The sequence below is a fragment of the Gorilla gorilla genome, chromosome 9 (genome assembly GCF_029281585.2).
Source record: "Gorilla gorilla gorilla isolate KB3781 chromosome 9, NHGRI_mGorGor1-v2.1_pri, whole genome shotgun sequence".
In the NCBI taxonomy this organism is placed as follows: Eukaryota; Metazoa; Chordata; class Mammalia; order Primates; family Hominidae; genus Gorilla; species Gorilla gorilla.
In genome coordinates, this window is record NC_073233.2 from 134120704 (window position 1) to 135274136 (window position 1153433).

General features: G+C 45.3%; 9 protein-coding genes, 3 long non-coding RNA genes and 2 pseudogenes across 42 annotated transcripts; 10 read left to right on the forward strand and 4 right to left on the reverse strand.

Annotated features, from left to right (window-relative positions):
• Positions 1–8818: 8818 nt before the first annotated feature.
• On the reverse strand, positions 8819–18586 carry RPUSD4 (RNA pseudouridine synthase D4). The gene is made up of 7 exons (XM_004052399.4): positions 18301–18586; positions 17741–17906; positions 16367–16568; positions 12392–12485; positions 12172–12316; positions 10939–11036; positions 8819–10378 (listed from the first exon to the last, which is right to left on the reverse strand). Exons 1-7 carry the CDS (start codon positions 18487–18489, stop codon positions 10139–10141), a joined length of 1134 nt encoding a protein of 377 aa, XP_004052447.3. The 5' UTR covers positions 18490–18586; the 3' UTR covers positions 8819–10138.
• On the forward strand, positions 18362–69383 carry FAM118B (family with sequence similarity 118 member B). Of its 8 annotated transcripts, none has more exons than XM_031016215.3 (9): positions 18603–18681; positions 35617–35685; positions 41401–41493; positions 47179–47431; positions 57270–57497; positions 61059–61187; positions 63325–63610; positions 68164–68223; positions 68859–69383. In XM_031016215.3, the coding sequence occupies exons 3-9, from the start codon at positions 41408–41410 to the stop codon at positions 68870–68872; spliced, it is 1056 nt and encodes a 351-aa protein (XP_030872075.1). In that variant the 5' UTR covers positions 18603–18681; positions 35617–35685; positions 41401–41407; the 3' UTR covers positions 68873–69383. The 8 variants fall into 8 exon arrangements, with proteins under 8 accessions (XP_055212328.1, XP_004052453.1, XP_055212329.1 ...); XM_031016216.3 differs by having other exon boundaries at positions 68167–68223; XM_055356353.2 differs by lacking the exon at positions 35617–35685 and having other exon boundaries at positions 18362–18681; positions 68167–68223.
• LOC115936431 (uncharacterized) lies at positions 21175–21304 on the reverse strand (annotated as a pseudogene).
• Positions 61900–75650, reverse strand: SRPRA (SRP receptor subunit alpha). 3 transcript variants are annotated; one of them, XM_055356350.2, is made up of 14 exons: positions 75419–75560; positions 74738–74821; positions 74284–74447; positions 73910–74070; positions 73499–73658; positions 73212–73365; positions 72923–73014; positions 72699–72817; positions 72473–72559; positions 72004–72176; positions 71695–71908; positions 71112–71275; positions 70832–71025; positions 61900–63628 (listed from the first exon to the last, which is right to left on the reverse strand). In XM_055356350.2, the coding sequence occupies exons 1-14, from the start codon at positions 75533–75535 to the stop codon at positions 63607–63609; spliced, it is 1905 nt and encodes a 634-aa protein (XP_055212325.1). In that variant the 5' UTR covers positions 75536–75560; the 3' UTR covers positions 61900–63606. The 3 variants fall into 3 exon arrangements, with proteins under 3 accessions (XP_055212325.1, XP_063549730.1, XP_004052445.1); XM_063693660.1 differs by having other exon boundaries at positions 61900–65137; XM_004052397.5 differs by lacking the exon at positions 61900–63628 and adding an exon at positions 69674–70780 and having other exon boundaries at positions 70927–71025; positions 75419–75650.
• An 18-nt stretch (positions 75651–75668) lies between these two features.
• FOXRED1 (FAD dependent oxidoreductase domain containing 1) lies at positions 75669–86156 on the forward strand. 6 transcript variants are annotated; one of them, XM_019036419.4, is made up of 11 exons: positions 75669–76022; positions 78163–78383; positions 79697–79807; positions 80066–80184; positions 81674–81768; positions 82074–82175; positions 82541–82617; positions 82806–82966; positions 84457–84586; positions 85128–85232; positions 85493–86156. In XM_019036419.4, exons 1-11 carry the CDS (start codon positions 75938–75940, stop codon positions 85745–85747), a joined length of 1461 nt encoding a protein of 486 aa, XP_018891964.3. In that variant the 5' UTR covers positions 75669–75937; the 3' UTR covers positions 85748–86156. The 6 variants fall into 6 exon arrangements, with proteins under 6 accessions (XP_018891964.3, XP_063549731.1, XP_055212326.1 ...); XM_063693661.1 differs by having other exon boundaries at positions 75749–76022; positions 85128–85184; XM_055356351.2 differs by having other exon boundaries at positions 75778–76022; positions 85131–85232.
• Positions 86157–86243: 87 nt separating this feature from the next.
• On the forward strand, positions 86244–105469 carry TIRAP (TIR domain containing adaptor protein). Of its 6 annotated transcripts, XM_063710614.1 has the most exons (7): positions 86244–87338; positions 89328–91189; positions 97567–97735; positions 98370–98492; positions 98708–98866; positions 100385–100963; positions 101581–105469. In XM_063710614.1, exons 5-7 carry the CDS (start codon positions 98800–98802, stop codon positions 101598–101600), a joined length of 666 nt encoding a protein of 221 aa, XP_063566684.1. In that variant the 5' UTR covers positions 86244–87338; positions 89328–91189; positions 97567–97735; positions 98370–98492; positions 98708–98799; the 3' UTR covers positions 101601–105469. The 6 variants fall into 6 exon arrangements, 5 of the variants coding, with proteins under 5 accessions (XP_063566684.1, XP_055210158.1, XP_055210156.1 ...); XM_055354183.2 differs by lacking the exon at positions 97567–97735; XM_055354181.2 differs by lacking the exon at positions 101581–105469 and having other exon boundaries at positions 100385–101196.
• LOC115936406 (uncharacterized) lies at positions 89691–89788 on the forward strand (annotated as a pseudogene).
• A 6677-nt stretch (positions 105470–112146) lies between the features above and the next one.
• On the forward strand, positions 112147–154742 carry DCPS (decapping enzyme, scavenger). The gene is made up of 6 exons (XM_031015991.3): positions 112147–113117; positions 115433–115607; positions 140325–140470; positions 147261–147374; positions 152296–152406; positions 154336–154742. Exons 1-6 carry the CDS (start codon positions 112917–112919, stop codon positions 154600–154602), a joined length of 1014 nt encoding a protein of 337 aa, XP_030871851.1. The 5' UTR covers positions 112147–112916; the 3' UTR covers positions 154603–154742.
• A 9337-nt stretch (positions 154743–164079) lies between these two features.
• Positions 164080–257383, forward strand: ST3GAL4 (ST3 beta-galactoside alpha-2,3-sialyltransferase 4). 7 transcript variants are annotated; one of them, XM_055356364.2, is made up of 12 exons: positions 164080–164271; positions 189212–189290; positions 214495–214570; positions 214873–214957; positions 215343–215423; positions 215652–215749; positions 215975–216035; positions 216504–216599; positions 216712–216901; positions 217669–217812; positions 221911–222054; positions 222367–223044. In XM_055356364.2, the coding sequence occupies exons 3-12, from the start codon at positions 214555–214557 to the stop codon at positions 222451–222453; spliced, it is 1002 nt and encodes a 333-aa protein (XP_055212339.1). In that variant the 5' UTR covers positions 164080–164271; positions 189212–189290; positions 214495–214554; the 3' UTR covers positions 222454–223044. The 7 variants fall into 7 exon arrangements, with proteins under 7 accessions (XP_055212339.1, XP_055212336.1, XP_063549734.1 ...); XM_055356361.2 differs by lacking the exons at positions 164080–164271; positions 189212–189290 and adding an exon at positions 203279–204170; XM_063693664.1 differs by lacking the exons at positions 164080–164271; positions 189212–189290; positions 221911–222054; positions 222367–223044 and adding exons at positions 248621–248818; positions 256974–257039; positions 257192–257255.
• On the reverse strand, positions 231887–816887 carry KIRREL3 (kirre like nephrin family adhesion molecule 3). 6 transcript variants are annotated; one of them, XM_031015909.3, is made up of 18 exons: positions 816789–816887; positions 813999–814414; positions 372461–372538; positions 336166–336315; positions 330994–331143; positions 283047–283204; positions 272315–272465; positions 265497–265602; positions 257531–257679; positions 255312–255439; positions 253400–253526; positions 248884–248984; positions 245221–245419; positions 243671–243706; positions 239819–239926; positions 237556–237665; positions 234023–234109; positions 231887–233408 (listed from the first exon to the last, which is right to left on the reverse strand). In XM_031015909.3, the coding sequence occupies exons 2-18, from the start codon at positions 814051–814053 to the stop codon at positions 232965–232967; spliced, it is 2337 nt and encodes a 778-aa protein (XP_030871769.2). In that variant the 5' UTR covers positions 814054–814414; positions 816789–816887; the 3' UTR covers positions 231887–232964. The 6 variants fall into 6 exon arrangements, with proteins under 6 accessions (XP_030871769.2, XP_030871767.2, XP_030871770.1 ...); XM_031015907.3 differs by having other exon boundaries at positions 239744–239926; XM_031015910.3 differs by lacking the exon at positions 243671–243706.
• LOC134756486 (uncharacterized) lies at positions 463000–492614 on the forward strand. The gene is made up of 2 exons (XR_010129223.1): positions 463000–463261; positions 492293–492614. It is a non-coding gene; the product is annotated as an uncharacterized lncRNA (long non-coding RNA).
• Positions 540144–542379, forward strand: LOC134756485 (uncharacterized). The gene is made up of 3 exons (XR_010129222.1): positions 540144–540277; positions 541173–541327; positions 542179–542379. It is a non-coding gene; the product is annotated as an uncharacterized lncRNA (long non-coding RNA).
• A 75-nt stretch (positions 816888–816962) lies between the features above and the next one.
• Positions 816963–817748, forward strand: LOC101142701 (putative uncharacterized protein KIRREL3-AS3). The gene is given in 2 exon segments (XM_019037138.3): positions 816963–817073; positions 817075–817748. Coding segments are annotated over 2 exon segments (726 nt in total). The 5' UTR covers positions 816963–816980; the 3' UTR covers positions 817708–817748.
• A 62802-nt stretch (positions 817749–880550) lies between these two features.
• On the forward strand, positions 880551–914248 carry LOC109028816 (uncharacterized). Its single transcript, XR_010135412.1, has 3 exons — positions 880551–880666; positions 911286–911459; positions 912225–914248. It is a non-coding gene; the product is annotated as an uncharacterized lncRNA (long non-coding RNA).
• Positions 914249–1153433: the final 239185 nt, after the last annotated feature.

Genomic DNA, 1153433 nt, shown 5'->3' on the forward strand with positions numbered 1-1153433 from the left:
ATGGCCCAGGTCATCACTGGCTCCTTGAAGCTGCTGATGGACAGACGGTAATCGCTCCCAGCCTGCTGAAAGAGGACGCGGCTCCAGGTCAGAGCTGGGCCTCGGTGGGCTCCCTGCATGGGAGGCTGTCTTGGCTGCCCACTTCTCGGTCCCCCTCACGGCTCCCTGGGACAGTCTGGCTAGCTTGCCTTGGGGAAAGAGAGTGCTCGGGTAGCTCTGATGCTGGGGTTCAGAGGCCCACAGGCGCAGCAGGTGAGATGTGCAGAGACCTAAGGGGTCTGAGGACCCCTCAGTCCATGTCAGACAGGCCGTGGGAGCGGCAGAGGATCCTGCAGGAATGGCAGGAGTGGGGCCTGCCCTGGGGAAGTTCGTCACCCAAGAACAGCAGAGGATGAAGGGAACAGCCGGGGCTGGCACTCACACACTTACGTGTCAAAGACACATCATTGTAGCAGAGGCATCCAAGCTGTCACTCTCTTACTTTCTCTCCACTATTTAGTAAATAATGCAGGGAAATAATCCATTTACCTGATTTTGCTTAGTGAAAATTGTACATAACTATCAATTAGTGCAACTGATTAGCAGAGATAGCAACTTTTTACTACCTTAAACCAAAATTAAATCAGCAAAGAGCTAAGAATGCTTGACGTTTAGCTACACTGAACTCACGTAGTGGGTAAATGCCTGTTCCTATTAGGCTTTTGGGTAGTTGAGGACAGCTTGACTATATTTTCTACATTTTTATAATGAACATGTAACACTCTTCTCACTGAGTGTGTAGGGATCAAATTCTATTTCAACTTCACTCAAAGAGCCCAAAACATGACCTCCTACTACTCCACCCTACACGAGAGAACAGAAAACCCAGTGTCAGGCTAGCTAAAAAAGTAGGGGGCCGAGATTTACAACGCTGGAGTAGCCATGGTGAGGGTTATCAGGGGGTTAGAAAAAGACGGTAAGGCTCTTGTGCGGGATACTTCATACTTGATTAAATCATGTTCCCATTTTTTGGAGTAGCTTAGCCTGGAGAGCGATAAAAGCTGGAGTACTGCTGCCATCTGGTGGCAACACTCAGAAAATGCATTTTACTTCATTCATATTAATACAGTAATAAAACTACATTTTACCCTATGAAATTGTCTATATTTGACCCAGTGTAACCAACAAAAATCACAACTTAACAAAAAAATTACACTTGGGAAAGAACAGACTTCAACAAATGGTGCTAGGACGGCTGGCTACCCAGTCAAAATTGGACACCATCCTTCTACCACACACAGAAATGATTTAGGATTATAGACCTAAATCTAGAAAACTCTTAGACAAAAATACAGAAGGAAATCTCCAAGACTTTGTATTAGGTGATGGTTTCTTAGATATGACACCAAAAGCACAAGCAACAAAAGGAAAAATTGGACGACATCAAAATCGACAACTTTCCTCTTACAAATAATATAATCAAGAAAGTGAAAAGACAATACAAAGGGAAAAAATATTTGCAGACAATACCTCTAATAAGACAGTGGTATCCAGGCCGGGCGCAGTGGCTCATGCCTGTAATCTCAGCACTTTGGGAGGCCAAAGCAGGCGGATCACTTGAAGTCAGGAGTTTGAGACCAGCCTGCATGGCGAAACCCCATCTCTACTAAAAATACAAAAATTGGCTGAACATGGTGGTGCATGCCTGTAAACCCAGCTACTGGGGAGGCTGAGGCAGGAGAATCACTTGAACCCAGGAGGCGGTGGCTGCAGTGAGCCGGGATCACGCCACTGCACTCTAGCCCAGGCAACAAGAGCTAAACTCTGTCTCAAACAAACAAAAAAGTGGAATCCAGCATATATAAAGAACTCCTACAAATTAATAATAAAAGCAAACAACTGAATTTAAAAATGGGCAAAGGATTTGCATAGATATTTCTTTAGGATGTATAGTCACTAAACACATGAAAAGATGCTCAGTATCATTAGCCACTAGTGAAAAGCAAATCAAAACCACAGTGAGAAACCACTTCACATCCACTAGGATGGCTGTAATCAGAAAGATAGGTAATAACAAGTGCTGGTGAGAAACTGGACCCCTCATACATTGTTGCTGGGAATGTAAAATGGTGCAACCCCTTTGGAAAACAGTCTGGCAGCTCTAGAAACAGAGTTGCCATACGACCCAGCAATTCCACTCCTAGGTAGGTACCCAAGAGGTTAAAATACACATCCACATAAAAGCTTATACATGAATGTTCAAAGCAGCGTGATTCACAATTGTCAAAAAGCGGAAACAGCCACCAACTGATGAATCGATAAACAAAATTTGGTATATCAATACAATGAAATATTATTCAGCAATATAAAGAAGTAAAATACTGGCCAGGTGCTGTGGCTCACACCTGTAATCCCAGCACTTTGGGAGGCCGAGGTGGGTGGATCACTTGAGGCCTGGAATTCAAGAGCAGCCTGGTCAACATGGCAAAACCCTGTCTATACTAAAAATACAAAAATTACCCGGGCATAGTGGCACACGCCTGTAATCCCAGCTACTTTTGAAGCTGAGACACGAGAATCGCTTGAACCCAGGAGGCGGAGGTTGCAATGAGCCAAGATTACGCCACTGCACTCCAGCCTGGGCCACAGAGCGAGACTCTGTCTCAAAACAAAAACAACAAAAAAAGAAGTGAAAGAGTGACATATGTTACACTGTGAAGGAAACTTGGACACATGACACTAACTCAAAGAAGCCAGTGGCAAAGGAGCACATACTCTATCATTCTGTTTGTATGAAACATCTAAAATAGGCAAATCTATAGGGAAATAAGAATCTTTCTATTTCCAGAAAATAGATTAGCAGTTGTCTACGGCTGGGAGTGGGAATGGGGAGTGACAGCTTAGTGCAAGCCACTGTCACACGTTGCATAGAGGACCGTGTCGGCCTCCTCGCTGGTCTCCACACTCCTATGTTTCCTGACAAAGCATTCTGCAGTCCTCTGCTGAAGGTCCGATGGAGTGAGCCAGGAGTAGGCAAACAGCCCAATAGGTGTGGAGGGTGGTTAGTCCTCGAGAAATCATACGAACAATGCAGGGGTTCGGGATGCAGATACATCTAGGAGGTAGGGGCATGTGTGTGGACAGATTTGACGGTGGTGAGAAGGCAGGGGCCAGCTGAGCCTTCGGGGTGTATCTGACTAAGTACAAGTCACCATGGCCGTGCCCTCACAGCATGTGAAAATACCTGGGAAAGGCCGGGCGCAGTGGCTCACGTCTGTAATCCCAGCACTTTGGAAGGCCGAGGCGGGCGGATCACCTGAGGTCAGGAATTTGAGACCAGCCTGGCCAACATGGTGAAACCCCGTCTCCACTAAAAATACAAAAAATTAGCCAGGTGTGGTGGCAGGCACGTGTAATCCCAGCTACTCGGGAGGCTGAAGCAGGAGAATCACTTGAACCCAGGGAGCGCAGGTTGCAGTGAGCCGAGATCACGCCATCACACTCCAGCTTGGGGACAACAGCAAAACTTCGTCTCAAAAAAAAAAAAAAAAAAGAAAAAAAAAAAGAAAATACCTGGGAAAGAAGAACTTCACCCATCTGTATAATCACCCCTGATTAAAAACCCTTTCCCACTGCAAGGATGGCAGCAGATGACAGTGTTCCACAGCAGGTGCCAGGAGGGAAGTGAACAGAAATATCTCAAGGCTTCTTGCCTGAAAGGACCCTAAGGCCACAACCAACAGGGGCATCTATGCAGACAGCCACCAAGGCTGGTCACTCGCTGGGGGACAGCAAGGTGAAGGGATCCCTAAGAGAGGACATCAAGAGACGACTAAGGGTGTGGGGGATGGAGAGGAAAACTCAGAGTTCTATAATAATTTGCCTTGCTTTCGTCCTTGGTTCCTGGGAGAGAGAACCTAAATCCTTGGAATTTCCCAAGTGATGTTAACATTTTTGTTATTCATGATGAGCCCTAATAGTTTATGCTATTAAATGTGAGGACTCACGGTGGGGCCTTAGTTTCAGGATGGGTAGTTTCAGGCTGGCCATGCAAAAAGACCGACCATGTGATTAGAGGGTTGGCACTTTGAACCCAGCAGAACCGAGTTCAACAATGTAGCCAATAGTTCAACCATGACAACATAATGAAACCCCAATAAAAACTCTGGACACCAGGACTTGGGTGACATTCCTGGTTGGTGATGCACATCCATGTGTTGGGAGGATGACACGGTGGGCAGAGGACACGGTAGCTTCATGCTGGAGACTCTCCCAGACCTTGCCCATGCATCTCTTCTTTTAGCTGGTCCTGATTCGTATCATTTTATTGCTACAGCAAAACCATAATAGTAAGCATAGCTAGTGCTTTGCTGAGTTCTGGGAGTCATTCTAGTGAATGATCAAACCTGAGGGGTTTGTGAACACTCTTGAATTCATAGCTAGTTGGTCAGAAGTACAGGTGGCTGGGAAACCCCAGAGCTTGCAGCTGGTGTTTGAAGTGAGGCAAGTCCTGTGGAATGTGCCGTTAACTTGTGACATCTGGCCTAACGCTGGGTAGCTGGTGTTTGAATTACATTGCCCTGAGCCAGCAGATTTTGCGCCGCACTGGGAGAAGCTGTCTGCACCCACATGGCATGCTTTGCACAAGCACAAGCAGGAGGCCATGTTTTTGTATATCCTACCAGGCACTCTGGCTAAAAGCAGTCCAGAGAGCCAAGGATAGCAGACCTAGAAAACATGGTGGGAGGCTGCTCTATTTGCCTGTCCTGTTTAAAACAGGTACCCCCTCCCACACTGCTCTATCCCCAAGAACCTGGGGATGGTCTCAACACCCCGTTGTGAGTTTGGTTTCTGGTGGGAACTAGCAGGTTGCCTATGATCCTATTTCTAACCCACTATGCCCTTCCACCTCCCAGACCTATCCCATCATAGCTGAAGGGTGGGGACGGTGAAATTGGTGCTCAGGAGATATTAGAATTAAAGAGGGAAGTGCATTTTAAGAGAAGGGTTTTAGATGGAACTGGCAAAGAATTAGTGGCTAATTGGATTTGGGGACTGGTGCGAGGGAGGAGTTAAGGGTGATTCCCAGGTCTCTGGTGATGCCATCTAAACTAAGGCAGGTAAGAGGACAGGAGCAACAGGCCCGGAGAGGGAGCTCCCAAGGGGAGACGATCACAGGCAGATGGATGTGAAGATAAGGAGCTCAAGGGGGAGATCAAGGTCAGAGACAGACTTGCGAGTCGTCAGCACACAGGTAGAGGCTTCCCAAGTTGGCCCAGCTCTCCCTCTGGGAGAGGGGCAGGATGCCAAGATGGAGCTCTGGGGGGCACCATGCTGGGGCCCTTCAAGGAGCCTGGAAGGAGGTCAGACAAGGAGATGCAGGAGGAGTTCATGGAATCAAAGCGAGTGAGGAGCTCAGAGTGGGCAATTCGGTTATCAAATGCAAAGACGTGTGATACGAGGATTGAGAAAGTGCTCTGTGGGCTTATTAGGTTGGGCATGCCTAGCACGGAAAAAAACCAACTACCCAAAAGCTGCCTCCTGGAGCAGAAGAGCCAGTGCTGCCACCAGAAGGGGCACTGGGAGAGCCGGCCTCCCCGCTCTGCTGAGCACAAGCAACTCCCAGAGCTCACAGCAAACAAAATCCCCACGTGGGCAAGGAGCTGCTGCTTTTCATGGCAAGCCTTTAGTTCTTGATTTTTCATTTTGATTTTTTCTTATTCTTTTTTTAACCAGAGTCATTTGAGCAGAATAGTTCTTGATTTTTTAAATCACGTGCATATAGAACTTTGATAAAAACAGAAATTTAAGAAGCCCATTTTCTTATACTAATTACTGTATATGACTTAATACTAAATCATATCTTTTAGCTGGCTCTAATCAGTATTTCAAAATAGATGAAGTTCATTTTAGGCACATTCCAACCTCCTTTGCTGTGTAACCCACTTCTCAGGCCACACTAACCTGGGGTAAAATTCCTCTTACATTATTGTCAGTAATTAAAGATAGCCACTGGGCCAGGCACGGTGTCTCACGCCTGTAATCCCAGCACTTTAGGAGGCTGAGGCAGGTGGATCACCTGAGGTTGTGAGTTTGAGACCAACCTGACCAACGTGGAGAAACCCCGTCTCTACTAAAAATACAAAATTAGCCGGGCATGGTGGCACATGCCTGTAATCCCAGCTACTCGGGAGGCAGAGGTTGCGGGGAGTGGAGATCATGCCATTGCACTCCAGCCTGGGCAACAAGAGTGAAATTCTGTCTCAAAAAAAAAAAAAAAAGATAGCCACTGTACCTAGCGAGACCCGCTGCTCAGGCAGTCCAGATCCCACTAAGAATCAGAGAAATGTTAATCCTTTCTTTAGGCCTAAGAAAACAGAGAAAAGGAAGAACTTCATCATCCTTCACCCTTGCCTGCCCAACTACGGCAGCAGTGTGGGATGCTACGCGGTTTCTTCAAGCTGCTCCCCGTCTTCCCAGCCGACGCCTGTGGCATGCGGGCTAGTGCCTGGTCCCTTTGTGGTGCCTTCCTGGGTACCTGGGATTTCGTCAAACACCCACAAGACCAGGGGTCCTCTTCATCTGTCTTCCTGAATTAAAGTCAAAGATCAACACTTCCTAAGTGTCACATTCCCGTCCCTTTATCTCGAGAAGCATTGTTTACAAGAAATATAAGCAGCCACACTATAGCCTGTGGGCTGAATGTGGCCTGCCATAAGTTTTTGTATGACCTGTGAGTTAAGAATGGGCTTTACATTGTTAAATAGTTGGGGGAAAATATCAAAATAATAATTAGTGTTAGGGACTGAATTGTGCCCACTTCCCTTCTCCGCTCAAAATTCATATATTGAAGCCCTAACCCTCAATGGATCTGCATTTAACAAGGTTTAGAAACCAGCGGGTGCCCCGCCCCTGCCTGACTCCCATTTCAGAGAGGCTGGGTCCCACCTCTGTGGCCAGTGTCCTGGGCTAAACGGCCTGACCTGACGAGCAGATTCCCACACCTCGTCCTCCCTGCACATCCGGAGCAGCATCTGTTCCCAGACCATAGCACCCTGGGACCCCCAACACTGGATCTGACTCCAGACAAATCTGTCACACTGTTTTACTGTTTTGTTTTGTATTTTAATTTGTATTGAGACAGAGTCTCTCTCTGACACCCAGGTTGAAGTGCAGTGGCGCCAGCATGGCTCACTGCAGCCTCGACCTCCTGGGCTCAAGTGATTCTCCTGCCTCAGCCTCCCATGTAGCTGGGACTACAGGGGTGCCATCATGCCTGGCCGATTTTTGTACTTTTTTGTAGAGACAGAGTTTCGCCAAGTTGCCTAGGCTGATCTCAGAACTCCTGGGCTCAAGCGATCCTCCCGCCTTGGCCTCCCAAAGTGCTGGGATTACAGGCATGAGCCACCATGCCCAGCCTACCACGCTTCTTAACCCAGGTCCCACTCAAGCTCAGATGGTAACTAATTACAAGCAGATGACATGACCTAATATTTGATGTTTCTTATGGTGTGCTTAAATGTTCTATTAATTTTTAAAAGGCCATTCCATATTTACAAATAAAAGTTATTTAAAACGCAAACACATTTTAAAAAAATCATACTTTTATGGCAAACGAATCAACATACAAGAGCATTTCAGCTTACTCTGCCTAGCTATAATCACATTCCCTGCACCCTTAAAAGCTGCAGATCAACTAGGTTATATGAGGTTGTTGTCCTGGTCCTTAAGCACCCCCATGAGTCAGTCGACACTAAAGAAGACAGTCCTTTTGCGGGGCACAGAGCCGCTGACCTCGGCTTGAGAAAGGTCTGGGAAGGTGCAGCAGGGCAGACATCTGCCCCAATCTCCAATGTGGTGACCCCGTATCCCAGGGAAGCTTAGGAATTCTCAAAAAGTCAACTGTCACTAGCTTGGTAGCTCCCAGTTCAGCAACCAACACAAAACCCAGCACTGAAGCGCTAAAGAGTCACGAAGAACAGTAGGGCAGCATTTGTGACAAAGCTGGGCAGACAGAACGACACAGCTGGTTCTCAGTCTAGCTCCAACGTGCCCGCCTGGGGAACAACAGTCCCGCCTCACACTTACTTGTCAGTAAACCACACAGCTAACCGAATTTTCCCAGCTAAAGAGAGCTCCCTGAGATGAGTGAATATCCCCAGATACCTTCAGCCTAGTAAATATTCAGTTTGCCAAATTAAAGACTAGATTTACATCTTGGAGGAGACCATATTTATATATGAGAATATGAGAATATAAATCATCTGTTACTTCTCCAAAATGTATCCTGACTAGCTCCTACTTTTCTACATTTTCCAACTCTTTTATTTCCATCATCTGTTCCTCTAAGATTGTTCTCCTTTTTTTGAGACAGGGTCTCACTCTGTCACGAGGCTGGAGTGCAGCGGCACAATCACGGCTCACTACAGTCTCAACCTCCTGGGCTCAGGTGATCCTCCTAGCTCAGCCTCCTGAGTAGCTGGGACCATAGGTGTGCGTGTGCCAACACACCCAGCTAATTTTTGTATTTTTTGTAGCAACAGGGTTTCACCACGTTGCCCAGGCTGGTCTCAAATTCCTGGGCTGAGGTGATCCGCCCGCCTCGGCCTTTTCGGCCTCTCAGAGTGCTGGGATTATAGGCGTGAGCCACCGCGCCCAGCCTGTTCTCCATTCTTGTGGGTATTCCTGTTCATCTGTTTCCCTGAATTAATGTCAATTATCACTATTTCCTAAGTGTCACATTCTTGTTCCTTTTTCTTGACTAGCATGGTTTACTAGAAACAGAAATAACAGCAAAAATATTTAGGTCTTATATAAACAAATATAGTCATCTCGTCTGTGCTTTCAAAGTTAAATTTATTATGCACAGTAATGGGTACCATGGAGACAGGGAAAGGGCTAGAAAGTGGCATCATCTATACAGAGGGAACATATAAAGACCGTCCCGGGGTGTACCCCCCTAACTGTGCTGTCACTCCAACTCTGTCAGAAAGAAAAAGTAGTGTGAGGTGTATTTGTTTGCAAGAAACAAGGTGGAAACTAGATGGACCAGCTGAGCAGGGAGGCCAAGGTCATTTCCATCTATCCCTAATGGTGTTCAGTATAGCCCTCTCCTTCCTGAGACCTAAGAACAGAAGATATGCTTCCACAACAGAGATTTTTGATTTTTTAATGGCAGCACTCTCAAAACTACATTCACGGACCAACCAAAGCCATCTCCAAGTCTAGAAAGGATACACACTACACGCAGCAAAAATGCCAACCACTGATCCAGAATTTTCAAGATGGCACCTTTCCCCAAACTTCTATACCATTCATTAAACATAGACTGCAAACTGCTAGCCTGTAGACCAAATTCAACCTCTAAGTATTATTTGCTTAGGTGCCTAAGCATCTTTAAAAATTTGATTTAGTTGGCAATACACTGGGAGGTTTCACATAAATATCTAGGTTTCCAGCTTCTCTGAAGAAATGAGAAAATCCATTCCCACATGGCAACAACCAGCTGGAGCTAACAACTGTTAGATAGCATGCTGCTCCCCGCTACTGCCTTACACCCAGCCAGCTTCATGTGTGCATGTTATCTGCATGCCATTCACATCGGCTCTCCTTGCTCAGCAAATGTCCCACCTCAACCTCACACTCAATACCCTTATACAGGTTGCCTAATCAGAGTTCAGTAGGGCACCCACACTATAGCTGGGCAATCCCTGGATGCTGTGATATTTGTTAACCATTATGTTCTTTCCAACCACGGGAACCTTCCTAAGAGCTCAAGAGCTTCACTGCTGGATAAAAACAGTTCCTGATCCCGGATTCTGACCTTTAGTTTTCCTTTTCCAGTCACTGCCCCAGTCTGCCTGGCCCTGGGCTCTGTTCCATATTGGCAATGAGAGCCCACGGCAGGGAGACTTCCAGCAGGCTTTTCCACAGTGCAGCCAAACTATCAGTAAATAGACTTTGTTCTCCATTAAAAGCCCTGTAGCAGCTGAGTTGCTTTACCTTATCCCACCTGGCTCTTATGCAGTCTGTTCCAAGTGAGAAGTTAGCAGAGTCCTGTAAACAAAGAACAGTTCAGGGGCCAACCTGCGCTCCCAGGTGCCAGGATGCTCTCAGGGTCTTCACTGTGCTCCCAGGTGCCAGGGTGCTCCCATGGTCTTCACTGTGCTCCCAGACACTTGGCTTCATTGTTCTCATTTTGATCCTCATTTGGCATCTCTAAACGCAGGCGGCGCAGGGAATGTACAAAGAAGCGAGGAAGTTTGCAGACCAAGTTGAGTTCCTCCTTCCCGGACCCCAGGGCAGGCAGGATCAGCTGCCGGGCGTGCAGGTGAAGGGGGATGTAGCGGGCCTTCGACTGTTCTAGTCCCAGCTTCTTCAGGGTGCCCACAGACAGCTTCTATACAAAGAAAGGACAGATCCTTGAGAGCAAGGCCAACAGTCCACCCTTGACGAACATGCAAGGTCAGGGCACTTCTACTTACAGGGAACCAAAACTAACCCCCTGGAAGACACAGTAATGGAGAGTCTGCTTCAGTGGCATGTCTAAGAAGGGCTCAGAACTCAGGTAAGGGAAAAATGACCACACCAAAGACATTCTTTTTGGCCTAACAAGAGAATGGGCTGTGGTATAAGGATGAAAAGGCTTTCCCTGCGGTTCTTTAGTAGCACCATGAAAAGCTGCTCCCAGCCTTCAGAAACACCCCTCCCCTTGTCCACAGCCTCCCAACAAAATCTGAATAAACCAATGTAACCATAAGCTTTTCACTAACAGATCCTGCAGTTCCAGAAGGACAGTAACCAACTGCTTCTAAATTTCTCTAAAATCAAGATAACGAGCTTGGTATCATGTCTGAAGACAATCAGTAGGCTTTGTTGTAACTCATTTCAGAGTTTTAAGAAAAGGAACGCCTAAGTTCTCTCCCGTATCTGCTGCACATTGGGTCAAATTAGTATTACCTGGGGGGCCAACCTATTCCAGTCTGAGTACTTGTGATCACCAAGGATTGGACAAGCCAATCCAAAAGACAAGTGAACTCGAAGCTGATGTTTTATTCCTTAAAAGAGAGAGAGAGAGAAAGAGAGAAAACTCGTGAGGAGCTACAGAAACAATACCAGTACTGGCATCTGCTTCAAATCGTATCACATCAAAGTGCAGTAAACTGGCCAAGTCCCAACTATAATAAATTATAACGAATAATATAGCAAACTATAAGCTATGTAGCACCAGCCAGTTTAGGAAGTAAACGCTGTAAACACTCTAAGTACCCCTCCCCACCACAATTCCCTCTTTCCACCATAACCATTATCATGAACTTGCCGTCTACCATTACCATAACTTTTTAGTAATTTTACTACATAAGTAGTATTGATTTGCACATTATTTGAATTGTAGTAACATATACATAAAATTTCCTGGTTTAACCACTGGCATTATACTAAATGCCAAGTCAGTGACATTAGGTGTATTCACACTGTTTTTGCAACCACCACCACCATCCATCTCTAGAACTTTCTCATCTTCCCAAACTGAAACTCTGGACCCATTAAACAACAATTCCCTATTTATCTCCCCTCCTTTACCCTACCCTAAGATTTTGGCAACCACCATCTACTTTCTGTCTCTATACATCTGACTCTTCTAGGTACCTCACATGAGTGGAATCATATAGTATTTGCCCTTTTGTGCCTGGCTTATTTTACTTAGCATAATGTTTTCAAGGTGCATCCATATTGTAGCATGTGTCAGAATTTCCCTTCCTTTAATTCTTTTAAAGCTGAAAATAACATTCTATTTTATGTATATGCTACATTTTGTTTCTCCATTCATCCCCCAATGGTCACTGGGATTATCTTCACATTTTGTTGCTGTGAATAACGCTGCTATGAATATGTGTGCAAACATTTGATTTTTGGGGTATACACCCAGAAGTGGAACTGCTGGATCTTACAATAATTCTGTTTAATCGTTTTGAGGAACCACTCTACACAGTTTTAAATAGAGGCATTCAAACTGTTTGTATTCTTTTGCTAGCCACAACCATCCCTACGGGAGTCCCCGGCCTCAGATCAGCACCAGAAGCACATTCTCACACGAGTCAGCCACAGTACCAGCTGCTCAGAACGAGGCCCTGGACAAAACCTGGTGGCACAGGGTTTTGTGATCCCACTGCGGAAAAGTGACACTCTCACCAGTGATGGGCTGGAGCTCCACGAGGGCGGAGGAGAGAGTGCTGCTGAGCACCTGGTACTGAGTTACAGCAACTTGCGCATTCCGGTTGCGCCGCACTTTCACCATTTTCCCATCGTCCATGCGGTAGCTCGGGGACAATGTCATCTGAAGCCAAAGAAATCAAGATATGATTCCCAAGGAAGAGCAGCAACCCATGCCTCAGGGAGGCTGCTCGCCCACCTTGTGGTGTTGCTGCTGGCCTTGCGCCTCCTTCTCCACAATGGGGATGTCCACGACTCCTGCTGAGGGCATGGGGACATGCACAGTGATGGCCCTGGGGGTGACACAGATCAATGTTTTAGCCAACCAAGCCAGAGAAGACCTCCTAGATTTGGCCACTTAGAGGATTTCACGCTGGACCTTCTGCACTAACGTGTGATTTCTTATGATTGAAGGATCGTGCAAGATCCTCTTGGTGTAATGCTTAGCCTGAGAGCCGATAGAATTCACAAGCTTATCTTTTTTACTACTAAAGTCATACATGCTAATTGTAGAATATTTGGGGTAAAAAAAGAAAAAAATTACATTAATAACGTGGTCTTTCCAGCCTTTAAAAATGGATATGTATAGTTAAAATAAAATTATGGTAATACAGTTTTGTATTTTTTTTCCAAATAATAACAGATTGTAGATTCTGACTGCATGGTAAATGAACAAATGAATAATTGGATGAATGAACCTAATAAAACATTCAGAGAACCGTTCCTGGCTCATTTGCCACATAGGTAAAACAGGAGGGAACTGTACCCAAAGAAGTCACAGGGGACAGGCGCGGTGGCTCACACATGTAATCCCAATACTCTGGGAGGCCAGGGCGGGTGGATCACTTCAGGTCAGGAGTTCAAGACCAGCCTGGCCAACATGGTGAAACCCCATCTCTACTAAAAATACAAAAAAAAAAATCAGCCAGGCGTGGTGGCGCATGCCTGTAATTCCAGCTACTTGGGAGGCTGAGGCATGAGAATCGCTTGAATCCAGGAGGTGGAGGTTGCAGTGGGCCAAGATTATGCCACTGCACTCCAGCCTGGGCGACAGAGCAAGACTCCGTCTAAAAAAAAAAAAGAAAGAAAGAAGTCATAGGTACCACAACCACAACTCAATAACTCATTCCAAATCACTTCTGTTGGTGTTCTCCCTCCCATGACCTCATGACCTCACAGACAGGTAGAAGACTGTTTAATCTGTCTGTAAATTTATGCCTCTTTCAGGTCAATGATGGAAAAGTCCATCTGGGTACCTGGTGGTCGGTTGGATAATCACTAACCAAGCGGTCAAGATCCTATTCACACACACTATTTCACAACGCAGACACTCCACTTCAGTTTCAGCTACTATCTGGTACATTTTATCGTATTTTACAGATTTTGTAGATCTTCTGTGACAAGAATGTCCTTCCTAATGATATGACACTACAACTCAAGAATGTTCAATCAGCAAGACCCAACTGATTGATTTCAATTCCTCCGTGAACCTGATACCGAGAATGGTTACCAATTTTGAACCTTAATGGACATTTTTCACAAATAACATAACATGTATTTTATAGTCTTAATATTTTGATTGCTTGAATAGAAAAATAAGTCTCTATTTTTTATTTTTTAACTTTTCCTATGAACTAGGTACTGTGTTAAATATTTCACAAGAATCAATTTTATTTAACTATCTCATAAATCCTACTGTTTCCATTTTTCAGATGAAGAAAACAAAGCTTATGGACATTTAATAACCTGCCCAAGGCCCCACAGCTGTTAAATGACACAGTTGAGAGTTGAACACACATCTTTTTGAGGTCTTAGCTACTGTCCTAAATTCCTCCATTCTCCATAATCTTATTATAGTTCTTAAATTTGATTGTATATCAAATTTTAAAATACAGATGCCAATCCCCACAACCACCACACTTATGAATGAGAACTTCTGTGGGTAAGTCTCAATCATACAGATTTTTAAAGGGCTCCTCAGATTCACAAAGTATCTGCAAAATCTGTAATCTAAAAAGGACTAACATTCAAAATATAAAATGAATACTTACAAATCAAATCAAAAAGAATAAACAACCTGGGCCAGACACAGTGGCTCACGCCTGTGAGCTGTAAGCGCTGTAATCCTAGCACTTTGGTGGACAGATCACTTTAGGTCAGGGGTTCAAGACCAGCCTGGCCAACAGGCTGAAACCCCATCTCTACTAAAAATACAAAAATTAGCTGGGCATGGTGGCATGCGCCTGTAATTCCAGCTAGCTGAAACATGAGAACCGCTTGAACCAGGGAGGAGGTTGCAGTGAGCCAAGATTGTGCCACTGCCCTCCAGCCTGGGTGACACAGCAAGACTCCATCTCAAAAAAAAAAAAGGCCAGGCACGGTCTTAAATAAAAAAAAAATAATAATAATAAACAACCCTGTAGTGACACAGCAAGACTCCATCTCAAAAAAAAAAAAAAAGGCCAGGCACGGTCTTAAATAAAAAAAAAAAAATAATAATAAACAACCCTGTAGAAAAATAGGCAAAAGAAATAATCAGTCTGTTCCCAAAAGGGAAACTCAAATAGCCAATAAACATGTAAAAAACATGTAAATTGATAGCCAACATCACTGTTATACAAGGAAATAGAAAATATCTTTTTTTTTTTTTTAACTTATCACAGTGGCAAACCCTTTAAAAATGCTTTGGCTGATAAGGGGAGGTGGGTACTCACCACTGCTGGTGGGAATGTAAACTGATAAAAAACCTTTGTGGAGAGCAATGTGAGTACTATTAAAATTTAAATATACAAACCATTCAGCCCAGCGATTCAATTTTTAGAAATTTATCTTAAAAATACATTCACATATTCTTTGCAATAGGCTCTAAAAAATGAGAAATTACCTAAATATCCACCCATACAGTGGTATTTCACAGAGCAATTAAAAAGGAGACAGCTCTAAATGTATGACACAAAATGCTCTAAGATATATGATCCAAGTGAAAACTGTAGGGTACAAAACTGTGTGTGAAATACACTAGCATACAGTAATATGCTTATATATGCTCGATAACTCTGGAAGTTTACAGAAGACACCAGTCACAGTGATTGACGCTGGGGAACGCAACTGCACAGATGGGGAATAGAGGGTTTCTTTTTTGCTCACGCATCTTTTCTCTATGAAAAACACTGAGGTAAACCTCTATGTGCTAACACAGGATGATCCCCAAGACATAGAGTTGAGCAGGGGAAAAAAGTATAATGTAAATTGTACAATGTGATATATATAGAGATATATATATGTACATACATATGTACACATGCGTATACTGTATACACTAGACATGCATACACTGTATACACTACACACGCATACACTGTACACACTACACACGCATACACTGTACACACTACACACACATATACTGTATACACTACACATGCATATACTACACACGCATATACTGTATACACTACACATATATGTAAATGTGTTGAGTAACAACCAGAGGAATAAAAACCAAACTGATTACATGGGTTGTTACCTCAAGAGAAAACACTAGAATGGCAGAATGGGTGGATTCTCCAGGAGTTTTTCACATGATCTTTGTTGTTTGACTATTTTTAGCACAGGAATAAAATCATATATTATTTGTATAATTAATTAATTTTTTTTTCTTTAGAGACAGGATCGATCTCTGTCACCCAGGCTGGAGTGCAGTGGTGTGATCATAGCTCACTGTAACCTCAAACTCCTGGGCTCAAGTGATCCTCCCACCCTGGCCTCCCAAGTAGCTGGGACTACAGGTATGTGCCACTACACCGGACTAACTTCTTACTTTTTATAGAGAAAAGGTGTCACTATGTTGCCCAGGCTGTTCTCTGACTCTTGGCCTAAAGTGATCCTCCCACCTCTGCCTCTCAAAGTGCTGTGATTACAGGCGTGAGCCACCATGTCCACCCCATGCTTGTATAATTAATTTTTGATAATTTTGATGTATACCAGAATTAAGAACCACTGTTCTATCAGACTTAATATTCTAAGCACCTAAGCTGTTTCACATATTTTTTATAATCTCGCAGGTCCTAGTGCAGTGCCTTCTATTAATGGGAGTTTCTGCTTTTAATGGATAAATAGGTGAAAGAAATGCCTCCACTTATACCACCTCTACTGCCATCAGCAGGCCTCATACCAGTACTTCTTCACCACCTGACGGGTTCTAAACAACTCTTGGACTTGATGTGCCATGTCCTTGTCCCAAGCCAACACCATTACACCTGTGGTTTCCTTGTCCAGCCGGTGGCACAGATGCAAGGGATCTGCCTTGTGGCCATGAAGCATCTTTGCCAGGATAGGTAGTACATCAGTGATGCAGAGCTGGACCCCAGGGCCACCTAAGAAGGAAAAAGCCAAAGGTTTGAGTGGCCACGAAAAGATCTCGCCAAAGAACTCTTCTTGGGAGAAAAGCCCTTAATGGATAAACTGTCAATATTTTCTAGAGCCTTACTACTGAAGTGTGGTACAGAGACTAGCAACAATGGCATGTCTAGGGAGCTTATTAGAAATGAATCTCAGGCTCCCAACCTAGACTACTCAGTCAGAATCTGCATTTTACAAGCTGCCCAAGTGATTCAGAAGCATATTAAAGTTTGAGAAGCACCATTCTAGAGCATGTGGCTTTCCTCTCAGACATACTTTGCAAAACCATGAGGCCTTCGAGAAGCATTAAATAAGAGTGATTAGGAGGATAGACTTCGGGGTTAGACGTTCTTGGGGTTCTACTCTACTCTTCTTACTAGCCATTTTTTTGACCTTGGACACATTACTTCTCTTTCCAACTTTGCTTTCTCGTTATAAAATGTAAATATCTGGAAAACAACTTCACTGGGGAATGGAGAGGCAAAAAACTGTTGCAAAAATAAAGAGAGAAAAAAATTATACAAACACTTGGTGATGTGATTTAATTCCTTGTCTTTATGAACAACTATCTCCGTATCTCCCCAAAAAGCATTACCTTCTTCTAGCTAAAATGGGCCTTTTCCTTCTTTCACAAATGCATTTTTTAAATCAATCTTTCCTGATTCACTTCAGCTGTCCCTGACAACTACATGCAACATTTGTTGAAAGACATTTGAAGGTCCACTAAATTCCAGTCACTCTGGGGTTGTATGTTACATATACTCCAACATACACATACACACACACACACACATACACACACACACACACCCTTTTTTCTTATGTATCATTTTCTCATTCCCAGTTTTGATGGAAGATAACCTTTAGTCTAGAACCACACAGCCTTTGTATATCTCTACAGCGATCCCTGTAGTCTGCACATAGCGTATTCTACGAATTGCTTACTGTCAGATGTTTAGAAGGGGAGGACTGTCTTATTTATTTATTTCTGTGTTCTCGGTGGTTCCTTATATTGGACGGTAGTTTACAAAAGTTTAATTAATTTGAATGCAAGGCTTTAGAGTGCACCACAAGTAACGTCTCAGTTTTCCTCGGTTGTAGCAGAAAGCAGCTGCAGGTCCCTCCACCTTTCCCGCGTGGTCCTTACCATGCACAGGGAGACCGTAGGGCTTATTGATGACCACAAGGTTCTTGTCCTGGTGGAGAATTCCTCGGGTCAGTGCCTTAGCAAGCACGTTGGGGTGGACTCGCTGCAGCTGCCGTGTGAACCGCACTATTTCTTGCACTCTCCGCTGAACAGCGTTTGTGGACACCTAGGGAGAAAGAAGGAGCCGTGGGGAATGCCTGGTGCGGAAGCCGTGGAGAAGACCTTCCATAAAGGTCTGGGTGAGAATCTGAGTAGGGAATGACTATCTTTGCATCAGACCCGCGCCGCCTTCGAGTAATTTGAGAGCAGAGATACCCATCTGTCTAACCTGCGTACCGACGCCGTGGTTAGGACTGAGCCTGACAGTAGCCAAAGATCCAGCTCACGGGAAAACACCGTACCCTTACTGACCCCTCCCCTCCGCCTTCTCCCCATTCTCCCACCTTGCGTCCGGGCTATTGACTCACACGCTTTCACTCAGAGGACCCTCCTACCTACTCCCCGTCTGGGAAACCAATGAGCGCACTGCCTCTTGGGAGTTCTGGTCCCTTCGGACTCACCGGCTCCTTCTTTGTGTCTTGTTCCCGTTTCTGGGCTCGGAGCTTCTCCGCTAATCTCTGGGCATTTATGGCCGTAGAGGCAGCGGCAGCGGAACAAAATGGCTTTGAGACGAGAGTGAACAGACTCCCGAAACCCTGGCCGTTTCCCCGGATCCAGGGGCCCGACGCGCTCCACCTGGGCGCTGCCATCTTACAAGGAAGAGAGGGGCGAGCCAAGACCACGTGGAGAAGGGCGACTACAGTGAGGCGGGAGTGGGTGGGCCCTGCAGGTCACGTGGTGCGGGGTGGGGCCTGGGCGAGTCACGTGGGGACGGTGCACGCTCAGTGCGGCTGCGCCGGCCGGTAGCTGCAGCTGGAGCAGTGGCGTTTGGAGGAGACTCGGTGAGTGTGTAGGGAAGCCGGGCTGGGGCTGGGAAATGCCGGTGCCTCAACGGTTTAACGTTTTCTGCGTCCCCGGGATTTCCGTTCAAGAAGAGCACTGGTCTGAGAAACGTTTCTCCTTTTGGTACACGATCCCACTCAAAAACTCCTCCCCGCCCCCGCGCCCCCTTAGGAGCGATGTCCCATAAACGCTCGCCCCAGAGCCCTCCTAGGCACCGACGCCGTCCCTCTTAGCCACTCAATCTCCGGTGATCCGCCAGTCTCCTGCGGGACGCGTCGGGAACTCTCTTGATCGTATGCCCGGATCTCTGTAGTCTCTCCACCCTTCATCTTCCAACTCCCAGCCTCTTTGTTTCGCGTTGTAACCTGTACCCTTCTCCTAAGGATGACGGCCCCTTCCCTTATCCAGGGCCCCCAGCACCTATTTCCTACTTAGGAAGCACTGTGAGTGTTTTTTCTGCCCTTCCTCAAGAATTCATTTCTTGGGGGTCTCCTCCCTACCTTCCCTACTCCTCCTAAAGAAAAAGCTGAAAGTACGGAGCACAGACCTTCACTTTTCCTGTTTCCTTTATTTTTCTCTCCATAGTTTGCAACCACACCATACCTCCTCTCACGAGATGCGATGTTGGAATTCCCTTGCCCGAACTGCAGGCGACTCCCTCTGATTTCACTCAGGGGTGGCTGGGAAGATAAACATCTGTTTGGGATGGTAGTGTTAAAAATAACTTGGGATATACCTGCCATTTGTTAAGAGGAAAGCTTATGCTGAGTTCAGAAAGAATGTTCTGAAAACTAATGGATCTGTGACGATAGAAGGAACAATTTTTTAAGACTGCTTGGAATGAAGGCTGCCTGAGGAGTTATTAGAGAATAGGTAGTTGAATTAGATTTGGGTTCTACACCTCCTAAAAGGTTTGGCAGAAGGGAGCCGTACCAACAAGAAACAAAGTTGATCAGGTGGAGCTACTCATAGAAGACTCAAGTTGAAGAGTGAACTAGAGGTGATACGTAGTGGGGAGTCTTTGAAGCTTTTCGAGTAAGGCAGAGAGACTCCTTTAAAGTGGAATTCTGGAAATGAATCTGGCAGTTGAATGCAGGACAGATGGGGAAGGAAAGGGTTTGATAGTAGGAAAACTAGTTACAATCTAGGTGGTCAGTGATGAGGTCTGGTCTTTTCCCCCTACACTGTAACTCCTTTGAGTTTGAATTAATTGAGTTATGCAGGTCAAGGCGTACTCTTGGCAGCTGCTGTTGATCTGTGAGTCCCTGGAAGAATTTTTTTTTTAATCCACTCACCTGGCACATAGTAAACTCACAATATCTGTTAGATGGCTGAAGTGCATCATAAATGTATGCTAGGTGTGTCTGAACATTTTGAATTGTCTTATTTCTGTCAATGTTTGGCCTGAAGAATGAAGGTAGAGGCAGATGTATTTGTAAAGTGGGAAAGAAGCAAGGCTTGTGTACGTTTCTCTTATAAGGCAGGTGTAAATGCAGATCCAGATACAAATGCAAAGATTTCCAAGGGAGATTGGGAAACATCTGTTTCTCCTGTTCCCCACCCACCCCCTGCAAATTTACCAGTAGGACAGAGGTCTATAAAAGTTAAGAAATTCCACCCTAAAAGAATTATTACCTTCCATGCTCCAGACCTAGGTTCTAATTTCACTTGAACATCACATATTACTTAGATACTTGAAGCTCCCTTTTCCAAGGACCCTGAAGTTTTGACATCGGGACTTAAATTCATATCATTACATTAATTAAAAACTTGTTTTGGGTACAGGACTTTTATGATTTTGTGTCGGGGATGGGAGAGCCTGTTTCTACCCTAACCTTATGGCATTCAAGAAACTACACCTGTTCTTGCAGAGTTGGCCTTCTGTGGCGGGAAACAAAATGAAGAACCAACTCAAATGTCATTGCTAGTGACACAGAGCTTATGCTCTAGGGTTTCAGGTTAACTCAAAGCACACACTTAGTGACTAAGAATAAAAATATTGGTCCCTTTTTTCTGGAGAAGGAACTTTTAGGTTTGTCTTGTTGAAACTTTATAGAGAAATTTAAAGAATTCAAAGTTTTTGTTTGGTATGACAGTACAGCTTTAGCCAGTATGGGTACATAAGTTATGACATCCTTAATGTTTCTCCGGTGAGTCTAGGCACTTGGTGATTTAAAGTAGAGTTGTTCTCAGTATAAAGACTTTATGTGGCCGGGCGCGGTGGCCCACGCCTGTAATCCCAGCACTTTGGGAGGCTAAGGTGGGCGCATCACGAGGTCAGGAGATCGAGACCATCCTGGCTAACATGGTGAAACCCCCGTCTCTACTAAAAATACAAAAAAAAAAATTAGCCAGGCGCGGTGGCAGGCGCCTGTAATCCCAGCTACTCGGGAGGCTGAGGCGGAAGAATGGCGTGAACCCGGGAGGCGGAGCTTGCAGTGAGCCGAGATCGCATCACTGCACTCCAGTCTGGGCAACAGAGCAAGACTCCACCTCAAAAAAGAAAAGAAAAAAAAAGAATGTATGCAAATGTCATGTCTTTTTTTTTTTTCAATTTTCAAAGAGCAATAATCACCCCTCAGATAAACCTCATTGGCTGCAATACTGCCACTGCAAAAAACTCTTTTGTTTCTGTTTTTTTTTTTTTTTAACCTCTGTATTGCCTCCTCCCTGTTCCTCATTCAACTGGTCCTTCTTTAGGCAGTTCACTTTTCCACTTCTGCGCCAGTGTCACAGTCCATTTGTTGGGAACTCCTCTTGTCTAAATGTTTTCTTAGAAGAAGGAAGGAAATTCTATTAGTGATTTCTTCATTCTTGCAGAGTATGGCTCTGTTCAAACATGACTTATTTACATTGATTTTGATATATCATAATATGTGCCCCTAAAATAACCATATAAAGAAGAACTTGATAGTTTCTTTTTAAAGATATTTCCTAGTCTATTCAGGAACAAAAAGACTGCATTAGTATTTCGCAAGTATAAACAAACAAGGACTAACTAATAAAGGAACTTGCGTTTATCACAAATTTAAGGTTAATTAGTGGCATAAAGTTAAGTTACACCTCCTCAAGCTGTGATTTGCTAGTTGCAGATTAACCAGCGATTCCATTTCCTTGAAGAGCAGGAAGTACTTGGACATTGTTTTATGGTTTTAGAGAGATTAAAGGAGGCAATTAGCAGGAACTCTTGGGAGGTGCCCTGGAAAGTACGGTCATTGGGAGCCAGGAGATGTGGGACTAGTTCCAGTTCAGCCGCTGTGTACTTGAACAAATAATTTGGGCTTCAGTTTTTTGTCATTTAAAAGATTTTTGCAACTCTGTTTCTAGTCTGTGAAGATTTTCCACTGATACTGAAGTACTTCTCTTTCAGCCCGAATTAGTGGGATTTATTTCAGATTTATCTTGAATACATTTAGCATTGATACTAAGAAACTGGATTCTGCTCTTGTCCCCAGAATTTAACTTTTTGCCACTGAGCTAATGTTTATATTTGGAGGTTACTTCATTGAGTGGTGTTGGAATATACTTTTAAGATTTCTGGCCGGGTGCGGTGGCTCATGCCTGTAATCCTAGCACTTTGGGAGGCCGAGGTGGGCGGATCACGAGGTCAGGAGATGGAGAGCATCCTGGTTAACACGGTGAAACCCTGTCTCTACTAAAAATACAAAAATTAGCCGGGCGTGGTGGCAGGCACCTGTAGTCCCAGCTACTCGGGAGGCTGAGGCAGGAGAGTGGCGTGAACCCAGGAGGCAGAGCTTGCAGTGAGCCAAGATCGCACCACTGCATTCCAGCCTGGGTGAAAGTATGAGATTCCGTCTCAAAAAAAAAAAAAAAAAATATCCTAAATGGGGGTGGGGTGCATGGCTCACACCTTAATCCCAGCACTTTGGGAGGCCTAGCGGGGAGGATCTTTTGAGCCTAGGAGTTTGAGATCGCCTGGGCAACATAGCAAGACCTCGTCTCTACAGAAAATCACAAAATTAGCTGGGCATGGTGATGCACCTATGGTCCTAACTAACCCTTGAGGCTGAGGTGGGAGGATCATTTGAGCCCAGGAATTCAAGGCTGCAGCTGCAGTGAACCATGATTGCAGTACTGCACTCCAGCCTGGGTGACAGAGACAGACCCATCTCAAAAAAGAAAAAGTAATTTGTGTAATACAGTTTAAAAGTCAAATAGTAATAAAAGATTTGGAATTAAAAAACAGTTTCTCAGGCCAGGTCCAGTGGCTCATACCTGTAATCCCAGCACTTTGGGAGGCTGAGGCAGGTGGATTGCCTGAGGTCAGGAGTTCAAGACCAGCCTGGCCAACATGGTGAAACCCAATCTCTACTAAAAATACTAAAATTAGCTGAGCATGGTGGCGTGTGCCTGTAATCCCAGCTACTTGGGAGGCTGAGGTAGGAGAATCGCTGGAACTGGAGAGATGGAGGTTGCGGTGAGTCGAGATCGCACCATTGCACTCCAGCCTAGGTGGCAGAGCGAGACTCTGTCACCAAAAAAACCCCCAACAAAACAAAAACCGTTTCTCTGCCCTCCCTACCTCAAAGTCCCATTCTTTAGAGGCAACCACTCAGTTGTTTTCCTCTTTTCCTCTGTCTTTACAGTAAGTGGTCAACAACACCATCAGTATTCTTGAAACATGATATAACAAAACCAGTTTTACCATATGGTTTCTATGGCGTTTTTCTGGTCACAAAAACATACCCAATTTCTAAATAAAGACCCAAACATTTCTAATATGAAACACTGAAACAAGTAAGAGTTTCACCCACTTTTTGGTGAGTCAGTGAGTTACTGCAGTCATAGTGGTGGTGGGTTAAATCAAGGAATAAATGTGTGCAAAGTGAAAATTGTCAGAAGCATTTCCTACCACCATACTCAGTTCCAAAGCAATCAATCACCAATAGGGCAGGCTCGCTGAGAGCTTTTGTGCCACATCATTTATTGTTGTGCATTTGGATGATTACCATAGACTTTGCAGATTTTTATTTGCCGGTAATTTGTATTCATTCATTCGTTTTCCAGCTCAGGCTCACAGGTGGCTGGAGCCTATGCTGGCAGCTCAGGGCACAAGGCAGGCGCCAGCCCTGGACAGGACGCTCTCTATGCCATAGGGTGCGCATGCACACACACACAAACAGGGACCATCTAGACACACCAGCTAACCTAGCAGGCACATCTTTGAGACGTGGGAGGAAAGCAGAATACCTGGAGAAAACCCACACAGACATGGGGAGAGCATGCCAACTCCACACAAACGGGTGGCCTCAGCCAGGAATCACTTATTCTCTCATCAATGTTATGAAAAAATGATGTTGAACAAAAAGACTTTTTTTTGAGAGTCTGCTGTATCTTCTTGTTGCTAAATAGTTGGTTTGTTATTCTTTCTTGGTTTTCCCCTCATGTTTGGCCTGTTGATTTCTTATTGCGATAGATTCGTATTTAGCTCTTGCATCCCACCACTTTCCTATTTTTCCATGCCCTCTATCCCCTAATATAGTTCTATTGTAATTTTTTGCTAAAACAGGTAGCTTTTATGTACTTACACCTCTGTCAAATACTGTTCACTGTTGAGCTGGATGATCTATTACAGTGTGTTCCTCCTGGTGTGTAGGTTGGCCTTCACCTGTGTTTTTCATGTGCCTACTGTTAATTTTTTTCCCAAACGCTCCAATATATTTGTCACATTCTTATCAGTAACATTTTCTGTGAGCTCAAATGTATCACCTGTTTATTGGAGCCCTGCCCCCTCCTCCTCCTGCCTTTACTGTTGCTCTCAAGAACTGCTGCCTGGGGTCCTCCTGGACCTGCCCTTTCCTGTGCAGGAACCGTATCTTCCTCTTTCTGGGCTTATGTCTTTATTTTTTAAAAGCATATACTTCAGTTATTTCTAAGAAGTATTTGAATGACCTGGTTTTGCCCACACACTTATTTGATAGTTTGGCAGTTATATAATTCTAGATTGGAAATAAGGTTCTCTCAGAATGTTGAAGGCATCTGTAATTGCTCTAGAGACATGGTGATATAAATCCTTCTTACGTGACCGTGTTTTGTTTGTTTTCTCCCCTTCTGGAAGCTTTGAGGATATTCTCTATCTCTGGTGTTCTGCAGTTTTATGATGTGTATTAACACCAGGGTATGGGTCTTTTACTCAGCTGTTGTGCTGGCTTCTCACAGACGGTTTTGATTCTGGAAATTCACGTCCTCTAGTTCCGGGATGTTTTCTTGTACTATTTCTGTGATTTTTCGCTCAATCTTTAATTTTTCTTTGATACCTTTTTGTAATATCCATTCTTGTTATGTGGATATGGTGGGCTCAGTGGGCCCGCTGGAGTATTTGAGTTTTCTTCCTCTCTGCACGGGCTCCACTTCCTCCAGGTGATGTGGGCCTTTGCACCTGTGCCTCTGTCTGGATGTGTCTTCCCTCAGATATCCAGCGACTTGCTCCCACACCTCACTTTGGATGAATCCACAAGTCTTTCCTTAAATGTCACCTCAGTGAAGAGAGCACTGGATTGAGAAGTGCAGACCCCCATCTCACTTCCCTGCTTTGTTTCTCTCCAGAAGCATTTCCCACCATCTAGCATCCCACATATTTATTTACTTGTTTCCCTCACCACTAAAATAAACATTCTATGAGGGCAGGGATTTTGTATTTTTGTTTACCTCTATAATTCCAGCCTCTGAAACAGTGCCTGGCAATGAATAGATGCTTAATAATTTAAGGAATAAATGAATTATTTTATTGTGGGATTTCTTTGAATGTCTTATGATTCTGACTGTTCATTTTTGTTTTGTTTTTTGTTATTTTAAGTTCCCAGCGTGGGTCTTGTTGGGTGGTGGCCATTACTATAGGGTGGCTGGTATATATGGGTTTTGTGTGTATGTTTGTACAAATGTATATGTTTGCTAATATTTCTTTAGCTGACAGTGCATTGGTTGCTGGGACAAGGATAGAGGCTTGGAGAACCTTTTAGTATGCATCTTTTGACATAATCTGTATTTTCAGTTCTTCATTGCTCCTGCTGATGTATTTTACTCCAGACCCATTTCAGATTTCAGTTCATTTTTCTTTAAACCTCTGGATTTGGAGGTGGAGAAAATAGATGAAAATAGGAGGTGAGGAAGAGAATTTGCGCATTAGTTAAATAGACTTTATGCCAATCCACATTTTCAGATCTGCATTTAAAGCTTGCTTTCCATCTCCAAAAATTCATTGAAAAATTGAATGCTTCTCTCCTGCACCTCACATTCTTGGTTTTATACCTTGAAAAAAGAAAAACTCCTCTGTTGCCATTTTAATAGGGTACTTTGAAAAAGATTAAGAAGTAAACACGTAAGGACAGAAGTTATCATGTTTTATATTCTTAGTGTCATGGAATGCAGCACAGGAATATCACATAAGGAAAAGCACAGATTTCTTGTTTTCCTCGTTTATTTTGGAAGCTTATCCTTCAGCTCTTGTTTATCTTTTTTTTTTTTGAGAGTCTCTCTCTGTTGCCCAGACTGGAGTGGGCATGATCATGATTCACTGCAGCCTCGACCTCCTGGGTTCAAGCAATCCTCCCACCTCAGCCTCCCAAGTAGCTGGGACCATAGGCATATGCCACCACACCTGGCTAAGTTTTTTATTTTTGTAGAGACAGGGTCTCCCTATTGTTTATATGCCTTAAGAGTCAAATTAACAGAGTGCATAAGAAACACTCTCTTTTTAGCTCTCTTGCTAAGGAGCAGGTTTGAGATCTGTTGCCAGAACTTAGTACTTCGCAGTTTTATGGATTCCTCAGGAGTCTCGTCCATGGGGCTGGGGTGTGGCTACCCTCTGCTGACTCTTCCTAGGTTCCTGCTCTTCCCCAGCACCTCCCTACCCCCAGCCACTAGAAATAGACTGCTTCTTTCTTTCTTCTACTGCAGAAAACATGCACTACTGTACTTATTAAAATTAACTAAAAAAAAAAAAAAAAAACTCAAGCAGCTCGAGCTGCTTGAGTTTTTTTTTTTTTTTAGTTAATTTTAATAAGACATTGAAGGAAGAATTTTTTTTAAAGGGGGGGCTTATATGTATGGAGATTTATGGTGTGAAAGCAGGGGCAAACTCTAATGAATGAAGTTTTTAGAATTGATATGAACATGAACCCAAGATACTCAGACTTATTCCGAGAGTTCCTCTTAAAAACTGCTTTTCTCCACATAAATCCGAATGTCAGCAGTGGTTAGCTCCACGTTGGAGGAAGGGGGGCTTCATTTTGCTCTTTCTGCATATTTCCTGCAGTGATCTGTTACTTTCAAATCTGGGGGAAAGGTGCTCTCTTTTTCTGAATGAAGTCTCCACCTGCCTCCCTTGGGCCCAGGCTGCCCAGCTTTCTGGCTGCTCCCTGAGAGTCCTCCTTGGTCTTCCACTGACCTCCTTCACTTCCTTATGAAAGTATGTTTTTAGTCTCCCTAACCTGCTTTCTGTTTTCTTTCTTTTTTTTTTAATACCCTCAATTGTTTTCACTGGCCACTTTTTTTTAAGACTGATGCTTGGCTGGGCTTGGTGGCCCATGCCTGTAATCCCAACACTTTGGGAGGCCAGGGCAAGAGGATTGCTTGACAAGGTCAGGAGTTCAAGATCAGCCTGGTCAACATAGCAAGAGCCCATCTCTACAACAAAATTTAAAAATTAGCCAGGTATGGTGGTGCGCACCTGTAGTCCCAGCTGCTTAGGAGGCTGAGATAGGAGGATCCCTTGAGCCTCAGAGTTTGATGCTGCAGTGAACCATGATCTTGCCATCCTGGGGAACAGAGCAAGACTGTCTCAAACAAAAAAGACTGATGCTACCTGCTTGGCAAAACAATGTTTTTAGAGCTATTTCTCCTAAGAAACCTGGTCTTTGTAGTTGTTCTGATGGCTTCTGTGACAAATAATGCCTTTTTTTTTTTCTGTTAAGAGCTTTCAGATTCTTATTTCAGATCTAAACAGTGCTTTTCAGCTCTCAGTTCATCTTCAGATCAAAGAGAATAGTAGGCCGGGCGCAGTGGCTCATGCCTGTAATCCCACCACTTTGAGAGGCCAAGGCATGTGGATCACTTGAGACCAGGAGTTTGAAACCAGCCTGGCCAACATAGTGAAACCCTGTCTCTACTAAAAATACAAAAATTAGCCAAACATGGTGGCATGGGCCTGTAATCCCAGCTACTTGGGAGCCTGAGGCAGGAGAATAGCTTGAACCCAGGAGGCAGAGGCTGCAGTGAGTTGAGATCAAGCCACTGCACTCCAGCCTGGGTGACAGAGTAAGACTCCATCTCAAAGAAAAAGAATATTAATTTTTGGCTAATTTTTATTAGGAAAAAGAGAATATCCTGAAAAGAATATCATGCTAGTTTAAGGTTACAGATTTACTTTCTTCCCTGGGTTCCCTTTGGTTCATATTCTCTTGTTTAGAAATGATCCGAATACATTATTCTGAAGTATATGACAGTTTTTCCAAAATCAGTAAATACATATGTTGGTGCTTAAAACAGAAAGAAAGAAATAATGGCCTATAAATATTGTCACATAGCTTATTTCTACTATTCAGAGATCTGTATAACTTAGGATAAGGAGCAGGTTGTTGAACGGTTTTTTGGCTTTTAAGTTTGAAGTACAGTCTGAAAGTACCTTTCAATATTGAAGGGCTGCCTGACTGAAACTTACATGGGTATCCCCTGGGCCTGAAGCACCACCGAGATCTGAACTGAAGGTAGCGTTTTGGGAGTCCTTAGCGTTTAGTTGGTATTTTAAGGTCTAGGGGTGAATGGGGTGGGAAGGGAAGGGAGTATGTAAAGGGAATAGACTGGAGAGCCCTGTGGATCCTCAGCATTTAGGAAACAGGGAAGACCTCCCACTAGAGGGGAGGGAGGAAAACCAGGAAAAGGCGAGATGGACTTCAGTGTTGGGTGTTTCAGGAGGCAGAGGAGGATAAACACCAACAATTTCATTGTATTTTGCCATAAGGGTATTTATCTCCCATAAAGCTTTCCTTGATTTTCCTCAAGCAGAAGTGCTCATCTCCTTGGTACCTCATCCAGGCATGTGAAACTTGGCACAAACATGTTGTAAAGATTTGTTTATAGTTCTGTTTCTCCAAAGGTGTAGACTTGTTAAGAGTGTGGCCCACGGCTTGTTCATTTTTGTGAGATGGTATTGTTTTGTGTCTTAACAACATGAACACTGACTCCAAGTCTAATGTGTAATAGTCGTGTGACCTTTAACAAGCTGCTTAACATCTGTGTGCTTCTGTTTCATTGTCTATACCATTTATGATATGAGATGATAATAGCATCTACCTCACAGAAGAGCAGATATTTGTGAAGTGTGGAAAACAGTGCTTGGCTTACTGTCAGTGCTATGTAGTGTTTGGTGGAGGAGAAGTGGATGCAGCAATACTAATATTCTTAGCACAGTGCTGGATGTTTAACAGATATTTGAACGTGAAGTTGTAGTAACCTGTGATGAATTCAGTTCCTGGCATTTTAAAATTCTACAAGCATATACAGAATGTAATCATGGCCAGGCCATAGGAGAACTACAAATGGAAGTAGACTGAGAGGAAAGTGCATGTAGCTTTGTTTTATGAAACAAATCTGTAGACTTTCAACAAAAGTACTATATGATCCTAATTTCTTGTTGTTAGGAAGGAAAAACTAAAAGAAAAACTCCTCCAAAGCAGGTGAGAATCTTTATGTTTAGGGATGAACAGCTTTAAACAGGTGAGTGGTGGATATCAGCACGGAAGGTGTTTGTTTGGATGAGAGAAAATACTACAACCTTCCCAAATTAATCCTAATTTTTGCAGCTCAGAAAATTAGAAATATCAATTGATCCCTTAGACTTTAATTAATGGTAGATACACACTCATTCGATCAGCGAATGTTTGAACTTCTTCTGCACCGTATACACACTTTATAACAGGAACTATGCTATGGGATGGGGATAGGATGATAAATAAATTAGACACTGTACTCGCCCTAGAAGGGCTTTTATTCTTGTGGGAGAGGCCAATAATTGCAAGTACTGTGAGATACAAACTAGGAGATGAAGTATAAATGAAGAACTTGGGGTAAAGGGAGTGGAAAACCAGGCTACAGATGGTAACATTTAAATTGAGATGCCAAGGAGGAGGGTGTGGGGAGGCCCTTGCAGAATATCACTCTGAGGAAAGGCTGCAGCTGGGAACTTGAGGTGGGGCGGGGGAGGGGGGGTGTTCAAGCAACTGAAAGAGGGCTGTGCGCCTCAAGAGCCCAGCGAGTGAGGGAGGGGGCTGGACGGGTGTTGTGTGGATGCCGGACACTGGATCATGCCAGGTCTTGTAGCCACGATGAGGAGTATGTTATTAAACACAGTGAGAAGCCATGGAATGATTCAAACATGACTTAACCCAATTTGTGTTTTGAAATCTCTTTTGCTGGGGCCGAGTGTGGTGGCTCACACCTGTAATCCCAGCACTTTGGGAGCTGAGGCGGGCAGATCACAAGGTCAGGAGATCGAAACCATCCTGGCTAACACGGTGAAACCCCGTCTCTACTAAAAATACAAAAAACTAGCCGGGTGTGGTGGCGGGCGCCTGTACTCCCAGCTACTCGGGAGGCTGAGGCAGGAGAATGGCGTCAACCCGGGAGGCGGAGCTTGCAGTGAGCCGAGATCGCCACTGCACTCCAGCCTGGGTGAAAGAGCGAGACTCCGTCTCAAAAAAAAAAAAAAAAAATCTTTTGCTGCTACATAAGCTTTTCTTTTTTCTCTAATTGTATTTTAGATAGATTTAATATGTAAAATAAGAGAAACTGATTTGTTAGCTCAAAATACTGATGCCCTTGAATCATTTGCCAGAAATAGTTCTTCCCCTAAGAATCAACCCTTAAAAACCAGTTTACAGCGTAGACATCAGAGACTTGAGTTATAAAATGATTTATATATAAAACGTTTTGGTGCCAGACAATGGTCTTGGAACCTTAAGTTGAAATTTTCTTCTGCCTGCTAGAATCAGACTACATTCACTGTTAGGACGATTGGCATATCCAAAAAATGATAGTCTGAATATTGATTTATTTGTGTACAGTTTTCCCATTTGTTCCATTTAAAAACTAACATGGCTTTTTATGGTCCTTATTAAAAGCAGTTACAGGGTGTTCTTTCGTTTGAGTTAGTTTGTGAAATAAATATCTGAATGCCTACTGTGTGGCAGGCACTGTTCTGCACTTTTGGACTACATCCATAAACTAAACAGGCAAAGGACCCCTGTCTTTGGGGGACTTACATTCTAGTGGAGGAGGCAGATAACAATAAATATAATTAGGGCCAGGTCCAGTGACTCTCGCCTCTAATCCCAGCACTTTGGGAGAGTGAGGCAGGCGGATTGCTTGAGTCCAGGTGTTTGAGACCAGCCTGAGCAACATGACAAAACCCTGTCTCTACAAAATACAAAGAAATTAGCCGGGTATGGTAGCATGCACCTGTAGCACCTGTAGCACTGGGAGGCTAAGATGGGAGGATTGATTGAGCCCCGTGGAGGTCAAGGCTACAGTGAGCCATGATCATGCCACCATGTTCCAGCCTGGGTGACAGAGCGAGACCCTGTCTCAAAAAAAAAAAAAAAAAAAAATTAGTAGAGTCATAGTACTAATAAATATAATTGGTATGTTAGAGGGTGCTGTGTGCTGTGAAATAAAAAGTAGAACAGCTAACATGGTGGAGGGTATAATTTTAAATAGAATGGTTAGAGTAGCATCATTGAGAAGGTACAATCTGAGTAAAGGCATGGAAACCTGTGCAGATACATAGAGAAAGAACATTCCAGGCAGAAGGAATGATCTATGCAAAGGAAAACCCCAAGGTCGGGGTGTACCAGGCCTGTTTGAGGAACAGTGAAGAGGCCAGCGTAGCTGGAGGGGAGGGTATGTGAGAATATCTTGGCTTTCTAGGAATGCGTTTCTCCTCAGTCAGTTTCAAAAAGTTCATAAGCCAAAACAGATGAATAATTAGGCAGAGATCTCCCATCCCGTGAATGCTCTGCAGATGGTAACCTGTAAACACCCAGACTCATGTCTTAACTCAAATTAGGTAATTCCAAAATAATGCAAATGTTCCTTAAATTCAGTTCATAGGGCAGCTGAGCAAACAAGATCTCTTTTATGTGAATAAGAAACTGAAGACTTTTGCCATTCCAATTTCTAGATCTCCAGATTAGAAGCCAAAAGGCTCTACTTTGCAGCAGAGGATGGCAAAGATGCCAAGAGCACTTGGCATCTTAAGAGAGGCAGCGATTGTGGGCTTAGGGAGAACTGCCTTTTAAGAGCAGCTTTTCTCAGGTCCCTTGTTTCTTTCGAGCTCAGTACCACCAAATCCTTTTCAATTTTTTATTTGGCAATCCACATTTTCTGTTCTTTGACGCAGTGAAATTTTCCATTTGTTCCCTAAGTTTCCAATCTTAAATTTGGCACACTACTTTCATAAGGTCATAATCAATACCCACTATAGTAGAATATTGCCCAAGTTGTGTGTACGTCACGTGTATTCTGTGGGTGTAGAGCATCAGCATTGTCTTGGTTTCACATGCACAGTACTTTTTATAAAGAGCCACACCCAGTTTCTCCAGTGAGATCACTAGAGCTGTTCCAGTCATACTTGCCTACAGCTAATCCTTTCCCATGTTGTTTCTGAATTTTATTTTTTGTAAGTAGAGTGTCCTTTTGTAGTTTCTTAAGCTTCAGATTGATTCCTTTCCCAATTTGTCATGGTTGGTCAGTTTGAATCCTCTTCTGTGAGTTGCTGTTCATTGTTTCCAGCTTAGTTTTCCATGAGGTTGGAGTGAAGTAAGATTACTAAAGACCTGTAATCCCAGCACTTTGGGAGGCCAAGGCAGGCAGATCATTTGAGGTCAGGAGTTCGAGACCAGCCTGGCCAACATGGTGGAACCCTGTCTTTACTAAAAATACAAAAATTAGCTGGGCGTGGTGGTGGGCGCTTATAATCCTAGCTATTTGGGAGGCTGAAGCAGGAGAATTGCTTGAACCCAAGGAGATGGAGGTTGCAGTGAGCTGAGATTGCACCAGTGCCCTCCAGCCTGGGTGACAGAGTGAGACTCTGTCTCAAAAAAAAGAAAAAGAAGAAGATTACTAAATAAAATGTTCAGAAGCATGGAAGGCAAAAAATAGTCTACATTCTTCTCACAGCCAAAAAGGAACATGGTACAAGTTCCTATCACTGTGAGTTAGAAAGGCCCTTCAGAAATTTAACAGGCCTTTTCTCTCCTTCCACCAGGCAGGACTGCATATAGATCACCCCCAAATCTACTAGTCTACTCTCTTTTTCTTTAAAAGGAAATGCAACTACCTCTTTTGGCCTCCAGTTCTATTGCCATTTTAAATAGGAAGGTCAAGAACCCAGCATTGGCCAGGTGCAGTGGCTCACACCTGTAACTGAAGCACTTTGGGAGGGCTGAGGCAGACGGATCACTTGAGCCTGGGAGTTCAAGACCAACCTGGACAACATGGTGAAACCCCGTGTCTACAAAAAATTAGCCAGGCATGGTGATATGCGCCTGTAGTCCCAGCTACCCGAGAGGCTGAGGGAGGATCACCAAGTCTGGTGGTGGAGGCTGCAATGAGCTATGATCATGCCTGGGCAACAGTGAGACCCCGTCCAAAAAAAAAAAACCACCTAGCTAGCATTTTAGACTTAAATTTATTAACTGTTGAATGATAAATTGAAAGAGAGAAATTGAATGCTCTCAAACAATACAAGCTTCTTCTTTTTTTTTTTTTTTGAGACTGAGTCTGGCTCTGTCACCCAGGCTGGAGGGCAGTGGCATGATCTTGTCTCACTGCAACCTCCGCCTCCCGGGTTCAAGCGATTGTCCTGCCTCAGCCTCTTGAATAGCTGGGACTACAGGCACCCACCACCATGCCCAGCTGATTTTTGTAGTGTTAGTAGAGATGGGGTTTTGCCATGTTGGCCAGGCTGGTCTTGAACTCCTGACCTCAGATGATCCACCTGCTTGGCCTCCCAAAGTGCTGGGATTACAAGCATGAGCCACCGTGCCCAGCCACAAGCTTATTTATAAATCCTTCTTTAGTTCCTACTCTGATAACTGGGTTTTATTTATAACTAAACCTATGATGGGTTTTTATTCAATTATTTTTAATCCATTATATCTGTGTAAAATGTTGTACACTTGAATGTGAACTCGAAAGTAATTGTGTAATGATGAATGAATGAAGTGAACTTGAGTGACTTTTTTGTACCTCTTCATGTTGTAAAATATTTATTTTCCTTTTAATTCTAAGAATAACTGTAACACGAATCTACTTCATGTCTTTCTTATCCTTCAGTTCTTGGTTTTGCTATCAATGGTTTTGGATTCCATGCTCACAATGTGGGGACCTCCAGGATATTTCACCTGGTGCAGCCAAGTGAATTCACTTAATCACTACAGACAGTCAGTTACACTTGAGGGTTTTTAATGGTAAAATTTTTTAATTTTCAAAATTTGTTATTTATTTATTTTTGAGATGGGTTCTCACTCTATCACCAGGCTGGAGTGCAGCGGCATGATCATGGTTCACTGCAGCCTTGATTTCCCAGGCTCCAGTGATCCTCCCAACTCAGCCTCCCGAGTAGCTGGAACTATAGGCATGCACTACCACACCTGGCTAATTTTTGTATTTTTGGTACAGATGGGGTTTCGCCATGTTGCTCAGGGTGGTCTTGAACTCCTCAGCTCAAGCATTCTATCTGCCTGAGCCTCCCAAAGTGCTGGGATTATAGGTGTGAGCCACTGCGCCCAGCCAAAAAACTTGTTTTTAATTTTCAGCTCTATTTAAGTTGGAAATCCTCAAGGAAGTGAAAAGGGGTGAAAATTAAGTGGAATGTATTTACTAAACATTTTTTTTTTTTTTGGTTTTGTTTTTTGAGACAGGGTCTTGCTTTGTCACCCAGGCTGGAGTACAGTGGCATAATCTCAGATCACTGCAACCTTAGCCTCCTGGGTTCAAGCAGTTCTGCCTCAGCCTCCCTCCTGAGTAGCTGGGATTACAGGTGTGTGCCACCACACCTGGCTAACTTTTGTATTTTTGGTATAGACGGGGTTTTGCCATGTTGGCCAGGCTGGTCTCAAACTCATGAGCTCAAGTGATCTCCTGCCTCGGCCTCCCAAAGTGCTGGGATTACAGGAGTGAGCCACTGGGCCTAGCCCATTTTAATTTTTATGGCAGAAAAGTCTTCCCTTCATTAAGACTTGTCAATTTTTCATTTGTTTGTTTTTGTTTTGAGATAGAGTCTCATTCTGTTGCCCAGGCTGGAGTGCAGTGACATGATCTTGGCTCGCTGCAACCTCTGCCTCCCGGGTTCAAGCACTTCTCTGCCTCAGCCTCCCGAGTAGCTGGAATTACAGGTGCCCACGACCACACCCAGCTAATTTTTTGTATTTTTAGTAGAGATGGGGTTTCACCATCTTGGCCAGGCTGGCCTTGAACTCCTGACCTCTTGATCCACCCGCCTTGGCCTCCCAAAGTGCTGGGATTACAGGCGTGAGCCACCCGCGCCTGGCCTCAAATTTTAACTCATAGAGAATATCCTTTATAATGATGGCATCTTCTGGAATGCCCCAGACTTGGAAGAATCTGCATTTGTACTCAGTATATTGTGTTTACTCTGTTGACATAAAAGTAAGCTACTGAGGGTTATTTCCCATAGGTAACCCACACTATTTTTGTAGTAGAAATTCAATTGTTAAGGACTCACTAGAGTCCTTAAAGAGTTATCTTGCCCTTAAAGAGTTATTCTATTTCATTTTTAATGAATAACCTATGCCATTTATGATGGAATTGTTTGTGTGATCATACTACTTGATCTATGGGAAATATCTGATATTTTAAAAGTCTCCTTCCTTAGCAACATGTGTCATTATTTTCAGGATATAGCTTCTCAGAAGCTGCACAGGAGGAAAGCAGTGACAAAGAAAGAAGTTGTCATTCTTTGCACGGTAAAATCATCACCTCCAGTCACCAACTTCTAATTCAAATTAGGTTTTAATTTGTTCATTATTTCTTCTTGAAACACTTTTGTTCCCTATACATATGTGTTACTTTGGCTTTATAATAGAAAATAACAAGCAACATCTGAGCTCTTTTGTTTGTTTTTTGGTTTTTTGAGACAGTCTCACTCTGTCACCCAAGCTGGAGTGCAGTGGCGCCATCTCGGCTACCTGCAACCTCTGCCTCCCAGGTTCAAGCGACTCTCCTGCCTCAGCCTCCCGAGTAGCTGGGATTACAGGCGCCCACCACCGCACCCAGCTAAATTTTGTATTTTTAGTAGAGACGGGGTTTCACCATCTTGGCCAGGCTGGTTTCAAACTCCTGACCTCGTGATCCACCCACCTCGGTCTCCCATAATGCTGGGATTGCAGGCGTGAGCCACCGTGTCCAGCCACATCTGAGCTCTTGAGCCTGGAATACCAGTATGGTTTATTTTGGGGGCTTAAGTTAAAGGGCATTCTAGAATTTGGGGTTATTCTTCTCAATCCTTAATGTCTTTCAGAAACTTTACCTCTAGTGAGGTCTTTCTCCTTACCTTGTTCAGATGGGGTCATTGTTTGCTAGTAAAATGGCAAGAACAAGTGGCATCAGTCTGGCATTTCCTCAGTGACTCTGTTAAAGCACATGTTCAGGAAATGAGTGTGATACAGATCTTATCTGACAGAAGGTAGAGGGTCTCAGGCATGCTAAGGGATAAAATTAGGAGCCAATCGAGTTCACCATAGATGAAATATTTCAAGACTGGGATCCACAGAGGAATCAGATCTTAGCACAGCTAGACATGATTCCTGTCTCCCTGTGTGCTGAGATACAGGAAACTGTGAGTTTGCTTTATCCACTGATGGGAAAGGCTGCAGTCTACATGTGGAACTGAATTCATCAACTACCCAAGCAAAGTCTTTAGGATTTTATTTAATTTGTTCACTACTGACAAGCTTGTTGAGAACTCTTTAGTAGTACTTCACTTTGGGTATCTTTCCCTTCCTCCCAAATCCGATAGTTGCTAAAAACCCAGATGTGTTGGAATTAGTCCAAGAGCCACAGTTAGAAAGGTTTGGTTTCTTCTCAAGTCAGAGGATGACTCTTTTCCCTTAAGAAATGAAGTTAACCCTTTTCTATATTTATGCTAGAGAAATAAACCATTCTTTATTCCAGTCACTTTTATTTTTTAAAAGGGGGTGGAGGAAGCTTGCTGATCCTTTTACAGCAAGAAACGTACCACTTTCTCAAGCTGGTAATTGTAGATCTTTTATTTCCAGGCAAAAATACTTTTTAAAACATTAGAATTTTTCTCTCCATTTGATTTATTTCGTCTGCTAATATACCCAAGTGTATCACTCTGAGCTCCTTCTGGCATGTCACTTGTTTGAGTTGAGGAGTATGCACTGGACTTACAGGAGAAACATAGCTCAGAATGAAGAAGGCGGGCTGGGAGACCTCACTCTGATTCTCAAGTGAAGGGAAGCCCAGAGCTTGCTATCTTTTTAGCACCAAGATGCTATCAAAACAAGAGCTGCTGGGATTCTTTGATGTTTTCAAGTCCACAAGTCCTCTGCTGTGTGCAAACTTAATTTCATTTGGATAACCAATTCCTTTTCTCTTGTCCCTTTACCATATTTCTTCTGGATTTTTTCTAGAACACTCGCCCTTTTTCCTTTTTCATCCACCAGAGATAGAAGCATTACATTTCCTGCCAAGCTGACAGGTTTCAAAGTACAAGTGTTCTGTGTCATATGAAGACTTCAGCCTTAACATTTCTGTTAATGAGGTTGCTGTTACTTTGCTCATCTTTTACCAAGTATCTGACTTTTATTTTGCTGTACTCTATTGGCCTTGAAGGATTTCTCAGTGGCTTAGCAGTAATTGAGGTAATGAAGACACTGCCACAGGTAATTGACTTTGTTTTCTTGTGGCAGAAAAACATTTTCCACCTTTGCTATATATAGCAAGTCCCACAAAAATGAAAACTCAAACCGTGATCACATAAAAAAAATTAAAGTGTGAACTAGCTTTAAAGCTCTTTAGCAATAACTGCATTTTGTTTAGGGTACATGCTAAAATTGATTTTTTTTTCCTGAAAACAGTACTCTAGAAGGAATAAAATATGGTTTGTGCTTATATGCCACTGGGGTATACATGTGAGATTGTATCATGTGAGGCATCCTTTAGGCTAAAGAAAATATGTTTCTCTGTTAGAAAACAGGATGAGTATATGATTGGATATAATGTAGGCATGCTGAGCTACCTCTCATTCAGTACCTAAATAAGAAGACCCTAAACATTCTCAGTCAGAAGCGATTGGCTATATTTAATTTTTTAAAGTAACAGTAGATGGAATGGACCTCCAGAAAAGTTGACTGTGTAAAGAAATAAGTCAGAAAGCTTAGTATTCAGGTCTAGACATCATGAATTAACCATCTGGCAGAAATAGAATCCAGCAGAAATGATCTTACGTAATTTCCAGGACAAAATGGTAGGACAGATCTAGGCTCTGGTGGATAAGTGGTAGTGAGAAGTATATAACAAATAGTGCTTGTCACTGGAGAAAGTAGTTTTCCCAGCTTCTGAATGTAGTTGACTGCCAAGATTGCATCAATGGAGTACTTAGTTAACAAGCAGCTGTTAAGGATTACTTGGGATTATTTCAAGTAAATCTCCTTTCTGGAATGCAGGCACTTCCTTTGTTGATAGTTTTGGACTTTAAGTTTTTTTTTTTTTTTTTGGCTGAAAAGTTAATACAGGTTTATTATTCCTCATCTAAAATGCTTGTGACCAGAAAGAAGTGTTTTGGATTTCTAGGGGATTTTTTTGTTTTGTTTTTAATATTTGCATTATATTAATGGTTGAGCATCCCTAATCCAAAAAATCTGAAATCTGAAATGTTCCATTGAGCATTTCCTGTTTAGCAATAGTGTAGTTAAGAACTTGGACTTGAGAGGCAGAGTTGCCATGGTTTGAATACTGGTACTACCAAGTACCTGATCTTTCTGTACCTCAGTTTTCTCATCTGTAAAATAAGGTAAGAACAATGCCTCGTAAGGTTATGCAGATTAATGAGTTAATGTTTATAAATAGTCCATGGCATGTAGTTAAGAGCTTGTAAACTGGCTTAGTAGCTGAATTGAGCATTGAATTCTGAAGATGTCCATCTTCAAAACTTAATAAGCATTAACTTCCCTCTACATTTTACTTTCATTTCTCTCAATATAGTGTTTTTACTTGCATGTAATCTGTTTAGATGATGGGTTTATAGAACCATATTTAAGAAAAGAACTTAAGCACCTAAGTTTTTTCCTTAAAAAAAACTTTAAAAAATATATTTTTTAAAGTTTTTTAAAGTTTTTTTAAAACTTAAAATATATATATATTTTAAAAAATATATTTTTTCCTTAAAAAAACTTAAAAAAATATATATCCCCAAACTAATGGATTGTCCTGTGTGTGTGGAAGAAGTAAACACATTCTATCCCTAGTCCACCATTCTAGAGCGTTGACTTTTAGAATCGGAAGTGAGTCACATAAGTTCAAACTTCATAAAAATATTTTAAGGACAGTTAAAACCTGGCTATTGTTATAAGCAAACTGGGAAGTCGTTAGACTGTAATAAGTTATTACACTTAAGGGAAGATGGCTTAATGGTATACTTCATGTGCATCCTATATTTAACAAAATTGTTGCATTGTAGAAAAATTAAGTTTGCATCTTATTTAGGTGTTTCCTATTTGAAGGAAGATTCTGAAGATTCCGGAGAATCTGATTCTGTAATTTTGGAGTAGAGTCTAGAAACAAACTTTTTTAATTTAATGAATTAACTTTATTTTCAAGAATATATATACTTTTAACAAACATCCCAGCTGGGCGCGGTGGCTCACACCTGTAATCCCAACACTTTGGGATGCTGAGGCGGGCGGATCACCTGAGGTCAGGAGTTCGAGACCAGCCTGATCAACATGAAGAAATTCTGTCTCTACTAAAAATACAAAATTAGCTGGGCATAGTGGCGCATGCCTGTAATCCCAGCTACTCAGGAGGCTGAGGCAGGAGGATCGCTTGAAGGGAGCAACTGCCAGGAGGCGGAGGTTGCAGTGAGCCGAGATTGCGCCAGTGCACTCCAGGCTGGGCAACAAGAGCGAAACTCCGTCTCAAAAACAAAACAAAACAAAACAAAAAACCCAGAAAAGCCTACATGGTTGTGTTAAGGCAGGATTTACTGAGATAAGTGACTCATCTGTCTTCTCCTGAGCCCCAGCTTTCTCACCAACAGAATCAAAGATTTGACTGGAAACATGATCTACTTCCTAACTCACTACTGTGATTGTATTGTTTCTATTTACCTTATGATTATGATATAAAGAAGAATTACACTGCGTGTGATGGACTATGGGGTGAGGATGTGAGCCTTTTGTTTACCACAAAAAAATTAATTCAGAAACTTAGTGTTTTAATAAAGAAAAAGGCTTTTTTGGGCCGGGTGCAGTGGCTCATGCCTGTAATCCCAACATTTTGGGAGGCCAAGGCTGGAAGATTACTTGAGCTCAGGAGTTAGAGACCAGCTGGGCAACATGGCAAAACCCCCTCTCTACAAACAGTACAAAATTCCACCAGATGTGGTAGCATGTGCCTGTAGTCCCAGGTAATGGAGAGGCTGAGGTGGGTTGATCGCTTGAGCCCAGGAGGCCGAGACTGCAGTGAGCCAAGATGGCGCCACTGTACTCTAGCCTGGACAACAGAGCAAGACCCAGTCTCAAAAAAAGAAAAGAAAAGGGCTTTCTAATAAAACAGTAAACTTCCAGTAATTATTAGTAATTCAGTTCTATATGTTGGCAGTGGAATGTACTAAAACACCCCAAACGGTGGTAGTATGTATTGTCTTCTATATTGTGTGTGTGTTTAAAATACTATTACTATTTTTAAATTCACAGTCTTTAGATTTAACAAGTTTGCTAAAGTTTGAGCACTTAGAACTTTATAGTATTCATTCTAATCCATGGTAATTATTTACTTTTGCCAGTTATTCCAGCACCCGAACATAATTGGCCATTTTTCATACATCTTTGCTTGATGATACCTTTACAAGTCATCACAGTGGCTTGATTTGAAGTCCACTTCATGTTTAGTTAGAGAGACATGCCCCACTGGCTACAAGGTCACCATTGTCCAACAACAGAGAATGTTTGTCATTCAGCAAATTAGTATTGATTGTTCTGTTCTTGACTCAGTAATTTCTTCAGCTGAGAGTAAATGGGTAATTGGGGGCTATTAATACACTTATCTATGGGTGGTTTTTATCCCCTGAGTCTTCCGCAAACCCATCTTGTGGGAGAATAACTGGTTTTTCTTAAGTTCTACAAAGTGATGGCCAGTAATTGACATGAGTTGACACTGTTTTTGTTGGGAACTTGGGGGCAGGCCTTCAGAAACAGAAGCAAGATGGTAGTATGGAACACCAAAGTCCTATAATTTCCAGATTACTTCTTTTAGACTAATTTAATTTAGTTCCTTGTTCAGAATGTTCATTAATTAACAAATTTCTGTTAAGTAGGGGGCACCTCCAAAACACCTTTAAGGGCATACAGCTTTTTAAAACTGTTTAATATATGTGCTATTTTGAATGGTATACTTTACAGATCTAATTGTGGTCCATGGTGTTTAATCTATTTTAGAAACTGGATGGCTTCTACAGGGAGCCAGGCCTCTGATATAGACGAGATTTTTGGATTCTTCAATGATGGCGAACCTCCCACCAAAAAGCCCAGGTAAACAAGAGAAGGGAATCAGCAGAGTAAATTACCATTAGTGGGAGAGAAAGAAAAATAGCCAACTTATACCTTCTATATCAGTTGTTTTCACTAATTAGTATTGACCTTCATACTCAAAATTAAATTATTTTTATTTTGGATTTAATTTTTATTTTTTATCAAGGCAATACAGGTACATAGTTTTTAAAATCAGTATTTCAAAGTCCACCCTTCCTCAGAGATAATCACTTTCAACTTTATCTGTTTCTTCTAATGTTGACATCCATGTTTAAAAATACTATATATATTGCTGCTTTTTAGTTTTTTGGTTTTATTGATTTCCGAGTATGGAATATAAGGACTGCTTTGCTCTCATGACTCCTCCCTCTGTATTGCCACTCCACACACTCTCCCATGTTCTTGTATGTTTGTGTCACAGTGTTTGGTTCAATCTACTTTTTTTTTTTTTTGAGACAGAGTCTTGCTGTGTTGCCCAAGCTGGAGTGCAGTGGCACGATCTTGGCTCACTGCAACCTCCACCTCCCGGGTTCAAGAAATTCTCCTGCCTCAGCCTCCTGAGTAGCTGAGATTACAGGTGCCTGCCACCACGCCCAGCTAATTTTTTTGTATTTTTAGTAGAGACGGGGTTTCACCATGTTGGTCAGGCTGGTCTCGAACTCCTGACCTCGTGATCCACCCACCTCGGCCTCCCAAAGTGCTGGGATTATAGGCATGAGCCACTGTGCCCGGCCTGGTTCAATCCACTTTTAATATTTACATTATTACGACTGTATAAATAGTATTCATAGCTGAGCCTAATGCGTAACGATTATGTTTCCTTTCTTGCCCATTTTTTTTGCTATGTCATTAAAGACTGTCTTTTTTGTTTGTTTGCTTGCTTTCAATGTATTCTCACATACTCTGACAGAAGAATAAATCTCCTAGCTATACTGAAACACACCGATAACTTGCTGGTTTGTGTCATGGATTCTTCCTTCTGGACGCTAGTCTACTCTGGACACTTGTTCTCCAGTCCTGTTGTGTTCCTGATATTTGCTATTTCCCATTCCCATCATCCTGATAATTTCCTTTACATCTCTCCTGTATCGATTCTCTGTTTGCTGGATCTCATGTCCTCTTTTTTGGTGCACGCCTTCATTTTCCTGAAGCATGTCCTTGCATAGCCTCCTAAGTAAGGACCCATAGGAGAAAATTATTTGGACATATTTGAAAATGTCTTTATCATACACTTACATTCATTTGATGATTTGACTGAGTATAGAATTTTTAGTATCTCTCATTCATACTCTGCTAACATCTAAGTATTCCTGCCAAAATAGCCACTCTGTTCTGATTCCCAATCCTTTGTATTGTATGACTTCTTTCCCTGTTTTTTGTTTTGTTTTGTTTCATTTTTATTGTTGTTGTTGTTCATTACAAGCTTATAAGGATCATTATTTTATTGTCAGTAACCTGAAATTTCACAGTGATGTATCTTGTCATATGAATCTAGACACCGGGCAGCTCTTTAAAGCTGGCAACTAGTACCTTCACTTTGGAGAAGTTGACTTATATTACTTTTTTGATACTTTCCATTACAATGTTTTTTCTATTCCACATTTTTTTTAAACTCTTGTTATTCAGATGTTGGACTTCTTGTATTAAGTCTCTAATTTTTTATGTGTTGCTTTGTTTTTTTTCCCCCCCATTTCGTTTTCTTAAATTTAGCTTTCTCGGGGGTTCTCTGTTTTATCTTGTGGATTTAAAAATTTCTGTTGTGTTATTTTTGATTTATGAAGTCTCTTTGTTTGTTCATTTTTTCATAGCACTCTGTTTATGTTTCACAGATGCTTTTTTTTTTTTTTTTTTTAGACAGAGTCTCACTGTCTCCCAGGCTGGAGTGCAGTGACAGTATCTCAGCTCATTGCAAGCTCTGCCTCCCGGGTTCACACCGTTCTCCTGCCTCAGCCTCCCGAGTAGCTGGGACTACAGGCGCCCGCCACCATGCCTGGCTAATTTTTTGTATTTTTAGTAGAGATGGGATTTCACTGTGTTAGCCAGGATGGCCTTAATCTCCTGACCTCATGATCCACCTGCCTTGGCCTCCTAAAGTGCAGGGATTACAGACGTGAGCCACCGCGCCTGGCCTTTTTTTTTTTTTTTTTTTGAGATGGAGTCTCACTCTGTTGCCCAGGCTGGAGTGTAGTGGTGCAATCTCAGCTCACTGCAACCTCTGCCTCCCGGGTTCAAGCAATTCTCCTCCCTCAGCCTCCTGAGTAGCTGGGATTACAAACGTGCTCTACCACACCTGGCTAATTTTTACTTTATTTATTTATTTATTTTTTAAATAAAGACAGGGTTTCACCATGTTGACCAGGCTGATCTCAAACTCCTGACCTCAAGTGATCCACCTGCCTTGGCCTCCCAAAGTGCTGGGATGACAGGCGTGAGCCACCCCACCTGGCCAATTTTAAAAAGATCTAGGCCAGGCTCGGTGGCTCACGCCTGTCATCCCAGCACTTTGGGAGGCCGAGGTGGGCAGATCGTGAGGTCAGGAGATCAAGACCATCCTGGGTACCTGGGTAACATAGTGAAACCCTGTCTCTATTAAAAAAAAAAAAAAAAAAAAAAATTAGCAGGGCGTGGTGGCGCGTGCCTGTAATCCCAGCTACTTGGGAGGCTGAGGCAGGAGAATCGCTTGAACCTGGGAGGCGGAGGTTGCAGTGAGCTGAGATTGTGTCACTGCACTCCAGCCTGGCAACAAAGCTAGACTCCGTCTCCAAAAAAAAAAAAAAGAGAAAAAATCTATGTGAGGATATCATTGTTTTCTTTTAATTTTTTTTTTCTCCTTCCCATACTATCTCTTATTTCCTTCAGATTTCTCTCTACCTGCTAGTTTGTTTGGTATAACTGTTATGTTGGGGGCTTTCCTCAGATGTGAGGTGACCCTTGTTTGTCTGCCCATTTTTAAGAGAAAACACTAAAAAGCCAATGGAAGAGGCCGGGTGCGGTGGCTCACGCCTGTAATCCCAGCACTTTGGGAGGCCAAGGCAGGCGGATCACTTGAGGTCAGGAGTTTGAGACCAGCCTGGCCAACCTGGTGAAACCCCATCTCTACTAAAAATACAAAAATTAGCTGGGTGTGGTGGCACGTGCCTATAATCCCAGCTACTCGGGAGGCTGAAGCAAGAGAATCACTTGAACCCAGGAGGCAGAGGTTGCAGTGAGCCAAGATTACGAGATTCCATCTCAAAAAAAAAAAAGCCAATTGGAGAATCTGTGTGTACATGAGGGGCTTGGTCCCAGACCCTATGTAGAGTTAAGGAATATCCCACCTATCAGAATCTGCAGGTTTTTCATCTCATACTGGCCATTTTCCTGAAAGAGGAATCCTCCTCATTTCCCAACTGGATGGGGGATAGGGGTGCAGGTACAGAGTTGATTCCTAGAGTCTGAAAAGCTTCCTCTGGGGAAAGAGAGTTGGGGGAAATCTTGTATTTTATATACAGACTTTTACTTAATCCCCACCCTCAGGTGTGTGCAGTGTTCTCAGATATGGTCCTCTGGTCAACCTCTGCAGAAGGGAAACCTCTAGCCTGCTGAAAGTTGTAACTGTTAAAGGCTTGTAACTGATTCTCCTATTTTAGCCCCACCAGCCCCTCTACCTTTAGATGTACATGAACATTCCCAAAATTCTACCAAGGGAATTGGCCTTTGCATTACAATTGGTAAAATGTTGTTGCCCTTTGACCTCTGTTGTCTGCTGTCATCTTTACCTAGCCTACTTTTTAGGTGTATATACCCGCTAAAAAAACAAAGTAACTATTATTTGGTGATTTGCAAAGAACCAGTAATAAAACACAATTGTTAAATGTTTTGTTTTTAACTGGAAGTCTTTTTCTTTTTTTTTTCGAGACAAGGTCTTGTTCTGTCACCCAGGCTGGAGTGCAGTGGCACAAACACAGCTCACTGCAACCTCAGCCTCCTGGGCTCACGTGATCCTCCCATGAACTTAGCCTCCCAGGTAGCTGGGACTACAGACGTGCCTAATTTTCTTTTTCTTTCTTTCTTTTTTTGGTAGAGATGGGGTCTCCCTAAGTTGCCTAGGCTTGTCTCAAACTCCTGGGCTCAAGCTCAGCCTCCTAAAGTGCTGAGATTACAGGCATGAACCACTGCACTTAGCCAAATTGGAAGTCTTAATTAGGAAGAATTATAGTTCAAATCTATATGTTATATAAAAAAAAAAACAGTACAACAGTATAAAATGAAAAGTAAAAAGTCCTTATTCTCCGCTATCCCCATTTAACCACTATTTATAGATCTTGTGAATCCTAGAAATTTTCTATGTGCGTGTATATTTGTTTATGTGGATTTGTGTATGCTTCACTATCTTGATTGCTCTGAACTGAAACTCATTTTTCATCATTTGCTTCTAACATCTATTATGAATGTCTTTTCTAGTAGACTGATCTTTCAAGATCAGGGACTCCATTTTGTTCATGGATACATGACTCCCGTAGTGTCTGGTACATACAGGTTTTTCTTTCCTGCCTCAGCCTCCCTAGTAGCTGGGACTACAGGTGTGCGCCACCAGACCCAGCTAATTTTTGTATTTTTAGTAGACACGGAGTTTCACCATGTTGGCCAGGCTGGTCTTGAACTCCTGACCTCAAGTAATCCGCCCGCCTCGGCCCCCCAAAGTGCTGGGATTACAGTCGTGAGCCACTGCTCCTGGCCTCAGTTTTTCATATTTGTTGAATGGCTGAATGCAGAAGCTCGGGTTAGGGAAAGCAGTTTTAGAGGCTGCATCCCCAAAACCAGGTTTCCGAAGGCTTGAAAGTGCTATTCCTTTCTTGAGTTATGCCAAAATGCTGATCCTCTCCATTTTATTATTTAGACAAAAAGGTTGGGGAGAAGCCATTTTCAGGGGAGGGGAACATGCCATCAGCAAAAATTAATGTGAAGGAACATATTTCAAGCGGGGATAGTCTCCAGAATGAAAGAGAGGGGAACAAAAACAAAAATTAGCACCCATGCTGTCTCACATATGGGCCTCAGAACAGAGAAGTCTGTCTCTGCTTATCATGGTAAGAAAGGAATGTTTTTCACTTTTTGTCATGTCCCTTGAATAGTTAATGTCTTTATTTAGGTATGTAGGGCTCCTGTGTTTTCAGAATTCTATTGGCCACTTTTTTTTTTGCCTGAGGTTAATGTTTACAAAATTCGGAGTTAAATTTTGTATTGCCTTTCCCCTAGTGTTTTACATTTCTCAATAATAGGAACTTAATTTGTTCTGGGGTTCTTTTCTCTTTTTCTAGAGTACAAATCAAACGTCTTCTTTTGAAATTTAATACTGGTTTAAAATATAATTTAGTTGGCAGAAGTCAGCTGAGCTATAGTCTATTTGGATCTTTTCCTAATATTAGTGGAATTTCTTAGGTTGAGAGGACTAGGAAGGGAAAACTGATTTTAAGATTGGTTTTGGGATTCCTGAAATAGGTTTATGACTTGTTTTTCAGCAAGCACTGACACAATATTCTGGTTGTTTTCTTTAAACTGCTTTGGAAAGGTGTCAAAAACTGCTGTTCATCTTCTTTGCAACTATAAAAGTTAGCTAAAAACTGTAACCTGAGTCAGACAGTCTTTCTGTGTGCCTTATATCTATTGGATATTCCAATCCTCTCATTTGTTTTGCTTTTATAGGAAGCTGCTTCCAAGCTTAAAAACTAAGAAGCCTCGAGAACTTGTGCTAGTGATTGGAACAGGCATTAGTGCTGCAGTTGCGCCCCAAGTTCCAGCCCTCAAATCCTGGAAGGGGTTAATTCAGGCCTTACTGGATGCTGCCATTGATTTTGATCTTTTAGAAGATGAGGAGAGCAAAAAGTTTCAGAAATGTCTCCATGAAGACAAGAACCTGGTCCATGTTGCCCATGACCTTATCCAGAAACTCTCTCCTGTGAGTACCCTAGTATGTGCCACAGTATTTGGAATTTCCTAAAATTTAACTATCACAACTAGCATGATTTGGCTGTCAAAACTAGCATGCCAAATGTAACAGGGATATTCATTTACAGCTTGTAGGTTTCCATAACATTTGACTCTTCTGCGCAATGTCTGTTTATGGACCCTACTCAGGACAGTTATCTTAACCCCATTTCACTGTGTGTCTATGAGAGAGAAATGATGTTGAGGACTTTATATGTACAAATTACCACTGTGTTTTGAATTTATTTTTTTCCTGCATCACTACTGTAAAAGCTGTGTTCTGTGGCATCCATGCCTTGTATGGAATCCCACAAAGATTGGAGATAATTTTATCATTTTATACATGAAACAAAACCAGTTTTTAGTGTTCTTTTTAGAGGTAATAAGTCAAAATATTTATAAGGAATTGCACCTTATTTTACCAAACTGAGTTGGATAAAAGGACTCCCTGTCTTGCTTTGTCTGAAAATTTATTTATTTATTTATTTATTTTTTTTTTTGATGGAATCTACTTCTTGTCACCCAGGCTGAAGTTCAGTGGTTCGATCTCGACTCACTGCAGCCTCCGCCTCCTGGGTTCAAGCGATTCTCCTGTCTCAGCCTCCTGAGTAGCTGGGATTACAGGCATGTGCCACCACGCCCAGCTAATTTTTATATTTTTAGTAGAGACAGGGTTTTGCCATGTTGGTCAAGCTGGTCTCGAACTTCTGACCTCAAGTGATCTGCCCACCTCAGCCTCACAAAGTGCTGGGGTTATAGGCATGAGCCACTGCACCCAGCCTGTTTTAAAATCTTAAAAATCAGGCTTCTAGGGCCGGGCGTGGTGTGGTGGTGGGCACCTGTAATCCCAGCTGCTCAGGAGGCTGAGGCAGGAGAATGGCTTGAACCCGGGAGGTGGAGGTTGCACTGAGTTGCAGTCGCGCCACTGCACTCCAGCCTGGGCGACAGAGGAAGACTCCGTCTCAAAAAAAAAAAAAAAAAAAAAAAAAAAAAGAATTAATGGGGTTTTAAAGAGTTCATGGAATCTCCATACACTTTACAAAAATTAAAAATGGATCAAAGACCTAAATATGATACCTAAAACTGTAAAACTCTTAGAAGAAAATACAGATTTAAAATTTCATGACTGGATCTGGCAGTGGTTTTTTAGACATGACACCAAAAATGCAAAAAACTAAAGTAAAAAAAAATATAGATAAACTGGACTTCTCCAAAGTTAAAAACTGTTAGACTGAAAGGACACTGTCAAGAAAGTGAGCCAGGGATGGTGGCTTATGCCTATAATCCCAGAACTTTGGGAGGCCAAGGCAGGAGAACTGTTTGAGGGCATGAGTTCAAGACCAGCCTGGACAACATAGTGAGACCCTGTCTCTACCAAAAGAAAAAAAAAAGTGAAAAGACAGCTTCCAGAATGAGAAAATGTTAGCAAATCACATATCTGATAGGCGTATAATATCCAGAATCTATAAAGAACTACTGTAACTTAATAAAGGCTAATAATTCAATTTTAAAATAACGATGTAGTTGAATAGACATTTCTCCAAAGAAGATACACAAACGGCCAATAAGTGCGTACGAAAAGATGTTCGGCATCATTAGTCATTAGGAAAATACAAATCAAAACCACAACAAGGTGCCATTTCACACCTGCTGGCATGACTAGAATCAAGAAGACAATAATAAGTGTTATTAAGGATGCGGAGAAATTGGAACCCTTGTGGGAATGTAAAGTGATGCAGTTGCTTTGGAAAACAGATTGGCAGTTGCTTTGGAAAACAGATTGGCAGTTCCTCAAAAAGTTGAACAGTGATTCTATGAACCAGCAACTGCACTCATATGTGTATACCTAAGCGAATGGAAAGCATATTCATGCAGCAACTGTACACTCATGTTCATAGCAACGTTATTCATAATAGCCAAAATAGTGGAAACAACTCAAATGTCTAGTTCATGAATGGAGAAACAAAATGTCTGTCCATACAATGTTAATTGGCCATTAAAAGGAATGAAGTGCTCGTCCCATACAACAACATGGATGAACTTTGAAAACATTGAGTAAAAGAAGCCAGACACAAAAGGACATATATTGTATGATTCCATTCATATAAAATGTCCAGAACAGGCAAATCCATAGAACAGAAAGTAGATTATTGCTTGACAGGGCTAGAGGAAATTCTTCCCAAACTATGCTAAAAAATAGAGTAGGAGGGAGTACTTCCAACTCATTGTATGAGGCCCATATTATCCTGATAACAAAACCAAACAAAAGACATCAGAAGAAATGAAAATGACTAAACACAGTGGTTCAGGCCTGTAAGCCCAACGCTTTGGAAGGATGAGGCGCAAGCATCACTTGAGCCCTGGAGTTCAAGACTCCACTGAGCTGTGATCGTGCTACTGCACTGCAGTCTCGGTGACAGAGCAAGACCCTGTCTGCCTCTAAAAAAAAAAAAAAATGGAAAACTACAAACCAGCCAGGATCTCTTAGGAACATGGACACAAAAATCCTCAACAAAGTACAACCAGACTGAATGCAGTACCCATGAGGAAGTCAGAGTCTTCTGGGGAATGAAAGGTTGGTTTAACATCTGCATTATCAGGCCAGGTGCAGTGGCTCACACCTGTAATCCTAGCACTTTGGGAAGCCAAGGTGGGCAGATCACTTGAGGTCAGGAGTTCGAGATCAGCCGGACCAACATGGCAAAACCCTGTCTCTACTAAAAATACAAAAATTAGCTGGGCATGGTAGTGCATGCCTGTAATCCCAGCTACCCAGGAGGATGAGGCAGGAGAATTGCTGGAACCCGGAAGGCGGGGGCTGCAGTGAGCCGAGATCGCACCACTGCACTACAGCCTGGACGACAGAGCAAGACTCCGTCTCAAAAAAAAAAAAAAAAAAAGTCTGCATATCAATATAATGCATCATATCAATAGGATAAAAGACAAAACCACATGATTTTCTCAGTAGGTGCAGAAAAAACATGTTAGCAAAATGCAACACTCTTTCATGATTTTTTTTAAAAAAGCCACACTCTACAAATGAAGGAATAATAGCAAACAATAGAAGGTAACTACCTCAACACGATAAAGACCGTATATGAAAAACTCACAGTTAACATATTTAATGGTGAAAGACTGGATTTTTTCCACTAAGATCAGCAACAAGACAAGGCTGTTTTCCCACTCCACTCCTGTCCAACATGGTGCTGAATGTTCTAGACCGGGCAGTTAAGCAAGAAAAATAAAGGAATCCATATTGGAAAGGAAGAAGTAAACTGCCTCTGTTTGCAGATGAGATGATCTAGTCTATAGAAGATCCTAGGTTATCCTCTATTAGAACTAACAAGCTTAGCAAGGTTGGAGAATCCAGGATCAATATATAAAAACAGTATTTTTATACACTTGCAGTGAACAATACTAAAATGAAATATTAAAAATTCTTCCACTTGGCATCAAAAATAGTAAAATAGCTAGGAATAAATTTAACAAAAGAAGTACAGAAGGCTGGGCGCGGTGGCCCACGCCTGTTGTCTCAGCGCTTTGGGAGGCCGAGGTGGGCGGATCACCTGAGGTCGGGAGGTAGAGACCAGTCTGGCCAATATGGTGAAACCCCGTCTCTACTAAAAATACAAAAATTAGCTGAGCATGGTGGCGGGTGCCTATAATCCCAGCTACTCGGGAGGTGGAGGCAGGAGAATCACTTGAACCCGGGAGGCGGAGGTTGCAGCGAGCCAAGATCTCTCCACTGCACTCCAGCCTGGGCAACAAGAGCGAAACTCCATCTCAAAAAATAAATAAGTAAGTGGAGAACTTATGCTTTGAAAACTACAAAACACTGAAAGAAATGAAAGAAGATCTAAATAAATGGAAAGACATGCCATGTTCCTGAATCAGAAGACTTAATATTAAGATGGAATACTCTACAAATTGGTCTACAGATTAAGCATGGTCCCTATTAGGATCCAGCTGCTGATTTTGTAGAAATTGACAAACTGATTTAAAATTCATATGGAGCCAGGCACCATGGCATGCTCCTGTAGTCCCATCTACTTGGGAGGCTGAGGCAGGAGGATTGCTGGAGGGCTTGAGCCCAGGAGTTCTGGGCTCCCAGGAGCAGGGGACCACCAGGTTGCCTAAAGAGGGGTGAGCGAACACAGATTGGAAATGGAGCAGGTCAAAACTCTTATGCTGATCAGTAGTGGGATTGCATCTGAATAGCCATTGCACTCTAGCCTGGGCAACATAGTGAGACCCTGTCTCTAAAAAAAAAAATTAAAACTTCATATGAAATTACAAGGGGCCGGGCGCGGTGGCTCACGCCTGTAATCCCAGCACTTTGGGAGGCCGAGGCGGGCGGATCACGAGGTCAGGAGATCGAGACCATCCTGGCTAACATGGTGAAACCCGTCTCTACTAAAAATACAAAAAATTAGCCGGGCGTGTTGGTGGGCGTCTGTAGTCCCAGCTACTCGGGAGGCTGAGGCAGGAGAATGGCGTGAACCCGGGAGGTGGAGCTTGCAGTGAGCCGAGATCGCGTCACTGCACTCCAGCCTGGGCGACAAAGCAAGACTCCGTCTCAAAAAAAAAAAAAAAAAGAAAAAAAAGAAATTACAAGGGACCTAGGGTAGCCAAGACCGTCTTGAAAAAGAACAAAGTAGGGAGACTCAAATTTTTTTTTATTTCAAAGCTTACTACAAAGCCACAGTAACTAAGGCAGCATGGTAAAGGATTCTTAGATCAGACACTGAAAGCACAAGCAACAGAAGAAAACTAGATAAATTGGACATGATGAGAATTTGAAATGTAAGTGCTGTAATGGTTGTCATCAAGAAAGTGAAAACAGAGCCAGGCACAGTGGCTTGTACCTGTAATCCCAACTACTTGGGAGGCTAAGGTAGGAGGATCATTTGATCCCAGGAGTTCGAGGCTGCAATCAGCTATGATCATGCCATTGTACCTCAGCCTGGGCAACATAGTGAGACCCCCGGCTCTAAAAAAGAAAAAAAAATGAGGCCGAGCGCAGTGGCTCACTCCTGTAATCCCAGCACTTTGGGTGGCCAAGGCAGGCGGATCACCTGAGGTCGGAAGTTCGAGACCAGCCTGGCCAACATGGTGAAACCCCATCTCTAATAAAAATACAAAATTAGCTGGGCGTGGTGGCGCATGCCTGTAGTCACAGCTGCTGGGGAGGCTGAGGCAGGAGAATTGCTTGAACCCGGGAGGCGGAGGTTGCGGTGAGCCGAGATAGCACCATTGCACTCCAGCCTGGGCAACAGGTACGAGACTCCGTCTCAAAAAAAAAAAAAAAAAGAAAGAAAGAAAGAAAAGAGAACCCACAGAATGGAGGAAATTATTTGTAGATCATATTTGACAAAAATCTAGTGTCCAGAATATATAAAGAACTATTACAACTTAATAATAAAAATGATATATTTAGGGGAAATTTAAACACTAATATTGAGGAATTAATATTTGTTAGGTGAGATAGAAGTATTGCGATTATGTTTTGTTTTGTATGTATTTTTCTGACTTGTGTGTGTGTTTGGAAATGTCCATATTAGAAAAGAATCAAATCTAACAGTATCAACTCAGCAGTACTATGGCAGGGTTAACAGGCCTATCTACTGAGCCAGTTTAACGTATACTGGGGAAGTGACATTACAGATTCACTGCAAAGAGCTTAGGTTTTGGAATCAGACTCTGTCACTTAAATGCACTGGAACCCTGCACAAATCCCTTAACTTGTCAACATCTGTTTTTGCACCTGTGAAACTGGGATATTACTTCCTTGTGTCGCTTTGTGAAGAATAGGTGAGATAATGTGTATAAAATGTCTGGCACATAGTTGATGCACTAGAAATGTTAATAACCCTGGGGCAGGAGGCAGTGGGGGAACAGGTTTTTTTTCTTTCTTTTTTTAAATAGAAATGGGGTCTCCCTGTGTTGCCCAGGCTGGTGTTGAACTCCTGGGCTCAAGTGATCTTCCTGTTTCAGCTTTCCAAAAACTGAGATTACAGGCTTGAGCTACCATGCCAATTTTTTGTTTCTTGTTTTTACTAAGTTTCAGGGTAGAAGGAAATGAAGGTCACTGTTTTAGATGAATGGGAAAAGGCCCTTAGAAGTTGTGTGGGAGTTTGGCATTTCCTTCTGACTACTGAGCCTCCCTGTTTATGTTTTCATTCCTTTCTCTTTGCTTATAAAGGCCACTGGTGGCAAATTTAGTTCTAGGGTCATCTGCTTTAAGAGAAAAAAACTTTCCAGCCTGGGAAACAAAGTGGGACCCTCTACCTCTACACAAATTTTAAAATTAGCCTAGTGTGGTGGTACACGCCTGTGATCCCACCTACACAGGAGGCTGAGGCAAGAGGATCACTTCAGGCCAGAAGTTTGAGAACAGCTTGGGCAACATAGTGAGACCGTGTCTGTACGAAAAATTTAAAAAGTAGTCGGCGTGGTGGTGTGCGCCTGTAGTCCTAACCACTTGGGAGACTGAGGCAGGAAGATTGCTTGAGCCCAGCAGGTAAAGGCTGCAATGAGCCACGTTCATGCCACTGTACTCCAGCTTGGTGACAGAGCCAGACCTTCTCTCAAAAAAAGAGACAAACTTCCATTTTGAATCTGAGGAAATCAGTGCAGTTGCAGAATCATATTTCCTTCCTATGTTGATATGTAGGATTTAGTAGCTTAAATAGGTCTAAAAGATACTTAATTAAAATAAGTGACCTGGATTTTTTTTCCCCCAGGTTTTAACCTTTTGTATTCTTTTTCTTAGAAGCAAGAAAATATGTTCCACACCCATGATTATGTGATTGTATACCCAGGCCTTTTTATCGGTGTGTGTAATAATAAAACTGGTGTTAAAATGTAGTACGTATTTGCCAGCGCAGTGGCTCACGCCTGCAATCCCAACACTTTGGGAGGCCGAGGCGGGCAGATCACAAGGTCAGAAGTTCAAGACCAGCCTAGCCAACATGGTGAAACCCATCTCTACTAAAAACACAAAAAATTAGCCTGGCGTGGTGGCAGGCACCTGTAATCCCAGCTACTCGGGAGGCTGAGGCAGGGGAATTGCTTGAACCCAGGAGGCGGAGGTTGCAGTGAGCTGAGACCACGCCACTGCACTCCAGCCTGGGTGACAGAGCGAGACTCCATCTCAAAAAAATATATAGAGATATAGATATAGATATAGATATATGTATATCTATATATATACTTTTGTACTCTGACTCACAGACACACACTATCAATACATTATATATATTGTATATATATATACAAGGCGTGGTGGCACGCACCTGTAGTCCCAGCTACTCGGGAGGATGAATCAGGAGAATCACCTGAACCAGAGAGGCAGAGGTTGCAGTGAGCCAAAATCGCGCCATTGCACTCCAGGCTGGGCAACAGAGCAAGACTCTGTCTCAAGAAAAATAAAAATGAATAAAAAATAAAATAAAATAATGATGCAGTGATAACCTCATATGTGTCATTTCATTTGTTTGAAATTGTATTTGTAGGATACATGTGACTGCTAGATCACAGGGCAAATGGATTTGTGATTTGGGTAGACAAGAAAAGAGCACCATATTTTTTATAACAAATCTAAAAAAGTATCTGACCTTCAATAGTAGTTTACTGTTTTTTGTTTTTTGTTTTTTGTTTTTTTTTTTGAGATGGAGTTTCGCTCTTGTTGCCCAGGCTGGAGTGCAATGGTGCGATCTTGGCTCAGTACAACCTCTGCCTCCCGGATTCAAGCAATTCTCCTGCCTCAGCCTCCCGAGTAGGTGGCACTACAGGCACCACCACCATGCCCAGCTAATTTTTTTATTTTTAGTAGAGTTGGGGTTTCACCATGTTGGCCAGGATGGTCTCGATCTCTTGACCTCGTGATCCATCTGCCTTGGCCTCCCAAAGTGCTGGGATTACAGGCGTGAGCCACCACGCCTGGCCCAGACTCGCTTTTATAACTGACACACTTAGGATAACAAATCTACTCCTGCAATAATGACATTAATCAATTCATGGAGGCACGGCCCTCATGACAATCACGTCTTACTAGGTCTCGCCTCCTCCCAACACAGTTCCATTGGGGTTAAGTTTCCAACACATGAATGTTAGGGGACCAGTCCAAACCCTAGCAAATGGCATTTCACAGACAGGCTAGGGATCAGATATTACATCACATTACATAGTTACTTTCCCATTTCAAATTCCCTTTGTCCCAAGGGCCACTTTGTCTTTTCAGTTGTAAAGCCAGTTTCCCACCTGAAGTTGGTATTATAGTTCCTCATTAGTACTCAGGGATATTTACATGTATTCAAAATGAATCTGAAAAGCAGTTATTTAAGTAAACCGTATGTTAAGAAATAGGAGGTCTGGAAAAGTGGCTCATACCCATAATCCCAACACTTTGGGAGGCTGAGGTGGGAGGATCACTTGAGATCCCAGGAATTCAAGACCTACCTGGACAACATAGCCAGACCTCACATCTGCAAAACAAGACATTGGGATTCTGTTTAGAACTGATTGGGGTTTGATGTTTTTAACAGTTGCAAAATGCAAATTTTTAATTTAAAAAATGTATTAAATTGTTTATGTTAACCTTTTGTATACTGGATATTCTTCAGAATAAACCTATGAACTGCTGAATTATGGCATATAGAAGTTAAGCAGTTTTTCCTAAATTCATAAACAGCTGTACAAACACCTAGGATTAGAAAAGGAGATGCTGAGGCTGGGCGTGGTGGCTCACACCTGTAATCCCAGCACTTTGGGAGGCTGAGGTGAGTGGATCACAAGGTCAGGAGTTCAAGACCAGCCTGGCCAAGATGGTGAAACCCCGTCTCTACTAAAAATACAAAAATTAGCCGAGCACAGTGGCAGGCGCCTGTAATCCCAGCTACTTGGGAAGCTGAGGCAGGAGAATTGCTTGAACCTGGGGGGGCGGAGGTTGCAGTGAGCCGAGATCACGCCACTGCACTCCAGCCTGGGTGACAGAATGAGACTCCGTCTCAAAAAAAAAAAAAAAAAAAGAAAAAGAAAAGGAGATGCCAAACCACAATTAGGGCTGTGTCTCAGTGGCGCTTCCCTACATAAGGCAAGATGAACGGAAAGTGTTGCCTTCTTACCTGGCACCTCATGAGAGGGTAGTTGTCGCTCTGCTTTGTACCCCAGCTTCCCTTTAATACTGACAGTAAATTCATATCCCTTGGCCAGGTTTATTCTCTTCATTCTATAAAAATGCCTATTTTAGGAAGCTTACGTATAGTAGCACTTGCTATGTGCTAAGCATTGTGCTAAGCACTTGGCATGTATCATCTCATCTTCCTTATTACGTTCTTATGAGATAGATAATATTTTATCCCCGGGTTTTTTGTTTTGTTTTGTTTTGTTTTGTTTTTTGGTTTTTTTTTTTTGAGAGGGAGTCTCACTCTGTCGCCCAGGCTGGAGTGCAGTGACGCGATCTCGGCTCACTGCAAGCTCCGCCTCCTGGGTTCACACCATTCTCCTGCCTCAGCCTCCCAAGTAGCTGGGACTACAGGCGCCTGTCACCACGCCCTGCTAATTTTTTTTATTTTTAGTAGAGACAGGGTTTCACCATGTTAGCCAGGATGGTCTCGATCTCCTAACCTCGTGATCCGCCCGCCTCGGTCTCCCAAAGTGCTGGGATTACAGGCGTGAGCCACTGCGCCTGGCCTTTATCTCTGTTTTGAATTCAAAATATTCTTCCAAAATTTGTTACTGCTGTAACTAAAACAACTGACCTACCAAAGCACTTTGGACTAATTTTCTTTTTTCAAATCCCTCCTCAGCGTACCAGTAATGTTCGATCCACATTTTTCAAGGACTGTTTATATGAAGTATTTGATGACTTGGAGTCAAAGATGGAAGATTCTGGAAAACAGCTACTTCAGTCAGTTCTCCACCTGATGGAAAATGGAGCCCTCGTATTAACTACAAATTTTGATAATCTCTTGGAACTGTATGCAGCAGATCAGGGGAAACAGCTTGAATCCCTTGACCTTACTGATGAGAAAAAGGTAAAAAGTAAAGCATTGGTCCCTTCTTCAGGCTAGTGGATTTTATCTTCATCAGAAAAGCTCTTTTCTAGTTGGTGTATTGGTATTTATGTAGAGCTAGAAAGGAAAAATTTTTTCCCTGGTTGGAGTTTTGGTTTTTCTTTTTTCTTTCTTTTTTTCTTTTTAAAGATCAAATCAATATACAGTAAAATGCATAGAACTTAAAAGTGTTCAGTTCTATGACTCTTGACAGTTTCACCCAGTTTTAAAGCAAGATTAGAGGAAGTCACTTGAACTGTAAGATCTCTTTAGCACTCAACAGTATTGAGTGGTGTAATATTGATAATCCTGGTTCTATTTTAGGATACTTTTTTTTTTATGGCATCTATTGGAAATGTATGAAAACTACTTTATACTGATTGGAAGAACAACTTCCAGGCCAAGCGATGGCTGAATTGAGGTTAATGTTTAGTGGAAACCTCAGCAGACTTTGTTTTTGCATAGTTTATACTGTACCTACCATAATTATTGAATTATAGATGTTGATCTGTGTCAGCTAATGAGATGAGTTCTTAAAGTCTCATTTGTCTTACTCTGTGATTTTTGTAATGTTTTTTCCTACACTTTGTTTTCCTCAGGAATCTGCCTTTATGTCCAATTTAGAGCGCAACTAAGTAGAGTTGAATAGACAAGTGATTTGCCCGCTGGCATTCAGTACTACAGTATTGCCCCTGCCAGAGTGGTAGCTGAAATACCACTCTTGTGGTTTTGCTGACCTTGATGGCAGGATTTAAAGGGAATTGAATTTAGAGAAAGGCTGCCCCATGAAGACTAGTTTTCTCTGGCCCAAGTGTCTTCTGCCTACGCCCTCATATTCTGTATGGTCAGCTCCTTCTTCATTTATAACTCTCAACCTAGGGATCCCCTCCTGAGAGACCTTCTCTGACCATCCTATTTAAATTGGATACTTATTTTTTGATCCAGTCTCTTGTCCGTTTCCTTTGTAGCACTTAGTATTAACTTGCAGCTTTTTTTTTTTTTTTTTTCTGAGAGACAGTTTCGCTCTTGTTGCCCTGGGTTCAAGTGATTCTCCTGCCTCACCCTCCTGAGTAGCTGGGATTACAGGCAGGTGCCGCAACGCCCGGCTAATTTTGTATTTTTGGTAGAGACGGGGTTTCTCCATGTTGGTCAGGCTAGTCTCAAACTCCTGACCTCAGGTGATCTGCTAACCTCAGCCTCCCAAAGTACTGGGATTACAGGCATGTGCCTGGCCGTTTTTTTTTTTGAGATGGAGTTTTGCTCTTGTCGCCCAGGCTGAAGTGCAATGGCATGATCTCAGCTCACTGCAACCTCCTCCTCCTGGGTTCAAGCGATTCTCCTGCCTCAGCATCCCGAATAGCTGGGATTACAGGCACCTGCCATCACGTCTGGCTAATTTTTGTATTTTCAGCAGAGACAGGGTTTCACCATGTTGGCCAGGCTGGTCTCGAACTCCTGACCTCAGGTGATCTGCCCACCTTAGCCTCTCAAAGTGCTGGGTTTACAGGCGTGAGCCACCATACCCAGCACAGTTTTTATCTTGGCTGTTTATCTGTTTTCTGACTGTTTACCCCATAGGAATAGTAACTTCACTTGGATAGGTATCATGTTAGTCTTTCTTACCCTCATAGCTCAAATACAACCCTCATGTCTCAAATATGACAGTTAGGTGCTTGGTAAATTTTTTTTTATTAATAAATGATTGGGCTGGGCACAGCAGCTCAGGCCTGTAACCCCAGCACTTTGGGAAGCTGAGGTGGGAGGATCACTTGAGCCTAGTTCAAGACCAACCTGGGCATGATAGCAAGACCCCATCTCTACAAAAAGTTTAAAAATTAGCTGGGCATGGTGGTGTTTGCCTGTGGTCCCAGCTACTTGGGAGGCTGAAGCAGGAGGATCGATTGAGCTGAGGCAGTCGAGGCTACAGTGAGTTGTGATCACACTGTTGCACTCCAGCCTGGGTGACAGCATAAGATCATGTCTTTAAATAAATAGGCTGGGCACAGTGGTTCACGTCTGTAATCCCAGCATTTTGGGTGGCCGAGGTGGGTGGATCACTTGAGGTCAGGAGTTTGAGACCAGCCTGTCCAACATGGTGAAACCCCGCCTTTACTAAGAATACAAAAACTAGCTGGGAGCGGTGGTGCACGCCTGTAATCCCAGTTACTTGGGAGGCTGAGGCAGGAGAATTGTTTGAACCCAGGAGACAGAGGTTTCAGTGAGCCAAGATTGCGCCACTGTGCTCCAATCTGGGCAACAGACCAAGACTCTGTCTAAAAACAAACAAACAAATGATTGAAATTTTAAAACTAGCAGCTTCTATGCTATTTGTGATAAAATTTCCAAAGATTATGACCAAGTGTGTTCATGGATATCAGAAGCATAAGGACCTTTTAAAAGCTGAGGATATCTATCACATTTGATGTTTTCCTTCTCATTTCATCCTTGGGCCTCAAGATTTGCATTGTATTTTCAGCCCACATTAGGGGCAGTGTTGCAGTCTAATGGTTAAAGACATTGACTGGTAGTCAGAATGGGGCCTAGTAACATTCAAATTCTAAATCTCTGTGCCTCTTGACTACTTTCCTGATTCATAGCCTATTTCTCCAAAATGTGATAAGAATAAATGTATGCTGTCTCCAGTCCTTGGGAAAATGGAGCCATGGAATCAGGTGGCTATTGCATTCGCTGTTGTCTAAATGATTGTTCTTCGCTGGCAGCCTTTTAGGTTCCTCAGAGGTGACTGAAGTGATTTTTCTATCACTTATCTATTGCTGTACAAGTAATGGCCGTGAAACTTTGTGGCTTGTAACAAATATCTTATCTGCCCATGATAAAGTACATTAACAATTTGAACTGGGCTCAGTGACTCAGCCAGGCATTTTTTCTGCTGATTTTTGCACCCTCTTCACATACCTGCAGACATCTGATGGCCGCACCAGGGCTGAGTGATATTAGGGGACCATACTTCCCTGCAAGCAATTGGCCAGGCCATATATGTCCCAGCAGGCTAGCCCAGGCTTCTTCACTTTCTTCGCATGGCAGCTGGATTCCAAAAGTAACACAAGAGAAGTAAGACTTCTTGTGCCAACACTTTTCAAGCTTCTGCTTGTGTGTGTTTGCTAGTATCCCATTGGCTAAAAGCAAGCCATGTGGTTAGCCTGGAGTCACTCCGAAGAGGGGCCACACAAGGGCCTGGATGCAGAGGCTTGATTTCTTGGGGCGATCACTGAAGCAGTTGTCCATAGCTCTCATGCATGCCACCAGTGCAAAGGGTCCCTGTTGTTTCTGCAAATTATGACAAATTGTGATTTTTGATGCTTACTTTCAAAGAGAAATCACCAAATTTGTTGCCATCATTCTTGACAGTCATTCCTGAAGTGGAAACTTAGACCACATCAGGTTTTGCATTCTTGTCCTATATCATGAAGCTAGAGAGTTTATGTCAGAAGTCTAGTCCTCAAAACAGCCTCTTGCCCATTGTGACCTTTAAACAGGTGCTCAGCCCTGCCAAGCTGGTTGGGCTATATGTGTGTTGTGCAGGTCCTAGAGTGGGCTCAGGAGAAGCGTAAGCTGAGCGTGTTGCATATTCACGGAGTCTACACCAACCCTAGTGGCATTGTCCTTCATCCGGCTGGATATCAGAACGTGCTCAGGAACACTGAAGTCATGGTGAGTGGGGCTAATCTTGCTGGTCTCAGGAACTCCTTCCTGGGAAATCTCTCTAAATATGCCATAGATCTTAAAGGGGAACATCTTCTTTTCATTAAGTGAAAACGGAAGGTCAGGGGCTAGGAGCAGTGGCTCATGCCTATAATCCCAACACTTTGGGAGGCCAAGGGGAGAGGATCGCCTGAGGCCAGGAGTTCGAGACCAGCCTGGGCAACATAGCGAGACTCTTGTCTTTACAAAAATAAAATTAGCTAGGCATCATGGTGCATGCTGTCCCAGCTACTTGGGAGGCTGAGGCAGGAAGATTAGTTGAGACTAGGAATATAAGGCTGTAGTGAGCTGTGTCTAGAGCCACTGCACTCCAGCTTGGGTGACAGAGCAAGGCCCTATCTCTAAAAAAAGAAAGAAACTGGAAAGTCAGATGTTCTTCCTGTGCTTCTTAACTTATGGGTGTGCATGCTGTCTAGGAAATGTAGAACTTCTCTTAAGGTGTCAAACCCTATGATCTTTGTTTGTACTTAATTGACAACCAGCAGATGGCATGTCATCATTGGCATCATCTTCACATACAAAGGATACATTAGTACCCTTTATCATCATTTGGTTTATTAATAGCCCTCTCTGTGTCAGAAATAATAGAGGCAGCTTCTTAACAAACCAACCACTACTAGAGAATACATTCTAAAGAGACTTTGTATAAATGGCAATGGGCTTATATTGAATTAACCACATTTATTCACACTTACTTTTTGTGAAAAGCTTATTGATCTTTTGGGATGTACATTTTCGACTTGTTCAGATAAACATGTTCAAACCAGAAGTATTCACTGCCCCCCAGCTCTAAGAATCTTCTTTGCTATTTTCAGGACTGGGTCATATAGATTATAGCATCTTTAAATAATGAGGCAAAAGACCGAGAAAATGTATTGTCTAAAGCACAAGGGACTTTTTTTTTCTTTTTACCCATTCTTTCCCAACATCTGCCATAACTGCATCCATCTCTGACATTGAGTGATCCCTTAGGCAGTCATTTCTGTGTTTTTGTGTGTGTATATATACACACACACACATACTGATGTTCTAAGTATCAAACGCCTTTCCTTGAGCAAATCCGATGATGGAATTATCTTCTCTGGTGATTCACAAGTTCAGTTTGTGAGACAAAAAAAAGGCAAATATGGTCCAGAAATGGAAGGATTAAGATATATGAAGACCTACTCTTTGCCCAATGACCTCTGGGCACATAAATCTAAAAAAGTACGCCTGTAATCCCAGCACTTTGGGAGGCCGAGGTGGGCAGATCGCATGAGGTCAGGAGTTCAAGACCAGCCTGGCCAACATGGTGAAACCCTGTCTCTACTAAAAATAGGAAAATTAGCTGGGTGTGGTGGCAGGTGCCTGTAATGCCAGCTACTTGGGAGTCTGAGGCAGGAGAATCACTTGAACCTGGGAGGCAGAGGAGGTTGCAGTGAGCCAAGACCATGCCACTGCACTCCAGCCTAGGTGGCAGAGCAAGACTCTGTCTCAAAAATAAAATAAAAATAAAAAAGTAAACTACTGGCCAGGTGCAGTGGCTCACGCCTGTAATCCCAGCACTTTGGGAGGCCAAGGTGGGTGGATCACTCGAGGTCGGGAGTACCAGACCAGCCTGGCCAACATGGCAAAACCCCGTCTCTACTAAACATACAAAAATTAGCTGGATGTGGTGGTGCACACCTGTAATATACTCGGGAGGCTGAGGCACGAGAGTCACTTGAACCAGGGTGGTGGAGGTTGCAGTAAGCCGAGGTCACACCACTACACTCTAACCCAGGTGACAGAGTGAGACTCCGTCTCAAAAAATATATAAAGCATAAAAAATAAAGAAGGAAACTACTGGACCAGTACACTGACACCAGCTCTATGAAACGCTGATTAGAGAGCCTACAGAAGAATGGCAGGTAAAGATAAAATTTTAGACCAATCATCAAGTTACAGCAATAAGCAAGAGATCACACTCCTTGATGGGACATACCAACCCACTTAAGTCTTGCTTAATTGGTCATCACAGTCTGCTCAACGTAGCATGACCTTCTTGTTTCAGACTTGCCTTGAGTGTGTCTTCACAATGTCAATATGTTGTATCTCTTCCTTCCAGAGAGAAATTCAGAAACTCTACGAAAACAAGTCATTTCTTTTCCTGGGCTGTGGCTGGACTGTGGATGACACCACTTTCCAGGCCCTTTTCTTGGAGGCTGTCAAGCATAAATCTGACCTAGAACATTTCATGCTGGTTCGGAGAGGAGACGTAGATGAGTTCAAAAAGCTTCGAGAAAACATGCTGGACAAGGGGATTAAAGTCATCTCCTATGGAGATGACTATGCCGATCTTCCAGAATATTTCAAGCGACTGACATGTGAGATCTCCACAAGGGGTACATCAGGTAAGATGCATTTTGAAGCTGAGGGGAATCAGAGAACAACAGCTCTTCAGCCCTTTGTGTATTTGTGATGTGATGGGCAAAATAGTTGCCAAGATGAGGAATGTAATGACTGACCAAATTGTAAAGGAGGCCACAGTCTTCAGGTTAGACTAAAGTGCCATTTGGGTTATGGGAAGACAGACAAAAAGGAATACTTGAGCAGTTCAATATAGACATAGGAAGAATGAAGAAAACAGATGTTCAGCCTCACTAGTTATCAATGAAATGCAGTTTGAATTTAGATTACAAAATAGCGAAGAAAGATCACTCAGTTTTGGCTAAGGCTGTGAGAAAATAAATTTATTCATGGAGTATTTGTGGAAAGGTAAAGTTAGTACAACTTTTATGACCATAAATTAGAAGATGTAACAAAAATTTTCAAATCTTTGACCTAGAAATCCCATCAAAACAATTTATCCTAGAAGAAGTTTCTCATAAGGAGATAATTGGATGATTGCACAATCACACAATTGTACAAAGATGCATGCGTGGGAATGTAATCTCCATTGAATGTAGTGGCAAAAAATTGGAAGGATCCTAAAATTGGTAGAGATTCTACAGATATGCCAATATTTATTTAATTGATGAAATACAATGAAACCATAGAAGGGAAAATGTTTTCATTGCCATAAAAAAAAAGTTAGAGACATATGAGTAAAGGAAGAAAAAGCAGGTTGTAAATACCATGGTCAGCTATATTCATATAGAATTGTACATTTTTTTTTTCTTTGGTGCGTGTAGAAATATATCTGGAATGTTTACTAAATTAAGTGGCTATCTTTAGTAGGATTTAAAGTGTTGATTTTTTGGTTTCTGTATTGGCATTTTCTATGATGATTATTATATACAAACAGAAAACTAACTTTTAGAAATGCTATTTGGAAACAGATAATGGTGATATGCAAGTCAGAGGATAGGGGTATCATACACTTGATATTTTACCTCCACATTCTAACAATAAAGAGCAAAATGGTGATTAAAGATTCAGCTGATTAGTGGCTGCAGGCAAATTCCCAGTAACCGCACAAAACACAAACATTTTTGGTATCAGCTAAACTGAAGAATGCTTTTTCAAAACCTCACATTGCCAGGCTCCAGAGTATGGCTAGTGTGACTCATCCATCTAATTCCAAAAAGACTTGGCTGTTGTGCACAGAATATTTCCTGAAAACTTATGTAAGTATTTTCATTGTCAACCTGAATGCATCTTAGGAGGGCAAAAGTACAGGTAATTTGTCCTGTAATCCCAACACTGTGGGAGGCCCAGGTGGGAGGATCACTTGAGGCCAGGAGTTCAAGATGAGTGTGAGCAACATAGTGAGAACCTGTCTCTGCAAAAAATTAGCCAGGTGTGGTGGCACACACCTGTAGTCCAGCTGCTTGGGAGGTTGAGGCAGGAGGATCACTTGAGCCCAGGAGTTGGAGTCTGCAGTGAGCTATGATTGCATCACTGCCCTACAGTCTGAGCAATAAAGCAAGACGCTGTTTCTAAAATAAATAACATACAGGTAATTTAATAAACATAAGGCAGTTTTCCTAAATCAAATCATCCCCAGATTTCTTAATTGAATCAGATGGCTTCAAGTAGAATCCTCCTGTAATGAAGAATTACACAGCTTCTTCCATGGCTATGCTTTGATGGAACCAGACTTTTAAAAGCCATCACCACATGAACAAGTCTCATTTGTGAAAACTATTTACTATTCTTTGTTGGAAATGAGTTTTTCTGGTGTCCTACAGTGTTCTAGACTCTCCTGCTGTTGTTTGCCCACACTTGAGACTTTGAGAAGGCTTTTCTGTTGCACATGTTGTTTTCATTAACAAGACATACATATCCAAGTTCTACATATTTCTTTTGATCTATATGCTGAGGAAAGATGCTAAAGTTTAAAACAGCAAAATCCGTCTGCATAACTGTTTCTGTTGCACTAAATCTTAGCAAAAAATAAATATGTCTTTAGACTGTTGCATTACATAACAAAGAAGCAGTAAGGTTCCTTAGTGCACTAAGATTGCTCTAAGGAACCTTAACTGCTATTGTGGAATGGCACAAATTCTTTTATTAGCTGTGTAGGCTTCCTACCAGAGTAGCTTTCCCCGAAGTTATCCATCATTAAGGTGTTCTGTATCTTTAAACAAAATCAAGGATTTTCCGTATGGCCAGAGTGCTTTATGGGAATGGTCAGCTGAGTTTGTCATGTGAAATGTAGTAGAGCAGTTTCAGGTTAAAACATCATTTCATTTTGAAACGAGTCAACCTTATCTTTCACCGTTGCATAATGTTTTGAGTCTCTGTAGATATAGACTAATAAGAGGTTACAGGTCTTTTGCTGTTGTTTTGTTTTTTAACACTGAGCATTTGCTATGTGCCTGGCATTGTGCTGTATACTCACTTTTGCATAGTGGAAATTAATTGTCTTCAAAGGATTCTATAGTATGTAGTTACACATATTTTGGAAAAATCAAGCAGTGGGAAAAAGAAAAATAATTCTTATAATCCATTACCATACAAGCAGTCGTTGTGGTACTTTTTTTTTTTTTTTTTTTTGAGATGGAGTCTCACTCTGACGCCAGGCTGGAGTGCAGTGGCGCAATCTTGGCTCACTGCAACCTCCGCCTCCTGGGTTCAAGTGATTCTCCTGCCTCAGCCTCCTGAGTGGCTGGAACTATAGGCGCCCACCACCATGCCCGGCTAATTTTTGGTATTTTTAGTAGAGATGGGGTTTCACCATGTTGGCCAGGATGGTCTCGGTCTCCTGACCTCATGATCCACTCGCCTTGGCCTCCCAAAGTGCTGGGATTACAGGCGTGAGCCACCATGCCCAGGCCTATTTATTGATTTGAGACAGAGTTTCTCTCTGTCACCCAGGCTAGAGTGCAGTGGCGCAATCTCAGCTCACTGCAAGCTCTGCCTCCTGGGTTCACGCCATTCTCCTGCCTCAGTCTCCCGATTAGCTGGGATTAAAGGCACCCGCCACCACGCCCGGCTAATTTTTTGTATTTTTAGTAGATACGGCGTTTCACTGTGTTAGCCAGGATGCTCTCGATCTCCTGACCTCGTGATCCACCCACCTCAGCCTCCCAAAGTGCTGGGATTACAGGCGTGAGCCACTGTGCCAGCTTTATTTTTATTATTATTACTATTTTTGATACAGGGTCTTGCTTTTTCACCCAGGCTGCAGTACAATGGCACAGTCATGGCTCACCACAGCCTTGACCTCCCCGGGCTCAGGCGATCCTCCCACCTCAGCCTCCCGAGTAGCTGAGACTAAAGGCACACACCACAATGCCCAGCTAATTTTTGTATTTTTTGTAGAGATGGGGTTTCGCCATGTTGCCCAGGCTGTTCTCAGTCTCCTAAGCGCAAGCAATCCTCCCACCTCAGCTTCCCAAAGTTCTGGGATTATAGGTGTGAGCCACAGCACCTGGCCTTGGTACATTTCTGATGAAGTTTTCCCTGTGCATTTTTTCATAGTTGTAAACAAAATATAGTGATTTTTTTTTTTTGGTCCTTTGAAAATTCAGTAGTGGATTGTACATTTTCCCACATCCCCATCTTCGTAACCACTATTTTAATTGACTTTTATATTCCAGTAGGGGTGTTACAGTTTACCTAATTATTCCTGTTAGGCAACGTCTGATATTTTTTTTGCCAGTTTTTTGTAAGTCATGTTGTGAAAATAACATCTGTATCTCTTCAGTTTTTCCAGTAATTTCCTTGATGAGTTCTCACTGTAATCAGGTCAAAGATCAGGAACATTTCAGTAATTTATAAATACTGCTAAATTGTTTTCTACGAGGGTAATATCAATTTGTATATTTGAGTACCATGCCTGTTTATACTGTAATTGACCATATTTCTAATGACTATTTTCTTCCATGTGTTCAGCTTTTTACTTTTTCTGAACTATTATCTATGCCAAGTGTTATCCAGTAGAATTTTCTGCAGTCATAAAAATACTGTATAATCTTCACTGTCTAGTATCATAGTTAGGAGCCACATGTGGCTGGTGCACCGTTGAAATGTGGCCAGTGTGACTGAGGAATGGAATTTTTAATTTGAAACTAAGTAGCTGCATATGGCTAGTGCTACCGTATTTTATTTTGTGGGAGTATTCTGCTGCTTTTCACTCTTCTATTTGAAGTTGCTTACTCACATGCCATTTGCCCATCCCTGGTGAGATTGAATTTTTACCAAAACTTGGCCCTCTAGACTGTTACAGGGACAGCAGACACATGTTGCCTGTATGTGAAATGTAAAATGTAAAATGTTTTGTCTACAAGCAATCGTAGTGCACTGTGGAAACTCACTGCTTCCCTGTTAGGTAATGCAAGTCTAAAGACTACTCCAGTTTATCCTCTCTGCCTCCTTATCTTCTCAATGATTGTTTCATTTCTAAATGCCCATTCCTTTTCAGTCGTACCATATGTCCTCATCTCCCTTTAGTTTTCTTTTTGCTATTAATAGTTTTAGCTTTTCAGTCTAATGTCTGATGCTGATGTCCTCTATTTAGCAGGGATGGTGAGAGAAGGTCAGCTAAATGGCTCATCTGCAGCACACAGTGAAGTAAGAGGTACGCTGTTTCCTATTCTACTATTTATCACTCTGTAGCAGAAAGTCTTTCTAGGTCCTTGGTTAAGAATATAGAGAATGTTACTTTGGACCTCACATTGCCAAATTTTAAAAAACACTATAGAGAATGATTTTCCTCTCCTACCCATTAAGGATTCTATCTTTTCCTATCAAGTCTATTACATTCTAGTGCAGTGATCAGTTAATTTTTTGAAAAAAGTACTGCTGGGTGTGGTGGCTCAGGCCTGTAATCCCAGCACTTTGGGAGGCTGAGGCAGGAGGATTGCTTGAGCCCAGGAGTTTGAGACCAGCCTGAGCAACATAGTGAGATGCTGTTTCTACAGAAAAAAATTTTTTAAATTGCTAGGTCTGGTGCTGTGCGCCTATAGTCCCGGCTACTGGCTGAGGTGGGAGGATTGCTTGAGCCCAGTGAGCTGATTGTGCCACTGCATTTGAGCCTGGGTGACAAAGACCTTGTCTCTAAAAAGTAAATAAAATTTTAAATAAATTACAAGATTCCTAGAATCTCCTGTCTTGCCTTCTGAAGGGTTAGGATTGACTTAAGTATCTGCAGCTTCCAATGCATAAACCTGTTTTGTGAAACTTCATTTTGTTCTCTTTTCTTTCTCCCTACAGGCTGTAGTACATGAGCGAGCTAGAGAAATCACCACCGTTTAGACCAAGCTGTAAGGCCCTACTACACAGTGTTTAACAAGTAAACTTACAAGAACCCAACACAACTCCCAGAAAGTAACAATAGCCAGAGGTTGAAGGGCGGGGTAGAAGAGGGGGGAATGTTGCAGCGTAATCCTTCATACCACCTGGTTCTTGATATTCTGCTGCCTGTTCAAGTTCAAGAATAAAAGTGACAGCAGGACCCAAATGCAGCTCCTAACCCACTCCCCACGCTGGACATGCTTGTGTCCACACAGCACACCAATGTGATACTTCCACTGACCGGCTGCAGCTCTGCATGAAGGACTTGGGGTCTGGATGCCATGGAATCACTGTGGCTCTTGTTGCAGTTTTGTACTCTATACTTGGTTTTTCAATTAAGCTTAATGGCTTTTTTAAAACATGACTTGAAGCTCTAGTTTTCTAGATCTTTTACAGTGTACAGTATTTTACATAACTAAGCTGTATTAAAAGCTTGTTCATTTACTTGCCAGGACCCTGGCTCTACTTTTAGAGTCATTGTAAGAAACTCTAACTTGCATCAAGGTACTAATAAGCTTAATTTTAATAACCCAAAGTTTAAAGGTTCCGATCTTTCTCCTTGGGGTGGAGTGATCTCATTCTCAGGACAACCGTTTACTTACCTGATTCCTCGGAGCATTATCAACTTCTGCTCTGTTGTCCTGACCATACATATGCCCTAGAACTACAGTTAGTGTGTTGTGGAATTTTAGTTTTGAATCCTGTATAAAAGAACTCCAAGACCTAAAAGGCAATTTATTTATGAAATTTATTTTCTTATATAAATTACTTATTTCTCTGGGCAGACAGCCTTCACCTTATTGCACTAATAGCACATCTGTAATATCAAGCTACAGGACAAGTCTTAACAAGAGGTTTGTGTTCTTCAATGTAGCACTTGTCTACCAGGCACTGTAGAGGGGAGTGATGAGGAAAAGCCAGGACTGCTTAGGAGGTGAAGGATGGGAGGGGAGGGGGTCATCATACATCCTTCTGACAATTGGTTTCCTCCCAGGAAGGGGAACATGCAGAGCTTACTTCTGGATTCTGGGAGTGGGAAGAGTTGGGAGGCCAAGAAGCCCAATGCAACGCTGCAGCTGAGCTCCTTTTATTTCTGAGGGAAGCAAGGACTCATCTTTTGCTCATTTGTAACAAATCACTCCAGCCTAGCTGATGCTTTGGGGTAAACAATGGAGTAGGAGTCATCATCAGAATTAGAATTAGCAGCAATTAACAGGCAATACACTGCCACAGTGAGGCGGGTGTCATCCAGGTCCTGGGGACCTGCAGGCTGTGTATCCTAGGGAGAGGTGCCATTCAAGACCTGGCGCTGGCTCTGGAAGAGTCTCTTAACCTAATGCAGCTGGGACTCATTAGGCTCAGACGGCTCTTGACCACACTAATTATTAGCAAAGCTCTGGTGTTGGGTTCCAACCATTGGTCAAAGCTGTAATAAGACTGAGTCTGTAGGCAGAGTGAAGGGGGTGCCTGAGTAGGAAGGGGGAGGCCCGCTGGGAGAGGGTCAGTGGGCAGTGATTGTAACATGATTAGGCCCTCCTTGCAGATGGCGGCTGTGCTGAACGGGGAGTGGGGTTGGAAGGAGCCACAAGCCCCCTCACTCTGCCTTTGTACTACACTGAAGACAGGTTGCTCACATACTCTAAAGCACATTCTTGATACAGGAAGAAGGGCTTGTGGGGAAAGCGGCGATTTGGTATTGGGCAAGAGCCACGTTAAGCCTTCATGAGGGCAGCCACCACAGCCTTGGCATTGAGGCTGCGTAGGTCACAGTAGGTCTGGCCGGTGCCCACAAAGACGATGGGTTTGCTTGTGATGTACGTCATAGAAATAGCAGCTCCCACCTAAGTGGAGAAAGAGGACAGCCCATCAACACAAGCCCACTTTTCACTCACCCTCTCAGGAACAGGAAGCGCTGGAGCCAAGATTTCCTTGCAGCCTCAGCTCCTTTGTGCAGGACGCCCATTCCAGCCTCCAGTCTCACGTTTACCTTGTCATCAATGGTATCAAATTTGGTAAGAACAATGCCATCAATGAGCCGAGGTGTCTGAGCCATAGAATGGTCAGCCAAGGCTCTGTTGAACTTGACCTGGAAAGAAAAAGTGATAGAAGTGTAAGAACTATCTAAATTGACCAAAGTTCAAGTTGTAAAGGGAACTGGGCCCACGCTCTCACCAGCTGGTCCACGGCTTCATTGCCTACTAAGGCTTCTCCTACAAACAGCACCAAATCAGGTGTATTGACAGTAATGAGTTTGGCCAGGGCAGTCATCAGAGGGGCATTGTCTTGCATGCGGCCTGCCGTGTCCACCAGCACCACGTCAAAGCCTTGGTTACGTGCTAGAGAAAGAAAGTAGTCAACTCTGAACACCTGGACTACCACTCATGCTCATTCCCAGCTTCCTCTCAAAAAGTCCTAGTTTGGCTACCTGTTCACTGTCTTGGGCTCTGGATTTGGTTCCAAGGTAATGTGAGAAAAACTTGATTATATGCTTGGCCATCACCAAACATATTCAGGAAAAGGAGGACAACAGGATGAAGGTGACCAAATTCAGGTTTCTCTGGTTAAGGTATATTAGCTTTGCCTGCAACTACATCTGTTACCCAAAAGCAAAGCATGGCAAGTAACTGATCTGACTTTTTACTGTAATTGACCAACGAGTCTGTAGTAGCACAAGCCTGATCTTCTGCAAATTCCAAGAGAACCCAAGGAGAAAAAGGGACCCCAAATAAGCCCCCACACTTCCCATGCACTGTACCAAAAGCAATGGCTTCCATGGCAATGCCAGCAGCATCCTTGCCATAGCCCTTTTCAAACAATTGCACCATGGTGCGGCCACCATGCTTCTCTGGAGGGTGTAGGGCACTCAAACGCCGGGTGTGTGTACGCAGCTGCTCCACGGCCCCAGCACGAAATGTATCACAGGCAGCAATGAGGACACTGAAGCCATTCTCTAACAACCAGAAGGAAATCTGTGAAAAAGAAGTAAGAAAAGTCACCTAAAGCCAGGATTTTGAGACACAAGAAGTACAGAAATATCAGCGACAGGCTGGGGAACTGCACTGACCTTGGCAAGATTAGTAGATTTCCCCACTCCATTAACGCCGCAGAAGGTGACGACATAAGGGCGCTGGCGACGCTGGGCATCCATGATGTCCCGGAGCATGTCTACACGACGCTGCGGCTGCAGAATCTGCACCAGGGACTCCTGCAGGGCTTGCTTTACTGTGGAAGTCACCGCTGAAAGGGGAGGTGGAGGAGGTTGCAGCTGTGAAACTCAAGGAATGCTCTCAAAAATGCCTAACACCTTTCTGAGCTAAGGGGACTAAAACAGTTAATTAGACTCTTGTCCCAGAAATCCAGAACAGACGCACATTACAAGGACTAACTCACTGAATCCTCTCAATAACCCTTGAAATCTAGGTTACAGAGGTTTAGAGGTTAAGGAATTTGCCGAAAGTCACATACCTAGTAAGAACTGAGGTCTATGCACTTAACCTACACATAAGCACTTTCTCACTTAGGGAAGTACTTACTGCTGAACGTCCCCATCACCTTCCCTTCCAACTTGTTGGCAACAGATTCACAGAGCTGGACGGCAATGTCTGCAGCCACGTTCTTAGCTGAGGAGAGGGGGACAGGTATGTCAGTTCCATGTCAGCAATGACCAATCTTTATGGTACAGGTGAGAAACGCTAGGTGATTCTGCTCTCAACTACCCCTATCCCGCGAATATGAGTCAGCCCGGTCCTCAGAACTTACCAATGAGATGATCACGCATCTTGTCCAGCACAGATTCCATGTCTTCACGACTCAAGCTCTTTGAACCCACAAGGCCCTTCAGCATACCAAACATGCCACCCAGTGTTCCCTTGGTCGCACTGCAGGGACAGGAGATTACAAATACACATAAAGCCAGTAGGCAGGAGTTGTATCTTACCAGTTTTGCAGATGCATATACCAACCCCCACCTGAAATTCCCCTACCTAGGTTTGGTAGAGTTTTGAGCAGCCCCTTCGTCATCGGAGCTGCTGCAGTCCAGATCCTGAAGCTGCCCCCCAGACCCAGTCCCTCGAATCTGGAAGATACAGGGAAAGGATATGGGGTCAGGATCACTAAGGTCTCTGAGGAAAAAGTCCACACTGCTCTATCTCTTTCATTTTGGGAAGCTCCAAGTATAACTTACCCCTCATTCAAATCCAAGTATCACATTCCCACACTCTACTTCCTCGCAATTTGTTATTAAAGATCACTTTGACCCCTGTTACCTCTTACCAGGTTGATGTCCTCAGACAAGGCAGCCTCAGGGGTTCCATTGGTGGTGGGAGTACTGTAATCCAACACTTCTTTGTTAGCACAGCCACCCAGTTCCCACACCCGGGGTGCTTTTTTGCCCTTCTCCTTTGGAGCATCTGACTTCATGGACTTGCTGCAACAGGTTATGATACAAAGAGTTATGGTGGAGAAGTAGGAAAGGAAACATGAGCCAGAGACCAGAACTCCCTTGCACCCATTGTGTCTAGATAACAGTATTTTGAGAGTACTGGAGAAAGAGTGCTCACTTGGACTTCTCCATACCCCTCCCATGCTTTTGAATGAACTCCTCGCGCTTCCTGCGGATCAGCTCCTCTTTGGAAAGTTCTACTCCGTTCTCAGGACCCACTGGAAGACCTGACTTTTCTGCAGGGACTGGTTTGCTGGTAGCCAAAGGACCATCAGAACCTGTTGGGGAAAAAACTCACTGAAGAAAAAAAAAGACCAATCCCAACCACTAGACAATGGCTAAAGTCTTCCAAATTGTTCAAAGGAAATTTGGACCAAACATCTTGGAGTTCACAAGGCCTGGGGATTATAGGATGGTGACCATTTGAGTGAGAAGCAGGTAAGCAATGACAAAAGGAAGGACCACCTCAGTCCTTAGCACCGTGTTAACACCTTTCATGTCCCAGTATATCCAAAGAACTCAAACTTGCCTTCCTTCTTGGCCCCCTTTTTTTTGCTATTCTTTGCTTTTTCCTTGGGCTTTTCCCCCCGTGTCTCAATCATGGACCTCACAGGTTTCTTGGCCTTTTCAGAATCTTCAAATTTCTTCATGGTAGTGGGAGCACGGATCTTACTGCTCTCCTCTGCTTCACTAAACAAAAAAGAGAATGGTTTATCTTTCTACCCCATGCAGAAGGAAAAATAACAGTCCAGAGAAAGGACTCTCACACCCAAGAGGACAATGAGAACTGGGTAGCAAATTAGGAATGTCTTTGAACACACCAATTTACCACCTTTGAACCACCTTCAGAGAGGTCATCAAATCATGGAAATAAATTGATTTTAGAGAAGGCAGGTCTCTCACCGAAGGAGCCGCAGGAAGTCATTTTGGAAATCAAAAGTGCCATTTAATAAACTTAAAGCACTTTGCTGTTGGATCTCTGTGCGGTACTTGTCCCGAAACAGCCGATGCACGTCATCTATCAATTTGTCTACATATGTCAGTGTCAGGATCTTCTGAAAACCAACCTGTTTAGGGGAAGAAACAGCCAACAGATCTGCTTACATGCTAGCCTAGAATGGAGGGACGCCAACTCAACCCTGGCTTTCAGAGATAGGTTCAGCTACCTGGCTGGTTTCCCTGTCCTGAGAGGCAGCCAAGCTCCCTGCCTGGGCCCAGTAGCTGCTGTTTTCCCCCATCTACGTTTCTAGTTTTTTCAGTTACGTCATCATATACACTGGCTGCAATTAATCAGAGTTCTCTTAATAATCAGGACTATGTTAACAATGCAATCGTCCCTCTACAACACCCCACTTACCACAAACACCAGCTCAAACTGGTTGTCCAGTTTATACTTGAGTGTGAGTGCCTCATGGGTGAAGGAGTTGTTACCTCCCCGTTCCTGGAGAAAGAGTATGTCTCAGTGTTCAGACTATCCCCAGAAAACCCAGGTTTGGGTCCTGGGTTTGGATAACCTTTGGGAAAGAGCCAAACATTTCCCCCAAACTCAAATCTGTCCCCAGGACAAGAGAATGTTGGGGCACTTCTCTCTGGCATTCCACCAGAAATAAGATAACCAAGTTGGGGGAAAAAGATGAGAGAGCAAGACACATGGGAGCCAAAACGGAAGTAGTCATATAAACAATCAGATTACTAGCAGCTATACACCATTTAGTTTTGTAAAGGTGTTTTCCCATCTGTTATTTCACCTAGGCTCGAAACAACAAAACCAAGCTGCTGGGGATATATAGAGGGAGCGGAGGAGAATCCCAAAGGCGCCGGAATTCGGCTAGAGTTCAGACACCAGAGGTGGGGGCCGTCATTAAGTTGCGGGGTAGTCTGAAGGGGACGAGAAAACGAAGCGGAGTCCGGGTTACGCGTGAGTGGTCAGTTTGAGGTGGGCGGGGAGGGTGGGAGGAGGCGCGGAATAGAGTCGAAGGGGACCATGGATCGGGTCAGGAAAGAAGAGCCTGGAGTTCTGATCCCACGGGGACGGTACCTGCAGCAGCACGGAACGAATCAACGCGTTAACGGGTCCGGTGCATGAGTCGCTAACGCCCTGGAAGCACCAGAGCACAAGCCCGCCCTTGGAGAAAATGGTGAAGAAGTCGAGCATGGCGGCAGCGGCAGAGGAGCTGGGGCCGGCTCCGGGAATTCAGGCCGCGATCGCCGCCGCTTCCTGCTGCGCCAAGCGCGGGACACGTCACACCAGTGGCCCCGGAAATCGGCTCAACCGTACTTCCGCTCAGAACGCCGGGTGCCCTCCCCATCTCCGCCCGGGGGCGCGCAGGACTGACGTATCGCAAGGCCAGCCAATGGCGGGTGGGAGCGGGCCTGGGTGGGGCTCCAGGAGAGGTCACGGGGAGACGGCCACCTAGAGCATTGGGCGGGGCAGAGCCCTGAGGGCCGCTGGCCAATTGGCGCGCTCGTCTGAATGGCGTTTGGCGCGGAGCAGTGACGGCTGCGATAATAGCGAGGCGGCAGTGCAGCTTTCAGAGGGTCCGGGCTCAGAGGGGCTATGATTCGGAGGGTTCTGCCGCACGGCATGGGCCGGGGCCGCTTGACCCGGAGGCCAGGCACGCGCAGAGGAGGCTTTTCTCTGGGTAAAGTTGAGGACGACAGAGGGTATTGTGGTTCTGGGTTGTCCCCAACCTCCGACTGTGTGTCCTTCAGGACCCGAAACCATGGCCCACACTGGCAGGACAGTGGGTCGGCTTGGGGAAGGGGGTAAGCTTACCTACCAGAGCTTGTAGGGGCTGTGCAGGTGTATGGCTCCCAAGGCGGCCCTTTTCAGGTGGCAGGTCTCACATCATTCTCCATTTAAGCTTACAGTCAGACTGATTGATAATCGGTGGCACAGATGTGCATTAAGTCCTTCAGGATGCTGTACTTAGTGCTGTTGCGGTAAAGGAGTGAAGAGAAGACAGGATTCAGTGAATGTTCTGGAAAATGGCTAGAGTATACCTAGAGAGGGAAAATTTCAATAGACAGTAGGCCAGTTCAAGACTGGATAGAGGCCGGGCGCGGGGCCCGTAATCCTAGCACTTTGGGAGGTCGAGGCGGGTGGATCACCTGAGCTCAAGAGTTCGAGAGCAGCCTGACCAACATGGTGAAACACCGTCTCTACTAAAAATACAAAAATTAGCTAGGTGTGGTGGTGGGCTCCTGTAATCCCAGGTACTCGGGAGGCTGAGGCAGGAGAATCGCTTGAACCCGGAAGGCGAAGGTTGCAATGAGCCGAGATCATGCCATTGCACTCCAGCTTGGGCGACTTAGCGAAACTCCGTCTCAAAAAAAAAAAAAAAAAAAAAGATTAGCTAGAACTCAACTTAATGCTTTGTACTGCTAGCTAGTATAACGGTAGAAGTACATGGAGCAGGTGGGAACTGAGATCAGCCTTGGAGGATGTTTACTGGCTTAAGAAAAGTGTGTGTTCCAGTCTCTAAATGACTGAGTGCAGACTAGGAGAAAAATATTGTTCTTATGCAAGGAACTGGCAAAAGCCATCTAGATAGACGGTGTGAGTAGTAGCATGAAATGTAGTGTGGACAGGTAAGCTAAGGCCAGACCAAAGAAAGATTCCAGTGCTGCTGAGAAGAGTTTGAGTGAGGTATGAAATGGCAAAAGGATTCATTTATTTAAGATACTTACTGAGCACTTAGAATATGCCGGGTGTTGCGATAGGCTGGAGATTCAGTGGTGAAGGTAAACACAGCCTCCCCCCTCATGGATTTTAGAGTATGTAACAATACAAACTGCAATTGTGTCCAAGAGATCATGTAGAGTTTGACCTGGTCTGGGGGTCAGGAAAGGCTTTCCCAAGCAAGGAATTAACTAGGCAAGGAAGTGGACACAGTTTAAAAGCAGAGAGCATGTGTAGGTTCCCTGTGGTGGGAGGAAATAAGGTGCCATCAAGGAACTAAAGGGCCTGGAGTGTAGGGGAGGATAAGATGAACAGAAGCCAGATTGTGCAGCATCTTACAGGCTGTGTTTAAGTCTTTGGACTTTGGTTCTTAGAGTAATGGAAAAACTCATTGGAGGGTTTTAAGCAAGAGGGTTTGTGATTAAATTTGTGTTTTGAAAAGATATTTCTAGCTATATTGTAAATATGTTCACAGCAGGGGGTGGGATGGGAGCGGGGAATCGGTGGGAACAGTTAGGATGCTTTTGCATTTGTCCAGTTGAGAGATGATAGTGGCTTGGCCTAGGATGACGGTGGCAGACGAAGAAAGGGGACAGATTGAGGAGTTACTTGGAAGCCAGAGCCCGCAGAACTTGATTATAGATAGGATATAAATGTAGGTTTGGTGGTGGTGATGGATATCCAGGATAAGCATGGCACCACTTAGCGGTGCCATGCTTCAGAGGGTGCCGTGACTTGGGGTGTGCCAGGGCCTCTTGGTCCAAGGCCTGGAAGAACCAAGTGGGGATGACAGTGCAGTCGAATATGTGAGTTGGGATCAGGAGAGGTCTATGCAGGAGGTAATGTAGATAATTAATTTTAGGAAATTGAATCTTGCAGTGCTTGGCACAATGCATGAAAAGGGAGACTGATGGCATGTGGACTATTCAGAAAACTGTGGCAACACTGTTGGGTGCAAGGTGACCTTATGAGATGGGCTGACAGTGGGGACTGCCAACTCATGTGTCTGTTTAGCTCACCTTTTCCTGTGCCCATCCTCCAACCCCCCAACCATGTGGGAAGGAAATGTTTGGCCCTCTGACCCTAACTACATCCCACAGACTGGGATGGAAAGGTGTCTGAGATTAAGAAGAAGATCAAGTCGATCCTGCCTGGAAGGTCCTGTGATCTACTGCAAGACACCAGCCACCTGCCTCCCGAGCACTCAGATGTGGTGATCGTGGGAGGTGGGGTGCTTGGCTTGTCTGTGGCCTATTGGCTGAAGAAGCTGGAGAGCAGACGAGGTGCTATTCGAGTGCTAGTGGTGGAACGGGACCACACGGTGAGGTCTGGGGTAGGGCAGAGTCATGAGTGGGGCAAGAAAGATGACTCATTTTATTAAGGACTCTAGCGACAAGGGAAGGAGAGGAGGGGAAGACCTCAATCTCGGGGGGTCCAACGGACAGAGATTGTGCTTTGGACTTTGTTGAGAAATTTTCCTAGGATCTTCCTCAGTCGAACCAGGAAGCTTGGCAATAGGGTTTGTTCTTTTGAAAGCAGATATCACCATATTGGATTTTTCGAGATCTCATAGCTCTGGTCATGAGAGCCTGCATTCAAGCTATAATTAAGTGTCTCAATTTTCTCTTTTTTTTTTTTTTTTTTTGAGACAGAGTCTTGCTCTGTCACCCAGGCTGGAGTGCAATGGCACAATCTCAGCTCACTGCAACCTCCACCTCCCAGGTTCAAGTGATTATCCCACCTCCGCCCCCTGAGTAGCTGAGATTACAGGGACACACCCTGATGCCCAGCTATTTTTTGTATTTTTAGTAGAGATGAGGTTTCACCATGTTGCCTAGGCTGGTCTCGAACTCCGAACCTCAAGTGATCTGCCTGCCTTGGCTTCTCAAAGTGCTGGGATTACAGGCATGAGCCACCATTCCCAGCCCTCAACTTGCTTATTTTGGGTCCCGTTACTTCTGAGGTTTTTTGCATTTTATTGTATTTATTTATTTTGAGACAGGGTCTCGCTCTGTTGCCCAGGCTGGAGTACAGTATAACCTCCACCTCCCAGGCTCAAGTGATCCTCCCACCTTAGCCTCCAGAGTAGCTGGGACCACAGGCATGCACCACCACACCTGGCTAATTTCTGTATTTTTTATAGAAATGGGGTTTTGCCACGTTGCCCAGCTGGTCTCGGATTCCTGAACTCAAGCAATCAGCCCGCCTCGGCCTCCCAAAGTGCTGGGATTACAGGCATGAGCCACCCACCCAGCTGGTTTTTACACTTTAGGTGTTCCTGTTTGCATTGCCAGCTAGCCACGAGTCTTGCTACTTTACTTCAATCATAACCTTTCATTTTCCAAATGGTAGATCAAACGTTAATCGCCTGCCCTTGGACTTCCAGGCCATTACCATTTTGTACCACTGTGTCAGCTCTTTCCAGATGACTGACCCTCTCTGCTCTGCACATCCGCTACTAATGATTTTAAACACCATTGCCTTCAAGTTGACTTACACATGGGTCTTAGATTATAGACTTGCAAATAGGACTCCCCTTCAACTTTAGGTGTATAGCTCGAAGCTTTCATTGCAGTATTCTAGTCACATGTGATAGGGTACTGGTCTACCTCAACTTTTCTTGTCTTTCCACAGTATTCACAGGCCTCCACTGGGCTCTCAGTAGGTGGGATCTGTCAGCAGTTCTCATTGCCTGAGAACATCCAGCTCTCCCTCTTTTCAGCCAGCTTTCTACGGAACATCAATGTAGGTGCAATGATATCCGGGATGTTGGGGTGGTTACCCCTCCTTTAGCCCAGAGTGGGGAGCAGCCCAGCTAGCAAGGTAGCCAGAGAGCAAGAACGGGTCAGCCAACTAGGAGAGGGGGGCCCTGGCCTTTCTTCCTAGTGGTGGTGCCGCAAGGTCTGGGGCACTGAGCCTGGGGAGCTGTGGGGGAAGAAGGCAGGAAAACTCTTTCTGGCATCCTTAAGTCAGTTTCTTTCAGGAGCTTCTCTCTGCACACAGGAGTACCTGGCCGTAGTCGATGCGCCTCCCCTGGACCTCCAGTTCAACCCCTCGGGCTACCTCTTGCTGGCTTCAGAAAAGGATGCTGCAGCCATGGAGAGTAACGTGAAAGTGCAGAGGTGGGTGCCTGGCACAGCCTCTTAGCTGCTTGGCAGCCAAAGGTGTTGGGTGACTCCTGCACCAGGTTAGGAAGTGAGAAAGTGGAGTTGATAAGACAGATCCCTGCGGTCTAGGACCTCAGTGTGTCAGGAAGAAAATACACAGACCTGCAATGCCCTGGGAGTGCTGTACCACGGATATGGACAAAACACTGCGAGGTGCTTCCTAATTTGTCAGATCATGAAAACCACCTGGAACACATCCCAGACCTAATAAACCAGAATCTCTAGGGAAGGAGCCCACAAATCTGGGTTTTTAACAAGAACCTTAAGTCAGGAGTTAGCAAACTTTTTCTGTAAAGGGCCAGATAGTATATATTTTAGGTTTTGCTGGCCGTACAGTCTCTATTCCAACCACTCTGCTATCACAGCATGAAAGCAGCCGTAGACAAAAGTGCAAATGAAGGAGTGTGGCTCATTTATGAAAACAGGCAGCAGGTCGGATTTGGCAACCCCTGCTCTTGGCAACCCCTGCTCTTAAGTGATTCTCATGGTCAGGTGAGGGTGGGCATGTTTGTGATGCAATATGGCCAGAGGCTTTATTTGTATGTTTGTTTAACAAACAACCAAGTCTCACAGTGACATCAATTAATACCCTAAATGCTGTACAGATATTAACTCATTTAATCATCAGAACATCCCCATTTTACATATGAGGAAACCGAGGCATAAGGCGCTAGTAAGTGGTGGCGGTAGGATTTTATTTGAAGCCAGCAGTCGGGCTTGTGAGTGTTCTGTTGGTGTGTCCGCTATGCTGCCTTTGAGGGACAGTGTCCCAGAGGAGATACCTGTGCTCAGGAACAGGATTGTACAAGGAGTGGAGAGGAGGTGGATCCAGGCAGGAGTGGAGGGAACAAGGTTACCACCTCGTTGTGAAAGTTCATGGAATAGGCTGGGTGCAGTGTCTCATGCCTGTAATCCCAGCATTTTGGGAGGCCACGGCAGATGGAACACCTGAGGTCAGGAGTTCGAGACCAGCCTGGCCAACTGGTGAAACCTCATCTCTACTAAAAATACAAAAATTAGTTGGGTGTGGTGGCGTGTGCATGTAGTCCCAGCTACTCCAGAGGCTGAAGCAGGAGAATCGCTTGAACCCGGGAGGAGGAGGTTGCAGTGAGCCGAGATCGTGCCACTGCACTCCAGCCTGGGTGACAGAGCCAGACTCATTGAAAAAAAAAAAAAAGAAGTCATGGAATAGACTGGGATAGCAGGGAGCTCTGTGTGCTGAAGGGAGACAAGGGAGTAGGGAAGGAAAGGCAGTCAAGGCTGAAGAGCCTGACTAGGAGGCTTGGTCTTCAGCCGCTCAGCAATGAGGAAAATAGGGGCATTTGGGGCAGAGAAGTGACATGACTGAGCTAGAATCCCCACTTGTGGAGTTGGGGTCCATACATCATCCCCCTGCACACTCCCCTCTCTGACACACATACACTGACCCACACGTTTATCTCAGGCAGGAGGGAGCCAAAGTTTCTCTGATGTCTCCTGATCAGCTTCGGAACAAGTTTCCCTGGATAAACACAGAGGGAGTGGCTTTGGCGTCTTATGGTGAGGCTTGCTTGCAGAGGGGACAGCTTTTTTCCTGAAGATGGAGACTAAGGGGTGCTACACGTTGGGAGTCTCGGTACTCCACAGCCAAGCTGAAGGAGGAACGCTTCCCTCCTGTGTCACGGGAACTGCCCTGGGCCGTGGTAGTTCTCTGTCCTTCATCAGGCTTTGTCTCTGTGGTTCAGTTGGTTAAGATGACCTTCCCCGGCTTACAAGCCCTAGAGAGGGGTTGCGGGGCACAGGAAATACAATCCAAGAGCAGAAGTCCTCATCCCTCTTTGTGAGTTCTCTTTTTCTTATCACAGGGATGGAGGACGAAGGTTGGTTTGACCCCTGGTGTCTGCTCCAGGGGCTTCGGCGAAAGGTCCAGTCCTTGGGAGTCCTTTTCTGCCAGGGAGAGGTGACACGTGAGTCAGAGCTTGTTTCCTCTAGCAACCGGGGCATAGGCCTAGACTAGGTCTTATCTTCTCACTCACAAGCTAAGCAAGGGCTGGAGGGGGAAAGGGGTCTCCCCGAGAGCAGGTCCTAGGCATCTTGACCTGGGCTTCTCACTGATCTGCGTTGTGACTTGTGATCTGCTTGATGATTGCACCTGAGCACTGTCCTGTCAGAGTGTGGCCAAGCTCATGCCAGCTCCCTCATCTCTGTTTGCTTCAGTGTCTGTGGGAAAGCTCCCATCCTTCCAGCTTTCTTTCCTTAAGAAACCGGTGAAATCCCCATTTCATTCCTCTTCAGCACCTCTACGGCCTATTTTTCATTTTCTTCTCTGCAGGTTTTCTCTCTTCATCTCAACGCATGTTGACCACAGATGACAAAGCGGTGGTCTTGAAAAGGATCCATGAAGTCCATGTAAGTTTCTAGTCTGTGATGTCCTTTACCAAAATGGAGGGACAGGGAAGGTAGTGACTCTCCTTGTTTTGGTTTTGTTTGACCCACTTTCCAGTATGGGTAAACTAAGGCTCAGGAAGCAGTGCATCTCTCAGGGTGCCTGGTGTGTGGTCCGGGCCTTCCCACCCCTCACCCTCTGGTGTCTGCAGGTGAAGATGGACCGCAGCCTGGAGTACCAGCCTGTGGAATGCGCCATTGTGATCAACGCAGCCGGAGCCTGGTCTTCGCAAATCGCAGCGCTGGCTGGTATTGGAGAGGGGCCGCCTGGCACCCTGCAGGGCACCAAGCTACCTGTGGAGCCGAGGAAAAGGTAACTGCCCTCCGGACAGCTGAGGAGGTTGGTGAGAAAGAAATGACATCAAAGTTGGATAGCGTGTGTGTGTGTGTGTGTGTGGTGTGTGTATGGGGTTGGGGAGACTGTGTGTGTATGGGGTTGGGGAGGGTGTGTGTGTGTGTGGTGTGTGTGTGTATGGGGTTGGGGAAAGTGTGTATGTGTGTGTGTGTGGGGTTGGGGAGGGTGTGTGTGTGTGTGTATGGGGTTGGGGAGAGTGTATGTGTGTGTATGGGGTTGGGGAGGGTGTGTGTGTGTGTGTGTGTGTGGTGTGTGTGTAGGGTTGGGGAAAGTGTATGTGTGTGTGTATGGGGTTGGGGAGGGTGTGTGTGTGTGTGTGTATGGGGTTGGGGTGTGTGTGTGTGTGTATGGGGTCGGGGAGTGTGTGTGTGTGTGTATGGGGTTGGGGAGAGTGGGTGGGTGTGTGTGTGTGTATGGGGTTGGGGAGAGTGGGTGGGTGTGTGTGTGTGTGTATGTGGGGTTGAGGAGGGTGTGTGTGTGTGTGTGCATGTGTATGGGGTTGGGGAGGGTGTGTGTGTGTGTGTGTGTGTGTGTGTGCTGGGTTGGGGAGAGTGTATGTGGAGGGGTTGGGGAGGGTGTGTGTGTGTGTGTGCATGTGTATGGGGTTGGGGAGGGGGTGTGTGTGTGTGTGTGCTGGGTTGGGGAGAGTGTATGGGGGGGTTGGGGAGGGTGTGTGTGTGTGTGTATGGGATTGGGGAGGGTGAGGGTGTGTGTGTGTGTGTGCTGGGTTGGGGAGAGTGTATGTGGGGGGGTTGGGGAGGGTGTGTGTGTGTGTGTGTGTGTGCATGTGTATGGGGTTGGGGAGGGTGTGTGTGTGTGTATGGGGTTGGGGAGGGTGTGTGTGTGTGGGGACGGGGTTGTGTGTGTGTGTGTGTATGGGGTTGGGGAGGGTGTGTGTGTGGGGGGACGGGGTTGGGGTGGGTGTGTGTGTGTGTATGGGGTTGGGGAAGGTGTGTGTATGTATGTATGGGGTTGGGGAAGGTGTGTGTATGGTGTGTGTATGTATGGGATTGGGGAGGGTGTGTGTGTGTGTGTGTGTATGGGGTCAGGGAGGGTGTGTGTGGGGGGACAGGGTTGGGGAGGGTGTGTGGGGGTGGGGGTGGACAGGGTTGGGGAGGGTGTATGTGTGTGTATGGGGTTGGGGAGGGTGTGTGTGTGTGTATGGGGTTGGAGAGGGTGTGTGTGTGTGTATGGGGTTGGGGAGGGTGTGTGTGTGTATGGGGTTGGGGAGGGTGTGTGTGTGTGTATGGGGTTGGGGAGGGTGTGTGTGTGTGGGGACAGGGTTGGGGAGGGTGTGTGGGGGTGGGGGTGGACGGGGTTGGGGAGGGCGTGTGGGGATGCGGGGTAGACAGGGTTGGGGAGGGTGTGTGGGGTGCGGGGCGGACGGGGTTGGGGAGGGTTGCCGGCCATGCTGTTTCTGCAGTTCGTAACCGCACTGGTTGTGGCAGGTATGTGTATGTGTGGCACTGCCCCCAGGGACCAGGCCTAGAGACTCCGCTTGTTGCAGACACCAGTGGAGCCTATTTTCGCCGGGAAGGATTAGGTAGCAACTACCTAGGTGGTCGTAGCCCCACTGAGGTAAGCTGAGTGGGGCGGGACATGCTGGCAAGGAGACATAGAATAATTGTCACGAAACAATCAGGCTTTGGCCAGGCACAGTAGCTCATGCCTGTAATCTCAGCATTTTGGGAGGCCAAGGCAGGTGGATCACCTGAGGTTAGGAGTTTGAGACCAGCCTGACCAACATGGCAAAACCCCGTCTCTACTAAAAATACAAAACTTAGCTGGGCGTGGTGCTGGGCACCTGTAATCCCAGCTACTTGGGAGGCTGAGGCAGGAGAATCACTTGAACCTGGGAGGCTGAGGTTGCAGTGAGCCAAGATTGCGCCATTGCACTCCAGCCTGGGCAACAAGAGCAAAACTCCATCTCAAAAAAAAAGAAAAAGAATCAGCCTTTTTTGGGGGGCTGTGTGCTGTGTTAATTGATATTAGAGCCCCCTCCAGATTTGAACTGGGACCATTTCTCCCCATCCCCTACCTGCACAGGGATTGTTAAACAAGTCTGGGTCTGTCCTTGTGTCCCAGGCAATGTAAGCGTTGTCCCCACCTCTCACTCCAGCAGGAAGAACCGGACCCGGCGAACCTGGAAGTGGACCATGATTTCTTCCAGGACAAGGTGTGGCCCCATTTGGCCCTGAGGGTCCCAGCTTTTGAGACTCTGAAGGTAACTGGCAAGGGCTGGTTTTCCTTTTTATTTTTGGACATTGGATGGGACAGATGACAGTGGAGCACATTGGTCCCCTCGGACCTGTGACTGCCGTAGTCCCTCCATGTCACAACTGCTAAGGAATTTCTTGGACACATCCCATCCCATAGACCCCTCAGCAGCAGGTAGAGGGTACTTTGTGCTGACCCCTGAGGAGGAGTGAGGATGGAGTGTGGCTACAGGCTTCCTGAGAACCCCAGTGTTTTGTGCACCCGCAGGTTCAGAGCGCCTGGGCTGGCTATTACGACTACAACACCTTTGACCAGAATGGCGTGGTGGGCCCCCACCCGCTAGTTGTCAACATGTACTTTGCTACTGGCTTCAGTGGTCACGGGCTCCAGCAGGCCCCTGGCGTTGGGCGAGCTGTAGCAGAGATGGTACTGAAGGGCAGGTTCCAGACCATCAACCTGAGCCCCTTCCTCTTTACCCGCTTTTACTTGGGAGAGAAGATCCAGGAGAACAACATCATCTGAGCATGCATGCTGGCTGTGTTCACAGCCTTCTTTGCTGCTTCCATCTTCCTTAGCACTGTGCCAGGCCTTCTCCCCCTCCCCAGTGTCCTCTCCTCTCAGGCAGGCCATTGCACCCATATGGCTGGGCAGGCACAGGCACTGAGGCCCAGGCCAATAGCGAGTGATAAGCGGGATCCTAGGACTGATCTGTAGCCCATGCTGATGTCACCCACCAGGGCAATCCATATGGAGGCCTGAGCACCCTGGCCCAGGACTGGCTCCATCCTGGCACTGACCAGGAAAGACTGCCTCTGACCCTCTTAGCAGACAGAGCCCAGGCATGGGAGCACTCTGGGGCAGCCTGGCTCAGGTTTATTGATTTTCGTCTGTTTACCCTATCCATTAATCAATACATGTAATTAACTCCTTCCCTCCAGTCTTCTGTCTCTTCTTTTCATTGTACAGCAGGAGTTTTTGAAGCACCCCATTAGCCTTATACAAGGACAGGGAGTTTTTTTAAAAAAAACAAAACAAAACACGAGCACAAACCTACCTTTCATTAGTTAAATCCTTGAGCGGTGCAGTATCACACAGATTCTGTGTCCGTAGTCTTAGCAGGAAGATTGGGAATTTGGCATAAACCATGCCACTGTTTCCGTGAACCCAAGTTACTTTTTCCCAGATTACTCTGGTTTTGTTTGGTGTGCCACCAGAAGTCGCTGTGTGGTTCTTTGCTTTGTGTACATGAGCACATCTCTTGCCCAAATAGAATTCAGTTTCATCCCAGGCATAAATGCTGAAATTTTAAGAAGAGCTGTGTGCCCCCTTTGGTTCTGGAAACCCCACGTACAGCCAGCAAAAATGGCCTTGGACCACAGCCTTCCTGTTCCCAGCAAGCCTCCACAGGCTCCAAGATGGCAGACAGAGTCCTTCTTAGATCCTAGGTGGTAGGCACTTGCTTGTAAGCAAGTGCCTCCCATTCCTGAGTTCCTGCAGGGAGTTTGGTTGTAAAGAAGAGGGATGGGTTTGTCCATCTATTCTACCAAAATTTATTCAGCCCAGCTGTTGGCCAGGGTCAGGGTCACATGTTGAGATACACCAGCAAGCAAAACATAGTCATGTCTTTGCTGGAACTTTCATAGCCCTGCCCCTCCTAGCCTTTCACCCCTAGATCAGATACAGTGTGACCCCCACAGTGCTGGCATAAGCACACAACACAGACACCTCACCCAGGGTGGGAGTAGGAGGGTGGCAAAGGGGTTTCTCCATGAAGCTCCTTGAGGGAAGTTGACCTCTGAGCTGAACCTAAAGGATGGGCATTTAGTGAAGTGAATGCAAGGTGGCCAAGGGAGGATCCAGGCTGAGGGCAAACCATATGTAAAGGCCCAGAGACAAGAATTAATACGATTCAGGGATTTGTCCTAGTCCACTTGGGCAGCTATCACAACATATCCTAGACTGGGTAATTTATAAATAATAGAGATGTATTGCTCACAGTTCTAGACACTGGGAAGTCCAAGATCAAGGCACCAGCAGATTCAATGTCTAGTAAAGGCCTGCTTTCTGCTTCGAAGATGGTGCTTTCTCACTGCATCCTCACATGGCAGAAGGGGTAAGGCAACTTCTTTCAACCTCTTCTAAGAACACTCGTCCCTTTCATGAGGGTAGAGTCCATATGACTTAATCACATCCCCAAAAGCCTCGCCTCTTAACACTACTATCACATTGGGTATCAGGTTCCAACATAGGACTTTAGGGAGGACACCAACATTCAGACCACAGCAGGATTCAGTGTGACTGTTTCTGCCTGGATCGTGGAGTGCGAGAAGAGGAACTAGAGCCACTGAGGGGTTTTAAACAGGAGCAACACGATCAGATTTTCCTTTTAGAAGAATCACCTGGGTGACCTTGTGGAGAGCAGATGAGGATGTCAAGGCAGGCAGCAAGGAGGCCAGATGGAGGCTGTGGTTGCAGTCCGTGTGGCAGGGACAGGGAGTGCCTGAACCATCATGGCAAGAGTCAGATGGATCCCAGGGTGACGCCAGCAACAAGAAGTGGGTTAAGTCGGATGGCCAGGTTTCTGGATGGAGGTTTTACCCCTCCCAGAGATGAGGAGCACCAGGGAGGAGCGGAGTGAGGGACAGAATGAGTGGTGCAGTCTGGGATGTGGTGAATGAGGGTACCTGTAGGACATCCCTCAAATAGGGGGTTGGGCTGATTGCCATGGTCCTTGGGGGAAGATCTGGGCTGTAGATAGTGATGTGGACATCATGGAACAGGATGGCATCACCCCAGAGGGTAGAGTAGGGGGCCAAGGAGGGAAGCTGGAGGGACCCCACCAACATTTAAGGGACAGACCAGAGAAGGGGACACTGAAGAGGTGCCCACAGAGACAGGAGAAAAGCCAGGAGAGTGTGGTGTCGTGAAGCTAAGGAGGAAGTGATCACGGTGCCTGCTGGATTCGGTCCCAAGTAGGTCAGTGGTGGCCTCACTCAAGAAGAGCAGTTTCAGTGGAATTTGAGGTGTGGACACTTGCACAGAAGGAGAAGTGAATGGGAATAGAAACAGCTGGTAAACTGCCCACTCCGCCTTGAAAGTGGCCTTTGGGATTGGGCGCGGTGGCTCACAGTTGTAATCCCAGGACTCTGGGAGGCCGAGGTGGGAAGATCGCTTGAGCCTACGAGTTCGAGACCAGCTTGGGCAACATGGCAAAATCCTGTCTCTACAAAAAATACAAAAATTAGCCAAGCGTGGTGGCATGCACCTGTAGTCCCAGCTATTAATACGTGGGAGGCTGAGGCAGGAGGATCACTTGAGCCTTGGAGGTTGAGGCTGCAGTGAGCTGTGAGGCACCACTGCACTCCAGCCTGGGTGAAGGAGTAAGACCCTATCTCAAAAACAAAAAACAACAGAAAAAGTGGCCTTTGTGGAGAAGGATGAAAGGGAGGGAAGAAATGATGGAGGTGGGCTTTACTAATGGCAGGGGAGGAGATGTGCTACCAGTGAGGTAACAGCAGAAGCCCCTGAGGTTGGGGTGAGGGGGCCAGGCCTAAGGCGGAAGCCAGAAGAGGAAGAAGGCGGTGCTGAAAGACAGGAAGGAACTTGCCAGGGATACGCAGGAGGGACAAGCTGACATCCGGGTTGACCCTGTGAAGTTCCCCTAGGTGCCAGCCAGTTGCTCCCTTCAGCATGGACATTCCAATCTCAGGGCAAAAGGGAAAAGGCCTTCAAGTGTTTCTCACCCAGAAGCTGCTGCCTTCCACACACTGAGTACTATGTTTATTAAGAAGCACTGAGGCCTGTAATCCCAGCACTTTGGGAGGCGGAGGTGGGCAGATCACCTCAGGTCAGGAGTTCGAGACCAGCCTGACCAACACGGAGAACTCCCGTCTCTAGTAAAAATACAAAATTAGCCGGGCATGGTGGGGTGTGCCTGTAATTCCAGCTACTCAGGAGGCAGAGGCAGGAGAATTGCTTGAACCCTGGAGGCGGAGGTTGCAGTGAGCTGAGATTGCGCCATTGCACTCCAGCCTGGGCAACAAGAGTGAAACTCCATCTCAAAAAAAAAAAAGCACTGAGCAACTCTCCTGTCCTCCCACAGGGCTGTACTTCAAGCTGTGGGCAAGCCCTTACCATCGCCTCCGTGCATCTGTCTTCCCCCCTGAACTGTGCAGAGCTGGGACCAAGCCTTCTTCATCCTTGCCCGACACTCAGCTGCCCCAACACTTGGCCCATACTTGGCGCCGTCAAGGCCTGTTTATCTGAGTGTTCCTCGAGTGTCCTTCTGCTCTGGCTGGAGCCTGAAGAACCATCCCTGGCCTCGGGGAATTTTTACTCTAAAGTGGGAGATAAGCAGCAGAGCACAGGCTCTTTACAATGAAAAGCACTATGGCCTTTGAGGGATGGAGGTGGGAAGTCTGGGTTAAGCAAAGCTTTCCTGAATAAGCTGCAAAAATGGGCCTTGATCCCTTTGTAGCTCATAAGCATGATGATTGGGTGTTCACGCACACGTGTGAGATGTGCCTCCCTTAAACCTTGTTAAGGGTTGTTACCCGTGTGATGGGAAAAAAAAGAAAAAGGAAACAAACCAAAAAACCGCAAAAATAGGCCTTGCTAGAAGAAGGGCGTTTTGCAGAGCGGAGTTGGGGAAAAGGAGGGCCCTGGGCGGAGGTGTACTTGGTAGAGTCAAAGCAAACTGGGCATTTGGGTGCAGTGCCAAGTGCCTGATCTACTTTATGTAGACTCATCTAATCCTTGCAAGAACACCAGCAACCAGATACCATAATGTGATGAAGGAAGCAAGCCTAGAAAACTTGCTTGACTTCACCAAGGCCACACAACTAGTAAGTGATGAGCGCTGGTTGTGAACCCAGGCAGTTGACTCCAGAGCCCTCCCAGGATGGGCAGCTCATCCGCTTTGGCGGGCTGGTGAGAAAAGGAGGAAATCAAATTGGAGGGGGAGATCATGAATCTTACATGGCCTAATTAAACTATCTCCACCCTCCAGCATTTCGTGCACATAGTTTTAGGATAGGGTTTCCCAAACTGGCATGGCCTGGAGCAAGACGCTCAGGAAGACATTCACATTTCTTGTAGAGTGAAACAAGTGTGGGGAATGCTCCGTTCCCTTCTCCCCAAGGTGCTTCACAGCGCTCACGAACATCTGAAGAGCTCTCAGAAGTGGGAGGCAAAGGCATCTCTTTCACCCAGGACTTCCAGCATCTTGCCTACACCACGCTGTTTGCAGCGGCTCTGCAGCATACTGCAGCGCTGTTCACAACGCCCATGTGGGATCACCGCTTAGAGAAGCAAAGAAAGCACTTTGGCATAAAACGGGGTTTCCATCCTCATCGGCATCAACCAGTGTCTGGGACAGGAACTGGCGGCCGCTGCGGCCTGGCTTCCCAGCTGCCGCCCGGGTCTGCCCCTCCTACACTGCAGCCCCGTACACCCCTCGCTGTGTGTGACCTTTGGAAAAGTTCCATCTCTCCAAGCTTCATGTTTCTCATTTGTATAAAAGGAAAAAGGTATGAACACCCCCCTTGCAGGGTGTTAGGAGGATTAAATGGGCGGAATAGGGTGTTTTTTTTCCCTTCTCCCCCGCCTAGAACAAAACCCAGGTTTCAGGTTGTCACGGTGGGCGCCGGGGGACCCTGGCCACGGGCTCCTCTCCGAGTTGCTGCGGACCGCCCCAACGCAGCTAGCGGAGAGGACGGGAGCCCGGAGTCACGCAGAAGCCAGGCTGGCCGGGGCTCGGGCCGCAGTGGATACAGGGGCTGCCCCGTCCCGCGTCTCCCGCAGCCGGATTGTGCCCGAGAGTCTCCCGGGTCTGGACTGGGCCTGGCGGCGTGGGAGGGGCAGTGCGGCGGGCGGCGCTTCCGGAGAGCGGGGCCTGCGCGCTGCTCTTCCCCGCGGAGCCCGCGCAGTCCGCGCAGCCCTCATCGCAACTGGGCCCGCGCGCAGGTGAGCCCGGGGCGGGGTCGCGGGGGACCGGGAGGCGCGGCGGGGCTCCGTGGGGTGGGCGACGGAGCGCGGACGGCCTGGGCCCCGGAGTCCCGGCCCCACCGAGAGCCGCAGGGGTCCGCGCCGCCTCCGGTCCGGCCTTGCCCTGCTGGCGGCACATCCGCTTCCCTTCTTCACCTTTCTGGCACCCGCAACACGCAAGCGGCATGAAAGGGCCCTCCGAGGAGAATGTCACCTTTTCTGTCGCAAAGAAGCTCGCGCGGGGCGGCTCCCCTTTCGCTTGCCTCGCTGGAAGAGCCTGGCGCTCAGTGCGTTGTGGATATCGTTTCTCCTCACATTCTTCTCTGCTCCGGTCACAGCCTCTTCCTCTGCTCTTCGGGTTGTCATTGTGGCAGTGATTCAGCAAGTGCATAATATTAGGGTCAGGGACCTATCGAGGCATTACACCACAGGCATGGGCAGCTACACACGGGCTGGGCAGCCACTGTGCCAACGACTAGGGTGACCGCGGTGGACCAGACAGATCCAGTCTTCTGGTCCCCAGGGGACAGACAGGTACGCTAGAATCACAGCATACCCTAGAAGTGCAACAGAGAGGGGGAAGTGTGGAGAACTCCCGTTGAAACACCAAACCTAGGGGACACCAGGATCAGGAATGACTCAGAGGGAACCACATGTGGTTATTTTTTAGATTTAAAAGAGTTGATATGTAGGCACACAAATCATAAGTTTACAGCTCAACCATTTTCCATAACACGCACATTTCCTGATTCAGAGCAATCAATAAAACATGACTACATCCCTGGCTTCTAACTCCATAAAATAGGTTTCCCTGTTTTGGATTTTCCATCCATGGAATCATACATCATGTACTTTTTTTTTTTTTTTTTTGAGATGGAGTTTCGCTTTTGTCCTCTGGGCTGGAGTGCAGTGGCGCAATCTCGGTTCACTGCAACCTCCGCCTTGTGGGTTCAAGCGATTTTCCTGCCTCCTCCCGAGTAGCTGGGATTACAGGCGCCTGCCACCACGCCCGGCTAATTGTTGCATTTTCAGTAGCGACGGGGTTTCGCCATATTGGCCAGGGTGGTCTCGAACTCCTGAACTCAGGTGATCCGTCTGCCTCAGCCTTCCAGAGTGCTGGGATTACAGGCGTGAACCATCGCGCCCAGCCCTTCATGTACTCTTACGTGTGTGACATCTGACATTCAGTATGTTTTGTGATATTCACCCATGTTTAGTTAGCAGTTTATTCTTGTTGGTATATAATATTCCATTGTATGACTAGACCACAATTTATTTATCCATTCTACTGGACACCGGTTGATGGACAGTCGTTTCCACTGTGGGGTTATTTTGTATCTTGCTGCTACAGACATTCTTGTGAATGTCTTTTGGTAAACATCTGTAAGCAGGCGGGGAACAGTGGCTCACACCTGTAATCCCAGCACTTTGGGAGGCTGAGGCAGGCAGATTACGAGGTCAGGAATTTGAGACCAGCCTAGTCAATATGGTGAAACCCCGTCTCTACTAAAAATACAAAAATCAGCCAGGCGTGATGGCGGGTGTCGGTAGTCCCAGCTATTTGGGAGGTTGAGGCAGGAGAATCGCTTGAACCCGGGAGGCAGAGGTTGCAGTGAGCCGAGATTATGCCACTGCACTCCAGCCCGGGCGACAGAGGGAGACTCCGTCTCAAAAAAAAAAAAAAAAAAAAAAAGTAAGCACTGCTGTTTGAGTATATTTGTAGGACTGAAATTGCTGATGCTCATCTTAGTCTATGGCCAAACACTTCTCCACCAGCAGTGTTCGAGTTCCCATCCCTGCACACTCTTACCACTACTTGATAGTCTTTTTCTCTGTAGCCATTTGGCTGAGTGCCCAGCAGTGATGCATTGAGGTTTTAGTTTGCATTTCTCTGATGACTAATGAACTGTTTTTATGTCTATTGCTCATTTGAATATTCCTTTTGTGAAGTGCCTGCTCAATTCTTCTGCTCATTTTTCTGTCGTCTTACTAGTTCCATTGAATCCTTGAAATATTTGTGATATAAGACATTTATTGGATATATGTGTGTGTGTGTGTGTGTGTGTGTATATATATATATATATAATTTGATTTTTGAGATGGAGTCTCTCTCACCCAGGCTGCAGTGCAATGGCGCAGTCTCAGCTCACTGCAACCTCCGTCTCCCGGGTTCAAGCGATTCTCCTGCTTTAGCCTCCCGAGTAGCTGGGATTACAGGCACCCACCACCACACCCAGCTAATTTTTGTATTTTTAGTAGAGATGGGGTTTCACCATGTTCGCCAGGCTGGTCTTGAACTCCTGACCTAGTAATCCGCCCGCCTCGGCCTCCCAAAGTGCCGGGATTACAGGTGTGAGCCACTGTGCCCAGCCCTGGATATATATTTTTAAACATTTTAACCCTTGGGAGATTGCCTTTTCATTCTCCTATTTATGTCTTTTGATGAACAGAAGTTCTTCATTCTAATGTTTTTTATTTTATCATTTTTTCCCCTTATAGTTGTATTATTTGAGTCTGGTTTTTAAAAAATCTTCCCTAGCAAGAAGACTCAGATAAAAGTAAAATTAAAGCTGGGCATGGTGGCTCACGCCTGTAATCCCAGCACTTTGGGAGGCTGAGGTGGGCGGATCACTTGAGGCCACGAGTTAAGAGACCAGCTTGGCCAACAAAGCAAGATCCTGTCTGTATCAAGAAAAATTAAAAAATGAAAAAAATAAATTAGGTAGGTGTGGTGGCTCACGTCTTTAATTCCAGCTACTCTAGAGGTTGAGATGGAAGACTGCTTGAGCCTTGGAGGTTGAGGCTGCAGTGAGCTGTAATCACAACACTGCACTCCAGCCTGGGTGACAGAGCAAGAACCTCTCTGGAAGAAAAAAAAAAAAAAAAAAAAAAAAAGGTGGGGTGTGGTGGCTCATGCCTGTATGTAATCCCAGCACTTTGGGAGGCTGAGGCGGGCCAATCACTTGAGGTCATGAGTTCCAGACCAGCCTGGTCAACATGGTAAAACCCCATGTCTACTAAAAATACAAAAATTAGCTGGACGTGGTGGCGAGCACCTGTAGTCCCAGCTACTCAGGAGGCTGAGGCACAAGAATCACTTGAACCCAGGAGGCAGAGGTTGCAGTGAGCTGAGATTGTGCCACTGCACTCCAGCCTAGGTAATGGAATGAGTCTGTCTGAAAAAAAAAGAAAGTCATGGGTCCTTCTCACAGTCCCAGGTGTGAACACAGGGGGCCACCGTAGGTCTGCACCATAGTCTACAAACCTCTTTGAGAACACTGTATTGTGTCTATCAAGCTATAAATGAATTATATTCAGGACTTTAAGTGACATTGTCCTGCAAACCATAATTAATCCTACCCAAATGTTTTAGCAAGTGTTTGAGAACAAAACAGCCTTTGAAACCGAAATTCTTTTAAATGTAAAGTCAAAGTCAGGTGAAGTGTAGATGGTAATTTATTTATTTAAAGATGTAAAAACTGTTTCAAACAATTTGAACCTTTAAACAGACCAGGTTTTAGCACTCAACTGAAATCCAATACTTTCTCCATTCATTGGCCTGATCTAATCAGACACAGTGTAGTAGTTTCCTATTGCTGCTGTAACAAATTGCCACAAAGTTAGTGGCCTCAAACAACACACATTGATTATCCTGCCGTTCTAAGATGGGTCAGCAAGGCCGTGCTCCTTCTGAAGGCTCCAGGAAAGAACCCATGGACTTGCCTTTTCCAGCTTCTAGAGACCACCTGCATCCCACTGCCGCCTGCTTCCCTTGGCACAGCTCTTTCGTCTGCCTCAGACCTTCCTGCCTCCCTCTTGAAAGGATCTTTGTGGTTACATTAAACTCACCTGGGTAATCCAGGAATCCCTCCCCATCACAAGGTTCTTAATCACAGCTGCCGAATCCCCTTTTGCCATGGAAGGTAACATATTCTCAGTTCCGGGGATTAGGATGTGGGCCTCTTTGTGGGCCACTATTCTGTCTACCCCAGATAGTGATTCCTGCTTAACAGAAATCGAATATGAACTCTAAGAGATGCATATTCTAATTATATGCCTTCACAGGCTCCAGTACATTCCCTATATAATAGAAATTGGAGACCAGTTTGATATTGGATACTAAATACACTTTGGATTTTTTTTTTTTTTATTTTTGAGACTTGAGTCTTGCTCTGTTGCCCAGGCTGGAGTGCAGTGGCATGATCTCGGCTCACTGCAACCTCCACCTCCTGGGTTCAAGTGATTCTCCTGCGTCAGCCTCCTGAGCAGCTGGGGTTACAGGCACGCACCACCACGCTTAGCTAATTTTTGTATTTTTAGTAGAGACAGGGTTTCACCATGTTGGCCAGGCTGATCTCAAATTCCTGACCTCATGATCCGCCCACCTCGGCCTCCCAAAGTGCTGGGATTACAGGCATGAGCCACTGTGCCCGGCCCACTTTGGATTTTATACAGCAAAACTCCATAATGTTTCCTTTACATCAATTTCTGCACATAATATTGGAAAAGCATTCTAGAAAGCACTAAAGGTATTGTGCTACTTCTTTTCTGAAGAAATTCTTTACTAATTTTCTTTTCTTTATTTTTTTGAGATCGAATCTCGCTCTGTCACCCAGGCTGGAGCACAGTGGTGCGATCTCGGCTCACTGCAACCTCTGCCTCCCAGGTTCAAGGGATTATCCAGCCTCAGCCACCCAAGTAGCTAGGATTACAGGTGTGCGACACCATGCCTGGCTAATTTTTGTATTTTTAGTAGAGACAGGGTTTCGACCTGTCGGCCAGGCTGGTCTTGAACTCCTGAGCTCACATGATCTGCCCACCTCGGCCTCCCAAAGTGCTGGGATTACAGGCATGAGCCACTGAGCCCGTTCCCTTTACTAATTTTCTATCAAGTCATAGTTCTTACAAAGTGGGTATTTTTGGTATGATTCTACTTTATGAATTTTTTCAAAGCACAAAGAAAGTGACTGTGTATTAGACCACACAGCAAATCAGAGAATAGGCAGAGCTAGTGAGTAGAGCCTCCAGTTGGAGATTTGGGTTCATTACCTTACCTACTTGTCAACCACATCTCAAGATATGATGACAGTTACCAGGTCTTGGAAAGATTAACACGTGTTTGAATGTGTGACAGTTCCACAGCTCCAGCTACAAAAGAACTGAAAAGGAACAGGGAAGGTGCATGGCGTCTTGGATTCCAGGAAGTAGGCAGTGTGTATGGTTACTGGAATTCACCTGCCATCTTGCTCAATTATCCTGTCAAAGGTGCTGTTATTTTTCTCTTTAAAACGTTTCCACGTTTCTCATGAGGGCTTATACCACCGCACTTCTGGTGGCATATACTGCTGGACAACTGGATTTCTTCTTAACCAAGCAATGGAAAAGCAATTTCCCCCAATTAGCATGCGTTGCCAAAAGGGCAAGTCATTTCATAAAATGAGAAACTGAAACTTTAAAATCTACATATATTAAGCAGATTAACATATTATGTTAATTTTTAACCTTTAGAATATTTACAAATCAAATGATGCTCTAGTTTACAAGTGCACCAAGGCCAAATAATTAATATTAAAATTAAAACAGAATTGAAAAAATATTTAAATAATGCAAAAACCAAGTGACATCATGTTTACTACTGGGGGCAAAAAGGCATCCTGAACGGCCCTAGCTGCAGCCTACCACTTAGGCTGTCTGAAATCCCAAGCATATTAGGAAAGAAAAGAAACTCATATACATACTCATAGTCAACGTCCAGTGCCTTTTTGGTGGCTTCACATTTAGCTGTGTTGCTTTCTCAGATGTCTTCTCTGGTTCCTGTACCCATTCCAACTCTTTGCTCTGCCTCCTTTGCTGCTATGGTTTAAGTTCTACTTCTTTTTTGAACTTTGATATATGATCACAAATCCTCAGCATCCCTTGTCTTCTACGCATCAGTGAACAAAGCATTAATGTGCAGCATAGAATGACATTCTTTAATTTTTTTTTTTGAGATGGAGTTTCGCTCTTGTTGCCCAGGCTGGAGTGCAGTGGTATAATCTCAGCTCACTGCAACCTCCGCCTCCAGGTTCAAGAGATTCTTCTGCCTCAGCCTCCCAAGTAGCTGGGATTATAGGTGCCTGCCACCATGCCCAGCTAATTTTTGTATTTTCAGTAGAGACAGGGGTTTTACCATGTTGGCCAGGCTAGGCTTGAACTCCTGACCTCAGGTGATCCGCCGCCTTGGCCTCCCAAAGTGCTAGGATTACAGGCGTGAGCCCTTGTGCCTGGCCACATTCTTTAAATTTTGAAACCTTTTATTTTAGTGTGTCTAATAATACTTGCTTCCATGAGTTCTCAGGTTTGTTTTGATCTCACAGATCCACCAAAGAGAAAGCAGCCCTGTGCCAGTTGCTCTGCCAGCCTTTCACAGGAGAAGTGTCACTAGAATACTACAGCCCCCACAGGCTCTGCTCCACAGAAACTTAAGGCTGAAAGAGTGTCCGCCATCAGGGACATCCTCTGTCACTACGGCGGGAAGAGAACATGGCAGGTTGCCTTTCTAAGGGATTCTTGGGCCTTTGTATTTCCATATAAATTTAGAAGCAGTCTGACAACCTCCCCACCAAAAAACCTAAAAAACAAAAATCTTCTAGACTTTGGAACAGCACTGAATTAATGATCAGTTTGGGAAACATTAACATTACAAGTTTTATAAGCCATGAACATAATATATCCCTCCAATATCTAGATTATTTTATATACATAGTAGCCCACATTTTCTAAGCATGTATTACATGCCAGGCACCATTAGGACTTTACATAAATTATTTCATTTAATCTTCACAATAATGCTGAGAAGGAGGCTCTAGTACTTCCATTTCACGGATGGAGAAACTGGAGTTTAGCAAGGTGGCCAAAGGTCATGGTTAACCAGAGATGAGAATCAGGCACTCTACCTGCAGTCTGCAGTCTGTACCACTTTTTGACATGACCTTCCTGAGCTGACGGCTGCAGGAGCGATGGGTCTATGGATGGAGTTATTCAGGGGGAGGCAGACTTGGAGGAAGAGTTTCCCAAGATTTCCTGCATGTGCTCTCTCTCTACTGTTCAGCTTCTGTCTATCTATCTGGATACGTAATTATTTGTCCAAATAGCAACTGTCCTTCTTCTGCCATTTCAGGCCTTACATAGGAAGTCTTCTAAAGAGCTGCCTGCCAGCTGCCCTTCCCCAGATCCCGAATATCCTCCTGGCCAGGTGGAGCAGAGAACAGTTCCTCAGCTGGTCATGCTGAGCTCATACCCTGTAAGTCTGACCACACTACACAGCTTTGGCTTTATCTAGAATCCAGCTCCAATCACAGTTGTGTCTGGCCCTAATCTCATGAGGAATGAAGGACCCATTTAGAGAAGAAGCCTCTGTCAGGCATTAGGAGAGAAACAACTTCGCAGAGCTCATCCATGGGGAATGAGAGCAGGGTAAGTGCAGCCTTTGTGATTCTCTCTCTCTGCCCTCTGTAGGATGGCTGCTCCATGAGGTCAAGACTGGGTCTCCTCCCTCCTCCCCCTTCACCAATGCCTGGTCTCACGGGGCTAGTTTTGACCCCCATGCTATGGCATCATCGACCTCCCTCCCAGCTCCTGGCTCTCGGCCTAAGAAGCCTCTAGGCAAGATGGCTGGTGAGTGGAACCGGACTCGCGACTCTGCTGTGTTCCTGAGTGTAGCGCTCAGCCTCCATAGGGCGCGGTGGGAGGCCTGCCTGGTCCAAACTCAGAGAGACGCAGCAAGGCTGACGTGGGGAACTCCTGACCTGAATTCAGGGCCTGGATGCTTTGTGGAGAGTGAGGAGGGGAGGCCTGCGTCAGCTCAGCCAGATCTTTATCCTTTTGACTCAAAGGTTTTCCAGGCCTGCTCAGCTAGCTTTCCTAGCCTGGAAACCACTGTGCTGAGTGCTTAACACTGTCTCTTGTCGTCCAAATCTTTGTTCCAGAACCATTTAGAGGAGAAGCCAAGCAGAGAGAGAAAATGAATCAATCCCCACCACAACTATCTGTCCTTATCAAAGGCTGGGGAAGCTGTTTTCATCTCCTTATGGAGTCCCATACTCCAAACACAGACCTGAGCAGTGTTTCTCCCCCACAGACTGGTTCAGGCAGACCCTGCTGAAGAAGCCCAAGAAGAGGCCCGGCTCCCTGACATACCTGACACTGCATTATCTCAGTTAACTTTCAGCAACTAAGACAGGTCCACAAGTCCACAGTCAAAGCCGTGTCCCTGACTCCAGAGTGTGGGTTCTGAATCACGAAGCTCTCCGCTCCTCAGCAACTCTGAGCAGTAGCCTCTTCCCCATTTAGCGACAATCTAGGATTTCTTGGGGCCAAATAGATGCCAGTCCTCCGTACCCCTTCCTTCCTGTATACGTAGCCCTTCCTAATCTAAGTCCACCTCCCCTCAGTGCTGAAAGTGGGCTTCGGGACTGATGGATCCTTGCTAGCATAACGTAGCTCTGCCTGCAGACTCCCAGTGGTTGACTAGTCAGCTCTAGTGGGAAGTTCTGCTTAAGGTGGGCTGGGCTGGGGGTACCAGATATCAAAGGGCCTGGAGTAGTGCAAGGCCATTTCTCCTAACCAGGCTGGTGGAACACTCTCACATAAGGATTCCAGAGTTCTGACACGTCCAAAACCTTTACCTTTAGAGGGCACTTTTAGGCAAGTCCCAAAAGATAAAAATAGCAGAGTGCTGGGCACAGTGGCTCACACCTGTAATCCCAGCACTTTGGGAGGCTGAGGCGGGCAGATCACGAGGTCAGAAGTTCAAGACCAGCCTGACCAACATGGTGAAACCCGTCTCTACTAAAAATACAAAAATTAGCCAGGTGTGGTGGTGCATGCCTGTAATCCCAGCTACTCAGGAGGCTGAGGCAGGAGAATCGCTTGAACCTGGGAGGCAGAGGTTGCAGTGAGCCAAGATCGCACCACTGTACTCCAGCCTGGGTGAGAGTGAGACTCTGTCTCAAAAAAAAAAAAAAAAAAAAAAAAAATAGTGGAGCAACAGGTCTCTGAGAATAAGATGTTTCCCAGTGCAGGGAGGTGGGCTGCAGTCTGTCTGTCCTCCCTGTGAGGTGGGGCTCCTCCCTGTGTGGGCAGTGAGAGGGCACCTGGTAACACACAGGCCTGAGCAGTGTTTCTCCCCTACAGACTGGTTCAGGCAGACCCTGCTGAAGAAACCCAAGAAGAGGCCCAACTCCCCAGAAAGCGCCTCCAGCGATGCTTCACAGCCTACCTCACAGGACAGCCCACTACCCCCAAGCCTCAGCTCAGTCACGTCTCCCAGCCTGCCACCCACACATACGAGTGACAGCGGCAGTAGTCGCTGGAGCAAAGACTATGACGTCTGCGTGTGCCACAGTGAGGAAGACCTGGTGGCCGCCCAGGACCTGGTCTCCTACTTGGAAGGCAGCACTGCCAGCCTGCGCTGCTTCCTGCAACTCCGGGATGCAACCCCAGGCGGCGCTATCGTGTCCGAGCTGTGCCAGGCACTGAGCAGTAGTCACTGCCGGGTGCTGCTCATCACGCCGGGCTTCCTTCAGGACCCCTGGTGCAAGTACCAGATGCTGCAGGCCCTGACCGAGGCTCCAGGGGCCGAGGGCTGCACCATCCCCCTGCTGTCGGGCCTCAGCAGAGCTGCCTACCCACCTGAGCTCCGATTCATGTACTACGTCGATGGCAGGGGCCCTGATGGTGGCTTTCGTCAAGTCAAAGAAGCTGTCATGCGTTGTAAGCTACTACAGGAGGGAGAAGGGGAACGGGATTCAGCTACAGTATCTGATCTACTTTGACTTTTAGGAGACAGCCCTGTAGCCTAGTAGTTCAAAGCGCAGCTTCTGGAAAAGGCTGTCAGGGTTTGTATCCTGGCTCCTGCATTTATTAACCCATAAAAAGTAACTTGGTCAAGTTACTCACCCGCTCTGTGCCTTGGTTTCCTCACTGACCAACAGGTTTCCATTGCTATGAAATGAGAACAGTATATACACTAAGGGCTCAGAACATGGCCTAGCACATGTATTCATAACAGGCAGCGCCTAGCACAAATCAGGTCCTCAAGTTAATAGCTAGTAGTAGTAACAGTAATAGCATTAAGTTTCTCTGAGATCAGGCTGGAGATGTCCATCAAGAGCTGGGAAGGTGCCAGGAGGGACATTGGTTTAATAAGGCAAAATGATGCAAAATAATAGGAAAGAAGTGCATATAAGTATATCTGGGGAGGGCCATGCTATTGCAGTAGGTTTGGAAGTGTGGTAATAGATAAAAAGATAGAAGAGGCAGGACCTGTTGGGGAAAACAGAGATGCTGGGTTTGGGAGGTGTGACAACGCTGTGATTGGTCTCTTTCAGATCTGCAGACACTCAGTTGACACTTGTTATATCCTGGGACCCCGGAAGTTGGAGTAAAGCTAGAAACAGAAAACCCATGCAGGGCCTCGGATTCCCACAGATGTGACAAGAGGTATAGGGAGTGAGTCGCAGCGCTTTGCTCGTGACCCTGGGATCAGAGCACCCATCAGGCTTCCATTACTGTGGGCTCCCTAAGAAGACCATGAAGAGCTTGGGGACTCCCCCAGGAAGGCCATGAAGCTGGGGATTCCCCCTAGGAAAGCCATGAGGAAGCTGGGGACTCCCCAAGAAGGCCATGAGGAAGCCAGAAATTGGAGGTGGTACTGATCAATGATGGCCAGCAGGACTCATCTCCTGCGTAACTGGACAGGAAGCCTGGCACCCACTTCTGTCTTCCCCTGGAACTGGGCACTGGCGTACACTGGTATCCCTCCTAAAGAAGTGACTCACCTGACTGATCAGCAAGAAGCCTAGATTGCAGGCCTCACCATGGATGGTCTTCCCATTTGCCTGGGGGAAACCCTGGAATGGGCGTCAGGAGAAAGCAACAAGAATCCAGTCCTTCACACTCACACTACTCTGTTCCTCTTCCCAGAGACATCGATTCACTTCAGAAAGCTGTAGGGAAGATGCAGTCAGCACTGCACTGTATTTTTTATTTATTGCCTAGGTGCCATTAAAGACACAAACCTAGAAGCCTAGAAGCCATTCTGAATATGGGGGTGGGGTGGTGGAGGGAGCAAGTGAAGAGATGGGAATCCAGGGCTCAGGGTTCAACGCCTTCACCTGAGATCACAAGCCCATGGATGCTGTGACATCTGGGAGCTTCATCAGTGGTCTGGCTAAAGCTGATACTTTCACAGTCACCATCTTCACCTTTGGACTGGGAAGAATCACCATTTTTCTTCTGGCAGATGACTGTATTCCTTATAGGACAGGCAAGGTTTCATTCATCTGTTCTCAGTAAGTTTGTTGTTGAACTGAAATGAATTTCATTATTTCCTCCAATGTGTACTTTTGTGCCCCCCTCTCACTTCTCCCTATCATGACCCCTCTTTTGCTGAAAAAATTTTTATTATTTTTTCTATCTCTAGTTCTAGAAAGAGAAAATTTATTTTTTAAATTATAAACTATTTTGCCGGGCGCCATGGCTCACACCTGTAATCTCAGCACTTTGGGAGGCTGAGGCAGGTGGATCATCTGAGGTCAGGAGTTGAAGACCAGCCTGGCCAATATGGTGAAACCCTGTCTCTACTAAAAAAAAAAAAAATCAGCTGGGTATGGTGGCGGGGGCCTGTAATCTCAACTACTCGGGAGGTTGAGGCAGGAGAATTGCTTGAACCTGGGAGGTGGAGACTGCAGTGAGCCGAAATCACGCCACTGCACTCCAGCCTGGGCAACTGAGCGAGACTCTGTCTCAAAAAAAAAAGGCCAGGCGTGGTGGCTCATGCCTGTAATCCTAGTACTTTGGGAGGCTGAGGTGGGCAGAACACAAGGTCAAGAGATCGAGACCATCCTGGCCAACATGGTGAAACCCCATCTCTACTAAAAATACAAAAATTAGCTGGGCGTGGTGGCGTGGGCCTGTAGTCCCAGCTACTCGGGAGGCTGAGGCAGGAGAATTGCTTGAACCTGGGAGGCGGAAGTTGCAGTGAGCCGATATCGCACCACCGCACTCCAGCCTGGGTGACAGAGTGAGACTCCATCTCAAAAAAAAGAAAAAAAGATTATTTTATTATGCACAAAAGGATTAACAAATATGTCCACTCATGTGCCTACCACCCAGTTTAAGAAGCAAAACCTTATCATCCCTTATAGTGGTCCCTTTGTGCCCTGAATTGCAGTCTCCCCTTCCCCCACCAGAAATAACCAGCATTTTGAATTTTGAACTTCTTGCTTTTAGCTTTTCTCTATACATTTACTACATATGTATGCACCTCCACCAGCATACTGTGTACTTTTACATGGTTTTATATTTTATGTAAACAGCGTTACAGCGTTTGTATTCTGCAGATTCCTTGTTCACCAAATGTGAGATTTATCCATGAGGATGGATGACATGCCAGTTATTAATAATACACTTTCATCCCATGATGTAAATATGCCACCATTTAGTTACACATTCTTCTCCAAATGGATATTTGGTGTTCCTAGGTTTTTGCTATTAAAAACAATGAGCCTCTGAACTTTTCTGTACATTTTCACAAGCAAGATTTTCTAGGATTTAGCCTAGAACATCCTGCTGGGGCTGGGCGTGGTGGCTCATGCCTGTAATCCTAACGCTTTGGGAGGCCGAGGCGGGCGCATCACTTGAGGCCAGGCGTTTGAGACCAGCCTGGCCAACATGGTGAAACCCTGTCTTTACTAAAAATACAAAAATTAGCCAGGCACGGTGGTGCATGCCTGTAATCCCAGCTACTTGGGAGGCTGAGGCAGGAGAATTGCTTGAGCCTGGGAGGCAGAGGTTGCAGTGAGCTGAGATATCGCACCACTGCACTCTAGCCTGGGTGACAGAGTGAGACTCCGTCTCAAAAAAAAAAAAAAAAAAGAATATACATACTATTTTTCTACAAGATGCCACAGTTTCTTCCAAATTGGCTGTACCAATTTAAGTTCCTACAATTTGTGTTTAAGAGTTCCCACTTTTTCATGTTCTTGCTAACACTTAGAGTTATCAGATTTTTAAATGTTTGCTAATCTGGTGGATGAAAACTGGTAACCTATTGTCATTTTTTTTCTTTTCATCATTTTTATGAAAAAAAAATCAAGCATATACTGAAAGGAAGAAGTTTGATGAATCCCTATGTGCCCGTCAGCTAGCTTCAACAATGACCAACTCTGAGCTACTCTTTTATCAATAATACCCTACTCATATCTCTCACTCCCCCCAAGATCATTTGAAGCAAATCTCAGAAATCACTTTATTCCTAAATATTTAAATATGCATCTCTAACTTATTAAAATTTTTTTGGTTTTGTTTTTTGTTTTTCTGAGACGGAATTTCACTCTTGTTGCCCAGGCTAGAGTGCAATGGCGCAATCTTGGCTCACTGCAACCTCTGTCTCCCAGGTTCAAGTGATTCTCCTGCCTAAGCCTGGGATTACAGGCATGCACCACCACACCCGGCTAATTTTTGTATTTTTAGTAGAGATGGGGTTTCACCATATTGGCCAGGCTAGTCTTGAACTTCTAACTTCAGGTGATCCACCTGCCTCGGCCTCCCAAAGTGCTGGGATTACAGGCGTGAAGCACCACGCCCAGCCTAAAATAATATTTTACCTTTTACTTTGTGCTTTTTGTGTTTTACTCAGGAAGTCCTCCCCTACATCTGTATTTTCTTCTGTATTTCTTTTCATATTTAGGTCTTTAATCCACCTGGATTTTTTGTTTGGGTTTTTGTTGTTCTTTAGTCAAAGATCCAATTCTTTTTTCTATTTAAATAACCATCATTGACTGACTAGTCCATCCTTACCCCACCCCTACTGATTATGATGTCACTGCTGTCACATATTGTCATACGTGGGGGGCTGTTACTGGGTTCTCCAGTCTCCTCCCTTTATCTGTTTGTGTATCTCTGTGCTGGTGCCACACTGGCTTGTTCACTGATGTTTTTAATAAGCCTGGACCATTTGTATGTCAATTCTTCCTGCTCTTCTTATCCATCAAAAATCACTTTAACTTTTCTTGTTCCTTTATTCTTCCATATAAATTGTTTATTCAACCATCAGGTTCCAGGAAAAAGCCTGTTAGTATTTTCATTGGACTTATATGGAATTTATAGATTTTGAAAAAACAGGTATTTTTATGAGTCTTCCTATTCATAAAAATAGTATGTCTCCATTTACTTATGTCTTTAAGTGTATTTCAATAAAGCCTTCTATCTTTTCCACATTGGTCAGCTCCTCTTTTTATTAGAATTATTCCCTAGCATATTTTCTGTTGCTGTTGTAAAGGGTAATTTTACATTTTTATCTATTACTGATATAAAGAATTGTAATTTATTTCACATATTGATCTAGTATTAAGCAGCATGCTGAATTACTTAATTCTATATGACTACAAACTTTGCAGGGTCTTGCTGTTGCCCAGGCTGGAGTGCAGTGGTGTGATCATGGCTCACCACTGCCTCGACCTCCTGGGCCCAAGCAATGATTCTCCTATCTCAGCCCTCTGAGTAGCTGGGACCACAGGCCTGTGCCACCACTCCTGACTAATTTTTCTGTACTTTTTGTAGAGATGGGGTTTTGCCATGTTGCCCAGGCTGGTCTTGAACTCCTGGGTTCAAGCCATCTGCCTGCCTGGGCTTCCCAAAGTGCTGGGATGACAGGTGTGAGCCACCACACCTGTCCTGTTGGATTTTCTATAAACAGTCATACAATTTGCAAAAGAAAACAAAAACTTTAGTTCCTTTTGTGGTTCCTAAGGCATCCAATAAAACAAAGTGACAATAGCAGCCATCCTTGTCTCATTCCTTCCTTAAAAGGAATGCTTCACACATTTCTCCACTAAATGTGTGCGTTGTAGGTTTTCTGATACATAATTTTTTTTTTTTTTTTTTTTTTTTTTAGTCTTGCTCTGTCGCCCAGGCTGGAGTGCAGTGGCACAACCTTGGCTCACTGCAACCTTTGCCTCCCAGGTTCAAGCGATTCTCCTGCCTCAGCCTCCCAAGTAGCTGGGACTACAGGTGCGTGTCACCACACCCAGATAATTTTTTGTATTTTTAGTAGCGATAGGGTTTCACCGTGTTAGCCAGGAGGGTCTCGATCTCCTGACCTCACGATCCACCCACCTCGGGCTCCCAAAGTGCTGGAATTACAGGCATGAGCCACTGTGCCCAGCCTTTTTTTTTTAAATTATTATTTGAAGAATTTAAGATTGGAATTAATTGCTCCTTGAATGTTTGGTAGACTCATCTGTAATACCATTTGAGCCTAGAATATTCTGTTTTTTTTTGAGACGGAGTCTTGCTCTATTGCCCAGGCCGGAGTGCAGTGGGATTACACACGTGAGCCACCATGCCTGGTCAGAATATTCTTTATTGTAAAATTTAAAGCTGTAATTTCAATGTCTTGAAGAGTTATAGATCTATTTAGATTTTCCATTTCTCCTGGAGTCAATTTGGTATAAACAGTCAATAAAGACTACAAGACCAGTTTAAGTAGATTTTTCAGTTTGAGTGTCCTGGATCATGTACACAATCATGAATGTGAAGTCTGTCTGCATGAAGAATCATCTGTGGTTATAAATTCTTAGGAGGTTTTTTCCTTCTTCCCTCTGGAACAACGGTTGAAGCAGGCAAGTTTCCTAATCACCTTCTCTCCTTTAGTAGGGCAGCATTTTTCTTTTTAAAAAATAGTTGGCCTGGCCAGGCATGGTGGCTCACGCCTATAATCCTAGCACTTTGGGAGGCCAAGGCGAGCAGATCACCCGAGGTCAGGAGTTCGAGACCAGCCTGACCAACGTGGCAAAACTCTGTCTCTACTAAAAATACAAAAAAATTAGCTACGCGTGGTGGTGGGTGCCTGTAATCCCAGCTACTCAGGAGGCTGATGCACGAGAATCGCTTGAACCCAGGTGGCGGAGGTTGCAGTGAGCCGAGATCGTGCCACTGTACTCCAGCCTGGGCGACAGAGTGAGACTCCGTATCCAAAAAAACCAACCAACCAAACAAACAAACAAAAATTGTTGGCCCCTTCATTGAGCTAGTGGACCTTCAGGGTTCTTAGCTCTATAGAAAGTTCTGTATCTTAATTCCTCTTTACATAAGCTCAGGTCTTGTCTCTTGTCCCTTGAATTGGGTCCTAGACGTCTAGAGATCAGCAATGGCCCTTAAAATAGCTTCCACCTTAAAAATCCCCTTACCCCTCTATAGATTCAAACTCCCACATCATTTTTGGTTCCTGCAAATTTTACTTTTTTGAGAGCTCAGCAACATAACTAAAAGAATGTTTTAAATTCTACATCCAGAATGTTCGGGTATTTTGTAGCTGACTTGTTTTCAGTTTAGTCTGTCATAATCCCTGAAATGGAACTGGGAAGTATCCAATCCTTCTTTAGACTAAAAAAGAAAAGATTTGGGAGGTTTTTATTTTATTTTATTTTATTTTATTTATTTTTTTATTGATCATTCTTGGGTGTTTCTCGCAGAGGGGGATTTGGCAGGGTCACAGGACAATAGTGGAGAGAAGGTCAGCAGATAAACAAGTGAACAAAGGTCTCTGGTTTTCCTAGGCAGAGGACCCTGCGGCCCTCCACAGTGTTTGTGTCCCTGGGTACTTAAGATTAGGGAGTGGTGATGACTCTTAACGAGTATGCTGCCTTCAAGCATCTGTCCAACAAAGCACATCCTGCACCGCCCTCAATCCACTCAACCCTGAGTGGACACAGCACATGTTTCAGAGAGCACAGGGTTGGGGGTAAGGTCACAGATCAACAGGATCCCAAGGCAGAAGAATTTTTCTTGGTACAGAACAAAATGAAAAGTCTCCCATGTCTACTTCTCTCCACACAGACCCAGCAACCATCCGATTTCTCAATCTCTTCCCCACCCTTCCCGCCTTTCTATTCCACAAAACCGCCATTGTCATCATGGCCCGTCCCCAATGAGCCGCTGGGCACACCTCCCAGACGGGGTCGTGGCCGGGCAGAGGGGCTCCTCACTTCCCAGTAGGGGCGGCCGGGCAGAGGCGCCCCTCACCTCCTGGACGGGGCGGCTGGCCGGGCGGGGGGCTGACCCCCCCACCTCCCTCCCGGACGGGGCGGCTGGCCAGCCGGGCAGAGGGGCTCCTCACTTCCCAGTAGGGGCGGCCGGGCAGAGGCGCCCCTCACCTCCCGGACGGGGCGGCTGGCCAGGCGGGGGGCTGACCCCCTCCACCTCCCTCCCGGACGGGGCGGCTGGCCGACCCCCCCGGCCTCCCTCCCGGACGGGGCAGCTGGCCGACCCCCCCGGCCTCCCTCCCGGACGGGGCGGCTGGCCGGGCAGAGGGGCTCCTCACTTCCCAGTAGGGGCGGCTGGGCAGAGGCGCCCCTCAGTGGGAGGTTTTTTTTGAGACAGAGTCTCGCTCTGTCACTCAGGCTGGAGCACAGTGGCGCAATCTTGGCTCATTACAACCTCTGCCTCCAGGTTCAAGCCATTCTCCTGCCTCAGCCTCCCGAGTAGCTGGAATTATAGGCGCCTGCTGCCACACTCAGCTAATTTTTGTATTTTTAATAGAGATGGGGTTTCACCATGTTAGCCAGGCTAGTCTCAAACTCCTGACCTCAAGTGATCCACCCGCCTTGGCCTCCCAAAGTGCTGGGATTACAGGCATGAGCTACCGCACCTTGCGTGGGACAAATTTTAAGATTTCTGAAAAACAATTGAACAAGGCTTTATAATAAATGAGTAAGCTAATACAGCATTGTCTAGTAGAACTTCCTTTGATAATGAAAATGTTCTCCATCTGTGCTCATACGATAGCCACAAGTGGCTATCAAGCACTTGCAAAGTGGCTAGTGTAACTGAGGAAATGAATTTTAACTGCTACCATAAAGATTCCTTTCACACTGAGGTCTGGTATTTAATAGAACCTCTGGTAGCTGAGGCTTCCTATGAGCTCATCCTTTCCTTGGCATTCTTTTTTTTTAAGAGACAAAGCCTCGCTCTCTTGCCCAGGCTGGAGGGCAGTGGTGTGATTATAGCTCACTGCAGCCTCAAACTTCTGGGCTCAAGTGGTCCTCCCACCTCAGCCTCCTAAGTAGCTGGGACTACAGGTATGAGCCACCACGTGGGGCATGAGCCAGGCCTTTTTGAAGAGTAGAATTCTGGTTTTATATTTTAATAAAAATTATACCCATATTGATTAATTTTGCCGCTAATGAATACATTTCTCTACTATTTCATTTCAAATGTTTCTCTTTTGCTCATTATATTTTAGCTACATAGGTCATTCCTTTTGAGACAGAGTCTTGCTCTGTCACCCAGGTTGAAGTGCAGTGGTGCGATCTTGGCTCACTGCAACCTGCACCTCCTGAGTTCAAGTGATTCTCCTGCCTCAGCCTCCCAGGTAGCTGGGATTACAGGCGCACACCACCACACCCGGCTAATTTTTGTATTTTTAGTACAGACTATGTTTCACCATGTTGGCCAGGCTGGTCTCGAGCTCCTGATCTGAAGTGATCCGCCCACCTCAGCCTCCCAAAGTGCTGGGATTACAGGTGTAAGCCACCATGCCCCACGGTCATTCCTATTTTTTAAAAATGTCAAGCACATTACTGCTCTAGGGTCTTTGACAGCTAATATTTACTGTGCCTGGGCTCTTCATATGGCTGATATGGCTGGTTCCTTCTCATCATTCAAGTCTCAGCTCAAATGTCACCTTTTGAGAGGCTGTCCATGATCATCTTATCTAAAGAGCTTGGCCGAGCATGGTGGCTCATGCCTGTAATCCCAACTTTGGGAGATGGGCAGGTCACCTGAGGTCAGGAGTTTGAGACCAGCCTGGCCAACATGGCAAAACCCCATCTCTACTAAAAATACAAAAATTAGCCAGGTGTGCTAGTGTACGCCTGTAATCCCAGCTACTTAGGAGGCTGAGGCAGAAGAGTCGCTTGAACCTGGGAGGTGAAGGTTGCAGTGAGCCAAGATTGCGCCACTGTTCTCCAGCCTGGGTGACAGAGTGAGACTCTGTCTCAAAGAAAACAAAGGCGGGGGGCTCCTATCCCCAGGCTCTTTCACACTGTCCAGTTTTGTCCTATTAACAGTACTTGGCCAGGCACGGTGGCTCACGCCTGTAATCCCAGCACTTTGGGAGGCTGAGGCGGGCGGATCACGAGGTCAGGAAATTGAGACCATCCTGGCTAACACGGTGAAACCCCGTCTCTACTAAAAATACAAAAAATTAGCCAGGCGTGGTGGTGGGCCCCTGTAGTCCCCGCTACTTGGGAGGCTGAGGCAGGAGAATGGCGTGAACCCGGGAGGTGGAGCTTGCAGTGAGCCGAGATCGCACCACTGCACTCCAGCCTGGGCGACAGAGGGAGACTCCGTCTCAAAAAAAAAACAAAAAACAAAAAAAAAAACAGTACTTAATCATTATCTTGTTTACCTCATGTACCCCATTTGAATCTACATTTTATGAAAGAAGAGGCCTCGTTGTCTTCTTAGAACTAATAGCCGCTGGCACATGGAAAATGGAGACCTGGAAAGGTTAAGAGACTTTTCCAAAGTTGCACAGCTAGTCAGTGTTGGGGCCCGACTTCATGACTCTCAATTATGGGCTCTTTTTGTTAAAACATAGCTACTTTGGCAGGGTGCGGTGGCTCACACCTGTAATACCAGCTCTTTGGGAGGCCCAGGCAGGCGGATCACGAGGTCAGGAGTTCGAGACCAGCCTGGCCAACATGGTGAAACCCTGACTCTACTAAAAATACAAAAAATTAGCCGGGAGTGGTAGCAGCCGCCTGTAATACCAGCTACTCAGGAAGCTGAGGCAGGAGAATCGCTTGAACCTGGGAGGCAGAGGTTGCAGTGAGCCGAGATGGCGCCATTGCACTCCAGCCTGGGTGACAGATCCTAAGTCTCTCCTAATAATGCTTTCTGCATCACACACACACACACACACACACGCACACACAAAGTAGTCCTTTTTTTTTTTTTTTTTTGAGATGGAGTCTCGCTCTGTCACCCAGGCTGGAGTGCAGTGGCGCGATCTCAGCTCACTGCAAGCTCCGCCTCCCGGGTTCACGCCATTCTCCTGCCTCAGCCTCCCAAGTAGCTGGGACTACAGGCGCCCGCCACCACGCCTGGCTAATTTTTTTGCATTTTTAGTAGAGACGGAGTTTCACCATGTTAGCCAGGATGGTCTCGATCTCCTGACCTCGTGATCCGCCCACCTCGGCCTCCCAAAGTGCTGGGATTACAGGCGTGAGCCACCGCGCCCGGCCCAAAGTAGTCTTTTATCCAACTCCTAATCTATATTTCTGGTAGAAGTAATCCAAAAATCAAACTAACACATGGTACACTTTGTTATTGACCAAAAACTGACTGTAAATTGCATCTTGTTGCTAATGTTGAGAATGGCAAAAACTGTCCCACACCCATGAGATCTGTCTGAAAACCTAAACTCAAATCACTGGCAAAATAAATGTGTGGCTGACTGAAGCGATGTAAGTACCAACTCTTTTTTTTTTTTTTTTGAGACGTAGTCTCGCTCTGTCGCCAGGGTGGAGTGCAGTGGTGCCATCTCGGCTCACTACTATACTCCGCCTCCCGCGTTCAAGCGATTTTCCTGCCTCAGCCTCCCGAGTAGCTGGGACTACAGGCGCGGGACACCACGCCCGGGTAATTTTTGTATTTTTAGTAGAGACGGGGTTTCACCATGTTGGCCAGGATGGTCTCGGTATCTTAACCTCGTGATCCGTCCACCTCGACCTCTCGAAGTGCTGGGATTACAGGCGTGAGCCACCGCGCCCACGCGGTGAAGTACCAACTCTTCACAAAATTTAGATCTGTTAAGTAACACCAGTGAAAAACGGGCTAACCAGAAACAGTGGTCACCAAAGAAACCCTCAACAGCAGAAGTTACAAGTAATAATTTTATATGGCAAAAAAAAAAAAAAAAAAGAGAAACGAAACCCTGGGAGACGAATCATACTGCAAATCATATCCCTGGGTAGCAAGGCAGAAATACAGGCAAACAAAATAGAGAGGAGGGGGATGCCTCTAGCCCGGAAATAAGTGGGTGGTGGAGATGGTTCTTCTGGCCATATTCGTTTACCTTTCTTGTCAGCAGAAAAGTACTTAGCCTACAAAGTAAAAAACTGACCACGATGAAAATTCCTGCAAAGTAATTAAAATGGGAGAAAAATGGAAATGGCTTAAATACTCGGTATAAAAAATCGACCAAGGAATCAAATGGGCTCACGGATTTGCGTCAGAAACGTTGCTTCCCCGATAATTGGTCAACGTCGGTGTAACTATGATTAAAATGTCAGTATTCAAACAAGGCCTCCAACACTCCCGTGGCCCAAGGGCGTCTTCGGCTCCCACTCCGGGGCGTGGGCCTGGGGGTCCCTCTTCACTGCGCAGCCACCTCTAGCCCGCCGCTTTCGGGACTCTCAGCTTTCTTTTCCCTTCCCTGAGGGCCGGCCGGCACCACAACGGGGCCAAAGGCAGTAACTTGGTTGAAAGGCGCGCCCTGGGACAGGTCAGCGGGCTCCGCCATGCGCGGCACGCAGCCCGCAGGAGCGGGCGCCAGAGCAGGGTAGGCCGGGAGTTAGCAGCCCAGCCAGGCCGCTGGACTCGGGCTAGGGGCGGGGCCAGCGCAGGGGGCGCAGGCGCACACCGCCTCCGCGGCAGCATGGCGGACGCAGCTCCTCAACTCGGCAAGAGAAAGCGCGAATTGGACGTGGAGGAGGCCCACGCCGCCAGCACAGAGGAAAAGGAGGCAGGAGTTGGAAATGGTACCTGTGCTCCTGTCCGCTTACCGTTCTCCGGCTTCAGACTGCAGAAAGTGCTGAGGGAGTCTGCGCGGGACAAAATCATTTTCCTACACGGGAAGGTACCAGGAGGCAACCCTGAGGTGGGATGCGGGAAGCAGTGAACCAATCATCGCCTCGGAGGCAGATTTTTTTTTTCGGATCTCGGCTGGAAAATACCAATCATTATCACTCGGGGGAGGCGGGAGTGCGCCACTAGAATGCATAGAGGGGCGGTGAAAGGCGGCAAGATTGCCTTTGAAATTAAGGCAATGAACACATCTAGCTCTAATTTTTCTAATGTCTCCACTAGAAATATCTACTGGGAGAGTGCATTGCAGATTAAAGATCACATGTTACATTCCCCAAGCCATTCATCATCCATTTATGTATATAGGGACTAGGAACCTAGTAAATGTTAGATGTCTCGCTCATCCCTGTCCGTGGAAACGACATGAGACTGTAGAGATGTGATCTCTGCCTTACGCGACTTCAGCCGTAACAGGAGAACAATACATTATAATTGTTAATTCAGTTCTACGCACGCACTTTCATGCATGCCAGACACTAAACTAGGTACTGGGGATGTGGAGACGAAAGTTACCATCCCTGATCTTCAGGACTACGGAATATTTCTGGCGAGACAGATACACACAGCTTGCTCCAATACCAACGTGCTCAGCAGTCTGGCAGGGGCTGAGGAGAGATGGAGACCATTCCAGGAACTAGTGAGGAGGCCTAGCCAGGGCAGATATGGGGGTTCCCCAGAAACTAGTGAGGAGGCCTAGCCAGGGCAGATAAGGGGGTTCCCCAGAACTACTAGCAGGAACTCTCACCTTTGGGAGGATCAGGGAACCTTGGCCTAGGCTTCCATGCCTCTGTGTGTATCTGGTTTTTAAATTTTTATTTATTTATTTATTTATTTATTTATTTATTTATTTATTTTTTGAGACGGAGTCTCTCCTCTCTGTCACCCAGGCTAGAGTGCAGTGATGTGATCTCGGCTCACTGCAACCTCTGCCTCCCGAGTTCAAGCTATTCTACCTGCCTCAGCCTGCCGAATAGCTGGGATTACAAGCCCCCGCCACCATGCCCAGCTAATTTTTGTATTTTTAGTAGAGATGGGGGTTTCACCATGTTGGCCAGGCTGGTCTGGAACTCCTGACCTCAGGTGATCCGCCTGCCTCTGCCTCCCAAAGTGCTGGGATTACAGGCGTGAGCCCACCGCACCCGGCTTTTTTTTTTTTTTTTTGAGATGGAGTTTCACTCTTCTTGTCCAGGCTGGAGTGCAATGGCACTATCTTGGCTCACTGCAACCTCCACTTCCTGGATTCAAGTGATTCTCCTGCCTCAGCCTCCCAAGTAGCTGGGATTACAGGCATCTGCCACCATGCCCAGCTAATTTTCGTATTTTTAGTAGAGACAGGGTTTCACCATATTGGCCAGGCTGGTCTTGAACTCCTGACCTCAGGTGATCCACTCACCTCTGCCTCCCAAAGTGCTGGGATTATAGGCGTGAGCCACTGCGCTGGGCCTTGTTTTTTGTTGTTTTTGTTTGTTTGTTTGTTTGTTTTTGTTTCTTGCTTTCTGTTTTTTTTGTATGAGGTTCTCTGTGGTTCTCTCAGCCCAGCTGTCTTCAGTGTGCAGCACCTGTTGAAGGTGTTAGTCATGAGAGCCTTCGAGCTAGGAGTCACTTGGGAGACCTAGGTTCTAGTTTCTGTTTCAGTGCTGACTGTTCATGTTACCTTGGGCAAGTCACTCAAGGTCTGTTTTTCATCTTCTGAAATGGGGAGAACTTGACAGAGGTCTTGTAAGCCTAAAATGGAAGACAACTGAGAAGCCTTGTATTCTGGGGAAGAAAGGTATGAGAACTGCCACAAGGATTTGGGTGGAGATTCATTCTCTGGCTGGGCATGGTGGCTCACACCTGTAATCCCAGCACTTTGGGAGGCCGAGGCAGGCATATCATTTGAGATCGGGAGTTCAAGACCAGCCTGGCTAACGTGGTGAAACCCCATCTCTACTAAAAATACAAAAATTAGCCAGGCGTGGTGGCATGCGCCTGTAATCCCAGCTACTCAGGAGGCTGTGGCGGGAGAATTGTTTGAGCCCAGGAGGTGGAGGTTGCAGTGAGCCGAGATCGCGCCATTGCACTCCAACCTGGGCAACAGAGCAACACTCCATCTCAAAAAAAAAAAAAAAAAAAAAAAAAGATGCCTTCTCTGAGAAAAGAAATGTGAAATGTGAGTGCCATTGGCTAGACTTCCCCAGAGGGAAGACTTCAGGGAAGGAAATCCCAAGTATTGGGATTTCAAAGGCCCTGGGAGCTTCTGTCTTGCTCTCCAGAGTCTCATCGTGGTTCTGCCCTTGAGCCCACTGATGATGCCTCTGCCCACAGGTGAATGAGGCCTCTGGGGATGGGGATGGAGAGGATGCCGTTGTGATCCTGGAGAAGACGCCATTTCAGGTGGAACAGGTGGCTCAGCTCCTGACGGGCAGCCCTGAGCTCCAGTTGCAGTTCTCCAATGATATCTACAGCACCTATCACTTGTTCCCTCCAAGACAACTGAATGGTGAGCAAGAGGTGGCCAGGGTGGCTGTATGGAGGGAGAATGGGATGGTGGGAAATTAGGTGGTATGGTGACCAGACTCTCTATACCCGATTTGCATATTCTAGTACAATAGGGAGATTACTTCCCTAGGGGACATTTGGCCATCGGTGAAGACATTTTTGATTGTCAGAATCGGGGGTGGTGGTGGGGTGTTGCTTCTGGCATCTAGTGGGTGGAGACCAAGAATGCTGCTAAACACCTTACAATGTACAGGACAGGCTCCCACAGCAAAGTAATGTCAATAGTGCTGAAACTCAGAAACCTGGCCAGGCACAGTGGCCCACACCTGTAATCCCAGCACTTTGGGAGGCCAAGGCGGGCAGATCACCTGAGGTCAGGAGTTCGAGACCAGACTCTTGGCCAACATGGTGAAACCTCATCTCTACTAAAAATACAAAATTTAGCTGGGCATGGTGGCGTTCACCTGTAATCCCGGCTACTTGGGAGGCTGAGGTGGGAGACTCGCTTGAACCCAGGAGGCAGAGGTTACAATGAGCCGAGATTGTGCCACTGTACTCCAGCCTGGGTGACGGAGCAAAACCCTATCTCAAAAAAAAAAAAAAAAAAAAAAAAAAGAGAAACCTTGTTGTAGTGTAGTATGTTTTAGGGAGAGAGTGTGATTCATGGGATAGAATAATATATATATTTTTTTTGAGATGGAGTCTTGCTCTGTTGCCCAGGCTAGAGTGCAGTGGCACGATCTCGGCTCGCTGCAACCTCCACCTCACAGGTTCAAGCAATTCTCCTGCCTCAGCCTCCCGAGCAGCTGGGATTACAGGCGCCCGCCACCACGCCTGGCTAATTTTTGTATTTTTAGTAGAGTCAGGGTTTCCATCAAGACCAGGCTGGTCTTGAACTCCTGACCTCGTGATCCACCCGTCTTGGCCTCCCAAAGTGCTGGGATTACAGGTGTGAGCCACCGTGCCCAGTCAGAATAATAGATTAATCTACTAATTGAATGATAAAAATTGTCAACAACACTTAGGAAATCCTTACTATTGTGCCAGTCAGCATTCCAAGTAATCTACATGTATTAACACAGTTAATCCTCAAAACAGCCCTCTTGTAAGGAGGACTTTACGAATGAGGAAACTGGTTTTTGAAAGGTTAAATAACTTGTCCAAAATCACACAGCCAGTAGGTGGCAGGAAAGCTAAGGTTTTTCAGTAGACTGGGGTCTTGCTCACCATACTCATCCTGTGGGCCGGCCAGTGTGTGTGGTGCTGCAAAAATCAGTCACTTCCCTGAAGGAACCTACTTTCTGGTGGGAGAGACAACTAGTGAGATCAAGGGGGATGGGAGAGAAGGGCAAGAACTCGTGGGTTAAAAGGCAGAGATTTGTTTTTCATTGCAAGCATTTCTTAATTTATTAAAAAGAATATTCCATGCCAAAAGCCAGGTGTGACATGTGCATTTTTTCTCAAGATGGTTAGATTTTGTAGGCAGCTTTGTTGGAAACATGAGTGAGACTGGTTGACCTTAAAGATTCCTTCCAACCAGCAAATTCTGGAATTTGTTTTATAGCACATGGTGACTTTGTCATATCCTTCTGTCTTCTTGTTTGCCCTCCAGCATTTAAGAGCGGTCTGGCTTTGCAGATATCCTGCCCCACAGTCTTTTGATAGATATTCTTTTCTGCCCTCCATGAAAGGGTGCTATTGTTGTCCTTTGGAAATATGTGAACACTTGATGGTGAGACAAGCAAACCTTTCATGACTTAATGCAAAACAGCCTTGTCTTCCATTGAGCAAAAGCCAGATTAATTGGTGCAAGTTGATGGAAATGGACAGTTGTATTTACTTTCTCAGGCGTTGACGTTTAAGCAAATGTATTCCTCAGCACAGGGCGGCAGAAGAATGACAGAAGGCACCGTGGCCAAACACAACTTGGGGTGGCCCCCGCATTGCAGGCTCTGGGGGCTATTATTTTACTGCCACACCCTTTCCCTCACCCATCCCTCTACCCACCCTCCCCACCCTTGGCCAAAATTCAGAAGGTTCTGCCCGACAGATGAACCCTGTGGAATTCACAGGCTGTCCTTTTTATTTTCCCAGTCCTTCTGTGGCATTGCACACAAGTGGAGGTAGTCCCTGCTCGCCCTTTCTGTTTCTATTGTTTTTCCCAAGATAAGCACTGAAAGAGGCAGTGGGTTATTGGCCCACCACCAGTCCTTGTTCCCACTCAGAGCCCCAGGTGTCTCCAGGGCCACCCCCACCCACCTGGGAGCCTCAGATGTTAGTTCATCTTTTCTTTTCCTGCCCTTTTTTTTTTTTTTTGAGATGGAGTTTCGCTCTTGTCGCCTAGACTGGAGTGCAATGGCACGTTCTTGGCTCACTGCAACCTCCGCCTCCCAGGTTCAAGTGGTTTTCCTGCCTCAGCCTCCCGAGTAGCTGGGATTTACAGGCACACACCACCACGCCCAGCTAATTTTTGTATTTTTAATAGAGATGGGGTTTCACCATGTTGGCCAGGCTGGTCTCGAACTCCTGACCTCAGGTGATCCAAAGTGCTGGGATTACAGTTACAGGCATGAGCCGCTGCCCCTGGCCTTCCTGCCTTCTTGGCATATAAGTCATCCCTCAGTATCCACTGGGGATTGGTTCCAGGACTCTCCTTGGATACTAAAATCTGTGGATGCTCAAGTCCCTGATATAAAATGGTGTAGTATTTGCATGTACCCTAAGCACATCTCCTACCTGCTACAATGTAAATGCTATGTAAATAGTTATTATACCATGTTTTTTAGGTAATGATGACAAGAAAAGTCTGTACGTATTCAATACAGATGCAATGTCCTTTTTTTAAGTATTTTTATTCTTCATTTGGTTGAATCCACAGATATGGAACCCACAATACGGAGGGCCGACTGTACATGCGGTGCCTTTCACTCCTGCTTTTCCTACCAAAACTAGGGATGGGGATTTGGAAGTCGCAGCGGTTTGCTTCAGGCCCGGTTGCTCCCTTGTTTAGCTGCATACCTTTTCCCTGGGTGATATTCGAGGTCAGGATTGTCAAACTTTTTCTGTCAAAAACCAAAGAGTAAATATTTTAGGCCTTGTGAGGCACAAATGGTCTCTCTCTCTCCTCTTCTTCTTTTCCTCCCATCTTCCTCCCCAACCCCTTCTTCTTCTGCCTTTTCCGCCTTCTCCTTCCTTCTTCTTTTTCTCAACCCCTGTGAAAATGAAAATATCACTCTTGGTTTGCTGATTGTACAAATAGAGGTCCAGCTGGCCATAGTTTGTTAACCTCTGTTCCAGATTTTTACCACTCAAAGTGTGGTTTGTGAACCAGCAGTATTCGCACCACCTGGGAGTCTGGTAAAACAGAATCTCCTCCCCATTTCAGACTACAGAATCATCGGAGGCTGCATTTTAGCACAACTCCCTGGTGAGCCATATGCACGTAAAACTTTGAGAGGCACTGGTCTTTAAAAAAACACCATCTGTATGCCGGCGACGCCCACCTTTATTTCTCCATCCTTGACCTCTCCAAGAACTCCGGGCTCATATTGAAATAAAGCCCTCCTTGACATCTCCATTTGGAGGTCTCATAGGTGCAATTCAAGAATCCGATGCGCTAATGTACTTAAAAGCACTGAGCACATATTAAGTAGTAGCTGCTATTATTAGTCTCATGTGCCAGGCCCTATGCCGCGTACCGTAGCTTCAGAGATGAGTAAGATACCGTCCTTGTCCTCACAGTCTTGTTTGGGGTCAGGGGTGGGGACATAGTGGTGAAAAGAGGAGAGTTTGGTCACTGCCTGGATATAAGGGGTGAGGTCGTCGAAGGTTGGAGCCATGTCGCCCATATTAGGTGCTTTCAATAAGTGAAGAATGAACCCACAAACTGACCTATGTGTAGATTTGTTTTCCTGTGGGCTGGGCATTCCACAGCCACAAGGTGGCAGCATTGCCAAAATAGTCCTGTGGCCCACTCCAGCTGTCCCCTCTGTGGGAAGGCCAGCTAAGTCAGAGCCTGGGACCTCCCTCTCCAGTCCCAGCCTTGGAGTCAACTCAATGCTGCCCACCCCGAGGGCCCTGAATGTGCAGTTCCTGCAGCCTCAGCCCTCTGTCCCCCTGCATGGTTGTGCCTTTGAGTTTTTCTGCTGTCTCTGGCTGCTTCTTTAGACCTCCTTCCTAGAATACTGTTTGCCTAGGGGAGCCCCCACCCCTCATTTTCTGAGCTGGCCACAGTAGAAATCATGGGCTCAGCTGATTTTTTTCTGGTATTCCTCTGGTCACTGGCAACTTTCTTTTTCTCTTCAAGTCTGGAGGTTTTGCAGTCTCCTCATTCGTTTATCCCCTCCACGTTCTCAGCTGACGGCAAGAGGCTGCTCCTGTGAGCCACTCATCCTTCCAGCTGCAATGTCCATCCCAATGACATAATGGAGAGAGCATGGGCTTTAGGAGTTAGTCATGCTGGGGCACTCATGCTTTCTCATGGTGTGCACTGGGGCAGCAACATACTGTTTCTGAGTTTTAGCATAGCGCCAGTGCTGAGAACAAGCCTCACGTCAGACAGACCTGGGTGTGAATCCTGGCTTTGCCATTTGCTAACCATGAGGACCTGGGACATTTCTTTATTCATTTAACAAATGTGAAGTGTCTGCTATGTGCCAGCTACTCTAGTAGAAGCAAGGTCTGTGTTGGTGAAGATAACCGATGTCTCCCTGTCTTTGCAGTTCTAGTGGGGAAGGCAGACAGCAAACAAGGAAGCAGATGTCTGAGTGGCCATGAGCAGGAGAGAGCCTACTCAGACCAGGGCTCTAGGAGGGCTCTCTGCAGTGGAGCTGACACCCAGGCTGAGGCCTGAAAGATGGGAAGAAGCCAGCTGTGCAAAGAGAGGAGAACACTCTGGGCTGAGGAATAGCACGTGTTCTGGGGATGGAAAGAAGAAAAGAAATGAGGCTGTTATGTCAGGAGTGATGGGGTGGGATGGTGGCAGGGGTGTGTACTACAGATGAAGTTGGGGAAGTAGCTTCAGTTATTTTCTGTTAAATTAGGTTAGAAACTGAACTTACCTCAGTGGGTTGGTTATGAAAGACATAAGGAAGTTTTCACAACTTTAGCCACTGCCCGCAGTGAGAGATACGTTTCACATTATGGTCTATTACACATGGACTAATAGACATGAATAGAAATGAAACTTTATTTATTGAGTTAGTTAGTTAGTTTGTTTTTGAGACGGAGTTTTGCTCTTGTCATCCAGGCTAGAGTGCAATGGTGCGATATTGGCTTACTGCAACCCCCGCCTCCCGGGTTCGAGTGATTCTCCAGCCTCAGCCTCCCGAGTAGCTGGGATTACAGGCATCCTCCACCATGCCTGGCTAATTTTTGTGTTTTTAGTAGAGATGGGGTTTCACCACATTGGCCAGGCTAGTCTCGGACTCCTGACCTCAGGTGATCCACCTGCCTCGGCCTCCCAGAGTGCTGAGAGTACAGGCGTGAGCCACTGCATCTGGCCAGAAGTGAAACTTTAAACAATACTTACCCATCCGCTATGGCATACTCTGTAGTATTTCCTATCTAGTTTCAGCCTTATTGGTTTCCTTTTTTATTTTTTAATTTTTAAAATTATTTATTTATTTTTGGAGCAGAATCTCTCTCTGTCACCCAGGCTGTGCAGAGGTGCGATCTCGGCTCACTGCAACCTCCGCCTCCCGGGTTCAAGCCATTCTCCTGCCTCAGCCTCCTGAGTAGCTGGGACTACAGGCACCTGCCACCACACCCAGCTAATTTTTTGTATTTTTAATAGAGATGGGTTTTCACCACGTTGGCCAGGCTGGTCTCAAACTCCTGATCTCGGGTGATCCGCCCGCTTTGGCTGCTCAGAGTGCTGGGATTACAGGAGTGAGCCACCACGCCCAGCTGGTTTCCTTTTTTAAAATGCTGGTCTTAATCCCCTAAATAGACCTCATGGCCACTGTCCTGGATTAGGACCCATTAAGAGAAGGTGTATAGAGCACGTGGCACAGTAGCTGTCATATGGTCTGTATCCAATAAGTGTAATTATGGTGTTGCCTGTTATTTTTTTCCACCTTTCAATTTATGTGAGCTTTAAATGGAATAATATATATAACATGGAAAAGTGACTGGCTCTGCCCATGGGTAGGTTTCCTTTCTTCTTCCTGTTGCTGTGTGGCACATGTGAGGAGCTAATGGCCCGAAGGCTGGCATCTGAGAGCTTCCTCTGACCCTCCAGGCCGGGCAGGGCCTGCATCTCCTTTCTGCCGTAGCTGTCACCCTGCGGCCTGTCAATGGAGCCCTTTATTGCGGTCTGTTCTCTTTTACCTGGGGAAGAAGGGGGAGATAGCAGGGAGAGGGGTGTGACTCAGAAATCCAGGCTGCCTCTTAAAAGGCCAATTGTTTCCCCATGTAAACCAGGAGGTGAAATCTCAAGTTCAGAAGAGGAGACAGGCATTTGTGAGTGAGGCCAGGGCGGGGAGCAGAGGGATGGGATCCTGGGAATCGTTTCTCTGGTTGCAGGGAACTCCCAGTACTGTAGCCACAGGCCAGGGTTTTCCGCCCTGTGCTATTTGCAGAGGCAAAACCCGGACCTCCTGAGGGAGGGGTGAGGACTTGTTTGGAAGGAGCATTTTAAAAGACAAGTCATTCTCAGAAGAGTTTGCTTGGTAGCATTGTTAATGATAGAACAAACTAGAAATAATCAAATAACAGTAGAGTAGGTAGATAAACCGAGGTATAGTCCTACAGTGCCTCGCTACAGCAGTGAAAATGAACTACAGCTGCCTGTATCAATGAAGGATAAATCTCACCATGTAGGGCAAGAAAAGCATGACACAGAATACACATGATGCGATTAAAATGGTACAAAGTTGAAAAACAAGCAGAACTGAACAATATACTGCCTAGCGATGCATACATGTGTAATGACTATGAGGACAAAAAGGAAATGATTAACCCCCAAATCAGGGAGGTGATTATCCTTGGTCGGGGTGGGGCAGGACAGAGAGAATGTTAAAATTTCTGGTTACATTCTGTTTCTTGGATTGTGTGTTCTGAGCATATGTATTCTTTTTATTTTACTTAGGTCTTTAAGTGGTACATATTTTATATACATACACACCCGTGTTTTATATGTATAATGTATTTCCCAGTTGAAAGGTAAGACAAATTGGCAGGTCCTTAGATGGACTAGAAAGATCGTCCCATGAATTTCAAGGGCTCCATCCTCATTCTGAAGTGTGGTTTTCAGTCACAGTTCTCAAAGTGAAGGTATTTGTTTTCAGCCTCCTACTTCTGGGTTTTAGGCATTTGTGGACTTTCATTTCTGCATGCTTCCCCTTCTTTGGGGTGTGGGGATGGCTGGGCCAGCCGCTTTTCTCCCCAATGATTGTTGTTCTCTTCTTTGTGTCCGTATGTCCTCAACGTTTAGCTCCCACGTATAAGTAAGAACACACATATTTGGTTTTCTGTTCCTGCCTTAGTTGGCTTAGGATAATGGCCTCCAGCTCCATCCATGTTGCAGCAAACGACATGATCTCACTCTTTCTTATGGCTGTATCGTATTCCATGCTGTATATGTACCACATTTCTTTATTCAGTCTAGATGTTGGTGTGGATGCAGTGAAAAGGGAACACTTCTACACTGTTGGTGAGAATGGAAACTAGTACAACCATTACGGGAAACAGTGTGGAAATTCCTTAAAGAACTAAAAGTAGATCTACCATTTGATCCGGCAATCCCACTACTAGGTATCTACCCAGAGGAAAATAAGTCATTATATGAAAAAGAGATTTGCACATACATGTTTATAGCAGCACAACTTGCGATTGCAAAAATATGGAACCCACCCAAATGTCCATCAATCAACAAGTGGATAAAGAAAATGTGGTATATATCATACCATGGAATACTACTCAGCCATAAAAAGGAATGAAATAATGGCATTTGCAGCAACCTGGATGGAATTGGAGAATATTATTCTAAGTGAAATAACTCAGTAATGGAAAACCAAACATTGTATGTTCTCACTCATATGTGGGAGCTAAGCTATCAGGATGAAAAGGCATAAGAATGATACATGGGACTTAGAGGAAAGGGTGGGGAGTGGTGAGGGATAAAAGGTTATACATTAGGTACAGTGTACACTGCTCAGGTGATGTGTGCATCAAAATCTCAGAAATCACCACTAAAGAACTTATTCACGTAAGTTCCTACCTGTTCCCCAAAAACCTATTGAAATAAAAAAATAAAAAATTTTTAAAAATTGCTCTACCGTAAAGACACATGCACACATATGTTCGTTGTAGAGCTATTCATGATAGCAAAGACATGGAATCAACCTAAATGCCCACTTGAGGGTGGAGGGTTGGAGGAGTAAGAGGATCAAAAAACTCCCTATCAGGTATTATGCTTATTACCTGGGTGATGAAATAGTCTCTATGCGAAACCCCTGCGAGACAATTTACCTGTAAACAAAGCTGTACCTGTACCCTTTAACCTAAAATAAGAATTAAAAAAAATAAAAAGAATATTTCTGGGCCGGGTGCAGTAGCTCATGCCTGTAATTCCAGCACTTTGGGAGGCCAAGGCAGGTGGATCATTTGAGGTCAGGAGTTCGAGACCAGCCTGGCCAACATGGTGAAACCCTTTCTCTACTAAAAATACAAAAATTAGATGGGTGTGGTGGTATGTGCCTGTAGTTCCAGCTACTCAGGAGGCTGAAGTTGGAGGATTGCTTGAGCTCAGGAGGTCAAGGCTGCAGTGAACCGTGATTATGCCACTGCACTCCAACCTGGGTGGCAGAGCAAAACCCTGTCTCTTAAAAAAAAAAAAAAGAAAACCAGTAAAACCATTAAGGAGTATTTACATGATTGAGGCCATATTAATATGCGTGCTCAACCAGAGTGCTAAGTTTCTAGTTTTTCCTCCACCTGGCCAGTGTATCATCTCCATGCCACTCAAAGGAGAGTGCTTTATTTTCTCTTTGAGACAGTCTCAGTCTGTTGTCCAGACTGGAATACAGTGGTACATCTCAGCTCATTGCAACCTCCACCTCCCGGGTTGAAGCGATTCTCCTGCCTCAGCCTCCTGAGTAGCTGGGATTACAGGCGCCCGCCACCACACCAGGCCAATTTTTGTATTTTTAGTAGAGACAGGGTTTCATCATGTTGGCCAGGCTAGTCTCGAACTCTTGACCTCAAGTGATCTGCCCACCTCACCCTTTCAAAGTGCTGGGATTACAGATGTGAGTCACCACGCCTGGCTGGAGAGTGCTTTTGATGTCCAGGTCGAGTGGATTCTCTTTTCTTGCATTCCAACAGTCCTTCAAATCATGCTGCTTTTTAGTTTGTTTCATATTTGAACCACTGTTTTATTAGCTTTTACTTTTTCATGGAGTTTTTAGTTGCCTCTTTTTTCATTGTGGTTAAAGGAATAATGTACCTTTACTCTGCTCTTGAAATTATCCAGTTTGATAATCCATTACATCAAGCTTGTCCAACCCGCAGCCCAGGACAGCTTTGAATGCGGCCCAACACAAATGTATAAACTTTCTTAAAACGAGATTTTTTCAGTGATTTCTTTTTTTTTTTTTTTCAGCTCATCAGTTATTGTTAGTGTTAGTATATTTCATGTAAGGCCCAAGACAGTTAGTTCTTCTTCCAGTGTGGCCCAGGGAAGCCAAAAGATTGGACACTCTTGCATTACATCATATTTACTTCCTTGCTGGTAACATTGTTTCCAGAAAGCTCTTTCCTGCGTCTCCAATCTGGACAGGTGATTCTTTAAGCAAGTTGTTCAGGTCTCAATCTGAGACTTCGTTTTGCAACTTCTGTGAGTTAGATGTTTTCTGTATTCTACGTCTGTTTCTTTCTTGTTTTACTCTCTTGATTAGCTGAAGTACATTCTTTTTTTTTTTTTTCCATGTTTTTCTTGAGATGGAGTCTCGCTCTGTCACTCAGGCTGGAGTGCGGTGGTGTGATCTCAGCTCTCTGCAACCTCCGCCTCCCGGGTTCAAGCCATTCTCCTGCCTCAGCTCCCAAGTAGCTGGGATTACAGACACCCTCCACCGCACCCAGCTAATTTTTTGTATTTTTAGTAGAGACAGGGTTTCACCTTGTTGGCCAGGCTGGTCTTGAACTCCTGACCTCAGGTGATCTGCCCACGTCAGCCTGCCAAAGTGCTGGGATTACAGGTGTGACCCACCATGCCCGGCCTCTTTTTTTTTTTTTTTTTTTTTTTGAGATGGAGTCTCGCTCTGTCGCCCAGGCTGGAGTGCAGTGGCGCGATCTCAGCTCACTGCAAGCTCCGCCTCCCAGGTTCATGCCATTCTCCTGCCTCAGCCTCCCAAGTAGCTGGGACTACAGGCACGTGCCACCACGCCCAGCTAATTTTTTGTATTTTTTAGTAGAGACGGGGTTTCAGCATGTTAGCCAGGATGGTCTCGATCTCCTGACCTCGTGATCCACCCGCCTCGGCCTCCCAAAGTGCTGGGATTACAGGCATAAGCCACTGCACCCGGCCGCCCGGCCTCTTTCTTATAGTCTGGTAGATTGTCTGCATTTTGTCTTCTATACCTTCTAGTGAAGGTGTTAATTTGACAGTCATATTTTAAATTCTCCTCTCTCTGGTTCTCTGATTATTTCATTCTCATAGCATTTTGCTTTTTTTTTTTTTTTTATTGAGGCCAAATTGTGTTGAATCTCTCTGGCACACTAATTAGAATTATTTTAAAAATTATCTCCTGACCCTCAAATTATTTTATTTCCTCTGGGATCTGGTTGTTTATCTTGGTCATCCTTATTCAGGCTGCTGCTTTCTTTCAATGGCTGCTGATTCACATGAGTTCACTCATATTTCACAGTGCAGCACAGTGTGGCATGTCCAGTGACATTCATTGAGACTTGGTACCCGTGCCCCTTTCAGAGTGAATTAAAGACATGCCTTCAGGCAGGAAGTTGAGAGAGGCCGTATTTTGGAGTGTTCAGCCTACAGCTCTTATTGTGGTCTGGTCTGCTCAACCCCAGCATAGTTTCTTTCTGTGTGTGGAGAAGTTGGGGGGGCTCGCGGCTCTAAGGCCAAGCCTGTCACTTCATAGCTCCCTGACACATTGCACATTAGCTCTTGCTCTTCCTGTTCACGCGGAGCTTTGCAGAGTGCCATTAGCCCCACAACCATCCTGAAGTCGCGTTTCCCACTCTCTATCTATTGTAACTGAGGGCCTCTCCTGCCACCCTAGGGCTGCATTTGGAGTTACCAAATTTGCTTGTGGGCCAGAAGACCCTGGAGTTTTGCCATCAGGTCCTGTTGCCTCCCTACCCCCTCTGCTTTCTGGACTTCAGAGGACTAGCGAGAGGGAGGGAAGGAGCTGAGGGTTTGTACAAGAAGCCTGTCAGATCCAGGGTCTTGCTAAAGTCAGCGTCTGCCTCTCCTCGGTCTCTAATAGCAGCTCTGTGCTTTCCTAGAGACAGGTAATTAGTGGTTAGAGGCTTGCTGTGGAGTGGTTGAAGTTTCCAGTAGGATCCTGACCACACCCTTCAGCCGCGTTTATCCTTGACGTGGAGGTCTCTTCGGGCTTCACTTGAGCACTTTCAGTATTTCTGTAATGTAGGACAGAGAACACCCTGCCTTGCTTGGCCTGGGACCAGAGGATGACTTAAGATCCACGGCAGCCAGCCTTCCCTCCACCCTCTGGCCTGGTCTCCCCGTTACCATGCAGCCAGGGCTGAGGAGAGTGTCGCCTAGCCAGGGGACATCCCACAGAGGAGGAAGGAGAAGGCAGATCCAGGAGAGCCTCCCACCAACGTCTCGTTCTTTCAGGCTTTCTCTGGCATGCCTCCCGAAGTCCAGTTATCTGACCCATCCCTGGCTGGCTCTGCCTGGCTCTTGTGGAGAGGACATGGCGGGTGGGCTTCAACTCAGATCATGCATTGCTGTTGCTTCTTCTCAGTGCTCCTGGGCCTGCACATCTGGGTTAAATAAGTTAAGCTGGCTCCTCCGAGCAAAGGGGAAGCAAAAGCCACAGACTGAGCCATAGAGATGAGCTCATCCTGTAGAAGCCATCAGCAACGGCTGGAAAGCACTCTTGTTTGAACATGTGTATGGGAAGGAGAGCAGACTGTCTGTGGTTTGTGTTTTCATGTTTCATGTGCAGCAGCATTTTCCTGGGGATTTGGCTAAGCTAGCTTTGGCAGGGAGCAGAGAGGCAGCTGCTCTTAACTTTCCTCTAGATAGCCCTGCCTCCCACCTCTGAGAGCAGTTGGGCTTTTGTGTCTAGATGGGGGACAAAGGGTGGCTTTATTTATTAGGGAAAGGCTTGCAGCAGATCCTCAGGGTCTTGATGGACAAGTCAGAGCTGTGTTAGTCCGGGGCGCATCAGCCTGCTCATCTGAGCTGCAGAGAGAAGGAACATATGCCTAGAAGGGCGCTTTTCAGCTGGAGGCATCGCTAGCATCATTCTCGCCGCTAGAACATCCTGTAGATGAAGAGCTGCTGCCCTGAACTCCACCAGGCCCCTCTTCTGGGACTTCCCCCTTCATGCCTCCCACCCCATAATCTAACACTGCTATACTTGGTAGGGGAGGTGGTAGGGGACAGGATGGTACCACAAATGTAGGCCAAAACAGCTATTGTTTCTAGTTGTGAGCCAGTCTGGAAGCAAGGTCCTCTTCCATCCCTTTGTGCTCCCCCCAGAACCTGCTGTCCCGCAGCATTTGGCCACAGTATCCCCTGGTAAGGCTGTCCTCACACGGCTCTCCAGAGCTCAGGGGAGTGGACTCTCCTTCCCTGAGCTCCCCAGGAAGCATCGTGGAGAGCACAAGCAGAGCATGAGCAGTGTCATCTCTGCATGTCTGACCACACCCCCCATCTGGACCTCACTTGCTCTGGCACCTCATTTTGCCCTCTGGTTTCGCTGACAGCTGTTTACGTGTCTCTAGGAAGAACTGGAACTAGTCATGTTTCTCCTATCTGATAGGGCTGCTTTTGGAAAACATGGCCCCAGCACAGGTATCTTAGGAACGGCTCAAAAGCGGTTGGGCCTTTGGGATACGGGAGTATTGCATAGAGGAACCAGACTGCCTGGGTTCAGATCTCAGCTCTGCCACTATTAATAGCTGTGTGTCCTTGGGCAAATTACTCAACATCTCTGGGGCTCAGTTTTAAGGGGTAGCTTCCTTTTAACATATTTGTTACACAAGTGATATGTAAATATATATAACTCCATCATCCAGGATTGATCTCTCTTAACATCTCAGAGTATGTCCTTTCAGATTTTTTTTTTTTTTTTTTGAGATGGAATCTTGCTCTGTCACCCAGGCTGGAGTGTAGTGAGGCAGTCTTGACTCTCCGTCTTTACCATCCTGGCCAGGCTGGTCTCAAACTCCTGACCTCAAGTGATCCACCCGCCTCGGCCTCTCAAAGTGCTGGGATTACAGGCATGAGCTACGGTGCCTGGCCGTAATATATTCTGTTCTACAGACGGTACTGTGAGGTCTAATCAGTGTCGGGTGTTATCTTAGGCACTGCACACACACTGTACGAAACAGAGTCCCTGCTCTCGTGGACCTGATGTTCCACTGGAGATGATCTTAAAGAACAAGCAAGTATGTCACGTGGCAACAAACAGCAAAGATTGAAAGTAAAGCATCATAAGGGAGACAGGAGGACGGGGACATGGGCTTCTAGCGCAAAGGGGACAGTTTGAATGCCCACCTACTTCCTTTATAGCTTGCTCTGACAATAATATTAAAGGAATATTCTTTAAAAAAAATTAACCCATCAAGACTACAAGGGCCGGGTGCAGTGGCTCATGCCCCTAATCCCAACACATTGGGAGGCCAAGGTGGGTGGATTGCTTGAGCCCAAGAGTTTGAGACCATGTTGGGCAACGTGGCAAAACCCCATATCTACAAAAAATACAAAAATTAGCCAGGTGTAGTGGTGTGCGCCTATAGTCCCAGCTACCTGGAAGGTTGAGGCGGGAAGATCACTTCAGTCCAGGACATAGAGGCTGCACTCCAGCCTGGGAGACAAAGCCAGACCCTGTCTCCAGAAAAAAAAGGAGAGGAGACAACAAAATTTCCAAACCTAGGATACATAGGGAGGAGCGGTAACTGGATCTGAGAGAGGACACCTTGGCCAGCAGTCCCTCAAGTCTGCTTTCCCGTTTCATATGGAACTTGCTCCTTCCTTGCCCCAGCAGGAGAGTAGAGCAGAAATGTCTGGAGAGGGTGACATACCAGGTGGCCAGGGAAGGTGGCTCACTTCTGTAATCCCAGCACTTTGGGAGGCTGAGGTGGGCAGATCCCTTGAGTCCAGGAGTTGGAGATTAGCCTGGGCAACATGGGGAAACCCTGTCTCTACAAAAAATACAAAAATTAGCCAGGCATGGTGGTGCATGCCTGTCATCCCAGCTACTCAGTAGGCTCAGGCAAGGGGATCACTTGAGTCCGTTTGGCAGAAGTTGCAGTGAGCCAAGATGGCGCCACTGCACTCCATCCTGGGTGATAGTGGGACCTTGTCTCAAAAAAAAAAAAATCACACAAAGGGTGACACACCAGGTCTGGAAGAGTGGGGTCAGGGCACTGAGGTGTGGAGAGATGAGTGGATGTTTACACCTTGAGCATTTTCAGTGTTGCTGTGATCCCCCAGCCCCCATCCAGCTGCTGCCCTTTCTCATCCCCAGAATACTGTCAGCCAGGCTTATAGCTCCACATGTGCAATTGGAAGTCATTTGTGGAGAATCTGCCCAGCCCGAGGGAAAACCTAAACTCTTGAGGTTCCCTAATGCAAAAGAATAGCCTGACCACCTTAACACGAAGCTCCAGGTGACCACAGCAACACCCACAGAGCTGCCCTTCAGGAGAGAGCAGATAGGCAAGGGTGAGCAGACTCTAAATAAAGCCTCAGCTGAAAAAGAGAAGACAAGAAAAAGAAGGGAAGGAAAAGAAACTTAGAGGAGACAGAAATTGTGTGGGGAGAAGACATTTCAAGAACTATAATTAATCTCAGAGAAATTATGCTGCTATATTGAATGTATAAGAATATTATCAATAAGGAATTTTATTAAAGCTTTTGGAAATTAAAGATACAACAGAAATGGAAAATTAAAAAAATAGAAGAGTAGAAGATGAAGTTGTGAAGAAAACTTCCTTAAAAGTCGAGCACAGGAAAGACAAAAGAGATGGAAGATGGAGAAAAGATAAGAAAGTCAGACGCTGAATCCAAGAAGTTAAATATCCAAATGGGTGTTGCAGAAAGAAAAGGCAGAGAAAATGAAGAAGAAAGGTCTTTAAAGAAATAATTCAAGACAGTTTCCCAGGTCTGAAGAACATGATTTTTAAGATTGAAAGGGCTCAGCAATTACCTAGCACAATGGATGAAAATAAAACCACTTTGAGATTCATCCACACCATCAGGGCATTGGAGACAGAAGAAAACAGGTCACAAAGAACTGGGCATCATAATGATCTCAGACTCCACAACAACAGCATTCAGATCTTCTTCTTTTTATTTATTTTTATTTTTTTGAGACAGAGTCTCACTTTGTCACCCAGGCTGGAGTGCAGTGGTGCCATCTTGGCTCACTGCAACCTCTGTCTCCTGGGTTCAAGCAATTCTCCTGCCTTATTCTCTCTAGTAGCTGGAATTACAGGCGCACACCACCACGCCTGGCTCATTTTTGTATTTTTAGTAGAGACGGGGTTTCGCCATGTTGGCCAAGTTGGTCTTGAACTCCTGACCTCAGGTGATCTGCCTGCCTGAACTTCCAAAAGGGCTGGGATTACAGGTGTTAGCCACTATGCCCAGCCAGCATTCAGATTTTCTTTCTATCCTAAAATTCCTTTTTTTTTTTTTTTTGAGACTAAGTCTCGCTGTGTCGCCAGGCTGGAGTGCAGTGGCACAATCTCGGCTCACTGCAACCTCCGCCTCTGAGGTTCAAGTGATTCTCCTGCCTCAGCTTCCTGAGTAGCTGGGACTACAGGTGCGTGCCACCACGCCCAGCTAATTTTTTGTATTTTTAGTAGAGATGGGGTTTCACCATGTTGGCCAGTCTATCCTAAAATTCTTTAGCAAGAAGCAAAAAATTTTTTTTGAGACAGTGTCTCACTTTGTTGCCAGGTTGGAGTCCAGTGGTACAGTCATAGCTCATGGCAGCCTCAAACTCCCGAGTTCAAGTGATTCTCCCACTTCAGCTTCCCAAGTAGTGGCGACCAGAGGCAGGTACCACCACACGTGGCTAATTTATTATTTTTTGAAGAGATGGGGTCTTGCCATGTAGCGCAGGCTGGTCTCGAACTCCTGGGCTCAATAGATTTCCCCCCTGTTTCAGCCTCCCAAAGTGTTGGGATTACAGGCATGAGCCACCACACCCAGCCACCAAATTCCTAAGTATGACAGTAGAATAAATATATTTTCAGATGTTTCAAGTCTCAAAATATATCTTGCTTGCACCATGTCTCTGGACACAACTTGAGTTTGTGATTCACAGTTTACAAATTTGATAATTCTGTACTGTTACCAATAGTTACAAGAGAGCTTTTTAATCCTCTTATCTGGGAAACCATTTTCAAAATACAATTATTGTTTTACCTTGAGCGGTAGAAAGTTCAGCTTTAGAAACATTGTGCTTATTTCCATTGTAATGTTATATATTCAAGCTGATGCATGTATTTTTCAAAGCAGGTATACTTTAATGGTTAAAAAAAAATACACATGATGCAAAAAGTTCTTTGAACAAGTAAGGCATTCAAACAATTCTAAATGTATTAAAGTTGCATTTCTTTCTTTTCTTTTTTTTTTGAGACAGGGTCTTGCTCAGTCACCCAGGCTGGAGCGCAGTGGCACGATCACAGCTCACTGCAGCCTTGACCTTCCAGGCTCAAGCGATCCTCCCACCACCTCAGCCACCAGAGTAGCTGGGACTACAGGCATGTGCTATCACACCCAGCTAATTTTTGTATTTTTTATAGAGATAGGGTTTTGCCATGTTGCCCAGGCTGGTCTCGAACTCCTGGGCTCAGGTGATCCAAAGTGCTAGGATTATAGGCGTGAGCCACCAAACCTGACCCTAAAGTTGTTTTTTTGTTTGTTTTTTGAGATGGTGTCTTGCTCTGTTGCCCAGACTAGAGTGCAGTGGCGCCATCTCGGCTCACCGCAACCTCTACCTCCCAGGTTCAAGCGATTCTTCCCTCAGCCTCCCGAGTATCTGGGATTACAGAAGCGAGCCACCATGCCTGGCTAATTTTTTTGTGTTTTTGTAGAGATGGGGTTTCACCATATTGGCCAGGCTGGTCTTGAACTTCTGACCTCAGGTGATCCGTCCGCCTTGGCCTCCCAAAGTACTGGGATTACAGGTGTGAGCCACTGCACCCAGCCCTAAAGTTGTATTTCTACAGTTATTGTATTCACATAACAGATTGCAGTAGCAAAATTTTTTTTTAGTATAATTTTTAAATTTTATTTTTAACTGACAAATAATTGTGCATAATGATTTCTGTTTTACGCTCTGGTGGAACTTTGAATACCTATCTGCTGATCTACTTGGTAAATTATTTCAGAGAATTGAAAATATTTTCACAGTTTTCCTAACAAAAATTCCAAGAATTGAATTTATAATAATAATAGTGACACACTAAAGTTTGAGAATTACTTCTGGGGGTGGCAACCGGAAGTTCTGGGAAGACACATTGTTCATGTGCCTGTTGAGTTTTTTTTTAGACAGGGTCTCACTCTGTCCTCTAGGCAGGAGTGCAGTGGCGAGATCTCCGCTCATCACAACCTCCGTTTCCCAACTCAAGGGATCCTCCCACTTCAGCCTTCTGAGTAGCTGGGACTACGGGCATGCACCACCATGCCTAGCTAATTTTTCTGCCTTTTTTTTTTTTTGGTAAAGACGGGATCTCACTATGTTGCTCAGGCTAGTCACAAACTCATGGTCTCAAGCAATCTCCCTGCCTTGGCCTCCCAAATTGCTGGGACTATAGGCATGAGCCACTGTGCCTGGCTTGCCTGATGAGTTTAACACATAAGAGGAGATTTATGTAAACAGGGAAGTGGATTTGGGGATGAATTAGTGACATGTTTATAGAAAATTAAACAAGTGGCCAGAATTTGGGTGGAGATGCCTTCTCTGGCTGGGCACGGTGGCTCACACCTATATCCCAGAATTTTGGGAGGCTGAAGCGGGTGGATCACCTGAGGTCAGGAGTTCAAGACCAGCCTGACTAACATGGTGAAACCCTATCTCTACTAAAAATACAAAAATTAGCGGGGCATGGTGGTGGGCACCTGTAATCCCAGCTACTCACTCGGGTTGCTGAGGCACGAGAATCGCTTGAACCCAGGAGGTGGAGGTTGCAGTGAGCCAAGATCGTGCCATTGCACTCCAGCCTGGGAGACACAGTGAGACTCAGTTTCAAAAAAAGAAAAAAAATTAAACAAGTAAAAATGTAATGACTTATTCCATACACCAAAAATTATGCTGAAGAGAAGAAAATAATCACAGTAAATTTGGCAGTGAACAGCATTTACATCATCATCATAGCATCAGTGTTGAATACTGATTTATCAAAAATTGTGGTAAAGTTGTACTGTGAGGTTGAGGGTTAGGAAGTATCTGTGTATATGTGTGTGTTTGTGCATGTGTGTGCATTTGGTGAAGGGATGGTAAAAAGAGATAAATTCTTATCTTCCTTAATGAGAAGTCAGTAAGTAATAGTAGAAGTTAAAAGTCAAGTAGGAACAAGATATAAAAATATAATTTAGAATTCTGGAAGTATATAACCAAAGAGGTGGCCAGAAGTGTTGAAAGTGGTGCCTTTGAAGGAGTTGGAAATTGGGAGCAGGGAGGAGCAGAAAAGTGTTTTTGAAAACAAGCTTCATTTGACTCTTTGACATATATGCAAGTACAATTTGAATTAAAAAGACAAACACAATGTTAAAAAGCATGACAGGGGAACTCGGTAAGGAGTGTCGGAGGTGCTCTTAATATATTGTGAACATTTTCCAGGGATAGATTTTTGAGGGTTTATGGTTATCCCAGGCTGTGTTTGGAGAATGCCAGCAGGAAGGCCAGGCGCGGTGGCTCACACCTGTAATCCCAGCACTTTGGGAGGCCGAGGTGGGTGGATTACGAGATCACGAGATCGAGGCCATCCTGGCCAACTTGGTGAAACCCCGTCTCTACTAAAAATACAAGTATTAGCCGGGCGTGGTGGCATGGGCCTGTAATCCTAGCTACTGGGGACGCTGAGGCAGGAGAATCGCTTAAACCCAGGAGGCGGAGGTCGCAGTGAGCCAAGATCGCACCACTGCACTCCAGCCTGGTGACAGAGCAAGACTCCATCTCAAAAAATAAATAAATAAATAAATAAATAAATAAATAAATAAATAATGAGAATCCCAGCAGGAGGGTGGGACTGGGGAGTTGGTCAGTTCTCTGGCTACCAGGAAGAGCTCTGGGCAGGGGCGTTGCCAGGTATCACTAATCCTGAGCAGGCGGTGCCCTCAGTCCACTTGCCAGACAGCGTGTGGCAGGGAGAGCCTGGCAAGGCCACCGGGCCTCATCTGCTGACCTGCTGTGGGCAGTTGGGGCTGCCGGTGTGGGGCCCTGCCCTGAGCACCACACGGGGCTGTGGGCCCTTGGGGGCCACTCCAGGCCCTGGGCCTCAGTTTCCTCATATGTAAAATGCAATCATAATAATACCCATTCATGTTGGTCATGAGGAGTAAATGAGTTCATTTTTGCGTGTCGGGCTTAGAATAGTGTTATAGGGCTGAGGTTCCGAAAGGTATTGATACCTTAAAAAAAATTTTCCTACTAAAAAAAATTCCAATCCTGCAGAAAAGTTGTAAGAATAGTACAAAGAACTCCCTTATAAAAGGACTTCACGGCCGGGCGCAGTGGCTCATGCCTGTAATCCCAGCACTTTGGGAGGCCAAGGCAGGTGGATCACGAGGTCAGGAGATCGAGACCATCCTGGCTAACACGGTGAAACCCTGTCTGTACTAAAAATACAAAAAATTAGCCAGGCGTGGTGGCAGGCGCCTGTAGTCCCAGTTACTCAGGAGGCTGAGGCAGGAGAATGGCATGAGCCCGGGAGGCGGAGCTTGCAGTGAGCCGAGATCGCCACTGCACTCCAGCCTGGGCGACAGAGAGAGACTCTGTCTCAAAAAAATAAAATAAAATAAAATAAAATAAAAGGACTTCACCTGTTAACATTTGCCACATTGGCTTTTTTTGTCTCCACATATACATAGAATAATGATAACGATGGATATAAAAAAGGGTAAAATAATTAATTTCAGGAGATTTCCCATTCGTATGAGACTTCTGTGACATACAGTCCATAGTTAAGTTGTGCCAGTTGCTTCAGTGCAGGGCGCCCCTCCCCGGATCCCAACCCCGGATCTAATCCAATCCCTTCAGTCCCGTCTCTTTAGTCTCCCTTCATCTGGAGCAATTCCTCAGCCTTCTTTGTCCTTCCTAACTTTGACATTTTTGTAGTGTTATAAAGCCGCTAGTTTTGTTGAATGCCCCTGGATTTTGGTTTGCTGATATTTCCTCATGACTGGACTCAGGTTATGCGTTTTTGGCCAGAATTCCACATGATCAGGAGGCACATGATGTCGGCGTGCCCAGCAGGGGTGACGGTGACGCCCATGGCCTGGCCGAGGTGGTAGCCTTTTGCTGCTGTAAAGCGACTCGTGTTCCCTTTGTAATTAATAAGTAATCTACGGGAGATATTTTTGAGACTGTGCCTGTGTATCCTGTTTCCCAACGTGTTTTCACCTGATGGTTTGATTGTTCATTGAGCATTGACTCCTGACCAAACTCCTCCTGAAGTTCAGCTGCAGGTCAACATCTTGACGGGCATTGAGGTAAACACCAGCGTTCGTTGTTTTTTTGGCTGCCATCGTAAACCTTAGCATTAGGAAATACATTGATTTGTATCAAAGAGGTTGTATTTCATTTGGGACAAAAATGCTCTTCCTGGGTTTAAGTCGAAAAGGCCAGATTCATTGATTCATTTGTTCACTAAGTATTTACTGAGTGCTTACTGTATGCCAGGCACTATTCCAGGTGCTGGGGACAAATTGTTTTCTTCCGGAAGCCGCATAGTAGTTGGGGAGTCAGACAGTCAATCCACATGCTGCTGTGAGGGGGTGAGAAGTGAAGAGGAAGCAAGCTGGTGGAGGAGACAGAGGACCCCGAGGTTAGGGCTGCTGTTTTACCAGAGCTGACCGAGCCTGAGGAGCTGGCCTCAGAGCAGAGGCCTGCATGAAGCAAGGAGCAGCGTGGCTCGTTGGGTAGGAGGGTCAGCTCGGCCGTGGGAGCGGCCAGTGCACGGCCCGGAGAGGAGCCCATGGCTGACGCGAGTTAGTGGGTCAGTGGGGAGCCGGCGTGGCTGGAGCAGAGGCCCCAAGCGGGAGAGGGGCAGTGCATGAAGGTGGAAAGAGGGCCAGGGCGAGGTGACCAACAGCCTCGTAGTCCACGGCAGGAGGCACGGGAGCTGTGGAGCAGGGGACAGTTTGAGGGTGGCAGCCCCCACGTCAGTGTGGCCCTGACTGAGGCTTTCGGTGGAGATCTGAGGGAAGCCAGGCCCCTTAGGAGTGAGTGCTGTAGGGGGACGTGGGGAGCTCTGAGAGTCCTGCAGTCAGGTTCCCATCCCTGCAGGCGCACCTCAGGAAAGGCAGGAGGATGGCAGGAAGTGAGCAGTTGGAAAATAAGCGCCTGTGGATGCTCTTGCTGCTGAGGGGAGGCGGGAGGGGCTGGCTGGGTGAGACGCCAGTTTCCCTGCACCCTGGGTGGCTGGGGCAGGTCTCCCACAGGCCTCGGCAGACCAGGGCATGCTCACAGGCCGGGTGGCTTTCTGATCTGGAGCAGCTGGGAGCCCGGCTGGGTGACCCTGCCCGCAGAACCCGGCTGCTCTCCAGCGCCCGCTCTGCCTCTGTGCCCTGCCCATCTCGCCCCCACTGTCAGGGAGCTCCACTGCCCAACCCAGGCAACTGAGGCAACAGTGGAGAGAATCCAAGCTAGCCTAGGGGGAGCGCTTTTCTCCATGTGAGGCACTTCCTGAATCTTTCCTTCTACTGACTTGTTTAATTCTCCCAACAGCCCTGGAAGGTAGGTGCTGTTATTGTTACCCCAGATTGTAGAAGTCAGGAAACTGAAGCCACAGACAGGGTCAGTCACTAGCCTGAGTTTATGCAGCTAATAAGTGCAGAGCCAGGACCTGCACCCAGGCTGACTGGCTCCAAAATCTCTGTTCTCATCCACCAAGCTCCACTGCAGATGTATGGATTTCCCTCAGGTCCACTGCAAGGGCCAAGGTGGTGCTGTTCAGTCTACTTCAAGCAGTCTCCCGCCTCTTGAGATCTTGGTGTGCCTGACCTCTGACCTCTGGCCCATGACCCATGACGCTGAGCTGTTAGAGAACAGAGTGAGAAGCAAGAAAGAGTTTTTTGCTGCTCCTCAGAGAGTTGTGAGGAGGGCTTCATGCCCCCTTTTCAGAGTCAGATCTGGGGATTCCCAGGATTGGGTGACATTTATTTAGCAACTCCAGTGATCCAGCTGACATGTTCTATTGAATGTAAACAACTCTGTGAAGCAGATTTGATGACCACCCTTTAATAGGTGAGGAAGCCAAGGCTCTAAGACGTTAAGCCCCATGCCAAAGGGTACACAGCCAGTATGGAGAGTCATGTGGCCAGCCTGGGGCCAGCGTCCATGTCTTCCCACTGTGCTGCTGTGCCCCACAGAGCTGAGGGCCTGGGATGTTTGATGGGACAGAAGCCACGTGCCTGGTATGTCATCTCTGTGCATCCCCACTGGGACTTGGAAGTAGAAATTGGAAGTAGTCTGTGGTGTTGCAGGAGCGCTGGCTTTAGGGTGAGACGGCCTCAGTTCTAGGTTCGCCTCTGCCACATTTTACAGTGTGATACTGGAGGACTCTTTTGAGTCCCAGCCCACCCTCTTCACTGATGTATGAAAGCGGGGTTAAAACCACCTATGACCTCAGACCAAATATGAAAGTATAGGTTGATAGTTCTTAGCCGGGTTTTGCGGTGTGTGAGTGAGTATGAGGACTTCGTGGTGGTGAAATGTGCCCGCTGGGTTTTCAGCTCTCTCGGGTTTCCCTGGGAGAGCCTATCCGAACCCAGATTAAGAAAGTCAGAGGGAACCATGGGTCTTTTGAGAAAGATCCAAGCTGATTTGGAAATACCCCTAAGATCTATGTTAAAACACTATGTATACATGTTAGAGTAATGATGACAATTGTACCAGATGTTTTTAAAAATAAGGGAAAGGACTTAACCAAAACCAGGTGGTTTTGGACCAGGAAGCTAGCCTAGAGTCTGTTTAGGAAAACTGCAAGACATCCTTCTAGTTTAAAACTGTGCTTCTCACCTGGGGACAGTTTTTCCTTTCAGGGGACACATTTGGCAATGTCTGGAGACATTTTGGGTTGTCACAACTTGGGGAGGGTGCTACTAACATCCCAATAGAGGCCAGGGATGCAGCTGAACATCCTTCAATGTACAGGACAGCCCCTGCAACAGAATTATCCAGGCCAAAATGTCAGTGGTGCTGAGATTGAGAAACCCTGGATTAAACATCACAGCACTTATGTGGTGTTTACTGTGTGCCAGACATTGTTCTAAGAACTTCACAGGTAATTGACTTGTTTAATCCTCCCAGCCTTATGACACAGGAGCTTTTACTATCCTCATTTGGCAGATGAAGAAGTAGGGGCACCAAGAGGTTAAACAGCTGAACCGTGCTCTCGGGTGGGGCCAAGGTCCCATTCAGAATAAAATAAGGAGCAGGCAGAGCCAGGACTTGAACTCAGTCTGGCTCCAGAGTCTGTGCCTGGAACCACTGCGCTCTGCTGCACTGCCCGTCATTAAGGGGACTACTGGGCTTTAAACCATATATATATATATATGTTTTTATATATATATATGTTTATATATATATGTTTATATATATATATGTTTATATATATATGTTTATATATATATATATATATATATTTTTTTTTTTTTTTTTTTTTTGAGATGGAGTTTCACTCTTGTTGCCCAGGCAGGAGTGCAATGGTGCAATCTGGGCTCACTGCAACCTCTGCCTCCCAGGTTCAAGTGGTTCTCCCGCCTCAGCCTCCTGAGTAGCTGGGATTACAGGCATGTGCCACCACGCCCGGTTAATTTTGTATTTTTAGTAGAGACGGGGTTTCTCCACGTTGGTCAGGCTGGTCTCGAACTCCTGACCTCAGGTGATCCGCCTGCCTCGGCCTCCCAAAGTGCTGGGATTACAGGCGTGAGGCACTGCGCCCAGCCTTTAAGCCATATTTTCAGCTTTGGGTCCAGAAAGCCATATACCTAGAAATTTGGTATGTGAGAAGAGTTAGAGACCTCTCATTCCTGTGCCTGGAAGATGGAGCAGGAAGGGCTGGGGTTCACCTGATGAGGGGCCCAGTGACCCACAGGTAAGAAGAACCTTGTGTTTTCCAGATTCTGAGTGTGGCTCAGCTCGTGAATGCCGTGGCACAAGGCACTCTGTGGGAGTAGATCTGGGGTGCATGATCCTTTTGGATTTTGGCTTCCCTCAGGGAATCAAAGCCAGGGTGGGAGTTCTCTCCTCACCGTGGTGCCTGTGGCATAGAGAGTGGGCATTGCTTCCCTGTCACGGGCTGTGCTGTGTCATTGCAGATGTAAAGACGACCGTGGTTTACCCTGCCACAGAGAAACACCTGCAGAAGTACCTGCGCCAGGACCTCCGCCTGATCCGAGAGACGGGAGATGACTACAGGAACATTACTTTACCCCACCTGGAGTCCCAGAGCCTCAGCATCCAGGTGACTGGCTGCGTGTGTCAGACGCAGAGCACTGCTCCCGTGGCTGGTGCCTCCTCTTACGAGTGTCTATTGGGGTCATATTAGTGGCCAGGCGCTGTGCTGGGCGAGGGGATGGGGGTACAGTAGAGAGCATGGCGGACAGAATCCCCGCCTCGTGCAGCTTACATCCCATGCACAGTCACACGGTGTGTGACCATACACAGATATCTCAGGATCTATGTGCTCTGTGAGATAATGAGGGCTGCAGAGAGAAATAGACAAGGTAAGTGGGACCAGAAGGCCTGGGGCGGGCAATTGCCATTTTATATCACATGGCGAGAGAAGGCTTTGGGGGTCGGGGAACTGATGCTGGTCTTGGTCCCACCTGATGTGCTTGGGCATGCCATGGAGGCTCTCTGGGGACCTCAAAGCAATCCAGTCCTTTGGAAGAATGTGTGTCTGCTCTGCAGTAGCCTTGATCCAGCCTTGGGATGACTGTGCCATTGCTTTGGGTCCACGAATGGGTAAAAGGCTGATGTTGAGTTAGTCCCACCCTGTCCAGACTCTTATTCCTGGTTTCACCTGCGGCAAACCGGCCTGCAGGATCTCAGTCTCAGAGGAAAAAACTCTTCCCTCACCGACTCCCCCTTGCATTCGTCCAAAAGAAGGCAGGACCCCATTGGCCCCGGGGATTTGGTGCAGGGACTCCATTCACAAGCTGGCAGTCGTCTGGCCAGGCCAGATGCAAGGCCATTTAGCTCCAAGATCCTGACTCCTCCCTGGGCCTAGGCCCAGCGCCAACTGGATCCTCTGCCTGGAACTGGCCCCATGTGAGTACTCAGAGTTAAATATGATTTATGCTTATTGATGAGTCAGTTTCTTGCCCACTCACTGACTCTGACACTGTGCCTTGTCTTTATCACTCACCCTTGTTCTCTTTGAGCATTTCTCACTTTTCTCCCCAAGATTCAGGTCACTGTGGTGGAGGGTGTTGTGATGTGAGGAACTCACAGCCACTCCTCCCTGGCCCAGAAGAAGGGAGGGTGCGCTGTGTGTGTGGGCACTGCAAGGTGAATTGTAGTTGACAGGAATAAGGAAAGGGAGGCTGATGGGGCCTGCAGGAATGACGTTTCCTTGGGAGACCTGTGTGCCGCCAGCCCCCTACCCCAGCCTGGTTCAGCCCTGGTCTCCGTGGGCAGCAGTTTGCGTGGGGTGCATCTGGCTCAAGCTGACTTGTTTTTTGTTGTTGTTGTTGTTGTTGTTTGTTTGTTTGTTTTTAAAGTCCCAGCACTTGTTCTGTTTTCCAAGTGAAAAGGAACCATGTCTCCACCTTCTTAGAGTTTCTGCTGTTCAGGGTCCTAGGGAATCTCCTGGAACAGTTGTTCTGTTGTGCTGGTTGTGCAGACCTGAGATTCAAGTAAGGAAGCCCTGATGTGGTTGGTGTGAGTAGCTAGGATTACAGGTGCTTGCCACCATGCCTGGCTAATTTTTTGTATTTTTAGTAGAGATGGGGTTTTGCTATGTTGCTCAGGCTAGCCTCAAACTCCTGAGCTTAGGCAGTCCGCCTGTCTTGGCCTCCCAAAGTGCTAGGATTACAGGTGTGAGCCACCGTGCCTGGCCATGTATATTCCTTATTATATACCATTATGCAGTTCCATTCGGAGAAGAGCACAATGAAAACTCCACTACTCTTCCAACTCCTGACTGACGAGAGCCGTTCATGTATTCCTTCTTGGCTATTTCTAGTTTACAAGCACTCAGCTTAACTGGCAACACTCATTATGTTTACTGAGTACCTACTGTGGACCTGGTCCTATGCCAGGCTTTGGAGAGTCACCAAGATGAAGAAACCTAGACAGGATCTTCACAGTCTAACAGGGAAGATAGACTTGTAAACGGGCAATTGTGACAATGGGATAAGCACTCTGATGCCTAGACGAACTACCGTGGTGATGCAGAGGGACAGTGACCAGTGCAGACAGTTGGGACTTCACAGGGAGAGGATCCTCCCCTTGGGTCTTACAGGACAAATAGAAGTTTACCAGGTGCACAAGGGGAGGGAGGAGCAAGTCCAGAGGCACACACAGCTGGAATCATCCGATGCTTTGGGGGAGCTGCAAGGAGTTTGGTGTGACTGGGGCTTGGGCTGCTGGAGGGTCAGAGGAGACAGCACTGAGATGGTAGGCAGGGGCGAGGCGGAGGCACGTGGACTTTGTCCAGGGGGCCAGGAGTTCCTGAACCTTGCTTACCATCAGGATTGCCTGGGGGTTTTCATAAATAACGAGCAGAGAGCACTATTCCATATCTGCTGAATCTCACCCTTCAGGGAGTGGAGCTGGGAATTCTCTCTCTCTCTCTCTCTCTCTCTCTCTCTCTCTCTCTCTCTCTCTCTCTCATATTTCTGACAACCATCAGATGTGAGAACAGTTGCCATAGGCAGTGAGGGTGCCCTAAACGGTTTTAAGCATGTGGATAATATGGCCCGATTTGCAGAATTAATTGGTGGAGTGGGGGTGAGCATAGAACAGGAAGACTGGGAAAAACCAGTATGGGCCTGAACCAAGGTAGGGACAGTGGGGAAGGATTCTGGAGCAATTTAAGAGGTAGGTCTTCACAGGGCTGGATGGGGCTTAGCAACTGGTTGACGTGGAGAGGGGAGGGAAGAGGTTGGGTAATGAGTGGATAGAAGGATAATTCATGACCCAGTATAGGGGACAGAAACAGAAGAGTGGGTTTGCATGGAAGACAGTGAGTTCAGTTTGGAATTTATTGAGCACTTACTATGTATAGTGCCAAGAACTGCTCTAAGCATTTATGTGCATCACACCTCATTTATTTATTTATTTATTATTTATTTATTTTTGAGATGGAGTTTCACTCTTGTTGCCCAAGCTGGAGTGCAATGGTGTGATCTCGGCTCACTGCAACCTTCTCCTGCCAAGTTCAAGTGATTCTCCTGTCTCACCCTCCCAAGTAGCTGGGATTACAGGCGCCCGCCACTACGCTGGGCTAATTTTTGTATTTTTAGTAGAGATGGAGTTTCACCATGTTGGCCAGGCTGGTCTCAAACTCCTGACCTCAAGTGACCTGCCCACCTTGGCCTCCCAAAGTGCTGGGATTACAGGTGTGAGCCACTGCACCCAGTCTCACACCTCATTTATTCTTCACAGCAGCCCTTTTGGAGACAGGTCTCAAAGCCAGGCAGTCTGGTCCCAGTATCTGTGCCCTAAGCCAGAGATACTATTTGGCTCCTTAGATGTGAGGTGCTTATAACTTCCCAGTAAAAACTGCAGTGGGATGTCTGGATCTGGAGCCTTTGAGATCATCTAGTTACAAATGTCTGTTTGTGAGTCATCCAGCTAGACTTCAACCTCAGCCTGGTGTTTGGATTCTCAGTCTGTCATCTAAGAGCAGCGTGACATTGTCCTTAATTTCGGAGCCCTGGTTTCCTTGTCTGAAAAATGTAACTAACGGCTCCTCCCTCCTGGATGTTGTGGAAATTGAGAGAGGTGCCATATATCATGTGCCTGCTATTGTTTCCAGCACAGAATGATGCCAGGTTGGCAGCCACCATTCTCTACTCCAGGTAACTGTTCAGAGGGACAGGCACAGCAATGTGCAGAGCTAAGACACCTGGGAGACATGGCCAGGCCACACATGGCTGGAGGGGAAGTGCAAGGCAGCAGGCAGAAGCAGAGAGCAGGAGGTGATGAGGAAGGAGCAAGATGTCTCACGGGAGGTCAAGGCGGGAGAGAGGGTACCGAGGGAGCTGCCAATGTCACCTACTGCAAAGAAGTCCAGCCAGGTGAGTTGCAGAAAGCTGATGGCATCACCCTCTGCCCAGTTTATCGGCAGGGCTGGCCAAGTTCTTGGGTGTGGTTTCAGATAGTGGCACTCCCCATTACATAGCTCTCTGTGTTTGTGTGAATTTTGTTCTTTCATTCTCCTCTTTCTTATCTGGGCCCCTGGCCTGGAGGCTTCCCGTGGATACAGCTCCCTGCCACTGTCCCAGAGGCCTCTCCCAGGAGACAGGATGTACCTTGGCCCAGAGTGCAGGCTCAGGAGCCAGATACACATGGTTGGAATTGGCTGACCCAGCGTGAACTTCCTTGCACTTGCATTCTTCTTACCTGTAAAATGGGGACAATGTCCAGGCGCGGTGGCTTATGCCTGTAATCCCAGCACTTTGGGCCAAGGTGGGCAGATCACTTGAGGTCAGGAGTTTGAGACCAGCCTGGCCAACATGGCGAAACCCATCTCTACTAAAAATACAAAAATTAGCTGGGTGTGGTGGCACACGCCTATAATCCCAGCTTCTTGGGAGGCTGAGGCGGGAGAATCACTTGAACCTGGGAGGTGGAGGTTGCAGTGAGCTGAGATCATGCCATTGCACTCCAGCCAAGAGTGAAACTCCGTCTCAGAAAAAACAAAAAACAAAAACAAACAAAAAAACCTGTCTCTACTAAAAATATAAAAATTAGTCGGGTGTGGTGGTGGGCACCTATAATCCCAGCTACTGAGGCAAGAGAATCGCTTGAACCTGGGAGGCAGAGGTTGCAGTGAGCCGAAATCACGCCACTGCACTCTGGTCTGGGCGAAAGAGCAAGACTCCATCTCAAAAAAAAAAAAAAAAAAAAAAGGCGACAATGATAGCAGCCACCTCTCAGGGTTGCTGTGATGCTGAGAGCAGTGCCAGGCAGAGTGCAGCTGCTCTCACAGTCATCACTCCTTCCTGCAGTCACTCGTCCTCCAGCCCTGCTCTTATTTCCTTTCTCACCATCTCCTTTGCTCTCACCGCCTTTCCCTCTTTTCCTGTCCCCAGTCAGTTTTGTAGCCTCTGGCATACCATCCCACCACCTTTGCCACTTTGGGGGCCTCCCTTATACTGGCTGTGCTAGGTGCTTTCATGTGCATGTTCTCTGAAAACCTTCACCACCTTTATGTAGATATCATCAGCCCCATTTTACAAAGGAGGCATCAGTCGCTCACCCAGTGACAGCTGGGAGATGAAACCAGGTCTCCTTGGCTCAGAACCTGCTCACTCTCGCTCTTATACCAGTCACAGGCAGATGCCCCTTTTCTGTGAATCAGGGACGGGCCGTGGGGAGGCCTGCTTATGGGGTGCGTTGGGGCTCTCTGTAGGGAATGCCGTCTCCCTCCCTCCCTTGTATTTCCGCTGGCTTCTTCCTCTGGCATCACATTCCCAGGAGATTTCAGGTCAGAGAGGAAATGCCTCTGTGGATGTGCTGGCCATGCATTGCTCTGGCCCCGGCACTGCATGAGGAAGCGGCTGCCGGGTGTCCTCCAGACCCCTCCCAGGAAGGGGCCTCATTCAGTTTCTTGGGAACTGCCTGTCTTTTGTTGTGAATGGACCACACTGTGACCGGCCTGTGGGTCTTGTCGGGGGTTTGGGGCCTTGTGAGGGGTTTGGGGCCCTCTGAGCTGAAATGCTTCCTGTGGGTAGAGAGTTGCAGGAGACCTCGAGGCCCAGCTGCCCTCTCCCCCAGTCCATCCCAGCTGAGAGGTGAGGATGCAGTGCAGTGTGTTCAGCCCTCCAGGCTCAAGGTGTGAGGTTGTGCGGACCCTAAGGCAATCCCCGTGCCTCTAGCCTTCGGTGATGCTGCCTGTCCAGCACTTCTGGGAGTGGAAGGAGGACCGTGGATGGCTGCCTGGTAGTGTCGGTTCCCTGGCCTCCCCATCCCACCTCATGTCCATGGCTCCTTCTCCTACATCAGTGAGCTCGGAGACCATTCTGACTGTGAGGAGGAAGGGGCAGTAGTATGTCCTCAGCCACTCCCCTCTCTGGTTTCCTAGCAGGTCTGTCCCCCAGATGTAGGGCAGAGTTCACTGTCCTGCATGAGTTCATGTTTGCAAAGGGCCCTGAGAGCTGGGGGAAGTAGAGAAGAGCTGGGGGTACTGGGGTTTGAGGCCTGTGAGCTCAGGGGCCTTCTCAGCCCAACCTCCTGCAGCCTCCTAACCTCAGACAGGCCTCCAGGACCATCTCTGTAAAGTAATGTCCTTGGGTCAACACAGGCCTGGGAAAGGTCCTCTGCAGACTGTTGACAGCAGCTGATCCAAGGGTGACACAAGGGCTGGGAGCCCTGGGTAGCCCTGAAAGTTCTTGGTGAGGTCACTGTCTCTGTGTCTCTACATAGCTTTCGTTTCTGCTTTGCCATGCGGGGCCTGTGTCAGCAGAGACTGCTGATAAACCGGCATCTGCAGCGGCTCCAGGAGGGCAGAGGTGCTGAGCCCACTGCTGATGAGAATCCCAGCGCGGCGGGAAACCTGCACACATGAGCTGCTAGAGGCAAAGGCTCTCACTGCCCTGGTGGGTAGCTGGCCCCTCCACAGAAGGAAACCGCGGTGCCCTCAGCCTCCTACCTCTCTTTGTCCCATAGTCCTGAATAGAGTGAAATAGGATCCATGGAGGCAGCTCTTCCCCTGAGTCCTGTGAGCGGTGGAGGGGGTCACTGCTATAGAGGGCAGACACAGCCTGGGTCTGTGAGGCCTCCGCAGAGCATGTGCACTATGCTGACCAGGAAGAGCCTGGCCCCATCCAAGCTGCAGAGACCCTTGTGATGACTCATGGCTGAGTGCCAGCTGGAGTGGGAAGGGGGAAGTCCCTTCTGGACCCCTAAGAACAGATGCTTGGGGACAGGGCAGCCCAGATGTAGATCCTCTGAGCGTGGCGGCCTTTTATGGCTTGGTCCTGTCTCCTGGAGAGGCCAGGGAATGCACCGAACTCAGTTTGGGGTATCTCTCAAGGGGTGATGAGTGGATTTGTGAACCATCTCTCTCCCCCTCCTTTCAGTGGGTGTATAACATTCTCGACAAGAAGGCTGAAGCAGACCGGATTGTTTTCGAGAACCCAGATCCCTCTGATGGTTTTGTCCTCATCCCTGACCTCAAGTGGAACCAACAGCAGGTAAAGGTTTCTGGCTGGAATGTCCTGGTCTCTGGCCACCCTGCTGTAAGTGCTGGTCCTTCTGACTGCCCTCTTTCTCACGCTGGCCTGTCTCTAAGCACATTATAATTAACCAACAAGGGTTGGCCTGAGCTCTCTGTGGGGACTGGGCGGATACCTGTCATACATAAGTGCTTTTGCTTTAATCGGTCAGCTTAAAGCCCTTTCTGGCTGTCCTCCCACCCAAGAGGTAAAATGGGGTGATGTTTGTGCCCATGACTACATAGGCCATTCCTTACCAGCCAAGTGGTCTGGGCAGCCACCTGTGCTTCCACCCGCATCTGGAGCCCTCAGGTGGGGTGTTTCCATTTTCTCCATTCCCCTTGACACCAGCAGATCCAGGCAGGCCCGTGTTCTGAAGCACTGGCAGGCAGGAACTATGGTGACCAACCCAAGGCATCTCCTCCTCAGCCCGAGCTGTGGAGTAGCTTAGTCCAGACTTCCACTCGGGCCCCTCGGCCCCGTGCCCTGCCTCCAAGCACCTCTGCTTCTCCTACTTTCCTAAGGAGCAGGTTTGGGAGGAGCCGTCCTCCCTCACAGGTATCCCTTTCCAGTTCCCTATGGTCTTCTGTCTCTCCCAGACCAGCCCACCACCAGAGTTATCACTTACCACCACCTCTTTTATACCTGAGAGTATCAGAAGCTTTTATACCCTGACAGGGTCAGAAACAGGCAGAGCCACTGTGTTGCAGAGAGTGCTGTTCTTAACACAGACTGGAACCTGGCTGTGCTCAGCCTGCAGCAGAAGAAGGGCCTGGATAAGGCCGAGGTAGGCAGGCAGGCATGGGCGCTGGGACCAGACAGACATATTCTCTCCTGCACTTTCACCTGTGGAGTAATCCAGGCTCAGATGTGCCGTTCTGCTTTCGGTGGGCCCGTCTAGTTTCTGTACCCGTCAAAGGCTGGAGAGACTCTTGTAGAGAAGGTGCCTTGGAGTGAGCCTTGTCTGCCCCTCCGCGGGCTCGCTCCCTGTGCTTTCCCAGTTGTGGCTGCCCATGACGCCTTCAGTTTTGACGTGGGATAAAGGGGTGGGATTTTGGCTCAGGGTTACACAGGCAAGTGAGCATAATTCGTCTCTTGACAAGAGGCTTGTGGGAATTCCCAAATGTGACCCAAGGGGTGGGAAAGAATTTGAAGGGATTTTCCGAAGTTGCAGCATTGATCGATGATTTCCTAGAGCCAAGTAAGTTCAAAGAAGAGGGCTCTCCTTGTGTGGGGCGCTGCAGCGAGAGGCTAAGGGGACGCTTGCATCCATTCTGCCCTTCCCTGCAGCTTCTCTCTGCCTGTGCCACCTTCAGGCCTTGAAGGAGGGAGCCAGGACTGGCTCTGTAGGCATTTGAAGAGGTAGGACCTGGTGGTCCCTTGTCTCAAACTGAGTGGTGGCTCTGCAAACCCCCATCTGTCTTGTGGGGCTGCCCTGCACCTAGAGATCCGGGGTCAGAGCCTGGGTCACAGGAGGCGGGGCCCACCATTAATGAGAATCCCAGCAGGGCCATGGAGGTGTGGGGTAGGAGGAGGACCTTCTGCCACACCAGACTCTTGAAGACTGAAGAGCTTGCCAGGGGATCGCAGTCTTAAGGTCATGGAGGGACAACAATAGACTTGTCTGTCTTTATTCCAGAAGCCCTGAATGCATTTGAGCCCACGGCAGAGAAGAGAAATCTGCCGTCCTTCTGACCCCAGTGCCTCCAGGCTCTGCTTCAGCTGCCAGTGGAACCTCCCTTTTTCTGTCCCCTTTAAGATAGGAAAGACTTTAGGAGCTGCACTCTGGCTGCCAGCCACAGGGCTGGAATTACTTGTCCTCAAGGGTCATGAAAGGGCCAGCTTAAACGTCACACTTTGCTTCATAGCGATGCAGGTGTGGTCCTTCTTAACCTTTGCTTAATTCTTTTTTTTTTTTCTGAGACAGAGTCTCACTCTGTTGCCCAGGCTGGAGTGTAGTGGTGTGATCTCAGCTCACTGCAACCTCCACCTCCTGGATTCAAGCATTTCTCGTGCCTCAGCAACCCAAGTAGCTGGGACAACAGGCGTGAGCCACCGCGCCCGACCTTAATTCTTACTTGACTTTTGATGATGCTGTATTTTAGCGTCTCAAATCTTTGACTTGTGACAGCACTGAATTGGTAGCTCTCTTTGAATTAGGCAATGTATCCAGCAGGAAGATAGGCCATGCCTGGGCTTCTATCCTTTGTCTTTGGGACAGGGAAGGGCTGGGGATAGGGAGGCACCCTGGTGTTTGTTTTGAGGAGCTTTCCTAGCCACCTTGAATCTCCTCCTGCCACTGGTCCTGGAAGTTACTGTCTCCAAACTGATGGCCCTGAATTAAAGAGATAATCCATTTTTTCATCCATTCAACATGTATTTATCAGGTGCCTGTTTGCTAGAGACTGTGCCTCCTTAGAGGTTATAACATCCCTTCTTCTGTTCTCTTAAAGGATCACCTGTGTGTTCTTTTTTTTATTTGTTTATTTTCTTGTAGGTTTAGTTCATGCATGTGGCAAAAATGCACACAGTACAGAGGATATTCAGTGAAAGTATGCTCCCTCACCCCACAGCCCTTCCTTTCCCTTCCCCAAAACAACTATTGTTGCTATTTCTTTGTCTCTGGTAACCTTTCTATATTGGGTATATAAACATATATGTACATGTATATATGGATACACATGCATTTTCAGTTCACATGATTTAAGTTCTTTGGTCTAAAGTTCTCAGACCAGGCAACTCTTCCTTTGAGTCACCCCAGAGGTTAAGAGTTGGCTCTCCAAAGCTCCAGCAATTCTCTTTCTTCCTGCCAGGAAACTATTACTTTGATTTTACTGTCTTAACTTGTAAAAAGAGACTGACGATGTCTATCTGTCTTCCCAGAGTGACTGATGGGCCACCTTCTGGGGTGCCAGCCTGAGGCCCTTTCCTGCCCCTGGGCTAGCTTTTTTCAGATCACTTCTCTGAGCGAGGAGGCCCTTTGGCTGCCAGCAGGAAATTTTGGGTCATGTCTAATATCAAAGAATGGATTATTTTCCCTCCCTTACCGAGCCTGTGAACTGACACCCAACACCATGGGCTGACACCCAGCACCAGGCTCCATGCCCTATTCTGTGCCAGTGGAGCAGAGAGTTGCGAGTTAGCGTCATGTTTGTGATTTGTCAGCAGACATCATCTAAACAAATGTTACTATTATTTGGGAGTTCGGTGACAGTGACACATAGAACAGCTGAAAACATACACCTTCACCACCACGTGCACACGTGCGCGCACACACAAATTCAAGTTCAAGCAATTTTGTTTCTGGGCTTCTCTTTGGACTCCTAAGTCCAAAGTGAGAGAGTACATTTCTTGGCCACAGGCCATGAGAGAGTACACAGGGGACTTGGGGCAGACTGAGGCCTGGTGCATGTAGCTCAGCTACACGTGGAGCTTCCTGTGGGCTCATCTGCAGAAGGTCTAAGGCAGAGAACACAGATTCTTAGAACTCTGGCAGGAAAGAATGTTCATGGCATGTAAAGACCATGGCATAGTTGGATATCAGCCAGTCATATAGAAAAGCCCATCCTGAATTTTCAATTTGAGGCCCCAGGAAATGTGGTTGGGTGAGTCATGGTCCTCAAATTATCTCCACAAGGAATCTGGTAGCTCAGACTGCAGGGCAGGGCACTGCTGGGTTCTCCCCGTGCCTGGCCCCACAGAGCCTTGATGTCTGGGGCCTTCCAGGCGCATGGATGGAATTACCAGGCAAGGCCAGGGTTTAGGTGAGCAGGGTGGGTTTTCTCAGCAAGAGGAAGAGTTCATTTGCTCTCTGGTACAAGATCTTGACTTTGATTCTTTGTACTGTTGTGACCTCCAGGTTTTCAGCCAGGGTGTGCTCAGGGAGGACAGCAGGAAGGTATCCTGTGCGATAGGGGAAGAGAGAAACAAGCTAACTGCCCTGGTGTTGTGTGTGCTGCTGAGCTGGCCCTTGGCTCCCTTCTCAGCCTTCAAACCCCACTCCACCCCTTCATGCGCCTTGACTCCAAACAAATCAAGTTGCTTCCTCTCCCCTTCCGTATACATTCTATGCCCTATACATTTGTACCCTATACATTCTTGCCTCCGAGCCTTTGCTCTGTTTCCTCTACCTGAATACCCTTTCTCCAAATTCTACCTTTTTTCTAGACCTGATCCTCTGCCTTCTCTTCCAGGAGGCCTTCCTGGGTTCATCCAGGTAGCTAGAGTCTTTCCTTCCTCCTGCACTGGGATTATTTTGTCTTACAGTAGAGCTACTTGCATACATGCGATAAGACTGTAAACTCTCGGAGGGAGAGAGTTGCCCTTGCTCTTTCTTGAACCTCCTGGCTCCCTGCCCCGACAGCTCTGGGGAGTGAGTATATAGAACTCTCTGCTGGGCGCGGTGGCTCACGCCTGTAATCCCAGCACTTTGGGAGGCCAAGGCAGGCGGATCATGAGGTCAGGAGTTTGAGACCAGCCTGGCCAATATGGTGAAACCCCATCTCTACTAAAAATACAAAGAGCATGGTGGCACGCACCTGTAGTCCCAGCTACTTGGGAGGCTGAGGCAGAAGAATCGCTTGAAGCCAGGAGGCGGAGGTTGCAGTGAGCCAAGATTGCGCCACTGCACTCCAGCCTGGGCAACAGAGCGAGACTCTGTCAAAAAAAAAAAAAAAAAAAAAAACTCTCACATGGTATTCTCTAGCAAGAAGCGTACACAGTAGGCCTGCTCCTTAAGACCATCCCACACGCCCAGGGTATGCAGATGCCCTGCAGGGTTTCTCCTGGCACTGTAGGCCTCAGGGGTGGGTGCTTCCTGGCTTATGTGAGAACTCCAGGGTTGGCAGCCTCCCCAGGTCTGTTCCCTGCTGAGCCTGGTCTCCCCTTGCTCTCTACGCAGCTCGATGACTTGTACTTGATCGCTATCTGCCATCGCCGGGGCATCAGATCCCTACGTGACCTTACTCCGGAGCACCTGCCGCTGCTCAGGAACATCCTCCACCAGGGGCAGGTGAGTGGCTTCACCAAACCACGTGGAAGCTCAGAGAAATTAGACTCAGGTTCCAGTGTGTTCCTGGGCCCCTTTCCTCACCCTTCCCAGAGTCCATCTTGGAGAGACTTCTCTCTGGATGCCAGTCTTGGGGACCCCATTAGGCTCTTGAGGTTGAAGAGCAGGGCTCTTTGTCCCTGGTCCTGCCACCTTTCCTCACCCTCACACGCCTTCCTCGGCTTTTCTCCATCTGGGATGCACTTCCACCCCTCACCCCATAGACTCTGGTCCTTAAGTCCTGGCCCCTCCTACTCCAGGATCACCTGTGTCTCTCATGACAACCATGACAACCACATCATGCCAGAGTTTCTTGGGAGTATGGGCACATGACTTCGATATGTGTGTACACGTGTGTCTCCTTGTCTAGATTGAAGACAGGCTGAATTCTGTAGCACCTGGTGTTCTGGGATACTTTCTCTCTGGGATATTTGTTGAATTGAATGAAATTATCGGGGCTCTAAACAGAGCCCAGGAGCACGGGGAGATGGGGGAAGAGTGTCTAGAATCTTGGGTGTGGTCCTGGCCTGACATTTGGACCCTAACCAGCTGAGTGGCCTGGGGCAGATCACTTCACCTTCCTGAACCACATTATCTAGATGGATCCCTTCTAAATCCACCATCCTAAGGGGCTGGGTCTCAGTCTTTTTTCCACTCTGAAATGTGATGATCTGCCTAACACGCCAGAGCTAGCAGTCACAACGATGCCCAGCCAGGAGAGAGGTTTGCCCCTTTTTGACCAGTGATGCTTCGAGGTGTTAATGCAGACCTGGAGGCAAGGCTCTGCCCACACCCAGCTTCCCCTGCTGCTGGGCCCCGACCTATCTTCCCTCCTGCTCACCCACGGCACCACCCCTCGGCTGCCTTTATCTTTGTGGGGTGACTTGTTCAGATCCTGAAGCAGTCTCTGGATATTACAAATGGCAGAGAATGGTGTCTTTCTCTTGGGGAGATGCCAGGCCAACACTTTGACCTGCCCTAGCAGCTCAGACAGCTCCACCCTGGCAGACAGACCTCACTTACTCCAGGAAGCCCCTCGGGTGCCTTGGCCCTGGTCTCGCCCTGCTGCAGGGATTCCTGGGGTGAGCTCCAAATGCAGAACACAGTTCTGGGGTATATACTGAGCCCACTGAGGCCCTAGTCCTTTTCTCTTCACCTCTGACCACCTCAGGGATTTGCCCACAATGGAGGTGAGAGTCTCCGCTTAATTCTATGCCTCACAGCCTCCTGAAGGTGGAGGTTGGTAGAAAAAGACCCAGCCCTGAGCAAGGTGGAGGTGGGCAAAGGGAGCCAGGACCAAAGTCAATGCTTTCCTCTTCTGCAAGGAGCCCGCTGAGACTTCGCCAGGTCTGTGTGGGAGCAGCCCCTCCCACACCCCTTCCACAGTCCCTGCTCTTTCACCAAGTTCTCAGCATAGCCCCATCCCCAACTTCATTGTTTCCAAGCTCCACCCTGTCCTATGCTAAAAGAGAGAATGAGGCTTCCTCCCATCCACTTCATGACTGATGAAATGCTTCTAAATCATGAAAGTCCCCATAGTCTCGGGAATCTGGGGCCTGTCTGTAGACAATGGGCCTTCCAAGATTCCCAGCAGCAACTGTTTGAGGAAGCCAGTGTTTTTTCCACGTTGGGGTGGGGAATGCTGATTGAGGCCGCTCCCCACTTCTTTTGGGAGAGTCTCAGCTTTGTTGCTGTCACCTGCACTTGTGGATTTCCTAGACTAGAAGACAGAGGAAGCTGAAGCAGACAGCAGGTAGAGAGCTGTTTGTAGGGTTTTTATGAGCTGTCCCAGGCCAACCCAGGATTCAGATGGGAGGAGGGTCTAGGTGGGGACATGGCGCCGGGCCTCAGGCAGCATGGTGACTCCTGACCTGCCTGCCCCTGTCTCATCAGGAGGCCATCCTGCAGCGCTACCGGATGAAGGGAGACCATCTGCGAGTATACCTGCACTACCTGCCCTCCTACTACCACCTGCATGTGCACTTCACCGCCCTGGGCTTCGAGGCCCCCGGCTCAGGCGTGGAGCGGGCCCACCTGCTGGCTGAGGTGATCGAGAACCTGGAGTGTGACCCTAGGCACTACCAGCAGCGCACGCTCACCTTCGCCCTCAGGGCTGACGACCCCCTGCTCAAGCTCTTGCAGGAGGCTCAGCAAAGCTGAATTAACTCAGGCAGAAGAGCACAGATGTGTGGGATTGGGGGAGGAGTGGGGACAAGATTTTTTATCTCCAAGTGAATTTTCTAAAAATGTATTTTGTACCGGCTTATTCCTAGTATTGAATAAACTAGCGGGCTCACTCAGTGTGGACAGCGTGGCCTGGGAGGCAGACAGATGGTGGGGGAGAGTGGGTGGGTAGAACCTGTGGGAAGGCCTTGAGAATGGTGGAAAGTCTCCAGGTGGTGGTTTCAACTGACAGGTGGGAGCTGCCCTGGAAGGGTGCCGAGGGCCTTCTCCAAGCCCCAGGGCTCACCGTCCGTGGTGGCTTCCTTCTCCCCACTCTGTGCCTCTCCTGTTTGTACAACTTCTTATTCTGCTCCTCCCCATCACCCCTCCTCCTTCCCCTGCCATCCACCTCTCCTTTGAGGAGTTCCCCAAAAAACCAAACTTGGAACCTTTCAGGAAATTATCTATACAGGTTTCTGATGGCACTTCCTCCTTCCAGCAGTGAGGTCACACCTCCCTGTGAGTCAGTCAACCCTGTTGATAAACTTCTTGTTGACGAGGATAGGGGCTTGGTGCCTGGAAATGGGCGGGTTTTAATAAGAATCAGATTATGCAAGCCCGAAAAGCCTGCCTTGCTCTGTTATTTGGTCAGTGAGTCCCCAGCCTTGAGTTTTTATCTCGGCAGGAAGACAAAACAGACTCACATGAAGCAGCCAGAAGATCAAGTGCAAAACAGTGAATCAGCAAGGGCAAATGATATGGTTGCAGTTGAATACAAAAGCCCGGAGGCGGCTCGGGTTCAAGGCCTATCAGAGGCAGACGTTCAGAGGATCTTGAGACCAGGAAGGGACCTCAAAGTGTCAGAGGCTGATGAGCAGTTAGGCAGCCAACAGGGCTCAAGCAGCGCAAGGACATGGCTTGTATGGGCGGGCACACAAGTAAACACACAGGCTCTCTCCAGCACACAGGACCAAGGCATCATGCTGCCAGAGGGGCTGGTGTTTGCCACTTTGTCAGAGTAGGGCTGTGGATTTTGTGCCTTGCTTGGGAAGCTCTCAGGGATGGCAGGATGGCAGGCTCCTAAGTGATAGCAGGGGGGAAGCTTGAGGCACAGTGGATGGTCCTTACTCTCCATCCCCTGCCTGAGAACCAGGAAGCCTCATGCAGAGATTAGCCCCTTTACTGCAGGTGGTAGCCCAGGTGCAGCCAACCTGCTTCAGGGTCTCAGGGCCTGCTGTGGACCCCCATGGCCCTGGGAGAGACTCCTTAGAAACAGCAGAATCACGAACATGGTGAAACCCATCTCTACTAAAAAACAGAAAAATTAGCCAGGTGTGGTGGTGGGCTCCTGTAATCCCACCTACTTGGGAGGCTGAAGCAGGAGAATCCCTTGAACCCGGGAGGCGGAGGTTGTGGTGAGCCACCGCACTTTGGCCTAGGTGACAGAGCAAGACTCCCTCTCAGAAAAAAAAATTAAAAAAATAGAAACAGCCGGGGAGTGGAGGGTGTGGTCAGAAAGCCTCAGGGACCTGCTTCAGCCTTCAGGGAGTTCAGATGAGGCACAACGAAGCCACTGGCCTCCACTCAGCCATTCTTCCCTGCGGCTCTTTTTTTTTTTTTTTGAGACAATCTCGCTCCATCACCCAGGCTGGATTGCAGTGGCGCAATCTCGACTCACTGCAACCTCTGCCTCCTGGGTTCAAGTGATTCTCCTGCCTCAGCCTCCTGAGTAGCTGGGACTACAGGGATGCGCCCCCATGCCCAGCTAATTTTTGTATTTTTAGTAGAGATGGGGTTTCACCATGTTGGCCAGGCTGGTCTCCAACTCCTGGCCTCAGGTGATCCACCCGTCTCGGCCTCCCAAAGTGCTGGGATTCCAGGCGTGAGCCACCGCGCCCAGCCCCTGCAATACTTCAACAGTCCCTAGATTCAGGCAACATGGAGTTGCAGCCAAGGAACTCTGAGGTAGTGACCAATGCAGGGAGGTCTGACAGAGAATCAGCAGGATCCATTTCATGGCCACCACACATCTGACTGACTCTTTCTTGGGCTAAGCAAATACTTTTGTGGGCAGTGACACTGGCAGCTGCTGGGGTCTTGGCAGGAGGTTGGATGGAGGTCTTCTCCCAGAGCAGTGTCCAGCTTGCAGGAATGCTCCCTGGGTCTCAGTTGTGCCCATTCCAGGTCCAGGGGAAAGAAGTGACCCGCCTCCCCTCTGAAAGCAGATGTGGTCCCAACAAGCAAACACGGGCTCCATCTCCAGCACCACAACTGCCACGGAGCAGAGGGAGGCCTCCCTGTGGAGCAGCCCTTCCCTGCGGCCTCAGCCCATGCCCTCCTGCCCAGCCCCCAGCGGTGCTGCTGGAGGGTCTGACTCCACGGGCTCCCGCTGACCTTGCCGTTCCTTCCCCTCATCTCATAGCGCCTGGCCCCTGGAGGAAGGTGGGTAGGAATTTGACACTGGATAAATAAACGTTTGATGGGACAGAGTTCACCCAACAGGACAGACGAGGCTGGCAGTCACAGCAGAGGGCAGGCTCTCAGGTCTGGAGAGGCAGGGCATGGAGACAGGGACCCACACTCTGGAAGGTTTCTCGGCTCCCCCGAGGGGCTGGCCAGTTCTGTCTTCCTTCTGCCCACTCTGTGGGGAGGAGCCTCTCTGGGATAGCGTCCCCTCACTCCTCTCCCAGCCTCGTTTATCTTCACCAAAGTACAGAAGGGGGCCCCTCTCCAGGCCTCACCACTTAACTTTTCTTGTACATGGATAGACAAGCCTCTGCTAGAGGCCTGGCAAGGGTTCCCCTTCAGAGCCAGCCAGTGCTCTGCTGCTGTAATCTCCAGGGACCCTGCCGGCCACGGCCCCCATGCAGCTCCCTCCCTCAATCCAACCCTCTTTGGGCTTATCACCCTCAAGGTCTAGAGTGCACCAGGGTTGGCCGCTCTGCCAAGTCCTGTTGAGACTCCAAAAGCACAGTCTGTCTTTATAGGGTGACCTTCATATCAGACTCCTGGGTAACTCAAGATGATAGCTTTGCAATATAGTGCCTCCTTTTATTCCTATTTGTGAGTTTCTCCACTTTCCTCACTAGACTGAGAGGGTCTTGAGGGTAGGAGCTTTGTTTTAGTTATCTCTCTATCCCTGGCCCCTAAGACACTACCTGGCTCAGCAAACCAACCTTTGAGACAAAGCAACATTATCACACTACATTCATATAGCAGATCATTTCATGACCCACATTCTCGTTCCTTTTTACGAAGAAATGGGCTCAGGATGTCTTGTCCAGCATTATGGAGTGAACGTCAGCTCCAGGAAGCAGAGACTTCTGGCCCTTTGTTCACCATTTCCCCAGAACCTAGGGTGGTGACTCACCTATAAGTGCTCAAAAAACATGTGGTGAATGGAGGACCAGAGCTAGGCTCTGAATGAGGCCTCCTGGATCTCATGCAGGGGATGGAGAGTAAGGACCAGCCCCTCTACCTCTTGCTTTCTTCCTGCTATCTCGTAAGAGCCCAACATCCTTCTGTCCTGAGCAAGCCACAAGCTGCAGCCCTGCCTTGACAAAATGGCAAATGCCAGCCCCTCTGGCAGCATGACACCTTGGTCCTGTGTGCTGCAGAGAGTGCCTCATGTGTTGAACTGTGTGCCCTCAGAAGCATGCCATGCCCCCGCTCTGCTGGAGCAGTGGCAGATGTCACCCTTCCTAGATAAATCCTGGACGGCTCCACGACTGGCTTTTAGCCCCAACACTTGGCCTACATTCTTTCTGGCTTGGTTGGAGAAGGAAAGAAGCAGTTGAAGGCATGACTGCTATTGTTCCTTGGCTTCTCTCCATTTGCCTCAAACTTTCCTAATAGAGCAAAATTGCTGAGTGGTCTCTATTTACCAACATGAAACAGAAAAATACCATCTCAGGCTCCATATTCCACGTCCCTGTTGAATACAGATCCCCGAACTGAGAAATAAGAAACAACTACATATGAAGTAATACTTGAAAATGTTTCTCTTGTAATACTTCCATATCCAAAGCATTTGAATATATTTATTTTGTTGATGTAGGTCTGCCAACTCTTCCTTCTCAGGAAGGACTGTTTTTATTCCAAACATGTATATATAAGGTTAAAATGTATTTTTTAAAATAAGATAATTATTGATAGTTGTTTTTAAAATAGCCTTGCTTAGCAAAATAAATGTTGGCAACCCTAAGTTTGTTCTATTATAATATTATCGAAATTACATTGAATTCTGAAATCCATGTCAACTTGAAGTTACCAAGTTTTAACCACTGTTAGAAAATAAGCAGGAATGAAATCTGTTTCAAGCGTTTCAATTTCAATACAATTTAATAAACAGGTTTTGAGCATCTACCCCCACCCCCTTTTGGTTTTTTTGCAAGCACCTGGAGGCAGAGCTCATGTGGAGCTTACAATTTAGTAGGAACACAGGCATTAATTACAAACTAATTACAGTGCTGATGAGTGTGTTGAAGTGGAGGGGGCTATGGGGCTTCAGCCCCAAAAAGCTAAACCTGCAGGCTAAAACTTTAAAAAAAAATTTAATTGGCAAATAAAAATAGTATACATTTATGGTGTGCAACATGTTTTGTTATATGTATACACTGTGGAATCACTAAATCGGGCTAATTAACATATGCATTATGTCACATATTTATCATTTTGTAATGCTGAGAACATTTAAAATCTCTGTGAGCAATTTTCAAGTATACAGTACATTGCTTTTTTTTGTTTTTTTGAAACAGAGTCTCACTGTGTCACCCAGGCTGGAGGGCAGTGGCGCAGTCTCGACTCACTGCAACCTCCACCTCCTGGGTTCAAGCGATTCAGCCTCCCAAGTAGCTGAGATTACAGGCGCACACCACCACACCTGGCTAATTTTGTAGTTTTAGTAGAGACAGGGTTTCACGATGTTGGACAAGCTGGTCTAGAACTCCTGACCTCAAGTGATCTGTCTGCCTCAGCTTCCCAAAATGCTGGGATTACAGGCGTAAGCCACCACCCCCCGCCCAGTACATTGTTATTAACTATTGTCACCATGTGGCACAATAGATCTCTGGAACTTCTTCCTCCCATCCAACTGAAAGTTTGCATTCTCTGACCATCTCCCCATTCCAACAGGCAACCACCATTCTACTCTCTGCTTCTGTGAGTTCCACTTTGTTAGGTTCTACACACGAGATCACGCAGCGTTTGTCTTCTTGTGCTCTAGGCTGGATCTTGGTCATCAGCCCAATGACAAGCAGAGTAAAGGCCCGGAAGTTAGGGAGACCAGGGCTCAGTGTGGCTGGCACTGAGAGCTGAGCTTCTAGCGTGGGCCCACACATACATTTAGGACTGTAGCCAATTTTCCTTTCAGAACCACGATGAAGAAATGAAAGCCAAGGCCAAGAAAATCTTTAATGTTCTGTTCCTCCCCTGCTTGGGAAGCAGAGTGGTCTGAAGGCTCCAACACAGAATCTGTGCCATAACCAAGTCTTATTTGGGGCAAGTTACATAACTGCTCATGAAATAGGAGTGATAACAATGCTTCCCCCAGAGGGTTTTTCTGAGGGTTAAATAAGAATTTTGTGGGACATAGTAATCACTCAGTAAATGTTCTGGTCTGAGAGCGACCAAAAGGATGGGACTAGAGATATTTGGGCAAGATATTTGCTATAGCCTGAACGTTTTGTGTTCCCCTAAAATTCATATGTGGAAATCCTAACACCCAAGGCAATCGTGGGGCCTTTGGGAGGTGATTAGGCCATGAGGGTGGGGGGCCCCCATTAATGGGATTAGTGTCTCATAAAAGAGATCCCAGAGTCACCCCTAGGCCCTTCCTCTCACTGTGAGGTTACAGTGAGAAGATGACCTTGTATGAACCAGGAAGCAGGCTGCTGGCATCTTCATCTGAGACTTTCTAGCCTACAGAACTGTGAGAGATTTCTGTAGTTTATAAGCCATCCAGTCTACATTTTGTATAACAGACCAAACAAATATTAAAAATAACTTCGTGATTAGAAGTGCTACAAAATGCTAGACTACGCATGGAACCAAGAGTTTCTATTTATTTACTTTTTGAGACAGTCTCACTCTGTTGCCCAGGCTGGAGTGCAGTGGCTCAATCTTGGCTCACTGCAACCTCCACCTCCCGGGTTCAAGTGATTCTCCTGCCTCAGCCTCCTGAGTAGCTGGGATTACAGGCACCCACTACCACGCCCAGTTAATTTTTGTGTTTTTAGTAGAGATGGGGTTTCACCATGTTGGCCAGGCTGGTCTCGAAATTCCGACCTCTGGTGATCCACCCACCTCAGCCTCCCAAAGTGCTGAGATTACAGGCATGAGCCAACACTCCTGGCCAACCAAGAGGTTTCAAGGAAAAAAGCCATAAACTTTTGGTGGTTAACTGACTGTGGCCCTAAACAGAGGCAGGGGCTGTGTGCAATGACTTCTCAGGATCTCTTTCAGCCTACAGGTTCCTGGAATGCATTTCAGCTAACACTACAAGAGTGATGTCCCTTGCTACTGAGAACCCTGGGAACAGCTCAGCTCCATGGTCCAGCCATATAAATCTGATAAAAATAGGAGCTGAAATGCCATCCTGGAGTTGCTATTTTTAAAATCATCTGAGATGCTGGATGGGGTGTATTTCTTCCTCAAACACATCTTGCTGTTTCCTCCTCTTGGTGGGCAGGATGCTAACGTGGCACATGATACAGGAGCTGTTCCACGCTGCTGCTCACACCCACTCCTGCCAGAGAGGGGCCGCAGGGCCAGGGCTTCCCAGATCCAGATGCACCTGCTCCTCCCTCTGCTCCTGAGGCCCCTCTGGTTGCCCCAGCACAGAGGTGTCCTGCCACTTCCACCAAGCAGAAACACAGGAGAGTTTGGGAGGCAAAGGAAATGGGAATGGAGGCAGCACTGATGGCTTGGAAGGGGACTAAGACCTGTTGTTCCTCTGGTTGCCTTGGTCCCACTTTGGCACAGTTAACATCCAAAAGAAACAGTCCCCATGGGCCAAAGCCCTGCTTACCCCATCCTACTGCCTCTTGCTGAGCCGCTCATCATGTGTTGTAGTTGCACCAAAGGGGGGCCTGGGGCCAAAAAAGCACATGGAGAGGAGAGAGGAGAGAAGAGGAGAAGGAAAGATGGAAAGACAAGAAAAGAGAGAGAGGAAGGAAGGAAGAAAAGAAAGAAAGAGAGAAGAGAAGAGGAGAAAGGCGCCAGAATTGCTTCCCTCCCCCAAAGATGACATGGCTTCTAGGCAGTGAGCTAAGCTTGTGGCCATGCTGTTAAGAAACTGGAGGGAAAAGATCATCATGAGTAAGCACATTGTGGCCTAACCTGAGGGGAGCAGAATTATGGTTAGCTTCTGGGCACCTAGTAACCAGGCTTGGGATATATCAGCTGGGGGAGAGGCCTGAATACAGCTTATAGGTTAGAAAGGCACGCCACCTGCATAGTAACAGCACACACTTATATATAGCAGGTTATGCTTTCAGACCAAATTCGCATCCATTGCCTGATTTAATGCCAACAATAGCCCTTTGAATAAACAGTTATTTCCTTTCCCCTCCCCCCGCCCCAGTAAGAAAACTAAAGCTATTTAGTGGCAGAGACAGAGTTGGAACTCAGGTCTCCAGGAACAAATGCTGGTTCTTAAGTTCCATTTTCTGGTACAGTGACATTTACGTGATTCACGGCAAGAACTGCAAACTGCTTAGATCTAGTTCATCAAATTGCCAAGTTCAGAGGCTGGGCTGACGCTTGGATCAGTTCTGTCAGATTCACTTAGTTATGAAGGGCAGCTGCTTACTCCCTTTGGGCCAGTCTTCCCATCTGTAGAACAAGGAGGCTCTTCCCTCTTCCTCGACTTGCCCGAGGCAGGGACTTAGTCATTGTGTTCTTTATACCCAGCTTAATTCCAGGCCTGGAGATGGCATGCAATAAATAGTTGTTGAATGGCTCACGCCTGTAATCCCAACACTTTGGGAGGCTGAGGCGGGCAGATCATAAGGTCAAGAGATCGAGACCATCCTGGCCAGCATGGTGAAACCTCGTCTCTACTAAAAATACAAAAATTAGCTGGGCATGGTGGCGCGCGCCTGTAGTCCCAGCTACTCGGGAGGCTGAGGCAGGAGAATCACTTGAACCCGGGAGGCGGAGGTTGCAGTGAGCCAAGATCACGCCAGTGCACTCCAGCCTGGCGACAGAGCGAGACTCTGTCTCAAAATAATAAATAAATAAATAAATAAATAAATAAATAAATAAATAGTTGTTGAATGCATGTCTGACTGATTAAGCCAAAGGCACCATATTCAAACAAAATCATACACTGGTGAAATGCCAAACAGCTTCTGCCCGTGCAAGGAATGATTTAGGATGGAGCACAGTCACCTGCAGAGGAACAACTTGGAGGCAGACTCTCCTTACTCAGCTCACTTGGAGCAGAGCTTCCTGAGTTGGGGGTTCTTGACAGATATGCCCTCCAGCTTCAGCAGAAGCAGGCTTGGAGCTGCCACTTCTCTGAACCCCCTTGCACTTACTGTCAGTCACTCACACCTTGCACTTATTCACATCCTATCCTGCCTCGTTCTTGAATGGAGTCCATGGTGAGCCTTCTCTGTGCCGCTGGATGGTAAGCTTCCTGGGGACAGGGAATGGGTCTGATACTTTCCTTGGAGCCCCTGGCGCTCCCGGCACTGGGCTGTTCATACGTGGGGCTCCGGAAACACTGTGCTGACCTGTGAAACGGACTGGCCTAAGGGGCTGTGGATTGTCCTGTAGGGTGACTTCTGAACTGTTCTTCAGCCTGGGCAGTTCCCAGGTTTATTTGGGGGGATGCCTGGGTCCAAAGAACCAGGGTCAGGGGGCCCAGGGGTTTCTTCCTGGAGACAGGATGCCCGGCGCCTTCAATAACGGAAAGGAAACTGAGAAACTTTCTGAGGCCAAGATAAAGAGTATGCAAGTGAGGGGTGCAGAGAGAGCAGTTTAGGGGCAGCAGGCCCCAACCGAAGCAGAGGAAGGGCCCACGTCTGGGCCCAGGGGACTGACTGGCTGCCTTGCGTGCATGGGGCATGGGAAGCATAGGCTCCCGGAACAGGACCCTGCCCCAGTTTCCTCAGTGAGGGAAGGACACCGTTCCCCGTGGGACAGAGCACTGCACCCTTTCTTGATTCTCATTGTTCCCGGGAGCGTGCGCCTTGGCTGCGCTGGGCATACCCACCCTGGCGCCATTCACAGGCAGTGCCTGCCCTGGCCCTGTGCTCACCCCATCAGGCCTCCTCTTCCGCCTCTCTGGCACCCACGGCGCCCCTGCTTGCCTCTGTCCGGGTCTCGGAGGCGCGCACACCATCCCAAGCCGGCGACCGCGCGGCATCACCCCCACCCTTCCCCCTCCACCACCCCGCCCTTTCTACCCCTCCCGGGAGCTCCTGGGAGTCGGGCCGCCGTGTGCGCAAGCGTGTCCAGCCCCTTCCCCGCCCCCAACCCGGGCCCGGGTCCCCGCCTCCCCTGCAGGCGGACTCGCCCGCTCCCAGGCCGGACCCGCGCCCGGGACAGGGACCGGGCCGAGTCGAGCCGTCGCGCCAGCGCTGCGCCGCCGGTCGGTGCGCCTAGCGGATCGGAGCTGCGCGCGGAACCGTGCTGCCCCGCCCCGCTCCACCCGTGAGGGTGAGTACGCGGCGGCAGTGCGCGGGGGCCCGCGGGGCGGGGCGGGGCGGGGAGCCGCGGGGTCCTCGGCCGCCTGACCCCAGCCGGCGCCGCGCCTCCCGGAGGGGGTCGGGCCCTGCACGTGGGCGCAGCGCGGGTCGGGGTGGGGCTGCCACAGCCCTGTGGAGCTGCTTTCCGGGGTCCCTTTCCCTGGACCAGATTTTCGCGGGAAGCCGGATCCTCTCCGCTCCCTTGGAGTGAGCAAGCGGGACAGTCCTGCGGAAAGTTTCCGCCCCCACTCCCCCAGCCCTGCGCCCGGACTGAAGCGGCGGCCCCCACCTCCAGCATCCTCGAGCGATGGTTTCTCCCACAACTACCCCGGTCAGGTCCAGCACTTGGGAGCTGACTGTGCTGGAGGTGACAGGCTTTGCGGGGTCCGCCTGTGTGCAGGAGTCGCAAGGTCGCTGAGCAGGACCCAAAGGTGGAGTTGTCAGTGGGAGGCCGGCTGTGCCCAGGGTCCTAGGGCCACGTTATGGGGGTCGTCAGGCCTAGGCCACTGTGCCTCAGAGCTGCATGGGTGGTGAGCAGTGGGAGGGATGCGATGGGGGGAGTGGGCTCAGCTGTCTGCTGTGGGTGTTTCCTCGGGGGCCTGGCTGGCAGGGACCTCCCGGCCAGCCCAGAACTGCCAACATGTCTGCCAGCACTGCCCCTCCATTCCCAGTCCTGGGGGGAGGCTCTGTCTGGGCAGCTTGAGGCCTGACCTACTGTGGCTGCTTCCTCTGCTCCCCAGCCTGGGTCCTGAGGGCCTGGCTTAAGGGAACTGCTGCCAGAAGGCTGGGAGTGTAGGCAGTGTTCGGGTGCCCAGCTGTGCCCTGTCTGACCTCATGGCCACCCACAAGCTGGCACCCCCCACAGGCCTCTTGGGGAAGCCTGTACTTTCCACCGCCGGAGGCGGGTACCGCGTGGAAGCCAGGCTCAGGCGGACTCATTCTTTTTGAACTTTGGGAACAGGCCTGGTACAGGCTGAGTTCTCACAAGAGACACACACCCGTGTCACTCTCTCCTGAGCTGTGCCGGACCCGTCCTACAGACTCCACCTCCTCTAGGTCCTGGCCCTGGCATCTGCCAGGGGGATTTTAAATGAGTTGATATGTGCTAAGTGCTTTGAAAGGCGCCTGCACGGAGGGAGAGCTGTATAAATATTCACTATTGGTAGTATTTCTCCCATGCTATTACTCTCCAAAGCTGCCCGATAATTCTAGAGCGGGTTCCGGGGACGTGCCCGCTGTTTGGGGCCTAGAAATGAACTCGGGAGGCTGTTTTGCTTGCTGAGAGCTGGTCTGGGAATGCCCCTTGACCGTTCCCTGCCCTGCTCCTGGCCCACTCCCAGACTGCTCCTGTGCCTGGCCCCATTGCGCTGGGTGGGTGATCCTAAGCTGCCCCATGGGCCCTGGGCTCTGTCAAGACATGGGGAGCTTGCCAGGAGTTGGGGCCAGATCCCCCAGACTCCAAGATGGTAACCGAGGTTGTGAGGGTGCACATGGAAGGAAGAGTTAGAAAAGTGAATTGGAAATTGCCAGCTTGGACTTTGGGCAGAGTGGGTGTCTTTAGCTTGGGGTTGGGTTGTTGTTCAGAGACAACAGGGCCGCCTTCTCTGTGAGCTGGCGGCCCAGGCTGAGGTGCCTCTGGGCTGCCTTCCCTACGGGAAGCAGTGACTGGCCCTCTGCTTCTCAGGAAGAGAGTGCCGTGCCCCCGCCAGCCTCCCAACCTCGTTAGACTCTTAGAATCCGGTTTTCTGGATAGAAGTAAGAATCTGCTCCTTTCTGGACTTTTAATCCTGGAAAGGGCTCCCTTTCCCAACAGGAGCAGAGAGGACAAACCCCCTTTCTGTGCTCCATCTTGAGCTGTCATTCTGTCCTAACTCCCCACTGGCCGCCATCTGCCCTTGCCTTGGGGGCTACCCCAGGTCTGACTTGGGCACGTTCTCTGGGTCTCTCTTCAGAGAGGCTGCTCCTGGGGTTGTCCCAATGGAATTGGGAATTCTTCTCAGAATGGCTCAAAGGTTTGCACCATCTGTTGGAGGGAAGGGATCCCTCTATCTCGGACTAATACAAATGTTTCCGTGCCTGCCAAGTTCCAGACCCTGGGCCGACAGGGAAAGGAGCTGGCTGGGGGGCCCGCAGGGGATGGAGAGGGAGCTTGGGCCCCAAGTGGGGTCTGAAGTCCAAGCCTACAGATTGCCATCAAGGCAGCCGCTAGAGCCTAGCCCAGCTCCTGGCCCCTCGGAGATGGACCTTAGATACTGGAGAGCGGGGCAGTCCAGCAGTGCAGGGTGGGACACCCCGAGCAAACAGCCCCTGCTTCCTGCCCCCTCAGTTCAGTCGCACTGGGCCGGCTGGACGTTTCCCTGCAGCACGCCGCTGTAGGTGGTTTAGCTCCCGCTCCGTGTTCCCCTCACGCTGGAATCCTCCTTCCTACTCAAGACCCATGACCTTGACCTGAAGCTTTTGGTTGCCGGGAGGAAATGGTGAGTGTAGGCAGATTTGGGTGACTCTTGTTATTAATCCCCTCTTCTTTGTTGCCCCCTTCCCAGAGGCTTCTTTGTGAGTGTCCTGAGTGGCCCTGGGTGGACTACTGGCTGTCCCTGGCCTCAGAATCACCCCAACCCCTGCCACATTTGGGGGAGGGAGGTGTGTGAATGATGTCCTTTTTTCTACAGACTGAGGAAGTGGTCAGTGTAGCTTCACGTGAGAGCAGCAGCATGCGATGCCCAGGCCCTAGCCAAGTGCTGGTCAGCTTCCGACTGGAGCCCCTGAGCCCTGCAGGGGCTGAATTCCCCCAAAGGTTGCTTGGGTTGTTGCTTTTCGGGGTTAGAGGGTGTGAGTGTCCAGAGCTGTGGGTTTTTAGTGTTGGCTGAGCCCTTTACCTGGGACCTACAGCCGGGCCACAACCCCATCTCTGTTCCCCTGTACCCCACACTGCCCTGTGATAGGATGTAAGATGGTAGGATTGCCTATACTGAAGCCCTGGGTGCCACTGCTGGCCCAGCAGGGAGGAGGTTGCTGCTGCTCGGGCTGAAGTGAGGTGTGGGTCTGGCTGGGCCTCCAGTTTCCCACCTGGGCCTTGATCGTGAGGAAGGCCTGGCTGCAGAAGCCCAGAAGCGCCTGAGTAGGAGAGTTCCTTTGTCCCACCTGCAGCTCATTCAAGCCTGTGCATAGGGGTTGGGGTCCTCAGGATCTTGCTTTCCTGTTTAGAGGAGGCAGCCCCAAAGAGTGCTGGGACCAGTTTGGAGAGTGCTAGGGAATGCTGGTCTGCAGCGACCCTACTTGTGCTCTGCGTCCTCTGCCAACTGCAGCATGGGTGAACATCTGTACATCTGTCCCCATAATGAAAATGGCTTCAGCAAATAATAAAAATATTACCATTTAGCAATCAGGCACTTATTAAAAGCCTGGCCCAATAAACTTAAAAAAAAAAAAAAGATGTGCTAGACACTTTACATCCCTTCATGTGAGCTTCACACAACCCTGTAATTAAGCCCATTTATAAATGAAGAAATGGAGGATTGAAGGATTAAGTTACTTGGCCAAGGTCATACAGCTCGTAAGCAGCTGAGCTAGGACTCAAATCCAGGCCTGCTTCCAAAACCTTCACTTTTCAGCCCAGTTCTCAACTGCCCCCTGGAGTTTGCTCATTTTGCCCCATGAAGAAACAGATCCCAGCTCAAAGGCGTGAAGGGGTTTGCTCAAGGCCACAGTGTATTAGTGTCAAAGGTGGAACACAAACCCTGACCTCTGAGTGCTCTCCCGAACCCCACATCCCGGCCGGGCCCGTACCCGTACCCTGAGCACACGCTTGTCCGCTTTCTCAGCTGGGCGGGGCGGGGCAGGACAAGGTTCTTCTCCCTCCCTCCTTCCCTCCCTCCCTCCTTCCCTCCTTCCCCGTGGGCCCTCCCAGCCTCCCCAGCCCCCACCTCTGCTGCTTTCCCTTGGCAATTGCTTCCATCTGGCCTGCCTGCAGCTCCTATTCCTTTGGAAATGTGGCTGCCGCCCACATGGCTGCAAGGCAACCACGGCCACACGTGGGGAAGGGGAGGGGCCCTATGGGGTCTAAGCACAGGGAACCCAGCCAAGGTGGCTGCTCCTGGCGTCTGGCATCCTGATTCCTGCCAGGCAGAAGCACCTTGGCTGCCTGGCCCTCCTGGATGCCCGTCCTGGGCTGGCTCAAGGCCAGAGAGGCTCCCAAAGACCCAATTCTCCTTCCAACGTGGTGAGCTGTTCTGCCCACAGACGAGCTCCGCACCGGCAGCCCTCCCTGTGTCTTAGAGGTTGCTCAGGTTGGGAGGAGGGATTCCTGGCAGGAGAGAATTAGGGGCCAGCCGGGGTATACCCTGGGTTCCCACTGGGTTCTGATCATTTGGAGGGAAGTCATGCAAGGGACTGATGAGGGCAGAGGCTGAGGGATCCACGGAGTTCTGGGCAGGCGAGGAGGCAGCTGACTTGCTCATGACTGTGGGTATGTGCCACCACACTAGGCTAATTTTTCTATTTTTTGTAGAGACAGGGTTTTGCCATGTTGCCCAGGCTGGTTTTTGTTTGTTTGTTTTGTTTTGTTTTTGAGACAGAGTTTTGCTCTTGTTTCCTAGGCTGGAGTGCAGTGGCGCGATCTCGGCTAACTGCAACCTCCATCTTCTGGTTTCAAGTTATTCTCCTGCCTCAGCCTCCTGAGTAGCTGAGATTACAGGCGCCCGCCACCACGCCTGGCTAATTTTTGTACTTTTAGTAGAGACAGGGTTTCATCATGTTGGCCAGGCTGGTCTCGAACTCCTGACCTCGTGATCCGCCCACCTCAGCCTCCCAAAGTGCTGGGATTACAGGCGTGAGCCACCGTGCCCAGCCGAGCGTGTCTGTCTTGTTCACTGGTGTATTTTCTTAATGCCTGGAATGATGTCTAGCAAACAATAAGCACTCAGTAGATTCTTGTGTGATGAGTGATGGAAATGCAACTCAGGTATGCTGATTTGTCTTTGCTGCATCTTTACTTTGCTTCCTCCTCCCAGGGCAAAGGGAAAAAGTTTCCCCTTAGCCAGTTGAGCTGTTTGCCAGAGAAAGGTCTGGCCCCATCTGTGTGCTGCCACCTTGGGGGTCTCTGTTCAGACACCAGAGAGGCAGGCAGGAACCCAGGTGAGGATGGGCAGGAGCTTGTTCCCTGAGGAGTGCATGCCCCATTCCACCCACCACAGGGTCGGCTGGCCACATTTCTCTACCCATCACCCCTCCCTAGTAACCTTCAGGTCCCTGCAGACAGGTCCTGACCTCAGCTCCAATCCCTATGTCAGTCCTCTCCTTATTTGAGGCCCAAGAAAGGTACCCCTACGGTGGAACCCTCACTTGGGTCCTGAGAGGGAGTGACAGCTTTGGAAGAGCGAGGGGTTCACCCACATTTGCCTCCTCCTGAAGAGCTCCACTTTTATTCCTTGTACGTATTGCGTTTCCACTTAAATTTTTTTTGAAACTGTGACAGAGGGTTTCTTGGCTTTAATTTTTTTTTTTTTTTGAAAACCCCCATTGAGTTCCAGTTGTGACCCCCCTGTGGTTCTCATTTTCTGGTAGCATGCCGTGTGTGGTCTCACCTCCTCGCCTTTGCTTCTGCTGCCCCCTCACATGGCTTGGGCATTGTTGGTAATGACCTCGCTAGACTGCAAATGTCCTTCAGTATCAACTGAAGCCCCAGTCCTGGGAAGCCTCCGTGGCCACCCAGCGCTGGCACTTCCTCCCCCCCTTCCTCCCCCTGCGTTCTCCACTCCCTGCAGGTCCTATGCCTGTGACAGGGAGGGAACCCTGTGCTGGGGTGACCCCAGCATGGACCTCAGTGGGGCTCAGGCTGAACCAAAGGTAGGTGGTTCTGGGGGTAGTGCCTGAGGTGGTGGTATGGAGCTGTGAGATTTGTATTCCTAGAAGCAGGTTGGAGGCTCTCAGCCCTTCCCTCCATGCATAGCCTTGGATACAGCTTGCAGCCTGCCACTGTAGCCTCCATTTCCTTCTCCGAGAAATTAACACTTCTTTTTTTTTTTTTTTTTTTTTTTGAGATGGAGTCTGGCTCTATTGCCCAGGCTGGAGTGCAGTGGTGCAATCTCGGCTCACTGCCATCTCTGCCTCCTGGGTTCAAGTGATTCTCCTGCCTCAGCCTCCCAAGTAGCTGGGATCACAGGTGTGTGCCACCACTCCTGGCTAATTTTTGTACTTTTAGTAGAAATGGGGTTTCACCATGTTGGCCAGGCTGGTCTTAAACTCCTGACCTCAGGTAATCTGCCCACCTGAGCCTCCTAGAGTGCCAGGATTACAGGAGTGAGCCACCGTGTCTGGCCAACATTTCTTCCTTTTTTTTTTTTTTTTTTTTTTTAAGACGGAGTCTCACTCTGTTGCCCAGGCTGGAGTGCAGTGGCACGATCTCAGCTCACTGCAACCTCTGCCTCCTGGGTTCAAGCAAGATTCTCCTACCTCAGCCTCCCGAGTAGCTGGGATTACAGGTGCCCACCACCACACCCGGCTAATTTTTGTATTTTTAGTAGAGATGGGGGTCTCACCATGTTGGCCAAGCTGGTCTCGAACTCCTGACCTCAAATGATCCACCTGCCTTGGCCTCCGAAAGTGTTGGGATTATAGGCGTGAACTACCGTGCTCCGCCTGGCCAACACTTCTTAATGGGATAACATTTCAGATAACATCCAGTGCCCGAACTCCAGCACTCTATAAATGCTGGCTGGTGTGCTTTTCTGGATCCAGGGTGGGGTCCAGAGACTGAAGAGGGTCTACTTTCTGGCCCAGGGGAAGAGGGGCAGGTGGCTCACTAGGAGCTGTCCTGGCATCCTTTGTCCCCATCCACTTACCAGTTATGTGACCTCGGGCAGGTCTTGCACTCTGGCACTCAGTTAGCATCTGTGTTAATTGGGGTAGGAGTATCTGCCACGTCTCACAGCCTGGTGATGGACAAACAAAACAAACATTTTTTAGGCTGGGAGAGGCCTCAGAGGTTGGCTGTCATATTGCAAACGAGGGAGCAGAGACTCAGAAAAGTAACTTAGTTGTTTAAGGTCACAGAGCACCTCTCTCCCCACAGGCAGGGAGCAGGTAATTGGGCTGAGCCTCAGGAGTAACCCTTCTCTCTGTGCCTCTCCAGCCCCTACCTTATGCCTGGCCCATTCAGCTGGTCTGTTCTCCAGGCCCCTAGGACTGGGTGGGCTAAGATGAGTGGTCTAGAAATCCCTCCCCAGCTGGGCTGGACTGAATGAGGGGCTGGCCGAGGAGCGGGTGTTGATGGAGTATGGGAGATTGTCCTCACAGGCAGTGTGGGCCGTTTCTCTAGACCTCCTGCCCCCATCTCCTTCCTGTCCCTGTTTGAGCCGTGCTCTTCTTCTTCAGTCCCTTTCTGTCTGTCTTCTCTTTCCACCCCTAGATTTCTCACCATCTTCAGTGATCCCTCCTCCTTCCTTTCTGCCTCTGCATTCTCCCCTTGCCCTTGCTTCTCTGATCCGCCTTTTTTCTCCAGCCTCAGCATTCAGGTTGTCCTCATAGTGGAACTGGGACTCTGGGGGTGGCTGGGTTGGGTTGCCTGGAGGCCGGGGATGTTCAGGAGAGCCTTCATTGGGAGCCCATGGGAGCAGGAGTCAGCTCCTCCTGTTGGCAGCTCCAGCATTTTCAAACGAAAATGGCTCTTCCAGGAGTTGAGTTTGGCGAAGAGACAGTGCCTGCCCAAAGTATGCAATGCTTTTATCTTTAGCTCAGCTCCTGAGCCCTCATGCAACTCTTTGGACATCTTCCTGCAAAGGACGGTGGGATCTTGTCTTTCTGGGGCCTCAGGGTCTCCAAAGATGGGCTGACTAAGCTTCCCTAGCCTGGGACCTGAACCCTCCACTCTCCTCTCTCTTTGAGCTTTTTCTCCCAGGGGAAGCTGCTCGAATGAGGGGAGTTGGCCAACACAGTTTTCTACTCTCAGACCCCATTGAGGTGAGCACACAACAGTGTTCTGTGTGAGGGTCTGGATACACTCCCCACCCTCCCAGGCCCGGCACCGTGTAGCCCTGCCCCAGCCCAGAGCTTGCCTCTATTGGCTTTGTGACCCTCGCTTTGTACTGAGGCTTTGTTCTGCCTTGGGGACCAGCTGGTCCCCTGCTGTGGTTCCACACAGTGGAGACTGATCCCTGACCACCCATTCAGCTGCCTGGCGGCCCTGGGGCAAGTGTTTGTCCCCCATCTCCCAAAATGGCGGGGTGTAGGGGCTCCCTGCCCGGAGTCCCAACCCTGCCAAGGCAGAGGGAATGGGGAACAGCTGCGCTGGCCCATTCCGGCTCCATATGGATTTGGTTTGACAACAAAGCTCCCTCTGTGTGTTCCCAAGCCCCTTACATAACCAGGGGCTGTGGGCAGAGGAGGAAAGGAGGAGGAGGTGGAGATGGGGACCAGGAGACACCAGGATGGGATGGCTGGAAAGGACACAGGGACCGGGAGGAGAGGGTGGGAGCAGGAGGGGGAAGTGCTGGTCTTGACCTCCCAGTTCTGCCTCCTGCTTCCTGGGGAGGGGAGGGTGGAGTCCAGCCACCGACCTCTGCTTGTGGATGCTTTGTCTTCTTTTCTTTGGACCTTTCCCACCAGTCCTGGATGGGCTGAGGAGGGGCCGTGGGACCTCTCTGGGGTGAGGTGAGGTCAGGTGTTGGGCTGGACGTGGGAGGCTGGTCCTTGGCCGCAGCCTGTAACTGAATAAATGCCATTAAAAGGAGAATCCATTTCCTCCCTCACTCCTGGCTTCCATTGCCTTCCCCCAGGCCCCAGCCCTGGTTCCAGAATCCCTCTGACCACTCCTCTTGTAGTGCTCAGGAGGGCAGAATAACTGCAGCCTTTCCCTGTGCCCTGCCAGGCTGGTCCCGGGCCCCCTCCCAGCCCACTCATCCAGGGATGCAGCTCTGGCCTTGGCCCACCCCCATCAGAGGGCCTGTGGCCCTGATCACCGCACTCCCCACTCTGATCAGACGTTCTCTCCTGAGCATCGCTGACCCCGCAGCTGTCCAAATAGAGCAAGAAGCGAATGTTCTCTTTGGGGCACAGCTGGACTGGCCCTGCAGGGTCAGGTGAGCTGCCAGTCCTGGGTGTGTTCTCGGGGTGGGGGTGGGAGGATCATGTCCTGGGCTGAGATCCCTTCAGCTCCTCCTGGGCAGGAGGAAACAGCCATGCAGGGGCGGCCAGGAGGACTGGGTGGTGGGTGGTTCTGGGCTCTCCCAGCTTCGGTTGGGGCTGGGACCCTGGGGGACGTGACCCTGGGGGACATGCTCTCCTGGGTGTTCCCAGGCTCTGTGTCTGGCCTGTGCCTCAGTGTCTGGGTTTTCTGGCACCAGGCTTCCTTGAGAAGAGCCTCTGGTTGTGCACCAGCCCTGAGGGTGGGGCTCATCCCAGGCTGCCAGGGGACTGAGGGCCGAGCTCTTCCACCTTGAGGACAAGGATGGTTCCTCAGGGCTGGGAGGAGGAGGCGCTGGCCAGGACCTTAGATTACGCAGGGCATGGGGTTGGGGCCTCACAGATGATGGAAAAGCCAGAGTTCAGGCACTTGGCATGACCCCTGGCATCGCCTTCAGTTGATTTAGTGTCTCTGCCCTGGGGTATTCCATGGGACCCTGGGCTGGCTTCTGTGTGCAGAGGTGGGTGTGGGCCATAGCCCAGACCTGTTAAACCAGTTGTAGGCTCTGGAATCCTCTGTCCCTAGGTAGTGACCAGGCCCTGACAGGCGGGAATCTGTCCCTCTCATCACTCCCCCAGTTATGGGTGCAGATGACCCTGAAATTGCTAAAGCCTCAGGGCTTGAGCCCAGAAAGTGTGAGCAGGCTGGCGGGCAGCTGGAGGAAGGCCTTGCAGGTTCCTGGATTTGGGTGCCGGGTGGGCTGAGAGGACAGTCCCTGTCACTGGGACTGGGCACAGGTGCAGAGAGGCTGAGACGGGCCCAGAGGAGAGTGAGTGTGTGTTGTGTGGGCGCCGGGCCAGGAAGTGCCCTCCATGGGGCAGCAGGCTCTGCAGTACCCTCGGCCAAATGGCCACAGGCTGCCCTGGGACACTCTCCAGGCCTGCTGGAGACACACCTGTGGGGCTCATAGGCGTGGCTGGGTCTCCAGTCAGGAGCCACTCTTCCTGGAAGCTGAGTTTGCTGGACAGAAGGTGAGGAGCCCAGGGCTCCCCTTTCCTTGGCTTTGGGGGAAGAGGTTCCTGAGGGCTGGCACAGCCACTCCTTGCCCCTTAGAGGCTCCAGGCTGCCTGGTGATAGCTCCCAGGGACCTGCAAGCTGACAAACAAAGCCTATACGAGCCAGAGCTGGGGTGGGAGGAACCCAGTGGGCCTGGGGGAGGTAAAGCAGCAGCAGCTGCTGTAGCTGAGCCCGGCACCCGGCCAGCCCTGAGGAATGGAGGAAGAGAGTGCCCTGGCTGGGGGAGCCCCTCAAGCCCTGGAAGCTGTATGTGGGCATGGGGTGGTGGGGGCGTGCAGAGAGGAGGAGGACTGAGAACTGGGTGTGTGTGTGCGCATACCTGTGTCTGTGTGATCTGGTTCCCGGGTGTCTGAGTAGGGACCAATGTGTTTGTGCTGGAGAAGCCTGTGTAGGTTACTGACATGGGGAGGGGTGGGGCTTGCTTTCCTTACCCCGCTTCCCACGTCTTCATTGAGTCCTCATCTGGGGGCCCTGTTCCACTCTCCTTCCAGTGTGCAGGGCCCTCCCCTCTGGCGAGTCTGCCTCTCACTCGCTCAGCCCCTTTAACCCTGCTGGCTCCTAATGAGACGTCAGGTGTGGACCCTCGAACCCTCAGCTGCACAGGTCTGGAAACATCCTTGTTCATCGAGCACCAGGCTGACCATGGTGTCCGTCTGAGTGCCCAGCAGATGTTCTGGTGAGGGGAGGCGGGAGTGCAAGGTCTGCCGAGTGAGGGTTCCTTCCGGGAGGAGGCAGGGTGAGCGCAGAAACCACTGCTCCAAAACTCTTAAAAGCAGAGCCGGGAGCCTGAATTCAGAGGCTGTACTGTGGGGCAGGGCTGGAATTTGTGGCACCTGCAGGGCTGAACGTTGCCTTTGCTGTCCCTGCTCGGGGATTTTGGGGTACTGGGTTTGGATAGAGTGTGTCATCTGCAGAGGGAGCACTATTCTGGAAGTGGACTCTGCTCAGGTGTGGGGGGCCTGCCTGTAGGGGGCACCATGGTGGAGATGGAGCACCGCTCATGACAGGAGGCTGGTGTCTGGTCAGGCTGAGGGATCCGTGTGCCAACCCTTCTGGGAAGGCTGAATGGGGCGGAACTGGTCAGGGCCTGGCGCCAACTCCAGGAGGTGCTACACCCAGAAAGAGAGAGAGAGAGATGGAGAGCCACCTCCCCAGGGGCCTCTTTCTCCTCCTACCCCTCCTCCCCTTCTGCATGCCATCACACCCCAGCAGCGTCCCTTGTGGCTGGGCCATGGGTGAATCTGAGTCGAGGGCAGGGCAGAGTGGGAGTGGCAGTGCCTCTGCCTGTCTCCCTGGCCGTGGCAGCTCCTTTGTCACATATGGGCCAGGAGAGGTGAGTATGATTGTGGTAGTGGTGGGGGCAGTGGCTGAGGACCCCTCTCTTTGCTGGGCTGGGGCAGAGCTTGAATGGAGAGGGGCTGCCTTGTGCCTGGGAAGGGAGGACCAGGTGTCGCTGGTACCTTCCAGGTCCTGAATGCTTGTTCTGTGCCTAGCCCCTGCTGAGGCTGCGGACGTTAAAAACCAGGATGTGTTTTGAGGCTCAGGACACCTCTGAGGACTTGCTGCTGTTACCCCCATTTAAAAGACGAGGACTCTGAAGATCTGAGGTGCATAGAGTGTAGGGATTAAAAGTAGTTCTGGCTGAATTTTAAATCCTGGTTCCACCATTTTCGAGCTCTCTGATCTTGGGACCCTTAATGTATTCGCTCTGTGCCTCAGTTTCCCCATCTGTAAATGAGAATGAAAGAGTAATCCCACATCCATTGGTTGAAAACTTCAATAAGATTATGCATAGCAGGCCGGTTGTGATGGCTCACACCTGTAATCCCAGCACTTTGGGAGGCCAAGGCAGGTGGATCACTTGAGGTCAGGATTTTGAGACCAGCCTGGTCAACATGGTGAAACCCCATCTCTACTAAAAATACAACAATTAGCTGGACATAATGGCGTGCGCCTGTGATCCCAGCTACTTGGGAGGCTGAGCAGGAGAATCCTTTGAACTCAGGAGGTGGAGGTTGCAGTGAGCCAAGATCACGCCACTGCACTCCGGTCTGGACCACAGAATGAGACTCTGTCTCACACACACACAAAAAAGATTATGCACAGCAACTGCAGCACAGCCCCAGGGATGATTTTTAAAAGTGAATCCAGGGCCAGGTGTGGTGGCTCATGCCTGTAATCCCAGCACTTGGGGAGGCTGAGACAGGATTACCTGACATCAGGAGTCTGTGACCAGCCTGGCCAATATGGTGAAACCCCATCTCTACTAAAAAGAAATCCCAGATTCTGCCATGCCACAGTGTCCAAGTCAGTCACCTGCTCGCAGTCGGCCCTCAGGCCCTGTGGCTCCTGTTTCTGCTGACTTGTCCAGCCTCACAGTCTGGGGAGGCCTTGGGGTCCCCAGCCTGCGCTGGGACAGGGGTATTATTCCATCAGCCCTTCTGTGGAACAAGTAGGGAAGGAGTGATGTGACCTCCGTGGCTCTCCTGGGACACAGGTTAGTCCTGTGGGTGACCTCACTTTAGAGAGGGCTGGTCAGCTGTGCTGGAATTAGGAAGTGGGTACAGCTGGACAAAAGGTGGCTGGAGCCAGCTCTACAGAAGCCACACCTGCTCATGAGAAGGATATCCTTGTGAGTACAGGGGAAATGGCATGGAGAAAGACAAACACCGGTGTGTGGCTCTGCCAGCTTCCTGGGGTGCTTCTGGCGACGCCCAGGCCTGTGCACACTCAGATCTTTGCACCCCACTGTTTTAACTTGGAGAGGAGAGGAGGAAGTTAGCTGCTCTGAATGGTGTTGCTGCTAATCTCTACAGCACTTTCCTGTAAATTAGGAATGGTAACACACACACCCCTCACCCACCCCGTTGGAGAAGCCCTGCACCAGAGCATACAGTTTGGCAAGTAGGGGGAGGGCTGGAGGCCAGCCTCACTTGCCGCCCTGGCCAGGCCGTGATTGCCCAGGGTGCATACTGTGGCTGGTGCTCTGCCACCTGCTGTTTCTTTCCTCAGGGTAGGACACAAGGAGGGCAAGTAGGGCTAGTCAGTGAGAGGCGCAGGTGATGCGTGTTCTAGGGCTTGAGATCAGCTGCTTCCATTTCAGTAATTGTCTTTGGAGGTACGTTGTTTGCTCAAGCAACCTCCCTTCAAGATAGTGCCTTTTTCTTTCTCTCTCTCTCTTTTTTTTGGCGGGGGGGAGGCAGAGTTTTACTCTTGTCGCCCAGGCTGGAGCACAGTGGTGTGATCTCGGCTCACTGCAACCTCGGCCTCCTGGATTCAAGTGATTCTCATGCCTCAGCCTCCCGAGTAGCTGGGATTACAGGTGTGTGCCACCACGCCCTGCTAATTTTTGTATTTTTAGTAAAGATAGGGTTTCCCCATGTTGGCCAGGCTGGTCTCTATCTCCTGACCTCAGGTGATCCGCTCGCCTGGCCTCCCAAAGTGCTGGGACTATAGGCATGAGCCACCATGCTGGCTGATAGTGCCATTTTTTAAAATCCCTATTTACCCAGTGGAAAACCTGAGACCCGGAAAGGTCATTCACACTCCCAGAAGTGATGGTTGGTCCAGAATTCAGGTCCAAGTGTGAGACTTCAACATTTACATTCCTTATTTTTTCTTCTTCCTTTTTTTTATTTTAATCAAATTATTAGTTCAAAATGTATCACACTCATCAGTTTGAAACAGTTAAGCAGTACAAATGGGAATATGAGAGAAAGTCACTCTCCCACCCGCCCTCTTGAGAGGCAATAGCCTTGTTTTGCATCCTTCTGAGTACTCTATTCACATAAGGTGTATCTGAATATGCATGTAATTCTTTTGTGAAAGTGCATTTGGAGATCACTGTTTTACACCTGCCTTTTACATCTTAATATTATGCTTTGGAGATCAGTTGATATGAGCATGCATCGATTTGCATCCTATTTTTCACAGCTGCACAGTGTTTCGTTTTGTGTGCCTAATTTTTTAAAACAGGTGCCTGTGCATAGATTTCATGTTTCCATCTTATGCTGTTAGAAAAAGTTCTGCAGTAAAGATCCTAACAGATAAGTCTCTTTGCAAATATAGGAAACTTTTCTGTGGAATAAGCTTCTGGCACGGAAGCCCCGGGGTAAAGGGTATTTTGATAAATATTGTGAAATGTCTTCCCAGAAGGTGGCCTGGTTTTCACTTCCAGCATACATCTGTGAGAGGTCCTGCTTCCCACACTCCCCCAGCACTGTGTAGCTCAGGACCCTTGTTTTTTGCTGTTACTATTTGTGAAAAATGGTATCTCAGCCACACCGGAAGTTTTAAATGTAGATAAATGTCTTATGTGCCATTTATATTTCTCTACAGTAAAGTACATATTCATAGCCTTAGCTTATTTTTAAATTATGTTCCTTCGTTGTTTGGGGAGTGGGGGGTAGACTTGCATGAGTATGTTATAGGCTAAGGGAATTAACTGATAAGTTAATATATGTACATCTTGCAAATGCACTTCTTAGTTTTTTACTCTTTTAAGTATGAGCTTGCTCGCTTGCTCTCTGTATCTCACTTAAACTTTATGTGAGTGTATTAATCTTTCATTATTTAGCTTCTGAATTTATATTTCTTCAATCTCCATTCCTTTTTTTTTTTTTCCTTGAAATGGAGACTCGCTCTGTCACCCAGGCTGGAGTGCAGTGGCACGATGTCGGCTCACTGCAACCTCTGCATCCCGGGTTCAAGCAATTCTCCTGCCTCAGCCTCCCGATTTGCTGGGACTACAGACATGTGCCACCACGCTCGGCTAATTTTTGTATTTTTTAGTAGAGACCATTTTGGTCAGGCAGGTCTCGAGCTCCTGAACTCAATCAATCTACCTGCCTTGGCCTCCCAAAGTGCTGGGATTACTGGTGTGAACCACTGTGCCTGGCCCTTGTTCTTTTTTTATATGAAAATATTTCAAATATGTAAAAATTAATATAACAGACCTCCATGTGATAATCAGCCAGATTTATCAAGTGTGAACCTTATCCCATATTAGATATTTTTTCCTTTAAGAAATAAAATATTACAAGTATAGAACTAAAGATGTGCCACTATGATCTGTTCTATTCTTCCCCACATTCCTTTTTTTTTTTTTTTTTTTTTTGAGATGGGAGTCTCACTCTGTTGCCCAGGCTGGAGTGCAGTGGCGTGATCTCGGCTCACTGCAATCTCTGCCTCCCAGATCCAAGTGATTTGCCTGCCTCAGCCTCCTGAATAGCTGGGATTACAGACGCACGCCATCACGCCTGTCTAATTTTTGTATTTTTAGTAGAGACGGGGTTTCACCATGTTGGCCAGGCTGGTCTCAAACTCCTGACCTCATGATCCACCCGCCGTGGCCTCCCAAAGTGCTGGGATTATAGGCGTGAGCCACCGCGCCTGGCCTATTCTTTCATCATACACATAAGCACACACTATTTACAAATATACACAAACTTAGTGCTGTTTTCTGATTCATCCTTTATCTATTTGCAACACTTTAAAAAGTTAATGTTATGTTTTCACGTTGATCCCAGTTGACCCATGTGGATTAATTTCTTCAGTTGACATGGCTATATAATATTCAGCTGCATGAATGTAGCACAGCTTATGTAGCCATCCCTCTCCTGACGATAGTTAAGTTGTTTCCATTTTTTGGTATTGTAACACTGCTAATAAACATGCTTGAATGGGGTGTCCCGTACAAGGGAGGGTTACTCGGGGCTATGCCTGGAAATGCAATCACCAGATTGTAAGGTATGCACGTGTTCAGCCTGACTACATATTGTGAAGTGCTCTTCTAAGCCTTTGTATCAACTGGTACTCCCACCAGCAATGTGTGAGAAACTATATTTGGTTTTAATCTGTATTCCCTGGTTACTAGTGAGCCTGAGCATCTTTTCTGTCTATTAGGTGTTTGAATTTAATCTGTGAATTGCCTTTTTGTGTTCTTTTTTATTCCTTTGATTGTTTTGGTGGTTGTTATGATAAAATGCACAAGCACAAGGTTCTGTTGACCTGTTGACCATCTTAACCCTTTTTATTTGTATAGTTCAGTGGCATTAAGTACATTTAGAATGTGCTACCATCCCACCATCCAGCTCCAGAAATCTTTTCATCTCGTCAAACTGAAACATCCTCCTGCTAGTCAATAGCTCATTTCCTTTTCCCCTTAGTCCTTGGCAGCCACCATTCTGCTTTCTGTGTCTATGAGTTTGACTGCTTTTGAGTACCTCCTATAAGTGGAATGATACAGTATTTGTCCTTTTGTAACTGGCTTATTTCACTTTGCATAGTGTCTTCAAGGTTGATCCATGTTGCAGTGTATGTCAGAATTTCTTTTTTTCTTTTCTTTTTTTTTTTTGAGACAGAGTTTCGCTCTTGCTGCCCAGGCTGGAGTGTAATGGTGCGATCTCAGCTCACCACAACCTCTGCCTCCTGGGTTCAAGCGATTCTCCTGCCTCAGCTTCCCGAGTAGCTGGGATTACACGCATGCACCACCACACCCGGCTAATTTTGTATTTTCAGTAGATACAGGGTGTCTCCATGTTGGTCAGGCTGGTCTCGAACTCCCAACCTCAGATGATCTGCATGCCTCGACCTCCCAATGTGCTGGGATTAAAGGTGTGAGCCACTGCACCCGGCCGTCTTTAGATTGTATACAGCAAAACTCCATAATATTTCCTTTACATGAATTTCCTTTCTTTTTCAGGCTGAATAATATTCCATTGTATGCATATATCACATTTTGTTCATTCATCCATTGACGGATACTTGGGTTGCTTCCCCATCAGCTATTGTGAATAATGCTGCTATGAACATGGGTGTACAAATATCGCTTTGATATTCTGGTTTCAGTTCTTTGGGGTATATACCCCGAAGCACAGTTGTGGGATCCTATCTTGTCTCTTGTTTTCTCTTTGATTCCATGTTTTTTCTCATTGTTTCATGGGAATACTGATATTATATATTCAAGTATTTGTTGATTACATGCACTGTACCTGACTTGTTTAAAGCCTGACGTCTTGAGTACTGTGCACCCCTGTGCCTGCTGAGTAGTGGAGGAACTTTGAAAGGGTCTGTTCTGGAGAGGGGGTGCTGCTTTGGAGATGGATTAATCAGGAACTTGGGTGCTGATTCTAGGAGGTACTGCATCTAGAAAGATGGGAGGTGGGGAGTGCAACTTCCCCAATTTTGCCTTTAACTTCAGATCCTTGGGGTGTGTGCATTGCTTCTCCTGGGATGGAGGGGTGCCAGGGAGCCCCTGACCAGGACCTGGAGCAGGTCCACACAGGCACTGGATTTGTCCTTTACTTTGGGCCCAGGCTGCACTCTTGACTTCCACCTCCTCACACTGGCTTCAGCTTTCTCACCCTGAGAATGGAATTCAAAGCCTCTGCCCCTCCCAGGCAGACACCAAGGTATGATTTTCAAGTGGTTGGTGTCTTGTGACTGGCAGCTGATAAACGGGTGATACAATGTTTCTATACAGGAGTCTGCAGTGCCAGGCTGCAGGGGCGGATGGGAGGGGGGCGTGGTAGGTAGCCTGTGGAGCCTGAGGGTGGGAAGAGAGAGACTTCTTTTGCTGTAGGTGGAAGCCTGTCTGGCTCCTTTCCCTCAAAGGTCAGACAGCTTGAGAGATGTTTCCATCCTCCCATGCATGACCCTGAGGCAGTTAGCTGGTCAGTTACTCACTGTGCTCTCTGCCAACTCTAATGAGCCAGGAAGCCTCCCCATGCCCAGGCGTGCTGTGATCACAGTGTTCAATGATGGGGTGAGGCTGCAGCGTCCAGCCAGGGGCTGTGCCACAGGGGCCAGAAGATATCTGACCTACTGTCACTGCCTCTTCCACTCTGTTCCACCTGCACTGGAGCGATGCCATCTGATGAACAGATCCATTTATTAATTCAACACGTTTGTATTGAGAGCCTGCTGGGTGCCGGGCACTATTGTCGACATGGGTGATACAGCAGCAAGCAAAACAAGAGAAACATCTTTGCAAGCAGGGGAGGGGACCTGCAGTGTTGGGTGTGTGGAGTTGTTGCTGGGAAGTAGAGAAGCTGAGTAAGAGCTGGACAAAGAGGCCAGGCACAGTGGCTCACCCCTGTAATCCCAGCACTTTGGGAGGCCGAGTTTGGCAGATCACTTGAGGTCAGGAGTTCGAGACCAGCCTGGACAACATGGGGAAACCCCGTCCCTACTAAAAATACAAAAATTAGCTGGGTGTGGTGGTGCATGCCTGAAATCCCAGCTACTTGGGAGGCTGAGGCACGAGAATTGCTTGAACCCGGGAGGTGGAGGTTACAGTGAGCCAAGGTCACACACCATTGTACCCCAGCCTGAACGACAAAGCAAGACTTTGTCTCCAAAAAAAAAAAAAAAAAAAATAGAGAAAAGGAAAGCTGGATGAAGAGAGATAGCCAAGCCCATGTCTACGGAAAAGCATTCTTGACTGAGTGAACAAAAGTACAAAGCCTCAGAGGAAGGAGCATGCCTAGGTAGCCCCCTAGACCTGGTGAGGCTGGTGCATGGGGCAGCCTCCATGGAGAGGAGTTGGGCAAGGAGGGAGGAGGTGCTGGCCGGTAGAGCACGTGTGTCTCTGTGCGTCAGAGCAAGGACCCGGGCTCTCCCCGTGAGTGAGAAGAGTCCATGGGGTTTTGGGGCTGAGGAGGAGTTTTACAGATGACCGGTCTGTTCTTGGGACTTGCAATTAGCGGACCGTCTGTATCCGAGTGTTGATCGGGTGGATTCTAACCCTGTGGGAGAACTCCCCAGCCCGTAGCCTGCGCTCACTGTACCTGGCAGTTGTATTAATGACGTCAAATGCACAGTCCAGCTTGAGTCCCCTCTAGAACGTGGGCAGCGGACACTAAGCCGAGAGGAATCGCTGTGGGTTGGCAGACACTGTGGAGACTGACTCCTGGACAGGCTGTGGAATGTGTGGAAGCAGGTAGAGCCCAGGCCCGCGCTGAGGTTCGGCAGGGAAGCCAGAGGAGTCCGCAGCCCGGGAGACCTGGCCTACAGCGGAGAGAGTCAGTCCGTGCCAGTGGTGGGATGTGGCTGCAAACAATGGTCAGATTCATGGAAGTCTGGTGTCCAGCTGGCAGGCGTTAGTGGTCCCACGAATACAGCTGTGTGCCTTGAACACGTACTCCAGAGCTTCCAGAGGGCACCAGGGCTGTGGGGGCTAGAGACTGTGTCTCGTGCGGAAGCGTGGCTGAGGAGGGGCTCGACAGGCTCTTCGTCACTGTGCGGAGCCTTCGAAGGACTTGGATGTGCTTGAGACCCCTTCCCCTAATTGCTGTGTAGGGCAGGGGTGGACATCCCGGGGATCGTGGAGTCTAGGGAGCCAGTCTGCACGGGATGGTTTTAGAAGCCGTGGGATGTGGGGGTTCTGGCTGAAGTAGCCAGAATTCCAGCGCCAGGTCTGCTCCTCACGAGCTGTACAACCTGGGCCCGTTACTGACCCCTTTCCCACCTTAGTTTCCTGACTGTACAATGGAGGTAATTATCGTGTTGAACTCACAGGGTCGAGATCATATTTAATACTTGCACAGCCCTTAGAACCATCTAGCACAGTGGTCCTCAGGATTTGGAAATGTCTGGAAACATTCTGTCACACCTGGGGAGTGGGATTTCCTTCTGGTGTCTAGTGGGTAAAGGCCAGAGATGCTGCTAAGCGTCCCACAATACACAAGACAGACCACACAACAATGAACTGTCTGGCCCCCAAAGTTAGTGGGGCAGAGATTGCAGGATCCTGATTCCTTTTCTTTTCTTCCTTTTTTTTTTTTTTTTTGCCCCTGGCTATGAGTAAGAGATCCTGGTTTCGCACAAAGTGAACGTGCAGTACGTTGTTTCAGTTGTTAATTCGCCATGCAGTACATCGTTACTCACGTATTATTGTTTGTCAAATGTGTATAAAACATCTGCCACATTCTTGGCAGTTTAATAGAATCTAGAGATATAAAGAAGTTCCTGACCACAGAGGTCATAGCCTCACAGGCAAGATAGGAAAACACAGAATTATATAATACGAAATTACATTATATCATAGAGCATATTCTATAGTAAGTTACTCCGATTGGCTCTTGGTATTAAAATGTCTTCAGTTTCAGAGGTCCCAGGATAGTGGGCAATATTTGAAAGCCAGTAAATATAAAATAAAATATATTACCTGTGTGAAAGAGAATTTTTCAGGCACAATAATATTTTAAAGAGTTTATTTGTGTAAGAAGTGAATTGGGAAACAGAAAACCGAAAGAGGTTTAGTGGCCCAATGACAGTTTCAGAGGCAGGTGTTTGGAGGGTGAATGTAAAAGCAAAATGAAGAATTTATTTGATTTAATTGGTTGCAATTACAAAATTGCTTTGTTTGGTTTACCTTGTTGGAAGTTTCCTAGTCACATAACCATATATTAGTTGGCTACTTATGATTGGCTGAAGTTTTATTTGTGTCAAACAGAAGCATTTACCATAAATAACCCCAGTTAAGATTTGATTATGCTGTCTTTTAAGCAAGGTTAAGGCTGTTGTTAAGGCCTCATTGGTTTTGTTTGGTAAGGAATTTTTCAGGCCTGGTCTCCAAATTTTGCTTTAACAATTCCTTGCTTTTGGTTATTCTCTCAGCAAGCTGACAGTGTGACTAGATGACACAGTATTACTCTCTGTTACCACCACCAATGTAGTCACTGGGACAAAGAGTCAGGTAGATGTTGTTGTCATCATCAGTAGGTAGGTTGGGGATGAGAATTCCATGGCCACAGTTAGCAGTTACATAGTCAGTGTTGCTTTCCTCAAGTTGAATGATCCTCATGGTAACTGTTTGATATTTGAGCAGCTGTTGGAAATCATTTAGAACCCTTGAGAGAATACAAGGCACCAGGGGGGTAAACATAGTAATTATAAGGAGAATAATAGCCAAGGATTGAAAAATTCCTGTGAGCAAGGATTCCCAGGAGCCAAGACTTAACCAGCTGAGTGAATCAATGGAGAAGGCAGTGGCCATCTAATGAAAAACCCATGTGTGTTCTTTAAGGTATTTTAAGTTTTCGGTAATACCTGATTTGTTAACATAAAAATGACACTTTTTTTTGTTTGTTTGTTTTTGAGATCGAGTCTTATCTGTCGCCCAGGCTGGAGTGTAGTGGCGCAATCTCAGCTTACTGTAACCTCCACCTCCCAGGTTCAAGTGATTCTCCTGCCTCAACCTCCTGAGTAGCTGGGACTACAGGTGTGTACCACCACACCCGGCTGATTTTTGTGTTTTTAGTAGGGATGGGATTTCACCATGTTGGCCATGCTGGTCTTGAACTCCTGACCTCAGGTGATCCACCTGCCTCAGCCTCCCAAAGTGCTGGGATTACAGGTGTGAGCCACCATGCCTGGCCAACACCTTCTTTTTTTTTTTTTTTTTTGAGATAGAGTCTCACTCTGTCTTGCCCAGGCTGGAGTGCAGTGGTGTGATCTTGGCTCACTGCAGCCTCTGCCTCCTGGGTTCAAGTGATTCTCCTGTCTCAGCCTCCTGAGTAGCTGGGAATACAGGCATGTGCCACCACAGAGACAGGGTTTCACCCAGGCTGGTCTCAGACTCTTGACCTCAGGTGATCCACCTCTCTCAGCCTCCCAAAGTGCTGGGATTATAGGCGTGAGCCATGCGCTCGGCCAGCAACACCTTTCTACCAATTAGGGAACAAGGTCTCCCTTTTTGAGCAGTTAAAGTAGCAAGAAGTCTTCTATTGTACAGTACTACTGAGGCCAGTTCATTCATCCCAGATTGTACTGCTTAAGATAATTCGAAGTGTCATTTAAACTTTTTCAGAAGTTGGTAAAATATTAATTGATTTTTTTCAATTCACTCAACTGAGAGAAATGGGCTCTTACAGAAGTATGAAATCCAGAACCCCTTCATAAGACTGTGTCTGGGATATTATGATTCTCTTTTGTGAGGGGTCACTTTATGTACAAATGACTCTAAGGATTTGTATGGCAATTGAAGAGTCATATCTAGTTATTTTAGGTAGAAGATAGCCCACACCACAGATCCAGACTGGCTAGGTGGAACACCTTTATATACTTTGTTGCTGCATAAAATGAATAATTTGGTGTTATCGATAGAAAGGGTCAAAGTGCATCCTATTACCCACGAGTTGGGGGTGATACGAATGTCATGGTTATTCTCCGTCACATCTGCGTCTGCACAGCGCCACGTTGAATGGTTATGGTTTCAATCGGAGTAGGAACAAAAAACATTTCTATGAATTTGATAAAATGACTGTATGCCATCATCAATTAGGGATGATTGGTTTTCTTTTTATTTGAGACGGAGTCTTGCTGTGTCACTCAGGCTGGAGTCAGTGGTGCAGTCTTGGCTCACTGCAACCTCCGCTTCCCGGGTTCATGCGATTCTCCTGCTTCAGCCTCCCAAGTAGCTGGGACTACAGGCACCACCACCACGCCCAGCTAATTTTTTGTATTTTTAGTAGAGACGGGGTTTCACCGTGTTAGCCAGGATGGTCTCGATCTCCTGACCTCGTGATCCACCCGCCTCGGTCCCCCAAAGGGATGATTGGTTTTCTTTCCAAATATGACCTGAGCATTGATCTGTCCAATAAGCAAGACTGTTATTTACATTATATAGTGGATCTATTGAGGCATACAATTTTCCTGTAGCATTTCCATTGAACCAATGTCTAGTTCTAGTAAGTTCTCTGATGATATGGTTGAGGCTTTCATGGTCATGTTCGGATTTTATATATGTGTCTCATGTAGGAATCTAGTCTTCATAATCTGTGTCAAACCTAAGAATTTGATTACAGAGGGATTCTGGAACACTGCCCAGATTCAGCCCAGTTCCATTCATGTTTTCTGTGCGTAGAGATAAGTTACCATTAATGACATCAATCGTAGTTGTAGGCCATCCCTTTGCCTCTGTTGCTTCTTCCCAGAGCTACACTGGTTGATCATAAATATCAGCCAACTGCCAAGGGAAGGATACCGACCCTTTTCATAACGCCATTTTCCTGAATTGCTCACTCAAGTGTGTATGGGAGCAGGTTCTAATATTAGTTGGAATTCTTTCCATTTATCTAGAGGATTACATAGCCACCAATTGCTTTGCTTAGTAGCGAGAATGGCTTCATGTTGAGCAGTAGATCTTAGAGGATATTCAGTGTGAATAATGAAATTCCCTAACAAACATAACAGTGTGAACATTTTGTGCTAAAACAAAACAAAAACAAGTCTGAGTCAATGGGAGGGGGCCACATGGAGTCTTGTTTCATTGTCTTGGGAAAGCTGTGTCTATTTCATGATATCATCTACTTTTATGGAAGGATTTCTCTTGGGTATCCTTAGTTTTATTTTTATATCATTATTATTATTATTGAGACGGAGTTTCTCTCTTGTTGCCCAGGCTGCAGTGCAGTGGCACAATCTTGGCTCACTGCAACCTCTGCCTCCCGGGTTCAAGTAATTCTCCTGCCTCATCCTCCTGAGTAACTGAGATTACAGGAATCTGCCACCATACCTGGCTAATTTTTGTATTTTTAGTAGAGATGGGGTTTCACCACGTTGGCCAGGCTGGTCTCAAACTCCTGACCTCAGGTGATCCAACCACCTTGGCCTCCTTAAGTGCTGGGATTACAGGCATGAGCCACCACACCCGGCCTGGTATCCTTAATTTTAAATCACATGTGGGTTGACAAGTCCAAAACTCTAAGAGAGCTCTCATTAGCTGTGAAACATGTACCCAAGGTTCAAGATCCTGACATTTTGCTATGGTGAGAATAGTAACTGAAACTGGTGTAGTGTCTTTCAGCGGGGCTCAAGGGCAGTTGTTCTCTGCTGTCTTTTACAAAAGAGCTAGTCTTGGCTGGGCGCAGTGACTTGCGCCTGTAATGGTAGCACTTCGGGAAGCTGAGGCCGGCGGATCACCTGAGGTCAGGAGTTTGAGACCATCCTGGCCAACATGGTGAAACCCCATCTCTACTAAAAATACAAAAATTAGCCGGGCGTGGTGACACATGCCTGTAATCCCAGCTACTTGGAAGGCTGAGGCAGGAGAATCGCTTAAACCCATGAGGTAGAGGTTGCAGTGTGCCGAGATAGTGCCACTGCACTCCAGCCTGGGTGACACAGCGAGACTGTCTCAAAAAAAAAAAAAAAAAAAAAGATCCAGTTTCCAGATTCCAGGTCACGTAAGGTGGGATCATCAATAGGCAGGTCACAGAAAGCCTCCTTCACCTGGTGGGATATACTTTGGCATCATACATCAAGACCTTGCAGTATTGAGTCACATCAGAGCCAACAGTAGAGTGGATAAATGAAGTTCTGTTATGAAAGGCACAAGTTGTTCAGTATTTATTTCGTGAAGGGCCACTTTATGTGTTCCCCTAGGGGCTGATGTTCTTGCCATAAAGGTCGGTGATAATTCTTTTGGCCAAGGTAATTCAGTTGACTCTGTTAATTTAGCTAATTTTAGTTTTGTGATACCATTTCTGCATTCAGCCTTTCCAGAAGAGAGAGTGATGAGGGCAATGATAGTGCCGTCAGGTCTGTAACTCTTATTTGGTGGATAACCTGTCAAATAAAGCGAATTGCCCTAGCACTAGAGACCTCCTCGGCAGGTAGGTGGGATTTCATCTTTCTGGAGCCTGAGCGTCTCCAAAGAAGAGCTGCCACATGGAGCTTCACTGACTGGTGACCTCCACCCTCTTCTCTCCAGAGCTCTTTGCCCCAGAGGAATCTGCAGGAATGGAAGGAGTTGGCCAAAGCAGGGAGATTTTTACTCAGATCATATCCAGGTGAGCACACAACAGCCTTTTGTGCTTGGGCTGATGCGTGCATTTCTGTCTGTACATGCATGCCTGGAAGTGTGCAGATGAGTGTGTGAGAGAGGGTATATGGCCATGCCTCCTTGCATAGACAAGAACATGGGGTGCACTTCTGCATGTGCACAGCCCCTCCCCAACCCGGGCCTGTGGTGCTGTCCTGTCCCTAGCCCAGAGCTGGCCTCTGTTGGCTTTGAGACCCTGGCTTTGCACTGTGGCTTTGCTCGGCCTTAGAGACCAGCTGCTCCCCTGCTGTGGTCTCTCATAGTGGAGACTGATCCCTGGCCACCCATTCAGCTGCCTGAGGGCCCTGGGACCAGTGTTCATCCCCCCACCTCCCAAAACAGAGGTGTGTAGGGGTTCCCTGCCTGGAGTCCCAACCCTGCCAGGATGGATAAAATAGGCACCAGTTACTGTGACCCATTCCGGCTCCATATGGATTTGGTTTGACAACAAAGCTCCCTCTGTGTGTTCCCAAGCCCCTTACATAACTGGGACTGTGGGCAGAGGAGGAAAGGAGGAGGAGGTGGAGATGGGGACCAGGAGACACCAGGATGGGATGGCTGGAAAGGACACAGGGACCGGGAGGAGAGGGCAGGAGACAAGGGCCAGAGAGGAGGAGAGGGTGGGAGCAGGAGGGGGAAGTGCTGGTCTTGACCTCCCAGTTCTGCCTCCTGCTTCCTGGGGAGGGGAGGGTGGAGTCCAGCCACCGACCTCTGCTTGTGGATGCTTTGTCTTCTTTTCTTTGGACCTTTCCCACCAGTCCTGGATGGGCTGAGGAGGGGCCGTGGGACCTGTCTGGGGTGAGGTGAGGTCAGGTATTGGGCTGGACTTGGGAGGCTGGTCCTTGGCCGCAGCCTGTAACTGAATAAATGCCATTAAAAGGAGAATCCATTTCCTCCCTCACTCCTGGCTTCCATTGCCTTCCCCCAGGCCCCAGCCCTGGTTCCAGAATCCCTCTGACCACTCCTCTTGTAGTGCTCAGGAGGGCAGAATAACTGCAGCCTTTCCCTGTGCCCTGCCAGGCTGGTCCCGGGCCCCCTCCCAGCCCACTCATCCAGGGATGCAGCTCTGGCCTTGGCCCACCCCCATCAGAGGGCCTGTGGCCCTGATCACCGCACTCCCCACTCTGTGATCAGACGTTCTCTCCTGAGCATCGCTGACCCTGCAGCTGTCCAAATAGAGCAAGAAGCGAATGTTCTCTTTGGGGCACAGCTGGACTGGCAGCCCTGCAGGGTCAGGTGAGCTGCCAGTCCTGGGTGTGTTCTCAGGGGTAGGGGTGGAAGGACCACATCCTGGGCCGAGATCCCTTCAGCTCCTCCTGGGCAGGAGGAAACAGCCACACGGGGCGGCCACGAGGATTGTGGGGCAGGGGGTGGCTCTGAGCTCTCCCAGCTTTGGTTGGGGCTGGGACCCTGGGGGACATGCTCTCCTGGGTGTTCCCAGGCTCTGTGTCTGGCCTGTGCCTCAGTGTCTGGGTTTTCTGGCACCAGGCTTCCTTGAGAAGAGCCTCTGGTTGTGCACCAGCCCTGAGGGTGGGGCTCATCCCAGGCTGCCAGGGGACTGAGGGCCGAGCTCTTCCACCTTGAGGACAAGGATGGTTCCTCAGGGCTGGGAGGAGGAGGAGGCACTGGCCAGGACCTTAGATTACGCAGGGCATGGGGTTGGGGCCTCACAGATGATGGAAAAGCCAGAGTTCAGGCACTTGGCATGACCCCTGGCATCGCCTTCAGTTGATTTAGTGTCTCTGCCCTGGGGTATTCCATGGGACCCTGGGCTGGCTTCTGTGTGCAGAGGTGGGTGTGGGCCATAGCCCAGATCTGTTGAACCAGTTGTAGGCTCTGGAATCCTCTGTCCCCAGGTAGTGACCAGGCCCTGACAGGCGGGAATCTGTCCCTCCCATCACTCCCCCAGTTATGGGTGCAGATGACCCTGAAATCGCTAAAGCCTCAGGGCTTGAGCCCAGAAAGTGTGAGCAGGCTGGCGGGCAGCTGGAGGAAGGCCTTGCAGGTTCCTGGATTTGGGTGCCGGGTGGGCTGAGAGGACAGTCTCTGTCACTGGGACTGGGCACAGGTGCAGAGAGGCTGAGACGGGCCCAGAGGACAGTGAGTGTGTGTTGTGTGGGTGCCGGGCCAGGGAGTGCCCTCCATGGGGCAGCAGGCTCTGCAGTACCCTCGGCCAAATGGCCACAGGCTGCCCTGGGACACTCTTCAGGCCTGCTGGGGACACACCTGTGGGGCTCATAGGCGTGGCTGGGTCTCTTCTCAGGTGCCAGAATCTTTCTGGGAGCTGAGCCTGGCTGGGCAGAGGGCGAGGAGCCCAGGATTCCCCTTTCCGTGACTTCGGAGGAACGAGGTTCCTCAGGGCTGGCACAGCCACTCCCTGCCCCTTAGAGGCTTTGGGCTGCCTGGTGACAGCTCCGGGGACCTGCAAGCTGACAGAGTCTCCAGGAGCCAGAGCTGGGGTGGGAGGAACCCGGTGGGCCTGAGGGAGGTAGAGCAGCAGCAGCAGCAGCAGCTGAGCCCAGCCCCCGGCCAGCCCTGAGGAATGGGGGAACAGAGTGCCCTGGCTTGGGGGGGCCCTCAAGCCCCGGAAGCTGTATGTGGGCATGGGGGGCGGGGGCAGAGAGGAGGAGGACTGAGAGGTGGGTGTATGTGGGCAGGTGTGTGTGTGTGACCAAGCTTGCGGGTGCCTGAGTATGGACTAGTGTGTTTGTGCTGGAGGAGCCTGTGTAGGTTACTGACATGGGAGGGCGGGTGTGAGCTGCAGGGACCGGAGAGCTGCTGGAAGGGGCTGTCTATGCCTTCAGGCTCTGAGTGTGGATGCAGCTGTGCCTGTTCAGGCAGATTCACCAGAGGGGCTACTGCGCAGAGCCTGGGCCCTGGACACCTAGAAGGGCCCCTCCTCCCCTCGTCTTCCCTCCCTCATGGCCCACCTTTACTCTGAGGGGGTGGGCTCCCTGCGGGGGACAAACTGGAGAGGGACTCTCTTGCCGCCTTCTCTGTTCCTGGGGACAGGCTGCTGCAGGGCGGAGGGCTTGCTTTTCCTGCCCACCCTCATCTTCACCGAGTCCTCGTCTGGGCGCCCTGCCCCACTCTCCCTCCCAATGCAGGGCCCTCTCCTCTGGCGAGCCTGCCTCGATACTCCCCGGCTCAACCCCTTTAACCCTGCTGGCTCCTAATGGGACTAATGGGACTTCAGGTGTGGACCCTCGGACCCTCCGCTGCACAGTTCCAGAAACTTGTTCATCAAGTGCCAGTCTGACCATGGTGTCCGTCTCAGTGCCCAGCAGTTGTTCTGGTGATGGGAGGTGGGAGTACAAGGTCTGCCGAGTGAGGCAGAGGACAGGGGTTTCTGAGCCCAGATCTCAGGTGCTCCAAGACAGTCAAAACCAGAGATGAGAGCCTGAATTCAGAGGCTGTACTGTGGGGCAGGGCTGGAATTTGTGGCACCTGTGTAGGGACGCCAGGGCTAAACGTTGCCTTTGCTGTCCCTGCTCGGGGATTTTGGGGTACCGGGTTTGGATAGAGTGTGTCATCTGCAGAGGCAGCACTGTTCTGGAAGTGGACTCTGCTCAGGTGTGGGGGGCACCATGGACAGGAGGCTGGTGTCTGGTCAGGCTGAGGGATCCATGTGCCAGCCCTTCTGGGAAGGCTGAATGGGGCGGAACTGGTCAGGGCCTGGCGCCAGTTCCAGGATGTGCTACACCCAGACAGACAGATGGAGAGCCACCCCCTTAGGGGCCTCCTCCCCCTCCCCTTCTGCATGCCACCACACCCCAGCAGCGTCTCCTGAGGCTGGGCCATGGGTGAATCTGAGTCGAGGGCAGGGCAGAGTGGGAGTGGCAGTGCCTCTGCCTGTCTCCCTGGCCGTGGCAGGTCCTTTGTCACATATGGACCAGGAGAGGTGAGTATGATTGTGGTAGTGGTGGGGGCAGTGGCTGAGGACCCCTCTCTTTGCTGGGCTGGGACAGAGCTTGAATGGAGAGGGGCTGCCTTGTGCCTGGGAAGGGAGGACCAGGTGTCGCTGGCACCTTCCACGTCCTGAGTGCTTGTTCTGTGCCCAGCCCCTGCTGAGGCTGCGGACGTTAAATACCAGGATATGTTTTGAGACTCGGGACACCTCTGAGGACTTGCTGCTGTTATCCACATTTAAAAGACCGGGACTCTGAGGCTCTGAGAGGTTAAGTACCTGGTCCAGGTCACCTTGTCAGTTTCTTTCTTTTTTTTTTTTTTGAGATGGAGTCTTGCTCTGTTGTTGCCCAGGCTGGAGTGCAGTGGCGATCTCGGCTCACTGCAAGCTCTGCCTCCCGGGTTCACACCATTCTCCTGCCTCAGCCTCCCGAGTAGCTGGGACTACAGGCGCCCACCACCATGCCCAGCTAATTTTTTTTATTTTTAGTAGAGACAGGGTTTCACTGTGTTAGCCAGGATGGTCTCGATCTCCTGACCTCATGATCCTCCCACCTTGGCCTCCTGAAGTGCTGGGATTACAGGCATGAGCCACCGCACCTGACCCACCTGGTGAGTTTCTGAGCTCCAGACAACTCATCCCAAATTTCATGGGTGCATAGAGTATAGAGATTAAAAGTAGTTCTGGCTGAATTTTAAATCCTGGTTCCACTATTTTCGACCTGTCTGATTTTGGGACATTTCATGTATTCCTTCTGTGCCTCAGTTTTCTTCTCTGTAAATGAGAATGAAAGAGTATTCCCCCATCAATTTGTTGAAAACTTCAGTAAGATTATGCTAGCAGCTGCAGCACAGCCCCAGGGATGATTTAAAAGTGAATTCAGGACAGGGTGTGGTGGCTCACGCCTGTAATTTCAGCACTTTGGGAGGCTGAGGTGGGAGGATCCCTTGAGCCCAGGAGTTTGAGGCCACCCTGGACAACATAGTAAGACCTTGTCTCAAAAAAAAAGCTAATCCAGTGGTGTCACTCTTTGTTATTAATGCCCTCCAGTGACATTCATGACACCCAACCTTAGAATCTGAGCTATTAGGGTGGCCTGTGACATCTATACCACGTGTCCCCGTGGCCTCCCTGGCACTCCCGTTCCTTCCTGGCTGTCTGCCACTATATGGAACTTTCTGTGCCTTGCACCCAGCAAGCTCAGAGTCTTGGGCACTTCTCTCAGTCTGGAACCTTCTGTTGCCTACCCCATCTTCCCATGGCTGCCCTTCATGTAGGCCTCCGGTTTATAGCCAGCTCCTCAGAGACATGGTTCTATCCCCCCAGTGGCCAAGGGCTGGTGGCCCTCACTCTCTGCCCCTGTGCCCTGTGTTAGTGGTCCTGTGGTTGTCATTGTCCCGTCATCTCCACCATTTCCTGTTTGCCGTGTGTCTGTGCCCCCCAAGGATGAATGCCATGAGTCCAGCATGTCACCCTGTTTCTGTCCTGCCACAGTGCTCGAGTCAGTGCCCTCCCTGCTTGCATTCGGCCCACAGGCCTTGTGGCTCCTGTTTCTGCTGACCTGTCCAGCCTCACAGTCTGGGGAGGCCTTGGGGTCCCCAGCCTGTGCTGGGACAGCGGTATTATTCCAGTAGCCCTTCTGTGGAACAAGTAGGGAAGGAGTGATGTGACCTCCGTGGCTCTCCTGGGACACAGGTTAGTCCTATGGGTGACCTCACTTTAGAGAGGGCTGGCCAGCTGTGCCGGAATTAGGACGTGGGTACAGCTGGACAGAAGGTGGCTGGAGCCAGCTCTGCAGAAGCCACACCTGCTCATGAGAAGGGTATCCTTGTGAGTACAGGGGAAATGGCATGGAGAAAGACAAACACCGGTGTGTGGCTCTGCCAGCTTCCCCTGGGGTGCTTCTGGCAACGCCCAGGTCTGTGCACATCCAGATCTTTGCACTGCGCTGTTTTGACTTGGAGAGGAGAGGAGGAAGTTAGCTGCTCTGAATGGTGTTGCTGCTAATCTCTACAGCACTTTCCTGTAAATTAGGAACCGTAACGCACAACCCCCCTCCCCCACCCCGTTGGAGAAGCCCTGCACCAGAACATACAGTTTGGCAAGTAGGGGGAGGGCTGGAGCCCAGCCTCACTTGCCGCCCTGGCCAGGCCGTGATTGCCCAGGGTGCATACTGTGGCTGGTGCTCTGCCACTGCTGTTTCTGTCCTCAGGGTAGAACACAAGGAGGGCAAGTAGGGCCAGTCAGCGAGAGGCGCAGGTGATGCATGTTCTAGGGTCTGAGATCAGCTGCTTCCATTTCAGTAATTGTCTTTGGAGCTACATTGTCTGCTCATACAACCTCCCTTCCAGATAGTGCCATTTTTAAAATCCCATTTACCCAAAAGAAAACCTGACACCTGGAAAGGTCGTTTGCACTCACAGAAGTGATGGTTGGTCCAGAATTCACATCCAAGTGTGAGATTTCAATATTTTTTTTCTTCTTCCTTTTTTTAAATCAAATTTTATTTGAAAGGGTATCACAGTCACCAGTTTGAAAAAGATAAGCAGGCCGGGTGTGGTGGCTCACACCTTTAATCTTTGCATTTTGGGAGGCAGAGGCAGGCGTGTCAGTTGAGCCCAGGAGTTTGAGACCAGCCTGTTCAACGTGGTGAGACCCCATCTCTCCAAAATTTACAAAACTAGCTGGTCATGGTGGTATGTGCGTGTGGTCGCAGCCACTGGGGAGGCTGAGGTGGGAGGGTTGCTTCAGCCTGGTGGGTGGCTGCAGTGAGCTGAGATTGGGCCTTTGGTCTTCAGTCTGGGCTACAGAGCAAGACTCTGTCTCAAAAAAAAAAAAAAATTATAAAGGTAAGCAGTACAAATGGGAATATGAGCATAAGTCACTCTCATTCCAGACCTCTGACCCCCAGGACTTTTCTCTTGAGGGGCCATAGCCTTTGTTTTGCATCCTTCTGAGTAAACCTATTCGTGTACAGACATATCTGGGTATGCATGTAACTGTTTTGTGAAAGTGCATTTGGAGATATGGATATCATTGTTTTCACCCATCCTAAGTTTTGATGCTATGGATACTATGTTTTGGAGATTAGACGATACCAGCACGCATAGGTTTGCACCCTCTTTTTCACAGCTCCATAGTGTTTCCTTGTCTGTGAGTAGATTTCAAGTTGTTTCCCTCTTAAGCTCTTAGAAAAAGTGCTGTTGAAGATCCTGATAGACAAGTCTGTGGAAACGTAGGAAACTTTCTAGAATAAAGTTCTGGCCATGGGCCAAATTCCCTCTGAGAGGTAGCCCTAGTTTTTCTTCCTAGTACATCTGTAAGAGCTCAGGTCTCTTGTGTTTTGCTGTTATGATGAATGAAATATGCTGTCTCCATCACGCTGGAATTTGTAGATGTAGATGACCATAGTTTCTTATTTGCCATTCATTTCTTTACATTAAGGTAAATATTCATGTCCTTTGGCTATTTTTATTTTATTTTATTTCTTTTTTCTTTTCTTTTTTTAAGACAGAGTCTCGCTCTGTCTCCCAGGCTGGAGTGAAGTGGCTCAATGCCTGCTCACTGCAACCTCCACCTCCTGGGTTCAAGCAATTCTCCTGCTTCAGCCTCCTAAGTAGCTGGGATTACAGGCACCTGCCACCATGCCTGGCTAATTTTTGTATTTTTAGTAGAGGTGGGGGTTTTACCCTGTTGGCCAGGCTGGTCTCGAACTCATGACCTCAAATGATCCACCCACCTTGGCCTTCCAGAATGCTGGGATAATAGGTGTAAGCCACTGCGCCCGGCCCTTTGCCTATTTTTAAATTAGGTTTCTTGTTTTTTTTTTTTTTTTTTTTTTCTGATTTACGTGAGCACATTATAGGCTCAGTGAATTTACTGATATGTTAGGTATAGGTTGCAAATGTACTTTAGTTTTTCAGTTGTCTTTTTTTTTTTTTTTTTTGAGACAGATTTTTGCTCTTGTTGCCCAGTCTGGAGTGCAGTGCATTGACACGATCTTGGCTCACTGCAACCTCCACCTCCTTGGGTTCAGGCAATTCTCCAGCCTCAGCCTCTTGAGCAGCTGGGATCACAGGCGCCTGCCACCATGCCTGGCTAATTTTTGTATTTTTAGTAGAGACGGGGTTTCACCATGTTGGCCAGGTTGGTCTTGAACTCCTGACCTCAGGTGATCCACCCGCCTCAGTCTCCCACAGTGCTGGGATTACAGGCGTGAGCCACCGCACCCGGGCTCAGTTGTCTTTTAAGTGTTTCATTTGTCTTCTCTCTACTCTTCCCTCTCTCTCTTGCACTTGCTGTCTGTCTCACTTAAATTTTATGTAGGTGAATATATTCATCTTTCCTTGTTTAGCTTCTCAATTTATATTTCTTCACTATCTCTATTAATATGAAAATATCTCATCTATGTAAATATTAATGTAACAGAGTTGCATGTGATAATCTGCCAGGTTGAACAAATGGGAATATTATCTCTCATATGACGTTAGATTTTTTTCCTTTAAGAAATAAAATATTGCAAGTAGAGAACCAAAGACATGTCCCTGTGACCTCTTTTATTCTTCCCCATCTCCCCAGAATATAATTATCACTTAAAGTTGGGTGTCAACCTGTATTTCATTCTTTCATCATACACACAAGCACACACTGTTTATACACATAAATAATGTTGTTTTTGGACGCATACTTTGTTTTTGCAACACCTTTAAACATAAGTTTTTACTTTTATTATTTTATTTAAGATAGGATCTTGCTCTGTCACCCAGGCTGGAGTATAGTGGCGCGATCATAGCTCGCTGCAACCTCTCATCTCCTGGGCTCAAGTGATCCTCCCACCTTAGCCTCCTGAGGAACTGGGATAATGACAGTCATAAGCCACCAAGCTCAGCTAAGTTGTTTATTTTATTTTTTTATTTTTTAAATAAAGATGAAATCTTGCTATGTTATCCAGGCTGGTCTCAAACTCTTGGGCTCAAGCAATCCTCCTGCCTTGGCCTCCCAAAGTGTTGGGATTACAGGCATGACTTTAAAAAGTTAACATTATGGGCCAGGCGCGGTGGCTCACGCCTGTAATCCCAGCACACTGGGAGGCTGAGGCGGGCGAATCACGAGGTCAGGAGATCGAGACCATCCTGGCTAATGCAGTGAAACCCTGTCTCTGCTAAAAATAAAAAAAAAAAAAAAATTAGCTGGGCGCGGTGGGGGGTGCCTGTAGTCCCAGCTACTTGGGAGGCTGAGGCAGGAGAATAGCGTGAACCCGGGAGGCAGAGCTTGCAGTGAGCTGAGATCACGCCACTGCACTCCAGCCTGGGTGACAGAGCAAGACTCTGTCTCAAAAAAAAAAAAAAGTTAACATTATGTCTTCAAGTTTATCCCAATTGACCCATATGGATTGATTTCTTCAGTTTACATGGCTACATAGTATTCAGTTGCATGAATGTAGCACAGTGTATATAGCCATGGCTGTACTGATGATAGTGTTTCCAGTTTTGTTTTTTTTTTTTTTTTTTTGCTATTGCAGCACTGCCTAATAAATATCCTGGAGTGGGTTGTACTTATATACTTCAAAATGGAATTACCAGATTGTAAAATATGCACATATTCAGCCTCACTAGATACTGTGAAGTGCTCTTCTAAGCCTTTGTGTCAATTTGTACTTCTGCCAGCAATGTGGAAATGAGATTTGGTTTTAATATGTATTCCCTGGTCACGAGTGAGCCTCAGCATCTTTTCATATGTCCACCAAGTGTTTGGGTTTAATCTGTGAATTGCCTTTTTGTGTTCTTTGCTTTTTTTTTTTTTTTTATTATTTCTTTGATTGTTTTGGTGGTTGTTATGGTAAAATGCACAAGCACGAGGTTGTATTTACCATCTTAACTCTTTCTGTGTGTATAGTGCAGTGGCATTAAGCACTTTCAGAATGTGCTACCATCCCACCATCCATCTCCAGAACTCTCTTCATCTTGCCAAACTGAAACATCCTACCCACTAGTCAAGAACTCCTCATTTCCGTCTCCCCCCAGCCCTTGGCAGCCACCATTCTGCTTTCTGTGTCTGTGAGTTTGACTACTTTGAGTATCTATTCTAAATGGAATGATACAGGACTTGTCTTTTTGGGACTGGCTTATTTCACTTCGCATAGTACCTTCAAGGTTGATCCATACGGGTAGCAGAATTTCCTTTTTCAGGCTGAATAATAGTCCATTGTATGCGTAGACCACATTTTGTTGATCCGTTCATCCACTGATGGACGCTTGGGGGTTGCTTCCACATTAGCTATTGCAAAGTCAATAATGCTGCTGTGAACACGGATGTACAGATATCTCTTTGACATCCTGGTCTCAAATATTTTGGGGACATACCCAGAAGTGCAGTTGCTTGATCCTATCCTGTCCCTTGCTTTTCCCTTTGCTTCCTTGTTTTTTTTTTCTTTTTATGGGAGTGCTGATATATTCAAGTATTTGTTGATTGCATGCATTATGCCTGACTTGCTCAAAGCATGATGTCTTGAGCACTTAGCAACCTTGTGCCTGCTGAGTGGTGGAACAGTTCTGAAAAGGTCTGTTCTGGAGTGGGGGTGCTGTTTCGGAGAGCGATTAATCAGGGGCTTGGGTGCTGACTTTAGGAGGTGCAGCTCTTGGAAAGACAGAGTGTGACTTCCCCGATGTGGTCTCCTTCCTTTTCCTCACCCCTTCTCCTACCTAACCCCAACAATGAGTCCTTGAGTCTGTCTCAGTAGGTGGATCTGCATTCAGAGCAGGGCAGAGCCTGGGTGGCAGTGCCTCTCCTTGCCTCCCTGGCTGCTACAAGGTCCTGTGTAGCATCTGGTGTGGACCCAGCAGCCAGGAGGAGAGCTGAGTGTGATTGGGGTCGTGGTGGGGCCAGTGGCAGTCGATCTCTCTCTTTGTTGGGCTGGGCCAGCGCTTGAATTGAGAGGGGCTGCCGTGTGTCTGGGGAGGGCAGAACCCAGCGTCACTGACACCCTCCAGATACAGAGTTCTTGCTCTGTGTTTGGCCCATACCTAATGTTGTGAAGTGGAAATACTGTGTTTTGAGGCTCAGAACACCTGTGATAACTTGGTCGTGTGTGTGTGTGTGTGTGTGTATGTGTGTGTATGTGTATATATAAAATTATTTTCCTTAACACCACTGACCTGAAGGCAGTTACACGTACTTTACAGATGAGGAATCTGAGGCTTTGAGATTGTCAAGGTCACCTGACCAGTGACTGCAGAGGCTGGATTGGCCTGTGGGTCTGAGTCCGTACCCCTTTTCACTGGCTCCTCCTGGAGGCCACATGTACCTTGCGCTTCCTGGGGCTTGGTCCTGGGGTTTCATCTCAGGTTGACCCCCGTTAGGAGGAAGTAAGTAGGAAGGAAGGAGATTTCCTGGGTATTAGGGTGTCCTCAAGCCTGCAGCTCTCCTGGGACTGCACGGAGTTTACTGTCGGACATCGGTTCCTGATGTGGTGCAGCAGACATGGAGCTGGTAAGTGGTTAAGATCAGTCAGACATGACAACCTCCAGTTCTGCAGAAGCCACATCATTTGCCTGGGGATAAAGCAGGTCCTTGTGAGCTCATCGACATGCATTTGGCAGAAAGTGTGCTGGCTCTGCCAGCTTCCAGTATGAGCTTCTAGCAAGCCCCTTGTGCCTTAGATGCCCAGGTCTTTTCAGAATAAGCCTGGCTTGTTTTAACTTGATGAAACTTGCTGCTCACAGCCATCTTATTGTTTGCTGATGAATTCAGACCTCCATTCATTTAAATATTTGTCAGTTATCTACCATGTGTCAGGCATTAAATTTAGTGCTGGAGATACTCTGGGCCATAAGAAGTCCCTGCTTGCTGGGAGTGTGCGGTCTAATTGGTACTTGGGACAGTGTGGTTTAACTGCCACAAAGTTAATAAAGCAGCATGATGTGACAGAGCTGGATGTGGGGGAGTGAGGAGGCTTCTCTGGACTGGGTGGTCTGAACCCCATGCAGGGAGGAAACTGTGGCTGGGAGGAGAGGAGGCCGGAAGAGAGGTCTGGGCTTGGGTCCCAACCACTGATTCCAGATCTCTCAACATTTGTAACACGACCAACTCCTGTTCTTTTTTTTTTTTTTTTTGAGACAGGGTTTCCCTCCGTCACCCAGGCTAGAGTGCAGGGGGACGATCATAGCTTACTGCGGCCTCGATCTCCTGCACTCAGGGGGTCCTCCTGTCTCAGCCTCCCAAGTATCTAGGACTACAGGTGTGTGCCACCACACCCAGCTAATTTTATTTTTATTTTTGTAGAGACGGGGCAGAGTCTGCAGTCACGTGCCTTGTAAGTAGCAGAGACAGGGTTTAGTCTCAGTAGCCAGTGCCTAGGGCACAGGTCTTGGCCAGAGGAGAGAAGGCTCAGGTGAACCAGTTTCATCTGACCTGCTTGCTAACTCAAACATGGCTGCCCAACTGCATGGGCTGGCAAGGTATGTGAGGTGGGTAGCTGGGTGGCCCGCCCCTTGCAGGCACTGGGGCAGGATATCAGGGGGTCCAGAAGAGGTTGGGTTTAGGCAGAGTAGAGGTGATTGTGTGGGCTGGGGGAGCAATGTCACCTTGAATGTGTTTCCATACCCAGGGCCCAGATGGCTCAGGAGGAGGGGGATGGAGACAGGGGGAGAGTGAGGTCTTTTTGACTTTGATGTGCTTTGACTGCACATCAGAGTCAAACGAGTCAGAATAAGCGGGACCCCTCCACAGGCATCTCAGCCCTCCTAATTTAGCCTTTCTGAAGTGGAGCCTTGGGAGCCGATGAAACTTAAACTCTCCTGGTGCTTCCAGTAGGCACTTGAGGGTGGACACCACTGTCTTCGGGTCATAGGAAGTGTGAGCTAGCAGGAATCCTGGAGATTTTCTAGCCCAACAGTGTCCAGTCAAAATAGAATGGGAGCCAGAAATACAAGCCACATGTAATTTTAAATTACTTTTAAAACATTTAAATTTAGCCATGGTTTTAAAAAGTAAAAATAGGTGAAATTCATTTTAATATTTTAACCCAATATAGCCAAAATCTTGGCATTTCAACATGGGATGAGTATAAAATAATGAAGGTGATATTTTATTCTTTTTTTGGGGTACTAAATCTTTGAAATCCGGTGTGTATTTTCCACTTAAAGCACATGTCAGTGTGGACTGGCCCCATTGCAAATACTCAGTGGCCTGGGACTGGGGTGACCAAGTGGGATGTGGTGGGGCTGGTGCAGTCCACCGTTCTCACAGCAGGCATCTGGGGTCAGGGGAGGCAGGGCACTGGCTGTGCTGGAAGCAGGGGATTGGCCGTGCTGGTGGGAAGCCAGATTCCAGCCCCAGACACTGGTACCTTTGGCTTTAGATCCTTGGGGTGGGTGCATTGCTTCTCCTGGGAGGGAGGAGCGCCCGGGAGCCCCTGACCAGGACCTGGGGCAGGTCCACACAGGCCCTGGATTTCTCCTGTATCCTGGGCCTGGCCCTGCTCTCTTGACTCCCACCTCGTCACAGTGGCTTCAGCTTTTTCACCCTAAGAAGGGAATTCAAAGCCTCTGCCCCTCTCAGGCAGGCACCAGGATATGATTTTCTTTTTTCTTTTCTTTTTGTTTGAGACAGGATCTGACTTGGTCTGGAGTGTAGTAGCCTGATCTCAGCTCACTGCAGCCTCCACCTCCCAGGCTCAAGTGATCCTCCCACCTCAGCCTCTGAAGTAATTGGGATTAGAAGCACATGCCACCATGCCCGGCTAATTTTTGTATTTTTTGTAGAGATGGGGTTTCACCATGATGCCCAGGCTGTTCTTGAACTCCTGAGCTCAAGCAATCTGCCCTCCTCGGCCTCTCAAAGTGCTGGGATTACTGGCATGAGGCACAGGGCCCTGCCCTGGGTATGATTTTCAAGTGGTTGGTGTCTTGTGACTGGCAGCTGATAAACGGGTGATACAATGTTTCTGTACAGGAGTCTGCAGTGCCAGGCTGCAGGGGCGGATGGGAGGGGGGCGTGGTGGGTAGCCTGTGGAGCCCGAGGGTGGGAACAGAGAGTCTTCTTTTGCTGTAGGTGGAAGCCTGTCTGGCTCCTTTCCCTCAAAGGTCAGACAGCTTGAGAGATGTTTCCATCCTCCCATGCATGACCCTGAGGCAGTTAGCTGGTCAGTTACTCACTGTGCTCTCTGCCAACTCTAATGAGCCAGGAAGCCTCCCCATGCCCAGGCGTGCTGTGATCACAGTGTTCAATGATGGGGTGAGGCTGCAGCGTCCAGCCAGGGGCTGTGCCACAGGGGCCAGAAGATATCTGACCTACTGTCACTGCCTCTTCCACTCTGTTCCACCTGCACTGGGGCAATGCCATCCGATGAACAGATCCATTTATTAATTCAACACGTTTGTATTGAGAGCCTGCTGGGTGCCGGGCACTATTGTTGACATGGGTGATACAGCAGCAAGCAAAACAAGAGAAACATCTTTGCAAGCAGGGGAGGGGACCTGCAGTGTTGGGTGTGTGGAGTTGTTGCTGGGAAGTAGAGAAGCTGAGTAAAGAGCTGGATGGAGAGAGATAGCCAGGCCCATGTCTACAGAAAAGCATTCTAGACTGAGTGAGCAGAAATGGCAAAGGCCCAGAGGAGGGAGCATGCCTAGCTAGCCCCCTAGACCTGGTGAGGCTGGTGTGGGTTGGGCAGTGGTACAGTTTGGCTGTGTCCCCACCCAAATCTCATATTGAATTGTAGCTCCCATAATTCCCATGTGTCATGGGAGAGACCTGGTGGGAGATAATTGAATCATGGTGGTGTTCTCCCCCAAGTTGTTCTCCTGGTAGTAAGTGTCAGGTGAGCTGATGGTTTTGAGGGGTTTCCCTTTTCACGTGGCTCTCCTTCTCTCTTGCCTGCTGCCATGTATGATGTACTTTTTTTCTTCTGCCATGATCGTGAGGCCTCCCCAGCCACGTGGAACTGTGAGTCCATTAAACTTCTTTTTCTTTATAAATTTCCCAGTCTCGTGCATGTCTTTATCAGCAGCACGAAAACAGACTAACGCAGGCAGCCTGTGTTGGGAGGAGTTGGGCAAGGAGGGAGAAGGTGCTGGCCAGTAGAGCACGTGTGTCTCTGTGCGTCAGAGCAAGGACCCGGGCTCTCCCCGTGAGTGAGAAGAGTCCATGGGGTTTTGGGGCTGAGGAGGAGTTTTACAGATGACCGGTCTGTTCTTGGGACTTGCAATTAGCGGACCGTCTGTATCCGAGTGTTGATCGGGTGGATTCTAACCCTGTGGGAGAACTCCCCAGCCCGTAGCCTGCGCTCACTGTACCTGGCAGTTGTATTAATGACGTCAAATGCACAGTCCAGCTTGAGTCCCCTCTAGAACGTGGGCAGCGGACACTAAGCCGAGAGGAATCGCTGTGGGTTGGCAGACACTGTGGAGACTGACTCCTGGACAGGCTGTGGAATGTGTGGAAGCAGGTACAGCCCAGGCCCGCGCTGAGGTTCGGCAGGGAAGCCAGAGGAGTCCGCAGCCCGGGAGACCTGGCCTACAGCGGAGAGAGTCAGTCCGTGCCAGTGGTGGGATGTGGCTGCAAACAATGGTCAGATTCATGGAAGTCTGGTGTCCAGCTGGCAGGCGTTAGTGGTCCCACGAATACAGCTGTGTGCCTTGAACACGTACTCCAGAGCTTCCAGAGGGCACCAGGGCTGTGGGGGCTAGAGACTGTGTCTCGTGCGGAAGCGTGGCTGAGGAGGGGCTCGACAGGCTCTTCGTCACTGTGCAGAGCCTTCGAAGGACTTGAATGTGCTTGAGACCCCTTCCCCTAATTGCTGTGTAGGGCAGGGGTGGACATCCCGGGGATCGTGGAGTCTAGGGAGCCAGTCTGCACGGGATGGTTTTAGAAGCCGTGGGATGTGGGGGTTCTGGCTGAAGTAGCCAGAATTCCAGCGCCAGCTCTGCCCCTCATGAGCTGTACAACCTGGGCCCGTTACTGACCCCTTTCCCACCTTAGTTTCCTGACTGTACAATGGAGGTAATTATCATGTTGAACTCACAGGGTCGAGATCATATTTAACACTTTCACAGCCCTTAGAAGTGTCTAGCACAGTGGTCCTCAGCATTTGGAAATATCTGGAAACATTTTGTCACACCTGAGAAGAGGGATTTCCTACTGGTGTCTAGTAGGTAGAGGCCAGAGATGGCTGCTAAACATCCCATAATACACAAGACAGACCCTGCAACAGTGAACTCTCTGGCCCCTCCAAGTCAGTGGTGCAGAGACTGAGAGATCCTGGTTTCCCGTTTTGAGCGTGCAGTACATTTCAGTTGTTAGTGGAACATGCAATACATCTTTATTCACATGTTATTACTTATTTGTCAGATGTTTATAAAACATCTGCTACATTCTTGGCAGTTTAATAAAATCTGGAGATACAAAGAAGTTCCTGACCACAGAGGTCATTTAGGCAAGCTAGGAAAGCACAGAATGATATAACACAAAGTTACATTGTACCATAAAGCATATTCTATAGTACACTTAACTCTGGTAGGCTCTTGTTATAAAAATGTCTCCAATCTCAGAGGTCATGGGATAGTGGGCAAGACATGAAAACCTCAGATAATATAAAATTTTGTTACCTCTAAGTGCTGAAATTAAGGTATAAACAACATCTCATGGGAACCAAAACATCAGTCATTTGGAAGTATAAGTCAAGCCTTCGTAGGAGAGGAACCATTTCAGCCCGATATTACCAGAGTGGGATGGTCCCAGCGAGCAGGATGTGGAGGGTTAGGATGTTATGTTAGTCTGTTTTGTGCTGCCATTACCACCAAGTAGGTAGTTTATAAGGAGCAGAAGTTTATTTGGCTCACAGTTCTGGAGGCTCGGATGTCCAAGATCTAGAGGCCACATCCAGTGAGGGTCTTCTTGCTGCATTGTCTCATGGTGGATGGAAGAAGGGCAAGGTGGAGAGAGAGAGCAGGAAGGGGCCTAATTGTCCTTTTATAAGGAACCCACTCCTGTAATAATGGCATTAAACCCATTCACGAGAACAGAGCCCTCATGGCCTACTCTTATGAGACCCCACCTCACAACATTGTTAACATTTAGGATCAAGTTTCTAGCATATGAACTTTGAGGGACACATTCAAACCATAGCATTCTGCCCCAGTCCCCAAAATGTATGTCTTGTCACATGTAGAATACATTTGCTTCCTACCTATAATCCCAAATTCTTATTTGTTTCAGCACCACATTAAAAGTCCAAAGTCCAAAATCCACAGTCTCATCTAAGTCAGCTGTGGGTAAAACTCAAGGTATGGTTCATCCTGAATCAAATTCCCCTCCAGTCATGGGCTGTGAAATCAAGCAAGTTGTCTGCTTCCAAAGTACAGTGATGGGACAGGCATAGGACAGATATTCCATTCCAAAAGGGAGAGATAGGCAAGAAGAAAGGGGCAAACTGGTCCAGACAACTCCAAAACCCAGCAGGGGAAACAATACTAAATCCCAACTTGACAATAATCTTCTTTGACAACATGTCCTGCCTTCCAGACACACTCGGGTAGGGACCTGGGCCCCCAAGGCCTCTGGCAGCCCTGCTTCCCTGGCCTTGCTGGGCTCATTCCATGCAGCAGCTCTCACCGGTTGGAGTCTCATGCTTGCAGCTCCCCCAGGTTGCTGTTGCACACTGGTAGCTCTGCAGTTCTGGGGTGTCAGGACGGCCTTACTCCCACAGCCCCACTAGGCTTCCTGGGGACTCTCAGCAGCTCAGACTCCACAGTTCTGCTGGGCATTGCCCTCCAGGGGGCTCCCTGGTGGTGGCTCTGACCCTGCAACCAGTCTCTGCCTGGGTCCCGAGGCTGTCCGCAATATCCTTTGAAATCTAGTTGGAGGGAGTCAGGCGCATAGCCCCTGCATTCTGTACTCTGGTGGCATTAGGACCATGTGGGACACCACCAAGACTCACCACTTGCACCTTCTAGAATGGTAGGTCAAGCTGCACCTGGGCCCATTTAAGCCGTGGCTGGGGAGGCAGAGGAGCACTGTGCCCAAATGTGGGAGCAGAGACTTGAGGTGGCCCTGGACAGTGAGCCACAGGTCCTGAGGGCTCCCAAGACCTGGCTTTTGACATAGTTCCTTCCCTCAGATTTTGGCACTGCCGGATCTGTGATCACAGGTCATCTCTGCAGTACCTTTGGGATCATTCTCATTTTCTTGATGAATAGCCTCTGGCTTCATTCTTATCGTACTAATCTCGTTATCAAACTGTGGCTCTGGCCAATACTAATCTCCTTATCAAGTGGTCCATACTAATATTCTTATTAAACTATCAAACGGTAACATGCCTGCACCCTTGCTTTCCTCTCCTGAAAGTTCTTTCATTCTCTACTACAGGTCCAGTCTCAGAATCCTTCCAGTCTCTAAGTTCTGTTTCGCTTTTCATTATAAATTTCTTTCTTTCTTTCTTTCTTTTTTTTTTTTTTTTTTTTTTTGAGATGGAGTCTTACTCTGTTGCCCAGGCTGGAGTTCAGTGGCATGATCTCAGCTTACTGCAACTTCTGTCTCCCGGGTTCAAACCATTCTCCTGCCCTAGCCTTCCTAATAGCTGGGATTTCAGGTGTGTGCCACCACACCCAGCTAATTTTTTTGTATTTTTAGTAGAGATGGGGTTTCATCATGTCAGCCAGGCTGGTCTCGAACTCCTGACCTCAAATGATCCGCCCGCCTCAGCCTCCCAAAGTGCTGGGATTACAGACGTGAGCTACTGCGCCCAACCCTGCTTTTCTTTATAAGTTTCATCTTTAAATTCTTTATTTCTTCTCAAGTTTTACAGTATACAGTTAAAATAAGTCATACAGCAACCAAAATGCTTTGCTGCTTAGATATTTCTTCCACCAAATAGCCTAGTTTATCACTCTTAAGTTCTGCCTGCTATACAGTTTGAGGACCTGGACACAATGTAGCCACATTCTTTGCTGCTTTGTAACAAGGATGACTGTTATGCCAGTTTCCAGTACCTTAATCTTCAGATATATCTGAGACCTCATCAGAATGGCCTTTACCGTCGTTATTTCTACCACCATTCTGATCACAACCACTTAGTCTAAGAAGTTTCAGACTTGCCCTACAGATCTTCTAATCCCTCTTTATTGCCTGCCTGCCTCCATCCCTCCATTCCTTCCTCTCTGCTCTCTCTCTCTTTTCTTCCTTTCCCTCCCCTCCCCTGCTTTCCTCTCTCCTCTCCACTTCTTGGCACCAATTTTCTGTCTTAGTCCATTTTGTGCTGCTGTAACAGAATACCACAGATTGAGTATATTATAATGAATAGAATTTTATTTGGCTCATGGTTCTGGAGGCTGGGAAGTCCAAGATCAAGGGGCTGCTCTGGCAAGGGCCTTCTTGCTGCATCATCCCATGGTGGAAAGTGGAATGGCAAGACAGATCAAGAGGGGACCTAACTGGCCTTTTATAAGGAACCCAGTTCCACAATAATGGCATTAACCCATCCATGAGAGCAGAGCCCCATGATCTAAACACCTTTTATTAGGCCCTGCTTATACTGTTGCACTGGGGATCAAGTTGCAGCACTTGGACTTCGGGCGACACATTCAAACCATAGCAGTCACCTTAATAAAGGTGGAAAAGGGATGTGGCAGCTACAGTGGGAGGGAAAAGGTGGCTCCCTTAGTGTGCTTGGGAGGAGGGTAAGAGATGCATTTGCAGTTCTCATGGCCGCAGACTGAAGGGGCCTGGTTACCTGCTAAGGAACCTTGGCTTCATGTAAGGAGTGCAGAGTGATTGAAGCAAGAGGGTGGTTTGATCCATATCATTTCTTAGAAGGATACCATGTTGGCAGTTTCGAAGAAGGGGCGTGAGTGAGGAAACAGTTGTGGTGAAGAGACCAGTTAGGAAGCCTGTAACTTGGGGTGGGATCTGGAACCAGGCTGTGGCTCCGGAAGAGGAGCTGGAGGGCTGCACTGTGAAGTATTTCTCAGAGTCTAGACAATGTGACCTTCACACTGGGGCTGAGTTTTGTAAAATCCGACATCCCCAGTTTCACCTATGATGCCAGGCCTGTGGTAAGGAGCTTTGCAAGCATTTGCTAGAATATGAGCAAATGGAGGTAGAACTGATAATATTTAGTAACCATGGAGGGATGAAAGAGGGAGGTGTTGGGAGACTGGGTTGATAATATGGGGGTTGGGAGCGAGGAGAGAGTCCAGCTTTGAACATCTTCTTCCATTTGAGGAATTTAAGATCATCCAGCTAGAAAATTAGAAATACTAGGATGGAGTGTGGAAGAGAAATTAGCGCTGAAAATAAAGAGCTCGAATCATCAGTGTCTGAATAGTAGTTAAACCTCTGAAAATGAGTGAACTTGTCCCCTGAAAACGTGTGGCAGGGGAGAAGCGAGGTTCAAGGACAGTGCCCCCGAGAATGCCAGCATTTAAAGGGTGGGCCCTCGGTGGCTCACGCCTGTAATCCCAGCACTTTGGGAGGCTAAGGTGGGCGGATCGCTTGAGGTCAGGAGTTTGAAACCAGCTTGGCCAACATGGTGAAACCCCGTCTCTACTAAACATACAAAAATTAGCCAGGCATGGTGGTGGGTGCCTGTATCCCAGCTACTAGGGAGGCACAAGAATCACTTGAACCTACAAGGCAGAGGTTCCAGTGGGTTCGTGCCACTTCACTCCAGCCTCGGTGACAGAGGGAGACTCCCTCTCAGGAAAAAAAAAAAGAAGAAGAAGAAAAAAAAAAGGTGGGCCCCAGCAGCAGAGCCTACTGTCCCGGAGGCAGGAGGAAAACCTGAAGGGAATCTTGACCTTGACCTAGAAGCCAAGGAGGAGGCATGGCCAACAGCATCAAAGGCCTCTGAGCAGCTCAGTGAAGACTGACAATAGACCTTTCTTAGGTTTGGCAATTAGAAGGTCATTGGCCTCAGCAAGAGCAATTTCAGAATAAAAACAAGAGTGGAGGGAGTGGCGTAGGGGTGGGGGGACAGAGTAGGAAGTGAGGGTGTAGTAGAGGGGAAGAAGTTTGATCACTGAGGGAAGGAGGGAGATGCAGGGGTAGCTTGAGGAGGAGATAGAGCAGAGAGAGGTTTGCTGTTTATGTTAGGAAGAGGAGACTTGAGCATGTTTATAAGTCAGAGAATAGAGAAGGAGAGGTGGGAGACACAGGGAAAAGAGGAGTAATTGATTGGGAACTATTCTGGGAAGGTGAGGTGGATCTGGTGTCTAGGTGGAAGGATTTGGGGGAAAGAGGGGAGGTAGGAGAGTCTAGAGGTAGACAGCAGGCAGACAGGGGCTCCAGGTTTTCCCTACAGAACTGAGGACAGTGATGGCCGGGCGCGGTGGCTCATGCCTGCAATCCCAGCACTTTGGGATGCCAAGGTAGGTGGATCACTTGAGGCCAGGAGTTCGACACCAGCCTGGGCAACATGGAGAAACCCCATCTCTACTAAAAATACAAAAATTAGCCGGGCGTGGTGACACATGCCTGTAGTCCCAGCTACTCAGGAGGCTGAGGCACGAGAATCACTTGAACCTGGGAGGCGGAGGTTGCCGTAAGCTGATGGCACCACTGCACTTTAGCCTGGGTGACAGAGCAAGACTTTGTCTGAAAAAAAAAAAAAACAAAAAACAGAAGAAGAAGAAGAAGAACTGAGGACAGTAAGAGTAAGTGGTCGCTTATGATCACAGAACCAGCAAGTAAACCGCGAGCTTCTGCCCCTCTGGTCTTCCCAGACCCCTTCCCCGGAACATTAAGCCGTATCGCTTTTATGGGTCCAGGGGCTCTGAGGGGCTGGGCATCATACTGTGCCCCTGGGGGCATATCTAGTTCTGCCCCACTTGGTTGGGCGGGTACCTGCTGAGTACTCACTGTGTATTAGGCTGTGAATGCTGGGGCAGCAGGAGGCATGGTTTCTGCCTCCACTGGGCCTTATTTCTTCACCTTGTCCCCCAGTTCTGCCCTTGGGTAAGTTCTGTGGCAGAACTGACCAGCTCCCTTCGGCCAGGGACATCTTGGTTCCTGGCAGAGCACCAAGAAGAGCAGATTGTCTTCCTACCCGGGGGCACCTTTGCCCAGCAGGTTGGGTGAGCTGGCCTCTTGGTGAGAGGCTGGTCCCCTTGGACATGAGTGGATTCGATGCCTGCTTTCCCACCCAGGTACTCTACTGTGGCTTTTCTCCTGCCCTTTATGCTCAGAGCTAGACCAGCAATGTGGGGTAGCTGCTGGGAGAAGGTGCCATGTTGTCTTGAGGCAGCAGCCAGCCCTGGAAGCCCTGGAATGCCTGGGGCCACTGAGCAATCCTCACCCTCAGCCCCACAAGGGGAGGGTGTGGCTCGTGAAATTCCTGATTGGGTATAGCCGAGCAAGCCCTAAGACTCGCCCAGTTTGCTTAGCGCAACACTGACGCTGTTTTGGAATGAAGACAAGACAATGTAGAACTTTACTGGGGAAGAGGTCGAAGAAGGGCTAATTGTCTTGTTGTTCAAGACTGGTTAGCGCTGCTCACCTCTGACGCTGCTCACCTCTGACGCTGCTCACCTCTGACGCTGCTCACCTCTGACGCAGGTTTTTCCCTGGAAGGCAGCCCTGGAGGATACCTGTGTATTTGTCTTTCACAAAAGGTGAAATGAGCTCTTTGTAGTGTTTCCCGCCTAGGCTGCATTTCAGAATCACAGAGGAGGTGCGGCGCTGATTTGTTTTACTATTCCCTATTCATGCCTGGGCCCCACCCCTAACCAATTAAACATCTTGGAGAGTGGGGCCTAGACTTTATATGTTTAAAATCCTCAGGTCATTGCATTGTGCAGCCAATGCTGGTGACCTATGAATACAAAGGAAGATGAAACGCACCCTGGTCATGCAAGGAAGATGGAGAGAGGGAGCAGGGAGGGTGAGAGAGGCTGCAGTTCGTAAGGTCCTGAAATGTTAGAGCTGGAGGGATCCTGGTTCGGAGCACTGCAACTCAAAAGAGTAGTTCGAGCCACGCAGCAGGCCCCATTAGGGAGCTGGTTAGAATGCAAATCCCCGCCTGCCCTGCACCCCATCTGGCACCCTCTGAGTCACAGCGTGCACATCAAGGTTTGAGAAGTGTGCTTTCAGATCACCCACAGATCATCCAGACCAGTGGTTCTCAGCCTTGGCTGCACTTTAGAATCACCCAGCGGGCTTCAGCGAATTCCAGTGCTGGGCTAGATGAATTAACCCAGAATTTCTAGGTGTTGGGACCCAAATACTCATTTAAAAAATTTTTTTTGTTTAAGTACTTCAGGTGAGTCTCTTCTTCAGCCATAATCAAGAACATCAGGCTTGACCAGTGCTTCTCAAACTCGGACAGATATATGAATCGCCAGGGTATCGTGTTTAAATGCAGATTCTGATTTTATAGGTCTGGAAGGGGCCAAAGAATCCACTTGTCTGGGCTCTGGGATGCCCGTGGGACTGATCTGGCCTTTTTTGAGCAGTGGGAATAGGCTGACTTTTCAGTTTGACAGTGAGGAAACTGCAGGTCAGAGAGGGAGGTGTGATCGTCCACGGTAACCAACCTGATATGCATTCAGTACTTTCTGATGTACTCTACTGTGTGCCAAGCAGCGTGCTACATGTGGGACTAGAGCTGCGAACGGGACAGACCCAATACCAACCCTCACAGAGCTTATATCCCAATTGGGGAGACAGACAGAAAGAAAACAAGTAACTAAGCTGATGACAGATGGGAAAAGCTATGAAGGCGAGGAGGGCCATGTGTAGGGAACGACTCAGAGATTGCTGTGGGGTGAGGGGTAGGTAAGGCATGCCCCTTTCAGAAGAGCTGTCGGGGGAGTTACTAGGACAATACCTTTAACTGGGGACTCCTGCTGATTACAAACTGATCACTTTTCTTTACTGGACAGGACTAGGCTTCATCCCCTCTGGGGTTTGGGGATGGTGCTTCTGACTCTCCTGAGGCAGTCTGACCCTGGTCCCTGCCTGGCTGTCTCCTCTGACTCAAGACTCTGATCCTTCAGTGTTTGTGGGTTCAGAGCAGAGCCTGGGAATGAGCCCGCTGGGGAGCAGGACACTGACTCCACCATAGGACAGGGCTCAGGATCATTGGTTAATGGTTTGTAAAATGGACCAGGCCTCATCCAGATGCTGTCCCCAGCCCCTATGAAAACATGGAAAGTTTCCACTGGTGCACAAACACTAGTGCTTGCCTCCCTTTCCTGATCAACCGTCGGATTCACATGGGCTGTTGTTTGTGAAAATGCCTGTCCCAGGCCATACTCAGGCTGACCAAGGTGGTCTGTCTCCAGGGAAGGGCCCTGAAATGTATTTTTAGGAAGTGGTCCAAGGGACTCTTCTGATCCAGATCATCAGGAAGCATGGCGTGGATGGAAGAAACTGGCACTTGGCATCTGGTGCCTCTGTGTGGCTGTAGAAGCTACAGAAATGTCTTCTGCAGTGACTGCAGCGTGGCCCTGGCTGAGCTGGTGCTTGTGAGGAAGCCTCTGCTTGTGTGCAGGGGTGAACAGCAGCTCACCCCTTCCTGTGCACAGTCCTCACCTTACTGCCTTCACCCTTACTGGAAGCATCTCTTGACTTCTCTTTGGCCAGCCAGACCCTCCCAGCTCCCTGTGCTCCCCATTTAAACACCTTCCCTCCCTGAGCTTAGCCCATGGCTGGGTGGGGAGGCGTGAGCACTGTTTGCATTTGGTCAGGGTCTAGAAGGGATCAAGGAGGCCTCATGAGGACCATGTCATAGCCCCACCCTCACTCCCGACCCCTGACCTGAGCAAACCTGTTTGGCTGGATTGATGATGGAGAGGCAGGCAGTGACCAGACCAAGAGACGCCTTGGATGGTGGAGAATAGGTGATCCTCTGTTGGGTAAAAGAGGACTCAAGCCCTCACACAGTGAGTTGGCTAACTTTTCGTCTCAACAGTGGGCGGGGGTAGCTGTCTGCCTCCTGGAGCTGGCCCTTCCTGGGTCAAAATGCAGAAGGGGATGGTGAGAAGAACCACACCAGAGAGGCTGGAGTAGGCCAGCCTGGCTTGGGACCGAGTCTGTGAGGGCTGGACCCTCGGTTTTCCCTTCCGTGGCAGGGCTCACCTGGATCCTTAATGCCGCCCCTGGAGGAGTTAGGAGGATCCTGGATGAGAAAGCTCACCCTCAGGATGATTGCCCCAGGGAGCAGCTTCCTGCTTTCTGGTGGAAGGGAGGGGCAGACAGTGGGTGTGTCCTGCTCCAGTGTCTAGGCAGGAGAGTTTGTGAAGCCGACCAGACACCTGTGACTCCTATTTCCTAGGTGGCCCGAGGCAGCCGGGATGACAGCTCTCCCCAGGAATCCTGCTGCCTGCTGAGAAACATGGTCAGCAAGTCCCGTGAGTGTCGTCCGAGCGCTCCCCCACCCTGGAGGACAGGCCTCCAGAAGCCGTCTTCAGCAGGATCCTGGGACCTCTGGGGGCTGTGGAGGGACAGACAGGGAGCCAGGGGCCCTTCTCTTTATCTTGAAGGACAGTGGGTACAATCAGGGTCAAGCCCTCAGCCAGGGCCAGGCAAGGGCCAGAGACTGCTTCTGTTGAGTTAGGGGTCGGAGGGACTCAGAAGGGGGCAGGTGGGAAGGTGGACGGGGGCTGTACCTGCCTGTTGCTGCCTCTAGCTCCTCTCTGCATGTGTCCTGCAGGCTGGAAGCTCCTGGCCATGTTGGCTCTGGTCCTGGTCATCATGGTGTGGTATTCCATCTCCCGGGAAGACAGGTACATCGAGCTGTGAGTTCACCTTCCATGTCCTTCCAGTGGTTCTTGTCAGGGACAGGGCTTAGGGATGGAGCATCATGGAGCAGGGGACCTAGTAGGGCAGGAAGGTTCCAAGAGCCAGCACATGACCTCATCCCTTCAGCTGCTGGTACGGAGTGTTTCCATGAGGGTGGGTGGGGGTAGGGCCTGGGATGTCTCACTGGGCCCTCACCCAGGGAGTGCAGGGGCAGAAAGACCTGGATCCTCAAGGACTTGGGTTCCAAGTGGAACTTAACTTGAGATGATTCCTCCCCGGCACCTTGGGACCTTCATGCCGTGGGAGAAGGCTTAGGCTGCCTGGAACATGGGCCCCTGGGTCTGACTGGGGCTTCTGCCTCCTGTCCTTTTTTCTCTCCAGTTTTTATTTTCCCATCCCAGAGAAGAAGGAGCCGTGCCTCCAGGGCGAGGCAGAGAGCAAGGCCTCTAAGCTCTTTGGCAAGTAAGTACTTAAGGATGAGGAGGGTAGAGCAGGGCATGGAACGAGCTGGGATTGAGGGGTTCACAGTGTGGGGAGTAGATGGAAAGAGCAGCTGTGTTGGTGGACATGGGTTAGGTGAAGCCAGGGAGGGAAGAGAAGGCCTTATAATATTAGTCATGGGCCTAACCCTACTTCTGGCATCAAGATTAATTCTGTTCTCATCCCCACCCGGCTTTCACCTCTGTGCAGCTACTCCCGGGATCAGCCCATCTTCCTGCGGCTTGAGGATTATTTCTGGGTCAAGACGCCATCTGCTTACGAGCTGCCCTATGGGACCAAGGGGAGTGGTAAGTTCCTACCCGGCTCTGTGGGAACCATGGGCTCACCCTGACCACGTTGCTTCCTATTCTCTGCCGTCCATGGCCCCAGTGCCCAAGTTCTGAGCCTGACTCGGGTACCAGGGTCAGGGGAAGAAGAAGGCAGCCAGCGCTCTGAGGAGCAGTGGAGGGAGGGCAGGCAGCCTTCAGAATGCTATCTGTCACATCAGTCCCTCCGCCTGGTTCTTTTTGTAGAGGATCTGCTCCTCCGGGTGCTAGCCATCACCAGCTCCTCCATCCCCAAGAACATCCAGAGGTAAGGCGGCACTCTGACTCCAGTCTGGGCACCTTCTCCTATTTCCTGCCCCCTGCCCGCTCCCCCCACTCCCCACCCCCCCGCTCTGTGAAACAGTCATGGACTGGTACCATCCCAGCCAATTCTCATGGTAGCCTAGCCTGGGCATGTGGGTGCAGAGTGGGCAGAGGCTGCTCGAGGGTATTGCAACAGTGGGGCAGGGGTTTCTCATTGATACACCCCCCCGTGCCTTCCCTCTACTCCTCTGCCCTCTTCTGTGCTCTGCGCAGTCTCCTCCTCTTATAAAGCCCAGGGCTATAAAGTCAGCATGACCCTAAGCAGGACCACGGGGTGATGCCTGCTTCATGGGGACCAGGGGCTGAGGGGGCCTAGGAAGTGGTCCTGAGATGGGCCCAGGCAGATCCAGGGCAGCGAGCCTGGGTTAGAGTGTGGGGTGACATAGAAAGACCACTCCTCTTTCTATGGCAGCCTCAGGTGCCGCCGCTGTGTGGTCGTGGGGAACGGGCACCGGCTGCGGAACAGCTCGCTGGGAGATGCCATCAACAAGTACGATGTGGTCATCAGGTGTGTGTGACTATCTCTTCCTACTGTTGTTTGGGAACTGGATGTCCGAGCCAGGGACTGTAGACAGGCCCAGGAGGCCTCTAGTGATGGGAATCCTCCTCCCAACCCCCAGATTGAACAATGCCCCAGTGGCTGGCTATGAGGGTGACGTGGGCTCCAAGACCACCATGCGTCTCTTCTACCCTGAATCTGCCCACTTCGACCCCAAAGTAGAAAACAACCCAGACACACTCCTCGTCCTGGTAGCTTTCAAGGCAATGGACTTCCACTGGATTGAGACCATCCTGAGTGATAAGAAGCGGGTAAGTTGGGGGACAGACTGGGGGCTGAGGCCTGGCAGTGGGGACGCTGCCCGAGTCAGGACCTCACGCTCCTTGATGTCCGCCTGGCAGTCCTAAAGAGGCTGTGCGGGGACAGCATGAACTGGGCTCCCGGCAGTCAGCGCCTTAGGCTGCCCTCCAAGGGTGGTGCTCCGATAAGCTGCCCCAGCAACTGGGTATAAAAGCCTGCAGGCGTCAGGTGGCAGCAGCCACAGGCACCCATGCTCCAGGCGTGTCTGTGACAGGAAAGCTTTCCGAGTAGGTGTTTGCCTGTGAGGAACTCAGGAGCTGAGCAACCCTCCAGCAGCCATCTCCAGGCTGAGGGCAGGTTAGAGCAATGAGGCCTGTGTCCAAACAGATGGTCCCCAGAAAGAGTTCACTACATCACTTTGCCATCTGGTCACAGGCTGAACCGTCCCATCTGGCACTTTTGTCAAGTGTTTAGACAGCCTAAAACTTTAGTCCCTTCTACCTGTGTGGATGTTCTTGGAAGTGGTCCCTGGTTCAGACCCTCCACTCTATACACCAGGTCACCTGGCCTCCCGAGGGGGTGCCTTTCCTCCTGTCTTTCCCTGGTCCTCTCCTGGTCTCCCATCTGTGGCACAGACTTCACCTCCCTTTCCTCTCACCTTGTGCTCCTGAAGGCCTCTGCCATCACTTGGACCCCCTCACCTGGCTGAGGACCACTGGGTTGGATTTGAGAAACAGGGCTTCACCCGCTTCTGTCTCTTCTGACCCCATCCTCCTAGGTGCGAAAGGGTTTCTGGAAACAGCCTCCCCTCATCTGGGATGTCAACCCTAAACAGATTCGGATTCTCAACCCCTTCTTCATGGAGATTGCAGCTGACAAACTGCTGAGCCTGCCAATGCAACAGCCACGGAAGATTAAGCAGGTGATGATGGGAAGTCAGGCCTGAGGGCTAGGATCCTGGGCGGGAAGTAGGAGGGGGATGTTCCTATGGGCTTAGGAAGCCCTGGAAGGATCCCATAACAGAGGCGGCGGTTTGCATTTTCCCTCCAGGAACACACCTGTCGTTAAAGTTGCTGCTGCAAAGGGGAGTGCACACTTTAGAGAACCAAGAGGCATTTACTAAGTGGGGAGGGATGGGGACGGCCTGGATCAGGTTTAGGGGCTGGTGTGAGAGGATGGTTTTGGCAGGCGCTGGTCAGAATTTGTCAACTGGGGAGCTGCTGGAACAGTCGGTGGTCTGATCTGTGGAACAACTTGAGCCATGCAGAGTTACTATTAGATACTTCATCTGTGATCTTATCTTGAAACACTAGTCTGAACGAGTTGTAAGAGTTGGAGCTAAACAGTTTGTCTCGCATGTCATGATTTGGTATGGTGTGTCAATTCAGGGAGTCAATGTAGTTTTGCAAGTTATGGGTTTTTGTTTTGTTTTAAAGATAGCGTCTCACTCTGCCACCCAGGATTGGGTGCAGTGGTGCAATCATAGCCCACTGTAACCTCAAACTTCCAGGCTCAGGTGATCCTTCTGCCTCAGCCTCCTGAGTAGCTGTGAGACTGCAGGTATGCACCATCACGCCTGGCTAATTTTTAAATTTTTTTGTAGAGATGGGGGTCTCACTGTGTTGCCCAGGCTGGTCCTGAACTCCTGGCCTCAAGTGATCCTCGTGTCTCAGCCTCCCAAAATGCCGGGATTACAGGTGTAAGGCACTGTGTCTGACCGCAAGTTATGTGTTATGTGTTTCTTCTTTTTAACCTGATGTCCTTGAGCCATAGCAAGTTATGGTTTTGAGTGCAGTGCCCTGGTAGTCTTCAGCTGGTGGGCTTTAACCCACTTTGTAGCTTCCCAAGTACTTCCACCCATATCTTGGAGTCCCTCGGGGAGGCCGTGTGGGATGGTGAGAGACAGGCACCAGCAGACACAGGTATGGCGCTTGGCTGTGCTGTGTACTGTGTGGGGCTTGGCAGGTCAACTGCTCAGATCCTTGTTTTTCTTGCCTGTGTGGTGGGATAATATCCATAATGACCTTTTAAGGCTGTTGTAGGAGTTTGAAAAATAATAATGATGTAAAATACCTATTCTGGAGACCGGTACACAGGGCCTGCCCTTTAAATATTTGCCAGATTTTGAATAAATGATTTTATTGTTTACTGAACATTTCCTGTTATTCCATGTTCTGTGTTGAATGGCTGCTTTTGTGACTGCTCAATGCCAGGCCCCGAGTCTTCTTGCTTGGCGAGGAAGTTGTGCTCCTTGCTCTAAGGGACCTCAGTCTAGCAGAGTAAGAATGCAGGTTGCACTGTGGGGTGATAAAATTCCACAATGGAGAGTTGTTCCCAATGCCGTGGAATCTCAGAGGAGGGGCAGACATCTGCTGAGAGATGTCTGGGAGGCTCCCCAGAGGAGGTGGTGCTGGAGCCGGGCCTGGAAGGATCAGGCAGAGAGCTGGGGAAAGGCATTCCATTTGGCCAGAGCAGGCGGCTCCTCCAGCACTGAACTGTTTCCAGTACGAGTGGCGTTGAAGGGCACCAAGGAGTTTCATGCCATTCATAGGATTACAGATGGAGAGGAGGCTGGAGAGGGAGATGAGAGAGGGCGAGGACCTGAACCCAGCTCCTGGCAGTGGGAAGGGAAAAGGAGGAGATGGACTCAACATTGTGTTGGTTTTTTTTTTTTTTTTTGAGATGGAGCCTTGCTCTGTCACCCAGGCTGGAGTGCAGTGGGGTGATCTTGGCTCACTGCAACCTCTGCCTCCCAGGTTCAAGTGATTCTCCTGCCTCAGCCTCCCAGGTAGCTGGGATTACAGGCATGTACCACCACACCTGGCTAATTTTTGTATTTTTACGAAAATACAAAACACAGGAGTGCTGGTCTCGAACTCCTGACCTTAGGTGATCTACCCGCCTCGGCCTCCCAAAGTGCTGGGATTACAGGTGTGAGCCACTGCGCCTGGCCTGTATTAGCTTTCTGTTGCTCCCTAACTAATACCACAAGTTTAGCAGGCTAAAACAATACCCATGTACTGGCTCATGGTCCTGTAGATCAGAACAGCAGGGTGTGGCTGGTTCTCTGTTTAGGGTGTCACAAGGCTGGACTCGGTATGTCAACCAGACAGTTCTCATCTGGAAGCTTGGGGGGAAATTTTGCTTCCAGGCTCATTCTTGTGGTTGAAATAATTCGGTTCCTGCGATTGTAGAACTGAGGTCCCCATTTCCTTGCTGGCTGTCAGCTGGAGGCTGGGGGCCACGCTCAGCTCTTGGAGGTGGCCCACATTTCTTGGCCGCACAGCCTCCATCTTCAAGCCAGTGACGGCACAATAGATCCTTTCTGTGCTTCAAATCTCTGACCTCCGTTTCTGATCTTGACACCCGGATTTAAAGGTTCAGGTAATTAGGTCAAGCTCAGCAGGACCAGCCTCTCCTTTTGTGTTCAACTGTGCCATATAAAGTAACGTCACGTAATCGCATCATATTCACGGGCTCCCCACACGCGCAAGGGAGGAGATTACATGAGGGTTAGGGTCACTGGGGTTCTCTTACGGTTCTGCCTTATATATTTTACAGGTGGAATTGAGAGATTTCTAACCAATTCTGTGTTTCTAGCTTGGACAGCCGGTGGGGGGCGGGGGGTGGTAACATATTTAACTAATAGAGGGAGTGCAAGGAAGAGGAGGAATTTGGTGAGTGTAAGGAGACTGTGTCCAGGCAGAGCTGGCTAGAAGGCCATGGAAGTGTGCCTCAGCCCAACTGGATGAGATAACACACTGGTGGTGAAAGCAACAAGGGTGGAAAAAGAAGGCCCAGCCAGGGAGTGGAAGATGAGAAGACAGGAGAGCTCAGAGAGGGAGAAAGCTGGCATGTCGACAGGCCTGATGAGGTCCAGGAAAGGCTCCCAAATGGGTATGGGCAGCTGAAATTGTGTGCAAAGCAGGTTGCTGAAGCGGAGGAAGGCAGGGCTGGAGGAGTGAGAATATCAGGCTGCCCATCACTGCGGATGAATTAGGCATGAGCAACTGAGGTTCTCAGAGCAGCCAGTAAGGTGGATGGGAAAGGTACTGCTGTCCTGCTTTAAAGGAGAGGGCAGGCACCATGGCTCACACCTGTAATCCCAGCGCTTTGGGAGGCAGAGGTGGGTGGATCGCTTGAGCCCAGGAGTTCAAGATCAGCCTGGGCAACGTGGTGAAACCCCATCTCTATAAAAAAATACAGCGCCACCCCCATAAAGGGTCGCACAGTTAGTGCATGTCAGAGCACCCAGGTCTTCTGAATGAGGTCAGGTTCTCCAAGGAGGAGGGCAGAACACTTCCTTTCCTTTGAATGAGTTGCTTAACGCTTTTGTAAGCCTTGGTTTTCTCATCTGTAAAATGGGACTGATGATAATAGCTACCTCCAAGTGTTTTTGTGAGACTAGATGAGATAATGTTTTATAGTAGGTAGGTAAAATACTAAACATAGTGTCTGGTACATAGTGTTTAAAAAGTAACTGATATGATGATGGTTGTCATTCTGATTGTTAGTCTTATCTCTAGAGGCCCCAGGCCTCCCCCAGATGTATGGAGCTGTACCATCCAGAATGGTAGCCACTAGGCACATGTGGCTATTTACTTATTTATATTTGTTTATTTTTAGAGATGGGGGGGTCTCACTATATTGCCCAGGCTGGAGTGCAGCGGCTCTTCACAGGTGCATTCTTAGCGCACGACAGCCCAGGAGTCCTGGGCTCAAGCAGTCCTCCGACCTCAGCCTCCTGAGTTGCTGGAACTATGGGCATATGCACTACTGCACCCAGCACATGTGGCGATTTAAATTTACAATTTAATTAATTAAAATTTAATAAAATAAATTCAGTTCCTCAGCGGCACTGGCCCCATTTGCGTGCTCGTTAGCTCGTGGCTTGTCTTGTTGGACAGCGCAGATGGAGAACGTTTCCGTGACTGTAGGAAGTTCCACTGCAGAGCGCTGGCAGAGATGATGGTGGGAGGAGCAGGGCTCCCACTAACACCCTCCTGCCCCTGTTCCTCAGAAGCCCACCACGGGCCTGTTGGCCATCACGCTGGCCCTCCACCTCTGTGACTTGGTGCACATTGCCGGCTTTGGCTACCCAGACGCCTACAACAAGAAGCAGACCATTCACTACTATGAGCAGATCACGCTCAAGTCCATGGCGGTAAGTGCCTGGCTTGTGAGCATGGTGGGCCAGGGCGTGGATGGGCAGACAGTCAGAGGGGCACTGGGTGAGTGGGAGCAGTGCTGAGACCCAGAGGTGGCTCCTGCAGTCAGAACTGGAACCGAGGCACCTGGACTCCCTGGCCAGCATCCTCCATGTTCAGCCACATGGGCTTTGTCTTCCTTCCAAGAGCCAGCCTGGGGAAGGGAGCTCCCAAGAAGTGTGGGGCCATTGGGAGGGGCAGGGAGACTTTCCTGAGTTCAGAGAGGTTCCTGGGAGTCCCTCAGTTTATTTCCTTGGCTGTCTCCACAGGGGTCAGGCCATAATGTCTCCCAAGAGGCCCTGGCCATTAAGCGGATGCTGGAGATGGGAGCTGTCAAGAACCTCACGTCCTTCTGACCTGGGCAAGAGCTGTAGCCTGTCGGTTGCCTACTCTGCTGTCTGGGTGACCCCCATCCGTGGCTGTGGGGGTGGCTGGTGCCAGTATGACCCACTTGGACTCACCCCCTCTTGGGGAGGGAGTTCTGGGCCTGGCCAGGTCTGAGATGAGGCCATGCCCCTGGCTGCTCTTATGGAGCCGAGATCCAGTCAGGGTGGGGGCGCTGGAGCCGTGGGAGCCCGGCCAGGGCAGGGGGCTCGTTGCTGTGGCACCCCCTCTCTGCCAGCACCAAGAGATTATTTAATGGGCTATTTAATTAAGGGGTAGGAAGGTGCTGTGGGCTGGTCCCACACATCCAGGAAAGAGGCCAGTAGAGAATTCTGCCCACTTTTTATAAAAACTTACAGTGATGGCCCCACCAAGGCCTAGACACGGCACTGGCCTCCCAGGAGGGCAGGGGCATTGGGAATGGGTGGGTGCCCTCCAGAGAGGGGCTGCTACCTCCCAGCAGGCATGGGAAGAGCACTGGTGTGGGGGTTCCACCGAGAAGGGGACCTCATCTAGAAAAGAGGTTACAAACCTACCATTAAACTATTTTTCCTAAAACGGAAGCAGTTGTGATGTCCTGTGTCCTTTCAGGTGGGGGAAGGCATGGGACAGGGTGTGGCAGTGGGCAGGCTTGTTAGACCAGAGCAGGGCATGGTCACTCAGGAAATAATGACTTATCGAGTCCAGTGTTGGGTGCCCGGTCATGCATTATCACCCTGGCATAGCAGGAGAGAGAGTGGTGCTCACAGCACCCGTCTGCAGACACCCAGCCTGGCACCCGGCACCCTGGGTTACTGCCCAGAGGAGGGAGGGGCTGGAGGATGCCAGACGAGAGTGCCAGAGTCCTCTCCCACCTTCCTTCCTCTCTTCCCCACCATTCTTCAGTTACCCAAATCTCATGCTTGGGAGGTATGTGTTTTAAGGACAGGGGTGGGGTCAGACAAAGAAAGCCAAGTTTCCCTTCTCAGATTAAGTGGGAACCAGAAAATGGAGTTTATGGAAGGTCTTGCCAGCAGCCCAGGCTGCCAGGATGGGGTGGGCAGGCCTGGAGGGCAGCGTGGAAGGGATTTGGCAAGGCCTATCAGCCAGTTGCCGGGCCAGGGGATGAAACGGTTTCTTCCCTAGGTCTTTAGAATCCTGACAATCCTGCCGTTTGCCTGTCTCTCCTGCCTTCGTTCTCCATCTTCCCAGATCCTGCTTAGCTGCCAACTGGGCTTCCTGCCACCCCACAGCTGTTCCTTTACATCTGGAGCCAGGAGGGAGAGTTGGAACTCCCCGCTTGGGGAATGGAACTGGCAGCTGTATTCCTGGCTTTCTCGGAAAGAGTTGCAGCCTTGAGGTTTTGAGACAAGCCAGGCTGGGACAGGACAGATAAAGAGGGGCAGCAGTTTGGGAGGAACAGAGAAAGATGACATGGTTCTCCACAGAGCGTTGGAATGGCCTTGCGGACACCCACTTCCTCCCCCAGAATGGCCCCAAGGACCCTCCCAGGGAACAGAAGGGCTGCTCTCTCAGCAGCCTGGCTGCTTTGCCAGGGGAGAGGGGGATTCTGAGAGCGAGTAGAGCCCCAGCATCTGCAGCCCCAAGCCCACTTCCCTCCACACGGGCAAACTTTGTCTTGAAGGCTGTGTCCTGGGGAGGGAGCTTGCAGACAGCAGGGGTTGTGAGTGTGTGGGGATCTCAACTCTGCTCACCCCGATGCATCCCCAGCTGCCGCTCATGTGGAGATGCAAGGGAGTGTCCGTTTTCCCATCCGGGGCCATTGAGAATGGCTGTCTGCATACATGATCCAGCTGGCCTGGACTGAGGCCACTGCCTGTTACTGAACGTGCCTAAACTCAAGCCAGAATCCGGCACACAGGGGTGGGTCAGACCCCTCTAATCTCCACACATGCACACATGTAGATATGGGAGCATTTTACATTCTTGGTGGGTTGTTTGTGATTCTGTGTGCGGACAGTCCTTCCTGCTCACATAGCGAGAAGACTGTGAATGCGGGGTGTGTGTATACCCAAATAGACCATTGTTTGCTTGGGGGGTGGGGATAGCTTTCTCCAGGGTGCCCAACATCCTACGCAGATTGAGGCAATACTGGCCAAGGGTCGGAGCTGAGAATGGAGCTTTGATGTGGGGCTGTTGGATGGGGTTCTTTGGTTTTCTGGGAAAGGGACTTTCAGTCTTCAATTAGCCCAACCAACGGGAATGAACTGCCTGCCAGCCTGCCTGGGACTGATTAAACCATGCCCTGGAAATGAGGAAGGGAAAGAGCACAGTAGGGCACGTGCTTGAGGGCAAGTCAGGAGATCTGGGTTCTCCACCAGCCTCTGTCGCCTTTTTCTGTAAGAACGTGGGCCAGTCATTTCTCTGCAACAAAAGGGTGGGTCCAGCTAAGGAGAACCGCTTATCTCAGAATTACCTAGGGAGACTTGGGAATAGAGATTCCTGGGTCTCACCCAGGCTGCTGGGGACAGCAGGATCATCGCACGGGCCTCTTGACTACGGCCCGCGTGTAAAGCCTGCGCTAAACCCCAGTGTCCTTGAGCGGCGTTAATTAGGCGCACGCGCAGTTTCCTCTCCGGAGGGGAGGGCGGGGCAGGGGAGGGAGGAGCTACTGATGTAGATCGCCCCGCCCTGGCGTCAGGGCCGTGCAAGCGTTGTCCGCATGGGCGCCGCGCCGACACTCGCGGCCGTGGGAACCCGCCCGGAATCTCGCAGGGCCTGCCGCGCTTCGTCCAGGTTGCCGGCCTCCTCCCCGCGCTTTTCGGGATGCTGGCCCGGGCGCCCCGCCTCAGGCGAGGCCGGCCCCTCCCTGGCAAGCGGCTCAAGGCTTGGCGACGGCTCAGGGGAGGCTGGGCAGACTAGGGGGCCGCGCCCCTCCGAACTCTCGCTGGGCCTCGGTCATGCCACCTGCTTTGGGTTCATCGCAGAGGCTGGGGTGAAACTGCCTTAGGTTGCGAGGGAGTGGAAGAGCTCTGTCCCATCGAATTTAGATCCTGGAAGTCCACAGAGGGGAAACTGAGGCCCGGAGGAGAGAAGGGACTCCCCGCTTCGTCACCTTGCTGGGCAGGATAAGAGTCAAGGTCTCTAGCCCAGGGACACTTTGAAATGTTACTCTATGTTCACATCACATGGTGTGCCTTAATTTTGGATGCTAAAGATTTTATTTACATTTTCCAAGGACATAAATGCATTCCGTTGCTTTCCTCCAGAGGCTGCCTAGCCTACGAGGAGTCTGAGCTTGGAACAGGTTTTTGTGGGAGACAGTAAGGTGCGATGCACACCAAATAGGGACAGTTGGACCGTGAGTTCAACTCCCTGCTCTGTCGTTTAGCCGAGTAAACCTCTGCTTCTCCATCTGCAAAACAGTGATTATGCATGTCTCTCTCACAATGAGGTTTTAAGGACCTAATGGGAATATGATCATAAAAACATTTTGTAGAGTGTAAAGTATGATATCAATATTAATTGGAAAGCTGCCTTGCATCATGGAAAATGCCAGAGGGTATGAAACAGGTTAGGTACATTTGTAGGGCCAAATACTTGGCCAGGTAGTGAGTAACATGGCTGGTTACAGAAAAGTCTTTGTCTTCAAATCACCCACAAGCTAGGTAGGGGAAGGTAAGACATCAGTGAAATGACTGCAACACAGCCTTTGCATAATCAAACCATGAATAGTGTTTAAACTGCTTTCTATTGGTGGTTTTCTTTCTTTTTCTTTTTCTTTCTTTCTTTTTTTTTTTTGAGACAGAGTTTCACTCTTGTCACCCAGGCAAGAGTACAATGGCATGATCTCAGCTCACTGCAACCTCCGACCCCCAGGTTCAATGGATTCTCCTGCCTCAGCCTCCCGAGTAGCTGGGATTACAGGCGCCTGCCACCACGCCCAGCGAATTTTTGTATTTTTAGTAGAGACGGGGTTTCGTCATGTTGACCAGGCTGGTCTCAAACTCCTGACCTCAGGTGATCCACCTGCCTCGGCCTCCCAAAGTGTTGGGATTACGGGCGTGAGCCACCGCGCTTGGCTATTAGCGGTTTTCAAGTTGAAGTCGGACACCTTTAGGGATTCTTGGGGAAAGAGATTTCTTGGGAGACATTATCCATTTCAATGGTACCTAGCATGCCACAGTAGATTCCTAAACAAAGGTTGAGAAGTATAACCTGAGTTTGTCAGCTCTATTCTAATCTCTCCAACCTTTTTGAAGTCTTCATTATAGCTTCGGAAAACTATTTGTTAGTTTCCAACATTCCCATGATTCTATACTAGATATGGTTCCAAGAAATCAGACCTTTCTGAATTAAAAGTTTAAGGAGGGGTATGCGCGTGGTGTGCGTGTGGGTGTGTGTCTGTCTGTAGTTATAGCTGGTTTTCCTGTCCAGTTCAATCTCATTGAGTTTATCTCTCTTGTTAGAGATTTTTGGGATCCTGTACCCAATAAATAAGAAGAGATGAACCTTGAGTCTCATTAGATGACAGATTTTTGAGAAGCTCAAATGTATGGGAAGGCTCCACTTCTTCACTTAAAGGGACTGCAGATGGTGTGAAGCAGGTGGGAGAGACCCCAGTGCTAAGAGGGTTATTACAACAGGGCTTGGCAAGAATCTTTTAGGGAAAAATGAACTTTGGGAGGCGGATGCTGTTTTTTGCCCCATTTTGGGTTCCCAGGGAAAGGTAACAATTTAAACACCCACCCCCTGAACAGAGACATAGCTTCCTCTCAAGAGCCTTGGAAGGCTGGGAGGGTGGTGTTGGGTGGAGAGAATGAGAGCAGGCTCAGATGTTGAAACAACCCTAGGGGATCGGAGTTGGAATTGCTGAACTGAGCTAGTCCAGAGCCATCTATCATTCTGAGTCTTCCCAAAACACTATTTACACACATCACCAACTTTCACACTTAAGGAGTGTCTCCCCCTGTTTCTCTTCTTACTAAGCATGGAGCTGGTGGAGTCTGGTTGGAGATAGCCTTCAGGTCTGTGCTCTTTTTCTCAGTGACTATGTTGCACTGATGGAGCCCTTGCATGGCAGGAGAGCTAGAGAAACTTTTAATTTCTGTTAAAAGTCAAATAGGAAGCTCTTATCTGAAAATTCTGCTTAAATCCTTGTCTGCATCACTTTATCTCTACTTGCCTTCTTCTTTTAGTATTTCTCTGAAGTGCAATGCCCATTAATGTCACAAATGTACTTCCTAGTCCTTGGGCAGCAGAGCCTGGCCCTTTAATTTCCTTGCAAAGGAGGTGAAAGTGGTAACTTGAGCTTAGTCCACCTGGACTTTGTCTCATAGAAAGTGATCTTCAGGCCGGGGCCAGTGGCTCACACCTGTAATCCCAGCACTTTGGGAGGCCAAGGTGAGTGGATCACCTGAGGTCAGGAGTTCGAGACCAGCCTGGCCAGCATGGTGAAACCCCCGTCTCTACTAAAAATACAAAAAAATTAACTGGCCATGGTGGTGGGCACCTGTAATCCCAGCTACTCGGGAGGCTGAGGCAGGAGAATCGTTTGAACCCGGGAGGTGGAGGTTGCAGTGAGACGAGATTGTGCCATTGCACTCCAGCCTGGGCAATAGGGCGAGAGTCTGTCTCAAAAAAAAAGAAAGTGATCTTCAGAGGGATGAATCCCTTCCTATATTCAGCTTCTATCCAGAATAGTACTTTTACTCTTGCATAACTGGGTATAGATTTCAGATAAGCTCCATTTAGTTAAACTCCAGTTATTTCCAGGAACATCTGGACTCCCTGAGACCTCACTAACCTTCTTTTTGAGCATTAATAGTTTAGATTCACCATAAAGAAGACAGTTACAAAGAACCATTTTTTGAATGTTTTCAGCATTCCAAGATATTGCCAAGGGCCGTAAGGTTAAGGAACAGCGGAAAGAAATGCTATTTCTTGTCTGGTATTCTCCAATCAGGGAACTCAAGGAAGCTCTCTACTCAGGGGTTGAGGCTGTCTCAGCCCCGTGGGTGGGCTAAGTGGACTGTTTCCGAGAAAAGCACTGGGAACATGGAGTGGCAGGCAGATATTGGCAGAGGCATAAATATAACCAGGGATGTAGATGACAATTTGATGACGTATCTTGTGAATGGTGTATATTCACAGAAGGCCTTTTAAAGATGGAGGCTGTGGGAGTAGGAAGACTTATAGGGCTTGTAGTAATGAAAGCTTTCAGTGTATGTCAAAGAACTTGCTGTTAGCGAGGACGGGAGGAGGGCCAAGGAAGAATGGCGGTTAGAGAGGGAAAGAATTAATGGTTTTGCAGCAAACGTGGACTTGGCCAGGAAAACAATTCTTTATTTCTAGAAAGAAGAGGAGCTTTTAAATTTTTAAAAATTTTTCTCAGTTTATGACCTGGTTAGGAGCACTGAAACATAAGGAGTTGGGGAAAGGATGTTTGGAGGCTCACTGGAAATAAGAGGCGGCTATCAGTGAATGAGCTCTTTATCAGTGACTCCCAGAGACTGCTGCTAATTTTGATTTGAAAGCTGCAAATTGCTGGTATGTGGTTACAGTTCCTAAGAACAACTTAGATAAGAGGTTTTCAAAAGCCGTTTTGAAAGGGGAAGTGAAATTTAAGATTTAGTTGTCATTGGTCTACATCTAAGTGTTTGTTTCTTTAGATGTGCACACCAAGGAGCATTTAAAATAAAAATCTGTTTGCAAATTAAGATAGTCTTTATTTACATTTTTATATTTTTATTTCAATAAAAAGTGTGTTTTATAGAGAAAGCTCCCAGAGAAGAAACTAATCTCAAGACTCCCTTTTGTCTTTTTTTCCTCTGGTGCCAGGACAAACCGCACACATAATACCTGGGAAGAACTAATCAAATGTGTGTGTGTGTGTGTGTGTGTGTGTGTGTGTGTGTGTGTGTGTGTATGTACCTTGTGCCTTCGGTTCTGATTCCATAATAGCAAATGACCCAAGCAGCACGTACTCCTCTCCAACCAGGAAGTGAGAAACGGAATTTTGGTTGACTCCTTTCTCCTGTTCTAAGAAATCTCCCAAGGACTGCACCATGTTTGTTTTCATTTCCCTGGCTCCTTTCTGTTCTGGAAACTTAAAATCGGCTTCATGGCCTCTTGCTTTATAGAATTTGTTCAAAAAGGCTTCGTCAGAAATGGATTTGATGTGACATTTTTGCTCTTCACGTGAAAGTACTTCCTATTCCCTGAAAGTGGAAGAGGTGGTGGAAATAACCCTGGCCTTGGCCGACTGATCTTGAACCTGAGAATTAGAGACTGGGCCTCTGTCCAGTGACTCTGAGCCAGTAATGAAGTTTAAAGCTATCGGAAGACTGGCTGCCGTCCTTGGTAGAGGTGGGGGTGATTTGATACACAGAAGAGCTTTGTTTCCCAGGGCTTTGTGGTATTTCCGGGTCATTTGGGGACTTAGGGTGGAGGACGCCAGTCTTGACTTCCTAATGGAGCTGTGCTTGTCCTCGCCCAGCCTGCCCCAGAGCGCATGCTAGCACAGTCTTGCCTTCCTAATGGAGCTGTGCTTGTCCTCACCCGGCCTGCCCCAGAGCGCATGCTAGCAGATGGCCTTTACCATCAGCCACTTCCAGCGACATTCTAGGATGAATGTGTGTATAAATCTCATGTTTGTCACTCGTTAGCGCTTGACGCTGGGCAAGTTTTCTGGCTTCTTTAAGCCTCAACCCACACCTGTAAAATGGTGATACTTCGTAGAATTGTGAGCATTAAATAAGATTACAAATGTAGAGCACTCATTTTATTTAATGTGAAATCACCTATGGGGGAATTCGGGGCTTCCCACTGCCTTTGTTTTTTAGCACCTCCCTTCACCAGCTTTTCTGCACCCCAACTCCTTTGTGAGAAGTAGATAGTACTGGAGACAGCTGAGGGATGTACTCAGCTCAGTTCAGGCTTCTCAATGCCCCAGAGTCCTCCAGATCCCCCTCATTTTTTCCCTCCATGCTCTTGTCTCTCACAAAGATCATCCTTGTGACCTCCTATCCCTTGGGCTATTCTTTGCTGCATTGGGCATTGGACAGTGCTAAGAGGGTTGGGCACTGTGCAGCCTAGTGTTTGCAGCTGCCCCGGTGCGCTCTGCTCAGTCCACATTCTTACCCTGGGTGTGCTGAGGGACAGGACGAAGGGCTTATTTTATAGAACATATTTCTTCCCCTTTCTTCTCATTTATAGTTTTGGTTTCCAGGAAAGAATGGAAGAATGGGCACCTCCACCCTATTAGTGCACACTCTGTGTGTGTGTGTGTGTGTGTGTGTGTAGCAGGAGCAAGGGGCAGGGTCAGCTGTGTTGAGGACTAGGAGGTAAATGGTCTACCCATATCCAAGGTGGGAAGACCAAGAGAAATAAGAGAAGTAAATGAACAGATCCTCTAAAGTCATCTTTTCCTTATTCCAGCATACCAAGGCATTGTGCATATGGTCTTGGATCCTTATTCTCTGTTAGCCAATGGAAAACATATATGGAAAGAAAGAAAGCAAGCTTGCTGAGATTAACCTAGAGAGGGCAGGGGCCAGCATCCTGATGTCTATGCTAGGCCAGCATGGTACCAGCAGCAGAATGTGGGCTGTGGACATACACTTAACATTTCTGATCAGTTTTTACTCCCTCAGGCTTGGGGGCTGCAAAGGAAGATAGCCAGGTTTCTGGGAAATTTCGAAGCACTTGGAAATATGATCGAAGCAGAAAATTCCTCTGAGTGGAGGAGCTGTGTAGGCTGTGTATAGAATCTGTGGATTGGGACCATCCAAGGAATCAGTGTCTGGAAAGAAGCACAAACTGGTGTGATGAAGGTTCCCATGATGGGTAAGAACTACCAGGGAAGGTTGGAGAAGAAAGGTTTAAAACTGACAAGGAACCTCCAACCCAGCTTAGGGACAATTTGGGTTCTTTAAAGTTCCATTTGAATCCCACTCCCTCAGCGAGCACTCTAACTTGCCCCTGTTTATCCCCCCCATCTGCCATGACCACATCAAGCTTTCCCACAAGCAAGGCCCTTCTTAGAACACTATTTGAGTTGTATATTAAAATGTTAGGGTGCCTGGTGGTCTAGACTCTTTCCAGCGGGTCTTGTTCTCTGAACCTCTAGAGGAGGGAACTTTGCCTTCAGAATATTGCTGAGAGGAAGGGTCCAGAATGGCCTGGCCAGTATCTAGTGTGACCACTCTGCCTCTGAGCTGTATTTGGCTGAGTCAGGTGGCTGGTGAGTCCCACACGTCCTCTGGATTGAGTCCACCCACAGAGGAGAGGAGTCAGCCTGTAGGTTTTATTGCCACCACAATCAGAGCTATCCACTGCCTTTATTGTCTGGGAAGATTGAATCAAAGGAGGGCAGAGAACCTTGGGTTCCCAACACATTCTATGAGCTCTTGGGTTCTTCCTGTGGCTTTGTAGGAACAAAAGAACAGAACAAACATGTTGGAGTAGTGTCCCTAACATTTATTTCAGGTGGTGACTAGGAGGGGTGAGGTGTAGCTATACTTCCTCTCTTCTCGTGGAGCCTTACTGAAGACAGGATCGCCGTTCTTGTGTTTATCAGCTGAGAAGGGCAGTCTCGCCATCTTAAAGACCTGCCCTCCAGCCCCTTCAAACGCCACACTTCCCAGGAAGCACTCTCTCCATAAGTGTTCAGAGAACCCTGACCAGAGAAGCTCCCGCACTTCTTATATGAACTCCGATTGTGCTGAGGGGGAGGGGAGGAGTACACAAAGCAGGAGGTGGGTGGGGAGGCTGGGGTCACACAGCCCAGGAGGGGCACACCCGGCGAGGTGCTCTGTCAGCACAGGCTCCCTCCTCCCTCCCTCCCCCCAGTACACCAGGCTCTGATGGGACCGGTCCCACTGCAGAGTTCAGAGGCATCAAGTCCAAGGACAGAACTGCAAGAGTATGGACACAAAACACCAAACAAATGGGGGTGGGCTCCCGGCCAGCCTGGTGAGAGAGAGGCTCCTTTAGCCAAGGCCATTTCTGGCTTGTCAGCCTCCAGGGTATGGGCTATGAGCAGCAGTGGGGAGCCGGGGTTTCTGGGGCAGCTCAGTGCTGGGAAGACGTCATCCCCTTCTCCCCAGGGCTGTATGGGAGCACAGGCACAGGGGTAGGTAGAGCTTGTGGTCAGCGAGGGGTAGAGCCCACAGAGAGACCAGAGAGTGGACCACAGTTTCATGAAAGCAGAGTTATAGCTGCCACTTGTGCCTGTGGGCAGAGCAGGTGGTAGAGGGGCCTCCAGGAAAGGGCCGGGGACACGGGTGTCCAGCACTAAGCACAGCGCACTCAGCCGCAGCCTCTGTCCGTCTCCCCACCCGCCCACCTCTGGCACACAGCACCTGGGGACCCAGATTTGTGCTTGATCAGAGCTTCGAAGGAAGGCAGTGGCAGAGGCGCTGGGAGGCTGTCCTGGAAGTGGCCAATTCTGGGGTCCTCTGCAAGGTACCCCTCGTCCCTGGACAACCAGAACGTGCCCCGACCTCTTCCCTGGCCCGTCCCCACCCGCGGTGTGTGATCCTTAGACGTGAGTCTGCATCCGCCGCTGCAGGGGTCGACTGGGGTCAGAGTTCTGGGACGAGGACTGGGAGTGGTGGGAGGAGGAAGCAGAAGCCTTGCTGGCCTTGTCGAACTGCACATAGCCATCCTGCTTGCCGCTGCTGCTGACGCTGCTGTCACACTGCGTGTCCAGGAAGGAGCTGCTGTCGCTGAGGGAGCCTCTCTGGAACTCCCGCTCACAAAGCTCGATGGACGAGCTGCCCATGCCCAGCACAAACCGCTGCCCGTAGTCGTAGAGGCGGCCCTGGCCGCTCAGGGTGCTGTAGATGTTGGTGAAGGACATGCCTGTGGGCACACGCTGCTTGCCCGCAGGACGCAGGTCGGGCTGGCAGCTGGAGAGGGAGATGGTCGGGGTTGAGTGGTGCTCTTTGAAGGTGTTGACGCTGTAGTAGCCATTGGTGGGGTCCTGGATGGGCGAGAGGAAAAGGAGCGTCACCTGGTGGAGTCTCCACTGAGCGTGGCTGGGGTTTCCAGGCTGAGCCCGTCCCCTTATGCGGGGAGGGAAGAGGGAAAACAGGAGGAAGGGAGCAACCTGGTAGGGAGCAAACTCAGGGGTGAACAGCTGCGGGGAAGGTGCAGGGGAAGAAGGACACTGAACAGGAGATGGCAGAAGGGGGACTGCGGACCCCAGGAGGGGAGGGACGGCAAGGGTGAGGGCTGAGGGCCGAAGGAGGGAAGCAGAGGCTCTTGACTGGGTTTATGTCAGGGCAATGCAGGGTCATTTGAAAGTCAGGCTTTTTAATTGTTTTTATCCAGAACAAGGATGCTTCATTTTGAATCTACATGTGAGGAGGCTGTGGAAGAGAACTGGGGAGTCTCAGCCTTAGCTCTCTCAGCCTCCTCAGCATTGGGGTAGGGACAGCAGGTGCCTTAGGCAGGGACGGGCACCTGCCACCAAGCTGGCCTCTGACCTTTTCTTCTCCGACTTGCTGTCATTTGTTGTATAGATTTGGGGTTTGGGCCATCAGAGCTAAAGACCAGATTCCATGGCAGTGTCTTATAACCCGGGGCCCTTCTTACCTTCAGGTTCTGAAACTCTTTCTCCTCTTCTTTGAGGACCTCCAGCTGTTTCAGGACTGAGTCTTGCTGGAATTCACCCCGGTCCATCTGCAACCCAAAAAAGGCTGCTCAGTAGATAGGAGGTGGCTAAACCTCCACTTCCCCCAAGGAAAAGATGAGATCAGAAACTCAAAAGATTGCCCTGTATAACCCCCACCACCCCTCACTGCCTGGACCACGTGAAAGAATCAAGATGAGTTCCTGGAGCCCCATCCTAGGAGACAGGGAAGCAGTTGAGGGGGGTGGGTGAGTAGGTGAGGTGAGGGGCAGTTAGGGGAGGCGAGGGGCAGGTATCCGAGGCCATACTTTCCTCGCTTGGGCAAGGGCATCACCAGAAATCTCACATGGCTGATTCAATTCCATTGACTGAACGTTTATTGTAAAATGCTGGCCAGTTGCTCTGCTAAGGACCGGAGATCCACAGATTAACATACATTAAGATACAGCTCTGCTCATCAGGGAGATGGACTTGTAGATAAATAATTTCAGAATGTCAATCACTGGGCATGGCAAGGCTCCTTAGGGCAGTTTCTTTTCCAGCGTGCAGGCCTAGTGCAGGCCTTAGGGAGTCACAAGGAATAACCATCTGTGAGATGCTGGCGACATGGGCCACACCTGTTATTCTCATGAAAAGTTAACTTCCTTAGAGATGCCAAACAGCCTGAGGGCAAGGATCACTTCCTGCTTGTCTCTGGGTCCTCCCACACCTGGTTCAGTGCTTTGCATGTTGTGGTCACTGACCTTGCGTGCTTTTGGGATGGAATCTCTTAATTATTTGATTTGCCAATGCCTAGCACAGTGCCTGATATACAATAGAGCTGCTTCAAATGGTATGTATATGTTGAATGAATAGGCAAAGTGGCTTAGCTCTAAATTACTGAAAATTAACAAAATTATTAGACATAAGATGAAAAAGCATACTCCACACACAGTGGGCATATGAATTAATCTGAATAACCACGGTGATGCTTAACCTGTGACACACGAGAGGCTTGCCATGTGTCTCTGCTAGTTGCACGGTATAGGTAGTAGGTTCCCTCCTACTCTCTGGGCCGGGATGTTTCTTCTCCCTTGCAACCTGCTTTCCTCGTTTCTTTTTGGAGCCCCATAGAATCAGCCAAAGTGCTGCCACCCGGCTGCCTCCTCACTAAGGAGACCACGTGGTTCATTTTTCCAGTAAATGCTCTGGCACTGTCTGGACTGGAGACCTTCTTTCCCATCAGATTCAACTTCTAAGTCTGCCCCTTCTTGCAGATGGGGCTGTCTTGGGGCCAGGAGGTGAAGGGAATGCGAGAATGACAATATCCTCAAGGGACGGCTTAGCCCAGAGCCCTCAGCAAGTCCCTTCTGCTCCCACCTGACACTGAGCTGCCCCCACTCTTGCCTGTGGATTTGGACCAAGGGATGTGGAGACAGTCTGAGGCAAACAGAATGTCCCAATGGGAGAGAATTCAAGGTCCCATTTGGGATGAAGGACACACGTGATTAAGCTTAAGTATAGAGACGTCATCCCTTCTCACATCTAGGCTGTGGTTTCCTCCCTCGTAAAACTAAACACTCCACTGTGTTAATTTTAACAGTGTCAGGCCCCCTGTTAGGCCCCAGGGGAAATAGATGAGCGTAGACTCAGAAACATGCCCTTTGCCCTTGAGGAGCTCTGGGATAACTGGGGAAGCTGACATGGAATTGGGGGAATGCACTATAAAGGAGGCACATACGAAGTGTTTTGGGAGAGCAGAAGGTGCACAGCTCCGCCGGGGTGGGGAGGACAAGCCCGGAACATCTTGGAGTTGATTGTTGTGGGAGAATGTGAGATTCAACAGACAACATTAGCAGGCAGAGGGAACAGCCGGTGCACAGGCCTTTGAAGTCCAAAAGATTCGAAGGCCAGGAATCAAGCTCTTTGGCATGTCTGGAAGGCCAGATGTACTTGGCCGGAAAATGGAGCTGGAGAGGTTGGTGGTTGCCTGGCACTGAGGAGCCCTGATGGCACACCAGGAAGTTGGACTTTGTCCAGCAGATGTGGGGAGCCACCGAGGGATTTTAAGTGGGCAAGTAACAGGACCAGATTTGCATTTTAGAAAGGCTTCTTTCTCAAGGCTCTCGAGGGTGGATTGAGAAAAGAGACAAAAGACTACAAGGCTGAGACCAACTGGGAGGCTGCTGTAATCATCCAGGGGAGCAATGATGAGGCTGGAAGTAAAGAAGTGATGGTGGAGGACAGGTGGGGCAGACATTTGAGACACTTTTTGAAGTGGAATTGACAGGACCTGAAAATCAATTGGAGAGAGAAAGCGTAGCCAAGGGAAAAGTCAGTTTGATTCAGTAAACGTCTGTGAGCCTCTACCAGGGCCTGTGTAAGGCTCCGAAGACCCCGGGATGGACACAGCAGCAGCTGCTCACTCTCTAGCAACATAAACCGCTAATATTTCTTGAGCACTTATTGTGTTCCATGGGCTTCAAACCCTTCTGAGTTTTGTCCACTTCACCCTCACCACAGCCCTGTATACTGTGGCTTTCAGACCCATTTCATGGATGAGGACATGGAGGCACCAGAAAGCCCATCTACTATATCCCTTGCTCTGCTGCCTCCACTCCAACATGTTATGACCGAGGCAACCAGAAACTTCTAGCATGGTTGTCTAGGTTTCTGCTTGGACAACTGGGTAGATGATGGCCCATAAATGGGGATTCGGAAGAGGAGGAGCAGGCTTGATGTGCCTGGAGAAGTGATGAGTTGACTGGCAATCCAGTCCCCAAGGAGGAACCTGTGTTTCTTGCAGACTGTTTTGGTGGGGTGCGGGGGATGAGGGAGAGGGACATGTATTGAATATCTATAATAGCTATGTGTGTGTGTGCGGGGGAGGGGAGGGGATTATATGTTATATAACAACATATTGTGGCAATTTATGCATATGTCTTTTCTCCTTACTGAAGAGCCAGGCTCTCTGAAGGGTAGACTGCATCTTTTTTTTGTTGTTGTTTTGAGATGGAGTCTCGCTCTCACCCAGGCTGGGGTGCAGTGGCCTGATCTCAGCTCACTGCAACCTCCACCTCCTGGGTTCAAGCAGTTCTCCTGCCTCAGCTTCCCAAGTAGCTGGGATTACAGGCGCCCGCCACCACGCCCGGCTAATTTTTGTATTTTTAGTAGAGATGTAGTTTCACCATGTTGGCCAGGCTGGTCTCGAACTCCTAATCTCAAGTGATCCGCCCAACTCGGTCTCCCAAAGTGTTGGGATTGCAGGCGTGAGCCACTGCACCTGGCCTGGACTGCATCTTAGATGTCTTTGAGTCTGCCAGAACACAAGCACAGTACAGCAGGCACACACTCACATTTGTTGGTTGAGAGTGTGTGCCTCACCTATTGTGGGGTGGGTGGCATCTTGAACGCTGCTCTGCTTTTTGGAAGCATCTAGTTCATTGAGAAGCCTCTAGTCCCAGGACCTTCTGGGAATGGAGTCACGGGATGGGATGGGGCGTAATTGCATTCTTACCATCAGCTGCTTGATGGTGGAGTGCTCCTCAGCCTCCCGACCAGAGGCCGGTTCCTTGTGGACAATTTCCACTCGGATATCGTTTTTGGCTGACACAACACCTTTGAGATCTGGAGATAAAATGGTAAAGTGTAGATGATAGATTTAGTTCTTACCTTTGAGATGTCAAGCTCCCTTGCAGTCCCCTGCCCCTGCCCTGCCACCCTCTGCATTTCCCCTCCAGCCCCTGAACTCAGCAGCTTCACCGGCCCCCCACCAATAGAACCTCCATATGGAGATGCTCTGGGTGTTTGGGCCTCAGAGGAGGCTGACCCCATGGCCGGCCTGGCTCCTGTCACCTGCCCCTCAGCCATGCACCCTTGGCTTGAAAGATCGTCTTCAGCCACTTGTCCACCTTACTGAGCTAGGTCCTTTTCATCCTACTGAACTGTCACTTCCTTCTAGAAGTCTTCTCTGACCTGCTCTACTAGGCGGGCTCCAATCCCTCCATTCATAGAACCATAAATCTCAGTGTTGGAAAGGACCTTAAAGTGCCCATGGCCAACCCCCATCCAAAGAGAAACGCCCCTGAGGCAGTGGGCAGCTTCTCTGTCGACGCCTCCGTGATGGAAGCTTTACTGCTACTTTTGCAGGAGGCAGCCTGTTTCTAGTTGGAGAGCTCTGTTAGAAAATTCTTGGCTGGGTGCGGTGGCTCACACCTGTAATCCCAGCACTTTGGGAGGCCGAGGTGGGCAGATCACGAGGTCAGGAGTTTGACACCAGCCTGGCCAACATGGTGAAACCCCGTCTCTATTAAAAATCCAAAAATTAGCTGGGCGTGGTGGTGGGCGCCTGTAATGCCAGCTACTCGGGAGGCTGAGCATGAGACTCGATTGAATGAACCCGGGAGGCAGGGGCTGCAGTAAGCCGAGATTGTGCCACTGCACTCCAGCCTGGGCAACAGGATGAGACTCTGTCTCAAAAAAAAAAAAAAAAAAAGGAAATTCTTGAGGAGCTGGTGCGGTGGCTCACGCCTGTAATCCCAGCACATTGGGAGGCCGAGGCAGGCGGACCACTTGAGGCCAGGAGTTCGAGACCAGCCTGGGCAACATGGTGAAATCCTGTCTCTGCAAAAAATTAAAAAAATAGCAAGGCATGATGGCACACGCCTGTAATCCCAGCGACTCAGGAGGCTTAGGCACGAGAATCGCTTGAACCTGGGAGGCGGAGGTTGCAGTGAGCTGAGATCGTGTCACTGCACTTCAGCCTGGCCAAAAGAGAGGGACCCTATATAAAAAAAAATCGTATATATATGTGTATATATGCGTATATATATGCGTATGTGTATATATTTGTATGCTTCCCTATAATTTCCACTGAGACGGTGGTGATGGAGGTCCTGAGACCACATCATTGCTGGGGTGGTCTTGAGAGCCAAGGCTGCTTAGCTCGGAGTGCAGAAAATGCAAGGGGAACAGCTTTCTTCAAACATGTGCAGGCTGCAGAGTGGCAGAGGAGCAGACCCATTCTGGTGATTCATTTTTTGCATTACACTCATATAATGTTAGTGCCAGATGGGGCCATCAGAGTCATATCCTCATTATAAATGAGGAGACAGGCCTGGAATAACTGTGGCTGGCCCAGGGTCATGTGGCAGAAGAGGTGGGACTGGAACACTGTGTCTCCATTGTCTTCACCTGTTCTCTGCCATCCAATCTCTCACATGTTATCTCCTCGGTGCACGCAATTCTTCAAGCACGCACAAACACTAGAATTTTATTGGTAATCACTGAAGACCTTTAAAAGTTTGCTCAAAGCAATTCCTTTATTGCTTCCCCACCCACTCCCCCACAGCTGTGTGAGTGACCTGCTTTTCTGTGAGACTAGCAGCTCTTTAATTTATTTTTATTTTGTTGTAGAGATGGGGTCTCTCTAGACTAACAGCTCTTGTAGAGCAAGGATCAAACCACAAACCGCTTTTCCCCCTATCTTTCTGTACAGTTCCTGACTGAAAGAGCTATGTGTTCAATCCAAAATGCTGGCTGCCCTGCAGATGAAGTTCAGTCTAGTCCAGGTCAACCTCAGCCTAGTGCCCACTCTGCCAGACGCCATGTTGCCCAGGCTCACATACACCGATGCATCAGACCCACTCCCTGCCCCAGGAGCTCACAGCACTGTTAGGCCCCCTGTTCATTGCACTCCTGCTTACTTGCTCTCCGGGGCAGCCTAAGCCTGGCCTTTTTCTCTGTCCCCCTCCCTGAGATCCCGGATCTCCCTCCCGTACTTCTCTGGGAACGGGCACAGCAGAAGGCCACGATGGTTGCCATAAGGACGAGGAAGGCCACACCAGCTCCTACGGCCACCCCAATGATGACGGCCATCGGCACAGACTCTGTGGGAGAGAAGCGGGCACAGCTGACGAGGGATGGGGAATGGCCTACTATCCCCCCAAGATCTCACCCCGTTCCTGCGGGGGCAGCCCCTGCCACATGGGGCCCTCCTGGGAAATGCCTCAGTGGGGCCTGGGCAGGCACAGGCCAAGTCCAACTGGGGTCAGCTCTAGCTGGGACTGCAAAGACCAGGGTGGAGGACACGGGGGCTTGGTGGGTGGAGGAGAGGGCAGGGGAACTGAGGTAAAGGGCAGAGGAAGGAGAGCGAGGCAGGCAGACACGGAGAAGGGAGGGCCAGGGGGCAGGAAGACCGGAGATGAGGGGTGGGGCTGGCACGATGGAGCTCTCTCTGGCATTAAACAGGAATGCTCTATCACACAGTGGCCAGTGAGTCATAGGCCCTGGCTTTTTTTGAAAAATGACTATGGTCACTGCCCTTGTTTGTTCAGCGTGTTCTCTCCTTCCCTTCCCTTTCTCGGGTGAATATAGAGGACACCCGGCTCTTAGTGTTTGCAGGTCTAAGGAGCTTCCCCGCGGGTCTGCTGGGCATCAGTTGTGGCCCTGAGGTGTCCAAGTCTCAGGGTCCAGGGAGCAGGGTTACAGCTCCTCCATTGCCACCTCTCTAAGGAGAGAGGCCCCTTTCCCTCCATCTCCAGGTCTGCAGCTTCTCCCTCAAGGCTGCCCCTCTGAGCATCCTTGCACCCCTCCTGGCAAGAGAGGCCCACACACCGGGCAGGCAAGCCCTCACCCCTGCTGAGTCTCTGCGGCCTGTCTCCTGCCCAAGCCGAGTGGGGGTAGGGACAGGGAGGGTAAGGATGGAGTCGGGGGTGATCTTCCACACAGGCTTGGCCCTTCTACAGCTGCAAGTGGGGTCTGAGCACATGATTTAGGGCCTTGAGGAATCCATCAGGAATAGAACTAGAGAATGCTGGGGCAGGGAGAGCTTGGGGCTCTCACTGAGGTCCGGAGAAGTCAAGTGATTTGGCCAAGGACACACAGGAGCTGCCCAGCCAGGGTCAATCCAGGTCTCCTCTCACTGCCCCCACCCCTCCACTCACCCCACTCCCACCCTGTCCAGCTCCGCCCACAGAGTGACATGTGAGATCCCCCACATCTCATGTGCTCGGTACCGCCCAGACTGCTGCTGCTCCGAGTCCTGGCTCCATCCCTTCTGCTGAGCAACTGACTTTGCCTCTCTTATATCTGTAGGATGGGGATAATGGTACCGGCCCCTCTGAGGGTTGTTATGGGCTTGAGCTGGGTGAATGTGGGCAGAGGCCTTGGAGCAGAGCCTGGCACTCAGCCCTGTTTGGTGTTTGCTGTTGTTGTTACCTGGGAAGGGGTCACCAGCAGTTCACGGTCTTTTATTTTTGGGATGGAGTCTGGCTGTGACACCCAGGCTGGAGGGCAGTGGCACGATCTCAGTTCACTGCAACCTCTGCCTCCTGGGTTCAAGTGATTCTCCTGCCTCAGTCTCCCGAATAGCTGGGATTACAGGCACATGCCACCATGCCTGGCTAATTTTTGTATTTTTAGTAGAGATAGGGTTTCACCATGTTGGCCAGGCTGGTCTCAAACTCCTGACCTCAGGTGATCCGCCCGCGTCAGCCTCCAAAAGTGCTGAGATTACAGGCGTGAGCCATCGTTCCCCATCAGCAGTTCACAGTCTTAAAGGCCAGGAAAGTTCCTTTTAAAGACTGAGCCCCTCCCCAGCCTACCCTGCGTTCGTCAGTGTGGGCGAGTGGGGACAGCTAGGTATCAGTTCTGGGTTGTAAGCCTCTTGTTGTCTTTTTCTTTAAAGGAAGGAGAAAGACCTCAAACCCTGGCCTCTGAAGATGCTGCTAGGAGGAGGTATCAAGGGGTGGGGGTAGGGTGGCAGTCATTTGCCCTCCGGCCAGAGGGAGCTGGCGCCCCTGGCTGGCAGTGTTGCTGGTTAAGCTGGCACATCCCTTTGCCACCCCAGGACTTGCACAAGAAGCCATTGGTTACCTACCAATTAGTGGCCAGGACAGCTGTAGGGGTGACAGGGAGGGGACCAAGAGGAGGTGGAATGGTGGACACTTAGGGATTGAAACGCGAGGTGCTCACGTTGGTTCAACAGTCAGACTGAGAAAAGGGGCTGGGCCTCAGCAGAGCTTGCCTTGACCAATAGACGACAATGTCTCTAGGTTTAGTTCCATGAAGAAAGGGAAACTGCTGTGGCAGCTCATTGGTTCTCTGCTTTTGAATTGGATTGATTTGGGTTGGTTTCTCCTCAGATTCCTAGTAAGTTTCCTTGGAAAAACACAGGGCTTGTCTCAGCGGAACTCAGAGCCAAAGCATGTCCATGGAAGGCTCTTAACACCTCTGGGCCTCAGTGCCTTGTCTGCACCCTGGAGAGCTGGGCAGAAGCATTGAAGGTGCCTTCCGATCCTGGGATCCCCAGCCCACGTTTCCACACGCTGCTGACGGCTGGGGGAGGGGTGCCCTCTTAGCTGGACAACGGTCACCAGGGAGGTGGGCAGGGGGAGAGCAGGGGGTCCTGTGGGGGCGAGTGCCCCGGGGTGACATCTCTTCCCAGTCCCCAGCCTGCCTGTGTGTGTTTCCTCCTTGCCTGGCTTCCTGAGGTTTGGCCTAGGGCGATGTGCAGGCCCCTCCTCTCTGCACAGAGCCTTCCCTGCATGGCTCCTGGAGAGGGACTGGAGGGAGGGGCTGTCCCCACTCAGCCTCCCCTCCATCCAAGGAGGTGTGCCAGGCACCAGGAGTCAGCCACCAAGGGGGGAAGGTGTTGGGGAGCTCTGGATGAGTGTCAGCAGACACAGGAGACACGGAGACAGGAGACACCACCCTCAGCACTAGCATGGACCCGGGGAGAAGGCAGCGGGAGGCTGGCAGCTTTCTGGGTTGCCCCAGCGTGGGCTGCAGGGGCCTCTGTGAGCAACCTGTGCCCTGGGTTGGTGCTCTGATAGGGGCATGTCTGCCAGGAGGGGCAGAGGCAGGGGCATGAGGATCCCACGTGGAGCTTGTTGAGGAGGTAACAGAGGCCAGGGGCCAGTGTGGCAGGAGGCCTGGGATGGAGGACCACTCAAGTCTTCAGCATGGCCATAGAGCCTGGCTTGCTGGTCCTGATTCTCTTTTCTGGTTTTCTGCTCGGGGTGGGGTTGAGAGCAACTCCGCCCAGGGGGCCTGATGACTGCTTTGATGTGTGTGCCTGGGGAGGGAGGCGCTGCCCTGCAGCCTCAGCCTGGGGTGAGATGACACTTCCATGGGGACTGCAGGAGTAGGGAGGGGTGGCAAACAGCAAGCATGGATTGCACAAGCCACAGCAGGGGCTGGGGGCCCCTGGCATCCTGGGAAGCAGTGGCCAAGCTGGTGATGATGTGGAGAAGCGGGAAGGGTCGGAGAGAGCCTGGAAGCAGAAGGCAGTCAGGACAGGGGCCAGCTGACCCCAGAGGCCGGGAGTCAGGGCTCCCGAAGAGAAAGGATGGAAGGAATGGAGCGGGGACGAGCAAGAGCCAGTGTCCCAGAGAGGAAGGAGTTGTGGGTTCCAGCGGCAGGCAGGAGACAGGTCTCTGGGGTCCCTAGGCCCAAGCTGGCTGGGACCTCCTCTCCCCACTGCTTTGACTACACTAAACCCTCAGGAGGGGGGAGGGCAGAGACATTAGCGGCCAGCACAGGCCTCCCTACCCCCTGCTGGGTTCCCTCCCCAGCTAGCCAAGAAGTCCCTTCCCCCCTTCCCAGGCCATTCTCATCATCTCCTTCCGTACCTGCTTCCAGCCCGGCTCCCGAGTTCATTTCCGAACCTGTTTGGAAATAAAGCAAGCGTCTACAGCCAGGGCCTGGCTGGCCAGGGTGGGGTGGGACTGGGAATTAGCTGCTTGAGGGGGGCTGGGTGAGGGGCTCCTTTCCCAGTCATGTCTCTGGGACCCCCAACAGATCCAGGCTAGCCCAGCTGAACTTGGAGTTCATTCAGGCTGACTTAGAGACTCTGGAGGGGCTAGGGACCGGAGAGAGATCACATCTCGGAGGGGTCTGGGAGGGTTGGGGTGAGAACACTCGGGGGAGGGCATGGGGATGGGGGCACCAAGGGGAAGACACGGAGGGTAGGCAACAGGGGACCAGGAAGGTTTGGGATGATGTGTGGATGATGTTATGCAAATTATGTGCAAAGCATTATGCAAAGCAGCACCTATTAGGGAAGAGGTGTTGGGAGATGCTGTGTGATTTGACCCATAGGTGTGATCCTGGTGTGGCCCACTGAGGCCTGGGGGCCCAGCTGAGACCACCCACTCGGCCTGGAATCTCTTGCTGGGCCTGACAGCCTGCGAATGGACCTTTACCCAAGAGGGTGTCAGAGACCGTCAGGACTGAGGCCTCCTGGGCCCCCGAGGCCCATCCAGAGGCCCAGGCCCAGCTGAGCATGAATCCCTGGTCCACCATGGCTTAGCCCCTGCTGGCAAAAGGGCAAGATCGACTGCCCCTCTCAGAACCCGGCTTGCTGCTGGCTGTGGTGGGGCTTCTGGAGCCACCCCTCCCTGCCCCTCCAAGGCTCCCCATCCTGTTGTCTGTGCCTGAGAGCTCTGAGCAGATGCTGGAGATCTGAGCCTCTTTGACCAGGAGCTGAGACGTCAGTGCACAGGGGCACAGTGGGGTGAGGCTTCTTCCTCCTCCCTCCTCCCTCTCACCCACCCGTCTGCTTTGCCCAGTGCTGCCTTTGAGGTACAGGGGTCCATGTGCCTCCTGGGTCTGCAGGTCGTCTGAGCCCAGCCCCCAACCCTAGGGATCTGGACAAGCAAGCCTAACCCCTTAGCTTTAGCCTGGGTGCCCTCTGTGGGACTTCTGAGTAACTGGATGGGCTTGTCATCTTAACTGTGGCTGGGCCAGGTTCCCAGCACACTCATGCCAGTATATTCCACGCTCCACCCAGGCATGACACTTTGGTGTCAGACCAGGGCCCATGGCAGAGGGCAGGGCACAGAAGCCAGGGCCTCTGGAGGCTGCTGGGCAGCTTGTCACTGCCACCAGCCTGCTCACTGTTGTGGTCACCTCCCACTGAAGCATCGCCCTCAAGGGCTGCCCCTCTGAGCTGTGTTCTTCCCTTTCTTGATTCCTGGTGGAGGCTCGTGCCCCTTGCTTCAGCGAGAGCCTGGCTGAGGAGGCTGCTGGCTGGCTAGGCTGTGTGGCCGGCCGGGAAGAGCACTGTGGCTTGTCCTTGGGCCCTGGCCCACCTTGCAGCCACCCGCGCCCTGACCTAGGCGAGGAGAGGGCCCTCTGGTTCCATCGTTCATCGTTCCCTCATGGCCCTGGCAGCTCTCACCTTGCTCCTTGAGCCGGATGATCTCAGTGTCGGAGCCGAAGCTGTTCCAGGCCGTGCAGTTGTAGATGGTCTGGAAGTCGGCCCGCACGATGTTGCTGATGGTCAGGGTGGAGATGACGCCCTCCTCGGTGCTGATGGTCTCCACCGTATAGCGCCCCGATGTCCCCGACTCTAGAACGTTCTCCTTCCAGGACCAGGCCTGCCCGGGGGTGCAGAATCAGGAGGAGACCCCACCAGAGGGGCCCAGGACACGCCCACACCAGAGTCACAGTGCCACTGTCCTGCTCATGTTCATGCTCACTGCCACACACTAACACATGTGCACACGGGTATGTATGCAGGCACACATGCCACACACCACAAATATGCACACATGCAGGTGCACACACAACACGCATCACCACACATGGGCATGCACAGCATCCCACACGGCACCAACATGCATGTATACGTGTGCACACACAACACACAAACACATCACACGTCTATACACAGCTCCCCACACATGGCCAACACGTTTATATACATACTACACACACCACAAATGTGTACACACAGCTCTGCACACACACCACAAGTGTGCACCCACTATAACACACACATCACCATGTACACATACCACCAATGTGTATACACACAGGTTTGTGCACACACACCACACCACAAACATGCATATGCAAGTACATGTACCACAACACACATAAACATGCATCACAACACATGCACACACCAAAGCACACACAACACATCACATCACACACATGCCTGCACATATGTGCACATGCCACAACATGCATACACACATCACAGTACATGCACATCACACTTCACACTAAAAACATGATACAGACATGTATATACACATGGCAGACACGACACCTACACGCAACACACAGCCACTCCCCGAAATACATGTACACACGCACACACACACCAAGATGCACGCACCATATGCCACAATACAACACACAATACAAGCATGCTTACACACATGTACATACCACAACATGCACTGCAACACATACACACATTCGCCATACACACCATCATGTGTACATACAGGTACACACACTATGACATACATACACACCATGTGCTCACACACACAAGTACACACACTACCAACATATATACATGTTCACACATGCCATGACACATGTACACAGTAACATACCCACACCACACATGTACACAATCCACAAACACATGTACACACACATACTCCAGGGCATCCTCAGAGGGTCTTTCCATCCCAGAAAGGGGCCTGGGGAGCATTTTTCTGGGCAAAGTGGGTGCCCTGTTGGCCTGCACACTGTGCCTCCACACAAATGCCCCCTGGGACTGTGGCTGCCTGGGCGGGTGTGAGTTAGGACAGCAGCCCCATGAACGCGTCTACCTGTGTGATGTTGTATGTCTGTGTGAGAAATGTGTCTACAGAGCTGTGTTTGCGATCACCTTTGTCTGCCTTAGTTTACAGGGCTGCTGGTTAACAGTTTTCAGAGCCGGCCACATACACTGTCTGCACCTCATCGTGTAAGCACCTTGTATATCCTGGTTCAGGGCTGATGAGAGGGACTGAGTTTCTCAAGCTTGCTGCTATTGTCACGCTGGACTGACCCATTCCTGGCTGTGGGGCTGTCCCAGGCATTGCAGGATGTCAGCAGCACCCTGGCCTCTACACACCCGGTGCCAGGAGTATCCTTCAAGTGATGACAACCAAAATGTCTCCAGGCACTGCCAAATGTCCCCTGGGGCCAGTGAGAACTGCTGGCCTAGAATCAGATATTTCTGGAGAGAAGGTGTGAAAATGTCCAAGAGTGAATGGAATATTTGACAATGAGCATGTGTTACATTTATAATTAAAAACATTAAAAAGCAAAGTGAATGGGGAGGCGTAGGTATTAGTTTTATTCATGAGTTCTTGCAATTTTTTTGTGAATCTTTCAGACAGTGAATGAACTGAATGCTTGAGAAAGCGTGTAGCAGCAATAATACTCTAATAATATCTTAGTTTACAGGATGACAGTTTCAGTTGGTGCAGCCTGGGTGTCTCAGCCCCCGCACGCACGGGTTAGGGGTGACCTCAGCTGCGTCACATCTGGGCCAGCCCCACACTCCCTGCACAACTGCCCTGCCCACTCCACCCCTGGACATTCTTCTAGCAGGATTTTGCCATACACTGGGAATTACTGCAAATAATAGTTTTCCCCGAGTAGTGCTATAAAATGCTCACTTTTCTTTGTTTTCATGCCTGAGATCCCTCCAGTTTTAGATGGATTTGAGTACAAGACTCTGCCCCTGGATCACCTGAGGTCAGGAGTTTGAGACCAGCTTGGCCAACATGGTGAAACCTTATCTACTAAAAATACAAAAAAATTAGCTGGGTGTGGTGGCAGGTGCCTGTAATCCCAGTTACTTGGAAGGTTGAGGCAGGAGAATTGCTTGAACCCAGGAAGTGGAGGTTGCAGTGAGCCAAGATCGCACCATTGCACCCAGCCTCGGTGATAGAGAGAGACTCTGTCTCAAAAAAGAAAGAAGGAAAAAAAGACTCTGCCCTCACCTTAATTTTTTTTGTTGTTGTTGTAGAGACAGGGTCTCACTATGTTGCCCAGGCTGGTCTCAAACTCCTGGGCTCAGTTGATCTTCCCACCTCAGCCTTCCAAAGTGCTGGGATTACAGACATGAGGCTCCCTGCTCAGTAAGACCCTCCCTTTAAAAAAATGCAAATACTGGCTGGGCATGGTGGCTCACGCCTGTAATCCCAGCACTTTGGGAGGCTGGGTAGGAGGATCGATTGAGCCCAGGAGTTTGAGACCAGCCTGACCAACATGGTGAGACCCCATCTCTACTGAAAATACAAAAATTAGCCAGGTGTGGTGGCAGATGCCTGTAATCCCAGCTACTCAAGAGGCTGAGGCAGGAGAATTGCTTGAACTGGGAGGTGGAGCTTGCAGTGAGCCGAGATTGCGTCACTGCACTCCGGCCTGGGTGATGGAGCGAGACTCCATCTCAAAAACAAACAAACAAAGAAACAAACAAACAAACAAAAAAACCCCAAAAAACAAAAAACAAAAAACAAAACCAAGCAGATAGCTGGTAGGAGGCGCTGAGGGTGGACTCCTCAGTTGCCTTAGCTGCATTGCAGGGATAAGTTCTTTGAGGAAGGGAGAGAGAATGGAATGGCCACTTTAGAGGGGACGATTGATAGGCAACAGGGCAGGCTACCATGGACAGTAAAGGCCACGGAGACCTGGCAAGGAGGGCTCCAGGAGGCACAGAAAGGGGTTGCTAACTATTACCTGCGCTCTAAGATTTTGCTAAAGACTGGCCTGGAGCCCAGGAAGAGAAGAAGTCATTTGTCTTTTCTCTCCACTACCCTCGTGTGCCTCTCTGCCCTTAGGTTGCGGAATTTGGTCAGAGCCGTTCATGTCAGAGCTCAGCAGAATGGCAGCTGAACCCTGGGAGAGCACTGCCTATTCTGAGAAAGGCCTGCAATTGTGTCTTCACGATGCTTTTCCAAGACAGCCAAGGCAGGTATAATTTTCCTCAGCAAGAAAGAGGAACCTCGGAGGTGTGCACCGCCTGGCTGGCCACCCAGGTATTGGCAAAAGTGACTGTCGGGCTGCTGGCCCGGCCCCCGCCCGCCGTCCCTGGAGCACTCACGATGCGGTCCGGCGGCGGCGTGCTCCGGATGAAGCACTTGATCTGGCCCTTCTCGCCGTGGAGGGCGTGCTGGGTCTGGGTGCTGGAGATGATGGGGGGTCCTGTTGAGAAACAGCGTCCCATTAGGCACCCGGGAAGGGCACGTCCCTGCTGGCGCCCTCTTGGGTGGGTTCAGAAGTGTATTCATTAATCCAAGCATTCAGCAAACATTTGCCGAAGGCCTGTATGTGCAAGGTAAAGTGCAAGGTAGAGGACTCAGAGATAAATTAGGCATTCAGTCATAAACCTCTCAAGGGATCATGAGCGAATGCTTTTAAGTCAGAACCCCCAGAAGATACAAATAACTGTAATAAAAGGTGGTGAGTGTTAGTACCACAGGAGCCGTGCAGATAAAGTGCTAACCGACTTCAGAGGAGAGAGAATAATTCTATCTGGCGGACGGGGAAAGCTTTAGGGAGGAGGTGGTAAGCCTGCAGAGGGGGTGGGGAGGTGTCTAGATGAAGGAAGACTCCCCCGCCTCAGCCAGCGGCACCCCTGCAAGCCCTTCCTCAGATATCCAGTAGAGGGCGCCCTTGCCTAACAAATGGGAGCTGCTCGGCCAGACCGGCCAACGGGAAGAAATGGTTGCTGTCCCTCTCCTTAGGGCGGGAATCACCCCGGACAGGGGGAATGCATGCGCTGGCCGTGTTCACAGCCCTCCTCCCACCTGTGTCTCAGGAGGTCCTGCAGTTCATCATCTTGTCTGCCTCCACGTCCGTACCCAGACTGCCCAAGTGAGGCTATGGCTCCCAAACGGACCCCAATATTATCATATCACAGTGTGGCACATGTTTATGGGTGTCAGGTTCTGAGAGCGCCTGTCTCATTCACCACATTGCACAGCCAAGAGAGTTCACCTGGTGGAGGGGAGCCTGTTCCCCAGCGCCTCCTGTCCAGTTCCGCCTGTTACCTAACCCAAGTCTTTCCCCTGTGACGCCTGCCTGGCCGTGAAAGACAAAAGAAGGAGCAGCTAGCTTAGCCTGGGCTCTGCTGGCTTCCTGGCTGGGCTGGGTGGTTGAAGGATGGGTGTAGGGACGGAAACTGTCATGCTCCCTTTCCAATCCCTGGGGTCACAGTTGGGACTTAGATGGCAGATACCAGAGGAAAGAGAGCCGGGAGCAACGCATCTGGAGAACACACAGAATTATGCAGGAACAAAACAAAAATTGCTGCAAACATAATTGCTGTTTATTAGCCACCTTAATTAAAGCAGATTTGCATTTCTATGAGTAGCTCTCAGCCAAGGGAGAAAAGGTACTGTAGACACTCCAGTGACTTCTGTTGAGTTTGAGAAGGCAAAAGGGCTCGGGGCAGCGTGAGGTGGGCGTGGGGGACCCTCCATGACTTTAAGAATAGGCTGAGCGCTGCCCTCCTTCCTAAAAATCCTTCAGCTCCAACAGGTCTAGGACCCAAAGAGATGAGGAGATTGATGTTTTAGGAACCGGATGGTGCTTTGTTTTATTGCTGGACTAAAACGTGATGATAATATAAAACCTTTTCTGGTCAGGTGCGGTGGCTCACGCCTAGAAACCTAGCACTTTGGGAGGCTGAGGCGGGTGGATCACAAGGTCAGGAGTTCAAGACCAGCCTGGCCAATATGGTGAAACCCTGTCTGTACTAAAAATACAAAAATTAGCTGGGTGTGGTGGTGGGCGCCTGTAGTCCCAGCTACTTGGGAGGCTGAGGCAGGAGAATTGCTTGAACCTGGGAGGTGGAGGTTGCAGTGAGCTGAGATCGCGCCACTGCACTCCAGCCTGGGCGACAGAGCAAGACTCCAGCTCAAAAAAAAAAAAAAAAAAAAGAAAAAACCCAACACGCGCAGACACACACACACACACACACACACACACACAAAACCTTTTCCTTGTGCTTCCCAGGAGCTAGGAATTCCCTGAGGGGTTTTCAGGATTCTAAAAGCCATCATCAAATGCATCTGCTTCTTAAAAGAAAATGAAAACCAGGATAAAGGGAAATGGGGTGAGGGTTAGTAAGATTTCTCTCCCCTTCCTGCAGATACCTGATTTGAGCCAAATCGATTGAGGTCTGTGCCAATTTCTTTCCCAAAGGACTGCTGCGTTGGCCAGCAGTTGTCCAAGGCTGGGATTTGTCGCGATAAAAACCTGATCTCATTTGAATGCTTTCATATCATCAGCTTCCTCCAGCCCATGCCCAGGTCCCATCCACTGGGCGTCCCCCTCCTTCTGCCTGCTCTGCAGAAGCAGGGGCAGACAGTTCGCCCCCTGGCAGGTCTGGTGCGCTCCCCTCTGGGGCCACTGAACTCATCCACCTGCCTCCAGGTGTGTGAGGCCACCCTAGTCAAGAAATAAACAAGCAGCTTCTTTGCTTTCCTCCAATCCCTCCAGCTTTTCTCTGCCTGGAAGCCTCAGGGAGCGTGTGCTGGCAGGGGTGGAGGCAGAGGAGGGGAGAGAAAGAGACCTGGAGAGTGCAGATTCAACCTTGGTCAGCGCCAGGGCCCGGGTTTCAGTGCCCTCCCCGTCCAAGAGAAATGTCCCTCCAGGCCTGTGTTCCCCAGGGGGCATTCTCTCCTCAAGAAATCTCTTTAAATCTCCCTTGGAAATGTCTGAATGTCTAAAGTGACAGCAGATGTCAGCTCCTCCTTTATCCACCTGCTTTTCCCCAGAAACGCCAATGCTCATTTGATGCTCCAGGCTTGGGGGCCCTGGAGTGCATGAGTGAGTGTGAGGGTCCCAGGCTGGCTGGTCATAGGGCCAGCAGAGCAGAGCCGGCTGCAGGCACGAACAGCCTGACTTCCGAGTGCCCTGGCCGGTGCGGGCCGTGTGGAGGGCCGCTGATTTCACTGGGGCCTGGAGCTCTGAGCCGAGTGTCAGACACCTGCGCTGAAAGGAAAAGGCTGCAGCCTGTGTTGCCATGGATATACGGAGGCGCGATCAGATGCTGTTATTTTTAGCCCTGCAGTGCCAATTTATTGGTGGCATCCTGGGGACACTCAGGAAAGGCAGGAGGGCTCCGAGTCAGGGCTCTGCCAGGACAGGTGGCTGTGAACGTGCTGGGGTCTGGGTAGACTCAGCCTCCCTTGGGGGCTGCCACGACTCTGGGGTGGGGGGAGAGGAATGGAAATGTGGGGCGGTGTGGGGGGAGCTGGTGAATGGAGACAGCAGAGAGGTATGGCTGAGGAGACACCAAGCTGGTTTTGGTTTTCTAGCGAAGGGGAGAATAGATGAGGCCATCAGCAGGTGGCTTTCTGGGTAGAGAGGAAGCTGATGCCCACTGAGCTAATTTGGAGACCTCAGGAGGGCCCTGCTCTTGGGCCAGGACCCAGATGTCCTGCAAATGTTGGTGGTTCAGTTCCTGCAGGGGCCCAGAGCTTTGGGGTTTTGATCTGAGTCAGGCTATGGTGGGAACAGGGGCCTCCCAAAGGGCGGTGGGCATGACAGAGGTGAGAGGGGAGCATTCGGAAACGGCAGAGGAATCGAACTGGCAGCTTTGCTTTTTGCCTGTGGCCAAAGCACCAGATAGGGCAGGGACGTCCGCATTTGCGTCCTTGTGCCACAACCTTCTTGGGTCTGGCCTGAGCCAGGTCCCAGCTTCTCCATGACTGTCTACACCCCATCATTCAGGCCTGGTGTGATGCCCTTGTCCCTACATATTTCATGTAACAGTCATTCATCTACTAACTCCCACCGTGAAAATACTCCCCTGCTGCAATTATTTTTATTATATATAATAAGACATGCTCCCTGCCCTCAAGGGGGCCCCTGAACACGTGGCCTCGTGGAGACGGTGACAGGGCTCCCGGGCTGGGTGACTCACACGCACCGGGAAGAGGCTGATCAGGAGCTGCAGAGATGCTCTCTTAAATTCTCATGGGGCCAGGAGAGGTGGCTCACGCCTATAATCCCAGCACTTTGGGAGGCCGAGGCAGGTGGCTCACTGGAGGTTAGGAGTTGGAGACCAACAATGGTGAAACCCTGTCTCTACTAAAAATACAAAAATTAGCTGGGCGTAGTGGCACGTGCCTGTAGTCCCAGCTACTCAGGAGGGTGAGGTTGCAGTGAGCTGAGATTGTGCCACTGAATTCCAGTCTGGACAACAGAACGAGACTCCATCTCAAAAAACAAAAAACCAACAAAAAATTCTCACGGGCCAAGGCCATGGTGAGTGGATGAAAGGGTGGACACGTTGGCCGCCTAGTGACCTCTGATGCTTTTTTTCCTGGCCAGGATAAAATTCATCACCCACCACTCTTAGGGCTGAGACCCCTTCAAAGCTAACAAACAAAAAGAGAGGTGACTAGAAAACTACCCAGGCCCTTCCTCCCTCGGCCTGGGTCTGACAGGGAATCCAGGAGGTGGACCTAACTGCTGTCTACCCATAGTTGGAGGTGACAGCAAGCCCCAGAGCCAGTGACAGCTCCTTTGGGGCTATGCCTGGTGCCAAGATGCCTGAGGTCCTTCTTCCCTCCCTCAGGCCTGGCTCACCCCAGCGAGGGTCTTACCATTGACGGTCAGGGTCACCTCTCTCTCCCCGGCTCCCACACGGGGCACCACAGCCCGGCACACGTACTTGCCCGCGTCCTCCTGGCGCACGGATTTGAGGGTCAGGGTCTTCTCATTGCTCAGGACCTAGGAGAATTGGCAGGCTCAGACGCCAAGAGCAGGCGGAGGGGTGCGCTCTTGTCTCTGGGAACAAGGCAGCTGAGAGGCTGGCCTGGGGTAACTGACGCAGTCTCCGGCATCTCAGTAGGAAGCAAGGTGGGGAGGAAAGAGGCCAAAAGTTTCCTGGCCCAGACAATGCCTGTGGGCTGTACAGAGGAGACTCCACCAGCAGAGAGGCCGCCCCGTGTGACTGAGGATGTTACATCCCAGGCGCAGCCCTGTGGGCTGGGGGCATGTGGGGGCACATGTGCCGGAGGAGGGGGATGCCTGCCTGGGGACTTCCAGGTTTCCTCCTACAGGAACCTCCCTGTACCTGCGGTGGCTTCTCCTCTCCCAGGCTAGCCATGGGTGACATGATCCTACAGCTGAACTTCTCTGGGGGCTCCTGGAACTGTTTTCAGAGTCATTTTCAGGATCCCTTTGGGATATAGCTTGGAGTGATGAAAACAGGCTCTGGCATGAGCTTGGTCTGCGTTCGAATCCCGGCTCCAGCAGTGAACACCTGTGTCTCTCTGGTCAGTTACTTATCTTCTCAGATGCTCCCTTTCTATGTATGGAGCCTGCTAGGATAATGCAGTGTCTGCTACATAACAGGCCACACAAAGGTCGGTTTCCTTCTGGTCCCCCTGCTTCCCTACCCGGGGCTCTCCCTGTTCCTTCCTATGTGAGGACATCTGACAATCTCTTATGCACTGAAGAATATATACGTCTTAAAAGAGGAACACAAAGGCTGGACACGGTGGCTCATGCCTGTAATCCCAGCACTTTGGGAGGCCGAGGTGGGCGGATCACCTGAGGTTGGGAGTTTGAGACTAGTGTGACCAACATGGAGAAACCTTGTCTCTACTAAAAGTACAAAATCAGCTGGGCGTGGTGGCCCATACCCATAGTCCCAGCTACTCAGGAGGCTGAGGCAGGAGAATCTCTTGAACCCGGGAGGCGGAGTTTGTGGTGAGCCAAGATCACGCCGTTGCACTCCAGCCTGGGCAACAAGAGCAAAACTCCATCTCAAAAAAAAAAAAAAAAAAAAAAAAAAAGGAACACAGGAAAGTGAAGCCCAAGTCCAAGGCTAAGGGTGGCTTTATTTGGGGGAAGTTTAAAAGGCTCTTTCTTTTCTTTCTTTCTTTCTTTTTCTTCCTTTCTTCCTTTTTCTTCCTTTCTTCCTTTTTCTTTCTTTCTTTCTCTTTTTCTTTCTTTCTTCTTTCTTTCTCTTTCTTTTCTTTCTTTCTCTTTTCTTTCTTTCTTCTTTCTTTCTTTCTCTTTCTTTCTCTTTTCTTTCTTTCTTCTTTCTTCCTTTCTTTCTCTTTCTTTCTTCCTTTCTTCCTTTCTTTCTTTCTTCTTTTTTTTTCCCCCAAGGTCTTGCTACGTTGCCCAGGCTGGACTTAAACTCTTGAGCTCATGTGATCCTTCCACCTCAGCCTCCTGAGTAGCTGGGACTACAGGTGTGTACCACTGTGCCCACTTGAAAAGCCTTTCTAGTGCCTTCCCTCCCAGCACATTGGTGACCACCTACTTTTCTTATAAGGTTTAGGACAGGGCAAGAGTGCAATGGCTGAATGTGCTCAGGGTGGGACAGGCACATGGGGGTGCCTGGGTTCCCCCTCCTCTTTCTGGGATCTTTCTCCCTGTGGCTTACACTGGAGGCTGACTCCCCCAGTCTAATAGTGAGAGGGGCCTGGGCAGCAGTTCCTTCTTGCTCCACTGTCCCCGCCCCCTGCCAGGGGTGCCCCGAGGTCTGAGCTGCAGCCTCACCACTCCGGAGCCCCGCTTCATCCAGACGATGGTCAGGGATGGGTTGCCGGTCCAGGCGCAGCTGAAGATGGCATCAGAGCCCAGATCCACGAGCAAGGATTGGGGTTCTGTGGTCATCCGGGGCCCAACTGCGGTGCGAGGAAGAAGGAGACAGGTTCAGGTGGGTGGGGAGCTCTGGGATCCTCCTTGCTGCTGCCTCCTTTTCCCGCTAGACCTTGACCGGGGGGAGGCAGGCAGTGGGGTACTTGTGCCACCTCAGTCGCTTCCATTTTAGTCCTATGTCCGGGCGGGGTCTGGGATCTGGGAGTGGGACTCAGGAAGCAAGGAGGAGACCCCTCCCTGAGGCTTCGCCTCTCTTGGGCCCATGGAGGTGGTCGGCAGCGTGGGGCCTGGGAAGAAGGTGCTGGGGACCAGGTTCTGCCTGGATTTACCCCCAGGGCTCTCATCCCCTTCCCTCTGTCTGGATCACGCCGGGTGCTAGAAAGCTGCGGAAGCCCCTCCATCCCAGTGGCGGGCAGGGGCCCTCCTCCTGCCCTGGAAATCTGGGCTCTTGGGATCTTCATGCCTCTGTCTTCAAGCTAGCTGTCATCTCCTCCAGCCTCAGCCTTCGTGACCTGGAATCGAGTGACTGGTGCACCTCTGGGGTGGGATGGGGGCTCTGAGATGAAGGGTGATGGAGGCAGGTCTCTCGTGACCCACGCCTCCTCCCCCAGGGTTTCCCACCCGGTGCTCTCAGGCCACCCTCCTATTACAGCCGTTCCAGCCTCTGTGTCACCCCCATTGCAGTAGAGCAGCCCTGGGTTCCACTTCCGACCCCTCTCCTAAGCATTAAAGAGCTGAATGCAGGCTCCTCTCCACCTTCCCTAGCATGTCTGGAGCCTCCTGTAGACCAAGCTTGGTCTACACAGTGGGGGCCGTGGGGGGGTTCCAGGCCCAGGGTCCGACCGTGGCCAGGCAGGCCTCAGAGTGCCCCTTCCAGGGAGCAGACAGAGCCTGAAGCCTGGTGCCAGGAGACTGCGATTAGTCCCCTGATGTAAAAAGGGAGTAACAGCACTTTCTTCGGAGGCTTCAAGGGCGAGGGGGAGGGTCAGATTTTTTAAAGTTTGTAAAAGCAAGTTTAAAATTGTAAGGGGCAGTGCATGAGCTAAGGATGCTTGTTTTGAACACATCCAGCCAGCTAGTCCATGGCAGTGGGCTGCCTTGCTGTGGGTCCCTGCTGGACCTCCAGTGAATAAGAGGGAATGGGCAGGTGCGGTGGCTCATGCCTGTAATCCCAGCACTTTGGGAGGCAGAGGTGGGTAGATCACGCGGTCAGGAGATTGAGACCATCCTGGCCAACATGGTGAAACTGTCTCTACTAAAAATACAAAAATTATCTGGGTATGGTGGCAAGTGCCTGTAGTCCCAGCTACTCGAGAGGCTGAGGCAGGAGAATCTCTTGAACCAGGGAGTTGGAGGTTGCAGTGAGCAGAGATCTTGCCATTGCACTCCAGCCTGGCGGCAGAGTGAGACTGTCTCAAAAAAAAAAAGAAAAAGAAAAAGAAGGTATGTCCGTGAGTCCCCTCAGTGGAAGGCAGCAGAATGTGTGAATGGGCGATGGATTTGGTCATTGCCTGGGTTCAGTTCTCATTCGGCCACCTACTCCTCCATCTCCTCATTCAGATGATGAGAATAAATATCTACCCATGATGGCCTGCATGCTTGTGTCCCCTGTCAACCCTGCAATTCGTAAGTTGAAATCCTCACCCCTGTGGGATGGTAGTAGTAGCAGGAGCTTTGCAGGGGCGGGGGTTAGATCATGAGAGTGGAGCCCTCGTGATGAGATTAGTGCCCTTGGAATAAAGGCCCCAAGAGCTTGCTTCTCTCTTTCTCTCTGCCAGGGGATGCCGCAGCAAGAAGGCAGCTGCCTGCAAGCCAGGAAGAGAGTCCCCACCAGAACCCACCATGATGGCACCCTGATTTCAGCCATTTAAGCCACCGAGTCTATGGTAACGTGTCATAGCAGCCCCAGCCAAGACCCTGACTCATGGGGTCATGATAGGGATTGAAATAAACATGAAACAATGCACAAAGCAGCTTTTGTCGAGTGCAAACCATCCTACGCTCATGACGCATGAAGCTTGTGTTGTGTGCAATGAATCTAGCCCTGGTTTCTCCAGCTCTAAGCAGAAACCAGTGGATGCCTGCTCGCCTGGGGAAGCCTGCACCACTGCACTCACAGTAGACGTCAACCGTGCGGCTGAGGTTGGTGCTGCCCAGGGCGTTGGTCACCTCACAGGAGACGGGCTCTGAGAAGTACGTGTAGTCCACTGTGGTCCTGTACACCTCTCCAGATGCCTCCTTGATGATCTGGCCCCGCTTGGCCCACCTGCAACAAAGGCCAGGGGCTGATGTGGGCCTTGAGTGGCAAGGCCAACCCTCTGGGAGCTGGACGCATCCATCCCATGGAAAAATGAGGCCTGGGTTGCGTGGCAAGTGGGGAGTCCTCTGGGGTCCGTCAAGGGGAATCTTCACAGAGGGGCTACTTCAAGGGCTCAGAAAGAGTTGGTTTTGCTCCCACCCAGGTGGTTGTGAAGGCAGTGGGCTTTGGTTTGTGGTCACCAGGCAGTCAGTGGCACTCAACAAGTGGGTTATTCTGGAGGGGGTGAGTTGATTACTCGGCTGGTCAGCCCATCTGCTGGCTAGACGATGGAAAATCCAACTGTCAGTGGGCAGACAGCTCACTGTCCTGCTCTGAGCTGGATCATGGGCCCCTTTGGAAAAGAAGGAGGCCAAGTCCATGACCTCAGAGGCCAGGGTCAAACGGAGCATGCCCATACATGCATGCTCATACGTGTGCACGAGCACACACACACACACACACTGACAAGGCAAGAAGCTGTAGGAGAGGTATGCTGTAGGGGCTCCATCTCCCGTCCAAACAGTGGAATACTAATACCCATCAGGAGGAGTGGCATGAGCGAGTAGCCCTGGCTGCCCCTCTCTTTCCTCTCGATAAGCTCTCAGCTCTCCTGTTCTGTTCTGCCTCCTGCTTCCATGGGGTTCTGCATGGTGTCTCCTCGCCCCAGAAAGTCCTCCTAGTTTCCCCGGATGGCACTTGCTCTTCTTGCTGCCTGGCCTCTGCCCTTGCAGCCTGGCTTTGCTCCTCTGAGGCAATGGCTCCATCAGCACTGGCTTGGTGAGGGGATGTGAGTCGGAAGTCTCTTTTGTCGACCAATCGGTACCACACAATAGGGGAGGACAGGAGGCCTCTGGCTTGCTTTGGATCTGGCTCTGGGGCAGTGATCCCTGTGTTGGACCAGTGACCCAGCAGCCTGCTGTGTGCAGAAAGCAACGGAGCCTCACAGGGGTGTATGTGTATACACATGTATGTGTGTGCATGTGTGTGTTCATGTGAATGTGTGCATGCATGTGTGCACACGTGCATATGAATATGCATGAGTGTGCCTGTGTGTGCATGTGTGAGCATATGCGTGTGTGCATGTGTGAGTGTGCCCATGTGCACGTGTGCATGTGTGAGTGTGGGCATGTGTGTGTCCATGTGCATGTGTGCATGTGTGAGTGTGCATGTGTGAGTGTGTGCATGTGTGAGTGTGGGCATGTATGTGTCCATGTGTATGTGTGCATGTGTGAGTGTGTGAATGTGTGCATGTGTGAGTGTGGGTGTGTGTGCATGTGTGTGGGTGTGTGTGCATGTATGAGCATGTGCATCTGCATGTGTGTGCCTGTGTGTCAATGTGCATGTGTGCATGTGCGCATGTGCATGTCTGCATGTGTGTGTCCATGGGCATGTGCGAGCATGTGCATGTGTGTGTGCATGAGTGTGTGTGTGTGTCCATGTGCATGGTGCGTGTGTGGTACGTGCATGTGCGAGTTTGTGCATGTGTGAATGTGGGCATGTGTGAGTGTGGGCATGTGTGACTGTGTGCATGTGTGAGGGTGTGCATCTGTGCATGTGTGTGAGTCTGCATGTGAAAGTGTGGGCATATGTGTGTATGTGTGTATAGATGTGTGAGCATGTGCACGTGTGTGCATGTGTGCATGTGTGTATGTGTGTGTCCACGTGCATGTGTGCATGTGCATGTGTGTTCATGTGCATGTGTGCATGTTCATGTCTGCGTGCGTGCGCGTGCATGAGCACGTGCATGTGTGCATGTGTGTGCATATGTGTCCATGTGTGAGCGTGTGCATGTGTGCATGTGTATGTGCATATGTGTTCATGTGTGTGCATGTGTGAGCATGTGCATGTGTATGTCTGTGTGCATGTGTCCGTGTGAGTGTGTGCATATGTGAGCATGAGCATGTGTGCATGTGTGTCCATGTGCATGTATGCATGTGTCCATGTGCATGTGTGCATGTGTGTGTTCATGCGCACATGTGCGTGTGTGTGCATGTGTGAGTGTGGGCATGTGCGTGTGTGCATGTGCATGTGTATGCATGTGTGTGGGTGTGTGTGTCCACGTGCATGTGTGCATGTGAGTGTGTACATGTGTGGATTGTGTGCATGCACATGTGCGCATGTGTTTGTGTGCATGTCTGTGTCCATGTGCATGTGTGCAAGTACGTGTGTGTCTATGTGCACGTGTCTATGTGCATGTATGAGCATGTGCATGTATGAGCGTGTGCATGTGTCCATGTGCATGCGTGCGTGTGTGCATGTGCATGCATGTGTGTGCATGTGTGCACGTGTGTCCATGTACATGTGTGCATGTGTGTGGGCGTGTGTGCATGTGTGAGCGTGTCATGTGTCAATGTGCATGTATGCATGTGTGTGCATGTGTCCATGTGCATGTGTACATGTGTGAGCACGTGCATGTGTGCATGTGAGTATGTGCATGTGTGTGCATGTGTGCATGTGTCCATGTGCGTGTGTGCATGTGTGTGTGCATGAGCATGTGTGAGTGCATGTGTAAATGTGGGCACGTGTGAATGTGTGCATGTGTGAATGTGGCCGTGTGTGTGCATGTGTGTGCATGTGTGGGTGTGTGTATGCATGTTACATGTGTGAGCATGTGTGCATGTGCTTGTGTGTCCATGTGCATGTGTGCGTGTGTGCGTATGTGTGCGTGCATGTGTGTGCATGTGGTTGTGTGCATTAGTGAGTGTGTGCATGTGTGAGCGTGTGCATGTGTGTGCATATGTGAGTGTGACCATGTGTGAGCGTGTGCATGTGTGTGCATATGTGAGTGTGACCATGTGTGAGCGTGTGCATGTGTGAACGTGTGCATGTGTGTGCATGTGCATGTGTGCATTGTGTGCATGTGTGATCGTGTGCATGTGTGCATGTGTGTGTCCATGTGCATGCGCATGTGTGGGCATGTGCATGTGTGTGCATGTGTTTGCATGTGTGTGTCCATTTGTGAGTGGGTGCACGTGTGAGCGTGTGCATGTGTGTGCACATATGTGTGACCATGTGTGTGTATGCATGTGAGCGTGTGCATGTGTACATGTGTGATCATGTGCATATGTGCATGTGTGTGTGCATGTGTGAGCGTGTGCATGTGTGCATGTGTGAGCGTGTGCATGTGTGCATGTGTGGGCGTGTGCATGTGTGAGCATGTGCATATGCATGTGAAGTTGGGGGCTTCCTTACGGATCTCCAGGGAGAGAGAGTTCTCCGTTTCCCCTGGATTAATCCTATTCTGATCCACATTCTTTTTTTTGAAACCACGGAACTTCCCTTCAGGCTGTTACAGTTGAAGTGTCTATGGGGAGTTTGTCTTTCCAGAGCTGCAGAGGCTTGTTGCCTCCAGAAGCGTCACCCCACAGCCACTGCTCCCTGGAACTGCAGTGTCTCTGCTCCCCTGCTTTGCCTCCCCTTTATCTTATTCCTGGAGCCTTTCCTGGCACCACAGACGCTGTCTCCTGCCCTTCCCTCCATTAGCTTCTTGCCTCCATCTGACGCATCCAGCCCCGAGAGACGACTGTTTCTTGGCATCAGACAGAACACCTAGGCTGGCACCAAGCAGTTGTTATTGCAAATTAATATTGGGTAATTATTAAGAACACAATTAATAATAACAACTGTAGTTTAACAACAGAGCAAACCATAGCTCCCTTAGAGCTTAAGGAGCTTCCCAACAAACCATTATGAGTTATTCGTGTGTCGTTTCAATCTCCTAACTTTGATTTAATGACCAGACTTAAAAGAGTCAGGCCGGCCCCTGCCTGCGGCAAATGAATTCAGTTCCAGGCACAGCTGGGGAAGTGTGTCCAGCCCCGCAGTTCCTTTTACCCTGCTGAGGCGAGGGGGCCAGGTGGTGGACGCAGCGTGAGGCCAGGCGGGCAGCTGGCTGGGCTGGGAAGGCAGGGAGCCCTGGCTGCTCACAGCTGTGGGTGCCGGGCTGGGGCTGGAGGGTTTGGGCCCAGGTGATTGGGGCAAGCATGTGTCTTCCTCAGGGCTTCCTGGAGAAGCTCTCGCCTCTCCTCTCCTTCCAGGGCCCCTCACCAGGAGCATCACGGAGGGTGGAAGCCCCACCTGCTTGGCCCCAAGTAATCAGCAGAACTGCTGCTGGCTCCGGGAGCCAAGGTTCCCTGCCCTCCCTGTCCTCTCCTCTCATGGTGAGGGAGCCAGAGAAGGAAGAGGACCGGAGCCGCTGTCGGGGCTGGGTCCGCAGGAGCCCAAGCCAGGTCTTTTGGGGAGGTGCCTCTGGACCCGACAGAGCCCCCAGCTCACATCCCGCCCAGCCGGTCTTTCTTCCCCTCCTGCACTGAAAAACCCTCTGAGAGGTCTCTGCCAAAAGCACAGACACTCAAACCACTGCATCCACGCAGCTGGCCAAGGATCCAGGCCAAGAGCTAAAGAGTGAGTCTCGCCCCACCCTCTTCGTGCCTCTCCTGATTTTGGTGCAGTTTCTTCTTCCCTGTCCTTCCTCTTTGTCTCCTCCCCTCTCCCCACCCACCTCCCCCAACTCACTGTTGCTTCCCCACCTCCCCCAGCCCCTCTGAAAGTGGAGTCAGCTTAAGCCTCTCCCAATCAATGTCTAATTTGGTCTGAACAAATGTAAGAGGATTAATTATTTATATCACAGAATCAGGGGGGCTGGCGTGTCACAGCCGCCAGGTTGTCCTCAAATAGACCAAGGTTTCATCTCGTGTGGGGGGGCCACATCCCGCTATCTGCTGGGGAACACTGAGAGACTCTCAGAGGAAAGGGCCCCAAAGCACTTTGGGCTCCTGGTCCCTAGGAGCATGTGCAGTGACATCCCCATGCCACCCAGGCCTTCTTTCCAGGCACTGGGATGGAGGATGGCGTTATCTCTAGTTTCAGAGATGACAGCCTCTTAGTGAGAGCAGGGAGGAAGCTATCAAGATGAATGAAAGTAAAGAAACAAAGTTTCCTGTAATCTTGTCAGTTAGGGAAAATCAATGTACTTATGTGATGAGATTTGCTTACGGCTTTTCTTCTTGGATCCCAACATTGCCTCTGAACACCTGGCTGCTTGGTGAGACCTTGCTGGAGTGAAGGGGCTGAGCGAGTGTGGGTGGGTGCAGGTGCCCACCACCTCCCCTCTCTGTGGCCCCTCCGCCTCCTCCCTTCCCAGGCCACTCTGGCTCTCTGGCATTAACCTGGGGGCCGGAGGGGCTCCCTGAAAGCCTCTGGAGTCCTGGAGGGAGATGACCCCTCAGTGAGGTGTTTTCAGGGCCCTTCACTAATCAGAAGGCCACGAGGGAAGGTGACCAGGAAGAACTAGTGAGTCTCTGCAGGGCACCCTGCCCTCCCTGCCCCTCCCAGCTCCTGCTTGGTATAGGAGGGGCCAGCTGTGATACTGTGAGCTCCAGGGGAGTATGAAAGGGAGGACCCACAGGCCACCTGTAGCCTAGGGAAGCCCGCGTGTTCTCTGCTTGTTCATTAACTTTTCAGCTTGCAAAAAACAAACTTCGGAATTACAGAAAAGTTGCAAGAATAGTCCCATTAACTGCCACCCTCCCATCGCCCGGATTCACCAGTTGTTAACATTTTCTCATACGTGCTTTGCAGTGACCTCTCCTCTCCTCCCACCTTCTTCTCTTTCCTATTATTGCTGTTCTGCTTTTTTGAGGTTGGTGACCCTGGGAATCAGGCCCAACACTTGGTTTCCTGGGTGTTTGCTGTCTGGGTCAGTAGGCAGGTGTGGGTGGGGGAGGCAGGCCTGGGGGTGGAGGGGTCAGGTCCCAGGGCGTGCAGCCCTGCTGTCCGCCCAGCCTACCCATCACTAGGACCCCAGGTGACCAGAGCCTGGCAGTGAGGAGAAACGAAAGTCGAAAGTTGTGTCCTGGTCTCTGGGGTGCCCAACAGGCATTCTAAGGGTGGCTGTGAGGGTGAATAGGGGTGCTTGCCAGGTGGTCTGTGGGTGTGAAGGGCTGCCCTGGGAAGCTAGCATGACAGGTATTTTCTGGGCATGTTGTACCTGGTGTTTAGGGACCAGGAGCAGAGACCTGGGAGCAGACAGAGGAGAGAAGCTGAACTTGTATGGAGAAACCCAGGCCTGGCAGGTGCAGCGTGGAAGCCTAGGGCCAGGGAGTCTCAATGGGTGCCTCTCCTGTATCTTCAGTGGCTTCTGAATAGATGCCAGACCACAGCCAAACCAGACTTGCCCCCTGGACCTGGCTGGACCCACATGATTCTGGGGAGCCTGGACTCCTCGGCTTAGAAGGGACCCTGGAGGTCATCTGTTCTTTCTTCTGACTCTAGTCAAGCAAATGGTTAAATTGGACAGGACAAATGGGTTTCATCCTATTTAAAAATATCCTTGGGGATAGGAACTCTGGGCTCTGCCTGGGTTTCTGACTGCAGTGCTGCTTAATTATGCACTCTGCAGGGAGCACCTCCTCATGTCCAACCTGAATCCCTGGCTGTCCCTGTGGTCCATTTCCTTCCATTCTGCCCGTGGGGGCCACACTGGCTCTTGTCTTCCCTGTTCTCCATTCCCCCAGGCTGGCTTATTTCCTAGGCTGGGACCATTAACATCCTTGGCCTTTGCAGATGCTGCAGCTTAATGGCCGAGATCAATGGCAGAGGTGACACCTGGGCTCCACCACCAAGCCTGGTCTGGTGGAAAGAGACCAGGCTGAGTCAGGGCCATGGCAAGTTCCACGTGGCACCCAAAAGGAGGTGAGTCTGCCCTTGAGTGCCTCCAAGGTCACTTAGTCTCCTAGAGTCTTGTGCAGTGACAGTGCCCAGGCAGAAAAGCGCCCAGAGGAAGCGTGTGTTTATTGGATCAGTCAGACACATCTAAGGAGCATGTGGTTTATGCCATGTGCTGTGCTGCATGCTGAGAGCCATCAGTGACTAAATTGCAGTTCCTGCCTTCAAGAAGCTCTGTCACAAGGCAGAAACAAGTAAAACAAAAACAGTGATGCTTTGGCCGGGCGCGGTGGCTCATGCCTGTAATCCCAGCACTTTGGGAGGCTGGGATCCCAAAGTGGATCCCTCGTGGATCACGAGGTCAGGAGATCGAGACCATCCTGGCTAACACAGTGAAACCCTGTCTCTACTAAAAATACAAAAAAAAAAAAAATTAGCTGGGCGTGGTGGCGGGCGCCTGTAGTCCCAGCTACTTGGGAGGCTGAGGCGGGAGAATGGCGTGAACCCAGGAGGCAGAGCTTGCCAGTGAGCTGAGATCACGCCACTGCACTCCAGCCTGGGTGACAGAGCGAGACTCTGTCTCAAAACAAACAAACAAACCAAACAGTGGTGCTTTTATCCGTGTTGTGAGCTAGAGACACACAGGGGCCATGAGTATATGTGATCCCGGATGCTCACTGGACTGGGCCGGGGCCCAGACATCCTGATCTACCCAGGTGAACCAGTTTGATGGGCACAAGACTAGAATGGAGGTTCTGATCTTGCTGCTTCTCCTGGTTGTTCTGTTTTTTTTTTTTTTTTTGTTTTCGTTTTTTTTTTTTTTTTTTCCTGAGCCTTTTCCCCATGTTTGGAGTGTGGAATAATCAGGCTATTCAAGCAGAAGGCGTGAGTCCTGCTTCCTCCAGTGGAAGAGGGCGCGTGCACGCACAGAGGAGAGGAAGGGTCCACACGGCTAGCAGGCAGGCGGGTGCAAGAGGAAGGGAAGAAGGCTACTGGACACGTGATGTGGACTAGGCACACACTGCGGCCATGCTGAGGACCCTAAGTGACATCCCATGTGAGAGGCACGGGGGTGGGGGCCAGTGGCCAGGCCGGGCCCCCTCAGCAGTGACTCTCACCTGTACTGGGTGACAGCTGGGTTGGCCTTTGCAGAGCAGTGGAAAGTGACGACGTTGTCCTCTAGCACTGGCTGTGGCTCCACCGAGAGGTTGACCAGTGGGGGGTCTGCAGGGAGAGGAGAGTCACTTATAGACCGGAGAAAGAATGGGGGCAGGGAGATCCTGGGCGACATGGAGGATACAGCCAGAGACTCCACCACCCAGGGACCCTCAGAGCAGCCCCCGCCCTGGTGGTCTCCAGGAAGCTGGGGGCTCCATGGGAGGTGCCTGCTTCAGACAGTCCTGGAGGTGGGAACAGGGCCTCCCCGTGGACTTGGGGCCTGGCGTGGACACGAACCCCGAGCCAGGAAGCCTCAGGCTTGGGCCCAGGGGTTTCCCATCCTCCAACTTTTGGGCTGAACAAAATACTCCAGGAAGGAGAGGTGGGAAGAGGGGTGCAGGGCAGAGAGGGGCGCGTGGACACTCAGTCTCACTTCAGTGCAGACTGTCTTTGAAATGTCTGTTTATTATCTCTTTTCCGTAAAGGTTCTGGGGCATTTGTTAACTTGAAAGCAGCATTTACACCCTTTCATCAGCCTAATCATCTCCACTCAGTCCTGGCTGGTGGCGCACGGCCTCAGCCTCCCAGGCCGGGGCTCGCTTCCTCATTTGACATGATAAGAAGCCAGGCTCTGAAGTGCTAAATGGTGGGAAGGGGAGGAGACAGAAAGTCACGGAGAGAAAGAGGCAAGGAGACAAGAACCAGAGACACAGAGACACACAGAAACACACAGAAGGGACCGGAGGCTGACAGCAAGACGTACACAGAGGAGACACATGGAGACCACAGAGGAAGAGAGATTGTGTGTGTGTGTGTATGTGTGTGTATGCGTGTGTATATGCATGTGTGTGTATGTGTGTATGCATGTGTGTATGTGTATGTGTATGCATATGTGTATGTGTGTATGTGTGTGTATGTATGTCTCTGTGTGTATGCATGTGTGTATGTGTATATGCATGTATGCGTGTGTGTACGTATGTCTCTCTGTGTGTATATATGTGTATGCATGTGTATGTGTGTATGCGTGTGTATGTATGTGTGTCTATGCGTGTGTGTATGTGTATGAGTGTGTATGCGTGCGTATATGTGTGTATGCTTGTGTGTATGTATGTATGCGTGTGTGTATGTGTATGTGTGTATATGTGTGTGTGTAGAGTGAGAGAGAGAGAGACAAAGATGAGGAAGTGACAGGGACAGGGAGAGACATGGGCAGAGAGACAGAAAGACACACACATAGAAATTGAGAAGTGCAGAAAAAGGGTGAGAAAAAGAGAAATCTAGAGAAGCAGAGGGCAGAGTGATGGAGAGATGGAGAGACTGACCTGTTTGCAGAGACTGTGAATCAGACAAGGATTTCAGACCAAAAGCAGAAAAGGCCATGGAGACCCGGCACATAGGGCCCGACAATGACAGGGTGTTAGAGAGAAAGACCAAGTCAAACAACGAGGAAAAGAGATAGGAAGGAGGAGCAGACGCTGCAGGATGGAAAGATGGAAACAGCTTGAGGGGGCTGCAGCAGAGAGACAGAGAGGTGGGAAGGGCTTCCATCAGCCTGGCCCTGCCCAGCTCAGAGGCAGCTGGCTCTGGATCCTCTCCAGAGGCTGGTGTCACCCCCGCTGCTGGGATCCTGGTGGCCCCCAGGCCTTGGCACCCCCGGGGCATCCACATGCCGAGGGATGGGGGATAACGAGCCAGTTCCCATCCTTTTTCCCTGTCATGGCCCAGAAGTCTGGCTGAGTTGAGTGGGCAGCCCAGGACCTCGTCCCCATGGACAGGCTGGGCCCTGGGTTGCATCTTCTGGGTCAGTCCCCACCAACAAGCAGAGCAAATTGCTGGAAAGTCACGAGGACTTCTAGGGGTCCAGCCCATTTCCAAAAAAAGAAGTAAAGAAGCCAGTTTCTCAGAGGCAATGAGGAAAAATGCTGGTCTCTCTCGGTCCCCATGGGGGCACCACAAAGGGAGCAAGGCCCCAGCTGGCCCAGTTGGTCTGGGCTCTGGTTGGGACTATGGTGGGGTCCTGAGACCCTCAGAGAGTCATACACTCTGCCTCTCAGCTGCAGACCGAGCCGGCCTTACCCTGGAGTTGGGATCACATAACTGCTCAGCTGCCCTCTTCCTGCTGGTGCCCAAGAGGACCCTGCCTCCCTGCCTAGTGCCAGGCACAGGAGCTGGCCTGGGAGATGGCCCCAGGGGCTGTGCTGGTGTCTGCAGGCACTGGGGAGAGAACTCTTGTTTTCTGAGTAGCAGGTGGCTGTGCTGGGGAGCCTGTTCTCCCACATTTTCCCTAGTTCCGGATGGGGGACCACAAATCCAGGAAACCTCTGCTCCTGGTGCGGTCGGCCTGCCTGCCTTTTGTGGGGAATTACAAGGGAAGTGCCCTCACTTGTGATCTCAATCCCAGTTGTAAGGCATAATTCAAGTGGTCACAAAGATGGGGTGACAAGGAATAGCCACGAGAACTCTCCTCCCACCCCCAGAACCCCATGGCCTCTCCTCGAAGCTGCACCCTAGCTTCCAGGGCAAGGCTGAATCAGGAGTTCCAGCCCTCTTTCCATGCAGGGCTGGCTGGCTGATCCGGGCGTCCGTGGGACCCTACCTAGAGAACATGGACACCCAGGGAGGAGCCTGCATCTTGCCGTGGATTGGAGAAGCGGCGGTGGGGCAGAGGAGCTTGGGAATCGCCACCTGGATCCAAACGCATTGCTGGCCCGTGCCCTCGCATTATAAAGGCCAACACTGGGACATGAGTACCCACCCCAAGTCTGGTTTGAGGAGGTGAGTGCCAGTCCCATAGACTCAAGGACCCGCCACAGAACTTGGGGGGCTGTTCCAGGAGGCCCTTCCCTCACCTGGGGGTCTCTTCTAAAGTGATGAGGTCTGAGAGGCAGGGAGGTGGGGCACACAACTGCTGTAGGACCTTCCTGCTGCCCGATGCCTCATCACGCCCCTGCCATGATCAGCTCACTCGTGAGGCTGCTCTCCTGCACTTTCCCTTCCTCTTAGCATCGTCTTTGGTGACCACCTGCCCCGAAGCGATTCACAAGGGTTCCACACTCACTGGCCTTATCTGCACCTCCACCCCAAGACCAGAGGTGCCCAAGCTTCTTTCTCCACTTCTGCTGGTGTACAGAATATACATTTTCAGGAGTCTGCCAAGCTCCAGAGGTATAAATAGTTTATGTCATATCCAACTATTAAACATGATTTTAATCTCGCTTGTGATGTCGGCAGCATAACTTGCAGGAGGGCAGCTTTGATGTAGCTGGTGGAACTGAGATCACATTGAACAGATGTTACAGCTGAGAGTCTGTTAGTGTTTCCATCCGCCCGTGTGTGCGTGTGTCCATGTGTGTGTGTGTTTCAGGGGAAGTATTACATGGAGGAGAGGGTGGGAAAAGAGAGAATCTTCATGACTCAGTGATTTTGTAGCTCATTCATTTGAAACTTGGCAGCTGGACACAGAGTCCAGATGTGGTGAGGCTTTGGGGGTGTTAAGCTTTCTCTCCCATTACTCAATCTGAGGGCTTTGTCTTCCGTTGGGTAACATATGAAGACCAAGAGAAACAAACAACAAATGTGCTTTTGCTGAGTTTGGATGCTTCTTGGTTGACTGAGAAAATGAGCAGGTTCACAAAGGCAGCTCTGATGCAGCCCATGGTGTCCTTAGTAAACAGTTGGATGCTGACTGAATGAACAAACGAATAAATGGAGGAGGAGCAGGAGCAGGAGGAGGGGGAAGGAGGGAGGGAGTGGGTGGAGAACGTGTGCTTTGCTTGGCAAGCACATATAAGCACCTTCAGGCTAGGGGCGGTGAGCGCAGGGACAAATGGATGAAGATCCCTTGCCTGTTAGGGCTGTGGGGACACCTGATGAGGGGCAGCACTCACCTATGGCTCTGCGTCCTGACAGCAGCTGGTAGGTGTGGGGCACTCACAACGTGTCAGACACTGCGCTAGGGGCTTGACAGGAAGGATTTCATTTAATCCTCACTGCAACCTTAGGAGGTAAGCATGATTACTTCCATGTACAGAGAAGGAAATCGGGGCACAAGGAGGTTAACTAACCGGTTCAGTGCCACTCAGTAGGTGGCAGAGAGTTCAAAGCAGGAAGAATACTGTGGCCTTCACCACTACCCAGTACTGCCTTGGACGAGGCTGGTCTGGGAAACTGGGCTGCTGGGCCCCAAGTGTCACTCTGACCTCATTCTGATGCCTCCTAAGGTGGCTGAGATGTCCTTGGAGAGGAAGCCAGAAAGGGCCCAGAGGCCTGGCAAGACCCAGTGTCCTCTGGATGCAGACTGTCACCTGCACCCTGTTGAATGATCTTCTGTGGGCATGAGTGCAGAAGGCCGGGTGGGCTGTGGTTAGGAGGGCGAGTTTCCCGTTGCCTGGAGAGGTTCTCCTGGGGTAATGCCTGGAGCAGGAAACTGCTTCTTCCCACCTCTCCCTGCCAGGACCTACGCTGCTGTCGCAGGGGGCCAGCTAGATTGTCGCTTTTGTCCAGGAGTCTGTAACATTTTGTACAGGCCTTCTGATCAGGTTGGGGACAGGCTGGGGAAGAAGGGAGGGTGGTGGTGGTGGCAGTGCATCGAATGGCAGCCTGGAAGTAGGAAGCTTGGATGCTCTGTGTCTCCCGCCCTCTCCCCCTTCCTGATTTGGATTGCATCTGGACAGAGAGCTCTGATCCGTGGCCAGTCCTCGGGCAAGAAGGGGCCTTGGATGTCTTTTGGCCAAATCAGACAAGGAACCAGAGTCCCCTAGGGTGATGTGACAGGCGTAGGCCCAGCCCACCCATGGGTGGTGGAGCCGTCGTGGATGCTGGACTGCCTGGCTTTGCAGCATCTCACCTTTTCCAGTGGGGCTTACTGCTCCATGTGGCTGCTCACCACACAGGAGGAGGCGGTGCTCAGACCCAGGACCCAGGCCAGGGCCAGGGCCAGGGCCAGTGAAGGGGAAGAGCCGAGGGTCAGAGATTAAGGAGGCCTGGCCTCACTTTCAGGGCCAGCCCTCCTTGCATTGTGTGCCCCAGGGCCTCCTTCAGTCACCCTAGCTCTAGGCTTGGCCAGAGCTCCGCGGCCCTGGCTCCTTGTGAATGAGGATGCCAGAAGGCTCCTTGGTACAGGGGTATGTCGGGGGTTGTAGGGGGGACAGAGATGTTTGTTAATAGCTGGTGGCAAGACAGTGAAGATAAAGTCCCCCCCTGCCCCAAGAACTCAGCCTTTGTGTGTGGGTGTCTTGAGCCTACCTGAGGTTTTCAACCATTTCTTCTGCCCTCTGGAATCTAAATGGTGTCTGTCAGGATTCTAGACACTGGCTGGGAGCTTCTTCTCTCAGCTGCCAAGATGAGCTCTCAGAACCTTAAGACCTGGACCCCATCTGTGGACTCCAGGTCCCTGGAGAGACACTCGGAGCCCAGAATCCAGAAGGCTTAGAGAAATCAGGGCTGTTAGGAAGTGTTTTTAAATGCACTTGCTTTAAAATGAGTAAAAGGCTAAGGAGGACACGAATGCCAGCCTGCAGCTCCAGCCTTGAAATTCAGAGCCCAGGACAGAAGCAGCCACCCGCTTGTAGTAGCGTTATGCTTGGCAGGAGGGAGGGGATCTCAGAGGAGAGAAGTCCACTTTTGAGTCCTGACTCTTTAAACTGAACTAATCCAGTCCTGAGAGGAAGGCCCCTGGAACACCTTGCTGAGCTCTTCTTGGTTCTGGGGCTGACAGGCACCTTAGGGAGACTTTTAGGAGACTTTCAGGGGTCTCTGTTAGGTGGTTGTGGGATGCGATGCTGGTGGAGCCCTGAAGCATCATAATTGTCAACATTAATCCTAACACGGGCCACCGAGGGCTGGCTGGGCAGGAGCGTGGAGAGGATGTTACCAGGGTGGGCTCTGGAAATCTATGCTACCTAAGTGGTCTTGGGCAAGTTAATCACCCTTTCGGTGCCTCAGTTTCCCACGGTAGGGACCACAGTCGCACCTTCTCCAAACAGTTGTTGTAAAGATTAAATAAGGCCAGGCGAAGTGGCTCACATCTGTAATCCCAGCACTTTAGGAGGCCAAGGCGGGCGGATCACTTGAGGTCAGGAGTTTGAGACCAGCTTGGCCAATATGGTGAAACCCCATATCTACTAAAGATACACAGATTAGCTGGGTGTAGTGATGGATGCCTGTCATCCCAGCTACTCAGGCAGGCTGAGGCAGGAGAATCGCTTGAACCTGGGCAGCAGAGGTTGCAGTGAGCCGAGATTGCGTCACTACACTCCAGCCTGGGCAACAGAGCGAGACTCTGTCTCAAAAGAATTAAAAAAAGATTAAATGAGATAATACATGTAGATTTCCTTCTTCTTGTCCCCTTGATCAACCCTTCCCTGAGAGTGGCTGGTGCACCCTCTCCAGAGCAGAGCGCTGCTTGCTGATTCTGGAGCCTGGGGACCCTTCAAATACCAGCATCTCCACTCAGACTTCCCCTCCAACAGAGGGGCCACCGCCTAGGCCAGCAGAGGCAGCAGCTGACTGTATTTATTGGTGTGAAAGTCCCACCTTGTACAGGTGTTGAAATGTGGCCTGAAGATGTCCTTTGCAAAAGACCCTCATCTGTGAGGTTGCATCTCATGACAGTAAGGAAGACAAGATGGTCCTTCTTGTCCGTATCTACAAGCTGGCCAATCCACAGAGCTGCCTGACCCATTTCCTGCTATCAGATGGGCCAGGCTATGGTCAGGGTTGCTGGGTGTTTCACCCTGGGCCTGGCAGGGCTGGGTTGGGGGAGGGGGTGGGTACTCACGCTGGATGTCAATGGTGACCGACGTCTCCTTTCCTCCGGGGATGGCTTTGTTGGTGGCACGACACACGATGCTCTGGCCATTCTCCACGTCACCAGGGGAGATGAAGAGGGTGCTGACGATGCTCTCCCGCTTGCCGTCCCGAAGCAGGGTCTTGGGAGAAGGGGAGAGGGGAGAGAAAGCTCCATGTTGCTTGGCTGGGGTGGCCAGCCTGGGTTGGGGGTGAACGAGCACCAGCTTAGACAGAAGGGGGAGCTGTGGATGGAGGGGTTCAGCTTAGGAGACCTGGGCTGCCCATGTCTACGCAGAGCTTGGGGGTTACCCCTGGCTCCCTGGCCTGGCTAAGTGCTGGGCTGTGGAAGGAAAAAGGAACTAGACAGTTTTCCATCATGTGAAAATTAGCCTGGATTCACATGCTAAAAGCACAAAAGAAACCAGGATAGGTTTCATGGAAACCAGGCTTCAGGGAGGTCCCATGTTGAAATGAACTCACATCTTTTTGCCTCTTGTGCTTGAGTGACAGTCTCAGGCTCTGTAGGAAGCAACGAGATGGTTTGCAACCAGCAGGGACTGTGGCCCCTGAACGGGGACAGTCTGCAGAGGGGGCACAGTTTGGGGAATGGGAGTCAGAGTGGGTGGGGATATGGGCAGAATCAGTGCACATCAACCTTTCGATTATTTGCCTATATAAATCCTTTCAACTTTCCAAGACGTTTCACTCCCTGATCTCGTTAGAGTCTCAATGAAACCATAGGTGGGACAGATATCATTATCTCCCATTGGATAGGGGAGGAAATAGGTGGGCTAGACAGAGGCTATGGAGCTTGACCAAACTCACACTTCAAGTTGGTCCTGAAATAAGTACTAGGCTCCTACAGCAAGTTGAATGGTGTCCTCTCCAAATTCTTGTCTACCAGGAACCTCAGAATATGAACTTATTTGGGAATAGGGTCTTTGCAGTTTAGTTAAGCAATTAGTAATTAGTTAAGGCTCTTGAGATGAGGTCATACTGGATTCCGAGTGAGCCTTAAACCCAATGACTGGTGTCCTTGGAAGAAGAGAAGACAGTCTGCTGGGTGTGGAGGCTCATGTCTGTAATCCCAGCACTTTGGGAGGCTGAGGTGGGAGGATTGCTTGAGCCTAGGACTTGGCGACCAGCCTGGGCAACATAAGAAGATCCTGTCACTACCAAAAAAAAAAAAAAGAAGAAAATTAAAAAAAAAATTAGCCAGGCATGGTGGCTTGTGCCTGTAGTCCCAGCTACTTGGGAGGCTAAGGTGAGAGGATCACTTGATCCCGGAAGGTTGAGGCTGCAGTGAGCTGAGGTTGTGCCACTGTACTCCAGCCAGGGCCACAGAGTGAGACCCTGCCTCAGAAGAAGAAAAAGAAAAAGAAGAAGGAGAAGGATAGAGAGAAAGGGAAAGAGAAGAGGAGGATGAGGAGAAGACAGAGAGAAACAGAGAAGGCCAGGTGAAGGTGGAGGCAGAGATTGGAGGGATGCTGCCACAAGCCAAGGAATGCCAGGAGCTGCCAGGAGCTGGAAGAGGCAAGGAAGGATTTTCCCCTGGAGCCTTTGGAGGGGCACAGCCCTGCTGACACCTTGATTCCAGACTTGTTGGCTTCTACAACTGTGAGATAATTGATTTCTGTTGTGTCATGCACCGAATTGTGGTGCTTTGTAATGGCAGCGCTAGGAAGCAAACCCATCTTAACTGCTGGTCTCCCACCTTCCCAGGTCATTGCTTTTCTCTACTGGGCCACAATGTCATTCCGAAGCTAGTTCCCCATTGTGGCTGCTACCTCCTTCCCTCTCCTGTTCCTCTTTGCAGCTACTTCCCCATCTCTTTGGGGCGCACTAAGTCAGGTGCACCCCCCGGGGAGGGTGTGCTGAGTGTGTGTGGGGGTGCACTTCCAGGTTGGGATTGGGGTCTGGTCAGTATGCAAAGGCTTCTGCTACTAGGAGGTACTAGGAAGGGACCTCACTATGCGTGCAGTCCTGTTTCCCCCGACTGGAGCCAGGGAGTAGATGAACAGACCACTCCTCCCTCAAAACCTCCCATAAAGTGACAATGGCAATGTCTCTAATTCTTATGAGGGCCCCGGAAGACAGCAGCATTATCTTTGATTAGCCAAAGAGAAACCTGTGTTCCAAGTGAGCCGGGAACTTGCTGGGTGGAGCTAGGATTTGCACTTAAGAATGGGTGAACCCTGAGCCACAGCCTCTGCCACAGCCCCGGGGGTGCTGGACGGTGGGTACCGTGCTCTTGGCAGGACAGATGGGAACAGTTAGGGCCACAGGGAGAAACCTGTAAGCTCCTGGAACCCCACATTCTGGGTCCTTAATTCAGTGAGGTTTTTCTCAACTTGGGGCAAACCTCGTGGCGTCAGGAGAACAGGGCCAGAGCCTCTATATAGAACAGCACATCTTGCTGGAGGCAAAGCCGGACTGTGACATTCTAGAGAGCCACGTGGTGCAGCTGCAGGCCTGGGACTCAGGGTGCCGGCCACGGCCTTAGGCAGAGGGGCTGGAGGAGAGTGACGTGGCCAGATGCAGCAAGCCGGGGGCAGGACCACTGGCCCCGGGGCCAGCAAAATTGGGCAGAGGAGTGAAGTTGAACCCCAAGCCAAAGCCCAGGTGGGGAGGGAGCAGCAGCTGGCACCGCTTTACCACCCTGCCTTGGGCTCTTCAGCAGACCTCATCGAGTCTATAAATAGCCAAGTGATAATAAGAACAATTTCCTGGATGCAACTAAGACTTCGGGTAGGGCGCGCAGGGGCGGGGAGGTGGTGAGAAGTGGGTCGGTATTGTTCTCTTCTCCTTTACTTTTCCGTTGTGCTAACAAGGGACATTTACATAAGCTTGACTCTGCCAGGAGCCCTTCCAACGGATGGGCTCTGGGCGGTGGGTGCCAGTGGCAGGGGAGGGAGGGGCCCCAGCTCTAATTAGGCCCTCTGACTGCTCCCCCTCCTCCCTGCACCCAGCGTGCTCCTCCGCCTCGGAATGATGATTAATGACATATTTACTGGGTCCAGGCGTGTGCTTTTCTGGGAAATAAAAATTCTGGTTCAAGTTGTTTGTTCCACCTAATTAGAGAAAAAGGGAGATGTGTTCATTAAACAAAAGGAGGGTGAGGGGAAGGCACGTGCCCCAGCACCAACACCCTCTCTGTCCCTGTGGAAGGTCCCAGCACCTCCTGGGCCCCTAGCTCACGGGGGACCCCAGGCCCCGTGCAGTGGGTATCCCAGGGAGGAAGGCTGGGTCTGCCAGCTCTGCTGCAGGACGACTGAGGGGAGGAAGGTGGGAAAGAGCTGGGGGGCCCACGGGGAAGGCTGGAGGGAGCCCTGCACCTGCAGACAGGGCGGGATGTGGAGGGGCACGGGGGATCTGCACCCCCGGGTTTCTCTTCCCCCATTCCTTTCTGATCTCGCCTCTTTTGCTTCACTCCTTTTCAGAAATGAGTCTCCCCTAATTGTCACTTTTCTCATATGCAAATGGAGCCTCTGGACTTTGCAGCCTTGAAGGTACTGTCCAGGAGAACATTCTATCATCTGCAGGTTCTAGTCGCAGCTCCGCTCCGCCCCTCCCTTCCCTGCTTCCCTTCACTGAGCTTGGCTCTGGGGACACACCATGGGCGTTGAACCTCCCACCTCCTGCTTCAGAAAGCTTCATGCCTTGCAGGTGAGCTCCAGAAGGAAGTGAGTTATTCATGGTGGGCCACTCACTGTGGGAGCCACCGCCTCCAAGGCCTCCCTCCAGTGTGGTGAGCGCTAACGTGCTGCCAGCCCCCGGGTCGCCCAGGTTGCCCATGTGACTGCCATGGTGGCTCCCAAGGGTCCCCGAGGACCCAGCCCCTGTGTGTGCAGATATGGGCCAGGGGCAGGCATATAGATGGCGTGTGTGCAGCATGTGTCCGGGAACGAGCGTGCCGGGGCATACACCCCCGTGGGTATGTGTTTTTGTCTTTGGGTGTTCATGGGCTTCTGTCCACTGACTGCTGTGACTCTGCGGGGCCCCAGGTTCTCTCTGGACGCTGCCTGCTCAGGTGCCGCCTCAGGGCTGTGCACCCACCCCCACTGCCCCTCCCTAAGGGCAGGGATTTGGCATTCACTTCTCTAGCTCCCCAGCACTGGCCTGGGAGGCTGGTCTTCCCGGGTATGGTTGTACACAGTGTACCCCACCCCATGGTTTTCCTGCTTGGGTGGCAGTGGCTGGCCACTCTGCTCTTTCCAAAGCCCCCAGGGCCTCCTCTGGGCAGTGGAGAGCCAGGCTGAGCTCTCAGAAATGGGTGGGCTGGAGGGCAGACAAGGGGTGGGGGCCCAAGCACTGGTGCTAAATATGGGATGCTCAATGATATGCAAACAGTCTGGAAAGGCCGAGAGTAGGCCTGATTGCCTGGCAACAAGGCCGCCTCGCTTCTCCCCGCTACTCACCTTCCCCACCTGCTGGGTCCCTTTTTTTTTTTTTTAAAAAAAAATCATGGCTTTGCTTCCCCTTTTGATAGCTGCTTGGGGCTCCACGTGGGCTGGTTGCCACCTGGATTGAATAAGGGTGTGTGGGCCAGGTGGAGGATGCACAGTGCTTTTTGCCCCAGTCCCTGCATCCAGCCTTGAGGCCAGAGGCCAGAGGGGTGCCCTTCACAGAGAAGGCCAGGATGAGCCTCGGCCACACCCAGTAGAGACTCTAGGCCCCTAAGCTGGGCAGATAGGTGCAGGGTGATGGGTGAGTGACCAGGGAGGGGGTGCCCAGTGGAGGGTGAGGGCCCTATGCATGTGGGCACTTATCCCTTTCCTGAGTGGGGTCTCCAGAGCACCTCTTAGCAAAGGTGGTAAAAGGCGAGGCCAGTGGTCCTGGTGGTAGGGGTAGAGGGCAAGGGGCTCCAAGCAGACACAGACACGACTGGCGTGCTAAGACCTTGCAACCCTCCTGCCTGGCAGGAAGCTGCACTCAGGATCTGGGCTCAGCCTGTCCTCTCGCCCCTCCTCTTCCGTAACCCATCCTTCCTCCCCTGCTGTGTGGACTTGGGGGCTTTCCAGAAGAAAGAATGTGGTCTCCACTCTGGCGCCAGGCCCTCAGAAGTATGAGGAACAGGGAAGGAACCCACTGTCCCCAGACAGCCCAGGGTTGAGTCTCCAGGAAGAAGCTTGGAGGGGCCTTTTCCTGCTCCGTGCCTCTGCAGCTGACACCCGCTGGGAGCCTGCAGTGGGCACTGCCCAAGGCCCCATCCGGCAGTGTGGCTCGCCCTGCACCCTGGAGGCTGTGACAGTGGCCTGTTAAGGAGAAGCATGGCCAGCCTGTGCTGGGGGAGGGACTGGGTGCTTCCTCTCCTGCCCTTCCTCCTGGGGAAGGGGACTGGTGCCCTCCAGGGCTGAGGCTCATCCCTCCCCTACTGGTCCCATGGTGGAGTCACAGAGAGAATGGTCGGTGAGCAACCCAGAAACTTTGAGAACAGGCCTGGTGTTTTATGAAATAGCTGTATGACCCCTGGGGCAGGGAACTGGGGTTCCCCCTGTGGGACAGGAGCCAGTAATAGTAGCTCACATTTATCCAGTCCTTACTCCTGCCCTTGACAGGGTGCTTCTGATGCATAATTTCTTGTAAGTCACTCTGCAACCCTAACAGACATCCGTGATCATTATCATTGCATTTTGCAGCTGGGGAAACTGAGGCAGAGGGTGACATCACCATGTTATGTTATGGATCCCAGGTTTGAGCTAGGCCTTCAGAACCATGTGGCCAGCCTAACTATGACACCGATGTCTGCATACGGGAAACGCAAGGTCCACAGCGGGGTGGACCTTGCAGCCATGTGGATCCAGTGAGGGGGTGACAATCCCAACAGCAGTGCTTGTTGCAAGCTCGCTATGTGCCAGGCGTGTTTCTCATTCAACTCCTCACAAGCACCCCTTGAAGTGGGTGCTGCTGTCGTTCCCATTGTATGGCAAGGACAGGGAGGCACGGCAAGGTGAGGTCACGCAGCTGGAAGGTGGCAGAGCCCGGATCCAAATTCAGGCTGCCAGCTCCTGAGCCCACGGGGATAATCATCCACCATGTGACAGCCACTGAGGGCATCAGACCCGACAGCAGCCAGGGCTGCCCTGAGGGGTCTTTTCCGGGGTCCTTGGAGGCTGCCTGATTTTGTGTGTGCTCCCAGCTTCTCTTCCTCTCTGCGGCTGATGCTCTGGCCCCTCCTCATATGTAGCCTCTCTGGTGAAGTCAGGAGTGCTGTTGGCCTATGGCAGGGCTCCTTGCAGCCCTGGGGGAGGAGGGGGTGGGCTGGGCCCCTGGGAGGGGAAGCAGAGGGGTTGGCTCGGACAGCCCCCAGAGCCTGCTCCATAGGAGCCCTGGATTGTGCACCCTACTGGGTATACTCCACATCACAGGCTTGTAGCTTCTCCCTGCCCAACACACAGCCCCGTGCCTGGGGAAGCTCCACTGACGTGTGCTGGCTCTGCTGGTCACCCCTTTGGTCTCCATGAGAACCACTGGCCGTGGGGTGGACAGTTAGGATGGTGGATGACCATGGTTTGGAGGAGAGGCCCAGAGAAATGAAGTGCCTTGCCTTGGGACACAGGGCTCTTCCCATGCTCATGTCCAGGGACACACTGAGGGTCTCAGGCCTCTGCTGATCCCTGGACAAGCCACAGAGGGGCAGGAGACCATCTGAGGTGACTGTCCCCTGAGGAATCTGTTTCTCTTCCAGAGCGTCTGATCCAACACCTTCATTTTGCAGACGAGGAAACAGATGCCCAGGGAGTGAGTTGCCTGAGGTTATGCAGTGGAAGCTGGAACCCAGGCCTGCGACTGCCTGGCGCTGCCGTTCCCGTCACAGGCCCAGGAGCATGGATCGGGTCCCCCGCCCTGCTGTGCAGTAGTATGGTACCAGGCTCTCCGAGGGGCCTTCACAATGTAGACAAGGATGACATGTTGAGCTCAAGGTGATCCTGGGACAGGTCCAGCAGAGTGACCCTGACCTCTCTCTCCACCTGATGGCATGTGTCCTCTGCAGGACATTGACCCTGCCAGGGGCCAGGCTGGCCCAACTTCAGGGAGGGACAGGACAGGTGCTCAGACTGGAAGGAAAGCCCCTATCCTTCCTTTTCATTCTCCTCTGGACAACTCTCTCTCTGTGTCATATCCTTGTATTACATAACATGACAGGGTGGCTTCAGCCCAGGACATAAGGGAGAGGCTTGTCTTCCAAGAGGCAGCCATCCCTCCCTCCCCCTGGACTTGTGTCTGAGGGAAGGAGTTTGCCCTGGGTTCTGGCACCAGGTGCTGGGTTCTTTGATCGGCAGCCCTGGAGTGACTTCTTGGCAGGTGGTCAGTTTGGGACAAGAAAGACACACCCTCAGAGTGGGGATGGGCCTGCCTCACATCCTCGGATGGCCAAGGCCCTGCTTATCTTTCCAGGACTGCTTAGAGGACTGGTGGGTCGGGGGAACCAGGCCGTGTATTTCCCCAGTCTCTGAGGCCAAGGAAAACCCTCAGACCTGAGGCGAGCGGGCGTTCTGGAGGCTGGGCCCCCAGCTGCGGAGCTTGGGGGGCCGGCTTGCCCTAGGAGGAGCATGGGCAAGGGCAGAGGCCAGGGTGTCAGGAATTGTGGTTCCAGGCCTGGCACTGCCCACTCCACCACTGAGAAGGACAGTCACTTCCCCACCAGACCTCAATTTTCTAGCTGCAGACAAAAGAGGTTGGCCCAGGTATACTGTAAGGCCTCGTTCATCTTAGAGGCTCTGTAGTACATTAACACCATCTGGGACTCTAGGCACAGTTTTGTTGAGTGGAGTTTGGTGGGGGCTGTTTAAAAATGTACCCAGAATTTTGTTTTTATTCAGGTAGAGGGAGGCCAACAGATCAGGAGACAACTGCCGTTGAAAAGACAGTTTGCGGCCGGTCGCAGTGGCTCAGTCCTGTAATCCCAGCACTTTGGGAGGCTGAGGCAGGTGGATCACCTGAGGTCGGGAGTTTGAGACCAGCCTGACCAACATGGAGTAACCCCGTCTCTTTTAAAAATACAAAAAAAGAAAAAAAAAATTAGCTGGGCATGATGGCGCACGCCTGCAATCCCGGCTATTCTGGAGGCTAAGGCAGGAGAATCACTTGAGCCCAGGAGGTGGAGGTTGCCCTGAGCTGAGATCACGCCATTGCCCTCCAGTCTGGGCAACAAGAGTGAAACTCTGTCTCAAAATAAATAAATAAATAAATAAAATAAATAAAAAATAAAAAAAGAAAGAAAAAAAGAAAAGACAGTTTGCTACTCATAGTTCCCAGAGGAAGGGGAGGCCCCAGGGTCAGTTGGGGCCGGGGTGGGAGGTGTGGGGAGAGTGTGGGCACAGCCTCTGTTGTGGCTTGCTTTCATAGGAAGGAATGGTGAGGTAGGGTTGGTGGCTCAGCAGGTTTAGGATTGGATAGCTTGAATAATTTCCCTGGGCCCTGAGCTGTAGGGGTGGTCTGATGTGTGGCCCTGGGGAGATTTAGGGTAGGGGTATAATGTCCTGGACTATGGAGCCTGAAGAAAAAAGGCTGTGGGGGCCTGGGCTCCGGATTGGTTGGTCTGCTTTGATATAAAGCCTGCTTGCTATCTCCAGGAATTAGCTTACCCTGGTCCTTCCCTGGGTCTGCAAGGCCCCAGATGTCAAAGCATCATAAAATACACAACATTTTAAAGACACAATTAATACGGGGGCCAGTTCAGGGTGCTTCCCGCCCTTGGTATCGTGTGTGAATTAGAGACAAGAACCCCTGTTGGTAGACACAGCAGGGCAAGGGCTATTGGGTAAGGGATCATGGGCTGGATTTCAGCCCTCCCTGGCCCCTGAGCCAGGCACCTTGGAGATGGTGGAGCCTAAACGGCTTCACCTGGCAGCCCTGGAAAGTGGCCAGATTTAGCAAATAAAATACAGGATACTTAGTTAAATGTGAATTTCAGATATATAATGACTATTTTCTTTAGTATAAGTATGGCTTGTGAGTATGTCCCATGCAGTATTTGGAAGATACTTATATTAAAAAGTTATTATTTTTCTGAAACTCAAATTTAACTGGGCATCTCTCTTAGCCCAGCTGGGCTGCTATAACAAGATATATAAACTGGGCGGCTTATAAACCACAGACATTTATTTCTCACTGTTCTGGAGGCCGGGAAGTCCGAGATCAACGCAGATTTGTTGTCTGCTGAGGGACAGACACCTGGTTCATAGATGCCCTCTTCTCACTGTGTCCTCACAATGTGGAAGGGACAAGGGGTCTCCCTCAGGCCTCTTTTTTGTAAGGGCACTGATCCCATTTGTGAAGCTTCACCCCCATGACCTGATCATCTCCTAAAGGCCCCACCTCCTCATACTTGGGGGTTAGGATCTTGACATAGAAATGTTGGGAGCCACAAACATTCAGACCGTGATTGCATCCTGCATTTTATCTGCACCCCTAGACCCTGGCCACTGCTGTCCCTGAGTCTCCTTGTCTGACCATGGCCTATTGTTAGGGTCTTCCCCAGCAGTTACCCTAGCACATAGAGGAGAGAGAGAGAGAGAGAGAGAGAGAGAGTGAGAGAGAGAGAGAGAGAGCACAAGTCAGATAAAAGGATGGACACACATACAAATGAGTAGGAGAACCACAGCGTGAATGAGAAAAAGTGACACAGAGTGAGAGAGCAAAAAAAGATACAAGGAGACAAAGAGTGAGAGAAACCAAAAGGGGCAGGAGAGAGGGACAGCTGCAGAGAGACAGGGCAGCTGGTTCCCTCCCCATCCAGCCCCCATTATCCCCCCTCTACCTAACCCCAGCCCCTCCCCAGCAGCCCCCCACCATCCTCCTTTCTACCTAACCCCCCCAGCCCCTCCCAACCAGCCCCCCACCATCCCCCTCGCTACCTAACCCCCCAGCCCCTCCCAACCAGCCCCCCACCATCCCCCTCGCTACCTAACCCCCCAGCCCCTCCCAACCAGCCCCCCACCATCCCCCTCACTACCTAACCCCCCAGCCCCTCCCAACCAGCCCCCCACCATCCCCCTCGCTACCTAACCCCCCAGCCCCTGCCAACCAGCCCCCCACTATCCTCCCCTCTACCTAACCCCCCCAGCCCCTCTCCCCAGCCCCCACCATCCTCTTCTCTACCTAACCCCCCCAGCCCCTCCCAACCAGCCCCCCACCATCCCCCTCGCTACCTAACCCCCCAGCCCCTCCCAACCAGCCCCCCACCATCCCCCTCGCTACCTAACCCCCCAGCCCCTCCCAACCAGCCCCCCACCATCCCCCTCGCTACCTAACCCCCCAGCCCCTCCCAACCAGCCCCCCACCATCCCCCTCGCTACCTAACCCCCCAGCCCCTCCCAACCAGCCCCTCACTATCCTCCTCTCTACCTAACCCCCCAGCCCCTGCCAACCAGCCCCCCACTATCCTCCCCTCTACCTAACCCCCCCAGCCCCTCTCCCCAGCCCCCACCATCCTCTTCTCTACCTAACCCCCCCAGCCCCTCCCAACCAGCCCCCCACCATCCCCCTCGCTACCTAACCCCCCAGCCCCTCTCCTCTTAGGCCCCCATCTAGCCCCCCGCCTAGCCCTCTCTCTACTTAACCTCCACCCCTCCTAGTCTCCTCCTAATCCAGCCCCCGCTCCTTTTAGCCCCCTCCTTACCTAGCCTCCTCCCCATCAAGTCCCTGTCCACCTAGCCCCCTCCCACCCACTCCCCTTGAAGCCCATCCACACCCACCCCCTCCCCTCCAGGCCTCACCTTGGAGTAGGTGGCCCCATTGATGACCTCTCCCTTTCGCAACCAGATGATGGAGGCTGCAGGCTTGGCATTGTCTGCGTGGCAGGTGAGGTTGAGAGGGTCCCCCGCACGCAGGCTGATCACAGGGCCCCCCAGTATGACGGGGTCATCAGGCGGCACTGCGGGGAGAGAAGCAGTGAGGTCAGGCCGAGGCTCCCCCTTCGGGCAGGACGGCAGGCAGGCTGGGAGGATTTTGTGGAGATGACGACAAACAATAATTATCATACATTAATAAAACGCATCATCCGCTTGTATCGTAATGATGAGAGCAGCACCCACAGTGATCCCTGACATGTGCACGGCATGCTTACAGTGGAGGATATTCCTGCCAGTCATCGCATCCCTGCTCAGGGCCTGCCAAGAGGGGACAGGGCCCGCAGCCTCAGCCTGCACTCCCAGACCCAGAAGCAGAGCTCTGTGGCCCAGGTGATGTCTGTGGCTTCTTTTTAACTTCTTTTTACTTTTTTTGAGATGAAGTCTCTCTCTGTCACCCAGGCTGGAGTGCAGTGGCATGATCTCGGCTCACTGCAACCTCTGCCTCCCAGGTTCAAGTGATTCTCCTGCCTTAGCCTCCCAAGTAGCTGGGACTACAAGCACGTGGTACCATGCCCGGCTAATTTTTTTTTTTTTTGTATTTTAAGTAGAGTTGGGGTTTCAACATGTTGGCCAGGCTGGTCTTGAACTCCTGACCTCAGGTGATCTGCTTGCCTTGCCTCCCAAAGTGCTAGGATTACAGGCCTGAGCCACCATGCCTGGCCAACACCTGGTTAATTTTTGTATTTTTAGTAGAGATGGGGTTTCACCATGTTGGCCAGGCTGGTCTCGAACTCCTGACCTCAGGTCATCCACCCGCCTCAGGCTCCCAAAGTGCTGGGATTACAGGCGTGAGTCATGGCACCTGGCTTTTCTTTTTTCTTTAAATGAAGCATTGTCACACCTGCTGTCTGAGTTAGTCCTCACAACAGTCTGGTGAGGTCAACATTACCACCCCAATGACACAGATCCAGAAGCCGAGTTCCAGCAAGATTAGTGACTGGCTCAAGGTCACATGGTGGCAGAGCCAGGGCTGGAGGCCAGGCCCAGGGAACCTGGGAGCACCAGGCCGGCCCCTTCCCTGGCAGGGAGCAGGGTACAGGGCAGCCCTTCACAGTGGAGCCAGCGCTTCGGAGGGCTGTGTAAGCGCTGGCATCTCCTGAGCTCCTCACTCCTCCAGAGCGGCTCCAGCCCCTTCATCCCCAGAGGCAGCCTGATTCTCTCCTGTCCCAGCCTTCCCACTGCATTTTGTAGTAGGGTCAGAGACGGGTGGCTCCCGTCAAGGGATCCTGAGTGCCAGGAAGAGGGCCATCCGCGTCGGAGCACGGTCTCCGCAGTGCCCAGCACAGAGCCCTGTGCTGGGGAAACTCCACTGACGTTTGCTGGCCCCACTGGGGTCACCCTTTGATTCCGATGAGGGCCATGGGCTGAAGGATGGTGGATGATCATGGTTTGGAGGAGAGGCCCAGAAATCTGAAGTGCCTTGCCTTAGGACACGGGGCCTTTCCCATGCTTGTGCTTGGGGACACGTTGAGAGTCTCAGGCCTCTGCTGCTCCCTGGACAAGCCACAGAAGGGACAGGAGGTGAGGCGACTGTCCTCTGAGGAATCCCTGTTTCCCTTACCCCAGGAGGAGCTGGGCCCACCAGCTCTGGAGGCTGAGAGAGGCCCAGGGCCTCCGGACACATCAAGACATGAGCTGTCTGTGTACACAGCAAACACAGAAGGGGTAGTTGGATAACGGGGGCGTGGGAACCTAGCACAAAGGGTCCTCTCTGCCTGGCGGCCAGAGAAACCCGCCCTTCTATGCAGGCTCTGTGCTCGGGGCTCTGGGCTGGAGAAGTTCAGAGCTGAACAGTCACAGCTCTGGGCCCGTCCTGACTCCACTGGCTCAGCCTTCCAGCCTCAGCCTGCATGGGAGCTTCCCTCCCCTTCTCAGGGGATCGCCCCGTCAGCCCTTCTCCTAGTCGACTCCAGCTTCTGTGAAAGCTCCAGGAGGGACAGGAAGCCCCAGTGGGGGCCGGTAAGAAGCCAAGAAGCAAACCTTCAGAACAGCTGCCTTGCCCTCCCTGCCCAGCCTTGGAGGCCTGCTCCCACACTAACAGCACAGCAGTGCCATTTCCTGAGGAATAAGCAACCTCCCAGGGCTTCCGAGAAGCCATCACTGACCCCAGGGGCAGCGAGCCCCGGACTCCACCGAGATCCTGGCTCAGGAACAGAGTCTGCCTCAGGCAACCCTGCCTGGCCCTGGGCTCTTGAGCTGGGAGGAAGCAGGCATGAATGGGATGGATGGAGAAGACGACACCCCAGCCGCCCACCCCACACCCTTTCATTAGTGCCCATGGGCCTCCTTGGGGTGGGCCTGGCCACCGGGCAAAACGGAGGTGGATCAGGGCTTCCCACCAAGTGGGGGTGGGTGCAACCGCTTGTGGAGGAGGGGAATTGCATCTCCACGCGGTGGGTGGGGGACTTCCAGCAGGAAGAGCAGGGCTCAGAGGTGGCCAGCCTTCACCCTTCTTTCTTCAAGGCAGCCTCCCCGACCAGGATGGAGGAGCTCGGGCTCCATGAGCTAGCTGAGGGCCTGGAAAAAGAGCCACGTGGAGCCCTGGGGACAGCCTGGATACCTGGGGCCTCAGCCTTCCCAGTGACTGTGGAAAGTGCCTGAGAGCAGAGGGTGGAGCAGGAAGCCCCTTCTCTCAGGGTGGCTTCAGGTGCAAACGTGAGAGCTCGGAGGATCTGGGAACTGACCGCTCTCCAGCACGGACATTTACTGGGCCTTGGACAGGGGTTTGAAGCCTTGACTGCATGCTTCTCTGCAGAGGTTTTAAAACCTCACTGCGGGCCACACCCTGAGCAGCCAAGTCCCAGTCTCTGGAGGGGACCCCAGGCATCAGGACTTTGGGGAGCTCCCCAGGGGGTCCCATGGCAGGACCAGCTTTCTGGGCTCTGGACTCTGGGCTGAGGGGCAGGAGCCTCTGCTTGCTCTGAGCACAGTGCAGCCACCAAGGCCTTCCCGAGAATCCAAGACCCAGAGGACGGGCCCTTCCTCCTTGTGGCTGGAGTGTTGTGTTACTGGAATATCGGATTAGAGGCAGCGAGGACGAGGGAGGAGGGAGTGGGGCGTGTTGTGGGAGTGCTCAGGCACACGCACAGCCACGCACATACATCCACCCTCAGAATGGGGCCTGATTACATCTTCCCAAATAAGTGGTTATCATGCTGGGTATTCATGTAGCCATGCATTATTGATTGGTCTTCACTTCACTGCACACCAGATGGGGGTGGGGGCTGGGGGGGGTGGGGGTTGGTGAGGATGGAGGATGTTTAGGGGCCAGCAGGCTGAAGAGAAATCAGCAGTCGCTCTTGGCAGCTGTGTCTGGCGTGGAAGGGGGCTCCTCATTACCTCCCCATTCAGACTCGGCCAGGCTGGGCCAGGCAGTGACGAGGGGAGGAAGTTTCGGAGCGGTCCCCGCCTGGAGATGTATTATTCATCACCCCCTCGCAGGATTGGTTATTATCCTCAACCACTATAGAGTTTGGGCTTCTAATTTTTAATCACAAGGAAGGTGGAAGCGTTAGCCTTTTCGTGATTAATCCGGAGATAAAAATAGTTGACTGTTTTGGTGTTGTGCTTGTTGTCAGTCAGGAAAGAAATGGCATTAACTGTTGGGGCACTGAAGCCTGGGGAGGACTGAGCGGATCCCAGGCAGAGTGGGTCCCCAGAGCTGGAAGCCGGCCTGAGAGGCCACAGTGCGGCCTTAGCCGGGGGTGGCTGAGCGACACTCCTGCACCCAGCTGGCTCCTGGGGCATTGATTATGAAAGAAACACATCATCGCGGGATGCTGAGCTCTTTACAGTTTACTCTCCCATTGGCCAGGACTGGAGCAGGCAGCTTCAGTCTCCCTCCCTGCTCTGCCCCTACCTGCCCAGCTCTGCAGACTTTGCCTTGTGTGGGTGGGCGGTGGGGGCACCCGTCCCTTTCCCTGTGTGTGGGAGGGAGCCCCCAAAAGCTTTCCCCAAGTTCTGCTGCCAAAGACAATGGGGTCTCGGGTGGAGAGGTGGCATGGGGAGAGGGAAATTGAGGCCAGAGAGCACAAGAGCTGACCCAAAGTTACCAGTGACGAGAGCAAAGAAGGGTGAGAGTGGGCTTGGGACGCACATCCTGGCTGTAACTGGAGAGGTAAAGCTTTCATCTATTTCACGCACTAAGTTTCTCTCTAACCTCTATACTCCCCTTTCTTTAGAGACAGTTTGCCAGGTTGGCCAGCCTCGTCTGAGCAGGCTGGAAAAACTCTCTTGGTGCCAGGACAAGGACAGCACTGAGGGAATTTCCTCCAGTGTCCACTTGGTCACCCAACTGAGACCTGGCTGGGCTTCCAGGAATTCCTCGATGCTCCATCAGCCTGGGATGGTTGGTCTCTGAGCATGGCTGATCGGTGGCAGCTGGAGGGGTGGGGGACCAGCAGCACCACCCTCCTGCCCCCATACTGCATGGTGGAGAACCTCATAGACACCCAGCCCTTTGGAGAGCAAGACTGGTTCTCATTTGACTCAATGAGCAGTGAGTTCCCCACAATGCTGGCAGAGTGGGTCTGTCACGAACACCAAACCCTCCAGGGGCTTCCCGCTGAAGGAGAGTAGGTGTTGCCTGCAAGCACCAGCACTTACGGCCCTCGCTGCCCCGGGGCCTCGGTCTGTTCCAACCACTCCTTACGCAGCAGGCCCTGGCCCCACTACCTCTCTGCTGCTCAGCAAACCCAGCTCCTTCCGGGGCCGGGCTTGCCCTGCTCCTGTCTGTCTGTAATGCTCTTTCCTGTTCCTCACTCTGCTGGGTCTTCCTGTCAATGAACGTGCAGCTTCAAGAGCCCCTCAGTGACTCTCCACTACCCACACCTGCACTTTCTGGATCACTGGGTTCATTTATTATCTGTCACCATTCTAGAAAGGACAACAAAGACGTTATCTATCTTGGTCATTGTGATATTGCTGTATCACACAGTAGGCGCTAAAGAAATATTTGTTGAATATTATTTGTTAAATAAAAGAATCTCAGAAGGGGAGTGGGGATGGGGCCGGGGGGGTGGTTATCATGGGCTTTGGCTTCTGAGGTCAGCGTTTTAAATCTTGTGTGTGTGTATGTGTGTGTGTATATATGTGTGTACACGTGTGTATATGTGTGTATGTGTATATATGTGTGTACACGTGTGTATGTGTATATGTATATGCATGTATATGTGTGTATGTGTGTATGCGTGTGTATGTATGTATGTGTATATGTATATATGTATGTGTATATATGTGCATGTAGATGTACATGTGTGTATACATGTGTATACATGTGTATATATGTGTATGTATGTGTGTGCATTGTATACATGTGTATGTAAGTGTGTGTGTGTATATGTGCGTGTATATGTGTGTTTGTGTGTGTGCATGCATGTGTGTGTGCATTGGGTACAGTTGGGAGCGGGCTGCGTGAGTAGTGGGAGGGAGGAGGGCAAAGCAGGAGCCCTTCTGAGGCCAGCTGGGACAGCGCTGTAGGAACCCTGCGCTGCTGTGGCATCAGGGTTGGTGCTCCCTGTCTCTCCTTGAGAGAGGGAAGCCTGGCTGAGGGGGGCTTGGTGCTGGGAGCTGATTCTCAGCCTGTTTCTCCGTGGCTGCTGTCCTCTGATTTGTCTGGAACATAGGATGGGAGAGGGCGGCAGGCCGAGCATGGTGACAGATCAGAGACACTTGGCTGAGTGGGGAGAAGGACGTTTGTGGGTTCTTTGATTTTGTTCTGCCGCAGACCCAGGGGCTCTGGGAGAGTCGGTGCTAGGAGTTCCAGCACTGACTACAGTGGAGGGAGGATGCCGAAGCCTCGGGGTGCATCTCCCACACCTTCAGCATCTTCTCCATCCCCAGGTTCCCCGCTGCAGCCCTGCAGTCAGCCTGCCATGTGTCCTGCCCTCCTGCCTCCCTCCCTCCCAACTTTTCTCTCACCAGCCTCCTCCATGTCACAAGCTGAGGCTATGATAGCTGAGTGAAGCCATACACGGCCTGCCATCTTAGAGCTGATGGGGAGGCCCTTGCCACTCCAGGCCAGTGCCCAAGACGGACATGTGTGCAGCCTTGGCACCTCCTGGGAGCTTGTTAGAAAAGCAGACTCTTGTGCTCCACCTCAGACCTCCTAAGTCAGAATCTGCCTTTGAAAAGACCCCAGACAATTCACATACATTTTCAAGCTGGAGGAGTGCTGCTCTAAGGGTTCCGAGGTAGAAATCATGACAAACTGACAAGTGCTATGAAGGGAAGGCTCACTGGACAAAGAGCACGTGTGGGGACCCTTGATCCCTTCACAGGCTGCCTGCTCCCTTCGCTCCCCCAGGGCCGGCCATAGAAAGGGGCAGACTGCTCCCTGCTTACTAGCTTTGGAGTTACACGATCTTGTTTCAGAACAGCTTCCTTTGTGTATGCCGTTTCTTTAGCTTGGAATGCTGGCATTCTCCTGGACCACTGGTCTTCTCCTGGGTCACTCTTACACACCCTTTGAGACTTAGTTCAGAGGGCACCCTCTCTGAGCGGCCTTTCTAGAATCTGCCAGTTGGGCCAAGTATATAGGGCTTCTGTCTATGATCCCACAGCATCCTGGGCATCCCCTGACTCACTAGCTACCACATCCTATGGAAATCTCTCTGTGTGTGTCTCTTCCCTGAACCATGATCTCCATCCGGATCCCCATCTCCCAGCAGAGTGCCTGCCTGCTGCACAGGGCACAGGGTGGCATATGCATTTGCTGAGCTGAACTTGACTTGAGTCGATCACTTTATGAGCCATATGATTGTGGACAAGATATATAATCCGACAACCTTAATCCTCTTATCTGGGAAGTGAGATAATAAAAATACCTATCTTGCAGGGTTATCATGAGGATTACTTTACAATATGAAAGATACACAGAGAACATTGTAAAAGGCTATACAAATGTAGGTTATTATGTCTAATTTTTAGGAATAATATTTAGGTTTGTGGCTGTGTGAAAAGTGCTGAGCCAAGGTCCTCTCATTTTATTCTCAATATCTTTTGAGGCAGGGACTATTAGGGTCTTCATTTTATAGGTTAAGAAGCTGAGACTCAGAGAGGGCAAATTACTTGGCAAAGACCACACAGCCGTAAGTGGTGAAGTTGGAATTTAGACTCGAGATTTTGACCCTACAACATGTTCTGTTGGAGTTAGAGCAGCTCCCAGACTATCCTTGCAGCTGCAGCAGCCCTTCCATTAACCCCTGCCTTTGTCCTGGCCCTAGAGCTCTGCGAAGCAGGCTCTCTGCCTGTCCCAGGGGGCATTCAGACCTGGCAGGTACTCTCCTCTCTTCCCTCCCCGCAATCTGAATTTCAGAGGGCCCCAGGAAGCATGAGCCTGGCTCGCAGTTGGTGCTTTGGCGATGTCTGCTAAGGGAACGGACGAATATTGTTTGTAGTCTGCCCAGCTCCTTGCTGCCTTTTGTGGTTTTGCCCGGTTCTCTGGTTCTGGGCCGCGTGTAATCCCAGCCTCCGGTTTCCTCACTTATACAGATGCGCCACCTAATGGCCACAATGGAGAACTGCAGGATGTAGAGACAAGAGGGAGCTGACCTGGTTTTAAGAGTCAGCTTCCCAGTGGTAGCCGAACGATGTTTGGAGAAATTCGTATTGAGCACCTACTATACGCCAGGCCCTTTCTAAACACTAGGGACAAGAAGTTTCTGCCCTACTGGAGTTTACCTTCTAGTGGGAGAGACAGACAATAAATGAATACACAAATACATACACAATACAAGGTTAGGTGTTGATAAGTACTAGGAGGAAAGTAACACTGGGCAGGGAATAGATACATCCTAAATTGGCCTCCAGGATTCCCTCCTGGCTTTTCTCCTTCCTCTCTGGTTGTTACTTTTTGTTTTCTTCCCACCCCTTAAATGCTGGGCTTCCCTAGTTAGCTCTTGCTGGCCATATCTCATTTGACACACTATCTAATGGAAAACCTTCACTTTTCTGTGAACTCAACTCACATCTTTAAGCTGATAAATTCCAAAGAAGCATCTCAGGCCAGACCTCTCTCTTGAGCTCCAGAGTCATGACCCAACTGTCCACGGGCCTTCGAAGCTCAGCAGGTGTGACACCACACTCACCACCTCTCCCAGACACCCATCCATCCCCATATTCCGTATTTTGGAGAATGGCCCCACTGTTTGGGGACCAAGTCAGAAATCTGGGGGTCTTTCTGGATTCCACTCTCAGTCACCCTGCCTTGCCAACTAGCCTGGTTAACCCTCTGAAGTATCGCTCAGATTTGTCTCTTTCCATTCCCACAGGCTTCCTGGCTCAGCCATCATCCTTTTGTGCTTGGATTACATTAGTGCTTCTCCCCTCCATCTCCTAGTCCTCTGTGCTTTTCCAGAGTGACTGTTACAGAAGTCTGAATATTCACCTATCCAGTCAACCAGTAATTCACCCACCATGTGCTGAATGTCTAGCATTCCTCTGTTTCAAATCCTCTGAAAGTCCCTCATTGCCATCTAAATAGTGTGAACTTCTTGGCCACTGCTGACTCTTTGGCCTTGCTTTTCATCACTTCTTACCTCAATTCCTCCTTGTGGATAAGAGCCACCTGCATTTGTTGGAGTAAATCGCTCTTCCCCAATTGCCCCTTTCCATTTTTTATTTATTTATCTTTTTTGAGACAGAGTTTCACTCTTGTTGCCCAGGCTGGAGTGCGATGGCATGATCTCGGCTCACTGCAACCTCTGCCTCCTGGGTTCAAGCGATTCTCCTGCCTCAGCCTCCTGAGTAGCTGGGATTACAAGTGCCCACCATCATGCCTGGCTAATTTTTGTATTTTTAGTAGAGATGGGGTTTCACCATGTTGGCTAGGCTGGTCTCGAACTCCTGACCTCAGGTGATCCACCTGCCTTGGTCTCCCAAAATGCTGGGATTACAGGCATGAACCACCGTGCCGGGCCTGCCCCTTTCCTTTTGCTTTGCTAACTTGAAGGTCGGGCAGCTTGGGTTCGAATCCTGGGTGCTATGTTTACTGGCTTGTGGCCATGGGAAAACTGCTTAGCTTCTCTGTGCCTCAGTGTCCTTATTTGTAAAATATGAAATAAAATAACAAAACCAGATTCACTGTATAGTTGCCAGGGTCAAGGAAGATGTAACATGAGAAAATGCTTTGTAAAGGGTCTGATGGATGATGTGGCATGTTATTGGTTCTCTAAGCAGACTGGGCTCATTCCTTTGAAAGGCGATAGACGGGCAGGGGAGCTGGGACTTAGAATTCCCAGATTGTCCCCTTGGTAAAGCAGAGGTCTATGTCCTTTTCCCTGCTTTGCCCTGCTGGGAGCTGGGTGAAGACCCTGCTGCTCCTATGGGTGATTCCACGCTGCCCTGCCTGGCTTGGCATCCCCTCCCTCTGGGCCCCCCCACATTCTGTGCCAACTGAGGCACACACTGCTTATGGGCTGCAAAGGCACATGTGAGCCCCATGTGGAGCAGAGAGATGAGCCATCTCAGCTGAGCTCAGCCCAGATTGCTGACTCACAGTTTTGGAGTGGTTTATTATGCAGTATCTGCGTTCAGAACACAATACTCCAAGAGATCGCATCTTAGAAGTTGAGAAAACAGCAGAAGCAAAAAGGTTACTCTCCAATCCCCTGCCTTCCTGGGCGAGAGCTAGCTGTAAAAAATTCTTTGACCCATCTCCCCTGAAACTAGGTCATGAGATCCTCATTCCAGAGGGATCCTGCCCTATACTCAGAGGAAAGAAACGGCGTACAGGAACTCCAAGAGGAATGCAGGCAAGGCCTTGCTAAGTTCTTCCGGTTTGTTACCATGAGGTCATACCCCCTTTTTTGTCCAATCACATTTCTGCACAACTGCCATTCTTTGTTGAACATAAGCCTACAAATACACAATTTTCCCATGGCATTTGGGCCTTCATTTCTGAAAGCTCACATAAAACTTTGGTTAAATACATCTGTTGCACTTTTCTCTTGTTAATCTATCTTTTGTTACACGGGTGTCAGCTGCAAACCTTGTAATGAATGAGGAAAATATATTACTTTTTCTCCCCTGCAGCAGCAAAAGCTAACTGATGTAACCCAGTAGTCCCCTGCTGTTTGAGTCAGAACTGGGCCCACGGCATTAACTGTTTCTCCACTTCCCTCCAATCCATTCTCCCTCCACTATGTCCAGGGGACTGTTCTGGAAGCTCGGTCTGCTGCTCACAATGTTCAATGGTTCCCACTGCTCCAGCACAAAAATCAATTCCTCATCATGGGGGCCTTCCCCGGTTCTCTCCAGTGAGGTCTCATCTCTGCAGCTTTCTCCTGTGTGACCATTGACTCTTCTATGAGGATAGCCTGCCCTTTTACAAATACACGCTTTGACTTGTGAAGTTCCCTTTGCTGGGAATCTCCTTGCCTGAGTCTTAACTGGCTGGAATCCCAGGCTCTTTTCAATCAGCTCAAAGGCCTATCATGCCTTGTTAACTCTTGGTTATTCTTTAAGACTCAGGCTATTGTCGCCTCCTCCACAAAGTCTTCTCTCAATCTCAACCCCTGACTCTCCCACCTGCAGCCTCTGCACTGCCATAAGACCATGTGCCCGCCTCAGCAGGTACATGTGGTGCCTGGCGCCATTGCCACCTGCTGTTCCCCTGAGGCTGTGAGCTCCTTGAGGGCTGGTCCTTGCCAAATTCTCTCTCTAGTACTTAGTACAGTGCCTGGCATAGTGAGCACTTAATCAATACTTGTTGCCTGGTGCCTTGCCTGATCTCACTGAATTAGAAGCCCCCTCCCCACCTGAGCACCTCTTACACTGGTCCTCACCACATCTCTATTGCATTGACTTGTGGACCTGTTTCAGGTTCTCTACAGTTGCAGGGTAGGAGTCTTGGCGCCTGTTTGCCTGTCTCCCATTGCCTAGTACATTACCTTGGATGCAGTCATAAAAAAACAGCACCAATAATATGAATAATAGCTAACATTGATATAGGGCTTACCACGCAGCAAGAACTCTTCTGTGTACTTTACAAATATCCTTTAATCCTCACAGCTCTATATAAGGTAGATACAATGATGATGCATATTTTGGAGGTGAGGAACCAGCCACAAAGTAGTCAAGTTACTTGCCCAACATCACATAGCTAGTAAGCAGCAGAGCTGGGATATGGGTAGGGTTTCCAGACTTAACAAATCAAAGAACAGTAGGCCCTGTTAAATGTAAATTTCAGATAAATTAAAAAATGGTAGTGTAAGTATGTTTATCTGAAATTCACATTTAACAGGGCATCCTGTATTTTATCTGGCAATCCTGTAGATGTGTTAATTACATATATGTGATTTAATTAATGTAGGTGTGCTTTCCCCCTCTTCAGACCCTCCCCGCATCCACTTAGGTCTATATTAAGAAGATGTGGGGCAAGATGCAAATGGGTTTTTCTTTTTTTTTTTTTTTTTGAGACAGAGTCTCGCTCTTGTCACCCAGGCTGGAGTGCAATGGCGCAATGTAGGCTCACTGCAGCCTCCGCCTCCCAGGTTCAAGCGATTCTCCTGCCTCAGCCTTTTAAATAGCTGGGATTACAGGCACCTGCCACCACACCCGGCTGATATTTTTTGGTACTTTTGGTGGAGACGGGGTTTCATCACGTTGGCCAGGTTGGTCTCAAACGCCTGACCTCAGGTGATCCGCCCACCTTAGCCTCCCAAAGTGCTGGGATTACAGTCGTGAGCCACCGCGCCCGGCCACAAGTGGGATTTTTAAAGGATATGGCATCCAATATATTCGGCAGCACAATCGCACAGACATGTCTCCAAGGAGGTTGGGGACAGACAGAAACGAGGAACAAGGAGCAAGACACAGGTTTAGGATGATGGCATGTAGCTCAGAGGAAGGTGTGCTGGAGGATGTTTCAGTTCTGCTCCTAACCTGGGGGTGGGGGGAACCCTGAACTAGCTGACTTCAGAGGTCCCCTGCAAAGGTTTGGGGCACTGGGAAGCCCACTTCTCAGCTGGAGCTCATATTGTTTAGGGGATAAGAAGGGAGGCCCTGAAGTCAGAGTGCCTGGCTGGGCTTCTGGCTCCGTCATTCACTGGCCACGTGACCATGTGCAAATTCTCTGTGCTGGATGATGTTAATGTCATAGATATTATAGTAGCTATTGTACAGGGCTGGTGTGCTGTTTAAATGAGTTCATGTAAGAGTTATGCAGTGTCTTGTGCCAGAGCTTGGCACTGTAGTAAGAACCCACTAAATTTTAGCTCTTGGTATTATTGTTGTTTATTCAATAAGTAACTCCACATGGGGGCAGAGAGTAGCATATTGCATGTGAAATGGGCTTGTTTCCACCTCTTGTTCTGCTATTACCTTGTTCCATGCCCAGCCCTGGACTCCTGCGATGGAACGGTCAGTACCTTGCCTCAGAGCACCTTTAAACCACCAGAGCGATGACAAGGAGGTCACAGACCCAAAGGTCCCACAGCTGTACAGGTGTGATGGGCAACCCCGCTGCCTTTAGGCAGGAGACCCCAAGGGAGGGAGGGCTGGGCTAGTGGGCCAGGGCAAGGGAGCCAGGGGCTGTCAGGGTCAAAGTCAGCAGTGGCTTGGTTCGCTCCTTAAATTAGGAAGGGTGAGTGTCCTGTTTATTTTTGGTTAAACCCTGAAAGAGGGTCTGAGCATCTCAGGGCAGAGCTACTTGTGAGGAGACAGACGTTTCATTAATAATGAGCAGGGATGTAAGTCTCAGGCTGTATGCAGAGTGGAGGAAGGGAGGTGGGTAGAGAAGGGAGCCGCAGTGATTTGCACGCAAGCAGACCAGTGTGCCTGTGCCGGCTCCAGATGACGGAGGGTGCTATGTGGTCGCTGTCTACACAGCAAGGGTGAGAGGGCTTGGGAGAGGCCAGCAGAGAAGGGACAGTGGGGTGGGGGAGTGCATCAAACTGGAGAGAGGAAGGGGTGAGTAGGGCTGAGGCAGGGAGGCCAGTGTGTGGTGCTGGGTGGCTTCCACTCACCCTCCCAGTCCTGCGGAGCGAGAGACTTTCTCCTTTCTCCAGCCCAGCTCCTATGCTGATGGCTGCAGGATGGGTGAGAGCGCTTCTTAGGTGTATTTGCAGGAATAACCGGCACATGCCCCATTGCAGCCACTCACAAAGCTCTCCAGCTGGTTTCGACCTTAACCTGATTTGGGGGCTCCTTTGCTCAACACAGCTGGGTTGGTGGGAAAAGCCCATCATGGTGGCTGCCGTGGACTTGTATAATCCATGCTTCATGGTATGGTGGGCCCTTGCAGTAGCCTTATTTCATAGGTGGGTAAACTGAGGCATAGGCTGGCCAAAACATTTGGGGCAAGTCACACAACTGGCAAGGACTCTGGCTCAGATCCTGCTGCCCCAACCACTCAGTCCTAACTGTGGTGCCATAGGCTGCGCTAGCAGGAGGATCTGCGTTGGTTCACTTCGGTAGCTTTAATAGCATCAAGGCAGCCATCCTGACCCAGCAAAGGGCCAGGCAGGGACTTGGAGTGTCCCCACTGGTCCCATAAATAGAAGCAGAACTGATATGGTTGGTTTTGCTATGGGCTCCACATCCGGTAAATCCACCTCCTCAACGAGCCTCATGGTTTCAGTAAGGACGAAAATGAGGCCAGGTAGAAATCCTGCCTACCGATACCCTGGAGCCTCAGAAGTCTTAACAGAAATGGAGGGGCGCAGGAAGACGGTCATTACATTAAGGGGTTTAAAAAATAAGCATAAGACATTCCAGTAGCTTTCTTTTGAGATGACAGATTAGGAACACTGTGTTTTGCAAGATAAAAGCATGCATTTGTTCCATATCTTGGTTGGTTACAGGCCAGCAGGGCAGACAGGAGGAGGGAATAGAGAGGTGACCATGAGACAGAAGGGCAAAAATTAAAAAGACAGGCAAAGAGGCAAAGACACAGGGCGGGGCGTGGGGTGCAAGTCACCTGCTCAGGAAGAAGATGGGGAGAGACACACAGTCCTTTGGGATGGAGGACCATAAAACCAAATGGCAGCGTTCCAAGGAAGGAAACAAGCAAAACACTTTCTCTAGGCCTCTTGCTACAAACACTCATTTCAGGGAATCCCAGAAAATCACTAAAATATACCTTTCAACTTTATGCAAATTTACCAGATCCACTGTTTGCCAGAATCCTAAGAGGAAAAAGTCAAAATCCTTTTCCGACCTGAGCCTTCTTCTTTTTTTGTTTTTTCTCAAAAAGTACAAGCTTCTACATTTGAAAAAGGGCAATATTTTTAGAACTCATTAGATGAAAGTGTTTTAATTCTCATCTACAGTCTGGCCTTATAGTTATTTTTTGAAATCTCCTCTGTTCCTCGTTTTTCACATTTGCCCCATTCTGGGGAGGGAGGCCTGGCCTTTTTACCCTGTGGGGACAGTCACTGGAAGTGAGCTTCCTGTCTTTAGCCACAGACAACTCCAGAGTGGAACTCAGCAGGGAGTTGGCCGCCCCGCACTCCAGCATGAGTCCTTCTGTCCTGTCCCGAAAGGGGTAAAGAGAAACTTGGTAGCACCGCAGCTTCCACTACGGGGTGCCGCTCACAGAAGGCGGAGGTGGAGGGAGGGAATGGCCTCTTCCCCCAGGGTGTCTTCTTTCGCTCCATCACTGTTGAGGTGGGATGGGGCTGGTTTTGGCACTAGAGTGCTTACGATCAGAATAAGCCCCTTATTCAGAATAAGAAGAGCTTGGTCACTGGGTAAGGAGGGGACTGTGGGCCGCCTATGTTCATCTGAGACCTATTCACCGGGGCAGGGAGGGACTCCTCATCTGGCTCTGATCATCCCTACAATTAAGTTTGCTGGTGTTGGTGGGGATGGCTTTGGGGCCACCCAGGCCCCTGCATCTCCAGCCCTTGGTGGGTGATGTCAGGCAGGTGAAGAAAGGGCACAGCCTTTGCTCTCAGACAGAGCTGGGAATGATCCCACAGGGTGACCCTGAACAAGTTTATCAACCTTCCTGAGCCTCAGTTTCCTCATCTGTAAAGCGGAGCTAATACGTGCCTCGAGTAATGCAGGATTAAAGGAGAAAATGTAGTAGGTCCTCAGTCGTGGAGGCAGCCTGCTGGTCAGCATGAAGACAAAGGCTGCTGCTGAAGACCCACTGCCTTCTCTTGTGTGAAGATGAGCTGCTCCCCTGGTTAACGCAGAGTGGCAAGGAAGCTCAGACCAAATGCATCTGTGCAGTGGAAGAGAAGCAACATGGAAGGAGCCGCGGCTTCCAGTGACCTGGCCTGTGGCCCAGGGAGCTGCAGATGGAGGCTCCGTGAGCTGGAGCCCACACCCTTCCACCACCCATGAGCCACACAGGGAAAGCCTGCTAGGTGACTGCTCTCCTCTGGCCTCTCCCTGCTCCTACCTGTTCCCCACAGGGGATCCCCCCAAAATGACAATCTAATCAAGTTGTCCTTCTGCTTATGGTGTCCAAAGCCCCACAGCACCCGGGCCTGGCCACCTTTGCAGCCTTACCCCATGCCCATCTCCAGCCAGGGAGACGGGATCCTTGCCGCAGGCCACAGCCACATAGCCACGGGCCTCGGACCCTGGATCTGTGGCTCTCTCCTCCGAGACTGCGCTTCCTTTCCTTTCCTGACTTGTGGACACCTACACGATGTTCAGTCTTTGCTCAAATGTGCCCTCTGACCTCCACTAGACTGCGCTTAGGCATCTGGAGCGCAGCAGTCAGTCTCATCCTGGGGTGCATCCCAGGGCTCAGCCTGGGACCTCAGCATGGGGCTGAGCAGGACGGAAGCTGTAGATGGATGTGCTGCGTTTGCCGTGGAGAGCCGGCTGCATGGGAATCACTGCTGGCTGGACCCGGGTGCCTGGCTCGATGGGAGCTTCCTAAGGGAAGCAGCCCTGTCGTGTTCCTCTTTGTCTCTCTCTCCTGCCCCAGCTCAGCCTGCATGGAGCAGGTGCTCAACAGATGAGCACCCCATCAATGATGGAAGGGTAAGAAGAGACGCCTGCATCAGGTGGGAGTTAGGTGGGGAAAACAAAGCTTCCAGAGGGGATACTTTGGGAGGTGCAGATCTAGGACACATTGATAAGCATGGAGTGTCAACTATGTTCCAAAAGCTTCCTGATGGCTCTATTGTTACTCCATCTTGGATTCCTGGGTCAATTTTGGGAGATGCTGAGATCTGTAGTCCATAAGCGCATTGCTGGATGCAGATGTGTGAATCACCATAAGTTTGGACCCAGGACAGCTGGTGTCCCCTGGCTTTCCTGAGACCTTGGACATGCCCCTTCCCCTCTGCATTCCCCACTCTCCACCTTCCACCACCCCTTTCTCAGGGGCCCATCAGCTAGGCCTAGCAGCCCTTGGATCCTTAATCACCTCTGTTCTTTTGCTGGCTCTCTCTGAGGCTTCCCTTTCAGCTTTGATGAGCAACTCACTTGCCATGGAAAGTGTGTTGTTCATGGCGGATCCTCTATCAAAAAACAGGATGGTGTTGAGTTGCAGTGGGTGCTCTGGGATCAGTCCGGGTTAAAATACGTGGGTCTCAGCTCAGATCTCCATCCCTGGCACTGTGCAGGAATCTGGGCGTGTTAGTGCTGCATACGTTGGGGAAAATGAGACGTGTTGCTTGGAAGCAGCCCATGAGCTGCTCCGAGGAGTGAATGGGGTGAGGTGTCCAGTGTTGCTTTGCAGTGAAATGTTTTGGGCGTGTCTTAAAGTCACAGTTAGCTCCCATGATGGGCATTCGTGTTTGTGGCCAGAGGCATACATAATCCAAATCTGGTGTATAATTGAGAATATTATTTGCATTTGGCTTTGGAATGCATTGTGTGTGTGTGTGTGTGTGTGTGTGTGTGTGTGTGTGTGTGGCGGGGGCGGGGGAGGCAAGGCAGCTTTACTTTCTGTGTATGTTTATTTTAGACTCCCATTAGCATTAATTTGCATTCACTGGACACAGCCTCTAGGGAGAGGTGAGCAGAGCTTTCTCCCCATGAAGCATTCTTCAGCCCAGCCCTGTCCATGAGCCAGGTTATTGGAAATAGACTGTGTAGGCCTGTGTTCCACGGGTGCTCAGAAAAGACCATGTAGGCCTGTGTTCCACGGGTGCTCAGAAATCCTGGGGGCTGAGATACAACCTCAATGAACAAGCCACTGGGCCAGGGATACAGAACTGTGTTTGTGGTGAGACCTGGGAGCGACTCCTGGACTCCCGGTTCCAGGCTGCGTGGCCTTGGATACATTAATTAGTTATTTGAGCCTGTGTCTTCATCATAAAATAAGAGGGATAATAATTCTGTGAAGGTTAGGGGAAGTTCCATGGGATGGCATTTGTGAAGTCCCCAGAACAGGGCTCAGTGAATGCTCATTCCTTTTCTTGTCTCTCCTCCCTCCTCGTCTCCCAAAGAATGGGTCTGCCTTCTTCATCTCTTGCGAGTCTGGGACTCCAAGGGCTGAGCAGAGCTAGCAGTAGCATTTGGAGTCAAATAGGAAGACGCCACTGCTTCCTTCTGGAGTGCAAGATCAGGCAGGGATGCTCATTTGCTCTTAAGGGTGCAGGGGGTCCACAAATGCCTGAGGATCCACAGCCCACCTGCACGGGGAGGGGGCGTTTGGAGGGTGGAGAGCCTGTTGTCTCTTTGGAGAATGGGGCAGGGCTCTGTCTGGATTTTGGGTCCATCCCGTAGTGGAAAGGGGTCCTATGTGAACAGAAGGGAGGGCTTCAGATAATCCTGAAACCGGAATCCCAAAGACAAGCCCTGAGTCTCCAGGCCACCACTTTCTACCTGCGTGGACTCTGGCGAGTTGCACCTCCCCGGGCGTCAGCGTCTGCATCTGAAAGTGGGCATGGCAGTGAAACCACCTGAGGGTCAGGAAGGCTGAGTGAAGGCCAGAAGCCTGTGAGCCTGGAACTCTGCTCAGGTGTCCGAGTGTAATGTGAGCCCAAGGAGGGCGGGCGCGTGCTGGCTCTGAGCGGGTGCTTTATTGTGTGATGGGTGGGGACACTTGCTCTCAGGGGGAAAGAAAGCGCCCTCTCTTCCTGCAGGGCTGGCTGAGAACTAATTCAAGGCCATGTGACTCTGGCTAAAGCCTGCATCCTGGTTCTCTGCTCCCATCTGGGCCAGACTGTTGGACTCCAGTGTTGTCTGTCCCCCGAGTCGAGGTCTGGGGCAGGTAAGGAGGCCATATCAGGAACACCTGCCCATGTCTGTCCCCAGAGAGAAGACCCAGGAGTTCCAGCATGGTGCAGAGAAGCTGAGCAACATGCCCAAAGCAGCCAAGATTACCATTTCTTTGTGCTCCCCACACACAGATTTGGATGTTTTTCTTTTTCTTTTTCTTTTTTTTTTGTATTTATACGGACTCTTGCTCTGTCACCCAAGCTGGAGTTCAGTGGCATGATCTCGGCTCACTGCAACCTCCACCTCCCAGGTTCAAGCGATTCTCCTGCCTCAGCTGCCTGAGTAGCTGGGACTACAGGCACGCACCACCATGCCTGGCTAATTTTTGTATTTTTAGTAGAGACCGGGTTTCACCACGTTGGTCAGGCTGGTCTCGAACTCCAGACCTCAAGTGATCCTCCCGCATCAGCTTCCCAAAGTGCTAGGATTACAGGTGTGAGCCACCATGCCTGGAAGATTTGGAGTATTGATAGAGGGATTTCAGAATCTGGACTTTTATTTTCTCACTTCCCTTCAGTGAGCCAAAGGGCCCCATCCTTGCTTACATCAGTTTCCTCCGGGCTTATAAAATGGACAAAAGGGTAAGTTGCAGAGGGCCACCGAGGAACTGGGAGGATGATCTATAGACAGTTTCCTCTTCACTGAAAGGGGAAGATGGGCTCAGGCTGCAGCGTGAGGGAGTGAGGTTAGACATCTGGAAGAACTGTTGTTGGAGACACAGCTGGGGAAGAGAGGTCAGGCCTCTTTTTCCCAAGCCTGTTCCCCTACCCCCGATCAGGGATGAGGTGGATGTGACAAGGTGACATGACTCTAAGGCAGGGGGATGGACCTGGTGGCTCCGCAAAGCCCCTCTCAGCCCCTGTCCACTCAAGTACTTCCTCATTAGTTTTGCTGAAGTTACTTCCCTGCTCCCAGTTAGCCCCTGTCCGTCCAGTTCTCTGAGAGGTGTTTCTATTTGTAGGGGCCAAGGGGCTAGGGGAGCATGGGGCTGGAGTGGGAAGGAGGAGGACGAGGGGATGAGGCTGCTAATTGCCACTGCCACACAGCAAGCCTCACCTCAGCTGTTGGAGGGGAACAGCCACCAGGCCATTTTTATGACTTCCTATCAAACTTTGATAAATTGACTCTGAAAGGGCCTTTTCTTCCAAGCAGTTCATGCCTCAGTGACTGTTAATGGTGAAATATCAGGATGCTGAGGGGATTCTGAGCTGGACCGTGCAGGGAGGACTGGCTTCTTACCTGCCCTGAGACCCAGCTCTTTCCTCCTCTTGGATGCTCTGGAGAGGGAGGGGGCAGGACTAGATAGAGCCCTCCAGGCAGATGGCAAGGTTGGTCTCCAGAAAAGACAGACCAGGGGATGAGGGTGGAGGAATTAAGTTAGACATGCAGCAGAACTTCCTGGCCGTGGGCTGAGTGACCCAAAAGGCCGTAGAACAGCCTCGGTGCTGCGGCTAACTGACAGGGGGCAGGAATTGGCACTGCTTGTTGCAGAGCAATTTCCCTGCAGGGATTGACCTGGAGCGTCACAAAGACAGTGAGGTAGGCAGTGAGGTAGGCAGAGTAGCAACCTGCCTCTATCTCATGGCCTCTCAGGGCAGGCAGCAGCCCTCCTGGACTCAGGAAGAAAGGGCTCAGTGGGGACCACAGGCATTGAGCCCAATGCCTCTCAGGCATCATGCAATGAGAATTGGAGCTGGGCCGGGCGCGGTGGCTCACACCTATAATCCCAGCACTTTGGGAGGCTGAGACGGGTGGATCACGAGGCCAGGAGATTGAGACCATCCTGGGTAACACGGTGAAACCCCATCTCTACTAAAAATACAAAAAATTAGCCGGGCACAGTGGCTCATGCCTGTAATCCTAGCACTTTGGGAGGCTGAGGCGGATGATCACGAGGTCAGGAGATCGAGACCACCCTGGCTAACACGGTGAAACCCCATCTCTACTAAAAATACAAAAAATTAGCCGGGTGTGGTGGCGGGCGCCTGTAGTCCCAGCTACTTGGGAGGCTGAGGCAGGAGAATGGTGTGAACCCAGGAGGCGGAGCTTGCAGTGAGCCGAGATCGCGCCACCGCACTCCAGCCTGGGCGACAGAGCGAGACTCTGTCTCAAAAAAAAAGAGAGAGAATTGAAGCTGAGCCTGAACTTCAAGTCCAGAGAGGTTTCCCTACAGCCCCCCTCACCCACAGCAGCCTGCATCTTCTACTCTGTCCCCAGCTGGCCCCGCCTGGACAAACACATGGTGACAGGGCAGTCGCTGGCCCAGAGCTGCTTCATTCCTACTTCTCCCTTCCTTCAAGGATGGTTCTGGGTCCCGGAACCATCCTTTCCTGGTTCAGGCTGGGCGCAGGCCGTCCAGCACCACCTCTCTGACTCAAGGCTGGAATTAGTGGGGAGGTGAGTGAGGCTCTTGTCTCGGGCACAAACTTTAAGGGTGTACTCAAAACCCCAGTAATGGAAATAAATAATATCTTAATGCAAATTAAACAAATCAGAACGAATGTAAAAATATCCACGATGAGGAAAATATCACAATTTTAAGTAAAGACAGGATTAGGGAGCTGTAGTTAATTAAGAATTATTTAAGATGGTCACTTGGTCAAGAGAAATGGTCAAAATGCTAATTCTCTCAGTCGAAAATGAGATAAGCAAAGAAGTAGATGATTACTATTACTGGTGAGTTAGCTTCCATTAAAGCCAGGAAAGTAAAATGAAATACATTCTGTTTTTGCTGTAAATAAAATATTTAAGTGTAACATAATGTTGGGGGTTTTAATACACCTGCTTTTAAATGTTTCAATATTTTTCCAACTACTTCAATGTTCTGGAAAAAATTTACCACTTAAAGAATACTTTAAAAATATAAATGAGGCGCACGTTTTCCCTCTTGCTGCAGGGTCTATTTTGACTTGGCTTGGTGCTGTTGCTGATCCTATCTTTGTCTAATATTTTGATATTTTGCTTATCATGGATTTTTTCATATTCATTTGGATTTTTAAAAATATTGCTTTAAAATGTTATTTGTCTAGATTATTGATTTTTTTGGTACCCTTTACATTTTGTGCCTGAGAATGATGCCTCACTCTGAACTTAGTTTTATTCTGTTGCCAGAGAGGGAAGCTGCCTCTCTATCCTGTCCTTGGTGGGGATAAAATGGAAAAGAATCCCTCCTCGGGCCCTGGGACCCACCTGGGGTGTGTTCAGGCCTGAAACTGTTTTGGGGCGGTGAGCGCTAGGACAGGCGCAGGCTGCCAAGGAAAGATGGATGGGCTCCCGAGGCCCACAGACAGAGACGGGCAGCCACTACCGAGCTCATCCATCAGGACCCCTGTGGGATGACACTCACCTTAATCAGGCCACAAGGGCCCCGGGCCTGAGGGATGCGGGTGGCGTGGGACGGGGAGAAGCCGGGTGAGCAGACGCTCCTGTAGGCTCTAAGTTGGTGTCTGGAGAGGAGTGAGAGGTTCAGCCAGGGTGGCTAGGCTGTGCACTGGCCAATTCCAGTGGGCACTGAGCACTTAGCTGGCCCCTCTTAGGCCCTGACCTCCAGGCAAGTCCCAAGGCCTGTTGCTCGGACCCTGGGCTGTGCTGTGGGTAGGGAGGGACTAGCAGGAAGGGAGGAGACAGATGGAGGAGGACACTTAGGGCAGGGCCCGCAAACTGGCTCTTCCTTGCCTTTCAGGAACTCCCAGTGGCTTTCCCTTGTTTGCAGAGTGCAGTGTGACCCATCAGCTTGACTTCCAGGCCCTCTGTCCCCTGGCCCAAGCCTCTCTTGCCCTCTGAGCCCCAGAGATCCTCTACATGAACCTCCCTCTCTGCGCCCTACCTCTAGCACCCTCTGACCTCCCTGCCTGACCCCAGGTGGTTCTGCTTTCTCCCCAAAGCCTCCCTCCACTGTCTGTGTTCCTCGTCTCCACTCATCCTTGCTGGCCGGGTTTCTGGTTGTGGCTGTTGTGTGTGTGGACGTGTTGCTAGGAATGAGGGCCTGAGTTGTTGTTTATACCTGGCCTTCCTCTTCTGGGTCTAGCGCCACCCCAGCAGCAGATGCCTCAGGAAGGATGCGACCCTGTTGTGTCCTCCCTGTTGTGACACCAGGTATAAGCAGAAACTTATGGTCACAGTCAGGACCATGGAGGAGGAGGGGCACTCAGAGATTCACCTGCCCTCTCTGAGCCCCTGTGGGCACTCCCTGCCCTTCTCACCGCTCTCTTTGTAAAAGGCAGTGCTGTGCAGCAGCCTGAGGCGCAGGACACTGGGACTCTAGTCCTGACACTCAGCAAGTGGCAACTGCATGCTACCAGGAGCTCAGGCCAAACACCTTGGGATTGTCCTTGACTTGCCCTTTCTCTCGTATCCTAATTGCTGTGGGCTCCACCTTTGAAACATGCACAGATCATCCTTTCTCAGTATTTGCACTGCTACTACCCCAGCGCTCCAGCCCCTATCTGTTTGCATCTGCACAGCCCAGGCAACAGACATGTGACCCCAGCCCCTCCTATGTCTGATTGCAGAGATCCAGAACCATTCAGCTAAGCCAGGCTCAGTTTCTTGATCTGCAGAAACTGTGAGAGCTAAGAAATGATTCCTGTAGTTTTAAGTCACTGAGCTTGGAGGTGATTTGTTATGCAGAAATTGACAACCAGACAGATTTTGCAGAACTAGCCAGTCAACTTTCAAAGGTACTTTGTGCTCGGAACATTGAGAGGCACTGTGCTGTTTGCAAAATGCTTTCTATACACGTTCATCTTTCTCTTTACCATAACCCTGAACACTGGTAAGGCAGGCATTCTTAGTCCTCACTTTATAGATGAAGAAACTGAGGGTCAGAGAGGCTAAGTGATTTGGACAAGGGTACACAGCTGAAAAATGAAAGGGCCAGTCTTAGGGCCTAGGAATTCCGGTGATAAGTTCAGTGCCTTCCCTGCCACCCCATGGCTGCCATTTCTTCTCACTCCCTTCACAAATGAGAACCCAAGGTGTCGGCCAAGTTTGGAGGGAGGGGTGGGTGTGATGGAGGCAAAGGGAAGGAAGACCACATCCACAGGGTCTTGGGAGGTGGGGTGGAGGGACATTCCTGGAGAAGGAGGCTAAGTCTGGGGTAGGTGTCAAGAGACTGAGGGCTACTCTTGGCTTCTTGTATCTGCCAAAACCCAAACAGAAGCATTCAGAAAAGTTGGAGGGCCCGTGTGCGAACTCCAGGCCTGAGGCTGTAGGCAGGGAGTCAGGCCTGGGGAAGCCGGGCTCAGCCAGGGGACTGAGACACAGGTCACAAATCTAGGAGACTTCTCTCTGGGGCCTCTGGAAGCTGGGGCCAGTTCTCCAGTGCCTCAATGTCCTGGAATTGCTTCTTGGAGGCCAATGAGAGTGGTCGGAACCGAGCAATGGAGGAGGAGGCCCACCCTTGCTGTAGGGAAATGGCCAAGGAAATGCACCCCAGCCTGGGAATCCTGTCAGGGAGTGGGGTCCAGTGCTTAGCCAGAGCAGCTGCATACAGGACCACACGTGACACAGAGGCATGTGAGGCTCTGCATGTGCCTGGGCTTAAAGCCTGCTTGGCTGTGCGTGTGTGTGTGTGTGAGAGAGAGAGAGAGAGAGAGAGCGAGAGAGTGTGAGAGTGTGCATGTGTAAGAGAGTGTGTGAGTGTGAGTGTGTGTGAGAGTGTGAGAGAGTGTGTGTGAGACAGTGTGTGTGTGTGTGACAGTGTGAGTGTCTGTGTGACAGCGTGTGTGTGTGAGAGAGAGAGAGAGCGAGAGAAAGAGAGAGACCCCCTTTTCCCCAAAATGTCACCAAGGGGGGTCATTTTCTGTGTGCCTGCCATCTCTGTTCCCAGTCACCAGCATATTGCAAGTCAAAGGGAGGCCTTTCCGGTAATTTGAGCATTTCCAACAAATAACTTTGGTCTTCTAGTCCACCAGCCTACAGTGGCCCCAGGGCCACATAAGGGCCACAACGCACTCTTCCCAGAGCTGCTAGAGCTCACCTCTGCTCTTCAGCTCAGATTCTAGTTGGGATCTGTTATCACAGGGAACTCTCTCTGGATGGAGATGCTCAAGCTCAGAGAAGTGAGCAAACTCTCTTCTGGTTGCACAGCGGGCTCTCAGCCTTCCCACTTCTGGTAAGCTGCTTGAACTGAGAAGTCACTGATTTTTCTCACCAGATGAAGAAGCCACGCCAGTGCACATGGACGCATGCCTACTGATGTTCAGCCCCACCTCCAGGTGCTCTCCTGGGGAGGGAGGGACCCCTATACCGGTCCTGGGTGGGAGTTTAGTGTAGCTCCTCCTTCAGTTACCAAGCACTTTCTCTGTGCCAAGCCTGGGCCTGAGCCTGGAGATTCCATGAGGATTAAGCCATGGTCTCTGATCCCCAGAGAGTTTGTGGGCCCCCGTGGAATACACACAGCCCCTTCCTAACCTTCCTAGAGGCCCTTCAGATAAGTGAGTCAGGCATCTGGCTCAGTAAAAAGTGTCTTCTCCATTTTATGGACAAGGAAGCGGAGGCTCAGAGAGGGTAAATGACTTGCCCCAAATCACACAGCCAGTAAGCCTGCTTAGTAGCTCTACTGCATCACACTGGTCTGGACCAAGCCGATTGAGTGAAAGGGGGCAGAGTTGGGGTGGCCATCAAACCCCTAAAACCCCGAGGAGGGGAAGAGAGGGGTAGCACAAAAGAGGATTTACCTTCTTCCCCAAAAATGATGTCATCAGCTAAGACAAAAAGAAAAAAAAACCGCCCATTTTCTCACTCCAAGTTTCCCCCTCATTAATTTTAATCTAATTTGCTCACAACATTCCTCAGTAAACAGCAGCCTCTCTTTAATAAGCCAGGCTCTTCCCCCCGACCCTGCGATTGTGTTCCTAATCAGCCAGTGTATCAGGAAAGACCTGCTGCTAATTGTCGCGAGGCATCACACTATCCTGTCTGTCAGGTAAGGGGTGGCAGCGAGAGATAATTATAATCAGATCTAATTAGTAATTATAACAGATCCCGACTAGAAATTGTTTTCAGTTAAATATTCCCAGAGAGGTGCTAATGGTCTCCAGGGCATGCCAAGTGTCACAGCCAGGAGGGGAAGGGGCCTGTGACCTGGCACCCTGTGACGACAAGCAGAGGAGACTCAGTGATGAGAGGAATGGTGTGTCCATGGGGACAGAGCTGGCCTGGCGTCCCAGTATCCTGCTTCCTGGGAGGAGCACCTTCCCTTGTGCACCTAAGGTTGAGTCCCCCTCCCACAGGAGCACCTGCGTGGGCCCTCAGTAAATGCCAGTTCTTCACAGGCTCAGGACCTCGACGCACGGAAACTTCTGGATCATTAAAGAAGCTGTGTGGGCCGGGTGCGGTGGGTCCGCCTGTAATCCCAGCACTTTGGGAGGTGGAGGCGGGTGGATCACCTGAGGTCATGAGTTTGAGACCAGCTTGGGCAACATGGCTAGCATTTAATGCAAAAATTAGCCAGGTGTGGTGGCACATGCCTGTAATCCCAGCTACTCGGAGGTAGAGGCATGAGAATCACCTGAACCTGGGAGAGGGAGGTTGCAGTGAGCCGAGATTGTGCCACTGCACCCCAGCCTGGACAACAGAGCAAGACTCCATTTCAAAAAAAAAAAAAAAAAAAAAGCTGTGCGTTGCTCAGGCAGCATGGAATATTTCTGCTGGAATCGTCATTGCATTGAATGGGATTAAAGGCTTTACCTAGGAGTCCCCTGGCTAACAAAAATCCATCGGGTGACTCTCCGCCCCACTTTAGTGCCTCCTGCCTCGGGACTTCCCCTTTCTTTTTCATCGTTAGTAAGCATCTGCAAACTCCCGGTTGCCCTACTTACTTTCTGTTAACAGGACCTAACTACCCAACACGTCCCTGCCTTCAGATTCATGCCCCATACCCTGCATGGTTCTGTTCCTGGGACCCTCGGATCAGGCGATGAGCTCTCTTAAACACCTAGGACGGCTCCACACTGCCCACAGCCAAATTCAGATGCTCCAGCGTGGCTCAAAGCCCTTTCCACTGAGCCCCAACCTGTTGACTGGGCTGACATCCAACTACACTTGCTCAAGCATTGCATGCCAAACATCCCAAACACTCACGTTAGGGAGTGGGGGCAGGGTGGGCGTCTATCTTTCTGTGCCTTTGATTTTGTTACTATGATTACGTTTTCATTTTCCAGCTGCTAAAATCCTACCCATTCTACCAAGAGAGAGTTCGGTAGTTACTGAAGTCTTGTTACTGAAGTCTTGTGAAATCATCCCAGATTTTCTGAGTTGAAATAAACACTTCCTCAGTATTGTGCTTATATATTCGAGGGCTTCTTTTATCCTGCCTGGGATGGTAGTGAGTTGTTTATATGTCTTCTCCCTCCTTTGGCCGTAAACTCCTTGAGGGCACAGAGGGCATTTTGCTATTTCTGCATCTTCCCATTGGGTCTGATACAATGCTTTTGCACATTGTAAGCATTTAATACAGATGTGAAGGATAAACGAGTGAATGTATTAATGGGAAGCTTCTACCCACTGACTGCACTATGATTTCAATGTAAACGCTTCTGGGAAGCCGACCTCTAGTTCCCCAGGTCCAGATCCTTGAACCTGTCTTTATTATTAGATGCTGCTGGGTTGTCGGAGTATGATTAGGTGGAATTTGGCCAGAAGTTGCAGGAATCTCAGCCTCCCCAAAGCTACCTGATGTGAGGCTAGCATGACTGACTGAGGAGCTGTATTTTTAGTCTTATTTAACTTGAATTACTTTAAATTTAAATAGCCACTGTGGCTAGCGGCTTGGTGCATCTCAGCTGAGAGACCTTGGAGACCCACTATGTAGGGCAGCCTGGAGAGTCCAGACTCAAAGCCTGCTTGGTGTCAGGTGAGCCTGGCCACAAGCGACTCACATTAATTTAGTTGAAAAACAGGATATGGCTGGGCACAGTGGCTCATGCCTGTAATCCCAGCACTTCGGGAGGCCGAGGCGAGTGGATCACTTGAGATCAGGAATTCGAGACCAGCCTGACCAACATGGTGAAACCCCGTCTCTACAAAAAGTACAAAAATTAGCTGGGCATGGTGGCGGGCACCTGTAATCCCAGCTACTTGGGAGGCTGAGGTAAGATAATTGCTTGAACCCAGGAGGCAGAGGTTGCAGTGAGCTGGGATCACGCCACTGCACTACAGCCTGGGCAACAGAGTGAGACTCTAACTCAAAAAAAAAAAAAGAAAAAGAAAAAAACAGGATATATTTTCACTGCATTCTTATTTTTTTCAGTGCTGATACCAGATCAGCATACTCATAACTCTCTGTTAACCAGAATGGGAGACTAAGTGGGGAAATGCCACGCCCTGACCATGTGAGGAGTTCAAGTATAATTTACTTCATTCACAGCTTCTCGAATGGCTGCTGCTGGTCTGTTGCATTTGTCCACCTGTTTGCATCTGCACGCGGATCCCAAATGCCAGCCTTTCCCCTTCTGACGCCCTCCACCCGCTGCCGAGACATCTCCGTGTAGCTTTCCTGGCTCTGCCTCTCCCAGCCTCCTCCTCTGGGTTTCATTTCCTTGATGTGAGCCTTGTGCGAGGCAGGATATCTCCAGCGCAAGGACACTACTGGTGGACAGCTGGGCCGTCCCACACTTTTCTCTGCAGGTCTGAGGAGTCCAGGAGGACTGGCTGAGGCTGCAGGCAGGAAGCTCAGTTGGGTGAACCCAGGCAAACCCAGGAGTCAGCCTGGCTCTGGCCCTAGCTTGAACGCCTCGGTTGTAGTTCTAAAGCCTATTCATTTCCTCCATGTTCACATCTTTAAGAGGGGAAGACAGGGCTGCAGAGGGAGAGGAGCCAGCTTGGGGCCTGGGGTGCAGTCTTAGAGACTAAGGAGGCTCCTCTGGGGAGGGAGGGTGCCCAGGAGGGGAAGGCAGAGCGCAGGTCGAGCAGATTCTACCGCAGCCCGTCGTGGGTCCCGTTGATGTGCTACACATTGTAGGGAGCATTTTCATCCCAGGCGGTGCGTGACAAAGCTAGGATTTGAACCCAGGCTGTTCAACTCCAAGTTCTGGGCTCTTTAAAATAGGGCAGTTATTAGCAGGGAAGGAACACACTGCCCACTCATCTATGACAAATCAATTAATTTGTCCAAATTCCACTCATGCTTTCAAACTCACTTAAACCCTCCTTAAAGCCTACACTTGCCAACTCGCCTGGCCCTGGGCACTGCTTGCCTCTGCCTGCCTTTGCCTCCTTTTCCCGCTTCTGTTCCTAGTTTAACCCCCACCCACATTGTGAGCTCCCTGAAGGCAGGTCCGTGTCTGGGGTGGGCCAGGTGAGGGGTAGAAAACATCGATACCAGTGACTTACATGCACCCAGGTGCCAATGTAAGCACGGACGAGCGGGGACTGGTGGGCCACATCCCGCCCAAGGGAGCAGCCATTACATAATTGTTTGCAAGCAGGCAAACAGGCATAAGCTGACCAGGTCTTTGTAAGAGAAGCCAGAAATCAGAATTTTTTTTTTTATATAAAAACCCCCAGAATCTTAAACATGGATAATGAATGTAAAAAACTCTACAGATACTCCGGAAGCTAACCGGATCCATCCATGTGCCTGCCCTGGCCTCCCCTTAATTGTCAGCTGCTGCATATGAATCCAGGTTCAGCCATTCAAAAGTTCTCTGCCCACTTGAAAAGGGTCTCACCTTGGGCAGACCTCATGCTGCCTAGCACAGGGGATGCATCCACTCACCGCACTGGACCAGCACACCAGCTAGGGAAGCACAGTTTGAGAGCTCCTGGGACCTGTCCTGGCTGTGCTCCCCACAGCCCCTCCTCCACTCCTCCTGGCAAGAGGAAACAGGACAGCTCCTCCTGCCCAGGCACAGCCAGAAGAAGCTGTCCCTTCTTGGCAGGCACACCTCAGAGGGAAAGCAATTCAATTAAGCCCTGGTTCACAGTGAGTGCTAAAAACCTCCCTCTGGAGAACCATTTTCTGCTATAGATTTTTAAGACCAGCAGCTGGAGAATCACTCTTTCTTTTTCTCTTTTGGTGCTGTGTCTCTCTAGTCAATAAATAAGTGGGAAATAAAGTATTTGCAAGAAAATAGAATGCAGTCGAAAGGTAAATTGTGGGCTTAGAAGCCCCTAAGAGACTGGCGCAGACTTGGAAATATTTCCTAGTTTGACGCCTCTTGCTTCTCTAAGCCCAGCTTCTGGCTCTCCGATTTGCATCTCCAAAAGGTGATCTTTAAAACTGATTTCCTTCAGTTGCATTTCATTGGTGTAGAAACTAAGCAGGCTGTTGCATTACAGTAATAACATCAACATTTCACCTGCCTTCGCCTTAATTATTTTTCTGTCTTGCGATGGAATCCATTTAATAAGATTTATAGGTGGCAAGGAGGTGGGGTGAGCTGGTGTGCAGCTCAGATAATCGGCCAAGCTGATTTCTCCCTCATTGGGTGTCACCAGTATAAAAACATGAACTAAAAGCTTTGCAGCGCTTAAGTAATAATAATGTCAGCATTTCACCTGCCTCCCCTTGATTATTTTTCCTCCCTCGTTCTTGCCACCTGAACCTGTTTAGATAAGATTGCCACACAGATAGAAACCAACGGCTCTCATTCTCTTAGATAAGCTGCTGTTTTTCTACGGTTTGGTGTGAAAAGGGAGTGTTGCTGGCAGAAAGGCTCTGTCTCAGATCTTCCTGGTGGGTGGCGTCAGAGCCTGTGGATCCTGGGTGGACCAAAGGCAGCAATGGAGTAGGGGGCAGGTGGCTGTTAAAGTGGATGTGGGCACTCGGGTAGGTACCCTGGCCTGGGAGCAGAGGAGGAACCATCTCTAAATATCTGCTCTCTCCCCTAGATGCCCCTAGGGGATCCAGGCAGGGACGAATGGGTTTCATTTGTTGAGGGGGAGGGGTTCTGATTATGCAGCACTAGGCAAGTCTCCAGTGTGGTATAAAAAACATTTGGGTAGCCCTAGCTTTACAACTAGTTAGCTGGGTGGCCATGGGGAAGGAACCCAACCCTTCCGAGCCATAGTTTCCTAAAAACAAAGAGGTGGTTTGCTGTGGACTGAATGTTTGTGATGGCTTCCGGCTGTAGTTAATATATTGCAACTCTAACCTCCATTGTGATGATGTGGGAGGTAATTAAGCTCATCAGGGTGGAATCCTCCTGATGGAATTAGTGCCCTTAAAAGAGGAAGAGAGAGAATCTCCCTCTCCCTCTTTCCCTCCCTCTCCTTCTCTCTCTCTCTCTCTCTGTCTCTCTCTCTCCTTCCTTCCTTCCCTCTCTCTCTTTCTCCCTTTATCTCCCTCTTCCTCTTTCTCCCTCTCCCTCTTTCTCTCACGCTGGAACCCTTAACTCAAACTCCCAGGCTCCACAGTCTGGAGAAGTAAATGCTTGTTGTTTAAGCCACCCGGTCTGTAGTATTTGTTGTAGCAGCCTGAGCTAAGACATTGGTCTGGATTATCTTAAATTTTAAACTTTAAACTTTTGAGGCCTTACTGAATGACTCTTTTGAGAATGTGAAACCACTCCCCAGAAATGTGCACATATATTCTGAATATTGTGTCCAAGCTTTGTAGGGATAAAAGGCCCCACACCAAAAACCTTGGCATCATCTGTGACCCGTCTCTTTCTCTCACAGTAACTGTCCACTATCTCTGCTGCTGCTATTCCAGCCTGAGTCCCTCATCTCTTCTCTGTATTACTGCAAGAGCCTCTTAACAGAGGCTCTTGTCTTCCCTTGTCCTCTTATGGTCTCTTCTCAACCTAGCAGCCAGGGTGAGTCTTTTAAAATATCACTCAGATCCCATCAATCCTCTATTTAGAACCCTTCCATGAGTGATTTTCTCTTCAAATAGAAATTTGGCTCTAAGATCCACAGCTGACTTCTTCACTTCTATGAGTCTTTGTTTACACAAAGTCAGCTTCTAGAGGAAAAATATGAATTGACCTATATCAAGTAAAGAGATTGGACTAATAAAAATCTTCCCATAAAGAAAGCCCTAGGCCCAGATGGCATCATTGGTGAATTCTATCAAATAATATCAATCCTTTATGAAATCTTCTAGAAAATAGAGGAGGAATAAACACTTCCCTACTCATCCTACAAAACCAGTGTTACCTGATACTAAAGCCAGACAGACATTATAAGAAAAGAGAACTATAGACTATTGTCCATCATGAATTTAGATAAAAACCCTTTAAGGTATTAGCAAACTGAATCCAGCAACATATAGAAAAAGATTATATGCCATGACCAAATGGGATTTTTATCCCAGGAATTTGAGGTTGGCTTAACATCTGAAAATCAATTACTGTAATACACTATATTAATAGAGTAATAAATAAAACTATATTATCATCTCAATAGATGCAGAAAAAAACATTTCACAAAACCCAACACGATGTGTAGTAAAAACTCTCAACAAAGTAGGAACAGATGAAAACTTCCTCAACCTGATATAGGTCACCAGTGAAACATTTTCTGCTAACATTATACTTTAAAATAGTGAAAGATTGGATGCTTTCCCCTAAGACTGGAAACAAAGCCAGAATGTCTGCTCTCACCATTTCTATTCAGCATTGTACTGTAAGTTCTAGCCAGTGCAATAAGACAAACATGCATTAGGTTGGAAAAGACAAAGTAAAACTTTCTTCACAGACAAAATGCTCCTGTATGCAGAAAATCTTAAATTTACAAATAACTATTAGGTTTAAAAAATGTGTTTATCAGCCAGGCACAGTGGCTCACGCTTGTAATCCCAGCACTCTGGGAGGCTGAGGCCGGTGGATCACTTGAGGCCAGGAGTTCGAGACCAGCCTGGCCAACATGGTGAAACCCCATTTCTACTAAAAATATGAAAAATTAGCCAGGCATGGTGGTGGATGCCTGTAATCCCAGCTACTCAGGAGGCTGAGGCAGAAGAATTGCTTGAACCTAGGAGGCAGAGGTTGCAGTGAGCTGAGATTGTGTGATTGCACTTCAGCCCGGGCAACAAGAGTGAAACTCCATCTCTTTAAAAAAAAATGAGTTTAGCAAGATCCAACAGTCATACACAAAAATGAATTGTGTGTGTATATAGATACACCATCTATATATAATCTTAGCAATGAACAATCCGAAAATGAAATTAAGAAAATTTCATTCACAGCAGCATCAAAAATAATAAAATGCTTAGGGATAAATTTATCAAAGGAAGTACAAGATGTACACTGAGAACTAGAAAACACTGCTGAGAAAAATTGAAGATGTAAAAACATAAAGACGCATTCCATGTTCATGGATGGGAATACTCAATATTATTAAGGTGGCAATTAATTCTAAATTGATCTATAGCTTTCACGCAATTCCTACCAAAATTCCAGCAACCATTTTTTTGCAGGTGTTGACAGACTAATCCTAAAATTCATATGAAAATGCAAAGGACCTAAAATAGCTGGAACCATTTTGAAATTCACTGTGGGAAAGGATAGTCTTTTTAAAAAAATGATGTCGGAACAATTGGATATCTGTATGCAAAAATGAATTTACGGCCTTCACAAATCACTAAAACTTAAAATGCATCAAGATTAAATATAAAAACTAAACTTGTAAAACTTATAGGAGAAAATACAGTAGTAAATCTTTGTGACCTTTGATTAGGCAGAGTTCTTAGAGACAATATCAAAAACACAATCTATAAGGAAAAAATTATCAAACTCAACTTGATTAAAATTAAAAGTTTTTGTGCTGCATAAGACACCATTAAGTAAAGGAAAAGGCAAACTACAAACTGAGAGAAAATATTTGCAAGTCGTATATCTGGTAAAGGACTTGTATCCAGGCTATAAAGAACTCCTATAACATAGTAAGACAAATGATTCAATTTAAAAATAGGCAAAATATTTGAATAGACATTTTACCAAAGAAGATACACAAATGGATAATTATCATATCAAAACATGCTCAACATCCTTATTCATTAGGGGAATGCAAATTAAAACCATAATGGATACCACTTGAAGCCTGTAACAGTGTTGGCAAGGATGTAGAGAAACTGGAATGCTCATTTATTGCTGGTGGGAATGGATACAGCCACTTTGGAAAACAGCATGGCAGTTTCTTAACAAGTTGAGCATAAACTTTCCATATTATGTAGCCATTCCACTACTAGGAATCTACTCATGAAAAGTGAAAACATATAGCCACACACAGACTTGTTTGTGAATGTTCATAGCAACAATTTTTTTTTTGTTTTTGGTATTTTTAGTAGAGATTGGATTTTGCCATGTTGGCCAAACTGGTCTTGAACTCCTGGCCTCAAGTGATCCACTTGTCTCAGCCTCCCAGAGTGCTGGGATTACAGGTGTAAACCACCACACCTGGCCAGCAGCATTCTTTATAATAGCCCCAAACTGGAAACAATCCGACTGTCTGCCAACTGGCGAATGGATAAACAGAATGTGGTATATCCATATAATGGAATACTATTCAGCAATAAAAAGAAGTGAACTACAGATACATGCTACAATACAGACAAATCTCAAACACATTTTTCCAAGAGAAAGGGGCTAGACACACAAGGCCACATATGATATGATTCTACTCATACCATATATCCAGAAAAGACAAATCCAAGAAGCACTGCATTGGTTGCCTGAGACTGGGTGGGAGTGAGGATTGACAAGGGATCGTTTTAGGGTGATGAAAATGTTCTAATACTGGATTGTGGGGGTGGTTGCACAACTCTATAAATTTATTAAAAATAATTGAGTTGTACACTTAAAATGAATGAATTTAATGATAATGTAGAGTTTACCCAAATAAAGCTGTTAAAAAATAAGGGGAAAGAAAAAGGCCACTTCCCCATGAGGTCTATTCCAACCTCTCAACACCCCCTTTCCCTAGGAAACCCAACCCCTCATACTCTGCTCTACTTTTTTTGAATAGCATTGATCACCTTCTAATACACTATAAAGTTTTCTTGTTATGTTTTTCGTCTAACTCCCTCTGCTACAATATGTTTCGCGGAGGTAGGAGTTTCAAGTCTGTTTTCATTGCTAATGTATATTCTCAGGGTCTAGAACAGTACCTGGCATGTGGAAGGTACATATACAGATGCTGAAAGATGAAATGAATGAAGAATTCTGGATTAAAGGGCTCCTTCATCTCTAAAATTATCTAATCAAAGATTTTTGAGGGTCTTTCTGGCATCTTCTTGTGTTTCTTAGCAGAACTGTTGCCCAGGCCATGTTGGCATTTTGGGCTGAACCTGGACATGAGACGGAGAAGCCCCCGGGGACCCTGGCTAGGGCTCAGCATTGTCTGGAAGGGTACGAGGACCAGCTCTCCCTTGCCCATGCCTCGTGCTGCCTCTAGCTATTTCCTTTCTTTGTTGACCTTAGTTGACACATCTTTAAAATGAGTTCTCTCCAGCAGCCTAGTGACTTCGTTTGTGTGCGACAAAGGGGAAGGGAGCAGTGGGATTGGGGGTAGGGCAGAGATAGTCCTTCCTGGGGGGTGGCTGTGTGGCCATCAGCCTTCTCCCTTTCTTGCCTGCACCACTGAAGCTGCTGGGTGATCTCTCAGTTGCTAACATTGTTTCTGACATATTTTCACATGAAAACCTCTTCCTTTATATAAACATTTATAAACACCTGGATCGACTTGTGAAAGTGTGACACAGTTTTTGGAAGCCAGTTTTTTTGGGTTGTGGGACTCAGCTATTTATTTTTGTGAGATGGAGGCTTCCGGGTGCCTATGAACCTCCCCCTTGGAAAAACCTCCTTCACACGGACAGAACAATTTAGAGGCTCGGAGTGATGGAGAAAGACGCGGCAGGTGGCCGCCCAGAGGATGATACTGAATGGGATGGCAAATGAATGCTGCGCGTCTCGGGGCTCCCCAGGTCCATCTGAGGAGGAGGGGCTGCCAGGAAGGGTTTTTGGAAGCCTTGGGTTTGCTCTTCGAGCCGACTCCCCGATTCCATGAGCCCTGGGATAGTGGAAGGGTTCAAGCAGGGCTCCTGGAGTTCCCAGGGGCTAGGAAGAAACCTGTATCATAGTGATGATTTTAGGGGGAGTCAGGCAGCAGAGAGAGTGGAGTTTGGAAAAGAGGAGGGGCATAATTGAGCATAAAGGGCAAGGGTTTCAGAGCCAGAAGCGACTGCATTCAGATTCTCATTCTTTACCTTTCTTGCGTGTGACCTTGGGCAAGGTCATGAGCCTCTATGTCTCAGCTTCCCCGTCTGTAAAAGGGGACACGGGACCTGCCTGGCAGAGTTGGTCAGAGGGCAGATGAAGGCATGCGAGTGGGTTCCCCAGCACAGTGCCTGCCATAGAGTGGCAGCTCACCAGCGTCACCCTCGCCCTTCTCTCTTCTCTCCACTCAAGCAACTCACAGGCTGCCCTTTCTGTGCATAGAAGGTGTGGCTGAACTTAGATCTCCTCATCCCTGCCTAGTGGGGCACATGCAGGGTGCAGCTCCCGGAGTTTGGGACCATCACGACCTCTGAATGGGGGCTTTGAAGCTGTGTCCAGTCCCTGTCTTTCCTAGTACCTATCAGAACTTCTCATGAGTGAAAGCCAGTCTCCTAGGCACGAGCATCTTATCTCTGATGAAGCCCCCAGCTTTTTGCTCTGACATCATGCCACCGTTTCTCATCATTTCATGGGATATACCTTCTGCTCCTGCTGGGGACCCTCACTCACAAGCCCTGTTCTGCCTGGACTGATTCTCACCTTGCTCTTTCACCCAGGTGAACTCTCAGGCTTGGAATGCCCTCACCCCTCCTTCATACTCAATCACGTCTCTGCCACCCTCCAAGCTTGGCTTCAGGTGGAGTTCCTCCAGGAAGGTAGCTGTGTTGAACACTCACTGCCTGATCTTTTCACATTCTGTCCAAACTCTGAGACATTATTTTAGCTGGTACGTAGGTCATGAGGTTGACATTAGAAAGAACATATCAGATTCTCATCCTCTTTTTTCCTTTTTTTCCCCAGCCATTCTGTGTGTGTTCATAAATGTGACATTCCCATGATGGACCCAGATTTTGCCAGCAGTTTGCAGAATGGTAAAGTTTTGAATTAAAGTCAACAGCTTCCAACTATCTGTCACTTTCCTGCCTTGTGGCATCCTGCCACCACAGAGGCACCAACATATCTCAGCACTCAAATTGGGCCCAGCGTGGTAGCTCACACCTGTAATCCCAGCACTTTGGGAGGCCAAGGTGGGGGAATCACCTGAGGTCAGGAGTTCAAGACCAGCCTGGCCAGCATGGTGAAACCCTGTCTCTACTAAAAATACAGAAAATTAGCTGGGCGTGGTGGTGCACATCTGTAATCCCAGGAGATTCGCAGGAGAATCACTTGAACCTGGGAGGCGGAGGTTGCAGTGAGCCGAGATTGTGCCACTACACTCCAGCCTGGACTGGACAACAGAGCAAGACTCCGTCTCAAAAAAAAAAAAAAAAAAAGAAAAAAGAAAAAAAGAAAAAAAAGAAAACACACACTGCTCAAATTGAGAACTTTGGATCTGGGCTAATATTTCACCTGGGGCTGAAATTGTCTTGGCAGAGCCTGCAACAAACTGCTCTGGGGACAGCTGGATAGGAAAGGAACATCCTTAAATGGTTCTGGCTCTCTTCTCTCTGAATCTTCCCCTCTCTTGGGCCAGCCCATGACCTCACTCAGCTCCAGAACTGGCAGACTTGCTGCCATCATCTCATCTCTGGAGATGAATCTATTTCCTCCCTATAGAAACAGCATGCAAGAAAACTCAGCTTCTGCTTGAATACTCCCAGAGACAGGAAGCTTACTACTTAACTGAACTCTGTTAGTTTTAGTTGTTAAGAAATGTCCTCCCTGACTTTGTTTCCTTCCTTCCTTTTTTTTGAGATAGGGGTCTCACTGTTGACCAGACACTGCACCCTTTGCCTCTTGGGTTTAGGCAATCCACCTGCCTCAGCCTCTCAAAGTGCTGGGATTACAGGTGTGAGCCACTGTGCCCAGCTACCCTGGCTCTGTTTCCATCCTCCGGAGCTCCAGAGTAAATCTATTGTGCTTCTTTAGATATTTGGGAGGGACCCTATTCCCCTACATCTTCTCTTTAGTGAGCTGAACCTCCTCATTTTTAAAAATTGTGTACACAGTATCTCTCTTATGTCTTTTACAGGTACTGCGTCCCTGTTAGACTTCAGGGACTTTGCACTGGCCATGGTGCTGACCAATCACAGGCTGCCCAGGCCAAGTATTGTGTCTGGTGCTGCTGGAGATACTGACTGCTCAACTCTCTCTCTGCTGTTGCTCCTCTTCATCTACTCCCATCTCCCATGGCCTGAGTTAAACCATGACAGTTGTCCTGGTGCCTCCAGGGCTAGTGCACATAGGGAAGTAAATGGCTGAAATTGGGAGGAGAGGAACACACAAGGGCCAGTGGCTGGGCTCCCTGGAGATCTGCAGTGCTGTGTGTGTGTGTGTGTGTGTGTGTGTGTGTGTGTGTGTGTGTGTGTGTTGGAGCAGAACAGAGAGTTGTTGGTTGTGCCTCCATTTCTAGAGTCTGCAGGGATGTCACCAGGTATGCCATGTTGAGGAGTGGTTTCAAGAGCTACACAGGCCAGGCACAGTGGCTCACGCCTGTAGTCCCAGCTACTCGGGAGGCTGAGGCAAGATAATTGCTTGAACCTGGGAGGCAGAGGTTGCAGTGAGCTGAGATCAAGCCACTGCACTCCAGGTTGGGCGACAGAGGGAGACTCCATCTCAAAGAAAAAAAAAAAAAAGAGCTATACAAAGAGTGGACCCCCCAGGCTGCCTGGAGAGGAAGTCGGTCATGGGTCCCCAAACACCTCTCTCCACTGGACCTACAACACAGGTCCCATCACAGCAGCAAGATAACAAAGCTGTGGCCATTCCCACTCCAAAGGCAGCAATGCATCTTTCCTCTGCAGGACACTGACCATAGCTGTTAGTCTTGGCTCCCGGCTCATGGGCATTGCGTCTTCTGCTTCTGTGGTGTCCTATCCTGCCCCGAAACAGTGGGGGCTCCCTTAGGCTCTGGCTCCTGCCAATCTTCCAGGACCTCTCTTTCTCTCCAGGCTTGGCCTCCGCGAGTCTGCCTTGGGTTGTGTGACTTTGTCCCTAAACTCCCTCTGAGGATGACACCCCTCCCTCACCCCACTGGCTGCCGGGGGAAGGCTTCCATTTAGTGGCATTTTCCTTTCTCATTTCATGCTGTAATGGAGATTCATTGCCAGTTTTAAATCCATAATTTGCCGTGAAACCCTTGTTTTGGGCCCAGGCTGAGGTCGGAACGGAGAAGCGGCGGGTTATTTTTAGCCCTCAGAGGGCTCCCTGTGCAGCTGCAGCTCCCCTGGGCTTCCCCCAGGGCGGGCCTCAGACAGCGTCCTGGGTTTGACACCCAGGATGCCCAGGAAGCTGGAGCCGGGACAGGGGTGAACACACACGTGGGACTGGCTGGCCTGCCCCTCCCTCAGTTGGCTCTGGCTCTGTTCCTCCTCCATTTCGTGAGATGAGGGGGAATCAGTAGAGAAACAGGGCCTCATGCCGATGAGTCTGTGCTTCCATTACCCCCCTCTTTCCTGGGCCTGACAAGGTGTGAGGGTCAGTACTTCAGGCCTCCAAGAATGTGTCCATTTCCTAACAGTGACTGATCCCCTGACCGGATGTTCTTGTGTCTTTCTATCAGGGCGACACTGATGATTTGGCTCTGAGGCGTGTGTGTAAGTACCTGCGTGCATCAGCGCATTTGTCCTTGAGGCGAAGCTGTCCATGTGTGTATCCTTATGATTGGCACATAAATGGGGAATCCTGTCAATGGCCAGTGGCCAGTGGGGCTTCCAGACTGAGGATCCCAGTAGGGCACCAGGACAGAGGTGGGCTCTTGCTGTGCTTTTGCAGGCTTGTGGGGATGCTGAAAGAGATACCCAGGCCTGAGGAGCAGCTGTATGAGGGGTAAGTGGGTAAGGGGCCTCCTCCAGGCAGCTGCCCCCTGCATGTTATAGGAAGGGGCTTAGATTTCACTTGCAGCCCTGGAGCTGATGATTCCATGTCAAATGGCAGACACCCGAGGATCGAGGTCCTGACTTTTGCAAATCTCCACAGTCTGAGCTCACTCTTTGCTGAGCAGTTGAGCCTGCTCAGCATCTCCCAGGGTCATGCTTGGTTCCAGCAGCTGAAGGGTATATTATCCTTGCTCTCAGGAGGAAGGGAAGAGGAACTCAGGGAACAATGCCCCTCATGCCCCAACCCCAAACCATGAGCAAATGAGAGAGAATCACAGTCAACCCGTGAAGTGGGTTTACACTTCATCTCTCCTGCTAGTGGCTCCACCACGGAGAGGGTGGGCCCTGAGAGGTTAAGCAGCATCAGCCCCTGTCTCACAGCTGGATGGTGGCAGGACTGGGGCAGGAGTGAATGCGTCCCAGCTCCCCAGTGAGGGCCGTTTGTCCTGCTTGGGTCTGGAGTTTCCAATGCCCTGGGGATGGTGGTGACACACTCCAGAACTTCCCAGGGCTGCCCTGAAGGGCCTGTCTCTTGGTGATGGGGGTGCAGGCACTGGGGCCAGGCAACAACAGGAGGCTGAACCCGCTCCATGAGCAGTAGACCATGAGTGGGCTCCTAAGAACCTCCCCAGCTTCCCTTGTCCTGGTGCTGGGAGCAAAAGATGCTGGGGGGTATGGGGGCTGGCTCTGGGGATGGTCATTTGGGATGCTACCCCCAGATTTCAGTGGCGAGTGGGCACTTGGATAGGCAGTGTCAACTTCTGGGCTCCTCCAGAAATCGCTCATGGTGGCACTGGTTGGGGTAGGGTGGGGCTGTGTGTTCCTTGCATCAGGTCTTCTCCTTGGAGAGGCTCCTGCCTGCCCTTCTCCACACTCAGGCAGGGAAGGGAAAAGATGCGCTGAGTTTGCCTCCATCCCTGAGGGATCCTCTCTTCCTCCGGGCCTTGGAAGTCATTTAATGCTTGAGTGTCCTGCCCCCACCTCATTTCCCAACATGAGGGACGACCCCAGGCTGGAGGAGAGTTTTGACATCCAGCCAGGCTGTGATGAGGATGGGAGATGGAGTGGGTAAAGAGACAGAGGCCATGCCTGCCCATGGTAACATGCAGATTATGGGGGCAGGGAGATTGTGGGGGGCGACCTTGGAGTGCAGCAGGAGGGCAGGGCTGGGGCGACCCGCACACCTCAACTCAATGGCTGCAAGACCTCCAGGGAGACCTTCTATCTCATCTGGCCCCCAACAGCAACTACTCAGCGTGGCATTATGGCATTGAACCCACAGGGTGGACCTCAGGGAGCTATAATATAACTTAGAGGTGAGAGACTATATGTCGGCCTCAGATACCCTTCATGGCCCCCAGCTCTGCTCACTTTATCACCCACCCAGCAGGTGAGCTCTGAGTTAGATGGGAGGCTAAGGTGGTGTCAGTGGCCAAAGGGAGAAAGAGGAGGGGAATCTGCTTCTGGCCCAGGGGACATGGGGGTAGTCTGGGCTACCAGGAAGGGAGCTGGGAGCGAGCTGGTGGCAGGGGTGGGGTGTATGTAGGGGGAGCGAGATGTACAATAGCTCTGACACAGCTCCCATGTGGAACCTCAGGAGATAAGGATGTTTTCTGCTCCTGTCTTCCGTCTCTGGCTCGTTTGCTACCGCTATTTGGGGGTGATTGCAGGGTAATGAATGTTGCAGGAAACAGCCACACAGCACAAATGAGATACGGCACCTAAGACCAGGCCAGGGCCCAGGCAAAACACGCTTAATAAGCAGATAAGGAAATCAATTCTGCCTTTCTTCCCAGGTGTGCAGCCTGCTGGGAGGGGCCTGCAGGAATCGCATCTTCCTGCCTTGCTTGATGCATGGGAAAGCTTCTCTAGGAAGCAAAGTCTGATCCCCCGGGATGCAGGGGTTGCTTGTTGGTGTCTTATAACATTGTGCAATAATAGCAACGATGAAAACAGTTATAATACTAGCAGCCAATGCTGCTATGCCTTGCTGCATAACAGGCGCTATTCTTAGACGTGTTTTACATATATTATTTCATTAAATCCTCTCTTCAACCCCATGAAGGCAGTTATGATTATTTCCTTCATTTTACGCAGAAAGAAATAGGCATAGAGTGGTTAAATAACTTGCTCAAGGTCACACCAGTGGCAAAATGATACAGCTAGGTTTCAAGTGCAGGCAATCTGGCTTCCAGAGGCCGGGCGCTTAGCCACAAAGCCACATTGCCTCTCCAACACAACACAACACAACACAACACAACACAACACAACACAACACAATTGTCATCCGTGTTTGGGGCTTACTATCTGCCAGGCTCTGTTCTCTGTCGTCAGATTCAGTGTAAACTCCCCCTAAAATTTCCCTAAGCTTTGTTGTTTCAATTGCCATGAGGAACATTTACTGAACACCCAGTATGTGATTCTAGGCTGTGCTAGGCATGAAGGATGAAAGATGCTCCCAGGAGACCCGGTGGGGGAAACAGACATGAAAACAGTTACTCTCAACATAGCGTGTCCAGACCTGTGACCAAGGTGCATAAGGAGGCTGGGCACGATGGCTCACGCCTGTAATCTCAGCACTTTAGGAGGCTGAGGTGGGTGGATCCCTTGAGCCCAGAAGTTCAAGACCAGCCTAAGCAACATGGCGAAACCCTGTCTCTACAAAAACAAAACAGAACGAAACAAAAAAACAAACAAACAAAAATTAGCTGGGTGAGGTGATGCATGCCTGTGGTCTCAGCTACTCGGGAGGCTGAGGTGGGAGGATCGCTTGAGCCAGGGAGGTCGAGGCTGCAGTGAGCCATAATAGTGCCACTGCACTTCAGTCTGGATGACAGAGCAAGACCCTGACTCAAAAAAAAGATGCCTAAGGAAGTGAAAAGGACCACAGGGGGACAGTCGGGCCATGTGGGCTCCAGAGAAGGCTTCCTGGAGGAGGAGTTGTCTAAGGTGAATCTTGACAGCTGAACACAAGTCAGCCAAGGGAAGAAAGGTAGGAAGGGCACTCCAGGAAGAAACACAGTGAGAGCGAGGGCCCAGAGGCTTGGTGAGCGGAAGGAGATGCCAGCTGCTTGTTAGTGCGGGAACAGGTTGGCGGTGGGTCTGAGGCTGGGGACACAGCTGGGGGCTGGCCTCGGGGGGCCTTGTGTGGCCTGGCAGGGAGCTTGGGTTTTGTTCTGTGGGGACACTTTCTCGCCCCTGAAGAACCCCTCAGACTGTCACCTACTGATTCGCCTTTTTATGTCAGGGTGACTATGGATGGGTTTCTTGCAACCAGTTTCTGGAAGAATGGTTTAGAAGCCAGCACCCTCGAGGTCTGTTCCAGCTCTGCCTTCCCTTGCTGGCAGACTCTGAGTTATTCACCACTGTTCTCTGGACCCATCTCCCCAGAAGATTCATGGATGGGAGATTGGGGGAGGCTGCCAACGCGGTGGGCTGAGGAGGCCCTGCAGCTCCGCTGGTAGAGCTGTGGCAAAGGGAGCTTGTGGTTTTGAAAAACAAACTAGTCAAGGACACGTCACAGATTGGACCTTATCTGTTCTCCTCTCTCAGTATTTGGGGCTTGACATCATTTAAAAAGATGCCCTCTTTATTTGAATTGACTTAGTCTCCCTCTTAAATAATTCATGTTGATTTAGGAAGCTTTATTTCTAACGGGAGCCACAAGACAGCAGAGTTAATATTAGAACGGGCCAGGAAGAAGAGGGAAATGGGGAGGGAGACTGGGAAAAATGCCCCTCTTAATAATTAATCTGATGCCAACATCCCCTCCTCCCACTTCTGATCCCCCCATCCTGCTCTACTTTTTCCTTTCCGTAGCATTTATTACCACCTCACATCCTGTACAGCAACGCAATTTATGGTTTAATCCGTGCATCACTTATCGACCGCCTGCTCTCTGCCAGAATGCAAGCTCCACCAGGGCAAGGATGGTTTTCTCTTTCGTTTCCTGATGAATCCCACGGGTCTAGACTAGTGCTTGGCATATAACAGGTGCTCAGTAAACATTTGTTGATCAAATCCTTGGTGCCATTTCCTCCCTGCCCTGGATGTCCCCACACCTTGCTTCCCAAGTTTCCAGGAAGTTGAAGAGATCAAGTGTAATGCCACCCTTACAACTCTGACCCTGGGACAGTTTCAATATTTTTCAACCCTGGGATTCCTGTAGGTGGAAGAAGGAGCAGTCTGCATGTATATGTGTGCACAACTTTAAAATACAGTCGGGGTGGCTCACGCCTGTAATCCCAGCACTTTGGGAGGCCAAGACGGGTGGATCACTTGAGGTCAGGTGTTCGAGACCAGCCTGGGCAGCATGGCTAAAAATACAAAAATTAGCCAGGCGTGGTGGCACGTGCCTGTAATCCCAGCTACTCAGGAGGCTGGAGCAGGAGGACCCAGAAGGCGGAGGTTGCGGTGAGCTGAGATCGTGTCATTGCACTCCAGCCTGGGCGACAGAGCCAGGCTCCATCTCAAAAAACAAAAAACAAACCAAGAAAGTGTATGACACTTCACTGTTAGAGATTGAGAGAGAGAGAGAGAGAGAGAGAGAGAGAGAGACAGAGTGTTTAATGTTTACAACAATTCTATGACATTGGTATTTTTAACCCTCTATTTTATAGATGAAGAACCAGAAACGTCATTCATTCATTCATTCACGCTGGTTATAGAGGCTTGAGCCAAAGAGGCCCAGTTCCAGCCTTAAGGACCTTGCCCAAGGTCACCCAGTTAGTGAGCAGCAAGAGCATATTCTACTTCCTGGCCCAGGGCTCTTCCTACCCCATGACAGCTCTCTGCACATGTGCACGGAGGTCCTCTGATGCCCAACCAAACTGAGTCTTCGGAGAGGGCTAGGTCTATGTGGAAGCTGGCTACAGAGGGGCGGTTGGGGGGGATCCTTTGCAGGGAGGACCAGGGTTTGAGGTCCACAGCCAAGGCCAGGACCCCAGGGCTGAACAGGACTTGGAGAGGTCCTATCTCCCAGCCTCGAAGTGGGATGCTGTTTAAGCCACCCTAATCAGTTTTCTTCTATGCCTCGGTCACTGCGCCAATCTTGGTTCCAGGGAGGGATGGCCCAATTTCCTAAAATAGTTGGTACAGCATGTTGGACTCCTTACAGTGGAAGTCATGGCCTTTTGGGAGTGAGACAGTTCTCAGCGACCATCTTATTTATCACCACCTCTCATTTTACAGATGAGGAAACTGAGACCCAGCTTGAGAAACAGGGCCACTGTCACACAGCTGGACACTGGTAAAACCAAGACCACTGCCTCTGAGTCTAATGCTGTTTCCGTGACACCGTGATTCTCCAGATGTTCTGCAGGTGAAAAGACGCCTGTCTTGACCCTGGGCTGAGTCAAGCCATAGTCCTTGGCAGTTGGCTGGGCCACAGAGGGCACGCAGCCTGACCACTGATTGACCTGACCTAAAATCCCCAGTCTTTGCCTCTCTCAGCTTTGCAAACTCAAGGCCTTCCCCCCGTCTTTCCCTCCTCATTTCCTGGCTCCCTCCTTCTGCCTCCCGAGGTACAAATGCTCAGCTCCGAAGTTGCTCCTTGCCTGATTGCATCTGAGAGCTGGAAACACAACGCTAATTAATGTGTCTGTGACTCTAGGCTTGGCTGCCAGGCCGAGTCCCCATGCCTTCCCTAGGACCCAGCGGCTCTGCGAGCTGGCCCTCTGGCTTCATCTGAGCACGCTGCCGGCAGATGCATATTTTAACAATGCACATCTGTTGGCTATATAATCTCTCCTATTTGCCCTCCTCACTTGGTAATTTGATGGAAGACCCCCGGGGGCCTCCCTCTGTTCTAGCCAAAGTGTTTGCTTTGCAATTTTGCCGGAATACCATCTGATTCTGCTTTCGCATCTTCCGTAGGTTCTAATCAGGCTCTTACTTTATTTAATTAAAAATCTATCTCAGGCAAATATAGACTAAATTAGGAAGCTCTCTCATTCCTGGAACACAGGGAAGGCAGCCCCCCTTGGGGAACTGGCTGGGACATTTTCCCGGGCTGAGATGTCACAGCAAAGCAGATGGGGTCTTGGTAGGGAAGGCGGCTGGGCCAAGGAGCAGAAATACCTCTCCCCCATCTGTGGGAACAGCCACTCTCTCCATTCCCCTTCCCCAGACCAGGGGTCCCTTTCCAGCTGGCTGGGTCGGCTGCTGCCCTGGGGGCCTCCTTGCAGAGCAGTAGGTGGGGTGCTATACCCCAGGACACTCAGCCAGGCGGAGCCCTGCAAGACCAGCTGGGCTGGCGACCTGGGAGTGTCCCAGGGAGTCAGTGAGGACTGCAGGCAGAGTGCTGGGAAGCACTGTCTTGCCTGGGGTTTTAGTTTGCTCAGGATGAATGGTTTTTGTGGAGCTGCCTGAAAGGCTGATGGACAAGATGCTGGCTGAGGCTCCCTTTCTGGCTCTCAGGAATTTCACGGAGGGGACCCTGCTGGGGATCATGGAAACTTCCTCTGCCCTCCTTCCGCTGATCTCCAGACTTGAATAAAACATCTCCCCCACAGAAACCCAGCTCTGTGCCCAGAGGGCGGTGTCAGGCCATGCCACCGGAGAGGAAGGGGGAGTGAATGCCTTTTAGACATGACTTAAGACAAAATCGGGTCTGTTCAGGTTGGATCCTGAGGCCCTGCTCTGAGAAGCCTGGCCCCTCACCAGCCGGACAGATGAGATGCTGCTGGCATCTGGGAACAGGAGACTAGGCAAAGAGCTTGGAGCTGAAAAATCTGGAGTTGATTTTGAAGGTTAATTAAGCTGTGTCACCTCCTGTGAGTGCCTTTGCCTCTCTGAGTTTCCATTCTCTCATCTGTAAAACATTCGAAATAATCTGGACTTTTAATATGTTGGACTTTGTTACGTAACGTAGAGTTGAGAGGAAAGGAAGTGTAATGATCATGTCAGGACTGGGGAAGTCAATACAGCCTTAAGGATGAGATGTGGCTCCACCTATTTTTGGTTCCTGTGAAGTCAGAGGAGTGGACAATGCTCAGGTTCCTGTGGTTCCAGCATCCTCTGGCCCCTCTAGAAGGTGTATGAGTCGGTAGAGGCAGATTCTTCTGAGGATGGAGGGGCTGAGCCATCTCTGAAGATGAGGAGCCTACAACTTAGCAAATCTGTTCTGGCATTTTGCAATCCTCAAAATCAGAAACAATATGAGGCCCTAATTCCTCCTCCTCTCCTCCCACAACCCCCACACCACATGGCAGACTCATTCTCATTTTAGTCACCGTCTTGGGAGAAATGAGAACGGCGCTGCTGCCTTTAATACCCCAATTACTCCTCGGAAGTCCCGCTTCCTGGCCATGGAATCCCAACTTATTTACCCCCGCTGGAACAGGTTTATTTTCTCATTCCTTTCATCGCAGGCCTGGGGAGACTCAAAGGTTGCAGGAGGTTTCTGAGGCTGGCCCCAAGTCCCTCCCCCGCATCTCAAGAAGTCAAGCTCCGAGCTTGGTAAGTGGTCCTCCGGGGCCTGTCTGCTGCACTGCTTGGAATAATCTGCCCTGGTGTCTTTGGCCATGTAGATCTGAAGATAACCTGACACGCTTTTAAATATTTCATCTCTGAGCAGCCGTGTGCTTTAGCTGCCAGAAGAGGAGGCAGCACCCCAGCTGCTGACCCTGTTGTCGAACCTTCACAACAGCTGCTAAGGGGTGGGTCCGGGCTTTCCCACTTCCCTCCTGCACGCGTGCCTGGCACAGACTCACGTGTAAGGGGGCAGCGAGGTGGGGCAGGGAGCCCTGGAGCCCTGGCCAGGAGCCCATGGGCCAAGCTCTCTGCATCTGTGGGCCTTAGTATCTCATCTGGGGTAACAGTCCCTGTCCCACCGAGCAGCGTCAGGAACAGCGGAGGTCATGTGCCTGAAAGAGCCTGGAGAGCTACGGTGAACTGCTTGGCAAATGTGAGCTCTCATGACTTATGTGCAAGGCCTGGTTCTCAGCAGCCTTGATCCTCGGTAACATTTGGCCAGAGGAGGGAGACTCCCGGGACTGAACTCCAAATCAGAACTAGGTGGTTTAAGAGGTCACCGAGCCCATTCCCCTGTCTTCAGGCAAGATGATCCAGGAACGCTGAGCTCCTGGGAACATAAGATGAAGAAAGACCAAGGGGAAAAGTATGATTTGGAATAAGGACCTGAAATGAATTTTCCTAGGAAGGACCTCTCAGCCAGGATTCCCAGGGAACAATGAGGGGTGGAGAAGTCACGGGGGTCACTGGTGTCCACATGGATACTAGAATCATGGGGAGAATCGGGCTGATTCTACAGAGAAGGTGGAAAGATAGGGCTTTGTTAGCACCGGAGTGGGGGTCAGTTCAGAAAGAAGGGACCCACAGCCTGTGCCACATTCTTCCTGGCACAGAGCCTAGCCTAGATAACGTGTGCAGAGCGTGCTTTCTGATGGAATAAATAAGCATGTAGGAGCCCTCATTAGCTGCCTAAGGCACCATCAAACACGCCGGGGTTGGACTGAGTCCGCTGGCATTGGCTGTCTGGTTTACTAGGGAAAGAGCCTTCGCTTGTCCCGTTTGGGTGGGAAGGTGGGCATGGATATTGTGGAAGCAGCAGTGTCTGGAGCCCTGTGGGATGATCCCCAGAGGGGAGTCTCCCCATGTCTGACCAAAAAAATACCCTCTTGGAGCTGAGCCCTTGGTGCTTCACGCAGTGTCCCAGCCCTGTGTGCAGATGGTTCTTACCCAGGACTGTGAGGCGTGCGGGGCGGGAGCGGATGGCGGCCTGGATGGCCTGGCACTCGTACACCGCATCGTCTTGCAGCTCTGCCCGCAGGATCTTCAGGTGGTGCTCCCCCGACAGGTGGTTCCCTACCACCAGGTACTGTGGGTAACCTGTGGAGACAACAGGCAGGTCAGGGAGCTGGGGTGGGGTGGAGGGGACACCCATGACAAAGAGGCACAGAGTGGGGGACCCAAGCAGGGGCCGTTCTACAAGGCTGGCAGAGCGGGTGATTGCTCAGGGCTCTGATCTCAGTGCAAGGAGCACAAATGCAAGAGCTTTCCCCAGGCGTTGAAGGTGTTGGCTCTCTCTCTCTCTCTCTGTGTGTGTGTGTGTGTGTATAAGGGCATTTGGTTTGTTTGTTAGTTTTTGAGACAGGGTATTGCTCTGTCACTCAGATTGGAGTGTAGTGGCAGGATCATAGCTCACTGCAGCCTCCACCTCCCAGACTCAAACGATCCTCCCACCTCAGCCTCCCAAGTAGCTGGGACTACAGACATGCACCACCACGTCGGCTAATTTTTTTTATCTTTTGTAGAGATGGGATCTCACTATGTCACCCTGAGTGGTCTTGAACTCCTGGACTTAGGCGGTTCTCCCTCCTCAACCTCCCAAAGTTCTGGGATTATAGGCATGAGCCACCATGCCCGGCCATGTAAGGGTCTTGTTGGTTTCAGGTTTAGGAAAATCGGAGGAGCCACTGTTAGAAAGGAAAGAGGGAGAAGAGATGGAAATGCTAAGCGTGGACAGACACCACTGGCTTATTATTCTGGAAAGCGGTGTGCTCAGCACTGAGGTCTACCAAGCAGACATGCATTTTGATAAGATAGAGAGGAGAGAGAGAGAGACAGACAGACAGAGAGACCCAGGCTGAGAATTACAGAGAGAAGACGGTCAGAGAGAGAAGGAAGGAAAAAGAGAAATGTTTGGAAAAGGATCAAGAGTGACTTTGCAAAAATTTTGTTTCAGGATGGACAGGAAGTAGAAATCTAGGCCCGCCCTTCTAGTGTTTAGGAACCTTGGGTCACTTTGAGTCACAGTGGGCCCTGTCTAGTCATTCCTCCTGTCCCGCCAGAAACCCCAGGGCCTGGTGACACACTTATGAAGTGCTCAGGACGCTTAAGAATTGGGGGCCCCTTGTACCATGGGCAATGAATAATAGATAAATAAAAGTTTGAGAATATAAATCATTAATCAGCGTTCCTGCTGCTGTGTGGGGTTGAATATAAATGCCAACTGAAGTTGTGGCTGGCCACCTTGGGCAGATCCTCTCTTTCCTGGGTCTCGGGCCCTAAACCTCCCTATTTCTCTTTCCATCCATCTCCTCACTGAGGTCTGCCCTCCCCCGAGTCCCTCACTGTGTGGATTTACAACTGGACTCCAGTCCCCACTGTCTTTCACGTCTGTCCTGGTTCCCTTCTCTCCTCAGAGGCTGCCCTCGGCTTCTACTCCCCTCTGGCAGCCCCAGGCTGCTCCTCCTTTTGAAGGACCCTCACCACACAGGGAGCGTTCTCAGACGGGTGCTGTAGGAGGATGAGATGGGACACATTCAGCCTTTTAAAGAGAAGATGAGGGCTCAAGCAAGTGAGAGAGACAGAACAAAGACAGGCAGGGAGACCTGCAAGAGCTCGCCTCAAGTATTTCAAACAGTCTCTCAGTGTCGGTTGGGCGTGTTCCTGAGCTCCCAAGGGCAGCACCAGCACCAACAGGCAGAATTCACACAGGGAGGTTCTTTAGAATATTCTCAACTGTTTGAGGTATCCAACAAGGATCTGGGCTGCCAGAGATGGTAGTGAGGTCCCCATCACTGGCTGTATTCAAGCAGAGGTTGGATGATCGCCTCTCAGGGATGTTGCAGAGGTGATTTCTACACCGGGTGAAAGATCAGACTAGAGGAGCTTGAAGGCCCCTCTCACCACCATAAGTGAAGGGTCTTCTGGAGGTGGGGCAGGCCTCCCTGGGGGTGGGCTGTACAACGGGCCACCAGCACTTGTTCCTGGTCAGGCGAGGTAGCTGTGATGATCCTCTCCCAGCCTTCCTGGCATGCTCTGGAGTGCTTCCTGTGCAGCCGGGCCCTTCAGACTCATGTCTTCATGGCTACCATCCTCATCATGCAATAAAATGGCCCTGTCCTCCCCAGCTGTGCAGGCCTGGCCAGAAAAGCTCACAAGGCCATCAGCTGCACCCCTGAGAGCACTGCCTCTCCTCCTGCCCACACTTCCCGCCTTCTGCTGGGCTTTGGGAATGAGCCCAGGTAAGTTAAGCTGTCTCCCCCCAGGGCCAGGAGAGGGGCTGAAAATGGGTTCTAGCCCAATCCTCTCCCTGCTGCCGCTGCCTTCCTTGTAGCTGGCTGGCTACCCCCAGCCCCTCCAGCCCAGCCTCTGGATCCCACTATCCTGTGATTAGTCCCTGGTCTCCTGCAGGCATCTTGGCTGGAGCTTCTGTTTCTGTTGTCTTGCAAGCTATCAGCAGCAGGATTTTGCTCTCACGAGCTGCTGAAAACATCAGTGATGGGTTTGTTTGTATTTGCCTAATTAGGCAGCGAGCTGTGATGCTATCCCAAGGACTGGCAGCATCTTTGAAAATCAGACTCAGAAGCATGGATTCTGAGAAAGTTCTAGCTCCTTCCACGTTATCATTACTCTCTCTTGCTACTCCCCAAGGAGGCAAAATTACTTAGAGTCTGGGTTCTATAGTCGAATTGCCTGGGTTCCAACGCCAGCTGGATCACTTCCTAGCTCTGCTGTCTTGGGTGAGTTACTTTAACTTCTTTGTGCCTCATAGACTACTTACTATGTGCCAGTCCCCATTTTAACCAGTACCTCATAAGGTTATGGTGAAGGTTAAATAGGATAATCTATGTAAAGTGCCTGGCACATTGTAAGTAGTCTATAAATGCCAATTTAAATGAAGAGAAAGGTAAGTCATAAGGTCAGGTGGCCAAAGAGGTCTTCATCTTTAGAAGGGAGAGCAGACAGAGTATCTGGACCCTTTGGGGTTAACAGGCAGGTCTCATGTGCTGGGATTGGTTATATAGTTGAGTCAATTTCTTTCTCAGTTGTGACTTTGTTTACCTGTCAAACAAAGGGGAAAATCCTTCTTTTCTCCCTCCGGATTGCTGTAGATTTATGAGATAATGTCTGTGAAGTACTTGAGCTTCTTAGAAGAAAAATGTTCTATCTATATGAAGAAGTGCATTTATAAATCATTTTCTTTGACTGGTTTTTCCAGCTTTGTTGACTAGAAAAACATTTAGGTCTTCAAGGAGCGTATCATTTCTGGGAGATTCGGGGGGGCCACATGGTTACAGTGGGAGAGGACAGAGATGTAGCAGGCTGAAATCCCACAACCCTGGGCCTCAGTTTCCCTGTAGGAGAGCTTTTGCGGTGTTAAGGGCTCTACAAGTACTTGCTGAATTGAGTTGAGGGCTGTCCTGCCTGTTTCCACATCAGGCAAGCGAGCAGAGTTAATTGAGCATGTAAGTATCTATCATGATTGCCATGATGCTATTTTTGGGACAAGTGACAAAGTACAGGGCAAATATTTTATCAGGAGTTTGAGGTCATTGGCTCTGTATGGAGAGGCAAACCGAGTCAAGCTGGAGAGGACACAGGCCCCAGTTTGTCAGAGGCCATTGTTCTGCAGCCCTAAGCAGGTACCAGCCCTGGATCCCAGAAAGCCATTCATGGCACTGGATGCTAGAGGGTCAGTTATCCATGCTGAGATGACCACCGTATGCACTATCCCTGCTGACCTGAGCCTCCTTTTGGCCACTGACCCAGCAAGACCCCAGTCCCTGACGGAAGTTGGAAACCCACTGACCGGTACCCCAGACAGCCTCCTTAACTAGCGGCAGCGCTCATCCCAGCTCAGAGCCATCTGGTGCATGAACTATTCTAGTTTGGGAAGGTTGTATCATTCCCTGAGTTTCTCTAGGGTAAAGGCGTTCGGAGTCTCTGAAATTGGCTGGTTCCCATAACAGTTAAACTTTATGGCAGCACAGTATATTTTGGAGATATTTTTGTGTATTTTTTCCATGCTCAGCGGGGCTGCAGCGTTCAAACCTTGTGCCTGCTATTGACCATTGCTATAATGTTTCAATATACATTTTTGGCAAGACATAACTCACATTTAAAAATATTAATTTCCCAACCATCATGTCCTGAGTGCACTTCGATTTTTATTTTCCTGCAGCTGTATACCATGCGAGAGGCAAAGTTACTTCTCAGCTGAATAATATTTTTCTCTCCTCCTCCACCCTTAGCTATTCCCAAATCACAGGGGAATGACACCCAGGGGTCCCTGCTTGTGAATTTTACTGTGTACGCCAAGCCTAGCAAACAACCACTGCCTACCTGTAGGACAGAATAATGATAGCTGAAGGGCGTGTGACCAGGGGGATGAGCCATTCTTTTTTTTTCTCCAGGGAAGAGGATGGATCGGAAAAGCGTCTGTATGGTCTTATGGGATCACTATTCACAATAGTTAACAAATGATCTGTTGTCAGCACTGGCCAGTGAGTTCACGTGTCAGCCATCAACAACTGTGGGAACTCTCACTGCCTGTCCCAGGGTAGCTTTGCTGAACACCAGCCTGCCCAAGCCGAACATAGTTGGAAATTTATTTTTAATACTTCCTGTCTTTTCTTCCCATCTCATGATGGCTCCTAAGATCAACTAGGTGTCTTTGTGAATTTCAGTTTACTTGGTTCCCTTTAATGGGTGAGAAGCCTGGAAGAACCAGGTTGTGACTTGTATTTCCTTAATAATTGTGCCTTAATAAATGGGGGATAAATCTTGGGCCAAGACACAGGAACACTTGATTTCTGGAAACTGGAATTTACATGAATCATGTTTGACTTTGGAGTAGATGCTTGAGGGCAATGTCGAGTTAGGTTAGGACCCACCGCTAGAAGGAGGGTTTGCTTATGGTTCATTATGCACATCAGGGGCCCTCAGAGTCTAGGGATGCTGGGTGCAGTGCTTGCCTAGCCTGACTCTGCCTGAGGAGTTGCAGTGAAAGCTAGAGATTTGATACTCAGACGCCTGTGAAGAAGGGTGCTCCCTAGGAAGGTGGATGGGTGAGTAAGGAAGTGATGGCCCCAGGCCCACCCCAGGAGGTCTGGAGGTACTCACTTGAGAGGTCCCTGCCCACACCCAGAGCCAAGCCGTCCTTGATCCACAGAACGAAGCCATCGTATTCGGGGATGGCGCAAAGTAGCGTCACTGGCTGTCCCGACACCACCACCTGGTCCTGGGGCTGCTGGCTGAAGGAATAGACTTGGCCTGGGAAGGAGACAAACACAATGGTCAGTTACCTGCCGGCTACAGGGGCGAGAAGGCTCCCCTCCAGCTATGGAAGCAGAGCAGGGCTGGCGCAGGATACTGAGCCTCCTGAAGCACCTGGCTTTCCTGCTGAGGGTCTGGTAGAGCTTCCTAACTGGTCTCAGCCCCAGCTCTATTCCCTCCTGTGGGGGCCTGGCTCCCAGCTCCAGCCCCTCTGCCCATCAGTCCCTAACACATGGACTGGTCTAGCCACACCCCAGCTCCCTATGGGCCATCTCCCTCCACCTTTGGGACGTGCCACTTCCCATGCATTGGTGAGCTCCTACTTAATGCCATGTGCTGGGCATGCAGTCCCACACCAGCGCAAAAACAGGAGAGAGAGAGAGAGACCTCTAGCTAGAAGCATTCTGTGGTGGCTGTGTGTTAAGAAGGGGGTCGATGGAGAGTGGTGTGGCTTTGGTTAAACCTGAGAATTCAGGAAATCATTTTGCTGTTTCAGTGGCTCCTGGGGTGGGCTGAGGGCCAAGTTCAGAGGGGTGGGTGGTGGTGCAGTATGGCAGGAGGTGTGCTGAGGAGGCGTGCCATCCTACCGTGTCCTCCCTGTCCCTTTCTTTTCTGCAGCAGACCTTACTCCAGCCTCACAATCACTTGGGAAAAAATCATTATGGACACCATGCCTCCTCAAAACGAGAGGGCCAGAATCATCGAAGAGAGTCAGTTGACATTATTTTATTAAACAAACCCATCCACAATGCTTACAAGATGCCATGCTCTGTTTTGAGGCTTTAAAATATTAATTCATTAATATTTTCATCGTCATAACAACCTAAAAATAGTAGGCACTATTTTTATCCCCATTTTCCAGATGGGAAAATGAGGCACAGGGAGGTGAAAAATAGTAATGGGAGCTGTGCTTGTGAATTGCTCACCAAGTACGGCGCATGCCCTGACTCTAGTTACCACCGTGGCAACACTCGAATGGGGCATTGTCAACCCCATTTTACAGGACTTTGGGAAACGGAGGCTCAGGGTTAACTCAATTGCCCAGGGAACTGTCTAGCGGGAGTTGGGGTGGGTGGTGCGGTGAATCCAAGTCTTTCTGGCTCCGAAGACCATGCTCTCCCCTACCGAGCTATGCTGTGTGCAGATCCCCAAGCCTGGCCTTGGAGGGAGTTGCTGATGAAGAGGTGTGATGTGATCTGTGTCTCCTGGGATTCCACAGCTGAGTGGACAATGGGACATTGACATTCGCTGAGCATCTGGCCCACAGTACAACCAGTGCTTCATACAACCCCTCCTGTAATCCACTTAATTATACTTCAGGGCAGAAAAAGCCCCATTTTACAACAAAGAAACCAGGATCAGAGAGGCACAGTAACCTGCCCAAGGTCACGCAGCTAATGAGTGGTAGAGCGGGGGTTTGAGCAGGGGCCCATCTGCATTCCAAGCCCTCCCTTTTTCCTACCTCCTGCTCTACAGACCCAGACCTAACCGAGGCAAAACTGGACCTGGCGCTCCAGCTGCTGATGCTGTGGCCTCTCCTCCCCAACCCGGGAGAGTCAGGGGCAGCCACAGACGTCCTGGACACTGGCTGCTGCCCATCTTGGGGACAAAAAGCCCCAGGCTTGGGCCACACCGAGGACTGAGCTCTCAGCAACAGATGACCCCAAGAGGGGGACACTTGGTGTGTATCAACCCAGGGGAGCTTGGATGGCAGCAGAGCTTGGGGTGGAGGCTCCCCAGAAGGAGGGGTGCAGATTCACAGTGGAGAGCTGGGGACAGGCAGGAAGGTGGCCGAGTTCACAACCTGACAAGATCTTGGCAGGGTCTCCGAGGAGTCTCATTAAAAATCAAATTGGCCTTGAATTGTGGGAGTAACACTTTTTATTCTGATTTGAGCTTTACAAATTAGATTTCATAGGACATTTTAATCAGCTATGTATGGTAGGTTTTTTTTTCCTCTCTGTCTCTTCAAGTTCTCTGTTGTAATTAGACTGTTTCTGGCACCAAAACAGGGTAGAAAAGGAGGGAAGAGATGAGAGAGGAGAAGGGGAGAGAAGGGAGGGACTGGAGAGAGAGCAAAGGAGTGAAGTGAGGACGTGGGAGAGAAGAGGAGAGGGAGAGGAAGAGGAGGAAGCAGGGGAGGAGGGTGAGGGGCAGCATGGAGAGGGAGGGGGTGGGTGGAAAGGACTCCTTCTCTAGGCTCCTTTCACTCTAATGATGATTTCACAGCTCATCCTTTTATCTCAAAATCTTTCTTGCAAGGACAGAGTCAAGGCAGCTGCAGTAACTGCCAAAGATTGTGCTATCAGAGAGAATTATCAGGTTGTCAGGTGGACGTGGAGGGGGTTATAATGAGAGCCCCTTAAATGAAGCAGTGCCGAGCCCTCTGAGATGTCCATTATTAGGAAGCACCCACAGTGGGTAACTGTCCCAGTCTCTCCCCATCCTGTGTCCTCTTGGAGGAAGGTGCGGGAGGTACTGGGTGAGGGCCCCCGGGGAAGTGGGGTGCAAGAAGCATCCGAGGGCCAAGGGTAAGTTGTGAACTGGCTGGAGCCCCCAGGGAGAGGAGGGGGCTATCGCCATGGAAACCAGGCTCTGGAGGAAGGCAATGCTGGGAAGGCGGATCAGTTGAAGTAGGCCATGGAGGTGGACTCTGAGTGGCCACAGACCCTTTTGGTGGTTGTCTCAGAGCCAGGGGTTGCAGCAGGCACAAGATGCCTGGAATAAGACCTGGGGTCTGTAGGAAAGGAGCCTGACGGGATGGGGCTGAGCAGGAGAGGGCCTTTTGAGGGGGAGCATCTCCCGATGCCATCTGAGCAGGCTTGGAGGTGTAGGATCCCACAGGTTGCAGTGAGCCAACATCGCCCCACTGCACTACAGACTAGGTGACAGAGTGAGACTCGGTCTCAAAAAAAAAAAAAAGACCTTCCTAGAGCCTCTCGCATTCTGTCTGCTTGGATCCACTTGGCTTTTCTATGGAAAGACTGTTTCTGGGGAAGATGAGTATACAGGAAAAATCCACCCAAAGGACATGATTTACAAATTATTATTTTTGGGGATGGGAGACAGTACTCTAATTGACAATGTCCCTTTTCAGTCCAATTTTAATTTTTGCACATTACATTTGAGTCACTATAATTACTTTTCTCTTTTAAACCAATGAGTTTTTTTTTTTTCAAATGAATCTTAAACTGCTACTGAGTATCTAGAGTGGATAAAAGTTGAGGTGCTTTGGATGAAGGTGGAGATGGAGGGATGGAACCCACTTTTTTTTTTTCATCCATCTGACAGATCTTAGGGCCTCTCCTTTGGGCTCAAGAGCCCCTCAGAGTACAGCTTTTGAGCCATGGATGTAAGTTATTGCCAGAAGAATGCTCCTCACCTACCCACTCTTTCTTTTCTTTTGAGACTGAGTCTCACTCTGTCGCCCAGGCTGGAGTTCAGTGGGGCAATCTTGGCTCACTCCAACCTTTGCCTCCCGGTTCAAGTGATTCTCCTGCCTCAGCCTCCTGAGCAGCTGGGATTACAGGTATGCACCATCATGTCCAGCTAATTTTCATATTTTTAATAGAGACAGGGTTTCACCATGTTGGCCAGGCTGGTCTTGAACTCCTGACCTCAAGTGATCCTCCCACCTCAGCCTCCTGAAGTGCTGGGATTACAGGCATGAGCCACCATGACTGGCCTCTACTTGCTTTATTTTCCCCATTTTCTTTTCTACTCCAAAGAAGTGAAATGCAAGTGAGCCCAAGGTCATTTTCCGCAGCCTCCTGGATAGTGCCTTAAGTAGACAGTGAGCTCCTGAGAACCTGTTTCTTCCACACACACACTGACCAGACCCTGCTGTGAGGCAGGCACTGTGCTGTCTGGTGAGGAGCAGGGGAACAGGCCTGGCCACCCCTACAGGAGCTCGCAGCTGTGCCCCCTCCCCATCACACCTGGGCGTCTCAGATGGAGCACAGAGTAGGTGCCTCACAGGCTTGGGTCCTGCTCTCAGTGGAGATGTGACACACCCAGCACCTTCCACCGGCCCAGGGTTTCCATCTTCTCCGCTTCGCATTTTCCCTGATGATGTTCCCCTGGTGTGAAGCCTTGGCGGCCGGTGCAACCTCCCCTTCCCATACTTTATTTTTATTTTTATTTTTTTTTGAGACGGAGTCTGACTTTGTTGCCCAGGCTGGAGTGCAGTGGTGCGATCTCCACTCACTGCAACCTTTGCCTCCCGGGTTCAAGCGATTCTTCTGCCTCAGCCTCTTGAGTAGCTGGGATTACAGGCACTCACCACCATGTCTGGTAATTTTTGTATTTTTAGTAGAGACAGGGTTTCACCATATTGGCCAGGCTGGTCTCGAACTCCTGACCTCATGATCCACCTGCCTCGACCTCCCAAAGTGTTGGGATTACGAGCGTGAGCCACCACGCCCGGCCCCATGCTTTGTTTTGAGTCTGTCACCATCACTGAGCCTAGCCCAGCAGGCTGTACATCTCTCAGACTTCCCCTTTCCTCTCTATTCCCACTGCTACCACCCAAGTTCAAGCTCTCGTTGCCTCAACCTGGGCTCTTGCCACAGACTCTGAATGTTCTCTTTGCCTGATCCATTAATGTGCTGAACCTGGATTTTCCTTCTTAATTCACCACTTGCTTCAGGGTTCCCCTCTTTTAAGGGGTGGGACCTCTCATGGCTCTCCACTCTCTGCAGGACAGCACCCAACTTCCCATGCTGGATTCTAATCTCCAAAATCCAGCTCCTTTTCTTCCTGGGAGCTCCACAGCACCCCCGTGCTGGCTAGTCACTAAGGTCACCTGCCTCGAGTTCTCCTCGATGTTTCATTGTCCTGGGATGCACTGCACCCCCCCACCCAAGGCTCCCCCACCCAAGGCCCCCCCTAAGCAACCCCACCTATCATTGAAGGCCCAGTTCTCTCCCCAGGCAGCTCCTGTGACCCAGAGGGAATCTTTTTTCTCGTCTTCTCTCTATTTTCTCATCCTGCCTCTTTTTCATCAATTTCTCCAAACGTTTATTGAGCACCTACTATATGTCAGATGCTGATGAAACAGAAATAAGGAAGAAACAGTGTACACTTCTTGAGGGTAGGGGCCACAGCTATCTTTTCTGTCTTGTGTCCCCAGCTGTGGGTGAGCATCGGTTACACGTCTGTCACATGTGCCTTTGTACTTAGAGTTTGCCTGCTCTGGTTGGTCTGCTGAGATTGGTGGTCACTACAGGAAAATTGCTTTTGCATTATAAACTACTAACCCGGCAGATACTGTGCAGAGCACACCACACAGGAGAAATGTGAGAAATCACAGGGTGGGCTGGAGTCTCTAGGAATCAGGCTTGACAGGAGAAAAAAATAACTGCTGTTCATGGAAGATTTACTTGATGCCACATCTTTGACTGTTTACGTCGTTTCTGGCATGCAGATTAGCTGTAATTACCCACATTTTATAGACGAACCAAGGCTCACAGAAATGCGGGGACTTGCAGAAGTTCATTTGATTAGCTCAGGTGTCACTCAAACCCCAATGGTCTGGGTACAGCCCTATTTTCTCACCACTATCCGATGTAGGTTGTTGAATCAAGGGTCTCAAGCCCAGATTTTGATTCTTAAGCAAGTACTCACTCCACCAACAAGGCAGCCTACTCAGATTATTTATCTATTTTTATATTTATTTATTTATTTATTTATTTATTTTGAGACGGAGTCTTGCTCTTGTCGCCCAGGATGGAGTGCAATGGTGCGTTCTCGGCTCACTGCAACCTCCTCCTCCTGGGTTCAAGGGGTTCTCCTGCCTCTGCCTCCTGAGTAGCTGAGATTACAGGCACCTGCCACCACGCCTGGCTAATTTTTGTATTTTTAGTAGAGACGGGGTTTCACCATGTTGGCCAGACTGGTCTCGAACTCCTGACCTCAAGTGATCTGCCCACCTCGGCTTCCCAAAGTGCTAGGATTATAAGCGTGAGCCACTATGCCTGGCCCAGATGATCTAAAGGGAGGTAGAAGATCTTTAGAATGAAAAGTGATTTCTTGGTTTTTCCCTCAGTTTCTGTGTGTAGGCTCCTCTTCACCTGTTGGTCAGTAACACTGAAACGGTTGAGGGTAAAGTTTAGTACTGGCCACCATAGGAAGATTAAAAGAAAGGAGGTGTACTAGTTACCATTACTTATAATTATTACTTAAAATGGTTATTTAATATAATTACATTATAATATAGCTTATAATTATGTATCATAAATATTTTTATTGCTATAAAATTAGTAATTGCTAACTTTTTTATTTTTTAACTTTTTGTAGGGACAGGGTCTTGCTATGTTGCCCAGGCTGGTCTCAAACTCCTGGCCTGAAGCAATCCTCGTGCCTCAGCCTTCCAAAGTGCTGAGATTACAGGTGTGAGCTACCATGCCCAGCTAGTAATAGGTAACTTTTACAGAATGTCAAGCATATAATAAAAGCTTTACCTGGATTATTCTATTGACTGGCTAAAGAATCCTGTGAGATAGGTACCGTATCACCTACATGAAGATGGGGTTGTCTGGGGCCCACAGCACTGGCAGTGAGAAGGGATATGAGCCCAGCAGTCTGGTTCCAGAGCAGCCTCTTTGCGTCCTTATTTGGACTTCGCCCACTTTGCCTCTAGTCCTCGCCCCCAGGAACTCATAGAACCCACCTTAGACCTCCCTCTCCCACTGCCCTTGGCCAGTACTGAAAAGTCTCAAGGAAACTCAGGAAGAATAATGTACACTAGCTCACTTCATCAGTTCTGTGTATAACGTCCTTGTGAACATGGTTCTCTGGGTGGATCAGAGTTGACCAGCTATCCAAGAGTGACTGAAGCCTAAGTTCACCTTCTTTAGCTCCCTGAGAAGATGAGCGCAGACCTGCAGGTCCACCAGTCACCCTTGACCCTCACAACCACATCAGTCACTCCAAAGAACCCCTCTCTCCCTTCACCATTTGGACTGGACAAGCCCCTTGGGATGAAGGCAGATAGTGCAGTGGTAATGAATGGGGCTCGGGAATCAGACTGACCTGGGTTTGAATCCTGGCACCTCCATGAACTTGCTGAGCCTCCATTTTCACATCTGTGAAATGGGGACAATAATACCACCACCTTGTGGAGATAGAGAGGATGCATCTGGGCCACTTGACTCAGGGGCTGGCTCACAACAAATGCTCAGGGGAAACCGACCTTCTTCTCTCAAAGCCACCCTCTGTCCTGAACACCAGGCCACAGGCTGAGCTCCATAGGGCTGGGCGACGGGAAGCGTGACCTGGAATGGCAGGTGGCTCTCTATTGGTGTGAAAGGGGGAGGCAAGGGTGGACTTTTAATTACTATCCAATGACTTATTGAAGAGACAGTTTTTCACTAAAGACGAGGATGTATTCTCTTTGCATGAGGATCCCAGTGTAGCATCCATGGGTTCTCGGGTGGGTCTCAAGGCTGGTGTTTGTGGTAGGTGAGCTCAGGTGTTGGAAGCCTTGGCCAGCTGCTGTGAGCCATGCCCTGTGGGGGAGAAGAGGTGGGAGAATGTTCCCCCAGGGCTGCAAGGGGGCTACTGGGGTGGAAGGGGTAGGGGGGGTCTCCCGGGCCAATGAGGGCTGGCTTGGCTCCGCATCTGACTGGCGCTGAACTAGCTTCCGTTAGTAGAAAAAGGCTGCGTGTGCGTGAACCTGCCTGGGCAGGGCAGAGGAGCAGGCCTGGGAAACACAGCGGTCTCTCTCCCACATTTGCTTGGTTAGGTGGCTGCAGAAACACCTTCCTGCTCGCTGCCTGGAAGGTAGGTCATGTTCCTGAAAGGGAGAGGCTCTGCAGGGCAGGGTCCCAGGGTTCTGAGACAAAGCCCTTTGTCTCTGAGTGAGAGTCCCTGTCTGGGATGCTTGCCCCCAGCCTGTGCATCTCCCCTGCACACCCAGGCTGTTGTGACCTGCAGGGGCCGAGAGAGCACTGCGCCATCTGTCCCGGGGGCCCTTTAGACCACTGGGTAAGGCAGCTGCTTTTCCCTTTGAGGAGAGTGGCAGAATCAGAGGAGAGCCTGGGTCTGCCACCCCCTCGTGCCAAGTTCTCTGCCCTACCTGAGAAGGTAGAAGCTTCAGGAGTGGGAGCAGGAGGTCGAGGTGCTGAGCAGGAAGGGCCTTTTGCAGCCTTGTCTCCAAACTGCAGGAAGCAGTGGCTGCTTCCGGCTGGGAACAATAAAGGGGAGGGGGGCTTGGATGAACCCTGTCCTGATGGGCCAAGTGGCGTCCCTGAGTCAGGACAGCTGGCGCTGTTGCCAGTGCTGTTGAGTGGCTGGTGGGAGGAAGTGTGGAGGTGGCGGCAGCAGTGACAGGTGTGGCCTGGCCTAGGGAGGTGGGCAGGAGGTGGAGCATTTGGTGGCCTTTTGGGAGCTCTGGTTATGGGGCAGAGCTGGGAGCAGGCAGATGGCATCCTCAGATCAGTGGTGGGGCTGGATGTCTTCCCCAGTTGTTTCCCCACCCTCCTCCATCGGGACTCCTCCTGACTGCTCTTCCCAAAAGCCCCCTCTAGATTTCCCTCCTGCGCTTACTCCGGCCTCCTGTCAGCCCACCCGGCTTCCAACCTGGATGCAGCGCCCTCATCTTAATCTCTTTTCTGGGACTCGCAGCACACATTATCACGGAACGAACCATCACCATCTGGCTCCCGAAGTCCCCACCAACTTCCAGTAAAACATTGAAATGCAGAAGACCCCATGTTTCTCTATGACCTGCACACCTGTGGCCCCATTCTGAGGTTGCCCCTCAATCCCTAATTATTTCCTGAGGGGGAAGAGTCATTTTGCCATGGAAGGCGCAGATTACAAGGGCCACGTCACTCGGTGTGATGGTCTTAGGGCAGCACTGCAGGGTGCTGGGTCGGGTGTGTGTGTGTGTGTGTGTGCACGTGGGTGTGTTTGTGGGATTAACTGAATTGGCCTCAGCCCCACCTCTTCTCCAGCCAGACATTTGCTGCTTCTATTCCTTATCAAGCACTTAAGATTTTGGTTGAGGGCCAGGCACGGTGGCTCACGCCTGTAATCCCAGCACTTTGGGAAGCTGAGGCGGGTGGATCACCTGAGGTCAGGGGTTCGAGACCAGCCTGACCAACATGGTGAAACCCCGTCTTTACTAAAAATACAAAAATTAGTGGGACATGGTGGTGCATGCCTGTAATCCCAGCTACTCAGGAGGCTGAGCCAGGAGAATCCATAGAACCTGGGAGGAGGAGGTTGCAGTGAGCCAAGATTGCACCATTGCACTCCAGCCTAGGGGACAGAGTGAGACTCCATCACAAAAAAAAAGATTTTGGTTGAATGAATTTTTCTAGGAGAATCCATAGAACCTGGGAGGCGGAGGTTGCAGTGAGCTGAGATCGCACCATTGCACTCCAGCCTAGGGGACAGTGTGAGACTCCATCTCAAAAAAAAAGATTTTGGTTGAATGAATTTTTCTTAGTTTTACAGAATGTTGGAAAGCATAGGCCCTGGCAGGGCCATCTTGGGGAACTTTGGAAGGAACAGTGATCTGGTTCGTCTTTGGGGTCCAAAGGCCTTGGTACTATGGTGTGTGTGTGTGTGTGTGTATCGGATAGGAAGGTGGCCCAGTATCCTGGTGCCCATAGAGGCTGGGATCTGACTCAGAGGAGCCGTTGCTTACTCCTCCCTGCCACCCACAACTGCCAACCCTAAATCTTCTGGGGACGCATTCTGGAACTCCGCTGTCCCAAGTCTATTGCTACCCCATAGGCACATGTCTCTGCACTGTGGTTCCACAGTGGTGGTGAGAGGCACAGATCTACAGGGCAGCATGGACTAGTACAAAGAGTGTGGGATTTGGGATGGTTGCGTAACAGGGGAGATAAAGCTTTGATGCAGACTCTGCCCTGGAGCCTGATGTGGGATCGGGGGTGCTGAGTATCCCCTCCTGGCCCTGGGCAATGCTTTTTTTTTTTTTTTTTTTTGAGTCTCGTTCTGTCGCCCAGGCTAAAGTGCAGTGGTGCGATCTCGGCTTCACTGCAACCTCCGCCTCTTGGATTCAAGTCATTTTCCTGCTTTAGCCTCCAAAGTAGCCGAGACTACAGGCGTGTGCCACTATGCCTGGCTAATTTTTGTATTTTTAGTAGAGACAGGGTGTCACCAAGTTGACCAGGCCAGTCTCGAACTCCTGACCTCAAGTGATCTTCCCACTCTCAGCCTCCCAAAATGTTGGGATTACAGGCATGAGCCATTGCACCCAACCCCTGTGCAGTTCTCTTTCCATCCATGCTTGGAGGCAGCCCAGAGGCAGGCAGGAGGTGGCTCAAGGGTGTGCTCAATCCCTGCCTCCCCTTTCTCCACTGGTTATTTGGCCTGGCCTTTGTTCCAGCAGCAGATTGAGGGGACATGACCACTCCTCTTAGGATTAAACCCAGTCAGACCTGGACAGGAAGTGAGGGTCACTAATATAAGGATGGAAATGCTTGCCCTTGCTTCTAAGGAGCCTGGTGCTAACACATGCACACACCCGCCTGCATGCCTGTGAATGTGGGCAGCCCAGCTGAAACCCTGCCTGCACCCCTCAACTCTCAGGACATTCTGTGAAACTCGCTGAGAGTCTTGGATGGTCACATTTGACCACAGGTTACTGGATTACAAGGGATAAAGTGGTCTCATAGAGAAGTCATATAAAGCTTTTCAGGGGTTTAAGAGAATCTTGCTTCAAGCAAGGGAGTTGTGGGGAGGAAGCAGAGAAGGCATCCTGGAGGAGGAATCATAATATGGGGAAAGTGATGGAGGAGAAATGTCATTCTGGGGTAGGAAAAAAAAATAAGCAAAAACATGAGTGATGGGTCACCCTCCGTCACCTGCCTGGAGTACCTAACTGATGGGTCACCTGTCAGAGCCTGGGTCCTGGACAGTAGGAAGAACACAGGGTCAGTCAGGCCTAGGAAGGAACTCTGGCCCTGTACCTAGCAGTGTGATCTGAGGCCAGTGACTCACCCTTTCTGAGCTTCAGTTTCCTTATCTGAAAAATGGGGATGACACACCTCCCTGGCAAAGCTGCTGTGAGCATGAGAGGTTTTATATGTAAATGATCTTGGTAGACAGGTGTTTCACAAAGGGTCATTCTTACTTTCGTCACTATCCACAAGTCTTTCCTGAGCTTGGGACTGTTAAAACAGGAGCCAGAGGAGCACCTGTCTTGCGGAGTCCCAGAGCTGAGAACGGAGGCTTTGCAAATCTGAAGTTGCACCCATTAGAAAGCTGCATGGGTGGTGCAGGAGACAGTGGGTGAGCCCTCCCATTGGCTCTGCCTCTTTCTTGAGCTTGGGACTGTTAAAACAGGGGCCAGAGCAGCACCTGTCTTGCAGAGTCCCAAGGCTGAGAATGGAGGCTTTGCAAATTTGAAGTTGCACCCATTAGAAACCTGCATGGGTGGTGCAGGAGACAGTGGGTGAGCCCTCCCATTGGCTTTGTCTCTTCTGCTCATCCGGGTTGGCTTCACAGCCTCCTGGAGTGTTGGGTCAGCCATGCAAAAAGGGCTCAAATGTCACCATCTGCCTTTTATTAGTGACCAATTGGAGAAGGCTTAAGAATACTTATACTGGGGATATTTATTGCCGGCTTTCTCCCAGCCTGGAGCTTGTAAATTGCCTCTTATGAGATTAAGGGAAGCTGCCCCTCCAGAGAAGCAAGCAAATAGGAAGAAGGGAAGGAGAGAAGAAGTCAGCTCAGTGGCTCCTGGTGACATCAGAACAATATCAGGTAGGGTGGGAAAGACAAGGGCAGCGTGACTCAGATCATACCTCGAAACCCAAGTCTTGAATTCTGCTGTGTTCCTGCTGCTCAGCACAGGGCCAGCATCTAACACAGGAGGATCAGCTTTGAGAAATTTCCAGAATGCCCAGTTGGTGACCTGCTCAGGGGAACAGGATTGGGGGTGATAGAGTATGTTCTGGCCCACTGATTGACTGATAAAAATGGGTTTTTATGGAGGTTCTAGGGGGTTTCAGTCACTGTTTCAGCTCTCAGGATGCCATGGTGCCTCAGGCATGAGCAGGAGCCACCTCAGCAATCTCCAAGTCCCCAGGTTGGGTGTGGGGTGTGCAGGAGGGGCTGATATGTCTTCCGCTGAGTAGGCTCTGGAGCTGCGGGGAGGCAAATATGTGCAGAAGAAACTGGAATAAAAAGCTGTACACCATAAGCGTCAGAGTGAGGCATAAAGTCCCAAAGAAGGAGTCACAGAAGGGTTGGCTTCTGAAATGGCCAGGATGAAGACAAGGTGGTAATGTTCCCTGGAATGGGGAACAGCTTACGTCAAGTGTGGAGAACAGATGTGTTCATGGAATAAAAGCAGCAGTGCCACATGGTCTAGGCTTGATCTCTGACCCTGCCATTATGGCTGTGGGTCCCTGGGCAAATTGCTTAGTCCCTCTGAGCCTCAGTTTCCCCATTGGTTTAGCAATCAATACTTGTTGAGTTGTTTGTGAGAATGAAATAGGTCATTCTCTGTGATGTGCACAGGGCCCTGCCTGCCTTCCATAATGACAGCTGGCAGTATCATTACAAGCCTAGCAGGCTGGGTGCACAGAGCATGTGTGTGCAGACTCTCTTAGTAGAGCACAAATCTAGAAAGTCCTGGTGGGTCAGACCGTGTGGGCCCTTGAACATGTGCCAAGAAGTTTGTACTTCATGAGAAGTCATCAAAGGTTTTTGACCCACATGCTCAGATCTGAGTTTTAGAAAGATCATGGTGATGACAGCGAGGAGGATGAATGAAGGAGGATAATCTGAAGACAGGGAGACTGATTAGCAAGGTTTTGCTGTCATGAGGACTCAGGCTAACGCTGCATCAATGGAAAGAAGAAATGGATTTAGGAGACATTTGGGGGTAGAACTGATAGTACTTGACTGGGGATGAGGAAGATGAAGGTGTGAATGGACGATGGAGGAGCCATTTGCTGCTCAGGAGGAGAAGCGGGCTTGAGGTGAGGCAGTGAGTTCAGTTTTAAATGTGTTGATGGAGAGGGGTCCAGAATCCCCCAGGTGATGTTGTCCCAGATGTAGTTGGGTCAATGGTTCTGGAGCTGGGAAGGAGGTGTGAAGAACTCACACTGACTGAGCACTCCCTATGGGTCAGGCAGTAGGAGAAGTATTTTCAGGTGTCCTCTCACTTGGTGTTGACCTGATAATTCAACTCCAAATATGGAAAGTTATAAATGTTGATGTGACTATCTAAGAGGGACAAGGTTACTCCAGTCTGGGAGTGTTGGGAGTAGCTGCCTTGGGTGAAACATCTAACTCTTGTTGAGGTTTGCACAGGTTTTGAACCCTATCGGGATGGCAAGAGATCATCTAACCTAATCTTCTCCCTTTAGACTGGGATTGGAAATATAAACAGAGAAGCCAGAAGAACCAGGCAGGGGTAGAAGACAGGGCCTTTTCTCTATTGTCTGTTTCTCCTTGATTTCTACTGGGAGAGAGACAAAGAAACACTTTCCATCCCAGCATCGCCACTTGCAGCCATTGGTAGCTTGATTCTGATATACACGTAAGGAGAAGCTTGCCAGTCTCATGAACATTACAGAAATTGCACTAGAATTTTACTTGGACTTACAAAAAGAGGCTGACTGCTCTTCCCGGGGCTGGATGAGGGGGTGGAAAGTCTGAGGGCACATTCCCCTATGCTTGTTCCTCACCTGGGCTGAGCCAGTGTGGGCAGCCCGTGATTCTCCCAGCCTCACACTTCTCTCCCAGGACACAAAATCCACCAAGGTTGTCCTGGACAGTGTGGATCTTTAACGAAGAGCAATCGGGCTGGCCGAGGCAGGGTGAGTCCAAAGTCACTATAAATCCTTTGCCTACTGATGATCAGGCTCGCGGCCCCTGCCAGAGCCTGCACTGTACTCATTAGTGGCAGGGAGAGGGATTCTTCCATCGATCCAGCCGAGGCCTGGATGCCACGAAGATGCTGATAAGTGCTGCTGGAAATATGGGCTCTTCAGTGCCCATGACAGAGCCCATCCATCCCTGCCCGAGGTCACCTGGAGGTCTGAATGAGACAGGACGGGCATAGCAGAGTGGGTTTATGGTGGGGGAGTGGAGATGGGAGATGCTCGACAGCGCACGAAGCAGAGACCCTGGCTGTGGTCTCAGGCCTGTTGCTGGCCAGCCATGGGACCCTGGCTAAGCCCACTTTCTTCTCTGAGTCTCAGGCTCTTGTGTCTTCTGACTGGAATGTGCCCTCACTGAGCCGGCACCTTGGGATGTGGTGGAGCAGCATGGAAGGAAGAGAGTGGCACTAAGGCGCAGGGATGGAACTATGCCATTAGCCCAAGAGGGAGCTGCAGGCTCGGCTATGGGCAGGCTCGGCTACAGCAGACAGAGTGCTCATCAACCCCTCTCAGATGGCATCAGCGTGGGCACCACCAGGAGAAGCTGGAGGCTAGGTCATGGATTGGCTGACTCCAAGATGCCCAGCACCTCTTGCTCCCATGTCTAAGGGGTACTGTATGGACACATGAAGCTTTGTCCTTGTCCTGGGCCCAGAAGGTACCAGTTGATGCTGCCTCTGCCACCTCTTAGCTGTGTGCCCTTGGGCCTGACTCTTCCTTAACTAAGGCTCAGATGCCTCATCTGTAAAATGCAAGGTTTAAGTGCCTTCCTCCCAACCCTAATGCTTGATGTTCTAACTTATCCAAAGTCCTATTTCGGGGGTGGGGGGTGGTCCTAAGGTTGAAAATAATAAAATCAAGGTGCAAAGAAGTGAAAGCAAGTCTCTCAAGGACACTTGGCCTTTTGGGGCTCAGATCTATATCCTAAACATTAAAAAAAGTAAACAAAATAATCATTTATGCTGCTATAGCCTTGTCAGTCAGACACGGTTCTAAAACTTCCATGTGCATGAGGATCACCTGGGGGACTGGCTAAAAATAACAGTTTCCTGGGCTCCAACTCAGAGATTCTGGGATAGTGGGTCTGAGCTGGGTCAAGGAATCTGCATTTTAATAGCTTCTGGGTCATCCTTCTGCAGGCGGTTTCTGGGCCACATCCGAAGGGCACTGTTGTGTGCCCACAGCACAGGTTTGTGGGCCTGGGTTATTTCTAGTTCAGGCTCTGTCACTGGGTGGCCTTGATCAAGTGGCTGTCTCTCTCTCGGGGTGCGCATTGATGTTCCCATTGCACAGTGAAGGCATTTTCACACCTTTTGAAAGTTCACGCAACGCTTTTTGTCAGTGAAGTCTCACAGGGAATCCCAATGTATAAAACGGTGGAGGCAGAGCTGAGGCAGCGCTGGAAGGACCGAGTCCTGCCCTTGGCAGCCCTGCAGCGGGCCCTGAGGACCCTCTGTGCAATGCTCAAGGATTCCAAAGGCCCTATGCAGTTTTGATGCTCTTCAGGTGTCCTGTGAAGGGCCACGTGGCTACGTCCCACTGACGGTGTGAAAGCAGGCCCACCCGGCGTGCACTGAGTGACTCAGGCAGGCTGGTCTGAAGCACGAGGTGCCTTGGTCTTGCTCTCTGAGCCTGCATGGAGAATCACAACTCAGACCTGGTGCTTATAGAGGAGTCTTCTCATGGTTCCTGGAGTTGTTCCCAACTGGACACAGACCATCTTGGGGCAATGTCCTGGGTTTCTCCCCTCTTGGAGACCAAATACAATCAACTCTTAATTATCTTTGTTAGTGGAGAAGAGCAAGGGTGTGAATAATCTAAAATGATGGACAATCCAAAACAGTGAATAATCCTAAGTAACATTCATTCTCGACTTTGGAATGCATTTTGATATTCACATTTGAATATGGATATGTTTGATGTTCTAGGAATTTTTCATACTTAAAAAGAAACACTCAACCCAAAGGTGGGGCTCCCTCTCTGCCTCCTACTGAGTTGAGGGGAGAACATCACCTCTGGGACTGGCCCAAAGCTACAGTCAGGTGCACCCCACCTTCCCCATCTCCTGTTTTTATGGCTCACACCTTATCTAGGAGGGGAGGGGGATATTAACAGATTTTGCCTTTAAAGGACTTTTATTCCCTTTGGACCTTATGCAAATAAGAGCAAAATAAGAAGCTGTGAAATGTTAACAGATGACTTCATTAAGCAAACTTGGTGATAGCATTTGCCAGGAATGGGGACAATTTGCCAACAGATAATTGAGTGCTGACTATATATGTGTCCTAATTAAAAAAGTGATACTTCTTCTCACTGCCCTGGGATTGTGGGCCGTCTTCTGGTGGGTTTGGGATATTAACCACAACTAACTCCGATACAAAGCACTTCACATACATTATCTTACCTAATCCACCTTCATAGCACCCCGTGGAGCAGGTCCCATCATCAGCCCCCATGTAGAGACTTGAATATCACAGCTCCAAGCCAGATGTCCCCCGTGAATATACCCTCCCAATTCTGCCCTATTCTACTCCACTCTGCCTCTCCTGTCACCCCCCAAACAGAGGCCCTGCAAAGCCTCAGCTGGTCTGCATCAATCAAAGAGAACAAAGCAAAACTAACTTGCCATTACTGCCCTAGTCTCTCTGATTGTTGGAAGTAGAGATGTTTGTCAAGGAGAGGTTTTCTGCTGGAAGCCCCTTGAAAGGATGGAGAGGGAGTGTGAGGGCTGCCGGAGACGCCCAGCCTAGGAGGGGAAGCTTTCTGCTTTTCCAGCAGGACAGAACTCCTTAGAAGCAGGTGTAGCCCTGGCTCACATCCACCATCCTGAGAAATAGAGAATCTTTCCCATTTTATGGACAAGGAAACTCAGAGAGGTTAACTAACACATCCAGGGTCACAGGCTGTGGTAGAGGTAGGGTTTGAGCCATTTGACTCCAGGCCTGGCTTTTTTTCCCCCAACAGTAGCCGGTCAGCAGAGGGTGTTTGATCTGTGTGGTTTCCTCTTCAGAAAGCAGAGACTCACTACTGTGCCCCCTACCTGCCCCCAGCTGAGCTCCAAAAACAGCTATAAAGCTGATGGGAAGCCGATAGGACAGCCCCTGTCCTACCTGAAGACCACAGAAACCTCTCCCACGGTGCCCTTGGGGCTGAGATCAGCTCTGTCACCAATACTTCAGGGCAAAAGTCGTCGGCACCACTTTTAACCCTAATCCTGTGTGGCCTTATTCAGAAGCCCTTTGCAAAGACCGATCCCTGGCCATAGCTCTCTCTGCTCGGCCTTGGGCTGGGTGAATAATGACTTCCATTTCCTGCCCTGCTGAGCCTTGGGCCTTTGCCACTTCCACCGTGGTGCTGAGCCACTTATTTGTTGTGAGATGACCCAAGGAGGACCAGCCGGTACCTGCTAGGCCCTTCTGCTGGGGCACGGGGTCAGGGGGCAGCACATGGGCATGTGGCCCCACTCCTGTCTGCTCCCCAGGACAACTCTATTTTCCATCATGGAGTGCCCCTGGAGATGGCGACAGTTCCTCTAATAAGAGAGTTACTCATGGCTTCACTGGAGAGAAGAGAGCAGCTTTCAACCCCCCTCTCCTAAACGCAACGATATTTGGTAACACTCGGCATCTTGGGGAGAGCATTCATGTCTGTAATTAGTTACTGTATATCATGGTTAGTACTCTGCTCAGAATTTACGGGGCAAATACCATTTAACTGCACAATAACTGCAGGTCCTTGCTGCTTATTGGGTAATTTACTAAGGCTGGAAGAACGGGGCAGGAGGGATTCTGAATGGGAGGTATTGTAACCCCTTGAATCAAACTTTATGAGTTTGGGTTTGGCAGGGAGGCAGCTGCTTGCAGCCAGTTCTCTTCGCTTTGTTTTGCAGAGTTGGCTGGCAGACTGCTTCCTTCCCTTGATTTATTGCAGGATGATAGGTCTGGGACTGGGGGTGGGACTGCCCGGAGCTACCTGGGGCTATGGAAGGGACTTTCCATAGAGGGTCTTTGGCTGAGAGTCTGCAGCAGGAACCCAGAGTCGGTGTCCTGGGGGCTCCATCCAGGACAGTAAATGGGCCCTGTCATTTATTTACTCCCTCCACGGGGCTGCTTTTTGTATCTGGGCCAGTGGGTGGGGAGTGCAGGGAGCTGTCCTTGGTTGGCAGCATCAAGATAATCGCCTAAGCCCTTTCTTCTCTTGCAAGTCCGTTGCTGCCTGGGAAGCAGCCATTCCTGGACACTTGGCCGACATTGCTGGCCTTAATCTGCTTGAGCAAAGTCTGTCTTTGTTTGGCCATGCACTGTCTAAACTCCTCTAACCTATTTAGGCCACGGAGAGGGGAAAAGACACAATAATGAAAAACTCAACGTGCAACATTGCCTTACGCAATCTAATAAATTACTTGGTACCCGGCTGCCAGCTCAGACTAAGCCCAATATTGCCTGCAGTAATTATTTGGATCAAATGCAGTTTATCTGCTTCATATTTGTGCTTCTGTGCTCAGTGGTAACTTATAAATGTCATTGTGGTGTTTATTTGTTATAATGAAACTTAATGGCATTGGAAGCCAAGAGCAGAGCTGGTGGGGCGGCAGGTTTAAAACAATCTCTTCATCTCGGGAGAAGGAATGAGCCAAGATAACATGAAACTGCCCTATAGGGAAGAGATTTGCAGAGATGGTGGTGTCCTCGTGCTGTGTGGTGGACGGGAGTGAGCCAGGAGCTTCGAGCTGGCACCAAGGGGAGCTGTCTTTGCCTCCAGAGATATCTATCTGGAGCGGGGAGACATGGCTGAGCTTCACCCTGCACTGCCCCATCTGTCCTTGCTGCTTTCAGGGGTGGGAGGTGTTCAGTCTTTATACCACCTGATGCCTGCCTGGGATAAGAGATGAATAGGGATGGAAATTAGAGTCCCTGGGCTAGGCACGGTGGCCCATGCCTGTAATCCCAGCACTTTGGGAGGCCATTGAGGGAGGATTGCTTGAGCCCAGGAGTTCGAGACCAGCCTGGACAACATGTGAGACCCTGTCTCAATTTTTAAAAATAAAATAAAATAAAATAAAATAAAATAAAATAAAGAACTCCTGGATGACTGCATTATGGAGAACAGGCCTTCAGGGAGAAGGAAGGGAGCAGGGTTGGAGAATAAAGGAGGGTATCATCTGGGCCCAGACAGAAGGTGGCAAGGCTTTCTCTCCTGGTTCTGGAGGGGCATTGGTGGTAGGAAGCACAGAGCATGAGCAGAACAGGGAAGAGCTTTCAAGGGTTGCAGGGCAGGGCCCCCACTGGCGCTGCAGAAGTACCTGAGGCAAGGGCCATTTAATGTAGAACTCAGGGTTTTGGCTTCATACAGTCCTGGGCTCTGCTATTTCCTAGCTGTGTGGCTTTGGGCAAGTTATTTGTCTTTCCTAAGTTTCATTTTCTTTATGTGGAAAATAGGAGTGATAATAGATGCCTCTCAAGATTCTGGTGATGATTAAATGAAGTGATGTGTGTAAAGTAATGACTGTGGTGTTTGGCACACAGGATATATGATACATAAGGGGCTGTGGCAGTGATTGGCACATAGTAGATGTTCAATAAATGTTGAGTGTATACATGAATAATAACACTTGCCACTTGTGTGCATTACAAAACCCTCCTCCAAACAGCTGAGCTTGGATTTAGACCTCACAATTGTTCAGGGTTGATCTTCTCATTTTACAGTGGGAAATGGAGGCCCAGTGAGGTTATGGTAACTTGCCCAAGGCTTCCCAGCTGGTAGATGGAGTGGGGTCTTAGTTCTCCTACCTCCCAGGGCAAGGTTGCTGCCACCAGTCCACCCTGGACAGCTCCCAATCAATCTGTGCTGGGAGACTGACCTCATCCTTCCTGATGAGCTGCCCCTGCTCCTTGGAGACCAGGCACAGAGCCTGTGCTGACCTCCCCAGCACAACCTGGGGGCAGAGGCAAGCGGGCCGCTTTCTGTCCATTTCTTCTTAATACAACATTCAGCATTCACTCATAAAATATTCATTTTCTCTCCTCGGTGACATGCTCATGCAAGTCTCCTAACATCATAAATATGGATGGAGACTATTAGTCATTTTTATTTATCTCACTAGCCCCTTCCCTCCCCAGCACACCTTTTGTCTTGATCTCAGCACAGATGGGACTGAATTGGGGCTATTAACCCGGATCTCTGATAATAAAGCCTTGCATCCTGTGGTACTTTATACTTTTTTTTCAAAGCATCACACAATCGTGATGCATATTTTCTCCTTACAACAAATGCGTGGAGGAAAGAGGGCTAGCATCATGAGTATACCCATTTCACAGATGAGAACATAGAGGTCAAGAGAGATCAAGGTCAAAGTCATATACTGAGACAGGAACAGAACTAATTTTTAAAAAACATTATTATTGTTATTTGTTTGTTTGACCTCCAAGGAAAGGTTCTCTGGGACACTGAGTGTGTTTGCTTCACACAAATAAATAATCTGTATAGTATTTTACAAGTTTATAAAGAGTGTTCACCCATGTTACCTGCTGGGTCCCCACAAGGCAGGTATGATTTACTCTTGTTTGACAAAGCTCACACAACCGGTTAGTGGCAGATCTGGGCTCTAAAACATTATTTCCCAAAGTGGATTTCAGGGACCACTAGTCCTGACACATGCTGCAGGAAAAATGTTTTGTGGTCAAATGAGTTTGGGAACTCTGTGAGTCATATCCGCTTTGGGTGGCTTACCATGGCCTTTGGTGTAATAGTGTCTCTGAGAAGTTCTGCAGGAAAGACTCTCATTTTGTTAGGTCTCATGTAGCTTCTCCCCACCGTGTCTAATCACGAAGGCTGCATCTGACGGAAAACCTATTAACATGCTACAGAAATGCTGCCTGTGTGTACGCGTGATCCCTCCTCCCCCGTGTGTTTGGAGGCAGTGAGGATTAGAGCGTGGCTGGGAGAGGAGCGTGCAGGGGTAAGGACGGTGTAGGGGACCCACTGCTGGGGACTACTAGAGCTGAAGCTCCCCTCCTCAGGCTGTGTCCTCTCTTTCCCTCTGGGCAGTGCAGAAAATTCACTCAATATTAGGCACAGTCAGCCCAGCCCATATCTGGGGCAGGATCAGAGGGGCCGCCTGAGTGGCCGAGTGGGGGGTCTGTGGTCAGTGCATGGGGGGAGATTTGGGGATGGCAGTCCTTGGCCATGGGGAAAAATCAACAGGGACCCACAATAGGGGCTTAGTCAAGTCTGCCCTGGACGATGGTGGGGAAGTCACCCTATCGTCGTCGCCCAGACACAAAGCTCCCGAGGCAGGGTGGAAGTAAGAAGGCCAGGCTTTGGCGTTCAGCTGGCTTACTCTAACATCTGTGTGCCTTTAGGTGATGATCTAATCTGTCTGAGCCTCTGTTTCTTCCTCCTCAGAATGCAGATAACACTACCCACTTTGTGACGTGGTGAGGATTAGATGGTGCAAGTGTGCAAAAGTGCCCTCCTTGGCCCTCGTCTTTGTGTGTCAGCTCCATCTCTCTTCCCCTGCTTTTTTGGAGCCCCAGTCAGAACAAATAGCTTTCCACCTCCAGTCCTCCGCGAGCCTGTCATCTGTACCTCTCTTTAGTTCTCCCATCGCCCTGCCTTCTGCCATTTTATTATATGCCCATCTCCCCAATGGACCTGAAGTTCTCTGCAGGCTGCCGCTGACTCTCTCAGTGCCCACTTGTATCTGCAGGCCCGACCATCCCGCGTCTTCAGGCCAACCTCCCATTGCCGGTGTCTGGACCCCTTCTCTCGAGGGCTTTCTCTTTAGCTGCGGAGGCCACTGTGCCCTCACACAGAGCAGGCCAGACCTGCTGGGAGACAACACCCTCACCCAGCAGCACTCCACCCATGCCCTACAGGAGCTGGTGCAGAAATACCCCACCGCTTGGGTGCCCTAGCTGTGAGGTGGTGTTCAATAGCGCTTCTCAGAGTTTCTTACTGGGACTGGGCTCTGGCTGCCCACAGTAGTAGCAGGTTTGGGGTCCCCCCATGCCGATGCCTCCTTTCCCATGTCAATTTCCAACCATCCTGCTGGCACCTCTGCACCTTCATGAGGAATGACTATACTAGCGCTCTTGCTTAGGGTCTGCTTCCAGGGGAACCTGAGGTAAGATAAGGGCATCCTCCATGTGTCATTCATCTCTGTGTACACAGTGGGTGCTGATGAATCTCTGAATCCAGCAGAAATGAGCCATAGGAACTGTGCAGGGGTGACTATCAATCAGGGCAATGACGTCAGTGGGCTCACCACGTGGGTGGGTCCTGGGAGCAACGAGATAGAATACCTGCTCCTTTCCACATCTGGAAGCATCCACAGCCACACTCACACCTCTGTACCTTCCCCACCTAATGTTTAGTCAAACCTTGGCAGGCACAGAGGAGCTGAGGTCCAGGGTCCTTTCTCTATGAGCTGAGAGCAGGTTAGTGTTGTGTTTTGAGATCCTTTCATGAATAATGGTTGAGAAGTGCTGCTCTTTAGTACTAAGAATAGTGGTTATTCCTAGTGCATTTGACTCGGAGGTGGGGACTATTCCATTGCTCTATTTGTCCCACACTCGGTACACAGTTACTGAAACTGTCACCGTGTCCTATATTCCATAGGCCATTATGTGTATTTCAAACCATTATATAAATGGACTTGATTTGGCACTTCTGAATGTCATTAAACTCCTCCCATACCAGTAACAACACAGTTTCCATAGAAACGAATACATTTCAGAAAGGAAGGCACGGGGAAGAAAGCAGATGGAGTTGGGGGGAAAACGCGGCCCCCTGGATCCTACTTCCAGAGCGCAGGGCCCGGCACTGTGACATGAGCACTCTGTGGAGGTGGGGCAAGCTCCTTCAGGTTTTTATTGACTCCCTTTGATAAAAGCCCTGGATAATTCATCTCAGCCTGAACCTGCTCATTCCAGCGCACGGCTCTAAAAACTTTATGGCACCCAAGCCATTAAGCACCTTCTTTTATTCCAACTTCTCTGGGGCTTTCTTCAGACCCTGGGGAGAGGGCTGGGGGAGGGGTCTCAGCACTCAAAGAATTCTGTGATGAAGCCTTTGAGGCTGGCTGGGGATGGAAGGAAGAAGCAGAGAGAAGAAAGGAGGCCTCCCCGGTGCAGTTGACATAGTGGAGACCCCAGGATCTTGCCAGTGGCTGCTGTCCAAGTCACCGGGTCCCCTCGTCATCAATAAAGCTAGAATGCGAAAACTGCAGCCTCCTGGGGTGGAAGGGGTGTGGTGTTTGGAGAGCCTGGCTGAGGAGCTGCCCACCGCCTCAGCAGGCTGCAAGTTTCTTGTCTTTGGAGGGATTCAAGCATAGGTTGCAACAGCCTCTTAGAATAAAACATGTCACAGGGCTCATTTCTCCAGAAGCCATGCTGGACACTCCTCTCCTGGCCTACAGTGTGATTGGATTCTCCTTCTCTGTTTCCATAGCTACTTATTCATACCCGGTTACCGCAACTGCGACATTGTATTGTAGTTGCTGATGTGTTTGTCTCTCCCTGCCAGACAGTGGTATCCTTGGGGGCAGGGACTGTGTTTTTACATGCACAGCGCCAGGCACAGAGCGGGTACTGGACACACGGTTGGTGAATAAATGAGCATGCCGCCGTGTTCACAGTCTTTACACACACTGGTACTTGGCAGGGATATGGAACCAGATGACCTTTGGTCCCTTCTGGCCTGGAGAATCTGTAATGATAGGGGTCTAAGCCTGCCCTGACTACACCCGGGATTTGAATCTAGATTTCTCCTACTCCTAAGCCACAGGGTTACGTTAAGAATATTAGTCGCACGCCTGTAATCCCAGCACTTTGGGAGGCTGAGGCAGGTGGATCACCCGAGGTCAGGAGTTCGAGACCAGCCTGCCCAACATGGCGAAACCCCGTTTCTACTAAAGATACAAAAAATCAGCCAAGTGAGGTGGTGGGTGCCTGTAATCCCAGCTACTCAGGAGGCTGAGGCAGGAGAATCGCTTGAACCTGGGAGGCGGAGCTTGCAGTGAGCTGAGATCATGCCATTGCATTCCAGCCTGGGCAACAAGAGCTAAACTCTGTCTCTGTCTCGAGAGAGAGAAAAAAAAAAAGAATATTAGGAAAGAATAAAAAGAAAGAATAAAAAGAAAACCAGAACCAAAACAGCCACAAAAACAGCTGGGTGTGAAATGTTGGAGAAAACTCTCCCCAACTGCATTTTTCCTCTACACTCACCACAACAGTCCACACAGGAGACCTCTGTGGCCAAACAGGTGGGAGCAGCGGACACCAGCTGGGTGTCCTCCCATTCAATTCTGACACTGTCTACCTGGAGATAGTGTCAGATCCCACAGGCTGGGGGCTCAGTCCCCAAGACTTCCCCCACACCCTGGCACCTGTCACAAGTTCAGGCTTCCAGAACTTCTGACAGACCCGCTGCAAGTTGGGGGTTCCCAAGACCTTCTGTTTGCGTTTGATTAATTTGCTAGAGTGGCACGGAGACCTCAGGGAAACACTTACCTATGTTTACAGCTTATTCTAAAGGATATTACAAAGAATACAGATGAAGAGATTGGGGGGAAGGGGCAGGAGCTTCCACGCCCTCCCTGAGTGCGCCACCCTCCAGGAAGCTTCACATGCTCAGCTGCCCAGAAGCTCCCGAAACTCAGTCCTCTTGGGTTTTTATGGAAGCATTCCTTCCCCCAGGGTGTGAGGCGGGACTCTCTCAGGGAAGGGTCTTAAGACCCACAATCAGAAAGGTGGTGAAAGATTAGAGTCCTGCGATGGGGCAGGGGAAAGGAGGGCTGGAGAGAGATCCTGTTTCCCGAGGCCTGCCCCTGAGGCCTAACACACCCAACATATGGCAAAAGACTGTAGCAAGGGCTATGGGAGTTATGAGCCGGGAACCGTGGATGAAATCCCCCCACCCCATGCGCCTCTATATAGAAACATGTCTAGATATATCATAACACCTCAGGCCATGCCCTGACTTTCAACCACTGATCCCTTACAGCAAAAGAGTATATATGATCATTTAACAATTAGTCCAGTGCACTGTATTGCATGAATGTCTCCCAGGGTGAGGCCACTCAGGTTTGCAGGCTGTTTTTTTTTTTTTTTATTTTTTTTTTATTTTTGAGACAGAGTCTCACTCTGTCTCTCAGGCTGAGTGCAATGGTGTGACCTCGGCTCACTGCAACCTCTCCTGGGTTCAAGCGATTCTCCTGCCTCAGCCTCCTGAGTAGCTGGGATTACAGGCATGCGCCACCATGCCCGACTAATTTTTGTATTTTTAGTAGAGATGGGGTTTCACCATGTTAGTCAGGCTGGTCTTGAACTCCTGACCTCAGGTGATCCACCCGCCTTGGCCTCCCAAAGTGCTGGGATTACAGGCGTGAGCCACTGTGCCCAGCCTGCAGGCTTACTTTAGAGTTGAAGAAAACATTCCAAAACCAGGAGTGGTCCCAGCAAACACAGCTTCCCCCTTCCAGGCATCTGGGGGTACCAAGCAAAGAGACAATGTCCTCTTTTGGTTTGAGACTCTTTCCAGTTGTTAATGTAGTATTGGATTTCCTTCATTTTATAACCCATTTTTCATTTCTTTACTCTCAGGTATTATTCCTCATTTTCTCCACTAGTCATTTATTTTTTACCTGCACTTTTCCACCTTTGGAAGGGACATTGGGTTCGGCCACTGTGTGGTCCAGATGGCTGCTGGCAGCACTAGTCCAGCCAGTGCCTCCCCTCAGTCCATTCCCATTCATATCCGGGAAGGTTACGTAAGTTCCAAACTAGTGGACTATTTTTACCACCAGGCCCCCTAGTTGTATTTATTCTTAGCCCTAATTTTGCTAGACAGGGTGAAGGCACCTCCCACCCCCATCAGGGCCCTAGGAATTCTGACATAAGGTTTAAAAACACAGTGACAGTTTTTTGCTTAGAAATTATCTCTGTTTCCAGCACTTGTAGTTGCAGCCCTGGTCCCGGGATCACTGCATCACATAGGGGAGAAAGAATTTTTTTTTTTTTTTTTTTTTGAGACAGAGTTTTGCTGTTGCTTGGGCTGGAGTGCAATGGCACGATCTCGGCTCACTGAACCTCTGCCTCCCGGGTTCAAGTGATTCTCCTGCCTCAGCCTCCTGAGTAGCTGGGATTACAGGCACCTGCCACCATGCCCAGCTAATTTTTTGTATTTTTAGTAGAGATGGGGTTTCACCATGTTGGCCAGGCTGGTCTCAAACTCCTGACCTTAGGTGATCCACCCGCCTCAGCCTCCCAAAATGCTGGGATTACAGGCGTGAGCCACCGTGCCCGGCCAAGAAAAGTTTTTTCTTTAGCTGAGTTGGGAAAGAAAGAAAAAATAGTCATTATACTAGTGTACTCCTTCCTTAGCAAGAATTGCATAGTTATCTAGCATCCTTCCCACATCCTCTTCCCCAGATCAGCCAGAAAAAGAGGAAAAAATCTAGTGGGGACACTAGTACCACTCATGGTGTGTGTGAGCACACTCATGAAGGCGTACAAGCCAGCCCTTTATGCTTTTATGTCCCCATTTTAGACAACCAATATTTCAATAGCCTGTTGTATTTCTCTATCAAATTCTTACTCTAAGGAGATCTCTCTGACCATTGCTGGACATTATGGGCTTACAGTGTGTCCCTTGGTCTGAAGAAATGATGGTCAGCTGTCCAAATGCATACAATATCTTCTGTTCCGTGTTTTTTTTTAAATGACACTCTGAGCACTTCTGTCTTCTACTGAGTAAGGAAAGCCCACTCCAGAGTCAGTGTCTATTCTAGGCAAGACCCATTTGTAGACCCGCAGCATCAGTTTCACTTGCTAGCTGTGTTTAGAGCCTTCCCACCAGGGAATCTTCCACATAGCCACTGGCAGTCTCTGTCTCTCTTGCTGGCAGACAGAATAGCTCTTACTGGCATTATGTGCCTGAGAGGGTGCAAAGGGAACATGTCTAGATTCAGCCCATCTCTACACTGCTGCAGTGCCTCCATATCTACCCATTTCATGAGCCCAGGTGGCCACCTCAAGGGAGCAGCTGGGGCTATCTACGTGTCGATTACCGTCACCTTCTGAAGCTTGAAGGGAGTTCTTCTGATGGGAACTGACTTGTTCTGCTTTAATGCACCCCTCAAATTTCCATAGGGCTGTGCTCCACATGGGCATCCCATTAAAAGGCCAGGTTTCCATTGCCCTTCTGCCTGGCCATTCGGCCAGGCCATTGGTCACTGCCCATGATTCAGTAAAACCTAAACACAGAGGCCTCTACCATTGTTCATTTTTTCCCATCACTATTAGGAAAACAGCATGCAATTCAGCTCATATGCAGACCTGTATTTACCTTGTCTGATCAAAGTAGTAACCTTCAAAACAGGTTGGTGTCCATTCACATTGGAACTGCTGTCTGTCAACCAAACAGCTCCTGAATCAATCGAGAGCTGTTCATAATGCACTGTCCACGTGTTGATCGAATCCAGCAGCACCTCACACAGTTCCAGAGTCAGTTCTAGGGGAGAAGAAGCTCCCTGCCTGAGAGTGTCTTGTCCTTGAATTCCACAGGCAGCATGATCCTCTAGAAACCATTTCCATTTTATGTACTCTTGTGGGCACTGCTGTCCCCATTAGAATGTTTCTCTGACATCACCGAAGACAGGATGAGTATTTCAGGTGGGTCCCCTTCCAAGACAGCTAAGGTTTCATAGCAAGGCAGTAAATGCCCTCAAGTGGAAATTCTCTAGTCCGAAGTCCTAGCAGTTGCTGCTGGGAGGTGCTCAGAGGTGTTTGCCATAAGCCCCAGGAAATGCTCCATAGAAGTATATGGAGTCTTCCCAAGAGGAGGTAAATTTTCTGGGGACCAAGACAAGTGCCCGCTGCCTGTGTTACTCTGGATGAGTCACATCCCTTTCCTGAGTCTTGGTTTCCTCCTCTCCAGGTGACTGCCAATGTTTCTTTTAAAAGTCTATGATTGTCAAATTATCCAGTCCCAGCATCTTGGAGCTACTGACTAGGGGCAGAGAAGGTCACTGTCCTCACTTTGCTGTCAACGTCTATGCAAACACTGTGTTGGGCTCCTGGGATCTAATGGAGACCAAACAGAGCCAACTGACTGGTAGGGGAGACAGGTGTTATTAACACAAAATAACTGGGCTCCCAGCTAAACCCCACCCTTAAGCCTGGAACTGCAGCCCTTAGTGAAAACAGGTGACTCAATTTTTCTCCCAATTGTTGCTTTTTTGGCCTGCCACATCCCTATCCTGTGCCCATGAAAAGACTTCAGCTGGCAGAGTAACACAAACAGCTGAGCGTCAGGGATACAAGTGGCTGAGTGGTGAGCAGGGCAGCAACTGGGCATCGGAGACTATGGATAGACGAGGCTAACTTCAGACAGTGCAGCTTCAGGGAATGATTGCCTTCTTCCTGCACCATCCCCTTTCCAACTCCCCATTCCGCCAAGAGCCCCTTCCATCTCCCAGTAAAATCCTCTGCATACACTACCCTTCAATCTGTTCATGTGACCTGATTCTTCCTGACACTGGACAAGAAGCTGGGTGCCGAGAGGGCAGGAGCTTGGACACTGCTGTGGGGCCGCACAGAGCCTGCTTCTGCCAGAGATGAGTGACTGGCCGGTTCCAGCGTTCATTCCCTCTGGTTCCTGCACTTGCTTGCTCACACACTCCCTCTCTCAAGCAGTGGCCAGAGGTAGGCTGAGTGAAAGAAGCCACTCCAGTTCCCGCCCACAAAGAGGGTCAAGGTTAAGGGAATTATCCCATCTCATTTGTCAATAATTGCAATATGAATGTATATGTACAAACTGAGCTCAGAGCTCTGAAAGGAAGGATCTGGTTCTACGGGAGCATGTGACACAGGAACTGGATCTTGACTGAGGAGGGATGAGTCAGAGGAGGCATCACTGGAGCAGAGACTTGAGCTGTGATTTGAAGGATGAGCGGGAATTACCAGGTGAAGGGTTTGGGGATGGGGTGAGCGTGGCAAGCACCCGAAGAAGAGGGAGCAGGGTAGACACAGGCCCCATGACAGGGGCCCTGCTTGAGGAGCAGCAGGAAGGCCCATGTGACTGGAGCGCAGGGTGTTTAAGGGGGTAGGATGAGGTCAGAGGTAGGTAGGAACCAGATCACGTGGCACCTTGTAGAACATGCTAACAATGTGAGCATTTTTTTTTTTTTTTTTGAGACGGAGTCTCCCTCTATCACTCAGGCTGGAGTGCAGTGGCACGATCTCGGCTCACTGCAACCTCTGCCTCCCAGGTTCAAGTGATTCTCCTGCCTCAGCCTCCCAAGTAGTTGGGATTACAGGTGTGTGCCACCACGCCTGGCTAATTTTTTTGTGTTTTTGGTAGAGGTGGGGTTTCACTATTTTGGCCAGGCTGGTCTCAAACTCCTGACCTCAGGTGATCCACCTGCCTTGGCCTTTCAAAGTGCTGGGATTATAGGCGTGAGCCACCATGCCCGGCCTTCAGTATTTTTTATTTAAAGCCATTGAAATATTTTCAAAAGGAACATGACATGGTCAAATTTGCATTTCGAAACACTGCTCTGGCTAAAGTGTGGAAAACGACCTGGGCATGGGGATTGGGCATGATAGATGCAAGGAGCCAGTTAGGAGAGCCCTGATGCAGTCCACGGGAGAGAGGCTGGGGACAGGGTCTAGGGTGGTGGCATGAGATGGAGAGAGGAGGGTGGGTACAGGAGGCACTCAGGAGATAACATCCCTAGGACTTGCTGAGGATTGGATATGAGTGTGAGGGAAAGGGAAGTTATAAAGGAACTTTGGCTGGGTGCAGAGGCTCCTGTCTGTAATCCTAGCACTTTGGGAGGCCCAGGTGGGAGGATTGCTTGAGGCCAGGGGTTTGAGACCAGTCTGGGCAACATAGTGAGGCACTGTCTCTACGAAAATTTAAAAAATTAGCTGGGTATGGTGATGCATGCTTGTTCTTCTGGCTACTTGGGAGGCTGGGGTGGGATTGCTTGAGCTTAGGAATTGGAGGCTATAGTGAGCCACGATGGTACCACTGCACTCTAGCAGAATGAAACCTTGTTTTGGTGAAAAAAAGAAAAAAGGAACTTGGCAGGGTCTGCAGCTTAGGGGTCCACAGTCTAAGAGAGGCATTACTCCTCGTAGGAGGTAGGAAAGGTGGCTGGAGGAATGGGCTGAGAAAAAGCTTTGGAATGTTCCCTCAGATCCTGGCTGGAGAGTGGAAACGGCAGGTCTCTTGTTCCAAGACACTGAGCGAATTAAATAACAATCATAAAGTGCCCTGTAAATCTGACTCTTGCCATAAATAATAAACAGAGATATTATACAAATAACGGGCTTTGCAGCCCCAGTGGAAGAAAACACATCAGTAAGAAAAATGAATTTAGAAAAAATGCACCCCAAAGCCCCAACTAACAAAATGACGGTATTAGCCAACATCCCGGGGGCTCGGCAGGCAGTGGAGGAATGCGCTCAGGAAAATGACTGTGGCCCTTAGCATGAGCCAGACTGTACGGCTGCAACAGAGTGAGAAGTGCTGCCGGTAGCAGGGAGGCCCGCTCATTCCTGGGTCAGGTCCTCAGGCCAAGGACCCTGGCCTGCTGCTTCCCCTCTGCCCTGAGAAAAGCACGGCTCATCCCACAGGCCTGCCCGACTCTTTCCCTGCCACCCAGCATATAGCTGATGTGGCCTGAGTTCACCCTTAATGACAGATGGGAGAAAGAAACACGGATCCACCTTCAGAGGCTGCCAAGGAAAGCCAGTCTATTGACTTTTTTGTACTGGTTCCTTTGGTGACCAAGACATTTAAAATTATGGGATGGGCTGTGAGAACAGGGTGTGGGCTGGGTGTTGAGATCCAAGATAGATTTTTGAATCATCACATTTTAGAGACATACAGGTCATCTTATGAAACATGATTCCATTTTGCACATGAGAAGGTTGAGATCTGAGTGTCTAGGGACTTGCCCAAGCTCACACAGCCGGCTCCTCACTCTTAAGTGCTCCTCCCACTACACATCCCAGCTGTGGGGCACCTCTCTTTCTATACGAGGAAACAGTAGATGCTTTAGACTCATTTTTTTTATTAGTGTACAAGGGTGCATAAAGAACAGGCTCTCACGCCATCATAAAGAACTTTAGAGCTGTCGAAGAAATGAGATTCTCAACCTCCCAGGGCTCTGACTCCCCTGTAAGGCTGGGACGTGAGGACAGGTGCTATTGGGGAGGGGCATTTGCACACAGAGCCTGGACTGGGACCACGGTGCTGTTCGGGAGCTGTGGGCCATGCAAGAGACTGCTAGTTATTTATGGAACCAGCTTTCCCCTTCCTGGGTGCTCCAGCTCTTCCCACACAGGGTAGAGGTCTCCAGCCAGCAAAAGCTACCTTTGCTAATCACTCACAAGTGTTTCGTCCTGAAAGATGAAAGGGACAGCACCCAGAGGCATTTCTGCTCTCCCTTGGTCTCTTGAAGCAGCCATCATTGCAATGCTGAAAGTCCACGGAAACCAACACCCACCCTGATGGGCAGCCCAAGAAGGCACCAGTGTGAGGGAGGAGCACCCTCCTGTGCAGGCCCCCCTCTGCCCCAAGGGGATGGCTGAAGGGGAGGTCAAAACTTGGGTGCCTCTGCTTCTTCCCTCCTTTAAATATCCTCTTCCTCATTTCTCCTTCTCAAGAGTCCTGTGGCCTGCCAGCTTTTCTGCCCCCCCAGGAATGGTCTTCTCTGGTCTGTGTCCCTCACTCCAGGTCTTCCCTGATTTTCTGCAAATCAACTCAAGTTTTCCCTGTGTTCTGCCCTTTCTTCTCCCTGCCTTGCCACTTCCTCTCTTTCCAGCCACCCTGAAAAATGAAACCAAGCTAAAGTGTTAGAGGCTTTCCCTCTGCTCATGGTCTCAGCCTCCTCTTCCAGAAGTCTAAGAGCCCTGGGTGTCTGGAGCCCTGGGCTGTGGTCCTGGCTCTTCCAGCCACTTCACATGGGCCCCGGGCAAGTTGCTGCATGCTCTTGGGCCATGCTGAGTTATTGGGTTGCACTGTAATCTCTAGAGTTGTTGACAGGTCTAACATAGAGGAGGCCTGAGCTCTCTGAGTCAGGCACAGCCCCTCCCCTGATACATGTAACAGCCTTCTACTCTGCCTGGGAATAGGATCAGGCCTGGGGAAGCCATGTGCTTTGAGAAGGTGAGTGGTCTGGATCTCCAGGAGAGAGAGGTCATAAAGGGGGAGGGCCAGGAAGGGGAGATGAAGGTTGTGTGCGTGTGTGCACACATGTGGGTGTATGTGTGCATGTGTATACATGTGTGCAGGTGTGTGCATGCATGTGTGCATGTATACATATGCATGCAGGTGTGTGCATTGTGTATGTATGTGTGTGTGCATGCTTATGTGTGTGTTGGAGATGTGGCTGAGGAACCAGTGAGAGCAGACTGGATCTACTTAAAGATGTCCTGAGAGCATGGGCTGGCAGTAGGTGGGGTGAGGAAGGAGAGCTGGTACAGAAAGAAGGGAAACTACCCCTGGGGAAGGCCTCCTCACCCAGCCCTGCTTCCACGACTTGGCTGGACCCTACTCCCAGGAAGGGGCTGTAGCACTGGAACTGGAAGAAAGCCTGAGAGTGAGCACCAAGGTAGACTCTAGGAATCACCCAAAACAGGGAGACTATTTTGTGGACTGTTCCACATCTGTGTGCTCTATCTGAGGCGCTCCTTTTCAATACCTACCTGACACCTGCGGTGGACTTTGTACATTCCTCCATTGTCACTCAGGGCCCTAGTTAATTACCTAAATGAAAGTTGAGCGACTACTCCCTATGTGCAAGACACTGGGCGAAGGCCCAGGGAGAGGAGAGGAAGGAACAGGAGTCTTTGCCCTCCTCCAGCTGATTCTCTACGTGGGACTGACAGCACATGAGGAAGCAGACCAATAAATAATCACACATCATGATAGGTGCCACTCGATACACACACCAGCTGCTGTGATGAGCACAGGGTGCAGGGAGAGGGGTGTCTGTGTAATTTAGGTAGATGGAAGGCCGGATCTCTTTGTGGAGGTGACACATACACTGAGATGTATTTTTACTGTGAGCTCCTTGAGGGCAGAAAATGTGTCTTACTCTACTTTTTTTTTTTTTAGATGGAGTCTCACTCTGTCACCCAGGCTGGGGTGCAGTGGCAGGATCTCGGCTCACTGCAGCCTCTGCCTCCTGTGTTCAAGCGATTCTCCTGCCTCAGCTTCCTGAGTAGCTGGGGCTACAGGTGCGCACCACCAACCCTGGCTGATTGTTATTATTTTTTTTGTATTTTTAGTAGAGACAGGGTTTCACCATGTTGGCCAGGCTGGTCTTGAACTCCTGACCTCAAGTGATCTGCCTACCTTGGCCTCTCAGAGTGCTGGGATTACAGGCATGAGCCATCGTGCCTGGCTTGTGTCTTATTTTTATAGCTCCAGTGCTTAGAACAATTGTGGCACTTGTGAGATATTGGTATTATTTTTATGGTATTCAATGAATGTTTGATGAATAACTGAATGATCACTCATCAGCAGTTCCTATATAAAGCCCATGTGCTTAATCACATGAAGACAATGATCTCAAACAAATGTGATATTGTTATGGCTAGTCTGTCTTTACTTCCTCCTTTCTTGCCTGCCCTTTGTTGATTTCTGCTTGTATCTCCTTTTGATGGCTCAATTATGTTGAGTCCACACAGTAGAGGACACACACGCGCACACACACATACACTCTTCATATATTACCAACCACCTCCATTCCTGCAAAGACTGCAGATTCTATCCACGAAGCTATTAAGCACTCCCAAATAGAACAAACCTCTCATTGACTATCACGTGCCTCCTTAAATGATCTTTGAATAGCATTTTCTTTTTATTGCTTTGTGTAGTTTAACGACACCAATTGCGATTACTCTAACTTATGATAAACCCCAGATCTATAAAGCTCCTGTTCATTCATTATTTTCCTCTTGCTCCTTCTCAAGCTGTTATTTTTTGGAATTTAGTGAGGAGGGAGGAGTGGAGAGAGAAGAAAATAAAAGGACACCAAATTAACAGGAAAACAAATAAAATAGGGAAGCACTTCTCCCTGGGTGACAGGCACCCTATTAGATACTGTTAAACAGAACAAATATGCCTTAATACAGCACAAGTAGGTCTTCTATATTTATTCTAAATGGGAAATACAATGATCACCAACTTATCTTTAATGGGAGAAGAAGCTAATTGTTCTAATATCTCACTAATCCTAGCAACTGGGAGAAAAATAATTGTTTTTCCCTATTTTACCAATTGTTCAATTTATACCAAGGTGTGTTGTGTAGCATGGACAGAGATTTCTATTTCTTGATGTATGTCATGGCTGCTATTCCATTTTAATTATTAATATGTGGAAATTATAATTATTTTGAGTATTGGTATGAGATAAATATAAAACAGCTCCACATGCTTTCTGATGCCTTTCTTATCTGCAGACGTGTTGGAGTTTGGGCGTATGAGCTTTAGAGAGAGAGAAATGTATAATGTGGTACTTAGGGCAGCAAGGCTGGCTGGAGTGGAAGAAGAGGAGCCTCCTCCCTCCAGAGCCCTCCCTCTCCTTCACCTCTGCCTTCCAGCTCTCCAGAGCCAAAGCTGACCCACCTGTGTCTCTCCTCTGCCCCACTGCCTCACCCTCCTCTTACCCTGTCTCTGAGTTGTTAGTTGAGATTTCTAACTCATCACACATGTTGGCTCAGCTTGCATCCCATCCCCTCATCTCCTCAGCCACCCAGAAGCTGAGGTCAGATATCTGGAGCTTTGGGTTTCAATTCCAGCCCAGCTCCTGACTTTTTGGCTTCCCCAATCCCTACAAACCTCTTTCGAGCTTCTCTAATGAGCATCGCCAGCAAGAGAACATGTCTATTCAGCACCACGGACAGAGGCACGCTGTCAGTTCCCACAAATTAGAAGTTACTGCCTAGCAGTCTTGTCAAGGCAGTGGTGTTGGGGAGGGAAGGGGAGGCTGAGAAAGAGAAAAGTTAGTAAAGGCAACTGACTGGCAGGACACAGAAAATGCGGCCCCCAACTCTGGCTGTACTCAGCCATGGGGTTCCTACAAATGGGAAGTAGTTTTTGATGCTGTTGGCTTCTTTCAGGCAGGCAGCAAATGGGGGAGGTGATCACTTCCTGTGCTTAATTGTGCTGGCCTAACTCTTGTCAGATTGTCACCATGATGGGTGCTGGAAACAGGTCCACAGCTGGCAAAGTCTCAGGCATGGGGAGTGCATGGGGATGTGGTTGTCGTGGTCGGGGTTGGGAGGAGAGACAGCTGAGGAGCTTGGAAAGAGGGCACTGAGACCATGCTATGGGGATAGAGATGGTAGAAAGAAGCTGCCTCCTTCTTGCTGGAATGGGAATGAGGAGACATGGGCCCTGGGCCCTGGAAGGGGAGGGGTCCAGCTCATGGCAAGCATGGCTGATGAGAGCCAAGGCTTCATTTGTCTGACTTTAATGAATAAATGGCATCCCCAGCCATTGTTTATCTACTTTTGAATCCTGACAAATAGTCGGTGGCATCTGATGGAGAGGGTTATTAGCTGCATGGAGACAGATGGCTAGGGATGGAGAGGACTGGTTCTTTATTACAGCAGACCCGTAAGTGACAGCACTCCTCCTCCCAGCCTCCATGCCAATGTCAATATGTTTCTCAAGCCTTCAGTGACCCAATGAAGCCAGTGCAAGAGGAAGACAGAATGGCCTCTGAGTAAGAGGGAGGGGTAGGGTCAGTGGAGTTGGGAAAGGGGGCAGGTTTCCAAGGGTAAGTTCTTTGGGAATAAAGACATTGCCATATTCTTCTTTAGTATTCTCCTAAGTGCCTGTATAGTGCTGTTTATTCAACAGGCATTCAAGAAACATGAGTGATGGAGGAGGCAGGTAGAGAGGTCTGGATTAGAAACGAAAATAGGAGCAGATTTAATTGGGCTGGCTGTGGGGTGGGGTGGGGAAGAAATGGTAGGGAAGAGAGAGGAAGAGAAGTAGGAGACACAAAGGGAGAAGGGAAGATTGCATAAAGAAAATGCTCCTGAATCAGCATCCTGTGTTTCAGGCATTCACTATGCTTCCCCATGTGATTGTACAAATGGCTTCATGGAAACCAAACTGGTTTTCCCACTGTCCCCTTCTGAGAGGTCCCAGGTTCTTATTCCTGGTTCCTCTGTCCTGTGGCTGTAGGGGAGAGCTTCCTCCCTCCAGATTACTCCCGAGACAATGGGGAGGTTCTCACTGACCTTCATTCATTCTCCGAAACTTGTCCTTGGCCATGTAGCCCAGCACCAGACAGCATCCTCTCTTCTGGAGGCCCAGCTCTGGAAGAGAAGCATAGGTGGGTGAGTTGGGAATGGGAACAGGTCAGGCATTGCGGGGGGGCCACAGGGGGCTGTGGAGCTTGTTGCTCTTATAAACAGAGGTGCTTTTGTTTAGCCAACATTTATATGGAAATTATTATGTTCCAGGCATAAGTTTAAGCCAGCAATTCTTCATTTTGATTCTCATAACAACCCTGTGAAGGATGTTTCCCCATTTTCTATCATCCCCATTTATAGATATATGAAGTTAGTGGCACTGGATGAAAGAGCTAGCAGGTGGTAAGGCCAGAGCTTTGAACCTAGGCAGTCTGGCTCTGAGTCCATGCTCATAAACATAACTCTGGGTTATTGAGGCCCTTTGTATCTCAGGCTTGGGGACTATGCTCAGATCAACTTGGGACTGTGGCCAGACCTGCCAGGGATGATGCAGAATCTATCCGGTGGTGTCTAGGATGGAACAGTGCAACCAGACATGGTGGGTGACTCAGGAGGATGAAGTGATTGCGTGAGTTTAGGGCAGCGGGGTGACACAGAGGTTAAGGTATAGGCAGAAGAGCTCTCTCTACCTTTTGGAGAGGATGTGTTTCTGGTGCTAAAGATTCCTGTGCCTTCCTATATCAAGGCCCAATTTAGCACCATCATCAAGCACTTATGAAATGTAGACTTAGAGCACAGGGGTCGAGATAGCTGAGAGACACAGACTCCACAGGGCTTTGACCCAATTGGAAAAACAAGATGGAATAACAATTCCAGGTAGCAAATGCAAGAGATAACTTTTTTATTTGCACAGTATTTTGTAAATCAGTGTCCATTGTGTGTGTGAGCATTAAATTGGAGTCCATCTGCCTCACAAGAAGGCAAGCTTTCCTCTCTGGTATTTGTGCTTTATCCTGGTTCATCTTAATCACTTTATGGATTCTGAAGCAATAGCACACTAATTTTTTTGACCCCCTCTACCCCCAAGCAACCCGCTGAGGTGGGCATATGGGCCGCGGCAACTGACATTATGCAGATGGGAAAATTGAGGTTCAACCATGTTAAATGACTTCCCACGATTGTTTTAGACTCCCACCCCACCGTGTAGCATAGAAGTCTTACGAATGTGTCAGCTGCCACAAACTTGGTAAATAGATAAGGAATTTGATTTCTGGAAGAGGGAATATGACTGCAGCTCTTCCTGGCCCTTGCCAGGGTTTCTGGGCTCCTCCCTGCTCCTTCCCTTGATTTCTCAGAGGAAGAGGGTCCCAATGAGTGATGCATCACAGCACCTTCTCCCACGACACCGGCTGTCTCCCTGAACCCAGCCAGTCAGTGTCTAGGCTCAAGAGGATAGACAGAGCGGGTCATTCCTCTTTCTCCTTTTCCATCCACCGTCTGCAGCCCAGGTCCACCCACCAAGCATAGCAGGATGAAAGAGAGTGCAGGGCCCATGAGACACAGATAAGTCAAGCTCAGGGGCTCTTGCCCTAGAGAAAAACAAAACACGGCAGGAGGTGGCAGAACGCCACGGCCCAGGGAGGTCGCTGGCTTTGATCTCCTGATTCTTTAAAGGGGTTTATTGACTATCAGTAAAGAGCAGAGAAGCAGATCTGAGGGCACTGTTTCCAAAGGCACTCACTTCTCTTCCTTTCCCTCCACACTGGCGTCTGAAGGCTCAGCCAAACCGCCCTCACTTCAAACGGCCTTACATCTCAGGCACCCAAATTGACGATGTTAAGTTCCCTCATTCAAGGCCTTGGCCCTTTCTTCAGGGGCTCCTGCTCTGTCGCAGGCCTCATGAATCAAAGCCCCTTTGATGTTTACTTACTATATTTGTGGATTCTTTCTAACAACCACCTTCAAGAGGCAGGAATGCAGCCTTCCAGGAGGGGGCCAGCGGAAGTACAAGCTGCGAGGAGGTGCTGAGCTCCCTGGAACAATAGTCTCTCGAGGGAGACTGCATTGAAACCTCAACACGCTGACGACAGGCAGAGTTAACCAGCCCATTGTAATTGCACACGCATTGTTCATTATTAGAATGATACAATTGCTGACAATTCCTATTATATTTTTGCCGTTGACTTCGTATGCCCATCTAAAGCACATCAGCAATGGCTCCTAATGAGAAAGGGAGTTTGGGCTCCTGGACTAAGCCCAAACTCAATCCAGGAGCTTGGGAGGGAGGCAGGGGAGCACTGAGTAGGGAGGGCAGAAGATACTGGATGGATTTAGGCCAGTGTTCCAGCTGGTCTTCTGGACTGTCACTGAACGCTCAGGCAAATGGAAGGGCGAACAATTCTCTTACAGATTTAGAGAGTGTGAGCAATCTGTTGACTCTGGATTATCTTAGTTGGGTAGGGAACTCAACCTCTCCTATGCCACATACTAGGACACCCCCCAGGGCAACTGCTTGAGGAGAGGCTGTGTGGACAAGTGGTTATGATATAATAACTAAGAGTCTCACTGATTATGTTTGATTTTTGCAAATGAGCAGGAAAAGAAGTTTTAAAAAACCTGATTAATAAAAGAAATTGAGAATGAGGCAATTTCTCAATGTATTTGGCTCATTTAATTTGACACGTGTGGGTTAGTCTTAATTATTTAGGCGGCTACATTACAAGGCGCTAATAAGCACACTGCAGAAATTTATTAAGTGCGAGGGCTCTCTGACAGACTTTGTAGAGAAGTGGGGAGAAGCTACTGGGATCTTTGCAAGAACGAGCAGGTTGGAGGATGAGTGAAGTGAGAATTAGTTAATTGTCCATATATGAAAATTTGGGATGTCCTTTGGAGAGATTTGCAAAGCTAAATTAAAGGTCATTGGGTTCACATGAGTGTGTCAGCAGGGAGTGAAGTGGGGGAAGGGAGGGGATGCTGGAAACCCAAGTGGGGAGGTGAATATTGTCCAAGCTACTAACCACAGAGAGAACCAGGAGGAAGCAAGAGGCAATTGCTTTGGCTTGGGGAGACTCTACCAAGCCAAACTAACTAGGTTATTAGGAGAGAGATGATAGAACATGACAGAAAGAACAGGAATCTCTCTCTTTGTGAGGTAGACCAGCCACCACCAGACTGTCACCTTCCTTGTCCCATAGCACGAAGATGAATGGGAGAGTCAGATCACAGATGCACATTTTGGAACAGTAAGATGATGGGATCTTCTCCAAGTAGGCTTTGGGGGTGCTGTCTTTGGCTTTATCAGTAGCAGAAACACCCAGATACTCTAAAGGTGGCTATGGAAAAATAATTACCATGAAAGGAGTCAGTCCTGGCTTAAAAGGAAAGTTCATAGCAAGGAAGTCCAGGGTCACCTGCAGATGGGGCAGTGGAGGGCACTGTCCCAGGAACAAGGAAGGTTTAGGAATACCACCTGTGCAAGGAAAAATGGATTGGAGCAGGGTATGTTTCTTAGGGAGAAGATAAGGTTGCACCCTTGGGAACTCCTGGCCTCTGGACTCTGAGCAACTGAAGTGTCAGGACTGTGCCTTCTCCTGCTCTGAGCCCGTAGGACCAAGCACAGTGCCTGACACATGGCAAGTGCTCAGGAACAGTCTGCTGACTTAATGAAAGGGTTGGCTACAAAATATGGGACTGTGAAGGGTTCCCTCTGACTCGGGTCAGAATGAAAATAAGTGGGCTTCACTGTAGCACAATGAGTTTAGGTTAGCAGAGGTTGGCTGTAGAGCGAATGAAACTTGTAGCTCATTGGAAGAGAAGCCTAGATAACATAGTGGGATTTCCTCCTGGGAGAAATAAAAGGGGATGGCTTTTTAAATGGGATGGGTTTTCTTCCATTTCAGAGGGTGCAGATGGGATGTTTTCTAGCCTTAGAATTACTTCATTCTTACTAGTAACGTAGTGATACAGTGGTATTATTTCATATTTGTGGGATACTTATTTTTTAATGACGCTGTCATATTCCCTTTCTCTTTGGATGCTCACAGTAAGTAGCTCTGTGACACAGGCAAGTCGGAAATTATCTCTTTCATTTTGGTTTCACAAACTGAGGCTTAGAAGTAAAGTGACAATTTAAGGCCAACACACTAGCTGGTGATAGTGCCCATGCTGGAACCCACGGCTGATTTTTGGCTTGGTTCTTAGGGTAAAGTACAGGGTCGCAGAGCTGCAGATGCTGCAAATCAAGACAGACCAGAGACTAGAGCACAGATTAGCGGTGTGGGCTGGGACGGTGCTATAGGTCAAATTCCTCACCAATTCTGTGTTCCCCTCCTGCACCAAATTTGTACATTGAAGTCCTAATCCCAGTCCCTCAGAGTGTGACCTTATTTGGGGATAGGAAATTTGTAGAGGTGATCATGTTATAATGAGGTCATTAGGACGGACCTTTATCCTGTGACTGGTGTCCTTATGAAGAGGAAAATCTAGGGACAGACACATATACAGGGAGACGCCATAAAAACTTGAAGGCAGCCATCTGCAATCCAAAGAGGGTGCCTGGGACAGATCCTTCCCTCCCAGCCCTCAGAAGGAACCAACTCTACTGACTTTGGACCTCCAGCCTCCAGAACTGTGGGACAATACATTTCTGTTGTTTAAGCCCCACAGCTGGTGGTACTTTGTAACAGCAGCCCTAGCAAATGCATACAGACAGGACAGGGAGGAGTGGGTCTTCTCTGAGGCCTGGCAATTTCCACTGGCCATGGTTCTCTGGAACCCAGCCCCCAGAGCACAAAGCTGCCTGCAGGGAGCAGCATCACACTCTGCTAAGGAGACCCCAGGTGGCTAAGATCTGATGGGAGTGGCGGCCACAAGAGACAGGAAAGAGGGAAGGTGGGGAGAGAAGGCCTGGCACCCAGCGGCCAGCTGGAATGCCATTAGCATTCCTGCTTCCAGGGTGAGGACCGTATTGGCCAGGACAGCACTTGCTGGTTGCCTGGTTGCCCTGTTCAGACATTAATGTGCCCTCAAGTAACTGCAGATGGAGCCGGTGACAACGGATAGGCAACAGCCTCTGCTACCTCACCATTTCTGAGGCCATCAAGTGCATCTGGATGGCTGCTTGTAGAAGGCCTTCCTGTCCTGTCCCCAAATTGCCCAGTCACAACAGTTCAGGTGTGCTTGCTGAAGACTAACCCCTTCCCACCTGAAGCTAGTAGACTCGAGCACGTCTCTGGAAGCCTATCAAACAAGACAGAAATTAATGGCAGGCAGTTTGGTATGGCTGTAGCAGAAGAAAAAAGATGAGACAGGAGATCTAGCCAGGGACCAGATCCTGGAGTAGCCAATGAACCTCACCCAGGAGTCTGGGCTCTCTCTTAAAGGAGGTGGGAGCCATGCAGAATGCTAGGCAGGGGAAAGACAGGTGAGACTTGCATTTCATAAAGGATCCCTTCAGCACTGGTGCAGATGATGGATGGGAGATGAGCTCAGAGAAGGGAGGCTGGCTGGGAGACTGCTGCCATACTCCAGGTGGGAGATGGTGGGCTTGCATCTGCTGCTTCTTCCTGCTCTCTGAAGATGGCCAGAGATCAGAAAGCAAGGGAAGGACCCTCAGTTTTATCCTGATATTCATCCCTGCCACGTTGACATAGAGAGCAGGGGAGGGGCTGAAAAAATAGCTCCCATTCCCCAGACAGTGCCTGAGATCATCTGGAGGAGACACCAGCTGGGCTTGGTTGGACTCACAGGGAGGCCACATGGGGCAGGGGAGGTTTCAGAACTAACAGAGCTGGCTGGAGCCATGCTCCAGCACTTACCAGTGAGCAACTCTTAGGCTTCTCTGAGCTTTGGTTTCCTCATTTATAAAACGTTGATTCTAACGGTAAGACCCTCCTCACATGATTCATATGAAAAGCAAATGAGCCAACACATGGGCAAAAGTGCCCAGAATGAAGTACCTAATAAGGGTGAGTTCAATAAATAGAAACAAAATACCAAATTCTACCCCCCTCGTTTTTTTCTTTTTCAGATATGAAAGTGGAGATGCAGAGAAGTGGAGTGAGTTCTCCAGGGTGATATAATGAACTATTAGGTTGCATACTTCCCAGGTTAGCATGTAGCCAACAGTGACATGGACTGGAAATGTGAGGCCAGTCAGGAAGACCAGCCAGGTGGCTGTCATGGGAGAGGCCAAGGAACCAGAGAGCTTGGGAATGGAGGGGAAATGATGAATCAGAGACATTCCAGGAAGAGACAGTGGTGCTAAGTGACAGAGTGGGTCAAGCAGAGGAAAAGGGCAAGGATGACCCCAGTGTCTTTTGTGGGATATAATGGACAAAGAGGCATGTCTGTATCAGAGTAGGGTGATGACAAAGGAAGCCTATTAAGTCACAGGTGATAATGGTACATTTCTGGACTTCCTGTGTTCGAGGTGACAAGGTTCTAAAGTGAAGAGGACTTGGATGATCATGTGAGAAGGAGTTCTAGGCTGAAGAAATATTTTTAACCAGTTGCGTTGACCTCAGAGGGTAAACATTTTGTCGGGGGAAACAGCAGTTGGATCCTGTGGGTAGACTGTGCTACAAGCATTAATCCTACCCCTCTGGAACCAGGACACATTAATAAATGTGACTGGTGTAAAGTCCAATGCACAGACACTCACAAAGAGGCCACTAGGTGCTGGGCACTATGTGCAAGAGAAAAAAATAGTAGGCAAACTTCCTACCCCAAAGATACTATAATCCAGTTGGCTATACAAGACATCTACTTAAGAAAAGGTAACTAAAAGTCAGAGACAGGTAATAGTTCGGTAAAGAAAGTCTTGAGGCAGCACGCAAGTTATTTCTGCATGAATGGCAATTCTTAGTGCAAGAGTCCCCAGGAGGAAAAGAGAGCTTCAGGCTGTGGGATGGTGAGGGAGGCCCTTGCAAAAGGCCTTGAAAGCTGGAGATTGTCCCTAGTTTTGTCTTTGTTTTGGATGTCTACCAATGGCCCTCTCATTGGTTTTTGTCTATCAATAGCCATCAGCAGCCATTCTGCCCAGCGATGCCATTCTGATTGCAGAATGATGGGGTCTTCTGTTTGGAAAGTTTTCATTTTGATTCTGCTAAACTGCTTTCTGCATCGGTTCTGCCTTCTCCTATTTTCAGCATAATTACTCATATCCCAGGCAATAATAATGCCCATACATCATGCAAAGATCATAATTTTCTGTTCAACCTCTATCATAAAGAGGACTGAAGGGTAGAGTAGCAAAGGTATATTAATACTGACTAGTGCCTGGCCCTGGACCTCCAGGACAAGTGATACATGTTTAATTAGCCCAATAATACCTGTTTTATAATTTTTGGATCTCATTGCTTGCTAATTCTAAGTTTATTAAATAACTATAAACTTTATGTTGTTGTAAAGACATAATGGCTACTTCATTGCTTATTTCATATGAGTTAATTATACTAGAACTAAGTTTTTCCCCATTCATATTAAGTATCAATTAGTTGTTTTAAACTATTGATTTGTATTTAATTAACTATGCTATTACATACCAATTAAATTCATATAAGAGGAATCTGAAACAGCTGTGGTCTTAAATTAGGTTTTTGAAATAATGAGTTCTATAACATTTCATGTCAAGTTATTGTCAGTTAGGAAGAGTTGACAATCATTTGTGATAATTCCAAAAACTTGTTGTGACCCGCCAGCCCATCTCACCAGCTCCAGCAGGCAGCAAGCCTCCCTCACACACCTGCTGATCACGTGCCGATCAGCACCTTACAGCTTGGTAAGCAGTGGCAGTGCCTAACACTGGGGTAACCCTTTGCCAGCCCTGCCTTCTCCAGCCTGCTCCAGCCATGCCATTATTTGGCCGGCATAGCTCTATCCCCCATGCGGCCAAGGCAGGCATTATCAGCAACTCCTCACCACCAGCTGTGGGGTCTAGAATTATCTGTGCTGCTATGTCTCAGATCCTGTGTGCCTGCAGGAAATCTACATGCCCATGTGGTCATCTATCCTTCGGCTTCTCCAAATCTCTGCTCACTGGCTTAAGTCTGTACATCTGAGGTGGGAAAAAAGACAGCAGACATTTGCTGAGCTGCAATGGACATTTAACTTTTCTCATCTCGTTTCACCCTCACAACACCTTTATGATCACAGGTGTTATTCTCCTTGTTGTTATTTAGCGAGAGATTGACACTTTAGAGGATTGAGGAGTTTGTCCTGAGTCCCACAGCTGGCAAATGGTGAGGCTCGCCGTACACCTCCATGTTGGTGCTTGTTGGTGCGTCGTGCCATGCTCTGTCTCCATTCTCTGTGAGATTCGACTCCTAACCAATTCGGAGTCTCAGCCCTTTGGGCTGGCTTTTTGACACCTTGCCTAGCTCTTATCATCTTTCTCTCCTTGGAGGGCTGGGTTCCTCCCCTACCCTCAGACACTGCCTGGGGTCTTTCTCCCAACTGATGAATTGCCTGGAATTCTGACACAGCCATCAGCTTTCTCTGGGGCACTTGGCCATCAACATGGGACCCAAGGTTGGCAGAGCTCACCCCACTCCTCTGTACACCGAAAGTGGGACACTGGTTACTATCTTTGGGGGCTGGGTGCAGCCCAGCCTTGCCCCTCTCCCTTGGCCAGCATCACCAAGTGTCTGCCACCTGGGACCAGGCTCATGTAATTCACCGTCACAATGAAAGCTGCCATGTGCTGATTGCTTATGCTTCATTAATCTCTGGGCTAAGCACTTTGCATGCCTTACCTTCTTTATTCCTCATCAAAACTCTATAAGGTAAGTGCTGTTATTATTCCTATTTGACAGAAGGGAAACTGAGGATCCAAAAGGTTACAAAACTTCCCCAAGGTCACATTGCTAGTAAGTGCTGAGGTTAGTAAAGCTAATCATGAATGAGATTCTTTGGACTTCCAGTATAATCCCTTTGTGAGAGGGGTGGGGCGGGGGGATGTTAAATAATGTTGGTTAAAGAATTTTATGGGAAACAGTTTTATCCCATGTACAAGGATGCCTCAGCCCGTCTCTGATTTAAGGTGTCTAATTCCAGTGAGTTACTTGCTAGGTGGGGGAACAGAGAAACAGGATCATGAAGGCCATTCCTGTCCTCCAGTCTGTCTTCCACACACCCTGTGAGGAACAGGGGCTGCCAAAAGCCATATGCCTGAGGGCTGTTAGACTTTTCCTAACAGAAAGCTGGAAGTCGTGACTAGTGTTTGAATGGGGCCAGATGCTCGACAGCTATGTGTCCTACCCCTGGGGAGGCTCAGCCTGGTCCATTCAGTCCATCATGGCTGGGAGGCCAGGCAGGAAAAGGCATTTCTGTTTTCCTTATTTCTAGAAGGACCAAGAGTTCCCAAAAGACTAAGACTGAAGGCAATAAGGAGGCAGGCAAAGTCCCAGCCTGTCTCCAAGTATTCCCTTCCCCAGCCCCTACAGTTCTCTTGAGGCCAAGATCTTTGCAAAGCCAGAGGCCCAATAACAGGTTATACATACAAGACTGATTTGTGAAATTAGTCTTTGCACAGATTAGTGAATGTGTGGATTATTAGCTTTGCTGTACAGGTGAGGCTCAGGGAAGCCAAGCAATTTTCCTAAAGTCACACAACTGGGAAATGGAGGACCCAGGATTAGAACCCAGGCCCATTTGGTTCCAGAGCCCAGGCCTGCTGTGCCCTTCTTCCAGGATGTGGTCCCAATGTCATGCACACAGCCCAGCTGACCAGCAGAGACCCCGGTGGGAAGAGGGGACCCCCCAAGCAGGTGCTGCTGATGGAATCACGGGCATCACTGTCAGGTGGTCAGGAGCACTGAGAAGCCCTTGTGGGAGTGAGGCTCCTGGAGAGTCCCTTTCTCAGGGACTGGAGAGGCAGGGAGGTGGCGTGAGGTGGGGAAGCGTGGAGAATGCCTGCCTACTCAGGGTGTGCAGGCAGCAGGGGCGGGGCTGCTATTTAGTGATGGGCTTACAAACCTTCTTGTCACCTATTTATGGCCCACATAAAACTCTGATCACTGAGGATTAACTGAAGAGGGTCCTAGCAGGGCCACATGCTGACTTTAAAGAATTGATCACTGGAGTCAGGCAGGAATGTCCAGCCCTTGCCCTCAAGCCCCTCAGATGCTGCCGAATGAGTAGGGGTGGGGGGAGATGTCTGCTCTCACTTGGCACAAGGGAAGAGGGCAGAGGGAAGAACAAAATGTCCTGCGACTGGGAGTGCAGGGTTTTTAGGGGTGGAGACGGGTGGGCTAAGGTCCAGTGGGCTGGGAATGCCCCCTCCACATTCTGGGTGGAAAAGCGGCACAGGAGGGAGGCCAGGGGACAACATGTCCTTGCCCCCAGCCAAGACACAGTCACAGCTGCCTGGTTCACAGTCCAGTGGGCATGCGTTGCCTCACGGGGTGGGTCCTGTTCACCCAGGAATGCTGCGCACCTTCACTGGGGTGGAAGGAGGGAGGGCTCTCCAGCTCTCCTTGCTGTCTCTCCTCCCTCACACGTTTCCGCAGAGAGGACTGTCCTCTAGGGCAGTGTAACTTGGGCCACCTTGGGAGCTGAGGCTGGTGAGGAGCAGAGGATGAGGAACTGGTGAGATCTCCCCAACAGCAGAGCCAAGCCCAGGCAGCTACCCGCTTCCCCCACCCACCCCAGCCCACACAGCAAGGAGGGAAAGTAGGCGGTGGGGTTAGGAGAGGACCCAGCGGAAAAGGCAGGGAACCCCACTGTCCTCCCATTACTGAAATCCTCCTTGAGCCTTACATACCCCATTACGACGCTGTATCCTATAATTAAATTGAATCTGCCAGTTACCTCTCAGCACGGCAGCAATTCAAACTCATTGGAGGCTTTCTTTGTTTATTTTCATTTATTTATTTATTTAGTAATTATTTATCTAGCTATCCAGAGAGCTAGATGGAGGCCCTAGCCCAATGTTTCTTTTGTCTTCAAAAACAAGAAAGCTCAAATGCAGTCTCTCCCACTTCAGGTCAAGAGAGGAAAGGAATAACAGAGACCACAGGGTGGCAGCAGATCCGCGGGGGGACCTCTTGCTGGGGTGATATCGCTGGGACAGGGTTAAGGTCAAGATTGCAGGGGAAGTTTTGTCTGCCTGCCAGTCATGGCCTGGACCCTGCTCCTGATTCTACCCATTCTGTTCTTGTCAGAGATACTTTATGGAAAGTCCACACATTCCAGAAAGCTCCATGGAAGCCCCTTACAGGCCCCAGACAAGGGGCTTCATTCTGAGGGACTAGAACATCGGTTGCAGAATGTGGAAACCAGGTTAACTGAGTATTATTGGCAACTAACACACCTGCAGAGCTTTGCAGTTGAAGGAGTAAATACATGTTCTTCTTTAACCCTAAACATTTACGGAGGACACTGAGGATGAGAGAGGTTCCACAACCTCCCTTGCTCAAAATCACCCTGCTGCTAATGGCAGGGCTGGGATTTCACCACAACGCTTGGGGTAAAACCAAACTACCCCACCTCCTTCAGAGCTCCAAATCCAAGCTGGTGGCCCAGCAACAAAAATCAAAGCTCCTTTCTTCTCTTTAATGATAACCTTTCAGCAGTGAGTGGGCAAAGGAGAGCATGATGGCTTTGAGTATGGAATCAACCTCAAACAGGTCCAGGGGAGCGATTCTGAGGCACCAGCCATCACTCAATAAGAACATGAAAGTTTATTTACCACGAGGCCAGCCCAGTGGGAGGCAGATTGCTAATAGGCATGCCAAGGACTGCACAGACCCTGCACGTCAATAGCTGAGCCCCAGAGAAGTGACCCCTTTTGGGGTTATCCAATCTAGCAGCCCCACCAGAGCAAAGGACGAGGGTGGCTGGGATAGTGTGTGCTTACATGTGTGCACGCATTTGGAGAATGGGAAGGAATTCCAGACTTGAGATGGCTCCTTAGACTTAAATCTCCCTTGAAGAGAAAATGCTGCTTATGAACCACTTCCGCCCTTGCCTACCTACTCCTGCCAACCCATTCACTTGGTTATTCATGAGCTGCTTAATACTTCTTGGAACAGGAATGAATAGTACGAGAAAATACCTGGGTCCACACTGGCAATTCCTGGGTCTATTCTGGAACAATCATGCTTACAAGGTTTTCGGTGCACATGGGAGGTGGGTTTCAGTGTGTCTCTGGGACCTATTTACCCCTATGAACCACTGAGGTTCTTGACTCAGGCTCTGTCAGTCCACGGAGGGTGGTCATGGCAATGTGGAGGAGGCCGGTGGCCCAGGGCCTGAACTGCAGGAGAATTTATACTTCTTGTTCATCTGGAGAAAGTTCTCTGGCCAGAGGACACAGTGAGGGAGCCTGGTTTAAAAAAAAAAAGAGGCTTAAGCTAAGAAGCCCGGGGAGTAGGAAGTTCTATGCTACCCTGGCTTAAAGCTTTGGATAGTCGGGGCAGGTTCTCTCTCGGCTCCTGAGGCCAAGAGAAGCCAGCCTAGGAAGGTTGGACCATTGATCCCACAGCCCTGGGGCCTTCTCACAATAGTGTGGGTGTCACAACCACCTCTTAGCTCTTGATCAGAGATATCCACCTTCAGTCTCCTCAGTGTGTACAATGGAGAGGTCTTAGGCTGCAATGAGGACTGGAGATAATGTATGTACAATACTGGGAGGGAAGGGTAAAGAGAGTTGTGTTCCTAAACCCTGTCTAAATGTATGGAACCAAGGCCGGACACATTGTAAGCCCCTATAAATGGTACTTACTTATAAATATAATATATTATTAGAAAGTACAGGGATATGCTAAAAGTCAGGAAAATAATAAGATACTCTAAGATTAGCCTGAGGATTCCAGTTCTGTAGCTTGAATAGAGACTGCTATGCTGTTGGAGTTAACACCCACAGCAGCTCAAGGAACAGCTTTGTTCAGCTCTCAGAGAAAGGGGCTGCCTGGTGGCTGTCCTACTGGGGCCGCTGTTCCTTCTATCATGGATTCTCACACCCCTCTGAAGCATCACATTTCATTCATAGTTCAAGAGCCCCCAAGAAACTCCTCTGTGTGTGGCCTTCTCCACCCCTACCCTTGCAGATGGGCATCTCCTCCTCTGGACACCACCCCCCGCCAACTGCCTTATTCATACCTCTTCATTCATTCATACCTTTGCTATGAGACTCCCTTATAGATGCGACCACGGTTTTGAATTTTTGCTCCACCCCTCCCAGACTGTGAGGTGGGAACCATCTCTGTTAATCTCTAGAACCTGGCTCAGAGCCAGGCACATAGTAGGCACTCAGTGCACATGTGTACGTGACGAGTAACTCCACAGACAGGGATGATCTACTCTAATATTCAACAGATTAATATTTGATTTAGCACTGTGTGTCCCTTCAAAATTCTGGGGGCCAAGGTGAGGGCTGAGGTCTGAGATCTTCTCTGCTGGTTTGAGAATGGGACTTCCTCCTACCTTCATTTGTCCTTCCTTTTACAGAACTATAAGTCAGTCTCAGGTATGGGTCAGCTTTATGTAGTTAACCTTCCAGTCATTCAGGTTTTTATCTTTGAGTTTATTCTAATTTCATTCATTCATTCTCATTCATTGATTCAAGGAGAGCTCACTCTGTGTCAGTTCTGGCTGTTATGGATATTGTGATGAACAAGACAGAAGAATTTTTGCCTTCCTGAGCTTCCATTTTAGACAGCTTCTATTTAGTTCCTTTTCCTTACACGTAATTTAGAGGTAGGAAGTTTCATGTGGGTTTGGGCAAATTATTAAACATCCCTGGACCTCAGCATCTCCATCTTCAAAATGCTCTCACCAAACCCTCTCTCAGGCTGGCAGTGTGCCACCCACCACAGCTTGGCCTTGCGTGGCTGGTGCTTGGTACCACCAGTTGGTTTGAATGTGGGTGCACGTGCATGTATGAGTTCATTAATTTGCTTCCTTTCTTCTCGGGCACTTAGATTTTTGATGCACACTGAGAGGGTCCTTTTTAATCAGCTGAGGAGCAAGGGATTCCTGAGCCACAAATGAGGCTCTCCCTACTGGAATGCAGAAGGAAGGACAAGAGATGAGCCTTTACTGAGATGCTGCTATCTGCTGGGCACTTTACACACACAGAGTTACGCCATTTAGTCCACACTGTAACTGGGGAGGGAGTTGTTGCTTCCTGGGCTTCTCATATGAGAAAACTGAGGCTGAGAGAGGCTCAAGGGCTCCCATAACTGAAGACCCGTGCCTTTGCTGCTGATGGCCACTCAACCTCTGGGTGGGGTGTGGGGTGCTCAGTCCACGTGGAAGGAAGAGAGAAATAGAATGTCACAGAGCTCTCTTTCAATAAAGGGCTCAGCAAAATGTTTGTCTTAGCCACGTTTCCTATCGACCCGGTGTGTGGCACATGGATTAAGTATGCAGTTTGGTGGTCTTTAAAGGCTGAACATTTTCTCTAGGATCAATAAGCTGAGTGAGTTTGGGTCTGAATTCATCAAAATGTCACCTGAAACAAATTTAGTATCAGGACTTCTGCGCTCAGGTCAGGTCGATGGGTGGGGGCAGAGACAAAACCCAGGGAATACCAGGTCTCTGGGAAAAAGGTCCAGGGCATCTGTTGGACAAATTTAGGTCTGATAACTCAGAGTGGGGAGGGGGTCCTAGCTGGCAACCAGCATCCTAGAAACTAACCGCTGGCCTGGTACAGTGGCTTATGCTTGTAATCCCAGCACTTTGGGAGGCTGAGGCAGGTGGATCACCTGAGGTCAGGAGATCGAGACCAGCCTGGCCAATGTGACGAAACCCTGTCTCTACTAAAAATACCAAAAAAAAAAAAAAAAAAAAAAAAAATTAGCCGGGCGTGGTGGCAGGTGCCTGTAACCCCCGCTATTCGGGAGGCTGAGGCAGAAGAATGGCTTGAACCCGGGAAGCGGAGGTTGCAGTGAGCTGAGATTGTGCCACTGCACTCCAGCCTAGGCAACAGAGTAAGACTCTGTCTCAATTAAAAAAAAAAAAGACACTAACCGTCCTTTCTCTGGTCTAGACGTCATCCTTACCTTCAGAGAGAATAGCTGAGTGAGAAGCTGTGTGAAACTGCCCAGTTCTAGATTCTTCGAACAAAAGGTGTCTTTGAGGTTAATCAGTGGCATTCTCACACCCAGTGCTAAAGGATTCCCCCTTTAGCACCTTGGAGAAGTAGTCACACCGGTTTCCCTTGGATCGTTCTAAAGACAGGGAACTCATTACTTTGGAAGCTGTGGTTTTCATTTTTGGAGAGTTTAAATAATTTTAGAGTTCTTCTATGTTGAGCTTAAATATTCCCTACAGCCTTGTAACTTTGCCTCATTAGTCCCAAATTTGCACTGTGAGGCAACACAGAATGAGACTAATCCCTCTTCCACCCGACTACTGAGAAGTTTAACAATCTTTTCTTTTCCAAAATAAACAACCCTTAGGATGTTTGGGTCCTGGGATGCTTGCAGCCGAGGAAGTGCTCCCTCCCTCTCCCCTCCAGCTTCTCTGTAAATGCAAGACTCTGGCTTCATTCTCTGGTCCTTCCTCAGTATCTCACAAAGAAAGAGGAGGGCAAATGGGAATTCATTGGAAGAGATCCTTGGTTCACACACTAGGAAAGAAAAGGGATGATCCTGGTCTTGGCGTGAACTTCCACATGAACGTGACTCTGTGCCTACCTGCTAATAAGAGCAGGAGTGTGGATTGTGCACATAGGTGGGGACGGGGTGAGAACTTGGGGTGTGGCGTGTCCCTGTGGGTGGACACATTGTGAACAGTAAGTATCATGAATGTGTGACAGCATGTGGGGCACGTGGGTGAGCGTGTATGCATGTACACAGGCTGCCTGCTCAGGTCCTGGGGGAGGGACTCAGAATCCGCCTCACACCCATGGAGAGTTCTCGCAATGGGTATGGCAAACTTCCTGACCAACAGGCTTCTGGACTTCTGACTCAGCACCAGTCCTGCTCCTTCTGTCTCAATGACTGTCCCCTGTCCCTGGAGATGTAAAAGTTCCAGGCTCTCCTACCACACCTAGGCTGGACTTACTGATTCCAAGGTGAAAATAAGCCATCACGTATTGACCATCTGTCAGCAAGTATCTACCCTGCAAAATACTTTTCACACACTCTCTCACTTATCCTCACCATGCCTAGAGATGGGACTTTGTCTCCATGTGACTTATGAAGACACTGAGGACCAGCAAGGCGAGACAACTGTCTGAGGCCACACAGCAACAGAACCAGACCTGGATCAAACCCAAAGCCCGTGCTCTGTCCGTGTGCTGCCTCCGAGAAGCCATGGCCAAGAAAGGTCTTTGCACCAGAGCTCACCAATGTCTCGGAGAGGTCCTCCCTTCCTGCCAGGCATTGAAGATCCTGGAGGATGAACGGGTCGTCTAAAACAGATGACGCTGGTGCGGGCCCCAGGGAGTTCCACCAAGAGCCTTAGGATTTATCATGTGGGAGGGTAGTTAGTTCCCAAACGCAGGTGAGTATAAAATCCAATTTCTTAAATTGCATCCAGGGCCAGGGTGTGCAAGCTGCTCTGTCAGTTATGACTTCCTCGGGTACCTGAGACTGTAGCTCCTCATTTCCTAAATCCTCCTGCTTGTTGTCTGAGCTTTTAGCCCTCTGATTTACTTATTAGATTTCTACTGTGCCTTTTCTCTGCAGAGTGCTCAGTGTCCCCAGGAACCACTCTCTAATTTAACGAATAACTCCTCTCATGAGCAAATGGGGTCCGGGTTCATGCAAGAAGCCAGTGGAAGAGGAGAACTGGGGAGACAGAGAGTGAGAAAAGGGGCAGAAAAAACAGGGCAGGGTACAAAGGAGGCAAATGCACCTGTGGCCCTAGAGTGGGGAGCATTGAGGTTGGATGGCATTTGTATCTAGAGTTGCACCTGGATCTGGACAATGCTTCCAGGTTACCACTGCTGGTAAGCAATGTGCCCAACCACCCTCTCTGCTCTCATGACCCCCTGCCTCTCTCCACCTCTGTGTGATGTTTTTCTGTTCGCCTGTCTGTCTCCTTGAATTGTGAGGTCCTTAAAAGAGGGAGCCAAGTCATTTTTTTTTTTTTGAGGCAGAGTCTTGCTCTGTCACCCAGGCTGGAGTGCAGTGGCACAATCTTGGCTCACTGGAAGCTCCACCTCCTGGATTCACGCCATTCTCCTGCCTCAGCCTCCCGAGTAGCTGGGACTATAGGAGCCCGCCACCATGCCAAGCTAATTTTTTGTATTTTTAGTAGAGACGGGGTTTCACCGTGTTAGCCAGGATGGTCTCGATCTCCTGACCTCGTGATCCACCCGCCTCTGCCTCCCAAAGTGCTGGGATTACAGGCATGAGCCACCACACCTGGCCCCCAGTCATCTTTTAACACCTGGCACTTGTCACTGTGTCTGGTCCACAGTAGGAATTTAACACATACTTGCTGGAGAGGCCAGTTACGGGGCACAGCTGAAAGCATAAAGATGCACTGGATAACATTTCAGCCCCCAGAGGACCCACAGTTGGGGAGACAAAGGATAGCCAAAGACACCATGGCTGGGCTGGCCAGGGAGGTCTTCGTGGAGGAGGCTGGACTAGACTGGGCCACCTAGAATGCTGGGGACTGGTGAACCGGACAGCAGGAGGGCATTCTAGGAGGAGGAATGGCTTGAGCCAAGGGTTCAGGTAGCGATGGGCAAGGGGGGCCCTGAGTGGAAGGCAGGACCTGTGCAGGGAAGTCTAGAAAGGTCAGTGGAGGCATACCGTGGAGGGCTTTGAGCACAGAGGGTGGAGCCTGGAATTTCTTCTCCTGTGATGGAGCCTCTAGTTCACCGTGGCCCAGCCCCATGTGCTGTCTGGCACATTTGTGCACTGCCCTCCTGCAGGAGGGGGCCTGGCACAGTTTCTGTGCACCCTGGACAAGCAGGGCCACGTGTGGTCCAGGACTGCTCTGCCCTGTCTTCCCCTCTGATTCAGGAAGGAAGAACTTGCCCTGGACTCTGTCTGTCTAAAATAACCTCCCCTCCCCATCCCCACATGGCCCTACCTGTTCCCGGAATTTCCTGTTTTGTTTTTTTTTTTTTTCTTCCTTGACTTTACAGTCTCCGGGTTGCACTTGAATCTCAATCTCAATGGCATCATCCCCTTTCAGTCTTTGCATGTGCTTCATAAATAAATGACTCTTTTGTGTAGATCCACTGCCTATGGTGAAGTAGGTGCTCATGTAAATGCCAGGTCCTAGCTCTGGAAAGGGTTAGACAGCCCTTCTCAAACCATGCCTGCAATGCCAGTTTAAAGAACATGGAGGCAGGACAGCAGCCATGGGAATGAAGGGTGGCAGATAAAATCAGCGCCCCAGAAGCTCTGGGGCCTCCTCTCATTGATTAAATTTTCAAATATAATTTTGCTATAGTTAGTGGGGGGTTTAGAGCTGGTCACATTATATTGAATTTTTTTTTTTGAGACAGAGTCTCACTCTGTTGCCCAGGCTGGAGTGCAGTGGTGCAATCTCAGCTCACTGCAACCTCTACCTCCCGGGTTCAAGCGATTTTCCCACCTCAGCCTCCTGAGTAGCTGGGGTTACAGGCACCCGCCATCATGCCTGGCTAATTTTTGTATTTTTGTAGAGATAGGGTTTCACCTTGTTGACCAGGCTGGTCATAAACTCCTGACCTCAGGTGATCTGCCCTCCTCAGCCTCCCAAAGTGCTGGGATTATAGGCGTGAGACACCGCGCCTGGCCTATATTCAATTTTAAAACTTTCATTTATTTTTAAAATTGAAACTAAAAGTTGTAGATCTATTTATGGTATACAAGACGTTTTGATAAAAGCATACATTGTGGAATGAATACATCAATGAATTAACATATCCATTACCTCACATATGTATCATTTTTTTTTGTGCATGGTGAGAACATTTAAAACCTATTCTCTGAGCAATTTCCAATTATAGGATACACTGTTATTAACTGTAATCACCATGTCCTGTAATAGACAGGAGTCTCCTCTTGAACCAGGGTTATGTCTCAGAACCAGAGTAGGAGGAGAAGCACCTCACACACGAGAGGCTCTGCTGTCCTGACGTGGCACGGAAGGGAATGGAAGGGACAAGGGGAAGGTGCTGGAAAGGGGCCAGCTATGAACTGAGCACAGGTAACAGACCACACCCGACCTCCTGGATCCCTAGTTACACAAGGGCATGTATTCATTGTTCCATTCCACAGATGGGAAAACAGAGTCTCCTGGGGCTTAAGCAGCCTGCCCAGGGTCACACGGCTATGTGACAGAAGGGCTGCAACCTAGATCCTCCCACCCCAAAGCCAGGCTCCTCCCTGTGATCTGGCCCTGGTTTTGCCTGTGTGATTCCTCTGGCCTTACTGGGTGATATTGAGCCAATCGTGGAGCCTCTCTGGGCTTTTGTCTTCTCATCTCTCAAGCGAGGGGCATACTCTCAACTGAGCGTTCTTTGCATGGCCTGTCCTCTCAGTCAGGCCAGACCAGGACCAGCTCCTGCCATTGTGCATTGCAAGGATGCACTGCTTGCTAGTGGGCCTGAGATTCACCAGCGGCAACACAGAGGTGCCTTCACCAGCCTTGCTAAGCTCTGGTTTGTGTTTCTGCCTCTGGTGTTTGGTATCAGAACGCATTCCCCTGATGCTGCCGGAAGCAATAATCCAGACACGGTTCGGGGGTTTAGTGGAAATCCTCCACTATAGCAGAAGAAAATGAAACCCAGTGAAGCAAGGATTTCGGCAGATGCAAAAATCTGCCCATTTACCTCCCCAGTCTGAATTCCACGGCAGGGACAGCTGAGAAGCAGGCGGATGGATGACCTTAGCTGCAGGTCAGGTGGAGAAGGGGTGAGAACTGAGTTCAGAAGATTGGGGCTTCTGCAGGTCTAAAGCCCCATGAGGATGGGAGGGGAAGGTCACCGAGTATTTGCAAACATGTTGTAAGATCAGGATTGACCTTAATTGAGTGCTGACTGTTAAAGGCCAGTGCTTCATGCAGCAACATATTTTCCTTTTAAGCCCTTGCAACACTGACGTATTGAAGAAGTACTAAAGAGGTATTATCCTTAATTATCTGATGCACTGAAGAAGTATTATCCTTAATTATCTGACGTACTGAAGAAGTATTATCCTTAATTTTGGTATGAGGGCTTAGACAGCCTAAGTGACTTGCCCAAAGCTACACAGTCAGTAAATGGCAGAGCACAGCAGAAATGCTCACTGCTAACAGATGGACACTGCTATCTGTTCTTGATACTCAGACCCTCCCATCTCTCCCATCCACACCAGTTACCCACCATCATGGAAACATGTGGTTCCGGATGTGGACAGCTGGCTCCCCGGGCCCCATACCTCCTGTGTGCTCCTGGAGCCTTCTCCATCTGACACACCATGTCATATGTGGTCCTTGACCTTCCTGCTATCCTCAGCTCACTGTGGACTGTTTCTGAGCCAAGGGTATTGTGTGGTTACCAGGGAAAATATGCCCCCGCTCTAGGCCTGCCAGCAGCTCTAGGGCAATAAGCCATCTTTCTAAAATGAGATTTCCTATTTTAGGGACTCTGAAATCTCCAGTTCTGCCAAACCGCAGGTCTTCTCCTCAGCTTAGGATAGCTGGGATCATGGCTGAGGTTGAGCTGGTCACAGACCATCCCCCACTGAACCAATGATAACACCCTGCCAAGGGCCTCAGCACGAGCACCAGGAGCTTCTCTGTTCACATATTTACATATCAAGATAGAAAATGAATATACGAAGGAGTCTAGCATGAGGAGGACGGGATGCGCTGTGGAGTTAGACACACTTAGGTTCAAATCCCAGCGTCGTCACTTATTAATTGTGGGACCCCGGGCAAGACATTTAACTCCTCTGTGAGCCTGCTTCCTTCTTTGTAAAATGCAAAGAATGATCCCATCTACCTCGAGGAGCTGCTATGGGGATAAAGGAGAGCGAGCCCTCAGTACGGTGCCTGGCACGCAGCGAGGACTCCCTAAATGGAGGCTCCTGCTGTCACGACCCTCGCCCGGGGAAATGCCTGTCTTCTCCATTTAGAAAGTGACAGCTGACGGCAGGCCCGAGGCAGCCAGGTAGGGAGGCTGCCTGTGTGCAACCCGCTGCGGAGGCTGCTGGTGGCTGCAGGCTTTCAGAAGGCATTACAGGCCATTGTTTTAATCAATACTATATTATTTCCTCCGCGGCAACTATCCCCATGTTTATTATGTGTAAATAGGGTTTTTCAATGATGTGAATGTGTTAGCTTAACGTAGCTGACATTCAGCGTGCACAATCTGGTGGCTGCCCCTCAGGACTTCCAGGAAAATGAGATGATGTATCCATCACAAAGCCATCCTCCTGAGTAAAATTTGAGCAGTGGCAGCAGCCAGGGCACCCGATGAATTCTGCAGGCGTGGGCTGCGTGCTTGAGCAAGGAAAACAGACATCAACGTAGCCTGGGAGCACAGTCTGCAGGCAGTGTGGACAGTTGGTGCCCCGGAATTAGGGCACTGGCGTTCCCATCTCTTTGCTGCCATATCTAGATCCTATACAACTTATTCCAACACCTCTCCATTGCCTGGTGAGCGCCTGTGGATGCACTCTTCTGCCTACCCCTGGAACTTGTCAAGGTTTGCCCTCTCTGACTGTAGCTCCTCACTCTCCCGGACTCTAGGATGGGCCCCTTTCTTCCCCATACAAAGCCCCCAGTAGTCTGAAAACTCATTTTTGTCTATGCTCCTCAGCTCAGCCCAGGCCTGTGGGTATGACCGAGCCTGGCTGCAAAGGCAGGCAGAGGGGAGCAAAGGTGGCCTTTCTCAATGTCCCATGTGGGCTTAACTTTCCTCCTCCTGTACCAGCGCACTCAGAATAACACCACCAATGACACTACCAGCTTCCCTCTGGTGTCTAACTGGACTGAAGGTGAAGCAGGTGGGGTGTCGTTTATATCTGGGGCAGAGCTTCCCCACTGTGACACCCTTGAAGTTGCAGGCCAGATGCCACTACCACACATGGGTCACTGTCAACAGGCCACAACCCCAATGATGGGCACTTAATAATACCAGATATCAGACAACTGTGGCTTCATCTGTAGAGCTCTCTGGAGTGCATCATAAAGGAAGTAACCTTTTTCTTTTTTCTTTTCTTTTCTTTTTTATTTTGAGACAGAGTCTCACTCTGTCGCCCAGGCTGGAGTGCAGTGGCGCAATCTCGGCTCACTGCAAGCTCCGCCTCCCGGGTTTACGCCATTCTCCTGCCTCAGCCTCCGGAGCAGCTGGGACTACAGGCGCCCGTCACCACGCCCGGCTAATTTTTTGTATTTTTAGTAGAGACGGGGTCTCATCTTGTTAGCCAGGATTGTCTCGATCTCCTGACCTCGCGATCCGTCAGCCTCCCAAAATGCTGGAATTACAGGTGTGAGCCACCACACTCGGCCTCTTTTTTTTTTTTTTTTTTTTTTGAGATAGAGTCTCTGTTAGCCAGGCTGGGATGCAATGGTGCAATGGCGAGATCTCGGCTCACTGCAACCTCTGCCTCCCTGATTCAAGTGATTCTTGTGCCACAGCCTCCCCAGTAGCTGGGATTACAGGCACTCACCACCACGCCCGGCTACATTTTGTATTTTCAGTAGAGATGGGTTTTCAACCTGCGGGCCAGGCTGCTCTCGAATTCCTGACCTTGTGTGATCCGCCCGCCTCAGCCTCCCAAAGTGTTGGAATCACAGGCATGAGCCACCGCGCCCGGCCAGGAATTAACCTTCACCAGGATAGTTTGTGGAATTTTATCAAGAGGCTTCGCTCCCATCTCCTGCTTTCTTAACAGAGTTTGGAAGCAGCGGACCGGATAGGAAAACTGCTTAGAGTTCCACCCTCATGCCAAGTGGCAGAGGCCCCGGGGGAAGCCCCCTGCGGAACGTGGGAACAAAGGGATGCGGGGCCTAGCACTCTACGCCGGTGTCTGTTCGTCTGTCCAGAAGGCTTGTCACACTCTGGGGGGCCATCTAGCTAAAAGGTACTCCATCAATGTAAACGACCGTCGTTCTCGTTAAGTTCCGTCTGTGTGTCTTAAACCTCCCGCACGGAACGTGATTGGAGTTGGGCTTCAGCGTCCCTGTGCTGCCTGAGACAGAGGAGGGAGATGTTTTTCTTGGCAAATAAATATGATATCATAAGCCCTGGCAGGATTCCAGCCTGAGTAATGGCCGTCTGCCTTCCTAATTCCCTCAGCAGCTTGGAACAGGAACATTATTCTTTACTTCCTCTCTTTAAAAACAAACTCTCTATTGGAGCGCATTACTCAGCCACAGGATCCCTCCCCGGACGTGGCAGCATTCAGATGATGGGAGGTGAGGAATGAGCTCGGATTACAGCGCACATTAGGGAAAACACAGCAAGACATTTGGCCCAGAAAAGGCACCTGAGGACCTTGAATTAGAGCGGCCACTCCTCATGTGTCCTTGTTCATGAGGAACATAGAGCTAAAATCAATAAAAATCACATTGTTTAGCGCTGCCGTTTCCCTGGTTTAAATCATGAAGGAGTAAGTAGGTAATTAGGTAATCCAGCTCGGACTGGATAGTTACCTTCAAGTACGAAGCTGTCTTGCTGAGACCCTGTCACTGAACGCGAGCTGGGGGAAGGGTCTCGTGGCCTCTCTACTCACAGAAGCACAGCTGCCTCTAAGCACATAACCCCGCCCTCTTTCTGCTTGTCATTAGTTCTTCCTAACAACAGTTAGAGGCATCGGTGTTGTTACTTTCCATTTTATAAACCTGAGGCTCAGTGAGATTAATTAGGTAACTCGTTCAGGGCCATAAATTATACATAGCAGAAGTCAGAGTTGAACTCGGGTCTTTTGGCTTCAGATTCAATGTTTACAACGCCACATCAAGCCTCGTCACTTTCTCTGGCCTGTGAGGACTTGGGTGCTGCCACTTGTCCCTTTTGAAGTAGTGGATACAAGGTGGCACCGTGAAGGCACTGGGTCAGGAGCTGGGACACAGCTTTGCATCACTTGGGCACTGTTCTGCTGGGGCCTCCTTGGTAACCAACCATCCAGATGAGGATAAAACCTGACCCAGCTTGTAGGGAGATCTTGAGGCAGGCATGCAGCAAGGGCCCTAAAAGTACTGGGAGAAGGGCAAGTCGCTGTTCGAAGGCTTGGGATGGTGAATTCAGCCAATAAACGTCCTTTGAACACTTACTATGGCTAAGCATGGGGGCACAACTGTAAACCAGAGAGAGTCCCTGCCTCAGGGAGCTGGGAGTCAGTGGGAGAGATGAATCAACAGGCAACGACGATGCAGTGTGATGGATGCTCCAGTGGAAGAGTCCAGAGCACTGTGATGATGTGTAGGGAGAGCCACTCACCAGACATGGCAGTTCTTGGAAAATGTCCACTGGGGACATGACATCCAAGCTGAAACCTGAAGGACAAATAGGAGACAGGGAGATGAAGACGGGGGCTGCAGAGCGTTCCAGGCTGTGGAGGCAGCGTGTGCAAAGGCTGGGAGGTCAGAAAGAACACACTCTGCTCCGGTGATGGCATGTTTGGTCTGGCCTGGAGCAGAGCTGCAGGGGAAGCTGTGAGGCATGAGGCAGACAGGTAAGCCAGGAGTAGTTTGCAGACCCTGGCTGGGCAGCTTTCCAATCTGGAGCAGTGGGTCATGGAGCCATCACATTCCCAAACCCACAGCGCTTCCCTCTCACCAACCCTGTAGCCTGCAGTCTTCACTGTGCTCTCGACTCCCCCAGCCTTTCATTGTGTGTGGAAGAGGAGCCAGAAATGCACCCAAACTGAAAGAGGAGCAGGCAGCACCAATCCCTGAATCAAAATAAAAATCTGGCTGCACTTTATCTCGCTGAAGGACTGTAATCTGGGAGATATTCATTTAACATATTTCTGTCTCTGAATGGCTTTTACTTTTCACTAAATTGAAACCGCAGTACAATATATGTGAATGATTAGGTTGTGTAATACATTCCAGCAAATTTAGATTAGGAATGATTATGACTTAAGTAAAATAGTTGAACACAATTCTTATTGCCATCTATCTTTTCACTTCTTTTTAGTTTTCATGAGAGTGAGTGAATGCAAGGAATGAATGACTCTAAGGAGAGCTGGGCCCTGGTACAGGGAGGGGCAGAGGTCTGTCTTTGGAGGGCTTTAGGAAGAAGGGAGAGGTGGACTGGAAGACTCAGATCTAGGGCTCGGGGGAAAGCATTGGGCCATGAGGTAGATTGGGGACAAGTCCTATATCTGCCGTTTGCTAGCTGTGTGACCTCAGGCAAGTTACTTAAACTCTCTAGTCTTAGTTTCCCATCAGCAAAATGGGCTTTATTGTTCCCCGGCTCATGGAATCATTGTGGGACACAATGAGATCAGGGACATGAGAGTAACACTGGCCAAGAGCTCAGATGGGGAGTCAAAGTCCTGTTCAAGGTCTGGCTCTATCACTTATTAGAGCTGTGTGGCCTTGCCCTTTGATACTCAGCTTCTCTGAGCCCCAGTTTCCTAATCCACAAAATGGGAATAAGTGTACTCAGCCACAGGTATCCTTGAAGAGAGGCTTAAATAGGATTTTTTTGCATGTTAATAGTGCTTTGCAAAATGCAAGTTACCTGGGAGGGCTATGCTGGCTGATAGGGGTGGGAATAGGAATTGGGGTCTCCCCTTCCCTGGGATAGCGACCTGGAGGGGTTTCGGTGGAGCCTTGCTGCGGGCCCTGAGGCAGGGAGGGGAAGGAGAGGAGGAGTCGTTGCCAAAATTTCCCTTTGGAGTCCTAAGCCTTGCACGCGCCCTGGGCACTCCAATCCTCCTCACTCCACTGCTCTATTTTCCCCATAGCATTGAACATGCTGTAACATTCTATATAATTTACCAATTTATGATGCTTTTGTTTAGAATCTGTTTCCCTGGTTCAAAGGTAAGGCCTACAAGGGCAGGGAGCTGTTTAATCCCCTGATAAATCCCAAGCACCTAGAGCACAGTTTGGCAGTTAGGAGGCATGCTCAGGAAATATACGTCAAATGAATGGATTTATGAGTAGGGCTGGAATTCTGTCTCCCGAGAACAAGTGAGCTGAGGTGGGAAGAAGGTGGCGGTGGTGGGGGGACCAGGGGAGACCGAGGGCATCAGTCACTCCAGCAGGGAGCTTGCTGCAGGGAGAAAGAGAGAACAGCAATTTGGGCCGTGAAGCCTGGCACTCATTCTTCAAGGGGGCTGCAAGCCCCCAGGATTTTCCTGGAACCCAGGGCACCCGCACACTAGCTGCCTCTCCCGGTCCCTTCCAGCAACCTGAGGAAATGCCTTCCAATCAGAGCAATTACTGCTGCCCTGGAGCCGCTGCCTCTAGAGGTGTCTGCCTCCTGCGGCTCTGGCTGGAGACAATATTTCTCCTCTGTTCATCACGAGAACAGGGACAACAAATAACACAATGGCAGATGAAGGGCCCTCCAAGCCCTCCAGAGCTGAAGGAGTCTGGGCTGTTGGCAGCGTCTGCGTGCAGGGGAACAGAAGCTACAGCCTGCGTGGGGTGTGGGGATGACTGACTCTTCCTGGATGGGGGCACTGTGACCAACTTTGTCCGGGAACTGTGCTGCTCCTGGTCCAGGCAGGCAGGGCTGTGGCAGCTGCCCTCCGCCCGCCCACCAGCAGGCAGGGACTCAGGGCACCATGGGCTTGGGAAACTGAGAGAGAGCTATGTGTGTCAGTTGTCTTGTTAAGTTTTTCCCCTTGGTCTTAACCATGTAGGTACCCTTGTGTTCAGAGGAGGAAATGGAATCTCAGAGAGGCCAAGTCACCGGTGCATAGTAACACAGCTCATCACACAGCAGTGCTGGGATAAGTGCTCCCATGTTTCTGAACCCAAAGCACATCTCGTCGCTCTGGCACTGAGTGATCCGTGACACAGATGTCCCTATAGGGCGTGAGTGCAGCCCCTTACCTCCCAGCCTCAGTTTCCCTACTAGTGCACCAGTCACTGAAGCTTGGGAGGTGTGTCAGTGACTCAACCCACTTTATCCTGCCACCTCACCTGACCTTGCTGGCATTTCATCCCTGCCTCCTGGGGCTGGGGCTGGACCTTGCCTAGTGCCCCAGCTGCTGGCTGAGGCTCTGCTCAGTTACTCCTAAACGCTCCTCTTTCTCCTGTGCCCCATCCTTAGGAGCAGGGGCTCCCTCTGAATACCAGCCAGGGCCACTGCAGCAGAACATGCCATAGTCCTTTGAAAGCTGATCTCAACACCAGTATGGATACTAACTCTGGCTTTCATTGTTGAGCATTTGTTGAGCTCAAATGTAAACCCAGGAACCAGACTCTGAGGGCTGCATACCTAACCATTATACAGGCCTGCCTCTTCCTCATTTGACATGGTCTTTTGACCTTAACTACCTTGGTTATTCGTTTTGTTAATACCCCCTTTCAAATTGATTTCTAGAACTGAACCCAGAATTCCAGATGTAGCCTGATCAAGTAAAGCCCAGAAGAACATTACCTCCCTCTGTTTTAAAAATTGCTTTGCAATTAATGCAGTCTAAGATTACACCCACTTTCATGGGCCCCCAGCTCCCAGAGTCGACTCCTATGGGGCTCTTCAGCCAGCCCTGTCTGCAGGGCTCTGCCTTAAATCCCTAAGTCTTCTAGAAACTAGCTGCTGTGGCAGACCTTTTGTGTGGCTGAGGTCTGCAACACCCCAGCGGTCCCCACCTCAAGGGCTGTGTCTGCTATGGCTGCATGCGGCCCCGCTGTGGCTCACTGTGGACACAGCAGACGAAAGAGAACGTGGTCTCAGCTAAGTGGGGGGCTGGAAGGAGGAGAAATGGTCTGTGAAGGTCACTGCCACTGTACGGTGAGTGATCTGTCCCCATTTCAGCCTCAGTGGGAGAGTGATGGAGGGTGTAATTAGGGCTTGAGCTGTGCCTGTGGGGGCTGCTGCACCAGGCTCAGGGAGGCTGGGGACACAGCTGGTAGTCTCTGTCCTCCTAGATACCTTGGTAGCGGGAGCCGCCCTTCTTGGGACCACTCCCTCGCTGGCCATCCCAGCCAGGTCTTCCATCCCTGTTCTCCCCACTCCTTCTCTCCTCAAAATTTGTCCTGTATGTCTCATTTCACCCATTCTCTTGAGGATTTGCCTTATTAGAAAGTGATCTGGCTGGGTGCGGTGGCTCACACCTATAATCCCAGCACTTTGGGAGGCCACTGAGGCGGGCAGATCACTTGAGCCCAGGAGTTCGAGACCAGCCTGGGCTACACGGTAAAATTACGTCTCTACTAAAAATACAAAAATTAGCTGGGCACGGAGGTGTGTGCCTGTAGTCCCAGCTCCTTGGGAGTCTGAGGCAGGAGGATTGCTTGAGCCCGGGTAGAGGAGGTTGCAGTGAGCCGTTATTGGACCACCGTACTCCAGCCTGGGTGACAGAGGGAGATCCTGTCTCCCCCACACCTGCACCCCAAAAGTGATCTGATTCAAATGCTGTATTAAGATGTTAACATCTAACGATTGGCTGGACGCTTGTAACCAGCTGTATTCCACAGGTAACAATCCTTCACCAAGAGAATCCCTTAACCTAAAGGCATACATCCCTTAGGGTGAAATCCTGTGTGTTCTCGTGGGAGGTTTGTGCAAGGTTGGCCCCGGCTGGTTATAACAGCCAGGGCATTACTGCACAGGTAACCTGCACTTCCCAGTGATGAGGAAATGGCAGCTCAGAGGGCTTCTACATCTTGCCCAAGATCTCAGACATGCTCTTCCTGTCCAGCCTCATGTATACCAGCCATGCTCTGCCTTGCACCTGGACCTGAGGTCAGCTCTGGGGGCCCCATCAGGGTGGTAGTGCTTCTAGAAGGATCTGGCTGTTCAGAGAAAGCTCTCTGTCCTGAAGGCCTGAACTGGGTGAGGAACAGGAGAACTACAAATATTGCTACAATTTCTTCATCACCTGCCATGTCCTAGATACTAAGTCAGGCTCTTTACAGCTCATACCGTGTTGTCATACGTATGACCATGCTCTATTTTACCAGTAAGGAAACTGAAGTTCAGAAAGTTTAAGTAACTTACACTTGGCCACTAAGTAGGAAGTCCTGGCAGGGGGAAAGGCAGGCTTGAGTCAGCAGCTGGGCCCTCTCACCACCCCTGGAGCCCAAGCAACACAGGCCTCTCATAGGGCCAACAGCTCCCACCACTATCACATCCTTCAGGGTGCAGTGCCACGGCTGGGGGTTGCTTGCCTTTGGACTCTCCAGAGAGGAGTCCCTGGGACAGCTGAGGGCTTGCTCACAGCCCTAGGTGGGCCATGAAATAACATTCCAGGGCCTTTTGTTGAGCCCCTGGGATGGGGACTTGCATGTGCTGGGTGCCTATGATGCCTCAGGCCTTGTTCTAGGTACTTTCCAAACAGTTATTGTCGTAATCCTTATAACAACACCATAACTTAATCCTTATAACAACACAATACTATAAAGCTATCATTGTTCCCTTTATATGGATGAGAAATACTATGTCTTAATCCCTATAATACTATGTCTTATTATACAATGCTAGGTCTGAATCCTTATAACAACACAGTACTATAAAGGTACCATTGTTCCCTTTATATGGAGGAGAAAAGCAAGGCCAAGGGAAGTCTAAAGTTATGTAGCTAAGAAAGTGGAAGGAGCTGAGATCTGACAGTTTCCAGCGATTCCAAACTCACGCTCTTTCTCCTACACCCTGTAGCTTCTCCAAGAAGATTGGGGTCTAAAGGGGCAGAGCTTTCTCCAGGAGCTTCTGGTCCATTGAGGGAGATGGAATACATCAGGATGGAAAGGACCATGGCAAAAAACCCACACAGTACACTCTGCATGCCTGCTGTGCGGGAAACAGTGCACCTGAGGCCAGAGGGAAGGGAGGAGGGAGCCAGGGTGGGGAGCCCAGGAGGCACATCAGGGGAGGCCTTGAGTAAGACGTGAGTGTGGCACCAGTCCCAGGTTAGGCCTTTTTCTGTGTGCTCTGGGAAGAGAAAGCTATTGAGCTGGGTGTGGTCACAGCAGGGAAGGGCTGGGAGCAAGACACTCTCAGCTCAGGCAGAAAAGGCCTGTTGTTGAGAGAACCGATGCAGGCTGCCGCTCGGAGCAGAGGGCTGGGCGTGGCGTGCCTTTCTTTCCTGTGAGGGGGCTAGTTGCTGGCTGGGGTGGGAGGGCTGAGGGGAGCAGGCACATGGTCCAGCCACGTTAGGAGGCTTGCACAAAGGGCTTCTAGGCCTAAAGCCTCCAGCTCCCACCCCGTCAGCTGACTTGCAGCTTGTCTGAATGGGTCTCCAATAGGAAAAAAGCCAGGGCTTTGGAGAAACAGATGCTTACCACGGAACCGGGATGCTGTCGTCTGCAGGTCACCCCTGTGTGGATGCAGACCGTGGGCCAGGAGGCTCTTCAGAGCAGTTCCCCCACAGCTCATCCTGTAATTGACTGACTCATCGGTCAGTGCTTGCTCGCTCAGCCATTGTTAACTGGTGACTTGAAAATTACCTTTATTTAGCACCGTTATCGGGAGGCTTCAGGGGCGCCAGCATTTCCACGCCACCAGCTCTCTCTGGCTGATGGCAGCAAGCAGCCTCATCACACTGTCCCCAGCTCCAAGCCACAGCCACTCCCTGCCCACTGTGGGGACCAGGGAGGGGCCCTCATGCTAAGTGGATGCAGTAGGCAGGCCAGTACCTCCCAACCTGCTGTGACCCCCTCTGGGTACAGGTGGGCAATGAACACACCTGGCTGGACCTGTGGCTTGCTGTCTGTTCTCCTCTGACTTGCTTGTCTGCTGATCATTTCTCCATAGCCACGTTGCCCTGTATGCATGAGACAATCTGGAATGGGGGTCATCCATGGGGTCTGGGCCTGCACGGAGTGGAATTATTTGCAGAACTTGTGCAATTACTTAATTCTGAGTGAATGTGCATATAAGCCTTAGGGAGAGAGAACATTCATAGCTTTCAGTAGATTCTCAAGAGGATTTGTGCGCCCTAGGAAGCTGGGAAGCCGGGTTCTGAGTCATGGTTCTCAGATCGCCCCTCCAGGAAGCTGCTCAGGTTAGCCCATTGCACCATTGCCATCACTGCGAGACTCAGGGGATCCAGTGGTGCAATACAACTGTCCCCCTCCACCCAGAGGGCAAGGCCAGGTCCGTACTCTGCTCAGTGGTGGATGCAGACGACAAATCACAAAGAGAGAACAAAGAGATGACATTTGCAGAAACTCCTGCCTTTCACTTTCTGCTTTATTGGGGAAAAGAAATCACATCCCCAGGCTCCCTTCCCTCTGTCCATTGGCACAGTGTATCCTCCTCCCATCCTCCACCCCTCCCTCCTGGTCACAGGTTCTGCCCTGAGATCTGAAGTAAGCTGTGGGACTCATCTACCTGGAGAAGAAGGCAGGCAGAAGAGGAAGGGGGGGAAGGATGGAGGAGCTGGTGAAAACTAACAGTAAGGTGAAGGGTAGGGCTGGGGGCTGGGTCGGAGCCACAGGATTCATGGTGTACTGTGATTTTTTTGTTGTTGTTATGGTCCTTTCCACCTGGATGAATTCCATCTCCCTCATTGGACCAGAAGCTCCTCGAGGAAAGTCTGCCCCCTTTAGACTCCAATCTTCTTGGAGAAGCTGCAGGGTGTAGGAGAAAGAACATGAGTTTGGAATCGCTGGAAACTGTCAAATCTCAGCTCCTTCCACTTTTTTCGCTGTGTAACTTTAGAATTCCTTTAGTCTCGTTTTTCCTTCTTTCTTTCCGCATAGCATGGGGCCTTCAACTGCTGGAGGGTCTGGGCGGTCATTTATCCTTGCTGGGCCTCAGAGGCCTCATGAGTGGTGCCTTTAAGCGTGCAATGAGGCCGCAGCAGAAACTATCTCTAAGGCCAGCTCTTAAATTCTCTAACCCATGCTCCTGGCCAACTCTCCTCTGTCCAGCCACAGGTCCTCATAGAAAGGCAGAGACTCTGAATAGAACATAGAAGGGGTTGTTGTCCTAAAGCTCATATAAAATTCTGAAGCCTCAGTGATGCAACCTGCATTTGGGAGCTGCTCGATCTTTTCTGTTAGCATTTCCGCCACGTGCTTCTCAGCGTTTTGCCCCAGTTGGCCTTCCGCCCCTGGGAGGGGGAACAATGTCTCCTGGTGAAAGTCACTTTGCAGCTGCCCTGGGCCCTCGGACCCTCAGAGGCCTTCTGGGTTGTGAGGCGTGGGGCACCCCGTCCTGAGCGTGCCCTGAAGATGGGCACAGAGCTCCCCCAGCTGCCGTGGCACTGTTTCCATGCAGCTGTGGGGATGGTGACAAGGCCTGTGGGCTGTCAGCCCGGCTGAGAGCACTCGAGAGCCACTTCACCGACCTTCTTTTCTCTTTCCAAGGCTCTTAACCCACTTGTGGAGGGGGTGGCGGGTGAGGGGCTGAAGAGGGTGGATGTCCACTTTGGGCAGACAAAGGAGCTGCAGTCAGCCTCCTCTCCAGCCTGGCTCCGGAGAAATGCAGTCAGCCTCCCCTCCAGCCTGGCTCCAGAGATCCGGAGCTGGGGGCAGTGTAGGAGCTGGCAGGGCCCTTGGCAAAGTGGAGCCCAGCAGGCTGGTTGTCCCAGGTTTATCGCCCAGGATTGGGGGGCTCTGTGTGGCTCCTGTCTTAGCTGATGACTCAGATCTTGGACTATTTCTCCCTTATCAAGGTCTTCCTCATCCTAAACTTGGCCTTGATTTGAGCCTCTTTAGTTTACCAAGTGTTTACCTGAATTATCTCATTTAATTTCACAGCAACCGGTAAGGGATGCATTGTGAGCATCATCTTACTGAGGACTCAGCGGCTATGACTCAGGACTGTGTCCTTTGCCTAAGGCCACACAGCTAGTCAGTGGCAGAGATAGGACTAGAATGAGTTCTTTTTCTCCCAGGGAGACCCAGTGGCCACCAGGCGCCTGCAGCCAGGCCACACCGCCCCCTTAGGAGCGATAGGGGACAGCAAGAAGTGACAAGCCCTGATGGCATACAAAGCCTCCAGGTGACCAGCAGTGACAGACGCCAGCCAGGACATCCTTTCCAGAACCTTCTCTAGCTCTGCTGGCATAAGCAGCACCTGGTTTTCAAAGGCTTTCTTTGGTGTGTGTCTATGGTCATAAAGAATTGTAATAAACCATGATTAAGGGTCACAATATAGGCTGGTGCTGTGTTTCCTCCCTTAGGAGCAGAGGAAAGTGGTTGAGGTCTCCAAGCAGGTGGGGAGCCCTTGGCCCCTAGGAAGGCAGGAAAGTCTCCCAGGATAAATCCGTCTGTTCTAGGCTCTGGTGAACCCAACGGAAAGCCCTATGAGCCTGGCTGGTGGCTGAGCTGCCTTCTCCATAGGCTGTTCACCAATCTCGAGAGTCACCTGCCATGAAGTCCCAGGAGTTCTGACATCCAGTGTTCATGCCCATGGAGCAACCAACAAGAATGCTCTGTTCACTGCCGCGTCCTTAGATCTAACGCAGCACCTGGCATATGGTAGATGCTGAGTACATTGTCAAACAAACGTAAGTGAAAGGAAACCTACAAGATCATCATCTGCAGATAAGTCACAAATTATTAGCCCTATTTTTAGAGGTGGTAGTGAGGCCCAGAGAGGTAAAGTAACATGCCAAATGTCACACAGCCAGTTAGTGAGGGAAGTGCCAGACTCTAGGTCTCCTTTCACTATACTCAGTCCCTTCTGAAGGGCGGAAGGTAGGAATGTGATGACCTCGGCCCCAGGGCCAAGATATGTTCTTGCCATGTTTCTTAGCTGCATTGAGTTGACAGTGATCTGATGTGGCTAGGTAATGAAGAGATGGTTTTTCTCTGGGAAGTGACTCTGCTCCCTGACTTCTGGCAGGCATGCGGGAGTGGGGAGGAGGTATCTCTCTGTGGAGCTCTACATTCTGTCTTAGGAGCACAAAGCTCTTCAAAGCTCACCTACGCATCTTGAGCCCAGCTTTCTTCTTCCAGGAAGGGGGAATGAAAGCAACTATTAATAAGGTAATAAGAACTGAATCAACCATCCAGCCTGGTCTTCCAGAAGAGTTTGATGGCCTCTAGCCTTGGGCAAGAGAGACAGAGCCTGGGCTGCAGTTTCCTGGCCTAAAGGATGAGTGTCTGCAGATCCATCTACCAGTTTCTAGAATCTTTAAAGCAGCAGGAGGAAGCAGGATGGGGCATTATATGGGCTCTAGTCTCTTTACAAAGTCATTCAGAGGAAAACAGGGACCTAGGAGAATTTTGGAGTGTGGTAGCCAGACAGACCTCTCAGAAATTCCCTTGATTTACACTAGCCATCACCAAAATCCCTGTGTCTCCATTCTCTCCCTTTGGAGGGCCGTTCCCAGCACGAGTTACCCAGAACTACCCACCCAATCAGAGCCCTTGGCTCTCCGTGGCAGGGGGCCCTCTCTGGTCAAGAGCAGCCTCGCTGGTCCTGGAGCCTGGGCCAGAGCCCGCCTGTCACTCTGCAGCTCCGCAATGTCGGGACACCAAAGGGCAGTGCCAGTAGCCCGCTGCAAGCTGACAAGGCTGAGTTCACATCAGTGCCGAGGAGTCGACAGGACCATCTGAATTAAGTGGCCAAGTTTAGTTTTTAATTAAGTCCCCGTGGTCTTTTAAAAAGGTCACTGACGACACCATCTTCTTTAAGGCCAATGTGAAAAGACATTCAAAGTCAAAGTTCTGAGATGGGAGCCTTGTAACTTGAAATGTCACAGGAAGAAATTTGGAAACAGGGAAAGAGGAAGCTGGTGGGAAGGACAACCCTGTCACATTCTTTTGCCGTCAGCTTCACAGTTCCCACTTGGAGCTCCAAACTATTTCGGTCTCAAAGGGCAAGTGGTCCCAAGGTTCTCTTGAGTGCCTTCCCCGACAGAGGATTGTGGAGCCTCTTGTTTGCTGTGCCAGTGAAAAACGGAGCCCTTGTGGTCCCTGACATGGAATAAAAGTTGATAGCAATGGGGCAGAATGTGGCAACTTACCCCTGATGGCTGGGGAATTAACAAAAATGTATGCAATTGGTCACCATCCTCTGCACCCATTCCTGTCTTCACTTTTCTACCTACCTTGATCAGTACTGTATCATTTGGAAGTACAGTTCTGTCTAAAACAGAGCACAGCAGCCACTTAAGTCACCCATAGCATCCTATGAGGATTGTACAGTGAGAGCAAAGACCTGTGCCTGGCTTATACCCCTAAGAGAAGTAGAGACTTGAGGTAATTTGAGCAGAGTGGACCACACCTCCTAGAGAAGAGATTTGGACCAGCCAACAGCTAATGAGCAGGCGCAAGAATATTTTCCTGGAGTTCTTGCCTCACGCCAATGTCTGAAGAGCGGGACTTTCTGAGTGGTGAAGCGTTCAGTGACCTTGCTAGGGTCAGAGGGGTTGGAAGTGCTCAGTAGTGTGTGTCACATTTTGTTCATGTTTGCAATAGGCCATGTAGGAAGTGGAAAGAATTTTGGATTTAGATTCAGGAAATTTGGGTCTTGGGGCAAAGAGTGCTATTTGCCTACCTAATATACATTCTCTCATTTATTTACCATTACAGTACTTTCATTGTTGGTGTGGCAAGTTACCCAAGTTAACCAAATATGGATTTCCTAGCCTTCCTTAAGAAGCTAGAGGTGATTAATGCGAATATTCAGAGATCACTGGTAGGCTTCTTTAAAGATGGCTGATTCTCCTGGGAGGTGCACCTCTTTTGTCCTTTGCTCTTCTTTCTTCTTCCTGCCTGAAATGTGGGGCTGATGACTGTAGCTTCAGCAGCCATTTTATGACCATGAGGTATGACCCAAGAATGGAAGTCAGTGCTAAGGATGGGCTGCCCACCTACTCCTGGTCTTCATTTTATGTGAGAGAAAAGCAAACCCCTAATTTGCTTATGCCACTTACTTTGGATCTCTGCTACACCCAGTTGAATGCCAAACTGATACACATTGATTGCCCACTCTGTCATTCACTCCTGAGGGACTTTGGACAAGTCACTTAATTTTTCTGGGCTTCGGTTTCCTTACCTCTGCAGTGGGAATAATAATTCTGGCTTTGTCTTGCAAGCGTTACTTCTGACCTGTAGGGCTCACTCTTAGGCTTCCTAGAATGTTCTCAACCCCAGTCTGAAGATCACGTGGTTTTTGTGCCTGAGCAGTGGCTGCCTCCCTCCCATTGTTTGGCCAGATAATTGTTCCCAAACTAAGAAATGTGCCTGCCTTCCGACTTCAATGGCTATTATAAAGTCCCCTTGTGGGCTCCCATTTTCTAGAGACACAATAGCTTTTCCCAGCTTGCCCAGGCCTCACCCCTCCTTGCTGGGTGCAGAGACATCTGCTGTTTCAAGCTGCTAGAAGAGAAGCTTCAAAGAACCCCACATTGGCCCCTCTTAGGGCTCTGACTCATATAAATGTTTCTAGAAATCCTCAAAAGCCTTATTAATCTGTTAAGACATCCCAGAAGCGGGAGTCTGCACACCCAATTTCCAGGGCTTTTCAGCTGCTTCCATTGTCTCAGCCGCATTGTCCCTGCTCGGTGTCTTGGCCCCTAATGGACTCTCTCTGAGGCAGGCACGCTTTCGGCTGCACCTGCTATTCCATTGCCTGACTCTTTTCTTCTTCTTCTCTGTTCTCTTTAACTCTTAAAATGAAAAGGTGACCAGCTCTTCCTGGGCTGTTTATTCCTCTAGCTCCCCTGTGCGGGTCTCTGCTTCACCCCCTTTCTCTTCTGGCATGTGGCTGGATCTGAGTCAGAGACATAGAGGCCCACATACAAAGTAGGGGCCCATTTGTCTTTTCCATCAAATGGAAGCCTCTAGGGGTCTGTTGTTCCTCATGCCTAGCCAAGATACCTGGTATCCCCACAAGCCTCTGAAGGGGACCTGCTTACAGCTCTTGCATATAGAAGCTCTAATCAGGCTTCTCCAGGAACTCCCCCGTCTCTGGTCCATACAGTAATGACCCTCTGATGTGTAACCTTCACTGTGGTTGAAGGGCCCTGGAGAAAGAGCCAGAAGACCAGGGCTCTGTTCCTGGCTTGACCCCAGCTGGTTTCTATTTTCTTAGACTAGCATCAGGGGACGTAACTTGACAGCCAAGGTCCCATGGTGGGCAGCTTGCCAATTACTCCTGCCTCCTGGTTTTCAGACCCCTGTGTGCTCCCTTCCCTTGAGTATGGGCTAGACCTGGTGACTTGCTTCTAATCAATAGAACACAGTGAGAGTGATGGGCTATCACCTCTCTAGTTAAGTTATAAAAGACTAGTTTGCGTGTTCTGTCCTGTTGGCTCTCTCTTTTTCTCTGTCTCTCCTTCTCAGATGCTTGCTTTGATGAAGAAAGCTGCTATATTGGAGAGGCCCATGTGGCAAGAACTGAGTGTAGCCTGTAGCCAGTATCCAGTGGGCAAATGAGGCTCTCAATCCAACAGCCTACAAGGAATTGAATCCAACTGACAAGCATGTGAGTGAGCTTGGAAGCCAACGCTGCCCCAGGTAAGCCTTGAGATGGTAAAGCCCTGACTTACATCTTGATTGCAGCCTTGGGAGAGACCTTGAAGCAGAGGGCCCATCTAAGCTGTGCCCAGATTCTTGACCCACATATATTTAGAGGTAATAAATGTCTATTGTCTTAAACTGCTAATTTTAATACAGCAAGAGATAACTAATAGAGGTCCTTATTAGCTAAGAAGAAATGTGTTTCTTGCCTTGTTCCTCTGTATTTAAACTCTAGGTCCTTAAACCTTTCATACCCACGAGCTAGCCACTTGGGTTGTGCATGTGCACCACCCAACTTCACCAACCACCCCACTCCAACACTCAAATCTATGGGTGGTGCAAATCCCTTTACTCTTACTCCAAACATACATGATCAGAAAAAATGGAAGAAAGACATAGCTGAAATAGAGCTCCAATGAGATGATTCCTGGTTTCTACTAGGAATATAAGTAAAATTGGAATTTTTGCCAGAATCCAAAGTATTCAAGGAAGGGCTCCTTATACACCTTTGATCATTCACTTCCATGTCTCATCTTTCAAAGCTTGGCTTAAACTTTCCTCCTCTGGGAAAAAAGACCCTGACTTCTTCAGTTAGGGTTACTGTTCCTCTCCCAGTCACCCATCAGTTTTGTCCATATCAGAGCATTCTATTTTAATTATTTGCATATTCCCTTCTCTCTCTCACCCCTCCACGGATCTCCTACCCCAGGAAGGTCAGCATCCAGTGACCTCTTCAGGAAATTACCCAGGATTTCACAGTCTTAGTCAGAAGCGAAATTTAAAACCCTTTGTCCCCCGTCCTCCCAGCCCCCCGATGTTCCAGGAAGCCAAAGCACAGAGCAATCTTTCCAATCTAGGAAGCAATAAAGAAATGTATTTATGAACCAGCCTCTATCTAAGGGAGAGAATTTATGTCTCTTCATGCTCTTGTTGACAATAATAACTGATTGCTGCATCAATGTGATGCAATATAATTTTAAAACCCTCCAGAACAAGGATCAGAAAACAACTCGCAGAGAGACTGAGCGGCAGCCGTGGGCATCTTGGGTTTTGCAGCTCAGCCCTGGGCCTGCTAATGCCCTGAGGTGATGGGAACACAGCTCCGGGAGCACCTGCAATCTCATCTTGTTTCTTTCCAAGCACCAGGGAAGAAAAGCAATTTGTTTGCTCTCATACTCTAAAGATGAACTTCCCGTGCTCAATCAAACGTTATTATCCCAATGTAAGTCAATTTACCTTTGAATTTGAAGGCTATTTTCTTCCTAAATGGCTAATTATGGGAGATAGATGGCTGTAAACAGAAGCCTTCTACCTCAACACTCCGCCAGGTTTTCTCCTTATGGCACCTGAGAGAACCAGAGAAAGGAGGCCTCGCAGTGTCCTGGTCCCCTCTGCCCACTTGCCGCCCCTCCTCCATTCTTCTCATGCATCCTGTGGTGACATTCGCCCTCCCCACCTACATTCCTGGACACCTATTTGGAGTTTCATCCCCCTGAATTCCATCCCCTGCCGCGCCCATTTCTAGGAGCTCCATTCCCTCGTGCCATCTCCCGTTTTTAAGGACTGGACTAAAGGTGGAGGTCTTGGCCTGAGAACCGTGCATACGGGACAGCATGAGTTTTAGGAGACAAGGGGTCCTGTGTGTGTTTGAGATGAAACAAGGTCACCTGAGGCCGCCTCTTTGATTTGCCTGACAGAGTCACAGAAGCGGACCGCTGCGAGGCAGGGGCTGTGGCCTTTTCCCATGGCATGATCAACACCTCGCAGGAACTAATTGAATGGCTGAGTTTGTTTACTGAGAGGAGGAGTAGCCCCCTCCTTTCTCGCAAAACAAAGTCTTTCCCCAGGAGCGGTGGCAAAGAGGTCAGCCCTGGCAGCGTTTCTGTTTTGCCTTTTGATGAAAGCCTACTCTGGCTGCTCTGAAGAAGGGAGCTCATTGTGTGCTCACTGTCAGAGGTGGCTCCAGCAGGGAAGCCACAGCCCTCGGGGCTTTTTGGGTCTTGGGGTTATGGAGCCCGTGGTGTGTGGGGTTATCTACAGGGACTGAGCTTTCTAGCTCTTCTCCCAGAAGTCTGGCCTCTGGTCCTCTGCCCTTTCCACCTGGGCCCCAGAAGCCATAGTAATAGCAACCTGCCTTTGTCCGGTGCCTCGTCGTTTATGCAAGTCTATATACTTTATCTCACTTGATCCTCACAACCATCCTGTGCTGTCATCCTCCCCTGACAGATGAGGGAGAGGCCCAGAGAGGTCAAGTGCTCTGCCTGAGGTCACACAGCTAGGAAGTGACATAACTGGGACCTGCCTCCCTTTGGCTTGAACGCCTCTGATCTCTCCCGTCTGTCACAGTCCCATCCCAGAAAGGCAGGCATGTGGCCCGGTGGTTGAAGCCCTGCCCCAGCTGTGGATCCGCATCACCTGGGCCAGGCTTCCAATTTATGATCCTTACTGAGACCTTGGCACCACGGCCTTGATAAACCCCTCTGCCCTGGGCTTGAGCTTGCTGTTCCGTCGGGGGTAGTTCGCGGGGCTGGGAGGACAGGTAAGAAGGGAGGAGCTTTTCATGAGCTGCTCTGGAAAAGTTTAAGGCCATGGTAAGGTCAGCTCAGGAAAGCACAGCAGGGCAAGGGGCAGATAGGCCTGTCTAGCTCAGCTATAGCTACAGAGGTCTCAAGAAGTAATGATTGGAGGCCTGACTGAGGCATAGAGACCAATAGGAGACACTCTCTCTCCTAGCTCAGACTAAGGAACCCTAGAACATGCTCCTCCAAGTTCACCCACCGTCACCCTGCAGGGGAGGGGTCTGCCACACTCCAAAAAAGAATCAATCCACTGTGTGTTCTGTGGACTGTTATTTAGAGATCCCCCTACAGATTCCTGGAGCTGCTGGGCCCCATGCCAGGGCAAGGATCCCAGGACTCCCTGTTTAGCATAGTACTTTGATTAAAACAATAAATTCCCATTGAATACCGATGGGCAGGCAAGTGGTGGCTCATGCCAGCTTCGGCGCCCTCCTGGCATCATCTCAAAGCAACTGGTTTGGGGAGAAATACCTCCCTCCGCTGTGATGAGAACCCTCATTCCCAATGAATGAGGGGGCAGAAGCTTCCCGGGAGCCTCAGGAATGAGGGCATCATGGGCAGGACAGGGTAGGACTGGGGCAGCTGCAGATGGCACCAAGGATATGGGGGTCTTGACTAAGCAGGGAGGGCCACAGAAGGGGAGAGAGGGGGCACACAGAAACCTCAATGGCTGGCCCCTGTCTGGTCCTCACCTCCTGACCCTGTCTCTGCAGACATGCTGAACTGGGAGGAACATGCTTGGGTCTTGGCCCCCTGAGCAGCTGTGCTGGAGCCACGCCTCAGCGCCCAGCGCTGCTGCATCTGCTCTCTGGCAGCACACGGCTGCATGTTTCTCTGGGCCCTGCCTGGTGCGCAGCAGCCATATCCTGGGCAGATGTGCTGGGGCTGTTGCCTCACCTGGCCCTGGGATGCTGGTAGCTCCGGATTGACCAGGGTTTCTGATGGGAAGGGACGTACGGGAGAAGCCAGGGAGTGGAGAGAGAACTCGTGTTCCCTGATACAAGGCTTTTTACCCATGTCTCCCCAAATAGCCCCCCCTCCTCCCACTAGCCCCGAGACTGGAGATCAACATCATGGTCCCATCTTTAAGAGGAACCAGGATCTGTTTTGAGATGGCCAATCAGCCAAAGAATGCCATAATTCACATTATCCATTCACTTTTCAGTTGACTTCCTTCCTTCCTTCCTTCCTTCCTTCCTTCCTTCCTTCCTTCCTTCCTTCCTGCTTTCCTTTCTCCCTTTTTTCCTTCCTCCCTCCCTTCTATCCATTCAGTAATATTTACTGATAATCCTTCACATGAGGCCAGATGCTAGGCTGTGGAAATCAAAGATGAATAAGCAATAGCTTCTGTCCTTGTGCTATCTCCTCCGGGTGTCCAGTATTATGACCACTGTATTTCTGAACCGAAAACGAGGACACAGAGCTGACAGGGGTGAGTGTACACGTGGGAATGGGCAGGAAGACCACCCTGAAGGTCTGAGGCATTCTGTTCCTAAGCTAGGATGAAACCGAGTATTCCATACATACTGGCTGCATTGCATTTTTGTCTAGCATTCTTTAATAAGAACAGTAAGAGCTGCCATTTGTTGAACATGTACCATGTGCCAGGCTTGTACAAGATAATGTGTATACCATATCTCATTTAGTCTTCACCACAGCCCTACAGAGAAATTCACTGTCCAGACAGGGAAACTGAGGACCAGGCCATTCGCAGTTAGTGTTAGTACAGTCCTTCTTGGCCACTCTAAATCCTCTGCTGCCTCTACGGCTGGGGGGTTCTGATCCGTTGGCTTACAGGTGTGTCCTGTGGGCCACATGGGGTGGGTGGGTGTTCACAGCACACTGCCTGGAGCCATGGTGCACGCAGCAGGGGGTCTGAGGCTGCGCAGAATGGCCCACTTCTAAACAAGCGTGTCTGAGCTTTGCCGGGTGTCCATGTTTGGAACATAATAAAAGAGGAGGTGTTCGAAAGGAGGTGACTCAGAGAAGCGACGCTGGACTCACCCCAGAGCTGCAACCTGCTAACTTCACAGACCCTCACAGCAGAATTATTTAACACCCTCCCCCTTCCCCCCACCCCAAGCCCCCTCTCCTCATGGGGACAAAAGAGAAATCAGGCTGATGCTATCTCCCTCATAACACACTTAGGAGGAGCAAATGAAACGGCATATGTAAAAGCGCATTGTAAATTGCAAAGTGGCAGATGAGATTATTATTACTGCTTCCTTCACCTCAACAAAGACCCATAATCACAGACAATGCATTGAGCCTGGTGAGGGTGTGGCCTTTCTTGGCCCTGCCCTTTCTTCTTGGGTCCTCCCACGCTCTTGGCTTTTCTCCTGGATTCCCTGCTCTCCCATCTGCAGCAGGTTGGGGCCCCATGGATAACTATATCTAGGGACCGACTCCTGGGATCTTACCAAGTCACATTTGCAGTTGGTGCCTCCTTAGTCACTGCCAGGATTCCAGGCAGGTATAATGTGCTGCACTTAATGTAGACGATCAGGGTCCCAGTGAGCAGCTTCATCTTCAGGCGCGGGGAGTGGGAGCAATGGAGCACCCATGGTCTCCAGGTCTCAGGCCACTCGGGTCTGGGATTTAAGGCTCAGGGGGAGGAGTCCTGCGGTGACTGCTGTGAAGTGGTGTGGGGGCTCAGGATGGGACCTACTTCATGGGACATGATGGATGAGACTCAGGATGCCAGGAGGGAGGCACAGCCCACACTCAGCAGCTTGGTGCATGCAAGTAGGAGCTCTGCTCACAGCCTGTGCTGGGCACTTCATTTCCCAGAGACAACCGGCGCGTTTTAATAATGTCTACTTGGGTTAATGAAAGTTGTCGGTTTCACTTAATAAATACATTGCCATTCTTGGCCACACATATCCGTCATGCTGGGCCTGGAGCTGTGCGTCCCGCCTGAGTTGAGTAGGGATGCTGGGAGTGGGAATGGGGTGGGGAAAGCATGGGGCATATGGGTAGAGAGTGAGGTCTGGAGGGCATGGGACATGGTCCCTCTTGGGAGTTAAGCAGAGGGAGTCCTCTCATTGCATCTTTCCTCTGGGATCAAATTAGAGGCACAAAGGGCAGAAGGGAACCTTGGAGGTTCCTCCTATTCATTCTCTGGCTCAGGGAAGTGACACACAGAATGGCCCCTTTGGCGGGAAGCAGTGAGCCATAGTGTGGTCCAGAGGGACGCAGGCCATCTTGGGAAGGAATCCCAGTTGACCATTCATTACCTCTGTAACGAAGTCAATTATTCAATCTCCCTGAGCCTCCGTTTCTTCAGTAAAATGGAGCTAATAATCATATTTGCTTCACAGAGCCTGTTTCGAGCATTCCAGCGTAAGCCATGGGAAGCTCTTAGCATGCACCCAGCATCTAAAGCACTCAAATCAGAGTCACTAGTATTATTAATGTTAAAATATTATTTTTATGAAGACACAGTTTAGTATGGTGTTTATGAGAGTGGATCTGGAGTGTAGGTTTGGATTTCGGGTGTATCACTTACTAGCTGTGTCACTCTGGAGAATTTATTTAATCTTTCTGTGTTTCAGTTTCCAAGTCTGTAAAATATGGGGAAATAATACCTAACTCATGGAGTTGTGAGGAGTGAGCAGATTGTGACATGTACATCCTTTGGAACACAGACCCAATAAATGTTAAGAATTATTAAGTTGTCGATTTCACAGGGCCATGGGGGAGGGAAGTCCGGGCTCTCTGGGAACTGCCTTCCACATTTCCCCACCTTAGGGTGGTCTCCAGACCACATCCCAGATGACCTTACACACCCCAGGGGTTGATGCCAGGCCGAGACCCTCGACCTTCCAGGGAGGGAACCGGAGGACTCCAGTCAGTTTCCAAGCTGCATAACTTGGTTCAAGGTTGGCAGTGAGGGGAGAGACCCAGGGGAGGGAGCATGCTTAACATTCTTGGGACATTCTCCTTGAACTCTGCAGGGGCCTTAAAACATCCCTAAGTGCCATACATGTACATGCTGGCCTTCTTCTGCACTCTTTGTTTCTTTGTTTAAAAGCTTAGACTGATTAAAGATGGGAAGGGATTTGGGGGGTCAAGGGAGGACTCTGGATGGGAAAGGGGAGAAGCTCAGATGATGGGAAGGGGCGGGAGTGGCCAGGCAGTGCTTTCTAGCTGAAGTAAGCAGCTTTGGAACCTGCCTATCACATGGCCGGGTATTCCAGGGTTTTTAAATTGCATGCCACATGTTTATCCTTATTAAGCAGTTGTTCTCTTCCAAGGGGCTCTCTCTGGCAGCCAAGAACCAACCACAGGGCTTGTCGTGGGGCTCATGAGTAGCTAGGGCCTCCCAGGAGGTCATCAGAGTGGATAGAGGGGCAAAGCCAGGAAAATACCTGGGGGCTTCCACTCCCTAAACCCAGGGAAATGATGGAGTAGCTGAGCCGAGATTGGCTCACCTCCTTGTACAGGAAGAAAAACTGCGGCCAGAGGGGCAAGGCGAGGAAGTCGCCATAACACATTTGGTGTGGTTTTGGGCAGACAGAACGGGTTTCTTATGGCTGGGGCTGCTTTCTAATGTGAATATGAGAACTCTTGGCTGGGAGAGGAAGGGCTGGAGGAGAGATCAGGAAGGAGAGATCCACATCTGGCTCCGAGCTGACTCTCGGTGACCATGACCACCTCCTTCCACTGGAGGGAGCAGCCTCTCCGCAGGTGGGGCTGTCCCTCAGGAGCAGGAACTGGGCTCCTGCTGGAGAGAAGCAGCACTCCACGTTCAAAGACCATTATTGCCATTATTAATTGATCGCTGTTATTATCATGTAGGCATTAAGTGGCTTCCTCTGCCCTTTGAGTTGTAACACTTAGGGCAGCTGCTAGCGAGGACAAAACAAAGCTTCCCTACTGCAAGAGCTTGATCTGGGTCCCTGCTGCTGTGTGGCCTTCTGCAATTAGCCATTTTACAGATGGAGAAACTTAGTCCGAACGATTTGCTGAAGGGCCGAGTTGCTTAGCCCTGCAGGGTACACAGATGAATAGGGAGCGTTGCTGAGCACTTGCAATCAAGACAGAGTTGCCACCCACTGCAAGGACGAACATCACTACTGGGTCAGCTCTGCAGCTGCAAGTCTGGGGAAAAGGGACCCACCCAGGCACTAGGGCAACTGCTCAGCCCCATCGCAGCAGGGGCCGGAGGAACGAGCACGTCAGCTGTCTCCACAGCCTTTCTCACCATCTCCCGTGCCTGCCGTGCTGTCTCTTACCAACCCAGGAGGGAGGGTTGGTGGCTGCTGCTCCATCCTCACCCTTTAGACCACCCCACAGGTGGGACAGGGTGGGCCCAGGTGGAGTCTGAGCTGGGTGCCAATTCCAGGAATGCAGCTGGAGGTGGGGGCGGGCCATGGTGGGCCAGGACAGGTGGGAGAGAAAAGCAGGAGGCAGCTGAAGGGGGCGATCTCAGAAGCCCCCGCTGGGAGCCTCCTATCCACCTGGCAGGCGTTTGGAACAACGTGCTGAATAACAGCAGCATTTGTGAAATCTAATTAGTGCAGGCCCAACTTCTGACTTCCTGTGCGGGGACTCCTCCTCTAGCCCCAGGCTATCGAGCTGAATTAAGCTGCCTAAGATCACCTCATTAAATTCACTAACCTTGCTTTTCCACCACGTTTAGCCCCTGGTGCCCTTCCTCTGTCTGTGGGAGGTGCACATCTGGCATTCCTCCAGTGCGTTCCCAGGCATGTGTTTTGAGAAACTTCCCTCCTCTTCCCTCCTCTCCCCTCCCCAAATGGCTCCCTTAATCACGAGCTGCTTTCTTCTGAGCTCAATAATCACCCTGGACTAATCCATACACAAAATCCTGTGGCTGCAGTAGGAGCCCCCTTCCCAGCCCTCCCTGGCTAAGGGATGGTGGTCCCAGAGGCACTGAGGACTCCTCCTGGGGGCAGGCAGGGGGCTATCCGGAGGCAGAGCATTGGGCCTGCTGGCAAACTGCTAACTGGCACAGGTGACTTGCATTTCCTGGGGCCTAACTGCTGGGAGTGCACTTCTGGAGTGGAGATGGGCAATGGGGATGCCTGGTGAGACCTATGTCCAGGACAGGAGGGGAGGGGATGGAGAAGCAGCTCTGGAGCCCAACTTGCTGTTAGCCCTGAGAAACAAATGACTTCCTGTGGGTCAGAGTACAGGGTGGGTAGCAGAAACAATCAGGCCAGAGGGGTATTTGTTGCAGAAGAGAAATGTGATGCAATTAGTATGCTAGGAGAATGGAAAACTAACCCGGAGACAGGGCTAAAGTTACTGCCCACTCAACTCTGCATGGAATTGTGCTGGATTGAGGAGCACTGCAGCGAGACCTGACCACCGCCCAGCCCAGGTTGGGTTTGTTTCCCCTGCTCTGAGACTGGACCTCAGGAAAGGGGTGCGGGGAAGGTTGGGTTCAGAAGGAGAGACTCTCCAGCCACACCTGTGAAGCTCCAGGCAGTTTCCCTAATGTCTCTCCTTAGCCTCTTGCAGAGAGGGCTAATGTATGTCTTCCCCCTGGGCTGGTGGCTGGGTTAATTGGACCTTGTTTATGTAGCATCTATTATTTATGATTTCCTTTCTTCTCTCCTTAGTGTGACAACTGTGGTTAAGCAACCAGAGTTATTCCTGCCTCGGGACATGTATGAGGACGGTCTCCTTTGCAGCCTACCTGAAGTGAATGTGAGGCCGAGAGGCTTCGTGAAAGGTTAAGTGTGTGGGGGGCCTGCTGGGAGAGAGGGGCAGGGGAATGTGCCTGAGATCAGACAGCCTTGCACTAAGCTCAGCTCCTTTCTGGGGGGACCTCCGATGCATGCTCACTTGTATAAAATCTAGCTGGAACTGGGATCCCGTTCTGGGGGTTCCGAACTTTGGCTGCATATTGGAATTATCTGAGAGGTCTGTAAAACCTGACAACCAGAGATTCCAGATTAATCGGTATGGGGGTGTGACTACAAGGTTTTAGAGCTCCTCAGTATTCTAATATACAGCAAAAGTTGAGAGCCACTCGCAGCTCCAGCACATTCCTACTGTGTCAGTTTTTTTCTGTTGATTATGAACAACAGCAGTTAACATTAATAGAACCTGATGATGCGATAGGCACAGAGATAAGAATTTTACGTAGATGACTTCAACGAATCCTCAGAACAACCCAATGTTGTTGGAAGGTGCAATGATCATCTTCCTTTTACAGATGAAGAAACTGAGGCCCAGGGAGGTTAAGTAAATGAGGCCAAAGTCACACATTGTTTCAGTTACAAAGTTAGGCCTGACCTGACTCCAAAATCTGTGCTGTTAACTTTTTTTTTTTTTGAGACAGAATTTTGCCCTTTCATCCAGACTGGAGTGCAGCAGCAAGATCTCGGCTCACTGCAACCTTCGCCTCCCAGGTTCAAGCGATTCTCCTGCCTCAGCCTGCCGAGTGGCTGGGATTACAGGCATGCACCACCACGCCTGGCTAATTTTTGTATTTTTAATAGAGATGGGGGTTTCGGCATGTTCGTCAGGCTGGTCTTGAACTCCTGGTCTCAAACGATCTGTCTGCCTTGGCCTCCCAAATTGCTGGGATTACAGGCATGAGCCTGCCTGTCTGAACTGTAAGAGGATTTTAACAGTTTCCCAAGCAATGCTTCACATTCACAAATGAACACATTAGGCTCAAGGACAGAAGGGACATACTTAGGATGATAGACTAACCTGGCCCAGCCTGCAACCTCATGGGAATGTGGGATAATGAGAGACAATGTTTGCATTGGAGGTCTGTGGGCGTAGAGCACTCAACAAATGCCAGGCACTGGTGCTATAATCACATGGGGAGAAGGAGCCAACCGTTCATGTCTGAAGCAGGTATTCTCTTCCCTGCAGGTGCCAGGACTACAGACAGGGCAAGGGAGAGCAGGGGCTTGCTGGAGAAATCCATCCTTCCCTGGGATCTCTTGGAGGGCTCTCCATCTCTCTTAGAGCAGTTTCTTTCTTAGACAGTTGAAGCTGCCTCAGTGGTCTCCCCAGATCATGCAGGTCGGGGCAGAAGCTTCTCACTCAGAGAGCTGAGAATATCATTTTTCACAGAAGTCTAAGGTGGAACTTAGACCAAGATATTCTTGGCCTTAGCAGTTTGACTTGGGCGGGGGTTTGGAAGCTGGAACTTTTCAACATACATCTCCAAGCTTCAGGAGGAAGCTAGACACATCTGAAAGCCTCTGAACAACCTGCAATGAAGATTCTCGAAAAAACAGACCATTTGCCTTAGGGGCTAAGAGTACAGGTGCAAGAGACAGACCGCCCACATTAAAATCTGACTCCACTCCTGAGCTGTGTGACTTTGGGAAAGTTCCTCAACTGAAGTCACAAAGACCTAATCTGGGAGGTGGGAATAGTCATAGGAAAGGATCGTGGGGAAATGAAATGAGAGAATACATGTAACGTTCTTGGCTCACAGCGCCCGGTGAATATTAGCTGCTATTACTGTTGTTCCTACCACCGCACCCTCTCCCATTCCTTTCCTTCTCAATTCTATTGACATTTTTGGTGTCTAACTCCTTTTGAGAGATCATGACTTTTGTGGAACTAGGCTGCTTTCACTCTTTGAGGGTGGTCTTTCTGATTGATCCATCAGTCTGCATTCTCCTTGCCGTCCTTGGTATGCACACACATACATGGAAACTATATTCCTCCTTCATACTGGACTTTGAGGACAATGTTTTCATGTTTCACGTTTCCCACTTCATCTCCTTTGTTTTCCACTTGCTTAGTTTCCTACTCTTCCCTTTATCCTGAGGTGTCGTGAGGGGAATGGCCTGCAGAGTCCAAAGGTGGCTGTCATGTCATTTGTCCACGTTTGCATTCCCGTGCCCTCCCCACAGATGGCTGCTCTCTGGGCTGCACACACGTTGGGTTCACTGATCGCAGAGTCTTTTTCTGGCTGCCAAGAACACGGTAGCCTCCCAGAGGCTGTTGGCATGTGGATGCTGCCTCTGTGATCCACAGCCCCGCCAGGCTGATGCTTCAGGAATGGATCACACCTCGGCTGGACCCATCAGGCTGGAACGCCGGATTCTTAACCGTAGGTGCTACTGTCGCTCTAGGACCTGCCGATGCCCTCTGTCCTTCTCTGGTGACTTTGTCCATGTGGATCTTCAGTTCCTTCAACATATGTGCTTGTTGCCCCTTGGAGCCCACCTCCTCAAGCAAGCCTCCCAGCCCAGTCAGCCCCTGTGCACTCTCATGTTACCTGTGCATCTCCTTCACAACTTACGTCACTGATGGACTTACACAGTTGGGTGTGTATTTGGTAACCTGTCTTCCTCCTGCTGAAATATCAGCTCCAAGAGGGCAAGGAGTGTGTCTATGTGTTCACTACAGTATTATATGAACACCCCTGGCATATAATAAGTGCTCCCTCAGAATTTGAGTATTATATGGACACCCTTGGCATATAATAAATGCTCCCTCAGAATTTGAGTATTATATGGACACCCCGGCATAGAATAAATGCTCCCTCAGTATTTGAATAAATGTGGTGTCAATTTGGATTAATTTTCTTGATCTCATACTTGTGTTCTCTATGCATCCTATCATCTGGCTCTGCTACTAACTGTCTCATGAACTTGGAAGCTTTAGGGGATAGTCTTTTTTAAGTACATTCGTTAAAAAAGAGATGTTGTTCATATAACTTAACATTTTCCCCTTTAAAATAGACAGTTCAGTAGTTTTAAGTATATTTGCAACATTTTGCAACCATGGCCATGACCTCATTTTGGAACAATTTCATCGCCCCCAAAATAAACCCCACACCCATCACTCCCCATTTCTGTCCCCGTCGGTAACCATTAACCCACTTTCTGCCTCTGTGGATTTACCTATACTGGACACTCCTACAACATGTGGCCTTTTGTGTCCGTCTCCTTTCACGTAACAAAATGCTTTCAAGGTTCCATCCCAGTTGCCGCATGCATCAGTACTTTATTCCTTTGTATGGGTGAGTAACATTCCATGGCATAGCTATAAGCACATTTTGTCCATTCATCATCTGCTAGACATTTGGGCTGTTTCCACTTTTCGGCTATTGTGAATACTGCTGCTATGAACATCTGTGTAAAGTTTTTGTGTGAACGTATGTTTTCAGTACTCTTGGGTATATACTTAGAAGTGGGATCACTGGGTCATATGGTAACTCTATGTTTAATTTTCGCAGAACTGCAAAACTGCTTTCTGAGGACTTTTTATTTGATTTTTTTAAATGAAAGGCCAATTTAGTGTCCACCCCCTTACATTTTAATTTTTATTTGATAAAGAACTCCTTTAGAAACATATTAAAAACCATGGAATCTCTGGATAAATGCATATGTGTGAATATACCTCATTTCAGGGGTCCCAGAACCATCAGAAACTGGCTGTGGATCCCAAAGTTCGTGATTACAGGCTCGCACACAGCAGTGTTTTAAGGTTAGATGATTTTCTCCAACACAGAACTCCAGCTACAGTTTTGGCTTTTTCACACGGATATTGGAGATGGATAATTTGGCTAATGAGTTCTAATCCATGTTCTGATTTGCATCTGGGATCAGAACATTCAGCAGCCATTTAGTTGCCTTAATTTTTTCCACCCACTCTGCAGTCATTTGATTGATGTGCAATTACCTCCCCCTGCTTGGACACGTGCTTTCCCCTGCTCATGTGTGTCATCCAATGCCTGATAACCTTCATTTTTTCCCATTTATTTTGTGTGTGTTGGCCACTGGTTGATATAATTATTTTTGTAATCATCTTCTATTAGGTGAAAGAATATTGCAGTAGAGAAAGAAGGAAAAAGAAAATAAATGCCTTCCTGACAAGTTCTAATATTTTATGTTCACAAATCTCCCAATATCAGAGCAATAATATTATTTTCTCGATGTGCATTTATTAAAATGTAAAGTAGCTCCATCACATTGGGAACGAAAACCCTTGCATTACCTTGGCCAGAAAATATCACTTATTTATTTCAGATTGCATTTCTGGAATGTTAATACTGTTGCTTTTTTTTTTTTTTTTGCTTTTTTCCCCATAGCCTTTATCTAGCAGGGGAGTGAACCTGAAGGTCTGATTTCTAAACAGGCCTTGCTGAATGCACAGGACCTTAATTTGGTTTTAAGAATTGCTTTTGGCTCTTGATTTATGATGAGGTTCTTTTCTGTGTAATTCTTTTGGCTGAAAACTGAATAGAGTTCTCCCTTTGTGGGTGGCATTTTGACATCACATTTTAAGACAGGGTACAGATGTAAGTGGGGAGTAGGGAAGATTTATAAAAGAGAAGGGGGATTAACGTGCGCTTTAAGGGTTGGAAAAGTTCGATCTATTGTCGATTTCTCTATGGCATCAATGGCATACCCCTTAGATTCCAGTTCCTAAGTCAGAATGTTAATTTCCAGGTAGCCTAGTAAAAGAGATACTAGATTGGAAGTCAGAAGCCAGGAGTTCTAATCCTATTTTTCCCTCTAAGTAGCTTTGTGACCTTGGACAATTCACTTCCATTCTTTGCGCGTTTTCTCAAGTGCAAAAGGAAAGGTTGAACTAAGATGGATGGGTTTTAATCTTAGCTGTGTATTAGAATGCCCTGGAGAGCTTTGAAAACTACAGTGATACTCAGACCCTTAGATCAATTAAATCAGACTTTCTCGTGAGGGTGCATGGACCTGGGCATTGGTGTCTCTACTAAACACTGCCCAGGTGGTTCTATCATCAAGCCAGAGATGAGGACCCCTGGTGCAGGTGATCTCAGATGTTCCTCCAGATTTCTGGTTCCTCAGTGTTATGAGCTGGGCAGTGATGTCAGTCCAGCCAAGGCTGGTGAGATGTATTTGCAGACAAGTGGGCCGCAATCACAGGATTGTGATTCTGTGCTGGGGTTCGAGGTGTCTCCGCTGGGAGACTCTGGGGAGATCCTGAATGGAATTGAATTTCTCTTACTATCAGGTCTGGGTTGGGGCAGGTAAATCTTCCTTTCTTTGTGGGCTCATGGTGCTGAGAAGATGGATGAGCTGGGGCCGGTAAAATAGCTTTGTTCCTTGGAGAAAGGCATGTAGAGAGATAAGGTAGGCTTATTATTTTTCGAGTGGAACTGGGACTGTTTAGCCTAGAAAAGGGGGGACTTGGGGAGAGGCGTGATTTGCGGTCTTCAAGAGGCTGAAAGGCTGTCATGTGGAAGAGGGATTGGAGTGATTTGAGATGCTCTGGGGGGCTGAACTCAGGTCTGTGGGTAGAGAGTCAGGGAAAGACATTTTGGTGCATTATGAGGAAGAATTGTAATGTAGAGCTGTGCTTCATATTCCCCGTGCATACCTCTGCCTTAGCACCTGCTTTTATGACAGTCTTCTCTACAATGAGACGACATCTTTCTCATCTCTGTATTCTCAGCACCTAATCCAGTTCCTGGCACAGTCCTCAAGAAATGTTTATTGTCATTCCTATGATTATTAATTACTGCCATGAATGCCCGCTATGCAGAGCACTTTTCTTGCTTTATCTTGTTTAACTCTCCTAATGCTTTAGAAGTAAGTATATTTATTACCCCACTCTACAGTTAAGGAAACCAGAGCTTTGGGAGGTTAAGGAATGGGCAAAATCACAGCCAGTAGGTAGCAGAGGCTGGATGTGAAATTAGGTCTGTCTGACTCAAAAACCTGTGTTCCTAACCATCATACAACCCTGCCCACCAGGATCCTGGAGGTATTCAAGCTGAAGATAGACAACCACTTGGGGGACCTAGTTGTGCCATGGCAATAAGTATGGATTGAGTTAGGACAGTCCCAGATGATGATGGAGCCAGGAGCTGAGTAGATTTTTAGAGTCCGAGGTCACCCAGTTACTGCTCTATCAGCCACCTACCCCACATTCCACCAGTGAGGTGTTGGCCCGGTCCAGAGGCAGAGCCTTACTACCTTTGGCTACATAGGCTCTGGGATGGCAGTGCTCTCTCAGCAGTTATGGTCTTTTCCAGGTAGTAAGTATTGCGGCCTTCTCTGCCACTTGCCAGTGTTAAGCCTTTTGGTCATATGTCTGGGGAGCAGACTTCTTTGATGCCCCCGGGGACAGGACAGGATGGAGGGAGGAGCCCTGGGTGTGTGTATGTGGGGTGCGTGGGTGGGGAGATGCATGACTGCTTTGGTTATGAAACATTGTGTTAGTGTGTCCGTTCATTTCACACAGACACAGTGATTGCATTACTACGCGGCCGAGCGTACGTGGCAGAGGGTGGAAGCAGCTGAGGAAGGAGCAGGTGCTCCAAGGAAATCTTTCATCAAAGTGATGGCATAGTTAAAGGCACAGAAAGAAATGCATTACTGAGATGGCGTTGCCCGTTCATGGGCGGCTGCAAGGAAGGCTGAAATGGTGGCTTGGGAGAATGAATGGGAGAGGGGCTGGAATTGGCTGGAAAGACAGGAAAAGGAAAGAGGGGGAGAAACAAGTTCGTGGGAATGGTGATTCCTTTCAAATGGGGTGCACAGCCTGACAAGCTGTGCGTTCTTCTTAAACACAGCCAAAATCAAGTCTTAACTTGAAAGAAAATTAAGTCAGATGCAGTCATGACCCTCCTGTTAGCCTGGTTGGGCATAGAGGCTTTCCAGAAAACTCTCTCTCTGGAGGGGTTGGGTGGTGGTTGTAGCAGTGGTAAGCACAAAAAAGGGAGCCAGCATTTGAGAATCAAGTGCTTAAAATACATCATCCCATTTGTTTCTGATAATGAACACACAGAGTGGGTGATAGGATTTTCCTTTTACAGATGAGAAGACTGAGGCTCACAGGGCTTTTGTTGTTGTTGGTTTAGAGATAAAGTCTTGCTCTGTCACCCAGGTTGAGGTTTCATGGTATGATCATGGCTCACTCCAGCATTGAATTCCTGGGCTCCAGTGATCCTCGAGCCTTAGCCTCCCAAGTAGCTGAGACTACAGGTGCACACCACTGTGATTGGCTATTTTTAATTTTTTTTTGTAGAGGCAGGGTCTCACTATTTTGCCCAGGCTGGTCTTGAACTCCTGGGCTCAAGTGATCCTCCTGCCTTGGCCTCCCAAAGTGTTGGGATTACAGGTGTGAGCCACTTGGCCTGGCCTCATAGATGTTTTAAAGACTAAATTATAAGTGAAAGCCAGAAAGTCTTACTTAAACATGACTTAAAAATTGTTTATTTTACCACGTCATGTGATCTTCCAGTTTTCCGTCAGAGCAGGCAGGTTGGAGGTTGGGGGCTTAGGAGTTTGCTTTCACAGCCAAACAGCTTTGTTGAGTCACTAAATAAATTTTGGGGAATGGCCACAGATTCTAGTGGGCCTGTTAGCCTGACGAGGCTGAGGTTGCAGACATGACCCACAGAATGGGAGAAGTTGAGTTACTTGCAAGTTGGAAAGGTGATGTCATCATGAAACAAAATGGATTTGGTTGGTGGGCTTGCCCACACAGTTAGGTGGCAGGCGGTGAAGAAACATGGCCTCTTCTCTCTTATAACTCTGAGGGGCAGGAGGAGAGAGCTGGGAATCACTAGATTCACTGCAGAGAAGTTTGGGGCTGTATCTAGGTCATGGGTAAACTGATAACTGGAAAAGAAATTCAAGGTTGGACATTCATTTTGATTTTTGGTTTTCAAAGTTTATGCTTATCTACTTTCAAAAACAATTTTAAGAGACATACTATTTTCTCAGGAAAAGAAATATATGCCCTCTAAATAGTTTTCTTCCTTGAATATTGCCAGCAAATCAGCCATCTCATTGAATATTGATGGTTGTAGAGCAAATCACGAATGCTGACCTAGAGCTGCCATTTGTTGATTTCCTACTAGGGATTTGACTCTGTTTTAGGTACATTGCACATATTAGCTTTATAAACATTCCCCACAACCCAGCAAGATAGGCATTTTTATCCCCATTTTTCAGATGAGGAAACTGAGGTTCACAGAGGTTAACTGATTTGCTCAAAGTCCCACTGTATATAAGTAGCAAAACTAAGATTTGAACTCAGGTCTGTCTGACTTCAAAATCAGGTGCTCTTTCTACTCTGTGACATGAGGCTATGAACACGTGAATCTCAGAGGTAAAAAGTAGAGTTGGATATGGTTTGGATCTGTGTCCCCACCCAAGTCTTGTGTTCAGTTGTGATCCTCAATGTTGGAGGTGGGGCCTGGTGGGAGGTGATTGGATCATGTGGTGGTGTTCTCATGAATGGGTTAGCACCATCCCTTCAGTGTTGTTCTCATGATAGTGACTATGTGAGTTGTCACGAGATCTGGTTGTTTAAAATTGTGTAGCACCTCCCCACTCCCCTCTCCTCCTGCTCTGGCCATGTGAGACATCTCGCTTCTCCTACACCTTCTGCCATGATTGTAAGTTTCCTGAGGCCTCAGCTATGCTGAGGCAGATTTGTAGTTACGCATTGGCCAGGGTGGTGCTAACTCACTCATGAGAACTCTACCCACATGATCCAAACCATATTAGTGAGCCAAACTCTACCTTTTAGCTCTGAGATTCATGTGCACAGAAACCGCCATGTTTCTTGTACGGCCTATGGAACAAGGAGCCAATTAAACTTCTTTTCTTTATAAATTACCCAGTCTCTTTTTTCTTTCTTTTTTTTGTTTTTAGACAAAGTCTCATTCTGTCATCTGTCACCCAGGTTGGAGTGCAGTGGCACAATCTTGGCTCACTGCAAACTCCGCCTCCTGGGTTCAAGCGATTCTCCTGCGTCAGCCTCCTCAGTAGCTGGTATTACAGGCATGCACCACCATACCTGGCTAATTTTTATGTCTTTAGTAGAGACAAGGTTGCACCATGTTGGCCAGGCTGGTCTCAAACTCCTGACCTCAGGTGATCCACCTGCCTTGGCCTCCCAAAGCGCTGGGATTACAAGCATGAGCCACCTAGTTTCAGATATTTCATTATAGCAATGCGAGAACAACCTAATACACTCACCCTTACCTCTTCAACACAAAGAGTCTTCCCAGAGCATCCCTGGTAAGGGCTGTGACTTGAATCACCCTCCTCTACTAATGAAAGACTCGTTAATGACTCCACGAGGCATCAGGTCCACTGTTTGATCTTGCATTTGTTCACCCAAGGAATATTTAATACGTGTCCACTGTGTGTCAGGTACTATTCTAGAACCTGGCAGGCCAGACAAGGGCCTGGTTCTCATGGATCTTGACTTCTAGTTGGAGAAGCAAGCCCTTGAAAACAAAGTAAATAACAAAGAGTTTCAGGTGCTGATAAATGCATTGGAGATAATGAGACAGCGGTCTAGAGGGTGGTCTGGCCATAGGGATCCCTTTAGATGGAATAATCAGGGAAGATTTTGCTAAAGAGATAGCAACTGAGTTGAGATCTGAATGACAAGGATATGCCTTCCAAAGATCTGGGAGAAAGGGGATTTAAGGCAGAGGAAACAGGAGATGCCAAAGCTTTGAGGCCAGACTGAGTTTGGCACATTAAGTAAGCCCAATAGCCTGGAGAGAACAATTAACTAGGGGGAGAATGGGAGGAGATGAGCCCAGAGAGGAAGGCGGAAGCCAGATGGTGTAGGGCCCACCTGCCATAGCGAGGGCTTTGGATTTTATCCTAAGTGTGGTGGGATGCCATCGGATGGGTTTGAATGGGAAAATGACATAATCTGATTCACATTTTAAAAAAAGATCCTATGTGGAGACTGGATTGCAGGAGGCACTTCTAATTGTTGGAAGGACTGTTCTCTCTTCTACTGATCAAAGTTGGTTCTTCAAGTAATGACCCTTATGAAACTGTCCTCACAACATTAATGAGAATTACAAACCAGACTTTAGGCGGATTTGTAGTTAGGCATTGGCCAGGGTGCACTGGTGCACTTTGACCCACTTCCTAGCAGCTGCTGACTGACCAAGAGTCACACAGCATGCTGACCACCTGCTTCCCCATTGTTCCTATAGATAGAATCTCTGACACTGGACCTTTTTACTCAAGAATTACTTAAGTTATTTTTCAGATCCTGAAATCCAGTGGAATGGCTCATGCCCACCAGTCTTAAGACCCCCAATCAAGGAACTGACCCAGCACAGGCATGCGGTTTCTTCATCTCCCTGTCCCATGACTTCATTCCTCACTTCTTGACCGATTAGTGATCCCCTATTCCCTTACAAAATCAAACTCCTTAAAAATCCCATCCTAAGTTTCTCGGGGAGGCGGATTTAAGGTTTCCTCTCGTTTGGCTGCCGTGTGATCATTTAACTGTCTCTCTGCTGCAACTTCCACTGTTTTGCTGTTTGCCCACACAGTGGGCAATCGAATCTGGTGGTCTTATAACACTTGACCAAAAACCAAACAACAAAAACAAGGTTACTTTCTTCCTTCTTAAAATTTTTCCAATCAGCTATTATAGTTCCCTTTAGTTCTTTCTAAACTTCCCTCTTTCTTTGAATTGATCCTTGGATTCTAGACCCAAGGTGGATTCTAGACCCATTATCTTGATCATTCTTTATCAGCAAATCTCTTGCTTGTCCATGTCCTTATTAACATGTGGCATCCAGTACCAAACACTCTTTCACCAGCCCAGGATTCTGAAGGGCTGTGAATTCCAAGGACATCCATTAATGAAGAGTATTAGACTAAGTCTTTGTTGAGTAGGAGTTCTTAATGTGAGGCTCTAGGTCCATGAAAGGGCCCACATACACCACACACCATTGTCTATGGGGTGCCTGTGCATGTGTGTTGTGTATGCATTTCTAGGAGGAGAGTCCATAGCTCTCATTAAAGTCTCAAGCAGAGCCTCCTCCTTGAGAACCACTGCCCTAGGAAGTTAAATCAAAGGATTTCTCTACTAAGCAGATGTTACAATTAGTTCCTTCCTGGTCCCACATTCATTCCCTTTCTGCCTTCTTCAAATGCTTTTATAGGTCTCTTGATCTCTTCTTCCTGCCTCATACCCCACTTTAAATTCCTTCTTTAGCTTCTAATAAATCATCCAAACCCAGAGAAGATAACTTCTGCTTTCTTCTTGGAGCAGCAACTAGTGAGGAAGGCTGTACCCCACTTGCTGGATGAGAACATACTGACAAATAGGCCTAAGACCAGAGGCTTTTTGTTTTTTCTTCTCTTCTCTGGACTCATAGGTCTTTGGAACTGACCTGTGTGCCTGACTTGCAGACTTCTTAAGAGCAGGGCACAGAGAGACTGGAAAGGGCTTGAGTGTAAGCGAATGCAAAGGGCAAAGTCATCTTAAAAGCATTATTATTCATTTCCCATTGCAGTTAATTTTGGCACCTTCATCAGGGTTTAAATTCTAGTACCATATCATATCAAAGGAAAAAAGTATTTGATGTACGTGTTAATTACTGCTAAGATGTAGCTACTTAAATCAAGAGTTTAATCTTCATTTGACTATTCAGAACAGCTCTGAGTGGGGGATGGGGAGAACCCCTTTTGATTTGGGTTACTTAAATAGGTGATGAGAACTTCAAGCAAAATGGCTTTCTAATTTCAGTATTTGGATGTCTTGCAATTAGTACCCAGCTAAAGGAAAAATAGGAAAATCAGGTTCCTCCAGGAATTCCCAAGTTTTTGCTTGTTCTGTGAAGTGGAAGAATATTCTGAATAATTTAATTTCATGTGCTCAAAGGCTTGAGAATCTGCAGAGTGATAGCCTAATGGTAAGTGATATCTTCAAAGCGTGTGAGAGGCTTAAAAAGTAGATCCATGTATAAAATAATAAACTATTATTTAAAAGCACAAATTGTCAAAATGATACTACTCTTAGATACACTCTTTATAAGAACCATCTTGGTTGAATCCCTAATGTGCATTTTTTTAATACCACGAAACTATAAAACCCATTGAAACACCACATTATTTACCAAGTGATTAAATCATAGTCATCTATTATAGTTTTACTAGAACATTGTTTTCTTGGAATTCCAAGGCTTTATTGCCTCAGATATAACACTTTACTCCTAATAGTCCCTATTGATTTTATTATATTACCTTATATTTTTAGATTTGTTTTAATGCCTTGCATTAAATTTTAGCCTTAATGTGCTATATAAAATGAGATATATCATCATGTTTCTCAAACCTTCTGAAGGTAATTATCTTACCTAACATGGATGAAAAAAATGCTCATTGTTGGCTGCTGACAGTGGTGGGAGTCTGGGGGTGGGGAAGGTACATTGCAGTCTCTGGGACTATTGGTTGTATTTCTGGACAGTTGAGGTGCTGCCCATGGGCTGGGTGAATGGTGGTGGGTGTGGTAATGGGGCATTGCCACAGATTAGGTATCTCATTTGTGTCATTATTTTGCTCTCCTTGCTAATCTCTATTGGGATTTGTGGCTCACACTGCATTTACAAGGTGTTTTGCATACAGTAATTGTTCACTTGCTAAATCAGCCAGTAGAGAACTTGGTGTTCTTAGAGAAAGTTATTGCACCTTTGGGTGCTGTTTTAATTACTTTTTCAAGGTGCCTTCTAAATGTTAAAAATGGTGACACATTTTATCTCAAGTTGAACTTTGCATCCCCATTCTCTGGATTTGGGGTCATTCTCTTGCCTTGGAGTCTGGAGGGAGGAGAGGAGTTGGTTCTGGCTTGTGAGCCATGGTGCTACTGGTCCCTCTGGAGGAAGGGTAGCTACTGATGAGCCTTCCCTGCAGCAATTGTGTCCCAAGACCTGACATACTCTTATCAGGGCCCCAGCAAATAACTCAGCACCTTCATTACAAAAGTTAGCCAGGTATGGTGGCATGTGCCTGTAATCCCAGCTACTCAGGAGGCTGAGGCAGAAGAATCACTTGAACCCTGGAGGCGGAGGTTCCAATAAGCTGAGATCATGCCAGTGCACTCCAGCCTGGGCGACAAGAGCGAAACTCTGTCTCAAAAAACAAAAAAACAAATAAAACTCCACAAAACTTCAGTGGACACTAGATTCTTGACTACTAGGAACTCAAATTCTAAAAGGAGAAAATAATCACAGCAGCTACACTTTTTACAGTGCTAACTATACTTTTTGTAGAGTTAACTACATGCACAATTTTATTTGCTTTATCTATATGAATTCTTTTCATCCTTATGAAAAGCAGATACTATCATTAGCTCCATTTCACAATGAGGAAATGGAAGTACCTAGAGGTTAAATATTTTGCCCAAGGTCACACAGCTAGAGAGTGGTAGACCGAGAATTCAAACCCAGGCAATCTGATGCTCAGAACCTAGACTCTTAATTACACGAATATGATATTTACAATTTACAAAGTGTTATCCACTAGTTATCTCACTGATTTTCCCAAGAGACTTTGGCTCCACTTTAGACATAAGAAAACAGAAATAGGTCATCATTTGTCTAAGGTGACAGAGCCCAAACCCACTAACAGGACAGTTTTCTTCGTCTTCAACTCATCTCGATGGGTGGAAAAACCTACCCACATGCTGAGGATGGGAAGCCAAAGAGTCTCTGCACATAAACAGACTGCCTCCCTGGAAACCAGGCCTGTCCTTGGTGGTGTATGAGCAGGTCCCTGGGATCGACACATGGATGAAGGGAGCCCTCTGAATTCTCCCACATCTCTGGGCACCCCTCTAATGTGCTCTTCTCAGCTTGTTGCTCCTTCACTGTAAGTCCAAGTTCTTTGAAGGAAGGAACTATGTTGGTATTCTGTGATGTACACGGCTCTGTGTGCTGGTGAGATTTTGTAGCCACTGGAATGATCAGAAAAACTTCTGTGTGAATCTTGCGTGATGGAAGAGGAAACCAGGTAAGAGTGAGCAAGCAGGAAGGTAAAAGGGATAACAGCTGATGGGCCAGCAAGGATGCGGGGAGGATACCTGTGGTCAGGACCAGGTTGTGTGCAGGGCAGCTCTGATTGCTTTCTTAGCAGAAAGCACAAGACCAGCCAAAGCAGGCGAGGAGAAAGCCATTGAATAAATACTAAGCTAGAAAACAAAGATATACATAGAAATTCTAGGTTCTCAAGAAAATAAACAAACCAACTTACAGAAAACCCCTTTCCCTGTGTTGAGGCCCTCTGTTGAACCTGGCAATAAAAGTTATGCCTCTCCCCAACCCCAGTCCAGAAGGGGCTGGCAGGTACCTCTTTTTATTCATTGAGAAAGTAACGGTGAGCAGTTTTGTGAATTCTGTGAATTACTCTTGAACTGGTCAGAAAGATCCAGCAGCTCAGACAAGGAGAAGGGAAGAGCTAATCTCCTCTTCACCTGTGATGACTGTTTTTCCACCTGTGGCTTGGGAAGGACCATCCTTGCTGGTGACGGATGTTGATTTAGTGCTTTGAGATCCCTGGAAGACAGGTCAGGCAACTAACAAGGAAAATGGCATTTTGGGTCAAGTCACTAGGAATGAAGAACTAGAACATAGGGAGCCAGGGGGTGGTGGTGTGGCGGGGAGGAGGCCAGAATGAAAGACAGGAGGATCAGAGAATGGTGATAAGTTTGTACAGCTGGGATCATCAGTTATTCTCCCCAAACAGATCATTCTTTTCTTCTCCTTTGATTTCCACTAGGAAAAAACAAAACAAAACAAAACAAAACAAAACCTGAGGTATTTCTTAGAACACGAAGCATGAATCACTTACACCAGAGATGAGAAAAGCACCATTAGGTGCTTAAAACACAATTATAATTGGAAAGACCAAGAATTTGTGGTTCATTTCCAGCAGGTGAACAAATGTATGTTTATAATGGTGTAAAAACCCTGGTTTCCCCTTCCCATTCCGGGTGCCTTCCCAGTGCGCTTGGAACACTCTACTGTGTTATTCACCTGACGGATTAAGCTCAGCAGAGGCAAGCTGCCTAGGCATGTCGTGTAATTCAGCATTAAGTATCCTATTGATTCACTGAAGTGCTGCCATGGATGTTAATGGAGACAAATATTGTGGCTGTGATTTTACAAAGGGCTGAGTAATTCCCGAGCATCAGTAACGTGTGTCATGATGTAATGCAGGGTGACCTCCAGATGCTTGACTTGAGGCCAACTACGGAGGGCAGGGCTGATGGAAGGGCCCCTTGGATACTGACCCAGGGCTTGGGGAGATAGCCTGCACTTTCTCCAGACCTACCATCAGTAAGGATGGTGGAAATTGGGGTGGGGCAGGGACTGCTGACGGCATTTCCTAGTCACTCATCACAAGGTCACTGATTGTTGGATGGCATGGGCATGCTTCCCATTATGGAAGCTTGCTGGGCCTTAGGAGCTCATACCATACCCTGTTTCAGGGAATAGGGTGGGTTTTCTCCCTTCTTCAGTTGGAAACACTACATATCCCTGATGATAATGCAGCAAAACTACTATCTAATCTTAACAGTGTCTACCCTGTGCCCTACTTGATCTGAGCACGTGACCACTTCAGTGCACGATTCCAGTGACTGCTTTCAGAGAGGTTACATGCCTTCCTCAAGGTCACTCAGCTTCCTCAAGGTCATGGACTAGGCTACAATCCAGGTCTCAGGATTGCTTCCCCTGGTCTATTCTCAGTTACCTTTAGGTAGGGTCTCTGGAAATCATTTGAGTATATGGCCTGAAACAAGTGATATTTTCTTCCAAAAAGGCTCTGTAAAAATCTCAGGGTTGGTCATTGTAAGGAATCAATTATTCCCAAACAAATCTCATTTCAGTCAAATTCTGCAGACTGCCCAATCTTTCCTACACTCCAATTCATTCTCCATACTGCTGCTTACATTATCTTGAAACAAGACAAATCCAATCTTGTCACTCCCTAGCATGAAGACCTCCATCAGCCCCTCTCTGCTGACAGGATAAACTCCTTGCATGATATTCACAATCTCTCCCCCAAGCCTGCAGTGTGATGATGTCCTGCCCCTCCTGTCCCCAGCACTTGGAACATAGTAGACCACTTTATGCTCTTTGCCCCCTGAATATTTTATACAAGTGATTCCTGGTGTCTAGAACATCTTTCCCCCACCTGCTGCCCAGAAAACCTCAGCCCATTCTTCAAGAGCCAGTTCTACTATCCCATCCCAGGAAACCATCCCCACGTCTCCAGGGTAGAGTTATGAGTGGTCCTTTCTCTGAGACCCCACAGAACACTGCTTATCCCTTTATTACCCCTGTATAATGACAGCCTTCCTATTGAACTTACTGATTTATTTTCTTGTGTATCTTCCTGCATTGGAATTTGGATTTCTGTGGTTGGGGGCTGTGTCTTTGTCATTTTTGTCCTCTTGTTGGCATGCAGTAAGTGTACTACATAAGTTTATTCACTGAATGGATGAATGGATTCTGGAATCAGAACCCTGCTGGGGTAGGGACTATCAGTAGGGTATAGGGCAAATAAATTGGCCCTGTGAGATACATGTTTCTATAGTCCTGGGTCTAGGAGGGACCCTTGGGGGCTTGAGAACTGGAGGCAGAAAAACAGTCTTTCAACTCAGCAGCATGCTGGGGTCTTGGAGAGAGTCTCTGGGGCTGGGTGTGCCCTTTAACTACCATGTCCCTTGAAAATGGTAGCCCTGAGAACATATGCAAACATGTATTCCCTTGGGAAACAGTCTGACATTCTAATGAAGAACCAGCACACTTGACTTTGATCAACACCAGCCTTATAAGCAGCATGGATATTGAAACATTCAGTGACCAGCATGGCATGTGCATGGGTCAGTCAGAATGCACACAGGCCACAGGGCTGAAGCAGAGGCCTGGAGGGCTCCATTGTGCCAACCATTAACTCTTTAGTAGCTGGACAGTAGGGGGTGTCTTGGAGGAGGGTCTGAGAATAGCGGGAGAAACATGAGTAAGGGGGCTTGCAGCGGTGACTACTGACCAGCCAGTATAAAAATATTTCATTATTTTAACAACCGGCCCTGGTACTGCTCCACCGGTGCCTATCAGCCCATTGATAAGTCTTGTTAAAGAATAACTACAATTTTGGCTGGGCGCGGTGGCTCACGCCTGTAATCCCAGCACTTTGGAAGGCTGAGGCGGGCAGATCGCCTGAGGTCAGGAATTTGAGACCAGCCTTGGCCAACATGGTGAAACCCCATGTTTCACCCCATGTTTCTACTAAAAATACAAAAATTAGCCAGGCGTGGTGGCGCATGCCTGTAATCCCAGCTACTCAGGAGGCTGAGGCAGGAGAATCGCTTGAACCCGGTGGGGCGGAGGTTGCAGTTTGCACCATTGCACTCCAGCCTGGGCTACAAGAGTGAAACACTGTCGCAAGAAAAAAAAAACAAAAAAAAAAGAATAACCACAGTTTTGAAGCCTCAAAGGAAGGTGTGTGTGCATGCATGTGTGTGTATGTGTGTGTGAAGGAATGAGGTAGAGCTCTATAAAGGCAGTATTGGAGTGGAATCTTTCATTTTTAGTTGTATTTCAATATAAGCATAAGGAGGTGGAGGTGAGAGAATTTCAGACTGAGGAACTGAAAGAGCCAGGGCACAGAGTGTGAAAGGGACCTATTTGGGAGAGGTGGCTGTAGGATGCTGAGGATTTCTGGGGGAGATGAGGAAGGAGACAGAGGCTGGAGCAGGTGGCCAAGGGCCTTGAAAACCATGTTGAAGCATGGTGACCTGGTCTGTGTTCCTACAGGCAGCCCTTTAGGCAAACCTTATTGCTTAGGCTGGCTTTTGGGTGGTCCTTGCTGGGACAACCAGTGGCGTCATCTTCACCAAGTCTAGCGTTGTCACCTGGTGATGGGAACAAGCTTCTCCTTAATTAAGAATGTCATAGCAGCCTCCCTGGCTCCATGATGACTGACGCTGCCAGTCCGGCTGCCATGTGGCCGATGTGTCCTACCGTGGTACATCATCTCCTAATTAACATGTCTTGTCAGGTCCAGCGGTTGGCTTCAGTAAATATGCCTCAAGCAGCTGTCACTGGGACCCTGCGTGGGGCCTGCTGCCTCATTAGCTCCAGAGAAGGGAGATGGCATTGGCAGCAGGAGGGAGGGAGAAGAATGTTCTTTATGGGGGGTGTTGGCAGGATTAGAGGGATGTCAGATGCTCAGAGAGAACTTACAGGCCCCAGTGGAGGGCTTGGATCTGAGCACCATGAGCCTCTCTCTCTCCCATGTGTAGTGAGAGGATAGGTGGGTAGCACTGTGGGCAGGAAAACAGCCCAGGAGTTGGGAGACCCACATCTTCATTCTGTCTCTCCCACCACCGAGCAAGGCTTGGTCTCCTGGTTTGAGAAACAGGAATGATCCCAGCTCTACCTATCCTGAAGTTTGTTGAGTGGTTCTAATGAGCAAATGACCTATACTATTCTGAAGGATAAAAAATGCTAAATTTTACAGAAATCAAGCCAGGGCATGGTTGTAATTTGGGGCTATCAGAGAGAAGTCTGCTCAGACAAGACTGGTCCCTCTGAACACACTTCGCCCACCCCTCCAAGGCTTCTGGCCTGCATCCCACTGCACTGTCTGAGCACTCATCAAGACCTGCTCACCACCCACCAATCCTGCCAGACTCTTTCTCTCCAGCCTGGCCTCGCCTTCTCTGTGAGAAGGAAAATGAGAACATTCCAGAAGGAAGCACTCTTCTTTCTCTGGCTGCTGGAGTACCTCCCAGGCTGTGGAGGCAGGGAGCTGACTTCACAGTGACTGAAGAGACATACCTTAGCCCACCCCCACTGGATTTTGAGCACATGCCTAAACTTTGTACCCATGAGAGCACATAGTAGGTGGTTAATGAATGTTTGCTGAGCAGGAAGAACAGTATATCCCGTTCTCCTAGCTCTCAAAACAATGGTGGGTGATTTCATAGTTTCTTTCAGCAACTTGTTCTATTGCCAACCTTTCTATAAGCCTTCTTCCGAGATCCAGCCCAGTCTCCTTGGGCAGTGTGTATCTGTTTCCTCTTTGTCCCCAGCAGAGAATAGAAACTGACTGCCATTCTCTCTGCCTCTCCTGTAAGACTAATACTAAGCACTCTTATCTCACCCCTTCCCATCTTTCCTATTCATCAGATTTCCTGGAGCCCAGCCTGCTACCTGGAGCCAGGGCCTCGCCTCTACTGCCCCCTCTGCTCGCTCTGCCTGTGCAGGGTCCATCCTGAGGAGAGTCTGAGCAACTGAGGATGTTGTGAAAGCATCTGACAGCACAGGGAGGCAGGGCTTCCCCAGCCCAGCAGAGGCACCAAACCCACGCAATTTGTAAATCTTTGATAATGAGCATTTAAAGGGCACGTCCTAATGAAGGGAGCCAGGAATGACTGGCCATGGAATGCAGGCAGAAGATTTTAATTAAAATGCTTGTCTTTTTAGTTTTCCTCTTCCCTTGTCTCTTCCAAACACCACCTCCCCCCAACCCTTGCCAATGATGCACATGTCTTGCTTCTGGACCAGGCCTGTGCAAAAAGTGTGCATCTCATATTTCCCTTGATTGAGTTGCTCTCTGGGGGACTGGGTGCTCTTCTTCAGCTGGGCGCGCTGTGTGGGTTTGACAGGGACTGTGCACATGTGGGTAGAGGCGGACCAGGACTGTGCTGCCTGCAGCCAAGCAGATGTCCTCACCCCAGGAAGCACAGTGGGGCTCTAAGAGAGCTCATGAATGAGTGGCAGCTGCCAGCCTTGTGAGCTTCCTGTAGTGAAGCTCTGGGGGGAGCTCTGGGGGGCCAGCTGGGAGACTTCTGGGCCAAAGGGGTGTTTTCTGGGGCCTCTCACGATACTTTTCTCTCCAAATGGCTAAATGGAGTGTGGCGGCAGAGCAGCTGTGAGGGACTTTGCACTGCTCTCTCTAGGGGTGGAGGGACCGTTGGCTGGATGCCTTCCACGTGCTCCTCCAGATCCATGTCCACCCTGCCCTGTGCCCTGGGAATCTGAGCTGTGTGGATTCCAGCAGCAGACTTCCTTGCCATAGGCTTCAGATTGGGTCTGGCCAATGAGGAAGCCTTGGCAGGACATGGGCGGAAATAGGAAAATGAGGTTGGACTGTATTTTCTGGCACTTTCTTTGTGAGATCATCTCAGGGCTGGTTGCGTCTTTTGATTGAAGTTCACAGTGCCTCGTAAAGGTGGCTTCTCTAAAAGATGCTGTCCTTCCTGGTTCTATGAGCCACTCTGTCCCTTCACTGCTGCCACTCTTTCTAACCCCAAGATACTATACTCTTCCTTGTGTTACTCCTGGAGCAAAACCTTGTCAACAGTCCCTTTATTAAACTCTCCAGATTCCCTAATTTCTGTGTATTGTCTGTTTTCTGCCAGGATCCTGATAGAATCACCTGTTCTTTTCCGGACTGTTTCCTTCGCACCAGACACATGGTCAGAGGGGATTATTCAGGTTATTCCTGGGATCCTAGCTCTGATGTGGAATGCAATGTAGTCTGGTGGGTGATAAACGTCCCTACTTCCACATAGACGGACTGGGTTTGGAAAAGTGCTTGTGAATTTGTTTCCCAGGAACTGATGATAGTCTTTGGACTTCTCCAAAGGTCTGTGTCGAATGGAATATAAGCCCCCTCTCTGTGTGGGATGAGGTGGGAGTGGGGATTTATTCCTCCCCAACATGTTTTCATCTGGGCTATGATGCCATTCTCATTTTATAGACAAGGCCACTGTGGTTGAGTGACTTACCCAGAATCTAAGAGGCACGTTCTCTTCAACTAATATTTAGCAAAGAATTAAAGCAGGTTTTCTACCAATTGATGGAAATCTCTCCTCCTTTTGTTCCTTGCCCCTTTTGCTATTTGTTCACTATGAAGACCTGGCTTCAAGGATCTTGTGGGGAAGTGAGTAGGGCTTTGGTCTTGGACTGGGAAAAACTCCACTCAGATACACTCTCTGTCAGTCAAGCTCTCAGGCTTTTCCTTATCCAGCGATGACTTACCTCTTACCTCTGCCTGGAGCTGGCCTCTGAGTAGGGTTTCTGATCTTGGCTTAGCAGACTGATTGCCTCCTGCTTGTGCCTCAGGGCCCTAAAGTTTTAGAAGCATGCCTCACTCCCAGCCTAAGAGCTTGTCTTTGACTCCTGATTGGCCTTTTTTCCTGATGTGTGGGTTGGTGTTCTCGACCCCACAGGGCACTGAACTCCAGTTAGAACTGCCACCCATGGCAACTCCACAGGGTGAGCCCGCCCTTTGGACCTGACACTATGTGCCTGATCACTCTTTCACAGACTTCTCCCTTCCTTCCCACTCCACCCGAGTCAAGGCTCCTGACCAACTAGGAGACAGAGGCCCTTTCTCCTTGACACGTCCTGCCTAAAGTGTCAGCTTCCATCCCTGCCTGGTATTCCCCACACCAAAATATGAAACCAATCTTTCTTCTCATACACAGTGACACAGTAGCTACTTCATGTTCCCTCTTCATTCAGTTGTCTGTGCAATCAGTCTGTATGTATTCATTCATTCATTCATTCATTCTGCTATGTATTCAGCAACCTCTAGGTGCCACAGCTTGCAAATATCTGAATTCGTTCTCGCAGATCTCTAGCAGATCTCTAGTGTTTACTGCCATTTTACACATGAGGAAACCGGGTCAAAGAGTAACTAAGTGGCTTGATGAGGGCCACACAGCTGGCAAATGTCGGAGCCAGAGTTTGAAGCAGAAAGTATGGCATTCGCACTGGAATTCTCAAACCCCAGCACAAGGCACCTATTCACAGACAGTTTGAATTTGTTCATATGCAGAATCGGAAGATTCTGAGCAGATTCCATCCCTCCTCCCCATAAGCCACACTTCCATTAGCTCTGCTCAGGGCAGGTGGGCCCCTGTGTGTTGGAAATTGAGATGGAGAGAGGTGAGGAAAGAACACCCTGAGGGAGAAGTGTGTGGGGGTGGTGCAGGCAGGACCAATTCACCCTGAGGTGATTTGCGTCTTTAGCAGGAGTACATGTCACGCTGTCACAGCCTTTTCCTGTATTGACATAATAACAATCCTTTACTTTTGTTAGCACTTTGTAGCTTTCAAAGCAGTTTCAAATCCATTAGCTCATTTTATTCCTACAACAATCTCACAAAAGGCAGAAATTATTATCCTTATTTTGCAGATGAACAAGCTCTGTGAGGCTATATAACTTCTCCAGAGTCAGGAAGCCTGGATGCAGGCCTAGATACCTGACTCCTGGTCTTATAGATTATGTACCTTGCCTCACTTTTCTCATTGTTACTTTCTGATTTTGAGCCATTTAGGGGGAAAGGATGGCTTCCTAGACTCTCAGAAACCCCTCACTCTTGGGTTCCAGGCCACCTAGACTATATAAAGCAGTGGTTCTCAAATTTTGTTTGACACTGGGATCACTTGGAAGGCCATCACATAGACTACTGGGCCCCACCACCAGAGCTACTGATTCAGGAGGTCTGGGAGGGGCCCAAGAATCTGAATTTCCAATAAGTTCCCAGGTAAGGTTGATGCTGCTGGTGTGGTCTCACACTTTGAGGACCACAGATATAAGGCAATGCCTATGAGTCTTTAGCTGAATTTCTCTAATCAGGGCTCTTCTTCTGGGCTGCAGAAACCTCAGATACAGAAAGAATTGCCCTTGTGGGTCTCTCCCTGGGGTGAGAAATTTGTGTATGTCTTGCTTCACTGACTGTGGTGTGACCCAGAGAATGGGAAGAAAACCTCAGGCTTTTTGGTTTATACACACACACGAAAGGAAAATGTCCACACATGAGATTATTAATTCATTGTTCAATTAAGTTATGATCTCTAAAATTATCACAATATTTGGCTCGGAGGAAGGCAGCACTGAATAGCTTGTTACACGTAATGTGTGAATAATGTAACTTTATTACTTTTCCCACTCGTAAGTAATTGTGACTGACACATTGGCAATAACACAGATTGCCTTCTTACCCTCCCCTCTCCCTACTCTCAGCGCGGAGCGTTTACTTTCTTGTCTGTATTATTTTCTTGCTCATCCTCCTCCCTGCCACAAGCCTCCTTCCCTGTGCAGCTGCTTTTCTGTCCTGCCCAAGAGCAGCCCTGGGGAGGGGGCAATTGAGTGAGGGACTGTGAATGCCAGAAAACATGGGTGAGAAGCATGTCCGCACCTCCCACCCAACATGGTGGGAATCCTGTAAAGCCTGCCTGAACTCTTGTTCATATCGTTGCTGCATACTCTCCCTCACCCTCCATTTCCTCCAAGTCCTGACATGTCTGCTCAGGCAGGCCAGCTGCAGCTCAGATGCCCACTCCATGACCGGTATGAGCTGACCTGGGCATGCATTCTCTGCAGGGAGACAATTACTGTTGCTGTGTGTGACAGGGTTGATACATCCTGCTGAAGGTAGGCATCTTTGTGTTTCCTTATTTTGTAATCCTTTCAAGCCTTCTGAATCCAGCCTCTGTCTCCAGCTGTCCAGTTCTGGACAAGCCTGCTACTCAGTGGAACCCCTCGTTTCTACCCCCAGGTGGTCTAGGCACTGAGGCTACAGAGGGCTATAAGGGCTGTTGTCTGCACCTTGGATAGCCCCTACCCTTCCTTCCTTCCTTCCTTCCTTCCTTCCTTCCTTCCTTCCTTCCTTCCTTCTTCCCTTCCTTCCTTCCTTCCTTCCTCCCTTCCTTCCCTCCTTCCTTTCCTTCCTTTCCTTTCCTTTCCTTTCCTTTCCTTTCCTTTCCTTTCCTTTCCTTTCCTTTCCTTTCCTTTCTTTTTCTTCTTTTCTCTCTCTCTCTCTTTCTCCCCACAAGCCTCCTCCACTGCATATTAGCCACTGCTGTGACAAGTATACTAATGTCTCCTCATAAATTTTTATCTCCCAATGCCCAGGCACTTGGAGTCTAAACTTAAAAAAAAAAAAAAAAAAAAAAAAAAAGACCAGGCGCGGTAGCTCATGCCTGTAATCCCAGCACTTTGGCAGGCCGAGGTGGGCAGATCACTTGAGGTCAGGATTTTGAGACCAGCCTGGCCAATATGGTGAAACCCCTTCTTTACTAAAAATACAAAAATTAGCCTGGTGTGGTGGTGCACGCCTGTAGTCCCAGCTACTCGGGAGGCTGAGGCAGGAGAATCACTTGAACCTGGGAGGCAGAGGTTGCTCTATCACCACTGCACTTCAGCCTGGGCAATAGAGTGAGACCCTGTCTAAAAAAAATAAATAAACTTAAAAAATCATTCTCTATTAAAATCCAGTCTAAGCACTGCCATGATTTGGGTATGGTATGTTTGGCCATGCCAAGTCCCAAGTCTCACGTTAAAATCTGATTTCCCAACACACACCGGGGCCTGTTGTGGGGTGGGGGTGAGGGGAGGGAACGTAGAGGATGGGTCAATAAGTGCAGCAAACCACCATGGTACACGTATCCCTATGGAACAAACCTGCACATCTGCACACGTATCTTGTTTTTAGAAGAAATAAAGAGAAACAAACAAAGAAAAAAATTGATTCCTAGTGTGAGAGGTGGGGGCTGGTGGGAGGCGTTTTGGTTGTGGGGGTGGATCTGTCATGAATGGCTTGGTGTCATTCTCATGCTCCTGGGAGTGAGTGAGTTCTCATTCTTAGTTCCCACAAGAATTGGTTGTTGAAAAGAGCCTGGCACCTCCCCCTCGCCTTGCTTCCTCTCTTGCTCTGTGATCTGCACATCCCAGCTCCATTTCCCCTTCTGTCATGAGCGGAAGATTCCTGAAGCCCTCACCAAAAGAAAATGCTGGCACAATGCTTCTTGCACACCCTACATAACCATGAGCCAATTAGATCTCTTTTCTTTACAAATTACCCAGCCTCCAGTATTCCTTTACAGCAATGAAAAGGGTCTAAGAAAAACACTGTCTTGTCTTCCTTTTCCATCATCCATCAGTGTATGTTTTTGTACCAGCAAGTATGTTTATTTAGGCAGAACCACAGGTACTGGCAACGTATCTACAGTGTAGACATGAAAAGAACAGGAAGAGCACAAATAATAGAGATTTTGTTCACATGGTTTAGTCATGTTCCCACTGCAATGTCCCTCTTCATACAGTATTTCTTACCTTCTTCCACCTCTTCAGAAAGTACAGCGTACTCCACATGAATGAGACCTGAGTGCACTGGGGCATCCTTCCCTCCTGCTCTGGGGGTCAGGTGTGGTAATCTGGCTTAGCTTCCTCCAAAGCTCCAGATGGAAGGGAACACGTTCTCTTTTTCTGGGGTGATCCAGTGTCGAAGGCCAATTTACATGCAGACTGGGTGTGTTGTCTGTATTGCTCTGTTCACCGGTACTGAAGGCTCTGAGTAAGGTGGAATCAGACCCTACTCTACTTTCCCTGAACAGTGAGAGCAGCAAGAGCTAACAGCTGAGCATCTACTTTGTGCCAGACCCTATGACATGCACTTTCCATGCATTCATGCAGTCTTCACAATAATTGAATGTGGAAGGTGCCATTGTTCCCTGTATCATACCGCTGGCCAGTGAGAGCCAGGAGCCTGTGCTCATCACAATACCATAGTTTTCAGCCCCCCCAGGCTAACATCTACCCTCTCTGGTGGTGCCTGGGACCCTTCTGGACCTGATCAAGGTGTAGCAGCTAATGGACTCGGAACAAGTCTCTGTAGAGTTGAGTGGAGGCGCCACTTGGGCTGGAGAGGCTTGGAGGGGAGCTTTGCAGGGGAAATGAAGCTTGACTCTTGGGTCCTCAGGGTTTAAGGTTTGCCTTTTTTCTCAAAAAAGACTTAAAGGGAACCAGGTCCCTTGTACCTGCTGTGTGCACCTGGCAAAGAGTGCATTGGGTGGAATGCAGTCCTCTCTCACCAAGCCCTTGCGCTCCATTGCCCCCTCGCCTAGAATACTTGCTCCCTGCTCCGTAAAGAATCAAATTCCTGCAAATATCCATCCTCAGTCCTAGGCTACAGGTCTGCGCCCTCTCGGCGGCCCTTGCTGGTGCTCTTTCCACTAAGCCTCGCTGCCTCTCCTGTCTTCAAGGGGACTGATTGCACTAGGGAAGTATGGGGGGAGGGTATATGCACCCAGGGAAGAAAGCATCACAGCACTTCTCCCAGCTCTGGTCTACAGTTGCTCCACTCAGCAAGTGCGGACAGTTCCAGCTTCTGGGCTCTTCTTGCCCCTAAACTTCTCCTCGATCAGGAGTAATATAGTCTGAGAATGAGCACAAAGAACACTTTTTCTTTTAAGGATTGACCTTTTGCTCAATGAGCAGGATTGAACCTTGAACCCAACAAAAGGGTCTGCAGTGAGGCGGGGCTGGACAGCTCCACCTCTAGGCAGGCACAGCAAGTGTGGGCATTGCTTACTGCAGAGAGACTTCCCTTCTAAATCCACTCATGGGGGGGTGCCAGGTGCTTCCCTCCAAGGCAGAAGGTAGCCCCTCCCAGTCCAGAGCAAATCACGGTCTCCATGTTTTTCCTCCCTGGTCCCACATAGGTGAGTGATATATACAGAGGTTAGACCTCAGGGTTATGTTATGGATTGGAGGAAGCAGAGAAGCTTCCTCATTAAAAGGGCTGGGCTGGTTGGCTGGCTCCAAGGCCCTCAGCACCTCTGGGCTTCTGAGCCATGGGAGAGTTGGACAGAAGGCTGAACAGTGGCTGATGGCCTGGAGGAGGAGATAGGGAGGGAGGAGAAGGCTGGATGCTGCGTTCCCATTGTACACCCCCAGCAACGAGCCCCCCTGCCAGCCCAGAGTAACCAGAGATCTTGGGCCACAAGTCAGACAAACCTAGACTAAAATGTGGTTTTGACCCCAGCTGGATATCTGCTCACATCGTCAAAGCTCTTGAGGCCTCAGCTTCCTCATCTGTAAAATGTGGCTGGGAATACCTGTTCTACCTATCTGAAGAATTGTGGTAATCTGAAGAGGCGATCGGTATAAAAATACCAGGTAAAAGGCAGAGTGTGTCCCATGAAGGAGACACCCTGTCCTTCTCCCTCAAGACATCCTCTTTGTTTCTCATTCCCAATATGAAAATAACAAACCATTCTAGGGAACAACTTGGTTATTTTTGGGTCATGGGCAGGGCCAGCAGGCCTACAGGTAGTGGGAAGGATCAGTGGAGGAAGCGACGTGATTCCTGTAAGACTTGAATGCCCCTGAGTCAAAGTCTGCTCTGAAGACCAGCCCCCTTAGAGTGACAGACATGGGGCTACCTCACAACTCTGCCACTTACTATTTTTAGGACCTTGGGGAAGTCATATAGAATTTTGAATTTTAGTTCCTTCATTTGTAAAAATGGGGAGGGTAATAGCACTATCCTTAGCATTATAAAATAATGGATACTTATGGCATACCCAGGGCATGGCATGTACTAAGCATTCAATAAATGTGGACTATTATTGTTATTTCCTTCTTGAGCTAGTTGTGTTTGCTTGCTATGGAGGAAATACCCATTTCAAAGAATTGGGAGGATAAAATTAAGAGACTTGTAACCCAGCACCTGCCGTTTAACAGATGCCCTGTAAGTGAGTGCCTTCCTCTTTCTCCCTTCTGGCACTTGTTCTGTTGAGAGTCTGTGATGCCCAGACCTTGGAATTAACCCTGATAGAAAAAAGGCATAAAGCCACTGGATATGTGGCAGCTCTGACTTTGTGTTGGGCTCACATTACAGACATTTGAGTGTCTGCCCCTCATCCTGCCCCCCAGATCTCACTGCTCTCTGAGTCTTACCTTAGCCTCCTGTCTTTTCTTCTGCCCTCCTGGACCCAGCTTACTGCCTGCTCTGCTGCCAGCACCCTTTCCTGTGTTTTGGTATCTGTCTGAGACCTTTGTTTTGCTGGTTATGGTTGTGACCTGATGGGCTAAGCTAGGCCCTTTGTACCACCTCAGAACAGCAGGGGATGCAGCAATAATGCCAACTAGGAGTCCAGATGATCTGGACTTGAATTTGTATCCCGGTTTAACCACTTACTCTATAGCCTTAGGCAAGGCACTTAATGCCATTGCATGCCATTGTCACATCAATACAATGAAAGTAACACCTACATCATGGCATTACTGGAGGATAAAAAGAGATGACTGAGGGATAGAAAGGAGATGTGAAAGTCCCTAGGAGGGTAGGCACTTAATAACACTAGGCTACCTCCCTTCCACCTCACTTCTCTAGTCTCAATGCCTGCTTAGGGGAGGGGTAGAGATCAGGGTGGTGAGTTGCCTCCTCTGCAGGATGACTCAGCCCCTCCCTACTCCCCTACTCTGTTACTGCCATTGCCTCATCATGCTCTGGAAAACCTAGACTAAAGTAAGTTTTTTAGCTGGACCTATTTTTGGAGGTGGAGAATGGAACTTCCTCACTGGTATGCTGAGTTTTGATTTCCATATGGGCTGATTTCAGAGTAACTGGGAAAATTCAGTAATTAGCAGTAGCAGCATTAGTGAATCATGTTGTAATCATCCTCTTCTCGCTTCTTCTCTCTTCTGCATGTTCCAAATGCTATTACCGACACTATCTTTCCCTCCACTGGCCCTTGGCCTCATGTTCCCACTGCAGACGTTGTGCTTCCTGCTTAGCACTATGGGTCAGCCTCTGGGTACTTTCCTCCCTCCCAGCCTCCAGCCTCCTGCCCAAGCCTCTGCCTATTTGTCCAGAACCCTGGTGGGCACATTTAGCTAGTTTCTCCTCTTGCAAATTCAACCTACAGGTTTATTTCAATTCAAAGAAAAAAATGACTCATCTAAATCCTGATAAAAACATGGCTAGTGCTGTCTGGGCTGATGAAATCTACTTGGAGAATGGAGAACCTAAGAGAACCTTCTCTGTCTAAGTCTGGATATCTCTGCGGATGGTCACTTAAAGAAAGATAAAAATGCAGAGGAGGGTTTTCCTTAGCAAAAACTAATAATCAGTGGCTCCATCCATTTATCCATCTATCCATCTAGGAAACATTTACACAATGTCTACAATGTGCCAAGCTTAGCACTGGGCTTTAAGGACATACACATGATAGCTGAGAAAACTAGCAAGTAAACCGATGACCATTGTACAGTGGAAAACATGCCAAGAGCACAGTGGGAGCATGAGTCAGTGAGCAGCAGGGGCAGCTCCTCTGAGAGGGAAATGCTTAAATATTGAGGAATGGAGAGAATTTAGCTTTGCAGAGTTTGCTTTCATTGGTATGTGTGTGGAACTAAGGCTCAACAAATGGAAACCTGTAAAATCTATACTTACTCAAATTTTTGTAGAGCATTGTAATGTGCTGGGAATGGGAAGCTCAGAAGAGGAATAATAATGGGCTTTGCTTTGGGGTTTAGCACTGACTTCTCAGAATTTGAGGATTTGGAACATTTAAGTAATCCCATTTCCTCTTGACAGAATTTTCCTAAAACATGCCAGAGAGTTAGGAATAGAAACACCTTGCTTGTTCTTAAAGAATCTAAATCTCCACAATGTTCCCGCTTCATTCCATCATCTCCTGTTGTTGGAAAAACGTACTTGTCTGTCCTCTGGCTGCAACTAAAGTCAGTCCTCTCCTTAGGGCACCCAGGAACTCTTGATGTTTCACCAGTCCTCTTGCTGAGCTAAACCCAAGAGTTGTTCTGTGTTCTATACTGAGTCCGGCCTAGTCTCACAGAATCTGCATTAGACATAGAAATCATTACCGCATAAATGTGGAGCAATATTAACAAAAAGCTGAAGCATTCAGATGAAGAGGCAGCCGTTTTGCCTTAGGCGGGCTGGGGTGGGTAGCCCCATAGTCCATGGATAATTCTCCCTCCGTATCTTTCCCTCACTTATCCTATATGTTCACGTCACTGCAGTTATTTGGTGGGCAGTTGTAGTCTTAGATGAGCTTTAGTGAACGGGAGCCCAGCTTGAGGGCTTGAAATTCATTTAGTGTAGGAACCTTGGTGAGAAGGTTGCTGCTGTGGAGGGACCACTATGTGAAAGGACTTTAGTCTTCAAGAGCCGGTTAATGACCCAGGCATCACCCCGTCTCCCCATGGCCCCAGTGACAGCAGGCACAATGTCTGGATATTGAGTAATTTCCTATTTCCTTTTCTAGATGATGTAAGCTCTGTTTTGCTTACCACTGCATCCCCGGGGGCTGGACAGTACAGTTTAATGATTTTTTTTTAATTGAATGAATTAAGATTCACAAGTAATTTGAAAGGAATCTCTATTTATCCCGCTGGTGTTTCTCAGTCCTGGGCTGCATTGCCAAAGTTTCCAGTTTCTTCATGACTTGGCCAGTCCCCTAATCATCCCAAAGCCCAGTTAAGAGAAACACTTCAGTGCTAATAGATCTGGAAATTTAAGCTCTGGAGGGCCACCTGTCAGATGAGATTTGCCTTCAAAGGCCACTGGCTCTGACCTTTTGATAACATTTTAAAAAAAGAAACTTTACATATTGACTGAATCAGGCCTGTCTCCAGTGAAGATCTAGGCAGCTATTTGTATTTCTGTTTGGATTTCTGGGTCCTTTTCTTTTAGTACCTCTGGGTAAGCAAAAGGAAAAACGTTCCTTTGCTTTACCAAACCTCATTTAAAAGTTGTTTGTATATATTTTTTAATGGAACCCAATCCCTTAAGCCTTTAAAAGTAACCTCTACTGAGCTCAATAAACCATTTCCAATGTGGCAGCTTCTAATCCAGGAGAGTTAAGAAGGCAGATGCTAACCAACCACCAATTGCATCCCAGGACAGTTGCTGAAAGTCTCAGGGCTCTGCAAGCTGGAGATGAGATCGGCTAATCCTGACTCTATTCTTTCGTCTGCTCTGCTAGCTGGCCCTACTTGTACAATTAATATTCTCCCTGGTGTTGATTTTGTTCAAATATATTGGGCCCATCAATCACCCACTTTCCAACTCATCTGTCTGGATCAGTCAATTACAAAGTTATTTTTGAGCCACTAGGATTCTTGTGACATAGACGTAAGAAGGAGCTAAACTCATTTCAGGTTTGACCTCTGTGGCTGGGATCTGAGAAGGCTTAGTTTGCTTACACTTCATGGCCATTCAATCCAATCTGGCTTGTAGAATAGAAAGGCCACTTGCTTAATTGGGAACACTTTAATATAGATATCCATTAACTTATGCTAAATTACAGTAAAACATCTATGGAGGAACTTGATGTGACATCTGCATGAATACTAAATAACTTCATTACGATCAGTACTGTGACAATGGATATGAAATGAACGTGCCCAGAGAAGGCAATTAATCTCCCACCTTCCCAAGCCTGTACTGTTTTATTTTACCCTGCATTGTACTAAAAAAATAAGGCATAGAAGCTCTATGATTTTCTATCTATCTCACTCACCCTTCAGCTGGTGAGTGGTCCCCGAGAGCTCCTGTCATTTGTAGAGTGGAAACTGACCCACCCTGAGGAATAGCCATGGGCAGTGGGTATGTGGGGCTCCTGGGGACCCACTTTGGTTTGGGAAAGGAGGTTGTCAAGACTAACTGAACACAACACACACACAGACGCGCGTGTGTGCACACACACACGCACACGCGCACACACAGAATTAAAAGGCATCCTCATCCGGAACTAGCAAACAGACTGTCAGTTCAGATTAGCAACATCAAAAGCATTCCAATCTGTTCCCTGCATACATTACATGCATAGATCTGAGAGAAGAATTTGGCCTCTGAATTAAGTCAGCTTTTTCCTTCTGGGCTGCTTGTACCTGAAATGTGTGGCGAAGAGGGTCCAGCCGACAGATTAATACACCTCATAGCATTTAGTCTGAACCTTACAGCATGGTCTTAAAGAGACACCCTCTCATATTACTTGCTGCTGTTTCACATGGGTTCTTTCTGAATCTGGAATGAACCATGGGACCCTTGGGTTGAAGACTATGCCTAACTCTGTATGAGGGGTCGCTCAGAAGGGAGGCATGCATGAAAGAATATTCCTGGGTTCTCCATTCTAGTCATTTCCCTCCTACATCACTGACTTATTGCTGGCATCTCCTCTCCTTGACCTTCATATTGGAGTCCTTGGATCTCTTCCCAATCTTATGGCTTTAAACACCGACTCTACTCTGATGTCTCTCAATTTTGTACCCACCGCCTAGACCACCCCCTAAACTCTGGACTCATCTATCCAATTGCCTAGTCCTCCCCTCCACTTGCAACGTGTAACAGGCATCTCAAATTTCTCATGCTCCGAAAAGAACTCCTGGTCTTCTCCCACAGGCCTGCCCCTCTCACGGTCTTCTTCATCTTTGAAGAAGATGATAAACTTGTCAGTGGCAATTTTATCCTTCCAGTTACTCAGGCCAGGAAACTTGAAGTGAGTGATCCTAGACTCTTCTCTTCCTTTCACACCCACATCCAATCTGTCAATGTAGCCTGTTGTCTCAAAATATATTATAAACCAACCACCTCTCACCACTTCCTCTGCTACTTTCTTGGCCCGAGCCTCATCACTTGTTGCTCAGATGGTTGTTACAGTCATGGTTCTGGGTTTAGCAGGGTCTGTACTCCAGGCCTTGTCTCCGAAGAGCCTCTTGGTGGTCACAAAGCTACTTGCCACTCTCATCAGATCAGGGTGCAGGGTGTCATGAGTTTTACAGATTCTGGCTACAAATACCTGAGGTAAAAGGATACCTTTGACATTAGCAACAATAGGAAGGGAGAAAATTGCGATTACCACCTAGACTGTGAGCAAATAACATTCTGGCCAGTGGGATATGTCTCACCAATACATTTACAGGTCACAGACATTTACAACACCAGCCTCCTGGCTTCTTATGGGGATAGTGGCTGCATCATGTCCCACTGCACCCTTGCAGCTGACTCCATACCCCTATTACATAACACAAGACTTTCTCCCTCTCTCTTTGTACCCAGAGGCTCCAGCATATTTACATAGCATTTATTATGCTATGTAAATACACCATTATACATGAATTTATAGCATATGTGAGAACTCAGAGTAAATCCAATTCCATCTAAAACCACGTAATACTCACTGAGGTTCCCACCACAGTCCCCTTGCTTACATGTGCACATCCTCAACTTCCACTCTTTCTCAGGTCAGGAACGTGTCAATTCTGCAACTTCAAGTGGCAGTTAGGGAAGGATCCTCTCTCCCTTATATGAAAAGTAGGTGTCTAGAGGGGAGGAGCTTCCTTCTGAAATGCTCAGAAATGTACCGATGTCCTTAGATGCTGCAGATGGAGCCCAGATCCCAGTGAGCCACTGCTGGGCTGTTCACAGAGAGCCAGAGGCCCCTTTGGAAAGGGTGGATCTCTATAACCCATGGGAGGGGAGGGACCTCCAGCAATCTTGTTAGTGCATCAAGTAATAGATTTTTGACAGATGCTTTCCTGCCTTCTAGTCCAAACTTCAAAATCCTTCCTGCACTGGTCTCACTGGGGTTGGTGGTTAGTTCTCACTTTCCCCATTTCTGAGACCAGCAAGAGGCTCTGTTTGCGCCAAGTCTCCCTGTAAACACTGTGGTTATGCCCACACTAGGCAATGCCTTCCTGGGAGATAACATTGCATTTACTCCGGGACTCCTACAGGGAACAGGAGGGGAAGAAAATTGCCTCTCTGTGAAAGCACATTACAATGTGGCCTAGCCCAAGCTAGACTCACTAGAAATGTTAACTCTGCCCTGCACTTTCCATTCCCCATCCCCTTTCCTCTGCCTTTTCCAAGCAAACTCTTACTCTAGGAAATACATGTTTGATTTTCTTGGGTGACCACCATCTCCAAGAGAACCTCTTAGAAGTAGGCCAAGGAGCAAAGAAGAAGCCCCATAAAGGTCAAGAGCATCTTACAGGAAAGGAAAGTGGTTACGGCAGATTGCAGTTGTAGGAGGAATGACACAAAAGGGGTAGGCTAGAACCAGAGTCACATAAGAACAGCCTTCTGGAGGCAGGGGGATGGATGAAAGAATGTCTTTATGTCCCTTCAAGGGTTATGATTTTGTATGTGCAAAATTCTGAACTGTACATCCAGTTGAACAAAGTAAACATTTATCAAGCATCTCCTCTGTGTCAGGCTTGAAGTGAGAAATTCAAAGGTGAACCAAGCACGGTTCCAGAGTGCAAGGATCCTACAAAGTAAAAGGGTAAAAAAAGGCACTTTGGCCTCCCTTCTTCCCTCCCATCCATCCATCCATCCATCCATCCATCCATCCATCCATCCATCTATCCATCCATCCAATGCAAGACATATTGTAATAAAGGAGACACAACTCTAGGCAGATGTCATGAGCACTGGAATCAGATTGGAAAACTGAGTCCGCCACTTACTAATTCTGTAATATTGGGCAGAAAATGTAAACAAGCAGAGCTTCAATTTTCCTATTTCTATAACAAGAATATTAATGGTATCTATTTCATAGGGTTAACATGGGAATTAAAGAAGATAATGCATATTAAAGTTCTTGGTACATAGCAGATGCTCAATAAATTAATATTTATTAAACTAATGAATTACAAATAAAGAAAATGTTAGGGAAACACAGAGGGGAGCTCATCAATAGTTGAAGAGATTGGGCTAAAATTTACAGGAAGGATGGGATTTGAGATGGTCTTGAAGAGGATTTTAACACATACAGATGGAAGCTATTTCAGACAGAGGGAAAAAACATGAGTATTGAAGTGGAAAAGAGGAGGTCATGGTTCAGGGAAAGGTGACTAGTGGGAAATAGGACTGAAGATGTAGGCTGAGGCGATATCATGGCAAATCTTTATCTCTACACTGATGATATAGACTTGATCCTTGGGCAAAAGTGCATTAGTAGGGATTCTGGAGCAAGGCATAACTGTGGTTTAGGAAGATCAATGTGGCAACACAATGAGTAGGATTGTACTGAAGATGAATTGGAGATAGGGAGAGGAGTTTGGAGGCAGCAGTAATCTCAGTGAGATTACGTGAGGATTTTAACAAAGCTGGTGACAGTAGAAATGGAGGAAATAGAAAAGAGTTATTAGGAACTGGTGACCAAAAAGATGAAGAGAATGAGGGGAGGAAGAGCAAAGCTGACCCTGAGCATTTAGGGAGAGAGAATTGAGAAGATCATGATGTCAACTCTAGCTCGAGAACACAGAGAAAAGGCAAGAGTTTTTGCAGGAAGGTAAGCTATGTGCTAGATGGAGAGTTAGGGACCTTGTAGGAAACCATATGCAGATGCTCAGTCTAGCTGGAACTATGTGCCTACAGTCCAGGCCATCGTCCAGAACTAGATACAAGGAAGTGGCATCAGCCTCATAGGGGTAATGGCTGAAAGTGTGGGGAAGGATGTCATTGAAAAGGGGCTAAAATAACTCTTGATTTATGGGACTAGCATGGTAGATTGAAGTAGATCCAGTGAATAGTGGGCTATGAGAACTGGGGACTGGAAAATCAAGTAGGCAGAAGGACGAAAAGCTGAGTGTTACTAATAGTAGAGGTAAAACGTGAGGCTTATAGGGTTCAGGGACTGGAGCCACCAAGGAAAGTGGGAAAATAGGAAAGGATGAAAAGACTGAAGACCAAGGGAAGGCCAAAAAGTAGGTCAAGAGGGAGTGAGAAAATGAGTGAGGACAGAGAAGAACTTTGACAATTGGAGCTGAATGTTCAGTAGTTTTGAGTCGTGCATTTCAAGATGCAAATGGGGTAGATGCAGGTCATTTGGGGGAAGACTGCTGGGACCTGAGGAGGTCAGAGGCTTGGGAGGACTGAAATCACCAAGGATGAAGCTGGTGAAGACATGGGTTGGGGGTGGGGGCTGAAAGCCTGGTACTAAAATCCTAGAGGAAGATGGAGTCATGTCCAGAAAACCTGCAGATGAGGTGAGAAGAATAAAGAGATGGTACAGTGGATGGAAATATTGGGGCAAATTGCTGAAATTGAAGTCAGTCTGGGGAAAACAATATGCAGGATGAATTTATCCATCTCCTATTAAATGCCTCAAAGAGTTAAAGTTTTTAAGTTGGAGGGTCAAAGAATATCTATGGAACAAATAATAATCTATAGATGTACAAAGCTAGCAAATATTTTAAGTGCTAAAATGTGTGGTGCTGGTCACAGATAGCTTGAGCCTGGTGCCTTTGACCAGCCCTCCCGACAAACAGCGAACGTGCCAAGTCCTCTAAGGCACCATTGCAGCCCAGGAGAGCTAAAATCTATGCCCTGGAAGAGGTGAGGACTTGGGATGAACCTTGAGGGAGGGGTTGGGGTTGAAGTGGGAGGAGCATTTCAGTCAATGGGAGAGTGGATAAATGAGCAGAGGTGAAGTGAACACAGCATATTCTGAATATACTGCAGGAGGGGTGCAGGCTGGGTGTTATGAAGGAAAAAGCTGGAGGAAGATAGAGTGGGACCAGAAAGTGAAGGGATGCAGACTGACATCGTAACAATTCAAATGCTAATGAAATATTCTCAACTTGAGTTCCCTGCGGTTGTGGTCATGGGCCAATTGCAGTATTCAGTTTTTATGTGGACCTCCAGCGTCTTCATGTGTGGTCCTCAAATCCTGAATACTTCTCTCCCAGAGCATTTACCACACGGTGCTGCTGGTATGCCAGCCTTTCTCCTTCCACTGTGAGCCATTTGAGGGCAGAGACCAGACCATCTCCGCAGCCTCTCAGGCTACAGGGTACCCTGCATTATGCAGACTGAGAGCTCTAGAAATATTTGTGGCATGAATGAAAGAATTCATGAGTAATAGCTGGGCATAAATCAGAATATGCACTTGAACTGGGCTACAGTGTTCCACCAGAGGCCTTCCACATCTAAATGGAAGCATCATGGCACAAGATGAAATTCTAGGTTTCTGAAGAAGAAAAGGTAAGAAGGACTCTCAAAGCCTTTGTTAATTAAAAACACACACAGCTCTTCAGGGAACATTTCCCTGCCTCCCATTCTCCCTCACTGCACTGAATGGCAGATAAGGTGGTGTCTTCGCCTATGCTTTGGACCACATTTAATTAAAAGCCTACATTACTGCTTCCTCACACACCTTGTTTTATTTCCTTTCCTTCCTTCCATGCTAAAGAGGGCCAGGGCTAATACTAATGCACATGCTGTTAAACCTTTTTAATTAACTTCAACTTCTCCCAGAGATTTATGTTTAAACAGTAAATTTTTTGTTGATACTCAAATACATAGGCGGCACTCTGAATGATGTACGAGTACTCTTGTCCTCAAAATGATTCTTCATGAGTTACCACCAGAGACGTTTTCATGAGCCTCTTTTATTAAAATAATAATACTCAGCAAGGCAATAATGCTTTACAGCCAGCAGCTAATTAACCCACCCCACCCCCCAAACAGGTCAGCATTAGCATCTGCAGGTTTGCGATATGATCGCCCAGTGGGTCCCCCTCGTACCTTCGAGTCAGCACTGAATCGGTCTGGGTTTGTGCTCTAGCATCTGTGAATAATGATTTTCATTTAAAACACATCTTTGTTCTTAGACTGTAGCTCAATCTATTATTATCGTTATTTATTTTGTTCTTGTTTTGTGCCTTCCCTGCAATGGGTATCAGTATTTCTGATCTGCAGTTGACCTCTTGAAACAAAATTTAACCATGCCTTGGAAAATCCAATTGATTTAAAACTCTTGTCTAATTGCAAAATCCATTTATTTTTCTGCAACTCTAAATTTGTGCCCCAAGTATTTTTTTTTTTTTTTTTTTGAGACAGAGTCTGGTTCTGTTGCTCAGGCTGGAGTGCAGTGGCATGACCTCGGCTCACTGCAAACTTCAACTCCTGGGTTCAGGTGATTCTCCTGCTTCAGCCTCCTGAGTAGCTGGGATTACAGGCATGCACCACCACACACAGCTAACTTTTGTAATTTTAGTAGAGACGGGGTTTCACCATGTTGGTCAGACTGGTCTCGAACTCCTGACCATGAGTGATTCACCCACCTTGGGCTCCCAAAGTGCTGGGATTACAGGAGTGAGCCACTGCGCCCGGCCACCCCAAGTATTTTTAATCATGATCTATGCTGTCAATTGTAATTGCAATGTAGCAATTCTTTGCCAACAAAACCAATCTACCTACCCAAGCTCCTGTTCTTTTCTTCATGTTGAGACAACGTTTTTCCCCACAAGCCGATGTGGTCATATCCCATTTTGCACCACCGATGAGCCAATTATTTCAATTTTGGCATCAGATTCAGAAGAGACTTTAATGATCCTCAATGGTATAAACTGAATTTTTATTCCTACAGCAATTTAGTAATGATGATGACACTTAAGCATTTAGAAAGTATTACTCATCTTCCAACCACTGCCAAACAGGAGGCTCGGCACTTTTCATTTTAGGCACTTTTCTAGGCAAGTCTGATGGGGACCTCAGCATGGACAGCATTTCACCATATTTAGGGAGCCCAGGCTCACCCCTGCTACTCTGCCAGGAGCTATAGAAAGAAAAATCTCCAAGCCCCAGTGCTTGTCTGCTGGGGTTTCTAGTTGGAAGTCAGAATAAGCTCCCAAGCCTTGCACGCCCATTTTAATTAACTTGTCTATTCACGCATCCAACAAATATTTAATGAGTTTCTGCTAGGTAAGGAAACCCAGCCCCAGGAGGGAGACTGAGATATATGAGGTATACCCCTTTCCCTCTAATCAAATTCAACCCCACCCCTCTCACCAGGGTCCAAGTTATTTGAATACTTCATTTATGCATACGTTTACTCCTTTCATTCAGCAAACGTTTATCAGGCACCTTTTAGTGTAAGGTACTCTGCTGGGAGCCCAAAAGTTTACAGCGAAGATCAAATCTGTCAGCAAATCCCTTTGGTTCTTCCTTCAAAGTAAATTTGGAATCTGGTCTTCTTGCCCCTCCAAGGCTACCCCCGGTCCAAGTCACTTGGACCCTGTGCCTGGATGGCGGCCAGAGCCTCCTAATTGGTCTCGCAGCTTCCATCCTTGTCTTCTGCTGTCTAGTTTCAGCAGAGCAGTCTGAGTAGTGCTTTTAAAAACCTAAGTCAGAGGGAGCCGTTCCTTTGTTCAGAAAGGTGCAGAGCATCCCATCTCACTGAGAATGAAAGCCAACACCCTCTCCATGACTCATGGTGCCCTCCGGGGCCTGGCCTCGTTGTTACACTTTGACTTAATCTTCAGTCTTCCTTTTGCTTGCTTATACAGTTTGGATTTGTGTCCCCACCCAAATGTCATGTCACATTGTAATCCCCAGTGTTGGAGGAGGGGCCTGGTGGGAGGTGATTGGATTATAGGGGTGGATTTCCCTCTTGCTGTTCTTGTGATGGTGAGTTCTCACGAGATTTGGTTGTTTGAAAGTGTGTATCACCTCCTCCTTCACTCTCTCCCTCCTGCTCTGGCCATCTAATATGGGCCTACTTCCCCTTCGCCTTCCACCATGATTGTAAGTTTTCTGAGGTCTCCCCAGCTGTGCCTGCCTACAGAACTGTGAGTCAATTAAACTTCTTTCCTTTTTACCCCGTCTCACGTAGTTCTTTATAGTAATGAGAGAATGGATGAGTGCACTTGCCCTGGCCTCTTTGCTGTTCCTGAAACTCACCAGGCATGCTCCTGCCTCAGGGTCTTTGCACTTATGCAGTTCCCTCTGCCTGGGATGTCCTGTCCTCGGTCCCTCCCCTGCTTCAAGACATTGCTCGGTGGCCACCTTCTTGGGGACTGACCATCTTATTTAAAATGTGCACCCCACCCCTATAGGAGTACTTTATATCCCTCTCCCTGTTTTGCCTGGCTGTAGAGTGCTTATCTCCATCTGACATGATTCATCTTTATTTGTTCATTTCATGTCTCCTCCACTAGAATGTCAGCCCCATGAAGTCTTAGCTTTTTGTTTTATTGACTGATGTATCAATGCCTAGTGCACAGATATTTAATATTTGTTGAACATATATATGTATGTAATGAGTGCATGTAATAAATAATGCTGTCATAATCTTCAAGAAGCACATGATCAAATAGGAACTGTATCTAAAAATAAATAATGAGCTATGTTTTAAGAAAGCTAGAAATAAATATGGTAGCCCAAAGGGTAGAAAATTCATTTTGCCTGGTTGAATGAGTGGCTAAAACCAGAGTCCTACAATTTCAGGTGTGTCATGTTGGAAAATGTATTAGTCAGTTTTCACACTGCTGATAAAGACATACTCAAGAATGGGAAGAAAAACAGGTTTAATTGGACTTACAGTTCCACATGGGTGGGGAGGCCTCAGAATCATGGAGGGAGGTGAAAGGCACTTCTTAAATGGAGATGGCAGGAGAAAAATGAGGAAGATGCAAAAGTGAAAAGCCCTGATATAACCATCAGATCTTGTGAGATGTATTCACTACCCCTAGAACAGTAAGGGGGAAACCACCCTCATGATTAAAATTATCTCCTATTGGGTCCCTCCCACAACACGTGGGAATTATTGGAGTATAATTCAAGATGGGATTTGGGTGGGGACACAGCCAAACCATATCATTCTGCCCCTGGCCCCTCCAAATCTAATGTTCTTATATTTCAAAACCTATCAGGCCTTCCCCTCAGTCCCCCAAATTCTTAACTCATTTCACCATTAACCCAAAAGTCCACAGTCCAAACTCTCATCTGAGACAAGGCAAATCCCTTCTACCTATGAGCCTGTAAAATCAAAAGCAAGCTAGTTACTCCCTAGATAAAATGAGGGTATAGGCATTGGGTAAATACAGCCATTCCAAATGGGAGAAATCGACCAAAACAAAGGGGTTACAAGGCCCATGCAAGTCTGAAATCCAGTGGGGCAAATTGTAAAGCTGCAAAATGATCTCCTTTGACTCCAGGTCTCATATCCAGGTCATGCCGATGCAAGAGGTGGGTTCCCATGGTCTTGGGTAGCTCTATCCTTGTGGGTTTGCAGGGTACAGCCTCCCTCCCAGCTGCTTTCACAGGCTGGCATTGAGTGTCTGCGGCTTTTCCAGGTGAATGGTGCAAGCTGTTGGTGGATCTACCATTCTGGGATCTGGAGGGCGATGGCCCTCTTCTCACAGCTCCACTAGGCAGTGCCCTAGTAGGGACTCTGTATGAGGGCTCTGACCCCACATTTCCCTTCTGCACTGCTTTAGCAGAAGTTCTCCATGAGGTTCCCACCCCTGCAGCAAACTTCTGCCTGGGCATCCAGGAGTTTCCATACATTTTCTGAAATCTATGTGGAGGTTCCCAAACCCCAATTCTTGACTTCTGTGCACTCTCAGGCTCAACACCACATGGAAGCTGCCAAGGCTTGGGGCTTGCACCCCATGAAGCCATGGCCTGAGCTCTACATTGGCCCCTTTCAGCCATGGCTGGAGCGGCTGGGATGCAGGGCACCAAGTCCCTAGGCTGCACACAGTGTGGGGACCCTGGGCCTGTCCCATGAAACCATTTTCTCCTAGGCCTATGGGCCTCTGATAGGAAGGGCTGCCACGAAGACCTCTGACATGCCGTAGAAAATTTTCTCCATTATCTTGGGGATTAACATTCGACTCCTCATTACTTATGCAAATTTCTGCAGCCAGCTTGTATTTTTCCTCAGAAAATGGGCTTTTCTTTTCTATTACATTGTCAGGCTGCATATTTTCTGAACTTTTATGCTTGGCTTCCCTTATAAAACGGAATGCCTTTAACGGCACCCAAGTCACATCTAGAATGCTTTGCTCCTTAGAAATTTCTTCCACTAGATACCCTAGATAATCTATGTCAAGTTCAAAGTTCCACAAATCTCTAGGGCAGGGGCAAAATGCTGCCAGTCTCTGCTAAAACATAACAAGAATCTCCTTTGCTCCAGTTCCAAACAAGTTCCTTATCTCCATCTGAGACAACCTCAGCCTGGACCTTATTGTCCATATCACTATCAGGCTTCTGGTCAAAGCCATTCAACAAGTCTCTACGAAGTTCCAAACTTTCCCACATTTTTGTGTCTTCTTCTGAGCCCTCTAACCTCTCCCTGTTGCCAAGTTCCAAAGTCACTTCCACATCTTTGGGTATCTTTTTAGCCACTCTACTGGTACCAATTTACTGTATTAGTCTGTTTTCATGCTGCTGATAAAGACATACCCAAGACTGGGAAGAAAAAGAGGTTTAATTGGACTTACAGTTCCACATGGCTGGGAAGGTCTCAGAATCATGGCAGGAAGTAAAAGGCACTTCTTACATGGCAGTGGTAAGAGAAGAATGAGGAAGATGCAAAAGTGAAAATCCCTGATAAAACCATCAGATCTCATGAGACGCATTCACTACCATGAGAACAGTATGCGGGAAACCACCCCCATGATTCAAATTATCTCCCACTGGGTCCCTCCCACAACACATAGGAATTATGGGAGTACAATTCAAGATGATATGTGGGTGGGGACACAGCAAAACCATATCAGAAAAGAACTGCAATCCACGTCTAAATGAGAAAATGGTTCCTTGCTATAGGATTTCTCAGCTAGACTAAGAAAGTCTTTTGGGAATTGGTGGGATGGTGCACAGTTTGTGTGTTTCATTGAGTCTTGATAATTATTCCAACTGGGAATCCCTCTCCATCTTCCCCAAATCTCACAAATTCCAATGACAAACTCCACTCCATGTCTCAAACAGGGACTATTTTTGAGAACCACGCATGCTCTTTCCAGATATCAGTGGACGGCATCCAGGGGGGCAGAGTCAGTGTAATTTCTCATGGCTGATTTTGACAGGAGATGTCAGGTTAGTCTTAGTTATCCTGGAGCCTAACTGGATCTTGGGAATAAATCTCTTATTTTGGTAGCACTTTCAAATAAGTGGCAGCAGTTCATGCATAATTACTTCTGAATTATCTAGGGGATTTATCAGGTTTGATTATAGATGCATAATGAATTTACCAAATTTGTGGGTATTATGGAGATATTAATTCCATATGAAACCTCACAATTCATTCATGTGCCATTTGTTTTCATTCCTTTTTTATAATAAGCTAATTAGTTTAAATTATTTGTACTAGTACAAGGTCTTGAAACACATATTAGGAATGATTATACCAGAGAACCCAATAAATGAGAAGTTTTGGAGACAGCATTAATTGTGATGAAGGGTTCATAAAGCAGTGGATGTTCAATTTTCCCATTTGGGGTGGTAATAACAGGTCTAATCATGACACCTCCATAAAGTCATGGGAAGTCCCTAATTAAAGTTTCTGAATTCAGATATTTAAATGAAGGTAGGGTAAGTCATTATGCCAATGGGAGAATGAGGCAAAAAGAGGAGTTCATCCTTGTGCTAACCAAAGAAAAGATGAAATGGTGAGGGCTCATCAATTCTGGGCCAGGAGGAAGATAGGCACTAGTATGTCTGATCTGTCTGGAGGATTCCTTTAAAAAAACCCAAGGTTCTGGAGGTCACTGGCAGGCTGGAATTTCAGCCCCTTCAGAATGAAGGGATGGGCTTCTTTGGTTGAGTTCCGGCATCTGTTAACCCCCCACCCCTTGTTCTTTGTGTGAAACCAGCACCTGCTGGCCAAAAAGCCCGGGTTGGGGTCTCTGTGGGTTGATGGATATAAACCATCTTCTTTCCTTAGGGCACAAAGAAGAACCAAGACAGGAGAGGAAGCCTGGGCCAAGCCTGCCTAGGGAGTCTATCGTGGTAGGAACAAGAGCTACCATACCTTGAGCCCATTCTAAATGGTAGGCAAGTGCTAGATACTTGGCTCACACATTTCATCCTCATAACAGCCCTATGGTGTAGAGAATATCATTATCTCCACTTCACAGGTCAGGGGGCTGTGGACAAGAGGTCAGGCCATTTGCCAAAGTCCTCCACTCAATCTATAGGTAGCAGGGCTGGGTTCCTAAGGATGTCTGATTCTGAAGCCTGGTCCTTGATCTCTGTGCTCCATGACCTTCTGTAATCCCCACAGTCTCCCAAACATCAATGCTGTCGTTACAACCCCATCACCTACCCTTACCCTTACCACACCAAAGAGTTACTCTTTTTTGAAATCTGAATCTCAGATTTTCACTTTCCAGGCAATTCACCAGGACAGAGGCCTTTCAACTTTCCTCCCTGAGATCTTCCTCCGTGAACCAACAACAAAAGGACCAGCCACCTCACTGGTCCCCTGTTGCCAGTAGAAAAAGCCCTACAAGGATTAATGCAAGAAGAAGTTCTGCTTTAGGTGAGACATCAGTTTAATTTATATTTGATTAAAAAAGTCATTCATTCATGCATTCAGCAGCCAGTATTTGTTAAATGTCTCCTACACTCTTAATTGGGTTTTGCTGGGTTGTGGGGGTGGGGGAGGGGAAAAAGAGAGCAGGTATAATAAAGCTTATGCCAGACACCTTGTTTATAATTGTCTTGTGAGGAATATATGTACACAACTGAAAAGTTAAGTAAACAAGAGAATGATGGAATAACTAGGCAAGTGAGAGAGGCAGACAGTGCACTATCTACAGAATCCAACGGAGGAGGCGGTACTGGGGCCCGCGGTGGCTGAGGATGACGGCTTTGCAGACGCAGAGGAATGACTGACTTGCTCAGTGAAGGATGGGCAGGCTTGGGGTGGCAGAAGAGGCACCAGCTGGACCCGCCCAGGAAGCCAAGCCCCTGTGCTGCCTCAGTCTGTAAGTAGGCATTTGACCTTGTGGGGAATCACTCTCTTGCGCCTCACCGTCTTTGCTGTAAGATGGAGATAATGATACCTCATGGGGTTGTCATGAAATTCAAATCAGGAAATGGATATGAAATGGTTCTGAAAGATGTAAAGAGCAATATAAACACCAGATACGGAATAAGAAAAAAGCGACACCGGAAGTGGCATTTTGCAAACTCCAATCCCCCAGGGCCACATGTGGAGGAGCTCTTTTCAAGGTCACACGAACACTCTGGCCCGACTCTCTCCTGGCAGCATTCAATGTGACATGCCAGGGCAATGAGAAATGGGAGGGGCTGCGTGAGACATGGCAAGGCCGAGGCCAAGCCCCAAAGTTCACGGACATTCCATAAAAAGTGCACGGTGGAACCTGAGAAGGTGGAGAAGGGCAGGGATACCCCTGGCACTTTTTTCGTCTCTGGTGCTATCAAACAGAAAATGTCACCTTTGTTCCTCTATAGCCATTTTTAGTTGCACCAAAGGGAGGAGTTGAAAAATAGACCTTGTATCTGCCTCCATGCGATTCAGGGGAAGGTGATACCACTTCTGCCTAGAGGGTGACCCCCATGCCCAGCACATATCTCACCCTCAGTCACAGCGAGGCTACAGCCCTCGATCCTAGAATCTGATGTCCTTGAATCTCCCTATCACGGGCTTCCAGTTTCAAGGGCCTCTGGACACATGAATTTCTACTTTGAGAATCAGTTTGGCTGTGTTTCGGTATCTGCATTCAGCTTCACAAGGCTGGTGAGCGAGGGCTCGTGGTTGGGACACCTGACAGGTGGCGGGGAAGACCTCTACTGGGGACACTGATTTTATTGCTAGAAGTTGCTAAAGGATGAGCAACTTAGCAGCTAGGACTTTTACCACTTCAGTGATAGAATGTAAAGTCAACCCCGAGAAGATGGATCTAGGATACCTGAACTGAAATTTTTTTTGTTTTTTTTTTTTTTTTTTTTCACAGCATATTGCAATGCAACAGTGAAAGGAATTTTAAATGGGCAGCTTCTCCTTTTCTCCTACCTCCAGGCATCTGCCTCTGAAATATTGAAGGTGGAGGGAGATAGGATTGGCCTTTCTGGGAAGACCTCTGAGAAAGGGGTTTCCATTGAGAAGAAACTACGGGTAACAGTTAAAGAGGAAGAGCATGTGTAACGTAGGAAGCGCTTTTGCTTCAGATAGATGTCCTTCCCTCACCCCAGAGCACAGTAACCCTAATGCTATGTCCTGCATCTGTCTGGAGGGGTTGTCTAGCCTGGCCCACATCCTGAGCCCTCTCAACATGGGCAACCACACAGCCCACATCGTGAGAGGTCTGAGCCCCTCAGACACTTGAAGGTCAATAGATATTGCATATCTTTTTTCTACACTGCTTCAATGCTTTTCAACCATTATTTTTTTATTTTTTATTTTTTTTTACAACCTTGAGTGTTTTAAAGATTTGCTTATTTAAAGGCTTTGCTTCCCCCTGAATATTATGACTAGCCTATTGGGTCAGAGGCCAGGAGTCTGCAGAGGACCATTCATTCACCCCAGAGGCGGCTCCTTGCTTTTATCCTGTCCTCAACATGATAGCTCAAACTGCCAGATTTTACATAGGAGGAAGGAAGACACCGAAAGATGTTCCTAGCTGGCACAGGCTGTGCTGAACACAGGTCTCACCCCACTGTGGGCAGGTGGTGGTGGAGCACATCTGTCTCTCTCCGTGTTGGTGGCTGTGATTTGGCAGCTCTGCCGAAGATTTGTGAGATGGAGAAGAAAGTGCAGGGTTGGGGTACGGGGAAAGGGGTAAGAAAGGAGATTAGTCACTTGAGTCAGGATAATTTTTCCTGATGTCAAAGCCTCACCCAGGAGAGCTCTCGCTGTTGCCTGCTTTTATCTGGAAAACAATGTGAGCAGTATCTCTCAAAATTAGGTCAGGGCTTGCAGAGGCAGGGGCTTGCCAAGGTGCTAACTGCCTGAATCCTCGGTGGGTTTGCACAGCTCTCTGCTCTGACAAATGCCTCCTTTGTCTCCCTGAAAAGCCTGCCTCTTTTCTCCTTCACCCCTCCACCCCCCCACAAACAACTGAATTTGGAAGGTTAAAAATCACTTCACTTGTCAACTCGAAAGCTCTCCCTCCCACCTCAAGTTGTTTCTCTTCCTGCCCAGGGAAGGGAGCTACTGTGTGTCACCCTGGGGACTGGAACCACTTTGCAAAGAGCGCAGATCTGCAGTTTTCACAATGCAGTTGTCATCTCGGGAGCAGTGTGTGCCTGTCCACTCTGGGAGAGGCTTATGAAGGCTGTGTCTCAAGCATTTCAGGGGGCTGCAGATTTAGGGGGACAGTTCTGGTGGCTTGGTCTTCTTAGGCTTGTATTGGCTCAGGTTTCTGTGTGGCAACAGCATGATAAAAATTCTGTCCACTCTACCAAAATGGGAGAAACAATAGCAAGACAGCAGGGCAGCAACAGTCAGTTCTTGTCTGGCTTTCCAGGACAACGTGACTTTCTCTTATTTTTTGTTCTTGACACTGTTTGCACTGACTAAGATATCATGATGATGAAACACTGTTGAATCTAAAAGGTGGGTGGGGCCGAAGAAGGGGTGATAGGAGGCCTTAGAAGCTAATTAGAATCCTCTAGAAGTGTGTGGAAATGGGAACCTGAGCCAGGAGAGTCCTGTGGATTCACTAGATTCTGGGACTGTACCTTATCTATGCTGTGCAAAGGAATAAGAAACTAGAGCTGTCTTGGGAACCAGCAACACAGATGTTCCCAGGAGCAATGTTTGCAGGTGAGTGAGGTCAGGGAGGGCTACAGAGTTAGGACTCCGAAGTCAGAAAGATGCCTGTTGGTTCTGCCATTCATATCTGTGAGATATCAGGCTGGTTTCTTAACCATAACCTCCATGATTCAGTTTCTTCATTTGCAAAATAATTTAAGTAAGATAATATGTTGAAAACTCTTAGCACCCAATAAGCCTTCAAAATTATAATTGTTTTGTATGTTTTGGCAAGAAAATAGAATAATATTATTATTGGAGTCTCTGGAAAACCTAGGTTTCCAAACCTTTCACCTTAAGTAGATTTTTATAAAATGAGACTTCACATGGAATCTCAACATACAAAATTGGCATAAGTGGGGGATAAGGCAGCAGGTGACAGTGGTTGCGTGTTCCTGGGCACTGCCTGCTCAGCCCCTGCACTGATTGTCTTACCCACAGTGGCAGTTTAAATCTTCATGCTTTTACCACCTTATACTGAGTAAGAAGATGAATTTGCACAGATTTCTCCCTGCATAATAATTTCTCCATATCTTTAGCACAGTTTGGTGATGACTTTTAAGCTTTGACATCATGTACTCATAACCTATCTCTTATGAAAATAAATGAAACTGGCTAGGTGTGGTGGCTCACGCCTGTGGTCCCAGCACTTTGGGAGGCCAAGGTGTGTGCATCACTTGGGGCTGGGAGTTCCAGACCAGCCTGGCGGTCGTGGTGGGACCCCGTCTCTACTAGGAATACAGGGGTTGGCTGGGCATAGTGGTGTGTGCCTGTGGTCCTGGCTGCTTAGGAGGCTGAGGCATGAGAGTTGTTTGAACCCAGGAGGCTAGGGTTGTGGTGAGCTGAGATCATGCCACTGCACTCCATCCAGCCTGGGCAATGGAGTGAGACTGTGTCTCAAAAAAAAAAAAAAAAACAAAAAAACAAAACAGAAAAAATAAATGAAACCATGATTTTCTCTCACACTGTATTATGTTTAATTTTCATTTGTTTATTCCATAAACATGACAGGCTTTTGAACTTTGTATTACCTATATATTTTATAATGGATCATGCATAATTTCTCAGGAGAATAAAATGACAATCCCAAATAAATAAATAAATAAATAAATAAATAAATAAATCTTCATGGAATCTCAAGGCTCTGAGGGGCCTAGTTAGACAACTGCTGGTTTAAAATATTAGAGAAATAGTGGGCCAGTTCCAAAAAGGTAGAGCCCTGATTACATCCAGCCAGTTAACATGTTTTAGTAACCAAGCAAACCAACCAGAAAGACATGGATCAGGAGAAACCTCCATATGTGGCAGGGCACAGGTCTGAGAGGTGAGTGCTGGAGGAACCAAGGCCAGAGTGGGACATGCTTTTTAGCAAAGAAGGGCAGTGTCATTCCTCTTCTCACCCAGTGTGGGGCTGGGACGTGTGGGAACCCAGGGCCTGTAGATGGGTTGGGGGTGAGGTGGAGTAGGGAGATGGAGACTGACACAGAGACGGTCCGTCCCCAGCCGAAAGAGGACTGCGCTAGCTTGGGAGGGAATGAGACTCAGCTGGCATTTCTGCACATGGGCTGGGTGGACCTGCGCAACTCTGATTGTGTCCATGTAGAAACCTGTGCTGTGTTCAGTCACTGTAATGCTTTTGTAGTTCTAGGGCTTTTTCCCCTTTTGCTTCCCCTTAGTTTTCAGAGAAATTCCAGTCAGGCTTTACTGCTACCTACCGGAAGAGACAAGAAGGTAACTTGACCAGATCAAGACCACCCAGCCCAGCAGAGCGCAATTCATGACCAGTCCACAGAGCTCTCCTCCTGGATCCCATCAGTTTCACAGAGAAGATGGCATTGCCAAAGCCTGGGGCTCACCCAATCCCTTTGTGTCTGTCACAGCTCTCCCATTTCTGGAGGAGTCGAGTTAGCCCCTCCTTCTCCTTTGAATCTCTTCTCTTTAAGACTCGCAGCTTCAATACCCAAATGCTGCCATGTTTGTAGTGGTAATGCATGGAATAACAAGTAGTTGTTGTCATACAAGAAGAATAAGGAAGCTTTTGATGATCTCGAATAATGTGGATATCTACATCATTTTTGCATGCCAGTGGGTATACCCAGCTTTGAGGGGATGGTTATTTTTATACCTTTCAAGACTTGGTATGCTTAATTATCTAGGGAAACTCATAACCCCAACTTCCTAAGCCACTCCTAAAGAAAAAGCACAGATGCAGTGACTAAAAACTTTCTGGCCTCCTTATACTTCATCTCAGGGCTGGAGGTGACTCAGATGTACCTTGCTATTTTCATGATCCATTGGTATCTCAGTAATGAATGTTCACCACTGCAGTGCCCTCATTTAGCCTAATAACCTCAGTAAGGTAATGTTTGATTTGTGCTAAGTATCTGATTAAACAACATAAAGTATTTAACCTATTGATCTTTTATACTTTGCCAGCCCTACATTGCTGGATATACTTTAATTACTGACTCGGAGAGCTTTCCTGAATGGGATCATCTGCATCTCGTTAAGACTTTTTCTTTGTCTTTAAGGTGCCATATCAACAGCTTCTCCTTCTTGTTGCCTCTAGGCTTTTCTTCCACTTCCTGCTCCTCCACCATACCCTGCTTGATTCTGCAAGACTGACGTTTGGTTAATCTACTGAAAGTAGAGTCCTTTATGTAACCATGAATCTTACTGCTTATTTTAGAAAGTCAATGACCACATAAACAATCGGACTTGTTACTTTGTCCACCCTGATCTTTGGAGCATGGGAAGTTGTCCAAAGTGACAACCCCATTTTAGGCAGTTGGTCACAGCTGTTGGATGGACCTAACCCTTCTATCTCACAAGGAGACGAGGCCAGTGGGCATCCATCAAGAGAAATTACAGGAAACCATTTAGACTGGCCAATTGGTTAGCTAATTGCTCTAGTCTAAACCACTTCTTAGAAAACTACAGAAAATCATACATTTTCCCTCTTGCCTGCAAGGATATAGTCATGAATGTTAATAATAATTAGCTGCTTTACATGCTGTCTTTTCTTCAAGAATCTCAGACATGGTGAGTTTATTTATTTTTTCTCTTATTTTAAAACTAGATCTACAAAGGCTGAGATAGCTTCTCCATGGGTCCTCCCAAAATGAGAGTGACACCTCATAGGATTAAGAGAATTCAATGAGAAAATTCATATTGAACACTTATCATAATGCCACTGAGTAAGCACTCAAAAAATAGGAGTTATACTGTTAGTTATTATTAGTTATATCATCTAAGAAGCCTGCGACTTGTGGGTTGCCCATGAATTTCTGAATAGAGTCAGGCTGGGAGGAAGGCACACTGGTCCAAGTGTCTAGTTACTTTGTCCAGACCACCTGATGAAGACTGTCTCACCGTGTGTGCCAACATCCTTTGGTCTCTGCTGGCCCATCACACATAGGTCTCGGACAAAAAAGGTGGTTTGTGGAGGATTAAAGGTCATGAAAAGGCGAACATTCACCTTCACTCAAGATGCTGCCCGAAGTCAGATCAGAAGCAGAGTCAGAATGGCTCTCTAAACAGCTTCTCAGAGGATGCCTTCCACGGGGTGATGTGCTTGATAACAATGCAAATGCAAGGAACATGCCCCAGACAACTGAACTGGAATTTCTATGAGCACAGCCTAGGAATTTGCAATTAAATCAAGCTCGTGGGTGATTCTTATGTTCAATAAAGTTTGAGAAGCATACTACTAAGTGTTGCCTTTAAAGGCAACTCGAAAACTTGCAGAAAACATCTAAAGAAGGCTGGAGGCGGCCTGGTGCTTATTGTATAAGAGCATCTGGCAAGCTCCACCCTCTAGGTGGCATTCTGGTCTTGAAAAGCATGATAAAAATTTGGGGTTGCTACTAAGCAGGGACAACTGCGCAGCTTGTGGAGTGGCTTGGAGACCTCCCGATAGCCCTGCTAGGATCTGAGGCAGACAGTGGGCACCAGCCGATGCCAGGGTATGTGAAGGGCAAAGGAGGCCCTTTGGGGGAAGAGAACTGTGAGGCCACAGGACTACTGAAATAGAGCTCCATGCCCTTCTCCATTGCCTCTGTAAATACCCTGGGGATCACTTTTACTCTATTTTCTGGCTTCTCTGTCACTTGTGGTGCAGTTGGGATGCTTACTTTCACTTCCAAATGATGATACCTCAGAGAATGCAAACTGTAATGCACATAAGACACAGACCATCCATGGAAAACATGATACTGCTGAGACACAGGCACATGTTCACACTGACGTGCATTGCATCATTGCATTTGTTCCAAAGCCGGTAAAAATGATTTTCAGATAATCTGCTATTTTGGATTGTCTGCACTGCTGCTTGCTTCCATTAGCATGGCTAATTGAGAACTGACTGTGTGTCTTGGACCATTTCCAGGAAGGCAACCCATTGCCTGTATAATACAGGCTCCCTGAGAGAGCCAAGTAAATGGCTGGAAATGTCAGGTTGAATGCCCATTGGAGGAGCAAACTTTTAAGGATGACCTGACCATTCTCAGGCCAGAGAAGCAATCTTGTTCAGCATGTCACATTGATTGCCAAGTCAGTAAACCATAAAACTGTCCCACAGCTAGAACATGCACTGACTCTGAGAAAGATGAGGCTTGGTTAGTAAAGGATGAAGCCATTCCAAGACCAATAAAAAATGCAATATGGTTTCCCCTGGGCTGTATATTAACACCATCCTGGCAGCTATAGGGGATAGAGGCTTGGCAAACAACTGTGTTTTGCTTTGACTTTTGCAGAGTGAGGATGAGATAGAGGCCAATGGGGAGATCATCTGAGGCCAGATGAAAGGCTTGGAAAGAGTAAGTCTTTACAGAAACCTAGTCTCTAAAGAAACCACTGATGTTTATGTGTCTTGGCCAGTGTCTTCTGTCATATAACATCTTGGTGAAATACCCCAAATAGATCTTAAAACCAAAACATACTAAGAAAAAAGGAAAATAGAAAGCACAATGTTGTAACTGCCTTCTGGGCAACCATGTTTTGGATGGTGTCATTTTTCTTATGACATAAGCTCCCAGATGGCACAGACACTGTATCTCAGAAAAAATAGCAACTAGCAGAGGGTCATGCCTCATGTGAGTTTCTGATAAGTATTGTTTGGTTGTGTGTTGTTTATCACAAAGAGAACAGATACTATTGTCAGACAATCTCACCAGCTGCGTTTTGCAAGAAGAATGAGAGAAGTCCCCTACAACTTTTACAATTCTGTGTTCTGTCCCAAATAACGATGAGAGATGAATCACCTGGGCTGAAGGATAATTGAAGGAGGAGGCACATTACTCATGAAGGTCAGAAAGCCTATGTCTAGGGTTAATCTGTGCTCATGGAGTCCTTTCTATGTGTTGCTAATAGCTAGAGGGTCTGCTGATTTCGTCTGTGCCCAGTCAACTCCCTGGGCCCACCTCTAATCAAAACCAGAGGACATAAACTGTGAAGATTTCCAGGATGGATTTCTGAGGACAGCTGTCTATAGCTTCAGATATGGCACTAGACACAGTGGTGCTCATCATTGGCTGCATGTTAGAATCACCTGAGGGAGCTAGAAAACTATGGATACCCAGGCTCCGTCCCCAGAGATTCTGATTTAATTGGTCAGGGGTGGGTCCTCAGTATGAATAATTTTAAAAATCACCTAGGAGATTTTACTTGCAAGCAGGGTTGAGACAGCCCGAGCTAAAGCCTCTTTAGTGGTATGAGGGAAAACAGGAGGCTCTGGCTCAGTTCACAAAGTTGAAGATCAAACCCAGCCTTCGAAACAGCATTCTTCTTCTTTACAGGATGACAGGAAATAAATGACTGTGGGAGATGGGGTGTGGGTAAAGAGGAAAGAAGGGAAGGGAGAAAAAAGGAGAGAGCCAAAACGCCCATTGAGAGGAAGGGAATAAGATTGATTTTCCCCTAGTAGTTTTTATTCAACCAGGGTCTGAAATGTGCTCAGTCTACCTCATGAAAAGTGAGTCACCCAGGGCACACTGGTGTTTCTATCGCTAGTCACAGAGGCTTCGGGCAACTGCTGAATGGCAGCATTAGGGACCCATAAAAGGAAAAATGCATTGCTATGACTAAGAGCCCATTACCATAACAATTGTAAATGACTTTGGGGAGTCTGCCCATTGACCATCAAAGAAACCAGAAAACAGGGCCAGGCCCCTTGGAGAGCACTAGGGGCTTATGAAAGCTGTGCACTGGTAATGTTAGTGTCTTAGTCCCTTCGTGCTGCTGTCACAGAGTACCTGAGAGTGGGTAATTTATAAAAAACAGAAATTTATTTCTTACAGTTCTAGAGGCTGGGAAGTGCAAGATCAAAGCACTGGCATCTGGTCTGGTGAGGGCCTTCTTGCTGCATCCTTATATGCAGAAGGTGGAAGGCAAGCTAGAACAAGTTAGCCAAACACTGCATAAAGCCTCTTGCATAAGGGCATTAATCCCATTAATGAGGAAGGAAGTCTCATAGCCTAATCACCTCTTGGAGGCCCCACCTCTCAATACTGTCACGTTGGCAACACCTGAATTTTGGAGGCAATTAGGTTTCAACATGAATTTTGGAGGAGTCAAAAACATTCAAATCCTAGCAGTTGGAGATAGCAAAGCACATTGTGTGATGTGACAAGAAAGTCACATGGAGGCAGAAAAAGAAGAAGAGACCCAGTGGGTCACCCCAACTTCAACTGGGTTCTCACATTAGCTTTCTAGAGTGTAGGATTTTACTTTTTCCAAAGTCCTTTCTTTTATTTTTTTTGCTCCATCTCTCTGCTTCTTTCTCATGTATTTCTACTCAGAACTGGAGCCAGGAATCCATACTCCCTGTTCACCGTCCCTTCTGGCAGAAATACTGTGGAAGAGCAGATGTCAGTGATACTGCCCGGTCTTGGCAAGGGAAGAACCAGCAAGAAGAGTGCAGGGCATCTCCACACGTGGGACTGATGAGTATGGGGAGTGTGGAGTGTGAGAGGCAGGAGAGGGATGTGGGGGAAGTTTTGATATCATGTCTAGCTTTTTTTTTTTTTTTTTTTGAGATGGAGTCTCACTCTGTCACTCAGGCTGGAGTGCGGTGGCACAATCTTCGTTCACCGCAACCTCTCCCTCCCGGGGTCAAGCGATTCTCCTGCCTCAGCCTCCTAAGTAGCTGGGACTACAGGTGCATGCCACCACACCTGGCTAATTTTTTGTATTTTTAGTAGAGACGGGGTTTCACCATGTTAGCCAGGATGGTCTCCATGTCCTGACCTCGTGATCCGCCTGCCTCGGCCTCCCAAAGTGCTGGGATTATAATGTCTGGCTTTAACAAGACAAAGCTTTTGATTGTTTATCTCCTATGATTCCTGGTTTTCTCTAAGGTGGTGCTGGTTTCTACTACACAGGGAGAGGGATCCGCTTGTCATAATTAAAACATCTCATGGAAGCGTATGCTTCTGTGCTTTCCTGGAAAATGTACTAATAGCTGGGGATGGCAGGTTCCCAGGGAAGTGGCACATGACATGTCAGGGGAGTCCAGCAATAGGGAGGCGCAGCTCCTAGGCCCTTAGATTTGTAGCCTCTGAACCCATTGCATCCTGGAGCCAGTTACAGATTTCATCTGAGCGACAAAAGGAGAGTGAGAGCCTTGGAGGCTCCCTTTGGAGCTCTCTGGCAATTCATGATTGCTGAGCAAGAAAGATGGGGAATGAGGAATTAGTTTTCACTGAAGGCCACAGGGGCTGCTCTGACTATAAGCATGGGAGAGCCACCCTAGTCCTGTAAAGCCCTAGAGTTGGGCTAGCAGGGGAAAGCACAAGGTCTGGAGATTGGAAGGAATTTTCCTGAGAGCGTGTGTGTCTGCTTTTGAGCCTGTGCCCCTGGCACAAGGGAAATTAACCAGACTCTGCATGTTGTGGGAATTCTGCATGGCAACCTAATAGAGGCTTAGTTTTTCATTAAAATTTCCATTAATACTGGAGCTGTTTACAGCAAGTTGAATGGGAATATCCATAATGCACCTCCTATCCTCTATTACCATTCTGAGGATCAGAGTGAGGTTTCAGGCTTTTGCTGGGGCCATTAGCATTTTTTTTTTTTACCATCATTATGATCATCAACCCAGCACCAATTATGTAGAGCAGGCAAAGTACAAAGAGGCTCACACAGAACCTATCCTTGTCCTATGTGACAGGCAGGGCAAGAGTAAGAGAGGAGGCACGCAGAGGCAGAGAGTGAAGTCTAGTGAGACCACACGGACATGGACTTTCCAGCGTTGAGAAGCACCTCCCTCCTCCCACCTGCCTACTCTAAATGAAACAGCTCTGTCATACTGGGCTAGAGCAATCTCAGGCACAGGGAAGGCATAGATCTTCTGTTGGAACTGGGGATACTGAAAGGGATGAAGAAGTTCAGGCCTCACCTCTTGAGGATCATTTCTATAGCAGAGCTGCCCAGAGGATCACTATTGTTACCAGCTCCGACGTACCCTTTCTGCATGCCAAAGCCAGTTCTCTCTTGGAGATGGCCACTGTTGCTCTCTGGGCTGTGGGACATCTAGGAAGCTGATGTCCTTGTTTCAGGGTCCTGGGAGGCTGTTTCAATGACATCTCATAGAGACACTTTCCTTTCCATCCCTGGCTGCAGCCTCATGGCACTACTTCCTCATCTATGAATCTCTCGTGCCCTTAGACAGGGGTGCATTCCCTGCCTCACCCACAGGTAGCTGGACCTCACTCTACAGTGTCCAGAGTGAAACCTGTCCCCTCCAGGCAGAATGAACTGTGCTCTTACTCTGCAGCCTTCGACACATTATTCATAACATGATGATTATTTTGGAGTGCGTTCTTTCGCTTCTCACAATGAGCAGACACTCTACTTTATCCAGCTTGTATCCTCTATGCTAAGTGCAGAGCAGATTACATGGTAGTTCCTTATAAATTTTTAAAAAAATTGTTGTAGATTTCCTTCCACCTGCCTGAGGTGAGGCTCAACACTGTTACTGATGAAACAGTCCATGTGTGGAAAAACAGAGCCCATTAAAAAGAAAAACCAAACACAGCTAATAGTCTGGGAATGGTGTCTGCAGGATGATGCAGTTGACACATTCTGTTTGTGCCACACGTGTGTTTTGTCACTGAGACTGCCAGCTCTGAGGGGAAAAAATCTACTATAAGAATATTTAAAATAAGATTGAGTACAGTGGCTCTTTGCCAGGTGTGTGTTTCAGGAGGCATTTCAATGAGAACATGCTGTCATGGTCTGAATGTTTGTGTTTCTCCAAAATTCATGTGTTGAAATCCTCACCCCTGAGCTGATGCTATTAGGAGGTGGGGCCTTTGGGAGGTGATTAGGGCATGAGGGTGGAGCCCTCATGAATGAAATTAGTGCCCTTGTGAAAGAGGCCCCAGAGAGGTGCCCTCTTCCACCATGTGAGGACAGAGAAAGAAGGTGCCATTTATGAACCAGGAGGCGGGTCTGGACCAGACATCAGATCTGCCAGCACCTTGATCTTGGACTTCTCCACCTCCAGAATGGTGAGAAATACATTTCTGTTGTTCAGTCTAAGATCGTTTGTTACTGCAGCCCAAATGGACTGAGGCACATGCTTCAGCCCCAGTGGTGAAGAGCATAGACTTTGGAAACGTGCTATGTGGACCTGAGGTCTGCCTGCAACACTTAGCTGTGTGACCTCAGGAAGGTTTCTTAATCTCTATGTGCATTCATTTTTCATTTGTAAAACTGGAGTCATAATAGACCCATCACCTTGTGCCATTGTGAGGATGACATGAGGTAAAAATATATACAAACTTAGAGTAGTTTATACTTATACTGTGTCAGTCTAAAGCGTTGTTGCTATTAATGAATCAGAATGCCTGGAACTATGATGTGGACCTTTTTATTTTGAAGGCGCTCCTCAGAGATTCTGATTTGCATCCATGGTTCAGAACCACTTGCCTACTGGATTGTCTGCATCATAGAAGTTGAGGAACCATTAAGCATTAATAAATAAGTGCAGCAGGATCTTGGTTCCGCAGGAAGAGTGTGGATTCCTGGAATGCAATTGTCATGTGGCAAGTTATTTCAGGTTTTCTTGTTATCCTCCTCCCTGTATCTATAATGGACAGCCTTGGGTTTTACCTCCTGTCCAGGCACCCGTTCCTCTTTCTGCAGGGATAAGAGTGAGCAAGGAAGTACTTAAGCACCAGGGAAAGGGGAGAAAGAAAAAGTGGGGGTAATCCACCAACTGTCTAACCAGTTCCTGAAAAATAGAGGGCCAACTACCATTAGAGCTCTTAGAGGATTGCTGAGCCTTCTAAGGGTTTACCAAGAAGGGACAAATCTAATGATAAGAAAGTTACAGCCAAGTTTATTGAACAATAACCCATTTCCTTCATGTAGAAACAATGAAGAAACATTTTTTCTCACTTACATGGCACAAGGAAAACAATATCAATGATTTGTGCTGCCTGCTTGTCGAGTCTCTTTACCAACTTGGCTTATTTTCTTACTGCATGATATGAACACTTAGGGTTAAACAGAGCTCTCTTTTTCTCTCTGCTGAGGTTTTTGCTTTTCCCATTTTTATTTGTATTGACTAGGAGGTCTTTCACCAGAAGAATAAAAGACCATGCTTTTGAGGAGCCAGTCACTGAGTTTCTCTGTTGATCAATCACCATTGCTGGTACAGGTATATTCATTTTGGGTCTGGGATGGATACAGGTTTGATGAAAGGTCCCTGGGGAATGAGAGGGCTTAGCCAACAGTCTCAGGGTCAGCATTTCCTAGTCCTACAAGATTCAGATCCCTGATGTGGAGCCAAGGAAAGGCTTGAGTGACTAGGGGTCTTTTTGAACAAGGCACTTTAATTTGCCAAGAACTCTACATCATTTTGTACAATTTATTTCAGGGAGAGATATCACTTTAAGCTAAAAAACAAAGGAAAAAAAGCTCCAGACTACTCCATGATGGAGGACAAAGCATCTCAGTAAATAACTTTGAAAGTCAAGAGTTACAGGAAATAAAAAAGGAAGACAATCAGAGAATGTGCCGCTAATGAATTCAATCGCAGCAAAAGTCCATTTCCATTCCCTTGAACTCTACACAATTTCCAGTTGCAAATATCTTTCAGAAGTACTGTACACACACAGTTGGATATTGAGTTGCTTGACAAACATTTCTGATCAAAACTGCTTGCCTAGAAATGGCTGCTGGAGCAACAATAATGTGGATTTAGAATGAGCCGGGCTATTTGCACATAGGTGTAGTCTATGAGTTTAATGGAGTTTTGCAGAAGGGAATTGCCTAGAAAATAGTGGGTTTTTAAGGATGAACTTTTGACTCCCAATGCGAGGTGAAGGGAAGATCGGGGGAGAATAGGGAGAGAAGGGCTGTCTTTTCTGTTTTCTCTGGGGCACCATGGCTATAATAACTTCTACTTTGCTGTGATGGACTCAGCAATCAATTTATTCTATGATCTTTTCCCAGACACACTCTCAACTCATGTCGGCTTAGTTGAATGGTCACCCTACCTGGATTCTGAGACCCTTCTTGGGGCCTCATTTGGGATATTTACAGCTTCCATTTTTGAGAAGTGTGTGTGTAGAGGCACTAATTTAAGAACAAAAAAGGCCAGTGACATCTAGGGAAATGTCTTCACTTTGGGCAGGAGTGGGATGACCCTCTGAAAGCTGCACAAAAGGCCACAGATCTGGCTGATCTGAGGAGACTGGTGTTTTCTGATCTTGGGACAAAGCAGTTAAAATCCTGGAGCTCTTGCATCTTGGAGAAAAATCCTGTAGCTTCTTTCTCTGGGCCAAGGGGCAAGGCTGTTTGGTCACACTGTTTAGTGATTCACAGCTGGGAATCTTCTGTGTCTGAACAATTTCAGCCCCTCATAAGGGGTTGATAGCTGAGCCCCTGTGTCTTAGTCAGTTTCGGCTATAACAAAACACCATAAACTGGGTGGTTTATAAACAACAGAAATTTATTTCTTACAGATCTAGAGGCTGAAAGATCAAGATCAAGGTGATGGCAGATTTGGTGACTGGTGAGGGCTGGCTTCTTCATAGGCAGTGCCTTCTCTCTGTGTCCTTACATCGTGGAAGGGACAAGAGGCCTTTCTTGGACATCTTTCATAAAGGCACTAATCCCATTCATGAACTCCGTTTTCATGACCTAATCACCCCCCAAAGGCCCCACCTCCTAATACCGTAGCCTTGGAGGTGAGAATTTTAGCATATGAATTTGGGGGAATATAACCTTTCAGAATAAAACACCCTGGCTGTAGAAGAGAGGTGGCTTTTCCTCTCCCCAGACGGCTTCCCTTTCCCCACAGTCCAACCGGCTGTCTAAGCTTAGGGAGCTGCCCCTGGGGAAGAGGAGCCCTGTCAACTGCACCCGGAATGATGGCCTTTCCTCCTGTTCTTCCTCGTTAGTTTCTTCCCGCTTCTCTAGGATGACAGAGAGGCCCCCCTTCTCGGTTTTCTCAGATAGCATGCCATTTGCTGTCTCAAATCTATAAAGAGCTGTTGGGAAGTTTCTTTCTTTCTTTTCTTTCTTTCTTTCTTTCTTTCTTTCTTTCTTTCTTTCTTTCTTTCTTTCCTTCTTTCTTTCTTTCTTTCCTTCCTTCCTTCCTTCCTTCCTTCTTTCTTTTCTTTCCTTCTTTCTCTCTCTCTTTCTTTCTTTCTTTCTTTCTTTCTTTCTTTCTTTCTTTCTTTCTTTCTTTCTTCCTTTCTTCTCTTTCTTTCAAAAAAGTTCAATTCTCCTAGGTGGCTCACCTGGGCTTTTAATAATGTTTGGCTCCATTTTAAACCCCTGGCTCTGAGCGTGCAGCTAAGAATCTATTCCTACAGGCATTTGGTCATTGCAGGGTTAAGAAAATTTGAGCCGTTCCTTTCCTGCCCATGTTGGGGTGCTGGGTACTGACAGTAAGAGTGTCCAGGATGAGGGAATGCATGTTTCCAGTGACTCCTGACGTTTTATTCACCTGTTAGGGCTTTCCATCCCAATTTTCATCCCTTTTTGACAATTCTTAGTAAAAGCTTTGCAAGTATGGAGCTAATCAAAGGATTTCTGGCTCCCAACTTGTCTGCTCTTTGTTTTGTTTTTGCTTTGGTTTTTTGCTTCTCTGGGATATGGATCTTCATCTTGTTTGTTATGGCAAGAATTCCCTTTAGTGACTAGTGTTGGGAGTTGTTAGACCCATTGAACAGACGTAAGTAAAAGGGGTCTCTAGATCTGGGATCCTGGCACTGAGTGAAGCTTTCCTTCAGGGTATTTCAAACACGTGCAAGATCTTCCTCCTTCCCTGAGACACTTACCTCTCCTTTAGTTCTCAGGTGTTGGATCATGTCCTCTAGAAAACTTTTCCCTGTTTAATCCCATGTATTTTTAACCCACTAACATAATCCCCAATGTTTCCATATCTTTAGTTAATGCTTGTAATATCTACGTATTTAAGGGCTTAATCGTCGGTGGTTAGATTTTTAACTTCTGGTTCGGACTAATACATCTTTTCCAGTGCATGGGTACAGATCTCAGTAGCACACATGGAACATTTGCTAACTCCGTGGTTGACTCATTCAAGCCCTCCCACGAGTCAGATTACCCAGTCAGCCAGTAAATGTTGGAGGACTCCTGCACTTCCTCGTGGGCTTTTCTCTCTTCTCCATTTACATTTTTCTCTCAAGGTATTGCATGAAATTCCAAGGCTTTAAATACCATTGAGATACAGATGATTTTTTAAATTATAAATCCAGTCTTGACCTATCCCTTGGGCTAAAGATTTGTAGAGTCAACTGTCTTCCTAAATCTTTTTTTGGAGGTCTAATAATTACTGAAAACTGTAACATGTCCAAAACAGACTTGTAGTCCCCACCCTGCACATCTGTCTCTCTCCCAGTCTTCAGCATGTCAGTGCATTGCAGTACCATCCACCCCGCTGCTCAAGCTCATGCCTCAGTCTCCCCTGACTCTTCCCATTCCTTCTCCCAGCACATTCCAAACACCAGCATGTCCTGTTGGTTCTTGTTTCAAGATACATCCAGAATCTGTTCACTTCTCTGCACTGCCACCGTTCCAGTCCAAGCCTCCATCAACTCTTGCCTGAGCTTCTGTATTAGTCTTCCCAACTGGTCCCCCTGCTTCTCTCCTTGCCACCTAAAATCTATGCCCCACATAGCAGGCATAATGATTTTAAAAAATCAGCGTTTGACCAAATCGAATGCCTGTTCATAATAAAAACTATCAAATAACTAGGAATTGAAGATAACTTCACTAACTTAATATAAAGAGTATAAGAAAAACCTAGAGTTAACATCATGCTTAATGGTAAGAGACTGAATGCTTTTGTCCTAAGACTGGAACAAGGTGAGAATATCTGCTCTCACCACCCCTATTGACCACTGTACTGGAAGTCCTAGCTTAGTGCAATAAGATAAGTAAAAGAAATAAAAAGTGTAGAGACTTGGAAGGAAGAAATAAAACTGTCTTTATTCTCGGGTAACATAATTATCTACGTAAAAAACCCAAAGAATCTGTAAGAAAACACCTAATAAGTCAATATAGCAAGATTGTAGGATACAAGGTGAATAAACAGAAGTTAATTTTTTCAATAGAAAGTTGGAATCGTGGTAAGCTGCCTACCTTGCCCCACCCTTGGAGGCTACATTTTAGCTTTTACTGAATGGAATGAAGAAAGGTAAATACAAATTTGTGTCTTTAACGAAGAAAAAATTAACTGCATTCCTCCATACCAAAAATAATCTCAGGAAATGATTTTGTAGATACAACAAACTTAATTGTAAATTTTGTATAGAATGGCGAAGGACCTAGAACAGTCACCACAATACTAAATAAGAAATAAGTTGGAGGACTCATACTACCTGATTTCAAGACTTACTATAATATAAAGCCACAGTAATCAAGACAGTATAATATTGGTGAAAGAATACACAAATAGATCAGTGGAGCAGGATAGGGAGCCCAGAAATAGACCCACACAAATAAAGGGACAGTGTTTTCAACAAATGGTGGAGGAACAATTGGCCATCTATATTAGAAACAGAGACTAGACACAGATCTTACATCCTTCACAAAAAATTGCTTAAAATGAATTATACACCTAGATATAAAACATGAAATAATAAAACTTCCAGAAGAAAACACTGGAGAAAATCTATGGCCTTAGATTGGTGATGAGTTTTTCTCCTTTTTTTTTTTTTTTTTTTTGAGTCGAGGTCTTGCTGTACTGCCCACGCTGCTCTTGAACTCCTGAGCTCAAAAAATCCCCCTGCCTCAGCCTCCTGAGTAGCTGAGATTACGGGCATGAGCCACCATGCCTGGTTGGTGATGAGTTTTTAGATATTACACCAAATGCATGATCCATAAAACAAAAAATTGAAAATTCTGGCTTTATTAAAATTAAAAACTTTTGCTCTGCTAAAGACATTCTTAACATGTGAAAAAGACAAGTCATTGACCAGAAGAAAATATTTGTAAATCACATATCAGATAAAACACTTACATCTAAAATATACCAAGAATCCTGAAAACTCAACAATAAGAAAGCAAATGGTCCAACTTAAAAAATGGGCAAGAGATCTGAACAGACACTTCACCAAAGAAGATACACAGATGGCAAAGCAACATATCAAAAGATGATCCATAGCATCTGTCATTAGGGAAATGCAAATTAAAATTACAACATACCTCTACACACCTCTTAGCATGGCTAAAATCCAGAAAAGCTGACAATACTGGCAAGGATATGGAGCAACAGGAGCTCTCATTCATTGCTGCTGGGAATGCAAAGTGGTACAGCCACTTTGGAAAATAGTTTGAGAGTTTCTTACCATGCTAAACATAGTTTTACCACATGATCAAGTAACTGCACTCCTAGATATTTACCCAGCTGATTTGAAAACTTATGTGCACACAAAAACCTCCACGAGAAGGTTTATAGTACCTTTACTTGCAATCATCAAAACTGGAAGCAACAAAGATGTTCTCCAGTAGGTGAATGGGTTAATAAACTTGGGTTTTTTAAATACACAATTAAGCCATAACTAATAGCATGCCCCATGCATAATCACAGAGTAAAACAAGAAAGGACCAGCCCATTAGGTCAAACATGCTGAGTGCTGTGGAACAGCAAAAATCTATTTCTAAAGACTTGAACAGTAGCTGGAAACATAAAAGTTCAGATCATTGGCTCAGTTGGACTTGATTATATGAGACTAGTGTGTATATAAAGGCCCTAAAGTCGGGAGGGTATGTTTAAGAGATACATGAAACCAGCAGGACAGGGTGGTGCTGACATCACTTTACTACAAATAAAGTTGTTATAAATCCATATAGTGGGATACTATTCGGCAGTAAAAAGAAATGAGCTATCAGGCCACAACACGGATGTATCTTAGATACATATTGCTAAGTGAAAGAAGCCAGTCTGAAAAAAACATATTGAATGATTCCATTTATATGACACTTGAAAAGGCAAAACTATAGAAAAAGAGCAGTAGTTGCCAGGGGCGTGGGCAGAGGAGAGGGTTGAATAGATGAAGCACAGGGGATGTTTTTAAGGCCGTGAAAATATTCTGTACAATACTGTAACGGTGGTAGGGTATAATAAAAATATACATATTGGTTCTTTGTCCTCGGTTCCCAGCATGGAGCTGGGAGGATACAAAGAATAATACCAACAGCTCTAAGAGTACATAGGGAATTTGCTATCTAGTCAGGTACCTGTTAGAGAGTCTCTTTTCTTCTATGTCCAGTGAGTTCCTCCCTTACTTGTTAAGGACCTAAACTAACAATCTAGTTAATTAACCAACCAATTGCCTCACTCGTATTTGAATTAGTGTTTCAATTGCTTTGCGTTAACCTTAAGTTTCAAAATTTCTTAAGCCGGTTTTCAGTAATCTGCCCTTCATCAAATTATAGAAAGTAGCATAACAAATAGGCTTGAGTTTCCTCATCTCCTGGCCCTCCTCCATCTCTGGGGAAAATATTAAAGACAGAAATGGTCCCCAAGTGTAGAGCTGGAGCCAGGAAGCAGGAATACAGTTGAGGGCTAGGATAACCAAATGAAAAGCAGAGCTGGGTGATGGGCAAATTGGTTGTATTCCACGAATGCAGACAGCTACACCTGCAAAGACGCAGGAATGCAGATGATCAGATAAACCAAGTTCAAAGAAATGAGGCCACACTTGGCTCGAAAGGGTGGAGAGGTTGGTGGGTCAGTGAGAGAATTGTGCTGCTTGTTCAGAATCTGAACCAGTCCCATCTGTTATCTGGTCAGGACAGGTGGCTTGCAGGCAGAGTTTGGGCTCAGGCAGGTGGCACCAAGAGGAAAATTTATGGATAGACCTTTAACTCTGGTCACTTTGGAGCCCAGCAGCTCTGGAAATTGGATCCAGATGGATAGTATTTTGATAGCTTCTCCTAACCAAGGAATTTATGCTGATTTTCAGGACCCAAGGGGAAGGAGGAAGCTCCTAAAGGCAAGGAATTCATAATTGCTTCTTACCATGTTTCCAAAATTCATCTGTGTTTTCACTCACCACCACAGTCAGGGCTGGCACAGGGACTGGGAAATGAAAAATAAATGAGGGCTCAGGGCCTCACTCATCACACGTGCACCTTCCATGGGATGTCCTGGAGCAGAACAGGGAGGAGTGTGGGGAATAGTCTCCTAATCCAGGAAAAAGTCTAGGTTGGGTCTGTAAGATCTTCCTCCACTGAGAAATGTATTAATCCTTGCCCTGCTCATAGAAGCAATGAAAGAAGCTCTAAACACCGGGATAGATGTTCCTCCCTCCACATTTGGGTTTTTGCGTGAGTTAAACTACTGGAAGGGTGGAGGGTTCTCCCTCTGTACGGAGCTCAGTACAGGCCAGTAGGGCCCATCTATGTGAACACTTCTCTGAAAATGAAGCTACTTTTGGTCATAGCTCTGCTGCTAACTGTGTAATATGGGTAACCCCTTAACTGCCTCTGGGCCATGGTGTCTTCACCGGACATTTGCATGAGAGCCGGAGGACGGCCAGGACCCTTTCAAGCTCTCATCTTCAATGCTCCTAGAATCTCCGTTGGAAATCATTTGGCTCTGCTGGAATGTTACAGAAAGAAGGCAAGGGCAATTCTTCTTTTCTCATGAATGTTTTGGGAATTCTGTTGCTTGGAAGAGACTTCAAAGACTATATCTTCTGCTTCTCTGTGAGATTCATCTCCAATTTATGTCACAAGGAGATGGGATTTTGAAGGCATACTAGGTGATCTCCATCCAGGTTTTCATAGCTTTTGCAAGCACTTACTGAGCACCTGCTATGTGCCAGACCTTGTTCTCATAAGTCCTGATTTCATACTAAGACATCCAGACAAAGAGGTAGCATAAACAAAGGGCTTGAGCCAGTAAAGATGATAAGCAGGATGAAGAATACTGTTGCTCAGTCCCCAGTCAGATAGAGCATCCAACAACAGCCTGCCCAGCTACTCTCAGAATCCTGACACTGTGGCCCAGTGCCCATCTCCTTTCCTAATTCCAAGCAAGAAATCATCCCCAATACTGACATTCACCAACAGCCCTTGCACTCCTTGGGGACCTACAAAAGGAGATTCTTTTCATTTCTCTTCCAAATTTCATGGCATGGGCATTTGGAGGAGTTAGCGGAGAAGGATGGCAGGGGCTTTGAGTTGTCATCTTTTCTTAGGAGCTAAGAATTTTAAATTCTACTTAATTGCTGGTCACAGTCAATGGATTCTAAGAATCTGATGTACTTACCCTGCACACTCCCACCAGTCCCTCAGCCTGGGCCAGCCATAAAAACACATTACTGGTGTCGGTGCCATTTGGATGGCTGGAGGAGATGGTGTAGTGAGTTTTATTTTTACCTGAAAAGTGGGGAGCCAGCTGATGTGGTGCACCTCGTGTTAACCAATAAGCACCTGATGGGGTTTGCCTCACGTCAAGAGGAAGAAGGGGCTCTTGGCTCTACTGGGCCACATCCCAGTTCAGTGTTTGTGGAAGGCATTCACCTTGGAGCTTGTTGCCTGCCAGGCCCCACTCTTAGGGCCTCTTCGATGCTGGGGAGAATGATGTCAGCACCACCCATTCCTGCTGGTTTCATTTATCTCTTAAACATACCATCCTGGCATTGGAGCCTTTACATGCTAGTCTCATATAATCAAGCCCAACAGAGGCAATGATCTGACCTTCTATGTTTCCAGCTATTATTTATGTCTTTAGAAATGGTTTTCTACATTCCATAGCACTCAGCATGTTTGACCTAATGGGCTGGGTCTTTCTTGCTTTCCTCTGTGATTATGCACCAGGCATGTAATTAATTATGGCTCAATTCTATATTTTAAAAGCCCACAACTTTGGACTGAGGTTACAATGAACAACATTTAGCATTGGCTTACCTCTGCTTTCACGTGGAGCTGAGAGATGGAGTTAGGTAGTAGGGAGTGAAGTTTGTTATGATAGGATTGAAACCTGCAGGCAGCAGTATTAGATAATTTTTCTCTAGCTGGGGATCTGGGGGTGGTGGAGACCAAGAGGTCAATCACCAGCATGTAATGTGGGGCCATCCCAATGCCTACTGTCTTTGCCACTCCCAAGAACAAAGAGCCTGCTTCCTGGGTGACTGGGAGCCAACCGTGGTGGAAGTAGGGAGTAAAAAGGAACTAACAGGGTCAGCTCATGAAAGGTTTTGTAAGCCAAGCATAGGAATTTGAACTTTATTCTGTAGGCAACGGGAAGTCATTTGAAGCAGGGAAATGATCACTTCAGCAGATGTATGGGTAATGGATTAATGAGGAGAGACTGGAAGCTTGGAGACCACTTAGGAGGCCACAGCAGTAATCCAAGCAGAGAAGAGGGAGCTGTTTAATAGGCAGAATTGAATGAACGTGTTGACTGAAAGATAGAAGGAGAGGGAGGTGTTGATGACTCCATGCTTTTGGTTTGAGAAACTGGATGGATGATGATGTTAACACCAAGAATAAGAAATCCAGTACGAGGGAGAAGTTTGAGAAAGGAAGAGGATGCCAGGTCCAGTTTGGGACATACTGAATTTCAGATGGTTTGGGGACATTCAGGTGTTTCATTGTTTGGCCATGTAGGTCTAGAGCTCTGAAGAGAGACTTCATTAGAGATTACAAGCAGGGGTGTCATCAGCATCAAGGTGCTAGTAACTATCACGGGCAAAGATGAAATCAGCTAGGAAAGAAAGCACAGAACCATCAGGAGGGAAACACTCAGGGCCACGCCGAGGCAGAGAAGCTTCTGGAGGGCAGAGACTGAGAAGATGCTTTCATAGCCTGGAGTGAAGTCTGTCCCATCTGTCCTATCTCAGTTCAGGCTAGAATTCTCTCCTACCCTGGGGCCTCTCTAGTCCCCCAGGGCCACTGGGCTGGCTCTGCACATGGCCACACTGAGGCTGTTCTTTGACCAGTGTTTCTCAAATTTGCACCTGCAGATGTTGTATTGTTTTGTTTTGTTTGAGTTGGGGGGAGATGCTGTGAGTCCTTTAAAGAACCTCCCACAGCAGTCTGTGAATACATATTCTGAGGGGTCTTTGAGTTCTCAAGTTCAGGAAACTCAGACATGGCCCTGGACTCTCCTTGCCTGGACTTGAGGTAACTGCCTTGGCCTCCCTAAGCCAAAGATGCATCTGGGCCCCATATGCGACCCAGGGCTTCCCATGGCAACATGTGGTGTTGTTTTTACTACTGCAACTTTTTATTTTTCTTTAGAGCTGATTTTTTTTTTTTCCTTTTGAGACAGAGTCTCCCTCTGTCATCTGGGCTGGTATACAGTGGCTCAACCACAGGTCACCGCAGCCTCGATCTCCCAGGCTCAAGCGGTCGTCCTGCCTCAACCTCCCGAGTAGCTGGGACTACAGGCATGCACCACCACACCACGCTAATTTTAAAAAATTTTTTTGTAGAGACACGGTCTTGCTGTGTTGCCAGGGCTGATCTTGAACTCCTGGGCTCAAGTGATCCTCCCGCCTTGGCCTCTCAAAGATTTTTTTTTTTTTTTAACAGCTGTATTGAGATACAGTTCACATATGGCCCACTTAAAGTATACAATTCAGTGATTTTTAATATATTCGCAGATATGCACAACCACCACCACAGTCCATTTAGAACCTTTTAAAATCACCCCAAAGAAACCCTGTACATTTTAGCTATCCCCTTAGCCTCAGCCTCTCCCTCCCCATCACCTGGGTTTTAGGCAACCACTAATTCACTTTCTGGCTAATGGATTAATGAGGAGAGGCTATACATTTCCCTATTCTGGACATTTCGTATAAATGGAACCATAGACTGTAACTTTTTAGGATTCCACGTTCCCATCTGATAACCGAATCTCCATTCTGGAGAAAGGATGTTGGCATAGTCTGGGTGCTTTGCTATCTATTATCTCCTCTAATTCTCACCACCTCTTTGGAAAACCAGCCTTATCAACCCCATTTTACAGTTGAGAGTGCTGAGGTTCGGAGGTGAAATGACTTGTCAGAGGCCCCAGCGACAGTCAGTGGAAGCACGCTGAACAGGGAGGGGCACCCAGCTCTGTCTGGCTGCATTCGCTGAGCTGTCGCTGTGCCAAGTGCTGAAGCAGGGCTGGGATGGGGGTGTGAAGACAAAAAATCCTCCAGCAGCTTGCATGAGAGGGTCCTCCCAGAATGAGTCCAGGGGAGCCCCCGGACCAAAGCAGGACAGAGCTAATTCCAGGAACAACTGCACATTTGTCCACTGGTTGGAGTGAGCCTCCCCCTTTTACTGCATCTCCACGAGGCAGAGGAAGTGGTAGTGGCCTGAGCCCTCAGATACCTGGTGCCCTGGGAATGTTCCCAACCAGATGATTATGGCTGTTGTCACCACCAAGCCCTGTCTTGTCATCAGCCTCAGTGTCAGGCCCTGGGACCCAGAGACACACCCCGTCCCCAGGCTCCAGCTTCATGGAGCTTCAGAATCAGGCCCTGTTACATCCACTGCAGGGAACTTATCATCTCATTATAAAGGATAAGGCATATTTTTTCAGTATGGTTATACGCGGTAATGAAGCATGCAGAAAACCACACAAGATAGATGGCAGCTTTCACTAGTGAAGCTGAAAACTTGGTTAACTTAATAGTCTATTTATTACATTCACTCTCTGAGCTTACAGCACCTGATTAATATCTCCCATCTTCTCCCTTGCTATACAATTAAAACTAGTAATATGTGATTGCACATGCTGACTCCAGCACAGATGGGTGTGTGGAGTTGAAGGCCGAGATAAGAAGTGGAGAACGGGTCAGGCGTGGTGGCTCACGCCTGTAATCTCACCACTTTGGGAGGCCGAGGCGGTCAGATCACGAGGTCAGGAGATCAAGACCACCCTGGCTAACACGGTGAAACCCTGTCTCTACTAAAAATACAAAAAATTAGCCAGGCATGGTGGCAGGGGCCTGTAGTCCCAGCTACTCAGAAGGCTGAGGCAGGAGAATGGCGTGAACCTGGGAGACGGAGCTTACAGTGAGCCGAGATTGTGCCACTGCACACCAGCCTGGATGATAGAGCAAGACTCTGTCTCAAAAAAAAAAAAAAAAAGAAGTGGAGAAGGAATGTTCTTCCTGGGTCATGATAGTAGAGTCAGATCCCTTGCTGCTAAGGGAGTGATCTTACAGAATTAATTACTCTTGAGGAGAAAAGGACCCTATGTCCACTGCCCAGTCCCACCCATTGCCATGGCTTCTGGCAGGGGAGTGGTGAAGCCTGCACAGAGAGAGGATATCAGTGGAGGTGGCCATACGGCCTTTAATCAGCAAAAGGAAAGATGGCTGGACTTTACCTCATTTGCTTGGATGAGAATGTTTGAGGTTGAATTCGATTACAATGAAGTAGCTACTCAAAAGCCACTCCCAACTTCCTGCTCCCCTGCCCACCTGCTCCTGAAGAGCTGAGCATTTGGCCAAGTTCTGACCAATGAGATGTAAGGAGAACTCTGCTGAGGGGCTTCTGGGAAAGATGCTTTGCTTTTTGACAAAATGGCAAGGCACACTATGAGAACTTGCTGGTGCTACCCTCTGCCCCTTCTTCCTGAATGTGGATGTGATGACTGAGTTTGGGCTGCCATCTTGTGAGCATGAGGATGAAAACGTAACATGCCATGGATGGTGGAGAATCACCAGGGAGAGCCTAGGTTCATGATTACATCACCCAGCTGACAGCCCAACCCTGGGGTCATCTACTTCTGGACCTTTTGTTAAGCAAACAATATATAGCCTTGTGGTTGAAGCCACAGTTAGAAGGGCATTATGTTCCTTGCAGCTGAGAAACATACCTACATAATCTAAATGGCTCCATTTATTGAGCAGCATATGCATGTCCTTTGCTAAGTGCTTTGTGTTCATTTTGAAGCTTCAAAACATGTTCCCTTTAAGGGAGCTACTATGACCTCTGTTTTATAAAGGAGGACACGAGTTTTAAGTGTATAAGGTCACACACCTATTCCAGGAAATAGCAGAGCTAAGATTTGAATCCAAGTCTTTCTGACTAGAGAGTTATTACTATTAATCATAATATTGTGACTTTGTAGACAGTTCATCTCAACACTGAACTCTGGGAATGAGTGTTACTTAAAGTCTGGTTGGCATAATAGTACTCAGTATAAATCACGAAGTTTTTCCACATGACCCACTAAAATAAGGTGAAATTCAGTCTTATTGGTGATTGAAAATTGCATATTTTTTACCTGCCTCAACCCACTCCAAATAGCCCGGGTTGAAATTAGTTTAGCTAACCTAACTTGCCCCAGCCAATTGGATGGCCAAAAAGTGAAATGTATATGAAGGGAAAAGGTCCCAGAGAGAGAATTTGAGTTAAAAGACCACCAATCCGAGCCTGTGTGCAGCCCACCTCATAGCTTTTGAGTACAAAGCAGGAAGCCTCTCCTTCCGTGGCATTTGAAGACTCAGAGCAAGGTTAAGATGGCTTTGAAACCTGGGTCTGGTTCTCCCAGAAACACTTCTGTTGCTTCTCCTCATTAAAGAAAACATTCCAAGTGTGCAATTGTTCTGTGAGATGAATTTCTCAAAACACATGTGAACTACTTGAGACTATTCTAATTCCTGGAGGTGCCTAGTCAGTGCTGGCCATATAACAGATGCTCAGTAAAGATCGGTTGCTTTCATGACCAGTGAGGGCAACAGAAAAAACAAAAGATCTCTTAATGAATATGATTCATCCTCCTAGCCTCAGTGAAAAGGCAAAAAATAGGCTGCTTTCTTGGAAACATGCCAGCTAATGGTACTTAGCATGCAAGGGACCATGTATTGATCCACACCCATTAGCCCAATGCTCATCAACTCTTCTACTGGAGATATGTGTATATATATATATATATATATATATATATATATAGATATATATAGATATAGATATAGATATATATAGATATAGATATATAGCCAGCAGCCAACAGAGGGACTTGGCCACATGCTGATTCTCTCTCCCCTCCCAGCCCATCAGACCATTATTCAGCAGGAGGTAGTAGGGTCTTCCTCTCCCTCTTACGCCCTTTAGGGCAGGAACTATCTAGAGAGGGAAAAAAAGTCAGAATAAACATATGCAAGGACTGGGGTTTAAACATCCCATGAAGATTAACTTATCTGGAGTAATTGCCTTAACTAGGGGATTTTTAATGCTTTTCAAAGTTTTTTAGAGGAAGAAAAATATGCAGAATGAGTCTTAAAGCAGCCAACAGAGGAGATACTTAGAGCAAAAAAAAAAAAAAAGGTATCAACCATAAGAAGCCCATAGCTAGGAAATTTTAAGGCACTGATTCTAGGGGATTTAATAAGAATGTAATTTGTATAATTAACCATTCATCAATGTCAATTTCATTAAATGAATGCCAGAAATATTACCTTCAGCAGCACGACCTAACAGGATTGGAATATATTATATGAAAAATGAACACTTAGTGGTTTCCCCCACTGCTCTGTCTGTCACAGCAAGATTTGCAAGGCTGAGAAATAATTTAAAGGGTAGTAAATGAAACCGGCTAAGGCAAATGTGTGCATTTTGGTAACTAACCTCCGTCATGATGTATGAGAGTTCATGTCAAAATGTTTTCCTGCAGCAATGACTAAAGGGACTTGTAGCTCTCTCCCAGGTGGCAAAATGTGAGAAATAATGCCAGGAACTTCCCAAAGGTCCCCCTTGTCACTCGCCTGGATACAGCTTACTCTTTCCCTAGATAGGCTGCCTAGGGTCTAAGACCAAAAGCCATGGGTTTTTGTGTCCAGAATTTGTAGACCTTCCCTTCATACCTCCAGGTTAGCCTTACATCCAATCACTTGCCTACCTGTCCAGGAAAAGTGATGATTGATGTGCAGGAGACAGAAATCATTCTGAGTTTTATTTATGTTATTGCCTATAGTCATCAGGGGAGCATGAAGCCTGAGGTAGGTGGGCTGATGAAATATTTGTAAATAGGACTTATTTCCAAGGTTGCTCATGAGGGAGGCAGTTTATGGGGATTTATCCATTTCAGTTCATCATAGGAAAAGTGGAGGACTTGGGAGGGAGTGCTGTAGTAACTTGTCCATGTGTGTGCTCCTGGGAATGTATATACAGACACACACACACACACACACATACACACCAGATCAAGCACACACTGGAGATCAGTGCTTGAGATTTGCAAATTGTTGTCACTGGAGTTGGCCTGGTGCCTCGTGTATAGTAGGTGATCAATAAACATTTGTTTAATTGAATTTCTCTTAGTGTTAACTCCACTCCCATTCTCTTCTGTTTCAGGGTTCTATGAGGCTGAAAATATTGGATCAGTATTCCTGAGGAATCTGCGTTTCAGAATCCCAGGTCCTGAAGGACAAGAAGTACTTTGCAAACAAATCAAATGTACGTTTATGAAGATGAAATCATGCAACAGAAAGATTTTTCAGAATTTTTCAGCAACAGATTTTACACACAATTCAGAAGGAAGAAAGAACAGATGAGTTTGGGAATCAGGAGACCAGATGTCAAGACTGGACTACATCTTTATATTCATTTCCAGATTTAAAGTTCTATGTTGTATTTTATTTGATGCAAAGCAATAAAATATTCCTCCCTCCTGTGACCACCGAAAAGGTCATATTTAGGACCTGGGTGAAGGAAGAGTGGGCATCACAGAGCTGTTGTGGAGTGTGTGCACAGATTCTGTGTACTAGGTCTGTGGGCTCTGCAAGACTCAAAATCAATTGCTGAAACACTTCTTAAATGTGTTCCCTCCTATGCATTCTGCTATGCATAGTCGCCCTCTCTTCCTTCTAGGTTAGAGTGGGTGACACTGAGCATGTAACTTATCCTCTCTGAAGCACAGTTTCCTCATCTGCAAAATGAGGATGATAATATCCTCTTCCCAGTGTTGCTGGGAGGATGAAGTGAGGTGAATCTGGCGATACAGGGTTGCTGGGAGGATGAAGTGAGATGAATCTGGTGATACTGAGTAGGTGTGCAATCAATATTTGTTTTTTCCTGCCACTCCTTTACCAGGCCTTTTTTCACCTCAAATGAGTGATGACCTCTGAGTGCGGAGCTTTTCTGTCAATTTTTTAAAGACAGTCGTCCCCAGCATTTTTGGCACCAGGGACAGGTTTCATGGACGGCAATTTTTCCATGGACCTGGGTAGAGGGTGGTTTCTGGATGAAACTGTTCCATCATAGATCTTCAGGCACTAGTGAGATTCTCATAAGAGGCACAGCACACAGCCTAGATCCCTCACATGCGCAGTTCACAATAGGGCTGGTGCTCCTAGGAGAATCTAACGCCTCTGCTGATCTGACAGGAGGCAGAGTTCAGGCGGCAATGCTCACTCACCTGCCGCTCACCTCCTGCTGTGTAGTCTGGTTCCTAACAGGCTGAGGACCGATACCCCGGGGCTGGGGATCCCTGTTCTATGAGGATAGAAAATCTGGTAAAGCAATTCACCCTAAGATGCCATTAAATTACTATGACCTCCTGGGCTCAAGCAATCCTTGCACCTCAGCCTCCCAAGTAGCTAGGACTTCAGGCAGGCGCTACTATGCCTGGGTAATTTTTTTGATTTTTAGTAGAGATGAGGTCTCACCATGTCGCCTAGGCTGGTTTTGACCACCTGAACTCAAGTAATCTTACCACCTCAGCCTTCCAAAGTGTTGCAATTACAAGCATGAGCCACAGCACCGGGTTACTTTGTTACTCTTTAGGGGTATTGGAAATATTAAGAAAATACAGCAGGGAGAGATTGATTTTTAGGATTTAAGAAGAACAAGAATAGTTTTGGGAGTTCTGGGAGCTACTTCCAAGGGCATGAATCAAATCTGGAAATTAGAGTTGGGGTTGTGAAGTATTAGAACGTGTGGATAGTCTGATGGTTTACAAGTAAGTGGGATCGACCGTGGGGTCTCTGGACAGCTCCCCAGAGGGCCGTGGTCCACAAAGGGAAACACTGTCCCATCCAACTCTGAGAAATGGGTCTGGGCATCCACTGCTTTCACCGAGGGTCTCTGCATGAGTTTAGGAAAGTCACTAGACTTCTTTAACTGTTTCTTTCTTATCTGCAAAATGGGAAGAGTAAGGGCACCCATCTTGGAGGAGATTTGGCACGTGATGCTCAGCACATTGCCTGACAATACTAAGTGTTCAACCAATGCTTATGATTGGCCAGGGCATTGATGGCAGAACCATAAGGATCACAGAGACCTCAGGAACATGGCTCTGAAGGATAGAAGCTGAAAATCAGTGTGCTGATATCACCCCTTTTGTCTATGAGGAGTGAATGTCTCCAATTAGGCTGCATTCAGCAGGCCTGGCAGCCTCTTCTCTCTTGGGATGCAAACTGCTTATGTGGTAGAAACAGGAAGCCGTCTTGAAACCCTCGCCAGGCCCCAGACGCATGTGGGTCCACCTACCGTCCATCTACCGGGGTCATTGAGTCACTTCTGCCCAGGTCCCCCTTCAGGGACTGTCGTGGGCTGTGGCCTCAGAGGTCCCTTACAGGGTGGTGGGACCCAGGGCCCAGGGTTTGGCTCCGGGTTTTTGGGCAGCTCCACCTTCATTCCGAAGGCAGCTTAGCATGGCACTGTCTCATCTGCTGATAGCCGCGACCCTGCCACCTGCTCAGTGGGATGGCATCTTGGGGGAGCACCTTGGGCAGGGCTGCCCAGAGCCCTGGAACTGGACTCTCCCTGTGCAGGGCTAACGGGAAGGAGGTGTGTGCAATATGGCGGGAGCAGCCGGGCTGGAGGCTGCAGACTCTGCCTCTGTGCCCGTTCTGGGAAAGCCCGTGGGCTTGCTGGACCCATTTCTGCCCTTCTGACAGAGGGAGTTAGACTAGATTGGGGCTTTCAACATTGCTGATATTTTGAACAGCAGAATCCTTATCACAAAGTCAATGGAAACAAAGAAGTGATACATTAAAAACACATTGAAGCAAAACTTCCTGGTTGAACTGGCTTCCCTGCCCCTCCAAAGTGGTTCCAAGGTGCCTCCACAAAGCCTCAGGGCTCTGAGGGTGTTAGGGAAGCCACAGGTGTCCACAATGCCTGCCATGCTATGATTTCGTCTGGCCGATGTGTCACTTCAGTATTCTGATGAATTTCCCCTACCAGGCCAGTCAGAATCGACTCACTGATGATCAAAAAAGAGAGGACACTTAGAATTAAATTCATTTCTTTGGGCCAGTCTTCCCCTTTGTCTGCACTTTCTGAGAAGGCATTTATGATGCCAGTGTGACTTATAGTTATCCTGGTAGGTACTGAAGCTTGTAAAGGCCACCTAATCACTTTGCTTTGGTATTCATTAGTCATTTAACACCTCTGAAGAAAGGAAATGTGCGGCAGGTTGCATGTGTGGGAGGGGAGAGGTAGTGCTGGCTTGGACCATGGCGGGAGGGACCTGGGAAGAGGGAGAAGTTGATGGTCTGGTCACTAATAGTCCTCAGCAGGACAGGCTGCTTTGTCCTTGTCTCTCCCCTCCCTTTTGCCCTCTTCTCTCTTCCTCTCTCCCTCATTTCTGGCTTCCCTCTTTTTCTCCTTCCTCTTCTCCTCCTCTAATATGGAAGGAACGTTAGAGACACATTCCTGTAGATGCTGGAGTGGAAAGGCAGGTTGGAGGAAATACAAAGATGAAGGACATAGTCAATCTCTTCAAGGAGGTCATGGCCAAGTGTGCAAGGGGACCTCGAAGAAGCCCAGTGTGACAAGGATTGAGAGGTGTGCTCAAGATGTGCTGAGAGCAGAGGATAGCCCCAGCTCTGCTCTGGGGAGTCAGGGGCAGGGTGGCAGATGCTTGGGGTCACATGAACACACAATTGAGCAACAAAACATACTCACACAGGGCCTGCCTCACACCCAGCACTGGGCGGGTTTTGTGCAGGAGAACTTCTTGAAGGAGACCTGGAGACAGAAATTCTTTGGGAAGGAGATGGGATAGCTGCCTTACCAGAGGGAGCGGGATTTCTCGACACTGCTAACTTCCCACCTCCACACAAGCTGATGAGACTGGCTCAGAAAAGGGGTCTGCCCCCAGTGCATAATAATAGCAGTGATAATTAATAATCTATAGTTAATGAGATTAAATTAATAATTATTTTAATTCTGACATGTTTTCCTCCTCTCTTCCCCCTGCCAGGGCAGGCTTGGCACTTCCCAGGATTACAGTCTTAATGGTAACAGATAAACCTTAATTAAAACATTCCAAAATACCATGGCTGAGTTAAAGTGCTGTGACACGTCATTTCCATCTCATTTTGAGATCTTGCCTATGACGGCAAATGTCTCCCCACCGTTGGCAGCATCTTGGCCGTTCAGAGCTGTTGCCCTCACAGCATTCAGTGATGTTTGCCAGAGTGGCTCCACGCCCCTTGGGGGCAGATGGCCGACCCACTGGATCGGGGCCACTCAAGCCTTTTCCTTCATGCTGGGCTCTTCACGTGGCATCCTGTGCCTGCTCAATGCTGAATCTGCTTCCCATGTGCACAGCTTACTCCTTTGTTCCACCCGGCTCTGCCTCTGTTCCCTTCACCTGCTTCTTCTCAGGCCAAGGTAGACCTGAGGAAAGGATTGTCTACTCTGGCTCTGTGGGCACTGTTCCTGAGGTGTGAGCAAACCCTGCCTCAGGTGGCCCCCGAGTCCATCAGCAGCTCCTTCCCTGTGGTCTGAGTTACTGGCAGGGTCTCTGTGTTCTGCCTTTGTGTTGAGCTTCTCCTCCACAGCCCACCCACCTGCAGGGGCTTTCTCACATGTGGCACGGGTGTGGAGGCAGGTCTCCATGGATTGTATGGCTTTCCCAAGGCCTGCTCCAGACTGGTGGCCTTTTTATGGAGGTTAGCATTCTTTTGTTAGTCCACTCACATATTTTCACTCATTACTAAACATTTATGGACCATTCTAGGAACTGTGCTTGGTGATGAGCTGCAGAGACAGAAGACACCATCCTATTTTTATAAGCCTTGTGGGTCTGTGGAAGAGAATGGAAGATACACAAAGGAAGGGAGTCCCAAGCTGAATGTTCTGATAGGGTCAGTGCTGGCCACTGAGCGGGGAGGGTGGGGAGGGACTGTGCGTTCCTGGGCATGTGACCCTACACTGAATTTTATTTTTTTATTATTTTATTTTAAGTTTGACACAGAGTCTCACTCTGTGGCACAGGCTGGAGTGCAGTGGCATGATCTTGGCTCACTGCAACCTCGGCCTCTCGAGTTCAAGCAGTTCTCCTGCCTCAGCCTCCCAAGTAGCTGGGATTATAAGTGTCTGCTCCCACCCCTGGCTAATTTCTGTATTTTTAGTAGAGATGGGGCTTTGCATGTTGGCCACGCTGGTCTGGAACTCCTGACCTCAAGTGATTCACCCACCTTGGCCTCCCAAAGCGCCAGGATTACAGGTGTGAGCCACCATGCCTGGATCCTACACTGAATTTTGAAACATAAGAAGGAGTTATCCAGATGATAAGAGGGGAAGGAAGGTCACATTGAGAAGAGTCACATTCAGAAGGCCTGACAGAGATGACATGCCTGGAACTGCAGTAGAGGAGTGTGGCTAGAAGGCAGGACGATGAGGATGACAGGCCAGAGGTGAGGTTGCAAGTGTGGTTGGGATCAAGACCACAACACGTGTTCAAGGTATGTCTAAGAAGGCTCAAGTTCATGAATGGGTGCATCAAAGAACCATACCCCAGAAATAAGCTAAGTAACACCTACAACACTGTCATCAAATGTGCTGAGCCCTGCCTTGCGCCAGGCAGTGAGCTAGTCCTTATTTTCACACCTGGCTTTCTTGCCTAAGCAAATTCAGAGTCACCCTAACTTGGGTCATTTGCATCACAAAATTGCCTTCAAATTAGCACAGAGAGGGAAAAATCAACACATACCTCCCAACATAACATCCCCAAATTTACCTAGCCCAGAGTTTTAAAAAATTTATATTTTTTAACCTTGATACCCAAGAAAGCAGGCAATCTCACCCAGCTGGAAGCTCTCCTGTAAAGAATTCACAAAAATCCACACCAAAACCTCTAGATATTCCCAAGGAGCTGCTAGTTCTGGAAACACTATAGGGGAAATTGCAGGGTTTCCTATTAGTCTGAAGGAGGTCTACTTCCTAAGCCATTCTTCCGCTACCATCTCTTGCATGCTCAGTTCATTGATTGATAGAGTAAATCATTGATATTTTTCCCCATCGCTTCATTCAACAAATTTACATTGCACTCTCCTACATGCCAGGCATTGTTTTGGATGCTGGGGATACAAAGATAAATGCTCTGAGGCCCCTATTCTCAGAGTGCTCAGTCCAGTGAGAAACTAGAAAAGTCTGCAGGTAATGACAGGCAAAGAGAGATGTGGTGAAATGGCCACGGGAGCACAGCCTTGAAGAGACGCCCGTGCAAGGCACAGGCTCCACTGCCAGCGAGGGAGAAAGCCCTCCTAGGCCCGAAGCAGCAAAAGAAAGCATCTAGAAAAAGGAAATAAAGGGCTGTAGGTGTATCAAAGGTATTCCAGTGCCAGTTAAATTTGAGAGAGAAATCATTTTATTTATGAAAATGTCAAGGGGAAGAAGATGCATAACTTCTTTAGGAACGACTCCTGCCTCTGCTAGTATGTCAATTCCGAGAGGCCTAAAATAATTTGGGCTTGAAGATGGATGGAGGTGGAGAGCTTGGCCTTATTGCCAACACTGTAAATTAGCAGTACCAAGAGCAGCCTGTCCCACTTCTGGTCTCTGGCTACCTCTTCACCCAGCTCTGGCCACAGTCAGATGATCTCTGATGAGTGCATTCAATCACCTTCCTTTTCCATTTGGAACATGATTGTGTGCATGCTGTACATAAGCGATATTGATTGCAAATAAGTTGTTGACTGGAAGACATGCCTCTGTGGACATGTTTGGGTGGGGGATAGAGGGGAAATAAAATTAAAAAGAGAGTAAGAAAACACCTATGGCCCCCAGTTGGAAACTTCTCAAATATTTGAAGCTAACAATGTTTTGGTTGCCTATTTCTTTTTTCTTTTTTTTCTAGGAGCTAAACGTCAATATTGCATTTATTGCTGAACAAACTAAAATCATAACAAATATAATAAAAGGAGAGAGTTAGCCTCAGCTTTCTGCAGAGAATGATTGGCACTTTTGAGCCCTGGATTGGTTGGGCCTTTATCTTAGCTGCGTCAGCTCATAATTAAACAATAAAAGGAGGAATTGTTACTTGCTTTGAATATATACAGTCAGTTTTCTGTAAGGAGGGGGCAATGTGTATTTTATAAGCCCTGTTGCTGTCCCAGTTTTCTGTAAGAAGGGAAATGTGGGTATTTTATAAACTCTCTTCTTGTCTCTGTCAGTTCTAAAAGACTGAGAGATGACATGATAGCTGTCACAAGAAATTTCTGCTTAATAACAATGAACACTCAGAGCTCTTTAGGCCCTGAAGAGGAATGGGAAGATGATGAGGGAGGAGGAAATAAAAGCAAGAAAATGGTAGGACAGGAAGATTTTTTTTTTCCGCTCTCAATCTTGTTTTTGTTTGGCTGACCATAGAGCAGCTATGTAGAACTATGTGTGTGTGTGTAAGGGGGAGAGAAGAGAGAGAGAGGGGGAGGGAGAGAGAGAGAGAGAGAGAGAGAGAGAGAGAGAGAGAGAGAGAGGGAGAGAGAGAGTATTGTAATAACGTATTGAGCATGAGCTGCCTGATCTTTGCCAGGTGATAAACCGGCCCACTGTGATCTTGCAGGAAACATCAACAGTCTGAGAATTGTTGTTTCAGGAACTAGAAAAAATCCTGGAAATAGTTAAGAAAGATGATTTTTCCAATGGCCAATACCTTCTCCCAGTGGCTTGTGAGATTAAGATTTGGTATTGGAATTTGTCCCATCTCGACTTGGAAGAATGAGACACCTTGGAAGATGAGGCTGACCAGGCCATGGAGCTGCCCAGACCCCCTGGGAGCCCAGAGTCCCCAGCCTTGCGTCTCATGATCTATCATTTAACAGCCCTGTCCAAAGTGCATGCTGGAGATCACAGGGCTAGGCCACTTCTGCTCCTTGCAAGCTCCAAAGAGGAGGTCTCCTATGCACCCGAGGAGGATGAGTCTTCAGAGTTTCCAGCTGCCTTCTTGTCACCCGGCTCTATCTTACCTTGACACTCCCAAGTGTAGACGTGCCTGATTATTCTATCCAAACCCAGCCAGGAGATGGGAAGAGACATCTTGTTAGCCAGTTGCTCCGGTAGTCTGCATTGCAAGGGCCTGGCTTTTACGCAGCTTCGCTTCAAGTCAGTGCAACTAGCTACCTGTCTTCCTGTCACTTTTCTTTGGCCACCTGGGTCTCAGCAGAGGCCCTCCCAAGACTGACAGGTTAGCACGGAAGGTATAATCTGCTAGTCAGATTTCACATGGCTGCACAGAGAGTCGGTGCCCTTGACAGGTAAGCGAATAAATATGGGAAGACATTTGCTATTAACTGCAAATGGCAAGCAGCATCTTAGAAAGCTAGTTAGTGAAACAGGGATGGGAGTGTGAGAGTTGATGCTTCTTTTAGACCCTATTTGTCTCCCGGCCTCACACTGCCTTCCTCTTGCTCAGACTTTCCCTCTTGCAGTATCTCCTAAGTCACTGGAGGAGGCCCGAGAAGAAAGCCACGACCCCCATTTGTGTGACTAAGATGTTTTCCCAGCGTCAGTCTCTCAACCTCCCCAGTTTCAGCTGCACTACTTCAGAATGGGACCTCTCCTGGCTTTATCTGTAGTGCGGACTACGTGTAAGATCACTGGCAGTGAGTGTTTATGTGCCTTAATTCATGTATTTGCTGATAGCTTATACCCCATCTCTGTATTCTCCATCAGAAACCCACACCCCAGCAGGGAAATTCTTTGAAGCCTAAATACTTAACCATTTCTTTGGCTCCAGGGAATGTTTGAAAGAAATTAGTTCTAAGCAGGTTTTTTTTTTGTTTTTTTTTGTTTGTTTGTTTGTTTTTTCCCCCATTAGTTTCAGAGCAGTTTTAGGGCAAGAAAAATAATCCCCCTTCCCTCAGTGGATGGATAATGATGAGAAGTCACTTCCCTTCCCCTGGGATTACCCTGGAAGGGCTCTGGTTGGGAAAATGTTACCTGGTTCTTTGGGGAAGGATGACGATTTTGTGCCTTATGTTTTGGGGTTTTCTGGGTGTCCCTAGGTAACCATCTGTGAGAGCATCTTGGGCTTGGAGTCTTTGTCACTGTGAACACCTTCTGTGGACTCAGGTGATTTCTCCAGTTGGCAAAAGAGGGAATGCAGGCTTCGCTGACTAATCCCTGAACCAGCTAAGGACAAGGCCTTAGAAAGTTTCGTCTACATTAAAGAAGCTTTTATCTGATGTCGAGGAATCTTTACCAGTAGCTGCTGTCGTGAATACAAGTGCACCTTTATGGCCCACAGTAAGCACTGGGGGATTTTCTGTGAAATCCTTGTCATTTCTTTTACCCATTTTCCTAGGAAGTGAGTTGTGCTCTTGTATATGCTCTTCACACTGTGCGAAGTCAGTTATGTGTGTGGCAAAGAACTTGCCTTGGTTTCTAACTTGTTTTTCACTTTCTTTGCAGTGTCTTGATGAACAGAAGTTCTTATTTGGATTAAAGAAACACATATGGTCAATAAACATATGATGGGATGTTCAACCTCATTAATGATCAGGGAAATGCATATCAAGGGCACAAGAGATACCAATCTCACCTACTCGGCTGTTAAGAGTATGGAAGTATGACAATATTGGGTGTCGGAGGGAGTGTGGATCTGCAGAAGGTTTTGTGCAGTGCTGATGGGAAGGAGAAATTGTACAGCCACTTTGTCATGATCTCGTAAAGTTGATCATTCAAATGCCCCATCATCCATCAATCCCACTCTTAGGAAGTCAGACAAGGGCAACTCTTTCTCACGTATACCAGCAGACATGTATGAGAACGGTCATTTCAGCACTATTTATATAAAGCAAAACTTGGGGGCAATACAAATGTTCTCTGACGGGAGACTGGATCAATATATTGTGGTGTGCCTATTTAATGGAATAATAAACCTCAGTCAAAATGAATGAACAATAGTCCCATGCAACAATATGAATTAGTTTTAGCAGCAGAATTCAAGTGAAAAAAGTCTCAGAAGAATGCATATTGCATGATACCCTTTGTAGACAGTTAAAATAAATCCAAACTGAAAATTCTTCTTTTTTTTAAAAAATATATGTAGCAGTAGTAAAACTTTGTTTGAAAAAAGGGAAAGCAAGTCAATGATGAACATAAGATTCGAGAAAGTGCTTAGTTACTTTGGGTAGAGGAAGAGAAGGGATGCATTGAAGATTGATGTTGCTACTCTAGTTTTCTTGTTTGTTTGGTAATTTAAAGAATGTTTATTATAGTATTGAAGAGAAATACATAAACACAGCAATAAAAAGTCAAATAACCAGATTTAAAAAAAATGGGAAAAGGACTTGAATAGACATTTCTCCAAAGATGATTTACAAATGGCCAAGAAGCATATGGAAAGATGTTAAACATCACTAAACATCAGATATTTGCAAATCGAAATGATAGTGAGGTATCACCTCACACCCATTACGATAGCCACTATAGAGAAAAGCCAGAATATAGCAAATGTCGGTAAGAGCGTGGAGAAATTGGGACCCTTGTGCACTGTTGGTGGTGTTGTAAAATGGTGCAACTGCTATGGATAACACAATGAAGATTCCTTAAAAAATTAAAAATAGGACCACCATCTGATGCAGCAGTTCCACTTCTGAGTAGACATCCAGAAACATTAAAAGCAGGGTGTCGATTCGCACACCCACGTTCACAGCCACACTATTCACAATAAATAGCTAAGAGGTGGAAATAGGCTGGGCACGGTGGTTCACGCCTATAATCCTAGCACTTTCGGAAGCCAAGGCGGGTGGATCACTTGAGGTCAGGAGTTTGAGACCAGTCTGGCCAACATGGAGAAACCCTGCGTCTATTAAAAATACAAAAATTAGCTGGGTGTGGTGGCACACACCTGTAGTCTCAGCTCCTCAGGAAGCTGAGGCAGGAGGATCACTTGAACCCATGAGGTGGAGGTTGCAGTGAGCTGAGACTGCACCATTGCACTCCAGCCTGGGTGACAGACCTAGACTCTGTCTCAAAAAAAAAAAAAAAAAAAAAAAGGAGGTGGAAACAACCCAAGTGTTCATCAATGATGAATAGATAAACAAAATATAGTATATACATACAATGGAATATTCTTCAGCTTTAAAAAGGAAGGAAAGCCTTCCATATGCTACAACATAGATGAACCTTGAAGACATTATGCTGAGTGAAACAAGCCAGTCACAAAAGGACAAATATTGTATGACTTCACATCTATGAGGGTCTAACATAGTCAGATTCATAGAAAAAACAGAAAGTAGGATGTTGATTACCAGGGACAGGTGACCCCTCCTTGGATCTACCCGCTTTGCAATGTGACTCTGCAGCTCTTCCCACCAACAGGTGGAGACTGTTTTCCCAGCCCTTGGATCTGAGCTGGCCTGGTGACTTGCTTTGGCCCATAGCCTGTGGTGGAAGCGAGGCTGTGCTGGTGCTGAGCCAAGACCTCAAGAAGCTTGCATGCTCCTGCTCACGCCCTTGGAAACCAGACATGTGAGGCCATCCTAGACCAGCCACCCTCTAGGTGACCCTCCAGGTGACTGCAGATAGATGAGTGAGTGCAGTTAAATTCAGCTGTGCTGGGCCAGGCACTGTGGCTCACGCCTGTAATCCCAGTACTTTGGGAGGTGAAGGCAGGCAGACTGCCTGAGATCAGGAGTTCGTGACCAGCCTGGGCAACACAGCGAAACCCCGTCTCCACTAAAATACAAAAAAAATTAGCTGGGCGTGGTGGCGTGCACCTGTAATCCCAGCTACTCAGGAGGCTGAGGCAGGAGAATTGCTTGAACCTGGGAGGTAGATGTTGCAGTGAGCTGAGATTGCACCATTGTACTCCAGCCTGGGTGACAGAGTGAGACTCTGTCTCAAAAACAAACAAAAAAACAAAAAAACAACAAAAAAACTGGCTATCAGGAGATGAAGAATGCATGTGAAAGTCAACAAGGAGAGAAAGAGACTCTGCCGGCATGCCGTAAAAGCGTGCAAGTCATGGCAGGGGAACACATAAGTGTGTTACATCTGTATGCACATGCATGTGAGTGCCTGTGACCACACACACACACACACACCCATAGTCAGAGGAAGCCTCAAATCAGGCTGAGTTTCCGAAGGGAAAATCTCATTTGTCCACCAGTGATAGCTTATGTAGCCTTCTACATTAATGTAAATTGAGGCAGGATTACCTTCTAGTGATAAAGTTGCATCTGGCAGCAGAGAAAAAGTGAGTGGAAACGGACACATTTCCAACCAGGCTCTGGCCTGGGCTGCAGCCCCACTCCACTGAACACCTAGATACACCTTTTTAAAACGCAGGATCCTTCGGGCTCAGCCTCCTAGTCCTTGCCCCTTCCCCAGATCCCACCCCTATCTGCCCACCTTGTCTTCTCGGGCCCTCAAAACTTAAGCCAGAAGTCTGGGCAGGCCAGTAGAGGAAGGAGCTGGGGCCCAGGCAGCCACAGGTTGAAGAGGCGGAGGGAAGCGGCACAGCTCACAGTCACACTAGGACAACTTGGAAGTTGAATTGGCAAGTTGCAGCAGGAGATGGGAGCATGGGCTCCATCCCTAAGGGAGCCACATTCGTTTTTTTTCCTTTCAAAGTCGTCAGGCAGTAAAAGAAAATTGCAGGGATGGGGAAATAATGAAAAAGGCTCTTTGATTTTCCCCCAGTCCGAACTCCTAGCTCATCAAACTTTGGAAATGCTCACTGCAAATGGCTGTTCTTGTTTTATTGCTTATTTATGGGAATCTATTTAAAGTAAATTGCACTTTTCCATTGTATCCTAGTGAGCGTGCGCCGGAGTTGTGTCTCCCCTGGCTGTGGGGCTGTCTGGACTGGGGATTCTGTCTGATTGTGTCAGCATCACGCTCCGTGACATTTAAAAGTGGGGAAGGAAAATACTGCAGAGGAAGCAGGGCGAGTGTGGAGAATGATTGCTCAGGCCTCCATCAGCTCCAGGCGGGTGTGGGGAATGCTGTTCTAGGGCAGGTTTGGGGGTGCTGACTAGGCCTTCACACAAAGAGGAATCTGCTCTTGTGGATGAATGAATGGCGGTGACAAATCAAACTTTAATCTGGCTCTGCTGTAAGCATTGTGACCTTAGGGCAGGTACCGACTTCTATGAGCCACCTTTTTTAAAAAAAATTCTCTACAGAGAGGTGAATACTGGGCTGTTGTTAATAATGATGATGGAATTCATCATATATATGAGAGTGCTTACTCAGTATCAGGTAGATGCTCACTAAATGTAAAACTCCCTCATAAGGGCGGCTGGAATGGGGACTGGAAGAGACAGTAAGTCCCCAACCTATCTTCATTTTCTTAACCCATGCCTTTTGACTCAAAAAGAATGAAGGCTCCCTCACTCCTTTGCTTTGATTGGGAGATGAGATGCAAGTCTCAATGCCTAGAATGCTCTATAGCAGGGGTCAGCAAACTGGCTGAATCGGGCTGCTGTTCCGGTAGCTAAAGCATTATGGGAACCCATCCCTCACCCCCTTCTGTCTGCGAGCCATCTATGACAGCTTTCCTGCTACAGCGGCAGAGCAGGATGGGTGTGAAAGAGACCGTGGGGCCCACAAAGCCCAAAGTATTTACTTTTTGGCCCTTTACAGAAAAAGTTTGCCAATCCCTGCTCTAATTCACTGGTATTTTGGGGTTCTCTTATCTGTGTGATCAGATGGTCTGAGCCTCAGAGAAAGGAAGCAGCAACTTGTCCAAGATCACAAAGTTAGTGTTTGAGTTAGAACCGCAATCAGGTTTCCTGATTCCTGGCCCAGTGCTTTTCCATTGTTTAACCGTACCATTTCACAGAGACCCCAAAGCCGTTGGGATTAGCTTTACCAAAAAAAAAAAAAAAAAGAGTCTCTAAGTCACGTGGCATCTGAGCTCCAAGTGATTGGTAAAGTTGGCATTAGTCCCTGCCACATTTCCCAAGTCCCCACCTTCTATAACTCTGCTCACCGCACCACTGTCTCTCCAGGCTCAGCAAATACTTCTGGAGACACCGGTGTGTCCTTGTCCTGAAACCTTTGTGAGTCAGCTGCATTGACTCCTGCTCCAGGATGACGAGGGCCAATTCCTTGATGAAGGGCCATCTGCCTGTGTCTGGCTGCCTGTCTGTGAGCTTTCGTGTCTCGGGGGCTCTGCTGCATTGCAAGAAGGAGCTGGGACAGAGCTCTGAGAGAGGGGAAGGAGGCAGGGAGAGGGAGTTTGATTCCTGAAGAATCTTCCTTTTCCCTTGAAGACAAGCAAGCTGATGGCCAGCGTAGAGCCACAGCCTGGAAAACTTTATTTTTAAATTTATTTTTGGTGGAGAAAGAGTTGGGTTAGCTCTAATTCACGGCAACCTCCCCAGTTCCCTGACACTGCTGCCTCCTCATATGCTTTGCTAAGAAAGCCTGGATGGGTCAGGCGAGGTGGCTTATGCCTGTAATCCCAGCACTTTGGGAGGCTGAGGCCGGTGGATTACCTGAGGCCAGGAGTTCAAGACCAGCCTGACCAACATGGTGAAACCCCATCTCTACTAAAAATACAAAAAAAATTAGCCGGACATGGTGGCACATGCCTGTAGTCCCAGCTACTTGGGAGGCTGAGGTATGAGAATTGCTTGAACCTGGGTGGCAGAGGTTGCAGTGAGCCAACATCCCGCCACTCCACTCCAGCCTGGGCCACTGAGCGAGACTCTATCTCAATAAAAAAAAAAAAAAAGCCTGGATGGCCTAGTGCTTCCTTACTGCTTAATTAACCCTTCTCCCTTTCTTTGACCCTTCTCCTCCTTGGTTGCCTTGCGTGGTTGATGGTGACATCATCCATCCAATTTCTTATCCTGTAACTTCCAAGTTACCCTTAATTCCTGCCTTTCCCCAATCCCCAGCCTTCTATGAGATACCACATGCAGCCTGCAAACTCCCACAGCTGTACGCAGGCATGTGGCCTCTTGCCTCGACATCTGGCCCCACCGTCCAACCCACCTTTCAGCCTCCAGGCAGGTCCTCACCTCTGCCATTCTCCTCATGATCCCCAAACGTTGCTGATCAACACACCACAGCTGGAATCCACAGAGGCGCCACAGTACCGAAAGGGTGGCTCAAACCACGTCGCATGGCTCATAAGGCCCTTGGCGAGTTGACATCAGGCTCCCTCTCTCCCAAAGCCACACCGTCTTCCTGCAGGCACCGCCAGTGGACACACCGAACACCCCTCTTGTCCAAACACACTGCAGCTCTCTACATAAACAGGGCGGGAGCTAGACTGTGGAATGAGATTGACTAGGGCTTACATCCAGACACTACTGTACCACTTGCTTTCCGGGCAGATTATCTTCCCTTTCTGAGTCTCAGTTTCTTCATCTGTATTAGTGGAGATTACCTAAGAGCTGCCCTGAGGATTAAGTGGTATAATGCACTTAAACATGACAAAAAAAATGCACTAAATAAGTGTCATCTCCTTCCTTTCCAGCCTCTGCCTGCACAAACCCACTGTTCTTTTGCTCAGGGTGCTCTGCCCTGCGACTCTGCCTCCTTTGGGCTGCGGCTTAGCATGTTCCCCTCAGCCTCCTTGCAAATGAAGGCTTAGTCACTTCCTCCGCTGGTCCCCCAGACCTGTGTTCACCTGGCTCACAGCCCTCCTTAATTACAATTGTAATTGTTTATGTGCTTGTTTATGCAGGAGATGACAGGACTACAAGAAGGCGGGACTTCCTCTTTTGCCCTAGGCCCTGGGGTGAACTGCAGCCAGCACTGGCCTTGCCGGCTCACTGCACAGGGTGGGCACTTAGTCCCTGACTTGGACAAGCCACTCAACCCCTAGGAACCTGTTTTCTTATCCAGAACATGAGGGTAATAGTTCCCAGTTGCCAAAGCTTTTCCCACAGACCCTGACTCAGAGGAGATATTCAATGAATGCTGGTTCTACTCTACCTTTCCAGTGCTAAGTTCTGCGACGGTGACAAAACTGATGCTCAGTGGCTCTTTGTTTAATGAATGAATACATGAATAGTGATTAGAGGTGAGGCCCCAGGATCTATAGCTTTAGATCCAAAAGAGGTCAGAAGATTTAGACCAACCCTAATAACCTGAACTCAAGTAAAAGTGGCTCTTTCCTCCCAGTCCAAACCACAAATCCTAAATGCTCATTCAGCCTCACTTGCCGGGGACTCAGCTTCTCCCGGGGCCTCCTGGTGGGTCCCATGATTGCTCTGATCACCTCCCTATTATTGGATATTAATCAAGTCCTACTCAGACCGCAAACAAGCAGCCCTGCTCTTGACAGTCATCTGAGGATCTTTGTTGGTGATGAGGAGAGTGGGAGGAAGGGAGAGTGAAGGAAGAAGAGAGGGAAAGTGATGAGAAGAGAGAGCCAGGGAGGCTCAGAGACTGAGCAAGTGCCAAGAAGGGAAGATGGCAACGCTGGTGAAGTCTGAACAAATGCAAAGTCAAGCACAATAATAATTTGGGCAAAATGGCAAATGGCACAGCTGAGGAGGAAATAGCATTGTGAATGTAAAAACTCCTAAATGGAGTGCAGATGGGAGGGAAAAGTGTAATCTTCTGGAAAAGCCTCTAATTGTCTGCCCACACTAATAATTTCAGCAAACGCTCCCTCTCTCCCTCCTGCGTATAATTACACCATTCCATCTGTCTATCAGCAGGTTTTTTACTGTGCCTTACTGCTACCACGTTCTCATGCTCACGGAGAGATGAGGGGTTTTTGAAGATTTAAGAATCCTTCTGACACATATCCTGAAGAAAAAACACTCAGGGAGACAAATCCCTCTCCCAGGCCTGCTAAGACTCTATTTTAAAAAGTTGTATAATCTCTCCAAACGCTATTATGAAGTCCAGAGGAGGCAGGGCCACATGGACCCTCCACCTTGGGTGTTCTCATCTGCCGGCTTGTCTTAGTAGGTCAGCTCTGGAGAGACCACAGGTCAGCGGCTGCAGGGAGAAAGGGGCTGGCAGAGACACCGGCCCGTGCGTCCCACAGGTGGCAAGCCATAAGAGCATCTGCTCAGGGCTATCCCTTTAGAGTGTCTTAGGTGTCAAGGCCACGGTTCTGCTGCGTGAGGAGGAAGAGGAATGCAAATGAAAGAGAAGAAGCCAGCCGGGAGTGGTGGGGGAGTGTCTGTGGCCATGTATTAGCTCAGCTCAGCTGGCCTGAGGAGCGCTGCCCAGCGCCCAAATCCAGGGCTCTGAGTGACTCCAACTGCCATTGGCTTCTCTCCCTGCTCTGGCAGTGAGTTCCAGAGAAGACAGGTGGCCTCGTGCACAGAGCCCAGTAGGAAAGGCTCCAGATTTCCCGCCCAAGTCACTGCCCTTCGTGCAGGAGGTACAGAGCTTCCCATTTGCTTGCTCTACGGGCAGGAGCTGCGATCTTAAGGGGCTGGGAGCTGCCTGCAGGTTCTTCATCAGGAAGTTTTCTTTTCATGTGAAAAATCACATCCCAGCTCTTCTCCCTTTCCTTTCCAATAAGTGGGTCCTAAGTAGTTACTGGAAGGGGTGCCAGGAGAGAGGCAGGACAGGTCAAAAAGGGGAATGAAGGCCAATGCCCCCAAGAGGATCTTGAAGGCTAGAGGTGTGGTGGTGGCAGTGGGTGCCACGAGGTGTGACCTGTTCATCAGATGTGGATTGGGCCAAGGAAACGTCACACAGAGGCGATTTTGACACAGCCAGAGCCCCTCCATCCAGCTTGTCCTCACATAGCCCGATATCATAACCGCATCTTCCCCAGAATTGCTGAGTGGATGGGGAGAAGAGTTGACTCACATCACAATTCATTCGACAAATATTGATAGTGTTCCCACAAGGTGCAGTAAAGGCTGAATACAACACGTTTCCAATTCTCTATGGCAGCAACATCTAATAGAAATATAATGCGAGCTGCAGCTGCAATTTTAAATTTTCTAGTAGCCACACTCAGCGAGTAAAAAGAAATGTGAAATTTCTTTGAATAGTATGTTTTATTTTAGTAATATTTCAAAATATTATTAATTCAATAGAGTATAATTATAAAATTATTTGTTATCTATTTTACTTTTTTTAGGTAATGTCTTCAAAGTCTGGTATGTATTTATATTTCCAGCTTACTTCAGTTTGAGCTGGCCGTGCTTCAAATGCTCACTGCCACATGTGGCTAGTGATGAGTGTGTCAGATGGTATAGAGCCAGAGCTTATTAAGGAGAAAAAATTGTATGTATAATTATAATTCTAGTATGCGCATTATTATTACTATAGTTTAGGCCCGCGAAGTAATTCGCTAAACACTTTCACATACATTATCTCTGATCTTAGCAATTTTGTGAGATGATTAGTTATGAATATTTTTTATCAGATAAATAAAAATAAGGCCGGATATGGTAGCTCGTGTGTGTAATCCCAACACTTTGAGAGGCTGAGGTGGGAGGATCAGTTGAGTTCTGGGGTTCGAGACCAGCCCGAGCAACAAAGTGAGACCCCATCTTTACAAAAAATAAAAAAATTCATTGAGCGTGGTGGCTCATGCCTGTGGTCCCAGCTACATGGGAGGTTGAGGCAGGAGGATGGCTTGATTCCAGGAGGTTGAGGCTGCAGTGAATTATGCCTGTGCCACTGCAGCCCAGCCTAGGAGACAGAGTAAGACTTTGTCACAAAAAAAAAAAAAAAGAGAGAGAGAGATATTCAGAGAACCGAAGTGACTTGTGACTTCACAGCAGTAACTTGACATCCTTATTTCCTACTTTCTGAAACAAGTATAGGTACACACACATTTTTCTGTGTGACTCAGTGTGGCACATTGGAAGAGGCAGCGTACCACCTTATTTTCCCCTTCATTACAGCTGCTTTCCTCTTAAGAACACTCTGAAGAACAGGACTGGAAAACGATGTGAGGTCCCCACACTGTGTTCCACATACAATTATTAGATGGGTGCAAAAGCAATTGAGGTTTTCGCAATTACTTTTAATGGCAAAACTGCAATTACTTTTGCACTAACCTAATATCGCCCTTTACTAATCTCTGCTGCTGTCCCCAGATCAGCTGAGGCCCCACCTTTGGCCGATCCTCTGCCTCCTAGCCTTTCTGGCGGACCCCATTCTCAGAAGGCTGGGGAGTGGGCCTCAGGAAGCAGCCGGGGCTCTGAGGAGCCCAGGCATTGTCTTTTCTGTGAGACTCATCCCGCTATTCAGCAGGTGAAACCTCTCCTCCTGTCATTCTCTCCCCACCCCATAATGTGCAACAGGCCTGACTTTGTGATGGGCAAATATCTCTCTGAGACCTTCTTTACAGGCATTCACCCGCCACACCCTCCTCAGCAGTCTTGGGCTAATGAGCTCAGTTCCTTTAAACCCAGCTCCTGCCTCAGCCCTTCTCAGAAACTTATATCCAGCCATGTAGACAAAGCCAGAATTAAGGCTCCCAGATTTATTTCATTTAACGAGAACCCTCAAAGCCAGCCCAGTAGCCCATTCATCCCAAAATAGCTTCTGAAAGCCTGTACATACGTCAGTGTCTCTTTGCAGAAACCACACTGCATTGTCATGAAAGGGCCATTTGAACAAGGTAGCTACAATGAAATTATCTCAATGCATTTCAATCACTTTGCAACATCAAGGTTCATTTCTCAGTAACAGTCTCTTTGACAATAAATGAATTGCGTGATTGGTGTGTGTATGCGTGTGTGCATGTGTGTGACACCCCTTCATGATGAATTCCTGGGTATGCCAATGTTACAAGTGATTGGTCTTTGCATCCATCTCTTAGCATAAATCCCCAGCATCAACGTGACATGTTGAGCAGCACTGAGCCCCCTGGATTCTCTCAGTCTTGGTGAGAGAGGGAGTGGGGACTGTGTTCACGCTGTTACAAAAGGACATCTAAGAGGAACAGCAGGGAGGAAGCTGGGCAGAAATGCTCCGAATCAATAGCTCTTTCTTCTTGGTGGCTTGGAGCTTGCAATCTCTCAGCCTGTGTCCAGTCATCATGAAACTGAAGAATCCTTGGAAAGTCACTGGGTTGGGCACTTTTAAAAGTAGAGTCTTTTCTGTTCTGCTTAGAAACTCTCATGGCATGCTACAGAGAAAAGAGGAGCAGAGGCCCACAGAATTCCCTTCACCAGAGAAGGGAGCGAGGAGGTCAGAGGGTGGAGGAGGTGGGCTGGGATCTCCCAGGGCAGCACCTGGGCGGAGTTCTGGAGCCACTCCCAGCCTGGGGAGAAGCCCTGCCCCTACTGTTTGCTAAAAGTTTGGACAAATCCTTCTCTGCCCTGTACCTCAGGTTTTCCATCTGTAAAGTGGGAAGACAACCATCCTACGGAGGTGCCATAAAAGATTTTTAGGGAGTGCCTAAAAGGTTCTTTAGGTGCTAGTCAAGTCCTGGGGTCTCGATTTGTCATTAACTTGCTGTGTGGTCTTGGGCAAGTTACTTAACATTTGTTAGGTCTCCTTCCTTTCTTTATAACAGGGTGATAACCTACCTCCCTATTTAACTTATGAGTAAAGCAGAATGGCTGTGAGAGTGGGCCTGGAGCCAAAGATACCTGGCTGTCAATCTGAGCTCTGCTCCATCATCTTGGGTAGTCTGCTAAGGGCTCTGTCTCCTGTCCAAACCTTCATCTGTAAACGGGAGCAAATCATCTCTAATTTGTAGACCTGTTGTGAGAATTTAATGATAACGCATGTAAAATGCCTAGCAGGGGCCTGTCACATAGAATGTACCCTATTGATGGTAGCTGCAGGTATATTACAAGGTTGTACTGAAAAACAAATGAAAGAAAGCAATCTTTCCTTGAAAAATGCACAGAGCTCCACAAATCTATGACATCATGATGATTATGATGATTGTTGCAAATGTCACATCTTCATGTGGAGTCGAGGTGGGCATTAGCCACACTGTTCCCATTACTCAAACCCCAGATGCTCCAATGACAGAGCCTCTGCTGAGAGGCTGACGTCAGGGAGAGGTGGAGGAGGGCAGATCTCCCAACCCTTGGCTTCCACCAGCTTCCTCTCACCGTGGAGCCCTAAGGCCTCAGCAGACACGCTGACTTCTTTTCAGAACAAAGCACAGCAAAACAAAACACACAGCGGCTGCTGAATGGAAAACACTTGCACTCTAGAAAGGCTGGCAGATTCCCTGACTCGTCCCACCCTGCACGGACAGGGCCTTCTCTGCCCAGCCACCTCCTGGTGCACCCCGCTGTATCTCTGATCACACTTTAAATGTGCACCCTAGGAGGTGGATGCTCTGCAGAGAGTGTGTGTGTCTGATCTGAGGCCTGTGGTCCCCTGAAGAAAGACCAACAGGACTGGGTGCCATCCTGTGCCCAAGTTGTTCCCAGGAGGAGAAAGCCTGTAGGAGAGGAGCAAGCTCCCATTCTGCCTCCATTCCTTGCAAGGTCAGTCAGCTACATGCTTTCTTCTGGCTGGGCCCCTGAGGGCAATTGTTGCTTTTTCCTCTTGAGGAGTCTTTTTATTTTCAGAGTGGCAGGGAGGATGGTTTATGGTGAGTATGGACCTAAATGAGAAGGGTGAGTAGTAGATGGCGTATTCTCTGGGCTGTGAATCCTGGTCAGGTGGGGGTGGCTGGGCTGGGGCAGGAGACACTGTAAAGAGCCAGTAGGCCTGGATTCCTTCCAGCTGTGCTGCTTCCTGCCATTTACTCCATCTGACCTACTTCGCAGGCTGGGCTGCCATGAGCGGCTGCTGCAGGCTGTGCACTGCACAAGGCCAAGGCTTGCCATTTGCATGGTCTGTGGATGAATGGTGCTCCTGAGAGCTGTTCTCTGCAGCAGCTTTGCTCATGGGGCACTTGTGAGCAGCAAACAGAATCATCATCTTCATCACCATCAGCAGGAGCAGTGACTTTACCAATGATTGATCAGCTGTTATGTGCCGGGCTCTGTGCTAAGTGCTTTACATTTTATCCTCCCCTCCACTCTGTATCAGGTAAGTACTGTTATATCTCATCCCCATTTTATAAGTGAGAACACTGAGGCCGAAGGAATTAAGTGATCGGTCAGAGGTCAGTCAGATCGGGAGTGATGGGGCTGTAATCCGAATGCTGGGCTGGCTGACTCCTAAGTTCACATTTAGTCTTCATTCATGATACAAAAGAGATGTCTGTTTTCCTGAGGCCCACGGGCAGGGGAGGCAGGACTCCTAAGCCTGGGCCCTCTGACTGCCTGAGCCAGTGTTTCCGTGCCAGAAACCCTGTCTCAGAGGGCAGGAAAGAGAATGGAGAGCCCTTGCAGAATGTGGTTGGATCCTTCTCTCTTGGCTCTGTCATCCTTGCCTTGAGATGTCCCCCCAACGCAGGCCATTAATCTCACTCAAGGGCCAGTGCTGGCAGCGGTTATGCTGGGGACATCTACATACCTTGCATTCCTCCCCTTTCACAGAAAGGAAGAAGAAATGGAATTGTCTGTCAGATTGCTTGAACTCACTCTCCGGAATCACTGTGCCCATCTTTTCAGAGATGTTGCTACCAGAATCATTCCCCTCTTCTCTTATTTATACACAATCACACAATTAGATATAACTATATTCACACATAGACACATATTACAACTTGAACTTAGCACCTGCTCTTGATATGTATGCCCAGAAGGCTGTCACACAATCCTGCACACACCCACACATTTGCACTTGCCCATCGAGCTGAGCAACATGTATTTACACAGCACACACATTTGCATCATATCCGTTCATGTGCATGCATGTGCACAGCTGTTCCCCTTAACTGCAGAATGAAGTGAGCACAGCAGCACAGAACAACAGCTGGTAGGAAGCATGTTTGTCGGGGTGTGGGGAGTGCAGGAGAGAGGAGGTGGGGTGGGGCCGGGAAGAAGTGAGTACTAGCAGAACAGAGGCTTGCAAAAGACTGCAGCAACCAGCCCCAGCTGGCTGTAGGGGCTCACAGTCTTGTCACTTAGAAGATCTGTCTGAGAGACCTTGGTGGAGTGCAGCTTCAGCATTTGGGGTCACAGCTCTGCAGGCTTTTTCTCTAAAAGGCTGTCCTATTTGTGTTGTGTATCCCTGTACACGTGCATATTTGGCTCAGGCTGACTCTCCATACACAGACAGGGCTCTATTTTTGGATGTCTTGGTTCTCATGAGTTGTGGCTAAGTGAGGAAGTCTGAGTCTCTCCTGATGCCCACGCTTCCAGGATGGCTCCTGGCTGTCTGCGTTAGCAGGTCACTTTTGGGCTAGCTACCTATACCAGTCCAAAGGCTTGATACAGGAACCACATCAGAATTGGTGACAAAACAAGCTGGGGGGCTCCTAAAGGAAGATACTGGGATTCTCAATAGGCCATCACCCAAGGGAAGCAGTATTCTTCTCCTCCGACCATGCCATGGGATGAAAGCCTCTGCCCTGTATGTCTGGCCACCTTGCTAAAAACTGTCAGCCAGCTCTAGGCAGCTCCAGAGCTGCATGACTGGAGTGGGAGGACTCTTGGGTCAGAACTGTATTTGTGGGTGGTAAATTTATATCTTACCCACTGAATATAGCTTTTTATGGCTCAATACATACGTTTGGTTTTCTTAGAAAAAGGTTTTCTTAATTCAAAAAATGTACACATTTATAGTAAGAATACAAACAGTACAAAGATGTCAGTCCTTTTCTACTCGTGCCAAAACTATAAACAGTTTATTTGCATCATTCTGCAAATTTTATATATGTCTTTGTGATATGGTTTGGAGGTTTGTCCTCTTCAAATCTCATGTTGAAATGTGATCCCCAGTATTGAAGGTGGGGCCTGGTGGGAGGTGATTGGGTCATGAGGTCGGATTCCTCAGGAATGGTTTGGCACTAACCTCTTGGTGATAAGTGAGTTGTTGATCAGTTTGTTCACATGAGGTCTGGTTGTTTAAAAGTCTGAGACCTCTCCTTCCCTCTCTCTTGCATCTTCTCTCCCCATGTGATGTACCTGCTCCTGCTTCACCTTCTGCCATGATTGGAAGCTTCCTGAGGCCTCACCAGAAGCTGAGAAGATACTGGCACCATGCTTCCTGTACAGCCTGCAGAACTGTGAGCCAATTAAACCTCTTTTCTTTATAAATTATCCCACCTCAGGTATTTCTTTATAGTAATGTAAGAATGGTCTAACACTATGTATGTGCAAGTGTATATGCATATGTAATGTATAGCTATGTATATGTGCATAAGTGGAAAATGCACTGTGGTAAATTACAGATGGCTACAAACACTTAGCCACTCCTCCCAGAAAGAGGTGGAGGCTACCTCTCCTGTTTTAGAACTGCCATGGCACTGTGACTTGCCTTGACCACTAAAATGTTGAGGAAGTGATGCTGTGTAACTTCTGGGAAAAACTTTAAGGGATTTGCTGTTTCTGCTTGCAGTCACTTAGAATGTTCCTTTTCAGAATCTGGCCACTGTGCTGTGAGAAGCCTACCCCACATGGAAATATACACGGAGGAAAATGGAGGCAGTGGCCAAAAACATAAGTCAAGCTCCTACTCAACAGCCAGTGCTGATTACCAGCCATGTGAGTGAACCACTAGGGCCTTCTAGCCCAGTCAAGCCTTCAGATGACTGCAGCCCCCGATGTCACTATACGGATCAGGTGAACCACTCAACTGAACATTGCCAAGCCACAGAACCATGAACGTTAGTACATGGTGGGCTTTATTTTCAGTGGCTATATTTTGGGATAGTTTGTCACATAGAAATAGAGAACTGAAACATGAAGATATATTTGATTCATTTAAATAAATATTTAGTAATTTTCTGATTGGCTATACCATTTTCTTTTTAATTAATACCATACTTAATAGGTAAATGTACAGCTATGTGTATAATGGAAAGTGTACTGGGGACATGCAAATATCGTTTAAGTACAATTAGGTTTTTATCTAGTTATTTGCAAAAATGCAGCAATAGACATCCTGTGTGTGGATATTTGTTCACATGTATAAATATATGTCTCTAGGTTAAAGTTCTAGGAACAAAATGCTTAATAAATGACATGTAAATTTAAAATTTTAATAGACATTGACAAATTCTCTTCCAAAGGTACCATGCCACCAGTGGTATGAATGTGCCTGATTCCCCACTTCCTTGTACACAGGACATGGAGATATGCTCAAACCTTTCATCTTCGATTGTGTAATAAATTTTTAAAAATCATTTATTTTGCTTTTCTTCAATAACAATTGAAGTGGTTCACCTTTTGATATGTTTATCAGCTATATTTTTCTTTTTCTGTAAACATCTTTTGCCCATTTTTCTACTGGTTCATAAGAGCTTTTTTCTGTATTGAATTTTAATAATTCTTTTTCTTTTTGAACTGTAAGAACTCTTAGATGACAAATGAAAGAAATTAGCTCTTTATCAGTCATTTGTGCTATACATTTTTTTCCACAGATTGTTTTTTGACTTTTTTTTCTTTTAAGAGATGGGGTCTCACTCTGTCACCCAGGCTGGAGTGCAATGGTGTGATCATAGTTCACTGTAATCTCAACCTCCTAGGCTCAAGCAATCTTCTTGGCTCAGCCTCTCAAGCAGCTGGGACTACAGGTGCATGCCACCACATTGGCTAATTTTTAAATTTTTTGTAGAGATGGGGACCTTGCCCAGGCTGGTCTTGAACTCCTGGCCTCAGGTGATCCTCCCGCCTCAGCCTCTCAAAGTGTTTGGATTGCAGACATAAGACACCTTGCCCATGGCTTTTTTTTTTTTTTTTTGGCTTTTGACTGTACATACATCACACATATATACATCTGACAAATTTTATTTTTGTCTGATTTTATGGTTTCATCTTTCATCTAGGCGGAATTTGTCTTGCTACAAGGGGTGAGGAAGGGATCCTGTCTAATTTTTTCTCCACAAATGTCTAGCTAGTTGCCCATAGCTTTCATTGATCATTGATCTATCCCCCACTGCTTCAAAACACTGCTTGGTCATATACTAACTGCCCAGGTATATATTTGGGCCTATGTCTATACTCTATGTCAGTCCATTGTTCTCTCTGTTCATATGCCATTACCGAAGGCTGCTTCTTAGCCTTTCCAGTCTGCATTTCCTCTGAGACTGCTGTTCGCTGTTGGAGCCAGGGGCTAAGGTACTCAGCCTGTACTGTCAGTCCCGGATAGAATGCTTCCATTTAAATTCTCATCTAACTCATTCTTTTCCCCCTGTGGATTCTTCTCAGCACTTCTTTAGAAAGTCTCCTCTCCCTGGGTCATTTCTCCCAGACTAGAAAAATTCCTTCCCATAATGGCTCTTAAGTGCTTCCTCTTGGTCCTTGTGATGAGCTTTTTTTTTTTTTTGGCTTTCCTAGGAATCCTTCCACTCTGGGCCAAAACTTCACCCTTCTTGCCTCCCTTGAGAAAGCAGTTATCTTTTTGTGGGCCATCCCCATGCATTCATTCTCCTGCCTGTTCGCTCGCTTGCAGTATTACATGGGGTAGCGGGGTCAAGTCGGTGGAGGGTGAAACAGGCGATTGGCAATACTCCCCTCGGCATCCCTGAAGCAGGTGATGATCTTCGTAGGTCCCAGGGTATCCGTGCGCCGTTTGATCAGAAAGAAACACACCCAATCTTCCTCTTCCACTGACTTTTCCCGTGTGAAAGGACTCCCTGGTCAGGGAGTCAGAAGTATTCATGCCGCCTGGAAACTCATCTGCCTGTGCCGCTGCTTTCTCCTGGCAGTTTACAATGTTACATTGCTACCAAAGCGGGCAAAATGCGGATGTGAAGTCAAGCATCTGAGAAGGCTCAGAAAGTCTGAATAAGCAATACTGGAATAACAATGTACTCCTCACCAAGGGCATTTAGCCAGAAAAGTGCTCCTGCTTAGAAATTCTATTTGTTTTTCTCTTGGAAAATGGGGAAGTAGATCTGTAATTCAGCTGTGAATACCCTATTTTCTTTGGAGGGGAAGACTGGAAATAGAGTCCTTTATCTCAAATATCAAACCCTGGCCCAGGATACACAAGACCAGGAGTCATCACCATCAGTAACAACAGCTTAATTAACAAGTTGCTGTTCCCACGTGGGCTCCGGGGTGGGGAAGGAATGAGGGCGTTCGGCTCAACGTCCAGGAGAGGCACCGGCAAACTCGAGAGCCAAGAGCGGCACTCCCAGCTGGGCACTCCTTGCTGATGGACCGGGACCTCCTCTCCCATTTCTCCAGGGCCTCCAGGGCCCTCCCGCACATTCAGCATGATCTCTGAGGAGTTCACTAACCTTCCTCCCTCCGCTCTCCAGCTCCCTTTCCTACCAAATGCACCAATCATCACTAAGCCGGGTCAAAGGCCATGGGATCAGCTGTGATCTCTCTCTTCCTTTTTCATTCTCCTCTCCTCATATCCAAACTGTCATTAAACTCAGTGTTTCTTCCTTCAGGCTGTTTCTTGAATTGGTTTCTTCTCTATTCCACTATTACTGTCCTGATCCGCGCTAATCCAACAGTTTCTGCCCCCACCCCAGGACAGCTTGTGTTATCACGGCCAGGTGGATCTTTCTAGAACACCAACCTCAGCGTATCCCTTCTGATCAACAGAGAAGGAGAGGAGAGCCTACACTGTGCTGGGCCACTGTGTTACGCTATGTGCTTGTTTCATTTAATACCGTCAACGACCATATAAAGTGTGTTTGATTATCCTTAAGTAAAAAGGTCAAGAAATTATTAGATCAATTTCAAGTCCTCTTCCTGACATTCAGAACTCTCCCCAAAATATGGCTGCCTTCACTAGTTGGCTTTATCATCTCCTCTATCCCAAGATGACCTTTGGGGTTCCAGTCAGTCCTATCTCTTCCCTGGGAGTAGGGGTGGAGGGGCAGCACCCCCGGGCAGAAGATGCAGCCAAACAGGAAAGACAGAGTTCACACCTAACTGGCTAAAGTACAGGCAAACACCTGCTAATGAGTGGTGGTGGCAGTGGTAGGGAGTAGGTTGAACTGTGTCCCCAACATTCATATGCCCCAATACTTCAGAATGTGTCTATATTTGGAGATAGGGTCTTTAAAAAGGTGATTAAGTTAAAATGAGGTCATTAGGGTACATCCTAATCCTGCATGACTGGTGTCCTTATAAAAAGAGAAAATTTGGACACAGAGGTACAGAGGGAAGACCATGTGAAGATGAGGGAAGGCAGACATCTATAAGCCAAGGGGAGGCCTCAGGAGAAACCAACCCTGTAGACACCTCCATCTCAGACCTCCTGCCTGCAAAATTGTGAGAAAATAAGTTTCTGTTGTTTAAGCCACAGGATCGTGGTATTTTATTACAGCAGCCCAGGGAAACTAATACAGGAGGCCGGGCAGGCATTGTCCAAGGGAGTTGGAGAGGCTGAGCACTGGGGCATGAGGGTAGGTAATGATGTGAGCTACCTTACTGAGCATCTTCTATACAGCAAGCACCAGGCTACGCTGTGAACATCCTGCATTCATTATCTCTAATCCTGACACATGCCCTGCCAGGAAGTTACTGTCACAGCCATTTTAGAGATATAAGATCCAAAGTTCAGGGTGGAAAGAAATATCCCTAGGAGACACACATAATGAGTATCAAGTCTGGCATTGGAAACCCAATCTCCTCCTCACTAAGCCCACGCTCATTCTACTATTCTGTCCTGTGTCCATCAGTAGATGGGCTGGCATCAGTGGACCCCAGATCTGTCCACAGGCAGCAGGGCCCTGACCAACAGGTGGCTTCTCGGAGCAGTGCCTTGTCTTAGGGGGGCATGTTCACTGAACTCATGAGGTCAGAACACAGGACTTCACAAAGCTGAGGAGAGAAGGGAGATAGCTAGCTCAGTGTGGCACCCCATTCTTCCCGTTGAGCCCTCTCCTCTTCCTGTTGAAGTTCAGCGTGGTTCTGGAAGTACCTGAGTGGGAAGTAGCTTTAGCTTCCCATGACTGTTCAATAGCATTCAAGTAACCCTTCATGGCATGCCGAGATTCCTAATGAGATGAGAATACAGTCTTTAAAGCTCCAGTTAACGTGTATGCAGATGGGAGCTTGGAGGACTATTTTGCTAAATGATGCACCCTGTGAATAACCATCACCCCCATATCTACTAGGGCAGGCACCCCTTCTCTGTCCTCAGCTGGGGACCCCTCTCATCCCACTTGGACTCAGAGTCCCTGGTGCCCCAAAGGAAAGCAAATCAGCCTCACTTATAATTAAGTGTCTCAAATAAAGTTTCGTTTTAGGCTAAATAAGAAAAGTGATAACAAGTCAAACAGATCACAACTGATTATTAAGAACAGAACTACTACAGTTTGACAACTGCCACAAACACAAATCTTATTTGGGAGTTGCTAAAACTCAGTAAATATCATTTTAATAATTAATTAAACTTCAATTAATGCTTGACAGTAGTCTCAACCTGATAGGCCTCTTCACAATGTGCAGGCTGTGATGAGGATGGTGGCTGCTGGGACGGCCAAGGGCAGCTAGGTTTCAGGTGTCCCCTCCTTGGGGCAAGGAGAACTAAGTTCACTTTCCCCCAAGAAAAATCTGTGGTCTACACGAATCAACCTAACCACTGAATCATCAAACACTCTTGAGAATTCAGGTCACCAACAGTGACTGCAGGAGAATCTAAAGTGCTTTTGCATCCTTAGAGAAAAGTCTCTGCTCCATCTTTTTATGGATCCAGTGGGTGGCAGAAGGAATGGAGTTACTGCAACATGACAATCTCCATCCTGCCTGATGCGCGAGCACATAACCGCTTAAGTTTAAAGAGAATTCTGGATATAATTTATTATATAAGCCTGTAATCCCAGCACTTTGGGAGGCCAAGGCAAGTGGATCACCTGAGGCCAGGAGTTTGAGACCAGCCTGGCCAATATGGTGAACCCCCCACCTCTACTAAAAATACAAAAATTAGCTGGGGGTGGTGGCTCATGCCTATAATCCCAGCTACTTGGGAGGCTGAGGCATGAGAATCACTTGAACCGAGGAGGCAGAGGTTGCGTGGAACTGAGATCGCGCCACTGCACTCCAGCCTGGGCGACAGAGCAAGACTCCGTCTCAAAAAAACCCAAAAACCAACAACAAAAAATAATTTATTACATGAGTAGCTCCCAAATAGCATAATTAGTATCATGTTAGCTGCAAAATTAAACAAAAAAGACTTCTGTCCAGTTCCCTAGAAATTCTAATTTAGTAGGAATGAGCTAAAAGGTCTGATTTAGTAAGGTGAGAATTTCGTAGGCTCAGGAATCTATATTTTTAACCAGTTCCCACTGTGCGAGGATGCTGTGCCAGCAAAGGGCTTCTTCAAGCCACAGAGCCTCCCCTCCCAGCTGCCCTCTCTCCACTGAGCCTGATGCATGGGCGGCGGTGGGAGCTGCTTCATTATAAAAAGCAGAACATCCCTAAAAACAGGATATTCTAGGGACACCAAAGAGCCGACACTCCATTGGAAACGCCTCCTCTGGGGTCCAGGAAGGCCACTCCACAGTGGCGCTGAACTACTGTTTCTTAGCAAGGTGGTCCGGGCCTTCTGCCGTCAGCCAGCCACGCCCCACTCCCAGTGGTCCTCTTCCGACAGGAAAGATGCCAGGAACAGGAAAAGCAAAACAGCGCGCAGCGACTTTCCTACTCTAGTAGCATTTTCTTTCTGTGTCTCTGGTGAGTCAGAGTTTGTTTGAATGTGAATTATCTGCAATCACGAAAGTGACAGTACAGCTGGCTGCCGGGCCCGAAGGAAATGTGTGCTCCAGATAAGGGCGAGTGTGTGTGTGTGTGTGTGTGTGTGTGTGTGTGTGTGTGCGCGCGCGCGCGCACGCGCGCATGCGTTTTGGGGGGCTGGGGCTGTCCTCACTTATCAAAGCAATTCCCAAGGCGGCCTCTCTGAGTGAGGCAGGGTCTGGGAGGGCCGAGCTCCTCAGAGCCCTCTGCCCCGATGGTGCTGTGCCGGCGAGAGGCCGCGCCGCTTCAATCTGGGGCACCCCTGCCGCCTGCTCCACCTCGCCCGTCCTTGGGTTCTGGTCAATGTTGGCTTGCCCCCTTTTCCTAGGGATGTGGGAGGAGAAGAGAAAATGGAGGTCTATATTGCCACCTCATTCTCCGGGTGCGGGAAACTTTCCCTCAGAGGCAGGACGCAGGCAGGTGAGGATCACCCGCCACGGCTTTTGTCCACTCATGGTGTGAGTCTCAAGAGGAGGGAAAGTGGGCAGGGCCTTTAAGTTTGGTACTGTGGCCTTCTGAGGTTGGCGACAACCTGAAAGTTACCAGCAGAGAAAAGTAGGTGGAGACAGTGCTTTTGGCCACAACCCGTTTTTGTCATCCTCGTTCCTCCTACAAAATGAAAAATGGTCCAGAGGCCATTCAGATCCCCGCACCAGTCACTGAAAAGAAACCAGTTTAGGTGTCCAAGGCTTTTTGGTCACTTACTAGACATTTATTGAGTGCCTTCGAAGCTCTGGCGTGGTGCTAGGTATTAGGTGCTAGGTGTTAGGTGTTGAGTGTTAGGTGCTAGGTGCTAGGCACTGGGTGCTGGGTGCTAGGTTCCTAGTCTCAGGGAGCTCATTCTCTCATAGGAGTGGCAGGTAGGTAAATAGCTATAACAAAGTGTGAGAAACCTGAAACTGAGGAAGCACAGGGGGCTGTGGAAGCCCACATTGCTGATTCCTAACCAAGAGCGGAGGAGTTGGGGCTGTGAGGATGAATGGTCTGAGAAGGCCATTTAGGGTATGGACTGATGCTGGGATGTGCAGAAAGGGAGAAAGGAGCCTCCATGCAGAGGTCACAGCCCATGCGAAGGCCTGGAAGCCAGAGAGAGCCTCATGCATTTAGGAAGTAGGGGACAATAGGCAGGGCAGCATCACTGAAGCAAAGCAGGTGGGCCAAGGTGGGGAGGGGATGAGGGCAGGGCTAGGGGCAGGGCCCCAGATGTGAAGCCCCTTTTATGCCATTCTTAGAAGTTTGGACGTCCTCATGGAGGTAAAGGGGAGCCCCAGGATGCTTCAAGGTATGTAGGAAGATCAGGCAGGAGGCCATTGCAGAGACCCAGGTAAGAAACGATGAAGGCCTGGGACAGGGCTGCGCTGGCTGAGGTGATGAGGAGAGAAAGACTCCAGGCTTATTAGGAAGTAGACGCAACAGGCTCTGGTAACTGACGGGAGTGTACATTCTGCAGAGGGCGACAGACATTCAACAACAAATGACACAATTAACTATGCAATTACCATGGTGATAAGTGTGCTGAGGGAGAGTGGAGGGTGTGGGGTTCCGTAGCGCGATCTGACCTGGCCGGAAGTGGGCAAGACCTCCTTGAAGAGGTGATGTTCAACCTGAGGCTGACAGGCGAGTAGGAAATATCCAGGTGAGGTGTTGAGTGGGGAGCATGGAACAGCATCTGAAAATGGCTTGCAGGAGGAGCACGGTGCTTGGAGGACCTAAAAGACCAGTCTGGCTAGATAGGGCAGGTCAGCTAAGGACTGCAGACCAAATTTGATTCCCTGACTGTTTTTGTAAAGGAGGTTTTGTTGGAACACAACCACGCCCTCTGCATTCGTATTGGGTACAGCAGCTTTTGCATCACATAGGGCCAGGGCTGGGGAGGGGAAAGGGAGGTGCCCAGGGTGCAATACTGAAGGAGACCCTCACTCCCAGGCTGGTGCACAAGCCACAGCCCGGACAGTCAGTGCCTCCCTCAATTTTGTACCTAGAGCACCTTACCTGCCTTACACAGTTCTGGCCTCTCTGCCACAAGACAATGACATAATCAATGGAGGAGCTGCAACAGAGACCTTCTGGTTGCAAAGCTTAACGTATTTACTCTCTGGCTCTTTGTAGAAGCATGTAGACCCCTGGGTTAGAGCAGCATAAAGAGGGGAGCATGTGGCCCAGGCCGAGCCCTGATGCTGTTGCAGCTCTGGCCACAGCCCCTTAGCATTCAACTAGACATGCAGAAGAAACCTGTGCTAATGCCTGCGATTCTCTGTGGGACAGCGGGTGTGATGGAGTCGGGGAGATGTGATGGGGGGCATTTGGGAACATGCTCATTCTGTCTTGGGCAAATGGCATGTGCTGGAGAGTTTCCGCCCTGGGAGGCAGCCCTCTACACATGATGGGTATGGGGCTGGTGGGGATAAATTTCCCAATTTCCTCACTTCTCCTTGGGGAGAATGCCACGTCCCAGAGTTGCACGGTGGGCTGACTGCCAGTCGTGCACGGTGGTATCTACATGATGATGAATCCTTTACTGGCGTCTTTCCTTCCTTTCCTACTCACTTCCTCCCTCCCCTACCAGGGTTTCCTGGGATCGCCTCCTGAAACAAACTACTTGCATTTGAATCCTTGTCTCTGGGTCTGCTCTGAGGGAAGATGTGGGATATCCCTGAGCTGCCTGAGGTGGGGGTGTATGTACCAAATCCCACCATAGAGAAGGAGGCCCCTTCTGGGTGATCAGCGTTTTACTTACATGAACTTTCCTCCTGCTTCCCCATCCCAGGCACCCGAGGCCTCAAGCCACAGGGTGAAGACTCAGGCTTCATCTTTTTCTCAGATTCTAAACACACACCCCACCTTTCTGTGTGGCTGCATGGCTGGGGACTCCACACTCCTAATAATCAGGTTCTTGTGCAAGCCTGTGACACTTTCACCTTGTGACAGTGCCCAGACAACTGATAGAGTCTCTGTTTTGCCACCTGATAATTGTTTATTTCCTCTTTCAAGGGAACTGTGTAGAGGAAGAAATCAGTTGAGAAAAACAGTCTTGAGCTACTCAGGCTATCCCCATCTATTTTGTGGGGGAAGAAAACTATTCAGCATTTTCAGGTTCCTTCCTTTCAGATCTTCCCAAAGATCTCAGTGCACAACCAGGGCTGGTCTGGGACAGTTGCTGTGCTTCTGCTCTGCCCTGGCCAGCCTCTGAGGGGGTCTCCAAATTAAAATGCAAGTTTTAAGTCAGTGCTCTCCTTTCCTGGGGATTGTTGACAGCTCAAGACCACATGGGCTCATCACTGTGATCTTAAGGAAAGAAATGATCAGGGCAAATGGCTCCAAATGAAGATGAAAAAGCTTTTACAGTGACAGGGAAGAAATATTGCAGGCTGCTTGAGAAAATGCAGTTTGGGAATATAGGAGAACGTGGGCCATTTTGCAAATCAAAAACAAGAGGAAAAGGGACTACAGCACATGAAACATACAAAAAAGAAGAGCAAAAATGAGATTAGAAATAAAAGAAGGGCAGGCAAAAGGAGGAAAGAGAATGCGGGGGAGGCAAACATCAGAGAGACTGCACAAGAGCAAGAGGGAAGACAGAGAATGTTCAAACACCATCCACGATGAACACGGTTGCAGAGAGGCCAGTGTTCCACCGTCAAGAGCGCAGAAAAGCCCTTGGTGCTCCTCTGAAGAATGCAAGAGCAATCTGCAGGGTTATTGGCTAGTGGAAAAATGGCTCCTCTCTGACTTAGCACAGGATGCAATTTATCTTCAGAGAGTACCCTCCATACACCCAATGTTAGTTCTTAGGCACGAGGTTGGGCAGGAGAAGGGCGGAGGAAGAGGTGTGGGAAAAGAGGCAGACGGAGGTGAGGGGGAATGTGGGAGGTGATGAGAAAGAAGGAAAAAGAAGAAAGGAGATGGAGAGAGGGAGAGGGAGACAGGAGGGGAGAAGGAGGAGCAGATAGGAGGGAGCTATGAAAGAGAGAGTAAGGTTAGAATAAAGATTTGGGAAGGAGAGGGAGGGGGAGGAAGAAAGAGGAAGGGAGGGAGCTGGAGAGCAAGATTTTGAAACTCTTAAACTAAGAAGAGCAAAGCAGCTAATATGTATGGAGCACCTGCTAGGTGTCACGCATTGAGCTAGGTGTCATTTCGTTATTATTTGATCTCATGCTAACACCGCCTTGGTGTTATCTCCCTCATTTTTATAGGTGAGGGATGGGTGCTCTGAGTTTCAATAACTTTGCCCAGAACCACAGCATTGAGGCTGTAGGGAGGTTAGGATTGGAGCTCAGGGGACAAAGCCTGTTTCAGATGACACAGGTCAGCCACATCCCAGGGAAACAGGCAGGGACTGACTTTTATGGATCTCTAGCTCCCATCTAAGTGATACTGATGGAGCACAGAAGATTCCTGGGGACACTCACTGTGGCCTGTGAAAACCTGGGCCTCCAAACACCAGGGGGAGCTATCACCCTGGAAGAAACAGCCAAATGCATCTAAAAACTGGCCATATCAGTCAAAGAAGGTATTTACTAGCCTGAGTGTGAGTGTGAGTGTGTGTGTGTTGGGGGGGGTGGGGGGGGGGGTGAAGTGTGGGGGAGAGTAACAGCTGATTCTTTCTAGCTGATTTTCATTTTATCCTGGACCTCATCTAGATGGGATCCACCTATTATTTGCAGTGGGTGCCTGTTTTGCTTCCTTTCCCCTGCTTGTTGGCTGCTGACTCATTTGCTCTGGTTACCCGGGAAGGCGGGAATGAGCCTAGGGCAGGCATAGAGCTCAGCGCATCAAAGATGATTGGGTGCGTTTTTGACAGATGAGTGACCAATGGGAGGATGAACACGTGCTTGAACTGGAAGGGATCTGGAAGAAGCATTTGATTCTTCCTCACCCAGGTCAGATCGCCATCTCAAACATCACTTTAAAACAAAGAAGGACACAAAGGGAGATTTCTTTGCCTTCCTTAGACCTTCACGCTGGTCCTTACCTTCAAGGCTGTCCTCGCTGGACTTTAGCTGTTGAACCCACTGGCATCCTTTCGGAAGCCTGAGGTTGGGAGTTAGGAGAGAAGCTAATTATTCTATGGTGTCTTGGATATGCTAACAATAACAGCTCCCGTCCAAGGCTGTCATGTTATTTAATGAAATAGTGGAAGTGTGATTATAGTTTATAAACTCAAGTACTTTGACAGTGGTCACTGCTCTGCAGGTGCCACTGTTGTACAAGTGGCTATGTGAACCAGCAGTGATAGAATGTTCCAGCTGTTGGCTATGCCTTACCCTATTACCCTAGATCTATTGACTCAGATGCTCTGGAAGTTCTCGTGGGGAACTGTTCCTTGTAGACTCTGCTCAGGCAGGTTGGCGTGGCCAGGCTTGGGAATGGCTGTCACCACACACCTTGTCCTCCATCCTCACTCATCTCTGTCCTCCTGCTGGCCAGTCACCCCCACCCAGTGGTTCTCGTCTGTTTTAATGAGTTCAGGGTCATTGCCAAACTAAGTAGTCAGCTTCCATCAGTGCTATTCTTCATGTTGAGCCACAACATAAAACACTTTATTGCAATTACAAATAGCAAAATTATTTTCTGCCGAGCCTCAGCATCTGAACTTAATGGCATGCTGTAATGCCACCCTGCGCTGATGTGTGGCATATTTAATATCCATCTTTCTTAGAAATAACAGTGTTCAGAAATTAGAAGGGACTTCAGCAGTGAAATAATTAATGTGGATAACCATCATAAACGGCACAAATGGAACAAATACAGATGGTAGTGAGCCATGATTGCTAATATGCTAACCTGTTTTGACAGAACTTTACATTTTTTCATTGGGAGGTTCATGGATAGAAGTTAAAACATCCCTTGCCTCATGACAAGAGCTTTGTCTTTCTGGGTAAGAGATTCAATGATCTCCTACCTGGGTAGGTTAGCATCACCGGAATTTGCGCTGAGAGGAGGGCTTGCATCCCAGCTCTGGGCTCTCTCACACCCTTCCATCTCCTGCAGCCACATTTCTGCCCTCTGCCTCAGGCTCAGGCAGGCGGGCCCACCCAGAACTGCAGCCAGACACCCACCTCTTCTGTGCTGTGGCTCTGAGGGAGGGGCAGGGGCTCCCTGGCTGGGCTCACTCATTGGGAAACAGCTCTTTGAAGATCCTAGCTGCATGCAGGTGCAAGTTGCGGAACCCAACTCCAAGAGGCTGCATGGAAATGAAAAATTGCCATAGAAAGATGACTCACCAAATCACAGACACTAAGCTATTGAGACAAATATAAGGACGCGGGTGTTTGGGGGCACTGGAAACGCTTGGCTGTGCCTGCTTTTGGCCCTGCTGGCCTTTAAGCAGCATTAGCAGCAGAAGGGCCATCCAAGTTTCTCTGGATGAGTCAGAGGTCCTCAGAGAAATGCTGGAGGGCAAACTGGGGAAGGAAGGTAGAAAGGATCTAGCCTTAGCTTGTTAAGGATAAGTGCTGTGCTTTACACATACTTTATTTACTCTCAATAATAATCATTTGCCGTGGTCATAGTAAGTTAATATTTAAGATGCGGAACCTAAGAATTAGACAATAAGTGATTTGCCAAGTTCACCAGGGGCAGGGAAGCTATGGGCAGAGCGGCTAGGGATTAGGGTCACACCACCCCGGCCAGGAGCCCCACTGATACGATACCAGGGGGCTTCACTGAGTCTTTCTGCCCCAGGAAGCCAAGCCCTCCTCTCTGATGCTGAATCCCAGCCCCCTTCTCCCACTCAAGGGCGTTGATCCAAACCTTTGTCTCCTTTCCCTCCAGAGTCATCATTCCCCCTTTATTTAATCATCTCCTTACAAATATGCTGTAATATCTCTAACTTTTTTAAAATGGAGAAGCCTTTCTCATGTTTGTTTTCCTCCTGCTATACCTCCTTTGCTGTGTTCTCTTTTACAGAACTCAAAAGAGCTGTCTCTCACTGTCTCCTTCATTTAGACAAACGCATTTCCCTTCATTCCGACACTCAGTAACCCACTTATTCTGGTTTTGTCTCAAATCTAAAAATACGCCACTGAAACGGCTTCTTCCTAAATTACCAATGACTCCATGTTGACAAATCCAATGGTCAACTCCTTGTTGACACAAATGGCCAGCTCTTCTGTTTGAACGCCTTCTTCTCTTAGCCTCTGGGAGAGCAGTCTCTTACGGGTCTACTCTTACTTGCAGCTACTCCTTCTCCATCTCCTTTGCTAGTTCCTCCCCATCTCTATTATTCCCAAATGTTGGAGGACCTCAGGGCTTCTCCGAGCTGTCTACATTCACTGCCTAGGTGATCTTACTTAGTGCCATGGCTTTCATTCCACCCGCATGCTGAAGTCTACTTCCTTGCTGGGCATTTCCATTTGAACATCTCTTAGGTTTCTAAAATGTAACTCATCCACAGCCAACTCCTGCCTTCACCACACAGCCCCTCCCACTAGATCCTGTCAAAATCATCCCTATCTCAGCCAATGGCAACTTATCCTTCCTTTTGCGACTTCTAAGGCCACAACCTTAGAAGTCATCCCTGATGCCTTTCTCTAATACTTTATCTTTCAATCTTTTATCCAGAAAATGACCACTTCTTACAACCTCTGCTGCCCCCACCCTGGTCCAAGACAGCATCACCTTGCATCTGTTGAGGCTCCTGAGAGACGCCCTGCTTCTTCCCTGCTTCAGCCTCTTCTTAACCCAGTGGCCACAGCCATCCTTATGCAATGTAGCAATGTAAGTTGGATCTGATCGCTCCTCTGTCCAAACTTCTGATGGCTTAGGGTCAGGGTGTGGTCCCTCTGCCTCTGATTTCAGCTCCTACCCATCCCCCTTTGACTCTTCTGCTTCAGCTGAACTAACCTCCTTTCTCAAGCCAACCTGCAGGCTCCCTCTTCAGCTTCTTGGTCCTTACTATTTTTCCTGCCTCTTGACTTTGTCTTCTGTTTCTTCATTGAACTTATTGCCTGACACAGCATATATTTATTTGTAAATTGTCTGAGCTCCCACTTGAATGTAAACTCTTTGAGGGCAGGGGCTTAATGTGTTTCTCCACTACTGTATCTCCAGTGCTCAAAATAGTAGGTGCCAAATAAATGTTTGCTGAGGGGATGAATTTAGACCTGGTGAGACTCTGCAGTCCTTGCCTGTCCCACCAGCCCTCACGGCAGTGTTTGCATGCAGGAGATGCCATGTTTGCATGGTGGGGCTGTATCTGCCTGGCTCCCTAGTGATATGAAGTTCTAAATGCCAATGAAATCTCAAATCCCTCAAAGAAGGATTTTACCACTCTGGTTAAAAATCAGACCTAGAGGAAATATGCTAGATTGCAGGGTGTATCTAAGGAAATAAAAGCATTAGGTGGGTGAAAAATTGCAAAAAACAAAATTACTTTCAACTTAGATCTGAGGAGTTTAAATTAGTTCACTCCCATGCCCAGTGTAGGTGAAGACATTCACCACCCAAACACAGACACTCTTGAGAGCGAATGAGAGTTATAATTATCATAGTTATGTTAGGGCTGTAGGCACAAGCCAAGACTGTCCTAGGCAAACCAGTTATGATCACCGTCATGAGAGAGAAAGGAATTGGCTTGTGGCTGGGCCAGGGCACATGCAAATGACGCTGTAGGGCTGGCATTGAAGAGGAAGTCTGGGAGAAGGTGGGAGAAGATAGCGAGGGGACCTGGAGGAGAGGAGTGTCCAGGAAAGGGCAGAGAGCAGGAAGATCTGGAGTCATACATTAAAGGGCAGGGGCAGGGAACAGTCTGGGAGAAAGGTCTATTTCATGTGCTTGAGAGAGGGGAGAGAGAGAAACTGGGATTCCTAGGGAAGAAGCTAATTGGGCACCAGCTGAGCTGGCAAGGGAGGGAGCCCTGAAATGAGAACAATTTCGGCTGAGAGCCAAAGTGTTTTCTGAGACAGACTGAATGAGAAACAACATGGCGATTTGGAAAGAACTTTGAGACTAGATTGACTTAGTCTCAAATTCTGGTGCTCATTCGCTTTGACTGTGGGGATGACACTGCTTGTGCTTAGCCTCAGTTTCCACAAGACAGCACCTTCCTTAAAGAATCATGAGGCCGGGCATGGTGGCTCATGCTCGTAGTCCCAGCACTTTGGGAGGCCGAGGTGGATGGATCATCTGAGGTCGGGAGTTCGAGACCAGCTTGACCAACATGGAGAAACCCCGTCTCTATTAAAAATACAAAATTAGCTGGGTATGGTGGTGCATGCCTATAATCCTAGCTACTCGGGAGGCTGAGGCAGGAGAATCGCTTGAACACAGGAGGCAGAGGTTGTGGTGAGCTGAGATGCGCCATTGCACTCCAGCCTGGGCAACAAGAGTAAAACTGCATTTCAAAAAAAAAAAAAAAAAAAATAGAATCATGAGGAATAAATAAGATAACACATGCAAGACATCTAACACAGTGCATGGCACAGAGCAGGTGCCTCTCTGGCAATAGCAAAGAAGCCTGCTCAAGAGGACAGAGATTGAAGGCCAAGGCTTCATTTTGGATTTACAGAGAGAAATCAGGGGATGAGCTTGAGCACCCATAACTGCGCTCTCCCCTAGGGTCTGGCAAGGAGGCCTTGATACTGAAGGAAGGATGATAACAGGGTGCGTTGGAGGGACAGCCGCAGCTTCACACCTGTGCAGAGCCATCTGGGTCACCAGCACGGTCCCTGACGTAGGACAGCTCCATGTGGCTGATACTGGGATGGTGCCTCACAGTCAAAAAGCCTCACAGTCCAAAAGCCTTTTTGTGTTCCAGAACAATTTGTGAGTGCTCTGGTCAGAAGCGAAGGGTTCCCATGGAAGTCCTTCCCTGTGAACAGTGTCAGGACCCCTTAGCATGGCAGTCAAGGCTCCCAATGATATGTCATAATTTCCACGTCCAGCCTTGTCTTCTGTCTGTAACTCTACTGTATATACCTCATGCTCCTGCCAAACTGTTCCTCAAGCACCTGCTGTCACTTCTCTCCTCCATCCCAATCTATCTGCCTGAAAACATCCTGTTTCCAGTCATCAGCCCTTGGCTGACACTTGAACATGGCAGAGTCATTCCACCCCCAGGGGTCTGGACTAGCTGTTCCCTCTGCCCAAAAGGCCCTTCTCCTGGCCATCTGCATGGTTCACTCCCTCACTTCCTACAGGAAGTCTCATTCACCTTTTGGGGATTTTTTTCCCTACTGAAATTTGAAGCCCTTTCTCCAACATTTCTTGTATGTATTTATTTATTCCTGATTTATGTTTTCTGTTTAGCTCTTCTGACTATCTAACTTACACCGTATCAGGGGTTGGCAAACGATGGCCCTTGGGGCCAAATTCAGTCCACTCCCTGGTTTTGTAAATAAAGTTTTATTAGAACACAGACATGCTTATTCATTTACGTATTGTCTATGACTACTTTCATGCCACAATGGCAAAACTGAGTAGTTGCAAAAAAGACCACAAGATCTGTAAAGACTGGAATGTTTACTGACTAGTGATTAGCCTTTTCCAGGAAAAATGTGCTGAGCCGTGCTCTAACTCATGCATGTCATGTACTTTATGTCTTCCCCACTAGAATGTAAGCTCCGTGTGGGCAAGGATTTTTGTCTGTCTTCTGAATTACTGCATTCCCTGTTATCTGGGAAAACAACTACTCAGTACATATCTGTTGGATGAATGAATGAATGTTGAAAATTCTATTCATTGGCAAGGCCTAGCTCAAATATCACTTTTCAGGAAGCACTCCTTTGCATCATGGTGATTTCTGCACAAAATTTCATTTCTCTTACTAGATGGTAAGCTTCAAGCGTCACCTCTATCATGAAACTATCCTTTGTCTCCCACAGTGGAATTGGACTTTCTTCATCTATTCCTCTTACAGTCTTCTGTGGCTGCACATAGTGTACGGTAGGTATTGCGGTATTTGACACATGTTGGACTCTCCACTTGACTGAGATTAAGTGGGTAGGGACTGTGGTTTATTCGTCTCTGTCCCAGGCATCTATCTCAGAGCCTGCAGCCCTGACACATTGCAGGTACTTAGCATACAGAGCTGGATTTCCCCCACTGAAACCTCCACAGCCCTCCTAGCAGAGACAGACACACTTTTAGTAGGGGCTAAGCTATGTTTGTGGAGTAGAATGAAAGGCAAAGGGAACAGTGCTGAGCCAGAGAACACAGCATTAGTGGGAGCTGTGGAGAGGAAGCTAGAAATAGGCAAAGAAGGGAGGGGACAGGCTCTGTTTCATTTCACTCTAGCATAAAGAGGTAACAATTTAAAAAAATCAACTCTCCTCAGCCTCCAGACACACATGCTCTGTGGCATCATTAAGCAGCTGGTGCCAACATTTACCTCACACCTCCCTTAGTAGGCAAGAAAGCATTTCCTAAACCCTTCTCCTCTGTGCTTTTAAAATAAAGGCCTTAGTGGATCTCAACTTCAGCAAACATAACATTTTCTACTTTTCCATACTGTAAGATTTTTGAAAGCAGTGACTGTGTCATTCTTTTATATTCCTAGTACCTAGACCATGATGACATAATAATAGATGCAGAATTAATTTTCATTGAGTTACATAAATGATACAATATGAAAAGAGAAGGGAAGAAGGAAAGATGGAAGGAAAAGACTTGCACAGATGCTCTTTGTGACTCAGAACTTTGGAAAAAGTCCAACGAGCAACAAAATACTCAAAATACTTTAAATGAAGGTAAAAACCATCATTGTTTTCTCTCTGCCTAGGGTTTTTAGGAATTTTCTTCTATTCAAGATCATAATTGCAGAAAACTAGACCAATGATCTGATTGCTTTCATAAGCTCCATGATGATTAAAAGAAGTGTAGGCAGCTCCAAGGCCACACATGAAAAGAGAAATGCTGAGGCTGTTCCATTTGAGCCTTTGTGTCTTGCTTGGCTCTTTGTCAAAACCAAGTCTCCTTCTGGAGATAGAGATGCAGATCACCACCTACCCCAACTGTTCCCACTTGACTTAAGAGAAAATGTGGGGAAGAACATCACCCCCATTTCAACCTTCAGAGGCAGGTTGCTTCTGCCATGGCAAGGAGAAGATCGCTTTCTGTGTAAGATTTCTGATTCCTGTCTCCTGCAGGTTGGTTCATTTTCTTTCAAACACCTGTGCTGTAATATGCTAACCTGATCCTAAGACAGGCCCCAACTAGTACACACACAGATCCATGCACACCCACACACATGCACATGCAGACTTATTGTCGTAGCTTGTATCTCTTATGGACAAGATGCAGAGTGAGTGAGCCAGCAGATGGACACCCTGGAGGTTTGGAGCCATGTCACTCCCTATCAGCCCTCTCCAAACATCCAGGCAGGCTCTGGGAGGGACTGCCCTTGAGATGGGTGGGCTCCATGAATTTCCAGCTGAAGCAACACGTTTCTGTCCCCGAGGGATGAAGAAGTTTCTTCAGCTGCTCTGTAGATATGTCATGTCAAGATTGAATTCAGGTATAGTTTTAGCTGCCTTCCTTCTTGAAACTTCCCTCTCCCCGTTTGAATTCCAATGAGGCATCTTTTGAATGCTGAGATTGGGAAGCAAGACTGAGACCTGCTTATGGGCCAAGGGTTCTTACTATTAGATAAGAGTCAGGATTATTAGACCTGCCTATGGGCCAAGGGTTCTTACTAATAGATTTTGAATAACCATAAAAACAACTTTCCTGCATTCCTCTTTATCATAGATCAACTGGTCAATTAGTCATTCACTTAATGAGTATTTATTGTACCTTGACTTTGTGTCAGGTAGTGTGCTAGGTGCAGGAGTAGATATTCTTATTTCTGTTTTTCAGATGAAGAGACAGAGGTTCAGAGAGGTGAGGGGTTTCAGTGGAAAGTGGCCGAGTCAGGAATCAAAAGCCTGTCTTCTGGTGCCTGCTTAATGGGGTTTTAACCAATGTGGGTATTAGGTGAGAGGTGGCCAGGAGAAGGCAGGACATTAGGGGTTATTTCTTAAGCCTGTGGGTAACCACTGAGGCAGCAGGCCAGAAAGTCACGTGACCCAGTGTGATGTATGGGAGAGGACAGCATGGTGCCTCGTATGCCATGAAGAATTAATCTCAAGGAGATGCTAGTGAGCTCCAGAGACTTAGCATCAGTGCCAAGAGATCAAAGATATGATATCTCTGGCAGACTGCGCTATCAGGAGCGATCAAAGCAAAACAAAAGGATTCATTTCAGTGCCCTGTGCATTAGTTGCCTGACTTGCTGACTCTGGGCACAAAGGAATCAGTCATGGTTTGGAAACGGTGCTAACACCCGCATGGGCATTTCTTTCTTGACATCTCCATACATCTCATTGTTGCCTGTCCATAAACAAAAACATTATCATGCCCATGGGTTTGCCCCTGCTCATCCCCAAGCTGGCTGTCCCCGTTTTCTTCTGAGTGTGTTTGTGTGCTCAGTGGCTTTCCTGCCTTCCTTGGATGATGGTGGTAGAGGCCGTCCTTGTCTGGAGGAGGCCTGTCAGGGTGCACTGCTGCAGGCTGGACCCTGAGCCCGCTCTGCGCTCGCTGCAAGGCTGCTGCTGGGGTGGATGTGCGGGGCTGGTGGTGCTCTGTGCCCTGGGTCCAGTCTGCACAAAGGCACAGCCAGGGACTACAGAGAGCATGGGGGGAGGCATCAGGATTGGCCACCAACTCACTGAGGGACTTTGTCAAGTTGCTTCCCCTCGCTAAGTCTCAGTCTCCTTATCTGTAAATCAGGCAGTTGGTCTGTGTCAGTAACTTTCACCCCCAGCTTCTCTGGAGATGTAAGTTTTCCAATCAAATTATAATAACCCAAATAGAGGAGATGCCCCATAAATACTTCTTGAATGAATCAAAGCAAATCTATAAAGATAAGCATGGAAACATGTGGACTGCAGTGGACAGGGCCCTGGAGAACACCCTTCTGAGTGCCCTCCCTCCATTCTAACCCCCAGCGTCCCGGAGTGGGTCTCTAAGGCCCTTCTGTGGAACCCTAAGGCTCCACTGAACCCAGCTTGACAACCACAAATATGGACTTTCTTGTTTCTTAAAGCTCTGACATTCAGTGATTCTAGGGGAACTGTTAAGTCTCAAATCCCTTACAAATTAATGAAAGATCTCTGACATATTTTCTAGAATTTTTCCTCAGAAATTTCCCTGGACTTCTCTGGGGCTATGCTGTTGGCTTTATGAAAAAGTCTGCACTACACAAGATGCCTCCTTTTTTTTCTTTTTAGATGGCGTCTCCCTCTGTTGCCCAGGCTGGAGGGCTGTGGCATGATCTTGGCTCACTGCAACCTCCTCCTCCTGGGTTCAAGCGATTCTCCTGCCTCAGCTTCCTGAGTAGCTGAGATTACAGGCATGCACCGCCACGCCTGGCTAAATTTTGTATTTTTAGTAGAGTTGGGGTTTCACCATGTTGGCCAGGCTAGTTTCAAACTCCTGACCTCAAGTGATCTGCCCACCTCGGCCTCCCAAAGTGCTAGGATAACAGGTGTGAGCCGTGTGAGCCATGTGAGCCACTGCGCCCAGCCACAAGATGCCTCTTTATGAGAGGATCCAGTCTACCTTTCCAGCTGTTTTTTCCCACTCCTATCATTTCCCTTCTCCTAGCAAAACTCTGTATTGGCCTACACATGCCAATGTGTTGAGCATGCCATGCGTTCTTGTGCCCTGCGTCTTTGCTTTTGCCATTCCTTGTGCTATTGCTTTTCCACTTTCTTCCTGCAAAACTCCTATTCATCCTCTAAGACCTGGCTGTGATGTCCTGGCTCTTGAACGGTTCTACCTCTCACTCACTCACACAGGGAGGTCAGCTGCTTCTTTCGCTGAGCCGCCTTACCCTCTGGGACACGTCTCCAGCACAGATTTCCACATAGCCTACCTTCGCTCATCTAGATACATCATCTTCCCTGGCAGATGGAGTACTTCTGAAAGGCAGAGACTTAGCTTTGAATTCCCAGTGCCTAGCATGGAGCCTGGTCCATAAAAACCACTCCATCCATGTTCATGAAATGACTGAGAAACAGCAAGGGCTCCTGTGCATTTGGGTGTGGCTCCAGAAGAGGCAGCTTCTGTGGCTGTTCCCCGTGGAGGCCGGCCGGCCACTCTCCCTGCACACAGCAGGCTGGCTTGGCCATCACAGGCTGCTTCTCAGAAGCTCAGCTACCTCTCCTTCCTCACCTCCCAGACCCCTCGGAAAGTGTTCCCCACCAGAAATGTCTTTTTGGTGGCCTCAACCTGAGAAGGAAGGCTACAGAGCTTACAGATTTAAACTTAAATGCATAAACAATTCACAGTGGTCCCCTGGCTTAGGCTGAATCTCAACTTGGAGGACTTGGTGTCCATGGTAAGTCTGGAGGCCTGAAGGTGGGAGGCGCTCAGCTGTCTGCAGCAGCTGTACCCTGCACCCTGCCCAGCAGGCGTTTCCCTGCTACACGGCTCTTCTCCCAGCTCCCTCGGGGGGTCTGGCCCTCCCACCCTGGCTGAGCTGCATTTTTGTGGTCCTCCTTCTTCTAATCTCTCTGCCTGCCTCACAAAGTGGAGAATTCGATTTTCTTCCCAAAGAAAATCAGATTTGACTTAGCTCCATCCATTTTCACAATTGCTACGGAAACGCTTACTGTCTCTGTGAGGACAAAAGAACTAAACGAAGGACTTTCAGTGGGGGAATGAGCATGTGGACACAACTGTGCCTCAGTGAGAATCCCTTGCAGACCTGGGAGAGACATCTGCAGGCAGTGGGATGGCGATCAGAAGCCCTGGGTCCCCAGAGTCCGATGATGAGGAGACCCGGAGGGAAGGAATTGGCTTGAAGTAGGGCTGCCTCGGGGGGTGAGCATTTCTCCCGCAGCCCCACACCCAGCAGCTCTGAGAGAAGCCAGAGCCTCCTGATGCACCTGGCATGACACTGGGACAAAGGCAATCCATTATGTGACTGCTATATCAGAGTCACAGAGGGGCTGGGTGCAGCAGGGTAAAGAGGCTGCAAGGTCACAGATGGACAAGGTGTGGCTGTCACAGCTGTGGTGGCTGGCCCCATGAAATAATTGGGACACCAGGAGAGGCAGGGTCAGAGGACCTCTAAATAGCTCTGTAGTCTTGGGTGAGTCACTTGAAGCCCCCAAGCCTCAGCTTTCCCACCTGCAGACCAGGGAGAAATATCACCTACCTGGTGGGGTGTCCTGGGGCTCAGTGTTCTCCGGTGGCATGCTGCACATGCCTCTACTGTGCATGAGAGTGTGTGTCCCACCTCCCACCATGTTAAAGCATGTTGACCATGGGTGTGCTTTCCCACAGGAGTGTAGGCTTCCAGAGCAGGAAGGGGTGCGTCTTACTCACTGCTTTATTCCCAGGGCCAAGCACCCTGCCTGGCCCCTGCGGAGCTCAGGGTGTCTGATCGCCTGAGTGAGATGATGTTGGTTAGACTGCTTGCCACCTGCTGCACACAGGAATTAGCTTCCAGGCTGAAGTGGAGCCAGTGTAGGGCCCACAGGAACCTGGACCACCTTGACTCTTTGTATAGGGAGGGGAAAGGAGGCAGGAGAAGCCCTGAGTACTTGTCAGCGGAGTGAAGCCTGTTAAGCTTTAAGCGGGAGGATTCAGTTCAGTAAGTAACTTCGTCCCCTGGGAGGGCCCCCAGGTCCCTTCTGTGTTGGCTCCATGGCCTGTCTTCTCTCCTGCATTAATTCAAGTGAGGAAGGCCTGAGCTTGCCTCGCTGAATCCCCTGCACCCCACAGACGCTGCCCCATTCTCAGGGTGCCATGTGTAATCAGGAAGCAGAGGCTAGCTCCAAAGCTTTCGGGGCAGAGGGAGGAGGGCAATGGCTGGGCAGTGGGCTGTCCTGTTGCTGAGGAGACCTTGAGGAGGAGGCTTTTGGGGCAGGCATGCCTGTTGCAGGCTTGGAGTGGGCCCTGGGGAGGGGCAGTACCCTCTAGGCCAGAAAACACAACTGGGCCATCTTCCCTCATCTCTAGCAGAATGGCTGCCTCCTTAGTCCAGACTGAGTCTTGTGGAATGTGTGGTTGGAGCAAAAAGATGAAGAGTGAGTCTAAGAGGTCATGAAGAAGGACAGACCCAGTAGACTGTGGCTCAGCCTTTCTTGGGAAGCAGACTTCTAAGAAACAAGAGCGCTGGCTTAACAACAAATCTAATTCTTTTAGGGAAAAGAGGTAGTGCATGGATAAAATGTGGAAAGATATAGAAGAAGAAACAGGAAGTGGAGCCTGGTGAGGAACAAAAGGTGTCACAAGGCTCATTTTAGGGACATATTGCAGGAGAGACAGGAAATTGAAATTGGCGCCATTCTTCTAGATTGCCCAGAGTCCTCCAGAGTCACAGGGGGAGTCAAAGGGTCAATAGGTGCTTCTCCTTTGCAGCCTCAGGGAGTGATTACCTGCAATATGCCAGGGTACTGTCCCTGTAAACAATGAGGCTGGAAGGCAAGAAAGGAGCAGCTCCCTGGCATTCTGCTGCTGGAGCATGGAAGCAGTGCTGGCCAGGAGCTCACAGGTGGGTGTGAACCTGGGGACCCTCCGTAGATACTCATGGGGCCAAGGGCACTCCACTGGACAGGAGAAAAGCTCACAGCTCAGGGTCCCCTGCTATTTTATGAGCTTGGGAGGTTCCTGTGTCCAGAAGCACAATGGAGGGAGCCCCTAATCATAATCACTAAGAGCACACCATGTTTGCTGCTTTTAACTGTTTCCGGATCCTTCTAGCTCATAGGCTCCTCTGCTCCTAAACCAGTCCTTTGAGGTATCTGGCAGACAGTTTTCTGCCCTTCCCTTCCTTGACATTTCTGTGACATTTGGCTCTGTGACGGCTTCCTTCTTCAGGAAACTCTCTTTTGTTGTCTTGTTTCTGGGACACCCTCCTCTGGAGTTTCCATTCCCTCTCAGTCCCCATCCTGACTCTCATTCCTGTCCCCAGCCACTTAAATGTTGATGTCCCTAGGTTCTATCCCCAGCCGTCTTCTCATTCAGAATTCCCCTCCTCAAAGTAGATTCATCACTCCCAGAGACATTTACATCATGTCTCCACTTAGCCCTTGGCCCTGGCTCTCAGCCCCGCAGAACCCGCTGCCGACTAGCCCCATCCACATGGGGGCCCACAGGCCCCTTGAGTGTGACACGTCCAAATGAGTTACTCGCTTTCTCCTCCCTCTTCTCATCATCTCTGCACCATCAACATCCCCTAATTGTCCACCAGAAATCAGGGAGCCATCCTGGCCTCCACCCTCTCCTCACCCTATACATCTGGTCAATCATGCCTTCCTCTCAACCTGACTCCTACAGGTATCTTCAACCTGTGCCCATCCTCGCAGCTCTGAGCTTATTCCATACTACATAAGTTTGCTTAGACTGGTGGTTCTCGACCATGGGTGATTTTTGTCTTCCCCACCTAGGGGATATTTGGCAACGTCCAGGGACAATTTCTGATGGTCACAACGAAGTGGTTGCTACTAGCATCAAGTGGGTAGAGGCCAGGGATGGAGCTGAACATGATACAATGCACCAGGTGGCCCCTGCAACCAAGAACCAAAATGGCGGTAGTCCCCAGGTAAAGAAAACCTGGCTTACAACATGCAATACTTTTCTTTTTCTTTTTTTTTGTTTTTGAGATTGAGTCTTGCTCTGTCGCCCAGGCTGGAGTGCAGTGGTGCCATCTCGGCTCACTGCAACCTCCGCCTCCCAGGTTCACGCCATTCTCCTGCCTCAGCCTCCCGAGTAGCTGGGACTACAGGCACCTGCCACTATGCCTGGCTAATTTTTATGTATTTTTAGTAGAGATGGGGTTTCACTGTGTTAGGCAGGATGGTCTCCATCTCCTGACCTCCTGATCCACCCGTCTCGACCTCCCAAAGTGCTGGGATTACAGGCGTGAGCCACTGCGCCCAGCCAACATGCAATACTTTTCTAACTGGTGTCTCTGACAATCAGGTTCCCCTTCAAGCCACTCTCTTTGCTGCCTCCTGCGAGAATGCTTAGCTTACAAATGAATCCGTCTGCATGTCTCCATTTCCCAACTTCTCAGCATAGTTTACAAAGCTCCCTATGATCTGGCCCTGCCCAACTCTCCAGACCCACCTTCCATTTCTCCTGTTAGTCCATGCCCCAGCAGTACTAGATAATCTGCCATTCTCTGAGTAAATCATGTTCTTCCATACCTCTGGGCCACTGCCTAGGTCTCAAATGACCCTATCCCAGGGTCCATCCCGCTGTGTCCACTGTTTGCATTGGGTCACAGCTCACTTAGTCCTTCAAGACTCAGCCCGAATACCATTTCCTGGACAAAGCTTTCTCTTGGCTATGCTTCTACCACAGCTTGTACGTATTCTCATGTCTACGTTTCACATTTCTGTTTCTGCAGTCTTCTTGAGGTCACAGACGTGATTTTATTTATCTTTACAGACCCAATGCCTAGCGCCATGTCTGGTGAGTGAATGCACACAGGAAGAAAGCTTTGCCAAAATTTGCACACCTCGTTGCTGGAAGGACTAGGACTGGCATTCAGGTCTTCGGACTCCCAAGCTATGCTCACCTCATCAGACCTGATGGCTCTAAGTAGGTCAGTTTTAGGTCCTGAGCTACTTGATCCATCTGGCTCCCAGTCAGAGAACAACAAGAAACTAATCACATGTGGTGGCTGCTGCCTCCGTAAGTGCTTCCATTTATTCACAAGCTGAAAGACAAAAGCTTGGCCCCCCAGCATATGCTGGATCAAAAGCAAGGAACAAAAAGGATTGCAAAAGAAAGATGCTGGGAACAGTAGCTACTTTGATGCAGGCAGCTCTTTGAGGAAGCAACTGAGGACTGTGCCCCCAGCAGCAAAGAGAGAGAGAAGTCACTGCCAGAGGGTGAAGGAAATCACTGCAGGAAGGGTGGGACCTCACTAGCTTCTCTGCTGGTTTCCAGCGAGTGCCAGGAATGGGGGAGGGGTGTCTCATTAATCTCATCTCCTTGCTGCCCTGCCTGGGGTCTTTACAGTCTGCTCCCTTTGGAGACTAAGGATTCCTACAGGAATGGCAATCTGAGCCAGAGATTTAGGAAGGAGGTTTATAAGTAATGGCTACAGCGATAGAGTAATTAATAGGAAACTATTATTAACAATACAGTGATTTCATAATGGTTCCGCAGTTTATAATATAAATGTATACATAATTTGATGAATTATTGTATTGAGCCCAAGGATGCAGGAATGGCCAGATTCTGTCCTTGAAATAGCCACCCCTTCTCATGAGGACCCCTGAGAAAATATAATAAGCACACAAAGAAAGGAAAGCAAAGCAATGCTTCATTGTTAGCTGGACTTGTGATCAAAACCCTAGCGCTCTCTGGTCAAGTGGACTAGATGACGTTTTCTACTAAGCAAGTTAGGACTAAACAGCTCATAACAACAGCCAATCCAATATACCTGCTCGTCTCGGGAAAGTGTAGTCAGCTGCAGAGAGACAGTGAGAGAGTGACTGTTTCCTTTGAATTCCTGCTCTCTGGAGTTGACTTGGGCAGCCTGGCTCTGAACCAGGACACCATCTCTGGGTTGGTGGCCATCTGAGAAAACATGGAGAGAAGACACTTTGAGGAAGGTAACCTCGTAATGCTGAGAGGAAGCTTATGCCCAAGGAGACTCCAAGGAGAATTTGGGATCTAACCCCAGGGCACTGCAGAGTGGAAAAGGCCAGTGGGAACCCATTATCTTACCAGAAAACCAAGCAAAGGAGACGGTAGCAAGGGGCTGGACTGAAGTTAAAGAATAATGCTTAAGTGTTTTGTTTGGGACTCAAAGGGCTTGCCCTCCCATTGTAGTCACAGATACAGCAAAAGACTTTGGTGAAATGCAATGTGGAAGGAGGAAGATTGGTTCCCATTGTGAATAAGGAAAAAATGAGTCCTGGGGTTCTGAGGCAGCTTGAGATATTTTGAGCATTTCGCCTCTGAAGTAAGAGTGCAACCCTCCAATTCAAAAGTGTAATTTCTAGTCCCTTTGTTGAAAAGTCAGTTATGAAACTTTACAGTTTCACTTTTGGCTTTGGGCTGAACTTTTCAGAGCCTTTAAGGCAAGGTGGGTAAGTATTTTTAGAGATGGTAACGAGGCCTGGGGGCTATGCACACAGCTGGAGCTCAGCAGATGTGTCAGAGGAGAAAGATGAGGACCTCATCATGGTCAAGAACCCTCTCCGAATGGCTTCTCATCCCTCAGACCCACAAGAGAGGTGCATCGTAAGCTCAAGACACCTGAGACACCTTAATCCTCTTCCCCAGCCCTCTCTCTGTCCCTTGAAAGGATGCAATGCGCTGGGGAGATGAAACCAGTTTGCATCTTAGGAAGGATCTGGATTGTTTTCCTTCTTTCTCTGAGCTGTCACTTGCTATAAAAGCGATCATTGATATTCAGCCATTATACTTCCATAATCATTAATATTCTTAAAAGGCTCTTGAAACACATTTATACAAGGCTACATGATCAGTTCCTACATTTACTTTCAATTTAAATAACAGTTTTAGCCGGGGTTTTGATGTGCTGTTTACTTTAATTACCGTCCTGCCCCTTTCTGTGTCTTGACACAGTGTCATTTAATATTTTATGAATTTCCCTTAGCCCTTTTTTTCCCTGATATGTGTGATTTGAATGGGTTGCTGCTTTTTTAGAAAAAAATTTGTAGTTTTAACTTTTCTGAGACTTGCTGTAAACAAGATGTGTCATGCCTATGGATTCTCTTCCCCCAGTGATAATGGGAGGGAATAAATAAAACAGCAGACAGCTGCTTTACCCAGATGGCACAGGGATGCCAGGGGGTTCTGGCCCTGCTGCAGGCACAGAGTGACAGGCCAGCAACTTCAGGTGACGTGGGAAGCAGCCCAGAAGAGGTCAGCGTCTGCCTCTCAAGGTGTGGGCCGTCAGCATGAGGATCACCTGGGAGCCCCACTCCAGAACTACTGAGGCAGAAGCTACATTAGAACAAGATCCCTAGGTGGTTTGTTTGAACACTGGAGTTTGGGAAGCACTGCACTAATGGAAATCAATTAGTGGATGTAAAGAAAATAGGCATTTCATGGCTGTTCTCTTCCAAGTCCCAAGCTTTCATCAGAAAAAAAGCTCTACTTTTGGGATCTATGGCAGGTTCTTGGGGTCATTTATAAATAAGTGCTATACTTTAAATACTGTGTTCATGATCTGCTTCAAGATTTCCCCCTGTTTTTTCAGTGATCCATTTGTTTACTTAAGAAATATTTGGCCAGGCGCAGTGGCTCATGCATGTAATCCCAGCACTTTGCGTGGCTGAGATGGGTGGATCACCTGAGGTCAGGATTTCGAGACCAGCCTGACCAACATGGAGAAACCCTGTCTCTACGAAAAATGCAAAATTAGCCAGGCATGGCAGCGCGTGCCTGTAATCCCAGCTACTTAGGAGGCTGAGACAAGAGAATCACTTGAACCTGGGAAGCGGAGGTTGCAGTGAGCCGAGACGTCATTGCACTCCAGCCTGGGCAACAAGAGTGAAACTCTGTCTCAAAAGAAAAAAAACAAAGAAATTTAGTATTCTGTGTACTAGGAATTACAGAAAGTGATAGAGGAGACTGTGTGATATGGTCAGTAACAGAGTGTGTCAAAGTGCTAAGGAATCACAGTGGTGGAGACTGATGAGCAGGTCAGAGAAGTTTTCGTTGGAGGGGTACTTTCTGAACGATTCTTGAAGAATGAATAGGAGTTAGGGGTGGTTGGGGAGGATAGCGTTAATTGCGGCAGGATGGGGTTTGTGGTTGGAACGGTGCTGTCCTCTGGTCCAGCTGTGCCTGGCTCCGACCAAGGGTAGGGTCAATGTGCACTGCCTGCAGCAAGCATAGCAGTTTGGCAGGGAGGCTCATAATGGGGCGTTTACCCATCCTCAGAAAGCAAGGGCTTTCCTATGGGACTGTTGTTGGCTGCTGCCCGACGGAGGAACAGGCACTGGAACTCGGGGCTAGGAGGTTACATGCAAACTCAGTTCTACCAATTGCTAGTTGGGGCCTTTGATGACACCTTTTATGTCTCTGTAAAAGTTGTAAAATGTCCTTCTGTGAGGGCTAGATGAGATAAAACCCATGACAGAAACTGGCAGTCGGTAGTAACATTAGCTGGGTCTGAACATGAATCCAAGGTTGACGAGTATGGGAAGGAATAATAGCAAAGACAAGGAGAAGAATAAGCCCAGGTAAGCATCTCTGGGATCCTAGAACAACAGAGACCGATGCATGACCAACTGGGGAGACAGAGAAAGGAGCTTCCACCGGCCCCATTTCCCACCTCCTCCACCTACTCTTTGTTGACACTTAATATAGAAACTAGGCCTGTAACTGGCGACAGATCAATACTTCCACTGAAGAATAAAACCTCTCATGGGGCAGGCCAGACCAGGGATATGATCTCAATAATGTGCGTCGGGGAATTGGGGCTTATTGGAGAAGGTGGCTTTGGAGGTAACAGGCAGCTGTCAGGCCCCAGAAAATGGGAAAGAAGTGGATATCAAAACCTGTAACTCTGGTTTAAGGACAGATATTATTTCCTTGTCTCTTTCTGTAGGAACTGAAGTCAATTGCCCTTTAGGCAGAACCAAACCAAAGAGGAGACATAAACTCATTTTGAGTGAACAAATCCAGCTAAAAATTACTTTCCCGTTGCTTCCTTTCTCAGATACGGCATTTTTCATGGGTAACAGATGAATGGATAATCTTAATTTTTTTTTTTTTTTTTTTTGAGACGGAGTTTCGCTCTGTCGCCCAGGCTGGAGTGCAGTGGTGCGATCTCGACTCACTGCAAGCTCCGCCTCCCGGGTTCACGCCATTCTCCTGCCTCAGCCTCCCGCGTAGCTGGGACTACAGGCGCGCGCCACCATGCCCGGCTAATTTTTGTATTTTTAGTAGAGATGGGGTTTCACCGTGTTAGCCAGGATGGTCTCGATCTCCTGACCTCGTGATCCACCCGTCTCGGCCTCCCAAAGTGCTGGGATTACAGGCGTGAGCCACTGCGCCCGGCCGGATAATCTTAATTTAATGGCAAAAATAAGGGGGATCCTTCCTGATACTGAAGGTACAAAATAAACATCCCAGTATTTCCAGACCCCCACCTTCCAGGCATTGGCAATTCAGCAGAGGTCTGGGTTTATTCTCCGGTTATTACTGCATTTATGAATCCTCAATTAGTCCTGACTTAGCTTGAGAGTTTTTATGAAACTGCCTAGCGTAGTGCCTAGCAGAGAGTACATGTTGAATACATTTATTAGTTTCTTTCTTTCCATAGCTACTGCTGCTGGCTACCTTGCGTTTCTGTGGATTTGGTCACAAGAGGGATTGTCTAGAGAGAGCAGATGGTCTGGTTTACTTTCAATTGTAGTCACAGCAATAATAGCACCATTTATGGGGCCATACACTATACGCTAGAAGTTTTACACACATTTCCTCATTTAATACTCCTGTGAAATGTGCACTATCATCTCCATTTTGCAGATAAGCAAACCGAGGCTTACAGAAGTGAAATCATTTGACAAGTCATACACAGCTAAAACGTAGATGCCAGAGCCAGGATTTGATGAGAGGTCCCTGTGACATTTCAACCCAAGCTGTTTTTGGTGTTCATATCACTTTCTAAACAGAGAACTGGAGAGCTGGAAGGACCCTCAGAGATCATCTGGGCCGGTGGTTCTCACCTGGGTGCGATTTTGTCTCCAGGGGACATTTGAGAACATCTGAAGATATTTTTGGTTGTTACGACTAAGTGGGGGAGTAGGGGTACCTGCTCCTGGCCTCCAGTGAGGAGCCCAGGGTGCTGCTAACCACTCTGCAATGCACAGGCCAGCCCCCATGACAAGGATTATCCTACCCAAAACGTCATTCGTGCTGAGGTTGAGAAACCCTGGTCTAGACCAATCTCCTGATTTTACAGATAAGAAAACCCGGGTGTGGGTAAGGTTAAAGGTCATGCTAATGTCCTTGGACAAAGGCTGCTGGGAATCACCATACATCCCCCACAGTCCTCCCCCACCCTATGCTGCCCAGGAAAAAGAGCTCAAAGGGAGTGCCCCAGACTGGCTGTCACAAGCATGGTGTGGAAAGGTCCTACTTAGTTTTCCAGGGAGCCAGCAATTGGTTACATCAGAAAACTTTATTCTCAGGGGCAGTGCCCTTATTTAGATTTCAGGGAAAAGTAAAAACAGCTAAAGTTTTCTCAAATAGTAAGTTTCCCAATTCGCTCCGGTTGGTAATTTTCTAACGTAGATTCAGTGGAATCTGCCTGAGAGGGTGGTGAGTGGGGATGTGCTTGCCAAGGGGAAAATGAATGTGTCCCCTGATTGGAGGCAGGCTTGCCAGACAACCGTGACTGTCAGCACACTGGGCTGGGACCTGGCCTCTGGAAGGGAGTGGGGAGGAGCAGGGATGGGGCCTGGGGCTCAGGAAGGGGGCAGGGAGGAGCAGGGATGCACCTTCAGGGCAGAGAGGGTGCTGGTGGATCCCAGCTCCAAAGCACAGACTGGGCACCAGGCACAGTGGGCAGGGAGAGGGCGGAGGAGGGAGTGAACTGTCCCCCCTCCTCTGTCATGCCTGCATCACTGCCCGGGCAGTCTCCACAGTCCTGGGGGCCTGGGGAAGGAGTGGAGGGGACAGACGATGGTCTCCTGAGTCACACCACCCCATGGATTCTGGGGAAGGATCTGGGCAAATCTGCAGCAGCTTGGAGTCTCAGTTTGTTTCCCTGCTGGCACGACAATGGCAGTAATACCTGTGCTGGATAAAGTGAGAGACTCTCGAGACACACAGTACATGCCTGCCTCTTCCCCAGCTCGGAATCCTCCAGTAGAGGGGGGCATTTTTAGACTCGGTGAGCTAGAGGAGGATTTTTTCAGTTTCTTAATTCTAAATGTTTAATTATTATAGGCACCTAATAGTTATATATATTTATGGGGTAACTGTGATGTTTTGACACAAGTATACAACATGTAATGGTCAAATTGGGATAACTGGTATCCATCAACTCAAGCATTTATTAATTCTTTGTGTTAGAAACATTCCAATTCTACTCTTTTAGTTATTTAAAAATATACACTAAAATACTGTTAACTACAGTCACCCTGTGGTACTACTGAATATTAGATCTTATTCTTCTATTTAACTGTATTTTTGTCCTCATTAACCATCCCACTTTATCTCTCCCTTCCCACTACCCTTCCCAGCTTCTGGTAACCAACATTCTCCTTACTGAGGGCTGCTGTTTGCAGAATGTTGGCCAGGGCAGGAGAATGTAAATACACGAGTATACCTAGACCTTCCGATACGCCAGCTGCCAAGCATGTGCCACCAACATCTAAGCCCAGGAACAAAATCCAACGCATTTTCATTCATAGGGGAATGAAATTAATTAATTAATTTTGAATTAATCATAGGGGAGTAGCCTCCAAACAGCTCCTGTTGCCCCCTCCACCCCTGTCTTGCCTTATTTGGTCCTTTTCCTTTGAGCAGGTGAGCGCTCTCTTGCTTCCTCACTCAGAGATTCCCAGTCACGGGCTGCAGCTGGAAGTGGGTTTCACAGAAGGTCCCAGCCTGGCCTCACCTGATATGCTCTGTGTGGACTTCACTTAGGTCCTCAGTGCCAAAGGCAGGACTGTATGTGACGCGGGGTTTGCACAGAGCACTAATGGAGTCCGTTAGTATTCAGACTGAGTTTCCTACTTTTTTCCCCCTAAGAGTGCAACATTGTGGTTCAATATTTGCTGGGTGGTAATTAATAGCACTTAATCTGTAAATCTGGAGCTGGTTTCTCATCTGCTGAGAAATGAGGTTACTATAGCCACCCCATGTTTGGCTCCTTCTCTCCTTTTCGCTTCCCAGAAATGTCCTTTTGTGTTTTTCTCAGCCCTAGCAGGGCTCAGGACAAGAAGGCTAAAAGCACCCAGAGAGATTTGCTGCTGCATTAGCAGGCAGCTACCTGAAAGAAAGTTTATGAAGACGAGAAGAAATGGACTTCCACACACCTCGGAGGCCTGATGTGGTGTCACACCAGACAATCCTCACAGGCAGAGGAGTCTCTTATTCTTCCACACAGGGTCCTAAACAAAGCACCTTCGGTGATCAAATTATGATTTTTTTGACTGCCTACTGTGTTCCAGGTGGCTCAGATATATATTATCTAATTCTCATAACACTACAACAATCTTGAAAGGCGGGTATATATGATACAAACGGTACAAATGAAGAAACTGGCTTTCAGAGAGACCAAGTAACTTGCTCAAGGCCACACAGCTAGAAATTAGCAGGATGGAAACTCCAATCCAGACTGGTCTGGCTCCAAAGCCAAACCCTTCCTCCCGTTCCGTGCTATTGTTGAAGATGTGAATTCCACTGATGTGAATTTCTAGCCTTCTGCATATGACTTGCCCACAGGCATTAGGTGATACTTATAGTATTAATTCGACTGTCTTTTGGCATGGTTATGGGGCTTCTCTGCAAATTGCTTCATCCTCCTCTGCATAACACCCTTGTGTAGGAGGCTGGGTAGACATTACTAAATTACTTTCACTTTACCGATGGAGACACTGAGGCCCTGAGACACGAAGGGATCTGGGTAAAGCGAAACAGCTCTTGAGTAGTATTTGCTCTGTCGGTCAGTGTGCCAGGTGCAGGTAGCATCATGTGCCCTATCTAGGTCTTAAGGAATGATGAGATCCAGGCAGCTGGTGCTGACAGTGGCCTGTTCATACTCTTCCTGAAGGTATGTCACCTGGCTTTGTATGACAGGATGTTAACAACATCTGTAATTTGGGCAGGAGTGAGGAGAAGGAAACCACAGTTAAGGTGTGTGTGGGGGTACTATGCAGGCAAACCAGCCCACAAGGGATGCTCTGGTCACCGGTGCAGATGATGGAAAACACCTAAAGGAGAACCGTAGCCAACACTGCAAATCAGGCAGCATGTATCAGAGTTTAAAAACCTCAGGGAGTTTTGGGCCAGCAAATAAAATGTGCTCCATTTTGCCAGAGCTGAGGGGATTGGGCACGAAGGAGCACTTAGAATTTTGACGCTGCACTTTGATCAGTTTGACGGGTTTAGTATTATAGAAATATTTCATTGTTTCAGCAGAGATGAGGAAATCTAATCATCCATACAGCTGCACTCTGAATTTGTCATGACTCACTGGAGGGTAGGGTGTATGGAGGGAGGGGGCAGAGAAAGAAAGGAAGAAAGAAAGAAACAGCTGATTTAAAATGCAGTTTAACCTGAGGTAATTTGGCCCATTAGTTCAAATTGTGTTTTTTTCTTCCCTCCTTTTTTTATTTAAGTCATTGCTCTATTTTCAAGATATTATTTTTTTAGAGGTGGTATCTAATTATGTTTTCTCTCCACATTCATTTTGAGCAGGTAATAAAGGCTATAGTGGGGGAGTTCTACGTTGATTAATGGAAGAAAATGCAGATGGGGCTGAATTGAAGCAACAGCGTAGAATATGATTTTATAAACAGGATAGAAAGAAATTAAAGTGCTGCATTGCTAAACTCAGTGGAGATGGTATTCATTCTGTGTTTGGTGCTGCAGTAGTGGTCTGGAATTTGTCTGGAGAAAAGTCTTTTTGGATATACCAGACCAGCCTTTGGTGGTCACTAGGTCCTCTGACTTGGGTGTGACACGAAAGCCCCCCACTCACAGATCCCTCTCCTACCCAGGAGACATGTTCCTTATATTTGTGATGTATTCCTATGGGCAAAGTATCGCTCTATCCCAGCATCCCCTTTTATCTTGAGAGGGAAGGCCAATAAGATAATAATCCCTTAGCTTGACTGTGGCTCCAAGGGGGAGGTGCTAGTAGAGGGGCTCTAGTAGGGTGTCTTGATGGGGCACAGGGGATGGGGCTAGGGACAGGGAGCACAAAAATGGCCTGAAAGATAAATTTGTATTTTTGCATTGCTGGGCTAAAATATATCCTTTTCTTGTTGGGAGCAGAGAGGGTAATCCTTGTTAGATTTACATTAAAATGAGGTCATGCTTCTTGGAAAAAGCCACTCGCTGAGAAAGAAGATATCCATTGTTCCATGAGAGTCCCCCATGGTGGAGTGAGTGACAAGGTTCTTGGAAATATCATCAGATAGTGCTTACTTTGGGGCTGAGTGAGAATAGGAAAGTGGCAGAACAGGGAAAAGGTTCCACCACAAGGAGCTCATTCCTGCAGACCCAGAATGGAAAACCATCTCCTGGCATTACATAACACAGGCCAACTCTCTCTTCTTAACAACAGGAAGAGGCAATTCAGGTCAAAGACAGACTCTCCTTTCCTATGCAGAGGGCTCTTGTCACTTTGCTAATTTCTTTGTTTGTGCTTCACCTTCTGTTCTCCATTTCCACTTTTCCCACTCCATTGGAGCACAGATCCAAGTTTTAATCCAGATGCCCATAATGCTGCTCACCCATCACCTACCTGTGATATGGATATTAATATGCATATAATTTTAATGATACAGTCTTTATGGTCTTTCAATTCCCTTACTTAATACTTAATATTTCTGTGTTTGTTCATAGTCTGTTGGCTCCCGTGGGGCCAGCACAGTGACTCTTGTGGGTCTCTGTAATTCATACGGAGCCAGACACTGAACTCCACCCTTCAGACATCCCGTGCCCATGTGTTGAGGGTGACGAGGAATGATTTCTTTCATCTAACCAGAGTTCAACAAATGTGTCTTGATCTTCAAAGAAAACACCTGAGAGTCCACAACAGGGGCCATAGGATGAATGGGAACTTTTAGTACATCGGAGAGTTTAAAAAGCAGATAGGGGAATATAAGTTGAAAAGGGATATTCGGCAACAAATCAGACTCTTGTGCATAGAAAGGAGAGGTCCCTAAGTGGAGAGGATGTGAAAAATTCAGAATGTGGGGCTTTGCTCATGGAGATTGTCATTCAGTAGGTCAGGGTTAGAAGTCCAGAATCTTCTCCTCAGGCAATTCTAATGCAGCTAACATTTGGGAACCACTGAGGTCTTGGATGGCTCCCACATGAAGAAACTGAAGCCTAGGAAAGTTCAATGGCTCATCCAACGCCATACGGCTAGGTGAGAGCGGGAGAGTGAGACTACCATTCCATTGCTCTTTTCATTAACCTTAACTCCACCACTCAGCATTTCACTAGCAGAGAATGTTGGTCTGGGGGTACCAGAAGGTTGAATGGAGGACGCTTGTGCTAAGAAGGGAGAACTATTTAGAACACATGTGAAACTCTATTTACACCAAGCTTTAAATTGAACTTCCCATTTCCCAGTTTCAGCTTCCAGAATGCAACCTTAATCTTGCTCATTTGCATAAGCTTTAAAATAAGCCTTTAGAACAAATGTAAATGGATCTTCAAAGAACAATATTATGATGGGTTCAGTGTAAATGACTCAAAAACATATGGATGGCATTTCTTGAGGATTTCCCAGAGAGTCTTGCTGTCTGTCTGTATGCAAGGGAAGTTTATTATCAAAGCAAAACTGGGGGTTGGGAGAAGTGTGGTATTCTTAGGATAGTGTATCCTAACCTGCTTGTGGTTCTAATTTATTTTCATGCCTCAGTGAGATGGACTGATAATATAGAATGGCCAACACGAAGCAGAAGTCAATCTCCTCGTCAGGCTGAACGTGGCTCACAGAAGCATCTCACACCCCAGGTCATAAGACACACAACATGGATCTCAGAACTGGAAAGAACAAGAGATTTTCCCATAAAGCTCCCCTCACCATGGGCATGAGGAAACCAAGGTTCAGAGAGGGCAAGTGACTTGTCAAGGTCACGCAGCCCGTACGTGGTTGAACTGGGACATCAGCCTGGGTATGTCTAACTCCAAATTTTATTTTCTCTCAAATATATATCACCTAGCAGCTAAGAAATCAGCAGACAGTGGACTTTAGAACCAGGCAGGCAAACACAGCTTCAGGGTGAGGTTAGGCAGCTAGAACGTTATTGATCAACAACTTTGCCACATCACTGGCACATTCGTTGCTGGGCAACGTGGCTCCTCTCTGAAGAGGCAAGAAAAAGATTCTGAAGATGATGGATCTGCATTAAGCAAAACCCAATAACCAGGCACTTTCAGGTCAAAAACTTGGTTTGCTGTGGTTTGGAGTTTCTAGGTCAGCTGCCCAGGGGCTGTCCGCTGCTCAGCTTATCTGAGATGAGGCCATCAGTGAGGACCTCCTCAGAGAGAAGAGACAGGAAAACCAATTTAAGATTCCCTTAGACAGGGCAGATGGAGATATGGGCTTGTTTTCTGCCCAATGTTAGTATTGTATCTTATCTTACAGCTAGGTTGAAATTAGAGTAGTTGGCAAACAAACAAACAAACAAAAAAACAGCACAAAGGGATGACTTGGGGATGGGAGGTGGGTGCTGCTAAACAGGGGCAAGTCATTTACTACCATGGGCCTCAGTTTCCCTATTTGTAGAATGGTGAGCCTGGACTAGCTTCATGTTAGTCTATCAACAGGTGCTGGCTGGCTATAATAATCACCTGGAATGTTTGTTAACCTAGAGACTCTGAGGCCCCAATTTCAGCTATTCTGATTTAGGAGGTTTGACACGATACTCAACAATAATTTCATCCATGCTATCAGAGGTATTTACTGCATGTCTAGGAGATGTTCTGGGCTCTGTGTTAGGTACTGGGAATATAATTGTGAATGCATATTGAATGCAAAGCACTATATAAGGCAAATGGGGTATTTAAATCTTTAAAGAAGAATTCTTGTTGGACGAAAGGCAGTGTAATATTACATATGTGAGATTTAGTCAGAATTGGATTTGAATCTTTACTTTTCTACTTACTAGCCGTGTGACCTTATTTATGCAATTTACTTAACTTCTTTGATCTCATCTCTAATATGGGGATATGATTATGGTGCCTACTTCATAGGATGGTTGATTATTACATGAGATAATCTGGCTGAGTTGCTCAGCACAGTTCCTGGAACATAGCCAAGGCTCACCAATGGCAAATACACACAGATTCCTGGGGTTTTAGGAGCTTGTAGGAGTGTGTGTGGTATGTATGTGAGTGTGTGTGAGACCCACAGCATGCATGCATGTACAGTGTATACGTTTCTCAGAAGAAATTTAGTGATGGGGAGACTACTGTATTTCTGCTTGGCTTCATCAGGATGGCCTCATGGAAGAGGTGACACTAGATTTGGGCCTTAGCAATGGGCAGAATTTTGATAAGCAGAAATGAAGAGGAGCAGAAAATGTTCCAGAAAGTGGGGACTAGCCAAGGGGCAGAGGGCCCAGGAAGGTGGAGCTGTGCTTGGGAAAGTGGTGGACAGGCCATTCATGGAAGGCTGCCAGTGGCAGAAGGGCCTTGGGTGCCAGTCAAGGGACAAAATGGACATTGGTTTGTCTTCTGAAACACACAACTTTTTTTTTTTATGGGTGGAAAGCCTTTGATAAGCATTTGTTGAATTAATGACTGAGATGTTGAGCAGGGGAGCAGCCTTTTCCGGGAGGTTCACCTGCAGGAGGTGTGCTGACCAGAGAGGATGAAAGGGAAGCTGGAGGCAGGGAGGTCAGGACTGCCCTACTGTCCCAGACATGCAGAACAGCCTGCTGGACTAGACGGGGACAAGGAAATGGAGAGGTGGGGCAGGTGCGAAATGTATCTTGATGGAAGCAGCACCAAGTTGTGGAGACTGATCAGGAAGCAGGTATGGAAGAAGCCGCAGAGACCTCAATTTTCAAAGTGTGTATCTGGAACAATACAGAACAGACAGAGCCACTAAATGGGGCTGAGGAAAAGCACTCAGAGCCTTTCCGGGCTAAGCCAGGGCTCCCTGGCATGTGCCCCATGGTGCTGGCAATAGTGTCTCGTGGAAACTAAGGACCCGATGAACAGTACTCGTATTACTATTCTTTATAATGCTCATGCCAATGTCAATGTTTTGAATGCTGCCTTCCCTGCTAGAACATAGGCTTCATGAGGCAGGTACTGTATTTGCCCTGTTGCCTGCTCTGTCCCTGACACAATAAATTGTGTCTGCCACATAGTAAGTGCTAAAAAAAAAAAAAAAAAAGGTGGGAAAAGTAGCTGAGAACTGGTTTACTGAGGAAAGAAGTTGACTCACTTTCAGACACATTAGGTTGGAAGTGATGGGAACTGTCTTGCTGGAAGTGTCCACTGGGTAGTTGCATATTCTGGTTAGAGGTCCAGTTTCAAGAGGGAGACCCTGGTCACCACTGGGCACCTCCTTCCATGCCAGGTATCACCTCCCTGTGGCCCTTCCCTTGAGAGGATCTCATGGGACCTCCTTCCAAATCCATCCCTAGTCTCCCGGCCACACATACTGGTTTCTCCCCCGAAAGGCTCTGAATTTGAGCTGTGGTGATATCTCTGTGATACACGATAGCCTCTTTTGCCTAAAGAAAACCACTCTGAAATTGCAGGCTTTCAAATGAAGCTTTGTAGTACATGCTATAGCAATTCAAAATGGTGGAGGGAGGGGAAGAAGTCTGAACAATTGCTTAGCTCATTAAAAACAGCATTTGGTTCACATTTCAACATCTGAAAAAAAAAGACAAAATGGAATTTTACAATGTGGTCACATGAGCTAAGAAAGATTAGTGAAGCAAGATCAAGATGGAAAACAAACAAACAAACAAACAAACAAAAAACAAACAAAAAAACCCAAACAAAACCCTCAGATAACTGGTTGCATTACTGTGAATACCTGGTACGGCTACTTCCAGTGGCTCTTTGTTTCCCCTGTAAATTTGAAGATACCGGCATGAAAGCCAAAACAGGAGATGGGGAGATAAGAAAAAAGGTATTCAGGTAGTGTCAGGCGGTCTAACCACTGAACTTCACCCCCTTGGTGCTGTAGGTGAGAGCTTAGCCTGCAGTGGCTCTCTGGATTCTTTTGATCATTCATTGCTTGAAATGTGGGTTTCCATAACTTCACAATTCACCTCCAAGATGTAGACTGCATGGATTCCCAAGGAAAAGGACATCTGAAAGTTCCAGAGGCCAGGCTTGGTGTTGGGCGTTTATCAATTTACAAGTCCCTCCCTGCCTTACTCCTGAAAGGGGCACACTAGTGGTTACTATGACTAGCTGGAGCCTGCTTGGCCTCTGTAACAACTGAAGCTGTTGGCCACCCTGCCATTCCTGAAGGGTTTGTATCTCTCTTTCCTCCTTGTCACTGTTTGCTTTTGCTTTCTCTCCTGCCACTCCATCTGCTTTTTGTTAGGTTTCTTTGTGGACTTCTACCCACCCTTTAAATGTTGGTGGTCCCTGAGGGTCCATAGAGATTTTCTTAATTTTGTCTACATTCCTTATTCTCTTTCACCTATCCGGCAATTTTGAAAAGAAATTTCTATGTGCCAGACACCGTCCTGGGCATTTGGGGATATGAACATGAATGATGGGCCCTTGCCTTTAATCAGCCTGTGGTTTATTAAAGGAGAAACTATGTAAAACAAATACCACAAAGTGTGATATGTATTGTGCAAGGTGTCATGGAAGTGCAGAGGAGAGTGGGGGTAACTCTGCTTGGGACTTCAGGATCAGCTTTCAGCAGGAGGTGGCAATACATCGAGACTCCCTAATTCATTTCTCTGGCCATGACCACCCCTGTCTTCTGAGCTCCACACTTGAGTTTCAGATGACTTGCCAGACATCTCTACTAGCATATTGGATACATCAGACTCATAATTTTCAAAATGAAACCTCAACCTCCTTACATTGACATTGCCAGCCACCCAGTCACCCAATCTGGAAACCTGAGCTTGATTCTGGTCCCCCCTCTCCCTCCCTCACCTAACCACACCCTGATCTCTATGATCAGGTGTATCTCTATGAAAGTTCTGACCTGCCTCTTTCTACATGACCACGAGGTCTGCTCAAGTTCAGGCCCTCGTTATCTCTAACCTGGAGTATTACAAGTATTGCAACCCTTTTCCAACTCTTTGGTCCCAAACCCCGTTGTGCTTAGCAAGAACCTGCGGAGCTCCTCACACACTCATATCCTGCAGTCCCTCCCCTTGAGATTCTGGTTCAGGAGGAACAGCCTCACGTGGCCCTGAGAGGAGTGGTTTGTGGACCACACTGAGGATAGACAGTGTCTCTCTGCTTTTAGTGTGCTCTGTTCTAATTAGTGCTGGCTGCTTCCAGGGTATATTCTGAAACATAGACATGCTTCTGCCATCTTGGCTTAAAAACCTCCAGTGGTTCTCAACATCTTCACAAGGCATTGAAGACCTTTCCTAAAATGACTGGAATCGCCTCAGCTGTGTAGCTAACTTGTTTTCCTTCCCCATCAAATGAGCAAGTTGGCCTCATAGCATAGAGCTTGGCTCTTGGCTTTGTCCCAGGCCAGCAGGCCTCATACCTCTACTCTGCTCTGACAAGTTGTAACCCTCAATAAATAACACAATCAGTGTATACTTACAAAGGCTGTTGTATGAGGATTAAATAAAATACTGGGGATAGAGCTCTTTGCTCATTATCTAGCGTAGCGTAAGGCCTCCATACTGAAAGCTAGAACCATCGTCCCATGCTCTTCCCCATTATGTCCTCTACACTCCAGTTATCCCAGACCATTTACCATTCCCTGATTAAGTCATGCAACCTCATCGCCACTACCTGGGACTGTCTTTTCTTAATTAGAAAACTCCTATTCATCCATCAAAGGCCTGCTCACATGTTACCTCTCTGCAAAGCAGTGCTCTCTGTGGTTGTGGCTGTGCTCACAGAAAAGGCACTGTATATCCCTCTTTCATGGTATTAGGAACCTGGTATAACTGGGAGTGCATCTCCCTTGAGTTCCTTGAGACTAGAAACGGTTTTATTTATTTTGGAATCTCAAACCTAGCAAAGTGCCTGTCACAGAGTAAGCACTCAGCACCGTGAATGAAGGAATGGGGTGAGGGAACGACTGTGTGCAGAGAGTCATGCGAGAACCCCTGTTCCCCTTCCTCTGCTTTGCAGAGCTGTCCTTTGTAGAAGTGATTCTCAGTGGCCCTTGCCCCTTAGCAACCTCATATCAGCTGGAAGACTCCCCTCCAGACAGGCGTTGCGGTCTCTCCCTATCCCACAGGGTCTAGATGCGGCCTTCCCAGGTGACTTTCTGCTCTACTCTTTCTCAGTCTCCATCTGACCCGTGCCTAGCATCGTGGCCCCTGTAAAGGGCTCTTCCATTAATAATTGCCTCCCTAGTGACTGATTTATCTGCTCCTTGAATCTGAGGAGGTTCACCTTTTAAGGTGAAAATGGCCAGTCACTGAAAAGCTGAATTGTTTTTATGTTATTCCCATTCCAGTGACTTCAGAGGTGGCCCAGGGCCCATCATTTGGGGGCAAGAAGCTGCCTGGATGCTTTCTGGCCTTCTGGGTGTGCAGACAATCTCACTGTTTCACCAGCCACTTCCTTTTACTCCCTTGCCCAGGCTTCAGCGGCAGAAGACAGTGTAAGCCCCAGGAAACTGTGACAGCAATAAAAGAACTAAATGTTTTCTAGGTCACCGCCTGATCAAGTCTCCACTTAAACAATAATCTTGCCATTGCATCTGCAAAACCCCAGACTCAGGCCCCAAAAGGTTATTTCATCAATAATTCTTGAGCTTGCCTACGGCGAGAATTATTCCCAGCAGGCGTTTCAGGCCATCTCTAAACAGGCTCTGTGGAGGCAAGGCCTGGCTCCATTCAAGTGCTTAGGCAGGGACCATTAATATTGTTGAAGGGCAAGGGCGGGGCAGGAAGGGAGGGAATCGTGTGCTGTGGCAGGAAAGAAGAGGCCTCTTCGGGAAGGGGGCAGGGGCAGGAAGGCCAAGGCTGATTCGGCCTTGGTCTGGCAAGGGAAGCTGCGTTTCGTGGTAACAAATGAGGATTAAACCAGGCCACGTGTGCCATCCATCGCTGTGATAAAAGCCTCTCTGCCCACCGAAACTGTGCATGGGATCCTTTTGTAATCTGTAGGCTTCAGTCTATCCAGTGCCTAGCTACTGTGTTGTTGAAACGAGCTTCTTTGATTTACTCAGTGTATTTACCAAGCAATTTGCAAGACCAAGTAATTCCTTCTCAGTTCATTGCCTCGTAGGTGGGAGAGCCGCTTAGGTCCTCTTATGTGACCTCCATCCAGCCTTCCTGGGCCTTCTTAGACTCCTGTTCCTATCAGCTTTTCATCTCCTCTCCCTCCAGTCTCCAGGTGGCAGGGGGTTGCGACCACCTTCCCTAGAGAGTCTGGGCCTCTGCCCAGTCACTTCTCTGAGCCATGAACTTTTTGCTATTGTGCTTTCCATCTCCCCCTCCAAGTTGACGGCTATGGCACCTTGTCCTCCCTGCTTTGGAGTCGGTGATGAATTCCCTCCGTTCATTTCGACTGCTTTCGTGGAGGTATTTATAGACCGTGATTGTGTTCCCGCTGAGCCGGATCCTTTCTCAACTATATAAATTTGACTCTCTCGCTCTCTCCCGATACGACTTATCTGCTAATCCCTAGAACATTTGTTGGTATTTATGTCTTGCTTGGATTTTCTACACCTTTTCTAAATTGCTCTGACTTGCGTGGTTCAAGTTACCCCATTCCTCGGTGCTCAATCAAAAGAGCCTCATCTCCCCATCCTCGCCGGTTTACTCCTGGGGACATCAGCTGCTGAGAACCAGAAAGATCGTGCAAGGGGAGAGGAGGTTAACAGATGGCTCATAATTATATCACGAGAGCATCTCTAAAGGAAATAGGATCATTTTTCAAGTGACTTCTTTACCAAAGTCTTCTGTTTCAGTTCGTTCTCCCCACCCCAGCAAAAAGTCCCTCTTAAAAAAAAAAGTCAGCAATTCTTCTTCCGGGAAGAAAATAAAAAAGTCCACCCAGTCTTTACAGGGGAAAGGAGACAAATATTAAGGGGTGGAGGTGAGGAAGGTGAAAGTGACTGCTGTGATCATTTTCATAACCCGACCCTCAACATGTTCAGGCTGCCTGCTGAAGCTAGGAAGTCCAGAATGAGATTTATCAACTCTCAAGGCCACGGAAGACCCTAGAGATTGCTGTCTAACCTCATTTTCTACGTGTGGAGACCGAATCAGGGCTGTGTAGAGAAACCAGTGCGCGTTTTGATGTCACTCATTCTGGGTTTTCAGGTCTGCTCATCTGTTTACTAGAAATGAGTGGTTCTTGATGAAGTTTCCTGACTTTACTGAACCTCAGTTTAGTTTCCTCATCTGTAAAATGCAGGCTGTGCTACTTAAATGGGGGCTTTTTGTGGATATTGAAAATAATGGACGGAATAAATAAGTGCCTTGTACATAGTAGGCACAGAATACACAATCATTGCTACTGAGTCACAGAGCAGTGAAGCCACCTGCCCAAAGCCACTTTGTCAAACCTGGAGCCAGAACTTGGGGCCTTTATTTCTCAGTTCGGGACTTCTACTATGGTACTTCCTTCTCCGTAGCCACCCCATTGAACACATTTCTGTTCCTTGAAGGTGGCATGAGGATGTTCTCAACTATGGCACTCTGGTTGTAAATATGTTTGATGCTCCTACGTGTAGGTGCTCGAAGCCCACAGTGAAGCTTCAAGTGAGGTTAGCCAGAGAGGAACACTCTTACCCTCTTTAGAAACAGAAGGGACTGGAGAGGTTTGGCTGAGAGACTTAAGAATGTAGTATGAACTTATCAGTGAATGTAGCAGCTAGGCTTTTCTTAGGGCAACTGGGCTGGGCCAGGGTCACTAGCCTGAGCTGTGGCTAGTGGAAAAACTTCTACAGAACTGTTTAGTGGGAAAGAATCAACCTGTTTTGCCAATCATTCTGCTGTGTGATTTACAAACGCCATCTAATTTAGTGGTTCCCCGGCTTCTGGTTCCCTGACACCAGGAAGTAGGTATAATGTTTATTATTTTATAGGTAAGGAAGCTGAGACCTAGCTATATCACACGGATTGTCCAAGCTAACAAATGGTAGTGCAAACGTTGGAACTCAGGTCCTCAGTGACCGATGCTCATATATTCTTTCCATTTTCATGAGTACTAATAAAATACATGATGGTTATCACTTTAGGGATGGCTTTGATTTGCAGGGCACCTCTCCCTAAGGTACTAAACACATTTATAGATTTTTATAAATCCAATGAAGTTTATTATCTTAATATGATCTCGTCTAATTTATCCATATGGATGTGTACACATGTGATTTGGACAGGAAAATCAATGTAAATGATTTGGACCAAATGTATTTTATGTCAATGCTGTGGAATTTACCAGAGAATTGTTGAAACTTCATGTCAACAGTATAGACACACTGTCGGAATGCATCCTGTAGCGCCACGGGACTCAGGCTGGATGAACTTCCCCCTCAGCTCATTCAATCCACTCCTCTAGGTCTAAAAGGAAGCAAGCTGTCTTATTCTGAAAGGTCTTCAAGGACAACCTTCCTGGATGCACCATCTCCTTGTCTCACAATTCTTCACAGCCAGAAAGTTCTTATGCCTAAGCAGAATGTCTATTGCTTTGAGCGAACCACTTTTCCTTCTGTTCGATTCTTGCTGGCTAAGGAGAACAGCTGGGAAGGTTTCAGTATCTCTGTTATGAACTTGAAAGCTGTTTTAAAAACACTGCTCAAGTTTTTCTTCTGCTAGCCAAATACACTTGATTCTTTTAGCATTCGTCACAGGGAGAGACGATTTTCTACACATCCAGCCATTTATTAAGAGAGTTACGATGATTTTGGAATGTGAGATCTTAGGGGGGCAAGAGTGACCACTGGTTAAAAAGCTGCACAAGTAATCATCGCAATATCTGCTACAAGTGGATCCTCACTAAATATTCTTTTTGAGGAAAAAAAAAGAAAATAGTGAGAACTATTTCTAGATCCTGGTGTCTATCTGAATATGGGAAGGGAAAACCATTGAGGAGAAAAAGAGTCAAATGAAAGAGGCTACATAGGGAAAAAAGATAGTCCATACTCCAAAATTTGTATTTCTCTGTTAGCCAAGGTAGTAGAATATTATCATAAGAGTGTGGAGTTTATTTGTTTATTTTTATATTTTTAGAGATGGGGTTTTGCTATGTTGACCAGGCTGGTCTCAAACTCCTGGCCTCAAGCGATCCTCCCATCTTGACCTCCCAAAGTGCTGGGATTACAGGCATGAGCCACCATGCCAAGCTTAGAATGTAGAGTTTAGAGTAAGAAAGAACTGGCTTCAAATTCCAGCTCTGCCTTGGTGTGTGACTTCAACTGAGTTGCTTCATCTCCTTGTGTGTCAGCTTTTTCTTTGCAAAATAGGAACAATGATGATACCTGTCACTGAGTTATGAAGACGGGGTAAGCTAATGTATTGAAAGGATTTCCCAGGCTCAGCGTGGGTTGGTGGGGGGGTTTCTTGAAGCATTGTAGCTCCCATTATTCTCTTAAACCAGTAGTTGTTTATGGGTCTTGGGTTTTGAAACTATCATTAGGAACTTCCTCACTTTTGGATTTTGCAGATTCCTTTCCTGAGAGTTGAAATGATGGCTTTAAAAAATGTCAGGATTAGTTGGGCATTTATGAGTTCAAGGGATCCTAGATGCTAACTGGATGATGAGTTAATCATGTTGCTATGGAATTAACATTATCATTACAGTGCTAATAATAATAATTGCATAATAGCATTATTCTTACAGCGGAATAAGACCACTGAGTGTTGTTCTTGAAAACTGATGCAGAATTAGAGAATACTTAACTCTCTCAAGTTTGGGTACAATTTCTAAGAATCTATAGTTTAGTGACTCACTGGCACTCTAATGACTACTATTCCCCCCCCCCACCCACTGCCTCCCAAGATTCACATGTGAAAGAATGCAAATTCAATTCCTCCTGACAAAGAAATCTAAATTCATGGATTTTCCCAGCTGTACCCTTGAACTAGAACTTTCCCAAAGTGAAGAGCATGGAAAAAAACAATTGGTTTTGCATGTTTCCTTGGGAATTTCAGGAGGAAATGGAGCTGGAAAGGTGGTGTTGGAGGCACGGAGATGTTGATGGAGAAAAGCCCTCTTCTTTGTATAAAACATGTGCCCTTTGTTGAAGGAAGTGGTAGCAGGCTGCCATGAACCCAGTTTTCTGAGCTCATCCAGAATCTCTTGTGATAATATTGCTTTGTTTTAGCTGAGAAACCTTGGGGTTTTATGTGACCCATGGGTACAAAGGTCATGATGGAGACGTAAGCCCTCCACAAATATTCTACCTTCCTCAAGTCACCATTTAGGGACATGGGGTGAATGAACTCGAGGACCAGCACTCGTCCAATAAAACCTGCTCTAGGAAAGACAGGAGAAACAAATAGGCTAAAAGTTCCCCAGGGCACGAAGTCTTGGTAGATGTTTGTTTGCCCACTCCTTACACCAGAGGAGGCCTCACCACTCAAAGCGACCCGGCTCAGAGCAGACAGAGCATCTGGGGCTGCCTCAGAGGGGCTCCATGGCTTCCTCTCCAATCCACAGCCAGCCAGGCCTTCCAGAACCAGACAGGAGGGTGCTTCAGTTACTCCAAGGAGCCACTTTGTTCCATCCTGCACTACTGGGATGTAGACGGCCCCCTTCCTTAGATTACTTAGGAAAAAACAACAGGCAAAAATCACAATTGAAAAAGAGGCTTTTGGATTGCATGGTGATTTTTTAAAATAAAATGAAATAAAAGACAATTGTGGGGGACAAGAGTCTTCTCTCCAGCTCTCCAGATGGAATGTCTGTGTTGATTCATTGACTCAATAACAACTCAAGTGTTCTATTTTCTTGGACAGTGGAGATCTAGTTCAGATTATATTAAGATCTAGGGAAGGGTGACAAATGGAGTATCACCCTATAAAGCAGAGGACTGAGAACCTGAGCATTGGATCTGAGCTCCTGCCTCCCATCCCCAGTTCTCCGTATGATGCTGGGTAAATCTCATCACCACCTGTCTCCTTACCTAGAAAATGGGAATCATCACATCTGTTCCCTCATGAGGCTCCATGCATCTTCATTACATGCTTAGAGATGATTAGATAGAAGGGTCCACGGATCGTATTAGTCTTAACTATAATGGTCTTAATAAATATGTATGCTGCCCAAGAAGGGAGTGTATGGTGTTGGAAGGGTTTATGTGTCTTCCTTTTCAGACTGGGACTGGGAAATGAGGGGAAGAGCCTACTTTGTCACTATTTATCATTCTTAGTTAACAATGTAAGATATATGATGGCTGCTAAACAATTTGGTGGCAGAACATCATAAATGAAGTCTGTTTTCCCTGGAAACTGCATAACCATTTGAATTAATTTAATTTGAAATATCAAATTAAATTAAACTGTAGAATAATCCCCAAGGGAGAGCATATTTCATTTGCAATGTCTTTTGATAGAGTAGTCCCTGCCAAAAGTTTTGCTTTGCATCTGGCTACAGATCTAAATTTATTGCATTAGCTTTGAGAAGACTTTTAATAGAAAGTGAGATTAAAAGAAAACTTGATGGAAAATAAAGATGTTCACTGCTGAAAACAGCATTCCTCAGAACGTACCTCTCTAACTTTACACTCTCTATATGTCTGTCTCTGGTCTTCAATTCAGACCATGTAACTAGGCTGGATGCCTGGTTGAAGGGCTTTCTTTTGATAATGCTAATTAACATGCACAGAAAATATCAGAACAAAATGGTCAGAGTCTACTTGGTTTAAGGCCTACAAACTGCATGTCTTTGCTAGATACCGGTGAAGGGGATCGTCTGCGAAGCAAAGAATAGAGATACGAGATAAATTAAGGGGATCATTTTTAAAGTCACCGGGGAGTTCGTGTGCACTCAGCGGTGTCAGGTGGCTGTGTTGTCTTCTTTCTGAATTGTCTTCTCTCTTCTCCTTCTTAATAATCTCCCGTCTAAGTGCAGGTCTCGATTAAGGCTTTGGGTCTACAGGTTGGAAGGATAGAAGCTGATGGTGAATCCAACAGTTTCCTAAAATATAGGTCACCCCAAATCACCACTTAGGAAATGACTGGTGTCTTTCTCCATGGCCAGACATTGATGAAAATTGTACTGAGCAGCTGCCTGAAAGTTGATGCAGTGGGAATAATTTATTTCTTCTTCCTGGTGAGCAAATACACAGCAAGAGAGGCGGATGTGAAGAAAAGCTGTTTGCTTGAAACAAACAGGGCTGGCCCTTTAAGAAAGGTTTGTATGAGTTTAAATTGGGCCCAAGGAACCCAGATAAGAGTATCTTAATCAAATAAAAAAAGCATTAGGCTTTAATCTCCAGCACTTTAGTAACCTCCTAGTTTGTTTTAAATCTTGATTGGAAGAATTATCCTGACAAGAAAATTAGTAGTAAGTCAATAAGTCTGTGGCCCAAAGGTAGGGCATTAAGTAACCAGAGGGAAAAAAATGTATTCCCGTCGGAGGCCCTTGCCTGCCCTCTTGTAGCCACAAACATAGCCCTGCAGGCAGTTCCCTCTTGATCCCTTGCACCAGGCTGGGTGGAGAAGCTCATTATAATTTTAGCCATGAAGTCCTGAAGTGCAGGTAATCGTGTTTAAAAAGATAGGGAACATGACAGGAAAAGAACCCAGCTTCATGAAGAAATTCTAATTTTCAGCAGTCATGGGTGGAAAATCAATACTACTCTGATGCGAAATGAGAACTGGACTGGATAAAGCCACCTCTTCCCATTGCTCTCTTTAAAAAAGACACACAGCAGAAAGTAAAAAACAAACAAACAAACAAACAAAAAACAGAAAAAAACAAAAACGAAAAAATGGAGAATAAGAGAAAGGCCTACAATAGGAAAGGTCTGCATGCTGACACTCTCAACTTCCCTGAGTGCCTGTACACCCCCACCCCCAATTCTTGTTGCCAGAGAGCCCTCCCCTGGCAGCAATCTAATTCCAGCTCTCCTTGTCAGAATGTGTCTTCCTGCCAGCTTCAAGCAACTCTTTCCATGCCCCTTCTTTGCACTTTTTCCACCCCCTCACCACTACCCTGAATGCGTGCTCGCCATCTGCCATTCAGGCAGAGAGAGAGAGAGAGAGAGAGGGAGAGAGGGAGAGAGGGAGAGAGGGAGAGACAAAAAACAGAGAGAGAGAGAGAAGACTGAGCTGAGCACTCAGCATCTAATTTTGGAAACTCACTCGGAATTTCAATCACATCTAGGTGTTATTTTGATATAAGAACAGGTATCATTAATTGACTAGCAATGGAATGGAAGCTCTTTTATACTTTATGATCCATTGAGAGTGGCAGCTTTAGACACATTGGAAGATTTCTGTTTTAATCACCGATTATGTATTTGGCCAATAAAGCTCATATTGTTAACATTAATATATACATATTTATAACTCGATGAAGCCAGACATAATTAAGTAGAAATGTTCAAATTAACAATGATGATAATCATTCAAAATAAGATTCCCATGATGTCTTCCAGCAGACGACTCCACCCCCAACACTGCCGTGAGAATTGTATGTGCTGAGATGTTGTTCTTCTCACCCTTCAAAATGGGCTGTCAAATTTAACAAATGGTAAATAGAATAATAATGAATGTCTTCATTGTGTTGTATTGAATGTCATCTGTATTCTAAAACCTCTGGTGTTGGAGGAATTCTTGCAGAGAAAGGGGCTTCCAGGAGGGCTTGAGTACAAGGCCCATGCCAGTACGGCAGGTCCCCTAGAAGGCGTGTCTTCCGGATGATCAGGCCAACAGTTGACCAGGACCAGGACAGATGTATTGTTGGTCTATGCCACTGGAATGCCAGTGGCGCTATCTCACATCCCTGGAAGAGAGCGGAGCCATCTGCTCATCTTGGCTTCAGTAGTTACATGCAACAGGTTCCCCAAGGAGGAGGCATGCGGCTCTGAAGTCAGCAGGGAGACAGGGGAGAAGTAAAGCCTTTCTTCTGGGTCAAGCTGACATCTGCTCTCCATTCCACCTCCACTCCCAATGTGCCAGCACAGCTTTCTCCTTCCTTTGCTTTGAGCAGTGTATACTCTGAATTCCGTCTGCAGTATATCCCTGTGTCCCTGCCAAATTCACTGGTGGGGAAAATTGGTGGTATTTTGGGTAAGCTGACTTGGGACTGAAGTCCATTTCTCGAAGGCGCCACCTGCACTCAAGACATTGGTTTCTTTGAGTGCCTGGCCAGACATATCCACCGAGACTCAGGGGTCTGTCTTCCAACAAATGCGGCTCCAATTCTCACATTTTTATATGCCATGTTACACACATCATTTCTGAACCTCTCAGAAGCCCATGCATTTCTGAGCATTGGCAATCAAGCATAAAGTTCTGGGGCAAGCTGTGAAATCTCTGAAATGAAAATCAATTCCATCTCCATTTCATGGAGACTAATGTGGCATTTACAACATAAACAATCACTTCTGTTAGGGAGGAAAATTAAAAGCTGTGCTACATAAAGGCACAATGTTTAAAGTTCTGGTGGAAATGAGCACTTGGCTTTGAGATGATTACAAAGGGAATTGGAAAAAGAAAATAAAAAAAAAGAAAAGAGAAGAAAAGAAAAAGCCAGCCCCAACAATTCAGAAGTGCAGAGGTTTCGTAATACAAATTTGCTATGGCTGACATCACTGGCCTCAGCTCAGACCTCTGGGAGAAAAAGAAAATCCTTGGGCATTTCCTAAGCAATGTGGGAAAGGTATTTCAAGGGCCCAGGAAAGTCACATCTATTTCCTTTTTTGATAGTGTTAGGAGACACAGATAATTTCCTATGGGAAAGGGCTTGAGACCTACAGGATAGGCAGGGGGCCCAGCAGTTTTAGGGTCCCCTCAAAGTATAGGTCTTTTGAATCCTTGATCTGGTGACATTTTTCATTATATCAACCTTCATTTCTGTGTTGTTATAATAGGGCTCATGAGTGTCTATGTGCAGAATACCAAGATTTACAGATTGAAATAAAAATTAAAGGCAAGAAAAAAAAAGAGTCTACTGTTCTTTTAAAAGCCTGGAAATTAGCTCATATTCACCACTAGCTAACTAAGGAAATCTAGTCAAGGATCTCCACCTCTGAAGACTCAGTTTCCCCATCTGTAAATTGAGATACTAGACCATGTGATTTCCAAAGGGGGCTGTCTCTAAAATTTTGTCATTCTCTTATTCTGTATGGGATGACAACCAACCATTCAATTGGTATCATTTGCAAGGGTGGTGGGGAAAAGCATAAGTTGTTGCCAATCGGGAGGTGCTCATTTGCATAATGACTGATTCCCTAATTAGCCAGAAAGACTTCCAGTGTCGCCATGTAGGAGCACACCAGAGTTCCTGCTGTGACGTTACTTAGTTGAGCTCTCCGATTTGGCTATTAAGACTCTCAAAGTACTAGCCAGCCACTAACTGACTTTTCGATAAAGCTACCCAGGCAATTAAGAGCATTAGCATAAAGGAATCTTTCTCAATTAGCTATTTTTAGAGTGGGCTGGAAATGCTATCTTGCAGCTTTTTAGAAATTTTTATAACAGTATTATGTTTGTTGTATTACTAGTGTCACATGTGTATTTTTCATTCTATTTTTGTTCTGCATCAAGTAATTTGTAGTAGTACTATTTTGAGGGGTAGTTATTTGCCAACCATTTGAAGAGAAGTCAAATGAATTTCTGATAAAGGCAGCCCTCGTTAATTCCAATCTGAGCACGGGACAGCCCAGGGTATGGCTCGTATACCTATGTCAGCCAGTCATCTCATCAGACATCTTGATTTGCCTTGATCAAAGAAGCAATTTGTGAGACATTCCCTCCCCTCTCCCCACCAAAGTGCTAATCACCTTTTCAAGGTAGAGGATTCATGGGAAACACTGCACAAATTGCTTGCCATTGCCCCAAAATGCTAATCACTTACGAACATCTAAATTATGACTGGAGACCTTGCATGATAAGGTAAGGAAACAGTGTCAGTGCATACAGAACTATTATTTACCAGTGTCAAAAATAACTATCGCATTTGCATAGCTGTGGTGCTAGATGACAATTTCTCCCTCAAAACTGCTTCCGTAGCAGAAAAAGCTTTGACCGATACGAAGTGTGGCATGCTGTTATTTTTTTAACCCTTACAAAATGGAATGAGACCTCTTGGAATTAGATGTTAGAGCACTGATTTGGGAAACAGGAGCTACCCGAGAAAAACAATTTAAAATGCTTTCTTTGATTATATTTCCTTTGGGTGCATTGGTTGCTGTCTTGTGTAAGCCAACGGCCTCCAGAGTGGGTCATGTACACCCCAGGGAGTCATTTGACCCTTCTGCATACAGGAAGAAACTATTTCATTTCTTAATTCTATAATGTCTACTTTGTGGGTATTTTTGTTGTGTTGTTTGAGACGAAGTCTTGCTCTGTCACCCAGGCTGGAGTGCAGTGGCTCATGGTGCGATCTCGGCTTGCTGCAACCTCCACCTCCTAGGTTCAAATGATTCTCCTGCCTCAGCCTCCGGAGTAGCTGGGATTACAGGCACCCACCACCATGCCTGGCTAATCTTTGTATTTTCAGTTGAGACAGGGTTTCACCATATTGGCCAGGTTGGTCTCGAACTCCTGACCTTGTGATCTGCCTGCCTCAGCCTCCCAAAGTGCTGGGATTACAGGCATAAGCCACTGCACCCGGCCATGGGTATGTTTTTTAATGCATGTCATATATTAGAACCAGAGCACGTGTATATAATTTACAGAGAAATGCATATATTCTGGAGGTATGCTCATAGTTTTTACTGATGGATGTTAGTGATAAATGAAAAATCTGTGGAGATCATTAGACAACATGTAGCATGGTGCTGGCCAGGAAGATGGCCTGCTTCTAAGGAGAAGTTTCTAGAGGGACAAGCTCATTAGCTGTAGCTACAATTATATTGTTAGAAAAGGTATTTCCATGACATAAAGAAGCCTGCTTATAAGCACTAGACATAAGTATATCTAACATCTTGCACCCGTTTCTATTCAGACAATAATGAAATTTACTTTCCTACAGTTATAAATATAGTCTCTCAAAGTGAAGAATCACAGATTGAATTCTTTTTGGGGTAGGAAAATACATCTAGAATAAGAGACACGTCAGAGAGGAAGGGCCAAGATGAAGAAGTAGCAGGAAATAAAACTAGTTTAACAAGCCTGAGTACCTAGGCTTCCTATATTAACACAGACATCCCATGCCAACCCCAGCGCAACCCCAGGACTCCCTACACAGACAGAAAGACCTCTGAGATTGCCCAGGCAACTGGTTTTGATCTAGCACAGTTTTCTTCTTATCCCCACTGGCCCTGTCCTCTTGTCTCTCATTCATTCAATCACAAATATTTATTGGGTGTTTAGGATGTGCCAGACATAGTTCTGGCAATCTTGAGATTTCCTTTTCCTCCCTCCTCTCTGTCTGGGGGTCACCTATAGGTCTCCATGCAGGAATTTCGAGAGGCTGCAAACTCATGATTCCTATTTATTGTTCATTGCTGCCCTACTGAGATACCTAGATCATCAAATATGTTTCAAACAGAGCTCTAGCAGTGGGAGTAGAGATGAGAACTCATAGAGAGAGGAGCCTTCTATGCTCAGCCTAACTGCTGTCTCACTTCAGAATGTTTCACCTAGTTGGTCTTTTCAATTCGCATTTCTGGGGAACATCAACAAATACCCCATTCATTTCCGAGAAGCTGCTTCATGGTCAATCTTGAGCTTATTGCTGGAGAGATCCAGAGAAACACCGAAGAAGAGTCAGTCCCTGTTCTCACTGAGCTTGCACAAGAGTTGGAGGAATTAAATACACACCTAAGACTATACAGAAGCACCGTCACAGAGCAGGACATGGGTAAGTGGGAGAGCTCTATTCAGGATCTATTCAGGATCTGCAGGAGTTGAGAGGCTGTTGTGACATACTGGAAGCAGTCTAGACCTTGAAGTCAGACCATTATGATTCCAGTCTCAGCTCCATCATTTATCAGCTATGTGGCCTTGGGCAAACCACTTCTTTCTCTGAGTCTCAGTTTGCTTATCAACAGAATGGGAATAATAATACCTATTGATAGGATTGTTTTAAGGATTCTGTGAAACAGCGGATGTGGAAAAACACTTTATAGGCTGGAAAGTTGCAATGCACATTTTAGGAATTACCATTAATGGAGGGTAATCACTCTGGTCTGGAGTGGTTAGGGAAGGCTTTATTCTGTTACCCACTGACACCCTCCAGTACAGATACCATTAAACATAAATGAAAGAGGGAAGATGAAGCCCAGTTGCTCTATGCATTCTTTACTGCTGGACCATGGAGGATATATGGAATGGGTGTGGAGGTGGCTCACTTCCTCCTGCCTGCTTCTTCTGAAGAATCTACTAGGGCTTGGAATACCTGTCTTGATCATTCTGAGAAGAATGGAAACACCGGGAAGATATGGTGTTGGCAGGGACTTGGGACCCTGCAAGACCCAGTGGGAAAGGAATGGTGGTCAGGTTGTCAGGCCCCTGCACTCTGCCCAGGCAAAGGTATTCACAAACCTCCTTGGGGGCTCACCAGAGCGGACTGTGATGAGTTGGCTTCTCAGGAGTTTCCTACTCGCTGGGGCCTGTGAGGCACAGCAACTTGCCTGCTTGTCCCCAGCAAAGGGCAGTGTCCAGAGTCCATTCTTCCTGCCTCATCACTGAGGAGGAGCAAGACAACCCCGGTCCCAGCCCTGCTCCTTTCTCTTTCAAGGCATGGTTAACAGTTGACAGTGCAATGTAAATGCTGGGAAGTGTCAAGATTAGTAAACAGGAAGAGGATTTGGAAGCTAAATGCATGCCTAACTCAAAGGACAGATTATATGGTTACACTGTTATTACTTTGAGACATAGTTACTCTTTCTTCTAAGGAATCTTGTAGAAATGTGATTATGGTGTAGTTTGTGTATATCACCAGATCTTATGAAGTAGACCAGTGGGCCCCACTCAGCCCCTGGGGGCTAGAGAAGAGTTATGAGCTGCACTAGTTTGTCTTGGTTTTATCTTCATTCCTATGAACTCTCTTGGGAAGAAGTCTCCCTAGGAAGCTGCTCCCCGCTTTCAATCTCATTTTCTGATATCTAGTTGTGAATTTCCTATAATTAAATATAGTTTGGGCTGGGTGAGGTGGCTCACGCCTGTAATCCCAACACTTTGGGAGGCCGAGGGTGGCAGATCACCTGAGGTCAGGAGTTGAAGACTAGCCTGGCCAACATGATGAAACCCTATCTCTACTAAAAATACAAAAGTTAGCTGGGGATGGTGGTGTGCAACTGGCTACCACCAGTTGCATGTTGAGGCATGAGAATCACTGAACCCTGGAGGCGGAGGTTGCAGTGAGCTGAGGTCACAGCATTGCACTCCAGCTTGGGTGACAGAGTGAGACTGTCATAAATAAATAAATAAAGTCTGGTCTCCTGGTTGTTCACCTTGGCTTACTCATCTTTCCTTTTGCAGATGCCCTGGTGAGTGCTGTTCTGAGGCAAGACCAGTTGACTACAAAACCAGGTCAGGTTAGGTACCCAAGGCAGATGTGCAACATTTATTAGAACTAGTGCCAACTGAGACAAAAATTCCTAGCTGTTCTTTAAAATGCATTCTTCTACTCTTCTTTAGCTACTGTTAAATATTAGTAGAAAATAAGACTGCTCAGAGAAGGCACTTCATTCCCCAGCCTCCCTTGCCGCTATGTGATCAAGTCTTGGGCAATGGGAGGTGAGCAGAAGAGCTGTGTAAAACTTCCAGATGAAGCCTTTCCCATCTGTTTCTCACCTCCCCGTTGACCAGAATCTGGTCACAGCAGTGGGAGCTGGAGCAACCCTTGTGGACTCAGAGATGGAAATCAGGCTCTTCTGTGTACCTCCTGATGCTAGTGACAGAGCAATAAGGTCTTTTCTGGTTTCAATGTTGTTAAGTTGAGCCTTTGTCACATGGCCCTCAATGGAGACCTTTGCTCTGGAGATCTTCAGTGGAATACCTGAGAGCGTAGACTCATGTCACAGTCTCTTTCGTCAACCTGCTTGGCAGGCTATCTGTGGCTTAATGCCAAGTGGGATCTCGAGCAAAACTCTATTGAATTTGGGACCATCTTTTGCAATAGCGTCTGCAACTCACGATTGACCCCAAATTTCTCCTTTGTTTCATTTCCCTTTGGTTGTGGCTGACAGCTGTGGGACTGCACTCTCACAGGCCACCCATCCTCAGGGATCCTGGGATTCAACTTTGAGAGCATAACTAGGTAGGTAGAGAGGGGCTATGCCCAGGAGTATTGCCCCAACTTCCAAACACATTCCTATCCTCGTCTGGCATTGAGAGAAGGGTGCAGGACTGGGTTTGAGAGCAGATTCTGGCTCTGTCATCAGCAAGCTGTGTGATCTTGAACAACTCCTCTTCTCCCTGAGCAAAATGAGGGGGCTAGATGAGACGATTTCTGGAACATCTCCCAATGTCGGCGTTCTGTGATGTGACAATTCCATGACCAGCCTCATGGCCGAGGTGCCACTTTCGATACATAAAACAAGAGTCCACATCTGTGCCAAGGGCTGGGCAGGGCAGTGCTCCTCACTTCCTCCATCTGCTCAGCACCCAACAGTGCTCTGGTGCAGGGGGAGAGGAGCAGGGAGAGGGCATGAGGGTGCAGTGGGTGGGAGGTGTTAAAAAGGGGATTGATGGTGGGGTCCTTCTTTTGAGAATTCTAGTCTCTCTGGGGCCACATGACACCCGAACACACAGAATCTGTGGGAACAAGTTACCCAAGAAATGTGCCCAGGGTGAGGGACCAAGGCCCAGCGAGAGTAGGTGGGAGGTAGGCAATGGCCAGTGGGGCCAGCGCGGGTTTGAAATCCATCTTCCCCATACTTGCTGCATGACCTTCAATGAGTTCCCACACTTTTGAGCCTTTGTTTTCTCACTTGTGAAATGGGGACAATAGAAACACCCCTCTCAAATGTAGGGAAAGCTTGTCCACAAAGCACTTGACACATGGTAGGCACTGAGTAAATTCTAGCTTCCCTGGTGTCCCCTCTCCTTTCCTACTTTGAAAACAGCAGTCTGTCTCATTAAGTATCCTACTTAGTTTTCAGTTGACATTACCACTCTCTTACCTTCTGCCCCCTGAATTTTTCCTCTCTTTTCCTGTATCTTTTTTCCCCCACAACTCTGCCTTCCCCTCCCCATCCACAGCATAGTTCTCCCATCATTCCTTCTTTGTAGAGGGCAAGGAAAGGTGGGTTATACAGATGCCCAGTGATATTTCAGAAGCTCTAATTAAGTGGAAGATTATGCATGCCATTTGAGTTTTAAAAGACATTCAGATCAGAATGAATGAAATGCTAACTTTTCCCCTGTCTAACCCACTCACCCACATACCCTGGGGCAAAATGAAACATAACTCAGTTTTTCCTGGAAAGGCATCAGACAGCAGGTCACTCTGGTCAATGGGCCCACGGCAGCACCCACTGTATTGGCAAATGTCCGTTCTGTCAGGCACCCTGCCTCTTGCCACCTCTTTCTTAGCTAGATACAGATGGAAAAAAAAATGACAGCATTGGGCTGACTCCTGCATCGAATGGAAGCTACACATTTCTGTCCTAGAGATAGGTGGCAGTGTGGATTCGGGGCTGTGTGGTTCAAGATCAACTTCGCAGAGAAACACCGTTTCCAGAAGCAGTGAGGATCTTTCATCATATGCACCTCTGATGCTCAACATCCTTCTTTGCTGCACCCGCCGCTGCCTCATGAGGTTCCTGGCAGCTCTTACTGTGCCAGTAACAACTGGATCTCAATCCCCAAAACAATTCCCTGCTCATTCTATGAGTTACAGTTTAGTTAATCTTTGGTTAGCACATGCACACGTGGGCATGTGCAAACTCTCTCAGTGTAGGCTCTGAATGCTGCTTTTATGTTATTGCACACATGAGTGGAACATACTATCCAGCTTCTTAGGGCCTGTGCTGTAAGCCTCTGGGGCCATATAAACGTGGCTATTTTCACAGTCCAACTTCAGAACTCAGAGGGGCAGCTCTCCTTTGGACTAGGCCTTTGGCAGGAGTCCTCTACTCTCGGCCTGGATCCTCTTCAATGAACCACCTATGTGTCACTTATGTCAATATCTCAGCTCTGGTTTTTCAAGTGCAAGGGTTATTTGCTATATTTTGGAAACTTTTGAGGGTACAAATAGTATACAGGTCAAAAAGTAAAAGGTATCAGCTTAGAGAATACAAAGCAGGCAATCATGACATTCCTAGAGATGGACAGGAGACCATTTACTGGAGATCAGAGAGTAACAAAGAGTTTCTGGAATCTCCAAGCCATCTGTGGTTGCAGAATGGTAACTGAGAAGCCCCTGATGGTCACCAAATACCCTGGCCCAACTATACCCCGTGGCTCTGCCAGTTCTTTTCATTGACTAAATATCAGTTTCCTCATCTGTAAAATGGAGACCATGACAATGAGCAACCTTCTTAGGTGGAAATAAGAAGAATCTTGTCAAAATTGTCTTCAAGCTTATCTACACATGAGAGTCAAACCCTCACCCCAACACCACAGAGCTAAGCCTCTGTGTTCTTTTCCCACTCACTTGCCAGTATCTCTCCCGGCCACAGGCACTGCATATGTTAATGAGACAACAATGAAGAGTCCTCTGCCAATGCCCACACCTGGCCGGTCCTCCTGAGGATCAAGGTGTGTGTGCGGGGAGAAATCTAAAACGAAACCAGCAACCCACTGCCGTGCCTGCTCAACCAACCCTCCCAGAGCATACGGCTTTTACTCTTCCTTATTACAGGTGTTCATAATGCCTTATCTCAACGGGTCTGTATCTCCTGCATTTAGCTGTGGAATAAACAATGTTCTGATAATTGCTGGGTCACCATTATTTACTACTACAGTTATTTTCATTTAAGAAAGCCCCTTTCCTTCGGGCTCCAGTAAGAGGGCAATACTATAATTTTCTTCACTGTCTCCCTTTAATGAGGTCGAAGGCCAGGCAAAGGGAGTCAGGCAGTTTTCGAAGAAGCAACCCCGCAACAAAGCTGACCTCAGCCAGGAGAGTCCAACATAACTCACTCCTCAGGTGGATTAATTGTTCCTGGCTCCTGCAGCCTAGCTGAAAAGTGAAGAAATGATGACACCAGGCACTCTAACTAGGTTCAAGCTCACCATTTCTTTTTCTAGTTAAATCCTTCCCCCCCATTCCCAATTTGCTACCTGGGCAAGGAAGCCCCTCCCTTCCCCTCCAGCCCCATAAGCAAGTGCTCTACAATTTCCACTGTAACTTTATGTTACAGAATCCATCATCAGCTACCTGAGCTTGGGCATACTGGGAGAATGATCTTAGCTGAGCAAATTCACCTCCTTGCTTTGCTGTTTACTTCCAAATTCCCATAACTCACTGCTTTTGCCAGCCCTCCTGGGATGGTATCTAGTATTGTTTCATCTCTAATGTTGTGAGTGAGCTAGAACAATCATCTCTTAGGATGCCCACACTAACTGGAGTCTCTACCTCTCTCCTCCTCCCCTCTCTTCTCCTTGTCTTCCTGGCCCTCGGTTGGCTGAGAACAGTAGGAGCCCATAACAGACAGCATGTCATCCATTCCTGACAGCCTCGGTGCTATAATATGGTCCTGCCAAACCCATTACGGTAATGACAGTGTTGCAGAATTAGAACACTCACTCCTACACGGAGAAGAAAAAACTTGGGGAGAGAGGGGCAGAGTTAGAATCTTCTGCTATTTTGCTTTTTCTCTCTTTTCTCCTCCCTAGATATGGCATTGTCCCTTTTCTTTCTTTTATTCTATTAAAAAGGTAAGTGAGTACACAACCGTGTGTTGCTAACTCGGCAAACAGGTTTCCAGGGCAGGTGGTGGTATCTTCTGGGTCTTGGGGAACCATCCAAAAGAGATTATTGTGCCTCATAGTGGCACCAGTAGTATCATTCCATTACCATTTCCCCAAATGGGGAGTGTACACACGGAAGTTCTTTTCTGGGGCTTTGATAATCTCAATAGGCACTTACAGAATTGACTTTTCTGCCTTGGCCTGGGGGAGGCGGGTGTTGTAAAACTTAATGATCATCTTTCTGACTGGGGATCATAAAGTGCTGTTGATAATTGTGATAGTTAAAGTGATTTGCTTACAGTAATTAGTTCCTAGGGCTCCCTTGTGGAGGTAAGAGAAAGAGATTGCTGTGTCTTGCATATGGGCAAAGTGAGGCACAGAGGGCTGGGGTCTATTACAAAGAGCTAGGCATGTTTGACCACAAGAGCCTGGTCTAGGCACATAGATTAGAGACTCTGCATTGAGGAGGGGGTACTTGGTGGCTTTTTGTGGGTAAGAGGGCATTCAACATGAGAGGTACAGGGCTGATTTAATGTGACAAAGAGATATGCCTGGCCCAGAGGGCCCCAGAGCTCCTTCTGAGTGTGAAAGCATATCAGTGCAAAGACTGGGAGACAAAAGGACCAGTAGTTTACACTAATACACAAGAAGAGAGCAAGCCTGGGAATCAGCCTCCCACCCAGTGCTTTTCCTACCTGACATCCGGCCCAAGGGTCAGAGGAGCTCTTGGAAAGGCAGAGGGCGTTTTCTACCAAATCTGACAGGAGGGAGCTGGTAGCATGCTTGGGACAAGAGGCAGAACTCATGTCAGTGGTGATCAAGCTATAGAAACCTGAGGGAGACCCCCACCCTGAGCTCTTGCCTCAGCTGTGGCTACCGAGTCAGCTTCTGGGACAGACACTCCCAGGGACTCCTAAAGCTGGGAATGTAGACAACTAATTCCAGGGCAGCAGGGGACAGCGGAAAGAGCCCTGAGCGTTAGTTTTGAACCCTGGCCCGGTTGCTTGTTGGCTGTGTATAATGATATACACTGTATATAACGACATACACTGTATAGACCACTGTAGGGACCGAATATGTGAAGCACCTTGCCCAGGGTTCAGGTCACTGTAGTGCGGATACATGTTAGTTTCCTTCCTTTTACTCTTTTAAGGAATCCCCTCAGACATTAAATCAGTCAGCGGATATCTATTGAGAATCTATGTATGTTCAGCCTGACGCTAGAGATGGCTGAAAGGGGAAACTTGCCATAAGAACCCAGTAAAATAATGGACATTGAAACACTGCATAGAATTCGCTGCAAGAATTTGTTAATGCTATGTGGCTGACAATTTGATTGGTGAGATAAGGTTCAGGCATAAGAAATTGTCAGAAGCCAGTGCAAGGCAAGAGATAATCAAATGCTAAATTGTCTGGTAGGAACGACAATTTCTCTAATGTCCCCATCAGCTACCATAGGGTGAAGTCCAAATAATCTTCATGACATCCAAAGCCCTGTGTTCTGCTTCTGAAATGTCTCTCCATCCTCAAAATTTTATGATTCCTCTTATCAGCCATTTCTGGCAACTGTCATTCATTATTTCATCCATCTGTCCATCCATCCGTCTATACATCCATCCATCCATCCATCCATCCATCCATCCATCCATCCATCCATTCAATCTATCCATCCATCCTTCCATCCATCCATCCATTCAATCTGTCCATCTGTCCATCCATACATGCATCCATCCATCCATCCAACCATCCATCCAATCTGTCCATCTGTCCATCCATACATGCATCCATCCATCCATCCATCCATCCATCCATCCATCCATCCATCCAATCTGTCCATCTGTCCATCCATACATGCATCCATCCATCCATCCATCCATCCATCCATCCATCCATCCATCCATCCATCCGTCCATCCATTTATCCCACAAATACTGAGTGCTCATTGTATGCAGGCACTGCATGTCCCAGGTCTGGAAATGCCTATGAATCAGTCAGGCAGGCCAAGGATCTTATGAACTTGGTTTATGAGATCCTTGGTTTAGTGTGTGTTGAAGAGACAGACAATAAAAAGACTAGACATACACAAGACAGATTCCAACAGTCAGAAGTGCAAGGGAGAAAGAAAAACAGGGGCATGAGCTAGACAGGGACTGGAGGTGGGTTGGAGGACTACTTTGGATGGGGTAGTCAGGATGGACTCTTGGAGGATGTGACCTTTGGGCTAAGACCTGCACAGGAGAGCCCATCCCTCAAAATGAGAAAGAGAGTTCCAAGCAGCTGGAAGAGCAAGTGCAAAGGTCCTAAGGTGAGAATGAGCCAGGTGCCTTCAGGAACAGAAGGAAGGTCACTGTGGCTAAGCTTGATGGTCCTGGGGAAAGGAGGTATGGCAGGATGTCTGAGCAGTCGGTGGAGACCAGACATAGAGCTCCATGGAGCACAAGAGCCATGGCAAGAAGGCGATGTTGCTTCCCACATGCGTGGGAGCCAGTGAAGTGTTGTAAGCAGAGAAGTAACATGATCTGCTTTGTGTCTCAACATCTTTTTACATGATCACGACTTGTAGTTTCCCAAATACACATTTCCGCAGCACATTTCCATGCCTCTGCATAGGCTGTCCCCTGGGGTCTCCTTTCCGCATCTTGTTTACCTGTCAGACTCCTCGGGGCCTTTGAGCTCTAAGTCAGGTATCTCTTCCTCTGTGAGGCTTCCCCTCTTCCCACAGGTCCCATCTCTGCCAGTCACTGCTTTCCCTTCCTCCTGCGCTTTCAACACATCTCTAATATGGCACACGGTGTAATACATTGCCATTACCTGCTTATGTGTCCTCCCTAGCGAGTAGCCTGCAACATGGTAGGGGCTTAATAGATTTGATAAGGGCCGGTAGTCAGGGTAGGCTCTGTGGAAGCAAATCTTGAAGGATGGATAGAATTTTGGTGATAAAGAGAGGCCAGAGTCTCACAAATCCTGCAATATCTGTCCAAGTCAACATGAGACATTATTGGATAGATATTGCCATCAAGAAGAGGGGCCCACTCCCCGTGAAAACCGTGCACTCCTGTCTTCTAACAGTTAATGAGAACGATAGGTATTGATTTGCATATGATATTCATGCATTTTGCATATTTTCATTTACCACTGAATGCATGGACAGATTTCTCAATCCTGTCTTTCAAGCCTTCTTTCCTTCATTTAGCAACTTTTAATTAAATGATTTCTGAATATCCTGCACAATGCTAGGCCCTGTGAAGGACAAGCAAGCAGACATTTGTCCTTGGTGAGCTCACATCTTATAGCTTCCAGGGGCAAGGTGGAGGGTGCAGTGGTTTCCAGCTGGGGTTCTGGAATCAGACGACGTGGATATGGGTCTGAATATTGGCCCTGATGAGGTGTAGGATCTTGTGCAACCTGCTCAACCTCTCTGAGTCTTGATTTCCTCATTTATAAGATAAAGGTAATAACACATACCCGGGGGGTTGGCTTGGCAGAGTGTTGGGCACATAGCTAGAGCTCTGTGGATATTAGCTGTTGATTATAGTTGTTTTTCCCAGATCCCTGTATGGGTGGATGTGCAGATCCCATTAAAATATCCTGGTTGGGCTCTGGGTAGGTGTGTGAAGCCTCTTTTCTCCCCCAATTCCAAGCCTTCTGAGTCCAGCTAAACTGCAGTTCAACTTAGAACAGGTACTGAGCAGTCCAGTGGGAAGCCTGAGTTGGGGGGGAATTTGGGGGAGCCTCCCTGCTTCCTGCTTGTCAAGGGCCCACCTCCCCTTGCTTCTTCAGTTACAAGCAGAATCTACCCGTTCACATCCTTTCTCTTGTCTTGCCTTAAACATGCCTGAGAGAGATCATAAATTGATTTTCACCCTGACCTATAGACACCCGCAAAAGTCTTCTGGTTGGCCCCCAAGACTTCTGCCCCATCCCTGCCCGTCAGTCACTGTTCCTGTCACTACAGTCGCAGCGACACTGGGGGTCAGTGAGTGGGCTGAGAGAGCTCAGACAGGATGTATGGTGTGATTCATTTGCACCAGGGGATTCTGAATAGATAGTAATTGTCTGCAAATGGCAATTAACAGAATCTTTTAAAAAATGCCTTGATGGTTGTAAAACGGAAGGCGAAGCACATCGTGCCTCTTGTTGCAAGTAATTACGGAGGCGGCCTGTTATGCACAGGTTTTGAGTGACCTGATATTTCCACTCAGACACTCTGCACAGAGACACTCCCTCAACTCCAGTCTGTGACCCTCAGACCTCAACCTCAAACATGGCATTTGAAGAAGACTCACTTTGACTTCTTCCTGAAGCCCTTTCCTTGGCTTCATACGGAGCCCCAGAGTAGGGAAGGGAACTGAAAATCAGCACTCGTTGAAGATGGAAGGGACAGAAAGAGGAAGGAGCATTTACTTATTTATTTATTTTCTTTTGAGACAGAATCTCACTCTATCACCCAGGCTGGAGTGGAGTGGTGCGATCTCGGCTCACTGCAAACTCCGCCTCCCAGGGTCAAGTGATTTTCCTGCCTCAGCCTCCCGAGTAGCTGGGATTACAGGTGCTTGCCACCAGGCCTGGCGAATTTTTGTATTTTTAGTAGAGATGGAGTTTTGCCATGTTTACCGGGCTGGTCTTGAACTCCTGACCTCAGGGTGATCTGCTCGCCTTGGCATCCCAAAGTGCTGGGATTACAGGCATGAGCCACTTCCTCTGGCCAGAACGATCATTTATTAAAGAGTGTTGTATACCTAGTCTTGTGTTAGCTGCTTTTACAATCATTGTCTCAGTGCATCCCTAAATAGCCTGGCAAGGAAGGGAATTTTATTCCCTTACTGTTTTTTTTTTTAAAAGATGAAGAAACCGAGGCTTAGAGTGGTTAAATGACCTGCTTGAGTCCAGTTAACAGACATGAGGTTTGAACTTTGAAATACCTGCTTACAGAACCCATATTCCTTTCCACTCTACAATGCTCCCTGCACTGTGCCCTGCCTGGAATCTCCTTCATGATATTTAAAGCTGTTATTAATTATCCATTTATCTGATAATTTCTTTGCATTCTTTTTGGCTTTGCTGTATAGATTGGTGCAAAAATAATCACAATTTTTGCCATTAAAAGTAACAGCAAAACCTGCAATTACTTTTGCACCAACCAAAATAGTTTTACCAGGGCAGGGAGACACTGTCTTTCACATTCAGCGCTGTATTACCAGTGCTTCTCCTGATCTCTATCCATGGGCAGTTAATAAATATTTGCTGAATGAATGACTGGCTTCTACTGGTAGTAATGAATCATTGGAAGTGACCAATAAAAGATTATCTGATGATCAACCAACATCTTTATTAAAAAAACGTTTTCATGTGAAGCCACAGATTTGGCACTGGCTAATCCAGGTAGGCATGAATGGTATCTTGCAGACATCTACCCTGAAATAGAGACCTGAAGTTCATCTCTGCAATTCCTTTGTTGACAGGCTGAGCATGCAGCAATAGAAGATGACGTCCTCTTGCCTTGGCTAGATCCTAATGCCCTCGAATGCAGTCCAGCTTTCCTAAATGCCTCCTCTCCTCCTGCTTTCTGTCTGAGGTAGAGGAGGGGAGGCACTGTTGGGAAACCATGACCTTTCCACCTGTCAGAGCTCGAAAGCACTAACAGGTACCAGCTCATTCTCAGGGCAGAAGAACCAGTGTGTAGTCTCTCACTAATGTCTTAGCTCTGGTCTGTTCTAGATTCCTAAACCTGAGCAGGTTCATATGGTTTTGCTGAATTCTCCAAGTGTTAGTTGGGAGGGAGGATGCACTACAAATCAGAAAGAACAGTGCTAAGATTTGGATAGGGGAGTTGAGGAAGAATGTCAATATTTTTTGGGTCAATGTTTGTAAGACCAGACTCCTAAATTCAAGGCAGCTAAGACCGGTTCAGGGACAGAGAACAGCAAGTGACAGGCATGCAGGTGGAATGCCAGGCTCAGCGGCACCACGTGGTGCGGGGATGGCTTATAATTTGCAGGAGACGTTTGGGAGGAGGATGCTTCAGCCGCTCGGCTTCTAACAGCTTTTGACAACTCTGCTATTCTGATGACCTGAAATGGCATGTGTGTGACATGTGTGTTTCACCTCCGGAGTCAGTCAATGTGGCTCACAGGGTGGGAAGGGCAGGTGAGCAGAATCAACGTGGGCAGGAGAGAGCAAAGGCAAGTGACAAGTTGCTAACTCATGTTTGTCAAAAAGCATCCCTCTCCTGGTACTCATGTCCACCCCCTAACTGCCTCAGCCTTGAAAGCTCTGGAGAGGCCACAGGCCACCAGGGAAGTCACTGCAGCCTCTGGGGGTGCCGTCCTGGTGCCTTCTGCTTCCTCCTGCCCTGAGGAGTTTCTTCCTCTGATTCCTTGGTTTTGAGCCTTTGCCCCTAATGCCAGCACCATACCTACTGCATCTGGATCTTCATAATTTGGCCAGAAACCTGCTTGGCCAACAATCTCCCCAGTGATTCTTACGGACATCAGGACTGAGGTCCTGGGGTTCTGTCATGTGGACTAAGGTAGGGGTGAGCAAGCTATGGAAACATTTAGTGACATCAGTGATCTTGTGAAAGCCACTAAAGGTATCATGGTTCTCCAAAGAGTTCCTAAAGGAAAAGACTGTTGTTGACCAGAGCCATTAGCTCCTAAAATACTGGGAATGAGGGAATCTTCAAAATCACTGCACATTAATCCATTGATTTTGTAGGTCTGTGATGACTGATTTTTTGTGTCAACTTGGCTGGGACATGGTGCCCAGATATTTTGTCAAACATTCTGGATGTTTCTGTGAAGGTGTTTCAGGATGAGGTTAACACTCTTGAATCAGGGGAGTGAGTGAAGTCAATACAGTGTGGGTGGGCTTTGTCCCATCAGTTCAGGGCCAGAGTAGAACAAAAGGCTGGCCTCACCCGAGCAAGAAGGAACTCTCCAGCAGATGACCTCTTGACTTGAATTGCAATGTGGACTCCTTCCTGGGCCCCAGGTCTGACAGCCAACCCTGCAGATTTTGGACTTACCAGTCTCCATCGTTGTGTGAGCCAGTCCCTTAAAATAAATCTGTCTTTCTCTATATATCGCTTCCTGTTGGTTCTGTTTCTCTGGAGAATCCTCACTAATTCAAAGCCAAAGAGTGCTAGAGCTGGGTCTAGATCCTAGATCACAGAGATGTGGGGATAATGATCTCCTTACAGGGAGCACACTAGCTTCTGCCAGAGGAAGAACATCAAGCTGTATGTATGTGTGTGTGTGTGTGTTTGTGTGTGTGTTTTCCTGTGAGCTCCTTGGAGGCTGGGGCCCACCTATATTATTTATCTCTATTATTGCAGCCCCAAATACTGAATCTGGCAGATAGCGTTTAGTGAGTGATGCATAGATGAAAAGTAAAAACAGAATGTGATTCCAAATTATTTGAATACTTCTGGGACTTTTAAAAGTGTAAGCAGCAGAACAAACCCCAGGGAGGTGAGGAGGTTGTGCACTTGTCCACTCTTAACTCTTTTTTACTATTGAATATCTTATCAAATAGGAACAAAGCCAGGGACAGGGTAAGAGTCTCCGGCTGGAGAAAAAAGTGATGGGGTCCCTGGGGTAAAGTGAGTGAACGTCAAGGGCTGAAGAAAAGGAGGGAGGAGAAATACCTCTTCTTGGCTGCCACTCTGTTGGATACTTGCATGTAAGAGCTTGTATTTAATCTTCATGTCAACATAAATAAGTAGAGATAAGTAGAGAGTAAAGCTTTTTTTTTTTTTTAAATAAATGAATTGGGATAGGAAGTAGAGAAGAGGGTTAAGGAAAAGGGCTCTAAAACCTAACTCTAACCCTGCAGGAAAATAGGCCCTAGGAAGAAACCCCTCACTGCAGAAAAAGGGGGAAAGAACTCCGAGTCCACAGTGGAGGCCACCCCTGTACCCTCTAGTAGGTGCCTAGAGCTTGCACACTGGTTCCCCCGTGGCAGGAGAGTGGGGCCTCCTTGGCCTTTGACTTTGTTCTCAGATAAACAAACAAAGAGCTATGGGTGAGATCCGGTTTGACTTTAATGGAATTTTGCTTTGGTCATCCACGCTCTGGGCTACCTGGACCCAGGACAGTGTGCATGCCTTCACCCAGGCCTGGAGCAGCTTGAGTGTGCAGTATGCAAACAGTGGGGCTGAGCGTGGGTTTGGCCTGCATGCTCTGCACCCAAATGCTGCATTTACATGACCTGAGCCTTCCCCAGGGCAGAGGAGAAAAGGGGCTCTCATCAAGTTCTCTCAGGTCTAGCTGAAAAAAACTCTCCTTTGGACAACTAAGCCCATGGGCTGGGTTGGTTTCTCCAGGGCAGGGCTCTCTTGGAGACAGAGACGCTGACCCATCTTCTGAACCAATTGGATCTGCATCCTAAATGGCAACCAAGCTGACAGCCTGGCTCCTGCTGAGCCCAGCTTCATATTCCCTCAAGCTTCTATTTTTAAAGTTGCTGCTCTTGCTCCTGTCTGCTCTGTAACAAGCCTTGGACATTGCCTATAAGCTGCTCCACCCCACAGCACTCCAGGATGAACCCCTGCTGTACCTGAGAACTCGTAGGTGCAGTCTGTCTTAAGAAAATAATAACAGACTTTCCCAATATGCAACTGGTAACCAGTTGTCTGCTAGGCTTTAGTTTTCCCGAGCAGCTGGGGCAAATACCCAACAAATACCGAACTCCCCAGGTCCCAGAACAGTTTCCCCTTCTTAGACTTCATTGCCTTTCACCTCCCAGTTTATCTGTAAAAGAATATGCCAGCCATGGGAGGCAACATGAGGAGCTGTGTGCCAGATATGCTTACTTAAGGAGTTGATCGATTTAAAAAATTCAGGTAGAGGCATTGGAAGCTGGTTCCTGACAGCAAAAAGAAATTCTCCCCAGTCCCACTGAGTTAAACACCAGGCTGCATATTTTTCCTGCCAGGATGGACACTTCCAATAAAGCAAATTTTGCGGAGGTGATGCAGGCTGGTAACTCCTTGAAGGGGGTGCCCATCTTGACTCCCTGTGAGACAAATATAAGTCCCAGGACAGTGTTACTCTCCTTTCATCCCCGTGACGACAGGCTTGGCCTTATTTGTGACCCTCCTTTCCAGCTCCCCCAGTTCATCTTTCTAAATGAGTCTGAACAGCCCAGTTCAGGGCCTGCCTGGCTCACTCGCTGCTGGGTCCTTAGGGCCTATTAGCATTCCTGGTGCATAGTAGGTGCTCAAGAAATACTCCCTAAGAAAAGAATGCCTTTGATGTACCACATACTGGGAATTATCTTATGTATGTGCTCTTTCAATTTTTATTTTTTAGCCTAACACAGATCTTGGAGGTGGAAGTGCTGTTATGTGCATTTTATAGACGACAGAATTGAGCTGGGGTGTGGAGCTGGGGTTTGAATTCTTATCTTCTCAATCCAAGTGTGGGCTCTTCCACACATCACACTGGCAATGTCTGTGCTCTTTTTGCCTGAAAAACTCTGGGAAAGAGGCTGCCTTGAGACCTCTGACTGCTATGGCTTGGGGGAGGTACAATGGCTGAGGCTGATGGACAACAGTCCTTTCTGCAAGCTGGGGCTCCTGGATCGGGGGCCACACTCCTGAGACAGCAGAGTGGGAGCCTGGGGAAGCTCCCCCAGAGGGAAGTCAGGCCTGGCCTGGGGATTGTGGGGTGACCTTCGCTGCAGGGGATCCCTGAGTTTCTGCCAGCTCTGCCGGGAGCCCTGACCTCTAGAAGCTGGTCCAGGCTGGTTGGCAGGTGGCTTCCCTCCTGTGGCTGCTTTCAGGGGCAGCCCTACTCTCTCTTAGGCTCCATTCATGCTCTTTGAACAGGGAGGAGCTGGAGGACTTGGAAGGGAATGTGTGCTTCCGGTGGAGTTTGCTGAAGTGCCATGGAGGGAACACTAGCCTAGGAGTCAAAACACCTGGGCTTCAGGTCTGTCTTACGCAAGTCATGAAACCTCACTGAACCAGTTTCCCATTGGCAAATGCGCTGATGCCCCCTTCTCAGGTTGGCTGTGAGGATCAAATGAAATGATATACAAATGTCATGAAAATGTATCTTAGCAGAGATATGGTGCTGCAGGACACTGGCTGCAGACAGGTCTCTACTAGGTGTCAGAGCCGTCGGTAGGGTTAATGCAGGTCCCTTAAGAGAGATTGAGTCTTTCTCTAGCAATAGGACCTAGCATGACTCAAAAGCTTGCAGAAACACTTTAGTTGAACAGGTCTCTGGGACAAACCAAGGATTGTGGGGTCACAGAAGTCAACTGTTAAAACCTTGTGGTAACCAAAGAGAACAGAGGGAATGCTTATGGAACACCAACACCATTTCTTCTTTCACCAAGTCCTCTCCCTGCTGCTCTTTCCCATAGGAAGGGAGTATTTTCAGAGGAGCCCTGAGAGATGGGGGCTCATACCCAGCCAGCAGTGTCCCAGCTTTCCTGGCCCTGCCTGGGGTAGTCCAAATGGAGTGCAGGAGACCGGTGCCCATGGGAAGCCTCCAAAAGTCTTGAAAGTTTGGATTTGCAATCACAGATGCCCCATGTAGCTTCTTGAGAGATGTCAGGACTGCCATCTGTGAGCTGTGTTAAACCTCAGATGTCAGGAGAGAAACTCTCTCCTTTCCACAGGGTCCTGGAACAGCATAACCAGTAGGACTGTAGTATAGGAACGTCCAGGGCCACCAAACTGGACCCATCTTGCACAGTGGAGTGTACTGCTTGCTAACTGCTGGATTGCAATGCCTGGGGATTTTTTTGATTATCATGACCGAGGGATGCTATTGAATGCAGCAAGCAGAGGCCAGGGAGGCTGCAGACATCCTACAATGCACAGCATGGTCCCCCACAATCAGGAATTATCTGGCCCCAAATGTCAATACTGCTGAGGTGAAGAAACAAACATGTGCAAAGCACTGGGCCTGGCAGGTCTAGGGAACAGTGATAATTCAGGTATGAAGCAGGAGCACAGAGTTAATGAAGGCAATTGCAAGAGATGAGGCTGAAAATGTAGGTTGGAGCCAGGCAGAGAAGGGTCTTGGACACCAAATGACAAGGTTTTACTCAAAAAAAAACCCCAAAGCATTCTGGGGTTAGTTAAAAGGCCAGAACAGAGCTGACTCCCAGCACAGGGCTCTTTCCATCCTATCATTTGGCCTCTTTCCCCACCATGTGTTAGACAAGACAAGAATGATTCATGGAGAACAGAACTAGCAGCCCAAAGCAAGTCACTTTTTACCACCTACAGGATAAAATCAGACCCCTTTGTGAACACATAAAACCACGTAGATATTTCTATCACTGGTTTACCATCTGCATCTTTGAAGAGGGGCTAAATCAGTGTGAACATCTTTCCATGTCCATAAATATACTTCCTCACCATGCTGTAACTATTTATCTCTAGATCAGCCTTCTTGTTAGATTGTGGGCTCCTTGAAGACAGGAACCATGTTGAATCATCCTTATATACCTGGTACCTTCCATGGTGATAGAAATACTGAGTCCATTGAGCAGGATGGCTGGAAAAATGAAGCAATAGGAAGAAGCAGACTAGCCTGCTGCATGGTTGCAAGAACTGGGGAGGGTTTCCCCCTACTCTCTTTTCCTGGTATATGAGAAATACATGCTCATTGTAGAAAAAAAAAAAAAAAAGAAAAACTATAGACAATCCAAAAGAGCAAAATGAAAATTATGCCAGCCCCCTGACCTCCCCACCCAGAGATAAATACATTTAACATTTCAGTGGATATCCTGCACCCTTTCTAGGGTTGTATATTCATGAGATTCACATGCACATATTTTTTCTTTTTAATTAAAATGGGATCATATTATACATGTTGTTCTGTATCTTGCTTCTTCACTTAAAAATATTTTGGAAACTAGTGCAAGAGGAGGCCAGGGGATTTGTCTTGAAGTTGTGTTTGCATAGCAATCACCCATTTTTATGGAGACTGCATCTTTGAAGAGGGGCTAAATCAGTGGGAACATCTTTCTATGTCCATAAATACACTTTCACACCATAGCATTTAATGCCTACAAGCTATGCAACTGTGAGGTTGTGCTATAATGTATTAAGCCAATCCTCAATTGTTGGAATTTGTATTACTTTTATGTTTTTGCTATAACAACAATGCTGCGGTAAATACCCTTTTACTGAAATCTTTGCACACATCCCAGATTTTTCCTTCGTTTGAATTTCTAGAATAGAAACTGCTGGAAGAACACAAAAATGCATATGTTACAGCTTTTGAATGGTGTGATCACATGGCTCTCCAGAAAGGTGGTACCAACATACACTCCCGCTAGTGATGTACAGAGAGTGCTATGTTAGCTCTTTGTGAACAAAAGCTATCATGCAGGGCCCATGTAAACACCAAGATAAGCTATTTCCATTCCATTCAAGGACCCATTTATATAAGTCCAGCATGGAAAAACTGTCATTCTTGTTATTTTATAGTCTACCAGGTAAATGTACTCAGTTTTGATAAGATGAGCTATGCAGTTGTTTACCTGTTTCTGAACACACACAAGGTAATACATGCAAGAGCACCTAGCGCGGAACTTGGAACACAGCAGAAACTCAACAAATGCCTTCCATGCCCAGAATTGCTGCTGTGCTTAGAGCCCTATCATCCCTTATCTGGATGGCTAAATCCAGTCTCCTGTCTTGGAAACTGATAAGCCAATCTACATACCTGCCAGAGTGAATGATCAAAAATGTAAGATGGAGCATGTTGCTCCCTTGCTTACACATCTTCAGGTGCTCCTTGTTGTCTGTACATGGAAGTCTGGACTCCTTGGTAAGGTTTGGAAGGCTCCATGACATTCCCTGAGATCCCACAGCTTTTTCCCCGACAGATGTCACCTCTCCCAGCTCAGCCAGGTCCCAGCCATGCTCTCCCAGTGGGCCACCCAGTAAGATTCAGCCCTTCATTCCTCTGTGACCCAGCACAGGGCATTCTCTCTCCCTGAAACCTGTTGTCTCCCTTCCTCCCTTGTTTGTTTGCAGAATTGCCTCCTGGGAAACAATTCCATATGTTGACAGCCTTTTCTACTTGTCCCACCCAAGCAACACAATCCTTTTCTTCTACATTCCCAGAAAATCTTGCCCAATCATTATAACACATCTCTCATTGCACTGTAATAATTGTTTTTATGTGTATATCTCCAGCTAGGCTGTTTAGAACCAGAACCTTTTAAAATTTATGTCCATAGTCTCAACACCTGGCGTCAATCTTAGGACACAATAGGTGCTTAATAAATGCTTGTCACATGAATGAACAAAATTATAATGTCCTTCCTCTCTTCCTTCCATTTGTCTAGCCATCGCAGGGCTCTGTCCACCGTAGTTACTATTGGTTACTACCAAGCCATCATTACGATGCCTTCTCCTTTTTCAAGTGGTGTTCCAGTTTCCATGAACTGATATACGTAATACTTCTGTCTTAGGATCAAGCAGAATCAACTGAACCAAGTGCTTTGCTATCATTGGGCCTTTAGGAAGAGACAGAGCTGGCAGGGAAGGAGAGAGGGTAGGTGCACCACGAGAGGCAGAGCCCACAGGAGCATCTAGTGGGGAAAGCTCGGCTGAGTCTGGCTCTGTGGCTTCAACAGGGAGCCCCACGCTGTATCTGGAAGGGAGCACTGAACTTCAGAGGGAGAAGCAGGAGGCACAGTACAGGAAGACACAGAAAGGGAATAGGATAGGGGAGATGGACGTGGAAGCACAGGGGAGAGACAAGCAGGGAGAAATTCAGGTTCAATGAAAGGAAAACAGGAACAGACTGCAGAAGGAAGAAGATAAGGAAGCAACAGAAACCCCAGCTAGCGTGGGTGTGTGGACTGCAGATGTGTAAGAGCAGCCTATCTTCTTCCGAGTCCAATAGAGGAGTGTGGCACAGGAGAGAGCCTTAGCTTTTTACTCAATGTAGTTAATGACATTGTGGCTTTAAATAAAAACCAGCTATTCGTGGGGAAGCCTGACAGGGTTTCTTTTAACTTAATGTTTGTTGAACCATCCCTTCTATCTCACTTACCTGATGTGGAACATATGCTGGGATCAGAATGACAGAGAATAAATCACCAGATTTGCTTGGCTTCTTTGAAAAATGAATTTGGGGGCTGAGATTTCTCATCAGTATATATCTTCCCCGAGCAGCCTCTTGACAGAACATCAAGCTTGGGGGATGTCCCATGCAAAGGTAAACGAGTACCCAGAGGTGCCCAGATGCCCACATCTGGCAACAGATCCATCTTGAGACACAAGCCAGGCCACCTGTGCTAGGCTGGCAGGTGTATCCGGGGCAGGATGTGAAAGCCTCCTGCAATCTCAGGAATAGGATACAATTGTGGCCTTTACATGAAATCAACAAACATATATGGAGCTTTAAATATGCAGCAAAAACACCACACAGCAGGGAGGCTTCTTAGCTTTGCCACTGGCAACCACGAGCATGCCCTAGTGTCTTCATCTATAAAATGGGATGAAGCTGCCTTATGGCTTAGTTTGTTATGAGTTTAAATCTATCATAGATGCTAAATAAAAGTTTATATTTTCTCCCTGGATACACCTAGCAGCTGCAAGAGCTCCCAGGCCTCTGGGCTGAAACAGAGGCAGGGACCAGGAAGCAATTTTAACCCTGGAAACTTTAGATGAGGGTGAAAAGGGTGGGTGTGGACGTGCATGTGGCGTGAGTGTGAGTGGGGGTGACGTTTTCTGGGTTCTTAGTCTATGTCTGCAAGACTTTCTAACTTGGCTCCTGACCTTTCACTTTAATATCTGTGTGATGTTGGACACATAATTTAATCTCTCTGGGCATCAGTTTCCTCATCTCTACAAGGGGGAGATGAGTTGGACTGAATACCTTAACATTTTTTTCTTAACATTCCTTTTCAGGTTACAAAAGTCACGCATACTCGTTACAGAAAGCTTAGAAAACACATACAAAGATATAAACAAGATAATTTAAAACACCCATTATTCTACCACCCAGAGGAAACCAGTGTTTTGGTGTATTCTGCCTTCTCTGTGCATGGTGTATTAGAGAGTGAAATCATACTGTGTATACAATTTTGTTTCATGCTCCCTCCCTTTAATGTTAAATTATCATAAGCATTTTATCTGTGTCATTAGAAAATTATCTGGACCTCATTTTTAAGGTTCCTCCTGACACTACAATTCTATGAAGAATGGGGCTCATCTCCTTTGCTATTAAAAACATTTATTCTCTTACAGCAGCAGAAATCACATTGTGGAAGGTGCCCTTGAATGGTGCCTCTAAACTCCCTTCGGCCCATGCATCACGCAAGGACACTAAAAGGGCTCTATGGGCCACCTGACTCACCCACTTTGATTTACCATCTTAGCTCTCAAGAATAAAAGGAATGATGATGCTTTTAAAAAAATTGAATATCATCAAAAATGACCTTATTCATTGGTAGAAATAGGGGCCACTTATATGATAGATTTTCAAAGGTGGGGTTGCTGAAAATTTCCCTAAACCTTCTTTTCCCTTTTCCCTTGGCTATGAATGCTTAAAATTCCTTTTAAAACAAGACCTTTTGTTACAAAGTTAAGATTTTAAATAAAAAAGATTTGGGGAAAGTTAACACATTGACTAAAATTCACACTAGGATTAAAGCAGAGACAATGTGATGTGCTCAGCCTATAATTTCCTCCTCCTGGGTTCACAGGAAGACAGGCATTGCTCATCCTTCCTAGGAATAGGTTCAGGCCATGAGACTGAGTTCTGGCCGTTGGCATCTGGGTCGAGGGAGTAAAAGTGACTTTCAGGCCTGAGACTTAAAAGAGTCCTGTGTGATCTTTCAGCCCCTCTTCCATCCTGTCCCTACTCTAGAGGCCACGAGTTCGAAATGATAAAGCTAAAAGTTGAAGAGGGCTGCCCGCGCGCCTTGGAATCTGATAGGAATAAGGAATAATGCTTTGTTATTCCTTATTCCTTAGCTTTGCTAAGCTGAGATTTTTTGATGTTTATTTGTTCCTGCAGCTTTGCCTGGCTTATTCAGACTAATACAAAGATATAAATAACTGATAGCAGTTCCCTTTGTGAGACTAGGTTTGGGTATTAGAGAAGATGAGGGAGAAAGTACAGGCTCTTGAACTCAGCTGGGAGGAAATTCAGTTTGGAGAGGAGGCAGGGGTGCCACTAGCTGATTTAGCGACTTTTGTATTAATTCAGAAAAGAAATTCGTAGGTTTACAATTCTATATGCTGTACCTGTGCACAGAAACTGAACAGTTAAGTAAACGGATGGCAGATGGTGGGAGCCAGGCGTTTCACCGTTGGAGTGGAAGGTTACAGATAAGCAAAAGGAGGGGGCTAGAATGATCCAGATCCACGTGGTAATGAATTAGTGTTGGAGACATCAGTATGAACTTATATTTAGCTTAATATAGATATAGATGTTACATATGGAAATATTTATAGCTATGTATATGTGAGGGCTAATATACACACAGATATTTCCCAGCTATATCTCCTGAGAAAGCCTACTAGCAACAACATTACAGTAGCAACAAGCACACTTAACAATCCAGAGTTTGGTTTCTAATACCACTCTGTAATAAAAGGAACCAGGGCTCCTTGAAGAAATGGCCAATTCTAGCACAGGATCAGGAAATACACAAGATGAACTGGAGCATCTTGTAGTGCCAGAAAATAAGGAAGTGCTCTGTAATAGTTTCCTAGAGATGTCATAACAAATAACTACAACTGGGTGGCTAACAGCAACAGAAATTTATTCTCTCACAGTTCCGGAGAATGCACATTTAAAAATTAAGGTGTCTGCGGAGCCATGCTTCCCCTGAAACCTGGAGGAGAGAATCCTTCCTTGCATTGTCCTGTTTTCTGGTGATTTTTGGTATTCCTTGGCATTCCTTGGCTTGTAGATGTGTCCCTACAATCTCTGCCTCTGCGGTGACATGGCCCTCTTCTCTCTGTGTGTCCCTCTTCTCTTCTTATGAGGACACTCACTGGTCACATTGGATTAAGGGCTTACCTTACTCCAGTATGACTTCATCCTAACTAGTTACATCTGCAATATCCCTGCTTCAAAATAAGGTCATATTCTGTGGTATTGTGTGTTAGGACTTCAACATATTATATTTGAGGAGGAGGACACAATCCAACACATAACATATTCTCTTCCAAAAAAGCCACACTAATGAGGGTCTGTCAAAGGGACACAGAAGCCAACTGAAAGAGCTCCCATTGACCAAAGATGGCATGCTTTAGCAACAAAATAGTGTTGGAGTATAATCCAAAGCAAGTCCATACTGATGTAAATAGATGACTGAAGGAACAAATACAGAAATAAATAAATGGAGGAGAATAGATAGACTCCAGTGCAGAATTCCAAATAATTCATGTAGATGCCTTGCCCTCAAAGAAGTAGAGTATAGCTTCCTGCTCCTTAAGCGTGGGCTGCACATAGTGACTTCCTTCTAAAGAATACAGTGTGAAAGTGAGAGAAAAAGAGGAGCTTTGCAGTGGAGGAAACTGACCAACACTATTTCAGCCTGGTGAGCAAGGTTGGCAGCAACAGCGATGTGCCATGTTGATAGCACACACCCTTGATAGGATACGATGGAAACAGCACTTGTCTTTGTGGTCTTCCCCCTCGACCTCAGTGTAATCTTGAAAAGAGCATCAAACAAATCCCCATCGAGGGACACTCTGCAAGACACCTGGCCAGTACTCCCCAAAATTGCGAAGGTCATAAAAAACAAACAGAATCTGAGAAGCCGTCACAGCCACGTGGAGGTTAAGGAGACAAGACTGCTAAATGCAATGTGGTATCCTGGATGAGCCCCCGGGGCAGAAAAAGGATATTATGTAAAAACTAAGGAAATGTAAACGAAGTATGGACTTTAGTTCATAATAATGTATCCATACTGGTTCATTAATTATAACAAATGTACCATACTAATGCAAGATGTTAACAATAGAGAAAACTGGGTGTGGGGTATATGGGAACCCTCTGTACTATTTTGCAACTTTTATGTATGTCAAATCTAAAACTACTCTCAAGTAAAAAGGTTAGCTTTTAAAAGGGCACTGCTAGAATAATAATAATAATAAGTGAACATAGCCTCATGTTAGGGTACATGACTTGGTTAGAAGCTAGTAGCCTGGGTGTCAGTCTCCACTTACATCCTCAATCAGGTGCCCTTGTGCAGTGAACAACCTGTACAACCTTGGTAGTCCTACAGTCAGACTTACCCTCTATCACCATTTTACTGAGCGCTTGTCCTGCACCTGAACATAGTACTAATTGGTGCTAGGAATGAACATAGCCTCATGTTAGGGTATCTGACTTGGTTAGAGGCTAGTAGCCTGGGTGTCAGTCTCCGCTTATGTCCTCAATCGGGTGCCCTTGTGCAGTGAACAACCTGTACAACCTTGGTAGTCCTACAGTCAGACTTACCCTCTATCACCATTTTACTTAGCGCTTGTCCTGCATCTGAACATAGTACTAATTGGTGCTAGAAATAAAAGCATAGTCAATTGCATCATAGATTACAGAGGATCACCTATGACTGTCGAGGAGAAACCCCATGAACATCCATGATCAATGAATTCATTGTCAAGAAGCACTTCCTTCCAAGCCCGGAGAGTTACAGCTTTGGTTCCCTACCTGTGTGGAGGTAGAAAAGCCCAGTGTGTTAAGGGGGATAGTGTTCTTATGGAGAAAGTGTCCTCAAATCACGTTTTGCCTGCGAAGATGAAGTAGGGGAGAATCTTATACTAAACTCTACTGAATCCTCGTCGGGGCAAGGGAACGTGGCAGGTGCGGGCCGGGAGAGTGATGGAAAGGAGAGGGATTCCTCCAGAGTTTTGTCCTCCGAGAGTTGTTTTTCGTCATTTACACGTGGCCTGGTGACAGCAAGCCAGGTGTCTCCTTATGGAAATATCTTAATACAGCAGAAACAAGCATTTTGAGTTATGCATGCCAAGTCTGACATTAATTTTCTCCTTTTCAGCCTTACAAAGAAATGCACCAGTATGTTTCTTCCCAAGACTGCCCCCACCTCCTGCATGGTCAGAGCCTCACTTGTCCCTTCCTTGTCCATCACATGCCCTGTGGTATGAAGCATTCCAGGGGAGTAGGAGGGGCTTCTCAAGAAGCCTTCTTTCTAAGGGGCAGGAGAGCCCAGGTGTTGCCATCTGATGCAATGTAAGGGTCCTATTGTGTCCCTCCAAAATATAAAACAACACTGCTGATTAAAAAGCCTGTAGAAGGCCAGATGCAGTGGCTCATGCCTATAATCCCAGCACTTCGGGAGGCTGAGGTGGGTGGATCATGAAGTCAGGAGATCAAGACCATCATCCAACATGGTGAAACTCTGTCTCTACTGAAATACAAAAATTTAGTGGGGCATGGTGGTGTGCACCTGTAGTCCCAGCTACTCAGGAGGCTGAGGCAGGGGAATCGCTTGAACCCAGGAGATGGAGATTACAGTGAGCCGAGATTGTGCCACTGCACTCCAGCCTGGTGACACAGCGAGACTCCGTCTCAAAAAAAAAAGCCTACAGAATACAGTTAAGCTAAAATGTGGATTAGAAAGCAATTTGGCAATGTGTACCAGCAGTCAAAAAAATGTACATGCCCTCTGGTGCAGTAAGTGATGCCACTTTTGTCAACCTGTTCCAAGAAAATAATCCTAAGCACTAAAAAGTCTGTGAGGGTAATAGCAAAAACAGCCTAAACATTCAACAGTTGAGAAATGGTTAAATAAATCATGGTTCATAGACTTGATGGAATATTATGGAATCATTAGAATGATCATTTATGAGAATTATATAATATGAAAATTGCATATGATAACTATGCTAAGTGAAAAAAGGGGAAGATAAAAATATGAGTAAAGATAATTACTACCATGTTAAAATATGCATAAGAAAAAGACTCAAAGGAAATTCACCGAAATGCTAATAGTGTTTGTATCAGACAGGTGGGATTTGAGTTGATTCTTTTTTCTTTTCTTTGGTTTCCAAATTTTCTAGAATGTGGTAATATTACATTATAATAAAACTTTTTTTAAATGTGTTAATTCCTGTTTCCTAATGCAACTAATAGTAGACCAGCATTCCATTTTATTTGTAGAAAAACATAATAATGGTCATCAATAATAAAATAACCTTCATAAAAATTAATAGCATTAAAATAAACATGGCCTGGAAAAAATAGTGTAATGGTTTCCTAACAGAGACACACTGACTTCCTCCAGGATCATGTCTGGGAAACTTTTTCTTATCAAAATGACTGAAGTTTTGTCATTTAGGCTGGTTGAGGAAAACAGGCAAACTCTAGGCCTGCATGCTGCTCACAGCCTGGCAGCCCAGTAGCAAATGTGCTGCCACTGGGCTCCTTGGGCTGAAACCATGAAGCATGAGCTGACCTGGTCTGGGCATCTCTGTTGGTCTGCTTGGAGGGCACTCTGGATGAAGCCCTCATTTGGTTTCCTAACAGGGCTGAGGCCACTGGCCCAGGCTGTCAGTTGAGATGGAGGGTCTGCAGGAAGGGAGGACAGGGCATAGAGCTGGTCTTTCCTAATGAGCAGCAGGAGCTGCTATTCCTGCGAGCAGGGGTTGGAAGGGAGAGGCAGTGGCTCTCTTCACACTCCCTTATCTGTAGTTAGAGGAAATCTTAGCTGATAAAGCAATGGGTTCTGGCTTTTGCCTGCATTAATGGCAAGGAAAGGGCCAGCACAAGGGGCCAGTTATGTGATCGGTAGGAGTGTGGGCCGAACATAATGTTAGTTCAGCCAGAGGGCCACTCACAAGAGAGAACACCTGATGACAGAATGATGAAATGATGGAGCCAATCAACCCCCACACGGATGGATTTTCTCTTCCCCTATGGCACAAATTTTCAGGACTCTGATTTGCAAGACATGGACCAGAAAAAGACAGCCTGCTTTATGTGTGGGGAGTTTGCACAATTAATAATATAATATTGCAAGGGCCAGCAATTTGATGGTATTTATTATTCACATAATTTAAATCATTGCCAAATGCTAAAAACAATATAGTCCACCCCACCCAAATCAATATAAACATATCCCAAATACACAGCAGAACTTTCTCCATATTGTTTTTCTTGACAAAGCTGAAGAAGGGAGACCCAACTTTTCATGCAAACTTCTGGCATCTTCTTTTCATGTTTTTCACTAGAGGAAAAAAGTCTGGTTCTTTTTTCCTGGAAAGATAAATTTTTAATGAATGTAAATGTTCTTTCAATTCCTTGGTTAGGTGGAAGGGATGGTACAGCTTGGACAGCCAGTCTCCGGAATATAATTGACTTGCTTCTTGTTATTTCTTTTCCCTTTCACTACCCAGTGAAGCACAAATGCTCTCAGCTTGTGCCTTTGTTTCTGAGCTTGTCATACCCTCAGCCAGCAGATACAGGTTGCCTTAGAAGGGAACACTCCTGATGAATTGGCCTCACTGCATTGTCTTCTAACAATGGAAGCAGGTCTACTCTGACATATCTGCTCTTCACCCTGCTTCTTCTTGGCATTCATTAAGTTTGTATTTATCAAATATCTATTATGTGCCAGGCACTCTTCTATTGAATCCTCACAACTCTATGATGTAGCTTCTATTATCATCATCACCCCCATTTTACAGGCAGGGAAGCTGAAGCACAGAGAGGTCAAGTCAATTGCCCCAGCTGATCCATGACCAACTTGGCAGCCCGGCTCTGGAGCCCATACTCTTAGCCATGACAATATTCTGCCTCCCATAGCTTCTAAAATCTGCTAGACATTGTGTGCAAAAAGAGTGGGTGATGGAGTTGGGCTTGGGACAAATGCACAATCTGGAAGGAAATCGTTTCTAACCATCTCTTTTTCATTCCTATGGACGTTGCCTCCCAGGGCTGCTCTCCAAGCCCCAATTCTTTTGCATATATTTGGGCTTCCACTTCCACTTGCTGAGATATGGTTTTTCTCACTGTGCTACTCAGACAGGGTATGCAAGTTGCATTTGACATTTCTGCAGGGTCTGTGGCCCTTGGTTTTGAGACTGAGACAGGGCTGTTCTTCTTCCCTTGCCTCCTCTGTCCATGTTCTAACAGGAGCTCTGCAGAGTGGCAAACACTCCTGTCAAAGAAGTCCAAGGGAACAGTGCAGCCACTTCTCAGGGTACCCACCCGGAGAGAAGCCTGCAGCATTAAGCTCACCTCTGAGGGCTGCTTTAAGAATGGAAGAAGGACCTATGTTCTGCCAGGCTGTGCTGCAGTTGCTATGTCTTGGGTTAAAAGTCTGCTTAGCCTCACCAGACCCGTCATCACCAGTCCTCCACATTATAGACCACAAAGGCCCTACAATTGCTATCAAAGGAACTGACTGTTTTGATCTGGAGGCCGTCAGAGTTCAATCTGGAGTCATCCAGGCAGCTGCATGTTGTATTATCCGCATCATAGGGCAAGGAGAGAGAAATAATAGACTCTTCGGTAGATTTCAGTTCCCAAATCATGACCTCCATGTGTAGAAAATCAGCATTGTAAATAATCATTACTATCAAAGAGTGTCATGTATTAAGCATCTACTGGAGTGTGAGGCTGGGCACCTGGTCAAATAAATCCCTGTCAAGATTTCTTTGACCCAAGGGTGGGCTGGGTTGTGCCCTTCCTTCCTGCTCCCATAAATGTCCTCTGAATAGCTCTGTCACTGCATGCGATGATGCTGTAACACAGGTGTCTGTCTTCCCCATATGACCATGAGCTCTTTAGGGGCATGGACTACTCTTCATTACCTTTGCTTCCCCAGTGCCTAGCAGCCCTGGTATACAGTTGGCACTTAATGCAGGTGTGCTAAATGTTCATCTTTTCTTCTTCCTTTCTCCTAAATTTAGTATTTCCCATGACCAAAGCCAACCCTTGCCACGTGCAGTGCCCCATCTCCTTCGCCTTCTCAAGGACTCCCTCCCTCACTCAGTCCCTCTCCTTCTTGCATCTGAAGCTCTTTCTTCCTTCCCTGGACCATTCCCACTAAGCAGAAAGTGAGCAAACCCATATTGAATTATCCTTCACTCCTGAAATCTCCCCTGGACCTCATACCCTGTTCTGGCTGCCATTCCACTTCTCTGTATCCCCTCCTAGAAAAATTGGAAAAAGTTGTCTGTACACATTGCTTCTACTTCACCTTCTCTCATTCACTCTTGAGACTACTCTTTCTGGTTTTTACTCTCTGGTTCCAAAAAATTGGTTTGCCCCTGTTAAGACCCTTGCCAGTCTCTCAAACTGCCAAATCTTGAGGTCCCTCTGTCTCCATCTCCCCGGAGTTGTAGGAAGCATTCCACCACAGTGGCCTAGTCCAAACTTCTCCAAATTCTTTTCTCTTCAATATGGAGACAGGGTACCATGCACTCTGTGGTTTTCTGCCCACACTTTTCTTCCAGCCCCTTCCCAGTCTTCCTGTTAGTTTCTTCCTCTTTTCCACTCCCGAAATATGGAATCCCGTCCTTGAACTTTCTCTTTCTGGGCTGTACTCTCTTTTGTAATCTCAATTCTGAAAAAATATAGCTGACAATTCCCATATTTATACCTTCAGCCCAAACCTTTACACTATATCTGACTGCTAACTGGCGTGTCTCATAGGACCTCGAAACGACACAGTCCTGAACCTCTTGATGTCTCATTATTCTCCCCACACCACATTCTCTTCTAGTCTTCTCTGTCTTAGTAACTAAAACCTCGGTCTACTTAGTTGCTCAAGCAGGAAACCTGAGTGTCATCCCTAACTCCCCTTACCCACTCTATTGGAGTGGTCCTCCCATGACCTACAGATTTGTTCACTTGTTTCTTGTCCACTTGCCTCTCTTTCTGCAATCTGAGGTCACCGAACACTGCACTGGGCTTTAAGCATTCATTGACTGATTAGACAGACTCGGTCCACATGCTCTGTTGGATGAATGGATGGGTAAAGACTGGTTGAAGAACAGGAAAGGCCCAGAGCCTTGGATTCCCAGACAAAAGCATAGCCTCCCAGTCTTCATGGCAAGAGGCTCTCCCCTGGTTAGCTTGGTGACATTGGTCATCGAAGTTAACCTTCCTAACACTCAGTTTCTTGATCTATAAAATGGGACCAGTAACACTTAACTCATGAGGTTATTGTAAGGATTCAATAGCATAATACCTAGAATATAGTTAGTGCTCAATTCATGTTTAATTAAAAAAAATACTTGTTAGGCAACCAACCAACCATGTGATCCATTATTTTTTTTCCTATTGTTTTGGCCTGTGTCGCATCCAGCTTGAGGTGAACGTAAACAACATAACCAGGAATGAGTTCACGAGCAGAGTCATTGCCAGTGAGTCAGAGGAAAGAGTGATTTCCAACCCTAATCTCCTACGTGGGAAGAGCCTTGCTGTGCTGGGAGTGACTGGAGCTCAGCTCTGTGGAGCAGCCACGTTTGCTTGGGTGGGGGCGCTCTTCCCCCGTCTCTGTCCTGCATCTACCACAAGCTGGGCTTTGCCACTGTCTCCTGTTCCTGCTCCCAGGGGGCAAATGATGGATGGAACCGTCATAAACAAGAACAATACCTATTGTGCTCTGCTTAGAAATGGCCCGTGTTCTTTTAAAAAATATGAATAAAATAATATACTGAGCAAACTGGGTGGTGTGGAGGATTTGCCTATGAGAATGCAAATGAGCATGATGTAACTTCTTAGCTTTGGGAGGAAAAAATGAGTGATCCTTTAAATGGTCTTTTTCTACCGTTAGGACAGGAAGGAAAAACCATCTTTGGTAACAAAAGATCAGAAATTGCCTCCTGAGCGCTGCCTGCCTGCTTCAGAAGAAAATCTGTGTTTAGGAAACCTCTTATTGAGGAAATAGTACATTTTGGGGGGCCTGTACAGGGAATTTAGTGGTATTTGTTGACCTGATGAGATGAGAAATTGTTGAGGTATTAAATCGTAAAGGGAGGGCAGGTGTCATCATAATAGAACATTCCAATTCATCGTCCCTGGCCTGGGCTGCATGCAGCCAGCTACCCACTTCCCAGGCTTCTGCTCACAGGAGCTTCAGCTTGGCCTCAGCTTATGTGGAGTGAAAGCCCAGCCTCTCCTGATGGTGACGGCATTTGCAGAAAATCGTACATATTGTGCAGATCCATCTCCTTTTCTTGCCCTTCTTTCAAAAGAAATGAATTCACTGGGCACTTATGAAAATAAATGACTGATGGGAGAAGGCTGGAGCCAAGCATTTTGTAGGCAAAGGGATCTGAGTGCAGTTTCGAAGCCCATAGCCAGGGGTCAGCCATCCAGGCCACAGGGTCCAGGGGCCCAGATTCCCATGGCCAGGCCAGGTGTGAATGAGTCTGAGCCCAGTGAAAGAGGGAGAGGGAACAGAGAGGGATGGCCAGACCTTGCCTTCTTTGATTTCTAGAAGACTTCCTTTGCTTGTAGACACCTTTTAGCAGGTGGAGGGACAGTTGTGGGGCTGTAGGGGCGGTTTCTCAGAGTGTGAGGTATGGGAATGTGGATGGAGCATTGATTCACACTTGCTGTCTGCTGTGAAAACAGTTTAGAGGGAACAGGAGGGGCCCTGGGGGAGGAAGGCGGGGCTGCTTTCAAAGAAAAACAGGTGAAATTCATTGGTGGTGTGGTTCTCCTCTTCTCTGTATGCCACTTTTCCCCATTTCCTGGTGCCTCTGCCGACCTTCCCAACCCCAGCCTCCCTTCTGCGGAAGACTTGCTCTTAGCTGGCTAGTAAGGAATTGAGCCAGCAGAATGTTAATGATGGGAGGCAGCGAGATGTAAATAAACCCGGCTCTGAGGATAGGTGGGGCAGGAATCAGATCCCTGTTCTGTCACTCATTAGCTAGCAGACCACTGTGAGTCATTTAACCTCAGTGCTTTCCCATCTGTAGAACGGACATCATCATGACCACCTCACAGTGTTGTTGTAAACACAAGATGAAATCATGAGTGGTGTTGGCAACGCTGTAGTCATTTAACCCTTCAAACAACTTTATGAGATAGGTCCTATTATTACCGTTATTTTTCAGTTGAGAAAATGGTGATGCAAAGAAGTTAAGTAATTTGCCCCAAGTCACACAACTTGCAAGCGACAGAGCCTAGGCTGAAACCAAGCAGTTTAGTGCCAAAACTCGTGTACGTAACCACTGGACTCCACTGGACTCTTAAGTTGAATCTTTACCTGTCTAATGGCCCAGCAATTCTTCAGGTATAAATCCTATTGCCTCCATCAGAAAACATATACAAGGCAGTTCACGGCAGCATTGTTTATAACAGAGCCCAGATTGGATACAACTCAATTACCCATTAATAGGAGAATAGATAAATAAATTATGTTATATGCACACAATGCGATTAACAATGGTTACAAGTAACAACATGGATAAATCTTAGACCATGATACGAAGTGGAAAAAGCAAATTGGAAAATGCTATATAAAGTCTTAATCCAGTTTTATAAAGCTCAAGAGCAAGCAGAACTAAACTATACTGTTTAGGGATATACACGTGTGATAAAGCTACCAATAACAACAGCAAAAAACTAATAAGAAGATGAAAAAGAGTGGTTACTTGTGGGGATGGAGAAGGATGACACAGGAGTGGGGTGGGCAAGCTCTGGTTCTTCTATTGGGGGGTTCACAGATGGCCATTTCCTTATTAAGCTTACATCTCTGCTGTGTGTATTCCTTTGGACCTTTCAAATATTACACAGTAAAATTAAAGTGTTCACTATCTCACATGTGTTAACTGATACCTTTTTAGCTCCCCACCCCCACCCACCTCCAATCATGTCTTGTAAGGTTTATTGCAAAACAGCAGAGGACAAGATAATGACCTTTTTAGTGAGACAACAGGCCAGGGCATGTAAAAGTCACTGGAAATGCCTTTAGACTCTGGAAGAAAGCCACAGTGCACGGGGCTTTCTTGTTGTATTCACTGGGGACCATGGGTCTTATTTTAGTTTTGCTAATGCAATAAGGCTGTAGTCCTGAACAGTGCAGGCAATCTGGGTGGAGTGAGCAGTCAGGCTAGGAAGGGTTACTTTTGTTCTTTCAAACCGCTCTTAGTTCCTTTGGATGTGCATGCTCAGCTAGAGGTCCAAGGAGTTAGCCAGAGAGTGAAGGAGAAAGAGAGCAGGAGAGACAAATGATAACAGGTGCACCAGCCCAGATGTCACTTGCAGGGAGCTCCTGCAGAAGGTGCATGGCCATGGCAGATGCTGGCTGGACAACTCAGGTCACTGGCAGTGACTCACACAGAGGAACCAAGGCAAGGAGAGCACAGGTCCTTCCTTAGAGCGAGCAGTTGAAGGAAGAGGTTGGAATTCGAGAGACTAAACTATTTCACCCAAAATGACTGAGAATTAACTAAGCAAAATGTGTAAATGATTGCACTGGACCAAGATTACTGGAGTGGACCTGAAGCCTGCTCATGCTCATGAGACACTCAGATAAGGAACAGGCAGAGGTGAAGAACTCGCGTTCGTCTGCATGATTGAGCTCCCCTGTGAATAAATTTGCAATCCAAATACACATGTTGCTTCTCTTCATTCTTCCCCAGTACCTAGATTTTAATAGGCACCTATTGAAAATCTGAAAAGTTATATAATGGCCTGAAAGAGTGCGTTTCTAATGGTTGAATTTCCAGTGCTGGTGATAGACTGAGAGATAATTTGACTAGGGAGAGAGCAGGGCTAGATTAAAGAATTTAAAGGCTAAAACACTGAAAATATTATAGTATGCTTTCTTATGTTATTTAAAAATATATGTGGTTCTAAGACACAAAATAATGGTAAGGAAGTCCAACAGAATTCAGATATTTCTCATGATGGCTGGGATTAATTTTTAAAATAAAATATTAAGTATCATATTTCATTCAACAGATGTTTAGGTGTCTTTAGCAGTTACCTTGTCTATCTCCTGGATAATTTAGTACTCATAGATCATGCCAGCCTGGGCCATGGTTCCCTGCACAGTATTTTCTGCTTTCTCTCTGTGAAGGCTTGTTCAGTGGGGTGGACTCCAGAGGACATGGGCTTTTTAGGCAGAAGACCAGATGCCAGCCCCTGCTCTGAGCACTTTGTATAACCTTGGGTTTTTCATATAATCAGTCTGAGCTTCAGTCTCCTTATCTATAAAATAAGGATAATAAAAGCTCCCTCACAGGGTGGTAACACAGATCACATGGGAGAATATAGGAAACATGTCCAATAATATTGATTTGTATTACAAAAATATTTTAACCTGGGTGTCTTCAGAAAGTTAATTACAACCAAATGCTGGTGAGAAACAACAAGAACATCCCTGGAATGAATGCAAAGTGGTACGGCCACGTGGAACACACTTTGGTACCTTCTTACAAAACAAAACAGAGTCTTACCATGGGATCTAACAATCGTGCTGCTAGGTATTTATCCAAAGGAGTTTAAAACTTATGCCCACCTAAAAACTTCCATATGAATGTTTATAACAGCTTTATTAATAATTGCCAAAAATGAAAGCAACCTAGATGTCCCTCACTGGGTGAATGGATAAACTGTGGTACTTCCACACCATGAAATTTTATTCAGTGATAAAAAGAAATGAGCTATCAAGCCACAAAAATACATGGACAACTTAAATGCACATTGCTAAGCAGAAGAAGCCAGTCTGAAAAGGCTAAATACTGTGTGATGTCAACTATATAATATTCTGGAAAGGCAGACAAAAGAAAGTTCAGTGTTTGCCAGGGGTTGGGCAGGAGGAGGAGGAGAGAGATGAATTGTGGAGCACAGGTGTTTGTTAGGGCACTGAAACTATTCTGTATGATCATGTAACGGTGGATACATGTCATCATACGTTTGGCCAAGCCCATAGAGTGTACAGAACACAGAATGAACTCTAATGTAAACTAGGGACTTCAATTCATAACAATGTATCTATATTGGCTTACCAATGGTAACAGATATACTACACTAACGCAAGATGCTAATAATAGGGGAAACTCAGGGCAGAGGTTGGGAGGGAGAGGACATACATATAAATTTTATTTTATTTTACTTTATTTTTTGAGACAGAGTCTCAGTCTGTGACCCAGGCTGGAGTGCAGCGGCGTGATCTCTGCTCACTGCAATCTCCGCTTCCCGGATTCAAGCGATTCTCCTGCCTCAGCCTCCTGAGCAGCTAGGACTACAGGCACGTGCCACCACACCTGGCTAATTTTTTTTTAAATATATTTTTAGTAGAGACGGGGTTTCTACTAAAACCCTGTTGGCCAGGCTGGTCTTGAACTCCTGACCTCAGGGGATCCACCCTCCTCGGCCTCCCAAAGTGCCAGGATTACAGGAGTGAGCCACTGTGCCTGGCCAGAAATATGTAGAAATTATTTGCACTTTCTGTTCAATATTTCTGTAAACCTAAAAATCCTCAAAAAAATGAAGTTTTTTAATTAAAAAGAATTACAGAGCCACTTCAACCACCAGTTCTTCTTCCCCCCGTGCACCCCAAGAGCGTACATCAACTCTTTGGAGGGGCATGCAGATACCCCATGCCAGGCCAGCCTCCGTACTGCCAGGCTCGTCCTCACCCTGGATAAAGGCTCATGCAGGCATTGGGAAAAGCATGAATCAGAAATGAGAGTACATTTTTCACGTTGAACTAGTACCTTGTCTGCTTATGTTGCCATTCATACAGCCAGTAATAAGCCACTCCACTGTCATGTCTTCATTTAAATTGTTATTTAGACTAACCTTTCAATGGGACACGTTTTTATCCATGGGGTCCATGGATCTTATTTTAGTTTTGCTAATGCAATAAAGTTGGAATCCTGAACATTCTTTTCAGTCTCTAGAGGTCATGAAGGGAAGAAGGGGTTAAAAAAAAAAAAGGCAAGACACAACATAAAATCAGACTGATTCTATGTTAAAGTGGTGAACAAAAAAACCAAGGACTTGACCAGATGAAAAGAGAGGGGCTCGATCCATGTTAGTTCCCTGGCTTGCTGATCCCAGACTGGGCTGACTCAGGGCATCAGGGCTGGGGATTGTCTTGGATGGAAGGATCTCATTCTGCCGGTCCTGTCCCGCAGCACTGGGTGTGGAGGAAGGCTGAAGGAGGGGACGCGCAGTTGTGGGTAACTGGCCTTCACCTTAAATATAGCAAGTTACTTGAATGGTGCGATTTGAAAAGCCTCCAGTATCTGCTGCTGACATCTGAAATTCCCCTCCTTCCTCATATGAAATGCCTAGCAGGTACCCACTGGGTAATTGGGCACTAGAAATGTTGGCACAAGTGCCCTCTTATGTTAAGCATTGCCCCCACCCCTGCTTTTCATTTATTTTTATTCTTTTATTTTTATTTTATTTTATTTTTGCAACAAGGTCTTGCTCTGTTGCCCAGGCTGGAGTGCAGTGGCATGATCTCGGCTCACTGCAGCCTCAACTTCCCAGGCTGAAGCTATCCTCCTACCTCAGCCTCCTGAGTAGCTGGGACTATAGGCATGCACCACCGCACCTGGCTGATTTTTCCCACCCCTGCTTTTTAAAAATGTTGGTGCTCCAATTAGAGCTGCACCTTAGGTAGAGTACATGAAAATCTGATTGTTGGCAGAGCCCTCGGACTTAGAAAAAGATCTGCCTGATTGGGGTTGTGAGCTAGCACAGAGCAGGAAGTGGGGAAGAGACCAGGGAGAATGTTTCTGGGGTGGAGGTCATATCAGGGCTGGGGACAGAAAGGCTGATCCTGTGAAGATTCTCTGCACACTATTGGAGGAGCTGTCTGTTGCGGGAGGGAAGAAGAAGCCTCATTCAGATCCCCCAGAGCCCACATTCGGGGCCACCTGGAATTAGCAAACCAGAGATCTGGGGATGTGGCACTGAATTTGGGGCTGTGTTACTGTGCAGGGAATATGAGCCTAGGCTCTGAATATGGGACCAATTTGAATTTAGATCCCACCTCTGCCACTTATTGACCTCTCTGAGACTCGATTTCTCATCTATGAAATAGACTAATAACAACATTGTTTCACAGAGCTGTGGTGAGCATCAAATGCATCTGATTCTCAGCGTAATATCTGGCACAGAGAAGCACTGGATGCTGATAGTTTTGGTGGCGCGGCTGTTATTGGCTGGAAGAATCTGCTGGTCAGTGTCGGGGGCCCTTCAACTTCTGCTTGCAGAAGCCCGATTCATCTGTTACCTGGGAAGCTAAACTGTCCACACCCTTCTCCCATGGTGATCCCCAGAAGAAGCTCTGAGGGGGCACTCCAGTTTTATTAGTGGCTTACCATGGCACTTAGTCCCAATCTACTCCACAGCCTGTGACAGCTGGGGCTGTGTGATGGGGCTTCTGATGGGGCCCTGGCAGCGGGAGTCTCAGCATCCAAGCACAATCAGCACTGGGTCGATGTATATGAGGAAAGCACAGAATCATATGGTTGAAAAGAACTGTAATTGTAATGGAAATTCAAATCACTCCACTGAACCTGTTTTCTGCATTCGTATTTTGTCCTTGTAAATCAGAAGCACTGGGAGCAATTTATTTCTAAACATCAACAATCCAGAATGCAAAGAGAAATGAAATAATTGCATTCTGACTTGCTCAAAATGATTCATCTGCATGTACATGCTGATCCTGAGGGCCTATGGACACTGCAAAGTAACACATGGGCTGTTTGTGCTTTTGCTAACTCCTGTGTGCTCCTGGAGAGGAGGAGGAAGGCTCATATCTTGGGGCCAGGTGGATTTCTGCTCCCCACTGTGAGAATCTGATGACTGTGGAAGTGATGGCTCATTGCACTCACCACAGTCAGGTGGAGAGGAAAGATGTTCCTGTGCCTGGGGGCTCCAGGCAGCATCTGTGCAACCCCCTTCTGCTTCCCTGATTCAGGAGCCCCCAAGGGTGGCCTGGAGAGGCCCCAGGTGGCCTTCCCTCTCTGAGATCCCGGGTGCACAGCTCCTTCCTCTCTCAGAACACACTGATTCTTCCTTTTCTTTCCCAGATTTCTCCCTTGCCAGGAGCCTCCCTTATTACTTGCTGGGGTTCCTAACCTGCTGGCTGATGTTCAGGGTGCCTCCTGTGATTCTTGTCCAGGGCTTGTGTATCCAGTGGATGGCAGAAATGAATTCTCTGGACCCCAGAAAAGAAGAGGTAACCAAAGAATTAGGAAAACACATTTTGGAAATAATTTTCCATTTGATATTTCACTGAAATAATTATCATTAGGAAAAGCAAAACATTGGAGGGTTTCCTTGTGCTGGCTTTATGGATTAGTATTATTTGTAAGTACATTTAGCCTGGAGCTCAGGGGGGAGTGTGGGGGAACCCATAATATTTTTAACATGTAGAGCCTCTAAATTTCCCACTGTGGCCTGCCCTTCCAGGTTCTTCCAGGTCCTTTTGATTTCTAAGGTTCTAATGGATGGGTGGCCACTTATTTGGGGTTAGCATAAGGGATATCCTTAGAGAAACCATACGGAGCAGCATTAGCCTGGGAAACATTTTTTGACTGAGGAGGCAAAATGCTATAAAAAGAAAGAACATGGGTTTGGAGTCTAAAGCTGGGTTCAGTTTTGTAGTGGCTCTGTGATTTTAATCACGCTGTGCCTCAGTTTCTGCATCTGCAAAACGAAGAGTACAGTGGGCCTGCCACAGGGGAGCACATGCAGGGACACACACGAAAGGACTTACGAACTACCAAGTGTGAGTGTGTGTATCATCTGTGTGTGCCTGTGTGTATCTGTGCGTGTGCATGTGCGCATCTCTGTGTATCTGTCTGTGTGTGCACGTATCCGTGTGTGTGCATGCAAGTATCTGTGTGTGGATGTGTGTATCTGTGTGTGCTTGTGCACGTACCTGTGTGTGCACATGTGTATCTGTATGTGTGTGCATGTGTGTACCTATGTGTATCTGTGTGTGTGCATGTGTGTATCTGTGTGTGTATCTGTGTATCTGTGTGTGTGCATGCATGTATCTGTGTGTGGATGTGTGTATCTGCATGTGCATGTGCACGTACCTGTGTGTGCATGTGCGTATCTGAATGTGTGTGCATGTGTGTACCTATGTGTATCTGTGTGTGTGCATGTGTGTATCTCTGTGTGTGCATGTGTGTATCTGTGTGTGCGTGTATCTGTGTGTGTGCATGTGTCTCTGCATGCATGTGTGTATCTGTGTGTGCATGCATCTCTGTGTGCATGTGTGTATCTGTAGGCATGTGCATGTGTGTATCTGTGTGTGTGCATGTATCTGTGTGTGCATGTATCTGTGTGTGCATGTGTGTATCTCTGTGTGAATGTGTGTATCTGTGTGCATGCGTGTATCTGTGTGTATATGCATGTGTGTATCTGTGTGTGCATGTATCTGTGTGTGCATGTGAGTATCTCTGTGTGCATGTGCATGTGTGTATCTGTGTGTGTGCATGTGTGTATCTGTGTGTGTGCATGTGTATCTGTGTGCATGTGCATGTATCTGTGTGTGTGCATGTGTGTATCTGTGTGTGTGCATGTGTATCTGTGTGCATGTGCATGTATCTGTGTGTGTGCATGTATCCGTGTGTGCATGTATCTCTGTGTGCACGTGTGTATCTGTGTGCATGTGCATGCATATATCTGTGTGTGTGCATGTGCATGCATATATCTGTGTGTGTGCATGTGTGTATCTGCATATGTGCATGTATCTGTGCATGTGTGTGCATGTGTGTATCTGTGTATGTGCATGTGTGTATCTGTGTGTGCATGTGTGTCTCTGCATGTGTGTGTGCATCCATGTGTGCATGTGTGTATCTGTGTGTGCATGTGCATGTGTGTGTGTGCATGTGTGTATCTGTGTACATGTATGTATCTGTGTGTGCATGTGTGTATCTGTGTGTGCACATATCTGTGTGTGCATGTGTATATCTGTGTGTGTGCCTGTGTGTATCTGTGTGTGCATGTGCATGTATCTCTGTGTGCATGTTTATCTGTATGCATGTGCATGTGTGTATCTGTGTGTGCATGTGTGTGTGCATGTATCTGTGTGTGCATGTGTGCATCTCTTTGCATGTATCTGTGTATGTGCATGTGTGTACCTATGTGTATCTGTGTGTGTATGTGTGTATTTGTGTGTGTGCATGTGTGTATCTGTGTATGCATGTCTCTGTGTGCATGTGTGTATCTGTGTGCGCATGTGTCTCTGTGTGCATGTGTGTATCTATATGCATGTGTGTCTCTGTGTGTGTTCGTGTGTGTATCTCTGTGTGTGCATGTATCTGTGTGTGCATGTGTGTATCTGTGTGTGCATGTGCATGTATCTGTGTGCATGTATATGTGTATGCATGTGTGTACCTGTGTGTGCATGTGCATGTGTGTATCTGTGTGTGTGCATGTATCTCTGTATGCATGTATCTGTGTGCATGTGCATGTGTGTATCTCTGTGCATGTGTGTATCTGTGTATGTGCATGTATCTGTGTGTGCATGTGGGTATCTCTGTGCATGTGCATGTGTGTATCTGTGTGTGCATGTGTGTATCTGTGTATCTGTGTGTGCACGTGTATCTCTGTGTGCATGTGGTAGCTGTGTGTGTGTATATGTGTATCTGTGTGTGCATGTGCATGTGTGTATCTGTGTGTGCATGTATCTGTGTGTGCATGTGTGTATCTGTGTGCATGTGCATGTGTGTATCTCTGTGTGTGCATGCGTGCATCTGTGTGTGCATGTATCTGTGTGTGCATGTGGGTATCTGTGTGCATGTGCATATGTGTATCTGTGTGCATGTGCATATGTGTATCTGTGTGTGCATGTGCATGTGTGTATCTGTGTGTGCATGTGTGTATCTGTGTGTGTGTGTGTATCTCTGTGTGCATGTGGTAGCTGTGTGTGTGCATATGTGTATCTGTGTGTGCATGTGCATGTGTATATCTGTGTGTGCATGTATGTGTGTGTGCATGTATCTCTGTGTGCACGTGTGTATCTGTGTGCATGTGCATGTGTATATCTGTGTGTGTGCATGTGTGTATCTGCACATGTGCATGTATCTATGTGTGCATGTATGTATCTGTGTGTGAATGTGTGTATCTGTGTATGTGCATGTATCTGTGTGTGCGCATGTATCTCTGTGTGCATGTGGTAGCTGTGTGTGTGCATATGTGTATCTGTGTGTGCATGTGCATGTGTGTATCTGTGTGTGCATGTATCTCTGTGTGCATGTATCTGTGTGCATGTATCTCTGTGTGCATGTATCTCTGTGTGCATGTGTGTATCTGTGTGCATGTATCTGTGTGTGCATGTATCTATGTGTGCATGTGTCTGTGTGTGAATGTATCTGTGTATGTGCATGTATCTGTGTGTGTGCATGTGTGTATCTGTGTGCAAGTGCATGTGGTATCTGTGTGTGCGCATGTGTATCTGCATGTGTATGTATCTGTGTGTGCATGTATCTGTGTGCATGTGCATGTGATGTGTGTATCTGTGTGTGCATATATCTGTGTGTGCATGTGTGTATCTGTGTGTGCATGTGCATGCATGTATCTGTGTGTATATATCTGTGTGTGCATGTGTGTATCTGTGTGTGCATGTGCATGCATGTATCTGTGTGTGTGCATATGTGTATAGGCATATGTGTATATATGTGTGCATGTGTGTGTCTGTGTGTGCATGTGCATGTGTGTATCTGTGTGTGTGCATATGTGTATAGGCATATGTGTATATATCTATGTGTGCATGTGTGTGTCTGTGTGTGCATGTGCATGGGTGTATCTGTGCATGTGCATGTATCTGTGCATGTGTGTATCTGTATGTTCATGTGTGTATGTGTGCATGTGCACGTGGTATCTGTGTGTGCATGTATCTGCGTGTGTGTATTCGTGTGTGCATGTGTGTATCTGTGTGTGCACATATCTGTGCATGCATGTGTGTATCTGTGTGTATGTGCACATATCTGTGCATGCATGTGTGTATCTGTATGTGCATGTATCTGTGTGTGCATGTGTGTATCTGTGTTGTGCATGTATCTGTGTGTGCATGTGTGTATCTGTGTGTGTGTGCATGTGTGTATCTGTGTGTGTGCATGTGCATCAGCTATCCCCCAAATTTCTCCTGAGTTATGAATTTTGTTGGAAAAATAAGATGATAAGAGCTTGGGGAAAGAAGGTGAGACTCCTAGGAACTTGAGCCCGTGTGGAACTCACCATTCTGCAGAAAACTAGGGAAGAATCTGGTTTCATTCCTTAGAGCAGGGAGCCAGGAGGAAGGAACGGGGTGGAGCAGGAGGAGCCGGGAGAACCAGAGAGATGGCAGAACCTTTTCTTCCTCCCTGGAAACCCCTCTGCCCCCAGTTTTTATTAACTTCCAGTAGAATAATGGAAGGCTTGCCCTGAGTGATTTCTTATGGAGACTCTAACAGGAGCTAAGTCTGCTTTCCAGGGGTTGGGGAAGTAACTGAGCAAATACACCTAAAAACTCAGGAGCCTGGCTGGGATGGTGAGATGCTGGGACTCAGGGAAGGCATCAGTAAGTGGTCTCAACTCCAGCTGCTGTAGAATCATCTCAGGAGTTAAATGACACTCCCCAGTTCAATCAATCAGGATCTCTGTGGGTGGGGCTCTGAGCATTGGCATTATTTTGTGAACCCAAGTTGAGGACCATTCCTGACACTGTTGCAGGTCACCTCTAACCAGATCTCCGGGGCTGGGCCCCGCTGCATCTAGGACACATCAGTTATGACTCAGGTCTGGCATCACCAAGAATGTACTGGTGATCTCAGGGAAGTAATCTAGACCAGCTGAAGACTAATTACCTTGGGCCATTTAGAATCTGACTCCGTGAGATAAAGAGCCTTGGACTTGGTATCCCAGGGCCTTGGAGCAGCCCTGTGTCCTCATCTGGGCACTCAGCCACTTGCTTGAGCTCCTGCTCTGCCTTCTAGTCTGGGGAAAGATAGGTTCTCACAATAAAGCTGGAGCTTGCATTGTGATCACCTGGGTCAGAGGAGCTTGAAGACTGGAGGCTACAGAAACGGTCTCATTAGGGCATTAGCATAAGTGGTACAGAAGGCAGGTAGGGAGGTCTCCAGGGAAGGATTTCTCCCTTAATTAAGATTCGACTGCAGTGAAATATCAGCAACCTTATACCTCTTGTATGTACCATAAAAAAGTGCTAGGATTCTCAAATATCCTTCTCTCCTCCCTTTTCTGCCTGCAAACAGCATTTGATAGTGCAACCTTCAGGATTACCTCGGGAATAATGAGCTCCAGGCACCCTTTCAGCTGCATTAGTGAGGGAAATGCAACACTCTATTCCTGGCACACAAACAGGCCACCCCTACAGCCAGGTGTGAACTCCAGGCTTTCTGGCTGCACAGAACCATTCAACCCCTGGACAATGAGTGAGCAAACTAGAAGCCCAGGTATCACTTTTCAGCGGATTTAGCTGTGATGGGGGATAATGGGATGGTGGAGCAGAGTGGCTGCATTCTGAGCCACAGCTGTGGGAAGCTCTGGTTAATAGGATGTCTGCTTGCTGTTGGAGGTTGGTGAGGGACAGGGACATTTAGGAGTGAGGACACGGGGAACACTGCTTTAGCAGCTGATATTTGTGGTGCATGCGTGCCCACATACCTGACATTTGCAAAAATCCAGTCCCATTGGGCTTTCTGATTTTTAGAAAAACCTTGATTAACTTGAGTGCTTGAAAAAGATGTAGATTTATGGTTACCTAAATATATTCTGCATAATTGGGAATTAATGAGAAACTCCACCCCTTTTACATTTCAATTTTTATGAAAAATATTTCTTAAATACACTAGCTCTCTTTTCTATCCTAAGGATTACAGTTAATTGACAATTTTTGGGTCTTTGGGGACATCAGCCTGATACATCATTTTTCATCAATTCATTTACTCAAATGTTTTGAGTTTCCACTTTAAGTCAAACACCATGTGAGCTGCTGGAGTAATGTTACCATAGGTACAGTCACCGATGGGGATGAGGTAGCCCCTGAATACAAATCTCAAGACAAATTCCATAACTCAGAGTATTTCTGTGTGGGGTAACCATCCCCAAATCTCTCATATGTGGAAGTCAGATGAGAAAACAATTCTACCCCAATATGAGCCATATTAGCAACAGGATGCAGTGCAAAGAGCGCATGGTTTGCACGAGAGGCCCTGGGTTCAAATCCTTGCTCTGCCACTCACCAGCTGTGGGACCTTGGCCAGGCACTTTCTCTCCTGGCCCATTTCTTCGTCTGTGAGATGGAACTGTTACACCTACCCTAGAAAGTGGGAAAGGAATAAGTGGCAGACACACCAGTGGACAGCATAGCTCCTGGCCTGTAATAAATTCTTAGTTAATATTTGTTTGAAATACAAAGTCATGCTGGGAGTAGTGGTGCATCTGTAGTCCTAACTACTTGGAGGATGAGGCAGGAGGATCCCGTGATCCCAGGAGTTCAAGGCTGCGGTGAACTCTAACTGCACCGTGGTACTCCAACCGGGCTACAGAGTGAGACGCTGTCTCTTAAAAAAAAAATTGAATCAGTATCCTAAAATCTAAGGAAAGCAAAAGTAAGATTTCACCTCACTGTCTCCAAACACCCCCAAATCAGTTGGTTGAAACCTGATTAATTGCTATTCCATAGGCAAATGGTGCTGCCAAACAGTCATTTGTGGCTGTGAGGAAGAATGGCCAGGACAGTAGACATTCAGATATTCAGTTTTAATGTCACAGGTTATGACTGTCATTTACCAGGTGCCTTAACCATCTGCTTGCAGTTTTTCTTCCTCTTTGCCTTGGCCCTACCTCACCTGGAGAAGTTAACCAAAGAGGAGTAAGAGATCCTCCAGGTGGAGTGGGCCATGGTCAAGGCAGGTGGGGGCAGAAACAAAGGAAAAGCAGCCCAGGGAGACGGCGTTAGTGCCAGGCGGCCCGTGGAGAAAAGCTTTCGCTATACTAAAGGTCTGTGAATAATGGTGATCGTTCAGTGCCATTAATTAAAACATTGATGAGAAAAATACATCGCTTTCCAGCTGGGTCCATAGTCTGTGTGGCGTCATTCTTACCATGTCTGCGTGGATTTTCTCTGTGTCCTCCAGCTTCCTCCCACATCCCAAAGCTGTCACATGAGGTGACCTGGCATGTCTACATGGCCTCGGTGTGAGTGAGTGTGGGCATGTATGTGTGTGAGTGACCCTGCGATGGGAGGGTGTCCTGTCGGGGGCTGGCTCCCGCCTGGCACCCTGAGCTGCTGGGGACAGGCTCTGGGCACTGCAACCCTGAATTGGAATAACTGGATAAGTAATTATCCTACTCTTTAAATCAATCTTTCTTAAATGTATGTGTAGATCTTTTTCAAAATGCTTAACATTACGAGTATTTTGGTCTTTGTTTAGTTCAGTGATATTTCCGTGACCAGAAATATGCCATAGGAACTTAACTCTTGTTTATATCAATTAGCCTGTGGGAAAATTGGCTTTGTTATATGGTGTTTTGCTCAAGGTTGTAGTTTCCAAGAACCTATCAATGACGTTAAGTGAGGACTTACTGTGTAAGGGAGCTGTATTCCCTGGAAGCTTCCTACATGGGTATTACAGAGTTAGCTAATTGATTCCTCCATTCACGTGAAAATTAAGTGCCAGCCCAGATAAGATTCCAGGTGCTTTGAGGAACTGAGAAGAGACTGAGGGGGCACACCTGGCTCTCTGCAGTGCCCAGTCTGAGGGGTCCAGCCCTAACTGATTAAACGCAACATATGCTCCAGCAGTGGCAGGCTCATGGCTCAGGGGACTTCATAAGAAAGTGTGAGACATCCATGCTGTTTAGAGGAAGGTGGAAAGGCCACACAGGGATGAACACAACTGAGCTGGGCCCTGAAAATGAGGAACAGAGATCACCAGGCACAGAATTGGAGAAGTGGCATTGGAAGTAGAGGAAACCGTGTGTACAAAAGCAGCAAGGTATGAGAGGTGCATTGGAGAGGTGCCTACTCGCATGAGGACTGGGTGTCAACAAAGGATTGGTGTTAGGAAACTCTTACCTTCCAAAGAAAAAAATATATATTCTCTCAATCATATATATGTATTATACATAAAAATAAATATTATTGTACATGTATAAATAAATCCCACTGTTAGTGGTGTTAATAAAATACACAAATTATAGTATTTGGCTACTGTAGAATCAGATTGAGATTAGCTGGAGGAAATGGCCTCTTAATGAAAAGAGGGCTCCCACCCCAGAATGATTGAGCTAACTTTCCCCACACTCTTCCCTCGGGCAATTGCTGGCTGTCACCTGTGCTGTCCCCACACCACCCCCCACAACTCAGTACATGGGGTTTTTACCTCTTTTCTAACCTGCTTGTTTTATGTTCAATTTGTTTTAGCTATCAACTAGATACACTCAAGGGTAAGAGCTCCATAGGGACCTGGGATGCTACTGCCACACATACAACATCTATATCTGTTGCCAAGGCAATGGGTAATAACATCAAATTGGAAGCGGGCCCTTTGTGGTCAGACATAGCTGAGTGGTACCTTGAAGAGTTATCCAAACCAAAGAGGGAAGACAAGTGGCCTTTGTGGTTATGCATGTGTCTATGTGTGCATATATGTGTCATCCATGTTTGTAAGTATGTAGGCATGCATGTTTGCTTGGGAATACATGTGTGTGTGTTTCAGACACTCTGGCTGTATTTCAATAAGGGCATGTGAGGTACGGTTTATATCCCAGTCAATAGCCAGCAACACGCTAGGAAATAAACCTGATGAAACCAAAAACCTGTGACCATTGAGGTCTTAATCTGTGAAGGAAATTACAGTTTAGGAGTGTGTGATTTCTCAACTTGCTGTCAAGAATCTCTGAGTTCTGTGGAGTGCAAAGTCTGAAGATGACCTTTTCCTGGCAGAGGCGAGAGTGGAGAAGCCTATTACAGAGCATAAGCCAATTTACTTTGTACAAATAAGTGGCAATTTTCTTCCTAAAATACATAAGGGGGGAAGGGAAATGTGTATAAACTGAAAGATTCTCTCCTATGGTAAATCTCCTCTTGTTTGTGGAAAGTAAAAAGATAGCAACCCACTTAGACTCTTGTGGGAAGATGTCAGCAGAAGTGAGTCTGAGTCCTCCGCTGAACTTCACCTTGAAAAATATTTCTGAAACTGGTTTTTGGTTGGGGAGGAGGAGGAAGTAAGTATATGAGTAAATATCTCTTGGCAAAAGCATTTTAGTGGAAAGAGAAAGGAGCTATGAAATATACCTCCCTGCTTTAATTTGTCACTTCTTTTTGTTTAAAAAATTCATGAGTGTTCGTAGGCTGAAAGTAACTGAAAATCATAGATCACAACCTTTTTTCCAAGCAGTGGCTCAGAACCTGAGAATGTTTAGATCCCTAAGAGTGGATAAACTATGTCGGGTGCAGGCTTCAGGATTTCCTTAGGTTTTCAAAGGCACCACTGATACAAAAAAGGTCAAGACTCACACTCTTGTGACTTGTTCCACAATTTTTGGCTAGGGGTTAAGATCAGAGGGTGGATGAGGTTGGCTCCACAATCATTTTGGTTGTGGGAAAGGGTTATGAGGAGATTAAGATTCAGAAAAGTTGGCTTATCATTTAAGGAGCACAGTTCATAGGGTCTGAGGAGTTTTAGCAGGTGTGTGGTAACCTGCAATGTTTTCGTAGGTGTGTGGTAACCTGCAATGAAGGAGTTATATGTGTGTGCATGTATGTATTCATACATTAATGTATTAAGGTAACATCTTTGTATTCAGATTAATCCCTTCATAAATTAATACATGAAACAATGCAGTGTTGACAAGTGTTCTAAAAACTATAGAGGACTTGTTTATGAAATTAGGGCTCATACTGAAGGTCAGGAGAAGGGCTGCCATTCATCAGTGAGCATTGATATGGAGAGGGAAAGGAAATTACCCTATTACAAGTCATACTGCGTGGAGGAGATTTAATTACTCAGATGCTCTTATGCTCCTCAAAGGTCCTAGTGCACCTATTTAGACAGTTTCCCACACAAGCCTCAGCCCATCTCATCTGGTTTTGTTCTGAACCCCAAGGTTCAGTCAGGTGCGCTGTCCCATCACAGGAAAGGAAACCTTGAGCTGATTGCAGACTGTCTCTAGGTTGTCATCCATTAATTAATGAATAAATTAAACAAGGCTTTTCCACTCTATCATCTTGTCACCTGAAGAACATTTATTTTCAGGGTGATTGCTAAACTCCGCAGTACAAAGTATGTAATAGATATTACGTTTTTATTTACTACTGTGTATGTAAATGAAAGAAAGAAGGGAAGGACAGGGAGAGGGAGGAAGAGAAGCAAGGAAGAAAAACCAAGGGAGGAGGGAGTTCTTGATAGTCTCTGTCTTTCACGGTTTTCCTGCTCAGCTTCTTCATCCAAGTTCCCACTCAGCCCCCAGCAGACCAGAGAGTCAAACCCAACCCAGTGGGCCTGGGCAGGTGCCGTGCCATCCCCTCCACCTTCTCCGTGTGGCCTCTCCCTTGACTGTCCTCTGAATGTGCCTGTGCCCCCAAATCCTGCCTTCAATGACATCAACAAATTTAAAAAATCCACACCAAATCTGTCACCTGTCAAATTAAATGCCTGAATAGTCACCAGCCCGGCAGTTGTACAAACATCCAGACCTTGAATCCCAATTTGAGTTTAAACTGCAAAAAGACACAAAGAGAGGCTGGGGACTGAATAAGATGAAAGGCCAGCTAAGATCTTCAGGGAAAGCTATTGTCTTGATTTTTCAGCCTTGATGAGCCTCATGGAGGTAATAAAACCATGAATAACATTCTCCCTCATGTGCTCACAACAACAATATGACTACTAATAGTGAGGCTAATAAAAAGGACATATTGCCTTCAAATGCCATCCTTTGCCTCTCATTGTCCCTAATAGCCTTGGGGCCCTGGGCTAGCAGTCATCTCCTACAGATCTCTATCTGTAAACTAGGTGGGTTGGCAGGAGAATTAGTCCTCTTCAGTTCTAAGGTTCTATAATTCCATGACAGGGAGCTCAAAAAGTTTGAGTAATTATAGAAGTCCTTCCTCCAGCTAGATATGGCAGTTTCATGTAGTAGTTACTGTCACAGGTTTTTCAGTGATACTCCCTGAGTTGAACTCCTAGTTGGACCATGTGTTGGCTGTGTCTCCAACTCCTAACCTATCAGTTAGGGATAATACGAGCATTACTAGGTAAGGATTGGATATTAACCATGTTGTATATTTATTTATTTATTATACTTTAAGTTCTGGGATACATGTGCAGAACGTGCAGGTTTGTTACATAGGTATACATGTGCCATGGTGGTTTGCTGCACCCATCAACCCATCATCTAGGTTTTAAGCCCCACATGCATTAGGTATTTGTCCTAATGCTCTCCCTCCCCTTGCCCCCTACACCCAACAGGCTCCAGTGTGTGATGTTTACCTCTGTGTCCATGTATTCTCATTGTTCAATTCCCACTTATGAGTGAGGACATATGGTGTTTGGCTTTCTGTTCCTGTGTTAGTTTGCTGAGAATAATGGTTTCCAGTTTCATCCATGTCCCTGCAAAGGACATGAATTCACTCTTTTTTATGACTGCATAGAATTCCATGGACATATGTGCCACATAACCACGCTGTACTCTTCAAAGGGGATGAAACTGAGACCCTGCAAGGATAACTACCTTTTTCCAAGTTCCCAAGCATGTTTGGGAGTAGGATGTGGTCTGGGAAGGGACGTAGGCTGACTGCCCCAGGCCCCACCTCCTGCTAACATTTTATTTTCTCTGACTCCCACTGATAAAATCCTATACTTCTAACAAAGAAATGTCATCTGAAATTTTACAATGGAGCACAGGAAACTGCCAGGTCACTAAGGTGAATTATGGGCACATTTCCATGTGGTGGGAAAGATGACAGGAGAAATGACTAACCTGGGGAATGAAACTCTGCCATGTACACATGTTCTAACCTGTATTTTGGCTTCTAGTGGTTGAGACCTCATTAGCTATGTGTTTAACCATTCATGTCTAACTATTCAAATTTGAAAATGTGTTTCAATATAAAAATATAAAAAGTCACCCCAAATCTCCCAGTGATATGTGCACCACGGTAGGGAACACAGGTTTCGTGCATTCATAGACACACGGAACCTCGTGCAGGTACCCAGTTACGCTGTGCCCTTTCCCATCTCCATGCCTTTAAACTTGTCACGGTTCCTGCCTGGAGTGCTTTTCCCCTTACCATTCACCTGGATTTTTGAAAAATTGTCCTTTAACCCATTTCTAGGAGGCTTCTGAGATTCTTCTACATGTCTACTCTGATGTGGTTGGAGAGCCCTTTAATGGGTGCTGCTGATGGCTATCTCTGATGTAGTGTTTACCCACTACCAGGCACTCTGTTACGCACTTTACATATATTGTCTCAAATAATAGTCCTCATAGGAAGGTGATGAAAGGAAGCTCAAGTTGTGTGACTAATATGCCCAAGGCCATGGGCTGCAACCTTTTTATCTGTATCCCTCAGTGCCTGGCATGGTGTTATTTTTCCCAAATGCACATTTATGTGAGGCTCAGCACTGGATAAATGGGGAAAGAATGAATGTCTGAACTAGTGTGGATTAGGAGGAAGGTGAGCAAAGATGTTGCATTGCAAGTGGCAGATGCTCTCCAGGCCAGCTGCAGGACTGCAGATACTGACCTGGGGATGAGGAGCAATTGTATGTAGTTTGGAGAATGGGGCCCTCATCTTGAGGCTGGGAGCATAAAGGAAAGAAGGATCCATGGAGTAAGAGGTCCCTTCAGGGGAGTCATTAGCAAAAGAAAATACTTATTTGAAAATTAAATGTCTTCACTTCTTTTCCAGGAGGCTCCATGACCTGTTTTTGGCAAGCTACAATGGGGGTGCAGCTTTCAAGGAGTCATTTCAGCAATTTAGTCCTTGCTCCAGGGCTAACTCCCCCTCCCCTGCCCAATGCAGTGGGAGGGCTCTGCTAAGATGTAGAGCAGTTATTAAGGCCTTAAGATAAAGGCAGTTTTTCATGGGGTCTGTTTTTTTCCCAGTGACCTTCTGAGGCAGCAGACTCCACAGGCTTACTGCAGGGCTATACAAAAAGGTATTTTATGTCCTCAGCCTTATAAATCAATTTTAATTGTAACAACAGAAACATCAGCAGCAAAATGGAGCCAAATGGGCTGGGGCCTTTTTCTGCGCTTTTTAACCATCTCAGATTAAATGCTGAATTGTATTTTGGGGTCTGAGTTTTGTCATGCAAACGAAGAAAAACAACTTGCTTTCCAATTTCCACATGCAAATATAGAGTGAATTGTTGAGACGGAGAATATATTTTGCCATCTCAGTGCTTCTAGAAAAGATAAGGGGCTCTTGTAAAAAGTTCTACAATTTGTCAGCTGGCAGCTTATTAAATACCCAAAACAAATGTTTATACAGCATGAGAAGGCCACTGTCAAGGTCGGGAGGTTCCCGAATGGACTGATTCTGCTTTATTCATAACTGTTTGCAAAATCTCTTGTTCTTTTCTTTCCCCCAAAAAACAAATGCAACTATTCTGTTTTCTTTGCCTTAGGAAAAAAAAAACAGGCAAGGAGCCAGCCCTTGTGTACAGGCCTCTAATAATAAACCCGCAAGCATGGCTAGTTGTTCAGCAGTCATGAGCAACCCTACAATAACAGAGTCTCACAACATGGAGCCTTTGGCTTCAGCAAAACCTTCATTAAGGGGTGGCAGAGCAGAGGAGGGTCACCCAGTCATGAAAACAAGCTCTGACTCACATGCCCTAGGAGCAAATGAAATTGGGCAGGAGTCTGAAGAGAAGATGGAATCTCCTCCGAGCTCTAGGAGGCACGTTATAAAGCCATAGGCCTTGTTAATAAGAGGGACCCCAATTCAATCCAATGACTATTTATTTAGGTGCATACTAAGTACAATGTATGTTGGGTGACACAGAAGACAGACAAGGAACTGACCGTGCCCCCAAAGGATATTAGAATCTGAAAGGGAGATAGGGGAGACAGGTACTTAAGTAACTGCAGTGCCAGGTAGAATAATAAGGGTTATAAGTAATAGCAAATGCAAAGAAGGGAGAGGCAACAAGAACAAATTAAATAGCCTCATTCCTTTGTCTGTAGACCAGTAACTTTATTTGAGAGCTTTGTTTAACTAATTAATTAATTCAATCTCTGTATGCTAACTGGAGAGGTTAGAGGACTCACAGAAGTCACTAGCTGCTTAGAGGTTAGGGGCACAGTGCCTAAGGCCCCGCCCTGTACAGGGCTTTGCTATCATCCCTGCCTCTAGAGAAGAGATTTGCCCTCTCCAAGATCTACATGGCCAGTTAAGGTGGGATTACAGACAAAACCCTCCTGATACTGTCTCCTGTCTCCTTGCATCTCCCTCCTTCCCTTCCCCACTCAATCTCCAGAATCTTTTCTCACATCCAGTTAACTTGAGATGGTCTGAATTTTGGCAAACGAGGTTGTCCTGGGGCTCTGGGGGTCTAGGTGTGAAAAAGTTCTCTCTCTGTGATGACATGTCATTTGCCTCAGCTTGTTTCATGGCTCGAAATAGATGTCTCTCATTCTTAATGATGGCCCAGTTTGGTTTGGGAAAGGCAGCGTGTTGAGTCACTGACCACTCAGGGCACTGGAGCAGCAAAGTGAAGGATGATGGGGAGGGGGAGTGCTGTCAGCCCCTTGCTCACACTGGACTAAGAGCATATAGTTCACATCTTCCGTAAGCTTGGAAAGTTATCATTTGAAAGTTGTTGCTCTAGAGTGCCTTGACAATCTAACAATACAAAATAAATCTTCTATTCACACCTCTCCAGCAAGCCAGGATCCCAGGAATATGCAGCAGCAGCGGAAATCAGTGATAAGCTCCCTGTTATGTTGTCGAAACTTATAGCAGCTTCACACTGCCCTGATTACCATATATTAGCTTTCTGCAGACCCACAAGTACTTGCTGGGAGGCCTTTTTTCTGGTCAGCACTTGAAAAATATTTTATGTGAACCCCCAAGTCCCTTTGGATCCCTCCAGAATCTTGGATTTCCACATGTTTCCAAGCTCTAACATGCTCCTCTCGTTAGGTTAAGTAGCTTGCAAACACCCTGTAAATGGGAGTATGGAACTGCAAGGAAAGACAATAAGGCCAGAGATCATCTCTGTGCTCAGGCCCTACACCTGAGCATCCCTAGCATTTTAGAGGCTGTTTGCAGCCAGAGGTGTTTACATTGAAGAGGGAAATTGCTTCCCAAGGAAAGGCGCAGAAATGGCTTATAAAATGGGCATCTGTTTGGAGGAGTAATGGGAAGAGATGAAGACCTCATGGACTACTGAGTCTGAAACACCAAATCGATCAGGGAGGCCGAGCAACAGAGAGCAGTTTCCAGCTGTGGTTGCAGTTCTGACTGAAACCCTGAGAATATGATGGCTGTTCTGGAGGTTGTCTTAAGCCCCTCAAGCGCGGGCTCTCTCCCTGACAGCTGTGGGTGTGTGTGTGCACACTGGAGTGTGTGCAGGGAGGAGGTGGTACGTTAATGAGCCTTGCAGCCGGTCTGACAAACCCCTTCTGCTTCGTTCTCTTGGCCACCCAGGCTGTCTGCCTTCCCTGGCTACACCCCTGGGCACCTGGTGGCCCTGCTGAGGGCCAAATAGGAGTGTTGACATCCCCTTCTAAGCTCCTGCAGCAGCCAGGCTCTTAAGCAGCCAGCTAGCAACTCCATGTGTTGTTACCCCACCTGACAGCTCACAATTCTCTCTTTCCTCCTGCTGAGAATTCTTCTGTTTTCCAGGAGGTGTCCCTAGTACCCTTCCCACCCGCTTTCATCCTCTTTCTTCAGAGAGAACTTTGACCCAGAACCGAGTGACTGTTATGGAGCTACGAGGTCCTTGTCTGAATTCTCCGTGTGGTTGCTGGCCTGTAAGCTCCAAGAGGGTAGGGGGCTGTGTCTGAATTTTGGTTAATTGCTGCATCCCTAGAACCCTGAAAAGTGTCTAGCACATAGAGTATTGTCATAGCTGTTGACAAACTGGACAAATACATGAGTAATGAATAGGAACCTGTGCATTGGACGGGGACGGTGCCAGCTACATCTGGCCCTTCCCTCACAGCATGCAACATTAGCAATGAACTTCTTTTTTTTCTTTTTCTTTTTTGAGATGGAGTTTTGCTCTTGTCACCCAGGCTGGTGTGGAATGGCATGATCTCAGCTCATTGCAACCTCCGCCTCCTAGGTTCATGAGATTATTCTGCTTCAGCCTCCCAAGTAGCGGGGATTACCGGCGCCTGCTACCATGCCCAGCTAATTTTTGTACCTTTAGTAGAGATGGGGTTGCAGTATATTGGCCAGGCTAGTCTCATACTCCTGACCTCAGGTGATCCACCCGCCTTGGCCTCATAAAGTGCTGGGATTACAGGCGTGAGCCACTGTGCCCGGCCAGCAATGAACTTTTAAGAGAAATCAGATCAAGCCCTCAAACATTAATTTACAGTCAAGAGACAATCTCTGAATTCAGCCCTCCCCGTCCCCCAGCACTGGTATTGACATACTGCAGACCTTCTATTGTTGGTGGCAAATATGAGCAGGTTAAGGCACTTTTCGGGATTAGAGAATCTTCAAACTCAATATGCATAAGAACAATTTATCCTGATGACCAGATAGAACAGATTCTGTTCATTAAGGAAACTGCTTGCCATTTGCTACTATTTAACCCATTCTTTCTATTGTGATCATAAGAAGAAGAAGGCCAAAGGATCATTGATTTCCTTACTTTGGAACTTTGGGGCCCTTAGGATAGCGCTGTGTATATGGCAGGCACTCATTACTATTGTTTTGTAGATGTGGCTGGTGATGATAATGAGAAGGACTGGGGGAAGATGAAGTATGCTCTCCAGGCTAACCATTGGTGGTTTAGGCAGACGGAACTCCTCTCAGGATTTATTCAGATTCAGTGACAGCACTTCTTGAACTCCGACACCACTCCACAATTAATATTGTCCACTGAACAGAATGGTGAACCCTGAGCATATTTCCCAAGAAAGGCAAGACAGATGCACACGAGTCAGTTCTGCCACTCCAGTACTCCGCATGGTGTCTGGCACACAGTAGACACTTCACAAATGCTAACAACAATTTGACAACTAGATTGCAAGCTGTAGATTTCAGACGCAAGGCAATGGTTAGTAACTAGATTTTCTTAGTCCGCCCTGACTTTGGGCCTTTGTCCATACAGCACCACACTGGGCGTCAGGGTCCTTTTGTTGGGATGAGTGGCTCTGTCACTCTTTCACTGAGACCAAGGCTCAGGCAATCAAGCAATGCATTTCAATCAACTTCTACAATGATCCAATTTCTGGGTCTGGCTGTGTTTCTCTATTTCCCATTTACTTGCCCAAGAACATGGCTCCATCTAAAGGAAGTGGCCTACGGGAATCTGCGCACCTGTGCTGTAACCGGGAAGCTGGGCTCTCATTGGAGGGTGTTGGGCTGCAGTTCACGGCCCAGGTGAGACCACACTGCAGAACATAATGTGCAGATCAAGGCAATAATGCCAGTTTCTCCGTTTCATTAGCCACAGCTCACTATGTGTCAAGTCCTGTTTTCTCCAGTTTAGACTCAGAAACTGACTTCCATCATTGAAATAGGGCTCGTGTCTCCTTGTAATAACTGCAAGGCTTTAGGGAGGTAGAAAAAATTTAGTGAAAATAATTCAGCAACTCGTTTGAGCCGAAAATAACTTGATTCAAGGACTGTGCCTTCAGATACTTGGGAGGCATGAAGATGAAGGCATTTGCAGTCTTGTTTTCCTTTGTGACTGGGGCATTAATAAGGCTTTGGGATTCACTTCAAAATCATTAAAAACATGTTCACTAGTCCAAAGCACCTCTCCCACCTGTGTATGAAACAAATGAATTGGTGGGACCTTGGATCCTCGTAGTTTGCTGCTCCTGGGGTAGTCCCTCACTAAGCTCCTTATCACACATTTGCACTGCCAAGATGATATTTTTGTTAAAAAGTTATAAATATTCTGGACCAAAATATTACCTTGAGATTTTGTCCACCTGACATCCACTTCATTGAGTGGGAATTCTGCCCAAAGAATTACTGAAGAATGAATTCCCCTGTTTATGTAGGGCTTGATATCTTCATAACCATTTTGACTAACATTAACCATTTAGTCATTAGGACCCAGGAGCACAGATAATTGGTATTGAGGTTCACATATGTGGTGAATTTCAAGCAAAGAGGTCTCAAATATGAATAAGTGAATAGTGCCCTTAAAGCTTCTTATTCAGAATCTACAAAGTGATGAAACAAAGGCAAAAAAAAAAAAGGTGGGATCCCCGAAACTCTAAAAACCCTAGAAGAAAATCTAGGCAATACCATTCAGAACATAGGCACAGGCAAGGGTTTCATGATGAAAATGCCAAAAGCAATTGCAACAAAAGCAAAAATTGACAAATGGGGTCTAATTAAACTCAAGAGCTTCTGTACAGTGAAAGAAACTATCACCAGAGTAAACAGACAACCTGTAGAATGGGAGAAAATTTTTGCAGTCTATTCAACTGACAAAGGTCTAATATCCAGAGTCTACAAGGAACTTAAATTTACAAGAAAAAAAAAACCCATTAAAAAGTTGGCAAAGGACATGAACAGACACTTCTCAAAAGAAGACATACATGTGGCCAACAAATATATGAAAAAAAGCTCAACATCACTGACCATTAGATAAATGCAAATAAAAACCACAATGACATACCATCTCATGCCAGGCAGAACGGCTTTTTTTTTAAAATTAGAAAGTCAAAAAGCAACAGATGCTGGCAAGGTTATGGAGAAAAAGGAATGCTTTTACACTGTTGGTGGGAGTGTAAATTAGTTCAACCATTATGTAAATTAGTTCAACCATTGTGGTCTCAAAGACCTACAGTCAGAAACACCATTTGACCCAGCAATCCCATTACTGGGTATATACCCAAAGGAATATAAATCATTGTATTATAAAGATACATGCACTACATATGTTCATTGCAGCATTATTCACAATAGCAAAGACATGGAATCTACCTAAATGCCCATCAATGATAGACTGGACAAAGAAAATGTGATACATATATACCATGGAATACTATACAGCCATAAAAAGGAATGAGATCATGTCCTTTGCAGGGACATGGATGGAGCTGGAAGCCATTATCCTCAGTAAACTAACACAGGAACAGAAAACCAAACACCGCATGTTCTCACTTCTAAGTAGGAGCTGAACAGTGAGAACATGTGGACACAGGGAGGGGAACAACACACACTGGGACCTGATGGGGGTGGGGGTTGGGGGGAGGGAGAGCACTAGGAAGAATAGCTAATGGATGCTGGGCTTAATACCTGGGTGATGGTGGTGGGTTCATCGGTGCAGCGAACCACCATGGCACACGTATCTATGTAACAAACCTGCACATCCTGCCCATGTGCCCCAGAACTTAAAAGTTGAGAGAAAAGAAGAAAGTAAAAGAAATAAAAAGGTGGATTCCTTCAGGTCACCTTCTTGCAGTTGTACCCTAAATTTAGAGGATTCATCATTGACATGAAAACACCTAAACCTGTTGATCCATTCTTTTGGGTGTAAAGCTTTAAAAAAAAGAAAGTCTCTTACGGTGTTGGCTTATTTAAGAACGGATGACAAAAGACACCTGGCTTGCAGTTTTGTCTTTATTCTCCAGGACCGTGAGGAGGAATTCGCTTTTACGAGTTCATTTCCATAACAACCTTTAGCACACGATATTTCTGGATTGAGTTAAGGATGGGGGCATGAAGAGATGACTTGGGTCCACTCAAGATTCCACGTGGAAGGAAGGGACAAGCCTATTGAATGAGACACACCCTGATTCTGTTCTTAGCTCTCACTTCTCCCACTGTGTGACCTGAGGCACACAACTAACTTCTCTAAACCCTCATCTCATTTCTCTGTAACACGGGGAAGGATAGCCGCTATTTTGTGAGGTTGTGGAGGGCATGAATGGGACAAATTTTGAAAGCACACAGTATCTGGCATGTAGTAGCATTTCATAAATGTGAGCTATTATAATTTTATTTATTTATTTTTTTGAGGCAGAGTCTCCCTCTGTCGCCCAGGCTGGAGTGCAGTGGCGCGATCTCTGCTCACTGCAAGCTCCGCCTCCCACGTTCACGCCATTCTCCTGCCTCAGCCTCCCGAGTAGCTGAGACTACAGGCAGCCGCCACCACGCCTGGCTAATTGTTTGTATTTTTTTAGTAGAGACGGGGTTTCACTGTGTTAGTCAGGACGGTCTCGATCTCCTGATCTCGTGATCCGCCCACCTCGGCCTCCCAAAGTGCTGGGATTACAGGCATGAGCCGCTGTGCCCGGCCGAGCTATTATTTTTATCATGAGGTATATTCCTTGTTCTCTTTTCCCGTTGAGGCAGCTCTTGTTGACTCTTAATAAGCAAAAACCACACGACGACAGTTTTAACTGGCTTAAGCAAAGTTCTTACAGATCCAGAGCTGAGTTCATCCACTACAGATGAAGAGGAATTAGTGTGTCTTTTGAATATTAATGAATAAATAACCTCTTTCCTTGTTATTTATTTGTATTCAAAATGCCATTGCTAGTTCTAGTGATAATTATTGAATTTTCAACATTTATAGAAAAACAGCATATACTGTATAAAGATAATTGCCCTATTGGAGTCTTAAGAAAGAGTTAGTTTTGTATAAATATGGAATGCCAGTAATTATCACTAGTGCTACATGTTAAAATTAGAAAGTAGGTAAATAACAAATAAGGACAGTATGTATTCTTTATAATTCAAATGCATGGCAGCTCAATTATCCTACAATTGCATAGACAATAGGTGAACTGTTTTTCTCCTTTAAGGGGAAGACTTCTTTCTGAGTTTACGTTTCCTGAAGTTGAGTGAAGAGTCCATGGTTTGACAAGCCAATAGTATGATAATGGGCAATATTATTTAGGAGTGGGCTGATGGCAGGTTTGATCTCTCTGTGCTCGGATTCACCGCCTCAATTCTGAATTATGTTACAACCGATTAGAATTTTAAAGTTAGAGACCCGCTGTGGAGAAATAAAGTCCTGGCTATGCTTCCATTTTATAATCTCTCAGGCTGAATTTTGAGGCCAGACCTGAGTACAAATCTGTAACCCAGGAATCTCCCACGTGCTCACAAGGATACTATTTAATCTCCTCCTTTTCACCAACCCCATCTGCACCCCAGCAGGGAGGTCAGTGGCTACATGAAAGCGAAATCTAAGGCTCTTCTTTGCGCCAAAGCCTGGTCTCCATGTTGTTACAGACCGAAGCCACTCTGAAAGCCGCAGGAGGCTGACCACAATCAATAATCGTTCAGGAAACAAACGCAGGGAAGAGAAATAAGTGACTTATTGAAAAGGCACCCGGAAATGGCATTAGCACAGCACTGCTTCTAATCATAGACTCAGCACCTCAGAGGAACAGCTGAGCAGAGCCTTGTTAAACAAATGTAGATATCATGGGTGTTTAAAGGAAACACGTTACTTTCGGGAAGGAAGAACCTGTTGCATTAAAAATAGAGCTAAGGTAAAGAGCATGTACTTGTAGGTTTGCAGGGAGAAAAATAACAAATGAGGAAAGCCAACACTATTAAAATTAATAGGAAAGATAAAAAAATTAAGCAGCTGGACCATGGAAAAACAGCAAAAAAGCCAAGTGTATAAAACAGCTCATCTAAGACCAGAGGAGGCAGAGGGGATAAACAGCTCACCCTGTTGAGGATGTTTACTTTTGCATCTGTCAACTGAAAAGGAAGGAAATGAGGATTTGCCTGAGTCAGGATGAGTTTCCAAGGAAAGAGGATGCAGTGTACCATAGAAAATGGTGGTGATGATGACAGCCAGTCAACAGAAGCTGATGGTGACTTAGCTGGCATGCTGGCCATGGGATGCGAGTGACTGAGGGCTTCAGCTTCCTCATTTTGGGGGACAGAAGGGGATGGTTTAGCAATATCCTCAGACCTCTACCTTCCCATTTCTCCCACCAATCAGGCATTGGCATCCCCAGTCCTGTGGTGTCCTATGGTTGGAACCCCTGCTCGGTACTCCCTGTCCCATGCCCAGAAGGGGATGCCTTGCTTTCTCATGCTTCCAGCCTATGTGGCTGCAAAATGACACTTGTAAAATGACATGCAGAAGAGCAATGAGACCAATGCCAGATCCCAGAGGGGTGAGGGAGCTCCACTGAGCTTCCCTAACTTGTTCACATCCTGTCACGCTAGCTAATGATAGCATTTGTAGGGCAGCTGGAATAAATATTTGATGGACCCATATCTAGAGGTGACTCTGGCACTCTGGCTGTCCCAACCCCACCCTGATCTGAAGGCTGAGGGGGTCATTATGTGGACCCACTACAACCCATGGGTGGGAAGCTCTAGATCTTGGCACCCCGTCCTCTTGGATCTGGCTGAGCCACTCAGCTCTTGAATCAGAGGCTTCAGCAGGAGGAGAGGCTCAAATGAGCCCAAGCTGATTAAGGAAGTGGCCGTGCTCCACAGGACAGATCAATCTTGATTAGAGTATTAGGAACCTTTCGAGGATGCCTCGACTTAGCAGACAACTGGCATGGTGGCTGTCTCAGGGGGGCAAGAGCATCTGTCAAAGATCAGCTTGTAAGGTGAGTCTAAGTGTCTAGGGCCATGGGCACTGCACAGCCAGGACAGAAGCCAGCTGCGTGCCAGACGAAGTGTTTTCACAGCTGGGGAAAGGAAAGGCACAGATTATAGGACAGCTGTTTGCAATTGCTTCTGGCCCATCAATAAGGCAAACAGTGACTTAGGAATGGGAAGAGTGAAGAAAGTAAGTGATTTTAGGGAGGCAGTGTGGCAGAATAGAAGAGGCTCAATAGGCTTTCACATAATGCAGAAGGAACTTGAATCCTGCTTCTGCCATTTACTAGCTGTGTGGCTTTAGGCACCTTCCGTAACCTCTCTGAGCCTGTTTCCTCACTACTTATGATAACATCTCTTTTACAGAGTTGTTGCATATATTAAATAAAAACATGTCTATACCTAGAATACTATAGAGTTTCAATAAAATATTAACCATTCCTCTTTACTATGTATGCTGTTTAAAGCAGAAATTGTGTAGTAGTAGTAGTAGTGTGTGTGTGTGTGTGTGTGTGTGTGTGTGTGTGTGTTGGGAAGAGGGAACATTAGACTTATCTGAAAGCTTAGAAAATACTACAGAAAGACACATCCTTATTGATTGACAGATATTCTCCTGCAAACACTCTGTCTTCTCCCCATTGTGTAGACTCTGAAAAGTTATTGTAATTGTTGATTTCAGGTCAGCCTCTACCTGCAGCTTGGTCTCTGGTTTTCAAATTCTGTAGAAATTTTTACAGCTGTTTGACTTCCTTAGACATGAGACATGTACTAGATGGCAATAGCAGGGGACGTATCCCCTACACTCCTGTCCTGGTCCAATGCCTAACCCGTGGGGAACACTCAATACATTTATTTGAACTGAAATGAACCTGGTTGGTGGGCCAGGCTGCTAGGGGTAGAGGCAGTTGGGGAGGAAGGTGGCAGCCATGTGCATGTTGGAGATATGTGAGTAGCTTTAGGTATCTGGACCCCAACCAGCCCAGTGAAAAGAGGGTAGAGATGCAAGACCTGTAGATATGACATCAGAGGGTGGCAAATAATCTGGGTCCCTAGCATGCTGGGCAGCCTGAGGCGACGGTCCGGTCAGCCAGGCTCAGCCAAGCCCCTGAGAGCATCTCGCAGGAGGTACTGTTCTGTCCCCAGCTGAGAGGCACTAAGGCTTTCCCAGCAGAGGTTCAGCCCTACCAGAGCCGCTCAGGGGAATGTGCAGAAGGAGGACAAGGGAAGCAACTACCTGACATCACTCTGCCCTGCTTGTCAAGACAAAACAACATGAATATTAATTTCTCTGGCATAATAAGGTGTGGAGGAGCAGGAGTGGGCAGGGCCATTGTGTGGGAGGCTGCTCCTTCCTGCCATTTGTCACCAGCAGGAGTGATAGATGGTTCTTCCAGGCAGCTTCCCAATTAGATGGATGCAGCCACCCCAATTAAGAGCACGTTGGCCATCTGCTTCCCAGGTACGATGGCATTAGGTGCTTTGGGCGGGGCTCAGGCCAGACTTTGCAAGACACTAGAGGAGGCAGGAACACTCACATACACATCAGTGAGCAGAGGCCACAGGCATCACTGAGGCCAATGCCTAGGCCTGTCAAGAGGATTGTACCTGCAGATAATCTGCCAATGTACTTATAGCCTTTTGCCAGACTCACTACCAATAACTAACAATTCTCTGTAAGACAGTGGCTCTTGAAATTTGGTGAGCATCAGAATTATCCAGGGAGAGTGTTTAAGAGTACCACTCTCCCGACGCACCCCAAACATTCAGAGTTGGACTTTCCACACTTGATCAGGATCCAGGACACCTGGGTTCCACTTGATTACAGCTAATTAGGTTATTTATTTAATGAACAGCTCATTAAGATAGTCATCTGAAATTTGAAGTGCTTTCAACAACTTTCATTCATTCTCTCATTCGCTCATGTAAGATTTTCAGAGCACCTACCAGATGCTAGGCACTATTCTAAGTCCTGGGGGTACACCAATGAACAGAGCAGAAAAAACCCCCTGCCCCATTCATTTTGTTCATGTGAATACTTTCTTGATGAGAATGATTTCAGCTAGCACATAGTTTAGAGAGAATGCTGCAGAGGGAGGCAGATAGCTGAGTTTCAGGGTTAACCAGGAGTTGCAGAGTTGCGAGGCCTGCTCCTGAACTTTCTGAATGAAGCTTTGTAGCAAGCCTTTAAAAAAAAAAAGTAACCAAGAAGGTCTGAAGATAAAGCAAGCCAACCTTTTCCTGCAGGAAAAGATACACGCACAGAAGATCTGTGCAGCTAGAGCTAATGGCAGCTTCCATGATGATCCCAAGTGGAATAACTATATAAGGTGTGGATTCTGACCCAGAGGAGTTTATAATCTATCCTGGGGAAATGAATAAGACCCAAGAACAGAGAAGAATACAAACACACGATAAGAGGTAAAAAATTTTGTCGAAGGAGGGAGCAGAAAAACTTAAAGCAGCTGGGGCAGGCTTCATAGCAGGCAAGTTGTAGGGTGTTGATTCAGGCCTGGAAGGATGGATGGGAGGGTCTGGATAGGTGGGAGATGTGGTGGGAGATAGGACAAGGCACAAGCAGAGTCTCAGCGGGCACAGCAGCAGGCTGGAGGCAGGATGCAGAGGCCAGAGCTGGAGTTGAGGCCAAACAGCCCTGGGTTTGAATCCTCCTTTTGTCACTCACTGGCTGTTATAGCTGTGGAGAGGATACTTATCCCCCTTTTCCAGGTGTGGAAACTATGGGTAAGAGACATTGACAGCTACCTTGAGTTTTCGTGAGGATTAAAGGTTTTATATCTCAAGGACCTGGCGTGCCCCCAAGGTGCTAGATGGGTGTGTTTCGAGCTTACTAGGTCTGAGATACCACGGGCGCACAAAATGTTTTTAAAGAACTCCAAAACATTCCCTCTTTATCTCTCTTGGGACTGCAAAAGGTTGAGGCACTGGAATGATTTGTGGCTTCACTATGAATGGAGTCCCCTTATCGCAGAGTTCATTATCAGAAGGCTTTAGTGGATATGAGAAATGTTGTTTCTTCAATTCTCAGGGACAGATAAGCAAGCAATCTCAGAGGGGTTTTCCTAGACAAGGCTTCTCTCCCTTTTGTTAGGGCTGAAGAAGCTGGCAGGGGGACACCCCCCAGCAGTGCTTCTCACCACTGTAATGCTGATAGAATATTAGATTTTCATGGGTCAATGGATAAACACAGTATATATATATATATGTAACTTCCAACCAACATCCCTGCCTTTGGAAAGGGCTTACCTGGCCATTTTTGGATATTCTTGCTTTTTAACCTGGGACCTTGTAGTTTTCAGGAGAAGTGGCATTTGATATGTGTGACCTGGGCAAAAATTATTTAACTATTAGGGTCCCCAGCTCCCTCATTTATAAAAGGGGAAACATCATTATTCCCATCTTATAGGGTGAGGTAGGCAGAATAATGCACCCCCTCCTAAGACATCCATGGAAGTGTGAATGTGAATGTGTTATGTTACACGGCAAATGGGAATTAAGTTGCAGAGGAAATTGAGGTTGCTAATCAGCTGAAATTGAGATGAGGAGAGTATCCTGGGCCATCTCGGTGTCCCAATGTAATCACAGGAGTCCTTATAAGTGGAGGAGAGGGACAGCAGAGTTCAGGTCAGAATGACGCAGGGTGGAAAAGATCCCACCAGCCCTAGTTGGTTTGGAAGATGGAGTTAGGGGACATAGGCCAAGGAATCCAGGCAGCCTCTGGAAGCTGGAAAAGGCACGGAAGCAAATTCTCCCTAGAGTTTCCAGAAGGAACACAGCCCTGCAGACACCTTGATTTCATCCCAGTGAAATGCATTTTGGACTTCCGACCTCCAGAACTGTGAAGATAGTTAATTAGTGTTGTTGTGAGTCACCACATTTGTGGTGAGTTGTTACAGCAACAATGGGAAGCAAATGCAGAGTTAATGAGAGAATGACATATTACAATGCTTTCTTGATCTGTAACCTTGGGCAAGCCCCTTGATGTCTCTGTCCCTCAGCTTTCTTAAGTATAACATGGGAATGATAAGAATGGCTATCTTATGGAATTGCCTAGTACACATGAAGTGTTGGAACGCTGAGACATAGTAAGGGCCCTGGAAGTGCTGGCTAACGGTATTACTATTATATAATTACTATTATATAAAGCACATAGACTGGCCATGTAGTATGTTCTCAAACATAACTATGCTTATTATTTGTTGTATGGGAAGGAGAAGGAGCCTTGGTGAGTGCTCTAGAACTTCTAATTTCAGTAGCTCTGCTTACAATGTAGGCACATATCACAAATTTCAAGGGGCCCTGCCCTTTTAGGCTTTGCCCAGTTCCTGTTTTAATAGGAATTTATATGTTTCCTTAAGAAAGGTGATCTGACCCTGGGGACTTTTTGCAACTCATATAGTATTGAGGTTTTCCTTTCACTGTTGTACAACAAACTACCCCAAAACTTAGTGGCTTTAAATAACCACTATTATAGCTCATAATTCATGGGTTAGAAATTCAGGCAGGGCTTGGTTGAGTGGCTCTTCTGCTCCACGTGGCATCCACTAAAGTCATTCAGAGTTACTCAGCTGGTCTGAGCAGGAGGGAGGGTGAGGAAGCTGATGTCTGGGTTGGGCTGGCCAGAAGAGCCAGGGTCTGGCCAGCGTTGTTCTCTCTCCATGGCCTCTCCAAGTGGCTTGCTTGGACTTCTTCAGAACGGGGCTTCTAGTAAGTTTCCAGAGACTCACACCTGTGCCAGGAAACTCACACAGTGTTATATCCACTGTATACTATAGGTCAAAGCAGTCAGGTATACCATATGGATTCAATGGGATCCAATGACCCCACCTCTTAAAGGGAGGAATGTCGAGGAATTTGTGAGTATCTCCAATCCACCACTCATCTTTAATACTCGCTGGAGTATTTAATCCTCACTGGAGAGAACTCAGGGAGTGAGAAACAGATGAGATGTGAGAGACTAAACGGTCCATCTGAGGCAACTCAGCAAATCCAGAGTCCATGGGCCTGCCTCACACTAACCATTCTGGATTCTACTAATATTGATTATCTACCATTTAGAAGGACTGGTGCTAGGTACTTTCATATACTTGATGTCTTTTGCTGCTTTGAAATGAAAGCATTATACTTCAGCTAAGGGATAAACCAAAGCCTGGAGGACAAGTGGGGGTGCAATTGAAAGTTGCTCATCTAACCTCCAGGGCCTTTGCTTTTCATTACAGGCTCATCTAACCTGGTCTTTATGCCTCCATTTTTTCTGACTCTAGGCAGGCAGAATGGCCTCAGCAGGAATGCAGCTGTTAGACATCTGTGTCCTGGGAGACCCTGGGGCACTTTGAATCCTGGTCAGAATGGACCCTAAATGAGCTCATGTTTCTAAAGTGCTCTGAGCTCCTCAGAGAGCAGAATCCATTTAACTCCAGAGCCTGGATGGTCTCATTGGTGGGTCCCTGCAGTGGGGGACATGGTTTGTCACTGCTAGCACCAGGCTGGGACCTTGGATAAACAGGGGGAAATCAGTCTCCAGGCTTCTCTATCTGCCATCTTTTCAGCCACAATAAATTAATCTTCAGAAAGATAGAAAACAACAAAAGAAGGGAGAGGGGAAAAGAAACAACGACCTATCTGACAAGTCGGAAAGGAAAACAAGCTTTCTGCTGCTACAGTGCCCCAGGTGAAGTAGGGGGCTCAAGCTGGCAGGTGGGTCTGAAGGAGCAGACCAGGCACCCTGGTGCCAAGCACACTCTGGGAGGCCGGGACAGGTGGGCAGGGACCAGGTGAAGAGCCAGGGGGTGTCTTGCTGGAGCTACCTGTAGATTGTTCTGGATTCGTTAGCATCTCTCAAAATAAGATCAACTTGATGCTGATTAAAGCTGAAACACCCCACAAGCCTAGCATGCTGAGTGTCTGACTCTAGGGCCCCTGAACAAATTGTTTTCCCTTTTCATGCTGATCTTTGTGAACTCTTTGGTTCAGCGTGGCTCGCCCATGGGGACAGGGCTGGAAATGGAAGCACAGGTTTCCTCTTGGCACCTAGCTGTCAGAACTGTCCCCAGGCATCCCAGCAGGAGGGAGACAAACAAGCATTCTCATCCTGCAAGCTGATGTCTGCATATGCAAATGGACTGAAGGACCCTCAGCCTTGAATCCTATTCAGAAACAGTCTACAGAGTGCCTACCTGTGCCAGGTGCATTCACAGAAATGATTTCATTTCATACTCACAACAGCTCTGTGAAGCAGCTAGGTATTATTTACCTAAGATTTGTTATAAGGACGCTCAAGTTCAGGGAGGGTACACAACTCACCCAACGTCACACGTCTAGCTGTGGCTGAGACAGGTCTCAATCGATCCAGAAAGTTTATTTAAGGACGCATGCCCAGGAAGTAGGTCTGTGCCTTTCTCCAAAGATGATTTTGAGGGCTTCAATATTTAATGGGGAAAGGGATGATGTTAGGAAAAGAGGAAGAAATTTTTAATAGGTGTGGGTAAATCAGAGACAAATGGTTGCATTCTTTTGAGTCTTTGATCAGCCTTTCACTGAATACACAATTATATGTGAGAGGGGGTAGAAGAATAACCATTTATGCCTTGGTCTAGCTCAGTAAATCTGCATTTTTACCTGAGAGGAAGCAATCAGATATGCATTTGTCTCAGGTGAGCAGAAGGATGACTTAGAGTTCTGTCTTTTGTCCCGCACCTGTGAAGACAAGCTATTGATTTACACTGTCGGAGGTAAAATTCAACAGAACCATTTTAGGGTAAAGATCTTGAGGCGCACAAGGAATTTCCTTTCCTAGTGGACAAATTGTGAGGGACGTATGTAGCCTTTTTAATCTTTGTAGTTATCTTATTTAGGAATAAAATGGGAGACAGTTCGACTGATGCAGTTCCCAGCTTGAATTTTCCCTTTGGCTTAGTGATTTGGGGGTCCTGAGAGTTATTTTCCTTTCATAGTGATTTCCAAAAATAAATATGGGCTCCTGACCCAGTCTAGGGTACTTTCCACCAACCAGTAGCTACAGGTAATGTGGCTGTATGTAGACCAATAAAAATGAAGCGCTTGGGCATAAAATGCCTCTTGAAATTATGCTTCATGTCTGTGCACTTGACCTAGGACAGGAATTTTAAACTTTGACAGCCTGGTGATGCTATGACTCCCTTCTCAGAATAATGTTTTAAAATATGAATATAAAACAAAATACCTAGGATTACAAAAGCCAGTTATTACATTTAAATACAATTATAAAAATATTAAAAAACAAATTTGTGGTATGGTAATGTGCCTTCTTTTTTATTAATACAATGAATAATGAGATCTAGCCAAGGTTTAATAACTACTGTAATTTCAAGTAGTGATGAGCATAAATAACATTTTGAGATTTCTGCAAAACCATTAACATGATCTGAATATACCTGAGATTTTAAATGGTGATAAAAATCACAGGCCACTGCTGTTACCACTGGGTTTGTTGTCTATACTTACAAGGAAAGGGAATACTACATTCCTGTTAGAAGTTACTGAAAATAAAATGCGATCTTCTTCCACCACCCAGGTTCATTGGTCCCTTTGATTCCCTTGGGTCAAGCACTTTATGTATTTTTACACATTTAATCCCCACAGCAACCCAATGAGGTAGGTACTTCCACTATCCTCGTTTCACAGATAAAAAAACTGGGGCACAGAGGGATTAAGTAACTTGCCCAAGGTCACACAAGGCCACCGAGTTGATACGTTAATCAGGTTGTCCTTTTCTTTCCAAGGGGGGATTCTGCAACCCTCTTGAGGAATAATCATGTCAAGGAGAATCTTCCTTTTGGATTTTTCCCAGTTGGGTTCAGCCTTTTCTAGTCACTCCCCTTCCTGCAGAATTTTTCGAGTGCTGGTCCGTCCTCTCAGCCTGGTTAGCTCCTAGTCACCCATCAGATGCCCCCTTTCCAAGGAAGGCTTGAATAGTTCCCCACCCCATTACGCTTGCCCCCAGCTCTTGGATGTCTTCCCCACGGTATTTGTGAAACCTCTGTCTGTGTGGTCATTAAGTTAACACCTGCTTTTCTTGCTAGATAGTGCACACATGGGACAGAATTCTGCCTGGTTTTGATGATCTCTATGTCCCTAACACCTAACTGTCTGTCTGGAAAAATTTAGATGCTCGGTAACTGCTTGCAGATTGAATGAATGGAGAATAAATGAATTACTAGTCACAGATGTAAAACCGATTTCCTCATCATGATTACTGACTTCCTTGATTTCCCATATGACCATGCAGCCAATCATCAGCTATTTTTTATTGCTGTTTATTAAGTGGGTCCCTTTGTCTCTCTGGCCTTCAGAGCATCATTCTTTCTCTCCTGTGAACCTTCTCCAATTTTTTAAAACATTATTTCTGCTTTCAACTTCCTCTTGGCCTGCTTTGAACTTCCACATTCTGAGTGGAAGATATTTCTGCTTTGAACTTTCACGGCTAAGAAGTTTTGGGAAATACGTGTTGGAGGTGTTGGGAGGTATGACTCCACACAGAAGCTGGCTCTCCTCCAAAGTTCTGTGTTCTGGTCTGCGGCAAGGTAGAAGCCTATGGGGTTTCAACCTGATAGCACCATTTCTACTCACCTCTAAGAATGCAGCTGTGAGACAGGATTCAAATGTTTAGACTGGCAACAAATGAGTATCTATCACGATGCTTAAAGTGCTCTCCCCCAAAACAAATGTTGTCATTAGGACATTTAATTTCTGACTCTAGAGTCTCTCCTGCAGAGGGAAGACTTTCTTCCTCAGCTTCTTTGCTGCAGTGTTGAAAATGAGGCAGCATAGCAGAGGTCATCCCCCTCCCTTTTCAGGCTGCTGGGATTATGGTGGGCAGAGGGCTTTCCTTGTTCTGCTTTTGGGGTGCTCCCCACCCAAGCTGCCTTTAATTTTGTCTGTATTTTCCTGTTTTACTGCTTGGTATTTAGATAAGCTATAGAGAGGAACAAAATGACATTCACCCCTCAGAGCCCCCAAATGTTAAGAATCAATATGGAAGTCTTCCCAGATTCAGATTTTTTTTTTCTTGAGATGGAGTCTCGCTCTGTTGCCCAGGCTGGAGTGCAGTGGCACGATCTTGGTTCACTGCAATCTCTGCCTCCCATGTTCAAGTGAGTCTTCTGCTTCAGCCTCCCGAGTAGCTGGGGCTACAGGTGCATGCCACCACACCCAACTAATTTTTGCATTTTTAGTAGAGATGGGGTTTCACCATATTGGCCAGGCTGGTCTGGAACTCCTGACCTCGTGATTCATCCACCTCAGCCTCCCAAAGAACTGGGATTACAAGCATGAGCCACTGCACCTGCTGATTCAGAGATTTTATTACATTTTTGGGGGGCAATTTAGATTACCTTAGAGAATGATAATATTGCCTCTTCTAGGGGTGAGAAAAACAGTAATGCACTTTAGAGGATATTCATTTGAACCAGTTTTGAAAATAATTCTAAAGGATTTCTAAAACCATATAATGTATGGCTGCACCATTACATAGGTGGGCATATCCCAAAGTGACTGCCTTAAAGTCGATAACAATCATTTGGGTATGTAAGTTTAGGTGTGTCATTTACTTTGACTTGCACCTGCGTAAGTGAAAGGGGTTCCAGGTGTGGGAAGGAGATCTTCAAATGACAGGCCGCAGAGAGGGGCAGTTTTCTTCCTGTTTTTATGGGAACTACTCTGAAAGAGGAGAGGGCACTGCCTTGTCATCTGATTGCCACTGGATAATGTTCCAATAAATGACACAATGGTAAGTGCATTGGGTTTTGGAATTAGAATGACTTGGATTCAATCTTAGCGGATTTGTGACCTTGGGAGCAATGTGACTTATCTTTTCTGACACAGTTTCTCATCTGTAAAATGGGGATAATATGACTTACCTCAAAGATTATTATGACCATTAAGTAAAATAAAGTATGTGAAGCATTTAGTAAGGTGCATGACATACGGTAAAAATTTGTTAAATGCCAGTACTTTTTAAAAGAGGTAATCATCCGATTCTTCATCACCCATGCTGTTTATTACTCAGTTTACTGAGTGCTTTAACAAGCAGGGTCCCAGTTAATCCCAACGCCCACCCCCTAGGGGGCACACTCTTCTCCCTATTCTGAGCTGAGAAGCCATGCTGGCAAGGTGATGCGACCTGCTTGAGGTGGCCCAGGTAGTGGCAGGGAGGAGAGGTCTGAAAGGCAGGTCTCCTGGCCTCATCTGGGGTGACTTTCCCTACATCAAGCCTTAGTCTCTCCTACAAAGTCATCTTGGAAGTCATTGAATAAGGGGATCTGGACTTCTTAGAATGTGGCAGTATAAAATAATATGGAATTCTAAAAATGAGTGTGGTTGTCCAATGTGATTGGTAAACAGCAGGACCAGGGGAGTGGGAGGCAAGACAGGTGTCAAAGCAGCAAACATGAAGGGTGCACTCTGCTGGGTACAGATCTGCCCTCACCGGACCCGAGAATGGTGCCTCCTTAGGTCTGCATCCCTGTCCTAGTCTTGCACGTAGGCTCTGTAGTCACGCTTAAGAATGCCTGATCAATGGCAGCTTCTGGAAAGACTGCACAACCTTTAAAAGTGCCAGCTTTGAAATGCATCCCCATCTAGGTGTCTTAGTTCTAAGAGTTTTTATTTATTTAATTTTTATGTTTTTAAGATCAGAGCTTAGCCAGACTGAGTAGTTGGGTTCCCCTGAAAGTGGTGGTGGTAGATAGGGAGGTGATCCCAGGAAGCAGATCTGAAGGAGAGGGCACAGTGAGATGGGAAAGCAGGAGAAGCCAGCAGGAGAGACAGTATTGAGGCCACTGCTGTGATTCCTCTGGACCTCTGAGGAAGTCTACAGAATGCCTCCCAAATTTGTCCCTGAAGGACAGGAGGCTGGAGAGCTTGTCTGCCTGTCCCTGCAAGTGTTCCCTGAGCAGTGACTTCTGGATACCTGGGGAATATTTGTATGAAGGCTGAGGGGACTTCCATGGTGCTGGCGAAGGCTCCAAGGTGGGAAGGAGCAAGATGGAAACAGGAGGAGGAGAGCCTGAGCTCCTGTGGAGTGTCCAGCCCAGTTCAGGCTAAAAATCAGTGGTGGATCAACAGGATCTGTCACGGGTGCTAATGGCAAAGCCAGGAGGGTTTTTCTGCATCTCATAAAAGGTAAAGGGTAAAAGTTACAAGACAAGGAAATAGATGTGAAAAAGAATCAATTTGTGGGTACGCCATTCATGAATCAATAACTTTTGCTAATCAATCCTAGTTGATTAAAAAGATCTTTTTGACCAAGATTCGCCCACTAGATTCCATAGGCATTAAGAATCCAGCTCAGAGGTAGCGTAAGCTGCCTGTGTGATTTCAAGGACCTCAGTGTGGTCTTGTGCCCCAAACTACCTTCTTACCTGCCCTGGAGTTACTTAAAATCCTTGTCTTACAGATGGACCCTTTGCATTGGGAAACCTACTTCCCAATGTTCATGTGTTCATTTACATTGTCATTCATCAAGAAATAGTGAGAACCTACTGGGTGCCAGGGACCAAGCATAGGGACTATAGTGTGGTCAAAATAGGAAGAGGAGAGGTAAGAATGGGTATGTTGGAAGAGCTTACAGTATACATAGGAAACAAGGAAATACACATGTGAAAACCTTTATCATTAAAAGGCAAACTCTGATTAAATGCTAAGAGAGTGTAACAGAGTCAGACAAGTGTGACGGGAATGTAGAGGGAGGGTTTCAGAAGACTGGATTTGCCAAGAAAGGCTGTTGGGAGGAAGTGAGTTTTGTCCTGAGCCTGGAAAGATGTGCATAGTCTTTCCACAGTTATTTCTCTAACCACACAAGCACTCTGCCTCTTTTGTTTTTCTTCCAGACTAAACCTTTCAAGGTACAAAAATAAATCCAAGAGTATGGCATTAATAGCCATGTTATGATCTTAAACCTTTGGTTGCCTTGCAAAAGAAAAAAAACCCATCCCCTTACTGCTGGAAATCACATCGCTGGCTTACCTGGAAGTTGTTCATGAATGAACAACCCTTGCTAATCACTCTGGTCAATATTTATCATAGGTACATTTTACAAGATGAATTCTGTCACCAGTGTTGGCAGCTTCTCACCAAGTCCCACCAGCAGCTGCAAATATTCATTAATAATATTTTGTTTGGGTTCCCACTTGCCACTTTCCATCCTCCTGCTTCATAAGTATGAACAGCATCATTACCAAGTGGCGCCCACAGAATGGAACACAAAGGCAACTTGGAAATTTTAATGAAAACAGATGTTGAGAAATGCCATTATCCCATGCACGCTACAATAAATAGCATTAACATTTCTAAGTGACAGGCCTCTGAATTGGACTGCAAGGAGCTCACATTTACAATTAAATGAGGGACTTATCCTTTTGCATCCGTGGATTCTACAGGTGGCTCGGTGACAGTCATCTCTTAGTGTTTCAATTTTAGAGCGGCTGTTAAGAGCCAGCTAAGCAGGGATTGGACAGGCAGGCACTTAGGAAGGTGTTCGTGCCAGATGCATTCATTGTCTAACTGCCTGGATGCAAAACTAACTTAGCATAGCAGCTGAATGTGAAAGCTCTTGAAATGATTTCTTCTCAAATAGTGCACTCCCTGTGCCAAGGAGGGGTATCATTGTTTATGTCACTAATGACTACATCCTGGGCCTCCATGCATTTTGTAACCCCTGTTCCTTTATTAGAGCAATCAGAAAAAAGATCACATAATTACCAAGATGTTGCTTTATGGGGAAGGGGTGTGGCCACATACACCTTCATTGATGTGAATAATACCACCCTGGGCATTACTATCACCCCAGATTTCACAGATGCTAAACCCCCAGCATAGCAGTTAGGAGCATGGACTGTGGATCATAGGAGATTGGGGTTGAAGCCTGGCACTGCTACTTATTAGCTCTTGGTTCTCAAGCAAATTGTTTATTTTGTATGGGCCTCACTGTCTGCACCTGTAAAACAGGGACAGTAATATTTACTTTCAGGATGTTGGGTAAGTATCAAATACCCGGCATGATGCTCACTGATAGCTGTTGGCTTAGGCTCAATTTTGAGGTCACTATTATCCCACCTATTCACTGGTGTGAGATCACCTTCACCAAGGTAATGTTCCATGAGGATGGTGATGGCCAGAGAAATGTTGGACTGAATCAGGGCACAGCTTTCTTGGAGGCTATGGTCAATATTTATTGTCAATCTCTCTGTCTCTCTCTGTCTCTCTCTCTTTCTCTCAAGTCAATCTCTCTGTCTCTCTCTATCTCTCTCTCTTTCTCTCTCTCTCTCTCTCTTTACCCAACCACTTTTCTTTTGAATAGCCATCCCAGATATCAGGTAAACCTTGCCCTGACTGAAAGCATTCTTTGAACCACTTTCTTCAAGCAAATAGGTACATTTAATTCTAAGAGGACCAAGACACCTTAGAAGCAATACATGGAAACCTCCTTAATTGACTCAGCAACTGCAGAATGTGTCCCTGAATGACTTTTACCCCAAATTTAGAAGTTGGAAAGGGGTCACTTGCAACAGAAAATATGTATTTTCTAGTTTTTTTTTTGAAGTATACTTGGCCTATAGTATTTCCTGAGGGGATCCTAATACCTTTCTATTAAAGCACGAACCCGAAGTTGTAAATTTAGAGAAACAATTTGAGGTGAGGGTTTGACACAACAGATGGTAAAGGGACTAATGACAAGATCATACTCTTGGCTGAGCATTTGGAATGTCTCATTATTTGTAAAACATTGTTTAGAAATTGCCTTCCTGGCGTAGAACTGGTTGACACACAGATAGATATTAATGCATCTAACCCTCTAAACTGTACAGATAATGTGCTTCTTAAGTCTTTATATTTAATTGGTTTTATACTACTTAAATATTGGAAACTGAAAAATTCAATGTTATTTCCTTATCAAGTATTTCTGCCTTTACACTTTTAAGATGAGGAAAATGAGCCACATGTCCCAGATTCCACAACAAGAGGGAGTCCAAATGGGACAACAGGGTCAAGTTATTCTCACAGTTGACAGCACATAAGGATGATCCTAGGTGCACACACTGTGTGAACAGACATTCCACCCTTTGGCTCAGTGCTGTGTTAAATGTGCACACTGAGCATCTACTAGTGTAAGGCCAAGGGGTCAATGTATGTTTGCTTTGAAAGTGAATCTCTCACCAATGATTACACGCCAGGGAGATAAATGTGATGGAGGAAATAAACAAACATGTGAAAGTTGTAATAGCTTTAAAATAAACCTGTACCTGTAAGGAGACCCCTGGAAATGCTTGTACATAAAGGCAACCTCCTCCCTTTCCCAGAGCTGAGATGATCATGAGGAAAGCTTGAAGCGGGACTGTATTTGAAGACAGCAGGTTCCTTGCATGTTCAAAACCACTCAGAGCTAATGCTCTTTATCTCATTATGGCAGAGCCAGATTGCGAGATAAGCTTGTGGTGCCACAATATTACTGTTGCAAATGTGTGGTCCTGAAGGGTCTTCTTTGGAAGGGCTCTGCTCTCAGAAATAGCCTTGGACTTGCACGCTGGGAATGTTTTCATGAGCAGACATAGATTTTGAAAGGGTCAGTGTGGCTCAGGAGGCAGCAACTGGGGAAATAGAAAACCTACTCCTTTTTGGTCTGGACGCCTTTCTTGTGCTTCGATTCTTCAGGGATCTAACAGTGTTTGTTTCGTGTTTTGTGTTTCTCTTTGGTGTGCAGACGGCATATTCCCTTTAACATGGATTTGTTCGAGTAGACTTCACTATGGTGCACAGATCAAGCTATGTTAAAATAATGTTAAAGGTCTGCACTGAAGCAATCTGAAGCAGAGAATTCCACGTCTCAGGCTGCCACACCACCTTTAAATCAACGGAATGTGTCCGTGTGCAGCTGTCCATAGACTCTTCTCACTGCTGTTATCCTCATAATAGGATCATTCAGGCTCTCTTATCTGGTCTCCTAGATGCTTGTCTCCAACTATTTCAAACAGAAGTGATTTGTTACCCAGCACCACCCTACTTCCTGCAAGAGGCACAAGGACGAAGCAAGCTTGCTTTAATGGGGACCCAGCTTTCCCTGTCCTCAGTTAAGTATTTTATTTACAGAGCTAATGAGCCCTTAGAAGCATGAAATAGGCACACCCACACATTACAAAAAGGCACACACAAGTGCAAGTTAAAATAATTTATAGTAGACTGGATTCACTGGTGGCTCTGAGACCAGTTTGCCCACTGCAGGTCTGCACAGCCAGATGCAACCCTGTTGCCAGAGATGCATTTGATCACCTCCACCTGCACACCTTTTGCTGTATTAGCCAAGTGTGTGTCTCTTTATCCACTCGTCTGTGGCTCCCACTTAACTGGCACCCTTTGAATATCAGCAGCCCTCCCTTTGGAGAGCCAGGGAATGGGAGTCACAAAAGTGTTTCCTCATGCTGAAACATGCAAATTGGAATTTCTTTATGAAGACAGTTGGTGATGTGCTAATATGTACAATGAATGTATGGCCTCACACCTTTAGCCCCCGAGCGCTGCATGTCTCCAGGTAGGCAGACAGGCTGCAGACACACACAGCTCCCTGCTGCTGTTCAACAAATGCTGATTTCAAATCACACATTGCCCGTCTTCCTGAGGGTCACATTTCTCTTTGCTCATTGTTTTTGCAGGTCTGATTAAGTCTTATATTCCTGAAAATGAGGTTCAGCCTATATCTGATTTCAGATTTATGAGGGAGAATTAACACCCTGCTGCTTCCTAAAGCTTTATTCCCTTGCAAGTCTACGTTTTGTTTCAGCCCTTGGAGTTGACCACATCTTTTCTTGCAACTTCTGTTGCTCTCAGCGTCCATGTCTCCAAATGCATTGACCCAAAGGTACCAGTGCTTGGGAGAAAGTTTGTCTTCTATTCATTTAAGATTCTTTTTCTACTTTATAATTATGTACCAGGAACAGCCTAAATATCACCAAAATGTAACCTACTGCAATACATAAAGAAATTTAAGTTGGAGTTTGAGGTTCGCCTCTAGTTCCTGGAGGCACTTTTTAGTGCTTTCTGATCCCAGCACATTATCTCTGTTTTGCAAGCTGGGAGGTGAAGTTGTCATAGGTCATTTGGCCCAGAATTTGGGTGGGCCTTTGATTTCTTTCCAGGGCTTACTTTCCACACAACTGCAGCCACCAGAATGAGTCAGAGCTAGGCTGAAACTATTAATCGGTATCGTGGTTAACATCTTATCCAATTTGGGCCTAAGAGAAAAGCCTGACTCATAGATACAATGTGGAAGTTATTTGCCTTTTCAGAAGCCCCAAGAATCCTTTCTATCAGACTCTGGCTCCCGGCAGGAAAGAGACAAAACTGATGACATTGGCGATCGTCTCATCTGCTCACTATTAGGAAAAATTAGAAATCAGATCACTCAAGAGCACTGTGAATGCCGTGACAAAAAATTATTTTGAGATGCGATTGGTTTGAAATTCTGACGTCTAAGAGTCTTGCCCTATCTGATTTGTAAAGAAGAGAATCCTCAGGGCAGGAGTCTCAGCAACATCCTTGAAGGCCTTCCTCACCGGCACACCCCATGCTGGACTGCACAGAATGGCACTGCCAAAGCACTCTCATCTGTGCAGCTGGCCCTGCGGCCCTGGCCTGTGCCACCATTCCAGACACACAAGGAATGCACCACAGCTGGCACATAATTAGAAGCTCACAGCAAACAAATCATTGCTTTTTTGTCAGTGTTCCTCCTACTGACCGTGCTCAGAGCGTGGCAGCTCCACCCACGTGCCAACAAACACAGGAAAACAAACAGATATCGGGGGAAACAACCCAGGTGCCTCCAGTCGTGTGTTTTGCAGTGGTTTCCCTGCCACTTCCCTACTTTCCAGAACATAATTTTGTTTGAAATTTTCTGTTTCTACCATTGTGGAGTTTCCCAGTGAAAGGCCTGTGATTAATCCTCAGTGAGTTGAATTCTCCTGAAGACTTATCTTTAATAATGACACCCCATGCAGAAAACAATTCAAAACAAAGAAGAGCTGCTTTAGGCTCTATACTTCCCAGGGCTTGGGAATAATTGTCTCCTATAAACATCACTGACATGCCCAAGAAGGTATGTGGCACTTGCTCAGGTTTAAGAAGGTTCTTTGACCCCTTGTGGATGCTAAGGTATAGCCAAGGAATAAATAGGCTGGTAGAAACTTTAACAATGTGTGATGTCCTGAACTTGAATGTAGGAAAAGAATTACATTAAAACAAACCATAAGTTAGCCAGAAAAGAAAAGCAGAGCAGCCAGAAAGATTCAAGCTCCTTGCAAATCCAAAGATGGACTTCCCTATCAAATTTTAAAGAAACACAACTAAAATTTATGAAATGCCCACTACGTGTTTGATCCTGTATGTGCTGAGTATTGGAGGCAGCCTGAGAATTTTGATGTGGTCCCTAGCACCAAGGAATTTATAATATCATCAGTGTGAACAGAGGCATGGACAAAGTGCTATGGGGGCTCAGAGGGGGACACAGATTCTACATGAAGGAGTGTACCCAGGAGATGGGTATTGAAGTGTGGTGTTGTAAAGAATATAATCTCCTAAAGAGGCCTGGCTTCTGCCAGTACCTTTGCTAGTGTCTCTAGTGCCTTCCTTTGCCTAGGGGATTTGGTTCACACTTGGATAGTCTGGTAATGCGATTTAGGGTGGGGGCTTTGGCTCGTGAGGCACCAGCACACTAGAGACTGAGATCAACCATATGGGCAATCAATCAATCAAGCTTGCCTCTGTAGTGGGGCCCCAGTAACAACTCTGAACATGGAGGTTCAGGTAAGCTGCCCCGTCTTTGACGATACTTGGTATGAATTGTTACACATTGATACCAGGAAAGTAACATGTCCTGACTCCAGGGGAAGAAGATGGACAAAGCTCTGCATTCTGTACGTCTCCAGACACTTTCCTGTGTTCTTCCTGTAGCTTATTTTAATCATTTCCCCACAATAAACCTTAACGGTGCAAACAATAGTTTTCAGTCAGTTCTGTGAGTACTTCTCAAAAATTATCAAACCTGACAGTGGCTTGGGGACCCTTTTGCCCTTGCAGTTGATGTCAGAAGTAATGTGGTCTCTTGAGAGACCTATTCATTCTGATGGTTCAGTTGGCATAACTCACACAAAGATGCCACAGGAAAACTACTCAATCTGATACCTTTAAGGTTCCTCCCTGATATAAATCCTGACTCCAATGAAGCCTTGATAAACAGCCTTTGTGCCCTTAACAGGATTCTAAAGTATATGATAAGGATCTGAGCCAAGCCAATATACGGAAGATGAAAAGAGTGCCTGAACTTAAGTTAAACTAAACAGTTCAAAACATCTTTACTGTATTGACAATCTGGTTAAAGGTGCCTACCTGAGACTCCTTGAGGATAAAGTTCTTTTTCTTTATCTTATTTACCAAATGAAACAATATGGTAGCAAGAAAGCCAACTTTTTGTTGTGCATATGACTTGTGGAGACAAGAGAAAATGTTGAGAATTTTTTCCTTAACTCCTCATTGCAGAATGAGTCAATAAAAGAGTTATCATCTCCTAGTGCACAAGGTGGACGTTATCCAGGGGGATGAAGCATGCAAGTGTTGCATGGTGAGATTTGACATAGGGCTGCATCCTCCAGGAAGCTTTCCCTGAACCTGGTGGTCATGGAAGCCTCACAGATGTTCGCATGACATCCTGTGCCTGACTCTGCTGTAGCTCTTCTTACAGAACAACAAACTTATTTGTGTGCTGCCTTCTAACAGAACCTGAGACCCCTAATGGTTGGGACAGTGTGGTCCTTGCTTTGGTATTTTTAGTCCCTCAGACATTTATGGGCCTGACCCATAGAAGATATTTGTTAAGTATTTTTTTGGGGGGTGGGGGGTTGAATGAATGAACTAACAAACAGCTTCAGAGTAGTGTGGTTTAGAGGAAAGAATAGAACTTTTGGATTAAAAAGCCAATTGGGTTCAAATCCAAGCTTGGTCTTTAACAAGTGTGTGGCCTTGGGTAAATGATAACTTCATCTAAAATCCAGTTTATTCAACTGTGAAATAGGTTTAATATAACCAGCCTTAGAACCCTGAGGGAGACAATACATGTAAGAACACTTGCTCTGTGTCTGACAGCTAGTAAATGTTCAATACAAATTAATCTCCTTTCTTCTTCCTTGAGTACAAAAAAGAAAATTATCAAATATAGCTGAGATAATTTTTCAAAACTCTGAATTCACAACTATGAACTTGTTAGATAAGGACATGTCTAGACTCAGAGTGGAATAGAAACCTGGTGAATTGGTGGGTAGGAGTCTCTATCATGGAATTACTTCCACAATAATTACGAGGGAATCGGATCTTGTCTAGGACACAGGTCCAGATTTAAAAGAACCCTTCCCACCTCTTCCAATCCTCGCTACATCCAGGGACTCACTCTGCTGTGAAAGTGTCACAGCAACACAGGGAATAATGACTCCATCTCCTCTGAACTGAAGCATAGGTAGGCTAACTAAAAGTAATTTTACAAAAGATGTCAGTGGTCTGGCAACGGTACCTCAGTGACAAACTATTGTGATTAAAGGTGATTTTGTCAAAGCATAACACTACCTTTCACAATGGAAGCTTTGTTTATTTCACATGGGACAGCAACTTGCTATCCATTTCTAACAGCTCACAGTCTATGTCCAGGCATACATCCAATCTCTCTACACTCCTAAAGCCCCAAAGAACTGCCATTTACAGAAATAGGTCTAGGATATAATCTGTAGTTAAATGCATAGTTGATTTATCATTATCTTGGGTTATTTGGAATTCACGTTATTTATGTTACTAATCCTGTCCCCAGACCTGTAAGTCATTGCCCATCATCCCTCTAACAAATAATAATAAGAAAAAAATCTCCCTCAACATTATATTTGGACATCATCTGTCTGAAAGGTAATAAGATACAGCAACTACAGTGATTGAAATGAAGGGAAAGGATTGTTAATATAGTAGAGGTTTCTACTGGGCATGCTTTAAATCAATGTGCAGAAGCAATTTGAACGACCCATTCTGTCATCATGTTTAAAATACATTGATTTCTCTCTTTCTTTTTCCCCCTTGTGGTTTTTATCTCTTAGGTTATTTTTCCCCTTCCTGTGAATTTGGATAGCGAGCCAAAGGAAAAGAAACTTCAACAAGAAGACTGGCTCAAATCACTCTAGGGCCAGACTGCACCTTCTATAACATTTCTAATAAATCATGGGGAAAAAGAAATCTCTGCCATAGTGGCACATTTGACAAATTGAAATTAAATTTTGCCAACTCTGGAGAAACCAAGATAACCTGCTTTGATATTTCTTCCCTGTTAATAGTTAATGGGTAAGAGGGGACATTAGAGGTTTCTGTTTTTTAAAGCGCCTCCCTCTGATCAAGTGTGATTCTCAAAACCCTGAGTCCATATTCAGCATGGAGTATGAGTTCAAGGGCTAACAATAAATATGGATATTTTTGCATATAGATGTATATGTATTTTTTTCCTTTAATTCTGAAATTATTATCTCAGACAGTGGTAAATGGAATTTTTTGCTAGCAGTGAATTTTCAGTGTTATCAGCTGTCAGGTTGGAAAAATGTATGGCAGTAATAAAGGGGGGAAATATATGATCCATAAATAAAGAAAAACGGGACTTATTTGGCATGATAAAGTTTTAATGCCTCTAGGTAGCAAAGTCTCCAAACAAATTCCCTTCCTTTAAATCTTATGCTCACTTCAGATTGTGTCTCTCACATTCCTGCTCCCAGGCCTGTAAACAGTGCTGTGGCTGGAGAGACCTGCATACCAAGGAGGAAGAGGTACTGCATGGGCTGCCTCCAAGGGAGGACTTGGCTTTTCTTCTTCTGTACGGGTCAGGGTGAAGAGTATGTCAAGCCTCTAGCCAGCGATGAGCCATGAAAAAGTTTTTCACAGAAACAGCGTTCATGGAGAGCGCCTTTGTGCCTGTATTTCTAGAAATTTCCATATGCTGCTGAAAAATAACGATCAAGATCATCAACATGTATTGATCATGTACAACAGACCATAGTCAAGGTTGGGTGCAGCAATACTGGGGTGAAGGCACCTGCCTTCAGAGAGCTCATTGTCTTTTGGGGGAGGAAGATAAGACACCCTATGAGGCTGCTGAAATAGCCTAGAATAGTGTTTACATGCAACACGTGGATGAAGATTATTAGTTGAATAAATGAATATAAATGTAAGGTTGGCATTAATTAACTGGGAATGGAAAGGGCATTGAAAAGTTGTGTTTTGTTTTGTTGGGGGGCTGGAGGAAAAGGGGTTGGATGTGTATCAATGCAGGAAATGACTCCTGATCAGGGAGGAGAGGAGGAAACGCTGCATTGGTTCCAGAAAGCTGTTCTTCAACATCACTTTATATTACATACATTTTGTTTTTAATGAGTGGTTTGCCTTGGGTAAAAAGACAATGATGAGTCAGCATATTACAGGCAAACAATCGAGGCCATTGTGTGAAGGTCTTTGCTGTGGTGGAAGTGTGTTATCTCCCTGAAACATCCAGGCGGGTTCCTCTGCTGTCACTGTACAATTTGCATGCTTCGGTAATGTTTTATGTATTACGCTACTTGTACGCTAAAATGTACATGCACGCTCCTGCAAATTTAGGTAAATTATGAATAAATTAAATCTTATCTAAATAAACAAGTGTCTTTTTGAACCAAAATGCAAGCTGTCATGAATATTTAAGTGGACAAGGATGAATCCTCTTCCTGCTGCACTTCGTACAGAGTGCATTCTATACTCTTGATTGCAGGAAGGAAAGTGTACACAGCTAGAGAAACATAATCGACTTCTCACTAGGGACATGAACGTTGAGAAATCTGGCCTGGCAGAGCGATACATTAAAAAATAAGATTCATTATGGAAATTAAGTTATATGGGTGTCTCCTGACCCTGGTAATCTCTGCCTTTTCACACTATATTGGAGATGCAGAGTTTGAGCACAGAGTTATTATTTTGATCTTTCTTTTAGTGGAAAGAGGCATCTCATGCATATTTCAACTCTAGAACCTAAGGAAATCCGGACTAGTTGCTTGTTGGTTTATATATGATTTCTGTAGGAAGCTCATGAGCATAAGGATTGGCTCATTGAAAATCAAAGATTTCAAGAACATTCAGCGCCCAGGGTCAAGTTTAAGGATCTCAGTTAATGTTTTCAGGCCACATCTCCATAGTCTTATTTTCCATTACTCATAGGATCTGAGAATCTGAGTTGAAAGGGCAGTTGGGGATGGAGTTAGAAAATAATCAACAGGGAAGTCTTATAAACTTCCTCCAAAAGGCCACGCTTTCCCACCTACACACATTAGTCCCCCTTCATCCAAGGTTTCACGCTCCGATTTCAGTTCTCTCACAACTGTGGACTGAAAATATATGTGGGAAATTCTAGAAACAAAAAATTCCTAAGTTTTAAATCACATGCCATTCTGGGTAGCGTGATAAAATCTTGTGCAGAACAGCTCCATCCTGCTCAGACCTTGAATCATCCCTCTGTGCAATTTCTCCAGGCTGTCTATGCTATTTGCCTGTAAGTCACTCAGTAGCCCTCTGGGTTTTCAGGTTGAATTTCACAGTATCACAGTGACTGTGATCAAGTAACTTTTATTTTACCTAATAATGGCTCCAAAGAGCAAGATTAGTGATGCTGGCAATTTGGAGATGCCAAAAAGAAGCTGTAAAGTGCTTTCTGTAAGTGAAAAAGTGAAAGTTCTCGAATTAGGAAGGAAAAAATTATACACTCAGGTTGCTAACATCTATAGTAAGAATGAATCTGCTATTCGTGAAACTGTCAATAGCATATTGTTATTGTTCTATTATGTGATTGTTGTTAATCTCTTACTGTGCCTCATTTATAAATTAAGTTTTATCATAGGTATGTATGGATAGGAAAGAACATAGTGTATATAGGGTTTGGGACTATCTGTGGCTTCAGGCATGCCCTGGGGGTTGTGAAACATATCCCCTGCAGATAAAGGGGTCTACTGTCCTCTTGCATATTCTGTTCCTTCTGTCTAGAGGGCCCTCATCCCGTTTGTCTGGAACAACTACAGCTTTCTTGCTTCAAGACTTGGGTCTTCTCCTTCATGGAGCCTTGTCTGAGCTCCCTAGGCAGAGCGAGGCGTGTTAACCTAGTTGGAAGCCCCAGGAGGGCAAGGCCTATGTCTGCTTCTTCTCCACATATCCCCAGCAGCCAGCACAACGCCAGGCATGTAGAAGGCGTTCAAAAATAAATCCCTCCTAAAAAATGTCTCTCCTGTGGTGTCTGAGCTTATTGAATAAATCTCTCTATGGCACCATAAGATTACTGTAATTCATTATTCGTTTACAGGTTAGTCTGGCCCAATGGATCAAAGGCAGAGGTCCATCTTATTGATCTTGTATTCCCAGGACCAAGTTCCATAAGTATTTGACAAATGTTTGTTTATTGAAAGAAAATTATATCCATTACATTGCAATTAATTGCAGCAACAGACCTGAGACTTATTAGCTCCTGTGTACCCTACAACATCAACTTCATCATAGTCAGTGTCTAGGCATCCTCTTTCATTGTTGTTGGCAGTGGTCTTCTGAATCTCAACAGGCCCCAAAGGTCTTAGTCATGCTCACCTACCCAGTAGTTGGTTTTTTCCTACTTAAATCCTTCAGGAAAAGACAAAGGCTTCATACATCGTCAAGGTGGGCCACTGGGTTGAAATAAGGAAGCACAATAACAGTCCTAGGGAGTAACCTTGCTTCCCGTTTTTTTCTCCAGCTCTGGATCAGCCTTGGGCAGGCCCTGCACCAGGTAAGGATGGGGTACGGTGAGGAGCGGATGCGTGTCCACTGAGTTTTGCAGCAGAGAAGAGGCACGGCAGAGGAGAGAAGAGAGCACTTTCAGAGGAGGTGGTGAGGAGGGAAGGGGAGCTGCTGAGCCTGCCTGTGAGGGGTTGCTGTTTGGAGGGCCAGCTCTGTCAGGAGCTCTATCTGGACTCTGCACTCAGGACAACAGACAGAGACAGCACATTGATATCAGGTCCAGTCTGTCCCTTTCCACATGGATGCCCCTGCTCAATCGGCCATGGATGAACTTCTAAGGAATTTCTATGAGCTCATTTTAGAATGTAACTCTCTTTGCCATGAAAAAAACCTCTCTTCATATCAAGTCTAAATCTCTCAGGGTTCTGTAATGTAAATCCTCTTCTATCTACTCTGTTCTCAGTGGAGAGGGCTGACACCTGGCCCCTTCCTTCTCACCATAAGCATATATCCACTGCGAGACCATGACCATATTGGGGTTCATCCTCTTCTTTTTCAGACTAAGTCCCCCAATATCCTTCATCCACCTTCACTTGGGACCTCATCCTAGGAACACAGTGCTCATGTGGGACAGATGGTCTTGCCTTTGCAGAGCTTCAGGGTCAGACCTGGCTTGGCCTACACGTGTTGGTTTATAAAATGACACTGAAGACCTCATTCCCACTGCAGGTGATGTGGAGGTGATGGAGCAACAATTAGGGGCTGTAATGGGCCAGTTAATGTTATTGGTAATGAGGACACATTTACTCATAGAAAGTGGACTGCCACCTGCCAAATGGCCAATGTCCCTTTGAGCCCTGTCATAGACAGAACACTGGGCCGACCATGAGTTTGACTCAACATCATATCCTTTCAGTCAGACTGAGAGCTGACCTCTCCATCGGAGAGAATATGGGTCAAGTTCAGAAGGACCAAGCATCACAGATTTTTTTTTTTCTTTCTGTAAATGCAGGGCCTTTACTTGGTGCTGTGAGGAACTTGTGAGTTCTGAGTTCATCTGATCCCTGGACTCCCTGCCTAACTGAACACAATCCAAAGTCAAACTGAGGGGCTGGCCCACATTTCTATATAACAGTGTCCTCGTTCTTGCCTGCCCTTTAGGACAATATCCTGCATTATCAGAGCAGCAAGTGATGACACAGAACAGCTCTCTGGGAGGAAGATATGGTCTCTGAGCAAGACAAAAACAAGAAAAAAACACTAATGGAAAACCCACTGATGCAGTTCAAACTGTGTCTCCATCAGTATGAAAGGCAAGTTTGCAGGGCTGGAGACAGGCTTTGATCTTGCCTCGAAGTCAAAGGCAATCTGGAAGATCTCCAAGTGTAAAGGTGCATGAGAAATGCTTCCAGTGAGTGAGATTTCATGGGAGGTTGGAGTGGGTGAGCTCACTCACTCTGCTGTATATCCTACTGGGGAGAAACTCCATTCCCAAAGTCCTGCTTTCAATTGTGATCTGCCCAGTCTCGTCCCACAGAGACTTCCAGCCTAGTCAGCTATGCAATCAACCCAAAGCGTGCCTAAGCGATAACTGGAGTCCCGACGGCTAGTGAGTGGGACTGCCAGAGGTGTTTGAACCAGAGCAACTCCATCTTGAATAGGGGCTGGGTAAAATAAGGCTAACTTATTTAGCCTTAAAATAATTTTCCCAGTAAGTTAATCACAGAATGAGATAGGAGGTCAGCACGAGATACAGGTCATGGAGACTTTGCTGATAAAACAGCTTACAGTAAAAAAGCTGGCTAAAACCCACCAAAATCAAGATGGCAACAAGAATGACCTCTGGTCATCCTCACTGCTACACTCCCACCCATGCCATGACAGTTTACAAATGCCATGGCAACATCAGAAAGTTACCCTACCTGGGCTCAAAAGGGGAGGCATGAATAATCTCCTTGTTTAGCATATTGTCAAGAAATAATCATAAAAATGGGCAACCAGCAGCCCTCAGAACTGCTCTGTCTATGGAGTAGCCATTCTTTTATTCCTTTACTTTCTTAATAAACTTGCTTTCACTTTATGCTCTGGACTCGCCCTGAATTCTTTCTTGCACGAGATCCAAGAACCCTCTTTTGGAGTCTGGATGGGGACCCCTTTCCAGTTACATCTTCCTGGTAACCCAGGTGGGACAATAGTGAGGAAACCCCCAATCCAAAGGCTAACTTTGGGTAAGTGGTGGGGGTCCAGTAACATCGTTCTGGTGACCACAGAAGAGACAATACTGAGAAAACCCCGACCCAAATGCTAACTTTGGCTAAGTGGTGGGGTCCGGTGACATCCTTCTGGTGACCACAGAAGGGACAATACTAAGGAAACCCCAGACCCAAAGGCTAACCTTGGATAAGCAGTGTGGTGCGGTAACATCTTTCTGGCAAACCATGGAAGGGACGATACTGAGGAGACCTCCAACCCAAAGGAAATAGACTGCAGAACTGACTGGCAGATTTTGGGTAGGTAGTGGGGTACCCAGATAAAGGATGGGATTGGGTTAGGGGCCCAACTTAGGGCAGTTGGAGCCTCTCCTAAGACAGAAACCATTAAAGGCTCCTCTCCATAAAAGGCAAGGACACTTGACCGAACTTGAGTTTGAGGCCCAACTTAGGAAGGTTAGAGTCCTTCCTAAGATTTAGGGAATTAGAGGCCTCTCTTGGTAAAGTCTCTCTCAGCTAAGAATGGGTTTGGCACTATAGGATGTTAACTGTTATTCTCTTTGGATTATTTTACTTGGCACTCTTTGCTGAAGGCTATGGGTGACAGAATTAAGCATGTATAGGATCTTGGGACATGGGGAGCTCTTTCCTCCCTAAAAAAGGGAAACTTGAGAGCCAGCAGGTCTGCTGGAAGAGATCCTTTTGCTACCAACAAGCAGCCACCTGAAATTGTCAGTGTTGTTGCAATGGTGGGTCTTACTCTGGCCTCTCTGAGCTCTCTGCCTTCCCCACCCTGCTGTGCACAATGCTTTTTTCTCTTTCTCTTTTTGATCTTTTCTGTTACTCAGGGCAACCATCTTGGCCAGCGACCACAAGTTGAAACTCCTGGTCAGAGGGTGGATTAACGATGATGGGGCCCAACTGGGGGCAAGTTTGGGCCTTGCCAGTTTGATATTGAGTACTAAGCAGAGTGCCAGTGTCTATGTTTTGTCACATGTATTTTGCTCTGGAAAAATGGAAAAAAGATAATTTTCTCTTATGTTGCAGCTTGGCACCCAGGGCTATGGTGCAGTGAGCTGGGTCACTAGGGCTGCTCAGGGAAAGGGAACCCAGAAGCCTGGCATGCTGGCAAAAGGGTAAGAACTTCTTACCAATCAGACTTCTGGGCTCTCTCTCTCTTTGTGCAAACTGGTTGAATGAATGGCAAAAATCACTGTTTATCTCCTCTGTACAAAGTTTTTATTAATGAGAAAAAGAATTCGTGAGGCTAATCTTAAGCTGCAGTGAATCTGGTATGCTCTGTGTGTCTTTTTGTGCTGTTTTGTCATAAAGAGGGGTACCTTAGGATAGAATGAGGGCCTAGGGCCCCAAAAACCTGCTGTTCAAGATGGCCCAGAAAACTGGTCAGCCATTTCCTTAGAAGCTTGACCTTGTTACCACGTGGCCGTGCTTTCTCTTTTCAGAATGGCAGCTTGGGTTCATGGTTCAATTCCCAGCTTAGAGAATGGGTTATTCTTGGCTTAATATCTGTTTGACCTTTACCATTTGTTTATTCTCTTCCCCTCTATGAATTACCTTAAATTTTCCTTTTTCTGAGCAAAGAAATGTTGGCTGTTTGGCATGGCTAAAGTTGGATAAAAGAAGATTTAAAGGACTTTTTAAAAGAGTGCTATAGTTAAAAGTCATCTTAATTAAAAGCAGATATTCAGGCTCCAACAGCCTGTAGTTCCTTGGGAAAAACAGAGGAGGCACCACAGACCTTGTTTGGGGGGAAAAACACAAAAAACCTCTGTTTTCCTCGTGGAACCTCAGGAATTAAAAGTGGATCAATTCCTCTCAAAATCTAAGGTTCTGTTCTGTTTTGCATTGTGTTATCTGATGGTTTTAACTTTTGGGGATATCAGAAATTACTTTGCATTATGAGAGAGCTTTGGTGTGTAGTAACTAGGTAGGAAACGTACTTTTGGGAATGGGCTGATTCCCTTTTTGGGATTCAGGATCTGGTATAAAAATGAGTACCTTAATTTCTGGAGATCTGTATTGCCTTCCAGTTGTGCCTGCTTATTAGGCCCTGGAAACTTCATGCTTTAAAGAGAAACTTAAAAACTGGCAAATGAAAAATCTTACAACTACTGGATCTTCTTCCATCTGTCTGTGTATTTATGTTATGTGTGTGATGTTTATATATGAAAGAGCTTTAATTAATTTGTTTAAAAATAATAGAAGCTTAAATCATATATTTTAACAGAAAAATAAAAATTATCATGCCTTTTAGGTCACATGACTTCAGTAATCTTTGGGAAATAAAAATCACTTTAAAGATTGTTGGTAAAATAAAGACATTTGGTCTTCTGTCTGGTGTCCTAGGCTCCACACCTAGTACATAATGAAAATCCCTTACTTACCACAGTTTTCACCAAAAGTAAAAATTGCTAAGACTTAACATTGTGACATGTATTTGAGACTATGAAAAACAAAACAAAACAAAACAGACAAACAAAAAAAAATTTCACACACAAGGTGTATAAAGAAAGTAAAATGCATTTTTGGTAAAAGATTATAAGAAGGTGTGAGAATATGGATTTCTTACATAAGTTTGGAGGTTTAAAGGATTGTTTTAAGTTAGATAAGATAAAACTGAACAGTTGAACAAATTGTGAAAGATTTGTAAAAAAATTAATCTTGTAAAAAAATTGTGTGTGTGAACATATTGGCTAAAGTTAAGGGGGTATTATACAGTTTTTCCATAAATTAAACATTTGAATAAAAGCATAATGAGTTTTTCTTAGAGTGAAAACCTGCTTATAATCTGCTCTTTAACAAAATTAGAAAGGGTTATAAAAGGTTTATGAAGATCTTACCTTATGGTCAGGCATTACAATTGGATAGATTTATCTATAAGCTTTTATTAAGAATAGGGTTTAACAGTAATAGTAAACCAACGGAAGGGTGAAATTTGGCTTTTTTGGTATAAAAATCATACAGGAAGCATTGTCAAATATGAAATGGTATTTGGCTTTCTTTGGGCTGTATTTATATAAATATCTTACTGGTATGTGTTCCAAAATTATGTGAAACTCCTATAATTCTGATAGGACTTGGTGTAGATTATCAGTAATAATAAGAATTGCTACATAAAATCATTGTATGCCACAGAGGTAACCACATTTCTTTGTTAGTCATGTTTTTGACTGCGGCTGCCCTAAACATTTTGTCATCCACAGACAATTGTTGTCTTGTTTTAATCCTCTTCAAAAGGTGGCTTATAAAAAAAGATGGCTTATAATCAATATAGGACCTTAACAAGTGCTCTTCAATGCAAGTTTCTGATAACTTTGGAGATTGTGACACTAGAATGGAGGAACAAACTTTCAGGACTCATGGAGAGCCAAAATGTTCATGAACATCAAGCAGAATAGGAGTTAACTGCATGAACTAAACTAATAGTAAACTAATAGAAGTCTGAAGTAATCTTTTTTAACTTTTTGTTTAAAACATTGCTAATCCTTTGCTTTGTTTTTCAGAGTTAAGAAAACTCTTCTGTTGAGCTATTTACAGCTTGAAGCAATTGAGTAAAGTACACTCCTGTAAACAGAATTTGGAACATATTTGTTTCCCTCTACCTGATTGCTTCAGAATTTGGAAGTTAGTCGTGTTCTTAACTTATGGCAATATAGTTATTTGCATAAGTGCGATAAGAATCTATTTTCTTTTGTAACAGGACACAATTGGAGAAACTGGTTATGTTACCACGTCTCTGACTGGAATGGTGTGCTTTCTTTAAGGAATCAAACTTATAGAGCCAATAAAAGCCTCTTGGGAAACTGGCCTCATACCTTCTCTACACAGTCCCTGTACAGGGTTCCTGACCTGTGGTAAGTAAAGAATGTCACTTTCTGACAGGTCCAGGAGCCCAAGTCATCTTGGGACCTCAAAAGGAGAGTAATTTACCCAACTCATAGGTATTTGAGGGTACAAACCCACCGCAGGGCTTGGCTTTTTAAAAAGCCTTATCTGAGATTACTTATGGAACAGAGTTTCATCAAAGCCAATTTTAAAAGCCTATGTGAAATAATTATTCTTGCTGCACTTTATACAAATAATCAGGCCAAGTAAAACAAAGTAAATCAGTCTTACCATGATTTGTCTTTAGTGAAAATGGAAAATTGGAGAGAGAAAAATTATGTTTCAAGAACTATGGTATATGTGTTATTAAATTCCAGTCTCATCAGTTGTTCGTTTTTTTCCTGCAATGTAGGCTGACCCCGCTTATTCCTGTAAACCAACCAGTGATCTCAGGCTGCTACTCAGAAGAAACAAGAGGTCTGAGTAATGTAAAAATCTGGATTGGATCAATATTCTAATCCTGGACATATATTGGAATCAACTAGCAACTCCATATCAGCTTGGTTCCCAACAGTTGCCCAGTTCATGGAAAGCCTTCTAATTTAGTTTACATGGGATAATTTTGCTTATTTTGTTATATTGCTGTTGGACTCTCTGTATAGGAATGCAGAATAAGCTTACTCAATGTTTTCTTAAATTGAATGCTTATCACTCTTCCAGATATCACCTTTTGTTGGAACTCAAGAGTTATAAATGGCCCTTGACATACCAAAGCTTTCTGACTGAGCTCCTCTCTACCCTGAATACAAGAGACCTTCATAGTTTGGCAAAAATATCATCACCTCTATTCAGCATGAAGAAGTTACAGAAGATGGATCTTCGTTCCTCTACAACCCTTAGGATTAAGAGTTCTCTTATAAAAGGGAGTTGGGAAATGTCAGAGGTGTTTAAACCAGAGCAACTCCATCTTGAATAGGGGCTGGAAAAAATAAGGCTAAGACCTGTGGGGCTGCATTCCCAGTAAGTGTAGGCATTCTTAATCACAGAGTGAGATAGGAGGTCGACAGAAGAGGCAGGTCATAAAGACCTTGTTGATAAAACAGTTTGTGTGAAAGAAGCCGGCCAAAACCCACCCAAACCAAGATGTCGATGAGAGTGACCTCTGGTCATCCTCACTGCTACACTCCCACCAGTGCCATGACAGTTTATGAATGCCACAGCAATGTTAGGAAGTTACCCTATACAGTCTCAGAAGGGGAGGCATGAATAATCCACCCCTTGTTTAGCATATCACCAAGAAATAACCATAAAAATGGGCAACCAGCAGCCCTTGGGGCTGCTCTACCTGTGGAATAGCCATTCTTTTATTTCTTTACTTTCTTAGTAAACTTGCTTTCACTTTACTCTATGGACTTGCCCTGAATTCTTTCTTATGTGAGATCCAAGAACCGTCTCTGGATCGAGGCCCCTTTCCAGTAACAGGACCACACAGTTTGGGAAAGGAATGGGGTCCTGATGGCCACCTGCTCAGGTAGAGGCTTTCTATTTCCCCTGTCCCTGCTGACCGGAAATCAGCTGCAGAAGGAGAAAGGCTTGGGCAACGCAGAGATGTCTAGTCAAAGACATTTGACTAAAGGGCGGTGGGGAGAACGGGCACTTGATGGTCATGATGGGGCACTACAGAGAAGGGAAAGAGACAGAAGGTGGAGACGGTGTGAAACGGGCAGCACCCAGGAGGCACAGGTGCGGCTTTTCCAATGGATGCACCTGTTGAGGATGGAGGTGCCTGGACGCACGTTCACCATGGCACAGGCAGCAGTGAGGTCCATCCATTTTCAGGAGACTGACAGAATACCAGCAGCCTGTCTCAGAACTTTACTTAATAAATCAAAGCTGACAACTCCTCCCAAAATGATATGAAAACGCTTTTTGGTGTCCATGACCAGCATACGTTGTATTCATTTCACTTTCTGAAATAAGAGTTGAACCGTAATCACAAACAATCCATTTTTGTCAGGTATCAACAGTACATCTTTCTTTAGCCACCAAAGCGGGGGTCCCTGTAATCTGGCACTGCCTGGGCCTGGGGTGAAGGAGTCAGAGTGAAACAGCAAACATCGCGGAGACAACAGCTCCCATCTGCAGAGCACTTTGGAATTTCCAAAGATATTTCACCCACGTGATCTCTTTTGAGCACCATGACCACCCTATCAGATGGATTTTATTAACTTCCCTTTTCACAAGGGCAAGTGCAGGTGGAGAGGGCATAGCTGGCACTCTATGCACACCACAGTTGTTGTGGTGGGCAGCCCTGTGTAGTGGGAGAGGCTTGCCCTCAGACACCTGCCCTCCCAGTGCTTGCGAGTGAGCTGCTGGGTGGGTTCCCTTTGTTGGCAGCTCTAGGCCTTGAGTTGGGGTAGAGGCAAAGCTAACCCAGACCTGTCCTCCAGGCCTGTCCTCATAGGTTCTCCCAACTCCTCCTCTATCCAAACTGCTGCCTCTTCTTTAGCACTTTGCTTCAGGGTAGGGTTCCCTGTGCCTTCCACAGGGATCATGAGCTAATCATAAAAACCACTAAGGGTCAAGGGGCAAGAGTGAGTGGGAGCCATCTTTGCTGCCAACAGAGGAAGACTTTACCAGGAACTTCAAAAGGCAGCGTTCCAGCCACTGCTTATCCCCAAAATAAAAGGAAGGACTCAACTGGTTGAAATGTCAGACTTGAGAGCCTCGTCTGTGAGGGGCCTCAGCTGTGCAGGGGACCTGAGGATAATAGATTAGGATCCTGGAGTACTCTGCCTGGGAGAAACCTTCAACTGGTTCACTAGGAGATCCCATATCCACAGCCAGGCCAAAGCAGCAATCAGAACAAAAGACTAACAGTTACCGGACAGGCCCAAGTCACACATACAGTGCAAAATAAACCTTAACTCCAATCAAATAAGAGGCAGAGCAGCACTAGCTGTTGAAAGTTCACCAATTAATACGGTCAGCCCACCTGGGTCTCACTAGGCACTCTCTGAAGGTGATAGGGCATTGAACTGTCCCTGGTGGGGTTGGGTAGGAAAAGAATTCTGTATAAAGAAGGCTTTGATCTCAGATCATTCTGCCAATGTCCAATTACACTTAGGACCCGACTGCCATTGTGTGAATGTGTATTGTGCTTTAAGGTGACATAGTGAATGAAAGAGCCATATTTTGGTAGAGTGTGTGGGTCACTTCACCTAGGTGATGTGCTGGTGGTTCACTGGAAAATGTCTGAGACCAGAGGTCAGAGCATCACTTGTACACTACTGGTCCTGAAAAGCCTATTCAGACATTTGGGGTGCATATGTGACTGAGTCCATGCAGGGAAGGTACATCTCTTGATTGCTGCTTAGCAATATCACCTTGGTGCTATATGTGCAAATATTTATATGTAAATGAAAGGATGTGATTTATTGTTGAAATTCCTGAGGGGAATGCCATGGGAGGCACTCTGGAGCAATTATCTACTCCCCGACTCTTACGCCACACAGCGTGTTTCAGACAGAGAGAACATCTCGAATGTCCTCTCTGCCTGGCCCTGGGAACCACATCCTGAACCCCCACCAAGACCAAAGTGTCTTTATTCAGGCCACCTTCTCTATCTCCCAGTGTGGTTTTCTGTCTTTCCTAAACTGCAGGATGCAAATTGTGGACTCAGGCTTCCAGTGAAAGCGATTAAGACATCCTGGCAGGGAGGCAAGCTCTTTATTTGCCCATTTTTGATGGGACAGCATAAAGCTGGATCATTTCTCTGAGCTCCCTGGAGGCCATCAAAGTCTACATGGGCAGATGGAGCATATAAACAAGGCAGGCAACTCACTAGATGCTGTAAAGCAGACCGTGGCTCCTCTACCTCGAGGAGAGTGGGGCGGGTGGAAGTCAGGCACAGAGGCCTTTGCACCTGCAGCCTCCTTGCCTGACCCTACTGGCTTTCCATTTGCCACTCTTCCATGAGCACATGAATTCAGAAGATTGGGGCTATAATCTTTTTTTTTTTTTTTTTTTTTGTTTGTTTGTTTGTTTTGAGACAGTGTCTAGCACTGTCTCCCAGGCCAGAGTGCATTGGTGCGATCTCGGCTCACTGCAACCTCTGCCTCCCGGGTTCAAGCGATTCTCCTGCCTCAGCCTCCCAAGTAGCTGGGACCACAGGTGCGTGCCACCACGCCCAGCTAATGTTTGTATTTTTAGTAGAGATGGGGTTTCACAATGTTGGCCAGGATGGTCTCGATCTTTCGACCTCGTGATCCACCCACCTCAGCCTCCCAAAGCACTGGGATTACAGGCGTGAGCCACCAGCGCCCAGCCGATCATGGCTATAATCTTAGCTCTACTATTTATTACTTATCTAGCCTAAGACCAATCATCTAATCTCTCTTAAGCCCATTTGCATAACAAAATGTTATTCATACCAGTTTGCATGGTAGGAAAGGAGGAAACTGACTACTTCTGAGTACCAACTATGTGCCATGTATATAGTGTCTGGAGACCGTAAGTTCTCTGGGAAGGTCAACCAGCATTGTGACTCCAAAGCTTGAGCTATCTCTACTTTAATATGATGAGAGCTGGGAGCATCATGATGAGGTGAGCAAAGAAAGCTCTTGAGAAGCTCCAAATCCCTATACAAATTTAAGACATTACGTCTGAGCTGAAAACATGTGTTGTGCTTTTATCACAGTAATTTTCAAAGGAGAAACTGAGGCATGGGGTCAAGGCACTGTACTAAAGGTCCCCCGGCAAGGCAATGGCAGGCTCTTAACCCTGGGATCTTTGCTGTTGGCTTCTTGTCCAGCTCTGGAAGGCAGGTGGACTCCCTGAGCAGAGGCTGCACCATCCTCAGCTGGACGGGAACCAAGACGCCCTCAGGGAATGTCCAGGGAGCAGAAGCTCTTTCTGTGTCATTTGCCGAGTTCCTTGGGATGTTATTTCTCCAGGGAAACCTGTTATTCCTTCCTAGAGTCACTAAAAGCTCACAACAGGAACTTCATGTAACTTAAGTTTTTTGTGTCGTGCAAGTTTTTTTGTGTTGTTGCCTTTTTTTTTTAAATGGGAAAAATACTTCCTTTTTCCAAATGCTATCAATTTCAATCAAACTGTGTGTACTGCTGAACCAAAAAGGCTGTTTAAATCGCTGTGTGTGTTTTTTCCCTTCAGTGTCTTTCAATCCTTCTACTAGCTTCTCGAAGAATTAAGATTTGATCTTTTCAAATGTAAATTAAGCAATTTACAAAATATGTATTTTGGCATATAGGAAACTTGGCTTTCCAAACAAACTGGAATTTTATCGATTCTGTGAACTGCCATGGAGTTATCTTGTGGCCATAATTTGAATCTCTAATATGAGACTGTTTTCATTTATAACAAGAAGTACATTCTGCTTTTATCTAACTTCAATCTCCATTTCTGCATTTTTAAATGGGTAAAAGAAGTGATGTCAGTTTTAATATGCTTTTCATGAGTTTAGTTTCCCAAATGTTATTTTTATCATTTTTTTAATTTTACTTATTACTGAAACAATATTTGATGCCACAAAAGAAATTGAAATAGGAAAAACATCCACCCACAGCTTCCCCAGCCTAAGACAGCTCTTCATATTCACCCATGCTCTCGCCAAGTTTTTGACACCCTGCATATGCTTTTATGGAGTTATAACAATTCTGAAAAAGTAATTCTCAAAATAAGTTTCACATAAACTTAAAAAACAAAACAAAACTTCCTTGACCTCCTTTCAAGGTCTCCGGCTCAGTTTTGCATAAAACTTTTCTGCATGTTTCATTCTAAGTATATGACAGGGACTTTACATTTCAGAGATTAAGAATACAGTTCTCAGTGTCTAGTTAATGATATTAATAGTGGGGCAGAACATATTAATAAATGCATGGTGACTGATCTTCAAGGTTAATTATTCAACCCTTTGCATCAACAAATAGTGCACATGAATCATCTCATGCAAGTCTCCTCTTAGAGCATTCAGGGAAAAGGGTTCTCCAGTCTTGATTGTGGATCTTTTTTTTTTCTTTTTAGTAAAAACAAAGCTCCTGTTAACATATGGCCTAAACTCTTCCAGTAATATTTCTTCTGTGTGTGTGTGTGTGTGTGTGTGTGTGTGTATGTGGTGTGTGGTTTTTTGGTTTTCTATTTTTCTCTTTAATAGTTGATACTTCTTTTTAAAAATTGTGTTAAAATGCACTAAAATAAAATTTATGATTTAAACTATTTTAATGGTAGAGTTCAGTGGCATTAAGTACATTGTACATTCATATTATTATGCAGTATGAATATGCCACTACCACCCATCTCCAGAAAGTCTGTACCCGTTAAATCCTAACTCCTCACCCCCATTACCTCCAGCCCCTGACAACCACCCTTCTACTTTGTCTCTATGAATTTAACTACTCCACGGACATCATATAAGTAGAACCATACAACATTTGTTCTTCTTTGTCTGGCTTATTTCACTTAGCATGTATTCCAGGTTCATCCATGTTGTAGCATGGGCCAGAATTTCCTTCCTTTTTAAAGCTGAATTATATTCTATTGTAAATATAGACCACATTTTGTTTATCCATTTGTCCATTGATAGATGATCCAGTTGCTTCCACCTTTGACTATTGTGAATAATGTTGCCATGAACATGGATGTACGAATATCTGTTTCAATCTCTGTTTTCAATTCCTTTGGGTATATACCTGGAAGTCGAATTTCTGGTTCATATGGTAATTCTATGTTTAATTTTTTGAGGAACCTCCATATTGTTTTCAACAGTGGCGGCACCATTTTCACATTCTTACCAACAGTGCACAAAGGGTCCAATTCATCCTCTGCAGTCATTTCAATCTCTTTCTCTCTACTTGGAATAACTAGCCATAGCCCTCGTTATAGTCCTTCACAGATGTAGATTCACCCTTGTCTCTAAGTCGTGGCTGTGGTACAGATGTGGAGTCCGAGGCACAGAGATGTTCAGCCCCAGCCCGAAGGCCCAGGGCAGGGCAGAGGCAGGAGTCATCCCAGCGGCAGTCTGGCTCAGGAGCCTGGAAACTTCACCATCATCACGGTGTTAGATTGGCTGTCAGAGAAACTGCTCTTAGCCCCTCCTGCAACCTTATTGATATGGTTTGGATTTGCGTCCCCACCCAAATCTCACGTCAAATTGTAATCCCCTATGTTGAAGGAGGGCCCTAGTGGGAGGTGATTGGATCATGTGGGCAGATTCCCCCTTGCGTTCTTGCGATAGTAAGTGAGTTCTCAGGAGATCTGGTTGTTTAAAAGTGGGGAACTCCAGCTCCTGCACCTTCTCTCTCTTCCTCCTTCTCCAGCCATCTAGGACGTGCCTACTTTCCCTTCGCCTTCTACCATGATTTTAACTTTCCTGAGGCCTCCCCAGCCATGCTTCCTGGACAGCCTGCAGAATTGTGAGTCAATAAAACCTCTTTTCTTTCATAAATTACCCAGTCTCAGGTGGTTCTTTATGGCAATGTGAGAATGAACTAATACACTTATTTTTCAAATTTGCTGTTCTTCAACTCAGAACTGCTTCATGAAAAGTAGCATTATGCCCAATCCTGTGTGAGACTCAGTGAGAGGTGAGGCTCTGGCAACCAGATGGGGCAGGCTTGCCCATCAGCTCCATCACCAGCCTTTCCAGTCCTGAGAGCTTATCCTCCTTTGCTTCCCTGGCTGTGAGTTTGGGTGAGGTCTAATGCCAGACTTGACACGATCAACCTATGACTCTAGGAGATGGTCTGTGCCCATTTCCCTCCCACCACCATCTCTATGCCCTCTGGGCTCCTTCATCAGGGTTTTTCTGGACCTGGTCTAGGCTGTGGGCAGGCAGGAGGGGACAGGGCCTGTGGACCCAGCAGGGGCTACACAGGGAGATTTGGAGGCACCAAAAGGTGTTCTTGCCTTTGAATTTCTTGAAAAGGACACTGGAGAGCCCCATCTTCCCTCTGCCTGCAGCCGAGTATTTCCCAAAGTTGGTTCCTGGGATGAAAGTCCCTCAAATGCACCTTTCACAAAGGGTTCCAATGCTAAGTAAGTTTGGGGAACACTTTGTGGGCTATGTGTCTCTGCAGAGCCATATGCACTTTGATATGGTAAAGGCTCTGGCAAATTCCACAGTAATGAAACCTGTGGAATTAAGCCACAGTATCCACCAAGATCTTCATTAAAATACAAACACATAACCAGGATTGGAACTAACCTAAGATAACAATCTGTCTACCTCGCAGCTTTGCTTCTGCATTGAAATGTTGGAATGGGGAACAAGTGAAGACAAGATGGCCTTTAAATTTTTTTCTCACATTATTTAATTAAACTACTTGATCTTTCTAAGTCTTCATGTTTTAAAGTATGATTTAACATAAATGTAACACTTGCTCATGATAGAATAATCAGACAAGTATAAAATTAAAATGAAAAATAACTCATAATCTCAACAGCCAGAAATAATCACTATTAGCATATTGAGTGTTTTCTGATAACATTTTTCTAAGTATATATATATATATATATATATGTATATATATACACAGACATATTTTTTTTTTTCTTTGAGACCGAGTCTCGCTCTGTCGCCCAGGCTGGAGTGCAGTGGCGCCATCTCGGCCGACTGCAAGCTCTGCCTCCTGGGTTCAGGCCATTCTCCTGCCTCAGCCTCCTGAGTAGCTGGTACTACAGGTGCCCACCACCATGCCCGGCTAATTTTTTGTATTTTTAGTAGCCAGGATGGTCTCGATCTCCTGACCTCATGATCCACCCACCTCGGCCTCCCAAAGTGCTGGGATTACAGGAGTGAGCCACTGCGCTGGGCCCATATTTTGTATTTTTATGAAATGGTGAGCACTCCAGGGATAACATTTTATATTTTGATTTTTTTCTTACCTAACATTATAGCATAAGCATCCAGTTTAACTTAGTGGAACTGTCTCCTGAAGGTTTATGAGAGAGAAGGCACTCACATTTATGTGCACCTATGAGGTGAGAGAGCATCTGCATTTGAGGCCACATTTTATTCTCACATCAACTTTATGGTAGACATATTGCCTCCTCCATACACTGAAGGACATGAAGCCCAGTGGGGTGAGAGGGTGGAGAGCACACGATCGATGCTCCTCCCAACCCCCCAACATCTCTTCTAGAGTCCTGGGTGCCCAGCCCACTCACCTGTGTGCCTTGCTCCAATGGACCCCACCTGCGACTGTGTGCTGTCTGCTGCCCTTGGGCCAGCCCAGGTGCTTCACCCTCCTGCCTGCCCCAACTTGCAGAGAACAGGAATTGCTTGGCAGTTTATTCAGCCAATGATTGCTGTGGGAGGATGAGTATTTGCTTAGAAAGTCCGATACACTCTAAGCTATATGTTACATCCTAGAGCTTCCCAGCAGGATCAAGCTGAGACTGGGACTTTACTTAAAATCACACTTCTGTTTGGCGTCATCCCTGTCTCTATTCTGCCTCCCTTTCTTCTTCCTGTTTCTCCTGGGAGCATCTGCCTAGGAATCCTTGCTCAGGGTCTGCCTCTGGGGATTGATCTGAGACTGGTATTTCCTTCATGGTCATATGTCTTAAAGCAGAAGCAGCATTTCCAGGACTTGAACTTAGGTCTTCCAGACCTCAGAGTCAACCGTTTTTCTATCACAGACCCTTCCTTGCCTGATTCCAAAGGAAGCAGCCAATGCGTGTGGGAGGAAAGTCTTCGGGCTGTGGGGGGTGAGGCTGGGCCCTCTAGCTGCCTGGGATGTGAATGGAAGGAGGACTGCAGGTGGCTGTGTGCAGTGGGAGGCTCATGAAGGATGAGAAACCTACCGCTATCCTCTGTATACACACACCTTGGGGAAATTCACTGTGTCGTGCCTCAGCCTTGCCCCAGACAGCCACAGGGCTCAGGGCACAAGCTGCAGATGAAAGAAGTAATGGGCTCACCACTCTAACATGCTGGCGCCCAGCCAGGTCCCCACTTACCGTGCGAACTGCCTCGCCAAATGTGCCAGGAGCCTCCTGTACGAAGGCCAGAGAAATGTGACTGTGGGCTCATGCTGGGAAGCAATTTGGTCCATTTCAACCATCATGTCATGGCAGCAGAATACACAAATATAGACTAGACTTGTCCAGGGGAGCTTTTCTCTCATTAACCTTGAAGGACGACGCACATCCCGTTGACGGTTGCTCTGGAGCCTGTGACTATGAGAGGCCAGGCTTGATGAAGAAATAGGACTTAAACAGCAGACATTAGTGCTGCCAAATGCATTTTTCTTCTTAATACACTAAATATCCATCATAAATTCTGAGAAGCATGTGCGTGGGAGGGACAGAAAGGCTGGGATGATGTGGCAGGGTGCATATGCTTGCCATTGGGTGCTGTTTGTCGTCAGCAAAAGAGATTAATCTCTCAGTTCTGACCTCCTAAGAAGTTAGCAATCTCTCTCTCTCTGTCTCTTTTTCTCCTCTCTCTCTCTCTCCACATGCACACACCTCCAGTGTGAGTTCTCCTCTGTCATTCACAAGGCAGACTCATATTTTGGCTTTGATCTCATAAGAGGTCAGTAGCAGTGACTGTGATGTGTGTGTGTGTGTGGTTTTCTGTATGGGTTCTGTGATCAGAAGAGGGGCAGAAATGCTTGTGATGAAAGATGTGTAAACAGTTCTGTGCAGAGACAGATGATAGGCAGCGTCTTCTGCAAATGACGCTAAGGGAAAGACTGTCCTCAAAGCCATCTCAGTCATAGTGCTATTTATGGCTGGAGTGGCAGAACACTCTTCACCTGGATGTCAGGTTGCTAGAAGGGACAGTGGATTTTCCTAGGAAAAAGATTAATTCAGGAAAGAAGCATGGTTTAAACAAGGCTGAGGTTCTGCTCCTGGCTGTGGCATTTAGGAGAGAAGTGGCAGCCGCTGAGGGATGAGGACTCCAGCTATGTACAGGGTTCCTGGTTTCCCACAAATTGACTTCATGTGCTGCTGAGGCACAAACACTCTCTTAAAGAAGTTCTGCGAAGATAACTGTTGACCTTTGCTGAGCTACCTTGCAGGTAGAGCCTTATAAAGGAGACTTTATAATATACCAAAGAGAAAGGAGCCCTGTCCTTGGTTCCAAGGATGGGAAGAGGAGAGGAACACAGGCTATCTGGGGGTGAAAAGTGGTAATGATAATAAAAGCAAATATGGAATATATTAGCTTCTTTAATTCTCACGATGGGCCCAAGAGGGAGCTTCTATCATTATTCCCATTTTTACTGAGGAGGAAACTGACACACGGCAACTTATTCAAGGTCACTAAGCAACATTTAGCAGCGCTTGGATTGGACCAAGGCAATCTGGTTCCAGGGGCCACACTTTGAATCATGGTGCTATACAAGCCATTCTATAAACAAAGAGCAACTGAACTGGACAATGGATAGCAGCCTCAAAGGACAGGAGGAAGCTAGGCCAATAGGAGGAGGAGGAGGAGGGGACCCCCAAACTATATCTGAGCTGCAAAAGCTCATTCATAATCTAATGAGAGAAGCTGCACACATAAACACTCATGGAAAAGGCTTATAACTCTGACAAAAACATACATAAATTGAATTGACATTAAAGGTAAAACTACACCTCAACTGGGGAAGGAACATAGGTGTGGAAATAAGTTTCTCCCCAAGGTTTCTTCCTCTTCTTCTTGGAAGAGAAAGTGACCTCCAAATGAGGCAGGTTTGAGGAGAGGAAGGAGGATGAACCGAGAGTCCATGAGGCAGCTAGGGTTGCTTGTTATAGCACCAACCTTAACCTGAGTCTTGCTATTTCTGTTTTTGGCCATGGCAACATATCACTCCTTCCTACCTCACCCTCCTTTCTATCTCTACATATCTCAGTTGAAAACCAATCTTTTCTTTTTTGGAATTGTCTTCATCATTTACTTCTTTTCTGCTCTGATTTACCTTTAGAGCTGTATTAACTCTGACGTTCTACTATTGCCTGAGAAGCGTAATCTGAAAGGGGACAGACATTTTTGACCAATAGATTAAGTAGCAGGAATTCAGGAAGGGAGTAAGGAGGATAAGGAGAGAAAGAGGGGGGATGATATTGGAATTAATTTCAATACAACAAACAGGTAACGAGCATTTGTGATGTGCCCGTTGCTGGTGCTTGGTGCTGGGAATATAAAAGATAAGTTCTCCAACACCACACTGTGAGCTCCCAGAGGGTAGGAACTGACACTTAAATGTGTAATGACATGACAATCTGATTAAATTTAATAAAGGCGTGGGCAATGGGTCTGGGAGCACAGAGAAGGTTGCCTTTATTTATGTTTCAGGCAGAAAAGCTGGGAAAGTTATAGAAGTGATATTTAAGAGCCTCAGGTGTTGGGAAGGAATTTGCTGAATGAAGAAGGGAGGAAGAGCATTCCAGGCAAAAGGAAGAGTTTGAGCAAAGGAGGAGAAGTGCATGACCTTCTCAAGACATAGTGATTGCTCTGGGTATGGCCAGGCAGCAGGCTGCGTGGAGGCAGAGGGGCCAGGCAGCCAAAGGCCTTGGATTAGGGCTGAAGAGTTGGGACCTACCCTATAAACAACGTATAGTTGTTGAAGGTTTCTAGACAGAAGAATGGCTTGGGGGGCTGTGTGTTTGAGAGACTTCTTCCCAACCACAGGGTGGAGAATGGGTGGCAGGCCAGTGAGGAGGCTCCTGCCCTGGTCCAAAGGAGAGAGGCTGAGACTCAGAATCTCCAAGGAGAGGGCAGAGGTACAAATGCAAGACAGCACCCATGGGCACATTGAAAGTTTAGTGATCCTACACTTGATTCTTCTCGCAGTTTCAGAAATACTACCTCCTTTGTACCACTCTTGGTACATGCCACCTCCTATACAAAGCCTTTCTTGGTGCTACCAGAGGCAAATAAATTCTCCCTCCTTTGTGCCCTCCTGCTTTATGTGTGTGGCCTTTCTCTCTGGGTTCTCTAGATTTATTTTAATTTGTGTAGTCGTTTTGTTTGTTCTCACATGGGTAGGGAAAAGGGCAAAGCTCTGGATGTTTGAAAACTTGTTTTGTACTAAGGATATTGTTCTTGATTGCTGCATTGCCCTGGGAAAATTAATTTACCTCTTTGAAGGCTTGGTGTCATCATTTCTGGGAAAGTAACATTTAGGCTGCAGGCAGGAAAACAGCACCCATGCAGGTGTCTGCAAGGGAGAGTGAGGCAGCCCAGAGGTTAGTAACAGTAGGCAGCCAATCCCGGGCTAGAGGTACAAAGGAAGGAGGTAGTATTTCCTGAACTCAGGAATCAAGACCACCCAGTGGGAACTGGGACCACCCAGAAGACTCAGCTACTCTCTTAGAAGTGATATGGGGCAGAGATAGAGAGATGCAGTACCCTACTTCTCCCGTCATCTACCCTCTAACCCCTTGACAGTGCCTTCCGTTAGCTGAACCTACACGGTAGCCAGTTGGCCAGGAGGTTTGGGAGGTGGAGTTCACAGGGAATAGTGGGGAATGGATCTGAGTGTGCCAACTGGCAAATGACCAATATAAAAAATTCACAAAAAGTCTCTGGCCCTACTTATTTCACAGGATATCAGTTAGAATCAAATGAAATGATACATGTAAAAGCCCTTCATAAATTACAGAGAGCTATGCAAATGTACGCTGGTATATTCACGTTTTATCTGGCAGTCAAAAAAATCTGCATTTAGCTGTTATGAATTCTCTGCTGACCTGGATCTGAAGTGGAGTGTGGACTGACTGCTTCTCGAGGGATGGTCCTTGAGGTGTGGACGTCCAAAAGGCTGCCAGGGATGTCTGGGGGCACATGGACTGTACCGTGTGATACAAAACCTTCCTGCAGAAGATGAGCTTCTGGGCACCTGTCTCTAAACCTTTACCATCAGACCAGTTGAGTGCACATGAGCATGGCTCGTAGGCACCTGGGCATGGAAAAGGACCTCTCCAGCCCTGCCCTTCTTGGCAGTGAGCAGTTAGCGGCCCTGAGGAATGAAGCCACAGCCGAGTGAAGGCGTTCCATGCTGTCCAGGTGATGGAGGGAGGAAATTGAAAAGACATTCAAGAGTTTCCTGAGCTGAGCTCTTCCCCTAGCATCATGCTGTTCATACTACACATGTTGTTTTGCTCCTGAAGATAAAGGAGATGCTAGGGTAATAGGGCTGACGCAGTTGAACCCTGTAGTCTCTTCAGCCCCATTAACCCACATCCACCCAAATGGATTCTCAGCCAGTCCCATTAAGACATCCTGTCAGAACCTTCCCACGTCATTTGCAGAGTGAAGTGAATATCAATAAAATTGTAATGAGTAATTTTCCCAGCTTCACTGACTCTTACTGGAAATGAAGCCAGCCCTCTGCTGTGGGTATTGACAAAAACTCCATTCCTCCTGGGAGCTGCTTTTCTTCCGCTGGGTAAATCTGAATCCATCTGAGCAGATACCAGGTGTGCTAGTTTAACATTCATGGGCCCATGGGCAACAGGTTTGGAAACGGGACTCTAGCCCCTGTCCCTTCTGGGCAGTGAGCAGCCCTGATGAATGAAGAGGTTCACTGCTCTCCACGCTGCGTCAACAGAGCGAGTGTTGCATCAGGAGGCAGGGCACCTGGCTTCCCCAGCCACTATCGACTACTCCCACCGTCCACCCTAACTCCATCAGGCCTCATTATTCCATCTATAACACAATAGGTCCTTTCCAGTTCTGGCATTCTATGATGCTGAGAGACAGGACAGCCACAGAGAAATCAATCTGCCAGAGAGTGATGCATTTGACAGTGTAGACACTCGAGGCCCGGTCTACATTGCCGGGCATTTGAGAAGCAGACAGAATGGGAGCTTTGCTGGCAGTTTCTCACTGTGGCTTTCTGACCACAGAGAGCCCGAGTATCACACCTGCTCTGTGGTCATGACAGCCAGCACTGGGATACCAGAGCTGTGAGTGACAAGGTGTTAATTCAAGGCTTAGGAAGTGTGATGGTTAGGGACTGGCCCACCCTTTCCTGTTCTCTGCCTGCTGTCTGAAAGGCTGTCAGCACCTCCTGCTGATGGCTGGCTGCTGGTGACTTGCTGCCTGCTTCCCCCACATGAAAGTGTGGAACACAGCACGAAGGTGTTTCTGCAGCACCTGGGCTGCTGGCTTGGAACGTGCTACCTGTGGGGGAAGACTGGAGGACTGCTCAGTTGCTGTTCTGTGCTGGGATTCCAGCCTCCTCTTCCTGGCTGCTCAGGAAAAGACAGCACAGGCCAAGTTGGGGTTCCAGAAGTATGAATATGTGGGGAGGTGTGCATGGGTGCCTGTGTGTGAGTGTGTGTTTGAGTGCGTGTGTGAGTGTGTGTTTGAGTGTGAGTGTTTGAGTTCGTGTGTGTGTGAGTGCGTGTGTGAGTGTGTTTGAGTGCGTGTGTGAGTGTGTGTGAGTGCGTGTGTGTGAGTGCGTGTGTGTGTTTGAGTGCGTGTGAGTGCGTGTGTGAGTGTGTTTGCGTGTGTGTGTGAGTGCGTGTGTGAGTGTGTGTTTGAGTGCGTGTGTGTGTGTTTGAGTGCGTGTGCGCCTGTGTGTAGCAGTGTAGTAGTGGAGGAACAAAGAGGTACAAAGAGGAATGGAATCAGAGAAGCTCAGATCCTTAAAGTCACTTTAAGTTGGGTTTTCAGGGGGGATTTTACAGGCTTCTGGGGAACCCCAAGTAGGTGGTATTCCTCTGCCCTGCCTCCCTCCCGTGCCAAAGCTCACACAACAAAGGTAGGCTGCAGGTCTTGCCTGGCTGCCAAAGCTTTCCTAGAGCCAGGGGGCCGGGAACAAGTTCTGTGGGGACCCCTGTTACCTGGCTACACCATGTGTTAACCCAGTGCTGGCCAGGTTGGTTCAGATGACACAGGTGGTGAAGTGGGTACTGGTTTCCTCCGCTCCTCCCCAACCGGGCATCCTCCTTAAAGCTGAACACTTGGCTGAAGAGAGGGTCTGACCAGACAATTTATATTACAAAGTATAGAGCAGCATGCAACTTATAAAAGCCCTTCCTTATCTATTTTTCATGTGAAGTGAAGTTGAGAAGGTGGAGTTATTATTCTCATTTTAGGGATAAGGAAACTGAACCCAGCAATGAACTTGGAGTGCCAAAGTTCAAACCCAGTACCTCACTCCATCCCAGGATCTCTGTCTCTTACATGAGGGGACAGTGGCTTCCAAAATAATTCCAAGGGTGCTGATAAAGGAGCATCTCCCCTCCTTTTTCCTCCGTGAAACTTGGAGAAAGGCAGGTGTGGGACCAGGAGGGCTGCACAGCTTGTAGTATGCCTGCCTGGCCATGGTGACATGTGACAGCCACACGGTAGCGGTGAGGGTGGCACAGTTCTGGAATTCTTATTCCCTGGGAAGGTGCATTGCCCCACTCCTGTTAGCAGCAAATATAAAAGTTGGGCTATGTGTCTGAACTGGTCTTGGGTAGTCTCCATTTCACAGACTCCAGTCTGAATTAAGCATCAACCTGCTCGATCTTTTTCCATAAGAAGTAGTAACCAACATTGAATTGCACTATGTGCTTCACATGTATTCATCTCTCACTGTAAACCCACACATTTGGTATAGAATTATCCTTGTTTACAGACGAGAAAACAGGAATAGAGGGAAAATAAATTGCCTTGAGTGCATGCCTCTAAAGCTGATGGAGCTAGGATTCAAATCCAGGCCACGAGAGCTACTTTGGATCCTCCCTCTCCATCATGCATATACCACACCATCCATCCCATGCAGCTCATCCACCATCATCTGCTCACCTGCCTGTTTTCCTACTGGCCTTAGGTGTGAACAGAGTACATGTCCTGTTCATGATTCCATGGCCGGATCAAAGAGCTCCTCCTCACTCCCCCCTGCAAGCACCTGCGCATGAACCCACCCATACCTGGGGCACTTGTTATAAGGCTCAGGGAATTATGTGACTTGCCTCCAGGAATCAAGGCGCCTCCAGCTTGGACCAGTTTCCTGGATCCCAGGGCCTCTTTCTCTTCCGCCCCTGGGCCACATTGCTAAATATATCCCTGTATGAACCCATTTACCATCTGTAGCTAAAATGCCTCTTGACTGTTTTGAGCCAAGATTAGAAGTCTGTCTAAACGTCAATGATTATTTCATCGGCTAAAAGCAAATTGACCAAGCTCACCCTCCCTGCAGACTAAGAAGGCTCTCAGTCTATTTGTAGCTCAGTCTGATGTGCAAGAGGCGGCTGCTCTGAGTTGAGGCTGCCTGCTGCTTTCTGTACCAATAGAGTTTGCTGAGCGGGTCATTGATGTGTTTAGTCTGGGATTAGCAGATACTGTGGTATAAGTCAGCAGACCCGGGTTACTGAAGCAACAATGCCCCGGTGCTTGCACACCCTGCAGGGGCACCACAGCAGAATCCCATGGGGGTGGGGAGCTCAGGTGGGCAAGTCCCTCATGGAGGTCTGCACACCTTGTTCAGCAGTGGACATCCTGATGCTCACAAGGAGGAGTTTGAACTGAACATGGTCTTTGAGAAACGTGCAGAGATGTGACCAACTGTACAGGACCCTGAGGGATCGACGAAGTCTCTGTTTCTGTCTATTGATGAAGTTAAGGAATGAGAGCAGGGACTTGGGTGGAAGAAAAATGCACAAAGAAGTACAGAAGTTTTCCTTTCCAAAAAACTAAAGCAGAATTTTTTTTAAAAGTGAGAGCTAGAGAAAAAGACTTATATATGTTTCAGAACATGTTTTTTCTTTCTTTTTTTTTAATTTTAACTTTGTTTTTCCTTGTGATCCCAAGCTTCTCACCTCCACTGAGTTTCCGGCTGCCTCCTCTGCACTGAATAATACAGTGGCCAGCCCGGTAGACACAGCCCATCGCTGGGCAGGAGGCTCCCAATACACAGGGAAGGGATTGTTCATTTCATACATCATTTAAAGCCTGCTGCAGTGATTTACCAGTGTCAGCCTGTCTTTGGAGCACAGAAGGAGAAGAAAGAGAAATATGTATGCTTCCATTGTGTATCTGGACCTGGATCCTAGAGAGTGATGGGGGAGGGAGGCCGACTGGGTTTTCTTCCTTATCTAAACACTGCGGAGAAGCCAAAGATTACCCCACAGTTAGGAAGAAAGAGGATAGGAAAGTGGTTGATGTCTTGCAGGGAGATGCTGCTTCCCTTTCCACCTGGCCTGGCCAGGCAGGGAGGGCTGCCTCCCTACAGCCTGTGTATAGTCTCCTCATTCCCAGATCCTCCCACTTAGATCCATCCTGCAGCCCCGTAAGAATTATCTTCTCAAAACCATGCTGATACCATGCTACTAAGGACGTAACACCTTTTCCCCAGGCAAATGGAATCGCTCCTTGCCAGTGATAATGAAATAGGATGGGGGCAGGGAAGTGCAGGAAGAAGGATGGGGTCCCTGGGGAGGGCTCCACCCTCTGGCCTGTGCCCACGGGCCTAAGTGAGGACAAGCCACTCCTGTTTTCACGCCCAAATGTTGCATTTTCCAAGACCACTCTGGCCTGCCACCCTCCTCACCGCCCCCCCAACCCACACACTGACCAGCCTATAAAAACCCCGAGACCCTAGCAGGGAGGAATACACCAGCAGAAGGACACAGTGGCAGACGCTGGCAGGCCATCAACGGCAGGACGAGAATGACGCAGACATGAGGAGAATTTATTTGGTCAGAGGAGAGTCTGACCACTGCGTGGCCTGACTCCAGGGAAGACCACCTTCCCACTCCATTCCCCTTGTGGCCTCCACATCCACCTTGCTGAGAACTACCTCCACTCAATAAAACCTTGCACTCATCCTCCAAGCCCACATGGGATCTGATTTTTCCAGTACACTAAGGCAAGAACCCAGGATACAGAAAGCCCTCTGTCCTTGCAATAAGGCAGAGGGTCTAATTGAGCTGGTTAACACAAGCTGCCAACGGACAGCTAAACTGAAAGAGCACACTGTAACACACGCCCACTGGGGGCTTCAGGAGCTGTAAACACTCAACCCTACATGCTGCCTTGGGGTTGGAGCCCAAAAAACGTTCCCCATAATCTGCCTGTCTGCCTGCTCCCCCCAGGGGTTTGAGCAGCGGGGCATCTATGCAGCGAGCCACACCCCTGCCACACAGCCTGCCATGGGGATAAAGGAAATTCTCCCGTTTCAATAGCAGGTCTTCAGGACCTGTGCTGGGACTCTCCTCTCATTACCTGCACTCCAATGGGTCCAGGTGCCTCGAGGTTCTACACACGGCCTGTCCTAGCCATCAGGCTTCCCATTCGGCTGTTCTCCAGCTTGGAATGCTGTTTGTCCTCTCTCCCACTTCCAAAACTCTTTCAAGGACCAACCTAACACCCACTCCATCTGTTACTCTTTCTGTAACTCAGCCAGCCCTTTCTGATGAGTCACTTCCCCAAACTTCCATAGCACTTCAAGTCAGCAATGACTGGGATTAGATAACAGATAATACTAGTATTAGTTAATAACATTAATACATTTCACCGAATGATTACCGAGTGCCACGCCCCATCAGGATGTGCTGTTAATATTTCCAGGTGAAAGAAATGAAGGCACAGCCTCTCTTGGATACTTATTTAAAGCTACATTCAGCTAGGATGTAAGTTGGCCAGAATCTGAACCCAGACTTTCTGCCTTTTTTATGAGCCTTTAACCGCAGTTTTTACTGCCGCTCAGTCCAGTATGACTTCTAAGGTAATTGATTTTTAGGTTTGAGTTTAGTTCTGCAATAAAACTGTGGACTCCCCATGGATGCCATGCATGTCTTATATATCTGTATCCCCTGCAGCACCTAACCTCAGAGCTAGACATGCAATAGGCATTCAATATAAACTTGATCATTCATTGATTGGCCAGACAGCTCCCTGACTTGAGCACTTCTCTCTCTTCCCATTATGGAAATGTCTGAGTAATACAGCTCTCAAGGAAGAGTGGGGGTGGGGGGTGGGTGTGAAGCGGGGGTGGGAGAGCATAGCCAGTTTGTCTTTAGGAGAGTCTCGTATTGGACTACTTCAAATTAACCAGTCAGATGTCTATTAAGCATGTGCTATGGCATACCACACACACGGAGGATGAGAGAGAAGGAAAAACGTTCCTGTTACGAAGGTGGCAATGCCCAGATTGGAAGAAGCTGCACCAGGCGGTTCAGCAGGGCAGCCCTTGACGAGGGCTTGGCTGTGTGGGGCAGAGTGTGGATAAGGGCGTTAGAGGACCCCGTAGATCGATGTGGGTCGTCAGCAAGGCTGGAGAGGGCTCAGGAGAAAGTGTGGCTGGTGGGGCTTTGAGGGAGGGCCACGTCGCCCTAGGTGGAGAGCAAAGGAGGGCTGGGAGAAGGAAATTGCCCCTGATTCACAGCCTTCCCTCTTTGGTGACTGTAATGGTAGGGCTGGGATTCATTTAGCCTTTTCTCCCACTCCTGATGACTACTAAGCTCTGATGCTTGCTCAGTCTTTCTTACAGGTTGGTTAGGAGGGTAAAGTGTAGGAGTGTCATATACTATAAGCCCGGATTCCATCCACATGTAGGGCCGATCATTATTTGTTATTGTCTTTGATGCTGTTAGTGCCGTTTCTTATCCTCTTAGCAGCATTCAACTCTACTGGCAGTCTGCTTGGGGCTGCTATAACCGAATACCATACACTGAGTGGCTGACAAACAACAGAGATTTACTTCTCACACTTCTGGAGGCTGGGAAGTCCAAGACCAAGGCACTGGCAGATTAGGTGTCTGGGGAGGGCCTGGTTTCCTGCTTCATAGACAGCTGCCTTCTGGCTGTATCCTCACTTGCTGGAGGGGCAAGAGAGCTCCCTGAGGTTTCTTTTATAAAAGCACTAATCCCATTCATAAAGCCTCCACCCTTGTGACCTAATCATTTCCCAAAGCCCCATGTCCTAATACTCCTAATCTCATCACCTTGGAGACTAGGTTTCAACATATGAATTTTGAGGGGACATAAACATTCAGTCCATTGCATCTACATAGAAAAAGCTGTTTGTGGTGAACATGGGTGACCCTCTGCCTGAGGGCTTTTTTTTTTTTTTTTTCCTAGCAGGACATGGAAGAATCCCTGGGCAGTTAATGCCTCAAATGCAGCCCTCAGCCAATGACAGAGGGAGGTGAGGGGATGAACACCCGGCTTCCTTGCCCTTTGGTGGGGATGACGCTGAGGGCTATTCTGTACAGGGTGAGACCTGGCTGCCATACTCATGACTTGCTGGATAAGGAACCGTTGCTACCTACCTTCGCTCCCTGTCTTCCTGCCCACTCTCCTGCAGTGTCTCCAGGGATCACCTCTGACATGAGTTACTGGCACTGGAATTGCAGGGTCTATTTCTGGGCGACTGAAAGTAGGACATGGTAGTCTTTAATAATTGAAGAGATATGCATATTTGGTGAATAGATAAATTCCTCTAATTGTACAAATGGGTTCAGCTCAAGCCTAGTAAACCAGGTGGACCCATTCCCAGTGTCTAGACCCAGCCCTGTCATATTGTCCATGTTCACAGGGAGCTGGCTGCATCCGCCTCAGGGTGCTCTCATCATAGTGTTCAACTTACACACCCCTGACCTCACCCCACTCCCAACTAGGATTGTAAAGTCCGGGAAAACAGGGGCCTTGCCACACTGAGTCTTTACTGTAAGACCCTCGCACAGAATAAGTGTTCGGTGAATCACTGTCTAATTGGATCCAGTTAAGCAGAAGAAAACTCTCCTCTGTGCAAAGGCAAAGCTATTTCCAGTGCCTTTCTCTGGCTTCCAAAGTGATGAAATTCAGCTCCCAAGGCCACAGTGGTTCACTAGAACCTTGTAATGGGTTCATTATTTATCCTGTTGTACCACCCCTGAGTGACCTTTCAAATGGTCTCACAAATGTCCTTTCCACAATTCATTTCAAATGCCCCTAAACAGTCCTCTAATCTTGAGTAAAGTTCATTGGGTCCATGTACAGCTGGCACCTCCTTTGAAACAGGGGCCCATGAGCACTGTGATTAATGACCAGGAGTGAGTGTGGGCGAGTGTGGGGCACAGGGTCGTATGTCCTGGGGCAGGGCTCCCTGTTCACGGTCTAAAGCCACATCCTGTCTGCCCCAGGCTCATATTCTGCCAGGGACCACACTGAACACCCTCCTCAAGATGCCAGGACTGCCTGTGCCATGTACTGCAAGACAGCTGGGATTGTCATGGACATCAATATGAAAGGCAGTGCAGGAGCCAGGCTGGATTCCAATGCTGTGGCTGGCTGGAGGCCCCATCCAGTCAAGTGGCTCGCCACTTAGGTCTGAACCAAAGAGCTAAACAGGAGCTGGAGAGCTCTCCCTGAAGCTTCCATCCCTGGCCTTTAGAGACGGAAGTCTCCTGAAAGGCAGGTCCTTGCAAGAGGTAAAAGGCTCAGTAGAATGCAGCTTCCTGGCCCGGCCCCCATAGCGGCCCCTCCTGGCTCCACCATACCCTCACCATGCCAGGCTTGGCAGGCCCCAAACTGGACAGACAGAAGCTCCCTCCAACCTCGTTTCCAATTCCACTCATGGCCGCCATCTATTTGCACAGCTCATCTGGGAAGGCAGCAGTGATAATATGAGCAGGAGTCCAAGAGGTCATGAGGCATACACAGCTCCTGCCATTACAGAGGAGGACAGCTACCCAGAGCACAGTTCCTGCACTGCCCCTCCCCACTTCCAGTGTAGATCTGGGCCCCTGTACATGTGGCAAGACCTGGAAGTGGGTTCCCTGCACAGAAATTTTCTGCCTACCTTACAGAAAGACTGGACCAAAACTGTTCTACATGGCCACAACAGGCTTGGATCTCATTGCTCCAGAGAAGCAGGTCTGCCCAGGCCCTGGAAGCTGGCTCAGTTTGGGCTCTGGAGCCAGGAGCAGACATCAAGAGCATCCACGGAGCCTCTTTTGATGAAAGGAGCAGATGATGCCAAATACAGTCCAAATGGACTCTTCGGAATCAATTCATCCCTCAAACAGCTGTGTACTGCCACTCAAAGCATGCTGAGGACACTGCCGTCTGCTCTGACACCTGAGTTTGAGTTGTGTGTCCTTTGGAAGGAAGAATAAGCAAAAATAAGTGACTCCCCCTCACCGTTCATAAAGAACTTCTAAGTCTGAGTGGGGAGGGACATGCAGGACCACCTTTGAGAGAAAATCAAGAAGGAGGCCCTCAGCACAAATGGCAGGCATGCTGGGTTGTTTAGGTCCTGTTTCATGCTACATTATGCTGTGTGACTTTGGGTAAGTCACTTACCCTCTCTGAATCTTCAAAGGCTTCATATTTGCACAAAACTCTTCCACACGTCACAGAGTTTGAAAAACCACAAGAAAGAAAGGAAGAAAAACTTTTATCCAAGAGCAGGTATGAGGCTTCTGAATAAAGCTGAAAGTAGTCATTCTCCTGGACTCTTTCAGGAGAGCTGAGTTACCTTGTAGATCTACTATGAGAAAACCTGGATAATTGAAGGGCAAAGGGGCTTTTTGGTCATTTGCAGTAGCCTCTCCCTTGAAGAAGCAGGAATCACCCTTGTGGCATTTGTTTGAGCACCTTCATGATAATGGGCAGAAAGGAGCTTGTCTTTCTTGGGTCAGGAGCAGGGAGGTGAGGAGTGATCAGAGGAGACCTGAGTCTGGCACTGAAACCAGTTATACTTTCATTCAACACATTTCATCAAGGTCCTGAACACTGAAGACACCAGTGAACAAAGAAACCCCCAGTGCCTGTCTTCATGGGGCTTACATCTGTAGGACACCCTGCCATCAGAGAGTGGAAGAGGAGGCGTGACTGGAGTGACTCAGGATATCCTCCTGTTTCACCACAGTTCCCTGGACTTTGTACTTAATGCAGACAGTGGCTATGAGGTAGGAAATCAGCAGAGCTTGTTTTCCCAGCAGTGGTCACAACCTGGGTTGTCACCTTGCTGACTGGAGCAGGATCTGGTAGAAACAAGGTGCAGTGAACAAGCTGGCCAAAACCAGCAGACAGTGATGAAAGTGACCTCTAGTTGTCCTTACTGCTTATTAACATAAAAAGATACTTCTAGTAGTGTCATGACACTTTACAAATGCCACATCAATATGCCATGGCAATGACCTGAAAATTACCTTGTATGGTTCCCGAAACTCCCTGCCCCTTTTCTAGAAAGTTCTAAGTAACCACCTCTTAATTTGCATGTAAATAAAGGGGTATAAACACAGTCGTCAGCAGCCCATATGCTGCTACTCTGGGCATGGGCACGGGGCTTAGGGGTAGCCCTGCTCAGCAAGGAGCGGCTCCCCTGCTGCTGCTGTATGCTGCCACTTCAATAAAGTTGCAAACTGATTTCTTTCACCATCATCTCCCCATTGGATTATTTCCTGGGTGAAGCAAAGAACCCTCCTGGGCTAAGCCCCAGTTTGGGGGCTCACTTCACCTGCATCATTTACATCAAACAGCCCCTCTAAGGGACCTTAGGCCTTGTTATCTTTGAAAAAATGCTCCAGAGTGTCTAGCTTTTCTTTCTCTGTCTCCCTCCTATCCCACCCCATCCTGGGCTTGTTTTCATCTTTGTCAGTGTGGGTACTTTCCTGCTCTGTGCTGCCAGAATGGTGCTGAATATGAATGAGAAAGTAAATTAGATACTGATCAGCTCTCCATTTCCATAGTGTGTTGAATAATACCCCATGACAACTGGGGTTCGAAAGGTAGCCCAGCTCTGGGAGCAGGCCTCCTGGGCATCTAAGTGACGGCCACTGTTCACCAGCTGTGCCGAGTTACTACACAGCCTGGAGGTCAAGTTCTTCTCCCATAATCACTTGGATGGAAAATTAAAGCAGCCTGCTCCCTCAATGGTTATACATTCTGGCACAGAAATTAACAAATTCCCCCAGAATCCATAACAGATACATCTTTGTTCAGCCAAAGAACTTTGATATAAATTGTAGCTTTTTAGGACGGCTCTGTCAAAAGTGTAATATATCATGGAATAGTGAATACAAGTTCAAAAGTACATATAATAATATAATTAAGATAGCTTGACAAGAATGTATTTTAAAAGTATAAAATACCTGCAGGTATAATAGCTTCATAAAGTCTGTCAGATTTACTTCTGCTGTGAAGAAATTTAAAATGTTTTACTTTAATGTGATGCAAATGAAGGCTGAGGTATGCATATAACACAGTCCTTAAAAAATAGGTAGAGGGAAAAGAATAAAAGTCAGATTCAGGCCAAACAAGACATTCAACTTTGCGGGTGACTGGATAATAGATCAAGCAAACAGATTGGGGAGCGATGCCGGGCTGTTTGTAGAAAACACCAATTTCACATTTCCCTCCTTTGTTGGCTGCAGGAAAGTATGTGTTTTTATTCAAAATTAATGATTCCCTTTGCGCATTTTTCTTTTTGCTCAAAAGAGTCAAGCATAATTCTTGTTTAAAGCAAAAGCAATTTTTATATAATTACCAGCTCATGAAAAATTATTTTTCAATGTATTAAAAGCTGAGGAGAAGAGTGGGCGAGTCATACCCTGCACACACACGTCCAGAACACCTCATGTCCACAAAGAAGAGCTGCCTCCAGGTGAACAGGAGTCCAGGCATCTGTCCAGCCTCATCCATACACTGAGCAACAGTATCCCTCACTTGGCTGACTGGGTGCTTGGACAAAAATGCTTTTTCAGGCAAAGAAGCAGTAACTGCCTGCCTCGTGTACAAGAACACCAACATATGGAATTATAAGATTAATGCAATCAGCAGGGCCACATATTGGGGCACCCAGACCACCTTCCACTTCTAACTCTCCTGCTAAAAACCTTTTTTTCTAAGAATTCTATCTCCCCAGCCTGGTGGTTTGCACCGTCAAGACAAACCCAGTAATGTCCACATCTTTGCACCTCCCCTTCCTGTGCAGATCTGATGTACTAAGGTGATGCAAAGGCACCTATCCCCAACCGTTACTTAAATGAAACCCTCTGGCCTGATAGCATTTGCCAAGCCTTCATTGCTTTCTCATTTTCTCCTTCCCCTTTGGCATTAGATCGAAAGATCTCAGGAACTCTCCTAAACTTCCCCAGCCTTGGTCACGGTTTACAGTAGGGTCAAAAGTCCCTTCCCTTGAGACATGGCAGAAAATTCTGATATTTCTGCTCTCCAACCATGCTTATGAGGGTAGGTGCTTGCCAAAGCAAAAAAGTTAAAGAATGGAGTGTGGAGAGCCTTGCAACAAGAGGCATCTCTTATTCAGGGTAAAAATTAGAAGCTCGAATCATGAAACAGTGTAGTTTAAAAATCAGCACTGCCAGCGCCTGTGCTGCTGATGACTGCACCCGGAAGAATTTTCAAAGTAAATGTACTTTTCACCATTATCTCACTCATTTGCATTCTGCTCCATTTGGATTCTGAAACTCAACTAGACGCTTTATTTTCAGGGTAGGTCTGCATGATGGCAAACAAACAGTTTGGGAAGGAATTAGCCATATGGGCCTGGGCATTATTTTCTTAATGTGGGAACTGGGTCAACCCTCTACAAAATGTTTCCTCAAATACTTAAACTGGCACACTTCCTTTGCGAGGGGAGGTTTTTAGAATTAAGCATCCCAGTTGGCTGTGCTTGGAATGGTGGCTGCATAGATTCCAGCCCCCAGAGGCTCATGAAACATCAAAGGTGAAGCAACGTCAGACACAGCCTGGTCTGGCCTCCTCGTTTTCTGACTAAGACATACAGGCCTAGAGAGGTGGAGACCTGGGCAAGATCATATAGCCAAGGACCGAGTCCATGTCATGCTCCCCTGTGTCTCACTGCCCTAAATCGGGAGAGGTCTGTGTCTGCCCCTTCCTTTTCCTCCCTATGTCTAAGAACACTTGCTGTCCTATAGGGGACTCCTCATCTCCATGTCTGGGCCCCAATCCATTACCCCAATCCTGTGTGATTTTAGAGGTGGCAAGTGTATATCAATCAATCAATCAATCAATCAATCAACCAACCAGTCAACCAATCAACCAATATAGTCTTCAGCACACCCTCCATATATGACCTTGTGTCCAAAGCGTAGGCCATTGGCTCATTTTCTCCTTGTCCTTTCTCTGTTCTTCAGAACCAGGGACAAAATGAAAAAAAACACTGAAGAGACCCACCCAGAAACCACTCTTCTCCCCTAGTGAAAAACAAGAGACATAATGTGGGGAATGACACTGTCAGGGGTGTCACAAGTGAAGGATAACAATATATGAAACAGAGCTTTTAAGGGCAACCCATTATTTTTGTAATTTGTTTAAACAAAACTGAGTGACTCTTTAAACTCTAATTCACATCTTGGAAATGCAATGCGGCTATCTCTCGTTTGTCTCTCTGGAGTCGTGGCAATAATTTTAATGCCAGCAGAAGGCATTAGACATTAGAGGTGAGCAAGGCAGAGGAGTCTGGCTTTTATCAGATAATTAAGATGCTACCAAAGTCAAACCTTTATCAACATTAGACTAAAAATAAGCTCCTTCCATCCAGTGGGCTTTCTAGCAAGCATTCAAAGTGACAGTGCTCTGGATAAGGTTTTGCTTTTAAAAATGGTTCATTGTTTTTCAACTTTTATTGGCAATCCATTCTCATTATGCCCGATGCATTTGTCTTCATAATATGTACTTCACAATTACAATATCAAAGAGTTTGTATCTACATAATAAAAATGATCTATAGAATAGTACAGGGAAAACATAATAACACAGTGTGATCGTTAATGAAATGAATACTTTGAGGGAAAACATGGCATCCCTTGAGAGAACTTGTCCCTACATCATGAGATGCTAGAAACTGGCAAAGGCTGGGAGGTGAAACCGAAATTGAATCTCGGGTTCCCTGGAGGTAGGGAGTGCAGCATGGCACTGCTTGGCCTTGGTGATGGGAGGGGCACAGGAGGGGTATTGGAGGTGACCTAGTGTTGGAAATAATGACTTCAAAGGGCAGCCGTCTTCTACTAGCTCTTCAGAACTTTCTGGCCCCAATACTACTAGCTCAACAGACAACTGAAATGAAGCTCAGGTCTTTTCTCTCAAGAATAAGCACTGGCAAGTTCTTTTCATGGACCAAGATTTGTTGCAGCTGACCTGCAGAGGTGCTGTTCAGGAAGAAACAGATCTGCTGGAGGCAACGATCTCTAGACTCAGTTTCTCAGCCTGAAGGCACGGACTACAGAAAGGAAAAACGTGGAGAAGCAGATAGCAATGTGGTAAAAAGATGCTTGGTGCCCATCTGGATAATTTCATCCTACAGCACACCCAGGGAGAAAGAAGCCACATAGCTGGCAAATGGGGACACACTGTGCTATCCCTGCTCACTGTTGCATCTGATACACCTATCCTAGAGCTTGGCTCACAGTACACACTCATAAATATGCTTTTTTTTTTTTTTTTTTTTTTTTGAGATGGAGTCTTGCTCTGTCACCCAGGCTGGAATGCAGCGGTGCGACCTTGGCCCACTGCAACCTCCACCTCCAGGGTTCAAGCGATTGTCCTGCCTCAGCCTTCCAAGTAGCTGGGATTACAGGCACCTGCCACCATGCCCAGCTAATTTTTTTGTATTTTTAGTAGAGATGGGGTTTCACCACGTTGGCCAGGCTGGTTTTGAACTCCTGACCTGATCTGCCCGCCTCAGCCTCCCGAAGTGCTAGGATTACAGGCGTGAGCCACCGTGCCCGGCCATAAATATGTTTTTGATGAATACAAAAAGAATGTCTTCTTTATGGAGCCAAAATTTTCACAATTGATAACCCTTACAGTAGATTGCAGAAACCTATAAGACAGACTATCACTGAACTCATAAAAAAAGAGTTATATTACTGGGCACCCAGGAAAAGGAACAACAGATAAGGAAGGGGTGCAAGCTGCTGAGGTCTGTGTAAGAATAAAGGTTGGTTGTGGCGCTTGGCCAAAGCAGGGCTGGGACCTCTTGCAGGGTGACAAGGAGATATGACAGATGTTCCAAATGAGAAAGAGGAGGACAAGCAGACGTTCAGCTCTGTTAAGAGACCATTGATTGAGGAGCACTGTTATGCCTCTTAGTTGACAGCCAGTGGCACGAATCCACTGGTGAGAAGAGTTCTCTTCTCCAGCCAGCCAAGAGCTGCATTACATCTGGAACTGGGCTCAGATAGCAAAAGAGGGTTCTATATATACATACATTTTCAAAATATTGTGGCTTCTGTACATTCAAATTAAACGTAAGTCAGGTTGGGCAGGGTTTGGTCAGTAACGGGGCAGAGGAAGTAGATCATTTGGTCTCTGAAACCCAAGCAGTCTGTAGTGAAAATCTGCAATCCTGCAATGGAAAGAATCTCTTTCCTCCACTCACTCACTTCCCTCCCCAACTTCCCATCCACACCTATATGGACTCAAGGTCTACCTCCAAAAATGAAATTCATTATATTTAGAGCTAAAATAATTCCAGAATCAATTGATGTAGATGAAAGCATTTTTGACTTGGCTTATTTGAAAAATTATCCCATTTTATCAATTTTATTTGGCTAGCATAACTGGTGCATGTGCAAGTATAATTTTGAACAGGGAGAGAACTTAGTTGAATTGTAACTAAAATAACTCTGGGCACAGGATGGTGTATAAAAATACAGGCATGACAGGAACAATGTAACAGAGAAAGTGACATACAGTAGTATGTAATAACAGAAGTATCTTGAACCTATCATCCACATGTTTTTTGTGCATGGAAAAGCAGAATATTATTATAATAGGTGCAAAAACAGTTGCAGCATGTTAAGGCTGGAATTCCCCCCTAGAGACATAGTCCAAGCTTCTCACTTCACCAATGATGGGACCTAGAATCAAAGATATGGAGGTGACTCGTCCAAGGTCTTAGAAGTGGGATGAAAACCTGGACACCCCAGGCTTCTAACTCAGTGTTTTTCAATTCTACCCTATGGCCTTTCATTCACAGAGAGATAGGCAGGTAGGTACGTTGATGGAAGACAGATAAATACTTATTCTCTAGGTAGTGTCAACTTTTAGACAAAATTATTCTGTCTTCAGATTGAACATCCCATAAGCACATCAAAAACTCCCTGTGGGACATTTAAACTTTACTGCAGAGTCAAAAACTGTGGAGAGTTAAAAGTCCCCTGCAGCTATTAAAATAGTGTGTAGTGAGAACAGTTGTATTACAGGTGACTGATGGGGTCTCACCACCTCCCACCCCCTTTAGATATATATACTGTTGCATTTCTAAGCAAGATGTCCAGTATTTTTACTCCTGGGGGAGGGAGCAATTGCTGACTACTATTTTTTTCAAAACTGCACTAAAACTTTCTTTTGTAAGAAAAATGAGAGAAAAAAATCAATAGAGCATGAAAGGACATGAAAAATGCATTTTAACCCATATATAAATTTTTTCTAACAGTGCGATTTTTTAAAGCTCTCTACAAAAAATAAAAGTCAATGTGATTCTCAAAGAAAAAAATGCAACACAACCCTGAATTCAGGAGCAAAAGAAAAAAAAAACAAGAATAATGAAGATCTAAAGATTTGACCTAGTAATTTGAGGCACAGATGAAAAATGGTGTAAGCTCTGGCCACCTCTGGGATTGGCAGGTCAAAGGGGTACATTAAATGTGATGGGAAACACATTCTGTTTTTGGATAGTTCAGCATATATCCATATTAAAGCTTTTAAGCCTCCCAAATAAGTGAAATTACTCCGAGAAACCAAGTGTCCCCTTGTGGACCTGGCCACACTTCTTTTTTCGTCCTCAAAGAGAAGTGGCGTGGCCAAGAATGTGAGACATCCCTGACAGGGCTCAGGTGAAAAGGAAAGGGGAAAAAAGAGTGCAGGTTAAATGCAATATTAAAGACGATCTCTCTCCTAATCAGTGTATCTTTCTTCCTTACAGCCAAGCAATCTTTGTCAATTACAGGGCATTACTCTGCAGGCCAACTGGCAATTACAATGGCATCTTTCTTCCCATCACTGACAGCAAAAGGAGGAAATAGTCTGAGTCCAGCTAAATGTAAAGAGGGAAACTGGAGCTCATCACGGAGGTAATGTACAGGGAACCTATAACCAGGATGCAGATGCTATATGCAGCTGTTATGCAAAGAAGCTCTTGCTCTCAGAGCTGATGTGTTTATTTAGACTAGTGCTGAAGCTGAGTTAATGCCAGTTTCCAGAAAGGATTAATATACACTAACGTGGAATTATTGAACCGTCACACACATCTGGAAATGCATGTTTCAACTCTTTCTTTTTTGTGGCAGCCAGCTGTACCGGAGAAGCAGCTGATGAGGTTGCAGTTGCTCCTGGGCCCCAGCTGATTTGATGTCATGCCGTTAAGATAACTATAGGTCCTTCTGATCAACACCATGGTCCTTTCTCCCCTCTGATCCTTTCACCACTCCTCTTTATTTTGGTCTCACAGTGAGTTTCTCACCTTCATTTTCAAGTCCATGCTGTAATCTCTTCCATTTCTCCCATTTCTCTCATCTCCAAGCCACTTTCCATGTAGCCATGAGGCCTCTCAAAAGAATGGAGAGATAGCCTTGATATTTGTGGTTCAGTCATTTAACCTTTGCACATTTCTGAGTGGGTCATCTGAGAGAATGATCCTTTGGCCAAGAGACCACTTAGAGGAATGGTAAAGGACATCTCAAGGAGCTCAACTGGTCTTATGACCCAGAACCTTCTGTCTCCAGAGACAAACGACATCATGCCCCTCACTGAGTGGTTAGCCTGCTTTTGTGCTCCCATTTCAGAACAGACCATTCCCCCACCACCCCGCCGCCATCTCAGTTATTCAAGAAGGAAGCCATGGTATGTACTGGGAAGTCTTGTGCCTATGGAAATTCCTTGAGATAGAAAAGCTAAAGGCATGAGGTATTGTGAAAGCAATGTGGCTGCCCTACTCCTCTCTTTCCTTTCTCTGTGCCTATCCTTTCTTGGATGAATGGATTAGCCAATACAGATGTGCGAATTATCCTTAAGTATCCTGGAAAGGCTTTGCCTATTTGACCTTGGGTGCGGCTGTGTTTGCTCATCAATAATTACAAAGAGCCTGGAATCTAGAAGTACCTTCCCAATATCAACCACAAAAGCAATTTCTAGTTGAAGATTCTGCTGGGGACTGTTCGACGTCTGTTTTCTTTGACCCACTCACCCCCACCTTTTGCTTCTTAGACATCCAACTGTTCAGAAGGATCCCACTGAGAGAACATCAGTCAAATCGTCCCTTCGTCTCTGGTTCCAAAGTACCCTGCAATCATTTGTGCCTGCCTCCAAAATACCTCTTTCACTGCCACATCAGAAGAGCTCTTTAAACGCTAACAAGAACCAATATTTTAGATTCTACTGCTAGGCATTTCAGCTCAAGTCACTTTATTGTAAAATTAGATGTCATTGTGAAAAGCATGGATATAAATATAAGAGCAAAAGGCCCTTTTCTTAATGCAGAAACCAAGGTAACAATATCCTATTTTTCCTTGTTGTCAAAAGTTGTGGCTTTTTTTTTTGATAGCTCAGCCAATATAATGCACTGCATATTTACACTTAGCATTAAATAACTATTATGCAAAAGTACTCCACAGTAAAATCTAAGTATATTTATGGAAAGCTAAATTATATTGCCAAGTTTATTTTAGACCAAGGAAGCCCCTGGGAAGGGATATCGTGTATTTTAAAGAGTGAATGTAAACTATTAAATAGAAAGAGCCTTTGTGGAATGTAACACATTCTACCTAGGTAAATCGCAGAGCAATTACACAGTAAACTTTTCTTTGATGAAGCACTGAAGTGATGACATGTAATTACTTTTCCAATGCTGCACCGTGTGTTTATCAAAATGTTAATGCAAACATAATAACAGGCTGTATGTTTGTGCTGAGAATGTCAGAGCCATCCAGCTGTCAATCACATCTGAAAATAAAATCTCAAATAAGCAGGCAGCTTGATAACAGGAGTGACAGCCAATACTCACTCTGCTGACAAGCACTTTGCTCCCCTCCACCAATCACAGTGTCACTGTAATGTACCTAATAGGAGGAATATATCTTTTAGGAGCTGGAATGAAACCAAGTGGCATAAATCGGCTGAACTTTGCATGCGACTCCCCCTCCCCCTCTCTGTTAATGGGGCTTCTTTTTGGGGCCAGCAGACCCCATTCCCTCTCCCCATGTTCCTTCAGATCAGTGCCCTTGTTAAAGGCTGCAGAGCCCACAAACGGGCTGGCATTGTGAAAACTCAATTCAGACCAGGTCTCCCAGCCAACTGGCCTGGTTTAATCAGTCAGCGTCAAGCCCTGCGGTACTTTCCTTGGTCATGGTCACCAACATAGGAAGTCCCAGCCTAGATCTGTCGCAGCCACTGGCTGAGCTAGTTTTTCTTAAAGCTCTTAATGCAATTAAAAAATCATTTTAATTTTTTTTGAGACAGAGTCTCACTCTGTCACCCAAGCTGGAGTGCAGTGGTGCAATCTTGGCTTACTGCAACCTCTGCCTTGTAGGTTCAAGCAGTTCTCAGACCTCAGCATTCTGAGTAGCTGTGATTACAGGTACCCACCCCCATACTCGGCTAATTTTTGTATTTTTAGTAGAGACGGGGTTTCACCATGTTGGCCAGGCTGATCTCGAACTCTTGGCCTCAAGTGATCTGCCTGCCTCAGCCTCCCTAAGTGCTGGGATTATAGATGTGAGCCACTGAGCCCGGCCAATGCAACTTTAAAAAACCAAAACAACAGGTGTCTGATTTTAAAGGACAAGTGCCAAAACTGCTAGGGAATCAGAATGAACTAATTAGTGCTTGCAGGGATACAAGGCCCATTTGAGAGCCTTCCTGGGGTGCACGTATGTAGGGGTGTGCGTATATATGGGTGTGTGTGTAGGGGGGATCAAGCCCTAAATAGGCCCCTGATTGCTCAGGTCTTTTCCCATGATAATTTCCTTGTACTCTGGAACATCTAGGAAATGAGCACTTCGGTCCTGGAAACTTCGTTCACCCTGACTCCTGCCCTCTTGACTTTCTCTGAGAACACTTTTCACTGAAGGATCCTTTCAAATGTATCTAAAAATTGCCAACCACTTGTTAAAGTGTAAGCAGGTGCATACATCTCCTTCTCCTTTAGATTAATGATTGCAGATATTCTTTCCAGTATGGGGCACATTTTAGAATTTTACCTTGCTGTGTGCAGCAGGGCAGAAGAATGGGCCTACATCCATTGCTGAACCTCCTCTTTCTATCCTTATTGTTACAAAATTCACCTCCTTGGTTAACTGAACTAGCAACACAAATCATCCCTACCTATTTGCATTTTGCTGTTACAAAATGTAGAGATGGTTTGTCCACCCTGTCCCATGCAATTGTGACCAGGAGAAACGCTCTGGCTCCTGGTACAAAGAGATAGTCTGGAGGCATCCCAGCAGAACGCAGAATGCAGAGAGGAATTACGTCCCTCAGTCCTCTGGTCTGCAGTAGTCTTATTTCCATTATTTTTCATGCTTTCTGGTGTTGCCAACAAATGTTGCAAAGGCAAGAGCCAGTCTTTGACATTCTCGACTGCCTAAAGCGCAGCAAAGAGCTGCTTTAATCCCCGTTTTGTGCCTGCAATGACTAGAAGAAAATTTTCGATCCCATGCTTGGACTGACTAATGGTGCATTTTGAGTGGCAGCCTTCCACTTCTGCAGAAACTGTAAAACTCAGCCAAACCTGGAAACATTTGAAGTTTCTGGGTTCAAGAACCATGGGTTCAGAGACCCTCACCTCCATGAATACGACTTGTTGGACATTCAATGACTGTGCAGTAGAGACAACGGGGGTGAGTGTTTAGATAGACCCAGTAGCTCTGCCTGCTGAGCCCCTCTGCCAGTACTCTAACTTCAATGGATGTGCATGATTCTTCCGTTGTAGCAAATATCATTGTAGTAAAAAGTAATACATCTCCTCGTTTAAGTGACAGCAGGTAGGGTTTGTTACTTTAATTCACTTTGCCTTTCTCTTCTGAAAATTAATTGAGTCAGATACTGAATCTGGAGCCTAACTCCTTGGCAGCTGAGCAGGAGACAGGAGGATCATCATCTGCTATAGAGAGTTCTTGAGAAGCCAGGAATAGTTAAGAGGAAATTGAGGCAACTTGGAAAGGCAAAGCAGGTCACCAGAGGTGGTAGGAGAGAGATCTTCAAGCAGCACAGCAGTTAAAGAACTTTATAGCCTCTTCCCAACAAATGCTCATCGTCGCACTTCCTGTCACCTCTCTCTCCTGCATCCCTCTCTATCTATGTTCCATGCACACGGGACTTTGCATTACTTCCAAAGGACATGGTCACCGTCACAATTTCCATGACCTTACTCATGCTGGCAACTCTGCTTGAAACGTCCTTAACTCATCTTCTCCACCTGGAAAAAATCCAAACCTTTGATGAAGTTTGGGTAAAGTCACTTTCTGCAGTGGAGAATGCTCCAGGAAGAATGTATTGCTCTTACGTCAGCACTCCCATAAAACCTCTATTTTAGCATTTACTTCCTTACACATAGACTTTTTCCATTCCCACTTCACACTGTGAGGATCTCCTGGACAAGCATTAGTCTCAGAACTTATGTTTGGAACTCTTACACAGGCTGCATTATAGATTTCTAAAAGGTACTAAAAAAATGCTTGTTTGAAATTAAAGATCCAATGTTAGAAAGTATGTTGTATTAAAAAATGGCCATCCTATATTACCCAGAATCAAAATTGGAATGGAGAGGTGGAGACATAGGTTTTGAATCGATACAAAGAACTTTCTGATCACTGGAGCAGTTCAACAATGGAAGCTTCTCAAAGTCATGAGCCCCTGTTCCTGCAGGTATTAAAGTGGAGGGTGACTGGCCACCTGGGGAGATTGACAAGTGATTGCAATGATCCTTATGATGCTTTTCAATCTTAACACTCTATGAGGCATTGGGCCTACGTGGATAAGTAAACAAAATTGTTCAAGTCTATTAATTAGAAAAAGTTCTCTAGTACCATGGTTCTCAGTGTGTATAAGATTCACTTGCAGAGCTTGTTGAAAAGCCTGGGTCCACCCGCAGAAATTCTGTTCAGTAACATGGAGGTGGTCACTGAGAATCTGCATTTTAAACAATCCCTCCAGATGACTCTGCTGGAAGCAGCTCTAGGATTGTCATTGGAGAAGCATGGTTCTAGAGTGTGCCAATCGATGGGCCTCCCTAAGCCCTCTGTTATTTAACACATCTTTACTCATGTTGACATAAAGTCAGCCCAACCTGCAGGTATGTCCCAATACATGTGCATTAAAAAGTTTATACTCCGGGCTCAAAGTTCAAGCACAGAGAGAATTGCAAATCTACAAAGTGTGACCGCCAGGATGAGGGGCTATCCCTGAGAAAATAGCTAGGAGAGGTCTGAGGAAGGCCGACTGGGTTCATGACAGACACACCACAAGGGGAGGCAAGGTCTCACCTCTCTAAAGTCAAAGACAACATAGCACACCACGGGGTAAAATAACAAATGCATAAGCAAGCAAGGATCGTGACCCAGGAAACTAATTAATCGATTCATCAAATGACAGGTTTTGAGGCATCTTCTAGAGAAATGAGATAAGGAGATTTGCCAAGATTGTGGAAGTTCTCAGAAGCAATGATGTCATCTCTCAGTGGAGGCTAATGAAGTGGAAAAGCATAGCAACCATCTTTCAGTACAGAGCTGCAGTGGTGAGTAGATATCAGAAATGCAACCAATGGTTGCTTGGCAATGGAATGGCTTCCAATTAGACAGTCAACACATGACAGAGTCTGCAGAATTAAACTTCATGTGGAGTTGAAAACTTAATGTTGAGTGAAAAGGCAATAGGTTAAGAGATTTGTATATTGTATTTTAAACATAAAGACTCTTCCACAAATCCAAGTTAATAGAGAAGGCCCTTGGATTCAGATTGGACAGTGGTAGGAAATAGGGTTATTTCAAAGACCTTGCATATGGGAGAGGAATATGATGCCCATAGATGGCCATGGGTACTATATTCTTCATTCTTGGACAACGACTTACTTTTTCATTTTTTACATTTCAGCATTGAGAAAGATCCCAGATGCAGGGCTGTGTGAAGTCAAGATCTTTCAAGTGTAACTGGATCCCAAAATGGTAACACAGTGGGAAGCATAAAAAATCCCAGTATGATGCCATCTTCTACAGGGTCCATGTTGGCTTCATGAACACCCCAGAGAAAGAAAGACAGCAACATGAAAACATACAGTATGTTCTCAAAATGGACACTTGGAGAAATTTTCAGGCATATGTTTATCAAATGCATTTGGTTTCTTACGAAAGACAGGTTTAGTACAGATAATCCTGGAATCCCAGCATCCCTAAGATCTATTTAAGTTTCGTTTGCATTGTTTGTGAATACAATGATCATATTAATCATCAATGTCAGCCTCATCATCGTTATCATCATCAAAGTTATTCTCTGAGAAATAACTGAGAAAAAGCCAGAAATGCTGAATCTGCCTTATTTTTTTCTAGCAGGTAATTCTTTCATGGTTACTGGGCATCCCTTCTTTTCTGAATAAGAGAGTATCACTTAGCTGAAGGACAGAGCAGAGGGCAGCAGGCTGGCTCCCGAGCTACCTTAGGTTGTATGCCTCAGGCATGCCCCACTGTGCTGTCTAATTCTAGGGTACTTTGGGCTTTGAAAGAGGTTTCACTTTTCTATTTGGCAACAAATGTTTCATCTGAAAAAGTGTGAGGCTCACAGATAAGCATGATTTTACCACTGTCTACATTAACTGATTATGGGATATTGAACCTAATCAGTAAAGATGAGAAATATGACTAAGAAAGAGTTTTCTTTCTTCCCACATTTAATGCGTTCCTCACTTTAATTTTGCGTTCTCATCTGCTCTTCTCTAGCTCAATGTCTTGACTCTTTTCCACTCTTTTCTCTTTGCTGTGCTTTGATACTCCCTGCCCACATGACATTCCTGTTAGTCCTAGTGAAGAGGCTAAGTGGTTTTGACCCACGAATACTTACAGATGGTGCTGCAAACCCAGCTCTGAGGATGCAAAGGGTGCAGAAATGTCTCAATGTTGGGAGATAGCCCTGAAGTGTACAAATCCTAAGTATAGCTCCCTGCATGATGATAATGGACTCACTAATATCTATTTTCAGCAGCCCCGCACTGCCTCTTCGGAATCTCTCCTGAGGGCTAAGTGCATGGATATTTCATTGACTGGCTTCATTTGTACTGCCTCAGCCCCACTGTATCTCCTACCAGCGCTAATAAAAAAATATGGCTCATTAGACAAGAAGTGGGCTCACTACTTCTTGTCTGGGTTAACTTTGTTCACCAAAGATAAACTTCATTTTTAAACTGAAGGTCTTCTGCCTGAAAACACAGCCATGTTTTGTGCTACATTCCAAAACAGGTGTTGGATAATTCAGTAATTAGTATGCACATCTAACTTCATGCAGCCTCTGTTGATCTCTCAATTATAGTTAGCTGGGTCCTCTGAAGTTTTCTGTAGTTAATTAGAGCATTATTGAACAGTTGGGCTGGAGAGCCAAGCTCTGCAATCAGTTGACAGCTTGGTCCCATGAACTAAACATTGGGCTGGTCCTTGACTGGGGAATGCCAGTCTTCAGGGTGACCCAGTGCCAGAATGGGTTAGATTGTCTTTTGCATAACAGCTGGAGGGAGGCCTCTTTTATGAGCTGAGAATAATGGTCACATTCCTTATTCTGCCCCACTCTTGACAGGAAAATTCACATTCCAATGGTGATCAGTTTCAGAAATGTCTCCTCAGGGGAAAAAGGAAACTTTCAACATTCAAGAAAAAAGGATAATGGTTCTGAGCAGGCTCCAGAAAGTCAAAACCTAAGGTGAACACGTGAGTTAGTGCTCAGTCTCCCTATCTCATATCGTTTCACCTTGACTCCCCTCCCAGAAGAATTCAGGAAAACCACAGGCGGACAGCAGAAGGGTGCATGAAGGGATCCACATGAGATGCACTGCACAGCAAATTCTAGAAGGCAATTTGGAAATGATTGCTTCTGAATAATTGAGGTATCATGTCATCTGCAACATCCGAGTCTGACTGTCCAAAGCTCCTGATAATTGCCCAGGTTCCATTTTGAATGCAGCCTGTGAGTATTAGAGCAAGCATGCATTCATCACTTTAAGACCAAAAGACAAGCATGTCTTGTCAGTGGAACGGAGGGGAGATGCTTTGGGGACTGGAGGCTAAGAAGCAAGAAGCATTACTGTTTATGGTCATGGTCAGCGTGCTTTCCAAGGAGAATTCTCTCCGCTGCCCAAATTTAGCTTCTGTGCTGTTCTCTTTCCAAATTTATGAAGTCAGAAGGGTCACTGCTCTCTCCTCAGCAAGTTGTGAGGCATGTTGTTCTGTAACCCACCCCTCACTGCAGGGATCTGGGCTGGCTTACTGAGTAGGTTTTCATTTCCCAGCCTCTCCTCTCTCCCACCCCCACCAACCAAGGGTCCCCAATGTGGCCAAGAATGTAAAGACAACAGAATGACACACATGGCTGAAATAATGTTTAGATTTAACTAAATGTTGGAAACAGAATTGGTACAGTGAAAAGAAGGCTGCCTTTGGCAGGATCTCATCTCTACTCAACCGCTGAGTAACCAATGTAAGTCACATTACTTTTCTCCATCATATTAGAAAAATGAAGATAGGCATAACCTTCAGAATCCGTTAAACATAGGTGAGGTCACCTGTCTCCCTGGGGATGGAATGAGACAGCACAGCACAGGAGAGAGGGGGTGGGAACAGGGGTCAGAAGGTAGAAGCTTGATTCCTATCTCTCCTCTTTGCTCAGTGAGTGGTCTTGGGCAAATCTTGTATTAATGTGGACATCAATTCCTTTAACCATAAACAGGAATCAATAGGACCTATGCTATACATCCACAGTACCAAGGGGAGGATTGAAAGTAAGAACTACTGTGTGAGAGTACTTTGGAATCTGCAAAGAGTGATATAAACAAACCTACGGCACATACTGGAGTGAGGCAGGTGTGTGATCAAGTGGGCTGAATTGATTGCCAGGAAGCTTGGGAGAAAATTCTGAGAGTTTGGGACACTAGACAGCAGCCACAAAGGCTGACATCAGACAATTTACAATTCAGAGCTCTCTGGGGCCTAGAGGAGTCTTTGAAGTGAGGGAGCTCAGTTCAGCTCTTCTACCTCAATCCCACTCCGCTGTGCTGTGGATTTAAAGGGCCCATGCCAGATTCTCACCAGGCTGCCTGCAAATCAGGGAAGAGCATAGGAGGGCGCAACAAAAGTTCTAGGACTTCTGTCTTGATCACCACCCCACACTGCTCTTTCCTTCATTAATCATTATTTATAAAGGTTAGACCAGAGGCCCTGAATCAGGCACTAGACTTTGCCAAGTCCCACTTATCTTAGAATGTGTTGCTAAGACTCATGAGGCCCTTCCATTCCAAGATGTATCATTTCAGGATTCCATGGTTCCCAATCAGAAGTTCATTAAAAAGATAGTAATTAGACCAGGTGACGCCGCTCGAGGTTTACTAAGTGTCCTTCAGCTCAATTCAATACACATTGCAGACTGACCGTGGGCAAGACAACAGACCAGGCCCTAGAGCAGTAGCACTGACCCATTTCATTGTCGACAGTGATTAAAGGAGATGAAACCCATTTGTGAGTTTATGAATGTATACACACCCAGATTGCTGGTGCTGTTGTTTTCTCATGTTGATGTTCCTAACACTCCTATGGGGTGGGCAGGGAAGGCCTTATCATTCCCATTTTACAGAGTAATCCACAGTCCACGGAGATTAAGATCCCATACTTAGATAAATGGTGGAGCCAAGACTTACCCAACGGGTGTGCCTGTGTTGTAACAGGTTTACTGAAGTATGATTGCACACAATAAATAACGTCGTTAAAGTAGTATACAAGGTAAGGGGTTCTGCCGTGTGTACACTCATGAAACCATCACCACGATCAGGACAGCAAACACGTCCATCACCCCCACCAAAGTTTTCTCTTGCCCCTTAGTGACCCCTCCCTTTTTCCCTCCCCCTCATTATTCTCCCCCTGCCCCTCAAGTACCCAGGGATCTGCTTTTTGTCTCCAAAGGCTAGTTTGCCTTTTTAAAAAATACTTCATATAAATAAAATCACATAATATGAACCTTTTGGCTGGCTTCTTTCACTTGGCATAATTACATTGAGATTCATCATCATTACTGCTCGATCAGTAGTTCATTCCTTTCTACTGCTGAGGAATATCCCATTGCGTGGAGGCACCATGATTTGTTTTGGTTTGATGTCCAATGATTTTTAAAAAATTGTTCTTCTTGGAAAAAAAAAAGGAGAAGAAAAAAAGTCAATTCCCTCTTCTCCTCCCAGAACTCTAAATGATTACCACTCGAGTCTTGTTTCTCAAATATTTCCTGATTAAATGGACAAATATATTACAGACCACATCAGGGCTTCTATGCACAGCTTCGGGAAGAATCATTTTGAGTAGGTTTTATTGGAACCTGAACATTGAGACGACAGCTTCTTTGCTTGTAGACAAGGAGAACTCACAAAGGCATAAACAATAGAGAACTTTGGAAAAATTATGAGAGCAATTTAAGAGTGGATAATTAGATATCTTTTGCAGGGTGTTAGGGAAATTAAATTAGCTTTTTTTAAAAATCAAGGTTTGTGGGAATCACTTCATAAAAAATATCTCCGTGACTGATTATTTTTCTAACATTCTTCACCTTTCTTCCTTGCATATCCAAGGAAGTGGCACTTTTAGCCCTTAGCTGTGGCAGCCAATCATAGCCTCTAATTGCATTCACTGCATAAATTGTCAGTGTCATGAATAATAAAATTAGTTTAAATAAACCCCCAGCCACAATCACAAATAACTATCTGGTGGAGGATCTTGTGTCCTTTCATTCTAGGGGGATGGGTCAGTGCAATCTCTGTAGTTAAATTCTTGAGTTAAAATGAAGATAAAATTATTGGGGAGGTGGGGATAGAGCTGAGGGGTGAAAGTGGGAGGAGAATGGTTTCTGGCTCCCGGCAGGTTCATGAAAGAGAAAGGGTCTTCTTCCTGAGCAGCCTTCAGAGAGTGCCTCATACCTAAGACAGTCAGCCCTGACCAGCAACAATAGCTGAGAAAGGGCTTGCACTGGCCATGCCAGAGTCTAGAGGGAAGAGCTTGGGGCCCAGAGGCTGAGCAGTCCTGCGTGCTCCTGTGGTGGCCTAATGTGACCTATTATCCAGCAACTCCCATCTATTTCTGAAAACTCCACGTGCTGGTCTGGCACTCTAATTGTCCAATCTGCTGCTCAATTTTCAACAGGATCTCATCAAGCACTTTGCCATTTAATGGCGACCAAATCCCTCCAGTTTCCTGCTCCCTGGCTGTGGACAGAAGGCACCTGGAGGGGTGCTGTGGGAGTCCCGTGGCTGCACATCCTGGCAAAAGGAGTTCATTTCGATGGCCAAGCAGCTTCTATCAGCTTTTCTCTTTCTTTACAGGCCCTGCCCAAATACTCTGCCTTCTGTAGACTCTACTGAAGCCACTAGGGTGAGTGAGAGAGTAGACGACTGCAAACATGAGCGTCCCCCAGTCCCAGCACCACAGCGGCCTGCCTGTGCCCAGCGCTGCCCCAGCATCCTCCCGACCACTGACCTCAGCGTTGTTTCAATAGGAGTCACATGATTTTCCAAAACACAATCCCTTCTTTCAACCTGAGCCTCAGCTCCCTGATATGTTAATTCCCAGGCTGATTCCAGTGCCGTTGGTCCCCCGCTTGGCTCATTACATTTCTGAGCCCACTCTGCTGCCTTTATTTAATGAGGTTTATTGTTTGTGCTTAGTAATTTTCAAAGGCCCATCACCCTCTTTGAGTTTGCCCTTAGATCTTCAGCCTGCCAAAGAGGTGGGCTTTTGAAGCTACCTTTATTAATTCAGTACCTAGCTTCTGCATTTAACGGCACATGGGTTTGAAGTGTACATAAGCCACAGTGGAAACATCTGAGAAGCGTCCCAAGATACTGCAAATTATAAAGGGTGATTAGGAAATAGCATGGCTCTCTATCTTCTCATGCCTTAGAACTTTATTCCTTATATCAAAAAGATCCTGGGATATCAAAATATCACTGTCTGACTCTGATAATGACTTCCCAGAGTTTCAGACATTGGTGGAAAAAAGATATAATTTTAATTATCAGCAGCTCCACTTAAAAAAATCTTCAGCTATTGTAAAGGGCAAGGAGCTGGAAGGAAAGGCAGAAGAGGAAGCAAGAGGTAAGCCCATGTCCTACTAAATGCCTGCAAAGTGGCTGTCTTTGAGAGGGCTCCACAGTCCCTGCCATGGATGGATTCCTTGGAAAGAGATGCACAGGGTGCTCCGACTGTCAGTCTGTCCTGCTATCACTATCACTGTCAGGGAGCAAACGGCAGAAGCCAGTCTCAGGGAAGCCAGTGGCCTGACAATTAAGACAAATGCACAGACTTCAGAAATCACACCAAAGCAACTTGGCTTCTAAGATCCAGCCCTGACCGGCTGACTCAAAGGAAGTTGGCTGGCAGGTTCTGCGATCCCTGGAGATGGGCAGGGCTGGGGTCAGACTCCGGTGACAGCAGCAGTGGACACAATCCAGGACCCCCCAGTGAGGTCTGTCTTTTCTTTGAAAGGGACAGAGGAGTGTGGTCCTTGGGACATCTAGCCCAGGGAAAGAAATCTTGCCTAAGAATACATATGAATATCTGCAAAAACAAAGTTGGGGTTTGATGTCTTTCAGGAAGCCTAGGAATTCTAGGCCATTGCCAGCATTAGGAATGGTTGGCTCCCTTCCCCTTCCTTCCATGCCCAACTGGAGACAGAATGCTGGACTCTGGGTGCCTGAATTCTGGTCCTGGCTCTATCAGTGTCTCTGTGAACCAGAGAGAGCCCACTTAGCCTCCCTTGGCCTCAATGGCTTCTTGGTGATCTTCCAATAATTTTTAGCAGTAGAAGCTTTCCTTTCCTAATTGAAATTTTACAGGGAACAATATTTAAAATAGCTAAGAGGGGCTGCCATGCCTGAGGGTGGTCCTTGCCTGCTCTGTTTTCTTCATCCCCTTCGTACCCTCCTGCTCAGCAGAAGCTGAGGGACTCCAGGGGACCCCAGCCCTCCTCAGGACCCACCGTGGAAGAACTCCCAACTGTCTTTCTCACTGCTTGTGGTTTGTAAGTTTTATGACTCGATTTTAATCTGTACCATTTAGGATATGCTCAGGAGGGGCCCTGGGAGAGGCACAAGTGGCAGCTTTTTTTTCTTGAAAAATCAGCTATTATTTATCCTTAAGGAGGAAAAAAAGCAACCCTGAGAAAATGATTTTCTTTTCACAACCTTATTACAAATGCTGAGCACAGCTAGAAGTAAGGCCTGGCTCTGTGCACGTGTGTGTGCATGTGCACGTGTGTGTATGTATTATGTGTGTGTGTTTCCGGTGGGCAGGTGTGGCTGGAGGCATGACCCCTTTTCTCTGGTTGATTTCATCTCCAGTAGCCAAGTAGAAACTACAGCATGACCTGACTTCTATGCCCCCAGCACTATGGCCATGACAGCCTCCAGATAGGAGAAGGGGTCTGGCTTCATTGACATTTCCACGGTAGTGTATACAGCCCTCGAGACCTACTCAACAGAGGACAAAAGAGAGGCTCGGGTAGAGCTTCTCTAGTGGATGAACCTGCTCCTAGACACAGAGCACTGCCTGGTATCCCTGCTGCAGAATCGGGCTAGGATAGGGCTGAGTATTCTAATTGCCTGTGGGATAGGATTTCACTATATCCCTGCACAGCTGTTTTCATGCTGTGGTTGGATTTTGACGCTGTCGTAATTTCCCCCGTTGTTTGATATCCTTGCATTTACATTAAAGAAGTACAGGAGAAGAACAGTGTTCTCGGGAGAAAATTTCAGCATTTAGGATGTATACAAATAAATGCATGGACTGCCCACGCTTCCCTCACTTCCGTCAAACAACTCAGTTAAAAACACCTTTTCAAAAGGCTCTTCTATAATTTTACTTCTTTTAAAAATAGTGATGGGGTTATGTCTGATGCCCCGGAACGTCCGTCATGCATTGATTTTATCCAGTTCAGTGCCAGGCAGCAATTAGCAAAGGTAACACTAATTAGGTTTTACAATGTAATATGTGTCCTTCTAAACTTAAGTCATAGCATTTGAAGCTTCTAATGATTGCAAGGTCATTTTGCTATTCTTCATAATAGCAGGGATGCTAATGAGTGTATTTGGTATGCGTGGGGATGCCCCTGTTTCCTCCTGGGGCTTATTAGCATTTATTGGGGACACTTTACTTAATTTGTTGCCGAGCTCATGACCTAAATGGAAACATTGAACCGGCCACCTGAAGGCCTAGAAGTTTTAGACTGTGGAATCAGCGCTGTGGAAGGCCCGGCTACCCGGGTCACCGTGAGCTGATCATTTGTTTTCCTCTGGACTAAGAAGCTCCACATCCACTCTGTCCAATCTCCTTAGCTGGCCAATTTCCCTCTCCCACGTCTGAATGCACTTAAATGTGCTCCTTCCTGCTAAGAAAAATGTTATCCTATTAAATGATGCATGTTATAAATACCTTAACATTCATAGTTTCATGTTTTAATCTTGCTGCTAGCATATTCTGGGCATGTTTACTGGAATCGGTTTTCTGTTTCTTAGACTGTAAGTTCTCAGGAGGCAGATTGAAAACTCATAAGATGGTCTCTGTAAAATGTCTTTCCCAGAGCCGTGTGTGACTTGGTATTTCATGTGGGTTTTAGATGTGGCTGTAGATAATGAGATGGCGGGTATGACAGTGTTGAGACTCAAGCAGCTTCAGCAGGCTGTCCCCCAGTGCAGCTGGAAAACATGACAAAATACATTTCCACTGTTGACACGTCCACCTCGTCCTGTTGGGGTGGCCCCCCAGGGTGGTGTGGGTTTGAGAGACATTGTTGGGGCTCAGACTTCCTGCCTTCCTCTTAAGGAAAAATAAGGAAGTGATGAATTGAGGGGAACATACGCAAAGTAGAGAAAGCTAGGGTTGTCTTAATTTCATTTATTTGCTGGGTAAGTTTCTACTCACTTGAAGCTATAGTCTAGGCATTGTGTTAGGTGTAGGGGTGTCGTGGTGAGCAAGACAGGTATCATCCCTGCCTCCAGAGCTTACAACCCAGGGTGGGGAGTCCACAGCAGGCAGCAAATGCTTTGAGTGATTCTTATTTCAAATCGTGTTAAGTGCTGGGCATGGTGCCTCATGCTTATGACCCTAACAGTTTGGGAGGCCAAGGTGGGCAGATCCCTTGAGCCCAGGAGCTCGAGACCAGCCTGGGCAACATAATGAGACCTCATCTCAAAAAAAAAAAAAAAAAAAAAAAAAAAGGAAAAGAAAGAAAGAAAGAAAGAAGCTAGGTGTGGTGTCACATACACCTATAGTCTCAGCTACTCAGGAGGCTGAGGTGTAATCCCTGGAGCCCAAGGGGTCAAGGCTTCGGTGAGCCATAATTATGCCACTGAACTCCAGCCTGGGCAACAGAGAGAGACCCTGTCTCAAAATCAGTCAATTGATCAATCGTGTTAAGTATAATAAAGAGGTTCCAGATGCTATGAAGGAATAGTGGGCCTGATCTATTCAGTGGGGATCAGGAGATTCCTAAAGGAAGTGATACTTCTGCTGAGCCCTGAGGGATGACCAGAAATGACTAGACACACAGTGGAGGGAAAGCCATTCTAGGCAGAGAGAGGCATGTAGGAGGGTCCTGAGATAAGATCATTCACAGTGTATTCCACCCTCTCTGGGGATTTTCAAGGGGAGCACTCTGCAAGAGTCACAGGATTAGCCTAGGAAAGACTGGGCTTTAAAACAAGGAGCTCCCAGGCACAGAGATTCTTGGTTCTCAAATGTTGCAGCCTGTGACGATTCCTAGTGCTTCAGGGTGGCTGCTTCCCCACATGGAGCTTCCTTCTTGTGAAACGAAGAAGGAGGCCGGGTGCAGTGGCTCACACCTGTAACCCCAGCACTTTGGGAGGCTGAGATGGGAGGATCACTTGAGGTCAGGAGTTCAAGACCAGCCTGGGCAACATGGTGAAACCCCATCTCTACTAAAAATACACAAATTAGCCAGGCATGGTGGAGGGCACCAGTAATCCCAGGTACTTGGGAGGCTGAGACAGGAGAACTGCTTGAACACGGGAGGCGGAGATTCCACCACTGCACACTGCAGCCTCAGCAACAGAGTGAGACACTGTCTCTCAAAAAAAAAAAAAAAAAAAAAAAAAAAAAAGGAAAAAAGAAAGAAGGAAAGGGAGAAGGAAAGCAGAGAGGGCATGAGGGAAGAGATGAGAGGAAGAAAGGAACTTCCAAAGCAATGCTCTGGGACAAGCCTTTGGGATTCTCCTGCCATCCTTTTAAGGGAACTGAAGGCCAGAACCTGAGAGGGAGACATTAGTTCTAGGTCTTAGACCCAGCAAGGGACAGGGTTACTACTGTTCTGGTTACTAAAGGCTCCCGTGCGTAGAGTGTTGCATTCCCCAGCCTCTGGAGCTGGTGGGGGTTGGAGCTTCACAGGGTCACCTCCCTAACTTCCCCTTTACTGCTGTCCTGAGCCTGGTTCAGAACTCATTCTGTCAGGAACCTCAGTGACCACATGACCCAGTTGCCTCCAGTAGGTGGCTGCCTCAGACCCCAGGCAATAAACACTCCTTGCAGCACTCACTTAATGTGACATAAAGAGAAGAAACTGCAGCGGTGTTGTCACTAGAGCGAATGGCAAATTCTCATAGCTAGATAATGCAGAAATATAGTGCATTTGTAATAGACAACAAAAGGATTATCCCCCATTCATTTCAAAGCACCTTCATCCCACTCAGGGATTACATTTCTCTTACTTATCTTGCAAGTAGTTTTTTCTATTCTTGTTTATCCCTGAAGAGCACATGTATAGCTTATAGCAAATAAAAAGCTGGACCTGTTAAAGGCAAGGCCTTCATTAGTCAGAGAGAAGTCATTCTCCAGGACTCTGTGAGTTCTCTAATCCACTGCTAGGCAGTTGGATACCTAAGAAACTAACCCTATACCATCCAAGACAGAACTCTGCTAGTCTGCAAGGATGAACATGGTCCATGAGAAACAGCAGCATCTCCCAGCAAACCTGAGCAGGTCAGGGGCTTCTCTGACTCCTCTCCACATTTGACCTTGGTCTCTGAGATGCTCTTTGTGGCTCTCCTGTATGCCTGTTGAGATGCCCATGCTCTTTCCAGAGCTACAGACAGGCATGCTGTCATCAGACTTCCAATCTTTACTCTGAATGAGAAAAACATCAAAATCTGAGAAGCAGGAGAGCTGAGGGTATCCTAGTGAATGGAATGATGATGCAAATATCCTAGAAAGCTGTGTAGAGAATGTGGGGCCTGTCCATGGGTTTCAGTGCCCACCATGCAGTGCATGGGAGACCGAGGGAATGGCTGGGACTTTAAATCTTTTGAGGGCCGTTGCTCTTCTCAGACACCCAGGGGAGGGGTTCCATGGCCACAGCAAGCTCTCTGGCAGCCTCTGACCTGTGGAGATTCATTCTCACCACGTGTTCCAACTCTAGAACTATGTAACTGCTCAGATCTTACCCAAGCGCGTGTTCTCCTCTTTCATAGCTTCCACTCTTACCCCCATTCACATATCATCATGTGCTTCACACGCAGTGCGGATCTTAACAGGCATTGCCATTTCTTTTGCTTGATATTTCTGGCTCCTTTCTTTTGTTACTCTAAGACTTTGCAGCATCAAAAGATTCTAAGAAGAGGCCAGGGAAAGAGCAGACCATCCAAGTACCAACAATCCCTAGTAGGCAGCCTTCTCCTCTCTCTTCCCTGCTCTTCCTCTTATCCAAGTTATTAAAATATGAAAGATCATCTCACAAATACGGGCTACAAACAACTCCACAACTAAAGCAAACCCTTCTGGTCACCCTGGGTCAGAGGAGCACAGGTGGTCCCATGGGGAAGGGCAGCAATTTGGCCCCAGGACACCAGGTTGGTGGCAGAACCTGCTGAGTGTTTTCCCAGGCTGGCGGGGAATCTCATGAGGAGGAGATCAGTCCTGGAATGTCCAGGACTGAGGGGACAGTCATGAGGGGGAGATGACACAGTTTAGGACAGGCTTCCCTTTAAGGTATTTAACTTTATAGAAAATGGAAAGCCTTCCCCAAGCGTTCTCTTATTTTGGGGAAAAAAAATGAATGTGCAATTCAACTGTACCCCAGAACAGTTCATCATGAACTTGGACCTTTGTCACTCACCTGTCAACCCCATCTAACACCACCCCCAAAAGGAGTAGAACAGGAAACCAGCTCCCACAGAGGGTTAAAGGCACAGCCTCCTCCTGTTTGTATATAGCAGACCATTAGGGTATTTTTATTTCTCTTCTCTCCATGTTGCACAATACCACATCAAAAATACATTTGCAGCAAAGCTTATTTTCTGAAGATAGATAATTTGGTTAAATCTCTTCCACTTTGATTTCATCTCCAGTTTCGGATGAGCAGCAGTACAACATGTAGCAGCAAAAGCCCATTTTATTCTCATGAAAAAGAATTTAATGACCCTCTGATATAAAATTGATCCTCTGATAAGATGGCACTTGTGGGTTACTTTGACAGAAATGTTAAACTAAGTAAGTCTGAACATATCCACTGATGTATGGCACCTCGAGTTGCTGCTGGGACTGCAGAGGACACATCATTCTGCCTCTGCTTGGGAAGGGGGAGTGGGTGGGAGCTTGGACTGTCCACGCTGGTCTAGCACTATTGTGTCACTGAATTCCTACAGAACTTAGCAGTCATTGTGTGGCCTGGAGCTCACATGGGTTGGGAAGTTTGGACAACTGTCTTGTAGAATCAAACATTTTATTTCAGGCATTCCCAGGTGGTGTTTGCCCTGGTTCCAGTCTCTGATGCCACAGTCGCCTATCTCGTGGGCAGGTGGAAGTAAAGAGTTAGGATCAAAGTTATTAGTAACAAGGACAATGAAACACTACTTTACGCCAATTAGGTTAGCAAGAATTAGAAAACTGAAGGATACCAAGGACTGGGGAGCAGGTGGGGAAACTGGAAACCCTCTGAACCAGTGTTGAGAATATAAACTGGTCGGATATTTTAGAATATTCCTGGCAGTACTTAATGAAATTGTGCATGCATATATCCTAAGGCACATAAGTAAGTATTGTCTGGTGGTATGAATGCTAGGATTCTCACACAGTGGGAAATTAGAAGCAACCTGGAGATGCATCAAAACAGAATGGATAATGAAATTTTGTGAATGCAGCAGTTAGAAACAATGAAGTGGGCAGATACCTAACAATACGAACAATTCCTAAAAGCAGTGTTAGTTGAAAGCAGAAACAGAATTATATCTGTAGCACAATGTCCTTTAGGTAAATTAAAATCATGCATATAGATAACACCCTGTACTTTACATATATTTTTGAAGATCTTTATCAAACATAGAATAGTTACCTGGGGGTAAAGGAAGGGAAATGGAAGTGAGGACCAGAGACGAAGATGGAAAATATAAAAAAAGAGAGTTCTTAGATGGGTTATGATGTGTCATAAGCTGAGAAATATGACTAACTCAAGTCTTTGCAGCTTATATTCAATTTAAAAAATAGCACATAACTTAGAACATGGAATAAATGCCAACTTAAGTGGTGATTTTGATGGCTACAATCCAGGCCCCTTTTCCCAACTGTCCTCCAAACCTCCTTTATCCTCTAGAACAATCAGAGGGGGATGCTGTAAGATGAGACTTAAAAGCCGCAGGGGAGTTGAGGCAGTGGGGGGGGGGGGGGGTCTCTCGCATTCCTGAGGTCCCTTTGACTATAGGTAGTAAAGGTTAACAGAAGGTGGAAGGCTGGTTAGAGAGTCAATTACAAACTAACTGACTCACAAGGATGGGAAAAAACCCAGGAGATGCACTACGATCTTGTAAAAGGGAGATTTCCTATATATACATATGTTTCTCATTTGGGGAGTGCATTGACTTTTTCACTTGGGTATAATGATCACCTGGAGAGGCTGATCAAAACAGGAGCCTGCCTGAATGCTTTATAGCCTTTCACTCCTTGTAGACATGAAGATAGCTAAGAAAAAGTAAATGGAGGTCATCGAAGTCATTTGCACTTGTAAAATGTGACCCAGCAACTATTAAACACAAAATCTCTGATAATAGCCGTAAAAGAAAAGAAGTGTCACCTATCCTAACTGACAAAGGAAAGGAAGGAGGGAGGTGAAAGTCAGATGCAGAACACTGATTAACTTCCTCTTTTGAGAATTAAAATGGTGACCACTTTTCTCCTTCCATCTAACCAATTTGAAACAAAGACAAGGAAGGCAAAGCTTCCTCAAATCTGGATCACCACTCAACCTTTGAAAGGCTATTCCATTGTCACCAATTGGCATATCTGATCGGGCAAATCAAGGACTGAGGTTTGGAAACAGATATGGCAAAAGGTGCTATCAAGTGAAAGGGCTGGGCAGGAAGGTTGATTAAGTCCAGGCTGAGTAGGAAGGTTGATTAGCTAGGGCTAGTGAAGCAGCTGCCCCTGAAGTTCTGTAACAACTGGGTACACCATGTAGTTTACAAGTAATCCTCAAGCCTGGCCAAAAATGTTGTCATTGAGGCCTAGTGGTTGAGTTTTTAGAACAGAAAAAAGTAAGTGAGTGGAGACTCTGGAAGAGCTCCTAGACACAGAACATCTTCTTAGAGCTTTCCTAGTGCTCAAATCTTCTACAAAGCCAAAACCGCTCTTTAGTTCAGCAAATTTGGGATGAGGGGAAGTAACAAATAGTCATATTAATTGCATGGCAGTGGTTGTTTTGTAAAAGGAATAGCTAGCTGGTGGGTCACTTTCTCTGCTCTCCAAATCAATTGTTTTGCACAATGGAGACACACTCCTTGGGTCAGGAAACTAAATGTGAGTGTATCTGTTCCCATGTGTGTAACCATACAGCTCTCATGTGCCTAATTTATAGCAAGTCACCTACTACTAGAACATCGGCCCTTCAGTTTTGGATCACTTGAATTATTCAAACCAAAGACGCCTTCACCACCAATGATCAGAGGAAAAGTGATTCAGATGGGGTTTAGAACTACTCAGAGTCTTCCCTGAGTGCAAGCAGTTCCGGCTTGTGAGAAATTCAGAGAAGTCTAGAAATAGAAATAACAAACACAAAAAAGAAAGCCTGCATGTTTATTGATAACAACCTGATAGGAATGCATATTCATTCTCCAATTCCCTTCCCTTCTGCAAAGAGTTAAACAAAAAAGTAATTAAACAATGATTTCTTTGTGAGTGCTGGACTTCTGAGGCCTGTTTTCTCTGTTGGAAAAAAAATAGATTTAAGATAATGGCCCTATTCTCCTCAGAATAAATTAAGCTCAGAGATAAAGAATTCCATTACTAATGCCTTTCAGCAAAGCCCAGGCATCTTTTAAAGTCAAACTTTAAAGTATAATATGCCGTGATCTTGTTGAAATCTTTCCTGTAATGATATTTAAGTGATGAGCAAGGGTATCAATGGTTCAGGCAAAGTATTGATTGTATATATTCAGGGCTGTTGAGCTCTTTCAGAGTATTCTGTTTGAGGGAATGCATTGCACTTATTTAAAGACATTTTCAAAACAGTTGCAAGTTAACTCAAGTAACTGATTTTTTGTATGTAAAACTGTAGGAAAAAAGGGAAAGTTGGAAGGGGAGGATAGAAAGACAGGAACCTGAAGGATACTCAAGTTAGAAATCAATGACAAAGACCAACAGTAAGTGGATCACGAGGTCAGGAGTTCGAGACCAGCCTGACCAACATGGTGAAACTTCACCTCTACTAAAAATACAAAAATCAACTGCGCATGGTGGTGCACACCTGTAACCCCAGCTACTCAGGAGGGTGAGACAGGAGAATCGCTTGAACCTGGGAGGCAGAGGTTGCAGTGAGCTGAGATCGCACCACTGCATTTCAGCCTGGGTGACAGAGCGAGACTCCATCTCAAAAAAAAAAAAAAAAAAAAAAAAAAAAAAGACTCTGGGATATTCCTATAACCAGCACAGCACATAGAATCTGCTTCAAGTTAACAATTCTTTTAGGTGCTTAGCTCTCACCATTTTCTTTTCTGTTGAAGTATTGACAAATGACTCATCTTCACCCTTGTGGTAAGAAGTTGTCCCTTCTTCCTTGGGGAGCAGGGGGTTTCTTGGAGAGGAGATAGTTAGTTGCTAGTCTGGAAAATCTGCAGAGTCTCAGCAAATCCAGCTCCATTCTCTCCGGAAGAGAATGTGAAGAGTCAGAGGGAGCACAGGAACAATTCAGTGAGCAACAATGGAGGATACTGTCTGCAGAAAGCATGGGTGATGGCTTGGGACTATGGTGGTCCTGCTGGCAACCTCTTGGTGGTGCTGAAAGCACCTGAACCATTATCCTATTTAAGTCACAACTTGGATGTCTAAAGCCATCATATATGATGTCCACATACAGATGATGACCCCTTGAACATGGGTTTGCAATTCCCATTCATCTCCCCGACATGACTGTATGTGTTTTAAGGGCAGAGTTTGAAAATCATCCCTTCCTCACTTGATAACCTGAATAATATTCATGGCTCTGGAGAGCAAACTCCTTCAAAAACTGGTTTTCCTCCTTGAAACAAAGAAACAACCAGAGAGTTTTCCTGGAACTAATGCCATCCTAGAGTTCGCAGCTAAGGTGACACCAGTTGTTTGCCAGGTGGCTTCGGGCACACCCCAACTGCAGCATGGAATGTCTCAAGGGTCATAGGGCCGGGCCCTGCCTCTCCACTCTTCTCTTATGCAGGAGAATGACTGACACCCCCTAGGTGTTAGTTGGATTCTGCACTCGGATTCTGCAAAGACTATCCTGGCTCCTGGGCATCAACTTTCAGTTGGAAGGAGCTATGGAGGCTTGTTCCAGTGGTCTCATCATCCTGGAGCATGCACAGGGCTTTGGGGCTACTTGGCCTGATAGCTCGTCCACCAAAAGGTGCTGTCATTGATGCTGGCAAGGAAATGCCCACTGTGGGAAGGGCTATAGATATCCTACAAAAGAAATCCAGTTCCTGGTGAGGCGGCACACACTTTCGTGTCTTTGTTATAGAGGAAGAGGATCCCATTGCTTAAGATTTCTGGCTTACATTTATTCCAATTATTTGGATTGAATTAATCTATTTGAAATATGTGCATGCACACACCTATATGCACATATTTATGGGATATATAGTTGCTCATGACTTTAAAATGTATATTTCTTATGAAACTAGGTTAAAGTTTTATAGAACGGAATGTGAAAGAATGCTCTCATAAGTATATCCCCCTAATGCAGTGAATTTGTTTCACAAACATTTGTTTGGTTCTTGCTATGTGTCAGGCAAGGGGCTAATCCCTGTGGATACAGAGAAGTGTGCGGCAAAGTCCCTCTCCTCCAGAGTCCACAATCTATTGAGGCAGATGAATGAGAAAACCTACAAAGTATGTTAGGAAGCAGACAGGATGCTGGGCAAACACTGGGACACAGCTCCTTTCCAATATTCTGGATGGAAAAACCTAGTTCTTACAGGGCTATAGTCATGGAAGAGATGCAATTTTGTATTCTGTTTTCCTCCTACTTGTGTTTTAATCACATTTCCTTCTGAGGCTATGTGGTTGCACCCTCATCTCTCAGCAAGACTTTTCTTTAAATAAACAGAGATCCAGATAGCAAAATGCTACCATCCAATGTCTTTGCCTATATTTATTTCATTACTTCATCTGAATAATACTTTTTTTAAAAAAAGGAAGCCCAGGGTCCTATGACCTTGTGAAAGAAGCAAAAAATAGTATCATTTACTCAGCAGCATATTGTACCTTTGCCTATTGTTTTCTTACTTGTCTAATTATTTAAAAAAGAATAGCTGTGGTAAAGCACTCTCTCACGGGCAAATATGCTTCTGATTTAAGAAATTATTATAGAAAAATGCTGGAAGCCTTGTAGTCATCTTTGCTATATTTAGAGGGAAAATAACGTCCCTCTGCAATTACCATTTGGTATGAAGTTTAGGCACTCACATTTTTCTTTTCTTTTCTTTTTTAAACTAATTTTTTCCTCTTTTTCTCTGGGTTAACAATGCAGGGATCATAGTTGCACAATTATTAAAAAGAGGCCACTTAAATTCAACCCTCCATGGATACAGTGTCTGTGGCAATGTTTAATTAGAGATTAAAATTGAGGAATTGAATAATTGAGGTTGCTAATGAATTTGAAAACTCAGCAAAGCAAGGAGAGCTGATCGTTTTTCCGACTTAGCTTTTCTTTCTCTAACCCTTTTCTCATTTCCTACTATTATCACATTTCTGGCCTTGACTGCTGAGTTTATTACTACCCATAACCCTGGCCTAAGTGGAAACAAAAAAGCTGTAGCCTCTTTGCTGAGCTCCTGGAGACATTTGGTCTATTGGATTTATGACATGTTCAGAAGCTTGCAGTTGCAGGAGGCTGACAATGATGAAAACGAGATATGTTGGGCCACCAACGCTTTCTGTAATCACCTTAATAGGTCAACATAACAATGGATGTTGCTGGTGGAAAAAATAAGAAGACGGTCCTAAACCAAAGGCAATTTAATATATTAGAAGTTCTATTGTTACCCCCTCTAGGGAGACTGGATTATTTGGGTACCTTGCTTGGTAGGCTTGCATTAGCTTCAGGTGCCCAACAATGAAAGTAATCCCTTGGTTCACCCTGGAACAGAACCAGTTCTTTACAAGGTGACCCTATAATAGCTATCCCCTTGGTAGATAGCACATCTCAACTCTGGCCCGGAGGTAATTCTCAAGCAGGGATTTCTGCACTGGGAGGAGGCCAGATTACAAGACCCTGAAGGTCCTTTCCAACTCTAAATTGCTATGATTTTATGAAGATGGCATAGAAAAAACTGCCTCACTCTAAGAGGACCGTACCCTTTGAAGCCTCTTTTTAGCACACAGGTAAAGTTTTCAGGACTATTTTTATCATTTGGACACTGAACTTCAGATGACATATTCCAAGTTTCATTTAGCACAACATATAGATGGTTTAAATCTACATTCAAGGTAAATGTCTGTCTTTTATGGCCCGAAGCCCCCAAACTCATGATTATTTGCTATTTTGCCATTGCTAGTTAAATTGGGTCTTGATGTTTACTGCATCTCTGACTGCAATAAGACTGATCACTAGTGGGGATAGTGCAGCTGATAAAAGGAACCTGCTCCAAAGCAATGTTAACATAGCAGATATTTGGTCAGAAAATCTTTTATGAATGAGAAGTCATTCCTAATAACATTTCCTTAAAACTTCTTAGCCACACTTCTTAGCTCAGCTGCTGATGGCTTCCTACTAATGACTTTAAATACATGTTTTTGACAGCAGGAAAAGAAATAATCTGTCTTACAAGGCTGTTCTTACTTATACCAAGAACAATCTGTCTCCTGCTACAGTTTAGCGCAGCTATAGCTTGGGGGTAGGGGGTCAAAGGAGGAAGTATGCATAATGTACATATTTAATCTTGTCTCGTCTATTTTTATCCTATGTTCACTCAATATTTGTAGCATTCTCTTTGGGTCTGTAAGCATCAATGCTATTCCTCAGAGACATTAAGATCCCAGAGAAGAGAAACTGTAAAAATGTTCTTTGACGGTATCTAGGACAACTCCAAGTATAGCTAAGTATATAATAAATAACTGACTATCCATGATGGGGATGATGATGATGATGATGATGATGATGATACAGAAATAGTGTGTAACAAAAATTCATCTTCAGATGGGTATTTGTGGCAATGCTTCAGAGGGGAGAGACATTTCAATAGACTGGGTCATTCCCTGGTTTGGCAAAAAGGGCAACATGATGGTTGGTGTCTATGAAGACAGCTGTGTGTCATCAACAGAAGGTTCTCATACCACACAGCTCAGCTTGCAGAGGAGGAACGGGGTTTGATTCCATGGCTTCCCTACTGGAAGGCAGGGCTTGGCTTACTTCCAATAAATCACCTTCCATGGCAAGGGGAGGGTGGGTGATATTTTTTAGTGAAGGAGATGCTTCCAGAGGGGGCTGCAAGCTGAGGGGCTGCACCAGGAATACAGGATTCCTGGGAGTTGATGGGAAACTTCTAACCTTCAACTGCCTTCTTTTCTCATTTACACAATGCTATCATGGGGTAAAGAGCCCTAAATAATTGCAAGGCATCAACTTGGCAGAGGGCTACACAGTAGGTAGGTCTTTCCATAATGTCTTTCTCATTAGGAGTCTAAGCCCATAAGGCAATTTGTGGCATTTACTGTTCATTGCTCAGGGGTCAGAGGGTGGGGAGAGGGATCTTTCTTTTTGGGCCTTATCGAACCTGTCCCGCTTGTGACCCGCAAGAGCACTGCAAGCCTCATCCTGCACAGTGGCTTGGTGTGTGATTCGGTGTGCTAAATGGCATGTCTCCGTTCTCCAATCTGTCTGGCCATGAACCCTTAACAGAACACCAGAGACCTATGTGAGATGGAATTGTTGTGTACCGCCACAGCATGACAACACAGAGCCCTATCTGCCACTGCCAGTTCAGGCGGATGCCTAACGAGCACACTGGGGAGAGCCTCCAGTGGGGACATGACTCCCCAGAGCACTTCAGGGGTTCCTTTGTCCGCACCCAGCTATGCAAAATTCCTGGTGCAGTACAGCTAAGTGAGGATGCACGGAGGAGATGAAACAGGCTGACAGGCAGAGCCATTCTGTTTGGGGTTTGTCTACAAAATTGTCAGTTCAGGTCTCCAGGTCAAAAATCATTTTATCTGCTGAAGCAGATGCTTTGTAGAACAAAATGCCAGGCCGACTTCAAGGCCGGGAGGTGTGCAGAGCCCCAGACTCCAATCACACTGCAGCAGGAGCACACTCCAGCCCATCCTGCCCCTCTCTGAATTCCCTCACTCAGAGATAGGCTCTCTTTTCTCTCTGTACACTCCAGTTCCCTGGAAGACTTTCTGACAGCTCCCTTTCTGTGGGCTGACTGCTCAAGAAGCAAGATGTTCAAAGACATGGCTTCCAGTCTCGGAAATCCGAACCTCACGCCTTGTGTGACTGCTGAGCCACTTTTCATTGTTTGCTTTCTTAAAAATAAGCATTAAAAGGTAGGGAGGTATTGGGAGAACTGGAATGATCAGTCTTATCTAAAGAGGGAAACTGAGGCTTAAGGCATGGAAGTATTAGCAGCAAGGTTACTCCCAAAGAGACATGTTACAGCCCCTACCAGATGGCAAGAACCTTGAACCTTATTTGATTGCTGCCTCTGCCCAGTAACTTTAATCTCCCTCCAGCAGAGAAGTGAATAGGGACCCCCCTGCCATGAAAAACAGTGTTGTTTTTTGTTTTTGTTTTTGCTTCAGATCTCCTTTCCTTTCACTGTTTTTTTAGCATGTATGGGAACATTATATTCACCAAAAATCAGGACTAGCATTAAACCCAGAAGATGTGAACTGCACGCATTATAAGGCAAATTAGATCCCGAAAGTCTGCACTGCACTCGGATCCCCAGCACCTCCTCTGTAGCCCACAGTGCAAGGCTGCCTGTGGCTTCTTCCTGGGACATCTGCTCTGCCTCCTGAAAGGATGGCTTTGCCTTTCTGAGGTCCACGAAAGGAAGTCAGAGTGGCTTGGCTGAGCCCTACATTTTCTTTTTCTATGTAATTCTATTTGATAAAGAAAAAGCATTTAGAAAGGTTCATTGTTTAGATATTGAAAGACAGGAGGGAAGCAGACCTAGGAAGGAATCCTTAGTTTCCTTTTGTTGTACAAGGACACTGCTCTCATACATGTCAACCCATTCCTCATGGGGCCCACCACACCATAAATGAATCAGGCAATAAAGGATCCCACTGGTACCATTGTCAGAATATCTAAATTTTGAATTAAAGACTTGGTTAAGATATGAAACTACCTACCTTCCATTTGGAAATGTCCCTGGAACTCTTTCCCTAGACCCCCACTGATTGGATAAGGTGAGTGAACCCGAGCTCCAGGTGCCTCCCAAGTCCACTGTGAAGATGCCCTGAACACGATGTGGAACCTAGGCGAGGGAGGGGTCTGCATTTTATCAGATCATGATCTGTGTCAAATATAGTTATGAGTATTTTCATCAAAGAATATCATAGTTTCCCCAACACTTTGTGAAGGCTGCGATAGAGAAGAAATTGAAAGGCAGGGTCATTTCCAATGGCACACAACACAGTGACCTCAGACAACACAGTGAGCTATAAAAAAAAAAGATGTCTTGCAGACGCCAGGCCAGGAAAAGAGACTTTTTGCTGGAAGGACAGGTTGAAAAGCATAAGAGAACTTCAGCAACCACATTCTTTTTAAAGTATTGGAGCTCTTCTACCATTTGCTCAAAAAGCGTTCTGAGTACCAACTATAGCAAGGTTTGGAGCTAAAGTCTAGAGCTATAAAGATCAATGCATCTTTTCCCCTAGTCTAATGGGATAGACATGCCTTGAGGACAGGAAATGAGACTGAAGTGACGAGATGGACACGAAGTCAGCAGGATCGGGCCCCTGCTGCCCTGCAACCTCATCTCCTCCCATTCTCCCCTCTGGCTCATTTTGCCCCAACCACACTGAACTTTTGAGTTCCCCCATCAAGTCCAGGCCCTTTCCTCCTGATGGTCTTGGCGTCTGCTCACCCTCTGCCTGGAATGCTCTTCCCTGGGATCTGCGTGGCTTGCTCCTCACTTTCTTCAGATCTTTACTCATACATCACCTTTTCAACAAAGGCTTTCTTGACCACCTTCTGTGATGTCACACCACCACCCAAAAGACACCCCCCAAATTCTTCCCTGCTTTCTTTTCCTCCACAGCCCTTATCAGTACCTAACATATAAATCTGTTATGTATGTTGTTTATGATCCCGCCCCCTCCCGTCAGAATGCAAGTCCTATGAAGGCAAATATCTGTTTTGTTTACTGCCGTATTGTCAGTGCCTAGGCACATAATAGACCCTTGATAAATATTTATTAAATAAATAAATCTAGGTGGATATTCCAATCGGTTGCTTTGACATTCATGGATGCCAAGACTAAGAGATTTTTATGATCATTTTGTCCAGCCAAGACTAAGAGATCTTTGTGATCATTTCGTCCAACCAAAGCAAGGACTCCGAAGCAGGACTGCTTGTGTTCAAAACTGGCCTCCATCTCTGACCAGCTGTGTGAATTTGGACAAGTCACTTTAACCTCTCTGTGCTCCGGTTTTCTCATATGCAATGTGGGGACAATAATAGTGACTTCTTCACAGGGTTGTTGTAAAGGTTAATTGTAATTATTATATAAAATACCTAGAACAGGGCAGGGCATAGGGTAAATGTTCTAGAAACACTGGCTATTACTATTGGTATTATCAAGAAAACTGAAGGTCACAAAAGGTAAGTGATTTGCTCAAAATCACAAATTCATTCATTTAACAAGTATTAAAGGGCTTCCCATACACCAGAAACTGGGGATTCCACAATAGATTAAATATAATAGTTTCTGCTTTTATGGGACCTATAGTCTAGGTAGGAAGATAAATGTTGAACAAAGACTCAGGCAAATATATGAAGTCATCCCTCGCTATTCAAGGAGGATTGGTTCCTGGATCCTCTTGGGTATCACAATCTGCGGACGCTCGAGTCTCTGATATAAAGTAGTGTAGTATTTGCATATAACCTAAGCACATACACTTTAAATATCTAGATTACTTATAACACATAATAAAAATATATGCTATGTAAACAGTTACTTAAATTTGTTATATTATTTAAAGTTGTTATGTTAAATTTGTGTTATTTTTTATTGTTGATTTGTATTTTTCAAATATTGTCTATTCACGTGGTTGAATCATCTCTGAAGGTGCAGAACCCAGGCGACACAGGGGCCAACTGTAATTGCAATCTGAATGACCACCATGAAGACATAGGTCACCATGAACATGAAGTGTGGGAGACCTAATTTCTCTTCTCAGGCGGGGAAGGAATGGGGCCGGAGAGGGAGGAATTCATGGGAGGTGTGGCACTAAAACCCAGGCTCCAGCCTGGGACTCTTTACATTATAAGCGTGTGGCCCTGGGATCAAGTGTGGACTTCTTCACTAGCCTGAGAGTTCCTCAAGGCAAGAGAGCAAGGATGCATTGCACTCATCCTTGCATATCTGCAGCTCCACCTCAGGCACGGTGCCCAGCTCCCAGCATACCCACAGAGTGAGAGCCATGCCTATTCCTTCAGCACGTGCTAAGCGCCAACTCTCAGGGCATGGCTCTGAGGATGACAGAGTGCTCTGAGTTGAGATATACTGCCCACAATACACCCCGTGGGTAATTAACAACCTAGAAAGGGCTCTGCTGAATGGAGTCACAACAGCACCTGTCTCTGGTGTCCTCCACCCTTTCAGCAGGCCAGGAGTCTCTTGGGAAGCCTACCAGAGAAGGGAGAAATGTCCTTTGCTCTCCATAACCCTAGGAGAGGCAGGATCTTGACTTCAGAGATGACCTTTTGCCATCATTGTCTCAGCTTTCATGAAAACAGTTGTGCATGAGGCTGAAGCACCGCCATTATAAAAAACTTGGTTAAAATATGGATTAATCCCTGGGAGGGTGTTATGCAAGATTCAGATATATGGTCCGTGATATGGATAGAATATTCTTTTTATTGCAATAATAAGTTTCTCAACTCCTAATGGACCCTGTATTAACTGAAGATGACAGGGAGCGAGGGATGGAAAGCGGGCAATTTGTTAAGGTTGCAGAGCAGCAGTTCCAGGGTTGTAAAAGATAAAACATTTCAGAGTCATTAAAATCAGCCTAAATTGTCTATCTGAACTCAAAGCAACAAACCCAACTTGGCCCTGAGTCCATCACCAGCTATTTTTTTCTTTACAGTGTTTTAATTCTCTTGGACTAGACACACAGCTCAATCTTCTACTCCCAGAAGGTCTAGGGCTTTGAAAAGACTAATCTCAGGACTTCCTGGAGGAGGTGGACTTTGAGTGCTCAAGCAGTGGAATGGAGGCAGCCTTTGATGGATACACAGACCTTTATAAAAAGGCTGTCACATGCAGGAAGAGGCAGTCAAGGTACAGTGGGCTGGCTGGAGAGAAGGGATCACTGGGGGTGGTCTTAAGGCCTTTTTGGGGTTGGGGCCTAGTGGGTAGAAAAGATTTTGAAGCTTCTGATTAGGACTTTGTAGTTGTCTGTATGAGCCAAGAGGAGCATAACAAGGATTTGAGGACTAAGGTCAGACTCATGAGTTAGTGGGTATTTCCAGTGAAGAGTCTGGCTACTATTTGCTAAGAGCTTACTAAGGTCCAGGCTCCATGTTGAGGGATTTTCATAAACTAACTCACTAAATTCTTACAAGAATCCCACGAGGTAAATAATAGTATACGCATCATATGGATGAGGAAATCGGGCAAGTTTCTCCACCCCTTTAGGACTCCACATCACATAACCAATAAGGCAGCTGGACTAGGGTTCAAACCCCAACAAACTAACCTACATGAATGTGTTAGCTGGAAGATGCCCCACTTTATTCTGATAGAATGCAGTAAACTCCCACGTGTCAGGCTCCATTCACCTGCTAGGGGCAACATCTCTGATGGCAGGGACTGCCAGGTATACTTGCTCTCAGATGATGTCAGCAGCAGGAAGGCCCAGCAGTGATGCTGGACTAGATCCCTGGGCTTAGCAGTGAGCAAGACTGAAAGACAGATGTTCTCATTGCCAGGGGAAGGAAAGGTGGGCTTTATAACACCCTCTGCACCTGCCCTGGGCCACAGGGACTCTTTCTGCATTTTATCTTCTGTGGAGGAGAAAGTCACCGTGAACAGAAAGGGTTGGCACAGAGGAGAGCAGGAGGGAAGCAAGAAGCAGCCCCAAGCTTCAAGGGATGACACAGAGAGAAAGAGAGGGTGGTGCTGGCGATGACAATGATGACTGCATATTTCTAGACATGGCCCCTCCAAGTAGGAGACATGGGCAGAAAGGAGGCCAGCAAATAAAAAGCAGCCACCATGCTGAGACTCTTCTTTGAAAATGGCATTGTTGTCAAACTTAGAAAACAGTTTCCCACCCTGAATAAAACACTGACATTTGTCTAATTAAAAAAACCTAATGGAGATTCTGCAGACAGAGGGAAGCCGCCAGTGCATCTGCTGGTGAAGTCTCCATATGGCCCAATCCAATGTGTACTCTGCTGCAGAGACAGAGCAGCACTCAGGAATCGAAGCTGCCCAGCCATTAAATCACCTTCACGGCCTCACTGGCCACGGACCAACAAGGCAGGAAAGCTCAGCCCAGATTTCTGCTGTGCCCCTCCTCTCTCCCCGCAGCAGTAATGATCTGACCTGTGGACCACCCCTCAGGAAGTGTTAGTGGCAGGAGGTGATGGGGAAGAGACAGACAGTCAGGAAGGACTTTCCTCTTCTGGGCCCCAGCGGATGGTGGGATGTGTCCATAAGAACGGCATCCGGGAACGGTGGCTCACGCCTGTAATCCCAGCACTTTGGGAGGCCGAGGCGGGCGGATGACGAGGTCAGGAGATCGAGACCATCCTGGCTAACACGGTGAAACCCCGTCTCTACTAAAAACACAAAAAATTAGCCGGGCACGGTGGCGGGTGCCTGTAGTCCCAGCTACTCGGGAGGATGAGGCAGGAGAATGGCGTGAACCCGGGAGGCGGAGCTTGCAGTGAGCAGAGATCGCGCCACAGCACTCCAGCCTGGGCGACAGAGCAAGACTCCGTCTCAAAAAAAAAAAAAAAAAAAAAAAAAAAAAAAGAACGGCACCTGGGACGACTCAGTAGAGACTGGGAAGGAAGCCCTGCAGAGAAGCTGCCAGCCCACATACTCATGGAGAGCCCCAAATCGTCCTTCAGATCCCTGGCAGTCTGGAAGCCTAGATGACGTGAATCAAGCCTCTGGCAAGGACAGCGCAGTGACCAACCCTCTTTTCAGAAGGACAAGGTGGAATGAAAGCACAAGCCATCAATAGCATGGCCATCTCCCTGGAGATGTGCAGATACCCTTCACCTTCAAGCAAGCTAAACTGGCCCAGAGTGGCTCTGAGGACCTGCAGGTGCTGCCCACATGTGCCCTGGGCTGGTCCTCCCTCAGCTCCCTCTCCTGTCTTCACCTCTCTGGGCCATGTCTCTCACCTTTCGTGGTAATTCTTCACTTCTCTCCACACTAATTACCCCTTTCCATCTCACATTCCTCCAGCTGGTTCAGCACTTCCAATGGCTCCAGTCCTAAGCACCCCTCACAGTAGGCATCAACCAAGAACATATCACACTCACCTACAAAACAAGCAACCCACCATGAGCTGTGAGATGGAAATAACTCATCTTATCTATTCATTTGGAATACGATCCTGATGAACAGGAGAAGGGAGAAGAACTTCACCTTCCTTCAAGAGGCCATGCTGGGTAGCAATGGGGCTCCTGCCCCTGCTGTTCATCATGTTTCTGGGGTCTTTGTTTCAAATGTGAGGCACAACAGAGCATCCTGCTGTATCAGCCAAATTACCAGCCTCTCCTTCCATTCCTGCTGGCATGGCAGGTGAAGTATAGCCAAGAGGAACTTGGTGTGATAATGGAACCTAGTGATGAAATTTCTTGGCCACTACTGGCCATTCATGATCATAATTACCAATGACGCTTTATCGTGATGACAGAGGAGGGCATGCAGAGTGGTGACACCTGGGGTGCACCCATCAGTCTAAGTAGTCAAGAGAGGAAATGCCTTAAGGAACCACCAGATCCCTTGAAGAGACTCAGCTGAGCACATGTAGTTACCAGAAGTGGCTGTTAGGCAGGTGAAATGTAGAATGTTCCTCTGACCTTAACTACCCAAAGATTAGAACGCTGCTGTTCTGTAACACCTGGAGCCGAGGCTGGACAGCTGAGCACACATCATCCATCTTTCAGTGTCCTTTCTCCATGAGATAGTTAGGGTCAATAGTGATGGCAGGTGACACAAGGTTTTCCAAATATGGTTGGGGAAGGCGGTCACTCCTCAAAATCCATTTCATTTCTCTTCCATAGTGGCAGTATTATTTAGGGAAATGACCAGCTCACTGGATGAGTCCATTGTTCTCAGGGCTATTTAACCTCCTCATCACTATTCAGTTCAGAATGGGGCTAGTGACCTTTTTTAGACTAATGAAATGCAAGGGAGGATTGCTGAAGGGTGTCTGACCAATTATCTCACTCTTAAGAGAGAGGATGGAAAGCCACACAGTTTCTCCGACTGACTGTAAACGCAGAGTGTCTTGCCCAGCTTGCAGCTGGCAGCTATCTGATGGCCATGAAGGAGGCTGGCCTGGGAAAAAGGCAGTCCATGAAGAGGAAGGAGCTAAGACAAAGACAGAAAAAGAGACCCATTGCCTTCATCAAGCGGTACCTAACTCTGACCTTCTGGTTATGCTAGTCAACAAAATTGCTTATTGCTTTAGTCAATTGGAGTCAGTTTCTCTTATTAGAAGCCCAAAGAATGCCTTCCATAAGAAAAAGTGCCTCCTCTCAAGTCTGCTTGGAAAGAGACTACCATATAAGAGCTGAGTGAAGAAGCTTTGAAGAGGCCTGGCAGAGAAGAGTGCAGGTGGAGTCTGGGGACCGCATAGCAGAGGAGGGGTCTGTGTGGCTGACACCTCATCAGTGTGCTTCAGAGGAAGCTCATTGCTAGGCAGCACATCTGTCCATACTCATGAACAATAGGTCACCCTCTCCACCTCAAGGACAACAAGTCAGCAGCATTACAGTAGACTATATTTTGTTTCCAACTATTTGCCAGGTCAGCATCGACTCTTGCTTGGCTTTGTGACTTGCTTTGGCCAATGGAATATGAGCGAATGTGATGCCACATGTGAGCTGGTGTTTGAATGCAAGCGTCTGATTTGGCTTGGCCAATTCCTGCCCTCTGTCATGAGGAAGGAATGTCTCGGATAGGTGCTATGCCTGTGGCCAGGGCCCTAAAAGGAAAGGGCACGTGGAGTAGGGCCACAGCTGACCCACAGCCCACTTGTGACATGAAAGAGGGAGAAACATTTCCTGGGCTAGGTTACTGGGATTCTAACATAGAAGTATATACAAAGCAATACTCTATTCCCAGGACTCTATAAAGTGATTTGGAAGATAAAGAATGATGAGACATGGTTTCCATTCTCAGAGAATTTATAAACACAGCAAGCACCAGAAAGAATTATAGAGTGCAGAATTCTGGAATACCTTGCCCATACAGATTGTGAGGACACTAGAATTCAGAGGAAAGGAGTATACTAGCTGGGATGGCCTACAAGAATGGGAGAATGGGTGAGTGCCAGATGACATTGGATAGAGTTAACAGCAGACAGGTGTCACAGCCTGAGCTGAAGATTTGCAGCTCACCTTGTCAGCTGATCTCATGAAAGGAGGGACATTGAGAATGCCTGGGTAGCATACGCCACCTTTTCTTCTGTCTGCCGGAGGCAAAGATGCTGAGACTTTCACTTTCATGTTTGAATGAAAATATCTTAGTGTACAAATTATCACTTTACAATTAATTATGCAGAGCAAGTAACACACATGAGACCTCAATATTATGACAGCTTGGAAATTTACTGTTTTCCAACTTAACATGCAACAAGTCTTGCCAAATGTACATTGAAAAGTAGCACAAGATTAGACAATTAACATTTTAATTTTGTATATTCACAGCACATCTGTGGGTCAGTGTAAACACCACAAACAACTTGGCAGATGATGTCAAGTGGACACCCCCCTAAGACTCTGACCTTAAAAACCAACGCTCTTTAATTAGGCCTTTCCTTCCCCTTCTGGCTTTGGGGAGAAGAGATTGTTATGAAAAAAGACATGATTACACCATATTGGAGTTCACCAGGCATCTCAAATGGTTTGGGTTTGATAAAAAGCAGCAGATTTCATTGCTGGAATCTTCCCTCCAGAATCTGTAAGCACCATGTGGATATCAAGGGGAATTCCATCAGTATGTTTCTGATTCCTTTACACTTACATCATTAAAAGATTTTTGAGGGTTTTTGAAGTCCAATAACTCTCCTGAGCCATTCTTCCCCCGCCCCCAGCATATTTTTCATTTCTTTTCATTAAAATTAGGAAATTGCATTTCAGCTCTGTATTTTTTTTTTAAAGCTCGCTGCTTGTAAATAATGGTGGCTAAGGATTAAATCTCCAATTCTAAACATTCGTCCTGAGATCCATCAAGTTGATGAAGATTTGTGTATCCTCATCGGGCCCAGATCTCAGACAGGAGAGACGTGGTCAACTGTGATTTGAGAGACGAATTCAGGCATCATAGGCTTCCTTTGCCTCTCTGTAGAATCCAGTTTTGTCCAAGCGAGACAGTATCATTGACTCACATGAAGAGGGTGGAACTGTAGTGTTGGAAGCTGAATGAGCACTAAAGTACCACTCATCTAACTCTCCTGCCCTCATCAGGCCAAGGCTCAGCTTTGTATTTTCAAAATCTCTTTGTAAGTTCTCTCCTGGTAGCTGATAACTGTTTTAGTCACATTGTAGTCAACCCATTCTTTGTTATTTCTGACATAAAGTGATCTTACCTTTAGGTAAGAGCATTTCACATTCTCTTATTCTCTTAACAGATCTGAACCTAGTCTTGAAATGGGTCACATAACCATTTGCAAATGTAAAAAAAAATTCTTCACAAAGGTTCCAGTCTGTATATAGGCTTCATGACAGCAGGGCCTCATCTGCTCTCTTCGTGCAACCTCCCCCAGACACAGAACAGTCTCCAGCACATAGTAGATGATGCATAATATTTGTTGAATGAATGAGTGAATAAAATTCTAATCATATGTAAAACATATACAACCTTTCACAGTGCTTCCACACCTAGTGATTAATAGCTTTCTAATGATACCCTGAATGAGTAGCAAAGGTAGGGTGATCCTTAGATTATTTATAAAGCAGATGAGCCCAGATATGGAATAACTTAAGATCTTATGGCTGGTCAGTGGTAAAACTGGAGTAGGTTTCAGATCACCTGAGTCTCAGAATGTGCTGTTTTCATACAGACCAGTGCTTCTGAAGGTTGAGTTAGGCATATATCAGAGTCACCCGAAGGATTTATTAAAACACAAATTGCTGAGCCCCATCCTCAAAGTGTCACTTCTGTAGGCCAAGGGTGGGCCGCCAGAATCTGCATTTTTAACACGTACCCAGGTGATGTCAGTACTGCCGGCCCTGGGACCACACTGTGAGGACAACTCAGAAAGGCCATAGTTTACGAACTGCAAAATGAAGGAATATGAGGGAGAGAGAAAGACACTTCTTAACATCCTCCGAGACTATGTTTAGGGTATCAAACTCAACTGATCAGTACAGAAAGCCAGGCTGTGTGATTTAACTGCAGAAGCCTTTGCTATCCATTAAAAAGTAAACAAACAAAAAACCTGCTAATGTAGATCATGGGACAGGAAGTTCCAACCTGGGGATATTCTAACTTAGAATGAAGGTTAGCTGGAGTCTTTCTAAGTATGAATTTAGGTTTCGAAAAGAGATTTTGGAGCTGGATAAAGCAATAGTTACATGGTCCAAACTTCTCATATATACACCTGCAGAAAGAAAGGGGTTAGAAGGGTGACGTGCCTAGTCCAGTGTCCCAGACTCTCTTCATGCCTGATTCTTCAGCTGTAAGGCACAATCAAAAGGGGACAGGATGTCCCCCCGCCTGGTTCTCCTACGGCTGTTTCTGCGGGGACAGTTGGCCACCCTATACATGTAAAATTCTTTTAACTTGTACACCAGTGTTCACTGCAGCAGTATTCATAATAACCAAAAAGTAGAAGTCACGCACGTGTCCAACAGATGAATGCAAACACAAAATATGATATAGTCACACAATGGAATATCATTCAGCCATAAAAAGGAATAACATTCTGACACACAGTATGATAAAGATTCACCTTGAAAATATTATGCTAAATCAAATCAACCAGACACAAAAGGATAGATATTGTACGATTCCACTTGTATGAAGTATTCAGAATAGGTAAATTCATAAAAATAAAAAATAGATTAGAGGTTATCGGGGCTGAGAGGGAAGGAAGTGGGAGTTATTGCTTAATGGGTACAGAATTTCTGTTTAGAGTGATGAAAAAGTTCTGGAAATAAATAGTGGTGATGGTTGCACAACATTGTCAATATAGTTAATGCCACTAAACCGTATAGTTAAAAGTGGTTAAAATGTCAAATTTCATGTTGTATATATTTTACCACAATAAAAAAATTAAAAAAAAACAAGGAAAAACCTGCAAACAACAAAAATCTTTCCAAACCACTTAGCACCTCCACACCTATCCTGCCTCCCTTAGAGCACTGCTTAGTTGTAGGCTGTGTGGGGAGTGAGTAATGATCACCTGGTTTCTAGTATGAGTTGCTTCCACTCATACTAGAAACCATATATGTATACCACATACTAGAAACCATATACTAGAAACCACTCACACTAGAAACCAATAGTGAGGTGGCTGCCACTATTTCCATTGGCAGCCAATACTTTTCTTCCACTCCACTCATTGTCTAACCTTAGGCATGGACTTCAGAATTGAGGTGGCGTTTCTGGAGAACGGGATGGTAAAAACAGTGGCATTTCTGTTCCCTCCTCCACCCCAGTTGCACGCTCTGGTAATTGTTGAACTCGATTTCACTTGGTGTGTGATGACACATCTTACAGTGACGGAGCAGAATTTAGATGCTGTGACTCATCTCTCCAAGCTGGGTTTCCATAAGACTCCACACTGATCTCTGGCATGTTTATTGCTGCCTGGGAAACTGGTTTTGTGCATTCTCAGAAATACGAGATTGGCCCATAATGATATGCATGCCTCTCAGAGGGAAGACAGAGACTCACGGTATGGCAGTTGAAGGACACACGACTTGAGGGAGATGGATGTTACTGAGGCAAAAGAAATGTTCATTGCCTACTCGCTCATCATGATGCTTCCCTCCCATGTGTGTGTCCAGTTGGGCCTCAGCAACATCCCCAGATGCGGGGCAGATCCAGTGAATTGCAAGTAAGCAAATAAACATGATTTAATAGTAGAAGAGAAGACTTTGCCACACCATGGTACCTCCCCCTGCATTTATTTTGGCAATTTGGTGCCGAGTATTTACGACAGTGCTTTAGACCATCCAGGTAGTTTTAGCGTAAGGAGTGAAGTCTTTGTAAACTAAGCTGCTTGTTCCTCTGACAGGGTGATAAGCAAGCTTGTGGTGGAGGGCAGTTATCGGATTTTAATGAACTAGCTGAATTATTACGTTTTTGCATAAACATTCTTCACCATCATCCACTCATGACATAGGTTAGGTACATTTACACAAAGAACTAAAATGATACATTCTCTGCCTCCTAGGAGTTTATAATCTAAGAAAGGGATTGCAAATACATAGAAAGGCTATTCCATTCTTCATCTCTGTGACATGGCAGACATTACTAATCAAGGATAGTTCCCCTTTTCAAAATCTTTTCCTGCATTGGATGCCAGGCAGCCGTGGCTAATCAATTGCAGGGCGTGCAAGGCCTTCCTGATGTCTGCATATTATAAAGAATGGGGAGCTAGCTGCCAAGACATTCCTACGACACCAGATGGGGAATGTATTGTTGCATGTATTTTAACAATGTAACAATATTGCATAGACCCAAGGAAATATGATTTTATAACATCATATGTTATAACATCATATGTTATAAGATATGTATTGTTACATCATATTATATTATTATTTGTATTATATATGTATATATGTATTATTATGTGTATTAATACTATATTATATATAATATGATGTATTGCTACAGACCCAAGGAAATACGATTTTTTAACATCAACTTAGGTTTTCATACCTTTCAAGTGATAAATACATGTGTAATTTGTAGAATTAAGGCATAGTGCTTTTGTGGGTTTCGATAAGCCTGACTTCTCAGTGTGGATGCTCCCATGTTGTGGATGAGATTGAGCGCTGTGGTAGGTGCAGCCATCACTAATGTCTTTGCCCCTAAGACAGGAGCAAGCTGGGCCCCTTGGTTAAACACTGATCACAGCCACATACTCTCCTCACTTCCTCCTTTCTGTAGTTCCAGTTGAGTAATTAAAATCACTTCTGTTAAACTAGCATGGTTGGCTCAACAAGCCAAGGGCAAGTTTACGGATCTGGAGGATGGAAACTACTTTAAACCTTGGTAGCTCTGGCTGAGGTGAGGAATAACAATTAGAATAATTGATAACCAGGTCCTTGATGTCCAGTCACCACCCAAGGCCTGCAACACATCAGAGACAAGCCTGATTCTCTGGCTGGAGTAGATAACAGAGCTGGGGTTGGGCTATTCTGCTTGCTTAAGCTGCAGTGGCCAAGGACATGCTTCACTTTGGTGACGCCAGTTGTGCAGAAGCTCTTGAACTCACACAGTTGAGGTCTTTGTGGTCTGGGAGAGAAACCCTTTCCCTGATATGTGCACAATAAGCATAGGGCTAAATAGGTGTGCATGACTTTCAGATTACATGCAGAGAAGTTTTAGAGGTTAAGAGTTCCAAAGAGGACAGACAGGATTTGCTGGAGCAGGCCTGGGGTAATACAGAATATTCCAGTAACAATAGTGTAACTGCACTACTACAGTATTAAGAGTAACAATATTGTTACTAAACAATAGGAGGATACTACTAAGCAGTAACAATGCTACTGCTAATTGTATGTCATTTATTGAACAATGACTACATACCTGATACGAATGCTAAATGTGTTTATAATGATAGCATTTAATTTTATCATTTAACTATATCATGTAATCTTCATATCAACCCCATGACGTACTTGTCACTTGTCATTCTTCTTATTGTATAGATGAAAGTTTTCAAAGATGAAGTAATTTTCCCAAAGTCAAACAGACAGGGAGTGGCTTGGTTAAGAATCTGCCCCCCAAAACTCATGCTGCTCACTTCCATGTATTATTGCTCTTGCACAATCTGATATGCTCTCCCACGGCTGACTCTATAAATGCCTCTTTTGTCTATATCACCATAAGATGCATCTTTAGATCCCAAGAGATCTATTGATTAGGCAAAGATAAATGCTCAGCACCATAATCATGCTATCAAATCATTGAACCGATGAACGAAAGGTGGAGTTAAATCTCCCTCAATGTGAAGATCCCCACTGCACTGTGGAATTTAGTCCATTTGATCTGGATTTGGGATTCCTGTTAAAGAAATCTTCATGTGAAGAGATACTACTGCTGCTCACTTTTTCTTGCCAGGCGGTGTCAGTGCTCTGTTTGCCTAAAGGATAAATTCAGACATTTGATTTTCTGCCCATAGCATCCTATTTTTCCTGATCTTACTTGGCTATTCCTCAGGATAAGTTTTAAGACAGATATGTTCTTTGATCTCATTTTAAACTTCCTCTTTGGTCTCTCTACTTTCTCCCTTTCTTACAGACCCCTGTGCAATCACTTTTTTCCCCAACCAGCTCAGACTCCATGGTCCATCACTTCAACTTTGTAGTTACATCCTCGTCCTAACATCGTACCTTCCTAGAAAACCCTGCGCCTAGGTCACTTTACAATTGGCCTTCTCTGCCTGATTCCAGGATGCTGAGAGCTGCTGGACAAAATTACCTCAACACTCAGATTGGCCCCCGTGATGGTTAATGTTAGGTGTCAACTTGACTGAATTATGCGATAACCAGATAGCTGGTAGAGCATTATTTCTGGGTGTGTCTGTGTGAGTGTTTCAGGAAGAGACTGGCACTTGCATCTCTCTCGCCCCCTGTGGGCACAGACCATCAAATCAGCTAAAGGCCTGGATAGAACCACAAGGCAGGGGAAGGGCACATTCTCTCTCCCTCTCCCCTGGAGGTGGGGCACCCTTCTTCTCCTGCCCTTGGACGTCAGCACTCTAGGTTCTCCAACCTATAGACTCTGGGACTCGCACCAGGGGCTCCCCCAGATCTGAGGCCTTCAGAGAGTTACACCATTGGCTTCCCTGGTTCTGATGCCCTTGGGCATGGACTGAGCCACATTGCCGGCTTTCCTGGGTCTCCACCTTGCAGAAGGTTTATCGTGGGACTTCTCAGCCTCCATAATTGTGTGAGCCAATTCCCCTGATAAATTCCCTCATCCTGTCTTCTATCTATCTATCTATCTATCTATCTATCTATCTATCTATCTATCTATCTATCTTCCTATCTATCCATCCACCTATCTTCCTGTCTTTCTATCTACTATCTATCATCTGTCTATCTTTCTGTCATCCTATATATTATCTATCTATCTATCTATCTATCTATCTATCTATCTATCATCTATCTTCCTATCTATCCTCCTATCTATCTATCTTCCTATCTATCTATCCATCCGTCTTCCTGTCTTCCTATCATCTATCTATCTATATCTATCTATCTATCTCTCTATCTCTCTATCTATCTATCTATCTATCTATCTATCTATCTATCTATCTATCTATCTCTATCATCTATTGGTTCTGTTCCTCCAGTGAGCCCTGGCTAACCCTAACCTGCTTGTCATGTATGATCTCCCTCCTCAACTGGCCCCTCCATGCTGCCTCCAGTCCCTGTGTGCCTCTGTGGTCAGATCATCCATTCTCCATGAAGGCTGAATCAAACCTTCTCCACTTTATAAACTTTACTACTGCATCTCCTCACCCCTACTCTCAGTAGAAGGCCTCTTCCTGCTTCTTAAACGAAACAGAAGCCGACAGATAAGTATTTCCTCCATGTCCATCTCCAAACTCATCATCGTGTGCCTGATCTGTGCCCACCCTTCCACTTTCCCTGCCCTTACATGAGAAGCATGTAACGTTCCCTCCCACACAAGGTGAATCCCTCCATCCTCCATTGGCTCTGCAGACCCCTTTCCCTCCCACTTCTAGGGACCTTGTTCTGTCAAGTTTACCATCTCCCCTTCTTCTCAGTAGGGAAAGTCTCTAAATTATGTGCACGTCTCTCCCAACCTAAAAACAAAAAAAAGCAGCAGGAGCAGCAGCAGCAACAACAACAACAACAACTTCCCTTCACTCCACTTTCCTCTGCAGCAACTGCCCTATTTTCTCTTATTCAATACCAAGCCCCTTGAAAGAGTTCCTTGCATTTCCCGGACTCATTTCTTACCCACTCTTCCCACAATCCACAGTGTTCTGGCATCCAGGTCTACCCTCTTTCCAGATGGTTCTCGCCGAGGTTGCGAAGGGCCTCATAACTGAGTCTCTGTGACCACCAGGCAGTCTTTGCGTCCCTCGAGTCGGTGCCCTTGCACCAAGCATTCGTGCCCTGGCTCCCATGGCAGCATGCCCTCCTGGTTTTCCTCCTTCTTCTCTGGATGTTTCTGCTCAGCTTGCCTTGTGGACCTTCTTCTTTTGCCTTCTTCTTCTTCTTCTTCTTCTTTTCTTTCTTCTTCTTCTTCTTTTCTTGTTTCTTCTTCTTCTTCTTCTTCTTCTTCTTCTTCTTCTTCTTCTTCTTCTTCTTCTTCTTCTTCTTCGTCTTCTTCTTCTTCTTTTTTGAGACAGAGTCTTGCACTATCGCTCAGGCTGGAGTGCAGTGGTATGATCTCAGCTCACTGCAACCTCCACCTCCAGGGTTCAAGCGATTCTCCTGCTTCAGCCTCCCTAGCAGCTGGGATTACAGGCACCTGCCACCACGCTCAGCTAATTTTTTGTATTTTAGTAGAGATGGGGTTTCACCATGTTGCCCAGGCTGGCCTCGAACTCTTGAGCTCAGGCAATCCACCCACCTCGGCCTCCCAAAGTGCTAGGATTACAGGTGTGAGCCACCGCACCTGGCCTGCCTACTTCTTAGGTGATGGTGTATCTTGAGAGTTCTGCCCAGATCCTTTCCATAACCATAGAATAGGTTTCTCTACTGAGCTCCAGCCCTATGTACCCGAATATTTACTGGACATCTCTACTTAGAGGCTTCATAAGTAATTCCAGTTCAAATGTGTCCAAAGTGAAATTCATTGGCTTTCCCCCCAAACCTTCTTCTCTTCACATGATCCTGATGTGGCTCAGCCGCTTGTTCAAGCCAGAGGCTAGAGCAACATCCAGGGCTTCCCCATTTCCCTTAGCCCCTATGACCAGTCACTATCTTTTAAAAATCTTACTTCTAAATATTGTTCATCTCTCTATTCCCAGTACTTGTCATAGCGCCTTGTAGACACTTGATAAGCAGTGGTCTTATGGCTGGTAGCCCAGGCAGCTCTTGATCCTGTCCCCTGGGTTCCTTCCCCATTTCCCTGGCTCAGGCCACCATCACCTTTGACCTGAATGCATCCATGCAACTGGTTTTCCCGCCTTCAGTTTTCCCTTCTAGCTCACTCACTCTCCACACCACAGAGAGTAATCTTTCAAAGCACAAATGAGGTCTGTCTCATTCTCTTGCTTACACCCTTCAGAAAGCTGTCTCCCAGCCCCTAGCATAACACCAGGTCCTTATAAGTACTCAAAAAATATGTGTTCAATGAAAAAATAATTGGGATCTAAAATAAAGAGGATTTCCAGGCACACGGGAAGTCTAACACCCATTAATCCTGTGCTATTATTGTACTTGCCCATTTGCAACAAGGAACATCTTTGGCTTCACACACCCGACCCACAGACTGTGCTTCAGCTGCTGCTGACTCCCTCCCAGAAGGCCCCAGAGTAGTCTTGATTTAAAGGCAGGGCTGTTGGGGGATTTGGAAGAAGTGTTAAAGAAAAAGGAGCAGCTTTGCTCTATTAAAACCCCTGCCTTTCCAAGCAAATATGGCTGCTCCTGAGCTCACCCTGGCTTCTGCCATTGCTCGGCCAAGGTGATTAACTGGATGCCTGCTGTGTGCTCATCCCTGCCCCATTAACACCCTCACCTCAACCCTCCTGGTTAGCCTCTCTGATGTTGAGAATGAAAGTTGTTATTAGCATGATTCACTCCCCAACAGCATGAATATTTGGTGTGACTGTGGCTGTGTGTATGTGTGTGTGTGTACATGCTTATGTGTGTGTGTGTGTTGCAGTGGAGGAGGTTGGGATAAAATTTAAAAAAAAACAGTCCTAGGAGTTATGGCCTTAGGGCAAAGGGAAAAGGGGCGCTCACACCCTTGTCCTAGAGAGAGATGTACACTTTTGCACAGCTTCCTCCTCACCATAAAAAGGTGGGGGGGGGGTGTTGGTCACAGGATTGTGCAAAGCCCTGCAAGGGTTTGGCTGGTGCACCTGCTCTGCTATGTCTCCACCTGCCACACACCATTGCAACCCCCTGGTAACAGAAAGGTTCCCTTCCCTTCCCCAGGCTGTTGGTGCCATGGGATCTAACATGCATGTGTCCTGACAAGATGAGAGAGGAGGCACACGCATGAGGCAGCCTGGTGGCAGAAGGCCCTGATCTTTTCCAGGATGCCTGTGGTGGCGGGGGGAGCATGGCAATGAAGAAGGGATGGGACAGTGATCAGGAAAGCTTCATGGCTGTCCTATGATGACATAGGCCTGGAGACACAGAGGCTGCCTGAGGCCGGCTTGGGGGATTTACGAACTAAATGGAAGAGGCTGTCAGGTTCGAGCTGAGCTCAGTATGAGGGCTTAGCGGAAGAGCAGATGTCAGGGACTAGGAGTTTGGCCAGCCCTGCCCTCTCTTCCTTGGCAGTTTGTCTTCCTGTTGTCAATGGCCACCAGCCGTCCAGCTTCATTCTCCACTGGGTCTATGACTGCCAGCATCCCGGAGCCACTTCCAGGGACTGGGTTAAGGTGAGAACGTTGTGGTCGCCTCTGCTGCCTACTCCCACCCTCCCTGCTCCTGCACTTCTCTCTGGCCACAGGTGCCAGGCAGCATGGATGCACTGCAACAGCCTCCCTACCAGCCCAGGTACCGGCCTTCTCCATCCTCTCCTGCCACCGCATGTCCCCAGGCACTCCTTCCTCCTCTATCTGTGACAGTCAGAGAACAGGGCTTTCTGCCAGGTTGACATCAACAGCAAACAGACACCCCCGGATCTGAGACATCTGTGTCCTATCCAGAAACATACCTCATCCTATGTACTGCAGTGACTCAGTCATGGGCAGAGACACCTGGCTGTCTTCCCATGATGTTCTTATATGACTCTAACCACCACGCCCCTCTGCCTCGAACCCCTTACCCACACAATCACTTTGGGCCTTAGCCCATCGCTCCAGGAGTGGAGGAGATGATTGGTAAGCAGAACGTCAGAGGTGCACACTGCCTGGCAACAAAGGACAGGTGGGTGGCAGATGAAAACTTGGGGCCTGGCACACCTGGGTTTGAACTCTGGATAGACCATCTACTTGATGTGTGACCTCTGTGCAGCAATTCAGTTCCTTCTTCTGTAAGATGGGAAAAGAGGATCTAGCCAGTGGGTTGTGAGAACGAAAGTTAACATTAAGCATTCCTAACACAGTACCCCACGTTGCCACTGACTGTAGTTATGCTCATTTGAATATTTCCCTGTCATATGGTAATGAGCAGCTCTCTTTGGAGCCATGCACCTTCCTCCCTGGGCTCTGCCAAGGTAGGTCATGGCTCTGAGAGACTGCAGGAAGGCTTCTCAGAGGAGCTGGTACTATGAGGGGTGACTCGGCTGGGCTTCTGTCTCCACACGCGTCCCTTGCCTTTGCAGAAGCCTCTCACCAGCACCCTTCCTGCCCCGGTGACTTGCTGCCAGAGCTCCGCCTGGAAGTGTGACGGAAGCCACCTGGCATGAGCTTGAAAGGAACTGCAAACCTCCGATGAGCATTTCCCCCCTGCTCTGTGGTTGGGATGCAGAGCACGGCCAAGCAGCATGGAAACCTCTGATGTTGGGTGGCTTCTGAATACTAAAGAGGGCGTGGAAAAAATGAAAGCAAAGGAGAAAGATGTCTTGGTCAGAAGTTTTTCTAATCGCTATGGATTTTTCCCCCATTTTAGTGGATTTGAGAGAGGGTATAGGAAAAGGAAGAGAAAAAAATCAAAAGCAGATTATTACCCCGAGCTGCTCTTCCTTTTTATCCTGAGCCATGACAGCAGCTCTCTGCCTGCCCTATCTGCATGCTAACGGCTAAGGCATGATGCAGGCAAAATATTGGCAATCGAGCTGAGATTATAGGTTACTTGGATCTTGAAAGGTAGAATCAATTAAAATAAAGCTTTCCACTCACTGGCCAAATTAGCCTCTGGAATCAAAGAATCTGCCTTTCTTTTCATTGTCCAGAAGGTTCTAAGGACAGCTGAGATGGGGTTACCCAAATGACTGAAATGAAAAGCTCCCAACTGCAGCACATGACACCTGGGGAGTAAGCACACACACACACACACACACATGCATGCACATGCACACATGCACACACATACATGCACACAACACACTATGCACTTGGTACACAGTGGTTACTCAATGAATATTTGTTGAGTTTATGATTTTGTGTGTGTACACACTCATACTTATGTGTCTTACCCAGTTATATATACACCATTCTATAATTATTTCAACTTTGCAATGCTAGGAGTTAGCTCTGCCAGGCTTCTATGAGTTTGTACCAGGCTTACATTTTTCTTTCTCTCTTTATTATAACAAGAATACATTATTTTAATAAATACAAAAAGGAAAGGTCTCCTTTGACCACTCTGCCTTTGGTCTACTTTTACAGAAAATGCGGACATTACGGAAAACTTTATAGAAATGTGGCTTTTTACGAAGCCATCTAACAATAGAGTAGAAAAGCAACCAAGATTTCCAGTGCTTCTTCCCTCCTCCCTCTCTCTTCCACCTCCTGAACCTTCAGCAGCATTCACAGAAAAACCAAGCATAGGAATGTGCTTTGATATCCACCCGGGGCTTTCCCACATTCTCAAAATCTCAAGAGTAGCTCTTCTTAGAAGGTGTGGCCTTGGAATGTGGAGAGGCAGCACCATCCAGACAAGGCTGTCCAGGCAGCACATCCACCTTGCAATTCACTTAGGCTTTGCCAGTTTGGGGATCTACAGTTTTAAATAGCTTATGATGAAAGCTCATAACTTTTTCATTAATAAGTGGAGAATTTCAATGAGGAAACAAATAAAAAACCAATATTTGTTGAGTGCTCCTATGCTTCTCCAGGCTGGATGAAGGCTCCAAGATGGTGTCTCACAAGGAGTTCCTAATCTAATGTGCTCAAATCACACAAGTCATTGCCATAAGTGCTACAGTCAATGTATTTTTAAAAAGAGCCCAGAGAAGAGAGATTCACTCTGCATAGGAGCTTCACTGGCCTTGAGGATGTGCAGGAGTTTGCTAGGTAGAGAAGAGATGGGATAGATCCCACCAGTGGGAAGATCAGGAACAAAGCTCAGATATCTGGATGTGCACCCAGTGTTTAGGGAATGGTGGATGTGGGGCTAGAGCAGAGGTGGGGAAGAAATGAGGTGGTCAGAAATGAGGTGGAAAAGTTGACTGGGGCCAGATGTCCTTGGGCCTTGAAATCCTTCCTACTTCATCCTTTAGGTAATGGGCAGCGATTCCCGGACATAGGTCCAGAGGCTGGGATTGCCCTGATCAGGGCTGGTTTTGGAAAGACAGCTCTGAAATTAGTGTAGAAAATGAACTTGAGAAAAGAGGCCCTGCAGGCGGACACTGTCATGAGCTGGAGGCTGAAGCCTGGGACCCCGACGTGATGGCGAAAATCAGGGAAAAGGCAGGACTGGGGCTATTTCAGTAGTATTAGCCATGCTTGGGGGAGAGCAAGGTCTCAGTTAATGCAAAAGACCCTCACCAGCATGATTGGGTGGAAGAGGATGTTTTAATGGACATAAGGAACACAGCAGATGTAGAGTTTTATTTTCTTTCTTTTTAATGTTGGTTTGTTTTGTTGATTGGTTTGGAGGCAGAAGAGGTCACGAAGGAGAGGGAAGAATTAAGTTAAGTTTGTGGTGCGTATGAGCTATGTGGATGGTGGTATCTAGTTTATTTCTCTGAGCTTAGGTAAAAGGTTAAGGCCAAACTATGGGCTTGGGAGCCATGAGCAAACCCATGATTGGTCAAACTATGAGAATGAATGGATGAAATAAATCAACATGGACAGAAAGAGAGAGTAAAAGAAAAAAGAGAGAAAAATCAGAGATAGAAAGACAGAGGTCAAGTTCAGATGTACATACCCCTTAGGAGCTTTTCAAGGACGTGGGCAGGGAGCTGGGTTTACAGAGTGGAGAGGACACATCTGCCAACTGTGACTGAGCGTGGTCAGAGGGAGGAGAAAAGGCACAAGAGAGCAAAGCATCTCACAAGCTAATGGAGAATAGAATTTTAAGGAGGACAGAGAGGTCAAAGTCTCCAGGAAGTCAAGTGACAAGATGTGGTCATAGCGTAGGGATGAGTCCCAGAGCCTCCTCCCAGGTCCAAAATGTAGCTAATGATCCAAATGAAATCCAGACAGGGAGTCAAGACAGGGAAGGTACAGGCTTGTGGGTGCTGAGGGTGTGGACAGGAAGAGAGGCGGAGACTCAGAGTGAAGGGGAGAGGCCTTTTGTGTACAGAAAGAAGGAGGTCAGTTCCACAAATGCTGCCGTCTGGAATGCAGAATTTTCTGACTTGCCTAAAAAGATCGAAACAAAACCTAAGAAGCAGAAAACAAATAAAAATAAGACACCAAATACCAAAAGCCAAATAAGACCACGTAAAAGCAAACAGAGCCTCCTCAAGCCAGAGAGGCCCCTGACCCAGTTTTGCAGCAGCAAGACCCAGAGCTCCATCCAGGAAGCAGGCTGCGGCAGAGTCGCCCAGGCCTAGAAACCAAAAATCCAGCCTGCCTGGAGTCCTCTTGGGTATGAAAGTTCCTGGAGAATCTATTCATGGCTTCCGATTTCCATTCATCAGGCTGCACATTTGCCTAAGAGCGATTCCACGCTAAACATAACTCAGCCCAGAAAAATGCTCCTCCACGCTCTCTTTCCACTGCTGAATTTCAGCTTGGCTTAAGTAACACCATGCGACATAACACAAAGAGGTGAAATGAGAGCTCATAATTGCATCAGAGGGCTGTGGGGGAGCCGCCCCACCCCCACCTCACCGATTCCCAAGTACACTTGAGGGAGGAGGAAGGAGGGGTGTGTAATTTGTTCATTTCTTATATTTTATGGAACACTTCACTTTGCTTTCAGCATAATTACTGTTGTACTTTTTGATGATTCCCATTTGTGTGCTTAAAAAAAAACCTCTTCACTCCCCCCTGCACACTTTTCTTAATGCATTAAAATTAATAACTCGTAACAGTGACCTAATTTGCTTTGAGTACTGTAACTCAGGGTTGTTGTATGCGTGTGTATTTTTTTTCTTTCCAGATCTGCTAAACCCTTGACATGTTACTGTGGTAACAGGAGCAACTTGGGAAGTTCATGAATGAACCTCATTGTGTTCTCCCAAGAAAGCCCTCTCTCCCACCATTCTTTGCGATGTTTGGAGCTCACCCTTGCCTGTTGTGCCTATATTCAAAGCATTGGAATTGGGCTGCTCCAGGCTGTCTCCAAATCCATGCTCAATCCCCATCATCTCACTGCCCTACTGCGGAGGTAGCTGCCAGTCTGCCCTTAACTTTCCTAAATGCTCCAGGGCTCTGCATCAGGAGGGTTCTCCTTCTCTAAGAAAATATACTTTCTTGGTTTAAATCTTCTGCCCTTCCCTGCCATGTCTGTCTGGGCCCTCAGCTAAGGAAGCCTGCTGAAGATAGGAAGTAGGTCACTGGATTGCTTCATCCCCTGGCTACCACCTCAGTCCAAGCCACCAGCTTCTTCCCCAATTGTCTCACTGCATTCTACCTGCTCCCCCAACCCTCTCCATATCCAGTGCAGTTAGAGGGGTCTTACTAAATCAGGTATCTGGTTGTGTTACTGTCCTGCTCAGTGATCCCAGGATTGTGTCCCTACCCCTGCACACAGCTGACTAGGCTCTTCAGAGTCTGCAGACATAGAGCTGTACTTGCCCCAAGGTCCATTGCCTCCTCTGTACATGTTCCTCCTAGCTATCCTGAACGACCTGGATTTGCCAGGCTATGCCACAGTCATTTTTCTGCATGCTTTCACATTCAGTTCCCTCTGCCAGAATTCCCCTATCCATCTCCCACTCTCACACAGGACGAGTGTAGACAGCACCTTCTCTCACAAAGCTTTGGGCAGTTGGATATCCTACCTGTGAGTTCCCACAGGCCTCTGTGCTCATCTCAGCATGGAACTTATGTGCACTACCTGTGTTTGTCTGCTGGTCTTGCTGGCTTCCCCAGTAAGCTCTTTGAGGGAAAGGCCTGTTTCTTGGACACTGTTGTTATCTCCAGAACCTATCGCAGTGTCTGGCACATAGGATGTACTGAAATCAAGATGGAATGAATGAATGAATGGATAGACTGGAATCTATTACCTGCCTTTCCTCCCTCCCTCCATCCATTCCTTCTTTCCTTCCTTCCTCCCTACCCCACCCTACTTTCCTGTCAATCACTCCACAAGCATTCACTGCTGGTTATGTGAAAGGGAAGGAGGATATAAAGATGGACTTTATTGTCTTCCAGGAACCCATAGCATTGTGGCATCCAGACTTTGAGACAACCTTAAATATGTTCTTCTGAAGGCTCCCTTAAGTAAGCCCTCTTGGCTAGTCATTCTAGAGAATGAAGCTGTTTTATGTCCAAATCTACTTTCTAGTAGCAAGTATAAGAATGAGGATTCCAAGTCCTAGTTGTCTAAATAATTTAAATATGGAATAGTGGCAGATACCCATATTCATTCTTCCTTACAGCGTTCTGGGGAAGATTATCACCAGTTTACAGACAGTAGCAATGAGGCCAGAAAGGTGGACTCAATCCCCTTATGGCAAAGAGAAAAGATGGTGACAAATGATGCTAGTAACTGAGGGCTGCCAGCACCCAGGGAGCCCCAGGACACGTGTTGCCTTCTCACCCCAATAGGAGTAGATGGACAAGGCATACTCGTACCAAGGAGGGCATAAGGATTTTATTTCCACAGCTACCTGGAGAAGAAAATTCATCATCACCCTCAGCAGACAGCAAGAAAAGAAGAGAAAGAATAAGAATGTATCGAGGAGGCTTGGTATTGATTTTGAAATCCTGGCTGACAAGAAAATGATTTGAGTCCATTTCCATTTTGTGGCTGAAGCCTGGTGCATTCTTTGCCTCTGCCTGCCCTCCCAGAGCAGAGTTCATCAAGAATCCCCTCTGCTGACACTCCTATCCTGATTCTCAAACAGCCTCTCACCTGTTTGTCTCCGACAAGAAAGGACATGCACGTGAAAGGAGCAGTGTGGCTTCCTGTGTCTCCTCTGGAAGAGGGGGGCCCTATTTCAAGGCTGATTTCAAATAGTACATTTTAAAAGTCTGCTTAGCCTCACACACATATGAGCATCAACATTAGTGTCTTTACGGAGGTTTTCGGCCCGCACAGAAAGGGCAAAGCTCAATGCATTCAACCCAACAAGCAGCAGGTTCCTGTCTTGGACACCGAAAGAGGGGGGCCCTATTTCAAGACTGATTTCAAATAGCACATTTTAAAATTCTGCTTAACCTCACACAGATATGACCATCAACATTAGTATCATTATGAAGGTTTTCGGCCCATACAGAAAGGGCAAGTCTCAATGCATTGAACCCAATAAGCAGCAGGTCCCTGTCTTGGACGGTCCCTGCTATAGCCACCCCCAGCAGGCTCTTCAGGCCAGGAAATGTGCTTCTGCTGTGAGTCCCGGCTCTTCGCATGGCCAGAATCCTAAGTAAGGGCAAAAGGCCTATGTATTTAATTTACTTGTAAGTGAACAGCTTCTATGTGTTAGAAAAAAATAAACTCAACCTACAAAATTGTAATTGCTTGAGATTTCACCTCCTGGCCACGTTTCTCTTCCTATGGAGTTATTAAAACCCACACAATATGGTCTAATAATTTATTAATAATCAACATAAATAGATAACAGCTCACATAGCCATAATAGCCAATGCATGTTAAATAATGAGGGATTATTTAAAAGGCACTTCGCTGGAGAGAAGGAGACATGGTAGTTAGAATCTGCAATTACTGCTGCAGTTGCAGATAAGCTCATGTACAGAAGGCCTTCTTGGCTGTTCAACTGGCTACCTTGTGCCCCTGTTACTCCATCTGCATTTGGAAGGGGTGGGGTATCAGCCAGTCCCTGCTTAACAGAAAAAGACGTCCAAATTAATTGGAAGGGAACAAACCATTTCTTCACAGGACAAAGGAAAAATGCTGTGTAGTTCAATTTCTCTGAAAGGAGCTCAACAATACTCCATCTCCTGTCCCACTATCAAAGTCCCTATCATCAAACCTGGGCATGTCTTTCTCATGGCAGTTTCTTTATCCTTACTCCTTGAAAAATAAGTGAGTGAGCCTAAGTTCATTGCAGCCTGATGAGGGACTCCCTGGTCCCTTCTGTCATTCTAGTCCCAATTTGTAAGCCCTTCCTCCTTCAAGTCATCACGTTATCTGCCTTAGGGGAACCTCCTTTATACTCTTTGCGTGTTTTAAAGAATTTCAAATTCATTATCAGATGCTTGGCAACTAGATTGGAAGGAAAGCAGAAGGAAAACTGTCTTTGTTTGTAGATTATTTCATATGTAAAAAAATCCCAAGGAATCTACAAAAAAATCACTAGAACTAATAAATGAAGTCAGCAAGGTCACAAGATCAATACACAAAATTAATTTGGTTTCTACACACAAGAAATCAACCAAAAATGGAATTAAGATATCAATTCCATTTACAATAGCATAAATAGCATTAAAATAATCAAATTCTAGAAAGGAATTTAACAAAAGAAGTGAAATACTTGTACAATTCCCACCAAAAAGGAAAAAAAAAATGGAGAGACATTAAAGAAGTTCTAAATAAATGGAGAGACATTCCATTTTAATGGTTAAAAAATGTTAAGATGACAATTCTTCCCAAATCATCTTTAGGTTAAACACAATTTCTATTAAAATCTCAACAGGCTTTTTTCTCCCCTAAAATTGACAATCAAGTTCTAAGATTTACATGGAAATGCAAAGGATCTGGAAAAGACAAAAAAAAAATGCAAAAGAACAAAGTTGGAGCATTTAAATTTCCTGGTTTTAAAACATACTACAAAGTTACAGTAATCCACACAGTGTGGTGCTGACAAAACTATAGACATATGGACATATAGATCAATGAAGCAGAATTGAGAGCCCAGAATTAAGCTGTTATATTTAGGGATTTTTTTAAAGAAGGTACCAAGATAATTCAATGGAAGAATAGTCTTTTCAACAAATGGTTCTGAAACAACTAGACATTCACAGGCAAAAATATGAACTTAGACCCTGGCCTCATACCACAAGCACAAATTAACCCCAAATTGATATTGACATAAATGTAGAAGCTAAAACTACAAAAATTTTAAAAGAAAATATAGTAGAAAACCACTGTGACTTTGGGTTTTTCTATACACACCAAAAGCACAATCCATAGTATAACATGAAGAATGTGAACTTCATCAAAATTAAAAATTTCTGCATTTGAAAAGACAATATTAAGAAAATGAAAAGAGGAGCCACACACTGAAAGAAAATTCCATGAATCATATACTTGATAAATAACTTGTTGTAGAACGTATAAGAAACTCTTAAAATATAATAATAAGTAAGTAATGCCATTAAAAATGGACGAAATTCAAGAGTATTAAAAGACAGGTCAGAATGGAAGAAAACGTTTGCAAAAGTCATATCTGACAAAGGAATGATATCCAAAATATACAAAGAACTCTTAAAACTCAGCAATAAGAAAATGGCAACTTGATTTTAAAAATGAGCAAAAGACGGCCGGGCGCGGAGACTCATGCCTGTAATCCCAGCACTTTGGGAAGCCGAGGCGGACAGATCACGAGGTCAGGAGATAGAGGCTATCCTGGCTAATGCGGTGAAACCCTGTGTCTACTAAAAATACAAAAAGTAGCTGGGCATGGTGGCGGGTGCCTGTAGTCCCAGCTACTCTGGAGGAATGGCGTGAACACCGGAGTCGGAGCTTGCAGTGAGCCGGGGTGACACCACTGCACTCCAGCTTCCGGCTTGGGCCATAGAGCGAGACTCCATCTTTAAAAAAAAAGAGCGAAAGACACCACCAAAGATATACAAGCATGTCAAATATGCATATGAAAAAATGCTCGTCATGAGAGAATTTCAAATTAAAACAACAATAAGATACCACTACATACTTATTATAATGACCAAAATCCAGAACACAGGACAAGAGCAAATGCTGGCAAGGATGTGGAGCAAACAGGCCCTCTCATTCACTGCTGCTGGGAAGGCAAAATGGCACAGCCACTTGGAAGACAGTGTGGCAGTTTAAAAAAAAAGAAAGAAACATACTCTTACCATATGTTCCAGCAGTGATTCTCCTTGGTATTTATCCAAATGAGTTAAAAATGTAGGTCCACACAAAAACCTGCACACAGATGTTTATAGTATTTTCATTCACAGTTGCCAACACTTGGAAGCAACCAAGATGACCTTCAGTAGGTGAATGGAAAAATAACCTGTGGTACATCCAGACAACTGGAATATTATTTGGTGCTAAAAAGAACTGAGCTATTAAGCCATAAAAGACATAGAGGAAACTGAAATGCTTATTACTAAGTGAAAGAAGCCAATCTGAAAAGGCTACACATACTATATGAGTCCAACTAGATGATATTCTGGAAAAGACAAAATTATAGAAATAATACAAAGATTAGTGGTTGCCAGGGTTTGTGGGGAGGAAGAGATGAAAAGTAGGGCACAGAGGGTTTTTAGGGCAGTGAATCTATCCTATTTGATACTACGTGGTAGATGCAAGTCATTATACATGTGTTCAAACCCATAAAATGTACTGCACTAAGAGTGAATCTTAGTGTTAATTATAAACTTCGGGTGGTAATGATGTGTCAATGGAGGTCCATCAGTTGTAACAAATGGGCCACTCTGGCTGGCGTGAGATATCAATACTGGGGGAGGCTGTGCCTTTGTCAGGAGCGGGGTCATATATGGGACCTCTGTACTTTCTGTTCAATCTCTTGTGAGCCTAAAGCTGCTCTAAAGATTAAATCTACATTTTCAAAAATGGGCAAAAAATCTTCAAAAGACATTTCACCAAAGAAGATATACAAATAGCTAATAAGCACATAAAAAACTGCTTAACATCATTAATCATTGGGGAAATACAAATGAAAACCACAATGAGATACCACTTCATACCCACTAGAATGGCTATAATAAAAAAGACAGAAATAACAGATGTTGGTAAGGACGTAAATAAACTGGAACCCTCAATACATTGCTGGTAGAAATGTTAAATGTTACAGCCACTTTGGAAAATAGTTCAGTAGTTTCTTAAAAACATAAATTTACCATACGATCCAGCAATTCCACTCCTAGATGTCTGCCCAAGAGAAATGAAAACATATGTCCACACAAAGACATGTACACAAATGTTCACGGCAGCATTATTCATAACAGCAACAAAGTGGAAAAAAATCTAAATGTCCATCGACTGGTAAAAGAATATGCAAAATCCGTACAATAAAATGCTATTCAGCAAAAAAAAAAAAAAAAAAAAAGCAAATGCATATTGAATGCATATTGATGCATGCTACAACACGGATGCACCTCAAAAACATACTAAGTGAAAGCAACCAGATACAAAAGACCACAAATTGTAAAATTCCATTGATACGAAATGTCCAGAAAAGACAAATCTCTAGCAATAGAGTATAGAATTGTAGTTGCCCACAGCAGTGGGTGGGAATGCAGATGGTCTGCAAATGGGCATGAGGGATCACTTGGGAGAGATGGAATTGTTCTAAAACTAGATTGTAGTGATGTCCGAACAACTGTGTAAATTTACTAAAATTCATTCAATCGCAAAGTTAAAACAGTAAATGTGATGGTATGTAAATTATACCTCAATAAAGCTGTTAAGGAATAGCAGATGCTTATTAAGGATGTCAGGAGGGTACACGAATGGGGAGGGCACACACTAAGAACACTACCTATGATTAATTTAACATAACCCCATTACTGGTGAATGTGTCTTTCAGGAATACCTCCTGCTGTTGTTGTATTTATCTAGGACATAGCCTCACACTTACATCAAGCAGAGACAACTGAAGCCACCAAGTTCAATCCAAGCATCATCTCACTGACAGAATGAAACAGGATAACCTCCAGCTTAGCCAGAAAGAGGATATGACCCGTCAACTAGTACTGAAACAACCACTGCCTTCCAAATGCCTCCCATTTATCTCAGTGTGGGTTAAAAGGCCTAAGCAATATAGTTATCACTTGCCAGTTGACTGGCCTCTCCTTTGTACAAGGGCTTGGATAAGGATAATAACTTACTTTTGTAAAGCACTTACGAAGTGCCTTAACATGCACTAGCTCATCTATTCCCATAGCAGCTCTATCAGCAGATGTGGCAGGCGCTCTTGGTTGACAGGCCCCGTCATTATCGCAGCTCCAGTCAAGGACACGTGAGCATACATTTCCTGGAGGAGCTTTGGAGAAAGCTTTTGCCTTACTGATACAATGAGACAGATATTCGGTCTCTTCCTCTTTTCCCTCCTCTGTGCCTGAAACAAGGATGACGCCATAAAAAAACAGCAGTTGGCCGGGTGCAGTGGCTCATGCCTGTAATCCCAGCGCTTTGGAGGCCGAGGCGGGTGGATCACGAGGTCAGGAGATCAAGACCATACTGGCTAACACAGTGAAACCCCATCTTTACTAAAAATACAAAAAATCAGCCGGGCGTGGTGGCAGGTGCCTGTAGTCCCAGCTGCTCGAGAGGCTGAGGCAGGAGAATGGTGTGAACCAAGGAGGCGGAGCTTGCAGTGAGCAGGAATTGCACCACTGCACTCCAGCCTGGGCGACAGAGCGAGACTCCGTCCCACAAAACAAAAAACCAAAAAAACCCCACAGCAGTCATGTTGGTACTGCCAGGGGAGCAGTGGGTAGAAAGGGCCAAGAGAACCCCAAAGAGTCACAGAGATGCTGCTTCTGACATGGGTAAACTGCTGGACCAACTCTGGCAGCATCTCCCTAGAAGCCATGTTAAGAGAAACAAATGAATCCCTACTTGTTTATACCATTGTGGTTGGGTTTTCTGTTTGTTGTTGCCAAACCTATACCTACCTGGCAAAGCAGGAATTATTAGTCACACTTCACAGATGCAAAAAGTTGTAAGTCTTTGAAAAACTCTGCAACCCATCAAACCAAGGTCAAAATGCCAGCAACTTGCACTCAGTTTCCTGAATTTAATAACAGAGTTAATAACAGCCACAACCACAAAAGCCACCTATTGGGTTCCAAGTGGTGTCAAGGCTCTAATGACACTGGGCACTTGACTGGCATATTTTCTCTAATTCTTACAACTCTGCAGGCTGAGTGCTACTATCTCTATTTTATGGATGAGCACAGTAAGGCTAAGAAAGGTCAAGTAAATTGCTCAAGATCACATAGGTAGTAAGTGGTAGGGCCACCATTCTAAACTGGCATGTGTCTTGCCTGCTATGAAGAAAGCTTAAAGGAATAAAACATACTTCCTAGGATTAGGCAACCAGCTACTCTAGGTCTCCACTGATTAAAAACACTATGTATAGGAAATTATCAGGGATGATTGCTCGTGGGAGTCAGGTTAGCTAGCCAAACTCATAATATTTGCTTGTGTGTTGCAACTGTCATACTCTAAACTGTAACATAAAGAAAGTTTCTAGACACAATTGTCTTTTCACTGTTTACAACCATTTTTTATCTTATAGAAATAAAATAGAAAAAACACACACTGATTACAAGATGCACAGTGCCTACGAAAATCTCTACAGGAGATGTGAGATCAGCTTTTTTCCAGAGAGGGGGTAACAATTAAAACACCAGTTTTTGTCAGCACCAGGCCTAAGGACAGCAGCCTGGAACCCAGAACAAGTAGGACGAGACAGGAGTCTCTAGGTAGAGGGTAAAGATCAGCCTAGGTGCCTGCCAGGGAAAAAGCTTCAGTGTGAGAAGGAAGCTCCTAGCCGAGCCCTGCCCCGCCAGGCACACATAGTATGGACCCGCAGTGATGCCTGTTGTTATCAATGTATGGATAGCATTGGTAGTTTCTAGTAGACTTGAGCTGCTGTGGGGGTCTGTGCATGTTGGATTGGACTTAGAGGAGGGTGGTAAAAACCAGTTCAGAGAAATTTGTAGATGTTAATTGCAAACTGCTTTCTCTTCACCAGAAGCAATCTCTCCCTTCTGAGATGGGCAACATCATCTATCTCCATCAGGCCCAATGGGCTGCTCCACCTTCAAGCGCTTAATTAGTTTTTCTTTCTGGATGCTCTGTCCTCCCCCAACAAAGACAAATAATTGGTTCTCTTAAACATGGGGCGTCCAGAACTGATGGAGAAGTCTTTTCAAGGGATCATGGAACTCTGTGCTAGGGAGAAGACAGGCCTCAGATTCTGTCAGGTAGGGTTCTAGATGGTGCTGCTGAGAGGCTACCTTATTTTCACAGGTTCCAATGCTAGCAGGGACTCTCCTAGCCACCTTAACTGGTGTTTCCAGGAGAAAGGCTGCTCCTCTGGTAGGCTGCAAGCATCACTTCGATTTGTGAGGTAAGACAAAAAGGACAGGTGAACTAGGAGGATCACACCGGTACCTTTGTGAGGAGCAAGCATCTCCCCTTCCCTCAGACTGGGTCTGAGGGAACTTGCCCTTGGTCCTCCCAAATGCTGCTATTTCCCTCTATATGACTGAGTCAGCATTTCTACTTTATATGAAACTGATATTATAGCAAATCTTATCACCATGAACGTAATGAATCTTCCTGCCAAGTTATCATCTTGTGTCTCTCAGAGGTGTGTCTTCTTTCCCAAGGTCACTCTGGGCAACTTGAGTGAGCCACAGGGTTATACAGGGGCCTTGGGACAATCATTAGGAGAAACCCAGTACAAATAAAAATCTGATTAGACTTTACCTCCTCTGACTTTTCACCACCTCCTCTATCCTACTCTACCAACCTTCAGACTCTTCTAGCTACAGGCTTTCCCAGAGCCCATCTCTAGGGATAAAATGGACTCATTTAGCTCATTGAACAGATCATCAAATGCCCACTCCCCCAAGAAAAGAAGCAGTTTGGACCACAGGCAGGTCAGAATGCCCTAGCACTCCCACAAACAGCCTTCTTTCAAAGGATTGTCAAACGTGCAACAAATCAGTGTTCTCTCATCAAAAGCATCATAACTCATTTAACATTGAGCCTATATCTTTTTAAATATATCCTTTTTTTCTAGATTGGAAAAACAATAGTTGTTTCTTTTTTCTTTTATTTCAGCAGGGTTCCAGATAATAAAAAGATTTATAATTAAGCCAGTAGATTTACTTTTGCTATGCCGCCCTAGATTATGAAAAAGTATAATTATATGCAATTAAAAAATGCACAGTATTTCTTACCCGAGTGAAGCTTTAAAAGTCATTATGAATCCATTAGCTCAGCAGACCTTACAAATGGCCTTCACTACTCTGGACTGCATTTAAATTTACAACAGAGAGAAGTAACTTTTCCTCATTTCCACGGTGTGTGTGTGTGTCTGTGGGTGCATGCATTTTCACCCTCCTCAGCCATACCTGGAAGTGGCCATTCATTTTTACATTCTAAGGCCATGTTCTTAGTATTGAACTTGACCACACAGCTCATAACGCTTTAGGAGCCTCCAGCTAGAACACTGAGGAATGACCTCAGAATTCTTCTACTTAGCCTTGTCCCTACCTCTTTACTCCTCTGTAGGCAGTAATTCTTTTTTCTTTTCTTTCTTTTTTTTTTTCTTTTGGTGTAACAGTGTCACATGAGCCAAGACTGTCATGAAACTATTTGGATACTGTACTCTGGTTCCTTCATCTCCTCCATCTGCATCAGCCTAAATTGTCCTAGTGAGTTCACTTATGTCTGGGTTACTGTAGATTCAGGTTTTGCTATTACTAGTTGTCTCACTTATCCAGATAATTACCTAGCTTGATTGAAGCTTAGTCTGTTGACTACCAGAAAACAACACATACGGGAGAATTGATCTAGATAATTCAGACACCATTCATGATTTTATTTCAATTGAGCATTCTCGTGTGACAAGAACTGGTAATTATTGAAAATTTCATCTGCATAAAAATACTAGATCTTACCCACAAGTCCATTTCCTCTTGTCTCTCAGTGTTAGACTCACTCTCAGCATCATTTTTGGCAGTGGCCCAGCAGTTATAGTAAAAACAAACAAACAAACAAAAAACCCTCCATTGTCTTTTATTTAACTGGCCAAAATTGCCACCTGATCTCTCCAGTCTCACTGTATTTGTCTGATGCTGTTAGAGCCTTCTCTGCAGTGGCTGCAAGTCTGCTAATAATCAGAATCACTTGGGAAGCAATTAGAAGTATATAGAGATGAGTCCTAACCCAGACTCATGATCAGAAATTCCAGAAGTGGAGCTCAGGAATCTGCATTTTAAAATCACTCACCAGGTGATTCTCAGGCAGCCAGCCTCGCATGGTGCATAAACTGACGTTGACATTCCGGCAGCCTAGACAATGGGTATACTCAGGTGAATAAGAGGGATGGTCTCTTCTCTGCTCATTTTTCTACTCTTACCTCTTCATCCTTTCTTAGTCTTCTGATTCAAGCCTGGATGAATGAGGATTCCTGGAATAGAACAAAATACTTGCAACTCTCGCAGTCATCCCAGAGTGGGCTGGATGAAGGGTGCTATCCCCAAATCAGGGGCCGTGCCCTGGGGAGGATGGTAGGCCTCCAGGGATCTATCTCAGTGTAACTAACTCCTCAGTGGGCTCAAAACTTTCCCTCTTGTTTCTAGTTTTTAGGTGTTCTAGTTCTGTTGTGCCCTTTATTCAATGCAAGCCATCAACAAGTTCCTTAAACATAAAACTCTGTGACACTCTAAACTGCAAGACAATGTGACAATGAGTATGCCAGCCTGAAAAGAACAAAGGAGCAGGGTTCAGAAGAACTGGCCTTTACCAGCTCTGTCATTTTCCAGTGGTGTGGCCTTGCAGAGGTCACTTCAGTTTTCCAGGCTTTGGCCAAAGAAAAGTGGGGGCAGGTGGTACCTTCCCAGCTCAAGTCTTCTGGAATAGAGCGTACGCCCTGCACCTGTTGGAGCTTCATAGCTGTAATCAAGGTATTAATCTCTCTGATCCTTAGTTTACTCATTAATAAAATTGGAATAATAGTATTCTCAACCATATAGTTGAGTAAGAATTAAGCGCATCTAAAACCCCTAGCATCACGCCTGGCACACAGTAAACACTGAGTGTCTTTAACATGATGTCATCATCATCATCATCATCATGAAAAACATACTTTCTCATGTTCTAAAGGGCCCAATTCATACTGCCCACTGTATCACTCTGACAAGGTAACAAAGTGACCTCAGAAACCTGGCTAACAAGAGATCAAGGCATAACCCTAGCCATGGATTCAGGGAACAGAAGCTGGCCCTTCTGTGGAAGTCCCAGCTGCCCAGGTCCATGTTGTCCCTGGCTCTTCCAGCTGGAGGGTGTCACTCAAGCACTGTGGAGTGACAGCCAGACAGGAAAGCAACTGCATTTGTCCCAGGAGTCATGTGGCATGTGCTGGATGGCGTTTTGAATAACATTTTAATGAACCAAGTCCTTCAGTGTAGTGCAACCTCAGAGATCTGAACATGCTGGCCTTCTCCCCTGCACTCTTTGTGTGGCCACTCCAAGAGTGGATGTGCTCCCTTGAGGTGCTCCCTTGAGCCCTGAAGCTTGCCAGGGGCAGCCACCCCTTCCAGGATTTCTGCTTTCCATGCAATCTCCCTTTTCCTTCTCTCTCTGAGAACCTCAAAACCAAGTTGTTTGTAAACTCCTCCACAGCCCCAAAAGGCTCTGTTGCAAGGCTTGGCTCGTTAACATGCAGGTAGTAAAGTATGTCAGGAGCTCTGATTTGTCATATTAAGGAGGCTATATGACTGTGGAGAGGAACATTAAAAGATTTTATTCTAAGATATTCCCTCCAATCCCCACCCACTATAGACAAAGTCTCTTGGGACAAGCCTCTGCTTCAGTGCTCTTGATTGCACAGATTTCTGATAAATGTTTTCATCAGTGCCATAGGCCTGGGTGCTGCTCCTGCTCCATTGGGGCCTTCTCTTTGGGGTCTCAGGATTGGCTTTTGAGGTGTTTCTGGGCCTTAAGCAGCTCCCATGGTAAAATATTCACCGTCATTCTTTCTCTCTTCTCACCCACTCAATTACAGTTAAAGCCCTGTTCCAGGGAGGAGTGGAGGGAGATTCCACCTCCACCACGGAACGCCTTACTCCTGGAACTAATCACAGCATTTCTCTACCCTCCTCGGAACAATCTGATACCATTATCACTGACATCATCAAAAGAAGTCCCCTTTATAGATTGCATTGTACAAATAGAATTGCCTAGATGTGATGGCTTTGCCCATTAGGAGTGTACAAGCATATTTACACAATGCCATGGAGCATGGGTGAAGGATGAGCCCAGGACAAGATTAAATCAGCAGACTGAACGATAAATGAACAGTAATGCATTCATATAGAATACATCTCAGAGCGTAAGTGCCATCCGAGGTAGAAGGCAGGGAAAGGGCATGACTGCAGGGTCACCAGGGCCAGAATGACTGATGTGAGGGGTCAAGGGCAGGCTTTGCCTCCAGGGGAGGCATTAAAGGGCCACCTCCTATAGTGAAAGGAAGGCAGCCACATTTCCCTATGCCCCCTGAGTTTTAGAGATACCCTATTTGAGGCCGGGCGCGGAGGCTCACGCCTGTAATCCCAGCACTTTGGGAGGCCGAGGCGGGTGGATCACGAGGTCAGGAGATCGAGACCATCCTGGCTAACACGGTGAAACCCCATCTCTACTAAAAATACTAAAAATTAGCCGGGCGTGGTGGCGGGCGCCTGTAGTCCCAGCTACTCGGGAGGCTGAGGCAGGAGAATGGCGTGAACCCAGGAGGCGGAGCTTGCAGTGAGCCGAGATCGCGCCACTGCACTCCAGCCTGGGCGACAGAGCGAGACTCCGTCTCAAAAAAAAAAAAAAAAAAAAAGAGATACCCTATTTGAATGAGAGAAAACAAAGTGAGGAAATGGCTAATCTCAAGGTTTAGGAGGTGAGGGGGACATAGTATCATTCGGTTTGGTCTAGGTGGAGACTTCTTAATTTAGATATTGATGCAGTTTGGGACATACCAAAATACGTCACCTTGGCATTTGACAAAACAGCAGAGGCAGGAAGTTTGCTCTCACCTTCCCCTCGCCTTTCTCCCCTGAAGCAGGTGGTAAATTCTCATTCCAGGTGCCCTCCCTACCTGGAGGAAAGGAAGATCCTTATCTCTGAAGATACCAGGACACAGAGAGGAATCTGAATAAATGGGCCTTGCTAGGTTCCCCAGCTTACCATCATCAGATTACACTCTTTGGTCCTCCTATTATCTCTCTCCACCACTGTCCATTCCTCATCAAGTCTAAGCATAGAAATGCACAGGTTTCCCTGTATCTTTGGGTCTTCATTCCCTTAAGAAGGCTCTTGTGTCATGTAAGACTTATATTCCATATGTGTGTGCTTTTCTCTGGTTAGTCTGTCTTTTGTTACAGGAGCCTCTGCCATGAACCCAGGGATAAGTGAGGAAAGAAATTTTTCCTCCTTCACAGTATCAAGTGCCAGGCCAGGGCACTTTGTCCAGAGCTCACTGTGAAGAAAGAGTAATGTTCAAGGATGGCAGCAGGAAGGTGAGAGGATGAAACCAAATGCTCTTGGAGGGTATGGGGCTTGGTTGCCACTGAGAACTTCCAGAGGAGGCACAGCTCAACGCAGGGTGCCAGTAACCGTCAGGCCTTCCTGTCCCATTGGGCTGACTTGAGACAAAGCACAGCTGTGGTCCACGCCTTGAGACTTCCACTGGGCAAGGAAGCCCAAGTGAGGCTCCCTGCACCTCTGCCACCTTCCCCTACACCCACACCTGCAAACCTGGGGAGAGTGACACCAGCCTCCCCGAGCTCCTCTCTCAGTCTAGGCTGGAGCTGACTCGGAGAGAATTGAATTCCCTTCTCCATTGCTCCTGGGGCTGCTAATTCATAGCTGCATTAGCTTTCATTTGGGTAACAGCATGGGGGATTGTCAGATATTGGCTCTGACCAGATTTAATCTACAGGCTGTGTTCTGCCCTCTTTCCACTTGCCTTTCATTCAGGACCCTAATGAAGAGGTTTATCTGATTGGTTTACCGGAGTCCTAAGTGGGATGAATAGCTTCAGCCTTTGCACTTGCACCTCTTTGCTGTCCTCTCCAATCAAGAACGGGGGCCCTCGCAACTCTCTCAGTTCTGAAACAAATTAAATCTCAGTGACAGACTCTATCTGCCTCGAGTTCTCCATTATGCTTCGCTTTAGGTTTGCTTTGGCAACGACAAAACTGCTTTGACATATTTGCGGATTCTCAGGCCCGTGTTCTCAGCTCCCCCACCTCCACCTTTCTGCTGTCCAATGTGATTTTTGTAATGGCAAAACCATTGCGATCCTTCTCAGGCATCCCAGTGTCTATAGCTTTTCAGCTACATATCAGCAGCATTCAGCCACAAGTGTGGCTCTGACAGGCTGTGAGGGGCAGAGGCGGGAGAATGCCAGAGACTGGGGAGTGGTTTCCTAAGCCTCCTTCCTCACCCTCCTTCCAGCAGTTCACTCCTTTAAAGAGAAATCATTCTCTCCCGTGTCTCCGCAGGTCACTGGAAGAACGTGGCCTGGAGCCCTTCAGTACCATTTAAATCTATGCTTGCAATTTAGCAAATCTTTAGATCTGTTCCCCCAGGCTGTGGGGAAACAGATCTCAGGTTTCCCCTGATGCCTTCAGGGGAAGCTGCAAAACTACCTTCACCCTAATCACCTGCCTCATTAGACTCACAACAGACAGATGTTCCCTCCTCCTTGAGGGCTCCTAACTTAAGCCTTTCTCACCTAAGTTTCCTTATGATGGCGGGAAAAGAGAGGAACAGAATCCCAGGTAGGCCATCAATCATCCTAACGTTGACAACAATAAGCATGTTGATGGTTATAAAGTCTGCGTTTTCCAAGCTTCTGTTAGTATGTTAAGAGTTGCCCTGTTGGAATTAATAATTGCAATGATATTGGTGTTGTAGTCATCACTTGAGGCTTATTAAGGTCCCTTTTAGTTCTAAAATACTGTTCATTCATTGCCTCATTCATGCATTCACCAAACACTTACTGAGCATCCACCATATATCAGAGCCTTTGGTCAGAGTTCCCTGGATGGAAGTCCTGTGGTGACTGCTGCTCCATCTGAGCCCCTTAAAATCTCAGAGACTGAGCTGGGTGTTTTAGAAATTCAGATAGTCACAAATCCTGACCAGAATGGCTGACATTTCTGAGCTGGAACCCAGCACCCTAGAACTAAGGCTCAAGCCCCTTGTGAGAACAAGAACCCTAAGCTTAGATGCCAGAATTCAATTTGCAGTTTTTCCCCTTAAAATGACCCTAAATCCCTTAAAACTGCAAAATGAGTGGTCATGCCCCAGACTGCGGCCTCCAGACTCTGCTACTACCCAGCCACTCTTGTCATCTGGAAGGGAAGATTTGGTTGCTACAACATGCCACCATACTGGGAGTTGCAAGACCTGGTTTGGTCCTCATGCATTGGATCACCTTACTCAAACCACCTTGGCCTCAGCTTCTTCACTAATAAAATGCTATTAGACTTTATTTACACACAGTCGAAAAAGGACTAATACAAATGCCCATAAAATCTACAGACTAGACTAGATGTTAAGTAAGGTGACTCTCCACTCCAAAACTCTATACATTATTTGATTCATTTATTTAACATATCTTGAGAACATGTTTTATGTCAGTTACTATGATAAGAGCTCATAAAATATGTCCCAATATCCATAACAAGAAGGACATTACTTCGTAATAAGATTAAATGGCTGCAAAAAATTCAATGCTTGGATATCCTAATAACAGGTGTAATAATAATCACTACTCTTATTAATTTTGTACTTATTATATGCCAGGCAACAGAGTGAATGTTCTACACAGGTTTTGTTGCAATTTATCTTCACGAAACAACCATATAAGTAGGTATCACTGTACATTGTTCAACCACTATTTATTGTGTAACTAGGGTGTGGTGGGCCTTGAACTAGGTATTTGGTATCACCATACAGAGATTGAATGTGCAGGCATTGAGTGGTTAAATAACTTCCTAGGCACACTGGTTGCAAATGGCAGAAAGAACCAGAAATCTTATCCGCTAGGCTCTAGAGCCCAAGTTCCTAACTGCTAACTTTCATGCCTACCTCAGCTTGGTTTTCATGATCCTCATAATGTCAGCCAAAGCCAGTGTTTTCTGAATCAATAACTCCCTCCCTCAGTGTCCTTTTCCAACTTAGCTCCTCCCATTTATGAGCCAACCATCACCATGGCAGTCCCCTTCACTATGAAATAGTCATTTGTATTCTCCAGGCTTCACTAGTTCTCATTTTCAATTGCCACCTGAACACTGCTATTTTCTTCTTGTCTTCCACTCTTTGCTCTCTCCTTCACCTCTCCTATAACTCTGCAAAAGATCTGTGAATTGGCTAAGCTGAAGGACTCTACTATAACCTGATTCCAGAGAAGCAAACTGTGAACCCTTTTGAAAACATTTGCTGCACTACTCAGAGCAGACGTAGTGACCAGGAGTTCAAGACCAACTTTCAACGAAGCTGGAAGTGTGCCCGTCTTGGCGGATTTAGAAACTGGACAGCTCCTTCCTATCTTGAAACCACATTTGACTTGACAGCGTAGCTAAAAGGAAAAGGACGAATAGTAACTGAGTTGAGTTTTATGTGCACACGGAACATATAAACACAGCTTCAAGATAAAGAACTTTGAGTCAGATTTTCACATATCATGTGTGAGATCATGCAGCAAACAATAGAGAGATGGGATGGGATAGCTGTTGCAGACTGAGATGGGATTAAAAAGGGATCCCATGGCTTTTCACTTAGCTAAAACAATCTGGAAATGTTAACGTCATAATGCACAGCATCACCTTAGGGTGTTCTCCAGAACAATGGCTGGCTGTTCAGACTAATCAGACCGTTGGTATAATCTTTGACCTCAGTCTAAATAGGTAGCTCTCAGAATCTGTGTGGCTGTTCATGCTGTCAGCGGCCATGATGCTGGAATGGGAGGTGAACTGGAACTGTGAAGCCATGAGATGCTACTTGATAAAACATGGTGTTGGGCTCTTTAGGAGTTAACTCAGATATCCCAATTGCTGCTTGGCTACCCCAAAACTCCAACGCACCTCATTATTTCATAAGAGATGTTAAATACAAATTGTTCATTAAAATACATATTATTGGATGTTAAACTACCGTGTAATTGATTTTCTATCCATTGCCTAGTGGTTAACCCTCAATAAATGCTTTTTGTAATCCACTTAAAGTATAATACCTACCACGCTTGATGTCTTTCTCCTTTGATTTAATAAGAAACCAATTCTATATTATTGAAATTATACTTGATAATGAAAAAGTTGGTCAAATTTCAAGAATAGCATAAAAAAAAAACCTCTTTGGCCTGAACCTGTCCAACTTTATAGAGGGATCTCAGTACAACGGAGAACTCAGGGGAGCATAGGTCCTGTTCCAACCATGGGGTATTAGCTAAGGTCCAAGAGTGTCAAGTGCTATGCTCAGAGCTAAGAGAACAGCGGGGTAGACTAGAAATACCATGCAGGGACTCTTGTTCATAGTGCAATGCCCAAAGAACTAGCATAGTTCTTCCCCAGAGTTATGAGATCAAGAAAACTATGAGGGATTTTAGGCTTCCCAAAAAGCATAAAAAGCAGTTAAGCATTTAAAAGATCTATGGGACTCAGTTTCCTTATTCAGAGCTTGTCCAGTGCTCTTTTTTGCTTTCTTCAAAATCTGGCTAGGATTTCCACCTCCTCAGGGAGTCTGCCTTGACTGGATGGAAATACAAGGTGACTGACACCATCCATAGGGTAAACAAAGTGGTACAATGGTTAGTTCAACTCCAGCAAGGCAGACAGCTGGATACGGGGAGGAGTTCAGAAGTCAGGGAAAGAGATGTGAGCTCACCCTCAAAGCTTCTGAAGTGTCCACATAATCCCCAACCCTACAGCCTCCAAAACATAATCCCATATACATATACCATATAACATGCTGGGCTAGGAGAAGAATGCCTGAAAGAAAACATGCACTGCTCCAAGAAAAGCACCAGGCACAGAGCTAGTGTTTAAAATGTTAGCCATTCTTGGCTTTTTATATTAATGTTTATTATTCTACAACATGATTTTTAATTTGCTTAAATAATCTCCTGACTAATGGACATTGAGAGGAATATCATACAGTTATTTATTCATATATTGCCTCAAATTTCTAAATATGAATTTGCTGGGTCTACAGGTATGATTTCTGGTGAGCTTTTAAGACATGGAACTCAACTCTTACTAGAAGTGCTGTACAGAAGCAGTGCATGAGATCATTGTGGTTGGGTGATCTCACCATGTGGTTACCATGGCCTAGGAATCTTTGTGAGGTGGTGGGTCTTCTGTCAGGGGGAGGTAGAAAGAAGCAGCAGAATGACTCTTTATCAGAACTGCTCTAAAGGGACTTTATGTGATTAGTAGGCTTTGGACCCTCGCATCCTTTCCAGTTCTGAAATGTTCTGATTCATACACTTCTGGAACACAGAGATGCTCATGCACATGCCCCTCCCCATGGAGGGACACAAAGATGCATTTCCGCCTGGAAGCACGACAGGCTGCTAAGCTTTTTGCCTGGATGCTCTCACCCTTGGAGATCAGAAGCTGAGCATCTCTCCATTCAGCCATCAACAAAAGGGAGAGACTGCCTGAGCAGCATGCTGTTGTTAGACACATCGGAATCCTCTTCTAGAAAGGCATTCTCTTCTGCATAGTGAGTGGGAAGCCTGCTGTATCTAGGACACGTTCCCAAAATAAAATTCAGTGGCCACCAACTGACTCAGTGCAGGAGACTTCATTCTCCAAGAGAGAAGGGCTGCTAAGAATGGCAGGAACCACCCACAGATGGTCTGGGTACCAGTTGCATCAACAGATGCATACACAACACAGCCCTTTCCTCTAAAGCATCCAGCCAAGCTCACATTGAGTTCTCCACTGTGTACATTAAAACCAAAATAAATAATCCAAGAAAATCTGCACGTCTGTGTGTTTAGGGTTCAAGATGAATCAGGCAATAGGCCCAAAAGGAATGTAAGACATTTGACCACTATTTTTTTCTTCCTTGTTTTTTTTAAATGGAAACCTAAGCATTAGATCACTTTCCAGCCTTAAAATATGCAAGGATGGCCAGGCACAGTGGCTCACGCCTATAATCCCAGCAATTTGGGAGACCGAGGCAGGCGGATCATGAGGTCAGGAGATAGAGAACATCCTGGCCAACATGGTGAAACTCTCTCTACTAAAAATACAAAAATTTAGCCAGGCATGGTGGCGTGCACCTGTAGTCCCAGCTACTCGGGAGGCTGAGGCAGGAGAATCACTTGAACCTGGGAGACGGAGATTGCAGTGAGCAGAGATTGCGCCACTGCACTCCAGCCTGGCCACAGAGCAAGACTCCATCTGAAAACAAAAACAAAAACAAACAAACAAAAAAACCCCAAAAAACATGCAGGGACACCCAATGTCTACAATACCAAGGCTGACCTCTACGGGCAGGCGGTAAAGATCTTTCAGAATCTGGCCCCATTTACCTAACTCATTACTTATCTTGAAAATGTTACAGTTCATCTGGTAACAATGGTGTCCCATTGTTCATTCTTATTTTTGACTTCAGGTCCCTACTCATGCCTAGTGCATTACAAAAGACATTTTTCTTCTCCATGTAGAAAGTTACATCCTCCTTAATGTGGATGCCTTCACCAACTGCTGCTCCCTTTCTTCTCCCATTGTACATCACACAGATGAAGGAGGAGGTGGAGAGCCACCTGTCTGCACTCTTAGCCTGGGGATTCTGGAATGCTAGAACAGCTTCTTAAGACTCCCATTTGCATAGAGCACCAAAGCTCCTCATTAGAAAACTGATGAAGAAGATTAGACTGAAAGGTCCTTTGAGGGAACAAAGATTAATCCTCCCAAATAAAGGTGAGTTTCTAAGAACAACCCAGTTAGAGAGATTATTTCTGCCCCAAGAGGGCAAAGAACTTACTCAGAGGTAGGACAAAGATCAAAGACATGTGTTCTGTTAAGAAAAAAAACAGTTTCTGGATGTGGACAGCAGACAGAAATGTTCCCAAGTTCTTAACCCAATCACATCTTCCAAGCCCCCTTGTGATGTATGGTCAGAGAATCCCAGGCTCTGGAGGTTAGGATGTGGATATATTTCGGGGTGCCATCATCTCTCTACCTGCCATGTGGGATAAGGCACACATAGTAATAAGGATAGCTTCAGAAAAGAGGAGCCTCATGCACCTTTTGCTTTAAGACAAAACAGAAGAAACAGAAAAGGCCTATCAACCTAGAGACCTGAGATTGAAAAGATAGGCGAGTACATCCGTTGAGATGCTCTGGGTATTTGATAATGGACTCTCATATTTTTACATTTTCTCTAACTAGAACATATGCTTTAGAGGGGTAGAAACCATGTCTTACATTTTCCAGTTTATTGCCTGCAGCATCTGGCTCACTGAAGGACACACCGTAGATGCTCAGTAATGTCTCACTGATCAGTGTGAGAAGGAGGTATCAGGAGGAGATTATCAGGGGTATCTGCTGCTGGAGATGGTTGTAGTCTGCTTAGGAATGATACAGAATAGCAGACAATCCTGAATAGGAAGAATTTATTGTGTCAGGGAGACACCAGGGTATAAGGCTCAGGCCCCAATGAGAAATGCATGCCTACCTCCTCCTTCTCTTCATGGAATGAGTAATTGAATTTCAAGTGTCAGGCATTAAGCGAAGACAACTGTGGCAATCATTTTGTTAATATATGAGATGCTGGAGCCAAGGTAACCAGAAAGAGAACCAAGCCTTTGAGTGACAGAAACAAAGGCAGGAGCCACCGGTCGTTGGGTCCAACTAGTCCTGCAAAGAGGCAGATGAATTGGCTAAATGCTCCCTGGAAAACCTTTCCACTTTACTGAAATCTGTAGTGATGAACTTATTTCAAGAAAAGAAGCAATTGACCAAGGGAAAGGGAAAGAAGAATGGAAATTATGCTTTAAAAAAGATCCATGATGAGCCAGAGTTCAAAATTACTTAGGAGAAATAGATATGTATTCATCATATAGATCTGTCTTGGAAAGGACAGAAAAAAAGAGAGGAGATAGAGGAAAAATGAGGGCTTAAGAATAAATAGAGTTTTGGCTGGGCACGGTGGCTCACGCCTCTAATCCCAGCACTTTGGGAGGCCGAGGCGGGTGGATCACCTGAGGTCAGGAGTTCGAGAGCAGCCTGGCCTACATAGTGAAACCCTGTCTCTACCAAAAATACAAAAATCAGCTGGGTGTGGTGGCACATGCCTGTAATCCCAGCTACTAGGAGGCTGAGGCAGGAGAATCTGTTGAACCTGGGAGGTGGAGGTTGCTGTGAGCTGAGATCATGACACTGCATGCCAGACTGGGCGAAAGAGCAAGACTGTCTTGAAAAAAAAAAAAAAAGAATATTCATATCCTTCACACGTTTTTTGATGGGGTTGTTTTTTTTCTGGTAAATTTGTTTAAGTTCTTTGTAGATTCTAGATATTAGCCCTTTGTCAGATGAATAGAATGCAAAAATTTTCTCCCGTTTTTTAGGTTGCCTGTTCACTCTGATGATGGTTTCTTTTGCTACGCAGAAGCTCTTAACTTTCGTTTGTCAATTTTGGCTTTTGTTGCCATTGCTTTTGGTGTTTTAGTCATGAAGTCTTTGCCCATGCCTATGTCCTGAATGGTATTGCCTAGGTTTTCTTATAGGGTTTTCATGGTTTTGGTCTTACATTTAAGTCTTTAATCCATCTTGAGTTAATTTTTGTATAAGGTGTAAGGAAGCGATCCAAAACCACGGTGAGATACCATCTCACGCCAGTTAGAATGGTGATCATCAAAAAATCAGGAAACAACAGTTGCTGGAGAGGATGTGGAGAAATAGGAATGCTTTTACACTGTTGGTGGGAGTGTAAATTAGTTCAACCATTGTGGAAGACAGTGTGGCAATTCCTCAAGGATTTAGAACCAGAAATACCATTTGACCCAGCAATCCCATTACTGGGTATATACCCAAAGGATTATAAATCATTCTACTATGAAGACACATGAACATGTATGTTTATTGCAGCACTGTTCACAATAACAAAGACTTGGAACCAATCCAAATGCCCATCAGTGATAGACTGAATAAAGAAAATGTGGCACATATATACCATGGAATTCTCTGCAGCCATAAAAAAGAATGAATTCATGTCCTTTGCAGGGATATGGATGAAACTGGAAACCATCATTCTCAGCAAACTAACACAGGAACAGAAAACCAAATATCACATGTTCTTACTCATAAGTGGGTGTCGAACAATGAGAACACATGGACACAGGGAGGGGACATCATACACCGGGGCTTGTTGTGGGGTGGGGGGCTAGGGGAGAGATAGCATTAGGAGAAATACCTAACGTAGATGAGGAGTCGATGGGTGCAGCAAACCATCATGGCATGTGTATACCTATGTAACAAACCTGTACATTCTGCACAAGTATCCCAGAACTTAAAGTATATATATAAAAAAGAATAACTAGAGTTTTGTTCATCTTTTCATAATAAACGTGCTGATAGTTCCAAAGAGAAGAGCCTGCAAAAAAAGGTCATGGATGCAAATGTGGATCAAATACACACACACACACTTGGGAGAGATAGAGAGACAGAGAGAGAGAGAGAAGGACCAAGTATGATGACAAGATAAAAAGGCTGATTGCTGACAGAAAATAATCAAATCGTTCTCCAATTTTTTGCAAAAGAGTAATTCTTACACATTTAAACCACAGACTAGCAGGAAAGAGTTTTCATGATTTCTGCCTCTCAGAGGTCTCTCAAACAGCTTTTCTGATATACTGTTTTTATATAAATTCTGCAGTGACTTTTCCCTGGTGTTATTAGTTGTTTGGGTTTTTCTCTGCCTACCACCCGCTTATTTATGTTACTCTGATTTAGATCTTTTCTTTTCCCCTTTCTTTCTTTGCTGAGGCTAGATTTCACAGGGAAATCTGCTGAGTGACACAACGACAAGATGCACATCTGTCAGAGGTGTGAGCATGTGTGTGTGTGCACAGGGGTATGTGTGCACATGTGCGTGCATGTGTACATGCGAGGTCTAATTCTCCCCAGGGTCTGTGAGCGCCTCTAATACCCTATGTGGTTTCTTGAGATTTCCAAATGAGTGAGGTGGGGGGTGGTATTGAGGTATTGAGGTCATCACTAATAGGTAAGTACTGGAGGATGTAGCGTTAGCTGCTGCCTGGACTCAAGGATTATAGAGGAATTCTGGGAAGCTTTTATCAGGCCTCAAAAAAAAAAAAAAAGCCCTGCCTCACAGTTGACATTTTATTTTATAGTCACATTAGAGTTGAGTTCAGACTTACTTTGTGCTATTATAGCCTATTGATTATTTATCACTTCAATGAAGAATTTATTGATTTACTTAATATTCATTGCTGATAACATGAAGGATCTGTAAAATGCAAATCATCTGGGGCCTCAGAAATGCTTAATTATGCCCTGCCTTTCTTGTTCCTCCTGTCTATCTCCCTCCTCCCCACCCCCTCGTCCTCCTCTAGGCCTTTTTCCAAGCTGGGTAGAGCAGATGGCCCAGAAAGCGCAAACCCACCTTGTCTGTGATGAAGGTAAGAGCATCTTCCCAAACCCTACAAGATGGCTTGATTCACAACACTATATTTCAACCTAGGAAGCACCCTTAGAGGTCATCTAGTAGAATATCACAGGCAGTTCATTTTAACAGTAGTCATATATTGAGTTCCTACCGTGGTAGGCTTCATCTCTGTAGATGGCCTGGCTTACCCTTGAACAACTTTATCAGAAAGTTTTTTCTCATAGAAGGCAGAAATTTATCTCCTGGAGTGTTCACCTATCATCATACGGCAAGCAGCAGCTCTTAGGTAATGAAAGCAGAAAGAAGACGCACCTCAAACATACTGTGTGGGCAACAACTCTGTCTCTTGCATTCCCTCTCCTTGGCACATCTGACCAGTGGTTCATACAGATGTGTTACATGTGTCCTAGCTCAGCTGAGGCTGAGAGGCTGGCTAAAGCAGGAAGAACTGACCCTCTCTCTACACTGGCCTTGCTCTGATGATGTTTGTGCCCTGAAGGCCACATCTGCCTGAGGGGGTACTGCTGCAGGCGTGTGGCTTTTCACTGTGGGCTTCCTAATGCAGTAGGTTTCAAGCATGAATTAGGGGAAGGGGCCAACAGGGTAACACGGTAATGAAGGAGATGGCAAAGTGAAAAGCAAGTTGCTTTAACCCTGAAAGAAAATATTTCTCTAGCAAACAGCAATGGCTTTGAAAGCAATTGACAGAAAGCTGGCTTAATCCTTGTTCTGGAGATACTTACAGCTGCCCGTGGTTTTTAATTAATACACTGGGCTCCCTAACAAAGGGGAGGAGGTTGGAGAGCATTAACCGTTTTACTCACCCAAGCCAAGGAAAGTGCTTTGGAAGAAATGCCCTGGCCGCCCATGGGCCGGGATCTTCCTAGCCCTCCCTTCCCTGCATGGCAAGGCACGAAGGTTGTCTGATGTGGATTCCAGGGCGAAGGTGGTTTGTCCTCCAGTGTGTGTTGGCCAGGGAGACTTCCTTGCTGCATTCTATCCCACTCCACCCCAATCCATTCTTTCCTTCCATCATTTGCTCCCTCAACCACACATATTTATTAAGTAGCTACTGTACACAGACCAGGCACAGTGTGTGAACTGAAGAACTACATTCATACCAAAGGCTTGAGCTAGGTGTTTTAATGGGATCTAAAAACGAACATGATGCTCGTCCTCAGAAAGCTTAGCTCTAGTGAGAGAGAAGCATTCAGGGCTGATGTTCTGAATGGCATTGCTGGGTTCTTACTGCCGGTTTCCATTCTGATTGTATCTGTTTTGATTGGTCAGCACCACTGATGCCCCAGTTCTTAAGTATTTTTAATATTACCCTGGAAACATGAATTGAATCACACAACAAAATGCAAAATGTTAAACGTTCTATGAAAAAAGGGACAGGGAGCAATGGGGCCATGTTGCCTTCAGGGACCCATTGCTGGGCTCTCAGGGTTGTTTTCTGTCATTGAGTGCCACATATGCCCGCCTGCTTGCAAGTCCTGCATCCCATTCCTACCAGCTTCCTAGACTCTGCCGCCTCTCTACTTCAGTCACTCATTTCTCTTGTTCATTCATTCATTCATTCGTTCACTTACTTACTCAACCAATGAGCACTTGCTGAAGGCCAGGCATCGAGCCGTGCATGGGAACACAATGCTTCCTCCCCTTCCCAATGCCTCCTGGACTTTTCCTAGAGACTGCGCTCAGCTCTCCTTCTTACTCCTTCCCATGGAGGGATCTTTCTCCTTTGGTTAGCGAATCTGATGTCAGAGTCATTCCATCTGACAAAGTCTCTCCTCGTCTGAAACTCCCTGTCTCCTCACATCTTCATCAGTCCATTTCCACATGTCTAGGCATTTTAATGGCATATGGTTCCAGGGGGAAACTCCAAATGATGGAAAATTAGCAACTGTGCTTATTGGGCTAAAGAAAATGACTGGAGAGGAAGTTTTCTTTAGAAATATCCACAAGAAGCAGCAGCCCAAGGAGACGTGACTACAGTAAAAATGATGATTTTTGTTAGGGATGGTAGTGGGGGTGGATTATCAATCACATTTTCTTTCCCCTGGAATGTGTCACAGTCATTAATTTGTTTAATTTATTTTTGCCTCTTCCCTAGTGAAGCAGCCCAATCCACTGTCTGCCTACCCATCAGAACAAATTACACTTTGGAAATATCCAAGTGCTTCAGTTTTCCATTAAATATAATAAGAAACCACAATGCACCCTTCTGGCCTGCTGACTCCTTGCCAAGGATCTACAAGCACTTTTTACAACTGCTGCCAGGCAATTCTAGTTGTCACCCTTGGTGACACAGAGGCGCGAAAACAGGTCCAGGATCACCAGGCCCTGTTTTAATTTGCACTCGTGTGCACGCCTCTTGGGTTGTGTTCTTAATCTGCTTCACATGCACACGATCTGATTCTGCAGCACAGTTCCAAAGTCTTCATACAGGAGACACATGTCCTGCTTCTATGGTGTCTCCCCACTGTGCCAGAGCCAATGACTGCTATTGACTGATGAATAAACAGAGTTCAGCCCCGTGAGGACACCGCTAGCTCATGGTTCATGAAAGCTGGCCTTCCAACTTCCAGCCTCTTCTACACATCACAAGGCTCAAATGTTCATCTTTCTTCTTCCTCTGACTCTCTGGCTGCTCCCTTATAATCAGCCATTGCTCAAGTCGTGAAAACTGCTCATGACTGCAGTTCAGTCTGTCCTAAGGAACATTGCTAATTGATGATTACATTTCATTTTCAGGATGTTATCTTACTTGGGCAGGTTGGAAATTGAAATGTCCAGGGGTTACACATATGGTATATATGGCTCTTTCAAGTCAGAGATTAATTGTTGAGTATTAATATTTAATTTTTTATTGCAAAAGGCTTGTCAAAGGTTGTCACGGGAAGGTGAGAGCTCAGATCCATCCTACCTGATATTCAGCGTACTCAAGAATAGAGCCTCTAGCACTGCCAGCTCTGCAATTTCTAAGTCAAAGAAGGAGCAGTCTAGTGAGTTGGACCATGGCAGTCTAGTGAGTTCTTGGATGGGAGAAGTTTCTAAGATGAAGGAGGCAGGGTTGGACCTGTTGCAGGGAGTAGGTGACCTGTTGAGTCAGTGCTGACCTCTGCCTGGACAGGAGAGAGCTCTAAGGTCAGGTCACCTTGACATCTGTGTACACAGACAGTTAGGCATAGGCGGAGAACCAGATATCTGGTGTCAACAGAACTAGATGTCTGAAGTCCTGGGTTTGGTGCCAACTTTACCATTCACCAACAAATCATCTCAAGGAACTTCTGTTTTCTCTTCTGTAAAATGGTCAGGGTGCCATCTATCTCAAGGACTGCTGTGCCATTCAGTCATAATACTGTTCAATTGTGTGTTACTTTGCAGTTTTCAAGGCACAATGAAAAATGGGGATCCTCTATCATCTTGAAAGCCTCACAGATTCTGATGAGGTCACGTGGATTGAAATTGTAGCTTTGTTGCACTATAACAAAGGGTTACTAAAAGAGTTAAAGGAGATAATGTATGTACAACACAGTGCCTGGCACTCAACAAATGTTAACTGATTTCTTCTAGTAGTTGCAGTTTAAAAAATAATAATAAAAGGATGTCTGGGAGTGTGACTATGAAAGAATAATTGTGTAATTGTGACCATTAGTTAAGCACAAAGACAGGACATTGGAAACATGGAGATGTCCCCAGAGGAGCCCAGATCCTAAGTGAGTTACATAGAATTACCCTCTTTCTGACATTGGCCAAGTGTCTATAAGAAGCTCTTCCATTTGAGCCCAACTCCCATCCTCTGGCCCAGGGGGGCCCTTTCTCATCAGCCACAGTGAGTGATGAGGTCTAACAGAGACCCACATTCGAGATCCTGAGACTGGCCAGCCTGACATTCAGCCACTCTCAGCACTTGGGTCAGCCCCATCCCTACCTGGGTGTGTTCACTCACTCTTTCATTCTATCCAGGGATATGCCTGCCTCTTTCACTAAATTTGATGGTATGAAATGGTCTTCATTTGTGAATTCATCTACAGTGCCTAGTGCAGTGTCTTTCACACATAGTTTTTCTGCTTAATCATGTAACATGTGCACATAAAGGCACTCAAACACTCATGCGAAACCTCCCTAGCAAAGGGTGGTTAGGGTGGTTTTGGGGATTCTTCCTATAAATTAGAGCATTTCTCCTACTTTTTAATACTTTCTTAGTCTTCTTTGTCCCTTCTTCCTCCTCTAAGTGCCCCTTGTGATGGTTAATTTTATGTGTCAGCTCGACTGGGTTATAAAATTCCCAGATATTTGGCCACACATTATTCTGGGTGTGTCTGTGAGGATGTTTTTGGATTAGATTAGCATTTTAATTAGTAGACTAAGTGAAGCAGACTGCCTTCCTCAATGTGGATGGGCCCCATTCAATCAGTTGAAGCCTTGAATAAAAAAAAGACTGACTTCTCTCTCTCTCTCTCTCCCCTGAATAAGAGGGTACTCTTCCTATCTGATAGCCTTGAGCTGGGACACCAGTCTTTCCCTGCCTACAAACTCTGACTAGAACATTGGCTGTTGTGCCAGCTTGTGGACTAGAACAGCTCTCCTGGGTCTCTAGCTTTCCAACTGCAGATCTGGATATTTCTCAGCCTCCATACTTACACAGACCAATTTTTAAACAGTAATTCTCTTTCTCATCTATCTGTGTATCTAACTATCTATCTAGTCTATCTCTGTATTATCTATCTGGGATAAAGACTCACATGTGCACATGCATGCGAGTGTGCGCACACACATACACGCACACACACATACACACACACACACAATTGGTTCTATTTTTTTCTGGAAACCCCTGACTCTTACACCCCTAAATGTAGTTGTTGTTGTTGTTTTAGCCAGAGTTCTGTCTTAGCATTTTCCCCTCACTCTGCATGCTATACTTGAATAATCCCACTTACTTCAATGGCTCCCAAGACCACACTTACGTTGGAAAATTCCAAATGTTTCTCATCACTCCAGATCTCTCCTGAACTCCAAGATACAACCTCATATATTCAGCCATCATCTCAGTATTCCTCCTTGGATATCTCAATGTTCTCCCGAATCGGCCTGTCCAAAGGAGTGGCAGCACTCTCTACACAAGCCTGCCTTTTCCTCCGCTGCTCCTGATTTCACACCTTGCCCTACCTTTCACTCATTACCCAACCTGGGGGTCACCTCTTTTACACTCTCTGAATCCCATTAGTCCTCCAGGTTGTGGACTGTGCCTCCATGACCCCTCTCACAGCTAACCCCTTCCCTTAACGGCCATTAGCACTGCTATAGACCATGCGTCACCATTGCTCGTACTCACTGCACATGTTTGTATAAGCCTTTCTACACTGGATTCAGTACTCCTTCTGGGTAGGAATCCTCACTGATCCACTGTTTATTGTTTTTTAAACCCCTCAGTTCTCAGCAATGTACTTAGCTAATATCAGATACTTAGCACATGGCTGACGTCTGAATGAATGATTGAATGAATGAATGATTTCCCTTGGAAGTCCATGGGGTATAGGGAAGGAGGCAGAGCATATGATAAGAACTTGGCCTGACGCAGGAGACAAGAAACAGAAATAGAAGTCAATTTGTTTGCCATAAATAAATAAAAGGCAAATTCTCCTTGATTAAATTTGAAATGAGGAAAACAGAAACAAGCAGTTATCTTAAGAGCAGGGTAGTTTAATATCCTAACTACCCAGCATGGGATAGGACAAACTCTGCTATAGAAGGTTTTTGTTTTGGGGTTTGTTTGTCATTTTCAGATATCCAGCCGAGGACACTGAACCAAACGTAGTTTTTCTAAAGAGGCCCCAGGTTATATTTAAAGTTCTCCCAATGCTCACTGCCTGGGATCTTAAGACTTTGATTCAAAAGACAAGCACAGAGCAAAACTCCTGAAGATCAATTAATCTAACTCATCAAGACGGATCTGATTTGAATTGCGGTTCCAGGCAGCAACTAGTAGTCCAGAGACAAGACTGCTGAGTTGGCTTATGGGTAGAGAGAGCACAGCCTCAGATACCCTGAAAAATGCCAGACAGAAGGCTGACAACTAAGCAAAAAATTCAGATTTTGTAGATCTTACTTCTGAAGAACTCCACCCCTCTCTTTTCTTTCAACTATTTATCAATGTATTTTTTTTTCACTTACATGCACACCTTGTTTTATTGTGCTTTGCTTTATTGTTCTTCGCAGACATTGCATTTTTTACAACTTGAAGGTTTGTGGCAACCCTCTGTCCAGCAAATCTATTGGAACCATTTTTCCAACAGCATGTGCTCACTTTGTGTCTCACTTTATGGTTATTATCCCAATATTTCAAATATTTTCATTATTATTATGGCTATTATGGTGATCTGTGATCAGTGATCTTTGATGTTAATATTGTAATTGTTTTGGGGTGCCACAAACACACCATATGAGATGGTGAGCTTAATCAATAAGTGTGGTGTGTGTTCTGACTGCTCCATCAACCAGCCATTTCTCATCTTTCTCCCTTTCCTCAAGCCTCCCTATTCCATGAGACACAACTATATTGAAATTAGGCCAATTAGCAACCCCACAAAGGCTTCTAAGTGTTCAAGTGAAAGAGTCACATGTCTCTCCCTTTAAATCAAAAGCTAGAAATGACTGAGCTTAGTGAGGAAATCTTGTTAAAAGCTGAGATAGGCCTAAAGCTAGACCTCTTGTGCCGAATAGTCAGCCAAGTTGTGAATGCAATGGAAAAGCTCTTGAAGTAAATTAAAAGTGCTACTCCAGTGAATACATAAGTGACAAGAAAGCAAAACAGCCTTATTGCTGCTATAGAGAAACTTCCGGTGGTCTGTATAGAAGATGAAATCAACCACAACATTCTTTTAAGCCAACACCTAATACAGAGCAAGGCCCTAACTGTCTTAAATTCTATGAAGGCTGACAGAGATGAGGAAGTTGCAGAAGAAATGTTGGAAGCTAGCACAGGTTGGCTCATGAGGTTTAAGGAAAGAAACCATCTCCATAACATAAAAGTTTAAGGTGAAGCAGTAAGTGCTGATGTAGAAGCTGTAGCAAGATATGCAGAAGATCTAGCTAAGATGCTTGATAAATGTGGCTACACTCAACAACAGACTTTCACTGTAGATGAAACAACTTTTTATTGGAAGAAGGCACCATCTAGGTCTCTCATAGCTAGAGAATAGAAGTCAAGGCCTGGCTTCAAAGTTTCAAAGGACAGGCTGTCCCTCTCATTATGGACTAACATAACTGGTGACTTTAAGTTAAAGCCAATGCTCATTTATCATTTTAAAAATCCTATTGCCTGTGCAGAGTAGATTGGAACAATGAAGGCTGAAGGACAGCACATCTGCTTACAGGTTAGTTTACTGAATATTTTAAGCCCACTGTTGAGAACTACTGCTCAGAAAAGAAGATTCCTTTCAAAATATTACTGCTCATTGACACTTTACCTAGTCACCCAAGGGCTGTGATGGAGATATGCAAGATTAACGTTGTTTTCTTGCCTGCTAACACAACATCCATTCTGATTTCTATTTCAAATCAAAAAGTAATTTTGGCTTTCAAGTCTCATTATTTAAAAATACATTTTGTCGAGGCTCTAGCTGCCTCAGAGATGGTGATTCCTCTGATGGATATGGGCAAAGTATATTGAAAACCTATTGGAAAGGATTCATCATTCTAGATGCCATTAAGAACATGCATGATTCGTGGGAGGAGGTCAAGATAGCAATATTAATAGGAGTTTGGAAGAAGTTGATTCCAATCCTCACGGATGACTTTGAGGGGTTCAAGATTTCAGTGGAGGAAGTAACTGCAGATGTGGTGGAAGCAGCAAGAGAAGTAGAATTTGAAGTGAAGCCTGAAGATATGACCGAATTGCTGCAATCTTATAAGACTTTAGTGGATGAGGAGTTGCTTCTCATGGATGAGCGAAGAAAGTGGTTTCTTGAGGTGAAATCTACTCTCAGTGCAGATGCTATAAACAAACTTGAAATGACAACAAAAGATTTAGAATATCCAATAAGCTTAGGTGATAAAGCAGCAGCAGGATTTGAGAGGATGGACTCAAATTTTGAAAGAAGTTCTATTGTGGGTAAAATGCTATCAAACAGCATCACATGATATAGAGAAATCTTTCGTGAAAGGAACATTCAAATTGATATGGCCAACTTCATTGTGGTCTTATTTTAAGAAATTGCCACAGCCACTCCAACTTTCAGCAACCACCACCCTGATCAGTCAGCAGTCATCAACACTAAGGCAAGACCCTCCACCAGCAAAGAGATTATAACTCGTTAAAGGCTCAGATGATTGTTAGCATTTTTTAGCAATAAAGATTTTGTAAATTAAGGTCCATAAATTGCTTTTTAGACATAATACTATTAAACACTTAATAGACTATGGTATAGTGTAAACATAACTTTTATACGCACTGGGAAACAAAAAAAATTGTGCGATTTCCTTTATTGCAATGCTCACTTCCTTGCAGTAATCTGGAACCAAACTTGCAATATCTCTGAGGTATTCCTGTGTTTGGAAAGATCTAGCCAAATAAAAAATAACCTTTTATAGCCTAAATGGCTGAGAGCACTGATAAAATAATGGAGAAGACAGGAACAGTTGTGGAAGAGATCTAGCCTTCTAACCCTTAGTTTTCTGAAATAAAGGAAGTGTTAGCCTTCTCCCTTGCCATCCTTCACCAAACAGAACACACATACACACACACACACACACACACACACAGAGACACACACACAGATTCTTGAAAGTTTGGAAGCACTGATGCTTGCAAATAGGCCCATTAAAAGAAGATAAATCAATTGGAAATGCATAAAAAAGTCTCATTTATCATAAGACGTGTTGGACAGGGTTTTGAGTTTTACATACATTTATTCTAGAAATCTGTTTATCTGTGCAACGTTTCTGAACAAAATGCTTTGTGATGAACCATCCTCTCCACTTGAATCTATATGGAAAGCAATTAAGTTCAAACCCCAAAGACAAAACATGATAAACACAGCAGGCATGCTATTGATTTGGAATTTCACAACTGCCCTTCTTCCTTTTGGATATCATCTCCCTATACCCCAAAAGGCCTCCTATACCTCCTACACTTATGAAATGTGTTTCTTATGTCTTCAGCCAAGGCAACTTCCCTGACTACTCCCTGAGGACCACAAACAATGAGTTACTTCAACATGTCTGGAGATGATTAACCTGAAAGTGGTTAAAAGTGCCACCCCTGGAGTGAATGACTTTCCTCAGCCCAGCCAGGATATGACTCCAATGCCAAAAATTTGCACATGTCCCATTTCCCCACATGCACTTGTCCATAATGGAAGAGGGATGTGCATTTGAGTGAGGGGAGGTACAGAAAAAATTAGAAAGCCACTCAATTGTATCCATACTATACTTTCAAATCCCTTCAGTGCAAGGGACCTATCTCATGAATTTTTTCATTTCCCATCTCTAGCAATTAGTGGGCAAGTACAGGGTTTGAGAAAGAGAAAAACTTCATCTGTGCACAGGGCCTGGCTCAGTAGTTTCTTAATAAATATTCAATGAACAGCTATTGAATGACTAAATCTGTACATACAAAGCAGAGGATTCCAGCCCAGCTGATAGACTATTCCAGTCATATTCATAATCTGGGGTGAAAGCAACACATCTGTTCCATCATGAAGAGTGTTATTGATTAGCATGGTCAGATTGGTGTCCACTGTCTGACATCTGCAGACACAGGCTGGGTGGCATGTGGGCAACACCCCCTTCTCCCCCATAGATAGATAGTTTTAGCTCTTCAGTGAATATAATTGTCAGTGTGACAGAGTCTAGTAGGAGTTTGCCTAGTCTGCACTTTATTCCATGTTGGGTAGGTCCTCCCAGAACCCCTCCTCCAAAGAAGAGAAATAAGAATCTAAGATCAGGAATTCTCTTAGAAACACTACAATAATCTCTCCTCAGCATTTCTGCACAAATGCCCGGGGGAACACAAAGCAACCTCACCCCCTGAGGGCCTGCCAACAGCTTGTGCTACAAACTCCTGCAAATAGGATTTATTAGAACAGAATCAAGTGACAGACTCAGAACGAAGGCAGCACAGATGAAGAAGACCCTGAGGTTCTATGCAGATGTTGACTTTTATCAAGGTCAACACTGAGATTTATTGACCCAAGAGGTAAATATTGATGGAGGCTCAGGAGGTCAATATTTGCCCCAAGGCGAATAAATCTTCCCAATGACCCTCAAACAGAAATCTGTATAGAGTAGACTCAGTTCGAAAATGAATTAGCTGTGACATAGATTAAGATACTATTTCATTAGATTGTCTAGGGCATTGGAAAGCAATATTAATACTAAGCACTTCATGTTCAAAGTACTTTCCAAACATTCATTAAAGTGCACCTCCCTCTAGCAGATGCATAAAAGTGTTGTACTCCCAACTCAACAGATGGGATATTAGAGCCAAGAAAAAGTTAAGTAATTTTACCTAGGCCACAGAAAAAGCGGCTCAAGAACAGAAAGATAAAATGGAGATAAGTGTGGGTTAGGAGCTCTGGGGATGAGCAAAGGTCTCAGAACAGTGTCTTAATTAACATTCCTGGTCAAATTAATAAGTCCACTTGGTTCGATTACTTTCATTTAGTTAATTTATATCCCATTGTTCACAAATCTACTTAGGCTGTTCAATTGTATTGCTTATTTACAGAGATGCTTTTCGGCATTTACCCATGATAAACTCTACCTTTGGACATTGGTACTCAACTCTTAAGAAGTGAAGAGTGTGTTAGTGGTCACTGGGAAGGAACAGATTGGTTTATCCATGTATTTGCATAGTCATTATCAGCACATTCTAATTCTCATACAATACCTCTTCTCAGTACCAAGATGCTGGTACTGAGAAACCAGTATCCTGGAACCCTATTGTGAAAGACTAACACGTGCGTCATTGCCATTTGAATTCACAGATCCAGTGATCCCTGCTTTCGCATTGTCTCAAAACTGAGCTTTAAATATTATAAAATTGTGGTTATCTTTGCTGATGGAGAGGTCAGAGCCATGGATAATCGAAACCTCAGCCAAAAGAAGATCAATAAATATTATTTCCTTCTGACTGTGGAGTGCGTTATTTTCCCGTGTTTTATGTTGGCCTTGTTGTTTTTCTCTGGAGAGTTAACGTCAGAAAAGAGTGAGTGCTTCCAGAGTGCCAGCGATGATAGCCAGACAGGTGACAGAACTCGATGTGTGTGGGTATCAGGTCAGCAGCTTTGAGGCTGTGCTCATGTAATCCACAGGTAGGTACTTGAGTGGACTGGCCTCAACTTGTAGAATTTAGAGTTTTCAAAGTTACTTCAATCTACTTTAAATCTGTTGGAAGGAACAAATGGGGTCTTGAGAGTGTGACCATTTGGTTCACTTGAAAAGGAAACAATTTGACTTGAAGAGATGTAAATGGTTAGCTGATGCCAGGGTCTGAGGAAAGAATTTAGGAATTTTGACCCCAAGCTGCTTAGATACCTCATTATTTTATCCTGCAATCGGATTTTGGAATTGTAGCTGTTACCCAGAGAAGTAAGTGATACCAATATGATCTGATACTGTTACAAATGGTAATTTGACTGACAATAAGGTACAGACAAATGAAAGTGTTTACAGGGTTTAATATTTAATAATGTAAAAGAAAAAAGTCGGCAAAAGCAGGCTGGAGATGAAAAGACCTGTATCGAGCCAGAATTTTTGCCGATTGTCAGAGCAGCATGCAACTCCTGGGGACCTGAATAAGCAAGCTGCTGTTCTGCAGAAATTGTTATCTTGGGCGTATTGATTGAGTGTGCACCTCTCAAGCTGTCAGTTTCTCCCTCCTACCCTTGCTTTATATTTTACATCATGGTATCCTCCTAAACTCTCACATACAGCCTGGCCTTCACACTTTAGGCCGCAGAACTGTGGTGTACTCTCGAAGGAGACCTAGGTGGTGTGCCTGACGTGTTAGTTCTGTCTGTGAGGAGCATCTCAGTCACTCTTCTCTAGGGCATACTAATGGGCTCATTCTGGAGGTGGCTGGGTGCTTCGAGTCTAGAGACATGCCACTGGCCCTTCTCTTAACTAGCATGGCCAAGATACCAACAGACTTGCTCCGTGGACAGTTACTTAACCTGTATATGCCTCAGTTTTCTCATCTGTAAAATGGGAATAATGCTTACCTTACAGAACTGTCAGGAAGATAATAAACCTAAAACAATCAGCACACTTTCTGACACAGAGCTGTCCTCAGTAAACAAGAATGACTGTTATTTATTAATGCAGTCCACAGAAATCTGTAAATTAAATAAGAAACTGTTTAGATTGCAGAAGACCTAGCCCTAAACCCAGAATCCCAGAATTCTTGAGCGAGAATGGCATTTGAGAGGTGATCTTATCCATCTACCTGCCTTCTCTGTAAGCCCAGAGAGCTGACAATCTCTTTACTTTCAAAAGCCATTAGAAATGACTCTGAAACTTTCTCTGACCCGGAGCTCAATGTTTGTACAACCTGACAATAGCTTGAGTAGCTCAAACACCTCTGACACCTGGAGCAGAGACTGGAACCCTTTGTCCAGCTCTTCCTCTTTGTGCGTAACACTGTTCTATTTCTATTAGCTTTTCTTCAGCAATTTTACTTTCCTTGGTGCTCCTTCACCATGCCCGCACATCCCTCCAAAGAGCACTGCAAGTTCTAACAGCCCCTGGAACCTTAGAGAACAGGAGAGCACCGTGCTAATGAGACCAAAGTCAACAGGTTGCTTCCTACCAGGGAATAACTTCCCACAGGGAAGATCTGCCTTGTGGCCTCCAAACTGCAGCCTTTCACTTCAGGAGCTGCCTTGCAATAATAATAATGATCACATCTAACCTTCAGGGTGCCCTTTTCTATATTTGAAAAATCTCCACATCTCAGTTGATCTTCACAGTAACCCCGAGAAATGCCACCACTGGACTCGTTACATCCATCTCAGAGACAAAGAAGCAACCGCAGAGAAATGGCCAGGACTGTGTCCTCAGAATGAGGCAATGTTCACTCAAACCCAAGCCTTCTGAAAGCGAGCCCTGGGCTCTTTTTCTTCACATTACACAGCAAATGAAAACAGTAGTGGTTCTCAGGTGCGGGCGATTTTCTCCCACTCCCTCCCCGGCTACACTTGGCCATGTCTGGAGATATTTTTGCTTGTCGCAGCTGGGGAGGGGGGGTGCTACAGGCACATACTGGGTAGCTAAACCTCTAACAATGCACAAGACAACCCCTCACAACAAAGAATTACCCTGCCCAAAATATCAATAATGCCAAGGTTGAGAAATCTTGTCAGATTTATAGTAAGAGGACAAACAACAGAATCCAGCCACCTGACTACCAGCCAAGCCCTATTTTCCTGCCTATCTTACTAGGCCAACCTGCTTCCCCCAAAGAAACTTCATAGACATTTGCAAAGGACTTTGGGATACTCAGAAAAAAGTTAATAGCTAAACGTAGAGTTGTTGGATTTTGTAAAGCTGCTGGTAAAGTTATTTTCATTTTGCTTTTCAAATTAGTTTGGGAGTTGGTGTTCTTCTTTACATAATTACAAGCTGACAAACATGCTTCTGTATTTTTTTTAATTAACAGATACGTGTATTCAAGTTCTCCAAATTACATGCCACAGCTTGCATATTACAGGACAGCTGCCATGCTCCAGATGTAGGCAATAACCAGAACATGGTAATGGCAAAATGCAAAAGAAAGAAAGGGGGAAGAAAAGAAGGAAAAGCTAATGTATCAGGACGGAGAAGAGCAATTTCAGTCAATGGGTTTGGATTTTTTACAGAGATGAATATCTTAGATTCTCCCAAATTTTCAGCTCAGTTTGAACATTTGGGATGAAGCTGTCTGGGTCATTCATTGCTGCCATCAAAGGCTCACCAGTGCCTTGTAAAAGCAGATTACAGATGAAATGGGGCACATATAAATGCTAACAGCGTGCTGGAGAAACTATTCAAATTGCTCCTGTTTACAAGTGCCCTATTAAATGTGCTCAGCTCCTCCTGAAGAAAGCTGCTCTAAGCTGGGTAAACTGCTATATTTATTTTGCCCGTTTATAACACGGCAGCCCCTTTTGGTCACTCAATCCCAGGTGCAGGCTCTCTCTGGTGTCCACAAATCAGGAACTCTACAGGATAGGGGCTCTGCAGTGAGAAAGGGGCAGGGGCAGTAGATGAAAGTCCCAGTCCCACACCTGCCAACAAGCTTACTGTGTGACTCTAGGAAAAGGACTGTACCTCTCTGAGACTCAGTTCCCTCATCTGTAAAAAACGGGGCATGACTGGACAACCTCTGAGGTCCCTTCGACTCTCACAGGTTAGGAGTGGTTATATTTTTGAGTATCTCTGCAGATACGGGAAAACCCTGCCTGTCCTTGCATAGATGTCAGAAGTAACACTTCAGGCGGGGGCGTCTGAGGTTCGCGCGTGAGGGAATCAGGTGCATTGCACAGTCATCTCCTGCTCAAGACAGAGGAGGGCGCTCAGGGGCCAATCAAGCGACTTCTAAACCGCGAAAACAGGCCTGGGGCAGAAGAGTCCGTAGATACCGCAGTCAAGGGACGATTCACTCCATTTACCGACACAATAGACATGGAGTGCCTCCCATGGACACAGGGAATGAAGGGATAGACAGATGTCCTATCTTTGGGAATGCTGGCCTTCCAAGGAGAGAGTTGTCCACTGGGGAAAACGTCTGGGCAATTCCCTGCAGTGTGGCAGGTGTGAAGGTGGAGGTAAGTTTGCTATGGGAATTCAGAGGAGGGAAAAAAGCCACTGAGGAGGTGACACCCAGCGGTATCTGGAAGAATGAACAGGTGTGAACCAGGGGAAGAGGGAGTAAGAATGTCTCCTGAGGGCGGAGGCTGTGGGTAGCAATGGAGCATGACGTGTTCAGAGCCAGCCAAGCAATCCCACAGGAGAACACAAGAAATATCCCCATGGCACAGCCTACCCAAGTGAATAAGGCAGGAAAGACCTGTAAGAAGTGAAAAGGCTCGGGTGAACTGTGATGGTAGCCATGATGCTTTTCCATGCCCTTGATGACACAGGCTCATTTGAATAATTTTGCGGTGGCACCTGGCTCACTTTTGTAGATCCCTTCAAAGCTGGAGATTGGTGCCTTCCGGGATTCTGCCATTGAATGAAGGAAAAAGGTAGCAGACAGCCTTTCCCTTCTCTTCTCCTTTCTCTCTACTCTAGACTGCATGGAAATGCAAAATGCTGGAGTCCAAACACATACATAAAATAATCTTGTAGGGCTGGTAGTTAGTTCCAGCAAAACCACTGAGAGGAAACAAAGGAAGTTTTGTGTTAATGTGACTAGTGTATGACTCTATCTGAGTTAAGACAACGCAATACGAAAGAAAATCTGGCTAAAATTAGCCTTCTTCTACCAGTCACAGCCAAGCTGCCCTAGGTTGTCACCTAGGGACGGAACAGGAAAATGCAGCCTCTCTACCACTGCCCCTGCCCCCTCAGGGATATATCATGCATTTGAAAAATTCTTTCTTCTTTCAGTTTTTCACTCTTCACAGCTCAGTTAATTCCACTTAAGACACTCTTTTTCTCCCGTATTTTTACTCATTTCCTTTGGTTTCCTTTTTGTTTTTCTTAATTTGAGCTTTCTCAGGAAGTTCTCTTCTTTTCCTTCTTTTTTTCCCTTTCTTTTCTCTCTCACATTATCTTGTTTATGAAACACTGCTCTTTGTTAAAAACTACATGAAACACAAATAGGTAGGCATAAGGTTAAGTGATAGTTGTATCAATAAACAGAAGACCCTAGGTGTGTAGCGACATTAGACAAAAAGTAACCAGTACCCTCAATCTTTAAAACCCCTACAGTGCCCTGTCAACCCCACAGAGGGTCCAGAAAAAAGTCATGAATTGTACCAGTATATTGTCATCTGAGGAAATCTGATTTTTATTAAGTATCAAATCACAGAACACGTTTGCTTTTACTTTTGTGTACTCAGTTACCGAATTGCTAATGAATTTACTAACGTTGTGATGGGATTTTTTCTATTACATGTAAAATGATAAACATACAGCATTTCAACCACATCCCTAGTTAAGTAAAATTTTGTGAATTAGTGAAGGAACTCCATTTAATTTAGAACATTGCTTCCATGAGAACAAGGTTTTCTTAGTTTCAAATAAGCGATATCTAAGGACCCATAGAAACACTTGCAAATTAGGATCCGATGAGGCTCACCTGCTGCCAGGTATCTACGCAGCAGGAGAACAGCAAACAGAAGCACATGGCGGTGCTATGTCTTCTCCCCCACCGACTAGTCTCCCTTACGGTAGCTGCGAGGTGCACAGGTAGTTTTAGGATTTAACATGTTTAGTAAACATTGCTTTTCCATTTTCCTTTTATTTATTGTTCCCCACTCTCAACAGTGTTTGCCTTCCTTCCCATCTCTTGTCATTTCCCTCAAAGAAGCAGATTCTTATTTAGGTGGTTTTTGACTATTTACGAGTACAAAGTATTATCTACATTTCTGATGACATGAATTCCAGAAACAAAAGTGAATAAACATTATGAAAAGGGTAATGTTTGGGAGGTTAAACCATTAGTGAAAAATCATCAAGGTATGCTTCTGATTCTTGAATGAATAGAGGTGACAGAGGCAACTCATTCAGTGCCCCAGTTTTCCCAGCTATAACCTGAGAATAATGATCTTTATCTAAAAGATTGTAATCATTACAAATTGCTTGGAAATTCTGAAGAGATAACAGCTAGGTGTGAAAATAAGAGTTGTAGAAACCACTGGGAGCTGGACAGGGTTTTTATGTTCTGTTCGGGATGTTGTCTTCCCAGGCTGTCATTTGACCTTTGGCATCATTGAGTCTCTCTCTTACTGAGTTCGGCACCCATAAAAATATGATCACATTACATTAACTCAGCAATCCTATAGGAGAGTGAGTTCCTGTAGTGAGAGCACTGAAAGGAACCACAGAAATGAAAATATCATCAGTCCGATTCTTCACTTTGGGCCCTATGTAAGATATTATTAGGGAAGGAACTTGTCATAAATCGTCTGTAACCCAAATTAGCAAAGGGCATCGAAGACGGTCCTCTGCATCTTTCCTATAGTCCATTCAAAAAGCTTGCAGGGAAGAGGCAGGAAAATCTTACTTATTTTGATTCACTTGCATTGATTTTCCAAATAAGCCTGTTCTGGGTGACTTGGGCTGAGTGCTTGGTACAGAAAAGACGACAAGCAACTGAACTCAACGAGGTAAGAGCAATGTCAGAAAAATCCAGTCAGTCCAGGATAGACAGATTAGTGTTTGTGAATTTACATGGCCCTTTATCCAATTCATAACTATAAACCCACTGCTGCAGAAGTGACACAGAAGCTCATCTGATTTCTCTTGTTTGGAAAGTTGAAATCTCCAGATGAGTTAGAGGGCATGATGCTTCAGTGCCTTTTTCACTGGAAAATATCACAGGGTAAAATGAATTTGTACATTTTCCCTAGACCTGGTGCCTATGCAAGAGGGTCTGGTAGAGAGAGAGAGAGAGAGAGAGAGAGAGAGAGAGAGAGAGAGAGAGAGAGGACTATGCATACACATTTCCGCACACACTGATTTCCACCAGGAATCAGGGTAAAAGTCTCCAGATGTGTCAGGGTGGATATTAGCTATACCTTTTGGCTTCCTAGATTGGGGGTAAATTATTCCCTCTATAAGTCTTTGTGGGAAACAAGGACTCCTTCCCACTCTATGAAAAGCTGACAAATTCCAATCTTAGCTTTTCCAGCCTCCCTTGCAGCTAGAGTGCGAGCCACCATGATTCCATCACTGCTAATCTGATCCACTTTCCAGGCCCAGCCACAGGAATTAATGATGCTGAGAAAAGGGTAGGCCAATATTCCTTCCAGCAGAGCTGGCAGCTGTGGAAAGATCAATACAGTCACGTTACTGAAGGAGCAGGCATTCTGACCATGGTCTGGGATATTATTTAGGCCAACACAGAGCCTGGCTCCTCAGCTCTTCTGACATGCCCAATGTTGTTTTCCATTTAAATCAGCCAGTTGGCTTCTGTTACTTGCCATTAAAGACCCTGCCTGACACCGTGTCCATATTTGATTGCATGTATGCCACATGTATGTACACACACCTTCTCTTCCTTCCCTACATATTCTTCTTTCCTTACCTTGATCGATGTTATGGTGCACCTAGCTAAAAACAACTGCAGAGGAATAAAAAGGAAAAAAAGTCCTTTTTTTCATTTTCCTCCATCGTGCACATAAAAAGGGACAGAAAAGAATGAACAATGTGCTGCTCTGGTTGAGTTGATAGCCTTAAATTCTACTCACCCTTTCACTCAAGGAGGATGCCAGCCAAAGTCAATGGGAATTATATTTGTATAACTAAGGGCATTGCTGAACCCAGAGAGACTGGAGAACAATTTAGCAGACAACTTATTCCACTGCCAACTCTAAGTTTTGAGAAAAAAAAAAAAAGACAGAAATTGAGTCCCGAGGCCAATCTGCATGAGCATGTTAGTCACGGGTTTCTGAATAACAGGCTGAATGGCCCCTGGCATACAATTCCGCTAATTTTTATGCTGAGGGAGTCTTCTTAGGGCTTCTATATCACCAAGATTACAGTCCCATATTGCCAAGTTCAAGCTGACCCAACCAATGTAGACTTAGCCTCAGGGGCCACCATTCAGTTGCATAGAGAGCTGCCTAAGGCATGCATTCCTTCTCTGTGTGAAGGCCAAGGGTCTGCAGGGGTCAGGGGAATCAAGTCATGACGGGATAAGGTCAACTACTTGGAAGTGATGAAGAGTTCTGGCTGCTGCTGAAATCATTGTTCAGAGCTTAGGTCTAGATCCATTTCTGTTACAGACTATCATGGTGACCCTAAGAAAGTCACTTCACCTCTCTGAATCTCAAGTCACTTGTCTGAAAACAGAACTGTCAAAACTACTCTAGTGTAGCAGAAATGGCGTGAATTTAGGAGACAGAAAACTCAACTTCAGAACTTCAGTTTTGTTATTTACAAGTTTGTGATCTTGGGCAAGCAACTCAATAGCATTTTTATTTCAGCATCTGTAAAACAAGAATAATAATACTTTTTACAGAGTTTGGAAGAATTAAGAGTAATGGTATACACAAAGCATGCACTACACTGCCTGGCAAGGAGGGACTCAATAAATGTTAGTTGCATTCATTCATCCATTCATCAAATATTTATTGTTGCTCCCACTGTGCCAGGTACTATTGAAATCCTGGGAATATAGCAATTTATGTGACAGATAATGTCCTTCCCTTGTGGTACTTGCATTTTCTCTCCCTACCAGAAGAGTGAGATTCATGTTCCAAGAGCAAGACTAGGGCTCATGTTCTCTTTAGTTGTCCTGTGTGCTCCCTGAGGGCAGGTGCCACATCTAGCTCTGCTTTCTGTGCATAGGAGGTACTCACCGCACGTTAGGGGTTGAATTCAGTTACATAAGATGCAAAATATTGCAAATGCCATCTCCACAAGTAAAACATTTAAAGCGCTTTATGCAACATGCTTCCACAGACTTGTCCATGTCTTTGTGTTTCAAATGTTTACTCCTCTTTTCTATAGAGCTCATCACCATCTTTCCTTTCCTATCTAGACCTCTCTGACTTCATTATTTCTGTGCTATAGTCAAATAATGTTTTCAATAACAGTCATGCATCACTTAACGGAGATACGTTCTGAGAAATGCATTGTTAGGGGACTTTGTCTTTGTGTAAGCATCATAGAGCACACTTACACCAACCTAGATGGTGTAGCCCATTACACACCTAGGCTACATGGTATAGCCTGTTACACACCTAGGCTACATGGTATAGCCTGTTACACACCTAGGATACATGGTATAGCGTGTTACACACCTAGGCTACATGGTATAGCCTGTTACACACCTAGGATACATGGTATAGCCTGTTACACACCTAGGCTACATGGTATAGCGTGTTACACACCTAGGCTACATGGTATAGCCTGTTACACACCTAGGATACATGGTATAGCCTGTTACACACCTAGGCTAAATGATATAGCGTGTTACACACCTAGGCTACATGGTATAGCGTGTTACACACCTAGGCTACATGGTATAGCCTGTTACACACCTAGGTTACATGTATAGCCTGTTGCTCCAGTGTACAAGGTTTGGCTCTATCACCCAAGCTGGAGTGCAGTGGCACGTTCTCAGTTCACCACAACTTCTGCTTCCCGGGCTCAAGTCTTCCTCCCACCTCAGCCTCCTGAGTAGCTGGGACTACAGGTGTGCACCACCATGCCTGGCTAATTTTTTTATATATTTTTAAAGGTTTAATGTGACTTATTTATTTATTTATGTATTTATTTATGACGGAGTCTTGCTCTGTCACCCAGGCTGGAGTGCAGTGGCTAATTTTTGTATTTTTTGTAGAGGTGGGGTTTCACCATGTTGCCTAGGCTGGTCTCGAACTCTGGAGCTCAAGCTATCTGCCTGCTTCTGTCTCCAAAGTGCTGGGATTACAGGCGTGAGCCACTGTGCCTGGCCTCAAAACACTATTATTATCTTATAAGACCACCGTCATATATGCAGTCGGTCCTTGACCAACAGTTATGTGGCACCTAACTGTATTGTACTTCTTCAACTGAGTGGTAAGAATGTGAAAATCCTGGAGGTCACCTTAGTTGAGGCTTTCTTCCAATTCAGCAAACCCCTTTATGTCATCTCTGATGCACTATTATCCAGCCTCCATGTCAAGACAGCTGTGAATAGAGGGCTGACTGCCCACGAGGCCCACTTACTTCATGTTCACGAAGCTTTCATTCTTGCAAGGTTCTTTCTCCTACCCCCTTGAAATTTCCTTAAATAAGTATTTGCTGACCACCTACTGTGTGCCAGAACAATATTCACAACCAGGGGTACAGAAGTGGGACTACCAGTGTTCCTACCCTCTAGTAGCTGCTAGTCCAGTGGAAGATTTGTTGATTAGAATTCTGCTGTCTCCACATAAAAGAGGCTTGTTATATAACTGAGGACAGTTATAGTGTTCTCTTCTAAGCCAGTTTTCTTTAAGAATGACAGTCACCTGGGATGGTAGTTCAATTGCAATTTTCCGGGCCCTCCTGGAACGAATTAATCAGACTCTCTACAAATCTAGGGACTGGAGCAGCTAGAATCTTCCATTTTAAAAAAGCGCCCCAGTTGATTCTCATGCACAATAAGCCTGAAGAACTCCTAAGTCTTGATTTTCTGCCTTAATAATGCTAAGTTCGCTAAGTTCCTCCCACCTTCCTCATATTACATAGTTCCCAGGTTTTTCTTTTCCCTCCCTCCCTCCCTTCCTCCCTCCCTTCCTCCCTCCCTTCCTCCCTCCCTTCCTTCCTTCCCTCTGTCCCCATATCCAAGCCTTCAGTATATGCCCCAGTTTGTAAATGGCTAAGGTGTGGCTCTCAGGACAGAGCATACCCATTCCAGATGTGGGTCACATCAGCAGAGGGTGCCATGGGGGTGTTAGCATCTTCCAGATTAACACATCGCTTTCTACAGAGGATGCTGAGAAGCACATTATTTGTCACCATGCCACATTGTTAGCTCATATTGAGATTTCAATATGATAACACTCCTCCAATTAAGACCCTGCAATATACCTGACAGAGGAAAATTTGTTTATCAAATTTGTGAATAACACAACGTCACAAAGGAGAGACAGATTATGAAATTATAATGACATATTATTTTTCTTAAATGAGATGTTAGCATCACTTGCTTTTAGCAAGCCCAAGGTAGCTTCCAGGGACCACAGATTATTTTCTGAGTGTTTATGACCCGTTACATTAATCTCCTGCAGATTTTTTTCTGGAGATTTATATGATGTTTACCTGTCCACTGTTTCTGAATCTACTGTCATCTACAATTTTACTTTTTTAAAAAGTGTGACATGTTTCCAGACTCTCCTATTTTGCAGTATTTCTTGACTATTATTCACCCAGAATGGTACCAGGATCATATTTTCAAATGGTTTCAGTGTTCTGGGAAGTTAATTTTGTTGAATCTAGTAATCAGATTTGTTTTAAACATACCACAAGCATCATCATTATTATAGTGATAGTTAATATTTATTGAATTTTTCTGTGTGTCAGATAATATGCTGTACTTGCAGCATATCATTTAATGTACTTAACAAATCTATGGCATACATACTCTTGATATGTCTACATCATAGAAGGGTAGAGGAGAGGGGAGGTTACTACTGGCATATGGTTATTACTTCACGGTGGAGCTAGGCACTTAATCCTTGATCTGGGTGACTCTAAACCACCACCTTGTATGATCTCTTCCTGTCACATCCCCTATCTCAAGTTTTAATTCTTTCTCAATTCAGCTGATTGTCCCTCAACTATGAACAGCACGATAGGAAAGAGAGTACCAAGAGAGTTAAGAAGAAGTTCTCTGTAACTGATAAACATCATGCTGCATTTCCCAAGGAGGACTGCCCTTTTTATTCTTCTTCCTTCTTGAAACCTAAAAAAATCTCTCTTTTCCTTTTTTCTTTTTCTGCAGGCTTCAGCTCCTTCTGGGTCTTTGTGTCACTTGGCACCTTTGTTACAGGCTCCTGCACCTCTTTTGTCCTCTTCTTCTGCCAGGTGCACCGCCTGCCATCTTTTGTACCTTTTTTTCAAACCTGAGCTCCTTGGAGAGTGTCTGCGCAGTCAGGTTGGTTTCTTCGGATGCTGCCGCCCTTTCCTTCTTCATCAGGATCATTCGTTTGGTGCTGTCAAAACACTGAAGCTGCCATCTTTCTTGAGCCACCTTTCTTTTTCATCACCCAGCTTTTCATATTGTTTCTTTTCTACTGCCTCTGGCGATGCTCCTGATCCTCCAGGATCAGGGTCTGGCCATGCCCAGTGTCCTGTTTTTATTATGAATTCCTAAGATTAGCATCCACTTTCTTTTGAGATTCCCATTATATTAATTCAATCATTCCTGTGTTCTTTCAACAAGCATTTATTGAATGCCTACTATGCACCTGTCTATTTCATCAGGTTTATACCTTGTTGGCACAATGCCTGGCACATAGTGGGTGTTCGATAAATATTTGTTGAAAAAGTGAAAATGAGTTAGACTTGAGCCCAGAGTGACGGAGTCCCTTATTGATTTCCCCCCAACCTTCTGAATGATCAAGCTGCTTGTAAGGCAATTAAAAAGTATGTCAAGAACACTGTTTCAGCAGGACCAGCCTTCCAACCAGTGTCTGGAGAGCTGAAGTTGTCCACCCCGGCTGGAACTGGCTCCTGTGCCTGATGTATGGTTGATATTTTGGATCAGGAAACAGCATCAATTTCCTTTGTACCACACAGTCAGAGGCATCCCTGTCTCCTTTTTCTTGGTGTCCTCACTCAGTTTCTGGGCACGACATGTCCCACTCTCCATTGAGTGGATTTCTGTAGTACGACTCTGCTGCCAGTCTACTGACAGCCTCCTTCTCCAGCACGGCAGCCCACCAAAAGTGCCTCCTTCCAAGCCTGTGGCCACAAGCCCCGGGGATAATGGTCAGCACATTGTGGCGTTGGATTTTTGTGCTACTTAAATTTATGATGATGCACGGCATGCAGGCAATCAATTATGCGATTCTTTCGGGTTGCTTCTGCCCTTCCTCTTCTCCAACATTTTCTTTGAAAGGTGACCCTGCTCCACTTCCTCTACCAACATTCTTCCTGTGTCAGATCTGTCCTCCCCTGTGGTGGGCGTGTTCTTCACCTTCCCTTCAAACTTTAGCCAATTAGGTTTCCTCCATTCTTATGTGTGTAACCTCTGGAATGAACCTGCATTCTTTTCTTTGTTAACCCAACCCCTGGTAGCAATTATGTCCTAAAGGAAAGTCCCCTGGTAACCTCAAACAGGTTGCTCCCTCTATCATCCAATATATTCTTGTGTTTACATGCCCTGGCCAGAAAGCTTTTTGGCTTCCAGGTCTATGCCCAGTGCATTCAGCCACTGATGCTCCTTGGTTCTGGCTGTAACCAGCTCCTTGGTTCTGGCCACACCCAGCTCCGTGTGGGTCCCTGAGTGGTCTACGTTCTCCCATGCTTCCCAGGCTTTAGCACATGCTACTCCCTCTTCTCCTCCTTATCCCGCTCTCTACCCATTTTCTCAGCTAATGTCCACTCTGCCCTGGAGCTTTGCTTCATGGTGGAAGTTTCTCTGAGCTCTGTTCCCCCAAGGTGGGCTAGGCATCCCTAGTGTCTGCTCCCACAGGAGCTACCATATGTGGATGTCCCCTGGGTCCCTACCTCTCTGCACCCGGGGTACTTATTCTCTTACCTGGCTTCCCTGCTATGCCCTGTGTCCCTGAATACATTGGGGTACACCTGCCTTTCTGAAAGTTTGGCAGGTTTCCCAGTGTGTACTGAGAAAACAACAAGGGTTGCCAGAAATGGGAAACATAATTTCAAGGGGGAGAATGGCAAATGTACAACTCTCCAACAAAACTGAACTCCCAAACACAGGGAAAAGCGCAAACTCTCAGACAAACAGCTATTAAGGACATAGAGTCCGAATTCACCCGGAACAAAAGACCCGTCTATAACCATTATTTATCACTCAGCAAACACTCTCTTTTTGTTCCATTGTCAATGCTCCACAGACCACATCTGCCTTTGGGCAGAGGGGAAAGAGAGAAAGGGAGAGAGAAATGAATAGAAATGAGAGTATGAGTTTCATTTTATTTATTTATTTTACATATAAATCAGCTAATCGGTTTAACATTCATATTAAAGTTGTAATCACCTTTGCACACATTAAAATACAAACTAGCACAAGTAATAGGCCTTAAGAACAACATTACAATAGCTATTAACATATAACAGCTACCTTATCAACTTACAACATCCCTATAAAATAATAACTGCATCCAGGATTGATTTGCAGCAAATTCATTCTCCCAGAGCACTGAAGCCTGACTTGAAGTCTGGGGAAGGTGAGAGTCTGGTTGTTCTTTGGCTGACGCAGAGAGGCAGCTCTTGGGGAGTGAAGGACACCAGAGGCGGAGATAGAGGCTTGAGCTTTCATTTTGGCTCTATTATCCACTAGAGAGATGACCTGGGGAAAATGTCTTAACCTCACTAAGACTCAGTTTCCTTATCTGCAAAATAGAAATAAGGGTGTTTCCTTCATAGTGTTTCTGTGAAAACTTAAATGAAATCATAGGAGAGTACCTGGCCTTTGTAGCAGGTGCTTAAGAAACGTCAGCATCTTTTCAAGAAAACCAGGTGCTCTTAGAGGGTGCAAGGGCTGGACCAGAAGGATGCTGCTGAGAACATAATATGGTATCTTTCCCATTCATTCATTTGCTCACTAATCAAACATTTGTTGAGCACTGTCAGAAATGATACAAAAAATTTTAAAACATTAGAGTTTCTCTCCTTATAGGACTTACCATTGAGTTGGGAAAATATCAAGTCAAGAACAAGGGGGACAGAAGTGAACACATGAAAGGATAGAATATACACATTATGTCGGCAGAGAAGAAAGGGCAGAGTGACTGTGAGTGGGAAACAGGAAATAACTACACAGAGAGGTAACCTTTGAGCCAAGCCTTGAAATATGAAGCGTATTTCAGTAAATGATGAGGAAAAGGATATTTTAGGCTAAGGGAACAGCATAAGCAAGGATACAAAGGCATGGCATATCCAGGGAACATCAAATATTCTTTTTCTGGTGGAAGCTTGGAGAGCAAGGAGGGATGGAGAGGAAGACGGGTGCTGGAAAGAGAGTTGGTGCCAGACAGAATGAATTGATAGAACAAATGCAAGTATCTACAGATTGCAGGGGACCTTCAAAGCTGGGTGAGGATGGAGGTGTCAGATACCAAGTGAAGGTATTGGGGCTTTGTTTTACAGGCAGAGGGTAGCCAGTGGGCTTGCTGAGAAGGGGAGGAGTAAATTGTGTACCCTATGAAGATACAAGTGGTAATGAATGACAATGGTGAAGGGTGACTGTGAGAAAAAAAATCGAGGAACTTGATAGGGTGCTATAATAGTTTTGGAGAACATGAGTAGGGCAATGGAAGGAAAAATGGAAAGGCAGTATAGATCCATGTGAAGGGCAATAGAGATTAAAATGTGTCATGACAAGAGAACTAATTGGTTACGGGAGATGAGAAAGAGGCTGGTGACTTGGCATCCACACTAAGTGCTGGGAATATAGGATGCTCTTTACGGAGATTAGGACCCCAATTGGGGAGAAAATAATGAGTTTAGTTTTTAGAATGTTGTATTAAAAGTGATACTGGGCTACATGTGAGAGCATCACTGGTCAGGAAAATCAACAACTCACAAATACGTTTTCATTGTTACTCTCAGAATTAGCCACCAGAATGGGTGCTAGGAGTGTGAACGTGGAAAGAACCAAGATTCAGTTAGGACACAATAAAATAATTTTGAGATCACTTAGAAATTTTCATCCTCAGTACTTAGCAATGAGAGATGGTATACTTAGATCTCTGTACCGTGGACTATCATTATTCAATTTAAATTGCTACAAAGTACTATTCTTACATGATTGACCTGAAAGCCTTGATGCTGAGTTCTAGATATTTGAAGACTAATACCACAAATGTACCTCTCCGGACAACCCGTCACCTGGATTTTTAGACAAAGGAAGGAAAGCATGGCCCGTCGGACCACAGCAAGACCTTCTTATTTTTGCAAGCTATTCTATTTTATTTGTTCTTAGTGTTCAGCCTAGGACCTAGGCAGGCTACAGATGTTACTGCTGATGGCTGCAGTGACCAGTATCAAGTGATTTCTTATGAGACCCTGAAGAAGGAGGCTGATGGCCATTGGGCCCACTGACAGCATATTGCCTAATCGCCATTATTCTGGAGGAAAATGCTCAGGAGGTGTTTTATGTGGTGTAGCTTAGGATTCCAGGCAGAAGACAGTCCAGTACCTTCCTAAGTCACTAAGGAAGAGCTAAACACATGGTCACTGTTTCACTGAAATGAAATCTGCCTCTACCACCCGATTCTATGAAGCAAAGGCAAGGAGGTATTTCTTAATCTGAGAAGACATCTTGCCTTTTATGGCACTGTTAAAACCACACATTTGGGTGTCGGAGGAGGTCTCAGCCACACATGCTCAGGGGGCTTTTATCAATGCACCCCCGTCCTTGGAGTAGGTTCCTGAGCTTGGTGCCTGGGGAACTGGGGAAGGCCCCCGTTTCTACCAAAGAGGGCCTCTCTCCAAGGTGCCTCCCAGCTCAAGGCCTGGGGTTTCTGTTGACAGTGCCTGGAGGAGCCATCTGAGCTTCTGTAGCACACACTGCCTTGCTTGGGGGCTCTGCTGGGATGACAGCCTTTAAACACCTCATTAATATTCAAATCTATTCAAGTCATTTCAATTTGAATTCTATGCATATTATCAGATAGAACAAATGCAAATATATACAAATTCATCCATATGAAGAAATAAATAGGGGAAGCTCTGCATAATGGGATTATAATCATTCTCAGGCTTGTCTCTTTTTTTTAATTCCCCACAGCCCAGAGATCCAGACCCAGCCTCAATGCTCCCACCTGCAACTGTTTAACAGCAACTAAACCTTTTCTGGACACAGGTTCCTCAAGGGCTGAACATTCAAGAAGCCTGTTTAAAGATGTTATCATTGTCTACTGGTTGCTTCTCTCTCTGGGCTTGTTAAGGTAGAGCTGTCAGAGATTTGTAAGGTGGGTGTGGGCAAGGGGTTGGACTCAGAGACCCATCTGTAGGCTCAGGGGCTGGCCCTAGCCTGGGCACATTGGCCTTCAGGCCTAACAGCCTCAAGTCTTCTATGGAGTCTTGATGCATCTGGTGGGAAGACACTGGGGAGGGGACTAAGTTCCCTAATTTCTTAAATCTTCTCAAACCTGAGGGAGACTTCATAAAGCCTTTAAAGTACATTAACTGAACTTCAACACCTGGGCAACAATGAGTGGCATCTAATGTTATCATCGTATCTCTCCTTTGCAGCAAGACACCTAAGTTGATCCTGGAGCTGCCACTTCTCCTTTACTTCCATGTACTGTTTTTACCCATTCCCCCAGCCCAAGACCTCCAGGCGTGACTCTTTTCTAGCCAGATCCTTAGCCAAATGCCAGACACACAATGCTGTAAGCAGACAAGGAGGGAAAAATCAAAGTGCAGGCAGTAAGCCTCCTACCCTGCAGCAAATCAAACATGGACAAACGCAGGGCCCATTCATCCTTTCTTTCACACTCTTGTTGTTGCTCATCTCTATTTCATCTCAATTACTCCAAAGACAGGAGGAGGCCAGGGTCTATAGTATTTTAAAGGAGAGTTCTCACACTCTAGACTAATAAAGCCAAAGTAAATTGCTGTTAAGAATCACTTAGTGAGGTTTAACTACAGCATCTAATAGATGTGCCCCCTAATCTCTCCCCCATGGGACCCAATGATAGTTGCATCTAGTAGTAACTCCATTGATTATGTAAGCGTAATTTGTGCCAAGTCATAGTATGATATTATAATAACCATTTTGTACTAAGCACCTATTATTTGATAATCCCCATAGATATACATGGGGAAGGTCATTTTTTCTAACTTATAAGTAGTGAGGCTACTTGTAAGTACAATATTATAATAACTATTTTGTACTAAGCACCTATTATTTGATAATCCCAATAGATATACATGGGGGAAGGTCATTTTCTCTAACTTACAAGTAGTGAGGCTGAGGCACAGATTTCTTACACAGAGAGGTAGGATAGGAAAGCCTATATTTTCTTCTGAAAGGGAGGGCTCATCTAACGTCTGCCTTTGGTTCTTGTGGTAGACAGAATAATGGCCACCAAAGATGCCCATGTCCTAATCCCTTTACAGGACAAAAGGGATTTTGCAGATGTAATTAAGTTAAGGTCTTGAGAGAGAGAGATTTTCCTAAATTATCCTCTGTGGTCTGATATAATCACTCGGTTCCTTATGAGAGAGAAGCAGGAGGATCAGAGTCAGTAGTAGGTGAGGTGAAGATGGAAGCAAGAGGTTGGAGTGAAGGGAGGAAGGGGCCATGAGCCAAGGAGTGTAGGCACTCTGCCTCTAGAAGCCAGAAAAGGCCAGGAAATTGATTTTCCCTATAGCCTCCAGAAAGAAACAGCCCTGCAGCACCTGGATGCCAGCCCGTGAGATCCATTCTAGACCTCTGACCTCCAGAAGCTAAGATAGTACATTTGTGTTGTTTTAAGCCACTACGTCTGTGGTAACATGTTAACAGCAGCACTGGGAAACAAATACACTCCACACATAGCCTTTCTCAACTGAGATTCCTCCTCTGAACCAGAGAACTCCGAGAATAATATGATTAACTATTTTTACTTCTCCCAAAAGTAGTACATATCTAGTATCATTTTAGATGCATAGGAAATAATTTAATTCATTGCATGTAATGGATGCCTTTTATGGTATTAGAGGTTAATTCTCCCCATGATCCCCACTGAGAAAACTTGCATGCCCAGAAAGCCACATGGCACCTTGTCTTGAAAAGAGACTGAGGATGCTAACCAGATCTATTCTGACCTTGGGCAGCAGCTCAGCACATCTGGAGACACTGACCCAGAGGACGGCAAGTACCTCACCTCTGAATAGTGCCCTTCATAGAGTTTCAAAGCCCTCACAAAAAGGTATTCTCTCTGGAGATTCACAACAACTTCATCAGTCAAGGAGGAGAAAAAGGCTCCTTCCCTCTTCCATACCAAGGCCATGCACCAGGCAAGTGACAGAGCCTGTAGCCTGTCTAGCCTCTGCTCTAGGGCTTGTGTCACGTGCTTGGAGGATGAGGAGTTGTGATGAGTGCTCTATGCCTTCAAGCAGGTCTTCCTTGATTGACAGGGGGGCAGACGGACACTTCATGGCAGATGCAGTGCAGGGGGGTCACAGCCTATGGACCCAGTAAAAGGTTGCCCTGGGAAAAGCTTCCAGGCCATTCTCACTGGCTGCTGCCAGGCGCTAAGTCCTTACTATAATGGAGTTATTATGTTCTCTTTGTTATGCCTCATTTACAAGAGAGGGCCCCAGTCAAGAGCAGTTTTCCCCTAGCCTCTGCACAGAGACCCTTGTGCCGTAGTTGGAATCAACCATCACTTTTTACCAGGAACTTTGTCCAAGCTCCCCGCACAAACTGCTCTCCTGCCTCTCAATGAGGTATTCACTCCACCAAGCTCCATGTGAGCACGCAGGAAGTGCCCCCAGGAGCTTCCTCTGCCAAGAACCCTCTAAGCACATACTTTTCGGGGGCAGGAACCCAGGGAGGAGACCTGGAGGAGGGAGACGGAAGAACCCTGGGCTTGGATTTGAACTCCTGGGTTTTCATTTTAACTTTCCCACCCACTACCTGTATGACTTTAGAGAGGCCACTTAAAATAACCTGGCCTTATTTTCCTTACTTTTTAAAGGCAGGATAAGAGTTGATTCAGGGAGGAAGACCATAATTAATGTGAAAGTGTTCTGGGACTATGAAATACTATATACATGCAAGGAAGGATTAAATTATTATCACCTTTTCCCCAAGGAGGACTCGGTGCTCATAGGTACTCGAGTTGTAAAAGGCAATAATAATGATAAATAGAGCACATTCTCTGATAAAACACTTTCGTGGGTTGGCAAGTGAAATGCTGGGCACAGAAAGGTAGGAGTTGTCCAGAATCCCTGACACATTATGCTCTTTTCCCATGTAAGAAATACCGATTTTATCTGACTCTGCGCGCAAGTGCAACAAAGCCACTGCACAGTAGATGGAGGTGAGAAGGACCCAGCCCTGGCTGCCAGAAAGCTCACAATATGGAAGGGAAGGTGGACCAGAAACACTCCATGTGGATAAATCGTAGTAAGAGCCACAAAAGGCTTCCTGGGGCGCTGTGGAAGAAGGAAGGAAGGGCATTTAAATTAGATTGTGGGGAGAGAGGTCAAGGAAACTTCCACCAGGAGGCAAAAGGAGCTGAGTCTTTAGGGTAGAAGTTATCTAGACTAACCTGGGGGAGAGGAGACGGCCACTCCAGAAGGACAGGAGGCACGAGGGAGCAGAGCACATTCGGACAATGTCAGCGGCTCCGTGTGTTGGAGTAAAGGGGCATATGAGAGGGTGGGGAGACTTTCATTCTGAGACTCTTTGTCCTGAAGGTGTCGGGATGCTGTCAAAGGAACATACACCCATGAGAAAATAGCAAACTCTGTGCAAAGCTGGTGATTTGGTTATTGTCACGGTGGAGCTACTGACATAGTTCAATGATGAAAGGAAACTTCAAAACCTTGAGTATAAGGCATATGCCTTCATGACCCCCCTACTGGATGGGAGAGTTAAAGCTGTTGTTTCTGGACACTATATAGCCTAGTGATCTCCTGAAGCCTAAAATGAGTATCTCGCAAACACGCCAGCTCACTTAGTTTTTCTGTTTCTCTGTCTCTCCTCTCTGGCCTGTACAATCCACCACCTGTGCCTCTCCCCCTTCCTCTGCCATCACTACAGTACTCAGCCACCTGGGGATGCACACAGGGTGTACACGGCATCCACTGTGGGATGAGGGGGCCTTTAAATCTGTGGCTGGCTCCCCTCAAGCCCCTCTCGGTTGCTGGGTTCATCAGCTCATGCATTTGGTTTCCCATTGGTGATTTGGGTTGAAAAAAGAGGCCCAGATGCCTAGTGATGAGAGCATTTTTTTTATGAATTGAAAAATAAAATGACAATAAGCAGCTAGCAGATCCCAGTTCACAATGAAGTGAATATCAATACTTGTGGTTGTATTGACCTTGAATATTTTTTTAAAAATACAGAGCAAGAATTCTCGGGGTGCATTATTATATACATTCTGAATCTCTTCACTGTACAAAACAGAAAATCTATCCTTTATGGACAAGAGCATCTCTGGTGTACAGCATTGACTTTAAAATCAACTTTCTAAAGTGCAGGTAGAAGAAAATCTATGGCTACTCTTAGAGACATTCTTCCCTGTCAACATAGATTATGACATTGCTTCCCTGGGTTCCACTGGGGTGGGACAGGGAGGAAAGCCATGCTGAAAGGAAGCGCTCTTGATTTCTTTCCAGTTGTGAGAGGAAGGCAATGATGTCAGTGACGGATTGGCATAGCTGCTGTGTTCCACATCATAGGTATGACCTTATCGTAAGTTTGGCTTCCTATGCTCAGGACAGATCCTGATTCCTGATGTAACATGAAAACATGAGAGGCAGCTCCCATGAGTCACCTTAAATTCTCTGGTTAGAAAGTGACTTTCGACTCCCTTGTAGACTTACTATCAGCAGTGTCCACATGGAGGTGAAAATGAGGGGACACCATAAGGAAGCAAGACTCAGCCTTGATGGCACCTGTGCTCAAAGCTGAGCAGGCCTCAGGAGCAGCTGGTGGGCTCGGTATAACACAGGCTGCTGGTCAAAACCCTTCTGATGTAGAAGGTCTGGGCAGGGGTCCAAAAATGGGGATTTCTAACAATCTCCAAGTTGACCTGCAGACCACACTTGAAGAACCACGGTGATAGAGAATCTACAAACTCAGATAACCCAGGAACCATAGAAAGACCCTAATATTTCCTTGATATGTGAGATAATTACCTGTCAGGAACACGCAAAGGGAGTCTACACCTAGAATTAGGGGGATACACTGACCCACAAAGATTCCTTTTCCATTGTAATTGTGAGTGAGCAAATCTAGCAGAGTCTATAGTACGCATAAAGTCGACAATGAACAAGACTAAGACAATTTAACTAAAAAATACAACCGTCTATGTATTCTCAAACTTTCCTTGGCATGAATACAATGGCATGGATCTTGGAATATCTGTTGATAATAAGAGTGAAAGGTAGATTTCCTGTTATTTTCACAGACAAACAGGAGAGGTAAGTGTTCAGATTTTCTGGTTGGTATGTCTTGATTCTGACCAGTTCCAGTATTCAGCTGTTTTCACCTGTAAAGTATAGATTTCTCTCTGCAAAAATCTCTGTCCCAATCTGATGAAGAGAACACCCAAAACAAAGCTCATGCCCAGAGAAAGGAGCATCGATATGGATTTGGAACCCTGGCATCAGCTGCCAAGGCTCTGTTGATATGACGGCATGTCCCACTGAAGTAAAAAGAAGGCATTTAAGTATTCTATGCAGAGATCTATCTTCCTTGCATTCCTCCTCTGTATTGCTCTGATTCGATCTAAAGGAGCTTTGAAAACGTCAAAGAACTTTCATGTTTTGCTAGTTTATCGTAAGTGTCTATCTTAAACCAATATTACAATTTTAAGCATGGCCTGGGTAGACATGTGCCATCTTCTAAAATGATTTCTGACACAAGGTAAGTTGTACCAGCCGAGACCAAAGTGAAAAGAATCATAGGCTCTATGACACTCAGGCTCTCCTACATTCTAAGAGTCTTTTTATTTTCCCCTAATAACCATTATTAATCATTTCAGAAACACGTGATCTCCTGATATTTTTACTATTCTAGACTTGACAGAAAAGGAGGGTTTTGAAGTCCTGGAAAGTCTTTTTATGTAGAGTAGCTCCATTCTTCCAGCACACAGCACAAGGCTAAACTCTCCCTAAGCAGAATGGGATTTATTTATTTATTTTTTAATCCACTGAAGGGAAGTTAGGTGATGATGAATTCTTTTTAAGAAATCAGCATTTGGCTTTCAAAATGTTAAGCTATACTGGAAGTGGGTTGTGGAGGCAGAGAGCAGTCGCTAGCCATGGAGGAAAGCTTCTCAAATTCTTACTCAGCTTTTGTTTGGGGGAAGAGGTTTTCTTCCATTTTTATCAGCTCTCTGTCCCAAATCCTACAAGCTACGAAGGAGGGGACCCACCGGCCAGGGCAGGGGTTTCTGTGGCTTGCTGATAGTCACACAGCTGTCGGGGCACCAGTATTTTTGAAATCCTTCCTGAAGAATTTCAGAAAATAGAATTTCAGAAATACTGGTGCCTCCACAGCCGTGTCGAGGGCACAGGTGGGCATAGGCCTGGAGGTGGCTCCTGAACGGAGTGGCAGCAAGGGCTTTAAGGGGTCTGCACAAGGGTGTTTGATTGGCAGGTCTTTGACTCTCCAGTCGAATGACCTTCAGGCAAGTTACTGAATCTGTCTAAGCCTCAGTAGTTTTCATCAGCAAATGGGTCTAAGGATCCCTGCTTTGTTAGATTGCTAGGGGATGTAATAAGGGAATGCATGCAAAACTCAGCAGAGGACCTGGCCATAGGCCTCAGTACCATCTCCCTGTGGCTGGTCCCCATTCAGCAATCACAAGGCTTCGGGGGTAGAGAAACATGCTGAGGCCAGCACACTGAAACCATTACAGGTTTTGATTTTTTTTCTCACCACTCTCCTCCCTCCCCAGTTCAGCTTTCTATTAAGGGATCCCAAAACACTAACGCAGCTCTTGGTGAAAGGAGAAAGGGAAAAAGTGGCCAAATCAAGGGGTCGGGGGGCAGCAGGGCCAAGGTCAAACACCTCGTTGGTATAACATCTTTTAATTTGAGGAGGAGCTCAGTCCCTATTATTTTCAGTAAATTCTCAAACTATGCAGCTCTATGTTTCCTCTTCTACCCTTGTAGCATCAACTCTGCAGTTTGAAATAAGGTTTTGCAAAACTTATGCAAAAAGTTTTCTTTTCTACAAGAGATGCTGAAGAAGTCACCTGGCATTTGCTAGTAGAACTATCAGTAAAATGAAGACAGCAATCCTGCCTTCAGCCCAACTCCACTGCCCAGAAAGGCTGGCACCGTGGGGACGAAGGGGGCAGTGGCAGCTCACCCTGATGCAGAGAGAGCGGCAAGGGACTCTGATGGTGAGTCAGGTGAGGGAAGCTGCTGGGGTCTCAGCACACCGTATAGAAAATCCTTCCAGCAACTTCAGAAAAACCGAATGAAAGGCCAAAGGTAACATAAACCGCCAGCTCTACCAACCACTCAGGCTGCAGACCAGACAAGGGAGTGGATTGTTCCCATGGTGGCTGCACCTTTCCTTCATTCTATTCCCGCTATCTTAGTTCACGCTGCCTGTGGATCAACTCTGGGATCTCAGACACATCTCGTCACAATTATCAAGTGGCAAAAAAGGCGAGCCGCCATCCCCTTGGAGGTAAAGAGGCATGACGAAGTCTTAGGGCCAACAGGGTTCCCCCGGTGTCTCTCCTGCAGCATGAAGGCCATTGTTTCCAGGGCCTGTGGCCAGGATCCAGTTATCTTGCCTGGAAGGATGTTCAAACAGCCATGGCCTGTGGTGGTTTTTTATAATGGTGTCGTTGGAAATTAGTAATACCATCCAGAGATGAAAACAGAGTAGCACCTCCACAGCCTGCCCAGGAGATCAGGAATAATGAAGCCTCATTTTAGCATCTGTTTGTTTTGTTTTTTCAGCATTTGCGGGGAATGACAAAAGAAATATTGGCTCCCTGACCCTGGAAGGGTGGAATCACTCCTTGTGGAAGGGAAAACGCCTGGAGCGGGGCAGGGGGCACAGGCCTGGAGGCGGCTCTAGGGAGAGGTAGGGGCTCTGGGCTGGCGGTCCCCCTGCTGGGGAGGACTCACCTTCACATACAGGAGAGAAACATCATCCCTGTGGCAGGGAAACCCGTGTGGTGGGCTGAGCTTCCTCGCTCCCTCTCTTTGAAGCTCTCTCAAGCCCCTCTGAGCATTTGCAATTGTACCCCCTTAGCTGCTGCCACCCTTCATCCGGATCCCCTCAAACACTCCACCCTCACACCCTGCAGAATCAGGAGAGAGGAACCCGCCTCCTGCGAGAGCCGCCGCCATCTGTAACGTTGCCCTCACCACCCAGAGGCGAGGAGGAGAGCCCACCTATCCCTCCCGTCCCTTCCCAGCTCCCGGCAGCCACTAGGCTTTCCCCTTCCCAGTCCGAAGGGACCTCCCGGGCTCTGCTCTCTCTGGGCAGGTTCAGGGCTTTGCAAGCGCTGCTGCTGCCACCATCAGGCTGACTGAGGCACTGCAGCTTTCACCTGGCGTCAGGGCCCAAAATAGTGCCCCAGCTCTTGGTGCGCCTTCAAAAGAACAGCTCCTCTCTGCCTCCGCAGTTGCCCGTCACTCAGGTGCAGCTTCCTATGTAAGAAAAAGGCTTCAGAGGGCATCTCCCTGAAGAAACAGAACTCCTTGTGAATGTGGGGTGGACCCCAGCGTCCTCTAGCAAGACGCAGGAAAAGTGCAGGTCCTAGGATTTAGGGAACGCAACCACTGAGGGATTAAGTGGTGGTTTTGCTTTCTTTGCCACAAGGTCAGTGAGGCAGGGAAGGGTGGGAATCACTCCTCCTGCCACTCCCGGATGAACGTGCTAAGCTTCCTGAGCAATGAACCAACCGGGCCCCAGTGTTACTCTGAAGTTGTCATTGCTCCCAGCATTGCCAAGGGTGACAGGTGGACTGTCACACTGCACCAGAGCCGAGTCACCTGTGACATTTGCAGGTGACTGACAGAAATGGGCACTGACATGCATTAAAGAACAGAAGGACGCGATGGTTTCCTGTTGAAGCTGAGCAGTGGGTGGCTTGGCAGAGGCTGTTTCTCTTGGCGTTGTCTCTGGTGACCCAAAGGGCACTCAAGGCCTTCCAGAAAGGAACAACTTCCTGCAGGGCACGTCCACACTTCACTTAGTCAGGTTCTTCTTCTGCCTCCTGCCAGGGGCCCTCTCAGCATCTCTCCATGTGCTGATATTACAAGCACTGCTGGCTTCTCCTCTCATTACCCCTCATTCCATTCCAATATTTCCACACTTATTCACAGCCTTCTATGTGCCCAATAGTGTGCTAGACACCAGGGGGATAAAAGACTTGGATTTTAATCAACCAATTAAGAGAAGCAAAGTCCCTGCCTTTGCTTCCTTCCTTTTTATTATTATTATTATTATTTGTCAGAACAGCCACAAAAGGAGCTACTCAAGCAGTATGTCCTTAATTACTCTTCAGCCCAAAAGCCTGGCCTGTTATTTCCTCTGGAAACTTTGTACCCCGAGGTAAAACTGAATGCCAGAAAAATAAAGAAACTGACTCAGAAAGAGTCTGGAATAAAAAAGAAATTGAACTACAATGCTGCCTCCTTGTTCGAAGGTCAGACCTGGGATTCGGATGCATGATTTTCATAGGAAACTCCCTAAAATCCTTTTCCGGGCCTAGACACTGGGGATTGCCACAAATTATAAGACTATGACCTGTCTTATGACACCACAGCTTGGGATACTCTCCTGCATTTTTTAGTGTTGATGTGGAACAGCTGGATGTACCGGCATCTTGAGGAACATCAAGGCACATGAATAAGTGAACCAGACTGAAAATGACTTTAGTCAAGCAAAGTAACCTCTCTGGGGGTATGACAGCAATAATGCCCACTTCTCATTACTTCTGCTGATGAAATGAGGTAGTGCTTGTGAAAGCCACTCTGCAACTTATGAAGCTTTACACAAATGCTAGTTATCATCACCATCATCATCATAAGAACATAATTACTGCCACGACTAACAACACCCTCAACAACCAAAAGAATTTGCCAGGCACCTACAAGAAAATTTGCTGGCAAAGAGCAAATAGAATGCATCACCTACCCCCTAGAAATGTGTCATCCAAAATAAATAGATTGTTGCTAAGAGATAATATTCAGAGAATCTTACAGTTGGAGAGGTTTTGGACGTCATCTAGTCTACTCTCTAACCCATTTCTCAGGAATTGACTCCTACATTCCTGATGGCCTGAATTCCACCGTGAGTCAGAACACTCTCAGCAATGAGAGACTGTTCAGTGGGCCAGCCTTAGACTTGAGACTTACATATCCGCAGTCATGGAAATAACATTGTCTATTTCTTGCTGAACAATCGGGGTTTTGCTTCACCATTGAGCTTGTCCTGCTAGCCTCCACCAGTTCCTGAAGAGAACAGGCCAAAGTGTGGAACATACAGGTAGATCTGATGATATTCTCTACTCTTAAATGAAAGGGTACTCAGTGCCAGAGCCTTGTAAAACATTTCCAACATCTTCTGAGTAGAATCGTTCCACTTGTAACCTTGGTTTCCCTAAAGCCAGTATAACTTAGCTTCCTCTTGAGAACAAGAAAGACATCATCAGCAAAATGTCCCTAGGTTTTTGTGCTCACCTGCTCCAGTGCTGTTTCCCCTTCTGGTTAGCACTCATCTTCAATGTTAGGCTGCCTGCGCCTCTGACTAGCCAAGGGGATCCACAAACTGGCAAATCCCATTCTTCAATGCACTCTTTCTGCTCAAGTCCAGCGTGCAGCCAGCAGTCCTGCCTCTGTGTGTTTCCATGATCTTTTTTCTTCTCTTCCACATTCTTTAGCTAACACATCATTCTGGCATTCATCTACCCACCATCCTTCTGTGCCTCCTCTCTGGCATGTGGACTAACCATTAAGGTCAGATCCCCCCATACTTATTCTCTTGCTCAGTTCATCCATCAGCTAGAAAGAAAGATTAAAAAGCATATTTCCATTCAATTTTACATTTTTAGCCCCATGTGAAACACAAGAAATACCAAGAAGTAAAAATAACATATTGATCCCTAAACCCGTGATGTAGAGAGGACCACAAACCCATAGGCTACTAGCAATGTTTCTCAGGTGTTTACTTAATTAGCTCAATCCATCCTGGAAAGATGTATAATGGCACCCATGGCCATTCACGAGTTGACTCTTCCCTTCCCAAGCTCCCTCTCCCACTTCCCTAACACAGCAGCACTCTAGCCATCATACTGCCCATGGCTTCTGAACATATCGCATTCTGTTCTGCCTTTGGTATTTGCATACACTGTAAGGTATGTAAGAGACTGGAAATCGCTTTTCATGCTTCGTTTAGAGAACTCTTGAGCATCCTTTAATATCAAGCATGATGTCATCTCTGTGCAACCTTTTCTGATGCCTTTGCTGATCCACCTGTTTTCAGAACACTCTGACAGCTCTGAACCCATCATATTGTAACCTTAATCGAAGTGTCTGCTCCCCAACCAGACTAAGAGCTCTGGGGCAGAAACATGGTCTTCATTATCTTTGCATCAAAAGCCCCAGCACAGTGCCTACTGCATAGGAGGCCCACAGTGAGTGCTGGCTGAGTGGCCAAGGGCTGAGCCTTAGTGTCATAAAATGGTATTTGATCGCAAAGGAAGGAGCAGCATATTTCACCCACTGAGACACTAGACTATGTGGAGCCCCTGGGGGAAAATGTGGAATAGTGACAGCGATGTTTGTTTGTTATTGCTGCAACTCTTGGCCTCAGATTTCAGATTCCAGTTGTCCAGGCGTAAGTTAAAAAGAATCTGAACTTGCAACAACCATCCAATGAATACAGGCCAAGTGAGCAGACCATCTAGATAATTCAGCATGATGCGTACACATCCTTTCTTATACTGACATACATAGGCCATCCATTGCAGTTTTAGTTTCAATTATCAAAAATAAAAGTCAGCCTCAGATAAATCTACTTTGCTTTGCCTATGAAGACAGGCAAAGAGTAGGGTGAGAGCATAGCTCCCATTTGAGAAAAGTTGCTGATTCGTTACGAGTTCTGGAGATATCACACTGATTTAACATTAAGTGGTGTGTGCATGTGTGTGTGTGTATGTGTTCAGTAGGGGGTCAGGAAGGCATGGGAAGGCTTCCAGATGCCAGGAAAAACCTGTCCAGGGGATGCAGGCAGGTGTCTATGTTTGGCTGCCCCCTTTGCAGTTATTTCCAAGCAGAAGAAGGATGACTTCCTCTTTCCACCCTTCATGCCCCAACAGAACAGCTCCACACAGAGCAGATTCACCTATGCTGGCCGCTATTTCCGTGGCTTTAACTTGTTACCAAGTATGCCAAGGAATAGCTGACATTTATTTAATGTTCGTAGTGGTGTTGACTGTGTACTCACTGAAACATTGTATGCTTATGGAAGACATTTGTTTCCAAGCAGCTTATGCTAAATTGCAGTGATATAAAGGAAACACTTATCCAATATTGACATTTACCAACTTCTAGAAGTATACAGCCAGAATACTCATTTTTACCACTGGGAGAGGAGAAAAAGAATTAAAAAGCATAATGGTCCTAGCTCCTTCAGTGGGTTAGAAGCTATGAGTGAATGAAAGTTAACGTGCAGTAGGGGGAGGTTCAATGGGGGAGAAGATCCCCCACCCTCTTGTGACCCTTGGCTCTATGGCACAGTGTGCTTTCTGAGAGGACTGAAGCCCTTCCGTGCTTCATAATAAAGCTTTGGCAGATGGCAGGACATAGCATCCCTTCCCTGACCATGAGAGAAGTATTCTGATGATCTATAAGGTATCTATGTTCTTACTTGACATGCACTTCTAACTGGTTAAATTCTGACTTTCTCTTGGGAAAAGAAAATGACATGCAATGACGTATGGAACAGAACTGTGTCTCGGTGCAGTCGATTCTCACATCATTCTTCTAACTGGAAATAAAAATCCCACTCTACTTGGAATACAGGATGAAGCGATTACAACCTGGGCGCAGTATACTGGCTGGCTTTGCTGCTCACTCCCTTATGAATAGCTGTGATGGGATATGAAATCCAAGGGAACTGTTAGCCCCCCAGAGCAGCTGCTCCCACTGACCCTGCTCCGAGAGTGCTGGGATGTCCGCTGGCCTCGAGGCAAGACTGGAGCTCCAATCACTCTGCTGCAAGCGCCACCATTAAAGTCAAGATCACTGTGGTGGGGGAAGTTGAAGTGTGCATTCCAGCATGCTCATGATCTTACTGACCTTCTCCACTGATGAATTAGAACACCCCTCTTCCCAGGCACAGGACGAGTTCAGTGCCTCTCTGTTTCTTGATGGACCCCAATAAAAAATGCCTGCACTGTTTTTCACCTAAGGTCATCTCGACAATTTACAAGGATAAGGATTGTAGCTGCAAAATAATGCCTATGCCCCTCTAGCCCCCTTAGCATCCCCCATCTATATCAAGACCATAAAACCAGTGCTTTTGGCGCTCCTCCTCACTCCTCCAGTATGGGCAATTTTCTTTTCCTCATCCATGTTTCCAAAACAGTTTATCTTTTTATCTGCTTGGAAGAAAAGTACTCCACAAATCAAAGGTATCATTAGTATTGTTATTATTTTGCTATTGAAATCTCTTCAATTCACTCTGGATTATTCATGTGCTTTTTTGGGTCTGCAATATAATGCTGCCTAAGTCACCCCCACTGGGCTGAACAAAAAAGAAAAACTGCATCTTCGGGCCTAATCTCCTGCTCCACCCCATCTCCTGCTGGCCCTGGCTTCCACCAACACAGGCACACACCAGGCAGGGCTGCTCCTTGGTACCATGCCTAGCTTGCCGCTGCCTGTTCCAAGCCAAATCCTCCTCTGTACACCCGAGAGGGGGACCCCATAGTATCCTCTTAGAGCAATGTGAAGGCCTTGACCCCACCCCACTCGTCCTCCCCCTAGGGACTTTCTTTTCCATCCTCAATAGGTCTGGCTGGCAACTGAGGACTCCCTACTGGGATACAGACACGCAACCACCCCCATTTCCAACAGACATGCCCCAGTTTCCCCACCCGAAGATTTGTTAAAGAAGTGGTCCCACACCCTTGGGAGCTGTGCATTGACCTTCTGGCACAAAAGAACTGATTCTTCTTCCTCTAGACAAGACGTCATCCCACTTGGGGTTCTGGTAGGAGGGAGAAACACACATTACTTCCCTCATCTTTTGTTTTATGACATTTCTGAGTGAGTGTAAATGTTTCCAAAGTTGCTGTTCACTCCCCACTTTGTTTGCTGATTCCTTCTCTGCCTGTACCCCCTATGATCCCTCCATTCTTTAGGCCACCTCTGATGTGTTCAGGCTCTCTTCCGATGCCTCCCCAACCCTGCCCCTCCCAAGGGAACTCCTTGCTAGTTCAAGCCTCTTGAAGTGGCTCCTCCTTTTCCATGCTTCTTGTCATCTCCATGGCTCCCTTCACCCTGGCTGGCTCCCTCTGTTCACTCTATTTTACCCTTCTGTCTACTAGATGCCTTTCTATTCCCTAGGAGATTCAGATCACCATGACCCTCTGCCCTCTGACAGCGGCTGACAGCCCCTTTTGGTGTTTCCAGCCAGGCAGGAGAGGAAGTGGGCTGCTTAGATTCTTCCCAATAGGGAGATGGTACCTCAAATGCATCCTTAGCTCAGGGATGCCATTAACAGGTAAATGCAAGTTTTCACTTTTACCCCAATACAGTACAGTGTGCATGCAAAGCCAAAAGATCTGGGTTCAGCAGAATTAGAACCTTCAGAACCACAGAATCACAAGGCAGGACAGGATGCTCTAGGAATGCCAGAGCAAAATGCCAGAGAGTGGGGAAGAGACCACCTTTCTTAAGAGCGAGTGTCTGGAGTAGAAGGCGCCAAGTTCTTGCCACTGTAGCTCCCCTGTCTGTCTCCCCTGTCTCCGAGGTGGAGATCGGAGATCTCCCTGGAGGCAGGGAGTCATCAGTCCTCTAGGACCTTATTCCCTCCAAGCTACCTAAGCTGTGCATGTGCAGGCTGGATGGGATGGGGCTTGAAGCTTAAGGAGGGCACAGAAGGAAATAGTTGTGGGTGAACTGAAATGATAAAGAGGAAAAAATATAGCAAGTTCTAAGTTTATGGATGACAAAAGAATCGATTATTTTTTCACCCAGGGGCAGAACATGTCTATTCTCAGCAGGAGGCAAATTGTGCTGTGACATTATCCCTCTCTGAACAAAGCATGACCGTCCTGACAGCTGAGGGAAGAGGCATCCACAGCAAGGGAGAAGCCCACAAGCAGTACACACTGGCAGCTCTCCATTCCCTTGTTGGGAGCCAGGCCTGGGGACGCTGGCAGGGGTGGAATCGGGAGGAATGTTATTTAGCCTTACTACTGCCACCTTAAGAAAGATAAAGAAATACTTGATCTCAATCTACATGAAAAGCCCAAACTTTCAAAGAATAGGGACCCACCATATTACTGATATTAATTATACATTGATTTCTGTTCTCTGTCTCTCTAAAAGGTTATAAGAAAAAGTAAAGGTAAATAAACATTTGACAAATTAGGAAGAAAAGGATGGCTGGAACGGACTTGAAGAGTTTATTTGTATCTTGAGAGCACTGCTTGGAGCACTCTCTCTGCACGGGGACCAAGATACTGGGAGCATGGAGCTTGGGAATCTTGTTCCCAGAAACTCCTAAGTGCCATGCAGATTCCCACTGTGAGATGTGTTGGACAGCAGATGGCCATTTCATCAGAGTGCCAGATAAGGCACTAAAAACAACCCTGGACATTTGTTGTCTCTGAGGGAAAGGCCATCCCCTGAGTCTCTTCACATTTCCTGGGAGAGGCATCCCAGCATGCAGGAGGCAGGGGTCAAGCAGGTGGCTGTGTGAGGGTGCTGGAGGGGGGTGTGTGTAACCTCAGGCCTCATTCCGGGGGATCACAGTGGAAGCCATTTAGAGTCATGTGGGCTAGACCTCCCAGGACCTGTTAGACATGGATGCGTTCTATCCAATAAGTTGATGAATGCATGACACTGGGTAGGGGTGGGGCACAGTACATGAGCTAAGCATATATGTGAAGATGGTCAAATAGAATCCTCTGGGGAATTCATAATGCTCAAAACAACACCCACATAAACAAATTTCTACAGATCAAGGCAAAAGATAACCATATCACATTGCAGTGAAGTCCATAAAACACCTTCCCACTTGATGGCTGGACCCCTTAATTCCCATAGTCGGACACTGTCTATTCAAGAAGCACACCATGTACAGGGATGCAGGGTATCTGACCAGCCACGTCCACTTGGGTCTCCTCATTTTTGTTTAGACCTGTTTTCCAGCCTCTGGACCAGGTATCTACCATTTGGTAGGGTGGACAGTGATGGCCAAGCTCAGAACACTCCAGGAGCACAAGGCATTAAGAACTGCATGATGTTATGGTTTCTTCCTAGCGCTCTCAGGACTCGGGGTAGATAAAACAGAGCATTTAACCTCCATAGGTAAATATTTAAAGATTCACATGAAGCAGTCAAGAAACAGCTCCAGACCAAGAAAGAAATAAGCACAACAGAAGATGTACACTGTACTGATTCAGACGGCCAGGGAGGTACTTAGACACCTATAGCCTTCTTATGCCAATCTACGTAAGTATCACGGATCAAGCTTCTAAATACACAAAAGGCTGATTAAAGCATGCACTGGTCCCATGCAAATGTGAGTTCGTGTGTTTATGGGGGGTTGGTTGGAAGATTCCCTCCTTCTCAGGGGTTCTATATCAAAACTTCCTGAGTGAACTGGTAAGAAGCAAAGACGAATGGGAGTGTGTGTGTGTGTGTGTGTGTGTGTGCTCATAAGCAAGCACATACACATCCAAGAAAGAGGGTAATCTTACCAAATGGTAATATAACTGAACCTGTCTCTATACCAGTGTTCTGAGAGAGTTCTTATTCATTCAGCCTGAAACTCTGGGGAAGGCAATTTATCTTCCTGCTGCTGTAGGGAGCCCTGGTGAGAAGCACACAACCATATGAATACATGAGTGTGTGTGTGTGTGTGTGTGTGTGTGTACATACATTATCATTATACACAGGCATTAGTATGCACATACAAATATGAAGAAGGAGCCCCTTCGGTTTCATCAGGAGGACCAGAAGCAAAGTTTGAACTGCACAGATAAGGAGAAAGTCTGCAGTGACCACAAGCACGGGTGGAAGAGCAGAAGAAGGAAGCCAGGTTTTTGCTTATATTTGGCTTCTCCCCGACAGGAGAGAAACAGAAGACATGCTGTTTGCTTGCAAAGCCAGCCACCCATGGCGGTGATTTGCTTTCTCGAAAACTTTTACCCTTCATTTAATCAACAGATGGACGTGCTCTGTTGTGGATTTTTTCTGAGAGTCTTGCACCTCTAAGAGCTGTGTTGGCTGGCACAAATGCAGCCTCAGATGGCAGAGGTGCATTGGCATTCCAAAAGAGTGGGAAGGAGCCCATGTACTTGCCCCTCCAAACTCAATTCCACAGGTGACTTTTGATGCCTTTGGCTAACTAGGCACTCACATTCCCTCTCCCGAATTTCCCTCTCCTTTCTGCACCACTACCAGCCCCAGGGCTCCCAGTGGCAAGGAGCCTAGAGGTGGCAAAGTTCTTTCTGGAGAATCCACCTGCTTCTCTGCCCCTGCTAGGCTGCAGAAAGGAAACAATCCGCACCACGGGCGAAATTTCATTTTATACCCTGAATTCAGTGCTGTGTAGGATTCAGAATTCAACCTAATTTAGGGAACTCGATGACGTTCAATGAAACTCTTTACAAGCTTTTCCCAACCACTGCAAATTACCCCCCACAATACATTCTGTAATTGCAACCCCCTTTTCAACGGTGCAAACCACACACATTCGCTTTTGAATACACTTGTGCAAGTCAGACACTATTCAAGCTGAAATATCCACCTAAACCAAGCTCTCCCTCCCTGCCGTCTCCTTCCCTGGCCTGGGTCTGAAGGAGAGGAGGTGCCCAGAAGTTCAGAGTGGCATAACCACAGAGATACTACCTAATTAACATACCAGAAGCATAAAGAACTCATTTGCATTGGAGAGTTTGAGCTGGATATTGACAAGTGAGAGGAGAAAGTCATCCCCCTCCCCTCCCATACCCCTTCTTTCCAAAGGAAAATAAACAGTACCATTTTGTTGCATTCGCAAAGGCAAAGAGGCAATGCCAGGGCATCTCAGCCCAGCACCGAGAGACGCATCCATCAGTCCGAGTTCCCGAAGCCTGCCCACATTCCTGCCCACAGCCTCCCGCGCCCTGACAACCCAGCCGACTTTCTTCCAACTCCAGCAGCGCAGGGGTCCTACCTTGACTGAAGAGGAAGAAGCAAACGAAGAGCAGATCGAGCTGGAAGGGTTTCATTCCTTAGCGCAGCGAAGGAAAGCCGGCGGGGTAACTTGGCTGTGGTTAGTTTCTCTTCCTTGGCGGCTCTCGGTGCTCAGCCTCCGCCGGTCCTCTCGGGTTCGCGCCTACCATCTGTCCGTCCGTGGGTCCCTCCGGGCGGCTTCGGTCTCTTTGTGCCTCTGGGTATCTGCAGCCAGCCGACACAAACTGCCTGTTCTTAGCCGCCTCGGGAAGCCGGGATTGTCAGCAATGTCCCCACTCGGAGAAGATCCATTCTCTGGCTCTTGGCATCCCAGGCACACGGCTTCCTCAGGCGGGCTCCTCCCACAGTGAGCGAGCGAGCTAGTGACGAGTGACAGAAGGACTCCTTTCACTGAAGCTAAGGAGGGGAGAGGGAGGGGAGACAGGTCATAATTAAAGAGGAAACACTCGGAAAAAGGAGATCTATGCAAAACGGACAGTGGGGGAAAAGGCTGTGTTCTTTCTTTTCCCTAAATAGGGAAAAATTCAGCTTTTGTCACCATTATTGACCAAAAGGCATCTTGAGCTTGGAGTGGAGCTGTGACTTTTTGTCCACACGATGTCCTGTTTAACAGTGAAGTTAAGGATGACTATCCACATGCATGTGCACAAAAACATGCACGCCCTGCCTTTGCAAAGGAACTGGAAACTGGGCTGAAAGGGAACTAGGAAGGGGGGGTGCGCATCTTTCCCTCGGAAGGACTTGGCCAGTGTGTGCAGCGGGAGGCTCGGAGTTGGAGGAGAGATAAGCATGCTTTGCATTTCTGAGAGTTTCCTGTGGGTGGGTGGGTGGTGGTGGTGGGGGGGTAGGTAATAAAACCTGAACATTTGGATCTTAGTTTGCTTTGCACTGCTCCTGGAAGACAAAATGCAGGAACTAAAGGGAAGGCAAGTAGGCTTGTGACACACACCCATTTATTATCATTATGCTGGTTTGTGCATTTCCTAACGAGGACAGGGGAGCAGCCTGTCTTTGCATTCAGAGCCTCTCCTCTAATGAGCGCTCCATCACTCTGAGCCTGTCTTTTCTCCAAGAGGTGCTGTGAGTCCAATTGCGAAGGAGAGGCCAAGGTCATAGGCAACTGCCTCCTAAGGATCTTCAAGTCTTTTACCTGTCATGAAATTCACACTCCACACTCAAATCAAACTCGATTTCCTCCAGGATATCAACATGAATTTATCTGGGTCTATTTACTTAATAGACATTTAGGCAAGCTTGGTATAAGCAGGCCATGGAGGGAAGCAAAATAATAGGCACAGACCATGCCTTCAGAAGCTCATAATCTAGTGTGCAAGCAGAGTATACACACAAGATGCAAACTCTAAGGACATAACAAAGCAACACAGAAAAATATTCAACGTTATGCACTGTGAGAAGGAGAGGTAAAGAGAGAGGAGAGGAAAATGAAAGACGCTCCCCTGGCATGTGCCATTTAGCATTTAATTCTAAAATCAATCATTACTGTCTTCAGTCCCTGGACCTTGGGGAAGTCTTTTGGGAACTCTTAGCCTTTCTTCTTTCAGTAGTAGCACATCTTTTGAGGACTCTGCTCACTACAAGGCACATTCCAACTCCAAGTTTCCATGCGGATGTTAACTTTAAAAAATTATCCCTTGGTATTTGTGAACAAGAAAGAAAGAAGCAGGGGCATATATAGAAGTGTGCTAGTAGGAGCTGACACCTGGTAGTTGACACCAAAGATCTACAAATTAGTAGGTGTCTGCTTTGTTGACTTTTCTATTCTTAATAGTTTATTTAACTGCATCCCTTAGAGGCTGTTAAACATAACAAAGGGAAATTTGTAAGCAAACTTTGGGAGGAGAAACAGAAATGTTGAGTAACAGAAACTAAAAGGACACAAAAGAGGCAGCCCATTAGCTAAATTAACAAACAAGTTACTGAAGCAGTGTCAGCTGAGCCTGAGTCCATTAGCCTGGTGTAACAGATCATGCAATAAATGGAAGAGGCAAATCAGAAACACACAGAGGAGATAAAAAATAATTTTAAATAACATATGCCAAATAACACAGTAAGACTGAAAATAACTCTATGTATAGCGCCGTCACCTTAGTAGTAGCTTTGCATTAAGCCTATGGGGATATTGGGGAGAAATTTCAGGTGTCTGCGTGCCATTCTTGCAGGGAATAAGACAAATACTAGAATGCAGATTCTCTATCAAAGGTAGCAACATTTGATGTTTTAACTAAAGATTTATCCTTTAAGCTGTTGTTTAATTTTGAGTGCTAATTCCTCAATGGCCCAGGGCCCAAATTTGCTTAATTCAGCCCCCGAGGGAACTATTACAAAACCAGGGTCACAAGGCTAGTGAAGTGTGCAATACGCAATAATCAGGCACACGTACAGGCGTCTGCACTCCACACTCGCACTGACTCTTGGAAAGAAGAGGGGGGCCTGGGAGATCCAGGTTGGAAGGATCTTGTTTCCCTCTCCCATTGGCCCCCAACACTGGCCTCATGGCCCCCTTACTGGCTCCAGGCATCCCCCTCACCCCCACCACCCAGCCAGCTGGGCCTGTTCCCCTCTCCACTCCCCTCTACTCCCTCCCTGTAACCTCCGGTCTCCCGCAGAAAGAAAGAAAGAAAAAAAAGCTTGGATTAAGTGATGAGCTGCCCGCCTCTAAAAGGACCAGGAGGCGTATCAAGCCTGAGTGCCGGAAAACCCACGGCAATCTTCAGCAGCCACCACGTGGGGCAGAGAACGCGAGCAGTACCTGCAGGACCCACAGCCGGTCGGGCTCTGGCGCCAGCCTCGACGGCGGCCCCGCCATCTCCGCCCGGCTGCCCGCGGCCTCACCTCCTCCGGGGGCTCGGTTAGCCTCCTGGCGCTGCAAGGCGGCCTGCGCGCGGTTCGCTCCGGGGGAGGGAGGAGGAGGGAGGCGGCGAGGAGCCGACGGCTCCACCTGATGGAGAAGCGCGGAGAGTCCCTAGACCTCGGAGTGCGCTGCAAGAGGGGAGAGGAGAGAGACCGCCGCCCCTGCTGGAAGCCTTCGCGTCCGGGGGGCGGCGCGCGGGGGAAGGGGTCTCTGGACAGTCGGTGGAGGCAGCAGCCTTACAGAGACAGCCGAAAGCCAGCAACTTGGAAAACCGCCCGAATTCTGGTTTTCTGCACATCCAGGCTGGCTCCAGGTCTCTTGTGCCCACCGTGCAAGCCGGTGGGATGCCAGCAGGTGGCATCCTCTCCAGCGTTTCTTCCCCAGGCGTGGAGTCCGGAGGCCGAATCCATCAGTCCCCGGCCCCCTCCCCAAGCCTCCGGTGCCAAGTGCTGGGTCCTGTCAGCCCCTGGCCCCGCCCCCCACCTCCGCCAGCGGGGCGAGCCGGAGCTGGGTGGCCCAGACCCGCGCGGAGGCGGGAGCCTACAGAGGATGCCGGCCGGCCCCAGGTTCTGCTGCTGGCTGGCCAAGAAGTGACAGGAGGGCAAGGCTCCCCCGGAAAGCGTCCAAGCCCTGCTCTCCTGCTCTTCCAAGCCTTGCTGCCTGTTGCCCCCAGGGTTTTCTGAGATCTGGGACGAAGAGAGTGATGTGCAAGGTTCTGGGTCCCGGTGCAGGAGTGAGGGGTACGGCTGTCGAGTGCTCGGAGCAGGCTGGCGTTTGGGCACACTGCAGACCTCAGCTCACCGCCACTTTCTCCTGACCTTCCTCGTGGCTGTCAGCCCAATGTCTAACATGTGTTATTCCCTCGGTTTGTTCGAAGGCCTGTTTTGGATACTTAAAGACATGTGGAATGACTATGAGAATTCCTGTTCCTGGAAAGTTTGTCCTCTAGTTGGAAAGAGGTATATACAGGTCTGTATGTGGGAAAATATTATAAAACATCTCACTGACATTTTAATAAGAGAAATTGCCCTGGATGGCATCTGTCTGGGCCCTTCCTTTCCATCAGAGATGCATCCTTCTAGGTTAGCTTGCTTGGGGCCCTGCAGGAAAGCTGCAGGATGAGGCAACAGTCCAGGGCCCCCACCTGGGCCCAGTGTCCCCACTGTCCTATCCTTCTCCATCTCCCCCACTGCCATGCTGGCCGGGCTCACAGTCACAGCTATTCTGTGTTCATGAGACACCATTATCACCAAGAAGAGGGAGCGGCTCTTTTAAGAGATGGGCAGTCATCATGTACAGAGAATTGCCTGTTTAATGCCTCTTCACAGTATTTGTTGCAGAGATACATTAGAAACCACATTCCCTTTTTGTTTTTCACATATCCTGCCAGTACTGGTTAAACCTCTTTTGTCCAGGGATTTAACACATTTTGAACAGCCTCCTACTGGGAGTTCAGGGTAACCTGACTCTCCAGTCGTAGGTAAGTTAATAAGGACTCCAAGCTACGTACGCTTCCAGAGACCAGATGGTCGTCAGAGGTCCTCGCTGGGTGGCAGCCTTTATGACCTGGGCAGTCACAATCTTCTAGCCTATTTCTTTTTCATTTATCTGAACCAGATTTCTTGCTTACTTCTGTGTAGGTGGATTACGAGACCTTAACCCCTGCTCCCTGCAGTTGGTCTTTCCATTGTAGAGGGAAAGGGCTCAGAGAACCAGATATTCAACTTTCAGAAGCATCCCCTGAAGGGCAGGTTGTCTGCCCCCCTGATTCATTGAGGATCAGGCCTCATGGAGGGAGTCTGGTGAGCCTTTTGATGTGGCGCTGGCCTGGCCACTGCTAACCAATATGGCCCCTTAATGAACGTGGGCACACCTTTCTTCATCTATTAAATGATGTGTTTGAGCCAGTGGATCTCCAGGATTCTTCAAAATCCTAAAATCACATTGTCTTCTGTTCCAGAGGCCACACCTTTCATCATGGAGACAAATGGAAATGCTCTTTAATGCCATCAGTGTTAGGGCAGATTATTTCGAGTGGTGGGTCACCATCCCCAAGAAAACAAGTGAGCAAGTGACAACCCTGAGATCTGTGTGGGCCTCTCCACTGTCATTGGTTCTGACCTTTCCTCAAACTGCTTCGTGTTCATTCTACTCAGTCTGAGCGCCCTCAGTCTTTCCCCAACTTACTGAACTCATTGTCTTTCCCTTATCTCCTTGTTTTCCCCAGAACCAGACCCCACATCCAGCCTTGGTTCTGGGTTCTAGAACAGACTTCCTTCAACATGCATCTACAACCATGTTGGATGCAAAATGCAAACATTTTATTAAAGTAAGGGAGTGGTGATGCCAGAGTGGCTAACTGGAAAAGACTTCCTTTAAAGGGAGCGAGGACAAGGATGCCTTGTACGTCTTCTGTCTTAATGTGAATCACACTTTACAGTAAAAATTGTTTAATCCTGTATTTTCTCTGATACCCTGGCAGCCCTATGAAGGTGGGGACGGCACCCCTCTAGTTCACAGCTGTCTCCACAGCTCTTACCCAGGTAGGCAGTAGGCTCTCACTACGTACTGCTGAATGAATGGTAAAGTTTTACCTAGTGCCCCACATTCTATTTCCTGTTTTCTGAATCCAATTTAACTTATTCTTCCCTCTGTTATTAAACCATTGTCAAACATCTGGCATGTGCCTGCCACTGCTCTGGCTGTATTTTATGAGGATGGGTAATGAATTGAGCCTATATATAGTTTGCAAAATGTGGAAACACACTTTAAGAGGCATGGCACTAAAGAAATGAAAGATATTTTTATCTCTTCAGCATCATTCTGCACAAGGATACAATTCTCCAGCAGCTCTGTTTAAGAACAATAGACCTGTTTAGCCTTGACACGCTCATGCATGCAGGGCACTGGGTACTCAATTCACATGGGAGCTGCATTCTCTATCTCAGGAAAGACCTGAAGAGTGTGTAATTTACAGGGAAGAAAAGATATAAGAAATATTATGAAAGGAGATGGCAGTGCTCCATGCCTTGTGTCATTGCTGGCTGGGTGCGTAGGCCAGGACCTTCCAACAAGCTCTGGGGATGGCACCAAAGGCAAGCTTCAGCTTCATTCTTCAGGGTTTGAAGCAGGTTGTGTGTCACTTTGGAATATGCCATGTGCTCTTTTTGTGGATATGAATAGGCTAATTATGTGGAAATTATTGGAAGACAAAGTGAAATTCCAGTTACATGACTCATTTGTGATATTCAAAGTCTTAGAAATTATACTGCATTTATTCTTTTCCTCCATTCTTCTTTTTCATGACCCTCCCCTGAGCCATCCCCCATACCCCCTACCTATGTTATAAATTAGTAAACTTTTATAGCAGCCAAGGGAGTGAAAGATCTCACTCAAAGTTCCTTTAGGCTTTCTTCTTAGATGATGAGTTTTACTTTTCTTTTTATTTATTACATACAGTATTCCTTTTTCCTTCCCATCTTTATATAATAAAATTATATATAAGCATATTAGATTTAAGTTAATATATGTAACATGCAAAGTTATGTAAGTTCATATATATACAAAACTTTACATACACACCCAAAAAACTTTTCTATTACCATGCTAGCAATCAATGTGCCTCCTACCCAAATATTCCAAATTACTCCGCCCTAGACCAGATTTTCATCATCTCTACCTGAACTTACAGCATCCTCAACTCACTGCCTAGTCTGCAGACTAACAAAGACCCTCTCCACTGCCTAACCTACTGTTCTACCACATAAGTGCATTCCAAATGCAGTTCTGTAATATCATCCCCTTGCTTAAAAATGTGGATGGTTTCTGCCCTGATCTGCTCATACTACCATAACAAAATATCATAGGTTGATGGCTTAAATAACAGGAATTCATTTTCTCACAGTTCTGGAGGCTGGGAGTCTAAGATCAGGATGCCAGCATGGCCAAGTTTTAGTGAGGGTTCTCTTCCTGGCTTGTGGATGGCTGCTTTATCGCTGTGTCCTCACATGGCCTGTCCTCAAATGTGAGACATCTGTCTGTCCTCCTCTTCTCATAAGGAGACCAGTCCTATTGGATTAGGACCCCACCATATGACCACATTTAACCTTAATCACCTCCTAAAAGCCCTAGCTCCAAATACAGTCACATTGGAGGTTAGGGCTTTAACCTATGACTTTTAGGAGGATACAATTCAGTTCACAGTAGTCGCCAAGATAGAGCATAAACATATCATGATATATAGGGAGTGTCAAAGCAACACAGCTTTCCTGTCCTATTGCCAGTTCCCTCCTTCATAGCCTAAACCTCAGTCTTGCCAAATTCCTCTTTATTGATTAGAGACAGCAGACACTGTTACTTTTCCATACCTTTCTTATACTTGTTTCCTCATCCTGGTGTGTCTTTCTCCTTTCCTGTGTCTTTTTGCCTAGTAAATAGGTACTAATTGCTCGAGAATCAGCTGGAATGTCATCCATGAGAAGTTCACTTTACCTCTTCCTCCCCTCAGTCAAAAATGAATAGCCTATTCATCTAGGTTTCCACAGTATTCTTATAAACTCTTATTATAGAACTGTCAATATGCTAACTATTTATTTACATGTTTACCTTCCAAACTAGAGATGAGATTTTTAAGGCCAAGGACCACCTTTCAGAATTTATTTTTGCCTGTTTTAGAGTATATATGGGCCAATGCCTGGCGTATAGTAATTGCTTGCTAATGGTGTTTAAATAAAGAAAAATTCAGCAAAAACTCCTGATGTCCTTCCTGTGACCATCCAATCCCAAGCTTGAACTTTTCGTTCTTCATCAGCTGATGCCTTTAGATCAAACTAGATCTAGGAAATTTCATATCCATCTTCTGGATATGCAGCTGAAGGACTGGAGAGAAAGATTTCTGACTATACATTTTGAACCCGACCCACGTTCAGGCAAATGTGGGTAGTGGTGCCATCAGTGTGTATAAATCACAAGATTTATACAAGAGCCTAACTCTAGCTCTTGCATTAAAACAACAACAACAAACAAACAAGAAACCCGGCTTATTCATATTTCTTAATGGCACAATCCCAAATCAGTTGAGAAGCTATCATACTGTATAACAATTATGCAGACATTGGTTCAAAGTAAATAAGGAAAGCCAACATTAATTTTTTCCACACTCAGTCCAATTTGAATTGAGTTGATGGTTCAGTGTTTTTCTGAGGTGTGTGTCTCTTCTTTGTCTTCTTCAGCTGCTGTCTGCCTGAGATTGGGAGCAGGCAGAGGCAGAGACTCCTCCTTCATTTTGTTTTGTTGTGCTAGCTCTTACTGGCACAATAAAATTGGGTTTTTTTAATCGTATAAAAATAGAGGATATAGAATAATACAGTGGTTCCCAACAAGGGGTCCCTGGGCCAGCAGCATCACATCCCCTGAGAATTGCAAATTTTTAGGCACCACCCTGGGACCTCCTGAATCAAAACCTCTGAGGTGGGTCCCAGATACCTGTTTTCTAACAAAACTCCTAGATAATTCTGATGCATATTACATTTGAGAATCAATGTTATTAGAACCACCGTGGGCCATCACTTGACCCCAGCAATAACCAAGCTATGGCAAATACTGTTCTATCTATCTTCCCTGCTTCCTTCTGTCTCACTGGATTATTCTGAAGCAAACTCAGATATCATATCCTTTCATTCGCAATATTTCCACATGCGATAAGGGCTTTAATATGGATGGAAATAATACTTCATAGTATACGCTTGTCAGGTATCTGACTTATCCTTAGACCATTCGTCCTTAGAATACTCAACAGCCTTAATATGGTAGTTTTGGGTCAAAAAAGACAGTTCAACTGGATAATGGTGAAAAAGGACCTCTTTTTTGGAGGATTAAGAGTTTATTATTTTAAAAAGGATGAGTTCGATCATTATTAAAAGATGAATCTGACAGTCTTGGTCTGTTCAGGCTGCTGCAATGGAATATCACGGACTGGGTGGCTTAAACAACAGAAATTTATTTCTTAGTGTGCTGGAGGCTGGAAGTCCGAGATCAAAGTGCCTGCAGATCCAGTGTCTGGTGAGGGCTTCCTGGTTTGCAGGTGGCCATCTGTATCCTCATGCTGCAGAGAGAAGAGAGAGGAAGCTCTCCTGTCTGTTCTCATAAGGGCACTAATCCTATTTGTAAGGCTCTGCCCTCATGACCTATTTACCTCCCAAAGGCTCCACTTCCTAATACCATCCCACTGGGGTTTAGGATTTCAACACATGCAATTGGGGGGAACACAAACATCCAGTCCATAACAATGGGGAAGAAAAATGAACCCACAAGAAGCAAGTCCTCAATTGAGACCCTGGCAAAATAATGTATGCCTTTACCTTGAACGAGACTGACCCCTTACCATTTATAAAAGTATTGCACTACCTGCTATGCATAGAGTATGTGATCTGATTGTTTCCCCAGAACTGTGATAGATTCACAATCTTTATCTATACTCTTCTGCCTGATCTTCATTCTGATCTATTTGCATTTGTATAAAAAGCGGTTAAAGGTAAAATGCAACCCATGACCTTGACCTAATCTTACCTGAAGAACCCAGGGGTAAACCAGTGACCCTCTTCTCATAAGCTGAGTGTGCAGAGATTACAAGGTAGCCAGTTAGGCTCATCACAGGCATATGTCACTCCCTGGTCTGCTCATGTCCTATTATACTCCACAAGTACTTACTACACTCTGAGAAACTCAAGAGAATATTTGTTCTCTTCTTCAGATGTCTGTGGCAAAAACTGACACTTGCACGGAGCATGATTTGATAGCAATATCTGCAAAGTGTCAGAGAGGGGAGGGGATCAATACACTTAATTTACTTGGAATAATTCATTGCCTAACTGGAGTTTTCAGTGAGGGCAGACAAATTCCACACTAAACTAACTCACCCACCTGGATCGGGAGGAGGGCAGTGAATCCATCTTTTGAATGAGATGTAAAGCTGAGTTTCTTGCTTTCATTAATGACTCCCTTGGTCCTTCCTTTCTTGAGAAGAGGTGTTCATCCAGTCAGCCATGTTTCAAAATAGGAGGTGGATGCTACTGACTGACAGCTCCCTTGCTTTTCCCCTGAGCTGATTGCTTTTGCAATCTGCCCTGATATTTGGGTATGTTGCTTGCTCAGAGGCTGTCAGTTTGGAGCTGTATTCCACCTCAAGAGGAAGGAAAAATGTAGAAAGATTTTCTGTGCTGGAGAGTGATGGTGATTTTTCTTTCTTTTAAGTCTAAACCAATAGAAGGCCCATTTTTCATGGGACGGGTAGTTAGAAATAACGAAGAACTGCACATGACATCAAGGGGAATCCTTGGGATGGTTTAGTGAGGTCATTGAGTCCCTTTGTAATAAATATTCCAGAGGCACCTGTATTAAATTGCTCCACAGTGATCTCTCAACTTCCCATCTCATTGATCTGGCCAGTGTGTAAGATGATTTGAACTAGAGCTTTCTGTGTGGTAGCAATGATAGACCATGAGTTCTGAGTTTTTGAGAGAGAATTCATTGGAGTGTTTCTCCCTCATTAAGACACAACCATCTCTGGTAAATGCCTGGCCCAGGCATTGTGTTGACATGGGACTGGCAGGGGACAGGAACTTGAGATCCCAGTCAAGGCAGCTAAGGAGCTTGGAGAGGAGGCATGTAATTATAAGGCACTTTCAAATAATTATGCTATTACTACCTAATTAAGAAGTGCCACTTTCCACTTTAACTACCTGAAATTCTGAGATCACCAAGCAATGGACCCTCTACTGAGCTTTGGCCTGCTCCCCATGGGAAAGGAAAAGGCACATAGTCAGAAAACACTAGGCTCTTGAGGGGGCCAGAAAGGTCGCCAGAGAGTAACCTGAAATGTTCAGGAGGTGAATCTCTCTTCCCTGCATTTGTCAAACATCTTACCTTTCTGTGCCTCATCTGAATTTGAATTATCTACAAAATGAGGGAAAGAATGCTTCTCTCCCTGGCTTGCTTGTCAGTAGGCTGGTAAACAAATCAAAATATAAATCTCTGTGAACATATTTTATCATCTGTTAAAATAGGGAAATTGATCAACAAACGTGTGTTGAATTTTTACTTTCTCAAAGCACTGTAGGGGATACAGAAGGTTCAAGACGTATAGTCCTCTGACTTCAAGTACCTTCCAACGCAGTTGAAGACCCAACACAGAGGCACTGATTGTTGGATTCAGCCAGCCATTTATTGATTCACTCAAATGTTCATGCCACAAATATTTCTCGAGCACCCACTTTGTGTAAGGCGCTTCATATAGGCACTTGCAACACAGAGATGAAAAAGATATCCATTCTGTCCTCAAGGAATCTGTTATAGTCCGGTGAGCTATAAAGTACAACAGTATAAGCTTTTAAAGGAAACTAAAAGTGATCCAGTGACACAGATATTCTGAAAAGGAAGCATTTTCTGTGTTTGGACAGAAGCATTTCACCAAGGGCCTCAGAGCAGAAAGAAACAGGATTCAAATCCGACATTAGTCCCGGTTAAATTAAAGACCCCGATACCCACTGCCCCATGGTTCTCCATTTCATGTTTCATCTTCCAAAACACAAGCATTAAAACCCCATGGGAGAAGCATCATTGTGGTAATAGAGGAGAAGATTAATTCCTAATTTTGATTTCCTTTGAACCATTTTTACTTGACTGAGTCAAACTTGCTATGGAAGATGATTCACTACTCTCTATTTTAAATCATGATCAGGAAGCACAATGACACCCCAAAATGACAGAGGATGTGTTTCAAATGAAGAAATCTTAATTTTTAAAACTTTCTTTTTGAATAATTTGGTCCTTCCTTTTAGAACATAAGGGAAAGAAAATACTTAAAAAATTGTTAAAAAATTCACTACTGGTGATAGAATCCATATATTACTTATGTAAGCAAAAACTAAAAAAGACAATCTCATTTTGAAAAAAATCAATGATTACAAAAGAATACTGAATGTGAATACTGAAAAAAATGTGAATGCCTTCTTTCACTCACCCTCATTCCAAATCTACTCCCAGGGGTAACCATTATCAGCAGTTTGGTGTGGACCTTCCTAGTCTTTTGTTATGTATTTGAATTCATATATAAGAAGGAGTTTCTACATGCACATGCATAAATAGAATCAGAAATAGTATGTATTATTCTGCAATTACATCTTCTTCGAATTTAGCATATCTCGCAGGTTTTTCTAATGATAGCCTGCTTAAATGTGCCTGAAGGAAACAGAAATTGAAGTCTTCATTTCCTTTTGTGCTCTGCTTTCCCAGGGTAGACTTGCTTCTTTCATCCATCCACATCTGATGCAGCCTCCCAATAAGGCAGTAATTGCTGTTCAGGTCAGGGAAAGGGGGCAGAAGGGAAAAGGTGAGGGTGCAGAAAATAACATGAGCCACAATGAGTCTCCAGCCTCGCCCAAATGTAGGGAATGCAAAGAGACCAAACATTAATTCTTGAAACTTTTAGGTAAACAATGATCAGCTGGCCTCAGGGAGTAAGGCAATCCTGACCTCAAACTAATCATGATCAAGCCCACATTTGTTGGTCATTATCTACCTGCAAAAATGTGCAAGTACTTTAATGGTATGCCGCCCATTACTGCCCCTTTACTGACAAAATAACGGAAGAAAGGGAGGAAGGAGGGGAGGAAGGAGGGAGGGATGGAGGGAGGAAGGAAGGAAGAAGAAAGGAAGCAAGGAAGGAAGGGAGGAAGGAAGGAGGGAGGAAGGAAAGGAAGAGGGAAGGAAATAAGGAAGGAAGGAGTTTTAAGGTGCTCTTCTTACGGAGGGGTTGGAGGTCCCAGGAGCACACAAACAAGGCAGAAAAGGGTTTATTCTGAGTTTATGGTATGATCATCTGATGTTTATTAGGTACACTTTCTATACTCAAATTATTCTACTCTGGAGTGAGATGGTCTTTGAGGAAGCATTCTTAAATTTATTTGGTTTCAAACCCAATGAATCAGATACCTTGTCATCCATTGGGTCCTTATCTACTATCCCCCTCCCCATCTTCCAAAACATAAGCAATAAAATTATGCAGGAGAGCTGTTATTTTTGTATCGGAGAAGGAGATTCCTAAATGTACAAGACTTTTTGATGCAGTTGTAGGAACAATCAAGTCTTTGGTGATGATTCACTCAGTCCTGGGAGAACACAAGAAAATCACTACTCAGGGCTTCTCTGGAAACCAGCATAGGGTATGTGCTTATGGAGCCAGTTAAAAAATTTGGAATGATTCTCATCATGTGGAAGGGTTTAACGCAAGTCTGGAGCAAAAGCCTCGGTGGCCATGTCAGTCTGATTCCTGGCATAAAATAAGGTGTGCTCAGATGAGATTCTGAATAACATTTCATAAGGTGACTCTTTATAGAGGTGTGGGCAGGGTTAGAGTGGGTGTTGAGGCACTCAGGGACGAGGAACAATCGTAAGCCCTGGAGTAGTGAGGGAGGAACGAGTGTTATTGGAGCCTGTTGAGACTGTGGCCATTGGGGAAGGGCCACCTGTCAGGAGCTATAGTCCTAGAGGGACAGGATGCAGCCAATGGCATAACTCTGCACTGAAGCAGGAAGGGAGCCGCGGGAGAAATACTCCTGCCTCCCCCTCCTCCTGTATTCCCATCTTACTTTGTGACTGATGGCTGAGCCCAACTGGAAATCAGACAGAAAAGAAATCTGGAGCGAATTCCACAGGATCAGCACCTCAGGGCAAAGAGCAAAGTGGAGAAGGTCAGATAATGAATTTCGGTGGTGGTAGTGATGGTGTGATGGTGGGTGTGGATACAGAGAATAGCCATCATTTCAGCCTAATAGAGATTCAGACTAGAGATGAAAACAGTTCAGGAAAGGAAACCTTGGCAGAATTTCATTAGGCTCAGGATTAAATCAAAAGGGCAAAGAAAGTGTTGTCCATGTCACCCTCATGTCCTTAGGGCTTGAAGGGTGGAGAGTAAAGTACCAGTCACTGAACCTGGAGAGTCTTGCTCTTTTGGGTGTTGACACCATCATAGACTCCATGGGCTGGGAGAGAAACCCGGGCGGGGTTCATCCCCCTGCCTCTAGGAGGGCATTGATAGACTATTCCAGGGAGATGGGAGGTCTCAGTCTTTTTATTCACACCATTTTATGAGCTGTGAGTTTTGATTCATTATTCACCATGCAAGCAAAGTGAAAAAAATCATTTAAATTATAAACACTTGGAAATTTACTATGGGACACACAAAATTTTAGACTTTGTCCTGGATATAAACAAGATATGCTCTTTGCTTTTCTGAAGCTTATATTCTGCTGAATGAGACAGATACGTGCAAAGCAAATTATAATTTAAACTGAGATGTGATTAGTGTTGTAATGCAGATAAATACAGTATATTATGGGAGAATAAAAAAGTGGAAGGTTACTCTTTATGGTGAATATTAAGGAAAGCAGAGTGATATTTCAGTTGGGTCTTAAAGAAGTGGGGGCAAGGAGGTGGGCAGAAACAGAAAGACGAAGAGGCACAGCTCATGTGTAGGAGATGTGGATGACCCTGGAATGGTTGGGGTACAGACTGAGTGACTGGGGGTGAGAAATGGACTGGAAAAGTCTACTGGGGTTGGACCATAAAATACTGAATATCAACACTAAGGTATTTGGGACTGAGATTGCGGTTGCCCATTCAGTATTCATTCCCAGCTTCATCCTTACTAACAGAACACCATCCATGTTTTTTCAGAGTGGCCTCATGTTCATTTAAAATGATGAACTTCCCCAGCTACCCTTGCAGGTAGGTATAGGAGCATGATGTGACCCAGTTCTTATCTACAAGCTGTATGCAGGCATCTACTAGGTAAGGTTTCTGGGAAAGCTGTAGTATGACTGATAAAAAGGGACTCAGATAGCCCATGGCTTTTGTTCTTTTTTCCTTTCCATCTTCCTATCCAGAATACAAAACCAAGTCCTGGAGGCAGAACAGACATCCTGTGACCTTGAAGCAAAGGTTCACAATTGGGAGGGCAGGAAAGGAATGAGAAAGAACCTGGTTCCTGATGACTTCCTATAACAGCAGTATCCATCCCAAAAGGCCTACCTTTGGACTTCTTAGGTGAGAAAAATAAGGCCCGATTTTTCCAGCCTCTGTGATCATATTTCTGCTATATGAAGCTGCATATACTAGCTCAGTGCTTGAGTGCTTGAGTTTATGGTATAGGATATGTGGAACCACTGAAGCCTAAGAAGTAATAGCACAGACATGGGGTCAGGGGCCTTAACCTGTAGTCCAGCTCTATCCCTAGACATAATATGTAAAGACCTGCTGTTAGGTGATCTGGCTGCTTTGAGCTCAGCTCTATCCCAGGATAGCCAGGTAACTCAAGGTGATTCACTTAGCTTTTCTGGGAATTGCATCCTCATTTAGAAACTACGGATTTTCTTAGAAATTCTCTGAAGGATCATCCAGCTCCATGGTTTCCTGACTGGGGCAACATATTAGGAAGATGGCAGGTGGAAATGTGGAGGCTGCTTGCAGAGATGAGAGCTCAGAGCAGGAAAGCCAGTGATGTAGTTATCATGCTTGGATAGGTAGAAGGTGGTGAGATCGCGAATCAGGGGCATAGAAATGCAAACAAAGGTGTTGGTTGTGAAATCACTGGGTCTCCCAGATTGATTGGGTGGGGGCTGTGCTGTGTGGAGAAGTTGTAGCTGACTGACCCAAAAAGTGAATAAAATACAAAGAATATAAAAAGACTGGGTCTTCTTCAATATTACAAAGGTATTGAATAGATTTTTGGAGACGTAGAAATTGTGCATGGCTTTATTTATCACTCTTAGGAAGCCATAGACGTAGAAGCCAACAACAATAAAAATAACTTCAATTCATGTTAACACTTTTCCCCTCAAGAACTCCAAGCATGTTTATATAATTGTTGCAAGTTTTTCATTGCAATGCCCTTGCACTGTGAAGAAGGGAGGTGTGTGTCATCTCTCCCCATTAGCCTGATGGAGAAACTGCCATCTGAAGAAGCAGGGATCTGCTCAAAGTGTGAAGGTGAGTCAGGGGCAGAGCTGGCACTAGGAATTAAGCCAGCCTCACCCCTGACTGGGTGCTCCTTGAGGCCTGTGAGACATGAGAAAACCGAGGATTTGGGAGCTCTGTCCCCCAACACATTAATAGTTCCAGAGTGCATGCTGTAATAAAGAATATCTTTATCTCTTTTTATGTCACTTGACACGTTATGTTTCTCTCTGGAGTCAGATCTGGAGGCGCTAGGGCATGAATGTCTTATTCAAAGCATCAGAGTTTATATGGAAAACAAGAGCAAAGGTGCCCTGCCTCAGTTTCCCACACTGATGAGGTGTTGCGAGGCCACTATGACCCCTGAAGGTGTTTTCTTCTTAGCTTGCTCTTTCAGTTTGCTTACCTGCCAACTTTGCCTATAATGAGACTTCAGGTCTCTATTCCTATTTTTTTTTTTTAACCTACATTTCAATTTGGTCCAATCTCAGACACAATTCTTTCCCAGATCTCTCTTACAAACAATGGTGCATAACTGGTATATTTTGATCCCAAAATGGCATCCGAAAGCGTTCTGCAATGCCGCCAAGCCAGCACTTTCGGAAGCATCTGACGATATTAATTTCAGTCTATTTCCTGAGGTTTGCAGGAAACTAAAATGAAGAAAGCGCTGTGGCAAAAAATTAAAGCTTCATGGAAAAAAAAAAGGAAGATTGACAGGAAACGAGGCTTCAATAGGACAGCTTGCACTGAGTAGTGCTGTCCTCCTTTCTGCATATCAACATATGCATAGGGAAAAATAGCTCTCTCTCCTACTTGCAGCATGGAGATTGGGAAGGGGCCTTGCCTACATGCTGTAGGTATGTAACAACTGGGGTAAGTATACACAAGAGACTGAACCTCGGGTCCTTTAGACGGGCTTGAAAATTATCCCTGGTGGCCAGACTTTTTCAGAAGAACAAAGATGCATTCAATGTTTGTCCAATTTTTAAAAATCTAAGCGGACAATACGATCAGTTTTTTGCTAAAATCCACTATTTTGTGGTACTGGATTTTTCCACCTCCCCTGTTTTTTATACATTTGAATCTGATGTTTCAAATTCAGGCCTTTTGGGAAAGAAATTCCTTCTAAATCTTCCATGTGCAATGATAACTCGAAGCAAATTCTACCCCCAAACACACTGTCTTTCCTTTCAGAATAACTTTCTTTGTCTGGTTTTCTTTTATTCTGATGATCCATGTCCCGGTTTTCTTGACAGTTTCTTGCATGGCCTGAGCCTTCCCTCGCTGGGCTCCTGCGAGGGTCTCTTCCTGTTTCTCACCAGTAGGTGGACATAGTCCTGCTCAGCACTGCAAGATTTCCAACATTTTTACTGATAGGCCCTGCACAGTCTTAGGAATCGCCAGGAAGAATGAACAAGTGAGTCATCGGTCAGTCACCCCAAAGCGTGTGAAGATAGGAGGTGGGGAGGGACAAGTGCTGTATCTTTCAAAGAAAAAAATACTTCAGCTGCTTACCTCCACTGTGACATGCATTTTTGAAAGTAGAGCCTAGTCCCTCCTGTCTTCCGCAGCTGTCTTTGCGTATTGAGATAACGCCTGCAAGAAGGAGATGGCAACACCTGGAGGTATGCGTGGGTCTGCAAATTTGTGGCTATGACAGGACACCTGGGATTTTAGGGAAACACTAAGGAGTCATTGTGGATCATGCAAGGGGCATTGGACCCTACCAGGCTGGACTTTCAGAGGGGCAGGTGAGTTCCTAAAGCAATTTAGTCAGGGAATGAGGGAAGAGAGAAATGTGGAAGGTGCCCAGGCTGGGCCGAACTGAGACATGACACAGCCCTGAGCTCTTCTCCGCCCCATTATTTTATAGTCCAACTGAGACTTTCCCTTCTTTCTTTTCTTTTCAAATCTATAAGCGCAAGACATGCCCCAATGCCACCATGGATAGTGTTAAGTCTATTATGATTTGTTGTTATTGAGATGAGGTGAGAGAGGGGGTGGTGAGAAAACAGTTCTACCTCACTCCTTGCTGTAAGTTTTAATAGAGATGGGGAATTAAATTCAGCACACGCTCATGCCTGCAGTGGTTTTTTTTTTTTTCTTTTTCTTTTTTTGTGAGATGGAGTCTCGCTCTGTCACCCAGACTGCAGTCTCCTGCCTAAGCCTCCCAAGTAGCTGGGATTATAGGCACCCACCACCACACCTGGCTAATTTTTGTATTTTTAGTAGAGACAAGGTTTCACTATGTTGGCCAGGCTGGTCTTGAACTCCTAACCTCAAGTGATCCACCCTCCTTGGCCTCCCCAAGTGCTAGGATTACAGGTGTGAGCCACAGCACCTGGCCACAGTGGCCCCTTTAAGGACACAATATGTTATCTCTTCCAAATATTCCAATACCCATATGGGGTCTCTGACTATTATGATCCCCACAAAATGGACGAAAAACAGTGGCTGGGAGAGGGAGTGGTTTGTCCAGGGCCCAGGGTAATGGAGTAGGGAGTGGCCACTAGAGTGAATTCTTGAGAAAGTGCATGGTTAATTGTAAATCACTCTGCAAACTTTGCTTGTTCTTGTTCTTCTCAGACCAGAAGCCAGGATGAGTGGTAAGAAATAACAATGGCAATTGGGCCCACTGAGTGAGTAATAGGGTTAGAACAATACTTTGGAAAAGTCACCTGGATCCCTACAGCCTTTGTTCCTCTATGATGTGGGCCCAGATTGTGTCACGGTGGTAATCTGGATCCTGGCACCACCTTGGAAAGGCTTGGTGACGTGCCAGACACAAGACAAGGGCACGGGCGGCCCCCAGCAGTGTTTTCAGCAGGAAGGAGGGAGTGGACAAGTGGCTGCATTGAGGAGTGGATATTTTGGAAGGGGAGATTTCCTCTGGGACTTCTGAATCTTTAAAACTCTAACGAGTTAGACGAAGGTGTATCGGGTCCTGTGGCCCCCGTCCCACCTTCCTGCTCAAGCTCTGAGACATTTAGTCCTGGCTTGATGGTTATTGGCACAGATGTTAAAGGCCATTAGTGGGGAACATGGAAAGCTTTTTCTGAGCTAAAAAGTAAATGTGGGTTTGGCCTATTGATCTGAGCACAATAAACAGTTTTCATAATTTGAATGCCTATGTTGTCAGACACACAAAGGCATTTGCTCAATCACAAATACAGTAAACACGATTTGCCAGTGTGTGAGTGGCAGGCATGAGCCAGAGAGAGGAGACGGGGGTGAAAATGTAGGCTGAGCATTTGGAGAAGTAGCTCTCAAGATTCTGAACACCTTGTGACTATAGTTAATAACATTGCATTGTATACTTAAAAATTGCCAAGAGAATTGATGTTAAGCGTTCTCACCACAAAAACGATAATATGTGAGATAAGTAATGCATATGTTAATTAGCTTAATTCAGTCATTCCACAATGGAAACATATTTCAAAACATCCTGTTTTACACCTTAGATACAATTTTTGTCAATTAAAAAAACAAATAAAAATTTAAAAAAAGAAGAGTCCAATTATTCTGCATATTTTGATTGGTTCTAAAGAAACTGGCATTTTTATAGAAGTATCATGAAAAAGAAAAGACAAAGTCTCAATGGAAAATGAACTTTCCAAAAAATATAAACAGAATATAGTCATCTTATGCTTGTATATATATTTATTGTCATATAAGTAAATGTACACTTTAGAAAAGTTTAAAATCCAAAAAATTCTCTAAGAAAATAACTGAAAATAAGATAACTACCTGCAGTATTGATGTATCCTAATATTTTCCTATGCAAAATTTTCAACATGGCTGAGGTCAAAGAAAAATTAGTTTGCTTTCTATCATGAATATTTACCCATACCACTAAATATTCTTCCATGTGGGGAAAAAAGAGATTCACCTGATCAAAAAGCTGGTGCTTTACAACCTGCTTTTCCAGAGCATATTTGGGCCATCCTGTCTTTTGGTTTGACCAACAATTCAGAATCATGGCTTCCATTAATGGCTTTGATATTGTTTTCTCTCATCAGCGAGCCTAGGGGACCTTGCTCATTTGAACAGATTGGTCTTGGTTTCAGATGCTCTGGGAATTTGCATTTGTGAACCTTCCTTGGCATGTTCCTAATGGAATCTGGGGGCAGAATGGAAGCCTGGGATGGCAGGTGTCACTGGCTGACTGTGATTGGATTGTCCAGGCTTCGTGATCCCCCTCTGTGAGCTGTTCCTATTTGGGACCCAGGGAAAATCATTTTAAAAGCTGAAACGTTTTGAAGTAACAAATGACTGCTTTTTTTCTCTTCTCATTTCAGGCATGCTGAGTTTTAGTTCAGAGTGGTTGCACGGGGGCCTCTTCATCATGAATCTGGAAACCCTCTATCATTAAGGATTAGTTCACAGATTTCCTGAAAGTAAAAGAAAAATGGAAAAGGTGAAAACTTGATGTTTTCCAAATGCTTGACCTTTGGAGCATACGCTAGTGCTGCACTTTCTACGCAGACGATCTCCACAGAATTTTCTCCTTCCTTACTTTATATCACTCCTTAATGCCATTCTCTGACTTCCTAATTCTCAGTCCATTCACACCCATCCACTGATTCACAATACCGATGTCAGCTCCGTACTTCCATTCTTTTTCTTTTTTGTCATCACATGTCCCTGTTAGAAAATAGGAAGACACCAGCCACCACCTTGCACAGACTCTGGGATCTAAGGCCACACAATGAAAGGGAGAAATCAGTGGCTGAAGGAGTCACTTCATGACTGGGGAGTACAAATGATCTAGACCTGCACCGCCTGATGCTGTAGTTACTACCCACATGCGGCTATTTAAGTTGAAATTAATTGAAATTAAATAAAATAAAAAATACAATTCCTCAGTCACAGTGGTCATGTGTCAAGTGCTTAATAGCTGAATGTAGCTAATGGCAACTGTATTAGACAGTGCAGATTTCATAAACCATTTTATAGGCCGTGTATATCAGCACAGAAAGTGCTACAAGACAGTGCTGATGTGTCTCTTTACATAATCAGGTTTAAGCTGGCACTGTCTAGGGTAATGGCTGACAATCAGGGTTTGTTCCTTCGGGACGATAGCTGGAGAAATGGTCAACCCTTGGTTTGATAATAATAATGCCTTTGAAGGGAGTAAGCCAGAGATAACTTCTTCACAAAATTAATGGTGTTCGTATCTAGGTCTCCAAGCCCCAATGAAGGAATTTAAGATTAAGAAACTTAAGTCTATTTGGAAACAAATGAACAGGCAACCATCTACCATGACTGCTATGAAAACTGAACTGTGTCTCCCTAAACATTCCTATGTTAAAGCCCTAACCCCCAGTGTGGCTCGATTTGGAGAAAGGGCCAGTGAGAAGGTCATAAAAGTTACACGACATCATAATGGTGGAAACTTGACCCAATAGGACTGGTGCTCTTAGAAGAGGAAGACACCAGAGCTGTCCCTCTCTCGGCTTGTACTAAGGAGGAGGTCACGTGAGCACACAGTGAGAAGGCGGAGGACCATCTGCAAGCAGGAAGAGAGCCCTCGCTAGAACCCCCCATGGTGGCACCTGATAGTGGACTTCTAGCTTCCAGAACTGTGAGAAAATACATTTCTGTTGCTTAAGTCACCCAGTTTGTGGCATTTTGTCACGGCAGTCTGAGCAGACTAATACGATGAACTTGCATTTGGGTTGCTGCTACTAATAATGGCTGGCATTTGTATAGCACTTTGCAAGGTGATTTTATATCTCTGATTTACTTCTCACAAAAGCTCTTGAGGCTGGTATTAATGTTGTGATTTTACAGATGAGGAAAAAGCCTCCTAAGAACTCTCTGATAATCAGTGATCAAACTGAGATTGGAAATCGGGGCTTCTGAGCCCTACTCCTGTGCTGTAACCACTCCGCAAAATTGTTTTACAGATCTCCTATGGTTGCCCGATACAGACTGTACCTGGGCAATGCTGAACATGAGAGTGAATCCATGGCTGCTCTCACATTTGAATCAGCTCAATAGAATAATCAAAAGTTCAGGAACATGAAAATCAATATCACACAGTTAATAAGGGGTCGTTTCCAGAATATCAAAATTATTTGTGTGCAAATGCATATTTAAATGCAAGTGTGTAATTGACAAAAAACATGAACAAGAAATCTACAGATGAGGAAGTTCAAATGCTAATAATTATTTTTAAATGTGCAAACTTCTTAGTCAAAAAGAAAGAGGGGTCATTTTTACAATTATCTAATTAGGAAAAAAATTTAAAATCTTGTAATATCAAGCATTGAGGAGGAAGTGTCATAAACTAGGGAAAGGACTGTAAATTAATTCAGCCTGTTTGGAAAATAGTTTGTCCATATCTAGTAAAGCTGTAGATGGGCACACCCTACATTCCAGGAGTTGACTTCTAGATGTATATCCTAGAGAAAAATCTTTGTTTGTGTACACAAACAGATATGATCAAAGATATTCATTGCAGTCTTCTTAGTAATCACAAAAAAATTGGAAGCAAGCTAAATGTCTGTCAATAAGGTAATGGGTGAAGTATAGTCCATTCATATAAAGAAACATTCTCTAGTATTTAAAATTAACGGACTTAACTCCATCAATATAGATACGTCTCAAAAACGTGTTAAGTGAAAAGGGCAAGTTACAAAAAAGTTATGTGTTCTTAAAAATTATTTAGGAACCAATTGATATTATATATTGTTTGTGAATACCTAAGTAGTAAAAATATAAACATGGATATAAAGAAAATCCACCTTCAAGGTAATGATTACCTTTGACGAGGGAGAAAAAGAAATGATAAGAGGGAAGTTCTTATCTGTGACTTTTTACTTCAGACTTTTTTCTAAAGCAGATGGGAACAAAGAATTAACGTGTTAAATCTGAGTGTCATGTGGGTATATGCTAAATTATTCTCTATACTTTCATGTATATATACATTTTTTATAATTTAAAATCTCAAAATATTTTGGAAGATCAGTATTCTCCTGACCATTCGCTGTCAGCACTCACAGCCCCTGTCCAGGTATTTATATTCTCCAGAGCAAACAAGGGCAGGTATTCATATTCTCCAGAGGGCCAAAAGAGGCACTCAGAGAAACTGCCTTCTGAAGGGCCCCCAGTAAGTCAAACGTAGATTGGAGTGTGGCAGCCTAGCCAGGATCAGGCACCATGCCCACCCTGTGCTAAACACAGATGCTGTATGGGGCCTGAGACCCTAACTTACAATAGTGGGGAAGAGTCAGGAACAACTTCCCTTGGCTCTGCCTGTCTTCACCCTAGATTAGAAGTCACCACCTGCCTTATGACTTGGCTCTAACACTCACATAACAGCTTAAGAAATCAAAAACTTAAAACTATTTCTTAAAAGCAATTAATGTGAGACTTATGCAATTTTTTTTCTTGGGTCTACACAAAGCTTAGCTTTGCTAAAAGTGGTTTGTTTGTTTTGCAGGGATAACAAAAATAAAAAATATAATTAGTGTTTCATGAGTCACCCAGCTGACATGCACCTCTTCCTTTTAAAAGCAAGCTATTGAGACACCTTCACCATTCAACACCTTCCCTTTCCCTGCTGCCTCCCTTTTCCCCTCCGAACTCAAGGTTCTCCTAGACTTGCAGAAACTTGTGTGATATGTTCAACGTTTACATTACCTTCCTAAAACATGTGTTTTCTAGATTCTTCTTGGACATCAGCTGACTTAACCATTGAGGAAATAAATGAACATCTATTGAGCACCTGTTATGTGCTGATGCTTGCTCACTACTTGTTTCATTTGGCTTTACTGGATTCTTATGACAATTCTTTAAAATGTGTGTGATCATTAATATTACCTTCATTGCAGAACTAAGAAAACTGACTCTCACAATGAGTAAGTAACTTGTCTGCGTTTACAAAGCTAATAACTCTACTAGGTGGAGTCAGGATTTAAAAGCCACACTGGGACTCAGAGTCCTGGGTTCTGATTCTGAATCTGCGACTCATAAATGTGACTGTGTGGATCACTTACCTGTCAGAGCTTTAGTTTTCTCATTCCTGAAATGAAGGCGGAGGACTAGATGATATCCAAGTTTCTTCCTAATTTTATGATATTTTCTGTGGCAATTGTATTACACAAAAAGGACGGAAGAGACCACTTATTTTACCATCTATATTTCTTTTCCTGCTCTCTGTGGACAACACTTCAAGGAATGAGTTTACCAACTGAAAAAAGATCAGTGAGCCAAAAGTGTCCGGCTCAACCAAATGTTCCATTAAGCCATGATTTCTCTGGGCAGGACTCATATCCGGCTCTTTGTTCTGTGAAATACTGATACTTCTGGCAATCAACCTGTGTTATTACAGTTACTGAGTGTCTAGTAAGCACAAAGAATTAGAAGCTGAAAGAGACCCTGTGCACATTAAAAACTTGAAAAGCAATGCCTTGAACTGCATCCACTTGCATTACTTTGAAATCCTCTTAATTCGGAGATAAAGGGACCTGCTTGCTATTCATAGCATGGGGGTGTCACTGTTTTTCTTTTGCCCTATTTGTCCACAGTGTCAAGCTCATATCAGGTACCTGGAGCTCGATAATTCAGGACCAGGGGCAAAGAAACTTTGGATATGAAAGGACAGACGTCTATTTACTCCAGTGGTAACTCTGGTTTTAGTGAGACTAAAAGGGTTGAACTTGAGCTGGGTCTCAAAAGAGAGGTACAATTTGGAGATTGTCTCAGAAGGCGGTGTGTGTGTGTGTGTGTGTGTGTGTATGTGTGTGTGTGTAAGAGGGGTAGCAAATCAAAACCCAGGTGGATCTTGACAAAGGCCTGATAGTTGCAGAAATGAGACTCTCATGAATGAAGGAAAATAAAATAGAATAGAGGACGCAGAGGGTCTCATATGAGGAATGATGTTAAATTTATTGAAAGGCAGCATAGTAAAGCTTCTGGTCTTATGCTACTTGGATGAAATTCTGGCTCTGTCATGTATCCACTTTTGGCAAATCATTTAACCTCCAAATTTTAGTTTCCTTATCTATGGTACCTACTTCACAGGGTTGTCATGAAGATTAAATAAGAAAATTCCCGTTAAGTCTTTCAGTACACAACACTCAATAAATGTGCATTATTACTAGCATGGGGTTAGGGATCACAAACGTGGCTTTCGGAAGGAGCTACTGAACACCAGAACATTTGAACATGGGAAGGATGTTTCCAGGGCACTGGCAGAATGCAATTGAATTCAGAGGGAAGCAGGAGAATTGTTTGGAGGTCATTGCAATGATCTTGGTATGAGGTAATTGGGTCATCCCTTAGAATGATGTTAATGAGAATAAAAGGAAAGGGCAAATGTGATAGACATTTCAGTGTTTAAACATTTAGTGAATAAAAAGGACACAAGAGAGAAATGAGCCCAAAATGACTTCTAGTTGTTGGACTTGACCTACTAAAATAAGGGCATCATTGAATAAGTGGAGGAACTGGTTTCAGAGGAAAAGCTAATCTGAGGTTTATTTCCTAATGTTGAGGGTATGGAGGGCCACCCCAGTGGATCTTTCCAGGTGACCGTCAGAATTATTGATCCACTAAAGAGAATGAACTGCGTTTATTCTTTGAAGTTTCCTTATCTCCATTTGTGTACTACTTACATTTTCCCCATCTCATACCTACTGTAGCATTGTTGATTTAATTTTTACTTCAATTCAACTTAAACTGATTTGTTTGCCTTCATCTAAGCAATAATATCTGTAAAATCTCGGGCTTTATATGCTAGTTATATTTTGTCTCAGACACATTAAAATAAAATCATGACCGTTAAAATACAAATATTCATTCGTATACCTCCTAAAATCATTCCCAGTACTATCAATGTTATACATACATTTTGTGAGACAGGAATCAAAATAAAAATTGGAGCCATATAGAGCACTTATTTTCTCATGGAAATAGAATTCTGGAAAGATTAGGAAGCTAAAGTGAGAGAGAAAAAGTGGCCTGAGAATTACAAAGAAAGAAAGAAACAAGAACCAGGATGAAACAACGTCATGCACAAAGGTTGGGGGCAGAAGATGGAACGTTGTGAGAAAGTTTCAAAGAAAGGGTGGTAAAAATGCCATTATGTAGAAGAATGAAGTTTGAAAAAGCCATGGTATCTAGAATTAGAGAACCAAGGTGGGGCTGGGGTCAGATTCGGGATATATTTTGAAAGTAAGCCCACATGCATGACTTACGGATGAATTAAATGTGGGGCATACGCAAGAGAGAAGAGACAAGAATACCCCTGCATTTTGGGCCTGAGCAATGAAAATATGTTAGCTGTGATTAACTGAGATATGGACGATTATAGATGGTCCAAGTTTGGGGGATGGTGGGAGATCAAGAATTCCATTTTGGACATGACAAGTTTGAGTTGTATATTAGTGTTCCCAGAGAGGATTCAGAGAAGACAGTAGAATAAATGGGTCTGGAGTTCAAGGCTCAGGATCAACCAAGAGATACAATTTGGGAACCATGAAAATATAGATTATAACTAAATTCACAATACTAAATGTTTTTATTGTATCAGAATAAACTTGTTTATGCTATGGCAACGAATCCACCTCAAGTCTTAATGGCCTATAATTTCAAAATCATTCTTCCTTGTTTATACTGTATGTCTACCTGGTTTGACTAGAGCTCTGCCCCACTTTGCTCACTCCAGGACTCAGGCAGATAAAACAAGGAGAGGGAAGAGAACTTGGGAGGGTTTGCTTTGGCAATGAAATTCTAGTTCAGGAGAGACATGTGTCTCTTTCGCTCACAAATCATTGACAAAGCTAGCCACATGGCCCTAGCCAAGTATAGGAGGTGTCAGGAGATACAGGAAACATGCACTTGGAAGCCAGAGAGGGAGACACATTTGGAGTACTTGGCAGTAATAGTCACCACGGTCACCAAGGGAGAAGGCAGGGTGGCCAAAGGGTAGTCTTGGGGCACTTCCACATTCAGAGCTTGAGGAAGTGAGAAGGAGGCAGCTGAGACGGAAGGAAAACGAGAATTTAGTTCCCTGCAAGTCAAGTGAAGTTTTTGTCACTTGGATTGAGAAATTTAAGAGAATGAAAAGGATTGGTAGAGGTGAGTAAAGTCATCAAACCCCACAGAATGAAATAAAGCAGAAAGAAGAGAGAAAGGAGCTCAAGAGTTAGATGAAGAATAAGGTGTATTCAGTACCTTACACCAAATCAAAACATCTGGGAGGCCATGAACACAGGGATTAAGAGCTCCAGCTTTCCAGGGACAAGGGCCCAGGTTGCAGCCCCAGCTGTTACCTTGTATTATCTTTGACACATCCCCTAACCTCAGCTTCCTCATCTGAAAATGAGTCTGCTGTGAAGATGAATGTCGGAAGCGTTCAAGTGGTAGCTGGCATCACCATGCCTGTCGAAGCATGAATTGCTACAGCCACTTTGGAAAGCTGTGTGACAGCATTGGTGAAAGCTGAAGATATGAGTTACCTACGAACCAGTAACTACCACCCTATGTAGCTACCCAACAGACCTGTGAACATATTTCACCAAAAGGCATGTTCTAGAATGTTAATGGCAGCACTACTTACAAGAATTGCACACAGGAAACAAGTGAAATGCCAACAGCAGCCCTGATAAAGGAACTGTAGTACAGCCATGCAGTGAGACTGCTCAGCAGTGGGAGTGAATGATGTAACACACAACAGCGTGCATAGACCTCACCATGTCATGCTGAGTGAGAGAGGACACACATTTAAAGAGCACATTCTGTTTGATTCCATTCACGTAAAGGACAAAAACAGTCCAAACCGAATCGTTCTAATAGAAGTTAGGATAGTTGTTATCCTTGGGAAGAGAAGGGCCAGTTCCTGGAAAGGGAAAGAGGTGGACTTGTGAGGCGCTAATAAATGGGTGTATTCAATTTGGAAAAATTGATTGAGCCACATAATATACTTATGGTGTGTGCATTCCTTATTAAAAAGATAAAATTTTTTGAAGAAAAAAAGAATCAGATGTGTTTTAGCCTCTAAGTAAAGCAAAGTCACTTTACTTTGTTTGTGGAGACACCTGATTCCACTTGTTTTTTAATTACCAATTGCTGCCTCCCCTGCCAAAATGGCTGATTCCAGCCACGAGAGTAAATATTTGCATAAATAGGATGCATATAATTTTGGTGTGATTGGCAGTTTAATTAGATACATGTCCTCTCACTGCCATTGTAATTAGATTGGTGGAGAATCCAGAAATTCCAGGTCGTTATATTTGTCTCTTAATTGCTGGATTTTTAGACAAGTATTTATTGTACTTATGAACATGATTCGTGGTCTTGGCATGGGGGAAGCCACACTTCCACTGCAGAACGAAGCTAATCTCATTATGTTAACCAGGAAATTCACATGCTAAACAAAGAAGTAAAATAGGGAAAAATAGCCCCCTAAACTCCTTGTCTTTTCTACTGAGTGTCAGTCAGTGGCAAAATAGGGCTCCTGGAACATTAAAACAAGCCTTGAATTTAAGCGCGCCAGGAAAAAGCAAGTGGAAGTCCTTGCCAGTTTTACAAGGCAATCTCCATTTCCCTATTGCTTGCTTTTTTTTCCTTGTTTTACTGCAGCTAGTTTAATGTGATACTGTAACTCTACCAGGAATGAACACAAACCAGATTCAATGCTCATCCAACAAGAGTGAATGTAGATGCAGATGAAATATTGAGGGGCCATGTGGTTTATGCCCATGTCTCTAGGCAGGATTGCTTGAACATCACCACTCAGGAAGCCAGTCACCTGAATCCGATGGCAGTATCAAGACAAAGGTTTGCTCTCTTCCTTTGCTCATCCTGACCTTTCTGGATTCAGCCTAGATGATCTCAACTAGTTAATTTTAATTTTGCATACACAGGAATTAGGCAATGTCTTTTTTTCAAAAAATTATTTTTTTCTTAGATATTTTTACTTAATTTAGAGTAAGTAATTAGAATCTTATTTTCTCCTAGAATGAACCAGAAGATGTTTGGGTATATGTATGTGTGTTTTTGAAATTTCTATGCAGATTTCAACTCAAACCTACAGACTTTAAAAATACATGGTTTTTAGATATTAGTCACAATATATTGCTTCCAATGCAAAAGCAAAATATAGTAAGCCTTACATACTAAATTAGATCATCTTTTAGAGAAGACAACATGTGGATAAACTTTTATAACTAATTCTTAGCTATTATCCATTCCAAATTCTTAGCTATTATCCATTCCATCCTTACTTAATTCTGATCTGATCTTAGATTGCTAGAATGCTCCTTTCTAAATTGTCCTTAATACTGACTCAGAGACAGAGGCAAGCAACTTCACTCATTGAATATTTACTGAGTGCTTCCTATATATCAGGCACTATTCTTAGTACTAGAGATGGGGAAATGAATAAGAAACTGTCTTATCTTAAAGGGGCTCAAATTTAGACAAAAGGACAAACATATAACAACAGAATGTTAGGGAATAAAAATATATGTACAAATTATAGATGAAGTACAGAGGAGGGGGGATTAACTTTAAGGGTAGAGGGATTCGAGGAAATGCTTCCTAAAGAAGGAATGTCTGAATGTGTTTTTTAAGGGTGAAGAGGACTTTTCCTAGTGGGTTTCTAGACAGTAAGGATGAAATGACCATAGGCACAAATACTTGAAACAGCCTAGCACATTCTGGGAACTGGATGTAGTGGTTTGATAGACAGATAGAGGTAAAATAAATATACCTTGGCAGAAATCGTGACCTTATTCTGTTGGTGAGGGGACAAATATGAAGGTTTCTACATTGGTCGTGCGATTGGCTCACTCTGGCAGCAGTGTGAAGGAAGGACTGAAGAGTGTGCCTGGAGGTGGAAATGCTACTCCTTCAGATGAGGAAGAATAATTGAAAGGTTTTTACATTAGTTTAAGATAGCCATGATGAGAATTTGGACAAAAATGTGAGGATGTTTGGAAATGAGAGAACAATTTGAGAGATGCCTAGAACAAGGACCAGCAATATTGGTGAAGAGATAGCCTTAGTTTAACAATCTGTCTTCTAGCTCGCTTCACAATCTTCGCAGCATTTCGCTGGCTCCTCTTCTTCTGTGATTCCCAATCACGCAGCAATGCTACCCAGAAAGTGAAAGCTCCCAGCCCACTCTCTTCAAACCTAGAAGGTTTCTCAGGCTTTTGTTAGAAGGTGAGTAGAACAACCTGGAATCTTTCTCTCCATATGCTCTCTGAGCTTTGGCTGGCAGCTGCTAACTAGGTGTAGCATCATTTAAATAATTTTTCTTAAGAACATCTTGAGCTTATGATCTGATTTACTTTACAGAATACCATTTATACACCTAAAGACATTAGAATAGAATCTCTACAAAACATATTTTTATAAAACAGGAAACAGAGCATTTCATGAACAGATATTAATGGGCTTATTTATATTTCAATCACAAAAGCAAATACTCCTGAAAAATCCATTTTAGGTCTAGCAGTTAGGACTCTTTGAGTTGCAAATAACAGAATAGCTCACTCGAACTGGATTAGGCTCCCAAGGGAATTTATTAGCCTGTGTAGCAAAGATAGAGGCATGGCTTCCTCTGGGCAAATAGTGTCATCAGATTCAGTCTCTGCTTCCTGGCTCTCTCTTTCGTGCTGGCTTCATTCTTACCCTCCATCCATTGGTCACAAGATAGCCAAAAGTCACATACCTGGTTTAATTCCCAAGATAAGAAAAGAGTCAAGCAGATTTGATAGTCTGGAGAAAATAGAGGAGATTCCCCAGACAACATGGAGTGTGGACAAGCTGTTTCCCAAAAGAAATTCTCAGTACTGGTACCAGAAGGAAAAATGAATGACAAGCAGGTAAAGACAAGAAATATCTACTCTACTAGAAAGTTCAAAAATTCTGAGAGGAGCAAGAGATTCTATGTTTACTGAGTCTGCCACTTCATTTGTAATTTACTCAGCAGTTAGCACAATGATGGGTGCATGACACCCATGCTCATTAAATATTTGTTGAATGAATGAATAAAAAATGAATGAGTGAATACAACATGCGCTTCATGTCAGAACTGCCACCCGATTTCCTGAATCTGAGAGATGTAATTGCATGCAAGACTCACGGCTCTGTGCCCGTCCCTCGTATGTCCCACAGCACTACCATAGAACAATTACACATGCCTTGGTTGTCTGTTTACCCATCTAAATCTCCTCTCCTAGACTAGAAACCCTATGAGGGCAGGGGCTGTACTATTCCTCTTTGACCTAGCATAGCACTGGCACAGTCTGTCCTTAGTAATTATCTGTTGCATACATACACACATGAATAAATAAATAAATAATCAATTGTAAGATGCCTCGCTTGAGTTTTCAAAAGAACTGTTTCTCTCCCACCTCATTGCCTGCACTCAATCAATATAGCCTATAACAGTGATTTCTAAACCTGCTGGCACTTTACAATCACCTGAGGGTCTTTAAAAAGAATGTCTAAAGCCCAGGACACACCCCAGACCAATTAAATCACAATATTTGGGGGAGCAGGCACAGGCATTACTAATTTTTGAAGCTCTGCAGGTGACCCCATGTACAGACAAGTTTGGGAAGCACCACTCTATAGGCTTATCAGAAACTGAGTGAAGTAGAAAGGATATTATGATTGCCTTTACTGGCAGGCATCATGGGTAGTGGTAGGGGCTTGTGATTCTGCGTTTTCAGGAAGCTCCCAGGTGTTGCTGCTGCTGCTGGTGCTGTTGGTGTGTCAGTGGTCCTCAAGGTGCGTCCTGGGACTGGCATCATCAGGGAGCTTGTTTTAAATGCACATTCTCAGGTACCCCTCCAGATTTACTGAATCAGAAGCTCTGGCCATGAAGCTGAGCAATCTGTGTTTTAATAGATCTCCAATGTGATTCTGATGTAAGCTCAATTTTTTACTCTACAAAAATTTTCCTTACAAAAATTAGGCAGGCATGTTGGTGCATGCCTGTACTTCCAGCTACTTGGGAGGCTGAGGCGGGAGGGTCACTTGAGCCTAGGAAGTCAAGGCTGCAGTGAGCCCTGATCATGCCACTGCACTCCAGCCTGGGCAACGGAGTGAGATCCTGTCTTTGTTCTGTCTCAGAACCGCCTGATGGGCTTGTTGAAAATGCAGACCAACTGAATCAGAATCTACAGTGACTGAGTGCATGTGTGTTTGTGGGTGAATGTGAGGAAAATATCTATATTTTTCTGAAAAAAACACTCCAGGTTATATTGCTGGGCAGCTAGGTTTGAGAAGCATTATTCTTGAATGTCCCTCGGAGTCATCCAGGTTGAAATCAATCATTGCAAAATGTTCCATTTATAGCCAGCTGTCCAGTGAGCATTTTGATTAACTGAGAGAACTTCATTTTTTTCCTCCCTCCCCCACTCCTTACATCCCCAACCAACTGGGTCATTCTGGACTTCAGATAACACTTGCCATTAACAGAATGTCATTGAGCTGAATTTCATTATGTCCTGACACATTTGCCCTGCAAGTCTGTGATGTTCTGTGGCTCATCTTTATGCTAAATTAGTGCTCTTTCACCTGAGCTATTGATAGCTTGTCGTTTTGCATTATCTTTTTCCTTTACCATCTTGAATAACCCCCCTCCCATATGTACCTGAGCTCCATGGGTTTGCAGGTAAGGTCACATTATACTTAGGATAGTTCGCTTACAAGGCATCCAGTTGTGGTACATCATAATGAAGGCAGAGACAACATCAGAAAGATGAAGATTAAAAAGTTTGATAATACTCAGTGTTGGTAAGGTTATAGGGAAACTGGCATTCTTATGTACCACCAGAAGTCTAAATTGGCACAGCTTATTTGGAGGGCAATTGGATGATATCAATACAATTTTTTTTTAAATCACATACTATTTGGTTCAGCAATGTTATTTCTGGGAGTTTGTCCTGCAGAAGTACTTATATAATGCACAACAATGTATGGAGAAGAATGTTCGTTGCTGAATTATTGATATTGATAATGGCGCAAAACTGGAAGCTACTATAGTATTTATCATTAGAAGAGTGTTTAGATAGATTGTGGTGTATTTGTGTAATGGAATACGTTAACTAAGAGAAGTAGCTATACAAGTACTGGGGTTGAAAGGCTAGGCCCAGCGTGCCAGAATGTAGCCTCTCCAACAAGGCTGAGTTTTTTATATGGCAGCTCAACACTCCCAGAGAGAGTGTTGGGTGAACAAGGTAGATGCTTCATGGTCTTTTATGACTTAGATTTGGAAGACACAGCATCACTTCTACACTACTCCATGGGTTGAAGCAGTGTAAGCCTACTGAGATTCAAGGGGAGGGAAATAAACTCTGCCTTTCAGAGGCAGAAGCGTCAAGAATTTGTGTCCATGTTTTATACCTGTGACACAGTCCTTACCTCTAGGGAGTAGGAGGTGGAGAAAGAAGATTTTGCTTTTCATTCTATACCTTTCTATATTATTTGATTTATTTAAAAATTGCCTGCATTGGTTTCGAGAGATAAAATAAGGAGAAAATAACTGGAGGAAAAGAGAGGCCAGGGATAGATCTGCAAGTGGAAGAACAGGTAGAAACAAGGAAGAAAGGCAGATAGACCTGGCAGGGGGTGGTATAGGAGATAGATATGGGATTGATAAATGTGGAGGGTGGTAGCAATTTGGTTTTGTGTTCGTGCTGGGCACACATGGAATAGCCTTCTACCACAGCCCCCCATTGTCTATCTATCCTGCCCTTGGAAATGCTGCTCATCCTTTAAGAAACAACTTGAATGCCATCTCCTCCGTGCAATCTTCTCAGTCATAGCCTGAGCAGTCCCACCCTACTCTGTATTTTCATTGCATTTGTGTGAGTAGACCTGCACAGAGCTCATGCCAGCTTGGCTCTTTCAGTTATCTGAGTGTTCTTCTCTCCCTCTCCAGAAACTGTCCTCAATGGCTGACATAATGTTTTGTCAAGTTCCTACATTTTCACAGTGCCTAGCACTATGTCTTACAGTGGGCAGTGGTATTTTGTAAAATATTTTTTAAATTAAAAGTTTCTTATTTAACAAACATTTATACAGTATTTAGTACCTGCTGGGTAATGTCCTCAAATATTGGCTCAATTGCTCTCTCATAACAACCCCCTATAGGACAGGTACTATCATAGCCCTATTTTACAGAGGACAAAATTCATGCATAGAGAGGTCGAGGAACAAAGTCATAAACCTAGTAAATGGTAGAGCTTAGAGTCAATCCCAAATACTTGGCTCTAGTCCACTTAATCACTGCTCTTTCCTTCATCAGGACATAATGAAGCATATTTCTAAATTTTCACATCTGAGAGTCAAGAAGAATGTTTCATTATATTTTGTAAAATATACCAGCAACCAGTCAGAATTGAAATTCCACGTACAAACCACTCTCTGGATGGACATGCGGTAAAATAAGTAGAATGGCATTTGGGCTACTTGATGAGAGCTTTAGCATTTAACTTTCTCTTTCTCTTCATTGACCCCAACCTGGACTAGACAAGGCCTCCCAGGCAGTGCAGAAAGATCCCAGAACATGATCAATGCCTAAGAAGGTCTACAGAGGGAACGTTAGAGAAATATCGGAAGAAACCACTAAAAGAAGGGAACAGAGGTTCAGGAGAGGGCTGGGATGTGGGTAGGAAGTAACTTGAAAAAAATATTCATAGGTATTTTATGAAGCAGTCTTGTGGTTGAAAACTCCAAAATAATGAGGTCACACATTTATTTTTACCAACCTACCTTCCCAATGATTGCAGAGATACTATTATACAAAGAAAGAGAAGTAATCAATTTCCATGTTTGTTATCATGGCTGGTATTAAAATAGAGCAGGGACCTTGGACAAAGTACTATTTGACAAAGTGTTACAAAGTTGGAAGGAAATAGGGGAGTCAGATAGTTTCATCAGGCCTATTTCCACTTTATTCAGAAGGGGGTTTAATTTAGAGGTAGGGATTGACATGAAGGTTAGGTCAAACACAGAAGTGCTTTGTGTCAAGTTTTAGTTCCACTTTGCTTTGAGGTTGCACAGAGAGACAGTGAAAATACAGGAGTGTCGAGTATTAGTCCTCTTGCTTGCTTATTGCTTTTTATCATCTGAACAACTTGGTGCTAATTTCTAACATTCAACATTTATGGACTTCCAGGAACTCATAAATGTCACATCAGGCTGCCTCTTGGTGAATTTTTAATCAAGGGGGAGAATTTCAGCTGCAAATAGACCAAGAATCAAGAGGCCTGCTATTGATCGGTCAAAGTGGCACTTATGAACCTGAGGTTGAAGCAGTTTGGATAAAAGGATTCTGGGCTTTCTATGGCCCCAGAGACATCTTTTTCCATCAAGTCCAGGTTAGTATCAGATATCCCCTCCAAGTTATTGAATAGTAGCAAATAATATGAGGTCTCCTAAAGGCCCATACAAATAGATATAAATTGAGAAGAAAAGCCAAATGTCTGGCTCAAGCCAAATATCATCTCGGCCAGATATCCTCTGGATGTTACACTCCAATCCCCAAGCGAATGGTCGCATTTTTCCTTCCGTAGGGCAGAATGTCTCCTCGGGTAGTGGGTCAAGGCCCAGATGCCCTGGCTATTCTGTGCCAGACAGGGGCTGACCTCTAAGTCTGAGGCCTTGAATCGTCCCTGCAGAGATACAGAGCGGTGCTTGTTATGTCAGGGATCACTCAGCCCAGTGAATGATGTCTCTCACTAATGCCAAGCCATGAATCATTGGTCTGTGGTACTGTAAAATTAACATGCACCACTATAAATAACTCATCTGTAATGGGCTGTCATTGATGGCTTTTTGGAAAGGTTTGACTCAGGAGTAAGGGTTTTAATGACTGTAATTGAAATTAGATGAAAAGCATCAGTATTGTGCTTTTATCCTGACCCATGCGAGGACAAATTCCATCATATGTCAAAACAATTATGCTGTGTCAAACCTGAGGGACAGGATGCCGTAGCACTTCTCCTCAGTACCTTGGACTGCTGTCTCCTGAGATGTCACCTAGTGAGTGACATGGCACATGCAAGTCACTTCTTGGTGCTGTTTCTTCACAAAGGGCTCTGCTGTAATGGAGACGGCCATTGCTAGAAAAACAACCCCACCCCACCTCCCAGATGAGAGCTATTATCAGCAGGAAGGGCCATTATTATTAATAACAAGGACAGTCCTTTGTATAGAGGAATATGGTTTACAGAGCTCTTTCACTTCCATGATCGCGTTTAATCTTTACCAAGGCCCCAGAGGTAGGTCAGATGCTACTGCTATTATCATCCTCAGATGTACGAAGGGATGGAGGCCCAGAGAGCTAGGTGACTTGCCCAAGGTCACACAGCTAGTGAGTGATGAAGTAGGAACCAGGAACCTCTGATCTGAAGCGTTTCTACAACCTAGTGCCCCCTAATGATGGCCTGGTGGTTGGTGTTGAATGTCTTTCTCCTCCGGTCCCACCAGCGTGCTTCTGGCTTCTGTAAAACACTGGATCCTAAGTGATTCTGGGAGACCCTTCTTCTTGATCATTAACAGGAAAATCAAAACAGCTGAGGGAAAAAGTAAACAGCATATTTTTCACTGACCTGCTCTATGCTAAACAGCTTTTTCTAGTACAATTTGAGCCATGAGTGGAGGTTTCAAGCAAGTCAGTGAAGAGTTTTTGAAACAGGCTGGAGTGCTTCAGTCCTTTCTTTTCATTTTACTTCTGGTGTAATAGAGCGCCTCAAGAGTTTCATTTCAGGGGATGCTTAGTATTAGGAGAGGGCTGAACTGTCACAAGGGAAAGTCCCAGGATCAGGGAGAAAGGCCCTCAGGGACACCCCTTCAAAGCCCAGCCCCCTCCACTTTCCCTAAAATCAGAGGCGGCTCTACTCAGGGATTTTCCAGCCCCCTGCGTGTGTCCCAGGAAGGCTGGTGCTGAAGTCACTGCCAGGCCCTTCAGCCCTGTGGTGGCTGTTCCTGGCCTTGGTCTCAGGAGACAGACAATCTTAGAAGCAGGAGAAACCATATGCTTCAGCCATTATCTTCTGAACCTCTGGGCCTCAGACAATTAATCGGAGGAGCTGAGCCCACGTGTGTCTCCAGCCCTAACATCTCCCCAACACAGCCTGTGCCACACCGGTGGAGGTTTGCAAATGAACACGCAGCATACCTTTGTTCATACAGCATGTCACCATTCCCCACCTGGAGACAGCTCTGTAATCCTCCTGTGCAAAAACAACAAGTCCCATGTAGGATTGCGTGCATGGTCTAATTACACGTAACAAAACACCTCGTCTCAGGAGACAAGGAGTGCTTGGTAGTAAATTAAGAGATGCAAAAGCCACTGCGAGCCATGCTGATTAATCCAGCTCTCTAGCAATGGGGAAGGATCCTTGAGAAATGGGTTTGCAGTTGGATGATAATTATATGCCCACTATGGGGGCTTTTCATGTACACTAGCTTTTGTGTGAAGGGGAGGGAATGTGACTGTGATGGAGACTGCAGAGCTGATTCATTCAGTGCTGTGTTGACGGAATGGAAATTGCTCCAGAAAACACTGATACTTATTAAATGGGTAAAACACCAGGGAGCCCACCTGCACTGGCTCGAGATGCCTCACACTCCCGTTTCAGATGGGAGTGCATCTGTGCACACTAAAACCTTTATCCAACTTTGCCCATAAGAATTGTGGATTTATTTGTCTTGCCTTACCCCTTTCAGCACCAAGCTCACAGAGCCACTCTGAGCTCCAGTCCACGGGGACCTCATTGATTAAAGGGAAGACAGAACAAACACTTTAGAAAAACAGAGAAAAACATGCTTACAACTAACGAAAACTATAAAAATAGATGGTGTGTGTCAGGTAGGGGCTGGGGGGAGGGGTACATGCATGGGCATGTGCATAATGCTTTATGGTTAATACCCAGTCCTAAGCTTTTAAACAAGATGTGTATTTGAAATTTTGGCTTTGCCACTTCCTAGCAGCCATCTGACTCTCTGGGCTTTAGCTTTCTAATCTGCAATATGGAATTAGCAATTATTTCTGCCCTTCCTACCTTGGGGGTTGTTGTGGAGATCAAGCAGGAAAAGTGATGTAAAAATGCCTTCCAAATGGAAAGCACTGTACAAATGTCACTTTCCCTGATATTAGCACAATGTCTAGCACATAGCAAGTGTCTAATAAATATGCTAGTTGATGGATTGATAGACAGATGCTAAGGGGTGAGAATGGAGTTGTTTGAAACATTTGGAAAATTCAAGGGATATTTACTATAAATCATGGATTTTTAGCAGAATTTTTAAATGGGAAGGAGGGGTGGAGCCTTGTTAGGAAGAGCAGAGAAATACTCCTGACTGTAGAGATGAGAAGATCTAAGTGAGAAGAGCATATTTCATTGGCTAGAATCTGAGTAGAGAAGAAGTTGAAGGAAATTAGGTAAAGGATGGAGAAAAGGAGAATTAATGGAAGGCTGAGAGATCAGAGGGTAGATGCTGGGGTAGAGCCTGCCCTTGAGAAAACAGCTGATTGCATGGAGATCTATGCAAAGATGGGCATCCATGCAAAAAATATGGGCATCCATGCAAAAAGATGAGCATACATGCGAAGGTGGGCATCCATGCAAAAAGATGGGTATCCATGCAAAGATGAGCACCCATGCAATAAGATGGGCATCCATGCAAAAAGATGGGTATCCATGCAAAGATGGGTATCCAGGCAAAGATAGACATCCAGGCAAAGGTAGGCATCCATGCAAAGATGGGCATCCATGCAAGGCAAGAGAAAGGCAGGTTGGAGTTGGGGAACAGAAGAGACAGAATGAAGACATGTAAAGCTCAGGGACAGAATCTTGAATTCTATTGCTTCCAAAACGTTTTGTGGTGGTGACAATTGGGGATTAGTAGATAGGGGATTGGATGGGAATAGACAGGATGGTCAAGAAACTTGATCTCTGACATTGCCCAATAAAGTGCTTATTGGAGGGTCCCATCCCAATAAAGCATTCCAGTATTTTAGGGAATGAAGTAGTTCAAGGATCTTAGTCTACAGCAATAAAATCCCCAAGAAGCTGAAAATAGCCTGTGAACTTTCCAGGGGAGGTGCATCCCCCACACCCCATAACCCCTGCTTTTAATGCATACTTTTCTACAGAGTCTGTAATTCATAAGGATAAGAAAGAAAATACATTTTCACTACAATAGAGAGAACTTCTGTGAGAATGGAACCGTGTTTTGAATGTTTTAATATACAGAAATTGACACCCGTCTACTTCCTATTCAAAAACCCTCTCTCTGGAATAGCATAACAATGCTTTCTCCTCTATATTTTCCTTGCATGCTGCCACGAACTGCTGTTGTGAAGCAAATCCTTCTGTTGCAATCTTTTATTTTTACCTCCCCCTACCACTTTGTAAATCTCTTTCTTTCCCTAAAATATTAAAGTGTGGCAAAAGCTGCTAAGTGACTAAGAAATGGACCCTTCTGAATCAACAGATCTGCCCCCCTATATATCTTTGAGTCATAGCTGCTAACATTTCTTGACACAATCCGGTTTTTCTTTTTATTTATTTTTTCTCTCCTGGTAGCAAGGCTTACAAAAATTTCAAAGTGTTTGGGGATGGGAGGTTTCAGGCCACCCTTACCATCATCAAGAGCTCCTGACAAGTAGCACAAGAATATGAAATAATATGTTAATTTCTTGGCGCAGCTCAGATACCCCTTTCCTCCTACTGACAAATCATTTTGGGGGGCTATAAACGCTGCTCTTAGTGTGCCTCCAAGAGTTCCAAATAGCCATTTCCATGTGGTGACCACCCACTCCCTGCATGTTCACATCATAGTACAGAGAAGACAGTGGAAATTCAAATCTGCATCCTATACTTACTAGCTGAGATCTTTGAACAAGTCACTTTACCTCTCTGAACCTCAATTCTTCATCTGTGAGATGGAATACAAATACAGAAACAGGAGGACTGTTGTGAGATAAAGTGTGATAATGTGTGTGTGCTTAATACCCAAGGGTCTCTCATTAGGTATGAATTCATTCATTTTTCTCCTTTTTCATTTAAAGCCTCTCTCTCTCTCTCATTTTCTCTCTCTCTCCAAAGGCATATATCATCTTTGGATGGATGCATAAGAAATTGACAACAGTGGTTGCTTCTAGAAAGGCTGTAATCTGATATAGAAAGATGATTTTACCTTTCACTGTACAACTTTCATACTATTTGAAATCTTTGCCATGATCATGTATTGCTTAAAAATATTAAGCAATGTATGTACATTTAGAAATTCTAAGTTCCAAACTCTTGGTCCTTTTTTATCAGTATCCTCTCTTCCTTTCAGTTTGGATGTTTCATATTGAACAGGCACAGAAAGAAAATCCCGCATGTGTTGGTTTCTGTTTTGACATGCCAAATATTCACTGTAGGACTTACCTTGTAGTGTAGAAGGCCTCCAAATTTAAGAAGTACTGGGAAATAGATGGACTTTAAGTAATAAAGGGTTGGACAATTGGATAGCCATTTGGGAAAAGATAAAAATGGATTTATATCCTACACCCTCTCCCAAAATAAACTCCAAACAGATCAGAGAGTTAAATGTAAAAAAAAAAAAAAAATGAAACCATGAATGTACTAAAGAAAACATGGGTGAATTACTTTATGAACCAGAAGAAAACATGGATGAATTACTTTATGTGTATGGAGAAAACTTTGCTAACCCTGACTCAAAATCCAGATTTAATATATGAAAACATTGACAAATTTCATTGTATTAAAATCCAAAATTTTTGGCCGGGTGCAGTGGCTAACGCCTGTAATCCCAGCACTTTGGAAGGCCGAGGCAGGCGGATCACCTGAGGTCAGGAGTTTGAGCCCAGCCTGACCAACATGGTGAAACCTCATCTCTACTAAAAATACAAAAATTAGCCGGGCATGGTGGCACATGCCTGTAATCCCAGCTGCTCACGAGGCTGAGGCAGGAGAATCGCTTGAACTCGGGAGGCGGAGGTTGTGGTGAGCTGAGATTGCGCCACTGCACTCCAGCCTGGGCAACAAGAGCAAAACTCCGTTTCAAAAAAAAAAAAAAAAAAAAAACAAACAAACTTGCCCCAAATTTTTGCATGGCAAAAACTTCCCAAATTCAAAAGACAAGTAACTAAATTGGAAAGAGTATATGCGATAGACATTACAGAGAAAGGGCTAATATCCCCCTAATACATATAGAACATTTGAAAATCAAGAGATGAAAGTCCAAAAACTTGAAAGAAACATAAGCAAAATAAATAGCTGTTTCATGAAAAATGTATGCAAATGGCTTTTAAACATACAAAAAATTACTCAAACTTACTTATAATAAGAGATATAAAAACAAAATTACACTTAAGATACTATTTTTTGCCTCTTAGATTGGCAGAATTCTAAAGGTTGACAACACACACTTTCAGTGAGTCTGTCAGGAAACAGATACACTCATAAATTGCTGGAGAGAGTGTAAAATGATCGGTTTCCAGGGAGGAGAATGTGGTATATTTAGGAAAACTATGCATTTACCCTTTGACTTAGCACTTCTTCTTGTTGAGATTTACCGTGAGATACATTTCCACAAACATGAACCACTAGTGATAAGGTAATTTTTAGAGACGTTATTTACTATAACAAAATGTTGGAATTGTTGTTGCCCTTCTGTAGTAGATAAGTTGCATATCTGTGGTACATCCATACAACACAATGCACACAATGTAAAAAAGAATAAACCATCTGTCTATGAACTGATAAGAAATGATTTCCAGGATATGTTGTTAAGGGCAAGAAGCAAGATGTGAACGAATGCATATAGTATGTTATCCTTTGTATAAGAAAAAAAGAAAAAAACCCTCCAAATCCATGTACTTATTTGCTTATTTTTTCCAAAAAAAAATGTAGGATGCATGAAACAGAGTCTGATGAAAATGGTTGCCTGTTTCGGGTGTGTGGGAAATGGGTGGCAGGGTTAGGGATGGTACTGAGACTTTTTTGAATATACCTTTTAATATAACTTTGACATATAAATCATATAAATGTTTTATATACTGTATGTTAAAATGAAATTAAATCAAATCAGTAAGGGTGAATACAAAGCAAATCTTAAAGCTGAATATAAAATGAAACAAAGAAAGCCAACTATATATCAAATTGACAACCTAACTGTACAGAAAGTGAATAACTAATTCAAAAACTTCTGAATGCAGCATTCTGACTGTACATTCTTAGTGGGTGATAGGCTAAAAAAAAAGATCTGTAACAGCATCTTAAACGTATTTAGTCAGCTTGTTGTTGGTAGTTGTTTTGGTACAGTAATCCCCAAACTATTCTGAATATGTTGTAGGACTGAGCCAATGAGTTAAACATATTGATGGTGTTAGGAATCAGAGAGAAGGAGTATGCAGACATAGGATAGGGAAAGATGAGGAAGAATCCTGGATGTTTAATTCCAATGAGAAGAATCAGTCTAAACTCAGATGTGTCCATTGAAATGGCCTAGAAGCAACAAACTCCAGTGGCAATCAGTTCACTTAACACTCACACTTTGTTTCTTGTTTTTAATTGGCTTAAAACAACAATAAACATGTATTACCCTCATAGGCTATGTGTATCAAACATTTGGGAGTGGCATAGACGGACAGTTCTGGCCCAGGATCTTTTGCGATGTCATCTGAAGGCTGACCTGGAGCTGGCTGGATCTACTTCCAAGATGGCTCATCCCATGGCTGGCAAGATGATGCAGGTTGCTGCGCAGAGGCCAGTGTCTGCCCACATGCCCTTCTCCACAGGCTGCTTGAGTGCCCTCACAGCATGGCGGCTGGCATCCCCCAACTGAGTGAGCAATCCAAGAGAGGCTAAGGCTGAAACTGGGATGTCTTTTATGACCTAGCCTCAGCAGTCCCACACTGTCACTTTCACAGTATTCTGTTGATCACACAGAACAGCCATGATTCAGCGAGACAGGACTACATGAGGGTATGAACAGCAGGCAGCAAGGATCATTTAAGCTGAGAGCTAAAGGCTGAGTAAAGCAGCTAGTCGAGTGAAGAGAGTGAAAGAAGTACACTTCTTATAAGTCGTGGGACAGAACTTCAAAATAAGTTTATATGACTAGGGCGTAAAGATGAGGCCTGATGTGTGGCAGTTCTTGCAAGTTTTGTTAAGAAGCTTAGTTTTTATAATAAAGCCAATAAAGCATCAAAGTGTTTATATTTTAGTAAGATCACTCCGGCTATTACATGGAGGGTGGACTGAAGGAACAAGGACAGAGAACAGGAATGGCCGTAAAGAAACCAGGAGACTATTGAGATGATCCTGACAAGAAATGGCAACTTGGACTACGGCAGTGGCAATAGAGGTGAGAAAACTGGGCAAGTGCTGAGAGACTTAGGAGACAAACATACATGACCCAATGTTTGGATATATGGATCACACATTAGAGAGGAATCAAGGCTGGCTCTGAGGTTTTTGACTTGTGCTTATGAAAGGAACAGCAGGTTTGGGGATTAAAAAAAGTGTATTTAGCATGTTGAGTTTGTAGTGCTTACACACATGGAAATGTCCAGTAAGCAGTGGGCATATGGGACCTGGGATCAGGACATATGCCTGGACATCAAAACTTATGGTTACCAGAATACCCAGATCTTAGTTCCTAAATACCATTCCCTGCTAAAAGAAACCAACACTTCTTGGAGACAGGGCTAATTACAGTTCTGCAGCCTGGAACATCTTCTTGTCCCAGAAAGCAAAGGAGAGCTGAAAGACAGATGGAGGCTTATCAAAAAAAGTCATGAGCTGGCTTGAAGGAGTCCTCGCTAGTTAAACTTGAGACAATATGAGCATCAGAAAGAGTAATGATGGTAATGGAGTATAACATAATAAACATAGAGTCCAACGGGATACTAAAAAATTAAAATTAAAGTTAGCATTTTAAAAAGTGGTACAATCCAAGTAAGATCTGTAGTCCAGTTCATCACGTTGTGCCAGAGTCAATTTTCTGGTTTTGATAACATAATATGGAAGGTGTTATTATCACTGGGGGAAGATAAGTTTGGGGTACGCTGGATCTCTGTAATATTTTTGCAACTTCTTGTGGGCTTAGTATTATTTCAAGATAAAAAGTTAACAAAAAAAAGTATATGTGTATGTGTGTTGGTGGTGGTATTCTTCATGGAAAAATTTCAGCCTTTACTTGTAGAAGTGATAGAATTAGAAGAGGTAGCATTTGCAGCAACCAATGGAATAATTGATTCAGGCAAAGGTCATTAATGCATGAGTGAATGCTATTAGAGAATGGGATAGTCCCATCGTCTCACTCCCTGGATTATTCATTACCTACAGAGGGTAATGGAGCATCTATGGTGGAGAAATCTGGCTAACATCACCCTAACCAAGTAACAGAAGGAAATGACTGCCTCACTAGTTCCTGCTCCTGAACTTTTGACACCCATGTAGGATTATTGTCAATATTGACACAAAATGGCATTGTGAACTTCCTGATGTGCTGGGATGAAAAATATGCAACACCACCTAGGTAGTATTTATGCCAAACATGTCCAATCTGAATTCAATAATGAAGAAACAAATGTAGAAATTTAGATTAGAGGACATTCTACCAGACAACTAGCCTGAACTCCAAAACTATCAGCCATGAAAGATAAAATAAAGTGAAATAAAAAAATAAGTAACAGACCATTCTAGATTAAATAGACTAAGGAGACTAAAGACAATGACATGCAATAGATGATTTTTTTTTTTTACTGGATTCTGGATCAGAAAAGGAGTTATAAAGAACATTATTAAGACAATTAGAAAAATGTATATATAGACAGTATTTTAGGTAATACTATCATAATAATATCTTGGGAAGTAAATGTCTTGGTAATGCAAAAAACATCATGCTTGTGTAGGATAATACCTTAGTTCTTAGAAAATTTAAGATATCTGTAACTTATTTTCAAATGGTTTAGCAAAAATATTCAATTGAGGGAGACACACACACACACACACACACACAAACAGATCAAAACGTTAGCAATGAAGGAGAAAGAAAGATGAGTTTTCACCATATTTTCAACTTTCTGCAGGTTTTAAAATTTTCAAAATAAAAACTTGGGGAGAATATGATAAACTGGCATTAGTTTATCCATAACTTATGTTGTTATCCTGCAACTAAACTGGAATTCCTTCCCTTTCAGTTCATCCCTTTCCCCACATCTCAGCATCATATAGCAAGAGTTGCCTGGGGCCTCATGGCCCAGTGGGGCCCAGGCTCGGGCAAATTTGCGGAGAAGTTTTGCAGCCTGCTGCCACCTCTGGGCTCTGCTGCTGCACAAGCAGGGACTATTCGTGGAAGCTGTTTGGCTCATCACTGAACCTAAAAGAGTGTCTGGGGAGCTTCAGGGCCTCAGTGGCCTAAGGCTTCATGAGCCCTTCTGCTTAGAGAGTTAATGCCTGAGACTAAAATCTGGGGTAACAGGACAGATTTCTGCTCAGCAGCAAAATCTGCCCCAGCCTTCCTTATAAAATGGAGACTACAAATAAAGTTCATTGTTTCCAGGAGAAAGGTGTACACCAACCACTGTCTTTTTTGAGACAAAGTCTCGCTTTGTCACCCAGGCTGTAGTGCAGTGGGGCAATCTCAGTTCACTACAACCTTTGCCTCCCAGGTTCAAGCGATTCTCCTGCCTCAGCCTCCTGAGTAGCTGGGATTACAGGCGTGTGCCACCATGTCCAGCTAACTTTTGTATTTTTAGTAAAGACGTGGTTTCACCATGTTGGTCAGGCTGGTCTCGAGCTCCTGACCTCAAGCAATTCACTCACCGCGGCCTCCCAAAGTGCTGGGATTACAGGCATGAGCCACTGCTCCCGGCCCACCAACTGCTTTTGGATGGGTCCACTATTACTGTGGAATATTCACATAACCAGCCATGACCATCTAACCAGCCAATAAACCAACCAATAAATGCATCTACTCATTCAACACATATGTGCTGGGTTGCTTGCTTTGTACTGTATATTGGAGCTGCAAAGATAAGACACAGTCCATTCTACTAAAGAATGGATTGGCCAGGTGTGGTGGCTCACGCCTCTAATCCCAGCACTTTGGGAGGCCAGGGCGGGCGGGTCACCTGAGGTCCGGAGTTTGAGACCAGCCTGACAAACATGGAGAAACCCCGTCTCTACCAAAAATACAAAATTAGCAGGACATGGTGGCGCATGCCTGTAATCACATCTACTCCAGAGGCTGAGGCAGGAGAATCCCTTGAACTTGGGAGGCGGAGGTTGCAGTGAGCCGAGATCGCGCCACTGCATTCCAGCCTGGGCAACAAGAGTGAAACTCCATCTCAAAAAAAAAAAAAAGAGTGGATTGTGTATCTGGGGAACACAGACTACAGATTATTGCTACACAATAATTGGTAAATGCATGGTAGCAATTTTCATATTGTAGCACCAAGGTAGTGCACCTAACCTAAATTAGGAGGGGAAGGCATGAGAGAAAACTTCTTGGAGAGAAAGAATATTTTCTTTCACTTTTAAAACTATTTCCTTTTGTCCCCAAAGTTAAAAATAGATCAGGAACTAGGGCCCACAGTAGGAGAGGGGTGAAAATTGGTTTTAAAAGTTTTATCAGGCTTCTGTCATTTTTTTTTCCATCTCTGCAGTTGGGCTAGGGTGATCATCTCATCCTCACTTGCCTGGGACTTGCCTGGTTTTAGCACTGAAAGTCTTGAGTCCCAGAAAACCCTTAGTTCTGGCCAAACTGGGACCATGGGTCACCCTATGACCCTCCCACCTTACCACAGAAATTTTATGTTATGAAGAATCGCATGTGACGAAAGAAGTGAATAACATGCTAGCTCTGAGAATTCTGAAGTGGGTGAAGAGAAATGAGAAGGGTAAAAAAGCCTATCTCATTTCTTCATTTTCCATGCAAATCAGATAGTGAATAAGCATGGTGCTTGGAGGGCTTGCTTCTCCTGCCCACTGTACCTTGTTGCTGCACTCCCTTCCTCCTGGAATGTTCTCTCTTCTTCATAAGTATATCCAAATCTTCCCTGTCCAGGCCTTGCTGAAAACTTTCCCAACTGTTCTAGCTGAAAATTATCTCCTCCATCCCCTACCCTGTGAAATGTGGGTGCTTATTTTCGGTGTGCTCTTGTGGTACACGGCAACACTTAGAGTTAGAAAGAGCCATAGAGTACTCGAAAGGAGTTCAGAAATTTATGGATTCATGTATGGCTTCATTCGTTCTTTCATTTGTTCCCAACTAGTTCTTAGAAAATGTAAGATATCTGTAACTAATTTTCAAATGGTTTAGCAAAAATATTCAACTGAGGGAGATAAACATACAAACACAGAGAGAAAGAGAGAGAGAACAAAAACAGATCAAAACGCTAGCAATCAAGGGGAATGAAAGATGAGTTTTCACCATATTTTCAACTTTCCGCAGATATAAAAATTTTCAAAACAAAAACTTGGGGAAAATACAATGAACTGACATCAGTTCATCCATAAATTATGTCATTATCCAGCATCTAAACTGGAATTCCTTCCCTTTCAGCTCATCCCTTTCCCCACATCTCAGCATGATATAACAAGAGTTGCCTGGGGCTTCATGGCACAATGGGGCCCAGGCCTCAAACAAATCTGCAGAGAAGTTTTGCAGCCTGCTGCCACCTGGGCACGGGAGATTCCAAGATGAATTGGGTCCTATCCTTGAGGAGTCCCTACATGCTAGGGAGGTTGTTGGATACATGAGCAGATACAACACATGGCAGAACGTATTGGATGGAGGCTGAGCACCGGTGAGCAGTCGTTACTGGAGCAGATACTGAGAGCGGTAGATACTGTGCTATGTGCTAAAGGGGTAAAAAGACCTTTAAGATGTTACAATCAGTGTAGGGTGAGCAGCAGATCTGAAAACACATGATTTTAATACCATATGGTAAGTGCTACAGAAAACATAAGCCTAAGGTCTCTGAGGATGCAGACAGGAATATTAAGCAAAGCAGAGGACTGAGTCAGGACCATGGGGATTGAGGATGTGGCATCCGAGCTGATTGGTAGGAGGTCTGCAAAAAAGATGATAAGGGCACAGGGAGGGATTGGCAGATTAGGGACATATTTAGCAAAGCAAATCAGTGGGGCTTCGTGACTGATTATAAGCGCAGGGAAAATCTTATGCCTTCTTGTGTTGTGTCTTCTGGGATGTCTCGTACAGTAGGCTGCACATGGTAGGTGTTTAGCATATACCTATTGATTGAGTTAGCTGAGACATTAGGCAGAGTCTGAAAACTCCTCAGACTGAGAAATGGCATTTGAATTTTGTGTGCATCTGTGTGTGTGTGTGCAAGAATTATAAAATGCAACAAATTTTAGGAAATGCTGTAATGCTGTTGTGGACTCTTCTTGGAAAGTAGTTGTGGCATGAAGAAAAGCAAGAGGGCCCAGTAGAAGAAAGATTTCTCTTTATATCTTTGTCTTGTTTCTTCATTATCTGAAGTCCCATCCTTATTCATTTAGAACTGATTAAGAAGTAAACTAAAATTAAAATATGTAAGTGTCCTATCTCCCCATCCCTTCTATCTCAACATATGCATGAGCTTGTGCACACACACAGACACAAACACACACAGATTTTTTTTTTTTTTGAGATGGAGTCTCACTCTGTAGCCCAAGCTGGAGTGCCGTGGCACCATCTTGGCTCACTGAAACCTCTGTCTCCCAGGCTCAAGCAATTCTCATGCCTCAGCCTCCCGAGTAGCTGGGACTACAGGCACACACCACAATGCCTGGCTAATTTTTTTATTTTAGTAGAGATGGGGTTTTACCATGTTGCCCAGGGTGGTCTCAAACTCCTGAGCTCAGGCTATCCGTCTGCCTTGGCCTCCTAAAGTGCTGAGATTGCAGGTGTGAGCCAGGGTGCCTGGCCACATTCATAGATTTATTGTTTATTTTTTCTTCTGTGCTGAGTTAATATATTCCCTCTATAGTCAAAATATAAATTTATGTGGTTGGGAGTGGCATGGACCTTTACACATGGGCTTTAATAAATATGCATGGATGTCGACCTCCAGGGTCACATTATCATTTGCGTGGATTTGAAGAGGAGACACAGGACACTGCTGGATTCAGATGAACAGCTCCAATCTCTGATCTCTCACCCTTCTCCTTGAATTGCTAGGAGGGGTGGAAAGAGAGAGCACAGAGAAAAGTTCCCCTTCTGCCTTTGCATCTGTGCCAGAGACGTCCCAAAGCACTTCTCAATCTGTTCTCTCCTGTGTGTGCCTCTCACACACCTGCCTGCTGGGTGCTGCTGCAGCGTCAGCGGCTCCAGGGGCTGGTCTGCTGCAGATGGACCCGACACTGCAGCTCCGGTTCCTCTGAGGTCCCATGGCCAGAGGCAGAGAGAGAAAAGTGAAGGTTAGAAGTGGGGACAGAAGATAGGCTCTGGATGCTCCAACAGAAGTTGGGTGTCGGGGGAGGGCAACTGCTTTTGTCTGGTTGTCTTGGCTTCTACTTGGAGAAATGCAGAATTCTTCAGTTGTCAACATTGTTACTATAACATTTGACTCTTGGGATACTGTAGCTAGGACTCAGGTGCCACCTAGGAATCAAAGGAGGCCAAGTCCTCCCTTCTTTTCAGCCCCTGAGTCACTGGATGCTTTCCACTACACCCTTAGTCATAAGGGCCATCTATAACACACGTGGTGTGTTAATAGCTATTGAACACTGCCAGTGTGGGGGCGCTAGGCTATGCACCCTATATGTATCATGGTATTTCATTTAGTTATACCAGCATTTTAAGGCAAGCATTGCTATCCTTGCTTTACAGTTGAGGAAATCCAAGTCCTCAAGGCCAGTAAGTAGTAGAGTCAGGATTTAATTCCAGGGTGGCCAGACTGCAAAGCCTCTGCTGCCCTGTCTCCCACCAGGTATAGAACACCATATTAGCACTGGGCTGAGTAGGGCAGCTCTTTATATCACAGGGCTATCTTTGGACCCTATTACGTCATAAATTGGTTGAGAGTACAGACCATGCCTTATAATTGTTTTATGACACAGTCTCATTACCTGTGAAAAACAGAGCTAATCTTTCTGTTTATTCTCCAGTGAGTCAAACCAAATAATGTCCATGTGAGCCTTTGAAATATGGTGGAGAAAGTGGGATTAGGGCCTCAGGCATGAAGAAGAGCCCATGCGGCTCCTCTGGAAACCTACCCTCTGTCTTCTCAATGCCCTATTAGAACTCGCTCAGTTCTTCTGCAGATTCCTCCTGGCGTTCGGTGCCGGATAAACAGTCTCTCAAATTTCTTACATGTTATGAGGCATTGAAGATGACTCTGTATAATCAAATATGCCATTCCACATCTCATTTGTAATTTCACAATTTAGCTCTCTGCGCCATTTAAGCACATATAGAGAGCCTCTAGAGAAATCCTTATTTTTTTTGCTAAGGCTTTTATATGTGAGTTTTGTGCTGATTTTGGTCTTTGCTGTATCTAATAGGATTTTCCCAAAGTTTTCTCACCACAAAAGGCTTTATAAAATGTAAGGAACCATGGAAATAAACCTCAGCCTATTACAAAATCAAGATAGGCCAAGGAAGTATCAGGTAAGAGGCCCAGATTAGAAGCTGAATGTTCATTTTCCTCTTGTGTCTATCACTTTTGTGTTTGGTTTGACTGGGTCTCTGAAGAATGCTCAGACTGCTTTACAATTATGCAGTGTGTGGCAATTTACAAAGCACATCTTCATTCATTATATTTGGTTTGAGTTTTACAACCACCTTAGCAAGTGGGGCAGGGCAATTATTATTATGCCCATGTTACAGATGCGGAAACTGAGGATTGGAGAGGTTAAGTGACTTGCCTAATCCACTTAGCTAATGATAAGAATTAATTAATCAGCTGCAAGTCAAAGAATCAAATATAGATTTTCTAATTACAAGTTTGGTGTCTTGTCTCCCTGCTAATCCAGTCTGCCTTCCTAGCGGGAGTACTTTGTAGCTGCTGAGCTGAGATTTCTGAGAGGAGATTGTGATGTCTGAAGTTTACTGCCCATTTAGTTCCAGAATCCATCCACTTCTCTTCACCCCCAGTGCCACTCTCCCAGAGCCAGCCACTTCCATCTCTCAGTTGAGTCACTGCTAGAGTCCTACATTGGTTTCTCTGCTTCTGGTCTCACCTCACTCTGGTCTAATCTTCATATTTCAGTGTAAATGACTTTCTTTTTTTTGAGACGGAGTCTCACTCTGTTGCCCAGGAGGGAGTGCAGTGGCGCAATCTCAGCTCACTGCAACCTCCACCTCCCCAGTTCAAGCAATTCTCCTGCCTCTGTCTCCAAGTAGCTGGGATTAAAGGCACGCGCCACCACGCCTGGCTAATTTTTGTATTTTTAGTAGAGACGGGGTTTCATCATGTTGGTCAAGCTGGTCTCAAACTCCTGACCTCCTGATCCGCCTGCCTCTGCCTCCCAAAGTGCTGGGATTACAGGCGTGAGCCACCCGCGCCCAGCATAAGCAACTTTCTTAAGTAAAAAAGAAAAATTATCCAGATGCTCCTTTCTTAAAACACTTTGATTTCTCCCATGATCTTTAGAAAAACATCCAAACTCCCTCACATGGTCTGCAAGGGTCTGCATGAAGTGATGCTGCTTGCTTCTCTACCCCCACCTCCTGACACCCCCAGCCCCTTCCCACCACCAAACTCTCTCATGTTGGTATCTTTGTTCTCTTCTTCTTATGACTCATTGTCATCTTCCCTCTGCTTCATTTTTTTTCTCTGATCATGTTTAATAATTTTGGAGCAATTTGTAACCAGCTCCCCCCAAAAACTTATTTATAACTTGCAATTATCATCAGTAGTAGTAACGTTTATTTTTGCAGCATGGCTTAGAGTTTATAAAATGTCAATATGACTTCTGATGATTAGCATAACTGTGATGGGGTAGGGATCAGATTTATAAATGGAGGCACTGAGTCTTGAGGATGTTAAGGAACTCGCCCACCTTCATGTCATGAGTAAGTATTAGACTCAGCACTTGGGAATCAAGTCTTGAGAATCTAGTTCACGCAACATCATGCAACCTGTCTGCCTTGTTTATTAGCTTCTATAAAGCATTTTCAGGCAGACAGTATAAGGCGCCATGGAAAACTGGGCTGCATTTCATGGACTAGAAAGATTTACATGAGAAGTGTTCCCAGGCAGAAGGATGAGAGGCACAAAGAAAGGGTGAGAAACAATGGTCTGAAACAGCCAGCACATGGGCTCATTAACCTCTTCTAAACAATCGCTCATCTCTCCTAGCTCCCTGCTGACCAGAAATAAGTCAGAGGGGAATTTGTGTGGTAAACTTTCACCTACAGGGATCTGATCTCTGGAGAGAAAAAGGCATCACCAGTGGACAGAGTTTTCTTTCTGTGCTGAGTCATGGGGGCAGTTCTTCTTTCTTGGAACAATTGGGAATCATACTCCTGGGGAAAATATCCATGTCTCCTGCAGTGTTGCTTAAATGACATGAATGCCAAGGGCAATGTATCTCCTGTTAAAATGTCTAACTTCCTAATGGCTTTTTCCAACTCACTTAGCATTCATTTATCACATTCTCATGTTACTCACTCAGTAATAATAATAATAATAATAATAAATAATGCGTTGTAGCAGAGTCAGGGAAAGTGGGAACATAGCCCTGCAGATTAATAGTAAACCGTTTAAAAAGAGAAGGAAAAGTACCCAAGCAGGGGTAATGGGGGAAGCATTGTGTGAAGACCCCAAAGTAGTCAAAAACGTGGCAGATTCTCAGCAATTTAGAAGATGGAAGACACAGGACTTAAAAGTGGGTTGACCTGGCAGAGGATGAGGGAGGGATGAGTGCCAATTGTTCCCAGGGGTCTGGCAGAGCAGCTGCATGGGCCACTGAGTCATTTCACAAGGTGAGGGATGAAAAAGCGAGTTCTTTCTTTCCTTCTTGCTTTCCTCTCTTCTTTTTGTTCTTTCAGGCTTGCTGATCGGTGCAGCTGAGAACATGTTGAATTTGATGTGCCTGTGGATATTTGAGTCTGGAACATTGAAGACAAGTTTGGTCTGGAGATGTAGACTGGGGATATCTCAGCACACAGATGATAACTGAAACGATGGAGCGGATGATATAACCTGGAGAGAGCCTGGTGTGGGAAGAGTCTTCCCTGAGGTGGCCGAAAGATGTAATTCTTACTCCAAAGACTGAAATAGAGACAAGAGAAGCTGAAGTTACAGGGTTTTGTCATTGGGAAGGCAGTAGAGTGTGTCATATCCCAAGAGTGAAGCAAGGACAAACCAAAGAACAACTGGGAAGATCTGGGAGAAAAAGGGTGAGTGCAGTGGCTAGAAGAAGGGGGAGAAGGTTATGTGAGGAGCAAAAAACTGGGAGGAGTGAGTGGCTCTGGATATTGTCCTTAAAGAAGCTCCAGACTCAAGAGGCCCTTTCACGTGACGGCTGACGTGTGCTTGTAAGGTGGTCGTGGGCACTTTGAAAGGTAGTACTGGGCTGGACTCTATTATTCCTAACATTGCCAGGTGATCCTTGTGAGGCTAGCTTACATGGAAAAGGCCTTCAGATTTTTGTGCTTTGTTGAGCACATTGTGTTCTGCCTTAGTTTCCCCAAGGTCCTCATTTTTTTTTCTTTTCTTCAAGAGACAGGGTCTTACTTCGTTGCCAAGGCTGGCTTCAAACTCCTGACTTCAAGAGATCCTCCCACCCCACCCACCCAAAGTGCTGGGATTACAGGTGTGCGCCACTGTGCCTAGTGGGTCATCAGTCTTTGAGATGCTGTTGATAAAGCCATTTGATGATATCAAAGAAGGAATGAAGCATAAGGTTTTTTTGGCCCCTCTGCTTGGAATGCCACTTGCAGGCAGAACTCTCCACAGTTTTACCATCCAGTGAAGGATCACCTGTTTATAGCCTGTGTAAAATCAATGATGCTTCTTGGAAACAAGTCTATCCTCATAGACATCTTGACGTTGCATGGCTGAGTCATTTGTCAGAGTGCTCTGGCTTTAAATATACCTCCAAGTCTTAAGACACATGAACTTTTGAGGTGCAGGAATCAGCAATTCTAAAAGGCACAAGTCTTCCATCCAAGGTCCTGGTTGCCTTCTAGATCCTGTTCTAACAAACATATCTCCAAATCTCATTTGCTTAACCCCATACAAGTTTATTTGCCGAGAACGTCAAGGTGAAGGTATGCTCCATGAACTAGCAGCATTGGCATTACCTGGGAGCTTGTTAGAATTCAGAATCTCAGATCCACCTCAGACCTACTGAATCAGAATTTCATTTTAACAAGATCTCCAAGTGGTGTGTAAGCACATTAAAAATTTGGAAGTGCTGCCCTAGATTACCAAAGTATCCTTGATGGTTCTCATAGCAGAGGGATAAAAGGAAATCAGACACGATGAAATAGAAATAGGAGAAGACAAACAGAGGCAGTTCAACCTGCTGTCAAATCTTGAATTATGCCAAACTATGTAAAGTCTATGCCTGAAATCTCAGCATACGAGTGCCCAGGGCATAAGCTATTGGAGCCAGCCTTGGCTCATGACCAGTGCATTGTTCAGTTAGATGGTCCTTCTCCTTCCATGCTTGTTTACCTGGGGGACAGATGCCAGGGCAGGCTGATTTCCATTTCTTCAGCTTTCCTCTTTGCCATTACTGCCTGGGCATGCAGGTGGGAAGAAGAGGGACTAATTGAGTGCATTTGATTATAAATGGAAAATACAGCACAGTTTTTCCCCCATGTGGCACCCCAAAGAGCTAACATTAAGGGGGTGATTACTGGCCCTTTATTATTTTCATTTTGGTAAATCTGGTTTTCTTGCACCCCCACACCTATGTTCAGGGTTAATTCTGTGTTATTTTCTCCCTGCAGGCCTGTGCTGAGTGCCACAGGGAACAGCATTTAGCAACATCAAGCAGGAGAGGCAGAGAAAGCAGCAATAACTCCACATATGACTTGGAAATTGGCTCAGTCTCGTGGCAGGAGATGTGTGTTTTTATGGTGTTAAGTGTGAAGGAGTGAAAGCAGCCAGCGATCAGGAGCGCCAACGCAGCTCCTTCCCAGGAGCCTTCTCGGCTGCTTCCCCTTTGTGGGAGATGTGCTGGAAGGAGTACTAAGAGGAGAGATGCTTTGCTTTAGTAGGATGGCAGCTTTGGGAAAGAGACGCGAGAGTGAGTGTGCAGAGAGCTTGTTCTGAGTGCAAGAGATAAGTGGGTTGCATCCTGTCTTAGAGGCAATCAAGCAAGAGAGGATGGGGTGGCAGGCACTTCAGCTCTCTAGCCCCTCCTTCCAGGGCAGAGCCATTTTAGAGACCCACGCCTTTTCCCCATCCATAGGCTGCTGAAGCCAGAAACAGCCCAGCACTTAAGAGGGGAGCGGAAAATGACATCACTAGTCTGGGCAGTATCTTCTCAGCCTAAACCATTATTCCCTCCCTCCCTTTTAACAAAGACTCCTAGTTTCCCACCCAATATCCAGTCTCCATTTTCTTCCTAACTGAATGTTGACTTCTTCCCCCTGGGAAACAAGATATCAAGGAAAATGATGCACCTTGTTTGCCTCCCTTGCAAGTGGGCCTGGCCCATCCATCAGAGGTAAGTAGAAGTCATCAGGTGGGGCTTTCAGGCAAGCTCTTCAATGAAGCTGACTCAGCTGGGGGACGATTTTTCTCTTCCTCCTTCTTTCTGCCTAATATGTGGACATCTGTTTGGATCTTGAGGCAAATTCAATGACAGAATCACATCCTAGAGGTATTAAAGCAGACATTTAGGAGGACACTGGTACCTGATGACTGCTGTATCTGCCTATGACTGGACTTCAGTGTAAGAAGCCACTTGTTTGAATTTTCTGTGCATGCAAGGAACTCCATTCTAAGTGCTGTATCTCTTGCCCATGCTGCCTGTATTAGGTAGGGAAAGTAAATTTATCTGCTGTAACAAACAACTTCCAAATATTAGTAGCTTAACCCAACAAAAGTTTGTTATTCATGTTGAGACAAATGCATACATAACTGGTTGGCCGGCAGCCTCCCTGGGACCCACGGACACGTGGTCCTTCTGTCTGTATCTCTACTGAACCATATGCCCTTCACATCTTCTGTGTGGCAGCAGCTGGGGAAAGTGAGCAGGACTGGTACATGAGTGGTTTTATGGGCCATGCCCGGGGGAGGCACAGTCAGCATTCACTGAGATTTCATTGGCTAGAATTCAGTCACATGGCCACAGAGGGCGCTGGGAAGTGTAGTTTGGGTATGTGCTCAGGAGGAAAAGGAAATTAATTTTGGTGGATACATCATAGTTTGCCAACAACACCTAAAAAAAGGAAGAAGGAAAGGAAAATGAAGAAAAAAGAAAGAGGAAGGAATGAAGGAAGAAAAGAAGGAAAAAAGGAAAGAAACAAAAAGAAAAGAAAGAGAAAGAAAAGGAAAGAAAAAAAGAGAAAAGGCCAGTAAATGCTCAATTTTTCTCTAGAGGTAATTAAAACATGTTTTCTGAGGCCCAGAATATGTCAATTGGTAGAAGAATGGAATCAATGAATGTCATTGATTCCAAATGGATTTATGTGTTATCCAGCGTTCCCTTCCTTCAGAAGGGTCTTGTTCAGCACCTCCCTGTACAGAACACTGTGGCTACAGTTCACTGGGGATGAGGGGATGGCTCTCTATGAAAGCCAGTGTGGATTCACAGCCCCAGCAGGGGCCAGACTGGTGGAGGCTCTTCTGCTCAGTAAGGCTAGTGGCCCAGGAGCTAGATAGATCTTGGCCAGAATCTGGGTTCTTTGTTGTAACCAAACCCGAAGCTGACCTTAGGCAGGCAACTCCCCTTTTATGGGCTTTGGTTTCTCTATTTCCTGATGTGTAAAGTAGGAATAATAATAACTGCCCTATGCGTGTCTCTCTCTTGTTAGGAGTAGGTAATGTAATGAAGCTCTTGACCCAGAGTAGAGGTTCAATAATTGCCAGCTGTTGTTCTCACCTACTTCAGCCTTCTCTTTAGTTGGCTCCTTATTGCCTATGGAGCAAAACGTCACAACTTGGTGAATGAAACCGTTCTCTCTCTGGCTCGTACCTATATTTCCAGCCTCATCTCCTACCACATTGTTCGTTTACTCTATAGTTCTGCTTCACACCTGAACTTCTACTGTTCCCTAGGCCTGCCAGGCCCTTCTGACCTGCCAGGCCAGTTCTGCAACCTGATGCCTCTGCTCCTGTTGCTCCCTTTACTTCTAACATGGGGTCTTTCATTCTTGGCACTACTGCTGACCTTTGGGCCCAGGTCATTGTTGGGGAACTGTTCTGGGCATTATGGGATGTTTACCAACATCTCTGACCTCTACCCACTAGAAGCCAGTAGCACTCTCCTGCCCACAGTCATGACAACCAAAAATGTCTCCAGACATTGCCAAATGTCCCTGGGGACACAATCACTGCCTGTTGAGGACCCCTGTTCTAATGTCTTGCACTCCCTTGTCTGGAAGGAGTACTAAGAGGAGAGATACTTTGCTTTAGTAGGAGGGCGGCTTTGGGAAAGAGCCTACACATATTTGAATCCCTACCTATAATGTCAGTCCCCACTGTAAAACTTCCCTTGTCTTCTCCAAAAATAATCAAATATGAATCGCCTTGTCCTCTGTGGCCTCATGGCACTTCATTTGTTTTTTTGTTTAGCATTTACTTCTCTAATTCTCATTTATCTGTCCACTAGACTTGCTGCTATCTTGCTCATCCCTTTATCCTCAGCATCTAGCATAGTTTCCAGATGCTTCCTTTTTTAATCACAAAGTAAATTAAAAATATTTAAAGTTAAATGCATAAATTAATGACTGCTGAATACATAAATGCCTTCTCAAAAGACAGATTGCTGTTTAAGATTAATTTGAACAGTGGAACTACTGTCTGATTAAAATGAAAGCTGAAAGTATGAGTGCTGCTAAGCGCTTGGGTGGGTTCAAGGAACCATAGAACTCGGGAGGTGTGCTTTGTCCGTAACATCTGGATTCCAGGAGGCAATGGAAAGAAGCTTGGCAAGTTAGAAAGGAGGAAGGGTTGGGGTGACCATGGGGCTTGAAAAAGATCTGTTAGGAAATCTGGGGAAACTTCAACTGCTTTGGGTAAAGAACGCACAAGTGTATGAAATGATGAAGCAGGTGTCAGACAAGGCCGAAATGAACCACTTGGGGCAGGGCTAATACAGGAGTTCAAAGAAGGGCGTCCAATCATCGCTAGAGAAGAAAAGCCTTCTGGTCAGAGTCCCTGCTCCCTCTTTGGCCACATCTATTACCGTGACAACACATTCCCCGCAAGGGCTCCAGTCCAGCCCAGCTGGCCTCCTTGCTGTTTCTCCACACCTGCTGTGCTCCCACCTCAGGGTCTTTATGCAAAGGGGCCCTGGTCTCCTGCCTATCTTGCTCCCTCATTTTATTCAGATTTCTGCTCAGATCTCAAGCCCTCTGACTTCTAGATCTACAATATTATCCCTCTCTACCCCTTACCCAGATTTACTTTTACTCATAGCATTAAATATTTAACTGCCTATGATCTACCTCCTAATTGAATGTGAGTTACATGAGGACAGAGAATTTTTTTTTTTTCACTGCTGTATCTTTGATGCCTGAAGCAGTGCCTGGCATACAGTAAGTGCTCGACATGTATTTGCTGAATGAATAAATAGATGCATGAATTGAGGGAGTTTGGCTTCAGCTGGCCTTGAAAGAGTGGAAGAAGAGGTGGGTGTGGAGCCAGGCAGTGAGTGGGGATGGAGGAGGCTGCAGACTCAGAGCCCCTTCCAGTGGTGGCCCCTACTCATCCCCTCTCACAGTGTGCAGGGGAGCCAGGATGGCTTCCTCAAAAGCTGGCAGGAAGAAGGGAGGGCAGAAAAATTCACATTTGGCCTGCTACTTCTGCTAAGGCAGACGTGTTAGAAAAGATAATTGCAAAATATCAAGTGCCATGGAAACACTTATTAATACCAGGGGCTGGTGCTTCGACGGGGCCGGAGGTTTGCTCTGGCTGCGGTGAACAGCCAGCAGTTCTGAAGCTCATCCAAAGCACTTGGTTTCTTGGACCCAAAATCACAATGCTCAGTACACAATGATTTAGTGCCTTCTGTCAGAGCTTCTCAGAGCATGTCACCAGCAGTCACCCTGCCCACGTCCTCGGGAGGAGGTGGCACTGAGCAGCGGGTGCGCGGTCCAGTTTGTTTGTGACTAATGTGTTTTTGGAAGCTTGTACCCCCTCTTCAGCTACCCAGTTTTCCTTTTGCTTTGCATGTCTCTGAGCTGTCCATTTGTTCTTCACAGCCAGGAATAATAACTTCTCTCTAACGTCAAGCATCAAAAACCTGCCCCACAGCCAGCTATTTTAGAGGCTCATAGCCTCAATGGGGTATGGAACGAGGGTATGGGATGCAGCTGTACAGACACTCTGTCTCTGTGCTGCTCACAGGAGGAATCTGAGTGGTAGCTTCCCCAATCCCATGACTCAGCTAGGGACAGAGGAAGGAGCAGGGGACAGGGAGACACACTGGGGGTTCAGTTTGCTCCTGGGTGGTGCTATGTGGGATCCACACACACTTACTCCATTTCCGGGCAGGCTGAGCTTCTCTGAGTGGAACAGCAGAGGGGCTGGCATGTGGGAGACAGAGATGGGTAGGTGATGCCATGGGATGCCAGAAATAGGAAACACTCAGGACAGCCGTGAGTCACACCGGCCTCTCACATTTTTTCCTAAGCGAGGGGAGGGAAGGCAAGTTCATGTAGACTCTGCGCTCAGAAAGCAGAAATATCTAAATATCTTAGCCGTTCCCCAAGGATGCTGGTTTCTCTTAAGGCAATCCCTGTGTTTTCTTGATTTGATGGTTCAAGAGTGAGCAAATCTACTGTCTTTCATGAAAATATTTTAGAGCCCCATAATGGGTACATCTTTCCTCCTTCATAGCCATTCTTGTTTTCAAAAAATTTTCTTAATCACATTGTATTTTCTCTAGCTGACTTTACTGTAAGAATGCAGTATATAACACATATACAAAATATGTGTATACCAGTGGTGTGGGCCAGTGCTGCCTGAGAGGTAGCACTGTTACAACTCTTTTCTTCATCTTGGTTTTAATTTTAGAGACCAAAGTTGTGTGCTTATGTTATTAGTAAGGCTTCCAGAGAATGGTATCCTATTAGCAGTGAAGTGTTAGGAAAGTCAAGTTATAAGTGAATTTTTGACTGTGCAGGGAGTCAATGCACCTAACTCGCATATTGTTCAAGGGCCACTGTGGTTCCTTTTGTTTTTTCTTTCAGGATACCCTTAATGTTCATAGTAACCAGAATTTGCCTTTTAAAAAATTAGGCAGCTTTGGAGACAGAAGCATATGATGTGATTTGTCTTATACCTTGTCCCATTTATTTTTATTTATTTTTATTTTTAAAGATTTAATGGCTACAAGTGCAGTCTCCTTGCACGGATATATTGCATGGGCTTTTAGTGTAACTCTCACCCAAATAGTGTACATTTTACCCAATAGGTAATTTTTCATCCCTCACCCGCCTCCCAACTCAAATCCATTCTAAGCATATGCGAACCATCTCTCCAGTCCACGCAGGGGTGGGTAGCTGTGTGGCTACAAGGCTTGGCAGAAGAGCTCCAAAACTTCTCCTTGATTTGCTTTGGCTCCTGACTAGGTTGCATTAGCTGCAGGCAGGGGCATTAGCTTCTGCCCCATCCATATTTGTTGGGCATTCAGCCATGAGCAGAGGAGCTGGAAGCTGTTGCTCAGTGAACAGTGGAATTAGGTGCAGGGAACCGAGACCCCTCGTTGGCTGGGACTGACTTAGGCGAGCAGCTGCTCTTACCAGGGGCCACTGGGCATGCTTGCCATGGGCCAGTGCTGGCTGGGAAGTGGCACTGTTATACTTCCTTTCTTCATCTTGGTTTAAATTTTAGAGGCTAAAGGCAGGCGGTGGAGGGAGGAAAGACTGAAGACAGTGAGGGTATGCCGAAAGCTCACTGGAGAGTGCATGGGAGGTAGATTATCTGCCTTGCCCAGTGCACTTCCCTATTCTCAGCCTGCACCCATCTTCTTTATCCCAGGCTGGCTCCTTCTGGCCTGAAGACAATTCCCCTGTCCCATTCTCCTCACCCTCCCTACCTGCTCCCAAACCCATCTCCTGTTATGCCTTTTGATGACTTCTCCTTAGTTGCCACGAAGAAGTGCTCATATCAGCAAACAGATGGCGGCTGAGGCATGTAGCATAAAATATATTTATCAAGGCAAACAGCTGTAGCCCATTTCATTCGGCAGAATTCTATTAAAAGTTCTCCAGAGCTACAAGCCTCTCTGAGATGGCAACCTGAACGCAGCCCAGGGAGAGGCGGCTTTGTGCCACTCTCCTCCCCCCTTCTCCTTTCTTTGTGAGGCCAAAGAGAAAGCGGCCAGTCTCCTGTATTCTTCCTTGCAGGCTTCAATTAAAATGCTACAATTGCATTGGCAGCCTCGACTCTCCTGCCTCCTTGGGCTGGTTGGGGGGCCCTTCCTAAGTGCTCCCATTTTCCAGGCAGACAATAATGACTCCCAGCTGCACCATTACAATTACTGGGCACTGTCTGGGGCAAGTGGCTGCTCTCTGGGCTCCTGTCCTGTCCTCCATCAGAATGAACAAAAGTCTATTCACTGGGAACCAGGAAATGCTCCCTGTCCCCTGTCTCCAGCTCTCATCACACTTTCTTGCTGCACTTCCTGTTTTTGGGGGGATGGCCAGGAAACTGCCATGATTTCTCCTGTCATGGATTGGAAGAACAGTGATCTAAGAGTTGGGAGACTGGGATCTATTCCAGATTCAGCCATTAATTTGCTTTGAAATTGGGCAATCCTTCTCATTTGTCTGGGCTCTTTGTTTCCTCTTTGAGGGGTGGGACTTGATTAAAGGAGCACATTCAAGTATGTTTAGGAGCCAGACAGCTGTGAAATGTCCAGGTATAGACAATGCCACAGTACATAGTGTGTGCTTTTCTGAAAGGCAGGTGCTATTCTAAAAACAAGAGCTGTACCAATTTGTGGGGAAACACTTGTATATGGGGCTGTAGTTTGAGACCTACCAAGACTAAATGTTTGCTAACATTCCATTAAGATTCAATATTGTTTTTTGTTTTTTGTTTTTTTTTTGAGATGGAGTCTCACTCTGTCACCTGGGCTGGTCTCTCCTTCAGCCTCCTGAGTAGCTGGGATTACAGGCACCCGCCATCATGCCTGGATAATTTTTGCAATTTTAGTAGGATGAGTTTTCACTATCTTGGCCAGGCTGGTCTTGAACTCCTGACCTCGTCATCCACCCGCCTCAGCCTCCCAAAGTGTTGGGATTACAGGCGTGAGCCACCGTGCCCGCCCAAGGTCCAATATTCTGTAATAGCTATTGAGATACACTTGGGGGAAAAACTGAACTCCAGAGATGGCAAATGGATATGAATTGGTAGTCTATAGGAAATTACCACCTTTGGCATTTTTTTTAGAGGAGTAATGAAAGAGATGATTGGAGACCTTGGACATTCTGCCCTTCCTTGTGGGGAGTATCCATCACCTTGAGAAATCACCTTGGTTTAGTGGGACTGAAATAGGGGCTCTGGTGCCAGACCGGGTTCAAAGCCTCACTTTGCTCCTTGACAGCTGTGCAACCTCTCATAGGTCAGTTAGCTATGCCTCAGTTTTACCTCAGGTAGATTATTTAACTGCAGCCAAGTTACAGCTTAGTTTCTCCAATTGTGAAATGGCAGTAAAAGTAGTACTTTTTTTTCACAGAGCTTATATGAGGATTAAATTGATGAATCTGAATAATTAATCCAGAATCCTGCCTGTTGTAGAGTAAGTGCTCAATAAATGCTAATTGTTATTTATGGAGATGACCTTCCAGCTTTGTTGTGTTGGCACAAAATTGGACAAGTGTGCCATGAGTGGTTCTGTGGAGCTAATATTTACAAATCCCTGGCAAATGTGGTGAGGCTTATCTCATCTCTTCCACCAAACACATCATCGTATGGCTTCTGCTGGCAGCCAAGACTGCACACTGACAATTCCTCCCATAGATGATACACTTTTACATACATCATCTAATTAGATTCCGTGGAGGGAAAGAGGCAAGTAATGCCTTCTGCATTTGAGAAAGGCAGAAGTACAAGTTCAAAGAGGTCATGTAATTTGCTCAGTCACCCAGCCAGTGATTATTAGAGTCAGGATCTGAGTCTATGATATCTGATTCTCTTGACAGTTGTCTTTCCATGTTATGGGACTACTTTTATACACATTAACTACTTGCTCATGATTGCGGTTAATTAGCATGTTATAGCCAGCATAGCTCTGTTGAGTTGCCGCGTTCTCTAAATTTATCCAAAGTGTCACTTCGGGTGCTTGTTTCGAACTCTGATTTCTCAGCCCCAATCCAAGCCTACTGAATCAGGATTTCCAAAGGTGAGACTCAGGAATCTGCATGTTTACAAAGCTCCCCAGGTGATTCTCATGATCAGAAATGTCTAGGAAACCCTGGGCCAGAAAATTCTGCCCAGAAAATTCACCAATCAGCTTTGCACCTGGTCAGATATTAGAATAGCTATATAGAAACATCTAGTAAGGTCATGACAGGAAGTGGGAAAAGAGTGTGGCTAGCTTGAAGAACTAAAAGAACAAACAAAGCAAAGTCCATGGGTAATTAATTTAATTTGCAACATTGGTATTGCATTCTTATTTACAAGCAAGGTGGCTTATTAGGTCTTGCATGGTGGGTCAGGAGTATCATCTCGGAAAATGAAAGACACTTATCAGAGCCAAAGAGCATTTAGTGGTTGAAAACAACGGATGTGCTCACTTGCCTGCTCTACTTCCAAGAAAAGGTTCTGACACAAGGTGAGGTTTTTATCTTGTAACGTCTGTTAGATTGTGTTCAGTTGAACGTTGCAATGAGCTTTAAGCTACTTTGTGGTCAATGAATCTTTTGGGAACACCCACAGAATACAGGACAATATGCCAAGAGCTGGGGGTACAGAGTAAAGGCTATGCCTAACCTCGAGAAGCCTTCTGTTTAGTAGGTGAGAAAATAATTGAAATACGTCATTGAAAGATGTAATTCAGGGCAGTTATAATCTCATAATAATAACACTCCAGGTAAAGGTTAGCTCCCTCTTTAGTTAATGGCTTATTGACACTTTGCAAGGGAGAGACAAAGGTCCCCGTTGAGTTCCACACTCAGTGTTAGCTTACCAGTAGTATTTTCCAGCTTCTGCCTTTTCGCTCCTGCTTTGTTTAGTTGGCATGCTATTCCTTCATTTGCTACCTTCACTCATGAAAACTCCACCAACATGTCAAGGATTAAATTAAATCCCACCATAACAAAATGATTTTTCAGTACAACAGGACTGGCCCATCCTAAGGAACATCCAGTGGTTCCTCCCTCACGGTCACATGTTCTGCACTAGCTTGTTTTCTGTGTTCTTAACCTGTCACCTTGCCAGACTTTACACTTCTACAAGGCTGGAGCTGGAGTTACTGAAGTTTCACCTGCAGATTTTTGCACAGAACCCCACTCACAGCAGGTGTTAGTTGATCACATAGTTTGTCTGTAACCTATTTGCAGATGACACAGGTATGATGAGCCCAAACCTCTGATCCTTGAAGCTTGTCTGTGTTAGCTGGACATTTTTGATTGTACCAGATGGAAATCAAATTCAAATCATTTCAAGGAATAACAGGGATTTCATGGCTCATGTAACTGCAAAATTTCTGGGGGTAGTTTTGCTAGCTGTAGGCACAGGTAGATCAGAGTTTATAAATGTTGTGGGGAGTCTGTTTATCTCAATTTGTTAGCTCTGTTTTTGTCGAGGTTGGTTTGGTTCTTGAGTAGACTCTTTACATGTGGGGGCAGAGATGGTTCCTAGCATTGCTTGGCTTATGTTCCACCTGATTAATAATCTCAGAGGAAAGAGAGAGCCTCTGTCCTATTCCTGACAAAATTCCAATGCCCACCCTTCACTGTGACCTGATTAGCTACTTCCAAACCTGAAGATGAGGGCTTATTAGGCTCCATTGGAACCGCAAGAATGCAGAGTGGGCAGAGATGTACAGTCTTTTTTTTTTTTTTTTTTTTTTTTTTTAAAACAGAGTCTCACTCTGTTGCCCAGGCTGGAGTGCAGTGGCACAATCTCAGCTCACTGCAACCTCCGCCTCCGGAGTTCAAGAGATTCTTCTGACTCAGCTTCCTGAGTAGCTGGGATTACAGGTGCATGTCACCACGCCTGGCTAATTTTGTATTTTTAGTAGAGATGGGGTTTCACCAAGTTAGTCAGGCTGGTCTTGAACTCCTGACCTCGTGATCCACCTGCCTCGGCCTCCCAAAGTGCTGGAATTACAGGCGTGAGCCACCGCGCCCTGCCAAAGTGTACACTCTTAAACAGAAATGAGGGGAATGGAGGCTGAGCAGGCAAGAACAACAGATATCTGACCTAGGGTTATTTAGCTTTTCATGGGAAAATATTCCACAACCAAACTACTTTCTTTAACACTGATATCATTTCTGATGCTAAACAGGCATTGTAAAAAATGCACACATTAATCATAAGATGAACCAATTCTGCATCATGTAAAAAGCTCAGGGCACCTCGTCTTCTCTATGGAATATCATAACCCATGCAAACTTATCCTAAAGAAGTAACCCCAGATGCATACCAAGAGTCAAGGCTGTTAAATGCAGCAATATTTAAATAAAATAGCAACAAAATATTGGAAATAACATAAATATCCACAATAGAGAAATGGTTAAGTACCTTATAGTTTTTTGCTATTAAAAGTGCTGTTCCTAAAACGTACTTGATATAGAAAAATGCTCAGGAAATTACGATACGATGTTCCACAAAAACGCCAAGATGCAAAAGTATTTATATTTGACGATCCCAGATTTGTGTGAATATACACAGTTTCACTAAAGGCTGGAAGGAAATACTCCGAGGTGTTAAGAGTTCTCTGAATGGTAAAATTGCCAGTGAATTTTTTCTGCCTTTATACTTTTCTGTTTCCCAAATTTTTGCACAAGAACGGTATCATTTCATGATTGAAAAAACACACTTAATATTTTTAAACGCATACTTCAGTGTCAGTGCCGTGGAAAACACATCCCATTGGATTTATGGTGCTTGCAAGTGGGAGGACCCATTCTTTCTGGGGCAGAGGCCAGAATACACACAGAGAAGAGCTTTTTGGCTTGCGTTGCCCCAGGCTAGGCAAGAGGGCATCACTGGCTTCTATTTCTCATGGGTCAGGGTTCCTGTTATTTCTATATGGGTGGTTTCTTCATTTGCTGCTCACTCAGGCTTCCGGGGAGATATCCACCCCCCTCCTTATTTACTAAGTGGGGGAGGCAGAGCAGGAGGAAGACGGAGAGAGAGAAGAGAGAGTGCTGAAATCTTTCCCCCCAAAGGACTGCAATAAAGGAGCATATGTATCAACTAAAAAAATTCCTTGGCAACAAAAGCTTTTTAATTGAACACAGTCTCTTCAGCCAACTTATGTAAATTCTATCCCAATTTTGGGCATCTATTTTGAGCACAGAGAGAAGCGGTATGAATCTTGCCCTAAAATTGTGCTCAACAGAAGGGGTGACGCCATATGGATGCCATGTTATGGGAGCCTGTCACCTGCTAACCGAGACGAGAAATTACAGGTTATAATCCCCTTCCTGCTGTCTGAGGAGCCCAGGTGGGTGGGGAGCGCTTTGGGTATCAGGTACTGGGTGATCCATTGATACTTGCTTGGGGCCTTCCCACAGGTGTCTGAGAGGTCACAGGGTGAAGGATAAGAGAATCAGTGCCTCTAGATGGGGCAGCGGGGTGAGGGGTGGAAAGTGCTTGCTTCTACCCCCAAAGGAGCTGGATTTCCTTCTCCTCAGCTTAGGTGGGAATCTGGCTGACCATGTAAAACTAACCAGCTGAGAGTTAGTGAGTGGCTCTTTGGGGACTAGACCAACCTTGAGAAATGGCCTCGCGTGGAAGTTGGGAACTGGGAGGAGGGTGATGCACCTATTGCATTGTACCTATTAGTGGAAAAGATGGAGAAAGAGATCCAGGGAGGACTGTGGGCCCACTCTGAGTATTCTCCTCCATGGGGAGCTATGAGTTCAACCCACCCCTCCCTCTGTGTCTTAGGGAAATGATGAGTTTGGGGATCTGCAAGAGGTTGGCTACAAGTCAGATAACAAAATATGGGTAGCAGGAACTGCAAGTTGCCTGGTTTTTGTAAGTGGCTTCTAATAAATCTGGAGATTTTCTCTGGAAATGCATTTATCATAGATAAAATGATAGCTTAATATATGTGGGAAAAATCATGTGGACACGTTACATTTATTTGTCTATGCCTAACTTGTTTCCCCCAAAGTCACTCCAAATCATAGGAGAAAATCCCAGGCCAATTCAATGTCAGGTGTTTATTCTTTCTCTTTGCTTGCTCTTAAGTAGGTTTAAAAGCTGTATTGGCTACCTGAGCACATAGGTGTTTCCACCATTGATGTGATAACTTTGGATGGTCTCAATCGTAGGCTGCACGAAAATGGTGTACAATTGCCTTTCTGAAAAGCTCTTACAGGATTGCATCCTGTGTCCCCAGTGCCTGGTAGAGGACCTGGAACAGAATTGGTAGTAACAAATGTTATTAAACAAATAGATACATACACAATTTCCATTGGTCCTGCCCACTTTTGCTTGGAGAAATAAAGCATGCAAGAGACCAATGGGGCTGTCAGTGAGAAGTGTTGGATCCAAGAGTTAAAGCAATAGGGTAGAAGTAAAAGAGTTCTTTGTCTAAGGTCAACTGAGAATATGAAGGTTACTTGTTTCACCAAAATTCCCTAGTTTTTTCTCTATAAAATGAGGATGATTGTCATATAGCAAGTGATTGATAACTCACTAGTTATAAATGTCCAAATTTTTTAGAAGCTACCTATAGATTAAAGATACCAATACGCCACCTGATCTTGCTGTTTTTCCTTTGCTTGACTGTTTTCCATGAACCAACTCAGCTGGTCCATGGAAAATATTGCTCTTTCTCCCTTATTTACTCTCTTCCTTTCTTCTTTCCTTTTACCATACATATTTATTCAACACTTATTATATTATAGGCACCATGATAGTCGTTTGGGATAAAAAAGGGAAGGGGTCATGCCGGACTTCAAGGAATTTACATTCTAAAGAAGGAAGCAAACAACCAAATCAATAGTTATACTAGACTAAGATGCACTTACATGGATATATACAGGGTACAGTAGGAATACAGAAGTGAGGTAGCTAAGTCAGATTATGGACTCCTAAAAATAGTAAATGAGGTTCTGAGATGGCTTATAAGATTGCATGTATGTGTACGAGAGAGAGACAGAGAGAGAAGTGGAGGAGAGTAATAATTTATACAATACGTTATTTGTAAAAGATAACTGACTAGAGATGACATCTATGATACTTCAAAGTTGTTTTGAGGAAAAACTGAAGAAATACACATGAGCCACTTATCATAATGCCTGGCTAATAAAAATTCCAAAAATAGTAGTTATTGGTGGTGGTCATAGTAGTATTACTACTGTATCTTATACGCATCAATGAACATTTAAGAATATCTATTATAGGTTAGGTACTGTATTAGGCCCTAAAGAAACATATGGTGTGGTAAAGAATGTGAATACACAAATAATTCATTAGCTTATAGAACATCGTGTGTGAAAATAGAAACATGGAAAAGTAAAGCAATAGTATAGAAAAGGGAACGCTTAAAATGGTCGGAATAGTCGGCCAGGCGTGGTGGCTCAAGCCTGTAATCTCAGGACTTTGGGAGGCCGAGGTGGACAGATCACGAGGTCAAGAGATCGAAACCATCCTGGCCAAAATGATGAAACCCCGTCTCTACTAAAAATACAAAAAAATTATCTGAGCGTGGTGGTGTGCGCCTGTAGACCCAGCTACTCAGGCACCTGAGGCAGGAGAATCGCTTGAACCTGGGAGGCAGAGGTTGCAGTGAGCCAAGATCGCACTAATGCAGTCCAGCCTGGGCAACAGAACCAGAATCCATCTCGAAAAAAAAAAAAAAGGTTGGAATAGTCTGAAAAGTGTTTTAAAGGATGAATAGGAGTTTGCTATATGGACAAGGAGCAGTAGGGAAGGACATGGCAGGTGAAGGCATTAATCAACATGGCATATCCAGGGAATTGCCAGAGAAGATGGGCAGCAGCAGTAGTTGAGGATGAAAAGCCTGTCAACAATGGGATAACATTTTTAACAAATTACCCTGCAACAAGGAGCCACTAGATGCATATTTCTATTATCAAACTCATTCAACTGTATTGTAAGTTGTCTACATTGTCTTCCCTTCAGGAATGTGAGCTACTTGAATGAAGAAATGTTTATTATTTTTTTCACTCCCTACTGCCTAGCGTATACTATGTACTCAATATTTGTTGAATGAAGAATCAATTAAAATCAATTCCTAAGAGGAATTCCAGACTTTCTTGAGGCGATATATGCTTGGCATTTCAGAGGTCTGGGCGCTCCTCCCAGGGGTATTCACTGAAGGGTGTTGAGTGGCTATTCTCCATGTCTGGTGAAAAGGAGACCAGGGTGAAATGTTTTAGCTGCAGTGGAGAGACTGACCTTTTAACATCAAGTCATCACCTAATAATACGATTTTATGGGGCACCAAAAATGGGGTGATTGAGAGTGGCCATGGGATCATTTTCTCAATTTTATTTTATTGACAAAGGACAATGTATTAGGGTTCTCCAGAGGGACAGGACTAACAGGATATATGTATATATGAAAGAGAATTTATTAAGAAAAATGGACTCACACGATCACAAGGTGAAGTCCCACGATAGGCTGTCTGCAAGCTGAGGAGCAAGGAAACCAGTATTGGTTTAGAAGCCAGTCCAAGTCCCAAAACCTCAAAAGTAGGGAAGCTGACAGTGCAGCCTTCAGTCTCTGGCCAAACCAGAGTGGGGAGAGGTGTACACTCTTTTTTTTTTTTTGAGACAGAGCCTCACTCTGTTGCCCAGGCTGGAGTGCAGTGGCACAATCTCAGTTCACTGCAAGCTCCGCCTCCTGGGTTCTGAGAGCACCTGGCAAGCCACTGGTATAAATCCGTGAGTCCAAAAGCCAAAGAACTTGGAGTCTGATGTTCGACATCCAGCACAAGAGAAAGATGAAGGCTGGAAGACTCTGCAAGTCTGCCCCTTCCACCTTCTTCTGCTTGCTTTTTCTAGCCACGCTGGCAGCTGATTGGATGGTGCCCACCCACATGGAGGGTGGGTCTGTCTCTTCCAGTCTACTGACTCAAATGTTAATCTTCTCTGGCAACACCCAGAAGCAATACTTTTCATCCTTCAATCCAATAAAGTTGACAATATTAACTCTCACAGAGAATTTTGCTGAAAGGGTTGTTTTTGGGGATTAATTCTAACTGGAAAGGCTCTGCTAGGAGACACAATCTGGGGGTCTTACGAAAATTGGTTTTTCAGTAGATAAACATGAGGTTGAAACAACATGGGATAGGCTTTTAGTCTAAGGGACCAGCTTTGACGTCGGTTGCCTTGATAAGCTCAAATGGAGGCTCAGAGGGTGGGTCCCCTCCCCTGCCTCTCAAGCAGCAGGTCAGTTTGAGCTCACATCTCACATCGGGAAGTAGGAAATTGAATGACTGCTCTTCTCACTTCACAGGGCAGGTTTTTATCCTCTGGGGAAAGTCTTTGTGAATGCTCATAGATTCTGCCCATAGAATCTAAGCTCCTTGAGGGCTAGGAGGAAGCAGGCCGCCATTGTCCACTGCTGTATTTTCAATGCCTGGTACACTTCCCAACACTTTGTAAGTGCTCCCTACATATTCATTGCAGTGAATAAATAAAAATAACAACTAATACTTTTGTACCGCTTACTATGTACCAGACACTGTTGTAGGGGCTTTGCAGGTATTAATTTATTTCATCTCCACTACAAACCTATCCAGATGGATGGGACTAGTGTGAATAGAAGAAATGCTGATGATGTGATGGTAGACAGAGCAATCTGTGCATCATCCGAGCCGAGCCACAGTGATGGTGCCGGCAAACAGGGGCTTTCTCTTCAGTAAATAAAGGGCAGCCTAGGGTAGATGTGAGATCTCAATGGTAGCTCCCTGACTCTAACAACAAGTAAGGAGGGTTATCTGATGGCTCTCCATGATCTAGTCCAGACAGAGACAAGCTTATGACAATGATATTCGCAGCTGCAGCAAAGCCAGTCCCTCTGTGAATGATCACACTGGTGACGCAGGTCTCAGGCTCCCTCTGTGAATGATCACATCGGTGGTAAACATGCTTCTTTCCTTGAAAGTTAAACCCTCTCTGAGCAGGGCTGTGGGGTTGAGTGTGTGCGGGAGCCCCTGGGGAGGGCAGGTCACCCTAGACAGTTAATGCAAACACAGCTGCTATCCCCGTGGAGAATGGTCTCTTAGTAGCAATTGCTGGGCCCACAGTCGAATCAATGTTGTGCAGTGTAGCTGATGGGAGGTGTCAGTTCTCCTAAGTCTTTCCTTTTCCAGGATAATCCCCTCATTGGACCTGAGGAGCAGAGAAGAGCTGGCCTCCAAGCAGGGTGCTGGGGAAAAGTGTAGCTTCCATGTCCTGCACCTGCTTCTCTCTCCCCAGGAGACTGTGGAGCTTAGGGAGGCTTGACCCATCTGTATTTGACACGAATGTTTTCTCCCTAGCTGACCTCACCACTGTGACCTCACCTTGGTGGAGAGCAGCAACAAACTCATAGGTGCTGATAATTGAAACTCAAGGAGGGAAGCAGAAATGTGTGTTATTTGGTAGAATTGGCAATTCAAGAACAATTTGGTTTTGGGATGCATTAACTGTCTTATTTCACATATGTAACTGATGTTTAGAGATGGATGGGATCATAGAGGTGATTCATTCCAAAATCTTTATTTTACAATGGGGAAAAGGAAGGGTTGGGAAAAAACTCATTAAATAATGCCATTTTATTGAGTAGTAGCTGACTCCCAGTCCATTGCTTATTTCAGTAAACAAAATTATTTCCCAGATATGAACAACTATGTCTACAGAAATAAACAAATGTTTTTGGAATCACTGCCATAGAGAATCAAGGCAAAGAAAGTTTTCTGAATTCTTCAGCCAGCAGAACCCAAAACTCTGAATTTTCCTGTAGAGGGGGTGACTTTGCCTTGGGTTTGCCATTTGAGCAGAGATCAGCTAGTGAGTTGTATCTCTGGTCTGCAGAGCTTGTGAATGGCACAGAAAATGGGGAGGATTTTGAAGCCAGCAAAGGCCAGGTTTGTATTGTAGTTCTGCCATTTTCTTATCTACTGTGCAACTGCAGGCAAGTAAGTTCGCTTTTCTGAGCTCAGTCTCTTCTTTGGAAAAAGTGAATGACATATGCTACGTATCTGTTCCCTCTGTCTTGTCAACAATGGTCATGCACCAGGCACAAGATGCTGAGGTTTGTTGTCTCTATTTAATGTCTCACTACATCTTCACAGTTTTTTAAATGAGGCAGCAGTTAATATTATAATGTCTATTTTACAGGAGAGGAGAGCCTGACGTTTCAAGAACTCAAGGTTCAGTACTAGGTCTTAGAGGAAGACTTTGTTTTAGCTTTGATGCTCTCCGCTAGGCACAGAGAATCTTGGGCAGAATGACAAGACCTGCTGTTTGAGTAACTCACGTTCTGACCAGAGAGACAGACATGTCAGCAAGAGGTTACAATACAGTGTGCTCAGATTCTCCGGGACTTGGAGCACTTGTTCCAGAAAGGAAGGCCACGGAAGTCTTCCAGGAGTAGATGGTGCCTCTGCTGACCTGAAGGGTGAGGAAAAAGTGTCCAGTTGCAGAAGGTATGATACTGATAATATAGAGATAAGATAGCTTTTAAAGACCTAGAGGTGTAGACTAGTTTGAAACAGATCGAAGACCTACAGATAGTTGTGTGTGACTAGAGTGGGGATGGGGTGGGTGTGTGAGGAGAGTTAGCCTGGAGTCTGACCACAAAGTGCAACACATACCATGTGAGGGAGGGATCTGGACCCTAAAGCATCAGGAACCCGGGAAGAGTCTCTCAGTAGGGAGTGACATCATCAGATGCGAGTTTTGGCAAGATAACTAACTATCTCACAAGGTTTCTGTAGGAACAGTAGAGCCTACTGTAAAACTGTTTCAGATTGTGGCTGAGCAAGAAGCCAAAATAACATACAAGGCAGCTAATTAACAGCATTTTCCAAACCTCCCACCTAGGTGTTTCTACCTTAGCTACCTTGCATTCCTTCCTGACCTCATCACAGACACTAAGTTCAGTCTGAGTGCTATTGTAGAAGTCCAAGGCTGGCAAGAAACAGAGCACGAGAATGGGAAACCACAGGGTGGACGGTTGCATCTCTGCAGCTCCTCCCCTTCTGGCTTAGAGGAACCTGGGTGCACTGACTGACGAGCAAGGGTATCCTGCTCCTGGGCTGTCATCCACCCTTCAGGAACAGCCTCGTTGGCCTACTTGCTGCAGGAGCATCTACATCTCTGCTTAACTGGATTCTCATCTTTCTAAAAATGTATTTTTGTGCGGTTGCCTAGAGGCATTCAGATAATGGGTGCATTTTTAATAGACTCAATAAGTAAATAACTGTTATTTTCTCCTCAAGAAATCCAGGGGGACTAGAGTTCTATTGCAGCTTTGAAAACAATCATACCAGAAATTGGACTAGGAGACATTCTTGCACAGACTCTCTGGGTGATTCTCATTGTTGTTCTCAGGACAGATGAGACCCAGCTGTCACCAGACACAAGTATGAGTCAGCTTGGGAGTGTGTGGCGCTAGTGCAGCTGCCTTACCGCAGACACCTGAGGGTTCACTTGCTGGCAGCTAACCCCCTCTAGTGTTGATTAGAATAGACTATTTGCAGCTGTGGGAACAGACTTGCATGTTGAGGTGGTAAATCTGTGAGTGGGTGCCCCACCCCATGCCCCACTCTGCGTCTCAGGCCCACAGTGCTGAGACCGATGGTTTAGGGTTTCTAATTTTGTGTTGCATGGTGACTCCATGACCCTTTTGGTAGCCTGCCCTGATTGCTCCCCCATAACCAAGGCCTCTTTCATTCTAGGCTGTACTGCCCTCCCCATGTCTCTCTGAGGTGTGATACTCATTCTTATCGCCACACTGTGTTCATGTCACTCTTTCTGCCTGAAATGCGCTCCCCTACTTCCACTCTAATTCTTCACATTTCAGATCAGGTTTCAGTTCCTCTTTACCTCCCCGACTAAAAGTTCTTCTCTGAAAATCTTGCAGCACTCAAGCACCAATGTCTTGCATTTGAGATATGCCACCTCATGCTTTTATTTAGCTCTTAATGGCTACAGAAGCTCTTGCGGGGGCAGAATGTTGACGGGCATCTTGCATGTAGCAGATAGCCCCACCTTGTTTATCCCAGGAAGCTGATGGACTACAGAAACCATCATTTAACTCTTGCATAGGAGCAGCTTAGACATAAGGTAGCTTCTCTACCTGCCCTCTTCAGCTTGTTGTGTCTGTCACACCAAACCCAAATCTTCTCTGACAACTTTCCAAAAAATTCTGGGTTACCAGCACTGCCAAACCCAGGGTGAATTATATGCTTAGGCCTAAAGTATTCCAGCCTAATTCCAAACTTATTTTGAATTTGTGGTGAGCATGCAACTTAAGTGACATAAAGGGTGGTTGTTTGAGAGCTACGTCCTGTGCTTGTGTATTGTTTTATGCTGTATCCAGCCACATTCTTCCTCAGAAAAAGAGAGGAGGTGAGCTTGGTCCTAATAAACAGCAAAGCTCTTATTAGAGAGAAACTCTCCAGGCCTGGCCCCTCATTAAATTGATTGGATCCATTTTACAGATTTGTTCACTGAGGCAGCCATGCCCTGATTGCATTTTAGGAGGACCATGGGAGTCAAGAAGTTCAGCTTCTGAACTAACCAGACTATCACCGATTCGTTCTGCACCCTGAACTTTTACCCCTCCTGTTTTGCTAATGGTAATAGGCTAATTCAAAGTCACAAGAGCAACACTTTGAAGTGGAGCCTTGCTTGAGATGAGGATTATAGACTTTAGTTTCTAATGAACCCCAATGGAGCCTTTCTTCCTGGGAAGACATAGAGCAGCCCTTCTGTAATTCTCCATTCAAACCTCTGCAAATGCTATCAGCCGTTGCTAAAGCAGATCTCAGCAAGTGTCTTTGGGGACTTATGCCTCATATGTGCTCTCCTTTCCTTCCTCCCTGCTTCCACTTATGGTCTCTATTCCACTTTAACCACCTCTATTTCCTTCTTGCCCAGATTTAACAAGGTCCCTCTCAACCCCTCTCTCAGAGAACAGAAGTTAGTAGAGGGAATGCCGCAGGGTCCCACTGCCTGCAGAACCTCTTCAGCTGAATTCCAAAGGAAGCTCAGCAGCTGATGGGGAAGTGATTTATAATCCTAAACACAGTTCTTTCACTGTTGGTTCTGGCTTCTTGCATCACAAATTGCTCTGCATATTAGCATTACACTGATGACATTCAAAACAGGTGCAACTGCCTATAGAACAGCTGCCGCGGCCCACTGAAAGCTTCAAGCCGAGACCTGAGGTGCATGAACCCTCCTTCTGATAAGCTTCAGAGCAGGTAAAATCATCATTAAAGGAAAATTGACTTGTAAGTATGTGCAAGATTGTAGTTATTGCATCTAACCAGAAAGAAAAGCAAGGAGCCAGCAGCCGAGGGAATCTTCTTTAAAAATGTATTCAACAGAACAACAGAAAAGAAATTGCCATCTCAAGAGTGTTATGACACAACTTTAATATGCCAAGAGAGCAGACTGCTTGCATTTTCCTGGAATAGAGGGGTCACAGCCTGGAGCTGGGGCCTGGGAAGCAGCATGGTATGGAAGGCCAGGGAGCACAGGCTGTAAGGTCCTACTTTAGAAAAAATGGAGCAAGAGGTTGTATTATGGGGAAAAAAAAGCAACCCAAAGAAGCCTGGGAATATCAGATTTGGAGCCAGCCTAGCTAATGCTGGACCCCAATATGTCACCTGTGATAATTTTGATCCTGAAGGATAATTTCTAAGATTTATTCCATTTAAAACAAAGTGACCTAAAAGTTTTCACAGTAAGAGGCTGGAACTCAGAAGGAGGGTTAAACTTAACGTGGCCCCGGTCTGACTTCCACAAGCAATTCTGGCTTCTACTTTTATACCTATACTACCATTTACTGAGCACTTACAATATGCTGGGGGCCAAGTGTATCACTTAATCTTCACCATGATCATATCTGATAGGGTATAAATGTCATCTAACAAATGAATTTAACAAATGAATAAACAAATAACTAACAAATGAGTAAACTGAGGATCAGGGCAATTGTTACCTGTCCCAAATCACACAGCTTGAAAGAGGCAAAATCAGGATTTAAACACCAGCTGCCAACCCTAAAAGGGGTTGACCCTCTTTTTTCAGAGTATCATGTAATTTATTTCACAGCCGTAACGAAGCAAGAGAATGGGAGTGTAGATAAAGCCTCCTACACAATCCTCTTCTTCCTCTGGCCTGTATACAAATAGCAAAGTGATATTGCAAAAATGATGGGGAAGGCCAGGTGCGATGGCCTACGCCTATAATCCTAGCACTTTGGGAAGCCAAGGAGAGCAGATCACCTGAGGTCAGGAGTTTGAGACCAGCCTGGCCAATATGGTGAAACCAGTTTCTATTAAAAATGTAAAAATTAGCCAGGAGTGGTGGTGGGCACCTGTAATCCTAGCTACTTGGGAGGTTGAGGGAGGAGAATTGCTTGAACCCAGGTGGTGGAGGTTGCAGTGAACCGAGATCATACCACTTCACTCAAGCCTGGGTGACAATGAGACTCCATCTCAAAAAAAAAAAAAAAAAAGGATGGGAAATAAGTAATAAGCAGATGTTCTCTTAGCACAACTTCATAAGTCATACTTTTTCAGATTTCAACAATGCTGTTGATGGGTAATTGACACAATAAAGGGCATGTGTGTAAACCAATGTATAAGACATCGGTTGGTTGGAATGGTCTTTTGATAGACTGGCCAGGGCAGCCCCTCTTCCCAGCACCATGGCTCTGTGGGATTTAAATCCAATTGCTCAGCTATAGCCACACCTTCATTACTACCTGAGCTGTTTTTGCCCATGGCTTGGGAAGGGACTAGGATGGAGAATTCTGCAGAAATAAAGCCCCAACGTGTGGGGACAGACTCGGTTTAACCCAGGTTCATGTCATTCCTGGCTGCCCTCCCATCTTCTTTGGTAAGTCAAGGAATCTTAGAGGTGGGAGGAACTGCAGGGATCACCTGGTTCAGATCCTTCATTTCACAGATGAGGAAGTTAAGACTCAGAGAGATGAAGAGAGAACGATCCCTAATGATAAAGAGATGATGACCCGGGTCTGCTGACCTGAGGCCGCATCTTTCAATGACCACTTCCTCATATGTCCATACTGTAAAGCTTTGTCCTAGTTGTTTCTCTGGAGGGTGTGGACGGGTGGGGGAAAGGGGTCACTTCTCTTCAAGAGAAGAGAACCTCTGTGCCTGTGTAGAGCCCTTGCCCATCCTCCTGCCCCCAGCCCAGCCTTTGTAGTGATGGAGCAGAGGCATCTTGGTAAGAGGACTGGGTCAAGCTTTCAATGAGGTTCTGCAGGCAAGGAGCTATAGCAAAGCAGATCATCTGCTTCTCAACGGAGAAGCCAGGGCATCCTTACATAGCCAGATGCTGCAGGAATGAGGGAGAACAGCTCAGGCTATTGGCTAATATCTGCGTTTTAGCCTCGTATATGCACCAGACCATGGGCTTGGTGTCATAGGGGCATTCCAACATGAAGAAATGAACAGCATACAGCAGACAGAGGCTCAGAGATCTTACTGCACATGAGAGGTAGCCAGATATCTACACAGAAGAAAGAAAACTGACTACTTGCGTTGAAGTGGGGGCAGAGCTCCCTGTGGACTGGGGTCCTCAGGGCAGCATCAGGGAAGGGCGAGCTGAGGAAGGTCTCTGTGGGGACAACATCTTCATCGTCAGGAAAAAGGGCTGGTCTGGCCTGTTCTGGGACTGTCTCTAGTCCCACAGTTGTACAGCTGTCACTAGATAAATTAGTGTTCACCTGACCTCCTCTTTAGCCAGAGACTGTCCCCTTCTACTCTACCAAGACTTCCACTGTGCTCTGTGGCATTGCAGGATCGATTTTCCCCTCCTTCTGTGTCTCCGAGTACCATCCAAATAATCACATCTGTGCAATGCTTTGGGGTTTAAAGGCTCTTCAGCACCCGTTGCCACAGTTCTTCCCCATTACTTGTAAGGTGCATGGGGCAGTGTCATTATTATTATAACAGTGGAGGACATTCAGTTTAGGTACCCTGAATAGTAGAAGATAAAGCTGGCCTTACAATTGTGTTTTCCGGATCCTTGCATGAGATCATACCACCTCTTTGCCTCTTTCCTCTGTGCTGATTGTAGCTGCACCCTGCATGATCTGAGACCAGCTGAAACGTGGGTCAGGCCCTTAGGTGACAGGTTAGCTGGAGTGACAGAACTGGCAAGGAGACTGTGGACCATGTGAGGTGCGTCTTTTGTCAGACAGCTGTCCCAGCACAAGCAGCTGCCAAAGCCCATGTGGAAATACGGGAGTGTCTGGGAGAGCATTTAGGATTTTAATCAAGTAGCCGAAGTGCATTTGCTTTTTCATTAATCCCCATATTAATTAGTGTCATTTGCAAAAAGGGCCTGACGCACACTTGTGTCTGCTGAAGCCTCAACTGGCAATCCTGGGAGGCTGTAATGCAGCCTCATTCCTGCATGCTGCGTCTGCCCTGCTGCAGGAAAATAATGTAATTTTCTTTCAAAACCTGAGGGAGGTCTCAAGTTCTCTCTAATGGAAGCAAAAACAACAACAAAAATATGGGCTACAAGGTTCCTCCACACTTGTGCCTTGGCCCAACAGCAGTAATTACACAGATTAGAAATTGTGCTTAAAAAATCCTCTTTCCCATGTGCCCCACCTCACTTCCTAGGGCCCCTCATGGCTCCTGTTCACCTTCCTGACAGATAAATACCTGGGATCCACTCATTCATGCCTCACTGTGGCTCCTTGGTACTCAACCAATTCAGCTTCCATATCACCCCTGGAATATTCCCCTGTCTCCCTTCCTCAGGGGCGGATGCAGCATTTCGGAGACTTCCAAGGGAGAAGAGCAAGATAAAAATTGGGAATCTGGGGGAGCAGTTTTAACAATAATAGCTACATGAAAATAATATTAATATCATTTGCTTATTAAGGACAAGCCATGGGCCTCAGTGTTTTCAGCACTTCACCTACACTAACACATTTAGGTAATGTTATCCTTCTCATTTTAGAAATGATGCAACTGAGTCACAGAGAAGTTAAGTAATCTGCCTGCCGACACTCGGGTCGATGCCGCCTCATTCCATCACTCGGGCAATGGAGCCAAAGGCCACGTTCACAATCACTAGGCTGTCCCAGCCCCTTGGTGTGATTTGTCCCTTCCTAAGGTGTGCTTCTCTCATCTCTGGTCCTATTTCTAGTTGTTTCCTGACCCTTCACCATTTCCCCCTTGGCCCACGACCTTCATCATCCTGGCAGGTGGCAGGGCCTTCCCCTTTGACCTCCTCCTACCTTCACAGGAATCATCGTTTCAACATTTGCCTTTCCTAGTCTCTGGATATCAAAACTCATCAATTCCATAGCTCTCCCCCACATGCCCTGCTACAAGCTTAGACAGCATGGCTGTCAAGCCAGAATCCCAGCAGCCTCCCCCATTGGAAGTCCCTGGGGTGGGGTGGGGTGGGGTGAAGTGGGAGCTGAGTGGGCAGAGTTTCATCCACAGCACCATGTGCCCACTGTCTTCTGCCATGTGGTTCATGGAAAAGAATGTTTATTTCACTCCTAAAAGCCAGTGTGAAAACATTGGTCGCAGAATACCATGAGTTAACCTAACCTACTGCTAATGTTAATGATGAAACCCTTCCCAAATAATGCTTGGCTTTAGCAGAGACCTTTTGTTTAATGAGTTAGGTCAAAGGGGTGTTTCATTTATAAATTTCAGATACTGCAGTAAACCCCATAGGGTGTGATGTTCATGGTTATGGGGAGTCTGGGGGATCCTGAAAATCATGCCACCCTCAGTGAAGCTAGTGCAGTGGCCCTTTCATTTTAACTCTGGATGGGCAGAAGGAACGTGTGTGTGCGTGTGTGTGCGTGTGTGCACAGGAGGTGGGCAGATGGGGCTGAATAGCTCTTTCCTGCCTGCTCACAGCATGCTGTAGCTTCAGGCTCTGTTCTAGGTCCTCAAGCTTCCTGGGGGGCTCTGGGTACACATTTGTTTATCCATCTTTCTCCTCCACCCCAAGCAACTTCCCGCAGGCCACCTGAACTCCGCCTCTCCAACTTGTCAAAGAAGAAAGCTGCAACCATGTAATTATGACATCCTGGGGGTAATTTTAACTATAAGTCATTATTCTCAAACAGCCGATGCAATCCCTATTTGCCAGCACAAAGAGATGATTCTCACTAGCCTGAACTCACTGTCAAACATGCCAGGAGAAATAAAAAGGTGCTAATGCAATATAGCCCAGAAATAGAAAATAAGATTAGAGGCGACGCTTGAGATTTCAGGCTGTTGGGCGGGGGAGATAGCACAGGGTTTAGTTACCAGCAGAACTGTCAGACAAAAAGCCTCTGAGGTCATTAATACCAGAACCTTCATTAAGGCAAGTGGATAAAATTAAAGGGTGTTTTGTGAGGATTTAATTTTTCCTGGAGGTTTGCGGTCTCTGAAGGGCGTCTGGTGCTGGCTCTGAGGCCAAGGCGGCGGGCCCTGGAGTGGGGAATCAGGATGCTGGAGTTCTCATTCTTTGTCGTCTTCTCAGTGGGCCCTGCTGAGAACAGGCTGCATGAGGGGGCGCCTGTGCAGTGCTGAGCCGCTGCATCAGGGAACTGCATCTCCTCGTCCCCAAGCCATGTCCTGTGAAACAGCACGGAGTCTCCTGCACAGCTGGAACAAGCATAGCTCAGCCTTAGCATGGGTGGGGCAGGGTAGAAGAAAGGCTGTGTCGGGACAGGGCATCTTTGTGAGTTCTGAAGACCATCCAGAGACTCAGGGTGGTATTGGTGGAAACATAGAAACAGGTCTGACTTTACGCAAAGCTGAGAAGCAGGCAATGGTAGTCTTTGGTGACTTCTCGTGGGTAATTTTAGGGGTCCTCTCTTACCCCTTGTGCCCTTCCCTCACTCTGTTCTAGGAGTGCCTTTGTGTCAGCTAGTTGTCACAAGAAATATAATAAATAAATGCCCTCGATCTTGTTAAATGATTAAGGTTCAGAGGTATTAAACAGTCCTCCCAGGAATGTTTATAGTTGTAGAAATACATTTCTGAGGCTGAAAAGGACTTAATGGACTATGCTTTAATATGGAATGCAGGCATTGTGCGTGGTCAGTGAGGGGGCTACTTGGGAACTGGTCTTTCCTCTGTACTCTTTTCTTTCCTTAAAAACTACACTTAAGTTCTGGGATACATATGCAGAACGTGCAGGTTTGTTATACATGTACACACGTGCCATGGTGGTTTGTTGCACCCATCAACCCGTCATCTACATTAGGTAATTCTCCTAATGCTATCCCTCCCCTAGTCCCCCATCGGCTGACAGGCTCTGGTGTGTGATGTCCCTCTCCTTGTGTCCATGTGTTCTCATTGTTCAACTCCTATTTATGAGTGAAAATATGCGGTGTTTGGTTTTCTGTTCCTGTGTTAGTTTGCTGAGAATGATGGTTTCTATCTTCACCCATGTCCCTGCAAAAGACATGAACTCATCATTTTGTATGGCTGTATAGTATTCCATGGTGTATATGTACTACATTTTCTTTATCCAGTCTATCATTGATGGGCATTTGGGTTGGTTCCAAGTCTTTGCTATTGTGAATAGTGGCGCAATAAACATACGTGTGCATGTATCTTTATAGTAGAATGATTTATAATCCTTTGGGTATATACCCAGTAACGGGATTGCTGGGTCAATTGGTATTTCTGGTTCTAGGTCCTTGAGGAATCACCACACTGTCTTCCACAATGGTTGTACTAATTTACTCTCCCACCAACAGTGTAAAAGCATTCCTATTTCTCCACATCCTCTCCAGCATCTGTTGTTTCCTGCCTTTTTAATGATCTCCATTCTAACTGGCATGAGATGATATCTTATTGTGGTTTTGAGCGGATCTCCTAGCACAGCACTCGAGCTCTGCTAAGGGACAGACTCTGACTCCTCAACTAGGCCCCTGATCCCCGTGCCTCCTGACTGAGGGACACCTCCCAGCAGGGGTTGACAGACACCTCATACAGGAGAGCTCCGGTTGGCATCTAGTGGTGCCCCTCTGGGAAGAAGCTTCCAGAGGAAGAATCAGGCAGCAAAGCTTTGCTGTTCTGCAGCCCCCGCTGGTGGCACCCAGGCAAACAGGGTCTGGAGTGGACCTTCTCTGTATTCTTAACACTATTGTGTAGGGTCACAAATCAGGGCATTCGGATCGATCTTTACCTTGCTCTGGGATGCCGAGTAAGATCCGCCTTTGGCATTCTGTCATTCCCAGGAAAGGCTGGATGGTGATAACGTGCCTGTTCTTTCACCCCGGGTGGGGGATGAAGATGGTGATGGAATATGTTGAGGTTCTTCATGTTTTCCTTGGGTGTTGATGGAAATGAGCTCTCTATGGAGTCTCAGTGTTCCAGGACCTTTTGGGGGGCTTTAGCATAGTCAAATAAATCCAAACAAGAAATCCTCTCTGGGCTTCTTCATGTGGGGCCTAGGAGATGATGTGCTTTGATTTTGCACAAATGGAGAAATGGAAATCTAGAGAGGGGCTGGAACTTTTCCAGGGTCCTAAATTGGGATTGAGAAGATGTCTCCTGCAGGTGATTATGCATCTGGGAGCTAAAGACAACTCAGTCCTAACTGGGATCTACTTGTGACATCTGGCCTAGGATTTTAGTAGCTTAAAAAATGTCTGACCAAATGAAAAGCTTATAACCCGACTTTTATGGAAACCCAGCACTCATGGATATGGTGTCCAGAGCTATATGATTCCACACCTACAGCAAGGGGCTCATTTGGGAACATGTTAGAATGCAGAATCCCAGGCCCTATCCCACACTTGTGGAGTTGGAATCTGAATTTCAGTATGTGCATACTCCAGGTGATGTTTACATTAAAGCTTGAGAAGCATTGCCCTGAAGTCATGGATTGGTGATAAAGGAGATGGATTCCAGGCTGGGGGGATATTGGGCATCAGCTAAATTCCATGGAAGGGGAGTAACAACCCCTGTATTGCTTGCTCACCTTGGTGCTTGGAAGATCAAACGACACAACAAATGGGAAAGCCCACGGAGGAGCACATAGTGCTTGGAAAATGCATAGCATTTTCATGCTCATTGGCAGCTGGCCGGGCCCCACCCTGTTAGCCAGGGAGTCTTCTTCATCTCCACAGCCAAAATTCATCTATTTCTCTGCTCTAGTGCTTCTAGTCTTTTTGAAACAACATCACTTTGGGTTGCTTTCATCCAAACTGCAAAGAGTATTTGAATTCACATTACTGCCTTTAGTGAGATTCTCTTTTTTACCTCCATATATTTTTTTTTTTTTTGACACACATTTGCTGTGGTGCCTGGGACCCAGTGCAGAGGAGATTAGCTCTGTGTTCAGCCACTGGCCATGCCTCTGAGGAGCAGAGCTTTCTGTTTATCTCTTAGAAGCAGATGCTTTGGATTTTATCCTGGGGGAATTTATCAGGGTGCTCTGAGTTCATTCATTCATTCATTCTCATATTCCTCTCCACCCTGAATACACACACACACACACACACACACACACACACAACCTCTACACGTCAGCCATGTCAATGTTGTTTGCTGTATATTTGGGAGGATGTTTGCCATTTAGAGCCATTCTGGAATCGTCTGTAGTTTACTTCTCTTCCCTCTAAGCACATCCTTAGCTTGGGTTACTTTACCCCATCAGTGGCAGCCTGTCTTGGCCCCAGTCCTTACATGTAGCCAATGCATATGGATTTCTTCCAGTCCCAGCAGCTCTTTCATCTGACCTGGCATTTTCAGAGCAACACCAGGGTTTTCATTTTCTTTCATACAGGTGCCTATGTTAGGATGACTTGAAGTACTCAGAGAGAGAAAGTCATTGCCCATTTGTTCAAAGGGTTCATTTTTCTTTTTTTCAAGCACGAGTACACATGGGCATGCAATTACAAATGCACAGCTCTTACCATGAGCACATTGTAAATGCATGGTTAAGTGATTGATTTATACGGTGATTTATTTATGTTTTTGTCTCCGTGAATGACCGTATGTTTAGTGAGCAAGGCATGGTATTCATACAGGTATATGAATCCATGCATGCATTAATATGTGCTCATTCAGTACATATTAAGCACTAATGTGTTCAAGTGTTGTGTGTCACATACAGATACAGGTTTTGCTTTCAAGGGCTTTTAGTCTCCTAAAGGGGATGAGATATTTCCATGCAACTTTCATACAAAGTTGAGTTTTTTTCCTCCCAAGATGGTGGTTTAGAGGTTTTTAGCATGCCTCAGCCACTTGGAAATAGCAAGATAGCACATAAAGATCAACCACGTGAGCTTTAATTCAAGACGGAAAATGAGAATCCACTGGAATCATGAAGGACATCCCAGATCCCAGGAAGGAGAACACTGGCAAACAGCGCCCAAAATAAAAGTGACTGGCTGATAAAAGTCGGTGAAGCCTCAGTACACAAGAGAGGAAAAGAGCCTCTGTCTGATTTACCTTTCTGCTGGGGATCCAAGTAACCCAGGCTAAGGGGTGGTGGAAGGGGTGTACTTTTGTTTCTTCCAAGCTCTGGAACTAACTTGGAGAGAGGCTTGGAGATGCTGTGAGGGAAAGACACTGGGGAAACCTGCAGGCATTTTTCCAGACTGGGACTGACAGCAGGATGCCATTTTTAATCCAGGAGCATAACAAGTCAGTCATTCTTTGGTGACTTAGCATCATGGCCATGCAGGCATTTTAGTCTTGGGCCAGAGATTGGATCACCTGCTCTTGAGCAGGATAGGAGCTTCCACAGCCAGAACTGTGGAAGGTGCTTAAGCAGTAGGTGCTGGAGTTATCCTCTTCTCCCACAGCAAACTGGGAGTGGAAGGAGAGCTACTAGAGCTGCAGTTTCTCCTGGGTGGTGTGACTTGCAGCCAGGGCCAGTTTGGCAACCTGGAACCAGTCTGCATGTGACATTGCTAGGTGTCCCAGCCTGCTCCCCTAAGATCATGGTGCATGGGGCCCACTCCAACCCACCCTCAGGCAGATCTCCAGCCATTTAGAGCACCCACTTGCTTGGAGCAGCAGCCTGAGCCACTCTACCCTTCCTGGGCACGGATCATGGTGCAGCGGGGCTTTCTCTGCTCCATGCGCAGGCAGATCTCCAGGCATTTGAAGCACCCTCTCACCTAGATCAGCAGCCTGACCCACCCTACCCTTCCTGTGTGAAGATCTTGGTATGGGGTGGGGTGTCCCTCTGTGCTCCACATCCAGGCAGATCTCCAGGCATTTGAAACACCTGCTTGACTGCATCGGCAGCCTGAGTCACTCCAACCCTCCAGTGCAGAGATCTTGGTGCAGGGGCTGTCTGTGCTCCATGCCCAGGGAGATCTCCAGGCATCTGGATCACCTACTCTCATGGAGTTTAGGCTGCCTTCATCCCCATGCAGAGGCTTTGGTGCTGAGGAGGTTTCTCAGCTCCATGCATAAGTGCACCTCTAGGCACTTGGCGGCCACCCAATGGATTCTCCCTCAGTGCTGGTGCTTGTGCCTGCCATCATAAGACCTGATGTAGGTGGACCTTCCCAGTCTGACCCTGCCTTTTGTGGCTCCTGCCCTCCCTGGGTTTGAGCAGGGGGCTCAGACCATGGTGCATTCCATGAATCAACCCAGAGGCAACAGAGATCTTCTGTCAGAATAAAGTATATTCCCAGCCATATTGGCCATAGCAGGCTCATATCTGTAAGTGCCATATATTGGCTTATAGGTTAAATGGCATAGCCCAATATGAAACCTACCAAAAGAAATACATAGGGCTATAGAAGCAAAGTCAAAAGACACTACCTAGCATCCTCTACAGTCACACCCTCTAGGAGGGAGGAAAAGGAAAAGGAAGGAAAAAATAATACAGTAGGGAAAGAAAGAAAAAGAAAAAAATCCTACCTGCACAAAAATAATTTAAAAAATTAGAAGTACCAGCATCCGCAGATGAGAAGAAGCCAGTGCAAGAATTCAGGCATCATGAAAACTCTGAATGTAGTAACATCACCAAAGAATCACACTATCTGCGTCTCCAGCAATGGTCCCAGACCAAATGGAAACTCAGAAATGATGGATAAAAGATTCAAAGCATAGATTGCAAGAAAGCTCAATGAGATCCAAGACAAGGTTGAAAATCAACACAAAGAAACTTCCAAAGCAATCCAGGAAAGGAAAGAAGAGATAAACATCAATCAGATTAATCTTGTGAAAAATCAATCAGAGCTTCTAGAATAGAAAAACTCAAGGAATTTTGAAATACAATTTAAAGCTTTATCAATAGACAGGACTATGCAGAAGAAAAAATTTCAGACCTTGAAGGCCAGTCTTTTGAACTAACTCAGCCAGACAAAAATACAGAGAAAAATTTTTTAAACAAAATCTTTGAGAGAGAAGGAGAAAAAAGCAAATAACCTCAAAAACATATTTGAGAAAATAATTGAAGAAAATTTCCCTAATCTTGATAGAGATGTAGACATCCGGATACAAGAAATCCAGAGAAGACTTATGAGATACAACACAAAATGAACATCACTAAGGCGTATAGTCATCAGGTTAATGCTAAAGAAAAAAATCTGAAGGGCAACTAGAGATAAAGGTCAGATCACATACAAAAGGATCTCCAGCAGGATAACAGTTGACTTCTCAACAGAAACATTGCAAGTCAGGAGAGATGGGAGGCCTATTTTTAGCATTGTAAAGAAAAGAAATTCCAATCAAGAATTGTATACCCTGCCAAACTAAGCTTCATAAACATGGGAGAAATAAAAGTGTATTCAGACAAGCAAGCACTAAAGGAATTTGTTACCACTAGACTAGTATAACAAGAGATCCCTAAAGGAGTTCTAAACATAAAAAGAAAAGAAATCTGCTACCACAAAAACACACTTAGTGCATAGCTTGCAGACCCTATAAAGCAACCACACAATAGAAACTACAAAGCAATCAGCTAATAACTTTATGACAAGATCAAAACCTCACATATCGACATTAACCTTGAAGGTAAATGGTCTAAACACCCAACTCAAAAGTCACAGAGTGGCAAGTTGGCTAAAAAAACAAGACCCATCCATCTGCTGTCTTCAGGAGAGCCATCTCACAAGTACTGACACCCACAGGCTCAAAGCAAGGGTTGAGGAAAGTTCTATTATGCAAAAATAAAACAAAAAATACCAGGGGTCTATTCTTATATCAGATAAAACAAACTTTAAAGAACTACAGTAAAAACGGACAGTGAGATCAGGGGCCCATAATGATAAATGGTTAAGTTCAACAAGAATATGTAACTATTACAAATATATATGTGCCCAACATTGGAGCACTCAGATTTATTTTTCTAAAATACAAAAAGGTGGTTTTTTGAAAAGATAAATAAAATTGGTAGATCATTAGTGAGATTAACCAAGAAAAGAAAAGAAGATCCAAATAAATACAATTAAAAATGAAAGAAGAGATATTACTACTGATACAACTGAAATACAAAAGATTATTCAAGGCTACTATGAACATCTTTATGTGCATAAACTAGAAAACCTAGAGGAGATGGATAAATTCCTGGAAACATACAACCCTCCTAGATTAAACCAGGAAGATGTAGAAACTTGGAACAGACCAATAACAAGCAGCAAGATTGAAATAATAATTGAAAAATTGCCAACAAAACAAGCCCAAGACCAGATGGATTCACAGTTAAATTCTATCAGACATTCAAAGAAGAATTAGTGCCAATCCTATTGACACTATTCCACAGGATAGAGAAAACCAAGGAAGGACATAACAAAAAAAGAAAACTACAGACCAATATCTCTGAAGAACACAGATGCAAAAATCCTCAGCAAAATACTAGCTAACTGAATCCAACAGCATATCAAAAAGACAATCCACCGTGATCAAGTGGGTTTCATACCAGTGATGCAGGGATGGTTTAACATCTGCAAGTCATTAAATATGATACACCACATAAACAGAATTAAAGACAAAAATCACATGATCATCTCAACAGATGCAGAAAAAGAATCTGACAAAATCCAGCATCCCTTTATTATTAAAACCCTCAGCAAAATCACCATAGAAGGGACATACCTTAACTTAATAAAAGCTATCTATGACAAACCCACAGCCAACATTATACTGAACAGAGAAAAGTTGAAAGCATTCCCCCTGAGAACTGGAACAAGACAAGGATGATCACTTTCATGACTTCTATTCAAAGTATTACTGTAAGTCTTAGCAGGAGCAATCAGACAAGAGAATGAAATAAAGGGCATCCAAATCAATAAAGAGGAAGTCAAACTGTCACTGTTTGCTGATGATATGTTTGTATACCTAGAAAACACTAAAGACTCATCCATAAAGCTTCTAGAACTGGTAAATGAATTCAGCAAAGTTTTAGAGTACAAAATTAATGTACACAAAACAGTAGCTCTGCTATACCCCAATAACAACCAAGCTGAGAATCAAATCAAGAACTCAACCACTTTTATAATAGCTGCAAAAAAAAAAAAATCCCACCAAAAAAAAAACAAAAACAAAAAAGCTTAGGAATATACCTAACCAAGGAGGTGAAAGACCTCTAGAAGGAATACTACAAAACACTGCTGAAAGAAATCATAGACAACACAAACAAATCGAAACACATCTCATGCTCATGGATGGGTAGAATTAATATTGTGAAAAGGACCATGCTGCCAAAAGAAATCTACAAATTAAATGCAATTCCCATCAAAATACCACCATCCTTCTTCACAGAACTAGAAAAAAAAATCCTAAAATTTATATGGAACCAAAAAAATCCTGTGTAGCCAAAGCAAGACTAAACAAAAAGAAAAATATCTGGAGGCATCACATTACCAGACTTCAAACTCTACTATAAGGCCATAGTCACCAAAACAGCATGGTACTGGTATAAAAATAGGCACATAGACCAATGGAACAGAATAGAGAACCCAGAAATTAAGCCAAACACAGCCAACTAATCTTTGACAAAGCAAATGAAAACATAAAGTGGGGAAAATATACCTGTTCAACAAATGATGCTTGGATAGTTGGCAAGCCACAGGTAGAAGAATAAAACTGGTCCTCATCTCTCACCTTATACAATAATCAACTCAAGCTGGATCAAAGACTTATATCTAAGACCTGAAACCATAAAAATTCTAGAAGATAACATCAGAAAAACCCTTCTAGACATTGGCTTAGGTGAAGACTTCATGACCAAGAACACAAAAGCAAATGCAACAAAAACAAAGATAAATAGATGGGACTAAATTAAACTAAAAAGCTCCTGCACAGCAAAAGCTGGCCATAAAGCAGAGTTAACAGACAACCCAAAGAGTGGGAGAAAAGTCTTCACAATCTGTACATCCAACAAAGGACTAATTTCCATAATCTACAAAGAACTCAAATAAATTAGCAAGAAAATAAAACGAGCCTACCAAAAAGTGGGCTAAGGACATGAATAGACAATTCTCAAAAGAAGATATACAAATGGCTAAGAAGCATATGGAAAAATGCTCAACATCACTAATTATAAGGGAAATGCAAATCAAAGCTATAATGTGATACCACCTCACTCCTGCAAGAGTGGCCATAATCAAAAAATAAAAAAATAGTAGATGTTGGTGTGGGTGTGGTGAAAAGGAAACACTTTTACACTGTTGGTGGCAACGTAAACTAGTACAACCACTATGGAAAACAGTGTGGAGATTCCTTAAAGAACTAAAAGTAGATCTACCATTTGATCCAGCAATCCCACTACTAGGTGTCTATCTACCCAGAGGAAAAAAAGTCATTATATGAAAAAGATACTCGCACATGCATGTTTATAGCAGCACAATTTACAATTGCAAAAATATGGAACCAGCCCTAATGCCCATCAATCAAAGTGTGGATAAAGAAAATGTGATATATATATATATATATATGTATATATATATATATATATATACACACACACACAAACACACACACACACACACACACACATACACACACACCATGGAATACTACTTGGCCATAAAAAAGAAACAAAATAATGGCATTCACAGCAAGACGGATGGAATTAGAGACTATCATTTTAAGTGAAGTAGCTCAGGAATGGAAAATCAAACATTATATGTTCTCACTCGTAATTGGGAGCTAAGCTCTGAGGACGCAAAGGCATAAGAATGACACAGTGGACTTTGGGGACTCTGGGGAAAGGGTGGGGGGGGTAAGGGATAAAAGACTACGCACTGGGTAGAGTATACACTGTGTGGGTGATGGGTGCACCAAAATCTCAGAAATCACCACTAAAGAACTTATTCTGCAACCAAACACCACCTGTTCCCCCAAAACTACTGAAATAAAAAATAGAAAATAAAAAACTTCTAGACTTACAAAAAGACTTAGATAGCCACACAATAATATTGGGAGACTTCAACACCCTGCTGACAGCATTAGACAGATTATTGAGACAAAAAACTAACAAGAAATTCTAAACTTGACATTGACCATTTGGACATAATAGATACCTACAGAATACTCCACCCATCAAACACAGAATACCTATTTCTCTCATCTGCATAGAGAACATACTGCAAGGTTGACCACATGCTTGGCCATAAAGCACTCTCAATAACTTAAAAAAAACCGCAAAAACTCTACTCTTGGACCACAGTGGAATAAAAATAGAAACCAATACCAAGAATATCTCTCAAAACTATACAATTATCTGGAAATTAAACAACTTGCTCCTGAATGACTTTTGCATAAACAATGTAATTAAGATAGAATTTTTTTAAAAAAAGTTTGAAGTAAATAAAAACAGAGATACAACATACCAAAATCTCTGGGATGCAGTAAAAGCCTTTAAGGGGAAAGTTTATAGCACTAAATGCCTACTTCAAAAAGCTAGAAAAGTCTCAAATTAACATTCTAACATCACACCTAGAGAAACTAGAAAAACAAGAACAAACTAACCCCAAAGGTAGCAAGGAAAATTAATGAAAACAAAAGTTATTTTTTTGTTTTGTAAAAATAAACCAAACCACTAGACCAATAGCTAGATTAGCAAAGAAAAAAGGAGAGAAGATCCAAATAAGCACAACTAGAAATACAAAGGTGATATTACAACTGATCCCATGGACATACTAAAGATTCTCAGAGAGTACTATGAACATCTCTAAGCACATAGACTAAAAAATCTAGAGGAAATCAATACATTCCTGGAAACACATACCCTCCCAAGATTGAATCAGGAATAAATTAAAACATTGAACAGATTAATATGGAGTTCCGAAATTGAATCAGTATTAAAAGCCTGTACCAATGAAAAGTCTTGGACCAGATGGATTCATAGCCTAATTCTACCAGACATAGAAAGAAAAGCTGGTACCAATTCTACTGCAACTATTCCAAAAAAATCGATGAGGAGGTACTCCACCCTAATTCTATAAAGCTAACATCACCCTGATACCAAAACCTGGAAAAGACACAACAGAAAAAGAAAACTACAATATCCCTGATGAACACAGATGCAGATATCCTCAACAAAATACTAGCAAACTGAATTCAACAGCATACCAAGAGGTTAATTTACCATGATCAAGTAGGCTTTATTCCTGGTATGCAAGGTCAGTTCAATATATGTAAATCAATAAGTGTGATTCACTAAATAAACAGAATTAAAAACAAAAACCATATGATCATCTCAATAGACATGGAAAATACTCTCAATAAAATCCAGCATCCCTTCATGATAAAAACCCTCAAAGAAATGAGGCATTGAAGAAACATACCTCGCAATAATAAGAGCCATCAGTGACAAACCAACAGCCAACATCGTACTGAATGGGCAAAAACTGGAAGCATTCCCCTTGAGAACTGGAACAAGAAAAGGAAGCCCACTTGGCCCTTCCTATTCAACATAGTATTGGAAGTACTAGCCAGAGCTATCAGGCAAGAGAAAGAAATAAAAGGCATCCAAATAAGAAAAAGAAAAAGTCAAATTATCTCTCCTCATGGATGATATAATCCTATACCTAGAAAACCCTATAGACTCTGCCAAAAGCCTCCAGGAACTAATAAATGACATCAATAAAGTTTCAGGATACAAAATCCATGTACAAAAACCAGTGGCATTTCTATACGTCAATAACATTCAAGATGAAAGCCCAATCAAGAATGCAATCTCATTTACAATAGCCACACAAAAAATAAAATACCTAGAAATGTAACTAACCAAGGAGATAAAATATCCGTAACACTGCCAAAATGAATCATAGATGACACAAACAAGTGGAAAAACATGCCATGTTCATGAATTGGAAGAATCGGTATCATTAAAATGGACATTCTACCTAAAGCGATATACAGATGCAGTGCTATTCCTATTAAACTACTGATGTTGTTTTTTATGGAACTAGAAAAAAACTATCCTAAAATTCATATGGAACCAGAAAAGAGACTGAATAGCCAAAGCAATCCTAAGCAAAAAGAACAAAGCCAGAGTCATCACATTACTCTACTTCAAACTATGCTATAAAGCTACAGTAATCAAAACAGCATAATACTGGTAAAAAAACAGACACATAGACCAATGAAACAGAAGAGAGAACCTGGAAATAAAGCCACACACCTACATCAATCTGTTGTTGACAAAAATAGAGAGTATTTTTGGACACTCCCCTTTTTTAGGACACTCTCAATAAATGGTGCTGGAATAGCTGGTTAGGCATATGCAGAAGAATAAAACTGGACCCTTACTTTTCACCATCTAAAAAATCAACATATGATGGATTAAAGATTTAAATGTAAGACCTCAAACTATGAGAATCCTAGAAGCAAACCTAGGAAACACCATTCTGGACATTGGCCTTGGGAAGGAATTTATGTCTAAGTCCTCAAAAGTAATTCCAGTGAAAACAAAAATTGAAAAGTGGTACCCAATTAAACAAAAGAACTTCTGCACATCAAAAGAAACTATTAACAGAATAGACAACCTAAATAATGAGAGAAAATACTTACAAACTATGCATCTGACAAAAGTCTAACATCCTGAATCTATAAGGAACTTAAACAATTCAACAAGCATAAAAACAAATAACATCATCGAAAAATGGGCATATGATATGAACAGACACTTCTCAAAAGAAGACATACAAGTGGCTAACAAACATATGAAAAAATGCTGTACATCACTAATCATCAGAGGAACATAAATCAAAATCACAATGAGATATTATTTCATACCAGTCAGAATGGTTATTATTGAAAAGTCAAGGCCAGGTGCAGTGGCTCATGCCTGTAAACCCAGCACTTTGGGAGGCAGAGGCAGGAGGGTCACTTGAGTCCAGAAGTTCAAAACCAACCTGGGCAACATGACAAGACTTCATCTTTCCAAAAAAAAAAAAAAAAAAAAAAGATAAAAATTGAGCAAAAAAATAGCCAGGTGTGGTGGCACATACCTATAGTCCAAGCTACACAAGAGGCTGAGACAGGAAAGTTGCTTGAGTCCAGGAGGTCAAGGCTGCAGTGAGTCACATTCATGCCGCTGCACTCAGCCTGGGTGACAGAGCAAGATCTATCTCAAACAATGATCTAAAAACAGTAGATTCTGGTGAGGCAGGGGAGAAAAGGGAATGCTTATACATCGTTGGTGGGAATGTAAATTAGTTCAGCCACTGTGAAAAGCAGTTTAGAGATTTCTCAGATAAAACAGAACAACCATTTGACCTAGCAATCCCATTACTGAGTATATATCCAAAACAAAACAATCATTTATACCAAAAAGACACATGCACTTATATGTTCATCACTACACTATTCACAATAGCAAAGTCATTAAATCAACCTAGGTGCCAATCGATGATGTAATAAGGAGAATGTGGTGCATATACACCATGGAATACTATGCAGCCATAAAAATGAAATATGTCCTTTGCAGCAACATGGATGCAGCTGGAGGCTATTATCCTAAGTGAATTAATGCAGGAACAGGAAACCAAATACACATATTCTCCCTTAGAAGAAGGTGCTAAACATTGGGTACCCATGGACACAAATATGGCAACAACAGAAACTGGGGACTATGAGAAGGGGGAGGGCAAGATGGGCAAAAGGTTGAAAAACTAACTAGTGGGTACTATGCGCAGTACCTGGGTAATGGGATCATTTGTACCCCAAACCTCAACATCACTTAATATGTCCAGGTAAAAAACCTGCACATGTATGCACTGAATCTAAAATAAAAGTTGAAAAGAACAAGAAAATGATTAGGGTCAGGAGAGGAATAAATAAAATGAGAGCAGAGGGATATAACCTTGCTTTCAGCTGGATATCAGGGATAACTCCTAGGAGGAGATGGAATTTGAGCAAAGGATTTGAACCTGTGGAAATGAACACTGCTCTCCAGGTTGAGTGAACCCGTGGGACAATGGCATATACCTAGAAATGCTGATATATAGTGAACAGCAAGCAGTTCAGCCTGGCCGAAACACCTGGGCTGGGTGATGGGAGGGTGATAGATGTGATCTGTCTACGTTAGATTGTGGGGAACTCTGGGTTCAAATTAAGGAAGCTTAAATTTTGGATCTTGTGTATCAGGAGACGGGATGTTTTTGAGACAGATCAGTAAGATAATCAGAGTAGTGCTTTAGGAAGATCACTTTGTAGGGATCTGTAAAACAAATTAGAGATGTAGAAGACTAGAGGCATCAAAAGTAGTTAAGAGGCTATTACAGTAATCCAGATGAATAAGGATTGTGTGAATTAGGGTGGTGGCAGAGGTTGGTAAAGGAAATATGAATGACTCAACATTGACAAAGCTCAAAAAAGGGAAAGATGATGACGAGGGTATGGGGCTTGAGATGATGGAGATGTCATAACACACATAAGGAACACAGCCTGGAAAGCTTATTTCTTTTTTGATTGGGGTAAAGGATGAAAGGTGAGTTTAGTTTGGCATGTGTTGAGTTTACCGTGCTGGTGGGAACATTTAGGTGGAAAACTTCAGCAAATAATTGAACGTTTGGAAGTGGCACTCGGGACTGATTTCAGAACTGAAGTTAAATTTGACGATCATGTTTACAGAGGGGCTAATGGAAGCCTTAAAAGTGAATGCCTTGTTAAGAGAAAAGATACAGAGGAAGGATTAAAGGGCTGGCAGAGTTCAATATCTATATTCAGGATGAGGGAAAAGAGGAAGGAGAACAAAGAGGTAGAAACACATCTGTATATTGTCTCTAGCTAGCCTATGCATGAGCACACACGCAAACACACATACACACACAGTTTAAACTAAAATTCACACATATTAAGATTACTGGTATATTCAATTTCACATAGTTGGAAGAAAACAGAAGAGAGATAGTGTCTCAGTAACCAAGGAGGGGAGGATGATTGATAGTGTCAAGCATAGATGGAAGAGCAATACATGAAGAGAAACAGCTAGTTTTGTGCATGAAGATGGTATGTTTACATGGGCACAAGCACGTGCACGCCTGTGAGTATATATCTGAGTGTTTTGAGGGGGAAGGTATTATATAAGTAGGGACTAGAAAAGAAATGGGATGAAGTTGTCAATCAGGAGACAGCAATAAGAAGAATCATCATATATGAGAACAAATGGATATCCAACAAAATGTTTTCTTGATGGTTATTTTGATTCCTTAAAGCCTGAGCTTGGTTTCTGAACCTTGATTTGATTCTGTGTGGTGTATTCAGCAAATCTTGCTTCATTTTAGGCCTCGAGTCTTTCAATAGGTGTGGAATTACTAGGTGACTTGCTTTGCTCCAGTTCTTCCTCATGTCAATGAGGGCCTTTCAGTAATTAGCCTCTTGAATATGAAACACATTTTGAGCAGAAGGCTGGTCAGAGTATTTAGTTTGTTCCAGCATATACTCTACCGAATGGTGGGGATGGCACTTTATTACCCATTTGAATTATTCTTTTTAAATAGGATGGACTGTTTTCTGCTTATTTTTCTGGGTTAGGAATCTTCTTACCTAAATTTAGTCAAATACATAACTCATATTGAATGTGGAAAGGAACTAATTTGGGACAAGAAACCAAGGCAAAGAATCCTCCTTAGCAACAAATAGGATAATGGACTTAATTCTTAATAGTGTCTCATCATTTTTCCCTATTATATTGCATTTGATTTCGTTTCTCTTTCAGGCTCTCATTTCCTTAAAGTTTAGTTAATATTACACTCTCAGAACCCAATCCCAGTGAGGGATGGCTCAGGGGATGTAACTCCAGTCAATACTTAAATGTCACTCTTCCAAAGATGATGAGAGAGGCAAAGAGGATGAGATGATTTGGCCTATATGTTGGTCATGCGCACTTTATTCCCATAATTATTATTTTTCATTTAACAGTTATTGAATGAGGCACACTCCTCTGTGACTGCATTCCTCCCATTGTTTCTCCCACCCTTTCCCTCCCTCCCCTCACCTTGCCTGCCTTCCTGCCTTCCTTCTTTAATTATAAAACAACATGTTAAAGATTCTGGTCCTGAAACCTCATTCCAGTTCATAAAAAACTAAATTCAAAGAACCTTGATTTTTTTCCCTCTTCACAGACTTTGTCATGAGAATTCTTAGCTGATTTCCCTTGTGGCATGCCTGGGTCACATGAGTGTGTGTGTATGTGTGTGTGTGTGTGTGCGTAAGGGATGAAAATAGGCCTGTCTTTATGGAACAGGTACAGTATTTCACAGCCGGCTGGCTAGGAATGGAATTCTTCTGTGAAGAGCTACTTTTCTGGATCCTGAACTGATTAGCAGGTGCAAATTCTACACTGAATGCTGATAAGACCAAACCACACACATCTGTGTATCTGTAGATGGTGTGCACATGCACACACACACATGATTTTTATTAAAATGCACACACATCTGTATTACTGCTACATTCCCTTCTACATAGTTGAAAATCCTTCCTTTTGCAGCTTCAAAGATAGCCAGGCAGGAGTTATTTTATAGAATGGAAGTAATTTCTACGGGGCCAAGCAATAATAAGGAAATTGGAAGTCAAGGACTATCTTCCGAATGGAGAAGAAGCTCCATCAACCACAGAGGGAAATTATGATCACTCCTGCCATCCTGCTCCTTTGTGTATCCAGGTAACCTCTATCAAGAACGTGTGTTTCCCTAGGCTTAGAATGGGGCTTTCTTCCATCCCTGTGGCCCACTCCGTTCTCCAACATAACTCTTTTAGCAGCTTAAACTTCAATTATGATTCTGTAATAATTTGGTTGTGTGGCTATTTCCACCACCTCCTGCCCACCACTCCATTCTCCAACATAACTCTTTTAGCAGCTTAAACTTCAATTATGACTCTGTAATAATTTGGTTGTGTGGCTATTTCCACCACTTCCTACCCACCTTGGAAAGGTGTATTTCCAGAGGTTAGGTCCTGGCAGCAGCTTCCATGGACCCTCCATGTTCAGAGGTGAGGGCTGATTCAGCACTTTCCTGGCTGGACAGTTCCTGGCCCAAGCCTCTGGCTTCTTCTTCCCTGGCCTTCCACTCCCTTCCTCTGGTAAGGCTCTGGCATCAGATACAAGGACCCCAGTAGCTACAGAGGCCAGTGAATGAGCAATGAGCCTGCTGCAGAGCCTTCATTTCTCATTGTCTCTTCATCCAGACCAATTAGCCCTTCCACTGCCCCACAGTGAAAAAAAAATGATGCATGTGAACTTGGCATTATGGGGGGACCCCCGAGGTGTAGGTATTAAGTATATATGAGATTTCCTCTTTTATCATTGTCATGTACTTTTCACAGACATTCATCTCAGGACTTCCCAGAAGACAGACCCACCCCCAATTTTCCTGTCCCTTCTGGTTTCAGTCACTGCTCTCTTACCTTGTCCTCCTTCTCTTCCCAGGATGAAGGGGAGAATTGGAGTCTTGCATGATGAAAGGACAACATTGCTGCCAAAACAATCCACCGTGACTGTAGACATATTTTCCACCCTTATCCTGCAGGTTTTCTGCCAGTTGTTGGCCCCTCACCAATTTTGCTCCTGGGCAGTCTGAGGTGGAACATAATTTTGTATAAAACAAATTATGCTCAACCTCACTTATAATCAGGGAAATGTGAGTCAAAACCACAATAAAATATCACCTCATGCTGTTTAGGATTGCTGTTATCAAGTAGACAAGAAAGAAGTGTTGGTGAGGGTAAGGAGAAAATAAAATCTTTGCACACTGTTGGTGGGAATGTAAGTTGGTAAAGCCACTATAAAAGGCAATATGAAGGATTCTCAAAAAATTAAAAATAAAATTGCCAAATGATCCACCAATCCCTCTTCTGGACACGTAATCAAAGGAAATGAAATCAGTATCTCAAATAGGTATTTGCACCCCATATCCATTGCATCCTTTTTTGTAATAGCCAAGATATGGGAGCAATCGAAGTGTCCATCAACAAATGAATGGATAAAGAAATCATGGTACATATATACAGTGGAATATTATTCAGACATAAAAAGGAAGGAAATCCTGTCATTTCTGAAGACATTAATGAACCCAGAGGACATCATACTAAGTGAAATAAGCTAGATATAGGAAGACAAAAACCACACGATCTCACTTACATGTGGAATCTAAGAAAGTCAAACTCATAGAAGCAGAGAGTAGAATAGTGGTTGTCAAGGGCTTGGGATAATTGAGGAGATGTTGGTTAAAGGGTACAAACTTTAAGTTATAAGATGAACAAGTTCTGGCGCTCTACTATATAGTATGGGTGATGATGGATGTGTTAATTAATTTGATTGTGACATTCATTACACGGTGTATATGTATAACAAATCATCACGTTGTACACCTTAGATATATTCCATCTTTATTTATCAATTAAATGTTTTTAAAAAGGAAGGCAAAATGGGCCAAAAGGAGTAACTACTTTGTGTAGAGCTGATGTCCAGGCTAGAATTTCTAAACTTTTTCTGTAACCTAGAGTCTCTTTTATACTTTTGACTTACCCATTATTCATAACAGATTTCAGGAACCCTCATCACACTGCCTATTGCTAAAAACTCAAAGGAGTTATTGTTATATGAACAACCCAAGTTAATGCAGTCATTAATGGAAATACAGAGTCTTGACTGAAAGAGATCATTTCTATTTTTTGTTGCGATAGTCAGATCATAGCCAGTCACATCTTTTAGGGAGGCTGTAAATAGGCTGGAGTTCCTTCAGCAAACAGGATGCTGTAGAATAAAATATTCTACATGAGAATACTTAAACAAATTGGAGTGCCTGGTGCCACCATGTAAATTGTGAGGTGTCAGACAGGCTGGTCTTTGGATTAGAGATTGGGCTTACTCTCTGTGGCCCTATGAGTAGAGCAGGTCGGGGTGGGGTTGGGCAGGGAGGAAGATCATCTTAAAGTGATAGATGTAGGCTCAGTGTGAGGAAGGATTTCTAAGAGTTGGAGCTGCTCAGAGGTGAAATATCAAGAGAGTGCCCTTCAGGAGCAGTGTCTGAAGACAGACCACATGGCCAATAGGGAGAGATAAGCGGGCTGGGTGGCCCTCAGTGCTTTGCTTCCAGTCTTGGGAGTCTTACTGAAATAGCTAATGACCACTCAACCCAAAGAACAGACACATGTCTGCCATGTCTCTCTGGGCTCATCCTGCTTATTGCAAGTGAGGCCCAAAGGTGGGGCTGTTATTCCCTGACGTTTCAGGTCCACGTGCAACTTATTCCCAGATCTTTTCTGAAAAAAAAAAAGCAGAGAGACTGTTTGCCAGACAGCTGGACCAGAATGAGGGAAAAGAAGATAAGGCCCAACCGAGAAGTCAGAAAAGCTTCACTTTTCATTAGCTCCACATTCCAAAGTAAGAAATCAATGTGCTTAGCTGCAATTCAAAGCAATTAGTCTTTGTTCTCACACACTCTCAAAGAATGACTTAAAGAAGCCCAAATAAATATTTTCAGAAAAGAGAGTAAATTTGTGTTACTTAACCCAAGGAATGCAAACAAGTGTAATTAAAGTGAATACCCATAAATAAAGTAAATACATTAGTTAGGAAATGAATTAATTAGTGTTTAATTACTATCAATTACTAAAATCACTACAGAATTACTTGTAGCATGGACTGAATCTCTTGCTCCTATTAATAATTTCCATTGCTAATTGTATGCACTTGTATTTTCTTTGGGTGCATCTTAGCAGAGCTAATAGGAGGAAGCAACAGCACAGTGAACAATGACAGGGACATTTTTTTTCTTTGTTCAGTAAAAAACAAAAGTGATTTGAAATATATCTGCCTGGTTGTCAAAAGCCAATGTGGGTGAGGAAGGTGCGCAGGAAGGAAGGTTGTCCTCGTGACACAGGGTGACCCTCGCCATTCCCTGCTGAGGGGAAGCCGCTGATGTTTGTGGCAGAGCCCTAAGGTGAGGGGTGTGTGTGTGTGTGTGTGTGTGTGTGTGTGTGTACAGAGGAGAAAGGTAGGTACTGGGAGGCTCAATGCCTGAGCTCACTTCCAGCATGCTCTGTGGAATGCATATGTAGACTGGCAGCCAGGCATCTCTACCCACTGGTCTTGACAAGTGAGCGAATAAGTTTTACATTTACCTGGAGGACAAAGTTCATCATTTGCTGCCTTGCAGGTGGAGAGAACACACCTGACATCATGCTCCCTAAGAAGCAACACACTAGCTGGTGCTAGAAACAGATGTACACAAATGAGAGGCTGAGGCTAAAGAGTGTCTTTCCTGGGACCCACTCTGCCTGCTCACCAGCATTCTCATTTTCCTGTTTACACAACATCCCCTTACCCCTTCCCTGCCCTCTCCTCCTCTCCCTCATGGACACAGACTCTCAGGCCAGACCGCCTAGGTTTGATTCCAAGCTTCCTCACCTGAAAGACCTTGGGCAAATTACTTAACCTCTGTGAGTCTCGATTTCCTCACCTGTAAAATGGGGAGAATGATAGTACCTACCTCTCTTGGTTCTGGTGAGAGCTCAGATTAGTGGGTGACACATAGCAATCTCTGCTTTACTCATATTCTTGGTATTTCCACCACGTATTTCTTTGTGGAGTAGTTGAGGGGATACATATGATGTGGAGATAAACTAGCTGGGAGGATGGCAGGAGTGATTTGGGAGGGAAACGAAGTTGAAGAGGAGGAATTGGTCCTTAAGTGGTTGTTCTGTTTATTAGTTAGTGTTCTCCAGAGAAATGACACCCATAGGAGATTTATTATGAGGGGTTAGCTCACATGATTATGGAAGTGGAAAAGTCCCATGATCTGTTGTCTGCAAACTGGAGGCCCATGAAAGCCAGTGGTGCAACTCAGTCGAAGCCTAAAGGCCAGGAGTGCCACTGTCGGGGGGGCAGGATAAGACGGACATCCCAGCTGAAGGAGAGAGAGAGCAAACTCATCCTTCTTTTGCTTTTCTGTCCTATTCAAGCCCTTTAAGGAATAGATAATGCTTCCCTACATTGGTGGGGGCAGATCTTCTTTGCTTAGTTTATTCATTTAAACGCTAATCTCTTCGGGAAACACTGTCACAGGTATACCCAGAGACAATATTTTTCCACCTATCTTGGCATTCCTTAGCCTAGTCAAGTTAATACATAAGGAATCAAAAAAAAAAGTCAAACCCTCAAAAGGAGAGTAAATGGTGATCACTAGGGCCTGGGGTTTGGGGAAAAAGGGAAGAGAAGTAGGTTAAAGGGCAAGTACTTTCAGCTGTAAGATGAATAAGTTCTGAGGATCTAATGTATAGCTTGTTAACTATAGTTAACAATATGATACTGTTTATTTGAAATTTGTTAAGAGAGTAGCTCCTAAGTGTCCTATATGCGTGCACACACACACACAGACACACACACACACACACACACACACACGATAACTATGTGTGGTGATGAAAGTGTTAATTTGATTGTGGTAATAATTACACAATGTATATGTATATCAACTCATCATGCTGTACACTTTGAATATATACAAATTGTATGTGTTAAATACACCTCAATAAAGCTGGACATTTAAAAAAAGAAAGTGAAGGGAGAGACCAGGAAGAGTGAAAAGAGGACGGCCATTGCTTGACACTGGTCCTGAATTCATTTTATCATTCTGACGCATCCATTCCTGACTTTCTGGGTAACCATCAGCCTGTAATTATCCCAGCTTAATCCCAGGATTTTCATTTGTAAAAAAGAATAATATAAATATTTGCTTCATGGCATTGCTGCAGAGCCTAGCACTGGAAGTTTTTGAGCCACCCGCTGTAGAGCGAGGTGCAAAGTTTAGGCTGAATAAATAATAACTGGGATAATTGGCACTAAAATTAAAAAGCTGAAACATAACATTAACCATTGCACTCTGTTGCTGTGAAGATAACAGGAACTCTTGCATAAGGGCAGTGGTAACAGAGCATGTCTTTGTCCTGTCCCTCCATCCCCACTCACCTCCCCCGTACCTTCCTGGGATACTATTTGTATCCTTCCTTTTCAGAAAGTGTCAGGTCCTAGGGCTGATGGCTCCATGGATCAGATCCTTCCCACAGACTCACCTGCTCTTTACCATCTGGCTGGGCTGTAGTTATTCTTGTCACAGCTGAGCTGTGGTCACTCACCTCTGCTGCCATGACCTCAGCACTGGTTCAGAATGAGGTTAGCATCCTGGTGAGCACGTACAATGACTAAGGAGGAATGCCACCTCTTCAGGTCAACTTAACATTCACCCGTGACTGGGAAGTGCAAGGCTGAAGAAGTTGCTGGCTGCCTTTGAGAAGCTCCACATTTTAAGCACCCCATTGTCACTGGACAATTCTGCCCTAGACCAAAAACCAGAGTCGCCAACACTGGGAAATATCTTTGAATAGTCTCTTTGTCCTAGACGGCTGTTATTTCACCTTCCGGAGGCACTCAGCAGTGATTCCATTGAGGCTGACCTCTTGCCAAGGGAGTGAATGGCGCTAATCTCTTGAATGTCTTCTGTGTCCCATGTTATTTTAGTTCTCATTGTAAGCTCATTCATTTTTTCTTTCATTCATTCATTCATTCATTCATTCATTCATTCATTTAATGTTCACGAGGTCCAGAATGCATAACAGTAGAGAAGACTCATTCCCTGACTCTAAAGGTACAATTGAGTGGGTACTAAAATACAGTGTGAAACATACCATGAGCTTTTTAGAAGAGAATAAAAAGAGGTGAAAGATCAGGGAGGCTACCAAGAGAAAGTAACCCTTACGCAGAGGTTTATGTGTCAATTATACCTCAATAAAGCTGGACCAAGAAGAAATAAAGAAAGAAAAAAAGCTAAGGGAGAGACCAGGAAGAGTGGATTGAGGTCTGCCGTTGCTTGACACTGGTCTTGAATTCATTTTATCATTATGATAAATCTATTCCTCACTTCCTGGGTAACTATCAGCCTGTTAATTATCCCAGCTTAATCTCAGGATCCTTGTTAAAAAAATGGAATAATATAATATTTGCTTCACAGTATTGATGTGGGACCAGCAGCAGGAGTGTTTTTGAGCCACCCACTGTAGTGCTAAGGGAAAAGGGGACCATGATAAGGAAAGTGACAATCAGAGACAAGTGAATTACAGCCTAAGCTCCCACAGAGCAGGAGGAGCTTTTCCTTTTGAGGTATCAACAAGGGTCTATGTGACCCTAAGGACATTAATTGTTCAACCACATCAAGCTCTTTTTTGTTCCTTCCCATCTCCCCTTGAAGAAAAATCTCCCTTCCTCTTCTGTTTCTTTCTCCTAATTTTCCATGCAACCCTAAGCACCTGTAGCAAAGGGTGAGGGGGTACGACTGCCTGGGTTGAACTCCTGACTGCATTTATTTGGTGTGTAACTCTGGATGCATTGCTAAACCTTTCTGAACGTAAAATGGAATACCTGCCTCAGAGCTGTGTAAGGATTAAAAGGAAAGGAAAAAAGGAAAGAAAGATATTGTTTGTAGAGAGCTTAGCATAGCACCTGGTACATAGTAATTATTCAATAGATGATAGATAATATCATTACTGTGGATGCTAAGCTTCATTTTTTTTGTCTCAGTTGATTGTTATTAAGCCAGGCTAATGTGTTGCCTGATGAGGCATTGGCCTAAGTTGTATTTGCATTTCAGATGGAGATACCTGAAGACCAAATTTTATACCACCCCTAAGGAGAGCAGCCATCTTCCTCCCTGTCCTGGGCGGGAATAAACAAAGACTGCATAAACCCTTGCAGCGGGGTAGGTGGCAGGAGATGTTTCCAAGCTTTACACAAAGAAAATAGTGATGCCTATGTACATGTAAGTGATTTGCCACCTCTGCAAAAGTCTGCACGATAGCCCTAGGGGGAGAGTTCCTGAGAAACCCGAGCTCGACTCTACAACCCTCACCTCCCTTCTGTGCCGACTCAGGAAGAAAATAAGCCCCAGCAGGAAACTCACCCTTTGAAATGTCAGAGTCCACGAGGTAAGGGCGAGGTGCCCTAAAGCATCCAAATGGCATCACCTGCCCCAAGAACTTATCCAAGCCCTCATCCTGACACTGGGGAGGCTGAGTTACCTTGGCAGGTGCCCCCCACAAATGGGAGACAAGCAGCTGTCATTAATTTTCATTTGCTGAAGTCAGCAACTTAATCCTAACTTAACCAGAGCCTGAATCTCCCCCTTCCCAGGCAAAAGGCCTTCCCTGGGAATGATTGAATTTCACAGGGTGTAATAAAACAAAGGGATTCTGCTGAATCAGGTGCCAGACTCATAGGCCTGTAAATCTCCCGCTTGCTGTTCAGGTCGGGGATGTTATCTCCACCCCAGCCATCCCCTCATGTCATGGTGCCTGCTGTTTCCACGACCTCTCCCGCTAAGAAGACGACCCTAGGTAAGGTATTCTTTCCAAATCGAAACTAGCATGGCCCTGAGTCCTCATTCAGGAAACTGGTGGCAGTGGGGAGCTCATGTTACAGACACGCTCTCCAGATTGCCAGATCCGGCTAGTTTCAGAACATGCCCAGGTGCTCATTGCTGCATGTTCACTGATGGGGCTGAGAAGAGGGAAAGTGGAAACCAGACCGTCTAGGGGAATTCCAGTCCAGGTGTTCCCAGAGACCCAGGCTGTGAATAGGAGAGCAAGGATTGTACAATCAATTCTCCAGAGACCTTTAGCTTAGCAGAGTGTGTTCAATAAAGGCTGTTGGTTAGGATAAAGCAGAGAGCTAATCAGCCGAGGGAGATTTCCTTTAAGTGGGAGTTTTCAGAATCTGGTGTTAGGCTTGGGAAGTGTCAGGCTTGGGAAGAGGCAAGATTGACAAAAGCTCAGACCCCTGAATCACTGCTTATGGCCCAATTTGACTTAGTAGATAGCACACACAAAAGCCAGTCACTCCCGTCTCTTGAGATGTCCGACTTTGCATTAAGACTTCTCTGGTGAGCTCCAGGTGGAGGGTTAGCAGAGGGTTGGGGCCCAGGACCCAGGGCTAGAGGTCCTGCCTTGCCTCTGACTATGGCCCATGGTAAACTCACCTGAGTCTCAATCTCCTTTCCTGTGAACTAGGGGATGCGAGTGAATAACTTGACTAGGTTCTCTCTAAGGCCTCCCCCAGTTAAAATGTTTATCTCACCTCTAGGAGGCAGAGAGCTTGGGGTATTTGGGAAGCCAGGGAGTGAAAAATATGTCCTGTTCTTGGACACAGGGGCCAATCCAAATGGTGTGTCTTTTTGTCCCTGTTTGTATGCTGGCCCAGGAAAGCTGCCAGGTGCTTTTGGTGGAGCAGCCAGAAACAGCTCTCCAAAGCCCTCTGACAGAGACTGTGGCAGCGGAAGTGATGAGTGACAGGTCTTTTCTCTGAATGGGCACAGCCCTCTGTGGGCACCTGATTCCACTCCTACCTCACTGTCTGTGTTCAGTGATGGCTAGGAGCAAGAGCTCTTTGGGCAGAGAACCAGCTTCCAACCTTAGTGTTGGCAAACCCTGCAACCCTGGGCTACTCAGTTCCTGCTTCGTGGATCTGCCTGGGGTCAGGACATAACATCTGTGAAGCAGGAAGGAGAGTGCCCAGAACTTGCTTTATGAAGATCAGCTCCAGGAGGGAGACGGTGATGTCTCGGCTTCTGTTAGGTAGTAAACTTCTAGGAGGCAGGGTCTTCATTCTGTTTATCTCTGCATCCTCCACTGGACCCACATAGTTGGTTCAGACTTGCTCAACACAAACCGATGGATGAATAAGTGAGTAAACACAGTCGGCTCATGGCCATGGGTTTCTGGCACCTGTATCAAGATAGAGATGACGTGTAGGAGAAGCCCCTCTGAAAAATGCCTTTCTTCAAAAAAAGCTGCTTCAGAAGCTCCATTATGCTTCTGAAACAGGGATCTCCGACCCCCTGGGGCCATGAACTGTCACTGATCCATGGCCTGTTAGGAACCAGGCTGCATTGCAGGAGGTGAGTGGCAGGTGGGCAAGCAGTGAAGCTTCACCTGAATTTACAGCAGGTCCCTATCACTTGCATTACCACCTGAGCTCTGCCTCCTATCAGATCAACAGGGACATTAGATTCTCATAGGAGCTCAAACCCAACTGTGAACCATGCAAGCCAGGGATGTAGGTTGCCTGCTCCTTGTAAGAATCTAATGTCCAGTGATCTGTCTTTGCGTCCCATCACCCCCAGATGGGACCATCTAGTTGCAGGAAAACAAGCTCAGGGCTCACACTGACTCTACATTATGATGAGTTGTATAATTATTTCATTGTATATTGCAATGTAACAATAATAGAAATAAAGTGCACAATAAATGTAATGCACTTGAATCATCCTGAAATCATTGACCCCTCCCCGCCAACCATCACCACCACACCAGTCCATAGAAAAACTGTCTTCCACAAAACCGGTCCCTGGTGCCAAAAATGTTGGCTGCTCTAAAATAAGGCTGACTTCCAAAATTCTGCTAATCTACCTGGCAACTGCTCAGTTCTTGCAAACGGCTCAGTCCTTGCAATGCCCCACTAGACAGTCAGGGGAAAGGATAACAACCTTCCTGGGACATTCCAAGAGGACTCATGGTGCCAACACTCTGTCATCCCCTGACAAGGAGCTTTGTCCCATGGAAGAGTCTCTAATACCTCTGGAAGTTTCTAAGTCTGGTACAGCAAAGCCAGAACTCAGAATACATCTCTCAGAAGACATGAAATAAGGAGCTTTCCTATGGGGCCAATGCAGTGACATGAGAAGCCGGTGTTGCTAGGATGTGCTGCTGCGGTGGTGAGTTTTGCAGGCTGTTGAGGACCTGAGGCCCCCCATCCCCACACACACACTGTGGGCCCTGATTCATCTCTTCTGGAAGCCTAGGACGGGAGGCTCCCCAGGGTTCTTTCACACGGACCCTCTCTGTGAAAGAAAGGCGTGTGCCTCTCCCCATAAGCCCCCACTCACCCTCAACTTCAAGACCTTTCTATGTATTTCCAGCGGACACTTGGAGGGTTTACGGGGTGCCCTGGCTCCTAGGCTGTGCAGGCTGTCATGTGACAGCTCCAGAAGTAATTAAGAAGGCAGAACAGGCAGCAGGAGGACCATCAGTCAGCCCTGGACGGAGGTGCCTGTCCTGTGACCCACCTAGGGGACTGTCAGAAATAGAAATAATTTTAATGAAAAGGCACAGTCCTCAGTCCTTCTAATACTGACCAAGCAAAATGGAGGGGAGATTTTCATAAGAGGACAGGACTCTGCTTTTAGCAGCAAAGCAGCCCTGAGGGGTGGGAGTGGAGGAAATTTAGGGGAAAAAAAGTCCTGGTGTGTGTTTACAGTTCTTTCCCCTTCTGCCTTTCTCTCAAGTGACGGCAGGGATAAGGACAGAGGTGCTTTATATCCTCGGAAGTCAAACAGGGAGCCATTTATCAGAAATGGGACCAGCTTGCGACACAAATGGAAAAGCATAGAAATGTCATAAAAGTGTATCTTCCAGCTAGGTGCAGTGGCTTATGCCTTTAATCCCAGCACTTTGGAGAGGCCAAGGTGGAAGGATTGCTTGAACCCAGAACTTTGAGACCAGCCTGGGCAACATAGCAAGACCTTATCGCAAAAAAAAAAAAAAAAAAAAAAAAGAGCATATCTTCGGTGCTCTTCTGCTCCCTGTTTTTGCTCCTTCCATCCTTCCATAGAGCTCAAATTGTCTGTTTCTCCACTTGGCGCCCCTTCCCTTTCCTTGAGTAGCAAAACCCACTGACTGTGAACTTCTTCAGGCCAGGACTTTTCCTTGTTCTGGCATCCCCAGAACCAAGCACGATGCCTGCTTCCGGCTGCTGGTTTTAGTATTTGTTAAAGGAATGAAAACCTCTTCTCAAAGCTCCCAATCATACCTCGATGTAGAGGACTGATAACAGCTGAGAGCTTTGCCTCTTCTCCTGGGACATCAGTATTTTAAAAACAGATCAAAGCTACATGGAAGAAGTTCAATTACATTGAATGGTAGAGTTCCAGACAGCATTTGATCCTTTCCTTTGAGCAAAGGACCTTCTCTGTCCCTAAAACCAAATCACAGAAGCCTGTGGCCTGTCAGGGCCACTGGAAATGGGTGAGTGTAACCCTCTGCATTTGCAAAGAACGGCTGTCAATTTTCATACATTCATGGCCTTCTCCTGAAGGGGGAGGGGGAAAGCCTACTCTCTGTTCTGTGCTCCCTGAAATCATTCCATTTACATGCAGATTGGGAGCCTTCCTTCCTCTAAGTGGTCACAGAGAAGACTGAGCAAAGTTGAAATGATAATTTTCCTTAAGAAGAAAGAAAACAGTTTGGTTCATTTCCCCATGGCACCAGCTGTCATTTCTCTTTACTGTAGCACTGCTCTCTTTCTGTCCCCCCCACACCCCTTACGTGGTCTTTCTCATCCCCAGTCACCCCAGTTTTTGCATCGATAGGCTCCTTTAATTATGCAAATCTCCCAAGCCACTAGTATCTTCCTAGTTTAAATGGAAAAAATCCAGCCCCAAGTCCTGCGGTTATCTCCCTCCTCCTATTATTTCTCCACCAGATCTGGGCCCTTTTATACTGAACCCGAGGAAAGATGAAAGGCCACATTGCTGGGAAATTAACAGGAGGGGGCCTAGATCATTAAAAAGAAGACCTTTCCCAACTTTTGATTTTCAAGAGACATTTGAAAATCTCTCCGTTCTGAGCAGCTGACTAAGGCAAAGACAACCTCTCCCAGAACAAAGCCAGAGCTTGCTCTGGTGGCCTGAGAATCCGGGCCCTTGGGGCTCTGTTCCTGACTCTTCCATGATCTTGTCCTGGAGAAGGAACTGGCTGGTTTCTACTGTCTGTTCCTACAATATTTAGGGGCTAGTTGGGCAGTTTGGCCCCAAGTCTGCCAGGAAGTAATGAGGAAATGAGAATGGGGAAGCAAGCCAGGCTCTGGCTGAAACATCCATTGACTTGCCTCTTCTACACGAAGCTCACTGAGGGTTACGATGTGAGAACTGGACAGGCGTCCAAGATAAGAGTCAGATTAAAGTCCCTTTTATATCTGTGTCTGCTGCCAAATGCTACCTATGGGAGGAAGATGGTTGGTTTCCCGGGAAATGCTAACAAAGGGCCTGCCCTGAAGCCCCTCCCAAAACAAAGTCCTTCGCCTTTATATCTCTCTCTTAAGTTGTAAGGCCCCTGACTCCCTCAGGAGGAAAGAGGTCAGGGATCTGAGAATGCACAAAAATAAACCCCTTCACATTCTTATCTTCCTCCATCTCAGTGGTTTCAGACTCTTGCTTGGGAGCATGACACTGAAAACAGAAATAGCTTCCAGAAGACTTCAGATAAGTTCAGGGATAATAGAGCCAAAAATGATCACTAAAAGGGAAGTCAGAAAGATTCAGAGCTCCATCTTTAGACAGGTCAGTAGAAAAAATTCTGAAATGTGGGGGTCAGGATGCTTGGATTCTAGTTCCAGTTTACCCATTGGTTGGTTTTATGGTCTTAAGAAGCTACTTTGCTTCTCTGGGTCTTAGTTTCTGCACACTGAAATGAATGGTCTGGTCTATATGATTTTGTACCTGTCCAGCACTGATATTCTCAGTCTGAAATGTGTGTGGGTGTGCAAGTGTCTGTGTACACAAAAACAGTGAATTGTTGTCCAATTCCCCCCTCCCCTCAAACAAAAACAAAAACAAAAACAAAACAAAGGCCTGAGTAACCTAGGGACTGGACAAGGGCTTGCTCTCTGCCTGTCTGATCTTTCTGCAAACCTCTTCTTTCTTTTCTTCTTCCTTTAGCTGGAAACCCAACTACCAGGTTTGTGAAACAAAAACAGGGGAATGAAGATGCTCTGAAATGCTTATTTAGACAGTGCCAACATATCAAAAGAACAGTTGACACAAATGGGGTATCTAGTTACCATAGATCTTATGAAGCTCATTCAAAGAATGTAATGAAAAAAAGTCAAATAATGAATCATTCAGGGAGATGCAAAGGATGGCTCCCATTCTTATTCTTTTGTTCTCCTTCGTATTTCAGAAGAGAAAAATAGATAGGAAATTAGAGCAAGAAGTTGGGGGATATTTCAGAAAGCAAAAGGGGCAATGATGAGAAGGATGCAAAAAAGATCCAAGGTTAGGAGAAGAGCAGAAACAAAGACTAAGTACATCCAACAAAATAAAACGTTGATAAAAACAACACAGGTGAAGAGTTTTCTGGGGATGCATCTTTAAAACAATCATGGGAGGGGAAAAGAGAGGGAAAGAGAGGGTAGCGTGTTGGGTGGAAGGATGTATCAAGGTCCAGCTTTCCTGCTTCACTGTCTTGCTGAAGGCACAAAGACCTGAGCCCTGGGCTACAGAAGGATCAGTTTGATTGAACAGGGCACCAGAGTGTTCCTAGGACCCTGCTGGAGCTGGGCACTCTGCTCTGTGCCACACCCTCAGCTCAGGGGCCAGTTCTGCCTCCACAATCCTGAATTGACCTGTGCTGAATGCTTGATTCATCAAACCCCCACTTACCCAGACATTCCTTTTCCAAAGTGCTTTGCCTGACATCGGCAATGCTTTTCTTTTGGCTAACTCTGTTCTGGCATCAGTTTTTGTCTTCACAGCATGCTGTGGTGGAAGGGGTCTGGGGCATGGATCAGACCAATGTGCCCTTGACTCAAACCCCTACTGGCTGTTTGATTTTAGGCAAGGTAGTTTCTTCCTTGATAAAGTAAGGCTGATAATAATATTATCTACCCTGAAGGCTTGTTGTAAGGATTAAGTGAGATCACAAATGTGGAAGGATTTAACACAGAGAGGTACTCAGAAAACCTGGGTGGCCTTCTCTCCCCAAGCCAGATCTAGCTACAGAGATGAGGAAGTAGCAAGAAGCCCTAGAAAGATAACAAATGTGTCTAAATATGGTGGCATCCGGAGCTCCCCATTCTGGTCACCAGTGTGCTAATGGCTTTCCGTAGGATTTGGATCCATAATCTCTGAGTGCGTCTGATTATGTGTGTGTGATATGAGAAGATTAAAGGCAACTTCCCTCAAGTAGCGGGAGGCTTCTTGATGAAAGTTCTAAAGCTCTGTGAGCCCTCGGGTATATCTGCTGATCATAAAAAAGAAGTTATTTCCCAGGAGAGTGAGAAGAACTATCCCAAAGTTGCAGTGGTCCCTATCCTCCCTGCAGCCCAGGCATCAGGGACAAACACCACTGCTCACAGAATGCAGAGCCCAGTCAGCAACCATCCTCCCCTTCCAAAGGCTGTCACTACATGTTTTCACTCTCTTCGTCAGAGATGACAGGTTGGAGCAGGAGAGAGAGAGAGGCATAGGCAGATATTATAGCATTTCTTACTTTCATCTTTCACCGTTTTCCAGGTAGGAGTCAGTACATTGATAACTTCCAAAGAAGTGTTAGGTTAGAAAGATGTGTCCTGTGTGTATCTCCTGTAGGGATCTCCTGGGTCTGACCTGGGCTCAGAAGAAGCCAGATAAGGAAGCCAAAGAAGGGCAGAAGCCCAGCATTTGTCCTGGGTCTCTTTCCTTCCACAGCAGAGGAGTCCTTTCCCCCGGGAGGTGGTAGGAAAGAAAAAGTTCATGTAGAACACAAAACTTAGCAGTGCATTTTATGGGATGTCTTATATTGTTTGCTTTACTTTTGTTCTCTTTTTTTAAAGCATGGATTATTTATTGTCCTCAGATAAATTGTAAACATATCAAAACTCATGTTCTATAGTCAGCCTGATTCACTACTACTTGATGATTACTTCTCATGGTGGGAATGTGCATTTTATCTTTTCTCTCCTCCTTTCAAAATCTGCATAGAGCTCATTTTCTTCCACCAGTAAAACTTCCTCGAATAATTTTGAATGGCTACGATTCCTCCATATTGTTCCATCTCCTTAGCACATCTAAATGTAAATGTAAATGTAAATTTTTATGCTGTAATAATGAATTCTATTGATACGTATCATATATGGGTATTTTTTTATATGTATACATATGTGTGTATATATACATATATATGTATATGTATACACACACATATATATGTGTGTTATATGTGTGTATACATATATATGTATGTATTCCTTACATGCACTGATACCTCATTGGATTGTACGTGCTTGCCTGTCCATTAAACCATACATAGAGCCATTCCTAGCAGGATATGAGAGGCTTAGGAAATTACCCCATGATTTTTTTTACAGGTAAAATCTGATTGAACAACAGCGGCTGCCTTCATCAAGGGAGACTGGAGAGCAAACAGCGGAAAAACAGTCATCTGGCAACATGTTGCAGGAAAAAGACATTACAAAAGAATAACAAGCTTGAGGTATGCCAGGAGGGACGGGGTTGCTGCCACAGCTTGTAGCCTACTTGCTAGTTGACCCTTCCTCTTCTCTATGAGGAAGTGCCGTGGGAGCCAGAATGTGCCAAGCCCTGCCCATTACTCACGTTGGCTTTTCTGGGATGGATTTGATAATAAGTTATTTGTGATAAGGAATGGCAGCCACTAGGGCCTGAGAATGTAAGCACACACCAAGTATTGCCTGTAGACTGTGAACAGGAAAACACAACTACTTTTCTGCACAATTTATAGATTACTTTGGCTATTTCTAGATTTTTTTTTTTCCTTATATTTGAAAATAATTGTGGGAATTATTTAGTAAGTAAAAAAGTAAAGCCAGGCACAGTGGCTCATGCTTGTAATCCCAGCACTTTGGGAGGCTGAGGCTGGCAGATCACGAGGTCAGGAATTCAAGACCGCCTTGGCCAACCCAGTGAAACCCCCGTCTCTACTAAAAATACAAAAATTAGCCGTGCGTGGTGGCAGGAGCCTGTAATCCCAGCTACTCCGGAGGCTGAGGCAGGAGAATTGCTTGAACCTGGGAGGTGGATGGTGCAGTGAGCTGAAATTGAACCACTGCACTCCAGCCTGGGCGACACAGCTAGACTCCATCTCAGAAAAAAAAAAAAAAAAAAAAAAAGGAAAAAAGAAAAAAAAAAGAGTAAAACCTCTGTAATTATGCTTATCGGAGGTGGATTCCAGGTCTTGCTCTTTCTAACCATATGACTTCAATCAAGTTACTTCACTTTTCTGACACTTCGGGCAAAATTGGTTTAAACAATGCCTATTTTGAGGGGTTGTTGAGAGAATTACCTACAAAAGTGTATAGCACATCCTTGGTGTATAGTAAATGCTTAATGATAACTATTGGTATTAATATTTCCCTACTGTACGTTACCCACAGTATCCAGCAATGGTATTGATGACCTACCATCACGCTAACATATTAATGATAGTAACAAATGCAAACATCACTGGCATTAAAACCGTGGTCCACCCTGAGTCCTTGCCCTTGCCCTTGCCCTCACTGTGTTGTCGTCCCCCTGATTTCTCTACAAGCTTTCTACGTGCTCCTGCATCCCTCTAGCTACCTTCTGTGAAACTGAACCTGGCCTGGTCTTAAGAGCGAAGACCTGAACCCTGGAGCCACTTGAGGAGCCAGAACGAGGGGTCCCCATATCCTTCTTAGACCTTGTTTATTCTTTCCATGACACCTACTCATTCACATATTGTGGAATTTCCTCTTTGTCTCTCTTTCATTTAAAAGTCATATATAACATGAATCAAAATAAGAAAACAGGGACAGTCAATAACAAACTGTGTGGAGAACAAGGGACATGTGAGAGCCCTCTGGTTCTCCAGGCTATCCGACTGGCAATGCTGCTTAAGTCCTATCTTGTACCCACTGCAGTGAGTAAATTGGATTGCTGAGCGAGAAAAAAAATGACATATTTCCCTTGTAGTGGAAGAACCTAAAAGGCTTTTTTCCGATTTTCAGATTCAGGTCACACAGCCCAAAACTCTTCTTATCTGCTTTCATTATATATATATTTAACATCTTATGATGAGGTTTGATCTTCTTTAAGGCTTTGATTAAGTAGTCTTTGCACTTCCTGATGTGCAAGTTCATGATTTTCTATCAGAAGATGCCTTGATGCCTCACATGGACTTTAGAATGAAAATGTTATTTTCACCCTCAAGCCATAATGGGTTTTTCATCATCGACATTATTATTATTATTATTATTTTATTTTTTGACAGAGAGACAGGGGGGAACGCCTCTCCCCGCCTAGCTGGGCCCTGTGGGCTCCCCTCCGCAACCCTAAGGCGGGAGGCCGAGGGCAGCGGGGAGTCGCGCTTCACCTTCGCCCCTCGTTTGACCCATAGACTCATTAATGGAAGAACCGAGGCAAGCAAGTTCACGGGAAGAAATGCGCCCTCCCAACTGGAGGCCACCAGCTGCCCACTCGGGAACACCTCAGGGTGCCAACTGCATCTCTGCGGGGTCACCAGCCATTTCTAGGACATATGTTTGTCCTGTGGTATTTGGGCTGGAGGACTCCAACAGAGATCAAGTGTGGAGAGCAGTTCCACAGTCTCAAAAAGAAAACCGCGGAAGTCTTGCTCTCATAGAAGTCATGACAGCAGTCCTATGACAGCAGTCCTTTGAAGAAGCCCATACATAACAAATGTATTTGTGGCATTAACAAAAAAGGACCACAACAGTCTTCTACTGAGGCGTGGCAGTGGGATTTCAGCAGCAATTTCCGCCTATACTCCAACTCTCATACATGGAGATATGTTGCCCTATTTTCTTCTCTAATTGCCTTACATATGTATATTGCTTTATTTCCCGACCTGAGAGTGTTAGATCCTCAAGAAGAAAAACTGTATCTCCCATTTTCCCAGTATGTCAATTTCACTCAGAACAATTTGATGCACACAGTTGGGATTTAATCCATATTTGCCAGTGAGATCTTAGAGTATCAAGAAAAACGATTCCCTCAATTCCGTGAATTTCTCTGAGGTTTGCATGGATACACTTCCATTGTTGACATTCAATGCATGTGAAATAGGCATCAGAGCTTTTTACCTGCCTCACTGGGGACTGGGAGGCTGCATGAGCTAATGTCTAGGAAGAACTCAGCACAGTTACACACACACACACACATGCACACACGGGTGGTGGGAGGCTTATTCCCACCTCTCAGGCTTGCTAAAATGGAAGTTTCGCAAGCTTCCTGGCACTTTCTCCTGGAAATTGTGTGAGAATGTGCTCCTTGCCCTTCTTTCAGTTTTTAGCTCCCAATTCTAGTGTCCAAAGTCAGAAAGTAGGGGTCAGAAATAATGAAGAGAAGGTTAACCAGAGTTCACTGGATCTCAGATAATTAAGAGACCCAAGTACAAGGAATTATTCATCTCTCTGGTCTCCATCAAATGCCGGGCTATGTGTTTTTCTGTAAGCCTTCCACTATAATTGGCTAAGCAGGGATAGCTCTGTTCTTAACCTGCAACAACTGCCCCCAAAACAGAGGCTGATTCAGTTGTGGTAATGGGAGGAAGCTAATGGCCAAGCAAGTCTGCTCCTCTGACAGCCATGGGCTCTCCGGACATATGTCTTGAGGCCTGAATCTTATCTCTCATCTTCAAACACAGGCTCACATTTGGGTGACGCACCTAAACCTTGCAGCTTGATTTTCCAAACCGTGAGTGTGTCTGATCAATGATGGGGTCACTGGGAGACACATACCTGATTGATCGATCAGGCTACTTGTTTTTCCACATTTTTTCTGACTTGGATTTCAGACCTGACTTGGCATTTGAAGAAGGTCAAGAGCATAGGTTTGCCAACTCACATGCTTGTAAAGCACATATCATTCAGCATAATGACAGCCCCTGAGATAGTTCAATTCCACCTCCCAGTGTGTGTGTGTGCGCTCGCAGGAGCACATGTGATTGATTGATTGCTGGTTTTGAAGCTATACAATGCTATGGCCTTTTATCCTGGCCTATGTTGCATAGCACATTCCAGCTGTTCAGAGCCACAACTTGAAAAGATGTGCTGATTGAAATGCTAACTGTACACTAGACATGCAGTCAGCCCCGCACAATTAACAAAGAAAAGGGCCCCTCCCTGCTTTTCCCACTGTTCTTATTTTTCCCAAAACTATTTCTTTCCTTCCAGAGAAAAGGGGAATGTGCAGAGAAGCAATTAGTTATAATTATATATGTGCTGGAGTATAGGAGAACTAGTCTAAAAGAATTTTCAAGTCCCAAAATTGTCTAATAAAAACTACCCAACAACATCATAATTTTTGGAGGAAGTTAAATTTTTATAGAGTTTGGTGATAAGAAAAATTTGCTAAAAGAGAGTGCTCTTAATCATTACACTGTCACTTTGCAAAGTAATTGTGGAATTAGGAATAATTACACTCTAAAGAAGGAAAACTAAACAATCTGCCTTATGATCTTTTAAAATAGAATTATGATTTGGGTTTTCTCCATAAATCGAAAAGAAGAAAGGCATGAACTTGTGGGTGAGGTAATAACCTGGGGTCTTGGAAACCTAGGTTTAAAGCTTTAAGTACTCAATGCTGGGACTTGACCTACTCAGCAATGGGTAGCTATACTTGAGATAATAGGCGGGATTTTATGTGCAGCAATGTAGAGGATGCAGGGGTCCAGGATGGGCTGCCAGGTCTTCCAGAGAGTGCTAAGTCATCCACCAAGGATCATGAATGTGAACAAGATAATGAATCACTGTCTACTTACTCTTTTGGAAAAGCTTCCATATCTCTGCCAATTGAATCACACTATAACCAGTCCCAGGCAATTCAGGATGACAAGTTCCACTTCGAACAGTGCTGGGAGTCATTCTGAGGGTCCCTGTGTATAGACATAAAAAGTTCCATTTGTTCTTACACAGTGAAAATGACAGAACAAATATTATGGGGATTATGCCTGGGGAAAAAAATCTGTCTCTGGATATTCCTGACACTATGGAGAGAAAATCAGCAAAATTTAGAATCTTGGATCTCTTCCACTCACACTAGGATGTTGTTTCTAGAAATCTCCCTGAAGTATGGTACTGACTCTTGGTGGTAAAAGTGGAGAGGCTTAGAACTGAAATCTGGTCAGTAGAAGACTGAGGGTTAAAAGTGGACGGTCAACCCATTGAATGAAGGCCTAGCAGGAAATAGAGAGACAAAAATACAGGCATTAAGGGAATAATAGCTGAATAGTAATAATAATACATTATGTCAACAGCGGTGACAAAGGAAACACTCAATGTATTTATAGAGCTAAATAAACGGCAGATCTAGGTCCTACGTTTTGACTCTGAACAACCTTCTCGGTTGGATTTTGCTTCTGCCTAAGGATTATTTTGGAAAGAGCTATTATTATCCGTGATTTATCACGCTGCACTGGGGGGAACTCATACTTTCCACGGAGACAATTACTGAATTCTCACTGGAGGCTCTTAAAGGAGCCAGGACCTGTTCTGAGGGTTCAGGTGGGAAAGGTGTGCCAGCAGGGGGTTGCAGCCTGGCACCATGGGACGTGTGTGCTGTTGACCACTTCTGTGCCCAGATGCCTCAGACGCTTTCTCATTAGATGCACCCTTCAATCTCCTGGTTATTAAAACAGGACTGGGGAGAGGAGTTCACATTTATGGTGAGTCCATGCAAGAAGACCCTCTGACAGGTGCCTGTCACCCCTGAGGAGTCACTGGTTGCAGCCCGTTCTGAAGTGTCATTGAGATAGAAACCAAGTCAAAGCCGTGGCCTAGAAAGAGAGTCTGGGCAGAATTCTGCAAGCAGATTCTTTATTTGAGTAAGTATTCCTTGAAGAAGCCCAGTTGTGCAGCTGTGTTTGGGTGGAGGTCATCAGAGGTTTAGAAAAAGAGAGAAGTCATGGTTAATATTAGAAAAGAACTCTGAGAATCTGGAGGAAGGAAAATGCATTACTAGTTCTAAGCAACAACTGTGGAAATAAACAATGATAAATACCGTATTAAATCTAAAGAGTTACGTTAATAAATAATAACAAGTAGGAGAGCTAATAGCTAGCCATTAATACAGGCCAATTTATTATTTAAAACATTTATTAAGATTTAACAATAGTCAAATAATTTTTTTGTGAAACAGTTATTAAACTGAATCTCTGCATACATTAATCAACTGATATTTATCATTCAGAATGTATCTCATTATATCCAAAAGGGTGTGTGTATATGCTTCAAAAACAAACTGGAAGATTTAAAATGAACTGTAGTTCATTTTTGCAAGTGTAGATGTGTAAAGATTATTATGTTTGCCAGCTGGGTAGTCAGACAGTGAAGTGGACTTGTCTAATTAGGAACAATCGCTGATAAATCAATTCTTTCCTTTTATAGGACAATTACAGTTTGTGTGTATATGTGATTGTGTTTTAAATTCTAATTCGATTTTGTGCATTGTTCTGCAACCAAGTTAATTCTTTGAAGCCTTTTTAAATGGTACAAATTTTCCATAAAATATAAATAGGTTTATTGCTGTTTTATCAGTCACACAAATAATCCAAGATCCATCTATTCACATAATTCAGGCGTTAACTGTGTATAATTACTCACATGAAGTCTTCAGTCTGGTTTACTATACGGAACCCCAAATATGACTTTAAATTGCTTGCCTCCTCTTTTCCTGTTATTTCTCTCCCTCTCTTTTCATCTTTGCCTATTAAAATTCTTCCTAGCCTTTAAGCGCAGCTCAAAGATCACTTCCCTGGTTTCTCTCATTTAGAAGGGATCTTTCTAACACTTGCTTCTCCACTTTTATCTCTCATTGCATCTAGCACAGTGCTTTGCACTGGGACATAAAAACGATGTATTTTAATTATTTTTTATTTATTTACTTTTTTATTGTTTGAGTCAGAGTCTTGCTCTGTCGCCCAGGCTGGAGTGCAGTGGCATGATTGCAGCTCACTGCAACCTCCGCCTCCCAGGTTCAAGCGATTCTCCTGCCTCAGCCTCCCGAATAGCTGGGACTACAGGCATGCACCACCATGCCTGCCATGCCCTGGTAATTTTTATATTTTTAGTAGAGACAGAGTCTCACCATGTTGGCCAGGATGGTCTTGAAATCCTGACCTCAAGTGATCCGTCTGCCTCGGCCTCCCAAAGTGCTGGGATTACAGGCATGAGCCCCCACACCCAGCTACAATATGGGTTTTTTTTTTTTGAATAAATGAATTTCCTAAGGACAGAAGTGCCTAGTCTCCCTGTTCTGGCTGACACCACAGCTCCTGGAATAGACACGTGGAAAGAAGATGGACACTGAAGGAAACTCAAATCCACGTGTGGCCAAATGAACTCAGGGGAGTGCAATTTACTTACAAGGAGAGGGAGGACGTACAGCAGGTCCTAGAATAACGTTGTTTCTTTCAGTATCCTTTTGTTATAATGCTGAAATCCATCCTATGTGGAGTTGGCACATTCTCCCCATGTCTGCAAGGGTTTTCTCTGGGTAGGTTGACTTCCTCCCACATCCCAGAGATGTGCCTGATAGCCTCACTGTCATGTCTACACGGTCTCAGCACATGCGTGTGTGTGTGTGTACATGGGCACCCCGCCATGGGAGAACTTTTCTGTCCAGGGCTGGCTCCTACCTGGTGCCTTGGACTGGACTAGGCGGGTTGGGAAATGAATGAATGAACGAATGAATACAATGATTATAAAATAAAAATTTATAAATTCTATGATAGTAATACAAACAACAATAAAACGATGCTGTATAAAAGTGCTCAGTGAGCCCACCATGTTTCTGATCGTTTTTGAACTGCATGATGGTAGGAGGTTCTCTGACAATTTCCGCTTTGCAAACATTTGTTCCTGGATTTAACTCACCATCACTATGACTGCTGACACTCCCTAGTTCACCAAAAGGTGGGTAAATACGTATGTTACTTGTTTGTACTAATCTTTCTGAAATGCATAGATCACATGTATTTCAATGTTTACTATTAGAAGAAGTGTTTTGGGTCTTTATTTAGAAGTTTGGTGATGTTTCTGTGACTAGAAATATGCCGTAGGAACTTTGCTCTTGTTTATATCAATTGGCCTACAGTAAAATTGGTTTTGTTAGATGGTGTTTTGCCTAAAGTTGTAGTTTCTGAGAACTTATCGACAAAGTTAAGTGAGGAATTGCTGTAGTAGTCATCATCTTTCTTCCCAAAGTCTGTGATTTGATTGGCCATAATTGCCTGGGGGAAGTATTTTTACTTTTTGGTTTGCAAATCTTAATCTTCAACAATTAAGCAGGAAAACATCTGCCACCCACAGTATGGGGCAGCAAGGTTTCCATCTGGTGGATGAAGTATGAGGCCTCTCTGTTCATGTGTGCTCAGCAGAGGCAGCAGTGGGTGACAACCTCTGGGTTGTGCAGTCCAGGTCAGGAGACCTGAGAGAGCCTGCTGCCCCTCTGAACAATTACACTCACACACCACATGCTGTACCTTGTCCAATTAGTCTGCAAGGGGGCAGAGAACTGGGGCTTGCATTGTTCTAAGGGCCTGTTTGTGTATGGTGTGGGGAGCAGTTTTATATATAGTTTCAGTGTTGCAGAACCTTGAATTCCAAGTGACTGGTGTTTCGGTGCTCCTCACAGGTCCGAACAGCCCAAGGTGTTAAGAAAGAGAAAGGCAGATTGGATTTCAGCTCTACCTTCTGATCAGTTTTACCTAGAAATCACCTTTTGGGGATCAGAGGAGTCTGTCACTGTCTGACCAGACAGTGTCACTGGCTCCTCCAGTGAAATCTTCTATTGTAAGAATTTAGATACCTATCCGTGAGTAACTTGATCAGATTCCCTTAGTCGACACCATGCTGGCAGAGAATAACATACATTGGGTTCAACCTCTTAAACTCGGTAAGTACAACTTGACCACTTACAACTATAGGAAGATGTCACCAATATGATAAAACATACAGAAGACATCAAATCTCTTAAGACTTTATCTCTAAAATATTTCTCTCTGAAATGTTTTGGCCCTCATTGCTTAGCTGTCACCTCTTTGGTTCAGGACAGATGACTTCTTGCTGAGGTTAAGATAATCTTTGCTCGGTTTCTTCACTTCTTAACTTTCCCCACTCCAATCTCGTCTTTCCATTTTGTCAGAATTTTCTTCCTGAAGTTCTGATCAGCTCTCCCGGTTACTTCCAACAACTCTGCTGTGGGTTTCATGCTATTACACACCATGGCTCACTCTCTCTCTCTGACTTTATTTCCCCCTTATCGACTGCAAATATTTTATGAGCTAATCGGATGGAGCCAACCCACTGTTCCACACTCTTGGCCTTGTGCCTCTCCTCGTCTGTGTTAGCCTTGCTACATGGAATTCTCATGCCTGGGTATAATAACATAACATTTGATCCATCCTTTAAGACCCATCTCAAACCATGTCTCCTCGACACCTTTCCAGAATCTCACTAACTAGGATATTTGCTGTTTCTACTCAGCTCTTATTACATACTGAACTTCACTCAATCTGTCCTAGAGTCATTTGTGTATTTGTTTTAGTTATGCACTCCAGTGTTCCCAGAGTGTTTTCCTGGAACCCTAGGCCTATGAAATATGATGCTAGGAGAGTTCAAAACTTAAACAAGGCTGGGCGCGGTGGCTCACGCCTGTAATCCCTGCACTTTGGGAGGCTGAGGCGGGCGGATCATGAGGCCAAGAGATCGAGACCATCCTGGCCGACATGGTGAAACCCCGTCTCTACTAAAAATATAAAAATTAACTGGGTGTGGTGGCACGCACCTGTAATCCCAGCTACTTGGGAGGCTGAGGCAGGAGAATCACTTAAACCTGGGAGGCGGAGGTTGCAGTGAGCAGAGATCGCGCCACTGCACTCCAGCCTGGCGACACAGTGAGACTCCATCTCAAACAAACAAAAACAAACAAACAAACAAAAAAACAAACAAATTTGCAAAGTGCTGCAGTCATTTTTCTTTTCTTAAAGCTTTGCAAGGTATATCAGCATGGCAACGTTCTGAGAAGCTGGATAGTGAAAAAACCTGTATACTTGTGTTTAATCTGAAGCTTCTGAAATTTATTTGTTCACAATATACCTTTTTAATGTAACACCTATTAACTAGTATTCCATGGAAAGAACTCATTCTGGGAACTCTTTTCTAGTGTATTATATAGTCTTTGAGAGTAGGGAATCTCTTTTATCTCTGACTGTCCCATAGTGTTCAGCAAAGTCCTTGTATGTAGTAAGTGCTCAATAAATATAAGCTGAAATAAGTTTTACTGGCACCATGAACTGTTTGGGCTCCCTAGGAATATAATTTATTATTCTGATTTTATAATTTGTTTTTTGTATCAACATGTGAAATCATTTTTTATTTCTTTCCTTAATTCTGTGGCATATTATTCTATTTATAAGATAGTCATGAGGTTGTAATAACTATGATGTACTGATAAAAGACATGAGAAGGGTTGGGGGCAAAGGAGTAATACTATAAGATGCTAAGTAAAGTATCACATAGTGTGTTGCATTTCTCTGAGATGATCTTATTTTTGTCTTGTCTAGTTTAGTGATAACTGCAGATGCTATTGTTTACAGAGCAATTATAATGTGCCAGATACCACATTGAGCATTTTACACATATTATCTCATTTTGTCTTTGTAAAAACCCCAAGAGGTAAGCATTGTCATTCTTATTTTTTAAATAAGGAAACTGAGACTTCAGTAACAAGGCACAGGGTCCCAGACTTGGTAAGGAGTAAGGCTGTTTCACACCCAGAGCCCACTTTCTTCACCGCCGTGCTAGCCTCACTCCTGGAGCTGAGCTCGGGACCTGGTGGGCATCCCTTCTCTCTTCCCATTCTTCACTGTCTCTAATCAGTTGGACCATATTTCCCACCTGATTACTAATGGACAGTCTGTCGGTATAGGCACCCTTCAGCGTTAAACTGTTTAGGTAACCGAAGCTCCTCTTCTCATTCCGTTCCTTGACTACTTGGTGAGGTTGTGGGGAATGCAAAGGAAAACTCTGGAGAGGAAACCTGCGCAATGCACTGAATGTTTGTGTTTCCCCAAATTCATGTGCTGAAACTTAACCCTCAGTTGAAAGGTATTTGGAGGTGGGATCTTTGGGAAGATATGGGAAACTCTGCACTCATGAATGAGATTAGTGCCCAGATAAAACAGGCTCAAAGGAACTCATTCTACACGTGAGGACCCAGTGAGAAGGCACCAGCTGTGAACCAGCAAGTGAGACTTCACCAGATACCAAATCTGCCAGTGCTTCAGTCTTTGCCTTCCAGCCTCCAGAAGTGTGAGAATTAAATTTCTGTTGTTTATAAGCCACCCAGTCTAGGGTACTTTGTTATATCAGCCTGAATAAATGAAGGGAGCCTATATCCTGGGCTTTTGCTATTTAAACATAGTTGAAATATAAACCCTCCCCCGACAAATAGTCTGAAATATTTAGATTTACACACCAGGTAGATCCAGTGTGTAATGGATATGATGTCTGAAATTTATACAGTTTGGGGGACTCTTTTTAAAAATGCAAAATTACAAACATGAAATCCGTTATGGAGCATAGGAATAGATTCTTGCAAGAGGCACTGAAGTTCACTGAAGTTTAAGATTTAGTAACTTCTGGTTATAGTCCCCCCTGTCTTCCCCAACTATAGAGTCCTACACTGGGGACTCTGCAAGTTTTAAAAAGTAGAAGACACTTTCCTTGTCTGTAGTGAATTTAGTGTTCTTACGTAAACATGATTTGAGAAGAGCTACAAAGTAAAAGGTCAGTGAGTGGCCATCGACTCAGTGCCCTGAAGAGATGCTGAGTGAAAATTGGGTAATTTACCAGATTAAATCATCTCTCTGCTAAGAATAGCGCGAAGTTGCTTTAGACATGGGTGGTCACTTGTCCAAGTCAGAACGTAAGGAAAAGATGCCATAACTATATTAAGAATTGATAGACTTATGTTAGCCTCTCATGTTTGTAATTATGACATCTGGTATCACAATTAGAAATGCAAAGACTTGACTTTACATGGTCCTTACAGAGCAGTTTGCTGTTTCAGGACAGAGGCAGTGGGTCTGGTTTTCCATGGCCCACCTGCAGGTACACTCCTGTGGAAGATGACCTCATGCCTGTAGGAACTCTGTGGCCTACTTGTGGGGCATCTCTGAAATGTCATGCTCTGACCTCTCAGGGTTTTCTTTCTAAGCCATTTACATTTATGCTTATCTAGCAAGCAGGATACCCATTATAGGACACTCCAACTCTCATTTCCAGAATGCTTCAGTGGCAATGTCCGCCAGGGATGCCTCAAAAACAGATTATCTGCCCATATTCGAAGTTTTGCCCAGCCTCCTTCTAAATCTCCATGAACTTCAGAAAGGTCAAGGAAATGTTACAGAAGATGGATCAGATGCAACAGGAGGGTACAAGCAACTGTTCCCACTCTGGAGGGCATCACTGCAATTGTGCTATACTTTGCTCATTTCACTCCCTCCACCAGAGTTTTCTTAAAGTGTGAGTCTCCCAGGTTTGGCATGTATTCTGTGGACCTTTATTCATATTTGTAGGATTAATTTAATATTAAAAGATGGGAGACAGGGAGATTGACATCAAGATTGTAGGCACATAAAACATTCATCAAAACTTGGAGATTGCCTGGTTCACCTTCCATTTTACTTTATTTTTTAAAATTTTATTTGATTACTTTTATGCTAAAAAGATGTTAGTTGAATCTGGTCATATTTTGGAACTTCAGAAAATGAAGAAAATCAAAAGAATATCATTCATCATCCTAATGTCCTATTATAGCCAATATTATCAGTTACCATATGCATGTTTTACCTACTTGCAATGGTAGCAATGAGACAGCGTTGTTCACTTTTATTTTTGTTTTTAAACTTAACAAGACAGATGAGGTCACTGAGGCCCTAGATCACACAACTGTGTAATATCCACCATATGCAGTGGATAATATTTTTATATTAATCAAAAATACGCATCTCACTTTCTTTTCTTTTTCTCCTGGGGCTTTCTCTCTTGAGCTGACTCAGTGGACAGGCTCTGGAATAAGACTACCTGGGTTTGACTACCCACCCATTCCCAAACAGTGTGGCGTGAGGCAAGTTACTTAGACTGACTTTTTCCTCATCTGTAGTATAGGGCTGGTGTCAGAATCAATCAATACAATGAAAGTAAATACACCCATACTGGATTCATCCCTCGTTCCCATGGCCTCTGGCTTGAGCAGTCAGTCAATAGGGAGCTCTGGCAGGTGATGGAAGGAGGAAGAAGAGTGAGGTCAGGGAGTTAATACCCTGGCCTCTCTTCCTGGCAAGTACCCTGGAGCTGGTTGTGTCCCATGATTAAAGATCACTGCTTCTTTCAAGGCAGCCAACTCTAAAGAATTCTTTCTCACCAGGCTTAATAACTGCTTCTTCCCTTCCTTGTTCCTTGTGGCCTAGGGGTGCTATCAGCTTAACTGCAATTAAGCCCCAGCTTACTGTACTGTCCCTTGTGGTTCCCCCAACACCCACGCGGTGTAAACAGTCCCTTTGTTATAAATCCTCCTGGAATGTTCCTATTTTGAGTATACCATCTGTTTTCTGTTGGGACCCTGACTGATGGAACATGTTAGTGTTACTTCATCGCCTTTTCAATGAAAAATGAAAGTACAGGTTTTAAAAGACACAAATTTAAGATGGTCTATTTAACTCTTGCACGATCTGGTATGAAAACTGCTAAGAAAACAAAGCTGGGCCTGCCGAGAGCAGGATGCAAACAGCCACAGCGGTGCTCGCCATGTTCCAGATAAGAGTCTACGGACTTGGCATGTATCATACTATTCATCTTCACGGAAAGTCTGCAAGGTAGATATTAATGTTGTGGGACTCTTCCTTAGTTCAACTAAAGGCGGGATCCTTGTCACACGGCCACGAAAATTAAGGCTCACAGACAATTTGAAGAGTGAGAAAAATGGAATTTATTGGGCAAAAAGGAAAAAAAGGGAAACAGAGACTTAGCGAGCGAGACTGTGCTTCCTTCCCGCGGTCTTCCCACCTAGCCAATTGAATTCCAGGTACCACCCAGGAAGAGGAGGGGCCAGGCTCCTCCCCACTGCAAATGGTGCGGACTTCTGTGGCTCCATCCCGATAGGCACCCCAGTGCACGGGCTGGTTGGAGTTTTGCGAGGGAGCTCTTCTCACCTGGCTGTCTCAATGATAGTGTTTACATTCTGGAGGTGAGAAAAATTAAGATGCAAGCAAACTCATTAAGTCAGCAAGGGGCAGGCCTGACTTCTCAGTTCCCTCAGAAGCTTTGCACCACTATGCCAGTGGTTCTCAAAATGTGGTCCAGGCCAGCAACATTGACTTCATCTGAGAAAGTGTTAGAAATGCAAATTTGGGGGCCCCACCCCAGACTGACGGCATCATAAACTTTGGGCTTGGGGTTCAGTAGCTTGTGTTTCCGCAATTTCTCCAGGTGATTTGGAGGCTTGCTGAAGTGAGAGCAACTGCACCAGTCGGTGGTTAATGGTTCCCCCTTCTCTACTGGGTTTGTTTTGAGGTCACTTTGAGAGCTGGGAATTACACTCGGGATGTCACATATTGATAAGACAATACAAGTAAGCATTATTGTGCAGTCCCTTAGAATTTACAAAATGCTTTCATGCCCATTACCTTTTTTGAGGCAGTGAATTCCGTGGCTAAGTGAATGGGACTCTTCTAAACTGTATCAACTGGAAAACCAACTCTGTTCTCTTGAAAGTTAGCTATCTAATCTGTAAACTTCAGCTTCCTCGTCTGTAAAGTGAGGATCATCATAGTGGGCACCTACTAGGATTGCTGGGAGAATTAAATAAGAAACTCACATGCAACACAATGCTGGACACATAGTAGACACCCAATCAATGCTGCTATTATTTTCATGAACGTCTTGAGAAGTGGGGATTCTTAAAGGTGAGAAAACACCTGCTCAGGAAATGTTGACCTGTCTAAAGTGGAGCTGAGAGTCAAAATCAGATCTTCTGAATTTAAGCCCTCATTCTTTTTTCATACCCCTTCTGAAGCTGCCTTGAAAGTCTAGTTCTTGCAATACCCTAGTTAACTGTTGGATGATGACTCTGAAAGATAATATGCCCAAGGAATATTTGAGGCCTCAACTATGTCTTCAGCCCATATGAGTAGCATTCCTCTCAGAGTCTCCAACCAGATCCTGAGCCCCCAGTCCAGCCCACCTCCCCCCAGGTGTCTGGTGAGCCTCAGAGCATCCTTTCTGAGGTTTGCCCTTTCCCCGTCCTGTTCTGCTGTCTATGGTTCTATGGTGACTTCTCATACCCTGGGCACACTTTCTCCTGGAGAAAGTAGAGAGCTATGAGCAAATGGTCAGAGAGAAAATGGTTCACTTGGCCTCTTTAGTCCAAGAGACTTCCAGAACTATTGAGAAGGGGGCCAAACAGAAATGGAAAAGTTAATAACTTCCTTATTTGAAAGCTAAGCCTTTGTAAACTTATCACGTGTGCTTTTCCTCATGGAGGATTAACAGCCTGACAAGGTTGAACTTTGAAAGAAAAGCTATTTGTGACTTATGGGGGAGCTAGCAAAAAAAAAAGGTCTTGACTTTTTAAAAACAAAACAAAACAAAACAAAAAATGCCCAAGCAAACCCAAACGCGTTAATTTTTCTCAGGCCTGTAACTCAAAAAGGGCACTTCCGCTTTGGTTGAAACTTTGCAAATAACTCTCCTCTGAGTCAAAGTGAGGTGGGAGCAAGTGGCCTCCTCCAAAGAATTGGTCCAGTAATATTTATAAGAGTTGGAAATAAAGGTCCAGAGGGGAATCGTTCTCAAAGGCTAAAATGATGGAGCTGTTCCTAGCAATTCCTTCCTTTATTTCCAGTATCCCAAGGCAATTATGGTAACATTTCACCAAATCTGACCAACCTCGTTTCAAATTCCCAGTGAGTTACATAAGAGTTTGAAATTGAGCTTACTTTTATAGGGGTTTCAAAGCAAGTTAATGACACAAATAAGGCTTTAGGAAGGGGTGTTAAGGACAGAAGTGCCTCTAACATTAGAGTTTGTGTCCCAGGATTTATTAGCTGTGCACCTCTGGGCAGATTACTTCTTGAAGTCTCAGTTGCCTCCTTTGTAAAGCGGGATAATTACAATGAACAGTTGTTAGGCTCAAATGGGAACAGTCTGATCTGATAAAAGTTAGTTATTTCCATTACTACTTATAAAAACAAGCATTTAAAATTGGTTTGGAATAAACAGTGAAATGCTAGGTATATAGCATTATTTATGTGAAAGCAAGTCCCTCAGGAGCTCTATTCAAGAACGATTTTTAAACCTGGGTTTCATTGTTAATCATACTTAAAAGAAACTATTTTTATCCAACAGAACTACTTTATTATATATGTTCAGATTTTAAAGTTTCATTAATTCATTAATTCAGATTTTAGAGAATGCAGAATTCCTTCCCCCACTTCCTCTGGTCTAAAATAATGAGAATTTTTGTATCTACTATTTTTGTCATCTTGGGGCCTCCCAATGTGCTGGAAGAGGAAGCAACATGAATTCAATATATCACCATCATTATCAGCATTTCTGGTATTATTTGTCAAGGTGAGGTTATTGTTTCTGGCCCCATGAACTTTACAACAGGAGGGGCAGATGAAGAATCAAACCTGAGCTGTCAGATGGGCACAGCTAATAGCACACAAAGGCACAAGGGAGGCTTTGCATGGGAGGCAAAAAGAAAAGACTTGTGGTCAGGGTAGTTGGTTTGGATGGAGATTGTTAGGCTAAACATTAAGTAGTATTCTAGAGGAGATGAGTGACATCAGAAGGGGTACTGCCTATTTTACAGAAATGACTCACCCATGAGAAAAGGCAAAGAACATCAGTAGAAAACCTGAATCGTTTATTATAGTGTTATGTCTGCAATTTATGGTCAGAGTCAGTTTGACTCTGGTCTTCACAGAGAAAATAATACTTGATAACTCTGGATCCAAACTGAAGGAGGAAATATAGTAAGTAGCAGGGAAATAGTGGTGGGGCACAGGAAAATTGTAAGTGAGCTTCTAAACATAATGGTGCTCCAAACAGTCAAACATCATAACTAGTGTATTTTTTATCCAAAGTGCTTGAAGCTGTTTCATAAATTCCCTAGCACCTCATTATTTGGGTAGAGTTTCTAAATTTTGGATTTTTTAAAATGCAGTTTCCTTATTTTTAAGTGCTTGAGATACCTGGGAAGAAGAAGCCAAGCTCTCCAGATAGTGACTTAGTATTTTTCAAACCTCAGACTACATCTCGTTAGTGGGTCACAAAATCAATGTGTATGGGTTTGACTAGACTATTTTTTGTATTCTTTATTTGGGACATTTTTCATGTTTTATTTGTTATTTGATCATATCAGCATCATTTTTGATACTTACTGCATTTTTACTCCATCATCTACTATATAAGCATTATTTTGTGAATTTTTCAATTTGCTTATATACAATTTCACACATCTATGTGTTGTGTGAGTGTACCAGAATGTAATGTAAAATATATTTCTTACCATAGGTCATGGTAAAAACAAGTTTGACTTTCTTTATTCAAAGAATACTTAAACATTAATTTATTAGTGGTTTGAATAAACAGTTCTAATTCTTAAAATAGACTATTATTTAGTTTAAACAGTGCCACTACGAACTCATTTACACTCTTATTATGTGGACTTGGCCCAGCCCAATGCTGTGCAGCTGGCATAAGAACCACCTGGGGAATGTTTCCAAAGCCTGTATTCTAAGGCTCTACCTAGCTCAGTAGGTCTGGGGTGATTTCCAGGAATCTGTATTTTTAAAAACAAATACCTCAGGTGACTCTGATGTATTGCTTGGGTAGTACATCACTAGTGCAGGAAACAATTTCTTTGGTTGACGGGGTGGTGGTAAGTAAACATTATCCAGGTGTCCTTCTAAATTTTTTTAAAGTTGATTTGAGAATGTCCAAGTGAATAAGCTTCAACTCTGAAAGTGCTGGCATTTACAGATAAATGAAACAAAGCCTGAAGAGAAAGACTTAGGTTTAGGACCAAGGACTTGAGACCAAGGACTCTAGTTATGAACAGGGAATTTTGCAAACCTGCCCACAATCTCTACCCCTTGATAAATCTTTTCATGTTTTACTTTAGCCAACACATTTCCAGTTAGTTTGCATTTTGAGTGATTTATATTGTTTCATAAGTTTCATGGGAGAGAAAGATAGATGAGGGAAGGGAAACAGGAAAGGGTATAAAACAGCAGTTTGTGCAGACAATGTCATGCAAATTTGAGAAGCATTGTAGAAAAATGCTGAAAAAACCCAACCAGGCTGTAAATGACAAACTGTGATCTTTCTGTATTTCTAAATCTACATCTGTTACAAGTTGTTTTCTTACTGAAGCCTAACATTGGCTATCATGGACTTTCATTTAGTTTTCTTTTTTCTTCCTCCCTCCCTCACTCCCCCCCTCACTCCCCTTCTTCCTTCCCTCCCTCCCTTCTTCCCTTCCTCCCTTCCTTCCTTTCTCCCTCCCTCCCTCCCTCCCTCCCTCCCTTCCTCCCTCCCTCCCTCCCTCCCTTCCTCCCTTCCTCCCTTCCTCTCTCTCTTTTTCTGTTTCCATCTTTATGATAAGGTCACCTTATCATATAAGATTTGTGGGCCGGGCGCAGTGACTCAAGCCTATAATCCCAGAGCATTGGGAGGCCGAGATGGGTGGATCACCTGAGGTCAGGGGTTCGAGATCAGCCTGGCCAACATGGTGAGACCCCATCTCTACTAAAAATGCAAAAAAAATTAGCTGGGTGTGGTGGTGTGTGCCTGTAACCCCAGCTACTTGGGAGGCTCAGTCAGGAGAATTGCTTGCACCTGAGAGACAGAGGTTGCAGTGAGCCGAGATCATGCCACTGCAGTCCAGCGTGGGTGACAGAGGGAGACTCTGTCTCAAAAAAAAAAAAAAAGTGTTGTGGTCAGGGTAGTTGGTTTGGATGGAGTTTTTTAGGCTAAAAATTAAGTAGGGTTCTAGAGGAGATGAGTGATATCAGAAGGTTTACTCCCTATTTTACAGAAATGACTCACCCATGAGAAAAGGCAAAGAACATCAGTAGAAAGCCTGAATCATTTATTATAGTGTGATGTCTACAATTTATGGTCAGAGTCATTTCAAAATAACATTTCAAATAATACTAATTACATATCCAGTCAATGTCTGCATTGATACAAGAAAACCAATAATCTTAATAACATTCCTCCTTGCTGCTAATCTGCAGTGAATTTTTATTAGGCATCTGCTTCGGATCATATACTGTTCTTAGGATGTGGTGGTAAATAAGATGAGCAAGGTCTCTGTCAGCGTGGCATTTACTGTCTAAGTGGGGAGACTGATAACAGACAGTCAAGATAGCAGCAGATAATGGTGACCACTTTGAAGATGACAAAATAGGATAATGCAATCGAGTGCTGGGGATTCATTAGAGAAACCTTCCGCCCGGGGAGCAACGTCATAGTGAGGACAATACCACAGATGACGACTGGGCAGAAGAACCTGTGAAAAAGCAGCTGTCACATTAGTCAGCCTTCCCACTTCCTTCTTTAATTTATCCAGTAAATACTTGCAGGGTATAAGAGTTGGTATGGTCCAGCTGTTGGGGCATCTTTCAACACGGCAGGGTGAGCAGGCATTAAATAAATAGTCATTTGAACACGCTTGCGAATATTGTGAGTGAGATGTGGATGATGCACTTAGAGGTTAGAACTCAGGAACCCAGTTGACACTGAAGGATTAGGGAGATTTCAAATGAAGTTAAGAGTTTAACAAATGAGTAAATGGATTTTAGGTAATGGGTGCCAGATTCCTCACTGTCAGAGAAAAAAGTTACCAATAAGTAACTTTTTTAAGTGGAAGAAAGCTAGAATAAACCCTGTGGTGCTGGATTCATGCCAGGGACAAGAGGCAGTATTAACACATGTTTGTATATAGACACATATGTGTATGCACACATACCTACAGATAGATACAGATATGTGTGCATACATGGGTTAGTTTTTTATATATGATCTATCTCAGTTTGCTGAGGTGGTCTAGAAGCAACGACACCTCAGTAGCAAGGAACACAGCCAGTATACATATCTTGGTTTCTATTAATATATATCATTCTCCAATAAAAGGAACTATGGCTCCTTGGAGACATGTCTGCTGATAGGGCTGGGGCAAGATGAGCTTGGAGTATAATGTAGTGCAAGAAAGACTGAAAGTGCTAAAAGATTTAAAAAGAAAGAAAGGAAGAAAAGAAGAAAGGGAAGGAGGGCAGTAGGAAAGAAGAAAACTAGAGACATGTTAAAAGGACACGGGTCAATCTGAAAGAACTTCCAATGGCCAAAATTGAAGCACTCCGAGCAAGAAAGAAATAACATAGTACTGAATTATAACCCAAAGTCTAAAACATATATGTGTGGAAATCCATATTGATATAAATAAATAAAAGGTGGAGAAGGGGCCAATCTTTCTTACAGAAGCATTCCAAATAATATATGTAGACACCCTCTTCAGGAGATGGAGCTTAATTCACCTCCTCTTGTGGCTTGAACCTAGTAACTCCTTTCTAAAGAACAGAATATGAACATGGAACCCTTGTAACTTTACAGTGGAGAAAGCTGGAAATCAATACCTTAACCATGTAAGTGATTAACGCTAATATCACCAGTGATAAGTCATGCTGAGACCACATGTATTCATCTGTTCTCACCCTGCTAATAAAGACATACCTGAGAATGGGTAACTTATAAAGGAAAGAGGTTTAATGGACTCACAGTTCCACATAGCTGGGGACACCTCACAATCATGGAGGAAAGCGAGTGAGGAGCAAAGTCATGTTTTACATGGCAGCAGGCAAGAGAGCTTGTGTAGGGGGACTAACCTTTATAAAACCATCAGATCTCGTGAGACTTATTCCTTATCACCAGAACAGCATGAGAAAGACCCACCCCCATGATTCAGTTACTTCCTACAGGGTCCCTCCCAGTACACATGGGAATTATGGCAGATACAATTCAAGATGAGATTTGGGTGGGGACACAGCCAAACCATGTCACCACATATCTGCAGATATGTGATAAGAAGGCACTATAACTCTAGCCTAATAATGTGGAAAATATCAGATAAATCCAAATTTAGGGACATTCTATAAAATACCTCATTAGTACTTTTAAGAACTGTCAGGGTTATGAAAAACAAAGAAAGACTGAGAAACTGCTCCAGATTGAAAGAGACTAAGGAAACAGGTTAACTGAATGCAGTGTGGTATCTTCAAGCAGAAATAGAATATGAATGGAAAAACTGGTGAAATAGCAATGAAGTCTATGGCTTAGTTAATAGTGGGGGGGAAAAATCAAGAAAAAAACCCCAAAAGACCTTAGTCTTCTTAAAGGAGAAGCATCTTAGGAAGGATGGATAATACCATATTTCCTTTCAAAAGGAAACTGACCTCCAGAGGATACTTGCAAGTTGTTAGGGGACCGAACTACCCTTATGTTCTATTTACCCACGGAATATGCCAGCTTTTGGAATAGAGATTGGGGAGAAGCAGGCTGCTCCTGAGAATACTCAGGGGGCCTCTGAGTCTGCCTTGTACAGGTGTAAGACATGTCCCTAGGCCAACCTCAGACTGTTACCGAGCTACATAGGGAGGGACATGAAGTTTTAATGCATCTGAGCGGTGTGTGACAGTGTGTATCCGGAAATGAGGAGTTCTGGGCTGATGAGCTGCTGCGTCCAGCCCTGCTGGGTCTTTCCTATTCAATACCTTCCTGCATACACAGACACCACAGGGCTGTATATATTTGCAAATAAATAGCCTAATGTTATTTAGCCTTTCCTGTTTGCCTGTTCATTTCTCTCTTTGCAAATAAGCAAATAGCTCCTACAGGGCAGGAAAAGTATATGCACAGCCTTGGATCTCCTTCAATGTAGAGAAACCCATGCCTGTGAAGTTCCTGACCACACCCACAGACTTGGCTTCGGCAAGTTGACCACCAGCTAGATTTTTCTAAGGTCAACGTTTTTCTCTCTGAGTTTATTAAAATACAAAAGTGCATTGTGTTATTTATATTTAATAGTACATTGGAGAAATTGGAACTTTAAAGACAAGAGCCTTGTTTAGGGTCACAGAGGGAGTCCACAAATGAGTAAGGAACAAATTTCCTGAATGCTTAATCCACTCTCTCTCCAAACCCCTACTCCACCTTTCTTTGCATTTGTAGGTGAGGATTATGCATCTTTCCTGGGGTTTCTATGACTTGCTTTTCCCAGTGGCTTTTCAAAGATACATGTTCAGTAGGAAGAGATTATATGTTTCAGGTCCCCAGCCCTATGGTAGGGCTCCTTGGGTGTCAAATGTTATTAGAGGCAACAATAATAATAATGATGACGATGGTGCTGGTGGTGGCAATGATGATGGTGATAATGGGACCCACAGAACTTTGTTACAAAACCATTGCTGTTATTATTATCACATTGGCTGCAGCACAAAAAATGATTTCAAGTGCTGCAGCCCAGGAAGAATTTCATTCCCTTCCCACTTTGAGGAGCCAGAGAGAAGCCTAACAAAAAGATGTTGAAAGCAACCCCTCCATGTGGTCCCACATCACAACATAGACTGCAGAGCTCTAAAAGGAAGTCATCTCAGCAAATTGTCACTGTCATCATGTCTCCATGGCCAGTGTAGCGCTTGATCATTTGCAAAGCTCTTAAGGCTGCAGGACAGAAATGAAGGAAGGGGCAAAGGGAATGGCCATACTCAGGAAAAGCTGGAGGTGCAAAACTCCAGATTGAGATCTAATAACAGTTGTAGAGTTTTCAGCAATAACTACATCTTCTCTTCCTACCTGTTTCGTGAGCGTACTTTGTTATTCTGCGATAACAAGACCCCCCTAAATCTCACTCATGCTGTAGGTCCACCGTGTGCCATCAGGGGGCTCTGCTCCATTTCATCCTCACCCTCAGATCTGGGCTGATGGGGGGTCCACCATCTGGAACATCTCTAGATGAAGAAGTAGAGAGATGAGAAGACACCAAGAAGTGCGCACTGGCTCATAAATGTTTTCATCATCTGCTGCTGACACATGTTACTTCTGCATGCGTGGTACTGGCTGCTATACCTGGCCTCATGTGGTGGGGAAGTGCTGTCTCCACTATGGCAGAAGGAGAGAAAAACAGCAAATATCCCCTTATCCTGTGTGTGTAAGACAGGTAGTGTAGTAGGCAAGCTGGGGTGCAGGTACTGCATGTTGAATTGGCACCCAGTCTTAGAACTGCTTTTCTACTTTGGCTCCTTTTCTACAGAGTCTGGAAAACTGAACAATTGACTTTCCAGCGTATCTTGTATCATGGGTTGCCAAATGCAGGTTCTGGGGAAATAAAATGTAGAACAGCAGTATGATGGGTGGGCATCTCTTGCTTAAGAAAGACGAAGTCTCAGGAGGAGAAGAGTCCTTACTTGTCCATTTGTTCTTGTAGGAAACATGGATGCCACACCTGAAAGGCAGTGGCCATTTCGGTAATCACCTGAGGCAAGATCAGAAAAAATCTAAAAGAATTGCAGAGATGCTGACCTTGATGACTTCAAGCTGCTGAACCAAGGTCAATAGCCACTTTTCTTTAGATTTCTTGTAATGTGATACAAAGAAACCCATTTGTTCTGTTACTTGCCATAAAATGTATTCCTAACTGTTACAGAAGCAGGAAGAACTGGAGATCACAAGACTCTCATTTAGCAGATTAGAAAATTGAGACCTAAGAAGTTAAATGACATACCTAAGGCTCCCAGAAAAAAATAGCAGACATGCTGGTCTAGGGATTAGAAATTCGTGATTCTTTGATGGCACTTGTTTGTTGTTGTTGTTTTGTTTTGTTTTACTTTCTCTGGGTTCAAACCAACTCTGCCATAATGCTGACAGACATATTTTATGTGATGTTTGCATTAATCCTCCCATCCCTAATCTCTGTAGCCCATTATAGCCCTCCCCCGACACCAGAATCTTTCCAATCAGATTGAAAATCCATCTACAGAAGAAACACCATCTTCCCAGTCAGAAGCCAAGGCAGCTATGGCTACCTTCCCATCAGGCAAACATGATCGGTCTGAGACAGGATGTGTTGTATCCTCTGAGAAGTTTTCCACTTTCAAATTACCACTCGAATGTCAAGGGCAAGAAGAAAAGGCATCTGAAGTCAGCGTGCCGAGGTGTAGCTCTGCCACGGCAGCGCGTGTAATATAGCAGGGAATCATAATTGATTTCTAATGGCAGAGAACATTTAACCCGGCCGTGCGCAGAGAGAGGAACGGAGCGAGGAGGAGAAAGGAAGCTGAGCTCCAACTCCCACTTAAAAACTTCTTGAAGTCTAAATTAATTTGGTCCTATCCCACTTACAGGGAAAGTATCTATTTCACTTGCAGCTAAAGTGAGCGTTTGCTTAACCTCTTGGGGGATAGGCTATAGCTGCACGTAGACCTTTGCAAGAAGTGGCATGGTTATCCAATTTCCCTCTAATTGATCTAACAAGGATGAATTAGGACTTTCATCAGCAGGACTGAGTGATCAGTTTGGAGTCAGCCATGGGCGGTGAAGCTGGTTATTAAACAAAACTACAGTGTTAACTCCTAATAATACACAGTGAGGGCAAATTAAGCAGAAGACAAATATGCCACACTGGTGACACTGGAGAATATGTTCTCTCGACTTTATATTTTAAAGTGATGCTATTATTAGTGCCATCTAAGTTCATTTCTAAGGCATAATAGGGAAGTAAATGTTCACTTGGGCTTTCTATGTAGTTAAAAAGAAACCATCTGACAAGGGAACACGGTATACTGTTGAAATGCCCACTCGGACTAAGCTCCACTTTGAGATACATTAATTATTCCAATAACGTCGCATTAGGAGAGCGGACAGAAAGCCTAGACAACACTGTAGTCCCCTGATAATTGTTGCTGGCTGAGGAGGACTGTGGCTACCACTGACTTTGTTGTCTTTGCTCAAAATGTCACTGTGCTTGTCCAAGGTAGCATAAAATAAAACACTTCTATTTCCACCCAGTTTATCTCCAGCCTTACTACCCTGTCACTGACTCCCTTTCACAAGTGTAAGTTACAGCAGACATGCTGACTCTGGAAAGACAGGGCTATTGAAAATGCAATTTGAGTTAAATAAATTGATCATATATCATGAGAGTGGAGGAGGAGAGAGAGAACTATTTTCTCATCTCATCAAAACCTCAGAAGCCTATTCTGGTAGAACCTTGTTAATTTGCAGTAAGGGCTAGGATCGACTTGACTAATTACTGAGCAGTGAGCAGCCTGGATTAGAGGCTATAGGAGCAAACACAATTTAGAAAGTTGGAATCGTGCATCAAACAAATGGACTTTATTGTACAATTAAAAACCTAGTTGAACACTGCCTGGAATGAAATCCAATAGCGGAATAAGTGCTTTCATGATAACACTTTCCAGAGTGAAGTCTGGTGACAAGCACAGTGCCTTTGAAAGTCAGCATCTCTGCACGCTAGACTTGGCCCAAGCATTGAATCCCTGTTGACCTTCCAAAAATGACATACCTCTTTCGGGCTCTTCTCTTTTATTCTTTGAGGGAGAGCAAGTGGGTACAAACCCTTTTTTCTCTCTACTTGCTCTACGGTCATCATGGGTGAACGTAGGGAGAACATTTTGAATTTAGCTAAGTTGATTATATGCAGAAGCCCATCCTCAGAGCATCGGTTTTCTTTCCCTCTTTTTATTTTTCATAGTCCCAGGGAAATCAGGATTATAGTTGTTTGGCTGTTTCAGACACACCTGCTGGTCATTCGCCACCTGAACCCACAATCGGGTATTTGGACTCGGCAGTGAGTCCTGCCACGGAGGCAGCTCTGACGCGACTGGCAGAGGATTAGCACTTCACGTGGGAAGAAGCAGCAGGAAAGGATGAAAATCTTAAGTAGCAAAGATCTTGTTTTCGTCTCTAGAACTCCAGTAATAAAGGCCAGTGGCAATGCTCTCGCTAGTATCAGTGTCTTGAAATGAATTACTTTCCCCAAAAACTTTTCAGCCAGATTTCAGCAATGGCTTTCTGCTTTCTCCTCCACCTACTTGCCCCATTTTTGTATACCCACCAGGCTGGGGGAACATCAAGAGCTAGGCTGTATTACACACACAGTCATTTACTGGGCCCTGCTCGTTTGCTTGTGTGTTGAGCTCTCAAACTCTAGAATTGTGCTGGGCCAAGGACAGGCAGTGAGCACCATGGTTAAGCTTCCTGGGAGTGGGTGCCTCCTCCTCTGACCTCCCTGGATACCTATTTAAGCACCGTGGGAAGCTGTCAGGCTGTAGGGGTATGGTAAATAGAATAAAGTTATGCATCCACATGACTTTGCAGTGCAAAGTATATATTCTCTCTCTACTAACTTCGGGCTTGGTTGTGTGCCGTGCTTTGCCCAGTGGCATGGGATGTGACATGGCACAGGCTTTCAACGTACTCGATGGTGTGGCCTGACCTCCTGCTTTCCTGCTATTCACACAGGAATAGCCTGCTCCAAGTAGCTGCTACTTCTTTATCCTGGGTCCCAGGTTGAGAGATCTGTGGAGCAGACCTGAACTCAGCCCAGCTGATTTTCAAACCCAAGTCAGGAAAGTCACTGTTGTGCTTGTGAGCCAGTGAAGCTTTGGGCGTATTCATTATACACCATTAGAACCACAGACCAACAACCAAAACACCTGAATAACACAGGAGGATCCCAAATCAATCAGACATATAAACCCTGCACTCAAAGAACTTGGACATGAGCTGGGGAAATAAAGCCAATACATTCAGTGAAAAAAATATGAGATAAAACGTGATAAGTACCCCAAGAGAAGTAATATTAATAAAAGTTTCCTTCCAGTGTGAGTGTGGGGATGAGTGGGAGGGAGGAACAGAAAGACAGCTTCATGGTGGCTGTGGTATTTGTGCTGGATCTTGAAGCTCTGTGGATCTTGAAGCTCTCATGCAGGGATGAAAACACGTGAAAGGCGAGGAATGCATGCACCTGCAGTTCTAGCTACTCTAGAGGCTGAGGTGGGAGGATGGCCTGAGTCCAGGAGTTCAAGACCAGCCTGGACAACATAGGGAGACCCGATTTCTACAAAAAATGAACAACAACGACAAAAAAAGCCAGGCATGGTGGCACCTGCCTGTATTCCCAGCTGCTCTGGAGGCTGAGGTGGGAGGATCACTTGAGCCCAGAAGTTCAAGGCTGCAGTGATGTATGATCGCGCCACTGCACTCCAGCATGGGTAATGGAGTGAGGTCCTGCCCTTAAAAACACAAGAAAGAAAGGGGGAAAAAAGGAAAGGCAAGGAATAGCATTTCTGGCACCCTGGTGGAGGGAAGAGCTTGCATGCAGGGAAAGTCAACAACTGTAAGGGGTAGGGAATCCCTGAGAAGGACAGTGACTGCCAGCTCCATTTCGATGATCCCTAAAGGCAATGGTCAGCCTATTGCTTTCTATTCATGGATGCCTACCTCCCTTGCCATTCACATTTCCTAAATTATTTCCCAGATTTGAGCCTGAATCTTGTTGAATTGGAGAAGTGGGACAGACATGGTACATTTTGAAACCTAACCATTATATCCTTAAAGAGAAGTACATTTCTCCCTTCCACTTTGTTCAGTGTATGGAATATGAAATTCGTCTCCAAAAGCCCCAGAGATGACTCTATCGACTGTCCTTTAAATAGAATTAAAATTGACTCAAGACATATCTGCGAATCTATTGAATTACATAGTCCACAACTGAGCTGCAGCTGGTCTTGCAGGAGGAAATTAAATAGACGAGGAGAGAAATAAAGTGGACAGACTGCCATTGGATGCTGAGGTTTCTTGGAGAGGGCACAGAAGGAAAAGGTTGTGTCAAATGTGAAACTTGTATCACAGCATGAGACTTTAGCTGATCCACTGAACTGATGGGGCCAGGTAATTTTCTTCATTTATGTGAGGAAACACAGCATTCGTGATTTTGTTTTCTTCCCCTCTGACTTCAGGAAGGTGTGGAGTTTTGAATGGAAAATTCCAATATTCCATTTGTGTCATTGCACACTTATCATGTGCTGTCTCCTATGCAAGGACTGGAGACAAACTAAGCCCGAGGTGCTCTTCGTTATCATTCATTTATTTCTTCCTCCAATCAGCACCTTTTCTTACATCTTCCCGCTTACCACCAACAGACATTTCTCCAACACTGTACTCCTGCTCAGTACTGACCAGTCCTCTAGGCTTTGGAGTTGCTCGCACAGCAAATGCCCCATCTGAGAAGAGCTCAGCCTCCAGAGTCAGACGCAGGCCTGGGCTTGCAAGTCCTGCATTTTATAACAGAGTAGTGATGGCTTTTAGCCCATTGCACTGAATCTGGCCTGTCCCTTCCAAAGACTTATCGCACAGTGGAGAGGTGACAAGCCTGCTCCAAATATCCTTTGCCACAAGAATGGTGACTCCGCTCTGAGACAGGATGAGGACTCTACCTTATACTTTATTGCCATGTAGAAAACAAACAACTTTCCTGTTATAGCTATTATTATTACTATTAGAAGAAATAGTAGCACTCACAGTAAACAAAGATTGATATTGGGGTTGCAGGGTGGGATGGGGGCCTGTGAAGGAGCAACCATGGACTCTCTGGGTTTGTTGTCATTTGTAGAGAGAGGGTATGCTTTACCAGGGCGGCTCAGTTTAAACTCTCTGCACACCACTCCACAACTCTCACAGACTTTTCTTCTGAATTTGTTCATTCAATTCAACAAATATTTGTGGAATGCTTCTGGCAAGTCAGGCACTGTTTCAGGCATTGGGCATTAAATAGCCAACAAACCTGGGATCACAACCTTGCCTTCATGAAGCTTACAGCAGCAAGTCACAGATACTAAGCAAACAATTGATTAAATAGATTGTTAATTACAACTGTAATAAGTGCTATGATGATCTGATTTATGCAAGAACAGGTAGAAATTCATATGGTATCTGCATGTTGTGCTTTTAGCTCCAAAAGGAACCCAACTTAGGTAATAGGGCTGTGTTTCCCACGAACAGGACTTTGTTGGCATCACGCTTCCTTGGAAGGGGCTCTAACATTAGCATTTTAGATTCGGTAGGTTTCATTGCAGGAGAAGGTATGTTAGGGTGACCTGGTTTTCCCGGGTCTGAGAGGTTTCTCAGGACATAGAACTTTTAGTATTAAAACAGGAAAACTGAGACAGTGGGTCACCCTAGCATGATGTGTCCCTGGAAAACTGAGACAGTTGGTCACTCTGGCATGAGGCATGTGTGTGTGCATGTGTATGTGTTTATGCATACAATGCGAAGTCTCGTGCGTATGTTGGGAAGTGGTCAAACGAAGCTTACTTCCAGCTATAAACGTCTCTGCTTCCTTCCAAGTACCTGAAGAGTCTGTATATTCCGTAGGCTGGTTGGGAGAGCATCTCTGTAGCTTTTAGTGCGTAAGGTTGAGGGTTGGGTGTGGTCTGCACCCACAGTGGATGTGTGGTAGCCATTGTATGTGACATAAAACACACCCCCTCCCTATCATTTTCTGTGAATTGCGATTAAATGTAATTTCTATGGGAGCTTTGAGCCTGATGCTAAACAGTTTAGCTGCCTTTGTGCCATACTAATCTACTGTACTTGATTGCAAATGGGCTGCCATCAGCCTTGTTTTTAGAGCTGGAAAATCTGTGTAATTGCTTAGTAATTTTTTTAAACTTCTGAATGGCGTGTATGCATGTGTGACTGTTCAGCGCCCGTCTATCTATAGGCCATCTAATGGGTTCCAATGGGAGTGTGCACAGCATACCTCCAGCCTGGCGACTTGCAAACTCATCAGTGCTTCAGGCGTGAGTGGCATTTTAAAGGACCTTTACCATCAGCGGAATTAGCATGCACTATCCCTCTGGAGCCTGTTAGCTTTTCGATTCTGACCCCCATGGTGAAAAACAAACGCATGTAGTTTATTTGGAAAAAAATGTCTTCAGGGCATTTGTGCTACTCTTGGTTTTGCTCTGTAGGACAGATGCTTTTTTGTTTTTATCAAGTCTCCGAATGGCAGTGGCCAAAATGAATATCGGTCACCCTCGTCCAGGAGGATAAGAATCATGGCAGCACTGATCGGGCTATCTCTGCCAGGGCACCGAACAGTAGCCCTTGGGCTTCTCTCACCCAGCTTCCGCAGCTTTGGTCCTCTGCCAATGTCCTCCTGTATATGATCACAAATCTATAGCTGGTTCCAACTGACGAGTAATGAAGATAATTTGTCAAGATCAAACATTGCAGGAGTATGCTTAGTTTTTAAAAACAAATTATTTCCAAGAATGCTAAGGCCAGGAGTGGGGGCTATGCTTTACCAGACTGGGACTTCCTGGTACTACTTAGAACGTCACTCAAATTCCATTTTTTTCTGGTTGGGCGCTGTGGCTCATGCCTGTAATTCCAATACTTTGGGAGGCTGAGGTGGGAGGATCACTTGAGCCCAGGAGTTGGAGACCAGGCCTGGACAACATAGTGGGATCCAGTCTCTACAAAAAATAAAAAAGAAATTAGCTGGGCATGGTGGCATGCACTTGTGGTCCCAGCTACTCTAGAGGCTGAGGTGGGAGGTTCCCTTGAACCCACAAGGTCAAGGCTCAGATGTGAGGAGTGTGTGCAGTGAGCTGTGATTGCACCACTGCCCTCGAGCCTCTGCAATAGAGTGAGATCCTGTCTCAAAAAAAAAAAAAAATCACTTTCTCCTGCCAACTCACAATGCATCTTCCTCTTCTGAATTCCTAAAGTGATTGTGCTACTTATTGAGAACATTTTCATATATCGCCTTGTGTCAACTCTTTTTAACTACCAGAATCTATGCCACACCCCAGAGCCAGAGTGATTCTAAAACTGCTTGTCACCTGCCCTTCCCTCGGTCTTCTTGAGCACTAGGGTCATCCTATGCATTACAGACCTGGGCCTGATGCATGTCAGTTTCATTTCTAACTTTTCTTTCTGTTATTCGTACTTCCTTGAGTGACAAAATGATGGAGGTGAGGGGACTTATCAGATGGCAAATGTTTAAACAGTTCTGGAATCCCTTACTTACCCTGGGACAAATTCTTTACAGAATATATTTTCCCTACAACTTTCTATGACATTAAAAAATATAAGTTATCACCAAGCTATGATTGTATAGAATCTTTGTTATCCCAGAATTCATTAGTACACTAACCAAGATGGGACTTACACCTGATATCTTAGAGATTTTTGCACAGATTATAACGAAATGCTCTTTCCTGGTTTAGTATTTTTAAATGCATTTTATCAATAATTTTATTTCTTTTCCCCTCCAAGCCCCAGTGCCCCATCTGGCCTTTAGTGGAGGGAAACAGGGCTAAGATTACAATGCATCCTGATTTATATCCAAATACAATCTAGTTGCATTTGGAGCCCCAGAGAGTCAGTCAAGGCTATTATTGGCTGCCAGGATTTTTAGAAAATACATAAATCTCCCTTTGTGCCATAAATACATTTCTGCATTCAGAGCTCAGAGAGAGACCTCATTATACCACATCCTGAGAGAGGGAGAGGCACATCTCATTCCAAATGACAGGTGACATGGTCTCTGGAAACATGCAAAAAGATTGCAAGCTAATTTAATTCCCTTCTCATTTTTAACCGTGGTTGAAATAATTGCAGCTGTGCAAATGATGGTCCATAGCCTGGAACACAGGAATTTGGGCTAGGTTATATCTAAAGTGCAGGTTGACTTTGTGACCAAGCCTCAGTGGCATAGGCCTTTGACAGCATGTCCCTGTTTGCAAATGGCCTACTGATTCATGGATGAAAGTTTGCTTACCAGTAAATGAGAGCAAGATTTATAAACCTAAAATTATTCAGCATAGAGGTTCTCAATTATTGGCTGCATATTAGAACCACCTAGGAAACTTTAAAAACTACTGAGAAGCTTGGGCCTCAGCCCCATGGGTTGTGTTTTAATTGGTCTAAGGTGGGCCTTGCGTTGGTGTTTGTTATGTGCTCCTTGAGTGATTTTAATGAGTATCTAGGCTTGATAACCGGTGATTTAGCAAAGTGGTTCTCAAATTTATCATGCATGAGAATTATCTGGAGGGTTTGGTAAAACACAGATGGCTGGACCTTGCCCCTGGAGATTTTGACCATGTGCATATTCAGTGGGGTCTGATAATTTGTGTTTCTGGCAGGTTTCTGAGTGATGCTACTGCTGCAAGTCTAGGAGTCATACTTTGAGAACCATTGGTGTGGTGGGTTAGGATTTTAAGGCAGTCATTCTGGTGCACATTTGGGCTGAATTATATATTAACTTGATAATTCCCTGCCTTCCACTTTATGTCAGCCTGTTCTATTAGTAATGATGCTAATCAAATAATTAGTCATTTTCCTAAAAATGGACCTTCTGGAACGTGTCTTCCCACTCTAAATATCAAAACAAAATCTCAGTCTTCCAAATGTCTCTATTTCGTTATGAGTTAGAGAATGAAGATGGCAAATCCTGTGCTTTTGGGAAAATGTATACACGAATTTCTCATAAAAGATGATAATACTGAAATGCCAAAAACAGCCTTTCTGCCTTACCTAGAGCTGAAGGGATATACCTGGAAAAGAAGATAATTTTCGAAGACCTGAGGTCAAGTCCTTTTGATCCTTCAGAAAACCTTAGCATCAAGCATTTAATAAGTTGAAAGAAATCTTTCTAAAATATAGAGTCTTCTAAGTCAGGGTCTTCCTCATCTTACATGATGTTTGCCCTCTCTACCTGTTCCCATTCAGGGATCTATGTATCAGAGTCATGACAGTCAGGGGAGCTGTTTCATGTCTTAGGGCCTCCTAATATCCGTTTAAAGTCCCTCTAGCACTCTTAATGTTGCCTAGCAGCAAGGCCTTCCAATAATAGCCATCCTTTAGCTCAGAATCATAGCTCTGATCAATGTTGTAATGTTTTCAGTAACTGGATTCCAGGGGCTATGACTCAAGGATATTTTGGAATAAAGTAGGACTCCCTCTACCTGTACCTACCAAAAGAAATTAAATAGGAAAGAAACCTGCTTTTGCAAACCAATATTAGATACCTGGGAACTGATACTCAGTTTAAAATACATTGATTATTTTTGAGTTTCTTGACCTACTTTGCATTGGAGTCACAAAAATCATAGCAAAGAGGGCATGTTCTTTGATATTGAAGTTATGTGTCTTGTGATCATCTCTGATGCTCTCCCACTTCCATTCAAAGGGCAGGAAGATGGACTTGAAATAACTGGGTAGCCTTATTTGGGGCTGAATGACTCACAGCTAAAATCAGATTGATCATTAGCCACCAACCATCAGGAGGGGGAGGTTAGGCACCAGGAAGAATCCTGGGTCATTGGTTTTGTACTCCGTGTACATCTTTAGTGCAGTGACAGAGGTACAGGCTGCTTACGGCAAGTATTGTCCCTAGATGCAGGTAAGACAGACCTCTGTGGGGCTCCATGCTTCAGAGCAGCCCTTCTTTTTATATTTTTCTGGAATTTATTTATTTATTTATTTAAAATTGTCTTTCAATCGTTTTTGGGGCACAGGTGGTTTTTGGTTACATGGGTAAGTTCTTTAGTGGTGATTTCTGAGATTTTAGTGCACCTGTCGCCTGAGCAGTGTACATCATACACAATATGTAGTCTTTTATCCCTCACCCCATTCCCAATCTCACCGCCACAAGTCCCCAAAGTCCATTATATCATTCTTATGCCTTTGTGTCCTCATAGCTTAGCTCCCACTTAGAAGTGAGAACATACAATATTTGGTTTTCCATTCTTGACTTTCTTCACTTACAATAATAGTCTCTAATTTCATCTATGTTGCTGTGAATGCCATTATTTCATTCCTTTTTATGGCTGAGTAGTATTCCGTGGTGTATATAAACCACATTTTCTTTATCTACTTATTGGTTGATGGGTACTTGGGTTGGTTCCATGTCTTTGCAATTGTGAATAGCAGAACAGCACTTATTAACCATCATTGTACACTGAATTCACCTGGGGATTTTGTTAAAAATTTAAGTTCTGAATCTCTTGGGTGATGTGAATGATGCTAATCTATGGACTACTTTTTGAGGAGGTAGTGAGTCCTACTTCTCTCTGTGGAGCAAGGAGTCTGTGGGGCAAGGGACTCAGCATACCTGGAACCTGTACTGCTCTTTATAGATTATTCTATGGTGGACCGAGGGTTCAAAAAGTCTCTGCTCAGATGTCTTTTAGCCCACTTACTGCACCTGAAAGGGCCTCTTCCCTGGTGTGTCTTTTGAGGATGTGCTATGCCACTGATCTGCATACTACTAGGCCTGCGGGTGACCAAGGAAGACTTTAGACAGTGAGTGTGAATGGAACTTTGGTGTGCAGGCTAGGGGAGCCATAGACTTGTTCATGAGGTGCTTCATGTAGATCTAATCCAGAGGTAGGAAGAGAAAGGGGATAGTATAGGCTAGGTGCCAGTTCTCCCTTAGTGCCAGGTTGCAACAGTGGACTCAGAGAAGTCCCATAATTCTAAGCTCAAATCTGACATTTCAGGTCATTGTAAATTATGTTTATTAAGGTAGCAGAAAGAAACAGATTTTAACTAATTGTTTTTTTTTTTGTTTAAAGCTTTTAAATATTGAGACATATATGTGGTTCTCTTCTTGCATAGGGCCCCAAAATACTTAGGGTAAGTCTACTTCTGGCTGGTGTGTGTGTGTGTGTGTGTGTGTGTGTGTGTGTGTGTGTGAAGTTGACATATATCCAACTGGCATTTTCCAATTCAAGAAAATAAAGTAAATCCAATTGGTATTTTCTAACCTGCATACACATCTCACATTTATTGGTAAAATGTAAGCTCATATTATTTTTTCCCTCTTCAAAATTATCCTTCTTAATTGGTCTTTAAGACTCTTATCCGAGTCACTGGCTCAAGATAACAGACTTTCTTTGTTCTACTAAACCTCATTCTTTATTAGCTTTGTTTATTTAATATTCGGAAATTTGATTCATGTGTAGGCACAACACAAACCCAAGTTAAAACAACTGCAAAGGGAAGAGTAAATCCAGGTCCTTCTATTCTTTTTAGGGAGAGAGAGAGAGAGAGGCCATTGAGGGTTAAAGAACCACTGTACTCTGGTTATCTGTGTTTGCAATGCTAAGCAAGTGTGCATAGCAAACAAGGAAGAGCTGACAAACCATTATGAACAAGGTAGAGGAAAGAACAGGCAGAGAACAGCTGGAAAATACCAGTGGGCCATGTTGAGATATATCCCAAACACTTAGGAATATGTCTTGTTCATCCCTGGTGCGCAGATCTACTTGTGACCATTTTAAACAGGTTTGTTTATTCTTTTGTCACCAAAAGTTAAGCTAGGAAGCAAATTACAAACACCACATCAGCAACCCATTTCGTTTCTCATAAATATGGTAGAATTATTGTTTACACAAGAATTCAGCAAGTCAATAAAGCAACGATATTTAATTATTGTGTGATGATGACCAGCCTTAGCTGTGTTCTCACCATATGTTAGGTATTTGATATGCATTATGTCATTTGATCCAGACAGTCACGTAGAGGCAAGTGATATTTATTCACTCTGTATGAAACAGGCTCAGAGAGGTAGACTACCTTCAGGGAGAAGCCTCTCTTCCCCCCACTCCAAACTGTCAAGCTTCCCGAGGACAGGGACTTCTTCTTCTACTTTTGTATCCTGAAGACTGTGTTAGGCTCAATAAATACTTGCTGAATTAAATTGAGTTGAGAGTAGAATTTGTCTCTACTTTTTCCCTGTGGGCTTACTGACAGAGCTAATGCTTCTTCTAAATTCCTCCGAGATCTTTCTTTCTAAAGGCAGTTCCCAGGAGGGAATCAATGACTCCAGTCCCTGTGGGGAACTGATGATTTCCTAAGGATTTCTAGCACTGAGAGCTGTCCATGCTTCATCGGCATTCTGTTGTGTATCATGCAAAACCATGCTAAGGGAGAGGTCTTGTCAAAGGCAAATAAAGCCTAAATGGAAGATAAGCAGATTTTTTAAAAAATCTCTCTTGCAATGGCTATACAATAGATTATAATTGCTCCAAGTATGAAATACCTACTGCCACTCTCTTCTACCTACATATAGCTGGTTTCTGCTTTTTCTAGTATGTATCCTTACAGCTACAGCCTGTGTGAGATACAGGACATCATCATCACAAAATTTGCAATTTATTTACAGGCTGTGTGAGATACAGAACATCATCATCACAAAATTTGCAATTTATTTAAGATGTGCCAAAAAAAAAAAAAAGGAACAAAAACAGGCTGATGCTTATCACAGAGTGGTGTTGTAAAGATTTCATGAGCTCAAGTATCAGAAACTGTCTAGCTTAGAGTCATGCTTATAGAAAACATCATTTAATATCTAATTGCAAGTGTTCATTAATCAGAAAGGAAGCTAGACATTACCAATTAGCATAGTTGTATCAATGCATAGCCATGATCATCCGCCCTGGATTTTACCCGAGTCTCAGGTCTTTGCTAGTTTATTCATATTACTTGGTTTCAATGGTTACTAAGACAAGACTAGTTAGCAATTTAAATATTTTATTGATGTAGTTCAGCTTAGCATCAAGACATGCAAAAAGGTTACTATTAATCTAGAATATTCGAAATGCATATACTGTCATTCTGAATCATTTAGGTTTCTTTTACCATCAGCATTACTCTCCCACACTGCTTGATATAGAACCATCTGAAAATTTCAGGCCCAAACAGCTTAGGATAGATTCCAATATATTAAAATAAAATCTGGCTTCAAGATTCTGTTCTTCCATGTTTTAGCTGTGCAATTCTTGTTGAGCCTGATCTTTAGTTTTCTCATCATAAAATGAGAAGAATAACAGGATCAAACTCATAGAATTGTTTAAAGAGGACATAAATAAAATATATTGGGTGAGAAAACATTTTGTAAACTTTGGTAAAGGTGATAAAGATAGTGTCAAATTATTGTTGTAAATGACACTTGACAGAAATGATTATGCTTTTAAAGGACCTTGCTATTGTTGGAGAAGAGGTTCCAATTAAACACACACTCCTATTTTCAGTTCTTGAATTCGAGTCAGAAATTCATCTGATCTAAAGTTTATTTGGGGGCTTGAACACTCAGACGATTTCTGTCACTAATTGGTTGATATCCCTGTGCTAAGAAGTTTCACACTTTCATAACATTTCTGGCAGGATAAAGTCTCTGAATCTGATGAGAATCATTTAGAGAATGTACACACAAAAATGTAAATTGCTTCCAGTGTTTAAAAAAACCCTCACATTTATTCAAACCTTTGAAGTGACTATTTCTAATAAAAGATGATTCCCTTGGGAAAGCGTGAAGTTTGAAAGTTTAGTTTTGTTTGAATTATTTGTATGCAGATATCCCTATGGGCGAAACAGAAAATAGCTATTTCCCTGCTTGTTATTGGAGGGGAAGAGAGTATATTTTCCATAAGTCAAAATAACTGATTACATATAAGAACACTTTTTTGGGGGTTTGGTTAGCTCTGTAGCTTCTTAACAGCACCTGCCATTAATTCGCTACTCTGTTTAACACCTACCTCCTTAAGCTTCTAGATGGCAGGGGCTACACATCCTCTGGATTATAAAATCTTTAAGGACTTTGGTTCAGTACAAGATATCCTGTGGTGGCTCCATAAATATTTATTGATGACAATGACAATAGTTAAGATGGCACCAATTAAATGGCATTATTAAGAATAAGAAGCATGAAATTAGGCCAAGTGTGTGATATTGGAAGGAGAACTGGTACTAGAATTCTTTGCTGCATTTATCTAAAAACTAAGGCAAAATATTCAACAAAAGAGCAGGTATGAGGTTTGCTTAGCCAAGATTGTCAATCAATGAGGCTCAAGTTCATTAGATAATTGCTTCTGCTGAACTCTGTGTAGAACCAAGCTCATTGAGGAATGAGCTGTACAAGTGAGTATTTTGAGTTTAGGAGTTCAACAAATGTTTGTTGAATGAATGAATTAGTGAACAAATTCTCAGTGTTGTCCATGTTTTGTCTTTTCTTTTCTATTATTCAGCCACCTGCAAAATAACCCATCAATTATTCAATCATAGAAAAACATGGACATATGTTGTGTACTTTGTGTGTGTATAAATTTGTACATCTCCCAACTGAACCAAGCAGGTGACTTCCTAGTGACAGATCTCTGGGTAACCTTTGGGGACATATGAGCATACATGTTACATTCTCCTATGTAAATCACTCTTGGAGATACAGGCAGAATGTAATGGACAGAGGCAAGGTCATGAGACTACAGTTGAAACGAAATCCTTCAGCTTAGAGTAGCAAGGTTAAAGACAGTCTAGGTGAAAATGGATGTTTGAGGAGTGCAAGGAAATGTGGCCAGATATGAGCAAGATGGGAAAATAATTGCCCCATTGCTAAAAAATTGATGCTGACCTCTTTCAAGAGGTCAGTATTACCTGAGACTGCTTCTCTGACCTCTGAGCCATTGTTTCACAACAGGAAGTCTAACTCTAGCCACCCAGTGCTGCAGATGTAAAGAAGTGAAAATGGCAAATAACTAGCAGGTCATTCTCTTGTCTCTGGGGAAGGAAGGCTGGTGTGTTCTTCAGTTTAGGTTTAAATTGTGTCCATGATGGAGACTGTTTTGGAGAACCACATGTCATTTACAGGACATCTAAGGTCATATGTAAATTTCCAGCTGGATTCTGTGCAGTTTCTATCAACTCTTTGCATCCTCCCCTCTTTGGTCTCACTAATCAATCCGTTTCCTCCTGGCATTGGTATACTTGGCATGTCTCAGATACTCATCATTCAACAAGCTGCCACCCACACACACACCCCTTCTTGTAGTCTTCCCTCGGAAGCCAGCTCCTCAGTCCTCGGCAGTTGTAGTGAGTGGAGCATTCCCTGAGGATTGGCAAAATGACTTTTGGCCAAATCACAGTTCGTGTCTCAGTTTGCCCCAACCCGGTAGAAGCTTTATTGATTGTTTTTTCCTTATAAAGCACTTTGCAATTATTTAGTGAAAACAAAATAAAACAAACAACTATAATGAAATGTCCAAATAGCTGCATTGCTGCAACTGCTATTATGACAGCACTTTAAGGAAAAGGCACCTGAACTCTGGTGACTATTTACCTTTTGAAGTTTCTATGCTTAGAAGGAACATTTTCCTTCAATGTTAATAATTAAAGTAAATTCCAAGTGCATAATACAGGCTCTTCAAATAAGCATATGCAGAGAGGGTTTTTAAAAAGTTTTCTTGATGACTTAGTTTTTTTTTCTCTTTCCCTTTTTAATATTCTATGGAGCACTCTAATCTTTGTACTACAAACAGTTCTCTTTAAGATTCAGAACTTGCCAACAGTTGGATAAGATGTAATAAAGTCTCCTGTTGTAATAGTACCCTGCTGACACAGGCACAGATCTAAAAGGAATGGCAGAGAATTGAAGTCTTCTGGCTTTAGAAGGTTTGCATTCTTTCCTAGAAGTTGAATCCAGTATCAGGGACCTATTGCAGGTCGTTACTGTCTCTCAAGGGAAGAGAAAGTTCTAAGGTTCATTGTGTAGGAGAAGGAGTGGGGAGTTGGTAAAACACACCCAAGATAATTTCAGCTATGCTGATTAAACTTCTGATCTTGTCATTGCTGTTATTATTGGTTGATAACATAATAAAATATTTTTGTCTACCACTAATAACAGAAAAAGAAAACATGAAAGAAAGATTTAAAGCCCCAACCCTACCTTTTTCTCCTGAAAAGGAGAATGATGAGAAAATTGGTTATGGCCGGCCATCTTGGTGCTACAGTGTCCGTTAGTCCTCCCTACCGCCCCCTGCTGACTGGGTTTCGAGGTTAGTATTCTGTGGCTCTCTTCTTTCTTGTCCTTTCATCCCCAGGTTGGACAATAGAAGGGACAGCCATTGAGTTCTCTTCTGAGGTTGAACTACACAGATGAAATTCGGTTCAACGTCTTTTCATCCAAACTAAGTTTTCCTTCTAATATTATCTACTTCCATCAAGAGAATCCTTTTCTTTCTGGTACCCACATATGAAATTGTGGTATTATCCTTGAGGTTTCAATTTCTTCATGTGTGCTAATTAATTAAGGCCTGCCAGTTCCCCACGTTTCTCCTTCTTTTTTCTGTCATTACTCTTGTCCTCCTCCTTCAGAGTTTCATGCTAGGATTATCAAGATAGTTTCCTAACTTTTTTTTTTCTCACTTTGAGTTTCTCATCCTCTAGTTCATCCTGAACACCACTACCAGCCCCTATTTCTTTCTGCTTTGTGGCCAAGTTCCCCAATGATAGATGTACAGTGGTTTTCTATAACTCATACTATGGATTTTCAGCATTCTTTTGGTGGTAGAATCCTTGTAAACAAAATATTGATACAGAACTCAAATAAATTTTTTAAATACAGAATTTTTCGATTTAGGGAGTTCTGAGAGAGAAATCTGGGATTCCTGCTAAGGAGTTCCCCTTAGCAGCTTCTACCCTCTGGTGCCTCGGTGGTCACTGAATCCTTGCAGATCCCAATCATTCAAGATGACACAGCATGAGAATCATTGCTCAGCGGTGGGTCAGCAAACTCTTCATAAAGGGCAGATAGTAAATATTTTAGGCTTTTTAAGCTGCATGCCCACACTGGCTCTGCCTAACAGTTCAACAATCCATTAAAAATGTAAGAACCATTGTTAGCTCATGGCCTATACAAAAACAGGCCATTAAGAACCCACCTTCAGAGCCCCACAGAGGCATTTCTTAACCTGATATTACTGAGACAGAGGATGATCCTAAACTCCTTATGGCACAAGGGGCCTTCCACAGTCTGCCCCTGAATTCCCACCACTGTATCTATGAAAGGCAGGTGAGTGAGGTGCTTCCAAGCACAGGCTCTGGAAAGACTTCCCGTTTTTCACTTACTACCTTTGGACAGGTTAGATAAACTCTCTGTGCCTCAGTGTTCTAATCTGCAAAATGGAGCTAATACAGATGGTAGAGACCTCCGAGAAGTATTGTGAGAATCAAGTTATTGCACATAGAGTCGTCAGAGCAATGTCTGGCAGATCAATATTGGATACAAATTAGCCAGTAAAGTCATACTGCACTTCTGTTCCACCAAACTTTTCCAGGAATATTGGCCTTACTTACCCAAGAGCCTTTCTCATATTGCTTGCCTTCTTTCTCCCGTCTCTCCGCCTTCTGGATTCTAGAGCCATAAAGAGGTAACCCCAACTTCACCCACCTGATTAGTAGTTAGAAGCATGGACTACACTGATATCCAAGAGCAATCAGTCTCTCAGAGGTGGCTCTTATTGTGATATTGCTGCCAAAATGGCCCTTGCAAGCAGTGGAAACATGATAGAGAGCAAAGGCTAAGAATCTGGACCTCAATATTAAAAGGGAAATGCACATAGCTTTCTGGGGTAGGCACCTGCAGAAGTGAGACAGTGGTGCTACTAGTGGTTAAATATGTGTGCTGGTTGGGAAGGGTCTCACATACAAACCTGTAACAGGATGGTAAAACAGCCTCCTCCTGGCTCAGTCTTCCCTGAGACCTGATAGGCTGAGGAACATAGGCCAGACCCCAGCAGCTCTGCCTCAGGAGGGACCACCTGCCCAGGACCAGCTAAGAGACTGTGAAACTGCTTCTTCCATAAGAAGGGGTTACCCACATCCAGCCCATAGGAGTAGCTGAGGTTGAGAAGCTAAGAGGGAGTTTTTAGAGTGAGGAGGCATCTCTCTTCCTTCTTATCTTCTAGCAGATGAGAAAGGCTTCAAAGGAGCTACTCAGACAGCCTGTTGGGAGCCCTCTAGAACTTGGGAAATCTAGGAATGGTATTTGGTTTCTGCCCGAGGAAGACTAATGTTGCCAGTCACCTGGTGCCAGCACAAAGAAGCTGTTAGGAATGACTCCCTCATTCCCTCCCCTCAAAGCAAGATACTTCCCAGGGCCCAAATGTCAACACCACAGCAGGAACTGGCCTGGGGATGTTTAAAGAAAATTTTGCTTGGAGGGAGCAAAATCCCTACAGTGGGAGCTGGCTGGGCTGGGTTTCGGAAAGAAAAGTCCTGGGTTGACCCCAAGAATACAGACTTTGCTCATATCAGGAAAGATGCATCAGGGGTCTCAGCAGGAAATTTTTTTAAACAAAGTTCAACAAACAGTAAAAAAGCTAGCAATCATACATCTGTTACTCAGAGAGTGTTCATGTCCAGATTACAACTGTACCTTCCATGAAACACTGTGTCTTTTCCTCCAAATTTCATCTCACCTTGGGCAGGGAGTGGGGTATAGGAAGGGGAGAGCAGGGTAGGGAGATTGCACCCATGGCCCACTTCAGGCTTTGCCCCTAAAGGAAGCCAGACTTGGCCCTAAGGGGAATTCTTAAGTTGAATGAAGTATGGCATTTTCATGATTACAGTGGACTGAGTGTTTTAATTACTACATTGAGACTGCTTTTGTGATTAAAAGGAGCCTAGACAGCTTATAGATTTTCTTGAAATTTTACCCCAGGGATGGAAAATATTAATCCACAGTGATTATTTTAGGGACTGTGGAAGAAAGAGCACATTTACTCTTTTGGTCGTACATTATCAAGTCAGTTTATTCAACAAAATAGGTAATACTATGTTGATTAATGTTTTATTATACGTATGAGACTGTCTTTCAAATAATATAAAGGTTACTGTCACTAAAAGACAAATTCAGCCAAAATTGTGTGTGTGTGTGTGTGTGTGTGTGTGTGTGTGCACGCATGCATGTATGTATGTATGGGGTGAAAGAGAGAGAAATAAATGGGTTCTAGAATCACAAATGTCTTCTTGGTTCTTTTGCGCTGCTAATAACTTAACCATTCTGAGCCTGGGTTGGTTTCCTCACCTGTGAAATGGGCATAATACTAATGTCTATTTCTTTAGAGTCTAAGCATTTGATAAGGAACCTGTTACACAGTAAGCACTCAACAAACACGCGATTAGTACGATTATTCACTTCTCATCTACTTCCACTCACTCGCCACACCTTTCACTCAGGGACACTTTCTCTCCCACCACCACCCCAATGACATCTACACCAGAGGAAACAGCATGGACCTGTTTTGTCTTTTTATTCTCTAAAAGCCTTAGAACACTGAGTATGTGATAAACGTGTATCCCGTGAGTGATGTAAAGATGAATTGAGCACAGCTTCTGCTCTAAAGGGCTCATTGCTGAGTTAAAAATAACTATAATAAATCAGAGTGGCAACTTCCATAGGAAGCATAGATAAACTCTGGGTTCAGACAGGTGATATTCCATGCAGCTCTGATTAGATTGTGAGATGGGGAATTCCAGATTCACCATTGAATCACACAGGAATAACCCTTCATTCTTTCATTTAACAAGCATCTGAATACCTTGTCTGTGTCTGCAGTCTTCTACCCACTGGTTATGACTGAACAAGTCAGACATAGGCTGCTTCTTGGGATCTTGAGGGTTCCTTGATCAGAGGGGTGGGTTGAGAGCCTCAGGCTGGGAGAACACGTGGCGACAATGTGAGCTACATGTTCCTGGTGAAGTTCACGCTTCTTGGGTGTGCTGGGGTCAGCCAGGAGAAGGCAGAAGGAGATCAAAGCCTGAGCCAGTCTCAGGATGACCCACAAGATGATCAGTAGCCCCTTCTGGTCTGCAGGATGTAAAACAGCCCTAGGTGAAGGTCATCTCACCAGGAAAGCCTAAGTTCAACTGGCATTAAAGGTAAGCAAGGAAGGGCAGGTCTCCACCCACAGCAAATTCTGTGACCGTTTTCCAGGAAAACTGTTGCTTCTTCTTTTCTTTCTTTGTTTCCTCTATATATTTGGCATCCTTTCTAAAAGTGCTGATGATGACCAGTGAGGCTGCAGAGCTGGGTGTCTGGGCTGTCGATGGGCAAGCCATCTGTCTATCAAACTGTCAGCCCTTGTAAAGGAATGGTGGGGTCCACCTAGGCCAGATCGAAGGCCTCTGCGTGCACGGTGGCCTCTCTGGAGTTGTGGGGAAGGGGGGAAAATGTGTCCACAGCAAGCAGTGGAATAGATGACCACGATAATTGTAACTTTCCTTCCTGACCTGTCAAATGACCCATCACCTTTCCCTGTTTAACTCTATCTCTCAGTCTCAGAAACATGTGTGACTCCAGTCACATCAGTTTTCTTTGCAGTTTATCTGCTGCTACCTTGCCATATGTCCTCGAGTTTAAAGCCTTTTTTTCTTTGAGGAAGAAAATAGTTTTTAGGTCAAGCCTTCAGATATCTGTAATGGCCCCAGGCTATTGAGCATGAGGCGTAATGCAAACCTTTCTTTTTGGTGCCAAGCCGACTTGATAGATAATCATTTTTATACCATTTATATGTGTTTTAGAGAAATGTGTATTTATTGGCTGTTCCCTGAGAAGAGAACGGCAGGCAAAATTTTTGTTTAAGAGATGCATTATCCTTCACAGATTGACATCTGCAATAAGAAACAAAACAAAAACAAAAACTTTTTAAAAAGTGCTGTAAGGTGGCAATGGGAATGCTTGCATCGCTAGACTCAGAAATTCCCTGTTATCTTTCCAGGTGGAAAGACACCCAGGGAGCTAGAGAGCCCCTTGGCCTGGGAGTCAGAGACCTGTGTTCTTTCCCCATATCTTCCCTTAACTGAGTGACTTAGATTTAGAGTGCTTGAATAAGACATGTGACATTACGGGGAAACAAGGAAGATGATTAATTGAATTCTAAGTTTTCTTCCTGTATTAGACCATCCTTGCATCACTGTAAAGAATACCTGAGACCGAGTAGTTTATAAGAAAAGGGATTTAATTGGCTCACGGTTCCACAGGCTGTATAAGTAGCGTAGCAGCATCAGCATCTGGGGAATCCTCTGGAAGCTTCCAGTCATGGTGGAAGGTCAAAATTTGGAAGGGAGATTTCAAGTCACATGGTGAAGAGAAGGAGAGGTGCTAAATCCTTTTAAAGGACCAGATCTCAGAAGAACTCACTCACTATCACAAGGACAGTACCAAGAGAGACGGTGCTAAACCATTTATGAGAAATCTGCCCCCATGATTTAATCACCTCCTACCACACCCCACCACTAACATACACCTAAACTAGATGCTGCCACCCCTGGTCCCTCTCAAATCTCATATCTTGCTCACATTTCAAAATACAATCATGCCTTCCCAATAACCCCTCAGTCTTAATTATTCTAGCATTAACTCAAAAGTCCAAAGTTCGAAGTCTCATCTAAGACACGGAAAATCCTTTTCATCTATGAGCCTGTAAAATCAAAAACAAGTTAGTTACTTTCAAGATACAACATGAGTACAAACATTGGGTAAATATTCCTGTTCCAAAAGGAAGAAATCAACCAAAAATCGAGGTTACAGGCCCCATGCAAGTCCAGAACCCAGCAAGGCAGTCATTAAATCTTAGAGCTCTAAAATAATATCTTTTGACTCCATGTCCCACATCCGGGGCTCACTGATGCAAGGGCTGGGTTGCCAAGGCCTTGAGCAGCTCTGCCGCTGTGACAACCAGAGGTTGCTCTCACAGGCTGTTTAGTGCCTGTGGCTTTTCCGCATTGAGAGTATAAGCTGCTGGTGAATCTACTGTCCCGGATTGTGGAGGACAGTGGTCCTCTTCTCATTGTTCCATGAGGCAGTGCCCCAGTGGTGACTCTATGTGGGGGCTCCAACCCCTCATTTCCCCTCCACACTGCCCTAGTAGAGATTCTCTGTGAGGGCTCTGCCACTGCAGCAGGCTTCTGCCTGGATACCCAGGCTTTTCCATACATCCTCTGTAATCTGGGCAAAGCTCTCAAGCTTCATTCACTCTTGCACTCTGTATACCCACAGGCTTAACACCATGTAGAAGCCACCAAGGCTTATGGCTTGCAATCTCTGGAGCTGTGGCCCAAGCCATACCTGGGCTGTTTTAAGCCACTGCTGGAGATAGAGTGGCTGGGAGGCAGGGAGCCATGTCCCAAGGCTGCTCAGGGCAGCTGGGCCCTGGTCCTGGTCCATGAAACCATTCTGTCTCTGAAATGCCTTCAAAGCTTTTTTCTCATTGTCTTGGCTATCAGCACTTGCCTTCATTTTAGTTATGCAGCTTTCTCTAGCAAGTGGTTTCTCAGAAGCCCACTTGAATTCTCCTGAAAATGGGCTTTCCTTTTCTGCTACATGGCTAGGCTGCCAAAATTTCCAGACTTTTATGCTCTGCTTCCCTTTTAAATATAAGTTCCAGCTTAAAGTCATTTATTTGCTCCCATGTATGAGTATAGGTTGTTAGAAGCAGCCAGGCTACATCTTGAATGCTTTGCTGCTTAGAAATTTATTCTGCTAGATACCCTAAATCATCCCTTTTAAGTTCAAAGCTCCACAGATTCCTAGGGCAGGAGCACAGTGCAGCCAAGTTTTGCTATGAGAACCCCACCCTCATGATCCAGTCACCTCCCACGAGGCCCCACCTCCAACATTGGGAATTACATTTCAATATGAGGTTTGGGTGGGGATACACATCCAAACTTATCACTTCCATCCTAAAGCTCTTCGGCCACCCTAAGCAATGCTTAGCACCTTTCATCTCTAAACTCTAAGGACCATAGAATTCATAGTTTGAACAATTCAACTTATTAGTTATAGTCTATCCTACCTTATTATCTGTTTCTTTTGTTTATTCATGTGTTCATTTATGTGCTTATTCATTCATTAAATTTTTCATTCATTTGTGGAACAAAGATTTCAAATATTTTTTTTTGGTCAAATAATGGAGGCACCCACAGAAGGGCTGCTGTAAGATCAGAAACTCAGGCAAATTTCCTGCCTTTCTCTGAAAGCTGCTTTAAGAGTGCAGCCCTTAGGTAATGGACACACATCTTATAGCTTTTAAGGAAGCCTCATCTCTGCAACATTTTATCCAAGTACCTGCTAATTTGGGGTAGTAAAGGGTACTGAAGTAGAGACTACCTAAGTAACAAAAAATGAAACTCTCCACAAATTGCCAGTTACTTAGTTGCCAAAGTTGCTGAGATAAATATGTAATAATAGGTGATGCTGAGATGAAGCTAATAAGACTCAAGCCCACTCTTGAATAAGAGTATTTGCTTCAACTGAGATTTGACTAAAGGAAAACAGTTCTTCAAGATCCTTTCAAAGGTAATAGACTTGAATTGAGGACCAGGCAATGAATGGTGAGAACAGAATAGAGAAAAGGCACTATTACCTTTTTCACAATCTGGTGGAATTTGAGGAATGCTGGAAAGGTCAGAAGGACCCAGATGGAAAAGTTCATTCAGGTCCAGAACATTTGCTGTGGCCTCAGTCTACAGGGGAAAAATGCCATCCCAAAGTCAATGCAAAGGAAGGAATGGTGCTGCCAGAATTTCGAGGCAAAAAATGACTCAATTCTTAGTATAGAAATGAAAACCTTGGGAGACTAGAATAAGTAATATAGGTATTTATTTACCAGAGAGGAAGCGACGTGTCTTGGCATGGCAGCAAGCAAACTAAAGTGAAAGCATATCTGCCCCTAACTCTCTGGGTTGCAGGGTCCTCATCAATTAAAAAAAGAACAAATACCTACAATGCTGGGTAGGTAATACACATTACAAGAGGCAATGGTGGGGACTGTGTTGAATTGGGAGGCTGAAAAATGCGTGCCTCTTCTGAAGACACTCAAATATATTTCGAATAAATTCTGGAGCCAGTTTCATTTTCAGCACTGGGTCATTTATTAATTTATAATCCTTCGACTAAATTGACTGTTTAACAAACCTTTGTGTCTAGAGATTCCCTGATTTTCTATCGTTAAAAATCTATTAAATTCCTCTACATTTAACAATGTGTGGTTTGTTGCCATATTGCTGCAAATAACGTACTGATCGGAGTCAGATTTTATGGAATTTAAACAGCTTCCCTGCAGTAGCCTTCCCCAGGAAAGTCATTCTTCAGCCCCAGCACTTTCTATTCTTTGCTAAATGACCCCTAGGAAGATTAGAGGAAGATGCTAGGTAGAGAGCCAGTCACCGAACACTCACTCTCAGTGGGTATTTTGTTGCCTCTGTCATCCAAAAGCCTGGCTTTGAGCTTTAGCCTGTGGTTGCTCTTCCCATGGTGACCCCATTGCCAGCTATTGTTTCACAAATGGAAGCTTCCGTTTGTCTTCCCTTCCTCTCTGATCCTCCAGCGGCAATGGCTTAGCTTCCATTCCCTTCTAGTGCCATCCCCTTTCTGGATGAACATGTGCCTTTTAGCTCAGCCCTGCACATCCCTCTGAGAACTCGGCATCATCTCAGACTAGGTTAAGTGAACCCCCTTCTATGTGGACCCACCTTTGCTGTCACGGCCAAGGTTCTTGCACTCCTTTAGGCCTACAATGAGATTTAAAGCTTCCCTGACTTTTATCCTTGGCAGGGCTGCACACATCCTCCACAACTGGGGCCCAGGGCTCCCTGGCCCGGCACTTATGAACCATCTTTCTTCCTGCCATTTCTTACTCAGGGCTGGAAGGCACAGTCAGGGGTAGGTTGGTTCCTATTTGTAGCACTTATGTGTTTGAATTTGCTAGATTGCCCAGAACAGCCAATATGAGGTCATTGAGCTAAGAACGCCAGGGGCCTGGGCAGCTCTTCAGCAAATATATATTTTCTTCAGATTCCACTGGCAAGCATAAATGCCTTGTTCTTCACCTCTGGATAGAAGAGGCCCTTTTCTGTACTCTTTCTTGCAGGGCCTCAGCTCTTTCTTTTTTGGTTTGGATATTAGCCCAAACATTTCACTTTTACCTTTTTTTTTTTTTCTAGCTGAAAAGCTAAAAGAGGTAGGGGGAAAGGCTTGGTATTCTAACCTTATCCCTACCCCCTCTTGTTTTTCTGAAGTCTGGAGGTGAGGAGACTGAATGATTGAAAATACCCACAGGGAATCTTCATCTTCCCGGCAGGCAGAAAACAGAATGTGGGCACAGCCTGGAACCGTGTTGGGGTCCTGCCAGGCTGGAGGGCACTGAGTGAGAATCTGGGCCCCTTCAGCGAAGCCAGGTGCCATGTTATATACGAGGTCTCATTTGCATCTTTAGATGTCACACCAGCCCTTTTTTGGTAATCTTTCCTATTTGAAGGATTTCTGGCCCTAATTGTTGAATTGCTCTTTGAGGAATATGCAATATTTTACAGTTTGGGGTGGGTTTTCTCTGGAGGTGGGATTGATGGGAAAGTAGAATCTGCATAATTTTATGTTGGTCCTACAATCACTCACTGCTCCTTGAAAATGTGTGACTCATTCAGGAAGTATACTCCCTGAATCCAAAATAAAATAAAAAATAAATAATTAATTTAGAAACCCCCCCTCAAACTTACCAAAGTTTTAGAGACTTAAGGTGTTTCTCCACTCAAAGGTTTTGTATTCAGAAAGATCAATAATTAAAGGAGAAAATTTCTTAACGAAGGATATTTAATCTTTACATAAAATTTTGATTTCAATAAGGGGGATATGTTTAAAAAGAGGGATTTTTTTGTGTGTCTTGAAAATCACAATTTTTTTTTTTTCATAAAGGACAAGTTGCAGTGACTTGATGTAATAATATTAGTAATATTGGCTGAGGCGGGCTGATCACCTAAGTTCAGGAGTTTGAGACCAGCCTGGCCAACATAGTGAAACCCCGTCTCTACTAAAAATATAAAAATTAGCCGGGCATGGTGGTGCTTGCCTTTAATCCCAACTACTCGGGAGGCTGAGGAAGGAGAATAGCTTGAACCTAGGAGGCAGAGGTTGCAGTAGGCCGAGATCACACCACTGCACTCCATCCTGGCCAGCAGAGTGAGACTCCATCTCAAAATAATAATACTAGTAATATCAACTATTAAAATAATGAATATCATTTATTGGACATTGACTGTGGCCTAGCATTGATTTCATGCTTTAAATGTTTAAATTCATTTAATGCATCATAACAGTGAGATCCTTTGAGTTAAGTATTTTAATTATTCATGCTTAAAGATAGATAAGGAAACCAAGACACGAAGCTAGTAAGAGGCATATATTGTGTGCCTGCTCTGTGCCAAGTTCTGTTCTGCTAGACACGATGGTAACAAGGATGACTTAGATGGATCCCATATCCTTATGGAGCTCATTGTCAAGTAGTGGAGAGTGAGGCCAGGAAGTAAATTGATTCTTTGCGTTGAACAAAGAATCACCCTAGGGTCCTGGAGGATTCTGTAAGGTTAGAGTAAGAAGGATCCCGAATGTTCTCCCTTCAGGTGTTATTTCCTAAACAGTGGATACAGGCCTCACTAGTCAAAATCCAGGAGAGGCGGAGGAGACACTCAACTGCATTGCCACCTGTGTAGCTAGGGGAGCTGTGTAAGGCAGTGCTGTGGAGGGCAATTCACCTGCAGTGCTCCTGTTCTTATCTCACCATTGCCTCTGCTCTTCCCCTAATCTGTCCTTAGTTTACAGACTTTCTAAACAATTCTTTGCCTTCGATTGGGCCATCCATGGTATTATGAAGAGATGAAGTTGCTGAGGGCTGTAGACTTTTGTGTCTTAAGACTAGCTACTTTCTATTCCTTGCAAGAGGGGTCAAAGTGTATGTGTGTTTATGTAACCTTAGAACAGGCTCCACCAAATTGCAACCTAGACATGGACTTTTCCACAAAGAATTCCAGCTGCCTTCTCCATTGGCCTCACTGGGAGCTCTTCAGGGCACTGGGATCCAAGGCATCTTGGCTTTTTTTTTCTTCTGTTACTACTGCTTTGGGGTTTGTGCTGTTTCAATTTGCTGCCTTCTGGAAACTTTCCAGAGGTGCACAGTCTCCATTTATTATAATTTTGCATTTCCTTATTTATACTAAGAAGCCTTAGGGTGTGAACAGCTGCAGATTAACATTCATTATCTTCAATCTAGTGCATCAACATTTTTAAGAGTTGCATATAATTTTCTTTGCACCAATGTCAACAGGTAAGGGCCAAGGGGAGTGCCCTATAGCTACAGACAATGCTTTTCTTTGGTTTCACTTTTTCCCATCTGAGACAAGCATAGTATTGCTAGAGCCATTCTAAAGAGACATATTTACCAGTCCAGTAGATTTCTACAGATCTTTAGCTACTCAAATAGAATAGTTCCCTCTTCTTAGTGCTGTATTTCTTCTGTCCCTTTAAAATGGGTAACTTTGACAAAACCTGATACTATAAATCGATCAACAAACTTTGATATTAGGAGTAGCAGTTTCTTCTGAGAGGAGGTTCAGCAAGTATATACAAATCATGACGAGGCTTAGCGATGTCTCGGAGCTCTTGCTCTATTATCAGAAACACTATGAAGTAAGATTAGTGAAATAATAAATTCATCAAGAAGTGTTTACGGAGTACTTCCTCTGTGATAGACATTGTAACTGTACAAAAATGTATAAAGCATGTTGCCTAATTTCAGAGAGACTGAAATCAACTTGGATAATGCAAGATATATGCTGTGCAAAAGCAATCTAAGGCAGTGCCAGCCTGATGTTTCGTAGAAATGAGAAACAGTGGAATGGGCAAGGAAGCTTGAGCTATGCCTGGAGGGATGAATTGGCTTTTATGTGTGTGGAAGGAGGAAAAAGTCTTTTTAAACAAAAGCAACACTGGGTGTATATCTTTGACTTCTCCCACATTACTAATTAATGTATAGGTTTGTCAATTAAATTTCTGCAATGTTTCTCAACCCGTTATCACATTTCTAATTTTATGCTTTGTTTTAATTTTTTCCCTGAGCTCAGACCCTAGTATATTCCAGGTAAGGTGGGATAAACTTGGATAGAAAACCTCAATCGTCCTATCTTGAAGAACCAGAGAACAGAATTCAGAGCACTTGCAGCAGCCAGAATTGAAGAGGAGGGGGATTCTTGAAAGGAGAGAGCCAGAGAGGGGGAGCCTCACATTCTGTCTATAAACAAACTTTGCCCAAATAGCTGAGCCACCTGTGAAATGTGCATTCAAAGAGCATACTTTAAGGACCCCAGCTATGGCATAAAGAAAAGAACAGAGTTTTCAGTTGCCTCCCACCAAAAAATTGATTGAGCTTTGAGTCTGAGTCCAGTTAATTCATTACTAAAACAAAAAATTTAAAACTCTTTGTGGAAACATAACTAATCTACAGTCTTAACAATACATTACACACAGTGTTTAGAATACAATTCAAACTTACAGACATAGGACAAAAAGGAAAATGTGACAACCTGTATTCAATAGAAAGGACAATCAATGGGGACTGGACCAGATATTGGATTTAGTAGATAAAGAGTTAAAGCTGCTATTACAACTATGTTCAGCAATGTAAAAGAAAATAAACTCATAACAAATGAATGAGTAAAACTAATTTCAGCAAAGAAGGAGAAATTATAAAGAAGAATAAAATGAAAATTTTAGAATAAAAAACACAGTAAAGTAAAATTTTACAATAAAAAATTCTACAGATAAGCTTAACAGCATATTGGCTATGGCAAGAGAAAGAAGAAAGTGCTAGTATATTTAAAGATAGAGGAATAAAAATTATCCAGTTGAAAAACATAGAGAAAACATAGTTTTAAAAAGAAAAAAAAAGTCCCAGAGACCTGTGGAGCAATAGCAAAATTCTAACATGCATGTAATTGGAATCTCAGAAGGAGAGGAGAAAGTGAACACAGCAGAAATACTATTAGAATAAACTAAAACTAAAACATTTTCAAGTTTGGTAAAAACATAAATTCACAGATTTAAGAAGCTCTGAAAACTCTTAAGGAGGACAAAGACCAAAAAAAAAAAAAAAATCACACCTAGCACATTAATTCAAACTGTTAAAAACCAAAGATTAAGAGAATTTTCAAAGCAATGAGAGAAAAATGACACAATACTTGGAGAAACATTATATAAGATGACTACAAATTTTCGTTTAAGTGCTGAAGGCAAAACCTGCCAACCAGCATTTATTCTAACAGTATCCTTCTAAAATGAAGACAAAATAAAGATTGTTTATAGATAAACAAAAACTAAGAGACTTTATCACGAGCAGATATACATGACAAGAACTATTAGATGAAGTTGTTCAGGCTGAAAGAAAACTATCTCAGATATAAATTTGGATTATCAAGAAGATACAAAGGGCAAGAAATGGTAAGTATAGGAGGAAATATACAAGTTTGATTTTAATCTAAATTTGAAAAATACATATCACTAAGTAAAAATTATAATATTGCATTGTGGAGTTTATAATGTATGTGTATGTAATGCATATGGCAATCAAAGCCCAAAAGACCAGAGAGTTGTAAATAGATTCATATAATTGCTGGGTTCTTACATATTATATAACATGGTCTGATATTAAATCTAACTATGCTATTAAAAATTAAAGATATATATCATAATCCCTGCCAACTACTATAAAATGAAGAGATATAACCAAAAGAGCTAATGGGCAAGTAAAAATTGAATTCTAAAGTGAAAATAATGTTTTAAAAGTCTGGAAAGGAAAAAATGAGAAACAAGAAACAGAGGTATGAACAGGAATAATAATAATAAAGTGATAGATTTAAATCAAAGTTATTAAAACTTACATTAAGTATAAGCGGACTTTAAACACTCCAATTAAAAGGTGGAAATTATAAAAATAAATTTAAAAAGTAGGATACCACTATATACTATCTACCAGAAATACACTTTAAATGTCAAGATAGAGATGATTTGAAGAAAAATGAATGAAAAAGATACAACATACAAAGAGTAGGCATAAGGAAGTTACAGTGGCTATATTAATATCAATTAAAAAAGATCTTAAGATAGAGTATTACCAGAGATGAAATAGCACATTTCATAATGACAAGAGGGTGAATTCATACATAACACAATACATAACAATATTAAAGGGTTGTGCACCTAATAATAGAGCTTTAATATATATGAATATAATATTGATAGAATTAAAAGGAGATATAGAAAAGTTCACAATTTTATATCACAATTTTAACATCCTTCTCTCAGTTATTGCTAGAATTACTTGACCAAAAAAAAACTACTAAAGATATAGAATTACCTCAACAACACAATAAATCATTGTGATCAAATTAATATTCATAGACTGCTATACCAAACAACTATGCATAGATTTTTTTAAGTGCACATGGTGTGTTCCCCAAGATGGACCATATGTTGGGTCATAAATCAAGCCTCAGTAGCTTAAAAGTATCGAAATCATACAGAGCAGGCTCTCTGATCACAAGGGAATTAGATTATAAATAAATAATAAGATATATAGAAAACTTAAATATTTGGAAATTAAAAAACAGATTTCGAAATAATCTATTGTCAAAGAAGAAGTCACAGAGGACACTGGAAAATATAACTTGATGATAGTAAAATAAAATATATTAAAATTTGTTTGCAGCTAAAGCAGTACCTAGAAGGTAATTTATGACATTAAAATGCATGTATAGAAAAAGAAGGAAGGTATAATATTAATGACCTAATATTGCACCTTAAGAAGTTAAAAAAAGAAAAGCAAAGTAAATCCAAAATAAGTAGAAGGAAGGAAATAATAGATAACAGCCGAAATCAATGAAAAAGAAAACTGACAAACAGAAAATTAATAAAGCCCAAAGTTCATTCTATGAAGAAAATCAAGAAAATGGATAAACTTTTAGCTAGACTTATGAAGAAGAAAAGAGAAAAAAGAAAAATTACCAACATCAGAAATAAGAGTGGATATCACTATAAGTTTTTTATATAGAGTTGACCCTTAAACAACATGAGGAGTAGGATTGCCAATCCCCCTGCACAGCTGAAAATCCAAAAGAAAGTTTTTACTCCCCCAAAACATAGCTACTAATAGCCTACTTTTGACCGGAAGCCTTACCGATAACATAAACAGTAGATTAGCCTGGGCAATGTAGTGAGACCCTGTCTAGAGAAAGAGCTGGATGTGGTGGCCTGTGTTAGTCCTAGTTGCTGGAGAGCCTGGGGTGGGAAGATTGCTTGAGCCCAAGAGTTCAGGTTACAGTGAGCTATGATCCCACCCCTGCACTCCAGTCGGGGCAACAGAGTGCTCTTGAAAAACAAAAACAAAAAGAAAGAGTTGATTAACACACATTTTGTATGTTATATGTATTACACACTGTATTCTTATAATAAAGTAAGCTAGAGAAAATGTTATTAAGAAAATGATATGGAAGACACAATATATTTACTATTTATTTGTTTTATTTTTTAATTTTTATATTTTTATTTTACTTTAGGTTCTGGGATACATGTTCAGAACATGCAGGTTTGTTATACATGTGCCATGGTGGTTTGCTGAACCTGTCAACCAGTCAAAACTAGGTTTTAAGCCCCGCATGCATTAGGGATTTATCCTAACGCTCTCTCTCCCCTTGACCCTACCCCCTAATAGGCCCCAGTGTGTGATGTTTCCCTCCCTGTGTCCACGTGTTCTCATTGTTCAACTCCCACTTATGAGTGAGAACACGCAGTTTTGGTTTTCTATTCCTGTGTTACTTTGCTGAGAATGATGGTTTCCAGCTTCATCCATGTCCCTGCAAAGGACATGAACTCATTTATTTTAATGGCTGCATAGTATTCCATGGGGTATATGCACCAATTTTCTTTATCCAGTCTATCATTGATGGATATTTGGGTTGGCTCCAAGTCTTTGCTATTGTAAATAGTGCTGCAGCAAACATATGTGTGCATGTGTCTTTATAGTAGAATAATTTATAATTCTTTGGGTATATACCCAGTAATAGGATTGCTGGGTCAAATGGTATTTCTGGTTCTAGATCCTTGAGGAATTGCCACACTGTCTTCCACAATGGTTGAAATAATTTACACTCCCACCAACAGTGTAAAAGCGTTCCTATTTCTCCACAACCTTACCAGCATGTGTTGTTTTCTGGCTTTTTAATAATCGCCATTCTAACTGGCACGAGACGGTATCTCATTGTGGTTTTGATTTGTATTTCTCTAATGACCAGTGGTGACGAGCTTTGTATTGTGTTTCTTGGCCACATAAATGTCTTCTTTTGAGAAGTTCATATCCTTCATCCACTTTTTGATGGGATTGGATCAAAAAGTGATCCAATCCTTGTATATTCTGGATATTAGCCCTTTGTCAGATGGGTAGCTTGCAAAAATGTTCTCCTGTTCTGTAGGTTGCCTGTTCACTCTGGTGATAGTTTCTTTTGCTGTGCAGAAACTCTTTAGTTTGATTAGATCCCATTTGTCAATTTTGGCTTTTGTTGCAATGGTTGTTGGTGTTTTAGTCATGAAGTCTTTGCTCATGCCTATGTCCTGAGTGGTATTGCCCAGGTGTTCTTCTAAAGTTTTTATGGTTTTGGGTTTACATTTAAGTCTTTAATCCATCTTGAGTTAATTTTTGTGTACGACGTAAGGAAGGAGTCCAGTTTCTGTTTTATGCATATGGCTAGCCAGTTTTCCCAACACCATTTATTAAATAGGGAATCCTTTACCCAATATTTACTACTTATCAAGTGGAAGTGGATTATCATAAAGGTCTTCATCCTCATCGTCTTTACGTTGAGTAGGCTGAAGAGGAAAAGGAAGAAGAAGAGGGGTTGGTCTTGTTGTTTCAGGAGTAACACAGGCAGAAGAAAATCCATTCTATAGTGTAAGAGGGTGTAAGAGGACCCACACAGTTCAAATAGGAGTTTCTCAAGGGTTAACCATGTGTATGTATGTGTATATATATGTGTGTATATATATATGCGTATATATATGTATATATATGTGTATATATATATGTGTGTGTATATATATGTGTATATATGTGTGTATATATGTGTGTATATATGTGTGTATATATGTGTGTATATATATGTGTATATATATGTGTATATATGTGTATATATGTATATATGTGTATATATATAAAAAAGTAAATATATAAATGTATAAATATGTATATGTAAATATATAACTATATAAAATATATAAATATACATATAAATATATACAAAGTATATATAAATATACACATACAAACATTCAAAATAAGGGAACATTATGAAAAACTTAAGGTCACTTAACAACTGAGGTGAACAAGTAAATATTTTGGAAAATGCAGTTGCCAATACTAATGCAAGATGAAATAGAAAATCATAATAGTTCTTTATCTACTACAGAAATTAAATTTATTATGCCACAAACAGAACTCCAGACCCAGATTGTTTCACTGGTAATTTTTTTCAACTTTTAAGGAAAAAGCTAATACCAGTCTTCATGAACTCTTTTAGGAAATAAAAAGTAACTTTTACAGAGTACTTATTTACTCTCTGTGCTAAGAATGTCACACATATTATCTTATTCTCCAAATGTTCCTCTGAGAGAGGTCATATTCCATCCCTACTTTGCCAATGAGAACATAGGCTTACGGAAGTTAAGAAAATTGCCTCAGGTTGCATAGTTATTAAATGGAACATCCTAAACTTGATCTTGAGGAGCCTGACTCTCAATTGTACTCAACAAACGTGCCATACTGTTTCTCCTATAGTTCACCACTGAGCTTTCCATAATATATATGGTAGGCTCATAGTGTATATTCATTGTATAAATGAACATTGGGCCCAGGGGTAATATTTTGACAAGGAAATATTTATTCCCATGATTTACAAGACAAGAAGGCAATATACCAAGAGCGTCATACTCAGTGAGAACCTTGGATTGTCTCTCATTGATAACTCTCCTTTCTTGGCATTTTGAAGCAATTCCTAGCCTCCAGGCTTTTTTGTTTCTTGTATCTTGCATGCCTTTTGCACTCCATTGGCTTATCCAAAGGCTATAAAGATGTCTTCCATGCTTCCAGGATCACCTGACCCCACATGCTTCCTGCATTCTCACTTCATCTGTTCATGCTGGGGAGGCTGCACTTAAGATCCTGTTATTTGGAGTTTGATCATGGACAGGACTTGTGATGTCACATGTCAATGGTAGCTGCACCTACTAAAAAATTTATCTTTGTTGTTTAAGGTAAGAATGTCGTAAGATGTAGCTCTTTACTAATTTGGTAAAGATAAGATTAGAAAATGCCAGTTATTAAAATAAGAGATATTTTTACATGTTATTGCTTCAAAATCTGTTTCTGGGAATCTGTTGCTCTTCCTGTGGGCCTTAAAAATTGCAGCTACAACTAATTTACTCCGTGTTTATGTTACAGCAATAGAGGTGCCAAGTGTCCGCGAAAGGGAAAAGCTGAAAAGTTGATGAACTAAGCATGACGTTACTGGAAATGGAAAAACTGTAGATTCCTGACTGAAGAAAAATTATATTTACTTACTTAGTTATTTAAACATAGAAAAGAGACCATATCTTAAAACAAGTGTTACTTGAGAGTGGTTTTCAAGGATTTCTACATTTTGTAAAAAACTTATTTTGGGAGGGTGGGAAGTAATGCTTTTAATTTTAAAAAATTTTATTGAGTAATAATTTATGTATCATGAAATTTGTCTAATTTAAGTGAATAATTCAATTATTTTTTGTACATTTACCCATTTGTGCAATCATGAAAACAATCCAGTTTTAGAACAGTTTCATCGCCCTAGTAAGATTCCGCATGCCCATTTATAGTCAATTCCTATTTTCGCTGTAGCCGCAGGCAACCACTGATGTACTTTCTGTCTCTATGTATTCATCTATTCTGGACAATTAATATAAATGGAATCATACAGTATGTGGTCCTTTATGTCTAGTTCCTTTCATTTAGCATTACGTTTTTGAGGTTCATCCATGTTGTAGCATGTATCAGTATTCATTCCTTTTTTATCACTGAATAATATTCCATACTACAGACATACCACATTTTATCCATTTACCAGTTGATAGATATTTAGTCTTTTTTCCATATTTGGCTATTATGAATAATTTCTTACACTAGAGTGTAACTTGTTTGGTTCCCAGTCTCAGAGCCCAATGGAGCACAAATATAAATTTAAGTGTATGATTATATACTAAATTTGAACAAGTGGTTTATCAGAAGTGAAAATACCTTCTACAATCAACACACATACATTGAGTACTTGTTATGTATTAAACACTATTTGTTATTGTGGAGAATATGGTTAAGATACAGATGGTTCCCATTCAAATGTAGCTTCTATTCTATTTGAGGGAGACAGAGTAAGACAGGGAGAGAGGGAGAGAAGGAAGGAAGGAAAGAAGGAAGGAGAAGAAAGAGAAAAGGGGAAAAGGAGTAATGACAAGTGTTATGAAGACAATGAAATTAATTAAAATTATTAAGTAAGTAGATGACTACTTTAGATTTGGTGGCCAAGAAGGGCTCTTTGAAGAAAGATATTTGAGCTAAAGTCTGGATAATATAAAGGTGGCAGAATGGAATAACGAGGGGGCACGGTGGTATGGGCAGAGGAAAGAGTGTCAAGGCCCTAGAGCGAGAATGAGCTTGCCATGCTTGAAGAAAGTCAAAAGGCCAGCAAGGCTGCAGTGTAATGGCAAAGGGACAAATATTAATAGTAAGAGGTGAAATGTAAGAGGCAGGTGAGGTCCAAATAACACCGAGTTCTGTAAGGCAGCATTTGGAATTTGGATTATACCTAAATTCAAAGGGAGATCATTGAAGAATTTTAGCCAAGAGAGAGCCATCATATTCTTTAGAGTTAAAATTTTATCTGTGGCTTCTAAGTGCAGAGAATGGACTACAGGAGGCAAGAGTGGAACCAAGAAGACCAGTTCGGAGTTACCACAGTAGTTCAGGGGAGCCATGAGTGTGGATCGGATAAGGTGGAGGTAGTAGAGTTTGAGATAAGATTTAGAAGTAGGGTAGCCAGAACTTGCATGTCACAATATGAGTGGGTTGATTCGGTGAATAAAAGAATTAAAGATACTTTGCAGTCTTAAGGCTTGAAGAATTCATTGGAAGGCAGTGCCATTTATTTTGATGGGGAGGACTGGGGTGAGTAGCAGATTTCTGTAAGAGGAAGGATGACAGCGACTGAATAGAGTTCTGTTTGGGCAGATTGTGTTTAACATGGTTCTTAGATATCATGTGGAGATATTAGGTAGGAAGTTGAAATATACTTGGACTTGGAGGACTTGGAGGGAGAGGTCAGGCTGGAAGATGTGGATTTGAGAATCACTGGCAGGTAGGGAGTATTTAACACTGAACGGGATGATCTCCAGGGAGAGCTGGTAGATGATAAGAGAGAAGGGGGAGCAAGAGGCATCCTGACTCTTCCATATTTGGATTTAGGGGCCTTTCTGTTACTCAAGGGAATCCACTGATTAAAAGTCGTAAAATTCTACCCTCATTCTCCATGGTCCTAGTAATAACACCATTCTTTGAGGAAAATCGGATATACTTGGATTAATTCTTTTACAGTTTGGGACAATTGACCATTTACGTCACTGGTGGGGAGTAGGTGATTGGGGTTCTCCTTCAGGCTATGTGGTGGCCTCAAATGAGGAAGATCAGTGCCTCCACATCACAACCTAAGCCACGGCCACAGCAGCGGCATTACCTGGATTATCCGATGAAACAATGAAACTGGAGGGAAGAGATGCTCTTGCCTCACCTTGTCAGGTTTTTTTTCTGTAACTATTGACTCGAAAATCTACTGTCATCGTTAGTTATTTAATTTGTCTGTTGCTTTTTTTATTCTTTCTTTCCACTCATTTATATTTAGTTTTCTTTATTATGGTGAACTACACATAACATAACATTTACCATTTTTAAGTGTGCAGTTTGGTGGCATTAAGCACATTCACAGTGTTATGTAATCATCATCACCATTGATCTCCAGAACTTTTCCATTTTCCCAAACTGAAACACTGTGCCCATTAAACACTAATTCCCCATCCCCCTCCCATGACAGCCACCATCCTACTTTCTGCCTCTGTGAATTTGACCTCATCTAAATGGAATCATACAGTATTTGTCCTTTGGTGACTGGCTTATTTCTCCAGCATAATATCTTCAAGGTACATCCATGTTGCAGCATGTGTCAGAATATCCTTCCTTTTGTTTCCACTCATATAACAAAGGCTGTATATTACTGCAGTTAAGTGCATGTGCTTTACAGCCAAAATGCTGGGCTTGAAGCCTGTTCTGCCATTTATTAGCTATGTGACCTTGAGCAAGTCACTCAGGCCTTGATTTCTCCTCTGTAAAATAGATTTTATAATGGTAGTAACTTCTAAAGTTTGTTGGAGGATTGAATAAGTTAATACATGCAAGGAGCATAGAACCTGAAATACAAGAAAAAACAAAGTTGTTATTACTATTTATTAAACATTAAGAATAAAATAAGAATTAAACAGGAATATTGCCCTCAGGATACTTGTAGATGGGGAAAGGAAATACACCATGTTTAGAAATACCATCAGGCAAAGAAGAAATTGCTAAGAATATATAAGGTGTATATAGGAAGGGCAATATGACTTTGGGGAGGGACAAATCACTACCACCTTCAGGGCTACAGAAGCTTCATTTAAAAGCTGACTTGTGAGCTTTTAATGAAGTACTAGCAGGGAAAGATTCTGAGCAGAGGGAGTGTGTGAAATAATAAGAAATACGTATGTGTCTCTGCTCCCAGTTCTTGACATAGAGCTCCTGAAAACTCTTGCAGATAGAGGCACTAGAAATGTCTTTTGTTCTAATATTTGGTCTTTGACCCTGGTTTCTGACACAGAGCTCCTAAGTCTTTGTAATTTCCTGAGTAATAGGAACATCTGACACAGAGCTTCTAAATCCCTTAGAATTTCCTGGGTGGTAGGAAGCATCCTGTGTTCTAATGAGATCTAATCTTTCATTCTAATGAGACTTGTGGTGGGCTCCTGGATAGCTGCAGGGTGGCGGTTGCCTGGGAAATTGATTAGAGGGTTGGAAATTTTAGTCCTACCTGCACCCCAGACCTCCAAAAACAGGAGAGGAACTGGAGATGGACTTAACCACCAATGACCAATGATATAATTGATAATGGCTAATTCAATGATGTCTCTATAAAAACCCAAAAGGACAGGATTCAAGAACTTCTGTGTAGTTGACATGTGGAGGTTTCTAGAGGGTGGTGCCCCCTGGAGAGGGTGTGGAAGCTTTGTGCCCCTTTTCCCACACACTGCCCTATGTTCCTCTTTATCTGGCTGTTCATCTGTATCCTTTGTAGTATCTTTATAATAAACCAGTAAACATGTTTCCCTGAGTTCAGTTAGCTATCCCAGCAAATTAATCAAAACCCAAGGAGGGGGTCGTGGGAACCCCGATTCAATAGCTGGTTGGTCACAAGTGTAGGTGACAAGCTGGACATGGTCATGTGTCTGTAGTCCCAGCTATTTGGGAGGCTGAGGTGAGATGATCACTTGAGCCCCGGAGTTTGACACTAGCTTGGACAACACAGCAAGACCCTATCTCTAAAAAAAAAGAATACAGAACAACCTACTACTTGTGATTGGCATCTAAAGTGGGAGGCTGTCTTGGGCAACTGAGTCTTCAATCTGTGGGATCTGACTCTAACTCCAGGTACACAGTGTCAGAATCAAAATTGAATTAGAGGCCAACCATTAGTGTCCACAGAATTGATCAGTGTGGGAAAAACCCACACATGTTTTGGTGACCGGAGGTGAAATATTCTATGTTGAGTGTGAATGTAAAAGGAAAAAAAAACAGGTTTCTTCCAGTTATACAGAATAGCACAAAGAGAAAGCACCATGGCAAGAAACCATGAAACTGGAAAGTATATCAGTCAGGGCCTGGCAGGAATTAACACTCACAGCCAGGATAATTAAGGAAACCTCAAAGTTGTAGGGCTGTGGTCAGGGTTAAGGGAAGCCAGCAAGGGATAACCAGGTTAAGAGAAGTCAACAAGGAATAGCCAGCCAGTACCTTGGGGTGAGTAGCAGTGTGGAATCAGCACCCCTGAGCCCGAGGGGCATGGGAAGGGGGCCCTTACTGAAACTCAGAGAGGAGCTGTAGCAAGAAGGCTGCCTCACAGACACTGTGACTTTCTATAGATGGATGAAATTATCAATGGCAACTCTGACCTAGAATCTGCTCTCATAAGTTCTTTTCTTTTCTTTTCTTTTTGGTACAAGGTCTTGCTCTGTTGTTCAGACTGGAGTGCAGTGGTGTGAACATGGCTTACTGCAGTCTCGACCTCCTGGGCTCAGGTGATTCTCCATCTTCAGTCTCTCAAGTAGCCTGGACCATAGGCATGTGCCACTACCTCAGGCTAATTTTCTAATTTTTTTGTAGAGTCAGGATATCCCTGTGTTGCCCAGGCTGGTTTAAACTCCTGGGCTCAAGTGATCCTCCCACCTTGGCCTCCTAAAGTGCTGGGATTACAGGTGTGAGCCACCATGCCAGTCTCATGCATTCTTTATATACTCTGCGATACTAACAGGTGATATCCTCAATTCCTCCTGTGTGTGGGCTAAGCCTTCCAGGGTCAGGCCTCATACTTCTCTGTCTGGGATCTAACTCCTGCTGTGGTCCTGGAGGCAAAGTGGGTGGTGGAAGCTGGAGAGAAAGATTCCTCAGGAAAATCAGTATTGCCTTGTGAAGTAATGGCCTCATTTAAGTCACTAAAATATTTTATGCAGGGGAAGGCAGGTCCTATTAGATAAGGGTGGAAATGAGAGGTTTGGAGGGATTTGTAGATTCAGAGTTCCCAGGCTCTTCTGATGTATCTGCCAAATGTCCCCATCTCATGCCATGGGATTCTACTCCTTTTCCACCAATGTCTTTACCTTGACAGAAGACACCTGGCAAGTTTTGATGTTTAATTGCTGCTGTGACTTTGCTCAGCCATATCTGCCCAGCAACTACAGGGATGAGAAGTGTGTTCAAAGGTTTCATGAAGCCTTTTTGATTTTTCACCCAGGTACTAAGCTGGAAGTGGAAGGACTTCGATATGTCCTTCTCCCTGTAGACTGTATGGCTGTCAGAGGCAGTGCCATCCAATCCCACAGCTTTAGAATCACTATGGTCATTACAGCCCCACAGCTCCTTGACTGCTGCCTGTTTTATGCCACCACAGGTATTAGTTTGAGTTATCCTAATGCCACTGAAAGTCAGATAATCAGTTTCTGTTTCCCTCTTGCAAGATTAGCCTGTGCTCCTCAAATCCATCCCCTGAATCACAGTTGAGGGTTGGTTTCTTGGAGCCACTGCTGGTACCTGTTACCATATCAACCAGAGTCCCAGTAGGGACTAGATGAGTACAAATTACTCAAACTATGTAGTTAAAGAGAGTTTAATAAAGGAATTGTGTACAAAAAGGGTGGTCAGGCTTTAGGAAACCTGACAAGGGATGGTCTAGAATTCCAGGTGTTGCCTGAAGGGCAAGGAGAGGGATTAGTTCTAGAACATGAATAGAGGGAATACAGAGAGAGCTTACAGGAAAGACATCCTGACAGCACCTGTGGCTTTTAGTAGAGGAACATATATAACCCTATATTAACTTTCTTCCAACTTTCTGATCTCTTATTTGTGTTTCCAATGACAAACCCAGCTAGAATCCAGAGAGCAAGAAAGCCTCCACAGGTCAGCTTCCTGGTACAGCAGGGTGGAGAAGGTAGAGCATGCATTTGGAAAATATTGCACAAATATGCAAAGGGAAAATATTCATTAGAGCCAAAAAATCTCGTCTGACTAGCAAAGAAAGTTGATGAAGAGAGTAGTGGAAGATAAGGTTGGAAAAGCAATTTGGGACCCAGTACACAGAACGCCAAGAACTTGTACCCTCTACTCCTGCTTTTGGTAGGTAATGGGCATAGATGACTTTTGAAATGACATAGTGCGAGATGTGCCCTTGAGAGATTAATATGACAACACCATGGAGGATGGATTAGAGTATTAACAAACCAGATAGGGGCCATTGTTGAAGCCCATGATAGTAGTCTAGATAAGAATTGGTGGGGGCCTATGAGAAGTTATAGAGAACAGATAATAGGAAATTAAAGGCAGAATTGACAAGCATTGGAAACTAATTGACTGCAAAGGACAACAAAAGGAAAACATTCCTAGAAGACTCCAGTACATGCTCCAAAAAAGAGGGGCTTGAAGCTTGTCTGATGCATGCAGTGTGCCAACTCAGCTGGCTGTTAGCATTCTCATTAGGAAGAAAACTGAACTCTTTGCTAGGCAAAGTTAATACAGTTTGATGGGAAATTTCTAGCAGCCTAATTTGATTTTCTTATCACATTATTAAGATATTAAAGAAAATGATTAATAATAGAGAGTCCTATAATGTGAAAGAAATCTCAGCTTAGAGGAAACAGTCACGCAATGATATTAATCCCTTGATATGGAGATGACATCTTTTCTAGAACTGAATGAACATATTTAAACATGGGCTATTAATATTTGACATGCCAGTTGAAACACTTGCAACCTATACTCTGAATATGCTACTCTGAGTATGATAGTTCCTACACATTTTCTAGTTTAGCAGGGCCATATGTTCACTGACGTTTACTGGATACCTAGCTAGGTCTTTCAGTTTTAGAAGTTAATGGGCCTTTGAGAACAAAACTTTCTTCTTTATCTACACTACTGATGTTGAAAAATAACAATTGCAATAACAATAATGACAATGATAAAAATTAACTAATACTTCTTATTACATGTCAGGCGCTATACTAAGGGCTTTCTAATTTAATTTTCACACGACCCTCTAATATGAGTACTATTATTAGTGCAATATTACATAAGAAAACGTCAAGGCACAGAGAAATTCATTAGTCACCCAAGGTCACACAGCTAACAAGTAGTGAAGGCCAATTAACAACCCAAGAGCTGGAACTTTACTCCATGCTACTCTGATGGCAGCATACCCTCAAAGGTTTCCCTTGAGGTCGAGGTATGAAGCCAGAGAGTAGTGACCAAGGAAGCCTGCCTGAGTAGCCTGGGCATGGTGACTCAAGCCTGTAATCTTAGCACTTTGGGACGCTGAGGCGAAAGGATCCCTTGAACCTAGGAGTTCAAGACCAGCCTGGGCAACATATAGTGAGACCCTGTCTCTACAATAATTTTTTTAAAAATTATCCAGGCATGGTGGCACCTACCTGTAGTCCCAGCTACTCAGGAGGCTGAGGTGGGAGGACTGCTTGAGCCCAGGAGGTCAAGGCTGCAGAGAGCTGTGTTCACACCACTGCACTCCAGGCTGGGCATCAGAGCAAGACCCTGTCTCAAAAAAAAAAAAAAAAAAGAATGGTGAACTTAGGTAAAGGGAGGCAGCCAATTGGTAGAGGGAGCTGGCGAAAGAGGAAATATTCTGGTGGTAGTCTTCTCCTGCCCTGTGGACTTTTGTCAGTTCTTCCTGTTGGCTGAACCCACCTAGAAGCTAAAGAGGAAGAGACCCTATTGATATAGGCCATACAAGTTGACTTTTGGCAGCACAAAGCATCTTAGGCAACATCCCAAGCCTTCCTGAGACTTGGATGAGTTTCTGGAGAGGTATGATCTTTTGACTCTTTTTTCCTCTAAACTGCTTTGCCACTATCTCTAAACCACAGAGACCCAGAAATGAAATTTAGTACTTCTGCCAGTTTCTTTCCTAAAGAATCCACTCCTACAAAAGCAGTAGGGTACAAGATAAAAACAAATATTGTACTAGATAAATCTGTTCTTGTAAGTATCTGCCTTTACTTCATTCAATCCCTAGGCCCCAGGTGTTTCCCCACCCGTCTTGGTCCCCCTCCCCTTACTATAGTGTCTGCTTACTCTTTTATTCAGTGCAATCTGATTTTCTTTGGCTCTAAAACTTGGACTCACATTACTGACAAATAGCTCAGCAGATCAAAAGTCGATCTGTGGCTGGGCGCAGTGGCTCACGCCTGTAATCCTAGCACTTTGGGAGGTCAAGGCGGGTTAATCACGAGCTCAAGAGGTCGAGACCTTCCTGGCCAACATGGTGGAACCCCATGTCTGTTAAAAGTACAAAAATTAACTGGGCATGGTGGCACGTGCCTGTAGTCCCAGCTACTTGGGAGGCTGAGGCAGGAGAATTGCTTGAACCTGGGAGGTGGAGGTTGCAGTGAACTGAGATCATGCCGGGTGACAGAGTGAGACTTTGTCTCAAAAAAACAAAACAAAACAAAAACAAGAAACTGTCCATCTGTTGTCATGATCCACTCTCTTTATCTTTTCTGTTACTTATGGGGAGTAACATACATCTATAGGAAGTTAATGTTTGGTGTTTCCATTACACCAGTACTGAAGGAGATGTAGTTGACTAGAAGGAATGATTTAATAAATGAAGCAATATTCATTGTTTCCAGGCATTGCCTCAGTCTTGGACAGGCAGCATAGAATAGTAGAATATGGAATGTAGCGTGAAAAGGCATAAGTTTAAATCCCAAGCCAACCACTTACTAGCTATTGTCCCACAGAATAGGCTACTTAAACTTGAGCAAACCAGCAAACCATAATTCATGCTCCACTTAGTATTGTGAGACAACTCTCCATCAGTCTTTTTTTTTTTTTAGCACATTTTGCAGAGATATTGACTGCCTTTGTTCTTTTAAAATGATGTTTGTAGAACAAACATCTCTCTGGAAAGAAAGGTAGGTTTCTTCCTTTCTTCAGAGCAAAAAGCAAGCATGCTCAATGCCCACTATAGAAGGCTTGGGTTCCCTATAATGAGAGTTATTATTTTGTGATATAACTTACTGTATGTTCAGGAGTCATCCTTAGGGAGCTGCGGTTATGGGAGCTGAAGACAAAATGATGTTATTCTAGCTGTGGCTATTGCTGTGGATAATAAACTTTCATCTTTGAACCAGGGGTTTTCTGTCTTCTGGCAGCATTCATGAGGCTGTGGCAGGCTAGCTTATGGTATACAAACTGTGTCACTTAATTTCTCAGTTCTGAACACCCAGCATCTAGGAATGTTGTGAGAGATAGTAGCAGAGAGAGGAGTGGATCAGGAGTCAGTATAGCTGGTGTGATACTAATGGTGTGACTTTTGACAAGTCACATAACCTTGCTAAACCTAAGTTTCTTTGCCATGAATGTGGGGATAATAAAACATGCCACACCTGCCTGAGAGTGTGTCTGTGATAATCAAATACAATAATGCCTGTGCAAGAACTTTGAATAGTGTTGAAGATCCTCTATTATATTTTAAAAAAAATGGTAGTCTTCCTACCATGCTCTTCAAAGGAGCATGATCTTTATGGGCATGATGACATGTACCTGTAGTTCCAGCTACTCAGGAGACTGAGGTGGGAGGATCCCTTGAGCCAAGAAGCTCAAAGCTGTCATGTGCGATGATTGTGTGTGTAAATAAGCCACTGCACTCCAGTCTGGTCAACATAGTGAGACCCTATCTCAAAAGAAGAGTGTCCAAAGGAGCATGATCTTTCTAGTGTAGATTTTGGGAAGGACCATACTAGCTGTATAGTGGGCAGTAATGAGTACAGCCATTCCTTGATCATTTTATTTGCTTTTTATTAGATTTAACAATAATGTTCAATTAACTTTATGTTCATTTAACAACCTGAACTAATGACTTCAAAGAATAAATATAAGTGAAATGCACACGACACTTAAAAAATGAGCAGAAGAGATTTTTGTGATTTAATTGATTACAGTTCCTAATGAGAGAGGAACGTCAGTAGACATCAGGCTCTAAGAGTGAAATGCCACCATGCTCAGGACCAAGTTGAATGCATATTGTTTAGAAGGTCAAAACGTATTCATTTTGAGTGAAGATCTGCTGTATGGCATATCACATTGACCAAGCCACTGGCCAAACAGTGATCCTAGGGAAATTGTTTTTTTAGAAGTAGGTTTAGATAGAGAGAACAATTCTACACACTGAGAAATCAATGGGGAGAGTATAGATGATCAAACCACACCTGCACTGTCCCAGTTAATTTTTCAATGTATTGCTATGACCAAAAGAAAATCAGTTTCTATGTCCCCTGTAGCCAAGAAGAGAGTGTATGCTTCCCTTTCTTTTCTGGGCATAGCAATAGCATTAGCTTGTAGCCCCTCAGTTTTGTACTTGCTTATGCTTTCCATTGCTCTCAAACAGACCAGATTTCTTGATCACCATAGATCACGCCTTATATTTTGCTTGTAATTCCCCAAATGACTTGCGCAACATTGGGAATATCACGAGCTCGGTGCTATTCCATTAGAAGAAATTGCTTAAAAGGAAAACCGATAGGAAAGCAAAAGCGTTTCTTAAGCCCCAATGGGAAGATGGCAATGAACTGTGCTAGAGAAGGTGCTGGAGGAATACAAAGGAATCAGAGTGATCACAGGAGTGGAGGCTCTGGCTGCCGTCCAAGTTAAGTAATTGCATCCTGTCTCTTGAAAGCCCCCTGCAGTTCTAATCAGATATGGTACTCAGCTTCATTTCTTTTCTAATGTCTGTGCTCTGATAAATAGAGGCTGCACGCAAGGATTGGGTGAAAGGCCCAGGAAGCTGAGTAACTGTGACAGAGAGCCTCAATGTTTCCCTGCAGCTCTCTCCATCCCCACACTTGAATGGCGTGTCTTAAGTCTCATTCTCATCTTCGGATAGGTGGCTTGCATTATCTCCTGGAGAGAGGGCGTAAAATCAGAGGTAAACATTCGTGAAGAAACCCAGTTTTTGTTTTAACAATCTCCTCCCTTGCAAGCGAGAATAGTATAATTATCTAATGAACTGTGAGCCAGAGAGACAGATATTAGGTTTTGGAAACTCAGGGCCTCCCACCAGTTGACTTTTGCCTAAATTATTTAGATATTTCAACTAGTTCTGGTCACAATGCTGCTCTCAAAGAGATGGAGGAGAGGAGGTGAGGAGACAGAATCCCCCACCCCCATAACATCCCCCATTATACTCAGGTCCATTAAGAACAAGCTCCTCAATGATTTCCTCTTCTTGGCCCATAATGAAGTCAAATTGACTCTGATTGTCATCAATAATTAATGAGTCCAATGGTTCTCTGCATCTCCAGGCCATTTGGCAGATGGCACTGTCGATTTACTATTGTGCCTGCTATTCTGGAAGCTTCTCAAAGTGGTTTATGTTGTAAAATCTAGTTACAAAGAGCTTTACACTTCAGGCGTTCTCTGGGTTTTGACATTCTATGTGTTATTTTTTCTTCCTGTGACTATGGCAGAAGAGGAATAACCAAGTTATACTGTCAGAGTTCATTTTTGCCGTCAACTGCAAGATGAACAAAATAAGACAACATATATGTCTTTACAGCCAATAAGAAAACACACTGGTTAAGATAAATGGCATTGTAGGAAGGTATAAAGCACCTAGTGACCCAATACCAAAAAGAGATTTATTTTGAAAGTTGAGACATGTCCAAGGAGCAGTATTCAACCAAAATTTGAAAGCTTACAAGCTTAAAAAATTCTTTTTGGAGTCCAAGCTAAGATAAATGGCTCAGGTATTAGTGAGAGCTGAGTGAGCCTGGGTGAAAGTTTGAAGTAAAAATAGCACACCAGGAGTGGTAGATATATATTACATATCAGATGGCCTTAGGGAAAATGTTCATGGAAACTTTTATTGTCAGCAGGGCTGGGATTCCATCACAGGACTTTTCTTTGACTTTCCTTATATTAATTCAGTGTCAAAGAAAGAAGGGCAGGTGAGATGGGGTGCCCAGTGGCATATACCTAACATGCAGTCACGCCAAAATCAATGTGTCCTGGATGTAAAGAAGACCTAGGATAACTTCTAGGTTCGAACTATAAACCAGCGTTCCCTTTCCAAAGGTCTTCCAGAAAATTAAAGCTTGGTAAATCCCATATTCACCAAAGTATATTACCTGAGATTATATCCTCTTGTTTGAAGCCATTCTTCTGGTTAAGAAACAGGCGTCTGGGGCTAAAGTGGTTCCTTAGAAAATAAGCATATTTTCATTCAGAGGCTTTAAAAAATATCTACCAGGGAGAGAGTTCCAGAAAAGGTAGGACTAAGAATGAGTTTTCCTCTGCACAGATCCTGTCTCTGGGGAACAGGATAAATTGTGGAGTCTGAGAAACTTCTCTTTATCTTCAGAGCACTCACTTGATTTTACCAATAGCTAGCTTCCCATAAAGTAATTGAGTTACATGTTAAGTCACAGCTTCGTAGGAGACCTACTTTGTGACCATAATTTTACATTGCAGTTTCTTCTGATTCAGCGCACAGTGTCTGGAAGGTTTAAAATACGTAACCTTTCTTTTTAGAAAGATATTTTTGTGTACTTATGTTGAAGCAGGAACTCTCAGTATACTTCACCTAGTACAGAAATGGTCCCAGATATGCAAATAGTGGGGCCAGTATGGTTCGATTGCGAGGACTGATACCTTTAAGTACTTAAAAATATAAAAAAAGTACGACAGAGCTTTTCCCACTCTCTCTGGGAAGATTGGAGGCTTGGTGTGAACCAGCCAGTGTTTGGATAGAAGTTATATCTTTTAAAAGAGCAATGAGCACATCAAAATACAGCTGTTGCACAGAAAGGAATTGTTTCTCATAAACCTTGTCTCCTCCTTGTCCACCGTCAGGTGCCATATTCTACCCAGGTTACATTTACTTTGCACAAGGCCTTGATATGTTGGCTCTGCCAACCCTGCGCTGTTAAAACAACTGCTAAACTTCCCTCAATGGTCACTGAGCATGTCTCCTTCAAGGACAAGTAGAAATAAATTACCTATTGACCTTAGCTGTCAAATGAGTGAGAGAAGACATTAGAAAGTTCATGTGAATTATGAATGTGGACACCTCCTTCTTCCTCTGTCTTCTACTCTATGGGGTCCCATGTTTATATTCACCAACATGAAATCCCGGTTTTTCTGCACAAAGAGATGAAGTTGTCAGTATTTGAGAAAATGAAGGCATTAGGAATTAGGCATGATCTAGAAATAAAATAACTCACATGCTTATTGGTCTCTTACAGTTTTTCTGTCCCTACATTTACTCATCATCTGAGAAGAAGGCAGTGCTATTGGTAAGAAAGGATTGAGAAGGTGCACATATAGTCGTTCCTAGCACTTGTAATCTTTGTTTAAAATTGCATTTTGTGTTTTTTTCAAATTATGAAAGCGTTACTTAATCATTATTGAAAACTATTTTTTTTTTTTTCTGAGACAGGGTTTTCTTGCTCTATTGCCCAGGCTGGAGTGCGGTGACACATCATAGCTCACTGCAGCCTTGAACTCCTGGGCTCAAGCAATCCTCTGTCCTCAGCCTCCTGAGTAGTTAGGACCACAAGCATGTGCTACCACATCTGACTAATTTTTAAACTCACTATATTACCTATACTGATCTTAAACTCCTGGCTTCAACCAATCCTCCTGCCTTGGCCTCCTAAAGAGTTGGGATTACAGACATGAGCTACCACGCGCAGTCAAAAACTCTTAAAAGACAAAAATATTAAAATCAACCATAACCTTTCAATGCAGAAGTGATGGATATCAAAATTTTAAAATAATTATATTTTGAAGTTTTAATATTTTGGATACTAAATACATACACTGCACTAATAATTGCACTCCTACCAAAGAGACCATTTTGTATCATGCTTTTAAAACAATAATATAGCAGAAGGATTTTGCTAGGCCATTCAAACTCATTAACAAGGCAGTTTTTAAGAGCTGCATAGAAGGTATTTCATGATAGGGCGGCACATGTTTGATTCAATACTGGTAATTTTTAGAGGTAGAAAATATGGTTATTGTTGAAATAAACAGTTAGAGAGGTTCCAGAGCATAAGAATGGGAGGAATTCAGTTCGATATATTTGACAACAATACATATTGAGCATCTCTAGTCTGAATATCTGAAACCTGAAAGGCCCCCAAATGTAAAACTTTTTAGAGCACCGACGTGGAGACCAAAGCTTGCTGAGGTTTGTTGCTGCTGTTAAAGCCAGCACAGATACCTGGTGATGCTACCGTGTTGTTCTGTCACCTTGAACACATTATTTTTTTCACTGTATTCATGATATGTCTTTTTTTTTACTGTTAAGTACTTATGTGTGAATAAGTATAAGAAAAGGATTGCTTATGAGGAACATATAAATTCAAAGTAAGAAATTACGGTGATGCCAAACAACCACAGATTGTCCACATGGGTGGCTGAGATAGTGACACCTTTCCTTTCTGATGGTTCAATATGCACAAACTCTGTTTCATGCACAAAAGTATTAAAAATATCGTATGAAATTATGTGCAGTCCTATGTATAAGGTATATATGAAACATCAATCAATTTTGTTCCTGGGCTTGGGTCCCATCCCCAAGACATCTCGTTATGTATATGCAAATATTCTAAAATTTGAAAATATTCTTAATCTGAAGCACTCCTGGTCCCAACATTTCAGATAAGAGATATTCAATCTATATTTTAACAGCCTGCCATGTGCAAGGTCATCTGTTGATTCTGGAGTCACAGGATGAGTAAACATATATCTTGTTGTCAAAGGAGATTTCATTAGTAATAATAAATACCTTATTTTATATCACAGTTTATATTAACCTTTGCCACACACTGTTCATTTGATCTTCACTGAGAGATGCATAGGGCTTATGATGCCCATTTTGCAGATGAGGCTCACAGAGTTAAATGACGTGTAATTAGCTACTAAGCAACTCAGCAGCCGAGCCATTTTGTTACCCTGTGCCCTTTGCTCTCCCCAGTACTCTCTCCCTGGCTGAGCTCTTGGTCCCATTCCTTCTTTTTACCTGCCTTTCATCATCTGTTGCCTCTGTCCAGTGGGTTTCTATGAGGATCACTAGCTAGTCTCCTGTTTCCTTTGCTCTTCATTCATATCTGTCTTCACCGTATCCTCAGAATGTTGTTCTTTCTAAGAATTAGTAGATCTAGGACCTTGTAAGAATAGCCTATGGGCTTCTGCCTTTGGCACTTTGGGAGGTCAAGGTGGGGGGATCACTTGAGGCTAGGAGTTTGAGATCAGCCTGGCCAATGTGGTGAAACAAGTCTCTACTACAAATACAAAAAATTAGCCAGGCGTGGTGATGCACACATGTAGTCTCAGCTGCTTGGGAGGCTGAGGCCGGAGAATGGCTTGCACTTGGGAGGCGGAGGTTGCAGTGAGCCAAGATTGTGCAACTGCACTCCAGTCTGGATGACAGAGCAAGACTCAGTCTCAGGAAAAAAAATAAGCTATGAGATAGTTAAAAGGAACAGAGACCAAGGCTGTGAAGGGAAATCTTTCCAAGGAGGGAAGGAAGGAAGATGGCACAAAGGAAGGAGGGAAAGGAAAACGAGAATGAAGTTAGCCAAATAAGGAAAATGAAAGCATTGAGGAAAAGAGAAGGGAGAAACTGGTGAGGTGGGGAGGTGGTTGAGATCATGGGAAAGAGGAGGAGGACTCCTTTAAGCCACCGCAGCATTCTGAGCTTTGGTTTATTTTGTTGTTGTGTTTTAATGGGCTTTGGCTCTTTTTCTGTTTCTCTTTTACTGCATTAGTGACACCATTCAGATAGGATAGAAAAAAAATAGCAAAATGGTAATAGTCAATTTAAGGGGAAAAGAGAAACCACACACATAGAGGAAAAATATGCCAGATGCCAGCACAAAGAGGCACTCACCTTTTCACAGGGGTCTTTCTGCCAGCTGGTACCGAGGAGCTGACACAGCTTTTCTCAGAGGGTAGGCACAGTGCAGCGAGAGAGGGGGCTGGACAGGGGGACTAGGGAAGGGGCCAGAAATGGGGCTTGAGAGAGGACGGGGGTAAAGCAGCAAATGGGACTGGAGAGGTCTAATTACAGACCGTGGAGGATGTCTGACTGTTCTCTATGACCTATGGGGCGGGGGCAGAGCGGCCACAGGTTAGAGCTGGCATCATGGAGCTCGGGAGATTGTATGTCCCTAGACTTGTGCAGGATGAATTTCTCATCTGAATTCTTGGTGGCTGTCACTGACTTCTCCTCCCCTGCAGGCTTTGTTATTATTACTGTCATCACCTTTTTGTCTCCACTGCTGGAAACCTTCATTGCCAGCCGAGTAATCTTATTTATCCCTCAAGATGCCCCATGCCCAAGAGGGCTCGCGATGCACGTTGCCTGATATCAAAGTCTGGCTCTTTAGAAATAAGCAGACCAAGAGTAGAACAGAATTCCTTGTTTTACTTTTAGATGTTATTATAATTTATAGACATGCAATATTATTAATCCTATTGGTTAAATATATTATCAATGTATTCATGATAATGATGATGATGATAGTTTACACTTCTCAGCATTTTAAATATCTTGGCAACTGTCAGAAGTAAGTTATAGACATTATTGCATTTACTTTGCACAATTATCCTAAAGGTAGGTACCATTATTGTCATCATTTCATAAATGTGTAAATGGAGTTCTAAACAAGATAACTTGACCCAGTTACTAACCAAGATTGGAAGCCATCAGAAGGTTTTGAGCAGAATCATGACATGATGCAACATATTTTTAAAAAGGATCACTTTGGCTGCTGTGTGCACTGTGGAGGACAGGGACAGAAACCCAGAGGTCGTTTAGGAAGTGGGAAGTGATGGTAGCTTGGACCAAGATGAGAACAGGGTAGTTGATGAAAAGCAGTCACATTCTCAACAATTTGATGGCAAATAAAACAAAAGTTCTGAGTGATTGGTTGTGAAGTGTAAGAGAAAGAAAGAAGTCATGAATGAAGCTATGGCTTTGGCCTGAGCAAAGAATGAGCTGCTATGAACTGAAATCGGAATAATTGTGGGAGGAGCATCTGTGAGAAGGAAGATCAGGCTTTCACTTTTGGAATGATTAAGTTTGTAATGTCTTCTGAGTATCCAGGGCATGGAGTTAAATGTAGATGTCTGGGTTGGCTGTATACATTTGGGAGTCACTCGCATGCACATAACATTTAAAGTCATGCTAGTGGATGAGATAATCAAGGGAATGATTATAGATAGAGAATCTATCTAGATAGAGAATTATTATAGATAGAACTAAGGCTCAAGTCTTGGGATGCTCAAACAATCAAATATTTAGAGTTTGGAGAGTTGAGGAGGAAGCAGAAAAATGACCAGGAAAGATCCACCGGTGAGGATCAAACCAAAAGTGTTCTTTTGAGTCCTGGGAGCCAAGTGGAGAAGGTGTTATCAAGGGCGGAAGAAGTGATCCATCCTATCAAATGCTGCCAATAGATCAAATAAAATGAAGACCAAAAAATGACCAAGAATGAGAAGTTGGATCTAGCCACATTCTGGTCATTGTTCACCCTGATAAGAGCAGTTTTACTAGAGGCAGACAGAGTGAAAGCCAGATTGGAAAGTGTTCAAGGAGGAACACAAGAAGAGAAATTGGAGACAGTAAGTATAGACAACACTTCCAGAGACTTTTGTTGTAAAGGAGTGCAATACAAAGGGTCATTACGTTAAGGAGATGCAGGTATAATTTAAAGATATTTTTTAAATGTGGAAATTCCAGTATGTTTGAATGGAAATGGGAATGGCCCAGGAAACAAGGAACAATGCATGGGAGTGGAACTTCCACAGTGATACCCTTGAGGAGGGAGAGGTGATGAGATCTGGCACCCAGGGTGAGGGGTTAGTTTTGGCTAGTAGCATGCCCTGTTCATCAATAGTTAACATAAGGGAGGGCAGAATCAGGGCCCAGATGTGAGTCGATACAGGTGTATGGAAGTTCTCTGAGAGCACTTAGAGCAATGGGAAGCCAGGTCATCAGTGAAGAGTAAAAAAGAGGATGGGGTAGTTGGAAATTTGAGAAGAGAATAGAAGATATGAAGAGTTAACCTATTAACAATTCTGTTGATTATTTTTTGCTTTCCAAATTTGACGTTGTAAAATAGGAAAAAACATCACACTGACTGTTTTCTTCTGCTGCATTGTCACCACAATACTCTCAAGACTTTAATTCTGTGATGTGTAGTCCTCCCTCCCCACCCCGACACACCAAGCAATTCTCTGGCAGACACCAGCATGGTGTCCTAAATTTAATTCAACTCTGACACTGTCTATCTGGAATTAGAGTCAGATCTCACGGATCAAGGGCTCAGTCCCACAGACTGCCCTCTACTTCAGATACCAATGGCAAGTCTGGGCCTCTGAACTTCTGATCAACTGGAGATGAATTGTGGCCTCCTATAAAGCCCCTCTTCTGGTTCAACCATTTGTTGGAATGGCTCACAAAACTCAGGAAGGTACTTCACTTATGTTTACCTGTTTATTTTAAAAGATCTTACAAAGGATACAATTGAGCAGCCAGATGGAAGAGACACATAGGGGTATGGGGGTAGCAGCACAGGAGCACGGAGCTTCTGTACCCTCTCTTGCGGCACACCACCATCCCAGCACCTACAAATGTTCAACAACCTGGAAGCTCTCCAAATCCCATCCTTTTGGGTATTTATGGAGGCTTCATTATGTAGGCATGATTGATTACGTCATTGGCCTTTGGTGATCAATTCAACCTTCAGCTCTTCTCCCCTCCAGGAGCTGGGGTGGGGTGGGAGGTAGGGCTGAACATTCCCATGGCAACCAGCCCCCATCCTGAGGCTATCCAGGAGCCTGCAGCCAACCATTATCATTAGCATACAAAAAGACACTTATCACTTCAGAGATGCCAAGGGTTTTAGGAGCTGTATGCCAGGAAATGGGACGAAGACCAAAATATATATTTCTTATTATAAAACATGATATCACAGACACTAGTTATTTTATGGCATAAAATATACCGTGGAAAATAAGCATGAAGATCTTTTCTTTTGAGTCAGATACATTTGGGTTTTTTTCCCCAGTGGTAAGCATATGTAGTTGACATATTGTGTTGCCTTTCACTGCATGCCTCTGGCTTCATATGGGACCCAAGTGTGAAGCCTGTGAGTTTGATTGCACTGCAGGAGGACCCCCTAAAGCTACGCTGCAAAATGCTCCTAGAGCAAAGGCCCTTCAGGGTCCAGGTATGAGAATTCTATAGCATTTTCTTGGTCCTTGAGCTTTTTTTTGGTTCTGGATTGAATTGGGCATTTCATTTCTGGGATTCCTGTGGATTTCACAATGGTGAGTGTGAAGCACAGCTTAAACAAAGATGTAAAAGGCTGTAGGGAAAAAGGAAAACTGAGAACACAAATACATTGCAAGGAGTCCATAGCTGGGGGAGCAAGCAAGCAACATAGCCGCAAGGAGATGCTGCTGGGAGCAGCTGTTACTGTATTTTGAAGCGCCACTTATTTTAATTGAAGGACAATAGGATAATAATATTGTGCAATAATGGTGCACCTTTGTGTGAGACCTTTGGAGACCTCCCCACGCATGATATAATATGGCCCCATATAGTTAGAAGAAAGAGCCAGGTATAGCTGCCTTATTTTGCAAAACAAATGAAACTGGGTCTACATCTTGCAAGAATGTTCTGAAAGAACCATTGCTCTAGGCCCCTGATGCAGCAGTGCAAATAAGAGTGACCATCTGCAGAAAATTGCTGTTGGGTAACTCTTCAGACTATCCAGGGCAAAAGTAGCCAGGAGAGCAGTCAGTTATGCATGTATATTTTTCCCAAGGTAAATAGGTTAAAAGGGTAGGGTGGTGTCAGATATCCAGGCAAGTAAAGGTTCTTCTGAAAGCAATATAGAGCAAGGAACTCACACCAAGAATGCAACATAGAAACATAGGACCATAGGATTTTCAGTATGCAAGATACCTTTAAGATGGTCTAGGTTAGGTCTAGTTCATTCCTCTTTTAGCTCTTTGAAGTCTATTTCTAAGGCAAAGTTTCCCCCAGCTATGGACTCCTTGCATATGCCTTGTCAGGGCAAGAAAGAGCCAACTGGGATTGAAGTAGAGAAATTGAAATAGACAATTAAATGGATGTGCTCAGGGAAGGGGTGAATGTAGGCAATTAGCTAGGTAGATCCTAAAATCCAGTAGTTTAAAGTAGAACTCTTCCCTGACAAGGTGAATTCAAGACTATCTAGGGCAAAATAATTTCCTTTCTGACTTATTCTAGACCAGTGCTCCTCAAATATTACTCTGCATATGAATCACTTGGGGGTTTTGTTAAAATGTGGATTCTGATTTACTGGGTCTGGAGTGGGTGCCAAGATTCTGCATTTTTATAGTGACCCTCTCTTTTGGTTCAATCACACAGGTGACCATGGTACTGCTGGCTTGGGGACCACACTCTGAGGGGCCAGAATAGAGGCAATTGCTCAGCTCTCCATTTTTGTGTTAAATGCATTTACACCCTCACTGATTGTTTGGTGTTACATTATCTTCTTTCAAGGAGAATTCATTTGCATGAGGTATTTTTAGCTACAAGGGTTCTCTTGATGAAGCACAAGTGAATGTTTCTCTTTCTAGAGGAATGGCCATAGCTGGGAGGGGCATCCTCTGCGGTGGATGTGGAGCCATTTACTAGTTGCCACCTACTGGTTGCATGACCTAGTATGACCTTGGGCAGGTCACAACCTCTCTGGGCCTCAGGTCCTTCATGGATGAGAATGAGATGCATACACCTTGCTCCGTTTACTTCACAGGATGGTAGTGACGATGTGAGACAGTGGATGTGAAGCTACTTCCCAGAGTAAAAATGTGTTCTTATCATCCTGTTATTTATGCCCAATATCCAAAGTCTACACCCTTTTTTGATTGACAGCACCTGATAGATTTGTAATGTGTGGTAGGGAGGTTAGGCATAATGGTTATCGCTGTGCTCTGGAATGCTTGCATATTTCCTTAATTTGACTCATTTCTGCTTTGAAGGGGGAGAGGCGTGTCACCTCCCTATCCCAATCTCTGTATTTCTGACCCTTCTGAGATGGCAATGTCCCAGGCCATCAGGACCCAAATCCTACATTTAAGGAGAGGATTGTGATTGTGTTGAATCATAATTATTGCACACGCTCTCATTTTCAAGTCCTAAAAAGCAGTTGGATGTTTTACACATGCGTTTTTCTGGTTACTTCAAAGTACTGAGTATGATTCCCATTTCAGAGATGAGGCAGCAGGGGCCTCAGAGAGTTTATGTAACTGGTTCAAGGTCACACAGTTGATCTACACTTTTGCAGAATTTCAAGTGTTGGTATGTCTGACTTCAAAGACTGCCTTGATTTCATCATGAGAAGCTACCGTCCCTCTTCTTGCCCAAGGATTCTCGCAGTGGAGTTCTCGTGAAGAACCTTAGCCTGAAGCCTTGCTTCAGATGGCCCTGTGGCAGGGCAGCGAGAGAGTGCTGGGGGCAAAGTGGCCTGGCTGCCTGATGATGCATGCCATATTTGAAGTGGTTCACCTCCATGTCACAGGGCATGGATATGGGAATAAGAGAGCAGGGTCTGACTTTTTCTGAAGGAGAAGTTATCAGTGACAGCAGGAGATCAGTCTCTCTACAGGGACGGTGCCCAGCTGTCACTAACAAAGGAAAGGAAAGCCACTATCAGGAAAGGGAGAGGTGACCTCCACCCATGTACTGAATCGAAAGAGACTGGAGAACAACTCAAGAGGAAGAGTTTAGGGAAATGCATGTAAATTGGATTCCCTAGGGAAGGCCAGTGTGGTCAGTGGTAGTCTGGGTATTTATCTTCCAAACAGTGGTCTCCATCCTTGTCATGATATCTGTATTTGTTAGTCACACTGCATTTGTCTTACTCTTGCAGGCTTGCTTTGTGGGGTGTGTTTTATTCACAACAATCCTCAGAAGTGTTATTTCTATGATTTATTGCCCTTTGGTGTTTATCTTCCTCTCCCAGTTTTACCTTTCTCCAACCATTGTCTAACATTTTAGAATTTGACTTTTTGTATTTCTATAAGAAGAAATTTGTCTTCTTCTCATATTTATTTTACCATTTGTTTTGTTCTCCCAACATCTTTCGCTCTCAGAATTTATCTCTCTTATTTTGAAAATATGTCTCAGAATATGGTCTTTTTCTTTTCCCTACTTGCCCTTTATTTGTTTAATGTTTCACATCTTTTCTGTGCTTTGCTCCTAGCCTGGAGCTTGGGCTTTCAGAAGGGGCATTCTCTGGGGTGGAAAAAGCCTTGGCTGTTTCCAGCAGACACGGATTTGGTGCAAGCTGCTTTATATGTCCACGCGCCCCAATTTTTCAATCCATACAAATGGGGGATATTAAAAGCCCAAGAGATAAACTGTGATCTCTGCTTTGTCTCAGAATAGCTCTGATAGTTGCCAAGAATGAATATTTAGTTTGACGACAGTAAAAGGGACGTTCTTGCTAAGGATATAGTCCATTTTTCATTTTTCTTATCAGTGTTAGAGGGAGGGCAGGTCTACTTGTGTCATGTTTCTGTAATTTTCTTTTTGACACATCTAGACTGCTACAGGTTCCTCAGCAGCGGCAACAGTTATAACATCAGCATTTTTGCAGCTTTTAATGAATATGCAAATATATGTGTCAGAATCACCTTTTTATCAAACATAATGATAATCCCAATTAATGGACATTAACATTTGAATAGCTACATTATAGCTTACTAGGCACATTCATAGGTCTTTTCTCCTTTGATGCTCACAATAATCATGTTAGGATTATTATCCCATTTACTAGGGTGAAACTGAGACTCAAGGAGATTAAGTAACAGCTAGTAAGTGGCAGAGCCAGAATCTGAACCAATTTCTTCTAATTCCCAGTTTTGTGTGCTTTCCCGGTATAATGTTGCATCCACATTTATTTTTGTCTATAGCATTGGATATACTTTTGCAAATTACTTCTCTTTCCTTGGGCTTTCTTATATGGACTTCCTTGTCTGGTTTCACTTAGCCTAATTTTTTTCGTCTATCCGTCCTCATCAGAGCCTCTCCCTCTAGGCCAGCAACTGTCACTAATGCGTGCCGGAATGGGTGGGTTGTGGTGGCTGCTGCTTTCTAACATCATTAATTTCCAATCTCTTTTCACACTCTCCACTGTAGAAAATGCTTCATCCTTTCCTGATCATCTCTAGTTGTCTCTGATGGCTGAGTGCAGGAAAGTTTCCAAGGAGAAGGTTAATAAAACATTCCCTTCTAAAACCAACCCCTTCCCTGCCCAATGACTAGCTCATAAAAGTTCAGCCTGACTTTATGGTGATAGTGGCTGCCCAGACCCAGCCTCCCTTTCTGCTCTGTGCCTTTAAGATTTCTCTGGGCTGGGACCTGAGCTTTCATAGGGATTGGTACTCTAAGAGACACCCTGCTGGTGTTTAATAAATATCAAACTGCTGCCCTGATATTCCTGAGCAATTGGAAGAGCCTGCATGCTGTGATCAGACAGTTCCATCCTGGGTACGTTTTTAACACTTGAACTTCCTCTGGGGACAGCTGTTAGGGGACTTCCGTCATCACGCCAACTGGGGCAGTGATGTTCAAACTCCCAACACATCTGCCTAAATCTCTTGTCATTTCAGAGCAAACCTTGGCTGTGAATATCTCAGGCTGCTTTTGTTTTCCTAGTCACATGCTACAGCAAGCTCACAGGTTCACTGGCGCTCTGATGTGGCAGCTCAGCACCCTCGTGGCTCACATCCCTCCCCGCTGACCTCACAACCCAGCCTTTCTGAGGTGCCTAATGCAGCAATTTGCAGAGGAACTGTTGCATGCCTTTCCCTTCTCCTTTCTTCTTGTGTACTCTCTCTGTACATCTTTTGTTCTCTCACCGTGGCTCCCTTTTTCTGAGAAAGGGGAGAGAGATATAAATAAATTCATGCTGAACAAATAAAAACATATCCACACTTAATGTACTTTCGCTTACACCTACCAAAATTTTCTTCCTGAAATTCTTCCAAAGATATTGTTTTGCTCTTTTGCTGAAGAGTCAGTGCCATATACTTTTCCTTATGTTATCCGTCATCTCCGTGTACTCACTATCCATCTCCAAGTCCAATTCAGAGTTATCCCCTATGTGCACAGGACTCTCCATAGAAATGTTCTTCCTAGCATTTGTCTTTAGGCCAAAATACTTCCAAGCTTGTACTCCATTCTCTGTTCTTGCCTTCCTTTCTCTTTAGTTCACTTTTTTCCTTAGTTTCGTTTATACACTTAGAATTTCCCTGGTTTTATATATCAAAGATTATAATAAATGTAAAAATGCTTTGTAAACTGCAGAATTCTGTATCAATATATAGGATTATAAAATCAATGTATTATTATATTCAAGGTACTTTGACCAGAAAGTACTTTCTTCTTTTCACAGCCTGGCTGCAAATATTACTCAAGAAAGACTCAGAGGACAGCTACATGCTCCTAACACTAGAAGGGGTTGATAGTCATCAAATTAGGTTGCAGATCATAACTGAATTATTATTGAGACTTTGCTGACCTGTTTTGTAAAGGAGTAATATTGCCTTCATTAATTGCTCCAATTAATGGCCTCTCCGGGTCCACAATTTATGCCATGTGAGTTGCCACTCTTCCCATCAAGGGGTGGAATCTATTTTCCATTCCTTGAATCTCAACTAGCCTTTGTGACTTACTTCAGCTAGTGGAATGTAGTGAAAACAATGGTGTGCTGTCTCTGAGTCTATGCCTCAGGAGGTCTTCCACTCACTTTCTAGCTTCTTCACCGTCACTGTGATAAGATGCCTGCAGGAGCCTGACAGCAAGCCTGGGATACCTTGCTAGAGCATGAGATACAGTCTGCAGGCATCTCATGTGAGACATGTGAGAGTGCCCAGTGGAGATCAGCAGAATCACATGAATGAGCTTAGGTGAGACTCTAAAAGAATTACCCACCTGATCATGGATATTAGGTTCTACAGAGAAATAGAACATATATATATTTATATTTATATATGTATCATTTATATATATATATTATATATAAAATACACACAGACACACACAAAAGTGATGTGGAGGAGAGAGAGAGAGACTTTGAGGAATTGGCTCATACAGTTGTAGGGGCTGACAAATTTGAAATCTGCAGGGTGGTTCAGCAAGTAGGAAATTCAGGCAGGGTTTCCATGTTGCAGTCTTGAAGCAGAATTCCTTCTTTTTTGGAAAACCTCAGTCTTTGCTCTTAAGGCCTTCAACTGATTGAATGAGGCCCACCTGCATTATGGAGGGTCTTTGCCTTTACTTAAAAGCTACTGATTGTAGATTTAAATTGTGTCTAAAAAATATCTTCACAGTGATACCTAGACTGTTGTTGACTGGAAATTGGGCAATGTAGCCTAGCCAAGCTAATGCATAAAATTAACCATCGCTCCATGTACCTGTGAACAGTGACAAAAGTTTATTTTTAAGTGCTGGATTTATTATATTGCATTATTGTGACAAGAGATATACTAAGCCAAAATGCCTCTTTACTTTTTATGACCTAATTTGATTCTCAATAAAACGCTGATCTCCACTGACATGGTGAAGCGCAGAGTCCAGTGTCAGGCTGCACCCCTACCTGCGTTTAATCTGCTGGAATTCAGACATGCTAAAACTGACTCAGAGTGGGAGCTAATATTTGCTTATTTTACTTTCTATCAGAGAGGCCTGGCATCTGGAGGAATGTCACTCTGAGCTCCCAGCCCAGTAGACAATGCAGCAGCCACCAGCCTAGTTCAATCGTATCTCCTCTTTCATTGCCTTTCTGAGTATGAGAGCATGGAAGCAGTATTTTTTTGATCTGCAGTACCTGATGCCTCAAATTTTTCCCTCAGTTTCCTTCTATCAAAATTAGCTTCTACACAAGACTGTTATCAGTCACTTACTTCTTATTATAACTGTTCTGTTTCTATTCCAAGGCATAGTTGCATCTCTAATCTGGATGGAAAAACTCTATTCCTTACAAAAAATGCTCAGGCAATACATTTAGGTAAGGGAGATCTTTTTATGAAGGTAAGGGGAAAGGAGGCCTTCCATGACTCCTGGAATCACCCACTGCTATGTATAAGCCATGAAGGGCAATCGCCTTTTGGCAATGTAAGGCTGGGTGCAGGGCTCTCACCTGTTGTTTATGATCTGAACATCATCTCCTCTTTTTGAGTTACTGAAACGAGTTCAACAGGAATGCTCAAAAGTCATCTTCCCTAGGAAGTTTTATCTAAATTTTCCCAGAGAATAAATCACTTCTTTTGCACTGTTGAGGAAGGCTTGTTTAATTCTATTTATCCTTGATTATTCTGTCTTGGGTTGTAGTTGTTTGCATCATGCCTGGTCTTCCACTGGATGGTGAGCAAGTTAGGTGCAAGGATCTCTTCCCTCCCTCTCCTCCTTTTTCCTTCCTATTCATATACTAGAGAAAAATCTTCTCCTGGTGCTGGGCTTGGCCTCAGGAATAAAGATAAAATAGAGTCCTGAGTTTAAGGAGTTCAGTTGCTGTTGGGAAGAGCCTTGTACATTGGAAATTCTAATGCAATGTAATGAGGGCAATGGTAGATACTGATTTGAGTTTTATCAGCTATGATAGCAAAATGCTTCAGCTCTGTATTGGGGCTTACCATAGGAAAGAAAAGAACACACCCTTTACACCACTGTAAAGCTTTTTCTTTCTTTTTTTTTCTTTATTTTTAACCAATAACTTTTGCGAATTAGAAAACAAAAACAAAAACAAATCTTTCTCTTACAGGCATGTAGTGGAGGTCAATTGTCTTTTCTGCAGTTTGCCTCACCTCTCTTATGGAACTGCCATGAAACCCCATCCATGGGCAATGCTGCTATTGGATCCCACTGATCACAGGGATGGTCATGTAACCTAAGTGGAGCCAGTTAGAATATTTCTCTGGGCCTTTCTTTTGAAATGAATTCAAGGAAAGAGATTATCTTACACTCTGGCTGTAAAGATGAGAAGACGTAAGTCCTATAATTACCAGTCGCCTTGAGTTCAGCCTCATGGAGAAACACAGCATGAAGAATTGAAGGTGACATTCACAAAGAAGCTAGTGAGGACAACAGCTGGGTCAGCATTCAGTCTTTGGCACGTTCTATCTGTGGTTTTATCACGTGTCAAAACCTTCCCTATACTGCCTAAGCTTGTTCTGTTGAATTCCTTGGGAAACACAAAACTTTGACTTATTCATGCTCTGACTCAACAGTTTCACTCTAGCCCTACCAGTACCTCACTTCCCAAGAGTCCACCTCATACCTTGAGTGTCAGAGACATGGACCTTTTTTTCAGTTGAAAATGTGACGGGAATAAGTATTTTATATCTTTTTTTTTGAAGACTTGAATTGTATCAAGGCTTGGATTTAATGGCATATTATGGAGTCTATGATAGAACATCATTTGGCTCTTCGATAATTTGTAAAACAATAGAATATGAGCAGGAACATTCTTGGATTTGGTTTGTGGAACATGAGAGAATTAGGCTTTGTAGCTTAGAAGATAAGTTCCTGAGAGCAGAGAAGCAGACACATCAATATATTTGATTACCAATAAACAGAGAAAGGAGAGCACAGGACATTCTTAGTTGACATTGAGGAGAAGGGAAAAGGAGAGAACAGAACTTAAAAAAAAAAGAAAATATACGTTTAAATTATGATACAGCAGCCCCTCAAGTCAATTTCTGTAGTTTAACTGCCACTTCTTCTTCAGAATCATGAAGAAATTTATAATAACATAGGTGTCCTAGTTTGAGTATTAGATGTGATACATTTGAATTTATAATTGCATAAATATTTTATTATTATCATCTCTAACCTCACAAAATTATTGAATTCTTACTGTTTGCTTAGTTCTATTTCATGTAGGGTCCTATATAAAGAAATACAAAACATGTGTTTTGCTGCCACATTTTTTCTAACATTATTGGAAAGACCAGACATTCACTAAAAAAGATAAAGAAATTTGCAAGGCAACTTAAACTACATAGCAAAGAGATGTTATCTGCACAGGTGTTGAGAATACTGGTTCAGGGGAGCTCATGGAGGTGAAATTTGAAGAGTAGAGCCTTGCTAGTCAAAATACAAGAGGAACACTGGGTCAAAAAAGAAATGAAAAGGGAATTTAAAAAGTATCTTGAGATGAACAAAAATAAAAACATACCTTAAGAAGAAAAGATTTTTCTTTTAATTCACAAGAGTTGTGGGTTAGAATGAAAGAAAAAAAAAAGAATAAGCTTTATAATAGTGTATTCTTTCCTTTCCTATAGTGAACCCCAATACAGAGATGAAACACTTTGCTATAATAGCCAATAAAACTCAAATCAATATCTACTATATCCCTCATCACCTTGCATTAGAATTTTCAATGTACAAGACTCTCCCAACAACAATTGAACTCCTTAAACTCTGGACCCTATTGTGTCTTCATTCCTGAGGCCAAGCCCAGCACCAGCATACAGGAGAAGATTTTTCTCTAATATATGAATAGAAAGGAAAATGGAGGAAAGGGAGGGAAGGGATCCTTGCACCCACTTGCTCACCATCCAGTGGAAGCCCAGGCATGATGTAAAAAACTACAACTCAAGACAAAATAATCAGGGATAAATAGAGTTAAATAAAACTTCCTCAACAGTGCAGAAGAAGGAAAAAATTAGATAAAACATCATACAGAAGATGACTTTTGAGCATTTTCACAGAACTCATTTCAGTAACTCAAAAAGAGATGATGTTCAGATTATAAAAAATAGTGGGAGCACTGCACCAGAGCCTTTGATTGCTAAAGGGAAGCCAGTTATTTAAAAAACAAATAAATTGGAAGACCCTTAGCTAGACTAACTAAGAAAACAAGATAGAAGGCAAATAAATAAAATCAGAAATGAAAGAGGAGGCATTTCCACGGATGCCACAGAAATGAAAAGAATCATTAGGGGTTATTTTGAATAATTACATGCCAACATACTGGATAACATGGATGAAAGAAATAAATTCTTAGAAACGTGCAACCCGCCAAGAAGGAATTAAGAAATATACAACCGAACTCGGGAGGCTGAGGCAGGTGGATCACTTGAACCCGGGTCGCAGAGGTTGCAGTGAACCGAGATCGTGTCACTGCACTCCAGCCTGGTGACAGAGCGAGACTCTGTCTCAAAATACAAAACAAAAACAAAAACAAAACAAAACAATAAATATACAACCGGAACAAATTGTTGGGCAAACTTTCCAAGAAAGAAATGTCCAGTATCAGATGGCTTTGTGGCTGAATTTTACATAACATTGAAAGAAGAATTAATGCCCATTTTTCTTATACTCTTTAAAAAAATATTAGGACCAGGAATACTTCCAAACTAATTTAATGAGGCCAGCATCACCCCAATACCAATGCCAGATAAAGACAGAAGAAAGAAAGAAAACAAAAGCTTCAGGCCAATATCTCTGATAAACATAGTTGTGAATATTCTCAAAAAATACTAGCCAACTAAATTTGACAATACATCAAAAAGTTATACACCATGATCAAGTGGGATATATTCTTAGAATGCAAGTTTGGTTTAAAATATATAGGTAAATGTGATAAAGGACATTAACAGAATAAGTTCAACATCCTTTCATAGTAAAAATTCTCAACCAAATTTGTGTAGAATTTTTTTCAACACCATAAAAGCCATGTATGAAAGACTCCCAGATAATATAATCAATGGGGATAAACTGAAAGCTTTTTCTCAAAGATCTGGTAGAAGGCAAGGAGGCCCACCCACCTCACTTCTATTCTACCTAGCACTGGAAGTACTAGCAAGAGTAACTAGACAAGAAAAAGAAATAAAAGACACCCAAATAAGAAAGAAAGAAGTAAAATTATTTTTACTTTAGATGACATCATCCTATATGTAGAAGACTAAAGACTCCAAGATAAAAAAGCATCCCTACATGAACTAGTAAACAAATTTAGTATATTTGCAGGATACAAAATCAATATGCAAGAATTGGTTTTGTTTCTTTACAGCAATAACAATCTATGCAAAAAGGAAATCAAGAAAACAATTCCATTTATGATAGCACCAAAATGAATAATATACTTAGCAATAAATTTAACCAAAGAAGTAAAAGATCTGCCACACTAGAAAATTAGAAAATGTTGATTGGTGAAATAAATTGAAAAAGGTATAAATAAATGGAAAGATATGTTCATGGATTGGAAAATTAATATTGTTTAAATGTCCATACCACCCAAAGCAATATACAATTTGTTTTTTGAATCAGGGTCTCAATCTGTCACCCAGGATGGAGTATAGTGGTGCAATCTCAACTCACTGCAACCTCTGTCTCCTGGGTTCAAGGGATCCTTCCACCTCAACCTCCCAAGTAGCTAGGACTACAGGCACACACCACCATGCCTGGCTAATCTTCATATTTGTTGTGGAGACAATTTCATCATGTTGCCCAGGCTGGTCTCAAACTCCTGGGCTCAAGCAATCTACCTGTCTCAGCCTCCCAAAGTGCTGGGATTAAAGGCATGAGCCACCATGCCCAGCCGCAATATACAAATTTAGTGTAATGCCTACCGAAATTCAAATGGCATTTTTCATGGAAATAAAAAAAAGAATTCCAAAATTTACATGAAAACACAAAAGACCCTGAATAGCCAAAACCATCTTGAGAAAGACGAAAAAAGTTGGAGGCATCATATTTCCTCATTTCAAACAATATTGGGAAGCTATAGCAATCAATATAGTGTGCTACTGGCATAAAAATAGATATATAGACCAATGAAACAGAACAGAGAGCCTAGAAATAAACCCAGATATATATGGTCAACTAATTTTCAGTAAGGTCACCAAGAGTACAAAATAGGGAAAGAATAGTCTCTTCAATAGATGGTGCTGGGAAACTGCATAGAAAGAAAAATGTTGCCTGATTAGATTCCACATATAAGTGAGATCAGGCATACATTATGCAGGTTTGCTATATAGCTAAATTTGTGTCAAGGGGTTTGTTTTACAGATTATTTCATCACCTAGGTATTAAGCCTAGTACCTATTAGTTATTTCTCCTGATCCTCTCCTTCCTCCCATCCTTCATCTTCCAATAGGCCCCAGTGTGTGTTGTTCCCCTCTATGTGTCCATGTGTTCTCGTCATTTTGCTCTCACTTATATGTAAGAATATGTAGTATTTGGTTTCCTGTTCCTGCATTAGTTTGCTAAGAATAATGGCCTCCAGCTCCATCTATGTTCCTGCAAAGGACATGACCTCATTAGGTTGATTCTATGTCTTTGCTATTGTAAATAGTATTTCAATGAACATATGCAAGCATGTGTCTTTGTAATAGAATAATTTACATTCTTTTGGGTATATACATAGTAATAAAATTACTGAGTCAAATGGTATTTTTGTTTTCAGGTCTTTGAGGAATCACCGCACTGTCTTCCACAGTGTTTGAACTAATTTACACTCCCACCAACAGTGTATAAGCATTCCTTTTTCTCCACAAGCTTGCCAGCATATGTTATTTTTTTACTTTTTAATAATGGTCATTCTGACTGGTGTGAGATGGTATCTCATTGTAGGTTTGATTTGCATTTTTCTAATGGCAAGTGGTGTTGAGCTTTTTTTTTTCATGATTGTTGGCCATGTGTATTTTTTTTTTTTGAAAAGTGTTGTTCATGTCCCTTGCCCACTTTTTAATGGAGTTGTATGCTTTTTTCTTGTAAATTTGTTTAAGTCTCTTATAGGTGCTGGATATTAGACCTTTGTCAGATGCATAGTTTGCAAATATTTTCTCCCATTCTGTAGACTGCCTGTTCACTTGATAGTTTGCTGTGCAGAAGCTCTTTAGTTTAATTAGATCCCATTTCTCAATTTTGGTTTTGGCATCTTTGTCATGAAATGTTCCCTCATTCCTATGTCCTGAATGTGTTGCCTAGGTTGTCTTTCGGGGTTTTTATAGTTTAAGGTTTCATATTTAACTCTTTAATCCATCTTGAATTTGTTTTTGTATATGGTGTAAGGAAGGGGTCCGGTTTCAATCTTCTGCATACGGCTACCCACTTATCTCAACACCATTTATTGAATAGGGAATACTTTCCCCATTGCTTGATTTTTGTCAGATTTGTCAAAGATCACATAGTTATAGGTGTGCAGCCTTATTTCTGGCTCTTCTTTCTGTTCCATTGGTCTATGTGTCTGCTTTTGTGCCAGCACCATGCTGTTTTGATTACTGTAGCCCTGTGGTGTAGTTTGAAATTGAGTAGCATGATGCCTTGAGCTTTGTTCTTTTTCCTTAGGATTGCCTTAGATATTAGGGCTCTCTTTTGGTTCTATATGAATTTTAATAGTTTTTCTAGTTCTGTGAAGAATCTCAATGGTAGTTTAATAGAAATAGCATTGAATTTGCAAATTGCTTTGGGCAGTATGAAAGCACCACCTCCAAATACTGTTAGCTGAGGGGTTAGGATTTCAACATACATTTCCAGGGATCATAAATATTCAGAACATAGCACTGTGCAAATCAAAACTTTCAGTTATCTCCTTAGAACTAAAAATAAATAAAAGAATATTTAAATATTTAAAACATGTAATGTATAATATTTGGAAAACCTCCTTTTTTTTTTTTCTCTGAAGTAGGTTAAGCAGGTGCTCCTAGGCCAGGTATGATGACTTACGCCTATAATCCCAACACTTTGGGAGACCAAAGCAGGAGGATCATTTGAGAGTTTGAGACCAATCTGAGCAACATAGTGAGACCCCATCTCTAACAAAGAAATTAAAATTTTTTTTTAAGTGGGGGACAAGATGGCAGACTAGAGCAGCTCACATGAACTGCTCTCACAGGGAGGAAACAAAAAGACTGGTGAACACTGAACCAATCATATGAGAAACCATGTCAGGATCTATCAAGGCAGCAGAAGTCACAAAGAGCAAAGAGGAGCAAAGCTGGACATTGGCCTCTCTGGACTCATTTGGAAGTCAGAGAGACTCTTCAACATGGGAAGGGGCGAGCGAATGAGACCCCCGGGGGCATTCACAGTCTCCACAGGGACCTGTGCAAGACTGGGAATGGGAGAATTCCCTTGGCTCTCCTGCACTCTCTGACCGTACTTCTAGCCTGAGGCAGAGAGCTACCTGGACATATTGCAGGAGCAACTTTTGAATCCAAGAGGACCAGTGCTGGAGCAGACCAGCACTGGTGCCATTGACCCAATAGAGGCCACACTTGTGGTGCCTGGCAGCAATGATTGCTCCATCTTCACTTGCCAGTCGGAGCTGGTGGCTTCCAGCCCAATAGTCCAGCTTTGAACTGCGCTCACTGGCCACTCTACCCATACCCACCACTAGCAGCCAGGGAGGCAACGCTTGCTACAACTTCCGGCTCAGGGGTCTCACTCTTGTGTGAATTCAGCAGAAGGACACAGCCTCCTGTTGTCCTGGGAAACACCAAGATGGCAGGATGGGTGACTCTACTCCCCTTCACCACTAGAAGACAGGCAGGCAACACAAGATAGAGCTTCCAGCCTAGCAGTCTGGCTTTTGTATGAACTCAGCTGGAGGGTGCAGCTTCATGTTATACCAGGAAAGACAATGGCAGGGTGCATGACCCCACCTTCCCCTACAGCTGGTAGCCAGGTAGGCAATGCTTCCTGGAGCATGCAGCCCAGTGGTGTTGCTTCTGTATGAACTCACCTGCAGAGTACAGCTTCCTGTTGCCCCAGGAAACACCCAGACAGCAGATCTGGTAACCCCACCTGCCACCACCACTGGTAGCCAGGTGGATAATGCTTCCTAGAAATTCTGGCCCAGTGGTCCCACTTCTATGTGGGAAGAGTCCCACTTCAGCTGGAGGGTGCATCCTCTTGTCTTGGTAAAGACCTGGATGGCAGGGTGTATGACCCCACCCACCACTGGCACTGATAGCTAGGTGGGCAATGCCTGCTAGAACTTCTGGCTCAGTAGTCCCACTTCTGTGGGAACTCAGCTGGTAGGTACAGCCTCCTGTTGTCCCAGGAAGCATGCAGACTTCAGAGTGGGTGGCCCCACTCACCCCCACCACTGGTAGCCACGTGAACTGTACCTGTTAGAGCTTCCAGCCTAGCAGTCCTGCTTTTGCCTGAATTTGCCAAGGGGTACAGCCTCCTGTTGCCCTGGAAACACCCAAATAGCAGAATAGGCAACTCCACCCAACCCTGCCTCTTGTAGTTAGAGGGACTATACCTGCTAGAACTTTCAGTCCAGTGGTCTTGCTTCTGCCTGAACTCTGTGGGCAGGCACAACCCTGTGTTTCCCCAGGAAGCACACAGACAACAGACCCAGCAAGGATATGGCTTAGTACTGACCCAGCAAGGATATGGCTTGTTTGCCAAATGCAGTTCCTCCTGCCTGAGGGAGCCCAGTGGACCAGAACATCCAAAAAGAGCAATGCAGGCATGAAGACACTAATTGGTGGGGGTTCTCCAAGACCCAAGAGTGGACTAGAATTGAAGCCAGTTGACCAAACCCACCTTATAACATAATCAAACCCCCAAGGGCATCAAAGAAGATAAAATAAAAAATTTAAAAAAACTCATCCAAAGGACATTAGCTTCAAAGAATGAATAAATCTTATCCCACACAGATGAGAAAGAACCAGTGAAAGAACTCTAACAATTCAAAAAAAGCCAGCATGTCTTCTTACCTCCAAATGACCACACTACTTCCCCAGCAATGGTTCTTAATAAGACTGAAATGGCTGAATTAACAAATAGAATTCAGAATATGGATAGGAATAAAGATCATCAAGATTCAGGAAATAGTTGAAACTCAATCCAAGAAGTCTAAGAAATACAATAAAATGACACAGGAGATGAATGTTGAAATGGCCATTTTAAGAAAGAATCAAACTTAGCTGATAGAACTGAAAAATTCACTTCAAGAATTTTTAAAATACAATCATAAGTATTAACAGAAGAAGCAACCAAGCTGAGGAAAGAATCTCAGAGCTCAAAGACCTGCTCTCTGAAATAACTTAGTCAAATGGAGATAAAGAAAAAATCAATAAAAACTAATAAACAAAATCTTTGAGAAATACAGGAGTATGTAAAGAGACCAAATCTATGACTCATTGGTGTCCCTGAAAGCAAGCAATGTGGAAAATATATTTCAGGATATTGTCCATGAAAATTCCCCCAACAATGCTAGAGAGGACAACATTCAAATTCAGAAAATGCAGAGAACCCCTGTGAAATACTACATTAGAAGACCATTCTCAAGACACACGGTCATCAGATTCTTCAAGGTAGAAATTTAAAAAATAAAAACATTAAAGGCAGCTAGAGAGAAGGAGCAGGTCACCCACAAAGGAAACCCCATTAGGCTAACAGTGGTCCTTTTAGCAGAAACCACACAAGCTGGAAGAGAATGGGGCCTATATTCAGCACTCTTAAATAAAAGAATTTTCAACCAAGAACTTCATTTCCAGCCAAACTAAGCTTCATAAGCAAAGGAAAAATAAGATCCTTCTCAAACAAGAAAATGGTAAGGGAATTTTTTTTTTTTAACCATCAGGCCTGCCTTACAAGAGGTCCTAAAAGAAGCGCTAAACATGGAAAGGAAAGGCTGCTACTGGCCACTACAAAAACACACTTAAATACATAGACCAGTGACACCATAAAGCAACTACATAAACAAATTTACATAGTAACCAGCTAACTACATGATAACATGAAGATATCTGCATATATCAATACTAACCTTGAAGGTAAACGGGCTAAATGTCCCAGTTAAAAGCCACAGAGTGGCAAGATGGATAAAGAAGCAAGACCCACCGACGTGCTGTCTTCAAGAGACCCATCTCAAATACAATGACATCCATAGGCTCAAAGTAAAGGGATGAAGAAAAATCTCCCAAGCAAATGGAAAACATTAAAAAGCAGAGGTTGTTATTCTAATTTCAGATGAAACAGACTTTAAACCAACAAAGATTAAAAAAAAGACAAAGAAATGTATTACATAATGGTAAAGGGTTCAATTCAACAAGAAGACCTAACTATCCTAAATATATGTGCACTGAACACAGGAGAACTTACATTCATAAAGCAAGTACTTAGAGACCTACAAAGAGACTTAGATAATCACACAAAAATAGCAGGAGACTTCAATACCCCACTGTCAGTACTAGACAGATCATCAAGGCAGGAAGCTGGCAAAGATATTCGGTACCTGAACTTGACACTTGACCAGAAGGACCTAATGATATTTATGGAACACTCCACCCAAAGATAACAGAATATGCATTCTTCTCACGTGCAAAAGACACGTACTGTTAAACTGACCACACAATTGGACATAAAACAATCCTCAGCAAATTTAAAAAGAAACAAACAAACAAACAAAAACAAATGACATCATACCAAATACACTCTTAGACCACAATGCAATAAAAATTGAAATCAATACTAAGAAACTCACTCAAAGCCATATAATTACATGGAAATTAAACAAACTGCTCCTGAATGACTTTTGGGTAAATAATTTAATTCAGGCAGAAATCAAGACATTGTTTGAAACTAATGAGAACAAAGATAAAACATACCAGAATCACTTGGACACAGCTAAGGCAGTGTTAAGAGGGAAGTTTACAGCATGAAAAGCCAACATCGAAATACTAGAAAGCTCTTAACAAGCTAACATCACAACTACAGGACATAAAGAAACAAGAGCAAACCAACTCCAGTTAGCCAAAGACAAGAAATAACCCAAATCAGAGCTAAAATGAAAGCAATTGAGATGCAAAAAAACCATGCAAAAATCACTGAATTCGGGAGTTGTTTTTTTTTAAATAATTAATGAGATAGACCATTAGCTAGAATAATAAAGAAAAAAGGAGAGAAGAGCCAAATAAACACCTTAAGAAATGACAAAGAGGACATTACCACTGATCCCACAGAAATACAAAAACCCTCATAGGCTACTATGAACACCTTTATGCACACAGGCTAGAAAACCTAGAATACATTAATAAATTCCTGGAACATACAACCTTCTGATTGAACCAGGAAGAAATTGAATTCCTGAACAGACAAATAATGACTTCAGAAATTGAATCAGTAGTAAGAAGCTTACCAACCAGAAAAAGCCCAGGACCAGACCGATTCACAGCTGAATTCTACCAGTTGTATAAAAAAAGCTAAAACTGAGGACAGACTCCTCCTAACCCATTCTATGAGGCCAGCATCATCCTGATACCAAAACCTGGCAGAGACACAACAACAACAACAACAAAATTTCAGGCCAATATCCCTGATGAACATTGATGCAAAAATCCTCAACAAAATACTAGCAAACCCAAACCAGTACCACAACCATGTAGGCTAGGCTTTATTCCTGGGATGCAAGTTTGGTTCAACATATGAAAATCAATAAATGTGATTCACTGCATAAACAGAACCAGAAACAAAAGCCAACAACACACACTGGGGTCTACTTGATGGTGGAGGTTGTGAGGATGGTGAGGATTGAAAAACTTCCTATCAGGTGCTATGCTTATTACTTGGATGATGAAACAATCTATATGCCAAACCCCTGAGATATGCAATTTACTCATATAACAAACCTGTACATGTAACCCTGGACCTAAAATAATAAAAAAACCTTTAAAAAGAAAAATTAAATAATGAAGCCCCTGATTTCTTCCCTTCTTTTTCCCCTTTCTATGATATTATCAGACCCCAATGTGGTCTTTTCATTCATCCACTTCTATTCTACCCAGTTCTAGATTGCTACTACCCAGTAGACCAGTAGAGCAGGCTGAGCCTTGCCCAAGCCCTTCTTTTCTCCTCCTTTTGATGCAATATCTATCATTCACTTGCTTAATAGATTTTCCTTTCTTTCCTTCTTTCTCTTTCTTTCTTTCTTTCTTTCTTTCTTTCTTTCTTTCTTTCTTTCTTTCTTTCTTTCTCTTCTTTCTTTCTCTCTCTTTCTTTTTCTTCTTCTTCTTTTTTTTGACAGAGTCTCACTCTGTCACCCAGGCTGGAGTGCAGTGAGGCAATCTTTGTGGGGTTTCACTATGTTGGCCAGGCTGGTCTCGAACTCCTGTCCTCAAGTGATCTGCCCACCTCAGCCTCCCAAAGTTTTAGGATTACAAGCATGAGCCACTGTGCCTGGCCCCAGATTTTCTTTCTCCATAAGTGGAACCAAGGTAATTTTCAGGCTTGCCAATGTTTGAGTAATCCCATATTGCTAATCAGTGGTGTCAAAATGTAAGTTCTCAAAACATTGTCAGAATCTGAATCCTGTTTGGCACACTTAGCATAACTGAGCTTCTTCTTGTTCTTTCTTTGGAAACAAAATCCCACTTGTCCAAAAAGGAATGGCACAAAAATGAACCTGAGCTTTGGAGTTAGATATCTGGATTGAAATCCTGGCGTACTGTGGACTAGGAACCCACTCTCTCTCAGTTGGTGCTCTGGGAACCAGGACTGGACAAAGGAGCTGGGTGCCTGGGCTCTTGGCTCTTTCTGCTTAAACCAAAAGGAATTGAAATCACCTCATGAATTAAGGTGGGCACTGAATCAAAGGAGGAGAATAACATGAGAAATTTATAAAAGATAGGCAAACAAGTCCAACGTGAAGATTCATAGCAGGCATCTGCAAGCCGGACAGGACAAAGCAGTGCAGAGAGTAAGTAGGAAGGGGTACCAAGAGATGCGACGTGATTACGCTATAAACAAAGAGATAGCTTTTTTTTTTGAGACGGAGTCTTGCTCTGTCACCCAGGCTGGAGTGCAGTGGCAGGATCTCGGCTCACTGCAAGCTCCGCCTCCTGGGTTCACGCCATTCTCCTGCCTCAGCCTCCCGAGTAGCTGGGACTACAGGCGCCTGCGACCACGCCCGGCTAATTTTTTGTATTTTTTTTTTGTCAGTAGAGATGGGGTTTCACCGTGTTAGCCAGGACGGTCTCCATCTCTTGACTTCGTGATCTGCCCACCTCAGCCTCCCAAAGTGCTGGGATTACAGGCGTGAGCCACCGCGCCCGGCCAGAGATACCTTTTTCAAAGGCTGCTGTGGCCTCCCTCAAGCTGGGAACTGGGACCTTTCTGAAAACTATGTGTCTATTCTTGGACAGATAACTCTAGCCTCTATCGGCTTTCATATCTGCAAAGTGGTTATGGTGCCTACCTCACAGACTCAAATGAAGTTAGCTGGCACATAGTCGGTGTTAAAATAAATAAAAGACACGCCCTCAAGCAATTCTGCATGGCTCTGCTTTGCTCATTTGAGAAGCTTCCTGCACATGCAGCAGGCTGAAGATAATCTCCCTGAGATGCTCAGAACCTCATAATGGCCTGAATCTGCCCACTGCCACCGCTGATATTTTTCAACTAGTTGGGCACAGGTTCCCGCTCCAAATCTCTTCTGTCCTTTCAGGACTTTCCTTTTATATTTCTTTCTTAAACTTTTCACCCTCATTAAATTAAGCTCTGGTTTTTGGCAAAACCTTGTTCCTGGGGGAATTCTTTAAAAGTCCCATGTTGAGTTAAAATAAAATATTTTTTCTGCAAGTGCTGTGGTAGCAGACCTTGTCTGTGTTGAAAGACCTGGAGTCCACATAGCCTTACGTAGCCCATGGACGTTTCAGTTTGATATCTCAAATTATCCTTTCACTGAAAGCACTGGGGAGGCTGGATTGTAGCTAGTAGGTTCTTTTAGATTTGCTTTACTTCTTGGATAGAAACAGCTCATTATAAATCCATTCCTTATTGTGCATTTGAAGACAAGAGGAGGAGATCATTCTTCCCAAACCAAAGCCTCGCCTTTCCTTTCAGTCACTGGAGCTTTCTGATGTCCTGTCCTGTATCTCCACCGGTGCCTGCCGGAGCTGAGAAAAGAGCTGTCTTGAGGATAACAATGCCACGTGCTTTCAAACAAGCCTGTCCTCATATCTGCCACTTTGGCCTTTCTTCTTTTTTCCCTAATAACTGTGATTTGACCATTATATTGGCTAAGATTAGCTTTTGTTATTTAGTGTATTTTCACAACACTCACACATCTTGTGGCAAGGGGACATGACCAATGCGTTGTTACTGTAACAATGCTTTACTGGGTCATAAAGCCAGCGAGAAATTATACGACTGCTAAGAATTGTGAGAAAATTTGAAACTAGCTATCTTTGTTGTGCATTGGAACGATGTTGGCTGAGAGGCTGAACGTCTATGTGCTGTGACTTCTCTTCCCACCAGCTCCTTTGTTCCCTGCTGGTATCTGCTCAAACCTAAATTACCTGTAGTCCATTCTCAGACTCCAAGAGTATTTTTCGGGAGCCATGAATATTACATGCAGATTGAAAACGCAGAGTTTATTCATTTAAATATTTATTTATTTATTCATGTACTCTCAAAAGTTTCTCAAGCACTAGTATTTGCCTGATCCGGTGTTAAGGATATAACAAAGAATACCTCTCAGTTTACTAAAGAAATGAAACTGAATTTTAGTATAATGTGTGACAATAAAAATTTCTGTGGAAAACACTGAATACAGCACAATAGTCTGGAAAAAAAGCTGTGGGCAGAGATAAGAAACATTTTAACAGAGAAGGTGATTTCTGAGTTGTGTTTTGGGAATGAATAGGGCTTTGGGACATGGCCTGTAGGTGATTTGTGGTTGAGATGCCTGATAGCTAGAACAGGTACCTAGCCTTGGACGTGATACAGCAAAGATTCTCAATCTTGAATGTGCGTCCAAATAAATCATTTGAGGATCTTGTTAAAATGTAGATTCTGATTCTGTGGGTCTGGGATAGGGCTTGAAAGTCTGTCTTTCAATAAATTGCTGATTAAAGAACCACAATTTTATATGTCTCGAGGTTTTTTTATATAACTAAAAATGTTGGTATTAATTTCAAACACACAGCTGGACATGCTGGTGTGTGCCTATAGTCTCAGCTACTTGGGAGGCTGAGCCTTGAGTCCAAGAGTTTGAGGTTGCAGTGAGCTATGATTGTGCCACTGTGTTCCATCCTGGGCAACAGAGCAAGACTCTGTCTCTTTTTAAAAAATAACAAAATAAAATCCAGCCTGACAGTTAAAAGCAAATTCAAACTTACATAAAAGTTGCAAGAAATAGTATGTTTGCCCAAACTCAAATACACCAGTGCTTTATATTTTGCACTATTTGATTTATTATTTTTTCTCTACATATTTATATATATATTTTTTTCTGAACTGTTTGGAAGTAAGTTGGTGACATTTGCCCCTCTAGCTTTAAATTCTAGAGTATATGTTTCCTAAGAGCGAGGATAGTCTTTTACATTTATCACAATCAGGAAATTTAACATCAATATTAAATAAGAATTATTTAATCCACAGGCCATAGTCTCATATCAAGTGTTCTAATAATGTCCTTTATAGCAATTTGTCCTCCATGACCAAACCAAGGTCATGCATTGCATTTGGTTGTTGTCTCTCTTGAGTCTCTTATATTTTAGACCGATTGCTCAGCTGTTATTGTCTTTCTTGACCTTGATACTTTTGAATAGTACAGGGCAGTTATTTTGTAGAATGTCCCTGAGTCTGAGATTGCCTGATATTTTCTCTTAAATTAATTTTAGTAGGTATTATTGGCAGGGATATCACAGAGGTGAGGTTGTGTCACAGACCAGTAAGAATCTGGTGAATGCAAGGCTGGACACCAGGAATGACTGCCAGTGTCTCAATCAAAAATTGCTCCCCTGCCAGAAGCTTTGCATTACCTACCGCATGGCTTGGCCCACCCTGCCTGGGGAAGACAAACTGGATCTTAGATTCACTTTGAAACTTGAAATAATAGATCTTAATTAAGTTCCAGGCTTGCCTTTGCATCTCGCCATTAAGTTATGGCGGTTTTTCCTTGCTCAGATAGCCCGCTTCTGGCTTCTTTTTATGTGGCCTGCAATTCTAAGTGGTCAGGCTCTGTCTCCATCTCTAGAGTCCTCTCTTAAAAATCTTGCCCTGGCCATGTTATTAGGATGTTATTAGGATGGAACTGTGGAAGACTGGATGCTAGACGAGCCTGGCGACTTCAGGTTCTCCCAATGGTTGTGCTCGTCTTCTCGCTAATTCTTCATTTCTGCTGCTTTTTTCTGTCTAGAATTCCCTTTTCAATTCACCTCACCCCTGCCAACTTCTTTATAAAGCTCTTTCATTCCCCAAATCACCAATTCCTTTGCTTATTAAAGTTTGCAACACCCTGCATAGATATCAGGATCAAGAAATGCAGTCTTGGCCAGATGCAGTGGCTCATGTCCATAATCCCAGCACTTTGGGAGGACGAGACAGGCGAATCACCTGAGGTCAGGAGTTCGAGACCAGCCTGGCCAACATAGTGAAACTCCATCTCTACTAAAAATACAAAAATTAGCCTGATGCAGTGGTGGGCACCTGTAATGCCAGCTACTCTGGAGGCTGAGGCAGGAGAATCACTTGAATCTGGGAGGTGGAGGTTGCAGTGAGCCGATATAGCGCCACTGCACTCCAGTCTGGGCAACAAGAGAGAAACTCTGTCTTGAGGACTGGTGTCATGCAGAACTGCTACAGGACAACCAGAGGCAGGGCTGGGAGGCTGTGGTGTGTGCAGTTAAAATCAAAGGCTCCGTGTCTGACAGATTGGCTTCCTGGCTATGGGAACTTGACAAGATATTTCTCCTGTGTAAGCTTCAGTTTTCTCAAAATTAAAATAGGAATTACACAACTACCTATTTTTAGGGTTTTTGAGAAGAATAACTGAGATAATGCCGGTCACTGATTTACAGACTGTCTGTATTAGGATGGAATTTGCAGAAACACTGACTTGGTGCTGAATCAGGGAACTCGTATTCCTCTTGCCTAGGGACAGAATCAGTCTTAGAGGCTGGGGTAGGGCTAAACCTGCAGATGGTGGCAAAATGGCCCTAGCTTCACTGGCCAGGAATATTCGGGGCCCAGGAAATAAACTAACCCTTATGAAACTATTAAAGCCTTGGCAGCAAGGGGATTGGAGCTGGACAGGGCACATTCCAGGACAAGAGTGCTTGTGTGGCTCCTAACCTCAGGAACAGTATTTGGGACCAGAGGTTTGGAGAGTAACAGAAGCAATACTTTAACAAGATTTTTAATGAAAATCACCAATGACTGTGTCAATCTGTTTTCAGAGTAAACGTCCTGTGGTGCCTAAAAAGAATTGCTCAGGAAAACAATTCTGATCAAAGCCTGAATTCCTTTGTTGCAGGCATTTTCTCTGCAACACACCCAAAGGCATTTTGTAAAATAGCAGCAGTTTCTGAAAGAAGGATGTGTTAATAGGATACAGTATGGGTGTCATCAGCTCATTCCCAGAATGGGTTTCACGTCAAGACAGACATCAAAATGGAGAATAGAGATGAATTCACTCACATGCTGGCGCTTGATGGAGAAAAGGAGAAAATCAAACGTTTTAGTGGCCTGGATACTACAACTCTTGACGTGAACATTTTTAGCTCCACTTAGCTCTCTCAAACTGACGGGGTTATAAAATCATTCTGCAAGACTGACACCATTGTTGGGTACAGTTCTATTCTGCCTTGAAGTTTGAAAGTGTAATAATTAGCAAATATTTACTGAGCGTCTACTATATGCCAACACTCTGCTAGGCATGAAAGGGATTGGAAATTTATGTAAAGTCAGTTCCTCAGTGCACGTTAGTAACAAAAGTAGCTTCTGCTTGGAATATCTACCTTAGGCTATTTCAAATCATCATCTCATTTGGCCCAGGGTTGATAATTCTTATCCCCTTTTAATAACAGAAATCTGAGGCACAAAAAAAAAAATTGTCCAAGGTCATTCGACAAATGACTGAGCTGTTACTCTCAGCTGTTATTCTGCTTTTTTACTATACTATGCTACCTGGGAAGAGAATATATTGCACATATTAAAAACAGATTCAAAAGAATGTATGATAAATGTCAAATAAAAATGAATGTTCTTTTTTTCAATTTGGAGTCAGTCCATTTAAGAGATGAAGAAACTGAGGCTGGCACATATTCTCAGTAACTCTAGAGAATTTGTTATTGAGGGAGGAGGCCTCGAGCACTTGATGCCCAGCATAGCTTTCTTCCCATTAACCCTTGGCATTGTGATGTTTGCTTTGCAGGATGAACTCTCTACTTTCTGGACATCTGTGTCCTGCACAGATGGTGTCTGGAGTGTTAGTGTGACTCCCCTCAGCTACAGTTTGGAGTAGGCCAGTGTCATCACTCATTCTAGGTGGCCCACCTCCTGCCAGGGTTCCTCAAGGTGCTGAAAGCAAAGCAGCTGAACATTGCCAGAGAAAGCCTGTCTGCCTCACTGTGAAGTGGATGGAAATCCCGATAGGATGGGAAACAGACTGCTGGGAGATTGATGTGTGCTATCTGCCCTTGCACAGAGAGGAATGGCCACCCTGCTATCGCTGCCTCCTTCCTGCTCCCTGATGAGTGTAGTTGGCTGTTTGGGGTAGCATTGAAGGAGTGTGTCTGGGTTGATTCAATGAGGGACATGGCGCTGAGATGGAACATTTCTGTCCAGAAGGGATGAGAGAGGCATGCCAAGGAGTTGTGGTGGAGACATAGTGCTGTCCAATGAATTTATCACTGAGCATCTTGTTCTCATTCCCTAGAAAAAGAAAAAGAAAGAAAAAAAATAAAAAAGCTAAATACCAGGCAAAGAGAGTTAATCTGTGTCCACAGCATTTTGAAATAATAAAATCAGAGCAGGCTCACTGGATACCATCCATTTCCATTTCATGCTCTCAGAGTCTGAAGACAGACCGATGAGTTTGGCTGGCAGAGTTCTTTCTTTCTTTCTTTGGCTAGCTCCCTGACTTAGTTCTTCCTGCTGGAATGATGGGAAGAAGTCTTAAAGGCTGGAAGTTGGATTTAGGAAAACAGCACACCAGGGGTTCACATCCTTCCTCTAGCATTGAGCAAATCCATTCGGGAAATCTCAGCATCCCTCTTCTCTGTTCTGTCTTTATTATATACTTCCAGATGGGCTGGAAGGGCACCATCTCCAAGGGCACTGCCACAGAGAGCTTCTTGTTCTGATTATTCCACTGAGTCATGACAAACAGACTGTCAGGGGGAGTGTGACCTGTGTGCGAGTGGCTCAAGCTCTCCTCAGGCACAGCTTGCCCTGGTGCCCAGACCTGCCTGAAATCCCTGAGCCTGCTGCTCTGAGGTGCACTCAAGTTCCCTGATCTTCTGGGATGGAGGGATAAGGCAGGTCAGGGATAACCTGGTTGCCTTATAAGATCCGGACAACTTTGGTTCCACAGCCCAAGGAAAAAACGAATAAGAATAAGAAAAAAAATGACATCCAAATCCTCTTTAATCAAAGCATTTGAAAGGACCTGACATGCAGTCATTGTGCTCCAAATTTATTACTACAACAGAACCTGGGAAATACTAATGAAATAGCAATCTGCTAGAACACAATGCGCTATTTATGGAAATGCAGCTCTGCAGTGCAAGGAGAATACAATGGGGCCTGAGGTGGGGAAAGGACTCTCATACTTTAGGGTTTTCCATTGCCCCATCATCATCATCATCAGGCCCAGAGCAACAGCAATAACAACGTCTTTAAGAACAGACTCTCTTTTCAGGCCCTTGCAAGGGACACCACGCCTTGACGTAGGCTTTGCTATCAGTAGCTCCTGTCTCTGGCCTCTGAAGCCATGTGTGCACTTAGGAAGGGATGGGGGAGGAAGTGCTTGTAATTACCATTAGTTGAGGACTTACCATGAAGCAAGATTTACAAATTTTATTTTAGTCAATGCTCATAGTATTTCCATAGTCCTAATTTTGCAGATGATGCAATTCAATATCATAGGTATTGAGTAATTTTTACCCAAAGCCACATAACTTGCAGCTGGACAGGAATTTGATTCTGGCCAGTCTAACTTCAAAGCTTATGCACTTATCTTTCCCCCACAGACTGTGCAATGACTTCAGTTCATGATTTTTGGACCCCTTTCAATAAGTGAATGAAAGGTTTCTTATGAATAGCGTCCTGTCTCCTACCTCTCGTGCCGTGGGCTGACAAAGGAAATCCTTTGCTTCAAATCTCCTTACATGCTGGGGTTCTTTCTATGTGAAGTACGGAGTTAATCAGTTAATTAATTAAACAATTAAACAAATACTATTGAGTACCTACTATTTGCCATGCACTGTGCTAGATGCAAAAGAAACATGTGAAAAAGGCACATTAAGTCCTATTCTGGAAAGGAAATAACAAAGTTAAAAAGGCACTATTAAAGAAGAATCAAAATAATTACAGTGTGTGAGTAGTGCTACTTAAAAAACACTGAAAGAAAACAGGGTACCGGGATAGATAATAATGAGCGCAGGGAAAAGAATGTTTTCATTGAATGCTCAGGAAGCTGAATTCAGGTCTGTAGGATGAGACACTTTCAAGCAGTTGCAAAACGTGGGAGAATAAATGCTAGGCAGAAGAAATATCCATGGCAAAGTCCCCAAGGTGGGAGAGAGCTTGCCATGTTTATGCTAGGAAAGGAGGGCCAAGAAGCTGGGGCAGGGTGAACCAGAGGGAGAGTTACACAGACTAGACACAGCAGGGTAGCTCAGGCATGTCTCGTTGACCATGCTGTGGAGTTTGGAGCTGGTTGTTCTAAGTGCAATAGGAAGCAATGTAAGGATTTACAGAAGGAAAGTAATACATGCTGATTACATTTTGACAATTACGTTTTAATAGGAAAACATGTCTGTGCTCCGAAATTTAAAAAATGAGTTTTTATGGTGTTTCCTTATCTCTGGCCTTCAGCCACCCATCTCCCCTACCAGGTTGGTGTATATCCTTTTGTATATACTCTATATACGTATTCTATATATATTGCATATGTTTATATATGTGTGTGTGTATATATATATAGGATTAAATATGTATATATCGAATGAACACACATAAATACCATTCTACAGCTTGTCACCCTTTTTTTCTCTCACTTTATAATGTATTTTGGAGATTATTTTATATCAGGACATATAGAACCTTGCCATTTATTTAACAGCTGTTGATTGGTCCGCATAACATGGTGGTTAAGAACATAGGCTCTGGAGGCAGACTGCCTGATTTCAAATGCTGTTTTGTATGACCTTGGGCAACTCAACTTCTCCATACCTTGATTGACACATCTAGTAATGGTAAGATGAAAGCGCCCACCTCATAGGATTGTTATGAGGATTAAATAAGTCAATACATGTAAAACGTCTAGAACAGTATGTGGCACACATGGAGTGAATAGGCTTCTGCATGTGGCATACATGGTGTGAATAGGCTCCTGCATGTGGCCCATGTGGTGTGAATAGGCTCCTGCATGTGGCACACATGGTGTAAATAGGCTTCTATATGTGGCACATGTGGTGTAAATAGGCTCCTGTCTGTGGTACATGTGGTGTGAATAGGCTCCTGCATGCGGCACATGTGGTGTGAATAGGCTCATGTGTGTGGTACATGTGGTTGAATAGGCTCCTGCATGTGGCACACATGGTGTAAATAGGCTTCTACATGTGGCACATGTGGTGTAAATAGGCTCCGGTCTGTGGTACATGTGGTGTGAATAGGCTCCTGCATGTGGCATATGTGGTGTGAATAGCCTCATGTATGTGGTACACATGGTGTGAATAGGTTCTTCCATGTGGCCCATGTGGTGTGAATAGACTCCTGCATGTGGCATATGGGGTGTCAATAGACTCCTGCTGTTATATGAGTGTACCACAAATTAACCAGCCCACTGTTGATGGTCATGTCAGTCATTCCCGGTGTTTGCTTTTATAAATGTGACAATGAAATATCCTTGTAGGCATGTCATTTCACTCACGTGTGAGCATGTCTGTATAATAAATATTTAGCAATGAAATTATTGGGTCAAGAAGTCATATCTCTAATTTTGATAGGTGTTATTAAATTTCTTTTTATAGACTATTTTTCAAGTTACAAGTTCACCTACTATGTATCATCAAACTTTTTTATATTTGCCAACCAGATAGGTAAATAACATATCTGATTGTAATTTTATTTTCTGTTTCTCTTAATTTGATTGCGTCTGAGCATCCTTTTTTATATTAAGAGTTATTGCACTCCTTTTTTTGTAAGTTCTCTGCTCAGGTCCTTTGCTTATTTCTTTTTATGTTGTTTCTCTTTTTCTATTTAACTTTATTCGTGTAGTGGGTAAGGATGTGGGTTCTGGAAGAGACTCTCTGGCTAGAATAATGTTTCTGCCTCTTATTAACTGTATGACCCTGGGCAGGTTAATAAATCCCTCTGTGCCTCAGTTTCCTCTGGATAGCCCAGTATTTATGTTATGTGGTTATTGTAATGCTTAAATGAATTATGAGAAACTGCAATATGCAAACAGACAGTGGCCAGATCATTAATAAAAATAGAACTCTGACCCACAATCTGCAATAATGAGGCCAGGCAGCCAAGACACATTCTTTGTACAATTGGTCCTGATTGGAAGTCGAAGCAAAAACTAGGGAAGTGATCAATTACTGATTACATCTTGGCCCCAAATCAGTACTGGACTGTTTCCCTAATTTTTGCTTTGACCTCCAGCCAGGACCAACAAGAAAAAGGCAACTATGCTCCCCTAGCCAGTAACATAGGTGCCCTGTTTCAGTTAGCCTGCCACCAGCTTGCTCACACCAACAATCTCCAAGTAGGGCACACCTGAAGCCTTCTCTTGTTTTCTCTACAAAGGTTTCCCTCCACCTATATCTGCCTCTGCTAAACACCAGTAGTGGTGGTTGACTCCCTCACTATAGCTAGCTCTGAATAAATTGCTTATTGTTTCAGTGGTCTTCATTTATTTCTGCAATCAGTCTATGTTAAATGCTGAGAAGAGAGTTTGGCATATAGTCAATATAGTAAACATCCAATACCCCAGGTGATGGTGGTTTTCTGTGGTGTGTGGTGTATGAATATTTTTTCTCATTTTGTCTTCCTTCTTCAAATGTAAGCTCCTTGAGGGAAAAGGCTGCTGCTAATACATTTTGAAATCTTCTACAGAGCCTAAAATAATGCCTTAGAGCTGAATTAATCATGCCTGAATGTCAAGCAAGCCTAGGAGTTCAGAGGCTGGTAATCATATTGCAGTTTCAAACATTAAGCTCATACATTAACCACGGGGAAAGTTAGATAGAGGAGGGGCCATTGGCTCCATTTATGCTGGTGTATGGACAAAAAAATAGGTGGGAAAGGGATGAAAGATAGTAAGGTATTGTAAATCCAGAGGTGTGAGCTGTGTGATTGCTCGCAAATAATACGTATCTTTAGTTTTCTCCCATGTAAATTGGGGTAATGCTAACTGTACAGAGGTATTGTGAGATGTGTGTGAATGACATTATAAGCAAGTCCCCAATAGGGTTATTTTTTGGTGAGTATTTGTTAAGTCATCTGCATTTATATAATATCTTACTCTTTGCCAAACACTTATCTATCTATGAACTCATGTATTAACCACAGTATACTGTAAAGGTAGGTAGAACCAGAATTGTTATTTCCATTTAACATGTTAGAAAACTAAGGTCCTCAACCATTAAGGATGTTGCCCAAGAGTGCAAGGCTAGTGTGTAAAGATGGTGCCAAGTGTTAATCTCAGGCTTTTGATTCCAAATTCTATTTTTAGTCCACTAAACTCTACTGCTTCATAGATCCTCTTTGCATATTTGTACCTCTTTTAGATAACTTTTTTAAAATGAAAGTTTACTGGGCTTCTAAGACCCTCCTGGGGAAAATCTAAAGGCCAAAGTGCCAGGAGCTATGTGTCTCTGTATCTCTGACATCATTTCCATGAGGGGCAAAATCCACCAAGTGGAGCGAGGGCTGCAGAGCCTGTCCGTGCCCACCACACTCCATTCCCTGCCTGTTTGATTCACCCCTGCTCACTGGTGCCATTTCCCCCAAGGCCCTTGGCCACTGCAAGAAACAGCAGCTGTGGCCATCTAGTTCATGCCACTGATTAAATGGAATTTATGCTTCAAATTTGGAAATAGATGCCTTCTTTCCAAGGCAAAACAGCTATCCAAAATCAGGCAACCGAGCTCATTGAGCTTCCAAAGACTCTTCTTTGACCATACACTCCTCATTCCATTCCAATCAGCCTTTATTGAACATGTACTATGTATTAAGGACACAGAGACTATATATCTCTGCCAAATCACCCCTGTAAATATTTCCTGAGCACCTACAAAGTGTAAGTCCATGTGTTGTGTTCACGTATGGAGAGTATGAGGATAAATAGCTGAGGACATACAGAAGACAAAGAAAATGGCACCCTGGATTAAAAAGTGAACCCAGTGAAAAGTGAGACACTGGGATACAGGAGAGCAAGAAAGGTTAGGGGAAGTCAAGAAATGACTGAGATCCTAACTCTCCATCTATGCATTAAGATCTTTAACGGAAGTGAAGCCCGTACCATTTTAACCACCCCCCCCAGATTATACTGCTTCTGCTTGCCTTTGAATGGTGTTTAAAGACCATTCTATCTTTGGAAGCTGAGTTGAAGAGAGCTCAGAGATTCCCGAATCCTGTAATCCCACACCCTAACCATCACATCCCTAACTTACGCTAGACTCCAGACTAATTTTTTAAAAATAATTTCAACTCCCCTTCCCTAGTTATTCTGCTTGCAGCTTATTGGAACCACCCATTTTGGCCCCTAATCATATGTAACCATGGGTCTCCTCATTAGACCACTGGCTGCTGTGAACATAGACCCATTTCTTTCAGGCATCCACACTCTGCAACAAGGCTTACTGTGTTAACTTGACTTATGGGATAAGAGAGGAACTTGGGGCTCCCCTCCTCTCCTGCCATCCTCAAGGGATGCAGTGCTGCTTCATGCTGTCTGCTTTTGTGAATATCTGCAGGGCTTTAAATAGAATCCTGTGGGAATAACTCCTTTTAAAGGGAAGTTGAAAGCACTTAACTCAGCCAGAACTCGGTATGCATCAAAGGTATGTATCTGCACAGCAGGCACTGTTCTCTTAGTCTTGCTCTGGTCAGAATTGACCACAAATGTCCTTTCATTAAGTGGTTGTTAAAAGCCTTATTTTTGAAACACAGGAGGAAAAAAGAATATAAAGAAGAAAGGAGAAAAAGGAGTCTGAAAGTTTTCTTCAGAGGCTTCATATTCTAAAACTTATAGGAGTGCTTTCCTAAAATTATGGGAATGTGAGGACAAGAAAGAAGGTAAGCAAGGTAATTATTATAGTTCTTAGTATTATCTCTGAAGAAATATAACTTGGTTAGAATCCTTATTATTCCTGTTCCTAGCTATGTAACTTTGAGTAAGTAATTGGACATCTTTAAGCCTCAATTTTGTAATCTATTAAACAAAGGTAATAACTGTAGCTTCTTGCAAAGGTTTGCCGAGTGGATTCAATGTAATGAGCAGTATAAGGAACCCAAGAGTAGGTTTGTAGGTTTGTGGGCACACAGTAAACCTTTCCTAAATGGTAGTTGCTCATCATCATCATCGTCGTGATCATCATCATCATCATCATCGTCATCGTCATCGTCACTGCTGTCATCATTCCATTCATTTTGTGAACACCTGATTAGCCTTCTTTGTTAGTCACTGTGGTTGGCTCCACCAGGGTATAAAAATGAATCCAACTGTGGTTCCCACCATTGGGGAAGTTCAGACCTAAAAGGGAGGATAAAACACATACAGAAATAACATTAATACAGGATAGGAAATGAGAGTGCAGTATGGAGTAGGTATGAAGTGCAAAGAGAGAGCAGAGCAAGATAAGATTATTTTCAGCTGGCAGCAGGGTAAGAGGTGTGTATTCAGGGAAAGTTTGTTGGAAGAGAGGAGTGTTTGGTCTGGGTCTTGTTGGATAGATAGGATTTGACATAGCAAAGGAAAAAAGTCATTCCATGGGGAAGACACAGCACCATCCAAGCCATGAAAATTGAGAGCAAATTGAAGGAAAATCGAGTAATTCAGTTTGGATTGAGCATAGGTTGTTTAAAGAGAAAAGAAAAGTGGGACAGAATGGACAGACAGATTGAGAACAAATCATAGAAGCACTGTAGTCATTTTTAATAAACATATTCTCATCAGAGAGTCTCAGAATTCTTTGTAGGCACTCAGAAGAATTGGAGCCAGAGACCCTTGGCAACTGTCCACTCTGCTTTCTGGATTCTGGAAAGAGCTATCTCTGCAGCCCTTAGATGTGAAATCATGAATGACCCCATGCTCAAGCTCTGCAGGGGCAGCGGAGCAAGAACTCTTTTGGGCACTGTTCAGGTGTCTCAGGGGCTGCTGAAGAGATGTCATCTGGTCTCCTTTGCTGAAATGTAGAGTCATATCCCAAGTACGCATCCAATCACTCTGCTTCTCCTTTCTATTCCTCTGTTGTTTGTTTATATCAAACTATATAAGACTTTATGCCTGTGAAGAAAATCAGGGTGCTTGCCATTGACTTTTAGGATGGAATGTGGTAATGGGAACAAAAATAAAGTGTATTGAACTCCTGTTATGTGACAAATGTTACCTTAGTGGTTTTCTTGTATTAAAGTTCACTTGGTTTTCATGGTTACCCCAATATACAGTATGTACCAATTTTTTGCAGATGATGAAACAGATGTTCAGAAAAGTAAAACTCCTGAATTTCCCAAAGTCTAGTAGCCGAAAAGTGACAGAGGATAGTTTCATATGTAAACCTGCCCGGTTACAAAGCATAAGCCTAGTCCACTTGGAAGTCTATCACTGAGTCCTTTGAGGAGTTATGGAGTTTTTTCAAACTAAAATGAATTGCCTAATTGTCAAAGGATAGCCATGGTAAGAGGTGGGCAATATTTCTTTGTCCTTTTCCAGCTTATAGCTCCTTAACAACTTTACCCAGGGGCAGCAATTATGTTAGATTTGTTTGTCATTATATATTTAGTATCTAGCATGTTCTCAATAAATATTAATGGAATCAATGAATCCTGGTCTCAATCCAGCTTTTGTAACTCCAGGATGTAGTGTGATACACTAGTCAGTCCATTGACTTTAGACTTACCAGAGTCCAAAGACTTGACTTTACTACTGTTTACCATGTGCACTCGAGACATTTTAAATCTACCAGAGCTTTGATACCCTGTTGTGTAAACTAAAACACCTAAATCTGTTGTAGCTACTATGCAGAATTGTAGTGTGAGGGTTAAATGAGATAATTTCGTTGAATAAATATTTTCTAAGCTCTTGCTTTGCACAGGATAAGGCATGGACAATGACTACAAATAATGAGCCTGTGAAGAAAACTATTTTTATACAAATAAAAGTCAAAGGGCTGTTATTATATACAAGGCATCATCAGCTTAATATCAAGAAAACTTCACCCCCAAGACCTGCAGAGTTCCCTACTGATTTTTTTCCCTCCCTGCTGAAAAATTGGGCACATTCTTTTTCTCATGACATTTCATCTAAATCAAGTTGTCAGGAAGGTGTAATTTCTTCTAGGTGTGCGTATGAAAATAGATAGGCTGCTTTTTCCTTGGGGTCATTAGCACTTACCTATTTTCTGGATCCCTGGTTTGCTGAAAGCAACAATGGATGACATTCACAATCAGAATGACTGGCTGAATGTGTTTCCTGGTACTATCACAGTTTTGTCCCTTGGCTTCCCCCAGAATGCCTAGTAAGTTTATCAGAGGCCCATAACACAATTTTTCTCCTGAATATACCCATATTCTTATTTCTAAGTTTAAGACATCTCTGAAAATCAGCAGTAAACCCCAACCCAGAGATTAGGTAAAATTTAGATCAAAATTTCAGAATTAGAAGATGATTTAGTAATCATTTAGTTTTACAGATTAGGGACCTCAGGTCCATCCATTCATCCATCCATCCATTTATTTACTCATTAATTCGACCTATATTAATAAGCCCCTGCTAAATGCCATGTACTGGGAATAAAATATTAAATGAGTTGGGGGTTCTTAATTACCACACCTTGATGATATTTTATAATCCTTATAACAACAACAAGAGGAACTACTTTTTGTGTGTGCCACGTGATCCAGAGGGCTGCTTTCTCATGCATTATTTTATTTAATTCTCATAAATATATATGAAGTAGGTTTTATTATTTCTATTTACAGATGGTAAATCAGAAGCTTAGGGAGATTAAGCAACACACCAAAGATCATGTAATTAGTAACCGAGTTAGCATGGCAACCCAGCTCTAACTCCAAACCCACACTTTTGACATTACACAGGGAAGTTCCAATAGTCCAGAGAAGTGGAGTGATTGCTCATGAGATCATAGGAAAGCTATTGCAAGAGCCAGGATCTTATGAATGAAGTTACTGTGTGTGTAAATGTGAATATGTGTATTTATGAGTGTTTTTTTCTAAACACTGCTATTTTCAATCAGTTAAGAATTTTGCACTCTTTTTTTTTTCTTTAAATAATCTGTTAAACTATTCAAAATGCTCCTTTAGTGTGGGGAAGGAAAGTTTGAAATACATGCAGTTCATGATGCAGAACTTCTAAATATTTCTATAGGGAAATCGTATAGGGCTAGAAAACTACCTGAAGCCTTATGGAGGACAAATGTGATGACATCTTTGAAAAACAGTTACCTTCAAAATTGCAGTTTCATCAATACCTGGGCATTGATAAGGCAAATCATTAATCTATCAATTTACAATCTCTCCGGAAAGCATAAGATACTGTATAAAAAGGTCATCTAGATCAGTGATTCTCAACTTGAATATGCTTATGAATCATCAGGATCTTGTGAATGAAGATTTTTATTCAGTAAGTCTGAGATCAGCCTTGAGAGTCTGCATTTCTAAGATGTTTCCACATGATGCTTACTCTGTCCATGAACTTGGAAAAGTGAGTCATCTAAGCCAACATGGTTTCCTGTTATGGCTCTCAGATGAAGTAGACAGAGATCTTAGTCTCAGTACGGTTTTTTTATTGTGTCGAATACGATATTATCAACTATAAGTTTAAAACTTATTATCTTGATTGTTGACTGACTCATCCTTTACAAGACCATTCCAGAAAGGTAGTGATTGTCAAGCAGACCAGAGGCACGTTTCAAGTGGCATTTCAGAGAGAGGTCCTATTTGATAGTCTAATCATTGCAGGTCTCAAGTACAGAGTGAGAAAATGTAAAAATAATTCTACCATGCACCTGATTGCAAAGAAAAAAAAAGAAGATTAAAAATAAGCTCGACAAATTAAAATTGTAGGAAAACTGAAAAGAGGTACAAAGTAGTACATTCAAGGCCAGAAACCAAAATATAAATGAAAGGTGTGATAATCCTGGGACATATCAAAGGAAAGACCTGAAGTACACACCCACTTACAAGCTACGGATGAATCAGCAATAAGATGCTACCAGTGGGATAGAAATAGAAGTGCCACAGTACTGTAAAATTTTAAAGTATTCTTTCCATGAGAGCTTGCCCTGTGTTATCAGGATTTTACATATGACATTATTTTATTTTATTAATTTTTTGAGACAAAGTTTCACTCTGTTGCCTAGGCTTTAGTGCAGTGGCACGATCTCAGCTCACTGCAACCTCCTTCTCCCGGGCTCAAGCGAGTCTTGTGCCTCAGCCTTCCAAGTAGCTGCGATTACAGACGTGCATCACCATGCCAGATAATTTTTATATATTTTTTTTTAGTAGAGATGGGGTTTCACTATGTTTGCCAGGCTGGTCTCGAACTCCTGGCCTCATGTGATCCACCCACCTCGGCCTCCCAAAGTGCTGGGAGCCAGCACATTCGGCCAAGTATGACATTCTAAAGAAGATGTAGAGATTTTAAAAGTAGCAACATCACATATCTTTAGGTCAGAGAAATTTCCTCCATCCCTGAAAAATTCTTCACTGTACCCTCTTTGCTCAGATGGTTTATTCTTTTTCTCCTGTCATTTACATTATATAAAAAGGAGCTGTACTTAGATCCCTACTCTACAGGAGGGGCTGTTAAACTTACTGGTGTACCCGCAGCATACACACCTATGAAATCCAAGTCATATAAACTAGTAAGTTTCCTACTTTGCCAACGCAGTTTCAAATGTAATGTGTCGAGTCTACTAAAAAATAACTGGTATTTATAGAGTTATCTCATTACAACAGAGACTTACAAGGTTGGCTCAATGTCTCCAACAGAATGAGTCTGGGAGCAAATCCTTTTCTGCCCATAGAGTAACACTTGACATTCATTTAGGACTTTTTGGCTGAAAAGCATCAGTGAATAGAGGTACATTGGACATCTGGGAATTCACATGAAAAGCAAAAATTCAGGAACGAGTTTAGGGCCTCTTCAAGTACTTCTTGTTTTAAGTTAATTTTATTCTTGTTGTGGCTTGTTACTGGGATGCTGTCTCAGAGCAGTGAATAACCTTGTAGGTAAAAGTTTAACGGTTGATTGATTTGACTTGATTTTAGGCAGCAGGCACTGACTTCTTTCTGTTTCTTCCCATACGGCCGGACGTTCTTTTGGGTTCTGTGCTGGTCTAAAATTTCCCTCCATGGATAAAATTAGCTGTGTAGTAAGGGTACCAGTCATGCAAGTAGTACATTCATTCAATGAAGAAAATTCATTCATTCAGTCAGTCATTTGAAAAAAATATCTGCTGGGTTTTTGCTCTTCAGTTGGAAGAACATATGTTTCTACCCATGTATCTTTAACATCTTGCTTTCTCCCTTCCCACTCAGCCAAGAAGCAAGCAGCATTCCTCGTTCCCAAGGGGAAACACAAACACTCCAAAGCAGATCTGTCTAAGGTGGCCATGCAATGGTTTCATGAGGCCCAGAAGTAGGTCCAGGTAACTGGCTGGATCAGACTTTCAAATATTTTCAGTTTCTAGAAGAGAGTGGGTGTGTGGAGACAGTGGGTGGATAGATACATGGGCGTTTTTATTGACCTCTAATAAGTCAGTTACTGTGCTAGAAGCCTGTACTTTTCTTTCTTCCCTTAGTATTCTCAAGATCTATGAGAACTTCCTTGTTGTTATTCTCATTTTATTGATAAGAATGATGAGACCCAGAGAAGCTACAAATTGTCTAAGCTCATCTAATGGCAAAACTTAGATACACAGATGGTCTCATTTACTCCTTCTTTCCTTCCTTCCTTCTTTCCTTCTTTCCTTCCTTCCCTTTTTTCCATTTTCCTTGGATTGAGTTCTATTGTATGACAGACTCTCTTAAATCGTGTGAACAGAAAGGTGATTATGGCAGGTATCCTGCCCTTCAGGAACGTAGTGATAGAGAAGCATTACTGCACTATTTCCAGTGCCACCCTAGAAATATGCAGGCACCACAGCGCCTCCTCCCAGTCTCCCAGGCTGTGTGCTCTGGGCTGGCTTCTGTTTCTCTGGCTGCTCTGGCTCTGCTCCCCAGAAGGCCTCCCTTTGCCCCTTCAGGCCCAGGGTGACAATGGATTCTCAATGCTAGTTCCTGGATTCCTCACCAACCTTTATTGCTTTTTTTTTTTTTTTTTTTATTGTTGTTGTTTTTGTTTCTTAACTTCACTCACACCTGTGTGAATAGCCCTTTCACTAAATTTCTTTCAGGTGAATCCTTTTACATGTGCCATCTGTTTCTTGTGGGGACCCTGACTGACCTACCCATTGATCTTCAATGGTAACTAAAGTGTTTGTATTATAATATGTACAAACATATTAAACATGCCATCCTTGTAGTTTTAGTAAAACTAGAGAATCAAAAGGAATGTATTACTGAAAACACATGAAACTAAAAGCCGAATGAAATAAACATTTAAAACATACTTAAATATGGTGTACTAGGTTGTTTGCCTAAACTACATTGCGGTTATGTGTGGGTTACTGATAACCATGGAGTGAGTTCCCTTGTGTTTGGCATAAATCTATCGCCATGTCCAGTGTGGTGACTCAATTCTCCCACCAGATCTCTGTGATCAAATTACTGGGAAATCTTTATTCCTATAGTGAACATTGAGGTCATTTGACCTTCACTTTGAAAGAAAGCATTATTTATGTATTTAGCCAGCCTCTGCTCTTTCTCATTAGCTTTTCATATTAAAGAAGTACAACTTGTCACTATCACTACTGTAAACACAAACACAATCCCAAGCACTTTAATTGCCTGACAGTACTCTGTAATATGAAAGTGACCATCCTGATGACCCAGAATATGCTTTTATTAATTTTATATTAAATAAAATTAATAAAATTTATTTAAAAACTTATTAAAATTTATTAAAAATTATAAAATTTATTTAAAAAATTTATTAAAAATTATAAAATTTATTAAATTTATATTAAATAAAAACATAAATCTAAAATATTTCTAAATGATTGGATTATGTCTGAGGACATAATTTTCTTCCTGAGTGAGGAGGAATACTGCAGACAAGGAAGCAGGAAGCTGGGGCTGAATATTGAGCAACATCGTGGAGCAGACAAGACTTAATCCCTCAAAAATGGAAAATGTAGACCAAAAGTTTATATATATATATATATATATATATATAATATATATATATATATAAAATATATATATATAAAATATATATATATATATGTAACCATATACAACTGTATAACCATATATATGGGGAGACAGAGAGAGACAGAGATAGAAAGAGAGAGATTCATCAGCAAGGCAGCAAGAACACCCCACAAGGTTTAGAAAGCCTGCATCCTGGCTTGGCTCTGCTAATGAGGTTAACTTCTTGGGTGAACTTCAGCAAAGCATTTCACCTTTGAGGACTCATTTCTCTGACTTATTAAACTGGGAAAGAGGATTGAACTAGACAATCTTTAAGATATAGCTGTAGCACTATAACCCAAGTTCTAGCAACAAAAAAATGTCATGTGGGTTTTTGCATGTGAGCAAGTGTGCATGTATACCAAGAAGTTCTCCCTGAAAATTAACCTTTGAATTGGTTCCCAAACAAACCAGAGCTCACTGTGGATTTCAGAGTCTTCTGGGCCCTGACTTTGTCGTGGCTTCTCTCCCCAGGCACCCATTTACTTGGCTGCAGGGTGAAAGCACTTTAGAAGGAAGGGAGGGACTCAACCTGGCAGAAGAAGTCAAAAATGTTCTGAGCCTGGAAATAGCTCTCTGAGCAGCAAAATCTTCCAGCATCCACTTTCTGAAGTGACTCTGAGAGGAGAGGAAGCTCTAGGTGCATCCCCATCTTCTTAATTGCTGACTGGTTGGGGTGACCATGTTGGAAAGGGAAACTAATCTTCCCTGCTTTCTGTTCTAGAAAGGAGAGGACATTTTCTGTCTCTTCCCACACCAGAGAAATCTTGTAGAAATCACTTCCCACCCTTCTGTCCACTCCTTCTCTCTCACGTGAGTAGAACTAGTTAAGCCCAATATTCCAAGTTTGAGGTCAACAGACCATATTTGCTATTGTATGGAGTTGCATACCTGGAAAGCAGGGGGTCAGTTCAGCAGTGTCCTTTTCCCTGATTGTGGCCTTCTTGGAGGCTTAGGTGCAGTGGACTTTCATTTCCTCTCTCTGTGCAGGCACCCTGCACACTTGGACAAGGTGTTGATATAGTGTAGGAAGTAGGATACTTCATTTTGACTTCAACATCAACAAAAAAGCTGTGTTGTACCATTACTCAAAGCCTTGCATTTTGGGCTGGGAGGGTTATTGCCCAGAGAAACAAGAGGGCTCTTCAGTTCTCAGTTTGCTGGTGATCTCTGTGTGTCTCCATTGATCAGGTCTCTGGAAGGAAAGAGGAGAAAGATAGGAAGGCCCAAGCATGTGTCACCATCAACAGTGTCTGGATCAATCCCACCTCTGACTCCCCGTTTGTAAACACTATTGCTACCATAGTGGACTGAGTGCACCTCCAAACTCAGTGTGCAGTTCCCTGGGTGCATAGACCGCTGTAATATTTGTCTCAGCCCTGTGTCCTGACCTTCGGCATGACGTTGTGCTGATTGGTGCTGCAGAGCTTGTATTTGCTGAACATTGCTAGCTGTCTGCTGCTACATCTCCTTGGAAAAAAAAATATATATATATTATTGCTGTGCCTGATCTTCTCCCGAATGGAGAGCTAGCAATTACCATTCACCAGGTGGCTCTAAGCTTTTTCTTTGCTTTTAGGGGCAGAAGCAACTGACTGAAGCATTAAGCTCATTAAAACTACCCCATGTGGTATGAACATGTCATGGGTCTTTTTCTACCTGCTTCCAGGAGGCGAACATCTCCCCCTCAGTAGTGCTCAGATGGGATTAACTAGCTCTGCGGCCCTACACAGGTATTGCCCTGGACTCAGCACATTCTGACAACTGCTGCTGATGTGGAATGTGTAGTCAGTTTCCCAGCCACATTCATGGTACCCTGTGCCTGCTAGTTAGGAGGGGATTCACTAGTGCTTCTCCAGATTAGCAAACCATCCTGAGGGATGTGAGTGAGGTAGTGAATCCTATGTCTCATGTTTTTAAAGTTTCCTATATACATAACCTGACTTACATATATGCATATGAATCCAGGGCATTCTTCAATATCCCCCCGTGCTGTCTGCCAGGTGCAGAGACCCTGTCTCAGTTACATTCATTCATGTGTCAAGCCCCTGAATCTCCAGAACTGGTCTCCAAGATCTTCCTACAGCCCCTATTCAGGTTGATTTTTTTGTTTGTTTTTCTCAACTTTCTTCTTCCCCTGTCTCTCCAATTACATTAACAGAGATAATCATTATTAGCATGATAAATCTGGATTTCACATTTTTCCTGTGTGAAAACTCACTGATACATCTCTCCTTCATCTGTCCATCCATCCATCCATCCTTCCAACCATCCACCCATCCATTATTAGCTTGTCTATCTATTTCTATCTACCTACCTACCTACACACATACACATACCTGTTCACATTTTAAAGCTTCCAGTGCATCTTTTGATGAGTTTAAGCCTCCGGAAGGTGTAGGCCAGATCTGTTTCCTAGTGCATATCTATAAAATGCCAACCCTCCTCCCAGATGGGGGAATTGAGAACCATGATGAAAGCTGCTGGGTCTGCCCTGCCCTCTCTGTGTGCCTGGTACTGTGCTTATCACTCCATCTAGTTCCTCTCACCTACTCCTCATGAGCCTGTGACAGAGCTGCTAGTGTCATTTTTGCTATGTAGTGGGGAACAATAAAGCCTGGAGCAACTCGCCTGAGTTCACACAGCTGGGCAGTGGCTGAGCAGTGGCTCAAACCCTGTGTGTCTGACTCTATGGCCCGTGCCCTCCAGCACAATTACTTGTTGCATCCTGACTCAATTGTCATTCTCTGTTAGGAACCTATTTTTTATTTCATTTTGTTATATTTCTTATTCTTAGGGCAAGGAGCTCTAGAATCTCATTTTTGATCCCTCTAAGCTTAATGGCAGAGCTTAGAAGTAATACTTATCTGTGGCAAACAGTTTCTCAAGTATTAGGAGAAAAACAAAACATAAATAAAAACAAAAAATAAAGAAAAATCCACCTCAAATATATGCTGGCTTGCACAAAAGGCATCTACTTGAGCCTAAATCACAAAAATCTTATTTTTTTCCTTTTACAGATGTAATTGTCACATATGTTCATTATGAATTTATAATGAGGGCCCAGAACAGATGGTGCAGACTTAAAATGACATACACTGTGAGCCCTGCTTCCTGCAATGGGCGGGGCTGCTGCTGCCCTCCCCTAGGAAGGACTCTTGTGTGTATGTGGTGATGGGGAGGAGAGGATATCTGCAGAGAGGCCCCTGAGGCCTGCCTGGCCTGTGGAGGGGCTGGGTAGGAAGCTGCTGGGCACAGGCCACATTTAGCTAGATCTTGGAGTGGAAGTTTGGAGCTGATCTCTGTACCTTTTACAGCTTTCTTGGTGTCCTAATTAATATCCTAATGCTGCAGGGTTAGAACCAGGGAGTTTATTTAGCCCAGAGTTAGTTCAGGCAGAGTTATGGAGGTGACGGGCAGGGCTTGAGCCTGGAGTCCATGAACCCCCTAACAGGAGCTCACTCACAATGACCTAAGAAGGAGCACTCCACCGGACTCTGTGGCTTGGTGCTGTTCCACTCTGAACTCACCTCTTCTTCCAGTGAGATTGGCCTGCTCTGCCTTTTATGCCCAGGGCTGGTGGCTGGGGTTGGGTCACTCACATCAGTGATTGGGTGTATTAGTTCATGCTGACCATATTTATGGAGCAGGGTGTCTGTCACATGTTGACACATGTGTCATGCCACTTTATATGCACTCTTTCAAATTATGCATACTTGTATATATTTTGTATCTCATTTGAAGTGACATAAGATTTGAATGGATGCCTGGCGTGGTGGCTCACGCCTGCAATCCCAGCACCTTGAGAGGCCAAAGTGGGTGGATCACCTGAGGTTGGGAGTTCAAGACTAGCCTGACCATCATGGAGAAACCCCATCTCTATTAAAAAAAAAAAAACAAAACTGAAGGTCTTTTTGCAGGTGGGAATTTTTAAAAATCTGACAGATGAACTAACATCATTTCTCCCACCTGCCAGTAACATGTGCTATGAAAGGAGGAGAGGCAACTATTAAATTGTGTCTGCTTGCTGGTGAGGTTGCATTCGTTGATTTAAAATGTAAATAGTAGAACTTATATTTATGTAAGATGTGCCTCACAAACTTCTCATTATAAGGCCCTATCGCATTATCGATAATGAAATAAACATTTGGTCCCTGTTATATTCATAGGCTTTTGGAAGAGTTTGCAACAACATAAACTTTTCTGGACGGAGGCAGTTATAGAATACACAGCGTATGAAACAGCACGGCCGTACTGCAATGTGGGTCTACACTCTCAGCAGTGGACTGGGGATCCAGACCCACGGGTTCTAGCGTTGGTGCCGCATTTGCGTCACGGCAGCTAAGTTGCCACCATCTCAGGCTGGTCTTCATCAGCTAAACGAATATTGTGAACTCGATGCTTCTTACTTCAGAGAAATGTTGTAAGATCAAATGAGGGAGCATGGCCAAAAGCCTTTGGTAAATTTTAAAGTGCTTTACAAATGTCTGTGGTTTCTAGAATATCATATTAATACAGGGTTTCTCAACCTTGGCACTATTGATATTTTGGGCCAGATAATTCTGTTCAGGAAAGGAAGGCTGTCCTGAGAATTACAGAATTTTGAACAGCATCTCTATCCTTAACCCTTAACTGTCCTTAACGAGATGCTGGTAGCACCCTCAGTTGTGACAACCAAAAATATTTCTAGACTTTGCAAGGTGTCCCCTTAGGGAGCAAAATCATCCCCAGCTGAGAACAACTATGTCACTATGATGTAGCTTCCTCATCCCGGACTTTATTAAGAAGAGAGGCAGTGTTTAAGGAGATCAGATTCTTAGTCCCTGTTTTCCACAGGAGGTTTTAAGAACAGCCTGACAAGGGTTTTATTCAGAGAAAGAAGCCATGGACTGAAGATATTCATTTGAATTATAATTTGTTGACTATCAACTATAGATTTATCCACATGCAAAGTGATCACCATTATGTTGAAATGCCAGGGGGGTCTGGGCGCAGTGGCTCAGATCTGTAATCCCAGTCCTTTGTGATTATATAATACATATATTATATATTATTATAGTTATATAGTTATAATTTTATGACTCCTGACTTGAGACCAGGAGTTCAAGACCAGCCTGGGCAACATAGTGGGACCCTGTCTCCATAAAAAGAAAAAAAAAACTAGCTGGGCAGCATGGCATGTGCCTGTAGTCCTAACTGCTTGGGAGGCTGAGGCAGGAGGATTGCTTGAACCCAGGAGTTCAAGGCTGCAGTGAGCTATGATCATGCTACTGCACTCCAGCCTGGGCTATAAAGCAAGAAGATCCTGTCTCTTAAAAAAAGACCAAAAAAAAAAAAAAAAAAAAAAAAGGCCAATGGAAGGAGGTATGGTGTTCACCTTCAGAAACAAGGCAGTTGTCCAGATCGAAGCCAGGGTAGTTGGCAAGTAAAATTCTAGTGATGAATAAAATCTAGCCCAGAGTAAATGGGAGAAAAGAATGTCTTAGCAAAAACAAAGCAAAACAAGTTAAGAACTTACCAGGCCTTACCATATTTTTTAATGACTAAGCAATGAGGCAATTAAGAAAAGCTCAATACAAAAAATAATGCAGAATTATAAACTCAAAGCAGATTCTTAAGTTTTCGAATCTACGTGGCAGGCATTAAGCCTATTGCATTCCTAAAAGTGACCACTGAGGATGGGTTCTGTGATGTGAACAGTCCCCCAGGGTCTTGGATTGTTGTGCCAGATGATGTAAGCAGGTTTGAATGAGTAGAGGAGAGCAGAGGGGGAAAGCTGGGGTGATACCATAACAGGATCACAGTTTAGTGTCAATCTCCCTCAGTTAACATTGACCTTGGATGCGCTGCTTAAACTCCGTGAGCTTTGGCCTCCTCATATGCAGACTGGGAAGAATAAGCTTAATGATACTTTTGAATATGAAGATGATTCTCATGAGTCACCATTTATAGAATATGCACCCAAAGTGTCTAGTTAAGAAATGGGATGCAGTGGCAATAGCTGCTCAAGCTATGACTACTGTCAGTACAAGTACTAATAATAACAGCTAACATTTATTAAGCTCATATTGTTTGCTAGAAAACATGCCCAGTCTTTTGCATGTGTTATGTTCTTTCTTAGTTCCATAGAACAATTTTTACAAGATGATTACCCATAATAATTTTCCAGATGAGGAAACTGAGGCTTAGAAAAAGGTTTCCTGATCAAGATTATACATGTGCAAAATATTGAAGCTGGAATTTGAAGGTGAGCTCCTGGTCCCCAAAGCCTACCCTCTTATCAAGCACGTCAGCAAGAGCTTGACACCTGCATCTCTAGCATAGCTTCTTATTTGTATGTGTGTTCATTCTTCATTCATCCTCTTTAAAAGGGACCTTGGCTTTAGACATTATTCTTATGCCTGAAGAATAGTTTATCTATTAATAGAAAAGAAAAGAGGATTGAAGGATTGATTTTCTCTGGAGCACCTACAGGCATGTGGTCTGGAAAGGCCGTTGGCATGTGCCTTGCCTGAGTCAAGCTATCCTTTCTGAGTACTCTGCAACCCCCTTCCTTATCTGCATCCTTCTGCTGAGTAGTACCATCTATTACATTGCCTCCAACCCTACAATATCTTGCTGGGGCTTTGTTGCTTTCTCTCCTTCCCCCAAACCTGTTTCTAAGAAGAGACGTGATCAGTTTATTCATGTCAGGGCAGGAAAGTCAATGGAAGCTTACCATGCACTCTTCTGAGGTGCATTTGAAGTTTTCAAAAGTATTTTAAGTCAAATAATTTAATTTAAGCATTAATAGCCCAGTAAACTATGTATTTCATGAGTAACAATGCGTTGGAGAGCTTTCCATGTGTTCTGTTCACCGTATTGGTCCTGAGGTCATCCTATAGATATGAAAAAAGCCATGCTCAATGGTGCCCCTATGAAGTGAGCTGAATGTTGTGGTATCAATGTTGCTGAATTTAGGGGAAAATAAGTATTTTTATTGTCAGTGAAATTTAGTGGGCCAACAATTATCCTTCTATTCTCCCAAGTTTGGGACCATTTGAGGGTAGATACAGAGACGAGAGATGAAATTTTAAAACTTTATCTATTTGGAGAGGAAATAGTTTAGAGACTGTAGCTTTAGACTTACTGCCAAGAGCACTAACTTCACCCCAGAAACAGACAGACTTACGGGCCTTTTACTCACTGTCATTGCCCCCAGCTCTCCCATAGGGGTATGAAAGAGAGCCAATGCAATGAGGGGTAGAGAGAGAAGCCAGGTGCATTTTTCTAGTGTAAGACATAGAAACAGATAGCCAGAGAAGTGATGTGGCTTCTTTAACACCGCCGACTTCTGGTCACCTGCGCTTCTAATTCTACAAGATACTTGCATATAATGTATACACTGACTATACATCAGTATTTTTCCATGTGCATTCCTGTGAATGATTGTAAAACCAAAGTAGGAATGACTACAATAAAACAAGTTTGAACAAGCCTGGGTTTTTTTTTTCCCTAGGATTTCTCTGAGCCAATAATGCATAAACGTATGCTGTAAGTGGAGGTTGTTCACCACTCAGACTTTGCCAAACATATGTGCCTTTTCTTTTCTCCTGAGACATCAAACACACCTTCACAAATTCTGTCTCAAGCTAATTGTGGAGGAGGGGGTTATTTTTTAAATTAGTAAACCATTCAAAGAACACTGGAACTCTGCTAATGGAAAGGAAGTCATGAAAAAATTAGCTAAGTTGTCCTCATCTAGCATGAGAGAAAGACTGAGACTGACATTTTGGTGTGGCATTCTGTTATATCACAAGGATATTTGTATAAGGCACGTGCAATGCAGAGTTTTTTTTATAGCTTTTGAACCAAACATGTGTATAAAGTATGTATGTGCATACATAGATATATACATTTATACACATACACATATGGGTGTGAGTACACATACACAAGTGTGTAGTGTGTTGTGTGTGTATATATATGTGTGTGTGCATGTATACACATACCATATATACATGTATATATATAGATACGCATACCATATTATGCATAAATATACACTGTGAGAGGTTGTTCACCACTCAGACTTTGCCAAATATATGTGCCTTTTTTTTTTCTCCTGGGACATCAAACCCGCCTTGATAAATTCTGTCTCAAACTAATTGTGGAGGAGGGGTTTATTCTCTAAAGTAGTAAGCCATTCAAAGAGGACTGGAACTCTACTAATGGATACCTACCATATATATATATATATGGTATGTATATACACACACACATACACAACATGCTACATATACTACATATATATATGTATAGTTTCCAGATTATAAAGTGATTATTTTTATTTTCTGCTTACTTTGTTCTAGCTGATATTCCACGTAAATTTCCATTTTTCCCTCCTGTGATTTGGGACACTTTTACTAATTTGATGAAGCTCCATATGATCCATATGATCTTGGTATATGCAAGTAAATCAAAGGTCTAGTTTATATGATTGTTGGAGAAAGAATCCCCTTTGATGTTAATATTGGCAACAGCTCTTTTGCAAAGAATTGCATTTTATTTTGTGCTGTTTAATAGGAGAGCTGAATCCCGTCCCCTTGGTTCTAAACTCCAATGGAATGTTAAGATAACTGGCTCTAGGATAATACCTAGGCCCTGCTCAAAGGTTCAAGGACTGGCCAGGAGGGAACTGAACCCTGGTGAACTCTCCAAGAGCCCTGAGGTTATCACAGCCTCCTTATGACAGTTGCCTCAAGTCAGAGACCAGTGTCCTTCATAATTGATTTTTCTCCAGTTACAAAACTTTTTGTTCTTGCACAAAGTTTTTCCCCATGAGACTTGCGTGTCTTTTTAGGTGGAAATGTGAGAGATTGGGAGAGGTGATGATCTAGAAAGAGATGACTACATATCCTGGTTATCCTTCCAAGTATCGTTTAAATACTTCTTCTTATTATAGTGCTTGTACTTGAGGACAGTGTCACACTTCCACGGCAATGTAGTTGTAGTTGCGATGGCACTTCCATTATAAACCCCTGTTTTCAGGCGCTCATGACAGCCTTGGCAAAAATCACTCTTTGGGCTGAAATTTCTCATATCCGTTCTCACCTCAGAGGTGAAATTTTTGTTTTGAATGTCTGGCAGAAAGCTCTGTATCTGTGACTGTGTAAGTCCTCTCAGGTGGCCCATGGGGGTGGGAGTCAGGGGGCTAGGGATTTAATAGGAATAAGGTCTAGGATGTTTAGGGTCCTCATTGGCATGGTATTTGGGAATTGGGACCCCACGATCACTTTGTGGACCCTGCTCTGGAGTAACCATGTGATTCTGCAAGTGACCCTGATTGCTGGGTACTGAAGAGACTTTATTAACTCTAGAAGCAGGTCAGTGAAATGATTCTGCAGAGAAAGAATGATTCTCACCACATCCATCTAGGTACACTATGTGGAAGTAGACAGTAGTTTAGGGCTACAGTGTGGCCTCACCATCATTTTCATTTCTCTATGCTACTGTTCATCCAGATTTTGCAGCCTGGAATCCCTTCCCTGCCATATTCTACCAAAGCTTTAATCCAATTCATATGCCACCTTCTCTGCGAAGCCCCTGACTTGTCTTCTCCATTGAATTTCTTCTTCCTTGGTATTCTGATAGCATGGTATTTGGACTACTGATGTAGCACTCATTTGCTTTTATCTTCTAGCATCCTAATTTATATGTCTTCTGCTATGCCCCACTCTGCTATTAACTTGAAAGCTTCCTGAGGAAAAAGACTCTTGAACTTCTGTAGACATTGCAATACCTTGTGTAAATTGAATGCTCAATAAATGCTTGTTAGATCAATTCATTTCATTATCACCACTTACTGAACAACAGCTACATGCCTAGCACTCTTTGAAGCAATAGGACAACTTTTTGAGATTTTGAACCAAAAAACCTAAATAGATATGGTTCTTGCCCCCCCATAATCATGCAATTTTAGGTGCATAGCAAGGCTGCAGACAAACCCATATTTAAAATATAAAGCCAGCAGACCAATATAAGACCTAGTGGTAGAGTTCCAACACCTGATTTCCATGGACAATACCTGTTTGAATGGGAGATGGCATGTGTGCGTCACCGAGTGGACCACGGTTGAGGAAAGAATCCACCAGAAGCTCTCCGGCCTGGATATCTCTGCTTCATTAAGGTAATTGGAAGCTTTATAAGAAAGCCCTCAACAGAGGTGAAACCAAACTGTTTTCTATGGTGGTTTTCAAATTGTTCTTGAAATAAACTAAATTGTTGTTAGATCTACGGCAAACGTTAGCACTTTAGCAGCAATTTACTTGGGGAGAACGCATATTCTTTAAAATGGGCAGGCTATACTGTGCCCTTGTTCATGTAAGATTATTGAAAGTAAAGATAACTTGAAATACAAAGTGTGTCTTAAAGTGAGGTTTTGAAATATCTTTCCTGCCCCATTTTCAGCACGTCTATTATTAATGTCTCTGCAACGATTGATTTCAGCTGTTCCTTGTCTCTTCTTGTGTCTCTGCTGTATTGAATTTGAGGTTTGTTCTGCTGAGGAGACCCAGCCTGTCAGGGAGGATGTGGGAGAAGGATCAGAGCCAGCACTTGCTCCTTTAATTCTGTCTGGCGTGTCGCTACCTAAAATGACACCAGGAGTCAGCTCGTGGATGAGCCCTTGTAAGTTCTCGCCCCTGTGCAATTGCTGCATTTGTTACCTTATTATTAAACAAGCTATCTCTTTGGATAGAGTGCCCCTCCAGTCAATTTCCAAATGGATTTGGATGTTGGAAGATCATCTCAGCTCCTGTGATTAAATCCAACTCAGGATTTAAAAGCAGGCATTTTGCTCATTGGGATAATTAACTAAAGCTTATCCCACTTTATCCCAAATCCCTGTTGACCTATTTTAGGTGTAATGTTTTAGGAGTTGTGATCCAGAGGTGGAAATGGAGTCAATCTGCAGCATCTTGCCACCCTCTCAGTCCTGGCTTCCCCTCCCCAAATTTCCTCCTTGATAGCCTGACTATCCCACCTGGAAGTTAAACTGAGTTCAATACTCTTTTTTTAGAAAGCCTGCCAGATGCAAGCTTGGCACTGGGACTCTAGTGGAAAGGAGCACTGGGACTGAGTGAATCAGAGAGGCTCTGGCTCACCTTGAAGGCACTGAATACTTCCATCCACATGACCTTGAAAATGTTAGGTGTGCATGCTCAAAGCAGTACAAGAAAAATGTCCCATTCTCTAGCAGTGCTAGCCATTGCCATGCTGAAAACTTCCTCTATCTTTTCTCTCCACTTTCCCACCACTCCCCATCACAGCCAGATGCATGCGAACACATGGACACACATGCTTGCACAGAGTCAAGGGAGGGAAAGGAAAAGGAACAACAAAGGAATCCAGCAAGAAGGTCTGAACACTCAGATAAAACAAAGCCCATCCACTCTACTCTCTATTCTTTCCTTAACTCCAGAAGGAAAAGAAAGACAAGCAAATGACCCAACTAATTTTACGATTGTGTAATGAGGCAAAATAGCATGGAAATGGTCATGGAGAGTTGCTCTCTACATAAAAACGTTTTACTGTTGCATGGCAGGCTCAGATTCTTTTCCTTCCTTCCCACTTTTCTGACCTCTGCCGTTATCTCTAGATTTATCAGCAATACTAGATGGCTTTTTCACATCAGTAAGCACCATCCAAAATATAACAATCAGAAAGAATCAGAGTAAATAAATCAATGTCCACAAACAACCGACCAATTTTGGCAAGTACAATTTATTCATAAAAGCTACAGTTCACTGGGGATTCTCTTGTCTTGCATCCACAATGCCCTTGATTCAGATGCCAGCCTGGTGAGCACCAGGTGGCAGCCAGGAAGGGAAGACATGCATTGTTCCATCCAGGTTGCTTTGTTCCTCTAATGCCTCTGGTCTCCCTCTTTTTAATCTCAGAGGCATGCTTTATTCTGGAAATTCTATACGATTGTTATCCTAACTAATTGAAAATAAAAATTAAAGTTGAGTTGGCTTTTTTTGTGTGTGTTGGAGGGAGTGGTATAAAGGAGGATGCCTGGTTCTGTCAATAGGCTCACGAGCTCTGAGAATTTCCAATGCCTTCAGATCGTGGGTATCATTGCTCTTCAGAGGTCATGATCATGCATCGGCAGAAACCATCTTAGCGGAAAAACTCCATGTTTCAGCTCTGTATACTGCCTAGGATTAATTGCACATTTTCCCCAGCGGGATCCTGTGTTTTCTGTTTCTAGCCGACACTACAGATCTTTTCTTTCAGATCCCTCTCTTATTTTCCAGCTTACATTTACATTAATAAGGATTTATCTTCTTCTCTTTGTGAAAGCCTGTTTATGTCCAGGGTAGGAGGCGAGGCTAAATACGCTGCTCTCCCATTAGGAACATGAGAAAGGTGAAAAGGAAGAAAGCCGGAGGAGAAAGACAGACAGAGATGATAGGCCATAGTTTCGCTGGGAGGAAAGGACAGGACATATGGTTAGAGAACATTCTTTTACCCGTAAACACGAGCTTCCGGACCTGAAAACACAGTGTAAATAATTCTGCTGACAATAATTAATTAACAATAATAGTTTGCACTGAGAGCTCAGCTTTCATCGGGCAACCTCAGAGCACTTCACAAACCACACTTAATTAAGCCCGCGGCCCCCCTGTGGAAGGTAAGCAGGTATTAATAGCGCCCTTTTTCTAGTGCTGACACAAAGGCATGGTGGAGTTCTGTGGCTTGCGGTGACTTGTTATTCTGAAATTGCCACTCAGTGGGAAAGAAAGGAGCCTTCAGTGAGTTTACCAGCACCCACGTTTGTGTCACTGAAGTGGCAGCCGTGACCTGCCTGAGTGACCAGTGTGTACAGCTGGCAATTAGTTGCCAACCTAACACAAAGTGCACTGTGCGTGCAGTCCATGCCTCTCTTTCTCTTCTAGGCTGACTGGCTGGCTCGTAGTCTCTTCTTATCTGGCCGGAGCATGGAAAATCCTGTCTTCCTGTTCCCAGAGCAAGCTGGGATGAACTCTCCTGCACAGACAGCATTTAATTTGTGATGGTTGATGAGGTTAGTCACCTTGCTCTTTACCGCTGTGTTCTCCTGGCTGGACTTTCTTTCTGCTGGTGACTTGTCATCTGGGGCTGATGGAGAGGGATCCGGGAAGAACAGAAGAGAGATGCTCATGTCTGCCTGGGTGGTGCTGCCATTGCCCTTTCCTGCTCATCCTCTGGTTGGCCCTTGGTCGACAGCTGCTGCTACACCCCCACCCTCCCACCCCCTGAGCCACCCAGCTGGAACGGAGGAAAGATTAGCTCTCCTTGCATCTCATGCCAGGGCTGTGTGGTGGATTAGGCTGGCAGAGAGACCTGAATAGCTTCATCTTCTGGAGCAGGAGAATCTTCTTCAAGGTCACCCTGCGATGTACACGTGCTTGTGAAGTGCTCAGGGAAGCCACCTTCCAGGTCCACTCAGATCTCAGTTTGACACCAGTACCCTAGGTTCTGACTTATACGAGTGATTCCCCAAACCTTTCTAGTATTGACACTGCTTCTTATGTCAAACATTTTGCAGAACACACCCCTTGTCAATTCCCCCACAATAAAATTTTATGTTATTATTAATCCTTGTAATACAAATGTTGTAGGGAAATTCATAATGGCAAACAGCTATTATAAATTCAGTAATGATTTCATATAGAAACTTCTGTTGTAACAATATATAATACACCTGAAAATAAAATAAGTGTGGCGTATTCACAAAGCACTATTTTTTCAGGCAAGAGACAACACTTAATGAGCACTCAAATTTGAAATTTCTTGCAATAACTCCGTATCATTCAAGGGCACTTGGCGCATGAGTTGGAAACTTTTGGTTTATAATACATAACCATATAATAGTTGGGGTGTCTAAGCCTGTGAGGATTTGTGAGGATTTCCTGAAGTATACCTAACTCGGACCAAATGGCTGAATTTCTACTGCCAGGGGTGTGTACCTGTCCTTTCTGTGGAGAAGCATAAAAGCTGTATCCACACAGTCCATCTGGGAAAATGCCTTGAACCCTCTTCGGTAGGTTTCCGTTTACCTCTCATTACTCTTGGATTTCTTTTGATGTCTTTTTTCCTGAGAATATCGAAACATTTTGCTAAAAGTGACCATGATATGGTTTGCAAAAGCCGTGCTAAACAGGACGTGTCGATGGTGGGTCCACAGGGAATCAGAGGTGGCTCTAAATATGCTCATTACTTGAATTGGAATTCTTCTTTCCTTACACCATCAAGGTCTAGGAGGCCAAAAAAGAGAGGCAAGGAGAATTCAGGGCTGAGGGAAATCATTAAAAAGAGAACAGATTGTTGTACAGACCAAGAATAGCTTGATGCCACTCATGGCTATCCTTTATTGGGCTCCTGCTATGCCAGTATATTTACAGAGACTCAATAACAAGATATATGAAAAATGTAGATATGACTACTGTTGTTGCCGTCTGTTTTCTTCACAAGATTCGTGAAGGGTGGCTGTCTGTATTCCTGTTGTGGAGAAAACACAAGCTCAGTGTGATGTGTGACTTGCTCAGGGTCTTGAAGCTGGTAAGTGGCAAAGCTGGAGTCAAATGTAGGTTCAAGTCGAGATTAGAAGTGCAGGTTCTGGCTCTGTGTATCTGTTAGGAGGCACAGTTGTTTCTAAGAGGGTGTAGAAAAGCATAACTTGCTGCACACAGTGGGGGCTGTCAGTATCTTGTGTCCCTCCCAGTAGACAGCTGGGTGCCCCATGTGCAGTGCAGTGTGAGCCCACTGCAGGGTTCTGCTACCCTGAAGAGGAGTGATGGCTGATAGTTTCCATAGAGATGGTGCTATGTGGAGGAATGAGAGATTCTAGTTTTTGCTGTAAAGGAAGTATCTGTGAACCAGGAGCCAGGAGTTTTTAGTTCCAGATATATCACTGTTGGACTCTGTAAATTATGCAATTTCTCCAACTCTCACTTTCTCTTTCTGTAAGTTGATGTTTCATTCATACATCAGCTAATTTTTTGAGTTCCAGCTTTGAACTAGCTGCATTGTTGGGTGGTGTTCTTGATACTTTAGGAACTCAGTGCATTGCTATATTAATAAAAAAGGTAATAATAATACAATGTAACACATAGAGTAGCAAAGACCTGGAAAAATTGCTATGGGTGCCTGGTGAAATCAAGGAAGGCTTCACAGAAGAGGTGACGTTTGAATCAGGTCTTGAAGACCTACAACCAGACGGGGGATTGAACTTAATTTTACTGCTCTGTGTGTGTGTGGTGTTTCTACTATGTACCAGTTACTACACAGGGCTTGGGCTTGTGAATAAGACGAAAATAGTATTCCTAAAATGCTCAGTCTTACTGGGGACAGAGGCAACTACTATATGTAACAAAATATTGCAATAAGTACACACAGGAGGACCTCCAGGGGAGGGGTAGAACTTCAAGCAGAGAGAACAGGTTGTGTCAAGATGATGAATCCTGAAAGGGCTCAGCAGGCTCCAGCACAGTGTTTATGGATACACATGCAGATGGGGAGGCTGGAAAACAATGCAAAGGGCACACTGTAGAGGGTCACACAGGCTTAGTTAAAAGTTTGAATTTTAATCTGAAGAAAATGGAGAACGTTAATCAGAGAAACAGGCTAAATAAGAGACTTTGTTTCTTGCTTTTGTTGGTGGAGGGAAGGGGGCTAGTGAGAGATGGAAAGAAAGATCCCTCAGAAACTGGAAATGATAGCCCGGGGAGAAGGTGGCAGAAGGAAGGCATCCACACAGGGCGTTATCACCATGGCAGCAGCAGGTGGGCTGGCGGAAGGAGAAGAGCTTTCCTGGGAAACATCTCTGAATTAGAAGAGGCAACTTGCAGATGGAAGAGGGTTGGGGTGAAAGGAGGACTCAGGGGTAATTGATAGGTTCCCATCTTGGAAGACTGGGTAGATTAAGTATGGGATGTAGTTTTCCAAAAATCAGCACTACAGCTGAAAGAGAAGGTCTGATGGAGAGATCCCGAGTTCACATCTGGACATTCTCAGTGACGTGTTGTTTGATACTCAGGTGTACATCCCCTTGGTCAGGTGGTGAGTCATGACCAGACCTCAGCAGAGAGAAACTGGAGGTTTGAATTTTGTAATTATAAGGACATGGGTGCAACTGCAGCTATGGAAACGAGGAGAAAGGAGGGCCAAGGATAAATCCCTGGGAAAGGGAACATTCGGGGGTTCCACTGAGGCAGATAAGTGTTTAGGAGATTGAGGAGAAAAGCCAGATAGTTGTGACTAAGATCCTGGAGGCTGAGAGAGGATGGGAGGTGGGCAAGGCAGCAGAGCTGCAGAGCAGGATGAAGAGGGACAGTGACTCATTTGGTTGGCAATTAGGGGCCCCCTGGGGGATTCAGGAAGGATGCACACCTCTTACATAAGCTTTGTGAGGCTGCTTTTGGGCCAATGAGACAAAGCATATAAAGGCAGTAGACTGTGAAATGCTAGACAATGTCACGGATGAGTTCTCTGCCTGTATTGTTTCTTTCCCCTTCTCCACCTTTCATACACTCCCAAACGCTATTTTCAGCTGCCAACCTGTATTGCCTATGCCCCACCCTGCAACTGTGCTGGTGCCTTTCTTCTTTTCTTATTCGTGTTGTTCTGTCTGACAAGAAGGCTTGCCAACCACACCCTGTGCTTCACTGCCTCTTCCCTCTCCTTTGGGACTCGTTTTGAACATCTCCTCCTCCAGGAAGCCCTGATTCTTAGCACTGGAGATCACCCTCCTCTCCCGACCCGACATACTCAGGACAGGCTAAAATGCCTCTTTTCTGTGCTTCCATAACTCATCCTAATTCCACATTTATCATCTGTTAACTGTTTACAACACGTCCGTTAGGATGTCCATTATCTGTGTTCTCTTTTGAGCAGGGGCTATGTCTCATTTCCCTTAGAATCCCCATATTCTAGCCCAATGTCAGACATTTAATAGGGCCTTGACAAACAGTTGTTGAACGTGAACGAACAAATAAGATGCAGACACCCAGGTATTGTTTTCCCTTTGTAGAAATCAGATTGGCACTGGAGATCACCCTCCTCTCCCGACCCCACATACTCAGGACAGGCTAAAATGCCCCTCTTCTGTGCTTCCATAACTCATCCTAATTCCACATTTATCATCTATTAACTGTTTACAACACATCCGTTAGGATGTCCATTATCTGTGTTCTCTTTTGAGCAGGGGCTATGTCTCATTTCCCTTAGAATCCCCATATTCTAGCCCAATGTCAGACATTTAATAGGGCCTTGACAAACAGTTGTTGAACGTGAATGAACAAATAAGATGCAGACACCCAGGCATTGTTTTCCCTTTGTAGAAATCAGAGCACTTAATCACTGAAGAATAGTCTTTGACCACTCACCTAAGAAGTGAAGCAGTCAGTGGGGAGCTGTGACCAGACAGGCTGACAGCGCTAATTAAAACATCCAGCCCACGTGTATGCAAATCTAGAAACAGTATGTTAGGGAAGATAACTCCTGATTCAAACTCATCCCCAGAGCTTTTCCCTGAGCCCAGCTGTTTAGAAGCAATCTGCAGCATGGCCATTGGATAAGAGTTATTTCTGTTTCGTAAGGGTGGGTGGGCATGCAAATCTGTGGAGCCAGGGCAAGCAGGGCCGGAGCTGATGGGAAGTCAAATTGTAAAGGCTTAAGGAATGAAACCACAGTGAAAATAATCCCCAGAGACCTCATCGAGTTTGGGGTTAGAGAGCATGAACAAGGAAACAAATACCTGATTGGTATATCTTCCTGAGACTACCTGACTTCAGTGTTCAATACAGCATCCGGCCACAGACCCAAATTCAGAGGCACAAACCTTAGACAAATGATCTTAGCAGCCTTTGGCCTTCTGGAGTTGGTGCTTAACTCCTTGTAGTCACCAGTTTTGACAGAGAGCAAGACTATAAGTTTATTTGGCAGAGAGAGTTGTCTTCTAAGAATCTGAAATGCGATTCAGAGGAAACCTGGTGGTTGAGAGAGAGGGATATTTGGGTTCTTATTCCAGGTCTATTGCAAACTGGCCATGCGAGCTTGTGCAAATCACTTCATTTCTTTGAGCCTTTGTCTCCTCATCTTTAAAATTAGGAATTTTGGACTAATAGATCACCGGGATTCCTTCTTCTTCTATGACAATGAAATGCTACTCTCACAATTTAATAGATTAGGAGACATGCTAAGTCCATGTTCATTCAGAGAGGGTAAACCAAGCTCTGGAAATAGCTACAAGGGTGCCATCTCCCAGCCCACTGGTTTGGACCACTCTCTTTTCCTTACACTCAGTCCTGGTTTTGTCATGTCCATACATTCCCAATGTGTTGTTTATTTTGCTTAGTCTCTGTTGTCTTCGTCTTCTGGCCTTTGAAATTCTCCTTTCCATGATCTGCCTTTCAGCAATGCTGCTGGGCACCTGTGAGCATCCTAGACCTTTCAGAGAATAGGTACAGAGAGCAAAAAAAAGAAAAATAGGAATTTGGTACATTTATGCCAATGCACCCTCGTGGAGCTCACACAGTTTTCTGCAGCTGCACACAAACCCAGCCAGGATTACTGTCTAAAGAGCCTCCCTCAAGTGTCTGCAATAATATTCTATCATAGTGTCAGACCTGGAGGAGTTCACCTTTTGACGCATGCGCTCTGCACTGCTGTCTTCAGGCTGATTGAGCCAATGGGGGTGTCCCTGGAAGATGCCAGGACCTGCTCTGTGTGCTATTGGCAGTGGCGACACACCATTCTTTTTAGCTATGAAGGAGGTGGCTAGAGTTTTCAGGGAGCTGTACAGAACTGAAATTCCTCCTGCTCATGGAGAAGCAATGCACTAATTTGATAACTCCTAAAGCAGGGCCTGAATTTTACCGGATTTCTTTCCAGATTCTCAATTGCTATTCCTCTAATAATTCAGCCTCCATTATCTGTGCTCAAGAGTGTCAGCAGAGACTCAGTAAGTCATGGGAATCTATAAGTTGTATTCAATAGCCTCAATTTATTCAACAAATATATATGAAGTGCCTACTATGCACCAGCCTTTCTGCTACAGGCCATGATTACAAAAATGAATCAGCCATAAATTCTGGCATTCAAGATTCTGAGTCCAGGAAGAGAGAGAATCAAAACATGAGAGAATTTGTCATCAGAGCTATGGAGTTGGAATCTGCTATTGGAGCCAAGTAAAAAAATGGCGAACTGTCCTTTGGGAAAGTGGGCAAGTTTCTTATCAGAGGAGTTTTTAGAAATGGAGAGTGGGGAAGGTCGCTAGGGGAAGAAGAGGATTGCCCCAACAAAACACACATGTGAAAGGTGCAGCTGCTGGGGAGAAGCTTTCAGTGGCTGGGCACAGGGTGTGAGGCAGGAAGAGACAGGAGAGGAGGCACGATGTGAGTTCATAAGGGAAGGAGGAGAAGGGTTACCAAGGTTGCAAGTTCCACATGGTGCTAGAGCATTCCTCATACTTCATCTCGTCTGATCCTCTCAGAGGCCCAGGGCTCAGATCCTTCTCTACCACTCAAATGTTATGCATGAAGCCTAGGACAAGTTGCTAAACAAAACTAACCTTTTAAAAATCATAGTGAAGGCCGGGCGCGGTGGCTCATGCCTGTAATCCCGACACTGGGAAGCCAAGGCGGGTGGATCATGAGGTCAAGAGATCGAGGCCATCCTGACCAACACGGTGAAACGCCATCTCTACTAAAAATACAAAAATTAGCTGGGTGTGGTGGCGCATGCCTGTAGTCCCAGCTACTTGGGAGGCTGAAGCAGCAGAATCGCTTGAACCCGGGAGGAGGAGGTTGCAGTTAGCCGAGATCCTACCACTGCACTCCAGCCTGACGACAGAGCGAGACTCCATCTTAAAAAAAAAAAAAAATAGTGAAATGGGTATAATAATATCCTCTTATGGGGCTGGTATAAAGGTTAAACCCAGAAACATGAGAGATTTCTATCTCTGGCTGTTAAAGTGGTGCCTCGTAAATGTGCAGGTTCTGACCAGGCAACTCCTCTCCTTGGAGGTCTGGTTTGTGAGAGCTGAGCAGAGATAGAAGCGGAGGAGAGAAAAGAGTGTTCTTTCCTTAATACTCACAAAGTCACATGTACGTAAGAGATGCCCTGGAAGGCTGAGCTGGAGAAGTGTGCAACATTCAGATACCCCACCCAGGTGAGGTGTGCTGCTTGGGGGAGAGTGGCCCCATGCAGGGAGAAGGGCAGGTGGCGCATGTGTTGAGTCTTGTTTCGGGCATAATATCAGTTATTTTAAATTTTACAGCAAAACCACAGCAAATAATAATAATAATAATAATAATAATAATAATATCATCTACTATTTGCTGAGCTGTGACAAGACACAAGACGCTAAATCAAACTTTACTATGTGACTTATTTATTTTCTGTATGTTCAGTTTAATCCTCACAGAGGCCTTATGAGGTAGATATTATTGATTCCCATTTTATAGGTGAGGAAATTGAGCCACAAAACGATCAAGTCTTAGAACCATTCAGTTCATTAACTACAAAGCAAGGATTCAGGCTGCACGGGCTGGTGAGTTTTGGAGGAGAAACTCAAGAGTGAAGATCTTACTCCAAAAGGAAACAAGGGGGCTCAGTTTTACCTCTTCCAGGGAAGAGTCTAGACTCCTGAAGTCTTCCCTGCTTGCGGTGGTAGTGGAGTAGTCCGTAATGGACTGGACATAGCAGATCACCCCGCAGAGAGGAGATCACTGTCTCAAAATAGTCACAGGGCAAAGTAACGCATAAAAACATAATAAAGAGGCTACGGGGGGACGCCCTGTTCTGCTAACCTCCTTGTGAGCTTGCTGATAACTATGTATTACCACTCAGAATCACAAGCAATAATTACTAGGCAGGAATTGGGACTGAAAGGTGAGATGAGAGAGGTTGGAGCTGCCTTGGCTCCCTCCTCCAGGGTTAATGTTCATGGGCAGGGGATGATGGATCCCTTTGGACACAGAAGAGGGGATACATTTTGAAATTCCTGATGTCCTGTGCCCCTGATTGTAGAAAAATCTCAAGCAACTCTATCCAATACTAAAACTGTCATATTCAAAGCTTTTGACAAAATGACCAAAGCAGGGTATTAGAATGAATAAATCTGACTTCTCTGCTGCCTCATTAGGACAGAGCTATTGTGGGGGCCTGAGTCCCAGAACCTCAGCTCTCCTGCTGCAGCCTCATGAGAGGACCCTACCCCACCTTGGATGCTTGGTGGATAATTTCATTTTAACTTTTGTTTTCCATTTTTTGATTTGGCTCTTATTGCCTGAACTTCACTGTGTTGTTTCACAGCTACTGCTATTTTGGGTTTGTGAAGTCATTTCTATTCTTAAGTGAGGAAGTGTGGTCAGACAGTGAGAGACCACAGTCAGGAGCTCCAGCATGTCCTCCAGCTAAGGAAGCACACAAAGCTAGATCCAATCCCCCACTTTGCTTTCCAGGAGGCAACTGAACTGTTGTCTATAGAGGGTAGCCCAGGGGACAGGGAGACCTTTGTGCTAGGCTTTGCGGGCCACTGCCCAGTTTGATTGGTTTGTGAACAGGCATATCTGGACACACCAAACCTCCTCCCCAGCGCCCCATGTGCACATGGGGAGTGAGTGCACACAGCCTGAGAGTGGAGGTCCTCCCTCCAGTTCTGAGATCCCCAAAATTCAGATACAGGGTGTCTCTGCTGCACCAGCACAGTCAGAGTGGGCCTGTAAACCTCTGCAACCTCCTGGCCTAGTTCAGGGATTGGCCTTGCCTAGAGAGGACCAGGTATCCCCTGGTACCTTAGAAATGATTCTCAGCTGCCATCTCACCCACTAACACATCCATTCCTGTCCCAGATTTTGCGGACACAACCAAGGCGCCTGGCAAGCCGGCTCACCTCCTTCTCTCCTTCATGTATCAGCTATAATTGAGAAAATGCTTTCCTGTCTTAAAAATGTATGGACACAGAAGATGAATGGAGACTAAGAGCTAAATCCACTATTACTATTCTACTCGAACCTGCTCTTTATTTTCCTCGGAAACTAAATAATGGATCTAAACTCTTTGCTATTACTTTAAGGAGCTGCTGATGCATCATAGAAATCTTTGAAAACATTCTCTTTAGATTCACGATTCTACTTCAGATACAGCCATTTTCTACCCTCTACCCTGTCCCTTATTATTATTATTATTATTTTTATTTTGCAAAATCTTTACAAGGGAAAGGAATCTTGCTTGGCCAGGAGTTTCAGCAAAGGTTTTTCTTTACCTTGACTGAGCCAGGATATTGTCAATGATGTCAGAGGATGAACTTCACAGACACCTGTCTAATTACTAATTCTGGTGACTTTGGTGATCTTCTAGCACTTATTACTTCCTGTAACATCTTCCCTTAGACGTGTGAGCACTGAGAAGAGAAGAAACTTAGCCAAGGTCATAGAGGAACCTGATGACAGAGTTAAAACTGTCCCCATGTCATCATTTTGCTGCTGGACAGTGAAACCAAGGACTGATACTCCAAAAGAAAGGAAAAATTAAATTCATTAAAAGTCCATTACATAATTGCTTAATTACACAAGTTTGCTGCTACTAAGGAACTTCCTAATCATTTATTCCAACTCCAGCTTATTGTCGGTGAAGAAGTAAGATTAGAAAGGAATTCAAGTGCCTGTCTAGCTCAAGGTCATCTGGGTAGGTGATGATAGGACCAAGTCCAGACTCACACATCTCAGCTGAGGGCTTTTGTCTCCCCTCTATTTGTACTCATGATTTCTGCAGGAACCAGGAGGATTTAATCGGCTTACTTGATTATTTGGGTTATACATCTATTAAGCAATTGCTGTGCAAAGACCAATCCAGTGAAACAGATTGCACTGGTTCTAATGACTATGGCACGTTAAGAAGGCATGGTCCCTGGCTCTTAAAGCTCAGAATGTGAGAGGCCACCAGGGCGCACCCTTGTCTCTCCTCTACTCTCTAAAGCAGCAATTCTTAGTCATGAGCTCCTGTTCCAGCCACCACAGGACATTTTTTAAAAAATGCACCCTCCACCTTCGGCTTCTGGGTAAGAATTTCCATGGGGAGTCCTAAAGCATGTGCTTTCTGCACAACTTCCACTGGGGACTTTGAAGAAGCCCATTGTTAAGAGTCATAGTTCTGGCCAGGCATGGTGGCTCCTGCCCATAATCCCATCACTTTCGGAGGCTGAGGCAGGTGGATCACCTGAGGTCAGGAGTTTGAGACCAGCCTGGTCAACATGGTGAAACCCTGTTTTTGCTAAAAATACAAAAATTAGTCAGGTATGGCGGCACACACCTTTAATCTCAGCTACTCAGGAGGCTGAGGCATGATAATCACTTATACCTCGGGGGAGGAGGAGGTTTCAGTGAGCCAAGGTCATGCCACTGCACTCCAGCCTGGGTGACAGAGGGAGACTCTGTCTCAAAAATAAATAAATAAATAAATAAATAAAAGGGTCACAGTTCTAAAGCCCCTGGTGATTGACAGTGATGTTGTAGGGAGGAATGGCGTCTGGGTGGAGGCAGGGAGGTGGATAGAGTGAGTGAGTTTCTCCTGTAGTCTGGAGGAAATCCCCAGGGCAGGAGAAAGACTCACCATACTCACTTTTCTATTCTAACCTTGAAAATCTCCCAGATAATATGTCTGCAAGGATGTGGAACCATCAAGCTTACATGAAACATCATCCCTTGCAGCCAATTTAATCTCTTGGACCTCAGGGCTTCCAGAAGAAATAACAGGTGAAGACCAGACACAAGATGCTTGAGTATTTCCAAAACCATGAGGCATAATGACGTGATCAATGTCAAAAGGTTAACACCTAAAGCATCCTCTGCTATTCGCTGTTTCTCGTTCTGGTCCTCACATTAAAAGATCTCTCTGAGTGGGAGGAAGCCCTGGGCATGCAGGGATGGTCAGCATGAGTCAGAGGCTATTTTGAGTTTCTAACCTCCAGGATAAAAGGCTCTTCCACAGAGAAAGCAAATTTCACCTAGTTTGCTCCTGGCTTTGTCTACAGGTCAGCAGTCTATTGTTACAAGACTCCAATCCAGCTCCCGGATAGCTAGATGCAGTCAAGCTTCTCTCCTGAAAGTCTAATCATATGGTGTGGTCAAGCTCTGATCTGTAGGAATTCAGGCAAGAGGAAACCAGAGGCGTCCCTGAGCAGAGGCTTGATTTGTAGACCACTGAGGTCTGCGTGCTCGGCTGGGCATCCTTGCCAGTGATCCTCTCAGTCCCTAGATTGGGCCTCACAGAAGGAGTGAGAGGGAGGAGGGAGGCACAGGGCTGCTGCAGCCGAAGGAAGCTATGGAAGCGTGTGGACACAGAGATCGTTGCCAGCCACCATCAGGCTTCAGCTGTGAATCAGCAGTTCTTCCTGTGCTCCGTGAGGGAAGGCCTCACACTCTATGAGACATAGAAAGCAGCCAGGTTTCTAAGCGGGCTTTTGCTGCAGGCCAGGCATCCTTGGAGGGGTCTGGAATGTCTGAGTTGGGGCTTCCTCTGGAGAAAATAGCAATAGCTAAACAACCACAGCCTCATTTTCAGGGCAAGCCATTGTCCTGTGGCTTAAAAATTGGTGGGCTGTAGATCATGATTGACAACCAGACGCACACCGATCAGTTTGCTTTAAATAGAATTTAAAAACGCTTCATGTGGAGCATGTGTTTTGCAGTTTGCTCCAGTGCCCGGTTTACTATTATGTTATACCCAGCTGAGTTCAATGTTTGTCTTATTGCCTGGGTCCTATTGTCAATTTGGAGTGTTTGACCCCTTTACTATATTTGTAATTCTGCACAATAACTCTAGGGGCAGGCATTACTATTCCCCTTTTCCAGTTGAAGAAGCTGAGGCTGGCAGAGAATACTTGATTTGGTTGAGGTTACAAAACTGCTAAGCCTCAGAAGGCAGGACTCAAGCCTTTGACTGGCAAATGAAAAAAGCATTTATTTTTTCAGTATACATAAACTGTAGGCTCTCTGGAATCGATTGCTCACCTCATCCCAGTCTCCCAATCTCTCCGTCCACTGACCCTCTTCTATACACACAGCATACGTACACGATCTGATGGCATCATTAGATCCGGAGCCACACTGGTACCTTTCTCTTTCTCCTCCTTTGACCTCAAGATGACTCAGAAACTAAGGGGGAAGATTTGCCTTTCCCTGATAATTAGCAATGTTGCATGTCGTTTCATCTGTAAGCCATTCGTCTGTCTTCTTTGAAGAAATGTCTGTTCGGTTCCTTTGCCCATCTTTTAATTGGGCTGTTTGGTTTTTTTTGCTATCGAGTTGTAGGGGTTCCTTCAAGATCCTTAAAACAGAGTAGAATAGTGGTTTTTCAGGGCTAGGGGAGGGAAAATGAGGTAGTTGTTGTGAATGGATATAAAGTTACAGTTATGTAAGATGAATACGTTCTAGAGATCTGTTCTACGATATTGTGCCTAAACTTAGCAATACTGAATTGTGCACGTAGAAATTTGTTAAGAGGGTAGATCTCAAGTTAAGTGTTCTTACCACAATTTCAGAAAACAGGAAGGGAGAGGAAGATGAAATCAATAGAGGATGATGAAATTAACACTACGTTTATTTTCCGGGATCCTCAGACAAGGTAGCAAAACCTGGAATTGTTTGGACTGGAATCTACATGGACCTTACCCTGCTCGGTCTTGTTACTGAAGATTGAACCAGCCCTTGTGTCAAAAATTTGTCCTGGAAAAAATCAGTTGCACGTGGAGGAAATTAGATAACAGCTCAATTTACGTTTAAGTTTGGGCAGTCACCATGTGAGGATCTGTAAGTTCTGGGGGTGCTGTTGACGGTTTTAAAATCCTCCTCAATGGTGAAATTCACTTGTGTCTTCCCTTTGGAGCCCACATCACCGTGGTCTGTGTCAAGCAGGCTAAGTCACCTGGCAGCAGGTAACGTGTGTTTCTGGCTGGTGGAAATTGCTGGGTTTGCCTTCCACTGAGAAAAAGCTGTTGGGCCCAAACTACTATCTGCACAAGTTTGAATGAGTGACCCTGTCATCCTGACCCTTCAGGCTAACGTAGCTCAAAGGCTTAACCTTCCTCATCATCCCTGCAAAGTGTTTTCTGTGATGACAGAAGAAAACATGTTTACTTTCCTTTGAGAACCATTCTTTTTTCCATATTGAAGGCTGAGGGTCATTTTCTGGATGGCAGTGAAGCATGGGAAGGTTTAATAGTCACCAGGATGAGGTCGGCCGGAGACCAGGCCGTGGAAGGTTTGCCGTAGAACTGTGTCAGATCTGGAAGAGGGTGTTGCCCTCTCTTGTCTCTATGGTTGAATTCAAACTTTGAAGGACTTATGCACAGTGACATTAGATAGGAATGTTACTTCACAAACAGATTTTCTGTTCATCCATTGACAAATTACACACCCAAACCAGCCTGATTTTCTTCTGTGCAGCCTTAAGACTGATGTGGGGCCACTCCCTTTCAACAGTGTGCTTTGGTGATTCTGGTGGTGATATTGAAAGCAGCAATGAGCGCCCTGGAGTGGCGGAGGTGTCAACACTGCTGGCCTTCTGGGTGTTTCACAGCTTGTCCTTCCTGCCTGATCCAGGCCTCACTGATGACTTTTTTTTTTTTTTTTTTTGAGATGGAGTCTCTTGCTCTGTCGCCCAGGTTGGAGTACAGTGGCATGATCTTGGCTCACTGCAAGCTCTGCATCCCGGGTTCACACCACTCTCCTGCCTCAGCCTCCCAAGTAGCTGGGACTACAGGCACCCACCACCATGCCCAGCTAATTTTTTGTATTTTTAGTAGAGACGGGGTTTCACTGTGTTCACCAGGATGGTCTCGATCTCCTGACCTTGTGATCTGCCCGCCTCGGCCTCCGAAAGTGCTGGGATTACAGGCGTGAGTCACCACACCCGGCCACTGATGACTCTTTTTAGAAACTCTGGCTGTGCCCAGGAGAGGGGCTCATCCAGGGTGTGGACTGATCATCAAGGAGGGTTGGGCTGGCTGCGGGATATACCATCAAGAAGAGTGATGGAAAGATGCCCACCTGAAAGGAGGATTGGATGTGAAAATGAAGACCGGGAACCAGAAACAGGTTGGCACCAAGGGTTGACCTGAGGATGGGGTTGAATTTGGATGACAGGTCATGGTCAAAAATAAAAACATATATTTATTTGAGATTTAGAACCAAAAAATAAGTCTGATGAGAGAGCATGGTGATTGGGTGGAGGGTGATGGAAGGATGCGTTTGTTTGGCACCTAGTAATCCATTATTTAGCTGTAGCTGCCATTCGTTTGATGTGGTTTCCACCTCTTCTCTCTCCACGCCTTTCCCCCCTCCTCCAGGCATACCGAATGTTATTCTGCCTCTCAACCACCCTGCCTCTCACCACCTGCTCTTCCTTCACATTCTCTGTTCTCTCTTTCGAGAACATTCTAACCCCAACCTCATCACTTGGCTAATGATTGATTCTTCACTTCAAGCGCTAGTCTAAATGTCACTTCCTGCAGGAAGCCCTCCCTGACCACTGTTTCCTCCTCAGTTTCGGCTCCATGCTTCCTCCATGTGCCCTCACAGCTGCTGTACTTACTTGTTCCAGCATCTATCACTCCTCTTTACAATTGCTTATTCACTGTTATTCTCCCCCATAGACTGGAAGGGCCAAGAGCAGGCACCATGTCTATATTGCTATTCCTGTGGTCCCCGATACCTAGCAAAGTAAATGCCCTCAGTAAACAGAAAATAAAATGTCATTTATTCATATGAGGCAGTTTTTCTCTCCTTTCCTGAAGAGAGAGTCAAACATGCTTTCTGACAAGAAAGATCAAGGTTAGCACTGTAAATGATCATTCTATGGCCCAAATGAGTTAGTTTTGTCTCCTGGACAGTCCGTGGATGCTAGAACCTCTGTGTTCTAGCATCTTTCTCTCTGTCTCCATAGGCTATTTTCTTGCACAGAGTCCCTCAGTACAGTACTGGACCTACGGTAGGTGCTCAATAAAAAAGCATTATCAGATTGCAATGGTTAGCTGTCAGAGAGGAGGGAGTATTTCTTCTTACAAGATAAAACAATTTGCTTCAAACTTGTCTGAGTGTTGGAGATCAGACAAGACTCTTTTTAAAAATGGGAAAATGGGACTGTACTAGGTCTTGCCCTCTTTCTTTGCCTACAGAAGATGAAGCAGGCATTTCATTCAGTTAGAGATGCTGTCAGTAGCAAATAACCCTTGGGATCTGAGAGGGATTATTTGGCCACTGGAGGGCTCTTACATTTTTCCATGTAATGCAATTGAAACCGTATTCAGAATGACTGAATAATTAATGCCACATTGTACAAAGTGTACACCACTGTTCCGATCACAATTTTTAAAAAATGCATAATTTCAAGAAGATCAGACTTAATTTACTGTGTGTTTTGCTTTTTCAACAAAAACATGAGATGAATAATTTCCCCACATCATTGCTTTAAATAGGGCATCTGTTAACATGGATTATTATGGATGTAATGCTAACATGATTAGGCTCGGACACTCACCCAAAAAACTAATTTTTTTGAAGGGACGACTCATGAAAAGAATGAGAACAAGATTAAGGAAGAAAAAATACTAAGAATAAATTTGATAAGGGCTAGAAGTTATAAGTATTTCAGAGTCAGAGGATGGTACCATTTGTTCAACAATGTTTACCATGGGCCTGCTAGGTGTTGAGCACTGTGCTAGCTACTGGGTAAGCAAATGACAGTAATAATTAATAATAACCATAATAATAGTAATGATGACAGCCTAGTCCACTAAGGGCCAGGACTTGGTCTTGTTCACCACTAAACCCCGAACTTTAAATCAGAGCCTGGCATGTAGTAGATATGCAATAATATTAAATATATAAGCAGTGTTTCTGAACCCCTTATCATTGTGCTATCATTGCTAATCTTCACAAAAATATTAAAACTTAATAATAGTACTATCCTTATTTTACAAATGAAGAAACTGGGGCTAAGCGAAATTAATTAGTTTGCTTGAGGTCACTAGAGATGGAATTCATACCCAACTTTATCTGATATTAAGTCTGAGAAAAAAAAATATGTGCTTCCAGGGATAGGGAGAGGTTGGTTAATGGATGCAAAATTACAGTTAGATGGGAGGAATATGCTCTGGTGTTCTGCAGCACTGTAGGGTGACTACAGTTAACCATAGGTTATTACATATTTTTAAATAGCTAGAAGAACAAATTCCGAATGTTCTCAACACAAAGAAATCATAAATGTTTGAGGTGATGTGTATGCTCATTACTCTGATTTGATCATAGCAGTTTGTATACATGTATCGCAATAGCAATCTGTATCCCATAATATGTACAATTACTGTGTCAATTAGAAATCAACAAAAAAAGTTTTTAAAAATGTAAAAAAAAATTAAAAAATAAAATATGTGTGTCCAGTCATTAAGCTACACTCTATGAAGACAATGTTCTTGTAATCCGGGCATTCACAACTACTACCAGGAATCAATGTGCAAGCAAGTAGCCAAAATAAAAGTAATATAATTGGAGAAAGACACTTCTGCTGTATCACTTGTCTGCCTAAAGAATTCTGGACAGGCTTCATGTCAGAGTTAAAAGCGGATTTCGTTGGTGAAGATGATATGAAGAAGAGCTGCAGCTCATCACCCAAAGACCCATTGCATGGGTGAGATGTAAACTTCGGTTGCCATGGACTTTCTGGAATCATTTGTTGCGACCTGTCTTATTCTCACCGCTGCACCATGATGACTTTAAACTTCTTTCAAGTGGAATAAAGAGTAATTATATATACTCTTTACTTTTTTAAAGTTAAATATGTATGTATATATATACATATTGAAAAGTGCACATATAAGAAAGTGTACAGCTCAATGAATTTTCATAAACTTAATATACTCACTCACATAGAACAAAAACCAGAATTTTAATCTGCATCTCAGTAGCCCCTCTTGCGTCCTTATATTTGTTGGGAATGCTATAAAAGTTATCAAAACTGGGTGTCTTAAAACAAAAGAAGTTTATTCTCTCCCAGTTCTGGAGGGCAGAAGGGTAAAACAAAGGTGCTATCAAGGTTGGTTCTTTCTGGAGGCACTGAGGGAGGATCTGTTCTGTGCCTCTATCCTGGCTTCCTGTGATTTTCAGTAATTCTTGGCATTGCTTGACTTGTGGATGCGCCACTCCAGTCTTTGCCTCCATCTTCACATGGTCTTCCTTCTGCATGGCTCAGATCGCCCTCTCCTTTCTCTTCTAAGGAGACCAGTCATTAGATTTAGGGCCCACCCTAAATCCAGAATGATCTCGTCTTTAGATCCTTAACTTAATTGCATGCTTAGAAACCATATTTCCTAATAATCTCAAATTCACAAATATTGAGAAATGTAACTCACCACAGACCCCTTCTAATTACCACCTTCTTCAAGGGTAATGCTGCCCCATTTCACCTGTTTCTCTACTTCATACAAATGGAATTTTACAGTTTGTAGTATTTTGCATTTGTCTTTTCTCTCCTCAAAATTATTATTTGTGAGATTCATTTAGATTGTTGCATATAGCTCTAGAAAATTTATTGTCATTGCTGTATAGTATTGTGTGAGTATAACACAATTTATCCCTAATGTATCCATTACACAGTTATGGGCATTTAGGAAGTTTTCAGTTTGGTGCTACTACAAATAGTGCTGTTCTGAAGAGCTCTGTACATTTTTTAGGTGAGCTTGTGCGGGGATTTATGTTGGGTATATATTCAAAGAGAAATTGTAAGGTCAGAGGGTATTCATATGATCGGCTTTGGGGGAACTGCCAAACAGTGCTCCAATGTGATTATATAAGACACAGGAAGGTTTTAAACAGAGGAGCAGCATGATCTGACTTATGTATTTAAAAGATCACTGGCTGCAGAGATACAATGGCACAGAGGTTTAGCTTCAACATAACATTCACAAAGGAAAGTAGTAGCATACAAATCTAAAGGAAAGCTGGGGTCAGAGTGTGAAGGGTTTTCTAACTCAGCCTAGAAGTGTGGGCTCCTTTTGTTAGGAAAAAAAAAGACGGTGTTTAAAAGTATAAGAATGATGTTATTCATATCCATATAAGATGGATGGGAGCCAGTTAGAAGAAATTACACCTTGAGGGAGATGTTGAGTACATGATCCCAGGAGTGTGGTAAGAGGGATGCAGAGAAAAAAGATGGGAAAACGTGGGGGAGTAGAGCCAACAGATCCTGGCAGCTCCCCAAGTGCGGTGTGTAGGACAAAAGGAGCAGTCAGTGGTGACTTTCAGGTCTACCACCTCTTTGGGATTTTTTCTTTTTTTGAGACAGAGTCTTGTTCTGTGGCCCAGGCTGGAGTGCAGTGGCACAGTCATGGCTTACTCCAGCCTCGACCTCTTGGGCTCAAACTATCTTCTCACCTCAGCCTCCCAAGTAGCTGGGACTACAGGCGTGTGCTGCTGCACCTGGCTAATTTTTATTGTATTTATTTTTTGTAGAGATGGGACTCAGTATGTTGCCCAGGCTGGTCTTGAACTACTAGACTGAAGTGATCCTCCTGCCTTGGCCTCCCAAAGTGCTGGGATTACAGTCATAAGCCACCACACCTAGCTACAACCTCTTCAGAACATTTATCCGGGATAGTGAAATTGAAAGAGGACTCAACTTGTCATTCTTATGCCAACATGCTGAGTGTGGCATGGTTGAGGTTTGAACATGTGCTATTGTGGCCATATTTACCAAACAGTTTCCCTCTGCGGCAATAAGGAGCTTTGTGCCAACAACATGTCCATCTGTTGGCATTGCATAGAGAGCCCTGAGGCTATGTGGAAACGTACTGTCACCTCTGTATTCCTAAATATCAGGAAGGAGATAAAAATTAATATAGATTCATTTGACTAACATTTACTAAGAACCCACCGTAAAACACAATATCTCAGCAAAGTGTTAATTTGCTGAGATTTTGTTAATTCCCTTAACAAAAACATGTTAACAGAATCTAGAAGTTTCAGAGAAGGAAGCACTTGATCTTACTGTGGGTGTCAGGGAGGGTGATAGTGGAGAATAGCTCAAATGGGTTTTGATAGATGAGTAGGAGTTCTTAGAAGGAGAAAGGGCTGGAAGACTGAGGCTAGAGAGTAGCTCTGGGCAAAGGGCAGAAGGAGGAAGATCATTCCCAGCATAGGAAACAGCATGTGTAGATATTACAGAATGAAAAAGAATAGCTGAAAAGTGTGGTGCTCTTACTGTGTGCCAAGCACTGCGCTAATTCATTCTAGAGTTACTCATTGAATCTTCTCCACAACCTATCAAAGCAGGTATACTTATATTTTCTTTTTAGAGATGAAAAAGTGGAGGCCTAAAAAGGTCAAGCTACTCAACCCAAGGACACACAGCTCCCGGAAGACTGAGCAAGATTCTGACCCTAGGGCTGAGGCCTCCAGCCACTGTGAGCTCCCCTGCCCTGAGAAGGTGGGTAGAATTAGCATGGACACTAATGCAGGCAGCTTGCAGCTTGCTCACAGTGAAATCAGGGCAGGTAAATGCTTCATCCTTAGCCATGATGGCTGCAGCAGATCATTTTCCAAAATCCTCTTATAGCCCATGCCCAGAGAAATAGAAATGCCACTTTAAGACTTTAAAAAATGCTGGTGACATTTACCTATGTTGATACATCAGAATAAAAATAGCCCCTCGTGACCTCCTCATTTAACCCCTTCTCTTTAACTCAACATCTCTCAATTTTGCCTCTGCTTCATTTTCCCCCCTTTGAAGATGCGCCAGGTCTCAAGTTCAGCTTAATTCAACTGCTAGATGTATTATTCATTTCTACGCTTTAATGATGTGATAAGGTTTCTGGAAATAGGAAAAGGCTCATTAAACTGTCATTTGAATATAGATCACACCTAAATTCTAAGGAAGACAAAGTCTGCCAGCCAGGGATGCATTTTCTTTCCCAACACAGCTCTCTATAAACTGAGAAGGCAGAAAGAAGCATTTCAAAGAAGAGATCCCCCAGATTAATATGTGTTCTTGGTTTACTCTGTAATTAATGATAACTCACAAACAGAATGAGGGATTCAGACAGACAGAGAATGAATACTGGCCAAATGAAGAAGGGATCTGGGATGTCAAACACGGTGAGGTGTGTGTTTTGTTCCTGTCTGTGATCACCGGTTTGATCAGGCAGGCTCTGTTTGAGGTAGAGGAGTATGTAGGGATTTTAATTTGACTCGCATGGTTTAGAACAGAACATCATCTCTGCCTGCAGAAATTGATTTGAAAATACAACATCTTGCTTGCAGATTTCCTTCTCTGTTTGCCTTCAGGTATGAGAAGAAGCTAGAAAATGCAGAAGTGCAAGGGAGGGATTCAGGGCCAGACGCTGGAGAATCTGGCAATATGCCCACCTATTTCTCCAATTCTCAATCCCTAGATGAATGACCTGAACATACTAAGAGTTAGCCTCTTAGTACATTGCAATATTAACATGTTGCATGTGTAGACCAGGGTCTAGTACATGTAAGTTTTGTTTGTTTGTTTGTTTGTTTTGTTTTGTTTTTTGAGATGGAGTCTCGCTCTGTTACCCAGGCTGGAGTGCAGTGGCGTGATCTCTGCTCACTGCAAGCTCCACCTCCCAGGTGCACACCATTCTCCTACCTCAGCCTCCCAAGTAGCTGGGACTACAGGCGCCCACCACCACGTCCAGCTAATTTTTTTTGTATTTTTTTTTCCATAGAGACGGGGGTTTCACCATGTTAGCCAGGATGGTCTCGATCTCCTGACCTTGTGATCCGCCAGCCTCGACCTCCCAAAGTGCTGGGATTACAGGAGTGAGCCACTGCACCTGGCCTGGTACGTGTAAGTTTTTAACACATGTGTAGACCCTGGTCTATACAAGCAACATATATTTTCTCATTTATTTCTTACCACAACCTTTTGAGATAAGTCAGAGTTGCCCTTAGATTCCAACAACAGAGGACCCCACCTGCACTCTCTGCTCCAGCTGGCCTGTGTGCCTGCCTCCAGCTGTGTCCTTTTCCAAGGGTATGAAGGGGATGAAGCTGCTTCATGGGGCCAAGAGGACATACCCACCAGGTGCCTGGCACCCTGGAGTTCCATTTTCTAACATCCCCAAGCCCAATCCAGGTTCTGAGCAGTCCTCTTACCTGGGTTCATCCTGATGGTTGACTGTGTCCATAGCATGATCTTAGGTCCTTAGGTCAAGGGCTGGCCATCTGTGTGGCTTGTGGACAGAAAGTTTCATATGGGCTGGACTGTCAGCAACTGGCTTGCATGACTTGTGATATGGGATGGAGCTGGGGTGGGGAGAAAAGGGTAGGACAGTGAGCTATGGGCAAAAGCCTGGGGTGCTTTCCCTACCCCATCATATTTCGAGAGGAACTCCATGGGGTGCAAGAATGCTGAACTCAAACCTTATGCTTCCAGGTCATTTTTAATGTGTATTTGTCAAGGTGGAAGATAGAGCGTGTTTTATTTAGTGCTTTGTTGGCTTGATTTCTACTTTTGAGTGTTTTGACATGTGATGCATGGGCTGCCATTTGTACTCGTTCTCTAGGCCCTAAAAATATTGAGGGTGGACCTGACGTAGAGATATCAATACCTATATTTTACACATGGGAAAATAGGGAGTTCGATCAGTTGCTAGTAAGTGCTGAAGTCAGAATTCAAATTCAGACAGTCATATTCCAGGGTCTACACTATCCATCAGTTTCTGGTACTTCCTCTTATGGGAGACACCATGGGGAGGTGTCCATTCAAGTCAGCTAATATCATGGTGGGATTAGAGCAATTAGACAGACATGGACCAGCTTTGGTGAGGAACCTTTCCCTCCTGTTATGTTCTTAGGAGAAGTGTAATGGAGCCTCATAGCCTCTGATAGGATGAGTGGACTGTGTCTGTGAGTGGAAGCTGGGGAGAGAAACCAGAGGCATGGGAATAAGAAACCCTGTTTGAAACACCTTATCAGTAACCTTGTCAAATGTGTTTAATTTGAGTTTAATCAGGAGGAAATAGATCAAACAAATCAGACAGCCCTAAAGTGGAGGATGTGATAGACGGATTCCTAAAACAGACCCCAAGATTCCTGCTTCCTCCTGCCCTGTGCAGTCCCCTTCCCTTGAGTGTGGGCAGACCCAGTGAAGACTGGGATGGAAAGTCAGTCCCTTGAGTACGTTATATACATGGCAAAAGGGAAAGCGTTTTACAAGTGTAATTAAAGCCTCTAAACAGTTGACTTTAAGATAATCAGTTGGAAAAATCTCTGGGGTGATCTGACTTCTTCAGTAGGAGGTCTTAAATAAGGGTTTAGCCCTTTCCTTGGGGGTGAAGCAGCAGCAGGACTGTCTCTTTTTGACCTTGAAGAAGCAAACTGCTGTGTCACGGAAAGGACCACGTGGCAGGGAACAATGGGTGGCCTTTAGAAGCTGACAGTCTCAGATCTACAGCCGCAGGGAGCTGAACACTTCTAACAATGAGTGAGCTTGGGTGGAGACCCTTACTTGGCCTTAGATGAGAAGGTGGCCCCAGCTAACACCTCAATTTCAGTCTAGTGAAGCCCTGAGCAGAGGCCCCAGACCTACAATTCCAACCCGTGGAAACTGCCTGTGGTGACACATTTGTGTTTGTTTGTTTGTTTATTTATTTATTTATTTTGAGATGGAGTTTCGCTCTTGTTGCCTAGGATGGAGTGCAACACCACAATCTTGGCTCACTGCAACCTCTGCCTCCCGGGTTCAAGCGATTCTCCTGCTTCAACCTCCCAAGTAACTGGGATTACAGGCACCCGCCACCATGCCCGGCTAATTTTTTTTTTTTTTTTTCTTTTTTAGTAGAGACGGGGTTTCACCAGGCTGGTCTTGAACTTCACCAGGCTGGACTTGAACTCCTGACCTCAGGTGATCTGCCCACCTCGGCCTCCCAAAGTGTTGGGATTACAGGCATGAGCCACCATGCCCAGCCGACATTTGTGTTATTTTAAGCTGCTAAATTTAGGATAATTTCTTTTGCAACAATAGGAAACTAATACAAGAGACATTCTTCTATAAAACAACTGGTTGGGACTCTTCAAAAAATCATTATCATAAAAAACAACAAACGTAAAGGTAGGAGGAGGATTTTAGTTTAAGGGTGTTTAAAAAGCAAACAAATAGCAACAAAGAACAACACCACCACAACCCCTCTGGGCTGGCAATGGTCTATGAAGTTTTCTCAGACTGAGGTTTGGAAACTTAACGTTTGTTTTCCTTCCTTTTGTGTTGAGATCTTGCAGAGATCTCTGCCCTGTGTTTTGAGCCGAGTAGGCACCATGGCTTTGGCCCTGTACAGTGTCTCACTGTGGATAGGGATAGTTACATAAAAATAATCGCACTGTCTCTTAGCTCTAGAGAAATGCCCTCTATCTCCCGGCAGTGGCTGGAGGGCCAGGACTTAATGGATGTTGTGGGTCGTAAAAATGAACGTTAATGGCCCGCACCCAGCCTCCTCTCCCACAGCTCTGAAGCTTTGGGGGTGGCAGCATGAACAGCTTTGACAAATTTGTAGTATTAGAACAACACATTTGGACAAGGACGATACTATTGCAAGGAGGAATTTATGCTCACTAGGCCCTAGATGAAGTTTGTCTGGAGACTCTAGCTTGTCATTCCCTGACATATACAAACCTACCCCCTGCCTAGCCTACTGGGTCTTTGAATGAAAGAAAAAATACCTGAAAACTGAATTCATATTAAGACATGAGTGATCCTGATACAGGATTTTGGCATTTGAAAAAGACAGCTGGGTGAGTCCAATGCTTAATCCACATGAAAATATTTCTAAGGGCAGAATTTTAGTCTTTGTAGCACCTCAATATTGGAAGTCAATTTTAAGATCCCTAGAGAGATCTAATTATTGTATTTACAGGGATGGTCTATTAGATGAATTGCCAAACACTCACTCATGTGTGTGTGCACACATACATACACTCAAAACACACACACACACACGCACACACACACATACACACACAGAAAACACCAGAAGGGCTGTGTGGCAAACACATTAATTGGGACAGTGAGATATCCACATAGACCACAGTGGTAGAGATGCATTTAGAAGGGTAGCTGGAGTCAAGGTGAAAAAGAAAGGGGTGAGCAGGAGGAATTTAGGGTGGAAAGGTTCAGGATGCCAAGTAGCCAGGCTCTAAGCTGGTGTCCTAATCAAGGCTATAGCTGGCAGGTGCTGAAATCGAAATAGCAGGAGGGAAGAACAATGAGAGAGCGATTCCTCCTCCCATTACTGCCAGACAGGATGGTGGGGCCTGATAGGCCACGCTGTTGTGCTGGTAGAGGGAGAGGAAAGGGATGAGGAGTGTTCCAGATGATGATGAAGAAGATGATGACAGTGGTGGCATAGACCACACTGAATAAGCACTTAATATGCACCATGCCCCGTAAGAGGTATTGTTTTGGGTAAACTCACAACAACAGCTCTGTAACATAAACACTATGAACGCTTCCAATTTCCAGGCAAGAAACAAGTTCCAAGCGGTGAAGCAATTTGTTCAAGATCCTGTATAGCTCACCAGTGACAGCACCAGGGCCTGAGCCCAGGCTGTTGAGCCAAGAGCCAGAGCTGAAAAAATGGAGAGATCCCCCTGGCTGTGAGATTCCAAATGCGGCAGGTCTTCAGGGTTTCCTTCTGATTTGTAGTCCTGCAGCCCACACCACAGGGGCTGTGGTGAATAGACGGAAAATACCGAGCCTCCTAATTGATGTGAAGCCTTTTGAAAATGTCTCCGTGTCCCTCCAAAATGAGGAGTGCCGACTCCTCATGCTGCTTCAGAACTTCTTTATCTTTTAACCATTTTTCCCTTCAAATTTAACTCTGCTGACTTCTGCACTGAGGATTACCTAAAGGCCAAGTTTGACATTCTTAATCCAGCCATTTCAGAGTTATCTGAGAACAGAAAAGGTAGAGGGATAAAGGCTTAAAGTGTTAACTCTGGGAGTGCCAGAGGGAGTTGAGATGGGCAGTGTCCTTCCCTGAGTATCCTGCAGGGCTCAGACCTGTAGGATGCCCCCATGAGCTTGGCTATATTAAAGATCCTTTTAGATCCCTGAGCCCCTTGTTTGTTTGGCCTGTTTTTAAAGCTGCCTACAGATAAACTACATAGCCACTGAAACTGCTGGGAAGATATCATTTCCCCAAAAGAGCTTAGCTGGAGAGACAGGACCCATAAGAAGGTATTGACTTGATGGAACCCAAGCTGTCAAAGGAAATCAACAGGAGTTTATTTTGCAAGTGCCTACTATGAGACCAGTGAAGTAAATACTGGGCTAGGAAGAAGACCCAATATTCTATGGAAATCATCCAAACCAGAAGGAATTTTTATATCAGTTCAGCTGCTATTATTGAGCACCTACAATGCACCAGACATGAAGCTCTGTGCTGACTGGTAAATCTACAATGAACAAAACAGACGTTGTTTCTTGTCGTCATAGAATTAATATTTCAGACTATTTATATGAAATTATGCCACATTTTCTTTTCAATTTTATTCTGAATAGCAATAGAAAATAACAGGGAAGCACAGCAGAAATGCATTCTTCACTTAGATTAAAAGATCCTATGAGATTCTCGCACATTATTCATAGGCATGATTGGGACACTGGCAGTGGAGCATTGCGATCAAACACACACACATACACACACACACACACACACACACACACACACACCTTACCTCATGCATGCTCTTTGTTTAGAATTAGAGGAAAGAATAGTTTGCAGTTTCTAGAATTTTAATAAAGAGAAATTAGAGGGCAAAGTCCTCCCTATTGAGCATATTACAATCAGTTTGAAAAGGCTCTCACGTGTGAGACAGCTAGAGAAAAATTCAAAACAATATATAGTCAAGTTATCCTATTACTCAGTCCACTTACATCAGATTTAAACATACATTCTGCCTCCTTAAGGGAGCAGACTGCTTCTAAGAGCTTGGCATTAATTACTGGGATGCAGATGGGTACAAATAGATGCTGCCAACTATAAATGAGTCTTATCCATTCAATACATTAGGTCTCATCAGGAATATGTTATATGTCCTGAAAGTCATAAAAGTGTATTGTAAAAGGATTACAATACTTTCACATTTTATTTTAAAATTTATCTGCATTGCCTGAGTTCACTCAACTATCCGAAAGCCTACTATGTCCAAGGCACAATCGTGGTCCCTGGGGATAACACAGTGAACAATACAGTTCCACATGGCACCTGTCCTCAGGAAGCTTACATTTTAATGTATGATCTAAGAACAGGTTAAAAAACACACATTAATAATTGCAATCTGTGAGAAGTCTATGAAAAATAGACAGTTGTGGAAGGGATCTGCTTTCTATAGGGTAGTTAGGGAAAGCTTAGGGATGCATAAGGGTTAGCAGCATTGCAGCCAGGCTAGAGAGCGAGAGAGAAAGGCCAATCGGATAAAGGTAATGACTGTGAAGATGGATCATGTGGGAAACAGATTCAAGGGGTATTAAGAATTTACTGTTTCAATGGTTGATGGGGAAGAAAGACAAGAGGAATCAAAGATAACTGTTTTGTTTTTTGTTTTTGTTTTTTTAACTAGAGTAAATGAGTAGATGGGATGCTTATTGTTACATGAGGGAAGAAGATAAATAAAGGAAAAATGTATTTGCCCATATGATGTTCAGAGGATGAGGGGCTTTATATGTGATGGCTTCTGTTTTCTTAATATAAGATGAACTGCCTGATCAAAATTTTTGTTGCAAAATTTTAAAAACCAATATCTTCTTCTCCAGCTGTCTCCAAACCCCAGATTTTGTTTGGCTTATAGTTCTCACTGAGTAGCCACTTTTTCAATTTGCTCTTCTTGGCATTTTAACTTCCCCTTCCCCTCTTAGCACGTCTGCCATCTCTTCCTGCTCTGGGTGTCACTTAGCTCTGAAAACATAGGCATTGGAGTGTAGCAGACTGACTCAGAGTCCTCCCAAGATGCAGATTCTACTGAAATCCAAACCCAAGGGGTCTACAAAATGGGTATGTTCACATTTTTTTTTTTGTTTTCATTACTGACTGTCTCCTATTTTAAGGCACCCAGATTGCTTTGGGGGAATGTAAATCAGTGCTTTCTTCCATTGCCAGTTTAATGACCTTGTGATGTTAATTGCCTCTTTCTCCATAATATCAACTCTTCTCCCCATATCTCTCAGATAAATTACCTAACCCTTCAAACACAATCCAAGAGGACTTCCCCATCCACCTAGGCAGAATACAACTATATCATACTAGAGTTTTTATGTGTGTGAGTATATATATAATAAGGTAAAGAGGGAACTAATATTCTAAAAAGAAATATAATTCTATTATATATTCTATTATATAATTCTACTATTAAATATATTCTATTATTATAGAATTATACACTATACTTTCTGTATCTGTAATTATAGAACTGTTATTTCTTACCATTAATCGCAAAATGGGAGACTCACCAGGTAGAAGGAGGGAAGGACTCCAGTTTCAGCAGTTTGTATTTAGAGAAGAAACATAAAGGAGAATGACATGGTGATAGAACCCAGCTTAGGAGAAATAAGACTTACTAGTCAGCTTCATTCAGCAACTCATATCTCGAATGTTCACTAAACACTTATTATGTGCTCTATGGTCCTACTTTATGTTCTTGGCATTGGAAATTTTTTAAATGAATACGAATTGATTATAATAGAAGATCAAGTAGAGCTCAACTTAAAGTGTCATGGGAACTTGGATGCACGAGAGACAGCTGTACAGCTGTCAGGGGACGTGTGGAGGTGTGAGGAGTGCAGACAGTGGTTAGAGAAGGTATTTATAGAAGAGGTGATGTTTAAGCAATACTCAGTAATATTAGTGGCCATGGCATAGGGCATATAGGTGAGAAAGAGGATGGAGACTGAAAAGAAATAAGAGATGAGGCAGAAGAAACATGCTGGAGTGATTCATCTACCTGGAGAGGTGCTCTGCTCTGCATTTCATAAATAACTTCTATAAAAGACCTCGTAAACCTATGTTTACAACTGTTTGACCACTCTAGATATTTTATCTCTATGCAGCTCACTCTTTAGTCTTTATTTGCTTGGATATTCTCTTTCAAAAAGATGTTCCATAACGTTTAATTGAACTTATGATCACAATTTCAGACGAAAAGCAGTTCCTTCTGCCAAGGCTGATACCTGACCCTGGCACTCTCCTAATCAATCAGCACGGTGTATTTTGCGTATGCCAACACATGGGATATTCATGAAATGTATCAATTCATTATTGCATTGCTATAAAGAAGTACCTGAAGCTGGGTAATTTGTAAAGAAAATAGGTTTCATTGGCTTACAGTTCTGCAGGCCATACAGGAAGCATAGTGGCTAGCCAACTATATAAAATAAGGTAAAAGGAGAAGTAATATTATAAAAAGAAATATAATTATATACTATAATTTCTATAACTGTAATTATAGAATTGTAGTTTCCTACCATTAACTGCAAAATATGAGACCCATCAAGTAGAAGGATGTAAGCACTTCGGTTTCAGCAGGGAGGCCTCAGGAAACTTACAGTCATGGCGGAAGGCAAAGGGGAAGCAGGCTTGTCTTACGTGGCCAGAGCAAGAGGAAGAGAGATGGGGGAGGCGTCACACAATTTTAAACAACCAGATCTCGTGAGAACTCTGTCATGAGAATAGCACCAAAAGAATGGTGCAAAACCATCAGGAACTGCCTCCATGATCCAATCACCTCCCACCAGGCCCCACCTCTAGCATTCAGGGTTGCATTTCAATATGAGATTTGGGTGGGTACACAGATCCAAACCATATCATGAGGTGTGGTGGTGATGGAGAATTGGAGTTAAGAGAGAGGGATAGCATAATCCAGAATAAAGAAACAGAAATCTGTCTTAGTCCTCAAATTCCCTAAAATCTCATTAATGGAGAAAACATGCTAACTTGAAGTGACTGAAGAGCACTTAAAAAATAACCATCAGGCAGCTGCGTGTTCTTACCATCCCAAATGAGTGTGAAGTGGAAGAATGAAATTACTGGCTGCATCTGCATAGGTACCTTAGGAAGTCTTGCTGAGCTGGCATTTGATGCATTCCATGTTTCTGTGGGGGTGCAAGGAAGGAGTAAGGCGGTCCAGGCACGGAGAGGAAGAGGAGGTGCCCAACGGAAGGACCAATGCCTAGTGAAAACACTGGGGAAGCACACTAGACTCGAGAAGTCCTTGGATGCTGAGTGCCTGGCATGGCTGAGAAACTGGTGCCCATTTGTTTTCCTGACTCAGAATCAACATTCATAGAAAGATTAAATTTTTTTAAAAAAGGACTTAGTTTCTTTGGCAAACCAATAACAGGCTTTGGGATTTTGCTTTAAACATTTTGAATAATCCTATTAGCAGCTTAGAAAAACAGGGCTATTTTAATGACAGAGTATATATATCTATATATTTCCCATCCACCAGTGTCTGAAGGAGATTATCCACACTAGCTGAAGTCTACCCTCTTTGCAGGGTTTAGCCCTGTCACCAGGTTTGGAGAGGCAGGAGGGGAAAAGAGCTGCTCAGTTACTCTTCCAGCACCGAGTGTGCTGGATAATTGCATCTTTTGCCCACTTGCCAATGGCATTTAGACTAGTTCTCATCCATGTCAAGTCAGTCCAAGCCCAGGAGGGGCAGCATGGTGCATAAACCATGTTTATATCTCGTTTCTGGCCCTGACATTTCACCCACAAAATGGAAATAGCAATAATATTAAAGACATGAGGTTGTCTCAAAAATTAAAAAAAACTATGTGAGTTGAAGCACCAGGTTAGGGGAGTAGACCACTGGTTCTGGTGGTTATTCATGTTAGTCTAATGTCTCTGACATTTGAAGACCTATTTTGCAGTTATGTTTTTCAAATCAGCTTCTTTGACTTGGAGCAGGTAGGGTTTATTTTCTGGTTTACCTGCTGGGAGGTAGAGAGTGTAAAAGCAGACTTGTTCTTGTGTTGTCTTCCAGTGTGAGGATCTAACCAGTGAGGATCATGTTTCAGCAACATCATGTTGGTATGAGAATATATATAATTTTTTAATGAGTGTGAGTTGTATGACTTTTTAAGACAGAATATTGCTACGTGATTGGATTTTCTTAGCAATCATTTTTATGCCACCTAACCACTTTTTTTTTTTTTTTAACCTCAACTTCAAGAATTGCCTGAACTGTGGACAAGAGAAACATAGATACTTACATGAGAAATAGGCTTGGATTTCTTCCAATGCCTTCCTATCTCTTTGATGTTGTTACTTGCAGGTATCAGACTTGCATTCTGCCAGGAACATTTCTTCTGTATGTTGTAATGACTCATGCCCCCAGGATAATGAACAAGACTTGGCAAATACTGGGCCCTGATACCTGAGCCAACAGAGAACATCCGCATCAGGGAAGCCAATAGTCAGAAGGCCTGACTAGGAATGCCATTTAGAATTTGCAGACAAAAAAGTCATTAGCTACCAAAATCTCTTTTGATTCTGTCAAAGGGCAGATCTGGTCTGTTTCTTAGATGTATTTTCCTTTACTGATCATTTACATTTTCCATTATGAATCTTTATTTCAATTGATAAGAGAAGTAAGAAAATTTTTGAGAGATAATTCATCATCAAGGAAATCTATGGAGAGGCATGTATAGACACTTTCTTTATTGTTATAAAAAGGGCGATACTGTGAAAATAAAGCTACAACTTCACTTTCATTTAATAATCAGGTGAGGTAAGTTTATTTTGGGCAAGGGCAGAGGAAGAGAAGGGGCGATGCAAATAGAGGCATACACAGAGTAGATGTTGCTTACGCGTTGGTCAAATCAATAAAGAGTGGGAGGAAACAAGGAAGAGATCTGTAGAGGGAGGGGAAGAGAGTGAAAGTCATGCAGAAGGGAGAGAATGAGAGAAGCATGGAGTCAATAAAGGAGATGGAGGAAGTTGCACAGAGACGGTAGATGCATCTGGGGAAAGCTTCTGGGAGTCACGCACAGCTTCTCCCCTTGTAGTTTCAGGGGGCTGTTGCCTGTTGAAATGTTAACCGATGAACTTTTTAAAAATACTCTTTCAAATGTTAATCTTTATATCAACTCCCCTGTAAATCGCATAGCCATAGCAACCCAACACAGGGAAAATTGTTCCTGGTGGGTAGCAGCCCATGATGGCAGCTAGAGGGTCAAGGAAATCCATGGAAAAGTCAGATGCCCCTGGGGCAGAGATCCCGAGCCTAGGCTGAGAAAATTACCTTTATATCTTAGAGGCAACTGGAGTCTAAGTCATTGGTCTGGCCAGAGAGTGGCCTTCCAGGCTGGGGGTCATGGGGTTGGGTGCAGAGCAGGACCACACCAAGAAGGGCCTCTCTGCTCCTGCACGTTCCACATCTGGTCAGCCTCAGGGTTTAGCTGCACTCCAATGCACAGGGCAATGTAACAGAGGACTAAGCAAGAGCATTCGTTATTTCCTCCCAGGCAGAAAACAAACAGCAACAAGAACAACAGAAGATTCAACGCAGGAGCAGCCTACAAAATGCAAGCTGTAACCTCGATGGTATTGATTGAGTGCACCTGTCCGTCTTCATTTTAAACTGTGAGCTTGATTGCTGGCAAGTTTATAGGATTATGGGTTTAATTGGATGCCTGTGTTTTACTAGATGTAAGTGAAGTTTATGGCTGTGGGGTTTGTGGTGCCAAGGTTTACCTCAGTCATTGCCTCCCAGCTGAGAGAGGGCTGAGACTCCTAGAGCCAATTGGAGCGAGCTCAGGGGCTTGCGTGCAAGGGAGGCACCTCTGGGCCTGCTTGCGGGCTGGGGTTACATGAGGAGCAGACAGACCAGGTGACAGGAGCCAGAAGCTCGCACTGCATCACGGACCTCCCTCGCTCTATGACCTCACTGAATGCTAAAAGGAATGAGTAATGGGCATCCTGGAGAAATTATTGATATTTAGTTAGATCCCCAAGTGCTGGGAATGCACAGAGACTGGCTCACTCGGATGGCTGCCTTGCTTTTTTCTGCTCACTGCTGCCATAAAGAGTTTAGGAAGGGCTCTTATGAGAGGCCGAGGGTTTTGGGAAGATGGAGAGGTGTCGTTGAAATGATTAAATCCTTTGAACCTAGGCGTTCGGGGTACTTATCATCTGGTATTTAATAACGTGTGATATAGATTTAAATTATTGTTTCATATTTTGAAGGGTGATTGCTTTTAATAACTCATCTGGCCTCACAGCAGCTATTTATTCACTGAGCACATTGTTTGCTGATTACCTAACATGTGCCATTCCTGGGGATTTTAGGTGAGAGTAGGGAAAATTATTCTAATTGTTTTTTTAATTTTACAGATAAGAAAACTGAAGCCCAGAAAATTTATTTCCTTCACCTGGTCACACACAGATCTCCTGGTATATTCAGAACTAGAACTCAGATACTTGATTCCCATTCAGAAAGAACCTGGTCAGCTGGTTGCGGGTTAAAGAGGACAGAGAACACCAATGAAAAAACCTCCACTGGGTAAGGGAGCTACCTTGTACTTCTATTTGGCTGCTCAGAACATTCAGATGCTCATTTTCTGGTTTTATTGGTTTTGGACAGTTGTACTCATCAAATTAAGTGACCTTCAGAAAAGTGAGAGATTGTAAATCACATGGTTAGTTTCTTCCAACCAAAGATAATAGGACACTGGCCGATGAGACTCAGTCCAAATTCTGTTATAGAAATGCATTGCTTGCTTATGCAGTTGGCTTGGGATGAGGCCAACTCTGGGTGGAGCCCAGATTAAAGTAGCAAAGATACTATTATAAAACAATTTGACATGGCAAAAACAGTAAACATTTAAACTATTACTTACATGCCAGGTACTGTGGGCAGCACTTTGCTTGCACTATTTCATTTAATTCTTAAAAGCACCCATTTTATAGATGAGAAAATTGAGGCTTAGAGAGATTATGTAATTTTCCCAGGGCATACAACTTCCAAATGGGCTGAACTAGGACTCTAAACTGCTTTATTATGACAATAGTACCCATGACTTTAACCGCTACCCTCTCCTGTACAATATTTAGAGGTATGTTGCCATAGACACCATTGTTTTATAAACGATGTTGACACACACTTTTAATATAATTTAAACTTTTCAAACACTGGTCTATCAGGTAAGTGAATAAGTGCATAATAGAAGATGAGATAATGCTGAAAAATTAGGGTGGAAAAAACATGGAAGATATTGACAGTCAGTTCAAAACGTTGGGCTTGATGTGGTGGCAGTAGAGAGCCTTTGAAGGCTCCAGCAGAGGAGTGCTATGATGACAGCTGCACTGTATGGGCTGTTGACATCCAGGTAAAGGGCTAGTGAGAGAATTCAGTAGGAGTGGGAGTTCCAAAGCAAAATTTGAGAACTTCGTGATTTATTGTACTGAGGTGTGTGTGGTCTCAAACACAGCAATCAGCTAGTTATGGTAAAAACTTTGGGGGTCCAGATTTCGATGTTGGGTCTTAAATGTGTGTGCAGTTTATGGAGATATCCGGGAGCACTTTGGCAATTCCAGAATGGAGATCCAGGGAAAGCAGGCAGAGGCTGAAAATATGCATTTGCATGTAAATTTGCATAGAGGTGCCAATTTGCAGGAGCTTAGAAAAAGCAAGGGATCTAATGGAACCAGATGATAAAAGACCTCAGGAGTCTTATTTTGAGAAAGAGGAATTACAAAGAAAGAGAAGAAAGAAAGAGAACAAGAGATCCATGTGGGATAAAATTTCATGAGAAAGAGAATAATGAAAGATTTTAAATTCTTTAGAAAAGTCAGGGAATAAGGGCTAAGAAACAATTGTTGGTTTAGTGATGTAGAGATCACTGGCATCCTTGGGAGAACCATTCTGAGAGACTGATAAGAGGAAGCTATCTTGCAAAGAGTTAATGGACGGTTAGGATATAAATGCAGTTTTCTTCACTGAGGGGGCACACAACTTTGTTGAGGGGATAGATAGCAGTTTAAAAATAGCAAGAGATAGATTAGCAAGACAGCAGAAGGGAATTTTATAGGTAAAGAGAGATAGACATATGTTCGTAAATAAAGCAAAAACAGCTAGAGCAGAGAGAATGGCTCAAGCTATGAGACAAAGGGTGGGGGAATTTTTGATACAGCAATATCTTTGTGAAAGCAGAAAGTGGTAGGAAAACAACCTAGGTGGTGAGTTTTGTTTTAAGAGGAATCATGGACTGCTTCTGTTTAGGAGCTTTGAATGAGAGAGAGCAAAGAAAGGCATTCTAGGCTCATGGCAGGTCAAGCACATAATTTTCAGGATCGCCTGGGAGTGAGATGCATGGGATGAGATGGGTAAGAAAATGGGTGGGTTGGATGGATGAGGAAATAGGAACATTGGTAACTACCAGGGAGAATGAAATGTGGAGCTGATGTGAGATAAGGAGGTGATGAGATTAAGATGAGATGGAAAGGCCAGCTGAGTTCAATTCAAATGACTTAACCATTTAGCAAAATGGCTAACAAAAATTAAACATATTTTCATGCAATTCTCTAGTTGCATTTTACAGCCTTGGAGGGCGAACAGAAAAAGCAAAGGATAGTTTACTAAAGTTGAGAACTATCAAAGAGAAAATGTCACAGAAAGTGAGGCATTGGAAAGTGGTGGTGAAATGACTCCATATAACATTAAGGTGAGTAGGAAGAGGAATGAGCCAGGAATGGAGTTACAAGAGAATAAGGAAAGGCATGGTTACTGGAACTTGTGGCTAGGAAAGAAACCCAGATCAGTAGAAGTGCCAGTGAAGGAGAAGTAGAGAATAAGAAGAGAGAAATCATTTTTAAAAATGGTTGCAAGTTCAAGAACCTGAGTGGTGGTGATGTGCGGCTGTGATGGTAGATATATTAGCTAGTCTCTGAAGGTGCTAGAGAGTGATGAGATCATAAGAATAAATACTGACATATAGTTCCAGGGAAAGATGGCAGAAGCATAATGGAATTCACATGCTGATGTCAAGGGAGAAGCTGTGAGTGTCCTGGAGCTAGGTTGATGGTGAGGACATTATGGTATGGGCTTCAAGTAGTAGCAGATGTCTGGGGATGGTGAGGGACACTGTTCTGGATCCTGCGGTGTACACAAAATGATCCCTTCTGGTTCTGGGTGTCTAGGATCAGGGTGGCAGAGTGGAGAAATAGAGCTTATTAGGAGGATCTCTGAGGAAGACAATATGTGTAATGGTTACAAGCATGGGTTCTTGATCAGACTACCTGGTTTCTATCCTGTTTCTGTCACTTCCCAACTGGGTGGACATGGATAAGCTATTCAGTCACCCTACGCCTCAGTCTCCTCATCTCTAAAGCAGCAATAATGGTGAACTCACCTCATGGGATTGCTGTGATGATTGATTAAAATAATTATTAAAAGAGAGTAGCATAAAACCCACTATATGGTATGTACTCAGTGAAAAATAGCTTGCTACTGCTTCTGCTTCTTCTTCTATTTCTTCTTCTTCTATTTCTCCTTCTCTTTCTCCTTCCCCCTCCCCCTCCTCTTCCCCCTCCTCCTCCTTCTCTTCTTCCCCCTCCTCCCCCCTCCTCCTTCTTCTCCTTTTTCTCCTTTTTCTTCCTCTTCCTCCTCCTCCCCTTCTTCTTCTTCTTCTTCTTCTTCTTCTTCTTCTTCTTCTTCTTCTTCTTCTTCTTCTTCTTCTTCTTCTTCCTCTTCTTCTTCTTCTTCTTCTTCCTCTCCTTCTCCTTCTTCCTCTTCTTCTTCATGTTATTGGAAAGGATATATAGGACGGAAGTGGTGTTATCAAGGAGAAAAGTAGTTTTCAATTTATGTGGCCACATGGGGAGGAGTACTTAAAGAAAGTATCAAAGATGTAAGGGATTTTGTCTATAACAGAATTGGGATTCCAAGATTGACCCTAGTTCTGCCCCTCAGGGGAGCAGGGCTCTTCAAGAGGTAAGGGGTACAATTATTTGGGGAGGTGACCAGGGGCTGGTAAAGGAGGAAAGAATTTCTGCTGGGCTATTAAGAGTTAATCATGCTGTAAAGGAAATATGGGGTGGAGAGGACAGAGAAAGAAACATTTTTAATTAGATCATTTTCCCCTATGTTTGCCTTTGATTTGACTTGTAATCAGTTAAAAACATGCTTTGCTATCTTTCACGAGAATAGTAATCTGTAGCATTGCTTCAGAAAATTTTAAGTTTTGAATGCAGGGAGTTTTTGCCGTAGGTTTACCAATAAACATCAAATTTAATGAAAGTCTTCTGTTTTACTAATCATAGTAGTTTCTAAAATTTTTTAAATTATTTTATTAATTTGAAAAAAAGGATGTATTAGTATTAGTATTTACATTCCTAATAAACCCTCTGCCTTGTAAAATAACAGATACCAAAGAAGAGAGAAAGTTTTTCTTGCTTTCACTGGGAAAGGCATAGACACCAAAGAAAATGGCTCTGAGGGAAGTAGGAGAAAGAGATTTCTGAGAAATCAAAGAGATACATGAGTCATAAATGTAGGTTTCTGTGACAAAAAGAACTTGGGGGGTGGGGGAAGAAAGATTTTTAAAAGCACTTTAACAAAAACTTTGTTATGAAAATTTTAAAGTTTACAGAATGGTTGGAAAAATATTTCAATGCATAACAATATATTTGCATCTAGATTTGACAATTGTCAATCTTTTGTTGAATTAGTTCAATATACCTATCTGGCTATCTTTACCCACTTTTATTTGGAACCATTTAAAAGTAAGTTAAAGATATCATGGGGACAGTTTGAGTTACTTTTTCTGTTTAACAAACCCCTCCAAACTTAATGGTACAAAATAACTACTGTTTCATTACACTCTTTCTATGCATCAAGAATGCACAGAGGAATGGCTTGTCCCTGGTCCACAATATCTAGAATTTCAGCCAGGAGTATTTACATGTCTGGGGACTGAAATTATCTGGAAGATTCTGGGCAAATAAGCTCAGGAATGACTCAAACTTTGGGTTTAGCTGGGCCTGTGGACTGGAATAGCCAAATGTTTCCCCTCCCTGTGCTTTCATCCTGGGCACAGTCGTGGAAGGGAGGCATCTCACATCATGGTGTTTGGGTTCAGAATGGGAGCCTCTTAAGAAAGGGACTTTCAGAGAAGGATGTTCTAGGAGAACCAGATGGAACCCGCATGGACTTTTCTGGTATCACCTCGGAAGCTATGAATCATCAGTTCCACTGAATCCTGACAGTCAAAGTAGGCATAAGCACACTCATATTCAAGTGGAAGGGACAAAGATCCCCCTCTTCAATGTGACTGTGAAAGGATTTGCAGCTATATTTAAAAATCACCATAAAACAGTCTTCTACATAACTCAATTCCATTATCATCTAACAAAAATACTTTCTGAATTTCATCTAGTATCAATTATCTCCCAATTATCTCAAAAATGTCTTTAATATTTAAATTTTATTTTCTAAACAGGGTTCCAATAAAGGACAATGCATTAAAATTATTATTCTGTCTCTTAGGTAAAGGGCAGTTTCTTAAAAGTCTTCTGGTATAATATGCAATATGATGTCATTCCCCATTTGCCAAACTGTGGACTCAGCAAAAGTCTAAACAACTCTTTAGTGCTTGCAGGGACAAATTTGAAGTGTGCCTTTGTTTTGGATGCCCTAAGTATGCTGAGAATAGCCTCAAATCAAACTGACTACATTAGGATCATTCATTCATTCAATAATAACTAATTGAGGTCATATTATATTCCAGGCACTGTGCTAGATGCTAGGCATGAACAAGACAAAAATAAAATGGAGAAAAAAATAAACAAAATCCTTGCACTCAATCAACCTACACTCAGGCAGGGTAGACAGAAACTCAATAGGCAATTGTAATATAGTGGGATACCTGATATCATGGAGGAAGTTAGTAGGAGTCATGGGAGCAGAGAGATACCAGGTCCTCAGTGCTGAGGAGTCATTTCAGATTAAAATGGGGAAATAGATATGTCTGTTGGTAACTCACAAGGCAAGTGCTATAACAGGTATAAGAATAGAGCATGCTGTAATCCCAGCACTTTGGAAGGCCTGGGCAGGCAGATCATGAGGTCAAGAGATCGAGACCATCTGGCCAACGTGGTGAAACCCTGTCTCTACTAAAAACACAAAAATTAGCTGGGTGTGGTGGCACATGCCTGTAGTCCCAGCTACTCGGGAGGCTGAGGCAGGAGATTGCTTGAACCTGGGAGGCGGATGTTGCCGTGAGCAGAGATCACACCACTGCACTCCAGCCTGGCAACAGACCGAGACTCTGTCTCAGGAAAAAAAAAAAAAAAAAACAACTAAAGCCTGGTGAAGCAAGCACATTTAGTGACTCACTTCCCACAAAATAAAATTCAAATGACTTGTGACCTAGCATATTTTGTTTTATCTCTCCTTTTTTCACTCTTCTTTTCTAATTATCTTCCTATGTCAAAAAGTGTGTCCCTGTGTATTAAGTCTTGGTTCTTTTGGGTTGTTGTCTGGCCTAGGCCATTGCTCTATTTGGCTTGTTTGTACACTTTATTTCAGAAGTTTAGACTTATCACTATTATATATTTAGACTTATTTCTGGGCCCATACACAAAGCCTATAAATTTTCCTCCCCACCTCTTTGTTTGCCTCCCCTCAGGTTTTTCCTGTGGAAGTTGGAAAGCTGATGGGCTCCCCTCTGACTCTGCCATTTTGGACAACATCACTGCTGCTCACTAGGGAAGCAATAAAGCCTGGCTCATTTGCATGAATCTCTGCAGTGGCTTTTCTGACCCCAGGGCTGTTAGAAGTACTCATTAGATCCTCTTTAATTAAATATGTAACACACATCATGCCATCGAGCATAGAAAAAAAAAAGATAGAAAAATAGAAATCTAACAACGGTTCCTGCTTCTAATTAAAAGCAGGCTGTTTTTGCCTCAGAGCAAGCTAAGGACAGTGCTTTCATCCTGGGCACAGCCATGGAACCCCTGGTGCCAAAGCCCAGGGGGCAGGGATGTGAAACTTTGGATGCGCCAAGGGGGCTGAGTTTGTTGGGTGACACAGGCTCTCCCTTCTCAGTGGGTGGGATCTAATTTCAGCTCCTGATATGTGATTCAAAGTGAGGACAAGCTTGCATTTCCTTTCATTCCACTTTCAAATGCCCTTCGATTGAATACCATATAGTGGTATTGTAGGTAAACAGAATGTGAACACAGTGGGATGGTCTTACCAACCAAAACCTCATAAAAGCTCAAAGAAAATGAGCCACATGCATCAGTGGCTTATATGTGATGCTGGTAGGAAGTGAAGGGGCAGACTGGCATGGGGGCAAAGAGGCAGTCTCCTAGAGAGTCTTTGTTATATGTAGAACTGAAGGTTGAAAATAACATCCATTAGTAGGCGACTTCTTCATTCCACTTCTCATAATCTTGGTTCTTAGACACCCCTTAATTTTTCCTCCTCCTCTCTCTTAATCTCTCTCATTTACATTCCACCCTTGTCAGTTCTCTTTCTTCTAGTGAACCTCAGAGGCTCTCCACCCCTACACTTGAGCTGCCTTTCTTATCAGATCTGAATCTTGAAACAGCTTCCCCATGCTCAACTAAGTCAGACTGTATCTTACTTATCTTTTCGATAGTGATGGCTCCTGAGTTTTTGTAATGGAAGGATAACTTTGTTGTTGGAAGGGAGGCTTGGCAGGAAAGGTGGATAAAATGAAACTTATCCTGAATCTACATATGCATTGCAAGCCGCTTTTGATTGTTTGATTTTTGTTTGTTTGAGGTATCCTTGAAGGAATGATGGATATTCCCACCTTAGGTGCTCTCTCAGATAAACTAGGAATTCTGGATCCTTTATAAGACTTACTTGAAGTAGAAAGGAATTTTCCTTTTTAGTCCTGCTGTTCTCCTTGATTTTTCATTTCAGATGTCATCCAATGTAGTGTCCTAATGGCCGTCAGGGAAATCAAGGAAGGAGGAAATTCAGGGTATTTATTGGTCAGATTTTCTCTCAGCTCATTGGGCACAAGACCTGTTACATCTGTCAAGATCCCTCAACTGCAAGCACATTCATTTGCAAATAGTTATTATGCCCTATTGTATGTCAGGCCCTATTTCAAATGCTGAGAACACATCAGCAAACAGAAGAGACAATATCCCTCCTCTCATGGAGTTTACATTCCAGTGTGGAGAGTCAGATAAAACACACACCCAACTATATGAAATGTCAAGTATTAAAAATGCTGATGAAGTGGGGAAAGGCAGGTAAAAGGATGAGAAGTGATAGAGTTTCTAGTTTAGACAAAATGGTGGAGAAGCCCTCTCTGTTGTGTGCATATTTGAGCAAGGACCTGTGTGAAATGACAGAATGAACTATGGGGATGTCTGGGGGGAGAAGAGTGCCAGAAAGAATGGACAGAACATTCAAAGGCACTGAGGCTTGAACTTGGAGTATTTGAGGTTATCAAGGAAGCTACAGTAGCTGGAATAGAGGGAATCAATAGGAGAGGCTGTCAGATTCTTCCAGCTAATTCTAAAGCATCAAAGTCACTTTTTAAACTTGCTACTGCTTGGAATCACTCCTATGTCTTCCTTCTAATGTGGGAAGATTTTCATTGGATAAAGGAGATGATTGTCTACTGTTTGTCATATTCCTAGTTTGGTGGCAGTTTAAAAAATCAGTGTATGAAACTGTCATCTTGGACTACAGGAAGTCCTTCAGGGGTGCACTGTTTTATAAGCCAAGCAGGGAAATGGAAGACATCAAACATAGACAACAACACTCTCCATATTTTGAACCTTGCAAGACAGGAGACAGACACAGTCAAGGAAGAGGACAAATCAGGAATAACAGAGATTTTAAACTTTCTGTGCAATGTAGGTAGAAGGGGATAGATTTGGATAGAAAAGCCTGGAGTTGGTTTTAGGCACAGGGAAAACAGCCAAAGTAGAACTAGCGGCTTTGTGGTTCAAAAGAAAACAGAAAATAGCTAAGTAAACAAATTGGAGTAGAGATCTGAAGAATGGGATCAAAGGCATAGCTTATGTGTTAGAACTGGGAAAAGTACTAATTCTCCTGGTCTTGAGAGGAGAAAGGACTCGTAGGAGAAATAGGCAAGTGATATGAAATATGGAAGTAATGTGGAAGAAAATAAGAAATATGGAAACTCCAGTCCAGGACTCTCCCTCACACTTAGGACTTTTATATCTAGATTCATATATCTAACTACCTCCTCAGCCTATCCACTTGACTGAGTAATAGATCCCTCAAAATTATTACATCCAGAACTGAACTACAAATCTCAATCCACTTTCAGATCCACTTCACCTTCAGCTTCTCAGTCTCAGATGGGAATAACTCCATCCTTCCAGTTGCTCAAGCCATCCTTAACTCTTCTTTTTTCAACACCTTATCAGCAATTCTGTTGGCTCTGCCGTAAAAACATATCCAGAATCCAGCTACCTCTTACTCCTTTATAGTTACCACCTGGTCCAAGCCATCATCTCTCAACTGACTTACTGTGATTACCTCCTAACCAGTCTCCCTACTTTTTTGTTTTGTTTTGTGTCACTCTGCCACCAGGCTGGAGTGCAGTGGCACCATCTTAGCTCACTGCAACCTCCACCTCCTGGGCTCAAGCGATTCTCCTGCCTCAGCCTCCCCAGTAGCTGCAACTACAGGCATGCGCCACCACGCCCAGCTAATTTTTGTATGTTTTTTAGTAGAGATGGGGTTTCACCATGTTGGTCAGGATGGTCTCAATCTCTTGACCTCGTGATCCGCCCGCCTCAATCTCCCAAAGTGCTGGGATTACAGGCATGAGCCACCAGGCCGGCCCAGTCTCCCTGCTTTTACACTTACCTTCTCATCTCCAAAGTCTACTCTAACTCAGCAACCAGAATGGTCCTTTAAAAATTAGTGTCAGATGATGTCACCCCTTTCTCAAAATTCTGGAATGGCTTCTTATTTCTGTCAGGGTAAAAGCCCAGGTCCTTACAATTGCTGAAAGACTCAATTTGATCTGCCTTCTCTGCATTCCTCTTGTCTTTCTGATTTCATCTACCACCACTCTCCACTTTGCTTATTCTCCTATAGTCATACTGGCTTCCTTGTTGATTATTAAAGACATCAGGCATCCTTTTATCCAGGGCCTTTGCTCTATTCCTTTCCAATGACTGAATGGTTTTGCCTTAGATAGCTACCTAGTTAATTCCATCATCTCCCTGCTAAAATTTCTCCTTCTCAATAGACCCATAAAACTCCCATTTTAATACCTATTCTTTCCTGCCCCCAGGAACCCCCCATGCCCTTTATTCTTTACCATAGTACTTACCATCATTTAACATATACGTTAGTAATTTATTATGTTTAGTTTTTATCCTGTTATCAGAATGTAAGCTCCTTATGAGCATGTGACTTTGTTAATTTTTCAAAAAATTTTAATTTACAAACATATCCTAAACACTTAGAAGAGTTTAGGTATCTTATTAAATGAATTGAATTAATGGATAATAGAGAATCCTAAGCAACTTGTACTGGGTAGACTTAATTTTTCTTGTAAAATATGAGGCAAGGTCATGTGCTGAAAGTAATATTCAAGTGATATGAAATATGAAAGAAATATGGAAGAAATAATAAATATGGAAGCTCCAGTCCAGGAATTGAGGAATCTTTATTTTAAAAGATTTTGGAACCAGCTCTAAGTAAAGAGGTAGGAAGTCATCCAGGAGGAAATAAAAAGATAAACAGACTAAAGGTCAGCTTTTCCTTAAAAAAGATGCAAATGTATCATGATTCCAATATGCATGATTATAATTTTATCTTCAGAAATATATTCCATCTAATCTGTAGTGAGCTGATTAGTGGCCCCCAAAAGACATGTCCACATCCACATCCCCAAAACTGATGAACACTACTTTATACAGCAAAAAATATGATTAAGTTAGTAATCTTGAAAGGAGGAACTTATCATGAATTATCCGGGTAGACCCTAAATTCAGTCACATGCATCCTTATAATAGAGAGGCAAAGTGAGTTTGAATTTTGAGATAAACACACAGAAAACAAACCAACAAAATGAAACACATACACAGAAAAGAAGGCACTATGAAGATGGAGGCAAAGATTAAAGTAATGCAGCCACACACAAAGAAATGCCAAGTATTGCTGGCAGCTACCAAAAGCTAAGAGAGAGGTATGGAACAGATTCTTCCCCAGAGACTCTAGAGGGGTATGGTCCTGCCAAACACATTATTTCAGACTTCTGGCCCCCAGAAGTGTGAGATAATATATTTCTGTTGGTTTAAGCAACCCAGTTGGTGGTAATTTGTTACACCAGTCCTAGGACTGCAATACAGATTTTGGTAGTGGGAAGTGCAGTGCTGGTGTAACAAATATCTAAAAATGTGAAAGTGGCTTCGTAATTGGGTAATGGCTAGAGGCTGGAGAAATTTTGAGGTGCATGATAGAAAAAGCCTAAATTGCCTTGAAGAGACAATTGGCAGAAATATGGCAATTATCTGTTAAAGGCTCAGAAAATTTAGGAGCACTGTAGAGAAAGCTTCTATAGTCTTAGAGAATAGCTCTATCTATCTATCTATCTATCTATCTATCTATCTATCTATCTATCTATCTATCTATCTAATGTTGTTATAAATATGAACATTAAATACATTCTGGTAAGGGATTAGTAGAAACTAAGAAACGTGACTGGGAACTAGAGGAAAGGAATCCTTGTTACATGGTGACAGAAAACTTGGCTGAATTATATCTTACAGTTAGTGAAAAGCAGAACTTCTAAGTGATACACTTAGAGTTTTAGCTAAAAACATTTTCAAAGAAAGTGTTGAAAGTGCAGCCTGGTTTCTCTGTGTTGCTTATAGTAAAATGTGAAAGAAAAGAGATGAATCAAGGAAAGAACTGGTAAGCACAAGGAACCAGCATTTGATGATTTGGAAATTTTTCAATATATCAAGATTGAAAAAGATGCTAAAATTAGGAGATTCACTGTTAGGAAAGTGTGCTCTAAAGAGAAGGACAAGAGTATGGTGGGACAATCTTGTTCTGAAGATATTTGGGTATATAATAAATAGATCCACTCAACCATTTTAGTAGAAGCAAGGAATAAAGATGGAATTTTACAGGAAAGATCTGTGAAGAACCCTCTTTTCTAATGATGTGAATCCCTATTGCATACATGGAAAATCCACAAGATTTTTGAGAATATCATGTCAGCAGAAGCACTGCCAACTTGGGCCAACAGGGAAAGAGACAGGATAAGATGAATGAAGGCTGTCAGATTCCTAAAATGTAGACTCCCAAAATTAACACACAATACAGAGATGGGTATTGTTAAACAAACAGTAGCATTTTTCCAAGTTTAGGGATAGCTAAGTGAGTGTAACAAAACTTCAAGAAAGTGAACTCTAGGATACTAGGAAAGATAAGTAAAATGGCTTGCTAAGGGTCCAATCATGTAGAACAAGCAAGTAGCTCCATAAGTATACAATGGATTAGTGGAATAAAGCAACAGGAATTCTCAACAAAGTCAAAGAGCACATTAACTAGGAGAGAGGCTATGGAAGAAATAGAAATATAGGAAATTGGCATAAAAAAGATTTATTAAATGCAAAATATTGAGATTTTATTTTTTACTTTTTTCCAAGATGGCAGAATAGAGGTTTTGTCAGTATGCCTCACCCACTTGGAAATATTAATAGCAAAATAGTGTGTAGAGACTCACATTGTGAGCTTTTATCCAAGAAGAAACATGGGAGTTCAACAGAAAAACAAAAGAAAACTTCAGATACTGGATAAAAGAAAGTGGGCACAGCCTTTGTGGTGAGCTCTGGCTGAAAACCATGTGTGAATCCCTAGAGGGGAAAGGGAGAGAGAGAGTTTCCACAGTACACATTTCTACTGGGTAACCATGCAATTTAAGTCACAGGGGAGTACCTTGAACCTTCTAAGCCTTTGATTTAACTGGGTGGACTGCTGGGAGACTGTGAAAAGGAACAGCACTGGGAAGTGTCCCACGTATACTCCCAGACGTGGGCTCCTACAGAAGGAAGCCATTCCTGATTCTAGCTCATAGCAAGCTGTATAGGAACCTGCCAGCTAGTGGGGGTGGCGGCCAATGGTTTGTAGAATCTTGAGCTAGGGATTGTGATTTGGACTTGAGCAGGGGAGGAGCCCTCATGGCCAGAATGGAGAGTACAGTATGGCATAGGCTCCAGTCAAGGGATCTGGATTTGGGTGTTCTCCTTCTTCATGGGAAAAGAGCAGAACAGGTGTGGTTTTGATGGGCACAGCAGCAGTTGCCTTGCTTCTTGCTGGGGTATTTCTCCAGGGCTCAGAGGACTGCTCCCTGAGTTGGGCAAGGGCTGGCACTTGTGCCCAGCACTGAACTACCTGATTGCAGGCTTCACCACCCCAGCCCTGCTCAGATTCATCGCCTCTAGCCTCAGAGGCAGAGCATGGGACCCAGACCACTGAGTGTTCCACCAACAAACCCATTGCCTGGGACACCCAAATTCTTCTCCTGGTTGGCAAGGGTCAAGCATAAGCCCTATTGCCATCACCCGCTGTAACTATCTCTCACTTGCAAGCACCGCCTACTGGCCTGAAGGTCAACCTGCAGAGGCCATTACAACATCTGCTGACACAAGCGAACAGCTCTTAGAAAGCAGACAAGCTTCTCATGACCTCTGCTACCACCATTCTCCACACCACTCCAACTACCCAGGAGGTCATAAGCTTGCTCACCCACCTGCACTGCCAGTATAACCAGCATTTGAGAAAGCCACCATACTCAACACTAAGGCTACTGGTAACCAAGGAAATCATGTAGAGTTTTCACCACTGAACACACCCAGAAGTGAAGCCTAAATGGCCCTACTCCACATATATTATAGTCACACCCTCGAGAAGAAAAAAAATCAATTCAAAAATAAGAAGTGACTGTTTCTCCATATGTGAAGACATAATATTACTGAAAGTATGAAAAAGCAATGAGGGCCGGGCACAGTGGCTCACACCTGTAATCCCAACACTTTGGGAGGCTGAGGCAGGTGGATCATGAGGTCAGGAGATGGAGTCCATCCTGGCCAACAGGGTGAAACCCCGTCTCTACTAAAAATACAAAAATTAGCTGGGCCTGGTGGCACTTGCCTGTAATTCCAGCTACTCAGGAGGCTGAGTCAGCAGAATTGCTTGAACCAGGGAGTTGGAGGTTGCAGTGAGCCCAGCCTGATGACAGAGCAAGACTCCGTTAAAAAAAAAAAAAGAAGAAGAAAGAAAAGAAAAGAAAAAAGAAAAAGCAATGTGTGTGTAACCTGCAAAGGAACACAGTAATTCTCTAGTAATGGATCCTAACCAAAAAGAAAGTTTTGACATGCTGGATAAAGAATTCAAAATATTGACATTAAAGAAATTCAGTGATATTCAGGAGAAATCTGAAAACCAATATAGAGAAATGAGAAAATCAATAATCAATTCAGAATATAAATAAAAAATTTACAAAGAGATAGAGATCTTAAAAAATAAAACAGAATTTCTGGAAATGAGAAATTCATTGAAGGAATTACAAAATACAGTTGAAAGCTTCAATCATAGACTAGAACAAGCAGAAGAAGAGACTTTGGAGTTTGAAGACATTTTTTTTTTATAATCCACTCAGACAAAAATAAAGAGAACACAAAAGAGTGAACAAACTCTGAGAAATATAGGACTACATAAAGTGACCAAACATACATGTCATTGGGTATTCCAGAGTGAGAAGAAAAAGTAAAAATTTAGAAAACCTATTTAAAGAAATAATTGATGAAAACTTTGCTAGTCTATCAAAAGATTTCTATATCCAGATACAGGAGACCCAATAAGCATGAGGAAAATACATTGCAAAACAGACTTCACCATGACAAATAGTCATCACATTGTCTAAAGTCAACATAAAGAAAAAAATCTTAAAATTGCAAAAGAAAAGCACCTAGCTACTTCTAAAGAAAACCTCATTAGTCTAACAACAGACTTTTCAGCAGAAACCTCACAAGGCAGAAGAGACTGGAATCCTATTTTCAAAGTGCTTAAAGGAAAAAAAATACAAAAAACTGCCAATCATGAATTTTATCTCTTCCCAGAATAAGCTTCATAAATGAAGAAGAATTTTAAAGTCTTTTCTAAAGAAGCAAAGCTAATTCATCACCACTAGGCTAGCCCTACAAGAAATGCTCAAAGGAGTACTAAACATTGAAATAAAAGGTCAAAATTTGTCATTATAAAAATACACAAAAGTGTAAAACTCACAGGTCTTATAAAATAATTACAGAATGAAGAAAGAGAGAAATCAAGTGGTAACATGACAGAACTCCACCGAACTACAAAGAAAAGCACACAGAGAAAAAAAGATAAACAATGAATCTACAAAACAGATAATGATTAACATTATTACAGGAATAAAACCTCACATATTAATATTAACCTTGAATGTAATGGATTGAATACAATACTAAAAATATATAGATTGGTGGAATGGATTTTTAAAAAAATGAACCAACTATGAGCTCCTAACAAGAAACTCAGCTTTCTGGTAAAGACACTTATAGACTGAATGTGAAGAGGTGGGAAAGATATTCCATGCAAATGAAAACCAAAAGTAAGCAGGAGTAGCTACACTAACGTTGATAAAACAGACTTTAAACTAACAGGAGTTAAAAAAAAAAAAAGACGAAGAAGTTAATTACATAATGGTAAAGGAATTAATTCAACAAGAGGACGTAACAATCCTAAATATTTATGTACCCAACACTGATGCACCCAGATTAATTTAAAAAAAAGTACTAGACCTAAATAAGGCGATAGAGAGCAATAAAATTATAGTGGGGATTTCAGCACTCCATTCACAACAGTAACAGATCATCAAGACAGAAAATCAACAAAGAAACAGTAGACTTAAATTATACTTCAGACTAAATAGACCTATTTACAGCAAATATTCTATGGAAAAATCACATAGTATACATTCTTCTCAACAGTACACAGAACCTTCTCCAAGACAGACCATAATTTTTAAAAATTGATATTGTATCAAGTATCTTCTCAGACTATAGTGAAATAAAACTAGAATTCAATACCAAGAAAAACTTACAGAATTATAAAAATATATGTATTAAACAATATGCTCCTGAAAGATCTTTGGGTCAATGACAAAATTAAGATGGAAAATTAAAAATTTTGAAATGAATGAGAATGGAAACACAATATATCAAAACCTCTGGGATACAGCAAAAGTAGTGCTAAGAGGGAAATTTATAGTGTTAAGTGCCTACATAAAAAAATATAGAAAAATAGCCAATTAACAACCTATGCCACATGTCAAGGAAGCAGAAAAACAATAACAACCCAAACCCAAAGGTAGCAGAAGAAAAGTGATAACAAAGGTCAGAGTAGAACTAAATAAAATTGAGACCAAAAAAAAAAAAAAAACCTGAAGGAGCAACAAAACAGAAAGTTTCCTTGAAAAGATAAGCAAAATTAATAAACTGCTAGCTAGAATAACCAAAAAGAGAGAAGATCCAAATAAACATAATAAGAAATGAAAAAGGAAATATTACAACCACAAAAGACTACTATGAACAACTATATGCTCACAATTGAGAAAACGTAAAGGAACTGGATAAATTCCTGAAAATGTACAACCTCCCAGCATTGATATAGAATGAATTAGAAATTCTGAATATACCAATAATGGGTAGCAACATCGAGTCAGTAATTAAAAATATGTCTCAACAACAACAAAAACAACCATGACCAGATAGATTCACAGCCAAATTCTACCAAATGAGCAAAAAGAACTAATACCAATCCTCCTGAAATTTTTTCAAAAAGTCATGAAGGAGGGAGTTCTCCCTAACTCATTTTATAAAGTTATTATCACCCCAATTTCCCACTTGCACCACTGCTATTCAACATAATACTGAAAGTTCTAATCACAGCAATCAGGCTAGAGAAAGAGATAAAAGTCATCCAAACTGTAAAAGAATAAGTCACATCACCTCGGTTCACTGTAAATAAAATCTTATACCAAAGCCATGTAAGAACACAAGAAAAACTAGAAAATAATTACCCTAATAAACACAGTTGCAAAAATCCTCAACAAAATACTAGCAAACTGTATCTAGTTGTACATCAAAAAGATAATACAATTAAGTAGGTTTTACTTCAGGAATGCAAAGATGGTTCAACATACACAAATCAGTTAATGTGATTCATCCCATAGACAGAATGAAGGTCAAAATCTGTCTGATCATCTTGACAGATGCAGAATAATCATTTGATAAAATTTAGTACCCCTTCATGATAAAAACCCTCAACAAACTAGGGATATAAGAAACATACCTCAAAATAATAAAGGCCAAACAACATATCTGCAGTCAATATCATATTGAATGTGGAAAACTTGAAATTAATCCCCCTAAGAACTAGAAGATGACAAAGATGCCCACTTTCCCCACCCTTATTCAACATAGTACTGGAAGTTCTAGCCAGAGCAATCAGATTAAAAAAAGAAAGAATGAAAGAAAAGACATCCAAATTAGAAAAGAGAAAGTAAAATTATTTGTTTGCTGAAAATATAATCTTATACCTAGAAAATGCTAAAGACTCTTCTAACTTTTGGATTTGATAAATGAATTCAGTAAATTATCAGGATACAAAATTAATACACAAAAATTTGTAACATGCCTATATACCAATAAGAATCAAGTAGAGAACCAAATCAAAATGGCCATTACATTTACAATAACTACAAAAAAATACCTAGGAATATATTTAACCAAGGAATTGAATATTCTATACAAGAAAAACTACAGAACACTGATTTAAAAAAAATGTGAATGACACAAACAAATGGGAAAACATCCCATGCTCATGGATTGGAAGAATTAACATTGTTAAAATGACCCTACTTCCAAAAGCAATCTACAGATTCAATACAACCCCTATCAAAATATCAACGTTATTTTTCACAGAATTAGAAAATACAATTCTAAAAATCATGTGAAACCAAAAATGAGCACAAATTGCCAAAGCAATCCTAAGCAAAAAGAACAAAGCTGGGGGCATCATCTTACCTGACCTCAAATTACTCTACAAGGCTCTAGTAACCACAACAGCATAGTACTGGTAAAAAAAAAAAAAAAAATAGACACACAGGTCTATGGAACAGAATAGAGAACCCAGAAATAAAGCCACATATTTATAGACAATTGATACTTAATGAAGTCAACAAAAACATACACTGGGGAAAGGACAACCTGAAGCTATAAAGAATACTAAAGAAAACCTAGGGAAAACTCTTCTGGACATTGGTCTAGGCAAATAATTCATGACTAAGACTCGAAAGCACAAGCAACAAAAACAGAAATAGACAAGTGGGACTTTATACTACAAAGCTGCAATGGCAAAAGAAAAAGAGTTCACAGACAATTGACAGAATGGGATAAAATATTTGCACATTATGCATCCAACAGGTGACTGATATCCAGAATACACAAAGAACTCAAATAACTCAACGACAACCTCAAAGATCACCCAATTAAAAAGTGGGCAAAGGATGTGAATAGATGTTTTCCAATGGAAGACAGAGAAATGGACAATGCCTATATAAAAAATGCCCAACCTGACTAATTGCCAGAGAAATGCAAATTTAAATCACAGTGAGATATCCTTTTTCACAAATCAGAATGACTATTATTAAAAAGTAAATAATATAACAAATGTTGGTGAAGATGCGGAGAAAAGAGAATGCTTTTATACTGTTGATGGGAATGTAAATTAGTACAACTCTGTGGAAAATAGTATGTAGTGTTTTCAAATTAAAAGTAGAACTACCATTCAATTCAATAACCTCACTACTGGAAATCTTACCCAAAGAAAAAGAAATCATTTTATTAAAAAGATATCTGTACTTGTATGTTCATTATAGCACTATTCACAATAGCAAAGATATGGAATCAACCTAAGGTTCCATCAATGGATGATTGGATTAAAAATGTGGTGTCTGTACACAATGGAATACTATTCAGCAGTAAAAAGAATGAAATCATGTCTTTTGCAGCAACGTGGGTGGAACTGGAGGCTATCATCTTAAGTAAAACAACTCAGAAACAGAAAGTTGACTACCACATGTTCTCAATTATAAGTGAGAGCTTAATAATGTGTACATATGGACAAAGAGTAGGGAATAGTGGACATTGGAGGCTTGGAAGAATGAGAGCATAGAAGGGGTGTGAGGGATGAGAAATTACTTAATGGGTAAAATGTACATTGTGTGATGGCAACACTAAAAATTCAGACTTCACCACTACCTGTATATCCATGTCAACAAACTGCATTTGTACCCCTTACGTTTACAAATCTTAAAAAGCATGATTATACTTGCTTTTTATAACCTCATATGTCAACTTGTCCTAATAGGTACCAATGAAGAGAGAAACATGTTCTAACAACATATTCTTAAGCTTTGCTTACAAAGGTGTTTTTCTGTCAAACACTTCCATTCACTGAAAGAAAATAGCTTATGATACATCTTGAAGAAAGCATGCTGACATTTGCCTTTTATAGATGGATATGTCAACTAGTACTACTAGATAACAATGGAAAAAACATGTTCTAATAACATATTCTCAGGATTTGCTTACAAAAATTATTGAGGGCCGAGAGTTTCTGGCTATTATAACATACAGTGGCTGATCATCCAGTGGATAATTGAAGCATAATAGAGGTGAAGATCATTTAAAGGGATGAGGCTGAATAGTTGAGAGATTGGGGTACATGAGAAATAAATAAGGTTTTCAAAAATGAAGGCTACTTTTGGATAGCATACTCATGCCATAATTGATTGGATAAAGATGTGAATATCCTGCATATGTACCAGGGTGCTGTACTCAAAGATTTGGAGCTTAAACCAAGATAGTTTAAGTGTCATTCTGTAGATGCAGAGATTCTGAGATAGAGAAAAACAGACTGTGTAGGTCGTCTTTTTAGGATCTGACTGTATTTAGATCTCTTGACTTCGTGATGTACCCCTATAACCTTATAACATCTCTTTTTTATGATGATAGTTGGTGGATTTTTTGTGACTTAAGAAAAACTCTAACTAATATGCTTTGTCCATCCTCAAAGCTTCAGAATCACTCTCTCTATTTTTTAAATCTCTGTTGACATTAGTTTAGGTGTTAATGCTCACCCCTTCATGCTAAAATACGAATTGATTACATTATTATTTTTCAGTTCAATTTCATTTTAATTATATAGACCTAATAGCATTATGATATAATCTTATTGTCCCAAATAGCTTGATCTTTACAATGGCCAATGATTTTTCATTTTATAATATTATTTTAAAAATTTAATTATAACATATGTATATTTTAACCTTTTTTATTTTTGAATACATCATACATACAGAAGAGTCTAAATAAAGCACACACACATATATATATGTAGTTTACATACATATAGAGAGTTATATACAATTTAAGGGGTAATTATAAAGCAGAATGCACTAACCATCAGCGTAATTAAGAATCCGTGATAGTCAGTTCCCTAGAAGTCATTCCTGTGGGTCACAAACTCAATCTTGTTGCCTCTCCCCAGAGTTAAAATAATACTTCTTGATTTTTGTGATAATCATCTATTTTCTTCTTCTCCTCCTCCTGCTCCTCCTTCTCGTCCTCCTCCTCCTCCTCCTCCTCCTTCTTCTTCTTCATCGTTGTCCTCTTCGTCTTCTTCTTCTTTCTAATTTCATCTGTATATGTGTTCTGATATGGTTTGGCTGTGTCCACACCCAAATGTCATCTTCAATTGTAGCTCCCATAATCCCCACATGTTGTGGGACGGGCTGGGTGGGAGATAATTGAATCACGGGGGCAGTCTCCCCATGCTGTTCTCTTGGTATTGAGTAAGTCTCATGAGATCTGACGGTTTAGTAAGGAGTTTCCCCTTTCGCTTGGCTCATTCGCTCTTGCCTGCTCCCATGTAAGACATGCCTTTTGCCTTTTGCCATAACTGTGAGGCCTCCCCAGTCATGTGGAACTATGAGTCCATCAAACCTCTTTTTCTTTTTTTCTTTTTTTTTTCTTTTTTTGAGACGGAGTCAGAGTCTCGCTCTGTCGCCCAGGCTGGAGTGCAGTGGCACGATCTCGGCTCACTGCAAGCTCCGCCTCCCGGGTTCACGCCATTCTCCTGCCTCAGCCTCCTGAGTAGCTGGGACTGCAGGTGCCTGCCACCACGCCTGGCTAATTTTTTGTATTTTTAGTAGAGACGGGGTTTCACAGCGTTAGCAAGGATGGTCTTGATCTCCTGGCCTCGTGATCGGCCCGCCTTGCCTCCCAAAGTGCTGGGATTACAGGTGTGAGCCACCGCGGTGGCCCAAACCTCTTTTTCTTTATAAATTACCCAGTCTCGGGTATGTCTTTATCAGCAGCCTGAAAACAGACAAATACAGTAAATTCGTACTGGTAGAGTGAGGTGCTGTTGTAAAGATACCTAAAAATGTGGAAGCGACTTTGAAACTTGGTAACAAGCAGAGGCTGGAACAGTTTGGAGGGCTCACAAGAAGACAGGAACATGTGGGATAGTTTGGAACTTCCTAGAGACTTGTTGAATGGCTTTGACCAAAACGCTGATAATGAGCCAGGCACAGTGGCCCACACCAGTAATCTTAGCACTTTGGGAGGCCAAGAAGGGTGGATTGCCTGAGATCAGGAGTTCAAGACAACCGTGGTCAACATGGTGCAATACTGTCTCTACTAAAATAGAAAATATCAACCAGGTGTGGTGGTGGGCACCTGTAGTTCCAGCTACTTGGGAGGCTAAGGCATAAGAATCGCTTGAACCTGGGAGGTGGAGGTTGCAGTGAGCAGAGACCACGCCACCGCATTCCAGCCTGGGGGACAGAGCAAGACTCTGTCTCAAAAAAACAAAAAACAAAAAACACTGCTGAAGTGATATGGACGATGAAATCCAGGCTTAGGTGGTCTCAGATAGAGATGAGGAATGTGTTGGGAATAGGAGTAAAGGTGACTCTTGCTCTTGCTATGTTTTAGCAAAGAGACTGGTGCCATTTTGCCCCTGCCCTGGAGATTCATGGAACTTTGAACTTGAGGGAGATGATTTAGAGTATCTGGCAGAAAAAATTTCTAAGCAGCAAAGCATTCAAGAGTTGACTTGGGTGCCATTAAAAGCATTCAGTTTTAAAAGGGAAACAGAGCATAAAAGTTTGGAAAACGTGCAGCCTGACACTGCAATAGAAAAGAAAAACCCATTTTCTGAGGAGAAATTCAAGCCAGCTGCAGAAATTTTCACAAGTAACAAGGAGCCAAATATTAATCCAACACAATGGGAAAAATGTCTCCAGGGCATGTCAGAGACGTTTGCAGCAGCTCCTCCCATCACAGGCCTAGGAGGGAAAAATGGTTTCCTGGGCCAAGCCCAGGAACCCCCTGCTGTGTGCAGCCTAGGGAACTGGTGCCCTGCATCCCAGCCACTCTAGCTGTGGCTAAGAGGGGCCAAGATACAGCTCAGGCCATGGCTTCAGAGGGTGCAAGCCCCAAGCCTTGGCAGCTTCCACATGGTGTTGAGCCTGCAGGTGCACAGAAGTCAAGAATTGAGGTTTGGGAAACTCTGCCTAGATTTCAGAGGATATATGGAAATGCCTGGATGTCCAGGCAGATGTTTGCTGCAGGGGCAGGGCCCTCACGGAGAATTTTTGCTAGGGCAGTGCAGAAGGGAAATATGGGGTTGAAGCCCCCACCCAGAGTTCCTTCTGGGGCACTGCCCAGTGGAGCTGTGAGAAGAGGGTCACCATCTTCCAGACCCCAGAACTGTAGATCCACTGACACCTTGTACCATACACCTGGAAAGGCTGCAGACACTCAACACCAGGCTGTGAAAGCAGCTAGGAGAGAGGCTGTACCCTGCAAAGCCACAAGGGTAGAACTGCCCAAGACTATGGGAACATACCTCTTGCATCAGTGTGACCTGGATGTGAGATCTGGAGTCAAAGGAGATCATTTTGTAGCTTTAGGATTTGACTGCCCTGCTGGGTTTTAGACTTGCATGGAGGCTGTAGCCCCTTCGTTTTGGCCAATTTCTCCCATTTGGAATAGGCGTTTTTATCCAATGCCTGTACCCCCATTGTATCTAGGAAATAACTAACTTGCTTTTGATTTTACAGGCTCATAGCTGGAAGGGACTTGCCTTGTCTCAGATAAGACTTTGGACTGTGGACTTCTGAGTTAATGCTGATACGAGTTAAGACTTTGGAGGACTGTTGGGAAGGTGTGATTGGTTTTGAAACGTGAGGACGTGATATTTTGGATGGGCCAGGGGCAGAATGATATGGTTTGGCTCTGTCCCCTACCAGATCTCATCTTGAATTGTAGCTCCCATAATGCCCACATGTTGTGGGAGGGACCCAGTGGGAGATAATTGAATCATGGGGGTGGTTCCCTCATACTGTTCTCGTGGTAGTGAATAAGTCTCATGAAATCTTATAGTTTCATAAGGGGTTTCCCCTTTTGCTTGGCTCTCATTTTCTTTTGCCAGCTGCCATGTAAGATGTGCCTTTCACTTTCTGCCATGATTGTGAGGCCTCCCCAGCCACATGGAACTATGAGTCCATTAAACCTCTTTTTCCTTATAAATTACCCGGTCTCAGGTATGTCTTTATCAGTGGCATGAAAACGGACTAACACATATTCTAAACAACATATTTTAATTTTTGAAAATTATAAAATAGACTATACCTGTATTGAATATTTTCCTTGGAATTGCTTCTTTGTTCAGTATTATGTTCACTATTCATTCCTGTTGATACATGTAATTGTAGATCATTCCTTTCTCTAAGCTAACTGTAAGTATCATCTCTTCCATGAAATCTTCCCAATCCCTGTGTCACAGCCTGTATGCTCTTTGATACAACATTTTATTTTTCAGGAATTCCTATATTCTGTTTTGTAATACAATTTTGCATCTTTTCTTGTATTTACTCTTGCTTTATTAGTCCTTTGAAGGCAAAGTTTTTGTTTCAGATTTCTTTGTATCTTCAATAGCACCAGGCCTAAAGAATATACATAATTTATTCTTTTAAAATAACTTATTAAATACATGATGTTGAGAACTACAGTATATATTTGAATGGCAGACCCTTTATTACATATTCCCCAAAGCCCAGCTAGTTCAATAATAAATACATCTCATCTCTTTCTCTTCATTGCTTAGGCCATTGCTTAGTGCTTGACTTCAATTACATTCTCAATAGCATTTTTTTTAATCTCTCAAAAGCTGTGTTTTTTATTTGCTAAGCCGCATTTGTCTAAGTCTTGAAATCTTCACTCGAAAGAAAACAATTGGGTAAACAAAGTAGAAGTAGGTGAAGTATTAATCAGAGTCAGGGCTTTTAATTCTATGCTTCTCAGGCTACATAAATGTAATGAGGGGGAATACAGTAATAAAGATGTGAAGAGTAAGAAACAGCCCTTGAGAGCTTGTGTGGAGACACATATTTCCTTCAATCCCTGTTGGAAGGAGCACAATAGTTCCCATGACTTAGAGTCTCAGAGCTCCAGAATGGAAGCTTTTCTGAAATACATCTTCTAGAAGATGTCTTTGCCCTATCTGAGCCAAAGAACAAATATATTTGGGAAAGCTAGAGTGAATTCCCTTAAGCTCCAAGCATATAGAGCAAAACACAACTTCCTTCTGAAAAGGAAATGAAGTGTTTTATTTCTTTATTTATTAGATTTGTTACTAACTGTACCCTGTGCCAGAGGCCCCAAGGCAGAAAAGCTTATTGTAAAATAATAGAGATAATTAAATTTTATATTATGAAACAGCAATCAATGCAGCAAAACTAGTATCTAGTCCATTGGGGATATTGAAACTAAAGAGGTGGGTTCTGCATGATGTCCTAAGGCCAAACACCATTGCTATCTCTATTTCTTTCTCACCTCCTCATCCATTAATATATATTAAGAATAGTGATTGCTGGGCACTTCACATATTGTTTTTCCTACAAAGTAAGACTGGAGTTTAATTATATAAGCAACAGAGGGTAACCTCTCCTGGATAATGTTTTGGGTATTGACCCAACAAGAACCTCAAGAGTTTATGCCATCACCCTAAGAAAAATGTGTAAAATGGGTTAATTTTGTCCTCGTAGAGCTTTTACCTGACGGTGCTGCTGTTTTCCTCTTGCAGCTTTCCTCCTCAGAGCTCCCAGTGTACAAATCATAGTCCTACTCGCCCATGTGGAATTCCACATAAAACTAACTTCCCACACCTCATTCCAGCATTCTCCCAAAATCCTACTTTTCTCTTAAACTTTATTTGCCTTGTGGTATGGCACTAGCATTATTTTTTAGTAAATATATTTTCAAAGGGGTTTTCCACAGGAATAATAATGTAGGATTAAAAATAGAGGGTTTAGTGTGTAGCAGACTAGGGTTTAAATCCTGGTTTTCTCACTTATTGGCCATATGACTTTGGGAAGGTTGCTTAATTCCTTTTATATTTACTTCCCTCTTTCACCTAGAAAACAAAACTACTCGGCCATAAAAAGGAATGAATTACTGGCATTCACAGCAACTTGGCTGAGATTGGAGACTATTATTCTAAGTGAAGTAACTCAGGAATGGAAAACCAAACATCGTATGGTCTCACTCATAAGTAGAAGCAAAGCTATGAGGATGCAAAGGCATAAGAATGACACAGTGGACTTTAGGGACTCAAAGGGAAAGAATAGGAAGGGGGTGAAGGATAAAGGACTACAAATTGGGTGCAGTATATACTGCTTGGGTGATGGATGCATGGAAATCTCACAGATCACCACTAAAGAACTTACTCATGTAACCAAACACCACCTTTTCCCCAATAACTTATGGAAACTAAAAAAAATTAAAAAGTATTTCACCTTTTTTTGGAAAGAAAACTAAACCAATAACTTGTTTATTGGGTATGAAAAAGTTGTTCTCACAGGAAAGACAAAGCAGTCTGCAAAAGACAATAGGCATTCATTTCAGAGACAGAGACTGAGGTCTGCAGTCAGATGGATTCTCCTCCAAAAGCGTAATTGCAATGTCCAGCAAGCTCATGAGCCAACAGCTGTCTCACTACCACTGTAGTAATGTATCAATAGATAGAAGCTTCTGGTAACTTTTAGGCCACCCATAGAAATCCTCACCGATTTTCAAACCACACAGTTCATTGACATTTGAGATCCTAAGGGGGCTTTGGACTTACGTGGGAGCTATGAACATTAAGGAACAACTGTGTAGAAGATGAGGAAAAGGAGGCACAGAGAAGCTAGTACCTTGGTGAAGAACACATAACTAGTAAGTGGTGAAACCCTGAATCCCATGCAAAGCTATTTCATCTACGATGAGCTTCACAAAATGAATTAAGGTTGTTTGACTTTTGGCATCCATTTGGCTCAGCAGACACTCAGTTTGACAGTGTAGACATCCAGTTTCAGACTGTGGACACTTGGGAGAATGAATTAAGTGAAATTTTAGGTAACAATGGCATTCATGTAAGGAAAGAACATAGAACATAATTCTTCATCCCCTTAAGTACTTTTGCTAGTGGGCTGGAGAGATTTGACGCCAAGGTTTTCTATTTGAGCATCACTTCACAATGTTCAACTATTTTCATTATCAGTTAACTCACTGGTGGTACATCTTTCTGTCTGTACTTCTATCCCTGGGCAGTAAATATAATATCCTCAAAAGGGCTACCTAAGGGGCTAGATTATCTTCCAATAGAGGACTAAGCTAAGATGTTTGCAAAAGCAGCAGCATCCTGTGGTACCCAGAGCAATATAGCAGGTATAGAGAATCCTATTATGAGCCCAAAAGGACAAGATATAGGAGTAGCACAATGCCAATGGTGAGTGACACAGAAATGGCCAGTGCATATACAACAGGGCAAGCTGCACCTGTACCAACAAATACTCAGAGCACTACTTGTTTCATTTGTTTTACAAGGAAAAAAAATATGGTTAAAAGACAACTAGAAAATGCCTTTATTGAATCTGAAACCATGATAAGAGACTGAACACATAGGTTTTATAAAACATGTTTATTTCCTATCTTCCCTGTGATAATAACAAGCAAGGGACCTTACAACAATTTCTGAAGTATAATCAGTACATATATTGCGATAGTGAAAAGAGCAGAAGATTTGGAGCCAAATTTAGCATGAATGGTGGATCTGCTTCTTACTAGTTATGAGAACTCAGTCTTCTTAAATTAAAAAAGGGCAAAAAAGTCCTCATTTATTATGGTTCTTACTAGGATTAGATGTAATGTACATGAAAAACATGGTGGAAGCACAGAAGAAATTCAGTTATTCATAACTGTATTGTTGTTATTTTATTATTGCCAAACAGAAAATATGGGAAATAATCTGCTGACTGAGAATATGGAAAAAATTCTTTTTCTGGATCACAGTTCATTATAAAAGAATGATGTTCTTTGAGCAAATGGTGGAGGACATTGCTCAAAACCTGGAACAATGTGGAAACATACTCATCAATGTGATAAGAATAAACGAAATACACATTTTAAGAAAAGTCAGAGGGGAAGGCTTCAATTAAACTGCAAAATTAATACTATGGAAAACAAACAGTATACCTTAGAGTGGGGAAGGAATGATGAGAAAATAATGAATATAATAGAAACAATATCAGTGGGCCTCCGACATCAACGTGCCAGACACTGAACATTCTCCATAAAAAAAATATGGCTTTATATTTTGATACAAACATAGATATATGTGTGTATGTGTACATATATGTATATGTATATACACATATACTCACGTATATACACACACACACACACACACACACATATATATATAAAACCTCTTTGAAGTATCACTGAAATTTAGTGGGATTTGAATATGACTACAAGGTAGTAATAGAGGGATATACCTTATTTAAACAAAGGTGATCTAATTGAAAGGGCAGGAGAATAGTGTCTCATGTTAAGATACGCATATCTGTAGAAATCTGTCAGTCAAAGATTGGAAACATGATGTCTCATATTTGAATGTGAGATAAAAGCAGAAATGAATAGAAGTTTAACAATGGCAGAGGGTGCTACAGACTCTAGACTCAGCATATCTTAAACATAGTACAAAACTTCTGAAGGGAAAGACACTGACCTAGTAGAATATTTTGATTTGTCTGGGCAGCTCTTGAGAGTCTGAAACATCTAAAAGTGGAGCATCTTCTCATAGTCATAATGTAAAATGCTCTTATTTTACATTTTAAATGAAAAAGTCACAAGGAGGAAATTGTTGCATGGATTTAATTCTAATCGTTGAGACAAAACTGGTTGATGTCATGAGAGCAGCAGGGACTTTGGAGAGAGAAACCCCTTTGATGTTACTGAAGTCCTAGACTTGACTTCAGAACAGCAAAGTTAAAAATAATCAGAATGTGTGTGTGTGTGTGTGTGTGTGTGTGTGTAATTCCAAGGAAAGAGACTTGAACAATAACATGGCTTAAGAGAGATAGAAAGGTAGAAAAACTCAGGAAAAAAAAATTCCACATAATCAGAAATTATTCTAATAATAAAGCGAAAAGATTTAAATCTAAACAAACTGGTATAACTGCAACTTAAGCACCTATTATAAAAGGACTTACATTAAATATTGAAGGAGGAGAATAAACACAAAGTAGAAACACAAAAGAACAGCACCAGGCTGTAGGAATAATGTTCAGTAGCCAAAGTGTTAAGACAAATATTTGAGAAAGATCCTTTAAAAAGCATAAGGAGATTTGAGAGCTTCGTGCAGAGCAAGAAATTGAGCAAGGAAGACGTCTTAGCCTGGGTTTCCCAGAGAGCAGAGCCTGGTACAAAGGCTTGCATGCAGGTAATATTTTTGGAAGTGATCCCAGGGAACAGGCACTAGGCACAGAGAATGTGAAGCAGAGAAGGAGAAAAAGCCATACAGAGATGCACTATAGAGTTGGTCACTGTTAAGAGATCCCAAATGGCGGCTACTGAAGTGCCTTTGGGGTGGATCTCACGTCTGTCTGCCCTAGATCTAAAAGCTAGATGTGTTATTCATCTGTTCCCATCCTTCAGTGGTCAGGGATGGCATCCTGGATATTCATTCTCCTGCACTTAGCGGTTTGTGGCTAGTGGAGAACCAAACTGGATACTCTGGTTGTCACAGTAGACACTAGGCAAGAAGGGGGGGACATAGCGCACAGGTGCAGTGATGCAGGTTGGTGCAATCCTTCTTGGAGCTGCTTGCTGCAGCTGTGGATGGAGTAAGAGATGGGACCTAGAGGACCTGAAGCTTTGTCTAAAAGGTGCATGATAAAGAAGGGCGGTGACTTGCTTGAGGATATTGTCATGTACACAGAGAGCAGAGTGGGAAAGTAAAACAGCTCAGCCACAACTTCTACATGAAGGGAAGAAAAGCATGAAGCTAAAAAGGATAGGCCGGGCAAAATTTAGGGAGGGAGGATTGAAGCCATTGAAAAATGCCTGGCTGGTGGTCCCAGCTTCTTTTACAAAGACACAATAAAATAAGACACACTGAAACCTAAAATAAAAAGAAAAATGATAAAAAGCAAAATACAAAATAATGTGTATAGAAAGTGCAGTATTGATAGAAGCACTTCCATTTCTGTTAAAAGGAGACATTTATATACATGCACGCATGTGTGTATGTATACATATACATACGCATATGTCTACCTTACATATGCTTTACTGGATGACCTTGGAACAGTTATTTTGCCCTCTCAGTGCCACCTGTCCCAAGAGGTCCTCCTGCCTGTGGTTGACTGTTGCATCCCCAACAGCTAGAAATAAGCCTAGCACAGAGCAGGTGCTTAGTAACACTTGTTAAATAGATAAATGAGAACTTGAGAGAAACATAGCTGTTATAGGAAACATTAAAATAAATAAACAACTTTAATATGAATACATAATATGACTTTAATATAACAAATTTGAAATCATGGATATATTGAACTTTGTATACACAGAGCATATATATTATTTTCAAATTTCATAAGTATAAAAATTGATTATATTCCACTCATAAATAAAATTATTAAATCAGAAATTGAGCAGAAAATTGTCCAGTTACAATATAGTAATTCACAAATTAATAATCAAAGTTTAAAAAACAAACAGAAATAAAACCCAGCAATTTGATAATTTAAAACATTCTTTAAAAAGTCTATTAGGACAAAAAATTCAAAATTACAATAATAGACTATTTAAAAAATAATAGAGATAAAACAAACATTACTTGTTATTGTAGTATCATGCAGCCAAAGTTATTCTCAGAGGCAATAATCTTAAAAGCTCTCATTATTAAAATACCAATAAAATAAAGGAATTTAGTAATCTGTGGAATAAGTTACAAAAGCAACCACAGAATAAACCAAAGGAAACAGAGAAGAACCTGTAATAATTACAAAGACAGATGTTTAATGAATTTAAAAACAAAATTTAATTTCTCAATAAATCCAAGAGTCGTTTCTTTAAACACAACAGTAATACAGTAATGTTAATAAAAAAGGCAAAAAACAAATACAATCAAGATAAAAAAGAAAGCAAAAATATTTTTTAAAATAAGGATTAATAGCAGATAATTTTTTTAAGTCTACACACAAGCTATTTTAAATAATTTTAAAACTACACTAGGTGAATGATTACCTAGGGGAAAAAAATCAATGCCCAAAATTAAGTTAAGGACAAGTAGAAATTTTGATTTGAACAAAACCAGAAAATAAATGATCAAAAAGTATCCTTCAGTAGCAGACCCATGATCAAATAATTTTACTGTTAAAATTTCAAAGAGCAGATAATTCCCATGCTACATAAACTGATCTAAAGCTTTGAAAAAGACAGAGTGGTATCCACTTCATTTTCTTCAGCTTGAAGCCACAAAAGACCTGTACAAGAAAACCCCCGCCTGCCAGGGGGGAAAAAAAGACAAAATTGTAAATGAGTTATCTGAGAAATATTAATGCAAAACTCTTTAACTATTAGCAAATCAAATCCAATAGTATCTTCAAATAATCATTCACCATGACCAAGGAGGATTTGTCTGCAGATTGAAAAGCTGGTTTATTATCAGGGGAGACATGATTATAATATCCAATACCACTTAGCCCAGTACAAAAAATCCCCAGAGTAATCTGAAAGGACTCTGTAAAAAGTCCAATAGCAATCAATATGCCACCTAACTTTCTTTCCTTTCTTTTCTTTCTTTCTTTCTTTCTTTCTTTCTTTCTTTCTTTCTTTCTTTCTTTCTTTCTTTCTTTCTTTCTTTCTTTCCTTCCTTCCTTCCTTCCTTCCTTCCTTTTTCTTCTTTCTTTCTCCTTCCTTCCTTCCTCTCTCTTTCTTTCCTTCTTTTGTTTCTTCCTTCCTCCCCCTCCCCCTCCCCTTCCCTTTCCCTTTCCCCTTCCCCTTCCCCCCTTCAAAAAAAAACACCACAGACGTATTGAGGAAACAAGTTTTAGAAGATTAATTCTTCAATTGCAAAAGGGTATCTTTTGAAAATCAACAGCTACCATCATACTTCATAGTGAAACATTAGAGACAATCCATTAAAAAAAGACTCATGTTGACTGTCTTCTCTGTCTAATGGGTTGTTGCTTAACCCTATTCTTTTATAATCAGAAAATAAAATAAAGAGGAGAAGAACAGAGGTGAAGAAAGGAGAGGAAAACAGTAATATCAATAGAGCTGATAAAAGAATAACTTTAAATTGTATTCAAGTTACTTGGTGTAAACAAATTACATCCAGAGTATAGGGAAAAATGGTAAAATCAATTGGGAAACCAATTGTGATGTACTTTGAGGACTGGGGTCATGCCAGAGGCTGCTTGAGACAGACAAAAGCTGTCTAATTATTTAATACAGAGAAAAGACACATTTCAGACTACAGACTAGGGTTATTGATAGTAATCCCTGGAAATTAAAATAAAATAATGATATGAGTGCTTAGCACAGGAGACAACTGAATTGAATTTGAATTTTATAAGATTACTAAGAATTTTTAGATTGTTAAGAAATTAACTTATACCAAATTCAAGTCATTAAAAAATACAGGATTAAAAACGTAGCTAATACAATAATGCTTTAGATTTTAGATTATTTTCACTTGCAACTAGAATTTTAGCAAAACTTACTTTGATATCCTTTTGGATATCAATATAAGAATACATGGTATATGAAATACAGTGTTGATATCTTTTTTAATAATATGGCAAGTATGGGCTAGGGATTGTAGGGTTTGGGTTGGTTGAGCAACCATATCCAAACGAGGTTGTACATGGTTGAAGCAGCAGAAGAGTTTAAGTTTGGGAGCCAGATGGACCTACATTACCATACTAGTTACATTTGTGAACCTTGGACACGTTGCATCATTCTTGCCAAACCTCAGTTTTGTCATCTTTCAGTGTGGATAGTTATGTTAGGTGGAAATAACGAAGATTAAAGTGAGCTCGTGGAAACTGCCTGAGACAGTGTCTGGTGTGCAGCGACACATGCCAGAAAAGCTTCTGTTGTCTTTGTGGCTATCTTAGGTGTCTTGAACAGAAGATTGGAGGGGCTTGTCAAAAGACTCTGCTGCTGTCTGCGTTGTTCACCATTATTTGTAAAATCATAGAAAATATTTAAAACGTGGTTCTGATTCAGATAAATCAAAGCAGGAATAAATCAATTTCTGGATAAGAGAATTAAAACTCAAAAAGGTCTTGACAAGTTGGACAAATAACACAGGGTGAAGTTTAAATATATAAGTAAATTTTCTGTATGTTTTAAAATGAGCTCCATTAAATGCAGAGTAGGGGAAATACAGCTTAACAACCATCCATCGGTGGAAAAGAAAGAATATTTACATTTAGATGACTTTAACTGTGGGATAAAGCTGACAGTGTGATACGACTCCTAAAATGTGGGTTGTGCTAATAGCTGTAGACACAAAGTAGTGTTCTGTGCTTGTTAGACAAAATTTGGAGCTTTTTTTCTAAGTCTTAGGCACCAAGGAAAACAATTAGAGTTGGAAAATTAGAATAGTTAAGGCTGCAAAATAATGTTGAAGAAATTATAAAGCAAAGCAATACAGTTATCTTTAAGAATCTGAAACGTTCTCATGAGAAACAGAAAATAGAGATTCTCTTCTCTCTTCAGGAGGTAGGACCATGTACAAAGGAAGGAAGTTCAAAAGAGGAAAAAGAATATTCATCTCAGTTAAGAGATTAGGGAAAGAATGAGGAGGAATTGACATTTCACTTGCTGAGCTTATATTATATACAATATATTATACAGTTTTTATACTCATTTATACCTTACTTTCCAGTAGTTAATGTTCTCCAAATACACTATTGCCATTCTTCTAGCAAAAGCCCAGAAAGTATTTTATAGGGAGTCCCATGGAAGATAAGATTTGATATCCTCTGTGGCTTCTTCAAATACTAATAGTTTATGATTTGCTAGCTAGCAGTAATACGCCAGGGAATGAGGCTGGGACAGAGGCTGGGATATCTCTCAAGGCTCCTTAATATAATATGGCTGTAATCATGAAGAACAAGAAGGAGTGAAACATTTTCTTTTTCTCTAGCAAATTAAAACTCTGCTCCCTATTATATTTAATATAAATAAAAATTTAATCTGCTTAGCTCTTGAAAAAGGATCGCATATGTAGTGATTTGTATTTAACTGGAGCTCACATCAAATTCAATATTATTTTCACAGGTCAAGTTAGTACAGTTGGCTGTCTGAGGCTGGGCCTAAGCACAAAATATCCAATGACGATTTGGAGCATCATTAATTAATTCAGATTATTTTCATCTGTGGTCTAAAATAGCTAGACATCGAGGTATTCTTGAGTTTGTGGTCTGCTTTATCTATATGTAACATAGAAAAAAAACAATTAAGAACATTATAATAAACAATTGCCATTTTGGCTCCTAGCAGAGTGGTATTTCCTAAGATGATCACCTTTTGTTTAACAAAATATCTTGATCAGCCTCAGCTCCTAAAGAAGACGATGAAATGAAAAAAAAAAAAAAAAAGTTAATTTACATTGCATGAAAGGTAACATTTATTTGAGAAAACCAGATGTCAGGACAGGGGAAGTCTTCTGAAAAAAAGAAACAGGTCTAAGCAACTTAAATTCAGGTATATATGAGATTAAGTTCATAAAGAATTGATGGGCATTGAGAATTTTCTGGTGGCAGTGATGGCTGAGGCAAGTTTAGGAACATATATGTCTACTGCACTTAATTTTAAAATTATGTCTGTTTAGTGCTGCAGTGTAATAGCTATTGGCTATACCGAACTGCCTTGTGAGAATAGAGTTTCAGGAAATAAAGGGATAAGGGGCTGTCTTGGTGTATGAGTTATCACCGGGCAACAAGAAGAGGACAGTCGTGAAAGAAGAGATGTAAGTTCAATGGGAATAGTTAATTAAAAAATACAGATAACCATGAGAAGGTACATTTCAGATGTGTGCAAAAATCTCAGAGAGGATATTGGACTTCTTATTAAAGATGAGAGTAGTGGTTGAAGTTAATTTCGTGTAAGTCTCAAAGGACAGACGACCTCAGCTGACATGTAGATTGACTATATAATTGCCTCAATTCTCTTCTTTCACTCTGTTTTTGTAGAAACATCTTGAAAGTCAAGCTTGTGGAACAATTACAAACATGTTCTTGTTATTCATAAAGCTCAGGCTTTTTCTTGTTTTCACTGAAAGCCCAAATCCACTGTTTCATGTTGAAAGCAGAAAAGATAATACGCCTATCGGATGCATTTTTCCTTCCAAATGAACTTATTGGATTTGACCCTTATATACCATGAGATTGTTTGGAACGGGTTTCATAAATTGAAACAGTTTAATTTTTAATATGGTCCCATTAGTAAAAAGCTAGGGAGAGTCAAAACACACAGTTATAAAAAGCCAAAGCAAGATTCACGCTACTACCCCAAAGATTTCCCTGAGGTTTCTAATTGGTAGTTAAATACAGTTTCCAAACAGAAACCAGGTGGAAATCCTACAGAAAAGTGGCCTCACAACTTCCCATGGGCCAGGCTGTCTGATCCCTCCTTGTCTGCCATCTGGCAAGCTCCAACTTCAGCAGATAGACCATATATCGGTAAACTTCCTTCCTCTATTTTCTTTATTGATCTAGTACAACGGCATAGAAACACGTTTCCAAATTAAAGAAAGATGGAATTGACACCCTAACAGCCTTAGAATAGTTTCTGCTTTACTAGATTCTGAACTATTTTTTTCCCTCAAGTTATTTGAATGTGAGCCGAGGTGTGAACAAGGCAGGAGTGAGAATCAATAATTAAGCCTGTTCTCTTTATACCCACTATGCTGGGAAATCCATTTCTTTTTCTCAGCCTGATTATTATTTAGCATTTTTCCAATATCCTCAAGCGAGGTCTCCATAGAAGTAAAATAAAACTGCAGTAAAATGAAACAAAAACACAGATAAGAACACTCCACTTTATCGTCTTGGAGTGGTCAAGTCCTGGGGGAGGAGACGGGTGCAGCATAAAAGGAGAGGCATTTTGTTCTGTTTTCTTAGGATGTGAAATGTCTTACTCTATCCCATGGGGCCACTGTCTTGTGTGACTGCTGATAAAAGAGGCTCCATAGAGATGTCTATTCCAGTTTCTCCAGTCTACCTTGCACTTCCATAATTTCCCTCAGAAATGGTGAGTATTTCTACCTCTGGTTGACTAGAGAGAAGGTGATAGCAAATAAGAAATGAGGCCGGGCGCGGTGGCTTACGCCTGTGGCACTTTGGGAGGCCGAGGCGGGAGGATCGCAAGGTCAGGAGATCGAGACCATCCTGGCTAACACGGTGAAACCTCGTCTCTACTAAAAATACAAAAAATTAGCTGAGCGTGGTGGCGGGTGCCTGTAGTCCCAGCTACTTGGGATGCTGAGGCAGGAGAATGGCGTGAACCCGGGAGGCGGAGCTTGCAGTGAGCCGAGATCGCGCCACTGCACTCCAGCCTGGGAAACAGAGTGAGACTCCGTCTCAAAAAAAAAAAAAAAAAAAAAAAAAGCTTTGTCATAGCAAAGTCTGCAGGCTGAACTTTGAGACTACGTCACAAAACCTTGCTGACAAACTTTCCAAGGAATCTGTTATGGATGATGTAACAGTGTTCTTAAAAACAAAAGGCAAATCATGACCTCAGAAAGATGTGATGCTTTCTTATACCCGCATGGCTGGGGAATGAGATATACCTGGAGCTCAAATCTGAGTTTGCTGGTCTCAAGCTGGTTGCCTTAATGCAGTGTGGGGAAATTGGTCCCAGCTGAAGATAAACCCTGCTTTCAATGTTTCTGTTTTCATTATTTCTCCCCAGAAGATTGCAAATCATCAAAAAAATGCCTCCCACAGTGACTTCCTGGCCCCTGATCTTGTTCCACTACAGCCACAGGTATTTAATGGTTCTGTACTGCGGGCCAAGCACGGATAGATATTTTGTTCCAAGAAGAAATGGGGCCATTCTTTATGTAATCCAGCTGTTGGTTGAGGTCCTCTTATCCTTTAAGGCTGAGCAATGTCCTTGTAAAGCTTTTCACGCATGATGCTTAAATCCCCTAAAACCTCCTTGCCCTGTGTTTTTGCTTTCTTGTCTCTCATTATGTCTCTATCTACCTGAAATTTGGCTTCCAGCCTATAAAAAGTAAGTCAGCAGCATCCTGCATGGTTTAATACTATATGGTTTCTCTTAACTCTCTAGTGAACTTTCCTGGCTCTTCTTACCACCCCAGTCATCACTCAACCTATGTTGTTGACTCCTTCTCCCATTAAAATCCATATGATTTAGGTGTTTGTTCAATCTTTCTTCTTCTTATTCTATCCATTTGCAGGATGATCTCTTTCATTTCCACTTCATTTATTGATTGATTTACTTATTTAACTGTAGCCTCTATGTGAGAGGACAGGAGCTCCTCCTTTCACATCAGGCTTGGGCTTCTGACTGGCGTTTCCACCTAATCCACGCCTAAAACTAAACCTGTTCCGATCAAACTCATCTTTTTCAGCATCTATTTCAATGCCACCTAACACAATTAGGGACATCACAAGTTGCCGTTGCTCAGTCTCGATATCCTAAAATATCTTAGACCCTTCCTCTGCTCATCCAGCCAAAGATAGGCTGGCACAAAACCTGGCAGCGCCTCTTTTGCAATACTTTTCACACTTTCCCTTCCTGCCCACTCCTCATGACAATTCCCTAATTAAGGATGATTTGGTCTCATGTGAACCTTTTAGAGAACCTTCCAACTGGTCCCTTAATTTTGAGTCCTCTGGTCTTTCTTATAATTTGTTCTTCACACCGCCACAAAGTTTGCCTGAAAAATGTTCTGAGCACACTATTTGCCCATTCCAAGCCTTTACTGTTCACCAATCATACTCACAAGAAAGATTAGAGTTCTTATCTTGTCATTCACATCAGACCATCACTGACAACCTTCATCCCATTCTTTCCCTGCAGCCAGGCCAAACTACTGACTCATTCCCAAACCCACTCTGCCTTCTTTGACTTCCGTGCTGTAGCTCACTGTGGCCTCTGCCTGAACTCTGCTCTTGCCTCTAATTGTTCAACTCAATCACTCCTTCCCAAAAAGTCCCTACATCTTTCCAATTAGAAATCATCTCTTCTTTTTATAAAAACCTATACATTTTGTTATTATGTCTGAAGTAGCATATACTAAAACCTGAATTGTATAATTTTTTTATTTCACAGAACGCTTTAAAATTTACAAAATTTGAATCTGCCATTTCATGGACTGTATCTTTCTCACTCTTCTGTGACTCTCTTTGAATGTCAGAGATTTTTGATTATTTGCAATTGTATCCCCTTAATTTTCTAACAGCCTATCTTTTATGAAGTAGGTAGCAGTGAATCATTGTGGGTTAATAGAAGTTTTAAGTTTTAACTCCTTTTCTTTTCACCCAACCCAACATTTCTTTTGCATAGCTCAATGCTTCGATTATTGTTTGCGACTTCCACTTATTTCTCTTATTTCTTATGCCCCCAAATATAAGACATATTTCATTTTTGTGAGCCAAATATGGGTATTTTTCGTGAGTCAAATATGAATATAGGACTTTTGTGTGTGATGAGCATTAGTATTAAAAATATTGACAATTATTATAGATACTAGAGAAATTTTTTAAACAGGTTGATTAGAAAAGTAATACTAATTCAGTCATTTAAATGGACTGCATACCATGGAAACCAATACTAATGTTTTATAACAGTAATGCATGTTAAATTAACTTTGTTATACATTTTACTTAATATAATTTTCTTGACAGCACTGCTAAAATATTTATATGTATTTAATTGTTTCAATTTTTGCATGGTTGTCTATTCAGAATTTTAAAAAAAATAGATGAATTTTTTTCTTAGCACGAACTTCAGTATTGTTAGTTTTACCTGAGGTCTAAATAAGAGATGTAATCATTAAAGAGATTGTAATGTCACTTCAAAAATAAACACGCTGTAAAATTAACTTCTGTGAGAAGCTCTATGAATTTTAACACAAGTATAGATTTAAGTAGCTGCCTCTACAATCAGGATACAAAACAGTTACATCAATTGAAAAACAAAATTCCTTGTGCTGTCCTTTCGTAATCTGCCTCTTGCCCTATGCAATCACTTACATATTTTCACTCCGCATAGTTTTGCCTTTTCCAAGGTGTCATCTAAATGGAATCATACAGTATACAACGTTTTGAGGCTAGATCTTTTCACTTAGATTCATCAAACTCTGTGTGTTGATAGTCACTTCCTTTTTACTTCTGAGTATTATTCCATTAAAAATGGTTCCATTTATTCACCCATTGAAGGACATTTGGGTTGTTTCCAGTTTCTAGCAATTATGAATAAGCTACTGTAAACAGTTATGTACAAGTTGATTGTTGAATATGTAAACATAAGTTTTAATTTTTTTTTAAGTTTTAAGGATTAAATACACTGTGTTTTTATCCTTAAAAATTAATGTAAGTCAGGTAATAGAGTAATTCTAATTCTATATTTATAAGAAACTGCCAAACTTTTCCAGAGTGGTTATATCATTTTATATACCCACCAACATATATGAGAGTTCTTATTGTTCTGCATCCTCACCAATACTTGCTTTTTAATTATTTATTCTGATAAATGTATATTAGCATTGCATAATGGTTTTAATTTGTCTAATGATGTTGAGCATCTATTAATGTTCTTCTTTTTCACTCACGTATCTTCTATGGTGAAGTGCCTGATTAAATCTTTTGCCCAATTTTTAAAACTAGGTGTTTGAAAAATTAGTACCCTGCTGTTTTGATTACTATAGCTTTGTAGTATATTTTGCATTAGATAGTGTGATGTCTCCAGCTTTGTCCTTTTTGCCTAATTGCTCTGGTTAGGACTTCCAGTATTTATGTTGAATATAAGTAGCAAGAGTAGGCTTCCTTATCTTGTTCCTGAAATTAGAGAAAAACCTTTCAGCTTTTCACCATAGAGCACAATCTTAGTTGTTGATTTTTCATATATGGCCTTCATTGTGTTGAGGTACATTCCTTCTATACCTAATTTATTGAGAGTTTTTATCATAAAAGGATGTTGAGTTTTGTCAAACACTTTTTCTGCATCTGTTGAGATGATCCTATGGTTTCTGTCCATTCTGTTAATGTGATGTATCACATATATAGATTTGTGTATTTTAAACCATTCTTACATCCCTGGGATAAATTTCATTTAATCTTAGAGATTCAGGTTTGTTCGTATTTTGTTGAGGATTTTTGCATCTATGCTCAGGAATATTGGCTTGTTCTTTTCTTATAGTGTCGTTTTTGGCTTTGGTATCAGGGTATTATTAGCCTTGTAAAATGAGTTTAGAAGTATTTCTTCTCTTTAATTTTTGGGAGAGTTTGAAAAAATTTATATTAGTTCTTCTTTAAATGTTTGGTAAGATTCAGCAATGAAGAGCTGAAATCTTGGGCTTTTCTTTGATTGGAGATTTTTTAATGCTGGTTCAATCTCCTTACTTATTTTTGGTTATTACATTAACTGTAATGTACATTTTGAGAATTTAAAATAAGAAAATTAGTCTGTTATATATATTCAGATATTTAAAATTTCTATTGTTCTTCCTCATTCTTAAAATGCCAAGTTTCTCTCTAACAGCATTTCCCTTCTACTTGAATTTTCTTTAATAGCTCTTTCAGAAGTTGTCAGTTGGTAATGATTCTCTTGGTTTTCTTTCATCCTAGAATTTCTTGACTTTGACTTTATCTCTGAATAGAAATAGAATAACTGAATATAGAATTATGGGTTGACAGTTCTTTGCTTTCAGCACTTAAAACACATTGTTCCATTATTTTTTGGTCTGGATTATTCATGAAAAATCTGCAGTCATTTGAATTTACTGCAATCAATTAAAGGTGTACCCTTATATGTAACATGTTGGTTTTATCTGGTTGCTTTTTAGAGTTTTTACTTATCTTTTATTTTAGCACTTTGATTGCAATATATCCAGGCATGCATTGCTCTGAAGGTGTCCCATTTGCAGTTTGTTGGGCTTCTTTTTCTGCCAGTTTGTCTTTCAACAAATTTTAAAAAGTGTTTAGTCATTATTTCCTAAAATATCTTTTCTGTACCAAAACCTTTCTTCTCATCTTCTGGAATTCTGATAACATAAGTGTTAGCTCTTTTTATATTGTCTCACAGGTACCTAAGGCTTTATTCCTTAAATACAAAATCACTCTATTTTTTAACACTTGAAAGATTGGAAAATTTATAATTGCTCTATTGTCAAGTTCACTTACTCTTTCATCTGTAGTTTCCATTCTGCTATTAAGTCAATCCACTGAATTTTATCTCAATTATTATATTTTTCAACTCTAAAATTTTCACTTGATTCTATTTTATAGCTTCTATTTCTTGCTGCTGAGACTTCCTATCATTTAGATTGTTTCAATAGTATTTATATTTACTTTGTCATGGTTATAAAAACTACTTTAAAACTTTTAATCAGATAATTTCAACAGCTGTTTCAAATTATGTGATAAAATGTGGTTGGTTTCTGCTATTGTCTTTTACTTTAAGAATTGTTAAATTTTCTTGGTTTCTTTGTATGTTTTGTGATTTTTGTATTGGATACTAGATGTTTGTAAAAATATGTTGTGTAAATCTGAGTCTTTTGCAAGTCTTATGGAGATTGTGTTTTTGGTTTTTATTTTTTATCCATCAACCAATCTGGTTTGGTTCAAATCAAAAATTCAAACTCACCTTCCACGGACTTCAGCTGTAATGTAAGTTTTGTTTTCAAAGGCTTTGGAGTGTTATTTGTATCTGTACAATATCTGCACCTTCCAAGAGCAGTCTGAAATCTGAGCAGTGGCACAGTTCAGGTTTTTTGAGAGCCTACTCAGGCACATTTATGGACATATCCTTGCATGAGCAGGTTGAGATGAATCCAGGATTTTCTATTTTTCAAGCTCTGAACTCTCTGCTATCTCACTCACATTCTTTGGCACCCAGGCATTAAAAAAAAAAATGATACTTTAGTCTCTCTGTGCTTTGCTGATCACTTTCCCTAATTTGGTCAGCCTCCAGGGGCAAGTGGTAGGAGGACAGTGACAGGAAAAAAAGCAACATAAATTCCCTACACAGTCTTTGGACCAAGTTTCTCTGATCAGAAAGAATGATCCTCTTCCCTTGCAGTTTTAAGGTCAGGTCCAACTACTATAGTACTATAGTGACTGCTGTGGAATAATTGCACTTTGGGAATGGAGACAGGGGTTGGAAAAAGAGAAGAAAACAAGACCAGAGTTTATCCTACTTTCTCTGTTTGGTAGATCAGAATAAGGAGTCTTCTTTTAGAGCTATTTCTATATACATGTGGTACACAACTCTGGGATTTGTGCTGCCTTTGAATCAACAATGGGGGATATGGAAGGAAAAACAATCTAGGGTACTCACTGTCAAATCTATTGGACTATTGGATTAAAAGTTCTGGGTTTTTTTTTTTTTGTCCAATGCATCTGCTGCCATTTATTTTTAGAGTCTTTAGATAGCTGCTTTGTGCATTCTATCCAGTAATTTTTGTTGCATTTAGTGGGGGAGATAGAATGGAGTATGCCTGCTCTATCTTAATCAGAACTGGAACTTGTCTATAGAGTAGCTTTGGAGATAATCATGACGTGTTAATCCACTACTAGTGGGACTGTACATTTTTCTAAACTATATGTTATAGGACAACTGGTAAGCCAATTTCTAAAACAAAACAAAACAAAACAAGGCTGGTAAACAGATTGGGGAAAAAAAGCAAACAAAATATTAAAAAATAAATTTTCTGGAGTATTTATTGGAGACATCTTGGAAGAGACTGAACATTTATATATCCTCAGTAGGATTTGGTGAAACGAAACAAGCAGAAGAAAATTATTCTGGATAATACATCCAGAGTATAGGTTATGCCTGTACTCTGAAAACATCCCCGTATTAGTCTGTTTTCATGCTACTGATAAAGACATACCCAAGACTGAGAAGAAAAAGAGGTTTAATTGGACCTACACTTCCACATGGCTGGGGAGGTCTCAGAATCATGGCAGGAAGCAAAAGACACTTCTTACATGGTGGTGGCAAGAGAAAAATGAGGAAGAAGCAAAAGTGGAAACCCCTGATAAACCCTTCAGATCTCGTGAGACTTATTCACTATCACGAGAATACATGGGAATGATCTGGCTCCCATGATTCTATTACCTCCCACTGGGTCCCTCCCACAAAATGTGGGAATTCTGGAAGATATAATTCAAGTTAAGATTTGGGTAGGGGCACAGCCAAACCATATCAATCCCTTTGATACCAAATGAAATAGTAGGTTTTCTAAGACTCAATATACCATTTCCTTTTAGCATGCCACCCCACAGTTTTCTGGGAAAGGTCTAATTATCTTCCGAGTTGGAAGTATCCTAGCTGCTTGCAAAATAGGTAATATGAATAAACTATTAAAATATCAACTTGCAAAGAGTATGGAGAACTGAAATTTTTTTCACTTAAGTAGCTCAATGCAATTAACTAGAGCCTCAAACCAAGGCTTCAAGGTTCTTAAATTGGCAATAGTGAGTCATGAGTGACCTCATTGTTGTAAATACTTATAAAAACTTCTAAATTATTCTCTGAAGTAATAAGCTGAAAACATAACAAGCCAAAAGATTATGCCAGAGCACCCCAACTGGTTAATTATAATATCTGAATTATGTATTAAAAGAATGTGGGTCCTAGAATTTTCCACACTCTTCCTTCTCTGCGTTGGAAGACATCCACACATGTTCATAGCCAAGTATGCCTTACCTTGTATTAAGTCATTGGAAAAGATTTCCTCCTTGTGAAAAGGTAAAGACTGCTGGACTAGATTGGCAGGTGGAAAATTTGTTGTTAGAATGATACTCCATGAAATATGTTTTCCTATTAGCTTCTTCCTAATCAACTCAAACCAAGCTTTTTCAGAGAGAAATGGTGGAAGTTAATGAAATTAGTCACAACTATTAGTATCTATGAGGCAATACTGACTGTTAACAAGGATGGTGTAGCTATAGAGCCACAGCTATGATTGAGAAATATTGTGTTAGTATTATCTCAAGTCTCTAGCTATTTCTGCTGTGTAGTGTTCTCCATTTGGGAAATTCATGAGTTCTTCACTTTTTGAGGCAACATGTTTTAGCTAGATGACTCTGGAGAAGACATAAAAAAATGCATTTTGTGGATGAATTGTTGAACAATATGAACCCTAACCTCATGTTCAACCCTGCTATTCTGTTACTTAAATAGCTTTGTAAACTTAGCCACACGGGTTTGTTATATTTAAATTCTTGCAGGGATGTTCTATAAATTAAGAATAAAGTTCATTTTATTCAGTCCAAAGGACAGAGCTGAATTAATAAAACTCTAGGAATTATATTTTTATAATTTTATATATAACTCAAGAGTACACTATAAATGAAATAGCTTCTCTTAAATGGTGTTAGTGCCCAATCATTCCCCTCAATATAACAATATGCCAGTCCACCATTGTGTTTGGAGTATTGATGTTTAGGCCTTCATTGCTTTCATTATTTTAGTTGTATTTGTTTATCCTAGTCTCTGCCCTTTCCACTCTGTATTAGTCCGTTCTTACACAGCTATAAAGATACTACCTGATATTGGGTAATTTATAAAGGAAAGAGGTTTCATTGACTCACACTTCTACAAGGTTGAGAAGGCCTCTGGAAAATTACAATTATGGCAAAAGGGGAAGGGGAAGGGGAAGCAAGCTTGGACCTTCTCACATGGAGGCAGGAGAGTAAGAAGTGCAAGGAGCGAAGGGGGAAGAGTCCCTTGTAACACCACCAGATCTTGTGAGAACTCTCTCATGAGAACAGCATGGGGGAAACTGCCCCCATGATCCCATCATCTCCCACCAGGTCCACCCCTCGATGATGTGGGGATTATGCAGATTACAATTAGAGATGAGATTTGGGTGGGAACACAGACCAAACCATATCATTCTGCCCCTGGCTTCTCCCAAATCTCATATCCTCACATTTCAAAGCACAATCATGCCTTTTCAAGACTCCACCAGTCTTAACTCATTCCAGCATTAACCCAAAAGTCCAAGTCCAAAATCTCATCTGAGACAAGGCAAGTCCCTTCTGCCTATGAGCCAGTAAAGTAAAAAATCAAGTTAGTGATTTTCCAAGACACAATGGGGGTACAGGCATTGGGTAAATACACCCATTCCAAATGGGATAAATTGACAGTCTTACTGCCCACATCTTACTGTCTTCTGAGCCCTCCAAGTCTCTAGGAAGTTCGAAACTTTCCCACATTTTCCTATATTCTTCTGAGCCCTCAATACTGTTCCAACCTATGCCTGTTACCCAGTTCCAAAGTCGCTTCCACATTTTAAGGGAATATGTGGCCTATAGGCCCCATGCAAGTCCAAAATTCAGCAGGGCAGTCATTAAATCTTAAAGCTCCAAAATGATCTTCTTTGACTCCATGTATCACATCCAGGTCATGCTGATGCAAGAGGTGGGTTCCCACAGTCTTGGGCAGCTCTGTCCCTGTGGCTTTGCAGGAGACAGACTCCCTCCTGGTTGCTTTCACAGGCTGGTGTTGAGTGTCTGGGGCTTTTCCAGGCCCACAGTGCAAGCTGTTGGTGAATCTAACTCTTTTTCTAGAGGATGGTGGCCTTCTCTTCACAGCTCCACTTGGCAGTGCCCCAGTGGGGACTCTGTGTGGGGGCTCCAGCCCCACATTTCCCTTCCACCCTGCCCTAGCAGAGGTTGTGCATGAGGGACCCACCCCTGCAGGGCCCCTCTTCCTGGACATCCAGGCATTTCCATATATCCTTTAAAATCTAGGCAGAGGTTCCCAAACCTCAATTCTTGACTTCTGTGAACCCGCAATCTCAACGCCACATGGAAGCTTCCAAGGCTTGGGGCTTGCACCCTCTGAAGCCACTGCCTGAGCTGCACCTTGGCCCCTTTTAGCTGTGGCTGGGCGGCTGGAACGCAGGACACCAAATCCATAGGTTGCACATAGCAGGGGGCCCTGGGCCAGGCCTAGGAAATTATTTTTCCCTTCTAGGCCTATGGACCTGTGATGGGAGGGGCTGCCATGAAAGTCTCTGACACACCCTGAAGACATTTTCCCCATTGTCTTGGTGATTAACACTGGGTTCCTCCTTACTTATGCAAATTTCTGCAGCCTGCTTGAATTTCTTCTCAGAAAATGGGTTATTCTTTTCTATTGCATTGTCAGGTTGCAAATTTTTAAAACTTTCAGGCTCTGCTTTCTCTTGAACTCCTTGCTGCTTAGAAATTTTTTCCACCAGATACCCCAAATCATCTCTCTCAAGTTCAAAGTTGCACATATCTCTAGGGCTGGGGCAAAAAGCTGCCAGTGTCTTTGCTAAAGCATAGCAAAAGTCAGCTTTGCTCAAGTTTCCAACAAGTTCCTCATCTCCATCTGACACATTACCCTAGACTTTATTGCCCATAACACTATCTGCATTTTAGTCAAAGCCACTCAACAAATCTCTAGGAAGTTCCAAACTTCCTCATATCTTCCTGTCTTCTGAGCCCTCCAAGTCTCTAGGAAGTTCCAAACTTTCCCACACTTTCCTATATTCTTCTGAGCCCTCCAAACTGTTTCATCCTCTGCCTGTTACCCAGTTCCAAAGCCACTTCCACATTTTTGGGTATCTTTACAGCAACACCCCATTCTACTGGTACAAATTTACTGTATTAGTCTGTTTTCACACTGCTAATAAAGACATACCTGAGACTGGATAATTTATAAAGGAAAGAGGTTTAATGAACTCACAGTTCTAGATGGCTGGAGAGGCCTCACAATCATGGTGGAAGGCAAAAGAGAAGCGAAGGCGTATCTTACATAGCAACAGGCAAGAGAAAGGGTGGGCAGGGAAACTCTCCTTTATAAAACCATCAGATCTTGTGAGACTTATTCACTATCACGAGAACAGCATGGGACAGACCCCCCCCCCCCCCCCCATGATTTAGTTACCTCTCACCAGGTCCTCCCATGACATGTGGGAATTACGGCAGCTACAATTCAAGATGAGATTTGGGTGGGGACACAACCAAACCGTATCAGAATACACACACAGATGAAATTAATGAAAAAAAAAAAAAAAAAAGGAAAGGGATGATTATCACAAAAATCTTAATTTTCATTGCTATATAGCATTTCGTTGTACAAACATAACACAATTTATTTATTTTGCCTTGATGGACATTTGAATTGTTTCCATTTGGATATTATTACAAATAAAACTGCTGTGAATTTCTCTGTACAAGACTTCATTTGCATAGGTAATAAGTTTTGTCTTTAGTAAACATCTTTGTTCATTTGGGCTGCTATAACAAAATACCATAACCTAGGTGGCTTATAAACAACAGAAATTCATTTATCACAGTTCTGAAGCCTGAGAAGTCCAATTTCAAGGTGCCAGCAGATTCGGTGTCTGGAGAGGGTCCATGGTGGTGTGGTTTGTAGATGTTTGTTTTCTTGCTACAACTTCACATGGTGGAATGGGTAAGGAGGTTCTCTAGGGTTTCTTTTATAAGGGAGTGCCCTTATAAAATCCCTTTCATGAGGACTCTGCCCTCATGACCTAATCACACCCCAAAGGTTGAACCTCCAAATGCCATCAGGGATTGGGTTTAACATATGACTTTTGAGGGAACACATCTTCAGTCTACAGTGGCAAATAATGCCAAATTGGTGTTAAAAGTAATCATGCCAATTTGTATTCCTACTGAGGAAGATGAAAATTCTAGTTGCTCTATATCTTTCCCAATGTGAGATATTGATAATATGCTTTGTTTTGTTTTATTATAATAATTTTACTGTATATGGGGGATGTTGTAGTAATACCTCATGGTTTTAATTTATATTGTTTTAATTTTTAATGAGATGGCAGACCTTTACATGTTTTTGTTGGACATTTTGCTAATCAATTTTTTTAAGTATTTAAGTTCTTCATCATTTTCCATTTGGATATTGTTTTTCCTTTTGATACATATGGGTTTTTATGTATAGAATATCAGTCAGTGTGATTATTGTCTTTTACTTTATGATGTGACTTTTCCCTCATTTAATGGTGTTTTCTGAAGAACAGAACTTCTTAATTCTAATTAGCATATAATGAACTTTTCATTTATGACTAGTGCTTTTGTGTATTGAGAAAATTTTCTAGATCCTAAGTTTCATATTGTACTATAGAAGTCACAGGTTTACAATTCACTTGAAATTTATTTTTGCAAATAAAGTGATGTTAGAGTCAATTTTCATTTTTTTTCATGTAGATAGCTGATTGAATAACACCACTTCCTAAAGAGTCAGTCCTTTTCTAATGGTCTGCAGTACTAGCATTATCATAAATCAGGTGTGGGTCTGAAGTCAGACGCTCTATTATGTTCAATTTATCTATTAATCTATATACATTTGCCAGCATTACACTCTTTTAAAAGGACTGTAGTCTTAATATCTGATAAAGTAGGTCTTGCCATATTATTCTTCTTAAGATTACCTTAGCTATTGTTTTGCATTTCCAAGTGAATTTCAGAATTGGCTTAAAAATTTCTACAAAATAACCTCTGGGGATTTTTATTAGAATTGTGTTTGATGCATAAATCAATTTGGTAGAATTGATGCCCTTATAATGTTGGATCTACCAAATCTTGAACATAGTGCATGCCTGTACTTATTTAAGTATTCTGTAATTTCTTTCAATAATATTTTATATTTTTATATAAAGGGATATTGAGCATATTTTGTTATAATCGTGTGCTGCTTAAGGTTTAGGTCAATGATTGACCACATATACAACAGTGGTCTTTTAAGATTATAATACTGTATTTTTACTGTACATTTTCTATGTTTGATACACAAATATTTACCATTGTGTTACAGTTGCCTACAGTATTCAGTATAGTAACATGCTGTACAGGTTTGCAGCCTTGGAGGAGAAATAGCCACTACCATAAGGCCGAGGTGTGTAGCAGGCTATACCATCTCGGTCTGTGTAAGTATACTCTGTGATGTTTGCACAATGACAAAATTGCCTGATGCATTTCTCAGAACATAACCTCATCATCAAACAACACATGACTACATATGTATTCTTGTGTTTTCCAGTGCTATGGCATTATATTATCCAAAATAGGCACCTTAAAATTAATGGAACAATAATATTGAAAATAAATAGACAGAAAAAAAATACAGCAAATAAATGTGAGCCAAAAAAAAAGGCTTAGAGACCAATTTGAATATGTGAAAACAAGAATTTAAGGTAATTTTCATTAAAAACCAAGAATGACATTACATATTGGTAAAATTCACTATGGGAGAGTAAGGAATACTAATCATAAATACATATGGACCTTCCCATATAATCCCTAAATATATTAAAACATAGCTACCAGAAGCAAAATGGGAAAAAACTGAAACAAAAATTTTAGATGGAGTTTCAACATACCCTGTTCAGAAACTGATGGAACACATGGGAAAAACATAAGTAGTGAATTAAGCACATAAACAAATATATAAATTTCAAGCTACTATATGTAGAATTCTATACCTAACAGATAGAAAGGACACTTTCTTTTCCCCCAAAGTACATATGTAATATTTATAAAAATAGATCATGGATTAGACCTTACAAGCAGTATAAGGTATTACAAATGTCCAGTGCATACAGAATATCTTCTCCAATGACAATGCAATAAAATTAAAATGTAGTAACACAAGGAGGATCGTAAAAAATCCATGAGTTTATACTTCAACTTCTGAGTGAATCGTAGTAACAAAGACTGAATTTACTGTCTCACCTGAAGTAACTAAAGAAATGAGCAAAGTATTAAAAAAAATGTTCTCAAAACACTGAACATCAGGTGACAAAGAACAGTGATCTCTTAGAGATGGAAAACAAGTGAGGTGAGTGTTAGGATTGTCCCAGCTTCCCACCTGGACCAAGTTTCCAGGAGGTATCAGCAAATGTGGTCCAGGAGTCTCCTTGGGTTGAGGAGATGAATACAGGATTCCAAAGACGCTAAGGAAGTTAGAGAAATAGTGATAAAAATGCTCCAAATTTGATATAAACTATAAACCCACAGATCCAAGAAGCTCATGAATCCCCAAGCACAAGAAACATAAAAGAAGCTACAGCAAGGTGCATAAAAATCAATTTGCTTAAAATCGGTGATAAAGAGAAAATCTTACAAGTAGCCAGAGGAAGAAAAGATACATTATGTATAGATTAACAAACAAAAAGATAGCATATTTCTCATGGGAAACAATGTAAGCCAGACAGTGGAACATCTTTAAAGTACTAAAAATAAAAACAAAAGAAAACAGAAACCAAAAACCCCTGTTAATTCATAATTCTTTAGTGTATGGCATTATCTTTCCATAATTAAGGTAAGATAAAGACATTTTCAGATGTATAAAAGCTGAAAGAACTCATCACCAGCAGACCTACATTATAAGAAATGATAAAGGAAGAAAAATGACCTTGAGTAGTAATAGGGAACTATAAAAAAAATTTAAAAATGGTAATTCTGTAGTTAAATATAAAGAAGCCTTCCTTATTTAAGTCGCTTTAAAAGATAATTGAATGTTTAAAGAAAGTAACCATGTATTGTGATCTTTCTCACATATGTAGAAAAAAATATATGACAACAATAGCATAAAAGTAGGGGCTAGAAATGGGAACATGTAGTTGTAAGTTTCTTATACTAGATATGAAGTATGTTGCTTGAAGGTAGAATCTGATAAGTTAAAAATGTATATCAGACACCCTAAATATAAGAGAAAGAGCTGTAGCTAGTAAACAAACCAAAGGGGAATCATAAAATTATATTTAATTAATACAAAGCAATGCAGAAAAGGAGGATAAAAGAGAACGAAAAAAATTAGAAAAATAGAAAATAAACAGCAAGATGATAGGTTTAAACTCAACCATCTATATCACATTAAATGTAAATAGTTGAAATGCCCCAGTGAAAAGGTAGATTGTCAGGTTGGATAAGAAAGCAATATCTCACTACAGTTGACCCCTGAACATCACGGCTTTGAACTTCATGGATTCACTTATACATAGATTTTCCTTTGCCTCTGCCACCCCTGAAACAGCAAGATTAACCCCTCCTCCTCCTCCTCAGCCTACTCAACATGAAGACAAGGATGAAGATCTCTATGCTGATAGACTTTCACTTAATGAATAGTAAATATTTTTTTATGATTTTCTGAATAACATTTTCTTTTCTCTATCTTTCTTTATTGTAAAAATACAGTATGCCATATATACAACACACAAAATATGTGTTAATCAACTTTTTATGTTATCAGTAAGGTTTTGATCAACAGTAGGCTGTTAGTAGTTAAGTTTTAGGGGAGTCAAAAGGTATACACAAATTTTTACTGCGCAGAGATTGGCACCCTTAATACCCACGTTGTTCAAGGGCCAATTGTACATGCTGTCAAGAAATCCACTTTAAATGTAAAGACACAATAAGTTAAAGGTGAAAGCATGGGAAAGGTAACCACATTAACACTAATCAAAAGAAAGCTGGAGTGGCTATTTTAATATCTAATAAAGTAGATTTTTATGACAAAATTATTACCTTAGATGAAGGAGATCATTGCATAATGATAAAGGGTAGATTTCTCAGAGAACATAATCCTCATTTTTTTTTGCCAAGTAACTGTTATAAAATACATGAAGCAAAACTAATGAGAAATGGTAAAAAAAAAAATAACAATTTTACTTGGATATTTCAACATCCCCTCTCAATAACTGATAGTACAAGCAAGCAACAAATAGGAAAGACTGTCTGTCTATAGAAAACTTAAAAAACACTATCAACCAACTTGACTTAAGTGACAGTCACAGAACAATTCTCCCCCAAAAAGAATACCCAGATTTTTCCTTAGACATAGAGCATTAACCACTATAAACCATACTCTAGCCTGATTGTTAACAAACTATGGCCCACAGGTCGAATCTGCCTTTTTTTTTTTTTTTTTGTAAATGAAGTTTTATGAGAATACAACCATGCCTATTGGTTATGTACTATCTATAGCCACCATGGCAGAGTTGAATATTTGTGACAGAGGTCATACAGTGAATTATGTGGTGTCTAACCCTTTACTGAGAAAATTTGTTGACCTCTGCTTTAGGCCAGAGAACAAGTCTCAACATCAAAATCACAATCCATAAGAAAAAGTTGATAAATGAGACTTCATCAAAATTAAAAACTTAGGCTCTTTACATGACACTATTAGGATAATGAGAAGACAAGCCACAGACTGGGAGAAAGTCCTGGCAAACAACGTGTTTGATAAAGGACTTATAGCCATGAGTTGTGAAAGGCACTCAAACTCAATAATAAAAACAGTCAACCATAAAATGGGTAAAAGATGGATGAATGACAAGAACATGAAAAAATGATGAACATCACAATTTATTAGGGAAATGCAAAATAAAAGCATTAGCATATCATTGCAATCTCTTAGAATAACTAAAATTAAAGACTGACCATATCAAATATTGGCAAGGATGTGTAATAACTGGAATAATCATAGGTTGCTGACAGAAATAAAACACAGTACAAAGACTTTGAAAAATAATTTGGCTGTTTCTTTAAAAAGGTAAACATATAACCACCATTCAACCCATTTGATATGGTTTGGATCTGTGTCCCCACCCAAATCTCGTGTCGAATTGTAATCCCCAGTGTTGGAGGTGAGGCCTGGTGGGAGGGTGATTGGATCATGGGGGTGGTTTTGCATGAATGGTCTAGCACCATCACCTTGGTGCTGTTCTAATGATAGTGAGTGAGTTCTCACTAAATCTGGTTGTTTTAAACAATGTGGCACCTCTCTTCTCTCTCTCTTCCTCCTGTTCTGGCCACCTAAGACATGCCTGTTTCTCCTTCACCCCCCTCTATCCTTGTAAGTTTTCTAAGGCCTCTCCAGAAACCAAACAGATTTCAGCATCATGCTTCCTAGACAGCCTGCAGAACTGTGAGTCAAGTAAACCTCTTTTCTATATAAATCACCCAGTCTCAGGTATTTCTTCATAGCAATGCAAGAAAGAAATAATATACCAGTCTTTAATGCTATTGATATATGCAACAAAAATAAAAAAGAATGTCTAAACAAAGATGGGCAAGCAAATATCCACAGAAGCTTTATTTATAATTTCACCAAACTGAAAACAACTGAAATATGTATCAAGAGGTGAATAGATAGATAAATTATGCTATATCCATGCACTGAAACATTACTCAGCAATAAGAATGAATGACTGATACATGCAAGTGCATGGATAAATCTTAAATCTCAAAATAATTATGCCTAATGAAAGAATGCCATCAAAACAAGATTACACACTGTATGATTCCACATATGTAAAATTTTAGAAAACATAAACTCACATATGGTGATTAACACAGACCATTGGTTGTGTAGAGTTGGTGGAATTGTGGAAAGGGAGAAAGGAATTACAAAGGGTACAAGAAGATGTTTGGAATTGATAGATATGCTTATCATCTTCTTTGAAAGAAAAAATACAGAGTTTAACAATGAAGTCATTACATATCAGCCCCAGCCAAACCAATCACCAAAGCTGTCCTGAATATACGTGGTGGTTGTTTGCGTATATACCTCTGTATAATGCTAATTCTTTTACCTGGAATGATGACTGTCTGCACCCTAATCATTGCACATAAAAAAGTATCATACTTTTACAAAATTGACACTGAATACTGAATTTGTTATTTTTAGCTTATTTAAAACTCCACAATGATTTTTTTCTCTTTCAGCACATCAAATGTGACTTTTACTTCATTATTAATATTATGACCCACTTTTAAACTCTAAGGTGTTTGAGGGCTTACAAGACTATGTTTTCTGAGGTTTTGTATCCTCACAATCTCTAGCACAACAAAAGTGTCCATTAATATTTACTGAATAAATGGAGGAATTAATGTATAAATGAAAACTTCAAGGTGGATACTATGTGAGTGCCTGGTCTACATTTCATGCAGTGTCATAATTGCAATGGGAAATCTAACTAAATACCCTTTAAGATACTTTTTATCCTCTCTAAAATACTAAATTTGTGTGAGAATTTTGAATTTCTTCTTTTATAATATTATTCATTTTAATGAAAATTATCTCTAAAGTCAATTTCTATTATTAAGATTCTATTATCTTGTTATTCTACTGACAGTTAAAATATATTCCTCTAGTGAGTTCCCCATTGGTCCTTATACAGAGTATCCCAAGAAACACTTGGGGGAGGAGGAGTGTTCATGAAAATAAAGTGATGCATGGAATAGTTTTTTTTTAATGAAAAGCATTTAAAAATATATGTGTATAAAAATATTAAAAACGTTTGTATTATTGTTTGTTTTACTGTGCAATAGTGTGCCTTTCAAGAAATGAGGTGCTATCATGAAGAATGTCAAGATGTTGCATGATTGATCACCTGATGCATGAGTAAATGACATTCAGTTTGTGCATTGATGCATAGGCAGCATTTACAAACTAACTATCATATTGATGTATGTGGTCTATTTTGTCTTTGCTGGTCTATCTTATATATCTTATCTTTTTTTGAACACATATTGTGACATTTTATTATCTTGTTTATTCTTGTTTTTAATAAAATATTTTCTCTTTCTAATTTGGATTTTTTCTATCACAAAATAAAAATACACATAAATCAAATTGTTATGACTTCTCACTATAATTAAGTAATATGTGATGCTGTTTCTTGCTGTCTACTTTCATTCATTTGCACATTATATCTTATGATCTTCTGTTGGTGTTACATCAATACATTTTAATTTTTAATCAATTCAGTGTTCAAAAGTTTGGGAAATGCTGACTTAGTCAAATAATTATTTGTGTGACTATTTGATTAATGTTTCCATCTCTCTCAAGAAAATAAGTTTCTAAACAGGCTGATGCCTATTTTTTCTCACTGTTATATATCTAGTACCTAGCTCAGTTTCTAACACATGCAAGCACGGAAATAAAACTGTATATTGATAGCCATACAATCAGGTAAGTTAGCAGGGATTCCCACTATGCATGAAGCCTCGCGAGGGATTAGGAAACAAGTCCTTCTGCTTTCACTGGCATGTTATTACCAGTAGGCCTGGGCTGTCCCAATTTCAGCCAGCCATTTATCTCTCTATTCTATATGGAATTACCTATTGCCACTAATTGAATATGTTTTCTCTTTTTCTGCCTTGGTCTTCATGGCAAATCTTTCTTTCCTGGAAAGGAAATGTTTGATTCACCTGGTTGTGTAAAAACTGCTTTTAGTGACTTGTGGAATTTAAGCTTACTGTTAATGTAGCCTGTTCCTCTATTTTAAAATGTCATATTATCTTTCTAGACTATTTAAACTTGTATTTAAATTGAACATGTCCTTAAGCATTGTCATACAGAAGTTATTCTGCAACTTATGAGTATAGATGAATGAGATTTGAGCCCATATACATTGGTACTTTTAGATTTTAAACTGCTTCGTTTGTCATTTTATTGGTGAAAACTTCTGCCATATTCTATTCATTAGCAGTGAGTCACTCAGTTCAGTCCCCATTCAAGGGGAAGGGAATTTGTCTCTATCTTTTGAAGGATGTAGTGTAACAGAATCTGTGGACTTAGGTATTTTAAAGCCACCACATAGAGACACTCACAAAAATCAGTATTGTTCAATACGATACTCCATTTCTAAAACAATTACAGGATACTATAGGAATGGAACAGTCATAAAACAAGAAAGAAAGCTCCTAAAAATTAAGAGAAAAATTAATAATATGATTGCCGAAATACACACAAGGAAATCTAATAGAAAGGGTAAAACATAAAATTGGTAAAGTTGCCAGAATTTATTATAAAAACCAATAAAGATAATTTTGGAAAGCAAGGAATATGGATATAGATCATCAATAATGAAGATCCAACATTCACCCAATAGAAATTGAAAGATAGAAAAAGAGACAATTAGCAGTTATTGACAAAGAAGAAGGAGGTAGAATAGAAGAAGTAGAAGAGGAGGAAGAAGGAAAAAGGAATGAAAAGAGAGAAAAGAAGAAAAAGACAAGACTTTTTTTTTTCCCAGATCCAATAAGTTGAGTTTTCATCAGCAGCCCAAAGTGCTAGAAGATAATATGACAAATGGGTTCTAAAATTTGAATTAAAATGATCAAACAAAAATACCATTGTGAGAAAAACTTCCTATCGAATGGGAAACAAATATTTTTTAAGATGTGTGAGGACAAAGAACTTCTATCTTTCACAAGAGCAGGGTTGGGGAATAAACATTGCATATTGGAACAGAAGAACTGATGACTCTGATCAAAAGTCTCCAGAAGAAAAATGGGAGAAATTATACAAATATCAACATAAAAAGGCAACTGAGACTTCCCTTTTTACTAATGCAGACTAGATAGCTTAGACCATCCCTCCCACTGAAAATGATCTAAAAAATCTGGGAGAAAAATCTGTCTGAAGCATTGAGATTTAACAAGGCAGCAAAAAAGTATTAAGCCAAAAATCTTTAATAAGAAAACTTAGAGGGAGTTTTTAACCTTAGGGACATCATGGATTCGGAAAACATAGCGGGGCAGAGCTGTTAGTAGACTCAAATGACTTGAGAACAGATACAGACGATCTCCGATTTACAATGGTTTGACAACAAATTTTTGACTTTATAATGGTGCAAAAGTGATATGCATTCGGTAGAAACAGTACTTTGAGTTCCTATACAACCATTCTCTTTTTCCCTTTCAGTATAGTATTCAATTAATTACATGAGATATTCAACACTATATTATAAAATAGGCTTTGATTCAAATAATTTTGCTTATTTATATGCTAATGTAAGTGTTCTGAGTATGTGCAAGTTAGGTGGGACTGTGCTATGATGTTTGATAGGTGAGGTGGTATTAAATGCATTTTTGACTTGCAATATTTTAAATTTACAGTGGGTTTATTGGGTTGTAAACCCATCATAAGTCGACAAGCATCTCTATTGGAGTTCACAATCTGCAAGCACAGGAGGTTTGGCAAAGCCCTTATGCTTTTGGTTGAGGCTTGGAAGGGTGATATGCTAGGATTAAGGGTAAATTCTAAATAAGTAAACCTTTGCATGGACCGATGCCTAGCTTTTAATCAAATAAATCTCTTGTTGGATTATACTGTTTCGGAATTGCTATTTCCCTAGTTACTTGTCAGAAGAAAATGTTCTGAGGAAAGGTTATATTATTTTAGAATGCAAATATCTCTATGATTTTTATATGCAATGTTCAATATACAATCAAATATAATCAGAAATGTAAGAACACAATTAAAAAACCTGGGAAACAATAGACAATTTAAAAAATACAAGGGTTCAGGTTAATGAAATTATCAACTTTAAAATGAGAATGTTTAATATGTTGAAAGAAGTAAAATGTAAGATAAAAATTTCAGGCAAGAACTGAAATATACAAAAATGAATTACAATGACATTCTAGGACTGAATAATCAACAACAAATTAAACTCAATAAATGTATATTTTAAAGCAGAAGAGATTCAGCTAAGTTTTTTAGTCTGTCCCATTCACTAAATTTCCTTCTTTTGGAACTACAAATATATACATTTTGACTTTTTTTCCACCATAGCCTTATATCTCTTACCCTTCTTTTCTTGTGTGTTTCAATTTTGATACTTTTTTCAGATCTGTCTTCTAGTTTACTCATCCTCTCTTCCACTGTATCTAATATGCTTTAAAATTGTCAATATTCGTGTCTGATGGGAAGTCAATGATGCTGAAAGGAATGAAAAGTAGTGATAATGGTCAATATGAGAGTGAATCGAAATAAATATTTATTGTAGACAAGATAATGTCTAAGGAAGTCACACACATTTATAATAAAAAAGACATGAAAACAATACAAAATAGGCAGACATCAGAAGAGTGTTAAATGTTCTAAGGTTCTAACATTAGCCAAGAATAGGTAAAATTGTCAATTCACATTAGGCTTTTGATATATCATGGACACATGTTGTACTCTCTAGCATAACCACTGAAAGAGCAGTGAAATAATGCATAGCTATTAAAATAATAAAGGGAAATAAAATACTAAAAAATAGTTAACATAGAAAAAACCTAAATTTAATCTAAGTAATTTATTTTAAAAGGAAATAATCTACAAAGTAAGAGAGAAAACAGAACAGGTGAGACAGATAAAAAAAGCACAATGGTATATTTAAGGCCAAATATTTCATTAACATCAAAAGTAAAATAACTAAATACTCTAATTAAAAGACAACGACTGTTATACCTAATTAAAAGTATAACAACCTAAACTGATACCTTTCCACAACTGTTATAACTAGATTAAAAACAATAACAACAACAGCATCAACTGCTAAAAGAGACATAACTCAAGTGTAAAAGCACTCAAAGACTGAAAATAAAAGATGTGAAAACATATATATTACATCCAACACTAACAAAGCAAAAGTTGGTATAACCATTTATTAACAAGGCAGAATATTTTAAAGGAGATAAATTTTCTAGAGATAAATAGAAACATTTTATAGTGATAGAGAATTGTTTTCTTTCTTTTCCTTCTTTTTTAAATGAAACAGTTTTTTTGTTTTTTGTTTTTGTTTTTGTTTTTTAATTTGGAAAATAAGATAGCCAATGTCTAGGCAGACTGAAAAGCTCATGGAAGGACTGACTGTAAATGTCAGATACTCAGATAAGTGTTTCATACAAGAAGATTTGAGGCCGGGCGCGGTGGCTCACGCCTGTAATCCCAGCACCTTGGGAAGCTGAGGCGGGCAGATCACGAGGTCAGGAGATCGAGACCATCCTATCCTGGCTAACATGGTGAAACCCCGTCTCTACTAAAAATACAAAAAAATTAGCCAGGCGTGGTGGCGGGCGCCTGGAGTCCCAGCTACTCTGTAGGCTGAGGCAGGAGAATGGCGTGAACCTGGGAGGCGGAGCTTGCAGTGAGCAGAGATGGCGCCACTGCACGTGAGCCTGCGTGACAGAGTGAGACTCCGTCTCAAAAAAAAAGAAAAAAAAAGAAAAAAATAAGATTTGAAGTTTTAACTACAATTATGCTTCCTGAAGGTATTTTTATATCTGATATTTTAGCACTTTAATTAAGTCTGTTTTCAAGTTGAAATCTAGAATTCTCTTATCTTTAAAAGTTCTGGAGACCACTTTGCCTTGTTACCTCAACAGCATTATCATTCAGGGTGCTTGACATTCCTTATTGCATTGCTGTGATGTTTAGATAGCCCCTCTGCCACTGAGAGCAGTGCAAGCAAGTTACATCCTCATGTTTTCTTCTTGTGTTAATTTCAGACCAATTTCTTCCCAGGAAGAAGCTGTACTTTTTTAAATTCTATTTTTAATTGAAATTTGCATTGATGTAATTGTAGATTCACATATAGTTGTAAGAGATAATACAGAGAGATCCCTTGCCTAATTTTTTTCCCATAAGAACATCTTGCAAAATTATAGTATAATATAACAACCAGGAGATATATATGTATGTGTGTGTGTGTGTGCGTGTGTGTGTGTGTGCGTGTGTGTGTGTGTGTATGTGTGTGTATATATATATATATATATATACTTTTTTTTTTTTAGATGGAGTCTTACTCTGTTGCCCAGGCTGGAGTGCAGTGGCATGATCTCGGCTCAGTGCAACCTCTGCCACCTGGGTTCAAGCGATTCTCCTGCTTCAGCCTCCTGAGTAGCTGGGATTCCAGGCATGCACCACCACGCCTGGATAGTTTTTGTATTTTTAGTAGAGATGGGGTTTCACCATGTTGTGTTGGCCAGGCTGGTCTTGAACTCCTGACCTCAAGTGATCCATCAGCCTTGGCCTCCCAAAGTGCTGGGATTATAGGCATGAGCCACTATGCCCAGCCACAACCAGGTTGTTGACATTGATACAATCCATTGATCTTATTTCAGATTTCCCATTTTCCTTGTACTCACGTGTTTGTGTGTGTGTGTGTGTGTGTGCACCTGCGTATTTTGTTCTACACAATTTTAACAGCTGTAGGTTCATGTGTCAAACACCACAATCATTTTAGTTAGCTTGGATTCCTATATCAAAGACCAGAAACTGGGTAGTTTAAACAACTAATATGTATTTCTCATGGTTCTGAATCCTGGAAGTGCAAAATCAGAGTGCTGATTGATTTGGTGCCTGGTTGTGACTCTCTTCCTTGTGGCCGATGGCCATTTTTTTTTGCTGTATCTTTATTGGTGGAGAGAGAAAGAGCTCTGCTCTCTTCTTATAAGGGCACTAATCCCATCATGGGGACTCGCCTTTCAAGACCTCATCTAAACTGAACTACTTCCCAAAGGCCCTACCTCCAAATACCATTCTTATTGGAGACAAGGGTTTCCACATATTAATTTGGGGGGGGGATGATATAAACATGAAATCTATAACAACAGCAAAGATTCAAAACCCCTCTATTAACACAAGAATGCTCTTTTATAACCACCCACCTGCCTCCCATCCCTATCTCTAACCTCTGGCAACCACAAATCTATTTTCCGTGTTCAATTTTATTTTTATTTCAAATAGTTATATCAATGGAATTATTCACTGTAACATTTGGATATTGGCTTTCTCCCCTCAACATAATTCTCTATATACTCATCTATGTTGTGGGTATCAACAGTTGGTTACTTCTAATTTCATGGAACAATATTCCATGGTGTGTATATACCACAGTTTGTTTAACCTTTCTCCCAGTGAAGGACATTTGGGCTATTTCTAGTTTTTAGTTACTATGAATGAAGCTCGTATGAACAGTTATGTATAGGTTTTTGTGTGAAAATGCTTTCATTTCTCTGGGATAAATGTTCAAGAAAGTAATTGCTGGGCCATATAGTAATTGCATGTTTAATTTCATGAGAAACAGCCAAAATATTTTCTAGAGTAGCTGTATCATTTTATATTCTCATCAGCAAAGTATGAATGATCCTATTTCTCTTCAAACCTGTCAGCATTTGCTGTTTTCATATTTTTGTTTTAGCCATTCTGATGGGTGTACAGTGATATCTCTTCCTGGTTTTAATTTACATTTCCCTGATGGCTAACAGGTAGAACATCTTTTCATGTGTTATTTGCCATCTTTATATCCTCCTCAGTGAAATGTGTCTTCCTGTCTTTTGCCGATTTTCTAATTGGAATTTTTAAATTTAGGGTTTTGAGAGTTTTAAAAAATGTATTCTAGATATTATTCCTTTGTTGGATATTTGGTTTACAAATATTTTCTTTCAGATTCTCACTTATCTTTTAGGACTTTTCACGAGTTATTGCAGAACAAAAGTTTTAATTTTTGTGAGGTTTAAATGATCGTTTTTTCCTTTTACAGATTGTACTTTCAGTGTCATGACTAAGAACTCTTTGCTGACCCCTGGATCCTGAAGATTTTCTCTTATTTTTTTCTAAGATTTTATAGTTTTATTTTTTCATTTAAGTTACATTCATTTGAATTAATTTTTATCTGAAAAATACTGTTTTTCTTTCACTGTAGGCCTGTCTCTGTATAAATTCAATTTGGAAATATGGCAATATGTATCTTTGATTTTCAAATGAACAAGCTCATAAATACAAAAATTAAAGGCATAACAAGAAAATAACATGTTTTATGTCCTTTGATACCTTTGTTTTCTGCTTTGGCAGTTGTCAAAAATACTGAGTACCTACGACTTTCCTTTCTAAAATCTTCAATTTCTTTAAAGTCTATTTCTAAGTTCTATTTTCTGGAGGAAGTGGTCCATGACCACCTCTCCTAATGTTTCTTCTCTAATGTTCCATAGCATTCATTCATTTGTACAGTTAGTTTTACAGGCAGCTGTATTCTAGTATTTTTCTGATTCTTGTAATACATTATATTGTGTTCTTCAGCAGGGCCTTTGCACATACTGTTCCTTGAAATCCTTCCTCTACACCCTTCAACTGGTTGCCTCTTTCCTATCCTTCAGTTTTTCAGTTCAAACGTTATTTTTATAGCATGAATTAAGTCCCTTAATTTTAGTCTTTCATAGAACTGGTATTTAGTATAGTTGCTAATTAGGATTTATTTGTGTAAGTATTTGACTTTTCCACTAGACTATATCGTCTGTGAGGAAGGTGCTATTTGCTTTTGGTCACCCGTGTATTTTTTTTTTTTTTTTTTTTGAGACAGAGTCTCACTCTGTCGCCCAGGCTGGAGTGCAGTGTCGTGATCTGGGCTCACTGAAAGCTCCTCCTCCCAGGTTCATGCCATTCTCCTGCCTCAGCCTCCCGAGTAGCTGGGACTACAGGTGCCCGCCACTACGCTGGGCTAATTTTTTGTATTTTTAGTAGAGACGGGGTTTCACTGTGTTCGCCAGGATGGTCTCGATCTCCTGACCTCGTGATCCACCGGCCTTGGCCTCCCAAAGTGCTGGGATTACAGGCGTGAGCCACCGTGCCCGGCCGTATGTTTTTTTGTTTTGTTTTGTTTTGTTTTTTTGAGACGGAGTCTCGCTCTGTCGCCCGTATGTTTTATTTACAGTACAATGCCTGGCCAATAATTGATGCTCAATAAATGCGTCTTGAAAAAAAAAAAGCGAATTTTTGATTTGTAAATTTCAAAAGGCAGGGGCTGTAATTTACAACTTAACTGCATACAACCTAAATGCCAGACAGACTTAATGCTTGATTTCCAGAGAAGAAAGCTGAGTATTTAATTTATCTATACAAGAAAGTGTTTAGGAGAATAGCAATATCTACCCAAATAATTTTTATTGGGAAGAGAGGGAAAGTACAGAAAACACTTCTTCAAACAGTCATGTAATTAGAGTTAAATAGCGATCATAATTTAAACAATCAGAGTAATTACTTAAATTGTTTATTTCCTTTTGAATTGTAGAGTCATTGCTAACAAAACCTCTTACTATGTTTTTTACACAGGAAAATAAAATTCATTAAGAAATGTAGGTATGGGCAGGCAAAGGAGGCTATTAGTGGCCGAATTTGTTCCAGAGCACTTTATAAAGACTAAATATAATTGTGCTGGCCTATTTATGAGTTAAAAATATACAGTATCTTGTTTGGCCTATTTTTTGTTTTACACTCTCCTGGGAACCCAGTGGAACTGTAGCTCATTTTTAGCTCCCTCCCTAGCTCCGTATTTTCTATCCACCCAGGCTGGATGGGAGTGAAAGTCACTTTGCTATTGTCAGCTGCATTGGAGCAGCTGAATCTCTCTGTCCCAGAAGTAGGGAAGGTAAAAGCTCCATGCAGAGGACTTTCCATTCTTAGCTAAAGCTAGTTGCTTTGGCCTCAGGGGCTAATCAAGTATTATAAACACTGATTAAATAAGGTAGGTCATTTCCATCACCATTTTCCGGACAGGGAAATGGAGGCACCACACCTGGGAATGACATTTGCAGACTCAGGAAGACAATTTGTGGTTGCTTAATTCCTTTGCTTTGCAAATGCCAGGAGAGAGCACTGGAGAAGTTAGGCATAGTTTGAATACTATTCAAACAGGTCACATTTGGAGGCTGAGGTGTCTCATTAAAACTTCCTGTTACTGCTGTATATCCCTACACTGTATATCCAAATCCATGACAGAGGCGCTGTACATCTCCTGTCTTAACATCTAATAGTCCTTGCCAGATGGAATGAAAAAGTTGATTATACGCAGCTTTGCCAACGTCTCTTGACAGGAAAGAGCAAAAAAAATCCTCCTGAACAAATGAAATGTCAGTCAAATCTCAAACATATTAAAGCAAGATATGCTATATTATTTTCCTAGATTAGAGATTAACTGGTTTCTAATTAATTCTGAAGATGTTTAATAATTTAGCATGACTGGTTTTAGGATTCAGGAATATCCTTTAATCCAGTTTTGTTGTTGTTGTTGTTATTTTTTCACTCAGGTGCCTACCTCCTTGTAAAGTGGGTATTATCATGCAACTGGAATCTTAGCTTTTCAGAAAGCCACTGCTTTGGGAATTGGAAGAGGCGTAGAGCTCAGGATTTCTTCTTTCTTTCTTAATGAGCTGTTGTCTCTAAAGTGTTAAAACAGGCCAATATTTGAAGGAGGAAAAAAGAGTTTGAGCTATTCACATCTTGACAGTCCCCACTCTCACTCTTGCTCTGAGATCAGGTTTGCCTCACAGGGATGTTTCAAAGAAATTGGGTTGTGTGGCAGTGTGGTGGGAGGCAGGGAGGAAAAGGAGGATTTTAGAATTAAGTAAGACTTTTGAAATGGGTTGCAAATTTTCATTGCAGGGAATGTGTCACTAGAAATCACTGGAATAGGTGCAAGTTCTATCACATTTGCATTTATAGTTTTCAATGGCTTTTCTTGATGGTTGGATGGGGGTGGATCTCTCCAATGTCTACCCGTTGACTCATGAGATCTTAAAGGAGAGACATGTTTCTAACTCTTGCTGCGGGGAGAAACTATAAAACTGTAGTCCAGAGACCTTCAAATGGCCTCCAGTCTCTTCTTTAGTATAGAATTTTAGAGCTAAATGTTACCTTATGGATTTTTCTAGATGCTTGCCACTAAAAATGTAATTGGAGGAGCAGTAACATTGCTGTAACAGCGGAGCTTGCTAGGAATGTAGAATCCCCACCCCAGGCCTTCCGAATCTGACCCTACCTTTTTAATAAGATCCTCAAATGACTCATAAGTGCATTAAAGTTTGAGAGGCATTGCTCTAGATGAAACCCCT

Coding starts and splice junctions, on each gene's coding strand:
- ST3GAL4 (XM_055356361.2), top strand. CDS start 204,054: ATGGTTTTGAGGGGTTTCCCTTTTCACGTGGCTCTCCTTCTCTCTTGC. Junction 214,958..215,342: donor GAAGACAGGTACATCGAGCT/GTGAGTTCACCT, acceptor TTTTCTCTCCAG/TTTTTATTTTCCCATCCCAG. Junction 216,902..217,668: donor TCCTGAGTGATAAGAAGCGG/GTAAGTTGGGGG, acceptor CCATCCTCCTAG/GTGCGAAAGGGTTTCTGGAA.
- KIRREL3 (XM_031015907.3), bottom strand. CDS start 814,053: ATGAAACCCTTCCAGCTCGATCTGCTCTTCGTTTGCTTCTTCCTCTTC. Junction 331,144..336,165: donor TGTGGGCAGGGACCTCTCAA/GTGAGTACCTCC, acceptor TTGTCTCCACAG/GTTACCCACAGTACCTGGTG. Junction 283,205..330,993: donor CGCACGCCTCACAGTCCTGG/GTAAGAACCATC, acceptor CTCTCCCCGCAG/TGCCGCCTGATGACCCCGTC.
- FOXRED1 (XM_019036419.4), top strand. CDS start 75,938: ATGATTCGGAGGGTTCTGCCGCACGGCATGGGCCGGGGCCGCTTGACC. Junction 78,384..79,696: donor TGGTGGAACGGGACCACACG/GTGAGGTCTGGG, acceptor GTCTTTCCACAG/TATTCACAGGCCTCCACTGG. Junction 82,967..84,456: donor CCTGTGGAGCCGAGGAAAAG/GTAACTGCCCTC, acceptor TGGTTGTGGCAG/GTATGTGTATGTGTGGCACT.
- TIRAP (XM_055354181.2), top strand. CDS start 98,800: ATGGCATCATCGACCTCCCTCCCAGCTCCTGGCTCTCGGCCTAAGAAG. Junction 98,867..100,384: donor GCCTCTAGGCAAGATGGCTG/GTGAGTGGAACC, acceptor TCTCCCCTACAG/ACTGGTTCAGGCAGACCCTG.
- DCPS (XM_031015991.3), top strand. CDS start 112,917: ATGGCGGACGCAGCTCCTCAACTCGGCAAGAGAAAGCGCGAATTGGAC. Junction 147,375..152,295: donor TCAAGTGGAACCAACAGCAG/GTAAAGGTTTCT, acceptor CTCTCTACGCAG/CTCGATGACTTGTACTTGAT. Junction 152,407..154,335: donor ACATCCTCCACCAGGGGCAG/GTGAGTGGCTTC, acceptor CTGTCTCATCAG/GAGGCCATCCTGCAGCGCTA.
- SRPRA (XM_063693660.1), bottom strand. CDS start 75,535: ATGCTCGACTTCTTCACCATTTTCTCCAAGGGCGGGCTTGTGCTCTGG. Junction 73,366..73,498: donor AGGGGTATGGAGAAGTCCAA/GTGAGCACTCTT, acceptor AACCTGTTGCAG/CAAGTCCATGAAGTCAGATG. Junction 72,560..72,698: donor GATGCGTGATCATCTCATTG/GTAAGTTCTGAG, acceptor CCCTCTCCTCAG/CTAAGAACGTGGCTGCAGAC.
- FAM118B (XM_004052405.5), top strand. CDS start 41,408: ATGGCTTCTACAGGGAGCCAGGCCTCTGATATAGACGAGATTTTTGGA. Junction 57,498..61,058: donor ACCTTACTGATGAGAAAAAG/GTAAAAAGTAAA, acceptor TGTGTTGTGCAG/GTCCTAGAGTGGGCTCAGGA. Junction 61,188..63,324: donor TCAGGAACACTGAAGTCATG/GTGAGTGGGGCT, acceptor TCTTCCTTCCAG/AGAGAAATTCAGAAACTCTA.
- RPUSD4 (XM_004052399.4), bottom strand. CDS start 18,489: ATGGCAGCGCCCAGGTGGAGCGCGTCGGGCCCCTGGATCCGGGGAAAC. Junction 11,037..12,171: donor GGAGCTCCAGCCCATCACTG/GTGAGAGTGTCA, acceptor CTCTCTTTTAAG/GAATAAAACATCAGCTTCGA. Junction 10,379..10,938: donor GGAATAGGTTGGCCCCCCAG/GTAATACTAATT, acceptor TTCTTTGTATAG/AAGCTGTCTGTGGGCACCCT.